General features: G+C 38.2%; 1 protein-coding gene and 1 long non-coding RNA gene across 8 annotated transcripts; one reads left to right on the top strand and one right to left on the bottom strand.

The window, feature by feature from the left end:
* Nucleotides 1-448044: 448044 nt before the first annotated feature.
* LOC107974810 (uncharacterized) lies at nt 448045-668761 on the top strand. 3 transcript variants are annotated; one of them, XR_008548060.2, is made up of 11 exons: nt 448045-448109; nt 448265-448388; nt 448751-448890; nt 578512-578594; nt 586627-586730; nt 620133-620209; nt 625344-625392; nt 627289-627434; nt 630620-630838; nt 646174-646223; nt 649987-650214. It is a non-coding gene; the product is annotated as an uncharacterized LOC107974810 (long non-coding RNA). The 3 variants fall into 3 exon arrangements; XR_001717844.4 differs by lacking the exons at nt 578512-578594; nt 586627-586730; nt 649987-650214 and adding exons at nt 641502-641691; nt 668476-668761; XR_010156974.1 differs by lacking the exons at nt 578512-578594; nt 586627-586730; nt 625344-625392 and adding an exon at nt 641502-641691.
* On the bottom strand, nt 619812-1062685 carry KCNN2 (potassium calcium-activated channel subfamily N member 2). 5 transcript variants are annotated; one of them, XM_063810585.1, is made up of 11 exons: nt 1062413-1062685; nt 897403-897488; nt 759759-759964; nt 757659-758944; nt 756919-757014; nt 716965-717383; nt 652831-652972; nt 642835-642945; nt 629137-629264; nt 622843-622912; nt 619812-620416 (listed from the first exon to the last, which is right to left on the bottom strand). In XM_063810585.1, the coding sequence occupies exons 3-11, from the start codon at nt 759778-759780 to the stop codon at nt 620129-620131; spliced, it is 2562 nt and encodes an 853-aa protein (XP_063666655.1). In that variant the 5' UTR covers nt 759781-759964; nt 897403-897488; nt 1062413-1062685; the 3' UTR covers nt 619812-620128. The 5 variants fall into 5 exon arrangements, with proteins under 5 accessions (XP_063666655.1, XP_063666654.1, XP_517882.3 ...); XM_063810584.1 differs by lacking the exon at nt 1062413-1062685 and adding an exon at nt 1013165-1013233; XM_517882.9 differs by lacking the exons at nt 759759-759964; nt 897403-897488; nt 1062413-1062685 and having other exon boundaries at nt 757659-759007.
* Nucleotides 1062686-1104177: the final 41492 nt, after the last annotated feature.

Raw genomic sequence — 1104177 nt, 5'->3', positions numbered from 1 at the left:
TATTTTTTAAATGCCTTATGGGTAGGAATTAGTACTAAGCAATGTGTCTTGCATTTGTTTTCAATAGGAAAACAAAGTTCTAGATAGGTTAAAAGAAAAACACCATAAAAGTGGTAGTATATTTAAGTGGAAAATTATGTATTTTAAAGTGTGTAACTATTAAAAATATATTGCCTGGAAAAGGAATACTACTGTTTTGTTTTGTTAAGACCACAAACTGTATTGTTAAGGACATTTTAAGAGTCTGCTTAGCCATAACACTCATTTAACAGCATGGGTAGTAAGCATGGTTTCTTGCAGAAAACACAAAGTTCTCAGCTAACACATTAAACTTCTCACTTTATATACTTTTTTTCAGAGAAATTTATCTTCAGTTTTTCTTATTCTGTGAAAATATTTGTTCTTATATCAAAGAATTATTTTTCAGATATATTGGTAAAGATGGACTGATATTAAAGTCATATTTATTCTTTTACCCCCTTACTGTGTTTTGTGATTTTCATTTTTGGCCCAATTATTACATATCAGGTTTTCCTGATTTATATTTACATGTTTGAAAAGTTCATTATATATTTTAGTAGCGTTACATATATTATAAATTTTTGTAACATTTAAATGTTCACTTATGTGGCATTTTCTGTTTCTCATTGGTAATAAGCATTTCTAATATAAGCCAGTAAAAATACAAATTTAATTACTTAGAAATGATAACTAAGATCACAATGACTGTGTACCCTTTAAAATATCTTTTAATTTGAGGAATTACATTCTATCTAAATTGTATGTCTGTTTTTGAAAGGTGTTGCTTTGAAGTAGGTGGTTTTTATTTAAAGTGCGTATTTTTTTGAGGTTAAAATATTCAGAAACTACTTTTATGCATTGTAGCAGTAATCATTTATGGAATGCTTTTGACATGTTTTAACAGGGTAACCAAAACTTTTAGGCCTGTTTTTTTTGGTTGTCCTTGTTATATTTTTAATGGAAATCTGTTACTCAGGCTGGTAGCATTAAATTAGCTTTTTACCCTCAACTCAAGTAGCAAATATCATGGAGAACTTCAGTGTTTAGCAGGCTGTTAATTTCCCATCTATGAATAGCACTTTATGATGTAGGCTAAACTAAGCAAATAATGCAGCATTATGTGGATCATTATGCAGTAAAGCTGCTAAAGTCACATTTGTGGTTGATACTCAAGCCTTGTACAAGCACATATCATGTAGACATTTTTAAATATGAAGCTTTAACAGGAATAGGATAGCCGTTTCAAACCTTGTACAATTGTAAATAAATTGTTTAGCTGTGTTTCTTTCATTTTAAATAAAAAATTAAAAAGAATTCATGTGTAATTATTCAGATCTGCATTCCAGGAATTTTTAGTATGTTTACATGAAAAGTTGAAACAAACTGATTATGAAAAGATGATTAGCTGTACATATTAACTCAGAGCTATAGTTTTATATGAAATCATTTTGAACATTTATTTATTATCTTAATTTCTGTGAAAGTGATTATTAGAGAAGCTTAACATAAAACTTCAATTGTTTCATATATTAAATTTTTTAAATATAAAACAATATAAAATTTAATTTTTTTATTACATAAGCTAATAATAATAGTGCAAGTTTGTTCTTTTATCTCCAAAGGAAAAATATGGTAAAAGTTATATCTTGATTAAGGATCTGAGGGTCAACATTTTAATACCAAAATGCTGTGTTTATAATTAATATATTCAAAATATACTCATCTTTAAACCAAATGGTATATACTATAAGACATCAGAAAGTATCTACTAAATAGTACAATATAGTAACCACCTTGTAACACTGTACTTAATATAGCCCAATTTTATAAAATACTGTAAATAGTTTTACCGTCTAAGCAATTCTAGATTTTATTTTTCCCTTTGTGCAGCAAATCAGAATGCATGATTATAGAATGCTAAAAGCTCTTGGAGATACTTTGCCAGGCATCTTTGAGGAGAAATTTTAGAGAATCAACGACACTTGATTAAGCATTTATGAACCATAAGTTTTTCTTCTGCTCTCCTGTGGAAAAAAAACAAACATAAAATAAAACAACAAACCATATTGGCAATTGCATATGTTTATAAACATTCCATTATTTTTTTTTCTGTTTTAATTATCTTTTAAGATGAAATAATCTGTCCATAGGCTAGAGCAGCAAGTTTATGCAAGAGAATATGAAAACATCCTTCCTTCTAGTAGAATATGTATCCATAGTGCATGATGTCCACTGAAGTTTGTAATATTTTTACATGCAATGTTACTATTGCAATTATTAACAACCTATAATGTTTTGCACATAGTAGGCTTTCAAATGCTGTTAGGATTCAACATGGGACATAAAGCCTAAGAATGGAACCAGATTCCCTAGGGTTTCAGTATTTGAGTTCTAGATGATTAGAAGACTGCCCTGGTGTAATCTATGTGTTTTGGAATTTTTTTATGGTGATGAACAAAGTAAACATTTGACCTGGAAATCACTGGAAATATTTGAACCAAACAAAAGAGTAATAAAAAGTAAACCTATCCTTAACTTTAAAACCAAACATGGGTTCTTCTGGTTGATGGGTGTATAGTTGAGAAAGCATTTTTCTCCAGAACTATTCAGTTTCACTGACAGGGAAGTCTTTTTTGGCACAATAACCAATTATTGAATTATTTTATTATACTTTAAGTTCTAGGGTACATACGCACAACACGCAGGTTTGTTACATATGTTACATATGTTGGTGTGCTGCACCCGTTAACTCATCATTTACGTTATGTATATCTCCTAATGCTATCCCTCTCCCCTCCCCCACACCCCACAACAGGCCCCGGTATGTGATGTTCCCCACCCTGTGTCCAAGTGTTCTCATTGTGCATTTCCCACCTATGAGTGAGAACATGTGTTGTTTGGTTTTCTGTCCTTGCGATAGTTTGCTCAGAATGATGGATTCCAGCTTCATCCATGTCCCTACAAAGACATGAACTCATCCTTTTTTTATGGCTGCATAGTATTCCATGGTGTATATGTGCCACATTTTCTTTATCCAGTCTATCATTGATGGACATTTGGGTTGGTTCCCAGTCCTTGCTATTGTGAATAGTGCCGCAATAAACATACGTGTGCATGTGTCTTTATAGTAGCATGATTTATAATCCTTTGGGTTTATGCCCAGTAATGGGATGGCTGGGTCAAATGGTATTTCTGGTTCTAGATCCTTGAGGAATTGCCACACTGTCTTCCACAGTGGTTGAACTAGTTTACACTCCCACCAACAGTGTAAAAGTGTTCCTGTTTCTCCACATCCTCTCCAGCACCTGTTGTTTCCTGACTTTTTAATGATCGCCATTCTAACTGGTGTGGGATGGTATCTCATTGTGGTTTTGATTTGCATTTCTCTGATGGCGAGTGATGATGAGCATTTTTTCATGTGTCTGTTGGCCGCATAAATGTCTTCTTTTGAGAAGTGTCTGTTCATATCCTTTGCCCACTTTTTGATGGGGTTGTTTGATTTTTTCTTGTAAATTTGTTTAAGTTCTTTGTAGATTCTGGATATTAACCCTTTGTCAGGTGGGTAGATTGTAAAAATTTTCTCCCATTCTGTAGGTTGCCTGTTCACTCTGATGGTAGTTTCTTTTGCTGTGCAGAAGCTCTTTAGTTTACTTAGATCCCATTAGTCAATTTTGGCTTTTGTTGCCATTGCTTTTGGTGTTTAAGTCATGAAGTCCTTACCCATGCCTACGTTCTGAATGGTATTGCCTAGGTTTTCTTCTAGGGTTTTTATGGTTTTAGGTCTAACATTTAAGTCTTTAATCCATCTTGAATTAATTTTTGTATAAGGTGTAAGGAAGGGATCCAGTTTCAGCTTTCTACATATGGCTAGCCAGTTTTCACAACACCATTTGTTAAATAGGGAATCCTTTCCCCATTGCTTGTTTTTGTCAGGTTTGTCAAAGATCAGATGGTTGTAGATGTGTGGTATTATTTCCAAGGACTCTATTCTGTTCCATTGGTCTATGTCTCTGTTTTGGTACCAGTACCATGCTGTTTTTGTTACTGTAGCCTTGTAGTATAGTTTGAAGTCAGGTGGCATGATGCCTCCAGCTTTGTTCTTTTGGCTTAGGATTGTCTTGGCAATGTGGGTTCCTTTTTGGTTCCATATGAACTTTAAAGTAGTTTTTTCCAATTCTGTGAAGAAAGTCATTGGTAGCTTGATGGGGATGGCATTGAATCTATAAATTACCTTGGGTGGTATGGCCATTTTCACAATATTTATTCTTCCTATCCATGAGAATGGAATAGTGTCCTTCCATTTGTTTCTGTCCTCTTTTATTTCGTTGAGCAGTGGTTTGTAATTCTCCTTGAAGAGGTCCTTCACATCCCTTGTTGGTTGGATTCCTAGGTATTTTATTCTCTTTGAAGCAATTGTGAATGGGAGTTCACTCCTGATTTGGCTCTCTGTCTGTTAATGGTGTATAGGAATGCTTGTGATTTTTGCACATTGATTTTGTATCCTGAGACTTTGCTGAAGATGCTTATCAGCTTAAGGAGATTTTGGGCTGAGATGATGGGGTTTTCTAAATATACAATCATGTCATCTGCAAACAGGGACGATTTGTCTTCCTCTTTTCCTAATTGAATACCCTCTATTTCTTTCTCCTGCCTGATTGCCCTGGCCAGAACTTCCAACACTATGTTGATTAGGAGTGGTGAGAGAGGGCATCCCCGTCTTGTGCCAGGTTTCAAAGGGAATGCTTCCAGTTTTTGCCCATTCAGTATGATATTGGCTGTGGGTTTGTCACAAATAGCTCTTATTATTTTGAGATACGTCCCATCAATACCTAGTTTATTGAGAGTTTTTAGCATGAAGGGCTGTTGAGTTTTGTAAAAGGCCTTTTCTGCATCTATTGAGATAATCACGTGGTTTTTGTCTTTGGTTCTGTTTATACAATGGATTATGTTTATTGATTTACATATGTTAAACTGGCCTTGCATCCCAGGGATGAAGCTAGCTTGACCGTGGTGGATAGGCTTTTTTATGTGCTGCTGGATTCGGTTTGCCAGTATTTTATCGAGGATTTTTGCATCGATGTTCAACAGGGATATTGGTCTAAAATTCTCTTTTTTTTGATGTGTTTCTGCCACACTTTGGTATCAGGATGATGCTGGCCTCATAAAATGAATTAGGGAGGATTCTCTCTTTTTCTATTGATTGGAGTAGTTTCAGAAGGAATGGTACCAGCTCCTCTTTGTACCTCTGGTAGAATTCAGCTGTGAATCCGTCTGGTTCTGGACTTTTTTTGGTTGGTAGGCTATTAATTATTGCTTCAATTTCAGAACCTGTTATTAGCCTATTCAGGGATTCAACTTCTTCCTGGTTTAGTTTTGGGAGGGTGTATGTGTCCAGGAATTTATCCATTTCTTCTAGATTTTCTAGTTTATTTGCATAGAGGTGTTTATAGTATTCTCTGATGGTAGTTTGTATTTCTGTGGGATTGGTGATGATATCCCCTTTATCATTTTTTATTGCATCTATTTGATTCTTCTCTCTTTTCTTCTTTATTATTCTTGCTAGCGGTCTATCAATTTTGTAGATGTTTTCAAAAAACCAGCTCCTGGATTCATTGATTTTTTGAAGGGTTTTTTGTGTCTCCATCTCCTTCAGTTCTGCTCTGATGTTAGTTAGTTCTTGCCTTCTGCTAGCTTTTGAATGTGTTTTCTCTTCCTTCTCTAGTTCTTTTAATTGTGACATTAGGGTGTCAATTTTAGATCTTTCCTGCTTTCTCTTGTGGGCATTTAGTGCTATAAATTTCCCTCTACACACTGCTTTGAATATGTCCCAGAGATGCTGGTATGTTGTGTCTTTGTTCTCATTGGTTTCGAAGAACATCTTTATTTCTGCCTTCATTTCATTATGTACCCAGTTGTCATTCAGGAGCAGGTTGTTCAGTTTCCATGTAGTTGAGCGGTTTTGAGTGAGTTTCTCAATCCTGAATTCTAGTTTGATTGCACTGTGGTCTGAGAGACAGTTTGTTATAATTTCTGTTCTTTTACATTTGCTGAGGAGTGCTTTACTTCCAACCATGTGGTCAATTTTGGAGTAAGTGTGATGTGGTGCTGAGAAGAATGTATATTCTGTTGATTTGGGGTGAAGAGTCCTGTAGATGTCTATTAGACCCTCTTAGTGCAGAGCTGAGTTCAATTCCTGGATATCCTTGTTAACTTTCTGTCTTGTTGATCTGTCTAATGTTGACAGTGGTGGGTTAAAGTCTCCCATTATTATTGTGTGGGAGTCTAAGTCTCTTTGTAGGTCTTTAAGGGCTTGCTTTATGAATCTGGGTTCTCCTGTATTGGGTGCATATATATTTAGGATAGTTAGCTCTTCTTGTTGAATTGATCCCTTTACCTTTATGTAATGGCCTTCTTTGTCTGTTTTGATCTTTGTTGGTTTAAAGTCTGTTTTATCCGAGACTAGGATTGCAACCCCTGACTTTTTTTGTTTTCCATTTGCTTGGTAGATCTTCCTCCATCCGTTTATTTTGAGCCTATGTGTGTCTGTCTGCATGTGAGATAGGTCTCCTGAATACAGCACACTGATGGGTCTTGACTCTTTATCCAATTTGCCGGTCTGTGTCTTTTAATTGGAGCATTTACCTCATTTACATTTAAGGTTAATATTGTTATGTGTGAATTTGATCCTGTCATTATGATGTTAGCTGGTTATTTTGCTCATTAGTTGATGCAGTTTCTTCCTAGCCTCCATGGTATTTACAATTTGGCATGTTTTTGCAGTGGCTGGTACCAGTTGTTGCTTTCCATGTTTAGTGCTTCCTTCAGGAGCTCTTGTAAGGCAGGCCTGGTGGTGACAAAATCTCTCAGCATTTGCTTGTCTGTAAAGGATTTTATTTCTCTTCCACTTACGAAGCCTAGTTTGGCTGGATATGAAATTCTGGGCTGAAAATTCTTTTCTTTAAGAATGTTGAATATTGGCCCCCACTTTCTTCTGGCTTGTAGAGTTTCTGCTGAGAGATCTGCTGTTAGTTTGACGCGCTTCCCTTTGTGGGTAACCCAACCTTTCTCTCTGGCTGCCCTTAACATTTTTTCCTTCATTTCAACTTTGGTGAATCTGACAGTTATGTGTCTTGGAGTTGCTCTTCTCGAGGAGTATCTTTGTGGCGTTCTCTGTATTTCTGAATTTGAATGTTGGCCTGCCTTGCTAGGTTGTGAAAGTTCTCCTGGATAATATCCTGAAGAGTGTTTTCCAACTGGGTTCCATTCTCCCCATCACTTTCAGTTACACCAATCAGATGTAGATTTGGTCTTTTCACACAGTCCCATATTTCTTGGAGGCTTTATTCATTTCTTTTTACTTTTTTCTCTAAACTTTTCTTCTTGCTTCATTTCATTCATTTGCTCTTCAGTCACTGATACCCTTTCTTCCACTTGATTGAATTGGCTACTGAAGCTTGTGCATGTGTCACGTAGTTCTTGTGCCATGGTTTTCAGCTCCATCAGGTCATTTAAAGACTTCTCTACACTGTTTATTCTAGTTAGCCATTCGTCTACTCTTTTTTCAAGGTTTTTAGCTTCTTTGCGATGGGTTTGAACATCCTCCTTTAGCTCGGAGCAGTTTGTTATTACCGATCGTCTGAAGCCTTCTTCTTTGAACTCATCAAAGTCACTGTCTGTCCAGCTTTGTTCCATTGCTGGCGAGGATCCGTGTTCCTTTGGAGGAGAAGAGGCGCTCTGATTTTTAGAATTTTCAGCTTTTCTGCTCTGGTTTCTCCCCATCTTTGTGGTTTTATCTACCTTTGGTCTTTGATGATGGTGACGTACAGATGGGTTTTTGGTGTGGATCCCCTTTCTGTTTGTTAGTTGTCCTTCTGACAGTCAGGACCCTCAGCTGCAGGTCTGTTGGAGTTTTCTGGCGGTCCACTCCAGACCCTGTTTTCCTGGGTATCACCAGCAGAGGCTGTAGAATGGTAAATGTTGCTGTCTGATCCTTCCTCTGGAAGCTTTGTCTCAGAGGGGCACCCTGCCATATGCAGTGTCAGTCGTCCCCTACTGGGAAGTTTCTCCCAGTTAGGCTACTCAGGGGTCAGGGACCCACTTGAGGAGGCAGTCTGTCCATTCTCATATCTCAAACTCCATGCTGGGAGAACCACTACTCTCTTCAAAACTGTCAGACGGGGACGTTTAAGAAGTTTCTGCTGCCTTTTGTTCAGCTATGCCCTGCCCCCATAGGTGGAGTCTACAGGGGCAGGCAGGCCTCCTTGAGCTGTGGTGGGCTCCACCCAGTTTGAGCTTCCTGGCCACTTTGTTTACCTACTCAAGCCTCAGCAATGGTGGAAGCCCATCCCCCAGCCTCATTGCCACATCGCGGTTCAAACTCAGACTGCTGTGCTAGCAGTGAGCGAGGCTTCGTGGGTGTGGGACCCTCTGAGCCAGGCACGGGCTATAATCTCCTGGTGTACCATTTGCTAAGGCCATTGGAAAAGCACAGTATTAGGGTGGGTGTGTCCCGTTTTTCCAGGTATGGTCTGTCACGGCTTCCCTTTGCTAGAAAAGGGAATTCCCCAACCCCTTGCACTTTCTGGGTGAGGTGATGCCCCGCCCTGCTCTGTGGGATGCACGCACTGTCTGACAAGCCCCTGTGAAATGAACCCGGTACCTCAGTTGGAAATGCAGAAATCACCCGTCTTCTTCGTCACTCACGCTGGGAGCTGCAGACTGGAGCAGTTCCTATTCGGCCATCTTGGAACCTCCTTGGTTTATTCTATTAAATTGTTTAATATTTCTTTTCTGACACATAATAGATCAGGTTTTGACCAGATAAGCGGTCCTTTGTTCACATTCATACTCTTTGATCTGTGATTCTGGTAGTTGTGGTGGGTTGTGGATCACATTGAATCTTTACTAATGCTTGATGGGTCTTAAAGTTTTTTCTTTCAAGACTATCCCTATGATCCTTGATAATAACTTAGTTGTCATGTGCACAGTTGCTCTCTTGAAAATAATATGAGTCAGAGCTATCTCCTTTTGGGGACTGAACACAATCTGGGCCTGTTAAATCTTTTGCCACAGCCCATAATCTGATTAGGCCCTGGAAGTGTGTCTCATGGAAATACAATCAATTGTATTGCTACAGTATTATAGGCAAGAATACTCTTAAGAAAGAAATTATGTTCTACCAGAGAGATTTGCATTCATTTTAAAGGAGTTTTATCTGCTTGTTTATGGGAATATCCTAAAATGAGATTTTTTCTTGAGACTCTTTTGCTTTAAAAATAAACTTGAAGATATTTCATTTTGTTAAGTTTAATTTGGAACTATTTCATTCATTTCACAAAAAGTTTTTAACTGCTGCTGTTTATAAAGTATAGTGCTGTGTAGTGGGCACAAAGTGAAGAAGACAGCCCTGCTAGGTTCCTGTTTTCATGGAGTTTACCTTCTAGCAAGGAGAGATGATAAAAACAGGGAAGGGGCTACAGACTGCTGGAGGTGGGAATTGCCGTGCATAATATGTGTGAAAAAGATTTTAGGCTGGTGAATTGTTCAGGGTTCTGGCAGGAAATAGAATTCACCAGACATGATTCAAAGGAAAAGTTCATGAAAGAATTGCCTAACAATATGGGCAGCGGTAAAGAAGCAGCAAGCACTGGTGAGACACTTAACACTAGCAACAGCCTGGAGCCATTATTGCCTCTGTCGCAGTAATGTGGAAAGAAGGACAAGAGGAAAATATTGTGTTTCTTGGATCTCAGAGTTAGAAGATTAAGGAAAGATTTCCTGGCAGGAGCTGAGGTCTCCATGAAAGGCAGCTATTGCCAGAGATATGATGCCATCCTCCACCTGTTCTACTGGTGCTGTTTATTGGCCAAACCCAACTGGAAGCCAGCCAAAAAGGGCTCTCTAGGGATGCAGACAGCAGGATTTATCTTCCTGGGGGAGAGAAGGGGAAGAATATATGTGGTGGTGGCTGAGGGGGTGTTATAAATTGGAAAATGGACATTGTGCTGACTGCTTAAATAAGGGTATTTATAATGTTCCAAGATGTTAGAACAACTCAAAAGGAACTTTTGAAGACTTGGAAAGCTATTGCAGCTTTTTGTTTCAGCTTTCTGGTATTTCTGTTCCCAGCTGGCCTTTCCATGCTGAGATAATCTGTGAGACTAATGGAGTTGCTGCTTCTCTTGAGTTTATACCTCTTATCTGCGGTCTTCTCTTTGCAATAGAGAAGAATAATTGTTACAGTTAAAAAAAAGAGTATCCTTAAAGTTCTGGCTGGACTCTGACCTGAAAGATTGTACAATATTGTCAAAATACAAATAAGTTGAAATATGCCATATGTGAATTATAGACTATAGTCTGAATACCTATGGATAACTTAAAAATCCTTCAGAATAAAATTCTTCTTTTTCCCTAGATTCCTTTTTTTAACCTATCTGAAGTCAGTAGTTGGCTTATTTCTTTTTATTTATTTTTGTAATTTCAACTTTTATTTGCAATTTGGGGGTAGGTGTAAAGGGTTGTTACATGGGTATGTTGTGTGATGCTAAAGGTTGTGATATGAATGATCTCGTCACCCAGACAGTGAGCATAGTACCCAACAAATTTTCATCCCTTGTCCTCTCCCACCCTCTCTTCTTTATTAGTCCCCAGTGTCTGTTGTTGCTATCTTTATGTCCATGAGTACCCAGTATTTAGCTCCCACTTGTGAGAACATGCAGTAGTTTTCTGTTCTTGTGTTATTTCACTTATGATAATGGGTTCCAGCTGCATCCATGTTGCTGCAAAGGGAATGATTTTGTTCTTTTTTATGGTTGCATAGTATTCCATGGTGTATATGTACCATATTTTCTTTATCGAATCCACTGTTGATTGGCATCTATGTTGATTCCATGTCTTTGCTGTTGTGAATAGTGCTGTGGTCAACATATGTGTGCATGTGACTTTTTAATATAATCATTTATTTTCTTTTGACCATATATCCGGTAATGAGATTACTGAGTCAAATGTAGCTAAGTTCTTTGAGAAATCTCCAAACTATTTTCTTCAGTGGCTGAACTAATTTACATTCCTACCAACAGTGTTTAAGCGTTTCCTTTTCTCCGCAGCCTAGCCAGCGTCTGTTATTTTTGGACTTTTTAATAGCCATTCTGACTGCTTTGAAATGGTATCACATCGTGGTTTCTGATTTGCATTTCTCTGATGAATAGTGATGTTGAGCCTTTTTTCATATGTTTATTGGTTGCTCGTATATCTTCTTTTGAGAAGTATCTGTTCATGTCTTTTGCCCATGTTTTTAATGAGGTTATTTGTTTTTTGCTCATTCAATTACATTTCTTATAGATTCGGGATATTAGAACTCTATCAGATGCATAGTTTGCAGATATTTTCTTCCAACATGTAGGTTTTCTGTTGACTCTGTTGATAGTTTCTCTTGCTGTGCAGAAGCTCTTTATTAGGTCCCATTTTTCACTTTTGTTTTTGTTGCAATTGCTTTGGAGAATACAGTCATAATTTTTTTCCCAAGGCCAGTATCCAGAGTGTTTCCTAGGTTTTCTTCTATAGTTCTTACTGTTTGAGGTCTTACATTTAAATCTTTAATCCATCTTGCATTAATTTTTGTATATGGTTAAAGGGGAATGGTTTCATTCTTTGCATATAATGGTGCAAAGTTATCCCACCACCATTTATTGAATAGGGAGTCCTTTCCTCATTGATCATTTCTGTAAACTCTGTCAAAGATCAGATGGCTGTAGGTGTGTGGCTTTATTTCTGGCTTCTCTATTCTGTTCCATTGGCCTATGTGTCTAGTTTTGTACCAGTACCATGCTGTTTTGGTTACTGAAGATTTATAGTATAGTAAGAGGTCAGGTAAAATGATGCCTCTGGCTTTGTTATTTTTGCCTAGGATTCCTTTGGCTATTTGGGCTGTTTTTGGTTCCATATGAATTTTACTTTATTTTATTTTATTTTATTTGCAGTTGCAAGATTTAATAGAGTGAAGACAGAGATCCCATACAAAGGGAGGGGACCCAAAGAGGGTAGCCATTGCTGGCTCGAATGCCTGGGTTTATATCCCGATCATTGTCCCTCCTGCTGTGCTCTCAGGTGATAGATGATGGCTATTTCTTTACCTCCTGTTTTTGCCTAATTAGCATTTTAGTGAGCTCTCTGATTGGTCGGGTGTGATGATGTCAGGGACAAAAACTTCCTGCCTTTTTAATGACTGTTATAGATCCCCTTTATTGTCCTTTGTTTAGACCAGATGACAGAAATCTCATGACTATTACACCCTCTGTAAAAAATGCTAAGCGTACCCTTCCCAAAAAGAAACACTGCCTGTAACCAAATATTCCTGTAACTATGCACCAACCTTGTATAAATATTCCTGTAACTATGCACCAAACTTGTATAAATAATGTAATAATCCTGCTAAAAACTCCTCTGTCTCTGCCTACATAAATGAACCTTAACTTCTCTACTGTAGATCGCTGACTCCATTCCTTTGGAGTTGGTGGTTCCAGATGAGTCATCCTCGTACATTTTGCTTGAATAAACCTTTAAATTAGATTTTCACCCTTTTGATTATTTTAGGTTAACATATTTGGTCAGGGGATTTAATATTGGATAAAATTTGAGAGTTTCGAGGTGCTGCATAACACTTTGTTATTTGGATTATTTATACCCTAGATTGTCCTTGCATTTCTTAAGCAAAGCATATCTGTACTATGTGGAAGTATTTGTAATCCAGAAATTATTTTCCTAGTAAAATTTCTTGTGTTACCAATTCTGCCTGTAGCTTTTACATGCAAGTATTTAAATTCCTTTTTGGAGTACACCTTAAGTGCCTTAAAGTCGTTGGGTGATAGGGAATTCTAAAAACTTCTTAAAAAGTTGTGACGGTGGCCAGGCACAGTGGCTCATATATGTAATCCCAGCACTTTGGGAGGCCGAGGTGGGTGGATCACTTGAGGTCAGGAGTTCGAGACCAGCCTGGCCAACATGGTGAAACCCCGTCTCTACTAAAAATACAAAAATTAGCCAGGCGTGGTGGTGTGCACCTGTAATACCAGCTACTTGGGAGGCTGAGGCAGGAGAATCACTTGAACCCGGGAGGCAGAGGTTGCAGTGAGCTGAGTTCACGCCACTGCATTCCAGGCTAGGCAAAAGAGGGAGACTCTGTCTCAAAAAAAAAAAAAAGGTTGTGAAGGTTAGTACATTGTAGTATATGTCTAAAAGGTTGATCTCAGTAGTATACAGGTTTTAAGAAAGGGAGAGGATTCCATGAGCAAACAAGTTTGGGATGATATTCAGCTAGGCAAATTAGATATTTCTTTTAGTTTTGACTGCAGGAATTCTTACAGCATTTAGTGCCCATTTGGCTTTAAATCTAACAGAACAGTCCATGGAACACCTTGTGGAAATATAACAGTAGTAGTGGTTACTACACTGGTAGTTAGGCACCAAAGACCCCAGTGGATGCTTGAAACTGTGAATAGCACTGCCATCAGTTTGAAAACATTCAAATGATATGTTTGAATGTCGGACATGAATTCATACCTAAGTGTTTTGAATTTATATCTGAGCTTTGTTTCTTAATAGTTGTGGGACCTTACACATGTTATTAACCTCTGAGCTCCATCTTAACTGTAAAATAGTTCTAGTGCTATATACTTTAGGTAAATTAGATAATGTGTACAAAGCATTGTGTTGTGGATACTAGGTAGTCACTATACAGTGGCTTCACATAAATATTCTGTTTTCAAATAGCATTTCTGGAGCTGGGTGCAGTAGTACCTGCCTGTAATCCTTGCTACTCAGGAGGCTAAGGTGGGAGGATTCCTTGAGCCCAGGAATTTGAGACCAGCCTAGGCAACATAGAAAGACCCTGTTTCAAAAATAAATAGCATTTCTGAAAATGAGATGTAACCGCCATAAGATAGCTTTTTACAAATGATTATATATTTGAATAGAAAGTTGGGCTAGGGAAATCGTCAGTATATTCAACAGCTATTATTAGTTTATCATGACCAAAACCAAAATGGAGTGATATGAATAATTAATTTGAGGTAAAATTTAATCCATCAAGTAAAAATTAAATCCTGTTTTCTGAGAGATCAAGATACTATGATCCAGGTGTGTTTTTAATATTACATAGCAATGAACAAGAGCTCATAAAATGCAAAAGAAAAGGATTTATAGAATCTGTGTCAAGTATTAGTATCTAAAGTAAACTTAGCTCATGACAGATTTCTCTAGTGGCTCCTAGAAACTGCTGATAGTCTTGTTAGTTAAAAAGCAGCGTGTACTACAGAGCAGTGCTTTTCAAACATTAACATGCATAGAGATCATCTGGGATTCTTGTTAAAATGCAAATATGATTCAGTTGGCCTGAGGCAGGCTCGAGAGTCTGCATTTCTAACAAGCTCCATCCAGGTGAAGCTGGGCTTTATAAACCAGAAATGTTGCTCTGCGCATGTGTGAAGGGGGAGCCAGAATAGGAGGTATGGGAACATACACTTTAGTTTACTAGGAAAAAAAATTTTTTTGGAGACGGAGTTTCGCTCTCGTTGCACAGGCTGGAGTGCAATGGTGAGATCTCGGCTCACCGCAACCTCCGCCTCCTGGGTTCAAGCGATTCTCCTGCATCAGCCTCCTGAGTAGCTGGGATTATAGCCATGCACCACCACGCCCGGCTAATTTTTGTATTTTTAATAGAGTCGGGTTTCTCCATGTTGGTCAGGCTGGTCTTGCACTCCCGACCTCAGGTTATCTGCCTGCCTCAGCCTCCCAAAGTGCTGGGATTACAGGCGTGAGCCACCGCGCCTGGCCTACTCGGAAAATTAAGTGGATCAACTGAAATGAAAACTGTCATCTGAGGTAGCCCTCGTGATATTTATAGGTAAGGCCAAAGTTGTTTCTTAAGCTTTGAATCGGCTTGGATTTTTGGGCAAACATTTAATTGACTCTAAGATACTATGTCATACAGCATAAAGGAGAGAGTTTGGACTTCTCAAATTAAGTGCAGGGATTATAAATCACCTCAACTGTGTAAAACAAACCAAGCAATCTCGGCATGGATCTTCCAGAATGTGTCTGAATAGAATTTAAGTGATTCTGACCCTTTGTCTTTGATGATACTAGAATGAGTCAATTGCAGAATACATCCACAATTAGCTGAAAGATTTGTTAGGGTTTTTTTTTGGTGGTTGTTGTTTTTTAAAGGCAGGCTCTTAAAAGAACTCTTTGCCCAAGCTGGAGTGCAATGGCTATTCACAAGTGCTATCATGGCGTCCTTCAATCTCAAACTTCTGGGCTTAAGCGATCCTCCTCCCTCAGTCTGTAGCTGGGATTATAGGCCTGTGCCGTTGTGCCCAGTTTAGGATTTATTATTTCAAAAGTTTACTATTTGTTGAGTGCTGTATTCCAGGAACTTGCTTTTTGTAGATCTTATTTTAATTCTCATATCTTAAGTGTATCATTTTACCCATTTTACAGGTGAGGAGACTGAGGATCAAAGGGGTTAATAACCTGTCTAGGGTCTCAAACGTTATAAGTGGGATTTGAATCCGAAATTTATCCCAAAATCTAAACTTTGAACAATTATCCAACCTTCCTATTAAAACCATTTAAATATTGAGGAATGTTTGCTAAATATAACAGTAATAATAATTGGAAAAATTGTTTCTACCATTAACTCTTAGAAGAAAAGATTTAAATGACTGCATGGGATTTCATTGTTGGATAATTAGGTTTTTTAGAATTTGTTCTTATAAATAATACTTTAAAGAATGTCCTTAGTATAGGAGTTTCAAAGTGGCTACTCTAGGAGGAATATATCGGTATATGTTTTGTTTCCTCACCTGTAAATGGGAAAAATACTTACCTTGTTAAAAAAAAAAAAAAAAAAGCATGAATTTGAATGCGTTTCTACTTTCCAGCAGGACATGCCCTCTTCAGCATCAGGCTCACGTCATGCCTTTGTTACTTGCTCTGCCTCTGAAAGCCTGAGTTTCAAACTCACATAGAGTTTGAAGAGATGTGCAGTAGTTCCCCCTTATCCTCAGGACGATATGGTCCGAGACCCCCAGTGTTTGCCTGAAACTACGCATAGCACTGCCATCAGTTGGAAAACATTTCTGTTCACATCTTCCACAAACTTACTGCCTTTTTCATGTTAACTAAGCACTTATTACTCACTGTGGCTGTAACTTCTGCAGTTTGAATTGCAACAGCAAAACTAGCACGATTTTCTTTTTCCTTCTTCACGGCGTCATAGATTTGTTCTTACTGTAGATCTTAGCAACCTCAGCATACAATTTTTTTCGTTCCTTATAAAATCGAGAGCTTTATAAAATATAAAATATAAAATAAAGTGCTTAAGGGAAGCACTTTACAACTTTTCTTTGGTATATCTGAATTGCCAGCATCACTAATCTTGCTCTTTGGAGCCATTATTATGTAAAATAAGGGTTACTTGAATATAAGCACTGTAATACCTCAACAGTTGATCTGATTACAGAGATGGCTCCTAAGTGACTAAGGGTGTGTAGTGTCTACAGAGTAGAAATGCTGGACAAAGGGATGATTCAGTCCTGGGTGGGACAAAGAGGAATGACGGAAGATTTCATCTCGCTACTTAGAATGGCAAGCAATTTAAAACGTATGAATTTTTTATTTCTGGATTTTTCCACTTATTTTCAGACTGAAGACCATGAGTAACTTCAGTTGTGGAAAGTGAAACCACAGATAATGGGGACTACTCCATAGCTAACTGGGAAAATGAGAAATTCTCCATCTTTTCAGTAGCTTTAGTAGACTTAAGCATTTTCAAAGGAAACTTGTAAAGTGGTAATGCAGATGAATTGACAAGGAGCCTGGTGATCAGAAGTCATCTTCATGGGCCATTTTCAGATTTAGATGATTCATTCTAAAATGGGTGGAGTTACTGGATTCTAGCTGGGAAAAACCCCGTTATCTACAAGGTGTAGAATTGTTCTCAGTAGCACCTTGTCCACCATTAGTAGAGATGCGCAGCACTTTGGTGACAGTGCCCCCAAATCTGTCATAATTATCAGCTTAGTTTATTACACTCTTCACTGTTTTCCTTTGCACTAACATAGAAATTAATTAAGAATGGATTTTATTGTGTGAGTAGTCTAACTTGAAGTCGTTTGAGATAATTTTGCTAAGTTCCCCAAAGATATTTTGCTTTATCAGTTTTTTTTTTTTTTTTTTTTTTGGAAACAAGATCTCACTTCGTCACCCAGGCTGGAGTGCAGTGGCATGATCTCAGTTCACTGCAGCCTTGACCTCCTGGGCTTAAGCGATCCTACCACCCTAGTCCTCCAAATAGCTGGGACTATAAGCATGCACCACCATGCTCAGCTAGTATTTTTGTATTTTTTGTAGAGATGGGGTTTCGCCACGTTGCCCAGGCTGGTCTGGAACTCTTGAGGTCAAGTGATCTGCATGCCTTGGCCTCCCAAAGTGCTGGGATTAAAGGTGTGAGCCACCATGGCTGGCCTGCTTTGTCGGTTTTAATTTAACCAAGAGCCACAATAATCTCTCTCCAGAATTATTATTTATTTTACTTCCAGAATCCAGGTAAGAAAGAGAGAATTAAGTAGGCATAAAAGCCTTCAAGGCAGGTTTGAGCCTGTCCACAATTTGTGTAGTTTGAGAACTAAAATTATGTAATGCTTTAAAAGGTTGTTTATGAAACTACAAAGGTTTTCAGTCTATACTGACCTTCTTATTTCCATATCCCAGCATTCCACTTCATTCCATTTCTATTGATTTAGGGTCAATAGAAATGTAAGAAGCATTGATTTCAAAGAAGTAATCACATTGAACATTGTCCAAACTATTTTGTTAATGGAGCTAAGTGAAATAAAGTTAATTATGTAAATGAATTATGTTAGTTCCTAAATTAATCTAGAAATTAAATTCACTCATTTAGACTCAATGTATGACTTTTTACCATTCTTACATTATGATAATCTATTACTTGGCCCTTTTCCCCCAAATGACAATTTTACTAAAGATATTTTTAAGTATTTGCAATCTAGAATCCCTGTGAGTAAGGTCATTAGATGACCTTTGACATTTGGATGGTTGTTAACTTGGATCTAGACATCTGAGGAATCTAAAGTAGCATTAATAGAAAAGATGGATGCAGTATGACAGGGTAACTCAGACTGAAGGATTAGGTTCCTACATGTGCTGTTAACATATTAACTGAAATTAGGCTGGCTACCCTCATCTCCTTTACTAAGAGATTAGATTTCAAATATGAGGAAATCTGATATTTAAAGATCAGATCTCTTATAAACAGATGACAGATGAGTTAAGTCTTTAGAGGAAGATTAGAGAATCTGGATCTTTGCATTTTTCTCATCTTGACATTCTGTGAGAGAGTTTTAGTCATTTCACACCATCTGTGTTTGTTTTTGGAGTTTAGGATTTCATAATTCCAGTATATTAACTAACACCACCAACATTGTGGACCCCTCACTCTTGGATGATCCCAGTCCCTTGGATGCTCTTATCTTTGCACTTGCCTTCACCTATTTGCTAATTGCTCTACAATTTAATGTTTCCAGCCTCGACCTCTCCTCTGAGCCCCAAGGCCATTTATGTAACCACCAACTTTGCATGGACACTTGGATGTCTCAATGGTGCCTTAAAATGAAACTTATTTCCGAGGGCTCTTGACCTTTCCTCTCAGCCAGGCAATTCATTTAAAAGAAAATTTTATTTCAATAGCTTTTGGGGTACAAGTGGTTTTTGGTTACATGGATGACTTACATAGTGGTACATTCTAAGATTTTAGTGTACATGTCACTTGAGTTGTATATATTGTACCCAATATGTAGTTTTTTATTTCACACCCTACTTCCCACTCTTCTCCTTCTGAATCTCCAAAGTCCATTGTATCACTGTATACCATTGCATATTCATAGCTTAGCTGCCACTTGTGAAAATATATGCTATATGGTTTTCCATTTCTGAGTTATTTCACTTAGAACAATGGCCTCCAGCTCCATCCAAACTGCTTTAAAAGATATTATTTCATTCCTTTTTATGGATAAGTAACGTTCCATTGTGTGTATATTGTATGTGTGTGTATATTGTATATAACACACATTTTCTTTATCTACTTATTGGTTGATTGGTATTTATGTGGGTTCCATATCTTTGCAATTGTGAATTGGGCTGCAATACACGTAAGTGTACATGTGTAATTTTCATATAATGACTTCTTTTGCTTTGGGTTGATAACCAGCAGTGAAGTTGCTGGATCGAATGGTAGATCTACTTTTAGTTCTTTAAGGAATCTGTATACAGTTTTTCATAGAGTTCATACTAATTTACATTCTCCCTAGCAGTGTGTTCCCCTTTCACCACATTCATGCCAACGTCTATTGTTTTTTGACTTTTTAATGCCATTCTTGCAGGAGTAAGGTCGTATCGAATGGTGGTTTTAATTTTCAGGCAATTTGTTGTTAAAAGAAGAGCTATTAAAAATCTTCTAAGAGTTAGAATAGTGGGTTGAAAAGATAATTTTGATAGAGGGTCATTTTGGTATCCTCAGTCGCTCATCAAAGTACGTCAGAAAATTGTGTCAGCAATTTGCCATACCACTTCTGAAAGTCTAAAGAATAACAGCTTCTATGGTAGATTATCTCCTCTCCCCCACCTCATCAGTGTCATTTAAATTCTGGCTTAATTGCTCCCCTAGATTTTGCCAGCTTTGCATTTGGCACTCTTTTTGAATCCACTCTCTAGGGATTGTGGTGCAACATGGAGAACTTTGACGCAAGCTAGACTTGAACTCAAATTGCAGCTCCACTATATTTATTAAGGAATAACCTTGGCAGCTTCATAACCCCTCAGAGCCTTTGTTTCCTCATTTGTAAAATGGGAAAAATACCTTTCTTGTGGGATTTCTGCAGATTAGATTAAATAATGTATGCCTGGCATAAAAATACTCAGTGAATGTTAATTCCCTCCCACCTTTTCTTTTCTTTTCTTTTCTTTTTTTCTTTCCTCACCCAGGCTGGAATGCAGTGGTACGATCTTGGCTCACTGCAACCTCCACCTCCCGGGTTCAGGCAATTCTCGTGCCTCAGCCTCCCTGGTAGCTGGGACTACAAGAGTGTACCACCACACCCAGCTAATTTTTTTGTATTTTACTAGAGATGGGATTTCACCATGTTGCCCAGGCTGGTCTCGAACTCCTGAGCTCAGGCAATCCACCCACCTCTGCCTCCCAAAGTGGTAGGATTACAGGCGTGAGCCATTGCACCCAGCCCCCCTCCTGCCTTTTCAAACTGAGAATAAACTTCACAAGGCTGCGATTCCTCTAGAAGCCCTTGAGTTTCTTTATAATTCTCTCACAGGACGGAATTTACTTGTTGGTGCCTACCAATAATATGAACATTTCCTTTGACCTTGTTAGATTTGAAGAGTGTTTCCCTGTTTTTAGTTTTTTTGTTCTCTGGTGGTAAGTGTTCTGTTAATATGGATTATACCCAAAGCAACGACAAAAAAATACATTTTTCTAGTAATTTAACAATTTTATTTTTTGAACTACACCAATATATTGGATTAGATGATTAAAAAGTTGCCCTTAGATTGTTGTGTTGCTTCTATTGACAATTACCTTGGAGCTGCTTTTTGAGGTGCATGCTCTTGGTAGCTTGCTTGGCATGGTTTCTGGCATATAATAATTGCTCAGCAAATGCCAGGTCTGATTAGCCTATGGTACAACTATCGTCATGTCAATGTTAATGACTAAATTATAATGACTCTTAACCACAGACTGGGAGTTCCCAGAATTATCAGACATATCCTCAGGACTGGATATGCTTGTGTCCTTGCACAATCACCCATGACCACCTTTGTTGTCAGTGACACCAGAAAAATGCTGCGTTCCTTGCTGGGCTCAGCTACTCTGCACTGTAGCTTTTAGCAGAGTGCAGATGGTCCTCTCTCCAGCTATTGTCATATTTGACTATCTGGGTCCTGAGTCATTGCTGCTTGTGTCCAGGCTTAAGACAATCCTTCAGTTGGGGTTAGCAGGGAAGGAAATAGAAGAAATGTATTACATATTCCTCTTTCTCCTCCCCCCGCTCTTAAGCCAACCATCCCTCTACTTCCCTCCTTAGATTTTCAAAAGTCTAAAAGCCTCTGTATTCATTTCCTAGGGCTACTGTAATAAAGTACCACAAATTGGGTGGCTTAAAATGACAGAAATTTATCTAAATCAGGCTGTCAGCAGAGCCATATTCTCTCTGAAATCTGTAGGGAAAGGATTCTTTTTTGCTTCTAGCTTCTGGTAGCCCCAGGTGTTCTTTAGCTTAGCATCACTCCAGTCACATGGCCCTCTTTTCTCTGTGTCTCTACATCATCTTCCCTCTGTGTACATCTATATCAGTGTCCATATTTCCCCCCCCCCTCCATTTTTTTTTTTGTAAGGACACCAGTCAGTGGATTAGGGCCCACTCAAATGAACTCATTTAACTTGTTTACCTTGGTAAAGGTCCTATTTCTAAATAAGGTCACATTCTCTGGTACTAGGGGTTAGGACTTCATCATATCTTTTGTGGGGATCCATTATTCAACCCACAATAGCCCTCTATCTTTTAACTCAGGGGCTCCTGACAACCTCATTCTCTAACATCTATATTTGGAATCTTTACTTGAGCTCTGTAGGGATATTTGCATGGACAGGTAGAAGACTAAAACAACGATAAAGTGTTAACAGATTTTTTTAAATGATGACTCTCATTAAGACTTAGGCAGCTTAACAGTGGGGCGTGATGGCTCATGCTTGTAATCCCAGCACTTTGGGAGGATGAGGTGGGCAGATCACCTGAGGTCAGGAGTTTGAGACCAGCCTGGCTATCATGGTGAAACCCTGTTTCTACTAAAAATACAAAAAATTAGCCAAACATGGTGGCACACACCAGTAATCCCAGCTACTTGGGAGGCTGAGGCAGGAGAATCACTTGAACCCAGGAGGCGGAGGTTGCAGTGATCCGAGATGGCGCCATTGCACTCCAACTCAGGCGACAAGAGTGAAACTCCATCTCAAAAAAAAAGAAGACTTAGGCAGCTTAAATTTTTCTCTTAAAATTTTCTAGTAATCTGTTTTCCTCCAGAAGTCTCTTAAGAATCCCAAAATGAGTTACTTTGGCTTGAAAATCAATACTAGTTCACTCATGTAAATGCCACTGCATTTAACAGACTAAAAGAGTACACAGAATTTACATGTGTAAATCATCTTGGAACATACCATGGCTTTCTGATCGAAGCTCATATTACCAGGTAAGTTTCAAATGTCTCTAAAGTCATAAGTAGGAATACACTATCTCGAAAGACATTTCTTGCTCCATGAGTAGAATGCTAGGAGGTCACTCCAAATCCTTGTTCCTTCGGTGTAGATGATTCTTCCTAGTAGTAGTTTGTGTCTAGAGTGGTGAGGGTCCAAGCAACCATGCCTTTCCAGTTACTAAGTGAGGAAGTGGAAATCTCAGCATTTACTACTCTTTGAAATCTTGAGAAGGATTTTGTTTTCAAATAAAATAGCTGAATATTTTTTCAAAATGATATTATCAAGTTTAGAGTGACTTCACCTCACTCCATCCAACTCAGTGGAGAAACCTGAGCCTAGTGGAAAAATTGCAGCACAAAAATATACATTAAATTGATTTGTAGGGAAAAAGTCACACTGAAGAGGTAGAGCATTTCTTTTGGCTGGTAAACATATTTTGTATACGATGTATCAAAGCTGTAAACATAGTAAGACAACTCATACAATAAAGAACAAAAGACTTGAGTGTATCACAAAAGAGGAAATTCAAAAGACCAATAAACATTCAGAGATATGCAAAATAAGATCACATTGAGATAGCAACACACCAGAGTGGCAAAAATTTTAAAGTCGGACAATGCCAAGTATTTGGAAGAATTTGGATCAATAGGAACTCATACATTGGTGGTAGGAGTATAGATTGATACAGCCATTTTTGGAAAATAGTTTATTACCTTGTAAATTTGAAGATTTGCATACCCAGTGTGATGGTTAATACTAAATGTCAACTTGATTGAAGGATGCAAAGTATTGATCCTGGGTATGTCTTTGAGAGTGTTGTTAAAGGAGATTAACATTTGAGTCAGTGGGCTGGGAAAGACAGAACAACCCTTAATAATCTGGGTGGACACCATCTAATCAACTGCCAGCAAATCTAATAAGGTAGGCAGAAAAATGTGAAAAGGCAAGACTGGCCTAGCCTCCCAGCCTACATCTTTCTCCCGTGCTGGATGCTTCCTGCCCTTGAACATTGGACTCCAAGTTCTTCAGTTTTGGGACTCGAACTCGCTTCTTTGCTCCTCAGCTTGCAGATGGCCTATTGTTGGACCTTGTGATCCTGTTAGTTAATACTATGTAATAAACTCCCCTTTATATCTATATATCTATCCTATTAGTTTTGTCCCTGTAGAGAACCCTGACTGATACACCCAGTGACCCAACAATTCTACTCAAATGTATATGTCGCGGGGAATTTCATACTATATTATTTAGAAATGTATTTGTAGGTACAAAAAATATTTGAAAATCCCCATTACCATAAAAGTCAAAATAGTGTGACTGGGTGCGGTGGCGCATGCCTGTAATCCCAGCTACTCAGGAGGCTGAGGCAGGAGAATCGCTTGAACCCGAGAGGCAAAGGTTGCGGTGAGCTGAGATGGTGCCATTGCCCTCCAGCCTGGGCAACAAGAACAAAACTCCATCTCAAAAAAAAAAAAAAAGAAAAAAAAAAGAAAAGAAAAGTCAAAATATTGTTATTTCTAGGGATGAGAAAGAAAGCTGTGTCTGGGAAGCAACTAACTGGGGAGTATCTTCTGAGATGCTGGTAATTTCTTAATCTGGGTGATGATTATACGAGTGTTCACTGTAATTTATTCCTTAAAGTATGTATTTGTTTTTGTGTGTTTTCCTCTGTGTAATATTTCATAAAAATAGCTAATGCAATAGACTTTTACTGTATTTTATTTTATTTTTTTCTGAGATGGAGTCTTGCTCTGTCACCCAGGCTGGAGTGCAATGGCACGATCTCAGCTCACTGCAACCTCTGCCTCCCGGGTTGAAGCAATTCTCCTGCCTCAGCCTCCCAAGTAGCTGGGATACAGGTGCCTGCCACCACGCCGGGCTAATTTTTGTATTTTTAGTAGAGATGGGGGTTTCACCATGTTGGCCAGGCTGGTCTTGAACTCCTGACCTTGTGATCTGCCCGCCTCGGCCTCACAAAGTACTGTGATTACAGGCATGAGCCACTGTGCCTGGCCACTTGGTTTTATTTTTATATGCTTATTCTGGAGCATAAGTGAGAGGAAGGTGCCTATGGGACTTTGGAAAGATAATATGGCAACCGTTCTCACTGGGACTATATGTGCACATGTGACATTGGTAACCACGGGGCTGTTCATTGTACCAGGACATCCTGGTAGTGGCTTAGGCAATAAAGACACCTGGGTTCAGTTTCTCCTTTTTTCCCTTTACTACTATATAACATGGGAAACCTAGAATTAGGCAGTTTCCCCAACTGTGAAATAGGGCTCAGATGAGCCACCTCATAGGACTGTAGTGATTAAATGAGGACTAAAATCAGATAACGCATGAAAGGCATTTTTACCACCAGGGCCTCAGTCTGCACCTGTAGTGCTTTTGTGTGAATTAGAGAGGCACCTCCTCCTGCAAGACACTGCTGGGCTTGAAGGTACACAGCTTGGAAAATAGACAAAGCCACTGTCAATTTAAAAAGGTACACCTTCCAGGCAGAGGCAATAAGTGGGTTTTGGGTCCCTGTCTCATTCTGCTGAGCTGAGTACTGCTGTGGTAAATTGCAGAACCATGTAGCAGCCTTGACATTAGGCATATAGTAAATGTTTAATGTAATTGCCATGATATGGATCCAAATTCCTATCCACTCAAAAGATGAGCTATATACTAGGAAGCAGATGAGCTTAAAATATACAGAGCCTCAATTTTTCCTGTTGGAGAAGTTTAACTTTTTGTACCAGCCTGAGGAATCATTTTCTGTTGATTCTGTTGTGTTTTTAAATACAACTTGACTGGAAAGAACAGTTTCCTCATCTTCAAAACAGGAGTTGAGCTGGAACTACAGTTTATGTAACTTGCTGGCAGGAAGCCCAGGGATGCTTCAGGGTAGCAAAACAAAATGATTGGGAAGCAGGGGTGGGGTGTGGCTGCTGCTGAATGGGTGAGGCCAGAGGTCTCCTCTCTCACCCGCTCCAGCTAAGAACATTACCTTTTAAGTTTTTTTTTTTAATTTGAGATTCTGTGTGAGAGTTCATTTGAAGATGAAATTTCACTAGACCCTGCTTTCGGAAGTCCCTGTGCTCTAGCATTCTCTGTCTCTTAAGACTTCTGGATGACAGCATAATATAGAGATTAACATGTGAGTTTTGGTGTCAGACTCTGTTCTACTCACTTATCCATTCAACTGAAATGACCTTGAGCAAGTTATTGCTTCACGGAATTTACGTTGCTGTGAAGGTAAAATGAGTAACATGTTTAGCAGAAAAATAAGTGCTCTGGTATTGATGCAAAAACAGACACATAAACCAATGGAACAAATAGAGAGCCCAGAAATAAAGCTGCATCCCTGCCACCAACTAATCTTCAACAAAGTTGACAAAACAAGTAATGGGAAAAAGACTCCCTATTCTATAAATGGTGCTGGGATAACTGGCTAGCCATGTGCAGAAGATTGAAGCTGGACCCCCTCCTTACACTATATACAAAAATCCACTAAAGATGGATTAAATACTTAAATATAAAACCAAAAACTATAAAAACCCTGGATGATAACCTGGGAAATACCATTCCGGACAATGGCCCTGGCAAAGAATTCATGACAAAGATGACAGAAGCAATTGCAACAAAACCAAAGATTGACAAATGGACCTAATTAAACTAAAGAGTTTCTGCACAGCAGAAGAAACTATTAACAGAGTAAATAAACAGACTACCTACAGAATGGGAGAAAGCATTTGTGAAATATGCATCTGACAAAGGTCTAATAGCCAGAATCTATGTGGAACTTAAACAAATTAAGAAAAAAAAACCATTAAAAAGTGGACAAAGGACATGAACAAAAGACATACGTGGCCAATAAGCATATGAAAAAATGCTCAACGTGACTAATCATTAGGGAAATGCAAATTGAAACCACAATGAGATACCATTTCATACCAGCCATTTTTAATAACGGCTATTATTAAAAAGTAAAAAAAAAAAAATAACAGATGCTAGTAAAGTTACAGAGAAAAGGGATCACTTACAAACTGCTGGTGGGAATGGTTCAACCATTATGGAAAGCAGTGTGGGCTATTCTTCAAAGTACTTGGAACTACCATTTACTGCTAATGGAATTACCATTAGCAGTTCCATCACTGGGTATATACCCAAAGGAATACAAATCGTTCTACCGTAAAGACACACGCACACCTATGTTCATCACAGCACTATTCACAATAGCAAAGACATGGAATCAACCTGAATGCCCATCAATGGTAGACTGGATAAAGAAATTGTGATACATATATGCCATGGAATACTGCACAGCCATAGAAAACAATAAGATCATGTCCTTTGCAGCAACATGGATGGAGCTGGACGCGATTATCATAAGTGAATTTAGGAACGGAAAACCAAATACTACATGTTCTCACTTATAAGTGGGAGCTAAACATTGAGTACACATGGACACTAAGAAGGGACAACAGGCACCAGGGCCTACTTGAGGGTGGAGGGTGGGAGGAGAGAGGATAAAAAAACTACCACTGGGTCCTGTGCCTACTACCTGAGTGACTAAATAATCTGTGCACCAAATCTCCATGACACACAATTTATCTATATAACAAACCTGCACGTGTACCCCTGAACCTATAATAAAAGTTTTTAAAAAAAGAAAAACAAATGCTCAAAAAATGTTAATTTTGAGAAGTGGACAAATCCCTCTATCATAAACTATGACTTTCCATAAACCTCATAGTTACTCTCCCAAGACAGTTTTCCCAAAGAGCAATCTGACTTTGTTGAGTGGTTTGTTAGGTAACCTGTATATATGCAATTTTAGATATGAGAGAGGGCCTTTAACTCTGGAAAAATATACAATATTTCCCAAGCATTTGGGTAGTACAAAGACTGGTTTCATGCTTTTCCCTAATGAAGCTTAATTAACAAATTTTCCATCCTCCCTCATTCCCTACCACTGAATTAGGCTATGTCTAATCGAGTCTAGAAATGTCAAGGAAATTACCTCTCCCTTTTTAAATTCAGCATCTGGGTGAAATTAACTCTTGAAAAAAAATAGTTTTGATTTGATGGCTGGTTGATAGGCAATGACAACAGAGGCTATGAGAGTTTTGGGCTCTGCTTACAGAATCATTCACATGGAAAATGACAAGCTGTAACTGCCCAGGTAAAAATCAGAATTCAGCAACTACTGTTGAGAGTTTTCAAAAATAACTGGAGAGCAAGTTTTCCACAGCTCCCAAGTGAATTTCGGATGGCATTTTATTTTATGTCCTCTTTGGATTCTTTAACTGAGAAATCCCCTAGTTAGGAGGAAAAAAGCAACAACAAAAATGTGTTAGGCATGTGCAAGTGGAGAGTAGATTCTAAGTGAGGATATTGCCCCCTAGTGCTGAAATGTAGCCCAATCAGGAGCACCCCCACAAAGCACAGCTGAATACGGTTATGCAAAAGTCTCAAATTATTCATCTGATTTGACTTATTTGTGGATGCTCAAAAGAATTAACATATTAGACAGTGTTAGGCAATCTGCAGCTAACAATAACTCTTGCCCGTTTGAGTACCAGTTGGAAAAATTCCAGGGACTGTGATCTTATGTAAGTATAAGGTAGAGGTGATGACACTTTTAGAAGTAGCAGCTCATTTTGGTGAAGAGTTTTGGTTCATGAAGATTTTCTTTCACATTTGTGGTAAGTGGTTAATAATTTTACTGTTTGAATCTTGCCAATAGGATTTACAGCCAATTGTCTTTCTTGAAAGATAAGCTTGTTATACTTTTTATATAACTTGTATTAAGTATTGCTAGTATTAAATTCTGTATACAACGTCAGGATATTGAATTCAGTTTTTTAAATTTGGCCAACATGTGAGTTTGTCTTAGGTATCAGGCAAACGGCTTATTTGGGTTTTGTTGTCAGGGAGAGAAAGTTAAAATGGCTTCTTCATCTCACAACCTGTGTTGGTCAGGGGCCAACCAGGAGACAAAAACCACACAGTAATTTGAAAAGGAAAAGCTAAAGTATTAACTCTGACCAAGGATTCGAATAACAGGGAATTGGCTGGTAAGAAGTAAAGAGAATGTTAAAGAATACAGAAATAGAAGTTACAGGGAACAGCCACTGTCCCTGGCACTGACAGAGAGCACCAACAAAGGTGCAAATTTCAAAAAAACATCCCCAAACCCCACCACCTCTACTGCCTGTCAGGTCTCCTGGCTGAGATCCAGACCTCAGTGGAGAGGGTATGGGTGTGGCCATGGTGCTAAGATGCCAGGATGGTGACACTCCTTGGAAATGCTAAGGGAGACTGGGTGCTGTGTCTCATGCCTGTAATCCCAGCACTTTCTGAGGCCAAGGTGGGTGGACCACTTGAGGTCAGGAGTTCAAGACTAGCCTGGCCAAAATGGCAAAACCTTGTCTCTACTAAAAGTACAAAAATTAGGCCGGGCACAGTGGCTCATGCCTGTAATCCCAGCACTTTGGGAGGCCAAGACAGGTGGATCATGAGGTCAGGAGTTCGAGACCAGCCTGACCAACATGGTGAAACCCCGTCTCTACTAAAAAAATACAAAAATTAGCCAGGCATGGTGGCGTGCGCCTGTAATCACAGCTATTCAGGAGTCTGAGGCAGGAGAATCGCTCAAACCTGTGGGGCAGAAGTTGCAGTGAGCTGAGATCGTGCCACTACACTCCAGCCTGGGCGACAGAGCAAGACTCTGTCTCAAAAAAAAAAAAAAAAAAAAGGAACTGAAAGTACAAAAATTAGCTGAGCATGTTGGCAGGCGCCTGTGATTCCAGCTACTCAGGAGGCCGAGGCAGGAGAATTGCTTGAACCCGGGAGGTGGAGGTTGCAGTGAGCTGAAATTGTGCCACTTCACTCCAGCCTAAGTGACAGAGCGAGGCTCCATCTCAAAAAAAAAAAAGAGAAGATTAAAAAAAAAGAAAAGAAAGAAATGTTAAGGGAGCTGTTCAGAGGGAGGTATTGTGCCTTAGGGCCAAAGTGGGTGTCAGAGAAAGCTGCCTACAGGGAACTGCTATAGACTGTGTGCTGCCAGTTGCCTGCTGCCACATGCTGTATGAGCGAAGAGTGGTGGAAGCTGCGTGCTTCAGAAGCCTACTGAGAAGAGCACACCAGAATCTGAAAAGCCATGCTTTTCCCTCCTCCTGTGTTCCTTCCATGTGCTCTACTGACAAAGCTTAACAATGTGCCAGCTGGCAAAAGGAAGATACAGGTTCTTTCTCTTTTATTATGGAGCAGGCAATGAAGAATGGATTTGAACCGCAGTCAATAAATGAATAACTGTACAGGATATTTTAAATATTTTTCAGTATTGGAAACATGCCTTTTTTTTTTTTTTTTTTTTTTGAGACAGGGGCTTGCTCTGTTGCCGAGGCTAGAGTGCAGTGGCGTGATCATGACTCATTGCAGCCTCGATCTCCTAGGCTCAAGCCATTCTCCCGCTTAAGCCTCCTGAGTAGCTGGGGCTGCAGGGATGCACCACCAAGCCCAGCTAATTTTTATAGTTTTTGCAGAGATGGGGTTGTGCCATTTTTCCCAGGCTATTCTTTTCTAATGCAAGCACTTAACGCTATAAATTTCTCTAAGCACTGCTTTAGCTACATCCCACACATTTTAACATGTTGAGTTTGATTTTCACTCAGTTAAAAATGTTTTCTAATTTTCCTTGTAATTTCTTTTTACCCATGTGCTACTTAGAAGTGATTTCCTTAATTACCAACTACTTGAAGATTTTCCAGTATCTTTCTTTTATTGTTTCTAGTTTATTTCTGTTGTGATAAGAAAATAGACTCTATATGACTTTACTCTTATGTATACTGAGACTTGTTTTATCATGCTGAATATGATTTATCTTGATGAATGTTTCATGTTCATTTAAAAAGAATGTTGCTGGGTGAAGTGTACTACAAATTTCAACTAGGTCAGGTTAGTTGATGGTGTTCACATCCTTATATCCTTGCTGAGTTTTTATCTACTTATTCTGTGAATTACTGAGAGGGGAGCATTGAAATCTTCAAGTTATGATTTGGATTAGCTTATTTTTCCTTCCAATATTCTCAGCACTATGCAACCTCAGAAAATGCAAGTTCTGATTCAGGAGGTTTAGGGTAGATTCTAATAGTCTGCATTTCCAGAAAGCTCCTTGGTAATGCTGTGCTGTTGCTGATTCCCTTATTACATTTTGAGTAGCAACATTCAAATCTACTACTTTACAATTTCCTTGATGAGAAGAACTGCTTGGTTATTAAAATACAAATTATTGGGCCTCATTGCAGGCAGGGCAAATCAGCATTTCCAGGGAAGGGCCCTGGAAAGCTGGATGTCCAATCAATATCTGTCAATTTATATCAGGTAAGTTTTGGGTGGGTGGGAAAATTGAGCATGTAGGGGGATAACTATCAGCTTAGTTCTTACAAGTTTAGTTATTTTCTTGATCATTCAGCTACCAGCTTTCCTTTGGCACAGAAATATTCTCAGTTAAGCACACATTTTCTTTGTTTGCTTTGGATATTCTAAAATTCGTCTATTTTTCTGTGATGTATTTGTGTAGACCATGAAGGTAGGTAGGCAAGGCCAAACTTAACTTAGGTTTAGTCTGCCCATCTGAAATTTGGAGTCCAAACAATTCTCCTTTTGCTCTAATAGTGTATGTAATTGTGACACGAGTCAGAGAAATCCAAATGCCCACATCAACAGTTGTCAAAGTACAGTCCTTAGAGGCTGGTTGGGCTACTGGGGAAACCAGGATGCATGAGGCCCAATTGACTTTAAAACTGCTTTTGTCTCTGGCAAATAATGAGTATTCCTGTAAGATTTTAATTGAATAGGCTCTTCTACTAAAACCAGATACCAACAAAAATAACAATAGGTGTAACTTTTAAGACCTGTGCCCTAGCTGATTAAAATACAATTTCTGATGAACCTCCCATTCTCTCTCATGTCCACAGAAGATTAGAATGTAAGGCAGGCACCAGGAGAAACTCTTGAGATACAGGTTCTTTGGTGATGCTCAGTGGCATTTGGTCTATTTTCCAAGCTCCCAACTCCCTTACTATAAATCATGGAAAACTCCACAAGATGTGAAAACCAAAGATCTCATGTTCCAGAACAACTGATAATAACTATTCTATATGAAAGTGACCATGAGTCATATAATATACCCTGTTAAACACAAAATAAATGTATCCCCAACTCAACTTGCCCTTAGCCAGATTCCAAAATTGTCCTTGGCAACACCAGTGCCTTTTAACAGAAGGGAAGTCAAAGTGAAAAGACAAATTTAATAGAAGTCTTAGTTTTACCTTTGTAAATTTTACAAAAACATATGAACATGTGAATATCTTGCTAGTGCCCTTTCTGGAAATTTTGATGCTCCCGTGTAAGTGAGGGGCCTTGAAATTAAGCTTCATTAGCCTTATGGTAAATCCAGCTCTGGCCACTAATTCACCAAAATGTTTCCAGGTGCAGGTTGCCAATTCCAGTGGTCACATCTTGGTCCTCCTTTTACTCCAACTCTATCAGCATTGGGTTATGACCTTCTTATGGAAACACCTTTTCTCTTGATTTCCACAGCTTCTTCCTATTCTCCTGGGTTTTTCCTATTTCATAGGCTGTTCCTTCTCTGTCTACTCTGTGTGCCTCAGGGCTCAGTATTTGGGCCAAGAGAGAGTGAGCATTTGCACTCACTCTCTCATGATCTCATCTAGCCCTATTATTGTACATATTGGTTATAAAAATATACCTTTCAAATTTATACCTCTGTCCTGGACGTCTCCCAAGGCTTGAGACGTGTAATTTATCTGCCCACTCACTACCCCACTTGGATGTCTAATGGGAATCTCAAAGTAATTGTGTTCAAAATGATCCCAATTCCAAAATTATCTTCCCATTTTAGCAAATGCTTCCATTCAGTAGGTCAGTCTACAGCCTAGGACTTACCTCTTGATTTCTCTTTGCCTCTCATGTCACATAGGTCCATGAACAAGTGCATCAGTACTACCTTCAGAAAGTCTGAGTCCGACCATTTCCCCACTTTCCAACACAGCTGCTCTCATTCTAGACCATCACTATTTCTTGCCTGAACTCTTGTAATGGCTTCCATTCTGGTTCCGTGTTTCTACCCTTGTCCCATTATAACTTTTCTTCATCCTCTGCTCAGAATCTTCCAATGCTTCCAGTCACATTTAGAACATAATTCAAAGTCTTATCAGGACTTGGAAGGCTGCCATACTGCGGTCCCCAGGCCGGCAGGATCAGTATCACTTGGGAACTTGTTAGAAATGCAGATTCCCAGGCCCCACCTATTGAGGCAGAAACTCTAGGGGTAGCCAGCAAAATGAGTTTTCACACAGAGGGTATGCTAGTGAGACTGAGACAGGCTAAAATTTGAGAAACACAGTCCTATTACCTGTCCCATAGCTGGTTCTCTGACCTCCTCTCCTACCAGTCTTCCTCACTCATGGATATCCTGACTCACTGGCCTGGCTGTTCCTGGAACAGGTCAGATGAACTCCTCAGAGCTTTTGCACTTACGGTGCCTCAGCCTAAACTCTTCCCTCAGCCCTGTGGATGGCTGACTCCTTTGCTTCAGGTAGGCCTCTTGCTCAAGTGTCTTCGCCTCAGAGAGGCTTTCCCTGGCCACCCTTTCCAAAATCACACCACTTTTCCTTGTTTTTCTTCATAGCCCATGCTGCTGTTACCGGGGTGTCCTCGTTCTTAGAGCTCCCAGGATGGTGGTGGGCTGCTTCCAAGAAGGTGGTGGGCAGCTTCCAAGATGGTGGCAAGCCTCTTGTTCTCTGACCTGGGGTTCTTGGCCTCATGGATTCCAAGGAATGGAATCTTGGGCCATGCAGTGAGTGTTATAGCTCTATTCAGCTCGATTAGGACAAACCCCAGGCAGGAACAATGGGGAGCCTCTAGCCCAATTGGGTGCCGCCTCGCTGGATCAGAAGTGCAGCAGACACCCTGCCAGATCCGGAGGGGTGGAAGTCAGCAGCGGTGTCTGCAACGACAGCAATCAGCAGTGGTGGATGGTGAGGAAAAGCTCAATTCGAACCGGAATAAACACAGACCAGAGAGTGTGCAGTTGCAAGATTTAATAGAGTGAAAACAGAGCTCCCATACAGTGGGAGGGGACCCTAAGGGGGTTGACATTGCTGGCTGGAAAGCCTGGGGTTATATCCCGATCATTATCCATCCCCCTCTGCTCTCAGGTGATAGATGATTGGCTATTTATTTACCTCCTGTTTTAGCCCAATTAGCCTTTTAGTGAGCTGTCTTTACTACCTGATTGGTCAGGTGTGAGCCAAGTTGCAAGCCCTGTGTTTCAAGGTAGATGTGGTCACCTTCCCAGCTAGGCTTAGGGATTCTTAGTTGGCCTAGGAAATCCAGCTAGTCCTGTCTCTCACTGCCAGCTGCAATGTTGTATGTCTTCATTATCAATCTAAACTCCATGAGGTTAGGGATTTGATTTGTCCCCCTCTAGTCCATCTCCCGCACTCAGAACACTGTCTAGCACATAGCATGAGCTCAGTAAGTACCTGCTTCATGAATTACTGTACTGACACTATTTAAGTAGTGGAGGAGCCACTTTTTACTTCCCTCCCCCCTTTCCCCAGTAAAGCTCACCCAAGTATTTCTAGCTCCTTTATTCAATTGACCTTTGTAGATCTTGGCCAAGTTTAGGTGCATTTTTTTCCCCATATTTCTGAATCTGAGAGTACAGTGCAGAAGGGGAAGGGCTCCAGCTGTAGTGTCAGCAGGCTTTTCTTTTTACTTTGCTGTCTGGCTCTGCCTCAGTTGCTGACTTCGAGCATAGGTTTGAGCTCTATAAGTACCAGTTCCTACATTTGTAAAACAGGGATAATTATTCTCATACCCAAAATAGAGGTGAATTGAGGATTAAATGCATGAAAGTCACTTTCATAGTGCCTGACATTGGTAAGTGCTAAAGAAATGTTAGTTTTCTTTGGAACTTAGTGACCTTATGGCTAGGCATGGGGGCTCATGCCTATAATCTCAGCACTTTGGGAGGCTGATGCAGGAGGATCTCTTGAGTCCAAGAGTTTGAGACAAGCCTGGGCAACATAAGGAGAGTCCCATCTCTATTAAAAAAAAAAATTAGCCAGGCAAGGTGGCATGCCTGTAGTCTCAGCTTCTCAGAGGGGTGAGATGGAAGAATCGCTTGAGCCTGGGAGCCTGAGGCAGCAGTGAGTGGTGATCCTGCCACTGTGCTCCAGCCTGGGCAACAGAGCTCCCTGTCTCAGAAAAAAAAAAAAAAAATTTGTGATCTTGCTTTCTAAACTATGGAGATATCCCCAGAAAGTAATGAGAATGACCTGAATATCTGGTTTGCTGGGAGGTGGTTTAGAAGGAGGGAGAACCTCATCTGCTTAGAAAGCTCATTTGAAAGCAGTATTACAAAGCAATTCTTTTTCTGAGGTATTCAGCATCTGGTGGCTTTGCAAGCTTTTAGCTTTTTATTTTATTTTCTCAGAAAAATATTTGTGCTTTTCTTGAGCTGCTGATTCACCTGTGACCAACTCCTTTTGTTGTGAAAACCCAGCAAGATATGCAAATGCAGAGGGCAGGCGGTGGCTGCAGGGAAGTTGGAAGCCCACCGCTGGGGCAATTATTCATCTTGGGGGAAACTCCTTTGAAATGGTGCATTTGTGGCCAGGCGCGGTGGCTCAAGTCTGTAATCCCAGCAATTTGGGAGGCTGAGGCAGGTGGATAACCAGAGGTCAGGAGTTCCAGACCAGCCTGGCCAACATGGTGAAACCCCGTCTCTACTAAAAATACAAAAATTAGCCAGGCATGGTGGTGGGCCCCTGTAATCCTGGCTACTTGGGAGGCTGAGGCAGGAGAATTGCTTGAACCTGTGAGGAGGAGGTTGCAGTGAGCTGAGCCAGCACCATCGCACTCCACCCTGGGCAACAGAGCAAATATCTGTAACAACAACAACAACAACAACAACAACAACAACAACAACAACAGGTGCATTTGTGAAATTCTGAAGAAGCCCTGAAGGCTGAGGCAGTGAGTGGGAGGATATCTGGTAAGAAGTCGATGTCTGCAACCCTGTGTCTTTTCCAGTACCTTCTAAGCCAGCAAGTTACACCTTAGCGAGCACCTGCTCTAGAATCTATGCAGGTTTCCTTGTGAGTTCTCTCCCTTTCAGATGTCCCTGTGTGATGTGTGTGCCTGGGAGATATGTTGACCTTGGTACAACTAGAATGGTTAGAAATGTGTATTTGCCTCCTCCCAGGTTTCCCCTTTTTAGGGTTCTCACCTCATTTTCTAGTCTCAATTCTCTTTCCACTGGGGCCTTGAAAGGGTGATAGTTGGAAATGACTTTAGGCTGATATCCTTGTCCTTATTAGCATAAGAAACCAAAGGCGTTTGAGATCTTAACGAATTAAATTTCAAAGGCTGAATTTCAGAGGAGGAAATGAGAGGAATTATCTCCACTGGAGCCTTTCTAGGGCCCCTCAAATTACAGTATTGGTAGCTATCTCCCTCTGTGTAGCTATCAGTCCTTGAGAAATGCAAGGTATTGAATTGATTTCCTTTGCTCTTAGTTCAATCTGTTTTTGTTGTTTTTATTTTTATCATAATAATGCTTTCATACTATATTTTGTGATTACTTCTGAGCTTACCACAAAACAAAAACCATACAAACATTATAAAATTGTCAAAACATTAGCTTTATTAAAGACAGAGCTGTTATTGAATGATTCTCCTATTATTTATTTCCCCTGTAGCTTGCTAGATCTTTGTTAACTTTCAGGAAGCCCCAGAACACAGGGTTATAAGTTGTTCTATATTTTAAATGTGCCAGTTCAGCCCCAATATAACACTTTCCTTTCCTCATTTTGCTCAGTGTAAAAACATGGAAATGAAGCCATGCTTTTCCTGGATTTCTCTACAGTTTCTAGCAGTTCTACTGTCACTGACAAATGCTGACTTCTTTTTACCAGTAGAGTATTTAAATTTTCCTCCTAAGTCAGCATAGAGTTCCGGATATCTACTGAGAGCTGACAATCCTGTTCAGGGCAAATATGTTGGTGAAACTGATGAATAAAGATTATTCACCATCTGTCTTCTTTTTTTATTTATTAAGGATATTAACCCTTTGCCATATATATTGCAAGATTTTTTCCCCCCAGTTTCTTGTTTAGCTCTTGAATTTTTCTTTTTTTGAGATTAAGGTGTCCCTGTGTTGTCCAGGCTGGTCTCTTATCTCCTGGGCTCAAGTGATCCTCCTGCCTCAGCATCCCAAATAGCTGGGATTACAGGAGCACACCACCACACCCAGCTCTGACTTTCTTTTTTGTAGTATAGTTTCCCCCCAAATGCTTTATACTTTTATATGGTAAATAATTAAATCTTTTTCATTTATGGTCTGGCCATTGGCATATGCTAATCTGTTTTTTCTCAGTAAAAGGAAAATTTCCAATGCCAGAGGCCATATAAGGTCATTCTTATGGCTTAGTCACTTTCAGTCCCCTTGGACTCAGAAGACAGGTTATACTTAATTGTAGTTTGTGGGGTACAGGGTTTTGCTACTGAATATCCCAACCTGTAAGTCAAGCTTTTCTTCCAAACCAGGATTAATTTATGAGCATTGCATATTGCTAGTCTGGCTTCTCCAATCTAGGCTTTCTACAGCCACAGCCAGAATCAACTGAGCTTTCCCATCCTTTGTGAGTAAATGAGCAGCTTTGGGGAAAATAATTGGCAGTACTGAGGATGGTGGTGATCTTGCTGCAACCAGCAGATCTGTGACTGCTGAGAACAATGCTGCGCACAAAAGTCCAAACATAACAGGGAGTAATGTCACGCTTATCTCACTTGAACCCTGGGCACTTTAACACTCTAATTTCTCCCTCCTTAAAAAATGTTCTTCCTCAGCCCCAACAAGTGATGATCATCCCTGTATATTTCCATCCCAAGGATCTGTTTTTACTTACTTGTGGTTGTAATTAGAATAGACAAACAATTGTTTTTCAGTTAATATTGTAAACCATGCATCTTTCTGTATTTCTATGTACATATTTTCATTGGCCACATATTATTCTGTTAGTTGGAAAATATGATAATTTTCTTTGTCTTTTTATCTTAGCCTGGGTTTCCCCCAAAAGTAGACTTTAGTCAAGGATTTGGGTGTAAGAAGTTGAATAGGAAGGTGGTCACAGGATGCTGTGGGTGAACGTGGGGAAGTGAGCCAGGAAAAGGAAGAAAGCCATTGAGGCTGCACTAATAATGGGTTACTTTGAGGGTGACTGGAGCTCAGTCTTATTAAGATCCTTCTAAGAAACTGTGGAAAATAATCCCAACATTTCCCACCAAGAGGTGAGAAAGCTGGGTCATTTTCAGTTTCAACTCTGGTTGACAGTCTCTGAGACATTAACTCCCTGGTACTTCCAGCCTGCCCCATGTGTGAGCCAAGCACAGTCCTGGGCTAGAGAGTGCCCGCGGGCTGAGAGGCACAGGAAGCCAGTGGACAGTAAGGGAGTTGTCTTCAGATGACCTCCAGGGTGTGTCAAGGGGATATGGGCAGGGCATGAGTGCATCTTTCACAGCACGTCCTTTGTATTGTTTATTAACGTGCCCATGTTAAGTTCACTCTGTCACTAATTCTTTAAAATGGCCTTAATCATACCCCTGATGGAAGGATGTAACAGCAGGGTGGTTGGTGGGATGCTGCTGCAGTTGTTCCCAGGCTGTGGGGATATTCATCCTCTCCTTCATAGAATGTTCATTCTGGAATCCCCTCCTCTTTAGTTAATGTTTCTACTGGTCTAGGTTGCTCACCTAATGGGATGATCAGACCTTCTTCCCTGTTGAGTCTGGCTCCCTGGTGATCTTGAACTTGGAAGGCTATGGAAGCATTAACGGGCACCCCAGTGATCCACTGACATTCTCCCTGCTCCCACTATATAGCAGCAACCATGTCTCCTCATCACAATCCTCATCAGTTATGCCTGCTAGTCTATTAACTTCTATAGAGGATCCCCAGATGATCAGGAAGCAGTGGTAACTTTAGGTTTAGTAGAACTCTGTTGTGTATATTCCATGCCCGTAGACTAAAATTTCTAACCCTGCAGAACCTAAAGTGGTAAGGAGAGGAATCCCAACATACATAAGTGGTTCACTGGAAGTGATGGTGAGAGGGGTTGTCCATTTGGGCTGTTATAACAAAATACCACACACTGGGTGGCTTACAGACCACAGAAATGCATTTCTCACAGTTCTGGGGGCTGGAAATCTGAGATCATGTTACCAGCATAATTGAGTTCTGGCAAAGGCCTTCTTCTGGTTGCAGACTGCAACTTCTACTGTAAACTTGCATGTTGGAAGAAATGATCTAGGTCTCTTGGGCCTTTTTTTTTTTTTATAAGGGCACTAATCCAATTCATAAAGGTGCCACTCTCATGACCTAATCACTTTCCAAAGGCCCCCACCTCCTAATACCATCAACTTAGGGTTTAAGATTTCAACGTAAGAGTTTTTGGGGGACAAAAACATTCAGACCATATCAGGGGTTATTCCTACTCATACCCCTTCATTTCTAGTCCTATGTATTTTAACTACTCAGGACACTAACCACATAATGTCTGTTGATTCAATGTTTATATCTTATCTTGAAGGACTACACCTCAACTGGGTGACATTCCCAAGCTGGAACAATAGCTGTGTCTTTAACAGGTTATTCCAATGTTCTATCACACTGGCAGCCTTCTGGGTGGAGTGGTAAATGATAGGACCAGTGGGTCCTGTGAACATGTGCCCATTGTTGCATTGTTATAAAGTGGGTCCCTTAGTCCAAGTAGATGTTATATAGGACCTCTTACTGGTAAGTCACATACTCTATGAACCCTCCAATAATCATGTTGATATAGGCAGTATAGGCAAAGAAGGCAAATCTTACCTGGACTACACATCCGTCCCAGTAAAGATGAATCACTGCTTCTCTAGTGTGTAAGGAAATCAACTTGTCACCAAGTGATTTATTGGCTTCCTTGAGGGAGTATATGCCATATTTAGGGCTCAGTATTGGTTTCTTTCCCCTCCCTCCCTCCCTCCTTCCTTCCCTCTCTCCCTCCCTCCCTCTCTCTCCCTACTTCCCTTCACTCCTGTCTTATTCTGTTGCCCAGGCTGGAAAGCAGTGAAGCAGTGGTGCAATCACCACTCACTGAAGCCTCGACCTCCCAGGCTTCCCAGTAGCTGTGACCACAAGTGTGCCACCACACACAACTAGTTTTTACTTTTTTGTAGAGATGGGGTTTCCCTATGTTGCCCAGGCTGGTCTTGAACTCACAGGCTCAAGCATTCCTTCTGCCTTAGCCTCCCAAATTGCGGGGATTACAGGCATGAGCCATTGTGCCTGTCTTAGTTTCTTTTTAAATTTTTTATTAAAAAAATAATCGTTTATTCTTGAGACAGGGTCTCACTCTGTTGCCCAGGCTAGAGTGCAGTGTGGCACAATCATAGCTCACTGTAGCCCTGAACTCCTGGACTCAAGTGATCTTCCTGCCTCAGCCTCCTGAGTAGCTGAGACTACAGGTATGAGCCACCATGCCTGGCTAATTTTTTTGTAGAAATGGGGTCTCACTGTGTTTCTCAGGCTGGTCTCAAATTCCTAGCATCAAGTAATCCTCCTGCCTTGGCCTCCCAAAGTGCTGGGGTTACAGATGTGAGCACTGCACCTGGCTAGTATTGGTTTCTGATACTGATATTTAGCAGTGGTAGTAACTAGAGTATTCTTGATAAGAACGGCCTGTGCTATCAGGCTTTGGCATAGCTTCCATCCCTGCCACCATGATTACTCTAGTCACAACTTACTGTGAAAACACTGGAGTGCCTGAGAACAGAGGCTGACTACCAGCACAGGATGAGTCTTCCTGTGTAACCCCTCTGTGATGAATGATCTGGTAGGCACTGACCTGAATCACAAAGACATATACATGTGCTCCTTCTCCAGACTTCCTTGATCCTATCTTCCAATATTTCTCCCTTTCTTTTTTCAGGCCCTGACCAGCCAACAGAGCTGTTTACCACTTCCCAGGAGTTCTTGAATATCTCTGCCTCTGGCCGCTTTTTCCTCCCCCCAACAGTTAATGACTACATGTGCTGCTCAAAGCTCTTTCTACTGGGAGAGCTTTATTTTTTTCTCTCTCCACCAGCTGATCTTAGGAAATCCCTCACAAGGTCATAGGTAAGAACTAAGGAAGCGGCAAGAGTGCAAGAGTTTGGCAACTTAGCATCTGGGTCACCCTTCTGTGTAACTTAGTTGTGTCTGCCAGACCTCCTTAGGCCTAATCTTAAATGTAGTGGTGTGTTGGCCAGGAAGCCAAGGTACAACATTCATCAGAGCGGTGAGCAGAGGAGTAAACTCAAAATTTGTCATTTCATTCCAAGCTCTTGGCCTCCATTTTAAAATCAAATCAAATTGACCAGGCACAGAGGCTCATGCCTGTAATCCTAGCACTTTGGGAGGCCAAGGTGGTCAGACTGCCTGACCTCAAGAGTTCAAGACCAGCCTGGGCAACATGGTGAAACTCCATCTCTACTAAAAATACACACACAAGAAATTAGCTACGTGTAGTGGTGCATGCTTGTAGTCCCAGCTACTTGGGAGGCTGATGCACAAGAATTGCTTGAACCTGGGATTGGAGGTTGCAGTGAGCCGAGATCATGCCACTGCACTCCAGCCTGGGTGACAGAGCAAGACTCTGTCTCAAAAAAGAAAAAAAAAATCAAATCAATAATGGGCATCTGTCAGCTGTCTAGATACGCTAGCATGGCAGACGTTCTTAAAGATTTGGATGTCAGGCTTGCTGGGGAGAACATGGAGAACCCCCGAATACCCATGGGTCACTGGGAATGTTGGCCATGCTTCAAACTATCTTCTTTTCACGGGGAATCTTAGCCATTGTGTGAGGCTGGGAAAAGTCCTGAAGCAACCAAGAATTTCTGGCTGGGGCACACCCTGGTGTTATTCAAAGGCTTCTGGACCGGACCCAGCCTCTGACCCAGGTGTTGTTGAAGGATCTCCAGCTATCCTGTCACAAAACTTTCCTTCTTTTTCTATCTGTGGTTGCTTTGTCTCTTATTCTCTCTGTGTATTGAATATGTATGAGTTTTTATAGCCTAGGGAAGTAATCCTATTAGGCAAGATCAGGAAATGCTGTAGTAACCGGGGATATAGCTCAGGACAATACCACTGCACTCTTCTAGCAACAGAGGTCTTCCCTTTCCCCCATAGTGAGGTCATTCGCTACTATTCCTCTGGTGAGTACGTGGTATTTCTAAGCCAAGAGCCCACCTAATGGAAATATAAATCCTCTTTATAAGACACATTGCTGGTCCTCTGCTGAACACTGCAGCTTCCCAATTTTTCCTTTTTGCACCTTTCTATTGGAAACCAGGCTTTATGCTGCTTCTGTGAATGGGAAAGTTCTGCCTTCAACAATTAGGAGTAAAATGTCCTCTGCAGCCAGATTTTAGTCCCGATACTGTCCCATTAGCAGGAAAATCGCCATTAGGTCCCCATGTCCCTTTAAGACGCCTATTCTGTCTCTGATTAAGACAGTACTTAATTAGTAAGGGGATTTTAAGTCCGGAAGTTAAACAGAACCATTTTTCTAAGGGTAAATGCTTTAGCATGGGCCATAATAGCAGGCAATCTATCACATTCCCTCCATTAAAGGAGACTTGCCTTTTATATCGTCTTTCCCAAGGTCTTTTTTTTTTTTTTTTTTTTTTTTTGAGGGAGGCACACAGGTCACACAAGTCTAGGAAGTCAAAGGGAAATCACAGGCTGATGTCTAGAGGTACTTGGGTGACTGTGACTAGCCCAATAGCTTAGTATCTCTGTTGCCATGGCTTGGAGGGTCATGCCTACAACCATGGGTGGCACATTTAACAGGGTGCCAGGAACCAAGGAAGAAAAAACAGTCAGGGGGGATGCTCCCACTATCTTCTTCTCTACCCTGGGTCTCACACAGAAAGGAAGGAGACTTCAGGGACACCTTCTTCTCACTTCTCTTTCTAGATGGGTAACAGATCATCTTCAGCATGCACTCCCCTGGAGTGTATTCTAAAGCACTGGGACTCCTGTGACCCTGAGACTTTGAATAAAAATTGCCTCATATTCTGTTGCACAGGGCATGGCCTTCTTACCATCTTGGGGACAGACAAACCTGGCCTGCTGGAGGGAGCCTTGATTTTAATATTATCCAACAATTAGATCTTTTCTGTAGACAGAAGGGCAAATAGTCTGAGGTCTCCTATGTACAGGCTTTCTTTGCCCTGCAACACAACCCAAACCTTTACAAGCTTTGCACAATGGAGCTAGTTCTCTTAGCAGCCATGGCAGGCAAACCCACAGGGAATAGTTCCCCAGAGCTAAAGCAGATTCCAGAGGAGCAATCTGAGACAGCTGTTGAATGTCCCAACCCTCCTAGTGCCCCTCATCCAGAACCCCCTCCAGTCATACCATCAGCTCCTCCAGCTCTACCATCTCCAGTATTACCCACTTTCCCCACTTTTTACCTCTGCAGGAAATGCCTGATGGAAATGGTGCCATGAGGGTTCATATTCCCCTCTCATTACAGGACCTTAAGCAAATAAGGGGAGACTCAGGCCAATTTTCTGATGACCCCGATAGATATATAGAAACTTTCCAAAATTTAACTCAGGTGTTTGACCTCACACGGAGGGATGTTATGTTGCTCCTAGGTCAGACCCTTACTGCAGCCGAAAAGCAGGCAGTTCTGCAGGCAGCAGAAAAATGTGGCGATGAGCAGCAGGTCTCCTATAGCAGACCAAAGAGAAAAAAGGGGATAGTAAAGGTGAAGAAGTAATGGAAACTCCATTCCCACTAGGAAGAGAAGCAGTTCTGGTAGACAACCCTGATTGGAACCCCAGTAAATCAGTAGATGAATGGAAAAGGAAGCACTTTTTAATATGCATACTAGAGGCTTATGAAAAACCAGGGTCAAACCTCTTAATTAAGCTGTCCATGATAGACTAAAAACCAGATGAGAATCCCACAACCTTTATGGAAAGGCTGAGAAAGGCACTAATAAAACACACTTCTTTATCCCCCAATTCAGTCGAGGGGCAGCTCATCCTGAAGGACAAGTTTATTACATAGGCAGCTCCCAATATTAGAAGAAAACTACAGAAGCAAGCTATAGGACCAGATAGCACCCTAGAAAACCTCATGAGAATAGCCACTTTGGCCTTTTGCAGTACGGATCAGGAGGAGGCCCAAGAAAAGGAGAGGAAACCAAGAGAAGGACAGAGGCTGTAGTAGCAGCGTTGCAAGCTTGCAAAGTCCTGGATCCCCAGGGCGCATCCAGTAGCTGTTATTAACATCACAAGTCAGTGCATTTTAAGAGGGAATGCCCAGGCAGCAAGAAGAAGCCACCTTGACCCTGTCCAGCCTGTGGCAGAGACCACTGGAGAATCAAACTGCCCCTGGAGATGGAGATCACTGGGTTCAGAATCAGTCTTACAGATGGTCCAGCAGGACTGAGAGGTGCCAGGGCTTGAACCCCTAGCTCCAGCAGCTCAGACTGCCATTACAGCACAGGATCTCTGGGTGATTCTGGAAATTGAAGGAAGGAAGGTAGATCTCTTTCTGAATACTGGAGCTAGTCTCTCTCTTCTCCTCTTGAATCTAGGCCTCCCCTCTTCCCATAGCGCGACTGTAAGTGGTGTCTCAGGAAAAACTCTAATCCAATATTTTTCTCAACCCCTTAGCTGCAGATGAGGGGGTACCTATTATTTACACATGTCTTTTTAATCATGCCTGAAGTCCCACTCCTTTATCAGGTAGAGATATTCTAGCTCGCATGGGGGCCAGCATCCGTATAGCCCCAGGACAAACTCTTTGTCTCTCCCTGATGGAAGCTAATATTAATCAAGAAGTGTGGGCAACTCAAGGAAGAATAGGTTGAGCTATAACCTCTAGGCCAGTCCAGATCCATCTTCTTTTCCTAACCAGAGACAATATCCCCTAAGGCCAGAGGCTAGGAAAGGGCTAGAAGCCATTATTAATAACCTAAAGATGCAGGACCTCCTCAAACCCTGTAATAGCCCATGCAACACCCCAACGTTAGGAGTACAGAAACCCAATGGGGAATGGAGACTAGTTCAGGACCTCTGCTTTATTAATGAAGCTGTAGTTCCAATCCATCCAGTGGTCCCTAATCCCTATACCTGTTAACTGAAATACCTGAGGGAACTAAATGGTTTACAGTGCTAGATTTAAAGGATGTCTTTTTCTGCATACCATTATATCCTGATTTTCAATACCTGTTTGCCTTCAAAAATCCCTCCGGCCAAACTGCCAAGTTAACATGGATGGTGCTGCCTCAGGCAGTTTGAGATAGTCCTCATCTGTTTGGACAAGCACTGTCAAAAGATCTCTCTGAGTTTTCCCACTCTCAAGTTATGGTCTTGCAGTACATTTATGATATTCTGTTCTGTTTCCCAACTGAGAAAGCATCTCAGGAAGGCACTGAAGCTCTTCTTAACTTCTTAACTAGCAGATGATGTAAGGTTTCAAAATTCAAGGCCCAGCTTTGCAAAACCTCAGTGAAGTACCTAGGTTTAGTGCTGTTAGAGGGGACCAGAGCCTTAGGGGAAGAAAGGATTCAGCCTATTTTCTGCTTCCCCCTCCCCAAAACCCTCAAGCAACTATGAGGATTTTTGGGCATTACAGGATTTTGTAGACTATGGATACCTGGGTATGGTGAAATAGCTCGTTTGTTATAAAACCTCATAAAAGAAACTCAGGGAGCTAAAACTCATCTTTTAACCTGGGAACCTAATGGTCAAAAGGCCTTTCACCAGCTAAAACAAACCTTGCTTAAGGCACCAACTCTCAGCCTTCCTGTAGGAAAGACCTTCAATCTGTATGTATCAAAAAGTAAGGGAATGGCCCTGGGAATTTTAACACAGGCCTGAGGACAAACTCAACAACCAGCAGGTTATCTAAGTAAGGAACTTGATTTGGTGGCTAAAGGATGACCAGCATGCCTCTGAAATGTTGCCTCAGTGGCCCTACTGGTCCCAGAAGCCTCCAAATTAACCCTGGAAAATGATTTAACTGTTTATACCCTACAAAACATGGCAGGACTACTGTACTGTAGGGGAAGCCTTTGGCTAACAGATAGCTGACTCATTAAATATCAGGCCCTGCTCTTAAAGGGTTCTGACATCACATTAAAAACTTGTTCTCACCTAAATCCAGCCGTCTTCCTCCCCAAAGAAACTGGGGAACCTGAACATGACTGTGAACAGGTCATAATACAGACCTATGCAGCCAGGAAATATCTCAGGGAAACTCCCCTAGAGAACCCACTCTGGACCCTCTTCACAGATGGGAGGTCTTTTGTAGAACAGAGAATCTGCAGGGCAGGATATGCAGTAGTCACTCTAAATGACATCAATGAAAGTGCTTCTCTCTCTCCAGGCGTAAGCCCTCAATTAGCTGAGCTAATAGCCCTTAAAAGAGCACTTGAATTAAGCAAAGGAAAGGTAGCTAACATTTACACTGACTCCAAGTATGCTTTCCTGGTTCTCCATGCTCATGCTGCCATTTGGAAGGAAAGACATTTTCTTACCACTAATGGATCTCCTATAAAATATCACTAGGAAATTAATAGGTTATTATCCTCAGTCTTCCTTCCATGAGAAATAGCTGTGATGTATCATAGGGGACGTCAAAAGGGAACAGATGAAGTAACTGAAAGAAATAGATTAGCTGATCAGGCAAGTAAGTCAGTGGCAAGGAAGTCTCAGGACATCAACACACTTCAAACCTCTCTAATCTGGGGAGGCTCCATAAGAGAAATTAAACTTCAGTACTTCCCTACAGAAATAGAATGGGCCAGTGCTCGAGGGTATACTTTTCAGCCCTCAGGATGTCTATAGTCAGAGAATGGCAAACTCTTCTTGCCAGCCTCCAGCCAATGGAAAGTCCTTAAAATCCTTCACCAAACTTTTCACTTGGGAAAGGATAAAACTTATCAATGTGCCCAGAGATTGTTTTCAGGAGAGAACCTACTGGAAACATTCAAACAAGTTGTTAATGCTGGTGAATTCTGTTTCAAAATAATCCCCGGAATAGGCAACTCCTTCCTCCTCAAACCCGAAGAATAGGAAGTTATCCATGGGAAGACTGGCAGATAGACTTCACCCACATGCCAAAGATGAAGGGCATTCAATACCTCTTGGTATAGGTAGATACTTTCACTAATTGAGTAGAAGCATTTGCATGCTGCATAGAAAAAGCCTCTGAGGTAATAAAAGTGTTAGTTAATGAACTAACTCCTTGCTTTGGCCTACCTAAGTACCTTCAAAGTGACAATGGCTCCGTGTTTAAGGCAGCTGTCACACAAGGGGTCTCAAAAGCACTAGACATAGAATATCATCTACGTTGTGCTTGGAGACCCCAGTCTGCGGGAAAGGTAGAGAAAACTAATGATATTATCAAGAGACACCTCAGAAAATTATCCCAAGAAATTCACCTTCCTTGGGCCACTCTTCTTCCTAAGGCCTTACTACAAATAAGAAATACCCCTTCAAAAGTAGGTCTTAGCCCTTTTGAGATGCTGTATGGACAGGCTTTCCTTACCAATGATTTTCTATTAGATCAGGAAACCTCTGAGTTAGTTAAGCATGTAACCTCTCTGGCTCATCTCTAACAGGAATTAGCACAATTAGCAAAAGTCCAACCCCAGGAAATAGGATCACCTCTATTTAACCCAGGAGATTTGGTACTGGTAAAGTCTCTCCCTTCTCTCTCTGCTTCCTTAAGCCCAAGCTGGGAAGTGCCTTACATTGTTCTTCTTTCAACCCCCTCGGCAATAAAATTTACAGGAATAGACTCCTGGATACATTGCACTTGAGTCAAAGCCTGGAGAGCTGAGGGAACAACCCCTGACAGCCCACAGGAACATCCTGAATATCAGTGTGAAGAAATAGGAGGCCTTAAGCTGAAAATCATAAAAGAGAAGTCACTGAGTGAGAACTACTCATCTTACTCATTTCCACCCCTACCTCACCAAATATTTTTTGTCATTTCTACCTTTCCTTTCAAGATTCACTGCCAAATATTAGAATTTCTTTTTGAGGCATATTTGCAAGGACATTTTTAATTATCCATGGAGTTACATCTGTAACTTCATAGAACTCTAAAGAGAAATTCCATAACTTGGCAAATAACAATTTTAGATGGAAATTACTTACTATGCCATCCTTGTGGGAATTGTTATACTCACTCTACTATTTGCAGTAGGAACATGGTATGTGAGCACTTTCAGCTGGGCAACTAACTCCTCTCAGAAAAACAGTCTGCCCCCAGTGCCAAAGAACACTCTCCCCCAAGATAAGCTTCACACTCTCAGGCTGGGAAAAGTTGACCAGATAATAGCAAATGCCTCCCTCTGCTTTAATTTTATTAATTTATTTTATTTTTTAGACGGAGTTTCACTCTTGTTGCCCAGGCTGGACTGCAGTGGCATGATCTCAGCTCACTGCAACCTCCGCCTCCTGGGTTCAAGCGATTCTCCTGCCCCAGCCTCCTGAATAGCTGGGATTACAAGTGCCCACCACCACACCAGGCTAATTTTTGTATTTTTAGTAGAGATGAGGTTTCACCATGTTAGCCAGACTGGTCTCGAACTCCTGACCTCAGGTGACCCACCTTCCTCAGCTTCCCAAAGTGCTGGGATTACAAGTGTGAGCCACCACACCCAGCCACCTCCCTCTGCTTTAAAAGCAGCAGGGAAGGACCATACTTGGGAGATCTCAAATAGTGTAAAATCATACTTGTAATTGCTGATAGTTCAAAGATTTGGTGAGGAAAGTGCAGTAAAGGTGATCTAAAAGGATCAGAAGCCCTAGTAGGGGGCTTTCAGAATGCAGCCTCTCCTCTGGTTGGAAGTCCCAATAGAAATGGCACACTCTAACTAAGCACCTTGACTATAATGTAAAGAACAACACATGGGCCTTTCCAAACTTGCCCCTTCATGGAATTCCAGACCCTTGTATGATGTTTGCTGATAGTAGCAGCCTACAAATTTGTGGGCAAACCAGAGATATCTGGACTGACAGCCCTTGCCACAAGGATCATCTTAGATATTGGCCAGGGCATATTATGTCTGTAAATTTTTGAAACTCCATTTGTCAGGTGGACGCTTCTCACTTGGCATGTCCAGTTCCAAATGGCATCGTAAATGACTATCCTGAATATTGATATCTTAGCCATATCCAAGGATGCCTCTATTATATGTAAAGAGGGGAAACTTTTAAGATATGAGAAAAAACTGCTGGTGTCTCTCGCAAGCCACAACTTAGAACCATCCCTTCAAAGAACAGGGCTATATTTTCTTTGTGGCTCCTGACTACACTTAATCCTCCCAAGGCCTTGGAAGAGAATATGTACTATAGTAACAGTAGTTCCTGAATTATTTTATTTTTTTAATTACACTTTAAGTTCTGGGATACATGTGCAGAATGTGCAGGTTTGCTACATAGGTATACACGTGCTATGGTGGTTTGCTGCACCCAGCAACCCCTCATCTACATTAGGTATTTCTCTTAATGCTATCCCTCCCCTAGACCCCCACCCCCCAACAGGCCCTGGTGTGTGATGTTCCCCTCCTTGTGTCCATGTGTTCTTATTGTTCAACTCCCACTTATGAGTGGGAACATGTGGTGTTTGGTTTTCTGTTCCTGTGTTAGTTTGCTAAGAATGATGGTTTCCAGCTTCATCTATGTCCCTGCAAAGGACATGAGCTCATCATTTTTTATGGCTGCATAGTATTCTATGGTGTATATGTCCCATATTTTCTTTATCCAGTTTATCATTGATGGCCATTTGGGTTGATTCCAAGTCTTTGCTATTGTGAACAGTGCTGCAATAAACACGTGTGCATGTGTCTTTATAATCCTTAGGGTGTTTGGCATTGCTGGGTCAAATGGTATTTCTGGTTCTAAATCCTTGAGGAATCGCCACACTGTCTTCCACAATGGTTGAACTAATTTACACTCCCACCAACAGTGTAAAAGTGTTCCTATTTCTCCACATCCTCTCCAGCATCTGTTGTTTCCCGACTTTCTAATGATCGTCATTCTAACTGGCGTGAGATGGTATCTCATTGTGGTTTTGATTTGCATTTCTCTAATGACCAGCAATGATGAAATTTTTTTCCTATGTTTGTTGGCTACATAAATGTCTTCTATTGAGAAGTGTCTGTTCATAGCCTTTGCCCACTTTTTGATGGAGTTGATTTTTTTTTTCTTGTAAATTTGTTTAAGTTCTTTGTAGATTCTGGATATTAGCCATTTGTCAGATGGATAGTTTGCAAATATGTTCTCCCATTCTGTAGGTTGCCTGTTCACTCTGATGGTAGTTTCTTTGGCTGTGCAGAAGCTCTTTAGTTTAATTAGATCCCATTTGTCAATTTTGGCTTTTGTTGCCATTGCTTTTGGTGTTTTAGTCATGAAGTCCTTGCCCATGCCTATGTCCTGAATGGTATTGCCTAGGTTTACTTCTAGGGTTTTTGTGGTTTTAGGTCTGACATTTAAGTCTTTAATCCATCTTGAATTAATTTTTGTATAAGGTGTAAGGAAGGGATCCAGCTTCAGTTTCCTGCATATGGCTAGCCAGTTTTCCCAACACTATTTATTAAATAGGGAATCCTTTCCCCATTGCTTGTTTTTCTCAGGTTTGTCAAAGATCAGATGGTTGTAAATGTGTGGCATCATTTCTGTGGCCTCTGTTCTGTTCCATTGGTCTATATGTCTGTTTTGGTACCAGTACCATGCTGCTTTGGTTACTGTAGCCTTGTAGTATAGTTTGAAGTAAAGTAGCATTATGCCTCCAGCTTTGTTCTTTTTTCTTAGGATTGTCTTGGCTATATGGTCTCTTTTTTTTGGTTCCATATGAAATTTAAAGTATTTTTTTCCAGTTCTGTGAAGAAAGTCACTGGTAGCTTGATGGGGATAGCGTTGAATCTATAAATTCCTTTGGGCAGTATGGCCATTTTCATGATATTGATTCTTCCTATCCATGAGCATGGAATATTTTTCCATTTGTTTATGTCCTCTCTTATTTCCTTGAGCAGTGGTTTGTAGTTCTTATTGAAGAGGTCCTTCACATCCCTTGTAAGTTGTATTCCTAGGTATTTTATTCTCTTTGTAGCAGTCGTGAATGGGAGTTCACTCGATCTGGCTCTCTGTTTATTATTGGTGTATAGGAAAGCTTGTGATTTTTACACATTGACTTTATATCCTGAGACTTTGCTGAAGTTGCTTATCAGCTTAAGGAGATTTTGGGCTGAGAAGATGGGGTTTTCTAAAAATAAAATCATGTCATCTGCAAACAGAGACAATTTGACTTCCCGTCTTCCTATTTGAATGCCTTTATTCTTTCTCTTGCCTGATTGCCCTGGCCAGAACTTCTAATACTATGCTGAATAGGAGTGGTGAGAGAAGGCACCCTTGTCTGGTGCCAGTTTTCAAAGGGAATGCTTCCAGCTTTTGCCCATTCAGTTTGATGTTGGGTGTAGGTTTGTCATAAGTAGCACTTATTATTTTGAGTTATGTTCCATCAATACCTAGTATATTGAGAATTTTTAGCATGAAGGGGTGTTGAATTTTATCGAAGGCCTTTTCTGCATCTATTGAAATAATCATGTGTTTTTTGTCATTGGTTCTGTTTATGTGATGGATTACATTTATTTATTTGCATCTGTTAAACCAGCCTTGCATACCAGGGATGTAGCTGACTTGATCATGATGGATACACTTTTTGATGGGCTGCTGGATTTGGTTTGCCAGTATTTTATTGAGGATTTTCACATCAATGTTCATCAGGGATCTTGGCTTGAGATTTTCTTTTTTTGTTGTGTCTCTGCCAGGTTTTGGTATCAGGATGATGCTGGCCTCATAAAATGAGGTAGGGAGGAATCACTCTTTTTCTATTGTTTGATATAGTTTCAGAAGGAATGATACCAGCTCCTTTTTGTACCTCTGGTAGATTTCAGCTGTGAATTTGTTTGGTAACGGGCTTTTTTTTTGGTTGGTAGGCTATTAATTACTGCCTCAATTTCAGAACTTGTTATTGGCCTATTCAGGGATTTGACTTCTTCCTGGGTTGGTCTTGGGAGTGTGTATGTGTCCAGGAATTTATCCATTTCTTCTAGATTTTCTAGTTTATTTGCACAGAGGTTTTTATAGTATTCTCTGATGGTAGTTTGTATTTCTGTGGGATCAGTGGTGATATCCCCTTTATTATTTTTATTGTGTCTATTTGATTCTTTTCTCTTTTCTTCTTTATTAATCTGGCTAGCCATGTTTCTATTTTGTTAATCTTTTCAAAAAGATGTTCCGTGTCTCTAGCTCCTTCACTTCTGCTCTGGTCTTAGTTAGTTTTTATCTTCTGCTAGCTTTTGAATTTGTTTGCTCTTGCTTCTCTAGTTTTTTTAATTGTGATGTTAGGGTGTCATTTTTAGATCTTTGCTGCTTTCTCCTGTGGGCATTTATTGCTATGAAGTTCCCTCTAAATGACTTATTATTTTTAAATTCTACTGAGATGGCAGCATCATCTGGGGACATCCCTATCTTAGGTTCTTTTCTAGAAACTGCACTATCTTGAATACACTGGACAAAGATCTATCATTTCTATGCCCTCATATGAAGATCTAGCTGAAAGGGAAGACTGGGGAAGGCATGCACATCACAATCCCATCTTAGAAAAATGATGTGTGGGAAATTCTATAGCCAGAAGTCTATTCTGGTTTGCTGGCATTCCTCTCCTTAAAAGATTGGTACTTAATATTTCTATTATGATGCAACAAGGTTGGAAGGCAACTGTAGGAGCCATAGAGTCACAACAGTAATCTGTAGATGCTTTAGCTTCAGCAGTAGTACCAAATAGACAAGCCTTAGATGTTCTTACAGCTGAAGTAGGAGGTACCTGTGCACTTTTAAATGAAACATGCTGCTTCTGGATTAACACCTCTAGTCAAGTAGAGGAAAACCTACAGATACTTAAAGATCACATCGAAATCATTGACAGGCTAAGAGACAATGCGGGCTTCAGCCCTGGGTGGCTACAATCCCTCTTTAATGAATTCCAGTCTTCTTCATGGAATTGGTTAGCTCCTTTATTAAGCCCCCTCTTGCTTACATGTCTTGTATTAATATTTGGACCTTGCATACTCAAATTGTTTCCTCCTGCCTAGAAGCAATCCGACTCCAAGTGGTGCTGCAAACAGAACCATGCATGGAAAAGCCATTCTTTTGAGGACCCTTAGATCAACCCCAGGAGGAACCCTAGCTGTTGTTTCCCACTTGATGCCCCTTTTCAGCAGGAAGTAGCCAGAAAGAGTTGCCGTTCAAAACCCCCTAACAGCAGTTAGGCTGACATCTCCTGAGGGAGAAAATATTACAGGAGTTATTAAGAAATTATTTTAGGCAGCTAGAGAGAGTAAAAGAATCCTTGGTAAGGCTTTTTGTTTAATAAAAACAGTCCCCAAAACATTTCTTTTCTAACAGAAAGCAGCCTGAAAAACCAGATAGATCTGCAAGCATTGATATGCAAATGCGGGTGGCTAAAAGCCAGGTACACACAATATGGTGGTTCCCTCCACTTTTTCTTTGTTGCCACGTGTGCAGGACATCATGGTGACCAGCCAAGTATAGGCCACATGTGCAGGACATCATGGTGACCTGTCAGGTAGCCACATTTGTATATTAAAAGGCCGGGGTGGGAGGGCCAGTTCTTTCACAGTCTATGTGAATGACACACCTGGTCAAACCAATCCCCTGGGCCCTATGTAAATCAGACACTACTTCCTCCAGCCTCCCAATATAACTGACTGCTTTCTGCAACACATGGAGTTTTTTGTTCAGAGCCCTCCTCCCTCTGTATGGGAGTGCTGTTTTCTTCTTTCTTGCCTATTAAACTTTCTGCTGTTTCATCCACTCCACATGTGTTCTTGTCACCAAGGACCCTGGGTGTTTCTCCAGACAATGGAGCTGTATCAGTAGCATTTCCCTTGTGCTGGGCATTTATATTGTGGCTGCCTGACCTTGGCATTTAGTGATCTGGCCATACCCAGCTTCTGAATGGGTAGCCCTGGTCACGTGGTCTCGTGATTTTTCTGCAGTTCACCATTTAGTCTCTAGCAACATGTTAGAACGTGCTTCTCAAATGGTGAATAACGGTTTGTGTTGCTGTGATGTTTTATCTCCCACTGGGCTTTTTGGGAGACTCCATATAATAAGTTGTTTATTTGAGAGGTGGTGGCCAGAAGTACTATGAGATAGTGGGGTATTAAGGCAAGGAAAACCATCAATGAATGATAGACAACCAGACCTCCATCCTGCTGACATGGTATTTGGGACATAGCTGTAATTGTCCCATTGAGGGGCAGGAAGCTTAGGGTATTTATCTACCAACTCTCCTCCTTCATTGGGTCATTAACTCCTTGGCCTTTTGGCCTGTTGTATACAATAGGCAGACACACTCCTATGGCCAGATGACCTCCTGAGGCATAGGGATGCCAGAAGTCAGCAGCAGGGTGGGCTGAGGTCATAAGCACAGGTCACCCATAGCATCTGCTTTATACTTCTGTATTTCCACAAACTCCTACTGCTTTTAATAATGAATAAACAGTCTTGCCTCAGAAGGGAGTTAGAAGAGGCACAGGTCATGTTACAGTAGAAACAGCAGAACCAAAATGTTTCTTGGACACCTACAGTATGGAAACTAAATTTCACTATGTTCCCCAAATTCCCAGAAATACCCATAATATTGAGATTTTTCTCAGGTCAGGATACTAAGGAAATTAGTTGGCGGTGTTATTAGATGATTTGGAGATAAGTGCTTCGGTGTGCATGTAAAATTCCATAGTAAGGTGCTCTATATGCTTGATTTGTTTGGTCTTAATGGGAATGTATTACATGTAGTATTTTGCTAGAAAGCATGTTTTTGGTGTGTGAGATATGGAGGTTCATCAAAACCAAAACCTTGCCCCTCTGTAGGGAATAAATGTCTTAAAGATGAGTTCTGAAACTAGCAGAAGAAAGTGGTCAATGCTACGTACATATTTCTCTTCTACGCTCTGAGTGTCTTTGTGAATTGTCTTGTTTGCTACTGCTGAGTGGTTTGCAAATCTGAGCATTTTCCTCAGGCAGGAGTTTTTTCATTGGTTTAAGCTAGAGAAAGGTAAGTAAAGCTGAAGTGTAATTGCTTCTGGATGGCAGGAGCAAGAGAATTATAAAATACTGGGCTGTTGATCAACTCCCCCTACTTCTGCTCATGCCCTTGTCTTCCCTGCCAAGCATCAAACTGTCAGATGCTCTCCTTTAAGGGTGATATATTGTCAGAGAAGGCATTGTTTTCCCTACAAAGTCATTGGTTGTAGATTTCATTTCTGGCTCTGTAGCAATGGGTTATACCTGGGTTCCAACTACTCTATCTCTGGACCTTCAACCAATTCTTTTTTCTCTAGCCGCACGCCCTACCCCTGCCTTTGATGTCAGATGCCTTTAGATGAACAGGATCTCAGGGACCTATTTCACATGCTTCTTAGCAGCACCACTGTCTGTGGGCAGTGAGGTAAAAATGCCATCACTCTGTAAAGTCTACCCTTACTCAAGTTTCTGCAAATGAGTTTAAATCCCTTGCCTGCTGTTGTGTCCTCTCACATTCTCTTTGTCCTTGTGAGTAATATATTTTTTATTTTATTGTTGTCATTTTGAGTGTCAGGAGGGGAAGGAAATGATTATGTGTGGTCAATGTGTTATGATTAACTTGAAATTCATCTGCACTTTAAACAGAGAAGAGGTCATACAATCTGAAATTTTTCTAAAACCCATGAGGCATTTTTTTTCTAGTTTCTGACAAGTGAGAAGGAAGGAAAATGAGAAGGACTGGTCAGTTTTTCTTCCTTATTGTCATCTTTTCTCAAGATGTACAGAAAGCTGGGGCACAAAATTAAAGCTTGAAAAAGAGTCATTTTGGAAGGGATTGCTATTTGTGAGATGTTTATGATGTGAGGATGTGGATATAAGACATTGAAATCAAATTTGCATGACATGCTTTTGATATGTTTAATATTTTTAGAAATTTATAATTTTATATGAGCTAGGCAAAGATATCATTTTTTAGAAAACCTTTCAGTTTGAAGGGCAGTAAAAATGTTAACGTAAGGGTTTAGTTTAGGCTTTTACATTTGATTGGTGTTTGTTCAATTGGGCTCACAGATTCAAGATCCAGGGAAAGAGAAAGAAGATGCTTTATTGTGCACTTTGTCCACAGCCCTACTGCTGTGGGCCCTGTGTTCTTGATGATGTCTGCTGATAGACTGAGTTGGGAAGTTCCTCCTTGGCTGTCTTTAGGAATTTTCTCTGGGAAGTTCAAATTTGCTCCTTCTCTCTGATGCTATTCTTTTTGTGCGTTTTCTTCTTTTTCTTTCTTAAAAAATCCCAAACTCTTCTATTCTCCCAGCTTTACTGAGGTATGATTGACAAATAAAAATTGTATATATTTAAGGTGTACAAGGTGATATCTGATATACACATACCTTGTGAAAAGATTACCACAATCGAGCTAATTAACATATCCATCACCTCACTGGTGTGTGTGTGGTAAGAACACTTGAGATCTACTCATTTAGCAAATTTCAAGTATACAAAACAGTATTATTAACTATAGTCACTATGCTGTACACTAGGTCTCCAGAACTTATTCATCCTGTAGTTTCTTAACAGAAGGAGATCTTCTGCCAATGAGGGGCATAAAGACCATTGATTTGTTCATACTCTGTTTTCAAGAAGACACAGATGTTAACAGTGGCTTAGAGGAGAAAGCCTCCTTTGACTGCTTCCAGTCTTTCTGTAGGTGTCTGGCAGATCTGGGCCTTGAGAGATCTAAAACTAGAAACTAAGGGCTAGAATATTTAGCAGAGGCATCATGTTCAATTCTTGTCATTCCTTTTCTGTCCTTGCTCCTGGATTCTTGCTCCTGTTTCTTGCCAGTAGGTGGCAAGCTAGGCCTGGGAAAAACAGCAAGAACTTGAGGGTTGTGTGGAGATGGTTTTGATCTTGCAGGGTTATTGTATGTGACTGTGAAGAATTCCCTGAAAGAAGCAAAGGGTTTACTTGTAGGAATCTCCTCAGGCTAGATAGAGGGTCATCTTAGTATTAATTAAAAAAAAAGATACGTGCATATTTATGCCTAACACATATATAAACATACACTAATACACCTTTATTATGAAAATGTTATTAGCTCACGCATGTTAACTGTTCTAGGCATCCAGTTCGTGACATGGGGTTCCAGACAGATCTACAAAAGAGAGGGTTGATTGGGTTGATGGAGTTCCAGACTAATGGAACGGTGGAAGGGTTGACTGGGCTCAAATCAGAGGCAAGGACTTAGGATAGTGCAGACCCCCCCAAACAGAAAATGTGGTAAAAAAAAAAAAAAAAAAAAACAGAGATTGGAGTCAGTTTGAGGGACTAAGTGGCTAAGTTGGCTTCCTGGGTCAACAGGGACTTCCCTAAGGGGACTTTCCCCTAAGCCAAAATGAGTCATAGCTGCAAGCTAAGGGATTGAAAGTTCAACCAATCAAAGGCGACTTTCCCCTCAGCCAAAATGAGTCACAGCTGTAAGCTAAGGGATTGAAACTTCAACCAATCACATAGGGAGTTTAAGCTCTAGCTGCAGCCTGATGTTTTTAACCAATCAGGCCCACCAACCCACAAGCGGATAGAAATAGCTAATTCTATAGGACAGAAAAAGGAGAAGAGGAGGGGTCGTAAGGGGATATAAGCATAAGACACCCAAGCCAGAAACGGCAACCCTTCTGGGTCCCGTCCACCGCGTGTAAGCTTTACTTTCGCTTTCTCTTTAATAAATCTTGCCACTGCATACTCTTTGGGTCCCCGCGTTTCTCTAATTGAGCTGTGACACTTGCCGCTGCGGTCCACGGCTTCATTCCTTGAAGCTTGTGAGACCACGAACCCTTCGATGGAGAAAAACCTTCGATTGGAAGAAGACTTCTCCTCTCAATTTCACCAAGTCAAAGCCAGGGACTGTGGTCAATGAAGGCAGCTTAGCTAAGCCAGAAGTAGGAGACAGAGAGAAGCATGGTACTGTGGATGCATGAACTGGGCATGACTGGGCAGGAAGGGCTGTATCTGGTGTGTCCCTGATCCCAGCTGCCATAATCCCATCTGCCCTGGGCCTGCTGGTTTTGTTCTTGGCAGATGTCTGGTGAGATGGTTAAGGGCATAGGTTTTGAAGTTGGAGTGACTTGGGCTTGAATTCCAGCTCTGCCACCTCGTAGGATTGTGACCTGGGGCACACTACACAACATCTCTGAGCCTTTGATTCTCATCTTCCAGATGTGATAATTGACAGAGCAGGAGCACCATCATCTCAGACAAACACTGCCACTTTAAGTTCCAGGTGCCTTTCCAGCTTCATGCGTTTCAAGGAAATCACTTCTCTTCCAACTACAAGCAGCCAGAAAAGAGCAGACACTAAAACACAGATAAGACAGCTCAGGCACAGAGGAAGGCAGAGGGGAATTCTCTTGAGTAACTGCCACGTTTCACCCTCATACATTGGGGTTCCAGTAAAACAGTGGGCCTTAATCACGTTCCTTTCCCTTCAGGTGCACTAAGATAGGGAAACTAAAGGCAAACTCGGGGGATATGCCTGCAGCTGCAGAAAGAGGTATGGGAACAGACACACAACTCTCCCTCCCAGATAAGCACAACAAAGAAACACAGAAGCAGTCCAAGCCTCTGATAAACTCTCCCTCCCTGAATCCTTAAAAACTCTTAGTCTGTAAGAAAGTGCAGCTTCTGACTAACTCTGTCAGAAGTCCCTCCATGGTTGGAAATAAACCTGTTGACTGTTGAGCCACCCTTCTTGTTTCTCTCCTCTTTCTTTAATTCTTATAATAATAGCACTTAGTTCAAGGGTTGTTTTCAAAGTTAAATGAAAAGGGCATATTACTGTTCCTGGAACCAATGAGGTGATTAACAAATGGTACCTTCTAGTATAATTATTCATTTAATAAAGGATAATAAAAAGAAAAAGGAAAAAGGAGAGGCATCTCATAAATCTAATTTTTGGTCACGAGGGGAAATCTTTATAAATACAGATTATGAGACTTCTCATAAATATAATCTTTAGTTATAAGTGGGAAGGAAACACTCCAAATGCCTGTCCTGCCCTAGGAGGGTAGGTCACATCTTCCTATAGACAGCACAGTATCTTTTCTTTTTGTTTGTGATGGATGGGAATACTCAGAGCACCTCACAGTAGCGCACCAGGTACATCACCTAGGTTGATGAATGCAGACAGCCTGAGCACAGAATACCTTGAAGGTAGCACTAAAAAAAAATGCTGTTTAGCTTATATGGAGGTACACATTCTTTGATATTCACTATTTATTTTTGTTTTATTTCTATCAGCAGTTATTTTCTAGCACATATTTAGCCTCATTTAGGAATCAAATAAATGCTCAGGACATTCCCAGATATACTTTTAAATAAAATGATGATACGTAGTGTAGGGCAGACCCTAGGAAGAGGGCAGGGCCTTTATTCCTCCTCCTTCTCAGCTTCCCACTCAAACCATCTCTTCTGGGATGAACAGCATCACCCCTTAGACCCACACACCAGCCTTCACAGTGGAAAGTTTTGAATATGTCAGTGGATGGCATTTCTTTTGTGTCCAAGTGTGTTGAGTGTCATGGCCAGCTTTTAAATCACTGAGTTAGAATATAGACATTCTGATTTTTAAATCTCACACTTTGAATGTTACTGTGGTTCAACTTGTTAGCACTGTTCAATTGACAGCAGACAATTATGGTAAACCTGTAAGCTTATGTGTGTAAGGGGCACCTGTGGTCTTCTCCTTCCAAGTTTTTTGTTGAAGCTCTACTGGATAGAACAGATAGGTAGCCTACTTCCGACACCAGCCAGTTATGCCCCACACAGGTAAGCTCTATTCCACAGCCTCAAGAGCCTCCTGAATGCAGACAACAAAGGTGTGAAGTTTGATCAGAGGGAGACATAAAGATAACAGCATGGGAGGTGAACCAAGGCCTTATTAAAAGTAACTGCCAGAACCACCATCCCATTCAAGATATGTCAGTTGTGTTATTTATTTATACAAAGTCTAGCACCCTCAGTTAAAATACACAATTTTACATTTTCTATTTATTTTAAAAATGTGATCTAATCAAACCAGTTCTGTAAAAATGTCCCTTCACATTTAACAGTATTTTTTTTTTTTTTTTTTTTTTTGAGACAGAGTTTTACTCTGTTGCCCAGGTTGGAGTACAGTGGCATGATCTCAGCTCATTGCAACCTCTACCTCCTGGTGTCAAGCAATTCTCCTGCCTCAGCCTCCCAAGTATCTGAGATTACAGGCGTGCACCACAATGCCTGGCTAATTTTTTTTTGTATTTTTAGTAGAGACGTGGTTTCACCATATTGGCCAGGCTGGTCTCGAACTCCTGACTTTGTGATCTGCCCACCTTGGCCTCCCAAAGTGCTGGGAGGCATGAGCCACTGTGGCTAGCCCACATTTACAGTATTTCTGATTTGAAAAGAAGGCAATTGCTGATTTCATGTAAGAGGAGCTTGGGGAGGATTTATGAGAGTGGCATTTCCTTTGTTCCTTGGATCAAAAACTCAAATGACAAGTTTCTGATAGGCTTGACTACTCCTAGGTAACTGCCTGCCTAACTTTGGTGTAGAATCCCCTGAAGCCATTAGGACTTGATCTGAAATGTTGGTTTCCAGGTTTTCCAGCACCAAACACCTTTCTGTTACTCTCTTTGCTACCACAACTTCAATGACAAGCTATATTTATGAAAGTGTTTCTCATTTCTTTTTTCATGTCTTTGAACTTCTCTAAATATGCAGTTAAATGGCAAAAAAACATTAAATATACTTGTTGAATATGCTGGTCATATTTTTGCATCTTTGTATCTGTGTGGCTGATGTCTATTAAGATTTTTCATTTACAAAAAGATTGCTCATATTAATCTCTAAGGAGTTCAAGAACCCCAGTTAGGGGTTCATGTTCAATAAATCCTGTATTCTCTGAGTTCGTCCCTCTTTCCACTTCCTCTCCCCAAAGTTTCTCCATTTCAAACAACCTACAGTGATGATCAATGAATACCCTGGTTACTAAAACAACACTTTGTATGCATGATCATAGGATATTTGAAATAGAGATTTTACTGGAAATTCTAGGACACATGATCTTGTTAACCAACATCATAATTTTCACAATAATATCAAGATTTATAGAATCTTAAGCCAGGTGCAGTGGCTCATGTATGTAATTCTAGCGTTTTTGAGGCTGAGATGGAAGGATTGCTTGAGGCCAGGAGTTTGAAACCAGCCTGAGAAACATAGTAAGACCTCATCTCTACAAAAAAAAATTAAAAATAAAAACAAAATATAAAGATTCAGAATCTTAACCATAAGCCTTATGAACAATTTATTAATAAAAATAACTATTTCTATAACTATTAATAAGTATTTCTAGTATTATTGAGAATTTACTTAGAGACTGGACTAAGTCATTTGGGTGCATTAATCTTACATCTTTTTTTTTTTTGAGTCCAAGTCTCGCTCTGTCACCAGGCTGGAGTGCAGTGACACGATCTTGGCTCACTGCAACCTCCGCCTCCTGGGTTCAAGCGATTCTTCTGCCTCAGCCTCCCAAGTAGCCAGGACTACAGGCACACACCACCATGACTGGCAAATTTTTGTATTTTTAGTAGAGTCCAGGTTTCACCACATTGGCCAGGATGGTCTTGATCTCCTGGCCTCATGATCCGCCCGCCTCGGCCTCCCAAAGTGCTGGGATTACAGGCATGAGCCACCACACTCGGCCTAATCTTACATTTTACAATACTATGAAGTAGATGACAACTTAATTTGCCTGAAGAGGAAACTGAGGCTTAGTCACTTGCTAGGAAGAGGAAGAAGTGGAACGCAGTTCTGTCTGATTATGGAAGTCATGCTCTGAGCCATGGTATTGCTCCTTCATACACGGAAGTTCGGAGAAATCTCAGGTTATGAGGGGGACACTGGTTTGCCTTTGAGCTTATTTCCTTCTAAAGAGACTAAGAAGGGAAAGAACAATTTGTAGTTAGTGTTCTTAGCTTTTGGATCTGCTTTCACTGCAGCACTACTGTTTGGTCTGCCAATACAGTGCTTTGAGGCCAACAAAAGCTTGCTGATGGGAAACTGGATTGCTGTAACCAACTGGGATTTTTCTAGTGTGGCAGTTGGATTTTCCTTCTGATAATATTTGAGAAGAAAAATATTTTTCCACAAAAACCTCTGGGAAGCAGTTTAGTGCTATTTGGTTTGGTTTCAAGTGTTCTCCACCTGATAATATTTGAGAATAAAAATATTTTTCCCTGAAAACCTCTAAAAAGCAGTTCTGTGTTATTTAGGTTTGGCTTCAAAAATGTTCCCTCTTATTTGTCTACAAACTTTCAGTAACTGTTTTCCAATTATTTACTGATATACTATGATTAAGGATATATATATATTATAAATATATACAAATATATAATATATATATTTAACAGTACTTCCTCACTGGAAAAGTATAACTCTCTTTTCTCCCAGAGAGGACTAATTTAATTTCACTTCCCTTGACAGAATTTATTTGCCACTCAGAGAAAAAGGTAAGAAAAGCAATGCTGAAGCCTGCATGATTCTGAACACTCATGAAATTACTCTTATTTGGATTAAAGTGGCTTCTTCCTTTTAGCTATATTCATCATGTGTCACCCATCTGTGCTGGTCAAGGAAATGAGTAAAGTTATCTGATCTTGCTGCCTGAAGAATTGAGTTTGATTGTCCACCCTCACATGGCCCGATTGATTCTCTTTCTTCATGAACATCCATTCTGTTTTAAGGGACTCTGGGTCCTTTGTGCATGGGAATGGCAAACTGAAGTGTCAGGGAGGGAATTGTGGGAGGAGAAAGAAGGGAGAGAGGAGGATGTTATGTAAGAAAAGTAAAGAAATGAATTATTTTCTGTAAGACATCACTTCTTCACTCCTTGAGCCAACAGGGTTTTTATTTTTTATTTTTTTAATAGGGAGTGGTGAAGTTTCAAATGACTTTGATTTTATAAGAGTTGCATGCTTCCTATCACCAAATGAAGGATCTAATTCTCAGTTCAGGGAGTTGATTTGGGTCCTGGAAAAGTGAATTTGCCAAATGGCACCAAAACAGCCAGCCTAACCAGCATTGTTCCCAACAAAGAAAACTAGTGAAAAGTCCAGACTCTAACTATAGGGCAGTTGCTATTACTGATTTTTGCTATTTTTCTCCTTGCAGTTTTTGCTTGTGGATCCCAGTTATTAAATTTAAGGACAGATGATGGACCTAGCTTATAGCTTTAAAATCACATTATAAATTTCACTTCCAGGCAAGATAAAAGTACATTAATTACAATAAGAAGTGAAGTAGAAAGACGCTATGAAGGAACAAGATGGCTCCAGTGGCAGGAACTGGAGTGTGCGGCTCACTTTGGGTAGAAACAGAAATGGAAGTTCATGTTCCTTGCAACATGAAAACAACCAGCAGGTTGAAGAACTATAACCTTCCTGTGGCCTTTTTGCATTTTGTATGCCCAAGCTAATTGCCAGGCTTTTTCATCACTGCCCTTTTGGGCAGATTAGGTTGGGAATCAGACACATTGTTAGTTGCCCGAGAACATCCCACTAATATTTTATGAAAGCAAAGTGTGCTATACTTGGAGTCTGAAGATGCTTTCTACCCACCTCGAGCACAACTTGTACTTTGCTTCTCCGGTCATAGTGCTGACTTTGTAGAGATCCACCCATGACCTTCTTATCGCTGCCTCAGTACCAGTGGTTTCCAAGGGCAGGGCTGTGAGATAGGTTAGGGGTACAGTGTGCCCTCATAGCAGTGTGGAGAGCTCCGAAGAGACTGAGTTTGTAGCCTCATTGGAGCTGAATAGGTCTCCAATTAGGCCACATGATTCAGGCAACTTTATAGCAATCGATACCCAAACTCATAACATCATTGGAACATACCTGTGAGTGAAGAAGAAAACACAAAGGGGCTTTTGTATTTTAGGGGCCTAGGAATGTTGATGGAAGGGTTCAAATGTGAGACTCAAATAGAATTTTTGATGCCAAATCTAGGTAACAAATATGTCTTCATGAAACTCCCATTACCTAAGAGTTATGAATTATGTTAAAAAATTTTTATTTTATCTTGCACAAATTACTTTTGAAGGCAAATAATATAAACAGAGTATAGATTGTGTCTCTGTGATGCCAAACCATCTGGATAAAAAGTAAAACAAATCAGACGAGCAGAAAAATTTCAGCCTGTTTCAGGGCAGATATTGGTCTTTTTATTTTATTTTTATTATTATTATACTTTAAGTTTTAGGGTACATGTGCACAATGTGCAGGTTAGTTACATATGTATACATGTGCCATGCTGGTGTGCTGCACCTGTTAACTCATCATTTAGCCTTAGGTATATCTCCTAATGCTATCCCTCCCCCCTCCCCCCACCCCACAACAGTCCCCAGAGTGTGATGTTCCCCTTCCTGTGTCCATGTGTTCTCATTGTTCAATTCCCATCTATGAGTGAGAACATGTGGTGTTTGGTTTTTTGTCCTTGCGATAGTTTACTGAGAATGATGATTTCCAGTTTCATCCATGTCCCTACAAAGGACATGAACTCATCATTTTTTATGGCTGCATAGTATTCCATGGTGTATATGTGCCACATTTTCTTAATCCAGTCTATCATTGTTGGACATTTGGGTTGGTTCCAAGTCTTTGCTATTGTGAATAGTGCCGCAATAAACATACGTGTGCATGTGTCTTTATAGCAGCATGATTTATAGTCCTTTGGGTATATGCCCAGTAATGGGATGGCTGGGTCAAATGATATTTCTAGTTCTAGATCCCTGAGGAATCGCCACACTAACTTCCACAATGGTTGAACTAGTTTACAGTCCTACCAACAGTGGAAAAGTGTTCCTATTTCTCCACATCCTCTCCAGCACCTGTTGTTTCCTGACTTTTTAATGATCGCCATTCTAACTGGTGTGAGATGGTATCTCATTGTGGTTTTGATTTGCATTTCTCTGATGGCCAGTGATGGTGAGCATTTTTTCATGTGTCTTTTGGCTGCATAAATGTCTTCTTTTGAGCAGTGTCTGTTCATATCCTTTGCCCACTTTTTGATGGGGTTGTTTGTTTTTTTCTTGTAAATTTGTTTGAGTTCATTGTAGATTCTGGATATTAGCCCTTTGTCAGATGAGTAGGTTGCAAAAATTTTCTCCCACTTTGTAGGTTGCCTGTTCACTCTGATGGTAGTTTCTTTTGCTGTGCAGAAGCTCTTTAATTTAATTAGATCTCATTTGTCAATTTTGGCTTTTGTTGGCATTGCTTTTGGTGTTTTAGACATGAAATCCTTGCCCATGCCTATGTCCTGAATGGTAATGCCTAGGTTTTCTTCTAGGGTTTTTATGGTTTTTGGTCTAACGTTTAAGTCTTTAATCCATCTTGAATTGATTTTTGTATAAGGTGTAAGGAAGGGATCCAGTTTCAGCTTTCTACATATGGCTAGCCAGTTTTCCCAGCACCATTTATTAAATAGGGAATCCTTTCCCCATTGCTTGTTTTTCTCAGGTTTGTCAAAGATCAGATAGTTGTAGATATGCGGCGTTATTTCTGAGGGCTCTGTTCTGTTCCATTGATCTATATCTCTGTTTTGGTACCAGTACCATGCTGTTTTGGTTACTGTAGCCTTGTAGTATAGTTTGAAGTCAGGTAGTGTGATGCCTCCAGCTTTGTTCTTTTGGCTTAGGATTGACTTGGCGATGTGGGCTCTTTTTTGGTTCCATATGAACTTTAAAGTAGTATTTTCCAATTCTGTGAAGAAAGTCATTGGTAGCTTGATGGCAATGGCATTGAACTATAAATTACCTTGGGCAGTATGGCCATTTTCATGATATTGATTCTTCCTACCCATGAGCATGGAATGTTCTTCCATTTGTTTGTATCCTATTTTATTTCATTGAGCAGTGGTTTGCAGTTCTCCTTGAAGAGGTCCTTCACGTCCCTTGTAAGTTGGATTCCTAGGTATTTTATTCTCTTTGAAGCAATTGTGAATGGGAGTTCACTCATGATTTGGCTCTCTGTTTGTCTGTTATTGGTGTATAAGAATGCTTGTGATTTTTGTACATTGACTTTGTATCCTGAGACTTTGCTGAAGTTGCTCATCAGCTTAAGGAGATTTTGGGCTGAGACAATGGGGTTTTCTAGATATGCAATCATGTCATCTGCAAACAGGGACAATTTGACTTCCTCTTTTCCTAATTGAATACCCTTTATTTCCTTCTCTGCCTAATTGCCCTGGCCAGAACTTCCAACACTATGTTGAATAGGAGTGGTGAGAGAGGGCATCCCTGTCTTGTGCCAGTTTTCAGAGGGAATGCTTCCCGTTTTTGCCCATTCAGTATGATATTGGCTGTGGGTTTGTCATAGATAGCTCTTATTATTTTGAGATACGTCCCATCAATACCTAATTTATTGAGCGTTTTTAGCATGAAGGTTGTTGAATTTTGTCAAGGCCTTTTCTGCATCTATTGAGATAATGATGTGGTTTTTGTCTTTGGTTCTGTTTTTATACTGGATTACATTTATTGATTTGCATATATTGAACCAGCCTTGCATCCCAGGGATGAAGCCCACTTGATCAAGGTGTATAAGCTTTTTGATGTGCTGCTGGAGTCAGTTTGCCAGTATTTTACTGAGGATTTTTGCATCAATGTTCATCAAGGATATTGGTCTAAAATTCTCCTTTTTGGTTGTGTCTCTGCCCGGCTTTGGTATCAGGATGATGCTGGCCTCATAAAATGAGTTAGGGAGGATTCCCTCTTTTTCTATTGATTGGAATAGTTTCAGAAGGAATGGTACCAGTTCCTCCTTGTACCTCTGGTAGAATTCAGCTGTGAATCCATCTGGTCCTGGACTCTTTTTGGTTGGTAAGCTATTGATTATTGCCACAATTTCAGATCCTGTTATTGGTCTATTCAGAGATTCAACTTCTTCCTGGTTTAGTCTTGGGGGAGTGTGTGTGTCCAGGAATTTATCCATTTCTTCTAGATTTTCTAGTTTATTTGCGTAGAGGTGTTTGTAGTATTCTCTGATGGTAGTTTGTATTTCTGTGGGATCAGTGGTGATATCCCCTTTATCAATTTTTATTGCATCTATTTGATTTTTCTCTCTTTTTTTCTTTATTAGTCTTGCTAGCAGTCTATCAATTTTGTTGATCCTTTGAAAAAACCAGCTCCTGGATTCATTAATTTTTTGAAGAGTTTTTTGTGTCTCTATTTCCTTCAGTTCTGCTCTGATTTTGAAGGAAAAAATGTTAAGGGCAGCCAGAGAGAAAGGTTGGGTTACCCACAAAGGGAAGCCCATCAGACTAACAGCAGATCTCTTGGCAGAAACTCTACAAGCCAGAAGAGAGTGGGGGCCAATATTCAGCTTTCTTAAAGAAAAAAATTTTCAACCCAGAATTTCATATCCAGCCAAACTAAGCTTCGTAAGTGAAGGAGAAATAAAATACTTTACAGAGAAGCAAATGCTGAGAGATTTTGTCACCACCAGGCCTGCCCTAAAAGAGCTCCTGAAGGAAGCACCAAACATGGAAAGGAACAACCAGTACCAGCTGCTCCAAAATCATGCCAAAATGTAAAGACCATCAAGACTAGGAAGAAACTGCATCAACTAACGAGCAAAATAACCAGCTAACATCATGACAGGATCAAATTCACACATAACAATATTAACTTTAAATGTAAATGGACTCAATGCTCCAATTAAAAGACACAGACTGGCAAATTGGATAAAGAGTCAAGACCCATCAGTGTGCTGTATTCAGGAAATGCATCTCACGTGCAGAGACACATATAGGCTCAAAATAAAAGGATGGAGGAAGACCTACCAAGCAAATGGAAAACAAAAAAAGGCAGGGGTTGCAATCCTAGTCTCTGATAAAACAGCTTTAAACCAACAAAGATCAAAACAGACAAAGAAGGCCATTACATAATGGTAAAGGGATCAATTCAACAAGAAGAGCTAACTCTCCTAAATATATATGCACCCAGTACAGGAGCATGCAGATTCATTAAGCAAGTCCTGAGTGACCTACAAAGAGACTTAGACTCCCACACAATAATAATGGGAGACTTTAACACCCCACTGTCAACATTAGACAGATCAACAAGACAGAAAGTTAACAAGGATATCCAGGAATTGAACTCAGCTCTGCACCAAGCGGACCTAATAGACATCTACAGAACTCTCCACCCCAAATCAACAGAATATACATTTTTTTCAGTACCATACCACACCTATTCCAAAATTGACCGCATAGTTAGAAGTAAAGCTCTCCTCAGCCAATGTAAAAGAACAGAAATTATAACAAACTGTCTCTCAGACCACAGTGCAATCACACTAGAACTCAGGATTAAGAAACTCACTGAAAACCACTCAACTACATGGAAACTGAACAACCTGCTCCTGAATGACTACTGGGTACATAACGAAATGAAGGCAGAAATACAGATGTTCTTTGAAACCAACGAGAACGAAGACACAACATACTAGAATCTCTGGGACACATTCAAAGCAGTGTGTAGAGGAAAATTTATAGCACTAAATGCCCACAAGAGAAAGCAGGAAAGATCCAAAATTGACACCCTAACATCACAATTAAAAGAACTAGAAAAGCAAGAGCAAACACATTCAAAAGCTAGCAGAAGGTCTTTTTATTTTTGTAATTTTCTTTGTGGCTAGCCAACTACTGAGTTCATTGTTCTTCAGGGAATGAATGCTGAAAATGATGCTGATTTGAGTCGAGTTGGTCTTAATCTGTTTTTGTCTTTCACTGAAGGAAGAGAGGAAGAAGGATGAGCTAGGAGGTAGAGAGATTTATCAGGAAGTAGAATGTTCTTAAATTTTAAGATAAAATGAAATGAAACATATGACATCTCTGGGAAAATGTAGAAACCATTCCATGAGTATCCACAGGTCTATCTGTCCCATGGCTTTCTGCTATGCTGGGATACCCAGAGAGAAAATTGAGGCCCACGATGGTGTAATTAAGCTTTACAGCTATGCGGATTTAAGTTTTGTCAAGTCTTGAGGCTTGAGAGGATCTCAATAAGTCACAAAGTAATTTACTCAAGGTCATATAACAGACCAGCAAGCCCAAGCAAGCTGGTTCATCACCGTATCTTCTCCACCACGAGGGAAACTGCCCCACTTGGGTAAGAATCAGCAGGATGGCAACAGGAAACCTTTTCCCAAAAGTCTGATGTGTAGAAAGCACTTGCTGGGCACTGAAGATTTAGAGAAGAATTCAGCATGGCCTCAGATGGTAAAGGAGTTACAGTTCAGTGTGGAGCAGGAATAATAATAATAATAATAATAATAATAATAATAATAATAGTAATACAAAATCACAGGAAAAGTGTCAGATAAAAAATACAGACAAAAATAATGTTGTTGCCTAGCACATAGTAGGTATTTGGCAAACCTTTATTGAATGAATGAATGAGCACAGAATTTAGGTCATCATCGAAGCACAGCCCCATCATAGGTAGAGTCCACTGGGAAGACAGGCCATATGGAGGAGTCTTTAAGGTAAAAGTAAGACTTGGCTAAGTGGAGAATGAGAGACTCTTGTTGTGATATATATATACATACATTAGTAAGAGCTGACTTTGCAGCATAGTTAAAATATAGAAAAATTCAGGCCATTTCTCTTAAGGGGCACTTATTTATCATGAGGACAACTTAGAGCAACTTACTGTTTGAGGATAGATTTTTTAAAGAAGTTTTGCTGCCAAAGTGGGTAATACTCTTTGCTCTGGGTGAAAATTCAGATGTTACATATACAGCAAGCAAATTTGGAAACCAGAAATAAAAAATGGTTTAGCAGGAAGTGACCAGGCAAGGCAAGTGCTAATTAAAAAGCTGAGTAACGTTGTGAGTAACATTCACAATTCAAATAGAAATAGAAGTGGCTAACTTTTATGGAGTATTGATTATATGCAGATGTTATGCTTCCTTTACTCATTTCATACAATAACCCTACAAACGAGGTTTCATGATTACTCTGTTTTATGGGTGATGAAGTCAAGACCCAGAGAGTTTAAATTGTGTGTCCAAGGACACATAGTAGTAGAAGCAGGCCTTGAGCCCACCCAGATCTTCCTGTTTCCAAAGCCCGTGTTTCCAACCACTCCCCCATTCAGCCTCCTGCAGGCCAGCAAGTACAAATAAAGAGAGCACTCTCATATCCACCACCTAGTCAGGACTGGGATAATGCAGTCTTCTGCAAGGTAGATTGGGATCAAGACCTTTCTCAGTGACTTATCCAGAGGATACACTTACTTTTCCTCATTTTAAGTCTGAAGTTCCTGAAAAAGCACAGTCTCAAAAAATATAGCCAGGTCTGAAATGAACTTCTTCTTTTACCTTTATATAAATTCCAAATAAGTCTTCTCTATTAGCACATTTATTAGGACGTTTAAGGCAAGGGAACAAGCCATTAGCTTCTGCTGTGCTGGCGGTTTTGTTCAAAATCATGTGGCTTTTGAAAATAATTGCTAACTGTCCCATTTAAATTTAATTCCTATTCTTCTCTCAAAGATGATTTTCCCATTGTATTTTATTTTTACTTAAAAAAATCTGAAACCGTTAAACATTCATTCAAACTTGGAAATGGCTTTCAAAACTGTTACACTGGTGTGTCTGCCATGTCAGAAAGGCCATTGCAGGAAGAGCCTGGACTGTTGCTGTGTTTCCCAGACTCTTCTGTTCCTAAAGGACCTACAGTCGTTGCTAAAAACATACATGCCCAAGACCCTGAAAACTCATATTCAGTAAATGTAGAGTGAGGCCTAGGAGTCCATATTTTTCAAACAAGTTCCCCAGGTTACCCTATGCTTAGGCAAGGTGGAAACTGTGAGGTGGAGGGTCTGGAGGAGACATCCCAAGAACGGGCTTCTCAGCACATTTCTCGCACTGACTTGGTTGAGTGACCAAAGAGGAAGGGGAAGACCTCTGTCTTCTTTTCTCACAGTTTCCTAAAAATGCTGTCATTTTATGAGCCCAATTCTGGTCTAGAAACTTGGCCAAAATTCCTGCTATAGGCCAAAATAATTTTAATCATCAACTTTGTGAGCTCTTTCGAGGCAGACATATCCAGGATACAACGTCTTGTTTGCTTCTGTTCACTCCTCATAGGTATCTGTTGAGTTCTTCCTACTCTGAGAAGAGTTCTTTCTGCTGCCACTGCTGTGTCTCCCTTGGTCTTTCAGGTCCCCATCTGTGCTACCCGACTGATATGGTTTAGCTGTGCACCCACCCAAATCTCATCTTGAATTGTAGCTCCTGTAATTCCCACTTGTCATGGGAGGGACCTGGTGGCAGGTAATTGAATAATGAGGCGGGACTTTCCTGAGTGGTTCTCATGATAGTAAGTCTGATGAGATCTGATGGTTTTATAAAGGGGAGTTCCCCTACACATAGTCTCTTGCCTGCTGCCATGTAAGACGTGTCTTTGCTCCTCCTTTGCCTTCTGCCATGATTGTAAGACCTTCCCAGCCATGTGGAACTGTGAATTCATTAAATCTCTTTTTCTTTATAAATTACCCAGTCTGGAGTATGTCTTTATTAGCAGCCTAAGAACGTACTAATATACTGATGCTGTGCATCTCCAGGAGAATGCAGCTCTGGCAATAAGTAGTCATAACTGGAGTTATAGGCCCCTGAGCTCTACCCCTCCTTAGCTCAGCTCCTTTATGGGCTCAGACAATACAGAAGTAGGGGTGCTAAGACTTTGCATAGAGAGACTCTCGTTCTTCCCTTTATGGTGTCACAATTTCTGCCCTGGCCTTTAGGAGTGCCACTCACTGTGCAGGTATGACAGCTGGAAACTGATCCTACCCTCAAAGCTTTTTTTCTGTTCTACCAGAGTCTGGGGCCCCTTGGCATAGACCTACTCACCCTTCAAACAGAGGAGGCCTTGTGTTCCCTTCTCCTCTGCTTATTTTCATGAGCCAGCAGGTGGGAAACTGGAGCCAACTTGGGTTGGATCATTTCAGTTCATTGTTGTTTACTGACATTCCTCTGCAGTGGTAGGCTGGACAAACAAACAAGACATGTTCCCTGTCCTTGAAGGGCTGATGACAGAGATAAAAAGCATGAGCTTTGGGGGGCAGGTAATCCTGAGTTTCAGTGACTGCTCTTTCTAGCTGTGTAACCTTGAACAATTTATTTGATCTCTCTGAGCCCTTGTTTCCTCAGTTGTGTTACGGGAGTCATGAAAGTAACTACCTCGTGGGGTTATGGTGAAAATTAAATGACAGCATGCAGGTAAAGCATTTCAAGTGCTGTGTGGCATACAGTTGGGGCTTAATATATGAGGACTATTAATATCAATATGTGCTGAAGAGGCTGGCCCTCGGTGCCCATGTGTGAACTCCACAAGGTCAAATTGGAGCTCAGAAGCCTTGCTCAGGCTAAGCAGGGTTACTTTTCCTTCCCCTCTCCTTTCATCTCTGAGGGACTGCCTTGGAGGCTCTTTCCCTTGAACTTCCTTCATAACTGCAGATGTCATTCACTGTAAAAAAGAGTCCTTCACATTTATTTTAGTTATTGTTGGCAAAGCTCTGTATTTATTTTAGCCCTAATACTGAAAGCCACTCAAGAAATTTAAAAAAAAATCAGATGCTCAGAGGTCTCTGTCTAGTGGTGTTCTGATCTAGGTTTACCAGCAAAGGAGAAGTAGTGTCTTTCAAGAACTTTTATGTAATTTATCCTAGGAGAGGAAGGGACACGATTCTTAGCTTCTCGACGTGGACTGCTAATTGTTATCAGTAGAAAATGTCTGCCTATGGTTTGACTACTACTTGTGCTAATGTCCTCTGCCCTCCTTGTTTACGATCTGCATTTCCACCATTACAGCACTGTGCACTTTGCTCTGTATTTCTAATTTATAATAAAATGCAATCTCAGTGAATACCAGAAATTGAATGTGGTTGAAGTGAGGATAGGCCCAAGCAGAGAGAATTAGGTTTTAAGTCCAGGCTGACCTTCCAGCCTGGAGGTGGGCCATGCCTCCTAGGGATGGCAGGGGTCCAGTCAGGCAGGAAGTGGTGGCAAGGAAGGTGCCTGGTGTCTTTGGCTCTGTGTGCCCTGGCTCCAGGTCACTTCCAGCACTGTTTCCCACCATATTCACTTGACTTTGTGCTCCAGCCCTGTCGACTTCCTTTTAATTCCTCTAATGTTTCATGCTTTCTTGGCCTCAGAATCTTTGCACATGGTTCCTTCAGCCTGAGTTCTTTTCTCTCCTTTCCTCCCACCCTTCTTCTTTTAGCTTTCTCTGCATACATCCATTTACTCCACTCTCCACAGGTCAGATCCCCTATTGTATGTCCTCCTCACACCACAAGCTTCCTCCTTGCCATTTAGCCTGGTTGATAAGTACCCACTTATTTGTTTGGTTATCATGTCTGCAATTCCATGAGAGCAAAAGTTGCATCAGCTTCACTTACTATTGCAGGTAGCAGAGTGCTTGGTGCATAGATGCGTTCCATGCACATTTGTTGAATTTGTGGGAAGAAAGAATGGCCCATTTGGTGGCTGCAGTGCCCATGACAATGGAGACCCTCATTCTACACCTGTGCCATTTCCATGGCATGACTGCCTCCTGCCTCCTGCTCCTGTGTTCCAGCCAACCACACACTGGCCAGGGTTTGTTGTAGCATCTTTGACAACAATGGGCTAAGCTGGAGAAGGTTATGTTGTAGAAGAAAAATATATGAACTTAACATTTTGTTTAAGATACTCTTGCAGGCATCCCCATGAACTCCTGTGAGTCCTGTTAGTTTAAAATTTCAGAGATAGCAGAGCTAAGGCTCAGAAGAAGTTAAAAGGGTAAGAGCACCTATTTCTCAAATTTCAGACGGGATGATTCCAAAAGAGAGTGCTTTTAATCTCTGAATGTCCTTTTAAACTCTGAATTGAGGACCGAACGACTAACATCCTGAAGCCAGAGGGGCTAAACTCCAGGACCCCAGAGCTAGACCTTTGAGAAGGCTGTCATTCTTCCTCCAGGACCCAGGAGGGCAAGGTCCTTCCTGGGCTCTCTTGCCCAGAAGCAGACCCTGAGACAGGGGTCCATGTGCAAGAGGTTTATTAAGGAAGTGATCCCAGGAGAAAACTGGTGAGGAGGTGAGGAGGCAGGACAGGGAGTGGGAAGGGGTCAAACAATGTGACATTTCATCCTCAGCTTGATTCCACAGGGGCTGTCTGGCATGTACATGATGCTGCAGAGTTTGTCCCCACTCAGAGCAAGGGAGCTGTACTCTTATAGTATTGTACCACTCATCCATCACAAAGAGCCTCCCTGAGCACCTTTGGCTCCAGTAGCTGTAGCCACCTTCTAAGAGAGGCACAGGCACAGACTGTTGAGGGCAAAGAGCACTGAAGCCAGAGGAGGGGTGCTCTGCTGTGTAAAGTAAAAGGAATGTGAGAGCTCCAGAAGGATCACCGACAGTGTTCACTACAAGATTGTACCTAAGGTAAGAAATAATGCTAAGGGTTGTAGACAGACCCCAAATAGAATCACATTTTCTTATTAAATTAATTCTAATAATAGATACTATTTAAGGCCTACTCTATACCAAGCATTTTGTAAGTGCTTTGCACATGCTATCTCACTTAATCCTTACAACATCCCTATAATAGTAAGTTATTATAATTGCAATTTTTTTTATGAAAGAGGAAATTGCAGTTTTAAAGAATTTAAATAGTTTGCCCACATTCTCACAGATAGAAGGAGCAGAACCAGTATTCAGACTCAGGCTTGTATGACTCTAACACTCCATGCTTTAAAGCAGTTATTATTTTCCCAAGGAAATTCAGAAGGACATGGATGGACATAGGCAAGCCTCTAGAGGATCAGCTTTATCTAGTATCTTACTCCCCTGGTGGCTTTGCGGGCCCTCTCACTGTCCATTCATTGAGGGCCTGGTTTTGGAAGAACAGGATAGAGGGAGGGTTAGGGGAGATTATCTAGATCACCGAACTCTCGTGTAGGCAAGACCTTCATCCATCCTCCTTTCTCCCTCCTTCCGCTGCCATCCTGGTAGATCCTTCTGGTGCTTTTTACCAGCTGGGGCCGAGAGCCACTCTTCAGTTTCCAGGGAGAATTGAGCAAAGAAGCCTTTGCTTTTTATAACACTCACACTTTAAGCGAAAATCCAGATAATCCAGGAGAATCCCAGAAATATTGGGCAAGTTTTCCATGGGAAGTCATGGTATGTAACAAAAAAAGCAGAGGCTTTGGAGCATGGTGGATTTGACAAATCCATGAAATTCTCAGGTTCCTTTTCGTGTGTGATGACGGTTCTTACTAGAGTTAAATGAGATGATGTGGCAAAGGGCAGACCCTGGCAAAGGGCAGGAGCTCAGAAACTGCTCACTGTTATTTTTGGATGTGACTTTTGGATTTTTGTTTAGGGAGGATGTTTGCTATGGCTGGCTGCCATAACAGAGTGCCACAGATTGGTGACTTAAACAACAGAAATTGATTTTCTCACAGTTCTCGAAGCTGTAAGTCCAAGATCAAAGTGTTGGCAGGGTTGGTTTCTTCTGAGGCCTCTCTCCTTGGCTTGTAGATGGCTGTCTTCTTCCCGTGTCTTCACAGGGTCTTCCCTCTGCATATGCCTGTGCACTGACCTCCTCTTATAAGGACACTCAACATGATGGATTAGGGCCTAGCCTAGTGTCCTCATTTTACCTTAATTACCTCTTTAAAGACCTTATCTTCAAATATGGTCACATTCTGAGGTATTTAGGATTAGGATTTCAACATGAGCATTTTGGGGGCATAATTCAGCCCATTAACAGAGAAGCATTTCCCAAAGGCAGGAATCACCCAAGATACACATACTAGGGGCTCTGTACCCCAATCATATGCCAACACTTACATTTCTTGTTTTGTTAGGAGAAAAGCATCAGGGGGACCTTGAATCTCCTAATTCTTGGGGTACCTCCCTTTTCTGAGCTTTCTTAATGTAATCCTTGGTCTTGGAAGACATTATCGTGGATGAAGTTAATTCTCCATCCCTGTGAAGTGATGGGGTGGTCTTGGCTTCTCCGAGTGCCTCAGGTGGAAACCAATATGAAGTGGGAGTCTGAGAAAGAGTAAGAGGAGGGGGAAAGAGGATACCTCTTTTTCAGGATACATTTTTTAAAGAATTGGTGTGAAATTTCTTAAAAGGGAGAGATGTTTCTTCAGATCATTGCTTGGAAGCAGTGCCAGATACACTCTTTTGCTCAGCCTTGCAGAGACAAGAAAGCAGGCAACTGTAGATCTAATGTTTGTGTCCCCCAGCCATTCATATGTTAAAATGCTAACCCCAGGGTCATGGTATTAGGAGGCGGGGACTTTGGTAGGTGATTGGTCAAGAGTGTAGAGCCTTCATGATTGAGATTCACGCTCTTATAAAAGAGGCCCAAGAGAATTGCCTTGCCCCTTGCAATGAGAAGTTTTGGTCTACAACCTAGAAGAAGGCCCTCACCAGAACTCTGTCATGCTGGACTCTGATCTCAGACTCGCAGCTTCCAGAACTATGAGAAATAAATTTCTGTTGCTTATAAGCCACCTAATTTACAGTATTTTGTTATAACAGCCCCAGTGGACTAAGACACAGGCCTTGGGGGCACCTGAAAGCAGATGCATGGGGGATGTCCCCTAACCCACCCTACTCCCTTTCAAAAGCCATCCTCCTTTCCTTTGGAGGTGCTGATGGAGTTGGCAGGCATGTGGCCAAAATAGCTATTAGTTGTTTTTTAATTTCCCACATGGTCCAATAAAGAATTTAAGGCTTCCTTTTCAGAACACTATATCAATCCAATATTTAGCCACATCCAGGGTATGTGGGGGCTTGTCTGAAAGAGTGGCAGATAAGTCGGTGTGTACTAGGTGAGGAGCTGGGAAAAAGAGGTCCTAACAGAGAGGAAAAGTGTGTGCAAAGGCTCTTTGGAGGGAATGACCAAGGGATGTGAGGGTGTGAAGAAAGGCATTGTGGCTGGAGAGAGCATATGAGCCTGAAGTTGGACAAAACTGGGAAGGGGGCAGAGGCCGGGCCCCATCTGCCCCATAGACTGTGTTAAACAAGGAGGTGGTGGTGGCAGGATGAGGTTTGTTTTCAAAAGGGTTATTCTGGTTGTTTTGGGGAGAAATGGGCAGGTGTGTGTGTGTCTGTGGGACATTTGGGCTAAATGCTCAGCATCCCAGGAGAATGGGGCAGAGGCAGAGTAAATGCAGGTGGAGCAGTTGGGAGGATACTGAGACAGTCCAGATGAGAAGAAGCTGGGCTGAGGGTGGTGGCCGTGGTGGTGTATGGCAGTGGATGGCTCCTAGAGCCATTTAGGGAGTAAAACCAGTAGGGCTTGGTTGTAGATTTAATATAGCAGTTAAGAAGTAGGTGTCAAAGATAATTCCTAGATTTTTGACCTGAGCACTTGAATGTACAATACTGCCATTTGTAGGGATAAGAAATATTGGAAAAGGACTGGATTGTGGGAAAGATCATGAGGTAACTTTGGGACATGTTGAATTTGAGATGTCTTTGAGGCATCCAAGAGGAGACATTGAATAGTAGATGAGGAAATGGAGAACTTAAGTTGCCAAATGTCTTAACAACATTCTCTCTCTAAGAATGACAGATCCAATTCTAGATTTCAGATCTCCTGATTCCTACTTCAGTGCTCATTCCCTGACCAGTTCTTTCTATCAAGTAATATAAAAGACTAAAGGACAGTGCACACATTTTCCTGGGAATTCAGGGCACTTAGTTCTGATCAGCTGTCATAAATACATTTATTTGAAATTGTCTATTTTTAAAATTCATCAGATTTCTTGTTCTACTGTATAACATAGTTGTTCTTTCTGTATAGTAATGTGATTAAAAGCTACTTATCCTGGAATAGAATCGCTGCTCTAGGAGGATGCTTTGGGTGTGTTCTGGGATGATGGAACCACGTGCCTGGGAAGATGTTGGTTCAAGGCTGCCTCCAGTAGTGGCACTGCCTCCCTGGGCATGACCCATGAGAGCAGCATGGCAGCATACTTATTATAATGCAGAAAAACAGTATTTGGAGTGGATTAAGAGTAGGGACAGGAATGATGATGAGTGCAGTTTTGAATATATAGCTGAGTGATGCGTCATTCAGTCCTATTTTACGGCACTCAGTCCTATTTTACGGCAAAGGAAGTGCAGCAGGAGGCCCATGACCCAGGGACCCACGTACTGCTCCTCTGGTCCTAACATCAGTCCACCTAGAAGCTTCAGCTGAAGAGAGCAACAGAAAGGCCTTTCAAAGGCACAGCTATGGCACCAGCTTGAAGATAATACCTCACAGAATGGGCGTCATTCTGTAGGATGCAATATGCATCCTAAATCAACAACCAATATGTAATGCTATATCCCTCACAGGCAGAATACATGAGTCTGGGAATCAAGGGGTAGAAGTAGAAGTGGTTCCTTTTACCACTACTCCAAGTGGCCCATTTGGGGAATTTGTGCTTCTTGTCCTGGCAACTCTGGGCTCCATGGGTTTAGAAGTCCTGGTGCCCAGAAAGGCACGCTTCCACCAGGAAACATAACAGTCTCTATTAAACTTCAAGCTGTGGCTGCCACTTAGTTATCCCAGGCTCCTCTTGCCAAGATGGCATGAGGCAAGGAAAGAAGTCACTAACTGGCAGTAGGAATTTACTCTGATCATCAAACAGAGGTAAGGCTGCTAGGTACTCATCTCCCCACTGCTGGGGCAGTTGGCTGTGATAGCTCACAACAAAATTCCTCCCTGGGAATTGCCCTAGGCTGAGGGGAGCTGCTTTACTTAAGATTTTGTCCCTTCCCTGGGTGCAGCCTACAGCTAAAGGCTGGTGGATCTCGGGGTACAAAATTTGAGCCCCCTTACCACAATCTGGGGCAGAAATGAAGGGTCCTCCCGGCTCCTTGTGGGACTGACAGCCTTTTGTCGTGGTGCGTCACACTTCAGCCTCTCTATTTGACCAGTCCTGCTGCCTCTACTCCTTTACGGGTGCTGTTCCTAAGGGCATCTCCAGTGAACCATTCACTTTCAAATCTCCAACTCAGAGTCTTTTTCCCAGGGAATTGGAGTGAAACAAAGTGGCTCAGGGAGATGCCAAATAAATAGCTGAAAATATGGGCTGGCATTTAGAGGAAAGATCTGCGTTACAGATATAGACTTGGAAGTCATCCATCTAAAGACAATAGTGAAAGGGCTTGAATAAGATTGTTCAGGGAGAATGATAGATTCTGATACAGAGAGGGAGGACGTCAATTATATTAGAATAGAAGCAATAATAGTATGTGGATTTATAAATGTTACTGTTTGGTGCTTGGTAAGAGGCTTTGCAAAGAGAAGGGAGGTAATCTTGTAGAACTTAGTACTTAGAGTTTTTTAAAAGTTGTGTTGAAATGCTCAGTTCATCAAGATAATGAAGAGGAGGCTGAAGAATATTTGACTTCTTTTGACCCTAAGGGTGAGATAAGCAAGGAACAGACTTGAAGTAGAACCGGATAGGATGGAGGTCTCCTTATAGAGTAAATGATACCTGCGGGGCTCCTGGTTGTCAGGGTTAGAGATCCCTTACTTTAAAAATGAAATGATAAAATGAGACAAGCCAAATGTAAATAAACAGTCATCAGGTAATTTTTCATATGCTGTTCGACTCAGGTTATGTTCCTGCCCAGCTGGTTCTCATGGCCTTTCTCAGCTGTTCATTGTTTCCTTGTCTGGTATAACTTGAGGGAGGCAGAAGTTGGGTGGCTGTCATCACCACCTTCCCCTGCCTCTCTCTGTCTTTTTTTTTTTTTTTTTTTTTTGACTTCTACTTTTCTCTTTATTCTTGTGGCTCTCTTCTTAAATCTGTTTTTCTTTTTCTTGTTTCAAATCTTGCTTACTTTTCGTTAGCCTTTGCCTTATATAGGTCCGAGCAAAAGTAATTGTGGTTTTTGCAAATTTTAATGGCAAATGCCACAATTACTTTTGCACCAACCTAATATAAATGAAGTCTGTCAACTTGAAAGTTTGAAATTATTTGATATTGGAATAAAAATGGTATAATTCTGGGAGCACAAGGGGTTAAGATTCCAAGGGGCAACACAACGAGGCTTTAGCCACACCTTCCCTGAACCACACATGAGCAGAGTGGAATTTGTGCTGTCACATATTACAACTATTGCCCTAAGCTTTAATGTAAGATTTGACACATTAGATTTGGTAGCTTTTTCCTTTGTTGTTGTTAATCCCAAGAAAATGTAAGAACAGCATGTGAGTGTATTTCGTTTCACCCAGGGGGTTACTTAACACAAGTATAAGGAAGGTATAAGCCTTTATAAAGGTATAAGCCTTTAAGTTTTAGTATTTACTTAGATATATAACAATGCTCTTTCTTGGAGAACAGATTGATGCTATTATTCAAGCTATATTCATCTTTTAGTTTAATAAGATATCCTACTTCCCATAACTTATTGCGTATTTTACAAATGTTAAGTATATATTACTTTAAACCCCAAATTGAAGACAACCTAACGTGGGGACTAGTCTCCTCATTTCAGGTTTCTACCTGGCAGTTTTAAAGTTCAACTACTTAAAAAAATTTTCTTTTAACAGTTGAGCTACATTTTTTAGTTGTCAGCAAAGTAAAAACATCCCCAGATATTTAAGGAAAAATGTATCTCCCTCAGTGTTTTCCACATTTGGTAAAGTAAGAAAAAGCTTAAAGTTTGGATGGATTTGAATAATTTCAACCACACTCTTTCTTTGAACCTTTTATTTTTTTTTTGACCAAAAGTGTGCTTTCTGAGACATCCAGCTGAGGTTACTGTGTGGACTAGACAGCACACAAACTATACTGACCCTGAAATATTAATTATTGTCAAATGTCAAAAGGTTTCTTTCTAGAGGGACATGGTGGCTCATACCTGTAATCCCAGCACTTTGTAAGGTTTAGGTGGGAGGATGGCTTGAGGTGAGGGGTTCAAGACCTGGGCAACATAGTGAGACCCTGTCTCTATAAAAAGTTAAAAGATAATTTGCTGGGCATGATGGTGTGCACCTATGGTCCCAGCTACTAAGGAGGCTGAGGTGGGAGGATGGCTTGAACTTGGGAGGCTGAGGCTGCAATGAGCCATGATCATGCTACTGTACTCCAACCTGAACATCAGAGTGAGACCCTGTCTCAAAAAAATAAAAAAATTAAAAACAAATTTAAAAAGGTTTATTTCTAAAGCACAGTGGGTGCCCAATCGGCTGAATGGGAGGAGGCACTCCTGTTCCTTATAGTCACTCAGAATCCATCTGATGAGGCCCCACCATCCTGTTGCTTTACTGGCTGGAACAGTCTTAGGGTTGCTATATACAGGGAAGAGGGGAGTAGAGAATCATGCAAAATGTTTTATTATTATTATTATACTTTAAGTTCTGGGATACATGTGCAGAATGTGTAGGTTTGTTACATAGGTATACACAAGCCATGGTGGTTTGCCACACCCGTCAACCTGTCATCTACATTAGGTATTTCTCCTAATGCTATCCCTACCCTAGACCCCAACCCCTTGACAGGCCTCAGTGTGTGATGTTCCCCTCCCTGTGTCCATGTGTTCTCATTGGCCAACTTCCACTTAGGAGTGAGGACATGTGGTGTTTGGTTTTCTGTTCCTGTGTTAGTTTGCTGAGAATGATGGTTTCCAGCATCATCCATGTCCCTGCAAAGTACATGAACTCATCCTTTTTTTATGGCTGCATAGGATTCCATGGTGTATATGTGCCACATTTTCTTAAACCAGTCTAACATGGATAGACATTTGGGTTGGTTCCAAGTCTTTACTATTGTGAACAGTGCTGCAATAAATACAAGTGTGCATGTGTCTTTATAGTAAAATTATTTCTAATCCTTTGGGCATATACCCAGTGATGGGATTGCTCGGTCAAATGGCATTCCTGGTTCTAGATCCTTGAGGAATCACCACACTGTCTTCCACAATGATTGAACTAATTTACACATCCACCAGCAATGTAAGAGCATTCCTATTGCTCTACATCTTCTCCAGCATCTGTTGTTTCCTGACTTTTTAGTGATTGCCATTCTAAATGGCGTGAGATGGTATCTCATTGTGGTTTTGATTTGCATTTCTCTAGTGACCTGTGATGATGAGCTTTTTCTCATATGTTTGTTGGCTGCATAAATGTCTTCTTTTGAGAAGTGTCTGTTCATATCCTTTGCCTGCTTTTTATTGGAGTTGTTTTTTTTTTCTTGTAAATTTGTTTAAATTTTTTATGGATTCTGGATATTAGCCCTTTGTCAGACGGATAGATTGCAAAAATGTTCTCCCATTCTGTAGATTGCCCGTTCACTCTGATGATAGTTTCTTTTGCTATGCAGAAACTCTTTAGTTTAATTAGATCCCATTTGTCAATTTTGGCATTTGTTGCCATTGCTTTTGGTGTTTTAGTCATGTAGTCTTTGCCCATGCCTATGTCCTGAATGGTATTGCCTAGGTTTTCTTCTAGGGTTATGATTTTAGGCCTTACATTTAAGTCTTTAATCCATCTTGAGTTAATTTTTGTATAAATTGTAAGGAAGTGGTCCAGTTTCCGTTTTCTGCATATGGCTGGCCAGTTTTCCCAACACCATTTATTAAATAGGGAATCCTTTCCCCATTTCTTGTTTTTGTCAGGTTTGTCAAAGATCAGATGGTTGTAGATGTGTGGCATTATTTCTGCAGCCTCTGTTCTGTTCCATTGGTCTATATATCTGTTTTGGCACTAGTACCATGCTGTTTTGGTTACTGTAGCCTTGTAGTATAGTTTGAAGTGAGGTAACATGGTGCCTCTAGGTTTGTTCTTTTTGCTTATGATTATCTTGGCTGTCTGGGTTCTTTTTTGGTTCCATATGAAATTTAAAGTAGTTTTTTTCCAATTGCGTGAAGAAAGTTGATGGTAGCTTGATGGGAATAGCAATGAATCTACAAATTCCTTTGGGCAGTGTAGCCATTTTCATGAGCATGGAATGAGTATGGAAAGTTTTTCCATTTGTTTGTGTCCTCTCTTATTTCCTTCAGCAGTGATTTGTAGTTCTCATTGAAGAGGTCCTTCCCATCCCTTGTAAGTTGTATTCCTAGGTATTTTATTCTCTTTGTAGCAATTGTGAATGGGAGTTCACTCATGATTTGGCTCTCTATTGTTGGTATGTTGGAATGCTTATGATTTTTGCACACTGATTTTGTATCCTGAGACTTTGCTGAAGTTGCTTGTCAGCTTAAGGAGATTTTGGGCTGAGAAGATGGGGTTTTCCAAATATACAATCATGTCATCTGCAAACAGAGACAATGTGACTTCCTCTCTTCCTATTCGAATACACTTTATTTCTTTCTCTTGCCTGATTGCCCTGGCCAGAACTTCCAATACTATCTTGAATAGGAGTGATGAGACAGGGCATCCTTGTCTTATGCCAGTTTTCAAAGGGAATGTTTCCAGCTTTTGTCAGTTCAGTGTGATATTGGGTGTGGGTTTGTCATAAATAGGTCTTATTATTTCGAGATACGTTCCATCAATACCTAGTTTATTGAGAGTTTTTAGCATGAAGGGATGTTGAATTTTCTCAAAGGCCTTTTTCTGCATCTATTGAGATAATCATTGGTTTTGTCATTGGTCCTGTTTATGTGATGAATTACATTTATTGATTTGCATCTGTTGAACCAGGCTTGCATCCCAGGGATGAAGCTGACTTGATCATGGAGGATAAGCTTTTTGATATGCTGCTGGATTTGGTTGCCAGTATTTTATTGAGGAATTTCACATCAATGTTCATTAGGGATATTGGCCTGAAATTTTCTTTTTCTGTTGTGCCTCTGCCAGGTTTTCGTGTCAGGATGATACTAGCCTAATAAAATGAATTAGGGAGGAGTCCCTCTTTTTCTGTTGTTTGGAATAGTTTCAGAAGGAATGCTACCAGCTCCTCTTTGTACCTCTGGTAGATTTTGGCTGTGAATTTGTTTGGTCCTGGGCTTTTTTTTTGGTTGGTAGGCTGTTAATTACTGCCTCAATTTCAGAATTAGTTAATGGTCTATTCAGGGATTTGACTTCTCCATGGTTTAATGCTGGGAGGGCGTATGTGTCCGTGAATTTATCCATTTCTTCTAGAATTTCTAGTTTATTTGTGTAGAGGTGTTTATGGTATTCTCTGATGGCAGTTTGTATTTCTGTGGTGTTGGGAACAGGCCCCCAAATCTGGCCATAAACTGGCCCCAAAACTGGCCATAAACAAAATCTCTGCAGCACTGTGAAATGTTCGTGATGGCCAAGACGCCCATGCTAAAAGTTGTGGGTTTACCGGAATGAGGGTGAGGAACACCTGGCCCACCCAGGGTGGAAAACTGCTTAAGGCATTCCTAAGCCACAAACAATAACAAGAGTGATCTGTGCCTTAAGGACATGTTCCTGCTGCAGATAACTAGCCAAAGCCCATCCCTTTGTTTCCCATTTTAGTTAATCTATCATCTATAGAAACAATGCTTATCACTGGCTTGCTGTTAATAAATATGTGGGTAAAACTCTGTTCATGGATCTCGGCTCTGGAGGCTGTCAGCTCTCTGATTTCCCACTGCACACTCTATATTTCTGTGTGTGTGTCTTTAATTCCTCCAGTGCCGCTGGGTTAGGTTCTCCATGACTGAGCTGGTCTCAGCAAGTGATGCCCATAGATGCGGCTCAAACTTGGGTCAAAGGATCACCAGAGCAATGGTTGGAGAAGATGGAACTAAGCTGGAGGACACCCGAGTACTCTTAAGCAATCCCCATGGTGAGTAAGATGGGGAGCTCGGAAGCATAAGGGTAACAATGGGACAAGTGTGGGCTCTGATTCGTTCCACCTTGGAACCTTTTCACACTAATGTTAGGAGGAAGGAAAGTATAACAAAGTAACAGAAGAGGTGATAGAGCAGGTATGTTTGCCAGCTAAAGCTAAAGTGGCAAAGGAGGAAGAGGTTCATTCCTACCCTTCTGCACCCCCTCATTATTTTGAAGAAAAAGAGTGGCCTGACCCTCCAGATCTTTCTTTTCCAGAGGACACTGGGCAAAAAGTAGTTGCCTCAGTGACTTTTGAGCAGTGCCTCAAGTGACTGTTCACAGTTCTATTCAGGCAGGAATTCAGCAAGTTAGACAAGAGGGTGATATAGAGGCTTGGCAGTTTCCTGTTAGGATACACCCACCTGATCAACAGGGGGAATGTTATAGCTACATTTGAGCCTTTTCCTTTAAAAATACTTAAAGAGTTTAAACAGGCTATCAATCAGTATAAACCAGGTCTATGCCCAAAATATAAAAAAGGAAAACATTGGGCTAGTCAATATCACTCTAAGTTTGATAAAGATGGGAACCTGATTTTGGGAAACACCATGAGGGGCCCATCCCAGGCCCCATTCCAAACTGGGGCATTTCCAGCTCAGGCCATTCCCTCACCCCTGTACAGTGCCTGTGCCCTGCCACAGCTGGTAGTGCCACAGTAGATTTATGCTGCCCAAAAGCTGTGAGCCTTCTGCCTGGGGAACCCCCACAAAAAGTTCCAACAGGGGTCTGTGGACCCTTGCCAGTGGGGATGATAGGATTACTTCTAGGTAGGTCTAGTTTAAATTTAAAAGGAGTGAAAGTACATACAGGAGTCATTGATTCAGATTACAATGGGGAAATTCAAATTGTTATATCTCCTTCTGTTCCCTGGAAAGCAGAGCCAGGAGAGTGTATAGCACAGCTCCTGATTGTGCCATATGTGGAAATAGGGAAAAGTAAAACTAAATGAACAGGAGGATTTGGAAGCACAAATAAACAAGGCAAAACAGCTTACTGGGTGAATCAAATTACTGATAAATGTCCTACCTGTGAAATAACTATTCAGTGAAAAAAATTTAAAGGTTTGATAGATACAGGAGTGGACATTTCGATCATTTCTCTACAGCACTGGCTGTCCATGTGGCCAATTCAACCCACTCAATTTAACATAGTTGGAGTTGGTAAAGCCCCTGAAGTATATCAAAGTAGTTATATTTTGCATTGGGAAGGACCCGATGGACAACCTGGGACTATTCAACCAATTGTAACTTCTGTACCTATAAATTTATGGGGAAGAGATTTATCACAACAATGTGGAGCACAGGTTCTAATTCCAGGGCAATTATACAGCCCTCAAAGTCAACATATGATGCATGAAATGGGGTATGTCCCTGTTATGGGACTAGGAAAAAATTTGCAAGGTTTTAAGGAACCACTTCAAGTGGAAAGACAAAGTTCCTGCCAAGGTTTAACATATCATTTTTGATGGCAGCCATTGTTAAGCCTCCAGAACCTATACTTTTAAAATGGCTAACAGATAAGTCAATTTGGATAGAACAATGGCTGCTAAGTAAAGAGAAACTGGAGGCTTTAGAGGACTGAGTTACTGAACAATTAGAAAAAGGACACATAGTGCCAACATTTTCCCCTTGGAATTCTCCAGTCTTGGTATTAAGAAAAGATTAGGTAAATGGAGAATGTTGACAGACCTCAGAGCTGTTAATTCAGTTATACAACCTATGGGAGCATTGCAGCCAGGACTACATTCTTCTGCTATGATTCCAAAAAATTGGCCTTAAGTCATAGATTTAAAAGACTGTTTCTTTACTATCCCCTTAGCTGAGCAAGATTGTGAATGGTTTGCATTTACAATTCCTGCAGTAAACAACCTGCAGCCTGCTAAGCATTTTCACTGGAAAGTGTTGGCACAAGGCATGTTAAACAGTCCAACAATTTGCCAGACTTATGTAGGGCAAACAATTGAACCTCCTCATAAAAAATTTTCACAGTGTTACATTATTCATTATATGGATGATATACTTTGTGCTACCCCCACTCGAGAAATATTACTCCAACGTTATGATCACTTGCAAAATTTGATTTCTTGCATTGGTTTAATTGTAGCTCCTGACAAAATTCAGACTACTACTTCTTATTCCTACTTGGGAACCTTAGTAAATGACACTACAGTAGGGCCACAGAAAGTAACCATATGTAGGGATCAATTGAAAACATTAAATGACTTTCAAAAATTACTAGGGGACATTAATTGGATACGACCTGCCCTAGGCATTCCTACCTATGCCATGGGTAATCTATTTTCTATCCTTAGAGGAGATCTTAGTCTCACTAGCCCTTGACAATTAACAAAGGCTGAGGCAGAGTTACTGCTGATTGAAAAGCAAGTCCATAAAGCTAAAACAAATAGAATAGATCCTGAGAAGACTCTAGATTTGCTAATTTTTTCAACTCAGCATTCACCTACTGCTGTTATTGTTCAAGAGCAAGATCTTGTAGAGTGGCTTTTCCTTCCACATACTAATTCGTGGGCTTTGACTCCTTATTTGGATCAAATAGCTACTATGATAGGAAATGGGAGAACTCGGATTGTTAAATTACATGGATATGATCCTGGGAAAATTACTGTCCCTCTCACAAAGGCACAAATAGAGCAAGCTTTTATAAATAGTCTTACTTGGCAAACCCATTTATCTGACTTTGTGGGTATTCTCAATAATCATTTTCCTAAAACAAACCTGTTTCAAATTTTGAAATGAACTAATTGGATTCTCCCTAAAATAACTAAATTTAAACCAATTGAAGGTGCTGAGAATGTCTTCACAGATGGGTCTTGCAATGGTAAAGCCTCTTATTCTGGGTCAAAAAGTAAAGTTTTTCAGATGCCCTATACCTCATCTCAAAAAGCAGAGCTTGTAGCTGTAATTGAGGTATTGACTGCTTTTGATATGCCTATTAATGTGATTTCTGATTCTTCATATGTTGTTAATTCTACATGATTAATTGAAAATGCTCATTTATGATTCCACACAGATGAACAACTGATGACTTTATTTACCCAATTGCAAACAGCAGTTAGGAGTAGAATGCACCCTTTTTACATTACTCACATTAGGGCTCATACACTTCTTCCAGGACCTTTGACTGAAGGGAATCAAATGGCTGATTGCCTAGTTGCTACTAGACACTTTCACAGTTTAACCCATGTTAATGCCTCTGGTCTCAAATGCAGATACAGCATTACCTAGAAAGAAGCTAAAGCTATTATCCAGCAATGCCTAACTTGCCAAATGGTACATTCCTCATCTTTTATAGGAGGAGTTAATCCTTAAGGATTGGAACCTAATTCTCTTTGGCAAATGGATGTCACACATATTCTCTCATTTGGGAGACTAGCTTATGTACATGTATATGTGGAAACCTTTTCTCACTTTGTCTGGGCTACATGAAAATCAGGAGAGTCTTCTGTCTGTGTTAAATGTCACCTTTTGCAGTGTTTTGTGGTGATGGGCATTCCATCTTCTATTAAAACAGATAATGCCCCAGGCTATACTAGCCAAGCTTTAGCTACATTTTTCTCTATATGGAATATTAAACATATCACTGGCATCCCATATAATTCTTAAGGAAAAGCCATTATAGAACGAATGAATCTCTCCCTGAAATGACAATTGAAAAAGCAAAAAGGGGAAAGCAGGGACTATGGGACACCCTATATGCAATTGAATCTAGCATTATTTACTTTAATTTTTTTAGCCTGCCTAAAGGCCGGATGCTATCAGCAGCTGAACAGCATCTACAGAAACCAGCTCCAAAGACAGAAGCAGAACAACTGGTTTGGTAGAGAGATCTGATAACCAAAAGTTGGGAAATAGGTAAAATAATAACTTGGAGTAGAGGTTATGCTTGTGTTTCTCCAGGCCAACAGCAGCAGCCGATTTGGATACCATCAAGACACCTGAAACCTCATCATGAGCCAGACGCCAAGGAAGAGATTCTGGGAGGGTCCCAAGGACCCCCTAGTTGTAGCCATGTCAAGACTGATGCTGAGGAGGACCCAAAATCTCATGAGCAACACCCATCAAACACAACCAACTACCTGGGGAAAGATCAAGAAGCTGTCACAGATGGCAGAAGAAAACCTGAGGAAAGTGGGACAGCCAGTCACAAAGAGTAATTTAATGATAGCTATGGTAGCAGTGATCACCATTGCCATGAGTATTCCTTCAACAAGGTCTGACACAGAGAACAATTATACTTGTTGGGCATATTTATCAATCTTGGCTGGCAATAATGCCTGGATGTAATCACTCTATGACACAGCGACACATGCTTTCTGATCTCAGTATTTACCATAATAAATCTACTCCTACAATTGAGGCATACCATCCTTAAAAACCTATTCGTAAACAGAATTAGACCTGGCCAGAAATAATGAATGTACTTGTTCAGGAAGATTGCATTGCAGAACAGGCAGAGGTGCTGTGAAATGATTCCTATGGAATCATTATTGATTGGTCCCCTAAGGGGATGTTTAGCTTGAATTGCACCTCTCAGTCTGTGTGCCACAGCCACACTACGTTCAGCTGGTCTGAACAAAATGGTCAGATGGTAGAAATGGTAAGAAATATGGCAAAAGTTCCTATTATCTGGAAACATGGCAGTTTAGTGGCACCTCAACCTCAAATGATATGGCCCGCTGTAGGAGCTAAACATAAGGATTTGTGGAAATTATTAATGGCTCTTAATAAGATCAAAATTTGGGAAAGCATAAAAAAGCGTCTAGAAGGATACTCTACAAACTTGTCTTTTGATATTGCAAAATTAAAAGAGCAAATACTTAAAGCACTCCAGGCACACCTGACCTTAATGCCAGGAACTGGAGTGCTTGAAGGAGCTGCAGATGGATTAGCAGCTGTTAACCCATTAAAATGGATAAAAACACTTGGAGGCTCTATGATTTCAATGATGATTGTACTTTTAATCTGTGTTGTTTGTCTTTGTATAGTCTGCAGATGCAGATCCTGACTCCTGCGAGAAGTAGTGATAAAGCCACCTTTGCTTTTATCATCTTGCAAAAACAAAAAGGGGGAACATGTTGGGAACAGGCCCCCATATCTGGCCATAAGCTGGCCCCAAAACTGGCCATAAACAAAATCTCTGCAGCACTGTGACATGTTCGTGATGGCCATGATGCCCATGCTAAAGGTTGTGGGTTTACCAGAATGAGGGCAAGGAACACCTGGCCTACCCAGGGCAGAAAATCGCTTAAGGCATTCCTAAGCCACAAGCAATAGCATGAATTATCTGTGCCTTAAGGACATTTTCCTGCTGCAGATAACTAGCCAAAACCCATCCCTTTGTTTCCCATTTTAGTTAATCTATCATCTATAGAAACAATGCTTATCACTGGCTTGCTGTCAGTAAATATGTGGGTAAAACTCTGTTCATGGCTCTCAGCTCTGGAGGCTGTCAGTTCCCTGATTTCCCACTCCACACTCTATATTTCTGTGTGTGTGTCTTTAATTCCTCTAGTGCCACTGGATTAGGGTTTCCACAACTGAGCTGGTCCTGACACTGTGGGATCAGTGTTGATATTCCCTATATCATTTTTTATTGTGTCTATTTGATTCTTCTCTCTTTTCTTCTTTATTAATCTGGTTAGTGGTCTATCTATTTTCTTAATCTTTTCAAAAAACCAGCTCCTGGATTCATTGATTTTTTTGAAGGATTTTTCACATCTCTATCTCCTTCAGTTCTGCTCTGATCTTAGTTGTTTCTTGTCTTCCGATAGCTTTTGAATTGTTTCATGCAATATGTTTTTAAGAGTCAGAGTTAGAAATGTCTTATTTGACTTCTGCAAACATTCTATTGCATAAACTCCAGTTTTATTGCCCCAACCAACTGCAAAGGAGGCTGGGAAGTGTGGTCTTCCTTTTTGCTCAGGAAAAGGGACATAAAGTGAGCTTTGGTCAATATATGAAATTGTCTCTGCTCTGTATGCCTTTCTTTTCACAATAGAACAGAACATATCTCCCTAAGAGACACAGTCCGAAGATAAGGCCAGTCACTCCATCCAGCTCAAAGTCTGGTAGTTTCTGGTAATTTACAAGTTTATATTAGTTCACATTGATTCCTCTTTGCTGTGAATTAAAGAGACAAGATATTTGTTCCCTTTAGTTGTAGAGCCATTTTATAATTCCACTTGGAAGAGGGAAGAATGCAGGCTTAGATCAGTCACTGGTTTTTAACACTTCTGAAATCCTGCTGGACAGACATTTTGAAGACCCTTCCTTCCTTTAAGGGTGGGAGTGGTACTTTAGCTAGACCCTGTCTGCTATGCTCAGATAATGTGTCTTTCTGGAGGTTTGGCTGTCCTCATCTGATAGAGTTTTTGAGCAGATGAGTAATGTCATTGGAGCTGCAGTTTGGGAAGTTCATGTTGCTGCAGTTTGCTTTGTGCATTTGGGCCAGACAAACAAGTTAGGAGGTTACTGCAAAAGTTCAAAGGATAAATAATTATCCTCTGAACCAGCATGGGGGGCAGTCAGAAGTGATGAATATGAGAGGTGTATTGGAAGAAGGTCAGGAGGGAGAGGAAAGGAGCTCTGATTCTAAGGCCTTACTCCTGGGTGACAAGAATGGTGGCTGAGATAGGTTAAGAGTGGGTGCTGACTTTGGGGGAAGATGAGTTTGGTATGGCCATTACTTTGTACCTTATTCATACAGTGGAAATAAACTCATGCCCTAACTTCATTAATGGAGAGGAGATTCCTGGTTATAAATTTTAATAAAAACAACTCTTTCAGATTTGAGAAAGTTAAGTAAATGCATATTATATATGGCAATCATCCAAATATTCATTCAGCATTACAAGTTACTAGCACTGTGCTTGGTGTCAGTCCTGTCATATTGTTATTAAAAAGCTTCTTTGCCACTAGACATACTTGAGCTCCTTTAATGACAGGGAGCTCTCTGCTTTACACTTGAGTTCCATCTGTTATTGGAGAATTCTAAACCTCAACTTTATATTGAGCTGAAAGTCCTTTCCCTGAAACTTCTACTCACAGTATCTGGTTTTTGCCTCCAGAACTATACAAGACAGTCCAATATTTTATTTTATTATTTTTATTTTTTTGAGATAGCGTTTTGCTCTGTAACCCAGGCTGGAGTGCAGTTGCATGATCATAACTCACTTCAGCCTTGAACTCCTGGACTCAAGCGATCCTCCTGCTTCAGCCTCCCAAGTAGCTAGGACTACAGTTGCATGTTAATTTTTAATTTTTATATTTTGTAGAGACAGGGTCTTATCATGTTGTCTAGGCTGGTCTCTTACCTCCCGGCTTAAAGTGATCCTCCTGCCTCTGCTTTCCAAATTGTTGGAATTACAGGCATAAGACACTACGTGTGGCCAGGGCAGTATTTTAGAGTCTAGAAGGCAGAAACTGGGCCCCATTGTCTTCTTTCTTTGAGCTACACAACTCCTGTTTTTCCAACCATTGCTTTTATATGACTTAATTGGTAGGAACCTTCACAGGATATGTCTTGAGGTCTTGAAGGGGAAAAGCCACAGGGCTCATCCTTGCTGCCTAGGAGGTCATTGCGCTGCAGGTCCTCATGGTGGCAGGAGCTGCACATGCTTTGACCAGGCCTGAAGGTCTCTGCTCTTATCCTCTGCTCAGCAGTATCTGATGAGCGGATTCTCATCTTTCTGAGACCTTTAGTTGCAAACCTTACCTTTGAAGTGTGTTCTGAATTGAAAAAGAGATGTATCACTTATAACATATTTCTATTGTCCTCCCTTGCATGCATTACAGTCGATGAATGCCTTCAGCAGGTACTGCTAGTAGCCTGTGCAATAGCTGTTTTCTACCTTCTTCTTCCTAACAGAGTCCTGCATTTTCTGAGGCATCCATCCTGCTTTCACATGTCCATGTCCTTCAGGAAGCCATCAGCACTTCTAGCCCTTGCAGTGGCTTCTGGTTAGTCTTTGAAAGTATTGGCAATCTCAGTCCTTTTGCCAGTGGCTGCTTTAGATATGGTGTTGAAAACCAGGTCTGGTTAGTAAGATGCAAGAAGAGATTTCTAGGAGGAGGGGAGGCTTCTGGGAGATGTTTCCTCACTCCTAAGTAGGAGACACCTGGAAAGGTGATACCTTTCTGCCTGTGGACTTTACTGTGTCTGGATGTGGAGCCCAGAATGCTCATAGCTATCTGGCTACAAGCTGGAGGATGAAGCAAACACATGGGGAGGAACAAAGCCAAGTGAATCACAGAAATCAGTGTGTCAGATTTCCGAACTGTTTATTTATTTTTTTATAACTTATCACATATCGTTGTCATCTTTGGTAATTTTAGTTAGAGTTTTCAGTTACCAGTGGCTGAAGGTGAAACAACCTTATTGTCTGGGGTGCCACCTGAAGTCTCATGGTGGAGGAAAGCAAGGATGCAGAAACACCAAAGGTGAGGTTAGAGCAGAAGTTTAATAAGTGAAAGAAAGAGAGAAAGCTCTCCACTGCAGAGAGGGGACCCGGAATAGGCTTGCCATTTTTACAGTTGAATGCAAAGGCTTTTATAGGAAACCAATGAGTGCTGGGCATCTCATTTGCATAAGATGCGAATTTCGGGTAGTTCCACCCCATACTCCTTATGTGCATGTGTGTCCTTAGCTTGAGTTATTCCATATTGCTTTGTTCCTCTTATTGTGCATGTGTCAGGATGGAATTTTCCATTGTGGGCATGTCTGGGCAAGTCACCTGTGTAGCCTTTCTTATCTGTACATCAAGCCCCCCTGTACAAGTTCCCTTATCTCTGCCTGTAGGCTGTTCTTCTGTTTGAGAGGATTCAACTGAGGACCCACCCTAACTGCCTGCCTGACTGGGTTTTTTCCTTTCTCCTTTCTCAAAGGCATCCTAACTGATGTAGTGACTCTTTTAAAATGAGGCACTTGGAAAAGAACAAAGTGCCAGAAAAATGGAAATATCACCACTGATATTTCCTACATTATCCTTCTGGAAATGAGAATGCACTTCAAGATTCCTTTAGTTATTTTATGTTTTGTAACTCCATCATATATTTGGCACTTATTGATCTTGTGGACAGCTAAGATCTCCAAGTTTTTTCCTCTGACAAATTCCATTTTATATGTAAATAAGATTCCAATTCCTGAAAACTCTTTTTCTTTATGCTATAAAGCCAGGGAAATGACTAGGAGTAACCACATTTCTGACTGATCAGAAAATCTGGAAGAGAACATAATTTATGGCATTCTACATACAAGTACATCAGTGGAGACAGGGATCATTGATTACTTATGAAAATTCTTCCAGCTGAATATGCAAGTGTGAAGATGGCCCCATGGCAGCCTCAAGTGCCTCTAGACACAGGAGCTCTGTGCCTCACTGACTATGAGCTTGTCAGAGAACTGCAGCCCTTCCTTGTCACCCCACTCCCTATCCCAATTAGCCTAATGCCTATCCTGGACAGATGTCTGCTGTCCTACTCTGCCTAGGAGCCACCTCTGCTTACACACCTAAACACACTAGACTGTGAGCATTTATTTCCAATAAACACTGTAAATCTGAGCTAACTGCAGGCAAGTGTCCTTTCCAGCTTGCTACCTTCCCCTCTGAAATGAGCTCAGGCTCATCCAGACTTAGAATATAACTACATTTCCTGAACTGGAAATGGCAGGCAGGTGTCCTAGTGCTCTGATTCGAGGCTGCCAAATGCATTTGCTTGGGTATGAAGTCAGTGAAAGGGGTGACACAAAATCAAATCTTTGACATCTTGCCTTTCTTAATAATAAGCTGTCAGCTACCGAAGACAGAAACTTCAAATCCTTCCGTCCCCTTCCCTCTCTCAGACCAGGAATTGGGCTTTGATGATTTTGCATAAAAATGCAAATAATCACTTATTTGGATGATTGCTATTACATAACCCCAGATGGCAGTGAGTGCCCTGAAAGAATCTTTCTGCAGAATCTTTCAGCTAAAGCAGTGAAGAAATCCAAGAGCCCCCTGGCTCACAAACAATTCTTGTAAACGTAACAGTCACCTCTCTGGCTTCAGAGACTGTGTCCCCTCTGTGAGGGTCAAGAAGGGCTTGGAATGGAAGAAATGCCAGCAGGCATACTGGACACACTCCTATGACTGGCCTATCCTTGCTGCGGCATCATTGCGCACATGGTAGCAGTGGCTTGATCAGAGAGACTTAGAAAGTTGCTTAGTGGAGTACCTATAGATGAGTGTTCCAGTGGCTTTCAGGAGTTCTTTTTGACTGTGTACACAGTGAACATCATGGCCAGTAGGAAGCCAAGAAGCTGAGGGAGGTGTGTATCCTTCCGGGAGCTAGAATAAATAACATAATGATGAAGTACTTTTGTAGGGAGGAAGAACACATCACTGCTTACTGTTATTGTGAAGAGTGGAGTGTGTAGAAGTCACTAGTTCTATATGTTTGACATTGTGAAAACTGTAATTCTCAGTATGGGTTATCAGGAGGATCCCTTGGGTTTAGGTAGCAGATTTCTTCTAAAAGAGTCAAAGCTATTTTGCATGTAGTGTGTCCCATATTATTTTACATTTCTGTTAGGTGTCCAGAGCATCAGGTTTACTACTTGTTTGTTAGAAGTGATGGAGGAATTGGAACACAAGAATGTCCATAATCAACTGCTGCTTCCATTTAGTTTTTGAGAAAAATAAATATAATACACAAGGAGACAGTTGTCCATGAGTAGGAGGGAAAGTACTACCTTATTGTTTGCTGTAGCTTTGGACCCAAGTACCAACTGCTGAGAAGCTGAGCAGGACCTCCTGAAGCTCATCTTTCCAAAGCTTGTGCGCATCTTCTGTTTTGTGTCCTGAAGTTCACTCCTGAATCTTCAACCTTACCATCAGGAAAGGACCATCCAACACACACATGGTCTGTGCTGGAGAAGGAATCCATGCTATGTGCATCCAGCGGAACTGGTAGAGACTGCTTGATAACCTTGGTTTTTCTCTGCAGGGCCAGGCTAAGGTACTGTATGGGAAGACTAAATATGTGCTGGGATAAAGAGAGAAAAAGTCAATTTTTTTGAATATTTCTAGAAAAATTTGGAAAGATACTTCTAATATAAGCATACAACAAGTTTTGTTTCATTTTGAAAAAATATACTTATTTAGTAATTTTTGTAAAAGGGAATTAAATAATATTATTAGTGCATAGGCCTTTACTTTAGTTTAGTGCATAGGCCTTTACTTGGTTTAGCCAAGATCTCCGTCTTCTGGAGAGAAGACATCTAAAAGGGAATGCTGATTGCAGGACTCATTTCATTAGGACAACTCGCCACTCTGGATTCATGGGTGGAAGAGACAGAAGGGAGAGAACTATGTCTAGGAACTGACCTTTTAATGCAAAATGACCCCCACCTACTGGTAAACATGGCCCACCCAGTGTTCTCATGTCTGACGAATCTGCATCATCTCCTTGGGGATGATTAGAGACTAGGTAGGGAGCTACAAAGGACACTGGGAGGAGACCAGAGATAAGCCTTGGACTACTTTCCTTATGGCAAACCTTAATATGGATCAGAATCATTTGGAGAACTTGTTAAAACCCAGATTGCTTGGCCTCCGTCCACAAAGTTTCAGATTCTGTAAATTTGGGCTTGGGATTTTTTGAAGTCAGGTATCATTTTTGTAACCCTGAGCACAAATGTAGGATTTGCCTTCCCGTCTTTAGGATTTACTTTCCTGTCCAGAGCAATGCAGCTGAGTGCCAGAGGTGGCTGGAAGCTGAAGGTTGCCTTCTTGTGCTATAGTAAGTCAGAGAGAGGCCAACATTTTATTTGTTTATTAAATTTGAGAAGAATTAGTTTTGTCTTGATTTTGCTTTTCAGGGTGACAATGTCAGGTTAATTTAGTTAATAGAGTAATTTCATATGATGACAACAGTATGTATAGAACACCTCCTGTTTCTTATTTTAGTAATTTGTTTCACTTATGCATTTTTATGGAAATTATACCCCAAAAACTACTATATTCTTATCATACATTTCAAGACTTAGATACTTTAATAATTATTATACAGAGGTAGATTTCATGGAATAGCTGCACAGTATGTTATATAACAATTATTAAAATTTCTTTTAGCATCTCTGTTTGATTGTGTAATTGCCAGTGTTTTCTAGGTGTTTGGCAGTGTTTGCGATGCTTACACATTCATCTTTGGTCACTTGCCAGAATCGTACTGACTTCTTGTGGGTCTCTCATTGTGTAAGTAAAGGAAAGTTTAATCAAGGTGGAAACAAATTTGGATTATGTATTTTTCAGCTGCACTCATGTACCAGGGAAATTTGATCCAGAATGTTGCCTTTACATAATAACAATTATTGGCGGCATGCACTGTAGAGTAAGATTTCTGGATGCCAACAGATAGAGTTAGATAAACAGACACATCCCTTCCCGCTGCATTGTCACTGCTGTTTACTACACGATTTCAGGTTGGAGATATAGCAAATGGAGCAGAGTCGTCTGCCTAGGGAGGGAAGAAGAGCTGCATGAATGGAGAATGCTGATCTCTGGGTTCCTCTGTGAAGGGATCATAGCATAAAGGGTGGCAAGGTGCTGCGCAAACTCAATCCACCATGCCTTCCACTCCTCCTGTTCCATTCATCCCTTCTTCTCTACCTCTAAATTGGCACAGGCCCTGATTTTACCAACCTGAGCATTCAAGATTATGATCTTCCAGGGGCAGCAGTGAATGCCTTTATTCCCTCTAGAGCTGCAGTCTTAGGTTGACAGCAGATCCCCACCATTGGTGACAGGAGTCTATTTTATCCAGTGACTTCTGGGCCAGGAACTGGAATAAGTGCTGGTGCTGTGGGAAGCAGCATGGCAGTCACTTGCCAAATTGCCCATGCACACAGAATCATCGTGTCATTCACGATCACAGATCAATCCTGCCTTTGACATTTAGATGACAGCAATCACCTTGCAGCTAGAGCACAGCATGGGCCTCATTTAAAAAGTGATTCATTTGCAGTTCCTTCACATCATCTTTGGTCTAGTTAGTGTGATATTTGTTTCTCTGACAGATAATCTAAGACAGAGAAAACTTGGAATAAATCTTCATTAATTCCTAAGTAGAAAGGTACTATGTGCTCATTATAAAAATCCAAATATCCCAGATATTTATAATGGAGAAGAAGAAATGTCTTTCTAATATCCCATTCCCACCTCACCAACAGAGATCTCAGTTGTTACCAGTTTGGCAAAGGGATCTTCACATTTGGTTTTCTCTACCAAACCTCACACAGTCTCTCAAAGTGTGGTATGTGAAATGCTAACAGTAAGTGGTAGAGAGATGAACATATTTTTTCTTACTATTCTGCATTTATTTTCAAAAAAAATTCACATCTTGAATGCAAGACTTCATGAGTGTTATTACTTTTCTGTTACAATAAATTCATTAATGTAAAAAAATTGGTTGATGAGAAAAAATTAATGGCACAAATGATACAGAATATAGCAAGAACTGTGAAGTTAGTACTCTAATGCCCAAAGCTGAAAAATTTTATATGAATATTTATCTTTGTTATTTTATTTATTTATTTATTTATTTTTGAGATGGAGTCTTGCTCTGTTGCTTAGGCTGGAGTGCAATAGCATGATCTTGGCTCACTGCAACCTCTGCCTCCCACGTTCAAGTGATTCTACTGCCTCAGCCTTCCAAGTAGCTGGGATTACAGGTGTCCGCCACCATGCCTGGCTAATTTTTTGTATTTTTAGTAGAGACGAGGTTTCACCATGTTGGCCAGGCTGGTTTTGAACTCCTGACCTCAAGTGATCCACCTGCCTCGGCCTCCCAAAGTGCTAGGATTACAGGTTTGAGCCACTGCACCTCACCTGTGGAGAGTCTTTTATGCCATCAAAGAGTCTGGAATTTTTCCTGCAGTGATAGGGAGCTATTGGAGGTACTGAGCAGGGGAGTAATGTGGGAAATACTGGGATTTGAGGGGGACCATTCTGACTTCAGGTGGAGAATGGAGTGCTATCGGGATGTAGCAGGGACGGTGTGATGGTTAATATCGAGTGTCAACTGGATTGGATTGAAGGTTGTAAAGTATTGTTCCTGGGTGTGTCTGTGAGGATGTTGCCAAAGGAGATTAACATGTGAGTCAGTGGACTGGGAAAGGCAGAGCCACTCTTAATCCAGGTGGGAACAATCTAATCAGCTGCAACATGGTCAGAATAAAAGCAGACAAGAGTACGTGGAAAGACTAGACTGGCTAAGGCTTCTGGCCTCCATCTTTCTCCTGTGCTGGTTGTTTCCTGCCCTTGAGCATCAGACTGCAAGTTCTTCAGCTTTTGGACTCTTGGGCTTACACCAGTGATTTGTGAGGGGCTCTCAGGCCTTTGGCCACAGACCAAAGGCTCCACTATCAGCTTCCATACTTTCAGGTTTTGGGACTTGGACTGGCTTCCTGGTTCCTCAGCTTGCAGATGGCCTATTGTGGGACTTCGCCTTGTGATCGTGGAGTCAATTCTCCTAATAAACTCCCCTTCATATATACATCTATCCTTTTAGTTCTGTCCCTCTAGAGAATTCTCACTAATACAGATGAGATGTGGTGATTTGGCAGTGAGGGAGGGAGCAGAGCCCAGAGTCTTCATCTGTCGGGTTCGATAATGACATTGAGCTACTTGGGGAAGTAGGAAAGTGAGCAGATTTGAGGGGAAAGGCAAGAAGGTGTGCTTTATAGGTTGAGTGTTAGATGTCCATGGGAAGCCCAGGTGGAGAGATCCAACAGTTGGTTTGGTATACCAGACTCTCACACTCACGGATTCATCCAGTGATTATTGAATGCTATGTGCCCTGCATCTTAGATTAAACAAGGTGCTTCCAAACCCCTCAGCCATGTATTTATAGACAATTCCTTGGCTACTTCTAACAATTTCTCTGGTGGCTAATATATCCTTTACATTTTTCCTTTTCCCAAATTTTATCAACCTTATGTGTTTACCTTGCTATTTCCAAGAACTTACCACATGCAGTTACAGAAGAGTAAACCTATTTATTAAACTACATACTTTTATTTCAGAAGTTTATGCTTCCATTGGTTTGTTTCAGATAAACTGCCTGGAAGATGGTCTCAGTCTGTTGCCCAGGCTGAGTACTGTGGTGCGATCTTGGCTCACTGCAACCTCCATCTCCCAGGTTCAAGTGATTTTCCTGCCTCAGCCTGCTGAGTAGCTGGGATTACAGGTATGCGCTGGCTAACTTTTGTATTTTTAGTATAGATGGGGTTTCACCATGTTGGCCAGGCTGGTCTCAAACTTCTGACCTCAAGTGATCTGTCCACCTTGGCCTCCCAAAGTGCTGGGATTACAGGTATGAGCTATTGTGCCCAGCCGCATGTTTCATTTGGAAGTTTCCACCCTTGAGAATTATAAGCTATGCTACAGATGTGCAGAGTTGATCTAACTGTGTTAAGAAGGGTTATAAAAACCAGACATCTACCTAACACCTAAGGAAATTTCATGTATTATTTTTACTATAAACAGTAATATTAATGATGACAAAACCTACCATTCATCAAGTATCCATTACATACTTGGTCTTCAGGGAAATTATATTTGATTTACACCCATACATTGTCTAACTCATGTAACATCCTGTAGGGCATACATTGTTATTTGCGTTTTATGGAGGAAACACTTCCCCCTCATGGTTCTCCAGAAGCTCCTTCATGGGATTTTTTGTGAGCTCCTTTTCCTCTGGACATTTCTTAAATACTAATATTTTCCTCTTTTCTCTCTGTATATACCCTCCTTTGAGCAATTTTATCTGCCACATGCCTTCACTCACCAGTTATATGCTAATGATTCTCATATCTGTGTGCTCTGCCCACATGTCTGTTCTGAGCTCCAGACAAGTTATCCCAGTGCCCATTGATTTCCTGCATTTGGTTGTGTCACTGGCATCTCCAACTTAACACATCCAAAATTGAGCTCATTGTCCAAAATAGACACAGCCTTCAGGAGTTCCTCTTAGGGACAACACTACTGCATGAGCCAGAAACCTGGCGTCATTCTTCCCTTCTACTTTTTAACTCCTCTCTTTCAACTTGTCTCCAGGTTCTTCAATCCTAGTTCCCAACTCTCTCTCACATACATCTTCTCCTCTGTGTCCCTACTGCAGAGACTTAGTTTAGATCCTTAACCTTTGTAACCTCATTTGCAACAACCTCCCAAATGGCTTCCTTTTCCTGAGTCTCTTTTCCCCTCCAATTTCTTCTCTATACACCTGTGAAGCTGAGCCTTTTAAATACAAAACTCTGACTCTGTCTTTTCTTTTTCTGCTCAATAGCTATCCACAGTTTTCACAGTTTCTTCCAGACACATTAGGATAACAAGTAAGGTCTTATTTCCACCTCATTTTCTGCCAGACCCTTTCCTACTCTTCATTTTTTAGCCCCATTGGACTTCTTGCATTTCCCCATCCTGCTGTGCTCTCTCATCCTTGGAGTCTCTGTACCTCTTCCCCCCATGCCTGGAACATTCTTCTACACCTAAGTTGCTGTCCAGCGCCTACTCTTCCTCTCATGCTCAACCCAGGCAGGGTGTTGGCTGGGAAGCCTTCCTCTTTGCATTCCACCAAGTGCTCTCTGTGCTTTCAGAGCTCCCTCTGCTTTTCATCATCAAGGCACCCATTGTGCTCTCTTGAAATGATCACCTGTCCTGCCTGCCCCAAAAGCAGGGAGGGAGGGCATCTTGCTCATCATTCTGGCCCAGCATCCATTTGACTTCCTGGCATGTAGCAGGTGCTCAATAATTACTGAATAAATGCATTAATGAAAGAATGAGAGAATCCAATAGCTCAGTTTAAAACCAGATTGGCCTGACTCTGAAGTTCATATCCTTTCTATTTCCTGCATGGTTTATTTGGAATCTTCTGCTTTATAGTCTTGGTCTGGACATAATAGCAGCAGGGGATGGGGAGAGATAGAAATGATATTACCGTGTGGTATGTGGTGTTGCATTTGAGAGTGCCGCAAGACACTCTTGACTCCCAGTATTAGATGATTTTGCTTTCCACTTGGCAAAGTAGAACTGGTTAGAGCCTTAAACTCAGAACTGGATGTAGCCCTAAACCCAGATGCAAATCTTTTACAGGAACCACTTCAGAATCTCACCTTTGGGCTTAGCAGTAGAATGAGTATAGAGTCATTTAATTATTTTCAGGTAAATTATAGAAGGACTTGGGATAGAAAAAATTAATGCCTTAAGCCCATTTCATAAAGTAAAAGAGAAAAATGTTTATTAGAAAATGAAAGTCATGTGAGCAGCTTGGGAGATGGACTAGAAATGAGAGTTGCAGCTGCATTTTGAACCAATTACTGCTAGAAATAGAAAGCAGAGGAGGAGCTGCTAACAGGCTATCACAGTAATCCAAGCATGAGTTCTCTACAGCAAGGGACTAGTTTTTCAGAGGGGAGAGTAGCTGTTTGAGACTTCAGGACACCGAGTGATGCTCAACTTAGTGATGTTCAGCTTCTGACTATGCTATGCTCTAATAGGAATCAGCACCAACCCAGAATCATAAGGGTCCTTTTCTCATTCCATTCAGAGCCTTCACCTAGTCTTTTCTTGCTCTTTCTTTCTCCTCTCCTCCCAGCCAGACATACTTTGTATAGAGAGCTTCCAGGCACTGACATTTATTTATTTTCTCTGTCCATTGTTACCACTTCTGCGTTTTTTTAGCAGAGCTGACTTAGACAGATTCATTTTTCTGTGGACAGTGAGTTGCTTTTTGGCATCTGTTATTATATTCATTTTGTATCCTCTGTGCCTAGTCCAGTGTTAAATGGAGCTGAAGCAAAAGGTTAACCCAGAAAGCTTGATTTAAAACAAAAGACTAAACTGACAAGTTAGAATGAAATGAGTAATTATTTCAATCAGAGTATTTGGAATTTGTGCACGTAGGCAAAGCCTAACAATTCTGTAGGTAGGTTCAAACGTGGTGAGACACAAATTGTATAATAAACAGTTTGGAGTTCTTGAAGGTATTGTATAAATAATACCCCAGAATATAGGGAAATCAATGAGAGAAGAGATGTGATAAAACAGGTACATGACTAAATGTCAAATAAATTATGCAGACAATGGTTGCTTCAAATTCAGGGGTGAGATAATTTTGGATTACACTTATAGTAAAGAATTTCAGCAGATTCAGGAAGAGTGGATAAGATTGGAGTAAGGAATAAAGGTTGGTGACAAAAAGTCATCTGAGATTAGGAGTAAGAACAGATATTTTATGTTTCTTTAGCCTTAATTTAGCCTAAGACCAAGAGTATAAGCAGGCCAAGCAGTCTTTGAAAGGTTAAGAAAAAGTAGAAAAAAATGCAGTAAAATTGGATGGACTTTCCTCTTTAACTTTCCAAAACAAAGAATTAGAGAGTGGAGCATTTTTTAAATGAAGAGTGACCAGGATATTTCAACCCAGTGTATCATACAATTAATACTTTCCCAAGAGACTATCCCTTTTTTCTCGTCTAATTGTTGGTTCTTTGTAATAGCTCAAGTTTATCAATACAGGTTATACTTTTCCTGTTTAGCAGAAGTAATTTCATATTTTATGCCGTATGTGCTTATTATTTATTATACTCATTATATCTTTTAAAAGTTTGTGGAAATAACTTAGTAGAGAAGGAAAATCAGTGCATTTTAAAAGCAGGAGATGGGTCACATTTATCAGCCTGGGTCCCCTTGAGGATCAGGTTGGAGCCTGTCGGATGACCTTTCTGAGTCTTGAGATACTGTTGTGCTCAGCTTGTGTGCTGTTGGTGTGATGCAGAAGGACCGCAAGAAATAGTTCATTCCTCTTTTTTTAATCACTCAGTATTCTTCTTTGTTGGCTCCTGTCAACCTTGGAGTAAAAAACACAAGTGTTTCTCAGTGACCCTTCAAAAGGGAACAACCAAGACAGAACAGAATTACCAGTCAGTGCTGGTGTTTTTTGGAGCTGCTTCTTTTTACTCTTTATATTTCACACTAGCAATATTAGCCACTGTTGTTTTTTAAAGCTTAAAGCTTCCCCTTTCTGAAAGAAGAATCATTACTCTTCCTTTCCCAGGGAATGAGAGGTTTGTGAGATGCCTACCATTATGTTCATCTCTTTACCATGGTACTACATTATTGTTCCTTAAGTCTGAAATCTCCACCAAGGAGTCACCCAGCTCTCTCATCACACAATAACTTAACAATAGGCATTATACCCTTGGTTATATAATTGTTCTCTGAGAAATGTTCCTTAAACATTCCAAGCCCAATTCACAGCCTTTGGTTCTGTTACAGGATGATCTACTAATGTATTATCAAAATCTTATTCAGTGACTCTCAAATTTTAGTGAGCATCAGAATCACCTTGGGAGAGGGGCATGTTAAAGCACAGATGGCTGCCCCTTCCCTGAATTTCTATTCAGCAGGGCTGGGGAAGGGCCAAGAATGTGCACTTCTGACAGGTTCCCAGATGTTGCCGATGCTGTTGTTGCTGTTGCTGCTCTGGGCACCAGACTTGGAGAATCACTGATCAAATATTCAGATCTCTGCTTGTCATAGAGACAAGTTCAGGGTGGTTTATGATGTGTCACTAAATTTAAGACTTGACCGACTCCTGGAATGTATTTTGATGGTGTCTTCAAGTTTGAAAGATCCTAAGTTTTTATGTAATTCTGTGTGGGTTCTCATGGATAAAGACAATGCCAGGGACCCAGCTGAAAGGTCTATAGCAACTGTGGGAATTCTTGGCATTATTTTCTGGTATCTCCCAGAAAGAGACAACACCACAAAATGATGTGAGCTGCTAGACTTGGATCAGCAACTAGAGTCTGTATCTGAATGGAGATAAAGGGTTCATAAGTAATATGTGGAAGCCTAGCCCTTTCAAGAATACTTAAAACTTAGAAAAAAGTAAGCAGGGCCTCTGAGAATTAAGAAAAACCACTGTCCAAAGCCTGTAGACTTGACTTCTAGAAATGGACTGTAGCAGCTTTAGGCCCACTTGGTTTAACCTAGGGGTCTCTAACCTCTGGGCCATGGACCAATACTGGTCTGTGGCCTGCTAGGAACCAGGCCAGATAGCAGGAGGTGAGTGGTGGGCAGGTGAGCAAAGCTTCATCTGTATTTACAGCTGCTCCCCATTGCTCACATTACCACCTGAGCTCTGCCTCCTGTCAAATCAGCAGCAGCGTTAGATTCTCATAGGAGCATGAACCCTATTGTAAACTGCACATGTGAGGGATCTAGGTTGCATACTGTTTATGAGAATCTAATGCCTGATGATCTGTCACTGGCTCCCATCACCCCCAGATGGGGCTGTCTAGTTGCAGGGCAACAGGCTCAGGGCTCCCACTGATTCTACATTTTGGTGAGTTGTGTAATTACTTCATTATATATTACAATGTAATAATAATAGAAATAAAGTGCACAATAAATGTAATGCACTTGAATCATCCCAAAACCATCCCTTTGTAACCCTCTCCTTCTAGTGACTCCAAATACTGACAATACTCTCAATTTTCCAGCTTCAGTTTCTTTCCTTCCTTCCTTCCTTCCTTCCTTCCTTCCTTCCTTCCTTCCTTCCTTCCTTCCTTCTTTCCTTCCTTCCTTCCTTCCTTCCTTTCTGTCTTTTTTTTGTCAGTCTGACTCTGTTCCCCAGGCTGCAGGGTAGTGGCATGATCTTGGCTCACTGCACTCTCCACCTCCTGGGTTCAAACGATTCTCCTGCCTCAACCTCCTGGGTAGCTGGGACTACAGGTGCCTGCCACCACGCCCAGATAATTTTTGTATTTTTAGTAGAGGCAGGGTTTCACCATGTTGGCCAGGCTGGTCTCAAACTCCTGACCTCAAATGATCCACCCACCTCGGCCTCCCAAAATGCTGGAATTAGAGGCATGAGCCACCACACCTAGCCCCAGCTTCAGTTCTTGCCTTTCTTTAGATAGACTTATATTTCCATTTATTTCACTTTTCCAGTCAGAAAGATTTTACATTTTTAAATCTTAACTTTTGACTTTTGGTTTCAAAACCTACTTCTCCTTTAGTTCTCATCATCTCTACTAATGTAACACCTCTGTTGCTGGAGCCAGAAGCTGGAGCTGTCTTTTATTCTTCTCTTTTTTTTTTTTTTTGGAAGACAGAGTCTTGCTCTGTCGCCCAGGCTGGAGTGCAATCGTGCAATCTCAGCTCACTGCAGCTTCTGCCTCCCGGGTTCAAGTAATTCTCCTGCCTCAGCCTCCTGAGTAGCTGAGATTATAGGCATGCCACCATGCCCGGCTAATTTTTTTATTTTTAGTAGAGATGGGATTTTACCATGTTGGTGAGGCTGGTCTTGAACTCCTGACCTCAGGTCATCTGCCCACCTCAGTCTCCGAAAGTGCTGGGATTATAGGCGTGAGCGACCATGCCCAGCCTATTCTTCTCTTTTCCTTACCACCACTATACATTTACATTCTTTCATTTTGGACATTTTTATTAGATTGTTTCTCCTCCTCTTGCTCTTCCCCTTCCTTTTGCCTTTCTTCTTTTCCAATTGTCCTCAAGCAACAAAAAAACTTTTTAAGTCATGACTCAAACAAAATTATTTTTATATTTATATTTCTTTTCAATTTTTATCCTGTATGTTTCATTTTATAAATCACTCTGTCATAGTTTACATATAATTTTTGTTTCACATTCTCTCCTTTTGGTTTTAAAATATATATATATATTTATATATAATTTTTTGCCTCATATGGCTAAAAATGCCAAGGGAAATGGCTTACTCTAGGACTCCAGGCTGAGTCTCTCTCTTCTTCTCCCTCCTATACTTTTCTCTTGTTGAGTCCAATCTTAGGCAGGATCTTTCCATGTGCAGGTAGTTTACAGATGCTCCTGGTGTAATCCACTAGCTAGGTGAGAAGCAGCTTACTTTTAGTTCCTTATTGCATTGTGGTTTTTCTAGGTTCAATTATGTTTTTAAAACATGTTGTTGATAAATGTTAGTGAGGTTCTATTGGTGATAGACTTGTTCAATTTTATTTTATTTAAAAATGCCTTTATAATTAGCTGAGTCAATTATAGATCGATAGCTTTGGAATATTCTTCTACTGCCCCATACCTTCTGTTGTTGCTGTGCAGAAGTCTTACTTAGTCTAATTGTTATTTCTTTGTGGGTAATCTGTCTTTTCTCTTTAGCTGCTTTTAGGATTTTTGCATTTGTTTTCTTGCATTTCCACCGTGATGAGGGATGAAGATGGAAAGGAGTGAGTCAGTAGGCATAAGCTCAGGTTACATGGGATAGCAAGGTCAAGGGGAAATCTTACCTAGAATAAGTCAGGCAGAAATCTTTGACTTTAAAGGTTCTTAAATGTTCTGAGCTGTTGGAAAGAGCTAGTGGATGTGATTGAAGTAGAGGTTTAGCTTGGCTAAGGACTAGTGATGAATTTTAAAAATCACGTTTGAGTGTCATTTTTGGGATATCACTAATAAATCACCACAGTGATAGTACTTTTAATTGCTTTGCCTAAACTTGTGTTGTTTATTTACTTGACTCTAATTTGCACTATTTATGCAAGAGGTGAACCTTTTTTTAATCCTTGGTATTCCTATGGACATGAGTGGTTCATTAGCAGACTGATATTGAAGATATACCTGAGGTATTACTGAGCTATTTGTCCTAAAATCATTTTAATATTTTAGAAACTGAACTCCTAGAAACTCATCTCATGTATCTTACCCCTAAGCTGTAGGGTATCACTAGAGGGTTCATTTCTTAAATACCTATTAAAATATTTTTCCTGATCTTCCATAATTTTTAATGGATCAAAGATCTTAGCAAGTTCTCCTAATATCTAACTTATTTTTTTTTCTGCTGGTTATAATCTTTTAAACTATCAGTAAAAATAATCATGTTCATGTCACTCTTACATTAGCCCTTTGTCTATTTAAAGAAAATTATTAAGTTTCTCTTGAGCTTTTTCTTTTCTAGGTTAAATAAGCCCCATTTCTTTATAATTTTCTCATGGGAAATATTTTCTAATCATTTTCATTGTTTTCTTTTCCTGGACCCCATCCAAATTTTTGGTATTACACTTCAGTTGCTGAGCCAGAAAATGGGCAATTAATAAAAGCTTGACCAGTGCTGAGTGGGAAGGGAGGCTAACATATGGTTTTTACATGGTTTATTATAGATCCTGTGTTAACATGTAGGGCCTATTCCCCATGAGGAATAATCTCATTCTAAGCAGCCAAAAATTTCATTTCTTTCTTCAGAGCCTTAAAAGCACCCCTACTAGATCAGCTCAGTGATGCAGCATTAAAGCAATGATATCTGACCCTGTTGTCCAGGCTGGAGTGCAGTGGCATGATCTCAGCTCACTGCAACCTCCGCCTTTCAGGTTCAAGTGATTCTCCGGCCTCAACCTCCTGAGTAGCTGGGATTACAGGGGTGCAACACCACGCCTGGCTAATTTTTTGTATTTTAATAGAGACAGGGTTTCACCATGTTGGTCAGGCTGGTCTCAAACTCCTGACTTCATGTGATCCGCCCACCTTGCCCTCCCAAAGTGCTGGGATTACAGGCATGAGCCACTGCATCTGGCCACAATGACTGTTTTTTACAGGAAGGCTGAGAAGTTTTGCCAATGAAAGTGAGCACCTTATTTTAGGTTGATTTCCTGGGTCATCCTTGAAGCACTGTATTGCTTTAATTGAATTTTTATCTGTATCTGAGATGCTTGGGTGTGTGTTTGTTGGCTTTTTTGAGCTCCTGTTTATTCTGTCTTCATTTAGTCTAAAGTCAAAAAAAGAAAGGAGGTTATGGCCTCCTTTCTATGCCTGCTTGTTTAGGACTCATATGACATTCCCTTAGTCACAGGAACGTACCAGGTCACTGGGTGCTTTGCACAGTAGTTACATTATTTCTTTTCTTACCATCCTAAGCAATAGATCTGGAGGAAATTGGGTTCTCCTTGAATGTCAGGGTTTTGAAGGACTTGAAGGGCAGAAAACTCCATAGTACCCTCTCCTCAGAAAAAAGCTCTGAAATGGCTGGTAAATTCTGTTTTCTCTTTTCTTCTTTCTTTCCTTCTTTTTTTTTTTTTGACTGAGTTTCGCTCTTGTTGCTCAGGCTGGAGTGCAGTGGTGCTATCACAGCTCACGTGACCTCTGCTTCCCAGGTTCAAGTGATTCTCCTGCTTCAGGCCTCCTGAGTACCTGGGATTACAGGTGCCCGTCACCACGCCCAGCTAATTTTTTGTATTTTTAATAGAGATGGGATTTCATCATGTTGGCCAGGTTGGTCTCAAACTCCTGACCTCAGGTAGTCCACCAACGTTGGCCTTCCAAAGTGCAGGGATTACAGGCGTGAGCCACCATGCCCGGCCTAATTGGATTTTCTCTACGTTCAGCCTGCTCTCCACAGAGGATTAGTCACTTCAGTTCCTGAAGGGCACTGAGATTCTGGCACGAGCACAATTTCATTAGCCCTGACTAACTAATGCATTCTCTATAATGATGACTTTAAAAAATAAAACCACGTATTATTTTAGATAGTATGCAAACACTCCTCTCTAGAGTTATTGGAAAAAATATTGACCCTACTAGCTCAAGTTCAAAACTGATAAATGCCTCTATAGCCAGCAAGGGCACAGTCTTCCCTCTCCTCTAAGGGTTAAATTCCTTGCTGTAAACTCTGCTCTGAGTTACTGCTGTTTTAGCATCTTCGTATTTCTGGAACTCCATGTCTGACACTGCTGGTGAGATTATTTGCACACAGCTGGGAAAGAACATCTGCCTCATAATTTGAACAACTTTCTTTTTTTGATGAGCTCAAGTTCCTCATTTCAGATAAGAGTGTTATTATTGATCCTTGGAATAATTCCTCTGTTAGCAGAAGCTCATTGTTGTTGAGGGAGAAATGAGGGCCAGCATGTATGCATTATGATAGGATTTACTTTCTTCACCTCTCTTTTTTTTAGAAAAAGACTTTTTTTTAGAGCAGTTTTAGGTTCACAGCGAAACTGAGCAGACAGTACAGAAAGCTCCTATATGCCCCTTTCCCCACACATGCACAGACTCTCCATTATCAACTCCCCCACCAGAGTGGGACATTTGCTGACCTCCAGTGACACACCATCATCACTCAAAGTCCATAGTTTAGATTAGGTTCCCTCTTGTTGCACATTCTATGGGTTTTGACAAATGTGTGATGACATGTCATTGTACAGTCTCCCTCAGTGTCCTTGGGGAATTGGTTCTAGGACTGCTCATGGATACCAGGATCCAGGCATACTCAAGTCCCACAGTCAGCTGTGCAGAAACTTCAAATACAAAAAGTCTGCTCTTGTGGGTTTTGCATCCCACCAACAGTATTTTTGATTCTTGTTTGGTTGCTGTGTTAGTGTGTTCTCATGCTGCTATGAAGAAATACCCAAGACTGGGTAATTTATAAAGAAAAGAGGTTTAATTGACTCAGTTCCACATAGCTGGGGAGGCCTCAGGAAACTTACAATCTTATGGGAGGCACCTCTTCACAGGGTGGCAGGAGAGAGAATGAGTGCCAGCAGGGGAACTGCCAGATGCTTATAAAACCATCAGACCTCGTGAGAACTCACCCACTATCACAAGAACAGCGTGGAGGAAACCACCCCCATGATTCAATTACCTCCACCTGGTCCCACGCTTGATACGTGGGGATTATTACAATTCAAGGTCATATTTGGGTGGGGACACAGAACCAAACCATATCCGTTGCAAGTGTGGAACCTGCTTAAACAAGGGCTGACTATATTTACTGAAAAATATCTGCAGATAAGAGGACCCATACAGTCCAAATCCATGTTGTTCAAGAGTCAACTGTAGTATCATATAGAATAGTTTCACTGCCCTAAAAATCTTCTGTGCTTTATCTATCCATCCTTCCCTCCCCCAACCCCTGGCAACTACTGATCTTTATATTGTCATCTTGGTTTTGCCTTTTCCAAAATATCATATGTCTGGAATCATAAGTATGTAGCCAGATTGGCTTCTTGCAATTAGGTATATGCATTTGAGTTTCCTCCTTGTCTTTTGATGACTTGAAAGCTCATTCTTATTTGTCTACTCATCTCCCAAAGGACGTCTTGGTTGCTTTCAAGTTTTGGCAATTATGATCAAAGCTGCCATAAACATCCGTGTGCAGTTTTTTGTATGAACGTAAGTTTTCAACTCATTTGGATAATTACCAAGGCCTGTGACTGCTGAATCATTTTATTCCTTAAGTCTCATTTTCATCCATTGCAAGGAGCAAGCATATATTGAGGACTTACTACGTGTCAGAATTTTCAATAAATTATGTCACCTCAACCTCATGATTACCTTGCAAGGTATTTTTTTCTTTTTACACATGGAGAAAGTGATGTTTAGAAAAAAGTTAAGCAATTTGTTCAAGGAAACATTTGAACAAATTGAAGACTTAAACAGAGAAACTTCTAGTCCTAGAGAATTTTTATTTTATCTGAAATAACCTGGAGCTGGAAGGGACATTAGAGAGGCATGGCCTTGAGCAGGCACACTGCTAAATTTCTGGGGCCTACGGCAAGAATATAAGTGGAGGCCCACGTACCAATTGTCTTAATATTTAGAAGTAATAAATCAGGCAGACAAATTGTAAATAAGGTGTTCTGTCCACCTACTATGACAAGACCAACTTCATACCAACTTGAAGGGTCAGATTTGAATCTGGAATTTTCTGACTGCTTAAAGTTTAACACCAGAATGTGATGGCATGGGAGAGGCTGGCTGCAGTCCCTCCTACCCCTTCTCATCCCTTAGTCCTGCACTGCATGGGGCCTTCAGGTACACATGTAGATTTACAAACCTCCATATGCAAACCCATCTATACTCTCTGCCAAAAGCTGTCCTTTGGTCACCCTTCAGACCTAGGGTGGACATAATGGGATGTAGACTCTTTTTGAGGGGATGGACACAGGGAAGAGGTCTACACTGGCCCTGGAAGTAGGAGTGTGGCCATTTGTACAGGGAATTTGAGGATCCCAGGGGTCCAGAGCATGATTAGAAAGGATAAAAGCTTCAGGTAGGCAGATTTCCTTGACTCTGTGGTCTCTCTAACCTGCTGGAGGGGAAGGAAGGGAAGTTGTGCTAAGGAGACACAGAATGGGGCCCAAGACAAGGTCTCTTTTGTCCAGGTCTAGGGATAGAACTGGATCCAGGTGTTCCATTTCATAGATAAGAAAATGGAGACCAGAGAGATGGTGAATTTCTCATTGCATTCCTAGTTAATGGCTGCACAAGGACATCCTGATTCTCTGCACTTTTCATAAGGTTGGCTTTATAAGGCTGGGTTGTTCTACATATATCCATTAATATAACCCTATCCCAGGAATCCTTTTCACCAAAGAGCTTAAAAACCTGCCCTGGGTATCATTTTTACTCAGTCACAACCAGAGACTCTTGAATAAACAAACACTATTCTCTGTTTTAGATGACATTACAAAGCAATCAATACCTCAGGAGATTTCTAAAGGCTAATTTGAAACTTTTGGAGACATCAATCACAGAATAGTTCCCAAATAATTTCCAAATTACTTCCTATAGAGGTCAGTTTATTGATGTACTTGTATGAGTCAACTGGCCCACCAAGAAACCACAATTAGAAATGTGATCAACATAAACTTAGTTGAAACAACTAGCAGATGTTTTCAATGATTTGCATATGAATTAGTCACGAGCTTTAGAAATCTAGCTTATTAAGGGTTCAGATTATTTTGTACATTTTCCCTTCTGTTGGAATGTGCTGAAGGAAATCTTCTATTTATTAAAAGCCCATGCCATAAACGTCTTCCAGTATTCAGGTTTTTACTATGCATAGGTAATTCCTGATATTATATGCTTATACATTTATATATAGATATCAACATAAAAAACACTTTATTTCTTATAATGTACATTTTATATGCTATCTAATTTGATTCTTACAAATGCCCCACAAGGTAAGTTGGCCAAAGGTGTTATCATTCCAGTGTTTAATGGGGACACTGAGATGCAAAGGTACTGAAGGCTCACATAGCTGGTGGGTACAGAGTTGGAGTTTGACTCGAAATCTGTACCGCTCTGCTTCTTATGAGTGGAGGACGTTTAGCCTCTTTTAAACCTCAGACCATTGTGGCTTTACTTTCCAGAAATTCTTGTGTATGTCCCCTGAAGCAGCATAACCAGCATAAATCTTTACGCAGAGATCTGTGTCACTTGGAAGCCTCGTAACCCCAGCTCCCCATCTGGAACACACTCTTTTATAATTACAAAATCCAAATGGACATCGAAGCTTTTTTTTTTTTTTTTAAATCAGAAGTCAGTTAATAAAACACTTGGTACATACTATCAATATTCACTTTTAATTCAAATAAATATTTATTATGATGCATTTTATCCCATACTATAATTAATGCATCAAATTCTTTTCTATTCCTTTCTTCTTTTTCAAAGTTACATTGAAACTTTCTCACCTTATCTACGCCTGATGTGAGACTAGCTCTTCTCAACACTCAACAACATGGCCACCAAAGTAGTGAAGCAGAGAGAAAGAGAGATAAGTGAGAAGAAGACTAACTCTGTTGGGATTATGGTTGGATCACCTTTTTATCCTTTCAGTTATTTGTTAATCACCCCCTTGAAACACACCAATTTTTAATGCCACGAGGATATCCTTACACTGTAAACACTACAGTAGAGAGAGAAAAGGGCATGATTTAAAGCAAAATGTGGTCTCTTTTATAGAAAACATTTTCTGATAAACATTAAGGAAAATATTAGGTTAAAATAATTTAATTGTTTATATTAAGTTAGCAATTTTTTTTTTTTGTATAGGACCATATAGTAAGAGTTTTAGGGCTTATGGGCCACACAGTCTCTGTCATAACTACACAACTACATTGCAGTGCTAAAGTGGGCACTTTCCAATGAACATGGCTGTGTTCCAACAAAACTTTATAGGAACAGGTGGCAGGCTGCATTTGGCCAACAGGATATAGTTTGCCACCCCCAGGTTAATATATTTGAACTTACCTCTTCAGCCTATTTGTCGACAGTCTAAAAGGACGCTGTTTCAGTAGTGGGATTTTGGGTCTTACATCACTGTTGGTTACCATTCCTGTCCTGGGCACAAACCCTCTGACTCCACATGTACCTTCAGGACTCAACTGCCCTCTTTATCTGTCAGTGTCCTCCAGCTATGTCCTCCTTCCTTTTCTCTTAATAGTTATAGTGTCAGTTATCCATTGCCACAATAAAATGCACAACAGTCACAAAACCTTAGTGGCACCAACCACTTTTTTATTATTGCTCCTGAGTCTGAGTCAGATGGGCTGGCTGGGTAGCTCTGCTGATTTTGGCTGGGCTCACTTACCCACCTGAGGCTGTGCTGACCGAGATGATGGGTGACTTGGCTCCAGCATGCTAGCCAGGTATGTTTTCATGACAAAGGCAAAGGTGCAGAGCCTGAGTAGAAATGTGCAGCGCTCCTTGAAGCCTGGCAAACTCTCTTCTGCCTCCTTCTGTTGGCGAGTTCATATTCAAGAGGTGGGTAAACAGACCCCACCTTTTCAGTGGGAGTGATTGCAATTTCATCTGGCAAATATGTGGACATAAGGAGGGGTAAAGAATTGAGGTTATTAGTGTAATCAGTCCACGAGAGTCATCTAGTCTAGTAGATTCTTCCTTCTCTATTTCCAGTGCCATCTCCCTTTATTCCTGTTACTGTTTCTTAGGTCCAGCTCTTACTGTCTCAAGCAGGTGCATTAGGATTCTCACTTGCATTCTTCACCCCTCCAAGGAACCAAACACGTCTTTCTTATGATACAGAGCTCTGGTGGTATCAGTTCTGCAGTTAAAAACATTCAGTGTCTACTCATCAAATTCTCTTGGACTGATTTCTAGGAGCTCTACTTTTGTGCTCCATTTCACCTTTCCAGCTTTATATACCACTTTCTGCTATATCACCCTATGGCAAAGCAAACCACTTCCAATTCTCTAACCATTCCTTAATTTTTCTTATCTTGACCCTTTGTTTAAACTGTCTCTGTTTGTAGAAATTGTCTTCCTCCTTCCAGATGCAGCTCAGATGCTTCTTCTTTCAGAAACTGGATCAGGCTCTTCTCCCCAAAGACTGGAGCTCTCCTTGAAAAGTCATGATTCTTTCCTTCTCCTTTACATAAACATTTGGCACATTTTATCTTGAGTTATAGGGTATCTATTTGGATGATGACTTAGCACTCCCAACAGATTTACATTTTTTTTTTCAGGATGAACTGTGGCTATTTGACATCTCCAGGTCCCTGGCATAGTAGCACAAAGTAAGCATTCTAACAAGGTCTGAGGAAGGACTGAGTGCTTGAGTGAAGGTGGCAAGGAAAGAGGGCACCTCAGTCTCCAAAAGAGTATTTTGAGGTTCCAGAGTGGCTGCTTCCATCTTTTCAGGTTCCAATGGAAAAGGAACAAACTCCTATTCCATTTATTTTTGTTATAAAGGGCTTTAGTTAGCAAACAGCTGAAGCAGCCTGTCCAGATGTGGAAAGAGCCCTTGCTTTGTTTTTTCAACCAAACATTTTGTTGCCTGGCTAATGTCTCCTTTTTCTAGAAGAACCTCTGGCCCCAGGAGAGGAGGACATGGCTGTTAGTGGCTACCTATTGCACTGTGATGGATGATTTTCATGCCTTCAGGCTTGCAGTGCAGAACGATGGTGAGAATCTAGCACACACCATCTCCACCTTTCACCCTTACCATCATACTCCCATAGACCTCTGAATGTTAGGTAATATTCATCACAGATTCTTCTCCCAACCCACCTTTCTGGCTAGGAGGCAGTCTTCCTCTGTCCTGACTTCTCCTATTCCCATGGGGAGATGTGAACTTTACCTCTTTAGAGTACACTCATCTCTAAGGGCTTTCGGATTGATTCAGTGCCGCATCTCAAAAAATCATGTTTTCTGAACAAATCCAGTGAAATCAGAAGAAACGGGCCAGCTTTATCAGATTATTTTCCTTGTTCTTGACTCCTGCACTGTCTACTTTCATGGTCTGTGCATCTTCTCCCTCTGTGTGGTGGATCGTGCTGGGCCCCAGCCCTGCAGCTCTTCAGCATCATTCTCATGTTTGTTCCATTTGTTATAGAAGTTTGGATTACATGTATTTTGAGCTGATTGATCATTGGCCCATTTTTCTTTCTTCCTAAGTTTGAACCATTGGGCTGATATTTATTTTATGGTTAATTTGTTTTTTCATTGAAAATGGGAATGTTTTCCAAGAATGCAGTAGACTTGCTATTTCCAGTTGGAGTTTGTGGCCTATTTTGCCACTTTCTTTTTAAAGCACTATTTCAGTTGGAATGAGTTGGAGTTTATAGCCTTGATTTTCTATTTTGTTTTCTCATTTCCTGTTTTGCAATAAAGGTAGGACTAGAGAGGCAGTCATTTCTGTGCTGTGAAAACTTACAAAATTACACTATTTTGAATTTATTTTTACATGCTAAACTGTTCATTTATTAGCTATCAGTATTTTTCTTTTTGAGGTATAATTTATAAAGGTAGCCAGGCTTTTCAGACAATGAATAGATTTTGAGTGGTCTTTGGGTATAGTGACCTAGAATTACAAAGTAAAAATTAGATTTGCTTATTCCCCAGTTTCTTTTATTTTCTTGAGAGGATAGACCTGTGAGAAGACAAGACAATTGCTTTCCCCAGTGTGCTCTTTTTCCTTCTTTCGCTGATATTATGAAGCAGTGAACTGCAGAGTTAACAGCTTGGGTGTTAGAGTCAGTGCCCCTTTGCTCAAATCCCAGCATCACCGTTTACTAAATGTAGGACCTTGGAAAATATATCTGAACTTGTGACTTGACTTTCTCATTTCTAAAATAGGGGTTGGTGTGAGTCAAGTATGGTGGTATACATAAAACTCTTGGCATAATAGTTCATGAACATTTTAGAATAAACTCGGCCCTCTGTATTTGTGGGCTTCACATCCATGGAGTCAACCAACCTCACATCAAAAATATATTTAAAAATTGCATCTGTACTTAACATGTACAGACTTTTTTCTTGTTGCATTGTATTATTCCCTAAACAATACAGTATAACAACTATTTGCATAACATTTACATTTTATTTGGTATTACAAGTAATCTAGAGAGAATCCAAAATTAACAGGGAGATGTGCATAGATTTTATGCAAATACTATACCATTTTATATCAGGGACTTGAGCATCCATGGATTTTAGTGTCCACAAGAGGTCCTGGAGCCAATCCCCAATGGATACTAAGAAACAACTGCAATACTAGAGCTCTTATTCTTTATATTTCAAATATAGTTTTGATCCTTCCTTCAATTTTTCCCAGATTTTCACATGAGCAAAACTTATGGTTAGAACTTGGTCATGTGAAAATATAGGCAAATAAAGGATAGAGTAAAAATGCTATTGATAAAGCCAGGTATAATTCTTCTTGTGTGAAATCATCAATCTACTTGGTTAGCACTATATATGAGTTGTGTGTTTTCCCCATTATGTTACAATTATATTGACAAAAAATGAGCAGGAACATAGTGGATTCCCACTTTCACAGAACAAGTAACCATTGGGTGCTAGGAAACTGCTTCAGGAACACAGCCTTGCTTTCTTTGGAAGGACAGTCAAAAGCATGGTATGTTTAAACTGAGGACTCTTTATGAGTGTTCTCCATGACTGATGAAGGAATGCTAAATTTATCATTTTCCACCTTAAATTAGAAAGCAAAAGTTCAGTATTTTTATGACTGGAAATTTTATAAATGCCCCTATTAATGGTTATTTTTAATGTCAATAATTCTTTGAAAGTATGATTTTTTCAAATAATTTTCCATTTTGTGGAGGAAGCATAATTTTTTTAATAGTTGACCACTGCCCTGACTTAGGCTCTTCTTTCAGACTTGAGGCTCTTTTCCTGCAAAGAGACATTCTCATCAGACAGGACTGAATAAGTGATGAAGACAAGAAGTCCCTGCTGTAGATGCAGTGAAGGAAAAGACATGTCCTTGGTTGTGTGGAACATCCTAGGAAAATGGAGGGTGTTATTATTCATTTTGTTTATGGTCAGAAAAAGTATGACTGCCCTGATGCTCTTCTAATAATTCTGAGAGAAAGAGAAAATAAATAGTGAGAAACAAGAGAAAAAGCCCTTGCGTGTCAGGGTTTTGGTCTCTGAGGAGCAGTGAAGAGGGTAGATTGACCACTTTGATAAAGAATGTACAAATCTTTCTGAGACAAACCCTACTTCTTATTAAATTGTGAATTTTTAATGCAGTCCTAAATTAGAGTCTATTACTGTGACACACCTCCCAGACTTCTGCACGTTAAAACTGATCAAGAGGAAAAACCATCTGATTTGGTTTTTATCTTTAGAGGAGAGTGGATTTTCCAAAAATAACCATCGGCTGGCTGCACGATGCTATTTTTCACTGGCAAGTAGCTGAAATAGATTTTTAACCCATTGTCTTCTCTATTTTTGGTTAAGAACTTAGGAAAAGTACAAATGTAAGCACAACTTAAGGTTTAGGGGTTTTGGGGTATCAAGCATTGAGTTTGGAAGTTGGTTATTCTTTCTTTAAGGGATTATATCTGCAATGATGTGCTACTTCTCGCTCTGGAGTCTCTGAAACATCTGTCTGGCATCCCAGTAGTTACTCATCATCTCCTCCTTCACAGCATCCATAAAAGCTTGCATTATATTCAGATTCTCTTCTCTGAGAATCCTTAGTTCTTTGTTTGTGTGGTCATCTGTACTCCGAGACACCCAATGACCTTGGAATATAGCCACAAGTAAGGGGAAATGCTACAGAGCTGAAAGGAAACAGTCTATGCACAAACCTGCCTTCTTTCTCTTCCAAAGTAAGTGAGTCTTGCTGTGTTGCTCAGCCTCCCTTGCAGGCAGGTTTGGTCACGCAACAAAGCCCTTTCCAATGGAATGAAAGCAGAAGTGATAGGTACCCTTTCCAGGCCTGGCCTGCAAAACCACTGTGACGTTTGCTAGAGCAGTCTTCCTTTAACTAGGTAAAAATCTATTTCCCTATCTTCGTTATCTGCTAATCTCAGTTTACTTTTCTGAAGTAAACAGGATAAGCTTCCCCATCTTCCACATGCCTCTTTAGGAGCTTTTCTAACTCCAAATGTCTATAATTTCATAACTGAACTCAGAATGCCTTTTCAAAATGACTCAGTGATTGGAATTAAGGGCATGTACATTAATATTTGTAGACACTTGATTATATAGATGGTCCCTCACTTATAATGGTTTGGCTTAACAATTTTTCAGTTTTACAGTGGTGTGAAAGAGATATACACTGAGTAGAAACTGTATTTCAAGTTTCTAAGTTTGATCTTTTCCTGGGCTAGTGATATGCTGTATGATACTCTCTCTCAATGCTGGGCAGCAGCAATGAACTGCAGCTCCTAGGCAGCCACTTCATCACAAGGGTAGGGGTTAGGGGTATTAAATGCATCTAGACTTATGATATTTTCCACATAAAGTGGGCTTATTGGGACATAATCTATTGTAAGTTGAGCATCTGTACATCTGTGAGTGGCAAGTGTGTGCAGGGGTTAAAAATTCAAACTCTGGAGTTACACTCCCACAGGCAGAATTCTGCTGTCATGAATTTCTGGTTGAGTAACTTTGGGCAAATGATTTACACACTTTGAATATCAGTTTCCATATTAGTAAAATGGTGATAATAATAGTACCTTATCAGATAGCTGTGACGATTAAATGAACTAATTCATGCAAAAGACTTGAGAAAGTACACTCAGGTAAAATCACTCAATAAACGTTAACTATTGCTATTAATACTTGTAAATAAAATAAGCAAGAAATCAACAATTAAATCTGGCCACCTCCCCTCTGTATCTATGTTTAACTTACCATTTGTAGTAGTCAGGACATCCCTTCTGTGTTTGAGGATCTGGAGCAAAGTCTATGTCATTCCTGATTGTTTGACTTAACTCTTAGCCTGCCTGCTCTGATGCAAATATAATGGAAAAGTGAGGGAGCTCTGGCAAATAACACAGTTTGGGGCTGAGAGAAACAGTTTATAGGGAGTGAATCTGCTTCCTACTTCTTGGTCCCACATGTTCACCATGGTTTTTTTTTTTTTTTTTTTTTTTTCTTGAAAATGACCCAGTGAACACATTTCTGGCTACAGGAATACAGTCATCACTAGCCTATAATTTTCAAGCCTTCTTGAAAAGAAAAGAGTGACGTAAAGACCTAAAAATACCCACATTAGAATTCCCTAGGGTCTTTGGTGCAAAGAGAGCTATGAGGTTTGCCAAACAATCACTAAGGTGAATTTCAAAAAATAAAAATACAGCCAATGGGCCTGTAGAAAACCCACTTTTGTTAATAGACAGGATAAGGATAATTGCAAGATATAAGGTGGAGTTTGGGGTTCTTCTATTCTTTCTGTATTATTTGCTATCATCTGAATTGAAATTGAACTCTATCCCTACCTTTCTCTCTGCTGTGTCTCTGCAGGTCTGTAGTGGAAGACTAGCAGAATGATTAAACGTATGGCTTTTACCACTTATCAGTTGGTAAACTTGGTCATACTAGCCAAGTCTTGAAGCCTTGGTTTTCTCATCTTTTAAAAAAGAGAGTTATTGGGTCCCTCTTATTGGGTTGTTGTGAAGTCTAAATATGCTACACTTGTGAAGGATTAGTTGAGTGCTGGACTCATAGCAAGAGTTCAGTAAATGGTTGCTTCTATTGTACACGCCAGTAAGGTATACCAATTTCTTTCACACTGAGATGTGTATGAGTCTTATATAGTTGGAAATTTCACCTTGGAAACTTGAGAGTGAACTTTGAGTGTTCTAAATCATTTCCTTATAACAAAATATTAATTGGGGATTTTAGCAGTGATGCTCTAGGCACAATAAAAATTAAAAACCTAGAAAGTTGCTCATGTCAATGACTGTGTAAAAATCTCTTACATGCAAAGGAACACAGAACAACAGCTAGGATTCATAAGTCATTAAGTTGTAGCAGTATAAGAATTTTTAATAGCTATGGAGATGGCACATACAACCTTATGACTCCTATACTTTATCCACTCATTCACTTTTTTATTCATTCTGAAAATGTTTAATTATGAGTTGGTGTTAGGTACTGGGATATATTTTGGAAATACTATGAGGAACAAAACAGATATGCCTCTGCTAGCATGGCATTAGCATCTGAATGGGAAATATGGGCAAAATCTGTAAAGAAAACAACCAAATTATTGAAAATAATTGCAACTGGGTGCAGTGGCTCATGCCTGTAATCCCAGTACTTTGGGAGGCCGAGGCAGGTGGATCACCTGAGGTCAGGAGCTTGAGACCAACCTGACCAACGTAGTGAAACCCCATCTCTATTAAAAATGCAAAAATAAGCTGGGTGTGGTGGCGGGCACCTGTAATTCCAGTTACTCAGGGGGCTGAGGCAGGAGAATCACTTGAACCAAGGAGGCAGAGGTTGCAATGAGCCAAGATTGCACCACTGCACTCCAGCCTGGGTGACAGAGTGAGACTTGGTCTCAAAAAAAAAGAATAATAATTGCACACTATGATAAGTATTATAAAAGAAAGCACTGGGAGTTTAAAATAGGAAATAATAGCCCTGGAGTGGAGGACAAGAATACTTAAGAAAGAATGGAATAAAGTAGCTAAGAGAGGAGGAGGAGGCCATTCCAGAAGGAAGGAACAGGATGTGCAAAAGCCCTGGTATGCAAAAGAACCTTGTAGAATGGAAGAAATTCTACTGTGGACAGAGAACATCTGGTGAGGAGGTTGGAGAAGGGACAAGCCAGATTATGAAGGGCCCTGAAGCTATGATAGGGAGTTTAGATTTTATTTAAGCAGAAAAAAAACATGATATTGCTCTGGCCTCTGGAGACTAGATGAGAGGAGTTAAGAATGGCAGCATGGAGATGGAAGGAGATTGTAGCAGTGGTTCAGGTGACTTGGCCTTGGGATGGAGGTGGTGGAGATGGAGAAAAGTAGACTGAATCAATCAACCTACGTGTCCATCTATTTATTAGGATTGGCAGAACTTGCTGAGGGATCAAACGCCAAGTGGGCAGTTGAATTTGTGAGTCTAGAGCTCAAAGGAGATGGCTGAGCTGAAATATAAATTTGAGAGTTGCTGAATTACATATATTATAGTGTTTAAAGCCAGATTAAAGGAGAAGATCACCTAGGAAATTTTGGAGAAGAGAACGTTAGAGAAATAGCATACTTTAGGACTCAGGTAAAGAGTAGCAAAGGAGATAGAGAAGGAATAACCAGCAAGACAAGAAGAGATCTCAAGGAGTATAGACACAAAAAGATAAAATGTATTTAGGCAGAATTATCAATCTGACTGAATGCCGGCAAGCGGTAGAGTAAGTTGAAAGCAGAGAGAGTATTAATTTTGGCACCATGGAGACTGTTGGTGATCATAAGAGCCATTCCAGTGGAGTGATGGGGTTGGATGGTAATGCTGTATCAGACTCATATTAGACTAGGTATAAGAGTGAACGGATATAAGTAAGTTGACATAGTATATGTAGGCAACTCTTTTGAGAAGTCTCACTAAGATGAGGTCAAGGTAAAAGGAGGGTTTTCAAAAGATGGGCCTTAGGAGAGCATATTTGCATATGGTGAGGATGTCCCTCTAGAAAAGAGACAACTGAAGAAGCAAAGCCCTTGAGAAGGCAAGAGAGAATTAGATCCAGAGCATAGGTGAAGGGATTGGTTTTGTGAGAAAAGCAGGAAAACTTTATAAAGGGAAGAAAGACAAAATTAGATATATGAGGAGGCATGCAGCTTGTTAGTTTATTTTTTGTCAAAGAAGAATGAGGCAAGACCATAGGGGGAAGATATGGATAGAGGAGGGAGCATGAGAGATTTGAAAGAAAGCAGAAGATATAAAATGATCAAATCATGTAGTGAGAAAACAGCCCTATAAGAAAAATATCACAGAATCACTGGCCTTTCTTGAGTGCACATATGTGTTCACAAATTTCAAGTGAGACCTGCACTTTGGAATATAGGCTCCAGAGAGTAGGGGTCTTTTCTGTCTCTTTTACCAGTCTTCATGGTAGCTGAATGGGGCCTGATAAATAGTAGATGCTCCAGAAATGTTTATTGACTGAATGAATAAATATGTTTAGTTGGTAACTTTCTCTGGCAATGTTTGGATGCTCAGGTAAAGGCACCAAGAAGATAGCGGGTAGAACTCATAGAGGACTGGAGTTTTTCCCCAGGCAAGGGTGAAAGAGAGCAGTCAGGGAGTTGAGGATTTTAGCAAGGGAGTGATTGTAATGATGGGCCATAGAATCAATGATGGAAGAGAACAAAGGGAAAGCTAACTGATAATTAGCTAACGGTTAATAAGAAAGTGGTTTGAGGTCATGAAGAGGTCAGAAAGTTTGTCAGTAAGCGTTCTTAAGAAAGCCTTCTGAAAGAATAAGAGGTTGTAGTTGCAGAACGTTAGGTTTGGAACTGGGATTTGAGAAGCAGAACAGATACTGGTGATTGCATAGCTCAGGGTATAACTATGTGGGGATGCCAAGGCAGAGTAGAAGAAAATATCACTCATAATGAGGGGTCAAAGTATGGATTGGCTCTATTTCTTTTTTCTTTAGTATCATCTAATACATCACAGTTATGATCTTAATCCATGTAGAAAAGAAGATGAACTTTATGATGAAGTCATGAAAATATAAATGGAAATTTCCTCTTTTTACCCCCAACAAATACACATAACCAAGCATGACTGTCATGGATCTAAGGATATTTACGTGGTCATTTGGAGAGCCAGAGTGTACTGTTTGATAGGGGCTATGTCAACATGTACACATAATTGAATAATTTGCAATATTAGGTGTCTAGAAGGAAGGCCTGACTAGGCATAAATATATATTTAATCCCACTGAATGGTGGTTGGTGAACTGTATTGTTGAAAATCTGAAAGGGTATCATTTTGCCAGATATAGATAATAGTATTCCATTATTCTCAGTGAATTGTCACAGCAGTTAACATATTTTTGGCTTTTTAATTTAAAATGTTAAGTGTGGGTGGAGGGGGTGATGAAAGTCACCAGAGAAGTTTGTGGATTCAAGAATAGAAGGGGCTCTGCTCTACTTCTTTTTTTCATTGCCCTGGGATGGTGCAAACCTTCTGTACTATTAGAACATGGGAAAACAAGAATTGGACAGCCACATGGGATGCCGGGGCAGAGAGGCCTGAGGCACAAGTCTGAATGAGGTATTCTGGATGGAGTACAGGGAACAGCAAGGTGTCATTTTCCTGTGTAGCTGCCAGTGTTGTGGACATAGCTGAGAAAAAGCCAGTATACCAGGAGGAGCTCATGGTTAGGAGGAGTGGACCTGTCAACAAATTTCCTGCAGACCTGAGGACCAGAGGAATCCAGATACCTAAACAACTTACAACTTGGGAGATGCCACCATAGCTTTATGATGACCAGATTTACAACTCTCCCTGATACCTTGACACTGTATAAACTCTCAGGACCAGGGAGAGGAGAAAATCCTAAATTAGTGAAGGAAGTCCTGATTGGCTGAGAAAACCTTACTTAGATGATTTTTTTCACTCCCAAGTTGGATGGGAGCTTGAAATAGAGATGAAGCTATGAAAAATAATAAAAAAATGAAAAATTATTTTACATTCCTTGTACATTTGAGTGTGTGGATTGAAAAATCAATAGCTATTACACAAGAGCTACTGTTTATTTTGGTTATCATTTTAGTATGGCTGTTAAGAAAGGCCGAAATAATAGTGGCTTAAAGAAGATAAAAGCTTACTTTTTCTCATGTAACAGTCTGAACATAAGCAGTACAAGACCAATATGGTGGCTTTACAATATTAGGGGCTGAAATGTTGTCTAAGATGGATGCATGGGTTCTGCTATCACAGCCATGTTCTGGCTAGTGGGAAGGGGAGTAATGTGGAGGGGATAACCTATATGTTGCAAATACCACTTTCTCTTTCATCCTATTAGTCAAAACTAACTTACATACCACATATAGCCTTAAGGGAGGCTGAGAAATATACACTTGAGCTGATTAGCTATATGCCAATCTAAACTTTGGGGGAGCTATTACCTAAAGGAAAAAAGAACATATTTTGGGAGAAAATCATTGATGTCTGGCATTTAGTGTCATGGGTGCCTGGGAACCTAGATGAAGTATTGAAATAGAAGAGGCATGGAGAACATGAGTTATCCTTGAGTTGAACAGCTACTCTACTGGGGATGAGAGGTGAATTTCAGCTGCTCATCTATAGGTGGGCCCTCTATCCCTGGGCCATTCAATTACTCAATTCCTAGATGAGCTCATGCCTAGCCCTAACTCAATGGCCTCACTTTAGTGCTAAGTGCTGGAAGGCCAACAAAGGCTGTTCTTAAGTTTCTGCGTTGTAGTTACTTTTTGGTAACTATTACTTTATGGATAATGGATCTATTTTATTTATATTATTGTTGTAAAATATCATAAAACAATAATTTATGTTGGTATAACAATATACATATATTCTTGGTAGCCTGTTCACGTCCATAATTTTTTTAAATTTTCACAGACTTACTGCAAATGAGTATTTAAATACTATACATTTGCAACTCTCCCTACATCCCCAAGTTTTCATATCCATCAGCACGTGACGATTTTCTCATTTCTCCAGTTATGAATTTTGGGACTTTTTTTTTTTTTTTGAAATGGAGTTTCGCTCTTGTTGCCCAGGCTGGAGTGCAATGGCACCATCTTGGCTCACTGCAACCTCCACCTCCCAGGTTCAAGCGATTCTCCTACCTCAGTCTCCCCAGTAGCTGGGATTACAGTCATGCGCCACCACGCCCGGCTAATTTTATATTTTTAGTAGAGACGGGGTTTCTCCATGTTGGTCAGTCTGGTATCAAACTCCCAATCTCAAGTGATCCACCTGCCTCGGCCTCCCAAAGTGCTGGGATTACAGGCCTGTGAGCCACTGTGCCTGGCCAGGACTTTCTTTACCTGTCTCTGTTCTTTTCACCCAGGATTTCTTTCTTTTCCTTTCTTTCATTTTCCCCCCTGGTTCTAGACTATTTCCTAGGATCCTCTCTGTAGTCTTTTGTACTTAACATGTTGAGCTTATCTTTTAGGGTTTCCCTTTTTTTGGCTTCCCCACTCTTCTCCCTTCCCATCTTTTCTGCCTTGGTACCTTTTAAATATGGCATTTTTCTAAAGCAGTTAGTATTGAGTCCTTAATTCTGCAGGGGATATCTTCTCTCTTTTGTTCTATACTGCTTGCTCACCCCAGTTATTTTCTCTGTTTCCTTTGCCTTCCCCCTACTGTGTCCAGAACTGGTGGGTTCTTGGTCTCACTGACTTCAACAATGAAGCCGCGGACACTTGCGGTGAGTGTTACATTTCTTAAAGGTGGTGTATCCGGAGTGTGTTCCTTCAGATGTGTCTGGAGTTTCTTCCTTCTGGTGGGTTCGTGGTCTCACTGACTTCAGGAGTGAAGCTGCAGACCTTTGCAGTGAGTGTTACAGCTCATAAAGCTGGCACGGACCCAAAGAGTGAGCAGCAGCAAGATTTATTGTGAAGAGTGAAAGAACAAAGCTTCCACAGCATGGAAGGGGACCCAAGCGGGTTGCTGCTGCTACCTCGGGTGGCCTGCTTTTATTCCCTTATCTGGCCCCACTCATATCCAGCTGATTGGTCCATTTTACAAAGAGCTGATTGGTCCATTTTACAGAGAGCTGATTTGTCCGTTTTGACAGAGTACTGATTGGTGCGTTTACAAACCTTTAGCTAGACACAGAGTGCTGATTGGTGCATTTACAATCCTTTAGCTAGACACAAAAGTTCTCCAAGTCCCCACCCATCCCAGAAGCCCAGCCAGCTTCACCTCTCACTGGTACTCATGGAGGGACTTTGCAGCACCTAGCCTGGGCACTCCAGCAGCCCAGAGAGAGCTCGTTCCCCGATCAAGCCCAGCAGGCTCTGGCTGGCGGCGCTGAGTCTGGGGCTTGCTGAGTCCGCACTCACCTGGAACCCGAGCTGGCCCACACAACCCCAGCTCCCGTCCATGCCTTTCCCTCCACACCTCCCCCTGAGCAAAGGGAGCTGGCTCCAGCCTCGGCCAGCCCCAGAGAGGGGCCCCCACAGCGCAGCGGTGGTCTGAAGGGCTCCTTGAGCATGGCCAGAGCAGACACCAAGGCCAAGGAGGCACTGAGAGTGAGCAAAGGCTGCTAGCACGTTGTCACCTCTCGCTGCTAGCACGTTGTCACCTCTCACTGCTATGCAAATGTACTGTTTGTTTCTACCAATACCTCCTTTCTGAAGCCCCTTTAGCTGCTCCCTGCCGTTTGTTTTTTATCGTACTAGGGAAGGCCCCTATTTTTTTGGGGGGGTGAGTATCAATAATCAGAGGTAGTTACTTGATTTATCTATTCTTTTTTGCTCCTTGAAGGTGGCCTAGGAGGTACTTGTTTCTCTGACTACAAAATGGGCTTGATTTGGGCTTAATTTCTGGGCTCTGCATATCCAATATGGCACAGTTTCCTAATGTTTCTGCTAGCAGTCCTATAGTTTTCTACTCTGGGTGACCTGTGACTTCTGTTCATAGCATTCTCACACTGCCCCCCTCCCAGAACTGCTGAAGCTTAGCCGACAGCCTCTCCTTCACTCCTTTACTTCCAGCCTAGTGGACCTCTCACTTGCTCTCTCCTTATGCCTTCTGAAGAGAGAGCATCACACTGCTTCTGTGCCACTGTTTTCTGGTCTGCAGAATACTGAGGTTGTCTCTCTTCTCTGTGATAGACTATACCTTAAATCTTCTCATTTCAATGAGTCAGAAATTCTAAGCAATGGGAACCTATGCCAAGTAATATCAAAGTATTGTCCACTGCCTGAACTATCCTGGGCCCTAGAACTATGTGGCTGCCTTAGAGAAGGAGTGCCTTGCTGAATGGTGAAACTCTGCAGGGTTAACTGGGCTACTCTTTCACAGTGGGGGTAGAGTGGGTTTCTGACTTCTTAAATTATTTTCTTCATGGCAGAAAAGTGGATCCATGGGTCTCTCCAATCACCATGCCATTACATGGTCTTGGATGTTGAGGGGGAAGTTTTCTATTTAATACTTTGATAGAAATAGAAAAAGTATGCATGGATTCCTAAACAAAGACTTCAGGTAAAGGATATTTTGATAATACTGTTCTATCCCTTTGTTGAATATGCATGAGCCATTTTCTGAGAAAATTTACTGCAATTTTAGTGACTTTACTTAGAGAATAATAGCTAATGAGCAGTCTAATAATCCTATCTGTTTTTTCAAAAGGAAAAGCATCAGGGTGGATAGGAATTCAGGCTTCAGTAGGGAAATTGCCAGAATCTTCCACAGTAGCCATTTGTTCATCTATTGGGTGAATGATTTAATTGTATTGTCATTATCTGTTTACAATTCTGTCTCCCTCACTAGATTGTGAATTCATCCAAAGTACTGATATTTTCTTATTCTTGATGAATTGCAATTGCTGGAATTCAACAAGTGTTAACTTAATGAATGAACAGATAGATAAATGAGGAAACTGGAGTCACAGGAGGTCAAGCAAGCTGTGTGGTGTTAGATTGGGTGTTAACTTCTCTGGCCTTACTTTCAAATTTCACCTGCAATTGATAATGTTGGCATGGATTTCCCAGAAGACATTCCATGTATAAAAATCTAATGACTCACCCAGTTCTATAATAAGTTGGTGATATTACTGAATTTAGAACTTAAATGAACTAATTTCTGATCAGAGTTCTTTTTTTATTTTGCTGTATTCTGACCTTCAATTTAGCTGTTGCAAAGTGTGCTAGATAGGCCACTAAATTACTGTCAGATTTCCCTCTGGCCCACCTTCAGGACTGATGGTGCTAAATGGAAGACAGAATTATATTTAGAAGACTTTTATGAGAACATAAATGTCAAATACAGTATTGATTCTAAATGCCTGCTGCATGTATTTTTGGATAATTATGTGTGATATTTACTGTATAGGTATTCCTGACTTAATGATAATTCAACCTGTGATATTTTGACTTTACAATGGTGTGGAAGCAATGCGCATTAAGTGTACTCCTTAGTTTATGACTTAATGTAACTTCAATTTAAGTTATGACTTAACTTAAATTGAAAATATGTGTAAGTCCAAAGTACTTTTCCAACTTAGGATATTTTTAATTTACAGTGGGTTTATTGGATGTAATCCCATTGTAGGTTGAGGAGTATCTGTGTTCTCCCAGCTGATTGCACAGTAGTCCCCTCCACATTTTCTTGCACCCAAACCCATCCACTTTTTCAAGGAAGATATCTTAAGGTAGGAATTTAAAGAGAAATGAAAGATTCTAAAGTAGACTGTAATTCTAATTTTTTGAGGGGCATAAGAGCTAGGGGGGTCTTTTAGAAGTATTGCTTTGGTCTAAGGAATGGATTTTGAAGTAAAGTGATTTTTCTCACCTTCCTAGACAGGATGAAGAGTTTTATCCCTAATATTTTATTATAAAATTTTAAATATGCAAAAATGTTGATAGAATTGTATATCAATTCTCTAGATTCTACAATTAACATATTGCTATATTTATTTAATCCACATCTATCAATTTATCTATCTTATTTTATGATGGATTTCAAAGTTGACAACATGATTGCATTTCACTCCCAAACACTTAAAAACTTGCATATAATTAACTAGAGTTCAATTTTGTTTACCTTTTTTATAGTAACTTAGGTTTAGGATATTACCATCACCTAGAAAGTTCTCTTATACTTCTTTTTTTTTTTTTTTTTTGAGGCAGGATCTCTCTTTGTCCCTCAGGCTGCAGTACAGTGGCATGATATCAGCTCACTGCACCTTCGGCGTTCTGGGTTTAAGTGATCCTGCCTTAGCCCCCCAAATAGCTGGGACTATAGATGTGCATACCTGGTTAATTTTTGTATTTTTTGTAGAGACAGGGTTTTGCCATGTTGTCCAGGCTGGTCTCAAACTCCTGGGCTCAAGCAATCCACCTGCCTCCACCTCCCAAATTGGTAGGATTACAGGCATGAGCCACGGTGCTCAGCCGTCTTATACTTCTTAACAGTCAGTTTCCACCCTAACCATCTCAGTGGTTGATTTAAGATCTTATCTGATAATTCTAGCTTCTGGATTATCTTAGTTTAGTCTGCATTGATTGCCTACACTCTCGATTAAGGTCTCTTCATTTGGTAGTTCTAGATTTCATTCTGGACATTGTGAATGATACAACATACAGATTCTGACTATTCTACAACTGTCCTCTGAAGATTATTGATTTTTGTTTTAGTAGGCAGTTAACTAGGCTGGATTAAAACTCAAAATTCTGTTTCTCCTATGGCAGCAGCTGAAATGTCTGACCGGTTCTTTTAGTCTTAGCTGAGCTGCCTGGAATCTTACCCAAGCAAGCAGAATTGAAAGGTGAGATAGAGATTTGGACAGAGTTTATATGCAGAAGTTTGAGCTCCTTCCTTTGTGGGATTCCCTCTTAACTTTCCAGCTGCTGTGCTAGCCCCTACCTCTTTCCTCCAGTTCTTCTAGCGAGTGAGTCTGCAGGTTTATGTACATATTTTAGCCATCTTAATTGTGGCATGCCCTTAGATGAGAAGGCTTAACTTCTAGTATTGTTACCTTTCACTGTGTTGATTCCCCTCTAGTTTCTCTTGCTTTTGGTTATTCTTTGATGCTTTCTGATGGTGATTTTTCATATTTTGTTCATAGCTTATGTGGTTACCTGTGGTTGGGTTGGTCTGACAGTAATTGGTTTGTTATTGCCAGAAGCAGAGCCTCTGTGGTTTTGTTTCCCTTAGCTTCCTAAGCTAGATAAAGATCTTATAAGCTGAAAGGAAGACAGCAATGCAGAAGGGAATAAAGAGCATGGGATTTAGCAATGAGTACCTCTGAGAAGGGACCTTTGTCCTGGTGAGGAGTAGAGGAGTGAGAGAATATATGATCCAAAGGCAGGGGAGACTTGCGTTTCATGCCAAGTGAGGATTAGGGAAGCCAGCAAGTCATAGAGTTTCTAGCACCCCTCACTGTATGGCAAAAGCAGAATAGAGATGCCGACATGCAGTATCTAGAAAAAGAGGGCTTGAGACAGCCCCTAGGTTTCTTATGACTGAGATTGGCAGGGCAGAACATCCAACGATTTTCATGTACCTGTTGAGACAGCCAGAGAGATAATTGAAGGAAGTCTAGGACTTGGAAAAGTCACTCATTGGGATCAGGGAAGCAGCAGCATGGCCAGCATGGAGACTGTGACTGAATAGGGACTAGGTGGGATGTGCATGGCTCTGCAGATGCCAATGGGGAAAGGTGACTGGAGGGAATCAGGACACTGATGTCAGCGTAGACCTATGAGATCATGACAGAAGGCCATTTTCCATGTTTTGATACTAAGTATTACAGTCTTCCATCCTTCGGATCTCAGTTGCAACCCCTGGTAAGGGTTGAGAGAATAAAATTTTGACTTGATTGCATTGACCCAAAACTGTCTGACTTAAGTTTTGCCAAAAGATGGAGTAGAAAGTTTGAGATAGAAAGTAAGGTAATATATCATATATAGAAAATAAAGTTGAATTTTGTCACAATTGAGTTTTGTGGATTGAGACTCTGTACCTCCTACACACATGTAATGTAAATGCAGCCAGGAGCATTGAGCACTGACTGATGGTAGAGAAGCCAGGTGGTGACTTAAGAAATGAAGGGGCGAGAGTGGGGATTTATCTTGGCTGTGGTTCTCCGAGCATGGATTTTTGGGTTTCATTTCAGGATTCTGTTAATGTTCCTCCAGCCAACCAGTAATCAGAGTTTTATTTTTCTTTCTTGTTCTCATTTATAATGTGCATAATTTACATACATTTGCATTTTAATCTTTCTAACTGAAAGAATTGAATAAATATGCCATCTCTGCATACCACTAGAGCAGAAACACATTGAACTCCAGTGGTATGGATAAAGGTCACTGTTGACATTCTCCTTACTTTAGCTTAAAATTATTTTCTAAGCTCTGGGTGTACTTTCCTTCTTGGCAGTTAAATCAGATAATTCTACCCTATATTTTAGTTTTGCTTTGTGTTGCTGAAAGATTCTAGAGAAGCAGCCTAGGCCAAGTCCTTCATTTTATAGATGATGAAATGGGGCCACAGAAGTAACTTATCCAGGACCACATTGTTAGAGATAGAGGTGGTTTTAGTACCCAGACCCATGATTTTAGCATTTTCCCCTCTTATGCTCTTATCTCACCTATCCCTATATTATTGTAGAGTTGGGTTGGGTTCCTACCTTTTAGAAGCTGACTTTTAGAGAATATCTATGAGCCAAGTATTAAGAGTTGGTTTTGTGCTGTAGTTTAAAAAGTGTAACAGTTGAAAAGTTTGATGATACAAAAGTACAAATGCAGCTAACAGAGGTTTAGAGTGTGTTGTGGGTGAAGAAAGGTAGGAAAGGGGTTTGAATGTCTTCATCTTCAAAGTGAAGATAAAGATGTACTGCCTAAAGTTAATGGAATAATAAATAAGATTTAAGTAAAATATGCAAGGTAATCAACTTTTACTAATTACTAGGATAATATATCAATATAAAATATATTTTATCTGTATTATTTTTCTATATATGATCAATCTATCTATATATAACCTTGCAAGCCTGATAAAATTTTTCCCAGCAGGCCTCCAGCAGCTTCTGTTTACTTCTTATTGGCCAGAAAGGGGTGATGTGTCCTCTTATCAGTGAATCACTGGCAAGCAAAAGTCCCAATGACTGTCAACGTTCATCCCTGAATTGGGGAGGAAGTAATCTTCCCCTAATCCCGTAATAAATGGGTAACAACACAATCGAGTTCTAGTATAAAGGAAGAAAGGGAAAATGGGTATTAAATAGGCAGTTAAGGGATACATTTAATAACACTTTAAGCTTTAGAATCAATTTCCTCAGATTTTCTGTCTCATTACTCTCAACATTACTATATCATTTTATTTTATCTTATTGTCTCTCTTACAAGAAGCATATGTGTTTTGTTTCATTTGGTTTTGTTTTTCTTAATCTGGAAGTCTTTTATTTAGTATAATTGGTATAGTTACACTTATTTGGATTATTGAATGGGATTTATTTCTGTCATTTGATTTTCTTCTTTCTATTTCTTGTGGTTGATTATTGTTTTTTTGCTTTACCTCCTTTTAGGCTATCTTGGTTTTTTAAAGTTTTTATTCAAAAATTTTCAAATGCATACAAAAAAGAGAATAGTATTATAATAAACCCTTATGTTATTAATGCTTTTACTGGTGTACTTTATTTAATGCTTCTTTCTCTCTCTTTACCTAAGGATTTTAAAGCCATTCACAAATAGAATTATATTTCACCTTAAATAATTGTGAATATTTCAATTTTCTTTATTTTTTCCATTTCTTTCTAGTTGTTCAAATTATATTCATATTCTATTAGTTTTTCAAATGGTAATCAAAATAGCCACTGTTTTCCTGAACAAAGAAAGGATTTTAGAATACTTTAATTTCCCAACTTATACATTACTAATGTCTAGTATAATAGTACAGTAATACATCTTGGTATATTATTTAAGCTAGGCTGGCAGTACTGTGATAAACAAATACTAAAATCTTAGTTGGTTAAATTAAGGCATTTTCTTGCTTACATTCCAGTCTGGTAGGAAATGAGAAGCTTTGTCCAAGCAGGAAGTAGGGACCCAACCTGCTTCCATTTTGTAGCTATACCGTGCAGAACATGTGACTTCTGAAGTTTCTGGGGAAGCTAAGAAGGAGCTAGAGGATAGTAGGGGGTGATTTTAAGGGCTTACTTACTCTGGTGTTTCTTTATTCTTATAAGGGCGCCAGCCTTATAAGATGGGGCCATAGGGGTTAGGGCCACATCCTATGACCTCATTTAGCTTTTATCAACTCCTCACAGGCCCTCTCTTCAAATATAGTTAGGAGTTTGATATATGAATTTTATGGGGACACAATTTAATCTATAGCACCACTGTTACTTAGAGGAGGAACATGACCAATGAGCTAATCAGATCCCTCTTTAGGGATTTATATATATGCTGATAGAAAATGAGGGGTCTTTATATCTGACATTAAAACATAAAATTGGATCTGCTGGAGGTCATTGATCTGCTATGGGTAAGGTCTTACTGATAATGAGGCCCACTGGTGAAAAATGGAATGGAGAGAAATGGGAAGAGAGATGAAGTCCTGATAATACCATTAGAAACTATGAATTTAATGGAAGTTATATTTAATCTTTGTATTTCTCAGGGACATTAGCCAGTAAATTCTGTGTTTTTGCTTGGGATCTCTGATACTTCAAATTTTGCTTAGGATCTCTGATACTTGTAGGGCAAGATCCCAAAAGTACAGTAGTGGCAGGTACATGTTTGTAATTTAGGCAAATGTCAGCACAGAATCAGACAATTTGTTGGCTGACACTGTGTTACATCACATGACATTCTATATCTAGTGTTGCTGAAGAAGCTTTTGACTGCTAGAATCAGAAAATCCTGACTCAAAGTGATTAATAAGTAAAGAAATTTATCTTCTATTTTGCTTCAGTTGTGGGTCAAAGCAGATGGTGTCACAGTGCTTCAGTGATGCCATCAATGACCCAGGTTCTTTCTGCCTCACCATTTTGCTGGGGTTCATGTTGGCTTAATTCCAAGAGTAGTTCTGACATTACTTCAGGGTGACCTTTATTATAACTGTGGCTACCTACTTGCCTTTCCATGTCCACCTGCCTATGCTTGGACCAATAACAGTGGCCAGGGAAATACCATTCTTTGGTTGACTTAGACTAACCTGTAGATGAGTTTGGTATGCATCAGGATACCTCACAGCTGGTCTCAGTGTTTGTTCTCTGAGCCTTGAACTGTTCCCTGAGGCACGTGGTGGAAGTGGGTAGATAGTTGTGAAAAATTGAGGTTCTGTTATTAAGGAAAGAGAAGACAATGGATGTTGTGTTGGTACCAACAGTGTCTACTACGTACTTTATTGTAGCAATGAAAGAGAAAAGCTGGCTCTACCCATGAAATAGATGGAGGGCCCTAATATTATGTTGCAACCAAGGACACTTTCTACATATGGTAGCATCACTGTGATAGTTCCCATGGTAACTTGAATTCAGGTGAGTCATCAAAACTTGTACTTGTCTGTAGCAGAGGAAGAACATAGCGATAAATATGTTCTTAGTTTGTTAATGAATGTCTTAAGTCTCAGATCTTAATTTGGGGACCCAGAATGGGTTATACAACAACTAATGATGCCACATAAAAGGGAAGATTTAAGCCAGTATTTAACTGACTTTGGGAATGTGAGACAGCTTTGAAACTTATGGAATAAGGGGACAGCCATTGCAAGACAATCCGGTTGAATATCCTGGAAATTAGTGGTGAAAATTTTAGTAAGTCACTTATGATTCTATAATAATTGAGTGAATAGTTTACATATTAATTGTATGTGTAAAAAAATGAACCAGAAAAAGAAGTACAGTGTCTGCTTGATACCTGAACTGCAATGTGCTTGTGGTTGTGGGCATCCTTTCCCCTAAATTACAGAAAGTGTGAGATTCCTAATGAGTCTGAAGCAGCTGTTCCATCAAGCTGTTTTCCAAGTGGGCTTTCACCATTATTGTTGTCGTTAGACAGAGAGGGAAGTGATTTTAGTGTGAATGTGAAAATGAATTAATGTTGCCTGTCAGGAAACGAAACCAGTGCCAGGAGATCAGCTTATGCACAACTGAAAGATTGAAAGAGAAAACTCTGGGAAACTAAGACAGGAGAGCTAAAATGACAATGATCCCAAATTCACACCCTCCTTGGAACATGGATGTTCATGTTCCACTCCAGTGATGGAACCAACTTCGAATAAGACAATTTTGGTTACTCTATCCAGGCAAACTTGGAAATGATGATACTAGCAGTAAGATGGTCTCATTTCCAATATGAACACCATGTAGAAATATGATTCCTTGTCCATCTGAGTCAGTCTGGCATAGGGTTCCCAAATTTAGCAAATAAAAATTCAGAATGCCTAGCTAAATTTGAATTTCAAATAATAAATAATTTTGGGGGTTAAGTATGTCACAAATATTGCATGGGACATAGTTGTATTGAACATTATTCATTGTTTATCTGAAGTTCAAATTTAACTGAATTCCCTGCATTTGAAACCATAATTGGGGTAATTAATAATCTTAGCCCAATTCTCAGGATGTTATGACCTGGTTGCTTTTGAACTCTTTCCTGCAATGCTAGTTGTTGGACTCTTCCTACTCCTGCATGGCAGATTGTATTATATATACCATTCCATGTTGTCATCTTACAATGTGACATCGACACTCTTTCATTGAGAATTAGGATCTGCATGCACTTTGTAACTGCCTTGAACAATAGATTATAGTGGAAGTTACATTATCCTGATGCTGGCTCCTTAAAGGCAGTACAACTTCCATCAGGCTCTCTTTCTCTTAAGACATCCCCCTTGAGAGAGCCCTGAGCTGACATGTAGTAAGTTTGGCTACCCTGAAGCCATTGGGCTGGAGGGAACACATGGAGGGACCACATAGAGAAGGTGCTTTAGTTGCCCAGCCATTCCAGCCCCCAGAAATTCAAGTTTTCTCTGTTCGGATGACCCCGGCTTTAACACTGTTTGATTGCAACCTCATAGAAGACTCAGCTATACTGCCCAGCCAAGGCACTCCCAAAGTTCTAACACAGAGAAATATTAATAAATGATTATTATTATTTTTTCATCCAGTATGTTTTGTGTTGATTGGTTATACAGCCACAGACAACTAATATATACTGGTTTGTGGGGAAATAAATATTACCACATTTTAGGTTAACATTTTTTAGAATGGTCTTTTAAAATAAGTAGCTTTGTCTTCAGGGATTTTTGTTTATATCGGATTTTGAAGGTTTTACCATTACTGTCTCTTCAGCTATTTTTTTAAAGTCCAAAAATTGGGTTAATTTTTTTTTTTTGAGATGAAATCTTGCTCTGTCACTCAGGCTGGAGTGCAGTGGTATGATCTCAGCTCATTGCAACCTCCGCCTCCTGGGTTCAAGCTATTCTCCTTCCTCAGCCTCCTGAGTAGCTGGGATTAATGGCACCCACCACCAGGCCTGGCTAATTTTTATATTTTTAGTAGAGATGGGTTTCACCATGTTGGCCAGGCTGGTCTTGAACTCCTGACCTCAAGCAATCCTCATGCCTTGGCCTCTCAAAGCCCTGGGATTACAGGCATGAGCCACCATGCCCAACCAAAAATTTGAGTTAATATTATAGGAAAATTGATAACAACCAAAAATCTCAGCCCAAGTATTATGCAATGAAATGAGCACTAATACAGGAGACCTAGGTTGTTTTGGCTTTGACACTAAACAGCTACTGGCCTTTGAGCCAATTACTTGTTTTCTAAGACTCAGTTCCTGTATCTGTAAAAGGAGGCATTATCCTAGATAAGGGATGGTGAACATGCAGAATGAAAGCTACCATTTTCCTTAGCAGGCATCACTAATGAATTGTACCACTCTTGCCATAGAAATGACCTTAGAGTCCTTCACAAAGCAGAACTCCAAGCAGTCAGGAGCAATCAATCACAGTTAACAATGACAAATTTTTTTTTTTTTTTTTGCCTTCTCAGGTCTTGAACATGTCTATTGGTACTTTCAGTGTTAAAACTTAGTATCTCTATAATCTAAGTGATTTACCCATGTTCTTAGAAAAAGTTGCTAAAGTAATTGTGGAAGTAATGTTGGAAATATTTAAAGAATCATGGAGCAACATTTACCCCCACTATGCACCCGTGTGTCATAGGCTACGTAGGTGTTGTGATAGAGAAAACAATATAGAAGGTATTTTATCAAAGAGAGAAAAAAAATACACAACTTGAAATGAGAGTTTTTGCACCCTGATTAAAATTAGACCGATTTTGCCCAAATTGTCTGCTGAGACTTCTCAGCTGTGACCTTTGAGTACAATGTATAAAAAGAGGTAGGGCTGTGTCTCAGGAATACTGTATTCATATTTGATTCAAGTGTATCTGAAGGATCCAGTTTGTAGGGTTTTCACATACAACCCCAATTCTGAAGGACATTAGTAGTCAACTTCACTCAGCTTCCTATGTCTGGGCTTATTTGTCAAGAATATTGCAATCTTCTGTAGTGTATCTGGCAACTCTCATCTCTCACTTTTTCTTATACTTTCTTTTTATTTTAGACTTTTCTTTTCAACTGTAGTACTATCTGCTTAATACTGCACCCCAGGCTTGGAAATTTTCCTTAAAAGAGAAATTTTCCCTACATCGAGATTTCAAATTTTTTCTTCAAACGTGGTTAGCATTCTTTTTGCTACATTAGGTGAGTTGTTGTTGTTGTTAGATCTCCAGAGCTATTCCTCTCGCACAATTGGAACTTTGTACTTCTGACCATCTTCCCATTTCCCCCACACCAACATATGGCAACCACCATTTTACCCTGCTTCTATGAGTGCAGCTATTTTAGATTTCACATATAGGTAAGATCATGCAGAGTTTGTTTTTCTGTTTCTGGCTCATTTCACTTAGCGTAATGTCCTCCAGGCTCATCCATTTTGCTGCAAATTACAGGGTTTCCTCCTTCTTTAAGAATGAATAATCTTTCATTTTCTTTGTCTATTCATCTGTCCACAGAAATTTAGGTTGTTTATATCTTTGTATTATGAATAATGCTGCAATAAACATGAAAGGACAGATACCTCTTATACATACTGATTTCAGTTCCTCTGGGGTATATATACCTAGAAGTGGGATTGCTGAATCATATGGTAATTCTGTTTTTAGTTTTTTGAAGAAACTTTATACTGTTTTCCAAAATGACTGTACCAATTTATAATGCCATCAGCAGTGTACAAGTGTTCCCCTTTCTTCTCATCCTCACCAACACTTACTGTATTTCATCTTTTAAAATAATACCCAATACAGTGTGGATGAGGTGACATCTCATTGTGGTTTTGATTCTCATTTTCCTCATGATTAGTGATGTGGAGCATTTAAAAAATTTACCTATTGGCCATTTGTATGACTTCTTTTTGATAAATGTCTATCCAGTCCTTTGCCCATTTATAAAATCAGGTTATTTAAATTCTTGCGATTGAGTTGTTTGAGTTTTTTTTTAATATATTTTGGATATTAACCTATTCTCAGATACATGGTTTGCAAATATTTTCTCCCATTCTACAGATTACCTCTTCATTCTGTTGATGGTTTCCCTTGCTGTGCAAAAGCTTTTAGTCTGATATAAACCCATTTGTCTATTTTTGCTTTTGTTGCCTGTGCTTTTGGTGTCATATCCATAAAGTTATTATCCAACCTATATCAACAATCTTTCTTCTTATGTTGGATACAGTTATTATCCAACCAATATCAACAATCTTTCCCCCTTTAACATCTGGCTTACAAGCTTTCTGTGTTTATCACCTCAAGCCTTAAAAGAGCCTATTGGATCAAAAGTGGAAGATTTTTATGGCCAAAACCTGAGGTAGACATTGCTATGGTTTGAATGTGTCTACCAAAAATCATGTGTTGGAAACTGAATCCCCAGTGAAACAGTTTTAGGAAGTAGGGCCTAATAAGAGGTGATTAGGCCATGATACTTCTGCCCTCATGAATGAATAAATGTGATAATGCTGTTACAGTGGGAATAGGTTTGTTATAACAGGGGTGAGTTTACCCCCCATCTCTTGCTCTCTCACTTTCTCTTGCCCTTCTGCCCTCTGCCCTCTGCCCTAGAATGATGTAGCACAAGAGCCCTTGCCAGAGGTGAGTCCCTTGATGCTGGACTTCCCAGCCTCTAAAAGTGTAAGAAATAAATATATGTTCTTTTTAAATTATCAGTCTCAAGTATTCTACTATAGCATCCCAAAATGCACTAAGACAGACACCATACTCTTTCCTTCATTGTTTTGCCATATGTGCCTGGAAAGGAGCCTGGGAAGTGTTATCTAGTTGAATGTATAAAAAGAAAATAGTTTTGGTGATAACATACGTATATGTGTGTGTGTGTGTTTAGATGGTCCTTGACATAAAATGATTTGTCTTACGATTTTTTGAATTTACAATGGGCTTATTGAGACATAACCCCATTGTAAGTGGAGGAGCATCTGGACTTACAATTGCATGACGGATGATTTTTTTTGACTTTTTGATAGATTTATCAGGATGGAACCTCATCAGAAGTTGAGGAACATCTGGGCTTTTAAGATTCGATTTAACACTTTTTGACTTTATGATGAGTTTATTAGGGAAGTAAATCAGTTTTGATTTATGTTACTTTTGACTTACAATGAATTTATCAGAATGTAAGCCAATTGTAAGTTGAGTATACACACACACACAAACACACACATATACACACACACATACACTTCTGTAAAACATCCTCAAGCAGACCATGTGTTAGGTCACAAAGAAAACCTAAATCAACATAGAAAAGGGAAAATCTCAGAAGCCACATTTACTGTGCGTAACTCAATTCAAGTAAAAATTCTCACAGTTAGTTTCTACCTCCAAAAATCTTTGGAAAAACACTCATTTAAATAATTCTTCACTCATAAAATTATAAAAACAAAAATGATGAAGTACTTAAAAATGAAGAGGACTGAGCATTATATTTCAAAATCTGTGCTTTGGGATATGGCCAAAGTGGTGCACAGAGAAAAGAGTCTAGACTTAGATGCACACGTTAACAAATGAGAAAAAGGGAGAGTAATTGAACTGAGTGCTCAGCATAAGAAGCTAACAAGAGAACAAAATAAATTAGAAAAACTAGAAGGAATGACAATAGAGATAAAAACAAAATAGAACACATATGGGAGCAGATGAATAACTACAACTTTAAAAAATATATAACAAAATAAACTGTCAGGTTTATCTAGAAAATAGAGGAAAGATACAAAAACAAAAGTGTCAGGGGGGACACAATTGTAGATATGACAAATTTTAAAAAAGAAAAGGCTGAGTATAAATATTACCAGTAAATTCAAACATTAGATAAATTAAAGTATGTTTTTTGAAATATAAATGACTAAAATTAAAGAAGTAGAAAACCTCAGTAAATCTAACATCATGCAAAAAATAAAATATGCTTTATCTTTTCTAGACCCAGGAATTTTTGCAAGTAAATTTTTTCTGTACTTTAAGGGAAAGTTAACCGTCATGTTCTAGAAGAGGAAAACATGGCATGATACTCATTTCAGAATTCTAAAACTTCTCTGATATCAGAACTGGACAAGTATATCAGGCCCACAAAATAGGTGTAGGCAATCTCATTTATGAACATGGGTACAAAAATCTGAAATGAAGAATTTACAAATGTAATTTTCAATGAATTAAAAGATCAATTTATTATCATCAACTCTAGGATTGTTACAGTAATGGAAGAGGAGGCAACTTTAAAAAAAACCCCACTAATGTAATCACTGCATTAAAGAATTAATGGAGAACTGACAATTGATTGTGTCATTTTATTATCTCACTAAATGTGGAAAGTATTTGGTAAAAATATATACCTATTATAAATAAAAATTCTAAGATTGAACAAAACTTCTTTAAGTTGATAGAGGCAACAACATCAAGCATCACTCATGGAGTAGATGAGAATTTATGGCAGCTGCTTAAATCTGTATCTCCATATCCTCCAAATAACAGTGCAGAACAACTAGAACACATAAAATGTTACAAATATCATGCCTTCAGCGTAAGTAAAGGGAAAATATGCTGAAATTCAAATTACCTGCTAATAAAAAATGAAAAAGCAGCAAATTCCAGTAAGTGATCACTCAGGCTTCTGGTGTAAGTGTTTGAGGCAAGTAAGAGCAGTCCAGAGAAAAGCTGAGGAAGAAAGAAGTGTAGAACTAGCAGGGGACCTGAAATTGCCCCAAAATAACCACTGGAAAGAGAAGTTTATTTGATGCATAAAAAGAATAAAAAAATTGTCCCATTAGATGAGAGCATCGACTACAGGGAAGAGTCAAAAAATACACATGATATGAAGTGGCTGTCTTTTTTTTTTTTCTTTTTTATTTATTTATTTATTTTTTATTATACTTTAAGTTTTAGGGTACATGTGCACATCGTGCAGGTTAGTTACATATGTATACATGTGCCATGCTGGTGCGCTGCACCCACTAACTCATCATCTAGCATTAGGTATATCTGCCGATGCTATCCCTCCCCCCTCCCCCCATCCCACAACAGTCCCCAGAGTGTGATATTCCTCTTCCTGTGTCCACGTGATCTCATTGTTCAATTCCCACCTAGTTCTGGGTGAAGTAGGCAAAAAGGAAGGGAAAGGCACTCTGTAATAATTGAGTGGTAAAGGATAAGAATAGGGGAAAATTTAGAGTCCTTCAAGACAAAAGAGAAGAACAAAAGTTAGAAGGCTAAAATTCCTCTTTCAATACCAAATAAAAGAATGGAGGTATGTCAAAGGGACACAGCAGTCAACTTGAAAGAATTACCAATGGCCAAGTTGGAATATTTTGAGCAACAAAATAAATAATGTAATATTGAATTATAAGCCAAAGTGAAAAATAAATGTAGATGAGTCCATTCTCATCTGTTATAAATGAATGACTAAATAAATACATACCTGGGGTAGAAGAGACAACTTTTCCATACAGGAGAATTCCAAATAATGTAAGTTGACATTCCCCTCTCCAGGAGGTAGAGCTTAGTCCCTCTCCTCTTTTTTTTTTTTTTCCTCTTTTTTGAGACGGAGTCTCCCTCTGTCTCCTGAGTTCAAGTGATTCTCCTACCTCAGCCTCCTGAGTAGCTGGGATTACAGGTGTCTGCCACCATGCCCAGCTAATTTTTTTATTTTTAGTAGAGACAGGGTTTCACAAAGTTGGCCAGGCTGGGTCTCAAACTCCTGACCTCAGGTGATTCACCTGCCTCGGTCTCCCAAATTGCTGGGATTACAGGTGTGAGCCACCACACCCAGCCCCTCACACTCCTCTTTTAACTGTGAGCCAGATTGTAGGACTTGCTTCCAAAGGATATATATGAAAAAGGAAATTAATATTTTCCAGTGGAAAAATCTGACAAACACTATCTTAATCAAATAATCAAGGTTAACATGATCATGATGTCATGTGGGTATTCTGTACCCCCGATGTGATGTAATTAGAAGGACACTTTACCTCTGTGGTGTTCTTGCCAAATTGTCTCAGTTCTTTTCAAGCTCGAATATGGTCCAGTCTCACAGTGCATGAGAAAAACATCACACAAACTCATATTGAGAGACTTTCTACACGATACCTTACCAGTACTGCACAAAACTGTTAGGTCATGAAAAGTTAGAGAATACTGAGAAACCGTCATAGACCAAGAGTGAAATGACAACTAAATGCCATGTGATATATTGGATTGGATCTTGGAACGGAAATTCAAATGAAGTCCAGAGTTTGGTTAATACTGATATACAAATGGCAGTTTCTTAGGTTTAACACTAAAGGAAGCTGAGACTGGCTAGGGGATATATAGGAGCTCTCTGCAACTTTTCTATCAACATACAATTTTTCAAAAATTAAGAGAATAGATAAACAGAAACACTAAAATTCATCAACTAAAGAAACAAGAAATTGCTTACTAGTAGAAGATTGTGACATTGAATTAGAAATCTAGAAACCCACCTCAAACTCACAAAATGAATAGAAAATAACTGAATAAATATGTTTTCTTCTTACATTTTGTTTTTGACACATAATAATTATACATATTTATGGGGTACTGTGTGACGTTTTGATACATGTATGCATTGTGTAAAAAGTACAATCAATATTTAGGTTAACTATTGCCTCATGCATTTGTCATTTATTTGTGGTGAGAACATTCAAAATCCTTTCTGCTAGCTGTTTTGAAATATGCAATACAATATTATTAACCGTAGTTACTCTGCTATGCTATAATACTCAAACTTATTTCTCCCATCTAACTGTGACATTGTACCCATTGACCAATCTCTCCCTATCTATCCCTTCTCCCTCCCCTCCCTGGCTTCTATTAATCACCATTCTACTCTCTACTTCTATGAAATCACCTTCTTTAGATTCCACATATGGGTGATGCATATTTGACTTTCTGTGCCTGGCTTATTTCACTTAAAATGTCCTCCAGGTTCATCCATGTTGCTGTACATGACAGGATTTTATTTTTTTTGTGTGTGTGTGTGTGTGGCTGAATAGTATTCTATTGTGTATATATACCACATTTCATTTAACCATTCATCTGTTGATGGACATTTAGGTTGATTCCACATTTTGGCTATTGTGAAGAATGCCCCAATAAACATGGGAATGCAGATATCTTGTTGACATATTGATTTCATTTCCTTTGGATATATACCCAGTAATGGGATTACTGGATAATATGGTAGTTCCATTTTTAATTATTTGAGGAAACTTCATGCTGTTTTCCATAATGGCTGTACTAATTTACATGGCCACCAGCAGGGTGTAAGGCTTCCTTTTTCTCCACATCTTTGCCAACACTTATCTTTTGATTTTTGATAGTAGCCACTATGACTGGAATGAGGTGATATCTAATTGTGTTTTGTATTTACATTTCCCTGACGATTAGTGATGTTGAGCATGTTTTCATATATCTGTTGACTGTTTGTATATCTTCTTTTGAGGAATGTCTATTCAGGTTTTTTGATCATTTTAAATCAGATTTTTGTGTTGTTGTTGCTGTTGAGTTCCTAATATAGTCTGGATATTAACCCTTTGTCAGAGGCAGTTTGCAAATATTTTCTCCCATTATGCAGTTTGTCTTTTCACTCTGTTGATTTTTTTTTTTTTGCTGCGCAGAATAAGCTTTTAAGTTTGATGTATTCCCATTTGTCTATTTTTGCTTTTGTTTTCTGTGTGAATAAATCTATGTAAAGTTACTGAATTAGAAAATGAGAGTCAATCTACCTTAGTTGATAAAAATTCATTTATTCAAACAAAAGAACAACAAACAAAGTAACTAAGAAGCATAAGAAACTGTAATGCAATACTCCAAACCGATGCAATATACTCAAACAAGCATTTGGGTATGAAAACTTATCTTGAATAATAAATGCAAATATTAAAAACAGAAATAGACAAAACCACAGAAAGAAATGAAAAGAGACTTGATTAAACTCCGGAAAGAAATAGAAGAAAAAAGACCATATCACATCACAAATAGAGACTAAATTACAAGTTGCCCGAGAGAGAATAGGCTCAAAAGGAAATTTTGAAAGAAGCATTGAAGAAACATAGAAAACAACCCAGAGAATAAATACAGGATATGGATAGAAGTAAAAAAAAGTCAGAAAGGAGGTGGTTGAAATGGAAGACAAAGAAAAAACAATAAAAGCTTAATTAAAACATTTGTAGGAGGAGAAACAGAGCAACAGAATAGAACTAACTTTTAAATCTATAATTCAAGATAACTTTCAGAAATAAAATCCAGATCCATACATTAAGACATCACTGAACATCTGGAAATTAACCAAGAAAAATTAACCTTAAGACATATCTGAGAAAGATGATTAGACTTCTAATATAAAAAAATCCTCAAGGATTCAGGTGTAAAGATCAAATACAAAAACAAAGAATTCAACCTGACATTAGATTCCTCAAAAACAACAACAAAAAATTTTCAACAGACTCCAAAAAAGTTTGAACTAAAAATTCATTTCAGCCAAGCTATCCTTCAAGTAACTAGGGGTCCCAGAATATAACTTTTTTTTTTTTTTTTTGAGACTGAGTCTCACTCTGTCCCCAGGCTGGAGAGCAGTGGCACAATCTTGGCGCTGCAACTTCTGCCTCCCGGGTTCAAGCAATTCTCCTGCCTCAGCCTCCTGAGTATTTGGGACTACTGGCGCCCGCCACCACGCCCAGCTAATTTTTGTATTTTTAGTAGAAACGGGGTTTCACCATGTTGGCCAGGATGGTCTCGCTCTCTTGACCTCGTGATCCGCCCGCCTCAGCCTCCCAAAGTGCTGGAATTACAGGCGTGAACCACTGCGCCCGGCCCATAACTTTAAACATAGAGAAATGTAGAGAATTCCTATTATCTCCGTTACTACTTAACATCGTATTGGAAGTATTGGCCAATACACTTAGACAAGCAAGATCAACTAGAGAATAAAACTTTGCAAAAAATAAAATTATTTCAATTTGCTAATTACATGATAGCATACCTGAAACACTCTAGAAAATTAATGATAAAATTAACACAAACAATGAAAAGGCAGCGAAGTTGTAGGCTATAAAATTTACATACAAAACCAACAGCCTACATATCTACAAAAAATAATGAGTTAGAGGATATGAAGGTAGAAAAAAACCAACATATTATAGTGGCAAAGAAGACTAAATATCTAGAAATAAACTTAGCAAGAAATGTGCAAATCTTATTTGAGGAAACTTTAACATACTCATGGAAGGCTCAAAAGGATCCTTGAGCATCTGGAAAGACATGCCTTATTTTTGATAGGATGACTCTCTAAATTCATTCATGAAATTTCTTTTTTTTCTTCCTTTTTCTTTTTTTTTATTTTTTGTGAGACTGAGTTTCACCTTTATCACCCAGGCTGGAGTGCAATGGCACGATCTCGGCTCTCTGCAACCTCTGCCTCCCGGGTTCAAGCAATTCTCCTGCCTCAGTCTCCCGAGTAGCTGGGATTACAGGCACCTGACACCACGCCCGGCTAATTTTTGTATTTTTAGTGGAGACGGGGTTTCACCATATTGGCCAGGATGGTCTCAATCTCTTGACCTTGTGATCTACCCGCCTCGGCCTCCCAAAGTGCTAGGATCTCAGGCGTGAGCCACCGCGCCTGGCCCATTCATGAAATTTCTACAGAAACACCAGTAAGTTTTCCTACGAGGCTTGGCAGGTTGATTCTAAAGATCAATTGGAAAGACAAACATGCAAGAGTATCTAGGAAAGTGGCAAAACAAAACCAAACAAACCCAAAAAGCCCCACAACCAAACATGAAGGGAACTAATGTTTTATCTAACATTAAAACATAAAGCCTCTGCAATAAAACGGTGTACATAAGTACACTGGTACATAAGTAAACAAGCAAGCTAGTCATGTAAAATAACAAGTTCAGGAAAAGCATCAAGTACATCTGGAAATTGTATGCATGATAAAGGTGACATCTGAAATTACTAGGTAAAAGATGTACTTTTAAATAAATAGTGTTGAAAAAAAACCTGTTCACTGATTTGGAAAAAGATAAAATTACATCATTTTCTCACACCACACACAAGATTGAACTCCAAATGTATGTAGGTTTTAAACATAAAAATGAAGCCAACCAAGCAGTAGAAGAAAAATGGGTGAATTTTTCTATTACCTCAGTAAAAGAAAAGGTTTTCTAACTATGGTTCAAAATCCAGAGGCTATAAAAGATTGATAAATTTTACTATATAAAAATTTATCTATCAAAAGGAACCATAAGCAAAAGGCAAATGACAAACTGGCAGAAAAATATTTCCACATATATTGTAGGTAAAGGGTAATATCTCTATTAGATATAGGACTTTAAGACATTGAGAGCATAAAATAGGAAGACCTGACAGGAAAATGAGACGACATGAAGAGACAAAAAGAAAAAAAGACATTAAAATCACCTTTTGATATAAAAAGACTCTTCAACCTCACTCATAATTACAGAAATGCAAGATAAAACCACATGTGATACCATTTCTCACCTATCATATTGATACAAATTAAAAATAATATTACTACAAATTATTTTGGTGAGGTTGTGGGGAAAACAGCGACTTTCATACATTAATGGTGGAAATTAAAACTAGTAAATTACTTTTGGATGGAATTTAGCAATAGGTAGCAAAGTTACATAGGCATTTACCTTTTAAAAATTCTCTTTTAAAAATAAATTTTATTTTGTATGTTTAGGTATACAACATGATGTTATAGGATACATACAGATAGCAAAAAGTTACTATAGTGAAGCACATTAATATATTTATTGTTGGTGCACTTGATTTCTCAAGTCACCTGCTTGGCCCTCTTCCAAGTTGTACTTTCCTTCTTTTCTTTCCTTTCCTTACTGTTCTAAAGCTTTTTAATAGACTTTCACTCCTGCACTGAAATATATATATATAGTCTCACATAGTTACCCATTTTTTTTGTGGCAAGAGCAGCTAAAATCTACTCATTTTGCATGAATTCAAAATACAGAACAATTTTATTACCTGTAGTCTTTATATCATACATTATATTTTTAGGCTTGCTCATCCTACATATTAACCACTATTTTTTCAGATGGGGTCTCACTTTGTCACCCAGGCTGGCATAGCTCACTAAAGCCATGCCCAATTTTTTCCCTAGAGAAGAAATCTTGCTTTATTGCCCAGCCTGGTCTCAAACTTCTGGGTTCAAGTGATCCTCCCACTTCAACCTCCTGAGTAGCTGGGATTACAGCTGTGCCTGGCAATGCATATTATCTACTTTGTGTCTTCTGACCTCCATCTCCCCACCGTCCCCTGACAACCACTGTTTTGTTCTCTATCTCTGTATATTTGAAAACATTTTTTTTTAGATTTCATGTTTAAGTGAAATTATGTAATATTTTTCATTCTGTGTCTGGATTATTTCATTTAGCATAATGTCTTCCAGGATCATCTGTGTTGTGGCAAATGGCAAGATCTCATTTTTTTTTTAGGACTGAATAATATTTTAGTGCATGTATACATATACCATGGATTATCCACTTATCCTTTGACAGACACTTGGGTTGTTTCACAACTTGTCTACTGTGAATAATGATGGACAGTATCTTTATGAGGTGGTGATTTCATTTCCTTTGGGTATATGCTTAGAAGAGGGATTGCTGGGTCATGTGCTAGTTCTATGTTTAATTTCTTTAGAAACCTATATATTGTTTTCTATAATGGCTGTACCAGTCTACATTTCCACCAACAGTGTACAAGAGTTTTCTTTTCTCCACACCTTTGTCAATATTTGTTACTTTTTAACTTCTAGATAATACCCATCCTAATGGGTATGAGATGGTACTCATAATGGTTTTGATTTCCATCTTCCAGATAATTAATGATGTTGAGCACCTTTTCCTTGTATCTGTTGACCATTTTGGTGTCTTCTTTGGAGAAAAGTCTGTTCAGGTCTTTTGCCCATTTTTAATCATGTTATTTGTTTTTCTACCATTGAGTTGTATGAAATCTTTATAAATTTTGGATATTAACCCCTTATCAGATGCATGGTTTGCAAATACTTTTTCCCAATCTGTAGGCTGCCATTTTATTTTGTTGATTGCTTCCTTTGTGATCTAGAAGCTTTTTAGTTTAGTGTGGTCCCATACTTATTTTTACTTTTGTGGCTTGAGCTTTCAGTATGATATCTAAATAGTTATTGCCAAGACCAATGTCCAAAAGCATTCTCCTTATGTTCTCTTCTAGAAGTTTTCTAGTTTCTGATTTTGTGTTTAGGTCTTACCCATTTTTTAGTTGATTTCTGGGTATGGTATAAGATAAGAGTCCAATTTCATTCTTTGGCATTTGGAAATCAAGTTTTATCAGCATTATTTATTGAAGAGACTATCTTTTCCCTGTTGGATCCTCTAGATGCCCTTGTCAAAAATTAGTTGACCATATATGTGTGGATTTATTTCTGGGTTCTCTATTTTATTCCACCTGTCTATGTGTCTGTGTTTATGCCAGTGTCATACTTTTTTGATTACTATATCTTTGTAATATAATTCAAAATCAGGAAGTGTGATGCCTCCAACTTTTTCTTTCTCAGAATTATTTTTGAATTTTGATAGGGATTGCATTGAATCTGTATATTGCCTTGGGTAGTTTGAACATTTTAACAAGATTAATTCTTTGGCTTCGTGAATACAGGATATATTTCCATTTATTTGTCTCTTCAATTTTTTTTCCGTAAAGATTTCTATGTACAGATCTTTTACCTCCTTGATTAAATTTATTTCTAAGTTTTTTTGTGTTTTTTGATACTATCATAAAAGTGATTGTTTTCTTTATCAAGTAGGTTATTTGTGTATAAAAATGCTACTGATGTTAGTACATTGATTTTATACACTACTATTTAATAAATTCACTTAATAGTTCTAACAAATTTTTTGTGGAATCTTTTTTTTTCTTTATGTATAGGATCATGTCATCTGCAAATAGAGATATACTCCTACTTTTCTGACTCAGATGCCTTTTATTTCCTTTTCTTATGTGATTGCTCCTGCTGGTACTTCCAGTACTATGTCAAATAGAAGTGGTGAGAGTGGGCATTCTTGCCTGGCATGAGATTTAAGTGGAGAAGCTTTCAGTTTTTCCTCATTGATTATGATGTTCATCATGGGTTTTTCACAAATGTCCTTTATTATGGTGAGGAAGTTTCTTTCTATTCCTAAACTGTTGAGAATTTTTAATCAAGAAGGGATGTGGGACTTTATAGAATGCTTTTTTCTTTAATGTAAGTAAGATGATCATGTGGTTTTTATCTTTCATTTTGTTAAAGTGATGTATCATATTGATTGATTTGCATACATTAAACCAGACTTGCATGCCAGGGATAAATCCAATGTGGTCATGATGTATAGTCTTTTTGATGTGTTATTGGATTCAATTTGCCAGTATTTTACTGAGGATTTTTTGCATCAGTGTTCATCAAAGAGTTTGGCCTGTAGTTTTCTTTTCTTGTGATGTGTTTGGTTCTGATATCAAGGTGATGTTGATTTCATAAAATGTGTTTAAAAATATTCACTCTAGCTCTATTTTTTGGAAGAGTTTAAGAACTTGTTTTAATTCTTTGAATGTTTGATAGAATTTAGCCATGAAACCAAGTGGTCCTGGGCTTTTTTTGTTTTGAAAGGTTTTTGATCACTTCTTCAGTCTCTTTTATTTGTTATTGAACTGTTCCGACTTTATTTTTCTTCCTTATTCAAAAGGTTGCATTATTCTAGGAATTTATCAACTTCCTTTAGGTTATTCAGTTTGTTGGCATATAATTGTTCATAATAGTCTCTTATGCTGCTTTTTACTTCTGAGGCATATGTTTTAATTTCTTCACTTTTATTTTTGATTTTATTGGAGTTCTCTTTTTTTTCTTAGTCTAGCTAAGGATTTGTAGAATTTTTTTTTTTTTTTTTTTCAAAAAACCAACTCTGGCCGGGCACAGTGGCTCACGCCTGTAATCCCAGCACTTTGGGAGGCTGAGGTGGGCAGATCACAAGGTCAAGAGTTCGAGACCAGCCTGGCCAATATGGAAAAACTCCATCTCTACTAAAAATACAAAAATTAGCCAGACATGGTGGCAGGCACCTGTAGTCCCAGCTACTCGGGAGGCTGAGGCAGGAGAATTGCTTGAACCTGGGAAGCGGAAGTTGCAGTGAGCCGAGATCACACCACTGCACTCCAGCCTGGGTGACAGAGCGAGACTCCACCTCAAAAAAAAAAAAAAAAATCACCAACTCTTAGATATATTGATTCTTTCCCTGGTTTTATTAGTCTGTTCTCACACTGCTAATAAAGACATACTCAAGACTGGGAATTTATAAAGGAAAGAAGTTTAATTGACTCACAGTTCCACATAGTTGAGCAGCCTCACAATCAAGGTGGAAGGTGAATGAGGAGCAAAATCTTGTCTTACATGGTGGCAGGCGAGAGAGTGTGTGCAGGTGAACTCCCCTTTATAAAACCGTCAGATCTCATGAGACTTATTCATTATCACAAGAATAGCATGGGAAAAACCTGCCCCCATGATTCAGTTACCTCCCACTTGGTCCCTGACACAACACATGGGAATTATTACAATTCAAGGTGAGATTTGGTGGGGACACAGAGACAAACAATCTCAATGGTTTTTCTCTGTTCAACGTAGTACTGGAAGTCCTGGCCAGAACAATCAGTCAAGAAGAAGAAATAAAAGCCATCCAAATAGGATGAGAGAAAGCGAAACTATCCCTGTCTCTAGATGTTATAATTCTGTACCTAGAAAACCCCATAGTCTCAGCCCAATAGCTCCTTGATCTGATAAACAATTTAGGCAAAGTTTCAGAATACAAAATCAGTGTACAAAAATCAGTAGCATTCCTATACACCAATCATATCCAAAATGAGAGTCAAGAGAGAAATGCAATCCCATTCACAATAACCACAAAAAGAATAAAATACCTAGAAAAACAGCTAACCAGGGAGGTAAAAGATCCCTACAACAAGAATTACAAAACACTGCTCAAAGAAATCAGAAGTGACACAAATAAATAGAAAAAATTCCATGATCAAGGATAGGAAAAATCAATATTGTTAAAATGGCCATACTGCCCACAGCAATTTATAGATTCAATGATATTCCTATCAAACTATCAATCACATTCATCACAGATTTAGAAAAAAACTATTTAAAAATTCATATGGAATAAAAAAGAGCCTGAATAACCAAGGCAGTCCTAAGCAAGAAGAACAAAGTGGGAGGCATCGCATTACCCAACTTCAAACTACACTACAAAGGTATAAAAACCAAAACAGCATGGTACTGGTACAAAAACAGACACATAGAACAATGGAACAGAATTGAGAGCCCAGAAATAATGTCACACACCTACCACCATCTGATCTTTGACAAACTCGACAGATGCAAACAATGGGGAAGGTACTCCCCATTCAGTAAATGATGCTAGGATAACTGGCTAGCATGTGAGGATTGAAACTGGATCCCTTCCTTATACCATATACAAAAATTTACTTAAAATGAATTAAAGACTTAAATGTAAAACATAAAATGTTAAAAAAAAAAACCTGGAAGATAACCTAGGAAATATCATTCTGGACATAAGACTAGGCAAAGATTTCACGACCAAGATGCCAAAAGCAATTGCAGCAAAAATTCAAGGTAAGATTTGGTGATTAAACTAAAGAGCTTTAGCACAGCAAAAGAAACTATCAACAGAGTAAACAGCCTACAGAATAGGTGAAAATATTTGCAAGCTCTGCCTCTGATGAGGGTCTGATATCCGGAATCTATAAGGAACTTAAATAAATCTGCAAGCAAAAAACAAATAACCCCATTAGAAGGTGAACAAAGGACATGAACAGATACTTTTGAAAAGAATACATACACATGGCCAATATTCGTAGGAAAAAGCACTCAAGGTTTATTTATTTATTTATTTATTTATTTTTGGAGAAGGAGTCTCACTCTGTTGCACACAGGCTGGAGTGCAGTGGCACGATCTCGGCTCACTGCAACCTCCACCTCCCAGTTTCAAGGAATTCTCCTGCCTCAGCCTCATGAGTAGCTGGGACTACAGGCGCATGTCACCACACTCAGCTAATTTTTTGTATTTTAGTAGAGATGGGGTTTCACTGTGTTGCCCAGGGTGGTCTTGAACTCCTGACCTCAGGCAATCAGCCTGCCTTGGCTTCCCAAAGTGCTGCGATTACAGGCGTGAGCCACTGTGCCCGACCTTCAAGGTATTTTTAAATTTCTGTTTTGATAACTTATTTGACTTACTGGTTGTTTAGGAGCATGTTTAATTTTTATATATTTGTGAACTTTCCAAGATTCTTTCTGTTATTGATTTCTAGTTTCATACTATTGTGGTTAGAAATGATCTTGGATATATTTTCAGTCTTAAGGTTGTTAATGTAGGTTTTAACCATAAAAATGTTTATTTTTTGACTCAGCACTTCCACTTCTAGAAATTTACCTTGAAGATACAAGATATGGTTTGGCTGTTTCCACGCTCAAATCTTGAATTTTAGCTCCCATAATTCCTACTTGCTGTGGAAGGAACCCGGTGGCAGGTAATTGAATTATGGGGGTAGGTCTTTTCCATGTTGTTCTTGTGATAGTGAATAAGTCTTACGAGTTCTGATGGTTTTACAAAGGGGAGCTTCCCTGCACATACTCTGTCTCGTCTACTGCCATGCAAGACTTGACTTTGCTCCACATTTGCCTTCTGCCATGATTGTGAGACCTCTCTAGCCAGTGGAAATGTAAGTGCATAAGTCTCATTTTCTTTATAAATTATCCAGTCTCAGCTATGTCTTTATTAGCAGCCTGACAGCAGACAAATACAGTAAATTGGCACTGGAGTGGGCACTGCTGTAAAGATACCCGAAAATGTGAAAGTGACTTTGAAACTGGGTAACAGGCAGAGATTGGAATAGTTTGGAAGTCTCAGAAGAAGACAGAAAGATGGGGGAAAGTTTGGAACTTCCTAGAGACTTGTTGAATGGCTTTGACCTAAATGTTGATAGTAATGTGAACAATAAAGTCCAGGCTAGGTGTTCTCAGACGGAGATGAGGAGATTGTTGGGAACGGGAGCAAACGTGACCCTTGTTATGCTTTAGCAAAGAGACTGGCCACATTTTGTCCCTGCCCTAGAGATCTGTGGAACTTTGAACTTGAGAAAGATGATGTAGGGTACCTGGCAGAAGAAATTTCTAAGTGGCAAAGCACTCAAGAGGAAGCAGAGCATAAAAGTTTGGAAAATTTGCAGCCTGATGATGCGATAGAAAAGTAAAACCCATTTCCTGGGGAGAAATTCAAGCTGGCTGCAGAAATTTACATAAGTAATGAGGAGCCAAATATGAATCACCAAGACAATGGGGAAAATGTTGCCAGAGCATGTTAGAGACCTTTGTGGCAGCCCCTCCCATCACAGGCCCAGAGGCCTAGGAGGAAAATATGATGTTGTGGGCTAGGCCCAGGGACATTCTGCTGTGTGCAGCCTAGGGACTTTATGCCCTCCATCCCAGCTGCTCGAGCCATGGCTAAAAGAGGCCAAGGTACAGCTTGGGCCATGGCTTCAATGGGTGCAAGGCCCAAGCCTTGGCAGCTTCTATGTGTTATTGAGCCTGCAGGTACACAGAAGTCAACAATTGAGGTTTGGGAACCTTCTCCTAGATTTCAGAGGCTGTATGGAAATGCATGGATGTCCAGACAGAGGTGTGCTGCAGGGGTGGAGCACTCATGGAGAACCTCTGCTAGGGCAGTGAAGAAGGGAAATGTGGGCTCAGGGCACCCACACAGCATCCCCACTGGGGCACGCCTAGCGGAGCTGTGAGAAGAGGGTTATTATCCTCCAGAGTCCAGAATGGTAGGTCCACATACAGCTTGCATCATGCACCTGGAAAAGCTGCAGGCCCTCAATGCCAGCCAGTGAAAGCAGCTGCGATGGGACCTGTACCCTGCAAAGCCACAGGTGTTTAGCTGCCCAAGGCCATGGGAGCCCCCCTCTTACATCAGAGTGACGTGGATGTGAGGCATGAAGTCACAAGAGATCATTTCAGAGCTTTAAGATTTGACTGCCTCATTGGATTTCAGATTGGCATGGGACCTGTAGCCCTTTGGTTTTGGCCAATTTCTCCCATTTGGAATAAATGTATTTACCTAATACCTGGACCCCCATTGTATCTAGGAAGTAACTAACTTGCTTTTGATTTTATAGGCTCATAGGCGGATGGGACTTGCCTTGTCCCAGATAAGACTTTGGACTGTGGACTTTTGAGTTAATGCTGACCTAAGATTTTGGGAGACTGTTGGGAAGGCATGATTGGTTTTGAAAAGGAGGACATGAGATTTGGGAGGGGTTGGGGTAGAATGATATGGTATGTCTGCATCCCCACCCAAATCTTGAATTTTAACTTCCATAATTCCCGCGTGTCATGGAAGGGACCCAGTGGGAGGTAATTGAATCATGGGATGGGTCTTTCCCATGCTGTTTTCATGATAATGAATAAGTCTGATGACATCTGATGGTTTTATTAAGAGGAGTTCCCCTGCACATGCTCTCTCTCTTGCCTGCTGCCATGTAAGACTTGACTTTGCTCCTTCTTTGCCTTCTGCCATGATTGTAAGGCCTCCCCAGCTATGTGGAACTGAGTCCATTAAACTTCTTTTTCTTTATAAATTATATTATATTATAAATGCACATGGTTATTCATGGCAGTATTTTTTAAATTGTGAAATAACAGAAACAAATACCCATGTATAGGAGACTGATTGAACAAACTGTGGTATAACCACAAGCTGGAGGGTCAATGAAGAGAATCTCTATGAATAAAAATATGGAATGATTTCCAGGGTATGTTGTTAATTAAAAATATATAAAATGTAAAAGAATATAGTACATTTCATTTTGTGTGAGAAAGAAGAAGAAATAAAAATGTATCTTCTTATTGTACAAAAAGAAACATAGGAATAGTGGAATATAATAGAAATGACAGGAGATGAGAATGGGTTAGAAGGCATGGGGAGAGTGACACTTCTCTGAGTATGCCTCTGTGTCTTTAGAATCATGTTAATGTTTCTTACCATTTGTTATATATATATATATATGATTTTCTTGTACTATTTATGCAGATTTTAAAAGCCTGAAATCATTTCAAAATAAACACAAAAAATCACACACAAAGCATTCTTTTTGAAGTCAGAATTATGTCAAGACTGTCTGTTTTCATTGCTACCATTCTTCTGTTTTGTACTAGAAGTCCTAATGTGTGCAATAAGGAGAACAAAATACATAATAGTCACTAATTCTGGAAAAAAATCACATATTTGCAGATATTGTGTTTGTCTACTTAAAAATCAAAACAGAATCTGGTGACACATGAATAGTGCTTTTAAGAGAGTAAATCAGAAAAGAATTTACAAAAGTCCTCAGCTTTTCTAGGCACTATCAACAAAGAGAACATACAAGGAAGATGGGGGAAGATACCAGGTTGAAGGGATTTGAGGAGTGGATGGGAAGCAGGTTATAGAGATTATATGTGCAAGAAATTCTTTAGAAAATTTTGCATGTAAAGAAGAGCAATGGCTGGCAGGATATATGAAAGGGTGTAGTTTCTTCTCTCCTCTTCCTCCTCTTAGTCTTCTTCATGACAAGATATATTACAGCATTTTTGTATGCTGCTGGAAATAATACAGTAGAAGGAGAAAGACTGATATTGCTGGAGAATTACGGCAGCCAAAGTCCCTGTGAAAGCATTGGGGAAAACCTTAGCAAAGCACAGGTCACTTCTTTAATTGTAACAAAGGGAAACTGTGGAATATGTGTGAACATGGGCAAATGTTTACAGATCTGGTGGTAAAAAGACAAGGAAGTATTGTGCAGTATGAGGCAAGGTCAACATTTGAGACCAAGAGTGTGGTGGGAAATTTGAGGAGAAAAGTGAACATGTAAAAGTCTTCTTAGAAGACTGGAAATCAAATTTACTGTAGTAACAAATAGAATTGCTAGGGAGTTGAGATTCTATTTGCAATATGTGGATATAAATTAAAAGGAAAACCTTTTTTTTCTGGTAATTTGAATTTCTCTAGAAATATTAAGCTGTTTGGGTGCAGGCACAGATATGGTAAATGGTTGCTTTGTCTCCAGTGTGGGAGATTTTCCAGGTGGGTATAGTGGAGGGAGAGAAGGGGCAAGGGAATTGATGGTGTTTGCAGAAATATAGCATTGGAGCATGTCATCTAAGTGGGACAAGGAGAAAAGTAAATGGAGGATAAAGCTCTAGACAAAGAGAAAAAGTGACAGGCCCAGTGGATTAGAAATCAGGTTGGGGTTGAAACATTTTAAAGTGGTAGTAGTTAAGCAAGTGTGCTAGCAGTAAAGAGGCTGTACAATTTTTAGTGATGACAACGTCCCACCATGGTGTAACTATGACAGTGGCGGAATGAAGTTAAGTCAAGTTACAAAAGAAGGGACTCAAGAATTTGAGTGTCTCAGGGTGTTCCAGAGGGTTTCCATTCATAGGTTGGTATTACATAAAATGATAAAAAGAGTTGGGGTGGAGAGGAAGGTTCCGTGTCAGGAGTAAGCTGGTATAGCCAGGTGGCATAGTCTCAGAATAGGAGGTTTGTAAGAGTGTGGATACACAGTGCATTGGACATGCCAATGGGAAACAAGGAGAGCCACCTGCCCACCACCACATGAGACTTGAGACAAGAATATCCTTTCCTGGGAAGGTGATCCATGGATGCTTTGTTTTCATGGCAGGACCAGATTTTGATTAAATGAAAAGGTGGAGGAACCATTCTAAGAAGAAGTTGTATATATAGGGTAGTTTGCTTATTCCCACCATGAATTCCAGAGGTAAGAGGAAAGCTTTGGGTGGAAAGGGACCAAAGGGGGATTGATTCAGATGAGGATACGCTAAGCAGTATGGGTGTAACAGTTTTGGTAAAAGTAACCAGAGAGGGTCATTCAGGGATTTAAAATATAAGATTTGTCCTGATCATTTTCTCAAGGAGCATGAATTTGATCTATAGTATTTGGGTGCAAGAAACAATGTTTATCTTATTTCTCTTATTTAAGTTATACTTGGTTCTGAGTCTTCATAGGGCTATCTGGTAATAAATAATATTTAAAGCATGTTTGGGGGTTTCCTTCTACCCACTGGGGTTATCCAAGAATGGGAGGCTTCTTATACTGTTCGGGAAGTCCCCGAGGGCCTCTAGGCTCCGTATCTTACTGTTGCTGATAAGCTGCTCATTGTCCAAACTATGTTCCATTTGAAGTCATGTAATTATTCTGCTTAAAAATCCATTTGTTTCACTCCCAGTTCTGCCATGTGAAGTTTAAACATGGACCTCTTAGTCTTGTGTTTCCAGGTTTAGTCCCCATAAATCCACCTCCCAGCTTCATGAGAAAATCTTAGCATCTCCTGGAGTACTGGGTGGGGGAGAGGGCACTGGTCTCTGCCACTGGAAGAACCTACTTTGATTTTAATTATCCATGTCTTTACAAAAGCCTTCTCACCTTGAAATTGGAAAAACCCACATTTTTAACTGCTTATTCCCATGACTGTAGACTTCAGAAACAAATAGCTCCCTTCTTTCCAGGGGATATGATATGTCTGGAGGATAAAATCACTGCTTGCTTACTGGGTAGAAGTAGAGAAAAGAGACTTCATGTTTTTCTATCATGAGGCTATAGGAATGTTTTTCTATTAGATTATTTTCATCTATTTTTTAGAGTTTAGTGGACCCTCAGATTTAGTCCTGGGCTCTGAATGCATTACCTGTGGCATTGAAGCTTCCAGAGTAGCTGCTCCCTTTGCTTTTAAGGGTTCATGTGATTAGATTGAGACAGAGTGATGAGAGGCACTGCTCCCTTAAACAGGGTGGGTTGAAATGGCTTCGATATCTAGCCTCCATCCCTGAGAAGCAGCACTGTATGTAGAACTGCAGAAACAGGAAAGACTACCCCAAAACAGGACTCTGGGAGTTCTCCACCAATATGCAAATCAGTTAACACCAAACAGTTGCTTTCACAGTCACACCGTCATGGTGCCCAGAGTAATCATTTCCGTTCCCACCATTGGGTGGGTGTGAGAACTGGGCTCGTTTTAAAACATATGACTAATGAGCATGTATCCGGATGGTACATCTGGTATTGATAGAACTGATCTGAAAGATGGCAATGCAACTGAGACCTGGGAACACAGCTGATGGGCAACTCACTGAGCCTGGGTAGCTTTCTGCTTGTGGGGGTTGGTGGTGGGAAGGAAAGGTTTTCAGTGTCTCCTGTTTCATTCAGAGTATTTTCTTTTTTGAGAGCATTTAGTTGAAAGATTTCCAGGCAAGTTAGTTAACAGATTCATCTTGGAAAACTGAAGCCTTCAGTTCTCTGAAAATTACAAATAAGTTAACACTCAAATTGTTTTGGGTAGAAGCAGCCTATGGTTATTCCACTTGATGCCCACTTCCACTTAGTCTTGATTTCACTTAGGAATTAGCCACATGAGCATAAGGAACCTTGACTCCCAGGAAAAAATGAATAAAGTACATACATGAAAAGGAATACAAACTCAAACATTCATTTTAAAAATTAAGAATAGGAAATGTAGGACCCTATCTGATCAATGTAACATACAACAAAAATGTTTAATTCTCTGCTATATGTGATTTAAATAAGAGAGGATAGAGAGAAAGTATTATAATAAAAGAGAACCAAAGAGAACTAGCAAATGAGAGGGGGAAAGCAAGAAAAAAGCAACAAATTACAGTCACCACCAAATAATATCATAGATTATTCTTTTATTTACATTTTTCTTCCTTTGCTGTTTGCCTCTTTTTTTTTTTTCCTTTGGCTGATTTCCATTTTTACTAGTTAGCTTGGAGACCTAAATCTGAACCAAATCAATTTTTTTTTGTAGTATGAATTAAAAGGAATGTTACTTTTCCCTTCCTACATTGTTTGATTTTAAATTTATGTGATTTTTAAGGGTGTATCCTGATTTATAGAATTACTCAGAATCTTTCTAGAAATGGGCTATATCCTACATCGTATCTCTCTGTTATGATTTTCAATTGCTACCATAACAACTTACATAGTAGGTCAATTAAACAATACAAATTTATTATCTTATAGTTCTGAAGGTCAGAAATTCATTTCCATTCTCAGGCTAAAATCCTATTATCTGGGATAACATCAAGGTGTTGCCAGTTCCAAGTCCATGTTTTTTTCTGAAGGCTTTAGGAGAAAATCTGTTTCCTATTCCAATTTCTAGAGGCCACCCACATTCCTTGGGTTGTGGCCCCTTCTTCCACCTTCAAAGCCAGCAACATCACTGTATTAGTCTGTTCTCACACTGCTAATAAAGATATACCTGACACTGGGTAATTTATAAAGGAAAGAGGTTTAATTGACTCACAGTTCAGAATGGCTGGGGAGGCCTCAGGAAGCAAACATGTCTTTATTCATGTGGTGGCAGCAAGTAGAAGTGCAGAGAAAAGTTGGGGGGAAGCCCCTTATAAAACCATCAGATCTCCTGAGAACTCACTCACTATCATGAGAATGGCATGGAGGTAACAGCCCCCATGATTCAATTACCTCCCATCAGGACCCTCCCAGACACATGGAGATTATGGTAACCACAGTTCAGGATGAGATTTGGGTGGGGACATAGCCAAACCATATCATACTGCCCCTGGCCCCTTCCAAATCTCATGTCCTCACATTTCAAAACACAATAATGCCCTTTCAACAGTCCCCCAAAGTCTTAAGTCGTTCCAGCATTAACTCAAAAGTCCACAGTCCAAAGTCTCATCTGAGACCAGGCAAGCCCCTTCTGCCTATGAGTCTGTAAAATCAAAAGCAAGTTAGTTACTTCATAGATACAATGGGAGTACAGGCATTGGGTAAATATACCCATTTGAAATGGGAGAAATTGGCCAAAACAAAGGGGCTACAGGCCCCATACAAGTCTAAAATTCAATATAGAAGTCATTAAACCTTAAAGCTCTAAAATGATCTCCTGTGACTCCACGTCTGACATCCATGTCATGCTGATGCAAGAGGTGGGCCCCCATGGCCTTGGACAGCTCTGCTTCTGTGGCTTTGCAGGGTAGAGTCCCCTTCTGGCTGCTTTCATGGGCTGGCATTGAGTGTCTCTGGCTTTTCTAGGTGCACAGTGCAAGCTGTCTGTGGATCTAACCTTCTGGGCTCTGGAGGATGGTAACCCTCTTCTCACAGCTCCACTAGGCAGTGCCCCAGTGAGGACTCTGTGGGGGCTCTGACCCCTACATTCCTTTTCCACGTTGCCTTAGCAGAGGTTCTCCATGAGGGTTCCACCCCTGCAGCAAACTTGTGCCTGGACATCCAGGCATTTGCATACACCCTCTCAAATCAAGGTGGAGGTTCCCAAACTTCATTTCTTGACTTCTGTTTACCCACCAGCTCAATGCTACATGAAAGCTGCCAAGGTTTGGGGCTTGCACCCTTTGAAGCCATGACCTAAGTTGTACCTTGGCCCCTTTTAGTCATGGATGGAGTATCTGGGATGCAGGGCACAAAGTCCCTAGGCTGCATACAGCAGGGGGACCCTGGGCCTGGCCTATGAAACTGTTTTTCCCCCTAAGCCTCTGGGCCTATGATACGACAGGCTGTCACAAAGAATCTCTAAGATGCCCTGGAGACATTTTCCCCCTTGTCTTGGTGATTTATATATGGCTCCTCATTACTTACGCAAATTTCTGCAGCCTGCTTGAATTTGTCTCCAGAAAATGGGGTTTTCTCTTCTATCATATTGTTAGGCTGCAAATTTTCCAAACTTTTATGCTCTGCTTACTCTTGAATGCTTTGCCACTTAGAAATTTCTTCTGCCAGATACCCTAAATCATCTCTCTCAAGTTCAAAGTTCCACAGATCTCTAGGGCATGGGCAAAATGCCACCAGTCACTTTGTTAAAGCATAACAAGGGTCGCCTTTGCTCCAGTTCCCAACAATTTCCTCGTCTCCATCTGAGACCACCTCTGCCTTGACTTTATTGTCCATATCGCTATCAACATTTAGGTCAAAGCCATTCAACAAGTCTCTGGGAAGTTCCAAACTTTCCCACATTTTTCTGTTTTCTTCTGAGCCCTCTAAATCTCTAGGAAGTTTCCAACTTTCCCACATTATTCTGTCTTCTTTTGAGCCCTCCAAACTATTCTAACCTCTGCCTGTTACCCAGTTCCAAAGTTGCTTCCACATTTTCAGGTATCTTTACAGCAGTACCCCTACCTGGTACCAATTTTCTATTAATCTGTTCTCATGCTGCTAATAAAGACATACCTGAAACTGGGTAATTTATAAAGAAAGGAGTTTGAACTGACTCACAGTTCAGCATGGCTGGGGAGGCCTCAGGAAGCAAAAATGTCCTTCTTCAGATGGTGGCTGCAAGTAGAAGTGCAGAGCAAAGGCAGGGTTGGAAGGGCCTTATAAAATCATCAGATCTCCTGAGAACTCACTCACTATCATGAGAACAGCATGGAGGTATCCACCCCATGATTCAGTTACCTCCCACCAGGTCCCTCCCATGATATGTGGGGATTATGAGAACTACAATTCATGATGAGATTTGGGTGGAGATGCAGCCAAACCATATAAATCTTATCCCTCTGACCCTTTTTTCATAGGCCTATCTCTCTCTTACCAGAGCAAGGAGAGGTCCTCTGCTTTTTCAGGGCTCATGTGATTAGATTGGGTTTACTTGAATAATCCGGGTGAGTCTCTCCATCTCAAAGCCAGCTGGTTAGCAACATTAATTGCTTTTGTAACTTTAGTTCCCATTGCCATGCAACATAATACATTCATAGGTTCCAGGAATTAGGATGTGGACTTTTCAGCAGAGCTGTTATTATGGGTAGGCCATTATTATGCCTACCACAACTTCCCTTTTCTTAAAATAATTAGATAATTTCCCCTTTTGGTCTCAGAACATCTGCTGTGCCTACAAGGATTTGTCTATGAGGTACATTGAATGAGGACATTCCAGCCTTAAAAGCAATTGACTATTATTTTATGGAGAACTAATTTCTCCCAGCCAAAATTCCCTACATGTTTTTAAAAATTATTCTTAAATTTTTGGTCTACTTGAGACATAGTAAATATGATGCATATCTTATTTTGTTAAGTGTTTTTTAGTGTTTGTTATCTAACTATTTTTGGAGTTAGCCTCTCTCAGTGTTTAGACAGAGGCAGGAAGAGGGAATATCAATTCTGAGGAGATAGATTTAATCTAAATTTCTGACTTTGAGCTCCTGATTGTACAGTGTGTGTCACTCTGTTGAGAGAAAAAAATTTGTTAAAGAACTCACTGTTATCATTTGAATATAACCTAATCTTTCCACATAAAACTGTTAATATTAGTGATTTTGTTGACATTATCCCTGGTTCAGAATTTACTTGGGATTTTTAATGTTTTTGGCCCCAGTCATACTAAACATAAAAGTGGAAATTACCTTGCCATTTGTCTCTTTTTCTATTTTCTTCTCCTACATCACATTCATCCCTACCCTGGTATTGTGGTTTGGCTCTGTGCCCCCGACAAATGTCATCTTGAATTTTGGCTCCCATAATTCCCTCATGTTGTGGTACAGTCGCAGTGGGAGATAACTGAATCATGGGGGCAATTTCCACCATACTGTTCTTGTGATAGTGAATAAGTTTCTTGAGAGCTGATGGTTTCTGAGGGGAAACCTTTTCCCTTGGCTTTCCTTCTCTCTCGCTGCCACCATGTGAGAAGCATCTTTCACCTTCGGCCATGATTGTGAGGCCTCCCTAGCCATGTGGAACTGTGAGTCCATTAAACCTATTTTTCTTCCCAGTCTCAGGTATGTCTTTATCAGCAGCATGAAAACGGACTAATACATCTGGAGAACCCAGGCTGACTGCTATAGGGATGCCAGTTCTTTCTATTAAAACTCTGGGATATTGTTTGACTTTGCCTTCCTGTCTCTATCTCAGTACCCACCAACAGTATTCTGTTTGACACATGAAAATTAGATACAGTCATGTGCCATATAATGACATTTCAGTCAATGATGGGTGGCACATACGACTGTGGTCCCTTAAGATTAAAATGCCACATTTTTACTGTACCTCTTCTATATTTAGATACACAGATGCTTAGCATTGTGTTATAGTTGCCTACAGTATTCATTACAGTAACATGCTGTAGCCTAGGAGCAATAAGCTCTACCCTCTATATAGGTGTGTAGTAAGCTATGCCATCTAGGTTTGTATAAGTATATTCTGTGATGTTCACACAAGTACAAAATCTCCTAATGATGTATTTTGCAGAATGTATCCCCATCTGCAACACAAGACTATACATCAGAAAGGGTAGTTAATTCTGTCCAAGGACTGATGTCAATATGCTTCTCTAGCTCAATCACTGTGAAGAGTATAATTATTCTTCCCACTTCATGCACATTACAACCTGGTCTCTGTAGAATCAGTAAATAAATTCCTTTCATCTGTCCTGCAGTAAATGGCCCATGTTAGAGATATACTTTTATAGTGCTATTTGACTGTGGCCAAAGTATTAACAGAGGTGGAAAAATAGATGATTTTTTTAAATGCCAGAATTCTTACATGACAACTTCTGAAGGTCTCAATGCTTTGTAATCAGATTTTTGAAAAGGTTGGGCATGGAAGACTGCCCTCAAGAAATAATTCTTGTCTGATTCCTATCTTCAAGTCCATCTCTCTTTCTTGTTCCTAGATATTATCTTGGGTGGATTCTGTAGTTTTTCAGTCACTTTTGAATTTTGGAGTTGTCTTATGTTAAATGTAGATTACAGCTTCACCTCATGTAATTAAAAGCTTCTTGCCTCTCTCTAGCACAGGCCCTACTCAGTCTTTTACCAAGCAGCACAAGGGAAGGAGCACAGGTGGTCTGTTCATTTACTCTCCACTTTTTCTTCCCATTGTGGTTGGTAGGTGCAGAGGGAAAACAGATTAGAAGGAAAAATACAAAGTCTTAATTGTATCACCCAAATGCCGGTGCTGTCTCTTATGGGCACTTTGGTTGATTATTTTGACACTTTCCCATTGTGGACTTCTACACTCGGCCTTTTCCTAGTAGCTAACAACCTGTCCTCCCAAAACTCCCCATCTGCTACTCCTGGCTCTTGCTCCCTAAGTAACACTTTGGACAGACTCACATTCAGTTAATATGGATCTATGGTGGATATTTCATTGTTTACTGGAATATATAATTATTGTTTGATTATTTGGTTCTGCTTTCTCACTAGTTTTAAGTATTTTAAATATCTCTATTCTACTCTACTTCTAGCCTTTTTTCTTCTGGTGACAACACTCCCCAGCATGCAGTTATGGGTGATCTCCTCTCAAGAAAACTCAATCCCAGTCCAGGGGGTTCACTTAGTGTATGAGAGCTACACTGGCATCTTTGAGCTGCATCACAGCCAAGCTTGCCTGCAAATTTCTTATGTAATAGCCAGGCACCAGTCTTCATTATGCCCCTCTCCAAATCCAGGGAAACGATGTCAAGTTTTCCCAGGAACTTTGTAACCTCACCCTCTGTGGCCACATGGCAACATAAAAGCCAGCAAAACCCCTCACTGCAGTGGAAAAGTGAAAGGAGGAGAAAATGCACATTATCCTTTGTTCTTTGGAATTCCTGTGGAAACAATCTCTTCCCTTTCTCATCGTGCAGTGGCGCGATCTAGGCTCACTGCAAGCTCCGCCTCCTGGGTTCACGCCATTCTCCTGTCTCAGCCTCCCAAGTAGCTGGGATTACAGGGGCCCGCCACCATGCCCGGCTAATTTTTTTTGTATTTTTAGTAGAGACTAACTACTAAACGTGTTAGTCTCACGTTAGTTTCAACGTGTTAGCCAGGATGGTCTCGATCTCCCGACCTCGTGATCTGCACACCTTGGCCTCCCAAAGTGCTGCGATTAGAGTCGTGAGCCACTGCGCCTGGCCTTTCTTCCCTTCTTAAAGCATCTCTAACCTCCTATATGCATGGAAGGAGTAGCAGCTGCTAATCCTGTTTGGTCATATATTGGCAAGTTCTATAAGGACATACAAGGCACCTCTGGTTAGAAATTTTGGATACTTACTAGTATTTATTACATAAATATAAAAATATAAGACATAATAATCATAATTTTGAACATATAACAAGCATGCTATGATAATTTAGAAGAAAGACATTATTTTCACCTCAGAGGATCAGTGAAAGTGTCACACAAGTAGTGTCTTTAATTCAAGAAGATGGAGTAACAGCGAATGAGCTAACGTAGGGGTTCTTAATCTGAAAATCAGCAACAATCATTATTGAAAATTGATTAATTAACTTTCCTTAACATTTTTTGAGTGTTTACTATGTGGTAGGCTCTGTTATTTATATTAATGTTGTTTAATTTTCACAATAAGCTTATGAAAAATGTGCCATTATTATCTTCATTCAACTGTTTAGAAAACGGAAACTTGAACAAGGTCACACAGTTAGTAAATAATTGAGCTGGGATCTGAGACCAGGGCTTTTCTGACTTTAAAACCCATAGTTTTCAATTTTTCTAAAAGGTAAATATGCACAAACTAAGGCATGAGCTCATAAATGAAGGAAGATGCTGTTAAATGAAGACCACATGGCTGCATGTAAATGTTACAGTGTTTAGAGCAGCTGATCCCTTGATCTTGTCAGAGTGATGCTTATGCCTGTTTCTTGGCCTCTGTTCCTGTAGTTCTCACACCTCAGATGTTCTTTCTCTTCTCTGCCCAGCAAAATCCCATATGTCCTTAAGGCCCAGTATAAGAAAACTGACTATGAAAACAGCCCCAGCTTCAACATACCCACAGGCTCAGGTTTTGCCAATCTCTTATCACTCATTGTAATTTCAGTCCATATCACTGAGTACTGGATGATGTACCTTCTCTTATTTCTTATTTACCTCTTCAGATAAACTGTGTATTCTTGGAAGATGGAAATGTGTTTTATGTTCTTTTTGTATTTATGATAGTGCCTGGTAGACCTGTTGATTAATTATCAACTGGTCAGATTGATAACTGGGCCCATTTTTAGAGTGGAATTAACAGCTGGCATATAAGGTTCTGTAGGACAGATTTGACCTTCTTTTTTTTATAACTTGTGCCACAGTAAAACCACCAGGCTGAGAAACTTCTTGTAAATTTCAAATGCACTAGAATATAAGGAAATGGAGAGCATGCTTGTACTGCTGACGAGTCATTAAAGATGCCTCCACAAGGGAGAATGTTGGGCTTGATGAGAGCCAAAGCAACAGCAGGGAGAATCCGAAGACTTATAAGATCAGTCTGCACAAGGGAGTGTGAGAAACATGAAGGGCCGTTGTTTCTGTCTGTGTTTCCCTTCTTAGCAAATGAGCCAAGGGAATATGTAGTTTAAGAGCTTCCCTTCTGTTCTCCAGCTTTTGTGACACTCCAGCAAATGCAAAGCATTGTACACGCATGCATTTCTTAGTTGAACAGGAAGAACTTGGGAGGCAATGACAAATATTTCACAGTGCCTCCCTGGCATATGAGATGGTTTTTCTGAGAGAGAACATGAGCTTCTACTTAGTGGATTCTCAGAGGACATCTGTGGGAGGAGCTTTCCATAGCAAATATGTATATTCTCACCATCCCCACAGTGCAAATGCCACAAGACTGCATAAAATCTGGTGTAAAGTAAGAACTATTAAGGAGAGTTAAGGAAGTCATAGGAACATCCATCATCATATACCTTGTCCAGACACTGAATGGTAAGTATATAAATCATGTATGTTATTCTCAGGAACTCACAGAGAACGAATGCAGCAGAAAGAAATTCAGGAAGGCAGCAGATGGAGGGTAAAATAAAGACAGTATTACATTTATAAGCAAGTAAGAAGGCGCTTTTGGGAACTGCTCATCTGAAAAACATGGCAGTGTCGGGCTTTGGAAAAAAATGACAATCCAAAATGCTTCAGTCTTCAAACAGCAATAGAAACCTGAATACAGCTTTATTAAGAGTCTCCTCACTCCCAAATGAAATCATAGTTGCATGTCTTTTATAGCTAAAGAGCCATGGATACTTATCTTCTTGGCTGATATATTTAGATTTTGCTCAGCACATGCTTGGTGAAGTAATACTTGCCAAATTAATTCAAGTTGGCTTGGATAAGAGCTTAGTCATGTGGATCTTATACTGGATAAAACTGATTAATAATAAATGTCAGGATTTTAAAATAATGAGTGAAAGGCAAGAAATGTAGAAGAGAAAGTAGATTTTGACACATTTTTTTTTTCCTTTTCAAAGCAATGTCTGTTTACTGCACCCTTACCAAGGAAGGAGGAAGGCTGCTAAGTATGAGGTGGCTGTAGAATGATTATTATTTTGTGAGCTGACCTTGCCCTTTTAGATGTGTGTACGTGGGTAGGAATCACGCAGTTTTTTAGGTGCTTTAGTTTCCTGGGTTCTGAGACTGTGTTTGGCCTCTTTTCCATATTGTAAAATGTGAAACTCCCAGTTCCCCAGAATTCCAAAAGACTTAACAATGCTCTGGAGATGGTTCATTTCCCAGGGCTGAATAAGGCTATGATAAACTTAGTGCATTAGGACCATACAATAAATAGTACTCTCTCCGGTCTTGGTTACTGCTCAGTTCTTCATTCTGCTTTTATTTTGGCTGTGCTTGTTCATTTCCTGAGCCTATTGCTTCAAGAACAATAAGTTCATTCATGATTTAATGAATTAATTCAACAAAGATTATTTCTCTGACATGTTGGGGGAGACAAAGACAAATGAGATAATGAAAAGTTCACAGTCTAGGGGAGCAAGAGCATAATTATCCTGTAGGGAAACACATGGCATGTTCAAGGTGTGCACAGTATGCCATAATGACCTGGAGAAGTGGGGCTAACCCCAGCCAGGAGAGGAGACAAAAGGGTCAGAGTGGCTTTCTGGAGGGAGTGACACATGAAGTGAGTTCTGATGGATAGTGGGACAGGGGCATACTATTCACTCATTTATCAAATATCTATTTAACACAACCACCTGGCCTTTGACTCATTGCTGGGGAAATATCAATAAACAAGAACAGATATAGTGGGGCCCACCCAGACATGTCAACAAGTAAACATATAAAAAGGTGATTTGTTTAAATTCTAAAATAAGTTTATTCTTGCTCTGAAACACCCTGTTCTCTACTGGCAGGGGTGGAAGGTGGGAATGAATTTGCCATTTTAAGGTTGCCACTGCTTTCAGTTCAGTCTCTTGGATACTTGATCAGCTTTTCAAAGCTTTTCTCGATCCCCATCCCTTCTCTTTTATTTCTTGCTATGAAGCATCTGGGCACAGGAAGAGTCTATTTAACCTCCTGAAGTGGACTGGGGAAGGAGTCTGGTCTAAACGGTTGTTCTTTGTTGGCTTCTGTTGACCTCAGCTTTTCTTGCCTGGTTTCTGGGAATTGACTTCTGTCCTCAATTCATGTGTTGTGGATGCAATATGTAGTATTTTGTCTTGGCATAGGGAGAGTGTGATGATCTTGGTTTAGGAACTCGAGTATCTCTTCTTGCTGAAGAGGCATTATTTCAGTTCTCACTGGGGCTTGGCATCCTCTGAGGCCTAATAATGACTCTTAGAGCATGACCCCTTTGAACTGTGACTTCTGCACCCCTCTTATGTGGACATTTCAACCTTAGCAAGCTCTCAGCCCTTACTCGCCTTCAGTCTCAGCCACTTCCTTTGTGCTCCTCCGTTTCTTCCCCTTGGAATATTCTGGAATGTCTAAGTTCCTTCTACTTAACATGGAAGCCAATAGAGACTTGAGGGCACCATTTTCCTTTCTCCTCTACTGTGCTATCTTTCTGTGGTTACCAATGACAAGTGGGGCTAAGACTTCCTCTGATTCTGGATTCTTTCTCAATCTGAGATTTCTATCTTCTTGATCCACTTCCTTTGACTGAGAGTGCCAGACATCATCTTCATCTAGGTTTGTCTCTTTCAAACTGGCTCCTTCCTCCAATAAGAAGTGCTCTCTACTTCTCCCATTTCAAATGGGAACCTTCTTCATGTCATGTCCTGTATTCTCTTCAGCTATGGCTTGAGATAAAATTCTGTTAGATCTCAAAGTTTTATTCTTGGTATATAAGAATTTGCTTCTGAAAATTAGAAAACTTTTTTTCACCTTGAATAAAGGCTGGCTTTAAAAATTATTGTGTCACTCTGGCCTCAGAAACTTATTTTGGAGGAAAAAAATGCTCAGATTTTTTTCCTTTCATTGTATTTCTGCTATAGCAATTCAAATCATTTCCCAAGTATTCTCTGCCTCAAAATTAATGGAGGAGAGTTTGCATATGAAAAAGAGCGGAGCACATATTAACACACTTGCTAAAATAATTTCCCTCAACCCAGATAAATTACTGTGTCTGCTTTTATTGAATTTACATATAGTTTAGAGAGAGTAAACATATAAAATGATTCCTGATATTGGTAAAAGCAATTAAGAAAATACCAAAAGTAACGTGATTGAGGATGACTTACTGTGGGGTTCAGATAGGGGTTTCCTTAGGACTGCTTTTGTGTTATTTTTAGACATATTAGTCCACATATATTTAGTACCTCACAGTTATTGCATTGTAAAGTTACTGGTATTTTTCCACACATTTACCTTTCCTGTGCTCTTTATTTGTTCCTGCATTTTAGTGTTTCTGTCTGGGTTTATCTTCCTTACGTCTAAAGAATTTCTTTTAGTATTCCTTTTGGAGTGGGTATGAGGACAATAAATTCTTCTGGTTTTTGTCTGTCTGAAACATTTTTGCCATCTTTATGTGAGGGGCATTTTCTCTGGGTATAGAATTCTAGATTGTTAGACATTTTCTTTTAGCAGTTTAAAACTTAATTCCATGGGTATAAACCCAAAGTTATGTAAATCATTCTACCATAGAGACATATGTATGTGTATGTTCATCACAGCAATATTCACAATAGCGAAGACATGGAGTCAAACTAAATGCCCATCAGTGGTAGACTGGATAAAAAACTGTGTACATATAAACCATGCAATACTATGCATCCATAAAAAAGAATGAGATTATGTCTTTTGCAGCAACATGGATGGAGCTGGAGGCTATTATCCTTAGCAAACTAATGCAGGAACAGAAAACCAAATACCGCATGTTCTCACTTATAAGTGGGAGCTGAACATTGAGTACACATGGACACAAAGAAAGGAATAAGACACACTGGGGCCTACTTGAGGGTAGAGAGTAGGAGGAGGGAAAGAATTGAAAATCTACCTATTGAGTACTATGCTTATTACGTGGGTGACAAAATAATCTGTACCAAAACCCCATGACAGGTAATTTACCTATGTAACAAACCTGCACATGTACCCAAATATATATATATTCGGCTGGGCACGGTGGCTCACGCCTGTAATCCCAGCACTTTGGGAGGCTGAGGTGGGCAGATCACAAGGTCAGGAGTTCAAGACCAGCCTTGCCAAGATGGTGAAACCCTGTCTCTACAAAAAATACAAAAAAATTAGCCAGGCATGGTGGCAGGCACCTGTAATCCCAGGTACTCAGGAGGCTGAGGCAGAGAATTGCTTGAACCCAGGAGGCAGAGGTTGCAGTGAGCCAAGATGGCACCACTGATCTTCCAGCCTGGGTAACAGAGCAAGACTTCGTCTCAAAAAAAAATTTTATGTATGTATATATATAAATTATATATATATAATCAGTGTATATATATACTGTAATTACATATATAATCACATTGTGTATATATACACTATATATACACTGTAATTACAGTATATATACACTATATATACTGTAACTACAGTGTATATATAAACTATATATACTGTAATTACAGTATATATACACACAATATATACTGTAATTACAGTATATATACACACAATATATACTGTAATTACAGTATATATACACACAATATATACTGTAATTACAGTATATATACACACAATATATACTGTAATTACAGTATATACACACAATATATACTGTAATTACAGTATATACACACAATATATACTGTAATTACAGTATATACACACAATATATACTGTAATTACAGTATATACACACTGTATATATACTGTAATTACAGTATATACACAGTGTATATATACTGTAATTACAGTATATATACTGTGTATATACTGTAATTACAGTATATATACACTATATACTGTAATTACAGTATGTATATACACTATATATACTGTAATTACAGTATGTATATACACTATATATACTGTAATTACAGTATGTATATACACAATATATATACTGTAATTACAAATGTGCTGAAAGACTAGAACAGACAATGAAAGTAGGTTGTAAGTTTACATAGTTTAAAAATGTCCAAATTGTACTTTACAGTATTTAAAGTTGATTTAATAATTTATAAAATAAAAGGAAAGGGGGAAATAGATGATTGCTAAAGGCCTTCCAGTCTCTAAAATTCTATGAAAGTTAATATTTTGTATTAGTAAGTGTGGAAAGATTCATTATTTTTAGTATTGCAGTAAGAAATTCTACCTCTACCCACATTCTGCAGGGTTTGGGAAACAAGTTTGTCAGATCACACAGGCACTTTAATAATAACAAAATGATAATAACAGCTGAAGAGGAAAGGTTAGTAGTGACAAATACAATTAACACTGACTGTCCAGGATCCATGCTTCATTTTACTACCATAAAATCCTGAGGTTGCTAAAAAAAAAATCAAACAATAAATTTTCCACCATGTATGTATATTATTTTTAAAATTCAAAATAAATGAAGGTTAATATAAACAAGCTAAAAATACCTCATTCTATTGTCTTCTGAATTCTATAATTTCAGCTAAGAAGTCAGCTTAATTTCTTATGGTAACTGTATTTTAGACCTTTTATATTTCTTTTATTTATCTGGCAGCTTCTTTTCTTCTCCTTTTTTTTCTTTAATGGAGACAGGGTCTTGCTCTGCTGCAGTGGTGTGATCACGGGTTACTACTGCAGGCTTAACTTCCCAGGCTCAAGCATTCCCCTCATATTAGCCTCCTGAGTAGCTGGGACCACAGGCACATGCCACCACACCTGGCTAATTTTTCATGTTTTTGTAGAGATGAGGTCTCACTACGTTGCCCCGGCTAGTCTCAAACTCTTCGGCTCAAGTGATCCTTCTGCTTCAGTCTCCCAAAGTGTTGGGATTACAGGCATGAGCACTGTGCCAAGCCAACTCCAGTGTCTTTTAAAATGTTATTTTATCTTTATTATTTAGAAGTTTGATTAACACTTAGGTTGTTTCCTCTTTTTGGCTATTGTGAACTAATCTTTCCACTTTAAATGATGTTGGCACAAAATTGTCATGTTTGAATTTGAATTAAATATGTTCTATTTTGGTGTAAAAAACTTTTTTCCCAAAATTTGGTTATATTTTCTTCAAATTGTAGTCAAATATATATGACATAAAATTTACCACTTAGCTATTTTTAAGTCTACAGTTCCATGGCATTAAATACATTCACAGTGTTTTGCAAATACCACTACCTTCCATCTCCAGAACTTTTTCGTCTTCCCCAGCTGAAACTCTGTACCCATTAAATACTAACTTTCCATTCACCCTCCTCTTGACCCTAGAAAACCACCATTCCACTTTCTGTCACTATTAATTTGAATACTCTAGGTACCTCATAAAAGTGTGCTAAGTGAAATAAGCCAGTGACAAAAGGACAGGTATTTTTTACCTCTTGAACCCATCTTAGTTTAAAATACTAAGCTCACTAAGTCGTCCTAGGCCACTATAATTGCTTCCTGACCAGTAGTCAATAACGTTTCAGTCACCCTTCAACTGGCACTAAACACTGTGACCATAGTGCTCATTTCAAAGACCACGATCCTTAACAAAACCCTTCTGCACCTTTATCCTAATTCCATGCAGCATTCTTACTCAGTCTCCCTTTTCCCACCTACTGGCCCCTCTCAATCCCTCTTGCCTCACACTCTGTTTCTCTAAAGGCATCTTCAGATGCTGACTCCTGCCCCATCAAGGCCTTTCTCCCTTCTATGGACTCATTTATCTTGTTACTTCCTACTTCTCTTTTAGGCTTCAGCATAGTTACTACCTCTTTTTTTTTACATCAATAACTAGGTCAAATTCACTTATTTTCTGTTCTCATACTATCAACACTCTACTTCACCCCACTTAAGAAAGTTACAATTTTACATGTATTTATATGATTATTTGGTTTGACTACTTCCCTAAACTGTAGGGCAGGATCTATATCTGTATTTCTTTCTTTTGTAAAGCCAATGCCTGTCATGGTTTGTGGAACATAGAATGGTCTCCATAAATATTTTTTGAATAAATGATAGGATTCATAGTAGGTTATAAAGCTGGAACCTGAGAAACAGACATAGGCTACAGGACTAATGAAGAGAAGAAATTCAGTGAGAAATCAGTTTTAAATTACAGAAGCAAGGAACTAGTTGGGAATCTTCCCTAGCAGCTCTTTTTTATGATAAATATTTTAATTTGAAAATGTATGATTAACATATAAAAATGGTACATATTTATGGGGTACACTATGATGTTTTGATACATGTAAGCATTATGTAATGTTCAAATCAGGGTAATTGACATATCCATTGCCTTGCACATTGATCATTTCTTTGTGATGAGAACATTCAAAAACCTGTCTTCTAGCTATTTTGAAATATTGTTATTGTTAACTCTCTTCATTCTACTATGCAACAGAATACCAAAACTTATTCCTCCTAACTGTAGCTTTGTACCTGTTGACCAACTGTCACCATACTCCCATCCCTTACCTTTTCCATCCTCTGGTAACCACTATTCTACTCTCTGTTTCTCTGAACAACATTTTAGATTCCACGTATGAGTGAGATCATGTGGCATTTCTCACTATGTGCCTGGCCTATTTCACTTAACAATTTTACGTTAAGTTCACTTAACACATTGTCCTCTAGGTTTATCCATGTTGCTACAAACAACAGGATTTCATGTTTTTAATGGCTGAATAGTATTCCATTGTGCATAATACCACATTTTCTTTATCCATTCAACCATTGATGGACATTTAGGATGATTCTATGTCTTGGTTATTATGAATATTGCTAGAAGAAAACATAAAGGAAAAGCTTATAATGTTGGTCTAGTCAAGGATTTTTTTGGATAAGACCTCAAAAGCATGAGCTACATATAGACAAAATATAGAAAAACAGAATTATATCAAACTAAAAAAGCTTCTGCATAGCAAAAGAAGCAATTAACAGAGTGAAGAGACAATCTACAGAATGGCAGAATATGTTTGCAAACTATACATCTGATAAAGGGTTAGTATTCAAATATGTAAGGAGCTCAAACAACTCAACAACAACAGAAAAACCCAATTTAAAAATGGGCAAATGATCTGAATAGAAATTTCTCAGAAGAAGACATATAAATGACCAACAAATGTATAAAAGGTACTCAACATCATTAATCATCAGGGAAATGCAAATCAAAACTAAAATGGAACATCACCTCATTCAATTCAGAGTAGCTACTGTAAAAAAAATCAAAAGATAACAAGTGTTGGTGAGGATGTGAAGAAAAGAGAACCCTTACACACTGCTGGTAGGCATGTAAATTAATACATCTGTTATGGAAAACAGTATGGAGGTTTCTCAAATAATTAAAAGTAGAACTATCATATGATCCAGCAATCCCACTGCTAAGTACATATCCAAAGGAAATGAAATAAGTATGTTGAAGTGTTATCTGTACTCCTGTTTACTGCAAATTATTCACAATAGTCAGCAATTCTTTAAAGATTGATTAAAACGGCATCAAACATTGACTTTGACAGATGTTTAAGGAAAATAGGAAGAAAAACAGAAATAAAGAGACAGATATTGATCAGCAAGAGTAATGTTGAGAAATTGGAACAAGCCTGGGAAAAGAGTTGAAAAATAAGTTAGAGGTAGAGTCTGGGAGTAAGAGCTGAGATTATGGGTTTATTTAAACTAATAAATCAATGACTGAGGTGCATTTAGCCATTGCCCTCAATATCCCACTGTCCCACTGTACAGACCAGAGTAAGAGAAAATAGAGAATAAAATTTCACCTACAGAGTTCTGTTTGATAAAGAAGGGTCTTGTCTTTATGGATGATTAAACCATGGGATAGACTAATAGGCCTGATGAATCTTATTTTAAGATCTTTTAAAAATGTATAAGGCAACATTTATCTGAGATAAAGGTAGGTGATAAACTAGGGTGTTAGCTAGTTCATGTTTTAGAATCAGTGGTTTTCTTTCTGAAGAATTTTTATCTGCTATTCCTTCTCAAATCTTAAGTCAGAGAAGCAAGAGTTTTACCTAAGAATATACTGTAGTAAAGGAAAGTTCCAGAGACATGTCAATGTGTGTATTAGTCCATTTTCACACTGCTATATAGAACCACCTGAGACTAGGTAACTTATAAAGAAAAGTGGTTTAATTGACTTGCTCTTCCATATGGGTGGGGAGGCCTCAGGAAACTTACCAGCATGATGGAAGGTGAATGGGAAGCAGACACTTTTTATGTGGCAGCAGGAAAGGGGGGAGCACCATGTATTTTTAAACCATCAGATCTTGTGAGAACTTACTCACTATCATGAGAACAGTACGGGAGAAAACACCTATATGATCCAATTACCTTCCACCAGGTCCTTCCCTCAACATGTGGGGATTACAATTTGAGATGAAATTTTGTTGGAGACACAGAGTCAAACCATACCATTCCACCCCTGTCCCTTCCCAAATCTCATGTCCTTTTCACATTTCCAAACCAATCATGCCTTCCCAGAAGTCCCCCAAAGTCTTAAATCATTCCAGCATTAACTTAAAAGTCAAAGTTCACAGTCTCATCTGAGACAAGGCAAGACCCTTCTGCCTATGATCCTGTAAAATAGAAAAACAAGTTAGTTACTTCCAAGATACAATGAGTAAATGTTTCTGTTCCAAATGGGAGATTGGCCAAAACAAAAGGGTTACAGCCCCCCTGGAAATCTGAAACCCAACAAGGCAGTCATTAAATCTTAAAGTTCCCAAATGATCTCCTCTGACTTCATGTCTTATATCAAGGGCACAGTGATCCAAAGAGTGGGCTCCCAGGGCCTTGGGAAGCTCCATTCCTGTGGCTCTTCAGGGTATAGCCCTCATGGCTGCCTTCACAGGCTGGTGTTGAGTGCCTGTGGCTTCTCCATGTACACAGTGCAAGCTGTTGGTGGATCTACCATCCTGGGATGTGGAGGATGGTGGCCCTTTTCTCACAGCTCCACCATGTGGTTTCCCAGTGGGGACTCCATGTCGGGGCTCCAATTCCACGTTTCCCCTCTGCATTGCCCTAGTAGAGGTTCTCCATGAGGGCTCCACCCCTGCAGCAGCCTTCTGCCTGGACATCCAGCCATTTCCATACATCCTCTGAAATGTGGTGGGGGTTTCCAAAGCTCAAATCTTGTTTTCTGCAAACCTGCAGTCCCAACACCACGTGGAAACCACAAAGGCATGGGGCTTGCACTTTTCGAAGCAATGGCCCAAGCTGTGCCTTGGCCCCTTTTAGCCATGGCTGGAACTGGAGCAGCTGGGATTCAGGGCTCCATGTCCCAAGGCTGCACCAAACAGCAGGGCCCTAGGCCTGGCACACAACCATTTTTCCCTCCTAGGCCTCTGGGCCTGTGATGAGAGGGGCTGCCTTGAAGATCTCTGAAATGCCCTGGAGACATTTCTCCCTAACATTTGGCTCCTTGTTACTTATGCAAATTTCTGCAGCTGGCTTGAATGTGTCTCCAGAAAACGGATTTTTCTTTTCTACCACATGGTCAGGCTGCAAATTTTCCAAACTTTCATGCTCTGCTTCCCTTTCAAACAAGTTCCAACTTCAGAACATCTCTTTGTGAACACATATGACTGTACACTTTCAGAAAAAGCACTCAGAATGCTTTGCTGCTTAGAAGTTTCTTCTTCCATATACCCTAAATCATCTTTCTCATGTTCAAAGTTCCACAGATCTCCAGGGAATGGGCAAAATCTCTAGGACACAGCCAGCCAACTAGCTTATTGGTTGTATAACTAGGAGCCTCTTTGCTAAAGCATAGCAAGAGTGACCTTTGCTCTATTCCCAGTAAGTTCCTCATTTCCACCTGAGACCACTTCAGCCTTGAATTCATTGTTTATATCAGCATTTTGGTCAAAACCATTTAACAAATCTATAGAAAGTTCCAAACTTTCCCAAATCTTCCTGTCTTCTTCTGTGACTTCCAAACTGTTCCAATCTCTGCTCATTACCCATTCCAAAGTCACTTCAACATTTTCAGGTTATCTTTATAGCAACACCCCACTTTCTGCATTAGCAATTTTCTGTATTAGTCTACTTTCACACTGCTATAAAAACTATCTGTGACTGCATAATTTATAAAGAAACATGGTTCAATTGACTCACACTTCCATATGTCTGGGGAGGCCTCAAGAAACTTACAGTCATGATGGAAGGCAAACGGGGAAGCAGGAATGTCTTACGTGGTGGCAGGAGGTGAGGGGAACTGCCCCATACTTTTAAACCATTGGATCTCATAAGAACTCACTCACTATCATGAGAACAGTATGGGTGAAACTACATGATTCAGCCACCTCTTACCAGGCCCCTCCCCCTACACATGGGGATTTCAATTTGAGATGAGATTTGGGTGGGAACACAGAGCCAAACTGTATTAATATGTATGGTGTAAGATTGTGTAACTGACTCACTTGAGTAAACTGAGTTGACTAATCCCTCCACTGTAAGAGGCTGATGTTAACAGGCTTAATTCTTTCCCACTTAGTGCCACCCCCTCCCCTTTCACCACTTTGCCTGGGACTACCCTGTTCCTTAGATCTCTGCTGTGCTTGAGTAGGGCTGCTTGCCCAAAATGTTGTCTTCTCCAGACATCCATTTTCTCTTTAGACTCCTTGCTTCTCCTTGTCAGATGTTATTTCTCAGTAGCTTTAACCTCTCTTTTTCTATTGGCTTTTTCCCATTAGCATATTAACATGCTCAATTACTGCCATCTTAAAAAGGTAATATGTCTTTCAACTCCAGGGTTCCCTCCAGCTGCCACCTTATCTGTCTACTGCTCTTACCAGACAAGGCTCTTTAAAGATGTGTCTACATTTGCCAATCCCACTTCCCTATCTATAACACTTTTCAGCCCACTGCATCCTGACCCCTCTTCTCTCCTCTCCTCTTCTCTGAAGCACTTACTAGTACCACAAATTAAATCCTAGAACTTTTAAGAGCAAACAGTATTTGATCACATCCTCCTTCTTGGAGTACTTGTTTCTTGTATTTTATGTTGCTATTTTTAATTATAAGTAACATATATAACATAACATTTGCCATTTTAACAATTTTTAACGTACACTTCCATGTCAATCATTATGTTCACAATATTGTTCAACCAACACCATTATCTATTTTCAAAGTTTTTTATCATTCCAAATGAAAACTGCACCCATTGATGAATAGGTCCCCATCTTTCCTTGTATTTGGGGACATCATACTCTTCTAGTTTTCCTCTGTCTCAGTCTTCCCCTGGATCCCTTCCTCCCTGGCTTCTTCCCTTTTCTCAGCCTTCTTTGTGAATATATTTTCCTCTGTTGGTTACTTAAAATCTGCTCTCCATGAGTACTGTCCTAGGCCCTTGTCTCTTCTGACTTCATACTTTTTAAAAAAATTTTAAATTTTTTTGGTAAATCTCAATTTATCCTGCAGCTTCAATGAACATCTAAAGCTAGATCTTTTACCTGAGCCCTTTAATATAATTCATTACTTACCTCTTGCTACCCACCAATGGTATAGTATTTTCTGTCCCTCTGAAGCTTTACTATTTCTTTTCTACACATTTGCAATTGTATTCTTCTATTCTTGGAATTTATTTCTCTTAAGTGTGTTCATTATTTTTAAGATCTTAACTTGGAGGTCACTTCTTCCAGGAACCTGTTTAGGAGCTCCCCACAACTTCTCTTACTGTGCTGTCATCCCCACTCGTCCCTAAATTCCATGATTGATAAGATAGAAGTATTGTGTTTATTGTGTGTTTCCAGCCCTGGCACATAGTAGACAATCATTAAATATTTGATTCAACAGCAAGGACTGTTATTGAATGAAGTTATAAAAAAGTATTAAGGACATCTAAGTATCTTTATGCTGACAGCATATGACTACTAGCAGTTGGACATAAACTATTCTGTTGGAGCTTGCTTTTTATGTGTGTGATATCAAAATGTCTTACATTTTGTTGAGAAACAGTAAAAATAATGACAAAGCTTTAATGAACATCTAACCAGAATCTTCAAAACCTTACTTAAACCTCACTTGAGACTTAGCTTTGATGGGTACATTAGCTTAATTGATGTTCTTTGACTTAAGATAAAGTCCTCTCAGCATTGTATACATTGAAGCTGTCAACATTTTTGTTCTAATTTTAAAAAAGAAATATGTCCTGTGAAACAAACGGAAATGCCTTGTCTCTGTTCTTTATAGAGCATGTAACTTCTCTGGATGCTCTTGCTCTGTAAAAGTAGCTGGACTTGGTGCATTTCATGTGTAGAGGAGTCTTGTTGAAGAAGACCTAGCTGCAATAAGCTGGGTAAGAAAGGGCAGTGTGATGTTATATTAATACATTTCTAACATCTCATAATTGAAAAGTACTTCAAAGACCTTGTTTATAGGAGTGCTACAAAAAGTATTTGGAAGCGTTGCTAACAAAAGCCTCATGAAGTATATGTATGTATCTATATGTATATATGTATTCCAGATTTTATTTTATGTCTATAAGATTTCAGCCTTCAGTTTGTTCATATTTAAAATAACCATAAGATCTTGGTGTCTTGAAATATACTTCATATAACTTTCATGTCTGAAAAATGTATTATTTGAATTTTTAAAGGGGAATATCCTTTTTAAAATAATTTCAAAAATCTCAAAGGCCAATATCAACCTTGGGGAAGTATCTGCAAGTCAGCAAGAAAAAAAAATCACATAGGAAAAATGAGCAAGGGAAAACAATAATTTCCAATATAAAAATAATAAATGTCTAATGCAGCATGTGAAAAATGTTCATTTATACTTAGGATATAAATAAAAATTAAGATAACAATAGAATTGAATTTGAAAAGATTAAGGAGATATAAAGCTATACAAACTGAAAATAATTGTCAGTGCTACAATAATAATGGCTAACATTTATTGAGTGCTTACTATGTGCTATCTACAGTACTTGGTGTTTTATCTTTACTAATGCACCTAATAATAATAAAAAACATTTGTGGTAGATAATGTCAACTCTAATTTTACAGATGAAGAAACTAAAGCAGAATGATGATGAATAATTGCCCAAGGACATATAGCTAGAAAGAGATGAGCCCAGAGGACTTGACACAATAAACACTATACACACTACACTGGTTTGTGATCTCTTAGGTGGATAAATACTGCCACAAGTGGCTACTGGGGGTGTATGTTGGTACAAATGTACCAGAAATCAATATTGGGCTCACTTTGGGCTATTGGAACATCTGGTTCAGCTCTGCAGCAGATAATCATCTATGCTTCTCTTGCTTAGAAAACCTCTTTATATCATTTTTGTTTCCCTAAATATTATTGCTATAACTCCAACTTAAAATTTTACACCCCACATCAACATATATCTGCTAAAGAATTCACTCACCTCATCATTGCTAACTATCATAGTTCAAATCAATTTTATCTTAGAATATCAATCTATTTCAGCTCACTCACATAGAATACATAAGCATAAACAAAATTATTACTGTGCAGATATAAAACCTTAAGCCATAACCAGTCATTTACATTTACACCAAATTATTTATTATCTCTTGAGGCAACCAATGAATGCGAGACATTGAGAAGGTAAGTGTCTCTGTGACGGAGGAGTAAGATAAAGTCAATACATGAGGTGCTGTCTTGGGAAAGATAAGCCTAGGTAGGAGATGTGGTTAAGAGTCTAGTCATTCAGGGGTACAATACAGGAGCACTGGGCCTTTGGAAATCCAAGCAGGAGAGGAAAAGATGCCCAGTAGGTTGAAATGACCACCATTAGAAGATATGTGACTATACCAAAGCCATTCTTTACAACTTTGCCCAGAGCTCTTGCCTGGATGATCTCGTGGTGCTGATAACTCAGAAAAAGGAGTCTGCTTGGGGATAGCATGTTTACAGTATCTCCCTATGTGAACATCTTGATTAGACAATCGTAATTATCAACAGCAGTGTTCCTTACCTTTTTTTGCTCCTCTGCACAAAAAAGCCTGTTCCTTAGATCAAATGCACCTTAAGTTATGAGTCATTCCCTAAAGCTGTGCCAGCTTCATTCCTCCTCAAGAAGGTATATCATACACTTTTTCAAGCTGCACATTATCCTCATCCCATCTTCCCGACATACACCACCACCCTTACGTGTTTCCCTGACACATGTACCCAGAGAATGTCTGCTCTGGATAAAAAGAAAGAACTTGAAAAAGTCTGATACCATCTGTTTTGCAAATCAGGAACTCCAAAAATTTAAAACAAAACAAAACAGGTTTGTCTAGAGGGAGAGCATGTTCCTTGGTATCAGCTGCTAAAGTCCTTCAAGACAGATGCGAACTGATCTGATCTCCTCTCCAGCCTCCCACCCACCGTCTGGCACTCCCATTCCTTTCAGTGCACTGCTATTGTTTTACACGGAAATGTAGCCCCTGCTACTTTATTTCTAGATTTATAAACAGTACGCAAGAATATTCTCATGGGCTATGCTTATTTAAATATGGACGTGCTTTATTTTAAAATGGCCGTGTTAAATTACTATACCTGTAATGGAAACAGCTCAAGGTAAGAAAAGTTTCTGAGTCTTTCACCTAAAAGGGTTTAGTTAGTTGTAGCTGGAGAAAGCCACACTCCTGTTAAAGTCTAAAGCCCACTGAGAGGCATTTATCCAAGGGAGAAAGCTTAAGGATAGAAATATGTTTGGGCATTCTAGGAAAAAAAAGCAGCTTCTGTATATTGAAAACAACATAGCAAAAAGATTGCTTTAGGAAGTAAGGCAGAATCAGATTAAATAAATTTAAAACTTTGTTAGAAAATTAAATAGTAGGCCAGGCGTGATGGCTCACACCTGTAATCCCAGCACTTAGGGAGGCTGAGGCGGGTGGATCACAAGGTCAGGAGATCGAGACCAGCCTGGCCAACATGGTGAAACCCCGTCTCTGCTAAAAACACAAAAATTAGCTGGGCATGGTGGTGGGCACCTGTAGTCCCAGCTGTTTGGAAGGCTGAGGCAGGAGAGTTGCTTGAACCTGGGAGATGGAGGTTGCAGTGAGCTATTGCACTCCAGCCTGGGTGACAGAGTGAGACTCCACCTCAAAAAAAAAAAAAAAAAAAAGAATAGAAAATAGTAATTAGAGGAAATTAATAGTCATAATAAAAAATCTATCTAAAATTCAAAATATGTGGATTTTGATAAATCGAAATTGTTGAAATACAGAAGCCCAAAGCTATTATTATAGTAAAATTAAGAAAGAAGTTTTTTTATTTAGAAATACCTTTTCCTTTGCACTATTGATTTATTTTATCTAGCACATGAATTAACTGATATATTTATTAATTTTTAATATATTCCAATTTTATTTGCATGCTGACAAACATTTCCTTTGGAGTCTTTATTTTTCCCATTTTAAAGCCATCCATGGTTAGTTTAAGTGCGCAAGAATTTAAAATGTTGCACAGGAACAGAAAACCAAATATTGCACGTTCTCACTTGTAAGTGGGAGCTAAACATTGGATACTAATGGACATAAAGATGGGAACTGTGCTACCTTGGTAGTGATAACTGGGTCATATACGTTTTGAAAATGCATTTCATAGACACTGTGGACTGCTAGATGGGGGAGGGAAAGAGAGGAGCATGGGTTGAAAAACTACCAATTGGGTATTATGCTCACTACCTGGGTGTTGGGATCTGTATTCCAAACCTCAGCATCATAAAATATACTCATGTAACAAAACTGCACGTGTACCCCTGTATCTAAAATAAAAGATAAAATTATTTTAAAACACTTAGATAGGCTGAGAGAGCTTTCAAAAAGAAGGTGGACATATCTGAATTGGGGCTGCTCCTCTTTCTGCTGTTAGTAGCTCTCTGCTTTTCATGGGATGCAAGTTGTTATGGTGAAGGGAAGGTGGCTGAAATTGTAAAGAGAGATAGTATGTTGATAATGGATAAGTTTTTTTTAAAGTGATACATAATTTGTCAAAGTATGCTTTTTAAAAATAGGTTTGATTCATTGAATTGCCTATTTACTTTATAGGGGTAATAAAATCTCCCAAGTTATTACAAGTTAAATTGGTCCTTATCACCTTTATGCTTTTCTGGCAATGTTAGGGACTAATGAAGGACATCTCATTTGAAAGAATATACTCCCTCCATGTTGAGCTTATGTCTAGTACCAAGGCCTTCAAAGAATCAAATTTCCTGGCACTGAAGCTCAGCCAAAACACAGTTCCTGGGACTGAACTGCTAGGATTACTACTAGACTGTCACCAAGAATGGCCTTTCCTGCTTTGATCAAATAGTCTTCTCTATCACCTGTTATTTATCCAACAAGGAAATTTCCTGTTTTTACTCTTCAGGCTCACACCTCAGAATATCTGATTAACTAGAGAAGCTGAAGCAGGAACCCATAAGACCTTATCTTCTTTCTTGCATAAACTGCAATGATTTGTACTTCATAAGTTATTGATAAAAACAAACTTTCTACCTTGGCAGTGATGACTGGACCATGTACTGACAAACCAGTCAAAGCTAAGCATGCTGTGGTTGAGCATGAGGAAGGCCAGCAGCCTCTGAGATGAACTAGCACGCTCTATTCACTCATTTATTTATTCATTCATTCACTCCTCCATTCAATGAATATTTTTTGAGGGCCCACCACATTACAAGCGCAGTTCTTGACCTTGTGGAAGTTAGACGTTAGTGAGGAGGCAGTCATAATCATAATAAAATAATCACATAAACAAGGGAGTAACTGTAATGTTGGCATATGCTGTGATAAGGCAGTACATAATATTCTGAGAGCTTGTAATTGGGACATTGACTAGTTCAGGGAAAGCTTGCCTGGAGATGTCAAACCTGATCTGAGTATGAAGTCTGAATCATGTTAACTAGAAAACAGAGACAAGGAAGAACAGGAATAAATGCTCTTTGTTAGGTAAACAAGAGAAGATGATCTTTCTAGCTCAGTTTTTGTCTCAGAGATACTTAAGGTTTTCTCTGTTGTCTTTGGAACCTGATATTCCAAGCAATGGGAATGCTGAGACTCTTGGTGACTGATGAGGTGACCTGTCATGATTCTTTACATTTCTTTGTGTTAATGCACCATCATCAAAAGTTATTGGCACATATCTCTTCTGTGAGATGCTAAGGCATAGGACAGACTTAATAGTACTTGAATAGTGCAACCAACTTCTCAGAAACCTGTCTTGTTTTTATTTCCATATTCTCATCCTGGGTCTTCCTGAGACCACAGGTCTGCCTGGATCCTTGATTCTGGTGTCCTGTGAAGCCAGTACCTAGAAGGGAGTAGAGGGGCACAGACTGGGTAAAATGCCGACTGCAAGCACAGTGGCCTAACAGGAAAATGGGTTTGATCTATTTTTCCTCTTGCTCCAGCCTCAATGATGATTTCAACTTTTATTAAAGTGATAAAAACATTGATGTAATAATATGAAATACTGGGTGACAGCAGCCTGAGGAATACATGTAGACTCAGGAAATGGGTAAAATACCAAATTCACGCACATAGAAGAAAGGTAATAAGAAAGGTGTAAGTCTAGTCAAAGGCAAAGACTGGAAAATTGGCATTCTTTGCAGATTATACTTCGCTTATGATAGCTATAGTCAGCATAAGGAAAATGTAAGTTATGTTGCATCCTTTCTTTAGACCACTAGTGAGCAAGCTCAGGCCAGGACCTGCTTTTCGGGATGGTTCTGCTACAGAAACATGGAAGTACTGTTTAATTTATGATTGCCTTTTAGGTGAAGATTCTGCATTGTTTTAAATAAGGTTTGAAAAAATAAGCATTGTCATATCAGGAGACTTTTTTTCACGAGGAAAACAGAGTCTAATGTATTCCTATACATTGCATATTTTAGAATGACATAGATCTTTGTGGCTTAATTTTGTAATTGGCTTGGCTTCTAAGCTTTACTTCTGAACATTATTAGCAGATTTCAGAAGAAAAGCAGAATTGAAAATAAGTTAAAAAATTTTTTAACTTAATATTTAGAATTGTAAAGAGTTTTTAAATCAATGTTTAAGATTGTAAATTTAAAAAGGATAGTCTCTCCTCATCCGTTCTTGCCCCTATCTACATCCTCGTGTGTCCGGACTTGGTGGGTTCTTGGTCTCACTGACTTCAAGAATGAAGCCACAGACCCTCGCGGTGAGTGTTACAGTTCTTAAAGGTGGCGTGTCTGGAGTTTGTTCCTTCTGATGTTCAGATGTGTTAGGAGTTTCTTCCTTCTGGTGGGTTCGTGGTCTTACCGGCTTCAGGAGTGAAGCTGCAGACCTTCCCGGTGAGTGTCACAGCTCTTAAGGCGGCGCATCTGGAGTTGTTCATTCCCCCCAGTGGGTTTGTGGTCTCACTGGCCTCAGGAGAGAAGTTGAAGACCTTCGCGGTGAGTGTTACAGATCATAAAGGCAGTGTGGACCCAAAGAGTGAGCAGCAGCAAGATATATTGCAAAGAGCAAAAGAACAAAGCTTCCACAGTGTGGAAGGTGACCCGAGTGGTTTGCCACTACTGGCTCAGGCAGCCTGCTTTTAGTCCTTTATCTGGCCCCACCCACATCCTGCTGATTGGTCCATTTTACGGAGAGCTGATTGGTCCATTTTACGGAGAGCTAATTGGTCTGTTTTACAGAGAGCTGATTGGTCTGTTTTGACAGGGTGCTGATTTGTGTGTTTACAATCCCTGAGCTAGACACAAAAGTTCTCCAAGTCCCCACAGAGCACTGAATGGTGCATTTACAAACCTTGAGCTAGACACAGGGTGCTGATTAGTGTGTTTACAAACCTTCAGCTAGACATAGAGTGCTGATTGGTGTATTTACAATCCCCTAGCTAGACATAAAGGTTCTCCAAGTCCCCACCAGATTAGCTAGACACAGGGTGCTGATTGGTGCATTTACAAACGTTGAGCTAGACACAGAGCGCTGATTGGTGTATTTACAATCCCTTAGCTAGACATAAAGATTCTCCAAGTCCCCAGTAGACTCAGGAGCACAGCTGGCTTCACCTAGAGGATCCCACACCGGGGCCGCAGGTGGAGCTGCCCGCCAGTGCCGTGCCATGTGCCTGCACTCCTCAGCCCTCGGGCAGTTGGTGGGATGGGGGCTCCACAGAGCAGGGGGCAGTGCTCCTAGGGGAGGCTCGGGCTGCGCAGGAGCCCACAGCCGGGGGGATGGGGGGGTGGGGTGGGGGTAGTGTGGTGGGGGTGGGGGTTGTTGGGGGGTGGGGGGAGGCTCAGGCATGGCGGGCTGCAGGTCCCGAGCCCTGCCCTGAGGGGAGGCAGCTGAGGCTCCACGAATTCGAGTGCAGCGCCGGCAGGCCAGCACTACTGGGGGACCCGGCGCACCCTCCGCAGCTGCTGGCCCCAGTGCTAAGCCCCTCACTGCTCAGGGCTGGTGGCGCCAGCTGGCCGCTCCAAGTGTGGCGCCCACCGAGCCCATGTCCACCTGCAACTCACGCTGGGCTACAAGCGTGCACGCGCAGCCCCAGTTCCTGCCCATGCCTCTCCCTCCACACCTCCCCGCAAGCTGAGGGAGCCGGCTCTGGCCTCGGCCAGCCCAGAGAGGGGCTCCCACAGTGCAGTGGTGGGCTGAAGGGCCCTTCAAGTGCAGCAAGAGTGGGTGCCAAGGCCGAGGAGGTGCCGAGAGCGAGCAAGGGCTGCGAGGCTGCCAGCACGCTGTCATCTGTCACTTGTGTGTTATTGCTAATAATTTGTTATTGCTAATAATTACTAAGACTATGTAAGTGTTAGCTATTGTTATTACTATATTTCTATACAGTCATACACAGATATATAGATGTTTATACACACCTTTACACACACATATACATACATTTTTAAGCCAGGTGATTACATTATATATTTTGAAAATTTTGATTTTTTTCCTCTTGACAACATACTTTGGACCTATACATATATAATTGGTTCTGTTTAGTGATTATATAGTATTGCTAGTAAGTTAATGGACATTCACTTACTTCAAATTTTTGTCTTTACTAAAAAATACTGCAATAAACGTTTCTTATCCCTTTACTTTTGCATACTTATGTTAGAGTTTCTTTAGTATGCATTCCTAGAAGTAGAATTGCTGGGTCAAATGTTCAGCATTTAAAAAATCTTGATAGATGGTAAGGATAGAATTTGAGAGATGTGGAAGTGCTTCCTTCACTCTTCTCTCCCCACAAAAAGGAATGTATTCATCATAATTGACCAGAACCCTGTTTTAGAGGCAGGGTTTCTGAGGATAAATTGCTATATAAAGGAGCCAGTCAGTTCTGCTGCTTGGTACAAGATTTTGAATTTAAATTTAAATCCAGAGGGGAATGTTACATTTATTATTATTCAAGCTGTTGTAAAATTGCTTCCCAAATATTAAAAAAGTAATTTGATCGGTTTTCCTAGCCCAATTTAAATGGTGTCATCTTTACATCCCTGAAGATTGTCTAAGTCTCATATCTAACCTTCCTATTGGTCAGCTGCAGCCCCCTCTTTTTTATTGAATCATTTTTCTCTTATTGCTTCTCTCATATTCCATAATAAGTATGACTTTGCTGACTTACTGCTGGAACTCCTAGACTACTATTTATAGTTCTACTTTTACCAGCTTTAGTGACTTCTTAGAAATTCCATTATGATAAAAGAAAGAATGGACCTTTTATAAAATGAAGGGAAAGAAAACAATGTTACCTTTTTTGTGAAGTCTGTTTTAGGTTTTCTTATCTACAACTACCCAAGTGAAGTCAGTGACCTTGGTTTGTTCCCCCTGGACCTGATTTTAACAGGCCTGACATTCTTGTTAAAACCAGAGTGATATGTTGCTTCCATATATGTAGCTGAAGCAAAGAAACTGGTTTTTAGTTACCTCATCAATTTCACGTTAATGTCTATATTGTTTTTCTCACTGACCTTTAGCTCTCTGTGTTACTAATTCCTTGGTTTCTGCCTTACACTGAATATGTGTCTGCTAACTGTATATTCCTTTAGTTGTGCATTTTTTTAAGTTTTTTTTTTTTTTGGATGGGGCGTCTTGCTCTGTCGCCCAGGCTGAAGTGCAATGGCACGATCTTGGCTCACTGCAACCTCCACCTTCCGGGTTCAAGCAATTCTCCTGCCTCAGCCTCCTGAGTAGCTGGAATTACAGGTGTGGACCACCACGCCTAGCTAATTTTTGTATTTTTAGTAAAGATGGGGTTTCACCATGTTGGTCAGGCTGGTCTCGAACTCCTGACCTTGTGATCCACTCACCTTGGCCTCCCAAAGTGCTGGGATTACAGGCGTGAGTCATCGTGCCTGGCCTTAAGTTTATGTTACTATAAAAGTAGTACCTTTATTGTAAACTACTTAGAAAGTATATAAATGAAAAATTTTAAAAAGTAACCACAACTCCACTCCTCAAAAAAATAGACTTAATATGTGTATTTTTTCCCTAAGATTTAAATTTTTTTATTCTACATAATTTAAATCATCATGTGCACACAATTTTTATCTTTATATATTTAGTTCATGTCTTTTTTTCACTTTTAACTGTAAGATATACATAACATAAAAAGTACTCTTCACAATATTTTAAAAAGTACAGTTCAGTAGCATTATGTATATTCACATTGTTGTGCAGCCATTATTACCGTCTAGCCATAGAAATTTTTTCATTTTGCAAAACTGAAACTCTGTACCTATTAAAGACAATAATTTCCCATTTCCCTCTCCCCCAGAACGGGGCAGCTAACATTCTGCTCATTATCGCCATGAGTTTGATTATTCTAGGTACCTCATATAAATGAAATAATACAGTATTTTTCATTTTGTGCCTGGCTTATTTTACTTAGCATAATGTCATCAAGGTTCATCCATGTTGTAACATATGTTAGAATTTCCTTCCTTTTTAAGGCTGAGTAATATTCCATTGTATGTATATATATCACATTTTGTTTAGCCATTCCTCTGTCAATGGACATTTGGTTTGCTCCCACTTTCTGGCACCTGTGAATATGAAGTACAAACATCCCTTTAAATCCCACATTTTAATTATTTTGGGCATATACCCAGAAGTGGAATTGCTGGATTATATGGTAATTCTATATTTACATTTTTTAGGAACTGCCACACTATTTTCCATAAAGGGTGTACCATTTACATTTGCATCTGTATATAAGGTTTCAATTTCTTTACATCCTTACCCACATGTGTTTCTCTTTTGTTTTTTTAGTAGCTATCCCAATGAATTTGAGGTGGTATCTCATCATGATTTTGATTTGCCTTTACCTAATTGTGAGGGATGTTGAGCTTCTTTTTATGTGCTTATTGATTATTTGTATATCTTCTTTGGAGAAATGCCTAATTAAAGTTTTTGGCCATTTTTAAATTGGGTTCTTTGTTATTCTGTTGTTTGTTTTTGTTGTTGTGTTATAGAATTTCTTTATATATCTTATATATCTCAATATTAACCCCCATCAGATATATAGTTTGAAAATATTTTCTCCCATTCCATGGGTTGCCTTTTTATTCTGTTGACTGTGTCATCTGACGTAAATAATTTAAAAATTATGCTGTGGACTAATTTATCTATTTTTTCTTTTGTTGCTTGTTCTTTTAGTGTCATATTCAGGAAATCATTGCCAAATCCAATGTCATAAAGATTTTTTCTTATGTTTTCTTCTCAGAGTTTTATATAGTTTTATCTTTTAAATTTAGGTCTTTGACCCATTTTGAGTTAATTTTTACATATGATGTATGGTAAAGTTCCAACTTTATTATTTTGCATATGGATATCCAATTTTCTCAGCACTATTTGTTGAAAAGACTGTTCTTTCCACATACAATGGTCTTGACACATTTGTTAAAAATCATTTGACCATACTTGTAAGGAATTATTTTTGGGCTCTGTATTTCATTCCATTGGTCTATGTTTCTGTCTTTATGGCAGTACCACACTATTTTGATTACTGTAACACTGTAGTAAGCTTCGAAATCAGGAAGTGTAAGACTTCTAACTTTGTTCTTCTTTTTCAAGATTGTTTTGGCAATTTATGGTCTCTTCAGAGTCCATAAGAATTTTAGAATGGACTTTTCTATTTCTTCAAAAAAATAGTCATTTTGATGTAGGATTTTTTTGCTCCTTAGTTCAGCTAAAATCCGGCTTCTTATCATACAACCAGGATTAATTAGGCATGTGGACACACTGAAAGGTGAGGAGAGTGGGATTTATTAAAGGAAAGCTTTCAGTGGAAAAAAAATGGGGGGGTCCTCCTAACAGGCTCCCACCTCACAGATTAAATACAGGCCACCACACATGCGTACACATGCACGCACCAACTGGAGGCCCAGCTCCTCCCCACTGCAAACAAATCCCCAGTAGCTCCGCCCCATTTCCCCAGTGCACAGCTGGCCCCCCAGTCAGTTGTGGGCATGCCCAGACAAGGCCCTAGGCAGGTTCCCTCATCTGCACAAAAGCATCTGATGTAAACACTTGTGGGTTGGGTCAGAGATTCTCCAGGGAGCCTCCCTTATCTGCCTCCAGCATCTATCAATTGGTATTTTGATGCAGATTGCATTGAATCTGTAGGTCACACTGAGTATTGACATTTTAACAATATTAAGTCTTCCAATCCATGAACATGAGATGTCATTCAACTTATATGTGTCTTCTTTAATATCTCTCAGCAACGTTTTTGTAGTTTTCAGTGTGCAAATCTTTTAACTCCTTGGTTAAGTTTATTTGTAAGTATTTTATTCTTTTTGATGCTATTGTAAATTGAATAGTTTTCTTAATTTCCCTTTCAGGTTTTTCATTGCTATTGTATAGAAATGCAATTGAATTTTGTATCTTTTGTATCATTTCAGTACATTTGTATTCTGCAACTCTACTTAATTTATTTATTAGTTATTGCATTTGTGTGTAATTGTTAGTGTTTTCTACATATAGCTTCATGTTATCGATGAACAGAGATACTTCATATCATTTTTAATGGCTATATAACATTTTATAATAGGGTGAATCATGATTGATTTAACCACAAAGCTATGTTTGGAATCTAAAACTTAAAAGCATTCTTAGAATAAATTATGCTATGATGTCCATTTTTTCAAATTAATAAATTCCTTAGAGAAGTTTAAGTTCACAGTAAAATTGAGTGAAAAGTACAGAGTTCCCATACACTCATTCCCCACCCACACAACCTCTCCCACTAACATCCTCCACCAGAGTGCGGATACATTTGTTACAATTGATGAATCTACACTGACATATTATCACCCAAAGTCCATAGTTTACATTAGGGTTCATTCTTGGTGTATATTCTATGGGTTTGGAAAAATATATAATGACATGTATTCAGTGCCATAAAACTTACCTGTGCTCTACCTATTCATCCTCCTCCCTCTGGCCCCTGGAGACCACTAATTTTTTGTCTCTAAGGTTTAACTTTCCTAGAATTTCATATTGTTGAAATCAAACAGTTTGTACTCTATTAAGAATGGCTTCATCACTTAGTAATATGCATTTAAGTTTCCTCGATGTCCTTTCATGGCTTGATAGCTCATTTCTTCTCTGTGCTGAATAATATTCCATTGTCTGGATATACCACAGTTTATCCATTCACCTACTGAAGGACATCTCAGTTGCTTCCAAGCTTTGATAATAATGAATAAAGATACAGTAAATGTTAATGTGCAGGTTTTTGTGTGGATATGTTTCCAGTTCATTTGGTCAAATACCAAAGGGCACTATTGTTGGATTGTATGGCAAGAGTATATTTAGTTTTGTAGGAAACTGCCAAATTGTCTTCCAAAGTGGCTGTATCATTTTTGCATTCTCACCAGCAATGATTGAGAATTTCTGTTGTTCCACATTCTCATCAGCATTTGGTATTGATAGCATTTTGATTTTTGGCCATTTTAATAGATGTGTAGTGATAGCTTATTGTTTTAATTTGCAATTCTCTAATGATATATGTTGTTATCCTAGTCTGTTTTCTGTTGATATACCTGAATACTGCAGACTATGTAATTTATAAAAAATAAAGGTTCAATTATCTCATGATTATGGAGGTTGGGAAGTCAGAATTATGGTACTGGCATCTGGTGAAGTCCTTGCTGCATCATAACATGGCAGAGGATATCATCCATGGCAAGACAGCAAGTGTGCTAGCTCAGGTCTCTTTTTTACCTCTTATAAAGCCACTGCCCCATCATAGGGCCCCACCCTAATGAACTTATCTAACCCTAATTGCCTGCCAAAGGCCTCACCTCCAAATGATTAACATATGAATTTGGGGATTAAGTTTCCAATACATGAAATTCTGGGGACACATTCCAACTACTGCAGATGTTTAACATCTTTCATATGCTTACTTGCCGTCTTTATGTCTTCTTTGGTGAGATGGATATTCAGGTCTTTTGCTTATATGTTCATTGATTGTTCTTTTTTATATTGCTAAGTATTAGGAGGTCTTTGTATATTTTGGATAATAGCTCTTTAGCGGATCTATCTTTTGCAAACATTTTCTCCCAGTGTGTGGCCTGTCTTCTCATTATCTTGGCAATGTCTTTCACAGAGCAGGAACTTTAAATTTTAATGTGTTACAATTTATTAATTTATCTTTCATGAACTGTACTTTTGGTGTAGTATCAAAAAAGTTATCAAACTCAAGATCATCACAATTTTCTCTTAAGTTATCTTCTAGGTGTTTTAGAGTTTTGCATTTTACATCTAGTCGTGTGATCTATTTTGAGTTAATCTTTGTGAAAAGTGCAAGGTCTGTGTCTAGATTTGTTTATCTTTTCCTCTTCTCTTTTCTTTTCTTTCATGTGAATCTCCAGTTTTTCCACCATCATTTGTTTAAAAGATTGTTTTTGTTCCATGGCATTGCCTTTGCCCCTTTGTCAAAGATCATCTGATTCAATTTATCTTAGTCTATTTTGGGGCTCTCTATTCTGTTCCATTGATCTATCTGTCTATTCTTTAACCAATATCACACTGTGATTACAGTAGCTTTATAGTGATTCTTGAAGTCAGGTCTTGTCAGTCCTACAATTTTGTTCTTCTTTTTCAATATTGACTTGACTATTTTATGTCTTTTGCCTCCCTATATAAACTTTAGAATCAGCTTGTCAATATCTGTAAAATAAGTAGATAGGATTTTGACTGGAATGGTATTGAATTTATAGATGAAGCTGAAAATAACTGACATCTCAACCATATGGAGTCTACCTATTAATGAACATGGAATATCTCTCCATTTATTTAGTTCTTCAATTTCTTTATCAGATTTTGCAATTTTGCTCATCTAGTTCTTGTAGAGATTTTGTTAAATTAATACCTAACTCTTAATTTTGGATATGCTAATGTAAATGGTAATGTATTTTTAATTTTCAATTCAACTTGTTCATTGCTCGTATATAGAAAAGCAATTGACTTCTACATATTAGCCTGGTATCCTGCAACCTTATTATAATCACTGATTAGTTTCAGTTATTTGTATTTGTCAATTATTTTGGATTTTGTACATAGATGATCATCTGTGAACAAAGACAATTTTATTTTTCCCCCATCTATGTAAATTTTGTTTCCTTTTTTTATTACATTTGCTTGAATTTTCACAATGTTGATTCTACCCATCCATGATCATGGGATGTGATTTTATTTGTTTGTGTCATCTATGATTTCTTTCAGCAGTGATTTGAAGGTTTTCTTGTAGAGGTCTTTCACCTCTTTGGTTAATCATATTGCTAAGTATTTAATTTTTTTGGAGGTATTGTAAAGGGGTTGAGTTCTTAATTTGATTCTCAGCTTGGTCACTGTTACTGTATACCACAAATCAGAGCTACTGATTTGTGTACATTAATTTTGTATACTGAAACTTTGTTGAATTCATTTATCAGTTCTAGGAGCTTTCAGAAGGAATCTTTAGGGTTTTCTAGGTACACAATCATATCATCAGCAAACAGTGACAGTGTGACTTCATCTTTGCCAATTTGGATGCCCTTTATTTCTTTCTCTTTTCTGATTGCTCTGGCTGGGACTTCCAGTACTATGTTGAATAGAAGTGGTGGGAGAGGGCATCCTTGTCTTGTTCCAGTTCTCAGGGGAATACTTTCAACTTTTCCCTGTTCAGTATAATGTTGGCTGTCAGTTTGTCATAGATGGCTTTTATTACATTAAGGTATGTCCCTTCTATGCTGATTTTGTTGAGGGTTTTAATCATACAGGGATGCTGGATTTTGTTAAATGCTTTTTCTGTGTCTATTGAGATGATCATGTGATTTGTGTTTTAAATTCTGTTTATGTGGTGTCTCACATTTATTTACTTGTATATGTTAAAGCATCCCTGCATCCCTGGTGTGAAACCCACTTGATCATGATGGATTATCTTTCTGATATGCTGTTGGATTTGGTTAGCTAGTATTTTGTTAAGGACTTTTGTGTCTATATTCACCAGTGATATTAATCTGTAGTTTTCTTTTTTTATTGTTATGCTCTTTACTGCTTTTGGTATTAGGGTGACACTGACTTATTATGATCCAGGGAGGATTCCCTGTTTATCTTCGGGAATAGTGTTGATAGGATTGGTACCAGTTCTTCTTTGAATGTCTGATAGAATTCAGGTGTGAATCAGTCTGGTCCTGAACTATTTTTTGTTGGCAATTATTTTATCACCATTTCAATCTCTCTGCTTGTTATTGGTCTGTTCAGAGTTTCTATTTCTTCCTGGTTTAATCTAGGAGAGTTGTAATAAATATTTCCAAGAATTTATTTGCCTCCTCTAGGTTTTCTGGTTTATGTGAATAAAGATGTTCACAGCAGCCTTGAGTGATCTTTTGTATTTCTGTGATATTGGTTGTAATATCTCCTGTTTTGTTTCTAATTGAGCTTATTTGGATCTTCTCTCTTTTTTCTTGGTTAATCTTGCTAATGATCTATCAATTTTATTTGTCTTTTCAAAGAACCAGCTTTTTGTTTCATTTAACTTTTGTATTTTGTGTTTTTGTTTCAATTTCCTTTAGTTCTGCTCTGATCTTTGTTATTTCATTTTTTTCTGCTGAGTTTGGGTGTGGTTTGTTCTTGTTTCTCTAGTTCCTCAAGGTGGGACCTTAGATTTCTATCTGTGCTCTTTCAGACTTTTTGATATAAGCATTTAGGGCTATGAACTTTCCTATTAGCACTGCCTTTGCTGTATCCCAGAGGTTTCAATAGGTTGTGTCACCATTATCATTCAGTTCAAGGAATTTTTAAATTTCCATCTTGCTTTAATTTTTGACCCAGTGCCGGTTATTTAATTTCCATGTATTTGCATGATTTTGAGGGTTCCTTTTGGAGTTGATTTCCAGTTTTATTCCACTGTGATCTGAGATAATACTTAATATAATTTCATTTTTCTTAAATTTATTTTGTGTAAATTTTTTCAAAGTTTTCAACTTCTTTGCCTTTGGTTTGAATTTCCTCCTGTAGCTCAGAGTAGTTTGATCGTCTGAAGCCTTCTTCTCTCAACTCATCAAAGTCATTCTCCATCCAGCTTTGTTCTGTTGCTGGTGAGGAGCTGCATTCCTTTGGAGGAGGAGAGGCACTCTGCTTTTTAGAGTTTCCAGTTTTTCTGCTCTGTTTTTTCCCCATCTTTGTGGTTTTATCTACTTTTGGTCTTTGATGATGGTGATGTACAGATGGGTTTTTGGTGTGGATGTCCTTTCTGTTTGTTGGTTTTCCTTCTAACAGACAGGACCCTCAGCTGCAGGTCTGATGGAGTTTGCGAGAGGTCCACTCCACAGGCTGTTTTCCTGGGTACCAGCCACGGTGGCTGCAGAACAAATGTATAAATAGAATAACTAATACAGAGTAGTGCTTAAAGGAGCTGATGGAGCTGAAAGCCAAGGCTCGAGAACTACGTGAAGAATGCAGAAGCCTCAGGAGCCAATGAGATCAACTGGAAGAAAGGATATCAGTGATGGAAGATGAAATGAATGAAATGAAGCGAGAAGGGAAGTTTAGAGAAAAAAGAATGAAAAGAAACAAACAAAGCCTTCAAGAAATATGGGACTATGTGAAAAGACCAAATCTACGTCTGATTGGTGTACCTGAAAGTGACGGGGAGAATGGAACCAAGTTGGAAAACACGCTGCAGGATATTATCCAGGAGAACTTCCCCAATCTAGCAAGGCAGGCCAACATTCAGATTCAGGAAATACAGAGAACGCCACAAAGATACTCCTCGAAAAGAGCAACTCCAAGACACATAATTATCAGATTCACCAAAGTTGAAATGAAGGAAAAAATGTTAAGGGCAGCCAGAGAGAAAGGTGGGATTATCCACAAAGGGAAACCCATCAGACTAACAGCGGATCTCTCGGCAGAAACTCTACAACCCAGAAGAGAGTGGGGGCCAATATTCAACATTCTTAAAGAAAAGAATTTTCAACCCAGAATTTCATATCCAGCCAAACTAAGCTTCATAAGTGAAGGAGAAATAAAATACTTTACAGACAAGCAAATGCTGAGAGATTTTGTCACCACCAGGCCTGGCCCAAAAGAGCTCCTGAAGGAAGCACTAAACATGGAAAGGAACAACTGGTACCAGCCACAGCAAAATCATGCCAAATTGTAAAGACCATTGAGGCTAGGAAGAAACTGCATCAACTAACGAGCAAAATAACCAGCTAACATCATCATGACAGGATCAAATTCACACATAACAATATTAACTTTAAATGTAAATAGACTAAATGCTCCAATCAAAAGACGCAGACTGGCAAATTGGATAAAAAGTCAAGACCTATCAGTGTGCTGTATTCAGGAAACCCATCTCACATGCAGAGACACACATAGCCTCAAAATAAAAGGATGGAGGAAGATCTACCAAGCAAATGGAAAACAAAAAAAGGCAGGGGTTGCAATCCTAGTCTCTGATAAAACAGACTTTAAACCAACAAAGATCAAAAGAGACAAAGAAGGCCATTACATAATGGTAAAGGGATCAATTCAACAAGAAGAGCTAACTATCCTAAATATATATGCACCCAATACAGGAGCACCCAGATTGATAAAGCAAGTCCTGAGAGACCTACAAAGAGACTTACACTCCCACACAACAATAATGGGAGACTTTAACACCCCACTGTCAACATTAGACAGATCAACAAGACAGAAAGTTAGCAAGGATACCCAGGAATTGAACTCAGCTCTGCACCAAGCGGACCTAATAGACATCTACAGAACTCTGCACCCCACATCAACAGGATATACATTCTTTTCAGCACCACACCACACCTATTCCAAAATTGACCGCATAGTTGGAAGTAAAGCTCTCCTCAGCAAATGTAAAAGATCAAAAATTATAACAAACTATCTCTCAGACCACAGTGCAATCAAACTAGAACTCAGGATTAAGAAACTCACTCAAAACCACTCAACTACGTGGAAACTGAGCAACCTGCTCCTGAATGACTGCTAGGTACATAACGAAATGAAGGCAGAAATACAGATGTTCTTTGAAACCAAGGAGAACAAAGACACAACATACCAGAATCTCTGGGACACATTCAAAGCGGTGTGTAGAGGGAAATTTCCAGCACTAAATGCCCACAAGAGAAAGCATGAAAGACCAAAAATGGACACCCTAACATCACAATTAAAATAACTAGAGAAGCAAGAGCAAACACATTCAAAGGCTAGCAGAAGGCAAGAAATAACTAAAATCAGAGCAGAACTGAAGGAAATAGAGACACAAAAAACCCTTCAAAAAATTAATGAATCCAGGAGCTAGTTTTTTGAAAGGATCAACAAAATTGATAGACCACTAGCAAGACGAATAAAAAAGAAAAGAGAGAAGAATCAAATAGACACAATAAAAAATGATAAAGGGGATATCACCACCAATCCCACAGAAATACAAACTACCACCAGAGAATACTACAAACACCTTTATGCAAATAAACTAGAAAACCTAGAAGAAATGGATACATTCCTTGACACATACACCCTCCCAAGACTAAACCAGGAAGAAGTTGACTCTCTGAATAGACCAATAATAGGCTCTGAAATTGTGGCAATGATCAATAGCTTACCAACTAAAAAGAGTCCTGGACCAGATGGATTCACAGCCGAATTCTACCAGAGGTACAAGGAGGAACTGGTACCATTCCTTCTGAAACTATTCCAATCACTAGAAAAAGAGGGAATCCTCCCTAACTCATTTTATGAGGCCAGCACCATCCTGATACCAAAGCCAGGCAGAGACACAACAAAAAAAGAGAATTTTAGACCAATATCCTTGATGAATATTGAGGCAAAAATCCTCAATAAAATACTGGCAAACTGAATCCAGCAGCATATCAAAAAGCTTATCCACCATGATCAAGTGGGCTTCATCCCTGGGATGCAAGGTTGGTTCAATATATGGAAATCAATAATTGTAATCCAGCATGTAAACAGAACCAAAGACAAAAACCACATGATTATCTCAATAGATGCAGAAAAGGCCTTTGATAAAATTCAACAACTCTTCATGCTAAAAACGCTCAATAAATTAGGCATTGATGGGACGTATCTCAAAATAATAAGAGCTATCTATGACAAACCCACAGCCAATATCATACTGAATGGGCAAAAACTGGAAGAATTCCCTTTGAAAACTGGCACAAGACAAGGATGCCCTCTCTCACCACTCCTATTCAACATAGTGTTGGAAGTTCTGGCCAGGGCAATTAGGCAGGAGAAGGAAATAAAGGGTATTCAATTAGGAAAAGAGGAAGTTGAATCATGTCCCTGTTTGCAGATGACATGATTGTATATCTAGAAAACCCCATTGTCTCAGTCCAAAATCTCCTTAAGCTGATAAGCAACTTCAGCAAAGTCTCAGGATACAAAATCAGTGTGCAAAAATCACAAGCATTCTTATACACCAGTAACAGACAGAGAGCCAAATCATGAGTGAACTCCCATTCATAATTGCTTCAAATACAATAAAATACCTAGGAATCGAACTTACAAGGGACATGAAGGACCTCTTCAAGGAGAACTACAAACCACTGCTCAAGGAAATAAAAGAGGATACAAGCAAATGGAAGAACATTCCATGCTCATTGGTAGGAAGAATCAATATCATCAAAATGGCCATACTGCCCAAGGTAATTTATAGATTCAATGCCATCCCCATCAAGCTATCAATGAATTTCTTCACAGAATTGGAAAAAACTACTTTGAAGTTCATATGGAACCAAAAAAGAGCCCGCATCGCCAAGTCAATCCTAAGCCAAAAGAACAAAGCTGGAGGCATCATGCTACCTGATTTCAAACTATACTACAGGGCTACAGTAACCAAAACAGCATGGTACTGGTACCAAAACAGAGATATAGATCAATGGAACAGAACACAGCCCTCAGAAATAATGCCACTTATCTACAACCATCTGATCTTTGACAAACCTGACAAAAACAAGCAATGGGGAAAGGATTCCCTATTCAATAAATGGTGCTGGGAAAACTGGCTAGCCATATGTAGAAAGCTGTAACTGGATCCCTTCCTTACACCTTATACAAAAATTAATTCAAGATGGATTAAAGACTCACATGTTAGACCTAAAACCATAAAAACCCTAGAAGAAAACCTAGGCATTACCATTCAGGACATAGGCATGGGCAAGGACTTCATGTCTAAAACACCAAAAGCAATGGCAACAGAAGCCAGAATTGACAAATGGGATCTCATTAAACTAAAGAGCTTCTGCACAGCAAAAGAAACTACCATCAGAGTGAACAGGCAACCTACAGAATGGGAGAAAATGTTTGCAACCTACTCATCTGACAATGGGCTAACATCCAGAATCTACAATGAGCTCAAACAAATTTACAAGAAAAAATGAAACAACCCCATCAAAAAGTGGGCGAAGGACATGAACAGACACTTCTCAAAAGAAGACATTTATGCAACCAAAAAACACATGAAAAAATGCTCATCATCACTGGCCATCAGAGAAATGCAAATCAAAACCACAATGAGATACCATCTCACACCAGTTAGAATGGCGATCATTAAAAAGGAAGCAACAGGTGCTGGAGAGGATGTGGAGAAATAGGAACACTTTTACACTGTTGGTGGGACTGTAAACTAGTTCAACCATTGTGGAAGTCAGTGTGGCGATTCCTCAGGGATCTACAACTAGAAATATCATTTGACCCAGCTATCCCATTACTGGGTATATACCCAAAGGACTATAAATCATGCTGGTATAAAGACACATGCACATGTATGTTTATTGCGGCACTATTCACAATAGCAAAGACTTGGAACCAAGCCAAATGTCCAAAAATGATAGACTGGATTAAGAAAATGTGGCACATATACACCATGGAATACTATGCAGCCATAAAAAATGATGAGTTCGTGTCCTTTGTAGGGACATGGATGAAATTGGAAATCATCATTCTCAGTAAAGTATCGCAAGGACAAAAAACCAAACACCGCATATTCTCAGTCATAGATGGGAATTGAACAATGAGAACACATGGACACAGGAAGGGAAACATCACACTCTGGGGACTGTTGTGGGGTGGGGGAAGGGGGGAGGGATAGTTTTAGGAGATATACCTAATGCTAAATGGCGAGTTAATGGGTGCAGCACACCAGCATGGCACATGTATACATATGTAACTAACCTGCACATTGTGTACATGTACCCTAAAACTTAAATATAATAATAATAAAATAAAAAAATTTATTTTGTGGCCTATCATATTGTCTATTTTGAAGAATGTTCCATGTGCTAATAAAAAGAATTTATATTCTGCAGTCATTGAGCAGAATGTTCTGTAATAACTGTTTATTCCAGGATGTAGTTTATATCCATTGTTTTTTTCTTGACTTTCTGTGTTGATGACCTGTCTAGTGCTGTCAGTGGAATATTAATGTCCCCCACTGTTATTGTGTTGCTATCTTTCTCATTTCTTAGGTCTAGTTGTAATTGTTTTACAAATTTGAGAGCTCCAGTATTAGGTGCATATATATTTAGAATTGTGATATTTTCCTGTTGGGCAAGTCCTTTTTATCATTTTATAATGTCCATCATTGTCCTTTTTAACTGCTGTTGCTTTAAAGTCTGTATCATCTAATATAAGAATAGCAACTCCTGCTTGCTTTTGATGTCCATTTGCATAGAATATCTTTTTCCATCCCTTTACCTTAAGTGTACATGAGTCCTTGTGTGTTAGGTGAGTCTCTAGAAGTCAGGAGATACTTGGTTGGTGAATTCTTATCCATTCTACCATTCTTTGCCTTTTAAGTGAAGCATTTAGGCCATTTACAGTCAATGTCTGTATTGAGATATGAGGTACTATTTTATTCATTGAGCTATTTGTTGCCTTAATACCTTGTTGTTATTGTTTTTCATTGTGTTTTTATTTTATAGGTCCTGTGTGATTTATACTTTAAGGAGATTCAAATTTTTGGTGAATTTTGAGGATTTGTTTCAATATTTAGAGCTCCTTTTAGCAGTTCTTGAAGTGGTGGCTTGGTGGTGGCAAATTCTCTCATCCTTTGTTTGTCTGTAAAAGACTGTATCTTTTCTTCATTTATGAAGCTTAGTTTCCTTCATTTATGAAGCAAAAATTCTTGGATGATAATTATTTTCTTTAAGGAGGCTAAAGATAGGGCCTCAGTCCCTCCTAGCTTGTAGGGTTCCTGTGAAGAAATGTGCTGTTAATCTGAGAGGTTTTCCTTTATAGGTTACCTGATGCTTTTTACCTCACAGGTCTTAGGATCCTTTTCTTCATCTTGACTTTAGATAACCTGATGACTATGTGCTTAGGTGATGATCTTTTTCTGATAAATTTCCCAGGTTTTCTCTGAGCTTCTTGTGTTTGTATGTACATTTTTAGCAAGACTGGGGAAGTTTTAGTTGATTATTCCTTCAAATATGTTTTCCAAACTGTTAGATTTTTTTTTCTTTGGGAAAGCCAGTTATTCTTAGGCATGGTCATTTAACATGATCCCAAGCTTTTTGGAGGCTTTGTCATTTTTTAAAATTCTTGTTTCTTTGTCTTTGTTGGATTGAGTTAATTCAAAAGCCTTGTCTTCTAGTTCTGAAGTTCTTTCTTCTACTTGTTCTGTTCTATTGCTGAGAGTTTCCAGTGTATTTTGCATTTCTCTGTGTCCTTCATTTTCAGAAGTTGTGATTGTTTTTTATTTATGCTATTTATTTCATTGAAGGGTTTTCCCTTCACATCTTGTATCATTTTTTTGATTTCACTAATTTGGACTTTACCTTTCTTTGGTGCCTCCTTGATTAGCTTAATAATTGACCTTCTGAATTCTTTTTCTGGCAGTTCAGAGATTTCTTCTTTGTTTGAATTCATTCCTGATGAGCTGGTGTGGTCTTCTGGGGGTGCTAAAGAACTATGTTTTGTCATATCACCAGAATTGTTTTTCTGTTTTTTATGTTTTTGTTTGTTTGTTTTTTTCTCATTTGTGTAGACTGTCTTTGAGGGAAGGTCTGGGGATCAAGCACTACTGTTCAGATTCTTTAGTTCCATGGGGTGCTGCCTTGATGTGGTGCTCTCCCTCTTCCCCTAGGGATGTGGCTTCCTGAGAGCCAAACTGCAGTGATTGTAATTTCTCTTCTGGATCTACCCACTCAGAGGAGCTAGCAGGTTCCCAGCTTGTACTGGGGAGTATCTGCACAGAGTCCTGTGATGTGAACTGTATTCAAGTCTCTCAGCTGTGGATATGAGCACCTGCTTTGTTTAAGAGGTGGCAGGAGAGCGAAGTGGACTTTTTGAGGGTCCTTGGTTTTAGTTTTGTTTATTGGACTAGTTTTGTATTGGCTGGCCTCCAGCCAGGAGGTGGTGCTTTCAAGAGAACATCACCTATGGTAGTATAGGGAGGATCAGGTGATGGATGTGGACATACAGCTCCCAGGAGATTATGTCATTTGTCTTAGGCTACTAGGGTGGGCAGAGGAAGATCATCCAGTGGAGATCGGGTTAGACATGTCTGAGCTCAGACTCTCCTTGGGTGGGGCTTCCTGCAGCTGAGGTTTTCAGCTGTCTCTGGGAGCCTGCAACAGCAATCTGTTTCCTTCATATGGTCTCTGGATTCTCTCAGCTTTTCTGGTATGTTCTTATGGTAGTTCTAGAAGCAAAGTTTTATGACGTGATTCTCCACGTGGTGCTCTGTCTGTCCAAGTGGGAGCTGCAAGTTAATTCTGCTTCTTACCTGCCATTTCTCCCCAGATTATCTGGTAACTCTTTTTACTTTGAAGTCTTCTGTTTCAGAAATTAATATAGCTACTTCTGTTTTCTTTTGATTAGTGTTACCACTGTGTATCTTTCTCCCCCTCTTTACTTTTAATCTATCTAGCTATTTGTATATATCTTATATTTAAAATTGGTTTCTTGAAAACAAAACACTGTTGGGTCTTATTTTTTGACCCACTCTGGCAATCTCTGTCTTATGACTGCTATATTTAGACCATTAATATTTAAAGTGGTTATTTATATATTTTGACTAATATTTAACATATTTGTTAATGCTTTCTATGTATCACTCTTGTTCTTTTTTTCTATCTTTGTCTTCCAATTTTTTTCTGGCTTTTGTGGTTTTAATTGAACATTTTATATGATTCCATTTTCTCTCTTTTCTTAACATATTGATTATACATTTTAAACCTTTTTTTAGGGGTGCCTTAGAGTTTGCAAAAATATATTTACAACCAATCCAACTCCATTTTCAAATAACACTATACCTCTTAATTTATAGTAAAAGTACCTTATAATAACAAAATATTTCTTTCACCTTATCCCCTGTATTATTGCTGTCATTCATTTTACTTATATGTAAAGATATATATGTGTATATATATACACACACACACACATACACATGTGTATACATAATCACATACATTATTGCCATTATTATCTTGAATAAACTTAAGTATTAACTCAATTGAGAATAAAAAATAGGTGTGTCTTTTACCTTCACTTATTCATTCTTTGATGCTCTTTTTTTTTTTAGATGTGAGTTTCTGTCTGAAGAAATTATTTTAATGTTTCTTGAAAGATTGTTCTACAACACCAACATCCTCAATTTTGTTTCTTTATTTCTCCTTCATTTATAAAGAATGACTTTGCAGGATAGAGAATTCTGGGTTGGTAGGGTTTTTATTTCCTTCAACACTTTAAATATTTCACTTTTTTCTTGCTTGCATGGTTTCTGAGGAAAAGTCAAAGTAATTCTTAATATGTTTTCCTCCATAGGTAAAGTGTTTTTATCCTCTGCCGTTTTTCAATATTTTTACTTTATGTTTCATTTTCTGAAATTTGAATATGACAATATATATCCTGTTTTGGCATTTAACCTGACATTTATTGGTATTCTCTGAAATTTCTGTATCTGCAGTTTGATGACCAAAATGAATTTGGGGAAGTTCTGAGTCATCATTATTTCAAACATTGCTCCTGTTCTCTTTTTCTCTCCTGGAATTCTCATTTTTGTATTTACAAGTTTTGTAGTTATCCCACTGTCCTTGGATGTTCTGCTCTGTTTTGTTGTTGTTGTTGTTGTTGTTGTTGTTGTTGTTCTTATGTTCTCAAGGATTTCTTCCTCAGTCATGTCCAGTCTACTGAGGAGCCTATCACAGGTGTTTTTTCATTTCTGTTACAGTGTTTTTGATGTCTAGCATTTCTTTTGATTCTTTTCTAGAATTTATATCTCTCTGTTCTTGCACATTATTTACTTTTTACATTGCAGCTTTTGGCATGTTAATCATAATTTTTATAAACTCCTAGTCTCATAATTCCAAAATTTCTGCTGTATCTGACTATAGTTCTGATGTCTGTTTAGTCTCTTCAAACTGTGTTTTTTACCTTTTAGCATGTCTTGTAATTTTTTCTTGAAAAGTGGATACAATATACTGGGTAAAACGAACTTTTGAAAATAATCCTTTAGTAGTGTGACAGGTGAGGAGCAGGGAAAACATTCTATAGTTGTATGATTAGTCTCAGTCTTTTAGTGAGTCTGGGCTTTTGAACTGTGAACTTCACTAGCATTTTTCAGGTTTATTCCCCATTTAGGTGGCACGGGATTGTTAGTAGGGGCTGGAGTTAGGTATTTCCCTTCCCCTAGGTCATTTTGATTTTGATAAAGCCCCAGAAGACTAGGTACTAGTTGAACAGATTCTCCTGAGGGCAGGCCTTCTTAAGAAAATCAGAATTCTCTGATGTGTTATAGCATGGCTCCTTTTCTTTTCTCCCTGTCAGTAATACTAGGGGATATTTTTCTGATATGCACTGTGAAAACCTGATAGAGTTCCCAGAAGTAAAAAAAAAGTTTGGAGACCCCCCCCCATGACTGAGTATTCCTGGAGTTTTTAACTCTCAGAGTTGCCTTCCCTGAGCTTCCAGCGATTTTTCAATTATAGTTTAGGTTTGCCTATCCTGGCAATGGTCCTTGTAGCAGTTTCTGCTTAGATAGGTTGTACTTTTCTGTGTCAAGTTGTTTTTCTGTCTAATTTCTGCAACAGTGATTTTCCTTGTGACCTCACTTCTGTGTTGGATCTAAGAAGAGTTGTTGATTTTTTCGGCTTCCATATCTTTGTATTTGTTGTTAGGATGCAGTGGCAACTTGTAATATCCTTATATGCTGGACTGGAAAGTGGAAGTCTGATGTCTATTTTTAAAATAAAGATTGATCTGCTTTTCACATTCTTTTGTGAGAAAGAGGAACTGAATCCAAAGGTGTAAATAAGTTTTTGAGTCTTTATACTATTGCCACCTTGTCTTTAAGAAAGGCTATGTCAATTACGTACCTATATTGCACAGCATACTACATCTTCACTCCACATAGAGTTCTTGTTTAAAGAAATATAGTTAAGTTGATATGTAAAAATTAGTTTCTGATTTTATAAATTACTTAATTAGTAGCATGATTAATGTTTTTTCTTAGATTTTATTATGAATTAATGATGTTTAGCTCATTTCCATTTAATCTTAATATTCCCTTTTAGTTTTATTGTTTAAAGTTTTATCAAGTCAAATATCAGGGTTTTCCTGTTTTCATTTCTTACATTGTTTTTGGTTTGGAAAACACTTCAAACTACAGATTTGTCAACATAATATTTTAAAAATTTTTTGTTTGAGACAGAGTTTCACTCTTGTTACCTAGGCTGGAGTACAATAGTGCCATCTCAGCTCACTGCAACCCTCACTTCCTGGGTTCAAGTGATTCTCCTGCCTCAGCCTCCTGAGTAGCTGGGATTACAGGCCCCTGCCACCATGCCTGGCAATTTTTTGTATTTTTAGTTGAGACGTGGTTTCACCATGTTGGCCAGGCTGGTCTTGAACTCTTGACCTCAGGTGATCTGCCCGCCTTGGCCTCCAAAGCACTGGGATTGCACATGTGAGTCACTATGCGTGGCCTTTTAAAAATTATTATGCTTGATTTTTCTTGCATTTTAGTCTATTCCATTTGGAATTTATTCTGGCCTTTACTGCATGATAAGAGACAAACTCCTGAATCTCAATAGATTTATATATTAAAAGTTTATTTCCTGGTTATGTTACATGCCTATCATGGAATGGCAACAGAGTCCACACAGTTGTCCAGGAACCCATGCTGATGGTGCATCATCTGTAGGATATGGTGTTCCAGGTCTCTATGACTCGAGAAGGAGAGATAGAAGAAGCACACTATAAATTAACCGCCTTGGTGAGGAAATACACATTATTTCCCTATGAGCCCACTGGTGAACCAGGCTGGGAAATGTAGGAGAACAAATGGAAAATTTGGAAAACTGTAATTTTCTGTTACAGAACTCATCTCTTCACTTCTTGCAACTGTTTGATAGTATAATGATTATAATAAATATTTATACAAATACAAGTGAAGATTGTGCTACATTCTCCTTAGAATCTTTTAGTGGTTTCTCATTGTAGTTGGAATACAATCTAAATCCTGAAATCATGGCCTACAGGGGATTTCCATGTTTGGTCCCCTATGTCTTTCCAACCTTATTTCAGGCCATTGGACCCTATCTTACTCTACACCACTTAACACTCTTTCCCCTGGGCCTCAAGCATACTAAGTTCTTTCCAGTCTTAAGGACTTCATTTCTGCTGTTTCCTCTCCTCTTGTCCTGTCTCCTTCTTCAACTCCATTTAGATTCTTGGGGTCTGAAGTACATAATCTGCAGTACAGCTTAGCATACATTTACTTCTGGAGGAAGAGGCAAAACAGAAAGTTGACAGGTATAGGCTCTTTAGCTCAGACTCTGGTCTACTTTTTATGATTTTTCTACAGAATCCTAGGAAGACATAAATCTTAATAATTTACCAGGGAAAACTTACTGGCAGAAAGTAGACATTAACTGCAATTTTGAAAGATATATCTGCAGAGAGTAAAGTATGTCAGATAGTGTTCTGAAGAGACTTGAAGAAAAGAGATTGTTATTTAGTTCTTGTGTGTTTATCATGGCAATAAATATTTATTTCAATAATTTGTAGGCTTTTGCCATTAATACTGTGCTGGTTATAAATATATACATATTATATATATTTTATATATATATATTTTATATATATATAGGTAGGTTGATTTCTAAGCATTTCTGTTGCATTAAAAGAATGTTTGCTGTTAAGTACTCTAATTTCTAGACTGGTCAACTGTATTTCTGTATTTTTTTTGGACTTCTAGCAATACATTCATGACATCTTCATTCATTTATTCATTCAATTATTCATTAATTAAACACACATTTATTGAGGTCTTGACATGACAGATGATGTTAAAATTCCAAAGAAGAATAGCATTGGCTCTGTTTATAGAACTCGGTTTGGTAAGAAAAAGATTTTTGGGAGATTTTTGAAGAGAGCACTATATTTTGGTGGCCAGACATTGTGGTATTCAGTATGAAAACAAGGAAAGAATGTTAATCAGCCTTCACTAAAGAGATAAATTCTGAAAATTTTTCTCAAGGGAGAAGTGCAGGTCTGGCATAGTTAGTAGTATGAACTGGGGAAAAGGATATAGAAATAATATGCATGTTTGAAGGATTGAGAATGGTTTAATGTGACTGGCGTATAAATTGTACATGGGGAGGAGAATGGCAAAGAATGAAGCAAGAACATGCAATGGGGCTTAATATGGTCTGGCTCTGTGTCCTCACCCAAGCTCATCTTGAATTGTAATCCAAGTTGCAATCTCCATGTGTTGAGGGAAGTACCTCTTGGGGGTGATTGGATCATGGAGGCAGTTTCCCTGATGCTGTTCTCATAATAGTAAGTGAGTTCCCATGAGATCTGATGGTTTTATAAGGAGCTTGCTCTGCACTTCTCTCTCTTGCTGCCTTGTGAAGAAAGGATGTGTTTGCTTCCCATCCTGCCATGACTAGGTTTCCTGAGGTCTCCCCAGCCATACAGAACTGTGAGACAATTAAACCTCTTTTCTTATAAATTACCCAGTCTTGAGTAATTCTTCATAGCAATGTGAAAATGGACTAATACAGTAAAGTGGTACTGAGGTAGTGAGGCACTGCTATAAGAATAACTGAGGGCTGGGCGGGGTGGCTCATGCCTGTAATACCAGCACTTTGGGAGTCCAAGGTGGGTGGATCCTGATATCAAGAGATTGAGACCATCCTGGCCAACATGGTGAAACTGCGTCTGTACTAAAAATACAAAAATTAGCCAGGAGTGGTGGCAGGTGCCTCTAATCCCAGCTACTTGGGAGACTGAGGCAGGAGAATCACTGGAACCCAGGAGGCATAGGTTGCAGTGAGCTGAGATCACACCACTACACTCCAGCCTGGTGACAGAGTGAGACTCTGTCTCAAAATAAACAAACAAACAAACAAATAAATAAATACTAAATACCCCAAAATGTGGAAGTGACTTTGGAACTGAGTAATGAGAAGAGTTTGGAACAGTTTGGAGGGCTCAGAAGAAGACAGGAAGATGTGGAAACTTTGAAAGTTTCTAGAGACTTGTTAAATGGTTTTGACCAAAATGCTGATAGTGATATGGACAATGAAGTCCAGGTTGAGGTGGTCTTGGGTGGAGATGAGGAACTTATTGGGAACTAGAGCAAAGGTGACTCTTGCTATTCCTTAGAAAAGAAACTGGCAGCATTTTGTTCCTGCCCTGGAGATCTGTGGAGCTTTGAACTTGAGAGAGATGATCTGAAATTGGAGATTTTATTTAAAAGATAAGCAGAGCATAAAAGTTTGGAAAATTTGCAGCCAGACAATGTGATAGACAAGAAAATCCCCATTTTCTGGGGAGAAATTCAAGCCAGCTGCAGAAATTTGCATAAGTAATGGAGATACATTGGAGTAATCCAAATGTTAATCACCAAGACAATGGGGAAAATGTTTCCAGGGCATGTCAGAGACCTTCACAGAAACCCCTCCCATCACAGGCCCAGAGGCCTAGGAGGAAAAAACTGTTTGCTGGACTGGGTTCAAGGCCTTGCTCCTTTGTGCAGTCTTGGGACTTGGTGCTCTGCATCCTAGCTGTGGCTAAAAGGGGCCAATGTACATCTCAGGCTGTTGCTTCAGAGGGTGCATGCCCCAAGTCTTGGTGGCTTACACATGGTGCTGGACCTGCGGGTGCACACAAGTGAAGAATTGAGGTTTGGGAGCCTCCACCTAGATTGCAGAGGATGTATTGAAACAACTAGATGCCCAGGCAGACGTTTTCTGCAAGGGTGGAGCCCTCATGGAGAAGTTCTGCTAGGGTGGTATGGAAGGGAAATGTGGGATTGGAGCCCCCATATAGAGTCCCAACTGGGACATTGCATAGTGGATCTGTGAGAAGAGGGCCGTTATTCTCCACACCCCAGAATTGTAGATATACTGACAGCTCATGCCATGCACCTGGAAAAGCCACAGACTCAATCCCAGACTGTGAAAGCAGCCAGGAGGGGGGCTGTACCCTGCAAAGCAACAGAGGCACAGCTGCCCTAGACCATGGGAGCCCACCTCTTGCATGAGTGTGTCCCAGATGTAAGACATGGAGTCAAAGGAGGTTATGTTGGAGCTTTAAGATTTAATGACTGCCCTGCTGGATTTTGGATTTGCATGGGTCCTGTAGTCCCTTTGTTTTGGCCAATTTCTCCCATTTGGAATGGGAACATTTATCCAATACGTGTACCCCCATTGTATCTAAGAAGTAACTAACTTCCTTTTAATTAAGCTTCTAGGCAGAAGGTCCCTGCCTTGTCTCAGGTGAGACTTTGGACTTGGACTTTTGAGTTAATGCTGAATGAGTTAAGACTTTGGGGGACTGTTGTGAAGACATGATTGTACTTTGAAAGGTGAGAAAGATGAGATTTGGGAAGGGTCAGGGGTGGAATGATATGATCTGGCTGTTTTCCCATTCGGATCTCATCTTGAATTGTATTTGGATTTGTAATACTGATGTCTTGTGGGGGACCTTATGGGAGGTGATTGGATTATGGAGGTGGTTTCCTTCATGCTATTCTTATGATAGTGAGTGGGTTCTCAATAGATCTGATGGTTTTATAAGGGGCTTGCTCTGCACTTTTCTCTCTTGACACCTTGTGAAGAAGGACATGTTCGCTTCCCTTTCTGCCATGATTGTAGGTTTACTGAGGCCTCCCCAGCCATGCAGAACTATGCATCCATTAAACCTCTTTTTAAATAAATTACCCAGTCTTGGGTATTTTCTTACAGCAGTGTGAAAATGAACTAATACAGGGCCAGATTGCAAAACAGTCTCTTATATGTTGATCTACTGCATTTGAATTTTCTTATGGACTTGGCAAAATGTCAGTGGCAGTGGCCAAATTAAACCTGTGATTAGAGACATAATTCTGAAATTACCTTGTTTACTTTTTCAGGGGGTGAATGTATACAATCTTTTGTTGTCACTTAAACATACTTATGTTTCCCTTTTTATGGAAAAGGAAGCTAAATGACAATAAAACAGCCAAAGCATAAAATCATGGCAATTAACCCCTCTAAACAACCAAAGCACAATAACTGGAATGATTTATTTTCATCGAATTTGTTTATATTATTAAGGCATATTTTTTGTCTTCTACCATAAAACTTATGGAGTCTTATTACCTAAGAGGCATTTATAAGATCTTCTCCATATAACACTAAATGATCTAAAAATCTAATAGATCTTTTAAAGACCTATTCCTTATGACATTGGATGATTTTATGCTTACCATGAAGATTTTAAATATGCCAAGATTCAGGACTTCTTTCTGACAGAGGAGAAATAGATGTAGCCACTTACGGGCTTACAACATAATGCATCTGTCAATAATAAAAAAGCTAAAACAGACAGGCTTTGGCAAAGACCTGTTAAGCTTCATCACTCACTCTTCACACGTCTCCATTCAGAGCATTTATGGATAAACTTGGGAGATTCACAGTCACTCCTGTCATTCAGTGTGTACATTTATGTGTCTAAAGGAGAGTGAAACTACTTCATGAGTTAAAATTGTCTTTCCATAAGACTCAGAAGTTGTATAGCTGTTATGTCAGCAGCAGTCTATTGCTTTTTCTATATAAGTGATCTAAGTAGAAACAAGGGGAAACAAATTGTATTGGTACTTGGAAGCAATGTCAATCATTTTGAGAGAATGGGAAACATTAGAATTGGTTTTACTTTTTAGAAAAGGTCATTCTCATTAAAATATTTAGAGTTTATTTATTTTGAAGTAACATGTTATTTCTGTGAAAGAGCATTTCTCAATCGAGTGCTTGGAAAATATGCTGCAAATCATTCTCATGGCCGAAAATAAAGTGATAAAGAGAAAAGTCTATTGCTTTCTAAATTATCCAGGATTACTTTTCTGGTGCTGGAATAACTGGCTGTCCATATGCAGAATAGTGAAATTGCCCCCTACCTTTCATCATATGCAAAATTAACTCAAGATGGATTATATATTTAAATATAAGCCTTCAAACTATAAAAATCCTAGAAGATACACTGTTGGTGGGACTGTAAACTAGTTAAACCATTGTGGAAGACAGTGTGGCGATTCCTCAAGGATCTAGAACTAGAAATACCATTTGGCCCAGCAATCCCATTACTGGGTATATACCCAAAGGATTATAAATCATGCTGCTATAAAGACACATGCACACGTATGTTTATTGAGGCACTATTCACTATAGCAAAGATTTGGAACCAACTCAAATGTCCATCAATGATAGACTGGATTAAGAAAATGTGGCACATTTACACCATGGAATACTATGCAGCCATAGAAAATTATGAGTTCATGTCCTTTGTAGGGACATGGATGAAGCTGGAAACCATCATTCTCAGCAAACTATCACAAGGACAAAAAACCAAACACTGCATATTCTCACTCATAGGTGGGAATTGAACAATGAGAACAGATGGACACAGGAAGGGGAACATCACACACCGGGGACTGTTATGGGGTGGGGGAAGTGGGAAGGGACAGCATTAGGAGATATGCCTAATGTAAATGATGAGTTAATGGGTGCAGCACACCGATATGGCACATGTATACATATGTAACAAACCTACACGTTGTGCACACGTACCCTAGAACTTAAAGTATGAAAATAATAATAATAGTAATAAAAATCCTAGAAGAAAACCTAGGAAATACCCTTCCCCCTTCCCAACATTGGCCTTGGGAAGGAATTTGTGGCTAAGTTCTCAAAAACAATTGCAACAAAAACAAAAATTTATAAGTGAGACCTAATTAAAATAAAAAGCATCTGCACGCCAAAAGAAGCTATCAACAGAGTAAACAGATAACCTATAGGATGGGAGAAAATATTCACAAACTATGCATCCAACAAAGGTCTAATATGCAGAATCTATAAGAAACTTAAATCAACAAGCGAAAAACAAATAACCCCATTAAAAATGAACAAAGAACATGAACAGAAACTTCCCAAATGATAACATAAACAGCCAAGAAACATAAAAAATGCTCATGGTCACTAATCATCAGAAAAATACCAATCAAAACCACAATGAGATACAATCTCATATCAGTCAGAATGGCTACTGTGAAAAGTCAAAAAGTAACAGATGCTGGTGAGGCTGTAGAGAAAAGGGAACACTTATATACTGCTGTTGGGAATGTAAATTAGTTCAGCTACTGTGGAAAGCAGTTTAGTCATTTCTCAAAGAACATAGAACAGAGCTACCATTCAACCCAGCATTCCCAGTACTAGGCATGTACTCAAAGGAAAATAAATTATTCTATCAAAAAGACACATGCACTCACATATTTATCACCATACTTTTTCATAATAGCAAAGACATAGAATCAACTTAGGTGCCCATCAACAGTAGATTGGATAAAGAAAATGTGGTAAATATACACCATGGAATAATATGCAGCCACAGAAAAGAATAAAATCTTGTTCTTTGCAGCTATATGGGTGAAACTGAAGGTTTTCATAAACCTGTTTGCCATTTGAGAAATTTCTATTCAGATCTTTTGCCCTTTTTAACATCAGACTATTACACTTTTTTCTAATAAGTTCTTTGAACTCCTTGTGTATTCTGGTTATGTATTAGTCTGTTCTCATGCTGCTATGAAGAAATACCCAAGAGTGTGTAATTTATAAAAGAAAGAAGCTTAATTGACTCACAGTTCTGTATTGCCAGGTAGGCCTCAGGAAACTTACAATCATGGTGGAAGGCAAAGGAGAAGCATGCACCTGCTTCACAGCATGGCAGGATGGAGTTAGTGCAAGCAGAAGAAATGCCAGATGCTTATAAAACCATCGGATCTCATGAGATCTCAAACAACTTGAAACAGAGTGACTATTCAACCCAGCAATCCCATTACTAGGTATGTATCAAAAAATAGATTATTCGAGGCTGGGCATGGTGGCTCAAGCCTGTAATCCCAGCACTTTGGGAGGCCGAGGCAGGTGGATCACAAGGTCAGGAGATCGAGACCATCCTGGCTAACATGGTGAAACCTCGTCTCTACTAAAAATACAAAAAATTAGCCGGGAGTGGTGGCAGGTGCCTGTAGTCCCAGCTACTCGGGAGACTGAGGTAGGAGAATGGCGTGAACCCAGGAGGTGGAGCTTGCAGTGAGCCGAGATTGCACCACTACACTCCAGCCTGGGTGACAGAGCAAGACTCTGTCTCAAAAAAAAAAAAAAATAGATTATTCGATCAAAAAGACACATTCACTTGCATGTTCATCAGCATGCTATTTTCAATAGCAAAGACATGGAATCACCCTGGGTGCCTATAACTGGTGGATTGGATAAAGAAAATATGGTACATCTACACCATGGAATACTATGCAGCCATAAAAAAGAATAAAATCTTGTCATTTAGACAACATCGATGCAGCTGGAGGCCATTATCCTAAGTGAATTGACAGAAGAACAGGAAACCAAATGCCATATTTTCTAACTTATAAGTAGGAGCTAAACATTGAGTACACATGGAAACAAAGACAGGAACAATAGACACTGGGGCCTACTAGAGCAAGGAGGCACGGAAGGGGAAAAGGGCTGAAAAATTACCTACTGTGTACTATGTTCACTTCCTAAGTGACGGAATCAGACACACTCCATTCCTTAGCATCATGCAATATTCCTACGTTAACAAACCTGTATATGTACCCCCTTAATCTAAAATAAAAGTTGAAATTATAATATTTTTATGCCTGAATGTAGAAGTGGAGCAAAATAGTCAAGTAGAAGCCTCCAGCAATCATGCCCCCTGCAGAAACACTAAATTGAACAACTGTCCAACACTTTATAAGAACCAAAAATCAAGTGTGTGATCACAGTACCTGGTGTTAATATTATATTAAGGAAAGAGGTACAGAAGAGGGTAAGACAGAAAGTCTTAAATTGCTTGCACCACCCCTCTCCCTTCCCCTGGCAGTGTGACATGGAGAGAATCTGTGTGCTTTGGGGAGGAAGAGTGTTGTGATTGTGGGACTCGTTGGAGTCACTGTTGTCCTGTCATGGCAAAGAGCGTCACACGACAGAACTCAGCCAGAACCCACAGAGGGAACATTTACATTAGACCTAGCTAGAGGTAAATTGTTCATCCAATGAATGAAACCTGAGCTCTGGAAAGTCCTGTCACCACAGGCTTTAGCTCTGGGGTTCTAAATAAACTTGAAAGGCAATGTAAGCCACAGGGACTGCAATTCCTGGGCAATTCCTGGAAAAGTCCTGGTGCTGTGCTGGGCTCAGAGCCAGTGAACTTGGGGTGCACACAACCCAATGAGACACCAGCTGGGGAGGCAAAGGGAGTGTTTGCATCACTGCTCCCCTAAACCCAGGTAGTACACCTCACAGCTCTGGGAGAGACTTCTTCCCTCTGCTTGAGGAGAGAAGAGAGTAAAGGGGACTTTTTGTTGGAATTTAGATACCAGCTCAGCCACAGTAGAATAGGGCATCAGGCAGAGTCTAGAGGCCCCCATTTCAGGCCCTACTTTTTGGAAGACATTTCTGAACATGCCCTGGGCCAGAAGGTAACCCATTGCCTTGAAGGGAAAGAATTAGTCCTGGCAGGATCCATTACCTGCTAACTAAAGAGCTTTTCAGCTCTGAATAATCTGCAGTGGTAACCAGGCAGTACTTGCTGTAGGCCATGGGCAAGACTCAGAGCCATTGTGGTTTCAGGTGTCACCCAGCACATTCTCAGCTGTGGCTAAGGGAAGAGACTCCTCCTGCTTGAGGAAAGAGAGGGAAGACTAAAGGGGGCTTTGTCCTGTAGCTTAGGTATCAACTCAGCCACAGTGGGGTAGAGCACCAAGTAGGCTTCTGGGGTCTCTGATTTCAGGCCTTGGTTCCTGTGTGGCATTTCTGGACTTGCTCTGCCTGGGCCAGAGGGGAGCCCACTACCCTTAAGGGAGAGACTCAGGCCTGGCAGTATTCACTTCAGCTGACTGAAGAGCCTTTGGGCCTTTGGTCCTTGAGTGAACATTGACAGCAGCCAGGTAGTACTTGCCGCAGGCCCGGGATGGTGGTGGCCATGGAAAGAAACTCCTCTGCTTGAGAAAAGGTGGGGAACTTTGTCATGTGACTTCAGTGCCAGCTCAGTTGCAGTAGAATACAGCACCAGGTAAATTTTTAATGTTGCTTACCCCAGGGCCTGGCTCATAGACAGCATTTCTGACCTGTCTGGGGTCAGAGGGAAACTCCACCCTGAAGGGAAGGAGACAAGCTTGAAGGGATGCACTACCTTCTGATTATAGGGTCCTTGGGCCTTGAGTGAACATAGGTAGTAGCCAGCCATTTGTCACTGTGGGGCTTGGGTGAGACCCAGTGCTAAGTTGGCATCAGATCTAACCCAGAACAGTCCTAGTGGTGTTGGCCACAGGGGTGCTTATATCACCCCTCTGACAGCTTCAGGCAGCTCAGCACTGAGAGGTAGACTCTTGTTTGTTTGGGGGAAAATAAGAGAATAGCAGTCTCTGACCGATAATCCAGGGAATTTTCCCAGATCTTACCCAAGACCACCAAGTCAGTACATCTATGAGTCTGCAAGAGCCATGACTTTACTGGGCTTAGGGTGCCCCCTAATGCATATATGGCTCCAGTGACCAAAGACTTAAATCATAATACCCAAGTCTCTTGAAACATTTGGAAAGCCTTCCCAAGAAGGATGGGTACAATGAAGCCTGGACTATGAAGACTACAATATATATTTAACGTCAATGCCCAGACACTCACAAACATCCACAAGCATCAAGACCATCCAGGAAAATATGACCTTACCAAATGAACTAAATAAGGCACCAGGGACCAATCCTGGAGTGGCAGAGATAGGTGACCTTTCAGACAGAGAATTTAAAATAACTGTTTTGAGAAAGCTCAATGAAATTAAAGAATATGCAGAGAAGGAATTTAGAATCCTATGAGAGAAATTTAATAAAAATATTGAAATAATTAGAAAGAATCAAGCAAAAATTTTGCAGGTGAAAAATGCAATTGTCATACTGAAGAATCCATCAAAGTCTTTTAAAAGCAGAATTGATCAAGCAGAGGAAAGAATTGGTGAGCTTGAAGACACGCTATTTGAAAATACACAGTCAGAGTGACAAAACAAATATCAATTTTAAAAATTTAAGCATGCCTTCAAGATCTATAAAATAGCCTCAAAAGGGCAAATCTAAGTGTTATTGGCCTAAGGAGGAGGTAGAGAGAGATAGAAGCAGAAAATTTATTCAAATAGATAATAATGGAGAACTTCCCAAACCTGAAAAAAGATATCACTATTCAAGTACAAAAAAAATTTTAGAACACCAAGCACATTTAACCCAAATAAGACTGCCTTAAGATATTTAATAATCAAACACTCCAAGGTGAAAAATAAAGAAAGGAGCCAGGTGGCTCATGCCTGTAATTGCAGCAACTTGGGAGGCTACGTTGAGAGGATTGCTTGAGCCCAGGAGTTTGAGACAAGCCTGGGCAACATAGAGAGATCCTGTCTGTAAAAAATTTAGCCAGGCATAGTGGTTCATGCCTGTGGCCCCATCTTCTCAGAAGTACGAAGTGGAGGATCACTTGAACCCAGGCACCAGGTATGATTGCATTACTGCAGTTCAGCTGGGGTGACAGAGCAAGATTCTGTGTCTGAAAGAAAGAGGGAGGGAAAAAGGAAGGAAGAAAAGAAGAAAGAAAAGAAGGAAGAAAGGAAGGATGGCATCCTAAAAACAACCCTAAAATCAATTCTAAAAGCAGCCAGATAAAAGTAGCAACATTAAAAGGAACTCCAAGGTATCTGGCAGCAGAGTTCTCAGTAGATATCTTATAGGCTAGGAGAGTGGCATGACATATTTAAGTGCTGAAGGAAAAAAAAACACTTTTATCCTAGAATAGTATATCCAGCAAAAATATCCTTCTAATATGAAAGAGAACTAAAGACTTTCCCAGAGAAATAAAAGCTGAGGGATTTCATCAACACCCGACCTGTCCTACAAGAAATGCTAAAGGCATTCTTCAGTCTGAAAGCAAAGGATTTTAATGAGTAATAAAAAAATCATCTGAAGGCATAAACCTCACTGCTAATAGTACACACAAAAACATAGAATATTATAACACTGTAATTGTGATGTGGAAACTACTTATATATTGAGTAGAAAAACTAAAAGATAAGTACAACAACTCTTCAAGACATACACAATATAATAAGATACAAATAGAAACAACAAAAAGTTAAAAGACAGAAGAATGAAGTTAATGTGTAGAGTTTTGTTAGTTTTCTCTTGCTTGTTAGTTTGTTCAAGCAATTGATGTTATTTTTAGTGTAAAATAATGGGTTATAAGATATTATTTGTGAGCCTCATGGTAACCTCAAATAAAAAAATAGATCAGATACACAAAAAGTAAAAAGCAAGAAGTTAAAACACACCACCAGAGAAAATAATCTTTATTAAAAGGAAAACAGGAAGGAAAATAAGAAGAAAGAGAAGACCAAAAAGAAAAATACAGAAAACATAAAGTGGCAGGAATAAGTTCTTATTAATAATAACATTGAATGTAAATAGACTAAATTCTCCATTCGAGATGTAGAGTGGCTGAATGAATAAGAAAATAATACCAAATGATCTATTGCCTGTAAGTAACACACTTATAAATACACACATATACTGAATATAAAGAATGGAAAATGCTAGCGCATGTAAATTGAAACCAAAAAAGAGTGGGAATAGCTATGCTTATATCAGACAAAATAGATTTAAAGAGAAACATATTTAAGTGTTTATGTTATAAAAAGAAAGACATTATATAATGATAAGTCAATTTAGCAAGAGGATATAATAATATTAAATATATATGCACCAAACAGAGGAGCACCCAGATATATAAAGTAAATATTCTTAAAGCTAACGAGAGATAGACCTCAGTACAATAAAAGTTGGAGACTTCAACACCCTACTTTCAGCATTGAACAGATCTCCAGACAGAAAATCAGCAAAGAAACATTGAACTTAATCTGCACTATATACCAAATGTTTCTAACATACATTTGAAGAACATTTCATCTAATGGCTGCAGAATACATATTCTTCTTCTTAGTACACGGAATTTCTCAAGGATAAACCATGTGTTAGGGCACAAAACAAGTACTAAAAATTCAAAAAAATTAAAATTATATCAAGTATCTTCTTTGACTGCAAAGGAATAAAACTATCAATGAACAACCATTGGAACTTTGTAAACTGTACAGACAAATGGAAATTAATATGCTCCTGAATGACTAGTGGGTCAGTGATGAAATTAAGAAAATGTTAAAAATTATTGAAACAAAATGGAAACACAACGTACCAAAACCTATGATATACATTGAAAGCAGTAGTAAGAGGAAAGTTTATAGCAATAAGCATGTATATCAAAAAAGAAGAAAAACTTCAAATAAAAAACCTAGTGATGCATCTTAACCCATTTCCCATTTAGGGAAAAAAGTGCAGCTTGTTGCCAGGGCTCATTTAATTTTACATAAACGTGGTCTTTGGGGCTGAAGCAAATATGACTGATTTTCAATGTGAAAATAACATATAAAAGCTTATAGGCAGGCCAACATTCAAATTCAGGAAATACAGAGAATGCTACAAAGATACTCCTTGAGAACAGCAACTCCAAGACACATAATTGTCAGATTCATCAAAGTTGAAATGAAGGAAAAAATGTTAAGGGCAGCCAGAGAGAAAGGTGGGGTTACCCACAAGGGGAAGCCTATCAGACTAACAGCTGTTCTCTCTGCAGAAACTCTACAAGCCAGAAACGAGTGGGGGCCAAAATTCAACATTCTTAAAGAAAAGAATTTTCAACCCAGAGATTCAAATCTAGCAAAACTAAGCTTCATAAGTGAAGGAGAAATAAAATACTTTACAGAGAAGCAAATGCTGAGAGATTTTGTCACCACCAGGCCTGCCCGAAAAGAGCTCCTGAAGGAAACACTAAACATGGAAAGCAACAACCGGTACCAGCCACTGCAAAAACATGAAAAATTGTAAAGACCATCAAGGCTAGGAAGAAACTGCATCAACTAACGAGCAAAATAACCAGCTAACATCATAATGACAGGATCAAATTCACACATAACAATATTAACCTTAATTGTAAATGGGCTACATGCTCCACTTAAAAGACACAGACTGGCAAAATGGATAAAGAGTCAAGACCCATCAGTGTGCTGCATTCAGGAAACCCATCTCATGTGCAGTGACACACATAGGCTCAAAATAAAGGGATGGAGGAAGATCTACCAAGCAAATGGAAAACAAAAAAAGGCAGGATTGCAATCCTAGTCTCTGATAAAACAGACTTTAAACCAACAAAGATCAAAAGAGACAAAGAAGGCCATTACATAATGGTAAAGGGATCAATTCAACAAGAAGAGCTAACTATCCTAAATATATATGCACCCAATACAGGAGCACCCAGATTGATAAAGCAAGTCCTGAGTGACCTACAAAGAGATGTAGACTCCCACACAATAATAATGGGAGACTTTAACACCCCACTGTCAACATTAGACAGATCAACGAGACAGAAAGTCAACAAGGATACCCAGGAATTGAACTCAGCTCTGCACTAAGAGGGTCTAATAGACATCTACAGGACTCTTCACCCCAAATCAACAGAATATACATTCTTCTCAGCACCACATCACACTTACTCCAAAATTGAGCACATGGTTGGAAGTAAAGCACTCCTCAGCAAATGTAAAAGAACAGAAATCATAACAAACTGTCTCTCAGACCACAGTGCAATCAAAGTAGGACTCAGGATTAAGAAACTCACTCAAAACCACTCAACTACATGGAAACTGAACAACCTGCTCCTGAATGACTACTGGGTACATAATGAAATGAAGGCAGAAATAAAGATGTTCTTTGAAACCAATGAGAACAAAGACACAACATACCAGAATCTCTGGGACACATTCAAAGCAGTGTGTAGAGGGAAATTTATAGCACTAAATGCCCACAAGAGCAAGCAGGAAAGATCTAAAATGGACACCCTAACATCACAATAAAAATAACTAGTAAAGCAAGAGCAAACACATTCAAAAGCTAACAGAAGGCAAGAAATAACTAAGATCAGAGCAGAACTGAAGGAGATAGAGACACAAAAAAACCTTCAAAAAATCAATGAATTCAGGAGCTGGTTTTTTGAAAAGATCAACAAAATTGATAGACCACTACCAAGACTGATAAAGAAGAAAAGAGAGAAGAATCAAATAGATGCAGTCAAAAATGACAAAGGGGATATCACCACCAATCCCACAGAAATACAAACTACCATCAGAGAATAACATAAACACCTCTATGCAAATAAACTAGAAAATCTGGAAGAAATGGATAACTTCCTGGACACATACACCCTCCCAAGACTAAACCAGGAAGAAGTTGAATCTCTGAATAGACCAATAACAGGCTCTGAAATTGAGGCAATAATTAATAGCTTACTAACCAAAAAAAGTCCATGACCAGATGGATTCACAGCCAAATTCTACCAGAGGTAAAAGGAGGATCTGGTACCATTCCTTCTGAAACTATTCCAATCAATAGAAAAAGAGGGAATCCTCCCTAACTCATTTTATGAGGCCAGCACCATCCTGATACCAAAGCCTGGCAGAGACACAACAAAAAAAGAGAATTTTAGACCAATATCCTTGATGAACATTGATGTAAAAATCCTCAATAAAATACTGGCAAACGGAATCCAGTAGCACATCAAGAAGGTTATCCACCATGATCAAGAGGGCTTCATCCCTGGGATGCAAGGCTGGTTCAACATATGAAAATCAATAAAAGTAATGCAGCATATAGACAGAACCAAAAACAAAAACCACATGATTATCTCAATAGATGCAGGAAAGGCCTTTGACAAAATTCAACAACGCTTCATGCTAAAAACTCTCAATAAATTAGGTATTGATGGGACGTATCTCAAAATAATAAGAGCTGTCTATGACAAACCCACAGCCAATATGGCTGAATGGACAAAAACTGAAAGCATTCCCTTTGAAAACTAGCACAAGACAGGGATGCCCTCTCTCACCACTCCTATTCAACATAGTGTTGGAAGTTCTGGCCAGGGCAATCAGGCAGGAGAAGGAAATAAAGGGCATTCAATTAGGAAAAGAGGAAGTCAAATTGTCCCTGTTTGCAGATGACATGATTGCATATCTAGAAAACCCCATCATCTCAGCCCAAAATCTCCTTAAACTGATAAGCAACTTCAGCAAAGTCTCAGGATACAAAATCAATGTACAAAAATCACAAGCATTCTTATACACCAATAACAGACAAACAGCCAAATCATGAGTGAACTCCCATTTACAATTGCTTCAAAGAGAATCAAATACCTAGGAATCCAACTTACAAGGGATGTGAAGGACCTCTTCAGGGAGAACTATAAACCACTGCTCAATGAAATAAAAGAGGATATAAACAAATGGAAGAACATTCCATGCTCATGGGTAGGAAGAATCAATATCGTGAAAATGGCCATACTGCCCAAGGTAATTTATAGATTTAATGCCATCCCCATCAAGCTACCAATGACTTTCTTCACATAATTGGAAAAAACTACTTTAAACTTCATATGGAACCAAAAAAAAAAAAAAAAGCCCACAATGCCAAGTCAGTCCTAAGACAAAAGAACAAAGCTGGAGGCATCATGCTACCTGACTTCAAACTATACTACAAGGCTACAGTAACTAAAACAGCATGGTACTGGTACAAAAACAGAGATATAGATCAATGGAACAGAACGGAGCCCACAGAAATAATGCCACATATCTACAACTATCTGATCTTTGACAAACCTGACAAAAACAAGAAATGGGGAAAGGATTCCCTATTTAATAAATGGTGCTGGGAAAACTGGCTAGCCATATGTAGAAAGCTGAAACTGGATCCCTTCCTTACACCTTATACAAAAATCAATTCAAGATGGATTAAAGACTTAAACGTTAGACCTAAAACCATAAAAATCCTAGAAGAAAACCTAGGCATTACCATTCAGGACATAGGCATGGGCAAGGACTTCATGTCTAAAACACCAAAAGGAATGGCAACAAAAGCCAAAATTGACAAATGGGATCTAATTAAACTAAAGAGCTTCTGCACAGCAAAAGAAACTACCATCAGAGTGAACAGGCAACCTCCAAAATGGGAGAAAATGTTTGCAACCTACTCATCTGACAAAGGGCTAATATGCAGAATCTACAATGAACTCAAACAAATTTACAAGAAAAAAAAAACCCACTGAAAAGTGGGCAAAGGATATGAACACACACTTCTCAAAAGAAGACATTTATGCAGCCAAAGAACACATGAAAAAATGCTCATCATCACTGGCCATCAGAGAAATGCAAATCAAAACCACAGTGAGATACCATCTCACACCAGTTAGAATGGCGATCATTAAAAAGTCAGGAAACAACAGGTGCTGGAGAGGATGTGGAGAAATAGGAACACTTTTACACTGTTGGTGGGACTGTAAACTAGTTCAACCATTGTGGAAGTCAGTGTGGTGATTCCTCAGGGATCTAGAACTAGAAATATCATTTGACCCAGCCATCCCATTACTGGATATATACCCAAAGGATTATAAATCATGCTGGTATAAAGACACATGCACACATATGTTTATTATGGCACTATTCGCAATAGCAAAGACTTTGAACCAACCCAAATGTCCAACAATGATAGACTAGATTAAGAAAATGTGGCACATATACACCATGGAGTACTATGTAGTCATAAAAAGGATGAGTTTATGTCTTTTGTAGGGACATGGATGAAGCTGGAAACCATCATTCTCAGTAAACTATTGCAAGAACAAAAAACCAAACACCGCATGTTCTCACTCATAGGTGGGAATTGAACAATGAGGACACATGGACAGAGGAAGGGGAACATCACACACCGGGGACTATTGCGGTGTGGGGGAGGTTGAAGGGATAGCATTAGGAGATATACCTAATGCTAAATGACGACTTAATGCATGCAGCACACCAACATGGCACATGTATATATATGTAACAAACCTGCACATTGTGCACATTTACCCTAAAACTTAAAAGTATAATATTAATAAAATTTAGAAATAAAACAGGAAAAAAACCTTATTCTTGGAGTTATTTCTCAACAGAACTTGTCTCTAATTGTAACGTAACAGAAATGTGTATGAAGTTACATTAGGATTACAGATAAGAGTAGTCTCAGGACAAATGGGAAATGAGTTAAAAACTAGAAATGCAAGAGCTAACCCAATCCAAATTTAGAAGAAGAGAACAATAAAGATGACAGAATAAATACATAAATTTAAAACAAAATTCAAAAATTAACAAAGCAAAAAGTTTGTGTTTTGAAAACAAACAAAATTAGGAAATGTTTAGCTAAGTTAAGAAAAAAGAGAAGATAAAAATAAAATCACAGATGGAAAAGAAGACATTACTATTGATACGAAGAAATTAAAAAAATTATTAGAGGTAACTATGAACAACTATATGCCAGTAAATTGAAAAGCCTAGAATAAGTAGATTAATTCCTAGACACATATAACCCAGCAAAATTGAACCATGAAGAAATATAAAACCTCAACATACTAATAAAAAGATTGGAGCCATAATAAAAAGTCTCCCAGTGAAGAGAAGTCCAGGACCCAATGGCTTCATTGTAGAATTTTACTGAGCACTTAAAAAAGAACTAATAACAACCATCTTCAAACTATTCCAAAAAATAGAGAAGGAAATACTTCCAACTAATTCTATGAGGCCAGTATTACCCTGATACCAAAACCAGAAAAAGTCACATCAAAAGAAGGAAATTACAGGCCAATCATTTAAACTGATGCTGGAAATGCATTTGATAACATTCAACATCCCTTCATGATAAAATCTTTCAAAAACTAGCTGTAGAAGAAACATACGTCAACAAAATAAAAGAGATACAACAAATTCACAGCTAGTATCACAGCGAATGGGGAAAAACTGAAAGCCTTTCCTCTAAGATGTAGAACAAGGATGCCCTCTTTTATCACATTTATTCAATGTAGTACTGGAAAGAAATACAAAGCATTCAAATTGGAAAGGAAGAACTCAAATAATCTTTGTTTGAAAATTATACAATCGTTGTATTTGGGAAAACCTAAAGGCTATTAGAAGTTATAAAAAAATTCTGTAAAATGACAGGATAGAAGGTCAGCACACAAAAATCTGTAGCATTTCTATATGTTAATACTGAACAATATGAAAAACTAATAAAATAACCCCATTTACAATAGCTATAAATAATGTAATACACTTAGGAATAAATTTAACCAAAGAAGCAAAAGATCTCCACAATGAAAACTGTAAAACACTGATGAAAGAAATTGAAGAGGACATAAAAATGTAAAGATAGTCCATGCTTTTGAATTGGAAGAATCAATATTATTAAAATGTCCACACTACCCACAGCAATCCACAGATTCAATAAAATCTCTATCAAAATACTAATGACATTGTGCACAGAAATAGAAAAAGCAATCCTGAAGTTTATATGGAACCACAAAAGACCTAGAATATTTGAAGATCTCCTGAGCAAAAAGAACAAAACTGAAGGAATTACATTAACTGGGTTGGTTACTACAGAACTATAGTAACCAAAGAAGCATGGTACTGTCATGAAAACAGACACATAGACGAATGCAACCGAATAGAGAGCCCAGAAAGAAACCTACACATCTACAGTGAACTCATTTTTGATAAAAGGTGCCAAAAATATCCATTAGGGAAAGCTCAGTCTCTCTAATAAATGGTGCTGGTGAAACTGGATATCATATGCAGAAGAATGAAACTAGATTTCTCACAATATACAAACATCAAATCAAAATGGATTAAATACTAACATCTAAGATGTCAAACTATGAAACTTTTAAAAGAAAACTATGAGGAACTCTCCAGAACATTGGTCGGGGAAAACATTTCTTGAGTAGTAATTGCCTGTAAGTATAGGCAACAAAAGGAAACATAGACAAATGGGATCACATCAAATTAAAGAGCTTCTGCACAGCAAAGGAAACAATTAACAACGTGAAGAAATAAACCACAAAATGGAAGATAATATTTTCAAACTCTCCATCTGACAAGGGATTAATAAGGGTTTGGCTCTGTGTCCCTACACAAATCTCACCTTGAATTGTAATCCCCATAATCTGCACATGTCAAGGGAGGGACCAGGTGGAGGTAATTGAATCATGGGGGCGGTTTCCTCCATGCTATTCTCTTGATAATGAGTGAGTCTCATTAAATCTGATGTTTTTCTAAGCACCTGGCGTTTCCTTTGCTTGCACTCACTCCATCCTGCCGCCCTGTGAAGAAGGTGCCTGCTTTTCCCTTGCCTTCCACCATGATTGTAAGTTTCCTGAGGCCTCCTGGGCAATGCAGAACTGTGAGTCAATTAAACTTCTTTCCTTTATAAATTACCCAGTCTCAGGTATTTCTTCATAGCAGTATGAGAATGGACTAATACATAACCATATTATATAAGGAGCTCAAACAACTGAATAGAAAAAAAATCTAATAATCTGATTTTAAAATTGGCAAAAGATCTGAATAGGCATTTCTCAAAAGAACACATACAAATGGCAAACAAATATGAAAATCTTCAGTTCCTTCCATGTGGCTGCAAAGGACAAGATTTTATTTTTTTCTATGGCTGAATAGTATTTCATGTTGTATGTGTACCACACTTTCTTTATCCCATCTACTGTTGATGGGCACCTAGGTTGATTCCATGTCTTTGCTATTATGAATAAGCATGGTGATAAATATATGAATGTATGTGTCTTTTTGATAGAATGATTTATTTTTGTTTGAGTACATACCTAGTACTGGGATTGCTGGGTTGAATGGTAGCTCTGCTTTATGTTTGAGAAATCTCTAAACTGCTTTCCACAGTGGCTGAACTAATTTACACTTTTATCAACAGTGTATGAGTGTTTCCTTTTTTTCTACAGCCTCACTGGCGTCTATTGCTTTTTGCCTTTTTAATAGTAGCTATTCTCACTGATGTGAGGTGGTATCCCATTACGGTTTTGATTAGTATTCTTCTGATCATTAGTGATTATGAGCATTTTTTTTCATGTTTCTTGGCTGTTTCTACGTCATCTTTCGAGAAGCAACTGTTCACATCCTTTGCCCATTTTTAGTGGGGTACTTGTTTTTTCTTTGTTGATTTCAGTTTCTTATAGATGCTGGATGTTAGACCTTTGTTGGGTACATAGTTTGTGACTATTTTCTCCCATTATGTAGGTTGTCTGTTTACTCTTTTGATAGTTTCTTTTGGTATGCAGAAGCTCTTTGGTTTAATTATGTCCCACTTGTCAATTTTTGTTTTTGTTGCAATTGCTTTTGAGGATTTTTTTCAAAGATTCTTCACTAAGGCTCATGTTGACAAGGGTATTTCCTAGGCTCTCTTCTCAGATTGTTATAGTTTGAGGTCTTACATTCTAACTTATAAATAAGAAAATGTGGTATTTGGTTTTCTGTTCTTGTGTTGATTTGCTTATATGAAAATGTGAGGTCTTAAATTTAAATCTGTAATCCATTTTGAATTAATTTTTGTATATGGTAAAATGCAGGGGATCAGGTTCATTCTTCTGTATATGGATAGCCAGTTATCCCAGCACATTTATCAAATAGGAAGGCCTTTCTTCATTGCTTATTTTTGTCAGCCTTGTTGAGTATCAGATGGTTGTAGGTGTGCAACTTTATTTTTCAGTTTTCTTTTCTGTTCCATTGATCTATGTGTCTGCTTTTATACTGGTATCATGCTGTTTTGATTACTCTAGCCTTGTAGCGTAGTGTGAAGTTGAATAATGTGATATCTCTGTTGTTTTTTCTTATGAGTGATTTAGTTATTCAGGCTCTTTTTTGGTTCCATATAAATTTTATGATAAATTTTTCTAATTCCATGAAAAATGACTTTTGTAATTTGACAGAAATAACATTGAATCTGTAAATAGTTGTGAGCAGTATGGTCATTTTAATGACATTGATTCTTCCAATCAACAAGCATGGAATATTTTTCCATTTATTTGTGTCATATCTGATTTCTTTCAGCAGTGTTTTGTAGTTCTCCTTGTAGAGATCTTTAACCTCTTTGGTTAGCTGTATTCCTATGTATTTCATTTTATCTGCGGCTTTTGTAAATGGGATTGTTAAATCAGAAATAATAAAAATGATATTACAACTGATCCCACAAAAATACAAAAGATCCTCAGAGACTACTATGAACAGCTCTGTATAAACAAATTAGAAAGTCTATAGAAAATGGGTAAATTCTTGGAAACACAGAATCTTCCAAGATTGAATCAGGAAGATATTGAAATATTGAATAGTCCAATATTGAATTTTAAAATTGAATCAGTAATTTAAAGAATCTACCAACAACAATAACAACAACAAAAAAGCCCTGAACCATATGGATTCATAGCCAAATTCTACCAGCTGTAAAAAGAGTGGCTATTTTTTTGAAATTATTCCAAAAAATTGATGAGGAGAGCTTCCTCCCTAGCCCATTCTATGAAGCCAGCAACAGCCTGATACCAGAATCTGACAAAGACACAAGAAAACAGGAAAACTTCAAGCCAATATTCCTGATCAATGTAGACATAAAAACCATTGACAAAATACTAGCAAACCACATTCAGTAGCATATAAAAAGTTAATTCACAACAACAAAATAGGCATTCTTCCTGGGATGCAAGGTTGGTTTAACATACAGAAATCAATACATGTGATTTGCCACATAAACAGAATTAAAATTAAAACCCATATGATCATCTCAATGGATGCAGAAAAATATTTCAATAAAATCCAACATCCTTTCATGATAAATACTCTCAGAAGACTAGGCACTGAAGGAACATACCTCAAAATAAGAAGAATCATCTATGACAAACTCACAGCTAACATGAGACTGAATGGGCAAAAGATGGAACCATTCCCCTTGGGAACTAGAACAAGACAAAGATGACCACTCTTAACACTGCTATTCAGTATAGTACTGGAAATCCTAGCCAGGGCAATCAGACAAGAGAAAGAGATAAAAAGTATTAAAACAGGAAATAAAGAAGTCAAACTACCTCTATTCAGATAGCATTTCACTGACAGTATGATTCTATACTGAGAACACCTTAAAGATTCCACAAAAAGGCTCCTAGAATTGCTGAACAACTTTAGCAATTCTAAAGTTTCAGGATACAAAATCAATGTACTAAAATCAGTACATTTCTATACAGAAGTCAGTACATTTCTATAACCAATAACACAAATAACAAGCCGAGAGTCAAATCAAGAACAGCATCTTTTAAGTTTTAACCTGTGTGTTCTAATCTTATACTTTGGAACCTGGAATAGGTATGTTTGGATTCAAGCTTCTCAAACTTTAGCATGCTTGAAAACTTGTTACAATACAGATTCATGGGGCCCATCCCCAAACATTCTGATCAATAGGTCTGAAGTTCTGCCAGATAATTTTCATTTCTAACAAGTTTCCAGGTGATGTCTCTGCTGCTGCTGCTACTGGGCTGCAGATTACCTTTGAGTAGTTTTGACTTGGATTACTCAAGATTCCCCCCCTCTTCCTTTGGGCACAATACTTGATTTTTCTTTGGATGACTAACTTGTCTTCTACTGGAGGTGGGCTGGTTGACCTAGGTTCCTGGACCTGCCATATTTCCCATTGTTTTGGAGCCTAATAGTCAGTTTTCCTTTCATTCTTTGAATTACTTCATACCCTTCCAATGAGTGATGGTTTTTGTTCCACTTCAGTTTTTCCTTCTCTTTTTTCTCCTCCTTTTATTCCTTATCTTTTTATATTAACCAGTTGGTTTCTACTTTTTGCCACCAAAAACCTAAATGGATATATATCCACAAAGAATATACCTGCTCTCTTGACCTAACACACTCTTCTATATATTGAAAGACAACTTTGACTCATTTCTTCTCCGGATCAAGTGCTTCTAGTTCTTTCATTTTTCTTTTTTTAGGGTACTTTATAAAAAGTCTTCCCATTACTGTGTCCTCTTCTGGTGATGTACTGGTTTTCTCCATTCGGGTTAAAATGTGGTGGACAGAAGGAAATCCAATACTTCACCAATTCAATATAGCATGATCCAGACTGCAGAGAAGAAGGAGGTTTAATAACCTTGTTGTGGGCAGACAGCCACCTAAAGCAGAAAGAGATTGGGAAAAGCAATATGAGAAAGGAAAAATAGATGATTATATAATAAATCTATTGGATTAGTGTCAACAATGAATATTGGCAATCCAGGTCTCAAAGTGGATCTTTTCTACTGAATGATTATTTAGATGTGGTTTCTCTTTTATGTTATATAGACCAGATATTAGGTTGGTGCAAAAGTAAGTGCAGTTTTTGCCATTACTTTCAATGGTACATCAGGCATCTCTTACATCTGCTGATAAGCAAGCAGGGAAATTGACCGGTGAAGGCAGAAAACAAGTATATTTTTGAACAGCGTGTGCTCAGACCTGGCTTTGTGTAAAGGGGAAGGAATGACAGAATACTAAGAATTTAGAGCTATCATCATATGCACAGGGAGTGTTAGAAGTTTGAAAAATAGAAAAAACAAAAGGCTCTCCTGGGATTCTGCTTAAATGTGGATAAGACATTTACTTATGGACTCTTGTTAGGCCCTCTCATTCTGGGAGAGTCAGAGTAAGTCTGATAAGGTGGAGGTGCACTGGAAAATTAATAGTTTTTCTTTTTAAATGACTACTATTGCTGTTTCATTTCAATACTTAGAAGTTTAACTTAGCCACTTGATATACATACTCATATGTAGTCATTTTTTGGGGGGTGAGTACTCAGGAAATAGCAATGGTTCTCTTTGTCCTTACTAGAGTGACTTGAATTTAAAGCAGAATGACATAAAGCATTTGATTACATCAAATAACAATGGTAGGGAACAGAGGAATACTAGACCTTTTGATTTTTTCCTTTCCTTTATTTTAAATTCTTTTGTGTAACCCTGAGATTTAGGGTCAGGCTATTTCTACATAGCAAAGCAGGGTTGGAGTGAGGGAGGAGATGAATCATGATGACTTTGTGGCAAAGGCCACAACCGATGGCAGAATGTGGTCATGTGTTAGGATGGCCCTTCAGAGTTGTCCCAAATTGAGGCAATGGGACTGGACTTTGTGTCCCTCATCAACCAGTCTCTGGACACAGGTTGCTATTGGGGAGGGTGAGTGCAGCCTTAGGTGAGGTGGCTCTCTCCCTCTGTCTGAAGTTCCCACAGGAGGCCTCAGCTGAGAGCTGTCAAATGACCATACTCCCAGCAGCTGGCCAATGAGTGCTGGTTTGGGAGTACTGATGGGATCCTGGGCAGTGCATGCACACCCACTACAGGTTCTGGCTGCCTCCTGGCTGCCTAGTGGGTCCGGGTGGTAATGGGGAGATAATACTCTGTGGAGAGGATTTTGACAGATGATGGTAGATGGGAGGGCACAAGTGGACCAGTTGCTGTCCTTTCCTGCCATCTATGGATTGCTCTAAGATGCAATTCATGAAACCGAGCAGTGAGCTGTATTTGTTGCAAAAGTGTGGTGTGCTTGGTAGCACACCCTCTTGTGTGTGATCTCCCTCTTTCTCTATTTCATTTCCCTTTCCCCCCCTCACTTTTGTTTCCCTGAGAATTTATTTTCCCAGTAAAGTATTAGCATGGTAGCTGTGATGGATAATTTTATGTGCCAACTTGGTTAGGCTATCGTGGTTAGCTGCTTGGTCAAACACTAGTTTAGATGTTCCTAGGAGGATATTTTGTAGATGTAATTAACATTTACAATCACTTGACTTTAAGTAAAGGAGATTACTCTGGATAATTAGGTAGATCTTATCTAATCAGTTGAAGGCCTACAGAGTAAAAAGAGGTTTTCTGAAGAAGAAGGAATTTTTTAAGTCTAAATTTCCAGGCCTCCCTCCTAGGCTATTAATTTTAGACTTTATAGCTCCCACAATCATGTGAGCCAGTATATATCTTTATGTCTATCATTCATCTATCTATCTATCTATCTATCTATCTATCTATCTATCTATCTATATGTCTCCCTCCCTCCCATTGGTTCTATTTCTCTAGAGAACCCTGACTGATAGAGTTGCTTTTTCCATAGTCTCTGTTTTTTAGAAAACCCAGGATAAGACCAAATGACTTTGTTGGGATCTCTAGAATTACAAGGTTTAGGAGTTAAAAGGGGACTTAAAAATCATTTAGTCTAATCCTTCCCCTTTTATAGGTCAGGAAACTGCAACTCAAAATGGTTCAGTTATTGATGAGCAGCCCAGACCCAAAGCATAGTCTTCCTGACTCCCAGTCCCCTGCTCTTCCTTCTCGGTCACATCTTATCTACAGTAAACCACTTGAAAGTGACTCTAACCCAGAAGATCGCCTCTGTGATGGGGTTGGTTATACCTGAAACATAGAGGAGCTGGGGCACATCCTGGATGCAAAAGGGTTTGATCTTTTTATGTCACCTCATATGAATCCTTCTCTGAAATTGTTAATGGTATAGAGCCTCTAGACTGTTAAAGCTGATAGGAAACAGGAAGATTATCAACCCTGTGGTTTCTAGCCTACTTACCATTAAGGATTCTTTCTGTAATTTCTCTTAATCTCTACAGCCAAACTTTAAAAGAAAATTGTTTCCTAGCTCTCCACCACTGTATTTCTTTCATCTTGAGCAATGCCAGGCAAACAGTAGGTTTTGACAGACAAAGAGTCAGATGAGTGAGTGCTACCCTTTTAAAATTACGCACCACATTTTTTTTTTTAAATTAAAGTTCTGGAGTACATGCACAGAACGTGCAGGTTTATTATATAGGTGTACACGTGCCATGGTGGTTTAATGCACCCATAAAGCCGTCATCTACATTAGGTATTTCTCCTAATGCTATCCCTCCCCTAGCCCCCCACCCCCGTACAGGCCCCAGTGTGTGATATTCCCCTCCTTGTGTCCATATGTTCTCATTGTTCAACCCCCACTTCTGAGTGAGAACACGTATTTGGTTTTCTGTTCTTGTGTTGGTTTGCTGAGAATGATGGTTTCCAGCTTCATCCATGTTTCTGCAAAGGACATGAAGTCATCCTTTTTATGGCTGCATAGTATTCCATGGTATATATGTGCCACATTTTCTTAATCCAGTCTATCATTGATGGGCATTTGGGTTGGTTCCAAGTCTTTACTATTGTGAAAAGTCCTGCAATAAACATACGTGTGCATGAGTCTTTAGAGTAGAATGATTTATAATCCTTTGGTTATTTACCCAGTAATGGGATTGCTGGGTCAAATGATATTTCTAGTTTTAGATTCTTGAGGAATTGCCACACTGTCTTCCACAATGGTTGAACTAATTTAGACTCCCACCAATAGTGTAAAAGTGTTCCTATTTCTCCACATCCTCTTCAGCATCTGTTGCTTCCTGACTTTTTAATGATTGCCGTTCTAACTGGCATGAGATGGTATCTCAATGTGGTTTTGATTTGCATTTCTCTAATGCAAATTTCTCTAATGACCAGTGATTTTTTTTTCATATGCTTGTTGGCCACATAAATGTCTTCTTTTGAGAAGTGTCTGTTCGTATCCTTCACCAACTTTTTGATGGGGTTGTTTGTTTTCTTCTTGTAAATCTGTTTAAGTTCTTTGTAGATTCTGGATATTAGCCGTTTATCAGATGGGTAGATTGCAAAAATTTTCTCCCATTCTGTAGGTTTCCTTTTCACTCTGATGATAGTTTCTTTTGCTGTGCAGAAGCTGTTTAGTTTAATTAGATCCCATTTGTCAATTTTGGCTTTCGTTCCCATTGTTTTTGGTGTTTTAATCATGAAGTCTTTGCCCATGCCTATGTCCTGAATGGTATTGCCTAGGTTTTCTTCTAGGGTTTTTATGGTTTTAGGTCTTATGTTTAAGTCTTTAATCTATCTTGAGTTAATTTTTGTATAAGGTGTAAGGAAGGGATCCACTTTCAGCTTTATGCATATGGCTAGCCAGTTTTCCCAACACTATTAAGTAGGGAATCCTTTCCCCTTTGCTTGTTTGTGTCAGGTTTGTCAAAGATCAGATGGTTCTAGATGGGTGGTGTTATTTCTGGGCCTCTGTTTTGTTCCATTGGTCTATATATGTGTTTTGGTACCTGTACCATGCTGTTTTGGTTACTGTACCCTTGTAGTATAGTTTGAAGTCAGGTAGCATAATGCCTCCAGCTTTGTTCTTTTTGCTAAGATTGTCTTGGCTATGTGGGCTCTTTTTTGGTTCCATATGAAATTTTAAGTTGTTTTTTCCCATTCTGTGAAGAAAGTCAGTGGTAGCTTGATGGGGATAGCATTGAATCTATAAATTCCTTTGGTCAGTATGGCCATTTTCACGATACTGATTCCTCCTACCCATGAGCATGGAATGTTCTTCCATTTGTTTGTATCCTCTTTTATTTCCTTGAGCAGTGGTTTGTAGTTCTCCTTGAAGAGGTCTTTCGCATCCCTTGTAAGTTGTATTCCTAGTTATTTTATTCTGTTAGTAGCAATTGTGAATGGGAGTTCACTCCTGATTTGGCTCTCTGTCTGTTATTGGTGTATTGGAATGCTTGTGATATTTGCACATTGATTTTGTATCCTGAGATTTTGCTGAAGTTGCTTATCAGCTTAAGGAGATTTTGGACTGGGACAGTGGTATTTTCTAAATATACAATCGTGTCATCTGTCAACAGAGACAATTTGACTTCCTCTTTTCCTATTTGAATACCTTTATTTCTTTCTCTTGCCTGATTGCCCTGGCCAGAACTTCCAACACTATGTTGAATAGGAGTGGTAAGAGAGGGCATCCTTGTCTTTTGCCCATTTTCAAAGGGAATGCTTCCAGTTTTTGCCCATTCAGTATGATATTGGCTGTGGGTTTCTCATAGATAGCTTTTATTGTTTTGATATATGTTCCATCAATACCTAGTTTATTGAGAGTTTTTAGAATGAAGGGCTGTTGAATTTTGTTGAAGGCCTTTTCTGCATCTATTGAGATAATTATATGGTTTTTGTCATGGTTCTGTTTATGTGATGGATTACGTTTATTGATTTGCATATGTTACACCATCCTTGCATCCCAGGGATGAAGCCCATTTGGTTATGGTGGATAAGCTTTTTGATGTGCGGCTGGATTCAGTTTGCCAGCATTTTATTGAGGATTTTCACATCGATGTTCATCAGGGATATTGGCATGAAATTTGTGTGTGTGTGTGTTTCTGCCAGATTTTGCTATCAGGATGATGCTGGCCTCATAAAATGAGTTAGGGAGGATTCCCTCTGTTTTTGTCATTTGGAGTAGTTTCAGAAGGAATGGTACCAGTTCCTCTTAGTACCTCTGGTAGAATTTGGCTGTGAATCCATCTGTTCCTGGACTTTTTTTGGTTGGTAGGCTATTAATTGCTGCCTCGATTTGAGAACTTTTTATTGGTCTATTCAGGGATTCAGCTTCTTCCTTGTTTAGAGTTGGGAGGCTGTGTATGTCCAGGAATTTATCCATTTTTCTAGATTTTCTAGTTTATTTGTGTAGAGATGTTTATATATTCTTATGGTAGTTTGTATTTCTGCGGGATCAGTGTTGATATCCTCTTTATTGTTTGTTATTGTGTCTATTTGATTCTTCTCTCTTTTTTTCTTTATTAGTCTGGCTAGCATCTATCTGTTTTGTTGGTCTTTTCAAAAAACGAGGTCCCGAATTCATTGATTTTTTGAAGGGTTTTTGTGTCTCTATCTCCTTCAGTTCTGCTCTGATCTTAGTTATTCCTTGCCTTCTGCTTGCTTTTGAGTTTGTTTGTTCTTGCTTCTCTAGTTCTTTTAATTGTTAGGGTGTTGATTTTAGATATTTTCTGCTTTCTCTTGTGGGCATTTAGTGCTATAAATTTTCCTCTACACGCTGCTTTAAATGTGTCCCGGAGATTCTGGTATGTTGTGTCTTTGTTCTCATTGGTTTCAAAGAACATTTTTATTTCTGCCTTAATTTCATTATTTACCCAGTAGTCATTCAGGAGCAGGTTGTTCGGTTTCCATGTAGTTGTGTGGTTTTGAGTGAGTTTCTTAGTCCTGAGTTTTAATTTGTTTGCACTGTGGTCAGAGAGACTGTTTTTTATGATTTCCATTCTTTTGCATTTGCTGAGGAGTGTTTTACTTTCAATTATGTGGTCAATTTTAGGAAAAGTGCAATGTGGTGCTGGGAAGAATGTATATTCTGTTTTTTGGGGGGTGGAGAGTTCTGTATATGTCTAATAGTTCCACTTAGTCCAGAGCTGAGTTCAAGTCCTGGATAGCTTTGTTAATTTTCTGTCTCATTGATCTGTTTAATATTGACAATGGGTACAGTGGGGTGTTTAAGTCTCCCACCATTATTGTGTGGGAGTCTAAGTCTCTTTGTTGGTCCCTAAGATCTTGCTTTATGAATCTGGGTGCTCCTTTATTGGGTGCATATATATTTAGGATAGTTAACTCTCTTGTTGCTGTGATCCCTTTACCATTATTTAATGGCCTTCTTTGTCTCTTTTGACCTTTGTTGGCTTAAACTCTGTTTTATCAGAGACTAGGATTGCAACCCCTCCTTTTTTTGCTTTCCATTTGTTTGGTAAATCTTCCTCCATCCCTTTATTTTGAGCCTGTGTGTGTCTTTGCACATGAGATGGGTCTCCTGAATACAGCACACCAATGGGTCTTGACTCTTTATCCAATTTGCCAGTCTGTGTCTTTCAATTGGGGCATTTAGCCCGTTTACATTTAAGGTTAATTTTGTTATGTGTGAAATTGATCCTGTCATTCTGATGGTAACTGGTTATTTTGCTCATTAGTTGATGCAATTTCTTCATAGTGTTGATTGTCTTTACAATTTGGTATGTTTTTGCAGTGCCTGGTACCTGTTGTTCCTTTCCATGTTTTGTGCTTTGTTTAGGAGCTCTTGTAAGGCAGCCCTTGTAGTGGCAAAATCTCTCAGTATTTGCTTGTCTGTAAAGGATTTTATTTCTCTTTTGCTTATGAAACTTAGTTTCACTGGATATGAAATTCTGGGTTGAAAATTCTTTTCTTGAAGTATGTCAAATATTGGCCCCCACTCTCTTCTGGCTTGTAGGGTTTCTGCTGAGAGATCTGCTGTTAGTCTGATGATGGGTGGGTAACCTGACCTTTCTGTCTGGCTGCCCTTAATATTTTTTTCTTAATTTCAACCTTGGTGAATCTGACAATTATGTGTATTGGGGTTGCTCTTCTTGAGGAGTATCTTTGTGATATTCTCTGTATTTCCTGAATTTGAATGTTGGTCTGCCTTGCTAGGTTGGGGAAGTTCTCCTGGATAATATCCTGAAGAGTGTTTTCTAACTTGGTTCCATTCTCCCTATCACTTTCAGGTACACCAATCAAATGTAAATTTGTGTTTTTTTTTCACGTAGTCCCATGTTTCTTGGAGGCTTTGTTTGTTCTTTTCACCTTTTTTCTCTAATCTTGTCTTCTTGCTTTATTTCACTGAGTTGATCTTCAGTCTCTGATATCCTTTCTTCCACTGGATTGATATGGCTATTGATACTTGTGTATGCTTCTTGAAGTTCTTGTGCTGTGTTTGTCAGCTCCATCAGGTCATTTATTTTCTTCTTGAAACTGGTTATTCCCGTTGGCAATTCATCTAACGTTTTTTCAAGGCTCTTAGCTTCCTTGCATTGGGTTAGAACATGCTCCTTTAGATTGGAGGAGTTTGTTATTATCCACCTTCTGAAGCCTACTTCTGTCAATTCGTCAAACTCATTCTCTGTCCAGTTTTGTTCTCTTGCTGGTGAGGAGTTGCGATCCTTTGGAGGAGAAGAGGCATTCCGGTTTTTGTGATTTTCAACCTTTTTGTGCTGGTTTCTCCCCATCTCTGTGGATTTATCTATCTTTGTTCTTTGCTGTTGATGACCTTCGGATGGGGTCTCTGAGTGGATGTCCTTTTTGTTGATGTTGACACTATTCCTTTCTGTTTGTTAGTTTTGTTTCTAACAGTCAGGCTCCTCTGCTGCAGGTCTTCTGGAGTTTGCTGGAGGTCCACTCCAGACGCTGTTTGCCTGAGTATCACCAGCAGAGGCTGCAGAACAGCCAAGATTGCTGTCTGTTCCTTCCCCTGGAAGCTTTGTCCCAGAGGGGCACCTGCCAGATCCCAGCCAGAGCTGACAGGCACATTTGAAGTGTCTGTCAGCCCCTACTGGGAGGTGTCTCCCAGTCAGGACACATATGGGTCAGGGAGCCACTTGAGGAGGCAGTCTCTCCCTTATCAGAGCTTGAACACTGTGCTGGGAAATCCACTGCTGTTTTCAGAGTGTCAGGCAGGGATGTTTAAGTCTGCTGATGCTGTGCCCACAGCCACCCCTTCCCCCAGGTGCTCTGTCCCAGGGAGATGGGAGTTTTATCTATAAGTCCCTTACTGGGGTTGCTGCCTTTTTTTCATAGATGCCCTGCCCAGAGAGGAGAACTCTAGAAAGGCAGTCTGGCTGCAGCGGCCTTGTTGAGCGGCAGTGGGCTTCACCCAGTTCAAACTTCCTGGGGGCTTTGTTTACACTGTGATGGGTAAACTGCCTAGCCAATCCTCAGCAATGGCAGATGCCCCTCCCCTCACCAAGCTTGAGCATCCCAGGTTGAGCTCAGACTGCTGTGCTGGCAGTGAGAATTTCAAGCCAGTGATCTTAGCTTGCTGGGTTCCATGGGGGTGGGACCTACCAAGCCAGACCACTTGGCTCCCTGGCTTCAGCCCCCCGTCTATGGCAGTGAATGGTTCTGTCTTGCTGGCATTCCAGGTGCCACTGGGGTAAGGGGAAAAAAAAGAAAAAAGAAAACTCCTGCAGCTAGTTTGGTGTCTGCCCAAATGGCCACCCAGTTTTGTGCTTGAAATCTAGGGCCCTGGTGGCATAGGCACCAGAGGGAATCTCCTGGTCTGCTGGTTGCAAAGACCACAGAAAACGTGCAGTATCTGGGCTGGAGTGCACTATTCTTCCCAGTACAGTGGTACACAGTCTCTCACGGCTTCCTTTGGCTAGGGTAGGGCAATCCCTCAACCCCTTGGGCTTCCTGGGTGAGATTGTGCCCCACCCTGCTTTGGCTCACTTTCTCTGGGCTGCACCCACTGTCCAACCAGTCCCAGTGAGATGAACTGGGTACCTCAGCTGGAAATGCAGAAATCACCTGCCTTTTGTGTTGATCTCGCTGGGATTTGCAGACTGGAGCTGTTCCTATTCGGCCATCTTGCCAGCCAGGGCCTAAATTTTCACATCGCAGATTTACCACAAATAGGTGACAATGGAAACCAATGTCACTCTCTACTACATTGCCCCAAAAAGGCTGCTCCAGTCATTGATGTTTGAATGTGGTTAAGCATAAACATTTTTATTTTTCCCTTTGCTTTGTTTGCGAAGGCAATCCTAATTCAGTCTGATATCTTTTAGAAAGATTTCTTCTTGTTTTATTAAAAAATAATTATTTTTTTCCATTTAACTAAAAACATATACAATTTCCATCAGAGTTGCTGATGTATATTTACCCTTTTAGTCATATAAATTGCAGATAAATATGTGGTTTTTACTTAACTGTTTAAAAGAGAGAAGTCAGTGGTGAAGCCATCTTTATAGAATTCTTCCAGAAACCCCAGGGAGTAAACCATTAATCTGAACTGCCCCCCCGCCCCACAATACCAACCCCTGCGCATTCACCCTTCCCTGCTCCAATGGAAGCCTAGTAGAATTCAAGCCTGGAAAAGAATCTGGATCTCCAGACTTTAAGTAGCAGGCTCTTTCCAGTTTTACAACATTCCTCTTTAAGAAGTTTCTTAGCTTTTATAAGTCATTGTGAAGTTTGTAGTGCTGATTATTAGCAGGTATCATTTCTACCAAAATGTTTGTACTTCCTTGTTGAGTGAATTTACTGCGTGCAGGTCTCTCAGCCTCATTTGCTTTTTAGAGATTCCTCAGACATCCATCCTTGGGCTGCCACCCTTCTTTCAGGGGAGTGTACAAAGTTCTGTCAGTTCAACTTTGATTGTTTTTCCCTCTTCCAGTAGTTCTTGGTGGACTAGGCATACCAGACTGCTGAGTCCCAAATGGCATATATGGTCAGAAGAAAGGGACACCTGCCAGTGACCTCCTGCTTGTCACTTTCAGGTTCATCTGCATTGGATTTTCCTGAGAAGAGAAGATTTGAAGCTCAGCAGGAGTGGAGTGTGCAGAGTAATTTTATAAAATACATTTTATTAGGCAGGAATGCCCTTAGTTATTAGGAAAAATTAATTCAAGAGATGGATTATCACTAGCCTTTGCCTACTATTGGACTGGGAATTCAAAGAACTAGTTCTAGTCCTTCCTCTGCTACTCATTTACAATACTGTCTTGAGAACCATTTTAACTTCTGCAGGGGTTTCCTTATTTTATAAACTGGGATAATAATGCCCATATTCTTTTCATGTATGGAAACTCATATCCCTGTCAATAAGCCTCCTTTCTCATAGTGGTAGAGGTGGTGGAGTGTGGTCAGTTGCTCAAGACTGAGGATTTTCAGCAGGGTTCAATGGCCATATGTCAAAGATGTAGCAGAGGGACTTTCTATATGAGGTGAGAAAATCCAAAAAATTATTCTAAGGTTTCTTTTCATCGCTACACTCTGTTTCTGATTGGACTATAGACATGTGGCCTCACTTCACCTTTATTTCCCAAAAATAGGAAAATAAATATTTTCTAAAAAAGCTTTTATTTTTAGCTTCTTGACAGTTTATCACTCTCTCTGTTTTAAGGCACAGTCATCTCTCCCTAGACAACTGCAAGACAACCTTCTAACTGGTTCTACTCTTGCCTCACAAGAAGTCTATTCTCCATGGAGAAGTGCAAGTAATCTCTTAAAAATGTAAATTGGACTCCATCACCCTCCTGCTTAAATCCCTACAATAGCTTCACATAGATTTAAAATAAAATGTGGTGTTTGTTAGGACCTCTGTGAGCAGGTCCTGCCCTGCTTTTCCTGCCAGCCACACTGAGGTTCTGTTTGTTCTTGCAACACACCAACCTGTGTCACTGTCTCAAGGCCTTTGCATTGCTGTTTTCTCTGCCTGGAATTCTTTTCCATTCCTGGCTGCCTGATTCTTATCATTCAGGTCTCAGCTTAAATTATTTCCCCTGAGAGGCCTTTTCTGACTGCCCTATTAAAAGTAGTCTTTCATCTGTATCTTTAGCCCTTTTTTATTTCATTATCCTTTATCATTATCTGAGATTATCTGACATAAATTTAAAAATAAATAAATGATAATACGTTCAGTAGATTTTTCTTCCCCTAAAATGCAAGCTTTATCAGACATGGCCCATGTTGGCCTCCTTCACTACTCTATCTATTCCAGCCACTAGTCATCCAGAATAGATGTTCATTAATGATGTGCTGAAGGCTTTTGTTCATTTTACCATGTTTATTGAGCTCTTACTATGCAGTAGGTGCTGTCCTAGCCATAAGGATCATCAGAAAACAAAGATAAAGCACCTGCCACCATGGATCTTACATTCTATGGGGGTCAATTTAGGGAAGAAATCAGAAAGTATAAATAAATAAACAAGTAAATGTATGTCATGTGGCACTAAAAGCTATGAAGTGAGATAAGACAGAATAAAGAGGTTTGGAGTGTCAAGCGAAGGAGGAGTGTCAAGTTCAAGGAAATTCTCACTCACTATTTGATGAGACACTTGAAGAGAGTAAGAAAGCAACCCCTGAAACAGTGTTCTGGGCAAAGGCCCTTAGTTGAGTGTGCAGCGGGTATGTTGCAGGAATAGAAAAGAGGCTGGTGTAGCTGAAGCAGAAGGAATGGGGGAAAGTAGTAGTAGAAGTCAGAGAGGTGGGGGTCAATTCAGATCAAGCAAGCTCTGTTAGGCCATGTGAGGGCTTAGGTTTAACAAGGTTTAATGTGGAGCCAGAAGAAAATCTTTGAACCATAAGTGAAATGTAATCTGTCTTACTTCCCAAAAGAGTTATTCTGGTCATTAATAACAGACCTGGGGAGGTGGTGGTGAAAATGAAATACTTAGGAGACCAAGGTAGAGGTGTTCTGTGTCAAGGCATATTTCAAGGTAAAGTGAACAGGACTTGCTGATGAATGAAACATGAAGTGGGAGACAGGAGTCAAAGGTGATTCCCAGGTTTTGGTATGAGCAGTTAGTAGAATGGAGTTGCCATTTACTGAGACGGAGAAAGGCTATGGGAAGAGCAAGTCAGAGAGCAGGGGAGATCAGACAGTATGTTTTTATCTCTCTTTTTTCCCCTTCAACTTTTATTATTAGTTCAGGGGTACATGTGGGGGTTTGTTACATAGGTAAATGAGTGCCATGGTGCTTTGCTGCACAGACCACCCCATCATCTAGATACTAAGTCCAGCATCCATTTGCTATTACTCTTGATGCTCTTTCTCCTCCCAGTGACAGGCCACAGTGTGTGTTGTTCCCCTCTATGTGTCCATGTGTTCTCATCATTCAGCTCCCATTTATAAGTGAGAACATGTGGTGTTTGGTTTTCTGTTCCTGTGTTAGATTGCTGAGGGTAATGGCTTCTAACTCCAGCCATGTCCCTGCAAAGGACATGATCTCATTCCTTTTATGGCTGCATAGTATTCCATGGTGTATATGTACCATATTTTCTTATTCTGTCTATCATTGATGAGCATTTAGGTTGATTGCATGTCTTTGCTGTTGTGAATAGTGCTGTAATGAACATATGCATGGCTGTATCTTTATAATAGAATGGTTTATATTCCTTTGGGTATATACCCAGTAATGGAATTGCTGGGTCTAAGTCTTTGAGGAGACATTCATTGTCTCAATGGTTAGATGAATTTTCACCCCCACAAAAAGCATTTTTTATTCTCCACATCATGCCAGCATCTGTTTTTGACTTTTTAGTAACAGGCATTCTGACTGGTGTGAGATGATACCTCATTGTGGTTTTGATTTGCATTGCTTTAAGGATCAATGATGTTGAGCTTCTTTTTTTGGTGTTTGTTGGCAAATGCATATCCTCTTTTAAGAAGTGTCTGTTCATGTCTTTTGCACCCTTTTTTATGGGGTTGTTTGTTTGTTTTTTTTTCTTGTAAATTTGTTTAAGTTCCTTGTACTCTGGATGCTAGAACTTTGTCAGATGGATACACTGCAAAAGTTTTCTTCCATTCTGTAGGCTGTCCATTCACTATAATGGAGTTTCTTTCACTGTACAGAAGCTCTTTAGTTTAATTAGATCCCATTTGTCAATTTTTGCTTTTGTTGCAATTGTTTTTGTCATCTCCCATCATGAAATATTTTCCCATGCCTATTTCCTGAATGGTATTGCCTAGATTTTCTTCTAGGGGTTTTATAGTTTTGGGTTTTACATTTAAGTCTTTAATCTATCTTGGGTTAATTTTTGTATATGGTGTAAGGAACGGGTACATTTCAATTTTCTGTATATGGCTAGCCAGCTCTTCCAGCACCATTTATTAAAAAAGGAGTCCTTTCCCCATTGCTTTTTTTGGTAAGGTTTGTGGAAGATCAGATGGTTGTACATGTACAGTTTTATTTCTGAACTCTCTGTTCTGTTCCATTGGTCTATGTGTCTGTTCTTGTACCAGTGCCATGCTGTTTTCATTACTGTAGTCCTGTAGTACAGTTTGAAGTTGGGGAGCATAATGCCTCTAGCATTGTTCTTTTTGCTTAGAATTGTTTGGCTATTTGGGCTCTTTTTTTTTTGGTTTCGTATGAATTTTAAAATAGTTTTTGATAATTCTGTGGAGAATGTCAATGGTAGTTTAATGGGAATAGCATTGAAATTACTTTGGGCAGTATGGCCATTTTCATGATATTGATTCTTCCTTTCCATGAGCATGAAGTGTTTCTCTCTGTCCTCTCTGATTTCTTTGAGCAGTGGCTTGTAGTTCTACTTGAAGAGGTCTTTCACTTTTCTTGTTAGCCATATTCCTAAGTATTTTATTCTTTTTGTAGCAATCGTGAGTGAGAGTTCATTGATGATTTGGCTCTCTGCTTGTCTGTTGTTGGTGTATAGGAATGCCAGTGATTTTTGCCCATTAATTTTGTATCCTGAGACTTTGCTGAAGTTACTTATCAGCTTAAGAAGCTTTTGGGCTGAGATGATGAAGTTTTCTAGTTATAGGATCATGTCAACATGTCATCTGCAAACAAAGATAATTTGTCTTCCTCTCTTCCTATTTGAATATCCTTTATTTCTTTCTCTTGCCTGATTGCCCTGGCCAGAAGTTTTAATACTACGTTGAATAGGAGTGATGAGAGAGGACATGGTTGTCTTGTGCTGGTTTTCAAGGGGAATGCTTGAAGCTTTTGCCCATTCAGTATGATATTGGCTGTAGGTTTTTAATATATGGCTGTTATAATTTTGAGGTATGTTTCTACAATACCTAGTTTATTGAGAGTGAACATGAAGGGATGTTATATTTTATTGAAGGCCTTTTCTGCATCTATTGAGATAAGCATGTAGTTTTTATCTCTAGTTCTGTTACTGTGATTAACCACATTTATTGATTTCCATATGTTGAACCAACCTTGCAACCCAGGGATGAAGCCAACTTGATCATAGTGGATAAGCCTTTTGATGTGCTGCTGCATTTGGTTTGCTAGTGTTTCATTGAGGATTATTTTCATCAATGTTCATCAAGTATACTGACCTGAAGTTTTTTTGTTGTTGTTGCATTTCTGCCAGATTTTGGTATCAGGATGATGCTAGCCTCATAGAATGAGTTAGGGAGGAATCTGTCCTTTGTGATTTTTTGTGATAGTTTCAATAGAAATGGTACCAGTTCTTCTTTGTAGCTCTGTTAGAGTTCAACTGTGAATCCATCGGGTCCTGGGCTTTTTGGTTGATGGGCTATTTATTATTGCCTCAATTTCAGAACTTGTTATTGGTCTATTCAGGGATTCAATTTCTTCCTTGTTCAGTCTTGGAAGGGTGTATGTGTTCAGGGATTTATCAATTTCTGCTAGATTTTCTTGTTTAGGCACAAAGAGGTGTTTAATAGTATTCTCTGATGGTTGTTTATATTTCTGTGGGGTCAGTGGTGATATCACCCTTATCATTTCTGATTGTGTTTATTGATTCTTCTCTCTCTTTTCTTCTTTATAAGTTTAGCTAGTGGTCTATTTTATTTTATTCAAAAAACCAGACTCTGGATTCATGGATCTTTTGAGTGGTATTTTGTATCTCAATCTCCTTCAGTTCAACTCTGATTTTACTTATTTCTTGTCTTCCTCTAGGTTTGAGATTTGTTTGCTCTTGTTTCTTTACTTCTTTCAGTTGGGATGTTAGGTTTGTTAACTTGAGATCTTCTTAGCTTTTTGATGTGGGCATTTAGTGCTATAAATTTACCTCTCAACACTGCTTTAGCTGCATCCCAGAGATTCTGCTACGTTGTCTCTTTGTTCTCATTAGTTTCAAAGGACTTCTTGATTTCTGCATTAATTTCATTATTTACCCAAGAGTCATTCAGGAGTAGGTTGTTCAATTTCCATGTAGTTGTGTGGTTTTGAGCAAATTTCTTAATCTTGAGTTCTAATTTGATGATGTTGTGGTCTGAGAGACTGTTTGCTATAATTTCAGTTTTTTGCATTTGCTGAGTGTTTTACTTTCAATCATGTGACCAATGTTGGAGTAAATGCTGTGTAGCAATAGGAAGAATGTATATTCTGTTGCTTTTGGGTGGAGAGTTCTGTAAATGTCTATCAGGTCTGCTTGATCCAGTGCTGAGTTCCAGTCCTGAATATCTTTGTTAATTTTCTGTCCCAATAATCTGTCTAATATTGTCAGTGGGGTGTTAAAATCTCCCACTATTATTGTGTGGAAGTCTGTGTCTCTTTTTTGGTCTCTAAGTACTTGCTTTATGAATCTGGGTGCTCCTGTATTGGGTACATATATATTTAGGATAGTTAGCTCTTCATGTTGAACTGAACTCTTTACCATTACGTAATGCCCTTTTTTCATTTTTGATCCTTGTTGGTTTAAAGTCTGTTTTGTTAGTAACTAGGGTTGTAACCCCTGCTTTCTTTTTCCATTTGCTTGGTAAATTTTTATCCATCCCTTTATTTTGAGCCTTTTTGTGTCTTTCCATGTGAGATGGGTCTCTTGAACACAGCATACTGACGGGTCTTGGCTCTTTATCCAGTTTGCCATTCTGTGTCTTTTAATTGGGGGCATTTAGCCCATTTGCACTTAAGGTTAGTATTGTTATGTGTATGTTTGATCCTGTCATCATGATGCTAGCTGGTTATTTTGCAGACTTGTTTATGTGGTTGTTTCATGGTGTCACTAGTCTGTGTACTTCAGTGTATTTTTGCTGTGGCCGATAATTGTTTTTCCTTTCCATATTTAATGCTTCCTTCAGGAGCTCTTGCAAGGCTGGCCTGGTGGTGATGAATTCCCTTCGCAATTGCTTGTCTGAAAAGGATCTTATTTCTATATTACTCTTGTAGCTTAGTTTCACCAGATATGAAATTCTGGGTTGGAAATTAAGAATGCTTAATATTGGCCCTCAATCTTTTCTGACTTGTAGGGTTTCCACTGAGAGTTCTGCTGTTAGTCTGATGTATTTCCCTTTGTAGGTAACCTGGCCTTTCTCTGGCTGCCCTTACCATTTTTTTTTCCATTTTGACATTGGACAGTCTGATGATTATGTGTCTTGGGGTTCATCTTCTCATGGGGTATCTTACTGGCATTCTCTGCATTCCCTGAATTTGAATGTTGGCCTCTCTTGCTAGGTTGGGGAAGTTCTCCTGAATGATGTCCTAAAGTATGTTTTCCAACTTGGTTCCATTCTCCTCATCTTTTTCAGGTACTCTAATTAGTCGTAAATTTGGTCTTTTTACATAATACCGTATTTCTTGGAGGTTTTGTTCATTTTCTTTTCATTCTTTTTTCTCCATTCTTGTCTTCCTGTCTTATTTCAGAAAGATAGTCTTTAAGCTCTGAGATTCTTTCATCTGCTTGGTCTGTTCTGCTATTGATGCTTGTGATTGCATTGTGAAGTTATCATGTTGTGTTTTTCAGCTCCATTGGGTTAGTTATGTTCCACTCTAAGCTGGCTGTTCTGGCTATCAGCTTCTGTATTGTTTTACCATAACTCTTATTTGCATTGGGTTACAACATGTTCCTTTAGCTCAGCAAAGTTCTTTATCGCCACCTTCTGAAGCCTACTTCTGTCAATTCAGCCATCTCAGCCTCAGTCCAGTTCTGTGCCCTTGCTGGAGAGGTGTTGTGGTCATTTGGAGGAGAAGAGGCACTCTGGCTTTTTCAATTTTCAGTATTTTGGGGTTGACTTTTTCTCATATTTGCGGGCTTATCTACCTTTGATCTTTGAGGTTGCTGACCTTTGAATGAGGTCTTTGTGGTGTCTGTTTTGTTGGTGTTGTTCTTGTTTTCTTTTTGTTTGTTTTTCTTTTAACTTTCAGCCTATTCTACTGTAGGGTTGCTGTGATTATTGGGGGTCTGCTCCAGACCCCCAAAGTAATTGCCTCAGTTTTTCCCATACCTTGAGGTATCACCAGTAAATACTGTGAAACAGCAAAGACGGCAGCCAGCTTATTCCTCTGGAAGCTCCATCCCAGGGGTGTACTGACAAGTTGCTGGCCTAAACATACCTGTACAAGGTGGCTGGAGACCGCTGTTCAGAGGTCTCACCCAGTCAGGAGGAATGATATCAGAGACCTGCTTAAATAAGTAGTCTGGTTACTTTTTGGTAGAGCAGGTGTGCTATGTTGGGGGACAACCTTTCTTCATCTAGACTGTTTCTATTCTCCAAAGCCAGAAGGCTGGAACAGCTGACTCTACTGAGCCACAGAGATGGTGGCTGAGCTTCCCTTCAGGAGCTCTGTCCCAGGAATAGTTCAGAGCTCTGTCTATAGAACCCTTGCTGGAGTGGCTGAAGTCCCCACAAGGAGGTCCTGCCCAATGAGGAGGAATGGATCAGGGTCCTGCTTAAAGAAGCAGTCTAGTGGGAGACCCTTCCTCATCTGAATTGTTTGTATTCTTTAAAGCCAGCAGACTGGAACAGCTGAGTCTACTGAGCTGCAGAGATGGCAGCAGCCCCATTGCCTGGGAACTTGGATCCATCTCAGACAGATTCCAGCCTGTTGCCATTTGCTGGCTGGAATTACAAGCCAGTGGATCTTAACTTGTGAGATGCCATGAAAATGGGGGCTGCAGAAGGATGCTGTTTTGCTCCCTGGATTCAGGTCCCTTCCTCAGGATATGAATGGATGGGTTTCTTGCCTTGCCAGAGATCATGGGACCAGAGTATGTAAACCTTCTGGGTCTCTGTGTGTGCCTGAGTGGCTGCTTTGACAAGACTCCACACAGCTTTATGTATCTGACCCAAGGCCCTGGTGGCATGGACTCACAAGGGGATCTCCTGATCCATAGGTTGCAAAGATCCATGGGAGAAGTGTGGTTGCCCAAGGGAGGGTTTGCACTATCACTCACTGCTTCCCTTGTTTGGGGGTGGAGGTTTCTTTGGCTCTGTGCTGCTCCCAGGTGGGCCATCACCACTGCTAACTTTGCTTCATTCTCCATGCATTGAGTTGTTTGCCTAGTCAGTCTCAATGTGAAAACCTGCATATTTCAGTTGAGGGTGTTAAATTCCCTTACCCCTTTCCATTTCTCTCCATGAGTGCTGAGAAATGCAGCTGCTTCTAATCAGCCACCTTGGATGGATGGACAGTAGTTTTTGTTTTTTAAATGACAACATTTTAAGGTTATTTAATTGATAGGCTTTAATTAATAATGGATCATTATTTTCAAGATGATCAATTCTAGACCTTTAGGAGGACCTTCTATTGAGCATCTCCCTGTCTTTATTTGAAAATTATTCTTCAAGAGAACCCACACATTCTCTGAAGGAAGGAGATTGCTCCTGGAGGACCCAGGAGACACCCCAAATACTGTGAGTGTCCAAACTGTGGAAGTGGGAAGAGTAGATCATCTTCACCAAAACATACACCCCCACTGGGGAACCTGAAGGTCTAAATTAAAGGAGAAGATTCTGACCTTACCTGAAGCTGAGTCAATTTAGAGAGCCAAGTGAAGTACAGCAGTAGAGGAAGCAGCAGGAAAATCCCTGTGGGCTCACTGGTTTCCCTACTAAGACACTTCTGCCTCCCATCACAGGCATCCTTGAGGAGGGCTGCTGGAGGCACTGAGAAAATGCCACAGGGAGAAGAAAACCTCCAATTGAAATTTGTAGCAATTTGAACTGATTGAGAAGTCTCTTGGGCAGAACTTGGGAAACAGCATGAATCTGGTGTGCAGACTCCACACGTGGGGGAAGAAGGAAAGCCCTACTTATTTTTGAAGCTGGGAGGTGGGTAGCCTGGGGCAGGTTCTCAGCCCTGTTCACCCACTGCCTGGAAACAGACTTGGTGCTGTTGAGGGGGGCAAGGTGGAAGGGAGACCGGCCCTTTGGGTTGTGTGAAAGCTGGGTGAGGATGGTGACTGCTGGCTTTCCCCCATTTCCCTTACAACCTGCATGACACAGCAAAGGCAGCCATAAGCCTCCTAGGAACATAACTCCATTGACCTGAGACCCACACCCCCATCCCCCACAGCAGCCACAGCAAGGCCCGCCCAAGTAGAGTGTAAGCTCAGACATGCCTAGCCCTGCCCCCACCTAATGGTCATCCTCTACTCACCCTGGTAACTCAAAGGGCATATACTCTTAGGAGTTCTAGGGCTCCACCCACCATCTGTTCCTCCCCGTACTACCACAGCTGATGCTTTCTTGAAAGCGCCATCTCCCAGCAGGAGGCCAACCAGCACAAAAATAGTGCAACCAAAGCTATGGTTGATTAAACCAAATGGACCCTCACAGAGTCCATTTCACTCCCCTGCCAACTCCACTGGAGCAGGTGCTAGTATCCATGGCTGAGAGACCCACAGATGGTTTACATCAAAGGACTCTGTGCAGACAACCCCAGTACCAGCTCAGAGCCTGGATGATTTGCTGGTTGGCTAGACCCAGAAGAGAGAGAACAATTACTACAGCCTGGCTTTCAGGAAGCCACATGCCTAGGAAAAGGGGGAGAATACTACATCAAGGAAACACCCTGTGTGACAGAAGGAACTGAACAGCAGCCTTGAGCCCTAGACCCTTCCTCTGACAGAGCCTACCCAAATGAGAAGAAACCAGAAAACCAGCTCTGGTAATATGACAAAACTAGGTTCTTTGACAGGTCCCAAAAATTACATTAGGTTTCCAGCAGCTGACCCAAACCGAGAATAAATCCCTGATCTACCTGAAAAAGAATTCAGAAGGTTAGTTCTCAAGCTAATTAGGGAGGCACCAGGGAAAGGCGAAGCCCAATGTAAAGAAATCCAGAAATCCAGAAAATGACACAAGAAGTGAAGGGAGAAATATTCAATGAATGTTGAATTAATCCCTATAAGCTAGAAGGGATTGGGGTCCTATCTTTAGCCTCCTCCAAAACAACAATTATCCATCAAGAATTTTGTACCCAGAAAAACTAAGCTTCAGAAGTGAAGGAAAGACAGTATTTTTCAGACAAACAATCACTGAAAGAATTTGCCACTATCATGTCAGCACTACAAGAACTGCTAAAAGAAACTCTAAGGCCGGGCACGATGGCTCACACCTGCAATTCCAGCACTTTGGGAGGCTGAGGTGGGCGGATTACAAGGTCAGGAGATTGGGACCATCCTGGCTTACATGGTAAAACCCTGTCTCTACTAAAAAGACAAAAAACTAGCCGGGCATGGTGGCGAGCGCCTGCAGTCCCAGCTACTCGGGAGGCTGAGGCAGGAGAATGGCATGAACCCGGAAGGCGGAGCTTGTAGTGAGCCGAGATCACGCCACTGCACTCCAGCCTCAGTGACAGAGCGAGACTCCGTCTCAAAACAAAACCAAACAAAACAAAGAAACTCTAAATCCCAGAAACACATCAAAACAGAACTTCTTTAAAGCATAAATCTCACAGGACCTAGAAAACACAAATACAATTTTAAAAAAACAAGGTATATAGGCAACAAATAGCATTATGAATGAAATGGTACTTCACATATCAATACTAACGTTGAATGTAAATGAGTCAACTGCTCCACATAAAAGATACCTAATTACTAAATGGATAAGAATTCACCAACCATCTATCTGTTGCCTTCAAGAGACACAACTAACACATAAGGACTCACTTAAACTTAAGGAAAACGGATGGAAAAAGATATTCCATGCAAAGGAACACCAAAATTGAGCAGGGGTAGTTATTCTTTTTTTTTTTTTTTTTTTTTTTGAGATGTAGTCTCGCTCTGTCCCTCAGGCTGGAGTGCAGTGGTGCCATCTCGGCTCACTGCAAGCTCCACTTCCCGGGTCCATGCCATTCTCCTGCCTCAGTCTCCTGAGTAGCTGGGACTACAGGTGCCCGCCACCACGCCCAGCTAATTTTTTGTATTTTTAGTAGAGATGGGGTTTCACCATGTTAGCCAGGAGAGCAGGAGTAGTTATTCTTATATCAGACAAAACAAACTTTAAAGCAACAACAGTTAAAAAGGACAAAGAAGGTCATTATACAATGATAAAAGGACTTGTCCAACAGCAAAATATCACAATCCTAAATATATATGCACTTAACACTGGAGCTTTCAAATTTATCAAACGATTACTCATAGACCTAAGAAATGAGATAGACAGCAACACAATACTAGTGGGGGACTTCAGTACTCCACTGAAAGCACTAGACAGGTCATCAAGACAGAAAGTCAACAAAGAACATGGATTTAAAGTATACCCTGGAACAAATGGACTTAACAGATATTTGCAGAATATTCTATCCAACAACTGCAGAATATACATTCTATTAAACAGCACATGGAACTTTCTCCAAGATAAACCATATGATAGACCACAAAACCAGCCTCAGTAAATTCAAGAATATTGAAATTATATCAAGCACTGTGTCAGACAACAGTGGAATAAAGCTGGAAATCAACTCCAAACGGAACATTCACAACCATGTAAATATATGGAAATTAAATAACCTGCTCCTGAATGATCAGTGGGTCAAAAACAAAATCAAAATGGAAATTTAAAAATTCTCCAAGAGGAATTCTTAATAAGGAATTCTTAAGAGGAAAGTTCATGGCCCTAAATGTCTACATCAAAAAGTCTGAAGGAGCACAAACAATCTAAGGTCACACCTCAAGGAACTACAGAAACTAGAACAAACCAAACCCAAACCCAGCAGAAGAAAGGAAATAACAAAGATCAGAGCAGAAATAAATGAAATGGAAACAGAAACAATACAAAAGATAAATGAAACAAAAAGCTAGTTCTTTGAAAAGTAAATGAAATTGATAGACCATTAGCAAGATTAACCAAGAATAGAGACAAAATCCAAATAAGCTCAATTAGAAACAAAATGGGAGACATTACAGCGGACACCACAGAAATACAAAGATTATCCAAGGCTACTATGAACACTTTTATGCACATAAACTAGAAAACCTAGAGGAGATAGTTAAATTCTTAGAAAGATACAAGCTTCCTAGCTTAAATCAGGATGAGTTAGATATTCTGAACAGACCAATAACAAGCAGTGAGATTGAAATGGTGATTAAAAAATTACCAACAAAAAAAATCCAAGACAAGATAGATTCACAGTAGAATTCTACCAGACTTTCAAAGAAGAATTGGTATCAAGGACTTAAGTCTAAGACCTGAATCTATAAAAATTCTAGAAGACAACATTGAAAAACCCCTTCTAGACATTGGCTTGGGCAAGGATTTCATGACCAAGAACCCAAAAGCAAATGCAATAAGAACAAAGATAAATAGCTGGGACTTCATTAAACTAAAAAGCTTTTGCACAGCTAAAGGAGCAGTCAGAAGAGTAAACAGACAACCCACAGAGTGGGAGAATATCTTCACAATCTATACCTCTGACAAAGGAGTAATGTCCAGAATCTACAACGAGCTCAAACGAATTAGCAAGGAAAAAAAAACAAAGAATCCCATCAAAAAGTGGGCTAAGGACATGGATAGACAATTCTCAAAAAAAGATATACAAATGACCAACAAATATATGAAAAAATGCTCAACATCTATAATGATCAGGGAAATGCAAGTCAAAACCACAATGCAATACCAGCTTACTCCTGCAAGAATGGCCATAATAAAAAAATCAAAAACAGTAGATGTTGGTGTGGATGCGATGAAGAGGGAACACTTCTACACTGCTGCTGGGAACGTAAACTAGTACAACCACTGTGGAAAACAGTGTGGCGATTCCTCAAAAAACTAAAAGCAGAACTACCATTTGATCTAGCAATCCCACTACTGGGTATCTACCCAGACAAAAAGAAGTCACTATATGAAAAAGATACGTGCACAGGCATGTTTATAGCAGCACAATTTGCAATTGCAAAAACGTGGAACCAACCCAAGTGCCCATCAATTAACTAGTGGATAAGGAAACTGTGATATACAGATATATATATATATATATATGAAGGAATACTACTCAGCCATAAAAAGGAATGACTTAATGGCCTTTGCAGTGACCTGAATGAGATTGGAAGCCATTATTCTAAATGAAGTAACTCAGGAATGGAAAACCAAACATTGAATGTTGTCACTCACATGTGGGAGCTAAGCTATGAGGATGCAAAGCCATAAGAAAGACACAGTGGTCTTTGGGGACTAAGGGGGAAAGGGGGCGAGGGATAAAAATACCACAAATTGGGTGCAGTGTATACTGCTCGGGTGATGGGTGCACCAAAATCTCACAAACCACCACCAAAGAACTTACACATGTAACTAAACAACACCTGTTCCCCAATAACCTATGGAATTGAAAAATTAAAAAAAAAAACAGTTTGAAAACCATGGGCACATTTTATTACCTTACAGTTTTATTCAGAAAGACTCGTCTTTGCATAATTTATTTTTTAATTGTATCATAAAATACATAAATTCCATATTTTCTCCTACTCTGACGGTTATTGTATCCATTTTCTTATGCTTTTTTATGGTTCCTGCTTTGTTTCATGAAGACTCTTTTATTTTATTTATTTATTATTTTTTTTGAGACAGAGTCTCACTCTGTTGCCCAGGCTGAAGTACAATGGCATGATCTCGGCTCACTGCAATCTCCGCCTCCCGGCTTCAAGCGATTCTCCTGCCTCAGCTTCCTGAGTAGCTGGGATTACAGGCGCCTGCCACCACGCCCGGCTAATTTTTGTATTTTTATTAGAGACAGGGTTTCACCATGCTGGCCAGGCTGGTCTCGAACTCCCGACCTCAGGCGATCCGCCCGCCTTGGCCTCCCAAAGTGCTGGGATTACAGGCATGAGCCACCGCGCCTGGCGTTATGAAGACTCTTTAACTTTTTAGGGATTCAATTAGACTAGTTATTAAATTATAGCACCTAATTCAAATATTTAAAACTGTTTTGGGGAAGGAAGATATTTCAGCATACATGGTACTAAAGCATCTAACAGCAGATTATGTTGTTTCTTTTTTCTTAAAGTTTGTGTTTTTAAGTGATAAATATTATAAAATGTAAATAAGTAAAATTAGAAAAAAATAAAAAGTACCTAAAAATATTAAAATATTCTTAATAAAATTCAACCATTTTCAAATGTGAAAAAAAAAAATTCTTAATTTTAGGATGGGCATGGTGGCTCATGCCTATAATCCCAGCACTTTGTGAAGCTGAGGTGGGAGGATCACTTGAGCCCAGGAGTTTTAAACCAGCATGGGAAACGTAGTGAGACCTCATCTCCATAAAAATATTTAAAACAAATTAGCTGTGCATTAGCTAGGATGTATACCTATAGTCCTAGCTATTAGGGAAGCTGAAGGAAGAGGATCACTTGAGCCCAGGAGTTCAAGGCTGAAGTAAGCTATGATCGCACCACTGCACTCCAGTCTGGGTGATAAAGCAAGACTCTGTGTCAAAATTTTAAAATTTCTTAAAGAGTGTGTGTGTGTGTGTGTGTTATGGAGTGTACGTAAATGGCTGGAGGGCGTGAATAAGTCAATAATTGCTAGAAGAAGCCTACTTTTGACATGTTTGCTACCTGAGATGGCCCACTCTTCCTTCTCACCACCTCATTTTAGATACTAGAAAACCAAAACCCAGAGACATGAGGTGGTTTGTTTGAGGCCAAACAACTAGTGAGTATAGAGGCAGCCCTGGAACAAAGACCTCTGTTTCCTTTGGCCTGTGTCTCTTCTGCAATATGATGCTAAGTCGCCAATGTCACATCTAATTACAGCAACTGGCATTTCTTGGAGAGCAAGGATTAGAAAAAGGTTGAATAGAAATATACACATTCTTAAAAATCATTGTGTCTTCAGAAATATTTGAAATTTTACAAAAGCCAGATAGAGAGAAAGGGAAGGCAGAATGAATGTTTACAGTCACAAGACGGGAAACACTAAGCATTTGCCTATAACCTAGCACAAAAACTTGAGCATTTATTTCTTCTTTATGGCTGTAAAGCAGCAGGAAGATACAAGCTGTTCCATTCAGAAACCACAGAAAAATGCTTCTGTGATCTGGAGCTGCCTGTAGCATATGGAAAACATTCTTTGGATTTAATATGCAAACATTGAACAGACTATCTTTCCCTCCCAGTCTCTGCACATAAGCAGTGGGCCTTGCTCAAGGACTGGCTGACTGGTGCTTGATTTGGGGAAGGAATGCTGAATCTGCACCCCTTTCCCCCCAGCAGAGGAGTTTTTGCTTTGCGAAGCTGTGAAAGGTCAAGAGAAAAATTGGCAAGCGTAGCACTCTCCTTGGATGTTTAAGGTTGGAAAATGAATGATATAAATGTCTAATTAGAGAAGAAAGACACTTCCACATTTAATCTTGCTGGGGGCTCTATCGCACTCCATCTCATTATCACTTCTGCTACCTACAGTCTTCCCTGACACTTCTCCTATTACTTTCCATCAGCCATGCCAGTCCCTGCACTTGAGCAGCTGAGCTGCGCTTTGCTGCAGGCTGCCTTTGATATAGAGGTGACACAAGGACCAAAGCCCTGGTTCAAGCTTCTTTTGTGTTTCATGGGAAAAAGCCACCAATTCAAATACAGTCAAGGATCATGATCAGACTTTTGGCTCTGCTAACTTCAGCTCTAGGAAATTCCCTACTTAAAAGACAGACTAAAGTGTTCATGTAGACATCTATAGAAAATACCGAGCTGTCATCTTCCAGGGAGCCATGATTTTCAAGGCAAATTAACTACCAGCATTTTGATGAATTTCAGCTCTGAGCTTTTCCTATTGTGCATGGGAACTTAAGAGTACTACCCTTGGGATTTTAACAGCAAATATATGAACACTCAGCAACTGTTTATAATTCCCAGTTCCATAGGAGTAAAACATCAGGGAAGAGGATAAAATGGAAACAAAGACATAGTCCTAAGTTCAAAAGTACTAGGACTTTTTTTGTTTTTTGTTTTGTTTGGTTTTTGTTTTTTGTTTTTGGTCTTGTCTGATCACCAACTCTCTCACTTGTTTGAGAAAGGAAATCTTAGTTTCTTTCTTGAAGAGTGTCTGGGACCACATAGCAGGGTAAAAAACAAAGTACAATTAACAGTGGAGGGTTCACATTTGGTTAAGGGCTTTTCAGGCCAAATAGGCGACATTGTCTTTTGCATTCTAAAAACTTTCCCTATAATTCAAAGGGAAAAGGATGACGACAGACTTGGTTTCATGCCCAATCACCTCTCAACTCTGTGTTGAAGAAATTTAGAATGCACCAGAAGGACAAACTTCGGATGTGGGTAGCGGTATTTTAAATGCAGGCGTGAGAAAATGCTCTTCTGTAAAGGGTGGATCCTAACGTTGCTGACGGGAAGCCTCAGCACCCACAGCTTATTTCTTCACTTCCCTCCTGACAAAACAGCATTGAAAACAAAACCACAAACCTGATGTGAGGATCAAATAACATCATGCAAGCAAAAGAAAATTCCATGGCAGAACGTGAGGCACTACAGGAAAAGCGCGATGTTGCGTGAGTCGTACTGGCCGGGCCCGGGTGCCCGGGGGAGGCGTGTCCAGAACAGAGCCAGGTGCACCCTTTTGGCCAGTACGACGCTCCGCTTCGCACACTGGAGTCCCCATCGCCTGCCGTCTTCACAGAGCAAGAACAGCTGGGCTCCTCCACCCACCCGGCTGGCCGTCTGGAAGCAGAGAGAGTACAGACTGTGTGGGGATTTGGGAGAATGCAGAAGGCAGTTTGTTCCGTTATGGCAAGGATTGAGCCTCCTTATGAGCAAGTGTCTACTTCGTGACGGCGGGGGTTTTGCTCTAGGGGACTGCGCTGTTCCTCTCAACTGTTGGTAGTTTTTTCCCACAGAGCCTCCAGATCTCAGAGATGGAAGTTCCAGGGGCTGAGCCACAGGTGTCCAGTGGGAGACTGGGCCTCCCTCGTACTGGGAAATCAAGCTCAGAGAAGCATTCTCTTTTCTCTTCTCTCCTTTTATTGGTATTTGATGGAGATTATATCTTGATTTTTAAATCATCAGAGAAGTACCAGTAGCAAATGCTACCAAATCTGTAGAGAGCCAAGAGGGAATAGCTTCATAATAAAGGGATAATAATTGGAGCGCAGCTAAGGATCGCATTGAATGGACAGAAATCCACCCAGGAAGGGTGCCCAAGAATGCCCTCTACATATGCAAGGCCCACTTTTAGGTTTAGGTTTTGACACTACATGTCGTAATTGAAATAAAGTTCAACATATGGGAAATATTTCTGCTCTGCTCCTCAGGACACACCATTTCCATTCAGGGCCTCCCACGCGTGTATTCTATCCAAACTTCTTGAAATCTCTTTCTGCACTTCTAGGCTCCTTTTATGTGTGGTTGAGAGTGGAAAAGACCTGAAACCACTCTCTGACTAAACACCTGGAACAAGTGGTTTCCTTACTAAAACTCTTAGTGCTGCCCTATATCCATTTAAGAATTATCTTGTTAATTGGGAGACTTTAGACTTTGTTAATTGGGCTTCGGTATTTCTCCATGCCCTTCTCAATTAACCCAATTTCATTTTGAAACAGAGAATTTCCCCAGTGTAGGTAACCCCTTCCTGTGCAGGCTTCTCACAATAGAGATTTTTTTTCCTCCCTATTTTTTCTAGCAAAAGAAAACAAAGCAAACCTTAGAACTGACCTTTGCAAAGTAAGCCCATGAGCAAAAGGAAAGCTCCCCAATTCACTTCATTGGTCAGTGGCTAAGAAAGAGGGATAAACCTCATCTCAGGATGGTGCAGAGCTGAATTCACAGTGTCCTAAGTGAGCAGGAGAAACAGGGAAGAAAAATAGGAGAAAGAGAAGGAGCAAAATGAGGCCTAAAACAACTTCAGGTTCAGATGATAAATGGAAAGAGCAATGGAGTGTTCTTTGGGATTATGAAAAAGTCCCAGAATGGTTTATATGTAAGTGTGTTCCCTTTTCCTCAACTACTTCTCTGTATTTAAATTTTTCTTTCTATTCTTCAGTTTATCCCCACATCTTTTCCTTTTCCTTTTTTTAAACATTTCCTGCTTTGGTTTTTATTTCCCATATTTGGTTACTGTTTTCTTTCTCAATAGTCCTCTGTTTCTTCTGTTATTTCTATTTACTAAGTTTATTATCACTTTCTAGTCTTTATCTTTTCTCCCACCTTCTCTAGCTATCATTGAATATAAGGAGGATATAGAAAAATGATTTCTAGAGCTATAGACTTTCAAACTATTGGGAAATAAATCAACTTTCTACAACAATATTTCTCTTTTATCCTAGAGGCAAAGCTTATTTGTTTACTAATAGACATGAGTTCACTCATTAGAAATTGTCAGAGCAGCTACTAGGTTGTAGTCACTCTTTAAAATCCTGGGAATACACAGATAAACCTAATGGAAACACTTACCAAGCATGTACTCCATTTCAGCACAACACTGAACATTTCCCTTGTTTCTCTGCTAAACCTTACAATCTATCTTATGAAGACAGTTCAATTTCCCCCATTTCCAGATCACAGGCATTATGTGTTATGACCACAATTTAAACCTAGCAATTTGTCTATAGAGCATCTGCCTTTAACTGCTTTGTTCTGCAATCTTCCTTAGACCTTGTCATCAGGTAACCTAGAGTCTAGTGGAGATGACTGACATGTAAAGTGAGGAGTTCTCCTATAGAATGTGTGGGGTGATGTACTGGGTCATTATATAGTTGGGTAGGCTGTATACTGCACAACTTGGGGAAGTCCCATTTACATATCCCTTACAGTGCATAGTATGGTGGTAGAGTTTGGAGGATGTTGCAGAATTCCCAAGACAGAGGTTGTATGGACAGGCTTTGGGTGAAGGGAAAGTGTCAAGGAGAAAGAATTATAGAGAGACCAAGAGACTGAGATAACTTGGGATCAGGTTGTGAATGTTCTACTATTCTGTTGTGCTGCATACAATGTATAATGATCATATCAGAGTATTTAGGATATCCATAATCTTGAACATTTATCATTTCTTTGTGTTGGGAACATTTCCAATGTTCTCTTCTAGCTGATTTGAAATATACAATATATTGTTAACTATAGTCACCCCCTGTGCTATTAAACACTAGGATTTATTTTTATAAATGTATTTTCTTACCCGTTAACCAACCTTTCTTCATCTCCCTGCACCACCGACCCTTTTTAACCTCTGCTATCATCCTACTGTCTATCTCCATGAGCTTAACATTTTTAGTTTTCACATGTGAATGAGAACATGCAATATTTATTGATATACCTGGCTTATTTCACTTAACATAATGTCCTCCATTTCCAATTGATAGGATTTCATTCTTTCTTTATGGCTAAATAGTATTCCATTATGTTTATATACCACCTTTTAAAAATACACTCATCTACTGATGGACACTTAGGTTGATTCCATATATTTGCTATTGTGAATAGTACTGTGATAAACATGCAAGTGCAGTTATCCCTTTAGTATATTGATTTCCTTTCCTGTAGATAAATACTCAGTAGTAGGATTGCTGGATCATATGGTAGTTCTATTTTTAGTTTGTTTAGAAATTTCCATAGTGTTTTTCATAATGGCTGTACTAATTTAAATTCCTATAGAAAGTGTATAAGAGTTCTCTTTTCTCCACATCCTTGCCAGCATCTATTATTTTTCTTTTTGATAATAGTTATTTTATTAGGGTTAAGATGATATCTCCAGTTCTCAGAGGGAATGCTTTCAACTTTTCCACATTCATTATTATGTTGGTTGTGGGTTTGTCATAGATGGCTTTTATTATGTTACGGTATGTCCCTTGTATGCCAATTTTGCTGAGAGTTTTAATCATAAAGGGATACTGGATTTTGTTGAATACTTTTTCTGCACCTACTGAGATGATCATGTGATTTTTGTTTTTAATTCTGTTTATATGGTGTATCACATTTATTGACTTTTATATGTCAAACCATCCCTGTATCCCTGGTATGAAACCCACTTGATCATGTTAGATTATCATTTTGATATGCTATTGGATTCCAGTACCTAATATTTTGTTAAGAAATTTAGTGTCTATGTCCATCAAAAATATCGGTCTGTAGTTTTCTTTTTGGTTATGTCCTTTCTTGATTTTGGTATTAGGGTGATGCTGGCTTCATAGAATGAATTAGGGAGGGTTCCCTCTTTCTCTGTCTTGTGGAATAATGTCAAAAGGATTGGTACCAAATCTTCTTTGAATGTCTGGTAGAATTCTGCTGTGAATCCATCTGGTCCTGGACTTTTTTTGTTGTTGTTGGTAATTTTTTAAATACCATTTCAATCTCTCTGCTTGTTATTGATCTGTTCAGGATATCTTATGCTTTCTAATTTAAGTTAGGAGGGTTGTATTTTTCCAGGAATTTACCCATCTCTTCTAGATTTTCTAATGTATGTGTGTAAAGGTATTCCTAGTAGCCTTGAATAATCATTTGTATTTCAGTGGTGTCAGTTGTAATATCTCCTGTTTCATTTCTTATTGAAGTTATTTGGATTTTCTCTCTTTTTTTCTTGGTTAATCTTGCTAATGGTCTATCAATTTTATTTATCTTCTCAAAGAACTAGCATTTGTTTCATTTATCTTTTGTATTTTTTTTGTTTCAATTTCATTTAGTTCCGCTCTGATCTTGATTATTTCCTTTTCTTTGCTGGGTTTGGGTTTGGTTTGTTCTTGTTTCTCTAGTTCCTTGAGGTGTGACCTTAGAATGTCAGTTTGTGCTCTTTCAGACTCTTTGAGGTAGGTGTTTAGGGCTATGAACTTTCCTCTTAGCACCATCTTTGCTGTATCTCAGAGGTTTTGATAGGTTGTGTCATTGTGGTCATTCACTTCAAATAATTTTTAAATTTCCATCTTGATTTCATTTTTGACCCAGTGATCATTCAGGAGCAGGTTATTTAATTTATATGTGTTTGCATGGTTTTGTAGGTTCCTTTTGGAGTTGATTTCCAGTTTTATTCCACTGTGGGATGCCCACTCTCACTACTCCTCTTCAACATAGTACTGGAAGTCCTAGGCAGAGCAATCAGACAAGAGAAAGAAAGAAAAGGCATCCAAATTATAAAGAGGAGGTTAAACTGTCACTATGTGCTGACAATATGATTGTTTACCACAAAAACCCTAAAGACTCCTCCATAAGCTCCTAGAACTGAAAAAAGAATTCAGCAAAGTTTCCGGATACAAGATTAATGTACACAAATCAGTAGCTCTTCTGTACACCAATGGTGATCAAGCAGAGAACCAAATCAAGAGCTCAATCCCTTTCACAATAGCAGCAAAAGAATAAAAAAAAATACAAATATACCTAACCAAGGAGGCAAAAGATCTCTACAAGGAAAACTACAAAACACTGCTGAAAGAAATCATAGATGACACAAACAAATGGAAACAGCCCATGCTCATGAATGGGTAGAATCCATATTGTGAAAATGACCATACTGCCACAAGCAATCTACAAATTCAATGCAATCCCCATCAAAATACCACCATTGTTCTTCATGGAATTAGAAAAAACTATTCTAAAATTCATCTGGAGCCAAAAAGGAGCCCACATAGTCAAAGCAAAACTAAGCAAAAAGAACAAATCAGGAGACATCCCACTATCTGATTTCAAACTATGTTATAAGGCCATAGTCACCAAAACAGCATGGTACTGGTATAAAAATAGGCACATAGACTAATGGAACAGAATAGAGAACCCACAAATAAACCCAAATACTTACAGGGAACTCATCTTCGACAAAGCAAACAAAAACATAAAGTGGGGAAAGAAATACCCTTTTCAATAAATGGTGCTGGGATAATTGGCTAGCCACCTGTAGGGGAATGAAACTGGATCCTCATCTGTCACCTTATATAAAAATCAACTCAAGAGAGATTAAAGACTTAAATCTAAGACCTGACACTAAAAATTCTAGAAGACAACATTGAAAAACCCTTCTAGACACTGGCTTAGGCTACAATTTCATGACCAAGAACCCAAAAGCAAATGCAATAAAAATGAAGATAAATAGCTGGGACTTAATTAAACTAAAAAGTTTTTGCACAGCCAAAGGAGCAGTCAGAAGAGTAAGCAGACAACCCACAGAATGGGCAAAAATGCTCACAATCTACACAACTGACAAATGACTAATGTCCAGAATCTACAACAAACTCAAACAAATTAGCAAGAAAAAACAAAGAATCCCATCAAAAAGTGGGCTAAGGACATGAATAGACAATTCTCAAAAGAAGATATACAAATGGCCAACAAACATGAAAAAATGCTCAACATCTATAATGATCAGGGAAATGCAAGTCAAAACCACAATGCGATACCACCTTACTCCTGAAAGAATGGCTATAATCAAAAAATCAAAAACAGTAGATGTTGGTGTGGATGCATTGAACAGGGAACACTTCTATACTGCTGATGGGAATGTAAACTAGCACAGCCACTATGGAAAACAGTGTGGAAATTCCTTAAAGAAGTAAAAGTAGAAGTACCATTTGATCCAGCAATCCCACTACTGGGTATGTACCCAGAGGAAAAGTAGTCATTATATGAAAAATGTTCTTGCACAGGCATGTTTATAGCAGCACAGTTTGGAATTACAAAATCATGGAACCAATCCAAATGTCCATTAATCAATGAGTGTATAAAGAAACTGTGATATATATGTACAATGGAATACTACTCAGCCATAAAAAAGAATGAATTAATGGCATTTACAGCAACTTGGATGAGATTGGAGACTCTTATTCTAACTGAAGTAACTCAGGAATGGAAAACCAAACATCATATGTTCTCACTCACATGTGGGAGCTAAGCTATGAGGACGCAAAGGCATAAGAATGATACAATGGAGTTTGGGGACTTGCAGGGAAGGATGGGAGAGGGGCGAGGGATAAAAGACTACAAATAGTGTGCAGTGTGTACTGCTCAGGTGACAGGTACACCAAAATCTCAAGAATCACCACTAAAGAACTTACTCATGTAACCAAATACCACCTGTACCCCAATAACCTATGGAAGAAAAAGGTGATATCTCCTTGTGTTTTTTATCTGCATTTCCATGATGATGAGTGATGTTGAGCTTCTTTTAAAAATATGTCTGTTGGCGATTTTTTACGTCACCTTTTGAGAAATATCTATTCATGTCCTAAGTCCAATTTTTAATGGATTTTTTTTAGTCTTGAGTTATTTAAGTTTCTTATACATTTGGAATATTAAGCCCTTATTGGATAAGTAGTTTGCACATATTTTCTCCCATTCAACAGGTTGTCTTTTCATTCTGTTGATTGTTTCCTTTTCCATGTAGAAGCTTTTTAGTTTAATATAGTCCCATTTGTCTGTTTGTGTATAGCTGTCTGTGCTATTGAGATCTTAGCTGTGTAATCTTTGCCTAGACTGATGTCTTGAAGTGATTTTCCTATCTTTTCTGACAGTTTTATAGTTTTGAGTCTTACATTTTTCTCAACTCCATTTTGAGTTGATATTTGTATATGGGGACAGATGGGGGCCCATATTCTTCTGCATGTGATTATCCAATTTTCCTAGTACCATTTATTAAAGAGGATGTCCTTTCCCTAGTGTATGTTCTTGGTGCATTTACCAAAAATTAGTTGGCGTAGATATGTGGACTTATTTCTGAATTCTCTTCTGTTCAATTGGTTTGTATGTCTGCTTTTATATGGATACCATACTGTTTTGATTACTCTAGCCTTGTAGTATATTTTGAAGTCAGGCAATGTGATGCCTCCAGTTTGTTCTTTTTGATCAGGAATCTTTTGGTATTCTGGCTCTTTTTTGATTCTGTATACTTTTTAGCAATTTTTTTTTTTGCTAATTCTGTGAAGAATGATGTTGGTATTTTGACAGAGATTGCATTGAATCTGTAGATTGCTTTGGGCAGTATGGTCATTTTAATGATATTAATCCTATTGATTCATGAGGACGAGATGTCTTTCCACTTGTTTGTGTCCTCTTCAATTTCTTTCATCAATGTTCTGTAGTTTTCCTTGTAGAGCTCCTTCACATCCTTGGTTAAATTTATTCCTAGATATTTTATTTATTTATTTATTTTGTTAGCTATTGCAAATGGGATTTTTTCCTTTTTTTTATACTTTAAGTTTTAGGGTACATGTGCACAATGTACAGGTTTGTTACATATTTATACATGTGCCATGTTGGTGTGCTGCACCCATTAGCTGCATGCATGTAATATTAGGTATATCTCCTAATGCTATCCCTCCCACTCCCCAAACCCCACAACAGGGCCCGGTGTGTGATCTTCCCCTTCATGTGTCTATGTGTTCTCATTGTTCAATTCCCACCTATGAGTGAGAACATGCGGTGTTTGGTTTTTTGTCCTTGTGATAGTTTGCTGAGAATGATGGTTTCCAGCTTCATCCATATTCCTACAAAGGACATGAACTCATCCTTTTTTATGGCTGCATAGTATTCCATGGTGTATATGTGCCACATTTGCTTAATCCAGTCTATCATTGTTGGACATTTGTCCTGTTTCCAAGTCTTTGCTATTGTGAATATTACCACAATAAACATACATGTGCATGAGTTTTTATAACAGCATGATTTATAATCCTTTGGGTATATACCCAGTAAAGGGATTGCTGGGTCAAATGGTATTTCAAGTTCAAGATCCCTGAGGAATCGCCACACTGACTTCCACAATGGTTGAACTAGTTTACAGTCCCACCAACAGTATAAAAGTGTTCCTATTTCTCCACATCCTCTCCAGCAACTGTTGTTTCCTGACTTTTTAATGATCGCCATTCTAACTGGTGTGAGATGGTATCTCAGTGTGGTTTTGATTTGCATTTCTCTGATTGCCACTGATGATGAGCATTTTTCCATGTGTCTTTTGGCTGCATAAATGTCTTCTTTTGAGCAGTGTCTGTTCATATCCTTCACCCACTTTTTGATGGGGCTGTTTGATTTTTTTCTTGTAAATTTGTTTGAGTTAATTGTAGATTCTGGATATTAGCCCTTTGTCAGATGGGTAGATTGCAAAAATTTTCTCCCAATCGGTAGGTTGCCTGTTCACTCTGATGGTAGTTTCTTTTGCTGTGCAGAAGCTGTTTAGTTTAATTAGATCCCATTTGTCAATTTTGGCTTTTGTTGCCATTGCTTTTGGTGTTTTAGACATGAAGTCCTTGCCCATGCCTATGTCCTGAATGGTAATGCCTAGGTTTTCTTTTAGGGTTTTTATGGTTTTAGGTCTAACGTTTAAGTCTTTAATGCATCTTGAATTAATTTTTGTGTAAGGTATAAGGAAGGGACCAGTTTCAGCTTTCTGCATTTGGCTAGCCAGTTTTCCCAGCACCATTTATTAAATAGGGAATCCTTTCCCCATTTCCTGTTTTTGTCAGGTTTGTCAAAGATCAGATGGTTGTAGATATGTGGCATTATTTCTGAGGGCTCTGTTCTGTTCCATTGATCTATATCTCTGTTTTGCTACCAGTACCATGCTGTTTTGGTTACTGTAGCCTTGTAGTATAGTTTGAAGTCAGGTAGTGTGATGCCTCCAACTTTGTTCTTTTGGGTTAGGATTGACTTGGCAATGCTGGCTTTTTTTTGGTTCCATATGAACTTTAAAGTAGTTTTTTTCTAATTGTGTGAAGAAAGTCACTGGTAGCTTGTTGGGGATGGCATTGAATCCATAAATTACCTTGGGCATTATGGCCTATTTCACGATATTGATTCTTCCTACCCATGAGCATAGAATGTTCTTCCATTTGTTTGTATCCTCTTTTATTTCATTGAGCAGTGGTTTGTAATTCTCCTTAAAGAGGTCCTTCACATCCCTTGTAAGTTGGATTCCTAGGTATTTTATTCTCTTTGAAGCAATTGTGAATGGGAGTTCACTCATGATTTGGCTCTCTGTTTGTCTGTTATTGGTGTATAAGAATGCTTGTGATTTTTGCACACTGATTTTGTATACTGCGACTTTGCTAAAGTTGCCTATCAGCTTAAGGAGATTTTGGGCTGAGACGATGGGGTTTTCTAGATATGCAATCATGTCATCTGCAAACAGGGACAATTTGACTTCCTCTTTTCCAGATTGAATACCCTTTATTTCCTTCTCCTGCCTGATTGCCCTGGCCAGAACTTCCAACACTATGTTGAATAGGAGTGATGAGAGAGGGCATCCCTGTCTTGTGCCAGTTTTCAAAGGGAATGCTTCCAGTTTTTGCCCATTCAGTATGATATTGGCTGTGGGTTTATCATAGATAACTCTTATTATTTTGAGATACGTCCCATCAATACCTAATTTATTGAGAGTTTTTAACATGAAGGTTGTTGAATTTTGTCAAAGGCCTTTTCTGCATCTATTGAGATAATCATATGGTTTTTCTCATTGGTTCTGTTTATATGCTGGATTACATTTATTGATTTGCATATGTTGATCCAGCCTTGCATCCCAGGGATGAAGCCCACTTGATCATAGTGGATAAGCTTCTTGATGTGCTGCTGGATTCAGTTTGCCAGTATTTTACTGAGGGTTTTTGCATCAATGTTCATCAGGGATATTGGTCTAAAATTCTGTTGTTTTGTTGTGTCTCTGTCAGGCTTTGGTATCAGGATGATGCTGGCCTCATAAAATGAGTTAGGGAGGATTCCCTCTTTTCTATTGATTGGAATAGTTTCAGAAGGAATGGTACTGGCTCCTCCTTTTTGCCTCTGGTGAAATTCGGCTGTGAATCCATCTGGTCCTGGACTTTTTTTGGTTGGTAAGCTATTAATTATTGCCTCAATTTCAGAACCTGTTATTGGTCTATTCAGAGATTCAACTTCTTCCTGGTTTAGTCTTGGGAGGGTGTATGTGTCCAGGAAGTTATCCGTTTCTTCCAGATTTTCTAGCTTATTTGCATAGAGGTGTTTATAGTGTTCTCTGATGGTAATTTGTGTTTCTGTGGGATCGGTGGTGATATCACCTTTATCATTTTTATTGCATCTATTTGATTCTTCTCTCTTTTCTTTCTTATTCATCTCGCTAGTGGTCTGTCAATTTTGTTGATCCTTTCAAAAAACCAGCTCCTGGATTCATTGATTTTTTGAAGGGTTTTTTGTGTCTCTGTTTCCTTCAGTTCTGCTCTGATATTAGTTATTTCTTGCCTTCTGTTAGCTTTTGAATGTGTTTGCTCTTGCTTCTCTAGTTCTTTTAATTGTGATTTTAGGCTGTCAATTTTGGATCTCTCCTGCTTTCTCTTGTGGGCATTTAGTGCTATAAATTTCCCTCTACACACTGCTTTGAATATGTCCCAGAGATTCTGGTATGTTGTGTGTTTGTTCTCATTGGTTTCAAAGAACATCTTTATTTCTGCCTTCATTTCATTATGTACCCAGTAGTCACTCAGGAGCAGGTTGTTCAGTTTCCGTGTAGTTGAGTGGTTTTGAGTGAGTCTCTTAATCCTGCATTCTAGTTTGATTGCACTGTGGTCTGAGAGACAGTTTGTTATGATTTCTGTTCTTTTACATTTGCTGAGGAGTGCTTTACTTCCAACTAAGTGGTCAATTTTGGAATAAGTGTGGTGTGGTGCTGAGAAGAATGTATATTCTGTTGTTTTGGGGTGGAGAGTTCTGTAGATGTCTATTAGGTCCACTTGGTGCAGAGGTGGGTTCAATTCCTGGATATCCTTTTTAACTTTCTGTCTCATTGATCTGTCTAATGTTGACAGTGGGGTGTTAAAATCTCCCATTATTATTGTGTGGGAGTCTAAGTCTCTTTGTAGGTCTCTAAGGAATTGCTTTGTGAATCTGGGTGTTCCTGTATTGGGTGCATATATATTTAGGATAGTTAGCTTTTCTTGTTGAATTGATCCCTTTACCATTATGTAATGGCCTTCTTTGTCTCTTGATCTTTGTCGGTTTAAAGTCTGTTTTATCAGAGACTAGGATTGCAACCCCTTCCTTTTTTTTTTCCATTTACTTGATAGATCTTCCTCCATCCCGTTATTTTGAGCCTATGTGTGTCTCTGCACGTGAGATGGGTTTCCTGAATGCAGCACACAGATGGGTCTTGACTCTTTATCCAACTTGCCAGTCTGTGTCTTTTAATTGGAGCATTTAGCCCATTTACGTTTAAGGTTAATATTGTTATGTGTGAATTTGATCCTGTCATTATGATATTAGCTGGTTATTTTGTTCGTTAGTTGATGCAGATTCTTCCTAGCCTCAATGGTCTTTACAGTTTCTCATGTTTTTGCAGTGGCTGGTACTGGTTGTTCCTTTCCATGTCTAGTGCTTCCTTCAGGAGCTCTTGTAAGGCAGGCCTGGTGGTGACAAAATCTCTCAGCATTTGCTTGTCTGTAAAGGATTTTATTTCTCCTCCACTTATGAAGCTTATTTTTGCTGGATATGGAATTCTGGGTTGAAAATTCTTTTCTTTAAGAATATTGAATATTGGCCCCCGCTGTCTTCTGGCTTTTAAAGTTTCTGCTGGGAGATGCGCTGTTAGTCTGATGGGCTTCCCTTTGTGGGTAACCCGACCTTTCTCTCTGGCTGCCCTTAACATTTTTTCCTTCATTTCAACTTCAGTGAATCTGACAATTATGTGTCTTGGAGTTGGTCTTCTTGAGGAGTATCTTTGTGGCTTTGTCTGTATTTCCTTAATTGGCCTGCCTTTGCTAGGCTGGGGAAGTTTTCCTGGATAATATACTGCAGAGTGTTTTCCAACTTGATTCCATTCTCCCCATCACTTTCAGGTACACCAATCAGACGTAGGTTTGGTCTTTTCACATAGTCCCATATTTCTTGGAGGCTTTGTTCATTTGTTTTTATTCTTTTTTCTCTAAACTTCTCTTCTCGCTTCATTTTGTTCATTTCATCTTCCATCACTGATACCCTTTCTTCCAGTTGATCGAATCGACTACTTTGGCTTGTGCATTCATCACATAGTTCTCATTCCTTGGTTTTCAGCTCCATCAGGTCCTTTAAGGACTTCTCTGCATTGGTTACTCTAGTTAGCTATTCGTCTAATTTTTTTTCAAGGTTTTTAACTTCTTGGCCATGGGTTTGAACTGCCTCCTTTAGCTTGGAGTAGTTTGATCGTCTGAAGCCTTCTTCTCTCAACTCGTCAAAGTCATTCTCCATCCAGCTTTGTTCCATTGTTGGTGAGGAGCAGCGTTCCTTTGGAGGAGGAGAGGTGCTCTGATTTTTAGAGTTTCCAGTTTTTCTGGTCTGTTTTTTCTCCATCTTTGTGGTTTTATCTACCTTTGGTCTTTGATGATGGTGACATACAGATGGGGTTTTGGTGTAGATATCCTTTCTGTTTGTTAGTTTTCCTTCTAACAGTCAGGACCCTCAGCTGCAGGTCTGTTGGAGTTTGCTGGAGGTCCACTCCAGACCCTGTTTGCCTGGGTATCAGCAGCGGAGGCTGCAGAACAGCGGATATTGGTGAACAGCAGATGTTGCTGCCTGATCATTCCTCTGGAAGTTTTGTCTCAGAGGAGTACCTGGCTGTGTGAGGTGTAAGTCTTCCCCGACTGGGGGTTGCCTCCCAGTTAGGCTACTCAGGGGTCAGGGACCCACTTGAGGAGGCATTCTGTCTGTGCTCAGATGTCCAGCTGCGTGCTGGGAGAACCACTACTCTCTTCAAGGCCATCAGACAGGGACATTTAAGTCTGCAGAGGATTCTGCTGCCTTTTATTTGGCTGTGCCCTGCCCCCAGAAGTGGAGTCTACAGAGGCAGGCAGGCCTCCTTGAGCTGTGGTAGACTCCACCCAGTTCAAGCTTCCTGGCTGCTTTGTTTACCTACTTAAGCTTCAGCAATGGTGGGTGCCCCTCCCCCAACCTCGCTGCCGCCTTGCAGTTTGATCTCAGACTGCTGTGCTAGCAATGAGCGAGGCTCCATGGGTGGGCACAGGACCCTCTGAGCCAGGAACTGGATATAATCTCCTGGTGTGCCGTTTGCTAAGACTGTTGGAAAGGTGCAGTATTAGCATAGGAGTGACCTGATTTTCCAGGTGCTGTCTGTCACCCCTTTCTTTGACTAGGAAATGGAATTCCCTGACCCCTTCTGCTTCCCGGGTGAGGCAATGCCTCGCCCTGCTTCGGCTCAGGCTCAGTGCACTGCACCCACTGTCCTGCACCCACTTTCTGACACTCCCCAGTGAGATGAACTTGGTACCTCAGTTGGAAATGCAGAATTCACCTGTCTTCTGCATCGCTCATGCTGGATGCTGTAGACTGGAGCTGTTCCTATTCGGCCATCTTCACAAATGGGATTTTACAAATTTATCTCTCAGCTAGATCATTGTTGATGTATAGAAACACCAGTGATTTTTGTACATTGGTATTTTATCCTGCAGCTTTACTGAATTTATTAAATCTAAGAGTTTTTTGCTGGAGTCATTAGGTTTTTCTAGACATATCATCAAATTATCGGTAAAAAGGGACAATTTGACTTCCTCTCTTCCAATTTGGATGATTTTCTTTCTTTCTTTTGCCTTATTGCTCTAGCTAGGACTTCCAGTACTCTGTTGAATAGGAGTGGTGGAAACAGGCATCCTTGTCTTATTCCAGATCTTAGAGGAAGGGCTTTCTGCATGATGTTAGCCAGGGGTTTGTCGTATATGGCCTTTTTTATTTTGAGGTATGTTCCTCCTATATCTAGTTTGTTGAGAGTTTTTAATTGTGAAGGGATGTTGAATTTTATTAAATGCTTTTTCTGCATTTATTGAGATGACCATACTTTTGTATTATTATACTTTAAGTTCTAGGTTAAATGTGCACAACATGGAGGTTTGTTACATATGTATACATGTGCCACAGTGGTTTGCTGCACCAATTAACTCATCATTTACATTAGGTATGTCTCCTAATGCTATCCCTCCCCCAGCCCCCACCTCATGACAGGCCCTGGTGAGTGATGTTCCCCGCCCTGTGTTCTCATTGTTCAATTCCCACCTATGAGTGAGAAGATGCAGTGTTTAGTTTTCTGTCCTTTAGATAGTTTGCTCAGAATGATGGTTTCCAGCTTCATCCATGTCCCTACAAAGGACATGAACTGATCTATTTTTATGGCTGAATAGTATTCCATGGTGTATATGTGCCACATTTTCTTAATCCAGTCTATCATTGATGGACATTTGGCTTGATTCCAAGTCTTTGCTATTGTGAATAGTGCTGCAATAAACATACGTGTGCATGTGTCTTTATAGTAGCATGATTTATAATCCTTTAGGTATATACCCAGTAATGGGATGGCTGGGTCAAATGTTACTTCTAGTTCTGAATTCTTGAGGAATTGCCACACTGTCTTCCACAATGGTTGAACTAGTTTACAGTCCCACCAACAGTGTAAAAGCATTCCTATTTCTCCAAATCCTCTCCAGCACCTGTTGTTTCCTGACTTTTTAATGATCACCATTCTAACAGGTGTGAGATGGTATCTCACTGTGGTTTTGATTTGCATTTCTCTGATGGCCAGTGATGACGAGCATTTTTTCATATGTCTTTTGGCTGCATAAGTGTCTTCTTTTCAGAATTGTCTATTCATATCCTTTGCCCACTTTTTGATGGGGTTGTTTGATTTTTTCTTGTAAATTTGTTTAAGTTCTTTGTAGATTCTGGATATTAGCCTTTTGTCAGATGAGTAGATTGCAAAAATTTTCTCCCAGTTGGTAGGTTGCCTGTTCACTCTGATGGTAGTTTCTTTTGCTGTGCTGAAGCTGTTTAGTTTAATTAGATCCCATTTGTCAATTTTGGCTTTTGTTGCCATTGCTTTTGGTGTTTTAGACATGAAGTCCTTGCCCATGCCTATGTCCTGAATGGTATTGCCTAAGTTTTCTTCTCAGGTTTTTATGGTTTTGGGTCTGACGTTTAAGTCTTTAATCCATCTTGAATTATTTTTTGTATAAGGTGTAAGGAAGGAATGTAGTTTCAGCTTTCTACATATGGCTAGCCAGTTTTCCCAGCACCATTTATTAAATAGGTATTCCTTTCCCCATTTCTTGTTTTTGTCAGGTTCATCAAAGATCAGATGGTTGTAGATGTGTGGTGTTAGTTCTGAGGCCTCTGTTCTGTTCCATTGGTCTACATATCTGTTTTGATACCAGTACTATGCTGTTTTGGTTACTGTAGCCTTGTAGTATAGTTTGAAGTCAGGTAGCATGATGCCTTCAGCTTTGTTCTTTTTGCTTAGGATTGTTTTGCCAATGCAGGCTCTTTTTTGATTCCACATGAACTTGAAAGTAGTTTTTTCCAATTCTGTGAAGAAAGTCACTGGTAGCTTGATGGGGATGGCATTGAATCTATAAATTACCTTGGGCAGTATGGCCATTTCCACGATATTGATTCTTCCTATCCATGAGAATGGAATGTTCTTCCTTTTGTTTGTGTCCTCTTTTATTTCATTGAGCAGTGGTTTCTAGTTCTCCTTGAGGAAGTCCTTCACATCCCTTGTAAGTTGGATTCCTAGGTATTTTATCCTCTTTGAAGCAATTGTGAATGGGAGTTCACTCATGATTTGGCTCTCTGTTTGTCTGTTATTGATGTATAGGAATGCTTGTGATTTTTCCACATTGATTTTGCATCCTGCGAGTTTGCTGAAGTTGCTTATCAGCTTAAGGAGATTTTGGGTTGAGACGATGGGGTTTTCTAAATATATAATCATGTCGTCTGCAAACAGGGACAATTTGACTTCCTCTTTTCCTAATTGAAGCGCCCTTTATTTCTTTCTCTTGCCTGATTCCCCTGGCCAGAACTTCCAACACTACGTTGAATAGGAATGGTGAGAGAAGGCATCCCTGTCTTGTGCCAGTTTTCAAAGGGAATGCTTCCAGTTTTTGCCCATTCAGTATGATTTTGGCTGTGGGCTTGTCATAAATAGCTCTTATTATTTTGAGATACATTCCATCAATACCTAGTTTATTGAGAGTTTTTAGCATGAAGGGTTGTTGAATTTTGTCAAAGGCCTTTTCTGCATCTATTGAGATAATCATGTGGTTTTTGTCTTTAGTTCTGTTTATGTGATGGATTATGTTTATTGATTTGCATATTTTGAACCAGCCTTGCATCCCAGGGATGAAGCCAAATTGTTCTTGGTGGATAAGCTTTTTGATCAATTTGGTGATGGATTTGGTTTGCCAGTATTTTATTGAGGATTTTTGCATTGATGTTCATCAGGGTTATTGGTCTAAAATTCTCTTGTTTTGTTGCATCTGTGCCAGGGATCATACTGTTTTTATTCTTCATTCTGCTGATGTTATATATCACATTTATTCACTTGCACACGTTGAACCATCTTCCTTGCATCTCTGTTATAAATCCCAAATAGTTATTGGATATTATTGTTTTCATGTGCTGTTGTATTAATCTTGCTAGGTTTTGTTGAGGGTTTTTGTATGTATGTTCATCAAATATATTGGCCTGTAGTTTTCTTTAACTGTTGTGAACTCATCTTGTATCAGGATAATGCTGTCCTTGTGGAATGAGTTAGGGAGGTTTCCCTCCTCAAGTTTTCAGATAGTTTCAGGAGAATTGGTACCAGTTCTTTATTATACATTTGGTAGAATTCTGCTATGAATCAATCTGGCCCTGCTTTTTTTTGTTTTGTTTTGTTTTTATCTTTAGGAGATTCTTTATTGCTGCTTAAGTCTTGCCATTTGTAATTGGTTTATTCAGATTTTCTATTTTTTTTTTCTGATTTAATCTTGGTAGGTTATGTGTTTCCAGGAATTTATCCATTTCTTCTAAGTTTTCCAGTTTGTTAGTGTATAGTTTTTCACAACAGTTTCTGACGGTCTTTGTATTTCTGTGATATCGGTTAGTAATCTCTCCTTTTTCATTTCTGATTAGTTTATTTGGGTCTTCTCTCTTCCTATATTAGTAAGCTTAGCTAGCACTTTGTTGACTTTGTTTATCTTTTCAAAAAAACAACTTTTTCTTACATTGAGTCTCTGTATTACTTTTTTTTAGTCTCTATTTTCTTTAGTTTTACTCTCTTCTTTTTTATTTATTTCCCCCTGCTAATTTTGGGTTTGGTTTGTTCTTGCTTTTCCATTTCCTTGAGGTACCCCATTTAGTTGTTTATTAGAAATTTTTCTACTTTTTTGATATAGGCATTTACTACTACAAACTTCCCTCTTATCACTGCTTTTGCTATATCACTCAGGTTTTATCAGAGTGTTTTTATTTTTATTTGTTTGGTGAAATTTTTTGATTTTCTTCTTAATTTCCTCATTGGCCCTATGATTGTTCAGGGGCATAATTTTTAGTTTCCATGTATTCCAGTTTTCCTTTTGTTTTGGATTTCTAGTTTTATTCCATTGTAACCTTAGATGATACTTTATATGACTTCACTATTTAAAAATTTGTTGAGACTTGTTTTGTGATCTGACATATGGTATATCTCGGAGAATGTTTTATGTGCTGATGAGAAGAATGTATATTCTGTAGCTGTTAGATAAAATGTTCTGTAAATATCTGTTAGGTCCATTTAGTCTAAAGTACAATTTAAATCAGATGTTCGTTTTTTGTTGTTCTGTCTAGATGATATATCTAATGCTGGATAGGGTGTTGAAGCCCTCAACTGTTATTTTATTTAAGTGTATCTCTTCTTTTAGATCTAATATTTGCTTTATATATCTGGGTGCTCTAGTGTTAAGTGCACTATATTTAGAATTGTTATATCCTTTTTCTGAATTGACTCCTTTATCATTATATAATGACCTTTTTTGATTCGTTTTACAGTTTGACTTAAAGCCTGTTTTATCTAAGTATAGCTACTCCTGCTCACTTTTGGTTTCTGTTTCCATGGCATATCTTTTTTTATCCCTTCATTTTCAGTCAATGTGTGTCTTTACAGGTGAAGTGAATTTCTTTTAGTCAGCATACAGTTGGGTCATGTTTTTATTAAAGTCATTCAACCAGTCTATCTCTTTTAAGGGAAGGATTTAATTAGTTTACATTCAAGGCTATTTATTGATATGCGAGGTCTTATTCCTGCCATTTCGATTTGATTTTTGTTGTTGGTAGTGGGCGTTGTAGGCTTGTTCTCAGGCCATGAGACCTCTGAAGACACATGCAAGTGCACAGCAGGTCTGCTGCTAGGGGGCAGGGTTGCTTTCAGTGGCATCAGTCCCAGGCAGGTGACTCTCAGGCTCTGGAGAGCATGCTTTTCAACTCCCTTTGTCCTGAGAGCAGTTACCCCAGGGTGTAGGCCACTGCATGGGCTAGGTTGCTGGGGATCTGGCTGCACTGCTGGGTCAAGCTTACATTGCAACGTTGAAGCCCGCTAGATGAATGTAGAGGGAATGTCAGTGGAACCCCAGCGATATGGAGATTTGAGGTCTGTTAGAACCCAGGGCAGTATATACCCTGGTTGGGGTTGAGCTCTCAAATTGTGTCATGCTGCAACTGCTTTGGTCTTGGAAGGTGTGTGGGACTCAGGATGAACTCTCTTTGTAGAACAGTGCTTTTGCCAAGACTCCAGAAACTCCCTGCCCTACTTTCAGGAACAGCAAGTGCCTGGCGGCTCTCCCATGGCCAGAGCTGCGGAGTCTTTAGTGAGAATGTAAACCATTGAGAGTATCTTGCTTACCTTTTCTCTGCATTGGAGAGTTTTTCCTGGTTCTGAGCCAATTTCAGCTGGGCTGGGTTGCTCTGCTATCTCTTCCTGAGCTTCAGAGGTTCTCTGTCACTTCCCTGTTGAATTCCAGTGTTCTTTTAAAAAATGTTGTATTAGTTGTGAGTAAATAGTAGATGTATATATTTATGGGGTACATTAGATGTTTTTATACAGGCATGCAATGTGAAATAGTCACCAAATGGAGAATGGAATATCCATCCCCTCAAAACATTTATACTTTGAGTTACAAACAATCCAATTACACTATTTATTTTAAAATTGTTATTATTGACTATAGCCACCCTCTTGTGCTATCAAATAGTAGGTCTTACTCATTTTTTTCATGTTTTTTTTTTTTTTGTACCCATTGACGATCCCCACCTCCCCCTAATCCTCCTACTACCCTCCCAGCCTCTGTTAACCATACTACTACTCTCTATCTCCATGAGTTCAATTCTTTTTACTTATAGATCCCACAAATAAGGGGAGAACATGCGATGTTTGTCTTTCTGTGCCTGGCTTATTTCACTTAACATAATGATCTCTAGTTTTATCCATGTTGTGGCAAATGACTGGATCTCATTCTTTTAATGGCTGAATAGTACTCCATTGTGTATATACATCACATTTTCTTTATCCATTAATCTATTGATGGACACTTAGGTTGCTTCCAAATCTTAGCTATTGTAAACAATGCTGCAACAAACATAGGAGTGCAGATATCACTTCGATATACTGATTTCCTTTCTGTTGGGTATATGCCCAACAATGGGATGGCTGAATCATATGGTAGCTTAATGTTTAGCTTTTTGAGGAACCTCCAAACTGTTCTCCATAGTGGTTATACTAATTTACATTCCCACCAACAGTGAACGAGGGTTACCTTTCCTTTAGATCCTTGCCAGCATTTGTTATTGCCTGTCTTTTGGATGAAAGCCATTTTAACTGGGGTGAGATGATATCGCATTGTAGTTTTTATTTGCATTTCTCTGATGATCAGTGATGTTGAGCATCTTTTCAAATGCCTGTTTGCCATTTGTATGTCTTCTTTTGAAAAATATCTATTCAAATCTTTTGCCCATTTTTGATCAGATTACTAAAGTTTTTACTAAAAGTTGTTTGAGTTTATTATATATTCTGGTTATTAATCCCTTGTCAGATGGGTAGTTTGCAGATATTTCCTCCCATTCTGTAGGTTGTCTCTTCACAGCTGATTTTATCCTTTGCTTTGCAGAACTTTTTAATTTGATGTGATATCATTTGCTCATGTTTGCTTTGGTTGCCTGTCCTTGTGGAATATTGATCAAAATTTTTGCTCAGACCAATGTCTTGTAGATTTTCCTCAATGATTTCTTGTAGTACTTTTATAGTTTGAGATCTTAGATTTAAGTCTTTAATCCATTTTGATTTAAATTTTGTATTTGATGAGAGAGAGGGGTCTAGTTTCATTCTTCTAAGACATTCTGCCTAAGAATGTCCAATTTCCAGGCACCATTTATTGAAAAGACTGTCTTTTCCCCAATGTGTGTTCTTGGGGAACACACATTTCCCCAATGTATGCACCTTTGTCAAAAATGAATTAACTGTAGGTGTGTGGATTTGTCTCTAGGTTATCTATTCTGTTCCATTGGTCCATGTGTCTGTTTTTATGCCAGTAACATGCTGTTTTGGTTAGCTCTGTAGTAAAATTTGAAGTCAGGTAATGTGAGTTCTCTGGTTTTGTTCTTTTTGTTTAGGATAGCTATCCTGGGTCTTTTTTGGTTCCATATAAACTTTTGTATTTTTTTCTATTTCTGTGTAGATTGTCATTGGTATTTTGATAAAGATTGCATTGAATCTATAGATTGCTTTTGGAAGTATGAACATTTTAACATTATTGATTCTTCCAATCCATGAACATAGAGTATTGTTTTATTTTTTGTGTTCTCTTCAATTTCTTTCATCAGTGTTTTACAGTTTTCATCTTCCACTTCTTTGGTTAATTCCTAGGTGTTTAATTTTATATATGTGACCATTTTAAATGGGACTCTCCTTTTAATTTCTTTTTCGCATTGTTCACTGTTGGCATATAGAAATACTATTAATTTTTTATGTTGATTTTGTATCCCGCCAGTTTACTGAATTTGTTTATTAGTTTTAATAGTTTATTTGTGGAGTCTTTAAGGTTTTTCCAAATACGAGATTATATGATCTGCAAACAAGGATAATTTGACTTCTTTCTTTCCAACTTGGATACCCTTTATATCTTTCTCCTGTCTGATTACTCTAGGTAGGACTTCCAGTACTATGTTAAATAACAGTGGTGACAGTGGGCATGCTCGTCATCTTAGAAGAAAGGTGTTTCTTCTTTCCCTATTCAGTATGATACTACCGTTGTCTGCCATTTATGGCTTTTTTATGCTGAGGTATGTTTCTTCCATTCCCAGTTTTGTGAGGGTTTTTATTATGAAGGGATGTTAAATTTTATCAAATGCTCTCTCAGCACCAATTGAAATAATCACATAGTTTTTATCCTTCATTCTGTTGATCAGTGTTCTCTTTTTGATGTATGATTATCTGCTTGCTATTTTTGTCCTTCTTTGTGGAGGAGGTAAGTACTGGGTGCCTCTAGTCATCCATCTTGAAGCCCCACTGACTTTTTGTACTTTTATAACTTCTTATGACTTAATGATTGAGATGAATCTGAAGCTTTTATTTTTAATACAACATCCACGTTGTATAGATTTCCTGAAGGATTAGAAGATCCAGAAAAAAAAGGATGCCAATGATGTTTTCTCATTCTTCGGAACCATTATGAAACTAACAAAAGGGAGTTTTGAAGTAGAAAGGAGAAGATTGAAGCATTTATAAATTATGGTGGGGTAGAATATAGTAATGGAGTAAATATTTGTGAGGCCACTCAAGAACAAAATGCCTTAAAGAAATGGTTCCCTTTGGGCACTTCTTGATATAAGTCTTGAGACCAAAAAAAAGAAAAAAAAAGAGAGAGAGAGAGAGAGAAACAGAGAAGTTCTGCCATAAGTAATATAGAGGAAAAAGTAGAACTTCCTCTATAGCTTGGGTATTTAATGGAAAATTCTGTACTCAACACATATGCACTAGTCCCATTCTTGATGGCCATCGTTATGTAGTATATATTCTTTAGTGATTTCAGGGACAAGAAAGCAAAAGAAAAAGTGATTCATTACATGTTGGTCCAGTTCACACCTGTGTTCTTATTAGGTGTCAAATGCAAACATATCATGGTCATTTGAATAGACTAACTGGAGTGAGCTTGTTACTTTTATCTTCTGTATACATGTGTCTTTATTTTTTTATTTACTTGTTTTTTAAAAATTTTAAAAATTATTTAAAAAAATTTTTGTGGGTACATAATAGTTGTATATATTTATGGGGTACATGAGATATTTTGATACAGGTATGCAATATCAATGAAGACATCATGAAGATAGAAGTATGTTAAACTATTTTGTTGTTATTGTTGTTTTGTGAATAGTTTATTCTTTCTAACTTTTATTTTAAGTTCAGGGGTACATATGCAGGTTTGTTACATGGGTAAACTTGTGTCATGGGGTTTGTTGTATACATTATTTTATCATCCAGGTATTAAGCCTAGTACTCAATAGTTATTTTTCCTGATGATTTCCTCCATCCCACCCTCCACCCTCCAATAAGCCCCAGTGTGTGTTGTTCTCCTCCATGTGTTCTTATCATTCAGCCCTCACTTATAAGTGAGAATATGTGGTATTTGGTTTTTTTATTCCTGCATTAGCATGCTAAGGATAATGGCCTCCAGCTTCATCCATGTCCCTGCAAATGACATGATCTCATTTTTTTTATGGCTGTATAGCATTCTATGTACCACATTTTCATTATCCAGTCTATCATTTACAGGAATTTAGGTTGATTCCATGTCTTTGCTATTGTGAATAGTGGTACCATGAACATATGCTTGCATGTGTGTTTATAGCAGAATGATTTATATTCATTTGGGTACATATCCAGTAATGAGACTGCTGGGTTGAATGGTCATTCTGCTTTTAGGCCTTTGAGGAATTGTCACACTGTCTTCCACACAGGTTGAACTAATTTACATTTCCATCAATAGTGTATAAGCATTCCTTTTTCTCCACAACCTCACCAGCATCTGTTATTTTTTGACCCTTTCATAGTAGCCATTCTGACTTGTGTGAGATGGTATCTCTTGTTGTTTTGATTTGCATTTCTCTAATATTCAGTGATGTTGAGCTTTCTTTCATATAATTGTTAGCCATATGTATGCCTTCTTTTGAAAAGTGTCTGTTCATGTCCTTTGCCCACTTTTTATGATTTTTTCTTGTTAATTTGTGTAAGTTTCTTATAGATGCTGGATATTAGACTTTTGTTAAATACATAATTTGCAAAATTTTTCCCCATTCTGTAGGTTGTCTGTTCAGTCTAATGATAGTTTATTTTGCTGTGCAGAAGCTTTTTAGTTTAATTAGATCCCATGTGCTGATTTTTGCTTTTGCTGTAGCTGCTTTTGGTGTCTTCATCATTAAATCTTTGCCCATGCCTCTGTGTCCTGAATGGTATTGCCTAGGTTGTCTTCCAGGGTTTTTATACTTTTGGGTTTTACATTTAAGTCTTTAATCCATCTTGAGTTAATTTTTATATATGGTGTAAGGAAGCAGTCCAGTTTCAATCCTCTGCATATGGCTAGCCAGTTATTCCATGCCACTTATTGAATAGTGAACCCTTTCCTCATTGTTTGTTTTTTGTCAGGTTTGTCAAAGATCTGATGGTTGTAAGTCTGTGGCCTTATTTCTGAGTTGTCTGTTCTGTTCTATTGGTCTATGTATTTGTTTTGATATCAGCATCATGGTTTTTCTGGTTACTGTAGCCCTGAATTATGTTTTGAAGTCAGGTAACATGTTGCCTCCAGCTTTTTTCCTTTTGCTTGGGATGGTCTTTGCTATTCAGGCTCTGCTTTTATTCCATATGAATTTTAAAATAGTTTATCCAATTCTGTGAAAAATCTCAACGGTGGTTTAATAATGATAGCAGTGAATCTATAAACTGCTTTGAGCAGTTTGTCCATTTTAATGTTATGAATCTTCCTATCCATGAGCATGAAGTGTTTTTCTGTTTGTGTGTGTCTTCTCTGAATTCTTTGAGAAGTGTTTTGTAGTTCTCCTTGCGGAGATCTTTCATCTCCCTACTTAGCTGTATTCCTAGGTATTGTATTCTTTTTATGGTGTTTGTGAATGTGAGTACATTCCTGATTTGGCTCTCGGCTTGACTTTTGTTGGTGTATGGGGATACTAGTGATTTTTGCACATCGATTTTATATTCTGAGACTTTGCTGAAGTTGTTTATCAGCTTAAGAAGCATTCGGGGTAGGATTACGGGGTTTGCTAGATATAGGACTATGTCATCTACAAACAGGGATATTTTGACTTCTTTTCTTCCTCTCTGGATGCATTTTATTTTTCTGTCTTCCCTGATTGCTCTGGTCAGGACTTCCAGTACTATGTTAAATAGGAAAGGTGAAAGAGGGCATCCTTGTCTTGTGCTGGTTTTCAAGGGGAATGTTTCCAGCTTTTGGCCATTCAGTATTATGTCAGCTGTGAATTTGTCATAGATAGATAGCTCTTATTATTTTGAGGTACGTTCCTTCAATATCTAGTTTGTTGAGAGTTTTTAACCTGAAGGGATGTTGAATTTATCAAAAGCCTTTTCTGCATCTATGGAGATAATCATGTAGTTTTTGTCTTAAGTTCTGTTTATGTGTTGAATCACGTTTATTGATACCTGAATGTTGAATTAACCTCGCATCCCAAAGATAAAGCTTAATTTATCAAGGTGGATAAGCTTTTTGATTTGCCACTGGCTTTTATGCCACCATTTTGAGGATTTTTGCACTGATGTTCATCGAGAATATTGACTTGAAGTTTTTGTTGTTGTTATTATCTCTGCCAGGTTTTGGTATCACGATGATGCTGGCTTCATAGAATGATTTAGGGAGGAGTTCCTCCTCCTCAATTTTTTGGAATACTTTCAGTCAGAATAGTACCAGCTCTTCTTTGTACCTCTCCTAGCATTCAGCTGTGAATATGTCTGATCCTGGGCTTTTTTTCGTTGGTAGCCTGTTTTTTGCTGCCTCAATTTCAGAGCTCTTTATTAGTCTGTTCAGGGATTCAATTTATTCCTGGTTCAGTCTTGAGAGGGTGTATGTGACCAGAAATTTATCAGTTTCTTCTAGATTTTCCTTTCAGATTGTGTTTATTTGAAACTTCTCTCTACTTCTTTATCAGTTGAGCAGTCTATTTTATTAATTTTTTCTCGAAAAACCAGTTGCTGGATTTGTTGATATTTTGAGTCTTTTTTTGTATCTATCTCTTTCAGTTCAGCTCTGGTTTTGGTTAATTCTTGTCTTCCACTAGCTTTGGGATTTGTTTGCTTTTGGTTCTTTAATTTTTTTAGTTGTGACATTACTTTCTAACTTTTTGATATGGGCATTTAGTGCTATAAATTTCCCGCTTAACGCTGCCTTAGCTGTGTTGCAGAGATTTTGGTATGTTGTATTTGTGTTCTCATTAGTTTCAAAGAATTTCTTGATTTCTGCTTTAATTTATGATTTAACCACGAGTCATTCAGGAACAGGTTATTCAATTTCCATGTAATTGTACGGTTTTGAGTGAATTTCTTGGTCTCGATTTCTAATTTGATTACACTGTGGTCTGAGAGATTGTTATGATTTCAGTCTTTGCATTTGCTGATGATTATTTTACTTCTGATCATGTGATTGATTTTAGAGTATATGCCATGTGACGATGAGAAGAATGTATACTCTGTTGTTTTTTGGTGGAGAGTTCTGCGGATATATGATCCAGAGCTGAGTTCTGGTCCTGAATATCTTTGTTAATTTTCTGTCTTGGTGATCTGTCTAATATTGTCAGTGGCATGTTAAAGTCCCACTATTATTGTGTGGGAGTCTAAGTGTCTTCAAAGGTCTCTAAGAACTTGCTTTATGAATCTGGGTGCTCCTGTGTTGGGTACCTATATATTTGAGATAGTTAGATCTTCTTGTTGAATTGAACCCTTTACCATTATGTAATATCCTTCTTTGTCTTTTTTGATCTGTGTTAATTTAAAGTCTGCTTTGTCAGAAACTAGGATTGCAACCCATGCTTTTTCTCTGTTTTCCATTTGCTTGGTAGGTTTTTCTCTGTCCCTTTATTTTGAGCCTATCTGTGTCATTGCATGTGAGATGGGTCTCTTGAAGATAGCATACCAATGGGTCTTGGTTATTTATTCAACTTGCCACTTTGTGCCTTCTAATTGAAACATTTAGTTATTTATATTTAAGGTTAATATTGATATATGTGAATTTGTTCCTTGCATTATGATGTTAGCTTATTTTGTAGATTTGTTTATATGGTTGCTTTACAGTATCACTGGTCTGTGTACTTCAGTGTGTTTTGGTAGTGGCTGGTAATGGTTTCTCCTTTCCATATTTAGTGCTCCCTTCAGGAGCTCTTGTAAGGCAGATCTGGTGGTAACAAATTCCCTCAGCATTTGCTTGTCTGAGAAGGATCCTATTTTTCCTTTGCCTATGAAACTTAGTTTTGCCAGATACTACGTTCTAGGGTGGAATTTCCTATCTTTAAGAATGTTAAATATTGGCCCCTAGTTTCTTCTGGCTTGTAGGCTTTCAGCTGAGAGGTCATCTGTTAGTATGATGAGCTTTCCTTTATAGGTGACCTCACCTTTCTCTCTAGCTGCCTTTAACATTTTTCTTTTATTTCGACCTTGGGGAATCTGATGAATATGTGTCTTGGGGATGATTTTCTTGTGAATTATTTTACTGGGGCTCTCTGCATTTCCTGAAATGGAATGTTTGCCTGTCTAGCTAGGTTGGAGAAGTTCCCATGGATGATATTCTGAAATATGTCTTTCATGTTGGTTTTGTTCCCCTCATGTCCTTCAGGGACACCCCTGAGTTGTAGATTTGGTCTTGTTACATAATCTCATATTTCTTGGAGGTTTTGTTCATTCCTTTTTCATTCTTTTTTCTCTATTCTTGCCTGTCTGTCTTATTTCAGAAAGCCAGTTTTCAAGCTCTGAGATTCTTTTACTTGTTGGTTTATTCTGCTATTAACATTTGTGATTGCATTGTGAAATTCTTATAGTGTGTTTTTCAGCTCTATCAGGTGAGATACGGTGTACTCTCCATACTGGCTATTTTGTCTGTCAGCTCCTGCATTGTTGTATCATGATTTTTAGCTTCCTTGCATTGGATTTTAATGAACTCCTGTGGCTCAATGATTTTCATATCTATCCATATTCTGAATTCTATTTCTGTCATTTCAGCCATCTAAGTCTTGTTCCAAACCCTTGCTGGAGGTGATGTAGTCATTGGAGGAAAGAAGGCACTGTGGATTTTTGAGTTTTCAGCATTCTTGTGCTGATTCTTTCTCATCTTTGTGGGCTTATTTACCTTCAATTTTTGAAGTTGCTGACCTTTGGACTTTTTTAATCCTATTTGATGATCTTGAGGGTTTGATTGTGGTATAAATGGATTTGGCTGACTGGATTTGTTTCTGGGAGATTTTAGGGGGCCAGTGCCTAGCTCCCAACTCCTGGACTGCATGCTGTAACTCTGGAGAGCTTGTATTGGGCACGACTTTTTTCTCTGCCTCTTTGAGGTTTGGATTCCACTACACTGGGGCGGAGGGCAAAGTGCAGCAGCTGCAGCAGCTGCAGCAGAGTGCTAGCAGATGCAGGGTTGCCTGCCTTCCTGTGGGCATTCACCACAGTAACAGAGGCAACACAGCTGGGGATTAGGGGAGACTGTGTGAGCAGTTGCACTGGAGCTGGTGTTGGTTTGGGGTAGTTTGCTGGTCAGTGCAACTCTTGGTGCCTTCTCTGTGCCCCACAAGCAGGAGTAATCACTCATGGTGTGGGAGGATCCACTATTTTCTGACAGTGTTAGTGAAAGGGTGGGGCACAGGTGGGGCCAGGGCTTGCTGCCTTTTGCCCTCTAATGCTCCATTTGCAATAGTGGTTGGTAGGGGGAAGAGAGGTGAACTGCACTCCCACATGCTGGTGGGGCAAGTAAAGCAAAATGCATCCCTGCAGACATGCACCAGCAGAGTGATGTGAGGAGTTTCTGTGGGCTTGGGGGAGGCTGCAGTATGGGGAAGAAGCATGCAAGTTAGTGCATGACCATAGGGGCTGGCTGGAGCTCTCCATCTGTCAGGCACAGTCTGCTGGCACAGAGACTATGGTGTGGGCCCCAGCACACCCAAGACTGACCTGTAAGCAGACATGGCCAGACTGTATCCCTGGGAGAGGCCAGCAGACCAAGGGGTTCTATGTCAGGCCAACACCATCTGATGTGCAAGACCACCGTGCAGAGATCAGGTTCATCAGTTTCCCTAGGGACAAACTCTTGTATGGGAGCAAGTCGAGCCTAGGGGGATGGCTGTCCCTAGCCATGCTCCACAACAGATGCTCCTGTACCAAACCCTCTGGGCTCCACATCAGCTGGCTTGCTGCTCCATTGCTTCTCTAAGCAGCTCTTCCTATCACCTCAGGTTTCCATAGTGGTCAAGGGATTCCCTTCTGCTGGGGTTCCAGATGCCCATCCTAGAATGGATTGCTCCTTGCCAGTTCAACTCACTCATGCCCCCAGTGCTGTTGTGGTTCGAAGATGAGTCCCAGTGTGTAGTAGCCTGTGCAGGGTTCCTAGCTTTCTCTCCCTTTTGGCTAGCTTCTGTGTCTTCCCTCCACCCATTCTCAGCGCCTTCACTCTGAAGATCTGCCAGTCATCCTGGTCCCCCCATGAGAGCTATTCTACTTGTCTCTGTCTAGTTGGCCATCTTGCCCTCTCAGACCTTTTATTACTTTTAGCATTTTATTTTTATTTTTATATATATTAAGGTGTACAAAATATTTTGATGTACATGTACATAGTTAAATGTCACAGTCCAGCCAATGAACATATCCATCATCTCACATAGTTACTTTTTTATTGTGAGAGCACATAACATCTCCTTTCTTAGCACATTCCTAGTATAAAACGTTATATTATTAACTAACTATAGCTCTCATGGTATACATTAGATCTCTATACTTATTTATCCTACATAATTGCAACTTTGCACCCATTCTTCTGTTAACAGGAGACATAGATGAAAGGGCACAAAACCTCTGGTAACCACTGTTCTTACTTTCTGTTTCTATGTATTGGACTTTTTTTTTTTTTAAGATGCCACATATAAGTGAGGTCATGAAGTATTTTTCTTTCTGTGTTTGGCTTATTTCAATTAGCATGAGGTCCTTCAGGTTTATCTTTGTTTTTACAAATGACCAGACATTCTTCTTTTTAAAGGCTGAATAATATTTCATTGTGTGTGTATGTATGTTGATAGATATAGAAGGGGCAAATACAAGTTGTGTGTATATATATATACATATATATATACACACACATACATACACTATCTATCTATCTATCTATCATCTATCTATCTATCTATCTGTATCTGTCTCACAATTTCTTTATCTATTCATCTCTTGATGGCCATTTAGGTTGTTTTCGTATCTTGGCTATTGTGAGTAATTTTGCAATGAGCATGGATATACAGATATCTCTATGAGGTGCTGATTGCATTTCCTTTGGGCATATAAGGAGGGATTGCTGAGTTATATATGGTAGTTCTATTTTTGAGGAACTTCCACACTGTTTTCTATAATGGCTACACCAGTCTACATTTCCAACAAAGATGTACAAGGATTCCCCTTTATCCATACCCTCATCACTTGTTGTTTCTTGTGTTTTTGATGGCATATAGCCATTCTAACTGGAGTGAGGTGGTACCACATTGTTGTTTTGATTTGGATTTTTCTGATGATTAGTAAGGTTGAATACATTTCCAAATGCCCATTAGCCATTTTTATGTCTTCTTTGGATAAATATTCAGATCCTTTATCCATTTTTAAATTAGGTTATTCCTTTTTTTTTTTTTTTTTTGTCATTGAGCTCTGTGAGTTCCTGACATATTTTGGATATTAACCCTTTATCATACGTATGGTTTGCAAATATTTTCCCCATTCTGCAGGTTGCCTTTTTATTTTGTTGGTTGTTTCCTTTGATGTGCTGAAGATTTTAGTTTGATGTAATTCCATTTATTTTTGTTTCTGTTGCCTGTGCTTTTGGGGTCCTAAACCAAAAATCATTGCCAAGAACAAGGGAATGGAGATTTTCTCCTTTGTTTTCTTTTAGGAGTTTTATGATCTCAGGTCTTATGTTAAACATTTTATCCATTCTGAGTTGACTTTTGTGTTTGGTGTGAAATAAGTCTCCAATTTTGTCCTTTGCATGTGGACATACAGTTTTTTTCTGACATCATTCATTGAAGAGACTATTTTTTCCTCATTGTGTGTTTTTGACAACTTTGTCAAATATCAGTTTACTCCAAATGTGTGGATTTATTTCTGGACTCTCTATTCTGTTCCATTGGTCTATGTGTCTAATTTTAATATCAGTACCAAACTGTTTTGATTACTACAGCTTTGTGATATAATCTGAAATCAAGCAGTGTGATTCCTCCAACTTTGTTTTTGTTTCCCCTTTAGGAATGCCTTAGCTGTTTAGAGTTTTTTGCAGTTCTATACAAATTTTATATATTTTTTATTTCTGTGAAAAAGATCTTTAATTTTAATAAAGATTGCATTGAATCTGCATATCACTTTGAGTATTGTGGACATTTTAACAGTATTTTAATCCATAAACATGGGCTATCTTTTATTTGTGTCTTCATTTTCTTTCATCAATTTTTATAATGTGTAGATGTTTTACCTCCTTTGTTAAATTTATTCTTTTGTATCTTATTATTTTAAATGCTATTATAAATGGGATCATTTTCTTGATTTCCTTTTTGTTAGGTAATTACCAATGTAAAGAGGGCCTAAAATTTCTTAAATGATCAGAGCTTGCTGGATCCTTAAGGATGGCAGGCCTTGACCTTTGTATATTCCCTTTGTATATTCTCTGTAGGGTCTCCATAGACGTTGACTAAAGTATATAATTAAATATGGGACTGTGAGGAATGCTTTTAAAATCCTTCTAAGTTATACTTTCTTTTAATCACTTGACTGTTTTGTGAGTTTTGTTGAAATTGAGTATAAAATGGTATTGAAAATACTGATTCCTTCTCAATTTACTACTATCTTGTTCTGATTTCTTTCTGAAATCAAAAGGGGCTTACTGCATAAAAATCACTTTTAGCAATTATAAGGAACATTTTATTAACATCTCCAAGACAAACTCAGACCTTAACATCTTGTATACAAATTAAAAGTTATGAACAGGAAATAGTGTGTCTGTGAGATTTTATTTCTCACAAGTAAACTAATTTCAGTGTGTCCACGTATGATGGACCTCCAGACCAGAACTTACATCTAATGGTTAGTATCTGGTATGGTTTGGCTGTGTCCCCACTCAAATTTCATCTTGAATTGTAGTTCCCATAATCCTCACATGTCATGGGAAGAACCCAGTGGGAGGAGGTTGAATAGTAGAAGTGGTTACCCTTATGCTGCTGCTCTCATGATAATGAGTGAGTTCTCATGAGATCTGGTTTTATAAAGAGCTTTTCTCTCTTTGCTTGGCCCTTCTCCTTCCTGCCATCATGTGAAGAAGGACATGTTTTCTTCCCTTTCTGCCATGATTGTAAGTTTCCTGAGACCTCCCTAGTCATGCAGAACTCTGAGTCAAGTAAACCTCTTTCCTTTATAAATTACCCAGTCTTGGGCAGTTCTTTATAGAAGCAAGAGAATGGAGTATTTCAGTAAATTGGTACCAGGAGTGGGGTGGGTGCACTACTGTAAAGGTGCCTGAAAATGTGGAAATGACTTTGAAACTGAGTAACTGGCAGAGGTTGGAATAGTTTGGAGGGCTCAGAAGAAGAAAGGAAGATGTGGGAAAGTTTGGAACTTCATAGAGACTTGTTGAATGGCTTTGACCAAAATGCTGATAGTGATATGGACAATGAATTTCTGGCTGAGGTGATCTCAGATGCAGATGAGGAACTTGTTGGGAACTGGAATAAAGGTGACTCATCCTATGTTTTAGCAAAGAGACTGGCAGCATTTTGCCCCTGCCCTAGAGATTTGTAAAACTTTGAACTTGAGAGAGATGATTTAGGTTAACTGGTGGAAGAAATTTCCAAACAGCAAAGTATTCAAGATTTAACTTGGGTGCTGTTCAAAGCATTCAGCTTTATGTATTCACAAATATATGGTTTGGAATTGGAACTTATGTTTAAAAGGTAAGCAGAGCATAAAAATTCAGAAAATTTGCAGCCTGAGGATGTGATGGAAAAGAAAAAAACTCATTTTTCTGGGGAGAAATTCAAGCCTGCTGCAGAAATTTGCATAAGTAACGAGAAGCCAAATGTTAATCACCAAGACAATGGGGAAAATGTCTCCAGGGCATGTTAGAGACTTTCATGGCAGCCCCTCCCATCACAGCCCCAAAGGCCTAGGAGAGGAAAGTGGTTTTATGAGCTGGACCCAGGTACACCCTGATATATGTGGCCTCAGGTCATGGTGCCCTGAGTCCCAGATGCTTCAGCTCTAGCCAAAGCAGAGCTTGGGCCATTGCTTCAGAGGGTGCAAGCCCAAAGCCTTGGTGGCTAACACATGGTATTGGTCCTGTGGGTGCACAGAAGTCAAGAATGGAGGTTGGGAACCTCCACCTAGATTTCAGAGGATATATGGAAAAGCCTGGGTATCCAGGCAGAAGTTTGCTGCAGGGGTGAAGCCCTCAGAGAACCTCTGTTAGGGCATTGTGGAAGGGAAATGTGGGGTCAGAGCCCCACACAGAGTCTCCACTGGGGCACTACTAGCGGAACTGTGAGAAGAGGGCCACCATCCTCCAGATCCCAGAATGGAAGATCCACTGACAGCTTGTACTGTGCACCTGGAAAAGCCACAGACGTGGAACAGCAGCCCAGGAAAGCAGCCAGGAGGGAGCTATACCCTGAGAAGCCACAGGGATGGAGCTGCCCAATGCCATGGGAGCCCACCTCTTGCATTAGTCTGTCCTGGATGTAAGACATGGAGTCAAAGGAGTTCATTTTGGGGCTTTAAAATTTGACTGCCTTGCTGGATTTGGGAGTTGCTTGGGGCCTGTAGCCCCTTTGTTTTGACCAATTTAACCCATTTGGAATGGGTGTATTTACCGAATGCCTATACCTTCATTGTATTTTGGAAGTAACTAACTTGCTTTTGATTTTACAGGCTTATAGGTGGAAGAAACTTGCCTTGTCTCAGATGAGACTTTGGACTTGTGCTTTTGGGTTAATGCTGAAATGAGTTAAGACTTTGGGGGACTGTTGGGAAGGCATGATTGTGTTTTGAAATGTGAGGACATAAGATTTGGGAGGGGCCATGGGCAGAATGATATGATTTGGCTATGTCCTCAGCCAAATCTCATCTTAAATTGTGTTTCCCATAATCCTCACATGCTGTGGTAGGGATCCAGTGGGAGGTAATTGAATCATGGGGGCAGTTACCCCAATGTGTTGTTCTTGTGATAGTGAGTGAGTGCTCATGGGATCTGATGGTTTTATTAGGGGCTTTTCCCTCTTTGCTCAGTGCTTCTCCTTCCTGCCATCATCTGAAGAAGGACATGTTTGCTTCCCCTTCTGCCATAATTGTAAGTTTCCTGAGGCTTCCCTAGCCATGTGGGACTGTGAGTCAATTAAACCTTTTTCCTTTTTAAATTACCCAGTCTCGTTCTTTATAGCAGTGTGAGAATGGAATAAAACGATATTCTCACCCCTCCTGTGGATAAAAGGACACAGGGACCAATTATAATTATAATTAGCCTGATGTTGTCTCCAGAGGTTTTCAGAAAACTTGTGTTTCAACTTGCATTTGCCCCTTCATATTATGAAATCAGGTGGCTTATTTTAGAAGCAGTGAATTCAATTTGTGGTTATATTCTATTTAATCTTTTTTCTTTCCTGGGAAGACTTAGAGCTCATTGCCCAAGGATGGAATTGATCAGAAGGCATTGTAAAGAATAGGATGGTTGTTCGTTTTTGCAGCACTGAAGCCACTGAACTTTTTTAGTCTTATTGTAAATGCAATTTCCACAGGCTAATGTTGTGACTATACCATCCTCATAGGACAAGGATATGGCAAACACATCAAAGAACAGGTAGGTTGTTTAGGTGGATATTAAGGCCTGAGTCATTCTGCAAACATATATTTGTGACTCCTGTGTGTGTTAGCCCTATTTTAAATGGCAAATCCTTCCTCTGGGTTCCATCCACTTATTTCTCCAAGTCAGCAGAGGTAACATGTACCACACAAGCTTTTCCAGTGTTATGGCTGGTGATATGATTTGGATGTTTGTCCCCTCCAAATCTCATGTTGAAATGTGACCTTCAATGTTAAAGGTGGGGCCTACTGGGAAGTATTGGATCATGAAGGTGGGGATCCCTCCCGAATTGCTTAGTGCTATTCTAATGGTAAGGAGTGAGTTCTTGCTCTGAGTTTATTTAAGATTTGGTTGTTTAAAAATGTGTGGCATCTCCCCTCTCTCTTTTTCTTGCTTATTCTTGCCATGTGACTTGTATGTTCCCCCTTTGCCATGAGCAAAAGCTCCTTGAGGTTCCACCAGAAGCCAAGCAGATGCTGGGACCATGCTTCTTTTACAACCTACAGAACTGTGAACCAGTTAAACCTTTTTTCTTTATAAATTATCCAGCCTCAGATACTCCTTTATAGCAGTGCAAAAACTAACTAACACAGCTGGGAACAACCTCAAGTGACCAGTCTAAAAAAGAATAGATCCCCCTCTGTGTCTGATCATTTTTTCCTGGTAATTCAATAAGGTATCTTGAAAGCACACTGTTGGGACCTCCCTCTATCCCATAGAAAACAGTGTTAACCTAATTTATAAACCACTTGGCTGGTTGCCAGTTAATTACTCTTCTTATCATTGGGAAAAGTATAAAAAAGCATTGAATCAGGGGAAGGAAGGCAAATCCTGCCCCTGTCTTTTTTTCGTTTCTCTTGTTCTCAATGTTACACAAGAACTCATGTGTTACAGACAACTGGAGACTTGTTTGTTTTGTTTTTCCCCAAAGGCAAAGCAGTGCACTTTAGTGTTTGTATTTGTCAAATGAGAAACTATAGCTCAAACCATCAAGACAAGGTTAAGAGTATATGCCCATGCCTTTGCTTACCTTATTTTTATAGGTCTGTGGTAAATTTGCTTTTTTAAAAAATAACATGATTTTATATATAAATTCTGATAATAAAGTCTTGTTTTGTCAGTCTGGTGACAAGATGGCAGTTCTTACAAACCTTGAGGAGACTAAACAAATCTGACTAAATAAAGGCTAATGAAGCCAAAAATGACGAACACTCCAGCTCTAAGTCACACATGTAGATGTGTTTTCACTTTGGTAAAAGCTATTCAAGAGGGAATGCAAATGTTTCTGTTGTAGAGCTGATAATCTGGAGGAAAGAACAGGCTATGAACCCAGGAAAAGTTTTGTGGAATTTTCTGGTGGCTTCCAGAATTTGTCAGCTTGCCACTCTCAGATTTGGATGCTTCTGTCTAATTTTCCTCCTTTTAGGTAGGGCTACTTTTTTTTAAGCTTTATTAAAGTACATTTGACATACAATGAATTACACATATGTAATCTATATAATTTGGTATGTTTTGACATATGTTTATACCATCACCACAATCATGATATTAAATGTTTAAGTGACTTAAATTGAGGTAGCTTTTATGTTTTATGTACATAGGTTTTACATCTATTAATCTGAAGACGAGGTAACCCAGATGAAGCAGGACTGCAGTTCTATAGGATGAGGATAAAAGGTATACATATCCTTGTGCTATGTCTCAGAGTAATGTTTTAGTCTTTAACTGCGTGAATCTCACAGTTGGAATGATTGAAGATTGTTCTGTTTTATCCTTCTTGCTCGGGATGATTGGTTTAGTTTTATCCAGGCAATTGTCAGCACAGTTCTCATGAAAGCTACTTTTGAAATCCTTGTGGTATGTTGGTTAGTCAACATTTGGAAGGAAGGCAGAGAAGTAGAAAAAAAAAGAGGGAGGAAAGGAGACAAACAAAAAAAGAAGCAAGGGTTTAAGGCAAGAGAATGTGGAGTCTTGCTATCATGTTAAAGATTCCATTTATAAAGATAATATTCACCTCCGAAAGTTTCCTCATTGTGATCCTTTCTTCTAACCTCTTACTGCACAAGACCATCACTGATCCATTTCTGTCACTATAGATTAATTTTCATGTTCTAGATTTTTATGTACATGGAATGCTACAGTATGAACTCCTTTTGTCTGACTTCTTTCATCAGCATAATTATTCTGAGACTTATCTATGTTTTGTATGTCAATAGTTCATTCATTCTCTTGTATGGTTATACTGCAGTTTGCTTGTCCATTCACCTCTTGACAGACTTTTGTGGATTTGCCATTTTTGGCTATTACAAATGAAACTATAACTATAAACATTTATGTACAAGTCTTCATATGAACGTACACTGCTTCCATTTCTCGTGGGTAAATACCCAGTGGTAGAATGAGAAGATCATATGATAGCTGTATGTTTAACTTTTTAAGAAACTGTCAAACTGTTGTTGAAAGTAATTGCATCATCTAATGTCCCCACTAGCAGTGGATGAGAGTTCAGTTGCTCCGCATCCTCATCAGCACTTGGTATGGTCAGTCTTTTTAATTTTAGAAATTCTAATATATATATATATATATTGTAATACCAAATTGTAGCTTTAATTGACATTTTTCTAATTACTAATGATGGTAAGCCTATTCTCAGGTGATTATTTGTCATCTGTATATTTTATTTGGTGGTATGCTTGTTCAAATTCTTTGCTTATTTAAAAAATTAAGTTATTTGTTTTCTTGTTATTGAGTTTTGTGGGGTTTTTTGTGTTTTGAATATAAATGCTTTATCTGATATACAATTTCCCAATATTTTCTCAGTTTATACTTATCTTTTTGTTCTCTTAATAGTGTTATTCAAAAAGCAAAGTTATTAATTTGATGGAGTCCAGTTTGTCATTTTTTTTTCAAATAGAATGTGCTTTCGGTATTGTTTCTAAGAAGTCTTTACCAATTCAAGGTCACAATGACTTTCTTCTATGTTTTCTTCTATAAGTATTGTTATTTTCTGGTTTACATTGGGGTTTTTCATCTATTTGGACTTAATTTTTATATATGGTAGAGAGTATGGATTAAAGTTCAATATTTTTGCATACGGATATAAAATTATTCAAGCGCCATTTTCTAAAAAGAATATCATATCCCCATTGAATTACTTTTGCATCATTTTCTAAAATCAATTGTCCATTTATATATGGTTCTATTTCTGAAATTCTTATTCTGTTCTATAGATTGTTTATCTTGGCAACAATACTATACTTTTTTGGTTTCTGTTTTCTTATAATAAGTCTTGAAATAGGTAGTGTAAGTCCTCAGTTTTGGTCCTTTTTTAAAGACGTTCTATTATAATTCCTTTTAATTTCTGTATAAATTTTAAAATCCACTTTTAAATTTAAAAAAAAAGTGCCTTCTGGGTTTTTCATTGGGATTGTGTTGAATTTATTAATTAATTTGGGGTAAAATTGACATCTTAACATTATTGAGTCTTTGGATCATGAACACATTATATTTCTCCGTTTACTTAGGACTCCTTTAATTTTCCTTGGCAATGTTTTGTAGTTTGCCATGTATAGGTCTTGTACATATTTTATTAGATGATTTCCTAAGAATTTTATATGTTTGATGTTATTTTAAATGGTATTTTCTAAAATTTCAATTTCCAATTGTTCATTTATAGTATTTTGAAATACATCTGATTTTTGTATATTAACTTTGTATCCTTGAACCATGCTAAACTCACTAGTTCTACTAGATTATTTTATAGATTTCATTAGATTCTCTACATAAGCAACCATGTTTTGTGAATAAAGACAAATTTACTTTTTCCTTTTCATTGTGTATGTTGTGTTTTCAATTTTAAGCCATTTTCTTTTGATTTCTTCTTTGATTCCTGGATTATTTTAGAAGTGGGTTATTTAGTTCCCAAATATTTGGGGATCTTTCAACTATTTTCTGTTATTTATTACCAATTTAATTTCATTGTATAAATTTCATTGTATAATTTCATTGGATAAAATACTTTATATGATCTTAATCCTTTAAAATTTATGGAGACTTTCTTTTGGCTTATCTGTCTGGAAAAATGTTTCATAAGCACTTGGAAAGAATGTATATAATACTGTTAGACTGAGTGTTCTCTACATGTCATTTAGGTGAAGGTGATTAGAGAGTTGTTCAAATTCCCTGGATCCTTACTGATTTTCTGTCTATTGGTTCTATCAATTATTGAAGGAGTGTTGTTGAAATATTACATTATAATTGTGAATTTCTCTATTTCTCCTTGCAGTTCTATCAGGTTTTGCTTCATGTATTTTGAAGCTATATTATTAAGTACATAAACATTAAGGATTGTTATGTTGTCTTTATGAATTGACTTCTTTATCATTATGAAATGATCCTCTTTGTGCTTGTTAGTATTATTTGTTCTTAAATCTGCTTTGTCTGGTATTAACAAAGTCATTGCGTTTTTGTGGTTCCAAGATGGTGAATAGGTTCACTCCAGTCTACAGCTCCCAGTGTGAGTGACGCAGAAGACAGGTGATTTCCGCATTACCAACTGAGGTACTGGCTTCCTCTCACTGGGGTTTGTCAGACAGTGGGTGTGGCCCATGGAGCAGGGCAGGGCATTGCCTCACCCGGGAAGTGCAAGGGGTCGAGGAATTCCCTTTCCTAGCCAAGGGAAGCCATGACAGACAGTACCTGGAAAATTGGGACCCTCCCACCCTGATACTGTGCTTTTCCAATGGTCTTAGCAAATGGCATACCAGGAGATTATATCCCATGCCTGGCTTGGAGGGTCCTACACCATGGAGCCTCACTCACTTCTAGCACAGCAGTCCGAGATCGAACTGCAAGTTGGCAGTGAGGCTGGAGGAGGGACGTCCTCCATTGCTGAGCCTTGAGTAGGTAAACAAAGTAGCTGGGAAGCTCGAACTGGGTGGAGCCCACCGCAGCTCAAGGAGGCCTGCCTGCCTCTGTAGACTCCACCTCTGGGGGCAGGGCATAGCTGAACAAAAGGCAGCAGAAACTTCTGAGGATGTAAACGTCCCTGTCTGACAGCTTTGAAGAGATTAGTGGTTCTCCCAGCATGGAGTTTGAGATCTGAGAATGGACAGACTGCCTCCTCAAGTGCGTCCCTGACCCCCAAGTAGCCTAACTGGGAGAAACCTCCCAGTAGGGGCCTACTGACAACTCATACAGCCAGGTGCCCCTCTGAGATGAAGCTTCCAGAGGAAGGATCAGGGAGCAACATCTGTCATTCTGCATTATTTGCTGTTCTGCAGCCTCTGCTGGTGATACTTAGGCTGGAGTGGACCTCCAGCAAACTGCAACAGACCTGCAGCTGAGGGTCCTGACTGTTAGAAGGAAAAGTAAGAAACAGAAAGGAAATCTACACCAAAACCCCATTATCAAAGACCAAAGTTAGATGAAACCACAAAGATGGGGAGAAACCAGAGCAGAAAAGCTGACAATTCTAAAAATCAGAGCACCTCTTCTCCTCCAAAGGAACACAGCTCCATGCCAGCAAGAGAACAAAGTTGGACAGAGAATGACTTTGACGAGTTGAGAAAAGAAGGCTTCAGATGATCGGTAATAAAAAACTTTTCCAAGCTAAAGGAGGATGTTTGAACCCATCTCAAAGAAGCTAAAAACCTTGAAAAAAGATTAGATGAATGGCTAACTAGAATAAACGTGTAGAGAAGACCCTAAATGACCTGATGGAGCTGAAAACCGTGGCACGAGAACTACGTGATGCATACACAAGCTTCAGTGGCTGATTCGACCAAGTGGAAGAAAGGGTGTCAGTGCTTGACGATCAAATGAATGAAATGAAGCGAGAAGAGAAGTTTAGAGAAAAAAGAGTGAAAAAATAATGAGCAAATCCTCCAAGAAATATGGGACTATGTGAAAAGACCAAATCTACACGTGATTGGTGTACCTGAAAGTGATGGGGATAATGGAACCAAGTTGGAAAACACTCTCCAGGATATTATCCAGGAGAACTTCCCCAACCTAGCAAGGCAGGCCAACATTCAAATTCAGGAAATACAGAGAATGCCACAAAGATACTCCCTGAGAAAAGCAACTCCAAGACACATAATTGTCAGATTCACCAAAGTTGGAGTGAAGGAAAAAATGTTAAGGGCAGCCAGAGAGAAAGGTCAGGTTACCCACAAAGGGAAATCCATCAGACTAACAGCGGATCTCTTGGCAGAAACTCTACAAGCCAGAAGACAGTGGGGGCCAATATTCAACATTCTTAAAGAAAAGAATTTTCAACCCAGAATTTCATATCTAGCAAAAATAAGCTTCATAAGTGAAGGAGAAATAAAATCCTTTACAGACAAGCAAATGCTGAGAGATTTTGTCACCACCAGGCCTGCCTTACAAGAGCTCCTGAAGGAAGCACTAAACATGGAAAGGAACAAGTGGTACCAGCCACTGCAAAAACATGACAAATTGTAAAGACAATCGATGCTAGGAAGAAATTGCATCAATTAATGAGCAAAATAACCAGCTAACATCATAATGACAGGATCGAATTCACACATAACAATATTAACCTTAAATGTAAATGGGCTAAATGCACCAATTAAAAGACACAGACTGGCAAACTGATAAAGAGTCAAGACCCATCAGTGTGCTGTATTCAGGAGCCCCATCTCACATGGAGGACACACATAGGCTCAAAATAAAGGGTTGGAGGAAGATCTACCAAGCAAATGGAAAACAAAAAAAGGCAGGGGTTGCAATCCTATTCTCTGATAAAACAGACTTAAACCAGCAAAGATCAAAAGAGACAAGGCCATTACATAATGCTAAAGGAAATCAATTCAACAAGAAGAGCTAACTATCCTAAATATATATGCATCCAATACAGGAGCACCCAGATTCATAAAGCAAATCCTTAGAGACCTACAAAGAGACTTAGACTCCCACACAAAAATAATGGGAGACTTTAACACCCCACAGTCAACATTAGACACATCAATGAGACAGACAGTTAACAGGAATATCCAGGAATTGAACTCAGCTCTGCACCAAGAGGACCTAAAAGACATCTACAGAACTCTCCACCCCAAATCAACAGAGTATACATTCTTCTCAGCACACATCACACTTACTCCAAAATTGACCACATAGTCGGAAGTAAAGCACTCCTCAGCAAATGTAAAAGAACAGAAATGATAACATGCTGTCTCTCAGACCACACTGCAATCAAATTAGAACTCAGGATTAAGAAACTCACTCAAAGCACTCAACTACATGGAAACTGAACAATCTGCTTCTGAATGACTACTGAGTTCATAATGAAATGAAGGCAGAAATAAAGATGTTCTTTGAAACCAATGTGAACAAAGACACAATATACGAGAATCTCTGGGACACATTTAAAGTGGTGTGTAGAGGGAAATTTATAGCACTAAATGCCCACAAGAGAAAGCAGGAATGATCTAAAATTGACACCCTAGAATAGCATTAGGAGATATACCTAATGTAAATGATGAGTTAATGGGTGCAGCACACCAACGTGGCACATACATACATATGTAAAAAATCTGCACATTGTGCACATGCACCCTAGAACTTAAAGTACAACAAATATATATATATGTTTTTAAAAAAAGAAGCTAGAGTAAACACATTCAAAAGCTAGCAGAAGGCAAAAAATAACTAAGATCAGAGCAGAACGGAAGGAGATAGAAACATAAAAAACCCTTCAAAAAATCAATGAATCCAGGAGCTGGTTTGTTAAAAAGATCAACAAAATTGATAGACTGCTAGCAAGACTAATAAAGAAGAAAAGAGAGAAAAATCAAATAGATACAATAAAAAAGATAAAGAAGATATCACCACCAATCCCACAGAAATACACACTACCATCAGAGAATACTATAAACTCCTTTACATGAATAAACTAGAAAATCTAGAAGAAATGGATAAATTCTTGGACACATACACCATCCCAGGCTAAACCAGGAAGAAGTTGAATCCCTGAATAGACCAATAACAGGCTCTGAAATTGAGGCAATAATTAATAGCCTACCAACCAAAAAAAGTCCAGAACCAGACAGATTCACAGCCGAATTCTACCAAAGATACAAAGAGGAGCTGGTACCATATCCCTTCTGAAGCTATTCCAATCAGTTGAAAAAGAGGGAATCCTCCCTAACTCATTTTATGAGGCCAGCATCATTCTGATACCAAAGCCTGGCAGAGACAAAACAAAAAAAGAGAATTTTAGACCAATATCCCTGATGAACATCAATGCAAAAATCCTCAATAAAATACTGGCAAACCGAATCCAGCAGCACATCAAAAGCTTATCCACCATGATCAAGTTGACTTCATCCCTGGGATGCAAGGCTGGTTTAACATACTCAAATCAATAAACATAATCCATCATATCAACAGAACCAAAGACAAAAACCACATGATTATCTCAATAGATGCAGGAAAGGCCTTTTTCAAAATTCAACAGCCCTTCATGCTAAAAACTCTCAATGAACTAGGTATTGATGGGATGTATCTTAAAATAATAAGAACTATTTATGACAAACCCACAGCCAATATCATACTGAATGGGCAAAAACTGGAAGCATTCCCTTTGAAAACTGGCACAAGACAGGGATGCCCTCTCTCACCACTCCTATTCAACCTAGTGTTGGAAGTTCTGGCCAGGGCAATCAGGCAGGAGAAAGAAATAAATGGTATTCAATTAGGAAAAAAGGAAGTCAAATTGTCCCTGTTTGCAGAGGACATGATTGTATATTTAGAAAACCCCGTCGTCTCAACCCAAAATCTCCTTAAGCTGATAAGCAACTTTGGCGAAGTCTCAGGATACAAAATCAATGTGCAAAAATCACAAGCATTCGTATACACCAATAACAGACAAACAGAGAGCCAAATCATGAGTGAACTCCCATTCACAATTGCTCTAAAGAGAATCAAATACCTAGGAATCCAACTTACAAGGGATGTGAAGGACCTCTTCAAGAAGAACTACAAACCACTGCTCAATGAAATAGAGGACACAAACAAATGGAAGAATATTTCATGCTCATGGATAGGAAGAATCAATATCGTGAAAATGGCCATACTACCCAAGGTAATTTATAGATTCAACGCCATCCACATCAAGCTACCGATGATTTTCTTCACAGAATTGGAAAAAACTACTTTCAACTGCATATGCAACCAAAAAAGAGCCTGCATTGCCAAGACAATCCTAAGCAAAAAGAACAAAGCTGACGGCATCATGCTACCTGACTTCAAACTATACTACAAGGCTACAGTAACCAAAACAGCATGGTACTGGTACCAAAAGAGAAATATAGACCAATGGAACAGAACAGAGCCCTCAGAAATAATACCACACATGTACAACCTTCTGATCTTTGACAAACATGACAAAAACAAGAAATGGGGAAAGGATTCCCTATTTAACAAATGGTGTTGGGAAAACTGGCTAGCCATATGTAGAAAGCTGAAACTACATCCCTTCCTTACACCTTATACAAAGAATAATTCAAGATGGATTAAAGACTTAAATGTTAGACCTAAAACCATAAAAACCTGAGAAGAAAACCTAGACAATACCATTCAGGACATAGGCATGGGCAAGGACTTCATGACTAAAACACCAAAAGCAATAGCAACAAAAGCCAAAATTGACAAATGGGATTTAATTAAACTAAAGAGCTTCTGCACAGCAAAAGAAACTACTATCAGAGTGAACAGACAACCTACAGAATGGGAGAAAATTTTTACAATCTACTCATCTGACAAAGGGTAGATTCTACAACCCAGAATCTACAAAGGTGTAGATTCTACCATCCAGAATCTGCAAAGAACTTAAACAAATTTACAAGAAAAAATCAAACAACCCCATCGAAAAGTGAGTAAAGGATATGAACAGACACTTCTCAAAAGAAGACATTTATGCAGCCAACAGACACATGAAAAAATGCTCATCGTCACTGGCTATCAGACGAATGCATATCAAAACCACAATGAGATACCATCTCACACTTGTTAGCATGGTGATGATTAAAAATTCAGGAAACAACAGGTGCTGGAGAGAATTTGGAGAAATAGGAATGGTTTTACACTGTTGATGGGACTGTAAACTGGTTCAACCATTGTGGAAAACACTGTGGTGATTCCTCAAGTATTTAGAACTAGAATTACCATTTGACCCAGCCATCCCATTACTGTGTATATACCCAAAGGAATATAAATCATGCTGCTATAAAGACACATGCACAGGTATGTTTATTGTGGCACTATTCACAATAGGAAAGACTTGGAACCAACCCAAATGTCCATCAATGATAGACTGGATTAAGAAAATGTGGCACATATACACCATGGAATTCTATGCAGCCATAAAAAGATGAGTTCATGTCCTTTGTAGGGACATGGATGCAGCTGGAAACCATCATTCTGACCAAACTGTTGGAAGGACAGAAAACCAAGCACCACATGTTCTCACTCATAGGTGGGAATTGAACAATGAGTACACTTGGACACAGGGTAGGGAACATCACACACTGGGGCCTATCATCTGGTGGTGGGCTGGGGGAGGGATAGCATTAGGAGACATACCTTATGTAAATGTCGAGTCAATGGGTGCAGCACACCAACATGGCACATGTATACATATGTAACAAACCTGCACGTTGTGCACATGCACCCTAGAACTTAAAGTATAATTTAAAAATAAAATAAAAATAAAATAAAACAAAGCCATTGCAGCTTTTCTTTTTTGTTTAAAATTTTTTTTATTTTAAATTTTTTGGGTACATAGTAGGTAGATAAATTTATGAGGCATATGAGATATTTTTATACAGGTATACAAATGTGTAATAATCACATCACAGTAAATGCATACAGCTTTATTTTTGAGTGTTGGCAAGTTGCATTTTTTCTATGCTTCTGCTTTTAACCTATCTGTGTTGTCATATTTTAAGTACGCTTCTTGAAGGCAGCATATAACTGGGCCTTGCTTTTTAAAAATCAAATATAAAAATCTTTACCTTTTATTTGAGGTAATTAGACATTTACATTTAATGTAATAATTGATATGGTTAATTTTATATCTACTATTGTCATATTTGTTTTCTATTTTACCCAGGTGTTTATTCCCTTTTCCCTCTTTTTCTGCCTTCTCTAGGATTATTTTAATATTATTTTTTCCATCTATTTTATCTATTTTGTTGGCTTCATAACTATAACTGTGTTTTGTTATTTCAGAAGTTGCTTTAAATTTATAGAACTGGCCAGCCACAGTGGCTCACACTTGTAATCCCAACACTTTGGGAGGCCAAGGTGGGTAGATCACCTGAGTTCAGGAGTTCAAGACCAGTCTGGCCAATACAGGGAAATCCCATCTCTACTAAAAATACAAAAATTATCCGGGTGTGATGGTGCATGCCTGTAATCCCAGCTACTTGGGAGGCTGAGGCAGGAAAATCACTTGAACCCAGGAGGCAGAGGTTACAGTGAGCTGGGATCATGCCACTGCACTCCAGCCTGGACAACATAGTGAGACTCTGTCTCAAAAATAAATAAACAAAAATAAAAATATATTTATTGAAGTGTTTATTGTGTTTTTATTTTTGTGTGTGATTTTCATTTTCCATTTTTCTCAGTGAGTTGTATTTATCTGTAACTTATCACAGTTGATCTTCAAACGTTATTCCTGTACTTTATGTATAGTATATGAATCTTACAACAGAATCATTTCATTTGTCCCCTCCCAGACTTTATGCTATTGTCATTATCCATTTTTACATCTCTACATGTAATAAACCCTGAAAATATAGTGTTTTTATTTTTGCTTGAAACAGCTGATTTTCTTTTAAAGAGATTTAAATAATTTTCTTAAAAGCTTTTATATTTAACAATGTAGTTACCACTTATGGTGCTTTTCATTTCTTTGTATAGATCAAGATTTCCACTTGATAACCATTTACCTTCTGTTATAAACACATAAAAATAGATTTTCCACTCACAAAAAATTTCCCTTCTGCTTTGAAAACTTCCTTTAACATTTCTCCTAGTGCAGATGTGTGATGATTTTTTTTGAGCTTTGGTACTTCTGAAAAAGCTATTATTTCGCCATTTTTTCAAAGTATATTTTCACTGAGTTAAGAATTGTAGATTGACAGTTTTTAAAAAAATCATTCAATACTTTAAAAAGATTAACCTACTGTCTTTTCACTTGCACTGTTGTTGATGTCTGCCATCATCTTTATCATTTTTTCCTCTGTATGTAATGTGTTTTAGTTCCTGGATGCTTTTAAGTTTTTTATTATTGGTTCAAAGCGATTTCATTATAGTGTGTTTTGCTGAGTTTTATTGATGTTTCTTGTTCTTGACATTCTTTGAGTTTATTGAGTCTTTGTATTTATGATTTTTATCAAATTTTGGAAATATGCAGCCATGATTTTTTCTGTTGTTTTCCTATGCAACTTGCCTTCTTTAAGATGTCTCTCTTTCTCCTGAGAGAAATATATATACATATATATTTATTCATATATATATACACACACACATACGTATATATACTTGAGAGACTATATGTATATGCACATACTGCTTAAAGCTGTTTCAAAACTCACAAATGCTTTCTTTATTTTTTCTCAGTCTTTTTTTCTCTTTATGTTTTATTTTGGATAGTTTCAATTGCTATATTTTCTAATTCACTAATCTTTCCTTCTGCAATGTCTAATTTGCTGTTAATATCATCCATTGTATATTTAAATCTCCACCATTGTAGTTTTCTTCTCTGAAAGTTTGATTTAGGTATTTTTTGTTTGTTTCATGTATTTAATATGTTTATTTTTTCTCCTAACTTGTTGAACATGTGAATATAACTTTCAATGTACTCATAATTCTATCTGTTTCTCTCCTGTGTTGGTTTTGATGGAGTGATGTTTTTCTTATTATGGATCATATTTTTCTGCTTTTTTGTATGTCTAGTAAATTTTTAATATGATGCTGGGCATTTTGAATATTACCTTGTTGAGTCCTGCATATTTATATCCTCATCAACTATTCTTGAGGTTTGTTCTGGAACACTTAAGTTACTTGATAATAGTTTTTGTTTGTTTGTTTTTTGAGATAAAGTCTTACTCTATTGCCCAGGCTGGAGTGTAGTAGTGTGATCTCAGCTCACTGCAACCTCTGCCTCCTGGACTCAAGTGATCCTCTGACCTCAGCCTCCTGAGTAGGTGGGACTATAGGCATACACCACCATGCCCTGCTAATCTGTATTTTTTTTGTAGAGACATTGTTTTGCCATGTTTCCCAGGCTGGTCTTGAACTCCTGGGCTCAAGCAATCTACCTGCTTCAGCCTCTCAAAGTGCTGGGATTACAGGTATGAGCCACGGTTCCTGGCCAATAGTTTGATCTTTAAAGATCAAGTCTAGGCTCTGTAACCAGGATGTCTCATGCCGCATTACTTTCAGGAGCAAAACATCCTGGATGTGCTTCTGAATGTTGCAAAAGGGGCAGCAATGGGAATAATCTTCATTTCACTTTTACCACGTTAGTTTTATTTCTTTATTTACTGCTTCAGGAGAAAACTGATATTAAGGTAACCTTGAAACAAGACTAAATAATCAGTCTTATCCATTCCCAAAAATATGCTGTGCGTGGTGTTGCCTAGTTCAATTCTGAGTTTCTTAATCTCTCTCATATATTTTCTCAGCTTGTCTTGCTATGCTGCATGATAGGTAATTTCTTCAGGTGTAACTTTTAGCTCAATAATACTCATCTTAGCTGTGTGTATTCTGTGGTTTAACCCACTCACTGAATTTCTTCTTAGTGCTTCTTTAGTTTTTTCCTAGAAACTTTTGATGGTTACTTTTCCTTGCTCATATTGTTTATTCCACTTAAATTTATTTAAATATTTTTACTATTTGTTTGTATTACATATATGATAATTCCTGGGGATCTAATTCTGTTTGCGGTTGTTTCTGTTGGTTGTCACTCTTAATAGCTTGAGTAATTTTATACTTTTGGATTTTGAACCCATGTTTTGTGGTGCTTTATCTTTGGGAATCTTTTGAGCCTGGATTAATGACATTTCTCTCCATAGTTGACTTGGGTTTACTTGTAAGTGGCACTCTGGGGGACTAGTAGTCTGAGAGTATTTTAAGTTAATACCATGTCTGTTTTGTGTTTGTTTTTGGTTTTTGTTTCAACCACTTTGGCTGTAGCAATTTAAATTCTAAACCCATGCAAGGGTGGGCATGGGATTAAGAATGCCTAGGGGAATCTTCTTTTCCTTCCTGAACCCAGACTAAGACAGACACCTTCATTTTCAACAGGCGGATTTTTAATTATTTGTTGGATTGTATTGTACCACTGAGTTTGCAGGCTTTATACCACTTGGGCTTTTTACAGGAGCCTTGGTTTCAACTCCTACCATGTCTCCTAGCTCCTGTGTGGCTGTCAGAAGGCAAGGCTCTTGTTTTACCAAGACTGGCAAATACACCCAAGTCAGCTGTAGCTGCCATTCCTGGTTTCCAGCATTCCCTTCCCTTTTGCTCCTGAAATTTTCTTATTTTCTTTCAAGCTCACTCTGCATTTGAATTGGTGCCAATTATATTTTATTCAGCATTACTGTGCATTTTGATTTTGTGTTGTTTTGTATCACTTTTTATGGCATTCAGCATATGTTATATATTGAACAAATTAAAAAGAAATTAGTTTTTTTCCTATTTAGTATCCAAATTGACACTGGAATGCTTACCCCGATCATATATCAGATGGCCGGATGTCATATAATCATAAAGTATTGCAAGGGATAAGTGGGAGTTTAACTACATGGGTGTGGGGGGATTTGACAATGGTGTTACCATTTATTTTGTTGCTTTTGGTGTATTGTGGAGCATGGAGGTTTATGTGCATACATTTATATATACTTATGGTTCATATTATCTTGTCTAAATTAACCCCCACAAAATGGATATATAGATTTAAAAGATTCCTGAAATTAAACTATGGTGTGAGATAATATGTAAGCACATGAAAGCAGCAAGAGAATTTAAGAGATGACGTTCCTGCTTTTAGGATGAGAGCTTCATCAGTTCCATTTTTAATCACTACCAGAAGTTAAGGTTGCTTTTCATTTTCTGTTTTATTTTCTGAAAAGTATGGACTAGTATAATCGTGACGTCTCTGAAATTATTTTCTGCGTAGGTTTCCCATTTACTTTCATCAGCAGCGGTATCGTGTAACAAGCATACAGTATATGTGGGTCAGACTTGCGGGTTTGAATTCTGGTGCCACATCTTTCTAACTGAAAGACTTTAGTAAGTTTTTTTTAACTCCAATGTGCCTCAGTTTTAATCACCTTTACTAGTATCTATTTCATAGGCTTCTTATGAGAATAAATTAATATGTATAGAGAGCTTAAAACAATTCATCCTCTGTCTTCCTGTCACAGAGGAGTTATGAAGGTAAAGATGAGAAATTTTACACAGAGTTGCATTGTAAAAGGAGATGCAATCTTAAAAAAGATTTATGGGTAATTCTCTAGGCCAGGTGACTTTGTCTGGAGGATGTAAGAATGATAGAGGAGAAATTGGTTAGCAGGAAAATGTTTACGAATGTTCTGGTCCACCAAATGAAAGACAGATCTTGTGTTATTCTAGCATAATATACTCAATAGCATGAAGGTTCAAGGTATTATAACAAATATATCATTTGCCCGCAAGCTTACAGAATTTGTTTCTAGAAAAATACTCAAAACTTTTGCCCAATTGAGCATCTCTAAACCTTTTCTGAAAAAGATATAAACAAACTTTTGAATGTAGTTCCTGAACTTCACACTGAATTAAGACTTTCTCATTTAGCCAGTTAAAAAGATTCATAATACATAGAACATAAAATTTACCATTGTAACATTTTTAAGTGTACAGTTCAATAATGTTAAATATATTCACATTGTCATGCAATTAACAAACTCCAGAACTTTTTCATCTTGCAAAATGAAAAATCTATATCCCTTAAACTCCCCATTTCTCCCTCTCCCCAACCTCTGGAGATAACCATTCTATTTTCTATTTCTATGATCTTTCAGCCTTTTTTTTTTTTAACTTCACGATGTCTTTGAGTAGACTCAGTGCCTAAGAAGTAAAGTGCCTTTTCGATGCATTGACTTCATGATTGTGTGGAATCATCCTTTGGAACTTCTTGGTTGTCATCAGGGATCACAAAGATATGACAAGTATATTGATTTCGAGCCAAAGAGAGGACATGTGTTTTCCTTTAGGATTAAATCAGCTCTTAGATAATTCTTAAAATGCTGGACTTCTCCTCTTCTGTGTTTTGTTAGTTGAAGACACTGCCACTTGATCTCCCTTTGTAATGCTTGAGGCTACCAGTTGCTACAGTCAAAATTCTAAACCTTTAAAGAGTGCTTTAGGTTCTTCACTCTCTCTAATGGCTATGACTGTGGGATTCTTTCTCATCTCAAAGTCAAGCCACATCACCTTTGAAAATCAGTGACTAGCCATTTTGAGCTCCATAGAAATTGTAAAATTTTTAGATTCTTCTATTGTACAATTTAAGAGTAACTTTGAAGACATTTCGATTTCAAGAAATTTCAGGGCCAAGTGAGGGTAGATTTGTATTCATTACATTTTCTGATACATAGTTAAATACTCAGTGATTCTTTATTATGAGTAATTATATGACAATAAATGGCTTATCAAAACTATTTGTTATATTAAAGATATTCACACAATAGCCAAAATGGCCACTAGAAGGATCTGATCATAAAATAAACAAGAATTTGTGATATTAATTATTAGGTAATTATTATGCTTATATCATGCATTAGCACCTTTAAATATATTATTCACATGGCAATCCATAGAGGGAATTTAAATATTTAAATTTAATGTTTAATTTTTATATAAGCATAAAATATAGAGTTGGTGTTTGTATTATTAGAATGGAGTCTATGTCATAATTTTGCATTTTCTATTTTTGACTCACAGAAAGGAAATAGGTGGCAAGCTTCACCTTGTTATTTTCCAAATATTCCAGTATTCTGGGAGCCAGAGGCACATACATTTTTATTGTCTTGCTGATACTGACTGTTATGTGGGCTTGGGACAAACATCATTCTGTTTGTATGCTTCCTTTTCCTTATACATGGAAAGAAAGATCACAGTATCTTTCCTGAGTGTGCCTTGGAGAAAAGAGTGAACATTTGTTTCAAATTTCAGCTTAAGGACAAACATTCTTTCTGCGTCAGTTGCCAGAATCATGCATATCAGCTGAGCTTGTGTCTTTATAAAGAGGTAGGCCTTCTATGTGGTGCATTTTGCCATGCTGTGATGAAGGCCTTTTTGTACCATGTCTTCTGCCAAAGTTAGCTACTTTCAGCTATTCATCTGATTTTGTTGCCTATTCAAGGCAAGCCTCTGAGATCCCACCTTTTTCTCTGGTGGAACTCCTCTGCCTTGGACTCACATCAAAGAGGCAGGACATTCCCTTAATCACACGCCGTACTCTGACTGCAGCTTGGGCTCTACAATCCCAGCTTTCAGGCTGATGGCAGACACACAGCTGGCTCCTTCTAAGTGTCTTTCTTTTGTATCTACTGTCTTTGATACAATGAAAAAAGAAAAAAAAAATAAAGAGGCAAGGGAACCTTTTAATTATGTGGCTTTTTTCCCACACCAAGATTGTGCCCATTAACCCCAAGAAAAATACTTTCTAAAAATAAGGCTATATCATCTTTAAAAATTTATTTACCTGACTTCTGTTTTGCTTAGTAGTTAACTGTCTTTACCTTCTGAGTAGATGGTGAGGATGCTTTGTGAGGGAAAGGAAAGAAGCGTAGACTCTACATTACAAAAAATCAGAAAATGAGACTTCCTTGAGTTATCAGACTTGGCAAGTTTTCTGGCCTCTCTTACACCTGAGGGCTGGGATTTGGGTGAATGAAAGAGGTACACTATTTCTTCTCCTCTTTGTGGAGGTTGCAGGCTTGGCACTGAGAGCTCTGCCACTTCTAGCAGTGTGACATTAAACAAGTAATTTTATTTTCTAATCCTTAGTTATCTGATTTCTAAAATGTGAGGTAGTAATAGCATCTTCCTCATAGGATGGCTGGTGGGAGAACTGAAGAAGACACAGTGGATAAAAAGTGTTTAGTTCCTTGACTATCACATAATAAATGCCCTACTAATGATCACTTCTGTTGTTTTCTTATTGTACTTTTTAACGAGCTTCAGAAAATCTCAGGCTTAGTTCTCTTTCTTTTTTTGCTTGGGTCTCCTCTCTGCTCAGAAGATGCTCAGTGAATCTCCATTATGCAGCATGTAAATGACAGTGATGGTGATGGTGATGTTGTTGTTGTTGCTAGGGGACTATTATAGGGAACATCCCTGCAAAGAAGACAAATATGCCTGTGAGGTCTTTATGAGAGCCCTAAATAAGCAGATGTATGGCAGATAGGTGTTGAGTCCCACTCTGTCCTCCTGTCAATGCCATGAGGAACATACAATGACTGCTCTCACATCAGAGATGGGGAAAGTGATGATTAGAAAGTTAAATAGTTGACTCAATGTCACACAACTGACTGCCAAGCCCCAGGAAGTCTGCAAAGAGGAGAAGGAACCTTGTTCTTCCCTTCTTCACCTGTACTTCAGCCCCATACCAGGCCTGTGATTGTTCCAGATAACTTGGAGCCAATGAGTCTGATTTCTCCAATGGCCTGATTTCTCCAATGGCTCATGACAATGTGGCAGAAGCCTGATTTGTCTAATGGCCCTATAACAATGGGCCAGAAGGGAAACAATAATAACATAGAACATTCTCAGAGTCTTTGAAAGCCAGTTGTCAGTACTGATCTGTGTAGATGCTGACTTGCCTTTAGAAATAAATACCTCTAGAATATATATATTTTTTCACTTTCTTCATTTCAGAATTTTGTTTTCTAGGTTTTGAAAGAGTCACTGGTCTTTTGTAGGGGTGTTTGAATCTTAAAACACTGAGGCAGACGTTTTAGAAATGTGTGGCCAGGGTTTGGAGATTTGAAATTTATGTTACAGTTTTGGTTAAAACCATTTCAAATATCTTTTTGAAAAAACACTGAGTTTGTGGTGTATACACCAGTGAAACAGGTTCTTCTGAAAGAGATTTGGTTTTCGAAAAGTAAAACAAAATACTTGTTTGTTGTTTAAAAGCTGCTACTGTGGGCTGAGTGTGTAACATTTTTCACACAGTTTTCTCTATTTAGTTTTAAAGACACTTCTATAAGGCTGGTATTGTCATCCCCAATTGTGAGTTCCTAGGAAAGCTCTTACTGCAGGTGACTTGGCTTTCATTCCTCAGTGTCTTGCCTGGTACCTGGTATGTGGTGGTACTCCATTAATTAGTTGAACACCTGAATGAATTATTCCTGTTTTACAAATTAGCAAAATAAGACTCTGTGAGGAAAAATATTTTATCTAATGCTAGGGAGCATCTCTATTAATAAAATACCAATCAACAGAAAATGCAGATGTTTTGTAAGAGGCTCCAGAATGTCTACATAGGAGGAATTTGGAGGAGGGACTCCAATTGAAAGGGAGGATTTTGGCCGGGTGCAGTGGCTCACGCCTGTAATCCCAGCACTTAGGGAGCCTGAGGCGGGTGGATCACGAGGTCAGGAGTTCCAGACCAGCCTGGCCAAGATGGTGAAATCCTGTCTCTACTAAAAATATAAAAATTAGCCGGGTGTGGTGGTGGGCACCTGTAATCCCAGCTACCCGGGAGGCTGAGGCAAGAGAATTGCTTGAAACCGGAAGGCGGAGGTTGCAGTGAGCCAAGATCGCGTCACTGCACTCCAGCCTGGGTGACAGAGCGAGACTCTGTCTCCACAAAAAAAAAAAAAAAAAATCTCCACCTACTGTCAGTGTCCTCTAATTGCAGGCTAGAGGAACTTACCTGGAGAAATTAAATGACTTCCCAAGCGCTGAACTGGCAATCCTGACTTCCAAAGGGATGACAATGTCTCAGCAAAAAACTACTGAGTTTTTGGGATGAGTATGATATAATGTCTCTTTCCTGAACTCAGGATTCTACAAGCGAGACAGAATGATTTTTGATTATTAAGTTCTTGCTTAGGTTTTTAAAAAAATTAAAGTGCCCAAACATCAATAGATTTCCCTTTGCCTCTCAGCCAAAAATACAGATACAAATCAAAATTCTTCTAAATGACCTGAGATTGCTTTGCTTAGCGTGATGAGTATCAGGATACGCTCGAGTCTCCAGCTATGTAAGGTTTGAACTAGCTGAAGAGAATTTCCAGTCCGCTAGAAGGCACTATACCTCTTAAAATAAAAGTAGACTACTCTAAAGGCAGTACAACACTATGAACACAAGAAATTCCAAAAAATCGACTCTGGCCCCAGATGACATTTTGTTTTTTTAATTTTGAAGTTTGCATTACAATAAAAATCTTCCTACCAGATAGGATGAACATGCCAGCTGCCAGCTGACTGACCTGATCATTTATTTATCTTTAACGTCTGAAGGAGGAGTGTCACTGGCTTAGTGATGTGGTCCCTTGGCAAAGAGCTGAGCAGGACCCAAAGGAACACTGTCAGTAGCTGCTATTACTAATTTATCTCAATGTCTTGCCTTATATTTAAAGATCACTGCCACTCAGCAAAGTCCTCTGGCATTATAAAACCCTCAGAAGGGAGGGGAGCCACTCACTGGGACGCTACAACTATTGGAGCTTTTAGTCATATTGTATTACAAGGATACAAGAAATTGCTCTAGCATTTGAAAGTAGGATGCAGCATAATTACATGCAATTAACTAAGAACTTCTTGGACAGCAACTCAAAGTGAGACTTTATCTAACAGGGCTGCAGAGAAGGAGAGAGAAAAAGGAAAAGACCTTATTTTAGCTGTGTTAGGGAACAAAATTTCAAAGGTCGAAGCTGATTGAAGTAGGTCATGTAAAATGAGAAATGAAAAGCAGTTCAAAAATGCAAGAGTCTCCACTTCTTTCACTTGAACTGTCCATATTAAGTAATCATTTTACAACTCTTTTTTTCAATGCTATTGGCCCAAACAGTATTGTTTTCCTTTTCCAGTGTCCTGTTAGAGAGGTGAGGAGAATATTAAAGGAAATGGAGAATAGGAACTGAATTGAGGCAAATTCCCACCAAGCAACTTTAAGGTGGGAATCCACTTTTCTTTGTAGAACAAAAAGAGACAATTTCAGACAATGATTTGGTAAAATCTTTGTATGGGAGAAGTAGTTGCTAAATGTGGAAATAATTCCTGGATATGAATGCATGGATTCATGCATTTCTAGAACTCCTTTTTCTCTGTAGTTCATGGTGAACATAGTCTTTATAAAAATATCAACACTTATATTTGTTACATAGATTGATTCCACATAAAATGCAAGAATTCATCTGGAAATCTATGAAGTATTTTTCCATATGTTTGTCTTAGGTTGATTAGACTGGGTTTTGCATGACAACAGAAATATACAGTTGGGCTGGAGGGAAAGCATTTCTCAAGAAGACAGAATACTGATCTTCCTATAACTTTGAGGACTGAGATGTTTGTGTACACAGTGGCATCTGTTAACCATGGTGGGATTGTATCAGAAAAAAAAAACATCTTTCAAAGAAAGACAAAAGATAGAATTATGAGTAAAGAATTATATAGGAAAGAGAAACTAGCCCCTTGGAAGATTGAGGTATCAGCTGGGACATAAGAAATCTGACAGATGCTTTACTCATTATGCTTTCTAATTTTTTTAAGTTGAAAAATATTATGTAACTCTTGAGAGTTATTTAAAGGCTAGTAGGCAAGTAATTTTTCTGGTTTCATTATGGACACATTATTTGACTTTTAAGAGGCTATTATTTCTAATCTCTTCATATTCAGGGGGTTGAGAACTATGTAATTGTACCCTTTATTCTGTCAAACTAAATTGAATTAACATTTCTTGATCTTCTATTTTGTGCAAAAAAGTTCATGAATGCTCAATGAAAATACTTCCCATTAGTAAGTATTGCAGGAAATAGTCCTATAAGAAGTTCTGATTAAAAAAAACAAAAACAAAAACAAAAAAATTTTCACATAAATACCAAGACACTAAGGGATCATTCTAAAAATCTGGGACATAAATTACTTTGCTGCACTACATAAGGTTTTAGATATTGATATGATTTGGCTCTGTGTCCCCCACCCAAATCTCATGTCAAATTATAATTCCCAGTGTTCGGAGAGGGACCTGGTGGGAGGTGATTGGATTATGAAGGCAGATTTCCCCCTTGCTGGTCTCATGATAGTGAGTGAGTTCTCACAAGATCTGGTTGTTTAAAAGTACGTAGCACTTCCGGCCGGGCGCGGTGGCTCACGCCTGTAATCCCAGCACTTTGGGAGGCTGAGGCAGGCGCATCACGAGGTCAGGAGATAGAGACCATCCTGGCTAACATGGTGAAACCCAGTCTCTACTAAAAATACAAAAAATTAGCCCGGCATGGTGGCGGGCGCCTGTAGTCCCAGCTACTCGAGAGGCTGAGGCAGGAGAATGGCGTGAACCCTCGTGGCGGAGCTTGCAGTAAGCAGAGATGGCGCAACTGCACTCCAGCCTGGGCGACAGAGCGAGACTCCGTCTCAAAAACAAAACAAAACAAAACAAAAAAACACAAAAGTATGTAGCACTTCCACCTTAATGCTTTCTCTCTCTCTGTCTCTCTGTCTCTCTCCCTCCCCCACCACACAGTCCACTATGCCATGTGAAGAAGGTGCTTGCTTTCTCTTCACGCTTCCACCAGTTTGTGAGTTTCCTGAGGCCTCCTCACCTCCTGAACAGTCCTCAGAACTCTGTGTCAATTCAACCTCTTTTCTTCGTAAATTACCCAGTCTCAGATAGTTCTTTACAGCAGTGTGAGAATGGACTAATACAGATATTGTTCACTGTTACTTTATTTTTAACCAATACAGGCCACCTTCATGGCATTCCTAGACAACTGAAAGATTACCTTTGAGTCAAGTCAATCCCAGGCATGAAGTTCCAACTCTGTCTTTTTTAACCATGAAGAACAGTGTTTTCTCATTGCTTAATGAATTTTGCAATTCCGGTCTATGGCTCTGCTCCTTTATGTTTCTCCTCTGCTCCTCATACTCTGAGCTGAAGTGAGACTCTTCAATCACGACAATAGTCAACATCTATTTTCTGTAAGTCATTGGATCCTGCAGGGCTTGCCCCCTGGCCCATTTTTTGCAGCTGAAAAGGTGGTGAATATAATCATTAATCATTTAAGTGTTAGGGCTTTCATCTTCCCTTTTTCCCTCCCTCCCTGACTTCCTTCCTTCCTTCCTTCCTTTTTTTCTTTCTTTTCTTCTTTCCTCCCTCCCTCCTTCTCTCCCTTCCTTCCTCCCTTCCTTTCTGTTGTTTCTTTTTTCAAATAGGAAAAAACACCAACTGGCTATTTAAAGTTTGTGTATTATAGGTCAAAATTTTTCATGGCAATACATTCCCTAAGTACAAATTCCTAGCCTAGCAGAAAGGACTACTTTTTGAGGAAATATTATTTGTATTGCATATTGCTCAAAATTAGTTCTAACACCAAGTCTTCAGTGGGAGAAGGAGGAGCTGTGCAGTAGAAATCATGCTGGGCTGGGAGCCTGGAGAAGGGGCTGGTTCTCAGCTGTCCTTCTGTGGAGAGCCACTATGTGAGCCTGGGACAAGTTACATGGCCCCTCTGGGCCTGAGCTTTCTGACCTAGGACATAAGAACCCTGGATTTAAAGAAGCTGTGTTTTCTCTCCCATTCCTGATGTTCCCTGACCAAACTGAGGATTGGGCTGCTATTTCTCACCACCCAATAAGGAGATGCAGATGAACTGGGGAGGAAGAGAGTTTTTATTTTTGTAACCGCTTACAGGGAGGCCTGGAAATTATCACCAGACCAACTCAAAATCGCAAAGTTTTTCAGAGCTTATATAGTTTCTAAGCTATATATCTAGGTGTAAGTGTGCATTCATTTAAAGACAGAAGGGATTAACTTCTTTTAATCTATAAGTAAGGTCTGAGTCCTGAAGACCTTCTTGTGGAGCCTCAGTAAGTTGACTTAATCTCAATGGGTCTAGGTTCTGGGGTGAATACCCTTATCTTGCCTCCTGCTAAATCACAGAGGTTTGGGGACTTCCTTCAAACCTCCAATAAACTTGTTTGTGGAGGCCTGGTGAGTTTCTTCAGACCCCCAATAAACTTGTTTAATTCTAAATTGGTCCTGTTAAGAATTCCTTCATTATTTTGTCATGCTTTAAGGCCCAGGGAAAGCCTAGGCAAAACTCTTCATGGCTTTTGTTACATTCCATGCTTTGTATAAGGGCACTGGCTTTTTTAGCTTTTAATATTTAACTTAACCACTCAGTACTGAAACAGTTGTGATGGAGGCCTGCGTTAGTGAAACCTGGCTTGCCACACCACCAAGAAACTGTCATTCTTCGTATTGGTTGAAATGGATCTTCTTGGATTTCCTAATTTCAACCACTTTTCTTTCTTTCTTCTGTCTCTTCCTTCTATCCCTCCTCCTTCCCTCTATTCCTCCTTTTCTTCCTTTTCTCCAGGCATCCATCTTTACCTTTATTATATTTCTCTACTTCTTAGGGGCCATTATTTTACAGTAGGGAGAGAGAGGATCAGAGCGTTAAGTGATTTTCCTAAGGTTGCAAAGTTAGTGGCTTAGTAAGAGCAAATGTGTGTTTAGGATTGTGCTCTGTCACAGCATGTGTTCATAAATTCTCCATTGCTTTGTCCTGGGATTCTTTTTCTAAATGGTTGAAGCCCTCCAAAACAAAAGTTAAGTACAAATTAAGTACATCAGACTACTTTTATTCTGGACATAGGAAGGGAGCAAGGGAGGGATTGACAGTGAGAATTGGGCTACAGGCTTTTCACCCTGGGAAACAGAGAAGGATCAGGCTTGAGCAACTTAAGAGCATGCTAGAAACATCTGCTCCCATAAGATACAGGAGTGTGAGTGAAGTGTTTTAATAGCCAGGATTTAATGAGTAAAGGCAACCACCTTTACTGAGAAACAGCAACCACCTCTATCACCCAATCCTACATTTCAATCTCTCCTCCAAACCCTAGCTGGGTGACTTTGAGCAAATGACTTCACCAAGCTTTTTTTGGCCCAAGTTGCTTATAAAATAATGATCTGTTAAATATCAATAATAACAACAATAATAGTAATAATATAGAATCTGCCTTAGGGCAAGGAGACTGAAACTTTGAGGCTCCTCTGGGCTTTATGCTGTAAGATTTGATCTTATTACTGAAAAGTAACCTTGGGCAGACATGGTCAAAACTGTGAAAAAGCCTGAGGCGTTACATAACCCACCCAAGGATTAAACAAAACAACTGGCTGAAACCAGGATTTCATCACTCTGAGCTGAAAAATGATAACATAGCTTTGTACTTAAGAGGCAATTTCTCCTCCTCCTTTTCTTGCTCTATATTTCATTGCATGGTATTTATAACTAGAAGTGAACTAAAATAGTTTTTTTTAAATAAACTTATTGGTTCTTGCTTGAAACATATTAATGCAGAGTTCCAAGTGCCTGCAAAGCCTCAGTAGGCAGTTTCTTATGAGTCAGGGTTTGTGTCTCCTCTTACGCCATCTGCCTGCTGCTGGGCACTGCCACCTTCACTGGGCAGGCACTGTCTGCTGGGCACCACTCCCTCTTAGATGGATGTTGCTCTGTTGAGAGGTGCCGCAGCCCTTGTGGGCATTGCTGCTGTGGTTCTGCAGTCTCTGGTCCCGACACCATTCCCTGCCCTCCGACAATATACGGCAGAATTCTTTCGCTCTTTCTAATGTTACACTTCCAGAGAACCCCTAAATGGTGCTGCTTGTACCTTGACAATGAAACAGTGCACTTAATTTTTCTTCATTGTTTTTCTTGTTCCCAAATAGATTCTGACTCTATGGGTTGGGGAGAGAGTGAGGTGGCTGGGCCAGGAGATGCTAAAGCTGAGTGAGAAACACCTCGATATACTCAGACCACATTGAGGCTTTGTTCTGCATCAAGCAGGTTGTACCCAAAGTGATGATCAACTTTCTCCAGTCTCCTGGACTGAGGTAAGATCCCAAGAATGAGAAACTTAGTGCTACAATCTGGGCAGTCCCAGGCAAATCAGGACAGTTGATAATCCTAACAGCTCTCTTAGACTGAGTTCCCTCCCGATGGGTTTCCTATAGATGTGGGTGCTTAGTAAGAGCAAATTGAGCAGTTTGAGCAGTTTCTGAGCACCAGCAGTACATGCAGCATAGACTCAGATTGGGACTGCTGCTTTCCATGTGCATTGATTCTAGAGTAAAAGAAATAAAATCTGAATTTCTTGATTTTTCCATATCAAAGGAGAACCACTCTACCTGGTAGTACTACCAAAAAGAAGCAGCCTATTCTGGGTACATCAGTCAGAGGTCATGGCAAAGTAGTAAGAACTACCTTATATACAAAAATTAATTCAAGATGGATTAAAGACTTACATGTTAGACCTAAAACCATAAAAACCCTAGAAGAAAACCTAGGCAATACCATTTAGGACATAGGCATGGGCAAGGACTTCATGTCTAAAACACCAAAAGCAATGGCAACAAAAGCCAAAATTGACAAACGGGATCTAATTAAACTAAACAGCTTCTGCACAGCAAAAGAAACTACCATCAGAGTGAACAGGCAACCTACAGAATGGGAGAAAATTTTTGCAATCTACTCATCTGACAAAGGGCTAATATCCAGACTCTACAATGAACTCAAACAAATTTACAAGAAAAAAACAAACAACCCCATCAACAAGTGGGCAAAGGATATAAACAGACACTTCTCAAAAGAAGACATTTATGCAGCCAAAAGACACATGAAAAAATGCCCATCATCACTGGCCGTCAGAGAAATGCAAATCAAAACCACAATGAGATACCATCTCACACCAGTTAGAATGGTGATCATTAAAAAGTCAGGAAACAACAGGTGCTGGAGAGGATGTGGAGAAATAGGAACACTTTTGCACTGTTGGTGGGACTGTAAACTAGTTCAACCACTGTGGAAGTCAGTGTGGCGATTCCTCAGGGATCTAGAACTAGAAATACCATTTGACCCAGCCATCCTATTACTGGGTATATATCCAAAGGATTATAAATCATGCTGCTATAAAGACACATGCACATGTATATTTATTGCGGCACTATTCACAATAGCAAAGACTTGGAACCAAGCCAAATGTCCATCAATGATAGACTGGATTAAGCAAATGTGGCACATATACACCATGGAATACTATGCAGCCATAAAATAGGATGAGTTCATGTCCTTTGTAGGGACATGGATGAAGCTGGAAACCATCATTCTCAGCAAACTATTGCAAGGACAAAAAACCAAACACTGCATGTTCTCACTCATAGGTGGGAATTGAACAATGAGAACATATGGACACAGGAAGGGGAACATCACACACCGGGGCCTGTTGTGCGGTGAGGGTAGGGGGAAGGGATAGCATTAGGAGATATACCTAATGTTAAATGACGAGTTAATAGGTGCAGCACACCAACATGGCACATGTATACATATGTAACAAACCTGCACGTTGTGCACATGTACCGTAAAACTTAAAGTATAATTAAAAAAAAAGAACAAAGCAACATCAACAAATATTTATTAAATGTCTATCAGAACCCTGTGCAGATCTGGGGCTCCTCAGGACACACCTGAACTATCTTCTTCCTAACAGAGCAGGAAGATTCTTCACCATTTCCATGTATTTTCCTTGAAAGAGTGTCCCCTCACTCATCCTGGGGATTTTCAGTTATTTCCTCACTACATCAAAATTTAACAATATTATTTTAAGGAATGTCACCTGGAAATAACCAAGTTGGTAGCTTACAGAGATCAATCAGTTTCTCAGTTTTGTTTTCTTCTTTTAAACAGTGTGAAGGTAATTTTGCCCGCTGTTAATTGCAATCTATTTAATTACAATGTGTGCAGATGTAAAAGCAAGTACTAACACAGGTTGCAATTAAAGCATCAAGTCAAAAAGCTGCTGAGGTGTCCTGATCATAGAATTAGAGGATGGGTGAAGCCTCAGAGGCCATCCGGCTCATTTTCCTGTTGAGAGGACTTCACATCATGTTTATGTAATGCTTTGTGTACATCTTTTGTGATGGGTTGGGCCTAACATTTATTTTTTACCCACTAGACCCAGTCTAGAAAGATGATAGATATGACTTCATTTAATCTGTCCAGCAGCCCTACTTAAGAGGTATTTTATTTTGATTTGTATTATAGATGAATTAATGATTCTCAGAGAAATGAAATAATTTTTCTCAAATTTTCAGACCTCATAGATGATGTAGAAATGAGTTGAACCCAGATCTACTTGGCTTGATAACCACACTCACCATCGTAGCATATCAATTACCCTTCTTGTCTCATGTGGGAAGAACCTGAGACCCAGAAAGTCACTTACTCAAGGCTCAGTTACGGAATTTGAGATCTGAAAAAGACATTTGAGGGCATGAAGCTAAACTTGCTTATTTTATGAGTGAAGAAATAGAGGTTCAGAGAAGCTGGGCTCGGCTTGAGGCCCTCTGGCTGAGAAGTGGTGAAGCAACTACTGGCCCCCAGGCCTTGGGCTCTAGTGCCAGAGCTCAGACAACTTTCCTTCTCCTGCTCTTCCACATCTCACGTTTGAGAACCCAATTCTGGATGATCACTTGTGCTGAACAGGCTGATGCCTGGAGCTTCCGTTTTCTCTAAAAATGGTAAGGGAATAAGTGATGGAGACTTAAAGTCTCTAGGAACTCCTGTATCATTCTGGGGCTTAGGAATGTGCCTCCAAAATCTAGGCAAAATGTGGCTCTTCCCTAGCCTCAGGTGCAGAGCTAAGATGACTTTCAAAGCTGTGGATACATACACCTTAAGGAAGAAGCTTAGGCTGCATTTGCAGAGATTGAGATGTTTTGCAAAACTGGATAGAATTCCACTTTTGTGAGAGTGGAGTTTTGTTTGTGAATAATGCTTTGTTTGCTGGTGCTTTTCAACCTGGAGGGCCTGTCAATACTGAGATTCCTGGACCCCACCTCCAAAGATTCTGATTCAGAAGATCTGGGCTGAGAATCCATTTTTCATAAGCCCTTGGGAGTTGCTGATGATGCCTGTTGGCAACTCAGAACTCAAGGAGTGAGCATGCGTTAATGCACTCACTGAAAGCAATCTGAGGATTAGCAGAACGTAATTATCAAGAAAATATTAAGGATTTCTACCAGTTAGCGCATCTCTTGACAATTTATTTTTCATTGTAAACGACAAATGTAGATTCTACAATTTGTTATTAAGCACAGTTTAGATATATGATGGTGAAATCAAGTCTTCTGAAATATGACACCTGCACAGAAGAGTAATACTTAACAATAACAAATTATTTTATGCAGTGGATGTTACTGTTTTTACCCAAACATGAGCATCTACAACATTTCCATTGGTTTTTGTGGACTGCTGTGTCCTTCACAGTAGGTTCAGTTATAAGCATGACTCCTCACTAGTGGTCTCAGTCTCCTTGATCTCCTTCTCTCCCTTAGTTCTGGGAGGACTAAAAGTCACAAGCAGAATTATTTTTAAATGGATTCATTCCCCTTTTCAGTGACTGTTCACTGACTAGAAGGTGTACAATCCTGGCAGCATAACTAAGAAAAAAGAATGACTAATTGGTTGAAGGAACCAAACACTGAAGTGAGGAATCACCTTTTAATCTGCAACCTCTCCTTGATTTAATTGGCAGGAGCACTGCCAAATATTTACAGCATAAAAACCACTGAGGGGAAGAAAGCAGTATGTTGTTTTCCCTACACCTCCAGAGATAATTGTCCATGCTGATTCATGATTTATTTCTTTCACTGAAAACTTAAAGGGAAGGAATGCATTCAGTGAAACAGAAAAAGGAGAACCCAAAATGTGTATTTTTAATTGTTGAAATGAAATAAGCTGCATAAAAAGGCCTCTTGACAGCTTTCATGATTAAACTTGATGAACACTTTGGTGAATTTTATGAAGTTTATTTGCAAAATTTATTATTTAAAAAAGCATATTTGGAGCACAGAAAACATCTGATTTTTCAAGCAGCCCATCCCATGTTGCTTTGGAGTGGGAGAAGATACTTGAGAAAGTTGTGAGGGGGGCCATGCTCTACCCTGGCTTTCCATCTCCCTGTCTCCCACCCCACTTTAGCCCCTCCTCCTTCCTTTCTCTTGAGTTGTTCCATTCTGTTTCTGATGGTACTTTTCTCTCTCCAAAAGGAGAAAAAAGGGTTAATTAATGCATCTTCTTTTATAGTCTGCTATTTTGGGAGGTGTGTGTGGCTGCCTTTGAAACTTATTTTATTTAAATTGTTTTTTTCATGCTAATGTTTTTTCTCTACCTCATTTTGGTCACTTCTTTGCAGTGCCCTTTCACAGAATGAAAACAAAAGTAGATCCTAGTATCACTCAGAAGAACCCTGGCTTCCCAAATGCCCTAGTAGTCTTGAATCTAATTCTGTTTTATATCTGAGAACTGTAGACATAGTTAACTGTAGATATATTTTTTGCTAAGGCTGTTGAGAAAGAATTTTTTTCCCCTGCTTCTAACAGATTATTCTTTTAATGTAGTGACCCTAAGCTATCTAGTTATGGTTAAGTGTCCTGGAGTTATAATGCCTGAACATAAGTGACCATTAAATGATTAGGTTTTTCTTTGACACTTTACTATTTTGTAATCTTTTCTGTGTAAAAATACTTTCCAAGTTTTAACAGCTATGCCAAAGTCCATCTAACTGATGTATCCACTCCTTTTAACCATTTCTCAGAGCTAAATATTTAAAATTCTTTTTTTATGTAGGTGATGTTTTTTCCTATTTCTGCATTATTTTATCAGGAGACATTCCCAGGAGTGAGATTATTGGGTCAAAGGGCATGTGTACTTTTATAGCTCTTGAGATAGTTTGTCAAACATATTCCAGTGAGTGAGTCCAGTTTCACTTGTGATGTTGCCAGAATTTGATGTTACTATTTAATTTATTTACAACTTTAATAGATATAAAGTGATGCCTATTATTTTAAATTTGCATTTCTTTCACAACTGTTAAGGTAATATATTTAAAATACATTTTTTTGCTATTTGTATCATTTAAAAATGTTTCTTTATATGAGTGAATATTAATTCAGGGAATGCTGAGTTTATTGGTCACATTCTGGGCAAGGGCAGGATAGAAGGGAGGGTTAGAGGAACGAAGAAAGGAAGGAAGGAAGGAACAGACGGAAGAAGGGAGAGCTTATGGCTAACAATAGTCATTGGCCGTGGTTGACCTTGCTCAAATATGGGCCCACCTTACAAAACCTGTTCTAATTTATAATTACACTACCATAGGGGACAGTCCAAATATACAAGCTTTAGGAACCAAAGCCTTCTGTTTAACTATTCTTTGCTTCTTTGTTATGAATGTGTTTAGTGTTACCATATGCTCTTCTCCCTTTGAGATGGGCATTTTGCCACGTGTATAATACTTTGAGACTATTAATTACTCTGTATGAAATAAATTATTATATTGTAATTCTCTTCTCAGATGAATCCAGTTCTCCAAAGAACTGAGTTATAGTTTTGTTAGTTTTTAAATAGGCTGCTTCTTATTTTGAGACTTACATGCAGGGGTAGTTCATGTAGCTATGGTGAACTACTGCAATAACTCAGTTCTCTGGGGTCTAGGGAATTTGGGGAAGACATTTGTCACTGGTGACACTCCTGGAAGATGTAAACCTGCTACATGACTTTGTCTGTACCTGGGGACATTCAATATCTCCAACACATTTGTGTGTGTGTGGGTGTGTGTGTGTGTGGCTAAAACTAACAAGGATCCATAGACTCATAAGCGATAAGCAGTCTATTTTTCTGTCTCTACCTCTAAGTAGGACAGCCAGCAGGTAGGTTCGTTCAATCATTTGTTCAATCATTCATTAGTTCATGCATGGATCCAGCTCATTTTTATTAAAAAAAATGCTTTGCCAGGTACCCTGCTAGGAACTCTGGTTCAGAATTGTTTAGGGAAGGAAACACAGCCATCCTCTACCTGGATCTCCTGCTTCTATTAATTATTCTCTGATATCTGTCAAGTAGTCCTTCAAAGAGTAGCAAACTTTTTCTAGCGAACTAACTTTAGCTGATCCAACACTCACTTCACCTCACTCCCCCAGCCCACACAAGCCGGTAAATTCTGGAGCAAAGAAAGGAGTTGGAGAAGGATATGTGACTTCAAGATCTGAACATGGAGAAAATGAGGCCTCATCAGAAATAGAATCAGGACAGGGCAGGGCAAAAAATTAATATTGGCCAAATACCAGACTCTTTATACCATTGTGAGAATTATAGAAGATGACAAATATAAAGCAGCTGATGATCTGATTTACATTTCTTGAGGGTCTATGACTACTATGTTGAATGAATTGTAGAAGAACAAGAGAAGTTGAGGGCCCTGCAGAGGGTGTTGGAGAGTGGATCAATCACTGGAAAGTGATTGATGGTGGTGGTTTAGATCAGGCTGTGGAGATGGAGAGAGGAGGACAGGGTCCAAATATACTCTGGAAGTTGAAATGACTGCAGTTATTGAATAACTGGATGGGGAGGATGAGGAAAAGGGAATAATCAAGGCTGGCTTCTGGGTTCTCATTTCAGCCCTTATTGAATCAGCGAAACAGGAATAGAGGTGTACTGGGCAGGGGGAAAGTTTGTATTTATGTATATAGGGAAAGAAAAAATTCTGGGACCACCATGTAAAAAATTTGTCTGCAGAAGATAATGTGCATTATCTTCTGCAAAGCCCTCCTGGTTGAATATGTGGGTTAGATTCTCGAAGATTTTTATCTCTAAAACATGTGTGATTCCATTCAGGCATGAAAGCCATGAAAAAGTGAAAGAGGTGTATTGTAAAGTCTTATACCCCATGGAATTTTCTACTTAATAATTGTCATGAAAAGAATTACAGCTAACAGTCATGTAGTGCTCACTATGTGCCAGTCACTGTTCTATTACCTATTTAGTCCTTGCAGCAACCACATTACATAAGTTCTTTTACTCTTCCTATTTTACAAATAAGGAAACTGTGATATTAGGAAGCTAACTACTCTTCTAAGATCATGCACTAGTAAGTGGAAAAGTTAAGAGGCTTGAACTCTAGCAGACTGGTTTCAGAATGAGTGCTTTCAATTGTTGTGTTAAGCAGCACGAAGGAAAATATGATAGAATTAAGATGGTCTTTTCATGTGAATGCTTAAAAGTTGCTTTAATAACACCACACTGAATTTCTTCAGATGTAAGCATTGGTTAATCTCTGTTTCTCTGGGTTATGATATTAATGTATGGTCTTATGCATATTCCCCAGAGAGAGAAAGATGGCAAAAAAATTAGGAAGGTATTCTATTTTTGTGTGTATATGTTTGTAAGGAGTGCAGAGACCATCTTTTTAGAGGAAACAATTTCAAAGGGTCAGGTGATACCACATAACCCGTTAGTCACAGAGGTAGCACTGGAACTGAATTTCACCATTCTAGGCCACCGGTATTTTTCTTTCTTTCTTGGAATTTGTTTGTCACCTCCCTCTGCCTTCAAAGGGTGCTCTCTTCATGATAATTCAGTATGAGAAGTTTGTAAAGGAGGTAATGACTGCAGACAGTCATTCCTTTAAAAATAATCAGAGATCCTCCAGAATTAGCAATGAGCACAGGGACTCATAGAAACCCTACCCCCTAAGATTTGCATCCTTCTAAGGATCTTAAGTTAATTATTTCTGCCACTATCTCTAGGTGGCACTGTTTCCTCTCTAACACTGCTCTGAGTAAGCACACACACTTTTATTGTAATACCTCGTCGTACAATGGAGGTAAGTGAAAATTGTACTTAAATCTTCACTCAAAGCTAGCGGAATAATAACAAGGAAAATCTATTATATAGACTGTATAATTTAGTTATGTATTTTCTAAGTTATGACACTGGCTTGTTATCTGTAACCTACAGACCCAATCTACCCTGGTTTTTGTCCAGTTGCCACATGTCAAGGGGCTCCAGAACCTGGGAGTTGCTAAATTAGAAAAACAGAGATGGTGAACTATATCTATCCCTTTGGATAAAAGTAGAGAGGACATGCGTATGTTGAAGGCATCCAGAAGGAATCATGTTTAGAGTGTGGGGTATGTGGAGAACTAAAAGGCAATAAAGCAAATTCATTATTTAAAATAATAAACCTCAAAGAATTAAAGAAAGAGCAACAGTAGGTGATAGGTGGCAGATGACTAAGTGGGAGGTTCTTGCAATAGAAACAAGCAAAGGCTGGGATCAGAAAGATGTGGCTGTGAAGATGTAGAAGAAAGGAAAGATGTTGGGATAGAGAAGAAAGCTGGGGTTCCATGAGAATCCAGTTTCACAGAATAAATGGATGTGAAGCACTAAGCGTGACTTTTAGTTTTGAGTCTGACTGTACATACAGAGGAGGAGATGGGAGATAGGTAGAGGTGAATATGCCCAGGCAGAGGAAGACTTTTTTGGGGAAAGAGCCCCCTAAAAACGTTGTTAAAGGAGCATCCTGGGAATCAGGAGAACTGAGGGAATCTGGTGCTGAAGAACGTATTGACTATTGAGTGATTTTTGGTAAGAAGGGAAAGAGAAACATGAATAAGGAAAACCAGTTCTTAGATTTTATCACCGCACACATAAAGCCTTATACTCTTCCCTCCAACATTATCCTATAGGTAATGCACAGAATTTCTTTCAAGCTCTGCCTCTTGAGGTGCGTTTACGTACAGCGCAAAGAAAATGCTGGTGTGTTCAGTTTTTGTTTCTATTTTCAAGCAGGAAATTATTCTTTTTACCAAAGGGAGCTTTTGGTAAATGTCCTTCCTTGAGGAATGCTTGCCCGTGGGGGCTCACAGGAGAGGCAGAGGGCTGCAGCAACCCCTGGCCACAGCTGGTATTTTGCAGACAGTGTGGAATCAAAAACACCCGCAGGAGAAATCAGTGACTTAGTGACTGTATGTTGGGCAAATACAAGTAAAGTCCAAGACTTAGTTAAAAGGCTTTGAAACATTAAGGGATTTCCCCGGAGATACTATGTTTCTTTGCAGAAAAGATCCAGACAGACTGGCAGAAGGGCTATTCCCTTAGGTCAAAGGTAGGCCTGGCAGCAATTCCACAGGAAAAGGGGGCTGAACACTATAACTGGAACTCACAATTATCTGATTTTTTAGAAAGACATAGTAAGGAAAATTCCAATCATCTATAAAAGTAGACAGACTAGTATAGTATACCCACAATTCAACAGCTATCACCTTGTGGCCAATTTATTTCATCCATCCTCCTTTGTTCCCACAGTATTTCTAAAGCATATCCCAGATATCATATTATTTTATCTGTAAATATTTTAATACATATCTATGAAACATCAAGTTAGCATTCAATCTTCTACATGTGTCATAAATGTCACATTTTAAAAAATCTTATTTTGTTTAAACCAGGATCTAAATAAGATACATCCATTATTATTGGTTTACATGTCTTAAAGTCTATGGATCCCTACACTATCTTTTTTTTGTTTTTTCCTTGCAGTGAACTTGGAGAAGACAATTATATTCTCTAAATTATCTGAATGTAAGCATCTCTGCGGCAGAAACTGTTTAGACATTCACCAAACCTATTTCCTTTTCCTCCTAGACACACAACTAAACCAAATTTCCCAACCTTCTTTCTCGTTAGGTATGGCCAAGTGACTGAGTTTTGGCCAATGGAATATGGGCAGAAGAGATGGGTGTCACTCATGCCTGGCCCATAAACACCTCCCATGTGCCATTCTCATTATTGTTCCTCTTTCCTAGTTAAACTTGGAAACCACTTATTAAACATGGTGGAGCCACAAGATGCAAGGATCCTGCATTCCTGAATCAGCACTTAGGAGGTGGCTCCTAGCCACTCCAGAGCACCTTCTGCTTTGTTACTGAAATTTTTGGTTTATTTGTAGCATCTGCTAGCATTTCCTTAAATACAATTTTCTGTAAGTTTCATTATAGAGCACTGGCTCTCAACCCTGACTACACTTACAAATATCATGAGATGTTTTTAAAAAGACTGATGCCTGGGCTTTCCCCTGGACCAATTAAATCAGAACCACTGGGAGGGGTTCAGAGCATTTAAATGTGGTGATATTTACAGAGAGCACAACATATAATTCTAACATGTTGGCAGGGTTGAGAACTACTGTAATCAACTGTGAGTTCACTTCTTCTTAGGGACTCCCTTTTTCATTTTCCTAAAGTGCTGAGCTGAAAAACCTCTTTAGATATTGTTTCGTTTGTCCCGCACAGATACTAGGCAGGAAAAGGCTAGCTGGTTATCAGTTAAGATTCTGGCGTGTGGTAAAATCTAGTATACAGCCTCTCACCCTCCAGCTGCCATTATGGAACACCTTTTAATGAGGTTTATTTCTTTCTAGGCCACACTGGCACACAATCTTCAAACTCTATAGCAATTCTCTATTTACATGTATGTTTCTGCCAGGAGACGAAGATCCCTCCTGAGAAGAAGAGCTCTACGTCCTGTCCTTGTGACCCGCTGACTGCAACAGGGTTAGACATGTAGTAAGCTTGTATTAATTGAAGTGTATAATTCATACTACTGGTGAAGGAACCAGTGAATGAACTCATCATTGCAGAGATTATATGGAAATTATGATGCAGAGCATTTTTTCCAGAGAGGAGAACTAGGTGCAAGGAGAAATGAAAAAACAGCTAATTCAAAGGAAATAAAGCAAGGCAGCTTCTGGTAAATTTGTCTTGAAGGAAAAGAACGTACAGGAGAGAAAAGTAAAACCCACAACATCATTAGAATCATGAATGATATAATAGTAAACAAATATCCAAATCTTACATTAGAATTGAAAGGGACTCAAATAGTGATCTAGTCTAGTGATTCCCAAAGTGTTGTCTGTGGACCCCTGGGAATCCTTAAGACTCTTTCAGGGAGTCTCTGAGATCAAAACTGTTTTCATAATAATACCACATATTATTTACCATTTTAGTTGGGTTGACATTGGCATCAATGGCAGGAAAGCAATGACGGGTAAAACTGCTGGCACTTTAGCACGTGTCAAGGCAGTGGCACTAAACTGTACCAGTAGCCATTGATCATACTCTTAACGGCCACACATTCACAGATGAAAAAAAGCCAGTTTACTTAAGAATATTCTTCATAAAATGGTGCAAATTGTTAATTTTATTAAATATTGACCATTGAGTACATGGCATTTGCTATTCTGTATCTGCTGCATACTGAAGTGCAACGGTAGCCTCTCTGAAAAGCACTTCTGTGGTTATTTGAGTTGCTAACTGAACTACCTACTTTTTTCAGAGTATAGTATTCTTACTGGACCAAATAATTGAAAAACTAGAGTTATTCAGACTTGGGAAGCTGGCATACATTTTTTTTGAGAATAAAAGAAGTAAGCCTGCTAACTGAAAAACATCTGAAAGTATTTGTTGGTAATGATAAAATTTGAGCTTTCAAGCAGAAATTAGAATTTTAGAAAACATGCATCCATGTTAAGATAGATGCAGCCCACATAAACAAAAGCTTTTTACGTTTCTCGATTATTCTGAAGAGTGTAAAGGGGTCCTGAGATCAAAAAACCCTGAGAACAGTTGCTCTAGTTCATTACCTCATTGTTCTGATGGGGAAACTGAGGTATATACTAAAGAGGTGAGGTATTAAACACCAGTGGAATAAGTTGTCAAAATCGAAGTGATATTGTTTCTTTTGCAGAAGAAAGTATTTTCAGACAGAAAACAAACAACTCCTTCCTAGAAGTGTCTCTGTTGAGTGTTTTTATGACCCGTAAATGCACTTGCCATCAATGGAGATTCTAAGCTTGAATGATATATTGCATGGTGTAACTTACCAAAAAAAGTGATTTACTTTATTATTCTAAATTTTAAAACCTTCGGTATGGATTCCAATAACTTATCTTTTTGGAAAAGTACAATAGAAAAAACAAAGAAAGGAGCAATAGCAATAAAAAATGGGCAACTTATGCTAATTAGAGCGGGTGAGTTTCTAACCTGAGGACAGAAGTCCAGGGTCCTGTTTATCAGCCCAAGTGACCACAGGAAACAGGATAGAGATATGACCTTCTGCAACAATATCCTGCTGGGAGAGATGTGACGGTGGGGGACATAGCATGCCTTGAAATGTCTTCCCTTCAGGTGATATCAGTGTCAGAGACAGAAGAAGACTCAGCCAACAAAAATCTGTCAAGGACCCGTGATGCTGAATTTCAAGTAATGAAGTATTGCGGTTATTGCAGAAAAGCTCAGGGTCTGAGGAAGTGGTATAGAAGACAGTGAGGTAGGTTTCTGGTAGGCAGTATGATTGTGCAGTCTACTCTTCACCCAGATCCACTGAACATTTAAAGTGACAATGATTGAAGTCTTAGGCACAGCCCTGGGCAAATGGGGTCTTGCACCTGAGAAACACCCAATCTAGCTTCTGGCAGCCGCATATCCTCATCACAGCAAAGGGTCTGCAGGGCTGAGAGTATTCTCCCTCACTCCAGCTCACACTGCCCACTTCTAGACCATACTCTGGGTTCAGGGTTCCTGGAATTCTCTACATAAACAACCCCCATCCTGTATCAAGGCGGGGTCCATCCTTTGAGGATGGTCCAGGCACTAAAGTGTGGCCTCTAAGTCTGAGGGGTGGCTATCTGAAGGGAGTGTGGATGGAGCCGGACACATGGTCTGTGGTGTCCATGCTCAGACCCATGAGGTCCCTTGTGCTACAGATGAGCCAAGGGTCACAGAGTAGCTCTCCTCGTGCCACCTTATGCTCGCACAAAACTCTGAGAAGTCTACAAATTCTACACATGAATCTGCCCTTCTCTAGTTTACGACCTCATTTTGTCAGGGTAGGAGGACAGAACGTTTTTATTTCACAGTGGGATTCCATCTGTACTCTTGTCTGGGGTCCCAGAAATGTTAGGGGCAAATCTCTTCTAAACCTTGTTTGCAGACATGCTGGCTGACCTTTAGCACTGGAATGTTTTGGGCGAGCCATGGCCTCTATCCCTAGTCATTTCTTATCCAGAAACTCAAACTGCAAGATCATGACCTATTCATGCATTGTGAATTCTTAGCAAAATAAACATGTTTGTGTGGAGGCATTATCTCCGAGAATTTTACAAGTCATTAAAGTTGTTAGGGGTTCAGTTAGCTTCTCCTTGAGGGGGCATCAACTTTGCTTTAAGCACAGCCAATGGACTGTGTTCAGAGCCAGTGGGCACACAGTGGACACCCTCTTGGGTATCTAGAGTGTTTGCCTGCTTTTATTGCTGGAATCTTCCCCATATATCAGTCCAGAGAGATGGTTGCCCTAGGACAGGGTCCCTGACTTAATCTGCAGCTTGTGGGAAAGCAAGACCTGCTAATTCAGTATCAGACCCAAAGGTGCGGCACAGGGAACCAGAGATCCTCCATCATCATATTGTCTAGGCACATGGCATGATGGAGAAATGCCTGTTGACTCACCATCCTAAAGGCAGATGTCTTGATTAAAAATCAGAACAGTGGCTATGTGGAGAGTTAAAGATATGATATTTGAAATCTTTGCAAGTGACTCATGAATATGGTTGCCATTGTAGAGTACTTCCTATGTACCACTAAGCACTTCATGTCCATCATTTACTTATTTTAATTTCAATTCACAGCACTACCCTGAACCAGCACTGTTCTAAGCCATCTTATAGTTGAGGAAACTGAGGCACAGAGTGGTTAAGTGTTGTGCCCAAGGTTGTATGACTACCAGGCAATGGATAAGGGGCAGCAACTGAGATGGTCTATCTTTAGGGTCCAGCTCATATTTTGTTAATCCTCCTGACAACCCTTTAGGACAGTCACTATTATCCCATTGTCATGAAGGATGTGAAGCCAAGTCCTCTAGGTTCTCCAGCTCCTCTAGGAAAGTAACTTGGTTAAGGTCAGACAGCCAGTAAGAGGTATTAGGGCTTGAAGCCTGTCTACCAAATCAGCTGGTCTGCACAGCACCCTCTACCCCTTATCTGAGAGTTCTGGATAAATAGGAGTTTGCTACATGTTGAAAGGCTTTGATACTTGTGAGGTCAGTCTTGTCACTGTTGTCATTTCTGTTCTTGCTAAAGAGTGATTTGGCGTAAGGTAAGGGCCTATAGATGGAATGACAGAGGGCCTGTGATCCGTTATCAAAACATATGAGGTCTGTGAGGAGAAAAGATGGGCCTTTGCAGGGAACTGATTCATCCTTGTTGACTAATGATCTTGGGGACTTCTGGTTCTTGAGTGCTCAGTTGACGTATGTCATGACCATAAGCAGGGTATAGGAAACAAAGGAAATGCCTTCTTGTAAAGCAGAAAGAGTACGTGTTTGGAGACTGGCAGACCTGGGTTTTCTTTCCATCTCCACTGTTTACTTGAATACCTGGAGTCTTGCCGTTTCCTCATGTTGTCAACAGAGATGAGAACACTGACCACACTGGGATGCAGAGGATGGGGCACAGAGCAGGCAGCCCAGACAAATGCTAGCTTCCTTTCCCTTGCTTGTTCAGCATCTGATGTAAGCCCTGAAAGGTCCCGTCAAAAGCTCCCCCTGCAGGATATTTGGCTAGTGCGGAGAGGGCCATGCCAGCTTCTCCATCCCCTGGACTCCGGAAAGCGGAGACCTCCTTGGCCAGCAGTGTGGCCTGCTGAGCCCACTGACGCAATGGCTCGGGCAGAAGGCCCAGCTCTGCCTGGCCTTTTGCCTGGGCTACTTGAGCCAAAATGCAGGGGGCAGGAGGCCTGGCTGGGGAGATCCAGAGGCCTATGGCCGGCTCTCCTCTTCAGTCCAAGGCCTCCGTCTCCATGCTCAAAGGGATACTGAGACTTTCGCAGAAGTAAAATAGGAAAATTGGTGCCAAATATTTGTTCCTCATTCTTCCTGGATGATTTAATTTTGTGTTGTAGTATAAAGACAGGCGAGCAGTAAAGCCATTCCTGAGACACCATCAAAATTAGCAATTTGTCTCCTGGTCCAGGGCTGCAAAAGAGCAAGGAAGCTACAATTTCACAGTTTTTGGTATTCTTTAGGGCAGAGTAAAAAGTCCTGGTCTTTTTACTGCTGGAATATTTTCAAAGTCTTTCCTCTTCTCTCTCTGCCTGGCTCTGAGGTAACAGAGGAACCTGGAGCATATGTTCCATATTGATTTGCATTTGCACACTTTCCTGCATCCATTATCTCACCTCATTAGGGTTTGGAAGGGGAAGCGGAGCCGAGTGTGGCAGCAGCATGCGCTTTCCTGAGCCCTGTGGAGAATTGTCCCAAGCAGTAAATGAAACAGTTGCAAGGGCCGGCCAGGAGCCTGTGGGTGGGCGGGCATCTCCGGGCTTGGGCCCAGCAGTGCCCAGCCAGTTTCGAAGGGTCCAGCTGTGCCCAAGTCACATGTCCCAGTGAGGGAGCATCCCAGGCCAGGCAGCTCCATGATTGATGATCCTGCCTGAGCTTAGAGTCTGCACAAGGCCCTGTAGACCCCATGTGCCTGCTCTCCTTGAGCAGTGAAGCTAATGATTAAGGTAAAGTAGCTCTCCTTCTTTCACTAATGGGAAAGACTAAAATTGACCACCTTTTAAAAGAGAGAGTGGATAGAACCTATTGTATTATCCTTAATGAAGATGGCTTAAGGAAATTCCCAAGGTCAGGGCTGGTCAAGAAGCAGGAGGAGAGGCATGGTGATAGAGTGGGGAGGTGGGCAACTTGCCTATGTCACTTTCAACTTTCATGTACCCTTCGAATTTCTGATCCAATGAGGTTTTAGGTTCATTTGTATTTTGTAAGTGTATTAAAAAGTGTGTGTGTGTGTGTGTGTAAAGCAACCAGACCATTAAAATACAAGTATGTATATCTATATGCTAAGGCCTCACTAGACCTCCCAGCATCCCTGCCTGGGGCTACCTTCAAATGTCCATGTAAGCGTCAACTTTGCTTCTTTGATGTCTTATGTTTTGCTTCTGAGACTTCTCTCTTTCTCTCCTTGAGTGGAGACCTGGTTTCTATACATGGCTCTACCATTCATCAGCTGTGTGAACATGATCAAACTATTTACCATTCCTGTGACTCAGTTTCCTTATCTGTTGAGTAGATGGTGCCATATTGATCCAGTTGTTGAGGTTTCGTAAAAGCAAAATGAGAAAACAATATCTGCCAAAGTGTTTTTATGGTGTTAAAGTGTCATGCAAAAGTGGAGTGGTTATTATTTGGGCATGAATAGAGCCATTTTTTCTTGCCTGTGAAAAATTATCTTTATTGATTATCTATTAAGTTTTTTTCCTGAAAGAAATCTGGATTAGCTCTGGCATACCGTAGGCAAAGCATGCTGAGACCAAAAGTTATTCTTTGGGACAAAAAGCCCCTTATAACCATCTCCAAGGCACAAGAAGTATGCAAATTCAGGGCTTACTGAAGGGGTGCTATATAACAAAGTGTTTGGTTATCTTGCCTGCATCCGGAATAGAAAGTGGGAAATGAAACATTTGCTGACCTACCCAGTGGTCCCAATGAGAATAGAAGGAAAGGTCCAGGCTGAAGAAATGTAAAGAAGATGCACAGAGAATCTGTGGCAAGAGGTGAGTTCCAATCAGCTGTAGGGTCATGGCATGACCCAGGCTCAGGGTGGCAGAACATCATTTCATAGATCCTGATTTCCATTTAACTAATCAGGAGTTGTCAGGACTGCTTTTCACCCTATATCCCCCAAGGAAGGTTTCGCATGCATATGTGTTTCATCAGCTCTAAGTTAAGTGGTTCACAGTGCCATTTGCTTTAAGGTAACTTGAAAAGAAATAATTAGGCCCTAGAACACACAGTACAGAAAAGTGGGATGGATTAGAAATTAAAATCATGCATCAGGATGACAACGGTTTACCCTCATGGAAAGAAATACTCTGCCAACTGTTCCCATATACTTTTCTTTCAAACATCCCCTCACTACCATTTTAAAACATGTGCTTATTCAACTGCTCTCTGTTTCTCCACCTTGGAAAATAAAGTTGATAATAAAGTATTAGCCCCTATGTCCTAGTTCAGGTGCAAGGCATACTGGATCTGTGACAACTCAAGACTTGAGAGGGTGTACAGGAGAAAGAAGGGAAGGAGAAACCAGTTACAGAATCTGGAAACCATCAATACCAGATCCTCAATGGGGAATGGGCATAGCAGTGAGGAATATAGGGAAATCCTTGAAAATCTGCTGACTAGGCTGCCTGTGATTGCTGTCCCTCGCAGGGGGATCACCCTGTCTTCAGTTTGGAAGGTGGGATTTTATCCTAGAAGAGGATTCTGGAAGACAATACAGAGGCAGAGTATCTAAACCCAATCAAAAGTACTGGGTCCTGGGTTGGACTTGGGTATTAGGGCAGCAGGCTTCACAAAAAAGACAGCTGATGCCCGTGGCCTTCTGGAATCCAGACACTAAAGCAGCACTTGGCTTAGGGGCCACATACAAGCTTTGGCTTGGCCCTACTGAGATTAGGCTGGCATTGGGGGAGTGGGGTCCACTTGGCAGACAAAACAAATACCAGCTATCTTGCTGGGGCTACTAGTAATAGTTCAAACCCCTATTGGCTGGCGCTATTTACTGATTGGATTAGGAATTGGGGCCACCTGAATCTGAAGGATGGTGACTTCAGGAGATGCTTCCTTGGCTGGGTGTGGTGGCTCACCCCTGTAATCCCAGCACTTTGGGAGGCCGAGGCCGGTGGATCACCTGAGGTCGGGAGTTCGAGACCAGCCTGGCCAACATGGCAAAACCTCGTCTCTACTAAAAATACAAAAATTAGCTGGGAGTGGTGGCAGGCACCTGTATTCCCAGCTACTTGGGAGGCTGAGGCGGGAGAATGGCTTGAACCCTGGAGGTGGAAGTTGTGGTGAGCCGAGATCACACCATTACACTCCAGCCTGGGCAACAAGAGCAAAACTCCATCTCAGAAAAAAGAAAAAGAAAAAGAAAAAAAAAAAAAAAGGAGAGAGAGAGAGATGCCCATACCGGGACTTGGAGAAGACAGAGGCTGAGCTTTGCAGATAATATGACTCCCTTAAATATTATTTGCCGGTATTCAAGGACAGAGTTATAAAGCAGAGGAAGTTTCCTCTTTGGAATCATCTCTAATACTTTTAACACTGCCTTGGATGAAGAGGGTAGATATGGATTGGCTCTGAGAGAACTTTACCTTTTCACCCAACCCACCTATGATCATTTTCATGGGTTTGCTAAGTAGGTGGCTGGACTCAAGAGTAGTCACTTAACACGGCATATAGAAAAGCTAATGGGTTCAAATGGGACTTTTGGCCTTAACCTCATTAACTTCAGCCACCAGTCAGTTGAGCCTAACTCTCTCCCCTTGGTGGGAGGTAGTTTTCATAGCTGATGATGCTTTGAGGAGACAGAAACAGTGTGCACGGGAGTACTATCATAATTGGGGAAGGGGATTGCTTAGGAAGGGAATTGAGCACAGGGTATGGAAGGGGCCATTGATCAGCATTGTGTAAATAGCAGGGCTTTGTTTGGAAGTAATAGGGAATGTGAAGCCACAAAACTTTACTTTTGAATTTCTGAAGGGGAGAAGTCAGTCTTGTTTGAAAAGGATTTTTGGGTTCTGAACAGCATCCTAATTTTGAAAATGACAAACATACCTGGACTGACTGAATTCAATGTCATTTTTCTTAAGTCCCATGTTTCTTTGGCCAGTACTACCTAAGTAATGACCATACATGCACTTGAACAGTGTGTGTGTCCTGTGCAACTCCCCACCAGTAAGTAACATGATCTATAAATAATAAATAATGTGATCGTGATGATAATAAACACTGAGGTACATTTCCTGGACCTAACGCAATATGTTATTATCTGACTGAGAGAGCAGCTTCCTGTTGGGTTACTAAATTATTCTTTTTATTATATTTAAGGCACAACGTTTGGTAATTTACTCCTCTTGTAATTAGGCTGGATGATTAGAGAAATCTTTCAGTGGTTCTGTTCTTTCCCATTAATAACACATTCACAGGGAGTATGAAGGTGAGGTGCTGCTTACTGAGCAGAGGAACATTTATAGTTAGGTCATAACATTTTTACAAAGTGAAAAGAAATTGAAATCTTCTCCAGAGATTATCAGTAATTCCATCTGTATAAATATGCCACAACATTATAATGGCTTGTCCATCTGCACGTTTGGGAAAATAGCAGCTCTTCAAAATGCAACAACCTAGAGGGAGGTCAGACATCTCAAATTTCTGAAGCTTTGCTCTAAAATAGGCTTCTAGAGGGCAGAATCTGGCATTTGAGTGGTACCATTTTGGCTTTACCTACAGAGGTTTTATTTTCAGAAGGAATATATACATATAATGTAAATACATATCAATATATTTATATCATATATTCATGTATGTTATATATAACATTATATATTATATATAACAGTAGAGACCCTATATACAGAGTGAGCCTGTACATAGACCCTACTGTTTTATATAGATAGATAGATAGATAGATAGATAGATAGATAGAGACAGAGAGTCTATATATAGTCTCTACTGTTACATAGCATTCCTTTCAGAGTTGAATCTAACATGAAGGCTGTTTTTACATGGCCAAAGGTCATTCAGAATTCAGTTATTTGGAAAGAGTCAAGGTTCTGATTGAAACCTCCAGCAGCTACCTATATCTGCAGATTTTTCCACATGGAAAGTTTGGAAGAGGGAGAAGGGCAGACAATCATTATTTTCTTAAATCATACTTTGTGTGTGCGTGTACATGACTATTCATCTGTGTGTATTTGGGAAAGATTATGGTAAGGGAAAGTAGAAAGCAGAAGGATACTGCACACATAAACTCTCTGCCCTAATTCCTAGGTCCTTCTCTAAGACAAATATAGAACCAATTAAGTTTCATTCACACATTAGGTTTTGGTAATTGAAGAGGGTGGAAGCATTGGAGTTGCTCTTTATTCTAACCTAGTAGTTTCTGACTGCTATAGTTTGGATGTTTGTCCCCTCAAACCTCATGTTGAAATTTGACTTCCATGTTGGAGGTGGAGCCTAGTGGGAGGTGTATGAGTCGTGGAGGTGAATCCATCATGAATGGCTTGGTGCTGTCCTTGTGGTAATGAGTGAGTGCTTGCTCTGTCAGTTCCCATGAGAGAGCTGGTTTTTAAAAGGAGCCTGCCACCTCCCCCAAGTTGCTTCCTCTCTTGCGATGTGATCTCTGCACATGCCAACTCCATTTCACCTTCTGCTATGAGTGGAAGCAAACTGAGGCCCTGACCAGAAGCAGATGCTGGCACTTTGCACATTGTATAGCCTGCAGAACTGTGAGCCAAATAAACTGTTTTCCTTATAAATTACCCAGTCTCCGGTATTCCTTTAAAGCTACACTGAGTGAACTAAGACAAAAAATTGGCACCAAGGAGTTGATTGTTGTTATAAAAATACCTGAAAATGTGGAAGTGGCTTTGGAACTGGGGGTAATGAGCAGAGGGAGAATTTAGAGGGTTCAGAGGAAGACAGGAAGATGAGGAAAAGTTTAAAATTTATTATATATTGGTTAAGTGGTTATGATTAAAATGCTGATAAAAATGTAGACGGTGAAGGCCATGCTGACAAGGTCTCATATAAAAGTGAGGAAGTTATCGGGAACTGGAGCAAAAGTCACCCTTGTTATGCTCTAACGAGACTTGTCTGCATTATGCCCGTGCCCTAGGGCTTTGTGGAAGGCTGAACTTAAGAGTGATGATGTAGGGTATCTGCCAGAAGATATTTCGCAGCAGCATAGCTTTCAAGATGTGACATGACTGCTTTTAATAGCTTATGATCAGATATGACAGCAAGGGAACTACCTAAAGGTGGGCTTTTTAATTAAAAAGGAAGCAGAGCATAAAAATTTGGAAAATTTGCAGCCTGACCATGTGGTAGACAAAGGAAGAGCATTTTTGAGAGAGAAATACAAGGGTGCTTGGAGCAACCACTTGCTAGGGAGATTAGCATGGCAAAGGGGAGCCAGGTGCTACTAGTCAAGATGACAGTGATAAGGCCCTGAAGGCATTTTAGAAATATTTAATGCCGCCTGTCCCATCACAGGCCCAGAGACCTGAGAAAATAGAATGGTTTCAGGGGACAGGCCGAGGTGCTGCTACTCTGTGCCAACTCAAGATGCCGCTTCCTTTATCCTCACTGCTCTGCCTCCAGACACAGCTCAATGGTTCACAGGTACTTTTCTGGCCACCACTTTGGAGGGCACAAGCCATAGGTATTACAAACTTCCACATGCTGTTAAGTCCGCAGGCTCTTAGAATGCAAGAGTAATGGAAGTTTGGCAGCTTTCACCTAGTATTTTAGAGAATGTATCAGAAAGCCTGGGTGCCCAGGTAGAGGTCTGGTGCAGGGTGGAGCCATTGCAGATTGCTTCTACTAGGGCAGTGCCTAGTGGAACTCTGAGAATAGGGCCTCAATGTAATAAAGGCCATATATGACAAGCCCACAGCTAACATCACACTAAATGTCACCATTGGTGGGAAAGCTTTTCATCTAAGATCAAAAACAAAACGAGGGTGCCTCCTCTTGCTACTACTATTTGATATAATGCTGGAAGTCCTAGCCACAGAAATTTGGCAATTAGGCAAGAAAAGTAGCAGAAATGCATCTAAGTTAAAAAAAGAAGAAATAAAATTGTCTGTTTTCAGATGGCATGATCTTACATAATTAATGTTAAACATCACTAGTCAGCAAATTAAAACCACAGTGAAATATCACCTTATACCTGTTACAATGGTCATTATTAAAAAGACAAAAGATAAATATTTGGGGGAGGATGTAAAGAAAAGGGAATCCTTGTACACTGTTGGTGGGGATGTGAATTGGTATAGCTGTTATGGAAAACAGCATGGAGGTTTCAAAAAAGTTAAAAATAGAACTGTCATATAATTCATCAATCCCACTTATGGGTATATATCCCAAGGGTATACATCCCAAGGGAAATTGGTATCTCTAAGAGGTATCTGCATTCCCATGTTCACTGCAGCATTATTCACAATAGCTAAGATATGGAGTCAAGTTAAGTTTCCATTGATGGACAAATGTGTAAAGAAAATGTGAGATACACACACCCACTGACATACTATGGAATATTATTCTTCCTTAAAAAGCAAGGGAATTCTGACAGATGCTACAACGTGGATGAACCAAAGGACATTATGCTAAGTGAAATAAGCCAGATGCAGAAACATTAAATTCTTACATGAGGAATCTAGAAACGTTAAACTCATAGAAGCAGAAAGTAGAATGGTGGCTACCAGGGCCTGAGGACTGGGGGAAATGGGGAAATGTTGGCCAAAAGATATCATGTTTCAGTTGAATAAGATGAATAAGTTCTGGAGATCTAATGTATAGTGTGGTGACTATAGTTAATGATACTACATTGTATATTTGACATTTGCAAAAGGAGTAGACATTAAATGCTCTCATTCTCTCCACAGAAAACATGGTAACTATGTGAGGTGCTAGATATCTTAATTAGCTCGATAGGGGTAATTATTTTATAAAGTACATATATAATATATATCAAAATATCACATTGTATACCTTAAATATATACAGTTTAAAAATGTATGTGTACAATTTTTATTTGTCAATTATACTTCAATACAACTGGAAAAAAATAAACCAAGGATATTGTGTCCTAATTCCAGAACTCCAATTAATAAAGAATGGGGTTTCGGTTGAATATTGCATTTTAAAATGTTTCCTGTGATTCATCATGTGTTATAGCACGGAAGAGTCTCAACCTACAAGACACTTGGCATATATCGGCTTTTGGGAAGTCTGTTTTCTTAGTGGTTATATTTAGCAACTTTGAGAGCCTGGCAATTTTAGTTTTGAGAATTTACTTTTGTATAATTTGGGTAGTTTTTCTCCTAGGATTAGAAAAAAGAGCATTTTATTTTGCTTTTACAAAATTACATGAATTAATGAATCTGAAGTTTCTTGTGAAAATTTAATGGGCGTTGGCACCATGATTGTTCATGAAAAAGATGGGAAATGCAGTATAGTGAACTCAAATGACATAGTACTCCCATTTTAATGTTCACAGAGACATAACTCCAATAAATTTTATTTTGTTATTCACAGATTTTACTTTCCCTTGGTGTAACTCCAGCATTCTAAGAAAAGCCACTTATGTTAAAGGTGACATTGCTTTCTCTTTTGGAACATGCACTTGGCAACGAATTCATTAGCCAGACAGGTGTTTATGTCACTGTCAAATTGCAATTGCTAATTTTTTTTGTTTCTCCCTATGGGAATAACGCAAGCTATTAGATGTTAATAAGCAGCAACTAACTTTCTATAACCTTTTCTAAGTTTAGGGGTCTGAAAGAAACCACAAATATTATTTCAAGAGTTCCTTACTATTGTGTTCTCTCTACAAATTTAAAATGTCATGAGACCACAGGTAGCCTGAGATGAATATGCTTAGGATACTGGTTGAAACCCTTTATTAAAAGTTTATCCAATGCAAGAAGTACTTGGGAGCCTCTCATCAGAAGGAAAACATCAAATAACACATGAAGGAGTTGATTGTTGTTGTATAACTGTATAAAGTGTTGGGAAGAAAAAAGGTAAGAGGGCTAAATTAGCAAGAAAATTGGAGAAGTTCGTATACAAGTAAAAACGACATGGATGGAGGCTGAAACAATGGAGGTAGAGGGATATGTTAGAACTTGGCATTGTTAGGCTAGTTATGCAGACAAAACAAAAACAAAATCAAAGATGTCTCCAAGGTTAAGACATTAGGGAACAAACTGGAAATACCAGCCACTATAGGGAAGAAAAGAAAAGGAATAATTAGGGAATAAGCTATTTCTCACTTTAAATGGCAGCAAAACATTGGAGCAGAAAACCTGGACAGCTGGAGCTGGCAAGAAGCCTCGTAATCATTCAGACTGCTCATCCCAGAGATGAGGAGACTGGAGCACATACATTTCAATGAATTGCCTAGTCAGTGACACTTCTGGAACTACTATCTATATCTCTTGGGTTGTGTTTTATACCAAGTTGCCTTGTCAATGCCTTATAGACAATGAATGAAACAGAAGGGATATACTAGTGTTGTGGGTACCCTGGAGCTAGAAGTCAGGATTCAGGATTATACTTACAGGGTGGAGAACCAAGGTTTGAGTATGAAGCGGAGTTCTGGAACTTCTCCTTTGTAACCTGGTGTATAACTATGGAGACATAATGGAAAGGACATTCAGGAAAGACCACTTAGCCAAAAGCTCCAACAGCAGTATTGTGCAACTGCAGGATGTTAGATGTGTGGGAGTTCCTGGGGAGCTCAAGCCAGAGGTGGGATGCACAAGTTCTGGGGCTAATCTTGAGGGTGTTTCATGTAGTTGTAATATACCTAAAAATTTTAAAGTGATCCTCTGGGAAGCCCAAGTATGGCTAATATGGGCCATACTTATGATTGGGCCAGATGTTTCAGTTGCCTTTGTCATCCTGACTAGAAATTTAGAAATTAGCTTGGTTAACTTGGCAACTTCCAGTGAACCCTCACGTAATAATAGGGAAGTCTCTGGGGCCTTAGTTCTGTCAGCTGGTCAGAAGCCAAGCTTGGCTATTTTGAGAGTTTGATGGCCTCTCAGGGAGAAGAAGTAGGGATGATGAATGTCATTAATAGTCAATGACTCCAAGGGTTGATCTTGACTCTTTAGGACTATATTGGACAATCTTTCCCTATTCTGAGTTTCCCTATTCTGAGTTTCAGAACATCTCTGATTTGGTTCAGCTGTGTCTCCATGCAAATCTAATCTCGAATTGTAGCTCCTATAATTCCCTTGTGTTGTGGGAGGAACCCAGTGGGAGATAATTGCATCATGGGGGCGGCTTCCCCCATGCTGTTCTTGTAGCAGTGAATAAGCCTCACAAGATCTGATGGTTTAATAAGGGGAAACCCCTTTCACTTGGCTGTCATTATTCTCTTGTCTGCCACCATGTAAGATGTGCTTTTCACCTTCTGCCATGATTGTAAGGCCCTGCTCAGCCATGTGGAACTGTAAGTGCATTAAACCTCTTTCTTTTGTAAATTGCGCAGTCTATCAGCAGTGGGAAAACAGACTAATACAATCTCCTAGGGCCTCATAGAAAACCTTCTTTGTGAGCTATGTTTGAGGGGGAGCTTCCAGCTCTGCTTAGCAGTTCTCAACAAGCTTTTCTGGGCTGGATCATCATGTCATTTGCCAGCCTCTTAACTAGAGAAGGCATCTGAAACTAGCTTATAAATGCACAGATTAGTAACATATTAGGGCGGGTTTCAGAGGGCTTGTTAAAAAAATAATTTCAGTGGCAGTATGCCTAGTAGGTAAGTGCATTCAGACTTGACTTTGGCCCTACTAGTTTTGTGATCTTGGGCAAATTGTTTAGCCCTTTTGAATTTCAATTTCTTCACCTGTAAAATGGACATAATAAAAATATGTATCTCATTGAGATTTGAGGATAATTGTGATCATGTATATGAGGTGCTTAACACTGGAGAAACTCACTGGGAAGAATTTATTAAGAATTCACTAAATTAAATGTTATTATTTTTCTAACTTCTGGTAAGTTAAGGGCCTGGGCTGCATTTGAAGAATCCCTCAAAATTTTCAGTCCTGGAGTGCTGTGCATCTTTGACCAGCAACCTGGTTAAAATGTCATGAGACCACAGGTAGCCTGAGATTAAGCTCTCAAAACGTAGCAGGAAAAATATCCCCAGGCCTAAAGGAAACCCACTGATTCAAGTCTCCACGAATTCAGAAGGAAGAAAGAACAGGAAAGCAAGAGGTGAACTTAGCACCACTTCCAGAGAAATAGGGTCTGTGAGTCGCTGTGAGGCTCTAAACCCTGGAATTAACTGGTCCCAAACATTGCATTACCAGGAATCTCAAGGATGAGATCTTTGGGTCTGGGCACTAATAGGAACATAAGTATTTGGATGTCTAGGGGAGAGAGAAGTTTAGAAAATAGTCAAGCTTAAGTGGCCCAGAGATAAGAGGAAGGGACAATGCCAAGTGTTCTTAGGCAGTGAAGATAGTGGGCTTCAATAAAGGATAGGAAGAGGAAGCTTTGCTTATTGGGGAAACCCAGGAGCCAGGGCCCTGACATTGTAAGAAATCACTGAAAGCCAATTCCTGATATAGTCTGGGTAGTGTTTCTGGAGAGGTGGACCACTGTGGGATAAAGGCTGGGGTATTATTCCAAACTGCCAGGCCTGGTTGCTGGGACTGGTGATGCAGCACAGGGGAAGACCTGAAAGTTCTCGGGGATTCTGAACACAGAGAGCGTTCTTGCTGACCATGGAGGTGTTAAGAATAACAACAGTGTTCTCAACAAAATACTAGCAAACTGAATTCAACAATACATTAAAAGATCATTCATCATGACCAAGTAAGATTTATCCCAAGGATGCAAGGATGGCTCAACATATACAAATCAATCAATGTGATACATCATATCAACAGAATGAAGAACAAAAACCATACGATCATTTCAACTGGTTCTGAAAAAACATTTAATGAAATTCAACATTGCTTCATGATAAAAACCCTCAAAGAACTGGATATAGAAGGAACAAACCTCCACAAAGCAAAAGGTATATACAACGGACTCACAGCTAGTGCCATACCAAGTTGGGAAAACCTGAAATCCTTTTCTCTAAAACCTGGAACAAGACAAGGAGGGCACTTTCACCACTGCTAATCAAAATAGTACTGGAAATCCTAGCTAGAGCAATCAGACAAGAGAAAGTTATAAAGAGCATCCAAATTGGAAAGAAAGAAATCAAATTATCCTGGCTTTCAGATGATGTAATCTTATATTTGGAAAAACCTAAAGACTCCACCAAAAAGCTATTAGGACTGATCAACACATTCAGGAAAGTTGCAGGATACAAAATCAACATACAAAAATCAGTAGCATTTCTATATGCCAACACTGAACAATGTGAAAAAGAAATTTAAAAGTCCCATTTACAATAGCCACAAATAAAATTAAACACCTAGGATTTAACTTAATCAAAGAAGTCAAAGATCTCTACAATGAAAACTATAAAACACTGATGAAAGAAATTCAAGAGGATACAAAAAATGGAAGCATATTCCATGTTCATGGTTTGGAAGAATCAATATTGTTAAAATGTCTATCATTAAAATGTCTATGCCACCCAAAGCAATCTACAGAATCAATGTGATCCCTACCAAAATACCAATGACATTCTTTACAGAAATAGAAAAACAATTCAAAAATTTATATGGAACCACAGAAATATCCAGAATGGCCAAAGCTATCCTGAGCAAAAAGAACAAACCTAGAGGAATCACATTACCTGACTTCAAATTATACCATAGAGCTACAGTAACCAAAACAGCATGGCACTGGCATAATAAAAGACACATAGACCAATGGAATGGAGTAGAGAACCCACAAACAAATGCATGCATCAACAGTGAACTCATTTTCAACAAAGGTGACAAGAACATACTTTGGGAAAAAGACAGTGTCTTCAATAAAGTGTGCTGGGAAAAATGGATATTATGCAGAAGAAACTAGACCCCTATTTCTTGCCATCTACAAAAATCAAAGTGGATTAAAGACATACATCTGAGACCTCAAACTATGAAACTTCTAAAAGAGAATATTGAGGAAAATCTCCAGGACTTTTGCCTAGGCAAAGATTTCTGGAGTAATACCACACAAGCACAGGCAACCAAATCAAACATGGACAAACAGGATCACATCAAGTTAAAAAGCTTCTGCACACACACACACAAAAAAATCAACAAAATGAAGAGATAACATACAGAATGGGAGAAAATATTTGCATACTACCTGTCTGACAAGGGATTAATACCAGAATATATAAGGAGCTCAAACAAATCTATAGCAAAAAATCTAATAATCTGATTAGATTGCTAATTAAAAATTAGCAAAGTATCTGAATAGACATTTCTCAAAAGAACAAATACAAATGGCAAACAGGCATAATGAAAAGGCGCTCAGCATCACTGATCATCAGAGAAATGCAAATCAAAACTTCAAGGAGATATCATCTCACCCCAGCTAAAATAGCTTATATCCAAAAGACAGGCAATAAAAAATGCTGGCAAGGGTATGGAGAAAAGTGAATCCTCATACACTGTTGGAGGGAATATAAACTAGTACAACCACTATGGAGAACAGTTTGGAGATTCCTCAAAAAAAATTGAGCTACCATGCGATTCAGCAATCCCACTGCTAGGTATGTACCCAAAAGAAAGGAAATCAGGTTATTGAAGAGATATCTGCCCTCCCATGTTTATTGCAGTACCATTCACAATAGACAAGATTTGGAAGCAACCTAAGTGTTCATCAACAGATGAATGGATAAAGAAAATGTGGTACATATGCACAATGAAGTACTATTCAGCCATAAAAAGAATGAGATCCTGTCATTTGATACAACATGGATGGAAGTGGAGGTCATTATGATAAGTGAAATAAGCCAGACACAGAAAGACAAACTCCACATGTTCTCACTTACTTGTGGGAGCTAAAAATTAAACAATAGAACTCATGGAGATGGAGAGTAGAAAGATGGTTACCAGAGGCTGGGAAGGGTAGTGAGGGGGTTGGTAGGGAGAAAAGGGGGTGGTTAGTGGGTACAAAAATAGGAAAAATGAGTAAGACCTAGTATTTCATAGCACAACAGGGTGACTAAAATCTATAATAATTTAATTGTACATATAACATTTACTAAAGTAGTATAATTGGATTTTTTTGTAACACAAAAGATAAATGCTTGAGGGAATAGATACCCCATTTTCCATGAAGTGATTATTATGCATTGCATGCCTGTATCAAAGTATCTCATGTACCCCATAAATATATACACCTACTATGTAATTACACAAAATTAAAACTTTTTTTAAAAAAAGCAATAGCAACAGTGATCCACAACAGTGTCTTCCATTTGCCTGGAACTTTGCTGCTTTACTTTGAGGATTAAAAAATATATGATTACTTTACCTTAGAGCACCACAGTTGGGTTTTTTCCCCCTAAAAGGAATTGTAGTGTATTAAATGCTTTGCTAATGGCTTGAGGAGCGGAAGACCAGGCCTCAAATGTATTAGTTTTAAAGAGACAACAAAGAACCGAGCTATTTTATATCAACGGACATAGATTTTGGGTGGTGGGAAAGATGAATGATGAGCTAGCTGTACTGGGGAGAGAGGACAGCAATAAGGTTAAACACCGTATTGTAGGAGCCTAATGCCTGCCTTGGTAAATATGGCCCAGAAAATGTCATAGTATGGTACCTAATATTCAGCCTTAAATTTTTGTGTGTGTGTTGTAATATCTATTATTTTCTTTAAACTTTTAATAAAGTTTGCTAATCACTCAATGGCCTTGGTGAATGTGACCGAGTGTATGTGCAAGTTGGTGGGGGGCATGATCTGAGTCATGTGGCTGGGTTATGTGGTGACAAAACCCTTTCAGCCAGCTTTGTGTACTGTCTGGAGAATGAGTAGGGGGAAGAGAAAAGGAGCTCAGAATGGTTTGCCTCTTAGATATTTCATTTGTTCACCAAGTTAAGGTAGGAAAAAAAAGTATTTTAAAAATGTTTAACATTTCTTTCAATACAAATTTATTTTACAGAATTTTTTTTTTTTTTTTTTTTTTTTTTTTTTTTTTTGAGACGGAGTCTCGCTCTGTCGCCCAGGCTGGAGTGCAGTGGCGCGATCTCGGCTCACTGCAAGCTCCGCCTCCCGGGTTCACGCCATTCTCCTGCCTCAGCCTCCCGAGTAGCTGGGACTACAGGCGCCCGCTACCACGCCCGGCTAATTTTTTTATTTTACAGAATTTTTTACAACGGCCAGTTTTCTCAGATACTTAATTGTGGTTTCCTATTATAAAACAGAAACTCAATTGAGGGAGACCTTCAGCAATCACTGTCAATAGATGGGACAGGCTGACATCTGTGTCTACTGTTGGGCATCTGAGAGCTCATTAACAGTCTCTGCCCAGAGATCACAATTACCCACATGCTATTATCATTTATATAGTCCAGAAGCAAATTATTTTACATCTTTAATTCCCCAGGGATTGTTATACAAAGTGGTACCAAATCATCAGTAAAATGGTTTCAGATCTTTTTACTTTTTTATTTTTTTTGCAGGGGTAGGGGAAGCTTGGCTTTCCACATTAATCATTTACTTATATCTTCCAATGCATATTGTCTTAACCTTCCTTGAGTTCCAGGTACCACTTTCAAATGCCAGCCTTTCCAAATCTCTGTGTGGTCAAACAAAGCCTTCCCCTCCTCCTCATTTATACTCCATTTGTGATCCACTCCTGTTTTCCACTTTAATGAGATTGTTAATGATATTTACACCACTGCTGCTATGAAAAATAGTGAGAGCTTCCACATCAGCTCATGCATCCTTATATATATTTTTTCCAGTTAAAAAAGCTTTTCATGCTAGCAGACAAATAAATTTACCTTAAAAATCTAAACTATATAAAGTATGAATATATAATTTCCTTTTTAATCTTCTTTCATTTGTAGCTATAACACATTTTTCTTTCACTGGCTACTTATACTTTTATTTCTTAAACACCAAATTCCAAATACAATGCTTGAAGAACAATGTGCCCATAAATTATTAGGTTTCCTTTTCTTTAGATCTCTTTGTTCTAATTTTCTTTTCATTAAAATTCTGACAATTTTCAGTGATATCAAACTATTTAGCCTTTAATATTAATGATCTTTGAATATAAGAGGCAGTCAAAGCAACTCTCACTAATAAATTTGCTTCCTTAAAAATATTTTTGGGGCAAAGCCAAGATGGCCGACTAGAAACAGTGATGTCTGGAGGCTCCCATTGGAAAAAAGCATAATACACATGTGAATCCTTCACTGGCAACCAAGGTATCCAGGTTTGCTCATCAGAACTGACTAGGAGGCTAATGTGACCCACGGAGAGAAGGAAGAACAGTGTGGTGTGGTGACCTACCTGAGAGTCACATGGGGAAGGAGAGCCCCGCCCTCATCCCCAGCCAAGGGAGGTGGTGAGTGTGCTACTCAGCCAGGGAAACCGTGCTTTCTCAACGGAATGATGCAACCCATGAATTGGAAGATCCCACTTGCAAACTCATGCCACCAGGGCCTATCCTCCCAACCCCGGAATGTGCAGACTCTCAACAGTCTCTCAGCTGGAATCTGCTTAAGCCCACCAAACTCCCAAGGGGAGGGGGGACCAGCACTACAGTAGCTGTGGCCTGCTGTTTAAGTTGTTTGAGCTCCTTGAAGGAAGGGCAGCAGCCAACACTGGAACTACCTAACACACTAAGCTCCCTGGGTTGGGGGAAGGCAGCACTCATCTCTAAAGCTACAGGCTTTGCTTTTCCCTTGCTGGAGCCAGGAAGGTTGGACAAGGCTTGGTCCCAAGACTTGTCCTCCATGGCCCAACGCACCAGCTGTGGCTGTCTGCAGGCAGAGTGCATCTTCAGGCCTGATCCTGACCCATCCTTCCTCACCAGACAGGGCTTCCCTACAGGAACTCCAATACCTCCAGCCAAAGGCTGAGGGACAGAACCCGGATACCCCTGGGCCTGAGGTCCTAGCGAAAGAGGTGGCCGCAGTCTCTGTGGACCAGCAGAGTTAGCTTTTCCTCCTGATAGTTCTGAGGAATATGGGCAGCCCAGATGAATGGGTTTCCCCCCAGGGGGCACACCCCTTCCACCAAGGGACAAAGTGCTTAATTAAATGGGTCTGTTCCCCATGCCACCCAACTGGGTGAGACCCTCCAACAGGGCTTGTAGACACCCTATATAGAAGCAATCCTACTGGCTTCAGGTTGGTGTCTTTTGAGGTCAGAGGTCCCAGAAGAAGGAGCAGGCACTCATCTTTGCTGTTCTCCAGCCTCCATGAGTGACATCTCCAGGTGTAGGAGTGAATCAGATGAATAAGCCCTGAAGTAAAGCCCCAGAAAACTGCAGCAGCACTACAGAAGAGAGACCTGATCATTTAAAGAAAATCAGACAAGCAGAAAGCAACAACCACAGCATCAACAACAACAACAAAAACCCCCCCACAAAAACCCCATCCAAGGGTGAGCAGCCTTAAAGACCAAAACTAGACAAACTCACGAAGATGAGAAAGAATCAATGAAAAAATGCTGAAAACCAAAAAGGCCAGAGTGCCTTTTCTCTTCCAAATGATCACAACATCTCTCCATCGAGGGCACAGAACTGGACGGAGGATGAGATGGATGAATTAATAGAAGTAGACTCCAGAAGATGGGTAATAACAAGCTATGCTGAGCTAAAGGAGCAAGTTCTAACCCAATGCAAAGAAGCAAAGAACCTTGATAAAAGATTAGAGCAATTGCTAACTAGAATAACCAGTTTAGAGAGGAACATAGACGACCTGATGGAACTGAAAAACAGTGCGAGAACTTCATGAATCATACACAAGTATTAATAGCCAAATTGACCAAGCAGAAGAAAGGATATCAGAGTTTGAAGACAACCTCACTGAAATAAGACATGCAGACAAGAATAGAGAAAAAGGAATGAAAAGGAATGAATAAAGCCTCCAAGAAATATGGGACTTCATAAAAAGACTGAGCCTATGATTGATTGGAGTACCAGAAGGAGACAGGGAAAATGGAAACAAGCTGGAAAACACACTTCAGAATATTATCCAGGAGAACTTCCCCAACCTAGCAAGACAGGCCAACATGCAAATTCAGGAAATACAGAGAACACCATTAAGATATTCCATGAGAAGATTAACCCCAAGACACATAAGCATCGATTCTCCAAAGTTGAAATGAAGGAAAAACTGTTAAAGTCAGCCAGAGAGAAAGGTCAGGTCACCTACAAAGGGAAGCCCATCAGACGAAGAGTGGACCTCTCAGCAGAAACTCTACAAGCCACAAGAGATTGGGGGTTAATATTCAACATTCTTAAAGAAAAAAATTTTCAACCCAGAATTTCATATCCAGCCAAACTAAGCTTCATAAGCGAAGGAGAAATAAAATCCTTTCCAGACAAGCAAATGATGAGGGATTTCATTACCACCAGGCCTGCCCTGCCAGACCTCCTAAAAGAAGCACTAAATATGGAAAGGAAAAACCAGTGCCAGCCACTGCAAAAACACACCAAAATATACAGACCAATGGCATTATGAAGATACTGCATCAACTAGTATGCAAAATAACCAAATAGGATCATAATGACAGGATCAAATTCACACAAAACAATACTAACTTTAAATACAAATGGGCTAACTGCCCCAATTAAAAGACACAGACTGGCAAATTGGATAAAGGGTCAAGACCCATCGGTGTGCTGTATTCACGTGACCCACCTCATGTGCGAAGACACACACAGACTCAAAGGGATGAAGGAAAATTTACCAAGCAAAGGGAAAGCAGAGAAAAGCAGGGGTTGCAATCCTAGTCTCAGACAAAACAGAGTTTAAACCAACAAAGATCAAAAGAGACAAAGAATGGCATTACATACTGGTAAAGGAAACAATTCAACAGAAGAGCTACCTATTCTAAATATATATGTACCCAATACAGGAGCACCCAGATTCATAAAACAAGTTCTTAGAGACCTACAAGGAGACTTAGACTCCCACACAATAATATTTGGAGATTTTAACACCCCACTGTCAGTATTAGACAGATCAATGAGACAGAAAATTAATGAGGATATTTAGGACTTAAACTCAGCTCTGGATCAAATGGACCTAGTAGACGTCTACAGAACTCTCCACCCCAAATAAACAGAATATACATTCTTCTCAGTGCCACATGGCACTTATTATAAAATCAGCCACATAATGGGAAGTAAAACACTCTGCAGCAAATGCAAAAAAATGAAATCATAATAGTCTCTCAGACCACAGTGCAATCAAATTAGAACTCAAGTTTAAGAAACTCACTCAAAACAACACAATTACGTGGAAATGGAACAACCTGCTTCTGAATGACTCCTGGGTAAATAATGAAATTAAGGCAAAAAATCAAGAAGTTCTTCAAAACCAATGAGAACTAAGAGAAAATATACCAGAATCTCTAGGACATAGCTAAAGCAGTGTGTTAAGAGGGAAATTTATAGCACTAAATGCCCACATCAGAAAGCTTGAAAGATCTCAAATCGAAACCCTAACATCACAATTAAAAGAGCTAGAGAGGCAAGAAAGAACTAATCCAAAAGCTAGCCGAAGACAAGAAATAACTAAGATCAGAGCAGAATTGAAGGAGATGGAGACACCAAAAACTCTCCAAAAAATCAATGAAGCCAGGAGCTGGTTTTCTGAAAAAAATTATCAAAATAGATAGATGGCTAGCTAGACTAATAAAGAAGAAAAGAGAGGAATCAAGTAGACAATAAATAATGATAATGGAGATATCATCACTGATCCCACAGAAATACAAACCACCATCAGAGAATACTATAAACACCTCTACACAAATAAACTAGCAAATCTAGAAGAAATGCATAAATTCCTGGACACATACACCCTCCCAAGACTAAACCAGGAAGAAGTCAAATCCCTGAATAGACCGATAACAAGTTCTGAAATTGAGGCAGTAATAAGTACCCTACCAACCAAAAAAATTACAGGACCAGACGGATTCACAGCTGAAGTCAACAAGAAATACAAAGAGGAGCTGATACCATTCCTTCTGAAACTATTCCAAACAATTGAAAAGGAGGGAATCCTCCCTAACTCATTTTATGAAGCCAGCAACATCCTGATACCAAAACCGGGAAAAGACACAGCAAAAAAGGAAAACTTCAGGCCAATATCTCTGATGAACATCAATGCAAACATCCTCAATAAAATACTGGGAAACTGAATCCAGCAGCACAACAAAAAACATATCCACCATGATCAAGTCAGCTTCATCCCTGGGATGCAAGTCTGGTTCAACATATACAAATCAATAAATGTAATCCATCACATAAACAGAACCAAAGACAAAAACCACATGAGTATCTCAATAAATACAGAAAAGGCCTTTGATAAAATTCAACATCCCTTCATGTTAAAAACTCACAATAAACTAAGTATTGATGAAACATATCTCAAAATAATGAGAGCTATTTATACAAACCCACAGCCAATATCATATAGAATGGGCAAACGCTGAGAGCATTCCCTTTGAAAACTGGTACAAGAAAAGGATGCCCTCTCTCACTACTCCTATTCAACATAGTATGGGAAGTTCTGGCCAGGGCAATCATGCAAGAGAAAGAAAGAAAGGGTATTCAAATAGGAATAGAGGAAGTCAAGTTGTCTCTGTTTGCTGACAACATGATTTTATAGTTAGAAAACCCCATCATCTCAGCTCCAAAACTCCTCAAACTGATAACCTCAGCCAAGTCTCTGGGTACAAAATCAACGTGGAAAAATCACAAACATTCCTTTACACCAACAATAGGCCAGCAGAGATCCAAATCATGAATGAACTCCCATTCACAATTGCTACAAAGAGAATAAAATACCTAGCACTGTGGCTAACAAGGGATGTGAAGGACCTCTTCAAGAAGAACTACAAACCACTGCTCAAAGAAATAGAGGACACAAACATATGGAAAAACTTTCCATCCTTATGGATAGGAAGAATCAATATCGTGAAAATGGCCATACTGCCCAAAGTAATTTATAGATTCAATGCTATTCCCATCACACCACCATTGACATTCTTCACTGACTTAGAAAAAAACTATTTTAAATTTCATATGGAATCAAAGAAGACCCCATATAACCAAGACAATCCTAAGCAAAAAGAACAAAGCTGGAGGCATCACACTACCTGACTTCAAACTATAGTGTAAGGCTACAGTAACCAAAACAGCATGGTACTGGTACCAAAACAGACATATAGACCAATGGAGCAGAACAGAGACCTCAGAAATAACACCACACATATGCAACGATCTGATCTTCAACAAACCTGATGGAAACAAGCAATGAGGAAATGTTCTCCTATTCAGTAAATGGTGCTGGGAAAACTGGCTAGTCATATACAGAAAACAGAAACTGGACACCTTCCTTACACCTTCTATGAAAATTAACTCAAGATGGATTAAAGACTTAAATGTAAAACCCAAAACCATATAAACTCTAGAAGAAAACCTAGGCAGTACCATTCAGGATAGGCATGGGCAAAGACTTCATGACAAAATGCCAAAAGCAATTGCAACAAAAGCCAAAGTTGACAAATGGAATCTAATTAAAGAGCTTCTGCACAGAAAAAGAAACTGTCATCAGAATGAACAGGCAACCTACAGAATGGAAGAAAATTTTTGCAATCTACCCATCTGACAAAGGTCTAATATCCAGAAATTGCAAGGAACTTAAACAAATTTACAAGAAAAAAACAAAACAACCCCATCAAAAATTTAGCAAAGTATATGAACAGACACCTCTCAAAAAAATACATGTATGCAACCAACAAACATGTGAAAAATAGCTCAACATCACTGATCATCAAAGAAATGAAAATCCGCAATGCGAAACCGCAATGAGATACCATCTCATGGCAGTCAGAATTGTGATTATTAAAAAGTCAGGTAACGATGCTGACTAGGCTGTGGAGAAACAGACTGGTTTACACTGTTGGTGGGAATGTAAATTAGTTCAACCATTGTGGAAGACAGTATGGCTATTCCTCAAGGATCTAGAACTAGAAATGCCATTTGACCCAGCAATCCCATTACTGGCTATATACCAAAAGCATATAAATCATTCTACTATAAAGACACATGCACACGTATGTTTACTGCAGCACTATTTACAATAGCAAAGACATGGAACCAACCCAAGTGCCCATCAATGATAGACTGGATAAAGAAAATGTGGTATATATATACACCATGGACTACTATGCAGCCATAAAAAAAATGAGATCATGTCCTTTGCAGGGACATGGATGAAGCTGGAAGCCATCATCCTCAGCAAACTAACACAGAAACCAAAACCAAATACCACATGTTTTCACTCATAAATGAGAGTTGAACAATCAGAACTCACGGTCACAGAAAGAGGAACAACACACATCAGGGCCTGTTGTGGGTTGGGGGTGAGGGGAGGGAACTTAGAGGATGGGTCAATAGGTGCAGCAAACCACCATGGCACAAACCGGCACGTTCTGCACATGTATCCCTTTTTTTTTAAGAGTAAATAAAAAACTTATTGTCTCATCAATATCAAAGGATATTAGAGGCTTTTACAATGACTGTGACAATAAATGGCATAGAAGGTAAAAATTATTTTTAATTTGCTTCTTACATAATATGTTCATATAATTTTGGAGAAGTTATTAAAATCTTAAAATTACACAATATTAACTTTTTTTCTAGGTTTAAGCTGAAATGTAGGCGAACAATACAAAAGTCATTGTTTTTGTTGTGTCTTTAGAGGACAGGGTGGCTGTCTTTTAAAAAGTATATATATCTCCTAGCATACTTTTATACAAAAACAGGAATTAAACCCTTCTAAACTTGAAAGGTAGATACATATTTACATTGTGATTTAGTTATCTTCTGTAATGAGGAAATGGATAATGCTGGCACCTGATCTTTTGTCAACAAGGTGATGCTTAGAGTTTAGAATAAGTTTCTTTTTGTCATTAGATTGTTATTATAAGTTATGTCAGGTTTATGGGTTTCATTTATGCAATAAATATTCATTGAGTAATTACCTTGTGACAGACATTATTCTAGGTACTTGGGATACATCAGTGAACAAAATACACTACAGTTCTTACTCTCATGAGACTTATGTTCTAGTGCGTATGTGTATGGGGGGGATAGTGAGAGAACAGCAAAGAATAAACATGATAAATGTATGTTTATATTATGTTTAAAAGGTGAGGGTGTTAAAAATAGAACATGGTAAAGAGGGGACTGGGATACAGGCAAGGGAGGAACTTCCCCAGGATTATGGAGAGCCTAGAGTGAAAAAAACAGGTCATGGAACTTTTAAATCCAAAGTCTGTGGTATTTTGTGAAGTAAAGTCTTAACTTTATTTAAGAGCTGAGATATGATGGTTCCAGCTTTTTAAAAATTCTCACATTGTTGAATGTGCCATATTGTTGGAAATGCATTTATTCTAAGTCAATAAAGACAGAGCAATAATATATTAAGATTCAGGGATTTTCTAAAATTGCTCTTAAATGCTATGTGCAACTGCTTCCTTGCTCTGCCAAGGACAAAAAGTCAAGGCAGACCTTCATCTTGACGACTGTCTGGTCTATTTGGGGTAGACAGAAGATGGAGAATGGATGTCAGAAGTGAGGGGTGTTGAGCAGGCCTATTCCTAATATTTTTGGGGCTTCTCCCATAAACACTGGGACAAGAGCACAAATGGAGGCTGCAACCCACACCCTTTTCTTCCCATCCTCCTCTCCTTTCTGCACTGCGAAGGGTTTCATGTGTATGTGTGTGGACTGCTCAGACTACTTGTCAGGCTCTGTTCAGTTCCTTCCGCATCAAACAGCTGCCCCTTGGCCACCTCTCAAGAGGATAGACCTAAGATAGTGGCCTGTGCACAAGTGGGTTGAAGTCATGGGGTAGGAAATTCTCCCCAGGTATATCCTGAGTGTGATCTAGAAAGGGCCTGTGGGCTGGGAGTGGACATATCTCCTTGGCTGTAGGTTCTTCAGTGAGTGTGATAGTCAGGGCCAGAGAAGGGTCAGAGCAGGAATCTCTAAGCATGGGCCCCCGGCAAGAGTCCCAGTTGTACAGGGTTTAAGGGCTGTGCTCTGTCAGAGGTGGAGGATGGACAGGGACAACTGAGAGAGCCAGTAGGAAATGCGGATGGAGCTATCAACTCTATATTGGCTAAATTTTAATCTATCAGGATCACTAGTCCTGAAGAATATCAAGTTTCATTTTACTGCTAAACCTAAGAAGAAAAAATAATTAACTGTAACCAATAAAGATATAATTCATGTTTTAGAATGATTTCCAAGAGGTCTTTAAAGTGAAAGATATTTTTAAAACATTTTATTTATCACCTTTTTGAAGTATTATGTGATCCCAGTACAAAATTCAAAGGATATAAAAGATGCTGATATGGTTAGGCCAAATCTCATCTTGAATTGTAATCCCCAGGTGTGTAGGGAGAGACCTGGTGGGAAGTGATTGGATTATGGGGGAAGATTTCCTGATGCTATTCTTGTGATACTGAGTGAACTCTCATAAGATCTGATGGTTTTCTAAGTGGTAATTTTTCCTGCACCAACACACATGCTCTCTCTCGCCTGTCACCATGATTGTAAGTTTCCTGAGGCTTCCCTAGCCATGTGGAACTGTGAGTCCATTAAATCTCTTTCCTTTATAAATTACCCAGTCTTAGGTATGTTTCTATAACAGTGTGAGAATGGACTAATACAGGTGCTCAGTGAAAAATAAGTCATCGTTTCTTATTTTAAAATAAGAAAATTTACTCATTTAGAAATAACTCTTACCCCAGTCATACAATTCTCATTTCTAGAGACAACCACCATTCCAGTTTTGTGTGTCTGTACAGAGGCAGTTTTATGTATTTACCACTTAAAGAATATATAGTATTGTTATATCCTTTAATTTTAAACTTAGTATTACTTGGAGATTATCCCATACTGTATCGGTATGTTTAGAGTTTATATAGAAAATGATATTTTTTGCCTTCTGTTCTTTACTTCTCCTGATAGTTCAAAGCTGACCTGTATGTAAAGATATGAAAAAGAAGCTTCCACAATCTTTCTTGAAAAAACCTATGAAACTTTGCTATTGCATTTTTAAAATTTATTTTTCAAGTACTGCCTTTTGATGATCTAATATAAAATTTAACAGTTAAACATACAAGTTCATCTCATTTAGAACCATTTTTAGATTCAATTTCCAGTTCAATTGTAGTTTTCACAAAGTAGATGAAATGCATAGGCGATCAAAGATAAAAACCAAGTGGATTTATTCCATCGAGACTTGTGAAATAGCAGGTTATTCCATCAAAATTTCCCAAACATCATTGATGATAAGAATCATCTGGGGTACTTGGGAAATTAAGTTTCCCAGGCTTTTCCCTGCCTAGGGAATCTCTCTGAATGAGTCTGAAGTGTGGCCTGGAGATTTGTAGTTGTAACAAGTATATTTAAAATTATTCTGTTAGTTATCCATTACCTCAAATTACTGTGTCCTTATTATGTTCTAGCCTCAGAGGGTTTACAGAACATCACTTCTGCCATACTCCATTTGTTGGGGTAGTAACCCACCCTCTCCCCAATTTAAGCAAAGAAAACATAAATCACACCTATTTGTGGGAGGAGTGTCAGTATTGCAAGAAGAGTATGTGGGATAAACGCATAGATGTGGCTGTCTGTGGAAAATACTGTCTCAGTCCACTCCATGGCCACAGCAATTCACATTCCTTCCACATGTAGAATATACTAATCCCATCCTCTGGGCCCTCAAGTCTCACAACAGCAGGCTCAGAACTGGGGGCTAGAGGGTGGACGGTGGTAGCCAGACTCAAGATTGCCTTCCCCAATGAGCTTCACTTTCTGGTGTTTTTGCCTTTGTGTCATCTCCCACATTAAATCCAGGCTGACCCATTTGACCAAAAGAGCACAGCAGAACTGACAGTGTGTGACTTCTAATGGCAGGCTATAAAAGGCATTGCAGCTTCTGCTAGGTCTCTTGTTGCTTGCTCTGGGGGAACCTAGCTACCACGTCATGAGGATACACAATGGCTCTGAGGAGAGGCCCACATGGAGAGGAACTGAGGCTTGCTGATGACAATCAGCACTACCTTGCCAGCCATGTGAATGAGCCACATTGGAAGTAGGTCCTCTCCCCAAAACTGGTCTTCTAACGACTACAGCCCCAGTGGACGTCTCACTACAACTCTTTGAGAGACTGAGCCAGACCTGCCAGACATGCCTCTTCTAAATTATTTTCCTTGAAGTAACTAAATTTTGAGATGACTTATTTCACAGCATTTCACAACTAATATATAGCTCTCCAGGTAATTCTCATTTTACTAGTTATGTAGATAGGGTTCCAAGCATGGCAAGGAAGTACAAAAGAGCCTTGTTGGTGGAACACCTCTCATCATTATAAACAATCTTGTTAGAGGTGGACTGTGACCACCAAACATGGGAAGTACGGATTCTGCTTCTCATTTTTGAGATATAGCATGGGACAGGATGCAGCTTTACCCTGGAAATAAATAGAGAAGCTTTAGCCACATTTTTAAGTGTTGTGGATAAAACAATTCTGGACCCCAGGTCTTTCAGGAAGAAAACTCCACAACGGGTGAGTTCATCCTCAAATTTTGATTTGCGTTTGCATGCTTCTTGGCGTTTGAGTTTGTATGCTTCTTTTAGCCATTAGTTTGTCTAGTTATCTAGATATTATCAATCTCTATCACATTTAAAAAATAAAATGGGGATGACATTATACATATTCTATTATTTTTTAAAGTAAAGAGCATATTTCTCCATTACTAAATATCTTTTTATAACGTTTTAAAACCTTGGCAGGTGTTAGCCCTGGGTCGCTTCAAGAATAGAAATATAGAACACCATGTTTAACTCTGTTACTCCTGAGATTAGGTTCCCTTGTAAATGATAGTTTCCACCCTCATAGATTTTTTTTTCTGCAGGCTGCATGCCAGTTAGTAATTATTCTCCTGGTAGAAAGTCTACCAGGCTGACTCAGCTTTTTATGTCCCTACGATCTGCCAGGAAGCAGGGTTCTAAGTGTGTTTTTGAAGGAATAGAAGCAATCTTCCAGTGAGAGAGTTTATAGTGATATCAACCAAGGAATATATTGTTGATATTGTAAGTTACCAAGGTTTTAAAATATCAAACAATCCTTAAATATTCTATGATTTTTTTCTTTGGAAAAAGAAAACCAAAATGTTGGGTATTATATTTTCCTATGGTAGATTTGTGGAATAAATATAAAAAGTTTATCTAGAGTTAATGGGAAAACTGAAGAAGTGGAATTGAAAACTCAAGAGTAAACTAAATATACCTCTTGCATTGACCAATGGCCATTGTCTCCTTTTTAATCTGCAGCCTTTGTGCTCCTATCTACAGCCTAAATATCACTCTTTTAGTGATAAAATAGTGAGTATTCAGCTGTGTGAGATACTGGAGGGCCCAAAGCCCTTTGAAATATACTCTGCTATCAAGGGGTTTGTAGAAGAAATAGAGACACATAAATATCTATGATACAAGCTCCTAGGTAATACAAGTGACAAATGAACACTTAAGTAGCCAAAGAAGAGACTGCTTAAGAGCTGTTTTTTAAATACTAGCTAAGAGTTTTCCAAGTTGTGAAGATAATACACATTTACTATAGAAAATTAAACCAATACAAGTAAATACATAGAAGAAAATTTATTATTTCACCACACAGAAATAACCATTGTTAAAAGATTAGTGTATATTCTTTTAATCTCTATCTGTCTAGTTATCTAGATATTATCAATCTATCACATTTAAAAAATAAAACGGAGATTACATAACACATATTCTATTAGTTTTTAATATAAAGAACATATTTCTCCATTACTAAATATCCCTTTATAACATTTTTTAGTAATTGCATATTTTATTATTAAATATCCCATTACTGAACATTTAGACTATTTCCAGTTTCCCATTATAGAATGTGGTAATATAAACATCCTTTAAGCCAACTTTTTGTTCACATCCATTATTATTTCCTTAGTATAAAATTCTAAATGTAAAATATTAGAATAAAAGGGCATGTAAAATTTTGGTGCTGGTTGATTATTGCTTTCTAAAAAACTGTACCAGTTACATTTTCATTAAGGATGTATATAATTTTGATAGTGGGGAGGGAAGACATTCCAGCCACAGAGAGTGGTATGAGAAATGGATTGAAAAAAGAGTCCAGGAAGATTGGCTGGAGCACATTCTGCACAGTGGCAGGGGACATAAAAGGGAAGTTTGCTGAAGGCTAGACTGTCAAAGTTGGACTTTTTAAAACTTTTTTCAGCAGGCAATTGATAATCACTGAAGTTTTAGAAGAAAATAGTGATAGGATTAAAATACATCTTTCAAGACATTATTGTTTAAACATGTAAAGTGATATTGTCAGAAAGACCATTTGGGAGGTCAAACTTCAGTAATGGCAGAGAATAGAACATTTTCTAAGAATAGAAAATAAATGATGGATATGTGAGACATTTGCAGTTTGAGAAAGGAGGTAGTGTGAAAGATCACCATGGGTTTTGGAACCTGATTGAAATTATACTAACATTAAATGCATTAGAAGGAGCCACTGGGTTATAAAGATTAGAATAAAAAGTTGCTGGAGGAAGAAAAAGATGATAATTTCTGTTTTGGATATATTGTATTTAGCGTGTTGGTAGTCAATCCAGGTAGAGATATCCAGCAGACCACTGGAAAATACTGGACTGTAACTCAGGAGAAAGTTCCAAACCAGAGAAATAAATACTTTAGGCATAATCTTCTTAGAGGTTTTGTTGTTGTTGAGGCTGTTAGATTGATAAGATCTGAGGAAGTGAAGGTAACAAAGAGTATTCAGCTCAGTAGTAATTATTAAATAAATGTAAAGAAATTTCCAGAGGTTGAGGGGAAATACTACCCGTTAGATCTATCAGTGTACAGTGTTCACATGGGGATGGGGATAGTACCATTGGATAAAGTATAGAGAAAGGTCTTGCCACACTGTAGGAATGAATTAGCCCTTATAGTTAGCATTGCTCTGTTTCTGCCTAATAAATCCTAAAAGCAAAATCTGAAAGCATCAAACTGTATCCTTGTAGCTTAGCTGTGTTCAGTTCAAGCACATTTATAAAAATACAAAAATATCCAGCATATAATAGGGTAAAATTTACAATATATGGAATCAAATAAAAGTTGAGTCAATGCAAAGAAGTAGGAAATACAACCCATAATGAGAGGATGAACTCATATTTGAAATTGTCCCCAAACTGATACAGATGTTAGAAATACCAGACAAGGACATTAAAATAGTTTTTGCTTAAAACATTAGGTAGAGACATGGAAAGCATAATAAAGACTCAAACTGAACTTCCAAAGGTGAAAACTACAATGAGGAATAAAAAATACTTTGCCTGGGAATAATTTCAGAATAGACATTGCAGAAGAAAAGATTAATGAACTTGAAGATATGAAAATACAAACTATCTAAAATGGAACACAAAGGGAAAAGAGAATAAACAAAACTGAACAGAATGTCAATAAATAGTGAGATAATGACAACTTCAAGCTGCTTAATATAGATAAAGTCTCCAAAGGAGAGAAGAAAGGGATGGCTATATAAAAAATATTTGAAGAAATATTGACCAACACTTTCCCAAATTTTATGACAATTGAGTTCTAAGAAGCTCAGTAAAACTCAAGCCAATAAACATAAAGAAAAAACAAGAGAAAGCACAAACTTTAAGATTATATTTCCTAAAGAGTAATACCAGAGTAAAATAAAACCTTATTTTACCTTTACCATTCTTAAAGAGGTCAATTTATCAAGAAGAGATAATTATCCTATTATTATACAAATTGCTCAAAACCAGCGATAAAGAGAAAATCTTAATACTATCCGGAAGAAAAAAGACATTACATACAGAGGGACAAAGATAAAATTACAGCAGATTTCTTACAGGGAGCAATGCAAGCAAGAAGACATGAAGCTTTCTTTTTTTTTAAAGTTCACGGAGAAAGCCAGTGATGAAGAATTCTATATCCAGTGAAAATATCTTTCAAAACTGAAGGCAAAATAGTTTTTAAAATATGCAGAAGCTCATAGAATTTATCCAGCAGACTTGTAATGTGAATGCAGTCTTTAAGTAGAAGGAAAATAATGCTACTTGGAAATAAGACTCTACACAAAGAAATAAAGAGCCCAGAAATGGTGACCGACATGGTAAATATATAAGATCTTTTTTTAACTACTTAAATCTTTTAAAATGATAGTAGACTATGGAATTTTTAACATATATAAAGTAAAATTTATAATAAAAATAGCAAAATGTGAGGGGAAAAATAAAAGTATACTGATGTAAACTTCCTATACTAAATAGGAAGCAGTATAAGATAACTTGTAGTTGTATTCTATAAACCCTAAAGCAACCCTGAAGTTAGCCAAGAAAGGAATAACTATAGGATTATAAAACTACTCAATTAATTTAAAATAAACAGAAAAGTGGAAAAAGGAAACAAAGCAAAAATTGAACAAATGAAAATCAAATAGCAAAATGATGGATTTAAACTGTATCAATAATCACATTAAGTGTAAATGATTTAAGTAACCTGATGAAAAGGCAGTTATTGCCAGACTGGACAAAAATCAAGACCCAAACTATATCTTGCCTATAAGAAACACATTTGAAATGAAAAGAAACCAACAGGTTAAAAGTAAAGGATGGAGAAAGCTTTTCATGCTAACAATAATCAAAAGAAAGCTGGAGTGGTTATGCTAATATCAGACAAAGTAGATTTTAGAGCAAAGAATATTACCATGGTCAAATAAGGTTATTTCTTAAAGATCAATATGATATTATTTAAAGACTAATACCAGGGTAAAAAAAGTCCTTTTTTAAGGATAAAGAGGTCAATTTATCAAGAAGAGATAATTATCCTAACTTACCTGGTTTAAACAATGAGGACACATTATCTTACATGACAGAAAATGCAGAAGTCTCTGGCTCCAGGGTTAGCTGGCTCAGCAGCTCAAAGATGTCATCAGGGACACAGGTTATTTCCACACTTCTGCTCTGCCATAGCCAGGATGTCAGCTTGGTCTTCAAACTGGCCTCCCTCATGAATACAAGATGGAATCACATCCACAACTACAGTGGAAGAAAAGGGATCTCTTTTTCTCCCCAGTTGTCCCCCAGCAGACTTTTCTTTAAATATCATTTATTAATACTGGGTTACTTGTCCACCTGTAAAGAAACCAAACACTGGCAATGGGAATTGTATTGTTATGACTGGCATAGAGCAGCAGTCATCAGACATTTTCTGTGAAGGTCCAGATGGTCTCTGTTGTAACCACAGTAAGTCCTCACTTCATGTTATTGATGAGATGTTGGAAACTGCAACCTTAAAACAAAGTATAAAGAAGCCAATTTTACCTTGGGCTAATTGATATAAACAAGAGGTAAGTTCCTGTGGCCTGTAGTATGTTGTTTTGCTTGAAGTCAACAACAATGTTTAGTGAGGATGTCCTATACTCAATTTTGGTATCGTTGCACAAAAACATACATAAACAGTACATAAATGAATTTTTTTATTTACAAAAATAGGCACGGACTGGATTTGGTGTGTGAACCATCATTTGCTGACCCATGACTCAGACTTATCAGCTGAAGTGGAGACAGGGCCACCTTCCCTGAGGGTTGTACAGACACTTAAACAAAATTTGAATGCTCTAAGCAAGGAGGTTGAAAGGAATGGCTGTTGGGTAAGCAACCAGTAGTATCTGTCACATACTGTTTCTCTATATCTCCCACAGTACCTAGCAGTTATTAAATATTGGTTGAAGGTATGGTGAATGACATATGCAGTTATATGGTGAATTAGCACCTTTGCAAGACAGCCCTAAGCTTTGGTAGTTTGAAGCTCAGGGAATTGTTCTTACTAGTTCTTGACTTTTTGCCTTAGGGCCTTGCAAACCCTTGAGATAAGACTTATTCTCCAAGGTCTTGCAGGATACAACATGGGTAAGCTTAAAAGGAAGTAAGTGAGGGAGAGAGCTCACAGTGCCAAAGGGACACCCCTGCTTCCCCAGGATGACATCCTTGCCTCCCTCTGGTCTCTTACATCAAAGTTTCCCAGCGGCAGCAGCAGCAACACAAATAATACATTAAAAGGGAAAAGATCAAGCATGGAAGTACATGGCTGAAAGGCTGAATTATGATCTTAGGAAGAAAGAGAAAGGGAAGTGCCCCCTCCCTTTTTAATCTTTGAGTTATATTTCTTCTTACCTTGGTTAGTGAATACAGTTCTGTTATTTCTGCAAATGCCTTCTTTCTGAACTGTATGTGTACATGCTGTGGAAATATGTGGGTACACCAACTAGGATGATTCATTTCCTAAAAGTATCCAGCAATTGGGGGAATCATATCACCACATTACAGGTTCGGGGCACCCCTTACTGCAGTGAGCCAGGAGTTACCATATTCATGACCCCTTTTTTGTTCAACCAGCCAGGATCCTAGGAAATCCTGAGGCGGAAGGATACCTTTCTCAAGAAATGACAAATCATTAGTTTTCAAGTAATTTTACTAGGATGAATTCTAGGAAAGGAAACCTCAGGGTTGATTGTAAAAATTGTTGTACAAGTAAGGCTTTTTAGGAGTGTTGCCTTTGCTTTTAGTAGAAACAGAGAATGAGAGATTTCAAACGTCGAAGATGCAGAGTCCAGCTCTATGCCGCTTTACCCTCAGTGTAAAGATATTTGTAGAAAGATGCAGTTAAGAAGTGGGGAACGCAGTGGCCTCTTGGCTCAGATCATCTCGGGGTTCAAATCTTGACTCTTTTTGACTAGCTGAATGACCTTGGTCGGGTTGATTAAACTCCCTAAGCCTCTGTTTATTTTTAAAATGGGCATGATAATAGCCTCTTAGAATTGCTAGGATTAAAAAAATCTGTCTATATAAAATGCTTAACACAGTTCATTCATCATTGAAAAGGATGGGGCAGTGATTGAAATGCTAGAAAGAGATATGGGACCCTCATTCTTTTGTAATAGGGGTATGGAGAGCCAGAAATGGTGCTCTAGTGGTTATATCTTCTTCTTCTTGTTCTGCACCCACCCCACCCCGACTCTTAGTTGGCTTCCAGGGGACATGGCATTATCTATACAGAGAAAAAAATACAGGAGAGTATTTCCTGGGAAGCCTAGCTCAGAAAATAAACAATGGTATGAGCCACTTGCCTCCATTTGGCCCACTTCTTGATGAGGTCAATTGAACTAGGATTCCAAGGATAGCAAAGGTAGGCTCCCACTTCTGGCCATCTCAGCTGAGGCTCTTTGTGTTAGGCTGTAAAAGATTTTGTTTATTTTTCCATTCTCTCTTCTCAAAGTTGCATCAGCTCAGGAAAAGCAGATATTCCTGAATCTGTTTTAACCTAGTGTAAACATTGTGTTTTTCTCAGACAATGATAGGAAATATGAGCCACTCTGGGAGAAATTCAGAAGAATAGTAAAAACACGATTGTGAAATATTTTATAGAACATTAAATCCTATGAATATTATAAATAATAAGTTTTCATATTCTACTTTACTGTCTTTTAATTCTAACATATCTACTCAGATATTTAAATAAATTTCTAGTTAGCTTTCTACATACATGATTTTCTTCAGGCCAGTGTGGCTATTTTGGTTACTTTTCCCTACATTAGATTGATATATTAATATTTATCATAACCCATGCTATAAGGCTATAACGTGGTTTTCCTTCTAAAATTTTGCCCTCACAGCTTCTTCAGTACAGAGTGGCAACAGTGGGTGGATTCACTGTTACCAAAGCTGCTGAGATATTGTTGTGCTTTGTTATCTTATCTGAGTCCCTTCCTGCTGTTGTAACAAGCTTCCACAACTGGGTAATTTATAAATAATAGAAATTTATTTCTCACAGTTCTGGTTGCTGGGAAGTCCAAGATCAAGGCATTGGAAGATTCAGTGTCTGGTGAGGAATAGATGTCTTCTTCCAAGATTATATCTTGTTGCTACATCCTCACATAGCAAAATGTGGAAGGGCAAAAGGGGGCTAGGGCACTCCCTTCCACCTCTTTTATAAAGGCACTAATCACATTCATGATGGGGAAGTGCTTCCCATTCATGATGGTGGAGTGCTCATGACTTAATCACTTCCTAAAAGACCCTATGTCTTAATATTATCACATGGATTATTAGGTTTCAACATATGAATTTTGGAGGGGCACATATATTTAAACCATCACACTTGTCCTTCTAGAAAAGAATATTAATTGAGGAATTTAGTGTAGTTCCTGATGCCAACAGATATTCTCCATGTCATATTCCATAAGTTACCTATAGTTCCTTTATTTTTATGGTTACTGATTGAATATTGAAGTGAATTTCATGTATGAATGTCTATCAGTGTACACATAGCTTAAATAGGAGAGCGACATGCAGGAGACCTGCCAGAGAGGTGAGAATGAATCTTTAGGGTAAAATGCCTGAGTGTTAAAGCCAAACCCCACAGTTTACTGATGATCTATTCTTGAGACAGTCACTTTGTGACTCTCGGTTTCGTTTGTAAAATGAGAATAATTTTGACATGCAGATGGCAAATTAGTTAAGAGGATCAACTTAAAACTTTTATGTAATACTTGTTGTAAGTATTTGTCTAGCTACATTGGCCTCAGTGTCCTAGTGATCATTCCTAGTGAGCTACATGGTAACCCAAAGCATCTATTACTTAATCTTCCTCACAACGTAGAAAAAGCAATGTTTTCCTATGGACTTGGATTTTCTGCCCCCACGCCTGTGGACTCTAATTTCTCAGTCAATGCTCAGATACTAATTTAAAGTTTAGGAATTGTTCTTAGACAGATTCTCTCTGTCTCTGTACTCTCCTTTCTTTATCTGGTTTTACAATTGTAATTTTTTTTTTTTTTTTTTGCTTTCTTATGATCAGAACATCAGGATGGCTTTTGCCATATCATTAAATATCAGAATTAAAATAGCAGGTCGCCTGTTTCACAGACTATTTTTGTTGAAGGAATATCTTTAGTTAAAAGTTAACCAAATGCAAAATAGGGCTTTATTTTTATAAATTTCCATGTCTTAGTTTGCTTCTGATGTATCACTGGCATTTTGTTCAATCTGCATAAGCTGCTGTGTAGAACAGGAAATTGCAAAAGGAACACGAGTCACTGACTACCATGCCCGTCACTAATTTATCCATGTGAGGTTCATTTCCTCCAGCAAAGCCCAGGATTGGAAATGATGGATGCTTTCCAGGGGCCCTGATCCATCATCAGATGAATACGCAGCCACCTCCCCAAGGAAGCTCCTGGTTCACTGAGATGCTTAATTCTCTCCTTATTTTCATTACTGTTTCTCGTTTGTATGGATTATTTTTCTTCAGTAATCTGGGCTTTACATGACTGAATAAGAAAATCATTTGTTCATGGATGCATTTATCCATTCATTCATTTAGTCAATAAAAATGCATTGAGAGTCACTTTGCGCTAGTCCCACTATATAATGTACTGAAAATAGAAATGTGAATATAAATTCGTTCTAGCCCTCAGGATTTCCAGTCTTGGAGATCCATGATCAGATAAACCAGGCAGTGCTTACAATGAACTATATACTTGAAGAAAGGACTATCTCTGTACTATTGCTATGGGAGAGTAGTAATAGCTATTTTTTAAAAAAAATTGTTACCTGTGTGCCAGGCACTGTTCTAAGCATGTGGAATGTACTAACCCATTAAATCCACATAACCTTATGATGTAGATACAATGTTATCTACTTCTATAGTTGAGAAAGTTAGGCACTGAGTGTTTAAGAAACATGCCCATTGTCACAGAGCTGATGCTTTTCTCTTTTTCTTGTAAGGAAAGGTGAGCTGAAGGAAATGACTTTCTGCTGCTGGTGTTGGTTAGTGTGTTGTGATTAGATAGATGATTCCATTGTGTGGTTTAGGCACAGGGCTGCCCTTAAAGGGAGTGGTACACTGCTGCTCCTCTGGGGAGGAGTCAGGGCCTGGGGACGAAGGTGGACCTTAGATCTGGAAGATCTTGCCTTCCCATGAGCCTCACTCTTCTGAGCTTGGAACCGTAAGTGCCCAGATATGACTCGGGGTGCTCCTGCATTGTAGATATGCTATGTTCCTTTGTCACAGGACAGCCTGAGACTGTGGGTTCCCAGGAGAGTTGTTCCAAGGGATAATAATAGTAATAATGATGATTGTGCGTATAGTTGGTATTTATTGAGCACTTCTCTAGCAGACATTATTCAGTGCTTTGAATATATTAGTTATAATTGTCTAACAATGCAATGAGATATATACTATATGTATTTAACTGATGAGACTAATGAAGGATAGAGAGTTTAAATAATTTGTTTCTGATTATACTAGTAAGTGAATGTATTAGGCCATTCTCACATTGCTATAAAGAAATACATGAGACTGGGTAATTTATAGTGAAAAGAGGTTTAACTGGCTTACAGTTCTGCAGACTGTACAGGAGGCGTAGTGGCATCTGCTTCTGGGAGGCCTTAGGGAGCTTATACTCATGGCAGAAGGCAAAGCAAGAGCAGAAACTTCACGTTAAAAGCAGGAGCAAGGGAGTAGGAGAGGTACTACACACTTTTAAACAACCAGATCTCATGAGAGCTCACTCATGAGGGCAGTACCAAGGGGATAATGCTAAACCATTCATAAGAAATCTGCCCCCATGATCCTCCCAGTAGTCCTCACCTCCAACATTAGGGATTACAGTTTGACATGTGACTTTGTGGGGACACAGATCCAAACCATATCATGTCACCCCTGGCACCCCCAAATCTCATGTCCACCTCACATTGCAAAATACAATCATGCCTTCCCAAGAATCCCCAGTCTTAACTCATTCTAGCATAATTAAAAGTCCAAAGTCCAAAGTCTCATCTGAGGCAAGGCTAGTCCCTTCCCACTATGAGCCTGTAAAATAAAAAACCAGTTAGTTACATCCAAGATACAATGGGAGTACAGGCTTTGGCTAAACATTCTCATTCCAAAAGGAAGAAATTGGCCAAAAGAAAGGGGCTACAGGCCCCATGCAAGTCAGACTCAACAGGGCAGTCATTAAATCTTAAATCTTCAAAATAATTTCCTTTGACTCCATGTCCCACATCCAGGGCACACTGGTGGAAGGCGTGGGCTCCAAGGCCTTGGGCAGCTCAGCCTTGTGGCTTTGCAGGGTTCAGCCCCTGCAGCTGCTCTCACAGGCTGGTATTAAGTGTCTGCAGCTTTTTCAGATGCAGAGTAAAAGCTGTCAGTGGATCTACCATTCTGGGGTCTGGAGGATGCTGGCCCCTTTCTCACAACTCCACTAAACAGTGCCCCAGTGGTGATTCTGTGTAGGGGTCCAACTCCACATTTACTCTTTACACTGCCCTAGTAGAGGTTATGCTGATGGCTCTGCCCCTGCAGTAGGCTTCTTCCTGGACCTCTAGTCTTTTCCATAATCCTCTGAAATCTAGGTGGAGGTTCCCGAATTTCAACTCTTCACTCTGTGCACCTGCAGGCTTAAAACCATGTGATAGCTGCTGGCCGGGCACAGTGGCTCACGCCTGTAATCCCAGCACTTTGGGAGGCTGAGGCAGGTGGATCACGAGGTCAGGAGATCGAGACCATCCTGGCTAACACAGTGAAACCCTGTCTCTACTAAAAATACAAAAAATTAGCTGGGCGTGGCGGTGGGCGCCTGTAGTCCCAGCTACTCGGGAGACTGAGGCAGGAGAATGGCGTGAACCCAGGAGGCGGAGCTTGCAGTAAGCCGAGATTGCACCACTGCACTCCAGCCTGGGTGACAGAGTGAGACTCTGTCTCAAAAAAAAAAAAAAAAAAAAAAAAAAACTGTGTGGAAGCTGCCAAGGCTTACAGCTTGTCCATTCTGAAGCAGCAGCTGAAGTTGTACCTAGGCCCATTTGAGTCAGGGGTAGAGCTAGAGTGACTGGGATGCAGGGAGAACTGTCTTGAGGCTGTGCAGGGCAGAGGGACCCTGGCCCTGGCCCTGGCCCATGAAACCATTCAGTCCTTCTAGGCCTTGGGTCCTGTGATGGGTAGGGCTGCTGCAAAGTTTTCTGAAATGCCTTCAAGGCCTTTTTCCCACTGTCTTGGCTGTCAGCACTTGGCTTCTTTTTAATTATGCAAATTTCTGAAGCTTGCTTGAATTCTTCCCCTTCAAATGGGGTTTTCTTTTCTTCTACATTGCCAAGCTGCAAATTTTTCAAATTTTAAAACACTCTGCTTCCCCTTTAAATAAGTTGCAATTTTAGGTCAGGTCTTTGCTCACACATATGAGCATAGGCTGTTAGAAGCTGCCAGGGCCACATCTTGAAAGCTTTGCTGCTTAGAAATTTCTTCTGCCAGATACCCTAAATCATCACTCTCAAGTTCAAAGTTTCACATGTCTCTTGGGCAGGGGTACAATGCAGCCAAATTCTTTGCTAAGGCATAACAAGAGTGACCTTTGTTACAGTTTCTAGTAAGTTACTCATTTCCATCTGAGACCTCCTCAGCCTGGGCTTCACTGTCCATATTACTGTTAGCATTTTGGTCACAACCATTTAACCAGTCACTAGGAAATTCCAAACTTTCCCTCATCGTCCTGTGTTCTTCTAAGCCCTCCACACTCTTCCAGTCTCTGCCTGCTACCCAATTTCAAAGCTGCTTCTACATTTTCAGGTGTCTTTATAGTGATACCCTACTCCTGGTATCACCATATACCTCACTAAATATTCTGTATTAGGTCGCTCTTGCATAACTATTAAAAAATACTACAGATAGTGCATTTATAAAGAAAAGAGGTTTAATTGGCTCATGGTTCTGCAGGCCTTACAGAAAGTATGGTGGCATCTGCTTCTAGGGAGGCCTCAGGGAGATTTTATCCATGGCAGAAGGCAAGGTGGGAGAAGAAAGCTTACATGATAAGATCAGGGGGGAGCAAGAGGTGGGGGAGGTGCCACACACTTTTAAATTACCAGATCTCTTGAGAACTCACTCATGATCATGAGGACAGTACCAAGGTTTTGGTGCTAAACTGTTCATGAGAAATTCGCCCCCATGATCCAGTCACCTCCCACCAGGCCCCACGTCCAACATTAGGGATTAAAATTCAACATGAGATTTGATGGGGACACAAATCTAAACCATATCAGTGGAGAAGTTGCCCAAAAAACTAAGCAAAATGCTGTGGCCATACTGGGGCTATAAGTGTTACGGGTAGAGGAGGGCCTTAACACCAGGGTGGCCTTAGCAGCAGCAGCCCAGGCCTGTGGTGGTGACCAGAGACTGTGGACTGTCAGGAGGGTCCATGGGAGTGGGAGCATCAAGAACATCAAGGTGAGCAGTGGAGGCACAGGGTAGGTCCAGTCATGGTGATGGAGGAGAAGCTAGAGCAGAGCGGGGGAGACAGGGCAGCTGTGGCAAGAATGTACCTATTCATGTTAGATGTCTGCAGGAACTGCTGGAGAGGGAAGAGGGAACCTCAAACTGTAAACTGAGGTCCTAAAATAATGCAGGAGGAAATTGCAAGCTCACAAAATTTGTATATACGTTAATGTTTTTCTAGTTCAATTGATATTTGTTAAGCACCTATGTGTCAAGCATTGTTCTAGGGGCTGAAATTTCAGCAATAGAATAGAGCAGACAAAACCCCCTGCATTCATACAGCTTAATCAGAGAAGAAATACAACAAAGAAGGTATGTAAAATGCAACACATGGCATGACACATAGTGATAAATGCTACAGATAAAGCAGGGAAAGGGATAGGAAGTGTGGGACTGGGGTGGGGGACTTGCAATTTTAGATTGGAAATACAGGGAAGTCTTCACTACGAACGTAATAGTTAATGAAATTCTAAGGTGAAGGAGATAAAAGATGAATCACACATATGGGGGTCGGGGAGAGAATGATAGAAAAATGAAGACAGCAAGTTCAAAGGCTCAGAGGCCAGAGAATTCCTGGCTTGTTCAAGGAATGGCAAGTGGGCCATTTTGGTGTCTGAATCAGAGTAAATGAGGGGCAGGGTACTAGAGGATGAGGTTGGAGAAGTTGGGGCAGAAGGCAGGTTACTATAAGAACCTTTACTTTTGTTCTGAGATGGAAAGCTGATGAAAGACCTTGAGGTAGTATCAGCTGGTCAACATTTAAACATGATCACTCTGGCTTTTTCTTTGCAAATAGGGTCAAGGGAGGAGGCAGGTAGGTTAGTTTGGGGGCTATGCAATAATCCAGGTGAGAGATGATGGTGGCTTAGACCAGGTTGATAGCAGTGGAATTGGTGGCAGGAGTCAGATTCTGCAAATAATCTGGTTTTGCTTATGGCTTGAATGTAGAGTATGAGATGAAGAGACAAGTCCAGAATGATTCCTGTGTTTTTGATCTGCGCATATGAAAGAATGGACTTGACGTATTTCTGCAATGGAAAAGACTAGGAAGAGTACGTTTGTGGCGTATAAGGATCACAAGCTCAGGCTTGCATATGTTAATTTGGGACACCTATTAAATATCCAAATGTTCATGTATGCTTATTTTTGTCCAAGACTTGCTGAGACTGAAGAATACTCTTTGAATTAATTGAATCAAATAAAGTAAAAAAATATTGAAAATTCTTAGAAGTGACAGAGAGTCAAAGCAAATTCATGTCACTGATGTTGTCCACAAATTTTAGTTAAATGAATTCATAGAGGGGAAGGCCCCTGGCAGGGTAAATCCCTAAGCAGAGTGGCAAGTGTGGTGTCCCTGGAGAAAAATGCTTTTGAAAAGCAATGTCTAGGCCTCATAGCTCTCAGAAAGGAAATGTCAGTATGATATGCTTGGACAGACTTTCTTCTCTTTTTTCTGTGATACCAGTAAACCTTCTGAAGCTTGCAATTAGTTAATACACTTGAGCGAACCTTTTTGATTTTCATCATTTGAAAGTTCAAATCAGTCATATTCTATTATTCCTATTGCACAGGTTGAGAAGATCTTTGGTTTCTATCTGGTGTTACTGTTTACTCTCTCCACTTTTAAATGGGCTGTCAACAATTTCTCGAAAGGTGAATTGGATAATTCTGCATTTACTTTTCTGATATAATGTGTGAAATTTAAACCATAAAATGAGTTGAGGCATCATTTCTGTAAGGTTATTATACCTGAGTGCATTCTTATTATATTAGATTTACACCTCAGGGCATGATATTTTATTACATTACTTGATCTAGCAAGATCTTACCGGCTGGAATGGTCAGTTTTGATAACAAGAGACTGGTGAGGGTTTCTAAATGGTGAGCTACCTATTTAAAGTTGGGTGATGTGTCTGGTCAGGTGTGTCTCAGAATGAGATTGGACAGTAGGAAGCATCTGGGGTCTTGGAGATTGATATTTAATGGGACTGGGGGTTCCTGCAGATGAAATGAATATAGTGGAGGATGAGCTTCATTTGCTTAATGTTTGCTTTAAAGCAGCCTTGATCAACAAACATGGCTTGCCTTAGAAGAAAATAAAATACCTTGGCTAGTCCATTCAGATGATGGTTGCCAGTGAAAACCTAGGGAATAGAAAAGGTTGTGACATTCGAAAGCAAAATATGGTTTCTGGATTTTGCAATGAATTGCAAAGGTGCACATGGCATGCAATCCTGAGCCAACTGGGAGAGGGATAAGTCAGGAAATAGACATGCCTGGTCACTTTGAGATGAGGGCTCCAGCTGTTCATTTATAAAAGCCACCACAAAAGCATTTGTCCCACTAAGCAATCAAATTTCCTTGGTAAAAAATCCAAGGAAGATGTTTCCATTCAACATTATCATTCTCTAGCTTGTGTATGCTATTTACCAAGTTGCTAAAAGGAGCAAACAAGGTGAATAGTAATTGCTTGTGGACCAGTCTTCACAGCAGTCTTGGGCATGTGTGTGATGTCTTAGTTCTCTTGCAGGGAGGAGGAACACAGGCGAAGAGAAGAGTGTCCCAGAGCAATCAGCTAGCGTGAGAGCCAGGGAAAGAATGGAAACCTCCTTGGACTGGGGTAGAAATACATGAGAGGGAGGAACGAGTCCATCTTACCCTTTAGCTAAATCTTCTCAGTGTAAAGCTAATTGGTGATGGTAGGGATAGTTGATTCATCTGGTCTCTGAAGATATCTCTAAAATCCCTGCTTGCTTGGGCAGTCCTAAATTGAATGAATTAAAATCCTAGGAAAACAACATTTCAGGTGACAAGGAGGATACAAAATTTGATATGAAAGGCCTTACAAAATGTTAGTTTGGCTAAAATGTTCATAACAGAGATGAGGCTTCACTGTAGAGAAGTTTTTTAGGGATAACCTGGGTCTGCTCTGTCCAATTTGACAGAAATGGACTCCGGTGTCTACTTAAATCTAAGTTAAATGAATTAAAATTTAAAATTCAGTTTCATAGCCACACCAGCCACCTTTTAAATGATCAATAGCCACACAAGGTCCATGGCTATTGTATTGGGCAGCACAGATCTAAAACATTTCCCTCATCACAAAAAGTTCTATTGGTCACAGCTGATCTAGATAATGAAGCTGGACACAGCTTTTCCTGTTTCCACTAAGGAAAGGACAGACACAGGTGGAAATTACAACCTGTAACACGGATTAGGCATTTACATGCACTTCCTGGCTCTGGAGGGTTGTCGGAGTCTGAGCAGCATAACCAAGTGAGTGCACAGGATTTTTTCCTTTGTTTTGTTTTTTCCTTCTATCTCTGAAACCTTAGGGGAAGGGTAACTTTTGTGTGTATGTGTGGAGTGGTTCTGCATGGATTGGTAGGATTTTATATTGTAAAGAGATTATTTCAGGCTGTGGATTGTGACCCATTAGGTTATAAGTTAGTGGGTTGTACAGGCATTAAAACAAAAGAAATAGAGTGAAAATATCAGCATGCTTCTTGTGTAGTGAGGATAAATAATATTTGGTAAAATTTTGTTTCAGATATGTATATGTTTGGATATATTGGTTCAGTGTGTAAATTGTGTATCTGAATCATGTTTAAAATATATTTGAAAGCTAACTCTGAAGTTGAAAAACTGAAATGAAGTGTCTTGAATCCTGCAGCAAATAGCAAGCAGCAAGTGAAAGTTTAGAAGCTCTTTTAGTTATTAATGCCAAAGACAATTTATTAGATCTCACCTGCAAGCTGCTTATAGAAACAAAAGGGAACAGGGCATTTTGCTTTATGAAGAGGAACATCTTTAAGGAAATCACGTAGCGGTGTACAGGGGTAGAATAGGTGGGGTGGATAATCAGGATAATTGCTGTCATCTAATGTTCTTTAGTACCTAATGGTAAATGCATTTGTGAAGAAGGCATCTTATAAATATGAAAGAGGTACGTGGTATTCAGTTACATTTGAGTACCTTATTTCCATTTTGTTTGATGCACTTTTAGCACAAGAGATGCTTGTCCCATTTCCATTGATTTTTGCTAAGTCACGTGGTATATATATATATATATATAACTTGAATATGTAATTTCATTGTATTGATCAATACATTCTACTTATATATAATTAGGCCTTTTATAAGAGTGGCAGTGATAATTTAATTTTCTGATCAAAAACCTATTTCCCTCCTGGTTCTAAAAAGTATAACAGTGTGCTTTCTTAATGGAAGAAACACTCTTCCTTTCATTCGCTAACTGCTGGGTTTTCTGCTTTTAGTTGGCCTTTTTGTCCAGCTTGAGAAGGGAATTGCTAAAACTTAATACTTACTTTGTTCTGCCTTGCTGGCGCCAACCCCATACTAGCCCGAGAAAGGACCAGAAGCACAACGGGTACCAGCACTTTAGTTGGAGATGCCAGTTCCAAATCATCTCCCATCCTAGGGAATTTCTGAGAGAATTTAACAGGTGTCACTGCCCCCTAATTCTGCTCATTGGTTATTTGCTTATTGTCTGATGTCTGTTATTAGATGTTCTATTATTAGACTGTAAGCTCCATGAGTGCAGGAACCTTGCCTGTTTTGTTTACTGCCATCACCTGAACCTGGAACAGTACTTGGAACATACATTAAGTATATGATATGATTGTGCAGTGCAGTGATCCTCAAAGTAGGGTCTCCAGATCAGCAATATTAGCCTTGTTAGTAGCATGGGAGACTTGTTAGTAACACCCATTCTGAGCCCCAACGTGACCTACTGAATTGGAAACCTGGCATGAGACCTATCTGTCTGGGTTTTAACAAGCCCTTCAGGTGACTGGGATCCACGTTAATGTTTGAGAAGCATGGGTTTAATGAGTCCTTAAGTTAGGAGAGTAGACGGTGTTCTGGGGGATTTTTGTATGCTTTTCTCAAATGTGGATCTTCTCATTTAGCTTTTTCACCCAAGGCTTTATAGAGTGGGTTAGTGAAGATGAGACTACAAGTTATAGAAATAAGCCAGTGAGGTAGGCTCTTGAAATCCTCATCTGTCAGTCTTTGAAGACTTAATTGATATGATTGGACCCTCCTGTCATTTCTCTGAAGAAAGAAATTCTAAAGGTGAGAATTGTATTTGATAGTGCTTACTGTTGAGCAATAAAATCGTTGAAACCAACTTTATAATATCCAGACATGAAAATGGCTTTTTTTTGAACCAGTAATACTACTTGCATAGAGTATAATAAATGGCCAGAAATGCTATTATTGCTGTTACAGCATTTGCCTTAAATCTTTTGCAATTATGATCTCTAAATGTTCAACTATAGTGAAATAAGTAAACAAAATTATGATATGGCCATTCTTTGGATTATTATATAGGCAATAAAATTTTAAATAATTTTAGGTGACATGGAATGTTTATGTAAAGCTAACTGAACAAAGCAGTTCACAAGGACAACTTTTCTATACCATTTTATTTACACACATGTGTAAATAGAAAAGAGACAGAAAGGAAACACATCATCATCATAACTCCTTTCTTGGATGATGTAATAGACTGCTGATTTCCTTAATTTTTCTTTGAATTTTTCATTTCTTTACAATTAATAGATTTTAAAATCAGAATATAACGTGTTATAAAACACTAAAAATTGAAGGGAAAAAACCATTCTACAGTGATAACAATTATATTTATATTTTCTTCTCGTTTTAGTTCATATGTATGCATTTTAAAATATGATTGGGTTGATCAAGCAAATTTTAGCATTTATAAATGCCCCCAAAAAAGGAGACTGGAAACTGTATTACTAGTATTTTCTTTCTCAAACTGATGTTTAAGGGTTGCAGATTTCTTGGTATAGTTAGAACAGCTGCAGAACATTTAATACTCTGTAATTTATTTATTTATTTTTTGAGACAGAGTCTTGCTCTTGTTGCCCAGGCTGGAGTGCAATGGCACAATAACTTCCGCCTCCCAGGTTCAAGCAATTCTCCTGCCTCAGCCTCCCGAGTAGCTGGGATTACAGGTGCCTGCCTCCATGCCCGGCTAATTTTTGCATTTTTAGTAGAAACGAAGTTTCGCCATGTTGGCCAGGCTGGTCTCGACCTCCTGCCCTCGTGATCCGCCCACCTCTGCCTCCCAAAGTGCTGGGATTACAGGCATGAGCCACCACACCCAGCCTGAAATTTATTTTTTAAATAAGGAGCCCATTACATAGAACAATGTCAGTTCAGACGTACTTCCAGGGGGTGTCTTAGGAAGAGAACAGAGATAGGAATCGGTGAAGCCAACTTTTCCAATAGATGTAAGATGAGGGTAGCGCACAGGAAGGTGGAAGGGAGATGGGATGGGCAAAGAGAGGGTCCTGAAGCCAGAGATACCCTTCCATGAGGGTGAGATTTCAGGCTCAGTCCCACCAAAAGTGAACATCAGTGTCCTTTAAGAGCTAGATGAGTCACTGCCTCTGCTCTTAGGAAACTTATGATTTCCTCTTTCTTTTGAGTGAAATATAACTCAGGAAAAAAAATTAAGCAAATGGTATTTGAACCCATAATTCTGAGTAGTGGAAGCAGAGTTAGGCCATTTCAAATCAATCAGAATAAATGTCTGGGGCAGAAATCACTCAGCAGCAGCTAGTTACTAAGACCTTGGGCCACTACATTGGACAAAAATTTCTTGCTTCCATGCGACACAATGGGTATAATGTTTTGCACTTTTACTGAAATTTTAGTAAAATTAGATTTAAATCTTTGATCCATTTGAAATTTTCCCTAGTGTAAGGAGTGAGGTAGTATTTTTTTTTCCAGACTGGTGGGTGGTTATCGCAACATTATTCATTGATTCAAAATGCCAGATTTATCATATCGTAAGTTCCTTACGTGTTTAGGCCTGTTTCTACTCTGTTCTATTAGTCTCTTTACATAGGTACTAGTACCAACCATTCTATTTGTAATGCATTTATAAGTTTTATTACCTGGTGGGGCTGGTTACCTTTCAGTGCTCTTCTTTTTCTATTTTTGTGGCAGTTTTTGATTATTTTATACATGATTTTAAGAGTCAACTTGTCCATCTTAAAAACTAATGAGAAAATTGATGTCTTTATAACTCTGAGTCTTCATATTCAAGAATAAGGTATCTCTTTCTATTTTTCCACCACCCAATATATTTTCTGTGTTTCAAATTTTCTTCATCTAGAACCAGGACATCTCTTGAAAATTTTATATAAATGTATTTGATCTTTTTGTAGGTGTTGTAAGTGAGCTTTTTTCTTGTATTTTGAAATTGTTTGTTACCTTTATATAAGAAACCCATTGGTATTAATAATATAATAACCAGTTATATTACTAAATTCTGTTACCGTTTCCTATTAATTTTCACCTGATTTTCTTGGAGCTTGCAGATGTGAAGTCATATATTCTAAAATGATCAATAACTTTATTCCAGTTTTGATGTCTCATATCTTTCTCTTGGGTAACTTAACAAATGAGAACTTCTAAAACAGTGCAACTATTATGATAATGTGAATCCTTTTGAAAAATAATACTATGGAAATTTTTCTAATAATGATTATGATGATAAAACTGCATAGGCATGTGGTACTAATCATGTTCAAAAACTCTTCTAAGCGTTTTACTTGTTAACTTATTAAGAGTGGCTGACCTGAATAGCCAAGGCAATCCTAGGCAAAAAGAACAAAGCTGGAGGCCTCACATTGCCCAACTTCAGACTATACTACATGGCTACAGTAACCAAAACAGTATGCTACTAGTACAAAAAACAGACACTTAGACCAATGGAACAGAATAGAGAACCCAGTAATAAGACCACACACCTACAACTCTGATCTTCAACAAACCTGATAAAAACAAACAATGAGGAAAAGATTCCCTATTAAATGGCGCTGGGATAAGTGGCTAGCCATATGCAGAAGATTGAAACTGGACCTGTTCCTTACACCACATACAAAAATTAAGATGGATTAAAGATGTAAATGTAAAACCCAAAACTGTAAAAACTCTGGGAGACAACTTGGGCAATACTATTCAGGATATAGAGGTACGGGCAAAGATTTAGTGATGAAGATGCCAAAAGCAGTTGTAACAAAAGCAAAAATTGACAAATGGGATCTCATTAAACTAAAAAAGCTTCTGCACAGCAAAAGAAACTGTCAACAGAGTAAACAGACAACCTACAGAATGGGAGAAAAATTTTTGCAAACTATGCATCTGACAAAGGTCTAATATCCAGCATCTGTAAGAAACTTTAACATACTTACAAGAAAAAGACCTCATTAAAAATGGGCAAAGGACATGAACAGACACTTCTCAAAAGGAGACATACATGAGTCCAACAATCATATGAAAAAAGCTCAACATCTGGGAAATGCAAATGAAAGCCACAGTGAGATACCATCTCACACAAGTTAGAATGATTATTATTAAAAAGTCAAAAAATAAGAAATGCTAGCAAAGTTGTGGAGAAAATGGAAAGCTTTTACACTGTTGGTGGGAGTGTAAATTACTTCAACCATTGTGGGAGAGAGTGTGGCGTTTTCTCAAAGACCTAAAAACAGAACCACCATTCAACCCCGCAATCTCATTACTGGGTATGTCCCTAAAGGAATATAAATCATGGTTATCGAGACACATGCATGTGTATGTTCACTGCAGCAGCATTCACAATAGCAAATATATGGAATCAACCTAAATGCCCATCAATGATAGACTGGATAAAGAATATATGGTACATATACACCATGGAATTCTATGCACCTATAGAAAGAACAGGATCATGTTCTTTGCAGGGACATGGATGAAGCCGGAGGGCGTTATTCTTAGCAAATTAATGCAGGAACAGAAAACCAAATACCGCATGTTCTCACTTATAAGTGGGAGCTAAATTATGATACCACATGGACACAAAGAGGGGAACAGCATACACTGGGGCCTGTCAGAGGGTGGAGAGTGAGAGGAAGGGGAGGATCAAGAAAAATAACAAATGGGTACTAGGCTTAATACCTGGGTGATAAACTAATCTGTACAACAAACCCCCATGATTCAAGTTTCCCTATGTAACAAACCTGCACATGTATCCCTGAACTTAAACTTTAAAAAAAAAAGAGTGGCTGACATTTGACCTGAAATATATTTATTTTACCATGCACTGGAGATTCCACATACTTATACTTTGTTAAAAATTAAAATTCTTTATCCTTTCCAGATTTCTAAAATCAAATGCCATTTCAGCATCTGTATAGCTGAACATATGGAGTGCTTTTCTCTTTTGACTTGTTGACAGAGTGAATTACATTAATAAATGTCTTACAGTTGAATCATCCTGGTGTGGTATGTGATATATCATTCTTTTACTGTGATTCTGGCTTCTATTTGCTTATATTTTTATATAGAAATTTCACATTAATATTTATAAGTCAGATTAGACTATAGTTTTATTGCTATATTTATCAAATTTCTGTATCACTATCATGCAAGCTTTTTTAAAAACTGGCAGTTTTTGTTCCCTCTGTCTCTTGGAAAATTTTAAACAACTGAGTTTGTTCCTTGAAGGTTTTACAGAACTCACCTGTGATATCATCAGTGCATGTGCTTTTTGTGAGGAAGTTTTTTGATAACATTTTTTTTCTACTGCTTTTCATTTCTAGGGTCAGTTTTAAGTGATGTATAATCTTCTCTCTGTTTCTTCTTGGTTTTCACATTTATGCATAGGTTTTTACAAAGCATTGCATTTAGTTTTTTTTTCTACTTCATATTGGCATATATCTACTTTTCTCTGAGCTTCACTTCTCCTTTTTCCCATGCTTCTAAATTTGTTTGTTCTATTGCCTTCCTCCATCCCAAACCAATTTTAGCCTTAGATTTCATCTCAAAAGTCTACTCATTTGAGAAACATTACTATACAGTTTTTTATTTGTACATTTTAATATTTTTTCAAAAGGTACTTTTTAAAAAAAAATCACTATTTTTCCAAAATGCTGACTTTGTTCTTGTCAGAGATTCATGGTTTTAAAAATAGCTTTGTTTTCTAGATGAGGGAGAGAATAGAAAAGCAAGGTAAGATCATCAGCCTCACAGTGCAGATTAGGAGAAATGAATGCACTTAGCAGGGGAAATGGATTTGGTTTTAAAGAGCTACCACCTTTCTCCTAACCAGAGGCTTTTAGGCTTTAGTGGTGAGTCCATCTCTCAGCAAGCTGGACTTCACAGACATAAAAGGGCATAGAGCACTCTTCATTCCATGTTCATTTTCAGCAATTTTTACTTTTATTTCCCACTTTACCTGCCACCCGACCCTCATCCCCCAGCCAAGCTTAGGACAGTGACATAAATGCTGGTTAATGACTTTGTGTAGTAGGTATGGGCAAACACACCGGGCAGAGGAAATGCTGGCTTCATGGCCTGCCCGATTGAGAGCACCAGGGACCCTGCTGTTTGGGGCTGAGGAACCATCCAGCAGAGCCATCAAGAGAAGGGGTGGGCCATGCCAACTGCAGGGTGTGTATAGTACTCGAGGCATATAGAACAGTAACTAAAAAGGGAAAGGCAGTAATGGTTCTATGACTACAAAATTTTCAGAAGGCCAGTGTTGTTGGAGTGCACGGAGCAGGAACAAGAGCAGCACTGGATAGATCAGGAAGCAGCCACATCCAGAGCTTTGTGGGTCATGGTGAGGAATTCCAGGGCCAGGAACCTTATGGGTATCTATGTGCCTTTTGGTATCATCCATTTATCTCCATTGCCTGGCACATAATAGGGAAACACTAAGTATGTGAAGTCCGTAAGTGATGGAAGAATTTGCATGGAGTTTTCTTGAGATTAAGGCATATTACGGGTTTTTTGGTTTTGACCCCTGCTTATCCTTTGACTAGTAAATCACTCAGACTTGTACTTCTCCACTTCATACTGGATTACCAGAAGAGAAAAAAACTCACAAAATAAAAACAAATAGGAAAAATAGTAAAGTATAATATATCGCTTTACGTGTTGCCAAAGGAGGAAATCAGAAACATGTCTCTGATTTCTAAGTGTCTCTACTGTGCACTTAATTTTTGTGGTCATTAGCTATAATTTCATATATGTCATTAATTATAATATACTTTGTATGTTTTTTGGAATCAATGAAACTTATGTTTACCCTGTAGGTAATCATGAACTTGAATTTCTAAGATACAGACTTTTTTTCTTCTTAAATTATTAGATTTATTATTTGGGGGGAAATTTGAAGAATTGAGGTATATGAATATAAAGACAGCTGCCTTTTAAAATCCTTATGGAAAACAAATAACCCATTTCATTAGAAGATTTTGAATTTAAATCACAAGGCAACAAACGTCCCAACTAACAGTATCAGGAAGAGGTATTTAAAGGCCACCTGAGATAATAAATACTTGTTTCTAAGATAAAAGGCACATTTTACCAAATTGTCAGAGAGAGGATGGCTATGTGTGGAAAGTGGCAAAAAGTTGAAAGTGGTCATTCCCAAGCATGGCTGGACACTGAAGTCACTTTAGGGGAGATTTAAAAACCATAGATGCTGGGGTCCCTGTTTCTCACGGTGTTCTGATAACTTGGGTATCACATTAAAAGTTTAAGGGCAGAGGTGGGAAGGTCCGGAAGTTTGACCTCCTCCTTTTAGCATCTGAAAGTCTCCCTGGCTGCTCCTGCTTGCAGAGTTATATGCCTTTAGCCCTGGTCTCTCCAGGAGAGGAGGGCTGCAAAAGTGGAAGGAAAATTCTCCACCTTGACTCCAGTAGTCCCCTCCCACCTCCAGGGAGCCTGGCAGCATCAAGCCACTCCCTCCTGTATTTTTGATGTCTCTGCTTCCCAAGCTGTACATAAGCTCGGGTGTCTCTTCTTTAAACAAAACCCCTTCCTCAAACGTCTTGTCCTCTTTAGCATCCTCCTCCTGTTCCCCCACAGCCCAGCATTTCACAGAGTGGATCACCCTTGCTGGCTGGACTTGGCGTCTCCTGCACTGTCACCTCTTCTTCCAGGCATGTCTTCCACTGTCAGTACTCCCCAGCTCCTCCAACACTCACCACAGCCAGGGAAATAAAAACCACTTTGTGGAATTATCCTCACTAAGGTTACCAATGATTTTCTAGTTTCCTAAATCCAGGAATTGTTTTCCAGTCCTTATTTAGCCTCTGCTAGACACTGTTTTCCACCATTCTGTTCTTGCAACCTTGTCCTGTTTTCTTTGACACATGCCTACCACTTCTCCCTTTGTTGCTCTCTGGCCATCCTCACCTGTTTCACGCCCCACACCAGCCCTTCTTATCTTTCACCCCTTGGTACTGGTGTGCTTCAAGCTGAAAGCTTTCATCTGCCTTCTTCTGTCTCCATATCCTCCCTTGTGGCCTTCTCCATTCCTGGTTCTCTGAGCAACACATACCTGCTTACTCTCCCCTGAGCCCCTGCTTCACGTGTTGAAATGCACACTGACTATTGCACACTGGATGTCTTATAGGCTTTGCACACTCTATATATCCAGAATGGAACTTGTTACCTTTCCAACCAAATCTCCCTTCTCATGTTCTTCTGTCTTGCTAAATGGTCCTTTTGTTTATCCAGCTTCCTCACCTAGAAACAAATGAAAGTATCAAGATTCCTGCTTGCTCCTGGCCCCCTTCATCAGTTGATCACCAAATCCTAGTAATTTTGGGTTTAAGTATCCCAAATACTTTCTTACCTCTTTGTCTGTGACAGCCTTTGCCTTATGTCAGATATCGATACTTAGTTTCACATGTAATTATTGCAATAGCTCTAGTTTTCCTTTCTGCCCGTGGAACGTGTCCAACCAAATCCAGAAAAAAGTCCTTCAAACTCTTTGGCATGACTGGTAGTGTTCTTCATGGTTGTCTCTTCCTACTTCCTCCTTTCATGTTTAACTTTCACACCACTATCTTTGCCCTGACCCATAAATATATATCCCAGGGCCAGTCACAATGAGCTATTTTATTCTCTGAACACTTTGTCTCATGACTCAATTGAGTTTCACACGTTAGTTACTGTATATTGCTCCTCTGCTTGGAGTACCACTTACCCCATATTTGTAGTATCAGGCTCATCTTCCTTCCAGACCAGCCTAAATGCTACCTCCTCTGAGGAATTCTCCAGAGCTTCCAATGCAGGGTTAACAGCGTTCTTCTTTGTTGACTCATAGTGTGTTCACTGATCACTCATCAAAAATCTGTTTTCTTATTAATCAAATGTACCAAAGAACAGCCTCTGCAGGTAGAAATTCACTTCTGTGCCTTTGGTTCTTGGATCAGTCCTGCCGTATATTGGGTGGAATGTTGGATAAATGAATAGGTGACCCTCTAATCAGAATGGCATTTGGTGAGAATTTCAGGTTGGATAATCAGTGGAAGTGAAAGGTGACACAAGCAGATGAGATATTTTGGGTCACAGCGTGTCTGCCTGTCCCTGGGGTACAGAAAACACCCAGATATACCCATCTGCTGGGCCAAAGGTGAGCTTTAACCACCAGAGTCTAGTGCCACTCTGAATTGACTCACTCATTTGGCCCTGCACTCTTGCTCCAATTCTCTCTTCTCTAAATTTCATATCACATGGTGTATCACATCTCAACCACAGTCCCACCTTAGCCCAAGTGACTTAGAATTTGCACTTAATCCCACTCAGCTGGAATCTTTTCATTTTCTCATTGGCTCTGCAATACCTCACACTACTTGTTCTCTTCCTTTGTCTCAGGTGGAAACTCTTCCCCTCCCAAACCTGAAGAGCCAGATTGCCAAATAAATAACTAGATTCCTCGTGGAGGCTGGTCTGATCCTACTGTGAGGGGAAAATTGACATAGGCAATTTTAATGGTTGTGTTTTTTTCTCAAACTCTCATTTTCTATCATAATTAGTCATGGATACACACAACACAAAAATAGCGATAATGATTTTGTGTCTTTGAGAGAATCAGTTTGGGATATCTCAAAAATATTTTTTTTTCTGCAAGAGGGTAAATGATAACATATCATTTTCAGCTGGTGTGGTTCCACAAGTTTCTGAGATAATGGTAATTACCCAAACCATATCAACCCATTTGTCCTGTTGAAAACCCTTTGGAGAGTGTCCTAAGGATATGGCTTGGAAATAAAATTAAGACCTGTTGCTATGAGATGAATCCCAAGAGGCAATGGGGCTTCGCTAGTACTTACCAGTATATATGTAATGTTAATGGCCATGATTACCAATGGCTCAATAAGCAAAACCAAGCCCCTTTGAAGGAAAACTAAAATCAACAAGGAAAACCAAAAGTCCCTGTGAAGAGACCCCTGAGCAAGAGAATGACTGTACATTGCACAGTGTCGTCTGAGAAGAAGGGAGGCCAAATTACTGTGGAAAGTTCTGTGTAAGGAGTTAAAGAAGAGTTCCTCATTGGTTTTTGTTAAGCCTTCTTGAGCAGGCATAAATGTCTTTTCTCTTTTTCTTTGGCCTTTGATTTCACCATTAAGTAAAAAGGAAAATCATTTAGAAGGAGTAATACCCCAACAGTGATTAAGAATTTATCATCTAACAATACCATGTGGATTAACTCATTTTTCTCACACTGTGAAGATGCTTCTCACCCTGTGAAGTAGGCCACATTATTATCTCCATCTCATTGGCAAATAAACTGAGGCTGAGAGAAGAGTAGTGGCTGTGCAAGTCATTTAGACAGTAGGTGTCAGAGCTCAGCATTGACTGTGGAAGCTCCAATTCAGAAACTGCACTTTTTGCTATTCTAAGACTACAACTTGAGCCTATGCTTAAGGATTGCCTGCTGAGCTATCTGGTCTGAGAGGTGAGGTGAACAAAAATGAGCTCTGGCTGGACTTGGTTCAGAAATAGAAGATGCCATCGAGACAGGGAAGTGGCAGGTAATGGGAATCCAGGCCTTTGGCTGTTTTGGATAAGAGCGAAAACTGGAATGTGGGCAGGTAGAAGACTAGAATGAAACTGTACACACAGCAGTGATCCTGGAACCATCATCCCATCCAGTGTTCTGTATCAAGGAGGACAACAAGATGAACCCATATGCACCAAGGCTTTAGAACCCCTGACTCTCCCCAAACCTCTTGGGGAGAATGGATGCAAGGTGATGTCATTAACTGACTTGTGATGGGGAAGGGATTAGAAATCCAGACCAGAGGAAAAGCAAAGGGAGACAAGGAATAGTTGTCAAAGGTCAAATTGTCTGGCTGAGTGGTATAGAAATTAGAAAAGCCTGTAACTGAATTCAGGGAGATTGAGAATTCCTGGGACATGAAATTAGGACAAATGAGTCCCTGTGGTGACCTGTGACCTTCCATCAACAGTACTGGTTTGTCCCAGCACACAGGACAGAAAAGGAGTTCAAAATGTGTAGGAAAGGGAGATTTTACAAGAGATATTTATGTATTTTGTTATAAAATGTGTATTTCTTTGGCTTCTAAAGTCAATCACGCAAAAAAACATTTTGAAGTAGAATTATAGTCCTGAAATTCTTTCTCTACCAGAACTTTTCAATATTATTCATTTCAAGGGCTCGAATTTCCTCTAATGTCAAGATCCTGTGGTTTTACAACTAAAGATTGGCCCTAGATACATTGGGATTTATCTAGGTCATGTTTCATGATTAATGTATTCTCCCCTCAGGACATTAGTAGCTTCTTTTCACTTATCTCATTTTTTATATTACTGTTAACGACCTTTTAACCTATTTTTATATAAAGTAAAACCTCTCCTCTGGGAATGGCAATTCCTGAAAAGACTTATGTATTAAAGCTGTTTATGGAGAAAAACATTGTGGGGATAGGGTTAGGAAGAAATTGTACAAAATTCCCTTTTATTTGGAAAAATTTATAATTTGGCACATTTTCAAGTAATGAGAACTCTAAATAGAATGACACTTAAAAAAACTTGCTGGTTTAAAAAAAGTTAGAAAGCTTGCTGAGATATAAAAAAAATGTAAATGGAAATAAAAATAGGAACGAAAATGAGTCCCAGATTTAGTGAAGATGACAGCCCTCTTTAATGCTGTCATCCTAAGCCACCCTTTACAAACTCTTCTGTTATATTTTCAATGGAAAGCAGCTGCCTTGGAAGGCATTGTTTACAATGGATCTCTGTCACAGCTCTGCATTGTAGCTATAAATAATGTCAACACATTCTCCTATCCAGCAGCCTAAATGCTGATGCCACCCATCCATACCAGATGAGGTTATATTATTCTTCCTCAAACATATTCATTATCATCTCATGCTGTCCCCATCCCTGAGGGTAATGACGACCCTTTGTAACACCATTCATCACTGCCTGTGATTGTTTGCAGCTGAGGCTATTGGCCTGGGGGTCCTCTCCCACCCAGCTTCTCTGTTCTCAGTCATATTGTGTCTGCTTTGTTGTCTTATTGATCTCTTTCTTCCAAACATTTTCTTCTTTTCCAGTACAGTCCTGTGGCTGTAGAAGCAAAGCAAATGCAAAGTACTTTTATGTTAGCATCAAACAGCCATGTAGAGGTCTTGGTGGTTTAACCAGGTAAGGAATGAGTCTCTAAAAGAGAGTCTAGGAAGGATCTTAAAAGGTGAGTAGAAGGTCAGGGTGAAGTGGTGAGGTGGGGATTTAAAATTTTTTTTTTTTTTAAGCTGGAATGAAAGAAGACAAGTCAATCAGTGACGTCACTTTGGACCCATTTTTCCCAGGAGGTTTGGGAACAGTCAGGGGGCCCTAAAGCCTCAGTGCATATGAGCTTTTCTAGGCAGTTGGTTTCTTCATTTTGTTGAATTCTCAGGTTATGAGTCAAATCACATATATAAAATGAATAAAAGTATAACAACACTAAAAAAAAGATTATTAATGGAACAGAATTTGTAGTATACTTGAAAAAAGGCAGATGAAATTTAATAGGAAAACTAAGCTCAAAATACATACAGAAGATGGCTGCTGCATGTGGAGACAGATTTGGAGATTCTCTAAAAATCAGTTTTGGGTATCAGGCACAGAAGGAGGTCCTAAGAGAATCATTAGAATACTGGTTTTTGTACCAGTAGGTAGACCAACATCCTCCTATCACCTTAGCCAGTGGGGCAGATGGGGGCTATTTCATCTAGAAGATTAGCCACTGGCACACTGCACACCTTCCCCCAGTAACTGAGAAAGGCTGTGGTCAAAATTTTAATAGTTAAAGAGGAAAGAAACATAAAAAGCAGAAATTTTGGAGAATAAACCTGAGAGGGGCTTCTGGCTGATTTTGGTCAGGAGCACACTCTCTTCCAGACTAAGAATATTTAAGGGTTTTAGGGTGAGAGAATTCATTACAGGCTTGGAATGTTTCTGTGTGGAGGAGAAGTTTATTGCAGGGTTGGAATGTCTCTGATGGGAGGGGAAGTTATCTTGGGGCTGACATCTCTCCAGCCGGAAGGCAAGTTATCTTGCGGTTGGCATGCCTCTGGTCAGGGAGGGGTTTATCTTAGGGTTGGAATGTTTCTGGTCGGAGATGTTGTTTGTGGTTTATGGTCATGCTAACATTAGCCATTAGACTGATGTCCTTTGGGTTGGATTTAGGTGATTTTTGATCAAGCAGAACTTTAAAATGGTGGTGCTTTTCCAAGATGGTGATGCTTCTACTCTGTCAATCCAGACCCTATAGTTATAAAAAGGATGAGGGGCAACGTGTTCTTTCTGGCTACTTCCTGCTGATGGGGGAACAGAGAGTTTTCTGGTCTTGGATTGACTGTAGGGGTAATGCTGTCTGTAGATGTTTTTGGGTAGTTGTCTGTGAAACGGCCATGATTCTGTCAGTTAAAAATCTTTCAAAAATGTTAATCAGGCAGGGTAAGAACATTAGTCCTACGCATATTAATAATATGCATAGAGGGCCCAGGAATGAGATGACCCGTACTATGATTTTGTTCCCAAACCAATAATCTATTTGGTTGTTTTGGTATTCCCTTAGCTTTTTAGCCCTTTCTTTAAGGTATTTAGCAATGCTTCTTACAAGGCCCGATTGGTTGAGATAGAAACAACATTCCTTACCTAATGAGAGGCAGAGGCACATGTTTGGAAAGGCCCATGTGTTATGTTCTGTTAGTAACCGTTATTTAAAGGCAAATCTTGGTAGGACTGGTTTGCTTTATTATACTTGGTTTAATTATTTGCATAGAGTGCAGCAAGAATAAGTGTTACATAGGCCTTTTAAATTGGCTTTGATGGAACTTTGTTCCAGAGAAGGAATCTGAGATAAGACCTTTTTAAAGCCCAGCCCAGCCATGGATTTGTACCATCAAATACCTATGAGTTGGGTATATTGCTCTCCTCTTGAGGTTCCAAGATAACTTGGGGTTCCCGGCCTGTCAGAAAATGACATTTTTTACCTACCACAGATCAGAAACCCTGTACAGGGACTGTGTACACAAAATATGAGGCCAGTTTTCCAAGGGCTTTATTGGCTTCATAAGTCATGTTTGATTCCTTAAAGGAGAGCACACCATTCCAGTCAAAGCCTTGGTAAAAATAACTAGATTTTCCAATTGTGTCCTGTTACAAAAGAAAACAGATTCTAATTGTACCTAGGCAAATAACTACATTGCCATAATCTAAGAATACTCACAGATAGTTTCCAAATTCTGGAGAAAATCAGGTAGAGAGAAACAAGTATGCTCCAAATTTTGTTCACGGGAGTATACTAAATTGCTAAAAGCAGTCCGTAGCTTAAAAGAAAAGTTTCTTTGACTTTGAAAAGCAAAACAAAGAATTAGCAATATTTTAAGCAAAACATTCAAAAGATCACTCCAGTCTCCTATTAATTCAGTTCATGCAGTTAATTCCTGTCCTGCTTGTTATTAATGAACATTTTTAGCTCTTCAAGAGTCCTGAACATTTTTCCTCTATTCTGATGTCACAATCTCCAAAGTTATCAGAAATCTGCATTCAAGAGCACCTGCTAGAGCTTTATAGGTGATTATAAAACCACCTTCTAAAGAGGACCAAAAGAAGACAATTGTTTATGGATGACAAAAAGTTTTAGGGTAGCCATAGTTAAAGACACAATTGACAAGGATATCTGTTACCTTTGTGACACACAATAATTTTAACATAATAATTATAATTATTAATGATAATGTATGCCAAGATATATCAGAATTATAGGAGTCTCCCATAACTTTGGAACACATACCAATAACATATTTATACAAATGTAGCCCAAAGAAAGCCAAACACCATTTTATATTTGACAATACTTCCTGTATGATTTCATACCAAATAAGCCAAATTTTACCTTTATATTAGTGTGCTTTTAATGTTAAACTCAATTTTTAATAAAACCTTGTAGACAAAGTTACCCAATTTTAATGTTTCACTATAAGTTAAGATTTTTTATAGACCCTTTTAACCCTTTATAATTTTTGTTAAAGAACAGGTTAGTGCTTTAAGAGAAACCTGTTGTGCTTTTATTTTAATGATCAATTTACAGAAAAACTAGATGATACCCCTTCATCTTTAGTCAATATGTTTACACACAGAATTTCCTTTACAATTAACCTTCCAAAACTTGCTTAAACTTTCATTTTTACTTTATTTAACTTAAAAGAATTCTTTAACCTTTCAATCTAGGTAAAAATCCACATTCTCATGCCTCCTTATAATCTCTTTACTAAAAGTATATATAATTATTTTTTTCAATAGTCTTAAATACATGCTACACTGTAAACTTTTAGCAACCTTTACTTTTGTTGGTAAGTTTGGGATTTTAATTATGTACTAGGTGTAGAGTCTAGGACCTAGACAGAAATGCAGATAAGGTCTGACTTATTCCAGCATTTAACTCCATGTATTCTAGGTCTTACCTAGCTACAAAGCAAGCAAATTGTACAGCTAAGAGTTATAGTGGCATTTTATAAAGCATTCAGGAGGCCTAATCACTTTTACATTGTACAATATTTCTTGCATAAATTCCCTTTTATAAAATTTTTCATGACTTACACAATCTCTGACATGCTTTGACTTTCTGACTTGCTCTAAACAAACAGTTTAATCTCTTTAAACAACCAGTTAATTTACTTTAGGATAAGAATTTACCATGCAAGATTCTTTTTTATGTAAATTCTGTTTTCTTTAGTATCGAAGATAACAGTCCTTTCCCAAAATGAACTTCCTTCATGTCTGCGAACTAGACTGCCTAAGGCCACAAGATTAGAAGTTACGGTATTTCATTAAATAGTTCAAGATGTAGCTATCTTTATTAAACAAATATTAATGTTTCATTTATTTAAAAATTACACAAGCAAAGATTATTCTGTTTGGGCTGAGTATAGTTTTGTAAGCTCTATGCCAAATTTTGACACCTTATAGTATTTGGCAGAGATAAGTATGAAATTGCTTGATCAATAAATCCAAAAAAAAATGTATGCTGGCAACTCTTAAGGCATTTCTAATTTTACTGTACCAGTAAGTTTTAAAGATTAAAGTCACGTGAATTGCAAGGTCCCTCTCATGCAAATCGCTTGAAAAGTGAAGTGAGAGACAAGATAGGGTGGGTGGCCAGAGACTCTTGGTATTCAGCAGGATGAGCTGCGGCTGCCCACTGCTTCCTGGGTTGCAGGAGAGCCCCTACCCACAACACCCCTCCTGGGTTTTGGCACCAAATATATGAGTTAAAGAAAGTGGAAAGAAACACAAAAAGTGGCTCAACAGTCAAAGACAGGTTTATTTTGGAGAATTAACCTGAGAGGGGCTTCTGGCTGATTTCGGTCAGGAGTGTCCTCTCTTATGGACTAAGAGTATTTAAGGGTTTCAAGGTGAGGGAGCTTACATACAGGCTTGGAATGTTTCTGTGTGGATGAGGAGTTTATTGTGGGGATGGAATGTCTCTGGAGGTTATCTTGGGGCAGACATCTCTCTGGCCAGAGGGGAGGTTATCTCAGGGCTGGCATGTCTCTGGTTGAGGAGGGTTTTATCTTAGGGTTGGAGTGTTTTTCTGTTCAGAGATGTCATTTGTGGTTTATGGTCAGGCTGATGTTAGCCATTAGGTTGGATTTAGGTGGTTTTTGATCAAGGGGAAATTTAAAATGGTTTGTCCAAGGTGGTGATGCTCCTACTCTGTCAGTAGGCAACAAAAATATTGAGCAGGAAAATTTTTTCAGAATTAGCACAAAAAGGTACAGAAGCAAAAAACATGAAAGAAAGTGAAACAAAAGACCCCAAAGTTTCAAAATCTGTCAAATAGGAGCTCCCAAAGGAAAAAAATGGAAGAGAGAAGATACTTAAGGGAATAACAAATGAAAATTTCCCACAACTTAGAAATATGGATTTTGCAGTTGAATGAGTACACTGAGGCCTGCCAGATGGAAGAGATAAAGGATCCTCCCCTAGACACACCAGAGAGAGCTTTCAGAGCACCAAGTATATAGACAGACACATCCAAAGGGAGAAACAGACAAACATATATAGGAAAAAGAACTGGATTGACATCCAACCTCCCAGCAACATTAGATACAGAAAGACAAATGTTTTGAACCCATGTTTTTGTGCTTAGCCAAACTCTCATACATCTGTGAGAACAAAATTAAAATTTTTCAGATATATTTTTTTAAAAATATATTCTACTAACTACAAATCCCAGTGAAGAAGCAAATGGTATGTTTTGTAGCAAAGTAAACATAAGCCTAAAGAAAAAGCCATGATTTACAAGAAATTGGGAAAGGAAGAATGCAAGAAAATAATATTGCAGTTAGACCTAAATGTTCATTATTAGTAAAAAAATCTGCATAAACTTCATGTAGAATTAGAGGTATGAACTAATATTCATTCCTTTTTCAATGAGATAATGTGATATTAACTATGTGGTAGGAAAATAAGTACAAATAATAGTTTTCAAATAGGATGTTTGGATTTCAGACTATTGAAATGGGGAAAAAATCCAAACCAGATCACTCAAACAAAATACAAGACAGGAAAAGAAACAAGAAAATATAGTGAATAAAAAAAGGGAGCTAGCATAATTTTTAAACATACTTGTTGCCCCTGTAAATGTGAATACATAAAATTCCCCAATTCTGGATAGAAATTCTGCTATTGAGTTAAAGAAATCAAACTCCAGGCTATTTTGGGAAACTTCTAAATGAAAGAAAACTAGAAGTTTGGGAATCAAATAATGAAAAGAGATAACCTAGCATTTTATTTAAGTTTATCTTATAAAACAGCATAGCATTCTATCTAGGTTTATCTTTCTCTGCCTAGCATGTAGAGAAAAATAACAAGGAAAAATAGAAATCAAGGTGAGAGGCATTGAAAGACACATACTGATCAGATAAATTTATTAAGAAAAGGTGAATGATGAACCTTTATAAACCCAGTAACATAAATGTATGTTGTATAAAGCAAATTTAATCAAAAAGAAGGGAGAAATGGACAAATTCCTAATCCAATGTCTTCCAAGTTGGAAGACATTGAAAATCCCAAAAATTTCACTCAGAAATATATACCTCCAGTAGATAAAGTGAATTAGAATATACAGTAATGTCCACAAATTTAGTCTAATAACTAGATATACAAACTTGTAACCTACAGAGTACAGATATGCATGTCATATTCACAGAAAAGTTGGGGGAAAAAATCTAAAATGTGAAGTTATTAATTAATTAGCATTAGAATAACTCTGATGGAAATTTATACTTTTTAATGCATTTATTAAACAACTAGAAAAACTCTATAGAAAACAAATAATTTTAAAAGGAAAAGAAATATATAAAGATGATACCATAAATTAGTCAAAAATAAAGTGTAGACTTTATCAAGTAAAATATAACATCTTTTTCTTTAACTAGAAAATAGAAAAATTCTGAACAAACCTGATAAATATGACAAACAGCCAGAAGCTTTCAATAACTATAAAGGGAATAGAATTACCAATTTTAGAAAAATTTAAATAAAGAGCAAATATAGCATCTTACTAATAAACTAGAGAAACTAGAAGAAATGGATAGATTGTAAAGCAAAAAGACCAATATAGACACAAAAAAGGAAAATATCTATATAGAGCAATAAGCAGAAAAGTAAAAATACCAATAAGAATATATATAACCAAAAATCATGCTGCTATAAAGACACATGCACATGTATGTTTATTGCGGCACTATTCACAATAGCAAAGACTTGGAACCAACCCAAATGTCCAACAATGATGGACTGGATTAAGAAAATGTGGCACATATACACCATGGAATACTATGCCGCCATAAAAAATGATGAGTTCATGTCCTTTGTAGGGACATGGATGAAATTGGAAATCATCATTCTCAGTAAACTATCGCAAGGACAAAAAACCAAACACCACATGTTCTCACTCACTGATGGGAATTGAACAATGAGAACACATGGACACAGGAAGGGGAACATCACACTCTGGGGACTGTTGTGGGGTGGGGGGAAGGGGGAGGGATAGCATTAGGAGATACACCTAATGCTAAATGATGAGTTAATGGGTGCAGCACACCAGCATGGCACATGTATACAAATGTAACTAACATGCACATTGTGCACATGTACCCTAAAACTTAAAGTATCATAATAATAAAAAAAAGAAAAAGTACAGAACTTCAAATATATATATATATATATATATATATATATATATGTATAACCTTCTAAAAATAATTTTTGTTTTTATGGACCAAAAAATATGAGGGGAGACTAATCATCAAGAAATTATAAACATAATGAGTATTATGAATGGGAAGTAAAATAAGCTCTTTTTTATAGCTTTTTTAGAAATTCTTGAGAAAAAATGAAATAAGCCCATTATTTTTTTGCTCTTTGCAGAGACCCTGGAAGTTCTTATAAAAATTTGATAATGAAATTATTTGCTGCCTACTCCAAGATATTTGAGTTTCCAAAGCACACCACTAACTCATTATAAAAAAATTTTGCAGAAAGAAACATCTTCCCTTCTTTAGTAATATTTGATCCGTGAAAAAAAGAAGTAAAGATTCAGGTAGTTGTAATCATATGAAAGCAATATTCTGTTATCTTGATTCACATGAAAATGGAAATGAAGTGTTTCTAATTACTTTTTCACATATATCACAGAATGGAGAACATATGATAACATTTAATGACTGAATTAATTTTTTCAGTGTTCAGTTGATGAAAACAATGTTGGAACACTAAGGAATGCTGGTGATATAAGATGGTGCTTTAAAGCATAAGTGATGAAGTGTCAGGTGGAAATTACATTAAGTTTGGCACACATCATTAAACAGTGTCTGATATGAGCAGATGTTCAATTTTTCACACTGAGGAGGTGGTTCAGGATATTCTATTGTAACATAATGTGATGAAATGGCATAATTTGCCATGAAAGTAAAATAAGCCATCCATCTTGAATGTGGCAGTTGGTAACTGTTTGTGAAGCATGTTGACAATTTTAGTGTTCCTGTCTGTAGTGGAAACCAAAGATGATTCTGAAGGCTCTAAATACCCCTCATCTGTATTTGTTATTATCCATATTATACTGATACAGTGCCACAGGTGGACAGCACCTTTAAATATCTAATGTCTTAAGTGATACCCTTTAGATTAGTTTATCACTATCTTTTAATACTTCCTCACTCTGCCCATTCCAAGGCCTATGCCCTGGAAGTCATGGGAAAGTTGCTAAAATGTGATAGTGGTAGATTCCATGAGGCTCAACTCCCTAAACGATATTTTATTATACTTACTTTTCTATGGGTGCTCTAATCAGATATTTTGTGTGGTCATGTTCATCATATAGGTTTCTCATTTTTGTGTATCTCAAAAAATGGAGAGATAGATGAGGTGAGGGCGAGTACGTAAATTTGACTTTCCCAGCTTCTCGGAGAAATGGTAAAGAACAACAAGAAGAACAAAACTGCACAAACCCCATTATGTTAGCATAACTAGAATTAAGAAATTGTCGGCCGGGCGTGGTGGCTCATTCCTGTAATCCCAGCACTTTGGGAGGCCTAGGCGGGCAGATCACAAGGACACAGTAGTTCGAGACCAGCCTGGCCAAGTCGGGGAAACCCCGTCTCTACTAAAAATACAAAAATTAGCCGGGCGTGATGGCACATGCCTGTAGTCCCAGCTACTCAGGAGGCTGAGGTAGGAGAATTGCTTGAACCCGGGAGGCTGAGGTTGCAGTGAGCCGAGATTGTGCCACTGCCCTCCAGCCTGGGTGACAGAGCAAGACTCTATCTCAAAAAAAAAAAAAATTTGTCCAAACTTCAAACTAACAGTGGAAAAACAGACACCAAATCCCAGCATGCTATCTCCCATGCTCTGGATATAATCCTTTGGGAACTGCATGGGCAGTTCAGAAACAAAACAAAACAAAAAACTGCATGGCAGAGAGAAATGGGGAGATAGCACCAGGGGAAAAAAATCTAACAGAAACTATAAGCAGAAAAAAAAATCTATATGAAAATACAGAAAAAGTGTAGTGGTATGCCAGAGCACTGACTATATGGAAGGGAATTAAAAGTATATGTGGGACACAAGTAAACAGTCTTGGAAAGGTAACACCCAGGCAAAGATGAGGGTTAACGCAATGGGCAGCCATGCTTTGGGAAGTGTCTAGTGACAGGAATAAGAAACAAGATGGGGAAAGTTAGATAGAAGAAAATCAAAATATCAAAGGACACACAAACCTTCTCCCATCTTCCACTTTCCCTTAAAAACACACAGACACACACACACACACACACACACACACACACACACACACACACACAAACCTGGTAAGCAAATTACTTCTCGATACGCTGACAGAGAGGGTGCTCTTTTTTTTTTTTTTTTTTTTGAGACGGAGTCTCGCTCTGTCGCCCAGGCTGGAGTACAGTGGCGCGATCTCGGCTCACTGCAAGCTCTGCGTCCAGGATTCACGCCATTCTCCTGCCTCAGCCTCCCCAGTAGCTGGGACTACAGGCGTCCACCACCAGGCCCAGCTACTTTTTTTTGGTATTTTTACTACAGACGAGGTTTCACCCTGTCAGCCAGGATGGTCTCGATCTCCTGATCTCGTGATCCACCCGCCTCGGCCTCCCAAAGTGCTGGGATTACAGGCGTGAGCCACCGCGCCCGGCCAGAAGAGGATGCTCTTGAACTGGAAATCTCATCTAAAACTGTGGGTCATGGCCACAGAAATGCAGAAGCAAAGTTTTCATTTAATCTATTTTTAAAAACCTACAAAAAAGAAAGAAAATCAAAATAATCCAAACATTCCATTGATGAAAATTCACTCTCATCAGAAGCCTTTGATAAAACAGAATGATACTGTCATGCAACACTCCAAACTAGGTTGAGTATTCTCAAACAAGCATTTGGGAATATTAGAGAATACCTTGAAACGAAAGTTCAAAAACTCAGAACATAGTGGATGAATAACTGGAAGAAATGAAATAATAATTAAATTTGGGGGAAGAATAGAAAAAAATAAAAATAGTTGTCTACAAAGAAAAAAGTTAACAACATAATAAGAGACATTGGAAAAAGGTAGGAGAAAAACTAAGGGAATGAAAATGGGATAAAGGAAAATGTAAAAAAATCAGAGATAGTAATTGGTTTGGAAGATAACCAAAGAAGGAGTAACATCTATATAATTGGAGTTCCAAAGAAAAACAACAGAAATTAGAATAGAACTAATATTTGTAATTATGGAAAAAACCTTTCTGGGTGTAAATGCTTAAATCTACACATTTAAAGTGCTCGCTGGTATCATTGAAAACTAACTCTTAATGATCACTTTAATATTATATCCTCATAAGACTAGTAGACAAAGAATCTTTAGGGCCTTCAGGGAAAAAGATTAAATAACTTATATGGAAAGATGACTAGATTGTCATGAGACTTCTCAAAAACCAAAGACAAATCAAGCCAACATTGGAGCAGCATTTTTAGGAAACACGAAAAAATAAAGTGTGAACCAAAGACTTTCCATCCTGTCAAACTGTCTTTCAAGTGTCAAGGCTCTAGAAAAATGATTTTAAACACAGAAGAGCTCAGGAAATTCTGTGTCCATGTACCCTTTTGGAGGAATCTACTAGAAAATGTACTTCAGCTACCACGAAACAACTAGGGAACTTCAGCAAAAGAGTGCTGGTTAGCATTTAATAACTTGATTATAGATCTAAGACTAAAACAAAGACAGAAGGAAGAGTACAGAATAAAATGTTGTATGACATGTATCAATGATATGTGTTCCATGTTCTGATAAAGTAGAAATAATATGACTAGAAAGAGGAGAGTAGAATAAGTTCATTAATTATTGTATAGACAAAATGAGGATTAAAAGATAACATTAAAAACTCAAATGATAGTATTAGTTTCTGAAAATAGAAAAACAAGGGCATTGAAAACAATATGAATAAAAAAGTAACCACTGGAACAAAAATACAAACCTTCTTAAACACTGAAAACAAAAGGAACAGTGAAAAAAATCATATAGAGAAAAAAATTGTAGAAAGTTATATAGGCTGGGTACAGTGGCTCATGCCTGTAATCCCAGCACTTTGGGAGGCCGAGGTGGGAGGTTTGCTTCAGGTCACAGGAGTTTGAGACCAGCTTGGACAACATAGCGAGACATCATCTCTACAAAAAAAATTGTAAAAATTAACTGGGTGTGATGGCATATGCCTGTTAGTCCTAGCTTCTCAGGAGGCTGAGATGAGGGTACTGCTTGAGCCCACGATTTAAAGGCTGCCATAAGCTAAGATCACACCACTGTACTCCAGCTTTGGTGACAAAGCAAGACTCTGTCGCTAAAAAACTTTAAAATTAAAAAATCTTTAAAAGAAGTTGTATTACATAGTTGAGATCAAAAGTAGCAGTCTTACCAAAAAATGTTGATGGACTTACCTATTAAGAGAAAAAAAAGATTCTCAATTTGTTTTATAAATGAAGGCTCTCATATGTTCTGTATACAAGAGACATATCAAAATAGTTCGAAAAGAGTAAGAGGTAGGCATAACTAAATTCGGCAAATGAAAACAGTAAGAAAGCAAGGTTAGCAAACTAATATCATACAAAGTATAATTCAATCCAAAAAGTACTAAGCATAAAAATTGAAAGATGCCTTTTAATGTTAAAAACTACAATTTATAATTAATACATAACAATTATGAATATGCAACAAAATAACACAGCAACTACGTTTATAAAACAAAAACCACACATAAGGCATGGAGACAGAGAAAACGTTAGTAATTTGAAATGTTAAGACACAAGACACATTATATTGACCAAAAAAAAAAAAAAAAAAAAGGCTATAGAAAATTTTAACCTCATAACCAATAAGGTAAATGTTAGGATATGTTAAACTTTATACCCTGATCTAGATGACACACATTTCTCTCAAACACATGTGAAAGACTTAAAAAAAAAACAGATAAGAAAATGTCAGTAGAAATATTACAAACATCAACGTTGGATTCGAAAAGAATAAAACTACACATTATTATTAAATTAAAAAAAAATCATAGGCCCGGTACAGTGGCTCATGTCTCTAATCTCAGCGCTTTTGGAGGCTGAGGCAGGTGGATTCCTTGAGTCCAGGAGTTGGAGACCAGCCTGGACAACATGGTGAAACCCATCTCTACAAAAAATACAAAAATTAGCCAGACATGGTGGCACGCACCTGTAGTCCCAGCTACTTGGGAAGGGTGAGGGTGCTTAGGTGGGAGGATCACTTGAGCCCAGGAGATCTATGCTGCAGTGAGCCATGATCATGCCACTGCACTCCAGCCTGGGAGACAAAGACAGACTCTGTCTCCAAAAAAAAAAAAAAAAAAAAAAAAAAATCATGCTTCTTGTACCTGGACACTTACTTCATAACCTTTTGTTATCCGCTCTTGATTAAAAGAGCAAATACAATATAAAATTATATAATTTCTAACAATGCTAATGAAAACACGACATATTTAAACTGGCAGAATACATTCAGAGTGTATTAGAGTGAAATTTGTAGCACAAAATACTCTACTTGATAAAAATGAAAGAATGAAAATAAATTCAAAGCACAAAAAGTTAGAGAAAACCCCAATGTAAATCAGAAGAAAGCTCAAAGAAAGAAATTAAAATGATGAAAGCAGAAATTAATAAGAGTAGATCTAATTAATAAAACTTATTTGAAACATTAATATAGACAAACCTGTAGATAAGATAATCAAGAACCAAAAGGAAAAAATCACAAATATACAAAATAATAAATGACATGGAAAAAAATTGAGTCAGACATAATTTTAAAATGTCATGAGACTATTTTGGAGAGTCTAAGAAAATGAATTTGAAAATGTTGACGAAATGGATAATTTCCTGGGAAGTTATAATTTACCAAATTGACTCAATTAGAGCAGAAACTGAGAAAGTTATCCAAGAACTACTCTACAAAAGGTAACATGTCCAGGTGGAAATTCACAGGGGAATTTTAGCAAACTTCAAAGAGCAGATGATCCCAGTGCTCCATGAATTATCCTGGAGTACTGAAAACAGGAAAATTAGCTGATGCTTTTATGAAGTGAGTGTAACATTGATATTATAAAGTTAATAAGACAGTACCTCAAAAAGAAATTTATAGACCACTATCACCAATGAATATTGATGCAAAAGTTCCAAGTGAAATATTGATAGAATCTGGCATTACTGTAAGAAAATAATACATAAAGACCCCATGAGATTTATTTTAGGAATGTGTGGATGGTTCAATATTTAAAAATCCATTAATGTAATATAAATAATATCTAAGAAAAAAATCAAAGGATTGTCTCTATAGAAACTGAAAAAGCTTCCAACACAATTCACTGCATTCCTGAAAAAATGCAGTCAAGCAAATAGCAATTGATGAATATTTTTTTCCATGATAAAACATGTATGCCTTATTACTGAAGCTAGCGTCTTCCTTAATGGGGAAACAATAGAAACGTTCCTATTAATATCGGAGAAAGACAACTGTAGTAAGGTGATATGGTTTGACTGTGTCTCCACCAAAATCTCAACTTGAATTGTATCTCCCGGAATTCCCACATGTTGTGGGAGGGACCCAGGGGGAGGTAATTGAATCATGGGGGCCGGTCTTTCCTGTGCTGTTCTCATGATAGTAAGTCTCACAAGATCTAATGGGTTTATCAGAGGTTTCCACTTTTGCTTCTTCCTCATTCTCTCTTGCTGCCACCATGTAAGAAGTGCCTTTCGCCCTCTGCCATGATTATGAGACTTCCCCAGCCATGTGGAACTGTAAGTCAAATTAAACCTCCTTTTCTTCCCAGTCGCAGGTATGTCTTTATCCGCAGCATAAAAATGGACTAATACATAGGGAATCTGGGTGAAGGTATCTGTGTATTCCTTTTACAAGTCTTGTAAGTTTTTTCTAAGTCTGAAATAACATCAAAATAAAATATATACTTAGAAATACGGAGAATGAGATTACTAATGACTGTTTTCTTTATCAGCACTTGGGCCTGTATCTTGATCAGATACTCTAAGCTGTCTACCCAACGTCAATTTCTCCCTTTCTTCCAAAAATAATTTGATTCTTTTAGAAAACTGTGTAATAAAATACCTTTATCATTGCCCAATTCTTTTCCCCACAAGATAAAGTAGAAATTTCCAAGTAAGTTTTCTGGGAAAATTTCAGGGATCTACATTGTACCTGCAAGGAAAGCCTCAAGCTGAAGATGAAGGGGCAGAGACTCATAAAGAGCACGAGTTCCTGGTGAGGTCACTGAGTCATTATATTAGCCCTGATGGACAATTTCTGGATGTCTTGCATAGTAGTGGTAATCCCCTTTCTTATCTAGGCTATGGTTAGTTGGGTTTTAATTTTCAAAGCAATCAGAAAATCAGAATAGTTGGGAACCACAAGTCTAGACACATAAATCCTATATTAAATTCCAAATTGCAACTCAAAGATTTCAAGAGTTCACACTATGTTGAGAATCCCCATGCCTTGGAAAAATAAGCATAATGCAGTAACCTTAGATAATGTTTTCATTCTCTATTGTTATATCAGTTCAACACCATTTGCTGAGAAATCACTATGTGAAAACGCTAGAAAATAGAAATATGTCTCAATATTCTAGTTAGCAAGGACTTTCTAATCCTGCTTGTAAGTAAATAGAGATGCAAGTGCTTTAAGAGGTAAAAACCATTCAAGACACTACAGTGAAAATGTCAGTAACCAGTAGAGATGGTATAAGTCCTATATAAATTCAAAGATATGTACTGGATTGAATGGAGGAGAATTCATGAAGGGGTTAGTATCTAAGTAAGTCATGGCAAAAGATAAACGTGGTCATTGGAAGGGGTAGGTGAGGAGGCATGCTTGGCAAAATAAATAGCATATACCTGTTGGGTGGATATCATTTTCTTTAAGTGACATTTAGGGCCAGTAAGGCAGTCTGTTGTGATGAAGTAGAATGTGTTTGACATTATGAGTTCTTCAGCAGGGATGTAATCTGATTGAAGCAGAAATTTAGAGAGTTATCCAATAAGTACAATGAAATGGAAGTTTAGAATCAAACAGGATGATAAATGTAGTAATATTGATCATAGGTGGAGTAATAAGAATGATAAAGATGTATTCAAAAGCTGCTTCTCAGGAAAAGTTCACATGCTTTTGTGTCTTATCAGATACAGGGTTGAATCATAAACTATCTCAAGGTTTTTAAAATAATGGCTTGAAAAATAGTGGTATCATTGATAGTAATTGGCTATTGGAAATGCAGCTCTTTCCTTGGAGAGAGAAGAGAGAGAAGAGGATGGAGATGAACTTAATTTTGCCACAATTATATTTTGAGCAGCTGTGGAAATGTCCAGCACTTATTTGGAAATACTGTCTCTAACTAGGATGAAAGGTCAGACCTGCAGATGCACTTGGGTGTTCTTTGAATGGAAGTGAAGTTAAAACTGTCTGGATGGCTAATCTGCAGTGTGAAGGGATGGAGAGCAGCCAGTAGAAATCTGAGAACTAAGCACTGGGCAACACTATTTACAGAAAGGAGAACAAGAGAAGCTTGTGGAAAAGACAGAAATAGAAGAAGCCTCACCTAACTAGGTGGTACACCTTCTCCCAGCCCTCGCTGATAGCTGTCTCATGGACTGAGGCATCTGCTAGGGTCCTTGAAGTGGAGTTTTATATGTCACATAATCTAGGTTCTAATCTAGATAAAACACTAACTCCAAACTTGTTACAAAATCCACTACTTTTTCTAGGTGTGGTATGAAACATAGAAGCTTAATTTCATTTGCCTAGATTACATTTGTTTAGTATTCATTAAAACCAGCATATTCTTAAATAAAATTTATGAGAATAAAGAGGGATTCTATGCCAAATATACACTGAGACATCTCTTTTGAAGAACATATTGTGTTCATATAAATATTATAAAATTAGAGCAACATTGTAAGAGTTCACACTACAGTTAAATTAACAGGTATGTTAATTTTGCTTTTGTGACCTAGCGCTGGTTATTTCTGATATATTTTGTGCCTCATCCTTGTTTAGGTACACAATTATGAAAACATCATTATTCCTATATGAAAAGCAAAAGCATGGCATGCTTTACTGTTTAGATCCAAGAAGATATTGCCAGTGGAAGCCGGGACTTTGCCAGTTGTAACAGGGTGGGTCAGCACTATGAATCATCACAGGATCATGCACATTTTAGGATTGTTAGAGCAATTAACTCAACAGCAGCTGAAAAACTTTAGTTGAAATAAATTGCTCTCTTTAAGTTTAAAATTCCCAAGCACAGTTTCTTGGTTCTATCCTAGAAACGTTTGGTAATAATGTTAATAAAACATGTGGTCTAACTGCCTTGTAGCATTTTATATGTGTGCTAATTTACTTTTTAATCCACTAGATAGAGTTTGCTTTTCTGATGAAATATGTGGTAGTTATTTAGGTTCCTTGTAAATACTTTTTGGGGAATTTGACAATGAAGTAAATGTGGTTGAAAAGACTGAGTTTTTTAGTCAGAGAGGGCTGGGATTGCTCTATTAATTATTGTCTTCATGACAAGGGAAAATATACTGAGTATCTCTAAGCCACAGTATTTTCATCTATAAAACGGGAATAACAATAACCTCGTTATAGCTAATTGGAGAGGTTAAATAAAATCTGTTTAAAGCTTCAGTTTCCTGGGGAAAATATAAGTATTGCATGATGTACATTTCTGAAGATATTAATCTGGGGCTCGGATGTCCTTTGTCATCAATAAACAATCAAATGTCAGTACTTCATCTACTATATTTAACAGCTGTTATTTAAAAGTAGTTGCAAAAACCACAGTTACTTTTTCACCAGCCTAATACATATTAGTAAATTGATTTTAGTTGTGGCACTGCAGAGGAAAAAACACATAATTTTTACATCTTCAAATATCATTCTCCAGCAATAGAACACATTCAGGAGACTTAAAGAATCAAAATATTTGATTTTCTTTTTCATCAAACATCAAACTGGTATGAAGAAATGGCAGTTGTATTTTAACATTTTCAGCATAATTTTAATAGCATAACTTCACCTCACTGAGGAGAAATACAGTCTGTTTGACATCTGAATTATACACATATTTTAGCAAATGAAAACTTTAAAATATTTAGTTTACAAAAATAACTCTAAAATAGTGGTTTTGAAAGTTTGTTCCCTGGAACGGTAGGTTCTCCTGTGACCACTGCTGGTGACAGGTGTAGAACTGGCTTGGAGAACACCACCAATTTTGTCTGTCTTATATACTATATTGGCCTTTCTAGTCTGATTTCAACTGAAGAAAATAAACTAGCATTTCACACATATAAAACAGGATTACCACTTTATATCCTGTTTGTTTTAAGCATTGTGTAGGTTAGTATTTTCCCTTTCCAATTTTTTTGTTTGTTTTAAGACACCTTTCATACTAATTTCTAGTTTTAACTGCATTTTGGCCAGTGATTGCAACTTGTATAATTCTACCTCCTAGAGTTTGATGTTTTCAATTAATAACTGCTATAAATGTTACATGGATGTTTAAAATGTTTATTCTCTGGCAGAATACAAATATCATATATGTTGAATCAAAATTATGTTATTCAGATGCTCTCCATCCTTATTTGTATTTTGTTCACTTGTTCTCTGAAGGACTAAAGAGGGTGAAATATTAAAGCACAAGTTACAAATAATCATTCACATATAGATGTTTCTTGTTTTCCCGTGCAGTTAGCTATGCATGCAATGTTATTTTTAAAATTAATCACCAGCATTTAAAAGCCAGGGGATTTTATATAACATCCTGATTTCTAACTTCCTTTGAAAAATTAGAAAATCTACTAAATCTGTGTCTTCATTGCCACACAGAAATGTTTGACTAGAGCTAAGTGTTTGGCCTCTTGTGATGATACATTCACTCCCCATTTGACACGGGCTTATCCTATTGCCTGTGACTGAGGACTCTGGCCTTGAATGTGAGTTGCCATTTATCTTTGTTCTTTCTCTCTTGTACTACTTGTGATAGAATAGAGGAAACTGAAAAAATAATTAACCCCTGGGAGTATCAAGTCGAAAGATAGGCTCGAAAAGACATTGCATTTAAGGGAAAAATTTTAAAATCTTGAATTAATCATTCTTTATTCATTTACATTATGTGTTTGGCCACCGTAGGAAAATAAATTTGTAATTCCTGTAACAATATCTGTCAGTTTCTTATATTTTAAATCCACTTTATTGAAGTATAAGTTAATAGATCCATGTAAAGTGTACAATTTGCTGATAGATACACCTAAAAGCACCTGTGCTGTATAAATCTGTGAAAATAAGGTCTCATTCAAGATACAGAACATTTTCAATAGTACCCAAGGTTTCCTGGTGCCTTTCTGCAGTCTGTCTCTTCCCCTTCCTTCACCCCAGACAATTACCTACCTATTTTTTGTCACTATAGATTAATTTTCAGTTTTAAAAATTTCGAATAAATGAGATTGTATATGATGCACTCTTTTGGGGCCTAGCTTTTTTCATGCAAGATATTGATTCTGAGATCCAGGCACATTTTTTCTTCTATCAATAATGTTTTTCTTTTTATCGCTGAGAATTATTCAATTTCTTGGACATATAAAAATGATTTTATCCTCAGTTATACAATATTATTCCCATTTTAAAATATATTACAAATAAAGTTATTATGAACATTCATGTACAAGTTTCTGTGTGAACATCTGCTTTTATTTCTTTTGGGTAACTACCTAGGAGTAGAATGGCTGGGTTTATTGTAGGTATATGTTTAACTTTTTCAGAAACTGACAATTATTCAAAGTGGTTGTATGCTTTTACATTCTCATAACAGCATATGAGAGTCACACATGCTCCCTATTCTCACCAGCAGTTGATACTGTGTTTACAATTTTAGCCATCCTCTAGGTATATAGTCATATCTCATTGTGGTTTTAATTTCCCTGACAAATGATGTTGAGCATCTTTTGTGGCATCTTTTTGTTGAGCGTCTTTGTGTGTATTAGGACATGCCTGCTCAAATCTTTTGCCCATGTTTATTGGTTTTTTGCTTTTTACGATTGTCACAAAACTTATGTGTATAAGACAGAAGATTGTTGTTAGATATATGAATTATGAATATTTTCTGCTATTGTGTGGCTTACCTTTTCATCTCATATTTGTATTTCTGCTTTTTATATTTACACACCATGTAAATATAAAATGTTTGTGATTCATGTTTATGAACCATATATCTCAGCAGTGAACCATACCTTTATTAGCATAAGAAAACCCTGTTGCTATCATTTTATTATTCTTATAACAAATATTCAGTTTCTATTGTTTGATTGGCATTGTTTTTAACATTCATGCTTTATATATTTTAGAAACTTAATAAAATTGAATCTTATTTTTTAACACAGTATAAAAATATTTCCCTTCCCATAGTAGTTCAAATCATTACACTTATTGTCACGACTAATACTGGGTCTTTTTTATGTAATCCTCTAAAAAATTTGTTGAATCAATATTCTCTTTTGTTCTTCTTTCTCTACTGATTTGAGAGCTATCCTATAATCTAGTCTTTTGTTTTAAAAAATACACTATAATCTAATGTCTCAATTTTTAAAATTTTGAGAATGGAATACTAGCTATTAAAACCATGAAACTATTTTCTATGATAGGGCGAAGCAACTTTTCTTCATTCTGAGTTAATGCCCTTTTCTTATTATAGTCCACACTTTTATGCTTAGATTATTGTTACCAAATCATTTTATTCTAGGTATCTCTCAATACCTGTAATTTATTGTCTTCCACATGTTTTACTAAGCTGATAGACTAATAACCATTTGTGTTAAGTGCTGTTTATAAAACGGTATTTGCAACATTTATTCAAGGTTGTTTTAAATTTTTATTCTCATTTAATGTACTTTGATATCTGTGTATGTGCATGTGGGTTTAAGGAAGTATATATTGAGGTAATACTTTGCATATTTGATTATCTGTAAGAGACATTTTATTGCTTTCACACATTAATTATAGCTTACTTATGCATAGAATTATTAGGTTTCAGACTTACCTTTAAAGGGGTTTCTCTTTGTTGTCTTCTGTCTTTCATTGTACGTAAGAAAATGCTGAGAAATTGTTTCCAATGAAAAATTATTTTTCGTGCTCTGCTGCATTTTTTTCTTGGTGTTTGACATTTAGATAGTGCATGTGGATATATTAGTTAATTTTAATAATATTGTATGATGCTGATTGAACAATTTCAAATTATTAAGTGTGTCTTCAGCAAGTGTTCAGCAAGCAAGTATTCTTACTTGTGAGTAATCATTACTTCGGTTTCTTGCCCTGATTTCATCTGCCATTGGAAATGCAAAAAACAAAACACTTTAAGACATCTACCAGAGTTGATTTATTATATTTTACCTTTGTGTAATATCTTTCTAGCTTTCGTTTGACAACAGAGATGTTATTACCTGGGCATAACACATTGGTAAATAATACAATCAATCAAAATGATAGACATTTCAGAGTTTGAGATTTGCTCACTCTAGATGGCAATTATATCTAAATTCTAGATGTTGCAAAATACTTTTTTCTTGCAAGGAGGGTTTATGATCTGGAATAACATTTTTCCTGCAGCTGCAAAAGAGAGGGATAAATTTTCTACTTATGCAGATATCTTGTTCAGCATAGTTAGTTGAACCCATGTATTTTAAGACAAAGTGCTGAAATTCCATTAACACTGGGAGGAAAAGAGATATCCAAGGAGCTAAAAACTTAGAATAAATGAGAGGTCAAAGTAAGATTATTAAACAGAATATGAGACATGTAATGCTTTGTAGTTACACATTTTCAGAAATACTGGTAATGTCTAGGCTGACTCATCATCTCTCTTCATTTATATATTTTTTCACAATTTCATTTTGTCATTTCGTCTACATTCTGAGAGTTTTAAAGTTTATCCTACATATCATCCCCCAATTCACTGTCAATTCTAATGTTGCCTTTAACTGTTACAGTCATTTCTAGTCCTATCCAGCTTAATTTTCATTTCTGCTTCTATCCTGGTTCTAGTTAGCTTTTTTTGTAAAGTGAATTCTCTTGAAATTTTTTTATCTTTTATAGCGTATATTTTCATATGAAAGCTTTTATTCTCTTTATTGAGTGCTGTATTCTCTTTTTACATCATAGAATCTTTACATAATCCGTGTTGGTTATTTCTAAAAAAAGGATAGACCTACATACAGAGGTAGTATTTGTTAATAGACTAGATTGTTAGTTTTACCTTGTCCCCTCCTGCCTTTTCATCTGTGAATTAATGCAGGCCTCCTTTCCTACAGGACAGAGAGATGTTTACTCGCCCATGCCAAGCTTGTGGTATTTTTCCTGGTGTGATTCTGCTAGACTGTGAAGGGATTCTCTCTTACTCCTGCACTCTCGTTGTATATTCGCATTAGGCTATTGATATGAGAACTCAGTGTGTTGTTTTCTCCTTGTATCAGCGCACGCAAGCCTCCAAGAAAGCAATGATGGTACAGGGTCTCTCGCCTTCCCTACTTTCTTTTTACCAAGCTCTTACTCAGGATGTGGTGTTCTGCCTGCCCACTTCTACAGTCAAATATGTCACGTTCCTAGGAGTCAGATTAAGCAAATAGATGCAACAAGAGAGTCACTGCTGATGGTAGTAGGGATAAGAAATGCCTTTGTCTTACTCAAAAAGCCATTTTGCGCAGGAGGGGTGTAACTCCTGATTTTATGGTCCGAGAAGTCCTGTCTCTGAAGTTAGCATCTGCAGTGCTGTTGGGTGGCAATTTCCTCATGTCTTTTGGTTCTGGCTCTTCTATTTCAGAAACATTTTCTCCTTTTTCTTAGTCAAAATTCCTCTGGGTATATTGCAAGTAGCTATTTAATGTTACCTGTGCTGCTCTACTTTGTATTTCTTGGCCTTTTATGAATGTTTTAATAAATGGATGAAGGAAAGAAAAACAGGTTTCTTTTGCTATCTGCCTTTTTTTTTTTTTTTTTTTTTTAAGACGGAGTCTCGCTCTGTCTCCCAGGCTGGAGTGCAGTGGTGCGATCTCAGCTCACTGCAAGCTCTGCCTCCCGGGTTCACGCCATTCTCCTGCTTCAGCCTCCCGAGTAGCTGGGACTACTGGCACCCGCCAACACGCCCGGCTAATTTTTTGTATTTTTAGTAGAGACGGGGTTTCACCGTGTTAGCCAGGATGGTCTCAATCTCGTGACCTCGTGATCCGCCCGTCTTGGCTTCTCAAAGTGCTGGGATTACAGGCGTGAGCCACTACACCCAGTCTGCTGTCTGCTTTTTAAATCAAGACGCCTGACTGTGTTAGAAAGTTACTGGCTCACCAGTAACTGGTTGTCTGTTATTGACCTTGACACCACATGACAAGTCAGTACATCCAACCAGAGCCAAGTGAAGCCTTTGGAAGTGAGAGGTGACAGCATGCTGGCAGTCCTCAGAGCCCTCGCTTGCTCTCGGCACCTCCCCTGCCTGGGCTCCCACTTTGGCGGCATTTGAGGAGCCCTTCAGCCCCGCCACTGCACTGTGGGAGCCCTTTTCTGGGCTGGCCAAGGCTGGAGCCCACTCCTTCAGCTTGCAGGGAGGTGTGGAGGGAGAGGCGTGAGCGGGAACCGGGGCTGCCTGCGGCGCTTGCGGGCCAGCTGGAGTTCCCGGTGGGCGTGGGCTTGGCGGGCCGCGCACTCGGAGCAGCCGGCCAGCCCTGCTGGCCCTGGGCAATGAGGGACTTAGCACCCGGGCCAGTGGCTGCAGAGGGTGTACTGGGTCCCCCAGCAGTGCCAGCCTACCGGCGCTGCACTGGATTTCTCACCAAGTCTTAGCTGCCTTCCCGCCGGGCAGGGCTCGGGACCTGCAGCCCGCCATGCCTGAGCCTCCCATCCACTCCATGGGCTCCTGTGCGGCCCGAGCCTCCCCGACGAGCACCACCCACTACTCCACGGCGCCCAGTCCCATCGATCGCCCAAGGGCTGAGGAGTGCAGGCGCACGGCGCAGGACTGGCAGGCAGCTCCACCTGCAGCCCCGGTGCGGGATCCACTAGGTGAAGCCAGCTGGGCTCCTGAGTCTGGTGGGGAAGTGGAGAACCTTTATATCTAGCTCAGGGATTGTAAATACACCAATCAGCACCCTGTGTTTAGCTCAAGGTTTGTGAGTGCACCAATCGACACTCTGTATCTAGCTGCTCTGGTGAGGACGTGGAGAACCTTTATATCTAGCTCAAGGTTTGTAAACACACCAATCAGCACCCTGTGTTTAGCTCAAGGTTTGTGAATGCACCAATCAACACTCTGTATCTAGCTGCTCTGGTGGGGCCTTGGAGAACCTGTGTGTCCAAACTCTGTATCTAACTAATCTGATGGGGACCTGGAGAACCTTTGTATCTAGCTTAGGGATTGTAAACGCACCAATCAGCGCCCTGACAAAACAGGCCACTGGGCTCTACCAATCAGCAGGATGTGGGTGGGGCCAGATAGAATAAAAGCAGGCTGCCCGAGCTAGCATTGGCAACCCGCTTGGGTCCCCTTCAACACTGTGGAAGCTTTGTTCTTTCACTCTTTGCAATAAATCTTGCTACTGCTCACTCTTTGGGTCCACGCTGCTTTTATGAGCTGTAACACTCACCGCAAAGGTCTGCAGCTTCACTCCTAAGCCAGCGAGACCACGAACCCACCAGAAGGAAGAAACTCCGAACACATCTGAACATCAGAAGGGGCAGACTCCAGACGCACCACCTTAAGAGCTGTTACACTCACCGCGAGGGTCCGTGGCTTCATTCTTGAAGTCAGTGAGACCAAGAACCCACCAATTCCGGACACAGAAGCATATAAAGGCAGTGGACATCTTATTCAGGGATTTGTCCCATAACACACCATTACACATGTCACATGTGGAATATCAAGCAAAAATCCATGAAACTCTCCAGTAGGCAATGATTCAAAGCAATTAAGTTTAGATTGTTTGTTTTGGAGATAAATAGACTCATTAGATAAATAATTTTTTTTCTTGCCAAAAAGAACAAGGGATGTAAAAATTATCTTCATGGATCAGAAATGGATCTTAATGGCATACAATGAGAATTTGGCTTGTAAAAAAACTTTTACTGATGTTGTCTGAAGAAATAAATGGTGATATCTATTGTTAATCCACATAAGTACACCACATAGGACAGCATGCAATGAGAATTTGGCTTGTAAAAAACTTTTGCTGGTGTTGTCTGAAGAAATAAATGGTGATATCTACTGTTAATCCATGTAAGTATATCGCATAGGACATAATCAGGAGATGCTGTAAATTTGGAAAACTGTTAGCATTGCCAGATGCTACGTGACACCTTTCTAGAAAGTATGACATAGAGACAATTAGTTGCCTTGCAAAGATCTTGAGTGACTCTTACGATCTTTCTGCTCACTCCACCACCCATCTCTCCCCTGCCCCTTCTGTAATCTATTTCCACAGTGATGTGGGTGCTGCTTCTCTATTCCTGATTTGTCTGGAACCAGTGTCTGTAATAGTTGGTAGAAAAGATGGTAATCCAATAAAATCGAGACTACTTAATTACCCAAGAGTGGTTTGCTCAGTATAATGGTCATATATGTAAGTGGTAACCTAAGCTGTGTAGTGTCCCTCAGAAACGTTGTTGCAAATCCCAGGACATTGACTAGACTTTTTGCTTATTACACTTAGCAAACACTGGCAGTAGCCATCTGGAAAATAACAGTGGCAGACATTTGCTTCAGTAAATATAGAAGGCTGGTACTGGAAAGGATCTGACAGTTCATCTGGTTCTTTCCCTTTATTTTACAAATGAGGAAACTGGAACCCTGGCAGGTGAAGTGTCTTCCCCAAGATCAAATGTGAGCTTAAGGGCACATTCTGGGCCAAACCCACACTCCTTGTTCTAGTCCAGTGCCCTTCCATTTTACCATACTTTGTTTTTGCTGGGAAGATCCCTATGAGGAAAGGTAACAAAAATTGTCTTGAATATTGCTACATTTTTTGGGAAAATAACTGAGCAGAAAGTTAAGAGAAAGAGAATTTCTTCCATGGAGATTTTAGGAGTAGAAATGAAAGGCAAGAAAAAGAATCCCTGTTCTCACCTCGGGTTTTAAAGTCTCTTTCTTATTTCTGATTAAGTGTCTAGAGGATTTGTTAAAGAATAATTTAACCCTAACTTTCTTGTAGCACCTTTATTGTTTAAGAGAACAATGGTCTAGTTTTTGACATGGCAAATTTCAATTTTTGTTTTAAGCAATCCAGTAGTTTTAGCCATTAATTGGATCTTCCACCTCTTATCTTAGCCTATTATAAATATTTTATCAATATTGTTTAAGTTATTTTTGGAAGTTGGCAGAAAACAAATACATGTACTGATTTAAAGCTCCTATTTCATTATTTGGATTTCTCTAAGATTATTATTTTCATTTTTGGATTGAAAAATCCCCATAGACCCTTGGCTTCATTAGGACAGATGTTAAAGCCTCTAATCCTGATATAAATGTCTTTAATTACTAATTTCTTAATTTTTTTAAAAAGCAGCTAATGGGGTAGAAGAGGGAAGGTGGGCTTTGTCTTAGTTTATGTGATAAGGAAAAAATGATATATTTGTTCTAACCACTTCCGAATGAAAGAGAAAGAAGTGTTGGCTTCTGCTAATGTACTTACCAAAAGTCCATTATATGGACTTTAATATGCTTTAATATGGGTCATTAATACACTTTTGTATTCATCAGTTCTATAATTTAAATGAGAAGAAGCTTTGAGACGAATTCCAAATGAAGATGGTTCCCCCTACCCTACCCCAAGGACTTTTTCTTCACCCACAAAGGACTCTGGAGTCAGAGCCTTTGACCCTTTGACTAAATGACCCTTGGAAGAGCACAGGCTAGAAACTCATGTGGGGATAAAAATCAAGCCAGAGACAGGCAAAATTTAAGTCTTTCGAACTGCAGCATCTAGTGAGAATTTAAGAGGAAAATATGCCTGAGTTTAGGTCATTGTCCTGTGAGCTGAGACCCTGGGTTTCAGTTTTGTTTCTGTGTGAGCTCCGGCAGGTGAATGAAACTCTGTGGTTCTTTGTTTTTCATCTGACAAATGAGTTAACAGTGTTGTTCTATATGCTTTATAAGAAGAAGTGAGGTATTTATGAAAATGCTTTGAAAAAAAAAAAGATCTTTGCCACTATGAAGTGGTATTCTGTATGAATTCATGCTCTGGGTGTCATTTCTTTGTCAAGAGGAGCTACCTCCTCCTTTTGTGGGAATCATACCTGGTGGGCTGACTTCTCCATCTCCTTTCTGTGCACATTTGTGATCCTTTTATTTTTAGATGCATGTTTTATAGTATTTGCTAATTGGACGTGCCTAATAAACCTGCAAAGCAGAGTTCTGAACTTACTATCAGATGAATTCTCAAACTACCTCAAAATTTGGAGGAAGAAACAGTGTATTCTCAAACTCAACATTCAAGAAGTCTTGAATATTTCCAGTGAATGATTGTCCTTATTCAAATTAGATGCAAGCCCTTGGCCAAATGATTACATTCTAGATTCCAGAAGTTTTTCATTAAGAAGTTCTCAGAAGTATTTGGTACTCTCCATCATTTTTCCTGACATGTGGGAATTCTTTAATTCAGCGGTCCCCAACCTTTTTGAAAGCAGGGACCGGTTTCATGGAAGACAATTTTTCCACAGACCAGGGTGGACTAATGGTTTTGGGATGATTCAAGTACATGACATTTATTGTGCACTTTATTTCTATTATTATTACATTGTAATATATCATGAAATAATTAACTCACCATGATGTAGAATCAGTGGGAACCCTGAGCTTTATTTCCTCCAACTAGATGGTCCTATTTGGGGGTGATGGGAGACAGTGACAGATCATCAGGCATTAAATTCTCATAAGGAGCATGCAACCTCCTTATGGACAGGTACTGGTCCATGGCCCAGGGGTTGGGGACCTTTGCTTTAATTAGCATTTTTGTGAGAGTGCATATGGGAAGGTGAGCCTAGGATTACCCAAGCAAATCCCTTTTGATGATGATTATTTTTTTCTCTGAGAGGATGATATGGTTTGGCTGTGTCCCTAACCAAATCTCATCTTGAATTGTAGCTCCCATAATTCCCACATGTTGTGGGAGGGACCCAGGGGGAGATAATTGAATCAAGGAGGTGATTTCTCCCGTGTGCTGTTCTCGTGGTAGTGAATAAGTCTCACGAGATCTGATGGTTTTATAAGGGATTTTGCTTTTCACTTGACTTTCTCTCAATTCTCTCTTGCCTGCGCCATGTAAGATGTGCCTTTCACCTTCCGCCATGATTGTGAAGCCTTCCCAGCCATGTGGATCTGTGAGTCCATTAAACCTCTTTTTCTTTATAAATTATCCAATCTTGGGTATGTCTTTATCAGCAGTGTGAAAACAAACCAATACAGAGGAATTGAAGAGAAGGAAATTGAGAGCACAGACAGAGGATGCAGGAGAGGTGGTGCTTGTGAATGTCCAGTGGGAGACTTACTGGGCAAGGATGGCACACACTGGTTACTCGAGGCAAGAATGAAGAAAGTGATTTTTGGCCTCAGTGTGCAGAGGAGGCCAGGAAGTGTTCTTCCAAATCTAAGTATTTCAGAGCTTTTGATTTTTTCTCTGCAGGACTTGATCCACGAAAGCCGAATAAGGTGATGTGAGATCTCTAATCCCCTCAAAGAAAATACAGTGAGAGAAATGAGTTAACATCTTACATCTTTTATGCATTTTCAGTCTCCTCTCTTGCACCTGGAAGAGCATTAGAACTCCAAATGGCAGGTTGAGTTTCTGTGGAAAGGCTGATAGACATACAGGAAGTTAGAATTCAGGTAAGATACTTGGATTGTTTCAATTTGGAGTTCTTAAATATGCGAAGACAAAATAAACTTGAGGGGTAACAGCAGGTTGAATTTAATTGATTTTTCCAGCAGTGACTTGGGCAGGTCACATTGTGTACTCTGGTGAAATAGTGTATGGGAAGACTCAGAATGGAGGGAGGTGGCCTGTGAGTTATATTATCTGAAACAGGAACTAAGTTGAAGGGAAGGCTCTTCTGCTTTCCAGGAAAGACAAAACACTTAAATTAACTTGTGACCTCTCTGCCTTTTTATGACCTGTCAAGGATGAGCTTTGCCTCACTTGGGGCTCACTTTAGTAGTCTGTAATCACCAATTCCCAACTCTCCCTTTCAATCTACTTAGGGTTTCCAATCATTCTTAGGCAAGGTCTCCATTAGCTGGGTGCAGGATCTTCCCACATAAGCACAGAGATTAAATTTTACGGGTTTTGGTTTGCCAACTTGGTAAGTGAATAGTCTCATCTGCTTTTATTTTATAATGATTTGAAATCCTGCAGATTACCAGTATATTTTGTCTTCAGGAATCTGGGTTGTATGGGAAAGAACACTGAACTAGAAATGAGGGATCTGAATTTTTCCTTTAGTTCTCACATAAGCTTATAAGTTATATAATTTCTTGAGGTGTAGTTTCTCATCTCTATAGTGGGAATATAATGATAATACTATCACTAATAATAGACTTAGCACCTTATATGTATTAATCCATTTATTTTTCACAACTCTATGAGATGGGTATTATCATTAACTGTCACAGATGAGGAAACTAAGGCACGGATAGATGGTTGTTGCTTATTCCCAAGGCCATGCAGCTAGTTCATGGCCAAACAGGATTTGAATTTAGGCAAACTGACTCCAAAGTGTTTTAACCTTAATCATTGTTTTACTATTTCAGAGAGCACACCTGGTCATTCTGCCTACCTAGTAGTGAGGATCAAGTTAACATACTTGGAGAAATTATTTCCTTAGAAATGACCTAGAAACTTTTCGAATACAGTGAGGAAAAAGAGCTCCCAAATTACTTTCAGATGAGAGAGTACAAGGAAAGATTAAAATAAAAGAAAAAAAAAATAGCCCCAGCATTGCTGTCTATAGTTGTGTGAGTGTGCGTTTAAAAAGAAAAGATAAGTGAGTAGTCAAGGGGTGAAGGAAAAGGAAAAATGTGGGAAATAGTAATACCCTATAGTGTTACATATTGGATAGAGGCTTCTTTCTAGCTCATTTGTATAGTAACTGGGTGCCAATTAAATGTGTGTTAGTTGGCCAGGTGTGGTGGCTTGCACCTGTAATCTCAGTACTTTGGGAGTCCTAGGCAGCAGCATCACTTGAGCCCAGGAGTTTTTGACCAGCCTGGGCAACATAGTGAGGCCTCATTTCTACAAAAAAAGTTGAAAAACAATTAGCTAAATGCAGTGGCATATGCCTGTAATACAGCTACTCAGAAGGCTGAAGTTGGAGGATCACTTGGGCCTGGGAGGTCGAGGATGCAGTGAGCCCTGATTGCACCACTGTACTCCATCTTGGGCAACAAAGCAAGACCCAGTCTCCAAAAAACAAAAAGTGTTAAACTACAAATAATCAGAGGCCTAACCAAAGTAATAGGGAGATAATTTTAAAAAGGGATTATTTTCATATGTGACAAGAAATGTGGAGAAACAAAACAAGAAACAAACCTTTGTGAGTTGAGGACTCAGCTAAGCCATTGAGCACCTGAAGCTTTCCATCTCTCAGTTCTGCCATCCTTGGCTTGGTGGTTACATCATCACTCATGGTCATACCACATCTGCAACAATTCCAAAGTTCATGTGCCAGATGACAATCTCCACAGTGGAGGAAAAACATATATTCCAGTATGTGTCTTTATTATTGGCAGGAATCTTGCTTAAAACACATCCTGAAAGAGTGAAACAGCAGTGTCAGATAATAGGTATATGCTTCACTTTATAAGGAACTGGCAACTTGTTTTCCAAGGTGGTTGCTCCATTTTACATTTCCACCAGCAGTGTAGGCAGGTTCCAGTGGTTCCACATCCTCTCCAAAACTTTGGTCAGTATTTGGGGTTTGCAGCATTCTAAATAGGCGTGCAGTGGTGTTTCATGAGTTTAAGTTGCATTTCTCCAATGACTGATGACATTGAGCTTACTTGTTCACCTTTTTATAACCTGAGTTGTTCATTTTCTTGTGTTTTGAAAGTTCTTTATTTCTGTTTACAAGACTTCTACCAAATATGTTATTTGCAAATACTTTCTTCCAGTTCATGGCATGTCTTTCCCCTCTCTTAAGAGCATTTTTCAGAGAACAGAAGTTTTTCATTTTGATAAAGACAAATTTATTCACATTTTCTTTTATGCCTCATGCTGTGTCCAGAATTGGTGGGTTCTTGGTCTCACTGACTTCAAGAATGAAGCCGCGGACCCTCGCGGTGAGTGTTACAGTTCTTAAAGATGGTGTGTTCAAGGTTTGTTCCTTCAGATGTGTCTGGATTTTCTTCCTTCTGGTGGGTTCATGGTCTCGCTGGCCTCAGGAGTGAAGCTGCAGACCTTCTCGGTGAGAGTTACAGCTCTTAAAGGTGGCGCGACCGGAGTTGTTCGTTCCTCCCGTCCAGAGCTGTTTATCCCTCCCGGTGGGTTCATGGTCTTGCTGGCTTCAGGAGTGAAGCTGCAGACCTTTGCGGTGAGTGTTACAGCTCATAAAGTCAGCATGAACTCAAAGAGTGAGCAGCAGCAACATTTATTGCAAACAGTGAAAGAACAAAGCTTCCAGAGCACGGAAGGGTACCCAACCGTGTTGCTGCTGCTGGGTGGGGCAGCCTGCTTTTATTCCCTTATCTGACTCCACCCATATCCTGCTGATTGGTCCATTTTACAGACAGCTGATTGGCCCATTTTACAGAGAGCTGATTGGTCTATTTTGACAGGGTGCTGATTGGTGTGTTTATAATCCCTGAGCTAGACACAGAGTGCTGATTGGTGCATTTACAATCCTCTAGCTAGACATAAAAGTTCTCCAAGTCCCCGCTAGATTAGCTAGACACAGAGCACTGATTGTTGTATTTACAAACCTTTAGCTAGACAGAGTGCTGATTGGTGCATTTACAATCCTCTAGCTACACATAAAAGTTCTACAAGTCCCCGCCAGATTAGCTAGATACGGAGTGCTAATTATTGCATCCACAAACCCTGAGCTAGATACAGAGTGCTGATTGGTGCATATACAATCCTCCAGCTAGACATAAAAGTTCTCCAAGACCCCACCCAACTCTAGAGCCCAGCTGGCTTCGCCTAGTGGATCCCATGCCAGGGCCACGGGCAGAACTGCCTGTCAGTCCCACTCTGTGCGCCTGCACTCTTTAGCCCTTGGGCAGTCGATGGGATGGGTGCCTGTCGGGGAGGCTCGGGCATCACAGGAGCCCACGGCAGGGAAGGGGCATGGCAGGCTGCAGGTCCCGAGCCCTGCCCCTCAGGGAGGTGGCTGAGCCCGGTGAGAATTCGAGCGTGGCGTGGGTGGGCCGGCAGTGCTGGGGGACCTGGAGCACCCTACGCAGCTGCTGACTTGGGTGCTAAGCCCCTCACTGTACAGGGCCGGTGGCACCGGCCGGCCGCTCCAAGTGCGGGGCCCACCGAGCCTGCACCCACCAGCAACTCAACTCAGGCTGGCCCACGAGCATCATGCACACCCCAGTTCCTGCCCGCGCTTCTCCCTCCACACCTCCCTGCAAGCAAAGGGAGCTGGCTCTGGCCTCAGCCAGGCCAGAGAGGGGCTCCCATAGTGCAGCAGCGGGCTGAAGGGCTCCTCAAGCATGGCAAGAGTGGACACCAAGGCTGAGGAGGCACTGAGAGTGAGCAAGGGCTGCTAGCATGTTGTCACCTCTCAACGCTTTTCATTTTGTATCTAAGAAATCTTTCTCTAACTCACATTTACAAAGATTTTCTGCTGCTTGGTTTCCTTCCACAGTTTTTGTCTTTGGGTTTATAATAGGTCAAATTAATTTTTAGTTATTTTGTATATAGGGTGAGAGCTGTGGATCAAAGTGGAAAGGTTCTGAAATTTTATGGTAGATTAGAAATTGAAGACCTAAATCATTTCTCTCAGCAATGCTTTGCAGTTGTCAGTGTATGAATCTGGCACATCTCGTCATATTTATCTTTAACGATTTCATAGTTTTGGATGCTATTGTAAATAGTATTTTTAAGTTTCAATTTCTGATTGCTTATTTTTGTATATTGATCTTGTATCCTCCCACCTTGTTAAACTCATTAGTTCTAAGACATTAAAAAAATAGATTTCTTGGGATTTTTTGCAGAATCCAATCAGGTTATCTTTGAAAAAATACTATTTTATATATTATTTTCCAATCTGGATAAGTTTCGTTTTTTTGTCTTATTGCATTGACCAGAACCCCCAATATGATTTTGAATAGAAGTGGTAAGAGTAGGCATTGTTTCTTTTTCCTGATCTTAAAGAAAAAGCATTCAGTCTTTAAATAATAACTGGGATTTTAGCTATAGGCTTTTCATAGATTCTTTTTACTGGTTGAGGAGGTTCCCTTTTATTCTTAGTTTGCTGAAAGTTTTTATCAAAAAAGATTTTGTATTTTGTTGAATGCTTTCTCTGCATCTCTTGAGATGATCATTTGATTTTTCTTTTTCAGTCTGTTAATATGGTGAATTATATTGATTTTGAATGTATAACCAGACTTGAGGCTTTAGAATAATCTCCACTGGTTATAATATATTCTTTTAAAATACAATTTTGGATTTGATTTATTAAACTTCATGTTTTTTACATCTAAGTTTATGAGGCATGTTTGGTCTTTAGTTTTCTTCTATCTTTTTATTTATTCATTTTTGGGGTTTTATTTTGGTCAGGCTAACACTGGCCTCACGGAAATATTTATAAAGAATTTCATCCTTTTCAATGTTCTTAAATAGTTTGTTTAAAACTGGCATTATATCTTCCCCAAATGTTTGATATAATTCACTCCTTCTCCCTGTTACGGGGATCTTGTTATCACTGTCTCAAAAATTAGCGTCTCTTCTTCCCATGGAGTGAAACAAATGAGAAGAGGAGGAGAGAAAGGTTAGGAGATTTTCCAATTTGACACACTCCTGGAGATAGGAAACATTAAGGTATGTGAAAAATCCCTGTCCTAGTGAAATTCAATATTTCTAATAGTTGTAGTCATAGTAGACTAGAAAAAACATGACAGATGTTATTCTAATGCTTAGCTTTAGTAAATGATTGGGGTTTTGTTTTGTTTTGTTTTTTACTTTTTCAAGACAAGTTTTTTTTCTTTCTCAAAAGAAATACATTATCCATTGGAACAAACATTGTCACACATTAGACTTGTGGAATAATTTGTTATTTTCATTATATAAGCAATTTAGTGCCAAACTAAAAGCCTTCTGTTAGAAGAAGAGAATATTTGGGGCCAAATTGTAGAATTGTTTGCATTTTCTTTAGATGTCTGCCTGCAACATTATTTTTTTGTTTATTTGTTTTTGTAATAGTGATAAAGTTCTGGCCAAATTTGTTTTTAGTCTGTTTTGTTGTCATTTAATGAAATACTGCCTGAATACTTGAAACCTTTTTGAGTATTTCTTGTCTACCTCAAAGAAGAGAGGAATTTAAGAAGAAGCTTTTTTATTATTTTTGAGTGTTGGACAGCTGTGTATGTGATACCCACTGTTCCAAGGTAGAGGTTACAGAGTGCAGGATGGGTGGGACACCCAGAGAGTTTTAGGTCACTGTTTGATCAGTAGGGAGGTAGTGTTTAAGTCATGGAGAACAGTCATCCACCTTTTCTTTGAAGAAGAGAGCAGTGTTACATGTTTTATAAAGTCTTATGTAACATTGTAGAAATAACATTCTTCTGATGGGCTAAATAAATATGTCCTTATGAATTTCAAATTTTATTTCAAGGAAAAATGCTGGGCAGATCTGCTGGCTGTTGTCTTTGCTTTTGTAACTACGACATTGCTAACAAGGAGCTTATCTCAGTTTCCTTTAAAATTGCCACATCTCTTACTGCAAACCTGATGTTTTTTGATGTACAAAGATTATGGTTTCTTTCTTGATCAAATTGCTCTATATGTCTTCACTGATAATGACTTTGTTTATATTCATTTCTTTTTGTTAATAAGATTGTATATAAAGATCAGTTTATAAAGTTTTCTTTTTATGAAAAATATTTTTTAATTGGGAAAGATGTTATCTGCATGTGTTTTAAATAATTCTTTTATTATTTATGTGCGACTAAAGGGTATTTTTCCTGGATGAAATTTCAAAAGCTAAAAATTGTCACACAGTGCCGTATCTTGGTGCAGTGCTCTGGTTATTTTTTGTTATTGAGTAAGATATTTTGGAAAGCTGGCTTCTCTTGTTTTCTCTTGACTGACTTTTAAGTTGCTTAATTGCAATATGTGTTTTATCTCACAGTGATTCTCAATATTACGCTTGTTAAATTAGAGATGCTTTTTCTGTACAAAACAAAAGTTTAAAAACGTGTTTGGAAATTTCAAATGTATATTAAAGAGAATAGTACAGGCTAGGCACGGTGGCTCATGCCTGTAATCCCAGCACTTTGAGAAGCCAAGGCAGGTGGATCACAAGGTCAGGAGATCGAGGCCATCCTGGCTAACACGGTGAAACCCTGTCTCTAATAAAAATACAAAAATTAGCCGGGCGTGGTGGCAGTCGCCCGTAGTCCCAGCTACTCGGGAGGCTGAGGCAGGAGAATGGCGTGAACCCAGGAGGCGGAGCTTGCGATGAGCCGAGATCACACCACTGCACTGCAGCCTGGGCAACAGAGTGAGACTCTGTCTGAAAAAAAAAAAAAAAAAGATAAAAGAAAAGAAGAGAGAATAGTACAAGGAATTTCTACTTTTCAGTCACTCGGTTTCACCATTTGTCAAGATTTTTCCCAGTTTGCCATACTTATCTCTCCTTTTTTTTTTTGCCGAAGTACTTTAAAGCAAACCTCACATATCATCTCATTTAATTCGCACATCAGTATCCCTGTCTGAAAAATATGGACCACAACATAACCACAATCTTGTTACTATACCTGTCAAAGTTCCTTGGTTTCACAGAATACCTATTTCCCAGTCATATTCCTCCTGTTGTCACTGTGGGTCATTTTATGTTGGTTTTGTTGAATAATGACAAAAACAAGGTTCACACATTAGTTTGGTGGTTCTTTCCCTTAAATTTCTGTAATTGGAAGTGATCTTACTCTTCCTCCTCCCTCCTGTTTACCTTCTGCAAGTGACTTAAAGAAACTGATTTAGTTCTTTAGAATGTTTTCCCTCTGGATTTGTCTGTCTGCTACTTTTTGATGTTCAACTTGACCCTCTATATCCTCCCTTTCAGTGAATGGGAGGTGCCTACAGTCTTGATTAGATGTTGGTTCACCTGTTTAGGGAAGAACACCTCCCAGATTGGTCTGTGCTTCATGCTGCATCCCATCCTGATGCACAGTGTCTGGTTTTCTCATTTTTAAGCATGCTAAAATAGATCATTGGTTCAGGTGGTAACAGCTGGTCTATCCATTGCAATCATCCATCCTCCTTTTATCTAATACCTTTATTCATTGGCTACTGTTGCAGAGGTTGTAAAATGGGTACTTTTCTAATACTGCTTATCTTTTTGCATCAATTAGCTTGAATTATTCTGTAAGGAAAGTTTTTTCCTCTGGTTAACTAGACTATATGGTTACCTCCAAATATATTTCTTCAAGGGAAGGTGGAATAAATGTTTAATTCTTTATTTTAATTGCCAACAATAACTCTTTCAGCCTGATGGCCAGTTTGCCACTAACACATTCCCTGGAGAAAGCACAGTTGCCTGTCAGGCAAATTAACTGACCATTACCCTTTGTCTGCCAGAGTTACCATGGGGCTCCGGAGCCTAACAGATTGAAACCAGTCATCTCTAAAAAGACTTCTGAAATTAAACTTCAGGCCATGTTGTAAGACTGGTAGAGTTTGCAGGTCGCTTAGCACTAATTTCAAGTTTGTTTTCTAGGTTTCTAATGACTGTGCTATGTGGAGTGTTAGAATCTGTGTCACGTCCCTTCACAATACAGGCATATTTGTTGTATTGTGCTTTTTACAAATCGAGGTTTGTAGCAACCCTGTGTTGAGCAAGTCTATTGGCACCATTTTTCCAACAGCATGGGCTCACTTTATGCCTCTGTGTCACATTTTGGTAATTCTTGAAACATTTCCAACTTTTTCATTATTATGGTATCTGTTATACTGATCTGTGATCAGTGATCTTTGATATTGCAATTGCAATTTCTTTGAAGTGCCATAAACCATACCCATGTGAGATTGCAAACTTAATTGACTGCTCCACAGACTGCAAATTTCCCTATCTCTTCCTTCTCAGACCTCCCTATTTCCTGAGACAAAATAATATTGAAATTAGGCCAATTAATAACTCCACAGTGGCCTCAAAGTGTTCAAGGGAAAGGAAGAGTTACACATTTCTCACTTTAAATCAAAAGCTAAAAATGATTACACTTATGAGGAAGGCATGTCAAAACCGAAAGTTAGATGTCTTTGCACTAATCAATTAGCCAAGTTATGAATGTAGAGGGAAATTGAAGGAAATTCAAAGTGCTAGGACAGTGAAGGCACAAACTATAAGAAAGAAAAACAACCTTATTGATGATACGGAAAAAGGCCGTGTGGTCTAGAAAGAAGACCAAACCAGCAACAACATACCCTGCAGTCAAAGGCTAATCCAGAGCAAGAGGCCCTAATTCTCTTTAGTTCTATGAAGGCTGAGAAAGATGAGGATGCTTCAGAAGAAAAACAGGAAACTAGCACAGGTTGGATCATGAGGTTTAAGGAAATAAACCATCACTCCAACATAAAAGTCCAAGGTTGAAGTGGCAAGTTCTGTTGTGGAATTTGCAGCATACTATCTAGAAGATCTAACTAAGATAATTGTTGAAGGTGATTGCACTAAGCAGCAGATTTTCAATGTAACAAAACAGCCTTCTATTGGAAGAAGATACTATTTGGGACATTTTTAGCTAGAGAGAAGTCAGTGCCTGACATGAAAGCTTCAAAGGATGGGCCACCCCTATTGTTAGGGACTAATACAGCTGCTGACTTTAAGTTGAAGCTAATGCTCTTTTATTATTCCTAGAATCCTAGAACCCTTAAGAATTATGCCACATCCACTCTGCCTGTGCTTTTTAAATGGAACAACGAAGCCTGGTTGATAGCACATTTATTTACAGCATGGTTTAGTGAATATTTTAAGCCTGTTGTTGAGACCTGCTCAGGAAAAAAAAAAAACTCTTAAAATATTACTGCTAATTGACAAATCACCTGGTCACCCAATACCTCTGATGCAAATATACAAGGAGATTAATGTATTTTTCATGCCTGCTAACACAGTATTCATTCTGGAGCCCATGACTCAAGGAGTAATTTTGACTTTTAAGTCGTGCTATGTAAGGAATACATTTTTTGAGGCTATAGTTGGCATAGTGATTCCTGTGATGAATGTGAGTAAAGTAAATTGAAAACATCCTGGAAAGGAATCACCATTCTGGATGCCATTAAGACATTCCTGATTCAGGGGAAGAGGTCAAAATAGCAACATTAACAGGAGTCTGGAAGAAGTTGATTCTAAACCTTATAGATGTTCAAGACATCAGTGGAGGAAGTCACTGCAGATGTGGTAGAAATAGCAAGAGAACTAGAATTAGAAGTGGAGCCTGAAGATGTGACTGAATTGCTACAATCGTTGATGAAACTTGAATGGATGAAGAGTTGCTTCTTATGGATGACCAAAGAAAGTGGTTTCTTGAGATGGAATCCATTCCTGGTCAAGATGCTGTGAACATTGTTGAAATGACAACAAAGGATTAGGAATATTACATAAACTTGATGAAGCAGCATCAGGGTTTCAGAGGATTGACTCCAATTTTGAAAGAAGTTCTAATGTGGATACAATGCTATCAAATAGCATTGCTTCCTACAGAGAAATCTTTCATGAATCAAAGAGTCTGTCAGTGTGGCAAACTTCATCATTGTCTTATTTTCAGAAATTGCCAGCAGCCACACTTACCAGCCAGCAGCCAGCAACATCAAGGCAAGACCCTCCACCAGCAAAAAGATTATGACTTACTGAAGGCTCGGATTGTTAGCTTTTTTATTTTTAGCAATATAGTATTTTTAAATTAAGGTATGTAAATTGTTTTTCTAGACAAAATGCTGTTGCACACTTAATAGACTCCAGTCTAGTGTAAACAAAACTTTCGTATCCACTGGGAAACCAAAAATGGTGTGGAGTTGCTTTATTGTAATACTTGCCTTATTGTGGTGGTCTACAACTAAACCTGCACTATCTCAGAGGTATGCCTGTGCTACCACACCTTGAACTACAGGTTTACTTATTATTTAATTGTAATTTTTCCCACTAGATTATAATATCAGAAGAAAATAAACTGTTTGGCATCCCGGTTTAAGTAACCAGAGCTTTTCTGGTTTTAAGAGACAGAAACCCAAATCAAACTAAATGTAACACAAAGGAAAATTATTTGCAAAGCCACAGGTGTAGCTCACAGAACTGAAGGAAAAGTTACAGAATATTTAGCTGCTCTAGAAATTCTGATGACTTCAGGGACTTGAATGTCATCAGCACCCTCTGTCTCTATCTTTCTCACCTCTCACTAACAGTTTTGTTCTCATAAACACTTTCATGTTTTGGCAGCTATGGTAAACAGCAGTTTAGGGATTGTGTCCTTTCAACATCAAGGCTTTAACTGGCCTGGCCTAAGACATATTCCCATCTGTAGGCCAATTATTACTGTCTCCAGGGAAAGTGGGTACTCTGGCTGGCCTACCATGGGCCAAGTGGCCACTTCTGTGATGATGATGATGGGGGAGGACGGTGATGGGCTTTCATTGTTCTGATAAGCATAGGTATGAAGTAATTCCTCATGGAAACAGAGTGCTGTTATCCAAAGAAAGAAAAATGTTTGCTGCATAGGCAAAAATAATAGATGCATCATTTGTATACATTTGTGTCTCCAGCATCCAACAGAATATTCGCATATAGCAGATGCTTGACAAAATTTTGTGGACAAATCAATGGAATCAATGAATACTGCTTGCTTTTATGTAATACATTTGGTTTGTAGAAAGATTGTATTTTCGCAGAACATACTCCCTAAAGTCATGCCGACTTTTGCTTGCTATATGGATTCCCTAGTTCTTGAAACATCCTACTTGTGATTGCTGTGTTTTTTTTTTTTTTTTTGCAAAAATTCCACTTTGCTCTAGACTTTACAGATTTTCAAGGTAATAGTAAAGCCTTTATAATGACATAGATAATTTCTCTAGTACTAAGTAAGAATGTTGAGTCATCAGGACCTATAAATTTCAGTGTATCTCATTGTGTATTAAAGGGCTGGATCCTTTCCTATTGGTTATGGTACTTGGCCGCTTTTGGTGCTTCAGAGTGAGAAACAACATACATGAAGACAAACAAAACATTTTTCTTTTCAACTCTTTTCATAAAGTGATTAAAAAAAAAACTCAAACTAATAGACTTTTTTTTTCCTGGGGCAATACACTAACCAGTACACAAAGTTTCCATCATCGTTGTTTTCCGAGCCTATATATAACTCAATATAGACTGATAATTGTAACTCCCTGCTTCGGGTTTGATCTAAGTTATCTCATGATAAATGATGACCCTAAAGTTATTTTGTTTTTGTTTGCTTGTTTATTTTTTAGAGGGAGTCTCGCTCTGTCACCCAGGCTGGAGTGCAGTGGTGCGATCTCGGCTCACTACAACATACACCTCCCGGGTTCAAGCAATTCTCCTGTCTCAGCCTCCTGAGTAGCTGGGACTACAGTTGCATGCCACCAGGCCTAGCTAATTTTTGTATTTTTAATAGAGACAGGGTTTCACCATATTGGTCAGGCTTGTCTTGAACTCCTGACCTCAGGTGATCCACCCACCTAAACCTCCCAAAGTGCTGCGATTACATGTGTGAGCCACCACGCCCAGCCCTTAAAGTTATTTTGTATTTGTGAATTTATTGAGATAGGCTAAAATCATGGGACTCCCTAGGAAGAAACAGTGTTTTCCATTATGCTGAAATGTGTAATTTTTTTTCTTTCATTTCCTAAGCTCATCTATCTACAACCAGATAAAATCTTTTTTTGTCTATTAGTAACTGCATAGTAAAAAATTTTATATAGTGTTTGGGCCTATTTGCCTTGAATAACCGTTCTTCAATTTTAAGACATTACTTGGAATCCTAATCATCTCCATAAAAAATATTTTAAAAATTATGAAATTTAAGAACATACTGGAAAATATCTTTAAGATTTTATTTCCTTAACTATTTTTGATGTGTGTTGTCAAAGGAATTTCACATTTAAAAGATAATGAAGTGTTGAATTCATCCTCCCCTTCTCTCTCATGATGGTGTTCATAAAGTTCATAATGAAATCTGCAGCAATATCACGTTGTTTTGATGGCATTGGTTGCAAGAGAACTTGGAAGCCAATATGCAGCTCATTTAACTTGTGCCCATGCCATCTGCTTATCTGCATTACTCAGCCAGCCTGCCTGCTTCTTTAGTCTACAGGGATGATTAACCTGGAGGAAGATTCCTGGAAGCCTCAATTCACTTCCTGAATCTTCTACATCATCCAGAATTCCCTGATGGAGCCTGGCAGAATATTTGGAAAGGCAAAGAGACTCTTTTGGCCTGGGAAAGAATTGACATAAATGTCAGCTGCTGAACCACCACCAAGGAGAATAAATTCAGGGTTCTAGGCTCATAAGAAATTCAAGTCACCAACTAACATAATACAGAGCAACCAGGCTGGAGACAGTGGCTCACGCCTGTAATTCCAGCACTTTGGGAGGCTGAGGCGAGTGTATCACGAGGTTGGGAGTTCAAGACCAGCCTGGCCAATGTGGTGAATCCCTGTCTCTACTAAAGCTACAAAAAATTTGCCGGGCCTGGTGGTATGCACCTTTAATCCCAGCTACTTGGGAGGCTGAGGCAGGGGAATCACTTGAACCTGGGAGGCAGAGGTTGCAGTGAGCCAAGATCACACCACTGCACTCTAGCCTAGGCGACAGGGCGAGATTCTGTCTCAAAAGAAACAAAATATATATAGAGAGAGCAACCAATAAGGGGATATTCTGGTCTTGACCATCTCATTTATTTATTTTGTAGCAACAGAAATAGTGAAATTCAACTAAATTTAATGTGCCAACAAATTCATTGTTATCCAATTCACCTGGAAGATAAGACAGGTGATATTTTCCTACTTTGTTCTTGACACAGAGACCACCTGGCATTAGAAGTCTTACTCTGTTGGAAGATGGGGGCCATCCTCATTAATATGCTCTGGGATATCATTGTATTGAGTCCTATTACGTGGGGTCAGCCAGGGGAGCAGTAGTAATTTGGCCTGTGACACTGAATCTTCTCTGAGTGAACCACAGTGTGTCTAGCTTTCAATTTGTCCATGAATGGGAGTCAGGGACCTGCCCTCGCATTCTCTCCCATGAATGAGGTTTTAATCATGATGCCCACCTGACCTTTGTGCTATACAAATGCCAGGAAATGTCCAGATGTGCAAGTCAGGAGCAAGAAGCAGTGTGCAAACTCAGGATAAAATGGAGGCCTGTGAACCAGAGAGGAAAAGTCCCTTTGTTAGTGCCTACAGCTCTTAGACAGTGGAAGCCTTTCTTGCCCTGTTGTCATGCTGGTGCTGAGCCTTCTAACACAGTACACATTTATCCATCACTGGGACATCAATCAATAATTCACGGTGTCATATGCTGCCTTGCATATAATCCAACAGCATTTTTGGACTTTGGGCACTTGGGCTGCTTCTTTATTAAGAACTGTGGAGAAAATATTTTTCTCATGAAAGTTACCAATATAAATAAGAAAAAGGAAAATAAGGCAGAGCTGGGGTCACTGTGTATCACAACACGGGGTGGTTTTAAGATAAAAATTGAAACAGCCTGGATGAAGGCATTCTGTCATGCTCGGTTGTGTCCCTGCCTCAAATAAAATTATGTAGAGTTAAATGACATTTTTTGTCACCACTGCCCTGAGCTGGCCCTTGGCAAAATGGTGAAGTCAGTTGTGCTTGTTATAGGTGCCTCCCAACTTTCCTTTTTTGGCACCATGTCTCTTCTCCTGAACGCTATCACAGGGACTCAGAGACTCCTGAGAACATTGTTCTTTCAGGCTGCTGCTTTGACTGAAGCCCTAAACTCCCCCAGGTCCTCCTCAGTCCTATTCCTTGTTCTAAAAGCACAACTGTGACTAGACAGCTACCTCATAACTACTAACGTGTTCAAGATAAAGATTTCTTTATGGAGGACTCTGGGACGTCAGTGATACTGACACAATGAAAGAGCACATAAATGGTAGGATAACAGTATTCACTCATCCTCAATCCAAGATACTTGGCCCCAAATTTTGATATCAGTTGAGGCTAATGAACTATACCCCCTTGCTGCTCTAAGTATGGTCCTTGCCAGTAATATTAACGTCACACCTGAGTGTGTTAGAAATGCAGAATCTCGGGTCCTACCCAGACCTACTGAATCCAAATCTGCTTTTTAACAGACTCCCAAATAATTATTATTCATATTAAAGTTTGAAAGATATTAACACATTTCATACGAAGTTTCAGTAAAAGTAAATTCTTTACTGTGTCTGTCAGGCTTCTGGTGAGAATAGGGATAAAGCACCCTGACATAGGGAAGGGTATGAAAAGCCTCACTTGGAGCAATGTCTCTCCAAATTCAGTGTGCATGAACATCATCTGGAAAGCTTATTAAAACTTAGATTGTTGGGCTCCACCCTTAGAATTTCTGATTTACTAGGTCTGGGTGGAGCCAGATAATTCCCATTTGTAACAAGTTTCCAGGTGATGCTGATCCTTCTGTTTGGAAGGGTGAAACACACTTGAGAACCACTAACATATAGTGATGTGAGCAATCTGTGTTGAGGCCCCTTTGTGCCAGAAGCTCTGTTTGGCCCTTGCACATACATCAAGAATACTGGAACTCAGAAACTCTATATCAGGGTGTAAGGATGACACTGCTGCTTCTCTGGGTGACCTTGCACAGGTCACATGGCCTCTCTGGACTTCAGCTTCTGTGTCTGTCAAAATAAATAATGGGCTAGATACTCTCTAGCATATCTGCCATTTCTAAAATTCTATGCTATGTCTTTTTAGTGACTTCTTTAAGACCCAACTCAAAGAAGTAATTACAACTGGGGATCTCAGACCCAGGAGATGGAAAAAGCATATGCCATGATGAAAGTTAGTTGGGAAATACTTGGGGCAATGAAGAAATTATTTTTTTTCTCTAAAAATTGGTCACCATCATGCCTGCAGTTATACCAGCCCTTACTTTCTTGCTAACAATTGATTACCTGCACAATTCTTATTTTGGATGAGTTTGGAAAATTTCAAAATTGAACTTTTCAGCAATATGAAATATCTTGGAACTAAAGTATAGAGAGGACCCAATGTGTTTGGAATCCAACCCCACAGTTTGAATTTTTCAAATTTCTACCAAATGGAAAAAAACAACATATCTCAGTGTATACACAGCTCTAGTTAACAACTGAATGCACTGTTTTCATAGGTAAGGTGTTAGTATCTAGGAACAAATACACTCAGGAATTTCATCTTTCTGCAGCTATGTTTGGCAGTGTTAAAAGTTGAATCTGTGTTCTATTGAAATTTTACTTCTGTGTGAATAAATGGATCAGGTATCAAGCATGATGTTAGAATCTGATCGTTGGTGTCAAGGCTCATACATGTTTAAGTACCTTCACCATATCAACCTGAAATGTTACCAGTTCTCTTGTTAAGGAAATATTCCTTCAGAGAAAGGTGACCTGAACGGTCAGGTTAAAATTTAGAGTCAAGACTGAGGGTAGAGGTGTGCTATGTTATGTCCAAATATACTAAGAAGTGTGGAGAGAGAGGTGAGTTTGTGATGATGACAAGAGTTAGGGTAGATGATGCCTCAGTGCACAACGAACAACAATGAGAAACAATGTTTAAGGAACAAACTGTGGAGTCTGTGGTTGTTCCATACTTTTGGACATAATGATACTTGGATTGCCTCTCAGTGTATATGTGCTTTGAACTCTCTTCTCTTCCTCCTCCCCTTAGTGCAGATTCATAGGTGAATTTTTCAGAAAGGCTTTGAAAAAATAAATAAAAATACTCTTTGGAGTATGGAAAAATTCAAGATTTCCAGTTCTATTTTATATTTTAAAAGGTAAATTAAATGTCAGCAAGGATGTAATCTAACCCAGAGATGAGACCACCTTCTGAAGTATGTAGAAAGGTAGAGCTGGGATCAGAGTACCTGAGAAAATCCCACACAGCCCCAGAGAGTTAGCACGTTTGCTTTATGTCTAGATCCTCTCGCCAAAACCCTGCTGCTTTACTGCTCAACTAAAAATAAGGATCTTCTGTCCTACTTTTTTTGTTATTAATATTTCTTAATTTGTAAGGACTTTTCTCATTTCATGGCATCTTCTAACAGCTTTAATATCCTGTTACTGTGTATCTAAGTGAATTATAGTGAAAGCTACCTATTCTAATGGCTGGCAGTCCCATAGAAATCAGTATTTTGAATGTTCATCTTACATAAACTTTGGTCTATTAACTCAGATTCACTGGGGAAAGAAAGGATTTAGACCATGATGGATTTGGTGGTGTAAAATTTAGAGGAAGAAGGATTTTTTTTTAATGTACTTTAAGTTCTGGGATACATGTGCAGAATGTGCAGGTTTGTTACGTAGGTATACACGTGCCATGGTGGTTTGCTGCACCCATCAACCTGTCACCTACATTAGGTATTTCTCCTAATCCTGTCCCTCCCCTTGGCCCCTAATCCCCAACAGGCCCCAGTGTGTGATGTTCCCCTCCCTGTGTCCATGTGTTCTCGTTGTTCAACTCCCACTTATGAGTGAGAACATGTGATGTTTGGTTTTCTGTTCCTGTGTTACTTTGCTGAGAATGATGGTTTCCAGTTTCATCCGTGTCCCTGCAAAGGTACATGAACTCATCTTTATTTATGGCTGCATAGTATTTATGGCTGCATAGTATATGTGCCACATTTTCTTAATCCAGTCTATCATTGATAGGCATTTGGGTTGGTTCCAAGTCTTTGCTATTGTAAATAGTGCCGCAGTAAATATACGTGTGCATGTGTCTTTATGGTAGAATGATTTCTAATCCTTTGAGTATATACCCAGTAATGGGATTGCTGGGTCAAATGGTATCTCTAGTTCTAGATCCTTGAGGAATCGCCACACTGTCTTCCACAATGGTTGAACTAATTTACACTCCCACCACAGTGTAAAAGCGTTTCTATTTCTCTGCATCCTTTCCAGCATCTGTTGTTTCCTGGCTTTTTAATGATTGCTATTCTAACTGGCATGAGATGGTATCTCATTGTGGTATTGATTTGCATTTCCCTAATGATCAGTGATGATGAGCTTTTTTTCATATGTTTGTTGGCCGCATAAATGTCTTCTTTTGAGAAGTGGCTGTTCATATCTTTAGCCTACTTTTTGATTGGGGTTGTTTGTTTTTGCCATTCCAAATATTCCGCCAGGCTCCATCAGGGAATTCTGGATGATGTAGAACATTCAGGAAGTGAATTGAGGCTACCAGGAATCTTCCTCCAAGTTAATCTTCTAAGTATGGCCACAAAAATATTTCCCATCCCCCATGGTCTTCATACAATGTGACTCTAGCATTCCTCCCATCCAGAGACAGAGTCTGTTCCCTCTCCTTGAATCTGGGCAGATTTGCGACTTCAGCAGACTTTATGTTACATGACTCCCAAGGTTAGGCTATAAAAGGTGATGCAATTTCCATCTACTTTCATTAGAACATGTAACAGAAAATAAAAGTTTGCTATCCTTGATACATAAAGAAGTCTTACAAAACCAAATGGAAAAAAATCTATGAAAAACAAGAAAAGGATAGTTTTGGAGGCCCAGACCACCATGTGAAAAGGGGGAGGCCTCCATGCCAGGCCACATGGAAAGGATACAGGAGGGTGTTTGGGATGAGCTCCCAAGCCAGCGGCGGCAACCACCACTCCTGTGAGTGGTGACACCTCCAGGTGATACCTGCCCCAGTTGCTGAGTCACCTCCATCTTTGGAGTCTTGCAGGAATCTCCAGAAATTGTGGAGCAGAAATATGCTATTTCCCTGTGCTTTTTCAGAATTCTTGACCCATATAATCTGTTAGCAGAATACAATTGTTATTTTAGGTTGCCAAATTTTGGGGTAATTTGTTATGCATTGATAACTGAAAAAAAAAAGTCAACATTCTGATTTTCAATTTTTCTTACCTTTCCCAGTCTGAGAATAAAAATCTATCATTTTAACTTATATTTGATAATTAGTAAGGCTAAACCCTTTTTATGTGACTATTAACCAATTATATGTATTTTAGCTCATCAGTATCCTTTTCTATTTTTAATAGACATTTTCCTTTTGGTTTTATAAGAATTCTTTATACATCAAGGATAATAACTTTATTTCTGTTATATGTTCCAAATATTTTGTTGTTGTCTTTTGTTGTTTATGGTATTATTTACTTGTGCTATTTTTAAAAGTCAGAACTTGAATGGTTTCTAGTTGGTCTTTATTGGGCACTTATGACCTCTGTGTAATTCTCTCTCATCCCAAGACAATTAGATTTATTCCTTGCTTCTGTATTTGAAAGTATAGTATTCCCTTAGCTAAGAACATGGTCTCCTATAGCTTGTAGTTTTTCTTAAAACTTTATCATATTTAGGCTAAATGTATTTTCAAAATGTATATTTTAGTAAAGCTTACATTTATTTGTAATATTTAGCCTCAACATAAAAGTGATTAAGTCTAATGTTAAGAGTTACTATATAGCGAAAAAGGCTCAGTTATAAATAGATGTAGGGCACAGACTAATAGGAGTGATGTGGGGATGAAAGACCTTGCAGATCAAGGTGAAAATAATTTTTAAAAATTTAGAAACAAGGTATGAGGAAATTATTAGCAAGAAAACAATAGTTAGGAAAATATGTTCTAGAAAAAATGCAGGTGAGACATGGCTTATGTATTGCTTTTAAATGATGAGATGAGGGAAAATCTAGGTGCAAGGTGAATAAAATAAATACAGTAGGAAAGCAAGAAAGGCCAAATATAAAAGGCTATCTGTGTGTATGTTAACAGCTAACATCTTAATAAAGCCATTGCATAATTACAGCCGTTGTCAGAATGAAAAAGTGTACCAACTTTTGATACAAACTATCTTGTAAGTCTGAATTGTCAGAGGTCAAGTCATAAATGAACCATGGGTATTATCCAGTAAAGGATACATAATGAAAAGCATAATAGTTTAGGTATGTAGAATGTCACATGTAGTTCAGTTCTGGTTTTGAAATTTGGGAGTATACTTTGCAGTAAATATTTGTAGTTGAAAATTAGCAGAAAGCCATCCTAAATATCCCATGAGTTTATATTTATTTAAATCATGTTCATATGGATCTTTACATTTTATAGAAAATCAGTTATAATTTAGAAGAAAATACAACATATTCCCTGCCTTTAGATAATATGACAGGAAACCTAGATGTTAGACCTTCAGGCTGTGACAATTAAAGATCCACCGATGCACCTACTGTCAGTTTATCCTAACTGCAAACCAAGTTCTGAGAGGGACCAGCTATGTCAACAAGGCCGTAAAGTGACAGCAAGTATCACACTGAGATAACAAGCAGTGGCTGCATCGACTGCTATCAGAGAGGGGAAATCCATCCAAAGTAAAGTGGTGATCAGTTAGCACTGTATATTTTACTTTCATTATTAGGAAGAAATGTGATTGACAGTGAACATTTATATAATTTTAAAATCCCTTTACACATAATGTAACACTTGTTCATTTAATAATGTTTTCAAAAACGCTCAAGTAGAAAAATTTCTGTTGCATCTAAGGACTTTAAAACACGTAATATTCTAAGAAACAATGGCCAGAGAATTCTCAATGCTTCCCTTTGGATAAAGAAGCTACCTCTATCAGGTGTAATTCCTTCTAAATAATTTTCTCAACCCTGTTACTGGCTCCTAGTGGGTGTGAAGTGGTATTTCATTGCATATTGCTTTGCAGTTCCCTGATGGCTAATGATGTCATCATCTTTTCATATGCTTATTGGCCATTTATATATTCTCTTTGGAGAAATGTCTATTCAGATCATTGCTCCATTAAAAAAATCTAGATTATTTGTCTTTTTATTATTGAGTTGTGAGGGTTCTTTGCATATTCTGGTTACAAGTCCCCTGTCAGATACATGATTTCCAAATATTTTCTCCTATTCTGTCTTTTTACTTTCTTAATGGTATCTTCTGAAGCACAAACATTTCTAATTTGATGAAGCATTATTTATCTTTTTCCTTGTTTTTGCTTGTGCTTTTGGTTTTATATCTAAGAAGGCTTAACTCACCCAAGATTAGAAGATTTAGTCCTATAATTTTTTTACAACCTGATAGTAAAGTTATTGGGGAATAGCTAACTTTCACACACCTCAGCCTTCTGAGAAGTTACCGTTATATGCCAAAAATAATCTAAAAGTTACGATTGATCAAATTTCTTAAGGTCATTGAAACACGTATTTGAACCATGGGATAGAGGCTTAACAAATAGGATAAATTGAAACGGGATCCAGATGAAATCAACGATATGATTTTAAAAGGAAATGAAAATTCAGAACTTCCGGGTTACTTCGTAGGTTGCCACGAAGTCACTACGTAGTACTCACAGTAATTACATAGACCACATTGCTGTATTCCCTGCACAAACTCCCACAGTCCCTTCTACATATGCAGATGAGCAAAAACTGCAAGAAATAAAATACCAATCACAGCCTAAGGCTTAACCTAAAAAGGTCCTAGGTAACCCAGCCTTCTCATTAATCAAAAGTTCCTTGGCTTGAACAAACCACAACAGAAGTTTTCAAGTGAGTCCAATGAGTCAAAGATTTTTTTGTTTTATGTAAGCATAAGAGGTATATGAGATGAAGTTACTCCCTAAATAACTGATTAAAATCAGTGCATTCTTGGGGCGACATACTAATTTCCCTGATCTTCATCCTCCTCCAGGTGTCATTTATAGGAGAGATGTTATGAATATTAACAACTATTAAATATGTTAAGTGTGCTGAGCACCACAAAATGAACACAGTAGAGGCCATACCAGTATCCTCAACAAGTAGAAGCCCTAGAACATTCTCTTCCTACAGCCTTCTCTAGCTGCCCTTGTGAGCACACTACAGGGCTCCCTACCAAGCTAGACTGAGGTCATCCACTCATTTGCCACATTAGAAACTATCTAGCTGGATCCTCCAATTCTACAGATGAGAAGATTAAAAATCCAGTGAGTCTGGGAAGGACAACACAGGCACAGAACAATATCCTCTAACACTATTGCCCAGTAGCTGATTCCCCAACTTTTAAGTCAGTTGTTTTCATAATTCCCAAGTGTCAATCTGGCTAAGAGTATCCAAAGCAGGTAGATTGAAAGGGAGATAGACTGACCATTGATACGGGATTTAAAATGTCAAGAAAAGAGGAAGATGCACTAGAGGTTCTCACCAAACCAATTAGGCAAGAAAATGAAATTAAAGTCATCCATATTTGAAAAAATAAACTATATCTATTTGCATATGACATGAATTTACATATAAAAAATCCTAAGGAAACTACTAAAAATTATTAGAACCAATAAAAAAGCTCAGTACATTCACAGAGTACAACATCAATATACAAATAACAATTGTATTTCTAGACACTAGCAATGAATAACTCAAAAGTAAAATTAACAACGTTCAATTTGCAAATAGCATCAAAAAGAATTATATACACAGAAGTAAATTTAACACAAGAAATGTAAAACATTTACTCTGAAATCCAAAAAAAAATTGTTGAAAGAAATTAAAGAACAACTAAACAAATGGAAAAATATGGGTTGGAAGACTTTCATTTATGGGTTGGAAGACTTAATGTTAACATGTCAATACTCCTTGAATTGATATATCTACAGCCTCAGTGCCATCCTTACCAAAATCCCAGTTTGGCCTTTATTCAGAAATTGACAAGCTGAACCTAAAATTCACATAGAAATTCAAAGGACCCAGGATAGCCAAAACAATGTTTTTTTTTTAAAATTTATTATTATCATACTTTAAGTTTTAAGGTACATGTGCACAATGTGCAGGTTAGTTACATATGTATACATGTGCCATGCTGGTGCGCTGCACCCACTAACTCGTCATCTAGCATTAGATATATCTCCCAATGCTATCCCTCCCCCCTCCCCCCACCCCACGACAGTGCCCAGAGTGTGATGTTCCCCTTCCTGTGTCCATGTGTTCTCATTGTTCACTTCCCACCTATGAGTAAGAATATGCGGTGTTTGTTTTTTTGTTCTTGCGATAGTTTACTGAGAATGATGATTTCCAATTTCATTCATGTCCCTACAAAGGAAGTGAACTCATCATGTTTTATGGCTGCATGGTATTCCATGGTGTATATGTGCCACATTTTCTTAATCCAGTCTATCATTGTTGGACATTTGGGTTGGTTCCCAGTCTTTGCTATTGTGAATAGTGCCACAATAAACATACATGTGCAAGCGTCTTTATAGCAGCATGATTTGTAGTCCTTTGGGTATATACCCAGTAATGGGATTGCTGGGTCAAATGGTATTTCTAGTTCTAGATCCCTGAGGAATGGCCACACTAACTTCCACAATGGTTGAACTCGTTTACAGTCCCACCAGCAGTGTAAAAGTGTTCCTATTTCTCCATATCCTCTCCAGCACCTGTTGTTTCCTGACTTTCTAATGATCACCATTCTAACTCGTGTGAGATAGTATCTCATTGTGGTTTTGATTTGCATTTCTCTGATGGCCAGTGATTGTGAGCATTTTCTCATGTGTTTTTTGGCTGTATAAATGTCTTCTTTTGAGAAGTGTCTGTTCATGTCCTTTGCCCACTTGTTGATGGGGTTGTTTGTTTTTTTCTTGTAAATTTGTTGGAGTTCATTGTAGATTCTGGATATTAGCCCTTTGTCAGATGAGTAGGTTGCGAAAATTTTCTCCCATTTTGTAGGTTGCCTGTTCACTCTGATGGTAGTTTCTTTTGCTGTGCAGAAGCTCTTTAGTTTAATTAGATCCCATTTGTCAATGTTGGCTTTTGTTTGCATTGCTTTTGGTGTTTTAGACATGAAGTCCTTGCCCATGCCTATGTCCTGAATGGTAATGCCTAGGTTTTCTTCTAGGGTTTTTATGGTTTTAGGTCTAATGTTTAAGTCTTTAATCCATCTTGAATTGATTTTTGTATAAGGTGTAAGGAAGGGATCCAGTTTCAGCTTTCTACATATGTCTAGCCAGTTTTCCCAGCACCATTTATTAAATAGGGAATCCTTTCCCCATTGCTTGTTTTTCTCAGGTTTGTCAAAGATCAGATAGTTGTAGATATGCGGCATTATTTCTGAGGGCTCTGTTCTGTTCCATTGATCTATATCTCTGTTTTGGTACCAGTACCATGCTGTTTTGGTTACTGTAGCCTTGTAGTATAGTTTGAAGTCAGGTAGTGTGATGCCTCCAGCTTTGCTCTTTTGGCTTAGGATTGACTTGGCGATGCGGGCTCTTTTTTGGTTCCATATGAACTTTAAAGTAGTTTTTTCCAATTTTGTGAAGAAAGTCATTGGTAGCTTGATGGGGATGGCATTGAATCTGTAAATTACCTTGGGCAGTATGGCCATTTTCACGATATTGATTCTTCCTACCCACGAGCATGGAATTTTCTTCCATTTGTTTGTATCCTCTTTTATTTCGTTGAGCAGTGGTTTGTAGTTCTCCTTGAAGAGGTCCTTCACATCCCTTGTAAGTTGGATTCCTAGGTATTTTATTCTCTTTGAAGCAATTATGAATGGGAGTTCACTCATGATTTGGCTCTCTCTTGGTCTGTTTGTTGTTGGTGTATAAGAATGCTTGTGATTTTTGCACATTGATTTTGTATCCTGAGACTTTGCTGAAGTTGCTTATCAGCTTAAGGAGATTTTGGGCTGAGATGATGGGGTTTTCTAGGTATACAATCATGTCATCTGCAAACAGGGACAATTTGACTTCCTCTTTTCCTAATTGAATACTCTTTATTTCCTTCTCCTGCCTAATTGCCCTGGCCAGAACTTCCAACACTATGTTGAATAGGAGCGATGAGAGAGGGCATCCCTGTCTTGTGCCAGTTTTCAAAGGGAATGCTTCCAGTTTTTGCCCATTCAGTATGATATTGGCTGTGGGTTTGTCATAGATAGCTCTTATTATTTTGAGATACGTCCCATCAATACCTAATTTATTGAGAGTTTTTAGCATGAAGGGTTGTTTAATTTTGTCAAAGGCCTTTTCTGCATCTATTGAGATAATCATGTGGTTTTTGTCTTTGGTTCTGTTTATATGCTGGATTACATTTATTGATTTGCGTATATTGAACCAGCCTTGCATCCCAGGGATGAAGCCCACTTGATCATGGTGGATAAGGTTTTCGATGTGCTGCTGGATTCGTTTTGCCAGTATTTTATTGAGGATTTTTGCATCAATGTTCATCAAGGATATTGGTCTAAAATTCTCTTTTTTGGTTGTGTCTCTGCCCGGCTTTGGTATCAGGATGATGCTGGCCTCAGAAAATGAGTTAGGGAGGATTCCTTCTTTTTCTATTGATTGGAATAGTTTCAGAAGGAATGGTACCAGCTCCTCCTTGTACCTCTGGTAGAATTCGGCTGTGAATCCATCTGGTCCTGGACTCTTTTTGGTTGGTAAGCTATTGATTATTGCCACAATTTCAGCTCCTGTTATTGGTCTATTAAGAGATTCAACTTCTTCCTAGTTTAGTCTTGGGAGGGTGTATGTGTCAAGGAATTTATCCATTTCTTCTAGATTTTCTAGTTTATTTGCATAGAGGTGTTTGTAGTATTCTCTGATGGTAGTTTGTATTTCCGTGGGATCAGTGGTGATATCCCCTTTATCATTTTTTATTGTGTCTATTTGATTCTTCTCTCTTTTTTTCTTTATTAGTCTTGCTAACGGTCTATCAATTTTGTTGATCATTTCAAAAAACCAGCCCCTGGATTCATTAATTTTCTGAAGGGTTTTTTGTATCCCTATTTCCTTCAGTTCTGCTCTGATTTTAGTTATTTCTTGCCTTCTGCTAGCTTTTGAATGTGTTTGCTCTTGCTTTTCTAGTTCTTTTAATTGTGATGTTAGGGTGTCAATTTTGGATCTTTCCTGCTTTCTCTTGTGGGCATTTAGTGCTATAAATTTCCCTCTACACACTGCTTTGAATCCATCCCAGAGATTTTGGTATGTTGTGTCTTTGTTCTCGTCGGTTTCAAAGAACATCTTTATTTCTGCCTTCATTTCGTTATGTACCCAGTAGTCATTCAGGAGCAGGTTGTTCAGTTTCCATGTAGTTGAGCGGTTTTGAGTGAGATTCTTAATCCTGAGTTCTAGTTTGACTGCACTGTGGTCTGAGAGATAGTTTGTTATTAATGTCTGTTCTTTTACATTTGCTGAGGAGAGCTTTACTTCCAAGTATGTGGTCAATTTTGGAATAGGTGTGGTGTGGTGCTGAAAAAAATGTATATTCTGTTGATTTGGGGTGGAGAGTTCTGTAGATGTCTATTAGGTCCGCTTGGTGCAGAGCTGTGTTCAATTCCTGGGTATCCTTGTTGACTTTCTGTCTCGTTGATCTGTCTAATGTTGACAGTGGGGTGTTAAATTCTCCCATTATTATTGTGTGGGAGTGTAAGTCTCTTTGTAGGTCGCTCAGGACTTGCTTTATCAATCTGGGTGCTCCTGTATTGGGTGCATATATATTTAGGATAGTTAGCTCTTCTTGTTGAATTGATCCCTTTACCATTATGTAATGGCCTTCTTTGTCTCTTTTGATCTTTGTTGGTTTAAAGTCTGTTTTATCAGAGACTAGGATTGCAACCCCTGCCTTTTTTTGTTTTCCATTTGCTTGGTAGATCTTCCTCCATCCTTTTATTTTGAGCCTATGTGTGTCTCTGCCCGTGAGATAGGTTTCCTGAATACAGCACACTGATGGGTCTTGACTCTTTATCCAATTTGCCAGTCTGTGTCTTTTAATTGGAGCATTTAGTCCATTTACATTTAAAGTTAATAGTGTTATGTGTGAATTTGATCCTGTCATGATGATGTTAGCTGGTTATTTTGCTCGTTAGTTGATGCAGTTTCTTCCTAGTCTCGATGGTCTTTACATTTTGGCATGATTTTGCAGTGGCTGGTACTGGTTGTTCCTTTCCATATTTAGCGCTTCCTTCAGGAGCTCTTTTAGGGCAGGCCTGGTGGTGACAAAATCTCTCAGCATTTGCTTGTCTGTAAAGTATTTCATTTCTCCTTCACTTATGAAGCTTAATTTGGCTGGATATGAAATTCTGGGTTGAAAATTCTTTTCTTTAAGAATGTTGAATATTGGCCCCCACTCTCTTCTGGCTTGTAGAGTTTCTGCCAAGAGATCTGCTGTTAGTCTGATGGGCTTCCTTTTGAGGGTAACCCGACCTTTCTCTCTGGCTGCCCTTAACATTTTTTCCTTCATTTCAACTTTGGTGAATCTGACAATTATGTGTCTTGGAGTTGCTCTTCTCGAGGAGTATCTTTGTGGCGTTCTCTGTATTTCCTGAATCTGAATGTTGGCCTGTCTTGCTAGATTGGGGAAGTTCTCCTGATGATATCCTGCAGAGTGTTGTCCAACTTGATTCCATTCTCCCTGTCACTTTCAGATACACCAACCAGACGTAGATTTGGTCTTTTCACATAGTCCCATATTTCTTGGAGGCTTTGCTCGTTTCTTTTTATTCTTTTTTCTCTAAACTTCCCTTCTCACTTCATTTCATTCACTTCATCTTCCATCGCTGATAGCCTTTCTTCCAGTCGATCACATCAGCTCCTGAGGCTTCTGCATTCGTCACGTAGTTCTCAAGCCTTGGTTTTCAGTTCCATCAGCTCCTTTAAGCTCTTCTCTGTATTGGTTATTCTAGTTATACATTCTTCTAAACTTTTTTCAAAGTTTTCAACTTCTTTGCCTTTGCTTTCAATTTCCTCCCGTAGCTCAGAGTAATTTGATCATCTGAAGCCTTCTTCTCTCAGCTCATCAAAGTCATTCTCCATCCAGCTTTGTTCCATTGCTGGTGAGGAACTGCATTCCTTTGGAGGAGGAGAGGCCCTCTGCTTTTTAGAGTTTCCAGTTTTTCTGCTCTGTTTTTTCCCCATCTTTGTGGTTTTATCTACTTTTGGTCTTTGATGATGGTGATGTACAGATGGGTTTTTGGTGTGGATGTCCTTTCTGTTTGTTAGTTTTCGTTCTAACAGACAGGACCCTCAGCTGCAAGTCTGTTGGAGTACCCAGCCATGTGAGGTGTCAGTCTGCCCCTGCTGGGGGGTGCCTGCCAGTTAGGCTGCTCGGGGGTCAGGGGTCAGGGACCCACTTGAGGCAGTCTGCCCATTCTCAGATCTCCAGCTGCATGCTGGGAGAACCACTGCTCTCTTCAAAGCTGTCAGACAGGGACATTTAAGTCTGCAGAGGTTACTGCTGTCTTTTTGTTTGTCTGTGCCCTGCCCCCAGAGGTGGAGCCTACAGAGGCAGGCAGGCCTCCTTGAGCTGTGGTGGGCTCCACCCAGTTGGAGCTTCCCCACTGCTTTGTTTACCTAAGCAAGCCTGGGCAATGGTGGGCGCCCCTCCCCCAGCCTTGCTGCTGCCTTGCAGTTTGATCTCAGACTGCTGTGCTAGCAATCAGCGAGACTCCGTGGGCATAGGACCCTCCGAGCCAGGTGCAGGATATAATCTCCTGGTGCAGCATTTTTTAATCCTGTCGGAAAAGTGCAGTATTCAGGTGGGAGTGACTGGATTTTCCAGGTGCCTTCTGTCACCCCTTTCTTTGACTACGAAAGGGAACTCCCTGACCGCTTGCACTTCCCGAGTGAGGCAATGCCTCGCCCTGCTTTGGCTCGCGCACGGTGCGCGCACCCACTGACCTGCACCCACTGTCTGGCACTCCCTAGTGAGATGAACCCGGTACCTTCAGATGGAAATGCAAAATCACCCGTCTTCTGCGTCGCTCACGCTGGGAGCTGTAGACCGGAGCTGTCCCTATTCCGCCATCTTGGCTCCTCCGCCAAAGCAATCTTGAAAATGACAAAGTTGGGGGAATCATACTTCCTGATTTCAAAACGTACTACAAAGCTATAGTAATCAAGACAGTGTGGTATAGGCACAAGGGCAGACACACAGATAGAGGAATAGAATTGAGAGTCCAGAAATGAATCTTCACACTTGTTATAGTTAATTGATTTTTGACAAAGTGCCAAGATATTTGAAAAAAATCTTTTCAACAACTAGTGTTGAGACAACTTCAATATTCACATGCAAAAGAATGAAGTTGGACACCATACATAAAAATTAACTACCTAAATATAAGAGGTAAAACTCTAAAACTCTTAGAATAAAACATAGGTATAAATCTTCATAATCTAGGGTTAGACAGTGACTTCTTACATATGGCATCTAAAGCACATGCAACGAAATAAAAATATATTATTTTTGGCAGATAATGATAGTCTCCCAGAAGTTTGATAGTCTCCCAATGAAGACAAGTTTGAGGTGAGTAAGGGCTAGTTATTTACCAACAACTTGGCTACCAGCTTAGAAAGAAGGAAAATGTCAGATCACATTATATTACATATAAACACTTATTCAATAAGCATTTACAAGCAAGCAGACAAAATATTCCAAACAATATTTTGTATACTTGATAATGTTCAAAGTCTCTGTCCTGTAAGGTATTTGACCACCACCATAAAAGTTTCACTAGATGAAGAAGTCATAATATTCTAGAGACAACAATCTATTTCTCTTGTAGTTAATTTTTAGGAAACATATTTTTTTTTCAATACCAGTGGCTGCACACCAAACAATTTTGGAATCAAAGTTTGGGTATTCTCCATTCCTAAGGATACAGGTTAGAGAGACACTAGATTCTTATAGTCTGTTTTTCACAATTAAGGAGTGTCTCTAAAATACATACCCAATCCACAAGTCCTAATATCACTCCTTTCCACTATATAAGTGTAATTTTGAGATTGGTTATGCTAATTAGGAAAACCTCTGCTGTTGACCAAACTCTGAATGGAAAGCTGCATGACTTGTTCTTCCTCTAGAACAGGGCCTCTCAGATTAAATGTAGCTATCCTTGTAGGAGTGTGCGTTTGTGATTAGGGCAACTGTGTGTCCCTGGAGTGTGGCTTTAACTCTCATACATCTTGTATAACACTATCATAATTTAAAAGTGATTTGCAAATATTATAACTGGGTGGGTGGGGAGCTGCAAAAGATTGAAAATGCTGTTCTTCCTTAAACAGTTTATGAAGATGGGAGAAATATATTCAGTTAACATTTATCAGACACTTTCTGTGAATGAACCTGTGTTAGGAATTGGGCATGTGGCGATGAGTAAGATGCTACCTATACTTTCAAAAACATCACCCTGTAGCACAGGAGCAGACATGTGAGCAAAGAATTACCATACCATAATTCGAAAGTGCAAAGCTAGAAAAAACTTATGTAGGTAGTTAGAGGAGCCATAAGCATTACAGAAGGAGGTTGGGCCAGAAAAGCCTTTTCAGGAAAGGAGACAATTGATTCGAGTTTTGGGGTCTGGGCAGTAGGAAAGGACAGTCCAGGCAGAGCAGCATCCCAGAGAAAGCAGGAAGACATGAGGCAGCACAGTGTTTGGGGGACCAATATTAGCGCAGGGCTGCTGGTCATGAAGCACTATAACATTTGTGGCTCAAAGCTGGAGTAGGGGATAGGTTGTAAATGGCTTTGCAGCTTGCCCTAATCTTCATTAGAAAACTGGAAAAAAATTAGAAAAAAACTCTCCTATTGTTTCATGTAGGATGATAAGGATGACTTCAGATGTATTGGCTTTTCATATTTAGATTATTTTAGATGTATTGGCTTGCTATTGCATGTTAGAGTGTTCTCTTCTAAAAAGCCAGCATGCAGAAATGATGTCATGTAGAAAGTTCAAGAATCATGGTTTGGATCATCCAGTGGTAAATCTGAGAAGCAGGTGAGATTTGGCTTCCCACCAGTGTTCTTAGTATCTTATTCTGTCTTTCTGAGGCTCTGGGTGGGTGGCTTCACTTGTCTGTATCTTTCATGAAAGTTCACATTCCCATTCCCTTAAACTCTCTTTACTGATTTTTATCAACCGGTGTATCAGTATTAATGGTTACCTTTATCACATTGGGGTACAAAACTGAAGAGGTGAACAAAATATTGAACAGAATTCCTGCTAGAGAAAGCTCTGACTTCAGGAGAAATATTTTGATAACCTGCTTGGAGAAAAGGAATATATCCACTAGGGCGTGCTGAAACATGGAATGCTCAGAAGATAGCTATGACTAAGCAAAGAGAAACCACTTTTTTTGTTCTGAAAGAGACAGAAAGAAGTGAAGGTGGTGGGAGGAAAGAATAGGATTGGAGAGAATCTAACAGAAGGCTCTGTGCTCTATGATGTCACCCAAATCTTCACATGAAAGTTGGCTGAACCCCCAAAGTGCTTGGTGAATGGATTGTGTATGGGCATGTGAGTAAAACTTTACAAGGTCGGGGGTCATACAAAAGCCAAAGCTAGAGGGGAGGAGGTTCAGCCAGTCACCATGGAGCAGATAAGCCCAGAAGGACCCCCAAACACTTTGAGTATTAGCAGAAATCTTTAATAAATTATTACCTTTCTTCCAGCCGCATTAAAGCCAGTCCCAGCCAGGCTTAAGGAGAGCTGGAATGGAGAGGATTCTCATCTAACAACTGGGTTGCAGTTGTATGTTAACATGGACTTCCTAGGAAGTAACATATCAAACAAAAGGTAACTATAGCATAGACAATTTAAGTTTATTGTCTAAGGAGATGTGTTGGGGGAGGGAAGCAACCGGGCCTTTCAAAACTCTTCAGTTCAAAATGTGGCCTGAACACTTCCATACATTAAATCCAACCCAAAGCAAAATACTTGAACTGCTCCTTCAGGTTAACTTTGCTCCTGGGGGATTTTGTGTCTTTTGGTAATATTATCTCTATACTTTACAAGAAACCTGCTGAGACAGCCTCTTCCTGGGTTGCCTCAAATGGTGTGACCTTGAACCTCTGCCTTCCCAGGACAGATACTTCAGAAGTCAGAGGAAAACTATCTGATCAGGTATCCCCTTCTCTTCCCCCTCTCTTGTGCTGCAGGGAAAGTGATCAACCAGCAGCAGGTACCAGCCACAGTTAACTGCACCTGCTAGGAGCTCTGAAAGACTTTTTTTTTTTTTTTAACGAGTAAAGAAATTCTCATTTCACTCTCCTCCACACTGGACTCACTGAAAAAAGAGGTAGGGAAGTGGATACGCAATTCTTTTGGATTCTCTTTGTTATACCCAACTGCTTTGAAATGTTGAATTTGACTAGAGAGTAAAAGAAGAAAAAGAACAGACTCTCAGGTTCTGAGATATATATAAAATATACTTCCGTTCTTGCTTTCTGGCTGGGGAATCCTGCTGGCTGACTTATAATTTGCAGAAGAGATTTCTTTTAGGCTTTTCTTATGTGACTTCCCAGGCTTTCTTGTACTTATATATGATATGTTAACTAACATCATGGCAAGCAGAAGAGTTTAAATTCCAATTCCATGGGAGTAAAGGAGTATAAGAATCATTATTATAAGAATGATAGTTGTTATAAATATAGGTCATAAACTAGCATTTTTTAACATTTTACCTGAATATTATGAGTAAGCAATCATTAATCAAGCTTTGGGAAGTTTGTCAAAAGCATTTGCATTGAAATTTTATCTTCATATGAGATGTGGCCTATGCAATGATGGTTAGGAACCAAGACAATAAATTGCCAGAATTAGCAACATAGTAAGTGCTCACTATTATGCCTAGACTTTTTCATTATGAAATAATACAGGATATTGGATTCTATGTTCACAGAGTTTTCATTTCAGTTGTGGAGAAGATGTGAAGTGTAAACCAAATAATGTAGTACCTAATCTGAAAGGGTTTCTGTTACAGAAGCATCTGCAAGGCTGGGATTACCCAGAAAAGAGAGGATTAATCTGATGTAAAGGATTTGGAGACGATGTTTATTTCAAACTTTTACTTTATTTGGTTGTTTTTCCCCCTGTACACTTGTGTGAGTTACCACACCATAGTTCTCAGCTTTGAAGACTGTTCTGAGTTTTTGTCTAAGGGAAGATTCATATCAGCAGCTCACAGGGATTCATCTGGCCTTGGAGTCATTCAGGAGTAATTTTCTCAATTAGCAACCCTGGCAGTTAATTGCTTATTTGTTGGAGTCTGAGAAAGGAAATCTGAACTCTAGCAATTTAACTTCTTAGGAAGTCAAATAAATCATGTATATTTAACTTTAATAGCATTCATATTGCTATATTATGAATTTACTTAAGTAATTGAAGAACCATGTGGATGCTAAATAACAGGACTGCATGCCATTTCTTTAATCAAAAATACTGCTTCTACAAATGCAGCTAACAAATACTGCATTCAGTTATAATGGTAAATGTACTAAAATTGAATGACTATCTGTTGATTAGACTACTCCTAAATAATTCTTATTAAATTTAATTCAATCAGTGGGCAGCCTTTAGAATCCAAGTGCTTTTGTTTTGAAAAGACGTCATTGCCAAATATGAACATATATTATGATGTGGTACGGTCTTACACAATAAAAGTCTCATTAAGATCAACAACATTAAATTTGGCCCACAGTATCTATCTTTATCTTTCCATTACAGTCTAACTATTCTTAGTAGAATTTCTCTTTTACTGAACTAAAGGATTATGAAGAAGTTTCTGAAGCGATTTCAGGAGGTGTGGATTACATGATAATATCTGCCTCTGACAAGGTAGTTTGGGACTTTGCATGGAACATTTTCTCTAAGTCCCACCTAAGTCACCTATAAAATTCAGTCCTTCAGTCAATGAGCTGGGGATATAATAGTGAAAATGAAACACATGGTCTCTGTTTTCAAGGAAACAATATTGCTAGAGAGAGACAGACAAGTAAATGAGCAAGAAGGTATCAGATGGTAATGAGTGACATGTAAAACATAAGAAAGAATACTGCACTGGATAGTGCAGAGGGCACTTTATATCAGGTGAACAGGGAAGGCTTCTGTGGCACAGTGACACTTGAGCTGAGAGCCAAATGACAGGAGGAGCCAGCCTGCGAAGAGCTGGGGGAGAGGCATTACAAACAACAAGTGAGAAGGCCTTAGGGCCAGAGCAAACAAGGCTTGTTCAGGAACAGAAAGGAGAGGTTAGTGCAGGTGGTGCATAGTGAGGAAGGGAGCAAAAATGGGAGAAGACTCAGAAAAAGGAGAGAGGGTAGTGGTTGCCTCTGTAGGACCTTGAAGGTAATTATAGAGGTTTGGATTTGATTCTAAGTGCAATGGGAAGCCATTGGAAGGTTTTGCATGGATGAACATTAGCTGATTCTATTTAACAAAGAGTCTGTAAAGGAGACAGAATGGAGGCAGGGCCACTGCTGAGGGAACTTGCACCCTGATGCTAGGGGAAAGGGATAGAGTTGAACTCTGAGAAAATACAGATTCTATCCCACCCAAAATGTTTAAATCCACTTGCATAGCATTACAAATGCTCAGGGGATTGTCATACATCTTGAAGTCTATCCATGGATTATCTGCAGCTCAGAGTGAACTCTACAAATTCCTTCACCTTTGATGCTATGTTTAAATGTTTTCTGAAAGGAATCTATTTACATTTTCTTTGCATATCTAGATTTCCATGGAAATCAAAGAAAAATGAACCAAAAGTTTGCTGAAAGTTCCTTTTGGTCTGTTACTTGATTCTTCTGTTAATCCATAGACCACTACTTATTTCTTGTTTGTGATATTATGCTAACATCATTTGGAGGGCTTATAGCACTTTATCAACAATTTCATTATTTTTGTTATGCAAACATCTTGCTATCTGTTTTGATAATTCTGTTTTGGAAATAGAAAATAGCAAAAAGATAAAGACTTCAGGCTTTTATAAGGAATTATATATTATAATATATGTAGTTGTTATTATATATACTATATTTTATTACTCTCCCTTTAAATACCCTAAATAAGAGGAATAACAAATAGAAAAGATGACCTTAAGGTGAAGGTTGCAGTGAGCCAAGATGGCGCCACTTCACTCCAGCCTGGGTGACAGAGCAAGGCTCTGTCTCAAAAAAAAAAAAGAAAAAAAAAAGCTAACCCTAAAAATTAAAATAACAAAAAATAGAGAAAAAATCCACCTCAATAGAAAAGTAAAGTGAAAAGCACAGTCACAAACCCAAAACAAAAACTGTAAAAATTATCTCTCAAACAGAGTGAAACATGAACTCAGGGAAAGGTTAGCAGGGCAATACTACATAGCTCCTCTAACACTGGGGCCGGGTGACCAGGACATGCTCACAGGGCCAGAATTTAAGGCAATTTGGAATAGGGAGTGGCAAGTAAATGGTAAGCCCATCTAAAGAGGACAGCCATAGCTCACATCCAGGTAATTTTTGCCATGCAGAAAAATTGCCACTGAGGATTGCCAGATCATCTGATTTTTAAAAAAGAAGTTGAAACGATTTTTTTTTTTTTTTTGAGACAGAGTTTCGCTCTTATTGCCCAGGCTGGAGTGCAATGGCACAATCTTGGCTCACTGCAACCTCTGCCTCCCAGGTTCAAGCAATTTTCCTGCCTCAACCTCCTGAGTGGCTGGGGTTACAGGCACGTGCCACCACGCCCGGCTAATTTTGCATTTTTAGTAGAGACGGGGTTTCTCCACGTTGGTCAGGCTGGTCTCAAACTCCTAACCTCAGGTGATCCAACCTCCCTGGCCTCCCAAAGTGTTGGGATTACAGGTGTGAGCCATCACGTCTGGACTCAAAAGATGGATTTTTATATGAAGTGTTGCTATCTTTCAAAAACTGTGTGGGCCAAACAAAATAATATCTGCCAGATGGATTATATCTGTGGATTGCTGGTTCATGATCCCTGCTCAGAAAGTGTCATAATTCTTTTTTTTTTTTTTTTTTTTTTTGGAGATGGAATCTGGCTCTGTCACTAGGCTGGAGTGCAGAGGCACCATTTGGGCTCACTGCAACCTCTGCCTCCCGGGTTCAAGCGATTCTCCTGCCTCAGCCTCCTGAGTAGCTGGGACTACAGGCGTGCGCCACCACGCCCAGCTAATTTTTGTATTTTTAGTAGAGACGGAGTTCACCATATTGGCCAGGATGGTCTCAATGTCTTGACCTCGTGATCCATCCGCCTTGGCTTGCAAAGTGCTGGGATCACAGGCATGAGCCACCATGCCCAGCCATAAGTGTCGTAATTCTTAAAGGCCCATCTAATGATGCTTTGATTAGATGGATGAGATCTAGGAGTCCAAAGAGAAGTGTCCCCAGAGATGCTTCATTCCACATTACAACAAGGCGGGGTAGGTAGAATTGTTTATGGCTGGCCTTCTAGACAAGGGGATTGCGTTAGGTGAGCAGGGTGAGAAGGCGCAGCAGCATTGATTGACAGAGTTTCTGGGCCTTAAAGGGCTTCAATGTGAGTCTTCCTGACACCACAAAGTCTGAACACTGAGGTGGTGTGTGGCTTGTGATACAAGACACATCCAGTTTAGCTGAGTGTTGGAAACAAACTCAAACTGAAGCTGGAATGGCCCCAGGTCATCCTCCTCACTCTTCCTCTCCCTCTTCTTGAGCAGTAGCTGGCTGGAGGGAGCTAACCAGAGGGAAGCAGCACAGCATCTATGCACAGACATAGCAAATAAGAGCAAGTGAAACACGCCACACTTACGACTATGTCAACAAATGAATAGAAGCAAAGGAAAAGACTGACATAGCTTAGACTGGGAATCCTTCTAGAAAGTAAGAAAGAATTCAGAGAGATTCCTCTCTCTAGTCTTGAAGAAATGAAAGTCTTCAAAATGAAGATTGAAGAAATATAGAATATCTAAAAAAAAAGAAAGATAAAGTGGTATATATTTTCTTTAAACAAAAATCATTAAACCAAAGATTTGCCTCTCTGACTGTAATGCCCTCTCCTCTTAGCTAACTCCTTCATCCTTTTTCACAGTGACTGTTCTTTAGACTCACAACAATCTCAGTCTTTTGACGCATCTAGTCTTCCCATCCATCTCTCCTTTCTTTCCTTCCTCCTTAGCTGGCTTAGATTTTATAGTCCATTGTTTCAAGAAAACTATTGGGGATTAAGCTCATTTTACGTATTTGTACTTCAGATAACAACCTCACTCACTTTCTCAGAAAAAAAAACTATTGTGTTTTTCTCTGTCTTCTGTATTCAACCTTTCCTTCTCAACAGGGGTTATTGTATTTTCTTAAAATGCTCAAATTTCTCTCATTAAAATAAAAATACAATGATTGTCACCAAAAAACTCTTGCATCCACACACAGCCACCTCCAGCGAACACATCTCTTTTTACTGCTATTGTCTTCTTTTTCTCAACTTCCTGACTCATTAACTCTTTCCAGATTGCCACCACCTCTCCACCAAATTGCTTGTACCAAAGCAAAGACCTCTATGTCTTTTTATCCAGGTGACACTTGCAATCAGCTTGTCCCCATGCTTTCATGCATCACTGCAGGCCACTCCACCCCCTTGACACCCTTTCTTCTTTTGGCTTCTCAGGCTCAACACTTCCTCTTGTCACCCATCCTCTGGCTTCTATTCCTTTTTTTGCTCTTAGAGGCTCATCTTACTCTAAAGGCCATTACATACTGATGGTCGTCATTGCTGGGTCCTTGTTCATCTTCTTTTCTGCTCAGGTTCCATCCTGTCTCCCTACTTGGTTACAAAAATAATCACCACCTTGGTCGTTATCTGTAAGCAAATATTCTCAGAATCCACATGCCTGCCTTAGCTCATTTCCACTGTGTCTCCTTCTGGCGCAACTGTGGCTTGTCCCAACGCAAGCTCTTTACACGTTTTCTTCCTGACTGGGCCATTGCTTCTCAGACTATCTGTGATAAAAGACCATTTGTAAGGCCAGGCGTGGTGGCTCATGCCTGTAATCCCAGCATTTTGGGAGGCCAAGGCGTGTGGATCATCTGAAGTCAGGAGTTCGAGACCGGCCTGGCCAACATGGCAAAACCCCATCTCTACTAAAAATACAAAAAATTAGCTGGGTGAGGTGATGTGTGCCTGTAATCCCAACTACTCAGGAGGCTGAGGCAGGAGAATTTCTTGAACCTGGGAGGAGGAAGTTGCAGTGAGGCAAGAATGCGCCACTGGTCTTTAGCCTGGGCGACAGATTGAAACTCTGTCTCAAAATAAATAAAAGACCAGTTGGTTTTTTAAATGTCTAATCTATCACAGACTGATACTTTTATAAGTACGATAAAAATGAAATACTAGAAAAATAAAATGAGTAAAAGACACACAAAATACAAGCCTTACTTTTTATTAGATTCAAGAGATATAAAATTACTCTGTCAAATTACTTTTGAAACTTCTAAATGCTTACTCTGAATTATTGTATGTCTGTTGCTGAAGAATAACACATAGTCCAAGGAATAAAATGGGTGTAAAGACCCCAGAATAGAACTCCTGTCCCCTTTTGCCTAGTTTTCTCATCAGATCTCAACTTAAAAATCTCTAATTTAGAAAAGCCTTTGCTGACCTCCCTAAGTCAGTTACACCTACTACTTTTTCTCAAATCCCATGTGCCTGTCCACTGTAGTACTTTTAATAATGCTTACACTCAAGACCTGTGCATCTTCCATGTAGGCTCCATGAGAGTGGGAGCTGGGATTCTTATTTTTCTAGTCATTATTGTGTTCTCAGCATCTAGTACAGTACTGGGATATGAGGAATGCTCTAAATTCCCTATTCATTGTGTAAAGAAGACAGGCATGCACAAAGAATTAGTCAACTACAAAGGGAATTAAAATTTCTGCCCAAGGATTTCAGACAAATTGACATTTGAAAAAGAATTCTAGATGCAGATGGTGCAAAAGAGTGTCTTAGGGGAAGGCATTGGTGTATATAAAAGCGCAGAAGCACAGATCTTCTCTGGGCAAGGGTGAGTAGTTTGGAGTGCTTGCAGCATGAAGTTTGCTGGGATGGGAGAAGGGCTATGATACTGGAATGTGGGGATAATGATGAAAAGTAGACTATGTGAGTTGTCAGAGTCCTTGGATGCCAGACGAATTAGTTTAGATTTTACCATCTCTAGATAGAAAGTCATTATTTTCTATCTAGTGATAGAAAGTCATTAAGTAAGTTTTAGCAACAGAATGACGAGATTAGATTTGATTTTGTCGAAGACCACTGATGGAGATGTGGAGATGAGATTAAAGGGGTCAAGGTGGGAGGTTCTTGAAACAGTCTGCTTCATGAGTGTCTGAGAGGCCATGGGATGGACAGGGGGAGCTGGATGGAGGTTAGAGGGCAGAAACTCTGGGATAAAGTTCCCAAGTCTTTGATCTGAGCATGAGGAGGGGCCACACTGAATTCCTATCCCCTGGGATGACAGCAGGGTGAGCTTCTGCTCTATTGCTCCAGGTCTCTGACCATGGTAATATTAGCCCCACCAGAGTATAGAGTGAGTTCTTAACATATACCTTTCTTATGTCCCCTAAGTCATAATACTAACACCATTAATACTAACCTTATACCTCCCTGATTAGGGGGAAGTTGTCCTTTTCCCCACACATCTCATTTCTGCTGGGTCAGTTTTTCTGTGCTGCTCCATGAGAGCTGGGGATGACTTTCACCAACCAGCAGTGGCTGCACTAACATTGAGCAAGAAGATAAGAGCCAGGATATCATACAGAAAGGCGGACCGGGAGGAAGCCAGGACAGAAAGGAAATCATTCAACACTGAATGTTGCATTCTTGATTTCTAATAATGCCACCTGGAGCCCTACTTTCCAAGATACATTATCACCACCTTTGGATTCCCTGCTTCAGCTGCCTTATTTTGTAGGTACCCTTTGTTAAAAGCTGCATAATTCTCTGTTCAGAAGTTTGTGGGGGTGTACTTTATATATAGATATCTTCCTCATGATAGTCTTCATGTATATTGTGTGTTAATGTCACTAAATCCTTTGGGATGACATGCTGTATTAAATTTTTTTATTATACTTTACATTCTGGGATACATGTGCAGAACTTGCAGGTTTGTTACATAGATATAAACGTGCCATGGTGGTTTGCTACACCCGTCAACTCACCTACATTAGGTATTTCTCCTAGTGCTATCCCCCCACAGCGCCACAGCTCCCCAGCACCCCAACCCCCAACAGGTCCTGTTGTGTGATGTTCCCCTCCCTGTGTCCATGTGTAATGAGATACCATCTTATGCCAGTTAGAATGGCAATCATTAAAAAGTCAGAAAACGACAGATCCTGGAGAGGATGTGGAGAAATAGGAACATTTTTACAGTGTTGGTGAGTGTAAATTAGTTCAACCATTGTGGAAGACAGTGTGGTGATTCCTCAAGGATCAAGAACCAGAAATACCATCTGACCCAGCAATCCCATTTCTGGGCATATACCCAAAGGGTCATAAATCATGCTGCTATAAAGACACATGCACATGTATGTTTATTGCGGCACTGTTCACAATAGCAAAGACTTGGAACCCACCCAAATGCCCATCAATGATAGAATGGATAAAGAAAAAGTATTAATTTTTTAAAGAAAACACTTATATTATTCTAACTCCCCTGCTTGACGCCTTTCGTAACAGTTGGGATAAATGGGCTGAAAGAAGACAGAGGCATTTTCAGCTTCAGAGGAAATTATTTTGGAAAATTTTGGCAGAAACAGATGAGCTGTTTCAGCATGGGGTGGTAGTGAAATACTGCACTTTGCCTGAGTGATGCCCACTGCTGCCTTATGTGGCTCTTCTTCCAGGTGGAACCAACCTACATTTGCCTCCCCAAGCAGCAACTGTCAGATATTTAAACAAGGAGCTGACAGTGGGAGAAGTGAGGAACAAAGCCTGAGTCTCTAAAGAAAAGTCAGATCTCCGCCGGGTGCGGTGGCTCACGCCTGTAATCCCAGCACTTTGGAAGGCTAAGGCGGGCGGATCACGAGGTCAGGAGATGGAGATCATCCTGGCTAACACAGTGAAACCCCGTCTCTACTAAAAATGCAAAAAAAAAAAATTAGCCCGGCCTGGTGGTGGGTGCTTGTAGTCTCAGCTACTTGGGAGGGTGAGGCAGAAGAATGGCATGAACCTGGGAGGTGGAGCTTGCAGTGAGCCGAGATTGCGCCACTGCACTCCAGCCTGGGCGACAGAGCGAGACTCTGTCTCAAAAAAAAAAAAAAAAAGTCAGATCTCTTACTGTTTCTTGTTTTCACCACTTAGATATATGATTTCTGGGAATGGAGCTTACTCTTTTGGATTCTTCCTGCTCTATCCCCAGTAGAACCTGTAGCTCTTCAGATTTTTCCTCCTACAACCAAAGGATGCCTTTGCTATGACTTCATACTGCTTCCAGATAGAGACTAATCCTGAAAAGTAAACAAAGCAGCCTCTCTAGGCTTGGGAGACAGTAAGCGTTCTTTAGTTTGACCTCAAGAGAACTGGTAGATTGAGTACTGGTTGCCTGGATATACACACTAAGTTGTTTCTGGGCAAACTCAAGGGTGGAGGGAGTGGACTGTGTTCTTACTCGCCTTCTCACTTTTGTGTAGCAGCAGCTACACTGAGCAATGGATGAGTGTGTGTTAGCTGGGGTGGAGGATTCTGGGAGTGGAGGCAGTGTTCATAAGGTATGGAGAGAGGTCACCGTCATCTTCATGTATGTGCACAGAGCTCTCCAGACTCCTCATTGAGTGAATTGAGTTAAATCTTACTATTAAAATAGCACTTCATCCTCAGGCTTGGACAAGAAACCTTCTGAAGAATCCAGACTCAACAAAAAGCCAGACCTTTTGGTGTAGAGATAGCTATCCAAAGCAAATCACGTGAAACGTGTATATCAGCAAAGGCTGAAAATGAAGCTCTCCATCTCCAGTCATTCTCCTTAGGAACCAGACAGTTATCTCAGAACATGATGCAGGAGTAACTAATCCCTTCCTCTGGGGTTCCATGAGACCTGGGCATCACGTGCCTATGCACTTATCATATTGTATGATTATACTTTCTTCTCCAGCCTGAGCCCCCTGAAGGAAGGGGCTGTTTCTTACTCATCTTTATATTCTTGGGCTTTTACATGGAACAAGGGCTAGAATTTGCATTCTCTAAGCACTTGCGGAATTAATGACAAGGAGTGCTCTTAAAAGCCCCACAAGGAATCTCAAGACCACCTGTGTGGTTCACAGCTCTGTGGCCTCTTGTGGGAGAGGGTCATTCAGACTGTATTTGGAAATAGGGTTACTCCTCCCTGGTGACTCATACTGAGCTGCAACAAGTCATGTTCAAGTGCCCTTACTGTTCTGAAAAATCTACAAGGTTTTGCCCCAACCACTTAGAGTCTACAATGCTATCCAAAACAATGTACATTTGATTTGCATGCTTAGGAAAAAATGAGTCTGTAAAAGTTTTGTAACTGGTCTAACTAACTTGTTGATAATGAAACTCTGGAATTATATGGTATGAGAAATAATTACTTGGTGCTGCTTGTATCTAGGGGTAATGTGACTGCCAACCATGGATGAATCAATGGTCCTCATCCATCTGCTTAAAATTTGTGTGATTTTATTCTTAGTCTCCCTCAATAGGATACATACACCATGAGAGTAGAAACTATGTCACTTACTGCTCATCTTTGTTTCACAGTGCCTCACACAGTGCCTGCAGATAGTGGTCACAGAATAACTATTGGCAGAGAAAATCAAGAAGGGAAGAAAGGACATATGATACCTACTTTGGTTGATGTCTTTGTTTCCTTTCATCCACTACCTTTTTTCCAAATCCAGTCACTTGATGTCCCCTTGTGTCACAGAATTCCACAGGGACTTACCGGTGTTTAAGGAGAATTTTTCTTCTATTATTCTCTGTCCATCAGATATGCTTATCACTTAAGAAATCTCTTTCATCCCTTTCAATTGGACAAAATATAGTTGAATTATAGTCTTTCCTCTTAATTAAAAAATGAGGAGGAAACCATGACTTTCCAACAAAGAGAGTTAATTTAGTCATTCTAGGTAAATAGATCCGCAGTTTTGGAGACTAGAGGCTCTGAGTTAAGGTGTTACAGATGCCTAATATCATATTATGCAATAGGGATGGTCTTCGTGATATATCAGGAAAATTCTCCATTGTGCAGGACCCTTCTATGGCACATTACAGGACATTTAAAATCACTGGTTCATTAAATGCCAGTAGTGCCTCTCAGTCATCATGACCATTAAAGAAATTTTATCATGTATTTCCAGTTGGCTGTTAGTGGGAGAAGCATGGTACTGTGCAGGGTTGAGAACCACTAGGGGGACTAGAATACACAGGAGATGGAGATGCTTTTACTTCTCTGTATAAATTACATCTTTAGTGTTACCTTTTGAAAACTGTACTTTTCTCATCCCTAATCTATGACTCACTTCCATTTACTCAAAGCCATAATATAGGGCAGGAAATTCTCTCACTGGATTTAAATACTGGATATCAGTTTCCTCTCAGTAAACAAGCCTCCTAATCTTCTGACCTAGTGCTTGCAAGTATTAACCATTTACTGATAGAGATTTATGATAGCATATTTGTCTTACTTGGCTTTCTGGTTACAACCTAATTCCAATTTCTATTAAATTAGTCTAAGTGGCAAGATTGAATGGTGGCAATCTGTGAAAGTGATTTTACTTACAGTGTTGAATTCTTCTCTAACCTGAGCAAAATGCTGCCCTTAACTCCTTGCCATTCAAGGAGGAAAATGTGTATGCTGATGAGGTTGGCTGGGGGAGGAAAGGGAAAGGAGTACAAGAGAGCATAGATAGATGAAGATTAATCATTATCTCTGGCATTTATCATTATTTGTCATTAATAATTATCTCTGACATTAAGCAAATATCTAACAAAGAAATAGAGGTATTTTCAGAGCTGGCCCTTGGATTCTGTAGTGGTACATCATTCTGGCTTTTGCAGCAAGGCCAGCTGATCTTGTGGGTATGGTAAGAGTGGTCAGAACCCCACCTCCTGAGGTGCTCTGGGGTGCCTTAAGTATGTCCAGGCTTCAGGCAGCTTGACTGAGCCTTTGGGTTCAGAAAATGAGAGAAGAAACAGTGCTTCTCAGAGACGGAGATCTGTTTTTGGGGAAGTTTGTCATTACTGCCTGATTAACTGTACATTTTGGGTCACTTTGAATAAACATTAGAAAAATAGTCTCCATATGTTGGTTTTGAAGGAAATATATTATTTAAATCCCACTTCTTGTTTTATAAATGTAAGGCACACACAATAAAAATTCTAGCAATACCAGTAGTATTCAATATACAGTAACTAACTCTGGACTCAAAATTTCCCTTCCAAGAAGCCAGTACTGCAAAGCAGTTTCTTATTCTTTTAGCATGTTCTCTGCATTCATAAGCATTTCTGTAAGCAATGGTCCCTGGAAAGCATCACAGTGTAATAATAAAGAGTAAAAGGCTCTGAATTCCAGCTGTCAGATTGCCTGAGTTCATGTCCTGGCTTTACCACATATCTGCTGTGGGACCATAAACAACTCAGCCTACTTTCCTAACCCCAGTTTCCCTATCTCTAAAATGGGAGTAAGAGCACCTGTATCACAGACTATGTGATAAACTAATATATTAAAAAGTTCTTAAAACATAACCTGATTCATAGGAAGTGTAATATAAACATTAGCAATTTTGGTTTACAATCTTTTCAGCACCTTTCATGGGTGGGTAAAGTTTAATTTGAAAATTCCCCTTTTAACTCTCTTTATGCACCTGCTTCTTTTATGCCTTTTCATCCTGGTCTTAACCATTGTGATGACACAATGTTCGCTTTTGAAGCGTTTTTAAATCCCAAGTTTTGGAGAATGTACTCAGAATGTATCCTTTGGCCCTTCGCTCACTCCCTCTCCTATAGTGCCCCTTCTCTTTCCTCCACCCCAACAAACACCCTTCAGGGCATTGTGAAATTGGAGGGGCATGCCTTGTTTCTGTGTCCCTCTCTTGGAGTGCTCCCATCTCCATACACATACAGAAGACTATGGGACACACATCTGCCTTTCTGGCCTTCAGGAATATGCCAAGCCACAGGCCCACAACCCTGCCTGATTGTGCCTCATTGTCCAAAATCCCTGGCTTAGCTCTTTACCCTGGACCAGGAAGCTAATGGATGACAACAACCCCATGTGTTCCCATATCTTGGGATCTTTGCATTCTGTCCTTGAATCCCAGAAGAGTCAGGATCATAAGTGAATAAAAAGAGTGGTGGAATTTCAGGCCTCATGTCGTGGCAGCTGTGAAGATTATTTTTGGGCAGGGTCTCCTTTTAGCATCCCACAAAGTGTACTACGTAGGCAGCTGCCTAGCCCACTCATCTCTCTCTTATGCTTCAAATGGTGAATGCAGAAAAAGTATGAGCTGGCTCCTTTAAGAGAAGGTGATAACAATGTTAAATACATATTTAGGTTTTCTTCTCTGGATATGGTAAATCCAGCCTCAGAGGTCAGTTGGGCTGTTGGTAAGGAGGATGCTTGCTTACTTCCTATGAAGAGTATTAGTGAGGAATTAAAGCATGAACAGAATTAAAAGTTTAATTTATAATTTACTGAGTAGTCAGGGAGCCCAATTTTTCCATAAAGGGACTTAATATTAATCCAGGATAAATTATAATAGTTATCTCCTAAAAAAACGAGTTTAGAATGATTTAGGTGCTCATTTTGCTTGTTTCAACTGGACCCAGGAGAGGTTTGTAATGATTTTCCTTCATGTGTGTAAAGGATTACATTGGTCTAGATAAAAAGGGTCAAGTTTTGAATGTGCCTCAGATAGGGCCCTCTTTGCCAGGAATGGTATTGAGTTTTGTCTGTTTCCCACCAACCAAAGCTGTAGAATGTGAAGTGTTGGGTGTTGTGGTAGTTGGTCTCCAAATACAGCTACCCACAACCCTCCTGCCTCTAGGTGCACACTGCTTCTCCCACCAAGAGTGAAATCAGGGCTGGCCTGGTAACTTGTCTTGACCAATGGAATGCATCACAGGTGATATTTGGGGATTTCTGAGCAGAGGCCTTGCAACAACTAGAAGATCCCACTTACCTTCTGTTGGTGCCCAGTTGCAATGCTGTGATGAAGTCCAGACTAGACTGTCGAATGATGAGAGGCCATGTGATGTGGTTAATGGTAAGTGGTTAATGGATATTATATGGATAATGATAAGTGGTTACCTTAAGTGTTCCAGTCCCAGTTGAGCCCCTAGTTGAATACATCCACACGAATGTCTTCAGCTACACAATGTGAAGCAGAAGAATCACAGAGCTGAGTCCAACGACCCTCAACACCATGGGCAATACTAAATCATTGTTGTATACCTTTAAGTACTGGGTTGATTTTTAATACAGTAATGTCTAACTTCAACAGGTCTTGCTTTTCCCTGAATGCATGCAGTTTTCACTTCGCTTGCGGTTAATCCCAGAGACTTCAGGCCCAGGGGCTGGAAGGGCCCAGCTGAAGGATAACTTGAAAAGGTAGTGAAAAGGTAGGCCAGTGAAGCTTCAGGAAGGGCTACCACTGGGATAACCTTCAAGCACGGCACAGTGGGGTCTTTCTAGTAGGCCGGAGTGATGCAAAAAAGGATTTGTTTGCTTGCATGTGTGGGATTCAGACAACAGTTTGACTATAATCAGTGCAGTCTGCTCCAGCTAGATATAATAGTGCTGCAGCCTACTAATTTCTGGTATGTTCTGGTAACTCACTTATAAATATAGTAATTCATACATGTTGACAATAAATTGAACTACTCAGGTGTGCCTGTGGAAGAGACACTCCTTTTTTTCTTTTTCAGTTTTCCCTGTCATTAGGATTTGAATAGGAAGTGAGAGTCAAGTCATCTTTACATACTTCCAATCTCTTTGTGCTCATAAAGTTACAGTACAGAGTTTTCCAATATATACCCCTCTGAATGTGAGTTCTGTAATGCGGGATGCTAATAGCTGTTAAATGGACAAGAAAGATTTATAGGCACTCATGTTTCAGAAAATGCTATGTTTATGAAAATGTTAATCAGAGGCGTTTTGTGAATTTTTTTTTGCCTTTGATATATTAATATGCCTTGTGAATCTCCAGGAAAGGGTTGTTATTTTACTTTTAAAAATTATGTTTGACTATTTCAAATTCTCACCTTCTCTAAAAGAGAAAAAACATCTCCAGCAACTAGAATTTCACAGGAGATTCTTTAGGCACTACCCATTTGTAGCAAGAGAATGTTGACGGAGTGTGAAGACACTGTTGGAAACTCAAAAATCTGCATGAAGGAAGAGCAGATGTTATGATCAACTATCTCTTGAACTAAGACAGCAGTATAATTGACGTCTTGCCAGAATATCAGAGGAACACCTTTTATGGAGATCAGTTCTTTTTTCCATATGGAGAGGGGGAGAGTAAAGGATGCTTAAACACATGATTATTCCTCATTCTCTTTTTTGAATATCCTGCTGCATAACAAAATGTCAAGAAAATGTCTTCACAGTCTGTCTTCCCACCTAGAATATTTGAGTGTAACTTGACAATAGTAATCACACTGACCTCAGGCCCTGGATACTCCTTTCAGATGTCTTTCCAGTGCAAGAGGAAGAAAAATTTCCAGCGGTCTCCATTTTTATCCCAATGCTTACTGAGTGCAGGTTCCTTTTACCCTTAAATGTTTTACATTGACCAAAACCTTATGACTTTCTGATGGTGGGTCAGAGGTTATTCCCTAGCTGGTTGATTGTGGCTGTTGCCTCATTTCTGACCCTTAACTGTAACCTGATACTGAATTCTGTCTTGTGACTCTGGGCTCTGGCCCAAACTAATAGCAATCTCGTTACATTCCTCGATTTCATCAGAATGGGATATTGGGGCTGCTAGGGAAGACTGATTATACCCAGTTACAGGCTATAGCACCTGGCAGAAGAGTGTATTCATGCTAACTGAAAGCTGGCATTAACCTTTTCAGCAAGAGGTACTTCTTGAGGACAACTAAATTTGATGAAATGTTAATACTACATTATCCAAGGACATTTCCCAGTACAAAGTGGGATTGGTCTGACAGTTCGGGATGTATGAACCTTCCTCTTTTTTTTTTTTTTTTCCATAATTATAAGGCATGGTTTCAAGCTCATTATCCTAACTTGAGGCTGTAAGATATGAACTTCGTTAGGCCTTCAAGGAAGCAGAATCTGACTCTTCTAGCCATTCTCCTCCTAGAGGTCTCTCTGATGAAGCACATATGCAAGATTTCTAAACTAATAGCAAAGAATTGCCCCAGCCGGGTGGGGTGGCTCATGCCTGTAATCCCAGCACTTTGGGAGACGGAGGTGGATCACCTGAGGTCAGGAGTTCGAGACTAGCCTGGCCAACATGGTGAAACCCCATCTCTACTAAAAATACAAGAATTAGCTGGGCGTGGTGGCGGGCTGCCTGTAATCGCAGCTACTCAGGAGGCTGAGGCAGGAGAATCACTGGAACCCAGGAGGCAGAGGTTGCAGTGAGCCGAGATTGCGCCATTGCACTCCAGCCTGGCAGACAAGAGTGAAACTCTGTCTGAAAAAAAAATAGAAAATAAAAAAAAGAAAGAAAAGAAAACAATTGCCCTATAACTCAAATGCAAGGATGTTTGGTAAAACTGATTGGGAGACAAGGCTAAGGACTGAGGTTGAATTGGAGCGTACTGTTTTCTTCTCCTCTGAATTGAAGTAAACCAGGCCTGCAATGTTGGTCTAAAGTGAATTATTCCTCCAACTATATTGACCATGACCCCGTTTCTTAAAGGAGGACGGAAGATGAAGTAACCAAATTAGTGACCATGCCCACCAGTGAAATGTGAAAAATCAGATCAGTGATTCCTCTTCCCTTTGTAAGGATTGAATAAGAGAAGAAGAGTGAGTACCTCATCATTCCTACTTTGTGAAGAGAAGAATCTCAAGCTCAAAGTCAGTAGAAATATGAGCTGGGGGAAAATAAAAATCTCATTTTTAGCACAAATATATTTTTAATGGGTACACAAATACAGTTAAATACAAGAAATAAGATCTGGTGTTTGGTAGCACAATGGGAGACTATAGTTAACAATAACTTACTGTGTATTTCAAAATAACTAAAAGAGTGGAATTGGAATGTTCTTAATGCAAAAAAAGATAAATGCTTGTGGTGATATACATCCCAATTACTCGGATTTAATTTTTACATATTGCATGCTTGTATCAAAATATCACATACACCCCATAAATTTGCACAGCTAATATGTGTCTATAATAACTAAAAACATAAAAATAAAAAAATATCCCTTCAAACTGGATGAAATATAAAACACCAGCCTGTTACTTGCACATGCTTTTGCCATGTAAGGTAAAACTAATACAAAGTTTAGCAATTTTGTTGCAATTTGTTCCAAAGCATGCAGTCTGACAAATCTATAGGGCTGCTTGGAGCTAGGAAAGATTTCCTTAGTCGTGGCTCATAATCACTTCTATTCAAAATGTTGACCCTTCTTGACCCCATCCTGATAAACAGCATGAGTTAGTTAACAAGTCTGGTTAACTTGTCTTTTGAGAAGTGCCTGTCATTTAGTGATCTGCTTGTGAATGACACATTATTCATTTTAACCAAAAGATAGCATTTCAGACACATCAAAACTGAAAAGAGAAGCCAAGAAGTGCAAAAGCTCAAATACCTTGTCACCTCATAGTGTGTTATGAAGATAACTAATGGCCTGTTGAGAAGTTGTAGAGGAGGTGGAAGAAATGAAACCAACATATAGTGACTCACGGGTGTGTGGGGAAAAGAATGAAACTTGACAAAGATAGATTGGATAGTATGTTCAAGGCTTTTAACGGTAGGTGAGCCAATGATAGGCATTTTCTCTTAATGCCTTATGCCCATGTAATATTCTCAACATTTCTCAGCATGTAAACCACACAAAACTCCAGAGAGAGGTATTACCTTGTTCGTTTTGCAGAAAGGAGACTCTGAGAGGTTAAAATGGCTTGCTCATGATTGATCAGCCCAACGAGTCAGAATTCTAATGTAGAGCTTCTGAGTCTTAAGCCCATTGCTTTTTCCACTAGATGAGACCTACCTTGGTCTTTCCATATGGTCGATTTGTTACCATGTCCCCTTGTATTCATCCCTGACATCCTTGCTGCTCTTCCCCCTTTTAACTGAGCCCAGAACAAGGAGAGAAAACCAGTTTATAGTGAGCCTGTCACAGATTGGATGCGGAACCTCAGGTTAATGTGCATACATATGAAAGCTGTCCAGTTGGTTCTGTCTTGACCATAAGAATGACACAGGGGGTCTTGTACTCTCAACAGTGGCATACATATGGGGTGGTGAAATATTTTTAGCTACTTTATTTCTAATACATGAAGCCACTTTTGAAATGGAGGTAAGCAGAAGGCTGACTGAAACACAGTGAAAAGTCCAGTTTCTACTAGTTTCTTTTAAATTTGTGCTTAAAAGGTGAAAGGAAAAGTGCGGGTATGTGTGGTTGTAGGTTTGTCACACATAAGCCCTCCCAAGGGTACAGTTAACAATTTTAACTTTTCTCACTGATCCCAAATCAATTTTGTTTGGAACAGAACCACTTGTCATTTGTTTTTCAAAGAACATCAGACTTTGACAGACACAATGGGCAGGATATTCTTTCTGAAGCTTCACTTTCAAATCTTGTAATGTTAAAGGAAAGTGAAAATGAGCTCTCCTCTATTTGCATTATTTTCTCCAGTGAAATAGGAGCACTTACTGCAAATATCATGTTTTACCTTGGTGTTGGGCACAATGAGAAGCCTACTTGAGAAAGCAAAGTTTTATAGCATTTTGCAACAGGTTTATAATAATTTTGTGGGTTGTACTGGCCTCTTGGTGGATCATATCCCAGCTCCAGATAACTCATGTTGGTTTTCTAAAGGTATGAAACATTGAAAACGAAATGTACAGAGAAAAACAATGAACTCAGTGTGCATTACCTACCTCTATCAAATTCTACAATTTTGCCATATGTTTCAGTATTATTTAAAATAAAAGAAACATTACAGATACAGATAAATTCCCCTGTTACCCCTCACCCATTATGGTCTCCACCTTCCTTTTTCTCCATGTATCGGTATCCAGAATTTGGTGTTCGTGTTCCTGTGCTTGGTTTTTAAAATATATATTTGTTATTAGAATGACACATAGAGAAGTGAGCAAATCATAAGTTATGTATTATTTTATATATAATGATCATATTCCTCCCAATGGATGTTTACCAAGTATATATACTGTCACTTTGATGGATGTAACTGCTACCTTGATCAATATATAGACTTTTGCCAGGACTCCAGAAGCCTCCCTTGGGCACCCTAATAATCATTATCCCTTCTAAAACTAGTGAGTATTCTATTCTGATCTCTGCTACAATTGATTAGTTTTACCTGTTTTTGAACTTTATATGAATGGAATTATACTATTTTGTTGCAAGCTTCTTACATTCAACATTCTATTTATGAGATTGATGCATGTAGTTGCTTATTACCGGTTTATTCTTTTTATTGCTGTATAGTGAACTTTATAAATATTATGTAGTTTACATATCTATTCTACAAATGATGGATATTTGGGTGTTATGGCTATTATATGAGTATTGCTGCCAGGAGCAGGACTGAAACTATGGTGAGTCAAGAGAGGTGCCTGAGATGCAACATAAGAAAGCGCTCACTCTCAGGATGATAACAGCACGTGTGGGACCCCGAGAGTGAGTAGTACCTCCTTAGATATTACTTCTAGCCAACCATCTTGGCCTCACCTATCCTATCTTTCTCTTACCTGATAGCTGTGGCTAGGCCTTCCAATACTATGTTGAATAGGAGTGGTTAGAGTGAGCATCCTTGACTTGTTCCAGCACGGAAGAGGAATGGTTCAAGCTTTTGCCTGTTCATTATGATATTGGCTGTTGGTTTGTCATACATGGCTTTTAATATTTTGTGTTATTTTCCTTTGATGCCTAGTCTGTTGAGGTTTTTTTAATCATGAAAAATGTTTGATTTCATCACAATCTTTTTCTGCACTTAGGGAGATAATCACATGGTTTTTGTTTTTAATTCTGTTTATGTGGTAAATCACGTTTATTGATTTGTGTGTGTTGAACCAATCTTGCATCCCAGGAATGAAGCCTACTTCATCGTGGTGAATTAACATTTTGATCTGCTGCTGAATTCAGTTTGCTAGTGTTTTGTTGAGGATATTTGTGTTGATGTTTATCAGGGATATTGACTTGTAGTTTTGTTTTTTTGTGTGTCTGCCAGATTTTGATATCAGGAGGATGCTGGCTCTGCAGAATGATTCGGGGAGGAGTCCATTTTTTTTTTTTTTTTTTGAAATTTTGGAATACTTTAAGTAGAATTTGTACCAGCTCTTCTTTGTACATCTGGTAGAATTTGGCTGTGAATCCATCTGGTCCAGGGCTTTTTGTGTTTGGTAGGGTTTTCATTACTGATTCAATTTTGGAACTCATTATTGGTCTGTTCATGGTTTCAGCTTCTTCCTGGTTCAATCACGGGAGGTTGTATCTTTCCAGGAATTTACACATTTCCTCTAGATTTTCTAGTTTAGGTGCATAAAGGTGTTCATAATAGTTTCTGGGGATCTTTTGTATTTCTAGGAACTGACTTTTAATGTCGTCTTTGCCATTCTGATTGTGCTTATTTGGATCTTATTTCCTTTTTTATTTGTTAATCTAGCTAGAAGTCTATTGATCTTGTCTATCCTTTCAAAAAACCAACTTTGATTTCGTTGATCTTTGTGTGGATTTTTGCATCTTAGTTTCATTTAGTTCTGCTTTTATTTTAGTTATTTCTTGTCTTCTGATAGCTTTGGGGTTGGTTGGTTCTTGTTTTCATAGTTATTCGAGGTGCAATATTGTATTATTAATTTGAGGTCTAACTTCTTGTTACGGGCATTTAGCATTATAAACTTTCCTCTTTTCACTATTTTGACTGTATCCCAGAGAGTTTTGGTATGTTTTGTCTCTGTTTGCATTAAGTTTAAAGAATTTTTTGATTTCTGCCTTTATTCCATTGTTTACCCAAAAGTGATTCAGGAGTAAGTTGTTTAATGTCTATGCAATTGTGTGGTTTTGAGAGACATCTTATTTCTTGGTATTCATTTCTAGTTTTATCGCACTGTGTTCTGAAATTATGATTGGTATGATTTCTGTTTTTTAAAATTTATTGAGATTTGTTTTATGGATGGGCATGTGGTTGATTGTAGAGTATTCTGTGTGCAGATGAGAAGAATGTATATTTTGTGGTTATTGCATGGAGAATTCTGTAGATGTCTATTAGGAACAATTGGTCAAGTGTCAGATTTAAGTTTAGAATTTCTTTCTTAGTTTTCTGCCTTGATGATATGTCTAACACTATCAATGGGGTGTTGAAGTCCCCCACTATTATTAATTTTTATCTTTGTCTATTCTATGTTATTTTTAATTGTTGCCAGAGTTGTACTGTCCAATCAAAATACAATGAGTCATAAATGTGGGTCATATATAATTTTAAAAATTCTAATAGCCATGCTAAAAAAACAACAATAAACAGGTATAAATAATCTTACTGTTTAATGGAACATAGTATGTCCAAAATATTATCATTTCAAATGTAATAAATATATTCTAATATTTATATATTCTAATATAATAAATATAAATATTCTAATGTAATATAAATATTCTAATAAATATAAACATTCTAACTTTTTTCTACCAAGTCTTTGAAATCTGGTTGTGTTTTACACTTACAGCACATAATTTCTGACTAGGCACATTTCGGGTGCTCCATACCTGCATGTCAGCTCTCATATTGGATTGTATAGTGCTTGAGATCTCAAATGCACCTCTACTTTATCATAAACTGTCTTCAACAAATATTTTCCGGCTTCATGGACAACATAAGAGCCTTTGAAGAGTATGCTATAATTAACAGTTTCTTGTTCTTTGTGCTCTTGTTCCCATATATTTTACTCCTACATATTTTATACATCACAGTTCTTTCTCATTTTTTAAACAAACTTTTAATGGAATTTAAATATATGGATGTCTACATAATACATGTTTATATATACTCATAAGCATACAGTAAGAATCACTTTAACATGCAAGGTCATATGTATTTCTGAATATTCTAACTTTTTCTGGTGTTCTTTATTCATTCTCCTGCAATGAAGTTTCTCTCCGGCATCACTTCCTCTCAGACTAAAGATCTTTTAGTGTTTCTTGTAGTACAGATCTGCAGGAGAGTAATTTTTTCAACTTTTTCTCATGTTTGACTCCATTCTTTTTTTTAAGAAAAAATACTTTTTCTATTTTTCAGATTGAAAAATTTATATTCATCTATCTTCAAGTTTACTGATTCTTCCCTGTGCTTTATCACCTCTGCATGTAAGCCCATCAAAATAATTCTTTATTTTAGAATTTCTACTTGGCTCTTTTTTAGAGTTTTGATGTTTCTACTGAAATTGCCCTTATATTTATGCATGTTCTCTACATTGTTCATTAGATTCGTTAACAAATTTACAGTTATTTTAAAGTCTGCTCGATAATTCTAGCACATGGGCCATTCTAGATCTAGTTCTATTGAATATCTTCACTCTTGATGACTGATTACATTTTCCTGTTTTCTCAGATCTCCTGATTTTTGAATGAATGCAAAACATTGTTAGTAAAAGAACAGTGAAGACTTAAATGAATAACATCTGTATTCTGTTGGTTGAATTGTGTCCTTTGTCCCTCCTCCCACCCTAACCTCCCCCTCACAAAAAAAAGATATGTTGAAGTCCTAACTTCTGGTGCCTGTAAATGTGACCTTAATTGAAAATAGGTATTTTGCAGATGTATTCAAGTTAAGATGTGGTCACACTGAATTAAGGCAGGCTTTATTTCTAATGACTGGTGTGCTTATAAGGAGAGAAAGTGATTCAGAGACAGACAGACACTCACATGGAGGAAGGCTCTGTGAAGACAGAGGCAGAGAATGCTGTTATATGGTCACAAGCTAAGGAATGCCAAGGATTACGGGCAACCACCAGAATCAAAAAGAGGCAAGGCAGGAATCTTCACTGGAGACTTCAAGGGTCTTGTAGCCCTATTGACACTTTGATTTCATACTTTTAGCCTCTAGAACTCTGAAAGAATACATTTCCATTGATTAAATCACCCAGTTTGTGGTAATTTTTAATAGCAGCCCTAGCAAACTAATACATGACCATAAAAGGGCTTGCCTCTTCTTTGAGTCTGTTGTATAGTATTAAGCCAATTTAGCCTATAGTTAAACTGGGTCTAGTTGACCCAGTTTGCTAGGTTTTTTTGTTTTAATTGGATTCAAATCAACCACGTGATTTAAATTAATTGAGTGTGTCATCAGATCCTTCCTTTTAGCAGTACTTGGGATCTGAGTACCTAGAGGTTTATCTTCCTGCCTTTCTCCCAGTCATAGACTATTGGGGAACCTGCCCCGATAGTCACGTAGGTTCTTTTCTATTTTCCTTAAGTGTCAACCGGTTTGAGAAATAAGGGGACAGAGTACAAAAGAGAGAAATTTTAAAGCTGAGAGTCTGGGGGAGACATCACATGTCGGTAGGTTCTGCGACACCCCACAAGCCGCAAAACCAGCAAGTTTTTATTAGGGACTTTCAAAAGGGGAGGGAGTGTGCAAATAGGTGTGGGTCACAGAGATCATGTACTTCACAAGGTAATAGAATATCACAAGGCAAATGGAGGCAGGGTGAGATCACAGGACCACAGGACCAGGGCGAAATTAAAATTGCTAATGAAGTTTCAGGCACCATTGTAATTGATAACATCTTATAAGGAGACAGGGTTTGAGAGCAACTGGTCTGACCAAAATTTATTAGATGGGAATTTCCTCTTCCTAATAAGCCTGGGAGCACTATGGGAGACTGGGATTTATTTCACCTCTACGGTTTCAACCATAGAAGATGGCCACACCCAAGGGGGCCATCTATAGACCCATCCCCAGGCGCGTATTCTCTTTCCCAGGGATGTTCCTTGCTGAGAAAAAGAATTCAGTGATATTTCTCCCATTTACTTTTGAAAGAAGAGAAATATGGCTCTGTTCCACCCCGCTCACCAGTGGTCAGAGTTTAAGGTTATCTCTCTTGTTTCCTAAACATTGCTGTTATCCTGTTCTTTTTTCAAGGTGCCCAGATTTCATAATGTTTAAACACACATGCTCTACAATTTGTGCAGTTTACGCAATTATCACAGGGTCCTGAGGTGACATACATCCTCCTCAGCTTACGAGATGACAGGATTAAGAGATTAAAGTAAAGACAGGCATAGGAAATCACAAGGGCATTGATTGGGGAAGTGATAAGTGTCCATGAAATCTTCACAATTTGTGTTTAGAGATTGCAGTAAAGACAGGCATAGGAAATTATAAAAGTGTTAATTTGCGGAACTAATAAATGTCCATGAAATCTTCACAATCCACGTTCTTCTGCCATGGCTTCAGCCAGTCCCTCGGTTTGGGGTCCCTGACTTCCCACAACAATAGACTATTCTTGTTTGGTACTCATTATTAGATAAAGCCTGGAGTGCCTGTGGGGTTTCTCTCACTTCTCCTCTGCCCTCATATGTCAGTAAGTACCTCATGTCTGTGCCTCAGGAAAAGTATATCTCAGTGTTCCTTATGTGCCCCAGATTATTACTGTATGCAATTGATGAAGAACTATGGACAAAGGTTGGCAAATAGATACAGATTAAACTACCATGCCAAGGCATAATTTTTTTTCAAGTGTGCTAAAATTTTGGCTGCCTTTAAAAAAAAATCATGCCAATGATAGCTTTCTTCTATTTTTGTGTTGCTCTCTGGCAAAGATAAAAGAAGCTATTAGTCTATTCCTTCCCCAAAAAGAAGGACAATCTTTCTTAAATTTTAAGTCATAGGTTTCTTTGTGGCCTCACCTTTTTAATGAATTTTTTTAAAAACTGATTTTATAGGTTACATAGCTTATTCTCATTGTTTGGGTCTGCATCAGAGGTCCTGACAGCCACCCCAGGTTTGCTGATTCAATAGAGAGAAGTTATTGTACTAATGATTACCGTTAACCACAGCAAAATGATACAAAGCAAAATCAGCAAAGGGAGAATGGGGAGAAATCTGGAGGAAAGCAGATGTTAGCTTCCAAGAGTCTTCCCCCAGAGGAACAGCTCAGGACATACTTAATTCCTCTAGCAACAAATAATGACAATACATGCAAAATGTTGTCTACCAGGAAAGTTTATCTAAGTGTAGAAGTCCAGGATTTTTAAAAATCAGATGTCAGTCAGATAGACACATAGTATCTTCATGACTATTTGCAGTTACTGAAGCTCCAAGTCCCTGCAGAAGAAAAGTACGTGTTTACTATAAATCACATTGTGTGCTCAAAATACTCAAATTAGTTCAAGCCCTGAGCATGCAAAATACTTTTATCACTTAGAACATTCCAAGATCTCAATTCCCAGTAGCCAGCCAAGAGCCAATCATGGAAACAAACCCCTCTTGGGAATATGCAAGTTTGAGCAACTAAGGTTTGTTGAGTTACTCTTGACCGGAAAGAAAACCTGAAGATACTCCAGGATCCAATTTAATTTCTCTATTTTCTGCCTCCTAAACATAATAAAAGCTTCAGTAATGTTTTGTAGTTCTATTTCATTACATTTATACCTAGAATATTTTATAATTTTTCTCTATTGTCCTTGCAATAGTTTACTGAGAATGATGATTTCCAATTTCATCCAAAGGACATGAACTCATCATTTTTTATGGCTGCATAGTATTCCATGGTGTATATGTGCCACATTTTCTTAATCCAGTCTATCATTGTTGGACATTTGGGTTGGTTCCAAGTCTTTGCTATTGTGAATAATGCCGCAATAAACATACGTGTGCATGTGTCTTTATAGCAGCATGATTTATAGTCCTTTGGGTATATACCCAGTAATGGGATGGCTGGGTCAAATGGTATTTCTAGTTCTAGATCCCTGAGGAATCGCCACACTGACTTCCACAATGGTTGAACTAGTTTACAGTCCCACCAACAGTGTAAAAGTGTTCCTATTTCTCCACGTCCTCTCCAGCACCTGTTGTTTCCTGACTTTTTAATGATCGCCATTCTAACTGGTGTGAGATGGTATCTCATTGTGGTTTTGGTTTGCACTTCTCTGATGGCCAGTGATGGTGAGCATTTTTTCATGTGTCTTTTGGCTGCATAAATGTCTTCTTTTGAGAAGTGTCTGTTCATATCCTTTGCCCACTTTTTGATGGGGTCGTTTGTTTTTTTCTTGTAAATTTGTTAGAGTTCATTGTAGATTCTGGATATTAGCCCTTTGTCAGATGAGTAGGTTGTGAAAATTTTCTCCCATTTTGTAGGTTGCCTGTTCACTCTGATGGTAGTTTCTTTTGCTGTGCAGAAGCTCTCTAGTTTAATTAGATCCCATTTGTCAATGTTGGCTTTTTTTGCCATTGCTTTTGGTGTTTTAGACATGAAGTCCTTGCCCATGCCTATGTCCTGAATGGTAATGCCTAGGTTTTCTTCTAGGGTTTTTATGGTTTGAGGTCTAACGTTTAAGTCTTTAATCCATCTTGAATTAATTTTTGTATAAGGTGTAAGGAAGGGATCCAGTTTCAGCTTTCTATATATGGCTAGCCAGTTTTCCCAGCACCATTTCTTAAATAGGGAATCCTTTCCCCATTGCTTGTTTTTCTCAGGTTTGTGAAAGATCAGATAGTTGTAGATATGCGGCGTTATTTCTGAGGGCTCTGTTCTGTTCCATTGATCTATGTCTCTGTTTTGGTCCTAGTACCATGCTGTTTTGTTTACTGTAGCCTTGTAGTATAGTTTGAAGTCAGGTAGTGTGATGCCTCCAGCTTTGTCCTTTTGGCTTAGGATTGACTTGGCGATGCGGGCTCTTTTTTGAAAACCAAACACTGCATGTTCTCACTCATAGGTGGGAATTGAACAATGAGAACACATGGACACAGGAAGGGAAACATCACACTCTGGGGACTGTTGTGGGGTGGGGGGAGGGGTGAGGGATAGCATTAGGAGATATACCTAATGCTAAATGACGAGTTAATGGGTGCAGCACACCAGCATGGCACATGTATACATATGTAACTAACCTGCACATTGTGCACATGTACCCTAAAACTTAAAGTGTAATAAAATAAAATAAAATAATAAAAAAATAATTTTTCTCTATTATGTAAATTTTATTTTATTAATTTTATTTTCTAATTGTTTCTAGGTTGTGAAAATAAAGTGGTTTGTTGATTTAGATTTTTTAAAGCATAATGTTAATTATACTTGTTGTCCAATATCTCATCTATAGATTCTTTTGAATTTTCTATGAATGTAATCATTTTATCTGAAAATAATGACTTTATTTCTTCCACTTCAACCCTTTTACATTTTTTTCCCCTTGTTGCACTTGTCAGAAACTTCGATGTAATGTTCACTTGTCATTGTAGAACTTTTCTAATTTCAGGGAGAAAGCTTTCATTACTTCAACATAAATATAATGTTTGCTGTAAGCCAGCCTCCAAGCCTCTCTGCATGCTTGTCTATCATGTTTTTTTTCCTTCCTTCCTGTCAACTAAGAAAGTTCCCTTCTATTTCTAGCTTGGTAAAACTTTTGATGAGTGGCTGGTGAATTTTATCAAATGTCTTTTAAGCATTTTTTTTAAAAATCCTATTTTTTTCTTATTTTGTTAATGTAACATATTGATTGTTGCGTACGTATTTCATTTTTTAACATTTTGCTTAGAATTTTTGTGCCTATGTTTACAAGGAATACTGGCTTTTAACTATCCTTTCTTTAAGTGTCTCTGTTAGGCTTTGTATCACATTTACAGTAGCCTGATAGAATGAATTGAAAAAGGTTTCTTTATTTTCTGTACCCTGAGTTTGACTAAGATTGTTACTCTTTCAGAAATACACAGCTGACCCTTGAACAACTTAGGTTTGAACTGCTTGGTTCCACTTATATGTAGATTTTCTTCTACCTTTGCCATCCTGAGATAGCAAGACCACCCCTCCTCAGCCAATTCAATGTGAAGATGTTGGGGTGAAGATCTTATGATGATCTACTTCCGCTTAATGAATTGTAAATATATTTTTCCTTCCTTGTGATTTTCTTAAGAACATTTTCTTTCCTCTAGCCTACTTTATTGTAAGAATACGGTATATAATACATAGAACATAAGAAATATTTGTTAACTGTTTGTTACTGGTAAAGCTTTTGGTCAAAAGTAGGCTATTAGCAGTTAAGTGTTAGAAGAGTCAAAAACTATACATGTGTTTAGAAGAGTCAAAAACTATTCATGTGTTTCTGACTGCACAAGTGGTCAGTGCTCCTAACCCCCATGTTGTACAAAGGTCAAGTATGTTAGTTTCCTAGGGCTACTGTAACAAATTAGCACAAAGTGATTGTCTTAAAATAATATAAATTTATTCTCTAACAATGCTGGAGGCTAAAAATCCAAAATCAAGGTGTTGGCAGAACTGTGTTCTCTCTGAAGGCTCTAGGGGAGGACCTTTTTTAGCTTCTTCCTGTCCTCTGATGAATACTGGCCATCCTTGGCTTTCCTTGCCTTGTGTACACATCACTTCAGTCTCTGCCTCAATTGTCACAAGACATTCTCCCTGTGTGTCCAGGTATCCTCTCCTGTTCTTATGAACACATCAGTCATATTTAATTTAGAGCCTACCCTAATCCAGTGTGATTTCATCTTAAATTATTACATTTGTAAACACCCTGTTTCCAAATAAGGTCACATTCTGAAGTACTAGGTGGACATGAATTTTCAAGGGACACTATTCAACCCAGGATAATAAATGTTTTGAGGAGGTCATGCTTGAGGCCAACTGGGCTTGAAGTTTCTCTGTGGAAAAGTTTTTATTATAGGTTTTAATGTTTAATATATCAGAGGTATTCAAGTTTTCTGGGTTTTTTTCTTATCTCAGTTGTAACTAATTTTTCCTTAGGGTTTACCTATTTTACCTGAATGTTCTGGTTTTAGGCTAAAGTTGCTTATTGCCGTTTTGCATTACATTTATAATATCTATGCAGGATCTGTAGTGATGCTTCACTTTTTACTTCTCATGTTAGTAATTTGTGTTGTTTGTCTTTTTTCTAAATTACTCTCTCAGGGTTTTATCAATTTTATTGGAAGAAGTAGTAATCTTACTTTCAAAAACCCAACTTTTAACTTAAACTTTTCCAGTTTGTTTGTTTTCAATTAATTGATTTCCAGTATTTATTATTTCTTTTCTATTATGTTTGGGTTTAATTTGCCGTTCTTTTCTAGATTCTTGATATTACTGATTTTCAGCCCTTCTTCTCTGATATATGCATTTGAGGCTTCATATTTCCCTCAAGCAGACCCACAAATTCTGGTGTTTTATTTTTATTATAATTCAGTTTAAATATTTTATTATTTTATTGTCATTTAATTTTTAATTGATTGGTTATTTAGAAGTGAAATGAATTACTTTAAATATTTAGAATTTTTTAGTTATCTTTCTGTTACTGATTCCTTGCTCATTTGTCAGAGAACATGCTCAAGATAATTTCAGTGCTTTGAAATTTGCTGAGAATTTCTTTATGGCCCCACATATGGTCTATTTTAGTAAAAGTCCTACATATCCCTTAAAGCAATGTGTATATATTATATAGAAGTTAGGCATAAAATTTTATGTGCTTCAATTAGGCCATGTTTGCTATTTATATTTTAAAAGTCTTCTATATATCTACTGATTTTATTTATTTTTACATGTTATGGGAGAAATGTGTTAAAATCTCTATGATTAGAATTATTCCTTCCTTTTGCAGTGATCCTTTTATAATTATGAAATATCCCTTTCAATCTCAACTAAAACTTCTTGCTTTTAAGCCTACTTTGGCATTGGCATCACTCCATTGGCCTTCTTTTTGTTAGTGTCTTCATTATATAGCTTTTCAGTCTTTTACAACTTTTCAAAGTTTTTTATTTTTGATTGTCCTTGTCTTTAAGGTGTGTCCTTAGAAGTGACACATAGTTGGTTTGACTTTTTATACAAGTTGATAATTTTTATCTGTTAATTGGAGCATTTGATTTGTCTATACTTAATGTAATTACATATATTTGGATTTACTTATCTTAGTTTTTTCTATTTGTCACATTAGTTCTTTTGTATTACAAAGAAATATATTTTTAAGAATCAGTTATGCCATTAAGTTATTCTGTTTTTATTATTCATCTTTAAACCTCATTTCTAAATGTTTTATCATTCAATTACAAACAGTGTTACAATGAGTATCTTGTAAAAACTTGCAAATTTTTTTTCTGGAGAATAATCTTAGTGAAATTGAAGTTTCTTGAAAAAAATATTTCTGGGATTTGGACTGAACTTGTGTTGAATTTATAGATTATTTTGAAAGCATTGGCATTTAAAAGATACTGAACTCCATCATCCATGGGGGTTTTATGTACTTCTCTAATATTTTTACAATTTTCTCCATAATCTTGCATGTTCTTTATTCATCTCATTCTTAGATACTTTGAATATTTTGGTAGGGTTATCAATGTGTTATTTTCTTATATATCATTTTTTTCTAATTGCAATTTTTCATTAAGTTTATTTTTGTATTTTTGTCTTACTTGATCTTGTGTCCAGTAATCTAATGAACTCTGGTAAATGTGTCTACCATCTCACTTCCATGATAGACTAAGGCAAAACAGAAATAACCTGATAGCTGCCTTTTATATTACTATAGTTATACATGTAATGATATGTTTTGATTTGTTATACTTAAAACATATGAATTTTTCATGATAACTCAAATATATATAGATATTTTATAGATATGCTAGCTGTACAACATGTCATTATTTGATTAGAGTATAATTTACCCAGTTTTGGCATTTATGTTCTATGTTCTCCCCCCACCACCTTTCTTTGTTATTCTAAACATCAATTGGATGAGAATGTTTTGCATATAGCTTTTTCATATTTTGGTTTATATTTTTAGGATAGATTTCCAGAAGTATAATATCTGAGTTAAAAGATGATATGGTTTGGCTCTGTGTCCCCACCCAAATATCACGTTGAATTATAATCCCCCGTATTGGGTGAGGGGCCTGTTGGGAGGTGATTGAATCTTGGGGGCGGATTTCCCCTTTGCTATTCTCATGACAGTGAGTTCTCACAAAAGCTCATGGCTTAAAAGTGTATGGCACTTCTCCCTTCCCTCTTCTCTCTCTCTCACCGCCATGTGAGGAAGGTGCTTACTTCCCCTTCACTCTCCACTATGATTGTAAGTTTCCTGAGCCCTTCCAGTCATGCTTCCTGTTATGCCTGTGGAACTGTGAGTCAATTAAACCTCTTTTGTTCATAAATTACCCAGTGTCAGGTAGTTCTTTGTAGCAGTGTAAGAATGGACTAATACACAAGATATGAATTTTTTTTGTGGCTCTTGATTTCCAAATTGTCTTCCAAATGAACAAAATCTTAAAATTTTAAGACTGAAATCTCCCTCAGCTGGTGTTCTGGTGACGGGTGTCATCATTCTTTCCTGGCTCTTAAGTCTTTAGGCTTTATTTATGCTGGGTTATTCTCTGCCTTCTGCTTAAGCTTTTCATCTTCTCATTGAACTTTATTATTCTCCAGACCAAATATGAGGCTCTGAATGGTGATCAGCCTAATGACACATGAAATATATAAAATTTGGAGTCATATAGACATGACTTCAAATTTCAGCTCCATCACTTACCTGCGGTGTGTGCTTGGGCATGTTCCTTCACCTCTCTGATCCTCAGTTTTCTCATCTGTGAAGGAAGGGTAATAATTTCTACTTCAAAATTATTGCTGTGAGTTATTGGGGTCACAGTTATTAATGTATATGAAGGCTTAAAAGTGTCTATTGTTTTTCTTAAAAGTATCTAGTGTTTTTCTAATGACAGCAAAAGTTTAAAATCTGAGGGAGATGTTCTGTTTTCTTTCTTCTGTGACTTACTGTGGTTGCTATTGGTTTAGTCTGCTATGCACATTCCAGATAAAGTAAACATATATATGCCATTATTGAAAAAGCACTTCGGCAAAGGCCTGGCCCTTTTCTGTGGGATCTGAGCAAAATATTTTGCTGGATACACATTATTGGTGCATGATGCAAGTTGCCAAATGCATATTTCTCTTGGGATAAAAATGCTAATCACATATTTTCTCAGAGTTATTGGCCCAGCATCCTTTTAGTGCGAATATAATGTCTAAGTAACATGAAGTAGTTGCTCTTATTAAGAGTCCTTTGCTCAGATGTGGCTTCTTCCTCAGGCCTGTCTTTTCTCAGTCCATAAAAAAGTTAACATGAAATATTACTTGGAAAATATAATGCTGTAATTATCTCCTCCTCCAGAGCCAAATCTGTCATCCTGGACATAAACCGCACAAAATATTCTAGTCCTGAATGTGGAAATTCCACTCTTGGAAGAATTTAGTGTGAATGGCAAATCAGGGAAACTGTTTTGTGCCATGTGAAACCAACCTCACAAATCTACTGATATTGGCAGGTTACTCAGAAATCATAGAAAATAACAGAGGACTGTGTAATGTTGTATGAGATCACAGGGGAGGGCCACTACATTAGGTTGGTGGGAGTTGGTGTTAGTCATGGAAGGTTTGCTTGTAGAGTCATTGGTGGGTCATCATGATAAAGCCAGATATTGAGAATAAATTTCTGACCCTGTATCAGTATGTCAGCCAGTCCACCAACCAAGCCAAAAGATCAAATGTTACTACACAAAACATTTTTCAAGTTAGATGTTTCCAGCAGTGCAGGCTTCCTTGTCTTTTCTGGCCATGGTCAATATGTGACAGAAGCTCAGGTGTCTGTGCATACTCAGAACAAAGGAAAAATTACCAGAGAGAAGAAAACCCTTCCTAAGTAGAGGTTTTCTACTACTGCTCAGTGTAGCTATTTTTGTCGGCTTTGTGGACTTTCTAGCTTGGGACATCCCTTCCACATGGCCTGTGATAACTACCTGTTCTGTCTGACCTTGCTGACCTGAACTTGATCCCTCTGATTATTACGCAATGCCTGTCCTGGCTCCATAGCCTCTCCTTTTCTGTCACCACTCCTATCTAGGTCTGACATGTGTTCTTCTGTACTTTTAACCCATATTTCACAAAGAAACCATTCCATACCTCTCATGGTTGTGTATTTATGTGTGCATCTATATGAAATAAAGGATTTGGCAGTAAAAGTAACACAGCCTACCCTCACTTGTGGACCCAGTGGCAGTGAAGCCATGACCCTTTTCAGTGTGATTTTTCCTGTCATTAAAGTTCTGCAAAAAGTGCCTTTGAACTTCGAAGGATAAGTTATTTCTCCTTTATTCTTCTAAGTGTACTGACCCCTCAATTAGTTCAAGGATCCTGAGTTTCCACTTTTATGGTGTGAGTTTAATACAAAACCCAATTTTGTTTACACTGTCAACCTTTTACCAGTATTTCTTTTTTGTGGTCTCTTCCAAGGCCTAATCAGTAAGATCTATGGCTAAGGTACAGCCTAAGAGCCCCTTGAGTAATCCAAGAGTTGTTGCTAATTACATCTATTAATTCTCCAGCAGAGAATGCCACAGCATTGTTACAGAGCTGTAGACTTCTGAGATTACCCAGACAAAATTTTTACTCGACAAATATTCTTTTTCAAATCAAAAGTATCGCTGATTTGGGTAGGTAGAAGTGAGTTGTTGAGCAGTAAGAACAAAAATGATAACTCAGTTAGCTACTGTGACTAAGACTGTGTCTTTTATGTCCAAAGTAGTCTATAACATTAGGAAGTAGCAAGTGCCTAAATAGACCTAATATTTTTTTCCAGTGAGAGATTTGCTGAGACTTTCTGCCCAAGAAATTCTCAGCAATTATGAATCTGGCTGTATCAATAACATCTACTATGTGCCTGACAATGGGCCAAGTTGAGGGCAGAGCAGTAAACAAGACCATAATAATCTCAGAATTCCTGACGTTTCCAGTGTATGGGGGATAGAGACATCACACAAAGAATTCTATATTTAATTATAATTTTGATAAGATTTTAAAACAGCATAGGAAACTTTGAAAGCATGAAACAAATTCCTCTGTCTCATTTGGGAAAAGAAAATTACTCAATGACTGAAGGATATTACAAGTTAGTTTGGTGACATTGCATGTTCTCACTTATTTGTGGGATCTAAAAATCAAAACAGTTCAACTCATACGCGTAGAGAATAGATGGATGGTTACCAGAGGCTGGGAAGGGAAGTGAGGGACTCAGGGGGAGGTGGGGATGGTTAATGGGTAAAAAAAAGTAGTTAGAAAGAATGAATAAGACCTAGTATTTGATAGCACAACAGGGTGACTATAGTCAATAATAACTGTATATTTTAAAATAAATAGTATAATTGGATTTTTGTAACTCAAAGGATAAATTCTTGAGGGAATGGATACTCCATTCCCCATGATGTGATTATTTCACAATGCATGCCTGAATCAAAATATCTCAGGTACCCCGTAAATATACATACCTACTATGTACCCACAAAAGTAAAAAAATTAAATTTTTTTTAAAAGTTAGTTTTGTTGAAAAAGGCAGGAATGTTTCAGGCCAAAACAGCATGAGGGAAGGACAAAGGGTAGAAATACGCTTGGAATATTGAAGAAGCTGAAAGACAACAGTATGTGTATGATGGGGTAAGGGAAAGACGGCGACACAAGATGATTTGGGAGGATTTTCAGGGTCAAGTCATGTCTGTGTCATTAGACATATCACTATGAACATTAGTAATAGCCAACAGAGAGTTTCTGGAACTGGTTGTGCTGGGGGAGGGGGTATGTTTGGTGTAGCCATGGAAACTATTATTTGAAGTAAGCATGTGCTTTGCTTCACTAAAGATAGAAAATAACAGGTTTCAATTCTGCATTATTTTCCAAGACATGTTGTTTGTTAGTGTTGTTGACTTTTAAGGTTACTTTTTGCTGAGGGTGAGATAGGGACTCCCTTGGGTAAACAAACTAGGAGTTGATGTCTTTGGTCGATACAGCCTTGGCCTGACACTAGCTTCTAATAAGAAAGTGACCTGACAGATTCCTAACATGCTTCCTGGCATGGCTAAGTATTCACCTTTAACAGCCAGGGATGAGATGTCATTTCAAAATAGGCCTTTTGGGTAGTCATTTATTCTGAAACCCACACCATACCATTTCTATTGGTTTTCAGACACAGAAATGTTTGTTTCAACACAACAGGTTAGACTCTGATCCTTATTTTAAGAATTTACATTTTTTTTTAAAATAGAACATGGATTAAAACCTTGCACTGGAGAAGAGACACTGACCTTAGCTTCATTTATTTGTTCAAGCCAAACAATTATGTCAAGAGAGACCATTGAACCAATTGGAAAACACTAAAATGTTGGGCCTAGCAATATGGTTAACTCCTACTTGGATTTGAAGGAGTGCTTCCAAAACCCCTCAAAATAGATAAAGGAAACTGCTTGCTCTGCCTTTGACGTGTTCTAGCCCTTTGGATGTTCTAACTCTCAGCACCTCTCAGGTTGCTAGAAAAAGATCTCAAAATGGAGAAAGGTAAAACCAAGTACTCAGGTCCTATGTAAGACAGAAGTGTGCTGGGGATGTACTTCTGTGTCTTTTTGCTTTTCCATTCCTATCCAACAGTCATTGGAGTCAGCATCATTTTAATGGTTTTTGTTTTTTGTTGTCATTTGCTTTTGCCTACTGTTGGATATATTACAAATCTCATAGCGCTCGCAGAATAGTGCTTTCTAAAATTCCATTTACTTTTATATTTGCTCACATAGCCATTTTAATATGTACTTCCCTGTAAAAAGAAGGGGAGGGAAGGGCAGATAATTTTTAAAGTAGTACCCAGGAAGAGGCAAGATGGGATATGAGCTGGTATATGAGTACGAGGATCTGCTCTGGTGAGGTTGGAGGGGCCAAATGATAGGGCATTTGTTTCAAAAGCAAATAATTGGAGGCCAGTAGTGAGATACAGGAGAAAAAAGTGAATAAGCTCTGTTTTCTCAGTGAAATGTATGATCAGATCATCTAAGTGTGAGGTAAGTTTTAGGAATCATCAGGAATCTTGGAGAAAGCAAACATTTGCAAGATATTTTGGTTAACAGTTATGATATGTTTGTTTTTGAGATAAATAAAATGCAGTATGTGACTATTCTATTTTGCTAGAGGATGTTAGCTGACCTAAATTGCAATTTAGATACTTTCTTTGCTTGATTATATTCTGGTAAAAGAGCTCTTCATAATTAAAGAAAAATGTATGAGTGAACTGGAATTTTGCGTTGAATCTCCCTTTCTTATTATACATTATAACCTCTTAATACATTTTATGAGATTGATCTCCAGTTGACTGTAACTCCTAACATACTAGATTTAATTTCTGTTTTCATGACCCCATTCAGCATTTCTATCAAATATTTATCTGTAAAGTAGATTACGATAATTTTTTATGTGTTTGGTGGCATAGTTGTTCTACACATTCAGCTGTTGCATATTCTGTTTTATTAAGTGGGCAGATCTTAGAGCTTGGTCTCCAAAGATGACTGGCTGATTAATGAAACTAATATGATGGGTCCCATTGTGAAACTCACATTGAAAATTTAGAAATAATACCAAGATATGTTTGAAGAGAAAATAGGAAGAACATTTTTGTCAGCCTCTGTAAATAATTGTCCCTCTGAATCTAGGAAGTAGAAGCCAATGAAACCTATCCAGGATTATTTGTTGTTGTTGTTGTTGTTGTTGTTGTTGTTGTTGTTGTTGTTGTTGTTATACAAGGAACTTAACTACGGCTCCTCATCCTTCCCCACTGGGTCTGAAACATGGTTTTGTTAGAGAATAAGGATTTGTTTGTCTTACCAAATTAAAATGAAAATTTCAAGACTAAATGGATACAGAGTAAAATAATTTCCAATTATGGCTAGATTGCACATTCTCCAAATTCAGAAGGAAGGCACAGGGCCCTGCTGGTACACTAGGCACAGATAGGCCCTCACATACACTTAGCTTCCACCTTTCCCTCTCTCAACTCATCTGGGGAATATGTTTTCTCAACCAAGATATTGAGACACTAAATGACTGAGAGTTAACTGAATTAGATGTTCATTCCAAAGTAGATTACTTTAGCTCTTTGGACATTTAAATTTGTTGTGTAATATTTACAGATCATTTCCTATTAACTGTAATAATTTACCAATCAGTTACCATTAACTATAGCAAACATGTCTCCTTTTTGGGGAGTCACAATAAAATTTAATTGTAGAAAACTGATGGAAACAGTTCTAAATGATAAAGATGCTGTACATTCCAATAACGATTTATTTGTGTATTTTGGTGCAGGAATATTCTTGGAGTAAGGCAAGGGGGCACACATTTCTGAACTGGATATGAATTGTTTGCCGTAAATTATGGCACAAAATAGACACTGAAAGAACCAGATGTTCAGTTCCTTTTCATTTTGGGCATTCTAAAAATAAACTTTTAGGAAAAGCTATTGTTAAGAACAGTGTGAAAAACTTGCACTTTCATCATTGAATTTATTTTTCAATTTTGTCAGTTATATTCTGAAATTACAAATATTCTATATAAGCCATTTATATATACTTTGTTTTTTAAGACACGTATTTGTTATAATAATTGTCTAATTCTGGCTAATTCCTTTATGGTTGTGTCATGCTATATGTGATCTATGCAGATGGCTAAAAGGTTTTGCATTCATTTTTGTTCAATTTATTTATTTTACTTTTTATTTTTAATTGGCACATTTAATTGTACATATTTATGGGATTCAATGTGATGCTTTAATACATATATGTTATATAGTGATCAAATCACTGTAGTTAGCATCACCTGATGCATTTATCATTTCAAAAGCCTCTCTTCTATTTTGTAATATGCAATACCTTACTGTTAACCATAGTCGCTGTACTATGCAATAAAACACTGGAATTTATTACTCCTATCTAGTTGTAAATTTGTACCCATTGACCAACCTGTCCGCATCTTACTCTTCTCCCTCCCTCTCCTGTCTCTGGTGCACACTGTTCTATTTTCTACTTCTATGATATTAATTTGTTTTTTCTTTTAGGATTCTAAGTATGAATGAGATCATAGGATATTTTTCTTTCTTTGTCTTGCTTATTTCACTTAACATGATATACTCCAGGTCCATCTATGTCATCACAAATGACAGGATTCTACTCTTTTTATGGGTGAATCATACTTCATTCTGTATATGTACCACATTTTCTGTATTCATCTGTTGTTGGACACTTAGTTTGCTTCCATATCTTCACTATTGAAAATAGAGTTGCAGAAACATGGGGGTGCAGATATCTTTTCAACATACTGATTTCATTTCCTTCAGATATATACCCAAGAGTAGAATTATTAGATCATAGGGTAGTTCTATTTTTAATTTTTTCAGGAAATTTCATACTGTTTTTCATAATGGCCATGCTACTTTACAATCCCACAAACAGTGTGCAAGTGTTTCCTTTTCTCCACATCCTTACCAAGACTTGTTTTGTCCTTTTGATAATAGCCATTCTAACTAGAGTCAAGAGGTGTCTCACTGTGATTTTGATTTGCAGTTCTCTAATGTTTAGTGATGTTGAGCATTTTTTCATATGCCTGTTTGCCATTTGTGTTTCCTCTATTGAGAAATGTTTATTCAGGTCTTTTGCCCATTTCTTCAATTAATTTTTAAAATTGTTTTTCTGCTAAGTACTCTGTGTGTTCTGAGTAATAACCTTTGCCAGATGTATAGTTTGCAGGTTGTCTTTTTACTCTGTTGTTTCCTTTGTTGTGCAAAAACTTTTAAATTTGATGTAATTGCATTTGTCTATTTTTGTTTTTGTTACCTGTGCTTTTGAGGTCTCATTTAAAAAAATCCTTGCTCAGCCCAGTGTTGTGAAGCATTTCCTTTGTTTTCTTCTGGTAGTTTCATAGCTTGAGGTCTTAGATTTAAGTCTTTGATCCACTTTGAATTAATTTTTGTATAAGGTGAAAGTTAGGAGTCTAGTTTCTTTTTTTTTTTTTCTTGTGGATATCCAATTTTCCCACCACTGTTTATTTAAGAGAGTGACTTTTTCCCAATTTTGAGCCCATCAGAAGGAAAATAGACTATACTTGAGAATCACTGCTATATGAGAAATCATTTATCCTTTTTAAAAAGATGATATGGAGAATATAGCTAGTAGCATGCTAAGTCAATGCTGTATCAAGGGTCATACAAAAGATGCTCCACAGTGCCACAGAAATGCATTGACAAGATTAAGAAAACCAAACAAATAAAAAACCTAGGATGCTGTGTATTCTCAAAACATCTTCACATTATGGGTACTTCCTATAAAACTGGTACTTGTGGTCTGCAGAATTAGTTGGCCAGCCTTGAAATTAACCAAGTTATCTAACTTTCTCATCTTACTTTGGCATGTGGGTGTTGAGCTAAGAAGATTTTGTATTAGCTTCAGAGGTGATAGGGCTTGAATCTATAAACACAATTTTTTATGTCCTTGTTCTTTGTTTATTTATAGCATCATTTCTAGGCAATGAGATCCATCTAGGTCTCATAGTTCAGTGGTTCACAAACCATAATACTACCCCTACATGGTTTGTCATTCATCAAAGAGCACATAGAAAACCCAGCTCCTCTCTGCTTTTTCTTGATGTCTGTTAGATTAGCTGTTAGACCTTGAAATTGTTACTTTTAATTGATAGCATTTTTTTTTTACCAATTACCACAAGCTAGGCATTATTTTTTTAAGTACATTGTGTTTTATCTCATTTCACCACAACCATATGAGGGAGTTGCTATAATTACAGTCTCTTGACAGATAGAAACTGAGGCTAAGGAAGACAAAGGCATTTGCAGAAAATGACATAGTCGAAAATAATTGGATCCAGGATTTTAGACTTAGTCTGACCCCATTGCCCTAGACCTTACCAAGCATGTTTTATTGCCTCTCATTCTAGTAAAATGTAGTGTTTCTCCACCTTAAGTTATTCATGGACCCCTTTTAAAAGAAAAAAAACCTAAACTCCCAAGGTGGGCTTAAATTATTTTCAGACTATGATAAAACATGTACAAACATAAAACTAGAACTCTAACTTGCAGTATTTTTAGTTATAAAACTGAATACAAAGTAAATTTTTAAAACAACTTTAAAACCAGTAAAATTCAAGTGAACAACATTAGCTTAATGCTAGAGAACATTGTTTGAGGCAATGTTGTCAATGCTGTGGGTAATAGCAGAATAATACATTTTTCTATATTATGTTTTATTTGTGATCGAGGGTACCTTTTAATACCTTGAGTATGATACATCATTCTCACTATTATTGGTATTTTTCTTCTAAATTATTAAACTTATCATTAGCCATTGATGCACTATTTTGAAATGGCAATCAATTACAGAGTTCCTCCCAAAAAGTACCCTTTGCAGAATATTTTCCATTCATTATATCTGTACCACTATATTTTCTGACAATGAACTGTGACAGTTGTAGGAACAAAGATGAGACCCATGTGTTATGTCCCTTTAGTAATATAAGTATTATATTGAATGTTAGAGGTGAGTTTCTTTTGAGTTCTGCATGCCATTGCTTGCTTGATGAGGACTCAATTTCCTGGTCATTTATTTTTCTTCCAGAACTGCCATGACCTGTCTTTAGTATGGCTTGCTGTGGGGTCACTATCCTTTACTTGTGCCACATTGATTGTCAAAATGAACCTTTGACAGTAGTTCTGTTGTTGGAATTTTACTGATTCCCTGATAACTTCCAAGCAACTTATTACAGGTCAGCTTAGGATCCAGTACTGCTGCACGGTTTGTTCCTCCATGAGAAAAAAAAAGTTTGTTTGATTAATTGTTGCAAAGGCCTTATGGTCTCTCATTTGACAGTGATACTGAATAGTCAGAAATTTTCTACAGATATATTACTGTACCCCTAGGTACAACAGAATTATTTTTGTGAATTGAAAGTTAATATCAACTTTACTTGGAGGTGGAATGAGCAGACTCCTTTATTTTCAGTTTTGAAGAATATTAGAATTACTTCTACCCCCAAATAGCTCTCCTTCCCATTGCCCTACAGGATCAGAAAATTCTCTGTTAAATCCACATTCTCAAGCCTGGTATATTGTATTTTCAATGTAAATGCCTATGGGAGAAGACAAGGTATTTAGCCATAGTATCATAGTACAAAGGATTTTATGTTACTATCTGCCTCTGTTGGTGGAATCACAGAAAATTAGAAAACATTAGTTTTCTAGGTAAGGAAGACTAGGAGCAAAAAAAAAAAACTCTGAAAATGTTTAAAATTTGCTAGGAACCAGACCATGTTACATTCACATGTGTTCTTTGGTAGTCTTTGTCATATTACAATTCTAGTTAATACCAGTAGCACTGTCAAATGGGAAGAAATGAAGAGCTCTAGTTTGAATCAGGTTATATGACTGTCCAACATTTTCATAGGTACCTCCTGGAAATCATGACCACAGTTAGTCTTTAGGCTCTTATATTACAGTCCTGTTTGTTAAAAAGAAAAGAAGCAGTCTGCTCTCTGTTCCTTGGTGCTTCCACCCGGCACTTAGAACACTACAGGGGCTCACTCTGGAAGTATCAGCACTTGCTCCCCTGGGTTTCAGAGAGTGTAAAGTTGGAGATATCAAGAACTGCTAGCCTCCTTCCATGAACTCAGCAATTCTTTATCAGAGCAGTAAGTTTTGTCCCAGGGGACTTATCCTATGTTCTAGGGCTGGGTCCTGGGTGCCCCTAAAGCCTCCAAGTCACAGTGTTTCCTACATCTCCTGCTTGTTCTTATTACTGTCTTCACTATCATTTCAATCCTAATTCCTACATGAGTGAAATTATATTAAAACAGAAAAAAATATGGAGACGAATTCATCCTGATGGTGGCATCCTAAATGCAGTGACCGTTCATTCCTTTCTGACAGTTCCATGGAGTTGATCTGGTTTCTGTCCTTTGTAGGAGCTTTTCTTCATTTCTGCAAACTATTCTGTAACCTCTGAGTAAACTCCCTTTTTGATCAAGATGGTCTCTTGCCTGGAGTCTGGGTAGCTTCTCTGGTTTGTGGCAGCCCTTCTCCCTAGGGGCTGGATTCAGCTTCTTTCCATTTCCCGCTTTTCCCAACAACAGAGCTATTCATCTGACTTTGTACTTTTTATGTGAACTTCACACATATTCTCTTTTGCCAAGTGGAAAGCCTCCCTCCCCATCCCCTGCATTGTTCTTTCCTACCTGAACCACAGCTAAGCATATCTGCTAGACCCCATAACTGGAATGCACAGGGCTTCTCTGAACGTGCTCTCTGCCTCTGAGGTGATAAATCCATATTTACTCTGCCCCTTGTCCTTTGGCCCTTCCTGCCTCCCAGTCTCTCATCCTTTTATCACCAAGCCTCACCTATCTCACATGAGAGAGAGAGATGGGGAAAATATGGTGTCTTCACAAAACTGATGGGAGGGTAAAATGGAGAGACTGATAGAACCTTAGATTAGGCCAAGTTACACCACATAAAAGGAATGAAAAGGGAGAGAAAAAGGAGAGAAGAAAACCAAGGGCAGGAGGAGAGAGAGGGAGAGAAAGAGTACAAGAAGTGAAGTGGGACACTGGGAGAGAGGTGTATGTCTAAGAAGTTTTTACAGACTGGCTTCGTGACTTGCCCTGTATTGCCTTCTCAAGAAGCTTTCAATAAAGAAGTCCTTGCTTTTCAGGGTTTGAGGAGTGAGATATATTTTTCTTTTGAAGGTTTTTCTCTACTACGATGAACCTTAAGATGGGGGCAGGTTAGACTAGTTTAATTTGGGATGCATTTCTTACTGTGCATTCTTCTCTCCACTAAGATAAAAGTGGTTAGGAGGAAAAATCCCTGGGAAAGGTTGGAGTAGGGAGAATTCTCTTGTTACTCTGTTACTCTGTGCAGGACATGGCATGCTACTGAAAGTTATAAGCAGGCTTCTACCTTATCATAACTTTTATTTGGTCTTAGAAATATTTTATTTTTATTTATATGCATACACGCAGGACCAGCCACCAATATAGGCCTAACACTGTGCCTTCAGTGCTCTGGGCTTCAGCCTGTCTGTCTTCAGGTCTCCTGGGGAGCTCCAAGGACACCAATACACCAAAGGAGACATGGCAGCGCTCATCAACATTGAATTTCACTGTGAAAGTTTGTCAGGTTGTTATTCTTCATGGATCTCTGAGAATCAGGCATCATGGATGAGGGCTCAGAGATGAGAATTTTTGGAATCTGGAGCATGTAGTGGCAGTGTGAGGTCCCTGAGCATCTGGAGGTAAGGGAACATGGTGGTAGGAAGGCCCAGAGGCCCCTCTCAAAGAATCAGAATCAGTCCTGTGAAAGTTTTTTTTTTTTTAATCATTATCCTTGCATAAGGATAATGGGCCACAAAAGGGTTACATTTCTTTTATAATAAAAGACTACAAAGGGCGACCAGTGTTTTATTGATGGTTTTCAGAAACATCCATCTTACAGTGATGAGATCGTGAAATGATTAGACTGGTGCTAAACTTAGAAGCGGAAAAAGGAAACATATTCTTTAAAATTTTTAAGGTTCAGAAAATCTTCCTGAGAAGCCCATTTTCCATTTTAGTGAGAAAAGGAGAAGAATACCAGTTTAAAAATTCATAAAGACTGCATTATGCTCAGTGGAAACATTCTTATAAAAAAGAGAACAGGTTTGTACTTAAAGATACAGTCACGAACATTTTATAGAGCCCTTCCAAGAAATAAGCCCAAGCATCTCCCCAAATGGAAAGTCTTTGAAGAAGCAGAAAACGTGATTACTTTTATGATATGTATGAGAATACCAGGTACCGTTAGGACTTCTGTGATCAAAAGCGGGGATTTTTAGATAAAAGGATATGTTTTGTCATTCACTCGTATTGATGGTATTTGAGAGCCTTCTACAGATATGAGGAATGATTCGGTCCATATGGGCAGTGGTCTTGTGAGCAGTCAAATCAGAATTTCCTAGCCTCTACTTCGGAAGAGTCATACAGAAATGGATTGGAATGCATTCTGGTTGTACATGATAACATTTGAGCAAATAGCTACATGTATGGCTACCACGATTTATGTGTCACTAACCAGAATTCAAACTGGGGTAACAATGCTCAATTTTAACAAGACCAAGGCTGGTAGGACTAAGGGGTCAACTTTCGTGATTCCATGTCTGTCTTTGGAAAACCACCATAGTGCTTTCTGATAATCACTCCTCACCCAAATTTATGCCTATGTCAGTAGAGAAGACTTTTTGAAACCATGACAATGGCTCAAGATTCTGTCTCACATATTTTGCTTGAGTCATTATACATCACAGCATGGTCTTGGATTTTTAATGTAAGTAAATTACCAAATCCAACAGCTGGACATATCCTTAGGAATAATTTGTAATATTGCCGTCTTTGTGAGGATGAGAGATTTGAGAGCCAGGGAGGGAAAATGACATGTCCAAAGTCACATAATAGTAAGTGATAAATTGGTAACTTGGGGTAGGTATTTATAGACTTCTTTGCCATTTCATTCTATATAAATCTTAAACTATTTAATGTCACTTTCTACCTGTAATTGATTTATAAAAAGAAGATTATTTGTTATTAATTTAAAGAAGGATACAGGATTGGATTTTAAGGCTGTTCTGAAATGGTATTTTTGACTGATTATACTATCATCTATCAAGCAAGAAGAGCTATCGAGTAGCTAATGATTTTGTCTTTGAAGAACTTTATCCCTCGGAATATTACCAGCAACATAATGATTTTGTGATTCTATGTTCAGAAGTAGCACCTGTCCCAGTTTTGCAATGTGCATCTTAAGGGAACTTTTAAGAAAGTAATTTGGAAGAGATTTCCTTTTTATAGATAGCATTTTAAAATCATAAAGTATGATGAGCACTATTCTCCTATCATTTGTCCTAAGTCAAATATGCTTATGGATAAAGTAATTACATTATCTTTAGAATACATTCAGATTTTTCTCTTAAGAGCATAAACTCATATCTATATTAAGGATATTTGTTCTTTGTAAAAAGTTTACCAATGTTGAGATGTGGCTATAAACTAGAAATATCTTTTCACTCCTAGCTTTCACTTCCTCTGAGATAACAATCCCACCTAATGCTGATGCCGACTAAGGCCACCTCTGTGCTTTTACACAAATGGCATTCCCTCTCATAGGGTTTCATTTAGAGATGTTTTTGTGAGGTTTTCTATAGCAAAATCTCAAATTATTTCCTTTGTATAGTATATATACTTTATTGATTTATTCATCATACTTCTATTAAGAGCCTAGTATGAGAGAGAATGAATTCTGTGCTAAGCATCGGGATATGTTAGGAAACAAAGACAAGTAAGGTTACCACTTCCAGAGAGCTTATATTCTATTAAGATTCATGAAAAATAAGCAAATTAATAAACAAAATAATTTTAGATGCTTGTAAGACATAAAAGAAAATAATACAGAGCAGTGTCTCTGAGGAGATAACATTCACACTGAGACATGAATGAAAAGCAGGAGATGACAGAACAAATCTGGGACAAGAGACTTTGGGGTAGAGGGGGCAGCAAGTACAGAGCCCCATTGAGTGCTAAGTACTTCCTAAGTTCTTGTTTCAAAAGAGCTCCTGAGCACAGGGGAATGCAGCATGAGATGAAGCCACAGAAGCAAGGAGCAGCCAGGTCTTGCTGGGTTTGTAGGTCATGGTAAGGCTTTTAAAATTTATTCTAATGCACTGAAAATCTGTCAGGAAGGTTCAGGGGAGTGGGCCATTGGCTTGTTGGGAACTGGGCCATTGGCTTGTTAGAAAGTGAAGGCACATATTCTTCAGAGACACCTGGGTATTGGCTCTGCTTTCTCCCCTTAAGTGTGAGTTTTACGTTGCTAATACAGTTTGGTTCAAAATCTAGGCAAGCTTGATATCTGTCTATATGACCTTAAATAGAAACCTGTGACAGGCCATGAGGTAGACTGAAAAAGAACACCCTAAAAATGTCAGGTCCTACTCCATGGAATCTGTAAATGTTACCTTATTTGGAAAAGGATTTTGCAGATGTGATTAAGCTAAGAATATTAAAATGGGGAGATTTTCCTAGATTATCTGTATGAGGACTGAATGCTGTTGCAAATGTCCTTTTGAGTGAGAGGCAGAGGGAGAGGGAGATTGAAAATGTACAGAGACAAAGGCCATGTGAAGATGGAGCAGAGAGAGACTTGAAGATACTAGACTTGAAGATCAAATAATTATCAGAGATATAGGTTCAACTGAATAAACCAGGTCCTTGGGATTTGCTATAATAGTGTGAGGGACAATGAGCAAATAGCTCCCATCTCAGTGCTTTGGGTCCTTTTACGATCTCTACAGAAGGATTAACAGAAAGTTAGACTCTAAGCCCATTGTTAATTCCTAACCAAACAAGTATTTATTTAAACATGTACTAGCATTCCCTATGTACGGGAAATATAGGGATTTGGAGCAGACAAAATACTCAGGGAAACATAAGCTTACAGGTCTAAATAGCCAGATACCTGAGGAGTGCAACTGCTCAATACTGTGGTTAGTGAACTACAGCCTGCGGACAAAATCCAGCCCTTCATTGCTGCTATATGGCTCCTGAATAAGGGGAATTTTTACATTTTAAATAGTTGAAGGAAACAGAAGTATACTATTTTGTGACACATTAAAGTTATATGAAAATTCAAATTTTATGCCCACAAATAAAGATTTATTGGAACATACCCACACTTTCATTGACCTATCGTTCATGGCTGCTTTCGCACTACAATGGCAGAGTTGAATGATTGTGATTGAGACTGTCTGGTGCACAAAACCAAAAATACTATCTGACCCTTTACTGAAAATAAGTCTTCTGATCTTAGCTCTAAGGGAAAGACAATTAATTGAAAAACACATACAACCTGAAGCAGAATTATTGGAACATATAGAACACAAACTTAAAAATAACTGTAATAAACATGTTTAAGACACTGGGTAAGCTAAAATAAATATGGATAAGAACAATGAGTTATATTTTAAAACAATTGGAAATATTTGGTATGGGATACATGATAGCTGAAATAAAGAGCACAATACATGGATACATGGAATAATTATCAGGGTGGAGAGAGCTGAAAACTGAATCAATAAGTGGTGCTTACTACTATGTGGTTAACCAAGATAAATATTTGATCCTCTCCTTCTATGTACTAATGTTTAAAATAATGAATTGATTTTTTTAGCATCATCTGAAAGTGACAAATTGGTTTATTTTAATGTTAATTTGAACTCATAGATTTAAACATATTTCACGGGTTTTAACCCATCACATTTATTATCCTTATTGAAATTCAAATTTACCTATATTTGACCAGCAGTAACTTTTTCAAGTTGGTTCCTGAGTCTTTTGACATGGCTCAAATTGTCTTTGAGAGCTTTGTGACTATCTGATATTGCAAGATGTTACAGGATCGTCTTGTTCATTTCCTGCCCTAGACCTGGAGTCAGCAATTCTCCAAGAAGCTCTGGTTTTTTAGAAACTAGGATATCAATACTAATATGTGCACTACTAGAGATGTTCAATGCTACTGAGTTGGTCATTTTTTTCTAGGCTTTTCCAGTGGTCAGAACTACAGTGTATTTGTATCTGTGTCTACCTGTATAGAATAGCTCATGAAATCATGCTGATCCTTCTAACTCAAATTTTAGACTACAGGATTTTTATCTATTATTTTCTATGTTACAGATGTATCTCTTAAAAATATTCCAGAAATGCTCAGTTGTTTTATTTCATATTACATACACAATAGTCTCAGAATAACAATACAAATGTTACAACAATCAATATGATTAATAAAAACATATGCATATGCTCTCCTTATTCACCCTCTGTTTTATATAGTTGTACTATATATACACTCTCTGAGAATATAACCATTACATATTATACTTTCAAATTTTTAAGACTATTTTTTAGAGCAGTTTTAGGCTCACAGTAAAATGAGAGGAAGGTAAAGATATTTCCCATTTATCCCCTAGTCCCACACATGCCTAGTCTCTCCTGATTATTAGTATGCCCCTCCAGAGTGATACAGTTGTTGCAATTGATGAACCTGTATTGACACATCATAATCACCCAAATTCCATAGTTTAGGGTTCACTCTCAGTGTTGTATATTCTATAAGTTTGAACAAATATGTAATAAAGTGTATCCATCATTAGAGTATCACACAGAGTATTTTCACTGCCCTAGAAAGTTATCTGTGCTTTGCCTATTCACCCCTTCCACAACCCTGATCCCTTGACAATCACTGATCTTTTTACTGTCTCCATAGTTTTACCTTTTCTAGCATGTCGTATATTTGGTTTCCGTATTTTTTTAACTTTTCTTTTAGGTTCAGAAGTACACGTGCAGGTTTGTTTTATAGGTAAACTTGTGTCACAGAGGTTTGTTGTACAGATTATTTCATCACCCGGGTACTAAGCCTAGTACCCAGTAGTTATTTTTTCTGATTTTCTCCGTCCTCCCACCCTCCATCCTCATATAGGCCCCAGTGTCTGTTGTTTTCCTCTATGTGTCTGTGTGTTCTCATCATTTAGCTCCCACTTATAAGTGATAACATGTAGTATTTGGTTTTCTGTTCCTGTGTTAGTTTGCTAAGGATAATGGACTCCAGCTCCATCCATGTTCCTGCAAATGACATGATCTCATTCTTTTTCATGGCTGCATTGTATTCCATAGTATATATATGTACCATATTTCCTTTATCTTGTCTACCATTGATGGGCATTTTGATTGATGCCATATCTTTGCTATTGTGAATATTGTTGCAATAAACATATGAAAGCCTGTGTCTTTATGGTAGAATAATTTATATTCCTTTGGGTACATATCCACTAATGGATTGCCAAGTCAAATGATAGTTCTGTTTTCAGCTCTTTGAGGAATTGCCACACTGCTTTCTACAATGGTTGAACTAATTTACACTTGCAGCAACAGTGTATAAGTATTTGTTTTTCTCCACAACCTCGCTAGAATCTGTTATATTTTGGAAGGTCATATATATATATATATATATATATATATATATATACACACACACACATACACACACACATATATATATACACACATATATGTCATATATATATGTCATATATATATGACATTCCAAATATATATGGATATATTTGGAATATATATATATTTGGAATATATATTTGGAATATATATATATTTGGATATATTTGGAATATATATATATATGGATATATTCCAAAAAATATATCCATATATATATGACATTCCAAAATATAACATATATTTTGTTATATATATATTATTATATATGTATATTGTTATATATATATAACATTATATATATATAAGCATACAGTATGTAACCTTTTATTCTTGGCTTCTTTTATTTAGTAATATGTATTTAATGTTCCTCTATGTCTTCTCATGGCTTGATAACTCATTCCTTTTTAGTACTAAATAATCATTTGTTTTCTGAATATACTACACTTTGTTAATTTACCTACTGAAGGACACCTTGGTTGCTTCCAAGTTTTGGCAAATATGATTAAAACTTCTATAAACATCTGTGTGAAGGTTGTTATGTGGATAGTAGAAGTTTTCATTTCCTTTGGGTAAATATCAATCGCTGGACTGTATATTTAGATTTTGTAACAAATTACCAAACTGGCTTCCAAAGTACCTATCCCATTTGCATTCACATCAGCAATAAATGAGAATTTCTGTTTCTTTAAATCTTTGCCAAAGTTTGATGTTATCAGTGTTCCAGATTTTAACTATTCTAATAGATATGCAGTAATATCTCATTGTTGCTTTAATCTGCAATTCCCTGATGACACATGACATGAAGAATCTTTTTATATACTTATTTTCTACCTGTGCATCTTAGGTGAGGTATCTGTTCAGGACTATGGCTAATTTTTTAATTGAGTTATTTGTTGTCGATTTTTAAGAGTTCTTTGTATATTTTGGATAGCAATCTTTATCAGATGTGGTTTTTGCAAATATTTTCTCCCAGACTATGGCTCGTCTTGTCATTCTCCTTACATTGTCTTTCACAAATAGAAGTTTTTAATTTTGATGAAGTCCAGTTTATCAATTATTTTTGTCATGGATCATGCCTTTGGTGTTATATCCAAATGGTCATCATCATACCCAAGATCATCTAGGTTTTCCCTTTTTTTTTTTTTCATTTAACTTTTATTTTAAATGCAGGAGTACGTGTGCAGGTTTGTTATCTAGTTAAACTTGTGTCGTGAGGGGTTGCTATACAGCTTATTTTATCACTAATACATTAAGCCTAGTACCCATTGGTTATTTTTCCTGATCCTCTCCTTCCTCCCATCCTCCACCATCCAAAAGGCCCCAGTATGTGTTGTTCCCCTCTACATGTCCATGTGTTCTCATTATTTACCTACCACTTATAAGTGAGAACATGCAGTATTTGGTTTTCTGTTCCTGTGTTAGTCTGCTGAAGGTAATGACTTTTTCATCCATGTTCCTACAAAGGACATGATCTCATTCTTTTTTATGGGTGCATAGTATTCCATGGTGTATACCGCATTTTCTTTATGCAGTCTACCATTGATGGGCATTTAGGTTGATTCCATGTCTTGGCCAAGCTATTGTGAATAGTGCTGTGATGAACATAGGCGTTAATGTGTCTTTATACTAGAATGATTTATATTCTTTTGAGTATATACCCAAAGGAATGCACATGTTGAACCAACCATGCATCCTGGGGATGAGGCCTACTTGATTCTGGTGGATTCGCTTTTGTTATGTACTGCTGGATTTGGTTTGAGGTATTTGGTTGAGGTTTGGTATTTGGTTGAGGATTTTTGTCATGATGTTTGTCAAGGATGTTGGTCTGAGGTTTTCTTTTTCTGTTGTGTTTCTGCCAGGTTTTGGTAAAATGCTGGTCTCATAGAATGATTTAGGGAGGATTCCCTTCTCCTCAATTTTTTGGAATCGTTTCAGTAGGAATAGTAGCAGCTCTTTTTTGTACATCTGGTAGAATTCAGCTGTGAATCTGCTTGGTCCTGGTTATTTTTTTTTTTATTTTGGTTGGTAGGCTATTTATTACTCATTTTTAGAGCTCATTATTGATCTGTTCAGGGATTCAGTTTCTTCCTGGTTCACTCTTGAGTGTATGTGTCCAGGAATTTGTCCATTTCTTCTAGGTGTTTTAGTTTATGTGTATAGAGGTATTTGTAATATTATCTGATGGTTATTTGTATTTCTGTGGGATCAGTGGTAATATCCTCCTTGTTTCTGATTGTGTTTATTTGGCTCTTCACTTTTTTCTTTTTTATTGTAGCTAGTGATCTATTTTTTTTTTTTTTCATAAAGCCAGCTCCTGGATTCCTTGATCTTTTGAATGGTTTTACGTATCTCAGTATCCTTCAGTTCACCTCTGGTTTTGGTTATTTCTTGTCTTCTGCTAGCTTTGGGATTGTTTTGCTGTTGGTTCTCTAGTTCTTTTACTTGGGATGTTAGTTTCTTAAATTGCTGTCTTTCTAACCATTTAATGTGGCCATTTAGTGCTATAAGTTTCCCTCTTAACACTGCCTTAGCTGGGTCCCAGAGATTCTTGTATTTTGTATCTTTATTCTCATTTGTTTCAAATAACTTCTTGATTTCTACTTTAATTTCATTATTTAGTCAAAAGTCATTCAGGAGCAGGTTATTCAATTTCCATGTAATTTTCCAGTTTTGAGTGAATTTCTTAGTCTTGATTTCTAATTTGGTTGTCCTGTGGTCTGACAGATTGTTATGATTTCAGTTTCTTTGCATTCGCTGAGGACATTTTTACTTGTAATTACATAATTGATTTTAGAGTGTGTGCCATGTGGCAATGAGAAGAATGTATATTCTGTTTTGGGGTGGAGAGTTCTGTAGATGTCTATGAGGTACATTTGATGCAGTGCTGGGTTTGGGTCCTGAATATCTTTGTTAAGTTTCTGTTTTGATGATCTAATATTGTCAGTGAGGTGATAAAGTCTCCCAGTATTATTATGTAGGAGTCTGTCTTTATGAAGGTCTCTAAGAACTTGCTTTATGAATCTGAGTGCTCCTTTGTTGCATGTGCATCTAGGATAGTCAAATCTTCTAGTTGAATTGAATGTTTTACCATTGTGTAATGCCCTTCTTTGTATTTTTTATCTTTGTTGGTCTAAACCAACATAATTATATAATTCAGCTCACCTGTTCCCCCAGAGCCACTGAGGGCCAGGAACAAGTCTGGGTGTGCTATAGTCCTGTATAGGATTCCCAGCCTTCCCCCTCATACCTCCAGCTTCTGGGTCTTTCCTCTGTCCACTCTCAGTGCCTTCCCTCTGAAGATCTATTAGAAACATGTCAGTTGTCTCAGTCCCTCAGTAGGAGCTATTCCACCTGGCTCCTTCTAGTCAGCCATCTTGCCCTCCCCCATCAGTTTTCTCTTATGTTATCTTCTAGGAGTTTAATATTCTAGCACTTTACATTTAGATCTATAATCTATTATGAGTTAATTTGTGTAATAGATATAGGGTCTGTATCTAGATTTATTTTTTGAATGGTTGTCCCATTGTTCTGCCACCATTTGTTGAAAAGACAATATTTTCTCCAGTGTATTGTATTTGCTCTTTTCTCATAGATTAGTTGACCAAATTTACAGAGAGCCTATTTCTGGGCTTTCTATTTTATTCCATTGATCTACTTACTTATTGTTTCACCAATACCATGTTGTCTTGATTGTTATAGTTTCATAGTAAGTCTTGACATTGAATAGCGTCAATCCTCCAACTTTTTTAAACTCAGTATTGTGTTGGCTCTTCTTGGTTTTGTGCCTCACCATATAGGAATCAGTTTGTTGATGTCCACAGAGTAATTTGCTGGGATTTTGACTGAGAGTGCATGGAATCTATAGATCATGTTGGGAAGAACTGACATCTTGACAATATTGAATCTTCATATCCATGAACATGGACTATCGCTCCATTTATTTAGTTCATTTGATGTTGTTCATCAAAGTTTTGTAGTTTTCCTCATGTCAATTATGTACATATTTTATTAGATTTATACTATCATTTTTAACTTTCACTTAGAATTAGTAATACATTTAATGCTCATCACAAGTCTTTACGTTAGTGTGTTGCTAGATTGGCTGTCTGAAGCTCTTTCTCTGGTTGATTACTCAGGAATGGTTTGTGGGAATAAAATCATCTTCATGGTTATAATATTACCTGTGTTTATAATGTTGATAAAGAATTGCTATTGAAGTCTGATTGTAAACTATCATTTTTATTTTCCTATAAGTATCTTGCTTTTTTAGCCCAGTTAACAAAAGGATTTTTAAATTTTTTCTTTAGTTTTACCAAGATGAAATATTATTAATTATTTTGAGTCTGTTTTCTACTATATAGTACGCTCTTTTGAGTATGAAAATGTATGTTTGTGTGTGTGTGTGTGTGTGTTTGTGTGTGTGAATATACACATTCCAAGAAGATTTTCTTGAATTACACTTTTTAGTATTCTGTTCCAATGCATTGAGTTTTTTTTTTTTCTTTAGGGATTCCTGTTACCCAGATATTGGATCTTATTTACCTATTTTTGATATTTTCACTTTCTCTCAAATTCCTTAATATCTCTATTTCTTTATTTTTGATTTTAAAAAAATTCTTCCTCTTTTACATATCTTAAACCTATCTATTGTCTTTATTTGTTCTTCTGTTCCTTCTAGTTTATACATTTCTAAAACGATTTTTGCTTATATGTAATATTTTTTCCGTATTCTGTCATCTCATTTCTAAATGTTACTAATTAAGATTCACACTCTGTTTCAAATCTTGATTCATTTTATTAATTTTTTAAATCTCATTTAACGATAGTATGCCACAGTTTTATTTTTGCAAGTGTGTCTTTTGGATGTACTTTGGTTATAAGTATGCGATTGTGTTTGTTATGTCTTTTTTCTGTTTCCTATCCTGAAATTTATTTGGGGCTTCTCTTCATGTGTGTTTGTTTTTCCCCCTGTATCTTCTCTCACACTGTTGGTGATTTCATGGAAGTCTGTGTCTATTAGTAATTTGTTCCCAACCATTTGTATTTGGGAATTCCCGGGGATACACTGCTACTTATTTAGCTTGTTGTAAAAGTTGTTAATCAGTTTTATATTTTCATATTTATTTGAATTAAGTTTTTAACTGTAGTAGATTAAAAAGAGCAAAAAAATTTGAAAGAAATAAGTATGAACAAAAGCATACTTTTTTGAAAAGAAAGGAAAAATTAAATTGATCAATAAAAGTTAGATCTTTTTTTTGGAAAAATTAATAGTAAGGTAAATTTTACACAGGACTGATTTTTTTTTTAATGACACAACATTGGGAACAAAGACACAATTTGATGATCAACAATACAACATTTAATTTGAAATCCTAAGCAAGTGAGTGTTTTCTAGGTATATAGAAACCAGATCAAAAAGTAGAAAACTAAATAGATCAATGTGCAGAAAACAGTTAACATAGCAGGCCTGAAGCTTTTGTCTTTATAAGGACCTGCTTACAAACTGGTCCTTGGCACATGTCTGGGATCTTAGCACTTGACCCATTCCATGAACTGACATGAGACTTTCCCTACTGATCAGGGTGGTTCACTTTGCTTTAGGTTGTTTGTGGAATCACTTTGATTTATGCTGAACACTTGCTTTCCTTCATGGAATCTGAAATTTTGTGCAAGGGAAAGGTTGTCAATGTGAGAAGACCCCAGTTAAAACTTTGGGTGTTGAGTCTCTAATGGGCTTCACTGGGCAGAAACATTGCACATTTTTACTGCATTTTTCATTGCTGAGAAAGGAACGTGCTCAATTCCCATGAGTGCCTTCACAGGAAGAAGAGAGCATAAGGAAGTCTGCATATGAATTTCTCCAGACTCCAACCATGCCATTTTCCCTGCTGATATCCTTTTGCTGTAATAAGCTATAGCTCTGAAAACAATTACATGCTGAGTCCTACTAGTGAATCACTGAATATTGTACTACTTGTGAATCATACAACCCACAACCATAAAATAAGTGAAAAAGATGGTAAACTTTTTAACCCCCTGAAAATATACAGCTTCAGATAGTTTCAAGGACACATTTTGCCAAATCTTTAAAGTGTCAGGCTTTTAAATTATCATATTGAAATCCTCTGTTGTCTTTTTTTTGTGATGATCATGATGATGGATTTCTGCCAGCATGTTTGTATTACACTGTTTAGTCTATTTCACATAGGTTGTTAGGCATGGAAGATTCATAATTGTTATATCTTTTAATATTTTAAATCCAATCTCATTAATCAAAATATCTCTTTTTATAGAATATGTGAGATATGGTTTGGCTGTGTCCCCACCAGAATCTCATCTTGAATTCCCACGTGTTGTGGGAGGAACCCAGGGGCAGGTAATTGAAATCATGGGGGCAAGTCTTTCTCATGCTGTTCTTACAATAGTCAATAAGCGTCACGAGATCTAATGGCTTTATAAGGTGGAGTTCCCCCTGCACAAGCTCTCTCTTTGCCTGCTGCCATCCATGTGAAATGTGACTTGCTCCTCCTTGCCTTTCACCATGATTGTTAGGCCTCCCCAGCCATGAGGAACTGTAAGTTTAATAAACTCTTTTCTATTATATTTCCCATTCTCAGGTATGTCTTTATCAGCAGCATGAAAACAGACTAATACAACGAGCTCTAGTGTTATATTTCCTAGATTTGTATTTTCACTCTTTAGATATTGTTCAAATTACTTAATGGGAACCTCAGTTTCTTCATGTGTAAAGTACTAATATATTATAAAGTATTCTTATAATATGCTTAATAAGGTTGATATGAGGATTAAATTAGATAATGTACTTATAAAGCAGTAATACATTCACAATTCATATGAATGTTAGATATAGCTACATAGTAGACATTTTAACCCATTAACATTTATTCTGGTTACTGATGTTTGGAAAATTTTCAATCGGTTAAGAATTACTATAAATTAATCAGCTAATTCACTCATTCATTAATTCATTCATATACTCATTTATTCACTTATTTATTCAAAAAATACTAAGGGCTAGTTACCCTGGACCATGAGACTCTATAGAAAATAAGATAGACGTGATTGTACTCTCATGAAAAGTACATTCTATTGTTATTAAAGTACACATTATTAAACATATATTTTTAACAACATCTCAAATATTTTTCTTCTCCAAGTCAACACTTGAGCATTTTTAATGTCCCTCCACTTCCTCTTCTTCTTGTCCCCTTACCTACAGATCCCTCTTCATCTTTTCCCCTCACCTCCAGGTCATCACTTATGTTCATATACTTTGGAATTTTTGTTTTAGAGTGTGGTTATTCTTGTTTACAAATAAACTCTTTATACTATAATACTATCTTTTTTTAAACTAAGTTTAGCCTTTTAAACTCATTGTATTTTTCTCTTCTACTAATTGTACTAGTGACTAGACAATTACTAGAGTGCAAATTAACTGTGTTGACAAAATCTTTGTCATATATACAAAAGTCTTAGATCCTAGTCCTTGAGAAGATTCTGCTAGTAATTTTTCTTTTGCTTCTTTGTATATTTGAAAGTCTATTTTTCCTCACTACTGTATAATTCTTTATTGGTATGATATTTTAGGACAAAAACCATTATTCTTCAGAACTAGACATATACTTTCAGTATAACTTATGGGGATTCTGTTAATCTGTTTTGAAATTTCTTTTCAAAAGAGACATTTTTTTAACTACACTAGAAGCTTTAGGGTTTTTCTTTAACCATTGGTAACCACTAATTTGTTTTCTATTTCTATTATTTTTTCATTTTAAGAAGGCTATATGAATTGAATCATATAGTATGTACATTTTTAAGATTACCTTTTTTTCCATTCACTCAGCATAATTCCCTTGAGAGCCATCCAAGTTGTTGTGTATATCAATAATTTATTTGTTTTTAAGTAGTAGTCTATGGTATGGATATACCACCATTTGTTTAAGCATTCATCTATTAGACATCTGATGCCCCAGAGGGCCCAAGCTAAAGCTACAAACTCCCTCTCAAGGAAATGGTGCCTTGGGGGAACCATTGCATTTACCCTTCACAGTTACTGCTCCACCCTGCACCCCTATGCCAGAGCTGAAGTGGCACCCTGCATTCTGGGGAAATGGTATCTTGGCCGCCCAGAGCAGTCATGCCCCCCCCAGTTCTTAAGCTAAAGTGGTGTCCTGTGTATTGGGAAAATACTACCTTTGCCACCCAGAGCAGTCATATGGCTTATGTCCGAGCTAATATAACTACCTACCTCCTAGGGAATCAAGCAACCAAATATCCCAGGGCTGAGTTGACATGGTACCCCATGTCCTAGGGAAACAGATCATTGGCCAAGCTGAGACATCTAAACTACAAGCCAAACAACCTCTAATACTCTACTTTTCTGGAACTGGACTAGCCCCTACATTCTGAGCTGCTGAGACATCCCTCTTCCTAGGGAGTAGAATTATGATTTTGCTGCTCCCTGTCCACAGGGCCCAAACAACAGCTGCACCCTTCCACTCCAGGGTTCTTGCTTCTGCCATACCTGACCTCAAAGAGTCTGGGATAGTACTGAGTCCCATCATGACAGGGTCCAGGGTCCCTCATCCCCTGGGACCTGAATTGCCCCTGAGCCTAACTGGGTCTGGTTCCAAATTTGCAGCTGTACTTGGCTCCCTAAGCCCAAACCTCCAGAGTGGTCTTTCTTCCCCAGAGCCAGGCCAGTGCTTTACCCTGCTCCCCATGGTAAGAGTCATAGCTCTAACCTGGCCCTCTGGGTTTAAGCTACTACACAGTGCCTTAGATAACCTGGCTCTGTGCGCAATCTGCATCCAACCCTCCTCAGAGAGTGAACCTACATTTCAAGACCCAGATGGTATAATACATTATTGAGACCTTGAGCCTAGGACTGTGGCTTCACAGCTGCTCTAGGCAACTGTACTCTGGAACCCAACACTGTTGCAGCTGCTTGTAGGGCATGTCATACCCAACACGAGGAGGGATCCCCTCAGCTAAGTCTCCCCATTGTGAAGAAAACAAGAAAAAGTGGACCTTAAAAACCCTTGCTTCTGAGGATCCTAACAATGGATTCTGCCACTCCTGCTGCCAAAAACGCCTATATCCTAGGACACTGTGGCACCCACAGCGATTGCTAATATTGATCACAGTAGCTGAAGAAGCTGTGGATAAGTTGCATCGTTACATCACTCAGACTTAGAACTACCATATTCTTCAAAACCAGGACACTAAGATCCATCTGCAGGTGAAAGTCTTTCTCTACAAAAGCCACACTATAAAGCTTTGAATAGGTGATTGTTCCAATAGACGTGCAGACATTAATGCAGGGATACAGGAAACATGAAAGAGCAGGGAAATATTACATCACCAAGGGAAAATAATTACTCTTTAGTAGCTGACCCCAAAGTAAATGAACTCTATAAATTGAAAAGGAATTAAGAATAAAAATTTTTAGGGAACTTCAGTGAGATACAAAAGAATTAAGATGGACAATTAAAAAAAATCAGGAAAACAATGAATTCTTCCAAACTTATTTGCTAGGCTAGCGTTATCCTGATGCCCTAAACAGACAAGGACACAACAAAAGAAAACTACAGGTCAGTATCCCTAATAAGTGGAGATGCAGAAATCATCAACAAAATACTATCAAACCCAATTTAACAGCACATTAAAAAGATAATTGACCATAATCAAGTGCCATTCATTCCAGGATGGAAGTGTGATTCAACATACACAAATCAATAGCATTCTTTAATCACGTTAATAAAATGAAGGACAAAACCTATATGATTATTTTAGTTGGTACAGAAGAAGCATTTGACAAAATTCAACATCCTGCTTGATAAAAATAACTCTGAACAAATAAGGCATAGAAGATAAGTACCTCAATATAATAACAGCAGTACATGAGAAATCCACACTAAAAGCTTTGAGCTTTTCCCCTAGATCTGGAACAAGACAAGAATTCCCACTTTCACTAATTCTATTCAAGATAATGCTAGAAGTCTTACCCTGGGCAGTTAGGCAAGAGAAACAAATAAAAGCATCCAAATCAGAAAGAAGGAAGTAAAACTACCCCTGTTAAGAGACAATATGATCTTCTATATAGATAATCCTACAGATTCCACAAAAAACTGTTAGAACTGATAACATTAGTAAACTTGTAGGATACAAAACCAACATTCAAAAATCAGTAGTGTTTCTGTATACTAACAGTAGAATATCTAAAAAAGATATCAAGAAAACAATGCCATTTATGATAGTACAAAAATGAGAGACTCAGGAATAAATTTAACCAAGGAAGTAAAAGATCTCTATACTGATACTATAAGACTTATGAAAAAATTAAAAATAACACAAATTAATGGAAATATAGTCTGTGTTCATGGATTGGAAGAATTAATATTGTTAAAATGTCCATCTTAATCAAGTGATTTATAAATTAAATGCAATCCCTATCAAAATATCAGTAATATTTTTCACAGAAATAGAAAAAAAAACCTACAGTTCATATGGAACCACGAAAGATCCTGAAGATTCGAGGCAATTTTGAGTAAAAATAAAAAAAAACTAGAGGCATCACACTACCTAACCTCATAATATACCACAAAGTCATAGCAATCAAAGCAGCATGGTACTGACATAAAAACAGACACATAGACCAGTGGAAGAGACTCAGAATAGAGAACCCAGAAATAAATTCACATATCTAAAGTCAACTCATTTTTGACAAAGCTACCAGGAGCACATACTGAGAAAGGACAGTTTCTTTAATAACTGGTGCTGGAAAAATTAGATATCCACATGGAGAAGAATGAGATTAGACCCCTACCTCTCCAAACATCAACTCAAAATGGATTAAGGACTTAAATCTAAGACCTGAAACTATGAAACTACCAGAAGAAAATAGGGGAAGTGCTTCATAACTGGTCTGTGCAAATCGTTTTTTTGGATAAGACCTCAAAAGCACAGGTAACAAAAGCAAAAATAGACGAATAGGGTTACATGAAATGAAGAAGCCTCTGCATAGTAAGCAAAACAATCAACAGAGCAAAGAGACAACCGACAGAAAGGGAGAAAATGTTTGCATCCTGTTCATGTGACAAGTGGTTAATAGCTAGAATATATAAGGAACTCAACAGCAAGAAAACAAATCCAATTTAAAAATAAAAGACCTGAATAGAAATGAGTAAAAAATACATACAAATGGCCAAAAGGTATATGAAAAATGCTAACATCACTAATTATCAGAGAAATACAAATCAAAACCGCCATGTAGTATCATCTCACCCTAGTTAGGATGCCTGTTGTTAAAAAGACAGAAAATAAATTCTGGTGAGGACGTAGAGAAAGAGGAATGCTTGTCCACTGTTGGTAGGAATGTAGAGTAGGACAGCCATAATAGAAAACAGTATGGAGGTTCCTCAAAAAATTAAAAATAGAACTGCCATATGATCCAGCAATCTCACTACTGAGAATTTATCCAAAGGAAAGTAAATCATTATGTTGAAGAGAAATCTGCACCCCCATGTTTATTGCAGCACTATTCACAGTAGCCAAGATATGGAACCAATCTAGGTGTCCAACAGCAGATAAAAGGATAATATATCTATACCAAGGAATACTATTTAGCCATAAAAAAATGGAATCCTGTAATTCGCAGCAGCATAGATGGAACTGGAGGACATTATGTTAAGTGCAATAAGCCAAGAAAATGAAGTTAAACTCCACATGTTCTTATATGTGGAAGCTAAGTTGATCTCATAGAAGTAAAAAATAGAACACAGGATACTAGAATCTGTAAAGGATAGGGGAGGGAGAGGATAGGGACAGATTTGTTAAAGGATACAAAATTACAGCTAGATGGGAGGAGTAAGTTCTAGTGTTCTCTTGCATTATAAGGTGACTATAATTCACACTAATATATTGTTTCAAATAGCCAGAAGGAGGTTATTGAATGTTCCCAAGACTAAGAAATGATAATTGTTTGACATGATGGATATGCTAATCCTGACTGGATCACTATACATGACATATATCAAAACATTACTATGTATCCCATGAATATATACAATTATTGTCACTTTACATATATATTTATATATACTTATATAGATTCACATATGTATATCAGTGTTTATTTCCTAAAAACAAAGACTTTCATTTACAGAACCATAGTATAGTGATGACAACTCAAAACATTAACATTTATACAGTATTGTTATCTATACACACTATTCAGATTTCATGAATTGTCACACAATTGCTCTTTATATCCAAAATCTTTACTCTGGTTTCCAAAGCAGCCTACTTCTTTGACCATATCTTGCTCTAGCCACACTTGCCTTCTTTCTAGCATGCCATGCTCCTTCTGGCCTTAGAGGCATTGCACTGGCTGTTTTTTCTACCTGAAGTTTTCTTTTTCTCAGTGTAATGGAGTTGTCTCCTTATAGTGGTTTTAGTCTTGGTTTACCTGTTCCCTCTTTAGAGGGATCTCCCCGATCACCGGACAGAAGCTTCCAATTACTCTTACTTTTTCTTTATTCTAATTCTCTCCAAAGTGCTTTTTACTAATCGATATTCAATTTGTTCATATATCATCCACCTCCAGTAAGACGGAACGTCTATGTGAGTAGAGAACTTGGTATTCTTGTTATTGACTATATTTTATTTCCCAGGGTAATGACCAAAGCACAGTAGGTAATTAACATATATGTGTTACCAAATGAATGAACTGATAGATGTTAACCATGGATATCACATGCCAACTTCTTCTCAAGTACCATTTTATCTTTTAATGATAGTATCCTTTAATGCTTGAAATAGATATACCAGATTTAATATTATCAAGAAGCAGCAACATAATGATCTCCCAGAATAAGTAACTTTGTGATACAGAAGAAACCTCTACTGAGAAATCCATAAAACTACAATATGTTAAAGGCTGGACAATAGAACTTGGTTCAGGCTATCAATTTTTGGTTATGATGAGACACTGTTATGCTAAAGCAAGCCTAGATAAGGCAAGATAGAAATTTTAAGATAGGGTAAATATAGTTTTGTCTCTGCTCATACATCACTCAAGGTAAGTCTACTCTTAAAATTAAATATAGTTTTGTCATGTAATTGGACTTTTAAATTATAAGCAACAATATTTTTTCTGACTTTAATTTACTTGTCCTCAGTCAATTCTTTTCCAGTTCTTGTTTTGAACTCTGCATAATTAATCAAGTGGTATACAATATTAGATTTGATCTATCTTGATAATCTTGTGGTTAGTTATCAAAGCTTATTGCTCAAATAGAAACAGTGGAAAGACACATGTAAATATAATTGTGCGTATTGATACATAAGTGGCACTGTGGTATTCATGCTCGGCCTGACCCCATGCTTTTGCGTAGAGGCAATACCTTTCTTCATGATCACTCTAGAAGTGTGCAAAGAGGTTAGATGACTTGCTCAGAGTCATGCAGCAGACCTGAAAGGCAGATCCATGGGTGGTCACCTTGTTCGTGTGGCTTCAGTTGAAATTCATGAAGTATTTGGGGTTCTACTCTTGATAATTAGGAGCTGGAGTCCAAGTTGCTGTAGATAATGTATTTCCCTATTGTTCCCTCGGAGTGCAGCACTTTCTGATGTATTAAACTGAGTCACCCTGTAAAAACCCTGACCCTACTTTTTCTTAGCATGTGAAGCTTTTTTTCCCCCAGTTTCATTGTTCTCAATCTCTGTGTATATCAGAATCATCTAGGGAGAATTCCAATTCACAGTGTCTGAAGTAAAATCCACAAATTTATATTCTTAACATAACCCCAGATGATTTTTATAGTATTGAGAAATATTTAGGTGTTAATCACGATACACTGATGGTTGTCTGATCTAATAAGAGAGAAATAAGAAATGTATTGGAAATAAAAACTTATCTTTTTATTTATATAAGTCCTGTTGAGAACATTTTGGCTCCAGATAGGTACCTGCCATGTTCTAATTCACCTGTTTTCATGTCAGCCATATAATCACAACCTCTTTTTTTTTTAACCAATAATAGTGTATTTCATGTAGATTATTATCTTAGGTACTTTGAATTGGGGATGACAGGGCTTTTTGTTGTTGTTCCGAGTTTTACTTTTTAAATTTGTTCAATTTTTTTGTGATACTTTAAGTTCTAGGGTATATGCGCACAACGTGCAGGTTTGATACATAGATATACATGTGCCATGTTGGTTTGTTGCAGCCATCAACTCATCATTCACATTAGGTATTTCTCCTAATGCTATCCCTCCCCCAGGTCCCCACCCTCCAACAGGCCCCAGTGTATGATGTTCCATGCCCTGCATCCAAGTGATCTCATTGTTCAATTCCCACCTATGAGTGAGAACATGTGGTGTTTGGTTTTCTATCCTTGTGATAGTTTGCTGTGAATGATGGTTTCCAGCTGCATCCGTGTCCCTGCAAAGGACATGAACTCATCCTTTTTTATGGCTGCATAGTATTCCATCGTGTATATGTGCCACATTTTCTTAATCCAGTCCATCACTGATGGACATTTGGGTTGGTTCCAAGTCTTTACTATTGTGAATAGTGCCACAATAAACATACGCGTGCATGTATCTTTATAACAGCATGATTTATAATCTTTTGGGTATATACCCAGTAATGGGATTTCTGGGTCAAATGGTAATCCTAATTCTAGATATTTGAGGAATCGCCACACTGTCTTCCACAATGGTTGAACTAATTTACACTCCCACCAACAGTGTAAAAGCATTCCTATTTCTCCACATCCTCTCCAGCATCTGTTGTTTCCTGACTTTTTAATGATTGCCATTCTAACTGGTGCGAGATGGTATCTCATTGTGGTTTTGATTTGCTGTTCTCTGATGACCAGTGATGAGCATTTTTTCATGTGTCTGTTGGCTGCATAGATGTCTTCTTTTGAGAAGTGTCTGTTTATATCCTTTGCCCACTTTTTCATGGGGTTGTTTGATTGTTTATTGTAAATTTGTTTGAGTTCATTGTAGATTCTGGATATTAGCCCTTTATCAGATGAGTAGATTGTAAAAATTTTCTCCCATTCTGTAGGTTGCCTTTTCACTCTGATGGTAGTTTCTTTTGCTGTGCAGAAGCTCTTTAGTTTAATTAGATTCCATTTGTCTATTTTGGCTTTTGTTGCCATTGCTTTTGGTGTTTTAGTCATGAAGTCCTTGCCCATGCCTATGTCCTGAATGGTATTGCTTAGGTTTTCTTCTAGGGTTTTCATGGTTTTAGGTCTAACATTTAAGTCTTTTCTCCATCTTGAATTAATTTTTGTATAAAGTATAAGGAAGGGATTCAGTTTCAGCTTTCTACATATGACTAGCCAGTTTTCCCAGCACCATTTATTAAATAGGGAATCCTTTCCCCATTTCTTGTTTTTGTCAGGTTTGTCAAAGATCAGATGATTGTAGATGTGTGGTGCTATTTTTGAGGCCTCTGTTCTGTTCCATTGGTCTACATATCTGTTTCAGTACCAGTACCAGTACCATGCTGTTTCAGTACCAGTTCCATGTTTCAGTACCAGTACCATGCTGTTTCAGTACCAGTACCATGCTGTTTTTGTTACTGTAGCCTTGTAGTATAGTTTGAAGTCAGGTAGCATGATGCCTCCAGCTTTGTTCTTTTGGCGTAGGATTGTCTTGGCAATACAGGCTCTTTTTTTGTTCCATATGAACTCTAAAGTAGTTTTTTTCCAATTCTGTGAAGAAAGTCATTGGTAGCTTTATAGGGATGGCATTGAATCTATAAATTACTTTGGGCAGTATGGCCATCTTCACGATATTGACTCTTCCTATCCATGAGCATGGAATATTCTTCCATTTGTTTGTGTCCTCTTTTATTTCGTTGAGCAGTGGTTTGTAGTTCTCCTTGAAGGGGCCCTTCACATCCCTTGTAAGTTGGATTCCTAGGTATTTTATTCTTTTTGTAGCAATTGTGAATGGGAGTTCACTCATGACTTGGCTCTCTGTTTGTCTGTTAATGGTGTATAGGAATGCTTGTGATTTTTGCACATTGATTTTATATCCTGAGACTTTGCTGAAGTTTCTTATCAGTTTTAGGAGATTTTGGGCTGAGATGATGGGGTTTTCTAAATATACAATCATGTTATCTGCAAACAGGGACAATTTGACTTCCTCATTTCCTAATTGAATACCCTTTCTTTCTTTCTCTTGCCTGATTGCCCTGGCCAGAACTTCCAACACTATGTTTTTTGTTTTTCTTTTTGTTTTTGTTTTTTTATTATTATTATAATACTTTAAGTTTTAGTTTACATGTGCACAATGTGCAGATTTGTTACATATGTATGTTGAATAGTAGCGGTGAGAGAGGGCATCCTTGTGTGGGTTTTCAAAGGGAATACTTCCAGTTTTTGCCCATTCAGTATGATATTGGCTGTGGGTTTGTCATAAATAGCTCTAATTATTTTGATGTACGTTCCATCAATACCTAGTTTATTGAGAGTTTTTAGCATGAAGGGCTGTTGAATTTTGCTGAAAGCCTTTTGCATATGTTGAGATAATCATGTGGTTTTTGTTGTTAGATCTGTTTATGTGATGAATTACATTTGTTGATTTGCGTATGTTGAACCTGCCTTGCATCCCAGGAATGAAGCTGACTTGATCGTGGTAGATAAGCTTTTTGATGTGCTGCTGGATTCGGTTTGCCAGTATTATATTGAGGATTTTTGCATCAATGTTCACCAGGGATATTGATCTAAAATTCCCTTTTTTTTTTTGGTTGTGTCTCTGTCAGTCTTTGGCATCAGGATGATGTTGGCCTCATAAAATGAGTTATGGAGGATTACTTCTTTTTCTATTGATTGGAATAGTTTCAGAAGGAATGGTACCAGCTCCTCTTTGTACCTCTGGTAGAATTTGCCTGTGAATCCATCTGGTCCTGGATTATTTTTGGTTGGTGGGCTATTAATTATTGCCTGAATTTCAGAAGCTGTCATTGGTCTATTCAGAGATTCAACTTCTTCCCTGGTTTAGTCTTGCAAGGGTGTTTGTGTCCAAAAATTTATCCATTTCTTCTAGATTTTCTAGTTTATTTGCATAGAGGTGTTTATAGTATTCTCTGATGGTCGTTTGTATTTCTGTGGGATCGGTGGTAATATCCCCTTTATCATTTTTTATTGTATCTATTTGATTCTTCTCTCTTTTCGTCTTTATTAGTCTAGCTAGCAGTCTATCAATTTTGTTGATCTTTTGAAAAAACCAGCTCCTGGATTCATTGATGTTTTTGAAGGGTTTTTGTGTCTCTATCTCCTTCAGTTCTGCTATGATCTTAGTTTTTTCTTGCCTTCTGCTAGCTTTTGAATGTGTTTGCCAATTTTAGATCTTTTCTGCTTTCTCTTGTGGGGATTTAGTGCTATAAATTTCCCTCTACATACCGCTTTAAATGTGTCCCAGAGATTCTGGTATGTTGTGTCTTTTTTCTTACTGGTTTCGAAGAACATCTTTATTTCTGCCTTCATTTCGTTATTTACCTAGTAGTCATTTAGGAGTAAGTTGTTCAGTTTCCATGTAGTTGTGCAGTTTTGAGTAAGTTTCTTAATCCTGAGTTCTAATTTGATTGCACTGTGGTATGAGAGACAGTTTGTTGTGATTTTTGTTCTTTTACATTTGCTGAAGAGTGCTATACTTCCAATTATGTGGTCAATTTTAGAATAAGTGTGATGTGGTGCTGAGAAGAATGTAAATTCTGTTGATTTGGGGTGGAGAGTTCTGTAGATGTCCATTAGGCCTGCTTGTTGCAGAGCTGAGTTCAAGTCCTGGATATCCTTGTTAACCTTCTGTCTCATTGATCTGTCTAATATTGACAGTGGGGTGTTAAAATCTCCCATTATTATTTTGTGGGAGTCTAATTCTCTTTGTAGGTCTCTAAGGACTTGCTTTATGAATCTGGGTGCTCCTGTATTGGGTTCATATGTATTTAGAATAGTTAGCTCTTCTTGTTGAATTGAATTGATCCCTTTGCCATTATGTAATGGCCTTCTTTGTCTCTTTTGATCTTTGTTGGTTTAAAGTCTGTTTTATCAGAGACTAGGACACAACCTCTGCTTTTTTTTTTTCTTTCCATTTGCTTGGTAGATCTTCCTCCATACCTTTATTTTGAGCCTATGTGCATCTTTGCATGTGAGATGGGTCTCCTGAATACAGCACAGTGATGGGTCTTAACTCTTTATCCAAATTGCCAGTCTGTGTCTTTTAATTGGGGCATTAGGCCATTTACATTTAAGGTTAATATTGTTATGTGTGAATTTGATCCTGTAATTATGATGTCCGCTGGTTATTTTGCCCATTAGTTGATGAAGTTTCTTCATAGCATCAATGGTCTTTACAATTTGGCATGTTTTTGCAGTGGCTGGTACCGGTTGTTTCTTTCCATGTTTAATGCTTCCTTCAGGAGCTCTTGTAAGGCAGGCCTGGTGGTGACAAAATCTCTCAGCATTTGCTTGTCTGTAAAGGATTTTATTTCTTCTTCACTTATGAAGCTTAGTTTGCCTGGGTATGAAATTCTGGGTTGAAAATTCTTTTCTTTAGGAATGTTGAATATTGGCCCCCTCTCTCTTCTGGCTTATAGGGTTTCTGCTGAGAGATCCACTGTTAGTCTGATGGGCTTCCCTTTGTGGGTAACCCAACCTTTCTCTCTGGCTGCCCTTAACACTTTTTCCTTCATTTCAACCTTGGTGATTCTGAAAATTATGTGTCTTGGGGTTGCTCTTCTCGAGGAGTATCTTTGTGGTGTTCTCTGTATTTCCTGAATTTGAATGTTGGCCTGCCTTGCTAGGTTGGGGAAGTTCTCCTGGGTAATATCCTGCAGAGTGTTTTCCAACTTGGTTTCATGCTCCCCATCACTTTCAGGTACACCAATAAAATGTAGATTTGGATTTTTCACATAGTCCCATATTTCCTAGAGGCTTTGTTCATTTCTTTTTACTCTTTTTTCTCTTACCTTGTATTCTTGCTTTATTTCATTCATTTGATCTTCAATCACTGATACTCTTTCTTCCACTTGATTGAATTGGCTATTGAAGCTTGTGAACGTGTCACGAAGTTCTCATGCCATAGTTTTAAGCTCCATCAGGTCATTTAAGGTCTTCCCTACACTGTTTATTCTAGTTAGCCATTCATCTAATCTTTTTCCAAGGTTTTTAGCTTCCTTGCGATGGGTTTGAACATCCTCTTTAGCTCAGAGAAGTTTGTTATTACCAACCTTCTGAAGCCTACTTCTGTCAACTCATCAAAGTCATTCTCCATCCAGCTTTGTTCGTTCCTGACAAGGAGCTGCAATCTTTGGAGGAGAAGAGGCGCTCTCATTTTTTAGAATTTTCAGCTTTTCTGCTCTGGTTTCTCCCCATCTTTGTGGTTTTATCTACCTTTGGTATTTGATGTTGGTGACCTACAGATGGGGTTTCAGTGTGGATGACCTTTTTGTTGATGTTGATGCTATTCCTTTCTGTTTGTTAGTTCTCCTTCTAACAGTCCCCTCAGCTGCAGGTCTATTGGAGTTTGCTGGAGTTCCATTCCAGACCCTGTTTGCCTGGGTATCACCAGCAGAGGCTGCAGAGGAGCAAATATTGCAGAACGGCAAATATTGCTGCCTGATCCTTCCTCTGGAAGCTTCGTCCGAGATGGGCAGCTGCCTATATGAGGTGTCAGTCGGCCCCTACTGAGAGGTGTCTCCCACTTCAGCTACACGGGGGTCAGGGACCCACTTTAGGAGGCAGTCTGTCCGTTCTCAGAGTTCGAACACCAGGCAGGGAGAACCACTGCTCTCTTCAGAACTGTCAGACAGGGACGTTTAAGTCTGCAAAAGTTGTCTGCTGCCTTTTGTTCAGCTATGCCCTGCCCACAGAGGTGGAGTCTAGAGGCTGTAGGCCTTGTTGAGCTGAGTTTGAGGTTCCCAGCCACTTTGTTTACCTACTCAAGCCTCAGCAATGGCAGACACCCCTCCCCCAGCCATGCTGCCGCCTTGCAGATCGATCTCAGACTGCTGCGCTAGCAGTGAACAAGTCTCCATTGGCATGGGACCCACCGAACCAGGCAAGGGAGAGAATCGCCTTATCTGCCGGTTCCTAAGACCTTGGGAAAAGCACAGTATTTGGGCAGGAATGCCCCGTTTTTCCAGGTAGTCTGTCACTGCTTCCCTTGGCTGGGAAAGGGAAATTTCCTGACCCCTTGCACTTCCCGGGTAAGGCAATGCCCCCCCCCCACCCCGCTTTGGCTCATCCTCCATGGGCTGCACCCACTGTCCAACCATTCCCAATGAGATAAACCAGGTACCTCAGTTGGAAGTGCAAAAATCACCCATCTTCTGCATCGATCACACTGGGAGCTGCAGACCGGAGGTGTTCCTATTTGGCCATCTTGGAACCAAAAAAATCACAACCTTTCTTAAGATTCTTTTAACTCACACTGGAATCAAAAAAGGACCCCAGCTATTAAAATGGACAAGCAGTTAGTAAATCAGAGTGGCATTAGAACGAGCTATGAAATTAAGAAATTATAAAATTTTAGAAAGCGTTTCTGAAATTAAACTCATGGCAGTGTCATAATCTCTGTTTAAAGACAGCTCAGTAAACAGGTCTCAGAAGTAGCTTTACAAATAATAACTTTTTTAGGAAATAAAAGAAGAGAGGGCCTAACACATCAGGATTTGCTCTTGTTGTTGTTGTTTCTCTCTTAGCTTTTATTTCTATTTACCTGGTCTAAAGTTTTCTACTATCCATACCTCATCCTCATCAATATGACTAATATTTTCCTGTGCAACCTTATTTAGTGAGCATATGAGATGAGATGGATATTTCTAAAATGCTATGAGAGCCTGAGAAGAAAATTACTGTACCAGGCTAAGCTTGATGGCAAGATGTAATAATAACAATTATTTCCTTTCAGCACTCTCTGGCCCCTTGGGCCATGTTGTAAAGGATTCAGGAAGTGGGCCTCCTAGAAGGCAAAGGCTCACTGAGTACTTTGTGGGGAAGAGAAGTGTGTGCTCCCTCATGCTCTTCTTTTCCTAAGCAATGAGAGTGTTGCTACTCTGTCAGTGCACTATGTTTCCAGGAGACAGATTTTAAAGAGCCATAAGAAAATGCTTGTGTGGATGAGATTATGGTTATATGACTAGCAAGGCTATGAAGATGTACTAAGAAGAAGAGAGCCATAGAAATAAAACCACCTGGATTCTATCTGGTTCCTTGATCCTGACCAGTCACATTTCCTCTCTTGATGTAAATTTCTACATCGGTGCAAGTGGCAGGTAGACTAGAGCAGGTGTGGAAATTGGTGGTCCTCAGACACATTTTACTTGGCTTTCACAGTGCTTCTTTCTTCTCTTCCCTTTCTTTTCTTTCCGTTTTTTTTAAGAGAAGGTCTCACTCTGTCATATAGGCTGGAGTTAAATGGCATGATCACAGCTCGCTGCAGCCTCAGACTCTCTAGCTCAAGCAATCCTCCCCTCTCAGCCTCCCAAACAGCTGAGACCACAGGTACGTGTCACCATGCCTGGCTGATTATTTTTAAATTTTTTTTTGTAGAGGCAGGGGTCTCACTATGTTGCCCAGGCTGGTCTCGAACTCCTGGGCTCAAGCAATCCTCCTGCCTCAGCCTCCCAAAACTGCTAGGATTATAGACATGAGCCATTGCACCTGGCCTTCTTTGTTTTCTTTTTTCCCTTCTCTTTCTTATTTTTTTCCTTTTCCCTTATTAAATATAAATCAAAATTTAAATATTGGGATATCTCACATAAAAATTAATGTTCTTTTTTTTAGGAAATGAAGAGGGGGATGGTAGTGCCAGGTTTGTTTTCTATGTGGTGGCTCCTCTCATTTAGAAAGGGCACTCCCATTTCTGTGTAGTCTCTATCACTCCCCACTAACTCCTAACACTAACACCTAGGGTTGGCTTTTGTTTATCACTGCGTTGTTGTTTATCTTGAATAGAGAAATATTCTTTACCTGTGTCTCCACAAACAGAGTTAAAATAAAAGACTATAAAGTCTGCATTTAAAAGTGGGGGAGCAGTAACAGAGCATTTAATTTTCTTACTGTTTGAAATCCACTCAAGTTGGCTGTCGTCTCCACTAACTTGATCACTTATATAATGTTTTCCTCAAAACAAACAAACGTTATGTCAAATTTATCATTTGCTATTTACTGCATGATAGATATGTGCATTGTAGGCCATGACTCAATGTTTATGAAAGAATTTGAGGTGACAGTCTCTGCCCATTACCACACAGCATGGCTCAAGGTCTTTCCTGTTGTGCTGCTGTATATACTTTAAAGCAAACATTCTCGGCATTTTGTTCTGTTCCTGTGTTCTTTGCCTTTGCTTCTATTCTTTCACTGAGTAGGCAAAGAAATATGGACCCAGGTATTTAACTTCCAATTGAAACGAAATGCAAACTAAACTCCAGATTTAAATCTACCAAGTTTCTATCTTGCATAAACTCAATCATTCAATAAACATTGACTTAGTGTCTACTTTATTCCAAGATTGTGCTTAACTTGGTGACAGAGAAAAAAAGAAGTAGCCCCTGATTCACAGGTTAGTAAGAGTCAGAGGCAAGAAAACAAGTGTCAAGTTGGGTGGTGTCCAAGACCCTGGAAAAGGCCAGTAGAAATGACCATTGATCATAGAAAGCTGGGTTTATTAAACTTACTGCGAAGGAAGATTACCACCTTGACAACAGCATCTCATGGCATCTCTAAAAGAGAAAGTTAGGGAAACATGACGGGACTGGAGGGTGCTGGAGGCCTTAGCTTTATCTTAAGGTGGTTTTAGGGCAGAGATTAGAGAGATCTGGTGAGAGATTGGTCAAAATTTGTAAACTAGGTAAGTTGCTGAAACATTGAGTGATATGATCTTGAGACCATGCATAGGGAGGATGATCAGGCACCATCTGCTAGGCTGATAGTCTTCACAGCCATCATGCTTCAGAGGCTGTGGATTTACTATGCTACCACAGAGCTGAGCCGGGGAAGTGAGCCGTAAGCTTGCTGTACTTACTGAGATTCAGCCATTTTTCTTGATTAAATGCTCCTTGGAGGTTTTGCAACTGGTTAATTTCCAGATTTTTGAAGCAGTTAATTGTGACCATTTTTGTCAGTTTTCTCATTGCTTTTATGCCAGAGAAGATTTTTTAAGGATGGATTTCCATTTTGAAAGTGTTTCTCTCAGAAACACTTTTAAATCAGTTTTTTTGGGGGTCTTATCTCATAATACATGAATCTGAATGAGCTAATGTTAAAGCAACTTCAGCAAAAATTGAAAAGGTCAAGAGAAGCATCGTGGAAGAAATGTTAAAGAAGAACAGAAATGAGTCTTCTGGAAATGTTGGTAGTGCACCAGGAGGTGGAAGAATCATCCAGTCAGTAATTACTGGGCAACTGGTATGTGCCAGTCTCTGTTATAGGCCCTAAAGATATCTCAGTAAACGAAAAAAAATCCCTGCTTTCATGGATTTTATATTTTGGTGTTGGGATTGGATGGGGAATGGAAGACAAACAAATTTGACAGGTAGTGAAAAGTGCTATAAAGAAAATAACCTGGCAGGTGATGGAGACTGACAGGGTGGTGTTTCTTTAGGAAGATCATCTGTCTCCTCCCTGAGAAAGAAACACTAGAGCAGAGACCTGAATAAAGTGAGGAAGTGAGCCGTATGTCTTTCTAGGGCAGAGTGTTGCAAACATAAGTAATGATAAGTGCAAAGGCCTGGGTGAGTGTAGAGGAATGAATAATTGTGGCTCTAGGCAAGTGGCAAATGTGGAGCTTGAGGACTGTTAGGGGAAAACAACTGGGACTATATAGAAGAATGTATCCCTAAACTGCGAAGGAGCTGAGAGACTGAAGAATGACTTGGAAAAATCCAGCTTGATGAGTAGAAGAGTTTTTTAGGACTTTCACACAGGCATTCCTGGGTGGCAGCAGGGCAACTCCAGAGATGCACCCTACCTTCCTTCTCTAAACTTTTCTTAAGCTAGTTTTCTACCTCTTTCCCTACTGTGTGTATACAATGAGACTGTTTTCCTTGGTATGTTCCCAGTTATGATCCAGAATTTGGGGGTTCTCAAAGGCATCTATCTGCTCCTCTGCTGGGCACCGTGGCATTGGCTCATCATGGGGCCTTCAGAATTCAAGCAGCAGACATAAACAGTTAAGTAACCTGATGGGAGACTCACCGCCCTGCAAGGACCAGGATAGAAGATAGATTCTTCAGGAAAGAGGCAGAGGGTGACAACTTCTTGGGGATAGGGAAGGTGAAGATTATCAGAACAGTAAAGGCTAAGAGTGAAGGAGTGTAGATTTTCAGAGGGGCTCACTTTGCTGCATTTAGGATGACCTACAGAAGTTGGGTGGGAGACAGTGGCAAGCCTCCTTGAGGTTTCCTGGTGTGAAGTTGTTAGTCATGTGAGGTGAGGCTTAGGGGACTTGGAGACCTGACCATTATGCTTTCTTTTTTTACCAGTGCCTTTATAATTGCTATCGTGAGCTGTCTTCTCTACTTTTCTGAAACAAATAGAGTAAACATGAGTGGGTCAGATTTACCTAAGCTTCTCTATCCAGTCATATTCTGATTTCTCAATCTTAAAGAAGCCCCTCTGCTTCCACTAACAGTACCCAGCATTCCATTGCTCCCAGGAAAAAGACCAGGAAGGATGCTCTGGCCTCTGGGAACTGTGCTGTGAAAAAGGGATTAGGATACCTCATTTTCTTGCACTTCACTTTATTGTGCTTTGCAGATACTGTGGGGTTTTTTTTAAAACAAATTGAAGGATTATGACAAGTCCATATTGGGCACTTCCATCAGCACTATTTTTCCAACAGCATATATTCACTTTATATCTTTGTGTCACATTTTAGTAATTCTCGTAATAGTTCCAGCTCCTTTATATCTGCTATGGTGATCTGTGATGAGTGATCTTTGATGTTACAATTGTAATTGTTTTGTGGTGCCATGAACCACACCCATATAAGATAGCAAATTTAACTGATTAGTTCTGTGGGTGTTCTGACAATTCCAATGATGAGCTGTTTTCCCCTCTTTCCCTCTCTCCTTGGACCACCCTATTCTCTGAGACATAACAATATTAAAATTAGGACAATTAATAATGGTACAGTGGTCTCTAAGGAAGAGTTGTAAGTGTCTCAGTTTAAATCAAAAGCTAGAAATGATTAAGCTTAAAGAGGAAGGCATGTTGAAAGCCAAGATAGGCTGAAAGCTAGACCTGTTGCACCAGAAAAAAAGGTCAAGTTGTTAATGCAAAGGAAATGTTATTGAAGGAGATTAAAATTGCTACTCCAGTGAATGCATAAATGACAAGAAAATTATACAGCCTTATTGCAGATCTGGAGAAAGTTTGAGGGGCCTGGAGAGAAGATCAAATCATCCACAACATTTCCTTAAGCCAAAGCCTGATCCATAGCAAGGCCTTAACTCTCTTCAATTCCATGAAGGCTGAGAGAGATAGGAAGCTGCAGAAGAAAAGTAGGAAACTAGCAGAGGTTGGTTTACAAGGTTTAAGAAGCTGCCTCTATAGCATAAAAATGCAAAGTGAGGCAGGAAGTAATGATGTAGAAGCTGTAGCAAGTTATCCAGAAGATCAAGATAAGATCATTGATGAAGGTGGCTACACTAAGCAGTAGATTTTCAGTGGAGATAAAACAGCTTTCTACTGGGAAAATATGTCATTGAGAACATCTATAACTAGAGAGAAGTCAATAACTGACTTCAAAAGACAGGCTGACTCTCTCGTTAGGGGCTAATGCAAGTGAAGACTCTAAGTTGAAGCCAATACTCATTGACCATTCTGAAAACCTTAGCACCATTAAGAATAGTGCTAAATCAACACTAACTCTGCTCTATAAATGGGACAACAAAGCCTGGAGGACAGCACATATGTTTACAGCATGGTTTAGTAAATATTTTAAGCCTACTGTTGAGACCTACTTCTCAGGAAAAAAGATTCTTTTCAAAATATTACTGTTCATTGACAATGCACCTGTTAACCCAAGAACTCTGATGGATGTGTTCAAGGATATTAATGTTGTTTTCATGCCTGCTAACATCACATTCTTTCTATAGCCCATGGATCAAGGAGTAACTTTTATGTTCAAGTTTTAATATTAAAGATATACATTTTCTAATGCCATAGCTGCTATAAATAATGATTCTTCTGATACATCTGAACAAAGTAAATTGAAACCTTCTGGAAAGGATTCACCATTCTAGATGCCATTAAGAACATTCATCATTCATGGGAGGAGGCCAAAATAGCAGCCTTAACAGGAGTTTGGAAGAAGTTTATTCTAACCCTCATAGATGACTGTGAGGGGTTTGAGACTTTAGAACTTCTCTTGTTCTCTTCATGCTACTCTTCCAATAAGATGCAAGAGGGTTATATAGGAAAGGTCAGGTTGACATCTACTATATGATTTTTTTTAACTTTTCCTACAAATCCATCAGAAACTGTAAAGAGGTAGCAATTTCCCTTGGTATTGTATTTAATTTCCTCAGTATGCCCTTAAGTGGAAAATTTGAGCAGGGTCCAATTTTATTGTGATTATTGATCTGGCTAATTCCTTTACAATAGTATATTTATTATGAAGGTTTTGCCTGTGTAGCAAATCTGGTTTCCTCTCCAAGCATATTCCCATAAGTGGGTGCTTTCCTAATAGCACTGATTTTCCACACAGCCACGTACTTCAGGAAAAGTCATCCATGTTGCCAGGGCCAGGGCATGAATCTACAATTGAGCTAATCCAATTCTGGTCATCCTTTTCATTTTAAAGATTGATACAGAAACAAGCAGAAGTCAAAATTTGGTCTGAGACATGACTAGAAATATGCTAGAAACTTCTGGGAAATGTTTTATTTTTCTGATACAATGAGACAAACAGAAAAGGGATGACATGGCTCCTGTTTATCTGCTGGACAGTGTTATGAAGATATGATTCCTGGAGCTGCTGCAGCTGTCTTGTAAGCATGAGAAGAGCTGGTTATAAGAAAAGGCACATTTTCTAGAAGTAACAGTGTTGAAAAAATATTAAAACCCTGGGTCTTGGATAACATTTTTTAGTTGCTCTACTTCTAAAAATCTTGTAATGAGAGAGAGATAGAGACAGACAGACACACACACACAAACACACATACACAGAAATTCTGTCTTATTTAATTCAATTGAGTTGAGAATGTTTTTTGAGGCAAAACTCATATTAACTAATATCCCAAGACACTTTGCTATTGTGACATTTTCTCAGTGACTGAGACTCTCACTTCTCATCATAGAAGACTATGTTAACAAGTATTTTTCTCATTCCGTTTGATTTTTTTAAAAGATAAAAATCATAGAGAACGTAGGGGCTAAAACTAAATTTAGATGTCCTATCTCTAACAATATCAACTTTTTTCTAAGAATCTTTGAGGCATAAAACACATTACCATCAGATCAACTTCTTTATTTTTGCACATTAAGAAACAGGGCCCAAAGAGCCCCATTTAGGTGACTTGCTAAGGATCTCACCACAGTAGTAAACCTAGGGTCAAATACCCAAATTTCTTCTTCATTCTCTACTTTCATATCCACTTTGTTTCACTCATTCCTTTAAATATTAAGTCATCCTAAGAGTAACTGTGTTTTAAATCGGAAAGGGTCCACTCGTTCTGCTTTTCCTTAAGTACCTGCAGATGGCCAGTGTCGGTCTCCATGACACTAAGAATGCAGACATGTAAATGTATTTGACTTTATGCAAAGCCTTTTGGATTTTTGAAAAGTGACAGCTGAATTACTCTGAGTGAAGGACAAGTACTAACACCACAGAGTTCAAGAAGATTGCTGCATTTAGTTTTGCCTAGTTCATGCTTGTAAGTGAAGTAGCAAACCTAGGCAAATATCCAGATAAATTTAAGCCAAAAAATTTATCTGGGTTTCAGGCTTTTGATATCAGAGACCTAGAGTTTTTGTTTTCACCTTCAGTGTCACGTGTTAATGAAGTCCTGAATTTAGGGGTGTGCTCAAATCTCCCTGGAAAAACCATTTTTGGGGTCCTTTTGAAATAGAGCAAAAGTCTGATGACATTAGCCACGTTAGGCTTAGTGTATGGAACAGGAAACAGGGTCCAGCCATGTGATTCCTGAGCTCCAGGCATGACTCTTGAGCTTGGGCTATTCAGTTTCAGTTTGATTCTCCACCCGTTTGGGTTTCATGGAGGTCCCAGTCAGCCCTTAGAAGCAGCTGCTGCACTCAGAAAAGAGTTTACTTCTGACCTTCTGTGATCTCTTCATCTGATCTACTGATGAATTGCTCCATCAAAAATCCATGTAACATTCCATCATTACCTCATTTGCCTAGGATTCAGTTTTCTTAAAAAGGAGTGAAGTAAAAAAAAGAAAAGGTTATGGGGGACAATGCAAGTATCAGTTAATTAAATTGTACACACATATTTAACATTGAGATCCTAGAGCAACCTAATTTAAGCTTTCATTTGTTCAAATTGATAGGGTGTTCATTAAGTTTCAAGAGGTTCTTTGAATTTCACCAGAGGTTCAATTTCGTCATCTCTCTAGATGAAATTGTTGAATCCCATTGTCTATGTTGAATCCCATCTTGCCAACTGTTGTGACAGCTTGATGACCAAAACTAATGAATGTGGAATATTGGAGGGGGAGTTGGAGTACGAAGTAGCGGTTCTGGCCTCTGAAATGTTGCCCCATTTGAAGTGTTTATTGTCTAGAATTGCAGTTTTCCTCCACAAAATAATCTTTCAATAGTTTGTAATGAAACACATCACCATGTGTTATTTGGTCAAAGTAGACTGTAATAATTTGAGTTTATTTTGATGTAAGGTAAAAAAAAAATGCCCTTTGGCTTTGACTGCTGATAGTGTTTTCCTCTTTCTTTTGTAGTCATGTGGTCAAGACATTTGTAGGACAGAGGAAGACAAGAAAGTGTCACATTGTATTGTTTCTTTTCTGTTGCCTTAGATGAAGATTGCAGTTATTTGGTTGTAGCTATAAATGACAATGAGTTGAGTAGGTTTGTCTTTAAGAATTAAATCTTAATTTTTTTCTTTCTTGTGGATGATAAGCTACTGATTTTCTGTAGTTGTGCTAATACTTATTTAGAGGAATATACAAATTTTTAAAAACTTGCTTTGTTTGTATTTTAGTTTCCTTTTGCAGCTTCTGATACCAAGGGATATGGTGGGAGCGGAAGTGTTCAGCTCGTATCTAGTCCAAATCTTGCCCTGTTCTGATTAAACACTATCTTTAAAGAAGATTTATGGAAAATGATTGTGAGTTGAGAGGAAGGAATAGGAAATATTTATCTGTGATATTCATAACCAGGGTCTGTGGGAAGTGTCATGGCGTGTCTAGCACCTTAAATGAACCTGGTCGGGCTCAACAGGTTTTTTATTCTCTTTGATGATGTGCCTGATCATCTCTTCTCCAAAGAGAATCAAGCCTTAGCTTGATCAAGCCGAGTATCCTGTTGGATGCATTTCTCCTTACTTTGTATATCATTCCTATAGTTAGGGGTCATTAACTCTTTTAACGAACTAGATGCCATCGAATATATTGCTACATATGTGTGTTTCTTGTTCCTCCCTCTTCTTTCCCTTCATCCTTCCCTTTTCTTCCTTCCTCCCCACTCCTTCATTCCTCATTCGTTTTTACCGAGTGTCTCCTATTTGTAAGGTACCAGGATCTGCAACATCAAAGATAAATAATCTCAAGAAGCCCATGGTCTACTTAGAAAAATAACATTTGTATTTATAATTACAATGTTGTGTGGAATGTGATATGGGCCATGGGAGAGGTGTGAAGGCCAACAGAAAGTGGGAGGATGGAAAGGACTCTTCAAGTGGAAGCCATCAGGGAAGCCTTCATATCTTTGCTTAGAAGCCTAAAAGTTTGTTTTTGAAAAAATAAATTTATTTAAATGAGAAACACACAAGAGGCTAGACTTCAATATCCTAATTATCTAAGAACAACTTGTCCTCCTCCTCCTACTTGTGTTTTTAAAGGAATTTTTGATTTGTTATTCTCTTATTCAGACCAAACCACTATGAATGCATTTAATCCATGCGTACAGGAATTTGTTTTACTGTCCTCTTTTCTACCATCAATATTCACTGACATCTATAAAATCAATTCCAGAAATTCTAATGAAATACTTTTGAAGAATGTTCTCATCATCCCAGAATTTCTGTTAACTAAAACAAAGAATCTTGGAGCCACAGGGAACTTGAGAGATGATTATGCAGGATAACTGCCTCACTTCACTGATAAAGAAACTGAGGCCCCAAAAGACAGTGACCTGGGTCTCTTATATAAAGCAAAGATTAGAACCTAGTTTCTCTGTCTATACTTTCTACTCTACTATCTTTTGTAAGCTAATATAATTTAAGTTAAGCTAGCATAAGTATATGACAGAGAACCAGAAAAACAGCTGGCAGTGGGAAGATGATTTAGAATTGATATTACTGCGGATGAGGTAGGCCATTTTCACGGAAGTAGCTTCCTTTCTTATTTCTTTCTTTCCTTATGTCCATCCTTCCACATCATTGCCACAATTTGTGAAATAAAGGCTATTCCTGTCACCTTAATGATACCCAGCTAGACAAACTTGCCTCTTAGTATGGTTGGGTGTTGCCCACGCTCATACTTCTCATTTTATTCAAGGCCTAAATGTAGATGTTGCAAGTTTTTTTTTAGGGTTCATTTCATTAAGGTCATGGTTACACCTAGAATAGGTGTATACAATTTTTCTCTCTGTCTCTTTATGTATGTGTGAGTGTGTGTGTATATACACACATGTACATACACATATGTAACGTGTTTTTAATTAGTTCAGAGAGCATAATTGCTTCATCTCACAAATGTATTGAGCAGCTATTTTCTAAAATAATAGCATTATTCAGAAATGTGTTTATACTCACCAACACACATCAGATTACGATTGCATGCTATAGCTTGGTGATGCAACTGTAAAATATCTAGGCAGAATAAAGAATGGGGATAAAGCAAACATAGAATTTGGAATTTCTATTTTTATGTGAGAAATACTTTCTGTTTCTGCTGCTCTAAAAAGTCTCTGTTGATGGTTTGGAGATATAAAGAGTAACTGGGTCCACTCTTAAATGTTGCTTAAAGAGGCCTTGGCCTAGGAAACATATTCAGTATTTAGCTGAGAAATTTTAATTTAGTAAAATGTAATAAATTTATTCCAGAACTCAAACAGCACCAACTGAGTATCTAATATATGCATGGAACTGTTAGTAGGCTGTGGTAATTTTGCTAACTACAAGGAAATAAAGTCTTCCTCAAGGATAAAACATCTATATATAGTTGTGAGAAAATATCAAACGAAGCTCTGACTTTTGGAAAACATAAGTTACAGTGGTTCTCAGTACCTAATATGTACTTAGAAAGTGTTTTTTTGTTTGTTTGTTTGTTTGTTTTGGCTTTTTATCGGCTCTAATCTACTCTGTACCAAGGTGGTTGGTTTATTCTGTATGACTTATAGCCAGCAATCTGTACTTTGGCCCAAATTGTCCACTCTAATCAATCACTTCTGAAGATTCTCAAATCCTGACCTTTTCATTTGTCTATAGTCTGTGGAGACTACATGAGTCTAAACTTTCTATTTATTAAAGTTTTCCCTTCTCCTAGACACCAGCTTAGCTTGTCTGCTATTTCCAGCCTAACCTACTAACTTCATCTTAATTTACTGAACCTATTACTCTTTGAAAGATAGTTCTGCTGTGCCTCTAACTTAAAAGTTGGAATTCCTAGAAAAAGTGGGTAAATTTCTGGACACATAGAACGTACCAAGATAGAGTCAGGAAGAAATAGAAAACCCAAATGGACCAATAATGAGCAACAATATTGAAACTGTAATAAAAAGGATCAGTTGGGTGTGCTGCCTCATACCTGTAATCCCAGCACTTTGGGAGGCTGAGGCAGGTGGATTACTTGAGCTCAGGAGTTTGAGACCAGCCTGGGCAACATGGTGAGACTCTGTCTCTACTAAAATTACAAAATAATAGCTGGGTATGGTAGTGCATGTCTGTGGCCCCAGGTACTTGGAAGGCTGAATTGGGAGGTTTAGTTGAGCCCAGGAGACAGAAGTTGCAGTGAGATTGCACCACTGCACACCAGCATGGGTGTCAGAGCAAGACCTGTCTCAAAAAAATTTTTTAAAGTCTCTCAGTGAAGAAAAGCCCAGGACCCAATGGCTTCATTGCTGAATTCTACCAAACATGTAAAGAATTAATACCAATCCTACTCAAACTATTAAAATTGAAGAGGAGAGAATGCTTCTGAATTCATTCCACAAGGCTTGCATTACCCTGATATCAAAACCAGATAAAAACAAAATGAAAAAAAGAAAACTACAGGCTAATATCATTTATGTATGTGGAAGCAAAAGTCTTCAACAACATACTAGCAAACCAAGTTCAAAAGTGTATTAAAAAGATCATTCACCATGATGAAGTGGGATTCATCCCATAGATGCAAGGATAGTTCAACTTATGCAAATCAACAAATGTGATACATTACAGAATCATGGACAAAATCCATATGATCATTTTTAAAAGATGTGACAAACGTTCCATAAAATTTAACATCCCTTCGTGCTAAAAACTCTCAACAAATTGAGTATAGAAGGAAAATGCCTCAAAGGCCATATATGACAAACTCACAGCTAATATACTGAGCTAATATACTGAAAAAAATTGAAAGCCATATGACTAAGATCTGAAATAAAACAAAAATACCTAATTTCACCACTTCTGTTCAACATTGTATTGTAAGTCCTAGTCAGAGCAATTGGGCTAGAGAAAGAAAGAAAGGGCATCCATATTAGAAAGGAAGAAGTCAAATTATCTGTTTGAAGCAACATAATCTTACATTTAGAAAAATCTACAGACCCCACCAAAAAAAAAACTGTAGAACCAATAAATTCAGTAAAGTTGCAGGATATAAAATCAACAAACAAAAATTAGTAGCATCTCTATAAATTAATAGTAATCAATCTGAAAAAGAAATCAAGAAAGGAGTCCCATTTACAATAGCTTCAAAAAAATGAAGTACCTAGGAACAAATTTAACCAAAATAGTTAAAGATCTTTATGAACAAAACTATATAACAATGAAGAAAGATATCAAAGAGGACCTACACACACAAACAAAAAGAAAGATATCCCATGCTCATGGGTTAAAAGAATTACTGCTAGAATGTCTATACTACCCAAAATAACCTAAAGAGTCAATGCATTCTCTATTAAAATACCAATAACATTCTTTACAGAAATAGAAAAAGATTCTAAAATGTGTATGGAATGACAAAAGACCTCAATAGCTAAAGCAACCCTGAGCAAAAAGAATAATTCTGGAGGAATCACAGTAATTGTCTTGAAATTATACTACAAAGATACAGTAATCAAAACATCGTGGGGCTGGCATAAAAACAGACATATAGACCAATGGATCAGAACAGAGAATCCAGAAATACATCCACACACTTATAGCTAACTCATTTGCAACAAAGTTTCAAGATCATATATTAAAGAAAAGGCAGTCTCTTTAATAAATGGTGCCAGGAAAACTGGATATCCATATGCCCACGAATGAAACTAGATCCCCATCTTTCACTGTATTAAAAAATCAACTCAAAATAGATTAAAGACTTAAATTTAAGCCCTGAGCTGTTAAACTACTAGAAAAAAGCATTGGGGAATTACTACAGGACATTTGCTGGACTAAGAGATTTTTTGGGTAACACCTCAAAAGTACGGGCAACAAAATCAAAAGTAGGCACATAGGATTACATCAAACTCAAAACAAGAGCATGACCAATATTGTGAAAGAATGAAATTGTTTGCTTACTCTTCTGCACACCAGAAGAAACAATCCTTTTTCACTCTTCTTTGCAGCAAAGGAAAAAATCAACAAAGTGAAGAAAGAATGTACAGAATGTGGGAGAATATTTGCAAACTATACATCTTACAAAGGATTAATACCCAGAATATATATGGAACTCAAACAATAGCAAATAATAGCAATAATCTAATTTAAAATGGGCAAAAGACCTGAATACACATTTCTCAAAATAAGGCATACAAATGGCCAAGAGGTATATAAAAAAATGCCAAACATCGTTAATAATCAAGGAAATGCAAATCAAAATCCCATTGAGATACCATCTCACCCAATGGCTGTTGTCGAAAAGGCAAAGAAGTGACAAAAGTTAGCAAGGATGCCCGAAAATGAGAACACTCATACACTGTTGGTGGAAATGTAAATGAGTATAGCCCTTAAAGAAAACAGTATGGAGGTTTCTCAAAAAAAGTGAAAATACAACTACCATATGATTCAGTAATCCCACTGCCGGGTATTTATCCAAAAGAAAGGAAATCATTATGTCATAGAGATATCTGCAGTCCCGTGTTTATTTTAACACTATTCACAGTCAACCTAAGTATCTGTCAATCGATGAATGGATGAAGTATTTGTAGTAGTCTTTGTGGTGTAGGGTTTTGTGTGTTTGCTGGGGCATATCTTCAACATTAAGACAGCCTGCAAGTTGGCCTTAGCCTTTACTTCCTGCTTGCGCAGGCCCTCAGGGTCAGCCAAAAGAGAGAGCTGAGCAATCTCTCAGGTGTTTTCTGGTCATGTGCATGGCTCTGCACATTTGTGTGGTCTTCAAGATCCTTAGGAATATGTCAGAGCTTCTCAAAACCATCTGTGGACAGCTCATTCCCTAAATCATACTGTTATATTATTATTATTTGTAATTATTGAGACAGGGTTTATGAAAGCCCTCATTCCACCACTCCAGAAGTCCTAGCTGTTGCATTTTTGTCTAACCTATGTAAATCACTCCTCAAGATATCTGTGACTTCATTGCCTCCATATTTCTTATATATCAGGAATTGTGAATCTGAATTTCAATGAGTCAAGTGGGTGACACAAACGAGAAAACTGGGCCTTTGGTAAGGATCTAGGATGTGCTTGTGGGTACCATGGGCCCATTTTGGGGAATGTCGCCTCCTCAGGTCTAGCCCACTAGTCTCCATTTGGAAACAGGGACCAAATACTGCCAGATTTTACAATTTGTCAAAAGAAATCTAGATTTTTATAGAAAGAAAATGTGGGCAATTTTTCTGCATTGGTGAGGCAAAATAGCACACTCCTGTGGGCTGAACTTCACCAGCAGGTCCTTGGTATTGTATCCCTTATTAAAATTTGGTGATAATACATACTAGACATTGTCTCTGAATTTTGTTTTCTATAGAAAATAGTAAGTCACATGATTTTCTTCATGATAGCTGTCTTCTTTTGTAATGTGAGGGAGCTTTGTTATAAGCCTCATAATAGAATTTTTGTTTCTAGCTCATTTTGAATAAGAAGCAATCTATCCTTCTGGAGCTTTCTGACAGGAGGCATGAATTGCTTCTAGATAACTTCCTCTTACCCATTTCTATCTCCAGTCTCTCAATACTATTTGGATGTGCGGTTCTGGGCAAGATTCTGTATGTCTTCATCAACCAAAATTTTACAGGATATAAATCTGGAAGGGGTTAGCAAATGGGAGAAGTTGATCTGATTCTGAAGAGGTCTTGAGAATGAGTTTTTTGTAGTTCTCTGCCATTTTCAGGCAAAGGTCTCCTTTTGGAAATATTCAGTGTTCAACTGCAGCCATAACCAAGGCCTATCTCTGTTGCAAAATACAATTAGCAGGGAGGATCAGATTTTTTTTTCTTTTTTTTTTTTTTTTTTGTTTTCAGCATTTAAACTATCTCAAACCTGACAGAAATGTTTTCTAGGCCCCTCTCAGTTGCTCATTGTAGAGTATTAGAAACTTTGTGCTTTGTTTGCCTAACTCAAAAATGTGGCAATTTGCGCTGAAACTTTGTAAGTATTCTGTAAAGATAAACTGTCAATTTTTTTTTTCATGCTAGGCAAAGTTACATGAGGTTATGTCTAGCCTACCTTGCCTATGGTAGGGAATCCTTGTGCATTAATCTTTTTTAATTGTTTTTCCTTCCTGTGGTCTGTACCATTGTTTTTTGTCAAACCTTCTCTAATGCTCTAATAAGGCATTATAAAATGGAAATTACTCCCAGTTCTTTTCTTCATCAGAAAGTTATGCTTTTCTCTCCAGAATGTATAGCTTTAATGCTAAAGTAATATTTCTCTCTGGCTGGCCCAGAATTAAACCCTAAGAAAATATATTGCCAGAAAGTTAAATATAGCTTGGCAGTGTGGCACAATATGCACCCATTCTAAAAGAAGATAGAAATTTATTTTTCAACTTAGTTCTTCTCTCCTAGTACTCACTGGCAAAGATCAGTTGGATGTTAATATCTATTGATTTTGAAATTGGTGGGAAAAGAGAAAATGAAATGTTCGAGGAATAAAAAAGCGAGTTTGAGGAAGAAAAATATCTATTTAATTTGTGAATGGGATAATTATAGGTTAGATAAAATATCTACCTTTCTGAACATGAGAGGAGCTAGAAAATTTTCTAACTTCTAGAATCATAAATTGGGTATCTGAAAGAGACAGACTGACAAAGAAATATCTTATTCTTCCAAATAAGCACTATTTTCTATGAGAAAACTCAATGTGTCAAGTGAGTAAGAAGACAAGCCACAGAGTGGGAGAAAATATTTGCAAATGGCACATTTGATAAAGAACTATTATCCAAAATATACAGAGAACTCTTAAAACTCAACAATAAAAACACGAACAACCTCATTTTAAACTGCACAAAAGATCTGAACAGAAAACTCACCAAAGAAAATATACAGATGGTATATAAGCTTATTAAAATATGCACAACATCCTATATCATTAGGGAATTGCAAATTAAAACAACAGTGAGATACCACTACATGCCTATTAGGATGGCCAAAATCTGGAAGTGACATCACCCAGTGCTAGTAAGAATGTGGAATAACAGGAACTCTCATTCATTGCTGCTAGGAATGCAAAATGATGCCTTGGAAGTACCTAACAGGAAAGCTCATTCATTGCTGGTAGGAATGTAAAGTGGTACTTTGGAAGACAGTTTGGCAGTCTCACAGTTTGGCAGTCTCTTAAAACAAAACAAAACTAGCTATACTCTTAACGTACAATTCAGCCATTGTACTTCTTGATATATATCCAAAGGAGTTGAAAATTCTTACAAAAGTTTTGCACATGATTATGTATGGCAGATTTGTTCATATTTGCCAAAACTTAGAAGCAACCAAGATGTCTCTTACTGGGTGAATTGATAAATAAACTGTGGCACATCCAGGCAATTGAATATTATTCAGTATTAAAAAGAAATGAGCTATCAAGGCATGGAAAGGCATAGAGTAATCTTAAATATATATTACTAAGTGAAAGAAGCCAATCCAAAAAGACTACATATTGTGTAATTCCAACTACATGACTTCTAGAAAAGGCAAAACTATGGCGACATTAAAAAGATCCAGGGTTTAAAGGGAGGGAGGAACGAATAGGCAGAGCACAGAAGATTTTTAGGGCAGCGAAACTAGTGTGTATGTTACTATTGTAGATACATGTCATTATAAATTTGTTCAAATCCATACAATGTGCAACACTGAGAGTGAGCCCTAATGTAAACAATGAACTTTGGGTGATAATGATGTCAGTATAGGCTCATCAGCTATAACGAATGTACCATTCTGGTGGGGGATATTGATAGTCGGGAGGCTTTGGGAAGGGGATATGTCGGAGGTATATGGAAACTCTGTACTTTCTGCTCAATTTTGCTGTGGGCTTAAAACTCTTCTTAAAAGCCTATTTAAAAAAAGCTTGATATGTAGCACTAGGCCATGTTGTTATGTTAATTTTTTAAAGAAAATTTTCAAGATTGCAAAAATTATCAAAAAACTTATTTGTATCTTTGTCCCAAATTGATCTGTGTTAAGGTTCAGTGAAAAGTAAAATAGTAAACATAGTTGAGCAAATGGGCAGGAATTATGAGTATATTCTGAATGGTAAAGATACAAAGTTCTTCTCCCATGTGGTATTTGAAACGGTTCCTCTTTTCTTTCCATCTTTAAATGTGAAGGCATTCATCATTCTCTTTTATTTCTTCACATTTTCCATCCATATATTTTTTATAAAGGTAGTGGTGCCAAGAACAAAAGCGTTAATCTATTGGTAGCCTGACGTGGGACAATTAATTAAAGCTTTAGGATCAATTTCTCAAACTTCACACTCAATGGTGGGTTCTCTATATCACTGATGTTTTCAAGGTTTAGACCTGCCTATTTAAAAGGTTTTTTAAAATATGTCCAGCTTCTGGTTATAATTCAGTGTTATCACAATGGGGAAATAATTCTAGATGAGGACATTAAAAAATCTCCTTTGAACACCTAATTTTATTCCTTTAGTTGATCAGAAGCCTGTTAGTAATTTTTTTAATAACTCAGAGGCAGCAGCATTGTATGAAGTTTACAAGACCCCTTACCTGGTTATTTTCTAAGTTAGAATTATACCAGCATGTTTCTTTCTGACCCTAAGATGAAGTACGTTTGCTACTTCTCTCAGACCTGCCCTATCTGTCACTCTGGTTATATTTGAGTCCTGGGGTCTAGGAAGTACATTCCTGATATATTTGGAGTCAGCCAGTCTGTAACAAAGGATGAGATCCATTCCAAGGTCAAGTGTTTCGATTTCTTGATTTGTTTTCTTCTCCAGAATAAAGAGCACAAAACAGGCTTGAGGAAATTCTAGTCTCTAGGGTTTTACAAACTACCCAGACTAGGAAGGAAGCATTATTTTTACAATGCTTCCAGACTGGATCACTTTTGCATGATTCAAAATAAGATATTTTTAGACACCTTTATAAAACTTAAACTCTGGTTACGAATTGTCTTCATGTTTATGGGAGGCTTTCTGCTCAATTGTAGTTGAAGTCTTGGTTGTATTTCTCTCATCTGTGATGCAGCTCCTCTGTAAGCGCAGAAGCCTACCGTGGTCAGCACTCAGATACTGTTGCTTTCATGAGAGATTTTTAGCCTCTCCCTGGAATGGTACAAGATTTTACAATTAGTAATGTTATGGCCAAAATCTGCTCATCAAAATAACTACAGAAAATCTTGGGTAAATGACTTCCTTAGTATGTTGAGTATCTTTGTTCGTCTATGACTTGTTATATACAATTGCTGATGATCATCCATGGAATAGGTAAGAGCTAGAAAAATACATGGAAATGTTTACCTAGCTCACAAGAGGAAAAGGTGGCCAAATGTTTACTAGTTACAAAGTAACTAGCAACTCAATCCTACACCAGTATTTAAAGCTGTTTATAAAATGTTTAAGATTTACAAATGTTTAAATAGAATCATCCAGGGACTAGAAGAGGGAGGAGGAATGTGAGGGGTTTTTTGGTGAAAAAGACATATTCTTGTTAGTTCTTCACTCTATGAATAAACTACATTATTTTCAAGTATTTCATTTTTAGCATCTGAAATATCCTTTCACCCATGTCACCAAATCTTCTGGTATTTTGAACCAAACACTTTGAGTAACTTGAAGAAAAGTGATGTAGAAACATAAACTTAGCTCCTTTTCCAACTCTTAATATTTTTGTCTTGGTTCCTGGTTAGATTCTTGCCCAAAGTGCCTAAAATCCAAGGAAATACCACTGGCCCCCTCCCCCAACATTCTGCTTAAATGTGTTTGCCATTGACCAATTTGTGTATGGTTGAGCCCACTCAGGGCAGTTGCTCCCCTTTCTTCCCCTTATTTATATGTGTGCTGCTGAGTAGTAGAAATAAATGATGTAATTAAAATGAGGACCATATTATTTTAAATGCTCCTGAGTTAGAACGTATATATCATATATCATTTCATTATGCTTGGCTTCATTGGAATTCATAGATATTGTATTTTTATGGATTGAAAAACGGTAGCAGCCCTATGCTGAACAAGTGTATTGGAGCCATTTTTCCAACAGCATGTGCTCACTTCACGTGTCAGGGTCACATTTTGGTAATTCTCACAATATTTACAATGTTTCCATCATTATTATATTTGCTATGGTGATCTGTGATCAATGATCTTTGATGTAATGATTGTAATTTTGGAGGGATGCCACCAGCTTTGCCCTTATAAGATGACAGTGTTTAAAGGACAAATACATGTGTTCTGACTACTCTGCCAACTGGCTATTCCCCTGTCTGTCTGTCTCTCTCTCTCTCTCCTCAAGCCTCCCTTTTACATGAAACAGAATAATATTGAAAGTAGGTCATGTAATAGTCCTACAATGGCCTCTAAGTGTTTAAGTAAAAGGAAGAGTCATATGTCTCTCACTTTAAATCAAAAGCTAGAAATGATTGTTTAGCAAGGAAGGCATGTAGAAAACCTAGACATATTGTACCAAAGAGTTAATCAATGTGTAAATACAGAGGAAAATTCTTGAAAAAAATTAAATTGCTACCACACTGAACACCCAAATGATAAGAAAGCAGCAGCTTTATTGCTGAAGTAGAGAAATTTTGAGTGGTCTGGATAGAAGATCAAGCCAGCCACAATGTTTCCTTAAGCCAAGTTAAATTTAGAGAAAGCCCTAACTCTCTTTAATTCTATGAAGGCTGAGACAGGTGGGGAAGCTGAAGAAGAAAAGTGGGAATCTAGCAGAGATTGGTTCATGAGACTTAAGGTAAGAAGCCATCTACATAAAATAAAAGTGCAAGGTGATGCAGGAAGTTCTAATATAGAAGCTGTAGCAAGTTATGTAGAAGATCTAGCTAAAATTATTGATGAAGGTGGCCATGCTAAATAGTAGATTTTCACTGGAGAAGAAACAACCTTATATTGGAAGATGATCATCTAAGACTTTCACAGCTAGAAAGGGGAAGTCAATGCCTGACTTAGAAGCTTCAAAGGACAGGCTGACTCTCTTGTTAGCGTCTAATGCAGCTGATGACTTTAAGTTGAAGCCAATGCTCATTGACCAAAAATCCTAGAGCCCTTAAGAATAATGCTATATGGTCTCTGCCTGTGCTTTATAAGTGGAACTACAAAGCCTAGATGACAACTCATCTGTTTATAGTATGGTTATTGAACATTTTAAGTCCACTGTTGAGACCTACTGCTCAGAGAAAGAGATTCCTTTCAAAATATTACTGTGCGTTGACAATGCACCTGTTCACTCAAGAGCTCTGATGGAGGTGCACAAGGAGATTAATGTTGTTTTCATGGCTAATAACACAATATCCATTCTGCAGCCCATGGATCAAGGAGTAATTTTGATTTTCAAGTCTTATTATTTGAAAAACACATTTTGTAAGACTATAGTTGCCATAGATATAGACAACAATTCCTTTAATGGAAATTAAAAACCTCCTGGAAAGGATTCATCATTCTAAATGACATTAAGAATATTCATAACTCATGGGAGGAGGTCAAAATAGCAACCTTAACAGGAGTGTGGAAGAAATGGATTCCAACCCCTTACTTTGAAGGGTTCAATGTAAAGTCACTAGCTGCATTATTTTCTAGCAACTTGAGTTAAGGAAGTAACTGCAGATGTGATAGAAATAGCAAGAGAACTAGAATTAAAAGTGGGTTCTGAAGATGTGATTGAATTGCTGCAATCTCATGGTAAAACTTGAACTGATGAACGGTTGTTTCTTATGCATGAAAATAGAAAACGGTTTCACGAGGTGGACTCCACTCTTGCTGAAGATACTGTGAACATTGTCAAAATGACAACAAAGGACTTAGAATATTACATAAGTTTAGTTAATAAAGCAAGGACAATTTTTAAGAGGACTCCAATTTTGAAAGAGGTTTTGTTGTGAGTAAATGCTATCAAACAGCATCACATGCTACAGAGAAATTTTTTTGTAAAAGGAAGAGTAACTGAAGATGCTGACTTTATTGTCTTACTTTACTAAATTGCCACAGCCATCCCAAACTTCAGCAAACATCACCCTGATTAGGCAGTAGCCATCGACACTGAAGCAAGGCCCTCTACCAGCAGAAAGATGATGACTCTTTGAAGGCTCAGATGATTGTTAGAATTTTTTAGCAACAAGGAATTTTTAAGTTGTGTGCATTTTTTGAGACATAATTCTATTGCACACTGAAAAGACTACAATATAAACATAACTTTTATATGCACTGGTAAACCAAAAATTATGGTATGACTTGCTTAATAGGGTATTTTGCATAACTGCCATAATCTGCAACTTACCTTCCAATATATCCAAGGTATGCCTGTATAAGAAAAATGTAATATATTTTTTTCAGTTTCTGAGCTGTGGATAGAGGCTTGGTGCTTCAAAAATGTTTGATTTGGATAATGCTAGGGAAAATTACATAGTACATTTCTTTTTAAAGTAGTACTGTTGTTCTCTCCCTTTTTGCTCCCACAGAATATCTCTGTGAATGCAATGGATTTCCTCATTTTCAGCCAACTTTTAAGAATAGAGGTCATTTGCATAATGCTGATGTTTAGTTGCAGTTTTTTCTCTTTGGAGGCACATAGAATTCTCATTCTTTGCACACTGCTTTCTTCTTCCTCTTCTCTCGTCATTCCCAAAGAAGATGGTCTTAATAATTTAGATCAGGGGAGTCTTCACGAGGTAGCCTCCAAAGAGCTGAGAATCGCTATGAAAGAGAACAGAGAGGAAGAAGTGGCTGAGTCTTTTTCTTTAAACTGGAGAAAATAACATCTTGGTGATTTGATGGTAACTCTCTCTCTCATTTATCTACCTAAAGACCCACTACAAGGATCTTTCACTGCCTTGGTCAGGATCTATCAAAGATCCACCTTTTCTTCACATTCAGATAAAAGCATATCACACCTGAAAAATTTGGCCCAGACATGGTTTGGCCGTCATCTCTTCAAGAAAACATTTGTCAAACTTTCTAACCAGGCCCTCCTTTGGGCACCCTAGTCCCTGATACATACCTCTGACTTAGATAATATAGTGATATTGAAATGATCCGATATGTTTACTATCTCTGTATTCCCAGTCTGTATTAGTTTGTTCTCATGCTGCTATAAGGACATACCCAAGACTGGGTAATTTATAAAGGAAAGAGCTTTAATTGACTCACAGTTCTACAGGGCTAGGGAGGCCTCAGGCAACTTATAACCATGGTGGAAGGGGAAGCAAACGTGACCTTCTTCACATGGTGGCAGCAAGGAGAAGTGCAGAGCGAGGTTGGGGAAAAGCCCCTTATAAACCATCAGATCTTGCAGATCTTGTGAGCACTCACTCATTATCACGGGAACAGCATGTAGGTAACCGCCCCCATGGGGGACCTCCCACCAGGTCCCTCACACAACACATTGGGATTCTGGGAACTACAATTTAAGATGAGATTTGAGTGGAGGCACAGCAAAATTATATCATGGTCCCTAGGATTTTGTGATCTTTAGGCACTGCAGAACTCCAGGTTAACCATTCACATTTGTAGTTATCTTAGATTTGTGTATTTTTCACAACACTTTTCAGGTGGGTGGCAGTAAAACAGCTTGAGGGAGGGGAGGTAATTTCTGTTTCTTAAAATGTCAGCATTAGGGCTGGTGACAGGGTTAATCTTCTTTATTGCTTTGTCCTTAGAGACAGTACAGAGCTTGGCAATGAAAATTAAATTCTAAAAAATGTTTGTAGGATAAATAGATGAATGAACATATTGTGCTCTCAATATGAGGTTTTCTTTTTCTTATTACTATACTTTAAGTTTTAGGGTACATGTGCACAACATGCAGGTTAGTTACATATGTATACATGTGCCATGTTGGTGTGCTGCACCCATTAACTCATCATTTAACATTAAGTATGTCTCCTAATGCTATCCCTCCCCCTCCTGCCACCCTGCAACAGGCCCCGGTGTGTGATGTTCCCCTTCCTGTGTCCATGTAATCTCATTGTTCAGTTCCCACCTATGAGTGAGAACATGCAGTGTTTGGTTTTTTGTCCTTGCAATAGTTTGCTGAGAATGATGGTTTCCAGCTTCATCCATGTCCCTACAAAGGACATGAACTCATCCTTTTTTATGGCTGCATAGTCTTCCATGGTGTATATGTGCCACATTTTCTTAATCCAGTCTGTCATTGTTGGACATTTGGGTTGGTTCCAAGTCTTTGCTATTGTGAATAGTGCCGCAATAAACATAACGTGTGCATGTGTCTTTATAGCAGCATGTTTTATGATCCTTTGGGTATATACCCAGTAATGGGATTGCTGGGTCAAATGGTATTTCTAGTTCTAGATCCCTGAGGAATTGCCACATTGACTTCTACGATGGTTGAACTAGTTTACAGTTCCACCAACAGTGTAAAAGTGTTCTTATTTCTCCACATCCTCTCCAGCACTTGTTTCCTGACTTTTTAATGATTGCCATTCTAACTGGTGTGAGATGGTATCTCATTGTGGTTTTGATTTGCTGTTCTCTGATGACCAGTGATGATGAGCATTTTTTCATGTGTCTTTTGGCTGCATAAATGTCTTCTTTTGAGAAGTGTCTGTTCATATCCTTCGCCCACTTGTTGATGGGGTCGTTTGTTTTTTTCTTGTAAATTTGTTGGAGTTCATTGTAGATTCCGGATATTAGCCCTTTGTCAGATGAGTAGGTTGCAAAAATTTTCTCCCATTCTGTAGGTTGCCTGTTCACTGATGGCACTTTGTTTTGCTGTGCAGGAGCTCTTTAGTTTAATTAGATCCCATTTGTCAATTTTGGCTTTTGTTGCCATTGCTTTTGGTGTTTTAGACATGAAGTCCTTGCCCATGCCTATGTCCTGAATGGTAATGCCTAGGTTTTCTTCTAGGGTTTTTATGGTTTTAGGTCTAACATTTAAGTCTTTGATCCATCTTGAATTAATTTTTGTATAAGGGGTAAGGAAGGGATCCAGTTTCAGCTTTCTACATATGGCTAGCCAGTTTTCACAACACCATTTATTAAATAGGGAATCTTTTCCCCATTTCTTGTTTTTCTCAGGTTTGTGAAAGATCAGATGGTTGTAGATATGTGGCATTATTTCTGAGGCCTCTGCTCTGTTCCATTGGTCTATATCTCTGTTTTGGTACCAGTACCATGCTGTTTTGGTTACTGTAGACTTGTAGTATAGTTTTAAGTCAGGTAGCTTGATGCCTCCAGCTTTGTTCTTTTGGCTTAGGATTGACTTGGCAATGTGGGCTCTTTTTTGGTTCCATATGAACTTTAAAGTAGAATGTGTGGTTTTAAAATCAAATGAAGGTATGCTTTTTTCTGTAGCATTCCAAATCTATCAAACATGTTCTCCTTCTGAATACTTATTTCTCCAAGTGGCTATAAGTGCACAGATCCATTTATAGTTTTCTGCACTTCTGAGTGTGGCTAATAATGTTACATCATCTCAAGCTTTGCCTTTTTTCTTCATATTTATCACATTCCCAGAGCAAGAACCCATCTACAACAAACGCCATAACTTGAACTGGCTTCTGTTAAAAACTGATCCAGGTTGGCCTTGAGTTTCTGTCTTAAAATGCTGGGTTGTTAGAACATCAATTATGGTCCCCTTAGACCAATTAAAGCTAGTGCTGTTTTAATTAGTTTCAACAAGATTGATTAAGAGTTAACAACAGAAGCTTTGATGAAGTGAACTCATGGGCAGTATGTTGGCTCTCTTTCTAAATTGGGTCATGAATTTGAGTATAAACCTACATTTGTTCAAAAGTTCTATCACCTTTTGTTGTACACCTATAAACGGTGGCATTTGATAAAATCAATGTGTTTAAAAATTACACATTAAATACTAAATAGGTGTGTGCATATGATTAGTATAAAAACTTTATTCATTAAAAAAAATTTTTAAGCAAATAAAAAGGTAAAATGGCATACCCTGAAGTAATAACTATGCTATTTCTTGTTCTTGGAAAGATAATTATGTTTCATGACAATTTTTTTAAGTACAAAAAAACATGGTTATTTATAATATAAAATGATAGAAAAAATGTATAAAGAATTAAATAAACTTCTGTTTGACCTCCTCAAGGTAATCCAGTGTGTACTTTGTATGACTAATTTTACTCATTTAAGCTTAAATCCAGATATAGGATTGTTTATAAAAAATGATTTTTAATGTATATGTTTTTCTGCAGCTGCATTCTTCATTTATTCATATAAAATAGCCCTCTAGAGAGTGAATATACATCTAATTTGTTCTTTTTCTGTCTGCATTATATTCTGCAGAATAAATATATCATAATTTATGTAACCATTTACTTGTTATTGACTATTCAGATTGTTCACCACTATGAACAGTGATTCAATAAATATCCATTCTTTATATGCTTACACAGTTTTTAGCCTGTAAGAAGCTCTGAAGTTGAATATCTGGGAAAAACATACATCCCTGTTCACTGAGGATATGATCTTATATCTATAAAACCTAAAGACTCCACCAAAAAACTCTTAAATTTGATAAATGAATTCAGTAAAGTTTCAGGATACAAATCAATGTATAAAAATCAGTAGCATTTCCATAGACCAATAACAGTCTAGCTGAGAATGAAATCAGGGAGGCAATCTTATTTACAATAGCTACAAAAAATATCTAGGAATATATTTAACCAACAAGGTGAACATTGCCTACAAGGAAAACTGCAAAACACTGATGAAAGAAATTGAACAGGGCACAAATGTAAAAAAAAAATCCCATGCCCATGGATTAGAAGAATTAATATCATAAAAAGGATAATACTACCCAAAGCAATGTAAAGATTGAGTGCTATCTCTATTAAAATACTAATGTCATTTTTCACAGAATTAGAAACAACTATTCTAAAATTCATATGGAACCATAAAAGAACCCGATTAGCCAAAGGAATCCTAAGCAAAAAGAACAAAGCCAGAGGTATCACGTTAGCTGATGTCAAATTATACTAGAAAGCTGTAATAACCAAAACAGCATGGTACTGATATAAAAATAGACACATAGAACAATGGAAGAATAGCAAACCCCAAAATAAATCCACCTATCTACAGCAAACTGATCTTTGACAAAATTGACAAGAACATAAACTGAGGAAAGGACAGTTTCTTTAATAAATGGTGGTGCTGGGAAAATTGGATTGCCATATACAGAAGAATAAAATTGAACTGCCATCCTTCATCATATATGAAAATCATCTCAAGATGGATTAAAGACTTAAATGTAAGACCTGAAACTATAAAATTACTGGGAGAAAACCTAGGGAAAGAACTCTTCTGGACATTGGGCTAGGCAAATAATTCATGGCTAAGACCTCAAAAGCACAAGTAACAAAAACAAAAATAGACAGATGGGACTTAATTAAACTAAAAAGCTCCTGTACAGCAAAGGAAATAACAGAGCGAACAGAGAGCCTGCAGAATGGGAGAAGATATTTGCAAACTATGCCCCTGGCAAGGGTCTAATATCCAGAATATACAAATAATTCAAAGAACTCAACAAAATAACCCCAAATAACACCACTAAAAAGTGGGCAAAATATATGAATAGACAGTTTTCAAAAGAAGACATACAAATGACTAACAGTTATATGAAAAAAATTGCTTAACATCACTAATCCTCTGAGGCAAATTAAAACCACATTGAGTATCATCCCAGTGAGAATGGCTATTATAAAAACATAAATAACAGATGTTGGCGAGGATGCAGAGATAAGGGCACTCATACACTGTTGGTGAGAATGTAAATTAGTCCAACTTCTGTGGAACACAGTATGGAGATTCCTCAAAGAACTAAAAATAGAACTACCATTTGATCCAGCAATTTCCCTACTGGGTATCTACTCTAAGGAAAATAAATTATTATTTTACATAGATATCTGCACTTACATGTTATCACAGCACTTTTCACAATAGCAAAGATACGAAATCAACATGTGTCTATCACTGGATGCTTGAATAAAGAAAATGTGGTATATATACACAACAGGATACTATTCAGCCATAAAAAAGAATGAAATTAAGTCTTTCACAGCAACATGGATGGAACTGGAGGCTATTATCTTCAGTGAAACAAGCCAGATACAGAAAGACAAATATTGTATGTTCTCACTCATAAGTGGAAGCTAAATGTGTATGCAAATACATAGAGTGTGGAATGATAGACTATGGAGACTTGGAAGGGTGAAAGTGTGGGAGGGGGCCGGATGATGAGAATTTACTTAAAGGGTACTATGTACGTTATTTAGGTGATGGATTCACTAAAACCCCTGACTTCACCACTAGGAAATCTATGCATGTAATAAAATTCCACTTCTACTCCATAAATTTATACAAAAATAAAATTCAGCTTCATAAAATTTAGTAAATTAATTACAAAATAGTAAATGTTACACCTGATTCCAAAATATTTTGTATGACATCTAAATACATTATTAGCAAGTAGGTGGTCTCATGCTAAGGAATTCACTGGGTATATTTCTGGTGGTTAATCCTCTGGAAGTGAACTCTATCACAACACTGGGTGTGAAGAAATTCTTAGTTTTAATTATACTAGAATTTTATTTTCATATGAACTAGGGAAAAACAGTATCAAAGCCATTTTATATATTCAGTCATTCACTGCTTAGTGACAGGGATATATTCAGATAAATGCATCATTGGACAATTTTGTTGTGTGAACGCAAATGCAATAAAAACAAAGATAACTAGTTGGGACTTAATTAATCTAAAGAGCTTTTGCATAGAAAAAGGAATAGACTCAGCAGAGTAAACAGACAACCCACAAGATTGGGAGAAATCTTCACACTCTATACACCTGACAAAGGACTAATATCCGGAAACTACAACAAACTCAAACAAGGCAGTAAGAAAAAAAACCAAACAATCCCTTCAAAAAGTGGGCTAAGGACATGAATAGACAATTCTCCAAAGAAGATATACAAATGGCCAACAAACATGTGAAAAAATGCTCAACATCGCTAATGATCAGGGAAATGCAAATCAAAACCACAATGCAGTACTCCCTCACTCCTGCAAGAATGGCCATAATCTTTTGCTGTGCAGAAGTTCTTTAGTTTAATTAGATCCCATTTGTCAATTTGGCTTTTATTGCCATTGCTTATGGTGTTTTAGTCATGAAGTCTTTGCCCATGCCTCTGTCCTGAATGGTATTGCCTAGGTTTTCTTCTAGGGTTTTTATGGTTTTAGTCTTTAATCCATCTTGAGTTAATTTTTGTATGAGGTGTAAGGAAGTGGTCCAGTTTCAGTTTTCTGCATGTGGCTAGCCAGTTTTCCCAACACCATTTATTAACTAGGGAATCCTTTCCCCATTACTTGTTTTTGTCAGGTTTGTCAAAGATCAGATAGCGGTACATGTGTGGCATTACTTCTGAGGCCTCTGTTCTGTTCCATTGGTCTATATATCTGTTTTGGTACCAGTACCATGCTGTTTTGGTTACTGTAGCCTTGTAGTATAGTTTGAAGTCAGGTAGTGTCATGCATCCAGCTTTGTTCTTTTGGCTTAGGATTGACTTAGCAATGTGGGCTCTTTTTTGGTTCCATATGAAATTTAAAGTAGTTTTTTCTAGTTTGTGAAGAAAGACAATGGTAGCTTGAGGGGGATAGCATTGAATCTATACATTACTTTGGGCGGTACCGCCATTTTCATGATATTGATTTTTCCAATCCATGAGCGTGGAATGTTTTTCCATTTGTTTGTGTCGTCTCTTATTGCCTTGAGCAGTGGTTTGTAGTTCTCCTTGAAGAGGTCCTTCACATCCCTTGTAAGTTGTATTCCTAGGTATTTTATCTTCTTTGTGGCAATTGTGAATGGGAGTTCACTCGATTTGACTGTTTGTCTATTATTGGTGTACAGGAATGATTGTGATTTTTGCACATTGATTTTGCATCCTGAGACTTTGCTGAAGTTGCTTATCAGCTTAAGGAGATTTTGGTGTGAGACCATGGGGTTTTCTAAATATACAATCATGCCGTCTGCAAACAGAGACAATATGACTTACTTTCTTCCTATTTGAATACCTTTTATTGCTTTCTCTTGCCTGATTGCCCTGGCCAGAACTTCCAATACTATGTTGAATAGGAGTGGTGGAAGAGGGCATCCTTGTCTTATGCTGGTTTTCAAAGGGAATGCTTCCAGCTTTTACCCATTCGGTATGATATTGGCTTTGGGTTTGTCATAAATAGTTCTTATTATTTTGATATACATTCCATCAATACCTAGTTTATTGAGAGTTTTTAGCATGAAGAGGTGTTGAATTTTATTGAATTCCTTTTCTGCATCTATTGAGATAATTATTGATAACCAACGGTCATTGGTTCTGTTTATGTGATGGATTACGTTTATTGATTTGCGTATGTTGAACCAGCCTTGCATCCCAGGGATGAAGCCCACTTGATCATGGTGGATAAGCTTTTTGCTGTGCTGCTGGATTCGGTTTGCCAGTAGTTTATTTAGGATTTTCTCATCAATGTTCATCAGGGTTATTGGCCTGAAATTTTCTTTTATTGTTGTGTCTCTGCCAGGTTTTGATATCAGCATGATGCTGGCCTCATAAAATGAGTTAGGGAGCAGTTCCTCTTTTTCTATTGTTTGGAATAGTTTCAGAAGGAATGGCATCAGCTCCACCTCGTACCTCTGATAAAATTCGGCTATGAGTCCATCTGGTCCTGGGCAGGCAACCTAGAGAGTGGGAGAAAATTTTTGCATTCTATCCATCTGACAAAGGGCTAATATCCAGAATCTACAAAGAACTTAAACAAATTTACAAGAAAAAAATAAACAACCCCATCAAAAAGTGGGTGAATGATATGAACAGACACTTCTCAAAAGAAGACATTTATGCAACCAACAAACATATGAAAAAAAGCTCATACATCACTGGTCATTAGAGAAATGCAAATCAAAACCACAATGAGATACAATCTCATGCCAGTTAGAATGGCAATCATTAAAAAGTCCAGAAACAACAGATGCTGGAGAGGATGTGGAGAAATAGGAACACTTTTACACTGTTGGCGGGAATGTAAATTAGTTCAACCATTGTGGAAGACAGTGTGGCAACTCCACTAGGGAGGGTAGTCTGCTTTAGTCAGTATACCTATTTAATATGGTTTGGATGTTTTGTATTCTCCAAATTTCATGTTGAAATGTGACTTCCACTGTTGGAAGTGGGCCTAATAGGAGGTGCTTGGGTCATGGGGGCAGATACCTCATGAATGGCTTGGTGCTGTCCTTGTGGTAATGAGTGAATTCTCACTCTGAGTTCACATGAGATCTGGTTGTTTAGAGAAGACTGGCACCTCCTCCCTCTGTGTTTTGCTCTTTCTGTCATCATGTAATGCGTTGGCTCCCCTTCTTCTTCTGCCATGAGTGTAATCTTCCCAGGCCCTCACCAGATGCAGATGCTGGCACTATGCTTCTTGTACAGCCTTCAGAACTGTGACCCAAATAAACCTCTTTTCTTTACAAAATACCCAGCCCCTTGGGTACTTCTTCGTGGCAACACAGACACTATTCAAATGTTAATTTCATCCAAAAACACCCTTACAGACAGATACAAAATAACGTTTAACCAAATATCTGGGTACCCCAGTGGCATTTTGGTCTGTTTCCTAGCATTATCATACATTAAGGCCATTGGTATATTTTAGTGCAATAGATGTATTTCATATAAATTCCTCTATTATATTCAATTAAATGAAGCATTTGAAATAATTTGTTCATTCTACTATTGATGGACATCTGTTTGGTTTTATTTTTTATTTTTTACAATTATGAACAATACTGTCACAATTGACCCAAACTGATCCTCTTTTCTAATTAAGACTGCAGTTATTCCTGTGATATGGTTTGGCTCTGTGTCCTCACCCAAATCTCATCTTGAATTATAATCCCCACATGTTGAGGGAGGGAAGTGACTGGAACATGGGGGCCATCTCCATACTTTTCAAGTGACAGTGAATTCTCACCAGATCTGACGGTTTTATAAAGTGTAGTTTTTCCTGCACTTTCACATGCTCTCTCTCACCTGCCGCCATGTAAGATGTGCCTGCTTCATTTTCCACCATGATTGTAAGTTTCCTGTGGCCTCCTGAGCCACGTGGAACTATGAGCCAGTTAAGCTTCTTTCCCTTATAAATTACCCAATCTCGGGTATTTCTTTAGAGCAATGTGAAAACGGACTAACGCATCCTGTTAGAGCTTTCCAAAGAATCACAATTGGACCACGTGTGTCTACAGTATGTGGTAAACGTGTTTGCTGAGCTTCATGCTCCCTATAAAGATTTTTATGGAAAAAAGGCCCTGACAAGTGCCCTGTAAAAGCAGTTTACATTCTTCCAGCCTGGCAGACTGGAGTCTGAGAAAATATAACTTTCTACAAAAGTGACAACAGCAAAGGGCACTGTGTGATGGGAGGATAATACTGTTTGCAAACCCAATTCAGAAGAGTGAGTAGGCAGAATCATGGAAAGAACTAGGCTTTCTGGTTTGAATATGGGTTCTCCTGCTACATAGCTCTGTGTCCTGGAAAATTTATTTCACTTCTCTGAATCATTGTTTCCTCACCTGTAAAAGAGGATCCTATTCTATCTGTCTGCCAGGATGGTTGGAGGAATTAAAGTAATAAATACAGTATTATTGAATATAATATAGTCGTATCTTAGTGAAAATAAGTTTTCTACAGAATTATCGCCATCAGCCAGTACCTCTGTAAGCAGAATGCAAATCACTTTCCTAGAGATGTTCATTTGTGCTTGCCAGAGAGCATTGCCAGATAGTTTCGAAAATGCTATTCACTATGTCAGGGCCAGTAAGTTTACACACGGTTTTTCAAAGAGGTAAACTATCAAAAGTTGAGGAATTATTAATAACCCTTCTTTAAAAATCATCATTGCCAAAGTGGTTCCAGACTGGGAGAGTTATGGCCATGTGAGCCCCTGGAAAGAGGCTTTCAGAGTTAAAAGGGCTGCCAGTACTTAATCATGTGCCCATTTGTTGCTTCCCTTGCTCTGACAGTGGACATTATATTTAATGGCTAAATAAAAGATCGTTTTTCTTTCCAATCTGACTAGAAAAGAGAAAAGTATGAAGCTAATGCTATGTTATGCCAAAGGGGGACATGCATCAGGGAAACTGACACATTGAACTTGTAAACTCCAATTTTCCAGCTTTTAATATGTCTAGTGAATGTAATTCGCCAGTCTAGAAATTTGAGGAGTAATTTGCTTACTCTGAAATCAATATATTATTTCTTAAAATGACAAAAGTACTGGAATTGTGTTTTCTCATGCAGTTCCTCTGAAACCAGTCAAATTCTCTCTCTAATGCATGATGGTGGTAATTTATTTTGTCATTGTTCTTGCATCTTTTGGGTCCTTTTGAAGGTAAATTAGCAGTTTTGTAAGGTGTTAAATCCTTAGTGGTATTCCAACAGCAGGATCATAATATAGTTCATAGAATACTGGCCTATGGCTGGGCGAGGTGGCTCACCAAGGGGACGTGGGTGCTCAGGTGAGAGGATCACCTGGGTCTTGGGAAGTTGAGGCTGAAACTGCAATAAGCCCTGATCACACCACTGCACTCTAGCCTGAAAGACAGTGTGAGAGTGTGTTAAAAAAAAAAAAAAAAAAAGATTACCGGCCTGCATCTTTTGAACAAATCATGAAAGAATACTTATTGAGCACTTACTATGTGCTATGTGCTCATTTCCTAGATGGTGGAGACAATAGTAAGCAAAATATTCCTGCCCCTTTTATCCAATAGAAACATAACAGATGTTAATTAAATAATCACGAGTCTAAAATTGTAGCTTCTGATAAAAGAAATAAAGGAAAAACACATAAAACACACACAGACACTTGTATACAGTACCTGCATACATAGGAGTTGTTCGTTGTGGTGAAAATGACACACTACTTGGAATTAGTTAAAGCTGGCTTGAAATCCTCACTCCTTTTCTTGTTGGCTATATAATCTTGGACATATCAACTAACTTGTGATTATCTCCTCTTCTGTTATAGTAAGAATTGTGAAAATTAGATGATACGTAAAATACTTGGTACTATAGATTGCAGAAAATAAGCACTCAATTAAAATTATTAATAATTCTGTGAAATTGCTGAAAAATAATACTAACATATTTACAAAGTTATAATTTATTTTATGTAACAGATAAAAGTTTGAAATTTTGAGGTAAAGCACGTTTTTTTCTGTGTGCATGTGTATATTTGGTATTATTGACTTACAGTGTAATTTTAAAGAATATTTGTCTTTTTTACTAATTAATTAAACTACGGCTTTTATCTTCCCATTCCTCCCCTTTTTTGTCTGGTGCTTAATTATCCAGAGTACCAACATTTCAGTGAAATAAGGAAGTTTTCACTGAGAGTAGAGAATTTTGTTGTAATGCAAACTATTAATTTATATCTGCCAGATTTACTTAAAGCAGAGCACAGCACTGCATATCACAATGTTTCTTTTATTGTAGGTTATGCTTAAAGCAGTGGCATTGAACATGAATGTGTTTAAAATTTTTGTAGTTTTCTTAGCATGATATAATTTAGGTGAGGGAGATAATATTTTTCTTTCTTCCCTTCAAATGTTGTGATTTTTCTCTCAAAGATTTTAGAAATTATGATTAAAATCTGGAGTAAGAAAGTGAGGAGTATAATCTAGAAGGAAATAAATATGATTTTATGGGAAAAGATCAATAATCAAAGTGATTGCTCCTCGTGATAATGTGGAAGATGAGTTTCTAAGGATCTGAAAAATAACATACATAAATACAAGTTGGGAAAAATATATATGCAGGTTGGGAAACAGTGTTATGTAAAATATTAATTTTTGTTTGTAATTGAGTATAATAAGTGATTAAAATGGCTGTTAGGGAATACATATTTTTATAAGTACATTTTATGTTCATTATTTTTAGTAGCACAATCATTTAATGACAAGGAGTCATTCCTATGTTTATCTTTGTTAGAAAATATTTGTATTACACATAATCTACCCTGTTTTGGTCTACAGGAAGTTTAATATGTTAACAGAATTGAGATAACTGATTGTAGTTTTTAGGCAATCAAGGATATTTCCATGTTTATATGTCATCAGTCTGATCATTAGAAATTTCATTCTAATATTTGATACTCTTGACCCAGGATATTATACTATATACTCAGGAGGCCAGGTAGGCTGAATTCCTAGGAGTGGAATTGCTGGGTTAAAGGTTAAGAAGGTCTCTATGGATTTTTTATAGCATATCATCTGTATAATCCCAATAACATCTAAAAGTGAGATATTAAATATCTCTCAGCCTTTGTTTTTCTACAAAAGGAGGATGTTAATGAAAGCATGCATATCTTCATCACAAGACTTTGGAAAATCAAATAATTGACATCAATGATTTTGTAACACATTACCCAATATAGGAGTGTTAATTATTGTTCAAAAAGTTATTTACAGTTAGGTCTTCCATTCTTTGGGTCTTTATGACCTTTGAATGAATCTTTACTACAACATGTATGACACTACTATAGCTGAATGGTCTTTTTTGTGAATTTATCTGCCTATTAGATTCAGAACTGTTTGAAACAAGTATTTCTCTTTTCTGTATTCATCTTTGCATTCTCTGAAACTTGTACTGAATGCCTAGCTCCATAAATGTTTGAATAAATTAATGTTAAAGTAGAGGATGGAGGATGTCTGGTGCAATATTCTTGTTTCTGTCATGGCACTGAGATAATGTTGCTCATTTATTCATTCATTCCTTTACATTCTCCATGCTCCATAAAGGCGGTATGTAAGATGAGCTACTATTTTCACCTTAGTGACAGAAAAGAAGTTCATAATCAGGGAGTGGTAAGTATGCTTTAGGAAATTAATAGGAAGATGCTAAGAAGGAAGAAAATATTCTAAGAAGTATTATTACCATTCTCCTTGTCCAAGATTGCATGGAAACTGAGTATTTATTTCCCAGTGAAACTAGGGCATTCACATTTGACAGTGCATTGTGAATTTATTGTTATTGACTTCATAAATTCAGAAATTATTGAAAGGAGTCATGAAGACTCTAATATAATCTAGGACAGATGAGGAAACGGACACACAACCCAGTGGGCTCATGTCTCATTCAACCTGATGGTAGAACTTAACTTGATTACTCATCTGCTTGCTCCAATTATTCCATCTGATTTGACCTGGTGATTTCTGGATAGTTATTTCTGCCTGTTAAAGTACAGTGATCGGCTATGAGGCCCAGTATGTACTTGTCTAATGTACCAGAGCCTTGAAAAGTGATACCTTCTTAGATGTAAACATTCATCTTTTCACCTTTCCCATGGATAAGAAATAAGAAGAGGAGCAAAAGATGATAGTCATTTCTAGAGAGGCTCCTCTCTGCCAGGCGGTTTCTACCTTGAAAGGCAAAGGATGAATCATACAGCCTGTGAGCATAGGAATACCATATAAATCCAGCTCCTTACATCGGGAATGAAGAGTACAGGGTCCTGATGGCATGTTGCTGATCTCTGGTACATGTCATTTAGGTGAATATTGGGTTTTGCTCAGAGTTATCAAAGGAGCATAATTCATAAAGCTTGAGAGAAGTTTGCTAACTGTCCAGTGCTGTTTAGTTGAGTTTATAAGACAGAGTGTTTCTTTCTGTACCCCAGGCTGTGCTCTGTGGCTTCTGCCTTTGTTTCTGTCCACTGAGGGGCAAGGTGGAGAGTGAGTGTTCTGTAACAGTCATCAGATGAAAAATTGGCTTGCACTTAGTTCAAGGACGTCTCAGATGCACTCGTGAGTCGTCAGTGGACAGCATTTGAGACAGGGTTCTCAGAGGAAAACATCACACAATGTTCCATTATTTATCTGTTGGGAATCTACTTGTTATCTATTGGGCTTAACTGCTTTTTAAGAGCCAGATAGCTTCAGCTTGTGATAAAATTCCTCTCACGTGGATCTACGAAAGACACTGGAGTATGAAGTGACAAGTGAAATCATCTTACCAGCTTGCAGTGAGGATGGTCTCATTCATAGACCTCTCAGACACGGTGGTAATTGTTTGCAATTATGAAGTGCAGTGGTAGATTGCATCTTCCCTGGGTTCAGGTTCTTTTCCATATGACTGCAGGTTCCTTCCACAAAAAGGTGTGCTGTATTTTTCTGCCTCTTAACTTGAAAGTCCCATGTGGTTTGCTTTAGTCAACAGAACATTAGTGGGTGAGACGTGATCAAAAGCTTGGGGAGTGTTGTGCATTTGGTCTTGCTCTCTGCCATCAGCATAAGAAACAGCCCATGTTAGACCACTGAGTCTAAGAAGGAGGATGAGAAAGAGATGCAGTTGAGTCACTCCAGCTTAAATTAGCTACCTACAAACCAATACACATGCTTGTGAGCTAAACAAATACTTATTCTATGCCACTGACAAATTATGGTTGCTTTTTACATGATATTATTGTAGTTACAGCTAAGTGATGGGAAAGCATTTCTTTGAATAGAATAACCAGCTAAACTTCTGTTCACTCTGGAACACTTTGGAAGTAAAAGAGATACTATATAAAAATTACATGGGTCGGGTGTAGACTGACCATACATTCTGGCTAGACAGGACAGTCCCAGTTTACAAGTGTTATCTTAAGCATTTGTTCATCCTGACAGAATTCTTGATGTTCCAGAATTAAATAAGTTAAAAATAAATAAACATAGCCCATTTTCATTCATTTTACTTATTTTGTTACAATTTATTCAATGCTTGCTAGGAACAAAGCTGACCTTAGGTGACTTGTACTTGCTTAGGCAAGACAAGAAATGGATAAAACTGTCATCATTGTCTAGACTTATTGACATTTGTAGATTTTGTAATCAGTGTTATTACTTGTTATGGCAGCCATGTCTGTGTCAGGTAGAAATTTAAAAATCTGTAGGGGCGTGGCTTGGACTTTCTTATGTCTTAAGTCTGGTCTGCCTTAATTAATAACTTAGTGGGGGGGACTTGCCAACTGTCTTGCATCTCCTAATCAACTCACCCTCCTTGATCTTTTCTTTTTTAATTTCTAACTCCTGTGAATTGGGAAAATGCTTCATTGCAATGAAACAGTGTCCACCAACTGACAAAAGTTCCATAATGAAAATCTGAAAAAATGGCTAACTTGTAGTATCGTTATAGACAAAGGAGATATAAAACTCTCAAAAGAAAAAGGCAGAAACTGTGGAAATCTTTAGTTACACATTTTGAGGTTAATCTCTTGGGAATAACTACTAGTCTAAGCAGTGGCGATACATAGACATACATGTCTGTATATATTGAGTGGGTGTGTATCTATGTATCTTGCATCATAAACTCTTACTCCTCTACCCTGGTTTTCTTATGGTAATCAGACAGCACTACATGGAAATGGGAAGGTTCAGCCTGGGACCTGAAGGCTATTTAATTTTCATACACTTTTACACTGAAGTGAAAACACACATAGAAAAGTACACAAATCAGCTAATTACCACAAAGGAGACATAAGCATGCAACTTCCCAATCTACAAGGCTTCTGGAGGGGGTGTGTCAGTTTGAATCCCCAATCAAACTCTCAAAACACAATTAGGCTTATGCAGCACCAAATTTATTTAGCTTAAAAAAAAGATGCAGATCAAGGACTAACTGCAGCATCATCACAGAGACTTCAGGTGTTCAGATGCAGCTTCTGATGCCCCAAATCACCATACATAGTTGCAGTTTGGTTACAAATTTGATGAAAGGCTGACACAAATGGATTATATCAGCATAAGAAAGCAACCAAGCCTGGGACCTTCAACTTAAATACCTTGTTGAGTATCCCCATTCTTTTGCCTTTAAATTATAAATTATACAATGAACAGTCTAATGGCCATTCATACACCAGTGTTCAATATATAGCAGGCCCTGAGAAACCTTTTCTATCTTCAGAGTTGATGTTATAAAGAATAGAATATTGACCCCAGAAGCCCTCCTCATGCCCCTTCTCATTAAAACACAGCTCCTCCTGGTAAGCAGTGTCATGACTTCCATAGGTTATTTTTGAAGTTTATGTAAAACAGTAATATACTGCATACTGTGTTTTGGTTGCCATCTTTTGCTCAGCATCAAGTTTTGGAGCTCCATCAGTGTCATTGCATGTACCTATGGGGTTTTATTTGATAGCATTTCATTGCATGGATATACCACAATTTATCCATTCTACTGTTGATATTTGGATTGTTTCTAACTTAAAAGTAGAATAAATAATTTTGCTATGCATATTCTTGCAAATGTTTTTTGGTACATACGTGCATGTATTTTTGTTGCATATAGGCTTAGGAAGGAAATTACTTGGTCCTGAAGCGACAATCATGTTTAACTTACATAGATAATGATGTCTTTTCTGAGGTGGTTGTACCAGTTTATACTCCCAAGAATAAATGTTCTATTGATGTACATGTTCTAAAACATTGGGTGTTGTCAATAATTTTTACTATTGCCACTATTGTTGGTGTGTAGTGGTAATATTATTGCATTTTGAAATTCTAGTTCCATGTTGAATCATAAGGTTTAGGAGCTTTCCAAGTATGTATTGTTCATTTGAATATTCTCTTTTGTGGAGTGTCTATGTGTAGGTCTTCTTTATTTTTTTGTATTGCAATGTTGGTCTTTATTATTCATTGGTAAGAAATCCACAAATTCAAAAATTCTTTGTTGTTTATAGTTACAGAAAATGTTCATTCTCCACCCTCTCTTGTCTTTTCATTTCACTGGTGTGTTTTAATGAATACAATTTTTCTTGAATAGTTTAATTTAGCTATCTTTCCCTTTATGGGTTGCATTTTAAGTGTTCTTTTTATTATTGATTTTGTAATTCAGATTATGAGAATATTCTTTAATATAATCTATGTACTCCATTGTTTTGTTATTTTAAAAAATTGAAAACTGATAGAACAAATAATTCCTTATTGTTCCTCAGGAACACCTTGAATATTCTTGGCCTTTGTAATTTTCATGTAAACTTTAGATAAGCTTGTTATTTTTCTCCCAAAATGACTGTTTAAATTCTAATTGAGATTGCATTCAAACTATAGATCATTTTAAGGAGAAATGACTGACATAATCTTCACAATAATGATTTATCTAATTGATGAACATGAGTAATTCTCCATTTGTGGAAGTCCTTTAAAAATTACTCTTGGCTGGGCGCGGTGGCTCATGCCTGTAACCCCAGCACTTTGGGAGGCCAAGGCGGGCAGATCATGAGGTCAGGAGTTCGAGACCAGCCTGGCCAATATGGTGAAACCCCGTCTCTACTAAAAATATAAAAATTAGCTGGGCATGGTGGCACATGCCTGTAGTCGCAGCTACTCGGGAGGCTGAGGCAGAAGAATCGCTTGAACCCAGGAGTCAGATGCTGCAGTGAGCCAAGATCACGCCACTGCACTCCAGCCTGGGCAACAGAGTGAGGCTCTGTCTCAAAAAAAAAAAAATACTCTCAATAATGTTTTTATTTTTTGGTTAGAGATCTTATATATGTTTTTATAGATTAATCTTAGGTATTTGATTTTTTGGTACAACTGTAATTTACATCTGTTTTTAAATTTCATTTTCTAATGATTGCTGGCATAGGAAAGCAATTCTTTTTTTTACAGACAGGATCTTGCTATGTTGTCCAGGCTGGTCTCAAATTCTGAGGCTCAGGTGATCCTCCCACCTTGGCCTTTCAAAGTGCTGGGAATGCATGCTTGAGCCACTGCGCCTATCCTAATTTTTGATATATTGACCTTGAAACCAGAAATGTTCAACATATTTTTATATATGTAATTATGTCATTTACAAATAACAGTATTGTTTCCTCCACTCTTATTATTTTACCTTTTTTTCCTTTTTTCTTCCCTTATTACACTGAGCATAACCTCCAGTGTAGTATTTAATACAAGTAGCATTAGTGGGTATTACTATAGCATTCCTGATGTTTCAAGGAAAAATTTTAACATTTTCTATCAAGTATAATTTTGCTGTAGGTTTCTGTGTGTGCATGCTTTCTCCTTTGACAAATGAAGAAATCTACTTTTGTTCTCAGCTTTCTATTAGTTATTTTTAAAATTAGTGTGAATGAATATTTAATTTTATTAAATGCTTTTTAATCAGTTGAGATGATCATGGTTTTTCTCCTTTATTCTGTTAATGAGGTGTGAATTACAGTGACTGTTTTCAAACCTTGAACCATTCTTTTTCCTAGAATAAGCCCAAACTCTTCATGATATGTTAATCTTTTTATATATAGCTGAATTCGACATTAAAATATTTTTCACCTATGATTATTATATCAGCCTATGGTTTTCTTTAATATGCTTGACAGGTTTTGGTATCAAGGTTATGCAAACCTCATAAGATGAACAGGGACATTTTTCCTTTTATTCTAGTGTGTAGAAAAATTTAAGCCTGGTGATAATTTTTTCTTGAATATTTGGTGAACTAACTGATAAAGCCGTCTTGATCTGGATTTTTTTCATTGATATGCTGTTAATTTTAGATCTAATTTTCTAATAGTTATAGGGCATTTAGTGTTTTTTACATCTTATATCAGTTTTGATAAAATATTTTTTCAAGTAACTTTTTTATTTCAACTGAACACTGATGTGTATTTTTCACAGGAAAATCCTCATAGTATTATCTTATTATCTTTGTGATGTTTGTAATATCTGACCTAGAACCTCCTTTATCATTCTAGATATTGCTTATCCTTTCTTTTGCTCATATTCCTTAAATCATTTTCACCATGGGTTTATTGATTTGATTCGTTTTTTAAAAATCTTTTAACTTTGACTCTCTTCTTTGTAATTTTGGTTCCTATTTCTCTCTACTCCTATGTATATTACTTCTTGCCTTTGTTTATCATTAATCCTTAAGTTTGTTTTGCATTCCTTTGTCTAATTTAATAGGATAGCTGCTGGTAGTGTTCATTTTATGGCCTTTTTTTAAATAATAGCTATTAATATATGAAAACAATGTAAGGCAATAAATGATAACTTATGATTCCATTTCTAAGAAACTTTAGCTGCATCCTACAAATTTTGCTCTTTTTCTAATCTTAATTCATTTCACATATGTTTGATTTCTATTATTTCTTTTTTGATTCCTGATTTGTTTAACAGTGTTCTGGTTAACCTCCAAAGATTTAGAGATTTTTTTCAGTTACATTTTAAAGAGCTATTTCTAGCTTTATTCCACTATGGTCAGAGCAAAGTCTGTCTGATTCATATCCTTTACCAATTTTAGAGACACTCTTTGTAGACAGCATAAGGTCAATTTTTGTAAATGTTCTGTTTTTACTTACAAATAATACGTATTTTTCAGTGATTAATACACTTAATTGTGTCTAGCTTATTCATTTTGTTGGTTAAATCTTTTAAAACATTGTTGAATTATTATTTTTTGGTCTGCTTGATCTTAGAAACTACTGAGAGAAGTGTGTTAGAATCTCTGGTGAAGACTCGTTGAATGGTTTTGACCAAAATTCTGATAGTGGTATAAACAATGAAGTCTAGGCTGAGGAGGTCTCAAATGGAGATGAGGAACTTCTTGGGAGCTGGAGTAAAGGTCACTCTTGCTATGCTTTAGCAAAGAGACTGGAAGGATTTTCCTTTGCCCTAGAGATCTGTGGAACTTTGAACTTGAGAGAGATGATCTGAAATTGAAACTTATGTTCAAAAGAGAAGTAGAGCAAAATATTGTGGAAAATTTGCAGCATGACGATGTGATAGAAATGAAAAACTGATTTTCTGGGGAGAAATTGAAGCCTGCTGCAGAAATTTGCAAAAGTAATGACGACCTGAATGTTAGTAGTCAAGTGAAAGGGGGAAAATGTCTCCAGGGCACGTCAGAGATCTTGGTGGTAAACCCTCCTATCAGAGGTCTGGAGGCCTAGGAAGGAAAAATGGTTTCATGGCCTGGGCTTAGGGCCCCGCTCCCTGCTCTGTGTAGCCTCAGAACATGGTGCCCTGTGTCCCAGCTGCTTCAGCTCCAGCCATGGCTAAAATGGGCCAAGGTACAGCTCAGCCATTGCTTCAGAGGGTGCAAGCCCCAAGCTTTGGTGGTTTCCATGTGGTGTTGAGCCTGTGGTTGCACAGAAATGAAAAATTGAGGTTTGGGAACCTCCACCTAGATTTCAGAGGATGTATGGAAACACTTGGACGTCCAGGCAAAAGTTCGCTGCAGGAGTGGAGCCCTCATGGAGCACCTCTGGTAGGGAAGTGCAGAAGGGAAATGTGGGGTTGGAACCCCAACATAGAAGCCCCCTGGGGTACTGCCTAGTGGAGTTGTGAGAAGAGGGCCACCATCCTCCAGCCCCCAGAATGGTAGATCCATGAACAGCTTGCGCTGTGCACCTAGAAAAGCTGCAAGCACTCAATGCCAGCCCTTGAAGGAGCTGCCCAAGGTCATGGGAGCCCACCCCTTTACATCAGCATGTCCTGGATGTGAGAGGCAAAGGAGGGCATTTTAGAGCTTTAATATTTAATGACTGTTCCACTGGATTTCAGACTTGCATGGGGCCTGTCCCCCTTTTTTGGCCACTTTCTCCCTTTGGAATGGGAACATTTATCCAATGGCTGTACTCCCATTGTATCTTGGAAGTAACTAACTTGTTTTTTATTTTACAGGGTCATAGATGGAAGGGGCTGCCTTGTCTCAGATGAGACTTTGGACTTGGACTTTTGAGTTAATGCTGGAATGAGTTAAGACTTGAGGAATTGTTGGGAAGGAATGATTGGTTTTGAAAACTTGCCTTGTCTTGGATGAGACTTTGCCTTGGACTTTTCAGTTATTGTTGGAATGAGTTAAGACTTTGGGGTACGTTGAGAAGGCATAATTCATTTTGAAATGTATAAAATACATGAGATTTGGGAGGGGCCGGGGGCAGAATGATATGGTTTGGCTCTGTGTCCCCAGACAAATCTCATCTTGAATTTTAATCCCCATGTGTAAGGGAGGGACCTGTAATCCCCCACGTGTTGATGGAGGGAGGTGATCGGATCATGGGGGCAGTTTCCCCCCTACTGTTCTCGTGATAGTGAGTGAGTTCTCACAAGATCTGATCGTTTTATAAGTATCTGGCATTTCTCCTGCTGGCACTTCTCTCTCTTGCTGCCTTATGAAGAAGGTGCCTGCTTTCCCTTCTGCCATGGTTGTAAGTTTCCTGAGGCCTCCCCAGGTATGTGTAACTGGGAGTCAACATTTTTCCTTTGTAAATTATCAAGTCTTGTGTAGCATCTCTATAAGTGTGTGATAACAGACTAATACAGCAGGTTTGTTATATAGTTAAACTTTAATCATGGGGGTTTGTTGTACAGATTATTTTGTCACCTATGTATTAATCCTAGTACCCATTTGTTATTTTTCCTGATCATCTCCCTCTTCCCACCCACCACCAACCCTTAAATTGGCCCCAGCATGTGTTGCTCACCTCTATGTGTTCATGTGTTCTCATCATTTAGCTTCCATTTGTAAGTGAGAATATGCAGTATTTGATTTTCTGTTCTTGTGTTGGTTTGCTAAGGATAATGGACTCCAGCTCCATCCATGTTCCTGCAATGGACATGATCTCTTTCTTTTTTATAGCTGCATAGTATTCTGTGATGTATATGTACCACATTTTATTTATCCAGTCTATCATTGATGGGCATTTAAGTTGATTCCATGTCATTGCTATTGTGAATAGTGCTGCAATGAACATACATGTGCATGTGTCTTTATGACAGAAAAATTTATATTCCTTTGGGTGTATACCCAGTAATAAGATTGTGGGTCGAATGGTATTTCTTTTTTCAGGGCTTTGAGTAATCACCACACTATCTTACATAATGGCTGAATTAATTTACACTCCCACCAACAGTGTGTAAGCATTTCTTTTTTTCTACAGCCTCACCAGGATCTGTTACTTTTAGACTTAATAGTAGCCATTCTGACTGTTGGTATCTCATTGTGGTTTTGATTTGCATTTCACTAATGATCAGTGATGCTGAGCTTTCTTTTCTGTGATTGTTGCCTGCATGTATGTCATTTTTTGAAAAGTGGCTGTTTATGTCTTTTGCCTAATTTTTAATGGGGTTGTTTTTTCTTGTGCATTTGTTTAAGCTACTTATAGATGCTGGATATTAGACCTTTGTCAGATGCATAATTTGCAAAATTTTTCTCCCGTTCTGTAGGTTCTCTGTTCACTCTGATAATAGTTTCTTTTGCTGTACAGAAGCTCTTTAATTAGATCCCATTTGTCAATTTTTGATTGTTACAATTGCTCTTGGCATCTTCATCATTTGCTCATGCCTATGTCCCTAATGGTATTGCCTAGGTTGTCTTCCAGGGTTTTTATAGTTTTGGGGTTTGCATTTTAGTCTTTATCTTGACTTAATTTTTGTATATTGTGTGAGGAAGAGGTCTAGTGTTGGGAACAGGTCCCCCAAAATATGGCCATAAACTGGCCCTAAAATTGGCCATAAACAAAATCTCTGCAGCACTGTGACATGTTCATGATGGCCATAACACCCACTCTGGAAGGTTGTGGGTTTACCAGAATGAGGGCAAGGAACACCTGACCTGCCCAGGGTGGAAAACAGCTTAAAGGTGTTCTTAAGCCACGAACAATAGCATGAGCGATCTGTGCCTTAAGGACATGCTCCTGCTGCAGTTAACTAGCCCAACCTATTCCTTTAATTCAGCCCATCCCTTCATTTCCCATAAGGGATACTTTTAGTTAATTTAATATCTATAGAAACAATGCTAATGACTGGCTTGCTGTTAATAAATATGTGGGTAAATCTCTGTTCGGGGCTCTCAGCTCTGAAGGCTGTGAGACCCCTGATTTCCCACTTCACACTTCTATATTTCTGGGTGTGTGTCTTTAATTCCTCTAGCACCACTAGGTTAGGGTCTCCCAGACCAAGCAGGTCTTGGCAGTCTAGTGTTTCAGTCTTCTGTATATGGCTAGCCAGTTATCCCAGCACCATTTATTGAATGGGGAATCCTTTTTTCACTGCTTGTTTTTGTAAGATTCATCAAAAATTGGGTAGTTGTCAATGTGTGGTCTTTTCCTGGGTTATCAGTTCCATTACATTGGTCTATGTGTCTGTTCTGGTACCCGTACCATGCTGTTTTGATTACCATAGCTCTGTAGTATAGTTTGTTGTTGAGTAGCATGCTGCCTCTAGCTTCGTTCTTTCTGCTTAGGATTGCCTTGGCTACTTGGGATCTTTTTTGGTTCCATCAGAATTTTAAAAGAGTTTTTCCAAGTTCTGTGAAGTCTTTAATCCATCTTGAGTAAATTTTTATAAGGTCTAAAGAAGGGGGCCAGTTTCATTTTTCTGCATATGGCTAGCCAGTTTTCCAAGCACCATTTATTAAATAGTGTATCCTTTCCCCATTGCTTCTTTTTTGTCTCATTTGTCAGATATCTGATGGTTTTAGGTGTGTGATCTTATGTCTGGTTTTTCTATTGTGTTCCATTAGTCTATGTCTCTGTTCTTGTACCAGTATCATGCTGTTTTGGTTACTATAGCCCTGTAGTATAGTTTTAAGTTGGTTAGCATGATGCCTCCAGCTTTGTTCTTGTTGCTTAGGATTGCCTTTGTTACCTTGGGCTCTTTTTTGGTTCCATATGAATTTTAAAATAGTTTTGCCTACTCCTTTAAAAATGTCATTCATAGTTTAAAAGGCATATCATTAAATCTATAAATAGTTTTGGGCAGTATAGCCATTTTCACAATATTGATTCTTTCTATCCATGAGCATGGAATGTTTTTCCATTTGTTTGGACCATCTCTGATTTCTTTTAGCAGTGTTTTGTAGCTTTCCTTGTGGAGATCTTTCATCTCCATACTTAGACGTGTTCCTAAGGTTTTTGTGTTTCTTGTTGTTGTTGTTGTTGCTGCTGTTCTTTTTGTTTTGTTGTTGGCAATTGCAAATGGGATTGCATTTCTGATTTGGCTCTTGGCTTTACTGTTTTTTTGGGGTATAGGAGTGCTAGTGATTTTTGCATTGATTTTATATCCTGAGACTTTGGAGAAGTTGCTTATTAGGTTAAGGATCTTTTGAGCCAAGACTATGGGATTTTCTAGACATAGGATCATGTCAACTACAAAGAGGAATAGTTTGACCTCCTCTCTTCCTGTTTGGATGCCCATTATTTTTTTTCTCTTGCCTGATGGCTCTCTCTAGGTTCTAATACTATGTGAATAGTAGTGGTGAGAGAGGGCATTCTTGTCTTGTGCCAGTTTCCAAGGGGAATGCTTCCAGGTTTTGCCCATTCAGTATGATATCAGCTGTGGGTTTTCCATGTATGGCTCTTATTATTTTGAGGCATGTTCCTTCAATACCTAGTTCATCATGAGTTTTAAAGAGTTTTTAACATGAAGAAGTGTTCAATTTAATGTAAAGTCTTTTCTGCAACTATTAAGATAATTATGTGCTTTTTGTCTTTAGTTCTGTTTATGTGATAAATCACATTTATTGATTTGTGCGTGTTGAACCAACCTTAAATCCCAGGGATAAAGCCTATTTGATCATGGTAGACAAGTTTTTGATATGCTGTTAGGTTTGGTTTGCCAGTATTTCCTTGATGATTTTTGCATTGATGTTCATTGAGGATATTGACCTGAAGTTGTGTGTGTGTGTGTGTGTGTGTATGCACATGCATGTGTGTGTGAGTGTGTGTGTGTGTGTGTGTGTGCTTGCCAGGTTTTGGTATCAGGATGATGCTGGACACACAGAATGCATTAGGGAGGATTTCCTCCTCTTCAATTTTTTTTTTTAACTTTAAGTTCCGGGATACATGTGCAGAACATGCAGGTTTGTTACATAGGTATATGTGTGCCATAGTGGTTTGCTGCACCTATTGACCCATCCTCTAAGTTCCCTCCCCTTGCTCCCCAACCCCCAACAGGCCCTTGTGTGTTGTTCACCTTCCTGTGTCCATGTGTTCTCATTGTTCAACTCCCACTTATGAGTGATAACATGTGGTGGTTGGTTTTCTGTTCCTGTGTTAGTTTGCTGAGGATGATGGCTTCCAGTTTCATCCATGTCCCTGCAAAGGACATGATCTCACTCCTTTTTATGGCTTTGTAGTATTTCATGATGTATGTGTACCACATTTTCTTTATCCAGTCTATCATTGACGGGCATTTGTGTTGGTTCCATGACTTTCCTATTGTTAATAGTGTTTCAGTCAACAAACATGTGCATGTGTCTTTATAGTAGAATGATTTATATTCCTTTGGGTATATACCCAGTAATGAGATTGCTAGGTCAAATGGTATTTCTGTTTCTAGATCCTTGAGGAATCCCATACTGTCTTCCACAGTGGTTGAACTAATTTACGTTCCCATCAACAGTGTAAAAGCATTCCTATTTCTCCACAGCCACACCAGTATCTGTTATTTACTAACTTTTTCATAATAGCCATTCTGACTGTAATGAGATGGTATCTCATTATGGTTTTTATTTGCATTTCTCTAATGATCAATGATATTGAGCTCTTTTTCATATGTTTGTTGGCCATGTAAATGTCTTCTTTTGAGAGGTGTCTCTTCATATCTTCTGCTCATTTTTTGATGGGGTTGTTTATTTATTTCTTGTAAATTTGTTTAAGTTCTTTGTAGATTCTGGATATTAGCCCTTTGTCAGATGGGTAGATTGCAAAAATTTTCTCCCATTCTGTATGCTTCCTGTTTACTCTGATGGTAGTTTATTTTGCTGTGCAGAAGCTCTTTAGTTTAACTAGATCTCATTTGTCAGTTTTGGCATTTGTCGCAATTGCTTTAGGCATTTTCGTCATGAAGTCTTTGCCCATGCCTATGTCCTGAATGACATTGCCTGGGTTTTCTTCTAGGGTTTTTATAGTTTTGGGTTTTACGTTTAAGTCTTTATTCCATCTTGAGTTAATTTTTGTATAAGGTATAAGGAAGAGATCCAGTTTCAGTTTTCTGCATATGGCTAGCCAGTTTTCCCAGCATCATTTATGAAGAGGAGATTCTTTCCACATTGCTTTTGTCAGGTTTGTTGAAGATCAGATGGTTGTAGATGTATGGTGTTATTTCTGAGGTCTCTTTTCTGTTCCATTGGTCTATATCTCTGTTTTGGTACCAGAATCATGCTGTTTTGTTTACTGGTGCCTTGTAATATAGTTTGAAGTCAGGTAGTGTGATACCTCCAGCTTCGTTCTTTTTGCTTAGGATTGTCTTGGCTATATGGGGTCTTCTTTGATTCTAAATGAAATTTAAAGTGTTTTTTTCTAATTATTTGAAGAAAGTCAATGGTAGTGTGATGGGAATAGTATTGAATCTATAAATTACTTTGGGCAGGATGGCCATTTTCACAATATTGATTTTTCCTATCCATGAGGATGGAGTGTTTTTCCATTCGTTTGTGTCCTCTCTGATTTCCTTGAGCAGTGGTTTGTAGTTCTCCTTGAAGAGGTCCTTCATATCTCTTGTTAGCTGTATTCCTACATATTTTATTCTCTTTGTAGTGATTGTGAATGGGAGTTCATTCATGATTTGGCCGTCTGCATGTCTATTGTTGGTGTAAAGCAAGGCTTGTGATTTTTGCACATTAATTTTGTATCCTGAGACTTTGCTGAAGTTGCTTATAAGTGTAAGGAGCTTTAGGCTGAGATGATGGGATTTTCTAAATATAAAATCATGTCATCTACAAACAGAGACAATTCAAATTCCTCTCTTCCTACTTGAATACCCTTTATTTCTTTCTCTTGCCTGATTGCCCTGGGCAAAACTTCCAATAATATGTTGAATAAGAGTGGTGCAAGAGGGCATCCTTGTCTTGTGCTGGTTTTCAAAGGGAACACTTCCAGCTTTTACCCATTCAATATGATATTGGCTGTGGATTTTTCATAAATAGCTCTTATTATTGTGAAATATGTTCCATCAATACCTAGTTTATTGAGAGTTTTTAACATGAAGGGATATTGAATTTCATCAAAGGCCTTTTCTGCATCTATTGAGATAATCATGTGGTTCTTGTCTTTGGTTCTGTTTATGTGATGGATAACATTTATTGATTTGCATATGTTGAACCAGCTTTGCATCCCAGGGATGAAGCTGACTTGATTGTGGTGGAGAAGATTTTTGTGCTGCTGGATTCAGTCTGCCAGTACTTTATTGAGGATTTTGGCATCAATATTCATCAGGGATATTGGCCTGGAGTTTTCTTTTTTTGTTGTCTTTGCCCAGTTTTGGTATCAGGATGATGCTGGCTTCTTAAAATTAGTCCCTCTTTTTCAGTTGTTTGGAATAGTTTTAGAAAAAATGATACCAGCTACTCTTTGTATTTCTGGTAAAATTAGGCTGTGAATCCATCTGGATCTGTGTTTTTTTTTTTATTGGTAGGCTATTAATTACTGCCTCAATTTCAGAACTTGTTACTGGTCTATTCAGGTATTCAACTTCTTGCTGGTTTAGTCTTGGGAGGGTGTATGTGTCCAGGAATTTATCCATTTCTAGATTTTCTAGTTTATTTGTGTAGAGGTGTTTAGAGTATTCTCTGATGGTAGTTTGTATTTTTGTGGGATCAGTGGTGATATCCCCTTATCATCTTTTATTTATTGTGTCTATTTGATTCTTCTTTATTAGTCTAGCTAGCCATCCATTTTATTAATTTTTTTTTAAAAGCTCCTGGATTCGTTGATTTTTTTGAAGGGTTTTTCATGTCTCTATCTCCTGTTCAGCTTTGATCTTAGTTATTTCTGGTGTTTTTGGATTAGTTTGCTCTTGCCTCTCTAGCTCTTTTAATAGGTGATGTTATGGTGTAGATTTGTAATCTTTTAGCTTTCTAATGTGGGCATTTAGTGGTGTAAATTTCCCACTTAACACTGCTTTAGTGGTGTCCCAGAGATTCTGGTACATTGTCTCTTTGTTCTCATTGGTTTCAAAGAAATTCTTGATTCTACATTAAATTCATTATTTACCCAGGAGTCATTGAGGTGCAGGTTGTTCAATTTCCATGTAATTGTGTGGTTTTGAGTGAATTTCTTAATCGTGAGTTCTAATTTGATTGCATTGTGGTGTGAGAGACTGTTTGTCAGGATTTCAGTTCTTTTGCATTTGCTGAGGAGTGTTTTATTTCCCATTATGTAGTCAATTTTAAAATAAGTGCCATGTGACACTGAGAAGAATGTATAGTCTGTTGGTTTGGGGTGGAGAGTTCTGTAGATATCTATTAGGTCCACTTGATCAAGAGCTGAGTTCAATTCCTGAATAACCTTCTTAATTTTCTTTTTCTCTGAACTGTCTAGTATTGACAGTGGGGTGTTAAAGTCTCCCACTATTATTGTGTGGGAGTCTAAGTCTCTTTGTATGTTTCCAAGAACTGGTTTTATGAATCTGGGTGCTCCTGTATGGTATGCATATATATTCAGAATAGTTAGCTCTTCTTGTTGAATTGTTCCCTTTACCATTATGTAATGCCTTTCTTTGTCTTTTTTGATCTTTGTTGTTTAAAGTCTGTTTTGTCAGAGACTAGTATTGCAACCCCTGCTTTCTTTTGGTTTCCATTTTGTTGGCAAATTTTCCTCCATCTCTTTATTTTGAGCCCATGTGTGTCTTTGCACATGAGATGGGTCTCCTGAATACAGCACACTGATGGGTCTTGACTCTATCCAATTTGCCAATCTGTGTCTTTTAATTTAACTAACAATAAGGTTAGTATTGTTATGTTTGAATTTGATCCTGTCATCATGATGCTGTCTGGTTATTTTGCACACTAGTTGATGTGGTTTCTTCAGAGGGTCATTGGTCTTTATATTTGGGTGTGTTTTTGCAGTGGTTGGTACCGGTTTTTCCTTTCCATATTTAGTGCTTCATTCAGGAGCTGTTGCAAGGCAGGCCTGGTGGTAACAAAATCCCTCAACATTTGTTTGTCTGGAAAGGATTTTGTTTCTCCTTTGCTTGTGAATGAAACTTAGTTTGGCTGGATATGAAATTCTGGGTTGAAAATTATTTTCTTTAAGAATGTTGAATACTGGCCCCCAATCTCTTCTGGCTTGTAGTTTCTTCTGAGAGGTCTGCTGTTAGCCTGATGGGCTTCCCTTTGTAGGTTACCTGGCCTTTCTTTCTGGCTGCCCTTAACAGTTTTTCCTTCATTTTGACCTTGCAGAATCTGATGATTAAGTGTTGATTATGTGATGATTATGGGTTGATCTTCTCCTGGAGTATCTTAGTGGTATTCTCTGTATTTTCTGAATTTTCATGTTGGCCTGTCTTGCTAGGTTGGGGAAGTTCTCCTGGATAATATCCTGAAGTGTGTTTTCTACCTTCTTTCCATTATCCCCATCTCCTCCACGTACTCTAATCAATCATAGGTTTGTTCTTTTTGTGAAGTCCCATATTTAATGGAAGCTTTGTTCGTTCCTTTTTATTCTTTTTTCTCTATTCTTGTCTGCATGTCTTATTTCATTAAGTTGATCTTCAATCTCTGATATCCTTTCTTCTGCTTAATCAATTCGGCTACTGATACTTGTGTATGCTTCACGAAGTTCTCATGCTGTGTTTTTCAGCTCTATCAGATTATTTATGTTCCTCTCTAAACTGGTTATTATAGTTAGCAGCTCCTCTAACTTTTTATCAAGTTTCTTAAGTTCTTTGCATTGGGTTACAACATGCTCCTTTACCTCAGCAGAGTTTTTTATTACTCATCTTCTGAAACTTACTTCTATCAATTCATCCATCTCATACTCCTTCCAGTTCTGCATCCTTGCTAGAGAGGCACTGCAATCATTTGGAGGAGAAGAGGCAGTCTGGCCTTTTGGGTTTTCAGCATTTAATCATTGATTCTTTCTCAGCTTCATGAGTTTGTCTAGTTTTGATCTTTGAGGCTGCTGCTTTGGATGGGCTTTTTATGGGGACTTTTTTTTGTCGATGCTGTTATTGCTTTGTTTTTCTTTCAAGGGTCAGGTCTCTGTTCTGTAGGACTGCTATGGTTTGCTGGGGGTTCACTTCAGGCCCTGTTCATCTGGTTTGCTACTGTGCCTGGAGATGCCACTCAAGGAGGCTGGAGAACAGCAAAGATGGGTGCCTCCTCCTTCTGGGATCTCTGACCTCAAGTAACACCAACCTGATGCCAGTAGGATCATTCCTCTATAGGCTGTCTGACAACCCTTGTCAGACGGTCTCACCCAGCTGGGTGGCATGGGGAACAGGACCCATTTAATGAAGCACTTGACTGTCTCTTGGTGGAGGGGGTGTGCTTCACTGGGGTGAAACCTACTTGTCTGTAGCTGCCAGGAGGAAAGGCTAAGTCTGCTGGTCCAGAGTCTGTGGCCACCCCTCCCTCTAGGGCTCAGGCCCTTGGAGATCAAGGTTCTGTCCATAAGCCTCTGGCTGGAGTTGGAGTTCCTGCTGGGAAGCCCCACCCAGTGAAGAAGGATGGGTCAGGGTCAGGCCTGTGGAGGCAGTCTGGCCGCAGTCTGCCACAGCCAGTGTTTTGGACTGCGGGGGACACCTCTTGGGACCAAGCCATCCAGCTTCCCTGGCTCCAGCGGGGAAATGCATGGCCTGGAGCTATAGAGATGAATGCTACCCTTCCCCAATCCAGGGAGCTTAGCATGTTAGGCATTTATGAGCCCCAGTGCTGGCTGCTGCCCCTCCCCCAGGAGCTCAAAGGGCTTAGCAGACAGCTGCAACTGTGGTGCTGGTCTCCTCTCCTCTCAGGAGCTCAGGAGGCTTAGGCAGGTTCCAGCTGAGAGGCTTTTGAGGATCCGCAGGGCTCCAAGATTGGGATCCTAGGACCTGCTGACATGGGTTTGTGAGTGGGTTGTAAAGTTCTGTGGAAAAAGCATGGTTTCCCTGGCTGGGTAGCACACTACCTCACTGCCTCCCTTGGCTGGGGGCCGTGGGGTGGGATCTCCCCTGCCCTGTGTGGCTCTCAGATGGGCCACTGTACCACACTGCCCTTGCTTCCTCTCCATGCATCATGCCAGCCACCTAGTCAGTTCTGATGAGAGAACCTGCATACCCTGGTTGCTGGTGAAGGATTCACATGCTAATTATGGTTCTTTTCCATAGGAGCCTCTGATCACTGCTGTTTGTAGTCGGCCATCTTGGCCCTGCCCCTTCTCCTTAACATTTATGGAATAGTTTCAACAGGAACTGTATCATGTCTTCATTGTACATCAGGTAGAACATAGCTGTGAGGTCTTCTGATTATGAAGTTTTTTTGGTTAGTAGGCTATTTATTACTGCCTCAATTTCAGAACTTGTCATTGGTCTATTCCGTGATTCAGTTTCTTCCTTCTTCAGTTGTAAGAGGGTCTATGTGTCTAGGAATTTATCCACTACTTCTAGATTTTCTAGTTTACGTGCATAAAGGTGTTCATAATGTTCTCTGGTGTTTGTATTTCTGTGTGATCAGTGGTATTATCCCCCTTGTCACTTCTGATTGTGTTTATGTGAATCTTCTTTTTTTTTTCTTATTAGTCTAGCTAGTGGTCTATTTTCTTAATTAAAAAAAACTAGCTCCTGGATTCGTTGATCTTTTGAATGATTTTGCATGTCTCAGTCTCCTTCAGTTCACCTCTGATTTTGGTTATTTCTTGTCTTCTTCTAGCCTTGGGGTTGGTTTGCTCTTGTTTCTCTATTTCTTTTCATTGTGACCCTAGGTTGTTAAATTGAGATTCTCTAACTTTGATGTGGGCATTTAGTGCTATAAATTTCCCTCTCAACATTGCCTTAGCTGTGTCCCCAGATTCTGGTATGTTGTATCTTTGTTATAGTTACTTTCAAATAATGTCTTGATTTCTGCCTTAATTTCATTGTTTACCCAAAAGTAATTCAAGAGTAGATTATTTCATTTCCAAGTAATTGTATGGTTTTGAGTAAATTTCTTAGTCCTGATTTCTAATTTGATTATGCTGTGGTCTACGAAATAGATTGTTAGGATTTCAGTTTTTTCCATTTAGCTGAATAGTTTTTTTTGTTGTTGTTGTTGTTTTTTGGAGACAGAGTCTCGCTCTGTCGCCCAGGCTGGAGTGCAGTGGTGCTGTCTCGGCTCATTGCAAGCTCCGCCTCCTGGGTTAATGCCATTCTCCTGCCTCAGCCTCCAGAGTAGCTGGGACTACAGGCACCCGCCACTGTGCCCAAATAATTTTTTTTATATTTTTAGTAGAGATGGAGTTTCACCGTGTTAGCCAGGATGGTCTTGATCTCCTGACCTCGTGATCCACCCACCTCAGCCTCCCAAAGTACTGGGATTACAGGCATGAGCCACCACACCTGGCCTAGCTGAAGAGAGTTTTATTTCTGATTATGTGATCGATTTTAGAGTAAGTGCTGTATGGTGATGAGAAAAATTGTATATCTGTTGTTTCTGGGTGGAGAGATCTGTAGATGTCTGTCAGGTCCATTTGACCAAGTGTTGAGTTCAGGACCTGATTATATTTGTTAATTTCCTGTCTTGATGATTTGTCTAATATTGTCAATGGAATGTTAAAGTCTCCCACTATTATTGCATGGGGGTCTAAATCTCTTTGAAGGTCTCTAAGAACTTGCTTTCCAAATCTGGGTGTTCATGCATTAGATGCATATATATTTAGATTGTTAGGTATTGTATAACATGGTCTTCTTTATTTCTATTAAGGCTTTTTGTCTAACAGTATGCCTGTTTACTATAACTATACAAGCTTCCTTTTGTTTCCTTTTGTTTAGTTTTCTTCATGATATTTTTTAACCCTTCTATCTTCATAAGTTCTGTATCTTTATATCTTTGAGATGTCTCTTGAAACTGCACAGAGTTGAGTTTAATATTTTAAACATTATGATTGTGTTAGCATTTGGAAATTTAACATCTTGAAATTTACCCTAAATTTGATATGTGTGGTTTTAATTTCACATCCTCACTCTATATTTGATGATGTTCAGCATTTTTCCTCTTTTCTTTGCCTGGATTAATTTTTCATTACATGCTTTCATCCTCTATTAGCTTATTATTTGTATATAATTTTACTTTTATTAATAGCTGTCATAGTATTCATCCTTGACTTAATGTTTGTTATAAGTTTGTTTTTCTCTCTTCCCTGAGACTGTAAGAATCCTAAAATTCTTTAAGTCTTTTTACCTCCTTTCTCACTTACACTATTGTTTATGAGTGTATATTAAATATATGTTTAAGACTCACAGTCCATTATTGCTAATGTTTTTGACTTCGAATATTTATTTCAATTTCCCACATGTTTATTCTTTAGGTTGCTCTTCATTTATTGTATCTCTGAGCTTCTCCCTGGGATAATTTTTTTTCTTCTGCCTAATGAAATTCCTGTACTATTTCTTTGATAATAAAGTTCCGCTTTTATTTTTCTAAAAAGTATTTTCTTTTACATTTATTTTTCTGGGAAAATATTTGCCGGTTTTGGAATATTAGATTGGCAGTTATAGCTTCTGTGATTAATTTTGTTGAACTTAGCTCCAATTCTATTTTCGATTGTTTGAAAGTGAGTTGTCTTTTATTCCTCCAGCATTTAAAAATAATCACTTTGGAAGTGAACAGACACTTTTCAAAAGAAGACATACAGGCAGCCAAAAACCATATAAACAGAAAAGCTCAACATCCCTAATCATTAGAAAAATTCAAAGCAAAACCACAATGAAATACCATGTCATACAAGTCAGAATGGCTACTATTAAAAAGTTAAAAAAAATAAAAGTTGCTGGCAAGGTTGCAGAGAAAAGCAAACTCTTCTATACTGTTGATGGGAGTATAAATCAGTTCAACCATTGTAGAAGCAGTGTGGTGATTCCTCAAAGAGCAACAAACAGGACTACCATTAGACCCATCAATCCAACCATTACTGGGTATATACCCAAAGGAAGATAAATCATTCTGCCATAAAGACACATGCATATGTACATTCATTGCAGCACTATTCACAATAGCAAAGATATGGAATCAACCTAAATGCCCATCACTGGCAGATTGGATAAAGAAAATGTAGTACTTATACACCATGGAATGCTATGCAGCCATAAAAAAGAATGAGAACATGTCCTTTGCAGGGTTGTGGATGCAGCTGGAGGCCATTATCCTCAGCAAACTAATGCAGGAACAGAAAACCAAATGCCATGTGTTCTTATAAGTGGAAGCTAATGATTAGAACACATGGATTCAACAAGGGGAACAACAGACACTGGGGCCTATTGGAGGGTGGTGGATAGGAGGAGGGAAAGGATTAGGAAAAAATAGCTATTGGGTACAGAGCGTAGTACCTCAGTGATGAAATAATTGGTACAACAAACCCCCATGACACACATTTACCTATATAACAAACCTGCACATCCTGCACATGTACCCCTAAACTTAAAGTTAAAAAAAAAATCACTTAGTTTTTTATTTTGACAACTTTATGTGTTTTAGTGGGTTTTCATTGCATTAATCATGTTTAGAGTTCATACTTTCTTAAAAATTGTAGTGATGTATTTCCTCAGTTTTGTAGAATTCTCAGCCATTAAATTTTAAAATACTGCTTCCATTACATTTTCTTGTATCTCTTTTTTCCTGGGGTTGTAATTACAGATATGTTACATTTTTTTCCCACTGCATTCTTCTTACACTCCTTTGCCTCCTGTTCCTTTTGTCTGTTATATCTTTTTCTGTGCTTTTGGCCTTTTTAAATATTGATCCTTCATTATTGATATTTTCTCTGACCTTTCTTGAAATTCATTAAATCGCCCTTTTGCTCTGTCTAATCTGCTTTTAATTTTATCTCTTTAATATCAGTTATTTTATTTTTCATTTTTAGGATTTTAATGAGTTCTCCTTTCCTATTTTTGGAGAAAATCCCAATCTATTTTTTGAACTTATGTAGTTAACTTAAAATCTATGTCTTATGAGTCTATTATGAAGGTCTCTTATAGGTTTATTTCTATCGTATGTTGTTTTTCCTGGCTTTATAAAATGTTCTCCTCAGTAGCTGGTAATTTTTTAAATTGGGTTCAGGTTACAGTATATGAAAGACTTAGAGATGATGTGAGCATAAAATTTTGTTTTCTGTCTTATCCTTTGCAGAAGATTCATTTTTATTTCTCACAGTCATCAGATCATCTTACTCAATTAGGATTGGAATTGATATGCCTGGGCTTTAGGCTCGTAAACAGGGTTGATTTCTAGTCCACCCCTTTTTGCAAGGTGGTTGATTTCAGGGTTGATTTCTAGTCCACCCCTTTTGGTAAGTCTCCTTCTTCTTCCTTTGTTGCTCTGAATTCACATTCATATTTCTCTTTTGCTTTGACTGTCAAGAGCTCTGAACAGCTTCTCAGTGTCTAAGCAGGCACTTACAGAACTGGTAGATAACCTGGGTAAAAGCAAGCTCAGTTATCTGGTTTTTCTTTGTCTCCCAGATATTGGCCTGTAATTCTTCACTCTTTTTTTATAAGCTGCCAAGACCAGCTCGGTCAGGGAGACCCTAATCCAGTGGTGCTAGAGGAATTATAGACATACACACAGAAATATAGAGGTGTGAAGTGGGAAATCAGGGATCTCACAACCTTCAGAGCTGACAGCCTCAAACAGAGATTTACCTACATATTTATTAGCAGCAAGCTGGTGATAAGCATTGTTTCTACAGATAATAGATTAACTAAAAGTATTCCTTATGGGAAACAAAGGGATGGGATGAAATAAAGGGATGGATTTGGCTAGTTATCTACAGTAGGAGCATGTACTTAAGGCACAGATCACTCATGCTATTGTTCGTGGTTTAAGAACACCTTTAAGTGGTTTTCTGCCCTGGGCAGGCCAGCTGTTCCTTGCCCTCATTCTGGTAAATCCACAACCTTCCAGCCTGGGCATCATGACCATCATGAGCATGTCACAGTGCTGCAGAGATTTTGTTTATGGCCAGTTTTGGGGCCAGTTTATGGCCAGATTCTGGGGGGCCTGTTCCCAACTTCACCTCAGTGATACCTTCAAATGGATGTTCCCTTAAACTTTTATCTAGCTATATTTTCATCAAGAACGTTGATGATAATTCCTTGTCTCCCATTACTGGAACTGGAACTCTGTGTTTAATAGGATATTGGTGGAAAGGACAGTGATCTGAACATGACATGGAAGAAGTCAAGTTTGGATATGTTGGCAGGACATGGATGACTAACTTGTCTAAAATAGCTCACTCAGTATGGGGATAACAGGAAAAATTAATGTCCATTGAGATCAGATGGTTGGTTGGCCTTATGTTCACAGACAGAAGCTTAGACTTTATTCTTTCGGTGAGTGGTAAAGTACTTGGGATTTTGGAGCAGGGAATGAAATGATTTAAGAGGCATTTTTAAAAGATGAATCTAACAGAATACTGCCCTGCATGCACTGATGTCATAGCATATTATATCTGAGGTCAAGAAGAGAATATAGTCTCACAGAAAGAATATATCATTCTTGGTTCTGGTGTCTTTTCTTGCCCAAGTTTTATTTTATAGAAACTCTAAAACAGGGTAGATTTCTAGTCTCCCTTTTTGGAAAGGTGTCTCCCTCTCTCTGTTGCATGCCTTGCTCCAAACTCAAATTCATAATTCTCTTTTGCTGTGAATGTCAAAAGCTTGGCTCAACTGTTCATGCCTAGGAACAGCTAATTTATTGTACACTTGGATATCAGAAGTAATTTTGGGTGATGGGATATTCTGAATATTTAGATTATGTTAAAAGCCAGTAGTCAATGGGGAGAAAGACCGTTTTCTTCCTTAAGAACTGAAAATCTAGGGGGCCCTCAAAATTGGTATATGTCTAAGCTGTAGATCTGATTCTTAGATTCCTGCAGATATCTGCAAAGAGTTGATTTAAGTCATTTTTAAATCATTAAATCTGATGATTCATGCCTCCCCCTCATGGCAGATTGTAAAGTCATTATTTACATTACACATATTCCTTTCTTCATCGGAGGAGCTCCAATGCTTTGGAACTGAGAATATCAGAGCCATAAGGAACATTAGAAATCATTTTAGCTCAAATTCCTAAATTTACAGGTCTAGAACTAAAGCCCAGATTACTTATGGGACATATCGAAAGTCATACAGGTGGCTAGTAGCAGAACTGGCAATGGAACTAGTGTAATTTGGATAGTAGTCTTCAAGAGCATTTTGTATTCCAAAAGAAATTTTTGAAGATTTAACAGGTTAAGGATAACTATGAATACATAAACTAGAAAGTTAAATAGATTATTAGTTCTGAGACAGGAAAATACCAAATTTTAAAATTTCTGTATAAAATTCTTTTTTTTTTTTTTTTTTTATTTTTATTTTTATTTTTTTTTATTTTTTATTATACTTTAAGTTTTAGGGTACATGTGCATAAAAATTCTAAGCGTATAGATCAAAGATGGAATTCAGGGTACCCCCTAAAATAACCTGTATAATACTATGTTCCGTGCGTTTGTCTCTGGTAAAGATACGGTTTTCTTCCAGTTCTCAAAGGAGTCCATGAATTAGAAAAGATTAAGAACTACAATATATAACTTTTTAGATTAGAATTAAAATCTAGCAGTCATTGATTCAGCAATGTTAGTTTAATGCTATCTCCTTGCCAGAAACTTTGTTAAAGGCTGTGGATATAGAAATAAATGATGCAGTTTCCGCCATGAAGGACCCTACATTCTAGCTTTGGAGATAGGTATGTGATGTGACAAGTAAGTGATACAAACTACTATTTGGATTATCTCATTCCCAGTTCAGTTACTTGTATATCAGATCAATATCATTGTGATAGCCTGAATAGAAAATTGGAGTAATTATAGAATTAATCTAATTTTAAGATTTCTGTACAGACTTCAACTGATGTGGGTATATCCAACATTATCCAAACATATTTTACCTAAACGCTGCAGAGACCCAGATCTGGTTTCTACATATGGGGCCATGTCTTACCCATTTTTTGATCTGACATCCGGTAGAATGTCAGACATAGAAGGGGTTCCCAATAAAAAGTTGTTAACTTTTGTCAATATTTTCTTTTTTTTTGTAATTTTTTAAATTTTGTACATACATGGTAGGTATATATATTTATAGGGTACATCTTACTGCCTTACATAAAAATTAGCAAATCAGTTACTTTTCCCTAGGGATAAGTGAAGAGATTTTTTTTTCTCCAGGTGGACTATAGCAATAAAGAAGCTGATAGCTTGAATAGTTAATCACAACATTAGAATGGCCATTCACCAAAAATAACTTGTTTGGAAAATTTTTAACTACATCAAGTACAACATTTCTTAAATCAAGTCCACAATGCCAGTAGCTGTCAGTTTGTTTGGGTGGCAAAGTATCCTAAATTGCAAGTTATATGAAGGTAACAAAAATAATGAAACACTTCTAAGGCTCTTCACTCTTGCTAAAAAATACAATGACGGAATATATAGATAGCAAATGTGAATTTAATAATCAGAGTCTGTGAAATTGCAAAGGATATTTTCTGAATAAAAGTGACATTTTCCTTTATGCTTAAGGGTAAAAAGTACATAGCATAAAAGGTAAAACCTCCACTGATGCTTCTAGTGAAAATAGCTTCTCCAAGAATTGCAGTAGACCCATGATGGTGTTAGTTTACCTCAAACAGAACAGTCTAGCCTGGAGACTCCATCAGAGAATGTGCATAACATACGATGAAAAAAAACATCTGAGGCGGTTCCAAGATGGCCAAATAGGAACAGCTCCAGTCTACAGCTCCCAGTGTGAGTGACGCAGGACAGGTGATTTCTGCATTTCCAACTGAGGTACCAGGTTCATCTCACTGGGGCTTGCCAGACAGTGGGTGCAGGACAGTGGGTGCAGCACAGTGAGCATGAGCCGAAGCAGGGCGAGGCATCGCCTCACCCAGGAAATGCAAGGGATCAGGGAATTCCCTTTCATAGCCAAGCAAAGCAGTGACAGACAGCACCTGGAAAATCGGATCACTCCCACCCTAATACTGAGCTTTTCCAATTGTCTTAGCAAACGGCACACCAGGAGATTATATCCCACAGATGGCCTCAGAGGGTCCCCTTCCCACGGAGCCTTGCTCATTGCTAGCACAGCAGTCTGAGATCGAACTGCAAGGTGGCAGCGAGGCTGGAGGAGGGGCGCCTGCCATTGCTGAGGCTTGAGTAGGTAAACAAAGTGGCTGGGAAGCTCGAACTGGGTGGAGCCCACTGCAGCTCAAGAAGGCCTGCCTGCCTCTGTAGACTCCACCTCTGGGGGCAGGACATAGCCAAAGAAAAGGCAGCAGAAACCTCTGCAGACTTAAATGTCCCTGTCTGACAGCTTTGAAGAGAGTAGTGGTTCTCCCAGCACAGAGTTTGAGATCTGAGAATGGACAGACTGCCTCCTCAAGTGGGTCCCTGACCCCTGAGTAGCCTATCTGGCAGGCACCCCCAGTAGGGGCAGACTCACACCTCACACGGCCAGGTACCCCTCTGAGACGAAACCTCCAGAGGAACGATTGGACAGCAACATTTACTGTTCAGCAATATTCACTGTTCTGCAGCCTCCGCTGCTGATACCCAGGCAAACAGCATCTGGAATGGACCTCCAGCAAACTCCAACAGACCTGCAGCTGAGGGTCCTGACTGTCGAAAGGAAAACTAACAAACAGAAAGGACATCCACACCAAAACCCCATCTGTATGTCACCATCATCAAAGACCAAAGGTAGATAAAACCACAAAGATGGGGGAAAAAAAAGAACAGAAAAACTGAAAATTCTAAAAATCAGAGCATGTCTTCTCTTCCAAAGGAATGCAGCTCCTCACCTGCAATGGAACAAAGCTGGATAGAGAATGACTTTGACGAGTTGAGAGAAGAAGGCTTCAGATAATCAAACTTCTCCAAGCTAAAGGAGGAAGTTCGAACCCATCACAAAGAAGTTAAAAACCTTGAAAAAAGACTAGACAAATGGCTAACTAGAATAACCAATGCAGAGAAGTCCTTAAAGGACCTGATGGAGCTGAAAACCATGGCACGAGAACTATGTGACAAATGCACATGCTTCAGTAATCAATTCGATCAGCTGGAAGAAAGGGTATCAGTGATTGAAGATCAAATCAATGAAATGAAGCAAGAAGAGAAGTTTAGAGAAAAAAGAATAAAAATCAAGGAACAAAGCCTCCAAGAAATATGGGACTATGTGAAAAGACCAAATCTACATCTGATTGGTGTACCTGAAAGTGACAGGGAGAATGGAACCAAGTTGGAAAACATTCTTCAGGATATTGTTCAGGAGAACATACCCAGCGTAGCAAGACAGGCCAACATTCAAATTCAGGAAATACAGAGAACACCACAAAGATACTCCTTGAGAAGACGAACTCCAAGACACATGATTGTCAGATTCACCAAAGTTGAAATGAAGGAAAAAATGTTAAGTGCAGCCAGAGAGAAAGGTCGGGATACCAACAAAGGGAAGCCCATCAGACTAACAGCTGATCTCTCTGCAGAAACTCTATAAGCCAGAAGACAGTGGGGACCAATATTTAACTTTCTTAAAGAAAATAATTTTCAACCCAGAATTTCATACCCAGCCAAACTAAGCTTCATAAATGAAGGAGAAATAAAATACTTTACAGACAAACAAATGCTGAGAGATTTTGTCACCACCAGGCCTTCCCTACAAGAGCTCCTGAAGGAAGCACTCAACATGGAAAGGAACAATTGGTACTAGCCACTGCAAAAACATTCCAAATTGTAAAGACCATTGATGCTAGGAAGAAACTGCATCAACTAACAAGCAAAATAACCAGTTAACATCATAACGACAGGATCAAATTCACACATAACAATATTAACCTTAAATGTAAATGGGCTAAGTGCTCCAATTAAAAGACACAGACTGGCAAATTGGATAAAGAGTCAAGACCCATCAGTGTGCTGTATTCGGGAAACCCATCTCACATGCAGAGACACACATAGGCTCAAAATAAAGGATGGAGGAAGATCTACCAAGCAAATGGGAAACAAAAAAGGCAGGGGTTGCAATCCTAATCTCGGATAAAACAGACTTTAAACCAACAAAAATCAAAAGAGACAAAGAAGGCCATTACATAATGGTAAAGGGATCAATTCAACAAGAAGAGCTAACTATCCTAAATATATGTGCACCCAATACAGGAGCACCCAGATTCATAAAGCAAGTCCTTAGAGACTTACAAAGAGACTTAAACTCCCACACAACAATAATGGGAGACTTTAACACCCCACTGTCAACATTAGACAGATCAATGAGACAGAAAGTTAACAAAGATATCCAGGAATTGAATTCTTCTCTGCACCAAGTGGACCTAATAGAAATCTACAGAACTCTCCACCCCAAATCAACAGAATATACATTCTTCTCAGCACCACACTACACTTATTCCAAAATTGACCACATAGTTGGAAGTAAAGCACTCCTCAGCAAATGTAGAAGAACAGAAATTATAACAAACAGTCTCTCATACCACAGTGCAATCAAACTAGAACTCAGGATTGAGAAATTCACTCAAAACCTCTCAACTACATGGAAACTGAACAACCTGCTCCTGAATGACTACTGGGTACATAACGAAATGAAGGCAGAAATAAAGATGTTCTTTGAAACCAATGAGAACAAAGACACAACATACCAGAATCTCTGGGACACATTTAAAGCAGTGTGTAGAGGGAAATTTCTAGCACTAAATGCTCACAAGAGAAAGCAGGAAAGATCTAAAATTGACACAGTAACATCACAATTAAAGAACTAGAGAAGCAAGAGCAAACACATTCAAAAGCTAGCAGAAGGCAAGAAATAACTAAGATCAGAGCAGAACTGAAGGAAATCGAGACACAAAAAACCCTTCAAAAAATCCATGAATCTAGGAGCTGGTTTTTTGAAAGGATCAACAAAATTGATAGACTGCTAGCAAGACTAATAAACAAGAAAAGACAGAAGAATCAAATAGATGCAATAAAAATGATAAAGGGGATATCACCACTGATCCCACACAAATACAAACTACCATCAGAGAATAATATAAACACCTCTACACAAATAAACTAGAAAATCTAGAAGAAATGGATAAATTCCTCGACAAATACACCTTCCCAAGACTAAACCAGGAAGAAGCTGAATCTCTGAATAGACCAATAACAGACTCTGAAATTGAGGCAATAATTAATAGGTTCCCAACCAAAAAAAGTCCAGGGAACAGACAGATTCACAGCCGAATTCTACCAGAGGTACAAGGAGGAGCTGGTACCATTCCTTCTGAAACTATTCCAATCAATAGAAAAAGAGGGAATCCTCCCTAACTCATTTTATGAGGCCAGCATCATCCTGATACCAAAGCCTGGCACAGACACACACACAGAAAAGGGAATTTTAGACCCATATCCCTGATGAACATTGATGCAAAAATCCTCAATAAAATACTGGCAAACCCGAATCCAGCAGCACATCAAAAAGCTTATCCACCATGATAATGTGGGCTTCATCCCTGGGATGAAAGTCTGGTTCAACATACACAAATCAATAAACGTAATCCAGCATATAGACAGAACCAAAGACAAAAACCACATGATTATCTCAACAGATCCAGAAAAGGCCTTTGACAAAATTCAACAACCCTTCATGCTAAAAACTCTCAATAAATTAGGTATTGATGGGAGGTATCTCAAAATAATAAGAGCTATTTATGACACACCCACAGCCAATATCATACTGAATGGGCAAAAACTGGAAGCATTCCCTTTCAAAACTAGCATAAGACAGGGATGCCCTCTCTCACCACTCCTATTCAACACAGTGTTGGAAGTTCTGGCCAGGGCAATCAGGCAGGAGAAGGAAATAAAGGGTATTCATTTAGGAAAAGAGGAAGTCAAATTGTCCCTGTTTGCAGATAACATGATTTTATATCTAGAAAACCCCATCGTCTTAGCCCAAAATCTCCGTGAGCTGATAAGCAACTTCAGCAAAGTCTCAGGATGCAAAATCAGTGTGCAAAAATCACAAGCGTTCTTATACACCAATAACAGACAAACAGAGAGCCAAATCATGAGTGAACTCCCATTCACAATTGCTTCAAAGAGAATAAAATACCTAGGAATCCAACTTACAAGGTATGTGAAGGACCTCTTCAAGGAGAACTACAAACCACTGCTCAACGAAATAAAAGAGGATACAAACAAATGGAAGAACATTCCATGCTCATGGATAGGAAGAATCAATATCGTGAAAATGGCCATACTGCCCAAGTTAATTTACAGATTCAATGCCATCCCCATCAAGCTACCAATGACTTTCTTCACAGAATTGGAAAAAAACTACTTTAGAGTTCATATGGAACCAAAAAAGAGCCCACATTGCCAAGTCAATCCTAAGCCAAAAGAACAAACCTGGAGGCATCACACTTCCTGACTTCAAACTATACTACAAGGCTACAGTAACCAAAACAGCATGGTACTGGTACCAAAGCAGAGATATAGACCAATGCAAAAGAACAGAGCCCTCAGAAATAATACCACACATCTACAACTATCTGATCTTTGACAAACCTGACAAAAACAAGAAATGGGGAAAAGATTCCCTATTTCAAAAACGGTGCTGGGAAAACTGACTAGCCATATGTAGAAAGCTGAAACTGGATCCCTTCCTTACACCTTATACAAAAATTAATTCAAGATGGATCAAAGACTTAAATGTTAGACCTAAAACCATAAAATCCCTAGAAGAAAACCTAGGCAATACCATTCAGGACATAGGCATGGGCAAGGTCTTCATGTCTATAACACCAAAAGCAATGGCAACAAAAGCTAAAATTGACAAATGGGATCTAATTAAACTCAAGAGCTTCTGCACAGCAAAAGAAACTACCATCAGAGTGAACAGGCAACCTACAGAATGGGAGAAAATTTTTGCAAGCTACTCATCTGACAAAGGGCTAATATCCAGAATCTACAAAGAACACAAACAAATTTACAAGAAAAAAACAAGCAACCCCATCAAAAAGTGGGCAAAGGATATGAACAGACACTTCTCAAAAGAAGATATTTATGCAGCCAACAGACACATGAAAAAATGCTCATCATCACTGGCCATCAGAGAAATGCAAATCAAAACCACAATGAGATATCATCTCACACCAGTTAGAATGGCGATCATTAAAAAGTCAGGAAACAACAGGTGCTGGAGAGGATGTGGAGTAATAGGAACACTTTTACACTGTTGGTGGGACTGTAAGCTAGTTCAACCGTTGTGGAAACAGTGTGGCGATTCCTCAGGGAGCTAGAACTAGAAATACCATTTGACCCAGCCATCCTATTACTGGGTATATACCTGAAGGAATATAAATCATGCTACTATAAAAACACATGCACACGTATGTTTATTGCGGCACTATTCACAATAGCAAAGACTGGGAACCAACCCAAATGTCCAACAATGATAGACTGGATTAAGAAAATGTGGCACATATACACCATGGAATACTATGCAGCCATAAAAAATGATGAGTTCATGTCCTTTGTAGGGACATGGATGAAGCTGGAAACCATCATTCTCAGCAAACTATCGCAAGGACAAAATACCGAACACTGCATGTTCTCACTCATAGGTGGGAATTGAACAATGAGAATACTCGGACACAGGGTGGGGAACATCACACACCAGGGCCTGTTGTGGGGTGGGGGGAGGGGGGAGGGATAGCATTAGGAGACATACCCATTGTAAATGATGAGTTAATGGGGCAGCACACCAACATGGCGCATGTATACATATGTAACTAACCTGCACGTTGTGCACATGTACCCTAGAACTTAAAGTATAATAAAAGGATATATATATTAAAAAGAAAAGAAAAAAAAATCTTTGACCTACAAATCTCCATGGCATTTTGGAAAACTAAAAACTAGTACCCTAGTCCCTCCAGCATCATTTAACACCATAAAAGTAAAGGGCAGCTGCTCTGAAATACCTTTGAGTTAAGAATGAGTCTGGCTCAAATATCCATTGAGTGGTACTAACAGTGAATTCAAGGATATGTAAGACACAGTCCACTCACTTTTAAGACTGAAAGGCTAGGAGTGATAAGTTTATTTCCTGTGTTTCACTGGATTGAAATTCAGTGTGGCTACATTTTTAAACATAAAATTTAATAAATTAAAATTTGTATGCAGTAAAATACACCAATTTTAAGTGTATAGTTCTATAAGTTGACACATAAATATACCCATGTAACCACCATCTCAATCAAAACATAGAAAATTTCTGTCACCCAAGAAGTTTCTTTCTTACCCCTTTGCAGCCAATTCCTCTCCTTTCCCCTCGCCCCAGGCAACCACTGTTTAATTTTATCACTATGGATTAATTTTGCCTTATATAAATGGAGTTACAATATGAACTCTCTTGTGGCTGGCTTCTATTGCTAAGCCTAATAATTTTTAGATTCATCCACATGTGTATAGTTCATTTCTTTTTCTTGCTAAGTAATATGTTGTTAATATACCAAATATCAATGTATTGCTTTCAACTTTCTTGGGTAAACATTTAACAATGGAACTTCTGGGTTATTTGATAAGTCCATGTCTAACGTTTTAATATCAATATGTTTTTCAAAATAATTCTATTACTTTATATATTTTATTTAGTATTATATATAATGTATATGTATATATGATATAATCCCACCTAATCTGTGACTTGTCTTTTCATTTTATTAATAGTGTCTTTGGAGTGCCAGAAACTGATAAAACCCACTCTATCAATTTTTTAATTGTGTGATTCAAGCCTTTCATGTCCTGTCTGTGAAATCTTTGCCTACCACAAGGTCAGAAAGATTTTACACTATATTTTCTTCTAGAAATAGAACTATGAAGTTCTATTTCTTATGTTTTGGCATATAATCAATATCTAGTTAATTATTATATATGGCATTAGGGAAGGGTCAGTTTTGCTTTATAATATAGATATTGTTCAGCCCCAGTTTTTGAGAAATTATTCTTTTCTTATTTATCACGGTGCATGTTCATGGATGTACACATACACATATACAGTATAAATGTTCTCGCTGAGTATTTATATATTTTATTGATATATATTTGTAAGCTATGTTCTGTTCTTTGTTTAATATATAATTATGCCAATATCCCAATTACAATTAATCCTTGAAATCAGGCAGTTTGATTCCTCTAGCTCTGTTCTTTCTTTTCAAGGTCATTTTGGTTATACTAGGTCCTTTGCATTTCCATTCACATTTTTTAATCAACGGGTCAATTTCTATAGAAATACTTGCTGGGATTTTAATAGGATAGCATTACATCTATAGTACAATTTAGAAAGAATTAATATCTCAACACAATATTGACTCTTCCAAGGCATGAACATAGTATATTGGCAAAGTTAGGGACTCAAAAGGTTGAATGCCCTGAGCAGTCACACAGTTGATGGCAGAGATGGAGGAAGTCATACACAGATAACAATGAACACACTGCTGAATACTTTAGACCACTATCCTTAAATGTATACATACCATAATATACCTTCAACTAGTTCATGACTGATTCAAATGTTTGGTCATTTCCTACCTTTCAGAGGGTACTTGTCTTCCTTAGAGTATTTCTCCTTACCTCTTTGAACACATTATTTCAGTTACAGTGGGAAAATATTTCTTCTTTACACAGCCATGCTATGGTCTCTAATGTTTAAAAGAAGAAAATTAGCCAGGTGTGGTTGCTCATGCCTGTAATCCGAACACTTTGGGAGGCCTAGGTGGGCAGATCACTTGAGGTCGGGAGTTAGAGACAAGCCCGGCCAACATGATGAAACCCCATCTCTACTAAAAACACGAAAAGTAACTGGGCATGGTAGGGCATGCCTGTAATCCCAGCTACTCGGGAGGCTGAAGCAGGACAATCGCTTGAACCCAGGAGACACAGGTTGCAATGAGCCACTGTTCTGCCACTGCACTCCAGCCTGGGCAACAGAGTGAGATTCTGTCTCAAAAAAGAAAAAAGGAAGAAAATCACTTAACAAATGAGAGGTTTAAAAAAACATTGGTATCAATATGTCTCTGCTATGAGCTTAACTTGATTCAAAAATGGATGGACTGGAGAAAGCTGGTAGAACAAATAGTTCAGTGTATCAGTGAAGAGTTTTATTATCTACATAATTTGCTTTTCCTTTTGATTGAGGGGAATGGATGTAAGGCGATGATGAAATATGGGTTATAAATTCCACAATACAGAAGAGCAACTTCTTCATGGCTGAAATTTTCAACTTCCACTCAAAGATTTTTTTCTTTAAATCACCTTGTTTATAATGTATTTCTTACATCTTGGAGGATCTTACTCCTTTCTTTTTATTTTCATGGGGCTCTAGTTTAACCCCTGAAAAAAAAAGTGTGACTTCTCTGGTTTGAAAGCAACTCAACAAATCAAGTGGTTTCTCTGGGCCTCTGCTTTAATATGATACAATAATTCTTAAGTTTGATTGAAAATGAAAATAAGTAAATATGCTACCAAATGATCCTGAGCCTTTCTGCTGTTCCTTTACATAACATAACACTGCAATACATGAACACAACATAAACAAACACAGACCTGACTCCCACGGCTTGGAAGATTCATGGAGTTTTCTACAAGAAGGTCTTCTCCAGGGGAGGAATGAGGCAGAAAATTAAACAGCTCCACATACAGCAAAATTTCTTAAAAATTCTCTTGAGCCATGCTCCTCACCAAGTCCCATGTGACACAGTGGATTCTGTTTCCCCTTTTCCCCTCCTAACCTTTTATTTCTTCACGCCCGAATATTTTCTTCTCCAGGTGCCCCTAGTTCTTTTCTTAGAACCATCTACCCATTCTTGGGGCTTGCCTCTTCATTTCTCTCCATTGCCCTTGGAAGTACAACAATGAACCCAGGCCAAATTGTTTACACGATCCTACTTAGAAGGTGAGGGAGAGTATGTTTATATTTCATTGCTGTTGTCTCCACCACAAAGGTCACGTGGAGTTAACTGATGTTCAGCTCCAGTAGCTCTGTGATACAAGGACTCAGCTACATGCAGTGAATAAGGTTGCTGGAACAAAGGAATGATGGGCCTTTTGCTTCTGAAACCCTGGTAGTGTGGGGATCTGTGAAAATACTGGTCTTACAACACCAGTACTCAACTTGTGGTGTTGCTCCTTACAAAATCTATGCCACTGAATATGCTTAACCAACTTGAAACTGCTTTGTCACCTGTAAAATAGTGATCATTTTTGCAACAAATTTTTACCCAGCTCAGCTCCCTGATAGACAGTATGCTTATAGAAATTTGTAGACTGACTTCTCCTGAGGAATCCGGCAATATGATTGGGTAAAGAGACATATTATAAACATAATTATCAGTGTCTCATTAATGTTATTGTAGATGAAAGAACAGATTGTGGGAGAGAAAATGGAGCAACACTCTTTCCGGGTAAACCATAATGTGTTTTGAATTAGTAGTGATATTTGTTCTAGATAACACAAGATGCAGATGTTATTACCAGAAAGGAAGTGTAGTTTTTGTTCAAGAAGCATAAATTCAAATGCCTTTAGGGGTAGACAAGTGATATAAATATGCAAAGTGAAAGGGGGTAGGAGGAATATTAAAGGGCCCTGTGGCAAGTTGGAGAACATGTGCCTGTTTAAAGCTATTTAAATTATTTAAAACTATTCTGATCAAACAAACAAATATTTTGAGGTAAAATAAGATTCTACTGTCTTTTTCTTGACTTTTAAATTCAGTGATACATGTACAGGTTTGCTGTATAGGTAAACTTGTACCATGGGGATTTGTTTGTACAATTTATTTCATCACCCAGGTATTAAGCCTAGTACTCATTAGTTATCTGTTCTGATCCTCTCCCTCCTCCCATCCTGCACCCTCGAAAAGGCCCCAGTGTGTGTTGTTCCGCTCTATGCATCCATGTGTTCTCATTATTTAGCTCCCACTTATAAGTGAGAACATGCAGTATTTGGTTTTCTGTTCCTATTTTAATTTGCTAAGCATAATGGCTCCATTCTTGCATAGGACATGATCTCATTCTTTTTTATGGCTGCATAGTATTCTATAGTGTATATGTACCACATTTTCTTTATCCAGTCTACTATTGATGGGCATTTAGGCTGATTCCATGTCTTTGTTGTTGTGAATAGTGCTGCAGTGAATTTATTTGTGCATGTGTCTTTATGATAGCACAATTTTTGTTCCTTTGCGTATATATCCAGTAATGGGATTACTGGGCTGAATGGTTATTTCTGTTTGTAGCTCTTTGAGGAACAGCCACACTGTCTTTCACAATTGTTGAACTAATTTATACACCCACTGACAGTGTGTAAGTGTTCCTTTTTCTCCACAATCTCACTGGCATCTGTTATTTTTTTGGATTTTTAATAATAGCCATTCTGACTGGCATATCTCATTGTGGTTTGATTTGCATTTCTTTAATGATCAGTGATGTTGGCTTTTTTTTCAGATGATTGTTGGTCACATGTGTGTCTTCTTTTGAAAAGTGTCTGTTCATGTCCTTTGCCCAAATTGGGTTAGTTTTCTTTTTTTTCTTGTAAATTTGTTTAAGTTCCTTATAGATACTGGATATTAGATCTTTGTTAGATGCGTAATTTGCAAAAATTTTCACCCATTCTGTAGGTTGTCTGTTCACTCTGTTGATACTTTCTTTTGCTTTGCAGAAGCTCTTTACCTTAATTATATCCCATTTGTCACTTTTTGCTTTTGTTGCAATTGCTTTTGGTGTCTTAATCATTAAATCTTTTCCTGTTCCTCTGTCCAGGATGGTATTGCCTACGTTGTTCTTCCAGGGTTTTTATAGTTTGGGGTTTTACATTTAAGTCTTTAATCCCTCTTGAGTTAATTTTTGTATATGGTATAAGGAAGGTGTCCACTTTCAATCTTTTGCCTATAGTCAGTTATTCCAGCACCATTTATTATTATTAATAATCATAAATAGGGAATTATTTCACCATTGCTTGTTTTCATCTGGTTTGTCAGAAATCTGATGGTTGTAGGTATACAGTCTTATTTCTGGGTTCTCTATTCTGTTCCATTAGTCTCTGTGTCTGCTTTTGTACCAGTACCATGCTGTTTTGGTTAATATAGCCCTGTAGTATATTTTGAAGTCAGGTAGCATGATGCCTCCAGCTTTGTTCTTTTTTCTTAGGATTGCCTTGGCTATTGGGGCCCATTTTTGGTTCCACATGAATTATAAAATACTTTTCTCTAGTCCTTTAAGAAATGTCAGTGGTAGTTTAATAGGAATGACATTGAATCTATAAATTGCTTTGGGCCGTATGGCTATTTTAATTATATTGATTCTTCTTATCCATGAGCATGGAATGTTTTTCCATTTGTTTGTGCCATGTCTGATTTACTTGAACAGTGTTTGGTAATTATCCTTGGAGAGATCTTTCACCTCCCTAGTTAGCTGTGTTCCTAAACATTTTATTCTTTTCTTTTTTGTGGCAATTGTGAATGGGAGTTTGTTCGTGATTTGGCTCTCATCTTGACTATCATTGGTTTACAGGAATGCTACTGATTTTTGTACATTGATTTTATATGCTGAGACTTTACTGAAGTTATTTATTAGCCTAAGAAGCTTTTGGGTTGAGGCTATGGGGTTTTCTAGGTTTTCTAGGAGAGTTATCTACAAGTAGGGATAGTTTGACTTCCTCTCTTCCTATTTGAATGCTCTTTATTTCTTCCTCTTGCCTGATTACCTTGGGCAGAACTTCAAACACTATGTTGAATAGGAGTGGTGAGAGAGGGAATCTTTGTCTTGTGCTGGTTTTCAAAGGGAATGCTTTCAGCTTTTGACCATTCAGTATGATGTTGGCTGTGGGTTTGTCATAGGTGGCTCTTGTTATTTTGAGGTATGTTCCTTCAATACCTAGTTTATTGAGAGTTTTTAACATGAGTGGATATTGGATTTTATCAAGAGCCTTTTCTGCCTCTCAACCTCTGACAGTGATAATTTCATGCTTAGTGTGTTTGAGGAAGATAGAGAAATCCAGGCTAGGATGCTTGGGGGTGTAGTGCAGAGGCAGCTAGCAGAGTCAGTGGGAAGCGAAGGGAGAGAGCACTTTTGGAATTAAATGTGAAGAGCTTTCTATATTGATCTTACAAGTTTGGTGTTTATCTTGTAGGCAGTAGGGAAGAAATGAGTTCTTCTATTAGATGGAGTGACATAATAAGGTTTGGTTTTTAGGGTAATTTATTACCCTTGGGAGAGCAAGGAGAGAAGATTTGATGCCTAGAGCTCAGAGACATGTTGCAAAAATCCATGTAGGCACCCATGAGGCCTAAATCAAGAAAGTAACAATGAGTATGACGAGAGAGCATGGTAAAGGGTGAGACCTGGTTAAAGGAAAGACTTCTGATACAGAATGAAGCCTGTCTCCTTGGAGTTCTTTTTGAGAGATAATATGGGTTAAAGCAATTTGTATCCTGTACAAAGTGAGCGGCTTTGAGGTGATACTGACTTTTTAGATGGAGCATGGCTGGGTTCAGTGTTGGAGGGCCTGATGCTTTCTTCTTTCATTAGTCACAGCGTCATGATCAGCAGCCTGGGTAAGCAGATTTATGATTAGATCCCTCAGAGGCTGACTTCTCTTCTGCAGATGACAAGCCCTGATGCAAGCCTAAATTCAGCCATTTCATCTCAGTCTTGGTACTCACAACTTCCTTCTGCCACCATAGATGGCTTCTGTGAGCATTCAGCTTTCTTCACTATGAGAACTAAAAAGAGCAGACACTTATATCTGTAGAAATGTTACTCCATGTAAAAAAAATAACACTGATACATCTTACAACTTCTAGCCAGAATATGTTAGGCTGCTGCTATAGCAACCCTAAAAGAAAGTATTCAACAAACCCCTACCTAATCCACCCCTGGAATCAGAATACCTGACAGTCACCCTCCTAGTGAGGCTGTCTCTCTTACATTACACCCACAAAGTGAAGACCCAAAGCAAAGAAATAGAAAATAACATCTAACAATCTGCTTGTCATTTAGAAAAAGCTCACTGTATAAATGTCATGGAAACAAGCTGTTCTTGCAGAAAGAAAAGAAGAAAGCCCTGCCTCACTTGCTTCCCTTTCAATTTTAATCTTCCTAATAAAAGGGTAACACAAAGCAAATGTTAAGTGTTTGAAAGCAAATATCTCTGGAGCTCAGCCGCAGTGTGGTTCAGGCTGCTGGTAGGCTCCAAGCAGCAGGAGCTCCGGATCAGGCTTTCTAAGTGAGGATCAACTAACTGCTCAAGATGCCATCAGGAGAACACTAAGAACTCAAGAGACTGACAGGAGACAATGAGATTTTTCTTCTAATTGGGACCAACGATCCTTGCTAGGATACTAACTTCAAGGCCAATAAATTTCTGTTCAATTAATAAATACTAATGGGCATATAACATGTATAATTCAATATGCTTTGAATTTTTGAGCAATGCCCAGAAAAACACAACACTCTTCTCTGTTTATGAAGAAGAGGTCTTGTCCATTGTCACCTGAAGCAGAAGGCAAGGTATGTTAAGCCCCAAGGTGAGAGCCATGGAAGCAGTCCGAGAGCCCAGAGAAAGAAGCCTTCATTTTCAGCTGAGATTAGTGGGAAAGGCTACGTCGGAATTTGCATTTGAGCTGAGCCCCAGAGGACAGGTAGGATTCTAACAGCATGATTAGGGAAGAAAAAGGGAATCCCAGGGAATACATTAAGTGAAAGCAAAGGAAACAACATGAGGGGCAATATTTGGGGTGAAGTCATGGCAGGCCTTAACTAGCATACAGGCATGGTCCTATCTGGACTGGAGTGGAGACTTAGATGCATTTAGGGTGTGTTTTGTTAGCCAATACACACCCCAGAATCTGCTGATTTGCTTGAGGATTTAAGAGCTTTGTGGAATTGTGTGGGAAAGTGTACTGTGTATACCGAGGGTTGACCTATGTAAATGTGCCTAGTAAAGGGGTTGGAGAGGCCATAAAGAAACTAAATTGTAAAAATAAACTGCAGATCCTCTGGAAGAAAAACTTCCAAACAGTAAGAAATTAGGCATGAGGCATTAGACTCAGTATAAGGGCCTAGGACTCAGATTGGAGTGACACATCTGAGACCTCAAAGCTTTGTATCTGTGGAAAGGAGAGGATTGCCAAACTTTTAACCTACAAAACCCTATAAAGTGACTCCTCTAAGAGAATAATAGTGTAGAAGTTCGTATTTCCTAGTCACTTCAATAGCTCCTGTTAGTGGTAAAGAGGGCAACTGTTATAAAACAACCCACAATAATCTAGGAAAAGGATCAGTGATACTTTATGTGGTTGAAGAGGAAAGCAAAGTAGTGGTGGCATCAAGGCAAACAGCAGTTGGCACAAGACTCTCACATATACAGATCCTCCAGAGAGGACTAGGAAGCTGGGGAAGGATCCCTGAAGGAAATGGTTTAGGACCTGAAGTTACCCAATGGGAAAATGCATCAAACTGGAAAATTATAGGTTTAACACTAGGACACACCAAGTGGTAAAGTACCAAGAACATTTTGAGCTATGCCAAAAATTTGTGGTTGATTCTATGGGCAGGTTTTCAAGGTGCATCCTGCAACACACTCACCCTGCAGAGTCTGGGGCTTGAACCAATGTGTCTCAGATGAGAAGATACTGGGATATGCAGAATATTGAGGAGACTTACAGTAGGCTGGGAAAATGTCATGGCCTGAGTTAGGCAGGTTGGAGGCTATGGGAAAATGAAGAAGGTACTAATAGGAACCATCTCACTGAAGAAATATCAAAGTTAGATACCAGTTGCTTGTTTGGTTGGTCAATTCGGCACGGGTGAGAGAAGAAGCAAGAATGAGTAAATAATTTATATGAAAGTTTAAGAGTCGAGAAAATACAGCATGGCTATTGAATGAATGGGCTTTAGAATTGACTGGATTTGATCGTGCCTGGGTCACTTACCAAAAAAGGACCATGGGCATTAGCCCTCCTAAATGTCTTTTCTAATCTGTAAGAGGGAGAGAATGTCTATATCTTAGGCTTAGCTCTTGGATTAAATGATATATGTTATGTCACAGAGTTAAATGAACATTTGCCATGAAGATGGACCAGTTTGTAAATAAAACTGAAGCATTTGATTTAAATAATAAATTATTTTTGTGTTACAATAGTGATGTCTCTTTATGATCCAAGCCAGAAGTGCTCTAGGATAAGATTTGTGAGATGCTAATGGTTTACTGCAGTATTTCTCAAATTTGAGTAAGGACTGAATTTTTAAATTACTATCAGTATTGAAGTAACTATTATCCTTTTAATGTTACCTAAATGTGTATAAACATAAAACTAGAGATAAGCTCTTTATAGTTCTTTGACAAATATAAATCTAGGGCAAATTTTCAAAATAAGTAAAACTATAAAGCCAGGAAAACTCAAATTATAAGCATTAAGGAAACATAACAAATGATACTGAAATTGCAACGGTGGTATTAGATTTAATAGCAAAAATTTGTGGCCACACATTTGTGTCTGTTTATTTGGCTTTTTGTTTTTACTTTGGAAAAACTCACACAGATGTAATAATTCAGTTATACTTTAGCCTATTCATAAAATTATGTTACTAAGATATTAAAATTTTCAACTAGTTGGCAGTTCAGGAAAATTATAACTCACACTATAACATACTCTGGCAATAAGAAAACATGATGTATCAGTTTTATTAGTGTTCTGAATAACTGCAGAACCATTTCGTTCTTTGAACATCAGATTAATATTGCAGTGATATTGAAATTGACTTTTCTTTCTAATCCAATCATTTCTGGAATAAGAAAAAAACAAAATTCCTCATTACTAATTTACTATTATTACTGCTAATGAACTAGTCCTCAGGAAAGGTAATTTGCAAATAATAACTGCACTTAATATCTTTTAAAATTGTTTTTGCTGTATTTATGCTTTTGTTGACCATGTAAATTCTATTCTGCTCTAACTATTACAAACATTCTTTTATACAGCATCTTTTGCACTTTTCGGACACAATATAGTTGCAAACTCAAATGTAAGTGTGGGCCCTGAAATTATTTGGCAGTTCCCATTTTTAGGGTTGTTTTCCAGATTCAGACAAACTCATGTGGTGAGTACAAAATTCAGCCTGCAGAAATATAATCTCAGTCAGTTTGAAGTATCTTAGGATTTAACCAGAGTCATGTTTTAGTTTCAGGGGCCTTCAGGGATAAGGTCTCCGGCATGTGCGTTTGCTTCTTGGAGTAATGATCTAAACTGGAACCTGTTGAACTGGCCACATTTTTGTCTGGGTTTTCTTTTCTTTTCTTTTTTTTTTTTTTTTTTTTGAGATGGAGTTTCGCTCTTGTTGCCAGGCTGGAGTACAATGGTGCGATCTCAGCCCACTCCACTTCCCGGGATCAAACAGTTCTCCTGCCTCAGCCTCCCAAGTAGCTGGGATTACAGGCATCTACCACCTCTCCTGGCCAATTTTTTGTATTTTTAGAAGAGACAGGATTTCACCAGGTTGGTCAGGCTGGTCTCTGTAGGAGATTGGTCAGGATGGTGGGAAAAATTATAGGGAAAGACGCAAACCTTCTTGGAAGGACCAGCTAATTTAGCTGCCTTCAGCTAAATTCTCTTCAGAGCAAAGGGTAGATAACAAGGGAATGTAAAGGAACTTATATAGATAAATTTGTTTACTTAAGTCTCCAGAAACCTACCTTCAATCATTTGTGTGCAGGACTGCTCTCTACTGGCGGGGGGGGGGGGGGGTTGACAGTGTTAATTACCCACAAATTGTGTTTGCTCTGAGCCTTTGCCATTAAATCAGTACCAAAATAAATATGAGTGTCTCCAGCTTATCGGGGCTGCACTCTTGTTGTTGGTGCTAAGTGGTGCAGTTCCCTAGCCATGCTGTCAGGTAAAATACCTGTGTCTGCATACTTCTTTCATCTGTTGCTCAGCCAGAGTCTGCAGGACAGACTCGGCAGGTCAAGAACTCCTGACCTCCGGTGATTCACCCACCTCGGCCTCCCAAAGTGCTGGGATTACAGGCGTGAGCCACTGAGTCCGGCCTGTCTGGCTTTTCATTTTTCCATATCAGGTACTTGCGTCCTCCATAGTTTATAGCCTGAGGACCTCAGGCCTCCAAACTTTCTGTACCATGTCATTATCTCCTTCACATGGGAAACATTCTACTGCTCCTTCATGAATTTGGCTTTGGAAAGTTTTGCTTGTGTCTGGCATATAAATCATCATGCAACTTCATTGCCAAATGATGGTGTGAAGAACACTGTAAAGTTGTGTCTTTCTATCTGCTTAGACATAACATGCAAACATTGTGTCTGCTTCTACACTATGACAGATGTGAGCCATCTCCCTGAGTTCTTCCTGAGGATTGGGACACAAGTGTATTCTATTCTAACTCCAAGTCTATCTAAGGGTACCATTACCTTCTCCCTGCGTCTTAGTCTGCAGTAACACAGATTACAAGTCCCTCTATGGCACTCTGCAGTAACCTTTATGTCTAACCTTTCTTGGTTTCCATCTAGTTTTTCTCCCACAAATCTTGCAGGGGACTTGAACAAAATCTTATTGTAATTGGTCCAAGTAAACGTGCAGAACAGAGGACATAAATAGAGTTCAATAAAACTAGGACCAGTGTTTTTTTCCTTTTTGCCCGTTCCCCGCTTCGTATGGAAGTCCAGCTGACTGTTGATACAATACCATCTATTGAAAAAGTATTCATTTTCCCTACTTCTCCTCAAGGCTACATGTGTTATAAATCAAATGTCCAAAAAGAAGTATCTGCTTCAGGCCTCTCTCTTCTGTTCCTTTGGTTTCTATACCTTTGGCAGTGTCAAGCTGTTGTTACTCATTCTACCTTTGTAATAAGTTTTGAGATCAGAAAGTGAAATATCTTAACATTTTTTTCTTTAAAATCGTCCTGGCATTCTTGGCCTTTTGCAGTTCTTTAAAAATGTTTAAGCTATCTTTTCAATGTCCCCGAAAGATCTGCTGGAAGATTGAAAGGGATTATACTGACTCTATAGATCAAATAGATGAGAAATGACATCTTTACATTATGGAATCATCTAATCTATGAATATAATATATCCCTTTGTTTTGGTCTTTTAAAATATCTTTATAATAAATTTCTGTGTAAGAGTCTTTTATATCTTCCATTAAATTTACTCCTAGATATTTGATTTTTTATGCTATTGTAAATTATATCTTTTAAACATTTTTAATTTATAATTATTGTTGCTGATATATAGAATACAATTGATTTTTCTGTATTATCTTTTACCCCTCAAACTTGCACCTCTCTTAATTTTATGATTGATTTGTAAACTGTTTTGAAATATCTGTGTACATGATTAAATTGTATTACAATTATTACAGTAATACTGTGTTGAGAATATTATTTCTTCCTTTTTATTCCTTATAATTAATTTCATTTTTCTCTATTGTTCGATCTAGAACTTCTAGAAAAATGTTGTTCTCCTCAAGATCTTACAGTGAACTTTCAATATTTTACTGTTAAATAAGATTTCTACTGTAGGTTTTCTGTACATTTCTTTTATTGGATTAAGAAGGTACCTTTTTCTTTCTAGTTTGCCAAAGTTACTCTAATGAATTGGTATTTAATTTTATCAAATGTTTTTTATGAGTCTGTTGAAGTTATATATTTTTTATTCGATTAATCTGGTTAATTACTTTGACTGAATTTCAAATTATTTTGATTGAATGTTGAATGATAAACCAGTGTTTCAGTTCTTCAATAAACCCAGATAAATGTATGGATACATACATGCATACATATGTACATACATATATACACAGATTTTTTTGTACCAATGTATTGTTCCTTAATTTTACATTTGCAAAATGTAGGAAGAACGGCTCATAATATTTTTTCCTTATGATAATGCTTTTCAGGTTTTTTTATGGAGATTTTGGCATCCTCAGAATGAATTGAGAAGCTTTTTTCTATTTCTGTTTTTGTTACTACCTATTTAAATGTTTGGTGGAATTTATTGGTAAGTATATCTGATGTAGGAAGTTTCTATGGTGAGGTTTCTGATTATAAATTCATTTAGTAATATAGAACTCTTCATCTTTTTTATTTCTACTTTTGTCAGTCTTAGTAAGCAATATTTTTCTAGGAAATTACCTGTTTTATCTAAATTTTCAAATTGATTGCTTATAAATTGTTCATAATATTCCCTTAGTATCTTTTAATGTCTGTGGTATCATGTGTGATGTCTCTTTTATCATTCATTACATTGTCTGTTTGGTATGGTTTGAGCAAATGTTTATTAATTTTATAAATCTGTTCAAAGAACCAACTTTTCTCCCTGATGATCCTCTATACTTTGTTTTCTTTTTCATTTTTTATGATATGCAGCCTTTCTTATATATGTATTTAAAGTTATACGTTTCTCTCTAAGCATGGCGTTCACTGCATACCACAGTTTTGATGTTGTATTATCATCGTTGGTCAATTCTAAGGAGGTTGCACTTAAATCGAGGCCTAAATGATAAGGAGTTAGCCGTACCCAGACCTGTGTTCTATGTCCGGTAGACAGAGCTTTCAAGCAAAAAGCAACAACTTATGTAAAGACTCTGAGGTCAAAAAAGGGTCAGTGAGGTTCAAGAAGTGGAGGAAGATTAATATTAATGAAGAAAAGAGAAAGATGTTATCTAAAGCATAGAGTAGAAGCTGAGAAAATTAATGAACTAGACTATAGATCCAAAGAGAATGCCCAGAATGCTATGCACAGTAATAAAGTGAGGGTAGGGGACATGGAGTATAGAATGAGGATGTCTAATGTAGAAATAATTATAATTCCAGTAAAAGAGACTGGAGAGATGTAGGAGAAACTATATTCAAAAATAAAACATAATTTTTCACAATTATGAAATGTATAATTTCTTAAATTCAGGAAGCGAGGTAAGTCTCAAGAAAGATAAATATCTGGACAAATCATAATGAAGTTACAGATCATCATACAATCAGAATTCACAATAAGAAAGGAAAAAATGTATATATTTTAAGAAAACCAATAAAAAGTTCCATTCCAATTATAACAATATAAGCCAAAAGGCACCGACTCTTATCCAGTATGTATAAAAGGACTCTTACAAATCATAAAGAAAATGAGCAATATGTATATGAAAAGGTGTTTCACTTCACTATTGATCAGATAAATGTAAATTAAAACTACATTGAGATACTACTAAACATTGACCAGGATGGCTAATATTAAAAAGACCAACAATATTAAGTATTGCTGATGATGCAGAGCAATTGAAACTCTCAGATATTGGATGTAGGAATACAAATAAGTACAACCACTTTGGAAAACTGGCAATAATTAACTAATAAAGTTGAGTATACTCACATGACCTATGCCTCATCAATTTCACTCCTGTGTATATATCTAATAGAAAGGCATAAATATATCTCCTAAAATATATGTATAAGCATATTCATGGTAATATTATTCTTGTTAGTCAAAATTAAAAACAACAAAAATGAATATTAATGGTAGAAAATATAAGTAATGTGATGTAAGTATACAGTGAAAATACAGTAATAGAAATGAAAAAAGTCACTGTAACTAGTTTAACATAGATGAATCTCACAGACATAATGTGGTATGAAAAATGCAATACACAAACACATACAGTATAATCTTACATATATAAAGTTCAAAATAAGCTTAAGTAATCTCTGTATTTGTTGTTAGCAGTCAGAATAATGGTTGCCTTTGGGGAGGGGAGGTAAATGTCTGAAGAGGTCATGATAGGAGCATCTGGGGTCCTGGTAAAGTGTGTTGGGCTGTATAATAATTTGTGCACAATGATGCATATATATATATATATATATAGTTCATATACAAACATATGGAACTTCAGAAAGCATGTTTAAAATACTTACAGGTATTTACTTAGTTCACAAAAGGGAAAGTTTAAGTTAAAAATTGAGCTAAGTGCCCAATTTAAAAAGTTCGAAAAAGAATACTGTTAAACACCAAAAACTGAGAATGAAAGGAAATATGAATAAAAGAAGAAGTATATATATTAGAAAAGAATAAGCCCAAATAAAGTTTAAGGGAAAAAATGAAATAGCTAAGAGGAGTATTTAGTAAAATTTTAAACAGGAACAAAGAAGATGAGTAAGGCAATAAGTTGGGTCTTTGAAAGACTAATAATACAGATAAACTTTTGGGAACTGTTACCAACGTAAAAAATACAGAGAAAGTACAAATAAGTAATTGTAGAAATTTAAATGAAAGTCATAACAATGGGTGTAGTAGGTTTTTAAGACTATAATAAAAGATACCCTGAGTAACTTTACTCCAATAGAACTGAAAACAGAATAGAATTGTTCTTAGAAAATAAAAGATTTTAAGTGACTCAGCAAAGTGACCTCTTCAGTAAACTCATAACTGTTTTAAATCAGTGAGTGAGTGAGTGGTTAAGTAGCTTTCCATGGAAAACTATAGGCCAGGTGATTTTCCAGACAAGTTCAAGCAAACTCTCAAGTGATAGTTAATTCCAATTTTGTAAATCTAGAAAGAGAAAATCCTAAATTATGATAAAAAGGACCACTGTAGCACTCAATAGGTACTTTTATGATGCTAGTACAATATAACAAATTAAAATTTTAGGCCATTGTCATGTATGAACACCAAAGCAAAACTCCTAAATAAACTATTAGCAAATTAAAATTAATAAATATTTACAATATCATAACCAAATTTATACAAATAATGTTTCATAACATGTGAAGAAAGCCTAAAAAATTAGTAAATAAAATGCCACCCAGTAGGGACAAAATGGGCAAAGAAATGAATAGATAATTAACAGAAGAAGAAACCCACATGTCCAATAAACATGAAAAGTTTTTACAACTCAAAATCACTAGGTGATACAACTTCACAGCTATGAGACAGCGAAAGTTAAAAATTGTGTTCATACTAATAGTTGACATCTATATGACACAGTATAAACAATTTTCCCCAGTTGGTAGGTTGTAAATAGGTTCTATTGTTTTGAAGAACAATTTGACCAATTTAGTAAATTTCAAGATGTGCAAATTTAACTGCACAGCAACTCCACTCCCAGGCATATAGAATAGTGCTACTCAAAGTGTGGTCCTCAGGCAAGCTTCATTCTATGAGCAGTCCATGAGGAAATGAGCCACAATATTGAGAATAAGCTAAAACTTTGATAATAATTTGATATTGCTATGTCATCTATTTTGTATTATACAAAAATATCAGTCTAGGATCAATTGGAAATAAAAATCTGATCTTCCTGATAGTTTTAGAAGCATAGTTCTAGAACTGTTCTCAACATTCTTGTGTGACTTGAGAGAGAGAGGCAATGTTAATAGTTTATGACATACTAGAGTTAATGGAAGATACTCTTTGTGTCTGTAGATAACTCTATGGACTCCTAGACTCCGGTTGGCCAACTTAAAGCCAAAGAGGTGTTACCGCCTCAGCTCAACAATAAGCCAATCATGGCAAAAAGGAACCTGTATACTGTTGTTTGGTGAGCTCTGCCTTAGCAACACTCAACACAAGAAGATGCACAAGAAGATGTGTGCAAGAACTTTCATATCAGTACTGTGTATAACCATGGAAATGTCAAAACTGACTTAAATGCCCATCAGCAAAATGAATATACTACAATAAACTATCCAGCTACACACACACACACACACACACACACACCCCCAAATGAATCTCATAATTTTGAGCCCAAAAGGGAATTATCAGAAAATACATATAGTGAAACATTACATAAAATTTAGACATATATAAAAATAGAGGATACATGTTATAAAAAGTATAAAGAAAAGCATGAGGAAAAGAAATACTAAGTTCAGGATAATGATAGGGAGGAGAGGGAATGGAGTGAAAAGGAAATGCAATATCCTAGGATTACAAGGGATTTCTTATGTAGTTATAAAGTTTTATTTATCAAGCTGGGTGGTAGGTGGGTGAGTGTATTATGTTTAGATATTTCAGTGTTATGAGAAATAGTTTATAATAATTTTTAAGAGAAGTTCTAGAGTCAAACAATTTGGCAACAGGAGAGTTCTACAGAAACTCCATCACAGAATGATTCAGAGTGGTTGGAGCCTAGGCAAGAGGCAGAGACTTGAGATGTCTTTTTTTTTTTTTTTTTTTTTAAGGTACGGTCTTGCTCTATCGTCCACGCTGGAGTGCAGTGGCATGAAATCGGCTCACTGCAACCTCCATCTCCCGGGTTCAAGTGATTCTCGTGCCTCAACCTTGTGCACCACCATGCCTGGGTAATTTTTTTTTATTTTTAGTAGTCACAGGGTTTCGCCATGTTGGCCAGGCTGGTCTCGATCTCCTGGCCTCAAGTGATCCTCCTGCCTCAGCCTCCCAAAGTGCTGGGATCACAAGTGTGAGCCCCCGTGCCTGGCCTGACATGTGTTGATATGCAAAGAATACAATTGTTAATATTTTCAACCTCTGTCTAAACAATTCTAATGTCAGCAGGCTTATTATATGTAAAGGCAGTGCATTCCATGTTGGAAAACCATGATTTTGAATTAAAAATCTACCTTTTTAGGTCTTACTCCTGATGGTTCTTGTCTACATAGAATGAATCTATTCTTCCCTCCATAAGAGTCTTGCAAGTATATGAAGACAGCTATCATGTCTCCCATTAGTTTTCATTCCTCAGGCTAAACTCACTCTGAAAACTTCCTCTATAACTTAGTGGTTAACCTTGCATCCTATCTCATGGAAAAACAGAGACCATCAGATGTGAAACACCTTCTCCCACCCGCACCTCCAGATAAATCTATACCTGCGTCTAGCTTTACAACCTTCCTTTCCTGGATGTTGCAAAAAAACGTAATCTCTTTATTCAAGGCTAATTCCTTCCTTAGTGTTTTTGAATCCCTTCCTTCCTATTTTCTACTGTTGCCTAAGTTATTTACCTTCTAGTATGCTTTAAAAAGTTTTTCTGTTTACTTTGTTTTCATTAATGTCAGTAATATCTGAACATATGTTCTCTGAAAACTCAAATGAAGGTAAAGATCTTCTTTGACCAGTCTGACATTTTCACTTCTTTCCAGAGGTAACTGACATTATATTTTTGAATATCCTCTGTCATAAGTTTTCTATGAATTTGTGCATATGAATATGCATGCAAAGACATGTACAGGTTTATGCTTTAGATATGTGGGCTAATTATTTATTTTCCAACTATTTATAAAAGAAAACTTTAATAGTATTCGTTGGAGAGCTTTCCATGACTGTGTATAGATCTATTTCATTCTTCGTACTTTGGTAAGAACTGCTTTTTAAAAATCTGTCCCCTATTGATGGTCCTTTAGTTTCTTTGTAACTTTTGATATAATTTCAAACTTGCAGGAAAGTGGTAGGAAAAATATAAAGAATTTTTGTATACCTTTCACCTAAATTCACTGATAGTTAACATTTTTCCATATTCCTTTATCAATTTCTCTTGTTCCCTCTCTATGTCCCCCACCCCTCCATTTCCTGAACCATTTGAGGATAAGTTGAAGACATTATGCTCCTTTATGACAAATTCTTGAATGTGTATTTCATAAGAACAAAGACTTGTCTTTTATAATCGCAATATAGTTAGCAGAATAAGAAAATTTAAGATTGATACAAAACTATTACTTAATCTACAAATTCAAATTTTGCCAATTGTCCCTGTAATGTCCCCTAGAGTTGTTTTTCTCCTGGTCCAGAGTCTAATCTAGAAAGATGACTTGCATTTAGTTGTTACTTTGTCTCCTGTAATGTAGACTATTTCTTCAGGCTTTCTTTTCTAACCTTTTTAAAGAACATAGGCTAGTTTATTTTTCAATCAGTTTACTTGTTTTGCTCTATCAATCGGATTGTCCAATATTTTCTCATTATTAGATTCATATTATGCTTTTTGGCAGGAATATCACCTCAGTGATGAGCCTCCTTGTTGCATTGTATCAGGAGGCATATGATATTGGCCGGTACCATTATTGGCATTATTACTTCATTTCTTTGATTAAGGTAGTTCTCACTAGGTTTTTCTTTTATTTTTCTTAACAGTAAAATTACCATTAACCCTGTACAATTAGTGAAAAATGTATTGCGAGATCTTTCAAGATGATGTAAATATCTATCCTCTTCCCTATAATCTTTCACCCACTGTGAGAAGAGTTTTCCTTTTTTATTTAAACATGGAAGTATGGATTCTTATTTTATTCAGTGGATAACAAACTATTAATATTACTATTTTTTGATGCCCAAACTGTTCCAGATTTGGCCAGTGAAAGCTTCTTCAGGCTGGCCTTCATGTGCTTTTGATATGTCCTCATCATTTTTGAACATTTCTTACCTTCTGGTTTAGGAAGATGTTCCATGCTCATGTTGAACTTTCTGGTTCTTGTCCTGGACTGAGCTATTTCTCCAAGAATAATGGTCTGAAGAATCCAAGATCTGCTCACTAAGTTTGAGATTTTATTGCTCTCAGTACTTTTTAGCAGACAGAATTAGGAAATGAACACCAATATATGTTCATACAAATTGTTGGTGAAAAGAGTCAAACTCTGTAAAATATTTGCAGAGATTTATTCTGAGCCAAATGTGAGTGACCATGGCCTGTGACACAGCCCTTAGGAGTTCCTGAGACCATGTGCCTAAGATGGTTGGGGTACCGCTTGGTTTTATATATTTTAGGGAGGTATGAGACATCAATCAAATACATTTAAGAAATATATTGGTTTGGTTCAGAAGGGCGGGGCAACTCAAAGCAGCAGGCCAGAGGGGTTTCCAGGCTATAGGTAATTTTAAACATTTTCTGGTTGACAATTGGTTGAGTTTATCTGAAGACCTGGGATGAATGAAAAGGAATGTTCAGGTTAAGGTAAAGGATTGTGGAAATCAAGTTTTATTGTGCAGAGGAATCTCTCAGACAGCAAACTTCAGAGAGAAAGAGCAGGTTGTAAAATGTTCCTTATCAGACCTAAAAGGATGCCTGGCTCTTAGCTGATTATCTCCTGGATCTGGGAAGGAAGGAAGGAAAACAAAGGAGAAAGGGGATTCCTATAGAATGTGGGTTTTTCCCACAAGAGACTTTGCAGGGCAATTTCAAGGTATGGCAACAAAATATATTTTGGGGTAAAACATTTTGATTTCCTTCCTTGTTATGCCACAGTCATATTGGAAAGTAAGTCATGATATACATGGTCAAATAAAACCCATCTGAGGAGAATTTATGGTTTGGAGGGCATGACTCCCCAGATCCCTTAGATAGGAATTTGGGCAGGATAAAAAATCAGAGCTTTGTTCTCAAAATCAATCTATCTAGCTTTCTTGCCTTCTCTCTCTTTCTCTCTTTCTTTTCTTTCCTTTCTTTTTGTTTCCTTTTTCTTTCTTTTGTCATTCTGTCTTTCCGTCTTTCTTTCTTTTTCTTTTTCTGTCCCTCTCTCTTGTTCTCTCTCTCTTCTTTCTATCTTCCTTTCTTCCCTTTCTTTCCTTTCTCTTGCTCTCTGTCTCTCTCTTAACTTTTAAGCTCAGAAGTACACGTGCAGGTTTGTTTTACAGGTAAACTTATGTCTTGGGGGTTTGTTGTACAGATTATTTCATCACCCAAGTATTAAGCCTAGTACCCATGAGTTATTTTTCCTGATCATCTTCCTCTTCCCACTTTCCACCCCCAATAGGCCCCTGTGTGTGTTGCTCCCCTCTATGTGTCCATGTGTTCTCATCATTTAGCTCCCACTTATAAGTGAGAACATGCAGTATTATACAAACATATTTTTATAACTATTTATATGTCCATAAATTCATACTGATGCCTCTAATTCCCATCCAACACCACAAGATTTTTCCTAGCCTATCTGCCAGCATTCCACATTCTAAGTCCCTTCTTCAAGAGAAACTTGTTCCCACTGTCGGTATATTTATTCATTTGCTCAGTACAGAGAAAGTCATTTCAGAATTGCTAACCAACACTACTGGGAAAAATAAGCCTAAAAAATGTCTTGACATTTATTAAACTTAGGTTATTTAGTGACAACTGAGGTTATTTAGATTGAGGTTATTTAGTTAAAGTAAGGTAAATTAATTCATATTGTACCAGTGTTAACTTCTTATTCTTGATGACATTAACATTAAGAAAACTGAACATGGGATATAAGGAAATTCTCCATATTGTTTTTTGAAACTTTTCTATAAAAAAAGGAATTACTAATGTTGTTTCTCCCACAGTACACTCACTTAATATGGTTATTTTTTCATTTGGAATACAATTTGGTTCATTTAGTTTGGTTTATTATTTTGTTTTAGGGTTTTCCCCCTATTCTCACTGATAGAATGCTTTGAGTATATAAAATATTAACATAGTTCAGAAAGTAAAAATTTTTCTTAAAAATATACTTAGACAAGTGTCAGTTACTCCCCCTTCCCTTCCAGCCTCTTCCCACCTACCTTCTGTAGATACCATTTCATTCCTTTCTGCCTCATCCTTCCAGTGTGTCTCTTTTCTGCAAAAAGTTTTTTTACACAAATACACTATTTATACACTTTTGCACTTTTTTTGTACTTTTGCTTTCTTTACATTTATCAATAAATCCTGGAAGTCATTCCCTGTCTGTTCATAGATATCATCCCCATTCTTTTGTGCAGCTGCAAAGTTCTTCATTTTGAACAAATTTTAAAAATGGAGGCATTCACGTTGCATCCAATGTTTTGCAATTACAGTAATGTAATTAAGAATCTCATGGGTATATACCTTTGTAATGTTGAAGTTGTGTCTTCATGGTATAAACCTAGAAGACAGGTTTCTGGGTGAAAAATAAGTTGTTAGATGCTGTAAAATTTCCCTCCGGAGGAGTGTGCCTTTTTACATTCCCATAAGAAAAGTATGAAAGTGTCTGTTCATTTTGTTCACAACAAAATACGTTGTCAAGCTTTCAGTTGTTACCAATCTGAGAAAAATGACATTAATATATTTGTATAGTTTTAATTTGCATCTCTTATATTATGAATATAATGAATATATTTTAAATGTTTAGAATTATATATATATATATATAGTAAATCATCTGTCTTTTGCCCATTGTCCTATTTTCTATCAGAGTTTTAGAATTTTTTCCTCTCAATTATAAGAATCTTTTACAATATTAGGGATTTCAGTTCTTTATCTGTGTTGTGTTACAAATATTTTTTCCAGTGTATCATCTGCTTTTGACTCTATCCAAAGAGGTTGGTTGAGGTGTTCTTCTTTGTTATTCAAAATTCTTTTGTTTTTATGTAGTTAAATTTATCAGTCGTGTCTTTTATTGCCTCTGCATTCCAGAAAGCCCTTCACTCTACCTGGGTTTTAGAAAAATTCACCCATGTTTTCTTCTATTACTTGTGTGGTTTCAGTTTTTATGTGTAACTCTTGGATCCAGTTGGAGTTTAATCTTCACATGATATGAAGTATGGCTCTAGTTTTACCAATTTTTTCCACATTGCTATTCAATTGTTTCAGCCCATTTATTATAAAGTACATCTTTGTCCCAATTACTTGAAATACCACCTTTATTATATAATAACTTTCCAGACATACTTGGCTCTGTTTCTAGAATTTCTGTTCTATTTCACTGATCTTTCTGTCTATTATTGCGCTAGTATCACAATATTTTAAATATAGATGTTTTATACCATGTTATATTTTTTTCTGGCGAAAAGACCACCAGCCATAGCTTTTAAAAAGATAAGTATTTTTATTCTTATTCTGTCTATGTGAACTTCAGTATCAACCTGTGTAACTCCATTTTAAAAAGCTTCTTAATATATTTTAAATTGGGATTGCATTAAATTGTAAAACTGAGGAGAACTTACATCTTTCTGATGTTGAGCTATTCAATACAAGTAAAAGAGATGTTTTCTAATCTGTTCAAGTCTATTTTTATGTCCTTCAGGGATGTTTTAAAGTTTTGTCATGAGGATTTTGCTCATTTCTTGTTAAGTTTATTCCTAAGTATTTTTTTTGTAATTATAAATTGGGTGTTTCTCACTACCATTATATATTCCAATTGATTAGTGGTGTGTGCACCAAAGCTATTGATTTCTGCATGCTTTTTTTTTTTTCTGAGACAGAGTTTCGCTCATGTTGCCCAGGCTGGAGTGCAATGGCGCGATCTTGGCTCACCACAACCTCTCCACCTCCCGGGTTCAAGTGATTTTCCTGCCTCAGCCCCTAGCTGGGATTATAGGCATGCATCCCCACGCCCAGCTAATTTTGTATTTTTAGTAGCGACAGGGTTTCTCCATGTTGGTCAGCCTGGTCTCGAACTCCTGACCTCAGGTGATCCGCCTGCCTTGGCCTCCCAAAGTGTTGGGATTACAGGTGTGAGCCACCACACCCGGCCTCGGCATGCTATTTTTTAAATTTAACTTTTAAGTTCAGGGATACATGTGCAGGTATATAGGTAAACTTGTGTCATATAGGTAAACTTGTCTGTTATATGGGTAAACTTGGGTCTTAGGGGTTTGTTGTACAGACCATTTCGTCATTTAGGTATTAAGCCTAGAAACTCATTAGCTACTTTTCCTGATCCTCTGCCTCCCTCCCACCTTCCACCCTCAAATAGGCCCCAGCATGTGTTGTTCCACTCTTTGTGTCCATGTGTTCTCATAATTTAGCTCCCACTTATAGGTGAGAACATGCAATATTTGGTTTTCTGTTCCTGTGCTAGTTTGATAAGGATAATGACCTCCAGCTCCATCCTTATTCTTGCAAAGGACATGATCTTGTTCTTTATTATGACTGCATAGTAGTCCATAGTATATATGTACCACATTTTCTTTATCTAGTCTACCACTGATGGGGAATTTAGGTTGATTCCATGTCTTTGCTATTGTGAATGGTGCTGCAATGAACATACACATGCCTGTGTCTTTATAGTGGAATGATGTGTATTTATTTGGGTATATAGCCAGTAACGGGATTGCTGGGTTGAATGGTATTTCCATCTTTAGGTCTTTGAGGAATTTCCACACTGTAGTCCACAATGGTTGAACTAATTTACACTCCCACTGACAGTGTGTAAGTGTTCCTTTTTCTCCACAACCTCACCAGCATCTGTTATTTTTTGACTTTTTATTAATAGCCATTCTGACTGGTGAGAGGTGGCATCTCATTGTGGTTTTGATTTGCATTTCTCTAATGATCAGTGATGTTGAGCTTTTTATCACAATTGTTGGCTGCATGTATGTCTTCTTTTGGTAAAGTGTCTGTTCATGAACTTTGCCCAATTTTTAATGGCATTGTTTGTTTTTTCTTATAAATGTGTTTAAGTTCTTTATAGATGCTGGACAGCAAACCTTATAGATGTTGGACAGCAGGCCTCAGATGCATAGTTTGCAGAAATTTTCCCCCATTCTATAGGTTGTCTGTTTACTCGGTTGATAGTTTCCTTTGCTGTGCAGAAGCTCTTTGGTTTAATTAGATCCCATTTATAAATTTTTGCTTTTCTTTCAATTGCTTTTGGTGTCTTCTCAAAATACTTGCTCATTTCGGTGTCCAGAATGGTACTGCCTAGGTTGCCTTCCAGAGTTTTTTATAGTTTTTGGTTTTACATTTAAGTCTTTAATCCATCTTGAGTTAATTTTTGTATATAGTGTAAGGAATGGGGTCAGTTTCAATCTCTGCATGCTATTTTTATACCCATTAACTTGCTGAATTTTTGTATCATTTGAATTATTGTTATTATTGATTCTGTGGAGTTGTCAAATTGTTTTATAATATTTGAAAATAAAGCTTTGATAGTTTTCTTACAGCTCTAATGACATTTGCCTAAATGCATTATCTAAGTCTTCCAGTATAGTGCCTTATTACTACTCTTAGTAATGTTCTGAAGTTTGTATTTATTGCTAACAAATATTAATATATCTTAAGGATCTTTCTAGGGGAGTAACTTTAGATCTTCCAAATACTTTAAAGTTGTTAATTTGTGTATTTATAACAATTTATTCAGCAGTTTCTCTATTTAAAGACATTTGGAATTAAAAAGATATTAAAAGCACAGTTGCAGTTAAAAGTTCACAGACCTTCCAGCATGGCTACAGGTGCTGGTGTTACTCTAAACAAGAGACTGAGTGGTGGGATTGTGCGAATGTTTACCAGGGACAAAAAACTATCTACTTCCTCCCTCCTCCCGGCTCAAAATACATGTTTATGTCCCCAGGTCTTTATAGTCTGGCCTGGGATTGCAGGGATAATTTGGCACAATAATTCCTCTCCTGAAATTCCCATTTGATGGGTGTTTTACTATGCTTTATTTAAAATGTTTCAAGAGAATAACATCAAGATACATGTTCCTAAGTTTCACTGTGTGTGATATGCAAGATCCTTGCAAACGCTAGGCTGAAAGCACAGGTTCCTCTTGCCTGGAGCCTTGAGAGGAATCTTCACCAGAGGTCTGAAAAGACTGTGAGAAATATGAGAGTGCTATTTAATAGTATTCTGATTATGAAGTAATATGGCAATAGAAAAACACTTTGCACTTGGTCCAAGTGTCTTGGCGCTCGCTCTCTCTCTCTCACGCACTGTCTCTCTCTCTCTCTATGCAAGTGACACCAAATAGGGAAGTGTTTTGATGTTTCTCTCTCCTCCGATAATGAGTATCCTGGTAGCTTCATTTGCTGGCAAATAGAGACTGATCTTCTGGGAGCAGTTGACACAGACCTTGTCTCACTTGCTAACAAAGTTTGTGAGTTTTGTCTTTCTCTCAGGAAAGGGAAACACTATCTATTACTTATTTATTTTTCAGTCTTAAAAAGGAAATTTGAGAATTTTCCAAAGCAGGTATATGCATTTTAAATTTTAATAGGTGGTCTTAAATAGCTTTGAACCAGTTTACGAATATTCAGACTAGTAGTATATGAGAAACCTAGTTCCCCTTACCTATTCCATACTAATGTGTGTTATACTGTTAACACTTTGTCTACTGGGAAAAAATAATGCCTTATTGGTGTCTTACTGCACATTTCTCTTATTATCAGTAGGTTTGGTATTCTTCACATGTTTATTGCCTCTTTTGTGAGTAGGCTGTAGAAATCCTTTACTTTGCTGTTTTCCTACCAGATTTTTGTCTTTTACTTATGGATAGTCCATACAGAGAGATAGAGATCTATCTTTATCTATCTATCTATCTATCTATCTATCTATCTATCTATCTAATACTATTATATCCATATCCATCTACATGTATATATTCTGAATAAAAATGCCTTTTTGTCATATAGTATTGTAAACATTTTTCTCCTACAATTTTACCTTATATCAGAAACTTTCTAATTTTGCCAAAAGCAAATGTTTAAATTTTTTCCTTTATGACTTTTGCTTTTTCTGTCTTGTGTGAGAAGGTCTCACATACTGTAAAGTCATAAAAAAAATCTTCCTGAACTGTGTGTGTGCGTGCATGTGTGTGTGTCAGGCTTGGATCTTTATCATCTGGGTGTAGAGTAACAGTGTGAAGTTTAGCAGTGTGAAGGGGCACTGGCTGGGGCTCCGGCACAGTGTTGAACAGTAGTGATGATGCTGGGCATCCTCCTTCTTGTCAGTAAGGAGGCTATGTCTAGAGTTTTGCTATTACTTCATATCTTGCAGATATGCTTTATCAAATTAAATAAGTTCCTCTATCTTATTAGTTTACTACAAATATTTTTTGAATGAGTGTTGAATTTTATCAGATGTAGCTTTAGCATTGAGTGAAGTAATTATATGATTGTCTTTACTCTGTTACATGCTGTGATTATATTATTAGGGTTTAATATTTTTGAAAGGCTGATTAAACTTTCTTGGTCATGCTGTATTATTGTCTTAATATAGCACTGGATATGGTTTTCTAATATTATATTGAGGATTTTACATGCAACTTTCGATGTCGATTGGTTTGTAGCTTTATCTTATGTTTTCCTTGCCTAGTTATGACTTTAGGGTCATATACTTAGTAAAATAATTTGGCTAACTTTATGTTATTTAATTCTCAGGGAGATTTTATATAAAATGCAAAGTATTCTTTCAAAGCAACTGGTATGAGTGCTTTTTGACTTGGTATATTTTTGACTACATTTCTATTTCTTTTATAGTTGTTTTTCTATTCATATTTCTACTAGTTCTTGGGCCAATTTTGGTAATGGGTTTTTGAAAAACTATATTTTTGGTCTATTACCTTTTGATCTGTATAGGCTGCAGAGATCTTCAAGTCTCCCACACAATTATGCTTTTCCTTTTATTTCTGAGAGTTTTAATTTATATGTGTTATTATTTAGTGCATACACTTCATGCAGCTTTCTCTTCAGTATCAGTTGAATGTTTATCAGTGTAACATGGCATCTTTTTGTGATTTCATACTTTTCATTTGATTTGCTTTAGTCTGAATGAACATTGCTACCACTTTTTTGTTTGGACCAGCCTGAATTCTCCCCGGGAACTTGGGTTTTAGTTTGACCTGCCATTTTATTTTACATTTCTTTCATAAAAAGCATATGTATTTATTTTATTTTTAACCCACGCTTGTATTTTCTGTCCTTTAAACGGGTGAGTTAAACTATTGGTACTTGTTGTTAGGCTACTAGGTTTCATCTTCTTGCTTTGTGCTTTCTCACTTTTTTATTTTTTATGCTTTCTTGCCTTTTTTGTCTTTCCAAAATAGTTTTTACTTACAGTTTTTAAATTATCAAAGTCAAGAATAAGAGCGTGTCATTACCTTTATTCTCCTATGTATGTAAATAAGTTTTCATTAAATGCCTTTGCAAAGGGGTTTTTTCCCTCTAAATATTTAATAATTTAAATTATTTAGCAATATTCCGCTTTTTGCTAATTTTCAAGTCCTCTCTATTATTTATACAGAAGAAATATTCTCTTACTGTGGCTTTTTCTAAAAGAGAGAGGGGATAGGAATCTCATGAAGATACAAAGGATTCCCCACTTGGGCTGCTTCACATTTACTAGGAAATGTCCACCTAATATTTTTATTCCCCACAGCAACCTGTTTTAAGACCTTTGCTATCAGTGATCCCTGTCAAAGACACTTATAATTTTCAAACTCCCTTAAAATGTTTCAGAACACGTATAAATAGGTTTTTAGAAAAATAAAGGGAAAAGCTCCTTACGCAATCATATTTAAGTGATGCCAGTATTTCTTCATAGTATATAACTTCCTCCTATAAACTCAAAAATAAAACTGTTGGTTAATTTAAAGTCCTTTTATCTATTCATTGTTAGTTTCCTCTCTGAGGCTGTGTGATCTTATCCAACAGAAAGACAGGCTAATTTTAGCCTTGCATTCCCAAAGCCCACAAAAATATGAATGTTCAACCTAACAATTCCATTTAAGCAATAAGACAAAAGTGGGAGGAAATGAGATAGAGGAAGACTTAGGTTCATGTACAACATGGAATTGTGCACGTTTTATAGGTAGAACCTGAAGGCCTACCCAGAATAGGCCTGTCTCTTCAGGTTCTACCTATAAAATGTGCTTGAGCATGTGGGTTCACTCCAGCCCACTCTGAAGGGATGGTAGATGGTACAGGTATTATTAGGCAAAATAATGTAGACTTAGCATATTATGGCCAGAAGGATTTTGGTACACATTATGCCAAATATTTTCTTACCGAAGCCATTTTGATTTTTCCTCTACAGTGAAGATATAGTTTGGACTTCATCTTAGTATCTTGTATCATCCCTCATCCAACCACCTAAGGAGGTCTGGTGGCCACAGTCTCTTCAGCAGGGGAGGTGATGGGCCTGGATGGCTGAGGGTTCATTGCCTGACCCAGCTTCAGCAGAGGTAACAGGTGGCATCACCTCCAAATGTGGGTGCAACACTGAGTGCGTTCTGTGATCTGTTGGATTCTTTCTTTTATGACTCAGACCCACGTAATCTCCCACTGGGCAGGTGTACTTTTCCTCTGAGCTGAACCAGTTCAGAGTCTGCAAATATATATATATTTTTTACCTTAGGAGAGGACACTGCATATTCACTGTCCTCAAATATTTTTATAAGTGACAGGATGGACAAATGAGAAATATTATCTTGTTTATAGGCTTCTTTATTTGGGAGTGGGGGGCAGGGAAGGAAACCCCAGGGAAATTGATAATTTTTTTGAGAAAGGAACTTATTTCCTTTAACTCATTTTAGAAATAGATACTCCCTCCAGTATTTTCATCTGTAAAATGGAAATAAACATAGGGTTGATGCAGGAATTAAAGGATTAAATGAGACCTGTCTCCAACAGAGATGAAAAGAGTTGGGTTATGGAGAGAGACTGCTTTCCTAAGAGGGGCAGGGAAAGCAAGTTATTAACAGAGTAGAAAAACTAGAACAAAGTGTCTCTCTGTTCTGCTCTGCTTGGCCACAATCTGCTGACCACAGCCTCCCTTAGACGCAACTTTTAGCTGGACCTAAGGTTACGTAAGTGTCTAATATAGTACTCCTGACACCGTAGCCCTAGTAAGTCTTCCTCCTCCCTCCCTTCCTTCCGCCCTTTCCTTCTTCCTCTTCCTCCTTTTCTTTTCCTTCTCCTCTCCTTTCTTTCCTGTCTCTCACTCACTCTCTTGCTCTTGCTTTCTGCGATGGGGTGCTATATTTCATAGGCTGGTCTCAAACTTGTGGCCTCAAGCTATCCTCTTGCCTCACCCTCCTGAGTAGCTGGGACTATAGGCTACATACCACTGAGCCCAGCCATAGTAATTTCTCATCAATTGAGTAGCATCCTCCACTCCATACTACCACTTAGGGAACACGGGCCTTGGGGCTGAGAAAACCATAACTGGAGAAAAAGGTATTTTCTCGGGGGAACAAATTCTAAGTATTTCTAAAAATACCTGGGAAACTATAATCTATGTTTTCTATTTCTGGGTTCACTGACTCGTGACATATTTAACAGAAGAACTAGTGAGCAGCATTGACAGGGCATTTTTTTCCTTCCCTAATCTAACAAACTGAAAAAGATCATGTTCATCAGGGCTGTAGCAGTAGTGACAGTGAGATGGAGAGAAGTCCTTTGTATCATACTGCTTATGGCAGGGTCTTCCAGGTCTCTCAACATCTCCTAGGATTTTATTTATCAAACAACCAGTTTGATAACTTTTTTCTTAGTGGATTGCTTGAAAATTCAGTTAAAATAGTGGTTCCCAACCTCTTTGGCACCAGGGACCAGTTTCGTGGAAGGCAGTTCTTCCTTGGACTGGGGGTTGTGGGGCGATAGTTTTGGGATGATTCAAGTGCATTACATTTATTGTGCACTTTATTTCTATTATTACATTGTAATATATAATGAAATAACTCACCATAATGTAGAATCAGTAGGAGCCCTGAGCTTGTTTTCTGCAATGAGAAGGGCCCATCTGAGGCTGATGGAAGACAGTGACAGATCATCAGGCATTAAGTTCTCATAAGGAGCTCGCAACCTAGATCCTTCACATGCGCAATCGCAATAGGGTTCGCGCTTCAATGAGAATCTAATGCTGCCACTGATCTGACAGGAGGCAGAGCTCAGGTGGTAATGAGAGCCATGCGGAGTGGCTGTAAATACAGATTAAGCTTCACTTGCTGTACCATCGCTCACCTCCTGCTGTGCAGCCCAGTTCCTAACTGGCCAGGCCCCCAGGGTTGGGGTCCGCAAGTTAAAACACATAAATGGCATCAGGGTGTGTTACACAGACTAGGAGCAGTGGGTGGAGGCTCAGGACCTACAGGGATGGGCTTGAAAAAGTAAATGAGCCCTTTGGTCCAACTCTCAGGTGACCTTCCCAGCACTCCCTAAACAAACACCCTCTACTTTTCTGGATCATATTTATGAACAGATTTTGTGGAATTCCAAGAAGCAGAGAGGGAGTATGTCAGAATCACAAAAAGGATACATACATATTGATTTTCTAGGTTATATTAAACAGTGATAGGATAAGGAAATGGATATGCTAATCCGGATTCCAGTAACTTGCTTCAAGAATGAACTAGACAAGTGAGGGGGGAGAATATATATATATATATATATATATATATATATATATATATATATATATATACAGTCGGGTGCTAAAAGTTAGAAGATAAGCAGATAATGGAGGTGTTTAATATTTGCTGCCTTTTGCTCTAAGTAGTAATACAAGTAACTACAATCATTTAATGAAATAGATGTCAGGATTTGCAGACCGCCCCGCCCCTCCAATATCTTTGTTTTTTTAGGCTCATTTTACAAATGAGAAAACAAAAGTCTCCGAGAATCAATGGTGTTCAGGTGCACAGAGCTAGTGAGTGGCAGGGCTAAGTTCCACACCCAAGTCTGACTCCTTCCACTTTGCCATGCTATTTCTCAAAACTGAGCAAAGCTCAAAAATAGGAGGACTGTATTATTTAATCCATTGCTCGATGCTCATATTAACCCTAACCCCTAGCTTTTTATCAGAATTCACAAATTCTGTTTTGGAGCATAATTACTTGATTACTGTAGATGTTTTGATGCAGAGACTCTTGGAAAACAAACAGAAAGGGAGGAGAAACTAGGGAGAAAGCACATGAAATTTCCAAAATTTAGTACCTATTATGCATTTGGCTCATCCTCATTTCTGTAAGAGCACAGGGTCTTCTTTCCAGTGACTAACCTCGACACTGAGTATAAGTGGAGGAAATGAAGAAAATTATTGAGGAAGGTGGTGCCATTGTAATTTAAAATGATTTGCAGAAGCCAAATGGCTTGTGCTGGCTGTAGAGAAACAGACCAGGGTGTGGCAGGCTGAGATGAGACAAACAGAACTCAATCATTATTAGGAATTCTGAAAAGCAAAATGCAAGTAAGGGCATTTATCACCACAAGAGCAGTCCTCTAAGCAGCCCTCAGAGGACTCTGCCTAATGTTCAAAGCCATTTGGGAGGAGACTTGGTAGCTCTGCCTAAAGTGGGGTTGATTCAGCAAATCACAGGCCAGAATGTCTATGTAACCGAGGGGTCCCCTCCTCCTTTTAAAACTGTGGTTATTTAGCATTTACAAAATAGAAATAAAAGATTTAATATTTACCAGTTTTCATATACTCTGCATAGAATAGGAAATGTAAAATTGATTTTGAAGGATAACAGAGTAACTTATTCTAGAAGAGCTACAGTTAAAAAGAAGAGAATAAATGCAAGGCAAAGAAATATAAATTAAAATCTTTGTCTTCTCTCATCTTTGACAAGAGAAGCAATACATTATTTTTTCCCTAGTCCCCTAGTGTTCTGGGGTGATAGTGTTCATTGATCTGTAAGATGATAAACTTCAGTTGCTACTCTGCCTTTTAGTTACAACAAAGGTAGAAGATACAAGAATTAACTACATAAATTGTAAGAACAAATTAATTTTTTTTCCAAAATTTCTCCTTACATCCAGTGTTTATAACAAATGCTTGATATATTCTTGCATGTAACCCAAAATACATAAAATGAGATTTTAATTTCATCCATGAAGTAGAAATCTTGATAAAGTAGGATCTTGATGTTCATTTAACCTGGCAGTATGTTTCTATAACCAGTGTTCTGTTTTTCTTCCACTTATTATCAAAAAAAAAAAAAAAAAAAATTCCAGGCCTCATTCTATCCAACACAGGCATATATAAGCCACATGAATGGGCTTTAGTTTCAGCCATTTTGGATAGATAGTAAATGGCAAGTGGTTCTCATGCAATCTAAAGCAATCCGTTTTATATCCTTGATATTGAAAGGAACTGTTTGGTTTTTTGATTAATTATGAAGAATGTTATGAATCTTATTTTATCCATTGGACTATGTAGGGTGGATCAAATATATCACTCCAGTTTGTGCTAAAGAAGGAAAAACATAGTATACTAGCAACTTGCAATGTTGTAAGGTTGACACCAAAGGGTATGGTATCAAATGAAGTGGAGGAGGGGACAAAAGCTTCTGAAACAGATTGCCCTGAAAATGGAGTATTTTTAGGTTTAGGCTGATACAAGCAGATTGCTTTCAGAGCTGTCCAAACGAAGCCTTATTTTTAAGACGCATTATCCCTACCATCATCAGCTTTCTTGTACACTCTTGGGAATAACACCACATGAGGAAATTCCGTATTGCCATCATCTCACACCCGGTTCTTCTAAACCCAGTGGATTCTTAGAGCAAATTTGCAAACAGATGGGTTTGTAGCAATAACCACTCAGTTCTCTTTCACACAAACTGACCTTAACCATCCATGAAACAAGTGTCCTAAAACACGTGAAATTTACTAGATGCTATTGACTTGTGTTAAATATGTAAGTACAGACCAAGAGGAGATCACTTACTAGAGGATATGTTAGGAGTTAGGCTTATGTATATTCACTATGCTGTTGTATGCCAACATGTATCTACGAATATACACAGGTAGGCCCCAAACATTTAAAAAGTGCATGCTTGGCCTTTCATAATAAATAAAGGGAAAGATATGAAATAACTAGTTTAGAACTAAAATTCTGCACCATCATCTGTTTACAGACAGTGGTGTAAACTGGGAATTAAAAAATTCTTGAAAGCATCTCTCCTCCTTATTTGTATATGTTCTGATAAAAGACTTTCTACATTTTGAAAAAAATTGAATTAAAAATGAGACACTGCAAACCAAAAAATAATAAGCTATGCTGGTTCAAATGATTGATGCAAATAATTCATAACAAGAGAAAAATCTTAGGAATAGGGTATAGAGGAATTGAAAGTCTTTTTTTCCAACCAGCCAAACTTTTGGCTATCAAAATTATCAGGGTGCATCAGATGATAATCAGCTATTTTACCTTGAAAATAATGTGAGAAGTGAAGCTTTAGAAATGTCAAGTGACCAAACGAGTATGTGCAGAAATTAACTTTTTTTTTATTATATATCATATAATGTAGTAGTAAAGTTTGTTTGAAGTGCATGAATAAAAAGTTAGTGAAATTACAGGAGGAACAATCTATATAGCAATAATAGGTGCATTCCCTGTGCATCTGAAAGAAAAAAAAAGAGTTTTTCACTCATTTTGGCCTAAAACTTAGTGTTCAGGTTCCCAGGATTCTGACATCAGAACCCGGATAACGCTGATTAGAACCATAGGGGCTTTACAATAAAAGCTAAAATATTGACCATATGATGGCAAAAAGTCTTATTTTGTGGTTAACTTATTCTCTTCTAGCTACTCTCTGATGAAGTTGGTGGCGCTGTGGAAGAGGACCGCCGCCTCCTGGACGAGGACCGGGACCGCTCAGCATTGTAAGTGACGTGCTTGTCGTAGCTCTCCATCTGAGCCTCAATGAAATCTCTCTGCTGCTGCCTGATGGTCTGGCTTATGAGCCCAGGGAGGGCGTGGATGCTACCAATCAAAGTCTCTAATTTTGTTTCCAGGGTAACAATCCTCTTCTCGAAGTCTTCACTCCTTTCGTTTAAGTCAGAAATCATATCATACATGATGTTCTGGGTCTGAAAAACAGGATTGAGAAGAAGGTTAATTATACTTGCCCTGAACACAAACTGTCCACCTCTCAGAGGTTTAGCTCTGGTCTCTTGCTGGTGGCATTCAGTGTAACAGGGGTGTCAGCTAACTGAACAGCTCATCTTGCAAAGCCAACTCATTGTATGTATGTATTCAATGCCAGGATTTATAATAGAAATATAAGATCTTTGGTTCAGTTGCAGAAAATGTGGAGCAGGTACTGCTACTGGTGGCATGCCCATTGATTTTAGGTGGTATCAGGATAGACAAAAACATTTCAATTGAATATTTATATATGTATTTTAAAGGTTGTCACAAAGGTTAGTACATCAAATTCATTTTGCAACATGTTTGTTAATTAGGGCAAGGGTAATTTTTAAAAAATGGGCAGAGGCAAAGAACAATAAATAATACAGAGGGATAAATAATAATACAGATGGCATTGGGATGTAGCAGAAATGTTGAGGGTAGAATATAAATGAAGTTTAGGATTAACTGGTTTGATAATTTTGTAATTTAAAGCAATAAATTCCTAAATATTGTTTGTTTGTTATCCTTTGTTCCAAATTACAGGCCTCTCTCCATTGGGTCTAATGGAATTTTTACAGATAACCCATTGAGAGAATATTAGTTAAGGGAGATACTGAAGTTACCAGTCTACCTTGTTGGCCATGGCTCTGACCTCCTGGCTATGGCTTAATCAAAGCTAAGTGGTTAAAACAGGAAAATGTTTCTGGATTCCTAGTGAACCTTGAAATTGATTGTCTTGATCACAGGGTATCCATAACTCTGATTTCTAGGTATATTTCCTGAGTAGCCAAGAGACAAAGAGAGAAGACTGATCAGCTCAGAGCTAGACAGGGAAAAGGCTGGCAAAGAGGGAGGAAACGGTTTTAATCTTAGTTTAGTGCAGACTTTCCCAAGTCTGAGATCCCTTTATTTAAGCCGTCCCTCCTACTGCATTTCCCTTCTATCATATGCTCTTCTTCTGCTTAACAATCTTTTAAAGATGGTAAATGGACTGATAAGGGAGTTATTATTCAGAATATAGGCACCTTGTTTCAGATTGACCAGAGACAGAGTGCATACACTTAATTTTACTACATAGTCTTGAGAATATGTGAACAGCATCCATTCATTTAAGAAAATACTGAGCCTTTATGGTATGTACAGTCCTGTGGTCATAATAAGTACATTAATAAAGAAACAGCATTTTGCCTCACAGTGGTACTCTTGAAGTAAAATTACATCTCCACATCATATTTCAATGTGGTCTGTTCATTTTTTCATAAAAATACCCATTAAAAATCATTTAACCTAGGAGTGATGGAGCTTGCCCTATCTTTTTTTCATATGTCCAAGTAACAGCCACATTTATACACGTTAATCGAGGATGTCCTCATACTTTTTATATGTGTGCTGTCCAGTTTATATGCATGATATATGCTCTCCTAGGGTAAGTCATTAAATACTTACTGTCTTCAACATCTAGTATGTGTTACTGCTATACATTAAAATGAATGTAATTCAGATGCATTATTTAATGAGACTAGGACAAATACTTCTAATTTTTATGGATTATACTTGAGGCTTTAGCAAAGTCATGTCTGATTTATCAAACAAACAAAAAAAAACAGTTTGTAAGATGCAACTGAGAGTTGCCTCTTTCCAAGCATTTGGGTAAAAGGCTGAACAATTATATAAATGCTATTCTAATACCACCTTTAGAATTCACCCAGGAAAATGCAATGTTTTGATTATTGACAAATATTTATGTTTTAAGAATGGGTTTTATGTGGGGAGAAACAACTAAAAATTGATCAGATAAATCTTATAAATAAGGCAGAATAATTTGGAGACTGTTAATGTACTTTTTAAAAAGTGGTATGATTTTGAAATAATGAAATGGAGAAAGAACCATAAAAAAGTGATCACTTTAGGGTGATAACGTTCATTCTAGGATGTAATTTATGGTATCTTTTATTTTCATTTCAACTTTACATTCTTTTGAGTTTGCTTAAAATACATAGAACAAAATTTAATTGATGAGTCCTATTCATTCCTGAATATCACAGTCACACCTAGGATGCAGTTCTGCTCTCATTGAGATGAGATTTACATGCAAATAAAAATCCCACATGTATTGTCTCCTATTCCACTTAAGCTTCTTATGGTACTTCCAAATCACTGTAACTAGGAATGTTTTCAGAATGGGGCTGAATAACGTAATAGGGAAAGAGTACATTAAATGAGAGTTATAGAAACATTCTTTTAAGTTGGACCATCATTTTAGGGTGCTTTGCTGGTTTGATTTATTAATTAGATTTGGGTTGGGATCCTCTTGAAACATTCATGATTAGTGATGGTTGATTTCAACAGATGCAACTAGGAGGGCTAAGCACCTCAGGCTTACCTTTGCCAAGTCCACCAAAGTGTTTGCTTGGTCATTCAGTTTCCTCTGCTCCATTTTTACACTTCTTAATCTAAAAGATAGAATGTGGTATCAGAAAGGTTCCCTTCTTCCTATGGCAATCTTATGCCTCCCAAAGAGCATGCACAAAATCGACAAGAGCAAATAACTGCATGGATAATGCCTTGAACATTTGGGGTAAGTCCAAACTGGTTATGTATCTGGTACAATGAGAAGCATGCTTCCCCAACACCGCAAAAAAGAAAGGAGAGAGAGAGAGAGCAAGAGATGAGATGTCCTTAGGACAACTATTTACCAGGTAAAGTTGAATTCAGAAAGACTCATAAGGATTTAACCATATGAGAAAAAGCCAAAACATTCCTTAAAGCCCCAGTATCATGACAAATAGACATAGGAAGAAATATGCAAAGCAACTGGAATTTCATTGATGTTGGAGCAATGAGCACCTTCCTATGCCTACATGACTAGATACAGGTATTAGCCCTGTTTAGTCCGAAATGGATTGGGTTAGGTATTTAAACCTGATGAAAACACAGTGATAAGTGAGATTCTTATTAACAAAAAAAAAACTTTTATTCAACCAGCAGCAATATAACACAAAACACATAATTATTATCTTATTCTTCATTGTATTTCATTTAACTTTTATCTTGAACTGCCATTAAATTTGTAGGGAGGCCAGACCATTTCCTAGGAAAAATTCCCATTTTCAGTGTAGATAAAAGTCAGAGGACAATTATAGTATCTGGCAGATGGAATCTCTACTTGTAAGATTATGTTTAGCTACTGTTAAATATCATTGTATATACCTGATGAAGAGTCAATTAAGAGTCAAAAAATGGTATTAAAAAAACACTTGTAGGTAAGAACTCTGCTATTCTTTAACTTTATTTACTATATTATTTTTCAACAAATATTTATTCAGTGTTTACTATGTACCAAGAAAGATTTTCCAATAAGAGAAATGTGGTTTATTGTTCCTTAAGCTAACAATTAAAAGCTTTTTCCCAAAAGAGAAGTAGGTTCTTCTAAACTATTTAATGAAAACAAACAAAAAGTCATGCCAATCTTATTTTGCTTTGATGACAAGTCATTTTACAAAGTAAAGTATAGTTTTAATGCTAGAGAGAGAATTTTTTATTATTTTTCAATTGAAATGAAAGGTAATTATGTAGAAGGAATAAAAACTCACAGGGCAAGATTTTACTGCCAGGGCGATTTTGTAATATGTTCATAATGTTCAGTGATTTTGTTCCGAAACTAGGATATCCAATATGTCACCAAATCTGCTCTACAGTGAAGATGTAGTGCCTTCTGCCAGTAAGTTTAGCTGACACCTACCTACAACACGATCTTTAACAATCTACAACAGTTTAAGGTTATAACTTCTCATTGTGACTATGTGTTTATTAGAATGCTGGAACGAAGTTAATTGGCTCCTTTTTATGCTATTACAGAGATGGAATATGTCCTAGTCTAAAATTTACAAGCATGTATTTAGATCCAATATATTGTTGAGAAAGATTTCTCTCAGTAATTAATAGGGTTACAATTTTTGATGTGTGCCTTTGAAAAACAGGCAACTGCCCCCACCCTGCACCCCCTAAAAAGAACACTTAGACATCCATGGGTCATTACGCAGAAGTGTACTAAAGAAAGAGCAGTGTACAACAGTGGATTCCATCCTTACTCTAACTGGACCTTTAGTTTCCTCACATATGAAATGAAGTGTGTTAGATTAGAAAAATGTTTCTGCACTGCTGGATTCATACCAACAGAGGTATTCTAGATGACTTTAAGTGATACTTAAGATGGAAAACAGTTAATCCTTTTAGTTCTCTTCTAATTCTTCATTACTGCAAGAAAAACATCATAGTCTGGTCCTACTCTGTCTTTATCTCCTAACACCTGCTTTTTTTTTTTTTCTTTTTTAAAAAAAAAGAAAAAGAAAAAGCAGAATCTCAGCTCAGAGCTTTCTGCAGGCAACAGCCTATGGCTAGAATTCAATACCGGTGTTTCAACTATCAATTGACGATTACCTTTACCTTTCTTCGTAATATTTTTAATCCATTTGTATAAAAATGGATTAAAATTTGTATAAAGGAATTTGTATAAAGTTTCATGTTCAAATTTAAGTAAGTTATAGCATTGGTGGCACAGAAATGACTGAAGTTTGGGCTCTGGACCAGATGCCTCCAGCAAGTAATGAGTACAGAGAAAGTCCTGAATTCTGTAAAAGTCAGGCTAGAAGGGCCAGTGGCAGTTTCTTAGCTTAAGTGGGTACTTCATCTTATAAACAACGGGGCCTAATTTACTTCTCTTGGATTACTATACTATGTCTGACAGTAGAATTTTGCCCATTTTATTTTCTACTAATCTGGAAAGCTGACATACAGTAGCCTTATTTGATTGGAATTCCTTTAGCTATCGGAACTTGAATCATCTTGTCTTGTTGTTTGTTTCTTATACTGCCTGTAATGTAGGAGAGCTGATAGAAAAAGCCTGCTTAAGCTGCAGCTGCCAGAATAAAAGGTAACATGCAGATGTGTATTACACTTTTCCCCCCAAAAAAGAATAAGAAACATATGTTGATTTCTTCCTTGTGAACTTCACTTATCACAGGAAAATATCATGATTTTGGATCACATTTCCATAGCAGCAATCAGACTACTAAAATTCACAAATAAAGGATCTGCTGGGTGCATGCAGCCAGTAGAAAATTCTGCAAATGTTGAAAGGAGCGGCTCACACAACTTACTTCCGAGCTCTATTTTCATTTTGTTGAAATAAAAAGACAAAACAAAAGAAAAGAAACTGTAAAATATTCTGGAACAAAATAACACAATGTGGTGTTCAGTTGTGCACAAGGGGCTCGATTCATTAGCTGGAAGATCCTGTTATGGTTCTGCAGGATTTTGAAATATTGGCCAAAGAGAAACACTATCCAATTATCCTTCTTCATTGCTACTATACTTTCCCATCTGTAAGCACTCAGCTTCCTCCTGAATAAGAGTTCAGAAGGAAGAGCATGCATAAAGTCATCATGGCCTCTTGATATTTGATGTTCAAGTAAACAACAAGAAATATTTTTGCCTAATATGAATGTGATATGGTTAAAAGAACAATATTTGAAACAAAGGCATTATAATTTTTTTGGGGGGGGGGTACATCTTTTCCAAATTAGGACAACTCAGAAGCCTGGGGTTTCTGAAAGGCAGGTAATCCAACTCTCATGATATACAAATCAAGTAGATTGGATTTCTTGGTTCTGAAACAAATTCATGTTGGTCCATAGTTGAGATAAAAGAATGATAAACTTTAAAGGTAAAGTTGCTACCAGAAAAAGCGTTAAAAGTTAGAGAAAGAGAACACTTCACGACACTAAGTGACAATCTAAAAAGACAATTACTGAAAAGAGGGCACAGGCCTGGACAGTTCAGCATCCAACAGAGTAGAGAGGCTATGAAGTTTGGAAAAGAGAAACAGAGTTGAGATAGCATGGACTGGTAGAAGCAGAGAGCTGCTGAAAAAGTGCTCAGGATAAATCAGAGAGTAGGAGAGGCCAGGAGTGATCTATCGAATGAATTTTAACATTTTTCTTCAGCTAGTAAGGTCTGATTGTACCCAGTGCCGACAGATTAGGCCGAGGGTCTCACTGGATCTGCACAGTGGGCAATGGAAGCCTTGCCCTTAGGAATCGAGCCCTGTGTGCTTCCCCTATGACTTCACTCCCTAACTTCCAACACTAAGCTAAAATGAAAGGTAAGTATGCATGATTAGAATGATCTAGCCAAACAAAGCTTGCATGAATAAACGTACTCAGTTACACTTTTAGAAGTATAAATGTCCCCCACTGTAATGGAAACCCGGTAACCCCTAGATGAATTTATAAAGCAATTCAGAGTATTTCTGAGTTGCCTGAAGCTTATCTACTTTAGAAGTACACATTGCTACAGAAGAAACAGAATAAGAAATGTCTGACAGAAGCAGAAAAATCACAAGTAGCTTCCTCTGTCACTCTATCCAAACACAATATGCTAAGAGACCCCATGCAAGCGACTCCACAGTACCCACCCTTAAGAAAGGGCCGACATGCCTTGTAGGGTGCATTTGCAACTTGCTTAGGGACAGTTTTTAAACTTCCCCAAATACTTTTTTTCTAATGTTTTAATGTAAAAACATAATAACCTACGGCAAAGTTGAAAGCATTTTACGGTAAAAACCCCTAAATTCTCCCCCAGGCTTTTGAATGTGAATGTATTCTGAACATAATAGTCCAGAAGAGTCTTATATTACAAGATGTAATACAAATCCCCACTGCACATGGCTACAGAACCGTATTATAAAAACTATCACAGCATTTTCTTGGATTTGTTATTATATGAAAATTGATTAAAGGTAAATCACATGTAATTACCCATTTGATAGGTCTGACTGACAGGAAAGGACCCAGATAAGATCCTGGAGGCAATGGGATGTGTGGCTGCTCAACACAGACCGACCACACTTGCTCACTGCCATGTCATCTCATACCCTTCCACCCTGGACATACATATCTTCTCACATGCACCAAAGTAAGGTTTCTTTTTAACATACTAAATATAGGTTAATATCAAAATATTAAAGGTAGAAAAAATGATTTTGCCATGCACAGTATGGCCTCTGGACCTCCTGTATGAATGTGTTGGGGTTACTGTGTAGTATGGTTTTAGCAGGGGAAGACCACTCTAATAGGAGAGTTGTGTGAGGTGAGTGCCTTGAGGAAGATGCCTGTTCCACAGGAAAATAGGTTAAGGAACACAGAGGCTCAGCATCTCTGGGTTGGGAGGCAGGGAGGGTTCTCATTCTCTTCAATCTAAACTTCAAGGAATCAAGATTTCTAGGCAAGGGCTCCTGGATGGTGGTTCTGGGTTATAAGGGTAACTGTAAGCCTAGGGAGCAAGTTCCCTCTTGTGAGCCAGATGGAATACAATGTTCCTTTCTGTGTTTTTCCTTATTTTAAGAGTATTATTTGAAAACTCTAGCCTTGTGTTTTCCTTACAAAGGGAGAAAAAGCATAGTGGTGTGTCAAGTCACTGAGCTACAGAGGAAATAGCATCACTATCTTAGGAAAGTGTGTTAGTAAAGCTGGGGAAAGACCATGAGTAGCAATGAAGGCCAGATACTCTACCATACGTGCAGAGCCTGCCTCTACTATAAATCTCAGGATACTTGAGTTTTAATTTCTATGGAAGTATGAATCTGTCCATAATTACATATTCTACATTTTCAGTGATATCTATTTAAGCAGGGCAGTTCAATGGACAGGTTTTGTATTCTAGGGTAGAAGATGAATGCTTAGTAATTTCCTATAGAATGTTAGTGGTACCATATTACATATGAATTACCTGAACATGCAAAATAAAAATTGCAGCCTCTGAGTTTTCTTGCCTGTTATACTAGTTGGCTCTGAGAGACAAATCTCATTGGATAGCCAAAGCATCTTGTATTTACCCACCTTTCCATTACTACCCTCGTAGGTTTCATAAGGAAAGCTACTTTTCTGAGCCACAGATGTGACCATATCTGCTCTTCTCCATATAGAATTAAGAGCAAGTCTGCATGGCATCACAATCGATACCCACATGAATAATACTTACAGTAAGGATTATGCCAGCCTGGAGGAGAAAGATCCTGTGCTTTCAAATTATCAGTGCATCATACTAGATATAGATTGTTACTTTAAAAGCCTATGCTAATTATATAACAATGGAACAGAACGAAGGACTTAAACCATAATAGTGGTCTGGATAAAGTTAAAATAATGATAAGAGAGTAAAAGGTCTACACAAACTGGAAAATTTAAAATGAACACAGCCAAAATTCTGATTAAAAACTAATTTAAAATTCAAGTATTAAATCAGTTATATGCACTACTTTCATATAAATATGTTTGAAGCTATGTTTAGAAAATAAAGCTGAAAAAATCCTAGAGCAAACTATCTGAATAAATAGGTCAAATTAAGAAATACAATTTCAGCAGAAGTTATTCTAAAAAGAAACTGAGAAGATATTTTAATAAATATTCTAGTACTAATAAGTGATTTTTAATCATTAAAGGAACTGAGGTTATTCTCAGGATCTTATTGTGGAATGATTAGATTGCCAGATAACATCTTCTGGGAATAAACATGACAATGTTTTCTTTTTTCCTTCCTTATGAAACAAGAATAAACAAGTGCAAAAATTGAAAGCCAAGGACACAACAACAGGATAAAAATGAAAAATGATACTTACTGATGAATAGCTTGCAGGAATTTTCGTTGATGTTTTCTTACTTTTGCATGATCTATCTTTTTCACTAGCTTTGTATTTTTGTAAATTAGCCATGTTTCCCTGAGTACATTGGCAGCTGCATTTTTTACCTGTTAAGAGAACAAACAAAGCAGTTGATAAATTCCAGAGCAGAATCCTTTGTAACTTTGCTGGGGGTCATAGTCTTCATCCCAAGGATCATGGTGAGCTGTAGCTTCATTTAGTAACTATGACTCCAAATACCATTTTTCTTCAATCTATGCCTTTTTAGAAGTACTTGTACCTGCCTGGGAACAACACTTAAACTGAAATAGGGAGATACTACCACTTTCTTTCTGTGGTAAATTCTATCTTACTCCTTCAGGAAACTTCTTTTTTATTCAACTATTTTTTTTTTAAATCAAGAGGTGTTGAGTTCTCCACCGTGTATTGCAATTGTTGTCTCCCTGATCTTCCTTTCCCTGCAGAAAGACAAAATACCATGAGGCCAAGGTTAATCTTGTCCTTTGCAAGCCTGCTTGGTATTTCTGGCTGTGCACTACTGGAAGGGCATGTTTCCAGTGCTGAATGTATAAGTACACCCAGCACTGATAGCCTCCCAGAATGACTTAGCAATTTGTATGCTTGTTAGTATACTTTAATTAACTGACAGAGTCTACGTTATGATTTTGTTGGAAATTTAAGTACACTGTATTTCAAATGGATGGGACAAATGAAAAGGGTGAAAGCACTGCAGTAACACTGCCAAGACCTACAGCAGCTGATGAAAGGCATGGATACTTAATCTAGTCACTTGCTTTCTTGATGAAAGTCTTCAACAAATCCTGGGAGCTGACAAAGGGCCAGCAAGGGCAGATTCTGTCTTCTTCCTTGCTCACACTATAGGATCTGATGACCCACAGCTTTCACTCGGGCTTCTGGATTACTTACTATAAGAAGTTGTTCCATTTAATTCTTTTAAGTGATGGATAAAGGATATTTCACAAAGAGAGCCACAGGTTACTGGGGTGCTAGGTGGAGGAAGATAACTTTTTAAGAAAGGCAATGTAGTGGGGAAGACAAAACAATGAGCTGAGATTGATAACCGGGTTCTACGTACTTGACTTTGCACTAACCAAGTCAGGTTGAAGTGATTAGCTAACCTCATAGGACTGCAGTTTTCTGGAACATCAGAAAGTTAGAGATAATGAATGTTAAAGTTCTCTCAATCATTAGATTTACGATAAGGATGAGCTTTAGAATTACACTAAACTATGGGCCCAAGTTTGTATTTATATTTTTCACTTTAGAAAGAAAACATCAGGTTTGGTAACTGATAGTGAATCTTTTTCATGGAGTGAAAAAGTTTTCTTTTTGAGCAACATTATATTGCTACAACTCATTTTAAGAAAATGGTCTTTTTACAGTAAAGCTTCTTTTAGGAGTGACTCTGGTTTGTAATGCACTGCCTTTGGATATCTATTAGACTCTGTGCATGGAGAGAATCCCCAAACCAACAGAAAAATGATTGACACAGAAGCCAAGTGCCAGCACTGCGTATAAGTAACACTACCACCATCCACAGTGAAGTTAAAAGGAGTTTGAGTAAATTCTTAGATCCATCTTCATACTTCCACTTCCTCAGACAGCCGGGAGAGCCACCTTTCAGAAGCTTTTTTCATCTGATCCTCATGTCCTTTCAAAGGTAAGGAAATGAGTGCAGCATGAGTAGTTGTTATTTGAGGTCCTTGCTTTTAAGGAGAGAGGAGTGGGAAGTGACTGGCCAGCAGTCCCTGGGGTTGGAATAGCCTTTCCCTGTGAGGAAAGAGAGAGTCTCAGATCTCTAAGCAACTGTAGATACCTGGAAGATTGGCAAGGGGCCCTGATGGAGGCTCTCTCTCTGATTTTACCAGTCGAAGGCACAGAGGAGAAGCCTAGATCCCGGCCTGGTGAGGAAGCTGGAAAACCAGTTAAAAACCCTAGGTAAAAACCAATGGGTCAGAAACACAGCAATGGAACATAGCAATGCTCAATGTAGAACATAGCACTTGATTTCAATTTGTATTCCCATCTACAAACAGCAAATGCCAAATTATTTCTAAAGTCAATACGCTTTTAAAAAGGTGACTGATGCATTTTAAATGATTCCTTCTCTTGGGTATATGAAGAAAGTGGTTGAAGGGGAATACAGAATCTTAATCTCAGAGTTCAGTGGAGTGGGGGTAATACCCTCGAGGCCTTATGTTACAGGCTTTCTATTCACTAAGCACTCATTTTAGCTGATGGGCTTAAATGAAAATGATTCCTCATCTGAAAATGAAATCCCTGCAGCTGCTTTTAAAAACTTCGAAATACAGGAATTTATTTTGAAACATCCCATCCCCTTTCTAATTCCCTAATAGGTTGTCAAATACCGGAACAAACCTCCTGAGGCATCATATTTAACTGCTACTTTTCAACATGGCAGCCACAAAACAATATGTCCCAGAATAAAAATCCCACTCTCTGCCTATTACTGAGATGTGTTTCTAATAGTAGGGTCTTCCTTTCCATCTAGGGTTGAAAAGGAACAGAGCACAGTGAGAAGACAGGGTCAAAGGCACCTCAGTGTTTTCCACATTTGAACAATGGGGAATTGGTAAAAGAAAGTGATACGTAAACTTCCAGGAAAAATGGGGAGAAATAGGTCTATGCATTCATTTTTTTTATTTATATAAATTTAGGCAGTGTAAGTGCAATTTTGCTGCATGAATACATTGTGTAGTAATGAAGCCTGGGCTTTTACTGTAATAATCACCCAAATAGTATACATTGTACCCGTTAAGTAATTTCCTATCCCTAACTTCCCTCCCATCTTTGGAGGGAAAGTTTCCTTTGTATCCTCAGTCAAGAACCCTGCCATATAACCATCTAGTTATGTAACACTTGAATGCCCTTTTGTCCCCTTTCCAGGGCTTTCAGAAACTCTCAGGGGTCATACCACTAATCTTTGTGTCTCTCTCTACCTCAGTGCTTTACGCACAGCTTGTACTAAATAAATGTCTATGGTGTTAACTGGGCACCACAGCACATATAATTTATACATAAAAACTTCTTCTCATGAACCACACTAACACGTATTTATCAACCAAAGGGCCCTCTTGATAACAAGGGTATACAGATTCATATAATGGATGAATTATTGCTTCATCTAAGCTCTAAATGGATCAATGCATTTCCACTTATAAATTCAACCTACGTACTGAATCTCTACTACATGCTAGATACTGTGATAAGTGGTATGAGAGGATTTACCGATGTCCATCAAACATTTAGTAGGTATAATAATTCTATAGCCAATAAACAGGCCAAAAGACCTATGAAATAAAAGTCATTTTCTGTTTATCAAAAAATAAGTAAAGTGGGGGGAAGGATCTTTGTTAACAGGAACATCTTTACACACACACACACTGTTGAAAAATAAGAACATTTGCTCTGCCTCACTAGTAATCAACCGTAATCAAAGTCTGTCAGAAAAATGTTAGAAGACGTATCAATAATTTTTATAATAATTTGAAAAAGCAAAGGCTCTAAAAGATATACTACTACTGGCTGGGTGCTGTGGCTCATGTTTGTAATCCCAGCACTTTGGGAGGCCGAGATGAGTGGCTCACTTGAGGTCAGGAGTTTTTGACCAGCGTGGCCAACATCTAGTGGAACCCCATCTCTACTAAAAATACAAAATTAGATGGGCATGGTTGAGCATGCCTATAGTCCCAGCTACTTGGGAAGCTGAGGCAGGAGAATCGCTTGAACCCAGGAGGTGGAGGTTGCAGTGAGCCGAGATCACGCTGCTGTGCTCCAGCCTGGGTGACAAAGCGACTCCGTCTCTCAAAAAAAGAAAAAAAGAAAAGAAAGAAAGAAACACTACTACTACATTATTGTTAGTGGTAGTACTTACCCAGATTCCTTAAAAACAACTTTCACAAGTATACAGGCCAGGAGATATTATATTGCGACTCACGGTTAATTATAAAATAATAAAACCATGGGTAGTAAGATACAAAATATTTTTAAGTATAATAGTACTTTACAGATCACCAAAGCACTTGAGGCTGCTAGACTTTTTTTTTTTTCTTCAAATTTTATTTTAAATTCTGGGGTACATTTGCAGGATGTGCAGATATGTTATATAGGTAAACACGTGCCATGGTGGTTTGCTGCACAGATCATTCCATCACCCAGCTATTAAACCCAGCGTCCATTAGCTATTCTTCCTGATGCTCTCACTCCCCCTACCCCCTCCTCCAGAAGGTTTCAGTGTGTGCTGTTCCCTCCCACCATGTGTCCATGTATTCTCATCATTCAGCTGTCACTTATAAGTCAGAACATGTAGTGTTTGATTTTCTGTTCCTGCATTAGTTTGATGAGGATAATGGATTCCAGCTCTATCCATGTCCCTGCAAAGGAGATGACCTTGTTCCTTTTTATGGCTGTATACTATTCTGTGGTATATATGTACCACATTTTCTTTATCCAGTCTATTACTGATGGGCATTTAGGTTGATTCCATGTCTTTGCTATTGTGAATAGTGCAGCAATGAACATACACATGCATATATGTTTATAATAGAATGATTTATATTCCTTTGGGTATGTACCCAGTAATGAGATTGCTGGGTCAAATGGTATTCCTGCATCTAGGTCCTTAATTGTCATCCTTAATGTCTTTCACAATGGTTGAATTAATTTATACTCCCACCAACAGTGTAAAAGCATTCCTCTTTCTCCGCAACCTGGCCAGCATCTGTTGTTTTTTGACTTTTTAATAATGGCCATTCTGATGGGTGTGAGATGGTATCTCATTGTGGTTTCTGATTTGCATTTCTCTAATGACCAGTGATGGTGAGCATTTTTTCATAAGTTTGTTGGCTGCATGGATGTTTTCTTTTAAGATGTGTCTGTTCATGTCCTTTGCCCACTTTTTAATGGGTATTTTTTTCTTGTAAATTTGTTTAAGTTCTTGTAGACTCTGGATATTACACCTTTGTCAGATGGACAGATTGCAAACATTTTCTCTCATTCTGTAGGTTGTCTGTTCACTTTGTCAATAGTTTCTTTTGCTGTGCAGAAACTCTTTAGTTTAATTAGATCCCATTTGTCAATTTTTGCTTGTTGCAATTGCTTTTGGCATTTCTGTCATAAAATCTTTGCCCGTGACTATGTCCTGAATGGTACTGCCTAGATTTTCTCCTAGGGTTTTTATACTTTTGGGTTTTACATTTAAGTCTTTAATACACCTTGGTTAATTTTGTATAAGCTGTAAGGAAGGGGTCCAGTTTCAATTTTCTGCATATAGCTAGCCAGATCTCCCAGCATCATTTATTAAATAGGGACTCCTTTCTGCATTGCTTGTTTTTGTCAGGTTTGTTGAAGATCAGATGGTTGTAGGTGTGTGGCCTTCATTTCTGTTCCATTGGTCTATGTGTCTGTTTTTGTACCAGTTTACCACGGTGTTTTAGTTACTGTAGCCCTATAATATAGTTTGAAGTTGGGTAGCGTGATGCCTCCAGCTTTGTTCTTTTTGCTTAGGATTGTCTTGGCAACTCCAACTCTTTTTTGGTTCCATGTAAATTTTAAAATAGTTTTTTTTCTAATTCTGTGAAGAATGGCAATGGTAGTTTAATGGGAATAGCACTGAAACTATTAAATTACTTTGGGCAGTATGGCTATTTTCATGATATTGATTCTTATCTATGAGCATGGGCAGTATGGCTATTTTCATGATATTGATTCTTATCTATGAGCATGGAATGTTTCCCAATTTGTTTGTGTCCTTTCTGACTTCTTTGAGTAGTGGTTTGTAGTTCTCCTTGAAGAGGTCCTTCATTTCCCTTGTTAGCTGTATTCCTAAGTAAGTATTTTATTCTTTTGTAGCAATTGTGGATGGCAGTTCATTCATGATTTGGCTCTCTGCTTGCCTGTTGGTGGTGTATAGGAATGCTAGCAATTTTTGCACACTGATTTTGTATCCTGAGGCTTTGCTGAAGTTGCTTATCAGCTTAAGAAGCTTTGGGCTGAGATGTTGGGGTTTTCTAGATAAAGGATCATGTCATCTGCAAAGGTAATTCGACTTCCTCTCTTCCTATTTGAATATTCTTTCTTTCTCTTGCCTGATTACCCAGAACTTCCCATACTATGTTGAATAGGAGTGGTGAGAGAGGGCATCCTTATCTTGTGCTGGTTTTCAAGGGGAATGCTTCTGGCTTTTGCCCATTATGATACTGGCTGTGGATTTGTCATAGACGGCTCTTATTATTTTGAGGTATGTTCCTTCACTACCTAGTTTATTGAGAGCATTTAACATGCAGGGATGTTGAATTTTTTTGATGGCCTTTTCTGCATCTATTGAGAGAACTGTGTGGTTTTTGTCCTTAGTTCTGTTATTGTGATGAATCACATTTATTGATTTGCATATGTTGAACCAATCTTGCATCCCAGGGATGAAGCCAACTTGATCATGGTGGATAAGCCTTTTGATGTGCTGCTGAATTTAGTTTGCCAGTATTTTATTGAGGATTTTTTCATCAATGTTCACCAAGGATATTGAGATATTGACTAGAAGTTTTCTTTTTTTGTTGTATCTCTGCCGGATTTTGGTATCAGGATGATGCTTGCCTCATAGAATGAGTTAGGGAGCAGTCCCTCCTTTGTGATTTTTTGGGATAGTTTCTGTAGAAATGGCACCAGCTCTTCTTCGTGCCTCTGGTAAAATTCAGTTGTGAATGCATCTGTTCCTGGGTTTTTGGTTGGTAGGCAATTTATTCCTGCCTCAATTTCAGAACTCATTATTGGTCTATTCAGGAATTCAATTTCTTCTTGGTTCGGTCTCAGGAGGGTATTATGTGTCCAGGAATTTATCCATTTCTTCTAGATTTTCTAGTTTATATGCATAGAGGTGTTTAATAGCATTCTCTGATGGTCGTCTGTATTTCTGTAGGGTCAGTGGTAATATCCCCCTTATCATAGTGTTTATTTGACTCTTTGCTCTTTTCTTCTTTGTCTATCTAGTGGTCTATCTATTTATTTTAATTTTTTCAAAGAACCAGCTCCTGGATTTGTTGATTTTTTTTGAAGGGTTATTTGTGTCTCTGTCTCCTTCAGTTCAGCTCTGATCTTGGTTATTTCTTGTCTTCTGCTATCTTTGGGGTTTGTTTGTTCTTGGTTCTCCAGATGTTCTGTTGTAACTTGAAATCTTTCTGGCTTTTGGTGTGGGGATTTAGTGCTATAAATTTCCTTCTTAACACTGCTTTAGCTGCATCCCAGAGATTCTGCTATGTTGTCTCTTTGTTCTCATTAGTTTCAAAGAACTTCTTGATTTCTGCCTTAATTTCATTATCTACCCAAGAGTCATTCAGGAGCAGGTTGTTCAATTTCCATGTAGTTGTGGTGTGGTTTTGAGTGAAATTCTTGATCTTGTGTTCTAATTTGATTGCATTGTGGTCTGAGACTGTTTGTTATGATTTCAGTTCTTTTGCATTTGCTGAGGAGTGTTATACTTCTGATTATGTCACCAATTTTACATTAAGTGCCACATAGCGATCAGAACAATGTGTATTCTGTTGCTATCAGGTCCACTCGATCCAAAGCTGAGTTCAGGTCCTGAATATCTCTGTTACAATTTTCTGTCTCAATTATCTAATACTGACAGTGAGGTATTAAAGTCTCCTATTATTGTGTGGAAGTCAATGTCTCTTTGTAGGTCCCTAAGTACTTGCTTTATGAATCTGGGTGTTCCTGTATTGGGTACATATATATTTAGAATAGTTAACTCTTTCTTTTGTTGAATTGAACCCTTTACCATTATGTAATGCTCTTCATCTTTTTTTAATCTTTGTTGGTTTGAAGTCTCTTTTGTCAGGAACTAGGATTTCCACCCCTGTTTTTTTTTTCTTTTTTTTTTTTTTATAGTTTTCATTTGGTTGGTAAATTTTCCTCCATCCCTTTATTTTGAGCCTATGTGTGTGTCTGCACATGAGAGGGTCTCTTGAAGACAGCACACTGATGGGTCTTGGCTCTTTATCCAGCTTGCCATTCTGTGTCTTTTAATTGGGGCATTCAGCCTATTTAAAATTTAAGGTTACTATTGGTCTGTGTGAATTTGATCCTGTCATCATGATGCTAGCTGGTTATTTTGAAGACTTGCTTATTTGGTTGCTTCATAGTGTCAGTGGTCTATGTACTTCGGTATGTTTTTGTAGTGGGTGGTAACGGCTTTTCCTTTCCATATTTAGTGCTTCCTTCAGGAGCTCTTGAAAGGCAGGCCTGGTGGTGATGAATTCCCTCAGCATTTGCTTGTCTGAAAAGGATCTTATATTCTCCTTCACTTACGAAGCTTAGTTTGGCCAGATACGAAATTCTAGGTTGGAAATTCTTTAAGAATGTTGAATATGGGCCCCCAATCTCTTCTGCCTTGTAGGATTTCTGCTGAGGGGTCTACTGTTAGTCAGACGGGTTTTCTTTCATAAGTGATCTGGCCTTTCTCTCTGGCTTCCCTTAACTTTTTTTCTTGCATTTTGACCTTGGAGAATCTGATGATTTTGTGTCTTGGGGGTTGACCTTCTTGTGGAGTACCTTACTGGAGATCTCTGCATTTCCTGAATTTGAATGTTGGCCTGTCTTGCTAGGCTGAGGAAATTCTCCTGGATGATATCCGGAAGTATGTTTTCCAACTTAGTACCATACTCCCCATCTCTTTCAGGTACCCCAATCAGTTGTATGTTTGATCTCTTTACATAATCCCATATTCTCGGAGGTTTTGTTCACTCTTTTTCATTCATTCTTTTCATTAAAACTTTGCTTTGTTCAAACCTATAGCATATAGGTAATGACAACATAGTTTAAAAGGCTATTTTGGATCTTCATTTTCAACTTCCATTTCTTTGTTGTTGTTTTTTTCTCCTGCTGCTTTCTCAGAGGCTTTTTTAGCATAACACTTCCACTCCTCGCCAATTCAAGGGGAATGCACCAGGGTGCCATATGCTCTCAACCACCCTTGCAGCAGCAGGGATAGATTTGTTCATGCTCCAACCTCTCTCTCCAGTTTTCCTTTAGGTCAGGTGTATGAGGCCTGGGTGAATGTTGTAGCTGTGGAACAGGGCATAGCCAAGTGATTCATTTTCATGTGTTAACCCCCTGGGCTGTGAGCCAAGGACAATGTGAAATAAATCCTTTAGAATTTCTGTTCCCTTGTTAAGAGACATACAGGAAACAAAATTATATAACTGCATAATAGTGTTCTTATTATGGATCTGATTGAGAATTCTTAACAACACCCACAGTGGACATTAATATGTATAATTATCCTTTGTGGGGTATCTAGCAACTGTAAAAATTATGTCTGGGTTTTGGAATTGCTTGTTTTCAAGTTTCTTTTCCAAAAAGGTATTCTGGGGATCAAACTACAAGATTTCCTGTTTGCTCAGAATGGAATAAGCAGTAATAATAATATATTTCCAAAAGATATTGCATGGTAAATATATTGCCCCTGTAAGGTGATAAACTGTAAATCTATTAAATAGCTGGTCCTGTCTTACTAAACTAGGAGACAAGGTAATGGTATTATGTTTTCACTTCAAAATCATTAGTTTGTTCTGGATACATGTACCTGTCAGCCATTTTTGAATTGCAGAATGTCATGTAAATTTTTAGGATTAGACAATACAATCTTCTCAGTGCTGATGTACAATAAATAGTATTCTACTTTCAAATACAGTATTTTACTTGGTTAATGTAGTTATACAGAGAAACAACTTTTATATAAACAACTTTTATATAAAATTGTTCCCCTGAAAATCTGTACATAGTGAATAATTTTTCATAGAAATTGTTCAGTTCACTAAAGATACAAACTGGAAGACTTGGAATGTTACATCTGTTCCTGGGAGAATAGACTATCTTTTAACATTCATATTGCTTTTTTCTTTAGAGTCATATTCAGATTTCAGAACATCTGTGACTATTACTCCTGTTAACCATCAGAAAAAATGATTTCTTTCTAGATAATGTTTCAGGAATAGTTGTATTTTTCTCTAACAATATGTAGTAACCTTGAGTTTTTATCTTAGTTACTAGGTATGGTTTTTAGATCTCTATTTACTTTTAATTATTCATAAATCATTCAGCATTTTAGAATTATTTTAAAAGTTTAAAGTTTATACTCATTTATATGAGTCCATTTGGAATTTCCATAAATAAGCAAATGGAATCAAATTCCAAGTAAATGATACTCATTAAGTTGATGACTTTGTATAAAATAATGAGAGGACTATAAAATGGCTATTATTTGCCTATACCTTGTTGAGTATATATAATACAGGAATGGGTATTATAAACCAGCAATCTGTTTTCTTCTAGTGTCATTTTAACATTTATATCTTTATTTAGTGACATCCTGGATGTCACTAAATGGATCTGTCGGCCAGGTGCGGTGGCTCACGCCTGTAATCCCAGCACTTTGGGAGGCTAAGGCAGGCGGATCACCTGAGGTCGGGAGTTCCAGACCAGCCTGACCAACATGCAGAAACCCCCATCTCCACGAAAAATACAAAAAATTAGCTGGGCATGGTAGTGCATGCCTGTAATCCCACCTATTTGGGGGGCTGAGGCAGGAGAATCACTTGAATCCAGGAGGTGGAGGTTGCGCCACTGTACTGCAGCCTGGGCAACAAGAGCAAAACTCCGTCTCCAAAAAAAAAATGGATCTGTCAGCAAGCCTACTAGAGTATATTTCTCAGACCTATAAGAGACTCCGGTCTCAAGAAATACTGCAAAGTAGTTCTACTTTTAAAAAGTAGTAATGAAATAACAGAATTATTAAAGCATGATTAGTATTATATAAAATGTAAAATTTGAAACCAGAACAGTACTTAATGAAAAAGCTTTCAACAGGCAATAAGTTGACAATTCAGGCAACGTTATCCAAAGGAAGTTTAAAGTATACAAGAACTTACAACAAAAAAGCTGTAGCATCATCAGAAAACTCTGTCAGTTTGGGAAGATGCTTTTCATTCATAAAAACTGAAGGAGGGTCACCAAAATCCATAGATCTAGATCCTGGATCCATAGTTCTCTAAAGGGGCCTCTGACTGGACTTTAGGGGACCCATGAGCACAAGCACACGTGCATTTTTCTGCCAAGCAGGAAGCATCTGAGATTTCATCTGATTTTCTGAGTGGTCAGTACTGGAAAAGCTTAAAATCTTTGGACTACTCGAACATGATTCTTCAGCTCTTGATCCTTAACAGTTAACATAGCATGACAACCATATTTAGTATACAGTATATTTTTTATATGTTATTCCAAAAAAGGAAATTACAATATATTCAGTACACTCAGTATCTTTTAAGAGAGACTGTCCTTTCTAAGATGTCAAATCCTTGTGGAACAGCACATTAAAAGGTGGTTCTCTCCTGCAGGTGATTTTGTCTCTTGAGGGATTTCTGGTTGTCACAAGTTGGGGGTAGTGCTACTGGCATCTAGTGTGTAGAAGTCAAGTATGGTGAGAAACATCCAGAACACACAGGACAGTCCCACATGAAAAAGAATTATTCAGCCAAAAAAGTCACGAGTGCCAAGGTTGAGAGGCCCTGGAATACAGCAACTACACTATAAAACCAACTTGGAATGTCTCCCAAATGAAACTGGTTGACCTTGGCGAACTTCATAAAAAAATTTTTATCAAAGGTGGTAGATGGCAGTGTGATACTGTAAATTTTGTACTCAAAGTCTTTGTCTTTTCTAACTCTTTGTCTTTTCTAACTCTTAAAATGTTTTAATAATTAAGATATGGAATATCAATATTCCAAAGTAATGTTTAGAGAAATTATATGCTTCCTTCTTAAGATGAAATTAAAATCTGCTTATGAAACATGGAGAAGTCTGCCCAAACATGCTAACTTGGCTTTCTTATTTGTGATTCTGTCACTTTTTTTTTTTCTGTTAAGATTTACAGGCAAACATATGGGCGACATGGTATTTTAAGGTATTTTTCTGCCTAATATCTTAAGTGTGGCATTAACTTAATTTCTGAGGAAATGTATAATCTTCATGGTAAAATAATATGGATTACAAGGGTCTTAATGCAAGTGTTCTTTTGAATATTATAAAACTTGTGACTCTTAAACACAAATTGTCCCAGCATAGAGCCCTGAAAGGACCAAACATGCACATGATGAAATACACAAAACATCTGCTCCAATTTATGGATTAGATGTAGTCTAATCTCATATGCACATATTTTTATCTCTAGTAGATCTTTAAAAAGTAAAAGAAACCCAAGCCTTTATTCAGCTCCTCATTGACCTTTTTCCCTGCACACTCTCATACAGGGATGATCACAAGTTTTGAGAACAAATTTAGGAGTTTGAAGAAAATGAGAGTAAATCATGGAGAGTAGAAGACATTCCAAAGTGGTAAATGTAGGCTGAAAATGTAGCATCTGAACCTGGGAGGCTCTGATCATCTACTATAAACGTGGACCTACTAACTGCAATGAAGTATCACAGGACTGTCTGATAGGTAACACTTAGCATGAGCAGGCAATAGCAATTCATGTTTTCATTTCCTAAGTATAATCTATATAAATATATATTTGCATTAAAATGACTGGCCTGTTAGGAAGTATCAACCAAATTAAACAAGATTACTTTTAAATATACAACCAAAATCAAGAGTGAGTGAAAACACTGGAAGTTGGAACTATGCTTGAAATATCTATTGATTCATTTATGGGTAAAGTTACCAAGTTGACAATGTATTTTGTTATTTCAGTGACAGCCTGATTGCATTCCACATTGAGCAGTAGTTACACAGCAAGATGACTCTACTATAAAATACTTTTTTGACTTTGGCATTTGTCTCAAGTGACTATCAAGAAAGGCTAAAAATTTAGTCTAATAAAAACCTTTCTCTTCTTGCAGTTTTCTACCTGGATGTGGTGACTTTGAGCAAGTTACCTAACCCCTTTGTGTCTTAGTTTCCACATTTATAAAATGGCCAGAATAATAGCACTTCCCTCATAACGCTGTTATGAGGATGAAGTGAGTTTATACACATGGCACACTTGGAACAGTGCCTGGCACAGAAAGTGCTCTTAAACATTGTGATTACTGTTTTCTTCTGCTAATAATTGGACAGCGATTGCCCAACTGGATGGTATACTATTTTTAACATCTCTTTTATGGCCTGTAAGTCAAGGAAAGAGCCTGTTTCTGGCCCTATCTTGGGCTTCTAAAAGTTAGTGGTGGTTTCTTTTGTCTTTGCAACCCTGTCTTGAGAACAGTGACTTGATCTTAGAAGTTCAGTAAAACATTTTCAATCACGTTTCCATCAAATTACTATTTTACATTAATAGTATTTTCCTTCCTACTCAATCCAAGAATTGGTCTCATATACTATACTGAAATCTAAACAAGTAGGCATACCTAACATTTATGTGACTCGTCTTTATCCAAATACCAAGACTGCCCAATTACTTCCTAACTGACCTCAAGGTAGAAAGAGTCTATTCTCAAAATGTGATAAAATGGAAGTGATTCCAAGAATGCCTATACTTTCAAACCAAGTCATTTCAGCTTCGGATGTCAAAATAAAAACCATATTTCCTAACACTGAAAAAATCACAATAATATTCTCTTTGAAGATATATGGATAGTAACTTACTCTTTTAGTCAGCTGAGTATCCATCATGAAATTGTGCACGTGTTTTTCTGCTTTGGTAAGTTCTAGCTTCCTTGCCACTACAGCTACCACCAGGGCTGTGCAACCAGCACCCTGAAAACAAGGAGAGAAGAGAAACCCAAAGCATTACTACTTTCTGTCTCAGACACATTAGAAAATGTTTTGCATCAAATGCAAAAGTTTCTCAGGATTAAAAACATTGTCTTCAATAAGTATTACAGAAAATGTGTGATCAACAAATGTAAGCAATGTGCCTTAAACTGGGATTAAAAATTTAGTTTACATATTTTAAGAACAAAAGCATATTTGGAAAAAACATTTCCATTCTAAGAAATAAATGGCCTAAAAGCAACTTGGTGAATTTTTGGAGACTTTTTAAAAAACAGAGCAAGTCAGTTATATACCTATAATTATAAAAGGAAGAAATAACAAATGAGTAGATTAGCATAAATGTATATGGGGTAGAAATAAGGATTTTTCCATACAGAATAAACCTCTAATCTTAAGATGAGATCAGCAGGCCTTCAAGGTGATCAACTGCAATGCACCAGGAATAAAAACAATAAATTATCTCAGCATATACACAGCTTCAGTGTTCCACACACACAAGAGGAAGCATAACAGGAAGATCACAGTGATCTTAACCTGGGCAACAGAGATAGATGAAGTACTGAACGTAAGGGGTAACCATTATACCATTTTACAGGTTTACTAACATGACACTAGGAAAGGCACGGGTCATCTTCATTTTGAAAAAACCAACAGTGTTCCTTTTTGAATTACAGACCATTGTTCTGATCTCTTGAAAAAGAGACTCTGTGTGGTACTCTAAGAATTATAGTCCTCCCGCTCCGTGATCAAGGTGTACTCATTCCAAGTTGTGACGGTCTTCTTTGCTGAAAGACGAGCAACTACTTGCTGGGGCACCGATTGGAGGGTCCAGGCAAGGTCAAGGTGCTGCAGCCAATTCATCAGTCCTGGGCACAGCCAACCTCCCAGCAGGGAAGGGGGCATGTGAGGAACTACCTCAGGGGTCTGTGAAAGGGAAGTCACACCTCCAGATAGAATCTCAACCCTGAGAGGACCACAGAACCATAGACATTGCCCAGCTAGTCTCAACAAACAGATAACAATGTAAATGGCAGGGCACAGGCAGAGTCCGCCAGACAGAGGCACAGAAAGTAGATGTGATTTAGCTATTCAGTTATAGACCAAAGAATCCATCTTTGGGCTTACTCAATGAGTTGCTGCAACAAATCTGGCAGGAGGGACACGACTGAGGAGAAAAGGAGAAAATAAATACACGACCTGATCATTATGATCATGGAAACATTGCCACAATGATGAGCCAATACTGCTTTAATATATTTCCAGAGGGCTTAAATAGCCTGTTCCATCTAGTTCTATGAAGAAATCAGTATCCTCAGAAAGAAAGTGCTACTGATCACATGATCAGAGAAAGAGGTTGCCAAGTATTTAGACATTCTGATTTAGCCCTCTGATTTTAGAGATGAGACAACTAAAGCAGAGTAAATGATTATTCAGTTATAAACCTTGATTAGCATTGATATTTTTCCTACTCTTTACTTCATCTCATAATATCTATATCTATAGGATCACATACAGTTGAATCTCTATATCCATGGGTTCCGTATACATGAATTCAACTGGATTGAAAATATTTCAGTAAAAAAATGGATGGCTGCACCTGTACTGAACATTATAGACCGTTTTCTTTTGTAATTATTCTTTAAACAATAACAATACTGTTTAGCAACTATTTGCAGAGCATTTATATTGTATTAAGTATTATAAGTAATCTAGAGATTAAAGTACACAGGAGGATGTACCTAGGTTACATGCAAGTAATACACTATTTTATAAAGGACTTGAGCATCCGTGAATTTTGGTATTCATGGCAGGAAGTGGGGTTCTGGAACTGAACCCCCATGGATACTAAGGGATGACTGTATGTTCTTATTTGTGATTATTCCATAGCCATAATGCATTACGAAGCACTGTATTTCAAAGCAAGACAGGAAATTCAAATTCACCTATTTTATATGATAAAGTATGAATGTCTAAAAATCAAGCAATATGGTTATCAAAATAATCAACATTGTCCCTATTGTGTAACTGGTATAACTTTTAAATTGGTAGTTTTTAACCTTGACTATAGAATCACTTGGAGAGTTTGTAAAAATCCTAGTGCTGAGAGCTGTGTGCCTCACAGCAAATCTTCATCGCCAGGGATAAAACCCAGGTGTCTGAAATTTTTTAAAAGCTCTCCAGGTGATCCCAAGGTATAGTCACTGCTCTAGATAAAGGAGGATATGCAGTGACTATGACAAACTCCATAAACCTATTAAAACAAGAGGGTCAAAATTCTTATAAGAGTCATTTGACTGACTTATGAAGACATGATAAACAAGGAACGTAAAGGCAGAGGGTGTGATGTTATTTTGATATTTTGTGCCATATGCAGACAATGAAAGCGAGGTATTTTAGATCTGGGTACTAATGAAAGAAAAGAATGGCCTTTGGAAGCATCTCTACCCATTTTACTGACTTTCAAACATCTACCATGAAGTCTAAAGAGTTCTAGCAGGCTGATGAAACCAAATCAGTGACCACCTATGATAACCACCATAAAGCTACCTGCTGTATGGTATAGCGTATGCTCGACAAACACAGGCTAGCCTTTTGTAGATATGCTCCTAGGTACTACTCCTCAATCACTGGGTTCTACAGGAACTTGGTGGTTCAGGGCAGCAATGATTCTTTAATAAGCAGAGGTCATAAAAACCTGAGGAGTTCCTAACTACTGCAGAGACAGCTATGAGAGGGTAGTTGGCATAAAAAGTTGAATATTGTTCTCCCCTGGCAGGTGGCCTCTGCTGAGATCTTTCTGGAAAGAAATCAAAATCCTAACAGGAGTGGAAAATCACTGGAATCAAGAGCCTTGGAAAGTGGATTTTTATTTGTGTTTATTCTCAGGCTCCATTCTTTTCTGCTACTGGCCCATTTCTCACCGGGTGTCATCTAAGACATGCATTAAAAATGAGTACCTCTGTTGCAAAGTGGAAAAGAAATTAATCCAATCATTTAGTAATTATCAAAACTATTATCTATATACCTCACTCCATTATCCTAACTCTATTCCTTTAAGTTATACCTCCAGAGCCACTTAGAAACCTTTTTGTTCAAATACAAACCCCTTAACTGTTTATTTTAGTGAAGAAAACCATAAACTTATACTTCCCTAGATTAATAAATCATAAGAGAATCTGATGAAAGTAACCTTTATTTTTTAATTTTTAGAGTTATGCAAGATGAAGCTGGCTCACTTCCGAAAGCTTTCTAGGTTCAAGGTAAATTCCTGCCAACATATTCATGGTTATAGTAATTTAAGTAATGGCATAATATTATTGTCCACCCAGTGTCTATTTCCAGGACGATTCCGTTTCATAAAGTGAATAAGAATGGAAATAAGTACGATTTTACAACATTTTCTCCAAAGCTTGTCACCACCACAATCGATGTAGAAACAGTTGGGACTAACATATGTTACTCTCTGAAATTAAGATCCCTGTATGCATTTAACAAGATGAGTCATATTCCTTTCACCAAAGTCAGAAAATGTATCCTGGTTACTTTTCTCTCATTTCATTTATCTTCTTAGAAAAAACTTAAGCAAAATCACTAACCTGTCACTTCAAGATGCTTGGGCATTTAAAAACAAAATGAAGAAAATACAGTGTATTTAGGAAGTCAATATACTAAAAGCAAAGGTTCAGGTTTCCCTTGGCTTGTTTATCATCTTTCCTTCTAACAGAGAAGACGTTGAAAGAGAGAAAAAGGGATAAGTTAAGGGGGGCAGAGGGAGAAGGACTTTGCTTTAGAAAAGGTAAGTAATGACAAGTGTTGTTAACGTTTACTACCCTAAGCCAAGCCAGATCAAACTGAACAGACAAATGACAATTAGTTACTATTACCTATGTACCTCTAGGGAAATCCCAACACGTGGATAGTCTTAGATGCTGCCAAGTTAAAATTAAAATGTAGTGTTTTTCTCCACTGTATTCTTCTCCATTATAGCACAGAAACTGTAAGCCATGTTGAGCCCTTGGATGTAAAAGTTCAGGTATCCCATAGTTCAGGTATCCCATTTCCCTCAAAAGCATGTATCACATAATATTTGAAAAATTAAAATGTGACACATTTTTGCCCTAAATCATCTACTTATGCTGATCCTGCAAATACTTCCAAGAATCATTTTGAAAAACCATTTTGGGATCAAGCTTTAATAACAAGGATGCAAGCCTATGAAAAAGAGAAATTCCTTCATATAGCACACTGTGGAAAGGTTTTGATTATTTCAACTGTGAAAAAGACATCTTCAAAAGATTCAACATAATAATGAAATTTATACTTTTTAAACAAATTCCAGAATTTTTACTGCTACAGAGAATGGCTCTGATAAAAAACACTAATGTTCAAAATATTCTAGGCTTAAAGTATCCTCCTGTGGGATTTATAATAGCTCCTCAAAGTTCAAAATTCAGTTTGACAGCCAGTTTATTAGACTAAACAGACGATTAGCCTATAATTAAAATTTATCAAAATAGTTAACTTGAAAAAAATCATGCTTTTATGTAAAAATAAAACAAACAGCTTTAAGATCTTTCACAAATCAGCTTGCCCTGCAAAAGGAAGGTAAAACAAATACTTGAACACATTGCCTGTTTTTCTGTCCCTGGGGCTGACTGACTCAATGTGCTAGAACCATAAAAACATTTTTACTATACTTGACTGACATCAATAATTATTCTTTCATAAAAATATGTGAAACAATCAATTCTGGCAAACAACATTTTATAAAGCACTCTGCTTTAATATTATATCCCATTGGAGTTTTACAAGGTTTCCTCAGGTCATGAAAATAAATAAGTTTCAAGGAAGTTTTGAAGACAAATTCTATCAAAAATGCCCTCTAAGTGTCTTCAAATACAAGTTGATATTTGCTACTAAGGGTGGAGGTCAATTTCAAATGTCGTCATTGTAAGAAAAGAGGGGAGAGTGTGTGGTGTTTGAGCCCAGTTATTAAGCCTGGGCCTGGGCAACCCGAGCCTCCTTTATAGTGATTTGCTTGTTCAGCTCATTCTTCTACTTTTAGGGTCAGAAAGAAGGAAGTACCTCATAAAACTGGTCATCAACAATGAATCATCCCTCGGTTTAAATCTCCTGATTAGCAACAGTGCCAGTGTGAGTGCAGGTACTTCAGAGATAGGAAGGGCAGCTCTGCCAATTAAAAGTGCTGATAGTTTAGAAAAATTGGGTGAAATTGTGGAGTCCATGAGCTGTGTGCTAAAAGGTCACAACAACTTCCAGCTATACTTTCCTGTACCCGGAAGATGGCAGCTGTCATATTTAAGAAATGTTTTTGCAATCCACTTATGAAATTTCTTGGTGGGAAGTGAAGGTCCTCAAGAAAGGACATTGGTGGGGAATTTAGCCTTATGACTGAAAAGGCCCATCTCCTCCAGCTGCTCTGCACAAAATAGAAACTATTGTATGTAAGAACTTAAAGATATACTCTCTTCACTGGGGCTTTGTCTGATGAGATTCAGTGAACACACCAGAAAGAACCAAAAAGCAAGCAATACAAAAGTTAAAACCTCTTCAAAATTAAACACCCAATGTCAAATTGTGTAAGACATTTTTAAAAATCCTTGAGTGTTTTGCACATTCTCAAACATTCAACACTAAGGAATGGCTTCAGATCAGTTTTGCAGGATTTCTATGTCTCACTGGCGGGGGAAAACAAATCCTCAAATGGAAACAGAGAGTGTTACAGGAAGAGGAGTATAATCAGACCTTAGGTTTCGCATTCTTTCATACCAATCACTTCTTTTTTATGAGCGCTAGCTAATTCGTGCTGTTTTGGAACACCCTCTTAGCGACTTAACAGGGTAGTGTTATTGCTCTTCAGGATGCAAACTGTTTAACTGACAACTAATGGAGTCACCATGTGATGTTAAATTAAGATTTCCTCGGCACAGGGCAAATTTAACGTGGAAAGGATTATTATCAAATCTTAAGGAAAAGGCAAGGCTGTGTAAAGGCTTCTGTCCTGAACTGACTTGTTTTTTTGCTCCTTGAAGAAAATTTTAAAATTTAATTAGCGTAGTGATTTTCAAATTGCTATGAACTGCGAAAGCTTTACGCATTGCTTTTGTTTACATAGAATTACTAGTGGGATGGAAGAAACCTAAATCACTGATATCTGAAGTGTCCTCAGTTTTGTTGAGGGAGTCATGCGAGATGTTGTCAAAGTCTAGTGGTTTATAAATGACTATTAGAGAACCATTTATTGAATAACAACCTGCATCCCTAGGAATGAACAGATATTACTCGATATTTAAAGATAATTAAACCAAAAAATCCAGTCATCCATACTCTAGTCAAAAGGCCACCAAGAGTCACTGTAATTTTACAGAAATAGAGAAGCAAAAAGAACAAATGAGCAACCTTAATTCTAGTATAAGATGAAAGATACCCTTACCCACAAGGCTATTTTTCACTCTTGAAACAATCATATATATTCATAGTTGTGGGAGAATTCATAGCTTTCAGGATGTGTTTTATATATATATATATATATATGTATATATATATATATATATATTTCTAGGAAGATAAAATAACTTTGTAAACGCTAAGTAAAACAATTACTTTATTGGAAAATTGGAGACATTGAGAAACTAGCTGGTGCTGTCCAAAAGCTGATAGACACTGTGATCTAACCATATTACTTGCCTACCATCTTCAACCAAAAGTACAAAGCTACTCAGAAATCATCCCATTGTTTATCATGACCTTTACAATAGTAAACCCTCAGGTCCTCAGTACTTCCTCAAATAGCAGAAGGGTAGAAGAATAAAAAGAGAAAATAAGTAATTACAACCATAATGGTTTTCTCTTGAAGGGTAGTGAGTGGTTTTCTTTTATTTCTTCTATTAGGCAATCTCATGACTTATTTTATAAAAATATTAATAATAAGAGATCTTGGTCTCTTAAGCTTTAATTCCCATATTGGTCTTGGTAATGAAGAAATTTCTACATTCTCCATAGGAGTGTCTAGGTCACTTTCATCCATATGCTCTTGATCCCTAAGGAGCTGATGTAAGATGTAATCAACTGCCAGAAGTGAATCCCAGGAAGACTGCCCTGTAGCCTGACTCCATGGGAATCTGCTTAGTCTAGAAGAAGAGATAATCCAACTCTACAAAGCATCTCAAATATGTTACTCAAATATTAGTGAATTTCTCTGTATGCAAGTAAACCAATTTTGATCAAGTCAATTAGGAAATGAGTCTGATCCTTATGAAGGAGAGGGAATGGAGCTCCTCAGCCTAAGAATAGAGGGACTCTTTTACCATAAGCTTAAGGGCTGGAACGAAGTCACCATAAATTCCATTACATATAACATTTTTGTGTTCACATATATTTAATGGTACTATAACCTCTCTCTCTTTTTTTTTTTTTTTTTTTTGAGATGATGGAGTTTCACTCTTGTTGCCCAGGCTAGAGTGCCATGGCGCAATCTCGGCTCACTGCAACCTCCGCCTCCCACGTTCAAGAGATTCTCCTGCCTCAGCCTCCTGAATAGCTGGCATTATAGGCATGTGCCACCACACCTGGCTAATTCTGTATTTTTAGTAGAGAGGGGGTTTCTCCATGTTGGTCAGGCTGGTCTCGAACTCCCAACCTCAGGTGATCCACCTGCCTCGGCCTCCCAAAGTGTTGGGATTACAGGCGTGAGACACAGTGCCAGGCCATAACCTCTCTTTTTTAAGCAAAGTAAGATCAGTAGTGAAACCTGAGCAAGAGGCAGTTCAAGAAGGTAAATAAAAGATTTGTACTATCTGATGAGACTTTGAAGGAACAGTTTTTGAGGAACAAGAAAATATCAAGGAACGATAAACATTTTGTAAAGCCCAGGCAAGGTTAACCTCAAATTTGGCTCAGATTCCATGGCAAATAAGCCTGTGCACATGACCCTTGAGTCACACCTGATTGGAGAATAAAAGAGGGTACCATCTTGACAAAAAGTAACACTAAGGAAGTTGTTTCTAAGAAGCACTAGGGGAAAGACTCTGCAATTACTAGTTTTTATAAATAGCATCATTTATATCCCTTGTGGACTTGTTATGGGCCTCCTAAAAATACATCTATGCAAATTACATTTCCCAAAGCATTATACCACATAATAAAATGCTATTATTTGAGGAAAAAAGGGGAAGTGATCCAATAGTAAACAGATAATGCAGCATGCCGTTTTTTTTAAAGTTCACTATAATTAAAACTATTATTTTTCTTTTAAAAGCAAATAATGTTAAATTATGCCCCCAAATTATATTTTCTACAATTGGGACTTGAAATGGCCATCTTGTTACTACTGGGACATTAAAATTGACCCTGGATTCTTATTTTCAAAGTTAGCTGCCTTATCCCAGTTGAACACTACCGAGGGGGAGAAGGATGTTGCCTGTCTATGCCAAGGGCACGCTCTCCTTCCACTTAGCTGTGACTCTTGGAGCAGTCTTCCCAGGCAGCTTCTGCAAAGGTGCGCACCCTCCACTGGCCACCACTCAGAGGCCCTCAAATGACAACCCTCCGCTCTCTCCTACCAGCCTGTGAGTGAATACAGTTAGAGGTGTTGAACAGGGTACCTGATTTCAGAAATTCTGACAATTTGGAACCTGCAGTACTCGTTCACATCCTCATGTAGACAGAAACCACACAAGGATCAAGATGACACTCTTTGCTGTAAGCAAACTTTAAAAAGTAGGTAAAGAATGCAGACAAGCCTAGGTCATTGAAAACTGTGCATCAACAATTTGAAACTACCTCTGGCTTAAATATTTAGAAGTTCATACCACATTATAATCACAGCTTGCTAGCCTCCCATTTCCTATACCTAAAAAACAAATGGAGCAAAAAAGTGGTCCTGGCTAGTCATGTGTGGAGGGGCAAAAAAGATGTCTGAGCCTATGAGGCATGCCAGAAGAACGATGGCATGTCAGTAGCAGACCTTTCCCAAGTGCTCCACAAGACGTGGCCTCCTGTCCCTGCCTCATGCCAGGCCGCTCTCCCCTTTTGCTCTGTGTACTCCTGGCCCAGTGACCTGGCTCCAATGTACTGAGCTCCTTCTTGCCTCATTGCCTTCAAATAAACCATTTCCTCTTCCTGGAATGCTCTCCCTACTTCCCTTCCTGGGTATGGACCCTTCTCACTTCAGCGTAAAAATCAATTTTCTAGTGATGATTTCTCTGAGTAGATCCCATCCCTCTCCCCCAGGCCCAAAACAGGTCAGAAGCTTTACTAGTTCACAAATATAATGAACCATTATTTATTATTTTTAAAATGCAAGTCTTCCCTTGTAAGCTCCATGAAGGCAGGGCAGTAAGTTTCTATCTTCTTTTGATGTATTCCTAGTACCTAGGCCAGTGTCTGGCACTCAACAAACATTTGTTAAAACAAAGAAAAATAAATATTATAATTAATATATCTTCTACCCTTCAACACATTTCAAGATAGTTATTATGGGCCATGTTTTACAATTTACTCAAATTTGCACAGCTAGTAGGAGATGGGAGGACACAGTCTTAAAGGACTTCCTGATTCCGAAGCCAAAGCTCCAAGATCAAATTAGTTTATCAAATTAGTGCATGCCCCACAAGGGGCAATCGAACAGCTCTACCTCTTCAACAGAATTTCATGCTGAGAAGAATTAAGATGAAAACTATTGACATTCTTATTGACATTCTCTCTCAACACAAAATTGATTTATTTATACTGATTTCCTGCTGATGGGAAAAGAAGTAGCTCACAATTACTTATGCACGTGGACTGAGTGGTTTAAGTGCCTTCTTGAGTGTAAATAAAAGAGATGTGAAGTATAAAGACACTTACCATAATTCCAGTAAGTAAGCAGACTCCTTTTCCACAGTATGTGTTAGGTACCATGTCACCATAACCAATGGAGAGAAAAGTTATTGATATCAACCACATCGCTCCAAGGAAGTTGCTAGTAACATCCTGTTGATCATGGTACCTGAAAAACAGCAAACAAAACCAGTTCTTTATACTTAATCTCCAATATGATAGTTAAGTGTGGTTTGGTTCATTTCAATGAATTTACTGTATCTTCTATAAACTGCTATATTTAGAAGTTTTCAAAGCTTGTGAATATAAACAAAATTGAGGTTCCATCTAAGCAATCCACGACATCAGAAAGTGCCTCAACTTTATATATCATCTGAAAGAGACTGTAAAATATAAAACAGATTTCCTCACTGGTGTAAGATGATACAGGCACATTTATCTTTGTAGACTCCTCCGGCCCCTGCCCGTGTCTCGTCACTCCTTGCCTAGCTGATGTGCCAGACTTAAGAGACAATATGCAGCTGCCCAATCTCACTCCACACCTTTGTAACCAAAATGAATTATGATGTTCCCTTTGCTTGGACTGGCCTTTGCTACCTTGATTTCCTGACGATGGGCTAACACCTCTTCATCCTTCAAAGTAAGTTCAAGTGGGAGCCTTTTCTGTCTTCTCTTCCCCTCAGTGCTTCCCCTGTGCTCCCTGAGTATCGGGCACATCCCTAGATCATGGGACCATATTATAATAGGTCAATCTACCTGGATGTCCTTCATCCTTGAACACAAACTGTACCTCTGATCACAGAGTCCCTGCCCATAACCAGAGCTTAATAGAAGTTGTCTTACCAGTTATACACAAAGAACTTACAGTCGAAAAGAGGGAGAGGGATACAAAGTATCCTAATCATTCTTTGAGGTGTCAAATTTTACTGGTAAGGAAGAAAGCTTTTATATCAGAAACAGGTATCCTATCACACTTCGGTTGAATTAACAGTACGAAACAGTAACCCTCTGTGCCCATGATGTGGACACTGGTTTTATACAATAGCATGTATGCATACAACAGCAAGGCCATCAGAGTTGTCACCCTAGAAGAATTTGCTCTAGATGCACATTCTGTGTGGTCATGGGGCAGAGAGGCCCTGCTCTGGTTTCTATGACAGTCAGGCCCCAGACTCTGGTCACTAGAAGTCTTCCTTACTTTTCACCCACCATTGGAAAGGACCATCACTCCTTCCCATCTCTCAGATACCACTCAGAGGGCTTTCTTTTCCTCATTTCTTGCTCTGCAAAATATACTGATAATTGCGCGGTACTCATCATCTCCTGCTTCGCTCACTCAGTCCTGCCTTTCAACTCAATTCCCCATCTGTGTCTGTGCTGCCAGGGCTGTGGTGGCAAGGAGGCTGCTCCTAGCCAGAGCCCCAGGATTAGCCCTATATGCAACCTACACTGGACCATGGCATTCGCTATGCTTTTTTTTTTTTTTCCTGTCCCTCATCCCATGCCAAGCTTCCTGCTTCAAAAATAAAAAATGCAGATTTATCTTACAGGGTATAAGCTTTTCTCCACAATATCAGTAGATCTTACACTCTATCTTTGGACATACAAGAGACCCATTCTTATCACATTTGTCCCTTTGCCTTCTTCCAAAGAATAGAGAAGCTAAGAAATTCTGTTTCCTGCTACTGTGGACTAAGGAAAGAGGCTCTGGGCTGGAGTGAGTGGAACCCCAGAGAAAGGGCAATCACTGATCTCCTGGAATCAAAGGGAAGGGCATGTGAACAGGCAGCCAGCCTGATTAGGAGCATCCTGCAAGTTTCTGTGGCAGAGGTGCAGAGATCACCACCGTTCCTCACCCCTAAACAACCTCCATGACCTAGCTGTAAAGTCCCCTCTCCCCAGAAGGTCTTGGTGTAGAGGCTGTCATTGTCAAAAGGAAAGTCATATGTATTCCTAGCATTCCAGGAAGGCAGCTGAGTGCATTTCCCCTGAGAATCTTTGTTACCTAATATATACCTAGGAAGATGCTATGTGATCAGTGCTATGCTCAGCCACAATATGAGCTAAGCAGGATTCTGTGGACTGCTCTGGGAGCCTGCTATGCGTACGTAACAGAGCTTCAGTGGGAGGACGTGGTTTTCCTTTCAAAATAAAACCCCTAGAAATAAACTCTGGATTATAATCTATTAATAATATTGGGGCTCTCTAGTAAGTATTCCTCACCAAGCAATTTCCTAAAACAGGAAATACATTACCCTATCATAAGAATGGTCTGTAAAGAGAGGGGAGGCAAAAGAGTTCATTTCCTATTCAGTTTTTAATTGTGAGATAAAGCTGCTTCTTAGCACAATTCATACACCGATGTGATACACTTAAGAGTTAATGGCTCTGGTTCCATGATGCATATGTATGTACATACCATACTTACTGAGTGTTCACTATGTACTCAGAGAGCTTAACTTGCATTTTCTAATTTGACGTATGTTGTAATGCATGGACAATCTTTGGCTGAAACAGTTATATTCTTGACTGTCTCTATATCAGCAAAGTGTCCTTAGATACTTAGTTTCTAGACACTTAGAAAATGTGCCTGGGTCCCAGTGAAATCTTCAAGTTGTTTTTTCACTGCCACGGTGAGTGACCAGAACACTATTATTAATATCTAGCTAGGCCAGCCAGGTGTGGTGGCTCACATCTGGAATCCTACCACTTTGGGAGACCAAAGTAGGTGGATCTCCTGAGGTCAGGAGTTCGGGACCAGCTTGGGCCAACACAGTGAAACCCCATCTCTACTAAAAATACAAAAGTTAGCCAGGTATGGTAGTGTAAGCCTATAGTCCCACCTACTTGGGAGGCTGAGGGAGAGGAATCACTTGAACCTGGGAGGCAGAGGTTGCAGTGAGCCAAGACTGCACTGCCACTGCACTCCAGCCTGGATGACAGAGTGAGACTCCTTGTCAAAAAACAACAAACAAACAAACAAAAAAACAACCTGCCTAGGCATGTGGTTTTCACAGAGCAGGTAACTACGAAGAGAAGTAAGAGATTTCATACGATAAACAAAGATTTCTAGGGGGTACCTTCACGGCCGTTGCCTGCAGGGAAATTTCAACTTTGGCATGGGTGTGAAGGTCTTTCTAATCTCCTCCTCCTGCAGCACTTTTTATTAAAAATGTTTTTCAGAGTTGGGGGCAGTAAATGACTGAAAACTGCAATGAAAAGCATCCACTGGAACATTTAGGCAAGCTAACTCATTAGACGCTTACCTTTAACAAATGCTCAAATCTTAGATAAATTTCTTCCATCCTTATTTGCCAAATACTCTCAAGAAATACATCATTAAATCACTCAATTAATATTTACTATATGCTGTTCGCATTACATTGCATCAGAGATTGTCATCCTGTATTGAAGGGCTTTAAATAGACACATGCATCTTTCTAGGAGTTGGCATTTTAGGGCTTGGGATTCAATGATAAATTATCCTTTTTGCTTACAAAATAATAAACCTGCCCTAAAAATAGCTCAGAATAGAAAAATAACATCTCATACTAATGTTTATGTTACACTCAGACATACATGATTGTGAATATTCAAGATGAGGTAATCAGGAACCAAATTAGATACTATTAGAATAATCCCCTATTTTGTTTTTCAGCAATTCAGAAACAAAATTAGACTTTTCACAGGATGATATTATCATTTTGAACATCCCCAGGTTTTTAATCTATGACAGATTCACATCACTGTGAGTGATTAATACAATGTTTAAAAATTTTCAAAACATTTTTTATAGAAGTTCGCTTCACATACTTAGACAATTCCAACCTTCTCTACAAGGAGAACTATTCTGAGAAAGGCATGAAGAAATGATTCGTACAAATTTCAAGTTTTGATCAACATGAATGCTGATTTAATAAAAACACATTCAATAAGATTAAAATTAGTGCAAGGAATGCCCAATAATCTCAAGCTTTTAAAATGAGGACTTTGGAGTTTTGGCATGAACTGCATGCTTCAGAGACAAAGACTGTAAGATCAACTTTAATGTTGTAAAAGAAGCAAACTGTTCCTTTTCTTAGTTTCTATTTCTAATTCATTTCTTAATTCATTGCTGACTAAGGGTCTCACACTCTTTCTTAGATTACAAATATGACAGCTTTCTATAACGTGTGTCAAAGTTCACAGAAGTTATCTTTCCCAAGGAGTCAGTGCCTTCTTCCCCAAGAGAGTGATGGCCTCTGGCCTGCACTCCCGCCTCCCTCAGCACCCGCACACTAATGGCTGGGAGGTATGCTGTTATCCTTCACAGCTCTCTTTCTCTGCAGATGTATTTCCTTCTGCTGGGAAACACGTCCCCCCTTCTCTCTAACCCTCGTTTGTACTCTGAGGATCTGTTTGTGGGTCCCCTTCTCCAGATTCCCTGTAGCTTTTGGTCAGCATGATACTCCAAGCCTGGTTCCCTCTCTGTATCCCAGGAACATCTTGTAGATATCTCTAGCACCATTTGATAAATGTTACTTTGGGTCATAAGACAGGTAATGTGGAATTCAGTCATCTAACATACCCTTAGAATCGAAATTATTAAGAATTTGAAGATAACGACTATGCCTTATTCATTGTTGTATAGTCACAGATGCTTACAAAAACATAGCAGGGAAGTAATATTTGAAGTAATTAATGTGACAAAGGGAAACATGTCCTCAAGTTGACTTGCCTTGGGCCACATGCTAGATTTTTAGGATCATACACATAGACATAAAAAAGTGGATAAAAATAATTCTTGCTCATCAGTGAACATAAATTGGATTTGTCATGTTACGTTCCAAGATCTGTGTGCAACTTAGAAGGTATTTTTATATCTGTAAAAATAATTCAGTCGTGGAGGTTAACAGCTAACAAATTGTGTTCATTAATCCTTTTCTATTAAATTTACCAGTAATACTAAAAATGGAAAAAAAATCTCATCTCAAATGTCAGCTCTGGTCTCAAATGTCAGCCATAGTTAGTGAGAAGTATTATGGAGATGTAAATGCATGTGATCAATCCACCATCAGTTCTCTTTCTGGAATCCACCTCTCTCCTGAAATACCATTAAAGTGACAGCAATGCATTTTTTTAAAAGGTGTAAACCAACAAGAACAAAGGGAAATGAAAGGAGACATCAGAGAAGAAGAAACAACACATTCTTATGTCAATTACTGTGTAACTTGCTTTCAGCCAAGATGGAGCAAAAGAGAACTAGATTTATACTCTCTCCTGAAACAACTAAAAAAGCAGATAAAATATTTGATACAATGGTTATCAAGACATTGGTTATCTAGCAACAAAGGACAGTGATTCTTGAGAGATGGAAAACAACTGAGCAATACAATGGCCCCCACTTTAATGACTAAAGAGAATCTCTCAGGTGCAGCTCAGGGAAGGAAACCTGGCACTGCCTGGAGGTCTCCCTCTGTTGAAGGACAGAGCTGGAAATCCAGGGAGGTTAAGAATTCAAAAGGGCAAAAATCAAAAAGGAGAGACCTGTACAGAGACACATGCAGAGAACTTCATAGGGTTCTGCTTGATTATTCAGCTGAAAACTCATGTATGTGAAGTGATACAGTACCGCTTGAAGATAGACTGCAGTAAAAGATAGTATATACTATCAGGTGAAGAAAGACTGTGATAACATAGGTATAGTATGCCTAAGTGTGTAAGTGCAGTCATACCTGGGGGATATTGCAGGTTCAGATGCAGATCACTGCAATCATGCAAATATTTCAATAAAGCAAGTCACACAAATTTGTTTCCCAGTTTCTAAAAATGTTGTTATGTGTATACTATACTGTAGTTCTATTAAGTGTGCTATAGCATGATGTCTTAAAAAAATGTATATACCTTAATTGAAGAGTACTGTATTGCTCAAAAATTCTATGGATTTAAGTCTTCAATGAGTCATAATCTTTTTGCTGGTGGAGGGTCTTGCCTCAGTGTTGATGGCTGCTGACTGATCACGGTGGTGCTTGCTGAAGGTTGAGATGGCTGTGGCAATTTCTTAAAATAACACAGCAATGAAGTTTGCCACATCAATGGACTCTTTCTTTCAGGAAAGATTTATCTATAGCATATGATGCCATATGATAGCATTTTACCCACAGAACTTCTTTCAAAATTGGAATCAATCCTCCCAAACCCTGACACAGCTTTATCAACTAAGTTTATGTATTTTCTAAAGTCTTTGTTGTCATTTCAACAATGTTCACAGCATCTTCTCCAGGAGTAGATTCCATCTCAAGAAACAGTTTATTTGCTGATCCATAGGAAGCAAAGCAAACTCCCCATACATTCAAGTTTGATCATGAGATTGCTGCAATTCAATCACTTATTCAGGCTCTACTTCTATTAATATTTCTAGTTATCTTGCTATTTCCATTATACCTGCAGCTACTTCTTCTGTTGAAATTTGAATCCTTTCAATTTATCCATGAGGTTTAGAATCAACTTCTTCCAAACTCCTGTTAATGTTGCTATTTTGACCTCCTTCCCTGAATCACAGATGTTCTTAATGGCATGTAGAATAAATGAATCCTCTCCAGAAGGTTTTCAATTTAGTTTGCCTAGCTCCATCAGCTATAGCCTTACAAAATGTATTTTTGAAATAATATGACTTGAAAGTCATAATTACTCCTTGATCTGTGTGCTGCAGAATAGATGTTGTGTTAGCAGGCATGAAAACAACACTAATCTTGTCCATCTCCATCGGAGTTCTTGGGTGACCAAGTGCATTGTCAGTGATCAGTAATAATTTCAGAGAAGTCTTTGTTTGTTTGTTTGTTTGTTTGTTTGTTTTGAGCAACAGATCTCAAAAGTAGCTTAAAATATTCAGTAAATGATGCTATAAACAGATGTGCTGTCATCCAGGCTTTGTTGTTCCATTTACAGGGCACAGGCAAAGTAGATTTAGTATAATTCTTAACGGCCCTAGGTTTTTCAGCATGGTAAATCAGGATTGCCTTCAACTCAGAGTCACCAAGCAGCATTAGTACCTAACAAGACAGTTCATGTGTCCTTTGAAACTTTGAAGCCAGGCATTAACTTCTCCACTCTAGCTATGGAATTCCTAGATGACATATTTTTCCAATAGAAGCCTGTTTCATCTACATTGAAAATCTATTGTTTATTGTAGCCACCTTCAACGATCTTAGCTAGATCACATGTGGCCACCTTGCTGTCGCCACATCAGCACTTCCTGCTTCACCTTGCTTTTATGTTATAAAGATGGTTTTTTTCCTTAAATCTAATGAACCAACCTCTGCTAGCTTCAAGCTTTTCTTCTGCAGCTTCCTCACCTCTCTCAGCCTTCAAAGAACTGAAGAGAGTTAGGACCTTGTATGGATTAGGCTTTGGCTTGAGGAAATGTTGCAGCTTGTTTTATCTTCTATCCAGACTACTCAAACTTTCTCCATAACCGCATTAAGGCTGTTTCGTTTCCTATTATTCATGTGTTCACTGGAGTAGCACTTTTAATTTCCTTCAACTTTTCCTTTGCATTCACAACTTGGATAAATGTTTGGTATAAGAAGCCTAGCTTTCAGCTTATCCCAGCTTTTGAAATGCCTTCCTCATTAAGCTTAATCATGTCTAGCTTTTGATTGAAAGTGAGAGATATGCAATCCTTCTTGTCAGGTGAACACTTGGAAGCCATTGTAGGTCATTAGTCGGCCTCATTTAAGTATCACTGCGTTTCAGGGAATAGGAAAGCCAGATAAAAGTGAGAGAGATGGGGGAACAGCTAGTTGGTGAAGCAGTCAACACACACAACATTTATCAATTAAGTTTGCCTTCTCTTATGGGCTTGATTCATGGAACCCCAAGATAATTAGAATTGTAATATCAAAGATCCCTGATCATAAATCACCATAAGAGGTACAATAATGAAAACGTTTGAGAAGCTACAAGAATTACCAAAATGTGACACAAAGACACCAACTGAGCATGTGCTATGGAAAAAATGATGCTGATCGCCTAGCTCGATGCAGCACTGACACAGTCCTTCAGTTTGTAAAAAATGCAGTATCTGTGAAACACAATAAAGTGAAGCACAATAAAATGAGGTAAGCCTGTGTGCCATAAACCCCAAAGGAACCACTGAAGTAACACATTGAAAGAGAATAGCTGATAACTCAATAAAGGATAGAAAACTGAATATTAAAAAAAATCCCAAGAGAGCCAGAAATAAAGGAAAAAAAGAGATGGAGCAAATAGTAAACAAATAGCAAGAGGAGAGATTTACATAAGCGTATCTGTAACCACATTAAATATAAATGGTCTGTGTACCCCCAATTCGAAGGCACAAATTGTCATAGAACCCGTGGAAGTGTCACAACTTGGAGAAACCAAGTACCACAAAATGTGTGGATAAAGTCCAAAGCTAAAACCAGGGGAACTGATTAAGTGTAAGTATACAGAATGATGGATACTCATGTACCTGCCCTGCCTGGTATCAACAGACAACTCACAGGAGATAGGTTCATTCTCTGGGGATACACTGGATACTCAGAGACTTAGGGCCCAGCCAAGGGCAGAAGAAATGTTTGGGGCCTTAAGTTCAAGTTTCTAAGCTGAACAGTAGCATTTCTAGTCTCTTTCCTTCACTTCCCATACCTGACCCTAATATTAGAATTTGATAATACAGAGAAAGAATATTTTTCCCTGGAGAAACAGGACAACTTCTCAGGAAAGACATTCATGTATTAATATCAAGAATTCCCTAATGAAAAATTCAGCTATCACCCCACAGTGATTGTCATCAAACAGTAAGCCCTTACCCTTACCGAGCTTCCAACTGGCTTCCAATTGCCACTCTTAATACGAGAGAATGGCAAATGATCAGCACACACTTGAATCTGATTTCTATAGAAAAGACACAAAAAGGAGGGAGGAAGAAAGAAAGGAAGGGAAGGGAGGAAACAGAACAAACCTGAGATGATGTAGAGTGATGAGGGGACAGGACTCCTGAACTATGTAAATTATACTACAAAAAGGCTAAATAAAAACCTTACTATGCAGCCATAAAAAGAATGAGTTCATGTCCTTTGCAGGGACATGGATGAAGCTGGAAACCATCATTCTCAGCAAACTAACACAGGAACAGAAAACCAAACACCGCATGTTCTCACTCGTAAGTGGGAGTTCAACAATGAGAATGCATGGACACAGGGCAGGGAACATCACATACCGGGGCCTACTGGGGTGTGGTGAGAAAGGAGAGGGACAGCATTAGGACAAATACCTAATGCATGTGGGGCTTAAAACCTAGATGACGGGTTGATAGGTGCAGCAAACCACCATGACACATGTATATCAATGTAACAAACCTACACATTCAGCACATGTATCACAGGAACTGAAAGTTAAAAAAAATGCATTAATAGGAAGAGGAAAAGTGGAATACAACTATACAACACCAAGTTATGATGAAAAAGTAACCGTAATACAGTTAGAATGTAAGTTGACAGAAATTTCCCAGAAAGTAGAAAAAAGCAAAAAGAGAAGGAAAGAGGAGAACAAAAAAGATACATTCTCAGACAATTAAAATAGAGGTTCCAACAACTATCTTTCCAGAAGGATAATATGGACAGTGGAAGAAAAGAAATAGTGTTCTTCTATTTCTTTGACTGGAAAACTGGAAGGCACACATCTATCTCTAAAGGGAAGATTCTACTGAGAATATGTATACGAAATAAGAAATGACCTAAGTCATGGCAGATGACTGTAAATTTTTAAATACCAGGAATAAAGAAAAGATCTTAAAAAGTTTCTAAGAGGAGAAAAATAGACCGAGCTAAATATTCAAATGCTTGCCTCTAACATTATTTGTTTTAAGTAGTGTGTATGTGTGTTGGGAGGAAAAGAGGCAGGCAATGCATCTCTTGTTTTGTAGAGGGGAGGGATGAAAAATCTGGGAGTAGGAACTGAGCAGGCATAGATCAGGCCCTCTCTTTCCTTGGCTTGCCCACAAAGCAGGTGTATGGGGTTTTCTATGTGGTAAGCTCACCTGGGACACCGAGTGACTCCCTCAGTGTCAGGGTACACCTACGACTCTTTTCAAATTCAGTGGTAAATCAGCAGAACATTAGAAAGCCCATGTGGCTGTAGGGCAAGTGGTGTTGTCCAAATCTGTTTAATTTCAGTAACAAAGCTGATATTTCCGTGTCCACCAGCTGCAGGCTCAGAGAGATGCAAGGAGTCTGATAAATGGTTTCCTTCCAAATTGCAACTATGTGCATGTAGTTTTGATTTGAAGTAAAGGCAAACAAAATAAGTGCTTCAATTAATTAGAACATATAAGCATAAAAAGAAATTCAAAGAAGGTACATATCTAAGTTCAAAAGGAAAAGAGCTGACTGCCAATGGCTCAGAAAAAAGAGCTAACGTGTCTCTTACTTGTTGCTGATATTCACACGTAGCTATTCACTGTAGCTGCATATTCACCTGTAGCTGCAATACTGGAGCCACCTGGGAAGTGTTAAAAGGAATCCTGTGCAAAGCCCCATCCGTAAACAAGGAAGCTGAGGTCTCCGGAGGTGAAGCCATGGCACAGGGATTTTTTAAAAGCTCCCCAGATGATTTTAATATGCTATCTAGTCTGAGAACCATCAATTAGCTTTATTTCAGGAGTTTCTCATTCAATAACATGGTGAACATCTACATGTAAAGAAACTTTTGGAGGCACTGAGAATATGTAGATGAGTAAAAATAGTAAGCGTTCATGAGAAGCTTAAAATGTGGTAAGGGAGAAAACTGGTTGCAAGGAATAAGGTAATATGCAAGCTGTAATAAATGTGAACACCAGATGTAAAGACCTATCAAAGAAAAATATATGCAACAGATTGAAAATGATGACATGAGTGTCTAATAATGTTCCAACACTGACACCTAAAATTACAGTTCTAAATTCAAATAAAATGTAAAATCCAGTAAGTCCAAACACTTTAATAAAAACCTCCCTAAGTGAGGGTGCTCTAAAGTATAAATGCTGTAGTTTTATGTATGAAACTACTCTCTCTGGAACTAATTTATAGAACGTATGAGAATGTAAACTGCCCCAATCTATTTGACGTTCTCATAGTCCCCTCCTGGCACTCCTATTTTTTCCCTATAACTGAATTATGAAAACATAAACATGGCTTTAGGATCTTGAGGATTTCAATACAGACTTCCTTTAATATTAGTAAGTAAGCAAAGAGAAGCAGCAGTGGCAACAGGCAGTATAATGCTGCTACATCTAAAGCCCAGCTTTAATTTAGGCAGGATTCCATTTGATTCTTTTTTTTTTTTTTTTTCTTTTCTGAGACGGAGTCTTGCTCTGTCACCCAGGCTGGAGTGCAGTGGTGTGATCTTGGCTCACTGCAAGCTCCGCCACCCGGGTTCACGCCATTCTGCTGCCTCAGCCTCCCAAGTAGCTGAGACTACAGGCACCCGCTACCATGCCTGGCTAATTTTTTTGTATTTTTAGTAGAGATGGGGTTTACACCGTGTTAGCCAGGATGGTCTTGATCTCCTGACTTCATGATCTGCCCGCCTTGGCCTCCCAAAGTGCTGGGATTACAGGCTTGAGCCACCGCCTCCAGCCTTGAATTTTTATAAATTATATAATTCTTTACTGACTCTAAAATGCCAAAGTGAGTATTTTTACCTTGATTTTCTTTTGCTCCTTTGACTTTGCACATTTGGAATGTTTTCCTCTCTTCTTTTCATTGAGAAAAATGTCAAAGCTAACCACTTTTCTCTCTCCCTGTGTGTGTGTGCATATGTTTGGCGGGGCATGGTTCTGTAAAAGGTCCGGTTTCTTTTCATGCATTAACCTTGGCTAATGACAGTTTCATTCACACTTGGGATATAGACAACTTACTTTTTTGTCTCCAGACCATCAGTGGCTATGTTCTAAGAGCATAAGCTTACTTTAAAATAAAGTTCAAAGTCCCAATGGAAAAGGGAATGATAGAACATACACAAATTTTCAAACTTGAAGAATTACATTTATCAAGTTTCCCTGAGATGACAAAGAGGTTGTGTTTTCTAACTCTATTATTCACTATGCATTTACATGTCATATTGGAATAAGTGACTTCAGCAATGACTTATCTGTCAATAAGTTAAAAGTCTCAAATCTTACACCTATATAACTTTCACTACTATGTTAAAAACCTATAAGAACACAGACGGTATCACTAATAATTTCCCCCAATTTATACATTATTAGAAAATTACATTATTTGAAAATTAAATGTTGATTACTACTGAGCAAAACTATTTTATGTCCTTATTTAAAATGAATTTACGTCTAAGCTAAGAAAATTATAAACAGGTTTTTGATATATGTAATATCCAGTAGGTCAATCTGAAGTCAAGTGGGATGTACAACAGTGTTTTGTTAAATGCGTAACAGATACACAGCATCCCTGGCCCAAGGCAGCAACAAGAAAACAAATTCTCCACTAATTTCCGTAATTCCCCTGGGGGCGGTATTACTCCTGTTCTGAACCACTGGCCTAGAGTTTCAGGGCAGCTGGGACTCTAGTAATGGCCATCAGACAATCTGGAGCTGGCTTCATATCAACACATCTGGAAAGTAGTGAAACTGGAAAATCTTGGAATTTGGCAAAAACACCTGAAGAGAATTATATTCTCAAGCCCCTGATACTTTCTGGGAAATCAAAAAATATCAAAATCCAGAACAATGTTTTAACCAGGACTAGCATTTCTGACCAAGTTTCTCTTTCCTCCTGTTCCTTTTCTAACTTCCAGACCAGTGGATATTTAAACATTGCGGGGCAACCTCTATTCATTCAGCTCCTGCTGCGTGCCAGGCATCCTGTGCACACTGTGAGCTCCTCCAAGAGGAAACTGGAACCCCAGCAGACAGATGGAGCCATGCTCGACCAGGCCCAAAGATTCCCTTACCCAGAAAACCACTTTTTCAAAAACACTTAATCTAATCCATGTCTGATGTGTACCAGGCTCTGCTGATAGCAGAGAGAGCATGTTGACATTGGCCTGGCAGACTCTATTTTTAGAAGCCCCCACCATGATTTTCCATGATGGGTAGCAGCCAGCTGATGGATGCACGGCACCTCAGAGGCAAAGAACGGCGTGGCGGGCAGTCACTAGGTGGCAGTGCCACACCAGTTTATCCCCACAGCTGCTCTGCAGAGTTCAGCCAGATCAGTGCTAGAGGAGGGCTGTGAGGTGATGTTGTGGGAATACCCTGCAGGGAAAGCCCCCATTCTGGGCACCCTGGAGAGGGTGTTCAACATGGGAAACAGAAGTCATGGCTGAAGCAAACAAGTCCCAGGCCATTCCTATGCCCAGTAGCCCTGGGGTGTTACCAAGAATTTTAAGGGTTAAGGGCTCTTCTAAGGGAAGAGTGCGTGTGTGTGTGTGTGTGTGTGTGTGTGTGTGTGTGTGTGTGTGTGTTTGGATGCTTACTCTATTCTAAATCCAATCTCAGGTAGCAGATCTGAGGAGGCAGCATCTGTACATTTCACCCCTCTGAGATTCTCAAGATCAAAGACCAGATCTTATCTCTTAAATCTGTAAGGAAAAAAAAAATCCCTGTGGATGTTTTTAACTAGGCAATGTTGGAAATGAACCTGCATTTGAAGATATAAAAGTCAGGGTCTTGTTCACTTGCTCTGAGACAAGAGGCAAGGAGGAACTGAGCTGGGTTCAGAGGTACTGCCCCACCTCTTGTTCTGCGTGACCCACAGCAGTGCATCCTAATGTCTGAGCCTCGCTTTTCTCTAAGAGAACAGACTGTCTACCTCACCAGGTGGCTGTGAGCACGGAGATAACAAAACGCTACCCAAGTCCTCATCAGTGTACAGACTGTGTGCTCTACATTCAGCAAGTTCTCTATTTACGTAAAAGTAGATACAAAGAAAAGTCATTACTTTTGGAAGCGGGCCTTCTTGCACAGAAGCAAGGTGACATACCTGAGGGCTGCTCAGAGTATGCGCAGCTTTGGTTTTGCTCCCTTCTACCCTACACTACGTTTTGCTGCCACTGCCAATGAGCACAGTAACTAGTATGACAAAGAGTGAAAAGAGGGCTGGAGAAGGAGAGGAGGGAGAGGAAGAGGTTAGTCAGAGGTCCCTTGGAAAGGCAGAAGCAACATGGGGGTGAGGGTACAGCAGGCCACAAAATGAAAGCAGGAAGAAAGTGGGAAGTTCAGTGACAAGAAGTCCAAATGAAAAAAGAAAGCTCACGATCGTTCTGTGCCATTTCATTTTTGGGCCCCCTCAGCTGCCTCTCCTCCTACCAACACTAGCACTTCAATCTCCAGGGTGGCAGGCCGAGGGAGGACGTACATCTCTATGTCTAGTATCAGTCACGTATTCCTGAGAATTTTTTGACAGGGCTTCTGTTTAGGGCTCTCAGTCAACTGAGAAAAAAATATGCGCCACTGATCCAAATCAACCAGCTTAAGGTGCCCCATCTACAGTACGCAGTTATCACAAATTGATTCTAAATTTTTAATTTTCAAAATACAGCAAATGAAAATTCCTACATAGAACAAACAATGACAAGAAGTCTAAGCCTCCAGCACTTCACAGTTTCAAGCTATGTTTCTAGGGAAGCAGAACATTCCTGAATGTCATTGCATTATTCCTCGGAGAGAGATAAGAAGCAGAGTCAGAAAACTGAGCCACCAAACCCAGCGAGCTGAGGGAGTTCTCAGATGAAGATGATTCCAGACAGGCTGAGGAGAATGAGCACAGATTTTCTGGGAAGGTCATTTTCAAGGTTTACCAGTTAAATTTTCCCACTTCAATTCTAAAAATTAGTCTTAGAATGCCTCCTAATTGCACCTTGCTTGATTCAGCATGAGCAGCTAAAATATAGACTTCAATGCCAAAATGTCAGGAACTGAATTAAAACACAGGTCTAGGTTCATGCAGGAGGAGCACAGTGTAGTGAACGAAGCTGTCTCAAACTCAAACCATCACCGCTAAGACCCACCAGTCCCCTACTCCATAAAGGCTTCAGAACACCCTTGTAGAGATCTGGAACTGACACAATATGTTGTGTTAAAGCCAGAAAAATATTTTTATACAGACAGAAAATAAGAAATGAAGGGAAGAAAAGAAGAGTTGGGTAACAAGAAAGGAAGAGATAGGGGAGCTGAAAGTGAGAAAGTGAATAAAAGAGTGAAAATAACTGCAAGTAAAATTTTGTAAACATATAATGGTTGGAGAAAAATCACTACATAAATCACGAAAACCCCAAAACTTTCAATGCCAGCCAGCCTACTAATTACTTAAGAAGCCAGCCTTGTTTTCCAGCACTATCCACAAATAGATCATGTAGCTTTCACTAGTTCCTATAAAGTTTCCAACTAATCCAGAAAAAAAGGTGAAAATAAAAAGGCAATTCAGTATTTCATTATTCTTAAATATTAGTATTTTTGGAATTTAAAATGATAAAAATGCTTCCTGGTTGAAGGTTTTCACCTGTAGAAGCAAAAAGGAAAAAGTGCACCCTTCGTAAAGTGTGCTACATACTCAGCTCATCAAAATACACTTGTAAAATGACTAGCAATGACAAATACAGCAGACATTTTCCTGAACAGAATCACAATTCTGGCTCACTAAATTGGTCTAACGAACTTTTTTTTCCCCATAGGTAATGCAGGAATCAATAGGATGGAATACTGCAAAGGGAAGCTTGGAGAGAGAATAGCCTCTGCACTTTGACTGTTTTGCAGTTAACCAAAGGCCATCAAGGATCAGAATTACAAAAATCAAACAAACCCATGAGCTTGAGCTCAGTTGTGCAATGTTTGTCAGTCATCTCTCTTCAAAACAAGCACAGGACATCGTCTTAAATTCTACCTCTGTTAAACTATACTTCCCAAACAAGAACCTATCAAACCCAGAGACATTTCCTTCTATTAAAATAACAAAATTAGGCTGATGACAGTCAAACTCTTAGCCAAATACAATAGCTGGATCTAAAACCATTCAGTTCTCAGTGCAGTGAACTTTAAATGATAAATGGCTACTAGGCAGGTGAAAGTCAAAAGGATCAAAACCAGCTTTCTCCTCCATTCTACCAATCAGGCTAAGAATTACTATGTGCCCAGCTTGGTAACCACAGGGGTGCTCTAGAGGATATAAGTAAGTATTTGCATGTGTTCTACATAGCCTTTGAGGAAGCTTATAGGAAATATCTGACCTGGAAGCATATTAGAATAGGAAATAGGAGCTGCACTACAGCATTGTTCAAAATAACTTTCTGCAAAAATAACGAAAATATTCAATATCTGTGCTGTGCAACACAGTGGCCACTAGCCACATGTGTCTACTGAGCACCTGAAGATGAATAGTGTCAAATGAGGAACTACATTTTTAAGTTTATGTCATTTTAATAAATTAAAATTTTGATTGATTGATTGATTGAGACAGAGTCTTGCTCTGTCACCCAGTCTGGAGCGCAGTGGTGTGATCTCGGCTCACTGCAACTTCGACCTCCCTGATTCAAGCAATTATCCTGCTTCAGCCTTCCAAGTAGATTGCAGGCAATTAAAATTAAATTTAAAGGCCAGGTGTAGTGACTCATGCCTGTAATCTCAGAAATTTGGGAGGCTGAGGCAGCTGGATCACTTGAGGTCAGGAGTTCGAGACCAGCCTGGCCAACATGGTGAAACCCTGTCTCTACCAAAAAAATTACAAAAATTAGCCGGGCACAGAGGTGCATGCCTGTAATTCCAGCTGCTTGGGAGGCTGAGGCAGGAGAATAGCTTGAACCTGGGAGACGGAAGTTGCAGGGAGCTGAGATCACACCGCTGCACTCCAGCCTGGGCAACAAGGCGAGACTCTGTCTCAAAAAATAAAATAAAATATAAATTAAATAGCCGTATGATGTTATTGGCTGCCATGTTGGACAGCAAGGACCAGAGAGCCAAGTTGTGAGATCCACAGAACACATATATAAATGCTTTCATAACATGGCTATTTCAATTTAGCCATTAAGATTCACTAAGAACTTCCTCTTTGCCAAAGTAAAATAGGACACATAAGATATAATACCTTCCCCAATTTCCAAGACTTTATATATACATATTTGACACAGTATTCTATGCGCTTCTGTCATTTGGTTATTTTGTTGTGATGCTTCTTGGACAAGGAAAATAAGTCGAATACTTTAAGGAAATGAGTTTAGACTCATTTTTGTATATTAGTTTACTCAGACATGTAGTACTCCCCTAGTTCATAGGAAGACTGTACCAAGTACTGGGGCCAGGGGAGGAGGCCAGTAACCTCTATCCAGAAATTCTGACATCCACAAGAAGTGAAGAATTATCCTAGGCTTCACAGGCTTGCAAAGCACCCTTGTTCTTCCTATTAAGCCTATCCTGGTCACTTCCCGTGATCCTGCCCATACTGTGGGAAACAGCTGGTGCCCAAGGTGGGGTCCACAAAAAGGTTACTACAGGGTAGATGCTTTTGGGATGCATTGCTTTCCAAATCAAACAACTAGAATAAAAGAGAGTGTCTCTCATTACCCAGTATTGAGATTCTGCTCACCTGGCATGCTACTGAAGAAATAACAGAAGCAAGGCTTAATTTATACATTTACAAGATAATTTTATATATTGTTTAGTGATATGTATATTGATAGCAATACTAGCAAACTACAGGAAAAAAGTAATGGAATACATATAGAGATGATCTTTTTATTACTTTGTGTATTTTGATGCATGTCAAACATTTTTAAACAGATGCTTCCAATGGTGTGACTATTTGTGTAGCTACGTAGCTTACATAGAAATAGTTTTAAAACACAGTGTGAAGAATAATGCAGCCAACTAAAGCTTTCTTTTGCTCTGTGCAATTTAATTAAAGTGTTTGTTTCTTAACTTGTGTATTTTACTGATAAGTAATATTTTTATAAAGTGTCTCATGGATGCAAAGGTAGCTGAACACTTTATTAAAATGTTGACATCTACAATTGAAAAGGGATCTCATGATAACCCTTTTTTTCTTAGTAAACGGAGGTAAAGTATGTTGTAGGGCATTTTTGCTTTTATCATATTAAAGATTTATTTGATCCAATTTACATACACTTTATCATAAAAGGTGCTTATCCTGAAATCACTTGGGCACAGCTAAGAAGGCCTGCTGCCCTTCCTAGAAATCCCCCAAATAGTCCCTGAAATACTTTTTCTCTTTGCACCCCACATTGCATGTATACATATACATGTAAAGACACACACATATACATGCAAGCACATACATTATGTTACTACTGTATTCAGAATTGTGACCTCCCAACATATACAAATCATGAACCCATCTAAACTTTGTGTTCTAAATAAACAACCTGCTGGTTTAGAAAAATAATACAATGAAGACCCACACTGTGCAAATCACTGTACTTGATGCAATGTGGGGTGCAAGGAGAAAAATTTTTTCAGGGGGTATTTGAGTGAGGGGAGGTTCTAGGAAGAGCAGCAGGCTTTCTTCAGCTGTGTCCAATCCCCAGACTCATTTGGTGAGACAAGAAGGTGTTTTTGTGAAGCTTCAGGTCAGCACAGTACCCAGACACCCAAATGGTGCTCTCTCATCAGTGCCATTACACAGCACACAGCTGTCCTCCCTCCATATTCCTTTCATCTGTTAAGATGTTATTTCCAAATACCAAGGTGCCTGAAATCAAATCACACAAGTTGAAGTCACCTTTACCTATGTCTCATCCCTCAAATCAAGGAACCCTGACGTTCTGGGGCATCCACTTTCAAACATTCTCAAATTGAGCATTCTTTTTGGCCTGGCCTCTGCTTGCCACTCCAATCTTAATTTTTGCTTGTCCTGAACTTGCACCCTAAGCTCCAGCTGAAGTAGTTTCAATTCATGGGGCATATATTGCTCTTACCCCTCCAGGATTCTCATATGCTGTCTTTTTTTTCTTGTATCTTAATCCCCACTTTGGCCTGTATTTTGGTCCTTCACATTCCGAAGTCAGTGATTTCTTAATACTCTAACCCCTCCTCCTCTGAGAAGGGGTTATGTATCCCTTGCTGTATGGTCCATGGCACCTGGGATTACCACTACTTGTGCTAAGGAGTGGTCTCTGTCTTGCTCAAAGCAATATGCCCTGTGCTGGTTAGAACCATGCCTGTTACATGGTAGATACTCAAAAAGGAGAGTCTTGGTGAATGAATAAGTGGGAGAATTCCCATTTCCACTGCCTTATTCTAGTGATGAGAAGACAGAGGCTTAGTCCATTGTAACAGACATCTTACCAGTCTACCTCTTTCCTTGTCTCCAGCCTATCTCTCTATATCATCCTTCTCATTGTTCTGTGAGTTATCTTTCTAAAACAAGGTGATTCCCCACTGCTTAGAATGAAAAGTCCAATTGCTTTAGCATATACCCGACCTTTCCTGACATTTCTTCTTATCACCAGCCACATGACAAATTATGAGCAGAGAAGAGTGATAACCCAGATCTCTTTACTTCCAAACACACGTTCAGGCTGCTTCTTAGTAAATCTGAGGTTCACCCACTACAATATAGATTTCAATACTTGCCACCCGTGGATCTATTTCACGTGCCTTCACAGATTACTTCTACTATAAAAATTTTAAAAGCTTCTAAAATCAGTACCCTTCATTAAACTGCTTTCCTGAGAGCCCCTGAGGGCAGAAAAATAATTTTAGTAAAATCCACTTATTCATAGGAAATTAAATATTTTATGCAATGGATAATTTGAGATCCTTGTGTTCTTGTTCCCTTTTAACTCTTCAATCTGATTTAGACTCTGGAAGCAAGACATTCCTTACATAATCCCAATGAAGCATTTAGCCTAATGATTCTAAAGTTCTTTCTACATGAGAACAATGAACATTATGTGACCAAATGCTGAAAATAACCTACAAGTCTTCAACTGAAGCAGAAAAATTTTAAATCAACTGTTAGTACTGTATTAATGACCCCCATGTTCTTAAGCCTCTTTTTTTTTTTTTCTTTTTTCTTTTTTCTTTGTTTCTTTTTTTTTGAGACGGAGTCTCTCTCTGTCGCCAGGCTGGAGTCAGTGGCATGATCTCGGCTCACTGCAACCTCCGCCTCCTGGGTTCAAGCAATTCTTCTGCCTCAGCCTCCTCAGTAGCTGGGATTACAGGCACGCGCCACCACGCCCGGTTAATTTTTGTATTTTTAGCAGAGACAGGGTTTCACCATGTTGGTCAGGCTGGTCTCAAACTCCTGACCTCGTGATCTGCCCCCCTCAGCCTCCCACAGTGCTGGGATTACAGACTTGAGCCACTGCACCCGGCCTTAAGCATTTAAATAGTCACTCCTTTGTGAAAAAAACACCTTTAAAAATCTCTTGTGCTGGCATGAGGTCCCTCTAAATGAGGTTCCAATTTACCCTTCTGACCATGCTCATGCACTGTGTTCTTAAACAGAACTACTGTGTGTCTTCTTTTCCCCCCGCCCACATCTCTCCCTGAGTTCACAAGTGTTTCATATTCTGAAGGTCCTGTTCCGATGAGACTTAATTTTATACGCCATAGTATTTTCCATCCCTCTCTTACATATCCTTTAGGCCCTGCACTGCTGTTACTGGTGCACATCTCTCATCTTTCCTCCTAGACTGTAAACCTGAGGGGCAGGTTTATGGTCTGAGTCTTCCGTGGTTTGCCATTCATAAGCCCCAACAGCATCTGGCGAGGCATACTTCAAAAAGGAGGTATTCATAGAGATGTATTGCATGAGGGCAGGAAAGAGACAACTGTATCCCAGGACAGAAGCATGGGAGCAGCTTGTCATATCACTGAGGAAACTGAGGTTCAGCCTGGTGAAGGGACTTGCCAAAGTTCACCCCACATAGGTAAATTCCGGATGATTTCAGCCCCTATAACCAGGAAACTTTCTGCATCAACTCCATTTTTAAATGCATTGTTTTTCCTTAAAATCACTACATAAATGTCCCTGTCCTCCAAACTTCAATGAACAGAAGTTACTCTTTTCTTATATTTACAAATATTGACTCTCTCTCTATATATATACAGTAAATATATGAAAATTATATATATATATGTATATATATAATTCGTTCTGCTGTAATGGTGATGCACGGAGAGGGATGTCTCTCCCCCACGTGAAATCTCTCTAGATTGTGGTTTCTAATAATGTCACTTTTGTACTGTTTTGTTTATCCTGTTCCTAACCAGGAACCAACCAGGTTGTCACTAACTTCTGTTATCCTCACTCCAGTGGCTTTTTTCTCTTTTTAATTTGTGTTTGAGAAATGGGATTCTGAGCTATACTAAAATAGTATGCAATGAAAGGCAGAAAGCTATCCCTGAGTCCACCAATTATTTTTTCTGTGAATACAGCAGTTAAGTTTTAAAACATGCATTTTTGGCTACTCATTGGCAGTCTTGTTTCTTTCTCAGTTTGAATTCTGGAGGGACAGGCTGTGGGATAATAGATCTTCAGGAGCAAAGTGAGGTGACCCAAAGTCAAGTGCCTCGTTTACTAAGCTCTTGTTTTAGAGACATATATTAGTGATCTAGTCTAGTGGGATACCTGTGTGTACTGCCATGGCAGCATATCTGTAATAGCCTGCTGAGTTAAAAACAAACAGAAACCAAATTACATGATCACACAAACATGTCCCTGTTTTGAAAAAAAAAATTATACATTTATATACAGTTTGAAAGGATGCCACCCTCATATTATCATGACATTTTTCCTAGGAATATAGTGTTTATTGCTAGGGAGGAGGGAAGACTAACAGTATGTTTTTAGTTTAGTTACTCCTGGAGTTTTGATTTCTAATTTTTCTGCATTGTTCTCTGAGAACATAAATTACACATTGATGCTAATTCTATGAAATCTACTGAGATGTATTTTATGGCATCACATATGGTCAATTACTGAAACAGTCTATGCGTGCTGGAAAGGAATGTATCTTTACTAGTTATTGGCTACAGGGTTTAATATATGTATGCTAGATTAAGCTTGTTAACTGTGTTATTCAAATCATCTATAATCTTTTTCATCTGCATGACTCATTAAATACTGAGTTGTATTAACCTTGCACTATAATAGTAAATGTATTAATTTCTCTAGTTTGCTCACTGTTTTATTTTATATATTTTGAGGCTATATAATTAAATATATACAAACAAGTTTAGAATTATTACAACTTTGCAGTGAATTGCAGTTTACATTATGTAGTGATCTTTTTTTATTCCTACTAGTTTTTGCTTTTAACACTATTTTTATCAGATATTAACATAGTGACACTAAACTCATTTTGGTAAGTAGCTGCCTGTTGTACCTTTTCCAATCTTTTATTTTCAACCCATTGACATACTTGTTTTAGCTATAACTCTTGTAAGCTTTATATAGTTAGAATAAAAAAAAGAATAATATCATTTATTGTGATCACTAACATCTGTGGGTTTTAGCCATCACATTCTGTTCAAATTTCTATTAATAATTCCCTGTTTGTTATATGCTCCCTTCATACCACACATTTTTCTATTCTATTTGCTTAGATGTTATACATTCTATTTTAATTACTTTACAGGTTATACTTATAACTTTTAACAAGACATACTTGATTGTAGACTTAGAATTCAAAGCCCCCCCCCACCCCCACCCCACTTCCCCTGAGTAGTGCAGGTACATGGCCCTTAGAAGGCTTTAAATCTAATCACACCTGTACCATGTCACCCAACTCCTCAGTTCAACTTTCTTTACCCTCCGAAGTACTCATTTTTGGTGTTGTTTTGTTATTTGTAGACCCTGTTTGTTTACATTTATCCAGAGGGCTATTTTTTCTTTCCTCCCTATTCCTTCTCACATTTAAGATGTCAAAAATCCTTTCTGGGATCTCATCCCTCTTTTTGAGGGAAATCCTTTAGAAGTCATTTTAGTGAGGACCTGGTGGTACATACTCTCACTTTTTAATTATCTAATGCCTTTATTTTGCCTTTGTTTTTAAATTAAATTTAGGAAGGCATAGAAGTCTAGGTTAGGAGTTAACTTCTTTCAGCAGTTTAGAAATAGGCAGTATATTCCAGCTCTAGTTTTTTATGTTAGGATGTTCTAGGATCAGCAATCATTGTGGCAAGTTTTTTCTTTTCTTTTTCTGACTCCTTTTACATTCATGTGTCTACACGTAGGTTTCTTTTTTCTTTACTTGGCTTTGGATCTGTTACACTTCCAGAAACAGAGAATTCACATCTTATTCTTTTAAAAAATTCCAGGCCATGCTTCCTTTTTTGTTATTTTCTTCTTCTGGAAATCCAATTTGAGGTACTTAAACCATCTCATTGTGCCCATGTGTTTCTTCATCTCTTTCATGTTTTCTATCTACTTCTACAGAGATAAGGAATATGCAAAATTTGACAAATATTTGTTCAGTTCCATCGTCGAGTTTACTACATCTCTATGAATTAGCTGTGTCCAATCTGCTATTAATACTTTGCCTATCCACTGAGATTCCTCTTTGGTTCTTTTAATTTTTGTCCCAGTTTTTTATTTTTTCTTGATACCTCTGTCTTACGCATTTTCTTTCTTTAATCAGTTTAGACAGAACTTGTTTCCTCCTCTACATATCTGAAGTTCTGGGGGACACAGTATTCCATTTTTCTGTTTGTTGTTTTTGCTCACTCTCATGGTGGTTGCAGCTTGCAGCCTTGGGTGGTTGGGTGGAGGGAGGCTTATGTCTTAATGTCAGATAAAAAACCCAGCTGAACCTGAGTCAAGGTATGTCCCTTCATAGAGATTAGTGTTTGCTTCCACCATGCAATTCAAGGTGTTACCCACCAGGGATTTAAATGCTGATTTCTGAACTTGTCATAGTATAATTTCAAAAGCATATGTGAGTAGGCCTTTGGTTACATATTCTTTAGAGTAGACCACTTTCTACCCCTATAACCTCACCAAGCACACACCCACCCAGCCTGGGAATCAAGGGTGTTTTTTTGTTTGTTGGTTTGCTTTCTTTCTGTGGTGGGAGATTTTATATTTAGTCTATTCTTTTATTATAGGTATATCCCTTTAGAGCAATGGTTTTGAAATATGCTGTCAAGTTCTATTAGTACATAGTGAAATCAATTTGGTGCTATGGTTCTTAACCTTGGCGGTGCATTAGAATCACCCAGGGAGCTTTTAAAACCCTGATTCCTGGGCCACAACCCAAGACCAGTGAAATCAGAATCACTGAGGGTGGGACCCTGGCATATATATTCTTATGGCTCCTAGGTGTCAAGACTGAGAACCACCATTATGACTAGCATTTTGTAATAAAACAGAATGGAGTACAATAGTAAAAAAGAGTAGTTAACACTGATCCTTAGTAAGAACTGTGCACATTGCTACAAAATCTGCTATTCAGTGGGGTGTGAGAGAGATTATATACCATGTTCTAATATAAATTATATTCTTACTGCAGTTTTCTCTTTAAAAAAAGAACCTAAAAAAGTTAAGGCTCTTAATTACCAAGATTAGAAGTGGTCCTCAGAGTAGCTGAAGCGTGAGAGCCAGCTTATTACTTGCATTTCTGCTGATATGTTTTCATACATACATGTAGGCATGTGGAGATTTCCCTTCCCATTTAGCTATGGGCGTCCATTTGTCCAGCTCCTCTAGATGTTACGTAAAAGGTTATAAGAATATCAAGTCTATCATTTTACTGAATATGAAATTTCAGATTTTTTTATATACTGTACTTTTTTCCTTTGAATTTTATTTGAATGCATGCACTATAATGTCTAAGTTAAATTTACAGTTAAAATATGTTGTAATTACACTCTATTAACATATTTTATAATGACACTACAGAAAGTTATTAAATGTGCTTTCCAACGCACTCATTGCTGTACCAAGGCTGTCACATTTATCTGTAGAAAGAGATTCTCTAACATTGGGGTTTTGCAGCTTTAGTTGTCCAGTTCATAAGAGCAACGGGAGTTTTCAGACAGGCAAATAGGGGAAAATAGAACTTAAAGAGGCACCAGGGCAGAATTTATTTTTGACCAAGTGCTAAGGTAAGATGGCTGGTAGGCATAGTGACAACATGCTCGGGGAACGTCTGAAGCATGGTGACATCACCATTTTCCCCAACAAATGGGGACAGGAGGAAGCATCATAGAGACTGTTTGTTGTTGTTGTTGTTGTTGCTGCTGTTGTTGGCATGGCTAAACTACCCCTGGGAACATTATGGCACCTTCTCAAAGATCTTCTAGATAAATTATTTTAAGTGAGGCGTGAAATTAGAGATTCTAGCTGCTAAGCCCCTTTTCTATCCTGTCCCCAAAAGATCAAAAGTTGCAACAGAAATATATTTTTTCTAATACCACTATGTCCCATCTCTGGAATTCTACACTTTCCCCTATCATAATCCTCCCAAATGCCAATGACCCAGCCAAAATTCCATCTAGTCACATGGAGTGATGGGAATTAGTGTCCATAGAGCAGTTCATCCAAACCGAGCTGATGCTAAGCATCTCATTACGTAAAACTTTCAACCTCCCTTTATGTTACTATCTGGCACTCCTACATTTTAAACTGTAAATATAGTAAGCGTGTTCTACTGGAATCACTATGCTCAGAAATGTCACACCCAGACCACAACACTCAAATGTGGCAGATTGCTGGCAATCTGTTTTCTTTCTCCAAGGAAGTAAAAGCTGTACAGTTGCTTTAGAAAGACTGAGAAGGAGATAAAGGTGAAAGGAATTATATTAACAGATTGGTGTAGATAAAGTGGGGCTTTGTGTTTTAACTGGTCACAACATTTAAACATGTTATTATGCTCCTAGAACTGGATGATAATTTTCTGGGATAGGTAAAAACCAAGAGAAAAAGAAATATTTAAGAAAAAGAACTAAGAAAGAAAGTTTAGAAAAGCCAAAAACAAATTTACTGACGATCCAGAAAAAATCTTACTCAAATATCACCCAGGCAAATAGATACATGACTGCTTCTCAATGTCCTCTTCCCCAGACTCATGATTTTCTACCTTCCCAGAATGAAGATCCTTTTACACCAGAGAGTCCTACAAAAATGTTGGTTCTTTAATTTCAAACTATAGTATGTTATGTGATCACAGGTAGTTGGAAAACTCAAGTTAATCAGAAGGATTTGAACTATGTAACACTTTCAATAGTCCCCAAACCTGTCAATATAACACTTTTTTATTTTCTACTTTTAGCTCTTGCCATCTTTAATCTGAAAGGTTAACTGTTTTGAAGGAATAAACAGATTCTGCAGAGCACTGTTTATTTAACTATTGAGTCTTCACTACAAAAAGAAGCTAGACTAAATTAGCTTTTTCCCCTACTAGATTACAAAGCCAGTACAGTAATATCACCTCAATTAAAATTCCTAAAATGTCAATAAATAACACTTGCATTCATTCACGTCCTCTCTTCCTCCCCTTCTCTCTGTTCCCACTGTCTCTTTCTCTTCTGTTTTTCTCCTGCAGGCACTGTTTTCAATTCCTCGACTGCTGTTCCATTGTTCTGGGAAGAAGTCCATTTAATTCTGTGTACCAAATTTACTATGTTTTAAATGATTTCTTGGACAGATTCTATATATATATCCAATTCTACTGTTTTGGTGCCAATTTCTCTTCTTGATACCTTTCCTTGAATGAAAGACTTGTACTTAAAGCTCAGCTTTTCTTGCAACACATGCATGCATGCACGCATACACACACACAAACACACACACACAAACACACACACATTTTATAGATAAGAAAAAAAACCCCACAAATAAAACCTAAATCTGTGCTGTCCAATATGGTAGCCTCTAGCTCAAAGTGCTACTTACATTTAAGTAAAATTAAATAAAATTAAAAGTACAATTCCTCAATAATGCCAGCCACATTTCAGAGGCTCAATAACCTCATTTGGCTAGTGGATATCACACTGGATAGTGTCAAAGAGCACTGCCATCACTGCAGAAAGTTCCATTGGATAGCATTGTTTCAAAGCTTCTATAGATTTTAGAAAAAAGGGTAGGAAGCTGAACTGCATGATTCATTCATTGATTTTTTTCCCTTTCATACTTGTATGCCTTTATTTAGCCAAATGAAAAATGTACAGATATGTTTCATTAAATGTCAATGTTATACACATAGTCCAAAAGATGAAGAAACAAAGTATCGTGAGGAAAAAACCAAACAGCCGTCCAAGTATGTATGCCTAGGTGGAATTTCATAATAAATAGCAAGGCCAAAGTCAGGACTCTGAATGCTGACTTTATTTAGTTGATTTTCTAAGGCCTTATTCATCTGATCAAATGACATACAAGTAAACCAAGATTGTTTAATCTGAGGCATTTGTTGCTCTAATTTTACGATCATTTAATGATTCCATAAGGGGAACAAAAAGAATCAGTTTAACTGATTATATACTAAATCCAAAATACTGTGTTACAGACTATCTCATAGTTGATAGGAAACCATTCCTAAATCTGTTACACTGATTAAACACCTAAAACTTAAAAAATACTTCAAAACCCAATGTAAAATACTGTAACCACTTTGGTACTTGTAACACCAAGCTGACAAAGTGTATTCTTAAGGACAATTTCCCATTTCTGGTAGACATGCAGGGTGATGATGACCTACAGGGTGTCATTTCATATTTCAAGTATAATGAGATGACCCTGACTGATCCATTACAGTAGGAGGTGTGAAATGCAGCTTTGCAGAGCAAATGCAAAAAGATTAAGACAAACAAGTTACAATGCAAATCAGTTCAAGGTGGTCAGAGATAAAAACCCCTACTTCAGAGAAAACAGAAACTAACCAAATTTAAGGCACCCTTACAAAGAAGCATAATGACCAAAAGTAAAAGTCCAAATGCTCATTAACTTATCTACTTAAGGAATTGTGCCTTCTTGAATATAACCCAAAATATAGTTTCACTTTAGAAGCAGTGACTAAAGTTTGTTTTCATATTCATGTAAAAACATAAAATTAAAAGACTTTAATTTAAAATGATTATCACTTAACATTTCACATTTACTCATGATGTAGAATGCTTAAATGAAAAGAATGTAAAATGTATAACTTAATATATAAAATTATAATCATACAAATAACATTATAATGATCTAAATACTATCTAAATCATCTTTTTTTTTGAGTAAAAATAAATTCTGTGATGCCTATATTTGGCTCTTTGATCACACTAGAAGATTTTCTCCTGCTTTCAAAAGGAGTTTTGTTTATAGTGAGACAGAATCCACCTGATAGAATACTATGAAGTCTAGAAACATTATTTTTCATTACTACCAGTTTCTGGCCCAAAGGAGTTTGAGAGTCATCGTTCCTATCCTCACAACAAGAAAATAAAAAAAGGTGAAAAACTAAAAACCAACAAATTTTCTTAGATCTAGCAGAGAATTAAGGTCACAAGACAAACCACCACCCTCAAAACTAGGGACACAGGTAGATAAGGAAAACCCAGAGCTTACCTGGAACAAAAACCACCCAGAAACCACCTCTGAAGCCAGCCTCAGGTAATGATACTTAAAAGGTAATTGACTAATTGCTAGAGACTGTGCACTCACTAGCTTGAGAGAGAAAACAAACTCAGGACGGCCTGGTCCTGGGGTGAGGGGTAAGGGGTGAGGGGTGGGGAGTGACGGGTAGAGAGTGGCATCACATTTTTCTAAGTTTAATTTCCAGGAGCTCCAATAGGATCTTAGGATAAAGATCACAGAAAAATCCCCTCCTGCTTCCAGCAGAGAAAATGGAAAAGTAACCATTTTATAAGCCCAGAACATTTTGTTCTTAACAATAGCTTGCCCTCATAGGAAATTATTTTACCAGACTGTAACCACCTTGGGTTTCACCAGAGCCTAAAACACTTGGGAAAAGGGAAATACCCAATTACAGGCACCCCATTCCCCATCTCCCCCCAGAGTGATCTGGCATTTGAGGGAAGGAAAACACCCCACTTCAGCCCCTTCTAGCCTTACTGTTGCATCTAAATGGGAGAGGAAAAAAACCTGAGAAGCACTGATGAAAGTCACAGCCCAGGGACCTGTACTTATTAAACGACTGAGAACTAATCACCAGACTACAGAATGGCTCCTTTCTTCTCACAGCTAACCACTACTGATATCAATAGGGCTCTTGTATAATACCAGGGGATTACAACAGACGGGTTTATCCCAGCTCCTTTTACCCAGTATCTTATATCTGGCTTTCAACACAAAATTACAAGGCATTCCAAATAAAAAAGTGTGAAGACAGAGCAAGCATCAACCAGACTGAGATACGGTAGGAATGTTGGGGTTATCAGACTGGGATTTAAAATAACTATGATTAGTATGTTAAGGGATCTAAAGGAAAAAGAGGCAGCACGCAAGAATAAATGGGTAAGGTAAGCAGAGAGATAGAAATTGTAAGAAAAAAACAAAAAGAAATGCTAGAGATCAAAACACTATCAAAAATAAAGAATGTCTTGATGGGCTTATGAGTAGTAGACTGTTTATAGCGAAGGAAAAAAAATCTCTGAGCTTGAAGATATTTCAATAGAAACCTCCCAAACAGAAAAAAAGTAGTAGTATAATTGATATGCTAAAAAGGATAAAAAGTGAAATCATATATTATGCTCAATTAATACTGCAGAAATCAGAAGAAGGGCAGAAGACAAAAAAATTAACAAAAAACAGAACAAGGGCAATGAACAGAAAATAAAGAAAAATATGATAAATAATAATACAACTACACTAATAATCACTTTAAACATCAATGATCTGAATACATTAGTAAAAAGAGGCTGTCAGAGTGAATAAAAGCAAGACCCAATTGTGTCCGGAATTGGTGGGTTCTTGGTCTCACTGACTTCAAGAATGAAGCCGCGGACACTGGCGGTGAGTGTTACAGCTCTTAAGGTGGCGCCCTCTGGAGTTTGTTCCTTCTGATGTTCGGATGTGTTAGGAGTTTCTTCCTTCTGGTGGGTTCCTGGTCTCGCTGGCTCAGGAGTGAAGCCGCAGACCTTCGCCGTGAGTGTTACAGCTCTTAAGGCGGCACATCTGGAGTTGTTCATTACTCCCTGTGGGCTCGTGGGCTCGCTGGCTTCAGGAGTGAAGCTGCAGACCTTCGCGGTGAGTGTTACAGCTCATAAAACCAGTGTGGACCCAAAGAGTGAGCAGTAGCAAGATTTATTGCAAAGAGCGAAAGAACAAAGCTTCCACAGTGTTGAAGGGGACCCGAGCGGGTTACCACGGCTGGCTCCAGCAGCCTCCTTTTATTCTCTTATCTGGCCCCACCCACATCCTGCTGATTGGTAGAGCCGAGTGGTCTGTTTTGACAGGGCACTGATTGATGTGTTTACAATCCCTGAGCTAGACACAAAGGTTCTCCACGTCCCCACCAGATTAGATAGATACAGAGTGTCCACACAAAGGTTCTCCAAGGCCCCACCAGAGCAGCTAGATACAGTGTCGATTGGTGCATTCACAAACCCTGAGCTAGACACAGGGTGCTGATTGGTGTATTTACAAACCTTGAGCTAGATACAGAATGCCGATTGGCGTATTTGCAATCCCTGGGCTAGACATAAAGGTTCTCCACGTCCCCACCAGACTCAGGGGCCCAGCTGGCATCACCCAGTGGATCCTGCACAGGGGCTGCAGGTGGAGCTGCCTGCCAGTCCCACGCTGTGGGCCCACACTACTCAGCCCTTGGGTGGTCGATGGGACTGGGCACCGTGGAGCAGGGGGTGGCGCTCATCAGGGAGGCTCCGGCTGCACAGGAGCCCATGGAGGGGGTGGGAGGTTCAGGCGTGGCGGGCTGCAGGTCCCCAGCCCTGCCCCGCGGGAAGGCAGCTAAGGCCCGGTGAGAAATCGAGTGCAGCGCTGGTGAGCTGGCACTGCTGGGGGACCCAGTACACCCACCACAGTCGCTGGCCCAGGTGCTAAGCCCCTCATTGCCCGGGCCGGCAGGGCCGGCCGGCTGCTCGGTGTGCGCCGCCCGCCAAGCCCACGCCCACCCGGAACTCCAGCTGGCCTGCAAGCACCGCGCACAGCCCCGGTTCCCGCTCGCACCTCTCCCTCCACACCTCCCTGCAAGCTGAGGGAGCCGGCTCTGGCCTTGGCCAGCCCAGAAAGGGGCTCCCACAGTGCAGCGGTGGGTTGAAGGGCTCAAGTGCCACCAAAGTGGGAGCCCAGGCAGAGGAGGCGCCAAGAGCGAGCGAGGGCTGTGAGGACTGCCAGCACGCTGTCACCTCTCACAACCATGTGTTGTCCACAAGAAACCCACTTTAATAATAAAGACACATATGAATTAAAAGTAAAGCAATAGAGAATGATATATCATGGTAATACTAATCAAAAGAAAGTTGGAGTAGCTATATTAATTTCAGACAAAGCAAACTTCAAAGCAAAAGAGCCGATTAGAGATAAAGAGGGCATTACATAATGTTAAAAGGTCAATCTTCCAAGGAGACATAACAATCCTTATTGGGTGTGGGCCTAACAACGGAGCATCAAAATATATAAAGCAAAAGCTGATAGAACTGCAAGGAGAAAAGAACAAATCCACTATCATAGTTGGAGATTTCAACATCTCTCTGTTAGTAATTCATAGATCCAACAGGCAGAAAATCAGTAACAATGTAGTTGAATTGAGGACCACCATCAATCAACTGGATCTAGCTGACATTTATAGAATACTTTACACAACAACAGCAGAATACACTTTCTTAAGCACACATATTCACTAAAATAGACATATTCTGGGCCCTGAAAGATAACTTAAAATTTTTTAAGGAATAGAAATCATACAATATGTGTTCTCAGACCAAAACGGAACTAAACTAGAAATCAAAAACACAAAGATAACTGGAAAATCTCAAATACCTGGACACTAAACAATAAACTCTGAAATAGTACATGGGTCCCAGAACAATTCTCAAGAGAAATTTAAAAATATTTTAAAGTAAATGAAATTAAAAATACAATGTATCAAAATTTGTGAGATACACCAAAAGCAGTACTTGGAAGGAAATTTATAGCACTGAACACATGTATTAGAAAAGAAGAAAGTTTTAAAATCAGTCATTCAAGCTTCCACCTTAGAAAATGAGAAAAAGAGAAGTTTAACCCCAAAATAAGCAAAAGGAAAAGAATTTAAAAAATTAGAGCAGATATCAATGAAGTGGAAAACAGTAAGTCAATGGAGAAAATCAGAAAAATCAAAAGCTAGTTCTTTGAAAAGATTAATAAAATTGATAAATTTCATGACAAGCAAATGAAGGAAAAAAGACAAAAATTACAAACATCAGAAATGAAAGAGGGGGCATCACTGCTGATTCCATAAGGTTTAAAGGATAGCAAAGTAATATTATGAACAACATTCTGCCCACACATTTGACAACCTAGATAAAATGGAAAAATTCCTTGAACAACACAATCTGCCAAAAATCACACAAGAAAAAAAAAGTAACTAAAGAGGCCCATATGTATTAAAGAAATCCAGAAAACTACTAATAACCTTCCAAAACAGAAAGCCCCAGGACCACATGGGTTCACTGGTGAATTCTCCCAAACATTTAAAGAAGAAATTATACTAATTCTCTACAACGTCTTCTAGAGACAGAAGCAGGGATGGGGGGGGTAGGTTTCTAACTCATTGTATAAAGCCAGGATTACCCTAATACCAAAACCAAAGAGATTATAAGGACGTAAGACTATCAACCAATATCTCTCATGAATGTAGATGCAAAAATCCTCAAAAAATGTTAGCAAGTTTACTTAAAGTACAAAACACTTTTATATCACAACTAAACAGAATTTATTCTGAGCATACAAGGCTAGTTCAACATTTGAAAATCAATGTAATCCATCAACCACATAACAGGTTAAAAAAGAAAAATTACATAATCATATCAATAGATGCAGAAAAGGCACTTGACAAAAATCTAACACCCATTCATGGTAAAATCTACCAGGAAACTAAGAATAGAGGGGAATTTCCTCAACTTGGTAAAAAACATCCACAAAAACCTACAGCTATAATTACAGTTAATATCACACTTAAGAAACTAGGTGCTTTCCTGGTAAGATCAGGAACAAGGCAAGGATGTCTGTTCTCGTCATTCCTGTTCAACTTTGTACTGAAAGTTCTAGCTAATAAAAACAAGAAAAAATAGTACACAGATTGAGAAGGGAGAAATAAAACCATCTTTTTTACAGATAAACAATTTTCTCTGTAAATCCCAAGGAAGGGAAAAGAACACTGGAACTAATAAGTAAGTATTGCAAGGTTGCAGGATACAAAGATAACATCCAAGTCTATTACATTTCTATGTATCAGCAATGAAATAGAATTTAAAATAAAAAACACAACACCATTTACATTAGCAGCAAATAAATGAATAATAGTTGTACATCTAACAAAGTATGTACAAGTTCTATGATGAACACTACAAAACACTGAGGAAAGAAATCCAAGAAGAGCTAAATAAATACTCTATGTTCATAGACAGAAAAGCTAACAATTGTTGAGATTTCAGTTCTTCTAACTTGATCTAAAGATTCAGTGCAATCCCAACCAAAATTACAGCAAGTTATTTTGTGGATATCAACAAATTGATTCTAAAGTTTCTATGGAGAAACAAAGGAGCCAGAATAACCAACATAATTTTGAAGGAGAAGAATAAGTTTAGAGGAATAACACTATTTGACTTCGAGACTTAGTATAATGTGCCATTAATCAAGACAGTGTGGTAATAGTGAAAAAATATACAAATAGACCAATGTAACAGAATAGGCGAGGTAGAAAATACACTCATACAAGTATAATCAACTGATCATTGATACAGGCAAATCAACAGAGGGAAAGGACAATCTTTTCCACAAATGATGCTAGAACAACAGGGCATCCACACGTTAAAAAAAAAAAAAAGCATCTATATACACACCTTACACCTTTCTACCCACAAAAAACCCCCAAAACCTTAAAAATGGATCATAGACTCAAATGTAAAATGCAAAACTATGAAAATCCTGGAAAATATATTAGGAGAAAATCTAGGTAAACTTGGGTTTGCCAAGAACTTTTTAGATACAACTCCAAAGGCACAATCCACGGAAGAAAACATTGATTGTGCTGGCCTTCATTAAACTTAAAAGCTTCTCTGCTGAGGACACAAAGTACAAGCCACAGACTGGGAGTATCCAAGAGATACAAAGAACACTTAAAACTCTACAATAAGAAAATGAACAACCCGATTTAGAAAATGGGCAAAAGATCTGAACGGCACCACATTAAAGAAGATATACAGATGGCAAATGAGCAAATGAAAAGATGCGCCACATCATCTGTCATTAGGGAAACAGAAATCAAAACAACAATGAAATACCACTACATACATACTAGAAAAGCCAAAATTGATCCTTTCTATTCTTTTTAGATTTTGGCCATTCTAATAGATACATAGTGGTATCTCACTGTATTTTGATTTGTATTTACCAGTGTTTGTTGTTGCAAAAACAAATGCTGACAAGGATGTGGAGAAAAGGAACTCTCATTCATTGCTGGTGGAATTACAAAATGGTATGTCACTTTGGAAGACAGTTTTTCAGTTCCTTACAAAACTAAACATATTCTTTCCATATGATCCATCAATCATGCTCCCAGGTATTAATCCAAATGACTTGAAAACTTATGTCCACTCAAAAACCTACACATGAAATGTCTGTAACAGTTATATTTATAATTGCCCAAACTTGGAAGCCACCAAGATGCCCTCTAATGAGTACATGAATAAACTGTAGTACATTCAGACAATGGATTATTTAGCATTAAAAAGAAATGAGCTATCAAGCCACAAAAAGATATGGAAGAATCTTAAATGCATATTGCTAAGTGAAAGAAGCCAATCTGAAAGGGGTACATACTCTATGAATTCAACTATATGACATGTTAAAACAGATAAAAATGTGAAGACAATGAAAAGATCAGTGATTGCCAGGGGATTATGGGGGCAGAATAGAGAAGAAAGGGATTAATAAGTAGACTGATGAGACTTTTTAGGGCAGTGGATATATTCACTGTATGAAAAGATTATTTCTTGAGAAATTAAAAACCAACAAACAGAAATACATTTTTACATAATTTTCACAAAGACATTAGTATTAAAATAGAATATATCAATGAAATTATTTTATTTGATCTTTACCTGTGTTTTCAAAATGCTTTTATAATAAATATGCATACTTTTATAGATAAAAAACTAAGGCTTAAAACATGTTTTTCTAAAGAGTTCAAAACTACTATTTTCTAGATATAAGGAATAGGATTATACTTTAGGAGATATCAACTATTCCATTAGCATAATAAGGTACTGCAAATATATCTGAATAACTAGAAATTCCCATTAAATGATGGAGCAGATTCATTTAATACTTTTCCCTTTAAGGGATTTTTATTTTTTCTATTTGTTATTAAAACACATACATTCATTATTCTAATGAGAAACTCTTCATAAAACAGAGAGTGAAATGAAAAATTATGGTCTAACAAAATTACTTTGTAAAATTGAGACATAATACAGATTAAAGAGCTATAAACTTTTCATTGAATAAATATGAAAGACATAAACAGAGGAAGAGAGAAGAATCCTTGACCCGCTCTTAAATGAAATGAAATGAGTACAGCTTACTCTTAACTTGAGACAGAACAGGCCCGAGGTATTACAGCTTTTCTCCTTTACCTTCTCATACATATAACACCCTTTCCTAGGAGCAAATGCCCATTATGATGTGTTTTGATCTCACAAGAAATAGAAGCACAGTAAATATAAGTCTGAATTAGCACTTTTAGATTAATAGTACCAATTTATGTATAATGGAATGACTCTGTTATAATGCAGTGCTAAGAAGGCCCAAAGCCATCATTAAAATATTAAGCAGAATAAAACACTTAGCTTCCAAAGGCCTATGGGTCATTTAATTTATTCCCCACCTTATTAATAAGGCTATCCCTTAGCATTCCATACTTATTTTCAAAGATTTTCCAAGAAAGAGATTTCCTTTATCTGGGGAAGGCCCCATTTACTGACAGCTGCAAGGAAATGTTCCAGGAGAAATGAGCACATACATGAAGAATATTCTTGTATAGTGCTTTTATCACCAAATGGTGTAAACTGCTCCAGAGTACAAATTCTATAAACACTGGGACCAATATTAACATAATAGGACTCTAATAAACAAGAGTGGGATTGGTTTGATGGGAATTTAGAAGCCAGCCAAATACCCAAACAGCCACTTGGGCTGTCTGCGTCATCTATCACCCATTAGCTCTACCTATGGGATTGTCCCCAGAGGGGCCAGTCCCACTCCCCTCAGTTGGTCCAAGGTCCTAGGGAATGTTCCTCCCTTGTCTTCTTTCTCCCCTGCAGTCTGAATACTCCCATCAAACCCACATGTCAAAAATTTTTTATTATTGTTAATTGGAAAATATTTCAAAGAAATGGCAAGATTCTTAAAGTACCAGGTGAGTAGAAAATTGGGAACTTGGTGAGCTAGAAGTCAGGGAAGTTCCAGGACAAGTTTGCTCTTGGAAGAGGAGAAGGTGCAGGGGGAGAAGAGAACAAGTAAAGGAAACATGGTGAGTGCTGTGGCAGGATGAAGATGACTCCAGGTGCAGGTGGGTGGCTGGTGGTCATGTTCCCACTTGGTTCAATTTAGATGGCATCATTAAAAAGTTCCCCATTCCACAATAAGCAAACTTTTCTTGTAGTCTACAAAATGTGAAACTTTCCTTTCCTCTGTGAGTGTGTAATGCTTCATCCCATGGAACAATTCAGAAAGTTAATTTTATATGCTTCCGTTAGAGAATCTAACTAAAAGCTGAGGGAAATGATTGGAAAGATAAAACTACAATCGCAAAGGGAATCCTGTAAGACATAATATACTATGAGCAGTCCAGGTGATTCTTTCCCCTCCCCTATATGATACCATTCAATACAAACATCTAAAAAGAACTCTCATTTGGCTGTTATTCTTCATTCTCTAACAGCAGTAAAAATGACTACAGTTTAAAAACTTAGTTCCAATGACCACAAATGTTCTAAATATTCATATTCAGCACAAATTTTAAAAATGAGAAGCCTATAAAATCATCAATGAATTCTACCTTATGTTTAAAGAAGAATTATACTCTTCACAAATACTTTAAAAAAATGGAAGGAACACTTCATTTAATTAATTCTCTGAGTCAATATTAACCTGAGACTAAATCAAAGACATCATCAGAAAAAAACTATAGACCAGTATCTTTTATGAATATGGATTTTAAAAAACTCAACAAAATACTAGCAAACCAAATTCAGCAACACATACAGGTAAAAAGAATTATACAAAATGACCAAGTGGGATTTATGACAGGAATGCAAGCTTGGATTAACATCTGAAAAACATATAAGCATCTCGATAGACACAAGAAAAGTATTTGACAAAATCTACCACCCTTTGGATTTGTTCAAAATATAATTGGGAAGTCACTGGAGGCTTGTGATTAGGAAGGTTATATGATCTTTTTCACATTTTTTTTTTTTTGAGACAGGGTGGAGGGCAGTGGCATGATCTTGGCTTACTGCAATCTCAATGTCCTGGGCCAAGCAACCCTCCTGCCTCAGCTCCCCAAGTAGCTGGGACTACAGGTATGTGCCACCATGCCCAGCTAATTTTTTTTTTTTTTTTTTTTTTGGTAGAGATGGGGTTTTGTCATGTTGCCCAGGCTGGTCTCAAACTCCTGAGCTCAAGTCATTCACCCACCTCGACCTCACAAAGTGCTAGGACTGCAGGTGTGAGCCACTGCACCCACCCTTTTTTCACGTTTTTTAAAAGGATCTTTGGCTGCTGGTGGGGACCTGACCATGGGAACAGGGATGGCCACAGGGAGCCAAGGTGGAAGGCAATTACAGGAGAAATGCTTGACAATCTATTTTCCCTTAATAATGAGAATGGTGGTGACTTGGACTACAATGGCAGCTGAGGAGGTACTAAGAAGTGGTTGAATTCAGGGCATAATTTTGAAGGGAGAGCCAACAGGATTTGCAGATAGACAAAAATTTAAAGTGAGCCTGTCAGCATGTTTGTGTGTTTTTCCTGCAGCTATGATCTGAGGTTGGGTCCAGGCAGAGCAGGTGGAGCATTTGATTTAACCAAGGCTGGTTTTTCCAGGTAGGTATGATGAAGGGAGAGGGTGCAAGGTTATTGAGGATGTGTGCAAAGGAGGGATTGTCAATCACTATGGACCATGTAAACTAAGCTGGGAAGGTCAACAGATTGGCATTTGACACAGGGGTGTAAATATTTTTTAAAGTAGTAGGAGGTGTCCAGAAATTAGGATGCTTGAGATGAGATCTTGAAAGTGTAGAGTTTTATTACTCAAAACATGGTTCTTGGACCGGGAGCATCAGCATCACCTGGGAGCCTATAAGAAATGCAGAATCTCAGTCCCCACACCAGGCCTACTATTGAATCTAACTGCATTTTAACAGGACCTCCAAGTGACTTCTATGCACAGTAAAGGTTGTGAATCACTAGTCTAGGGTAGCACTATAGGAATGGGTGGCTGAGGTGGAATAGAGGCCAAGAGCAAGAAAGCCAAGAACCTGGGAGTCTAGGATATGTTGTCTCTGTGGGTACTGAAACCATCAAGAATGATGACTGCTAAGGTGGTGAAGAGAAAGTTGGTAAATCTTCGGGCGGAGCAGGCAGGAGGAAAATACGTGGAGAACTGCAACAAGAAAGAGCATCTAAAGCATGTGTTGCAAAAGTGCTGTCCTTTTAAGGAGCAGGGGGTCTTTTAAGGAGCAGGTCATTGGTCTGGAAGCAGAAACCAGGAGCAAGAAAGACTCCAGAAGCACCTCCAGTGAGGAGCTAATGGAGGTGTTCTGGTGAAAACAGCCACCACCTGAGAAAGCTTCTGGACAAGCAGTGTCCTCAGAGGCAGCCAGTTTGGGTTACAGACTGTAACACTAACACACCACCTGAGCCACTGCTGTCAAGGCACCAAAACCATCATAGCGGGCAGGTTTTGTTTCTTTAGGTTCTCTTAATTCAAATACGCTTTGCAAATATCTGAATCTCTACACAGGAAATGCTTTAAATGCAGGCAAAAGTTTATTTACATAATGTCCGTGTGGATATGAGACAGTAATATATGCATGCAACCTCAAAGATGCATAAAAGATCTTGTTGTAAAAAAAGAATGATACAAAGTCTTTACATAATGACTTTCAAGACTTTCAATAAACCCTTATATAGAATTTTAAAAATATTAACTTATTTGAATCTTTCTAGCACCCATATGAGGTAGGTACTATGGTAGCCCTGCTTTGCAGATGAGTACACAGAGGGACAGGAGTCTGGGAAAGTTCCACAAAATCTCAAAGCTGGTAGGCAGCAGGGCTGGGATCAAAGCCAGGCCGTCCAGCTCCAGGACAGGGGCTATGCTGTTTGCCACTGGCTGCCTCTCTTCCGCTCCATACAGAAAAGTTGCTTTGAAAAAAAAAACACAAAACTTTTTTTTTATTTTATTTTTATCACTCAAGAGGCTTTTTGGACACAAGAAACCTTAAACAAATTATGTTTACTTCCAAGGTAGACCGATCTCAACTTCATTCCAGACAGACAGGAAATCAATCTTATTTTTAAAGAGCCTTAGAAAAGAACACATCATTTCTTCCCTTAATAACTGGTTCAAATGTCAAAAGACTTCCAACTGCCAAGATATTCCTTCTTACACTTAACCTGAATGAAACATCGCTGTTGCAATTTAAGCCTGTTTTCCTATTGCAGTTCGAAGACCAGCCTGCGAGACCCTGAAATTTTAAATCTATATAATTTCAGCAACACTTTCCTCCTTCCTTTTTTTTTTTCCTTTCACATCCTAGAAATTTCCTGTGGCTGAATCATTATATTCATTAGACTATGTCTAAAACTCACTAACTGTGATTTCCCTCCTAATCTTTTCTTAACTTGGAGGATCAGCAGTCAGGAACAGCACAAGGTACGGTAGGAGCATCATTATGTGACTTCAATGGAAAAATAAACCTCCATGGCGAGGTTTTGAGGACAAGCTCCAAGGAGATGTGCTGTTCTTGGGCCTCGTTCTCAGTAAACACAACCCAGAGATCCTGGCTAAATATCTATACATGGAGAATGGTGCTGTAGGCCCAAGACTCTTTGCCAGTGGCAAACAGTCACCTCCACCTGTGTCATGACACTAGCAATGACAAGAACCCATGCAGTAATCATGGTAATATAATGCTAAGAATTCAGCAGCTCCTATGTTTGGGTACATTAAGTGTCTCAGGGACTGAGAAGTTACGAATTACCAGAAGAAAGCAAGTGTGTGCGATGACCTGCCCATATGGATTAAAGCCTATGCCAATGTCACAGGCCAAAAGCGTGCACAGGGTTCTTAAATTTACAATGTAATATCTTTTGGAGTACCCGAAATTTCTTTTAAAAATCTGAATATCCACCTTAGCTATCAAAGAAATAAGTAAAATGAATTCAGCACAGCACCATTCCAAGACGCTCATCTGCATAACACAATGGACTGCTTAGAAACATGGTGAGCATAACCCTGTCTACTTCCCCAGTGCCTCCATTAATGTTTGGTTAAACTTTATGCACATATTGTATAACCTCAAACTCCCTAAAGCCTCCACAGCTGACTCCTACCAGGCCAGCCAACAAAGTCAGCTAACAGGTTAATGCTGCATTGGGTCTTTACGGTCAGCCAAGCCTGCGGAGCCCAGCCGGCCCCATCACTTACCTGCCAGGTAACCTGATAGGCTACCTTAACTCTCTACACCTCAGACCCTCTAGCAGAGACATTAGGATAATCTGCATTTCTCGACTTTTTTTTTTTTCATTTTCACTCCTCTGAGAAGACTTTTTAGACACTTGTTTTCCTAATTGCCCTCCATGATATTCTAACACCACAGGATACTACTAGGTCTGATTTGGTACTTTATGACTATTTATATTTTAGACATAAAAAGTAAAATTTGTTCACAACTCCCCATCCAGAACCAATGTCTGCCCCCTTACGGGCAATATCACCCTGGAATGAATGAGATAATATGTCTGTCTTTCAAAGTAGCTCAGCAAAGAGTTAATGAGCACTAGTAGGCACCAGACATAGTCTGGATCTTTTATGTCTTAGAGCTGATATCTGACTGGTTTACAGAAATATATTTGTGCATCCCTGAGAACATGAGAACAGTTATCCTTTATTATAATGCATTAATGTACTACACATTACTTGATTGTGCAAAATAATGTACATGGATCAACAAAACACGATCACCATACTAAAGATACATCTCCAGAGTGCCTCCTGACAGCCGCCAAATCATTACAACATCACAAAGGCACAGAAGTTCGGGCTGGAAAAAAACCAACTAGCTAGTCTACCTCTTACATTTTGCAAATTAATTAGTAAACCAGGTCCACTTTTCAATTTGAGTGTGTGTGTTTTTTACTTCAGTTCTCAGGAAGGAAGCCTACGACAAAGCTACAAGCATATTTAGGATGTTGACAGGCAGAATCTCCAGCTAAACCCTTTATAAACACGTTTATGTCCTTTTTAAAATGTTAAACTTTAATGAAGGAAAAACAAATCATAAAAAATTAAACCGTGCTTTACCTTGATGATATATAATTCAAGATTAATTTTTAAAAATTCTTGTATAAGAGACTTACACATGTAGAAATATCGAGGTAACAAGCCTTATTCATTTTTACACAGTTCCTTATTTCTGAACTTTTCAATGAAGTATGGAGCTACAGAAACTAAAGAAATGAAAGCTTGCATATATAGTCATATACAATCATTTCACGGACATAAGTGAAGGGAATGTTACCCTCTCTTTTTTTCCCTGCAAATCAAAGTTCAAGGTTAGTCGTCCTTAAATGAAAAATAATTAAATCCTTGTTTTCCAGTTGCTTTTAGGAAAAAACCTCATTTCCTAATTTTTACAGAGGCTGAATGAGTTCACAGAAAACTCATTCTCATAGCACTGCAACTCGTTTCCTCCCTATGTGAAAGAACGCAAAACCCTGCCCCAAGGGGCGAACAGACAGAACATATTGCTGCTAGGACAATAAAGAGGGAGCACAGAGCAGGAAAGGAGACCTATATTTCAGGGCTGAACAGATGCTATCGTTAGAGAGAACATACAATCCAGCCCAAGAACGTGTCTCTTGGAGCTGCCAATGGTATATAAGCAGCAGGGGCAGAAAGAAATGACAAGTACTCAGGGGCTGTGATGGGTCGTTTGGTGTATCAGCTTCTGTAACTTCACATGAGGGAGGCGGAGAGAAAGTTCAAACACTGCCCACATTCACACATGCACCTCAAGTTCAGCTGTGATTCAAATGTTTTTAGAAAATAAATGTCTTACCACTAGTTTTTCTTCTTAGTAACATCAACTGTGCTGCCAGTCTAGGCTACTTCTAGCAGAAAGCATGCACTCATCAGGCAGATAACGGGCTAAACCAGAAAGGGCAGGTAACTCTTGGGGAGGATGGAGAAGAGTGAGGCAATCAGTGTTTGCTACTTTAATCCTGCTCCCCTGTCCGCCTCCTCATCTCTGTTGAGCTCAAATTTCCCCTGGACTAGATACAGGGCACACTTTTTGTATATTTATTTTTGAATGCATATCAAAACCCCCAAATCCTGTGAGGTTTGAGATCTGAGCTGGGGCTGCAAGTAGCTTCGGCCTCACCCCTCTCAGACAGCAGCAAAAGAGTTATCCTCAAGCCCACTATCTGATGTATTTCATTGACTTATCAGCTCTTCATGGATCAGTTACGGTATGCAGAGCACTGGGGCAAGGCCCTGTGACTTATCTACACAGGAGTCAGTGGAATTCAGTGGAATGTAAATAACCTGCCAGTGTATTCTCCCTGGACCTAGAATAGAGCCTGGCATCAAGCAAGCACTCAATATGCAGGTGACAGATGCTTAAACGAAGCAATGCATGAATGAGAAGTGGACTCTGCATTAGAGAGCTTATTGTCAGGTAGATCCAACGTGAATGGTCATAGTAACATAATTCCAGATCGACAGCAAGGAGAGATTCTTAAGTAGGTTACAATGAGTGTTTTGAAGCTCTGGAGAGGAAACACAATGCACTTAAAAATTAAACTGTTCCAAACATCTTAAACAGAAGGAACCCCATATTTGCATCAAGTAAACTCTGGTGCCATGAAACAAGGCATCAGCCTGATTCTTACTTCTTGTTCTGGTAAGACTGGGGGCTGCAGGCTCATGGGTAAGCCAAGAAATTCAGGTTTAACCAGCCAGTCAAGGCACAACTATTATTATTATTTCCTCTGAGGGAATTTGTATATATTTAAAAATAAAATAAATTGGCCCAAGAACATAACAGGTTTTTTTCAGGAGTTGGTACGTGCATTCTTTAAGATTTCAGGCGTGGCTTGAATGACCCTTTGTGTGGTCGATAGGATTCAAGAATTAAACTAATACTTGAACAAGGTAACCATGAAAATCCCTCCCATCCATAACTTCCAAAATCCTGTGACTCTGACGCAGAGAATGTGTGCATTCTGTGACTGTTGGTGTAGGTCCTATGGAATTAGCAATGTGGGACCCTTCAGACATGCATGAGAATCATACTATATTCGCTCCTAGCTGAATTTCCCTAGTAATTGCCATGTGAATTGGAAGTTGCAGTATTTTGGGATTTATGCAGAATCTGTAATATTTAAAAGCATGACAGTTAAGCCCCTTATTCACACCATGGCCTTGGGTAGAACAAATTGTAGTATCTTTCATTTACTGAATTTAGAATTTTCATCATTTCTTCACCAGGCTTGCCTTTCATACATAACTTTATCTTTCATTTCACAGATGCCAAGGGCCATTTGATGTGAATTCCCTTAACTTCCCTTTCTGTGACTTGAGCCTTGACGTATTTGTCCTTTCTTCTTCCCCCATTATATAAACAACGTCTTTAGATAGAGGTATACTCAGGCTTGTCTTGACCACCTTCTTCTCTTCTACCTTTCAACATCTGGGCATCTACAAGATAAAATCCATCATTGCCCCTTCTTCAACTCTCTCCTCCTGTGTTCAGTGTATATTGTAAGTACCTACTACATTTGCTACTTCACATATGTTAGAAAGCTTAGATTCCTCTTCAAACTTTCTCTCTGGCCTCTGTCTGGGTCACTTGGTCCTACTCTCTCAGTACTGAATATTAAAGGATGCACCCTTTAATGGAGACCCCTCCCCACTAGCCTAGACTACATGATACCCTCTCAGCTGGCTTTCCTGTTTCCAGTGCCTGGCCTCTCCCAACTGCCCTTTACAATGCTGCCAGGGTTTTCCTTCTAAAATATGAGCAGCATTTATATTACTCAGATACCTAAAACACTTTAGGCCTGCTCCAGTGTCTCTAGCTGAGTTTCTGAAGGCATAAGATGTCGGCAGTGGCACAGGGCAAATTTTTAGGAGGTATTTGAGATGAATTTCAGTAGCATAGAACCTCAAGATTTAAAAATATAGTATCTCTTAGTAATTTATTTTCGTTTTGATCCTCTTTTGATTCTTTCAGTATAGCTAAGAAAAGGTGTCAGTTTAGTGCTCATAGGTCAGGATCATGCTTCTGATGTGTGCTCATCTCCCTTTTTAATAAGCCTGCAGGTTCAGTTCAGAGCATTAGTGAAGGAACAGTGTCAAATTAAAATGTTATAAGTGTTTGGTTTTTTGAATTTATTCAGAGCAAGTAATACAGGATTATTATCCATAGTTATGGTAAGTCAAAGTATTTAAGAAAAATGTCAATGTAATAAAAGTTCTAATAAATAATAATGCCTTTGGCATAAACATCACCAAGAAAGAATTTGGGAACATACCTATGGACTAAAATCCAGACTCCATATTTTCCCATGCATCAGTTCCAATTTAGCTTAATTTCCAACTGCAACCCTTCTTCATAAATTCTTCACTTGGACACAGATACTTCTCTGACCCTCGAAACTGCCCTGCACCTTCCCTTTCTCCATGCCTGTATTTATGCTGTTCCTTCTGTCTGGGATATCCTGCCTCACTTTTTGGCCTTTTGAAATTGGATTTATTCTGAAGTCTCAAGTCAAGTTTTCTTTCTAGAAAGTCTTCCCCTGAGTTTTGAAATTATGACTTAATGACCTGTTTGCTTGTCCCTTGATTATAGTGATTGCTTCTCTCTCAAATGACAGTTTGTTTACACATGCATACACCTATTATATTGCAAGCTCCTACAGGGCAAACACTATGCCATTTTTTATATTTATGGTCCCCACAACCAAGAAGAAATGCCAATATATATATTTGTAAATAAGATAATGGGTAAGAAATTTTATATCTCTTTTCATTGCTGCCCCTGGACCTGTTTGCAGGGTTTTTTTTCCTCTCCTAATAAATGAATACCTTTAGAAACAGGTCTTAATATAAATAAGGGCAAATCTAACTTACTGATTGCAATGCAACTTATGAAACACTTCCTAAGTCCCTGGAGAAGTTAGCTTTTGATTAGCCTCTTTATTTAGGCTCATATCATACCATTCTGTTTTTCTTCTTGTGTCTTTTTTGGGGGGTGTGGGGGTGAGTGGGAACCCATATTCCAATTTAATTAAATCTGAGGACACAGTGAGAAATGAACCTTAAAAAGCAGCAAAATATCAAAAATTAGCCCTATTCTCTTATCCAACAACTATTTTCTGATCACTGGTTCTGTTCCAGGTTTAGTGCTTGGTGCCAGGCACAGAGAAAATAAGAGCTATCATCCCGGCCCTCAAGGAGTCAAGCTGTGAATCAGCGGTATAGTACTCCATGAAAATTTGGGAAAATATCCCTTGTTTTACTTCAGGTAATGCTTAACAGACAATGCATTAATTGAACACCAGCTTTGTGCCAGCTTATGTGCTGGGAGATGTGGATACTTCTATGTTTTAACTTTATTTGCCACATAACATGAATTGTAACTTTTACCTTCTAAGACTGTATCTGGCCAAAGAATAGCCCCAAGGCTGATAAAACTTATTATAAAAGTGCTAATCATTTGTCTGGCAATAGGACAACCAACTTTAACAGAATGTGCTTTCTGAGAAGTTCCAGTCAGATTAGTGTCAGTCATCTATGAGTCTCTGACGATGGTCTGCCCACATTTGCTCAAAAAAAACAGCCCACAGCTGTACACAAAGCAAATCCAGGAGACCACATGGTCAGACTTACTGAAGGGTATTTAAAAGACGACACTTCAATAATATATGATCCTGGTTTTTTTTATGTTGCTTTATTTTGGAATGCCTAGCCATTTGTAATCCATAACAGACTTGTACATTCAGTCTTTTTTCTCTTTTTAGGGAAGAGTAATTGTCTTAGTCTGTTTGAGCTGCTATATCAGAATACCATAAGCTGACTGGCTTATATAAAACAGACATTTATTTCTCACAGTTCTGAAGGCTGAGAAGTCCAAGATCAATTCACAGGAAGATTCAGTGTCGGGTGAGGGCCCATTTCATGGTTCACAGACAATCACCTTCTCTCTGTGTCCTCACAGAGCAAGGGGCTAGGGAGCTCTCTGGGGTCTCTTTTTATAAGAACACTAATCCCATTCATGAGGGCTCCACCCTCATGACCCAATCATCTATGAAAGACCCCAGTTTCAAATATTATCACACTGGAAATTAGGTTTCAACATGAATTTGGGGGGAACATAAAAATTTAATCTATAGCAGTAAGATGTGTCTAAAATAGCCCCCCTTGATTTGAGACATCTCCTGTAGCAGCACAAGTTCGCTTTCTGATTAACTCACATTCTCTGTTTGTGCCTAGCAGTGATGTTGGAAAAAACTAATTAGCAGAATGGTTTTGGTAGAATACCAGTGACTACTGATATAAAAAGCTGGGAAACATAAGGGTGGTTCAAATACCTTGGCTTCTTACAAAAAAGACCAAAAAGATTAATTTGAATGTGAATCAAGGTGGCCAAATTACAGACACATTCTTTTTAATTGATGGCCAGGTGTGGTGGCTCACGCCTGTAATCACACCTGTAAACACTTAGGGAGGCCGAGGCGGGCGGATAACCTGAGGTCAGGAGTTCGAGACCCACCTGGACAACATGGTGAAACCCTGTCTCTACTAAAAATACAAAAATTAGCTGGGCATGGTGGCGGGTGCCTGTAATCCCAGCTACTCAGGAGGCTGAGGCAACAGAATCACTTGAACCTGGGAAGCAGAGGTTGCAGTGAGCCGAGATCATGCCATTGCACTCCAGCCTGGGTAACAAGAGCGAAATTCCGTCTCAAAAAACAAAACAAAACAAAAACAGATGCTGGGGAGGTTGTAGAGAAAAGAGAATACTTATACACTTCTGGTAGGAATATAAATTAGGCAGGTAGATCACCTGAGGTCAGGAGTTCGAGACCAGCGTGGCCGACATGGTGAATCTGCATCTCTACTAAAAATACAAAAATTAGCCGGGCATGGTGGCAGGTGCCTGTAATCCCAGCTACTCGGGAGGCTGAGGCAGGAGAATCACTTGAACCCAAGAGGTGGTGGTTGCAGTGAGCTTGGATCGTGCCACTGCATTCCAGCTTGGGCCACAGAGCAAGACTCTGTCTCAAAAATGTTTAAAAAATAAAATTAATTAATTAATTAATTAAATTTATCTTAACACCTAACCAACATGTTGGCTTTTATTTTGTAAAATTTCATGTATGTTGGTTCACTAAAAACCATATGTCAGGATTTATTCCTTCCTAGCAAAGACCATTCTATAAAAAGGAAACATATACTAAAATCAAGAATATCCAAGGCTATGCGCAAAATAGATCGAAAAGTAGCTAAGACAAATTAGGCTGTATTGGAAAGGTACAAAAATCTGCAGCATTCAGGAAATCAACTTGTTTTGCCAAAGAATCACCACCACAATTTTTAGTCATATCCCAAACTGTCTTAAATATGAAAAATATGGCCATCAAAAATAATGTGGAAGGGGAATATTATTTTTACCTAACTTGAAAATTGCCATAAAATGATAGTGCTTTGGCCCACAGCAGGCCCAGCCAAAATGAGCCAGACCTACAGCCTGTCTGAAGGATCAAATAGCATGAAGAAGTGGGGAGAGGAAAGCTACAATCTGAACATAATATGGAATTCTTATCATGCCATTAAAGTTCTAGATTGCCTATAAAACATGTTCTGTGAATGCTTTCTTAATTTAAAGTAAAAATGTTATCACAACCATGGCATTGTCTCTGATATCTGGTATCTTAGACAAATTATAGCATCTTCCTTTATACTCTTCTAAGGAATGAACGTTGTTTATGGAAAAGGTAGTATTGCTTAAGAGAGATAGCAGGCAAACTTCATAAGAGGTCTTAGTAGAGATTCCTATAAGAAAATCAAACAGGAATTATTTTAATCTTTTGCTGGTCAATTTCTCCCATGTTAAGTAACATAGGCTATACTTGGTAGAAGCAGTCCTGCATTTGGAAGCAGAGACCAGGGGACAAAGACAATCACAGTATTTTATTACAGTACTCCACTAAACAGTAGCAATAAAGGTTATTTTATCCTTATAATTGCCCTAAGAATAACTAGCCTGGAGCTACTGCTTTTTGCATAGCTCAGTTTACATGCTTGCAGAGAGAGATATTGCAAAAAGACTTTACATTATTTCCCTAGTCAAAGGAAAGGCATTCTGCCAATGTCCAATGACTATGTTTTAGAGGCTACTGTTCCAAGTCCATCCCAAGACCTGCTCCTCCACAGCTTTCAGATTAGATTTCTTAATGACTCAGTGTTGTACTGATGTTACCCAAGGTCAATGAAGTTAAAATCTAGGAGACCAGATTCCTCAAGAGATCAGAGCAATTCTTTCATATCTTACTGCATTCTCTGTAGATGAACGGAGAAGGTAGCTTTGTTTTGAGACAGGGTCTCACTATGTTTCCCAGGCTGGAGTATAGCCTCGTGATCATAGCTCATTGCAGCCTCAAACTCCTGGGCTCAAGTGATCCTGCTGCCTCAGCCTCTTAAGTATTTGGGCCTGAAGGCACATGCCACCACATCTGGCTAATTCTTATTTTTTTTTTTTTTTACTTTTGCAGAGACGGGAGTCTCACTATGTTGCCCAGGCTGGTCTTGAATTCCTTGCCTAAAGCAATCCTCCCACCTTGGCCTCCCAATTGCTGGGATAACAGGCATGAGCCACTGCACAGGCCAATAAGGTAGTTTTTATTTAGTATATATAAAAATAAATTACTTATGCATCTAGCTAGTACTAGTCAGAAAGACTTAGGTTACTGAGTATGGTACTTGCACCTATCATCACTGGAACTAATGTCAATGTTTGATCATTGGTACCAAAAGTAGTTTATATTTAGTCCTAAAGATATGATAGTGATTATTTGGTAGGGGGTGGTGCCTCCAGATTTAAGCTATAACAAATAAAAATCCATTGTCTGACCCCAAAGTAAAAATTTTTAAATGTTTTGTAATTTAAAATATCACACTGTGCTTAAAACAAATTTGACAAAATGATGCTACTTCAGATAAGAGGTTGGCAAACTTGTTCAGCATAAGGCTAGGTAATAAATATTTTAGGCTTTGTAGACTACGTATAGTCTCTATCACATAATCTCTTTTTCGCCAAACAATTAAAAAATGTGAAAACTATTCTTAGCTCATAGGCTTTACAAAAACAAGTGGTGGGCCAGATTTGGCCCAAGGGCCATGGTTTACCAACACCTGCTTTAACTAGTGGACCACACTAAAAAGAATATTTTCATTTTCTTAAGCCTTGCCACTATTTTTCCCTTCAAAACGTTATCAATAAGAAGCACAAATTAAGACAAAGTCTAAACCAGATAAAATCTCTAATACAAAGTAAAACTGGATAAAGAGCTATGAAAAAAATTATTACATTCTCTTTCAAACTTAGTCTACTCAGGCACATTCAGTTATGTGATTACTTGAAGATATGCTTGTATGAGGGAAGTGAAACGTGGGGGTTTAAACCTCATGATCCTTTTTTTCCCCAGAGGCAGTGGTGGGGATTAGCAGAAGTTCTGCAGACCTTAGTGAGCAGCATTTGCAGAGTGCATTTCCAAAAGGAGCAATTCTAGATTGCTGTTCCTATTAGTGGGGCTCTCAGGAAATACCCAAGAAATTAAATGCACAGCAGGACCTAAGTTGAGTGGCAGTGATCTTAGCACATGAACAGTTTCATGAAAGGGAAGTTGAAATGCTGCTTTAGGGTTACTCAAAACAGTCACAAAAACTTTGGAGCTCTGTCACTACTGTTGCCTCAGAATGGGGTTCCCTTGCTTGCCACTGCCCCCCCACTCCCCGCCAGCCCTACCTGCCCCATTGCAAATCCCAGACAATGATGGCAGCTGCACAGCTGCTGAGAGCCCGTAAGGCAACATCCAAGATAAAAGACAAAGAAAACTCTGTCTGAAGTCTGTGTGCTCCAGCAGAGTAAATGGAAATACTTCCAGGCTGAACACACAGAAGGGTTTCAAGCAGTGCTGAACCATGCCTGTCACGTTTCTGTGAAGCCCTCCTCCTGTCAGTCCAGCACATAAGGAAGGCTTCAGATTTCCAAGACCAATTTGTCTGCAGTCTTTCAGATATTCAGTAAAAGTGCTATTTTTGCTCCTGAATCACAGAAATTTTAAATTAATGCAGATTTCCTTATTAACCTTTGTTAACTTACTAAATGGTAAAACCCTAATTACTTGCAAATGAACCAGATAAAATAAAGATGTAAGAATTTTTTTCACATTTAATATATAATATTCCCATTAGTAATCCTCTTCATAACGACCCTTTGTAGCGTTAAATTTCAACACTTTAAGTCACTCATTAAGTGTTAATTATCATTCTTCTATTGTTATAACTGATAGGTACACATCTGTGCAGAAACATTTACCCCACAAGTCCTCACGGAATGACAGCAGTTGGTGTTCCTCTTGGCCTGATAGGATTAGATGACTTGTAAGGTTTTATCTGACCCAGATATTAAAGGGCTCTGGGCTCTGTGGCTATTCAGATGGTATCAAATACACCTTTTACCATTGAGGAGCTTGATTCAGATAAGGCTTTTGTACCCCCATTTTTACATGGTATAGAATACCATAAGCACTTAATGAACACCTTTAACCTGCAGAGGGAACTCATCTCCTAACCTAATCAGAGCCAGACAAAAGTTTTAAGCAACTACACCACTGATTACTGACTACAACAGTCCCCCTGGTTCTTTTCCTGACCACATCAAACCTGCCTAATGTGGCACCTTCATCCCTTTTACCACCCCAACTATCCATCAGGCACCTACATCACAATAAATGCCAGTGACCTTGGTAGGGCTGAAAGAACAGAGATCTAGATGATATAGTCGGTGAATGATGGTTAAGAGGAGGAACAAAAGGTATCACTGTGATATTTCAAAAATGGAATCTTTAAACAGGGATAAAAAACCTAGCAGAGTGGCTTCTCACTTCACACCAACACCTCCAAACTTCTCAGAACCCATCTTAAAAGCAAAACAAAATAAAACAAAACAATAAAAACGCCTTACTAAATAGTAGAAAGCACAGTAGGCAGATTATCATAACAACAATAAATATAAGAATACTCATTCCCTTCCAGACATGTAGTAAGCCAGAAATTCTAAGGGCTGGTCACCATTAAATTAGATAAAAACTAATGACTAAAGCTGATCTTTTTATATTGGGTATTTCATTTGATAACATTATGTCCTCTGGGACAAAAACAGATTAATATTTAAACCAGATTAAAATTACTGATTTTTGTCTACTGGATGTTTCATTTCGTAAGATGCCCTCTGGCATAAAAGGTATTATTCCAAATAATACCAAATGGGCATTTAGGATGATTCTCCACATATGCCTAGTATAACCCAGTTTTGTTCAAAAACAGGAGTTTATAATTACTAATATGCTCAATCACAACCATTTCTTTAAAGCAAGAAAGTCACTAAATTTAATTTTCCCCATGATCACTGATATAAAAGATATTTTCTGCTAATAAATTGGTTCTGAATAATATGTGCCTTACTTTGTGGCTTTCATATTTACAAACCATGATTCTTACATGAGGTTTTATATGAAGTTCTAAAACCACAACATTAAATACAAAAGTCTGTAAAATCTTATTTTTAAATTATATCTTCTGTTAGAATATTAAATACAATTTAATAAACTGAAACAGTATATTTTATATGACACAGAAAGCTTTTAGAAGACTAAATCATGAGCAGAGACGTGAAAGCAAAGATATTAGACAGTAGTCACTCAAACATCTTTTGCTCCTACGGCACTGAGAATATCGTATGTCAAAATCAATTGCCACATCCCTATGACCTGTACTATAATATCCTGTCACTGTGATACAAAGCACACTATAAAGAACAGTCACACAGTGATCATTTGGTCAAGCAGCCCATGGCTAGAGCATCGTCCTTCCAAAGTCATTACTGTGGACGGTCATAAAACCCAACAAGGTCACCTAAAAGGGAGGGAGGAGCTTGGTTTTTCACAATGTCTAGCTACATCCCTAAAACGGGGTCAGACACATTGCAAATGTTTGCTTTTGGTCATGAAGAAAGCTGTGGATCAATCAAAACAAATTACTACCTCAACTAGGAGAGAAAACAAAAAGAATCTTAAAATTCCCATTGGAGGCAAGTCAGGAACACTTAATCCTAAGTGAAAAAATGACGGATATTCTCTGGGCTTCATTTTTCGCAGCTACTACAACCATCAAAGCAACGCAAGAACTGGAAAGACTTTTTAAGCAGGATTGAAAAACAGTCTTTTTTTTGCTCTTTCCTCTCTTTGCTGTTACTAGAAAATAGTGGTTACTAGAAAAGAAAGACTTCAGGGTAGGAAAAGGGCAGCAAGAAGAGGCATGTGAAGCACAGAACTGAACAAGGGAGTTAAGCCTCTTCAAAGAGCTCACAGTCCAGCTGTGTGTGTGTAGCTGGCTTTTATCCTCATGGCTTTGGGAGGCAAGGCAAGACTGACTTAGAGAAAGCCAAGGGTACACAGCCTCAGCACATTCAAAAACAATGAAAATGAAAATTACAACACAAGCCATGGAAAATATTTGCAAATCATATATTTGATAACATACTAGTAATCAGAATATACAAAGAACTCTTAAAATTTAATAAGACAAATGCCCCAGTTTAAAAATGGGCAATTTGAATTGCCATTTTGCCAAAGAAGACACAAAGAACTAATGATCACTTAAAAGATATTCACCATTATTAGTCATTAGAGGATTGCAAATTACAACCACAATAAGATACCACTTTATACTCACTAGAATGGTTATAAGACTATAAATAAATGTATATTAAGACCATATATTTCTGTATGTTTATATACACACATTAAGACATACGCATATGTGTATATTCATACATACTGGCAATGCTATATATCCATATCCAGATATGACAATATATATGATATAATACACACACACACGCACACAACTGACAATGTTGTCAAGGATGTGATAAAACTGGAGCCTTCATACATTGCCGATTGCTGGTGGGTTTGTAAAATTATATACTCTTAGATGGCTACCTAAGAGAAAAAAAACAAGTTCATCCAGAGAATTGTGTGCACAAGTTCACAGCAACCCTATTCTTAGTAGCCAAAAACAGAAAACAAACTAAATGTAGATCAACTGGTGAATGAGTGACCAAATTGTGGCATCTTGTTACAACAGAATAGTATTCATCAATAAAAAGGAACAAACTTCAATACATACTACAACATAGGCAAACATCAAAATCTTTAAGTAAAAAAGACTGGATGTAAAAGACTATATATTATTTGATTCAATTTATATGACAGCCTCAGAAAGGCAAATCTATGGAGACAGATAGCATATTAGTGGTCACCTGGAAGACTGCAGGAGGGAGCAGGGATTTATTGCAAATGGGCACGGAGATGATGAAAGTTTTGGAGGGTGATGGAACTGTTCTAAAACTGGATTGTAGTGATGGTTGCATAGCCCCTAAAATTCTTGGCTTGTACACTTTAAATAGGTGGAGTTTACGGTGCGTAAATTATACCTCAATAAAGTTGTTTTAAAAAATGACAAAGATCCTTTTGTCTTTTTACACTGTAACCAAAAATCATGGTAAAATTCTACATAAAGTTTTTAAATTCTAATATTTATTCACCAAACAGTCACTGAATAATGGCCACAAACCCAAAATGGCTTTGACTTTACCACCACACTATGGTTTAAATACCTGATGCCTGGGCCTTTTTCAGTATCCTTAACTATTTGACAGTGATCAGACTATTTATTGACTCATGGGATTTTGAATGAGAGACAAAACAGCATTGGAACTATCAGGGTGGGACAGACTGATGCCCCTCTCCGCAGAGCCTCAGGAACCATCCATAGACTAGACATTGCTCTACCAGTCAGCAAGCAGCGGAGAAACAGTTCACATAGTCCCTCCTAAGAGACTCAAGCCAAGAGGCTCCCTTGAAAGACAGTAGGTGCTTTATTACCTGACACCAGCTTGGGGATACAATACTAAAATCTACCTCATTCCCCATTTAATTCTCATAATAGTAAGCAAGTCCATTAACATGGACTAAGGTTATAAAAGCTTAACATTATAATAGAAGGCAGATCCGTCCAAGCTCAGCAAGATATAAAATGTCTTTTTTTATGGCATGTAAAGGCACTTTTCTCTTGCATTTCTATGATTGTATTAATACAATCTTACATTAAGGAAACATTTTAAAATAAAGAGTATAAAATTAAAAAAAATACAATGCAGAAAATCCAGCAGGAAGGAGGAAGCACTTGCATTTTCTCCAACAAAGCCCGATTTATGTCTAAGAAATGTATTAATTTCCTTAAAGACAAAATGGCTTGAATGTCAGCATGTTTACATTTAGACTTTATGTTCCTTCTTTTTATCTGGCACAGTGGTTCTGAAGCTGAATTACATGAGAATGCTACCCAGGAGTGCACACATGCATGCTGCTAATGTATATATGGATAATTACAGGGATTTTCAAAGTCAGAAAACACTTAGGACCTCTATTCCATGAAATCTGTACATCAGCATGGATGACAGGATGAGAAGGACCATAATGAACTCACTATGAGATCATTGAGGTTGGATTCCTGAGCTGCTGAGCTTTTCATGTTTTTTCTACGTGAATTTAACAGTGCTGGTATTTTCAATCTGCATTCTTTAAACCAGGATCTCAAAGCTCCTTGCCAACAAATACTACTCCTCATTATTCTCTCAGGAGGTAGACCAAAAAGAGTTAAAAAATAAAAACAAGGCCAGGCGTGGTGGCTCACACCTGTAATCCCAGCACTTTGAGAGGCCGAGTGGGCAAATCACCTGAGGTCAAGAATTCAAGACCAGCCTGGCCAACATGGTGAAACCCCATTTCTACTAAAAATACATAAAAAAGTAGCCAGGCATGGTGGTGGGCACCTGTAGTCCCAGCTACTTGGGAGGCTGAGGCAGGAGAATCGCTTGAACGCAGGAGGCAGAGGTTGCAGTGAGCCAAGATTGCACCACTGCACTCCAGCCTGAGTGACAAGAGCGAGACTCCAACTCAAAAAATAAAACTACAAAAAACAAAACAAAACAAAACAAGAAGCTTATCTACATAAGAAAGAAGAGAAAATTGAATTTGAGGGAGTACTGGTTTTTCTTTCCATAAAAGACTTTAATGACCAATTTATTTGGCAAACATTATACTTAGCATTGATGTTTTGCAAGTCACAGATGCAGGATGAATGCTTTCAAACTGCCGACTTTTATAACTTGAAAGGGCCCATTTTAAAGTTGTGACTCATTTATGAGCCTGAAAATGCTATATCTGTATGTATGAATCAGACCCACTTGGAAGTATAAGTTTACAAAGTATTACATTGCCGTCAACCACAAATTACAAATCCATTGATGAAATGCTTAGAGTTTACTTGGCAACAGCTGAATATTCAAGTGGTAGGAAATAATCTCATTATCCAATAACTATCCAATATTCTGTAATAAATCAAGGTGGATATGTTTTCCCAGCACTGCAATGCATATTTTATGACTACTTTTACAACTATTAAAGGAACTTGATCCCAAGTAACATGTTTCAAATTTAAGTAAATCATCAGGAAATAGGCACCTCTAATGGCTAGTGCTGGGAAAGGAGTAGGCTAGGCCTCTGGGTGACTCTCCTGAAAATACAAAATAAAATCATGGCTGGCAGACCAGGAAAATGAGCTAGCACTCTAATATGTGGCTCCCTATTTCACATTCATCTTATGTAAATAATAAAAAACCACAAATAGAACAAGTGAAACTTTCAGATGCCATTCATCCCTTCCTCCATGACAACTGGCTTATGTTATATAAACAGATAAAAAACACTGAAACTGTTTTGAAATGGAAAACTTGAAAATTAGAACCCAGATCATTTAAGAACTCTATACAGAGTTGATCACATATTGAAACTTAAAGTTCATTTAAAAGCATGTTCTACAAAGAGAAGTAATGAATACATGTGGTGTTAGAGGAACAGATTAAGTTATTAAAAGACATCCACTGCAATGCTAAATTAATGTACTAGATGTAAACAACTACCATCCTATTTTTTGTTTTATTGGTGCTCAGGAACAAGGGTATTCATTTTAAATTAGTGTGTACAAAATTATATTCAATGCCCATATTCCATATGCAAGTGGGACCCCAAATTACATATTCTCTATAGGGATACAGAGAAAGTGGGACCCCAAATCTCATATCCTCTATAAATTAGTGCTAAGAGACTAGAAATCTGTCTAGTTACAAAATGAGATATTCTCTCATCCTACAGGAGCTTTCCCTTAGCAACTCCTTCATACTACTGATGTCAGAAGACATAACTGATCCTTGTGCTAAAAGCAGCTATTTTATATAAAACTTATGTTGTATGTAGTTTTATTATGGGGCATGATTTGACTGTAATATTCCACAATATACCATATGTGATGGTTAATTTTAGGTGTCAACTTAACTAGATTAAGGAATACCTAGAGAACTGGTAAAGCATTATTTCTGAGTGTCTGTGAGGGTGTTTCCAAAGGAGACTGGTGTGTGAGTCAGCGAACTGAGTGAGGAAGATCCACCCTCAACGTGGGTGAGCACCATCCTGGCTGGGGGCTAGGACAGGACAAAAAAGGTAGAGAAAAGGTGAGTTCCTCTCTCTCCCCCCCACCCTCTCTCTCTCTCTCTCCTGGAGCTGGGACATTCTTCCTCTCCTGTCCTTAGACATCAGAACTTCAGGCATTCCAGCCTTTGGACTCTAGGACTTGCACCTGCATCTCTTTGGATTCACAGGCCTTCAGCTTTGGACTGAGAGTTGCACCACTGGCTTCCTTGGATCTGAGGCTTTTGGACTTGGACTGAGCCACATATACCAGCATCCCCCGTCTCCAGCTTGCAGATGGCCTCTCCTTGGGACTTCTCAGTCTCCATAATCCTGTGAGCCAATTCCTCTAATAAATCCCCTCTCATATATTTATATCTATATCCTCTTGGTTGTGCTTCTCTAACAGACCATATAATAATAAATTATGTTTCAACTGCATTTCAGAAATCATCTTCCAGGAAATTAAAAACGAAAACAAAATAATACAATATAGAAGAGTATTAGTGACAGGGTGACAAAAAATAGAGTGAAATCTACCTGGATTATTCTAATGAAAGAACAAAATATACTTTTAAGACACTGAATAGTAGACTCTAAACACAACTGAAATTGAAGTCTCTATTCCTCAGGTTCTCTATGCTAATTTGAGAATAAATACCTAATTTATTTTCATCTATTAGTTTTCAGTGATCACGAGAATTTATTCTTTATTCATCTAAAATGCAGTTTAGATTATCCAAAGGTATTCAAAAGTTGCATTATGCTTCTCCAGTTTGTCTACTTTCAAAAAGAGCAAATTATTGTTAAGTCATTTTTAGAAAATGTTCCTTCTTAACAAATGATACCTAGTTAATACATATTTAAGCGCCCTGAGAGATAAAATAATGTGAAAAGAAAGGACAATAGTTGGCCACTTTTTTAACCAAATGACCCTTTTCCATTCCAAACATTACCTGGAATCTCCAATTTATTACATATTATCACAATGTTTGCTTTTCTGCTTGGGAACACTACCACCTAAATACCTAACTCACCTTTGCTCTCTCTTTTCCTTTCCATCCCCAATTTGCCCCCTAACACAGCATTACAAACCTATGTCAAAAAGGAAAATATTTCATTGAACACAGAAACATTATTTTGAATTTCCAAACTGTGCAGAAAAGTTCAATTTCTTTCTATCTCCAAAACTTCAGTATTGTCATATGTCAAGTATGTTTCCCAGAAAGCATGGCCAAATAAATACTCCTTTTCCCTCTTGAGGATTTCTAATGCATATACATATACTAAATGCTCTGAGAACTCTTACAGTGAAAAAGAAACAAAACTCCTTTCTTTGTCTAACATAGCACTGACCCACAATATCCAGTTCTACCTCTTGCAAAATAGCTACTATTCTTGCTCAGAAACGGTGCCTAGTAAAACACACTTTGGGGTGAATAGCTGCCTATGTACGCTATCTTTACAAAACTAGAGAAGTCTCAAAAGGTACAAGTCAGGATTGGATAATTCCCAATATTCAGGACCCCAAGCTCTGAGTTTCAGGTTTCTTCTAAAACATAAATGTTCCTGAAATTTCTCCTAATACATTCTGATTAAATGCCTTGGCCTGGGACCCCATGAACATGAGATCGCTTAGCGGCACTAGGCCACACTTCTCAGCTGCTTCAGAGGACAGTGTTCTTCCTAGGACTGATGCCTACCTTAACACAAAGCCAAACCATAACCAGAGAAAGAGTAGATTACTGTGGTCTGGTCTGGGGAAGCTGCTTATTAACAAATGTAGGCCACAGAAATAATGCTAGATTCTTCCTTCTCTGCTTCCTCCTATCATTCACCAAAAAGAGAGAGAGAGAGAGAATTTTTATTACCTACAGGTAAAAAATTTCAGAGGCGCATGATATGCCAGGGAAAATAATACCACAAGGAATAAATGCCTCCCATAGGATGCTCTCCCCATTAGTACAGAACAACTTCTAGAAACTTACAGAAACCCTGAATCTTGTGCTCCTAGAAGGACAGGAATACGTTTTTAATGCAAACTTCTCTAGAAAGCTGTTTCTCTTTTTCTCTAGCTCTTTCCTTTTAAAAAAGTCCAAAAATCTAAGTCTCTTTTTAGATATCTAATTAACTAAAAATAAAAATTTCTATCAGATGTGAATCTCCCCTTTTTACATGGAGACGATGCTTGGATGGACCAAAGATGGAACTGGTAGGATTCATTCAAATCCAAATCCTAAACCAAATAAATAGAAAAGCTGTGTGTTATATTTAGTATTGTAAACTTCATATAAGAGGGGAAAAAAAAGGGTCAGAAAATAATTATCAAGGAAGCGTAAGATACTGGTGACATCATGTTCCAAATTGAAAATTTATGGAAAAACAATTTTTTTTTATTTTTGTATCTTACAAACCACAATCTGGAGAATTTGTGCAGCAAAATGGAAGTTTAATAAAAACCAAATGTGGAAAATCTTCTATTAACACAATGCTGGTTAATAATTTTTTTTTCTTTTACACATTCGTGTAATGATAAAACGTTACGTTGGGAAGAAGTCTTAACAAGCCATTTAGTTGGCAAATGAATAAACTAAGGCAAAAAGACATGAGATGTTTGGCCTGAGGTCACTCAGCCCCTAAATTACACAACTGAGACTAAATCCCAGTGTCCCAATCCAGAGTTTTGGCCTCTGTCCCTTCCCCACCATTTTGTCACAGATTTGTTTCCTTTATGTACCTGCTGGCTACACACTCTCATTCTTGCTATGAAATGAACAGTTTTCACCTTTTATTGCCTCTTTACATGAAAACAGCAATGGACATCACCTCACAATCTGAGCATGTTAAAAAACACACAGACTTGGGGCTGCTAAGCAAATGTGGCACAGCTTGCCTTGGCATTCTGTATTTAGTGATAATGGGTTAAAACAGTTAAGATGAACTATTTTTGAAAAGAAAATATATGGCATGTACACAATTTTGAGGCTCTCTTAATTGTCCTTTGGAAGCAGATGCACTAGAGACCACCCGTGGAGATGTATATATTGTCAGACCTGGCTATTTCCCTCATTGTTACATTGTTATGCATAATTTTTAATTAGGGCTTATCTTTATACAGTAAATAGGTATGTCAACTAGAGTTTTCCATATTTATTCTTCAACCATCATAAGGTACATCTGCTCCAGAAAATATCATAAGCCTGTAAATACCATGATTGCTAGGAAACAAAGCATTACCATAAGGAGTCTACCTTTCCTTAAAAAGAAAACGTTAATCCCTCAAATGGCATATTTACGCAGAGAAGTTCTAAAAAAAGGTTCAGAGACATGATATTAAAAACTAGTCACTACCAAATTTCTGGTATAAACAGGTGGGCTCAACAAACATGCTGGCCTCAGCTCCTTCCCTTAACAACCTTAAAATGATTATAAATAATACTAAAACAAGCAGACAGCAAAAAAGCATGTAAACCCATAAGGACAACAAGAATGAATGACAGAAGAGTAGTTAAAAAAAAAAAAAAAAAGCTAGAAAGCCAGTCGACAGGTGGCCACTGACTTACCTGACATGAGAATGCAGAATTCTGTGGCAACAGTGGTGAAAAACCAAGAGGCAACCGCACATGCACTGAGAACCAAACCCCTCACCCATGACTTAGGCACTGTTGGCACCAGTACTTCTGCATGTGGGGATAACCATAGAGCTTCGAAAGGGAGGACAGGTTCAAAAAAGGCATAGAGGCAGTTAGACACACAGATGTCCTCTTCTGCTTTGTAGAAACACTAACTGTTCTTTCGCAACCTGGCAGAAGTCTGAAAATCTATTATCTGGAGACAGTACAACACAAGGTCTGTGGACCTACTGCAGGGCATCAGACACTGGAGAGAGCAAGCTACTGTACTGATACCAGGAGAACAAGCAAATGCTTGCATAGTAACTGTTGAGACCTCTTCTTTGCCCTGTGTTTCAATTCCCAAGACGCTGTCACCTCAGGCTTCTGCTTTCATGGCAGAAGAGCAGAAAAGACTTCCGATGCACTGGTCAGATGGTCAGAGAAGACACAAAATATGTAAAGATACTGAAATTGCTGTTCTATGTCCCCCACTCAAATCACCCTTTAATAAAGCCTGCAGCTGACAAATTTGAAGTATGTATGAAAAGCCCCTAAAACAGAAGCCAAAACAAAAGAAAAATGCATCTTTGGGGAAACAAAATGCAAAGAGAAAAATTTCAAAAAGCCATAATTAACATCTCCAGAGAAAAGTTTCTATGAAAGAAAAGCATGATGCTATTAAAAAAAAGGCATTCAGGGATCAAAAATTAGACACTGGAAATTAATACACAATACAGAAGAAATAAAATCCCAATAGAAAGTGTGAAAGATAAATTTGAGGTTATCTTCCATATATAGAGCAAAAACAAATGGAAAACTATAAACAAAGAATAAGAAAATTAGGGAATAATATAGGAGGGCCATTATCTACACAACAGAAAATAGGAACAAAAATCATTAAAGAATTCAGAAAAATCTCCAAAAATTGAAGGACATGAATTTCGAGATTGAACAGGTCCACCAAGTTCCCAGTACCATGGATTAAAATACATCCTTGTATTTTACAAGGATGCATTAAATTACATCCTTGTGTAATTTTAGAATACCAATACTAGAAGCCTCCAGAAACAAAATAAATAAATAAAAAAGGAGCATGGCATCAGATCGCTAGACCCTGAATACCAGAAGAAAATGGACCCTTCAATATTCTGAAGTAAAGTGATTTCCAATCTAGAGTTTTATATCCAGCTGATTACCAGTTAAGCATGAGAGAAGACTAAAGACTCCCATATCTGCAAGATCTCAAAAATATCTCTCTTATACACTACCTTTGCTTCAAAACTACTGGAAGACAGATTCTACCAAAATAAAGTACGAAGAAAGAGGGTGAAATGGGGTTCAAGAAAGGGGCTACTGAGCATACAAAAAAGGCAAAGGAAGTCCCCAACATGATAGAGATGCAAGTCAGAATGTTCCAAGAGTCATTTCTTCAAGGTGAAGTTGATAAATTGCTTAATATATTTGAAAAGAGTAAAAGGTATTTATATAATGTGAGAGAATTTAGAGATGATTTAGTGATAAGTATACAGAAAACTAAGCAAATAAAAAATGAGGCAACTATTTCTTCCAGAAAAAATAAAAAATTGTGCAGGAAAGGAAAAATGATTACGATATATTATCTTGTTCAGCTACAAATGCAGTTTATACAGTAATAACAATGTAAACATAGAATATAGATTTTAGGGTTTATATATCTTACTGGGAGATAGGGAGATAAAAAACACTTTTTTGGGGAGGAGTGAAGTTGTGAAAGGGGTATGTTTATATACGGGGAAAAAAAAAACAAACTGACTTCCACAGAAGGAAGTTAATAGATAGCTCCAAAACAACAACAAAAAATCTAGATGCAGCAACATAAGCAATTGTATTTAAAATACAATTTATTTTTGTATTTAAAATACAAAACCATAAAAAGCAGTTACCAAGAGAATGGCTAAACAGATTTAAAGTGAATGCTTCTGGAAAGCTGGAATGGGCTGGGGGGTGGTCAGGGTTCACTACCCTTTTTTTTTTTTTTTTTCCAGCAACTCTCATATAGCTGTTTTTCTTCCTTGAACTATCTGAGTGTATAACCTTGACTTTCAAAAGCCAAATTAAAAAAAAAAAAATTCAGCCTGGTGCGGTGGTTCACGCCTGTAATCCCAGCACTTTGGGAGGCTGAGGCAGGCAGATCACGAGGTCAGGAGATTGAGATCATCCCGGCTAACACGGTGAAACCCCGTCTCTACTAAAAATACAAAAAATTAGCCAGGTGTGGCGGCAGGCACCTGTAGTCCCAGCTACTCGGGAGGCTGAGGCAGGAGAACGGTGTGAACCTGGGAGGCAGAGCTTGCAGTGAGCTGAGATCGGGCCACTGCATTCTAGCCTGGGCGACAGAGCGAGATTCCGTCTCAAAAAAAAAAAAAAAAAAAAAAAAAAAAACTACAAAGACTAACATCTGAACTTTCAACACTCCTAGAAATGTCTAAATCATTCCTATGTCTCTACTGTTAATTTCAACTTGAATTTTCTTAACCAAGGTCATGTGAGGGTACTCCGTAGCCCATTATGAGACAACTATTCCTGCTTATGTCATAAGTCTATTTTTCTTAAATGGCAAAGTTAACATTATTAACGTATAACTGATTAAGATCACTGAGCCACTCCTGAAATCTGAGAATATATGCCTAGGTCTAGACCACCAGAGCGCTGCAGACATTAAAACAAATACACATTGCCTGTTCTTACTAATTCTTGAAAGTTCAGTACAAACTAATAAGTATACCCATAACCTCCTTATCAAGTAATCATTTGAAAACTATTATATACAGGCACTAAAACCAACAAACCGCTTTAAGATATCCCCTAAAGCCCAGGCATTTTGCATCAACACTGTTTCACAGGATTTCTGTCTCATCAACAAACAATGCTCATAAGCAATCAGGCACAGAAATGACTCAATATTACCATTAAACTCACATTTCCAATAAAAGTGTCCTGTACAATTTCTAGGTCTCCAAATTTTGGCACAAAATTATAAAGGCAGCCCTCTACTGAAAACTGATCAAATTAGAAAGAAAACACACAAGCATGAAGGCATTTGCTCTATGAAAAAATCTTCAGAAAAGCTTTGTCACAGTCATTTCAAAGAAGCCTGTCAGAAAATCCAAAATTTTTAAGAGTGAGACACTACACGTCTCATGTCTAAAATTTTTTTTTTCTTACTTGTGAAGATACCACATGGTAAATTATGTTCTCAGGAAAAGAAACAAACTTACCTTTCACAAGCTCGGACAGTCCATGCGGCAATTATCCATAATGAGATACTAAAAACCAAGAGTACAGTTCCTGGGCATATAGTCATTAAAGTCTTCATAACAAAACGTGTATTGAAGTTTATCTTATTAAGTGCTCCAATGCTTCTAGAGGAGGCATCAGTGAAAAGTTTGCTATGTAAAAGCATGACTCTGGCAATCAGATAGAGTCTTAAGAACATTGGTATAGATAAAATAATATCCACATCAGCGGTGGTTGTGGATGGGGCATAGGAGAAGGCAAGCCGGGCCGTCCATGTGAATGTATAATTCCCAGGTATGGGATGAATAGCACACACCAGTATTTCCAAGCAGATGAAGAAAATACGCTCATAAGTCATGGCTATTCTCCAGTCATCTGCTCCATTGTCCACCATGAACAACTGAAAAAATAAAGTAGAAAATCAGCTTCAGTATGGCATGAATGGTCCACAAGTGTTAGTGCAGATTTTAAAAACACAAAACAGATGACTTTTAGCAATCATGGCAAGCTAAAGGTTATAACTTTTAAATGCTAGCCAGGTATACTATTTTTAGTAAAGGGTATTGGTATTCATTTTGTACAAATTAAATTAAAAACTTGGTACTCAGGAGCTAAAACTGTTTTGAAGTTCAAAGTTCCTGGACAATCACGTAAACAACATCATTTTAAAACAGAGGCTTGAGCCTATCAGTCATGAAAACCCCCTCAGATGAAGTCGAAATGGACTCGCCTTATAACAAGTTGTTTTCCTCTTTCAGTCTGGATTTAAAGCCTTACACAATTCTAACTATATTCTCAGTGAAATCTATTTAGGGTGCCTCTGCAATCAGTTATACCCTATAATGCAACAACACATGAGCGTTCTTACAGGAAATCTTATTCTTGGCTTCAGAGAAAATCACAAGAGACCACAGACAAATGTGGCAGAAACATTTCTTCCAGTTTCCCCACGACTACTCTATTTTCTGTCTCTTTTCTTCTATTCGTCCATAGCCTTCCCTTGGATTATTCATTTACTTTCAATCTTTATTTAATAAAGTTCCCTTTTTCCTCCTGTTTCTGTCATTCCTTACCCCACAATCAATGAAAACAAACAAAATTTTTTAAGAAGAAAAAACCAGCGAGAAAGCAAAGTAAATAAATAGATATATAGATAAAGAGTAAAAGGGACAGAAAAGAGTATCTTCCTCTCTTCCCTGGCTCTCTGTAAACAAGTCCTCCAGGCCCTGGCAGTCTAGAGACAACCAGAAGCATTTGGAAATGTGTGATGGCTTTTCTGACTGCCACAAGGACTTGCAAGGGATACTGACACTTAGGGCCCAGAAGCCAGGGATGCCAGCCATGCTTCAATGCTGAGAGTCCCACGTATTAGGAAGACCTTTGTTTTGAGAAGCTATATATATTCCAAAGATACTGTCATTGCTGCCTTTGGAAATTACTATCAGGGACTATTACAAGTCACATAAATAAAATAGTACTGTTCTTTAAATCCACATTTGCATTCTTACCAAAAATGTTATTATCCAGCTTGATTGTCTACTTTCTTTACCAAACTTGACCCTGAATGACCTGGCAGTGTGCAAAAATCATATCCACTTCCAAACGGGCTAAGAATCACCAAGACTCCAAATAGTCAAAAGCTGTGTGGCAAAGTCCCAGCTGAGTTCCAATAAAGTTATTCCCCATAATGTTTTGGACAACAATACAAACTCAGGATAAATACCTTCCAAGGTATTTATCTAGTAAAGAAATGTCAGTCTGAATGTATCACTCCAATATACTGCTTACAAATAAGCCTCCTCCTTCTAGGACTGGCCCTCCTTCCATTCTCCCCAATGCACTTGCTCCTCTCACCTCACTCTACTCTCTTTTATTCAGGCCCTTTTCACTACTCCTCTGCTCACTTCCCTAACTAGGCTGGTTCTCTCTATTGAGTCTCACTCCTTCAACCATAATCCTACTGCCATTCTCAGCAGCATCACCCTTTACCTTTAGGTGATCCCGCCCAGGTAAACTCTCAATCTGGAACCTGATATCCAGGCTGCTGCAGGTAGCCTATGGCCACCACCCACCTGTGCCTTCAAGCTCAGCTGAACCCTCAGAGTCACCTTGTGATCATTCCCACATCCACCATGGGTTGTTTTCCTCGAGGGCCACCATTGTTCGCCTTTCTCTCAGCATGCACTTTCCCCACAGTATCAGAGGAAATACCCTCTATTTGATACATTAGCCACAATCTTACCTACAGCCACACCCTTTCCTCCTTATTTCCCTTCCCTTTTGCTTCATGTGTCTAAAGCAATGTTTCACCAAAATCCAGTTCTCCTGCATCAATAGCCTACAGTCTAGTTCCTGTGCCTCTTTTCTCTCAGCAGAGTCTACAAAGTCAAACTTCTACTGTCCACTAAAAACAAAACACCCAAAGAGAACCAAGGCTGGCTCCATGCCTACTCTCGGTTGTGTTTGTTTTCTCACTTATTCATTCTCAAACAACTTCCAGGCAGATCTTGCTCCCATTAACCTACCAAGACTACCCTTGCTAAGGTCACTAAAGATAACTTCATTATGAAATCTGATCCTTCCATCTTAATTTTTGTCTCATTTGTCCTGTCATTCCTGCTTCCCTAAGAATGATCTCTTTCCTTGGCTTCTGTGACATGTTGCTTTTTCCATCTGCTGCCACTCTTAAGGATCTCACCGTCTTTCTCTCCATTCTGTGTCCCTACTTGGTATGGTCTGGATGTGTCCCCACAATATTAACCATCACACTACCGGAGTCCATCTCTGACTTTTCTCTCACTCTATACTTCCCTGGGTAGTCTGATCCTTCACTCTCCATTACCATATTCCTCCTATCTTCCATTGTCTAATGACCTTTTTAAAATTTAATTCAAGATTAACACCATTCAAAGGCCCACCATGGCCTGATGGGTAAAATCTAATCTATACCCATAGCACACAAGCCATTCTGCAATCTGGTTTTGCCTATCTCTCCAACTTCATTGCCTACTATTCTACTTACATCTCCCTATGGTTGGAGATTCCAGAACACACCAACCTAATCATGCTTCTGGGTCTTCGTACATTCTGTCCCATGGCCCGGAAAGCCTCCATCTAGCAAATTTGTATTCCTTCAAGACCAAACTCCACGTCAGCTCCTCTAGCATGTAGTAGATGCCCTGTAAAAATCTGGAAACTCCCTCCTTTGTTCCACCATGATCCTCATATGTGCTTCTTATTGATGCTGTCACATAAAGGACAATAAAAGACTTCTTAATAAGACTGTCTCCCCTACTTGTTAGTGAGATTCCGTGTCTACCTAGTGGAGGATAAGAAATGCTTGATAAATAAACTTCCTTGTTATTTCTTAGTTAACAGTGACTATCCTAATCACTGGATAGGTCCTAATATCAATTAAATGTGCTTGTGGAAGCTGAGAATACCAAAGCATAATGCAAGTGAATGTACGACACATTCACCTAAATAATAAGTCATTGCAGCAGCATAATTTTGCAGTTCCATAGAGTCCAGATAACTTTCCTCTTTGGTAACTTCCTCACAAAAATGTTCTATTACATAGTTGTTTTTTTACTATCAAAGGTCTTAATACCTGAAATTTTTTTTTTAGTCATAGCATATATTTTAATGCTGAAATTGAGGAAAAATATTTACTTGTATTATCTACATAATCCTCACCCTCAATGTTGCTTGTTTATTCATTTACTTATCCAGTGTACTAAATACTATGTGCCAGGTATTGGTCTACATACCAGCCATACAGCAGCATTTATGATGAACAGAGAGTCTGCCCATTGAAACTAACTTTTGCTAGGAAAAAAAAAAAGAAAGAAAGAAAAAAACATAGTCAAGAAAGCAGACGTAAAGAAATCGAATAAAGTAATTACGCTTTTGGACATTGTTATGAAGGAAAGAAACAAGAGATGAAATAGAGAATAATGCATTAGAGATGACAGTAGATGTGGTCATCAGGAAAAACCTCTGGATAAGTACCATTTGATGCAAGATCTGGATTAAGAGAAAAGCCAGTCATGTAAACAACCAGAGGAATAATATTCTAGGCACAGGAAACAGCACATGTAAAGGCCCTGGGCTTTATAAAAGCTTAGCATGCATAAAGAAATGAAGGAACATCAGAGTGGCTGAAACTTAATGATCAAGGGGCAGCATGAAAGGAGATCAGTCTGGAAATAAGTTTGAAGAGACTAACTGGGACCAGATAAGCAGGCCTTTGTTGACCCATGGTATCCAGACAGGATTTCAATCAAAGCCCAGTGGGAACCCATTGAAGGGTATTAGGCAGAGGAATGATGTGATCTGATTTACAGCCTGAAGGGCTCACCCATACTGCTCTGGGGAAAACAGGGTGAAGAGGGGCAGTTGTGGGAGGAAGGATAAAAGTTAGGAAGCTCTACTGCATTTGATTGGTTGTTGTACCTCGTCACCTAAATTGGGGGACTGTCATGGAAATGGAGACAATGAGTGCACTGGACATAAAGATCTTATAGCATACCAAATTGTCTGGCTCACAGCTAAAGCAGTGTTAAGAGAAAAGTTTATAGCACTAAATGCCCATGTGAAAAAGTTAGAAAGATCTCAAATTTAAAACCTAACATCAACCTAGGGAAACTAGAGAAACAAGAGCAAACCAACCCAAAAGCTAATAGAAGACAAGAAATAACCAAAATCCAAGCTGAACTGAAGGAAATTGAGAAGCAGAAAACCATATAAAAGATCAACAGTCAAGGAGTTGGCTATTTGCAAGAATAAATAGATAGACCACTAGCTAGACTAATAAAGAAAATAGAGAAGATCCAAATAATCACAATCAGAAATGACAAAGGGGACATTACCACCAACCACATAGAAATACAAAAAAAAAAAAAAACCCTCAAAGGCTATTATGTACATCTCTATGCACACAGGCTAGAAAACTTAAGAGGAAATAGAAAAATTCCTGGAAACATACAATCTCCCAAGATCGAACCCAGAAGAAATGAAATACCTCAACAGACCAATAACAAGTTCCAAAATGGAATCAGTAATAAAAAGCCTATCAATCAGAAAAAGCACAGAACCAGAGGAATTCATAGCCGAATTCTATCAGATATATTAATATAAGTAAGAGCTGATACCATTCCTACTGAAACTATTCCAAAAGATTGAGAAGGGACTTCTCCCTATCACATTCCAGGAGGCTAGCATCAACCTGATACCAAAACCTGGCAGAGACACAACAAAAAAATAAAACTTCAGGTAAATATCCTTGATGAACGTTGATGCAAAAAATCTCAACAAAATACTAGCAACCAGAATCCAGCAGCACATCAAAAAGCTAATCTAACACAATCAAATACGCTTTATCTCTGGGATGCAAGGTTGGTTCAACATATGTAAATCATTAAACATGATTCATCACATAAACAGAAGTAAAAACAGAAATCACATGATCATCTCAATAGATGCAGAAAAGATCTATGGCCATACTACCCTGAACACACACAATCTCACCAATACGTGCAGAAAAGGCTTTTGGTAAAACTCAACAGGCCATCACGTTAAAACCCCTCAACAAACTAGACATTGAGGGAACATACTTTAAAATAATAAGAGCAATCTGTGACAAACCCACAGCCAACATCATGCTGAATAGGCTAAAGCTGGAAACATTCCCTTAGAAAACTGGCACAAAACAAAGATGTCCTCTCTTACCACTCCTATTCAACATAGTACTGGAAGTCTTAGCTAGAGCGATCATGTAAGAGAAAGAAATAAAAGGAATCCCAATAGGAAGAGAGGAATTAAAACTATCCCTGTTTGCAGGTGATATGATTTTATACTTAGAAAACTCCATAGTCTCTGCACAAAAGTTCAATGATTTAATAAACAACCTCAGCAAAGTTTCAGAAAACAAAATCACTCTATAAAAACCAGTAGCATTCCTATACACCAATAGCATTCAAGTTGAGAGACAAATCAAGAACACAATCCCATTCATAATAACCACAAAAAGAATAAAATACCTAGGAATACAACCAAACAAGAAGATGAAAGATCTCTGTGATGAAAATTACAAAACACTGCCCAAAGAAATCAGAGGTTACATAAACAAACGGAAAAGCATTCCACGGATAGCAAGAATCAGTATTGTTAAAATGGCCAGACTGCCCAAAGCAATTTACAGAATCAGTGTTATTCCTATCAAACTGTCAATGACATTCTTCACAGAAATAGAAAAAACTATTTTAAAATTCACATGGAACCAAAAAAAGCCTGAATAGCCAAAGCAATCCTAAACAACAACAACAACAACAAAAAACAACAATACTGGAAGCATCACATTACCTGACTTCAAACAATACTACAAGGCTACAGTAACCCAAACAGCATGGCACTGGTACAAAAACAGACACATAGTTCAATGGAGCAGAAATATAGAGTTCTACAGAGTGCAGACATAATGCAACACATCTACAACCTTCAACAAAATTGACAAAACCTAGCAATGAAGAAAGGATGCCCTATTTGATACATGGTACTGGGAAAACCGGCTAGCCACATGCAGAAGATTGAAACTGGATCCCTTCTTTATACAACATACAAAAATCAATTCTAAATGGGTTATAGACTTAAATGTAAAACCCCAAACAATAAAAACCCCGTACTATAACCTAGGAAATATCATTCTGGACATAGGACCTAGAAAAGATTTCATGATGAAGACACCAAAAGCAATTGCAACAAAAACAAAAATTGACAAATGGGACCTAATTAAACTAAAGAGTTTCTGCACAGCAAAGGAAACTATGAACACAGTAAACAGACAACCTATAAAAAGAAAGAAAACATATGCAAACTATGCCTCTGACAAAGGTCTAATATCCAGCATCTATAAGAAACAAACAAATTTACAAGAAACAAACAACCCCATTAAAAAGTAGGCAAAGGACATGAATAGACTTTATTCAAAAATAAGACATACATGCAGCCAACAAGCATATGAAAAAATGTTCATCATCACTAATCATCAGAGAAAGGCAAATCGAAACCACAATGAGATACTATCTGACACCAGTTAGAATGGCTATTATTACAAAGTCAAAAAATAATAGATGTGGCCAGGCATGGTAGCTCGCGCCTGTAATCCCAGCACTTTGGGTGGCCGAGGCGGGGCAGATCACTTGAGGTCAAGAGTTCGAGACCAGCCTGGCCAATATGGTGAAACCCCATCTCTACTAAAAATACAAAAATTAGCCGGGCATTGTGTTGCGTGCTTGTAATCTCAGCTACTCAGGAGGCTGAGACAGAAGAATCACTTGAACCCAGGAAGCAGAGGTTGCAGTGAGCCAAGATAGCACCACTGCACTCCAGCCTGGGCAACAAGAGCAAAACTCCGTCTCAAAAAAATAAAAAACTAACAGATGCTGGTGAGGTTGCAGAGAAAAGGGAATACTTACACACTTCTGGTAGGAATGTAAATGAGTTCAGCCATTGTGGAAAGCAATTTGATGATTTCTCAAAGAACTTAAAACAGAATTACCAGTAGACCCAGCAATCCCATTATTGAGTACATACCCAAAGGATTATAAATCATTCCGCCATAAAGATACACGTACGCGTATGTTCACTGCAGCAGTATTCACAATAGCAAAGACATGAAATCAACCTAAATGCCCTTCATTGGTAGAGGGATAAAGAAAATATGGTATGTGTACACTATGGAATACTGCACAGCCATAAAAAGAATGAGATCATATCATTTGCAGCAGCGTGGATGGGACTGGAGGCCATTATCCTAAGTGAACCAATGCAGGAATAGAAAATCAAATACCACATATTCTTACTTATAAGTGGGAGCTAATCACTGAGTACACATGGACGCAAAGAAGGAAATGATAGACACCAGGGCCTACCTGAGGGTAGAGGGTGGGAGCAAGGTGAAGATCAAAAGACTACCTAGGCTGACCGTGGTGGCTCACGCCTGTAACCCCAGCACTTTTGGAGACCAAGGCAGGCAGATCACGAGGTCAGGAGTTCGAGACCATCCTGGCCAACATGATGAAACCCCATCTCTAAAAAATACAAAAATTAGCCAGGTGTGGTGATGCGTGCCTATAGTCCCAGCTACTCGGGAGGCTGAGGCAGGGAATCGCCTGAACCTGGGAGGCAGAGGTTGCAGTGAGTCGAGATCGCGCCAGTGCACTCCAGCCTGGGCAACAGAGCAAGACTCCATCTCAAAAAAAAAAAAAAAAAAAAAGACTACCTATTGGGTACTATGCTTATATGCTTATTACATACATGATATAACCCAAAACCCCCGACACAAAATTTATCTGTATAACAAACCTGCACATGTACCCTTGAACCAAAATAAAAGTTTAAAAATATCCATTTAATAGAGGCACACATAAAGTTTTCAATTCTTCTACAAAGAAAAATGCTGTATGGCACAGAAAAACACCTATGTAATGTTTTCGGTTTCTCCCTCTTAATTAGTTTTCCTAGTCTCCCTTAAGAAAACAAAAGCCCTTTCTCCTGATTCACCAAATAATAAAATACTGACTACCATCTAAACAACAACAGCAACAACAAAAGTAGAAATCTTGTCAGAACTTGCTGATGGGCTGGATGTGGGAGCAATAAAAGAAAGAGAAGATGCAAACATGGCTATTGTGTTTCTACCCTGAGAAACATAGTGGATGGTGGTGCCATTTCCTAGGTACAAAGGGCCAAGGGCTGGAGGGAGGCAAGGAATGTAAGAAATAAAAGGTTTCATTTTGGCCATTTACATCTGAGTATATACGCCAAGTGCAGGTCACTCAGAAGAGAAGTCTGGACTACTGAAGTAAATTTCAGAAAACTGTTATTTGGGTAATTGTATGAGATCAAAGGAAAAATTAGACAAAGTGAAGAGAACAAAACAGTACTCAAGGCCAAGTCCAGAGGAAGCCCAAATGCGGAGGGCATTTGGAAGGTCAGGACATAAGAGGATCTGGAAAGCAGCAGGCAGTGAAGCAGGAAGGAAAGAACTGTCCTAGGAGACAAGGGTAGGTGCTGTCAATTAAAAACTGTCCAGTGGTATTTGCCAGGTTGAGAGATATGTTAATGCACTCAATTCTATAAAGAAAATGAAAACATTCTCAACATCACAGGTATTCAACACTCATTCATTGTCAAGTATGAAAATCTAACCGTAGAACTATTCTCATTACAGTCCATATAGTCTTAACAATATATATGATCTGTTTTAAGCTCACTTGTAGGTGAGTTAAAGTAATGAGAAGAACTAATATTATTTAGTTCTTCTATATTCATTTTCAATTCTGAGGTTGTTAAGAGATGAAAGATTTTTGGTCAGAAGAACAGTTTAATCTACCTTAATTCTAGGGTGATGGTTAACAGTCTTGGCCAGAGGTCTAAAGTAACTTGTAGGCATAATGCTGAATGTGCCCTCAGAATATGTCCCACCATGAGCATAAACTTTCCAGCGCGACTGTTTTGTATTTGCTCAGATAACCAAATGTAATATACTTCAAGCTCATCATCACAGATTAGTTAGCACTGACCAGCCATCAGTGAAGAGGGGCTGGAGTTTAGCAGGAGGGGCCTGCCCACAAAGAGGTAACCTGTGTACACCAGAAGGAGCTCGGCTGCAGAACCCTTCTCCTATCTACCTTCTGCATGTGCTTTTCCTCTGCAATGTAACTGCAAGCTCTTGGAGTCGGGGACAATTCATTAAACATCTTGGGTTTACTTTCTAGAAAATAATCCAGGGCATTGCTCAGCAAAAAACTGGGGCTTAAAAATTATACACTGAAAAAAATAATTTTAGTCATGTATTTGTTAGGAAAGTAAGTAGAATAGCCAGGAAAATTCTGAAAAGGAAGAGTAACAAGGGAGAAGCAGCCACATAAATTTTAAAACATAAGTTAATCATTAAAATCAGGTGGTACTGGCACTTAATATAACTGAAAGCCTGATGGAACAGAACAGAAAGTCTAAAATAGACCCAATATACTGAGAATTTCATAATAATACAAAGGTAGACTCTCAATCAGTGGGGAAAATATAGCTTATGGAAAAATGATTTGGAGACAACTAAGTAACCACCTGGAGAAAAGCAAAGTTAAACCCATGCCTCATACCCATACAAGTGTTTGAAAGACATAGATGTGAAAATGAAAATACTAGCATATTAAAAGAAATCAGGTAAGAACCTGGCCGTAACCTTGGAGAAAGGAAGGCCTTTTTGACACAAACTCCAGAGTCTTAAGATAAAATACTGCATCTTATCTTTTAATGCATTTAATGCATTTGACTTCATTAAACTTTTGCTTTCTGCAATTAACTAAAACTACAATAAAGAGAGTAAAAAGACAAAGACCAAACCATGGGAAAACGTTCACGACACCTATCACAAAGGACTAACCTCCCTAATACATAAAAGTTCTTAAACATTAAGAAAGAGACAAGCAGCACAGTAGAAAAATGAATGCAGGATACAAGCCTTAGGTCATGGAAAATGAGATGAAAATGGCTCTTAAACTTATAGAAACAAATGCCCAACCTCAATCATAAGAAGAAAATGAGATATCACTTTTTGACCTGTCAGATTGAATAGGCAGTAAAAGTTTTATACCATGTTATACCATTGAATGTATGAAGAAACAGTACTCACGCATATCTCAGGCAGAAGTGTAAATTGGTACAATCTGAGAAGAGCAATTTATCAGGTTATAAGCATACATTCTCTTTGATAATGTAATTCAATTTCCTTAGAATAAAATCTGTCATATCAATATATTTGCTAGAGTGAAAAATAGTGAATGTACATGATTATTTGTTGCAGCATTGCTTGTATATTAGCAAAAAACTGGAAATAATATGAAATAATCTAGTAGGGAAACGGGTTAAATGAATTATGAATGGCCATAAAATGAATAGTATGCCATTAAACAAAAGATGAAGAAACGTGTTTTATGCTATTAAAAAGAGATATCAAGTTAAGTACTGAGGTGTTTTTTTTTTTAAGCAAAGTATATGCTATTATTTGTGCAGATTTGTTAAAGGGGAGATGGTATATTTGTATTTGTATGTGCATAAAGTATCTCTGAAAGAATACTCCAGAAATTAATGATAAAAGTCACTTAGGGAAGGTGAACTGAGTGGCTGGGCACTAGAAATGGATGGGAGACTTTTAATTATATAACATTTAATGCTTTTTTTTTTTTTACTTTGGAGATGTGAGTAAATGAATATAAGTTAGTTAATAATAAAAGCAGTTTTTATGGTTAAAAAACAGAGGAGGGAAGAATGAGAATAAATGAGGTTGTCAGACATCCAAATAAATCCTAACAAACAGTCTACATGTACAAAACTTCAAAACTAGAAAGTAATCACTGACGTTCTGAATGACAGTGTACACAGCCAAACACACTGAATCCAATTTACATCTAAAATATTCTGCTTACTAAGACAAATCCTTGAGCCATTACGTTACATAACTGTTTTCAACAGCATGAACAAAAATAAATAAGATTTCTTGGTTAACCTTTAAACCAAATATTCAATAAAACCAAGCTCTCTTTTTTTCATTCACTTACCGAATGCTTCTATTTGTAAGGTTCTGTGGATACAAGGATTAAAAAGCCTCTCAGTGTTTGATGCGGAAGAGCAATATACATGAAAGATTTATATTTAAATTTACATTTTAATGTTTCCTTGTGATAAGTACTACAACAGAGAAACAAAGAAAATGCTGAGGAAATACAGAGGAGGTCAGAGGAGGCTCCATCATGGAACAGTAATGGTGCTTTTCCCACCAGAAGCTTCACATAACCCATGACAAGGAACTTCCAATATCATTTTCAGGACATTTTTGGGATCATGGCCCCAAACAAAAATGCACAGAAATGTATTCATTAAAAAAAACAAAAAACAAAAAAAAGCCTCCTTCCTTAGAAACTAGCATTTGGATGTAACAAAGTGAAGAAAAAAAAAACCCACAAAAAACACTACAGAAGAAAGCCAAATAATGAGGTTTTCTTTATTAATGTGTTGTTAGGATTCAGTCAGCAAAGAAATGAGACTACAGGTGCCCATCACAGACTAGGTCAAAAGACAAACAGAAAGGGAGAGATGACTTTTCAATGGTCTCATTGAGATCTCCTCCAAGATCCTCAGCCCAGAACTGCAGGAGGGAAAAAATTGAAAAGCTATGTTCAGAATTCACCAATCCTGAGCAAAACTCAGAAGAAACGAGCAAAGCTGATGCTTGTCATTCCCTCACCATCCATCCTGGAACCTTCCTCTGTCTTGAAGTCTCATGCCCATTCCAGCAACCCTGTTCACTCTGGCCACCCAGGAGGAGGAATGTGAAACTAATTAAGTATTAATCACTGAATTGCCAACTCCTCTCTAGGAGAAAAGTATGAAGAAAAAAACTTGCTGGAACGAAGAAAACTAAGGCTTAGATCCTAGATATGCTACTAACTTGTTACATGACCTTGAGAAGTCATTCAAACTTTGTTAACCTTATTTCTGCTCTCTGTAAAAATGGAGATAATGTTATTTGCTGTTTCAGAAAGTCATTTTAATAATAAAATGAACACATATCATATGTTGTAGGCAACACTATCAAGTGGCTAACCCAATAGTATTCCCATCCTTCTCTCTTGCCTATCTGCACTACAGAAATATCAATTTCCCCAGACTCCTTTGCAGTTATGTGTAGCCATGATGCAGTTCCAATCTGAAATCATAAGCAAACGGTTGCTTGAGAACTTAGCAGAATATCTTTGCTTTTTTAGATTAAAAAAAGACAGACATGGCTGACATAGACCTCTTCTTTCCCTTCCTCCAGCCCTAAATAGAGGTGATACTTGGATCTGCAGCAACCACCCTGTGACCATGAAAAACAGACCAAAAGAGTCACAGTAATTCCAGCCCTGATATCTTAAGCCACTGAACCAGCAGCCACCTACCCCATTTGTTAAAGTCACCATCAGGTGGATTTTCTGTTACTTGAGCAGCTGAAAGTATGCCTGCATTTAATTTAATATTCATTAATGTGCTATGTAAAGATTTATAAAAGAAAAATAACATTTATTAACTTAAAACACTTTATGGAGAGAGCAGCCAACAATGCAGAAGAAATGCATCTCAAATATTGAAATTTAAAGTACAATAACCATTGAGTGGTAGAGTTATTTCTGGGGTGGGTGGCTTTTGTTCATGCCTTTTAAATATCAACCAACTGCTCTGAATATCTGGTAGTGTGACTCACAGGAAACACACACACACAACATTTTGGAGCCGGAAAAGCTTGGATTTAATTTCTGGCTTGACCACTTACTAGCTGAGTGGTTTGGGGCAATATATTTAATCTATCTAAACTTCAGTTTCTTCAGCTACAAAAAAAAATAAAAATAATATCAACCTTACATGATTAGTATGCATTAACACCCACTCTGCTGTCCCTAGTAAAAGTGACCAAATGAATAAGTATTAGCATTCCATGGACCTTCAGAGAGGGACAAGTAGATGAATTAAATAATAATTTGCGATATAAAGATGGGAAAATTAGCCATGGAAGAGGAGGAAGGGAAATTGGTAAGGAAAGACAGATCTAGAGCAATGTCAGTATTGGGAAAAGCTCTAGAAACTCCAGCTATACCTATTTTTGAAAGAAGTATTCTCGTCATTTGCTAAAATAATGAGTTTCTGAAATTGTCTTCTCCTGACTTAGGCAAGAGCTTTATCTACAGGTCAAAAATCCTAGAATTATCCACCAGGATGCAGTGATAGTTAAGGTTACGTATAATAAATCCATGTTATGCTGCTCTTAAGACTTAATTAGAATCTTACTCCCCTTTCACATGTTTCTTACCACCAGGCCCGCACCTTCTGTGGTCCCAAAAAAGGCAATGCATGCATGTTGATATATTATCATGCAATTATGTTCACATTCACATTACTTTGGAATTTATGCAAGTTGCCTCTAAAAATCACTTTTGAACTTCTCTGTTAAGGTAACCATTTTACCCTTTTTGGTTCTCTCAACAGAACTGACATCACAGAAAGCACTGTGGTGTATGGATTACGTGTTTGCACTCTGGAATTGAGTCAAGCAGATCTAGGGTTGATTTCGACATGCCACAATTGATGAGCTCTGTAACTGCAGAAAAGTTACTTAAACTTTTTGAGCTCCAGTTTCATCATTTGTTAAGGATGCCTGGTCATAGGACTACAAGGATAGTGTTCAACAAATCTTATTTTCTTTCATAATAGTTCACTTCAGCACTGTGTCAAAATCTGGCCTCCAATAAATGTAACCTTAACTAACTTCAGGTAGAATAAGAAGGGATGAACACAAAGACTGACATCACTGATTGTAGCTACTGGAAATGATGAAAATAAAGGTTAGATGAAATAAGAAATTCAAAGTTCCTCCATGGTCAGTCTTTTACTTATTGTAATGGTTTATAAATTTTGGTATGTATCATTAAATCATTTCTGCAAGTAGATGGGGAACCAATCATAAATAAAATAAGCCTGGTAAGGCCTCAAACCATGAAATAATTAAATATAAGCCAACGTGTTTGATTCTAAAAGTTTAATCTGAAATGATAAAAACTCTACATTTTCATTTGAAGCATTATAGTAATAATATTGCTACATTACTAAAATGTATTAGCATCACCTTAGTTATTTTAAGCACTTAAAAAGCTGGCTAAAAGCTAGGTCATAGTTATTATCTCATTTGCCCTTAGAAGAGTCCAATTAAAGCACAGGCAATTGAAAGAATTTGGTCATGGTCACAGTGTGAGTTATTGAAAAACCTGAAGCTAAAGTTCAGGTCTTCCAGCATTCACATCATTTGATGGGGGCATCAGGCTGTACTGAAAAGTTGGAAGCAAATCAATATTTATAAAGCAAAAAAATGCTTACCCACTAATTTACATATGATTTCTCCAATGTCACATCTTCATCCCTGGTCTTAGATGACCTCCTGCTTTCCAGCAGAAGCAAATATTTAAATAAACTTGGACATTACATTCAATGCCCCATGGTAACAGAAATAGACTACGTCCTAGTTTAGTCTTTTCCAAGTTAGATATTTTTCATTCTGAAAACTTTTTTAACTTCAGTTGTATAGAACCTCACAGTTCACATGGTATTTGGGATGAAACTTGAAAGCTGTTTTAAAGTATGCTTAACTAACCACATGTTAACAGGACCAGGTACTGTTCTAGCCTGTTGTGTGTATTAACTCATATAAAACATGAAGCAATTCTAGAAGGTGTATACTATAATTATCTCCATCTTGGAGAAGAGAAAACTGAGGCTTAGAGGTTAAGGAACTTGCCAGGGTTACATGATACAGGGCTAGCATATGAACCCAAGCAATCTGGCTTCAGAGCCTGTGTCCATAATAAGCATACTGCGACTTGTCACATACTTAGCCGGTATAAAATCTTTTCAGGAAGAACACAGAGACAATGCCAATGACAACATCAAATGAACCCATATATTCTTGACCAGTTTGGTTATCTAAGGCCCTTGTTTTCAGCAAAGGAGAAACGAACATATACAATGGGGAAAAAAACAGGTGCTTAAAGGAAAACAATTATTACATTAAGTAAATCAGGTACAGCAGCAAGTATTGACAGAGAGGAAAGACACATACACACTCACACACGCACACACATACACACACCACTAAAAAGCAGATACAAGGTCTCAAAAAATCCAACAGTCTTAACTCATCTAATGAAAAATCAAACATTCTTGCACACCTCAATTACCAGAGAACATCACTGTATTACAACACAATGCAAAGCCTCATGCTCCAAATAACAGTGTTGACCTCAACAAAGACTCTCTGGGACTTAATTGATCCTCTTTTCAAATGCAGAAGGGCTGTAAAATCATTATTTAAATTATGTCTAAATTTTAGAAATATTCCTATCCAGATTGTTAAAATAAAAAAAATTGATACAGAATAAGTCACTGTAAACTTCAAAGTACTAAAACAAAATGATGGTCAGCCTAGAAGACTATACAGAACTAACTATTTCTCAGGGGGAAAGGGTGAAAGACATTTTGAGACATACACAGATTGAGAACAGAAGTGACTGCTAAGGAGTGCTCTGCATGCAGCAAGAAGTAAACATAAACCAGAAAGAAGGAGCTAAAGAAAGAAACAAGTAACCATGCTAGTAAGTCTAAACACAAATTGACTATATATAATTATAGTTATCAACATAACCATATGATTAATTTGGAGAAAGTCAAAAAAGCAAGGTATGAATAAAATGCGGGACATCAATAGTGTATGATGGAAGGAGGAAGGGAGATCAGAATGAAGGCCTCCAAAGATTGTTACACTGTACAGAAAAACAGAAATTCTGATCAACCTTAAACACTGTTAAATATACATAGTTGCTAAAAATTTAAGAGTAACCACTAGAAGAGGGGATATAAATTGCATAACATCTAAAATGCCAGAGAAAGAAATGAATGTTTAAATATTTCACATCACCCAAAATAAGGAAAGAAAGGAGAAAGATAGAAGCAGTGAAAACATTACGAACCCAAAATAATGTCAGAAATAAGTACAAAAATAACAGTTGCCATAAAAATGTAAATGAACCAAACTATACATCCAAAACATTATGTTGAGTACAAAAAAGCAAGTTGTAGAATAATAGGTACAGCATAGCATCTATGAAATTGAAAGAATGCAAATACTATATTGTTTAGAAATACGATTCTATTTAGTGAACACATAAGAGCATGGAACGGAAGGATATGCATGAGTTTCTGAATGGCAGCTGCCTCTACAGACAGAAGGCGGGTAAAGAGACTAGGAAGAAAATGAAGGCTATTTCAACTGTAATATTCTTTTTCTCCTATGATAAATAATATCTGAGTGGGAGCAGAGGGGGAGAGCAAAGCCCTCTACTGCCAACTGGCAAAAAGCTAGAAAGCCTCTGAGAATGAACATCTCTGAAATGTCAGAGAGTCTAGTCTCTGAGTCTCCCTCAGAGCTACAGGATGTAGAGCCTTTCTTCTGTTCTTTCTTATGTACAACAAAGAGGCTCTATTGGAGCTGAAACCAATGAAGAAGCTACAAAAGAACAAAGTGACCAGAATGATTCTTCGGGCTGAACTGCTCAGAGCCTTAGCAACTGGGAACACGTGCCAGAAGCATGTGATACATGAGCCCAAAGTCTAAGAACAAAAACCACAGGGAATTTTTTTTTAGCAGTTTTTAAATTTTTTTCTAACTGAAGCTCTCAAACTTAGTTAGAATACAGTATTATGAAACACATTAAACCCAGTTTGATAACAGTCAAGGTTAAGCAAAAATGCACTAAGCTGTAGCTCAGTGTTTAATTCCAAAAACTTCCTTTTTAAAACATTCTACTTTACCATGTAATGGCTGCCATATGTTGTTACATTAATAGTTACTTCCCTGATTTTAAAATACCATGACAAAATAGACATTAAGTGGCAAGTTTGTCACAAGCAGCCATGCCAGTGATTAAGCACAAATCATGGGACTAGCTCTGAATACCCACATGGTAAGACCTGTTGGTCACAGCTGGTTTTGATGATTTTTAATAAAGATTATCCATTTGTATTACTTGGATCCAGAACCAGACAAATATTCTTTTTCAATGCTGTATCTTGATTAAAGAAAAAATAATCAAGTGGCCACAATGAAGTTAGGTTTTCTCTACAACACAAGTTAGGCTCCATTTCTTTCTACCCTAAATGCTGTAGGGAATGACACATAACCAGGAAGTATTTCAAGATTGCTAACTGGCCTAACACAAAAGTACAGCATCCTAAAGGTAGGATGAAGAAAGTAAGGACAGTAGAAAGCAAAAATCTACATACGTCTTAAGGAGCGTTCTCCATCAAAAAGAAGAATCACCAACCTTGTTGATAAATGCGGGATAGTAAATAGAGACTGAAATCTCTCAGAATTCTGAGAGGCAGACAAAATGTATTCGCTGACATGTTAGTCAACTACTCCCTTAACTTACAGCATCCCTTGCCCCTCCTTATATTCCTCCATAGGTGCTTATATTACAAATACATAGAGTAAGAATGAGAGAAATAAATCTTGGCTCAACCTTTCAGATGGTGGGAATTTTTAAATTCTGTATTTTTGTATCACATTAAATTCAAACCTAAGGATACTACTAAAAAGGTGGTATTTGAGGCTGCATGACTTTTAAACTGGCAAATAAGATTAAAAATCTGAAGGAAATTTTTAAAAAGAAAGGCATTTTACTATATATTTCTACATAACAAATTTTGGGGAAGTGATAGAAAGACTGGTTATATCCATTATAAATAAGAATTCAATCAAATTTAATTGAACAATTGTTTTTTTCTGCTTATATTATATACCAGCCTCTGGTGGAGATACAGTAATCAATGAAATGGTCCATAATGTCTAAGAACTCAAAATACAAGGGGAGAAAAATCTGTGTAAATCCACAATCACTATTCCATTTGAAAAGATTCCACTGCTCTCAAGCAGTGTGATTTTGAGCAAGTCACTTAACCACTCTATACTTCACTTTTTTTTTTTTAGACAGAGTCTCGCTCTGTCACCCCAGGCTGGAGTGCAGTGGCACGACCTCGGCTCACCGCAAGCTCTGTCTCCTGGGTTCACGCCATTCTTCTGCCTCAGCCTCCCAAGTAGCTGGGACTACAAGTGCCCGCCACCATGCCCAGCTAATTTTTTGTATTTTTTTTTAAATAGAGACGGGGTTTCACCATGTTAGCCAGGCTGGTCTCGATTTCCTGACCTCACGATCCGCCCGCCTCGGCCTCCCAAAGTGTTGGGATTACAGGTGTGAACCACCGCGCCCGGCCTTAATACCTACTTTAAGAAACAGTTGTATAATTACAAGATAATCCAGGTATGGCTCTTAGCAAAAAAAAAAACCTGAACAATTACCCACTGTTGTGCATCATCATCATTATTTATCATACATTACGTTAGTATTACTATTATGACGGGATACTAATACAGAAGAAGGACAACTACGTCAGCCTTTGCGGTCATGAAAAGCTTGCCAGAAGAGGGAGACCTGTGCTGAGCCCAAAGGCACCTGGGTGAAAGTGCTATATTCTAGGTAAAAGGCACAGAAAGCAGAAAGAACGGCATAGTTTTGGCTCTAGCTCTCCAAACAAGTCAACATGATTCCAATAATGTGTGTGTGTGTGTGTGTGTGTGTGTGTGTGTGCATGTGTGCATGCTGTCAATCAACAATGAGGCTGAAGGAATGGGAGAGGTAAGATCACAAAGAACATTATATGCCACAAGAAAGAATCTGGCTTTTCTTTCACAGCGCACAACACTATAGGCATTGATGATGCCTACGGTTGATGTCAGTTATGTAAATTAAGTATTTGTAAATTTCAAACATGCAACAGTACAACAAAAATTTAAGGTTTGGTGGCTGGGGACTAACTTCTGTGCTGTTATGAAGGAAGAGAGAAAGGGAGAGAAAGAGAACAAAAGGGAGGGAAGGAAGAAAGCAAGAGAAAAAAGAGGAAGATGGAAGGAAATGAAGGAAGGAAGTAAATACAGGCAGCAAAGAGAGAAATTGGTGGCCTGACAGTTTATTAACACTTCAGACTCACTAATTTTAACAGAAACAAAATAGGGCAACACATCTGCATACCTTTAATGTTAATAAGATAGAGCATTTCAACTCACCACATTCATCCCACATTTATTAAAATAAACTTTCTTAGACAGGGACAGATCTGTACATGTAGAAAAAAACATAATTAAGACCAGTTCCTTAATGATTATTTTTGAAACTGAATAACTTTTTTACTTAAGGACTCATAATTTATTTGCATAGAGAAGTGGCAGAAAGTGATGGCAAATGTGTGTCACGTAGGCTCCCACTCTCTTCCCTCTCCAGTCATGGCAGACTGGATGAATCAATCCGGTCCTTTCCAGTGCAGCCCTTCTGTGGCCTAAAGAATCACTCTTAGCACTGTGTATGCTCCAGCCAGTCACAACCAATTAATAGGGGCTGGCATCTGAGAAAAAACCTACTGGTCGTATGCAATTAGAAGAATGTACCTCATATTCTTATAAAGATTACCAGAGATCTTTCCCTGGAGCACCATGCCACTTAATTTGGTCGAATATGTGTCTACTCTAGAGAAGTATGTCAAAGAAAATGCTCTCAGTCTTGAATTAGAAGGTAAAGATGGGAATCCCAGAGTGAAGCACACTTATGGCACAGACTCAGATAACATCGAGATTTTATTACAGTCATCAGCATTCTTTCCCATCCTCTACTTCACTTTCATGGGTAATTGAGTATTGGCTTCTATTCTATCACTGTAGCTCTTTCTGAACAACCCCTAGAGACAAAAAGAATAAATAATACATATTTCATGGAACAACTAATTATGGATAAAGATTGTTCTACAAGTCTCCTTAAATCAACTGTGGTGAATTGAAGGTAACATAATGTAAAATTCAGAGGAAACTATGTCCCTCAACTATATTAAAGTAAACCAAGTGTTTGAATATCATAAGTTTTTAAGAGGTATTTATTTTGTTTTATGATTACAACTGACAGAAAAAAGTGGTACAACTTTTCTCATACATTCCAGATAAAATCACACCTAACAGTAAAGGCCCTACTGCAAAAAGAAAAGAAAAGAACCTTTGAAGTCACAGATTTGAATTTGATTCTCAACTTCACTACTCACTGGCTGAATAAGAACTACAATGTAGATGAAATGAGACAATGTGTATAATGTACCTAGCATAGTGCTTGTTCTCAGTAACATGATACACATTAGTTATTGTGATACATATTAGTTATTTCAGCTTTCTAAAAAATAGCCATAAAGCATGAAGCAAACACGTCCTGACTTCTCTTATACTGCATCACAATTTTCCTCATTAGTCATGTTGGTGGCCTTTGTTCCTGTGCCACATGCATTTAAAAGCATTAAGTGGGCCAGGCATGGTGGCTCATGCCTGTAATCCCAGCACTTTGGGAGGCTGAGGTGGGCAGATCACTTGAGGTCAGGAGTTCAAGACCAGCCTGGCCAACATGGCAAAACCCTGTCCCTACTAAAAATACAAAAATTAGCCAGCATGGCTGCGCGCGCCTGGAATCCCAGCTACTTGGGAAGCGGAGGCAGGAGAATTGCTTAAATCCAGGAGGCGGAGGTTGCAGTGGGCCGAGATCACACCACTGCACTCCAGCCTGGGTGACAAAGCAAGACTCTGCCTCAAAACAAACAAACAAACAAACAAAAAAAAACAAAAAAACAAGCATTTAGTGGGGCTTAGTATGTCTTCTAGTATCTTCCCTTTGCCTCACCTTCCCCTCTAAGACCACATTCACACCCAGGCAATCAATCTTTTAGCGTATTCCTGGAGGAATATCACTTTCCTCTTGTTACCTGTACAGCCACATCTAATATTTGAGAGAATCACCAAATACTATATGAATGAGAGAGCAATAAGAAAGTACAGGGTCTACACACACAGACTACACTGTCGGGAGGAAGGTCAAATTTGGAAACAGCGGACTTAAACTAAGAAAAACTTATGCAAACCCTTCAGGTAACTGCACAAAACCCAGCTAAACAGTTCTTCTACTAAAGGTCACAGAATGGTTAAGTTATCATAGCTCAGTACCTGGGCAAGCTAGAAAACACTTTTTTTAGCTCCTCATTTGCACCCCCCTCCCTTGAGGCTTTAGATTGATTGATTTTTAATTGACACATATTAACTAAGATACTAATTTGTTCTATTAACTTCATCTGCTATACTCAGGACGGTTCACACATTGATAAAAAGTTCACTGAAACAATTTTGTAAACTAGGCGTGATATTAAACACCAACAACCCAGACAGAAATTCTGAACATGAGCAGACAGGCCCAATCACTCGGATTTAACTGAAGCAAGCTGCTAATCCTTGGAGTGGCCAATTTCCAGGGTTGGGCATATGACTGGAGTTGTGAGAGCAGATGCCATCCATCCATTTGTTTTGTGGTAGAAAGTTTATTTTGTGGCACAAATGGGAAAATGGAATAAAAGTCTCTCCTAAGACAAGAGGACTACTGACTCCTGAAAGGAAAAGTAGTATTGTCTTGGGTGGCTTTTCTCCATTAGCATTCTTTCTCTGTCTCCAACACCGACAGAAAGAGACCATCTATGTCTAGTGCTTCAAAGCAGAGTTACTTGCATCTCCTAATGTAATCACATGGCACACAAAACGTAAACGCCAATATATGAGTAAACACGAGACTAGAGAGTAACTATTTTCCCAAGAGAAGAAATAACCTCACAAAGATATATACACATCGAACAATTAGGACTCAAGTTCAGGCTGGGGAATATCCACTACAGACAAAAATTTACTTTATTTAGTAAACCTCTCCAATGGCTGTATATCACAGAAAGGAAAGAGGTGACACTGCCGGGAGTTAGAGACGATGGATGCCAGGGATGGTCACTTTTAAGACTAACTGATAAAGTTGGAAATCCCGTTTTAACAGCTCTTGAATGCAAGGATTGCACTGCAGAATAGTAATGGTAAACAAAAAGAAAACATATGCCAGGTCTTCTATGTTGCTATCCTCTGTGCAAACATTTTCAAAGCCTATTTCTGATCCATGATTAAAATATAGGAAACATATACAGGAGAGAACAGGAAAGGAAGAGAATAAAACGTCTGAAATAATGAGAAGGCTTCACAGAGGAGGTGATGTTAGAGATGAGCTGAAAAATCCAAGGGTATTTTGTAAAATCAAGAATTAGAAGAGGACGATCACAGTAGGACACGCTGTGATCCTCTTGGAGGGACACAAGCGGGCCCAAAGAAGAGTCTCTGTGTCGTATTATACCAGTGAGATATCTAAAGCTAATCTGTCACTTATTAGAGCCCTTAGATTCTCATGGCTCTCCTAAAATTACCACTGCATTGTAAGCACAGCACCACTGCATCTAGACACATTTGTTTTTGTATTTCTTTCAACCAAGTCTTACAACCAGACTACAAAATCTGTCTCTTTCAATACAGCTATAAAAAATAGAAACAAATGCCCTGCAATGATTTCAACCAATGATCTCTGACTGTACTGCCAGCCATTTCATTATCTACTTTAATAGTTTAAAGTCAGACAACACAACTAGTGTTAAAAGCTAAATTTCTTTAGTGATACAGAACATTATGGCAGAAAAAGAGCAGAAAAACTTTATGCTAAGAAAAAGCACATTCATTAGACTATTATTAGCTTATTAGATTGCCATACCACCTCCTCTAAGATACGTTATTTTATCCACATTCTTAATTAGCTTTTCGTGAACCAAGAAGAAGGAACAAGGAGGGCTGCCCCCACACCACAGATGAAAACACAGTGACTATTTAAATGGCCATGACGCACAAGATGTGAGAACCCTGGATTTATCCACTTCAGGTCTGTTCACTAGGCTGCTCAGCCCTGAGAATGTCCAGCAGAATCAAACATGATGCCTGCCCCCAGGGAGCTGCCCTCTCAACTGAGAGACAGAGTCTGATAAGTGCTACTGTAATAATGGCCTGCATTAGCGAACCCCAAAGGCCACATGTCCTACCAGGCATTTCACTACTCTCTCCCACCCTAAGTGCCCCCCAAACCGGTCATGCAATCCTAACAAAAACCTCATCATGCCTCATCCCCAGTCACATATGAGAAACTAAGGATCACAGAGGTCATGATTAATGATGAATACAATAATGAAAATACTAATGTTACCGTTTGTGTGATTATTATGTGTCTAGCACTGGGCTAAGTATAGTAGAATTCTCACAGTAGCTCATGAGATGGGCCTTATTACCCCATTTTCCAGATGACAAACTGAAGCTCACACCTATTAAAAGGTTGTGGGAAATCACTGATAAGAAGTTAGGAAAACCTGGAATTGAATCACGATCCCTTTCTCTTTGATGCTCTGTAGCTCTGTATTGAACTGCAGGAATCTACATTACAGACTGTCACCATGAAATGAGAGAGAGCCAGGGCATTATTTTAGAATTGTTGTGACAGCACCATGTTTGTGTTTGGGGCAGACATTCCTGCAACAGCAGAGATGGACCACCAGAAAGAAGCAGGGGGAGGGAAGCAGGAGACTACATTAATCCACGTTAGAAGAAAACGGCAACAATTGACACAGAAATTCCCAAAAGGAGTTTTCCATGTTCCTTGGGATGAGTCCAGGCTGCCTGTTGTTTATTGACACTTTTACTGTATTGTGTATTAGAAAACACAGGTAATTTGTACTACAACCCATAATCTCATGGAAACTGTTGCTTAAGATGGGACTAAAATAAGTGACTTAAAAAAAATACTAAGTCTAAACTAAAAATAAAATGATATAAATTAAAAAATAAATTATGTAAATGACATGTTTAACACATTAATTTTCTATACTTATATATTTTTACACTTTAAATATAATATAGATGGTATATATTATGTTATTCATTATACTGTCACAATATAATTATGCTATATATTTATAAAATATTAATATGCTATATAATATATATGTTATATAATATATTCTATAAATATATAATATGTTATATAATATATTCTATAAATATATAATATGTTATATAATATATTCTATAAATATATAATATGTTATATAATATATTCTATAAATATATAATATGTTATATAATATATTCTATAAATATATAATATGTTATATAATATATTCTATAAATATATAATACGTTATATAATATTTATAAAATATTCAGTAAGTATATTCATAAAAGAGATTGTAGGAGGACCCGGGAAGAGTCAATAAGTTTGGAAATCAGAATGAAGGCACAAGAATGTCAGCAGAGAGCAAAGGTAATGCCAAGGACACTAAGGAGGGAGTGGCCATAGTATCCTGAGGACTCTTGCAAGCGTGTGGGGAGATGGGCAGAAGAAAACGGATGGCGAGGGTCCTCCCTGGGGCCCCAGGTGGACAGTGGTGCCCTTCTCTAACACAGCAAATGTCAGCTACCACTAGGAGGTCTAAGAGGAATGACAAGCACTAAGAGGTCTAAGAGGAATGACAAGGCTGGGAGGTGCTGAGCTGCGGCCCTGAGGGGCTTCCAAGGGGAGTTGCCAGTAGGCAGCTCAGAATGGAGAAGATTATTTGCATGAAATATAACTTTAATCACTAGAAACAGCAATAAGCAAATTAATAAATTATACATGCTGCCAGAACCTCAGACAAAAAGAAAATAACAAACACTCTTTACTGCTTCCCACCTTAATGTGTGGCCTTCTTAGGGCAAAATACAGAGTTAGAGAACAGTCAGCTATAAAATACTTCCTTCACAACATAAAACAAATGAGTCTCACTTCATGATTGAGGCAAGCCACACCGACAGTGTCACAGAACATTATAAACCACAATGAGATGCCTAGCTCAATGAGATGCTGACACTAAGTTATGCAGCACCATGGGTCAAACATACTGCCCATACTGCCCCTCCCAAAAATGACTCCCAACCCCAAGGCACCAGAAGTTTCAACTACGGCCATTTCACTTGCATGTGACGATGTAAATCTAATTCAACACACAATTCCACATCAATCCCAGGGGTACAAACTCCTACACAGAAGCCTGAGATAGGGGCCATAGCAGAAAGCCTTGCACCTACAAAAATCTGCACTTCCCAATCGGCATCTACTTGAATCTCTGCCCACCACACACTTTCCTTAGTAAAAATCAGAGCGAATAAAATAGCTTTTGATGCAAAGATAGAACAAACACTTTCAGCCATGTTTCTTCTTGCCTTTGCTGACCATCCTCTTCTCTAACTCAGGGGCTAGCAAACTTTTTCTGTAAAGGACCAGAAAGCAAATATTTTTCATTTTGCCAGCCACATGGCCTCTGTTGCAACTACTCAACTCTGCCATCGTAGCACAAAAGCGGCAATATACAATACCTGAACAAGTGGGCGTGGCTGTGTTCCAATAAAAGTTTTTTTACATACAAACACGTAGGCCAGATTTGTTCAGGGGGCGGATTTGGCCCATGGGCTGCAGTTTGCCAATGATCATTTCCATTTTACAGATGAAAAAATGAGCCTGGGAAGGGTAATACTGTCTTCTTATGGTCACACAGAGTAAAACTGAGTTCTAACTCAAATCTGTCTGGATCCAGAGCCAAAGTTCTTCACTGGCATCTGGGCTGCTTTCCAGAGGCACAAATGTCTGTCTAGATAGAAGGCGTCCCTCGGGCTTCTTCCCTTACAGTGTCCTCTTGGGGTCTACACTCTGTGCTGCCACCCACACCCTGCTGGACAGTGACAGGCCCAGCCAGGTGGCATCTATCACCTTCATTCAAGCAGCAGCTCTTCTGCTTTTCACAAGCTTTTATCATTCAACATAAACACGAGTACAAGCAACAGACACCATCCAACATGACTGGAAAATGTTACGCTTATGCTTATTTTTCCACCCTCCAATCATAATGATGCACATAGGGGGATTAGAGAGCATCAGGGATCCTCAATATGTCCCTTAGGATCAGAGGCAGAGTGGGAATCCTGACGTGGCTGGTATTCTCAAAACACAGCAGATGTTCCCAGGAATATTCCTAAATGAAAACAAGTCTGGGGAGGCCAAAAAAGGGAGAGGTTATGTACACACAGCCAGTGGTGGACTCAGTGAGCACTGGGTAGTAAGAGCTGCTCCTCAAAAGGATCCATTAGGCAAATTTAAAATAAAGTCAATGAGATAATTTATTTTTATTTTATTTTTTTAAGAGACAGGGGCTCACTCTGCTGCCCAGGCTAGAGGGTGGTAGTACAATCATAATTCACTGCAGTCTTCACTCCTGGGCTCAAGCCATCTTCCCAAGTAGCTAGGACTACAGGCATGCACCACCACGCCCAGCTAAGTGTTTCATTTATTTATTTTTGCACAGATGGGGTCTTGCTATGTTGCCCAGGCTGGTCTCCAATTCCTGGCTTCCTTCAAGCAATCCTCTCTCCTCAGCCTCCCAAAGCATTGAGATTACAGGTATAAGTCACCATGGCTGGCCAATGAGATGATTTTAAAACCTGTTCACTTTATCTCCTCGGTAAGGAAAAGTACACTTGTAACACTTCATTGTAATTTCCCCCATTGTGTTTAAGAAAAAGATTAAAAATCATCAATAGCTTGGACCCCACTGAATGTACAGGTCATCATTCACACAAAAGAGGAGAGAGGAAATGTGAGCAAATTAATGAAAATTTGCATTCAGCCTGCAAATGCAGCTACAGCATATGTCACAAGGGCATCTGAGCCTATCTTTTCTCACCATCAGCCTCCCTATCCTATTGCTTTTCATTTGCTGAATTGTGTTCCCATATGGCAGCATGTCATAATTGGAGTTTTGAAGGTGAGGCTTCTGCTCACCCTCCATCACACTGATCACCTTGCTGCAGCCACCTGTGTTCTTGCACACTAGTGCAGAGGAGACCTCTTGCTTCTGGGTAAATGCTGCAGAGCAGATGCAGGCCCACTGAGTGTTCCGTGTGGTCTCTGTGCAGGAAGGATGTTCTGACATGGGCTTGAGGGACTAAGTTCTAAACACATGTCCCCTTTCCTTCTGTGGCTACTTGTATAAGACACATTTGATGGATACATTATTCCTAAATAGCTGCCACTGAAGCAATCTGTACACACAGCATCAGACTGAGACAGTGAACATGACAGTGAGTGGGGGCTGGATCTTCATTCCCCAGTGTAAGAAACATCCAAAGGACACATTGGGAGATGAGAAGCAGAACGTGGTCAAAACTTAACAACTGAAAAATAGGTATAGTTGTCAAAAAGGTTAAAAGAGATTGTGTGAAATAGATATGCTAAAGGAAAAAAATATATATATATATATACACACTGTGAGTCTTTTTTTTAAATGATATAAAAACTCCACAAGAGCCAGTGAATACAAAATCAAAAATAGTTTTAAAAAATAGTTTTCATCCCTGAATTGTGTTGTTTCTTTCTTTTTGCAAAATAATAATAATAAGCATATTGGAGATTTCTCTTTGTATCACCCATGCTTAAATTGTAGAAGCCTGCTCAAACTCGTTTTCATCAAATATCCTCTTTGATGCTGACAAATAAGAACAACTAGTAAATTCTTGACTAAAATACTACTGATGAAGTAAAATTCTAACTTAAAATATTTTTCAACAACAGTATTAAAATTTGCAACATTACCAAGAGGTTCAAGCAGTAAGCTAAAGGTTTTAAACCAATGACATGTATAACTAAATAAATATATCTTCAGGTATTCTCACCTCAAGAGACAAACTGACATGACTTTTTCCAAGTGAGAGATGATTTACCTTTATGAAAATTGACTTACAGCAAGTTTCTAAAACCTAAGACCTTTAAGTCTTAAAACTTCATAGCTAATTCCACATAAATAAAACGAAGTTTTCAGTCAATACCTTTGCTTTGGTACCTACCTAAAAGTATTAGATGTATCTTTGAAAAAGCATGAGATTACTATTATACATCCCACAGCCATCACTTTTATGTCACATTATATGCATACAACTTCAATACTCAGCCTCATTATTATGTTTTAATTTCTTAAACACTCTACTATCAATTTCTTAAATACTCTACTATCCAAAGCTAGGGCATAGTTTCCCTTAGCCAGACATTAAAAAATTAAACACTTCATGAAATAGCACCCATGCAATTTTTAACCTTGTGACTGCAGACACTATTCTAAGAAAAGTACTGTCCAAGGTGAAAAGCATGATAAGCATATTATAGTATTTTATGCTTTCTCCTGAAAAATCAGTACGTCTTTGTCAAAACTAATATGCAAATATTGCATAGAATTTCCCCTGGAAAACGAAAGCTTCCTGACAGAAGACGACTAACTCAGTAACTAGACAATAAAGTCACAGTGGTCAAATTACCTGGAAACAATCCCATCTTAAAACGAGATAATCACTACAGATAGCTACATAATCAGGCAAAAATGCCCAGAATATTAAAGAAAGCAAAGGACACATTATTGATGTAGAATATCAGTTGTTAGAATGGTCTACATAATTCATTCCAAGTTTACAATGTATAATCCCAATGTGTCCTATAAATTCAAAAAGCAAAGTCCAAAACTCACTTAACAATAACACCTTATTCTAAACAAAGGACGGACAGAATGTAGATTCAATTAATGATTATTTGAAATAAAACAGAAAAGATACAAGCTCCCTGATAAAAAAGCAAAACAATCACTGTACCCAGAATATTTTGAGATGTTACTTGTCATATTTACACACAGAAATTCTTCCCAGTTCTTTCAGACCACTGTACTCCAAGCACTGTGGTTTAGTATAGCAAAGAAAACAAAACTCTCACCAGAAATAAACCCAGTCCAGAAAAAGAAAAAAGCACCTTTTATTTAAATATCCTGTAGACCTACAAAGAATACAGACAGAAATACTGCCAACTACAGTCATTTACATGTATGCCTTAGGCTGTTTACTACCTCTTATCCTTTCAGCAGGAGTTTAATACCAGAATTTTCCATCATCCAAATTATTCCCCTTGCTTACTTTTAGGAGTGCTTCACTTAACTCTTTTAAGTCACCAGGGTCCTAATTAGTGGTGAGGAGAGGCAGTCAGCTGTGATGCCTGAAGGAGTTAATGTAACATAGAAAGGGCCTTGATTCCAGGATGAAGCCACATCCATGTTAAGTTTATGTGGAAAATGGCCATTTTGGTGCAAACTGTCAGCCTAACATCATAGTACCTGAACAATCACTACAGATCCAAAACCTAACAGACAAAATTATCACTTCTCTCCTAAGATAGTCAAACCTGCTCACAGGAAGATTCAGAACTAAATCTGTTTAAAAAAACAAATGGCTGTCCTTAATAGACAGCAAATGCTTTCATTTAAAAATATGCATGTGCTTGCACACACACCCTAGATTAAGTGTTAATAAACTAATAAAGACTGCTTGAATGGCCACTTTTTTTTTCCTGTTCTCTCTCATTAAGTTTCATAAGGAAAAAAAAAAAACACAGTTTTCTAAAGCCCAGAGAAGCTGAGCTCCAATTCCTCCCCTTCCACCCCAACAAACTCCAAAATAGTGAACAATAACCAAGAGCTGACATGTAAATAGCCCTTACCACATGCCAGGCAGTGTTCCAAGTAATTATATATATATATATATATATATATATATATATATATATATAAACTTCATAATAACCCCATGAGAGAGGTACTCTATATTCCCCATTTTACAGACAAGAAAATTGAAGTTCAGAGAGATTAAGTAACCTGTCCAAGGTCACACAGCTGATTAGTGGCAGAGCTGGGAATGAATGCACCAAGCCACAAGACTATGTTGTAAAAACAGTCAACACAAAGGAGAGTCCTATTGCTCTGCTCAGCAGGAAAGTTTAGAGAGAAAATTGTCAGAAATCATGACTTTTAAAGCTTCCCATAATGAAAACAATTGGGAGTATTTGGAGACAGTTATTTTCCAATATTGCTTTCCCACTGTTTCTATATAATTGTTTTTAACTATTCAAAAGGGATACCCTTTTAGAAGCCTTTTTAGCCAATATTTCAAAACCAAGATCATGAAGAATTAGGAAGGTAGAGGAGACCACAGGGAAGCAAATTGCCAGATTTACACAGCACGGTACTCAATGAACCTGGCACACTGGACCTAGATACTGCAGAGTTCGCCACATCAGTTCAATAAACCACATTTAATAAAGTGGTTTGAAAGCATTTAAAAAATAAAAGGACTGATAAAAACTTTTGGAAGAATAATTTTACAAGCTATCAGTTGTCTTAAATAATACCCTTTAATTCAGTAATTTCTCTCTTGGCAGTTTATCCTTAGGAAATCACCAGAGATGCTCACAAAAGTTAATGTGCAAGGGTATTTGTTATAAAAAATGTTTAAAATATGTTATTTCTAATTTTTAAGTGTCCAAAATAGGGAAAATAATAAAATTGATTATATCTACATAATGAAAGAAAACTTGCATCTACAATATTAAGAATGTTTAAACATGAGGAAAAACAATAAAAAGTTACATGAAGAGAATATAAAATTTCCTTATACAACAACATATCAAATAGCATGTCCATATACTTTATATAAATACATGGTAACATAAATAATAGTCATCACTGGGTGGTAAGATTAGGCTAATTTATACTACTTTTCATATTTTCCTATGTTTCACAAATTTTCTAACATGAATAGTTATTAATTTTATAATTTGAAGGGAAAAAATAAAATTTTTAAGAGTAAAGGGATTAGGTCATAAAGCTTATATTATATACTAAAATTACAAGCAAATCAGTCTTATTTCCTTCTTGGATATCACTAATAGACTGAAAGATCCTGACACTGCAGTAAACACAGAAAATGTGGATTTTAATAAGGTTTTAATAAGTCCTCATAAAATTCTTGTACACAAACTAGAGACATGTGAGGTGGCTAATAGAGTTCATAGAGTTCAAACATCATGGATGAGCAGATGGCTCAACAACAAAAAGGGCCTACTTCTAAACTCTGACCTTGGCTTGTCCAAAGGTTCACTTTTCAAACTCACAGCTAGCACAAAACTAGGAAAGAAGAGTCAAATGTGTCAACGACAGGTATCCAAACCAAGTAAGAACACCAATATCGACCACGTTTCTGGAACAGAATCTAGCACCAATTTAAACGCTGGAGTCTTGCCAATTCCATAGATCATCCACACACAGGATTTTCCAAACCTAAACAAGTTTTTGTCAAATAAACATTAGCATTATGATTCAAACAATTCTGACAGGCTGATATGCTGATCTGAAATCAAGATGCTATTTAAAAGGGTTAGTAAACGTAAAGCTGAGCATTTAGTTCAATAACAATTTTACGTGTCACTGGGCAAATTTCTGTGAAGCAATGACCATTTTAGACTAATAAGAGTCGGCATAATATAGCATTTTTGATGAAGAGAGGTAACAGCCCCACTGGAAGATCCTATCTGAAAGTGCTGGGTATGTTTCTGACTTTCTCATTTGAAGAGGAAATTCAACATAACTGAGTAAGTCCAGAAGGATGTGATCAGGGACATTCAATGTCTGAGAAGGAATATTCAAAGAAATTGGACTATTTAACTAGGAGGGCATTTAAATGGATCTAATGTTAAAATGTTTGTTCTGTGATCCTGTGAAAAGGGAAATGAACTTATTCTTTTATGCTAAAACTTACAGTCTGTTTCTGTCTCTACCACTCCACAGAAACGGCTCATCAAGGTCAGCAATGACCTTCAATTTTCCAAATCCAAAAAGCACTTCCCTACCCCATGTTAAGAGACCTTGGTAGCATTCAATATAGAGTGCTATGTCCTCCTTAAAACACTCCTATCTCTTAGACTCCTTCACCTCAGGGACAATTCATTCTTGTCTCTTTTTTCTACTTCTTACTTTACTCAACCTCTAGATGTCAGAGAATGATCAACTCTCAACCTTCTCATTTTTCTATTCTCTCTCAGTGATTTCATCAATTCCTGTGGGTTTAAATAGTCTCTGTGCTGATAACTCCCAAATTTAAATATCCGGTACAGACTTCCTCTGTACTCCAGACTCTCATATACAATCAGCATAATTTCAAATATATTATGCTAAAAGAAATTCCTGATTCTACACCCTGCTCCTCAATTTGAGTCTTCCCTTCTCAGTACAACACACTCAGTTGCTCCAACCAGAACCCCATCAATCATCTTTGTATTGGCCCTTGCCCTTACCTGCCACATTCTATCCACTGGTAAGTCTGTTCTACCTCCAATCAGCCCACTTCTCCTCATCTCTATGGCTGCTACAAGCAAGAATGCTATTAAGCCAGGTGAGCATCATCTCTCTCTACGAAACAGCTTGCCAACAACTACCTAATAGTATCCAGACCAATTCTCACAGCATCAAAATAAGGCCTGCTTAATCATTCAGCTGGATCATGAGCCTTGCCTGCTTTAAACTCTTAACTGACTTTCCCACTGCATGTGGGGGGGGTGGGGGGCGGAATCCATAAATCCTTACAATGGTCTCAAGTCCTTGAAAATCAGGCCCCTTTATCCCCTCCCATTCTGTTTGGTACCATTCTGCTCCTGCTTGGTCTATGCTATGCTATGCTGGTTTGCTCTCATTTGCTTAAGCACAGTAAATTCCTGGTCATAAGGCCTTCACACAGGTAGTTCCCAGACTCTGGCAATACTGGATACTTCTTTCCCTTTATGTCTCAGTTTAAATGTCACTTTCTCAGAAAGTCCTCCCTTGATGGTCCTGTCTGATGTATGCAACCGTTGCCTCCCAACTTTCTATCTCAGCCCTTTGTCTCTCCTCTAGGGAATTTATCACAACTTCCAAAAATTTTGTTTATTATTAATTTTTTGTCTCTCTTTAACCCCTCCTCCTTGGAATATCAGCTCCAAGAGGAAAGGGCCCCTCCTGTCTTATTCCTCATTGCATTTGCAGACCTCAAAAACTTTTAAAATGCTGAATATGGAATAAATAAAATGAGACTTCACCTGAACATAAAATCTTACTAAAAATAAGAGCTAAGAATGAAACAGCCTTGTACGTGTATGAACTGCCAATCTTGGGAAAAGAGTTTAAGCAGGAACTGGGTGACTCACTTTTATTAACAATGACATAAAGGACATTCTCATGCTGGGTGGGATACTGGGCCCAATAATAATTAAGATCCCTCCATGTGTTTTCCAGTTTTATAAATAGAATTCTTAAGGAGTTTCAGGTTGAAAATGTACTCCCAAAGTAGCAAATATTATATTATTTCTTAATGAGTAGAAATTCTCTCTAAAACAACCCCACAAAACCACTTCCTATCCTAACTGAATATAACTTCTCTGAAGTTAAATCAACGCAGGCTGCCTTGGTGCTCCCTGCCAAACGTGGTTTGGGATGACAGCCCACAGTGCCCTTATCTCTGAACTGTACAAAACATGGCCCAGAAACAGGTTGGATACTCTAGAAAACCCATTTGTGGTAAACCTAAAGTTCCACTCTTCATTCATTTGTGATGCTGCTCTGTAAACACACCAGGATAGCTTTATTTAGCGTTACACCCATTAATAATGCAGAGATCTTTACACAAGCAGGCGGAGAAAATTAGTCCTGAGTGATTTCGTTACTACAGTGTATACACAAAGTCAAAGGGACTGAGCATCTCATTACTTCTGATATAGAGGATGCTGGCAATATAGACATCAGTCACTGAGCTGAACACCACTCAACAAAGGAATTCAGGCAAGTTTTCTACCTCACTATCTTTTGGAGTCTTACCTTCAACCTGTTGCTGTAATTTTTATCCACCTCATAGGTACATGAAACTACCATAGCAGAAAACTTAAGACCAATCCAAGATAATTTCTTCTACTTCTTTAGCTTCCTTCATCTTCAACAACCTCCTCCAAATTTTTTTAACTGAGATAATAAAACTTGGGAAACATTTGCTTCTGATAACTCCATTTACTGGCAGATTAGATAACGCACTGATATTACAAAATAGATGCAAAGAAGCCTGAGGCCTTGAGCTTTGTCCTTAAACAATTTGTCACCAAAAAATGTTTTGCAAGAAAATGGTAAACTTTTTAGATTTCTTTAATAAATCTTTTTATAGCATCCAGTGTTGACAAGGCTGTGGAGGAATAACGTGTGGGAAAGCAGAGACATAAACTCTGACGGCCTTTCTAGAGAACTAGTGGGCAATACCTTTCCATTTAAAATGCAAACTCCCTTTGATTCAGCGGTCTCACTGCTGAAAATTTACCATATGTATATACTCTAAATAGATTAAAATAAATATATAAGGATGTTCATTTTAATATTACTTGTAACAGCAAAAACTTAGAAAACTCCAATTTGCCTATCAGCTCTCAGATCAGGGCTGGTGAAGTAAACCACAGTACATCCATTGAATAGGATCTCATGTACCTGCTAAAAAAAAATGAAATAGGTCCCTACTGCTGCTGAGGATAAACCTCCAAGATATAATACAGAATATAAGCAAGGTATGGGTGTATTCCTAAATATTCCGTATTGAAATTCTGAAGGTATATATATATAACTTAAAAGTGGTTACCTCTGAGAAACATGACTGAGAGAAAGCGACTTTCACTTTTTATTCTAAAGTCTGCTGTACTGTTTTTATTATGTGTATTGGTTATTTTATTAATAAAAATAGTAAACTATATGCAGTATTTTCTGCATGGTCTGCAAACACCTGTTTGCTCTCTGTAGAAGTAGCAAAGGGAACATTCTTTCTTTCTTCTTCAGATTTGAGCCTTCACATAGCAAACCACAGAGCCTACTAGTAGACAGGGACCACCCCTCCCCAACTAGTCCAGGTGAGGCCCCCACCCTCACTCACTCTTTCCTGTTTTCTGTGGCCTTGGTGCACGAATGAAGAGAAATTTTCATTACTGTTCTTCCGATTATAGAGCTATAGAGCCATCTCTGAAAAGCTAACTCTAAAGATGATGAAAAGAGTTATTCCATCATAAAAGATGACAAACATTGTTGCTTCTCCTAATGCTATTTATTATATAATTACAGTTGTCCCTTGGTAACCACAGGGGATTAGTTCCAGGAATCCCACAGACACCAAAATCCATGTATACTTAAGTCTTTCAGCACTTTGCAACCCACATAAATGAAAAGTCAACCATCTGCGTGAGGGTTTCACAGCCAGTGAATACTGTATTTTTGCTGATGCAGAACCCATGGATATGGAGGGCCCACTATATTTACTGAAAAAAAAAAAACCTGTGTATAAGTGGATCCACACAGTTCACCCATGTTGTTCAAAAGTCAGCTGTACATTACAAAAACAAACAAATAAAAATGTTTTCCAATTCAAAGTATATCATCTGCCATTCTTCCAGGACCCATGAGAACCAGAAAGATCAGGCACTAGTCCAAGGGGTTTTCTGTCCCTGCTTAGAATCTTATGTTTGCCTACCTCAAAGTACTAAACAACTCTTTCATCTAAAATTACCTCTATAAGAAAAATAATAGTATACTAAAGCTGAAAAGATGCAGTGGAAGCTACATTGAAAATTTCAGATGCTGAAGATCTTAAAGGATAGTTGAACTCCGTTTTGTACTTTATCCATCAGAGATGCATCTCCAACCCCACTGTGGGGTGGGGTAAAAAAAAAAAAAGTCACTGAAAAGCATGCTTCTGTTTTACCTATAATTTGACCTTGAGACTTGAGGTAGGAAGGCTACTTACTTAGTATCAAGGGACCTTTCCAAATTGTATAAAAATAATCGCTATTATGTTTTCTTTTGTCATAAGGTCATGATACATAGGCATTTATTAAAATTTATGTGTTCATTTATTTTTTAGCTTTACTGATATAGAAAACAAGTTCAATATCACCTGAAAAAGTCTAACATCTCCTTAGCTAAAAATTACTCCTACTAAATCTGATGTTTTATAAGTATTACGACCAAAATGTGATTTCATTTTTGGTAGTGAGGTATAAAAGTAATTAGTAAAATGAACAAAATTGTTGCCTGGTGCACTGAGCTGTCTGTGGTACTGAAAAATGACACCAAAGCTGAAATTTACTGAGCTGGTATCTTACAAAGCCTCCCCATCATACTGTTTTAATACAAGCACTTCCGTCTATGACTCACCTGAACCATCTTATTTTGCCAGAGTGTGTATAAACATTTTATAAAAGGTCACCCGGATCTGCTTTCCAAGGTTCTCCATGAAAATGTCAGGGCCTCCTCTTGCTTCATTAAGCAATTCCAGAGGACATAGAGCCAGAAAGTCAGCTATAACACTTACTTTTCCTGAATGCAGTGAGAAATCATATCATGCACCAGAAATCTGCACTGGCGAGCTTTTACTATCTGATTATCATACTGAATGCTAAAAAGAAAAAGCAAAACTGTCCTTTTAGATTATATGCTACATCCAAGGACACGCTATGAATGGCAGTATAACCTTGCATTTAGTTTCTTAACTCAAAGCTAATTGATATATTTGGAATTATTTAGCGTGAGCTGAGAAGTGCTCATTAGCTTAAAACTTTTTATGAAAAAACATATATACCCACAGCAGTGACATCAATAAGTAAAAAAGGAGGGCGGGGGGCAATTCATCATTTTCCATGCATATACATAAGCCTGAGCAGTTGGTTTCATTGCGTTTCAGAATAAGGTATTTGACAGCCCTGCTGACGCTCTTCTCTGGACAAATTAGAACATCTTTACCTTTTTCTGGTTCTTGACTTCCAGTTCAGGGTCTTCATATTTATTTGGCCCTTCTCCATTTTATTTATTTATTTTTTAATAAAAGCATCTCAGATAAGAATTTGGAGCTTCAGCTTAAAGGAGAAATCCCTCTAGATAATACACCGAGTAAAAAAGCTACATCCAAATTAATTAAATGACATGACCCAAGCATCTATTTTGAAATTATCTTAAGTATAGTGGGTTTAATAGAAACCACATATCATATAAAATAAACCGAATTTTAAAACATATCATTCTATAACATTTATGTTGACCAACAGTAAGGAAGTTCACTGTGCATATTTGCCGTGGAGGGTCATTCCATGTCATTTTTCTCACCCATGCAATACATACCCTAATCAAAATATATGTGCATATGCATAATTGAAATGGTCCTCAAAATTAGCCAATGAGTGGAACGCTTTCAAGCATTAATCTATAAAAATATGATTTTTTATTAACTTCTGTAAATTTTAAGTGTTCTAATATGATATCAATTTTTTCAAATAGTTAACATTTGGTAGCTCTTAGACTCCTATGAATTACTTCAAAAAATCTCCCAATAATTCTTAAAGGTCAGTGTTTTCAAGACACTTTGTTTTTGATGTTAATACCAGCAAATGTCCTCCCCCATGAATGTTTCTTTAGCTGTGTGATTTTCACAAGGAACAGGCAATAACACAAAGCTGATATTTAATAAAACCCAGGAAGATCTCTCATTTCAGAATCATTAAGCAAAACGACTGTCCTCCAAACAAAACATTTTTCAAGTTAACTTGATTTTTAAAAATATGTAAGAACATTTTGGAATGATCTTTTAAGTTTAACTGAATTTATATACCAAACTTTTGGATTTAGAGGGAAACTGCAGAAAAAGAAATATCCACGTTTCACAGTTTTTGGCATGTAGCAGCAGCTCGCAGAGGAAGCATTATGGCCTGGAAGCTAGGATAGGGCTGGTTCTCACTGTGTACTGTCTAGCTGTGTGGCCCGGCAAGCTACCTCTGCTGATTTCAGATTCCTTATCTGTAAACTGAGTCAAAGGACCATTAAACCTATTTTGTTCCTTCCAGCTCTAATTGTCTACTCTTCAAGTCAAAATGAAAAGATAAATTTCTAATGTTTAAGTTATATTTTAGTATCACTTTAAAATGTTCATAATAATCTCAAAAGCCCAACCATCACTAGTATTGAATTAAAGATGAATCTATGTAAACTGTTAAAACTTTAAAAAATTCAAATGTGTGTTCATCTCATTTTGTCAGTGCAGTTTTGTAATTTATTTCTGAGTAGTCTCACTCTTTCTAATTATGATTCTCCAACTTCATCCCTTCAGAAACACATTTTTCAAAGTTTTACAAGTATAAAGGCAAGGTGAAGTAATTTCTCCCTCTGCACTTGGAGTAATGTGCATCACTATTTTGTCTGGGCATAATTAAAAACGATTTCTTCCATATTTACTTTCTGTTTGCTAATTACTAATTTAAAATTAATTTAATTTAAATTAATACTAAATTACTTCAATGGCAAATCCTATATAAGATTTTAAATTGAAAGGCAGCTTAAATCTGAGGCAGTCTAAAGGAAGATGGCCTAAATTAAGGGTCTCAAAGTACCACCAAATGTCTAACAACCGCTCAAAAAAGAAAAAAAAAAACTCAGAAAATACATAGTGCAAATTCTCATGCACCAGGACCACAGGCCTGAGCCACCGCGCCTCCCACACAGTGTAAATTCTAAGCTGAAAAAAGTCCCAATCTAATTTTTGAAAACTCTATACTTATTTTAATTTAAAAGCCTTAATATTCCTGTGTAGGCTAACAACTGACAAGATGACCCCTAAGTTTTATAGAGCATTCTGATATGGATACTAACAGTCAAATATAGAGCTCCTGGCTGCATTTAAACAAAATAAATATTTTCAAAAAAAAAAAAAACTCACAAGGACAGTGGCCTTAACTCTTAAATTACATTTTAAAAAATACTTCATGACTGGATACACAGAATTTGCATTCTAAACTTACAACAGTTTTTTTTAATGGTGGGGGATTTAGGAAGGGGTTAGATCTTTTCCCATATCTCATTTATATAAATTAGCCAGCAACTCATCACCCAGTTTTCTTCTCTATGCTAAATTACAGAAGATTATATAGATAGAGACAATCTCCCATAATGATGCACCCACCAGGAAGAGGTGTCTCAAACAAGAACACGAGTTCATTCCAGATTAAAACTAGAGCATAACTGGCCTTAAGGAACAAAATGTGACTGATCTGGAGAAAAGGATCCACCTACTGAAGAGAAGTGAAAATCTTAAGGGTCCAACAAATACACCTCAGAAAATGCTGCATGTTTATATGCTACCCTGCCTTGTGTTGTTTTCCACTTCCTGAAAGAACAGGTCAGGTGCTAACGGTAACAATACAGCATGTGTCTTCTGTAACCTCAAGCAAGGACATGACGGCTTGAAAAAAGCCTCTGCTGCCTTGCGTTTCTCTAGGCTGACTGTAGGGCTTTGGGTCATTCATAAACAGCAGGACCTAAGTTACCTGTATTTCCCTGGCGTGGTACACGATGATCAGACCGAGCAGGATGATCGTGGAGAGACTGATAAGGCATTTCAGAGCTAAGGAATACAGCGACGCCTGCAACACAGTCAGACAGAAGCACTTTTAAGAAAGAAGCACTTTTAACCGCCTTCCACGTCCCCAGAGTCAGTCAGTCCCGCACAGGTGGACCTGAACTCACAGAAGGAAGATAAGGGGAGAGGGGTGCACCTGTCTTGGCTCTGTGATCTGTCAGATCACTCGGCCTCAAAACCAAAAGAGACGAGAGTAGACCTGGAAAGACTGGGAAGACGCGTGGCTGGGCTGCTGGGTCCACGCCATAGAGGACCGAAGCGAGCGCCGCTGCTCCAGGCTAGCAAAACCAGAGGAACTTACTTCTGAGTTCAAGAGAGCGGGTTGAAAGGGCCCTTCTAAACATAATTCACGAGGGGATGAATTACAAATGGTTTCCCCACCGACTTCCAGAACCACTTACTTAAGGTGCCCGAATGCGCTGAGCACTCTTAACTGCCTCGAGAACTTTGGCTGCACGCGGGAAGGGTTCATCTCCGAGTTGTTTAGCTGACTACGGATGCGCGTCCTAGACGCGCCCGCTGTCCTGGCGGGCTCCCTTGATCGTCCCGGAGAGGCTAGGGATCCGCACGCAAAGGGTTCCCGCCAGTGCCCATCCCAACCACCCAGTGCCCGACTCCGGTAGCGTGGGCTGGGGTTCAAGCCTGTACCTTGTCGTAGGCGCCCCACGACAGCTCGGTCTCGATGACCATGACCACGATGCCGAACATGCCGAAGATGAGCGCGTAGTCGCTGAGCCGCTTGCGCTTTTCGAACAGGGCGCGCCGGTGGCCCAGCTTGTAGCCGATGTTCTGGTTTTTCTTTTTGCTGGACTTGGTGCCACTGCTGCTGCCGTGCCCGCTCCCGCCACCGCCGCCGCCTCCTCCAGTGCTGCCTCCGCCGCCGGTTCCATAGAGCGCCAGGTTGTTGGAGTTGTTGTGCTCGGGCTTAGACACCACGATCTCGGGGGCTGAGGACGAAGCAGCGGCGGCGGCGGCAGCGGCTGCAGACGGGGAGGACGCGCCGCCACCTCCTCCGACAGACGCGGGGTGCTGCAGGGGCTGCGCCTCTGAGTCCATCTCGTGCAGGTTCCGGCGGGACGCGCTCAAGTTGCTGAGCGGCCGCATAACGCCCCCGTTGTACCTGCAGCTGCTCATGGCTATTTCGGTGAAGGGGTTGCTCTCGCGGCGCGCCTGGGGCTGGTGGTGCTGGTGGTGCGCCGGGTGCGGGTGGTGGTGGTGGTGCGAGAGCGGGGGCCCGGAGCCCAGACTGCCGAGGCTGCCCGTGGGGCTGGCGGCGGGCTGCAGACTGTGGCACTGGTGGTACTGGGAGGCGGACGCGGACTGCTGCGCGTACTGCTGCCGGAGCGCACTGGCATGGCTGGACGGCGTCAGCTCGCTCACATTGAGCTGACTGCCCCGGCGCGACGAGCAGCAGCAGCAGCAGCAGGAAGAGCCCGACAGCGGCGAGGAGGTGCGGGTCCGGAAGGCGCCGCCGGGCGAGGAGGTGCGGAGCAGCAGGGACAGGTTATCTCCCGCCCCCGCTGCCGGGGCACCGGAGGAGGCGCAGCTGTTGCACCGGAGGCATGGGCTGCTGCCGCCGCTGGCCGGCTGCTGGTGCGCGAGGTGCGGGTGGTGGTGAGGGTGCGGGAGGGGCGCGAAGGGCGGGCACGGCTTGTCCTGGCTCTGTTGCTGCTGCTGGCAATGCAGGTGTGAGGAGCGCGGCGGCGGCGGCGGCTGCTCTGGGAAGAAGCCGCGCTGGAACTGCAATGGGGTTTCCATGTCAGGGCTGTTAAAGCTGCAGGGAGACCAAGCGGTGGTGCACCCTGCGCAATGCGTTATGGTCGGGAGCAGGGACTCCTGCTGCTGGTGCGAGGAAGGGCCCATGCCGGCTCCGGTAGAATCCAGGCGGCGAGTCCGATTGGTTGGGCGCACCAAAACAATGGGCATGACATCACCTGCGGGGACCGAGACTGAGTTTGCGGCGCGCGCGGCTTAGGGAAGCGTGTGTGGCAGAGAAAGATGGGGAGGGGAATCTGCAGGACAAACCCTAGGGGGGTGCAGTCCAGAGCCAGGGCGCTCCAGGGCAGGGATTCCGCCGGCTGATTGCGTGGAGGTGGAGAGCCCCCACGCAGTGCAGCTGGGCTGCAGGGGGAGGAGAAAAGAGAAAGGCGCCCCTCCCTCCCGTGCCGCTGCCCCCTTGACTAGTGCCGGACGCGCTGCCCGGATCACCTGCGCCAGCCACTGCAGCACGTCGGGCCACCTTGGCCAGGGGGCAGGCTCAGGGACGGTGTGGAACCCCGACCACTTCTCCGACTGCACGCCTCGCAGGGCTGCAAAACAGCAGCCCCCTCGTCCCACGCCCGCTTCTCCCAGATCATCCCGCCGAGAGTGGGCTGCCGGCTGCCCGCCAAGTAACTGCGGGGGCACTGGCTTTGGGGAGAAAAAGTTTGGCGACCGGCTGCGCCAGTGCAGCAGCATGTGGGGAGAATCCCGGGGCCTGAGCCCTGCCTTGGCCGCTGCGGGATCATAGCCGACCCCGAGACCGGATCTTTCCCAGCCGGCAGGCTCTGGAATCTGGATTGGGTGCGCGGCGCTCTAGCCCAAGTGCGCTGCGGCGCGGGTAGGGTTAACCGCCTCAGCACCCCGGCCGGGGGTGGGTGGGGGCGGGGCCGGAGGAGGGGATCCCCGCAGTCTGCCGGCAGAGCCGGCCGGGCTTCCCGGGTCCCCCCTGGCGGGGGCGGAGGGCTTTCCCCGCTACCGCCAGCTCACATTTGCGCCTTCTCCAGAACATGAGGGGATGGCGCCCCCGGCCGCCGGGTCCTGGGCTCTGGCGCTCAGGCCCTCCGGCAGCCCGAATCCGGAGGTCCCAGGGCTTCCTTGCCGGTGGAGAGGCAGGCGGCTCGCTCAAAGGTGTGGGGGCTGCTCAGCCACCGCCGGCCTCCAGCTGCTCTTCTGCTTCTCTTCCTCCTCCTCACCTGCAGCGCAGACACAAAGCAAAGACCGGTCACAAATACGCAAATATCGAGCATCTTTGCCAAGTCCTAACTGCAGCGGCGGGTGGGAAAGGGGCCTGCCGCGGGCTGATTCACCCCGGTAGTCGCAGCCTGGCAGGGAAATTAAGAATGATAGCTTGGGCTGAATAGTCGCTGCCCACGGACAGTGCTGGAGTTTTGTTGGAGTTCGGTATCATTATTTATTTATTTACTCTCTAATAAACTAACAAAAATTGCATTTGGTGTCTCACAAATTCCCTGTGCTGTCTTCTTCTAAGAGATGTACCAACACAATGCACTAGGTGATCCTTATGTTCTTTGTTTCTGCTCCATCTTAAGTCTTTACATTTGCATTTCTTTGTGAATTCAACTTCCCGTCTCCCCCTAAAGGTGAAAGAAATTGGCCCGTTGAATATTTGTTTCCATTTTAAATTATTTTAAAGCCTGCTTTTCATGCTAAAGACTATTACAACGAATTAGACCTAGCAATTAGAGTGAAAGCGGATCACCCTCATTAGGTCATTAGGTAATTGGAATTCTCAGCTGGATCCAATTTCTTGATATTCTACTCGGCAGCTGCCCTAAAGTTGCTTACCTGGTATCTGCTTGTAAGAGTGTGCGTGCATGTGCTTTCAATGTCATGGAATGAATAATTCATTTTATGATGTTTTTTGGACACATGTTAAACAATTTTAATTTTTTGTATGTGCAAATAAACATTCAGCAGAAAAAAAGGGGTGGGGGGCGCACAGCTGCTTTTAGTCCCGTAGCCCTGGACTTGAGCTAATTAATACTGTCCGGAATTGAATTTCTCAATGGTCTTGGTCAAGAATATAATTTAGTGGCTAACAATCAGAGACAGCATTTTGTTTTTATCATCTATTACTATTTTTGTTCTGTATCTTCAAAATAGCAATTCAATAAAACTTGTTTAGAATCACGAAGCTCATTGAGTCTTCGGGGCAGCTGAGTAGATACTGCATAAATTGTGTGGAAAGCATGACTATTCAAAACAATCCTGAGAAGTAATTTGAATTAAAATGAAAGTTTCCCTATGAAAAGTTACTAACCTTCTGGTCTGAAAAAGAAATTCAACTCATGCGGAAAATCCATCAAACATGTATTAGGACCCTTTTCAACAAATTATGTAGCTTTCCAGTTGCTATACGTAGCGATTGAGTGAAAATGTTTGATTCATCCTTACAAATCTAAATACTTCAAAGGAACATTATGGTAAATTAATAAATATTTTTATTAGCCGTTCATAAATTTAGATAAAAGATTACATAGCCTCCACCCCTGAAATATCATAATAGTTGTTGCCAACATTAAATTAGATATAAGGTTCTACAGTTACTAAACTGTCATAAGAAAAATAATGGCTGCATCCCTTGTGTCAAACTGACTTTGTCAAATAGCAAATTCACGGCTTCAACAGAGGCTCCAAAAACAAAATAATAGGCAAAAATGTATCTTTTGCCATGTATATCTCTATGCTGTAATATGGGATTAGTTGCAGTGCTATTAGTCATGTAGAAATCATGTAGAAATAATCATCTCAGAAATTGCCTACTGAGATTTATGGCAATGTTGCATGGAGTTCTCACTTCTCTTCAAGGGGGTACATAGGAGGATAGAATGCACAAAATTCAGAAGAAAATGGAAATTTGATCCACAGCATGAGGGACTGTCGGAACACCAAAACTCAGACTACTACTACTTCCGGCTAGCACTATTTTGAAAAAGCTCATAAAATAATTTAATAATGTAAAACTCACTGTGATTGGACAGAGAGCAAATCAATCAGACATTTATCGGCTTTCTGTTAAGAAATCAACTGATTACACACACTCAGCCGTCTTGCTAATAAATATCTGTATATTGAGAGTGTGGTAAACCTGTATTACTATGATGATGAAAAAACACAAGATAATTTTGTTTCATTTTTAGTCTGAATCATAACTTCATTATTTAAGGCATTTTACACTATTAGGTTATAACAGGCACATTTAAGAAGTTCTTATTTTCATCATTCCTCTTTTAATAAAGTCAACAAATTTTAAGTTTATATGTAGACATTTAAAATGTGCATAACATAATTTCTTTTTTTTCTACACAGGACTGTAGAGATACATGTAACATGTAAAGTTAAATGAAGCAACAAAGGCAATATTCTTCCACGTGGATAGTAGTTTGCACATAGTAGATACTTATTTATACTTGTGAGTACAGAGAGAAGGAGAGAGGAAGGAAATGAAGAAACATTGGGGGAAAAAAAAAGACGCAGATCAAGGGCTATGACTTCCAGTGATAAGCTTTCAGAAAATTAAATTTCCTTCTTTTTGTTCCATTAAAGCATATAAGTGAGAGAATTTCCCTAGATTAACACCAGAGGTCATACTCAGCCACAAAATGTATTTCAAATCTAATCAATTAAATCTATTTCCAGCATCACTTTTTAATAAAAATTGCCTATTTTTTTCTTATGGCCTACAACAATTGCTTTCCCATGTTTGTTGAATTTCAAGCTTGTGAACACGCACACAAACACGCATCCCACACACAAACACATTTTCTTAGAAGCATGTCTTTTTTCAGACCACAGGAGCTTGGGAAAAAAACTTCATCTCCTTCGCCCACTTTTTGATGGGGTTGTTTGTTTTTTTCTTGTAAATTTGTTTGAGTTCATTGTAGATTCTGGATATTAGCCCTTTGTCAGATGAGTAGGTTGCGAAAATTTTCTCCCATTTCGTAGGTTGCCTGTTCACTCTGATGGTAGTTTCTTTTGCTGTGCAGAAGCTCTTTAGTCATGTGTTTTTTGGCTGCATAAAGGAAGACATTTATGCAGCCAAAAAACACATGAAAAAATGCCCATCATCACCTGCCATCAGAGAAATGCAAATCAAAACCACAGTGAGATACCATCTCACACCAGTTAGAATGGCGATCATTAAAAAGTCAGGAAACAACAGGTGCTGGAGAGGATGTGGAGAAATAGGAACACTTTTACACTGTTGGTGGGACTGTAAACTAGTTCAACCATTGTGGAAGTCAGTGTGGCGATTCCTCAGGGATCTAGAACTGGAAATACCATTTGACCCAGCCACCCCATTACTGGGTATATACCCAAAGGACTATAAATCATGCTGCTATAAAGACACATGCACACGTATGTTTATTGCGGCATTATTCACAATAACAAAGACTTGGAACCAACCCAAATGTCCAACAATGATAGACTGGATTAAGAAAATGTGGCACATATACACCATGGAATACTATGCAGCCATAAAAAATGATGAGTTCATGTCCTTTGTAGGGACATGGATGAAATTGGAAATCATCATTCTCAGTAAACTATCGCAAGAACAAAAAACCAAACACCGCATATTCTCACTCATAGGTGGGAACTGAACAATGAGATCACATGGACACAGGAAGGGGAATATCACACTCTGGGGACTGTTGTGGGGTGGGGGGAGGGGGGAGGGATAGCATCGGGAGATATACCTAATGCTAGATGACGAGTTAGTGGGTGCAGCGCACCAGCATGGCACATGTATACATATGTAACTAACCTGCACAATGTGCACATGTACCCTAAAAGTTAAAGTATAATTAAAAAAAGAAAAAACTTCATGTTGTTTGCACTCCAATCCCTTATTTTATTCAAATTTCTATTATGCCATTGTTCATAATTCTCTTCTTTATAGTATTGTCTATGCTATGTCTTTTTGTTGTACCTTAAAAAGCAGGGTTCTCTTGACTTTGGGTGTTTTTGGTATATTTCCAAAGACAATCAGACCAGGGGTCCCTGGCATCTGTTTCCCATATTGGCGTGGTCTGAAGGAAAATTTTGACCTACAAAGTAAATGTTTTTCTGAGAATTATTTTTTTCTTTGCCTGGGTGAGTCAACTACAATATTTGGTGGTGCCAAACGCAGAGGTTGTGATGAGACACCGCCACTCTGAACTTACTGTCCTTAGCAATAAATGCCAGTGGGGAATCAGGATAGTATCATTTATTTCCTTAGCACGGTAATAATTCCATGTTTCTGGAAACATAACAATTAAAAGGCCCTAAAAACACCATTATTTTTAAATCACACATTGCCCCACTTTATAAGAAATCTACTAATTTGAAGAAAACATAAAAATCATAATTATTATATGTGTTCTTCATACTTCTGCCTTATGATTATAAAGTATCAAGACATGAATGAGCGTATTGGTGATGGTCTTATAAATTTTTAGCAATACCTCTATTTTTTTAGGGGCTAATTATTGTGTTAGGGCCTATCCATTCACTTCCTAACTTTTCAGTTTTTCCTATTCTCACCCTTGTCTCCTACCGTTTCTCAGCTGGTTAGCATATCTATAAAAGTCTCTGCAATGCCAGCAAAAAAAGACAAAAGTAAAACTCATACTGAGTTTGCTAGTAGAACTTGTGTTAATTAAATGGGTGAACAGGTAGAAATCATTGTGTATGCTAAGTCTTATTAAAATAATCTGGATTTCATGAACAAATATCCTTTGGCAGCTAGAAACACAACACCCAAATCTAGAAAGTCATAAAACTTAGCAGACAGCACATTCTAGTTTATAAAGTAGTTTCTTATGTGTTTATTTTATTTGCATCTCACAACAAGCCATATGGAAGGCAGGAAAAGGTTTTATCATCAACTCCGTTTTACAAGTAACGAAAATATCTGAAATGCAGTGCCTACCCTACCCAAGGTGACATAGCTAGCTAGTGAGCAGCAAAGAGAAGCCAGACTTCAAATACAATCTTCTGAATTTTTCTGTGGGTCTGTTTTACACTCTGCTAGCTCTTCTTCACAGCTGAAGAATATAGTCGCCTCTCATTAGTAGAAACTACCTGTGAAGGGCCTCACAGACATTTCCTCACTGGCTTTTTCGTTTCTGTGATCCTTAACTATTGTCCTCTTGTTGACTTCATTTGATCAACAGAATAATTTGTGAGGATATAATACAAATGTAGATGAAATAGCAGTGCTATATGCCTGCAGGTCCAAGGTACCTAATTAAAATGTATTTTAAAAATACAGATACTGATGTATTCAGACACACTCTTCTATCTACTTTGCTGCCAGCCTGTAGATTCCTAATTTTTGGTAATATTGACACTGGCAAATGCTATTTAGTTTTTTCAAATAATAAGGGAGGAGGAGCAGGCTCAAATTCTTCACCCTGCAGCTCAGAGGAACTTGTCTGCAGTCTTGCAGGCATCCAGCTTGGTTCCTTGGCTCCTACTCTGGCAGACTTGTCCTCTCACTGCTTCTCCTTTTATGCCAAAGAGTGAGAGAACCGGAGAAAGGAAGCCAGGCTGCACGCCACAAGGAGAGAAAAACCAGTGTGTCCCACAGTTGGCTTAAAGAGTTAGCAAAAGTGGAACCAAATATATTAAAACTAGCCCTAAATACTGAGATGAAAGCTTACACTTGGAAATCTCAAAAGTTCTCTGGTTGCTCAGTGCTAAAACATAGGGACGCTAAAAACTGAAGGTTTATTTTCCCTTTGAAATCCAGTGTATATTTTCATAATTATTTTCTTCTTCCATACAGTGTTAGGGCACAAGATATATTGACTCATTTTTCTCGTTTCCTGATCACAGCCCTGTAAGTTCTCTTTCCGTGTGTTATTCATGAACTCCCTATTACTATGTTTGCCTTATTCTTATCTACCTCTTGCCAAACAGGCTCAGAAAATCTACTACTCTTCGTCTAACTTTATGTTATTCTCTCTCTTTCTGGGAATATTTGTAAATCCCAGTCCCCTAATAATTGTTTCAGTGCCAGGAGAGAGTTGGTGCCTACTCATACAAAGGGAAAGAACCACAATTTGCTAAGTTAAATTAAATGTAACAATGTCACCAGCAACAAAACACTCCAGATGTAAATAAATTACCAAGGTTTGCATATTCATATTTATCTTCTAAGCAAGAGTTGTCTTAAAAATGAGTTTAATTCTGGATTACTGCTGTTTTGTCTTATGGCTGTAAATCCATTAGCACTTTTTTTCTGTTTTAATTATTAATGTACAATAATTAGGTCATACAAAACAATATACATTATGTAAAATATCAGGGGAAAAACACAACAGATATATGCTAGACAAATTTAATGACAAAACTTACTATTTAATAAATACATTTTTTTCTCACTACTTAGGATGAGTCCTTCCTAAAACCTGTTTTAATTAGTTGAAACTATTGGATACTTTCACAAGTTAAATTTTCTTAACAAGGAGTATTTCCTAGCTCATATAACTGAAAGTATTATTAGGTAAAACTTCAATGCTATTTGATTCAGAGGTTAAGACATCATCAGTGTTTCAACCAGTGTTTCAGTTTCCTTAGATATTTTATTATTCTCCTCCTTCATATGTATTGGCTTAATCCTCAGGTTAACTTACCTCATGGTAGCAAAAAGAGCTGTAGCAGTTTTAGGCCTCATATTCATACCCAAATCATTCAGAGGGAAGAAGGTCATCCTCTGCCCCAACTTTCCAAACAATTTTCTAGTATATCAAATTGAACCAGCTTCCTTCACATGCCCAACTCTGAACTATAAAGAATGGTTAAAGGGAGGTATGATGGGAATGACTCATCAAACAGAGAATATTGATAAATAAACAGAAATTATTTAAAAGAATCTAATTGAAATTTTGGAGTTGAAAAGTAGAGTAACCATATGAAAAATTCAATGATAAATTTGAGCCAGCAGAAAAAGAATCAGTAAACTGAAAAATACACTGATGAAGATTATGCAATCTGAAGAACAGAGAAAAGAAAGTGTAATAATAAGAAAACCCCCAGCACCTCAGAGAAATGTGAGACACCACTACATGCACCAAGAGACATGAAATGGAAGACCAAAAGAAAAAAGAGAAAAAAGACAGAAAAAATATTCAAAGAAATAATAGCTGAAAACTTTCCAAATTTGATAAAAACATTCATCTACACCTCCAAGAAATTCAACAAACTTTAGGATAAACTAAAGCAATCCATACCCAGAAACAGCATAGTCAAAAAGGGAAAATTTTGGAATAGGTAAAGAAAAATAACATGCCAAGTACAGGAGAGCACCAATAAGATCAACCACTGACTTCTCATCACTAAACAATAGTGACCAGAAGGCAGTGGGATGGTATATTCAAAGCACTGAAAGAAAAACAAATCTGTAAATTAAGAAAATATTTAGTAACATTAACAAACATGAAGACAAAATAAATAGTTTCATAGAGAAATAAAAACTGAGAGAATGTAATGCTAACAGACTTGCCTTTCCAGAAATGCTAAAGAAAGCTTTCAGGCTGAAAGCAGATAACATCAAACAGTAATTTGAATCTACACACACACAGAAAAAGAGTGCCAGTGGTAATTATGTGGGTAACTATAAAAAACAATATAATTTCATATTTTTAAATTTCTCCTGATTAAATGAAATACCTTAAAATAATGAATATATAATTATACTGCTTGGTCTATAATATAGAAATTTAACACATTTGACAATAACAGCACAAAGGATTGAGGTAGAAGAAAGACATATCGAAGTACAGAAATGACACCAGATGGTAATTTGAATTCACAGGAAGAAATGAAGAGGACCAGAAAAGGTAAATAAATAGGTTAGTATAACAAGTTCTATAAGTACATATCTACTGTCTGTTATACCATGCAAACAACAACCATATAAGTATTGGAGTGGCTACATTAGTACAGCCAAAATGGACTTTAAGAAAAAAAAAATGTAACTGGAGACAAAGAAGACAATTTTATAAGGACAAAATGCCAGTCCATCAGGAAAATACAACAATTTTAAATACATATATGTGCATAAAAACAGAATCCCAAGATACATGAAGCAAACTGCCAGAATTGAAAGTACAATTAGCCAATTCAATAATAATAGTTAGAGACTTTAATACTCTACTTTTAATAATGGTTAGAACAGCTATGCAGAGGATTAACAAGAATACAGAAAATGTTAACAGCAGTATAAACCAACTGTGCCTCACAGACATTTACAGAACATTCTCCTCAGCAACAGCAGAACACACATTTTTCTCACGTGCACAAGGAACATTGTCCAAAATAGCCTGACTTGACCATTATGCAATCTATGCTTGTAACAAAACTGCACTTGTACCTCGTATATTTATACAAATTCTTTAAAATTTTGGGAAATTCAGAAATATGTAAATATTAAACAGCACACTCCTAAATAAGAATCAAAGAAGAAATCACAATGGGAATTAGAAAATATTTAAAGATAAATGAAAACAAAATCACAACATGCAAAAACCTACAGGATGCACCTAAAGCCATGCATAGAGGGAAATTCTTAGCCGTAAATATGTAAATTGGAAAAAGATGAAATATTTCAAATCAATAAGCTAACATATTACTTTAAGAAAAAAGTAACATATTACTTTATGAGAAAAGAAGAGAACAAGGCAGAAGGAATCATGAAGACTAGAGTGGAAGTTAACAATGGCAATAAAAAACAGAACATATCATTGAAAATAAAAATTAGTTTTTGAAAAGATCAATAAAATTGATGAACCTTTAGTAGACTGACCAGGAAAAAAAAAGAAAGAGAAAGAGAGAGAAGAGCATATTACTAAAATCTGGTAATAAATAGAGGGCATCACTACTAACCTTACAGAAATGAAAAGGATTATAAGAGAATGAGATAAACAAGTATATGCCAACAAATTGATGACTTAAATAAAATGAGAAAATTGCTAGAAAATACAAAAACTGACCCGTGATTAAGTAGAAAATTTGAATGGGCCTGTACAAAGTAAAGTAATTGTATTAGAAATTTTTTAACTTTCTATGAAGAAATGGCCAGGCCCTGTTGGCTTCGCTGGTGAATCTGTAGTATACTTAACACATAATTAACAGCAATTTTTCACAAACCTTTCCCAAAAAATAGAGGAGGAAAAACACTTCCGAACCCATTTTAAAAGGCCAGTATTACCCTGATATCAAAATGAAAGACATCACAAGAAAACTACATTTATGTATATAGATGCAAAAATCTTCAACAAAATACAACCAATCCAAATACAGCAACATACAAAGTTATATACATGACCAAGTTGGAATTATCATAAGAATACATAGTTTAGTGTTATAAAATTAATTAGTGTAATACGAACTATCAATACAATAAAGCAAAATAACCATATAATCATCTCAATGGACACAGAAAAAATATTTGACAAAATCCAAAACTCTTTCACGATAAACACACTCAACAAAGTAGGAATACCAGGAAGAGGTTGAACAGGACTTCCTCAGCTTGATAGACGACATCCATGAAAAAAATCTACTAATAATATCATACTTACTGGTGAGAGACTAAATGGCTTTTCCCTTAAGATCGATATGAGAGAACAATATTTGTTCTTCCCACTTTTATTAAACATTGTATTAGAAATTCTAGCCAGTACAGTTAGGTAATAAAAAGAAACAAAAGGTATTCAGATAGATAAGAAGTAATCAACCTATCTCTTTATACAGGACATGACTGTGGATCTAGAAAATCATAAGGAATTCACTAAAATGCTCTTAGAACTAATAAACAGGATCAGCAGGTTTCTAAATACAAGGTCAACATCAATACAAATCAATTGTACTACAATACACTAGTAATGAACAACCTAAAAATGAAATTTCAAAATGACTGCATTTGTAAAGTCATCAAAAAGAATACAATAATTAGAAATGTAACAACAAAAGTACAAAACTGATACTCTGAAAGTAAAAAAAATTTAAATAAATTAAAGAACGCACAAATTAATGAAGATACAATCTATGCTCCCAAGGCAAAATACTTAATATTGTTAAAATGGCAAGAGTCTCTAAACTGACCCACAGATACAATCAAATCCCTATCAAAATCCTAGCTGATAGGGTTTGGGAGAAATTGGCAAACTGACCCTAACATTCATATAGAAATGCAAATAGCCAAGAATAGACAAAGCAATCTTTAAATAGAATAAAGTTGGAGGATGCACACTTGTTGAGTGGAAACTTACTGCAAAGGTATAGTAATCAAGATAGTGTGGTAATGGCATAACATAGATATGTAGGACCAATGAAACAGAATTGAGAGTCCAGAAATAAACCTTTACATTTATGACTGATTGACCTTTAATAAGGGTGCCTAGATAATTCATTGGGGGATAGAACAATCTTTTCCACAAAAAGTGCTAGGAAAACTGGATATTCACATGCAAAAACATGAACCTGGACCCTTTCTTTACACAATGCAAACAAATTAACTCAAAATAGATCAAAGACCTAAATGTATGGAATAAACGGTAAAACTCAAAGCATTTGAGTGAATCATTGTGAGCTTGTGACCTCGGCAGTTGTATTTTAGATATAACACTAAAAGCATAAGCTACAAAGGAAAAACATAGACAAATTGGGCTTAATCAAAATAAAAAACTTGTGCTTCAAAGGATACCATCAGGAAAGTGAAAAGACTACCTACAGAATGGGAGAAAATATTTGCAAATCATAGATGTGAAAAGGGACTTGTATCCATAGTATATAAAGAACTCTTATAACTCAATTATAAAAATAATAAATATGTAATGTGTATTTCAAGATAACTAAAAGGTAAGATTTTGAATGTTATCACCACAAAGAAATAATAAATGTTAAAGTGATAGATATGGTAATTATCCTGATGTGATCATTATATAGTGTATACATGCATCGAAACATCATACTGTATCCTATAAATATGTACAATTCTGTGTCAATTGCAAATAAAAATAATTTTAAAAAATTTAAAAGAATAAATAAGCCAAAGGCAAAATCTCTGAATAGACATTTATCCAAAGAAGACATAAAAATGGTCAATGGGCACATGAAAAGCATAGGCACTACATCATTGGCCACTAAAGAAATGCAAATCGAAACCACAATTTGATACTTCACACCCACTAGGATGCCTATATTTAAAAAGACAGATAATAGCAAGTGTTGTCAAGGATGTGATGAAATTTGAACCTTCACACACTGCTCGTGGGAATGTAAAATGGGACAGGTGCTTTGGAAAAGTTTAGCAATTCCTCAAAATATTAAATGTAAACATACCATTTTACTCAACATTTCACTTCTAGGTATGTACTCAAGAGAAATGAAAATGTACATCCATACAAAAACTTTTACATGAATGTTCCCTGCAGCATAATCCATAATAACCAAAAAGTAGAAACAATTCAAAAGCCCATCAACTGATAAGTATATAAATAAAATGTGGTACACGTTGAGTATCCCTTATCCAGAATGCTTGGGATCAGAGTGTTTCTGATTTTTTATTTTTTTGAATTTTGGAATATTTTCATATACATAATGAGAGATCTTGGGGATGAGACCCAAGTCTAAACACATAATTCATTTTTGTTTCATATACACCTTATACACATAGCCTGAAGGTAATTTTATACAATAAGTAATTTTGTGCATGGAACAAAGTTTGTGTACATTGAACCATCAGAAAACAAAGGTATCAGGTGTGGAATTTTCCTTATGTTGTCATGTTGGTGCTCAAAAATTTTCAAACTGTGGAGCATTCCAAAGTTTATATTTTCAGATTAGGGATTCTCAACCTGTATATCCTTACAATAGAATATTATTCACCAGTAAAAACCAATGAAGTCTTGATACATGATACAACACGGATGAACCTTGAAAAGACATAAAGGAAAGCCAGTCGCAGAACACGTTACATGATTCCATATATAGGAAATGTTCAGAACAGGCAAAGCTAAAGACAAAATGTTACAAAATTGGTTGTCTTGGGCTGGGGGGAAGGAGAGCAGCAAATTAGAGTAAGTGATAATAGGTACAGTGTTTCTTCTTGGTATGATCAAAAATATTTTTAAACTGGAGTGTGGTGATGGTTATGTAACTCTGGGAATATACTAAAAACTATTGATTTATACACTTTAAATGGGTAGATTGTATGGTGTATATAAATTCTATCTTAAGAAAATTGTTAAAAAGTGATGAGAGCAATTCCCAAATAAAACTGAATGCTAAAATGAAAGTATCAATTTAAAATGAATATTGGTTAGGCAACCTTTGATCTATAAGATTAGGAAGAACAAGAAACAGTTTTCCGAGGTGGCATAAGTGACTATCATCTATGCATTTTAAGATAATTGAGGATTCAAGATTTTTTCTTGTCAGTCTCTATCCACAGAGTTTGTAAATCCAAATAGTATCATGGTTCAGTGAATGTCCTAATAAGAATTTTAGTATATAAATAAGGTGTGGCATTTTATTTTAATTGTGGAAATTAGATTTCTCTTAATGATATGTAAGTACCAGATCAAGTATATTTTGTACTGAATTCTACAGTTAAAAATCACTGTCATGAAATGATCCTAACAGCAAGAAAAAAGTGGGACTAAAGCATTCTCTGAAGATGACTGGTAATGGCTTCTTTTTATTATTATTATTATTATACTTTAAGTTTTAGGGTACATGTGCACAATGTGCAGGTTAGTTACATATGTATACATGTGCCATGCTGGTGTGCTGCACCCATTAACTCGTCATTTAGCATTAGGTATATCTCCTAATGCTATCCCTCCCCCCTCCCCCTGGTAATGGCTTCTTGTGGCCATTAATTAATTTTCTTTGTAACCTTTTAGCTCTCCTATCACCCTTTGGTATCTCAAACATATACATACAGCATCGTGAGACCGAGCCTTTTGTAGAGGTTTTTGGTGGCAATTTAGAAAATATATGTTCTCAGTTTTGAGAGTTGGCAGCAAAAGTGCACTCAACATGCCTGCTGCATGTGGTTTGGCTGTTTGAAGCACACATCTTAAAGGACTCAGTGGTCAAGAAGACATACATGGGCAGGCACTGTGTAGTTAGCAAGGGTCTCACTTGATATTAACAGGTGGCTGTAATACTAGGATCAGACTCACCTGAGTGCTCACTTCAAAAGAGAGACTAAGGGAGTGAGAGGCTCTCTTGGGAAAGCTGAGCCAATAGTTCAACATTGTCTCATGGATGGTTACCTAGGGTCACTTAGAGGTGAGGATAGCTTTGAAGCAGTACATATAATCCCTGACTATTTCCCATTATTACGAAAAACTAATTTACTCATGGGGTTTTTCTTTTGGTTTGTGTTTTTAGCCAAGGTAAAGGTCATGTTTTTATTCAAATATATTACATATTTTATCAAGAGTCAAAAGAAAACTGTTTTTAGTGGTCACATAGACAATGGAAAAAGGTGTAGAAAACAAAACACTTTGTTCCCAAAGATAAATTATGTGAAATATACCAAACCACTGAAATAAGATTGATCAGAAAGTTTTGTCTAGGTTATTAAATGTAGTTCTGTGATGAAGAACTCATATTTCCTTGTCTACATTTCAGTATTTTGATTATCCCAAGATCAGGACTTTGGAGAACACATAAAGCACGCAGCCTAGTAAGTGGGCTTTACCCATAAGTGGTGGAATCTGATGTAATTGATGAGTACCATTCTAGGGTTTTCTTAATACTGGTGATGTTAACTTTGATCACTTGGTGACAATGGTGTCTTCCAGATTTCTCCACTGTAAAGTTACTGTTTCTCCCTCCACAGTTAGTAAGTATCTTATAAGATTCTTTGAGACTATGCAAACATAGCATTAATTATCATAATTTCACCCAGTAATTTTAGCACCAATCAATGATTATTTTCTGTAGCGATTATAAATGTGGTGTTTACCTAATGGTGATATCCTCCTTTAATAATACCTTCTATATTGATTAGCTAAATTATATTTTAAGAAAGACATGTCCCTACTTCCTAATGTACTTATTTATTCAATGAAATATTATTGTAACAGTATAAAGGTAATGGGTGTTTTATTCTATGAGTGATAATCCATTATCATTATTTATTTTGTTCTCAAATGATTCCAGCCTTGGCCATTAAAAGCTCCTTCAGGTTGGCCCCTGTGTCCTTTTGGCATTCCCCCATTATGTTTTGAGCAGTTCATCATCCTCTGGCATCACAAGATGTTCGAGGCTTAACTTGGTATTTTTCTGTCCCAGCCCCTGGAGTGAACTATTTTTCCAGGTATGCCTGGTTCTTTTTTTTTTTTTTTTTTTGGAGAATGAATTTAAAAACCAACATATGCATACAAAGGTAACTCATTGTTACTGCCATGTCATTTTTTACAGGCCCTTTCAGCTATCAGAGATACAAATATATCCATGTATATGAACCCATACACACAGAACTATATTTAATATCTATGTCTATCTCTGTGTATATATATTTAGAAGTAAATTCATATTCATACACCCAATTCTAATGCAATACCAGAGTTCAGTTTTGCTTTATTATTTTCCTTGTTACTCTTTCCTTTAACAACGAAACATCTGGCCCTCATTACTCACAATATATTTATTTATTTGCTCAATCTTAGTTACAGAATAGCTAGTACATTCCCAGACAGAAAACAAATTTACTCACTAGCAAATGATGTTTGTGTCCAGTTCTGTTTGTCCTTAACCTTACAGTACATGTTGACAGAGTTTGTATGTATGTCCCTGCCAAATCTTATGCTGAGATGTAATCCCCAATGTTGGAGGTGGGGCCTGGTGGGAGGTGTTTGCGTCATGAAGGCAAATTTCTCATGGCTTGGTGTTGTCGTCGCATGGCTTGATTCTGTCTTCACAATAGTGAGTGAGTGTTAATAAGATCTGTGATTATTTAAGTTTATGCTCCCCGACCCCAACTCCTGCTTTGGCCATGTGATGTGCCTGCTCTTGTCTTTGCCTTCTGCAATGATTAAAAGCTCCCTGAGGGCTGAGCACTGTGGCTCATGCCTGTAATCCCAACACTTTGGGAGGCTGTGGCAGGGGATCACTTAAGGTCAGGAGTTGGAGACAAGCCCGGCCAACGTGGTGAAACCCTGTCTCTACTAAAAAAATACAAAAATTAGCCAGGCACAGCAGCGCATGCCTGTAGTCTCAGCTACCCGGGATGCCGAGGCAGAAGAATCACTTGAACCTGGGAGGCGGAGGTTGCAGTGAGCCAAGATTGCGCCACTGCAGTCCAGCCTGGGTGACAGAGCGAAACTCCATCTCAAGAAAAATAAAAAATAAAAGCTCCCAGAGGCCTCCCCAGAAGCCAGGCAGATGCTACTGCCATGCTTGTATAGCCTGCAGAACTGTGAGCCAATTAAACCTCTTTTCTTTAGAAATTACACAGTCTCAGTTATTTCTTTATAACAATGCAAGAACAGACTAACACACATCATAATTAATGTTTTCCAAAGTTAGTTAGATCGGTTCTTTCTGCCCCCCAACTCTTTCAGTGTTGTTCTTATCTGTAATGCAGCTAGCTTCTTTCACTGCTATTTGATTTCGATTTTTATTTCATCTACATCCTGGTTGATTTTAATTAGCATTCATTTGTCTTTTGGGGTTTGTGAAATACTGCAATGATTCTAAGTGTCAGAGCTATGCAACAGGTATACTCAGAGAAATCTGAATTCAGGAAGGTCCCTACTCCATTGCCATTCTGTTATTCTTTTTGCCCTTTTCCCATCCATGCCTTGTAGAAAACCAATTTTATTAGATTCTGCTTTGTCCTGCTTGTATTTCTTTTGTACCAGGAAGTTGACACATGTATATTTTTTTTTCCACAAAGAGTAGTGTATTCTTTTACCCTTTACTTTTTTCACTTAACAAGATATTTTGGAAATGTATCTATATGAATCCATAGAGATCTTTCTCACTCTTACAGTTACACAATATTTCAGTGTGTGGATGTAGCATTGTTTATTCAAACACTCTCTTATTTTGGAACATTCAAGTTGTTTCCAATGTTTTTCAGAACAAAAAATGCTGAAATGAGTAACTTTGTGCATATGTATTTTCAAATTGATGAAGGTGTATCTTCAGGGTAAAATCCTAGCAGGGGTATTTCTAGGTCAAAATATAAGTGCATATGTATTGTCTCTTGATTAAGTTCTGCCTAAATAAGCAGCACCTAGTCTAATAGATTATCTTGACTTTCCTTTTCAATTAATCAAAATTAAATGGGCTGTAATTTTTCCGTGGCAATTTATAATCTGAGTTTCTTCATGTGTAGTAAAGAATTTAGCCTTGGCCAAGAAAGGTCTGGCCTTTGTCCTTGGCTCGAGGGAGGTAACCTCTAAACGCTTAGACTCTCCCAAGTGATAGGAGTGTTTTTGTTATTCATGATGGACTCCTCAGACCATACCTTATAGTTTGGGCTAAAGAGGTGACTCATGGTCAGTCCCTTGGGTCACATATCAGCTGACTCCTGGGAAGGGGGCAGCAGAGACTGAGTTCAGCCACATGGAAAATAAATCCATCAATCATGTCTATGTAATGATGCCCCAATACAACTCTGGACACTGAAGCTTGAAAGAGCTTCCCAGGTTGTTAATACTCCATGCATATTGTCACACATGGATGCTTTAAAGGGTAACACATCCAGAGGACATAGAAGCTTTACACTTGCAGCCCTCCCAGACCTTACCCTACACTCTTCCTTTCCATCTGCATTCTTTTCTGTGAGTATACAGTCTTCAGGGAGTTCTGTCAGTCCTTCTAGCAAATTATTGAACCTGAGGATGGTTTTGGGAACCCCTCATATTTGCAGTTGATGTCAGAAGTGAGGGAAGTCTTGGTGACTGGGCTCCTTACTTTGTAGTAAGACCCAAACTCCTTGCAGTTGGTGTCAGAAGTTTGGGCCAACCTGGCAGTCTTGAAGATCATGCCCTCAACCTCACATTTTGGCTAACAACTCTGGGTGGTTCAGCACTTCTGCAGGCTAAACTCGAGATCTCTGGGTTAACCAAGAGAAAACTGGAAGACAATGTTAGTTTCAGTTCCAGTGCATGTTTAAAGAATTAAATATAAACTAGAATCCTTTACCAAAGGGTGAAGAGAAAGGTGCTCTGTTCTCAGATGTCTCCAGGTATAGGCGAGGAAGAGAAAATCCCCTAGGACCACATAAATAGGAGAAACTCAGACTATCAGGCATCCCTGCCCATTAGACATCAGAGGGATTAGACAGCTTCTCAAAGCACTTTATACAAAAAGCAGATGGGTATAAATACTCTATCCACCATAGGGATTCACTGTTGTCTTTAGGATTGTACCACTCATTCCCTCACCACACCCTGCTGTTCCCCCCACACCATGTTGTTCCCCCCACACCATGCATCTTTGTCATCCAAGTACCCATGGTATTCAAGTCTTTGTCCAAAGCCCACTTGGAGAGATAAGCATTCTTTCTGCCACTCTGACTTCATTCTTTTGCCCCTCTCTCCTTTCTGCATCTAACCCCTAGTAAAGCAGACCCTAAAATACTGTATGTATTATTTTTTATGGAAAATTTGAGGGTCTTACCTGCACCTAAAGTTCCCTCTAAATCCTACCTCTTATTTTAGTTAAGTCACAGTTGAAAGATGTATTCAGGCCACAATCTACCTTTCATTCATTTCTACCTATGCTCATTTATGCTTTAATATTTATTAGAACTTGCAAAATAGTATATCTCAATAATGAGATATAGACAAGAACTCAGTTATATAGCACTCTCTCACCAAGCATCCCATCTTTCCATAATTTAACCAAAGACAGAACAAACCACAGCCCTTTGGAGACAAAATCAATGTCAAGAAGCCTGTGTTGGCTATTCATTAGCAAGCCTTCAGACTTTCAGTAATCCTAATTGATTTCCTGACCCACTACATATCAAAAGTTTAAGACTAAGAATAAAGGCTTATTAAATTTGATAAATTAAATGTAGCAAGAAATGAAGATGTGACAACTGATTCCTTGAGAAACTAACAGTGTATTTATAAACAGAACTTAACACAGTATAAGAGCTCAAAAAAACATATCAGGAGAGGATCAGGAAGAATAGCTAATGGATGCTGGGCTTAAGACCTGGGTGACGGGGTGATCTGTACGGCAAACCACCATGGCATGCGTTTACCTATGTAACAAGCCTACACATCCTGCACATGTACAGCTAAACTTAAAAGTTAGGGGACAAAAACACATCAGGGCAAGTGGTCATTTATACTTGAAGAAGCCCCAGTGCCATCCTTGAATTCAAGATGAGGCTAATATGTGTTTTGATGGTGATCCTAAGTGATCAAGAAAACTAAATTATGTATACCACAGTCTGTTAAGAAAGAATATACTTATAATATGACATTTAAGAAGAATTACCTTCAAAATTATTTTTAAAAAATTCTTGGGCCATAACCTTTATCTTAGAATGTTGGTTTTCTATGAACAATTCTAGATTTCTAAGAATTTATTTTGTTAAGGCTTTACTCTGGAAAGCCTACTTTCAGATCACAAATGTTGGTGATCTAAAGTCTATGAAATCTTTCTGGAGGGAATCTTTCCTCTACATTCCACAAATAATCATCAACCCTACCTCCAATAAGCACACACCATATGGCTTGCATGACATTAGACAATTTTTATAATTCTTGTCATTCTGTGTATCTGCATCAATTCACTGATGCCTATAAAATGTAAGCTCTCAGGGAATATGTCAATTTAACTTGCTTTTCATGATTATCCTCACAGCTCCTTGCCTAAGTAGGTATTTTAATATGCTATTTGATTAAGTGCATAAGAGAATTGGCAAAATACAATTCTGGAGATATAATTTTAAAAAAAAATTATGGGCCGGGCACAGTGGTTCACGCCTGTAATCCCAGCACTTTGGGAGGCCAAGGCGGGTGGATCACAAGGTCAGGAGATCAAGATCATCCTGGCTAACACGGCGAAACCCCGTCTCTACTAAAAATACAAAAAATTAGCCAGGCATGGTGGCAGGTGCCTGTAGTCCCAGCTACTTGGGAGGCTGAGGCAGGAGAATGGCGTGAACCCAGGAGGCTGAGCTTGCAGTGAGCCGAGATCATGCCACTGCACTACAGCCTGGGTGACAGAGCGAGATTCCGTCTCAAAAAAAAAAAAAAAAAAAAAAAAACACATTATGAAAACTTTCTAGTGTCTGTTTTATGCTCTATTTTAACCAACAGTAGGCTGTGTCATTATCAAGTAAAACTGGAAAGACCAAAAGTTCTTTACACTTTATAATTTGGCCATAAAACCAAAACCTAAGGATAGAAAAGTCCAGAAACCTTCATCATTAGTATGTTATGGGTAAAATGTTTTTGACTAATGAAATATTTTTATAGAAATGTCTTTTTTATTTTTCATAGTATTTTATAATCAGAAATATTTTCTTTTACTATCTCTGGCTTCAAAGATAAAGGAACCATATCCTGACTTTTTTTTTATTTTGAGGGAGTGTCTTTCTCAATCATAGCAGACATCAACATAAATTATAATGACATCAAACAGGAGTTAGTGATAATCTGGTTGTGATATGCTAAGCAAGTTGTCCAGGATCTGAAAACCACTAATTTTCCCCTTCTCCTAAATGAATTTATAATTTCATTTCTAGCATTCATCTCCTTTTATCTTCATTTCATTTCTAGCTCCTACAAACTTTCTATGCTATCCTTTTTACAGATGCACCTTTACTTCCAGAACTGAACTCCTGATCCACATCCTTCTTCCATGAATTTAGTATCTATGTACCAATTTCCCTTCTTTACAGCACACTGAACAACTTTTACATTTATATGGACAGCAATTCAAATGCTGGAGATTTACATTTAGCTATCTTTGATTATACTAACATATAGAGTCAGTCTTTTTAATTTTAAATATTTTTCCAGCTTTATGAAGGCATTATTCATAACAGCCACAATACAGAAACAACCTAAGTGTCTGCCAATGGATGACCGGATAAAGAAAATGTGGTATATACATATAGACGATGAAATATTATATTCATCCTTTAAAAAGAAGGAAATATTGCCCTTTTTGACAAGGATGAATCTGGGAAACATTATGCCAAGTTAAATAATCCAGACATAGAAAAACAAACAATGCATGACCTTACTTATATGTGGAATATAAAAATGTCAAACTCATAAACAGAAGAGTAGAATGGTAGTTGCCAGGGGCTGAGGCAAGGGAAAATGGGGAGATATTGGTCAAAGGGTGCAAAGGTTCAGTTTGCAGTATGAATAATTTCTGGAGACTATAGTACAGTGACTACTGATATAGTGATTAATACTGTATAGTGTACTTGAAGTTTGCTAAGAGAGTAGATATTAAGTGCTCCCATCACACACACACACACACACACATGCACACACACACACCATAATGGTGTGAGGTGATGGATATGTTAATTAGCTTTACTGTTGTTAACTATTTCACAATGTATACATATGTCAAAATATCATGTTCTATACCTTAAATATATACCATTTTTATTTCTAGAAATGTAGATTATATTCTGGCTGTTGATAATTTTAATGGAAGATGGCTACTTGAAAAAGTAAATTAACCAAAGGAAATGTGTGTGTCTATGTGTGTGTGAATGTATATATATAAACTATAATATATATACATATATACTTTAAACAATTTTTAGATCACAGCCATTTGGCACATAATCAGTGGGCTAAAAATTATGAAAATATTTGTACAATACATTGTAATTTGGTTGTCAAGTGGAAGATTGGGGCAACTTAAATAGAACACAATTAAACAATGACAATCTGCTTCATGTTTACGCAAGTGATCATTTGGATTTCTCTCTTCATAGGTGAAAAATGTTGGGAGATTCAATCAACAAGATTGATAGACTCAATTAAAATTTTTAATCTTTTTGGCAAAAAAAAATTGACTCCTACTTTATTTTTAAACAGTCTTTCATTGTGTAATAGAAAGCATTCAGATTTTAGAGATAGAAAGTCCTGAATTCAAATCCTGACTTGAGTCATATATCCATAGGCAAGTTTTTCATTTTTCCAAGCTAAAGTTCTGCTATATGTGGCAGGATGAGTGAGAAATTAACTTGCCTGTTGTTTTTACTCTTCCTAAAAGAAATTGGCCCAATTCAGCACCATCCTTCTGTTGTCATGGAGGTCTGTGGGCCCAATATTGCCATATATCATGCATTTTTATTTATTTATTTGTTTGTTTGTTTGTTTGTTTGTTTGTGATAAGTTCTGGCTCTATTGCCCAGGCTGAAGTGCAGTAGCATGGTCTTGGCTCACAGCAACTTCCACCTCCTGGGCTCAAGCAATCCTCCCACCTCAGCCTTTCAAGTAGCTGGGACTATAGGCATACACCACCATGCCTGGCTAATTTTTGTATTTTTTGTAGAGATGGGGTTTCTCCATGTTGCCCAGGGTGGTCTCGAACTTGTAAGCTAAAGCAATCCGCCCACCTCAGCCTCCCAAAGTGCTGGGATTACAAACGTGAGCCACATCACCCAGCCCATCTCCTGCATTTTAAAGAGAATCATGAAAAAATCCAACATTTTATGTTAAACTCTGCCAGTTGTTAAATATTTGTAGTTTTTTCCTTTGTAATACAAGGAAGTGTGGGTAGGGCATGTCTGCTGCTCAGAGCTCATCTAATAATACCAGTTTGCATCTTCTGGCCAGAACCATGAGAAACTGAAACTGCATTATCTAGCAAGGGTGTAAAGGTTGACAGTAACCAGAAATGAAGCCTGGAAAGGGGGCCGGGGTTTTCTGTGTGGACAAGACCTCAGCCTTCACGAACATGGTAGTAGAGGGCCGCAACTCCTCAGCTTGAGCTGGCTGTTGAGGTGACCCTGAGAAACCCTATCAAGTATTGTTTCTTAGGGAACCTTTGTGATGATTCCTCTTATGTACGTTTGGCAAAGAAAGAGAAAAACCACCAAAGGAGTTGTCTACCTCTTAGTAGGCCAATGGTCTTAAGCACAGAGCAACAGCGAAGGCTGCCACCAATGACTGACCGCATAATTCTCAGAGTTCTTTAATGGCCCAAGGTCAAAGAGACCCTCCTTGATTCCTGAAATTCACATTTTTCTTTTTCTGGGTTTTCTCTCTCATTTTGCTGGAACACATCCTTCAGTAACTTCTAAGACAGGGTGCACTGAAAATCAACAGATATCTACCTCTTACCTCATTAGCCACCCCATCTTCAGCCTTAGTATAGGTGCTGTCCCAGGCTGCTGAGTTCAGGCTGCAGGGCGTGGGGACAGGACAATACAGGCTTCCACTCCCATAGGGAAACCCTAAACCCACGAATAATGCTGAGTTTTCCAAAGCTATCATTGCAGTGCTATTCTTTACCCTGCTCATGGATTATATCCATTTCTGTGGACTGATTCTGGTATCTAACCTCCCCATATGGTGATGTAGAATAATAGGAAGAGCTACGTAGGAAGGAAGACCTGAATTTATATCTTGATCTATCCATTTTCTTGATATATTACTTACTTTTTCTAAGTTTCAACATTTTTATCTATAAAGTGAGGATGGTGCATACTTCTCTGGAGTGTCACGAGAATGACCTATATTTGGTACTTACTAAAGGACATTGAAAGGACCTTTGGAACACAAGCTTGCCCCCAAATATTCAAAAACTTTTACATGTGCAATAAGAACATTCTATTTATTTGTCCCTACATATGTGTACATATTTAGAAGAAATCAGTGGCAGCTTAGATCTTTATCATCACCTCCCTGTGCTTATTACTAATTCAAGTCCTCTTAGCTCCAAACAGTTTTCAGTATTAAGATTTAAGATGGAAATAGCATTTGAATAATTTGTATTCACCTACCAAATTGGGCTTGAAAAATAAAAAGGAAAGCATGACTTAAAATATAGATGTTAAAGCACAATGTTGGCTTAATGCACCTTAAAAAACGCTATTCATAAAATGTCCTGCAAAATGTACTCAAAGTGCATAGCTGGTTGATTTTGCTCAAGGAAATGACTTTAAAGCTTTTGACAAAAAATGAAAATATAGCCAGCCTCTCTAGCTGGGACAAATTCAGTGTATTTAATATTTTATTCCCAATGACTAGCTTTATTAAAGGTACAATCCAGACATATAGCATTATGGTTTTTTGCCTAATGACTAACAGAAGGCAAAAACGTTAAAAACTTTTAATATGTGAGATTATTTGTCCCAGAAAGACAAATCTAGTTGGACTGAAGTTACGAGTTCATGCTGAGCTCTACAGGGTAAAATTCAATATAAGGGTAAAATTCAGGGTAAAATTCAATATAAGCCAAGAGTGGGAATTTTTTCTTGGATGAAAACACTATTGTCTGTGGTCATTCACCAAGACCAACTTGATATTATCACAAATCAGCCAGCTTGTGGCAAGACAGAGAAGAAGAACTTTGGCTACATTCTTGAACTTTGAATATTCATTCAAAGTAACCATTAGCTATACTGCCATAGAGAATGCAAGATGAGAAACCTTTCCTGATTAAGCCCAGTAAAGAAACTTTGTACTCTTGATATTTAAATAGGTTGGATTCAGTTTTTCACATGTCAAAATGTTGTACTGTAAATAACTGCAAGTTGCATGTAAATGTTCTTTTCACTAGCTACATGGGACATCTTTCTTCTATGTTGGTATCACCACTTGAATGTCTTCTAGGAACCTCAACCTCAGTGAGTTCAAATACTGTCTCAGCTGCTCATCCATACCCCTCTTAGACCTGACCCACCTCCTAAATTTTCTATGTCTATTTATAACCCCCACTTACCTATGGGATAAATTTCATTTCCTCACCCATCATATCCAATATTTCAATAGGTCCTATCAACACTGTCTGCAAAATCTGAGATATCTCCATCTTTGTTCCAGTGATCATCCCCTTTTTCTTTGATGACTGCAACAACTTCTTAGTTTTCTTGCTTCCACTCCTGCCAACCTCTAACATATTCACTACACAGAAGATGAGGTGTTTTTAAAAAAATATCAAAAATCAGATCATATTACTACATTGTTTAAAATCTTTCCATGGCTTCCTATCAAACTTAGAATAAACCCAAAGGTTCTTACCATGGCCCAGAAAGTTCTCCATGGTCTGGGCTCTGAGTCTCTTCTTGTGCCTCTCTTCCCCTTGCTCTGTGTACCTTCACTATGCGAGCCCCTTAAAAACTCCAACTTCATTCTAGTAGCAGAATCACTGGACAAGCTATTTCCTTTTCATGGAAAGCGCTTTCCGTCACTCTGAATGGCTGCCACATCCTCATGATTCAGCCCTCAGATTAATATTACATTCTCAAAGAGGCATTTGTTTCTGCAATAGCCATCCCCAGCACCCCATTCAGGTGTTCTGCACTGCTGTCCCTTATTTGGATTCTTCATAAAGATAAACAAATTTTAATTATTATATTCATATGTGTTTATCTTTTCCACCTGCCTCTTCCACTAGAATGCAAGGCTTGTGAGTGTTGGTATAGTGTCTCGTCCAGTGATGCATCTCTAGTACAGTGATGCACATGAACTTAGAAATGAATGAATGAATAACTAGAGCATGTCACAAGATGACTATTATTTGAGCACTCTTCATGTTCTAGCTATTCTAGTAGGCATTTCAAATACAATACTCAATTCCTTTACAAGAGAATTCATAACAAAGCTTTTTCAAAAACCTAGATATCATTTCACTTTTCTGCTTTCCTGAACAAATCATACATACATATGTTTATAATAATTTCCTATGTTCTTCTTGAAGATGTCCAAGGCCAGATACTCTATCAGATCCCAACATGTTCTTCTTTTTGTTTAATGATTATTTCTTGTAGTCCTGTGTTTAAAACATGTTTGTTTCCATTAAGCACTTTGCAAAACAAGGTAAACAACTAATCCTCCTTATTCGTGTACTTAAAAGCAGTTATGACCATCTTTTAGCTTTGAACCACATCAATTAGTTGCTTTAGAATGTCTTCAAGGGATCAATTTTCAATCACTTTCATCATTTAGTTTTTCAGGGAGTAGCTTGACAGTAATATTAGGAATATAACTTGAATCAAAACCTGAGCTCAACTAGGTTTCTTCCAGTCAATTCTAAAGACTTTTTCTCATGCTTAATCTCACATGACCTCGTAGTTTCTGAAACTATCCACCATCCTCCATTTCTTGAAGCTCTTTTCATTCTTGCTTCTTAGGGCTCCATGTGATTCTGAACCTCTTCCCATATTTCTAACCACTCTTACTATATCTTTTTTTCTTTCTTTTTCTTGAGCCCTAAACTTTGGCAACACTCATGACTCTACTGTTTGTTCTGCTTATTTACACATGCATTCATTCTAACAGATGAAAACTCCACATTTAATGAAAACCAGCCCAAATCTCTCTCTAAATTTGTCAGTAGTAGGTCTGTATTTTTTAGATTGCTGAGTCAGATGATGGTATGTGGAGTATGTACCACCCAATGGATGATATTAATATTCTCAGAATTAGGGCCTAACACAACAGAAACGATGCAAGAAAGTAAGATAAAAATAGGGAATTCAGAAAGCATTTAAGAGTTTTGTGAGGCAGTTAGCTGCCATCATGCAAGAAATGCAGGCTTCCCTCTGCAAAGGAGTAAGTATTATTTTACGTCCTTTAAGTGTCCTGAAAGCTAAAGAGAGGCAGAATCCTATCTAGTAGTAAAGGTTGTTTGTTACAACTTTTGTAGGAATACAGCTGCACATAAGGGGAACTGGAATCTGGGAGAAACCAGACAGCTGAAGGGGAGGAAATCTGAGTCCCCAGTGGTCATATTGGGCCTAAAAAATATGCAATGTGCCTGTAATCCCAGCACTCTGGGAGGCTGAGACTGGCGGATCACGAGGTCAGGAGATAAACACCATCCTGGCTAACACGGTGAAACCCCGTCTCTACTAAAAATACAAAAAAATAGCCGGGTGTGGAGGCGGGCGCCTGTAGTCCCAGCTACTCGGGAGGCTGAGGCAGGAGAATGGCGTGAACCCAGAAGGCAGAGCTTGCAGTGAGCCAAGATCGCGACACTGCACTCCAGCCTGGGCGACAGAGCGAGACTCAGTCTAAAAAAAAAACTGCAATGTGCCCTTAAGTGGCACAAGTGGAATCACCCTTGAAACACATGAATTTCAGGGCATTTGTCCCTTCAAATATCACTGGTTAATAATCAATCTTACATAATTAACATGGGTCAATTTTGTCTCTTAATGGGTAGGTAGTTTTTACTCATGGGATAGTTTAGAAATACAGAAATGAAAACAATTAAATGCATAGTATTAGTACTTTAGTGTTCAGGAAAAGAAATTTTTATATTTGATTTTTTAAGTGTTTGGAATGTATGAGAAACTTTAGTAATGTTAGAAAATTTAAGTTTAGCCATAGAGTCTAAAATGTAAAAGTGATTTTAGACTTCTGACTTTAAGTTGAAAGTCATGATAAAATGATTAAGTTTATTAAAATTATGAACATGTAATAAAGGGCATTATATATATGCATGTGTGTATGTATGTGCGTATATATATGTGAGTATATATATCTATATATACACTCTTCATTTGTATTCTATGAATTGTCTATCCACGTTCTTTGCCCACTTTCTACTGGACTTATCCCCATTTTTTAGACAAAGAGCCTGAGGCTCAGAGAAGTTAAGTAACCTACCAACAGTTACACAGTTGGCAACAGCCAGAGCCTTATACACACACACACACACACACATCAGGCATATGGAGGAGATTCCACACCGTGGGTCAGAGTTCTCTGGGGAGGTCTCTAGGAGGTTAGCTTTCTTAATTTGAGAAGGGAAATAATAAAATAATAACTAATCCATTATGGGTTGGTAAAAAGACTGGCCCAGAATCAGCAGATTATTTCTTAATTAAGGTGTGAAATAATAAGTGCTTTAAATATGGCAGAAGTTTTGGAAATAGAAAGAATTGAACCCACAAAACATGTGAAGAAATCTTGATTGCTGCATTACTGGATAGGAAGAGTGATATCAATTAGGAATCCAAGTTATCCACCCTAAATGACTGGGATAAAATTAAGGTAATTTAAAGAAGTTGAAGAAAAAAACAACGGGCTCAGTTTCAGTTGAATATAGTTGACAGCTACGAGTAGACAACTAAAGTTAAGCACAATGGCATTTTTATGTGTAAGGGGAACTTTTGTCTATTAAAAACATTTTAGTTCCTTGAATTTGTTGAATTTATTAACTTAGAACTTTTAAAATATAGTTTTCCTTAACCCCTTTAATTTATAAATATTTTATTTCTTATTTTATTTCTAAATCTAGAAAACCATTTAAAATAAGAACATTTCAAGAAATTCTTTGAATGATTTTTGGTAAATTCATTTTTTTTTTTTTTACTAACATCTCAACAACAGTAACTGTCATCTACAGAAATGTAGAACTACATTAGCTGGTGACTTTTCATAAAGTCACCTACATAGAAAATATTAGAAGCCAGTCCCTATGACACCCCAGACAAATCAAATAGACTTTGCTTGTACATAATAAATTCCTCAAAACAGCAAAGGATGTCTGTTTGTAACTTTTACAATAAACATTATTTTTAAAATAACCTTCAATATAAACAATAAGAGAGAACACGGCAGAATGAAATGCAGAACATAAGTCAGATATAAACAAGCAAAAGGATAAAGAAAACTCATTTGTGTTCACATCAACCTTATTGTCTTGTAAGGTTTTTGCCTGTCCAATTTTCATTTGGTGGCAGGTTTGCCATGTTTCCGCCCTCCCGGCTCCCGTGTTTTATCTTCACATTCCATTCTTCCTTTTTCGTTACTCAGTTTAAAATAAACAATTATTTCACTTCTTTCATGTGCTCTATATCAACATTTATTCTTTCTGACTGTAAACTTTTAGAGGGTGTGAATCACTGTATGTTGCCAAATAAACATGATTTTTATGGGTAAAAATGCATCTACTAAGGTTAACAAGGCCTAGATTATTGTGAGGCGAGACCAGGTATTGTATAAATCCAGGCAGGAAGAAATGGAATTTCTCCAAGGAGGAATTAGGTGAATCTGACATTGAGAGGACTCCTTCCCAGGTTATATTTTGGGTTAAACACCAGCAAAAGTAGGCAAAAATGAGTAGCATTTGAATAAGCAGGTGGAAAGGTAGGAAAGAACGGTTCTTTGAACTCTGGGAATGTTTAATTCAATGTATTAAAGCAGTTAAAACAAGTATTAGCTCCCCTCCCTGGCTTTCAGCTGATGTCCTCACCCTGTAACCAATACAAAGTGTTTGAGTAGTTACTTCAGCAAGTGTGGTAATAAACAACTTGTGCTCATGGCTTGCTGGGTACATATACAGACAGTTCTGTAACTGCAGGGTGGCCAGACAGAAGCCCAGGACCACATCAAGATCTTAATTTTTTCAGATTTGGTTAAATATCAACCCCAACTGAACTACCAAAGCTTTACTGTGATAGTTAAGCCAGTTCATAATCTATTCCCAGCTTTGTTGACCAAATCACCACTCTATACATTTCCCTATCATTTAACCTTACCAATTACTAAATTTTCCCAGAATCTTTTATGCTACTTCCTTTCACTTGGTTCTAGTACCTTGCAAGGGTTGGGGTTATTGGAGGGGAGTTCTCTTTTGTCTAATAAACTCCTAACTGTCTCTCAAGACACAGCTTGTTGCTAGTGTGGGGACTGGCACATCCCATGCAGGCAGTGGGCCATCCGCTTTCTGCACTAATTAATTATCAGTCTGTGTCTGTCACACATCCTTTTCTACTCAACCCTGATATTAACCGTAAATTCCCTGAGGGAAGAGAATATTCTATACTTTTAATCTCCATGGCATTTGAAATTAAAAATTCTAGACTTAAAAGAATAAACAAATGAAATGAACAAATTACTGTAATCTTTGTCTTTTCTGAAGTCTCAAATAATTCACATCTAAGTCTCCCTCATGGAACCTTTTGGTTTTTATCTTCTGTATTATAGATATTTTGGATACATTAAAATTTCCAACTAAACTCTCCACATCTTAAGGGAAGGTCTGAGCTTGGTTCTCTTACAACCCCAGCTGGTTGCACAAGTCTTACAGGTGCAGTGCTCAATATATATTTAAAAATGAACAGGGTAAATCCATCAATAGGCATTATCTGAGTAGAAGATCATGTTGCATTTGAAGAAAAAAAAGAATATTTTTCAAGAAAATTGGTCCTATTACTTACAGATATATTTATAATTTAAAATAAGTTAACCAACAATAGACTGATGATATGTTTATAGAGAACATACTTGGTCACTTGTTAATGAAGAAAATTAATCATTGTTTTTATGTAATCAGTGCTTCAAAAGTACTTGAGGGTACTTGAAAGCAGTTGATTTTCTTAGGTAGATTATTTATGCTATGAATTTGCATAGTGCATTCTGCATAGAGTGTAAAGCTACATTTTATCACATCCCCTTAACACTACAAATTCTATGTTAGCAAAATCCAAATTAATGAGGCTTGTTTCCCGATGCTTTGTTAATATTAAGAAAATGCCAACACGTCCCCATGGCCTGCATGTAGCTGATTCACTGCTGTGTGAAGCTTACCCCAAGCCACATTGCCTTCTTCACACTGAGAGGGGAAAACAGAACTTTCATAGAGCAGCAACCCCTTCCCATGGTCACCACATCTTCTACTTTCAGCTCTCTCTTCTCATGTCTCCACACTGTGAGCTCTATTGGTTATTATTTCCTCTCAAACTTCCCTTTCATTCATTTTTCATTTTCTTTCTTCCAACCCTACCTTTTGTTCTTATCTATGACTCAAAATTCTGCCTTGTTTATGATCCGCTTATACTCAGAAACTTGACTCTTCCCTCAACCGTCACAACAGAGCTGTCAGACTTCCTCTTGGCTCTGTAGCACTTCAACCGGTGATGGAGAACAAATGATCCACTAGAGTATCTGAAAATGTAGCAAGGAGTTCATTCACAGTGATAAGGTGGATCTGCTTTGTAAATAAAGATGCATGTATAGTTGTTCTCTTTATACTTTGCCATCTACTTAATAAACATTGAACCCCTGCTAATTTTTTTTGCATTCAGTTGAGATATAGAATTGAGTAAGTCAAGGTCATCCCATCTGGCAGGGAGCTATGGTTTAATGAGAAAGATTCTGCTCCCAGGCAATTACCACATGAGTAGCAAGTCCTTCAGCATGGTATGTGCCCACAGGAGCCAGAGGAGAAAGGAACTACAGCTGTGGAAGAATTCTTTGCAAAAATTGGCTTTTGAACTACACTCCAAAGGTTGAGTGGGAATTTGTCGGACAGATTGAGAGCAGTGTGCTCCAGGAAGAGGACAGCCTTGTGGAGGCTTGGAGGTATGAGAAGCATAACATGTTGACAAAGGCACACATTAGACTTTTATCTAGAGGGTGGAGTGTTTAAAGGTGGCAGGAAATAAGCCCCCCCAAAAAATGATGTATGATCATAGAAGCCATTTTAAAAGCTCTGAATGATATGTTGTATACAATTGAATGTCTTTAAAATGAAAAGTTACAGTCTAACTTTCAGAAATGTAATAAGTATGTAAATTAAGTCTGCGTATTGCTAGGGATTCAAAAATGGTCTGGGGCATAAATGGAAAACATGTGGAGTACTCCGTTAGGAATGAGTGTGTACATGTGAATTATGGAGGTTGTTGGTAGGAAGTACCTGAGGACAGATCTCATCCCAGGAACTTTCTGAACTAAGCTCAGTAAGCTTGACACAATGGCCACTTCTTAGCTGGAGGGGAATCTGAGTACAGCATCAGCATTATATCTTATACTGGAACTCACCTCCATTTCAGGCAACTAGAAAAAGGTCAAGGTTGTAACAGGAGAATGAGTAGTATGAAGCAGCTGATTGGGCTATTTCAACACATTCTGTAACACACAGGGGCTTTGGTGTCTAAGAGAGCCAGGCTCAAAGGGGAGAGAGAGGGAGTTTCCCCTTCACTGTTGCAAACCTAGATTAGAGGGTGGTGCTCTCCTGGGGGCTCAGGGTTGTGGCCTGCAGAGAAAGACTGTGCCCAGCGGAGCAGCAGGAGGAATCATGTCACCCTAAGAGCATGACACAGCAGCATCAGGGCCACCAGGCCCAGCAAAGAAGCAGTAGTAAGTAGGGGCTGAGGAAGAAGAACAGATGGAAGAGAATTTCTGGGAATTCCAAGTTCTTGAGGGAGCTGGGTGTATTAGTCAGGGATCTCCAAAGGGACGGAACTAAAAGGATATATGTATATATAAAGGAGCGTTTATTAAGGAGTATTGACTCACACAGTCACAAGGTAAAGTCCCACAATAGGCCATCTGCAAGCTGAGGAGTGGAGAAGCCAGTCTGAGTCCCCAAACCTCAAAACTAAGGAAGCCAACAGTGCAGCTTTCAGTCTGTGGCCGAAGGCCCAAAAGCCCCTGACCAACCACTGGTGTAAGTCCAACAGTCCAAAAGCTGAAGAATTTGGAGTCTGATGTTTGAGGGCAGGAAGCAACCAGCATGGGAGAAAGATGAAGGCTGTAAGACTCAGCAAGTCAAGTCCTTCCACCTTCTCCTGCCTACTTTATTCTAGCCGCACTGGCAGCTGATTAGATGATGCCCACACAGATTGAGGGTGGGTCTGCCTCTCCCAGTCCACTGACTCAAATGTTAATCTTCTTTGGCAACACCCTCACAGACACACCCAGGAACAATGCTTTGTATCCTTCAATCCAATCAAGTTGACACTCAATATTAACCATCACGCTGGACTTGGCAAGGGGCTGGGAGCTGTGCATCATCAGCTGATGAGTGTAATGTACCAAGGCCATTCAAGGATAAATACCATTTGTATCCATGAAGAACAGAGTTATCAGGGAAATTTAGGCTATAGAAAGAACATGTATCTAGGAATATAAAGAAGGAGACACACAAAGATTGGTTACAAGGCTGTTGGAACATTCAATGTAAGGAATAAGGAGGGCAATAAGTAAGGAGGACAGTCATGAACAGAGAACAGGGATGTGGGAACATAATTAAGGATTGTAGAAAGCAGAAATACACACTATACACACTTTTTTGGCCAGCTAAAGGGGCCTTTCGTAATTGTCTTTTGGCATTTGCTATCCTAGTGCCAGCAGTGTGAAGAGCAATGATCAGAAGGATCTGAAAGTGACCCCTGGTTCTCATTCAGGGTTGCCTAAACAATAATCTAGCTGGGATGAGTTGTGGGAGTGAGGAAGGTGTTCCCTAAGGAAGGACTGCCCCAAAGTTCAGCTTCCCACAGGAAAGGTGGCTTCTTCCCTGCCGAAGGGTGAGGCAGTTTCCCATGGGCCTCAAGGTGACCAGGCACTGGGCAGCTGGTTTCCCGGATCATACCTATAAACAACCGTCACTCAAACAGACTGCTTGGTACTAAGATCTTTATCCCCTCCACTGACAATGTTGCACTCACATGTGTACTGTAACAAGGGAGAATGAGAGTGGAGAGATGGAAATATGAGCTTTCCTGCACATTTAGCAAAGCATCCTAGGAAGGTAGGAAGATGAGTGGGGATGGGGGTGGGCAGTAGGGCAATGGCTATGCCTTCTCTTCTCTTGCTACTTCGTGGCTTTATCAGTTTCTTCTGTCCTCAGTTAAATCTATTCCTTAACCCATGGTATGTGTGCTGCTGTAGATCTGCCTCAGATCCATTAAGGAACCCACCTAGCATGACCTAGGGTAGAGTCCTAAGAATGAGTCAGCAGCAGCTAGCACACCTGGAGTTATAAATTGTAGTCATAATGCTCCACACAATTAGGACTCTGGTTATACCACAGACTCACCAAAAAAACAAAAGCCACCCACGCATAAATTGACTTTTACATGACAGTGATGTAGAATAAAAGGTTCTAAGAGTTACCACAGAAATCAGTATGAGCCTTAATAAAGTACATAACATTTACTAATGTGCCCAAAGCCCTCAGGATCGACCTCTATATAAAAGACCACTTGCCTCTTCAATTAGTAATAACCACAGGTTTTCTGGTGAAAGTAGAGTGAGCATAAATATGTCAAGCACATACTAATAGACTAGCTGATTTAGATAGCAGTATTTCTAGAAGAGGATTAAAAGAGTACTAACTGCTTGTCATGTCCTCATTGTATATTGACATATATCTGTTTGATTTACTAAATTGGACTACCTGAACACTCTATTTAAAAATGAATATCAAAAATACCTTTGCCCAACTTATGTCTCATCTTTGGTCCCAAAGAGGACATAACACAGAAGGAGAAAGCACAGACTGAAACACTTAGAATGGCAACGATGACTGACTCACTGCCAATATCAGAAAATTACCCCTTTCATTCTACAAATTTAGCTTGATATGGATTTAAATAATTTATCTAATTCTAACCTTCTGTGTCCTACTCAATTTTTTTCTGGCCAGTTATTTCTCAGCTCTTATGATATAGTTAAAATTAACTCAGCGTATTTTATCTTTTCAGAAAAGACATGTGACTTTTGTCTGTGCTTTGAAGTGATGTAATTATGACATCTGTGTTAACAGATCAAAAAGCACTGCACCAAAAGTGTTTATCCAAATCCCATTGTCTAGTGAAGGACATTCTAGAAAGGCAGCTTGGTTCAGGGAATCTGTGGGTGGCACTCTGCTCCCGCATAGGTTGATCTGAGGAAGACCAATTCCTAAATATTGATTTTGAGTGAGACAGATGAGAAAATTAAAACCAGTGATGCTCTAATACACACTAAGACTTTGTTTCAATTGACTGTTCACAATTTGTCTTGCAGGGTAAGTCCTGGGATCATTTCTCTACTTCTCACTGTATCAAAACTAAGAATCATTTTCATTTGGGATCAGGGAAAATGTGACATTTTATTGATGTAAAACATTGTTTTTGTTTCCTGTTTTCATCACACTTCACCTCTCATTTACGTCTGTGTGTGAGAGACAGTGATTTGTTCACAGCACCTTTAATCTGTCTGCTTTTTGAACAATATTTGATAGGAGGAGCCAGGTGGAGATAGAAAAGTACCTCATTTTGGCATGTTTTCCTTTAGCCTTTAAACAGTATCTTCTCTATTCCAAGTCAGAATACACTATTAGCAGCAACAGAACAGAATATGGTGTATCCCTGAAAAATGGCTGCTATAGCTATATTCCCTTATAGTAAATGGAAAAGCAAAAACAGGACCAAGGATTTGGAATATACAATAGATGGAAAAAATCTAAAATTTCTTTTAAAATGGAACTTCCTTTATAAAAATCCTTTACTGGAATGCTTCAGTGTGTCCAGAAGTCTATGAAGGCAACCAGATGTATGGAGAAAGCTGAACTGAAATTAGGGTCCATAAAGGAAATTCTAACCATGGTGTGGCAAGGTTTGGTCTTTCACGGGCTTTCAGAGGAATTGTGCAGAAGCAGTTTTCTAGAGGCACTCACCCTTGAACATGGACCCACAGGCAGAACTGGCCATGGCACTCCCTATCTGGAAGCCTCTGATGGCTCATGTTGGTATAGAACAAAAGCCACACTCTTTTGCCTTCCCAATCCAGCAGAAGCTCCATCACTTACTACTCACACCTGAGCACCCAATATCCAGCCACTTCATCCTTCTTACTGCCCTCAGATCGCACCTCCCACTTTCAGCCTTCTGCCCCATTGTCCATGTTTCCTCAACCTGGAATGTTCCCTATCCCCGTGGCCTCTGTGAAAATGTACCCGCTACTTTAGGTCTAACCTCACATGTACCTAGGCAGAATTAATCCATCCCTCTAAAATATTCTCACCCTCTTCCTCAGTCTGTATCAAACTCCCACTCCTTCACACAAATATCACACACACGTGCCTGCAATCCCCAAATTTCAAAATCTTCCAAATTCTGAAAGCTGAAAGTGTTAATATTTTTCATAATTCATTTGGCAGAAAACCCCAAACTGAAGTTACTTTGTAATTTTGATTTATGTCACTAATATGAGAATTCATGCATTTAACTGCAAAAACCAAAAACCTGAAGTGTTTGACCACAGGCCCAGACCCCACTGGAAGTATTAGACAACATTTGATGTATATAGTACTGCCCTAAGACCCACGTGGACACGAGGAACCAGAAGTACTCCTGGAAATTTACTCTATTCCCCCTCCCTTGAGTTCACAGAACCAGATGAGATGCAGTTCCAGTGGGGAATTCCAGTGCACCCCAGACCAGGGCACAGATCCAGACTCACATGAACTCTGCTTCCTGTTTCTCTCCTTTGAAGCACTGTGGAGTCACCAGATGGTGACTATGTTGGTGTATGTCATAGGAGTTTACTCCATTAGATAAGAAGCTTGTCCACAGGTCTTTCCAAGATAATTCCATCTCTGTTTTTGGCTTTTGCTGAGATGGCTGACGATTAAGGCTTTTAAGTTTCCTAAACACTCCTGGTTTAATTGAGGGTATCTGTAAGTCACACTCTTAATCTCTTTCAAGTGCCTTTTGTGTGATTGAATACTCTTAGTCTGAATAGTTTCTCAACTATTAGCAAAAGGCTGTGGAGCCACACTCTCAGCTTTTTCTCTAATGGATGCTTTTCTGACAGTAAATAATTTAATTTTAGCATCTTTTGCAATCTGGATAGGTTGAGAATTTTCCAAATCATCACATCCTGGTTCTTTTTTATTCCCTCAATTTATATCTCTTTTCTTGCATTTTACTATAAGCAAAAAGAATAACCCAGGCTATATATTCAACACAGAATTTCCCAAATCATCACATCCTGATTCCTCTTCCTTTCTTCATTTATCTGTTTCTTCTTGCATTTTACCATAAGTAACAAAAAAAAGCTGTACCTTCAACACTTTGTGTGGAAATCTCGTCATTTAAAAAATCTGCCTTCCACATAACTGTAGGACACAATTCTGCTTAGTTTCCTGACACTATATATGAACAATCCTCTTTCCTTCAGCTTGCAATAACAAGTTCCTTATTTCTTTTTGAGCTATCAGCAACAGTGCTTTTAACATCCATATTTTTACTAACAGTCTGTTCATGATGACTTATGTATTCTCTAAGGCCATTTATGTTTTCTTTACCCTGTACTTCACTTACTTCTGAGTCCTCACTAGCGGAGCCATTAACATCCATATTTCTGCTAACAGCCTGTGAAAGGCAATCTAGGCTTTTTCTGTAACACTCATGAAAATTCTTCCAGCTTCTGCCTACTGCCCAATTCTAGAGCCACTTTCACATTTCAAGGATTTGTTATAGCAGCATCCTACTTCCAGGTACCAAAATCTGGATTCCTGTCTATTGCTGCTGTAACAAATTATCACAAACTTAGTGGCTTAAAACAACGTTACTTTCTTATGGTAAAAGTCTGTAGATTAGAAGTCCAAAATGGGTTTCACTGGGCTAAAATCAAGATGTCAGCAGGGCTGACAGGGAGAATCTGTTTCCTTGCTGTTTTCCACCCTTCTAGAGGCCATCTATTTTCCTTGGCTCTGATTCCCTTCTTTCATCTTCAAAGCTTGCAAGATGACATCATTTTTTCCCTTCTGCCATAGTCACATCTGCTTTTGACTCTGACCATGGCCAATAAGGTTCTCTATTTTTAAGGATGTGTGTAATTAAATTAGGCCTACCCATGTAATTTAGGATAAGCCCCATATCTCAAGGTTCTTAATTTTAATCATATCTGCAAAGACCTTTATTTCATATAAAGTAACATACTCACATGTTCTCGTGATTAGGACAAGGGGGAGCCCATTATTCTGCTTACCACAATACTATTTAATTTATATTTCATAGGTGTTGGTACAACATATGAAGAATACATCATAATAAAAGTTATTCTTTAATGAAGATGACAAAAAAATGGTCAAATTAACAATTATTTTGATGTATTGCTTTTTAGCTGATACTCTGTGAATACCTGTTAGTCTGTTAGATTCTAGGAAGATTTGGTTTATAATTATAGTAATAACATATAATATTTTATAGGACCTTATAGAACACAATGTGCTTTCAGATATCACTGTTTCACATATTAAAATATTTGACAGGCTGGGCGCAGTGGCTCACACCTGTAATCCCAGCACTTTGGGAGGCCAAGGCGGGCATATCATGAGGTCAAGAGATTAAGACCATCCTGGCCAATATGGTGAAACCCCATCTCTACTAAAACTACAAAAATTAGCTGGGCATGGTGGCACATGCCTGTAGTCCCAGCTACTCGGGAGGCTGAAGAATCTCTTGAACCGGGCAGATGGAGGTTGCAGTGGGCTGAGATCAGGCCGTGCATTCCAGGCTGGCAACAGAGAGAGATTCCATCCTGACCAGCAAAAAAAAACAAAACAAACAAAAAAAAATTGATATGTTTATATCATGATACTTATTCTCTATACTAAACATGGTTTCTGTCATGTTTTCCAAAGAGAAAAGAACAAATCATACCATATCTTACAGATGTGAATTTTTATTAAATTAATGCAATTTATACTGTACATGACAAAATAAACATTTTTCTCATTACTTTTTTACTTTTATTATCTTTAAAGATTTAAGAGCTTAAGTGGCTGAACTTGAAATGTCAACTCATGATAAGTGCGGTATTTGGTGCTTATGATGGTACCAAAATGAAATGAGTACACTCTTATTATTTCTAATTTATAGATGAGAAAACACTGGCACAGAGACATCAAGCAACTTTATTGAAGTTTCACAGCTGGGTAGTAACTAACACAGGTTTAAACTCCGGAAATGTGACTCCAGAGACGATGCTCTTAACCACTGTGCTTTGCAGTTTCCTACTGAGGAGCTTTACTGTTTATGGTAGCTTTGAAATTAGGTACCTGTAATGTAAACTGGGGTTCCTCTTTTTCCAGTAGGAGCATGGATTCACTTAAAAGAAGCATAGGCATTTTATTTTTAGCAAACTAATGCAGAAACAGAAAACCAAATACTGCATGCTCTCACTTATTAGCAGGAGCTAAATGATAAGAACTTATGAACACAAAGAAGGAAACAAAAGACACTGGAGTCTACTTGACGGGGAGAGTGGGAAGAGGACAGGAGCAGAAAAGATAACTATTGGGTATTGGGCTTAATACCTGGGTGATGAAATAATCTGTACAATACCTTCTGTGACATGAGTTTACCTATGTAACACACCTTTACATGTACCCTCAAACGTATAATAAAAGTTAAAAAAGAAGCATTTTATGTTTTAAAATATATTACCATCAAAATGTAAAGTTATACTTAGCATCTCAAATAAATAACAAGGGAGAGACTGTACAAGATCACAAAGGTTCATTGATATCAGTTTCTGTCGCTTTCAAACCTTTCACATGCTTAGCTGCAGCATCAATTAAAATACTCTGTTACTCAGCTGTCCTGGAATCAAGTGTATGTGTGTGTGTGTGTGTGTGTGTGTGTGTGTGTGTGTGTGTGTGTGTGTGTGTATGGGGGAGTGTATGCATATGTGCACATGTATGCATGCAGTATGTCCTGAAGTTCAATGAAAAGAGTACTTGGAATGAACATATTTTATTTATAATCTTTGAACTGTAATTAGTGTTTTCACATAAAATAAATAGATATGACTATATGAGATTTGGGTCTCCATCAGGTTCTGAAAATTTACCTTCTAAGTAGACTTCAGAGAATACATTAAGAAAAATCCTAGTTTTTAGTCAAAGATCATTACAAACAATTACAAGCCTTTCTTTCTCTACTTACTAGACATTATTTGTCTTCCAATAAATGAAATGGTTGGTCTAGAAGAATTTTAATGTCTCTTTAAGCCCCAACATTCTGTCATTTTCTGGTTGAGGAACTTACTACAGTAGATTCTACAAATAAACTAATTTTGAAATACACCCAAGAAATGGAAAATTTAAACTGGTGTCTTCATGTTATTTGCAGCTTAATTGTGAGTTTTATTGTAACAGAATATTGGAGAGAACTTCCAGTTGTCTTAGAATGTTATTGAAAACTTCTAAGCTGAGGAAACTGGGTAATAAATTCTACCACATTCTGAAGACAGAAGCTAAATACATCTTCACAGCTTCTGTGAAATATCCAGTGACGGCCAGGTGTGGTGACTCATACTTATAATCCCAGCACTTTGGGAGGCCGAGGCAGGCAGATCACCTGAGGTCACCAACATGGTGAAACCCCGTCTCTACTAAAAATATAAAAATTAGCCGGGCATGGTGGCACGTGCCTGTAATCCCAGCTACTCAGGAGGCTGAGGCAGGAGAATCACTTGAGCCCAGGAGGCAGAGGATGCAGTGAGCCGAGATCACGCCATTGCACTCCAGCCTGGGGGACAGAACAAAGACTCCCTCTCAAAACAAACAAACAAACAACAACAACAAAAAAAACAAATCCAGTGAACATTATACCTGAGAACTGATGTAAGAGATGGCAAGAGGTCCATTACAAAGAGGAAACAATGAAGGATTTTTCATGGTTGAGAATACTGGAATTTACCCTTCCTTCCCTGTGCTTTCATTTCCTGCCACCAAGTCAAGTGAGGGGGCTCCAAGAGAGCTACTTATAGACAAAAGAGTTGTATTCCAGATGAGGAGATCTGTATATCCTTCAACCCCCAACCTGCACCACAGTTCCTGAGCTTTTAGAAACATGTAGACCTGCCCCATGCTGCTACCAGAAGATGAAGGGCACTAAAGAGTTCTTAGCAGAGCTTGGGAGTCTTGGAGTTTGGGGGCACACATGAACACAAGACTCCTTATATAGAGAAGATTAAGGTGAAAAATTGAGTAGAACAAACCCTCAATATAAGGTAAGGAGAGAGAAGAACAATGGGGGTAAATTGTACTTCTATGGTTTGGAAAAGCAAGACTTCCCCAGCAATCAACTCAATGCTAAGAAGGTATCTGGGTTCAAAGGCATCCTAAAAGGACCTCTCTATGCAAAGACGTGGGAAACAATTGTAGAATTGAGTGAAATGGCTAATGTGTAAGCTACTTTTCTTTCTACCCACAGGGACAGCAGGAGCATGGGAGGATTCTAAGGGCTCAGCTGGAGCCTTTCGCATTCCATCAGAGATCTGTGCAATGTGGGGACATCAGAGATCTGTGGATGGGGTATTTCCTCTTGAACCTCATGAAAAAGCTAACATTTCAATGATTTCCATGACAGGATACTTGACAGTTAAAAGAACTGAAAAAGATAGCATCAACTAAAAACAAACAAACAAACAACACTATTCTTTTACCTGTCACTATCTCTATCCTTATGCTTTCTCTGGAATGAATGGAGAAGAAGATACATGAAGGATGGAGAGGAACAAACCATGCACCCTACCCCTCCAAACCTGCTTGTGGGATCACTAGTTGGGCCAGATCTGGTGGAGAGGGAGGGGCTTGGGATTGGATGAACATTTTTTTTTTTTTTTTTTGAGACAGAGTCTCGCTGTGTCACCCAGGCTGGAGTGCAGTGGCGCGATCTCGGCTCACTGCCAGCTCCACCTCCTGGGTTCACACCATTCTCCTGCCTCAGCCTCCCGAGTAGCTAGGACTACAGGTACCCACCACCAGGCCTGGCTAATTTTTTGTATTTTTTAGTAGAGACGGTGTTTCACCATGTTAGCCAGGATGGTCTTGATCTCCTGACCTCATGATCTGCCCGCCTCAGCCTCCCAAAGTGCTGGGATTACAGGCGTGAGGCACAGCACCCGGCCTGGATGAATGTTTTATTTAAATTGGACTAAAAATTTTTTTTAACCCTCACTAATCTAATACCCTGTAGAACCAAAAAAAGGTCTGGGACATGGCTGTGATAACATCCAGACCCAAGGAAGGACAGGGTATGTTGATTTTACTCTATGAAATTCACCCATTTAATACATCAGTTATATGACTGTACTCGAATCTTTTCCTGTTTTATGATTACTCATTCATGTTTGGGGATATGAAGAAGGGGATCTGTTTCTATTTATGTGTTAAAACTTCCATTTTAAAAAAAGATGGTGGAGTAACAATGGGTAAACATTTTGTCCACAATTCCCATGAGCTTCAAGGAAGTGAAACAGACAACTGAAAATAGAAGTCTTTCTCAGAGCTCTATATCAAAGGAAACACAGGATTCCTTCCTTTGACTAACAACCAGGAAGAAAATGGAGAGTTTCTGTAAGCAGATTATATGAGTCACAATTAGCACATAAAAATATTATAGAATGAGACAGCATGTGATGGGACAAAGCATCTTTGATTTGAACTTACCTTAATAAAAGAGAAAAATTTGACATTTTGGCATAATAATGAAACATTATCAAGCATTATATCTTACAGTGTTTGATTTAGAAGCGAGGAGCAATTGTGTTATATTACATTCAGATTAACCTGGATGTGCAACTTAAGTCAGACTTTTGCCTGAATATATAAAGATTTATTTATAATAACCATGGCAAAGGAGTAGAGATTTACATATAAAACAATGATTTTCTAGTAGCAACTCACCTCAGCTTTAAATATATTTATGGGCATCAAACCATCCTCCTTTATCACTCTGAGCTTCAGGCTGTATTCTAAATTGCTATATATGACAGAGTTCATTTCTATGATGAATTTCCACTGTGCTGAGGCAAACAGCCAACTGATGACAGAAAGGCAGTACCAAAGGCTGGGTATGAACTGCACGGAGATATACCTGTGTAGCTTCTGCTTTCTCTGTCTTCATAGGGCTCTTCAGGGAAACAGCTCATCCCCTTAAGAAGCCTCCCTGCAGGGAGATTCAGGGTAGACACAGCAATGGAGAGGGCTGGAAGAACCTCAGTGTGCAGATAAGACCAGTGGTGGGAAACTGACTGTAAGAAGGGGCCAGTGGGCTTAGCTGCTTTCCCGCTCAGAATATGAAGGTCATCCTTAATCTATTTTGTCTCCCCTATTCTTGGTAATCACTCATTCTCTGGGTGGGAATGAGTATATTCCTGAATATACCCCTTAGCCTCAGGATTTATACAGAGGTCTGTGTACATTGGGGGCACAGAAGAAAGAAGAATGAATGATAAAATCGCAGAGTGGCATGGCTGATGTCTCACTCAGTATCTTTGAGCCTCAGTTTACCCACAGTTCAATCACCACTCTCCAATGTCTTTTTCAGCTGTAATACTTAAATAGTTCAGTGAGAATAATTAAAAGGAACACAATCAAAATATGAACATAATACATGCCTATATAGGAAACAAGATTTCCCAGAAGCATAATCCAAGGATTATGGAAGAACATTTATGAAGGAAGAGAATCTAAACTGTAACTATGATTTATACCCACAGTGTATAAATTTAGTCAGTGAACCCTGAGTAAATCTAGATTACAGAAAGAATGTAATTACAGTGCCTGCCAGCCTGTGAACAACAATATGGTATAATAAATTATACATAATAATTACATATGAATTATCATATATAATTATGTATTCTTATATAATACAAAATTACATTATGATATTAACATTGTTATGATAAGTGTATAATTATATATAGTGGTATAATATAGTACAATATAGCTACAGTTCATACATTATCAGAAGTTTCAACTTTTTCAGATCTGGGGTTATAAATACATACCTTAAACAAGATATATACTCTATTAATACGTATGTAAGTGGCCATCCTTCAGATTTTACTAGGAAAAAAATATTTTTGATGAGAACATCAAACAAACAACAATGAGTGGTAATAAGGATTTGACAATGGTAATAAGGATTTGATAATATTCCAAAATAAATTATGGGTAAAATCTGAAGGTAGGGCACTTAGAGAACCTGTCTTTAAACTGTATTGCCTTTTCCTTAAAACACAGCATTATCCTGCCTAAGCAAAAAGGAAACTAAACTAATAAGCATCTCCAGAAAGTAGAAATATAATGAGTCCAACTGAAGAGCAGACAGGAGATGAGTAGGACATTGTCAGGTAAAGAGCAGACAATCAGTATAGTGCAGAGATGGAACAAAAAAACACAGGGAATGTGAATGGACTTATCCTTCTAGTACACCATAATAAACATCCACGTGTACTGTTGATCTGTTGCTTTCGTTTGCTCATTATCCCTGCCCCCTCCCAGTCCCTTATCTCTTATCTCTTCAGTGCTTTACAACTCATTTCATAGTCATACTTGTGCTGCCGTGAAGATGGGCAGGCACGTTGCCTGCGGCAGGCAGTTGCTAAGAAACATGCCCATTTTGCTAAATATGTGAGTATTGTAGAATTTAGCATAATGGCTAATGTGTAAGCTACTTTTATTTCTACTGGTATTTCATCTCTTTGCTCTGAATTGTCACCTGAGTTCTCCTGTGACATAGGATCTACTTCCAAAATTCCTACTCACTCTAAGACTTTCTGTAGCACATAACTCATGGAGGTGCAGGACTCTTCAGAATGGTCAACACCACCATGAGAAAGCTACAGCCAAAAACAGAGGAGGGAATGGGATCAGAAAGTCCCCCAAAAAATGTAAGTCAGAAGGAGGTTAATTTCCAGATAAAACAGATTTGAGATCAACAAGTGTAGTCTAAGAAAGAATGGATGATTTTTGCTATCATTGCACACTTTAAACAATGAATAATATAATTGGCATGAGCGATTTCAGATATTTTGATTAAGAAGCTGGGATCTCTGAAGTCAAAGTTACCTTGTGAGGGGTGGCCTAAACTAAAAGTGAATTAGAAAAGGCAAGCTAACAAGACACTGCAGGTCCGACGATATAAGCTTTGTAAAAAAGTGTATTTCCTTAAGATAGGCAGGCTTGAGACATTACAAAGCTGGCTTCCTGAAAAAAAAAAAAAAAAAAATGGATCAATAAGCTTCCAAATCTCTATAGTCCAGACAAGGCTCTATTTTCTTTTTATTTTTCCAAGATCTCAAGGGGCCATGGCTCAAAAGCAGAAAGTTATAGTAATAGCATAGGGCCAGTAGAAGTTCACTAGGAAGACAGATGAAGGAATTGAAGGAAGTGAAAAAAAAAATCTGGGAAAAAGCTGCAAGGATGTCACTCTGCTGAAAAGCCCCTTCTGGAAAGCACTTGCTGATCTCAAAGGGCCTTAGCATGAGCTCAAGGTTTGGAATTTATTCCATAATCATTTACCAAATGACTGCAGTTTTCAAAGAACACCCTGGACTGTTCCTTTCCTTGCCTTTTTCTTGTGCATGTGGACTCAGGTATGACTGACTATACTTATATTCACAGATGAGTACAGATGGCCAGACCTGAGTCCATACACACACATATAGGCCTTAATATTATAACTGCATTAGAGCATGTTTTAAATCATGGCTGGACTAGATAGCGATATGTATTAATGATTTAGAGAGATGGTTTTGTAATATGACTGGTTGGGTTACATTTTTCATATGGATTTATTTTGGGGACCCTGTTAACAGCTTTTCATACACCATTATTCCTGAGGACTCTGGGTTTCTGAATCCAGAATAACACAGGATCAAAGTGAAACTATTATTCAGCAATTCCTACTGCTGGAAAAGTACCCAACAATTGTGTATCTGCGGGTCTGCTTCTCCCCAGCTGGGCAATGTTGAGTACAATACCTAACTTCTTTGAGCCTACACGTTGGTATCTGTAAATCAAGGGGGTTAAGCTAGTCTAGCGGTTTCAAAATCTTGTTTTCTGAAGTCTGAAGTTTCCTCAGACGTATCTTAGCTACAAGCTCAGGGGCCAGGAGGGGGCTCCAGTGACCTTTGATTCTAAGAGAATAGTTCTGCTTCTATTTGTCTTATATTTTGGGACTCTGTACAGGATGTCATGGGAAAAATTATTACTAAAAATAAATTTGTAACAATCCACACCTATTAATTTTATAAGGTACCATGCTGCATCTCCTATAAGTCAGAAGAGCTCCTGGCCATTTAATTTTGGGGCTCCTGATAGATGGAAGATATGCTAAAACAGGTTACAACACACACACTATATGCGTGTGTGATGAATATCTTTCAGTGCTGTGTTTCTTATTGCTGCATGAGTAAACTTATTTCAAGAGAGTGTCTCAATTTGAGGTTCCTTGGTAAATATAAGGCCCAGACCAAATGGTTTTTTTGCCTCCTTCCAACTCCCATCCTCAGGACAATATCTGATTCCTAACAGCTTCCCTACTCTATATCTCAGCATATCTTAGGTAACTCTGCTTCTAGGATTTGAATGTTCCAATAAGGTCACTCCACAGAAAGGCTTCTCTATCAAGGACCCAGAGAACTCCAAAGTGCTTTTTATCTGTTTCTATTACATATTTCTTGATATAACCTTTAAAAAGTATGTTAACAGGGTTACTCTATTTCAATAAACACATCATTTCAATAAGCAAAATATTTGACTAACCCAAATCCAACAAATCCAACAAAATAAAGAAATCTGGATAGTTCTCTGAATTTTCTGTAATGGGAGATGACAACTATGCCTACATGTAATCAATGTTAGTGATTTTGTGAAATGTGAAAATATAGTAAATTTATTTTAAAACCACTAAAATAAGTAATAAAATATGAACATGAATCACAAATAATAAGAATAGTCCACTTTTAAAACAGAAGTTTTATATATATACACACACACACACAGTTTCTGCCTTCCATGGGTGGTACACTCTAAACCTGCTTATTTTAGTGTGTTCCATGCTAGGCATTACACTTGTCTCTTTGGTATCTCTATAAAATAAATACGAGCCCTATATTTGCCCAGATATATCCAAAGAACCCGAACTATTAAGTACCTGTAACTGGTGAGAATGTTGCTTGAATTAATTGAATTCACCAGGTATAATAGTTTATGAGAAACATAACCCACAACACAACATACAAGGCCACAGAAGAACAGAAGAATGGAAGGTGCTCAAGTCTTCCTGGGACAAGGAAGGTTGAGAGCAGTGAAGCACAGATTCTGGTTCCTGTTTGCTCCCAATATAAGAAACCTAGGTTGGAGTCACCATTACCATCAGATCCTGTTGATTTAGTAGCCTATGAATCAAGCTCAGCTGTGGATGAGGAGGCAGCAATCAAACCTCTGTGTTCTTGTTAGAGGAACTAGCCTCAGTGACATGCTCAAATATACTGGTTTTAGTTCATTTTGACATTTGTGGATTTAACCCTCATGTTTAGAGGGTCCTCAAGAGCACCTTAAGGTCCATGCCATGTAGCAATTTATTGTTTTGTAAATGAATTAGTTTGAATCTTATGCTTCAAAGTGTAATGTGCAAGAAGGAGTCACTTGGCAAGTGAGTGGGCCTGGGTTATCTCTAAACAACTACACTTCAGGCTGGCTATTATTATTCTACACTTTGGCTGCCTGGACAATAACTTTTTGGTGGTAAAATTTATATTCTTTCTGAAAAGAAAATCTTCTGCTAGTTCAGTAAGAAAATGAAGGGAAAATAACATAAGTAAAAGGCATGCTTCTCAGCCAGAAAGTAAAAAATTTTTTAAGTGAAAAGTTATATGAGAAATGGCAAAAATATAGAGAGGATTAAAAAGATCAGAGGTTGCCAGGGTTTAAGGGTGGGGAAAAGAGGAATAGGTAAAACATGGGACATTTTTAGGGTAGAAAAACTGTATGACACTGCAATGGTAAATATATGACATTACATATTTGTTAAAAGCCATAGAACAGTGCAACACAAAGAGAGAACCCTAACACACAATATGGACTTTAGTTAACAAAAGTGCATCAATATCAGTTCATCAATTGAAACAAATGTTCCACACCAATGCAAGGTGTTAATAGCGAAACTATGCAGGGGGGGAGTGATACATAGGAACTCTGTGTGTATTTTCTGCTCAATTTTTTAGTAACCTAAAATTGCTCTAAAAATAAAGTCTATTAATTTTATTGAAAAGTTGTTGGGAGGCGGCTCCCACCTCATTTTGTTCATGTCCTATACAACATGAACAGCTACACAAAAACTGTAGAAACAAGAAAAGTGATCCACGAAATCATTTTAATGAGTGCTACTCCCTGTGCCAAAGCTGTTGATCAAACCGAAAAAGAAATGTTCATCGAAGTTGATTAAGTAGTTATTTGGTTTTGTCAATAACAACAAAAAAACACTGTTTAACTAAAAAGTGATTTTAGAAGAAGCAAAAAGCCTGTAAAAACATTTCATGAAGCAACCAGTGAGACTTTGAGACTGATTCTTACGAATTACACTGACCTTTTCCATGAGTAAACTTTAGGAAGTATTCCATGCTATGAAATTAATAGGAGAGAACCACTTAGCTGCAAAAGCCTGTCTTCAGAGTTAAAGAGAGGAAACAGACATATATTAAAGGGAAGATGCCTTTTGCAAATGTGCTTATCCAAGAAGGAAAAAGATGATTTATAGTCTAAAGAGGCTGAAGGCAGAACATCTCCTTGGGTATCTTGTAGATTGGCCCAGATCTCAGGGTCACCTTCCCGAGTGAACTGCTGTGACCAAACTTCGTGCTTCTGTGAGTACATTTCATCTTCATCTTCATCTTTGTCCACATGTCAGCACCTTTTTATCATCACTGTAGCAGTTTTGCTGATTTAAGTTACTAGCAAAAGAATATAATGTAATACAGGATTGAGCTTATTTTAGTTGCTGGCTTTGTTTCTGTAGCTATATACATACAAATGACTTAAGCTTGTACATCTAGAATTATTAAGGGTCTGAAGAGTTCAATTAAAATTTTCAGCTATAGTTAACTGTTGTGTGGAGGGGGGAATTAAATGTTCCTTGAAGTTAATAACTGAGGATTCTTGAAGACCTTGGGAAGATTCCCTTGTGAATGAGAAGGTCTGCTTTAATTTGAAGGAGGTGACAATCTTCAATGTTCCAGCAGATGGAAACAGGAAAATGAAAAATCTATGGCTTTCAGAATAAATGTCTGAATGATGAAGCTAAATGTACAGTACAGGAGCCATGTAAGTGGGAGCCAAATGAACAAAAACAAAGGGAAAACATAACAGAGACTCAGACTAATATTCCTTTTTCTACAGAGATCAAAACAAGGTTCCAGAGAGGCAGGGTAGCTTATAAATATAACAGCAATACAGCAAATGAGAAAAACGTTGTTTCTAGCTTAAAATGTAATTAACTAGGCACTGTGCAATTACTGACAACTTGTGTTTTCCAGTCTTATCACAGATCTTCCTTGGGCTACATATGTTACTGAGAAAATTAGCCATGTTACATAGCAATAACATTAAAGGCATCACTTTGAAAGGCAGCACATAAAATAAACATTGCCTTGAAAACTGGGAGGTTGCTAGGAAATTATGTCAAGTGCAATCCTCTCCAGTTATATCTGATTTTTCCATTTTATTTCTTCCACAATCATTAGGGCTTAACCCCTAGAGGAATTTACACAAGGATAGCTTACATACCTCTGCAAATACAAATTTTCCAGGGGTTGCATTCAACACTTAGAAGGGCTTAGACATTACTGCTAAGAATTTTGGGCAGAGTAAACTGTTCTGGAAAAGGGCAACACTTGGGTTCTTGACCATATGGGGGTTTGTACAAGAGAAGATGGACTAGGCTGGATCCATATATATATATATGTGTGTGTGTGTGTGTGTGTGTGTGTGTGTGTGTGTGTGTGTGTGTGTGTGTATCTCCTTTTTTATTTCACAGGATGAATCAAAGGAGAAATGTCTTAGGGGCAAGCCAAATCAAGTGATTTGAGTTATTTTAAGAAGTAATTTATTGCATTGGTTGCCAAATTGAAAATGCCTGGACAGCCTGTTCAAAAAGCCAGCAGCAGGAAGAAAAGAGATTGTTCCAAAAACTCACACCAAGAAGCAAGAAGAGAGCTGGGGCAGCACCCCTCTTGTGAATTAGCATTACAATGACCCTACTCACCAGGAGGCTCTGAAAGCCAGAGAGATTTCTCTTACCATGTCTTCTAAGAGCTTTCTTTCCATTCATTCTATCCACTCACTAGAGGTAGATCCCTGATTCACTGATATGAAAAGAAGTGGATAACAGGTAAATAATTCATAGTGAGGTTTGGATTTTCTTTCCATATTAATAGCTACTGTGTGTACTGCACTTTCAGAATCCAAAGCATTATTGCATTCCTCATTTTATTAGGTCTCATGGCGCCACATGAGATAGCATGAGTTTTCTCATTTATAGATGACGAACTGAGGCTCAGAGAAATTGTAACTGGTCCAATCTTTCAAATACAGAAGGTGGCAAAGCAAGAACTTGAAAACCCAAATTGAATGTACTGAAATTGAAACCAAAGGCTCATCTCTAATCTATGCAGAAAGACCTTATTAGTTACAACAGTAATAAACTGAGCACCTAGTAAATGGCTAGGTAAATGGCACCTAGCTCTGTGCTAGGTAGCCTGCACAAAAAGCTTGATAAAACCAAAGCAACTGAAAAGAGAAATCTTCAGATCAATGCAAGGCACAAAGTAGAAAGAGATGACATGAGAATAATTTTCTAAGAGAGAGGGAGCCTGCCAAAAACAGTGAAAATACATTTTTTAAAAGGAGAATTATAATTTCATCCAACTATAAAGGAAAAAGACTCTGCCAAGGGGCAGTCGCCAAATGCAGCCGTTCACTGGATAGGTTCCACATCCATGGTTGTGGCTATTAAACTACTGAGCTTCTTATTTTATAAAGTAGTCATTGCTAGTAGAATCACTTTAATTTCCAGAATCTAAAGAGTAGCTTCATCAACACAAATGAGACAGTAAATGAAGGACTATTATATTTACATTTTTACCTCTTTCTTCAAATATGAGAAATATGTCTGGACTAAGTCACTTTGAGCCAGTGCCATTATCTTTTTAGGAGGAAATTTACCAACACCTAATATTAAAAATATATATATATATGCTTGATGCAAAGAGACGCAAGGTCAGCTTAAACAAAGTTCACTTAGGTTTCATGTTAATATAAGCTTATCTCACCAAGTCACTGCCCAAATTTGCAGAAAACTAGATTCTCCCACCAGAAATTGTCCATTTCTAGGCTTGTATGAGGCAGGAAACTGTCAAGAGGCAGCAAAAGAGGGTAGACTTTGATGAATAAACTCAAATCATCATGATATATTGTACCTTAGATAGTGCTGTACCTCATTTCCTGGTACACACTCGCTCCCAGAGAAAGGGAAATGAGTTTTGCTTTTTAAAAACAGAACATTTTACTAGACACATGGAACAGAATTGAACACAGACTCCCATTTCATATGGCCCACTTTGCCCTCAGCTTCCAACTGTGCTTAATACACAGCAAAGTGCAATTTTATCTGGCCATTTTCATACCAAGTGTCGCCTTCCTAAGAACTTATAAATTACGAAATATTCCTGTCTAATACAGTCACAGTTCCTATGTCCTATCTCTCTGTTCATAAGTTCCCAGTTTTCTCTGAACATATTTTTAAAATGGTCATTTGAAAAAAAATTAACCTTTGGAGTACTTCAGTGGGGATCCTGCACAGTCCCCCGGAACTGTGTTTCTAAGAAAATGACACATTCTACAAATATTGAGCTATCCTGTGTTTATTATTCAAGTATCAGATACTTTTAGTTTATCTGGTCCTCACTTTAATGTGTTTAATTTTTTTCAATAGAGAAAAGGAAATTAAATGTATTACTTCTGCACTGCTAACCTGCTCTTTCACAAAGGCATCTCTGAAAGGCAGCCTTGTGTTTGTGTTGGTCACTCCATTAACCATGTGGAGTACTGGGGCGGGAGCACTGTGGTTTCTGTGCATCATGGTGGCTCCATCTCTCTCGTGGTCTCTCCCTCCCTCTCTTCTTTCTCTCTTGTGTTGGTATGCAAACACAGAAGGGCACTTTGGCAAGAGGTGGAAAGAAGGATTTCACTGGTGAAAAAAAATCTCACAAGGTGAAGAGAATATGAATTTGCAAAATTTGCACTATGATATGCATGGAACAATAACCTATGACAGTAAATTGTATGTGCTAGAGAAGAGGCACAAAAAGTTTTAAGAAGGGTTAGGTCCTGCAACTTGAGAGGAGTAAGGAAAGTCTTTTGTGAAATAAACTGCATTTGGGTTGAAACCTGAAGGACAGCAGAGTTGTTCTCTCCACCTGTTGCCATTCCACCTCTATTTTCATCTTTCAAAATCCAACCTATCCCTTCAGGGTTCAGTTTGGACTCTAGACTATCTGTAAACCCATTCCCAATGTCACACCTGTACCTGTTCATATTTTCTTTTCACTCTTTGAGCCAGGAGTCACTTTGCACTCCACTATGGCATTCATCATACTCATATTACACCTGTCTGTGTGTTTTATGGTTGACTCTCCTAGATAGCTAGTTCTTTCCCACTTTCCATATCCCTGTTAGCACCTAGCCTGGCATGAATGATAGGTCCCCAGTGGGTCTCTCTGACAAATGAATTAATGACTTTATCTGCCTTTGTCTTCATTACATCCACAGGCCTGTAGTGTCACTTGCCTGCCTTTCATATAGAGGAATGATCTAAACAATTGTTGCCTCATGTCTCCTAATATTTGAGGAAAATACATTAAACTCACCATATACACAAAGCAATTTAGACTCAGGGCATGAGCTCTGTAATTTACATGCTGGTTTCTTACAGGGTAATATATAATTTGTGAGGAAAATCCAGTCTAAGAAACCTGCTGTTGTGTAAGCCTGCTTCCGTGAGCAATAAAGCTGAATGCTGGAATTGGCCTTGATAATTGAGCCTAGTTATGTTATGGACCTTGAATCTAATTTTGAATCACTATTTACCTCTGAAAAATACTGTCCCAATTTTGTCTGCCTTGGGTAAAACTGTTGGCCCATATGAAGCATTTAAAAGGTAATATGCAAGCTCTCAAATAGACATAAGTGAACAAATATAATTACTAACAGTCTTCAAATTAAATAGATCTGCAGCTAGTTCACTAGTGATAAGAATATAAATCAGACAGTAAGATTAATTTAATTTTCAGCTCCTTCAGGCCAAAATCAAGTGTTGGAATTAAACATTCGAATTTCTTTAATAATTTTGAGTCACGGAGTAAATAAAGCTGTACAATAACCAATTCCTTTGACAGAGAGTTGTTAGAACACGAAAATAAGTTTTCTATACATTATAATTATTAGCAAAATTTCACTCTTCTCTTCAGAAAGGAATAATGTAGCATAATATTTTGGTTTTATAAATCAAGACTTGAAACAGAGAAATAGGGATTTTTAAATTTTTCATTTAGTCCTAATCCATCCATCTGTCCATCCATCCTGGTGTGAGCCATTAGCTGCGGGCTCTCTTGGTGAGTTGCACAACTATTATGCAACATTTAGCATCTTTCAGCTCCAACTCTCACTATACTCATTACCATTACCACCCATTCCATACTGGCTTTGGCCAGCTTCACACATGCTATGACAGTATCTCAATCTGAACTGTGTGCTATTGCTTCCTGTTCTAGTGGTTCTCTGATACTGAGGTGTGGTAACATGCTTGATACACATATGTAACCTAGAAGTTCAAGAGAATAAATGACCGTGAGGCTACTTTTGACAAATACAGGATCAAGCATCAGTCACCTGCAACATGGCCAACTTGATAATGCAATATTGTATAGTCTCTCTTCTTCTCTGCTTAACTTCCCAACTCCTTCATTCCCACTCTTTAGAATCACTTCCAAATTAAACTGCTCTTATACAAGTCTTCATCTCAAGCTGACTTTAAGGGAGACCAAGGATAAAACAGCAGGTATCAGGATTGGCTGTACAAAGATATGACAATGGGCTTTTGGAGCTAGATCCCCTACCAGTCAAATAGCAATGCAGATCCCATTGTTGATGGTCAGTGGGTGGTGGTAATCCCCAGCATGTGGTGGCATCACAATTGTTCTCAGCTGTAATAAATTGACATGGGCTAGATAGGAGAAACTTCAGCAAAGCCTGATAGGAAAAACACAGTTTCTTCTCTGGGAGTAAATAATTTATACAACAAAGGGACTGGCTGACATATGCACATATACATATATATGTGTGTGTGTGTATCAGGAGGAATGAGTAGATTATGTATAGGAGTGGATCATGAGGATTTTTGATTGGGGTATGGGGAGGAATCAAGCTGAATAGGAAGGATAAGGAGGAATTAAGCTGATGTTCAAAGTCCTGGCAGGCACCCATGGATCCAGTCCTAATATGCTGCTGGATGGTTCATTGAAGCTTGGCCTCAATGATGGCCAATATTAAATAAGGTGGAGATGCTAAAACTGTCTTGGCAGATTACTGAGGGTAGATGGCTTGAGGAGGTAGAAATGTTAGAATGAATTTATTATATACGATCAGAGAACTCACCCCTGACTATTTCCAGAAAGGTCTAGAGAACTGTCCTTTCATTAAGGTAATCAGGAATACACTGGTAAAAGAATACTGACATCTTTGAGACCACAGTGAGAGTTGTCTCCTATAGGGCACAGTTTACTATAAGAGATGTGACCATGGGACTGGGTTTTACAGTATCAATGAGGCTATGATTCTAGAATGGCAAAAGTAAGGTGGGTGGCATTTAAGCATCAGAGGAAAGGTTGACAGAATTATCAGAACAGGCAAGAAGGCCAGACCGGCGTAGCAATCAGACCCACAGGACCTAGCATTACTAGGAGCAATACATATATAAACATACATAATTAGTGTGTTGCTTATTTCTTTTAAACCAGGAGTTGGTAAGCAGAATTATAATGTCAGTTGCTGCAATGGAATAAATCAGGATTCCTCATTCAGTCTCCAGATCTAAGTTAGCTCACAGACCGAGAACCCACTGACTGATGAGGAAGCTGGGAAAACTTGAGATAACCCAATGACACCATAAATGTGTAAATAAATATTCTTATTATCCTTTCTTGAAAACACCTAAAGCCCCTTACAGATAACTGCACTGGGTCAAAGATAATATATAGACTTTGCAAGGACTATGGAACACAGGGTCTAACACTGATACTAGGGGAACCAAAACATGATCACAGCCCCTTTATTAAAGCCCCTTTATTAAAGTGGCTCATACCTGTAATCCCAGCACTTTGGGAGGCCAAGGTGGGTGGATCACCTGAGGTCAGGAGTTCAAGACCAGCCTGGCTAACATGGCGACACCTCGTCTCTACTAAAAAAATACAAAAACTTAGCTGGGAATGATGGTGTGTGCCTGTAGTTCCAGCTTCTCAGGAGGCTGAGGCAGAAGAATCACTTGAATCTGGGAGGCGGAAGTTGCAGTGAGCTGAGATCATGCCACTGCACTCCAGCCTGGGTGACAGAGCGAGACTTGGTCTCAAAAAAAAAAAAAAAAAAAATTTAAGTGCGAACTGATGAAAGGTGGGTAGTAAATGTATTTCTGCCCTAAATACATTTCCATCAGGTCCTCAGACCCATCCTGTGGTTATTTTCCTGGTCCCTAAAAGTATAATTGAGCTACATATCATTAGTATCTAGCAGAACTCTTACTTTTGTTCTCTGACCAGTAAAGCATGAATCATTTTTGTAGAAAGAGCCAAATGAGAGCCTTATAACCACCCCACCTCCAATTACATAGCAAATTAGAAACAATGTCATGTTCCAGAATTGCAGAGATTAGTATCACTATCAGGGACTTTAATTCAATTTATCTGTTTGGCCTCTGCAAAACCAGATACAGCATGATACATGATAGTGGGCACCTATAAAGTTAACCAAGTAGTAGCCCCAGTCACAGCTGCTGTGCTGAATGTGCTATCCTTATTGGAGAGATCAACATAGACTGTGGCACTTGGCAGGCAGATCTGGTGAATGCTATATAGCTGGCAAATGTGTCTTTCTTAATCACCATCAGTAAAGGAAATCAAAAGCAGTTTGCTTTTATGCAGTAAAGATATCAGTTCAAATTCACAGTGTTGCTCCAGGGCTATGACAACTCTACTTCTCTCTGTCATAATGCAATCTATAGAGACCTTGATCACCTTGACATACCAAAGAATATTATGCTGTTTCACTACAGTTGATGACATCATGTTATTAGACCTGATGATCAGAAAACAAAAATTACCCTAATAAAAAATATGCATGCCACAGGGTAGTGTTCGAATCCCTCTGTCACTTACAAGTATATTGCTTTATCTGCCCTTTTAGACCTATAAACCTATTTTGTGGTAGTGGACTGGAAACATTTAAGAATCTCTCCTTTGCAGTGAGCATGTTAATCTTTGTCAATAGAGGGCACTGAAGGGACATTTCAGGAGAAAGGGGTTTCTCTTCCTGGTCCAGTTGTGCTGCTGTTTTGCTTCTTTTTGTCCCTACTGTGCAACTAGCAGAAGAGAGTGTGTGTGTATGTATGTGTGGACATCCAGCAGTGCCTTGCCATAGCAGCACCCCCAGTACCCACAATCCCTTTGGGAACTTGCAGCCTCAGCCCTAGCCGTGGCCCAGAGACCATCTGGCTGAGGCCCTCTGGATGTATATACAGAACCTCAGGCTCTGTGCTACCCTGAAGGTGAGCAAGCTCCTGATGCCCTGACTCCCTTGACCCATCCACAGCCTGGAGGTTTATTTCTCTTGGTACCCCAACACAGAGATAACATACATCCCAAGGAAGGAACCCCCACTCCATGTTGAGCAGGCTCCTGAGCCTAACACTCTATGTGAGCCCACCCACCAGCCTGCCTTGGCCTGCCTGCATTCCAGAGAGGTATCTCCTGTTTGTTCAGAGATCGTAGGCCATCTCTGGCCTAGGCAAACCAGTGAATTTCTTTACCATCCAGGAAGCTGCAAATAACTGCACCTTTTCTGAGAATTTGAATCCCAGCCTTGCTGAGGAGACTACCCCCTGCCCCTACCAAACACGATTATTTTTCCCTTGCATATTTTCCTTCAACCTTAGGCTATCCTCTAGAGTTCTGTTTAAATCTTTATAGTCTCCTATTATAGTTAAGAATTTCTAATATTAAACTTTCCCTGTTCAAATTATTGTGTGGTTTCCATCTTGCGATTAGACGCTGACTGATATAATCTTAAAAAAAATCAGCAATCTGTTATTTTGGCAAATACTTTAGAGGCCCAGTGGTCAAATGGCAGGCAGAGTCATCCTCTCCAAGGCAGAAGACAAAGTGTTGCAACTCAAAACCCTTAACACTCAAAAGCAAGCACAGCACTTGGTAGATATCATTGGATTTTGAAGGTAACATGTACACTACTTGGGAAAATCTCTCTGATCTATCTTTCTGAAGACTTGAAAAGTTCTCAATTTTGAGGGGGTTCCATGGAAGAAGGGGTTCTGCTTCAGGTTCAGGTTATGGTACAAGCTGTCTGCCATTCTGGCAAGAGTTCTACTCTTAGGGCTAAGGATGCTATGTGGAGTCTCAGCCCCAGAAGAGAATTGCAGCACAGACCCTTAGGATTCTGGAGTAAGGCCACACCTTTTGAGGCAGAGAACTACTTGCCATTTGATAAACAGCTTCCAGCACGCTAGTCTGCCCTGGTCAAGATGAAGCACTTGATGATGGACCATCAAGTGACTGTGTGATCCAAGTTCCCATCATGAGCTGGATATGATAAGATTCGCCAAATCATAAGGGTGGGTAGGCTCAGTAGCAATCAACTGCACTGCAAAAATGGTACATTCACATTTAGTCTGAGTGGGGCCAAAAGGCCTAAAGAAGTTGCATGATAAGATGGCCCAGACTCCCATGACACCTACCTTTTTTGCACCAACTCTCCTCCAATAATTTACATCTATGGCCTCATAAAAAGTGTCTTATAGCCAGCTGATGGAGGAAAAAAACCTCAAGCCTGTTTCCCAGATGGGTTGGCCCGCTATGTTGGCTCTAGCTGAAAATAGGTTGCTACTGTCTATATCCCTCCCACCAGGAGTAGCCCTAAAGAACAGTAATGAAGGGGAATTCTTCCAGTGGGCAGAGCTCAGTCTAACTCTATTTTCTAACTACACTTTCCCTCTCTAAGTAATTTTATTCAAAATAAAGTATATAACAGTTAATTTCTTTTTATGTAAATGACTCCTAAATTATATCCCAGCCCAAACTTTTTCCAAGGGCAAGTCACAAATTTCCACCTGCCAAGAGGGCATCTCTGCTGTGTATGGAATTGATTCCAGAAATTCTATATGTCAGAAATATATCATCCTTCCTTCTGAATCTACTCTATAATAACTTCCAAACTTCCTCAGTAGTTATGCTTTCATTACAATCTCATTCCTTTTTCTAGTGCCCTACCACCTATCAATCCCTAATTTCTAATGTCTTGCCATTCTACCTCTCTCAAATCTGTTTTATTCTACTATTTGCATTGCAACTTAAGTTATTAAGTATATTTTTATTGCTACTGGACCTACTGCAATGAGTTTTTATGTGGTCTCCTTAACCCTATGCACAAGATTATAAGATTTATTTTCAAAAAGCCCAAATAATGTACTGTCATTCTCTTTCTTCCAGTGAATCAGTGGTTCCGAGCTGTCAGGTTCAAGGTCTTTGGTTTGGTGTGCAAGCTCTGGCCTCTGCCTGCCTTTATAAACCAATTTTCACCAATTTCCCTTCATAAAGTCTTCCTACTTGAACACAAACTTGGGCTGTGTATTAAAGCAGAAACTACAGAGAGTTAAAGCCAAGTAAATCTGTGTTCCAATCACAGCCCTTCAGCTAAGTAACTGAGATCTTGGGCCACACCTTTACGCACTGACTGTGATGTTCAGCATTTCTCATCTAAAAATTAGTATAATGAATACCTACCATAAAGCCTTGCTGAAAAGGTGAAATAATACATATAAAACGCGAAGTAGAGTGTCTGATACCAGGTAGGAAAGCAATAAATATGGTATACTGATTTCTTCTCCCTTTTTATATTTGTCCCAAGACATATATTTATCCCTGCTTTCAGAAGCAGGCCAATTTTCCAAAGTCAACTTGCTCAATGGCCAGAATGCCAAATTGAATTGTCTTCCTGGCAAAATGTTTTCAGTACATCGACGTATATCGAAGTTTACTGCCTCTGGGCTTTGCTAAGATTGTTCTATCTGCCTGCATATTCCTGTCTATGGAGCCTCTTCTGGTCCTTTCCAACCAGAAGTTTTCTCTCTCACATTTGAAATTCCATAGCGGCTTGTGTTATCTCTCTCCTAAGTACAACCAGTATGACCCTGAAATGCAGAGTAACACCTGCTTGGGTACTTTATTCAGCCGTCTTATGGCAGCTATATTATTGAGGCACTTCAGAGAAACCTTGTTCTAAACCCAGGCCTGGTTGTAAACTGTTTGCAATGATCTCATGCCAGAAGGCACCAAACCCTCCAGAATGCTCTACTTCTAACTGCCTCAGAACTCTCAAATTCAAGGGTAGAATCACAAGACCTAGGAAAAATCTCCTTTAATTTTTATTTCTCTAAGAGGGATGCAGTGTTAAATAAAATACAATTTTGCTCTTTATTTTGCCTTTCTTTCTTTTGCCAACCACCCATTGTCATTTTTCTAATTACTTCCAAAACCCTAATACCTATCATTTTCTTCAGTTTCTTCCATTATAACTGTTATTCCAGGTAGCTCTCCTACTAGATGGAGAATTTCCTTATGATTAGATACCTTGTGCCTTTATATTTTGTCTGCAGTAGCATCTATCTAATACAATACCTTGAATATAGTAGGTCCTAAATAAATGTCTTTGGAATGAACAAATAAATGTTCATTGTATTGTGCTAGCCATGGTAGAAATATACACAAGACCTCAATCCCCAAGGAATTTATCTTGTAGGTGGAAACATAAATTATTTACAAATGTACTGTTAGTAACTATGCAAAGTCAAGCATGATTCTAAGTTCAACAGTACAAAAAGAAGGATAAGGTAGGTGAGATCAGCAACCCAGCTAAGAGTACTTTCGATCAGCAGCCTACCCTCTATCTGAAGTAGTTCTAATAGATACTTTCCAGTTTTTAGGAAGGTAGAACAAAATGGTAGAAATAGACTATTCCTCAAGTTTGACAGATACGGACAGTAGTTTTGTTTGGTGCCATTGAATGCCAGGCATCAGCATTTTCAAATCTAAAATAAGGATAGTAATTCATATCTCGCAAGGATTTTTTTTGAAGGGGTATTAGAGATAACGTAAGTAAAGTGTTTTACATTTCCTGGTCACTTAACAAACCTCAGCTGTTATACTGCTTTAGTCAAATAAGCAAATGTAGTTTTGCCACAGCATAAAACCTGTCTTACTCTATGGGCTCAAATCTGTCCAGTGCTGAGTAGACTAATCCTACAGTCTTCTGTAAGTTTTTACTGAATAACTTCTCAGCCAAAAGGCTACCCAGGACTCAGACTCCTGTCTGGCAGAAGTGCTGTCTGGAGCCAATGGGGCAAGTTATATTAGTGTGGCTCCCACGCTGGCTTGTTCCCCGAGCCTCAGTGCAGATATGAGTGGGTAGCTGGAAACAGTTCCCACCTCCTGGAAAGGTGACTACCAGGGAGAAGGGGAGAATGGCAAGCCCAGATACAGACACTAAAAGAGTGTTTCATGGCACCAGCATTAGGGTAGAAATAGATTACAAGAGAGCTTTTTGTATACAGAGAAAAGACCCAAGAAACATGCGCTCGGGAGGCATGTGATGACAGAAATGACAATATGGACATTTATGTTATCAAATAATAATTCTAACCAGAATGAAGGTAGCTATCAGGTTTTAATTAATTTTCTTTATTTAATCCTCACAAGACATAGTGAGATAAAGTTTTTCATTCCCCTTTTACAGAAAAGGATACAAAGACAAAGATTAAATAAAAGTCCAAGGTTACAGAGCTAATAAACAGTAAAGCTGCAATTCAAACTTTAGGAATCAGCAAGAATCACTCCTGGAAGAAAACAGTGCTATTGGAGACGTTATTTACATAGTAATGTAAGGACTCTCAAGAACAGTCTATAGGTCCCAGTTAGAAAACAAAGTAAAATTTAAAAAAAAAAAAAGATTTAATAAAGGAAACTTAACTTTTCGGAAAAGATTTTCCAAAAAAGTTATTACTAAAAATAATAAATTTTAGCTTTCGCTTGTATTTTTACACCATGATCTAAAGGAAAATGAAATAAAACTCTTGTGATCCCCCATTTTGAGAGGCACTGATCCAGTCCAACACACTCATGTGGGATAGCGCTAAAATTCAGGACAGTTCATTGACCTTAGAGCGGAAAATATGTGCTTTTAAAGTATTTTCTGAAGTTGATGAGAATTACGTGAAGTACCCTCTTAAGGGAAATGATATTTGTAATCAACATTTATGCTTTAAAAATATGTGGATACACTCCTGTCAGAGCTTTGCTAAAGGAGCAGCTCATCAGAGAAAATATTCTACAATATAATCCATTACAACAAAAGCAAATAACTGAGAATAACTCCATTTCTCTTTTCCTTTTCTTCTTCTTATCAAACTTCTACTTATTCTTTAAGAATTATCTGGTCTCACTACATTTATGAATCATATCTGATCTTCCATTGCTATAACTTAATCTATCTTTTCCTTAGATCTCTATAGTGTTTAATGTCTGCATCATTCTTGACATTTATTATGGTAGCAAGACAATGTTTTGAAATATTCTCCAATGTAATTGCTTTAATTATGATTTCACTCTAAAGCCCTTCTGTAATTAAAACAAGGTCTGGAGGCTGAGACTGTTGTCCCTGGAAAGAAAAAAACAGAAAAGCACTTACTGAGAACAAAGAGTTGATTTCCATGCTTTTAACTCCAAAGCAGACTTTTAAAAACATATAGTAGAGGCAATAATCTTGAAAGTCACTTTTATGAAAGAGGTGAGAATTTGGGGAATTTTCAAAACTTGGCTTGGAAACCAAGAGCCAAAACCTGAAGGAAGAGGTCATACAGTTTTCCCAAAAATAAAATATTAGAGAATTCATGGTTTTGTAAGAAGGGGAAGGAACGTCTGACTATGAAGAGGGTAGGAGGGCTGAGTATCTGGGAGGAGTGGGAAAAAAACACCGTTTTTGGAAGAATCACCACCAGGCTTTCTGGGGCATAGCCCCAGAAAGTCTCTTTTCCAGGTTGGAGATGACTTCTGAATAAACAGGTAACCAGCATCTGATACTGGAAGTTATTTCCAACATGACCCTGTGTGTAGGGAGTAATGACTGAGGGTGGTAGATGACTGGGTAGATAGACCTGGAGATATCTTCACAAAGTCCCACAGAACCTAATTGGGTTGCCATGGCCTCCTCAAAGGAGCACAGAAGTGGCTGAGGATAAACTGGAAGACTCAAAGGACCTGAAGTTGCAACAGATTATAAGGACCACATGACTGGAGGCACTGGGTGAGACTAGAGCTATCAGCAGTGGTTGCCAGTGCCCAGAGATGGGACTAGATGGGATAGGCTGTGTCTGTATGGAGGTCAGTGAGCACAGATGACACAGATGTTACACCCTTTCCAGAGGATAGCAGTATACATTAGTACCTATCCCCGCAGAAAGAAACTGAATCCCAAGGAAGAGCAGAAGGAGGAAAAGGGAAAAAGAGAACTCTGAGAATTGTGTTTAAGCTCTTTACCTTTTATATTTGTTTATTGTTTTTAAACATTTAGAAATGGGGCTACACTCAGCACTGATAAGGAAAATCCTACCTCTTTTAGTACAGTAATGGATTCAGAAATGAGCCTGAAATTCAAGCCTAAGCCATTAGTGTATGGCATTCTCTGAGCCAAAGTAATTGATTCAGGAATGACCATCGGACCTAAGTTGCTCCCAACAGGATATTTGTGTATGTGTGAATGAGAAGACCTGTAGCCTTGGTGCTGCTGACAAACATAGAGGAGGCAGCCTTAGGATATAACCAACCTTATAGATGCAGAGATGGAAAGAACAAGAAAACCAGAGAAAGAAAGAAAGAATAAGAGGAAGGAAGAAAGAAAAGGAGGGAGGGAGGGTGGGGGAGAAAGGGTTTCTTAGTGACATTATTATACTGTTGAATTAACCTTCACCCTGAAAACAGCCCCAATACTGGGTTAATTACTAATAAATTCTCTCTATTTGTTATTCAGGTTTAATCAGGTGTTTCTGATAGTTTCAACTGCATTTCCTAATTTATACTGATAGTGATCAAATTTGCCTTGGCTGTATCTTAGCAGCCTGTTACAGAGATTCCCCATGAAAAACACTATACCTGAAGTGAAGCCAAAAAAAGGGAGTGATCACACATGATGTAGAAAATCCTCACCACCATTATTACTTGTTAGTTTACATTTTTGTTTATAAAATAGTGAATTTGAATTATAGAATTTTGGAAAACAGAAAATTTGAAAAAGAACAAAATTAATCACCCATGGTTTTACTACCCCAAAGCAACATCTGGGTATATTTTGGCTTCCTTAATTTGATTCTTGGTTTCTATTCAGGATTATTTCTTATAGAATATTTGTGATGATATTTTATATCCTAATTTTGGATCCTGTTTTTTTCACCTAACAAGCAATTGTAGGGGTAAACTCCAAAACCCTAAACTCTGGAAAACTGACCTAAATTTGGTTTTTCATCTCCTGGTGATCACTTAGGGTATGCTGGGATTGCCACCAGTGTTGCAACTGGTGAGCCAGCAGGCCCTGGCTGAGTGAGGAGAAGAGCCAGGAGGGGCCAGGAGGGTTCACCAGGCTGCCGAATGACCTGGTGGTTCTTCACACTGTCTGTGGCATCTATGGAGTAGGGTTCCCCTGTGGAGGGAAAAGGCACTAGAAGCTTGGTCCTCCAACTGAGAGTACTTCTGTGTCCCTTTCCTAGCAGAACCATCTCTGTGCAGTAAGTGGCATCTTTTGTCTACATTAAAGAACGTGTATTCTTTGCCAGTGTGTGCTGGTTTCTTTTCCTGAGCCTGTTGTGACAACCCTGCAGTAGATGATGATAATAACAGCATCTAGCATCTACGGAGCACTTACTTAGTATCAGGTACCTTTTAAGCAATTGACATACACTAACTCCTAATTTTCATGGTAATTATACAAAGTAGGTACTGTCATTTTACAGTCTATCATTTCCATTTTATATTTATTTATTTTTCCATTTTCTTTCAGGGAATGGAATACCATTTCCATTTCACGTATAAGGAAACTGAGACATAGGGGAAATAATCTGACCAAGGACACAGCTAAGAAACTTACGCTTTTACCACTGTGTTACAAGCCTTGTTATATACTGTAAACTTGTTATGTAATACATAATTTCTTGAATATTTTTCATGTTATTAAAACTCAGATAACATATTATTTTAATGACTACATCAATATTATATCCTTTATATAACCAGACCTCTATTATGAAATACTTAGATTGTTTCACTCTTTTATTTAATAAATAATGCTGTAGTAAATATATTTGCAAAGAAAGATTTTTCTGTATTTAGAGTTTTTGGAGGGATACATTCTCAGAAGCAGTATTATGAAGTTTAGTGGTATGACTATTTTAAAGCCCTTGAGTTATATTGCAAATTACTTTTCAAAGATGATGTACCAATTTACATACCTAATGTAAAGTAGGAGAGATGCCTCTTTCACTGAACTGTCACTGTCATCAAGTAGCACATATTCTTTTCTCTGTTATTGATAATAAAGAGCAATATTCAATATATCATTTCATTAATATATTGAATCAATAACAAAACTTTGATTTGCTTTTATATTTTATAATTAATAAATTATTTTTAAAGATTATTTCTCTATTTTAGAGACAGAGACTTGCCCTATCACCCAGGCTGCAGTGCAGTGGTGCAATCACAGCTCACTGTAACCTCCAACTCCTGGACTTAAGTGATCCTCCCACCTCTGCCTCCTAGTAGTTAGGATTACAGGCGTGAGCCACCACATTCAGCCACAGTTTTAAAATTTTGATAAAATAAATTATCTGAATAGTAAAATTAATACCTGAATATTCAATCCTATATTTAATACATAATATTGAATTACAGAAATGAAAAATTAGTTATACTTTAAAAGAATTCAAATACTACAAAACCTTTCAAATATTAATTCTTTCATCAATATAATACCAAGCAAGTAGCTAAGGAGGAAATACTCACACAGAGCCCCTGAAATAAAATGACCTGCCAAGGCTGCATATAAATAGAATTATGTCTAAATGTTTGCTTTGTATCTTTCAATTAAGAGAAACAGTGAAGAATATATACATGAGGAAAAGGAAGAAATATATATTGTCACATTTCAATGTCAAAATATGAAGATGTTTCTCAAAAATTAAAAACAAACAATATTTACTTATTCTTTCCATTGGGTCTCTTGGTGCTTAGCTTAACTTTTAAATGCCCTTTCTAGTTGATGACTTAAACAAAAGCCTTGAGAAGCTATAAATAGTTCCATCCATTCTGCACCATGCTCCTGCCTCCCTCCTTTAGTGCTTATGGCCTCCCTTAGGAATGTGTTTGGGCCAGATGGCCTTCAGCCCAATTTCTTGTAAATATTCATTTTTAATGATAATAATTAAAAATACTAATTTGCTGTTACCCAAGGCCATTTCTACAGAGACCTCTCGGTGTTTCACAAATACTAATTAAGCCTCAGCAATGAGACTTTCTCTTCTAGTCTTACAAAATGCCTAAGGGTTTGTCCCTAAAGCAATATTCTTAGCATAAACAATGACATCAGCAGCCGAGGCAAGATTCCAGCTTCTTCCTTCCATCAGGATGGTCTTCAGACATGAGGATGAACTCACATTGTTTGATACTAGTTTGGGCCCAAGATGCCACCAAGAGGGGACAATCAGTCTCTTTTCCAGGGTGGAGATGACCTCTGATAGGCTACAAGAGGTTACTCATTCTCCCTCCTTTAACTTAGAAAAACTATTTATTTATCTGATGGCTTAGAACAATGTTTTTCAAACTGAAGGACAAATCATTAAACAGGAGTTCTTAATCTAGGTTCTTTAGACCACCAGATAATCTGGGGATAGAGTACAGTATATCTATGAGCTTAGGTGGGTAAAACAATCACATCTTTATTTTTGTTAATACCAATAATACCACAGTAGTATTAGTAGTACTTATGACTATTACCAGCAGAAATTATAGATATTTTCATGGCACCTTAGGTTATGCAGGAATCTTGAAATATTGTTTATCCATATTACTACTTTAGGATTATGGTAGCTTATTTCAAATTTTAATTTAAATGCTCATATATTGTGGTGGAGCCAAGATGGCTGAATAGGAACAGCTCCGGTCTACAGCTCCCAGCGTGAGCGACGCAGAAGATGGGTGATTTCTGCATTTCCATTTAAGGTACCGGGTTCATCTCACTAGGGAGTGCCAGACAGTGGGTGCAGGACAGTGGGTTTAGTGCATCGTGCGTGAGCTGAAGCAGGGTGAGGCATTGCCTCACTCGGGAAGCGCAAGGGGTCAGGGAGTTCCCTTTCCTAGTCAAAGAAAGGGGTGACAGATGGCACCTGGAAAATCGGGTCACTCCCACCCTAACACTGCGCTTTTCCAACAGGCTTAAAAAACGGCACACCAGGAGATTATATCCCGCACATGGCTCGGAGGGTCCTATGCCCACGGAGTTTTGCTGATTGCTAGCACAGCAGTCTGAGATCAAACTGCAAGGTGGCAGGGAGGCTGGGGCAGGGGTGCCTGCCATTGCCCAGGCTTGATGAGGTAAACAAAGCAGCCTGGAAGCTCGAACTGGGTGGAGCCCAACACAGCTCAAGGAGGCCTTCCTGCCTCTATAGGCTCCACCTCTGGGGGCAGGGCACAGACAAACAAAAAGACAGCAGTAACCTCTGCAGACTTAAATGTCCCTGTCTGACAGCTTTGAAGAGAGTAGTGGTTCTCCCAGCACGCAGCTGGAGATCTGAGAATGGGCAGACTGCCTCCTCAAGTGGGTCTCTGAGCCCTGAGCAGGCTAACTGGGAGGCACCCCCCAGTAGGGGCAGACTGACACCTCACACGGCCAGGTACTCCTCTGAGACAAAACTTCCAAAGGAACAATCATAGGGATGGAGGAAGATCTACCAAGCAAATGGAAAACAAAAAACGGCAGGGGTTGCAATCCTAGTCTCTGATAAAACAGACTTTACGCCAACAAAGATCAAAAGAGACAAAGAAGGCCATTACAAAATGGTAAAGGGATCAATTCAACAAGAAGAGCTAACTATCCTAAATATATATGCACCCAATACAGGAGCACCCAGATTCATAAAGCAAGTCCTTAGAGTCCCACACAATAATAATGGGAGACTTTAACACCCCACTGTCAACATTAGACAGATCAATGACACAGAAAGTTAACAAGGATACCCAGGAATTGAACTCAGCTCTGCACCAAGTGGACCTAATAGACATCTACAGAACTCTCCACCCCAAATCAATAGAATATACATTCTTTTCAGCACCACACCACACCTATTCCAAAATTGACCACATAGTTGGAAGTAAAGCACTCCTCAGCAAATGTAAAACAACAGAAATTATAACAAACTGCCTCTCAGACCACAGTGTAATCAAACTAGAACTCAGAATTAAGAAACTCATTCAAAACCGCTCAACTACATGGAAAATGAACAACCTGCTCCTGAATGACTACTGGGTACATAATGAAACGAAGGCAGAAATAAAGATGTTCTTTGAAACCAACGAGAATAAAGACACAACATACCAGAATCTCTGGGGCACATTCAAAGCAGCGTGTAGAGGGAAATTTCTAGCACTAAATGCCCACAAGAGAAAGCAGGAAAGATCCAAAATTGACACCCTAACATCACAATTAAAAGAACTAGAAAAGCAAGAGCAACACATTCAAAAGCTAGCAGAAGGCAAGAAATAACTAAAATCAGAGCAGAACTGAAGGAAATAGAGACACAAAAAACCCTTCAAAAAATTAATGCATCCAGGAACTGGTTTTTTGAAAGGATCAACAAAATTGATAGACCGCTAGCAAGACTAATAAAGAAGAAAAGAGAGAAGAATCAAATAGACACAATAAAAAATGATAAAGGGCATATCACCACCGATCCCACGGAAATACAAACTACCATCGGAGAATACTACAAACAACTCTACGCAAATAAACTAGAAAATCTAGAAGAAATGGATAAATTCCTCCACACATACACCCTCCCAAGACTGAACCAGGAAGAAGTTGAATCTCTGAATAGACCAATAAAAGGCTCTGAAATTGTGGCAATAATCAATACCTTACCAACCAAAAAGAGTCCAGGACCAGATGGATTTACAGCCGAATTCTACCAGAGGTAAAAGGAGGAACTGGTACCATTCCTTCAGAAACTCTCCCAATCAATAGAAAAAGAGGGAATCCTCCCTAACACATTTTATGAGGCCAGCATCATCCTGATACCAAAGCCTGGCAGAGACACAACAAAAAAAGAGAATTTTAGACCAATATCCTTGAAGAACATTGATGCAAAAAATCCTCAATAAAATACTAGCAAACCGAATCCAGCAGCACATCAAAAAGCTTATCCACCATGATCAAGTGGGCTTCATCCCTGGGATGCAAGGCTGGTTCAACATATGAAAATCAATAAATGTAATCCAGCATATAAACAGAACCAAAGACAAAAACCACATGATTATCTCAATAGATGCAGAAAAGCCCTTTGACAAAATTCAACAATGCTTCATGCTAAAAACTCTCAATAAATTAGGTATTGATAGGATTTATCTCAAAATAATAAGAGCTATCTATGACAAACCCACAGCCAATATCATACTGAAATGGGCAAAAACTGGAAGCATTCCCTTTGAAAACTGGCACAAGACAGGGATGCCCTCTCTCACCACTCCTATTCAACACAGTGTTGAAAGTGCTGGCCAGGGCAATCAGGCAGGAGAAGGAAATAAAGGGTATTCAATTAGGAAAAGAGGAAGTCAAATTGTCCCTGTTTGCAGATGGCATGATTGTATATCTAGAAAACCCCATTGTCTCAGCCCAAAATCTCCATAAGCTGATAAGCAACTTCAGCAAAGTCTCAGGATACAAAATCAATGTGCAAAAATTACAAGAATTCTTATACACCAATAACAGACAAACAGAGAGCCAAATCATGAGTAAACTCCCATTCACAATTGCTTCAAAGAGAATAAAATACCTAGGAATCCAACTTACAAGGGATGTGAAGGACCTCTGCAAGGAGAAGTACAAACCACTGCTCAATGAAATAAAAGAGGACAAAAACAAATGGAAGAACATTCCATGCTCATGGGTAGGAAGAATCAATATCGTGAAAATGGCCATACTGCCCAAGGTAATTTATAGATTCAATGCCATCCCCATCAAGCAACCAATGACTTTCTTCACAGAATTGGAAAAAACTACTTTAAACTTCATATGGAACCAAAAAAGAGCCCACATCACCAAGTCAATGCTAAGCCAAAAGAACAAAGCTGGAAGCATCACGCTACCTGACTTCAAACTATACTACAAGGCTACAGTAACCAAAACAGCATGGTACTGGTACCAAAACACAGATATAGATCAATGGAACAGAACAGAGCCCTCAGAAATAACGCCGCTTATCTGCAACCATCTGATCTCTGACAAACCTGAGAAAAACAAGCAATGGGGAAAGGATTCCCTATTTAATAAATGATGCTGGGAAAACTGGCTAGCCATATGTAGAAAGCTGAAACTGGATCCCTTCCTTACACCTTATACAAAAATTAATTCAAGATGGATTAAAGACTTAAACCTTAGACCTAAAACCATAAAAACCCTAGAAGAAAACCTAGGCAATACCATTCAGGCCATAGGCATGGGCAAGGACTTCTTGACTAAAACACCAAAAGCAATGGCAATGAAAGCCAAAATTGACAAATGGGATCTAATTAAACTAAAGAGCTTCTGCACAGGAAAAGAAACTACCATCAGAGTGAACAGGCAACCTATAAAATGGGAGAAAATTTTCACAACCTACTCATCTGACAAAGGGCTAATATCCAGAATCTACAATGAACTCAAACAAATTTACAAGAAAAAAACAAACAACCCCATCAAAAAGTGGGTGAAGGATATGAACAGACACTTCTCAAAAGAAGACATTTATGCAGCCAAAAGACACATGAAAAGAGGCTCATCATCACTGGCCATCAGAGAAATGCAAATCAAAACCACAATGAGATACCATCTCACTCCAGTTAGAATGGCGATCATTAAAAAGTCAGGAAACAACAGGTGCTGGAGAGGATGTGGAGAAATAGGAACACTTTTACACTGTTGGTGGGACACTAAACTAGTTCAACCATTATGGAAGTTGGTGTGGTGATTCCTCAGGGATCTAGAACTAGAAATACCATTTGGCCCAGCCATCCCATTACTGGGTATATACCCAGTAGGATTATAAATCATGCTGTTATAAAGACACATGCACACGTATGTTTATTGTAGCACTATTCACAATAGCAAAACACTTGGAACCAACACAAATGTCCAACAGTGATAGACTGGATTAGGAAAATGTGGCACATATACACCATGGAATACTATGCAGCCATAAAAAATGACAAGTTCATGTCCTTTGTAGGGACATGGATGAAATTGGAAACCATCATTCTCAGCAAACTATCGCAAGGACAAAAAACCAAACACTGCCTGTTCTCACTCATAGGTGGAAATTGAACAATGAGAACACATGGACATAGGAAGGGGAACATCGCACTCCAGGGACTGTTGTGGGGTGGGGGTAGGGGGGAGGGATAGCATTAGGATATATATCTAATGCTAAATGATGAGTTAATGGGTGCAGCACACCAACATGGCACATGTATATATATTTAACAAACCTGCACATTGTGCACATGTACCCTACAACTTAAAGTATAATAATAATAAAATAAAATCTAAAAAGCTCATATATTACTATATTACACATTTTAAAATATTTTAATAACTATATTTCATATAGATTTCCTATTCTATTATTATAGCTTCCTTTATAATCCCATGTACTTTATTTCATGCACAAAAACATAATTCTAGCAGAATACATACACAAGTGTACATGAAACATTCTCCTGGATAGACCATATGTCAGGCTGCAAAACAAGTTTTATTAAGTTTAAAAGGATTGCAACCATATAAAACATGGTTCTAGCTTCATGAAGCTAGAAATCAGTAACAAGGAAAATAGAAAAGTTCACAAATATGTAGAAATTAAACTACACACTCTGAAACAATCAATATGCTAGAAAAGAAACCACAAGGAGAATTAGAAGATATTTAGAGATAAAAGTAAACAAAAACATAGCATTAAAGAAACTTACGGAATACAGTAAAAGCGGTGTTCAGAGGTAAATTTATAGCTCATAAATGCCTCTATTTCTGTGCAAGGCTGGTTCAACATCACAAATCAATAATCTAACTTACCACCTTAAGGAACTAGAAAATGAAGAGCAGACTGAAGCCAAAGCTAACAGGAAGAAAGTAATAATAAAGATTAGAGAATAGTGACAAGAAAAATAATGAAGAAAATAAATGAAACAAAAGTTGATCCTTTAAAAACATCAATGAAATTGATAAAGCTTTAGCTAGACTAAGAAAAGAAGAGGGAGGATGCAAATAACTAAATTCAGAAATGAAAGCTGGGGACATAACTACTGACCTTATAGGAATAAAAAGGATTATAATACTATAAGTAATTATATGCCAACAAATTATATATACTAACCTATATGAATATAAATTCATGGAAATATACAAATTACTAAAACTGATTTGAGAATAAATAGAGAATCTGAGAACACCTATAATAACTAGATATTTAATCAGTAACCAACATCCTCATAAAGAAAAGTCCAGCACCAGATTTCACTGGTGAATTCCACCAAACATATAAAAAAGATTTAACATCAATCTTTCTCAAACTATTCCAAATTAACAGAATAAGAGGGAACATATTCTAACTCATTCTATGAGGCCACACCAATACCAAGGCCAGATAAAGACACCACAAGAAGAGAAGACTACAGGCCAATATCCTTGAAGAATAATAAACTAATTCAGCAAAGTTGCAGGGTACAAGAGCAAAACACAGTACAGTTGTGTTTTTTATGCCAGCAATAAATAATCCAAAAAAGGAAGTTTAAAAAATAATTCTATTTACAATAGTACCCAAAAGAATAAAATGCCTAGAAATGAATTTAACCAAGAAAATGAAAGACTTGTACACTGAAAATTGTAGGACATTGCTGAAGGAAATTTTAAAAGACCTAAATAAATGGAAAACTTCCCATGTTAATGATTTACAATTAATTCTGTTAAGATGGCAATACTAGCCAAAGCAGTTTAAAGATTCAATGCAGTTCTATCAAAATTTCATCAGTCCTTTTCTCAGAAATAGAAAAGTTGATTCAGGCCAGGTGCAGTGGCTAACTCCTGCAATCCCAGCACTTTGAAAGGCCAAGGCGGGCAGATCACTTGAGGTCAGGAGTTTGAGACCACCCTGGCCAACATGGTGAAACCCCATTTAGACTAAAAATACAAAAGTTACCCAGGCATGGTGGTGCACGCCTGTAATCCCAGATACTTGGGAGGCTAAGGTAGGAGAATCACTTGAATCTGCGAGGTGAAGGTAACAGTGAGCAAAGAGATTGCCCCACTGTACTCCATGCTTGGGCCACAGAGTGAGTGAGACTCTGTCTCAAAAAAAAAAAAAAAAGTTGATTCTAAAATTCATATGGAACTGCAAGCTAAACAATCTTGAAACTGGTCAAACAGCCAAAATGATCTTGAAAAAGAACAAAATTGGAGGACCTGTACTTATGATTTCAAAACATAAAGTTATGGCAATCCAAACAGTGTGGTACTGGCATGAGGATAAACATACAGACCAGTGAAATAGAACTAAGAGTTCAGAAATAAACCCATACTTCTATTACTAATACATTTTCAACAAGGGCGCTAAGACCATTTGATGGGGGAAAAGACTAATCTTCCCAACAAATGGTGCTGGGAAAACTGTATATCCACGTTCAAGGGAATGAAGTTGTGCCTCTACGCCATCTGCACAAATTAACGCAAGATGGGTCAATGAGCAAAGCAAGGGGCAAAAAGCATAAAACTCTTAGAAAAAAATATAGGGGTAAATCTGGGTTTTGGCAATAGATTCTTAGATAGGACACCAAAAGCATAAGCAATGAAAAAAAATAAGCTAAACTTCATCAAATTTAAAAAGTCTTGTGTGTTAATGGACATTATTAAGAAGGTGAAAAGACAACCTACAGGATGCGTGAAAATATTTGCAAATCATATATCTAACAAGGGTTTATTCTCTAGAATATAAAGATACTTACAACTCAATAACAAAAAGACAATGCAATTAAAAAATGAACAAAGGGCTTGAGTAGACATTTCTCCAAATAAAATATACAATTGACAACAAGCACATGAAAATATGCATAATATTATTAGTCATTAGAGAAATGCAAATCAAAACCACAACGACATACCACCTTACACCAACAAGTGTGGCTATCAAAAAATATGTATGTGTGTGTGTGTATATATATATATATATAAAGTAATGGCAAAGATGTCAAGACATTGAAACCTTCATATGTTACTGATGGGAATGTAAAATTGGTCTGTGGAAAACAGTTTGGTGAATCCCAAAAAGTTTAACACAGAATTTCCATATGACCTAGCAATTCCACTACTAAGTATATACTTGAAAATAATTGAAAAGTGATATTCAAACAATTACATGTAAACACTTGTTTACAACAGGACTATCTGCAATAGCAAAAATGTAGAAACAACCCAAATGTTAAACAAATTGTGGTATATACACAGAAGGAAATGTTATTCACTCCATAAAAAGGAATGAAGTACTGATATATGCTCTCACTTGGATGAACCTTGAAAACCTTATGCTAAGTAACGGAAGCCAGACACAAAAGAGCACACATTGTATAGCATCATTTGTATGAAATATCCAGAATGACAGAAAGCAGGTTACTGGGTGCCAGCGAGTAGTGGAAGAGGATAGTGAAGAACAATTGCATTTATTTATTGATTGATTGATAGTATGATTTTACCTTTAATCTCTGTGCACCATTACTTAGAGAAAAAGAAAACTTCAATTTAGAAATAAAATAATCATCTACATCAAATGAGAAAAACTAAAACATAATAAAACACAGCATAGGAAAGCTTGTTGATGATGTCTAAAAGTTTTGTAGTTTACCATCAACCTTATCTAGTTAGAAAGCATCCTACTCTCTGAGTATTCTTCTTCTTTTTTTTTTTTAAGTTCTGAGATACACGTGCAGAAAGTGCAGGTTACATAGGTATACATGTGCCATGGCGGTTTACTGCACCCATCAACCCATCATCTAGGTTTTAAGCCCCACATGCATTAGGTATTTGTCCTAATGCTATCCCTCCCCTTGTCCCCCATCCCCCAACAGGCCCCAACGTGTGTTGTTCCCCTCCATGTGTCCATGTGTTCTCCTTGTTCAACTCCCACTTACGAGTGAGAACATGTGATGTTTGGTTTTCTGTTCCTGTGTTAGTTTGCTGAGGATGATGGTTTCCAGCTTCATCCATGTCCCTGTAAAGGACATGAACTCATCCTTTTCTATGGCTGCATCGTATTCCTTGGTGTATATGTGCCACATTTTCCTTACCCAGTCTATCATTGATGGGCATTTGGGTTGGTTCCAAGTCTTTGCTATTACAAATAGTGCTATAATAAACATGTGTGCATATGTCTTTATAGTAGAATGATTTATAATCCTTTGGGTATACACCCAGTAATGGGATTGCTGGGTCAAATGGTATTTCTGTTTCTAGATCCTTGAGGAATTACCACACTGTCTTCCACAATGGTTGGAACAATTGCTTTTAAACTAGCTTTTCACCCTCTACTCTTTTGGCCCTTGGTATTCTCCAGGGTTCTGTCCATGGGCGTCTTCTGCATATAATACTGACTGGCTGATGATTCTGAGCTTACTAACTGTAGGAGCATCAGTTACTGTATAATTCTAGACAAGTGATATAACATTTTTTCTACTCATGTTTTTCTTTACATTGGAAAATAAAGAGAAAGATAATATCTACTTCAAAATCTATAATTGCTGGATCTATTCCTAACTGCTTAATAGACACTTCTGTCATGATAGTCTAAAGGCAGTTCAAATTAACCATTTCTTCCTAAATCTCTTCTTCTATCTGACTTTCTATATCAGTAAATGGAAATTTTATCTATTCACCATTTTGTCCAAGCGATTTTATCTAAACACTCATTTTTCTCTCTGCACTAGAAACTCATTGTCATCTTTATTTCGCTCTTTTCATTCATCCCTTCATAGAAAATTGTTCTCCTAGTCTTGTTAGTCAACTAAAATCTCAGAAACAACTCCCGTCTTCTCCCTTCTCTTTGCCACTGCTGTGGTTCAGGCCTTTATGATATACATAAAATGTGGAACTATAAGGTTAACTGTTCTTGCACTGGTCCCAGCCTACACTAAAACATTAGTTTTCCTCAGATTTTCATACTTGCCCCTCTTTTTTTTTAAACATTCTTCTTAACTTCTCTGGATGATCGAATTATTTTTCTTGATTTCAACTTCTACTTTTTCTTTGATGACTCGTAAATGAACATATTTATTCTTGAAATTCAGATTTCAAAAGCTTCAGACTAACATGTTGAGCATCCTTTCAAACATCTCTAACTGCTTCTCTGATACCAAGGGCATGTTCAAAACTAAACCCATCACCTTCTTCTCTAATCCTGCCCTTCCCATATAATTTTTAGCTGCATTGGTGGCTCCTGATCTACCCTGTCATTCAAACTTAAATCCAGCCAGTGGAGGTGGCTTCTCCTTCCTGAAGCTAAATTAGGAAGGAGACTAGGACGTTTTTATTTTATACTTTTGGATGTGGAGAAACCCTGTCTCTACTAAAAATACAAAATTAGCCAGGCATGGTGGCACATGCCTGTAATCCCAGCTACTCAGGAGGCTGAGACAGGATAATCGCTTGAACCCAGGAGGAGGAGGTTGCTGTGAGTCGAGATCATGCCATTGCACTCCAGCCTGGGCAACAAGGGTGAAACTCCGTCAGAAAAAAAAAAAAAAAAAAAAGCTTCCCAAATTGTAGGTGCCTCAGAACCTTAAAAATCTGGATCCATTTCTGTCTGCAGCTAATTCTTTATATCTCTCTTTATCTGCAATTTCACCTCAAGGAGAATATTGAGTTATTTTACATACACAAGAATTTTTAGATCCATTTCAGCATTTTCCATCTTCAACTCTACAGTAGCAGTTTAAAGCATCATCATCTGTTACCTGGAGGACTGAAACAGCTTCCTACTGATCTGCCCACACTCAATGTATGTTCACATCAAATTAATTATTCATATAATCTGCAATTATTGAATAAAAATAAAATTTTAAAAGCTCTACAAATATCACCTTGCGAATTTGCTACTTAATTCTGATCTATAATTTTAGGAGACAATCCAGGTTCCTTGGTATGGCACTTAAGGATTTCCAAGAAATGGCTTGATTTACTTATCCTTATTTCCCATTTCTGCCATTCTTCCTCATTTATCACAGTCTTTATTTTATGTTCTAACATTTTTAAACCACTTGCACACACCCTCACAGACTGCACTCATTCTTTCCTCCATGTGTTTCTTCATATTTTTCTCCCCTACTTGGAATTACCGATATATTTTTGCCAACTGTCTCTCTTTTTTTTTTTTTTTTTTGGAGATGGAGTCTCGCTGTGTCACCAGGCTGGAGCGCAGTGACACGATCTCGGCTCACTGCAAGCTCTGTCTCCTGGGTTCACGCCATTCTTCTGCCTCAGCCTCCCCAGTAGCTGGGACTACAGGCACCCGCCACCACACCCGGCTAATTTTTTTACATTTTTTAGTAGAGACGGGGTTTCACCGTGTTAGCCAGGATGGTCTCGATCTCCTGACCTCGTGATCCGCCCGCCTCAGCCTCCCAAAGTCCTGGGATTACAGGCATGAGCCACCACGCCCAGCCTGCCAACTGTCTTACTCTGCTCAAGGTACCATAACAAAATCCTACAGACTGGGTAGCTTAAACAACAGAAATTTATTTTTTTCACAGCTCTAGAGGCTGGAAAGTCTGTCTGTTTTCATCTGGTACACACAGGAAGATTTCACCCGTACAGTGGTGAAGGTCAACAAGATCAGAAATGGAGATGATCGGCTAGGCGCGGTGGCTGACTCCTGTAATCCTAGCACTTTGGGAGGCTAAGGCAGGTGGATCACCAGGTCAGGAGATCAAGACCATCCTGGCCAACATGGTGAAACCCCATCTCTACTAAAAGAGAACAAAAATTAGCTGGGTATGGTGGCACATTCCTTTAATTCCAGCTACTGGGGAGGCTGAGGCAGGAGAATCACTTGAACCACGGAGTCAAAGATTGCAGTGAGCCAAGATTGTGCCACTGCACTCCAGCCTGGCAACAGAGCAAGACTCCATCTCAAAAAAAAAAAAAAAAAAGAAAAGAAAAAATGGAGATGATCTTTTACCTGTACTCAACTATCTGGATTAGTTTGTTATGTAAGTAGCCAATGAAAAATTACAGACATAAGATGAAAACTCACAATTTAGAAAGAGAATAGCAAGTTGCATAACCAAAGAAATAGCTCCTACTAAAACAGAAATTTTTTAAAAATCCAATTATTATTCACACAAACATGCATATTCATACACACAGGCTTTCACTCTGATAATGGCATACTAGGTGATTTGCACTAACCCTTTTGCTGAAGATGACTAAAAAACTTGATTAAAAGTCCGAAAAGATCTTACTTAACATCCAAGACCTAAGATATTAGGGAATTTCTTGCTAACAGAATGGAACAAGAAGAGATGAACTAGAGCCCTCCTGTTCAGGGAATAATTGCCTTTGTAGAAAAAGCACCTGAAAGGGGTGGAGTTCTTTAAAGTGAAAAGGTGTGAGGTTCAAGGTCCTGAAGTCACCAGAAACAGAGAACCTGAAGAATATCCCCTCTTCCTGGATGTCATTCTTACTCTGGCCAAAGTGCCTATTCTTGTGGAAATGGCTTGAAGGCAAGCTGACCTCTTGGGTAAATTTCAGGAGCTGGAAGGGCAAGTCAGAATGTAATGCGTGACAAAGGTAAAAACCTAAGGTAATGTATACTCTAATGTGGTAGGGACACTCAGGAGTTGTACTCTTAAACTGAGGTATTTTGGCAGAGCATCTAGGTAGCTCAGAAAGTCTTCAAGCCTTAATTTGAGACTGCTTTCACTCCTAGGTACCTGGAATACAAAAAATAAAATTTCTTTTTCAAATGATCTAACCTGTCATTCAAGCTTCTTCCAAATATCTGGAAGAAGGTATATTCCAAGTCCCAAATTATTTCCTACAAATAATTTCTCAAAATGTTTAGGCAACAACGGAAGACTATAAGGACAATAAGAGACATACAAAGATGACAACAGTCAAAATCAGTACCAACAGTTGTCAATAGAAACAGAAACACAGAAAATCTATATTTGCAAACCATCAAATGTAGAAACTACTGCAGTTATAGTTATTACAACCAATGATATATAAGCTGAATTTAAGATTATAGCAAATGCGGAAAAAGTAAAATGTGATACTGAAGATTCAAAAACTAATGAACTAGAAATAATAGAACTGAAAAATAGAATAATAAAAATTTAAAACTCAATAGATGGGTTTAACACCAGTCAAGAGAAAATTAATAAACTAGATGATTTATCAGAAGAACCCATGTGGAATGAAGCATGATGAAACAAAAATATGGGACACACATGGGAGAGGATAACAGACATCAAAAGACACAGCCCAATGTACATTAAATTTGAGTTTCAGAAGGAAACGAAAGGAAAGAAAAATGAGGCAGAAGCAATGTTTAAGAGAACTGATATTTGAACTCAGATTGATGAAAGAAACCAGTACCTATTCAACAGTTCTAAAAAAGCACTTGCAGAATGAATAAAAACAAATTCACATGATAGTGGAGCTGCAGAAAAGAAAAGACAATAACAAAATCTTAAATGCAGCAGAGGAGCAGATTAAATTCATAGGAGTAGCACAGACTATAACTGATAACTTGACAGTGATTTTGGAAGCCAGAGCAAGTATAAACATTTATTTAAGAAAGTACAGTTAGAAATGGAATTGAATTCATTAATTGAATGCAATAAAACCTTTCCCACAAAGAAAACTATGACTTCACACAGCTTCTCCAGAAGGTTCTATCAAAGATATTTTTAAAAATCCAATGTTACACAAAGCCTTCTAGAGAACAGGAAAAAGAAGACAGAGCTCTCTCTGATCTTTCCTTATTTTATGATACCAACATAACCTTGTTACCAAAAACCAACAAAAGCAGCATAAAAAGGACACAAATGTAGGCCAGCCTCAATCATGATCACAGATGCACATAAATCTCACGAAGTTGATGCAACAGCCATAAATCTTTACATTTTAGTTCACATTGCATAAAAATGTATAAGTAAAAAATTGTTAGAAATAAAAGACAATAAATATGATGTATTACTAATTTAAAGTAATAGCAAAAACTTAAAAAGACATTCATAATGTCTAGCTTGATTATAAATAGAAATAAAATGTGATCTTTAAGTTCTCTGCAACATTTATAAAATCAATATTTACAAAATAGGTCATGTTCCATCACATGGAAATTTCAACACATTCTAAAACATAGATGCCTAGATTCCTTTGTTTTTTGCTATAATTCAACCAAAGTAAAAATGAATTCCCCATACAAAGGAATGATTAGATTATGTGAAACGAGAAAGAAAGAAATTAGAAACAAATCTATCCCCAAAAGAAATAAATAGTTGAATTAATAAATAAAAAATGAAACCTAGTGATAGAGACTGATACAGTACTAAAACTCTGGTACGTCTGCCAAAGGGCCAAAATATGGATATATACAAGAAGACACAAATACATAAATATTAGTCATGAGAATGGCATGACAAAAGCATTTACATACAAGTGTTTTAAAATGAGAATGAAAATTATACAAAAACTATAGCACCCTAACTAGATAATCCAAAGTAATGGGTGACTTTCCAAATAATATTTAAGTATTTACAAAGAAATATGAAATATTAATAGACCCTAGAAAAAAAACACAGAAAATTATCAGAATTACAACCTTGACCATAGACACCAGATCCAGATATTTTAAATTTGACTCAAGCCTTCAAGGACATAATTTATTATCTTATTTTAAAATTTTACCTGCTTCAGGTCATAGTATATGCTTAAAAATTATTTAATCTTAAAGCTAGAAGTACCTCTGCTGCAAAATCTGACTAGGATATCATACACACAAATGCACACATACACACACACACACACACACACACACACAGAGATGGAGGGGTGGGGAGAGAGAGAGAGAGACAGAGATTGACAAGAGAGAAAGGAGAAAATGGAAGCAGTTCCTACCAAGCCTAGGTTCAACAGTTAAATAGAACCATAACAAGATTCTACAAGGTCTTAATATAAATGTCTTGGAAAAAAGTTTGCCACACTCAAATAATCATGTGAAACACAAAGGCCTTCAACAAAATTTAATATAATTGCCAGATTTGTCAGTCTTTAAAATGCCAATTTAAGTGTAACTTTCCATGAGGGACATTTGGCAAGTACTATAGCCATTTATTTATTCATCCTAAAAATAGTATATATTGAATATCCCATGTTTTAGATGCTGACATCTTCATCAGGGATAAAGAAACCTGCAAAATACAAACACTCAAAGAGCTCACATTTTAATGGCAGAAACACACAGCAAACAAATAAATGCATTATACAATATAATGTTAAGCATATTTCCTTGTTAGGAAGACAAAACCTGAGTAGAAGGACAAAGAGCAATGGATGAGGTACACAGGCGGTCAGAAAATACTTCTCTAAGGAGGTATTTGAGCACTGACCTGAATGAAATAAGGAAGGAGGCATAGGACTATATGGGTGTAGGGTATTCTCTAAAGAGGAAAATATCAAATATAACGGCAAAAGAAAGGTTAGTGTGCTCAAGGAAAAAGAAAAAGGTCAAGTTGGCAAGAATGAGAACAGAACAATGACAGGCAAGAGTTTTAGGAAACAAGGCTGGAGAGTCAGATCATACAGAACCTCACAGAATTTAGATTTTATTTTAAAAGTGATTATAACCCCCTGGAAAGCTTGAACCATGGAATTAATAAGATCTGACTTAACATTTAAAAGGGTCACTCTGAGTGTTTAGGGGCAACAGATTGTATAGAAGAAAGGGTAAATGTAGATAGACCATTACCAGGCTACTGCAGTGCCAGGTAAGAAATTACGGTGACTTAATGAAACAGAATAGAGCCCTCAGAAATGATACCACACATCTACAACTATCTGATCTTTGACAAACCTGACAAAAACAAGAAATGGGGAAAGAATTTCCTATTTAATTAATGGTGATGGGAAAACTGGCTAGCCATATGTAGAAAGCTGAAACTGGATCCCTTCCTTACACCTTATACAAAAATTAATTCAAGATGGATTAAAGACTTAAATATTAGACCTAAAACCATAAAAATCCTAGAAGAAAACCTAGGCAATACCATTCAGGCCAGAGGCATGGGCAAGGACTTCTTGACTAAAACACCAAAAGCAATGGCAACAAAAGCCAAAATTGACAAATGGGATCTAATTAAACTAAAGAGCTTCTGCACAGCAAAAGAAACTACCATCAGAGTGAACAGGCAACCTACAGAATGGGAGAAAATTTTTACAATCTACCCATCTGACAAAGGGCTAATATCCAGAATCTACAATGAACTCAAACAAATTTACAAGAATAATTCAAACACCCCCATCAAAAAGTGGGCAAAGGATATGAACAGACACTTCTCAAAAGAAGACATTTATGCCGCCAAAAGACACATGAAAAAATGCTCAGCATCACTGGCCATCAGAGAAATGCAAATCAAAACCATAATGAGATACCATCTTACACCAGTTAGAATGGCGATCATTAAAAAGTCAGGAAACAACAGGTGCTGGAGAGGATGTGGAGAAATAGGAACACTTTTACACTGTTGGTGGGACTGTAAACTAGTTCAACTATTGTGGAAGACAGTGTGGCAATTCCTCAAGGATCTAGAACTAGAAATACCATTTGGCCCAGCCATCCCATTACTGGGTATATGCCCAAAGGATTATAAATCATGCTGCTATAAAGACACAGGCGCACGTATGTTTATTGCGGCACTATTCACAATAGCAAAGACTTGGAACCAACCCACATGTCCATCAATGATAGACTGGATTAAGAAAATGTGGCACATATATACCATGCAATACTATGCAGCCATAAAAAGGATGAGTTCATGTCCTTTGCAGGGACACGGATGAAGCTAGAAACCATCATTCTGAGCAAACTATCGCAAGGACAGAAAACCAAACACCACATGTTCTCACTCATAGGTGGGAACTGAACAATAAGAACACTTGGAAACAGGGTGGGGAACATCACACTCTGGGGCCTGTCGTGGGGTGGGGGGAGCGGGGAGGGATAGCATTAGGAGATATACCTAATGTAAATCACGAGTAAACAGATGCAACACACCAAAATGCACATGTATACATACGTAACAAACCTGCACACTGTGCACATGTACCCTAAAACTTAAAGTATAATTAAAAAAAAAGAAATTACAGTGACTTGATGTAAGGAGTAGTGATAAAGACATTGCAAAGTAACTGGAGCCAGCATATATTTTGAAGGTAATTCTAATTGGGTTTGCTGATAGACTGAATGTGAATTATAAAGAGAAAGAGAAGAAAGGATGACTCTAAGGTATTAGCAAACAAATGGCAAGGGCATTATTATTACAGTCATTAATAAAATTATAAACTAATTATAAAATTAATAATTTATAATTATTCCACGTTATAATGAAAGTTTGGGCCAATGCAATAAAACAAAAAAAATGAGAACCAGGGGGTCGCTTCCAAGAAGGCCAAATAGGAACAGCTCCGATCTGCAGCTCCCAGCGAGATGGATGCAGAAGATCGGTGATTTCTGCATTTCCAACTGAGTTACCTGGTTCATCTCATTGAGTCTGGTTGGACAGTGGGTGTAGCCCACAGAGGGTGAGCTGAAGTAGGGCGGGGCATTGCCTCACCCGGGAAGCGCAAGGGATCAGAGGACTTCCCTTTTCTAGTCAAAGGAAGCTGTGAGTGACTGTACCTGGAGGAGTGGTACACTCCTACCCAAATACTGCACTTTCCCCATGGTCTTTGCAACCGGCAGACCAGGAGATTCCCTCCTGTGCCTGACTCGGCAGGTCCCAGGCCCACAGAGCCTTGCTCACTGCTAGTGCAGAAGTCTGAGATGGACCTGGGATGCTGGAGCAAGGTGGGGAAGGGGTGTCTGCCATTGCTGAGGCTTAAGTAGGTGGTTCTATGCTCACAGTGTAAACAAAGCAGCAGGGAAGCTTGAACTGGGTGGAGCCCACTGCAGCTCAGCAAGGCCTATTGCCTCTCTAGATTCAACCTCTGGCGGCAGGGCATATCTGAACAAAAGACAGCAGACAGCTTCTCCAGACTTAAATGTCCCTGCCTGTCAGCTCTGAAGAGAGCAGTGGTTCTCCCAGCATGGCATATGAGCTCTGATAATGGACAGACTGCTTCCTCAAGTGGGTCCCTGACCCCCATGTAGCCTGACTGGGAGACACCTACCAGTAGGGGCCAACAAACACCTCATACAGGCAGGTGTCCCTCTGGGACGAAGCTCCTAGAGGAAGGATCAGGCAGCAATATTTGCTGTTATGCATCCTCCACTGGTGATACCCAGGAAAACAGGGTCTGGAGTGGACCTGCAGCAAACTCCAACAGACAAGCAGCTGAGGGGACAGTCTGTTAGAAGGAAACCTAACAAACAGAAAGTAATATCATCAACATCAACAAAAAGGACATCCACACCAAAAGCCCATCCATAGGTCACCAACACCAAAGACCAAAGGTAGATAAAACTACAAAGATGGGAAGAAACCAGAGCAAAAAGGCTGAAAATTCCAAAAACCAGAATGCCTTTTCTCCTCCGAAGGAAAACAACTCCTCGACAGCAAGGGAACAAAACTGGATGGAGAATGAGTTTGACACGTTGACAGAATTGGACTTCAGAAGGTCGGTAATAACAAACTTCTCCAAGCTAAAGGAGCATGTTCTAACCCATCACAAGGAAGCTAAAAACCTTGAAAAAAGGTTAGACAAATGGCTAACTAGAATAAACAGTGTAGAGAAGACCTTAAATTACCTGATGGAGCTGAAAACCACAGTACGAGAACTTTGTGAAGCATGCACAAGCTTCAGTAGCTGATTTGATCAAGCAGAAGAAAGGATATCAGTGATTGAAAATCAAATTAATGAAATAAAGCAAGAAGACAAGATTAGAGAAAACACAGTGAAAACAAATGAACAAAGCCTCCAAGAAATATGGGACTATGTGAAAAGACCAAATCTATGTTTGATTGGTGTACCTGAAAGTGACGGGGAGAATGGACCCAAGTTAGAAAACGCTCTTCAGGATATTATCCAAGAGAACTTCCCCAACCTAGCAAGGCAGGCCAACATCCAAATTTAGGAAACACAGAGAACACCACAAAGATAATTCTCAAGAAGAGCAACCCCAAGACACATAATTGTCAGATTCACCAAGGTTGAAATGAAGGGAAAAATGTTAAGGGCAGCCAGAGAGAAAGGCTGGATTACCCACAAAGGAAAGCCCATCAGACTAACAGCTGATCTCTCTGCAGAAACCCTACAAGCCAGAAGAGATTGGGGGCAAATATTCAACAATCTCATAGAAAAGAATTTTCAACCCAGAATTTCATATCCAGCCAAAATAAGCTTCATAAGTGAAGGAGAAATAAAATCCTTTACAGACAAGAAAATGCTGAGAGATTTTGTCACCACCAGGCCTGCCCTACAAGAGCTCCTGAAGGAAGCACTAAACATGGAAAGGAACAACCGGTAGCCACTGCAAAAACACGCCAAACTGTAAAGACCATCGACACTATGAAGAAACTGTTTCCATCAATTAATCAGTGAAATAACCAGCTAGCACCATAATGACAGGATCAAATTCACATATAGCAATATTAACCTTAAATGGAAATGGACTAAATGTCCCAATCAAAAGACACTGACAAGCAAATTGGATAAAGAGTCAAGACCCATCAGTGTGCTGTATTCAGGAGACCCATCTCATGTGCAAGACACACATAGGCTCAAAATAAAGGGATGGAGGAAGATCTACCAAGCAAATGGAAAGCAAAAAAAAAAAAAAAATGCAGGGGTTGCAATACTGGTCTCTGATAAAACAGACTTTAAACCAACAAAGATTGAAAGAGACAAAGAGGGTCATTACATAATGGTAAAGGGATCAATTCAACAAAAAGAGCTAACTATCCTAAATATATATGCACCCAATACAGGAGCACCCAGATTCATAAAGCAAATTCTTAGAGACCTAAAAAGAGACCCAGACTCCCAAACAATAATAATGGGAGACTTTAACACCCCACTGTCAATATTAGACAGATCAATGGGACAGAAACTTAACAAGGATATCCAAAACTTGAACTCAGCTCTGGACCAAGCAGACCTAATAGACATATACAGAACTCTCCACCCCAAATCAACAGAATATACATTCTTCTCAGCACCACATCGCACTTATTCTAAAATTGACCACATAATTGGAAGTAAAACACTCCTCAGCAAATGTAAAAGAACAGAAATCACAATAAACTGTCTCTCAGACCACTGTGCAATCAAACTAGAACTCAGAATTAAGAAACTCACTAAAAACTGCACAACTACATGGAAACTGAACAACCTGATCCTGAATGACTACTGGGTACATAACGAAATGAAGGCAGAAACAAAGATGTTCTTTGAAACCAATGAGAACAAAGACACAATGTACCAGAATCTCTGGGACACATTCAAAGCATTATGTAGAGGAAAATTTATAGCACTAAATGCCCACAAGAGAAAGCAGGAGAGATAAAAAATCGACACCCTAACCTCACAATTAAAAGACCTACAGAAGCAAGAGCAAATAAATTCAAAAGCTAGCAGAAGACAGGAAAAGACTGAGATCAGAGCAGAACTGAAAGAGATAGAGACACAAAAAACCCTTCAAAAAATCAATGAATCCAGGAGCTGTTTTTTTGAAAAGATCAACAAAATAGATCGCTAGGAAGACTAATAAAGAAGAAAAGAGAGAAGACTCAAATAAATGCAATAAAAAATAATACAGGGGATATCACCACTGATCCCACAAAAATACAAACTACCATCAGAGAATATTATAAGTACCTCTATGCAAATAAACTAGAAAATCTGGAAGAAATGGAGAAATTCCTGGACACCTACACCCTCCCAAGACTAAACCAGGAAGAAGCTGAATCTCTGAATAGACCAATAATAGGTTCTGAAATTGAGGCAATAATTAATAGCCTACCAACCAAAAAAAGTCCAGGACCAGAAATATTCACAGCCTAATTCTACCAGAGGTACAAAGAGGAACTGATACCATTCCTTCTGAAACTATTCCAATCAATAGAAAAAGAGGGAATCCTCCCTAATTCATTCATGAGGCTAGCATCATCCTGACACCAAAGACTGGCAGAGACACAACAAAAAAAGAGAATTTTAGGCCAATATCCCTGATGAACATCGATGTAAAAATACTCAATAAAATACTGGCAAACTGGATCCAGCAGCACATCAAAAAGCTTATCCACCACGATCAAGTCAGCTTCATCCCTGGGATGCAAGGCTGGTTCAACATATGCAAATTAATCAATGTAATCCATCACATAAGCAGATCTAACGACAAAAACCACATAATTATCTCAATAGATGGAGAAAAGGCCTTTGACAAAATTCAACAGCCTTTCATGCTAAAAACTCCCAATAAACTAGGTATCAGTGGAACATATCTCAAAATAACAAGAGCTATTTATGACAAACCAACAGCCAATATCACTGAATTGGCAAAAACTGGAAGCATTCCCTTTGAAAACCAGCATATGACACGGATGTCCTCTCTCACCACTCCTATTCAACATAGTGTTGGAAGTTCTGGCCAGGGCAATCAGGCAAGAGAAAGCAATAACCGGTATTCAAACAGGAAGAGAGGAAGTCAAATTGTCTCTGTTTGCAGATGACATGATAGTATATTTAGAAAACTCCATCGTCTCAGCCCAAAATCTCCTTAATCTGATAAGCAACGTCAGCAAAGTCTCAGGATACAAAATCAATGTGCAAAAATCACAAGCACTCCTATATACCAATAACGGACAAACAGAGAGCCAAATCAGGAGTGAACTCCCATTCACAATTGCTACAAAGAGAATAAAATACCTAGGAATATAACTTAAAGGGATGTGAAGGACCTCTTCAAAGAGAACTACAAACCACTGCCCAACGAAATAAAGGAGGACACAAACAAATCGAAAAACATTCCATGCTCATGGATAGGAAAAATCAATATCATGAAAATGGCCTTACTGCCCAAAGTAATTTATGGATTCAATGCTATCCCCATCAAGCTACCACTGACTTTCCTCACAAAATTGGAAAAAACTACTTTAAACTTCATATGAAGTCAGTAAGAGTCCACATAGCCAACACAATCCTGGGCAAGAAGAACAAAGCTGGAGGCATCATGCTACCTGACTTCAAACTATACTACAAGGCTACAGTAACCAAAACAGCATGGTACTGGTACCAAAACAGATATATAGACCAATGGAACAGAACGCAGGCTTTCAAAATAATAGCAGACATCTACCACCATCTGATCTTTGACAAATCTGACACACACAAGCAATGGGGGAATGATTCCCTATTTAATAAATGGTGTTGAGAAAACTGGCTAGCCATATGCAGAAAACTGAAACTGGACCCCTTCCTTACACCTTATACAAAAATTAACTCAAGACGGATCAAAGACTTAAACGTAAGATCTAAAATCCTAGAAGAAAACCTGGGCAATACCATTCAGGACATAGGCATGGGCAAAGACTTCATGTCTAAAACACCAAAAGCAATGGCAACAAAAGCCAAAATTGACAAATGGGATCTAATTAATCTAAAGAGCTTCTGCATAGCAAAATAAACTATCACCAGAGTGAACAGGCAACCTACAGAATGGGAGAAAATTTTTGCAATGTATCCATCTGACAAAAGACTAATATCCAGAATCTACAAAGAACTAAAACAAATTTACAAGAAAAAAACAACCCCATCCAAAAATGGGCAAAGGATATGAACAGACACTTCTCAAAAGAAAACATCTGTGTAGCCAACAGACATGAAAAAATGCTCATCATCACTGGTCATTACAGAAATGCAAATCAAAACCTCAGTGAGGTACCATCTCATGCCAGTTAGAATGGCAATCATTAAAAAGTCAGGAAACAATAGATGCTGGAGAGGATGTGGAAAAATAGGAATGCGGTGGGAGTGTAAATTAGTTCAACCATTGTGGTAGAGAGTGCAGCAATTCCTCAAGGATTTAGAACTAGAATTACCATTTGACCCAGTAATCCCATTACTGGGCATATACCCAAAGATTCTACAATAAAGACACATGCACACGTATGTTTATTGCAGCATTAGTCACAATAGCAAAGACTTGGAACCAACCCAAATGTCCATCAATGATAAACTGGATTAAGAAAATGTGGCACATATACACCATGGAATACTATGCAGCCATAAAAAAGGATGAGTTCACGTCCTTTGCAGGGACATGGATGAAGCTGGAAATCATGTGTCTCAGCAAACTATCACAAGATCAGAAAACCAAACACCATGTGTTCTCACTCATAAGTGGGAGTTGAACAATGAGAATACATGGACACAGGGAGGGGAACATCACATACCAGGGCCTGTGGGGGTGTTGGGCTAGGGGAGAGATATCATTAGGAGAAATGCCTAATGTAGGTGACAGGTTTTTGGGTGCAGCAAACACTCATGGCACGTGTATACCTATGTAATGAAACTGCACATTCTGTACATGTAACACAGAACTTAAAGTATAATTTAAAAAAAAGAACAAATGACAACTATAAATGTTGGAAAGAATGAGACAAGTTTTTGCACTTGATATGATGCCTAACTAGAAAATCTAAATAATAAACTAAATACAACTTTAAAAACTAGTTGGAATATTCAGTAAGGGAACTGGGTATAAGGCAGAAAAGCCAACATTAACAGCTTTCCTTTATATCAGCAATACAATTAAAAACATATATGAATAAGCCATAGAGAAAAAAATCTACAAAATTTTATGAAGTAAATATTTACTTATTGACAACAAAAGGTCTCTAGAATTTATCACATGAAAAAAGCTGGAGTTTATAGAACATTTAGTATTAGCCCTTTCAAAATTACCTATACAAATTGTGTGAGTTTGTGTGTGTACATACATATGTATGTGTGTATATGATATGTACATACATATATATGTGTGTATATGATATGTACATACATATATGTGTGTGTGTATGATATGTACATACATATATGTGTGTGTATGATATGTACACACATATATACACACATAGATAACTGTATATGCAGTTGCAGCTATAGCAAAACTCTTAACACTAAACCATTGGTGGCAGATAGAGAATGAGAGGATGCTACTCTTTGAGGGAAGGTATTGTGTTTTTCCACTTTCTATAGTGTTGTTTATCATAAGCATTATAAAACTTATGATCAGAAAAAAAGAAAATTATTTTTATTCAAAAGCACAACCAGAATTCCCAGTAATAGCTGATATAACAGCTAATCTTTATTAAATGCCAGATACTGCACTAATAGCTTTACAGGTATTAATTCAGGTACTCCTCATTAGCACAATAGTTCCTCCCTAGGACCTTAGTATGATAACCATCCATATTTTACAGGTGATAAAGTTGAGACAAAGAGGAAATGCAACCTGTCCAATTTCACACAGAATGAAAATGGTTTGGAATTGACACAGCCAGATTCAGAAGCCCAAGCTTCTAACCACTATGTTAGACTGACTATAAAATTTTAAAAAATGTTATATACCATATAAACACTACAAAAGTAGTCCATACAGAGTAGGGGGAGGAAGAATATAGTGAGTAAAAAGAAGAACCTGTTGAAATGAAAATAAGAAAGCATAAACTAACATGACAGATGACTGAAAACTTAAATTTCCTGCTATCCTATTACAGGTTAAACTTCCCTGTGGAGTGAAATCACTCTCATTATATATACACCTTGGGGATAGTATTGTATTTTTTACTTTCTTCTTTGTGCTTTTCTGTGTTTTTCAAGTTTTTACACTATTTATTTAGTAGTAATGAGAGGTGAAGCTGGCCGGCTTCTGGGTCGGGTGGGAACTTGGAGAACTTTTCTGTCTAGCTAAATGATTGTAAATGCACAAATCAGCACTGTATCTAGCTAAAAGTTTGGAAACACACCAATCAGCACTCTGTAAAAATGCACCAATCAGCACTCTGTGTCTAGCTAATCGGGTGGGGACCTGGAGAACTTTTCTGACTAGCTAAAGGACTGTAAATGCACCAATCAGTGCTCTGTGTCTAGCTAAAGGTTTGTAAATGCACGAATCAGCACTCTGTAAAAGCAGACCAATCAGCACTCTGTAAAACGGACCAATCAGCAGGATATGGGCAGGGCCAAATAAGGGAATAAAAGCTGGCCACCTGAGCCAGCAGCAGCAACCCACTCGGGTCCCCTTCCACGCTGTGGAAGCTTTGTTCTTTCGCTCTTCACAATAAATCTTGCTGCTGCTCACTCTTTGGGTCCGCACTACCTTTATGAGCTGTAACACTCACCACAAAGGTCTGCAGCTTCACTCCTGAAGTCAGTGAGACCACGAACCCACCAGAAGGAAGAAACTGTGGACACATCTGAACATCTGAAAGAACAAACTCCGGACACACCATCCTTAAGAACTGTAACACTCACCACGAGGGTCCGTGGCTTCATTCTTGAAGTCAGCGAGACCAAGAACCCACCAGAAGGAACCAATTCCGGACATAGTAATACTGTTACAAAGAGTTCTGAGTGACAGATTTCTCAGGTCTATCAAGCATAAATCACCAACTTGCCCATAATGGGAGTAAAATATGAAACAGGAAAATAAACAGTTTGAGATAATAATTTAGTCCTTAATGATTCCCATTGTGTTTCAGCTTTTTAATATATCAACATTTTTAGTAGTAGTGGTTTCAAAAGTATTAACATGCATAGAGAATCCCAAAAGATGCCAGATAATTCAGCTTTTATAGTATATTACCATATTCTTGCATTTCAGCTTCATATATATCACAATTTTCAGTATTATTGGTTTCAAAAGTATTAATATGTAGAGAAAATTCTAAAAAGATGCTAGATAAATCAGCTTTTATAGTATGTTAGCTCATTCTTGTCCTAAAGACTGAAATTTGATATAAATGTCAGGATTATTACCCGTATTTTCAATATATTATTTATCTAAAGCAAACTGTTCTTTACTGACTAATTTGCCTGAACTTATTAGAGAGTAAAAGCGCCTCACAATTTGAATAAGAGCTCATATGATTATTTATTATAGCCCTTCAAATAACCAACAATTACTATAAAATTCTTTCTGTCTCAATAGAAATGAAAAGTAGGCAGCAGGATTAAACTGCCTGGATCAGATGCTTGTCAAAACAGCAGAAACTCTCCAAGTATCAGACCAAGGAAGTGCCATTTAAATGCTAGGAGATCAGCATGTTCTTATGAACAGCTTATAATTACCCATAAAGGGGAAAGAAGCACACTAATCAGGACAATAACGTTTGCAAATGCTATTCTGAAACGGTCTAGTGGTGACCCTCCATTTCATTCTTTTCCTTTCCTTGATTAAATTAATATGCAGACATTCCTCTGGAGACTGAATCCAAACTGATCAAATATTTAGAACTACTATTTTCACTGTATTAAAATAAGACCTGAAACAATCAAATTAGTTTGCAATATGAACTTTGTCTCTATTTCAGCATCTGGTGAGCAGATTTTCATTTTTATTGAAAGGAAAGACATTCTTACAGTCAACCGGATCCTACCTCTGGAGTTCATAGATGAACCTGGGGCTCCTGAATGAACATTACGGGGTATTAAAATAATCTGCAACTAGTCGGAGTTTGTTTGCATGTGCAATTATCTGAAAGGAAGGTCTACAGTGTTCAGCAGTTCTAGAGTCGGTCTATGATATTCCCCCAACCCAGCACCAAAAAAAAAAGGTGAGAACTACTGGGAGAAAACCTGTGACTTAATCAGATAGGAAGTCGAGTTTGAGCTAAGAACTTTAGAGAAACCCCTTTACCTATGTTCATTTCAGGAAAGGCCATGCATCAGGCTGGTAACAAAGAATCAGTTTGGAAGTTAGGAAAGGGGACTAGGAAAGTTAAGTGAAACTTATATCAAGCCAAGTGCCTTTAGGGTAGCTTATGTGGTGGTTATGTGCAGGCCTTAGCTTTAGGTCCAACAGTCAAAGACAATTCAAGATAATAATAATCAATGAGTAGGAAACTGTGTATTTGAAACCTAGTTGGTACACTTATAGAATACAGCATCTAACTGCTTAGAAAAACTTGACTTTTCTAAATGCAAGAAGAGAGAGGACACTCTTAAGAAGGACAGAGCACCCTGTGTGTGAAGTGGTGTCGTGTAATGATAGCTTGGAGGAGGACTTTTTCAAGGCTTATGGATGAGCTCATGATTTGAAAGAAAGCCTTATCAATTGGAGGGACCCGTGCACCTTCTATTCTCTCAGGATCCTCAGAGAACCCCCCCACCCCCGAGACAGATGGCTGGGAGACCTGAGGCATAGTGACTTGTCTCTCTTGTTTTGTTCTTGCTGCCTGACAACCAGAATAGCTCTTTTTGTGGTACTCAATTACATTTGTAAGTTAGAAGTTCTCACCTTGAGCTCTAAGATAGTGAAAATGAAATAAAATAAACCAGTATTGTCTCACTTGGCAGCACCATCACCAAGGTGAATCTCATAAGAACTAGATCAAATGGCTCTATCTGGGCAGAGAAATGACCCGGAGACCTGTGTCAGAACTTCAGTCTAGATTCTAGAGAGTGGTTCTTGCCTTCTAAGTCTCCATCTCCCCAGGAGGCACCTCTGATCATGACCTTCTTTCTCTGCTCTTTTTGGTTCAGGCATCATCTGCAAAAGCCCTGACCCCTCCTATGGAAAAGTAAAAGGAGTCAGTTGGTATTTGCACAAAAAAGGCTTCATATTAGCCATGAAAGTGCAAACTGCAGAAATAAAAGTCTAGTGAGGCAGAACATGAGAGACACGATTATAATTAGCTTTGCAGCTTTGCAAGCTGTGTTTTTTAAATTTTATATAAAACATTTGATAATCATGGAAATGGAGAACTTGAATCCAATTCTAGAACTTTTGTGTTGAAAGGATAATAATCATAAAATTGTGTATTAGTATTAAAGGCTGATGACTGAGATCAGGAAAATGTAAATAGAAAGGCAAGCTGATGTATGATAAATGAGTTGGTGCATTGCACTGGACACGTTTCTCTATTCATCAGTTCTTTGTGTTGTCCTCTAATTTGGCTTAGATGGTTTACCAGGATGCATGAGCTTTGGTGAGTGTGCACACAAGTGTGCCCTGTGTGCAATTTGGGCAGCAAATGAGGTGATTTAGGAAGCATCAAGTGGGAAGTGCTAGGGTAGGATCAGAAGGAAGTGGCATTTAAGGTGTTTTGGCACAGCCAGGGAGGGAGCTCCCTGCAAAGGACATAACATTCTCCCAGAAAGGAACAATGGCCATAAAAGCATCTGAGGGGAGAGAGAGAAACACTGGTTTCCCTCACCCAGAGGAAATAATTTAACTAGTAGTCTGACTCAAAGCTTCTGCATCTAGAAACAAATGCCTGAATTAACTGCAATTTAGATAACTTAATTAAGTCTGACTATATTGTAAATATTAACAGGGTATGAAATTATTTTTCCTCTTCCAGGGAAAAACCCTTTAATCACCATTCAGGGATTATTATATTTTCCTCTGGGAAAATAAAATACTTTTTATTTAATAGGACAAAGGGGACTCAAAAATAAAACAGAACTTGTTCTCTGCTTCATTAAGCAAAATTCTGTTCCAAGGGAAATGCCACTATAGAACAATAAAGACTGGATTCTAAATATATTTTATCTCCAAATTCAGGGGTCAACCACTACTGTTCTCTGGCTCTGGCCTCCTGAGAGTTGAAATTATTTTTCCCTTGATATATAATATCAGTGATATTGCCCACCCTCAAACTGATACTCAAAAGTTCCCCCAGCAAGGCGTAAAGGGCAGTTCTGTGAGCATAAGGAGACTCCCAGGCAATGAAGAATGGGGTGGGTAGCAAATAGATCCAGAGATGCTCACACGAAAAAGCCTGCCTAGGAAAGCTTCATTAAGAAAGAGGTGGGGCCGGGCGCAGTGGCTCACGCCTGTAATCCCAACACTTTGGGAGGCCGAGGGGTGGGAGGATCACGAGGTCAAGAGATCAAGACCATCCTGGCCAATATGGTGAAACCCCGTCTCACTAAAAATACAAAAATTAGCTGGGCATTGTGGCACATGCCTTTAGTCCCAGCTACTCAGGAGGCTGAGGCAGGAGAATCGCTTGAACTTGGGAGGCGGAGGTTGCAGTGAGCTGAGATTGTGCCACTGCACTCTAGCCTGGAGACAGAGAGAGACTTTGTCTCAAAAAAAAAAAAAAAAGAGGGAAGGGGTGTTCATGAAGCATCTTAATATCAGTAATCCAGATGTGACTAAGAGAGGGTTGTTAGAAAATGAACTTCTCACATCATCTTACGAATACAGTGTGGGGATATATAAGACATCTTAGGAAAAACTGCAAAACTTTACAAGGAGATGCTGGTGGAAACTGTGAGCAGAATACATAATATTATGTACTTTTGATGGGGACATTAGCTAAACCTCGTGATGCTAGAGTATGTTCCCCTCAAATGGTGTGCAACGAAGAAACTTCTATAAAGTGTGCTTTGGCTCAATCTTTTGCAGACCAGCCTCTCCACTCCCAGTCCCAGGATTTCTTGTAGCAGGGAACAGTAACTGTGGTTTGGGAGAGAAGTGGCAGTGAGTAATGCAGAGCAGGAAGTAATAGCTAGGAGCAGGGCTGCCCAAGAACCAGCCTACTCTGGTCCAGAGATAACAGATAACCTTCTAACAATGCAGTCCTGGCAATCTCTAGATGGAGAGTAACTACCCAGCATCTAGGTCTGATTTTCCCAAGCAGCTTGTCCTGACAAAGTCTAATACCACTCAGACTTACCTGGCGTTATATCAAATCCTCCAAACAGTTGCTCTTTCTCCCAAACCCTCAGTAACTTGGGTCTAAAACCCACACCAGAATAAGATACATAAGATAGAGCATTCTACAACAGACAGTTGTGGCTTCCCTGTCCACTACAGCAGCCATTAGTCAGAGGCTGCTGAGCACCTGAAATGTGGCTGGACTGAATTGAAATGTGTTGTAGCTAAAAAATACACACTGATCAAAGACTTGGTACAAAACAAAATAGAATGTAAAGTATCTCATTAATAATTTTCATGTTGGTTACATGTTGTAATGATATTTTGGCATACTAGGTTAAATAAACTATTAAAAAATAAAAATAGAATTTATTAAAAATGTATTAAAAATACATTTTTAAATGTGGCTACTAACATTATGCATGTGGCTTGTGTATGTAAACTGCCCTCTATCTCTAATGGACAGTGATACTCTAGAGGCTATTGATGGTGAGATCAGCCCTGTCTTCTCCAATCTCTCCAAATCAAATACAATAATGTTTGCTTTGTTTAAATCTTTTCCAGTGCCTGGCAAAGAGCACACGGTGAGTAGTCAACAAACACCAGTGTTCCCTGCCTAAGAACTATATAACACATGTGATGGTTAATTTTACATGTCAATATGACTGGGCCATGGGGTGCCCAGACATTCGGCCAAACATTATTCTGGTTGTGTCTGTGAGGGTGACTTCGGATAAGATTAGCATTTGAAGCCATGGATGGAGCAAAGTAGATTAACTTTCCTTATGTGGGTGGGCCTCATCCAACAATCAAAGACCAAAGAATACAAAGGCTGAGTAAGAGGGAACTCCTCCTGCCTGACTGTTGAGCTAGGACACTGGTCTTTCTTGGCTTTTTGATTCTGACTGAAACACTGGCTCTTCTTGGGTCTTGAATCTGTCACCTTTCAGACAGGAACTTACACTATCAGTTTTCCTGGGCCTCCAGCTTGCTGACTACAGCTTTTGGGACTTCTCAAGCTCCATAATCACATGAGTCAATTTCTCATAATAAATCTCTTTATGCATGCACACACACACACACACACACTAACACACACACACACCTCCTCTTGATGGTTCTGTTTCCCCGGAGAACCCTAATACAACATGTATAAAATTGGTTAATTTTATAACAGGATTTTCTACAATATGACAATTTTTAGAGTTAGTGAAGAAGAGGTCAGTTTTCTGAATAGATCTACAAACGATTGGCTAGTCTGGGGATATAGAAAAGTTACTTACCCTGAATCTCAATTTGCTCATTGTAAAAATAGTACCTCCTCACCAAGATGTGTAAGAGTTAAAGGAGATGATGCTTGAGAAAGTGCTTTATCCCAATCAAGCCCTCTGCAATCTCTATTTAAAAGTCACTTTGTCCTGTTTTGTTTTTCATATAACATAACAAAAAAATTAAATGGTAGACACAGAAAGAACTCATATGCTGAGTTAGGTTTTCAGGCAATAGGTAAAATTTACCTTCTATGCTTATATCCCTGAGGGCACTTGAACCTTTTGTCATCAGGAGGACAGCAGGCTTCCTGGGACTGGAAGGCAAGGTCATATAACCTATGGAGCAAAGCAGAAGATGGGGGCCTCTGGTGGCATGCTGCCCTGGGGGGGCATTCGTGAGGATTCAAGCATGGTAAGACTACCAGCAACAAGTTAGCTCAGGTCTCAATTCCAGGCCTACAGGATTCTTTACAGTTTGCTTAGAATGCCAACTCTTTGCAGTTGGCAACTCTTAAAATCTTTAATGTTTTAAAATCACCACCTAGAGTCATCTTTCTGGTTTTAGCAAGAGGGCTGTGACCATGATGGAGACAGACAACTCAACACCATGAGAGGGGCTTCCTCTGTGCTCTCAATAGGGAAGAAGCAACCTCCCTGTTTTCTGTCTTGCTGTTATTGAATACTTTGTAGTTTTATGACAAAAGCATTGTATATTTTTAATTTATATTTCATGACTTTCTGTTTTATATAAAGATACTAGTTGATTTCTATAATATACCTGATTTTTCCACTTGTACAAACAGAATGCCATGGAAGGAAAGCTAGGAAATACTGGAATTATGGAACATGAAAGGATGATAATAAAAGTATAGATTATAATTCATATACAGAAAGGGTACCAGAATGAGTTTTGTTAATGATCACCTCATGTATGAAGAACATGCATACAGAGTCATAGAAATGATGGAAAGGATGGCAAAACTGGAAGCTCTTGGGAGTTGGAAACAGTTCATGTTTCCAACTACAAGACAGAATTGATCACTAAGCCATCTTTAGCTAGAAGCTTAAAATAATCACCTAATTGGAAGTATGTTTTCTAGTCTAAAAATCAGGTTCACATCCATTTCTTCATTAAAATGCACTAAAAAGCTGGGTGGTAGGGAATGTTCTCACTATGCCCTTGAGAAAGAAGCTCAGAGAGCCTTGCTTGCATTTGGGTCAGCTCAGGATGAGTGAGGGTGTCTTAATAAGCATCCTGCCTGGAGCCGTGCATATCATGCACTATTTGGACAATAGCCTCTTTGCTGAAGGGGAACTCCCTAAATTTTCAAACTCCCCTATGAGAGGCAGGGGTGAGTGAATAGTCTAAAAGGTGTTAGTCAAGTTGGTTGTTTTAGTACTCGATCACTTAATATTTTAGCTAATGGAATCACTCTTCAGAAAAGGGAAGGTTTTCCATATATGATAAAGACTGAAGACCAAATTTTCTATATTTTATAAAAAATTTTTTTACAAACAGAAATAGAGTTACCTTGTTGGGAGACAGAGAGGCTTACTTTTAGATGATACTGCCCACTGAGCAAGAGCCAGATTCAAAACGGGTGAAGGGAAGAACTCAGGCTGAAGGGGGCAATCCGATCCATAGGGTGGCAAGGAGAGAGAGCTCTTCAGCATTCACTGGATAAGTCTACCTACTTATCTAGCACGTGTTGCATATTTTGAAATAAACAAGAATATAAATAACAACTTTCTGAGTTCAAATCTTATAATGTGCAGGAGTTGGTCTCCTTTTAGATGTGACCACTGGCTTCACTTCATGTGACTTCTCTCAACATGGAATGTCTCTCAGGTTTCTTGAGATGAGATGGTGACTACATGCACCCCTACCCCATGCACACATCCAACCCATCTGTAAACTGCTTGTTTTCAATCAAAGCTTTTTTTCCTTTTTCAGCTTTCTGCCAACATGCTCACCAAGAGCCATACTGAGCCAAAAAGAAAAATAAGAGTGAAAGGTGGGGTGGGTTAAGAAGGATAGTAAGCAGCCAGGCCTCGATCCAGTTGTCCTGATTCCAAGTCAAGAGAAATTTAAACACAATCTCTCCTTTTCATTTATTTTTATTAGGTCTTTTTGATATTCCCTTTTAAAGTATTTTCTCTAAACTCACAATTGGCGAATGATATAATAGGATCATCGCATTTTAGTATTATTGGGACATTTAGATATTATCTAGGCCAATCCCTCTTTTGATAAATAAGAGGACTGAAGCCCAGGAAGGTCAAGTCATTTTTTTTCCAGGTCATAGAGCTGGTTGATAGTTAAGTTGCAGGGAGAATCCAGGCACGCTGTCCATCTCAACAAGCATCCTATCTACTGAAGGTATGATTAAGAATGACCATGAAAACATTGGCAATAGTAAAATTTTAAAAACATAAGTTTCACCTGCTATTCTAAGCACTTCTCATGCCATGAAGAATTTAATTTAAAATTACTCTATGAAGTAGTTACTGCTACTATTGCACTGTTACAGGGAGGGCAATTGCCGCACAGCTGAATGAATTTCCCAGTATCATTCAGTTAGCCAAAACCAGAGCCAGGATTCACTCCCAGGCAATCTGGCCCAGGAACCCACATTCATGACTACTCTGCTTAATTGACTCTCTTGAAAAAGGTTCATAAGGCTTACATAAACTTTAGAAGTCATATAACTTCTTGTGTTTTAACTGCGATTTGCTTTAATGAACCAAAACATTAATTTGCTAAATTGCTGGTCTGTAGATAGAATTCTTTCTTTTCAGAGTCTGAGACTACTGAAAGGTGTACTTTTTCAGGATCCACTATGAAAAAAACAAGTTAAGCCATTAATGGAAGAAGACTGCTTTCTTGAAAAGATAACTATTTAAATTGCTGCAATGAGAAAAGGCTGACTCAGGAAAACTAGAGATAAGCATAGAAACGAAGCCAAATTCGAAAATATAGATCGGCACAAGCAAGTTGTTGATGCTAATAAATATAAATTGACACATGAGTCTCTTTAGGTTTGGGGTATATATCACTAAAGCCCTACTCTCAGATTTCTCTTAATAAAGGCCATGCCACCCTGAGGATTTCAATATATAACAAGGCACACTTTGCTTGTTTTGAACTAGCCTCCCCTAGTTTTCCCAAGCAAGGTTTTCAGATTGTTCAGTTTATTATTGACCAACCAAGGCAATCATCACCATGTGCCCAGCTCTCCCTGGGCTCTCTCTTGATTGGTAACTGCCCTGCCCAGTGGGTCCTCACTGAAAGCTGACCAGCCTTAGCCTGCCAGTCTCTGGATGATGTGAGAGAGCTGAGAACTTTCTGCGAACTAACCCAAGTCAGTTTTCCATGTACAATGATCAGATTCTTTCATAAATGTAGACAGCCTTTGGCAATACATAGGTGGAGTTATCTGCCTGCTCACCCCACAACCTCATGATTAATAGTATACTGTAGAGAAAATAATTCTCAGAGAAAATTCTACCCATAGGTACAAACATTTCTTAGGTGGCAGTTTCAAAAACATATATCCTGTTCCCTTAAGTGTGGTAAGGTTCTGGCCCTCTGCCTTTTTGGACACCCTGATTAGCACTTTGTGTGAAAGGTTCACTTGGAAGCCAGTAAAAAATATTCTGATGGCAAAATCAGCCTTCCTTCTCACTGAATCCTTTGCCCAGTGCCTGAACTAAGGGGTGAGTAGGCGGTAGGAATAGGGCAAAGCTGAGGTCTTCACCTGGGGTGCTGTGTTGGGCTGTGGGTTTGCTGGATGCGTTGCTCAAGGAAGGACAGAAACTCAGAGTCCTTGCACTCATCATGAAAGGACATACTGTGCAATCTTTCTAACCAGCTGAATGTCTTGACACTACTGATTTCACCAGTGAAAAATTACTTCTCTGCTGCTAATTAGTGATACTGAAATCATTTTCCTAGAAATCTCTGGAGGGTGGATCTTTGAGTGGGCACTTCAAATGTTAACAAAACACCTGAGAGTGTGCTATTAATTTACACAGTATATATATATTTATCACATGTTTATATGGAAGTGTTTAAAAATAAATCACAAATAATATAACCACACCAGAAAAATAAATGGTCCAGGGAACGGCAGTGGTTGTAGACTTATGCCACATGTTCTTAAAGACAAACAATCTTCTTTTTTCCTCTTCCTTCTGCTCCCCAATCTCACCTGGTAAGGCTTAGAGCAGATTTTTGACTTGCCTCACTCCAGACAAACATTCTAAACACAGAAAGGTGGGAGCACTGCCCATTTTACATTTGCAAATAAAAGCCACCTGCACCCAATGGACACCTAGCTATATGGGAAGACTTTAGACTATTAAGACAAAGGTAAACCAGACAAGGAATGCAAAGGGATATCCCTAAATTGTTCTCAGAAAAAGAGAGCTAAAGGAACCAAAACAGAGTTCTTTTCTTCCCTTCTATTTATTCATTCATTCTAAAAAGGACTTATTCATATTGTTTTATGCACTATTTGCACTGTGCTAGGTACAGGGATACAGCAGAGGACAAGATATTCGAGATCATTGCTCTAAAAGATTTTACACAACAGTAAGGAAAGACAATATATGTTTACACATGTAAATTTACATACACGCAAACAAATAACTGTAGATACTGACTTGGACCTGACTGATAAGAAGAAGTAAAAATATGAAAAAGTGTAGAGGAAAACTATTCCAGACAAAAGAAATGAGATACATCCAATGAGGCTGAGGTACAGAGCAATTTAAAGATGAGGTCACAGAGGTAAGCAAAGACTGCTTTATAGGCCAGGGAATGGCACTGATATTTAATTCAAAGTGTGATGTGAAGTTGTTAATATAAGGAGGGGAGTGATATGGTCTGATTTACTTTTCAGAAAGATCACTCCAGCTGCTGCACAAAGAATGAATGATTGAGAAACTAGAGCAGAAGAAAGGACAGTCAGGAGCTGTTCCATAGTTTAGACAAAAGATAGTGTTATCTTGGAGTAGGGTGGTAGAAGTGGAGATGGTGTAAAGATAATTTTTGAGGTAGAACAGAAAAGACTCACTGATGAATCAGACGAGGCCTGGGAGGGAAAAAGATGAAACAAGGATGACATTGAGGTATTCTGTTTCTTCTAAAACCTTGAGTTTCATGGGATTCAAGATGGCTGACTAGAGATGTCAGATGCCAATTCTCCTCAGAAAGAAGAACGAAAGTTACAGTGAATAATCATAAGTTGAATAGCCTATCAAGGGGTGAGTGCTGGAACCTAGTGAAGACCTCATGGAAGAAGCTGGGGCCCAGCAAAAGAAGGAAACAAGAGGCTGGTAGAGACGGGCTAGAAATCCTGAGGGACTTGTTACTTCATTGGAAGGGTGAGTGGGAGTGTTTTGGCTCCCCTCACCCCTACAGCAGACCACCAGTATCTGAACTGTCAGAACCCAAACACTGGCGTAAGCTGTGATTTGAGGACTTTTTTTTATTACTATTATACTTTAAGTTTTACGGTACATGTGCACAACGTGCAGGTTAGTTACATATGTATACATGTGCCATGTTGGTGTGCTGCACCCATTAACTCGTCGATTTGAGGACTTCTTGAGGGCAGTACACCAGATCACCAACTCCTGCCAGGTCACTCACCAACCCCTGGACCCGAGTGGCAGTGGCAGGGTACCCTACTGAGGCACAGCCATCAAAGTCCTGTGTCCTGCTCAGCCCTTTTGTCTCCAAATCGCCAGATCCCCTGCAGACATTCATCAGTGCCTGCTCAGGCTATGGAAGCTGTACAGGGCTGGCTGGCCCCAGGGGACCTGAGGGTTCTGAGTGGTCCAGCTCTTGGGGAGTGATGTTCCTAAGGGAAGGGAGAGTGCAGCACACCAAGAGAGCTCCTGTTGGGAGAAAGGAAACCAGAACACGTGCTTTCCTAGCCCAAAAACTCCCTGCTTGTGGGCTCTGAGTGGCTGCGTCTCTTCTAGCTGAGACAAAGGCACTGTACTCAGCTCTGCAAGGGAGGAATATAGTTCTATCACAGAAGCCAAGTGGCTTCTGTGCTGGGCCCCCGACAGCTGCAGACACAACCATAGTGGCTACCACAGGAAATTGGCACAGGTATGCTGGAGGATGGCTTTTCTAGCGCTTTAAGGGGCAGCTGCAGCCCCACTGGTGATGTGCCCACCAGGCTGGGCTGTCATGAAAAGTGAGACCCGCATCCTCCACATGGAGCATCAGTGTTCTTGCAGTGGAGAGCAGAAAAGCTGAAAAGCTGTGTGTTTTAGGCTGAGGGAGGAGGTTCTGCACAGGGGAAATTTTGACGAAGTGAGGCAACTGTCTTTTACAGCTCTCAGCTACACTGCAGCCTGGAGATATTGTCTGACCAATCTGAGTGTCCCAAGCACCAAGATGAGGGCATGACAGGGAAATGGATCACATTCCTGCCCGATCAGGCCATGGAGTTCAATACTATGTGCATCTGTATGCTCACAAACCAGAAAACCTAGAAGAAATGTATAAATTCCTGGAAAAATACAACCTCCCAAGATTGAACCAGGAAGAAATAGAAATCTCGAGCAAACCAACAATGAGTAGTGAGACTGAATCAGTAATAAAAAATCTCCCAAGAATAAAAAAGCCCAGAACCAGTTGGATTCATAGCCAAATTCTCCCAGACATATGAAGAACTGGTACCATTCCTACCGAAATCGTTCCCCCAAATTGAAGAGGATAGAATCTTTTCTAACTCATTCTAGAAGCCAATGTCACCCTAATACCAGAGCCAGGTAAGGACACACTAAAAAGTAGAAAACTACAGAGTAATATCACTGAAGAACATAGCTGCACAAATCCTCAACAAAATGCTAGCAAACCTAATTGAACAGCACATCAAAAAGCTAATACATCATGATCAACTAAATTTTATTCCAGGGATGCGAAGATGGTTCAACATATGCAAATCAGTAAATATGATTCATCACATAAACAGAATGAAAAACAAAAACCATACAATCATCTCAATAGATGCAAAAAAAGCATTTGATAAAATTTAGCTTCTTTTCATGATTAAAAAACCCTCAACAAACTAGGCATAAAAGAAACATAATTCAAAATAATAAAAACAATATATGACAAACCCACAACCAACATCATACTGAATGGAGAAAAGTTGGAAGCATTCCCCATAAGAATTGGAATAAAGCAAGGATCCCACACTCACCACTCCTATTCAGCAGAGTACTAGAAGTTCTAGCCAGAGCAATCAGGCAGCAGAAAGAAATACAAGGCATCCAAATTTGAAAATAAGTAAAATTATCTCTGCTGATGATATAAGCTTATACCTAGAAAACCCTCAAGACTCCTCCAAAAAACTTCTATATCTGATAAATGAATTCAGTAAAGTTTCAAGATATGAAATCAATGTACAAAAATGAGTTCCATTTCTGTATACCCATAACAATCAAGCTGAGAACCAAATCAAGAAGTCAATCCCATTTACAATAGCTAAAAAAAATCAAGGAATACACTTATCCAATGAGGTGAAAGATCTCTACAAGGAAAACTACAAAACACTGATGAAAGACATATAGATAATACAAACAAATGGGAAAACATCCCATGCTCATGAATTAGAATAATAAATATATTTAGAATGACCATACTGCCCAAAGCAATGTAAAATTCAATGTGATTCCTACCAAAATACCAACTTCATTTTTCACAGAATAAAAAAAATCCTAAAATTCATATGAAACCACAAAAGAGCCCAAATAGCCAAAGCAATCCTAAGAAAAAGAACAAAGCTGGAGGTATCATATTACCTGACTTCAAATTATACTACAGGGTGTAGTAACCAAAACAGCATGGTCCTGGTATAAAAGTAGACACATAGCTCAATGGAGTAGAAAAGGGAACCCAGAAATAAAGCCAAATACCTACAGCTAACTGATCTTTGACAAAGTTGATAAAAATATACACTAGGGAAAGGACACCCTACTGAATAAATGGTGCTGGGAATATTAAATAGTTATATGCAGAAGAATGAAAGTGGACCTCTATCTCACCATATACAGAAATTAACTCAAGATGGATTAGATTTAAATGTATGACCTAAAACTATTAAAATCCTAGAAGAAAACTTAGGAAAATCTGTTTGGGACATTGTCCTAGGCAAAGAATTCATTATTAAGACTTCTAAAGCAAATGCAACAAAAACAAAAATAGACAAATGGGACTTAATTAAACTAAAGCTTCTGCACAGCAAAAGAAATAATAAACAGAGAGCACAAATGACTTACAGAATGGGTGAAAATATGCATCTGACAAAGGACTAATATCCAGAATCTCCAAAGAACTGAAACAATTCAACAAGAAAAACCAACAAATAATCCCATTAATAAGTGGGCAAAGGATAGGAACAGACACTTCTCAAGGAAGACATACAAATGGTAAAAAAACATATGAAAAAATGCCCAACATCACTAATCCTTACAGAAATGCAATTAAAACCAAGAAATACCATCTCGTACCAGACAGAAAGGCTATGATTACAAAGTCAAAAAACAAAAGATGTTGGCAAGGATGCAGAGAAAAGGAAACACATACAACACTGATGGAAATGTAAATTAGTACAACATCTATGGACAACAGTATGGAGATTTCTCAAAGAACTAAAAATAGAGCTACCATTCAATCCAGCAATTCCACTACTGGGTGTCCACACAAAGAAAAAGCAATCATTATACCAAAAATATACTTGCACTCATATGTTGATTGTAGTACTATTCCTAATAGCCAAGCTATGGGATCAATCTAAGTGTCCATCAGTGGATGACTGGATAAAGAAAATGTGTATGCATATGTGTAGATATATATATACACACACACACCCATACCATGGAATCCTACTCAGCCATGAAAAATAATGAAGTCACATCTTTTTCAACAACATGGATGGAACTGGAGATGATTATCTTAAGTAAAATACTCAGAAACAGAAAGCCAAATACTGCACATTCCACTTGTAAGTGGGAGCTAAATAATGTGTACCCATGAACATAGAGTGTGGAATAATAGACACTGGAGACTCAGAAAGGTGAGAGAGTAGGAGGGGGATGGGAGATGAGAAATTAGGGTACAATATACACTATATAGGGGATAGTTCCCCTAAAAACCCAGACGTCACCACTAGAGAATATATCCATGTAACAAAACTGTAATTGTACCCTAAATTGATAAAAATACAAATAATAAAAAACTTTGAACAACTGTTGAATCACAGAGGAAGTGGCCACCTTAAGACCTGATTTTACTACCTCCTAAATTCTATGTATTCCCATGCCCTACAAATCCTCCAGTTTATGCCTCTATCGTCTCTGACCTGGCTGTCAAAATTACTCCAAATTGCCTCCAACCTCACCCTTCTGCAACTCTTCTCCTACTATTGTGGCCATCATTTCATAACAAAAATCTGATCCTTGTATACAATGGTTCCTCTCTACCTATAAGATAAAATTCAAAATCCTTATAGCAGCCTACAAGGCCCTGCCTTATCTGGCTCCTGCCTACCTCCCAGGCTTTCATCTCTCATCATGTGTTTCTCTCTCACCGCTACCTCTCTACATCCTTTGATAAGGCCTAGCAAGATCTTTACAATTCCCAGAATACCCCATACTGTGTTTACATTGCTATCTTAATTAGAATGCCCTCCTTAGCACCTCATCCGTCTGGAAAATTCCTCCTTTTTCTGCTAAGAGTCAAATGAGTTTCCCCAAACCCTATCTCCTTCAGCTAAGTTTTTGTTGCCACTGTACCTTGTATATACTTACATATAGCTCTACTACAACACTGCATTGCACGTGTAAGATTTTGTTCACATATGTCTCTCTGTCTCGGATGATAAACTCCTTGAGGGAAGACATCTGGCATTTTTCTCTTTGTGTACCCATGTGCCTTTCACAGTAACTTATACATATTAAATGATCAAAATAGTAACTGTCATCAAGCAGTCATCTTTTCTCTGCATAAATACCTATGCCTTTACAGACTATGAACTCTGTACCTCTCAATAGAGCCATTCCATTTTTGGTGCATCAAACAATGATGAGGCCAATGAATTCTTACTGACTTAGCAGAAATCCAACTTTATAAATTAATCAGATTACTTAAGATTTTTTTTTTGGTAAATACAAGCCTCAGATCATTCAATGTAATTATGTACAGGTTTTCTAGAGTTAATTGAAAACATTAGCCATCATTTTTCTTTAAGTAAATGAACAGATTTCATTTAAACATTTGTTTGCTTGTTTTTAAGTTACAGCTTCAGGAGATTAAGGAATATAAGAATAAGCATAGGCAATATTTTTATAAGAAAGAGAAAAACTGTTCTAAGGAACAGATATGATAAAGAAAAGGCTTAATCCAAATGCTCTATTAAAATACAGAAAAGCACACTATAAGCTAAAATATACTTACTAGGATTACTTTTTTTTCTGAAATATTTACTGTGATAACTTTTTTATAAGTCCTATTCTGCAGATACTGGGACTGCTTCAGCTCAACCATTCTGCTCTACCAAAGAGTTTTTGAAGACCTTTCTGCAGAAATTAGATGACCTATACTCAGGTGTATTTTAAATGTATCTGCCTGAATATCAGTTTTAAAGAAATGAAAACTATTTGTCATTTCAGAAAAGCTGGTATCTGCTCTCTACAATCTCAAGATAAGTAAAATAAACATTTCTAATCTGTGCATATACAGGATTCAGATATTGTACTTTGGAAGATTTTTCCTCTTCTTGTGGAGATGTTTAAAGGTGTTTATAATACATTTGCTTATTTAAAAAAAATAGAAATGCTGAGTGTATTTTTATATTTTCTATCTTTTCGTATTGTTTTTCATTAATACAGAGCCTCTTCTAAATAGTCTACAGCAAAACATTGCAATATGTTTCAAAGGGTTATTTCTTTGCCAGAAATATTTTTATCAGATCAAAATGTTTTTTGTCAGTGAATCTCAGAATAAAAGGCCTATAAGCTGTTTTAAGTAAAAAATTACTTGTGCTGTCAAGTTTATCTTGCTGAGCATATTTAGCCCTCCTTTAATGATCATGTTGATAAAGTACACTTGGCATGCAATTGTTTATGAAATAAAGGTCCTTGATGCAGAATGCAAACAAGAGTCACAGATTAATTGCATCATAAGGACTCAATAAAGATTTAATATACATCTAACAATCTAATATAACCATGAAACTCTTTCAAAAAATAATTATAAAAGATTCATAATCTGTAAAAAGCCTATGGTGTAAAAAAGGTAGAAATGGAACAAATACAATGAGAAGAGACAATAATGTAAATAAGATCTCCTCCTGCCCTTGAGAGCTTATTTGGAGGTTCCAGCAGGGGAACGCAGCTACTCATATACCCTGGACTGGGGACAAGGTCGTCCTCTTCAACCAAGCACACAGCTTCAGGAGAGATGCACATGGAGCAGTGAGGGAGGAAGGGGACACCCGCCTAGCCAGCCAGATCAGCTGAATCAACCCTGGAACTCAGTGGAGCGGCAGCCAGATAACTCTCACGTCCTCCTCCTTCCCTTAAAGTATCATTTCCAAAAGTTTCCTAACAAATGAGGAAAATAGCATTGTTAGTACTTATTTCTGGGAACTTTACGTGAGTCCAGACAAAATCTTTCACTTACCTGTTTTACTTTTCTCTGCTTCTGTCTACCCAGGTAGAAAGCTAAATTCCAGTCTCACTGTGAACTTCTCCAGGTACTCTGCTCCTCCCATTTGACCTGCATTTCCATAAGGTAGCCTCCTCTCCCTTCAGATTATTAATTCTAGTTCTGTTTTATTTAGGGGTTGAAGGCACTAGGAGAAATATCTAGGCCCATTGCCCCATAATTCCAGATGGAATGGAAAGACCGTCACCAGGTTTTGCTCAGGGCAGAAAAAAAAAAAAAAAAAAAAAAAAGAAAGCAAGAAAAAAAAGAAACCTCTACTAAAAGCAAAAATGGAAAGGATCTTTTTGACAACTTTAGATGTACAGAAAGGTTGTTCAAGAGGTACTACCCCCCAAGGAGAAGCAGAGCAGAGCTCTTTAAATGAAAGCAGTTTTACCAAGTCAGGGGAAAGAGCATGCTTATAAAAGAGATGGGTGTGACAGCAAAGCTGCTTGTTGAAATGGTGGGGAGGGTCAGGGAAACATTAGCAAAAATGACAGCCTTGACTGCCATTTCTCTTTTCAGTCCTCGTCTCTCCTTGTGTGGCCATCCACATGTGTCATCTTGTCACCCTTTCTCTCTCTCTCTCTCTCTCACACACACACACACACATGCTACACAGAGTGCCATGAAAACACCAAACTTTCTCAGAATGAGCTTGTCCTGGCTATCAAGTTATTATAGAAACAGAGAAAATGGCAGAGGTTGTGGGGTGGGGGTTGGGGGGAAGGATTCTTACTTCCATAAACTACTGATTTTCATAGTTTAGTTCTGCTCTCCTAACTAAATAGAAAAGAAATTCTCAAATGGGATAAAACTAAGGGCCTCATTGCTCTTTCCCCTCCACTGCAAGCTCCATCTTATATAATAACATTTACTGTTGAGAGAGAAAACAGAGAGGGAACATATCTGTACAAATGCAGAACTATGCATCCTGGTTTCTGGAATGTGGTAGGTATTCCCTCTCCCAGTAAAGTTCCCTATTGCCTCAGATGTGGAAAAATGCAGAAGGAAACTGTCATCTCAAGGCTCTATCTCATCTGAGGGAGTCTCTTCATATATGTTTCTCTGTATTCTATTACTTTACTATATTTTTATTATATTGATTTTTGTTACATTTGTTTGATAACTTTAAGTACACAGGGCAGAAAGATACAAAGGTTAATAGAAAAAACATTTTTTAATTACATAAGAAACAGAAAAACTAGGCCGGGCCATGGTAGCTCATGCCTGTAATCCCAGCACTTTGGGAGGCTGAGGCAGGAGGATCACTTGAGGTCAGGAGTTCAAGACGAGCCTGGCCAACATGGTGAAACCACGTCTCTACTAAAAATACAAAATTAGCCGGGCTTGGTGGGGCATGCCTGTAATCCCAGCTGCTCGGGAGGCTGAGGTGGGAGAATTGCTTGAACCTGGGAGGCAGAGGTTGCAGTGAGCCAAGATCACACCACTACACTTCAGCCTGGGCGACAGAGTGAGATCCTGTCTCAAAAAAAAAAAAAAAAAAGAAAAAGAAAAAACAGAAAAACCATATAAACCACAAACAAACTATATTACAATATTATTCTATTTTTCCAGTTAAATATAAAAAATATACTCAGGGTCCAGAAGAATTAAAAGAATCTACACTATCTGAGGAAAATAAAAAGAAAGCAACCAACAAAGTACAATGTAATTGTGAGAAGATGCAAAATATAACAGTTCAGGTGGAATTCACACGTGACCACATCTAGTGCATAGTTCTTTTATTTCAAAGTCAAGAACTTACTGAATGTAACAAAGAAAAGACTAAATGAAGTCCTTTATTCTATTGAACAGCATTTGGAAAGAACCAAATAAGAACAACAATAATAACTAGCATTTATTTAGTACTGCTTTGTGCCAGGGACCATACTATATATTTTCCTGAATCCTTAAAACAACTTTGCAAAGAAGGTAGTACTACTCTCATTTCATAAATAAGTAAACTGAGACTCAGAAAAGTTAAGTAATTTGTTCAAAGTTATACATTTAATAGATAGCATAGGAGGATTCAAACCAAGCTCTACTTTGAAAGCCTTTGAATCTTTGATTAAACAAGTGACTTTCCATTAGTCCAGATCAGGATTACAAAAGTAAATGTTTAGAAAGGCTATGTAGGCAATAACAATGGGAGAAGCAGGCTGGTTGTAATTGCAATAGGCAACACAATTCAGCACTGGCAAAAGGCCTGTGGCCAACCGGAAAACACTTGCACCCCTTTACAAAGGGCCCATGATACCCAGCTCCAACTGACTGTTAACCAGGATGCAATGTATTGCATTACCAGGATCTGTTATTAGAGGAATTTTCCATTATTTGGAGAAATTAGAAATCCATATCTTTATGGAAATATTCTGTTTTTATATATTGGTATAAATACAGCTTGCCAATCAAACCACATAAGCATCCTAAACATCATCTGTCCTAGATATGTTCTTAAAACACCAGAGTCAGCCTGCTGGTTATGGAGGCACAATCTACTCATCACTATGGGTGGGCAATGAATGCTCTATGGATGGCTGGAGAGAAATATTAAATTCCTTTCCATTAGTAAGAGGCTCAGAATCAGGCAGTAGAGACAACTCAGTGAGACCAATGTGGCTCTAAGTGTGGCCCAAAATAGACCATAGACGGCTCACTCTGAATCTGGCTTGTGCATTTCACAGACTCTTGCCTGCATTCCTTCAGGGGCCATAGACTTCATTATATCACTTATAGGACCCAATTACGAGCCGTCTCCTGAATGCCATTTTTATCAAACTTCCTGAGATGTGCCCTGTGCACTCTACCTTTTCATATTATCAGCTGACATTTCCATCCAACTACTGGAAGTGTCTCTAATGCTGTTCTGACACATCAAAGCAGATACAGCAGCCTTTCATTTCTAAACCTCTGGTCTCAGAGAACCTTTGAAAATGAGCTCAACACTAGGCGAGCACTCTCTACTCCTCAATAAAAGGGACACTTCCAATTCTCCAGAGACCCTATCTGAGTGGGCTTAGAAACTCACTCAGATTCCCATTATAATGAAGAAGCTCTGTCAAGTTCCCCAGTTCTAGACCCAAACCTGTTAAGATAACAGAGAATCATGCTGACTTTGGGGATACACATCAGTTAAAGAACAATGTAGCTTGTTTATAATATAACATTCCTTTTTTTAAAAGGCTTATCCAAACTGCTCATGCTAGACGTGGTATTTCCTGGTTCTTTATAAGGCTACAGAAAAATGAAAATACACACTATCATTAAAAGATTTCTTCCAATTTTCCTAGGCTCTTAGCAGGCTCTTACTAGGAATGCACATCCTTAACTTTGTTTATATAGCACAATGGAAACCATAAGGAACCAGACAATCTAGGCAAGCATATGTGAGTAATTTTAAAAGCTCTCATAAAAAGAATGTTATACGTATCATATGTTGCCAAGATACTAAGCCACTCTCATAACATGTAACTAAACATAACATGGGGTACTAAATTTCAGCATATTTATCCTTACCTGCAAGTCTTCTTCTCTTCATATTCAGATCGATGATATTTTTGCAAGAAATCAGCCTTGCATACCTCTTGTTGAAAAACAAAATAAAATGCTGCCCATTCATTTTTTTTTTGAAGCTAGGGTTTTTTAAAAATTCCGAACTGTTTAGGTTCTTATTCATTCAGACTAATTCCAATTTATGCCTAATTTTAATAGTTTGGATTTATTTTTGTATATTTGAATCTATCATAATATTGTCAGAGAAAAAATTCTTTTTAGAAATGTACTGAGGGCCAGGCACAGTGGCTCATGCCTGTAATCCCAGCACTTTGGGAGGCCGAGGCAGGCAGATCACTTGGGGTCAGGAATTCGAGATCAGCCTGGCCAACATGGTGAAACCTCATCTCTAGTAAAAATACAAAAATTAGCTGGGTGTAGTGGCACGCACCTGTAATCCCAGCTACTTGGGAGGCTGAGGCAGGAGAATGGCTTGAACCCGAGAGGTGGAGGTTGTAGTGAGCCACAATCACACAACTGCACTCCACCCAGCCTAAGTGACAGAGCCAGATTCCCTCTCATTAAAAAAAAAAAAAAGAAAGGAAAAGAAATATACTGAGAACTTTCGTGATACCATGTTTACGTTCTTCACAAATGTGGTCTACAGAACTTTAAGTTCATGTCTAAAAAAAAGAAATGTTAATCTCCATTGAATCATCAGCAGAACTTAGAGAATGTCTTGCTATTTTGATTGTCTATTCTCTTCTCATGTTTTATTTTATGCAGAAACTTTGTCTTTGTAGAAATTTACTCCTGAAAATTTCCTAACACTTAAATCTGAAAGGGACAATATGGTAACACCCTGTACTAGGGTGATCATTCATTGCAGTTTTTACCAGGACAATCTGGTTTTCACCTGCTGTCATGGCATAATTGCCAACAGTGCCCCTTTCACACCCTCAAGAGTTCCAGTTTGAATGATTCATTAAATGGTTACTACACTATATGCTGTGACCCTCTTCTTCACAGCTCTCTATAACTTATGGATTAATAGGAGCAACTTAAATAAATTTGTTAATATTATGCTCAGTATAATGGAAGTCAGAAAAAGGACTTGGAAATGCTTGCTTTAAATAATGTACATTGTGTCTCTCTATGGTCAGAAATCCATATGATAAATAGTTGCTTGAGTTTAATTTCAAAGATTATGTTTTCTTCTCTGTAAATAAATTTGAAATAATTTTCTAGTGGGTAAATGAGACTACAAAACCATGTACACTTATTTTTTGCTTTGACTGCCAGGAAATAAAGCCTAACTTCTTGCAAAAGTAATGCAAACTTATAAAAAAAGAAGTATTTAGTAGCTGGAAACATCTATTATCCTCTCTGCCTCTTTCAGATATGTTCTGTGCTCTTTGATCCATATATACCTTACCTTTCACTATCATCTACCTACATGTTCTTTTCAATGTTGGTCAATATACATTTTACATTGTGTAACTTCCCCCCAAATAACTAAACTTCTCATTAACCTTGTCAGTTCTAATTGAGGCAAATTAAAAGATGTACTATAGGTACCATTTAATGTTCCAAACATGATGAATTTCCATAATATCATTAAGAGGATGACACCAACTCTCAAGCTGAAATAATGTGTATTTCAATCATCCTAACCCCCTAATATACATTTCCCTCTTTCCTGTCCATGTAAAAATCTGGAGGAAACAAGGAGCATTACTATACAAGAAGGCATTGGACTGAGACTTCAAGTAGGTCGACATGACCTGATTCAAATAATGAAGGCAACATGTTGAACATTCTTGCTCACAGCAGTCATCCACCTGTAAGAAGAGTCTAGAGTTCTGTTCTAAGTCAGGACGGAAAGCAAAGAAAAGGGAAGTCCAAAGTCTCAGGTGGAAAACACAAAAACAATTAAGATAGAATTCTGAAGATAATTATACTGAGATGCACAAGGAGGGCTTCCAATTAAACTTGAAAGAAATAATATTAGCAAATCCAGAAACCCACCTGAGACATAATCCTTCCTCTGAAAAAAAAAAAAACTACTATGTCAACAATGGCTACCCTTTTGGGTACTTGCTGTGTGTCAGACATAGTTGCCAGCAATTTCCATGGATTAAATCACTTACTCTTGTTTCATTAAATCTAAGCTACTATTTAAGCTAGTCTGACAAATCCCATCATGGAAGGGCGTACGTGAGCATGCTCTTAGCAAGTTCAGGCTACTAAAAAACATTAGGCAAGTTAACTATTATTTATAGTTGATCTAATATTTGATAAGTAAGTTGAAAGTGGATACTTAATCTACTTTCAATCCTGGTCCTTTCATTTAAAAAGTCTTTAGAGATTATTCAACAGGACATAGTGGGACACATTTTCAGCACTTTGCTGACCTTTGGGGACTTGCCAGTAATGAAACAAGAGTTCAAAATCTAAATAATAAAATTTAATAATGCATTGTTGATACATTTTAATCTAAATGAAACTTCATGAACATTTATGGACAGACAGTGACCAAGAATCATCTTCAAGTGACAAATAAGGAGCCAGCATGTGTAGAAAACTGTCTGTTACAGAAGAGTCAGCACAGACATCTCTTATTCATTTAGCCAGGTCACTCTTTCTTTTCTTTTTTTTTTTTTTTTTTTCTTGGAGACATATGGTACCATGCCTGGCTAATTTTTGTATTATTATTATTATTATTATTATTATTATTTTTCAAGTAGAGACAGAGTTTCACCATGTTGGTCACGCTGATCTCGAGCTCCCAACCTCAAGTGATCTGCCCGCCTCGGCCTCCCAAAGTGCTGGGATTACAGGCGTGAGTGCCCGGCCCCAGGTCACTCTTTGATCCTACTCACAGCAAGTGATATAATCTAACCATTTCCAGGTAACAAATCAGAGAAATTATATTACAACAACAGTGTTGTTTCCTTCTACCTTCTCAATTAAAAACATTCAAATAATTCATTAACTTAGGTTTTAGAAATATTAAATTATGTTAGCTAATAAAGGCATTATTAACAAATGGAATAAGAATATTAACTAATATATATTAACTAATATTCCATATTAGTAACAATTGAATAAGAATAATATTGTCTTATTCATTTGAATATTGTCTTATTCATTTGAATATTGTGTTATTCATTTGAAAGTTAAAAACCAACCAACTTTGGACATATCCTTGGGATTATGACTGTCACAAATACCTGTTTAGTTGGCCTTAAATAAAGGTACAGTAGCTCTAAAAGTACGATACCAATGTTAGTTTTTTTACTTTTATATAATGGTAATGGCAATTTGACTTGGTATAATTATTAATCATTTTATAGCCTTTCTGAGTTTTAGTGATTTAGTAATTCTACTCTATAAACAATAAAGTTCATAGACCAAATATATCATTGTAATAGGTAGATAAGTATTCATAACCATGAAAAATGACCTATGCATTGTTTATCTTCTAAAATTTCAACAACATAATGGTTTCTCTACATAAAAGTGAAGATTGCTCTTGCTGCCTAGAGCATTGCAAATAATTTTACCCAATAAGATGCATAATCATCCCACATTATAGTTAGTAGGTATTTTTATGAGTACAAATAAACAAAATGAAGCACAAGTCAATATTTCTTGGCCTCTTTAGTATCATATATATTTATATCTACAAGAAGTACTTATGTATTTATCAAGGCAATTTTATAGAGAAAATTACTCACATTCATGAAAATAGGAAATAAACTCAGGGACAATTCACCTAACAGATCAGTGGAAATCAGAGATCAAAGTCATGGTACTGTACTGAAGCTTGAAGACCACCCTGATCCTCCAAGAAAAAACTTCTATCCTAGAAAATCTGTTTATATGTCTAATATCCCTGAGGGTTTGAGGCCACATCAATATATCTGGCCTTCTGTGTGAATTCTGTGAGTTTTAGTAGAGATGCTGAGAACAAGTTGGGTGATAAGGTAGAGGCAGCACAGGAGAGCAGAAAAGAGTCCTCAGTGGCTTAGCACATAAGATATGTCCACCTGTTCCTGACTGTTCTCCATCTTGCTAAAGGCCCTTGGGTAAATTTTTCAGCCTTCCTTTCCTCAACTGTGAAAGGAAGAGCTTGAGCTAGATAATCTAAGACAGCTCTATGTTTTTTTTGTTTTGTTTTGTTTTTCGGGGTTTTTTGACAAAGAATATAGGAATTTGCCAAAAATGCTTATATTGTTATTTCACAGTCAGATAAATCATTCTAGAACAGACAGGCAAGCAATTCATCCACTACACTATAAACCAAAAGGCAGCTATAGTGTGGCTGCAGTGAGCTGTGTGAGAAAAAAGAAACTTTACTTTTGATATAGATGCTGTGTGAATTTGGGCAATTCACTTTCCCTCTTTGAAATTCAGTTTCTTTGTTAGTAACAACAGTCTTGAAAAGATTAAGTGAAATAATATATGTGAAAGCATTTGGTGAAGTATAAAATGCTGCGCAAATGCAAGGTGATTTGTTATATGCATGAAGAGATATCACGTTTATCAATAATCCTGCTAACATTCAGACCACTTCAAGTCTAACCAGACACCCAAATACCTCTCTACCTCTCTCACCCACATACGAAATACAACTGCAGTGACAGCAGCACTAGAGTTTTTGATTTAGAAAGAAAATATTCCTGCTTTTACTATGGGATATTTGTTTTCATCAACTTTGACACCTTAATCTTCTTTTATTATTTTAAGGATTTAAATATTTTACTAGTACCTGCTTTTGTCTGATGAATTTGTTTGCAAATGGCTAAATACTTTAATTGACAATTCTTTTTAAACAGCCACTGCCTTGTACAACTATTATTTCTTGGTTTTTATGCTGAGTAATTTGACAGCCATTAACATTTTTTGCTTTATTTTGTGGAAGAGTTTCACCTGCATTGTTATCATTAAGTTACAGAATAATCCAGCAGTTCTAGAAGCTCCAAAAGAGAAGCACCATATTAAATGATAAGCAAACCCACTAAGAAAATGAATTTGTATTTGTGACTTTAGAGCCCCATAACCTGCATGTTAGCTTCAATGAGTAAAGCTTCAGATACCACCGTTAACTGACATAAACACCAAGCCAGGAAGCTGCTACTGTCCTCACAAACTTCACCAACACAACACAGATGGACTACTGTCTAAAGAAGTCCACAGACCTTTTTCTTTCTCTCTCTCTTTCTCTCTCTCTCTCTCTCTGTCTCTCCCCTCCACACTCCTCTCAATAACCCCCCATGCCCGCCCCAGAGTTTTGCTCTTATTGCCCAGGCTGGAGTGCAATGGCGCGATCTCGGCTCGCTGTAACCTCCGCCTCCCGGGTTCAAGCAATTCTCCTGCCTCAGCCTTCCGAGTAGCTGGGATCACAGGTGCCCGCCACCACGCCCGGCTATTTTTTTGTATTTTTAGCAGAGACAGGGTTTCACTATATTGGCCAGGTTTGTCTTGAACTCCTGACCTCAGGTGAACCACCCACCTCAGCCTCCCCAAGTGGCATGAGCCGCCATGCCCAGCCTCTTTTTTTTTAAATAAACAAGCAAAAAAAATCCATCTTGCTCTTAGGTCCAAAAATTCTACTCTTGCTACTCTCAGGAGTCTGTTTACTGCATGCTCCAACAGGAAAGCCACATTTACACTAACTTCCTCTTCTTATTTTCAGGAAGTTCTAGAATTTAGAGACTGCCCTAACTAGATATGAGTGAAGCTCATTTAACAGCTGCCTTTCAGTTCTGGATTTGAGGAACCGCATCATTCAGAAGCATTCTCACATGCATTTATATATCAGTTAACCAATTGCTGAGATTAGGTCTGCCAGGTTTCTCTTAGGGTTAACATTTACTGTAGTTGTCTCAGTGAATCCTTCCTTTTGGGATCCAGTAATTGCAATCCGCAGTAGTTTAAGACAGGGTTTAAGAATGTTTTCATACCAAAAAAGGACTCCGGATGGAAGATTGCTCATCTCCTGTTTATTCTTACCCAAAGTGAAACCTGTTTTGGTGTTCTGTAACATAAGTACAGTAGTCGCCCCTTATCCCGGGGGAAATACATTCCAAAATCCCTAGTGGATGACTAAAACCACATACCAAACCTTGTATATACTATGTTTTTCCTATACATACCTATGATAAAGTTTAACTTATAAATTAGGCACAGTAAGACATTAACAACAATCACTAATAACGAAATACAAGAATGATAACAATATGCCAGCAACACTACTCTTGCATTTTGGGGCCATTATTAACTTAAATAAAGTTGACTTGAACACAAGCCATGACAGTTAATCTGATAACTGAGCTACTAAGTGATTAATGGGCCAGTAGCATAGATAGTGTGGATACGCTGGACAAAGGGGTGGTTCAGGTACGGGGCAAGATGGGGCCAGACACCGAGATTTCATCACGCTACTCAGGATTACATGCAATTTAAAACTTATGAATTGTTTACTTCTGGAAATTTTCATTTCATATTTTCAGACCTCAGCTGGCCACGAGTAACTGAAACTACAGAAAGCAAAACTGAGGAAAAGGGGAGACTACCGTAAACATATGTGTGAGTTGCTATGTTACACAGGTTAGTTGAGATCAAATGTCATTGTAGGTTCTTATTCATCTTTTTCTTTCCTCTTAACTCTGAGAACTTAAAATGGCTTTCTTCTAAGCCACAATCTAAATAACTTAGATTTAGAGGGCTTTTTATGCAGTATAAAATATACTATGTACCAATAATTTTGTATGAAGACATATTATATGTTTATTTTTATATTTTCTGACATCCCCACTAGAATATAAGTTCCACAATGGCAGATAATTTCTTTTGCTCACTGGTGTTTTCCCTGTCTAACCAGTATTTGACGCGGAGAAAACACTCAGTAATATTTGTTTAATAAATAGATGAAGAATGAGTCCCAAACAAGGCATGTTGGGCCTCATTTACTGCCAAAAGAATGGCCAATTTATTTTTATTTTTTGTGTTTTATTAATTTGTAACAGGGGAAGCAACACAAAGATGAACCACATTTTTAGAAAGTTAATAATCTATCCTCCCTATATTGCATTCTCCCTAAGGAATCCAATAGTAATATACTTTTCTATTCCTTTCTCTATGTTCACAAAAATGTATACCAATACCTAGAGAGCGATTTGCTTCCTTCCTTCCTTCTGTCCTTCTTGCTCTTTCTAACATTTACTCTGAAGTTGCTTTTTTCCTATTCATGAGTTCAAAATAAATACATAGAAAACTGGTCTTCCCAAGGACTAAGTAGAGAAATAGTTGAATTAATATAATCATTCTTTTGGTAGACATTCAGGTTGTGTCTCAACTGGTGTCACTACAAACAATGCTTATATAAATATCCTTGTAAATAGATAGTTATAGAGAACTGGATTAATGCCTGTTAGATACGTTATCAACACAGGATTTCTGGGTCAAAACTATGCAAACTCATTGTCTATTGTATGAGCTGCAAGTATTTTTATGAGGTTCATTATTTTACCTTTTATTTTGTTTATGCTATTGTTGAAGACAACTCTCCATGGGTCTTGGCTTTCATATGTCTACTGAGCAGAGGCACTGACTGCCTTTGTTCTGCACTCTTTACAAGGATGTTTGCATAGAGAGCAGCCATGGAAAGCAGAGATCATACCTCCCTCTAAATAATAATAAGCAGGCATGCTTATTGTCCATTATAAAAATTTTAGGGTCCCTAAGCTCAGGACATCTCTTCTGTAACCCACTGTGTTTGCATGTGTTACCTGACACTCTCCATTTCACCGTGTGGGAACTGGGGCTCAAGAAACAGGCACAAGAACACACTGATCCATGAAATTGTGGGAGGCCCTTTAGCCTGAAAAATGAATAAAATCTCCACACTTCATGGTTCTATATAGCTGTACATGCTTTAAAAGATTAATAGTCCAATATGTATATCTTTAAATCTTCCAGGGATCTGTCTAATTTTGGTGGTCCTTCACACTCCATATATATATATATATATATATATATATATATATATATATATATATCTCCACATATATATTCTGGTAAATTTTATTCTAACATTTTTATTTTTTACACTTAAATATTTAACATAGATTATGTTTTTGCCTATTGTGAAAGACAAGGGTCTTAGCTTTTTCTTTTCCACATGACAGCAATCTTTATTAAATAAATTGTCCTTTAAAAGGTGAATTAAATTTTATCCTTACCATGTACTAACTTCCTATACGTATTAATACCTGACTCCATTTTGGTATATTTTAGTTTTCACCAGTCCATTTATTTAGATTCTCCTGAAGACAGAATGATGTTTTGATTATAGCAACTTGGTATACATTTTAATTTCTGTTAAGGCACAACTATCTTCACTATTCTATTCAAAATGTTTTGGCTCTTCTCCAAAATTTATCCTACTATATTCGTTATTTAAAATGAATTTTACCTATTCCAAATCTATTGAAATCTATTGAAATGCTGAGTGGAATTACATTAAATTACATAATGTTCTCAGAATTATTGCTATTTTTGTGACATTAGAGTTATTTTATCCAGACATTTACTGTTTGAGTCTTCTTTAAATATGTTTGTTATATTTCATAACTTCCTTTTATAATCAAGTACTTATATCTAGGTGGTTTATAATTTATTTTTCTTTGCATCAGGATACATATAGACACATATACAAATGTTTTTTACTCCAAATAATCTTTACTAACTAGATATTGCTAGTTAGCACAAAAGCTATTAATTTTTATATATTTTTAATTCAGCAATCTTACCAATTTCCTTAATCTGCCTGAGAGTTAATAAATCCTCTTGTGTAATTTCATTATTAGCAGATAATTTTAAAATTCTTTTCACATATTTATACTAATTTTTCAAAGATCTATAAAAATATTTTTGCCTCATTATGTTAACTAAAATCTTCAAAATACTACTTGAGTAATAGCAGTGATAAGCAGCTATCTCTGTATTACTTCTTACATTATTGAAAATAATTTGAGGCCGGGCACAGTGACTCATGCCTGTAATCCCAGCACTTTGGGAGGATGAGGCTGTGGATTGCTTGAGGCAAGGAGTTCAAGACCAGCCTGGGCAACATGGCGGCGAAACCCATCTTTACTAAAAATACAAAAATTAGACGGGCATGGTGACGTGCACCTGTGAGCCCAGCTACTCAGGAGGCTAAGACACAAGAATTGTTTGAAACTGGGAAAGTGGAGGTTGAAGTGAGCCGAGATCATGCCACTGAACTCCAGCCTGGGTAAAAGAGTGAGACTTTGTCTCAAAAAAAAAAAAAAGAGAAAGAAAAATATAATTTGAGCTTTCTTTTTAAAATATAATATTAACAGTAGATTTTTATATGTTTTTCTATCATGTCTAAGCAATTTCCATCTATTCTTATTTTATAAGCTTTTATGAGGAATAAATGAATTTCACCAATTCTTGTCTGACATCTTACAATATAATTAAATAATTATAATTCAAATTTTTTGGTATAATACATTTTATATGTGATTTACTAGTATTAAACCATGTAAACTGAGTAAGTTTCCCCTAATCACAAGTTACTATCATTTTAAAACATGGATTAGCCAACATTTTATTTAATTTTAATATCTATATTCATACTTGAAAATTATCCTTAGTTTTCTTGAGGATACTGTAGACAGTTTTCATGTTAAACTTATGGCGGTTTCTTAAAATGAACTGGGAAGGTTTCAATTTTTTCTATTCCTTGGATTATTTCAATAATATATGAATTACCTTTTTAATGCTTAGAATGCAGTTACAAAATAATCTCAATCTAATACTTCAAAATTTTTAGATTCTAATTGCCCTTCTAATATATCTTTTGGTTATTTGTTATTTGGTGTTTTCAACTGATAGTTCAAAGGCTTTAACACCTATGACATCAAATGAAGATCTCAGGAGGTTTCCTCAAGAAAATTGGTAAAATAAAGGAGAAGGAAGGGCTAAGTCCCACAGGGAAACCACCGTTAGAGAGTTACTTCATTAGCTCACACTGCAAAGAACCACTTTTCAAACATGAATGTGAGTAACCACTGGAAGCAACAAGACAAAAAATACTAAAGGATCCAAATAGTTGAAAACAAAAAACGACCTTAATTTGTCTCTTCTCAAGTGTTCCTCCAACTGATAAAGATAGGGTGAATCAAAATGGTCCTATCCCATTTTCTTTGTCCCTAAATCTGCTTTGCCCCAGTTAGGCTTCATTTTAAAACAAGGTCAGGAAATAAAATAGTACTTTCCTTTGCAGGAGCAATATTTTAAAAAAATATCTCATGCCAGTATTTAGCTCCTAAATATATTTCTCTAAATTTTTCAATAAGCATCTCCTCTCTGTCCTCTATTCCTCATACCGGTTAACTTTTCCTCTTTTCCTTCTCAAAGTCTTTGGTGGCTTTTTTATCAGTCAGCTGAAATATATCCCCTGATGTCAGTTATTTCCTACATCACTGGGTTTATAATTTTATCTTTGCTTCTCTAGCTGACTATTTTCCCAATTCTCCATTAAGCTACACACCCACACCAGGCATGGGCTTCTTTCCATTATGCACTTACAGTTACTTTGAGTCACCAGAATTACCCTCCAAAGAGCATACTAACTCTTCCCAAAATGATTTAATTGCTTCTGATGCAATCTTTGGGCCTCTTCCTATCCTCATCAACATAAAAACTAAATCTGTTGTTGTTTCAGAAAGTAAACCACATTGAGCATGCTGTACCACCAGGAGATGAGATGTAGAACAGTAACTAGATGATAAAGACATTATCATCAAGCTCAAAAATACAATTAAATCACATCAAAGATTATCAGGAACACTGTACTCTGTTCTCCTTCATCTCAGCACACCATAAAAAAAATAGGTCCATGCTTCATGAGAAAAGGGCCTTTGCATTTTGATCTAAGTTAAAAGAGATAGACTGCTCAGGCTGATAGGACATAGGTTAGTGGAATTACATTCTAAATTAACATAAATTGCCATGCCAGCTCCCTATGGTGGAATCCAATAAATTGTTTTTTAGAAAATTAAATTTCAATACAGTAGAGAACAATAATCCTTTTTTTTTTTTTTTTTGGAGACAGAGTCTCACTCGGTCACCCAGACTGGAGTGCAGTGCCGCGATCTTGGCTCACTGCAACCTCTGCCTCCTGGGTTCAAGCGATTCTCCTGCCTCAGCCCCCCGAGTAGCTGGGACTACAAGTGCCTGCTGCCATGCCCAGCTAATTTTTTGTATTTTAGTAGAGACGGGGTTTCACCATGTTGGCCAGGCTGGTCTTGAACTCCTGAGCTCATACAATCCACCCGCCTCGGCCTCCCAAAGTGCTAGGATTAAAGGCGTGAGCCACTGCACCCAACAATAATCCAATTTTTGTAATTTATCCTTTAAGTCTAAAAAAAGAGAATTAGAGGTCTTCATGGAAATAGTGTATATTTTCTAGAAAATAAACAAAAAGACCACAATGGAAATCTTTTGAAAAGAGTAACTTACAAGAGGATAGCAAAGTATTTCTCAAGAAGTCTCTAGTATTTAACTATATCTCACCTTTACTGTGATCACTCTGCCCTTCTGCATGTGAATTATGTTTCCTGCACTTGGTACAAGTGCTAGAGAGACTTACTGAGTTCAGATATTCAATGTGTTCCTCTACATGACTAAGCTTCCTTTGAGGTGAAATTGAGGCCACATGACTTGGTTTGATGAATGGGCTGTGAGCTCAAGTGTCACTTCTGAGCTAAGTAAGTCAGAAGCTGGTATGCTTCCTCCATCCATCTCTTCCTATGCTGCTGCAACCTAAAAGGCCACGGGGCAAGAGCTGAGCATCACAAGATTCAGTTCCCTGAGTCACCTCATGGAGTAAAGCCTCTCCCAACCCGTAGAAGGCTATATATGAGTTAGAAATAAATTTCTGTTGACTAAGTTACTGAGATTTGGGGCTTTAATCACTTGCAGCTAGCATTAATTACCATAAATAATACAATGCATAATCATAAAACATTAGGGCAGTAAGGGACCTGAGAAATTGCCTGTGCCAGTGTGTTTCAAACTTTAGATTGTGTTTTTCAAAAGAAGATTTTCATCAGGTAAAATAAAAAAAAAATTTAGAGATAAAAGTGAAGCTGCTTTCTTAGTCATGGCGGGGGATCTACTAAAGCCCCAGCCTTCTCTCTCCCTCCTACCTTATCTCCACCTTCAGGTACCAAATAGTCTCCAATGTCCACAACTGCATAGGTACACACAGCAAAGCCACTTGCAGGACATGGCTTGAAAGATACTAATCTAGGTCAATTCCCTCAGTTTCTGGAAGTTCTAGGGGCTTACATGTCTTGCCTAGGTAGGTTCTTTTTCACACATAGAAAGCAAAACCAGGGCATTTTTTTTTCTGTGGGGTGTGTGAGTGTGTGTGTGAGTGTGTGTGTGTGTGTGTGTGTGTGTGTGAATTTTGACAACCCACATCAGGAGATGGAAGTTTGAATCTACCAGATGGTGAAGTTTTTGAGAGAGAGTGTTGCAACAATTGCTTGTCGTACTGGCAATCAGTTTGGTCTTATTTTCAAGAGCTGAACAATCACATAGCTCCTGTGATCCAGATATTCCATTCTTAGAAATATATCCCCAAGAGAATCCCTTGCACATGTATAGCAAGACTTATGTTCAAGACTATTTTAGCAGCACTGTTCACCACAGAATGAACCTATTGTGAACAGTGTTTTTCCTTGGGAGGCTTGATGACTATGATGTGGTATATTTTACCGAAAGTTACATTGAATAAACTAGTAACGTGCAAAATATGATGAATCTTCGCAAAGTACTATGAAAAATTAAGTCCCAAAATATTACGTATAGCATAGTATCCTTTTCCATAAACACCAAATAAAGCAAGTATGTGTATATATATATGTGTGTACATGTACACAGGTAATATACATAATACTTATACAAGCAATGAAAAAAATATTTCACATTTCACATATATCCAAGCAATGAATATATATTACACAAATAGAAAGAAAAACACGTTAATGATAAACACAGGAGTCAGGATGATATTGGCCTGGATGAAGGGGGGCAGCAAAATCAGTTGAAGGGCATACATATGGCCTAATGTCAGTCATTATTTCCAAGATCTCAGCTTTTACTTTAGTAAAAGGCAAAAGCTTTATAGGATCTGAAGAGAAACCAGAGTATAGCTTTTACTTTAGATTCTGGATTCATGAGTACTCATTATTTTAGTAGCTATATGTGGATCAACGATGAGCATATGATCTGAACCTAGAATTGTAACACAATTCTAACTGTAATTGAATTGTAATTGAATTCGAAGCCTAAAGTCTAAAGAAAAAAAACATAATCTTTAAAAACCCAAACAAATTTTAGGACAAAAAAATGAAGGAAAAATTTATTTTCTTTTCCTTCTATAAGTACACCAACTACACACTTCGCTACGTTTGGTTTGGATATTGAAGAGAAATCTAGCCATTATCTGCCACCATTGGTAGCTTTTGGAAAGACAAAGAACTATTCTAGGAGAACTAAGACTGCAAATGGTAAATGATGCCTAATTTAAGAATAACAATGGACTACCACAACCTAAAGAGGAGAAAAGTATATATGACACACTCAATTATGGCTGTTAAAATATACATATACAATACATATACTCACATACTCCTCACCCAAGGAGGAAGATAAAATGGAACCAGAATGGTTTAAAGTAGGCAGCCTTCAAATGCTTCTCACTGATCGCTGCATAGCCTCAATACTAGCACAGCACACTTACACTGACTAGTTTTCTCCCCCAACCAGCTGAGTAATCTTCAGCAAATCATCCGGCCGTTTTCATACTCAGTTTCCTCATCAGCTGTGAGTGTTAGGAAACAAATCAAAGTATTAGTACAGGGTCTGAGACTTAATTGCTTCTTGGAAAATGTTGATTAAATTTTAATCTCAAAGTAGATAGTAAGGAAAAGAAGACTTTTGTGATGTATCTTCAGTGATGTTTTAAGCAAGCTACATTGTGTACTAGAGATTTAAGCCCTTTAAAAAACGAACAGTTTAGCCTCACTCCTATCTCCTTTCTTAACCTGTTCACCCAGAAACATAGCAAAAGCACATGTATACACGTTGGTAATATAAATGGATAGTTTCTAAACAAATGCTAATGTATAGTTCTAAACTATACAAATAGGTTTCCAATGTATAAACTATACAGTAGGCTTTCCATTTATGAATCAGTGTTCATTTATAGAATATCTGAGTTTTCCGAATAATTATTTTGTTTTATTTGACACTGTTATAATTAAGGTGATGAATTTCATCATTTTTAACGCTAAAGTTCCATTAAAACATTTACTAAAATTAGGGAATTTTTAAACCACGGAAACTTAATTGCATTAATTGTCCTTTCTCACCCTCAAATGTTTTATAATGAAACTAAATAATGGATGCAATAATGAAGCAAAGGACAAGTTGGATTTGCATATTTTATAAACATGCTCAGGACAGTGACTGTGCTACTTTGCCTCAAATGGTAGTTAGGTTAATCATGTGTTTATGAAAGAGAAAGCACAATTTCCTCAGGCCACAGAGGTGCTCAGAGAGGTGACTTTGAAATGATGTCCTCCTAGATGTCTTCCTTTGCTCTCATGTGGGAGATGAGAAAACAAAGCTTTCAAAAGAATATTCATGTTCACAGAAAGCATAACTGTGAAACTGTTAAAGCAGTTTCCCATAGCCCCCAAAACGGGACATAAATATGTTTAATTTACTGAGTGCTAAAGGAGATAGATACAGAAAATCCTCTCTGAGCTCTAACTCATAAAACATACTGAACTTGCTTAACCAAATGAAGAGTATCTTCAAAAGGATTTAAAGAGGCCATTCCCTTTGATCAAGTTTTGCTCTCTAAGTCAGTTCCAGGGAGGCCCACAACTCTCTAGGTTGGCAGCCATCCTGCTCTGCTCCCTAAATGTTTCCCCGAGAGTAAGCAGAATCCTGTCACTAGCTACTCTGCCTCACTCCCCTCTTCTCCACTCTCCACCTCCCGTTTACACACATATACCTGAGTATGCAGATTCTCAACAACCGTGAAGGAAGCAGCACAGTGTATTTTTGGAACAATGTTCTTCCAAACAGTGTCTTATTGGGTGAAGGATCTATGAATAAAGAAATACCCCAAATTCATTTGGAATATGTTTTGCTTGATATACTGCATTAGTTCAATATAACGGGATAACAAGGCCCTTGAGAACAAAGAAAAATGGCACATGAGCAAAGAAGAATACACTACATGAAATCCTAACAGAATTGTAAAGTTAAAAGGAAACTGTGCATGTCTGTCTCAGTCCAACCTGCATCTGAGAAGAAAAATTTACCATCGCACATCGCACAAGGTCAGTCTTCTCTGTTTATTGGAAATTCTGATCTTACATGGTTTGAGGATGAGAGACAGAAAAAAATACATATGACTTATGAAAAACATTGTCAAATAAGGTTAAGATTCAGAAGATAAATGATATGTCTGAAAATAATCTAGAGTAGGATTCAGAAGAAAACTTCCAGGAACAGTTTGATATCCTCAATAAAGTTCAAACAATATGGTTGCTATGAAATAAAAGGAGACTGTTATAAATAACTAGGTGAGGAAAAAATCAAATGAATGATATAAGGATGAATTGCTAACCAAAAAAAAAAAGCTAGAGCCAAGTTAAAATTCATGTTGAAGGCTATAGCAAGAAGTGTTGATTCTAAGGAATGGTAAATGAATGAAGTATATATAAAATAAAAGCTCAAGTGTCATCTCAGAACTCAAAAGAATGGGACAAAACTAAAATAATGCAAGAGAAGATGACTGATACAGAGGATAGGGAACAGAGAAGAAAAATGGAAACAAGTAGTTTTCTTAAAGATAAGAAGAATTAGAACAAAAGAAATCAAAGATAAAGCACACTCAATATTTTTGGAGCAAATTGCAAAGTCTCATTGTGTTCTCATTGTGGTTAATCTTAATTGATTAAAATATGCCCATTGGTAAAATTTTAAACTATAACAATGGAGAAAATTCTGATTTTTTTTCACTATAAGAATAAAAGTGCAAAACAATTCTGTATATATCTGTTCAGGAAAAAGAAAGCGGTTTCCCACAAAAGACCAAAACTAAGTTGGCTTCAGACTTTTTTCACCGTATTATAAAACAGAGTCGAGGGAGAAACATGTAAATGATCAGGAGAGAGTGTTATGGTCCTACTGAAAAACAAAAAACAAAAGCTGTCTTTTTTGTGAATCAAGGCAAAATACATCCTTAGATATATATGAGTGATCAGAATATATGTTATTTGTATGTTAATATACCTGAAGAGGTATCCAATTGACCAAGATGTAAAACATGATCAAATATGCAAAGTTGCCTATCACCTTAATAAAAGGACTGTTGCAAGCAGTAAAACCAGTTTTAAAATCCAAGAGACTAAATTATTGTTGTATCTGTTAAAACAAGAAACAATATAAAAAATTACCTCCAAAAATCAGTAATAAGCATTATTTCTTTCAAAACCACCCTCCTGCTTCCATGATCAGCACCACTAATCAATCACGGACCTCTTTACTGCTGACATCTTAGGAAAACCCAGAATTCTGAGTATAGTGTTCCATGCCATCATTATCAATAAATTGGAACTGGACTTTGAGATAAAACTTTTTGACACCACAAAGTTAAAGAACAACACTTTTTAAGCTAGAGAAGACAATTCAATGGGGATTATTTATTTAAAAGTTTAACAAATGAGATCATCAAAAGATGAAAATAGGTAAGATTTGGAAAAACTTTTGGTTAAGCCTGATATATTGCCAAGTACTCATTATCGTGAACGCAGGTATATGTTCTCATAAATACATAAAAAGACCTGCTTGTAAAGAGGAAATTATAAGGCTGGAGTACATGTGGACAGACTGGAAGGCAATATGCAAATCTTAAAATATTACTGATGGTTACCAGTGATTATTTAGTTTTTATTTTTTAATGTTATGTTTATAATTTAGAAAGGTAGAGAAGAAAGTACTATATGATTTAAGATGGACCATTAATTTTTATACATTTTATAACACTAATTTAGAATTAAATTTAATGTTATAAATTGTGGAGTAAATAGGACTCATGACCTGTTCTCATCCTATTTCTAACTCAGACGAGACCATTAATCCTCTATTCAATGAAGTCTCTTGCCTGAATAATTTACTCCTATGTGCCACATTCTATTTCAACTCGAAACAATCAAAGTGAAGCCAAGTCACAGATTCTCAGGCCCAAACAGTGGGACAGGGACACTGGGATTCCCATAATTTTTGCAATATTAGTTATCTTGAGAATATCAATACTGGCCTCAAAAGTTAAAAAAATCAGTAGATTAAAAGTATATTTTTAAAATGAATTCAACGCTTTGAATTCAATTCATTTAAACTGATTTTTGCCAAGTCAGATGCTAATAGCTTCCAATCCAATTATCCCACAGATCTGTCTACCTGTAACAGCCTAATGCCAAGTAGAAGGTTTTAACAGAAAAAAAAAACAAGGCATTTTATGGGAAGACAGAAATTGAAGAAAAGGATAGAAGTGATTAAGTCATCTAGTGATGGACATGGTTTTGGAGGATTTACCTTTCCTAATTACATAAAATTCAGTCACCCAGCACAGCCTAAATTTTCCCTTAATTGGCTGTCATAGTTTTCATACTGTCACTGGCAAACTTAATTTACACTTGGGTTAGAAAAATCTTAGAAGTAAAAGATGAGTAAATGTGGCCATGGTGATCACTATCAGCATAAATGATCACAGTATCATCTACCATCATGTAAACACACTTAAAATCAAAGAACAAAATTTTTCCCAGGAACTTTAAAATAAGAATATCACTACCCCTTGGGTCTATCATCGTCAGTATCTCAGAAATGAAGAATCCTGCTTATCCTTTATAATCTAATACTTATCCTTAATCTAAACTTATCCTTTATAATCCTGTGTTATAAATAAATACATTTAAAGGACAAAATTAATTACTAATATATCTCAAAAGAAATAATACAATCTCTTAGTTGTAGGTCAAGCTCCTTAACTTCTATTGTGTGTTTGAGCCATTTCTCACCTTTAGGTCTATTCGTTTTAACAGTTTGGAGTATTTATCTAATAGACCTGGCATTCAAACCAAGCAAAAAAAGAAAGGCTTCTGTTACGTGTGTTCCAGCTGTACAATGCATCTAGTGCAGGCTTAAGTCCATTTCTAGGGTTTGTTTCTGTTTCAGCCTCTCCTTCCATACTTTTGTTTCTGGCTCTAAACTGGAGACTTATTTCTCTTTGTCCCATTTTCACCACATTGCCATATTTTCAAAGGTCCAGTTGCTTGTTTTTCTTATTAGTACCACAACAGTAATTAGACTTTTCCCAATAATTAAACCTGAACAAAATAAGGTTTCTTTTGTTTTCTTTAAAAAATTGTATGTAAATTTTAATATGTATTTGAAATATATTAACATCTATAATACACATATATTTTAAATACATACTAATATTTACATCTAATTTTTTAAACAAAGCAAATATATATGAACCTGGTACTCTGATGTGTACTAAATCAAATAATCACCAACATAATTTTTTAAGGAAAAACTTTTAGAATTTTCAAACATTTGAAAGAATTTCAGGAACTTATGTTTGAAAAACAAGAACATGCAAGATAGTTAATATAAAGATAAAAGTAAGAGTCTTTTAGGAATAAGGAGAAAATAATCAGGCCAGGGGAGATATAATTGTTGTATCTGAATACTAAGTTAAAAATTGAGAGCTCCTAGATAATAAAAGCAAAAAAGAAAATGTTAAAAAAAAATAGCAGGGATCTTACTAGATAATAAAAGAGAACAAGCTAGTAATTCAGGAGATAGACACATTTTCCAGAAATTAAAATTCCAGAAGAAATCATTATCATATGACTCTCTATGAAACTGAGCACTGAGTAACATAATGGAAAATATCTTTGCCTAAAGTTCTGAAAAATAATCAAATTTGTTTTAATTTTTAGTACAATCATAAATTTTATAGCTTTACTGCTTCCATCCTTTAATTTAACCTAACTAATTAATCAACACAATTATTTAAATAAGCAAATTAAGTTAATTACTCTTTGAACTATTTTACTGTTAAATTCAGAAACAATCTAATGTTTTTAAAATAGTAGAATCATTAGGTAATATGCCATGAAAGCAATGATTTATTGCTATAATTGTCTTTTATTTTTGAAAGCAAAACGCTTTTAAGGAGAAAATATAAATGACAAATTTTATGTGTAACAGAAAAACATGATACAAACCTTACATCATAAGAATCCAAAAGCCACTATTAAAAAATCATGTATGTGACTGACAACATTCTGAACTTTCTCAACTTCTAATAAAATTATGAAGAAGTCATAATCTGAAAATCATGAATACATACTTTTCAAGTAAGGGGCTGAGTGAGAAAGCTCAACTTATATATCAGAAATGGAGAAACATAAAGCAAATTAGTGTAACTGCAATTTCAGGCACAATTTTAGTTCTGTGTTTCAATAAAAATTTTCCAGCTTTTCCCAGTTACTGATATTACTGCATTTTTCCCAGAAGCAGACTACATCATAATAAAACTATTTTATTTCAAAAAATTAGATAGATGGTTAAAAGTTATACATTTTAAACTGTCTGCTTTTAAAATCTGTTTGGTTGACAATATTTTTAAATTTGAAATGCAGTTGTGAAACTTAGTTTCCTTTTATTATTTTCATAAATGTAATATTCAAGACTTTTTTTTCTACTCTACATGCTGTTACATAAATCTATTGTTTACTTCATGTAACAGAACCTCAAAAGTAAATGAGATGTTCTTCACTTTTGAGACTTATATTAAAAAGGGAGTCTATATTTACTAATTTTTCAGTTGAAAGAGAATTTGATTCTAATAACTGAAATGACATCTCAAGACTGAAATTTTATTGTTCCTTAATACCTGAACACCAAATCTATGTCATTGTTTTTCATCATTCACCAAATTATAAGCATTCATCAATGGGAATTCAATTAAAGCTTGGAACTTCATCATCATCTCCTTCTTCTTTCATCATCATCATCATCATCATAGTCATCATCATCACTCATTGTTTGGCACACAGTAGGCACTCAAATGTTTACTGAATGAAGGAATGAATCAACATATATTCACCTTCTATGTCCCAACATATATTCACCTACTATATATATATACTCATATATACTCTTCATGCTTACCTTACATGTATATGTTTAATGTTTACTCTTCACTGCAACCTTGCTATTTAGGAATTATAAGCCTTCTTTACAGGTGAGGAAAGGGTACATGGGCTTAATTCAGAAATAATATCATACAGCTAAGAGTGAAAGAACTAGGTTTCATACTTTTTTTCTGATTTCAAATTTTATTACTTTTCCACTAAGCCTGCTATGAAAAGCATTAAGGTACTTATGGTAATTACTCAATTCAATTAAAAATTCTGTCAAGTGCAAGGCACAATGATGGTGCTCTGGAGGACAGAAAAATGAACAGACATAGGCTCTGTCTTCAAGGAATTTATAATCTACTGAGAAAACAAGTTGTATGGGCAACTAATGATGTTTTTAAGGTGGAAGCCAGAAGGGGGTAAGAGTAAGAGTACAACAGTACGGGGTACTGTAGGGCATGAGTAAAGGAGAAAGCCACTTCTTTAAGCAAGCGGATCTAGGGATGCTTTATGAATAAAAAGGAATTGGAACTAGGTGTTGAAGAGTAAATACAACTTGACAGGTTATATTTTTAGGAGTGAGAACAGCAAAAACAAAAGTAAGTAGATAGGAAGACATTGGCACTCACTCATTCCTTCATTCTTTCATTCGCTTATTAACTGCTATAAATATCGGGCATAGAGCAAGTTGGTCAAAGTCCCTGCCTAAAAGAGTGTACATTTTAGAGGTGAACAAAGTAAGATACCAGAAAAACATAAATGATTAAAACTTTTCAGACAGTAATAAGAAATATGAGTGAATTAAAATAGTCTTTTGGACTGAGTGGTCAAGAAAATAAACAGCTTAATCAAAAGACACAGAAGTATTTTGCTATTTAATCCACTATATGAAAAAAATCAAAGGGTAATCCACAAAAATTAGATACTCATTTGTTATTTGACCCATCAATATTTCTTTTTTTTTTGAGACAGAGTCTAGCTCTGTTGCCCAGGCTGGAGTGCAATGGCGCAATCTCAGCTCACTGCAAGCTCCACCTCCTGGGTTCAAGGGATTCTCCCGCCTCAGCCTCCCAAGTAGCTGGAACTACAGGTGCCCACCACCATGCCCGGTTGATTTTTTGTATTTTTAGTAGAGATGGGATTCACCGTGTTAGCCAGGATGGTCTCGATCTCCTGACCTTGTGATCCGCCTGCCTCATCCTCCCAAAGTGCTGGGATTACAGGCATGAGCTACTGCATCCAGCCAATATTTCTTTACATGACAGTTGCTTAATAACTTTTATTATTAACAATAGTGACAACAATAAAATTTGCATAATCAGAATAAATACAGCTACTATAAAACATTATGCACCTATTTTAAAAAATGAATTAGATCTCTCTTTTTACTGACCTCAAGTGATGGTTATGACACATTGTTAAAATAAATGGCAAGTGGCAAAATCATATGCATAATATGATAGCATTGAGGAAAAACAATTATATCAAATGTTGTGAAGGTATAGGAAATAATCACTTTTAAAGAACTGTTGTTAGAATATAAATTGATAGACTGTACTGCAGAGAATTTGCCAGTATCTATCAATGCTAAAATTGCTCATATAATGTGATTCAATATTGAAAAAAATAAAACACTCTAAAGGAGTATATGTACTCTGCATTTTAAGAACATTTAATCTAAGGTTTCCTTTAGGTTAAAACGTATTTTTTTTTAATTAAATGTATTTGTATACTAACCTACTGAAGAAAACAGGAATGCTTTCTCTTCTTTCGACCTGGTATTTCCCACTCTGCTCTTCCTTTAACCCCTGACTCACTATTTCTTCTGGTGAGATCTTTGGGGATTTTAGTCCCAGATAGTTCTTTGTTTTCAATAAACCACAGTTGTATGAATTTCACTACATGCTTTATTGATTTATTTGCTCACTAATCTATGTCCCTCTTCAATTCATTTTGTTTTGCCAAAGGACAAGCTTAAATATTCATTTTACAGAATACGTGGATGATTATCTTTCTGAATTTTGGCATGTTTGTTAAGTCTTACTCTATATTCATACTTAAATGCTAATGTAGCTGGCTATAAGGATTTAGGTTCAAAATCAATTCCCTCAGAATCTGAAATTTTGTCCCTTTTAGAATCTCTTTTTGGTAAGTCTTATAAAAATTTGATTTTCTTTTTTTTTCTTTGTAGATAACTTGGATTTTTTTCTTTATCCTTGGTGTTCTCAAAATTTGCCTTTTTATGCTTAGACTAATTCATTCATTTGATAAATATTTATTGAGCACCTACTATGTATCAAGCACTGTTCTGTGTGCTAGAGATATATCACTGAACACAACAAACAAATATATGTGTCTTTTGTTACTTAATCCACTGGTGACTTGTAATTGGTGTTTCACTCTGAAAATATTTTATAAATAATTGCTGTGATTATTTCTTCTATTCCACCTTTTCTGTTCTATGTGCTTGGAATGCTTAGAAAACAGACACACTGCACCTTCTTGATGCTTCTTCTATATAATATAAATTTTCCATCATTTTTAATATCTGTCTTAGTCTCCATAATGGAGAAACCTTTGACTTGCTACTCATCAGTTGTGTCTATTTTTGGATTTAAGAGAATTAATTAGATCTTTAAATTAATTAATGAGATCTTTAAATTTCTACCACCATATTTAAATTACAAAGTTACCTACATTCTTCACATAATGCCTTACTTTTTATAGATACTACATCCTTTCTTCGATATCAATTAAAGCTTTTAAAATACTTTGTATTTAGTCAAATAACCTTTTCAGGTATAAAGTCTTCTATTTGTTGAATTTGATGACTGTTCCTTATAGGGATAGATTTTCTCAGGCAATTCTTGCTTGTCTGGTCATCTTTCTGTTCCTGCATCACTGTTTTACTATCTAGAATTAGAAAGTTTTACTATCTAGAATCTATAAGAAACTCAAACAATTGAACAAGCAAAAAACAACCCCATCAAAAAATAGGCAAAAGACATGAACAGACACCCTGGATGTCACAGCATTCTAAGGAGCTAACTCATCAGGCCTCAAAGCCTACACTCTTCACTTTATCTTGATGGCAAGCTGTAACAGCCCATGGCTCAGCACAACCGGAGAAGAAAAGGGAGGCTGACTGGTTCTCAGGCTCAGAAAATAATTACACTACTACTGAGCCCAATGTTCCAGAAACCTCACCTGCCTTGAATTCATTGACTTTGGGCTTAGAGTTCTCCAGAGATCACTCCCACATCTCCAGCGGGATTCTGTTTTCTTTTGTGCTCTGCCTTTTCTATAGTGTTCTTCTGCAAGAAGCAAATCCATGTTCTTTTCCCTAATTATTCCTGTCATGAATTAGTTTTCATTACATAATTAAGATTTAGAATCTAAAAAATATATTTAAGCTATCTTAAAAGACTTGTGGAAAATACATGCATATGTTTAGCTATCAACCTTTATTCAACTACTTTCTTTTCACACTCCATTAATTCAGCAAGAAAAAATATTTTCTAAAAAATGGTTACTTTTATCTAAAATATGGAAAACCAAAAGTATTGAACATATCCCTGATGAAATAATAATAGAGAAGGCAGGCAAAACAAGTAAGTTTTATTTTGTTTTTCCCCATATTCATTGTTAAGCTATCGTCTCTTCGATTCAAATCCATTTTTCCTTATTTTACCTTTTGGACTGGGACTCTGAAAACCACAGTTCTGTGGTCAGCTGAATTACTATTAGGCTCTACCAAAAGGGGGCACCAGAGAGAGATATTAAAATGCTAGAAGAGAGAGAAAGAATACTTTCCCTCTAGGCTGTTTCCTGTTCCTGTTTTGTTTCCTGTTCTCAGCATCACTGAACACTGTTTCACCCTGGTAGTAGCTAGTTGTTCCAATAGTACAACTGATTCTAGTTTGCATTTTTTTCAACAACCATAGAACCAACATTGTTCTGCCCCCTCACAGGCCCCAGGTGCTGCCAAATGGGGCCCCCTTCTTCAAAGGTTTGGGTCCTAGCCCCACACAGCCCTTCTGTTGCATTTCTGAGGCAGCATCACAACTCAGCAACACCCCTTCCTCAGAAGTTCGTCTTAGTTCATTGAGTCCTTCATCCAAGCTTCTAAACTTTAAAAACCAACCCTAGCCTCATCCTTTTATTCCCCAGCCTTATAGATGCTCTGTGAAAGATGTAGTGTTGTCTTTTTTCAGGTTGTCAATTCCTGGCTGACAATTCTTTGTATTAAATTCTCTTGTAAAAACAATTGCTGTGGTTTCTATCGCCTAACTGGACTCTGAAAAATACACTTCCCTGTCTATTTTGGCTGTCTGTGCATGCCCAAGGAGACTCCTGTCTTAATTTCAAAACCATTAATTTTATTAAATGTGAAAATGATCATCATATATTATTTATATATTTTACTGAAATGTTTTCAAATATGGCTAAAGAAAAACAGATATGGGTCTCCTTCTTGGTCATAATCTCAAAGCAGTTCAAGATGACTTTGAAAGGGAAAATAAGCATTTCCAAAAGATTTTTCTCCAAACAAGTTTTTCTGAAGCTGCAAAGAATCAGAATCCTCACTGTATGTCTTTGGAAATCATTTCATTCCATGGGTTACTTTTCCATGCAGACCTTCAAAACTGTTAGTGTCAAACCATGGATGCTATCAATTGACATGTATTTGTGCCCAGGTATTGATATTTCTTTAACTCTTGACCTAAATTATATATCTTCTTTTAAACATGTAGTGCAAGAACACAAAAAATATTTATTAGGTTTACATTTTGTCTTGTAGAAAATCAATGAATGCTACTGACTGTTAGTAGTCAGAAAGATGGACAGCATGAAAGCAGAAGAGACCTCAATAGAGATTATGAGAGATGGCATTCATCTGCTGCCCTAAGATTAAGCGTTTAAATATAAACAGATACATTCTGTGGCAGCTCACTCACAGCAAGTAGTCACACCACCAGTTTCAATAATCAAAAACTGCAGATGAAAAGGTAACACAGCATACACAGAACCTGGACTTTTTAAACAGCTGACTTATTAGGAAGTACCAAGTGAATGCCTATTTTGAGACCAAGATCACCTTTCACCAAAAGCCTAACTTTTAACATTAATGTCTCATTCAGCTTCTTTTTTTTAATCACTGTCTTATGGTAAAAACAAACAAGGGATATGATTCCCTGCGCTGAAATTGTGCCAAACCCACAGCTTAATTGAGGAATAATTGACATTCCCATCCGATAATATGGTATAGTTCGCAAATTTTCAAATCAACTTATTTGCACACTGAGATAGATGAAAAATGCAGCTTGCCATTCTTGAGCACTGTCATTCACATATCAATCCCCTAATGACTTCATGGTCTCAGAATCAAATATAGCCCTAAAGTATTTTGGGGAAGGCCCTCAAATACTTAGTTCAATTTTTTGATATTCATTGCCTGTCCATGAAGCCCCTTCTGGTATGGTAGTTCTAGGCAACAGTCACATCAAAAAAATATTTTTGAGGCTGCCTTTGGTACAGTGTGCCTAACGATACCATGCAAATATTGTTTACTAGGGTCTTACAGCTTCCTGCTGAGAGGACCCTGCTTACGTCCTTAGATTTTCTCTGGTCCCCCTCATTTACTCCCCTTTTTATTCCTTGCTTAATTTTTTGAAAGGAACTACAGGAGACCTTGCAAACTATTTTTGCATTCTGCTTTGGATATACTTTCACTGAAGCATTAAATGTTTATCTGGCAACTAGACAATGAGGCATATAAGTAAAAGAAAAATAAATCTCAAACATATTATCTAGCCATGCACGTTAACTTGTTTTAACCTCAACTTCTTGGTGAATTAGTAAGGTGTATTTCATCATCCTCAGTTTCAATGAGAAAACAGGGTCGAAAGAAGCTATAGTATTTTGTTCCAGAACAAAGATTAATTAAAAGTAGAGCTAAAACTACGCATATTTTCTGATACTTAATCTCACCAAAATGCTATCTCTCATCAAAAACTATTCTTAAAATTCAAATGAAAATACATTTGTTTACTGGAGAAATATTTTTGTGTGCCTATTATGTTTTCTTAATGCAGTGGTGGTGGGCTAGTGAGAGAAATAGGCAGGTAATACATAAAAAAGAATGAATCACTAAACTGAAAATAGTTTAAACTATAGGCAGATAGTTTAGTTGAAATAAATTCAGCTGACCTAACTTTTGTTTTCAATAAAATCACTGATTTATATTAGAACTAAATGTACATATTTTACTACTATTTTTACTCACTGCTATTGCTTATATCCCACTCCATTCCTTAGATTCATTTTTCCTCTTGCTGGAGTCCATCCTTTTGTAGTTCTCTCAGCAAGAATCTGTAAGAGGTAAATTATATTAGTCTTTGTTCAAAATTTGTTTCATTCTCTCTTTTAAATAATAGCTTTGTATTGTATAATCTGAGGTTGAGTTTTTTCCTTGGCATTTAAAAACTTTATTCTATTACCTCCTAGCATATATTGTCAGTAATAAAAACATCTACAGTCAGCTTAATTATTGCTCTTTTGTAGAAAATCTTTAAAACAATTCCTAGATTCTATCACTTTGCACCTAGGGCCTATCCATGTGCACTTGTGTAATTCTTGCCCTGTACAAAGGAATACAGCTAAGCAAGCAAGTGGGGGCTGAAAACCAGGCCATGGGACACTCACTCAAGTCATGAAATTAAAGAACAGCATCTGCCAGAGGGCACTGTTTTCTATTTCACATAAACGTGTCATATAGGATAGTGGTGATATTATAATGCATACAGCGTTGAATTTATTTTTACTAGCATATTTACTACTTGGGTCACTGTATGAGAATTGTCTTCCTTCAATTCAGAAGAAATTCTCATTAATTCTTCAAATCTTGCCCCTTTCCATTGTTACATTTCTTATTTGAACATATACCAGGAATATGTTGGAACTTTTCGACCTATCTTCTGATCTGAGTCTTTAACTTGACTTTAACTTTTTTTTTTTTTTTTTTTGAGATGGAGTCTAGCTCTGTCAGGCAGGCTAAAGTGCAGTGGCACGATCTCAGCTGACTGCAACCTCCACCTCCTGGGTTCAAGCAATTCTCCTGCCTCAGCCTCAGTGTTTTGCTCTGTGTCTTGCTATTTATTATCTCTTTAGCCATGTTCACTTGTTAATTTTAAAATGACCATAATTTTCAATGCCAGGATTTCTAATTGGCTCCTTTTCTGCTAATCCTGGTATTAAGTCTCATTTGTCTGTTTGTATTTCATAATTCCTTTCTCTTTTTAAAAAAAAATTTCTGTATCCCTTTCAGAATTTTAAAAATACTTATTTTACAAATAGTTTTTGAAAAACTGCTTTAGTATTTGTATTTCTTTGGATAATTTACTTGATTATTGAGTTTATTGGCCCTATTTCATAAAATTTGGCTTTAATCTTCTTGGGTTAGATTTTTTCCTCTCTCCTGCCCATTACCATGGTAAAGTAGCATTTAGATACTTTAAATATATATTTTTAAATATTTTTTCCAGCATTGCTATCTTGAAAGTGTTGAGGGAGGTGTTTCTTAATATATCAATTGGCAATACCATTTTAATTAGAAGTTTCAAATACACATTTCTAATGTATTATTTGTTAAGCCAAGAAGTGGTCCTAAGATATGTTATAGGTTTGGCTTGCAACATTAGCATTCAGAACTTTGTTTTACACGACCAGTTTTTCTAATTGCTACCTGTTTTTTTCTTAAGGTCTGTAAACTAAAAATTATTTCTAAATTTTTTAATGATTGCTTAAGAAATATAGAATAATATGCAACAAAGACAATTTTTGACCCACGAAGCCTAAAACTTTTACTGTTTGGCCCTCACAGAAAAAGTATGCTGATGCTTAACATACAGTTTATCTATAGATGCTATCCCAATTATTTTTATTTTTTGATTATTTTTGATAGACTTTAAAGATTAATTTTAGATTTGCAGTAAAACTGATAGGAAGATGATAGGGACAAGGGCAGAGAAATTCTAGGCAGAAAAGGGCAGATCCCTGGCAAAACCCCACCCTCAAGCCAAAAAGCCTGCAACCACAGCCCGAAGTGAGAACTTATAGCCCTGATTTCCTGCTTGAATGTTACATCTTCCTAAAGCACTTATGGCCCCTCCCTGCCCCATCCTGTGCCTATAAAAACCCCAGACTCAGCTGGTAGATGAGATTACAGCTGGACATTGGAGAGAAGCAACCTGACTTCAGATGGACACCTTGACAGTTTAACTTCAAAGAAGAATCTGGCCAGAGACAGGTGGACTTCAGGTGAGGATTACCTACCCACCCCGTACCCTTTTCAGCTCCCCTTCCTGCTGAGAGCCACTTTCATTGGCAATAAAATCCCCCACATTTACCGTCCTTCAATTTGTTTGGGTGACCTCATTTTTCCTGGATACCAGACAAGATCTTGGGAGCCATGAGTGCAGATACAAAAGGCTGTCACACTGACCCTTTGTCCTTGCTGGCGGAGGGCAGCCACCTCACACAAAAAGGCAAAGGGCCTACTAAGCTTTTAACATTTAAGTCAGCCATGGATGGCAGAGCTAAAATAGCACTGTAACACATGCCCTCTGGGGCTTCAAGAGTCACAGGCACCCCTGCCTGGATGCTGCTGCAGGGCCTGCAAAGAGTTCACTCCCGCTGGTGCCCAAAAGCAGCTGGCTGAATCCCATACTCGCTTACCTACTTGCTCCCTTCCACAAGGAGTTGAGCATGGTGAGCCAAGTAAATGGAGTTTGTTCCTGCCAGTTCCCAAAAGTGCTTGCTCTGGTTCCTGCACTTGTTTGCTCACATGCTCCTTCCCATGAGGAGTTGAGAGTGGTAGGCTGAGTGAACAAGGTACCGTGTCACAAGTCCCATGAAGGTGTCAGAGAAATATCCTGCTTCAAAGGTACTGAGACTTCCCATGTACACCTAGCCCCACATGTGCATAGCCTCCCCGATTTCAGCATCCCACACAAGAGTGGTATATTAGTTACAATTGATGAGCCCACACTGAAACATCATTATCACCCGAAGTCCATAGTTTACATTAGTATTTACTCTTGGTATGTACATTCTATGGTTTTGAACAAACGTATAATGACATATGCCCACCATTAAACAGAGTAATTCACTGCCCCGAAAATCCCCTGTGCTCTAACTATTCATCTGTCCCTTGTGCCAACCCTGAAAATCACTGACCTTTTTGCTGTCTACATAATTTTACCTTTTCCATAATGTCACATAGCTAGAATCATACAGTATGTAGCCTTTGAAGATGGATTCTTCAGTTTAGTAATATGCATTTTAAGTTTTCTCCACTTCCTTTCATGGCTTGATAGCTCATTTCTTTGTGGTACTGAATAATATTCCATTGTCTGGATATACCATAGTTTATTTACCCATTCACCTGCTGAAGGATATCTTTGTTGCTTCCAAGTTTGGGCAATTATGAATGAATAAAGCTGCTATAAACATCCATGTGCAGGTTTTTGTGTGAACAGAACTTTTCTATTCCTTTGGGTAAATATCAAGAAGCACAACTACTATGTAATATAGGAAGACTATGTTTAGTTTTGTAAGAAGCCAGTAAACTGTCTTCCAAAGCAGCTGTACATTTTGTATTCCCACTAGCAATGAATGTTGCTCCATATCCTTGTCAGCATTTGGTATTGTCAGCATTCTGGATTTTAACAATTTCAGTACTTGTGTAGTGGTATGTCATTGTTGCTTTAATTTGCATTTCCCTTATGATACATGATATGAAGAATCTTTTTAAATGCTAATTTGCCATCTGTATCTTCATTGGTGAAGTAATGTTCAGATCTTTTGCCCATTTTTTTAATTTGGTCATTTTCTTATTGTTGAATTTTAAGTTCTTTGTATGTTTTGGATAACAGGCCTTTATCAGATGTGTCTTTTAAAAATGTTTTTTCCAGTCTGGGCTTCTCTTTTTCTTCTTTTGACAGTGTCATTTTCAGAGCAGAAATTTTTAATTTTAATGAAGTCCAGCTTATCAATTCTTTCTTTCATGGATCACGCCTTTAGTGTTGTACCTAAAAAGCCATGACCATACCCAAGGTGATAAAAGATTTGTCCTATGTCATCTCCTACAAGTTTTATACTTTCGTGTTAACATTTAGACAGGTGATTCATTTTAAGTTAATTTAGGTAAACCATGTAAAGTCTGTGTCTAGATTCCTTTTTTTTGTATGTGAATGTCCAGTTGCTACAGCACCACTTGTTGAAAGGCTATCTTCACTTCATTCTATTGTCTTTCCTCCTTGACTATATTTGCTTAGTTGACTACAGTTATGTGGCGATTTTTTTCCCCTGGACTTTCTGGTATGTTCCATTGATGTATTTGTCTATTTTTTGCAAATACTTGATTATCTTGATTACTGTAGATTTAAAGTCTTGAAGTTAGGTGGTGTCAGTCTTCCAACTTTGTTTTTCTTCGGTATTGTGTTGGCTGTTGTGGGTCTTTTGATTCTTTCATATAAACTTTAGAATTAGTTTATTGATATCCACAAAATAACTTAGTAGGATTTTAATTGGGATTGCATTGAATCTCTAGATCAAATTGAATGATGTATTGATGATATTGAGTTTTCCCATTCATGAACATGGAATATCTCTCCATTTATTTAGTTATTTGATTTCTTTCATCAAAGTTTTGTAGCTTTCCTCATACAAGTCTTATACATATTTTGATGGATTTATACCTAATTATTTTATTTTTTGATGCTAATGTAAATGGTACTGCATTTTAAATTTCACATTCCACATGTTCATTGCTGGTATATAGGAAAGCAATTGACTTTTGTGTATTTACCTTGTATCCTGCAACCTTGCTATAATTGCTTATTAGTCCCAGGAAGGTTTTAAAAATTTTTTTTCTGCATAGATAATCACGTCATCTGTGAACAAAGATAGTATTATTTCCGTCTTCTCAATCTCTATACTTTTTACTGCCTTTCTTGTCTTATTGCATTAGCTAGAACATCCAGTGCAACAATGAAAATAAGTGGTGAGAAGGGACATTCTTGCCTTGTTTCTGATCTTAGTGGGGAAGTTTTGAGTATGTTGGTAGCTGGGGGGTTTTCGTATATATTCTCTACCAAGTTAAGGGTGTTCCTCTCTATTACCAGTTTGCTGAGAGTGTTTATATTGGATTTTATCAAATGCTTTTTCTGTATCTATTGATAAATTCTAATGATTTTACTTAAAAAAATCTTGAGTGAAGCTCATAAATTTACCTTTACATAAGAACTTCAGATTCACATGGTCCAATGACAACATTGTGAGATGCCTCATAATATTCATGGGTATACATAATGGTTTCAGGGATTACACTTTTGAGACCCACCAACCTACATTTTCCCAAAGTGTTAACAACTGATTCAAATCCATTAAGCATCCATAGCTGTCACTGATTGCAGAGCCATATGTTAATGTCAATTATCTTCTACGTTAGTCCAATGTAAATACCACACATATGTTTCTCAGACAAAAAAATGAGGAAATAATTTACTTTGTTTTTCATTGTTTCTCATGTTGTTGAAATTCCAAACTGTTTTCATTTCTTGGTGTAGTAATGTTGGACTGATGAGAGAAACAGAAAATCACTGATTAAGAAAAGTGAGTTATTAAATTAAAAACCTTTGGAAACCATAGAAAGGAGAATTCCAGTTGAAGTAAATTTACCAGATGAAAGCTAACATTCTTTTACACAAAATATGTTGAGTTCTATATTATAATTTTTTAAGAAACCAAATACTCATTTGTCCCTGAGGATACTTTGGGTAATCGGCTAGTTCATTAAAATGCTTTTAATTCAATGTGGTAGAGAACTAGGATGTATTTATCTCTTAGTCTTATTCTAGGTACTAAAAACTGCTGACAAATTTTGGCCCAGACAGAAAATTTATACCTACTTTCTAACATAAAGGTGCAAAAGGAGCTTCAAAAATTATTTACAGAACTATTTTCTAAATAATGTGGAGGCTACAGGTGATGTTCATTTAGTTATAAGAAAACAGTCGATTATTGCCATCTTGTCTCTTCCCAGAGGCAGGTGTCCACGGAGTAATCAATGCAGAAACACACAGTGAAAATTTCGATGTGCAGAGAGTGGCTCAAGGAGGGAATGCAAAAGGGGTGTCCGATTTGTAGCATAATTTTATGTCTTGGGTTCTACCCTGATTTATTGATTTAACTATAGCAAGGAGACAACTGTTTTTCAAAGCCTGGAGTCAAGCATGATCCCTTCCTGCCTTAGAGTGTTAGTCCACAAACAAGCTCAAAGGGTTCTGTGTCACCAAGTATAAGGAATATGTTTCACAATGAAAAAAAGTAACTCTCCTTTGTTATTCTTTATCTAGCTACTGGTTTCTTACTCCCAGCTTACTATAAAGCAAATTTTCTGCTTTAAATTCACCCTTTAGAAATTTTCTTATCATTCACTGTGGCAGAAAAGATAAAAGTGATTATGGCTTCTATCCTGAGCTTTGGATCCTGGTTACAGCTGACAACTCTATATTCTAGTAGGAATAAAATCTTAAATGATTGCTATCTTGCTGGCTTCCTATACAATACAAACACGAACTGTGAACCAAGTCCTTTTGACAAATGAAAATATTTCATTAAGCCTATTCAAGTTATATTCTTGACAAAGCAAAACATTCTTGTCACCAAATCAGTACACTCCTCCTCCCTCCTAAGCCTGTGGTTTTGTGGAGGTAACAAGTAAACAATTCCTCTGATCTTGGTTCCAAATAAATAATACCAGACTATATTACTCATTTGGAACCAATGATACTACCTGTTTCTTCTTACCAAAACCACATGAGTATAACCTAAAAGTTATTCATTGATGGCTTTACTAAATTACTCTTTTCGATTAACATTGAGGTTGCTTTTAAAATTTTCGCTCAGGGAAAGTTGTTTTTCGTTGTTTGTTTTATTTAGGTCTTGGATGACTGAAAGGCACTCAGGTTGTAGTTTCATCTTGGCCAAATTATAACTATTGATTATGGTCCCATTAATCCATTTTCATTATTTCATTCTTTGAAAGAAGGCATCTGAGCCATATGGGGAACCCAAAAGAACACAGCAATGAACACAGGAAAAAACCTCAGGAATTGTGGGGAGTCCTCCACCTCTTCTTCAAGCACCAGTGCTACTAGAATCTACCCTTACCTTTGTCAACTTTTTCCTCTTAGTCAATTTTCGATACCTAGCTATTTCCTCTGGGGCTTTGAAATGCCCATGCTTTAGTTGAGTGTTTGCCTAGTACCAAGAATGTAATAATCAATCTGGCTGGAGCAGAATTTAGCTTCATTACCAGGTGTTCATTATTTCTGCTTTTTTAAAAATAAAAAAATTATCATCATCTAAGTCATGGGTGGACAAACTATAGCCCACAGGCCAAATCAAGCCTGTCATCTACTTGTGTAAACAAAGTTTTATTGCATCACAACCATGCTCATTCTCTATACATCGTCTATAGCTGTCTTCATGCTACAATGACATATCTGAGTAATTTCAACAGAGACTGTATGGCATACGAAGCTATTTACTAATGGCATATGAAGCTATGGCATATGAAACTATTCACTAATTACCCTTTTAAGGAAAAGTTTGCTGACCCCTGGTCTAGAATCCTGACATTATGTATTTAGGACTTTCTCTTGCTGCCTGTGTGATGTTTCCATGGCTAAGCTTTCTCATCTATAAATTGGGGCTGGAACCTGTCTCCTAGGATTCTTGTGAGGATGAAATTAGGTAATGTATGTGAAGCACTTAGCTCAGGGCTGGGTAAACACTCAATAAATGTTAGTGTTGTGGGGACTTGATGTCTCATTTGAAGCTTTCTATTCGAACTCTTTCTTGTGAAGCAGTTCAGTACAGAGAACAAGAGCTTTGAACTTGGGTTCAATTCATATAGTAGAGGTTACTACTTGTGCTGTCTTAAGCAACTGTTCTACTTTTCCTCTCTTCTCCCTACAACAGGAATAATGAAAGCTACCATGGAGACAAAGATAAATCCTTAAAACTTTCAAAGACAGCAAGACCAACGGCAATAATAAGAAAAATTGCATGCAATGGACTGAAGATCATAACAACAGACTTAGCCATTGCTGGGAATGAAAAAGAAAGAAAAAAAAATGCTTTCAATATTTTGAAGGAAATAGATTTTTTACCAGAATTCTCTACTTAGCCAAACTATCAACTAAATGTGAGGGTAACATAAAGACATTTCAGGAATGCAAATTATAAAATCACAAAAACAAAACAAAAACCACTCATAAACTCTTTCTTGACAATTTATTGGAGGATGTACTGAATTAAAAAAAAAAGAAGAAGAAACTGAAACAGAAAAAAAAAAAGAGAAACCAAGGAAGAGGGAGATGTGTTATCTGGAGAGATCTGGGAAGAAGATGAGAATTGCAGTGTAGATTTTATAGATTTTTAAATCTCTTTGAATTCCCCATATTGAAACAGCAAATAGGATAAATTAAACAAAAACTCATGGGCAATATCTATAACAAAACTTTGTGACAGTGTATGCCCCAACATCATGAAATATGAGTTCAGGGAAAGAACCACTGGAACAGCAAGACCTGAATATTATCAACTATGGAGACAAAGGAATTTCTAATGGCCTTGAGAGCTAGAGGACCAAAACTTTGATCAATTTTCCATTGGTTTCGTGGTCTCAAATTAGTTTGTAATCTCTTCTTCTCCCTCCTTTTCTTTCCCCCAGCATCTCATTTACAGGGGTATCCATTTATTCCCAGCAGTACTCCAAAGGCAATTCTCCCTCTCTTAATTAATTGCATTATATCTACATTGTAAGAAGATATAGCTTTACGCATGCTACTATAAAAACATTCACATAATTTATCATATAAATCAGAAAAGTTTTGAGGCTCAAAGAGGCCACTACTAATTAGGCCAAGATAAGACCTATAATCTGGACTCTAATGGCAAATTGGATATATGATCATCTTATTTATAAAAATCACTCAGTATTACTACTAAAGGTAAATATATATTTCATGTTTATCACCTGTTCTTACACGGATGTCCTTCCAGTCATTTTGGTCTTCAGAAGCCCATTGTCTAGTAGATTTTGCACGAAGAGCTTATGAAAGCATTTTTTTTTACTTTAGACTTGAAGTTTAGGCAGAGTGAAGAAAAATGTGATTCATATTTTCTTTTTATTAAAAACTTTTTATAACAGCTTTATTGATATATAATTCATTCACTCATTTAAATTACACAATTAATTAGTTTTTAGTACATTCACAAGATTGTTTAACCATCGCCACAATTTTAGAACATTTTCATTACCACTGAAAGAAACTACCCCTACTATCATCACTACACATTTCCACCCAACCCCTAGGCAACCACTAATTTACTTTATCTCTATAGATTTGCCTATCATCAGCATGCCACACCAAGGGAATTATGCACCATGCAATCCTTTGGACTAGGTGCTTTCACTTAACACAATGTTTTCAAGGTTTAGCAGTACTACTGTATGTATCAATCAGTAACTGATTTCCTTTATGGCCAAATAATATTTCACTATAGATTTAGAATAAAGAAAACAAGATTAATATTTGAATGAAAATAAGAGCTGACAAAAAATTTTTAAGTGGTTTCACCAAATGTTTCTTCTTCATTGGCATTATGACTGACATAGTTATCGAATTAAGTATAAGATATACACTTAACATATATTTAATAAATGTAATAAGTACATGCTCACATACTAAAATATATAATATTTTAATAGTATAAAGTGTTGTTATACTTTAATATAAAGGAAATATTTTAATACTTATTTTAATATAAATTTTAATTGAATTAAAATATAGGTAATTCATGAAACCAACCACAAATGGAGTTACTAATATGGAGGAGTAGTGAGCCCAAATAAAAGTCTGAACATTTCTACAAGTAGTAAGGATAGAAATAAGGTATATGCAACCTTTTTCTGTCTATATAGAAAATAGCACTCTCATTAAAGTCATCTTTTAATGTGTCAATTACTGTAACATCTTTTTAACTTTTAGATACAGGGTACATGCACAGGTTTGTTATATAGGTAAACTCGTGCCATGGGTTTTGGTATATAGATTATTTCATCACCCAGGTACTAAGCCTACTACCCAACAGTTATCTTTTTGATCTTCCTCCTCCCACCCTCCACCCTCAGGTAGGTCCCAGAGTCTGTTGTTCCCCTCTTTGTGTCCATGAATTCTCACCAATTAGCTCCCACTATTAAGTGAGAACATATGGTATTTGGTTTTCTGTTTCTGTGTTAGTTTGCTGAGAATAATGGCCTCCAGCTCCATCCATGTTTCTGCAAAGGTCATGATCTCATTCTTTTTTATGGCTGCATAGCGTTTCATGGTGTATATGTACCATATTTTCTTTATCCAGTCCACCATTAATGGGCATTTAGGTTGGTTCCATGTCTTTGCTATTGTAAATATTGCTGCAGTGAACATACTTGTGCATGTGTTTTTATGACAGAACAATTTATATTCCTTTGGGTATATACTCAGTAATGGGATTGCTGGATCAAATGGTATTTCTGTTTTTATCTCTATGAGAAATCGCCATACTACTTTCCATAATGGTTGAACTAATTTACACTCCCACCAACAGTGAATAAGTGTCCACTTTTCTCCACAACCTTGCAACCATCTGTTTTTTTTTTAACTTTTTAATAATGCCATTCTGACTGGTGTGAAATGGTATCTTGTTGATTTGCATTTCTCTAATGATCAGTGATATTGAGCTTTTTTTATATGTTTGTTGGCCACACATATGTCTCTTGAAAAGTGTCTGTTCTGTAACACCTTAAACATTCCAGTTTTGCCAGAGTGAAGGGCCCTCACATTCAGTGAACAAAGCTATGAGCTGCTAGGTTTCTAGATAAGAAATAGTTTAAACCCTTGAGGTCAAGTATATACTAATAAAACAGTGAACATTTCATTTCTAATAATTGAGGCATAAACTATTCACCTCTTTGTGCTTCCTATCGTCATTAATAACTACAATTTGGCTTGATGAGTATTTAGATGCCTTTCAAATTTAAATTTAAAAATTACTATAGCATTTATAGATTAATTTTCACACTTTGGTTTTATATATAGCAAAATTCACTCACATATAATCACAATGGTATATACATGAAAAGAAATATTTTTCTGTGATTATTACTTATGTCAAGGTTGGCTTGCCATAAAGACTACTTTTACAAGCTTGTATACACAGTGAATTCTCATTATTTGCAGCAGCTATATTTCATAAACTCTCCATGAATACTGAATTTGTGACTACTGAAGCACTGCTTCTAGGGGAAATACAGGGTTAGGTTCCTACCAGCCTCCAGTTGCAACATTTTCCTTGACAGCTCAATACATACCATGTATTGTGTGTGTTTCTGCTTAAAGAATCTTTATGTAATATATATTATTGATTCATTAACATTAAACTCAAGAAAATAGCACTAGAACTCATGCCTGAATGAAGCTTATCCAACACAAATATTTTCTCCATAAGGCATATCACAGCCTTCTAGCCCTTAGGAACACTAGGCTTGGGAGCCAGTTTAGACAGCAAAATCACCAACAAAAAGCACAAAAATGCAAAAACTATGCTACTAACCATCCTGTGAAAAGACTACTTGTTTACAGTATAAAAGCTGAAAAAAGAAGCAAAACCTCACCTTGTTTGACCCCAGCTAGGAACACGCACATGAGGCAACTCAAATTTTTTGCTGCTCTCCACCTGTCTATGAACAATAATGAAAGCACTGAAAAAAAAAATGATTTTAGGATCATAAAATTTTAGTGAGTAGGTGAATTCACAAATAAGGAATCTGTGAATAATGAGGAATGAATGTATTTAAGTTAGAGAATGAGTCCACATGAGATCAGAAATTAGATGTGACATTTCATATTTCAGCAATACGCATCCGGGTTTATAGGGAAATCTTATAATTTTAGGAGAAAGAAAGCTGAACAGAGATTTTAGCAGTTAGCTTTTTTGGAATCCTGGATATAAAGTTTCTATATTTAACTTGATAAGTATAATGTCTTCATACAATTATGATGTCAAGACTTTTTATAAACCCACATCCTCGTTCCTCAGGAACTTTTGCCATTGATCCTATAATTTTTTCCAGTTTTCTTAGGTTTAATTACATGTGTCCTATTGATACACATGAAATACAACAGCAGTCCACAAACCTACTGAAATCAGGTGCCAACTTTTTGGTTTATATCCAAATTTTATTTTCCTGGAGAAAGGATCCATGGATTTCACAATATTTTCAAAGAAGCTCAAAAACCAATGAAAATGCTTTAAAAAGGAGATGAAGAGTAAGAAGAAAAAGAAATGGAATTCAAAGGAATAGTGACATTTAAGGAGCAAGCAGAGGAAGGGGAACTAGTAAGGGAGACATGAGGAAGAAGCAAATCTAATGATGACCCTGGAGACAAGGGAGCAGGAGAGTCTTAAAAGGCAAAAATTAAAAATTAGCCAGGTGTGGTGGTTGCATGCCTGTAGTCAGCTATTCAGGAGGCTGAGGCGGGAGGATCTCTTGAGGCCAGGAGTGTGAGGCTGCAGTAAGCCAGGATTGTGTCGTCACTGCACTCCAGCCTGAGCAACAGAGTGAGACCCTGTCTCAAAAAAAAAAAAAAAAAGGCAGAAGTCATCAACAGTGTATCAAGAGAAGCAAAAGGCTAAGAAAGATAAGGAGTGAATGTGATCACGGAGGACTCAGATGAAAGCAGTATTAGTGGAGAAGTGAGAGTAGAAGCCAGTTTTCAAAACTGAAATAATGACTGGGAGAGACTGTGAAGGAAAGAGAGAGAACATAGTAGTTGAGAGAAGATGTTGTTGAGAGGTCATGTAAGTCTCCTGAGGATAAGGAGCCAGTGGATGAGAAGAGGTTGGTGATAGAGTGAGATAAAAATACACATCAAGCATTGACTCTGAGTCAGGTGCCCTGCAGCGTATTAAGTGGAACAGTTTTGAACACACAAACAAGATGCTTACCCTAGTGGATTTTTTAGGCTGAGGACTGGTTTGTAAAGCCTCATTTTTCATAGAATCATATACCTGAGCTTCACCCCAGAGATTCTGATTTCATTAGCCAAAGGTGGGGTCTCAGTGTCAGCTTCGTATAAAAGCATCCCAGGTTATTCTAATGCACAGCCTGAGTTGAGATCTACTGTTCTAAAGACAGATGGGTTGATAGATACACTACAGAGCCAAGTAGCCAACCTGGAATTGGGCACCACCCTCATCCTCTTAAACAGGAATGAAAGATGTCAGCATTAGCATAGAGTGGAGGGAAAGTTGGAATTTAACACAATCACCCCACATAGTGGCCTCTATTCCCTCTGTGAAGTTAAAAATAAAATCATCTGCTGAGAGTGAGAAATAGAGGGAAACAGGCAAGGGATGACAGTCTGGACTGATTACCGCTAAGAGTGGGAGATAAAGTAGCCACAGTTACACTCCGTTCAATTTCAGGATCCAAATGAAGTTAGAAATCTTGAATTTGTAGAGGCACTGATTTGTATATATGCTTGACTTTCTGTCATGTATGAGAGAAATGCGTATGTTTTAGCTTACCAACATAATTGTGAATTCATTCTTGTGTTTTAATTCCTGAGCTCATGGTAATGCTAATATGGAGAGACTCAATATCTGGCATAAAAATGCCTAGAACCCAGTGCCAGTCACAACCTACCTACTGTGTTCCCACTGTGGCATTTAGTTCTGAAGTGCACTGCCACAACAGCCTCTTCTGAGTTTTACACATATTGAAGTCACTGTGACGGAGATGGGACTTTTACTTTATTGACTGTATTTGCTATCACTTTAATTCTCTGTGATAAGACAACCCTACTCTGTGCCAACATGTCTCTCGGCATGTAAAGGGCTGGACAACTTTGGTGTACTAGGTATTACTGGAGAGATGAATATCATTTAAGAAAGAGTCTAATGTTTTCTTTCCTAAAACTGCCCTCAAGAGGTGCAAGTAAGTTAACTTAATGCTCCTGAAAGTAATTCTGAGACAGATGCAGTGTATTGGAAATGGTCTCGATTGCCTTTCTTTCAAGGACAAGAAAAAAAATTCCTACAATGATTTAAAAGGGAGAATGGAAGACAATAATTTGCCCAAATAAGATCTATAATAAAAATGCTTAAGATGCTGAAAATCAAGTTGCACACATCTACTGAAAATTTACAGGTCTTTCTGCAAAGATCATGTAATATACTAGGTATGGGTATTAAAAGTTAGCCAACCAGGTATGCACAAAGAAAATACATGTGTGCGATGACCTGAACAATGGCATTTGCTCAGCGATATACCATTTTCTATTCTTCCTTTCACAAATGAGGAGACTGCATCTCAGAAGGATAAGATTTTGTCCAAGGCACAGTTTATTCATCAACAAAAATGCACTGGGAACCTATTTCGTCTAGAGACACTGTCAGGGGAGAAGAAAATGAACAACATGAAGTTCTCTATATGCTCAGAGAGCAGTTATTGTGAGAGGGTGTTTGACGGTCCAGTGTTCTAATACACCCCAAAACAAGAACTAGTCATTAGGGAGTTCATCACAAAGACACTTCCCTCAGCTCCCATCGATAACAGCTTCAGAGATATGATCCACTGTAGATGCACACTACATACATGTTGAATAAAGGAAAGAGTCTATAAAAAGAAAGAGTGTTCTAAATATACACTAAGTCCTTTGTAGGGGGCACAGAATAGGGAATTCTAAGTCTGAGAAATACGGAGAAAAGGCTCAACATGAGAAAGAGGAAATATGATTTTGCAGGCTAGTCAATCGATTAGCTTGGCTGGGGAGGAATGACTTGTTGAGAAGTAACACAGGTGCAACTGAAAACACAGAGTGGGGCTAGACCTTTGTAAATACTTGAGTCTGAGACTGTGACCATTTTAATCTACTCCCTGGACAAAAAAAGAGAAGTACCAGGGTATTCCCCAGGCATAAACCATGACGAGATGGGTATTTCAGGAAGGCTGCTCTGGCTGTGTGGATGATGAACTGGAGTCAGGGGAGAAAGAAAAGGAGACCAGTAAAGGTCACACCACCGCAGTGTTGGTGAGCTATTCTGAGGGTCTGGAAAGGCTAACGAGAGTGATCATGGGAAGAGAAAAGAGGTATTTGAGAGAAATTCACAGGGGAAAAAAATGACCTGGATTTCATGCTGAAAAAAATATGAGGAGAAAGAGAAATAAAGGAAAAGGAGGATTTGGAGATGCAGAGCTGAGATAGAGAAGATGATGTCACTAACAGAAATCATGGATTCAAGAGCTTCTGCTGGAGGAATTTGGGATACGTGGAATTTAGGTGCGTCTTAACTAGCAAATGGAAACACTCTGAGATGGGGCTGGAGATTAGGAAGTAATCCCAGAAGAAGAAGGAAATGTTTAAGAACTCTAGATACTATGTAGGACTTAATGTATTTGGAAATGATAGCTGAAGTCACAGTAACAGGTAGCTTGGTTAGCCAGGCTAGCAAATATATAAAGAATATTCCTATTTCATATTGAATTTAAGTAGTCTTTTAGACATATTTTACTTTGTAAAAACAAAAATAAAAACTAACAACCAAATTAAAGAACACACACACAATCAAAGACGGGAAAAATAAAATCCTGCTAACTAGCATTTAGAACTACATCAATTTTTATGAACTTTGGACTTGAAGTCTTTCCTTGAATGGAATGTAAAGAACATCTAGAGTAGAAAATTATTATTTGGTACCATTTAGCACAATAACCATCCTATTTTCAAAAAGTAACAGGATAAATCTGTCCTTTTCATGCCGTCTGCCATCTATTCTATTCCTTTGAAAAGAAATGACTTAAGTAATCTTAAAAAAGATTTCATCACTTATGGTTTTTAATATGCTAAAGACAGCAGAGTCTGAACATTTTAAGTCAGTAAAATACTGAGAAAGTATTGTCTGCAAAATAAAGATGTTGTAGCCTTAGGTGAAAACATATTTAATTATTCACTGCATTTGGGTTTAAATAAGCTCCCGAAGGCCCATTTTTTGGTTTCCTTCTGGGGAGAAAAAAGTCTTCTGAAAGCTCTTTATACTAGTGACATGTTCTGCTTAATATTTCATTTACATTTGTCCTAATTCTATTGTTTTGCTCTTCTATACCACCTACAGTGATGAAAGCCCATTCTTTTTAATTCGCACTTCTATTCTGTTTTATAGGTTATTTAATACTGCATAATAAGGCAATTAGGCCACAACCCAGTGCACTCTAAGTGGCATGGGAATGATCCAAAAAAGACAAAATAAACTTAATGTAACACAAAAATGACTAGGCAGCATATTAAAAAATCAGATTACTGATAAATACTTTAGTGCCATTAGAATCCACTGTAAAGTAGCCCAGTAAACTTAATATCCTCAGTGTCTTTCACACTGTGTGATTTTACCAGACTATTCACAAATGCATTTGAAAATATTTTTTATAAGATGGAACCTCAAGTTTAAATGTATGTCCTATTAGCAGTTTGTGTTGCACAGCAACTAGAATTTAGTCAATTCTGCCTATACACAAAGACAGACAGTGTTTGACCAAAACACAGGAATGACTTATTGAATTACAAAAAAAAAGACAAAGAAAAACTGAAGATTCCTCCCAAAGCTTTTGCCTTCATTTAAGCTTGCTTCTTGCTTTTCATTCAGCTGGCTGAATAGATGCTATGTCCTCTTAGCTCTCCTCATTATTCAAATATTCAGCATATTGTTTGAAAAGTGAGTCTCTTATGCTATAATGTCTTGATGTGACCTTTACTACGTTTTGGAAATTGTATTAATAAGGACATGGTATATTATGCTATGGTAACAAATTGAACCCCAAATCTCAGTGGATTAACAAAACAAAGTATATTTTTCCCAACTTACATGTCTAAAATTGGTCAGGCCAATTTACATCTCTACTCCACAAAGCCACATGGGCTTTTAGAGGCTCCACCATAATGGTGGTGTCACCATAATGTGACACGGCCATTTCCAAAAACTAAAAGTGGCTACTGAGTATGCTGTGTAAAGAAAGGTGAAACATGAAGAACTTTCATACTCATTTTCACTTCTATTTGTTTGTCATGGGAGTCTAGGAAATCCAGGAAGAGGAAAAGAGGTGGTAACCACCAAGTACTGTGTTTACATCAGAAGAAGTTACTTCTAGGAGGCAGCACTGTGAGCTAAAAAGATCTCTAAACTTCGAGGCAAGAGATCTGATTTTGGACAAGTCACTTGGCTTTTCTGGGTCTGAATACGCAAAATGAGAAATTTATTTTTTTATTTTTTATTTTTTATTGAGGTTGTTAAATATTCTATTCAGTAGCTGGAAAAGTGAATTTCCTGTAGAATGACAGGAATTACATAGAAGCAAACAATTTTATTTTCCTTAAATGTAGCATTAATTTTAATGTGGACATAAACAGTGCAATTTTAAAACCTTGAAGGTGACATGCATATTTTAAGGTGCAGTTGGGATGGGGGAGGATGTTAGCATCTCTGATTTTCCTTACCACTTTTATTTTTTCTAGTTCCTTATGCAAAAGCACTGAGTCAGGAAACTTCATCTAGAATGCTAAAGTTAAAGGTGAACTTCCTGAAGTCTGTATACTTCTAATATCACAAAATGGAAATGACTTTCTAAAGTAGTTTGGTAGGCACTAGAGTAATATGGCTGAGCTTTTAAGCTTGAAATGAATGAAATCAGGGATTCATTTTCTGCAAAACTAAAGGAGATAATGTTTGTAACTGTGTGTCCTATTTATGTTTCATAGTTGCTACCCATGTGATCCGTTCCACCAGTCTTTATTCGGTATAGTTTCTGAATAGATGCTGTTCAATGGAGTTATACGTAACTAGGGTGTGGTGAGGTACAGAAGGAAGCACTGGGAAAATCACTTCTTCCTTGAAGTCTGAGTCCATGCTCTTCCTCCACTGTTCTTATGGCCTTTTCTCTGCCATTGAGGCAGATGGAGCTGGTGCAGAATGTCAGATGCTGTCATCATTCATAGGCCCAGGGATGAGGTCCACCTTTGCTTCTTCCACAATATCTTTCTCAAGCTTTCCTGGCCTTGCAGCAGAACTTCTAGAACTAGAAAGTCAGTTCACTAGGTCCTTGACTCAAAGGTCAGGATGAGATGGGATGTGGCAGAGTGACAAGACACAAAGGGAAAATATGGTACCAATTAGCCTCAGAGAAGGATAAATTTATATTTGCACTGATGAAAATTCAAATTCCCTAAGTAAATCTAAAAAAATGAAGATTTTCTTTGAGGAAAATGAGAAATTTAGATGAGATTGTGAGCATCCCGCAAGGAACATCAGGACATTAGAATCTTGCCCTGTCACATAAGAACTTTAGACTTTAGACTTGTCCTATCACAGTGGACTTTAAATGGTAACTTTCAATGTATTATAAGAATTGAATTACCATAATCAGCAAAAGAGACATAATATTAAAATACAATTAGATATTTAATATTAGAGACCTAATAATAAAACAGAATTAAATCCAAAAGAGCCAAAAAATAAAAACCTTTCAAACTTTCCTCCATCCTCTATTCACTGCTCCACAGCATCTTTCACTAGCAAAATAACCTTGAATGGCAGGGCAAATGTGTAATGTCTTTCCTTCACAGCCAAAATTGGAATTTCTTTGTTAAATAAGGATGATTCTAGAGTTTGGACCCTATTAGAGCTCTCTGAAAATAAATAAGAAAGGTAAATAATGTCTCTTTCTTATTTGATATACAACATCTGATATTTGTGCTTTAATATTAGGCATGAAGCAGCTGAGTGCGGTGGCTCACGCCTGTAATCCCAGAACTTTGGGAGGCCAAGGCAGGCAGATCACAAGGTCAGGAGATCGAGACCATCCTGGCTAACACGGTGAAACCCCATCTCTACTAAAAATACAAAAAATTAGCCGGGCATGGTGGCAGGCGCCTGTAGTCCCAGCTACTCAGGAGGCTGAGGCAGGAGAATGGCGTGAACCCGGGAGGAGGAGCTTGCAGTGAGCCGAGATCGCGCCACTGCACTCCAGCCTGGGCAACAGAGCGAGACTCTGTTTCGGAAAAAAAAAAAAAAAAAAAAAAAAAAAAATATATATATATATATATATATGGCATGTATATATTAGGCATATATACATTAGGCTATATATATATATTAGGCTATATATATATATATATATTAGGCATGAAGTGCTATGGTATTTAACAAAACCAGGATTCTTCAGTGTTTTGGGGTTAAAACTGAGTATCATGAAATACCAAGAATTCACAGAGACAAGGTAATTTTATAGAACTCTCACAATAAAAAGGAAAGTAAATATAGGTGAAGTCTTATGTTGAAAATGATTAAAATTAAAAATGGGCTTTAATGATCTCGGCTGTGAGAGAAACCCTCAGCCCACTAGATCCTTATGCCTGGCATACAGAGCTGCCTAAAGATTGCACAGAGATGTTGCTCCAGAAAGGGAACCCACACAGAATCCCACAGGCATCCAACCCTGGAGCAGCCGCAGCTGGGCACCACTTTGACAGCTCAGCTACTAGGGAGTCTACAGACAGGGCTGCAGCTGCTGCACTCCTCCACGGAGGCAGGAAGAGAACAGGTGCCCCCACACATCCCTCGGATGGTCCCTGCCACCCTACTCCAGGCTGTCGTTGAGACTGAGACATGAGCATCACACTCCCCACAGCTTCTTGCCCATGCTGCTTGCCTGGGAGGGACCTGCCCTTTCTGGTAACATACCCAAGGCAAAATTTTGAGAGTTCAATGCTGAGTGGTGCCTTGACCTCAGTCTGAGATTGGGCTGACAAGGCTGCAGCTGTCACACAGCTAAGGACAGACAGGGAAACCAGGCTATCCTATGCATATCTAGGACAAGACCCACAGCCATGCAACAGGCTGCCATGAGACTGAGATGCAACCAGACCACACTCCCCACAGCTTCTTGGCCATGCTGCTTGCCTGAGAGGGACCCCGCCTTCTCTGGTGCCAGGCCCAAGTTGCCATTTTGAGAGTTTAACACTGGGCTGCACTGTGCCCTCATGATGAATTCAACTTGACATGTCCACAGCCATTGCTTGGTCAAGGAGGGACAGGGCAGCCACATTCTCCTAAGCATACCTAGTACAATATTCACCTCCCTGCTCTAGGTTGCTAGGAAACCAACACTTGAGTGGATTGCACTCTCCACAGTTTCTTGCCACAGCTTCTTCCTCATGCTGTGCACCTGAGATGGGCCTCACCCATTCTGATTACAAAACCCACAGCTGTCACCATTTTGAGAGCTTAACACTGGGCTATGCCCCACTCTTGGACCATGTTTGAGATGAGGCAGCTGCAGCCACTACCCTCTTATAGTTATTATTATTATTATTATTAATAACCCACTTATTATTAGTGGGTTAGTGGAGGGACAAAGGAGACCAAGCCCTCCTAAGCACACTTAGAACAATACCTGCCACTTACTATGGGCAGCTGTGGGACTTAGGATTAGCCCACGAATACATTGCAGCTTCTAACACCACCAACCCAGACTGCTTGGGTCCCAGTGCATTGCTCCACAGCTGCTACAGCCATCACCCACCCACACCACATCAGCTGTCCAGGAGCCTAAGAACCCACTCACACACAGGGTCCACCACTCCCACTACAAGCTCTTAAGCAAGTCACCTGGAGGGTCAGGAATTAGCTCTCTAGTACCCACCAACATGGGAGGCAGTGTAAGCTTCTCTGAGCCTAAAAACAGGCATACTCACACCACTACTGCCACCACTGGAGCCCAAAGACTGGCTCACTTGACATCGAAGTCCCCAGCTGAATTTCACCACAAGCTGAACTAATAACCATTTTCTAAACCACCAAGGAAATCACAGAGACCACTGACCACTGCCAAAGAAGTCACGCAAATATCACACTACTGCAACTATCCAAAATCAAAGCCAAAGTGTCTTACTCAACAACAGATATATACATCCTCAGGAAAAAAATTATCCCTACTAAAGCAATTTGAAAAAAAAAATGGAACGAGTGACAGCTATACCAGATGCACGAATATCAACATAAGGTCACAGAAACATGAAAAAGCAAGGAAATATGATACCATCAAAGGACCACAACAATTGTCCAGCAACAGATTCCAGTCAAAAAGTATTCCACAAAATGCCAGGTAAAAAAACTCATAATAGTGATTTTAAAGAAGCTCAGTGAGATGCAAGAGAAATCAGAAAAACGATATAAAGAAATTAGGAAAATCAATCCAGGATGCGAATGAGAAACTTACCAAAGAGACAGATATCTTAGAGAAAAGAAAAAAAAAAGCAGAAATTCTGAAAGTAAAAAATTCATTGAGGGGAAATACAAAACACATTTGACAGCTTCAACAATATACTAGACCAAGTGGAAGAAACAATCTCAGAACTTGAAGAAGACAGGTCTTTTGACACAATCCAGCCAGACAAAAATAAAAAAAAAGTATTTTAAAAAATGAACAAATCCTTTGAGACATCTGGGACTACATAAAGTGACCAAACTTACATTCCAAGGAGAAAGAAAGAGATCAAATAGTTTAGAATATGTATCTAAGAAAATAATCAATGAAAATTCCCTGTCTATCAAGAGAGTTAGACATCAAGATAGAGGAGGCACAGCAATTTTCAGCAAACACATTGTAAAAAGGTCCTCACCACAGCATATAGAGTTCAGAATATCTAAAGTCAAAGTGAAAGAAAGAATTTGAAAATTAGCAAGAGAAAAACATCTAGTCACCTATAAAGAAAACCCTGTTAGTTAGACTAACAGGAAACTTTCAGCAGAAACTTTACAGGCTCAAAGAGAATGAGATGGCACTTTCAAAGTGCTAATAGAAAAAAATTATCTGCCAAGAATTTTGTATACTGCCAGAATAAACTTCATATTAATGGAGAAATAAAGTCCTTCCCAGACAAGAAAATGCTGAGGGATTTTGTCACCAGAAAACTGGTCCTACAGGAAATGTCTAAAGGAGTCTTAAACATGGGAATGAAAGGTCAATATTTACCATAATAAAAGCCACATGAAAACATAAGACCCAAAATTCATATAAAACAATCACACAACGAGGATGAGAAAGAAATCAAATGGGGACATGACAGAATTTTCATCAAATCACAAAAAACAAAAAGACAGTGAAAAAGATGGAAACAAATAATTTATGAAACAACTTGAAAACAATCAATAATATGACAGGAACAAAGCCTCATATATCAATATTAACCTTGAAGGTAAATGGATTAAATGCTTCATTTAAAAGATACAGATTGGCAGAATGGATAAAAACATGAATCAATTATATGCTGCTTCAAGAAACTCACCTTATCCATAAAGACACATATAGATGGAAAGTACATGGATAGAAAAAGACATTACACTCAAATGGAACACCAAAGTGATCAAGAGTCACTCTAGTTATATCAGACAAATCAAACTTTAAGTCAAAAATAGTAAAAATGACAAAGGTCATTATGCAATGATAAAGGATCGATTCAGCAAGTGAAAATAACAATCCTATATATATCTATGCACCCAACATCAAAGCATCCAAATTCATGAAACAAATACTACTAGACCTAAAGAAACAGACAACAATACAATAATAATAGAGGACTTTAACACCCCACTCATAGCACTAGACAGATCATCAAGACAAAAAATTAACAAGGAAACATTGAACTTACATTGGATTTTAGACCAAATGGACTTAACAGACATTTACAGAACATTCTATGCAATAATTACAGAATATGCACTGTTTTCATAAGCACATGGAACATTTTTCAAGACAGACCACATGTTAGGCTACAAAACAAGTCTTAACACATTTTAATAAATCAAAATCATATCAAGTATCTTCTCAGACCACAGCGGAAAAAAGCTAGAAATAAATACCAAGAGGAACTCCCAAGACTATACAAATACATGGAAATTAAACAGCATGTATTTAAAAACTAAAAACTAAAAAACAAAAATAGAAATTAAAAAAATCTTAAAAAAGCAATACTACTCGATTCAGCATTCCAACTACTGGGTATGTACCCAGAGGGAAAGAAATCATGTATTTAAATGATACCTATACACGTATGTGTATCACAGCACTATTCACAATAGCAAAGATACAGAATTAACTTAAATGTGTATCAAAGGAGGACTGAATAAAGAAAATGTGTGTGTGTGTATATATATATACGTATATATATGTAAACACATATATATACACACATATATACGTATATGTGTATATATATCCATACATATATACATATATATGTATATATGTATGGATATATATACACATATACGTATGTATGGATATATATACATATATACGTATATATGTATATATGTATATATACACATATATGTATATATACACATATATATATGAGATTGGTGCAAAAGTAATTCTAGTATTTGCCATTATTTTTAACATATATATATATAATGGAATACTACTCAGCCATAAATATTATATAGGAGCCAGAGCAGGTTAAAGTGTTATCTAAGATATTTATCAGACTCAACATAAATCTGAATGAAACCATCTGTGTTAATGGACTAACAAATGGCAGATATAGATCCTACAGAGAATAAACTATTTATTTTAAAAAATTCATAGTATTTTAGAATCTTAAAAAGTGGGGGGAGGAGCAGGACTTTGAGAATGAAGAAATAAGGAGCTCGGCACAGCCTCTCCCCAACAAAACAACAATTTAATTCACAAAAATTATCTTAAAAGATCATTAATCATTCATATTCCCTGGAAATTGTCCTAAATGCATACAGCAAATGTAACAATATTCATTCAAGAAAACCTATTAAATATCAGTAAGAAAAGTAAGAATCTATGGCATTTGAGCCGTGACCTGGCCCATTACATCCACTTCCCGGTTCCTGGGAAGCTATTCCTGAAACATGTTCAGTCAAGAAGGTAGGAGCTCCTTTTTCCTTCAGCAGCCCGTTTGAAACTATGGTTTCATCCTAGGAGGAGCAGGCTGCTGGCATTTCTCATTCCCGCCCCTATTCTGCCTCCCAGCCTCATGTTGCAGCCACTCTTATTCCAGGCAGGTGAGACCAAAAAGACTGCCTTTGTAGTCACCCACTGCCATTTGTAAGGAGGAAGCTCTACCCCAGAAGCTGCAAGCTGAGAATACTGGGGCCCTGATTACCCCTGTCCCCACTAACTCATTGGACACAATTTCCACAATGAGAGGCGCAAGGTGAGAAGAAGCAAAACTGAAGAAGGGAGAACTGGGCAATTCAACAATGATCATTGGAGACTTCAATACTGCACTTGCAAAAATGGGAAGAACAACTTGACAGAAAACTAACAAGGAGAGAGAAGACTTGAACAATTCTATAAACCAACTAGAACTAACAAATATGTCTAGAACATCCCATTAAACAACAGAATACACACTCTTCTCAAGCACACAAGGAACATTCTTAGGATAGCCAATATGCTAAGCCATAAAACAAGCCTCAATAATTTAAAATAATTAGAATAACAGAAAGTATGCTATCAAACCACATCAGAATTAAATTAGGTATTAACGACTGAAGGAAATTTTGGAATAGACAAATACCTGAAAATAAGCAAACTTACCCAACTGGTCAAAGAAGGAATCATAAGGGATATTAGAAGATATTTCAGAATGAATGAAAATGAAAACACAATGAAACAAAACTATGGGGTACAGCTAAGTCTGTGCTTAAAGTGAAATTTATAACTGTAAATGCTTCTATTAGAAATTGACAAAGATCTCAATCAATAACCTCACCTTTTATCTTAAGAAACTAGAAAAACAAGAACAAAATAAACACAAAGCAAGCAGAAAGAAGGAAATAATACAGAATACAACAGAAATAAATAAAATAGCGAATAAAAATGCAATAGAGAACACCAATAAAACCAAAAGTTAGTACTTTGAAAAGATCAACAAACTGGACAAATATTTTGATGAAATGATGATAAAGAAAAAAACAAAGTAGATGTAAGTTGCTAAAATCAGAATATTGCTACCAACCTTACAGAAACAAGAAGGATTATAAGGAAATACTATGAATAATTATATACCAACAAATTAGATAACTTAGATGAAATGAACAAATTCCTAGAAAGATACAAATTACCCAATCTGACTCAAGAAAAAAGAGAAAATCTCAACAAGCCAAAAATGGATAAAAAGAATTAGTAAATTTAAAACTTCCCACAAAGAAAAGTCCAGGCCCTGTTGGTGAATTTCACTAAACATTCAAAAAAGAATTAATACCAATCCTTTACAAACTCTTCCAAAAAACAGAAGATGGGAACACTTCCCAAATTATTCTATGATGTTGGTATTATCCTGATATAAAAGATATCACAAGAAATAAAAAGTATAGAACAATATCCCTTATGAACACAGATGTTAAAATTTGAAACAAAATACTAACAAAGTGAATCCAGAAACATACATAAAAAAAAACCAGTATACACCATGGCCAAGTGGGAATTATCTCAGGAATGCAACAGTGGTTTAACATCTGGAAGTCAATTAATGTAATATATTATATTAATAGAATAGAGGGCAAAAACTATGATCACAATAAAGGCTTATATTTATATTCAACTGATTTTTCACAAGGGTGCCAAGACAATTGAATTGGGAAAGAATAGTCTTTTCAACAAATGGTACTGAGAGAACTCCATACCCACATGCAGAAAAATTAAATTAAGGACCTCTCTCACACCATATCAAAAAACTAATTCAAAATTGACAACAGACCTAAATATAAGAGCCAAAAGGCATTTCATAAAATCCAACACTCACTCATAATAAACCTCTCAAGAAACCAGGAACAGGAAGAAACTTAATCTGATATAAGGCATCTACAAAAAACCTATAGCTAATATCATATTTAATGGTGAAAAATTTAATGAATGCTTGCTTGTCTTCTAAAATTAGGAACAAGACAAGGATGTCTGCTCTCACTGTGACCGTTCATCCTGTTACTGGAGGTGCAAGACATAGTAATTAGCCAATAAAAAGATATAAAAGGCATCCAGATTGAAAATGAAAAAGTAAAACTATCTCTCTTCATAGGTGACATAATTTTGTATATAGAAAATCCTAAGTAATATAAATAAAAGACTATTAGAATGAATTAAAAAGTTCAGCAAAGTTCAAGGATAAAAGATAAATATGTAAAAATCTATTGAATTTCTATACACTAGCAATGGAAAATCTGAAAATTAAGAAAATTTCATTTACAATAACATCAAAAAGAGTAAAATATTTAGGTATACACATCTTATAAAGAATGTTTAAGACACAGCCTTAAAACTACAAATATTGTTAAAAGAAATTAAATAAAATCCAAATAAATTGAAAGACATTTCACATCCATAGTTCAGAAAGTAAAATATTGTTCAGTTGGCAATACTCCTCAAATCGATTTACAAAGTCAATCAATCTCTATTAAAATTCTAGCTGGCTTTTTTTTTGGCAGAAATCACACTGATCTTAAAATTCATACGTAAATGCAACTGTGAAGAGCCAAAACAATCTTTAAAAACAAGAACAAAGTTGGAAGACTCACACTTTTTTATTTCAAAATTTACTACTCAGCTACAGTAATTAATACAGTGTGGCACTGGCAAAAGGATAGACTTATAGATCAATGGAACAGAATTAAGAATCCACAACAAAACCTTTACACTATAGTCCATTAATTTTGCACGATGGTGCCAAGACAATTGAATGGGGAAACAATAGTCTTCTCAACAGATGGCACTGGGAGAATCAGAGAGCCACATGCAAAAAAAAAAAAAAAAAAATTAAATCAAGGCCCTTTCTCATGCCATACCCCCAAATTAATTCAAAATTGATCCTAGACCTAAATGTAAGAGCTAAAATTATAAAACTCTTAGAAGACACACAGGAGTAAATCTACAATACAGTTGTTTAGGCAATGATTTCTTAGATGTGACACTAAAAGTACAAGTGACAAGAAAAAAACATCAAAATTAAAAATGTTTATGCTGCAAATAATAACATCAATAAATTGAAAAGACAATCTACTGAATAGGAGAAAACATTTTCAAAGAATATTTGTGCTAAAGGACTTACATTCAGAATATGTAACAAACCCTTACCACTCAATAATAAAAAGACAAATAATCCAATTTAAAAATAGGCAAAGAATCTGAATAGACATTTCTCCAAAAAAGATACACAAATATGCATTAAGCACACAAAATGATGTTCAACATCATTAGCCATCAGAGAAATGCAAATCAAAATTACAATGAGATACCACTTCACTCCACTAGGATGGCTATAATAAAAAAGACAGACAACATTAAGGGTAGGCAAAACGTGGAGAAATTGGAATCTTTATACATTGCTGGTGGGAATGTAAAATGATGCGTTCATTTTGGGCAACAGTTTAGCATTTCTTCAAACGATTAAACAGATAGTTACTATAAAACGCAGCCATTTCACCACTAGATATCAAGCCAAGAGAAATGCAAACATATGTCTACACAAAAACTCATGCATGAATCCTCATAGTATTATTGTACTATGAATAATATTGTATGTAATATTATTCATACAAACTAAAAAGTAGAAAAAACCTAAGTGACTATCAACAGATGAAGTGATGAATAGGATGAAGGGGAGATATGAGGAGTGACTGCTAATGGATTCAGGTTTATTTCAGTCAAGATGAAAATGCTCTAAAATTATATTGTGGTGATGGTTACACAATCTTATGGATATAATTAAAAACACTGAATTTTCACATTAAACGGGTAAATTGTACAGCATGTGAATTATATCTCAATAGAGCTGTTTAAAATTTTTAAAAGAAAATAAAAACACACACTTACATGCTGCACTCACTCCTTAAAACAAGATCTCTTCTCTCATTTCTAAGTTTCTATAGCTTGAATCCTAGGATAGGGGCAGATCTGAAACAGAAAGTTCTGATGCTAGAAAGGGAATTAGGTTTTCAACATTTAGGAACTGATGTGTGCAAACTTTAATAGAATAAGCTCATTTTCCTTCACTGTAGACAAAAACAAAAATCAATGACACAAATATCTGAAGAAACTTCCTTGGTTACAGCTTTGGTTTAGAAGAATCTGAACCTGCATTATGTAACTCCTTTATTCATCCAGATTGAGTTGAGAAGAATCTGAATAGCACTAACTAAAGGATTGCCTTGTTATGTTGTTATGTTAGAACACAATTATCTGTCTGAAGGCTTGGACTCTCACTCTGAGGAGAGGTGTGCGTTGACGACTTCGGAGCAAGAGGAAACAGTAAGGATTGAGCACAGGCACCGAGTGTTTCAGCCTCAGTACTCAGAATATGTTCTGTATAACCTGTTTCTATTTGCCCAGAGACAATTCATGTTAGAGCACAACATAAAGCATGACTGGAGTAAAATGAGTCCAGTTCCCCATCCAGGAAATCAAAAGGCCAGATGCTGAGCTGAGTTGAAGCACAGAATCTCAGAAAACTCAGTCATGCAGGGGAGACATTTGAAGAGCTGGATGAAGGGGGAAGGATCCAAAATAGGGTTGCTAGATAAAGACAAGATATGCAGCTAAATTTGAATTTCAGATAAACAACAAACATATTTTACTAGTATAAGTATGTCCCAAATATTTCAGGGACGTATTTTTATTTGCTAAATTTGTAGCCTTTTTGTGTTTATATTTGCTAAATATGGCAACTCTAATCCAATGGGCACAGTTAGTTAATAAAACATCTGGACAATCAGTTGGCAATAAAAAGAGATGTGAAGAGAGAATTTCTAAGAAATGGGGATTGAGACAGAAGACATGAAGAGGAAGGCTGGGGGCAAAAAGTAGAACAGCCCACAGCAGAAGCTTAGAGGATTTTGTAGCTCAGTTTTGTAGCTTCAGATAAAACAACCACTAAAAATACATATCTACTATGGGAAGAATATAGGATTTGAGTTCTTTACATTTCATGGCTCATGACATAAGCATTCAAGGACCTCCCTGAGCCATACAAAGATTATTTCCAGGTCGACATATGACCGTGCACAGTAGCTACAAGAACCTTCTCCTTTCAGGGACTCCCGAAGATGATACTTTTTGGTGAACCTCTCAAAAGCATAAGGTCTTACATTCATATTCTTGATGACCCTGAGGCATCTTTAATCCAGCTACCCCATGAAATCTTCCTCAGAGAAACAGAAGAGAAGTAGTACTTCCATTGCCAGCTGAAGCTCTCAAACAATAACAAGAAAAAAGAAAGGAAAAGCTAATGTTGTCCATACATACATAGGGAGTGAATAGTCCCTAAGTACTTGGAAATAAGGTTCGATGTACTCAGAGTTATACTAGCAAACTCTAAGTCACTGTGATTTATCATTTGGAGAAGTAAAACAAGAGACAGCTCATCATGTGTCACTGAAGCATAAGAGAGCAGCCAAAACATTAAAAGTCACGTGATGTGGGTAAGCCCTCAAGGAGGCAGACACGGAATGTGAGTATAATTTAGTAATGTAAATATAATAGAATTTGTCAAAAATGGAAGCCTCAATAAATCAATTCAAAAAGAAAAGCTGGCAATGTCCATTAGAACAATGTCCTAAAAATGCACATCTTGGCTAAGTAGACAGAGCATTATGATTTGTTTGGCTAATAAACTTTTCTCCACGAGCCTCTATGCTGGTCAATCAATAGCCTACATTCTGGATTGTACTCATTAGTCTCTGTGAACTTAGTTAAATGTCAGTCTGTTCCTGAAAGGGAGATCCAATCTTACCACATTAATAAACCAATTTGGTTTCTCAGCCTGGATTTCCTAAGGCCAGCTTCTGGGTCATGGTGAATGGCTCAAAGGAAGCTTCTGGTGACCCATCTGGATAGCTTTTCCAGGGAAATACATTGTCTGCCTTTTTCATATGGAAATGCAGGGTTCCAAGGCCATAATTACCCCCACTAAATTCACATAATATGGTCTTTCTATCACAATGCCTAATCCCTTACCATTCTTAGTTAGCAGCATGTCCAGTGTGGTTTACCTTGTAGCTTGGGATCTGGAACTAACATTCCAGTGCTATGACTGCTGTACTGGCCCAATGCTAAACACAGATCATCCATAGCCCCATCTCTGTTTGATTTGTAAATGTTTATGACTTAAATTATAATTTTTTTATTACTTAAACGAACCACTTCTTCCCACATGCCTTATGCTACATACAAGCTTCCTTCTGGTTGCAAGGAGACCTCTTACTTGTGAATGGCTCTTGTCAAAAACTACAGAGTTGCAACAGGAGGGCATCAGAGAAGAGTTACATAAATAATTTTTGATTTTTAGGTGCTTAGGTTCTTCAGTTATTGCAGGCAGACACTGAAGCATAAATAAGGTATGGGAATGCTCTGGGTGGAAGAATAAATGCCTCTGAAACAACAGATTGCTGCAGGCAGAAAGGTAAAACATCTCTAACAGTAGTTTCTAAATGCTTCTCACTTTTGATCTTCAAAAGCTTATGAAAACTTTATACCTTATATACACCAGTGAAAAATAAAGTTCACATTTACAAATAATTCATACAATTTATAGTGTGGCCGGTATTCTAAGTTCTTTACATCTATGTTTTGACATATTCATACTCAAAGAATCAAGGATCATCACCATGGATGTATTTGAGCATTTCTACTCCATTCTGTAATCTCACAAGGACTGTGTTCTCAGCTTTGTAATCTCATCCTAAAAATAGTCTAATAGTCCACTTTGAGAGTCAATAACCTTAGGTTCCAAGAGTGTCGAAGGGAGCTATAAAGAATTACAGCTTCTTAACCTATAACCGTTCCCCAATCAATATCTAATAAAAATCACTACAAGCATTTAGAAGTACCATAACTATTCCACTCTTGGTCTTCGGTACAAATGTTTTTCTCTTATTTCAATTATTATTAAACACTTCAAACTATAAGTGAAATAACATAGTGATATATTTTTTAAATCCATGCACACATAATCCAGAATTCACAAACATTAAAATTTAATGTTTAGTCTCATTTAGAAAACAATATACTAAAGATACAAAAGATACCATATATTGTAGATACAGAATACAGTGGGTTCTATGTAGATACTATATATTGTTCAAAATGTTCTTTCATATTCCTACCCTTTTAAAAATGTACATATTCATAAACAATATACTAAATAGTTTTTGTGCTTATAAATGTAAATAAATGGCATTACACCCTATATATGGCTCTACAACTTGCTTTCTTTAACTCATTATTTTGGGGGCTATATCTACGCTGAGTCAGGTAGATTATTTAGTAATTTTAAATATGTATAATATTCCATTATATGCAGATCCCCTTATTTATCTACTCATTAATTTGATTCCTGTTGGTAAATTTAGGTTGCTTTCTATTTTTGGTTATTGTAAGCACAAGAGCAGTGAAGATATGCAAGCATTTCTCTAACGTATCTACCTAGAAGCAGAATGGCTGGGTAACAAGGTATGCACATCTTCAGCTTGTTTTGTGAGGATTAACTGACTTGATATGTCGAAGTGATTAGCAATGCTTGGCAGGGAACAGGAGCCTAATAAACATTTAAGGTGTGGTAGCTACAAATATTTTATATTTTGATGAAGCCAAATTATAAATTTTTTATTTTTTCATCTTGTTTTAAAGAATTCCTTCCCTGCTGTGATGTTATAAAGATATTCTTCTACATTTTATTTTTCTTTTGTTAAGTTTTTGAACTTTTGCTTTTCACTTTGAGATCTTTAATTCATCTGGAATTTATTTTGGTGTGTGCTATGAGGTAAAACACTGACTTTTTAATATGGATAAGCAACTGTCCCAACACTACTTTATCCCCTACTGACTGGCAATGCTATTTTTATCACATTCCAAGATCCCATGTATGTGTGCGTATCTTTCTGGGTTCTCTGCTCTATACTACTATAGATGTTTAAGTTCTTAATTTCACTGTGGCTTCATTTCATTTATAAATTGGAGATAAAATCATACCTATTTCATAGGATGCTGTGAGAATTAAACACACTAACATACACAAAGTGCTTGGAATAGTGTTTGATATATAGTAAGTAAAACATACAGGTTAGTTTTTCTGATAGTTACTTTTATGTATTTATGTGTTAATTTGATTGGACAACAGGGTGCCCAGGCATTTGGTCAAACATTATTCTGTTTGACAGGGTATGTCTGTGAAGCTGTTTTTGGACAAGATTAACATTTAATTGGTAAGCAGATTGTCCTCCCTAATGTGGGTGGCCTCAATCCAATCAATTAAAAATCTAAATAGAACAGGCTTACTAAGAGGGAACTCCTTCTGCCTGTTTTAACTGGGACATCAATCCCCTCCTGTGCTCAAACTGGAACTTGCTCCATCAGCTCTCCTTGTTCTCAGGCCTTTGTACACAGACTGGGTTTGTACCATTGACTCTCCTGGGTCTCTGCCTGGCAGACTGCAGATCCTGGGACTTCTCAGTCTCCACAATCATGTAAGCTAATTTCTTATAATAAATCTCTACACACACACACACACATACACACACACACACACACACACACACTATTGGTTCTATTTCTCTGAAGAACCTAGTACAGCCGTTATTAGTATATGTTTTTCTAATCACCAACACTACACTGTCCCAAAGATTCAACTTTGTATTACTTCCTGATTTCTAATAGAGCAAGTTTTTCCTTGCCTTAAAATTTTCCTCAATTCCTTGAACCTTCATTTTTCATATAATGTTTGGAATCAACTTTTCAAATTGCTCAAAAACTCCCAAGGGATCTGAATCAGAAATGCACTGAGTTCATAGATTTAAGAAAAACAGATTTTACAGTACTGATTTCTCCTCCAGGAACAGGTTGTATCCCCCACCACCTCCTTTTTTAGTCTTCTTTATATTATTTCATATAACAATTTTCAGCATGATGAACTTGTACAATTTCTATACATTTTTTCCCCAATTTATAGTTTTGGCACTATTATGAAAAAGATTTTATCTTACCATTTCATTTTTAATTAGTTATTGCATAAGAATTCTGCCAAGTTTTATATATGAATCTTGCATTCAAAAAGCTTGCTGAATTTTTTTATTAGTCTTAACAATTTATTTGTATGAACTCGGAATGTTCTGTACACTTTGTTTAGACTCCTGATGATAGTAGGTTTGCCTCTTTTTAAAAAATATCTTACGTATTTTCATAATTTTTATCTTTTTTGCATTGCCTAAGACTTCTATTAATATTTTCATACTGGCTTATTATCAATGCCCTAGCTTTTTGAGACACAGAAATATATATATTATAAAGATAATATCTGTCTTCACTGCCCTTGGAACTATGCAATGAGAAATGAATGTGTGGCCATCTCTCTAGGTGTCTAGTGAATTGTTTTGATCTGAAAGAGTAATAAAATTTCTCTTACCTCCTCAAGAGGCCCAAATAGTTACAGCCAGGATTAGGTAGCTAGGTTAAAACCCTAAAGTGCCAGGAAGGTTGGAGTGCTATCTCCTGAAGTATTTACATTTCAAATGGTATGAAGTCCAAAACTTGAAGATATCTCTGGGTCTTAAAAGCCAGAGACGGCCGGGCTCAGTGGCTCACGCCTGTAATCCCAGCACTTTGGGAGGCCGAGGTGGGTGGACCACCTGAGGTCGGGAGTTCAAGACCAGCCTGACCAACATGGAGAAACCCCATCTCTACTAAAAATACAAAATTAGCTGAGTGTGGTGGTGAGTACCTGTAATCCCAGCTACTGGGGAGGCTGAGGTAGGAGACTTGCTTGAACCCAGGAGGCGGAGGTTGCAGTGAGCCGAGATTGCACCACTGCACTCCAGCCTGGGCAACAAGAGCAAACTCCATCTCAAAAAAAAAAAAAAAAAAAGAAAAGAAAGAAGGGGGCCGGGCATGGTGGCTCATGCCTGTCAACCTAGCACTTTGGGAGGCCGAGGTGGGTGGATCATGAGGTCAGGAGATTGAGACCATCCTGGCTAACACGGTGAAAACCCATCTCCCCTAAAAATATAAAAAAATTAGCCGGGTGCAGTGGTGGGTGCCTGTAGTCCCAGCTACTCGGGAGGCTGAGGCAGGAGAATCCCTTGAACCCGGGAGGCGGAGCTTGCAGTGAGCCGAGATTGCACCACTGCACTCCAGCCTAGGTGACAGAGTAAAACTTCATCTCAAAAAAAAAAAAAAAAAAAAAAAAAGCCAGAGATACCATCTATTTACATATTAATAGCCCTTGGAAAGATATTTATATTCCAAAAGGTTAGGCCAGGAATCTAGGATACTTTCCATCAAATGAGTAAAAATATTTTTCTCTCCTTTCAGGAAGGAAAAGGGATGATTATCTCTCTCCCACCAATAAAAGGAGAACATCTATTGTTTTCCACCTCTTGCCTATAGTGTGTCTGTTTACTCATGTAGGAGATTTTTTCCGTCTAGTTTTAACTGTGTCATCCCAGGAGTAAGGCCTGCAGCAAAAGTGGGGTGGGGGTGGTACAATGCACTTATTTAATATAAGGTAACAAATAACAAATCTGTCTCTCACCTAGAATACTTAACCAGTCATTTAGGATAAAATTAATAACTATGAATATTAAAAACTGACCAAATTAATAGATTTTTCTAATGTTATATCACTCTTACGCTTCTAAAGTAAACCTTAATTAATGATAATATATTTAATTTGAACCATTTATGGGGTGGATGTACCAACATTATATTTATGACTTCTTTACCATGTTCATAGGGAGATTATCTCGTGATTTTTATCTCTGTATTCCATCAAATTTGGTGTTAAGGTTATATTGGCCTTATAAAAATGGCTGGGTAGCTTTATCTTCTTTCTAACAGTTTATACAAAATATGTATCCTCTCTCCTTTGAAGGGTATTTAACATCTTCTTTAATACCACCTGAGCCTGGTGTCATGATCAAGGAGCTAAAATGGTAACTGATTACTAATCTTTGGAAGTTATTGTTTATTTCTTCTTAAGTCCATTTTTATCACGTATAATTTCCAAATAAATGGTCCATTTCACTTATGCTGTCAAAACTGTTATCATAAAGTTTATAGTAAGAGTTAAGACCAATATGATTATCCTTGTAAACTCCTAACTTCAGCACATAGGCACCTTCCTCACTTTGAATTAATTCTTGTATTTGGGATTATTTCATTCTTTTGTTTTTGAGCTCAGCCTTATTAATTAATTTATTAGTTCTGTTTTATTCAGCCTCTGATATGTGTGGAATATCAATGATTTATTTAATACCTTACTTCCACAAATTGACCAGAAAATGGCACCTCATTTTTCTATCAGTTACTCTGGGTTTTGGGACCTTTTCCCAGCTTTTTATTCCAATTTCTGATGAGCTAATATAAGAAAATACCTAAGTACTTTCAAATATGATTCAACAATTTTACATCTAGATTTACGGGGATTGCCATACTATACCCAAATTAACAGGACTATCTAATGACACCAAATTCTGAGCCAAAAAATGTTTACAAATATGTACTTATTTAGTATACTGGTCACAGAAATAAAGTGTAATTTTCCACTGAGAAATAACATTTAAGATTGCACACATTTCACAATTCCTCAAAGGAAAGAGGAAAGAAACTTACATTTGCCAGGAACTGAATAATCAATAACATGAAACATGAAAGATGCAGAGAAATGAACAACATAAATCAGAGTACACATATTCTGCTTTAAAAATTAAGGTCTCAGCTGCAGAGATCATCTAAACTATCACACACAAACCAAAATTCCCACTGTCTCTTCAATCCAATGATCATTATATTTCAGCCTGTTTCCAAAACAATAGTTTTCAACCAGATCCAACCAACGTTTTAACCAAACCAACTGATGAGCATTTCTTAAGATGGTCCTAATGACAAGGCTCCTCCTTGTCATTAGTCAAATTCCTTGAATTCTGAGCAATCATGCAAATTTTGTTGGCAGATAAAATGCAACTTTCATTTCTCTACGTATCAATTACTGTTACAGGAATTTTCCTTAGTTCAGCTAAAGACGGGGTTCTTGTCCGTCCCACGGCCATGGAAATTAAGGCTCGCATATGGTTTAAACGGTGAGTATAGCAGGGTTTTATTGGGTGAGAAGGAAAAAGATAGGGAAAACAGGGATCCTCCACAAGGCCAGAGTCCCCTGCTAGAGCGCTTCCTGCCAGCCATTTGAATCCCACGTTCCACACAGGAAAAGGAGAGGCCGGGCTCCTCCCTGCTGCAAATGTCATGAACTTCCTGAGGCTCCGCCTCAGTGGGCAGGCTGGTTGGAGTTTCTCCAGGGAACCCCTCCCATCTGGCTGTCTCATTACTGTCTTGCGTTTCAAGATTTTCATGTTGTCTATAATGACACTGACATGTAAGGATGGGTATATTCTTAGATCTGATAATTATGCTTAAATTGATTTTGCAAGAGGAAATACAGGAAAGGTAAAATAATTTGCAGTAAAACATATACATCTAGATAATGGCAGAGCAGGCCTTGAACTGAGTTCTACTTACTCCTACTTCTACACTTTTCCTCTCTTTCCTTTTAACCTTTTTTAACTTCAGAATCACCTAGAGGACATTGCAACTTTCTCATAAGGGTTAAAAGCTCTACTATTCATCAACAACCAAGAATTTTTCTAAAACCTGAAATAAAGGCTTACATTGCAGCACTTCATTTAAACACCAAAAACAGCCTTGTTAGAATTGTGTAGATTTATGGCTACTTATAATTAAAACTTATTTGTTGTAAACAAGAGAGCTAAAATGATTATGCTTTAAATGATACACAGACATGTTATAAAAATAGAATAGATTTGTGCTTAGTGATATTGTACCTATTATAAAACTAAGTCCAAAAGGAGTTGTATTAGGGATAATCTGAAACCTCAGAAATATTGTTTACATGGTAAGCGAAAGGGGGCAATTAACTAACATTCCTTGAGTGCCTACATTGTGGCAGGAGAGTGGTAAGCATTTTGCATCATTTATCTCATTTAATCCTAAAATAAAAAAGAATCACTATAACCTCACTAGTTTGTTATTCTGACTTAATCTTTAAAATATCAGCATATATTTTTAAATATAATCCAGCACTCTTAACACTAAAGCCACAGGCAAATTTGATGAAAATGTCATAGCAAAAGGCCATCCTATAATTATAAAGTATAACTCATAATAAGCATGACAAACTTTTCTGAATAATTATGAAGAGATGGCATAATGCTTGTTAATTACTGCAGAATTTGCAATCTCAACATCTTTTAGCTCCATTTTTCTTTCTACATATCTTTTTATGATATTTTGATTTAAGTCACTTTATTTCCCCAACACTGCCAGGAATTTATCAACATTGCTGCCAATCTGATAATATTTTTAGATTTTAAGTTATAGAATCACTTTAGAATTCCCCACCAGTCAAAGCATTTCCAGTGCTGTAGGGCAGTCCTAATCAATTGCAGCACTGATTTATCAGCTAGGCATGTTTTGAGAACACTATGATACTGAGTCCTTTGTAATTAGTAAAGTGTGCTCTTCGCCTTTCACAGTACTTGGAAAAAACTTAAACATCTAAGTAACTTAAAATGCTGTAGAAAAGAATAGGGAAGAGGAAGTGGGCAATATGATTCAGTGCAAAGAACACTGGACTAAAAGCTATGAGACCTATGTTCACATTCTAACTCTCGCATTATCAAGGCATATATCTTTCAGCATTTTATTTTAATTTTCTAGGATTTAATTATTAAACTCAATGTCCTGATTTTCCACCTTTAGAACCTATAAAAAGATGAGCAAAGCAAATTCAAAATAGATAGAAAACAGAAAACAGCAAAAATCAGAAAAAAATAATAAAACAGAAAACAAGCAAACAGAAAAAGCTTAAAACCCTAAAGGTTGGTTATTGGAAAAGATCAACAAAATTCTGAATCCCTAACTAGTCTGATCAAGTTAAAAAGAAAAAAAAAAAAGGAGAGTACAGCAATTAACAACATCAGAACTGAAAGGACTTATATGACTACAGATCCTACAGAAAATAACTAGATAATAAGAGTATATTATGAATAATTTTACACTGCAAATTCAACACTTACATGAAATGGACAGATTCTTCAAATATACTACTTACTAACAGTGACAAAAGATGAAGCAGAGAATCTATTCGTATATCTATCAAGAAATTGAATTCAGAGTTTAAAACTTTTCCACAGAATAAACTCTATGCTAAGATAGTTTTACTAAAGAATTTTCTCAAATATTTTTAAAAGTCACAACAATAATCTTACACATATTCTCATAAAACAGGAAAGTGGGAAAAATTTCCAAACAGTTTATGAAGGCAGCATAATCCCAATATTAAAAAATGACAAGTTTATTCCAAAAAGAAAACTATGGACCAATGACAGTCATGAACTTAGGAAGAAAAAGTCTTTAAGATATTAGCATACATAAAAATGATAAGATTTCATGCCAAGTGAGGTTTATTCCAGAAATGCCAGATGGATGTAACACTTAAAAATAAATCAATGTGATTCACTCTATTAAGATTATAAAGAATAAAAGCTTCATGATCATTTCAATAGATGAATAAAAATATTTTACCAAATTCAGCATCTGTTCATGACTAAAAATAAAATCCTCTCGACAAGCCAGGAACAGAAAGTAAGTTCCTCTCCTCAATCTGATTAAGACATCTATAAAAAATCTACAGCTAACATTTTATTTAATGATGACATATTAATGCTTTCCCCTATGTTGTGAAAAAAGGTAATGATATCCACTCTCAAAACTTCTATTCAACATTGTGCTGAAATTGTAGCCATTGCAATAAAATAAGAAAAAATAATGAAATGCATAGCAAACAGATATAAAGAAGTAAAACTATCACTATATGCAAATGATATAATTGTTCACATAGAAAAATCTATAGAATATAAAAACTAGAAACCAATTGATGAATTTAGCAAATTTGGAAGATACAAGGCTAATATATAAAAATAAGTTGTATTGTTACATATTTGCAGCTAACAGTTGGAATATGAAATTAGAAAAATAGTTCTACTTACAATTGTGCAAAAACACATACAATATTTAGAAATAGGTTTAGGAGAGATCACAAAAATCCTCTATACTAAAAACCACCAAATATGGCTGAAAGAAATTCAAGTAACCATAAATACATGAAAAAATATATAATGTTAGTGGTTGGAAGGCTCAATACTGTTAAGATGTAATTACCTCTCTATAAAGTCAATGAAATCCCCATGATAATTTTCAGTTATTTTTGTGAAACTGAAGACATGATTCTGAATTTTATATGGAAATATGAAAAAAATACATCTCATATTCACATTTTAAAAGATAAACAAGGTTCAAGGACTTACACTACCTGATTTTCAGGCTTACTATAAAGCTAGAGTAATAAAGACATATCAACAGGCAGGATCAACAACTAGATCAATGAAACAAAGTAGAGAACTCAGAAGTAGACTCATAATTCTAAAGTCATTTGAGTTTCTGCAATGAATCCAAAGTAATTTAATGGAGGAAGAAAAGAGTTTTCAGTAAAGAGTCCTGAAATAAATGGATATCCATACTTTTAAAAATATCAAATCTAACCCACACCTTACATACACAAAAATTAATTTTTTTTTTGACACAGCTTCTCCCTCTGTTGCCCAGGCTGAAGTGCAGTGGTTTGATCTCTGCTCACTGCAATCTCCACCTCCCGGGTTCAAGTGACCCTCCTGCCTTGGCCTCCCTAGTAGTTGGGACTACAGGCGTGTGCCACAACGCTGGGCTAATTTTTGTATTTTTAGTAGAGACGGGGTTTCACCATGGCCAGGCTGGTCTCGAACTCCTGACCTCAGGTGATCTGCCCACCTCAGCCTCCCAAAGTGCTGGGATTACAGGCGTGAGACACCACACCCTGCCCACAAAAATTAATTTGACATGGACATAGATCTAAACATAAGAGCCAAGATTATAAAAATATTTAGAAGCAAACATAAAAGAGTACCTTTGCAACACAGGAAACAGAAAACAACAATCACAAAATAAAAAAATTGATAAATTAGACTTTATTAAAATTTAAAACTTTGACTAAAAATATATCATTAGGAAAATGAATACACACATATTCAATACAAGGAGAAATTAATGGGCAAATATCTGCTGTCCAGAATGTAAAAGAACTCATAATTCAGTAATGAGAATATAACCAATCCAAAAAATAACAGCAAAGTATTTGAAAACACTTCACAAAGCAAGACATATGCATTGCCAATAAGCACATTAAAAACTATTCAATATATTTATCCATCAGTGAAATGCACATTAAAACCACAAGGTGATACTACACATACAAAACAGAATGGCTAAAATTAAAGACTCACGAGAACAAACACTGGCAAGAAAGTAGATCACTTGAACTCTCATAAAAATGATGCAACCACTTTGGAGAAATGGTTGGCATTTTCTGGAAAACTAAACCTACATCTACCCTATGACCAAGCAATTTCAGTACTAGGTACTTAAGAGAAAAGAAAGCACATGTCCACAAAAATACTGGCATGAGAGTATTCATAACAACTTTATTCACAAAAACCAAAATGGAAACAGCCAAGGTAGCTCTTAATAAGAAATTAGATAAACATAAATATACATGATGAAATACTACTTAAGAATAAAAAAGAACCAACTACTCATACATGTAACAACATATGTCTGAATCTTAAAAACATTATGCTGAATGAAAGAAGCACTATACAAAAGAGTAGATAATTGTATGACCCATTTGATATGAAGTTCTAGAACAGGCAGAAATAGTAAGACAAAATCAGATCAGTGGTTGTCTCTGAGGAGTTTGTGAGAAAGTTGACTAGGAAGGGGGCTGAGGGAACTTTTTGCAGTGATGGCTATAGTCTGTATTGTATTAGGGGTTTGGGTGGTTTGACACAGAATTGTCACAAACCCTCAGTTGCAGTATCTACAAAGCTCATAAAGCAAGTGGCAATTAAACAAGGTATGCCAGTATCTACATACATATATATGTATATATAGCCAAATTATTCTTTGACATTAATATAATAATAGACAATAAAAAGTATTTTTGCATAGAATGGCTTTTATTTAAAAGATTAGAATTCTTATATTTTTCTTTTAAAATTATTATTAAAATAACACAAGAATTTGTTTAAAAGCAAAGCCCTCAAAATTCAGCACTTTTATAGTGTTAACTATAAACATAGAGGCAAGAAATTTAAGGAAGAATATAATTGTTAGGGTTATAAATATTGTCTGAAATGTATTGCTAACTGTAATTGTGACAATAAGGGTATAAAACAAGTCTTAAATACAGTAATTTCAGTTGTGTACAAAATGAGACTCGGTAGTAGTGACTGAAGTTCTGGGTAGAGAAGATCACGAGCTCAAATTGAGATTCAAAGAAAAAAAATGTCTATATGGATTTTGGAGGTAGGAACCATAGCCCAAGTATGAAGAATTTGTCAACTCAAACTGTCTTGCCACTCATTATTGAACGTTTAACTTATAATCCGTTTTGTCTTGTTATATTTGTCCACAGAGTGCACCCACCCTCGTGCTTCAGGGAAAAGACATATGGCCAATATCCCTTGACCTATAGAAGTCATGTTCAATTTTCTTTAAAAATACATTTAATAGGTTGAAGCAAAGGGGGAAAAATCTAGGATTAATAAAATAAAGATGAATGGCTGTAAATGTTTCTTGTGTTTTATTTCTCTAAATATTTTAAGCTTCTTGAAGATAATATCCATACTTTCTATTCTTTGCATAGTCTCTATCACGGTGTGAGAATGCGGTATTTGATTTCAAAAATGTGTTTAATTAAGACGAAAAATTTAAAAACTACTATATGGCTGAGTCTTATTTTAAGGTTTTAAACGCTCTACTGTGAGGAAATGGGTGGCTAGTGTTGCTGTGGGAGTGATGATTGTGCCTGGAGAGGTAAAAATAAACCAAAGAAAGCTTTAGAAAAAAAAAAGTTTGACATTTTCTTTCAGAAGTCCAAACACTGTCTAAAAGTAGACAGGGAAGTTTCCCAAGATAAGAAAAGGAGAGTATAATGAAAGGAGCATGGGCTCTTTACCTACTGACTGGCTCAGTGACCTTAGGCCTGTTCTTGACCCTGTGCCTCTACTTTCTAAATGGAGATAATAACCTTTGATTGAAAGCACAATGAGGAGGAAAGGTGGAGGTACTTTCTCACTGAAACACTTGGTAGGCCTCTAATAAATGAGAGCTGAAATACCTCTGATGCCGAGTGAAACAGCCCTTGTGTAGTCCCCTTCTATATTGAATAAGGGTTACTCTGTGTGACCAATATCATATGGCAGAAGTGATGCCATGCCCCTTCTGATATTAGGTTATAAAGAACATGGCTTCTGTCTTGGACATACTCTTGTTCTCTCCTTTCTTTCTCTTATATCACTCTGGGGAAAGCAAGCTCCCAGGTTGTGATCAGCCCTACGGAGAAGCACATGTGGAAAGGAACTGAAGCCTCCAGCCAAAGCCAGCATGAACAGAGGCGTGACAACAATCACTTGAGTGAGCTTACAAATAAATTTTGTAGCTCAGTAAGCCTTGAGATGACTGCAGCTCCAGCCTACAGCTTAATTAAACATTGGGAGAGAATCTGAGCTGGAACCATTTAGTTAAGCCATATCCATATTGCTGACCATCAAGATCTGTGAGATAATAAATAAATACTTGTTTTTAAACTGATGAGTTTGGGCCCAATTTGTCACATAGCAATGGGTAACTAATACAGTTCCCCAAGTTTATGTTCCACCAAATGAATTCTGTCTTGGAGGGATCTCAAAAAGCCTACAGATGCTAATGTCTTTGCATTCAAAGTCTCCAGGGGCTAGATCATATTCATATTCCCTCTTAAACTACAAACAGATTAAGAAAAGACTGAAGGTCACAGGAAAGCTAATTTACTTGCCAGGTATTTCTGGTCTTAACTGAGAAAATATGTCAACCCAGACATCAAAGTGCAATTTAAACTGAATACATTCACATGATCCGGCCTCCTTAGCAAAATGACAAACGAAACCCTAACTCTATGACTAACCTTAATTTTAGAGTGAGATAAAATGCAATGGGAAATTAACTGCTTTATTCTTGGAACTGTTAAACAGAAGCACTTAAAAATATCAAAAGAATAGTGTTACATAAAATGAAGAGGAGCCCCACTAAAAGGCTAAATGAATTGAAGTGGGAAAATTATGCATTGCAGAGGTTCCTATTGCAAGGGAAATAAACAGAGATCAGGCTTTGGAGAGGGAATGGGTAATTCTATCTGGAATTTGTCACCTACAGTTTCTGATAATCTTCCAACAGCTTTGAAAATGTGTGTACTTCCATAGAAACTGACTATCTTTAACAAGCTTGACCACATACAGTTTTTCCTGAAATGTAATATAATTACATAGCTGAGCTGTGTGTGAATTTATCTTCAGATGGACACATTCTACCACCAGATGAAGTAAATCAGATCAAAGTGGAAAGGAACTGCCAGATGGCAAACAGTTTATGGAACTCTCATTTGGCCACCTTCCATTTATTTATTATATTTTTTAAGTTATGGGAAAAGCTGAGCCTTTATAGAAGTCAGAATACACATGCAGTGGGAAGTCTATACATTTCTTATTTAATTACTGATGAAAATGTAAAAAACATTTTACTGATTTATCTCAGCATGTTTTATTATCTTCATTTTCTTCCTTGGTGGAAAGGAATAGGCAGTGAATAGGAAGAATACAAAAAGATATCACATTTAAGAAGACGTTCATTGTCTTTCATGACTAAATTAAAAACAATGTCATATGTTAAAATTACAAGGCACTCGAAGCTTAAGACAGGCATAACACAGGTTTCTGAATTTGGGTCTTAACATATGCTGTTTTACAAAGACCTCAAATCTATTTTTATTTTTATTTGATTTAATCCGATGTCTAATTGATCAAAATGGTTTGTTTCCTTTTCTTGTCTTTCCTCTTTTCCTTAACTGAGAAGATAATGTTTTAAATTAAATTTAAAACAGAATACTATGATTGCAATGCCTTGATTAATTACCTCATACTTTAACTTTCAAAGTTATTCTAGATTTTCACAGCACAATTTTAATTAAAGTACTCTATTAAAATGCTGTAATTATTATTATTGTTAATATATTTATTAAATATCTATGTTTCAGGAACTATGTTAATGTTTTGTATGGTGTATTTCATAATTAACTTAGCAAATTTTACCTTAGGTCACCAACAATTGTATGAAATAATTTCACAAGTCCCCCAAGGCTAATGGAAAAAATATATATATATATATATGGATATACAGAACACATATGAATTTACTTGTGATGTGTGACATACATACAAAACAGCATATCAGCTGGGTGCCGTGGCTCACGCCTGTAATCCCAGCACTTTGGGAGGCCAAGGCGGGTGGATCACGAGGTCAGGAGATCGAGACCATCCTGGCTAACACGGTGAAACCCCGTCTCTACTAAAAATACAAAACATTAGCCGGGCGCGGTGGCGGGCTCCTGTAGTCCCAGCTACTCAGGAGGCTGAGGCAGGAGAACGAGGCAGGAGAACGGCATGATCCCGGGAGGCGGAGCTTGCAGTGAGCCGAGATCACGCCACTGCACTCCAGCCTGGGCGACAGAGCGAGACTCCGTCTCAAAAAAAAAAAACCCAGCATATTAGCAATGTTGCTGTTATTATCCAACACTTGATATCTTATATTTAATAATTCGAAAATGTTGGATGCCTGACTTTAGGGTGTGGAAAATGAATGAAGTGATTGTAGACCATTTACTCTATGAGTTTTTCAGAGATGAGAAGAGAGTTATGGTTTAAAAAAAAATCTGTTCCTCCTTTAAAAAGAAAAAGGAAGTAAAGAAGAGGTTGCACACTGGAGAGAGAGAGAGAGAGAGACTAAGTAAAGTTCTATATTAACTTACATATTTTTATCTTGTAGAGATGCAAATAATATTTGTTTGGTGAAAAACTAAATCTCCAAAAGTTATTATTCATCGCCCTCATAAAACATTAACCAGTTCTGTATCTAATATCCCTTTATTAAATTGCTTATGAATACCTAGCTTCTCAAATGCTCTTTGGATTAGTTTAACATCTTACTGGTACCCTCATTAATAAATGTGTAGAAGAACACCTTTGACATGTGTTTATTTTATATCTGCATGAAAGTCATGACTAGTGACTAATGGTTTCTAGTAATAATGATAATAGCATTCCTTATTAATGCATCATCAAAAACAACTCCATTCCTCTCAGTCATTCTTGTGATGTTTTCTTAATGATATTAGAATGTAAAGTATTTGAGCAACTCTAGCCCATGAATAAAATGTTTTATAAACTTAGATGTTCAGCCTTACAGAGCCAAAGTCTTTTGAACCCTGGGAAAAGCAGGCTTAATATATCACTGTCTTTGACATGAATAACAGATTATTTTCCCCAAAAACAAAGAACTAAGGATGAAATACCAAAAAAAACTTATGATTATAAGTGTTGTTATAGCTTTGTCTGCAGTGATTCTCAACCAGGATCAATTTTCCCTCCAGGGGACATTTGGCAAAGTTTGAAGACATTTTTGGTTGCCACACTTGGGAAAGGGTGCACTGGCATCGTGTGGTTAAGGAACATGGATGCTGCTAAAGATTCTGCATTACACATGACAGGCCCAACAACAAAGAATTATCCAGCTGAAAATGTCATCAGTGCTGAGGTCAAGAAACACTGGTCTACAGTAGCAAAGAAAAGCGATTTGAGAAATTATCAGGCAACAACAAAAAAGAAAACAATTACACAAGAAATGTAATTATCTCCAATAAGAAATATGTATGTGAATACTATATTAACCTAAGAAATAACTGTACAGCAATTGCCTTTGAAATTTACTGTTTTCAGGAGATAAAGCTTGCAAGTCATTTCAGAATTGATGTAGAACATTAAGAATATCAAATTCTTTTCATTTTTTACAATAACTTTGGCAAAATGGCAAATTATACAGCAATTCAACTAAAGTGCAATTGCAACTAGTTTATGGGCTACATTAAGTCACAAAAGAATTAAAATATTTCATAGATTTAATTTCATTTTTGGTCATTTATTACCTGAATTTTTGTGCAAAATGTCTATTTTCTCCCTGTAAAATGTGTCCTTGAGTGTGCCTATACATTACATCTCCCTCCTTCAGTCACTATTAGAATTTCAGAAATTATTTCACCTACAGAACTATACCTGTTTTTTTCAGGATCTTCAGCATAAAAATAATACTATCAGGCCTTTCTCTTTGAGTATATCAACAAAAGTTTCATCCTTTCGAAGTGATGCAGATCCCACCATATGTGATTATAAATGTTATTCACCTTTGACATGTACACCTGTTGCACAACAGTCTATTCAGAAATTTATGAGTACATTATTTTAAAGGGCGGAAACAAATTTATCTATGCCTAGAAAGAGCACAACTTAATGTTGCAGAAATTCAAAGTCTTTATATATAGTTACTGGCAGCAACAGATGCCAACCCTTAGTAAGAAACTTTGTAATACATATACGTGGCAAGTTATAACATTTTACGTGTGAGAATAATATCAAATCTAAGAATTCCTCATAATCCTAGCCTAAAGAGATAGCAATTGTTAACATTACAGTATTAATCATTCTAATCTTTTTAGGAAAACATTTCTGAAACCACAGCTTATAACTACCTCTTGCTAAACAAGCCCAAACTGTCATAACATGCTGAGAATAAAAAGAAAACAGCCCAGCAAATAAATAGTATCAGTGGTTAAAAGCGATGCAGTGTTGGAGGGACTAAGGATTTTAATTATTTCTTGAGGATTTTAGTTATTTCCTGAAGTGAGGACACAGCACAACTCATGCAGCCCATTGGGGGCAGCTTTGGTTTCACATATACTAAGGGCTCCAATGATAATTTCCTATTTCCTGCCTTGTCTTGGACAGAAAATCCAGTTCATTTAATTTATATTTGGCAGCTGCTGGGGCAGCCAAAATTATCCCAAGGATAGAATATATTTTAATCCATACCTGAGGAAGCAGGCCTTTTGGAATTAATCAGGAATTAAATTTCATGACATCCTGTTTTATCGAGAAGGGAAATATACAAATTCACCTACAAGGGTACGCCAAACACAGAGGTTTTTCATTGCACCTGAGCAAACGCAGCACGACTGGATATAGCTGAAATCTTTGAAATATACATCAAAGGACATGCAACACAGAATAAATTCTTCCAGTCTTGCATGATAGAGGATCTTCCATTTCAGGCAAAGGTCAGTTCAGAAGTGAAGTAAGAAATACAAGAAAACTTAGGGTTTCCAAACATAAAATGAGACAATGGGCAGGTCAGTTTCCATAATCTACTCTAAATGCTCTTGTCTAGACTAATGCCAAACTCTATAAGGCAACCATTATCCATCTGCAGTAGGTCTGTTTGTGTCACTGCTTAGTCAGAAAGCAAACTTACTATGGGAGGCAATTCTTCAGAAACACTTTCTGTGTTGTTTTCTAAGATATCACTGTCTCCAGCAGGGTTCATGTATCTTATGAAGCCATGACAGCTACCCAGTTGGTTATACTGGGGGACAAAATTTGCCAGCTGTCCTTGGGTTTTCTAAATTCATTTTGTTTTTGATCGTTTTACCTCAACTGAAATAATTTTGAGCCACTTGAAGAGTTTGAGAATAATGTTTGCATTGTAAGAAATATTTAACTAAAAAGGTACTTTGGGGGAAACATACTCATTTAGAATTTATTTGTGAAAATTAGACATGTAAAGGCTCTTTCATTATCATACTTTGTCATGGTGACATTTCAGAAAAGTTAAAATAAAAAGCATGCTTGGAGGTTGAGTGCAAAAAAAAGTAAAAATTAAAATAAAAAACATTATTTTATAACTAAATTTTTAGTGAATCTGCCATCTCAGTGCTAGTATCACTAATGATTTTCTTAGACATTTTCTGCTTTGGTACTTTTAGACATGATGATTGATGAAAAATAAAAATAATATAGTAAAAATATTCTATAACATCAAATGTTACAGTAGCCACAAATAAAATTAAATATGTAGGAATTAACAAAAGAACTAAAGGATTTATACAATGAAAAATACAAAACACTGATGAAAAAAATTAAAGAGGACACCAAAAAATGGAAAGATATTCTATGTTCATGAATTGGAAGAATCAATATTGTTAAAATGCTCCTACTACCCAAAGTAATCTACAGATTCAATGTAATCTCTATCAAAATACCAATGACATTCTTCACAGGAATAGAAAAAACAATTCTACAATTTGTATGGGGAATCACACACACACACACACACACACACACACACACACAACAAAAACAAAAAAAACCCCACCAGAATAGCCAAAGCTATCCTGAACAAAAAAGAACAAAACCAGAGAAATCACATTACCTGACTTCAAATTATACTACAGAGCTACAGTAAACAAAACAGCATGGCACTGTCATAAAAACAGACACATAGATCAATGGAACCGAATAGAGAACCCTGAAACAAATTCATACACCTACCGTGAACTCATTTTTTACAAAGGTGCCAACAACATACGTTGGGGAAAAGACAGTTTCTTCAATAAATAGCACTGGGAAAACTTGATATTCTTATGCAGAAGAAACTAGGCCCCTATCTCTTGCCATATACAAAAATTAAATAAAAATGAATTAAAGATGTACATCTAAGACCTCAAACTACAAAACTCCTGAAAGAAAATATTGAGGAAAATCTCCAGGACATTGGTCTGGGCAAAGATTTCTGGAGTAATACCCCACAAGCACTGGCAACCAAAGCAGAAATGGACAAATGGGATCATATCAAGTTAAAAAGCTTCTGCATATCAAAGGAAACAATCAACAAAGTGAAGAGACAACCCACAGAATAAGATAAAATATTTGCAAACTACCCATCTGACAAGGTATTAATAACCAGAATATATAAAGAACTCAACTCTACAGAAAAAAATCTAATAATGTGATTAAAAAACGGGCAAAAGATCTGAATAGACGTTTCTCAAAAGACATACAAGTGTCAAACAGGCATATGAAAAGGTGCTCAGCATCACTGATCATCAGAGAAATGCAAATCAAAACAACATAATATATATTATATAATATAATATATGGGATATATATGTTACATAAACTATAATATATATATAACTAAATATGTGTTATCTCCTTATATTTTCCCACTTGAAAGCTTCCATGATGCAGTATAACTCTCCCACACACAGTAAATTTTTTCTAATTTCCAGAAAGACAAGGTCATTCTCTAATTGTTAAGAATCTGTGAACATCCCAGTGATAGCTAAAATAGAGGTGAGAAAATACGTAAGTTGGTAAGTTGGTGAGGGATGAGAAGGCTGGAATGGATGGAGATGTTGGCTTAACAGGTAATAGTATAATTCTTAGAATTTCAAAAAATAAGGTAAAAACCCTAGAAATGGAACCAATCTTCCTACCTTCTTTGTTAATATTTATTAAGTGCTTTGCATGATACTTTGCCCATAATAAGCACCAAATAAATATTTGTTGAATTAACAAGTGGTGCTGGTAGTTCACTTTGTGGTGTAAACTGGTAGGTTGGGATGAAAGTGAGGGTTGTACGAAATTGAGAATCAACTGGAGAAACTATATATGGTCATCTCCAAAGGCTTATCTTCAATAGCTTTGTAGAAACTTCCCTTCCCTTGGTCAAGCTTGGAAGCATTATAGGATCAATAAAGTTTCCTGAGTTCCTAAAACCCAGAGCACATTCCATCTTTTTCATCGTCACTGCTTTATCACAACAAGAGGGCTCCATACTATACAGCCTGAAAATTGGGATAATTATACTGATAAGTTCACACCTTCCTCACACACACAATTTAGTTCACTTTCAGGCTACATGAGTGCAAAGTCACAAAGACATGGTAAAGCAGCCATAAAATGACATTCCACAGGTCAAAGAGCACATTTATAGTTAGCATGAAAAATCATTAGTGAGTAGCCCTCCGGGTATTCATTCAAAATTAGGGTTAGGCATCAAGTGAAAAATATGAAGGTGGAGAGAGCACAGTTCTCAAAAAAAAAAAAAAAGCGTATAAGAAAAGCAAGGCTCTGGAATTCCACAATTTTAAATAAGTTCAAAGTTTAGAGAGGAAAGTCCTTAATGAGGGACTAGTGTATGCCCATACATGCTATAAGGAGAGCGATAAGTCCTAAACATATACTATGGGTCTGTGTTCTGCTCCCAAGGAGCAGGAGAGGTGAAGGAGAAATGGAGTGCTGTATTGAAAAGAAATATTAATCGAATAATTAGTAAAACTCATTAAATTTCTCCACTGATTTTCTAAAATGTTTTAGTCAAAGGAACAATATTGATATTTTGCAAGGCAATGAGAAACAACTGAAGTATCAACTATTTGAGTGCTTCTCCTCCAACTCAGAAGGCATGTTACCTATGAGGTATGTGTCATATTTAAGAGAAGTGCAAAGGTTTTCTTTTATGTTGTTATTATTTTTTAATATCTAATGTGGCCTCCAAGTTGAAGACAAAGCTACTAGAATGCATACTTCGTTCCTAAAAATGGCTTTTACTTTGGTACTTTTAGACATGGTCATGGATGCATACAATATAAGAATATTAAATTTTAAAAATGAAAAATTAGAAAACAGTGGAACATCAGAATGGAAAGATAGAGAGTCAGGATAAGTATTCAAAAGTCAGACCACAAGTCCTATTCAATTGTTAAAGCTGGCTAACAAATATAATTTTGAGCCTCCCAGACTGAAGCCAAAAGTGAAATACACTCACAGTACCTATATGATAAAAAAGAATTAATTCTGAGGAAAAGCATAGCTTGAGATAATGGAGAAATGTGTTGGTTTTTGGTGGATTTCTTAAAAAGGGAACAACGATGTAGTCCAGGTAAGCTGGTTTCTAAAGGTCTGACTGAATTCAAGAATGTAGTTTAGGGCACTGAAAGATATATAAAGCTTAAAAGGAGATACAAACATAGGTAAATGACTAGGTTTTTGGAAAATAATTGAGAGACAGATTTTAAATTTGTATTCTCTGAAACTGAGTACAAATATTTAAGGCTATCAATTGAGAGACGAGCCATAATTTTCAACTTTCAACATATGGAAAGTTTGATATTGTTGTCATCCTCCTAGGAAAATGCGTTTACTGTGTGCAGGAAAACATGGCGGCCCCAACTTCATGTGGAGGTGTGATGCATAGGTATCTGCAGATAGGGTAAAGCTTTTCCTTTGAAAAAAGTTCTGGTCTATTCCAGCACATAGATTAAATGATGTGCAGTGTTCCCCACCACAAAGCATAACCAAAGTAATTTTATGAAAAAAATTTTACTAGTCATTAACATTATGCCACTATTGCCTTAATAAAATCTCAATAAAACCCATATAGGATCTTATTTATGCACAACAGCTTTTTAGCAAATCCTTAAAAATCATTTAGTTGTAAAATATATTGTGAGGTAAATGAATGATTTGACCTGCTCTGTAAGAGTGTTACATATAAGTTAATTATGTAATGAAGAATATGGCCAAAAATGATGCTTTTGGAGTAGGACAGTTGAGCTCAAGCCAAAATTTTTGACAATTATTAAGTAACAATCAATTATCTGTTCAGGTTATTCCTAGCAACAGTTTTTGATAATTATTGAATGACAATCAATTATCTATTGAGATTATTCCTAGTGACAATATAACATACTAAGTAGGGAAGAAGAAGAATCATCTTTCCATTTACAATAGCAGGAAGGTGTGCATCAAACCAATCCAGAAATAATTCAAGTAATTTACTAAGGTGCTGGATAATAAGAAGGGGGCCTAAATTATATTCCTATTTCACACTGCTCAAAATTACCATCTTCTCTGAAACATTTTCATCAGTCCTTATCTCCTCTCTGACATATTAAATACTCAGTTCTCTTAATACATCAGTAACCTGGAATCTATATTAAGCTTCTGTAACTTATGCCAACTGTTTCCAGAATAGGGGAAAAACAAAAATCTATGTCCTTGTTCAACATCTCTTTCTACCTCACTTCTCACCAAAAGGGGTGCACATGAAACTGACCTGTCAGATTCCAAAACTCATACTGAGCCATACTACAACCAAGAGATTACAGTACATTAAAAGATGGAGCACATAATAACGGCTCTCTCGCATTCTTCCTGTCTTGTATCTAAACTGCAGAGGAGATAAAAGTTCCAGGAACTAATCCCCAGAATATGTCTATTTATTTCTCCCACTTGTCTCTGCTTCATCCTTTGCAGCCAGAATGTCTTTTTTCTTATGGGAAATTCAGCATTCTTTTTCATATGTCCTGTACCGCTCTCTCCCACTCTGACTCTTACTCCTCCATGTTGTCTTAGAATTTTGTCTGATAGAGCTACAGACTTCCCTCCAATAGCCTTTTGGGTTGCCCTTGTCTTCCAAGCCAAGTGAACTAGGTTACAATGAGAAGCTCCCATTTGACATTGACATTGTTCCTTGTATCTTTTATTAGTCCACTCCAACACTACTCTAAAGAACTATCTGAGACTGGGTAATTTACGAAGAAACGAGGTTTAATTGACTCACAGTTCTGCAGGCTGTACAGGAAGCAGGGCTGGAAGGCCTCAGGAAACTTAAAATCATGGCAGAAGGTGAAGGAGAAGCAAGCATATCTTACCATGACAGAGAAGGAGAGAGAGTAAAGGGGGAAATGCTACACACTTTCAAACAACCAGATCTTGTGAGAACTCACTCACTATCGTTAGAACAGCAAGGGCAGAATCTGTCCCCATGATCCAGTCACCTCCCACCAGGCCCTACCTCCAAAACGTGGGATCACAATTCAACATGAGATTTGGGTGGGGACACAGAGCCAAACCATATTATACATAGAGAAACTCCTTCCTTGGGAATCTTTTTGTGAATGAGGAGAGATAATGGTGGTCTAGAAGGCCAGAATTCTTGGATCCACTAGCCATATATCATTAATAATTAAGATAAAATATTTGGCATAATTTCAGCAAGTGTTAGGACAAGAAATGGTTTTGCTACACACTGCAGAACAGACCACAACATGTCATTGTGCCAGTCCACTGACACTGAGAATGGAGAGCTTAGCCAGTAAAATATCCTGACCATATAATAAAATAGAAAGAAAATATAAATAAAAACTATAAATATTTTTAGCTTGTTCTCAACAAAATTTACTGCAAATGAATCTAATACTAGCAAGCTGACATAACTAATGCCTATTCTTCATGAAGAATATTAGCCTTGAGAAACAGGCTTATGATTTGTCAAGGACAAAGTTGGCTTAGTCATTGGAAGAAATGCTTAACCAACCGGAGATTTATAAATTGAGGAGATAAAGTAGTGTCTTTTAGGCAAAAATAGCTCTATTTTGAAGTACTTAATTAAAGACAGGGAACTTGTCTTATTAAAGTAAAACATGGTATTAGCACAGAGGATGATAAATATCCTATTGAAACTAAATAGAAAACCCATAACCAGACTTGTATATGTGTGTGTATTTATCATACTACCTAGATGTTGTGTGTGTGTGTGTGTGTATATATATATATATATCTCCACAAATATATGATTATATATCTAAACACACACATATATATAATGCTACATATATTTAAAATTAAAAAAACTAGAAACAACACAAAAGCCCATCAACAAGTGAATATAAATCAGAAACTAGCTATACAATGGCATACTACTCACATGCTACTCGCAATAAAAAGTAAACAGCAACTGATACTTGCAATCACATGAATGAATCTGAAAATCAATATGCTAAATAAAAGAGCCCAGGTAAGAGTACCTACTGCATGATTCCCTTTATATAAACTTCTAAAACTTACACATTGATCTATAGTGACAGAAAGAAGTTCAGTGGTTGCTTGAAAAGTATGGGATGGGCTGCAAATGGGCATTAGGAAACTTTTGGGGTTAAATATTCACTGTCTTGATTGTGGTGATGGTTTCTCAGGTGAATGCATAAGTCAAAACCAATCAATTTTTACATTTTCATATCTGGGTTTATCTACTTCAATTATACCTCAATACTTTTTGAAATGGAGCAGGTCCACTTCAAAGGGAAGAGGTCAAAATACAACAGAAGAGATAGTAACGCTTTCTAGTTTATTGGCAAGATGGGACAGGTTACATAGAACAAGTAGAGATTATTAGCCTTAAGTAGGATAAACTACTCTTCTAAAATAGCAGACAAAAAGAAGAACAGAATGAGTGTATATACAGGTAAGTTAGTATGTTTGTTAGTGAAAATAAAAAGGCATTCTCATCTGATCATTTCTATTTGCTCTGAAGTTGATGGTAAGATTACATGCTCCAAGTGAGGAGAGAGAAGTTTAAAAAACAATAGAGAAGGTATTTCAGTTACTATTATTAATCCTGGATAACAAATTAAACTTGGTAGCATAAAATAATAACCATTTTACTATTATTTAAAATTCTATGTGTCAGAATATGAATATGGCACATCACGGATGGCTTATTTCTACTCCACAATGTCTATGACCTCAGCTGAGAAGATGTGAAGGCTGGCAGTAGGTTAGGGCCTGAAATCATCTGAAAGTTCACTCTCACATATCTGGAGAGTGGTACTGGCTATTGTTTAGGATCTCAGCTGAGGCAATTGAATGAAATATTATCTTAGTTTGGGTTGCTATCGCAAAATACTATAGACTAGATGGCTTAACAGAAATTTATTTCTTACAATTCTGGAGGCTGGAAAGTCTAAGATTAAGCTGCTGGCAGATCCGCTGTCTGATGAGGGACCAATTCCTGGTTTACAGATAGCTAGCTTCTATTTGTACCCTCAAATAGTGGAGGGCAGACAGAGATGGAATGTGCAGAAGCTCCTATGTCTCTTAAAAGGGCACTGATCTCATTCATCGGGGTTCCACCTTCATGATCTAATCACCTCCCAAAGGCCCTACCCCCCTAATACCATCATATTACGGGTTGGGATTTCAACATATGAATTTGGAGGAAATGCAAACATTCAGCCCATAGCAAACATCTGCATGTGTCTGGAGGCTTTCCAGGAAGCTGCTTGGGCTTTGTTATAGCATGGTACCTGGGTTGTAGAAGAAAGCCTCCCAAGAGAACCAGGTGAAAACCGTACCACCTTTTATGACTTCCTTGAATGCCACTTCTTAAGTAACATGCCTGTCTATATTCAAAAGAAGGTAACATAGACCTCAGCACTCTAATAAAAGAAACAGCAGACTCACATTGTTTTACCAGTTAGTAGGATATTGTTCTGGCCATTTTTTGAAAAACACAATTGGCCAGAGTTTGCAAAGGCCACTCTAAATGAGAGAGTAAGTTGATCAGAGACATACTGCCAAGGCAGCATGTAACACTCGCCTGAGGTTGGTGATATCTACTACACAGTAGAAACATTTGCTCTACTGTGTAATTTTGTCCAGCTGTTCTTGGTTGTTATGGAGTAAATACCAAAGAAACAAATAGTTGGGCTCATTAGGAATGAGGCTTTGCCAGATGCAAAAGACAGAGGGGAAAGAGAATTTGGAGTATTAGCAAGAGTGTTGTGTTTGAATCATAGAATTAAGTTTGATATCAGCAGCACTTTGGGAGGCCGAGGAGGGTGGATCATGAGGTCAGGAGATTGAGACCATCCTAACTAACATGGTGAAACCCCATTTCTACTAAAAATAAAAAATAAAAAAAGAATTAAGTTTCATAAGAAGAAATGTTTTTAAAATGAGGATTTATAGATGGTAAGACATATAGGCAGCTTATTCTTATCAACTAGCAAAGTCAGTAAGAAAAAAACATTGGCAAAAATAAGAACGAGTACAGTTGACCCTTGAAAAATGTGGGGTTAGGGACACCAACCCCCACACAGTTAAAAACCCATGTATAACTTTTGGCTTCTCCAAAACTTAACTACTAATAGCCTACTGTTGACTAGAAGGCGTACCAATGCCATAAACAGTAAAATAATACATATTTTGTATGTTACATGTATTATATTATTATACTAAAGTAAGCTAGAGAAAAGTAAATGTTATTAGGAAAATCATAACTTTTCCAAAAAAACTTAACCAAATTGCAAACTCGGAATTGCAACATACAGGACAATTAAGACCAATAAAGCCATGGATAAGAACCAAATCTAAACGGGCAGTATGGTTTTAATATCTTACAGAGAGAAGTAGAAGTCACAATAAACCTAATCAATAAACTAAGTAAAGAACTTTTAGTCACTTGGATGTTATGCCTTGTTACAATTTCACTCCCCATATTAAGTAATAAACCAATTTATTGTTTCACAACTATTTTTGCAAAGTGGCTGTAAGATCATAAATAAATTTTAATCTGAAAAAAAATCATAACGAAGAGAAAATATGTTTACTATTCAACAAGTGGAAATGCATCGTCACAAAGGCTTCATCCTCGTCTTAGTGTTAAGTAGGCTGAAGAGGTAGAGGAAGAGGAGGGATCTGTCTTTCAGTCTCTGGGGTGACAGAGGCAGAGGAGGTGGAGGAAGTGAAAGGGGAAGCAAGAGGCACAGGCACACTTGGCATAACTTTTATTGAAAAAACTCCACATATAAGTAGACCTCACAGTTTAAACCCATTTTGTTCAGGGATTGACTATTTATAACAGTGGTTAAGAACACAGAGCCTGAAGCCAGACTACTTGGATTTGTATCTGACCTTTAACACTTGCTCGCTGTGTGGCTTTAGGCAAGTTACTGTTACTTAAACTTTCTGTGCCTTACTCTTCTCATCTGTAAAACAATAGTGTCTTCCTTATAGGATCATTAGGAACGTTAAGTTAATTATTATGTGCCAAAAACTTAAAAAAGTACTTGGCATATAAGCACTCAATAAGTGCTAACTATGATTAGTAATAGAAATGGTCCAAATAAATCTTAGTATAAAAAGCCTTCATCAGATGATTTATTTAATTACAATTGTGAATTAGCTATACTGCTTAATAAAAAAGGGAGCTAAGTTGTTCTACAACTTATAGGATCGTCACATTACTAAATTTAAATATGTACATCCAAAATGCACATCTGCAATCTCAGGTACTCAATTCCAGTCATAGAATTCCAATTTTAATGGACACATTCTGGCCCTTCCTTAGGATGTGTTGTATTTGATTTTTCTTGGAGACAATTATATTATTGTTGGATAACTTGAATTTGGTAAATTTCCAAGGTGGCTATTTCTAATTCCATTCCACTCACATGTCACCTCAACAGGCTGTCCAAAATTAGTTTCCAATATTCTTGATTCTTGAAATTAGCAACTGCATGAAAAAAATATAGTAAATTTAGTTTAAATTTTTTATGGGAATGACTACAGCGCTTCACTTTAACTTTAAAATGGAAAGCTAAATCAAAACTGGTCATGGCTAAAGTAAAAATAAACCTATTTCAGTTAAAGGATATATTAATATTTCTCTTAACACTCCCTGGTACAAGTACTTCTTACCTTAATATTTCTCCTCATCCTAATGCACATTAAAAATAGATTTCCTGACTAATGGTAATTCTTGTACTATGGATTTGTTCTAAATATATCTTACTTGCAAGTTGGATTTCTTATACTACATTTCACAGGAGAGTAATACTTTTCTAATACTTTTTGAATACTTTTGTAATCCTTCTTGTAAGACATAGCACAATTAATTGGAAATTACCAATTCACTCATATTGACAATCAGGTTCATTCCATGAGTTTCAAAAGAAGATACCCACCCCTATTAAATAATGAAAACATCTTCTGGTCTCAATATTCTACACCCATGACTAATGTGAAGCATACTTAAAATAAAGGCAGAAAATATTTCCTAATTTCTCATCAATATCTCAGCAGCAGAATGTCTTCTAACCATTTCATTAATAACAGCCATAGCAACCATTTACTGGCTACTTATGTATGTTAAGTATTTTGTAAAGCACTTCATATGCCTCTTCACATTTGACCTTCATATGGGTTGTCTCAAAGCCATGCTAAACTGTGTGTACAATAGGACACACATCCTTCCTCCCCATATTACCAGGAGATGCACATCAGGAACACCAGAGAGGGCAAGAAGAAACAGACTACCTAATGCCCTGGATAAAGAGGCGACAACAGTGAAAGCAGTAGACATCAGAGTCTATACAAAATGCACTTGAGGGTAATACAAAAGAATTAAAGACAAAAACCACATGATGATCTCAATAGATGCAGAAAAGGCTTTTGATAAAATTCAATATCCATTCACGTTAAAAATTCTCAATAAACTAGGTATTAAAGGAATATACCTCAAATTAATAACAGCCATATATAACAAACCCACAGCCAACATCATACTGAATAGACAAAAGCTGAAAGCATTCTCCCAGTGAAAATTGCCACAAGGATGCCCTTTCTCACCACTCCTATTCAACATAGTATTGGAAGTTCTGGCCAGGGCAATCAGGCAAGAGAAATAAATAAAGGGCATTCAAACTGGAAGACAGGAAGTCAAACTATCCCTGTTTGCAGATGACATGATCCTACATCTAGAAAACCCCATTATCTCAGCCCAAAAGATTCCTAAACAAACAGCTTAAGAAACAACTTCAGGGGTGGAGCCAAGATGGCCAAATAGGAACAGCTCCAGTCTACAGCTCCCAGCCTGAGCGACGCAGAAGACGGGTGATTTCTGCATTTCCAACTGAGGTACCCGGTTCATCTCACTGGGGATTGCCAGACAGTGGGTGCAGGACAGTGGGTGCAGTGCACCGTGCGTGAGCCGAAGCAGGGCGAGGCATCACCTCACCAGGGAAGTGCGAGGGGGCAGGGAAGTCCCTTTCCTAGTCAAGGAAAGGGGTGACAGACGGCACCTGGAAAATCGGGTCGCTCCCACCCTAATACTGCGCTTTTCCAACCGGCTTAACAAACGGCACACCAGGAGATTATATCCCACACCTTGCTCGGAGGGTCCTATGCCCACAGAGCCTCACTCATTGCTAGCACAGCAGTCTGAGATCAAACTGCAAGGTGGCAGTGAGGCTGCGGGAGGGGTGCCTGCCATTGCTGAGGCTTCAGCAGGTAAACAAAGTGGCCAGGAAGCTTGAACTGGGTGGAGCCCACCACAGCTCAAGGAGGCCTGCCTGCCCCTGTAGGCTCCACCTCTGGGGGCAGGGCACAGAAAAACAAAAGGCAGCAATATGCTCTGCAGATTTAAATGTCCCTGTCTGACAGCTTTGAAGAGAGTAGTGGTTCTCCCAGCACACAGCCTGAGATCTGAGAAAGGGCAGACTGCCTCCTCAAGTGGGTCCCTGACCCCCGAGTAGCCTAACTGGGAGGCACTCCCCAGTAGGGGCGGACTGACACCTCAAACGGCCGGGTACACCTCTGAGACAAAACTTCCAAAGCAACAATCTGGCAGCAGCATTTGTGGTTCACTGATATCCGCTGTTCTGCAGCCACCACTGCTGATGCCCATGCAAACAGGGTCTGGAGTGGACCTCCAGCAAACTCCAACAGACCTGCAGCTGAGGGACCTGACTGCTAGAAGGAAAACTAAGAAACAGAAAGAACATCCACACCAAAAACCCATCTGTACATCACCATCATCAAAGACCAAAGGTAGATAAAACCACAAAGATGGGGAAAAAACAGAGCAGAAAAACCGGAAACTCTAAAAATCAGAGCACCTCTCCTCCTCCAAAGGAATGCAGCTCCTCACCAGCAATGGAACAAAGCTGGATGGAGAATGACTTTGACGAGCTGAGAGAAGAAGGCTTCAGAAGATCAAACTACTCCAAGCTAAAGGAGGAAGTTCGAACCAATGGCAAAGAAGTTAAAAACCTTGAACAAAAATTAGACAAATGGCTAACTAGAATAACCAATGCAGAGAAGTCCTTAAAGGACCTGATGGAGCTGAAAACCACGGCACAAGAACCACGCGACGAATGCACAAGCCTAAGTAGCTGATGGATCAACTGGAAGAAAGGGTATCGGCGATGGAAGACAAAATGAATGAAATGAAGCGAGAAGAGAAGTTTAGGGAAAAAAGAATAAAAAGAAATTAACAAAGCCTCCAAGAAACATGGGACTATGTGAAAAGACCAAATCTACGTCTGATTGGTGTACCTGAACGTGATGGGGAGAATGCAATCAAGTTGGAAAACACTCTGCAGGATATTATCCAGAAAAACTTCCCCAATCTAGCAAGGCAGGCCAACATTCAAATTCAGGAAATACAGAGAAAGCCACAAAGATACTCCTCAAGAAGAGCAACTCCAAGACACATAATTGTCAGATTCACCAAAGTTGAAATGAAGGAAAAAATGTTAAGGGCAGCCAGAGAGAAAGTTCAGGTTACCCACAAAGGGAAGCCCATCAGACTAACAGCTGATCTCTTGGCAGAAACTCTACAAGCCAGAAGAGAGTGGGGGCCAATATTCAACATTCTTAAAGAAAAGAATTTTCGACCCAGAATTTCATATCCAGCCAAACTAAGCTTCATAAGTGAAGCAGAAATAAAATACTTTACAAACAAATGCTGAGAGATTTTGTCACCACCTGGCCTGCCCTAAAAGAGCTCCTGAAGGAAGCGCTAAACATGGAAAGGAACAACCAGTACTAGCCACTGCAAAAACATGCCAAATTGTGAAAACCATCAAGGCTAGGAAGAAACTGCATCAACTAACGAGCAAAATAACCAGCTAACATCATAATGACAGGATCAAATTCACACATAACGATACAAACCTTAAATGTAAATGAACTAAATGCTCCAATTAAAAGACACAGACTGGCAAATTGGATAAAGAGTCAAGACCCATCAGTGTGCTGTATTCAGGAAACCCATCTCACGTGCAGAGACACACATAGGCTCAAAATAAAGGGATGGAGGAAGATCCACCAAGCAAATGGAAAACAAAAACAGGCAGGGGTTGCAGTCCTAGTCTCTGATAAAACAGACTTTAAACCAACAAAGATCAAAACAGACAAAGAAGGCCATTACATAATGGTAAAGGGATCAATTCAGCAAGAAGAACTAACTATCCTAAATATATATGCACCCAACACAGGAGCACCCAGATTCATAAAACAAGTCCTGAGTGACCTACAAAGAGACTTAGACTCCCACACAATAATAATGGGAGACTTTAACACCCCACTGTCAACATTAGACAGATCAATGAGACAGAAAGTTAAAAAGGATATCCAGGAATTGAACTCAGCTCTGCACCAAGTGGACCTAATAGACATCTACAGAACTCTCCACCCCAAATCAACAGAATATACATTCTTTTCAGCACCACACCACACCTATTCCAAAATTGACCACATAATTGGTAGTAAAGCACTCCTCAGCAAATGTAAAAGAATAGAAATTATAACAAACTATCTCTCAGACCACAGTGCAATCAGACTAGAACTCAGGATTAAGAAACTCACTCAAAGCCGCTCAGCTACATGGAAACTGAACAACCTGCTCCTGAATGACTATGGCGCACATAACGAAATGAAGGCAGAAATAAAGATGTTCTTTGAAACCAATGAGAACAAAGACACAACATACCAGAATCTCTGGGATACATTCTAAGCAGCGTGTAGAGGGAAATTTATAGCACTAAATGCCCACAAGAGAAAGCAGGAAAGACCTAAAATTGACACCCTAACATCACAACTAAAAGAACTAGAGAAGCAAGAGCAAACACATTCGAAAGCTAGCAGAAGGCAAGAAATAACTAAAATCAGAGCAGAACTGAAGGAAATAGAGACACAAAAAACCCCTCAAAAAATCAATGAATCCAGGAGCTGGTTTTTTGAAAAGATCAACAAAATTGATAGACCGCTAGCAAGACTAATAAAGAAGAAAAGAGAGAAGAATCAAATAGACGTAATAAAAAATGACAAAGGGGATGTCACCACTGATCCCACAGAAATACAAACTACCATCAGAGAATACTATAAACATCTCTAGGCAAATAAAGTAGAAAATCTAGAAGAAATGGATAAATTCCTCCACACATACACCCTCCCAAGACTAAACCAGGAAGAAGTTGAATCTCTGAATAGACCAATAACAGGCTCTGAAATTAAGGCAATAATTAAAAGCATACCAACCAAAAAAAGTCCAGGACCAGATGGATTCACAGCCGAATTCTACCAGACGTACAAGGAGGAACTGGTACCATTCCTTCTGAAACTATCCCAATCAATAGAAAAAGAGGGAATCTCTCCTAACTCATTTTATGAGGCCAGCATGATCCTGATACCAACGCCTGGCACAGACACAACAAAAAAAGAGAATTTCAGACCAATATCTTTGATGAACATTGATGCGAAAATCCTCAATAAAATACTGCCAAACCGAATCCAGCAACACATCCAAAAGCTTATCCACCATGATCAAGTGGGCATCATCCCTGGGATGCAAGGCTGGTTCAACATATGAAAATCAATAAATGTAATCCAGCATATAAACAGAACCAAAGGTAAAAACCACATGATTATCTCAATAGATGCGGAAAAGGCCTCTGACAAAATTCAACAACTCTTCATGCTAAAAACTCTCAATAAATTAGGTATTGATGGGACGTATCTCAAAATAATAAGCGCTATCTATGACAAACCCACAGCCAATATCATACTGAATGGACAAAAACTGAAAGCATTCCCTTTGAAAACTGGCACAAGACAGGATGCCCTCTCTCACCACTCCTTTCCAACATAGTGTTGGAGGTTCTGGCCAGGGCAATCAGGCAGGAGAATGAAATAAAGGGCATTCAATTAGGAAAAGAGGAAGTCAAATTGTCCCTGTTTGCAGATGACATGATTGTATATCTAGAAAACCCCATCATCTCAGCCCAAAATCTCCTTAAACTGATAAGCAACTTCAGCAAAGTCTCAGGATATAAAACCAATGTGCAAAAATCACAAGCATTCTTATACACCAATAACAGACAAACAGAGAGCCAAATCATGAGTGAACTCCCATTCACAATTGCTTCAAAGGGAATAAAATACCTAGGAATCCAACTTACAAGGGACGTGAAGGACCTCTTCAAGGAGAAATACAAACCACTGCTCAATGAAATAAAAGAGGATACAAACAAATGGAAGAACATTCCATGTTCATGTGTAGGAAGAATCAATATCATGAAAATGGCCATACTGCCCAAGGTAATTTATAGATTCAATGCCATCCCCATCAAGCTACCAATGACTTTCTTCACAGAATTGGAAAAAACTACTTTAAACTTCATATGGAACCAAAAAAGAGCCCGCATTGCCAAGTCAATCCTAAGCCAAAAGAACAAAGCTGGAAGCATCATGCTACCTCATTTCAAACTATACTACAAGGCTACAGTAACCAAAATAGCATGGTACCGGTACCAAAACAGAGACATAGACCAATGGAATAGAACAGAGCCCTCAGAAATAATGCCGCATATCTACAACTATCTGATCTTTGACAAACCTGGCAAAAACAAACAATGGGGAAAGGATTCCCTATTTAACAAATGGTGCTGGGAAAACTGGCTAGCCATATGTAGAAAGCTGAAACTGGATCCCTTCCTTACACCTTATACAAAAATTAATTCAAGATGGATTAAAGACTTAAATGTTAGACCTAAAACCATAAAAACCCTAGAAGAAAACCTAGGCAACACCATTCAGGACATAGGCATGGGCAAGGACTTCACGTCTAAAACACCAAAAGCAAAAGCAACAAAAGCCAAAATTGACAAATGGGATCTAATTAAGCTAAAGAGCTTCTGCACAGCAAAAGAAAGTGCCATCAGAGTGAACAGGCAACCTACAGAATGGGAGAAAATTTTTGCAATCTATTCATCTAACAAAGGGCTAATATCCAGAATCTACAATGAACTCCAACAAATTTACCAGAAAAAAACAAACAACCCCATCAAAAAGTGGGCAAAGGATATGAACAGACACTTCTCAAAAGAAGACATTTATGCAGCCAAAAAACACATGAAAAAATGCTCATCATCACTGGCCATCAGACAAATGCAAATCAAAACCACAATGAGATACCATCTCACACCAGTTAGAATGGTGATCATTAAAACGTCAGGAAACAACAGGTGCTGGAGAGGATGTGGAGAAACAGGAACACTTTTACACTGTTAGTAGGACTGTAAACTAGTTCAACCATTGTGGAAGACAGTGTGGCGATTCCTCAGGGATCTAGAACTTGAAATACCATTTGACCCAGCCATCCCATTACTGGGTATATACCCAAAGGATTATAAATCATGCTGCTATAAAGACACATGCACACGTATGTTTATTGCGGCAGTATTCACAATAGCAAAGACTTGGAACCAACCCAAATGTCCAACAATGATAGACTGGATTAAGAAAATGTGGCACATATACACCATGGAATACTATGCAGCCATAAAAAATGATGAGTTCATGTCCTTTGTAGGGACATGGATGAAGCTGGAAACCATCATTCTGAGCAAACTATGGCAAGGACAAAGGGCCAAACACCGCATGTTCTCACTCATAGGTGGGAATTGAACAATGAGAACACAAGGACACAGGAAGGGAAACATCACACACCAGGGACTGCTGTAGGGTAGGGGGAGGGGGGAGGGATACCATTAGGAGATATACCTAATGCTAAATGATGAGTTAATGGGTGCAGCACACCAACATGGCACATGTATACATATGTAACAAACCTGCACATTGTGCACATGTACCCTAAAACTTAAAGTATAATAATAATAAAATTTAAAAAAAAAGAAATCCCAAAGTGCATTTCAAGTAAAATCCTCAGAGGTATACTATATAACTAAACAACCTGGAAAAAATACTTGCTTGAGTATTTTGAACATCAGTAGACTATAAGCTATGTCTACTGGCAAAGTCTTATCTTTAGAAAAGGAACTAACAAGGACTGCATCATTGATAATTCCTTTGTTAATGTCAAATCATCTTACAACATATTAATAAAAGGCATAAAGTTAGGAAAAAAAAGAGAAACAACTTCAACAAAGTCTTAGGATACAAAATCAATGTGCACAAATCACTAGCATTCCTATACACCAATAGTTAAGCCAAGAGCCAAATCATGAAAGAATTCCTTCCATGACTGCCACAAAAAGAATAAAATATCTAGAAATACAGCTAACTAGGGTGGTGAAAGAGCTCTACAAGGAGAACTACAAACCACTGCTCCAAGAAATCGGGAATGACACAAACTAATGGAAAAACCTTCCATCCTCATGGATAGGAAGAATAAATATCATTAAAATGGTCACATTTCCCAAAGCAGTTTATAGATTCAGTGCTACTCCCATTAAACTACCATTGACATTCTTCACAGAACTAGGAAAAACTATTTTAAAATTCATAGGGAACCAAAAAACAGCCCACATAGTCAAGGCAAGGCCAAGTAAAAAGAACAAAGCTAGAGGCATCATGCTACCTGACTTTAAACTATACTACAGGGCTACAGTAACCAAAACAGCATGGTACTGGTACAAGAACAGACACATAGATTAATGGAACATAATAGAGAACCTAGAAATAAGACCATATACCTACAACTATCTGATCTTTGACAAACCTGACAAAAACAAACAATGGCAAAAGATTCCCTATTCAATAAATGGTGCTAGGATAACTGGCTAGCCATATGCAGAAGATGGAAACATTAGACCCCTTCCTTACATCATATACAAAAATTAAGTCAAGATAGATTAAAGACTTAAATGTAAAACTCAAAACTCTAAAAATGCTGGAAGACAACCTAGGCAATATTATTAGGGACACAAGCATGGGCAAAGATTTAATGATGAAGACAGCTAAAGCAATCACAACAAAAGCAAAAATTAACAAACTGGATCTAATTAAGCCAAAGAGCTTCTGTACAGCAAAAGAAACTACCAACAGAGTGAACACACAACCTACAGAATGCGAGAAAATTTTTGCAAACTATGCATCTGACAAAGGTCTAATATCCAGCATCTCAAAGGAACTTAAACAAATTTACAAGAACAAATAACCCCATTAAAACGTGGGCAAAGGACATGAACCGACATTTTTGAAAAGAAGATATACATGTGGCCAACAATCATAATAAAAGCTCAACATTGGTGCTCATTAGAGAAATTCAAATCAAAACCACAATGAGATACGGTCTCACACCAGTCAGAATGACTACTATTAAAAAGTCAAAAAATAACAGATGCTGGTGAGGTTGTGGAGAAAAGGGAATGTTTATACACTGTTAAAGGGAGTGTAAATTAGTTCAGCCATTATGGAAGACAGTGTGGCAATTCCTCAAAGATCTAAAAATAGAAATAACATTTGACCCGCAATCTCATTACCGGGTATACACCCAAAGAAATATAAATTGTTCCATCATAAAGACAGATGCACAGGTATGTTCACTGCAGCACTGTTCACAATACCAATGACACAGAATCAACCTAAATGCCCATCAATCACAGACTGGATGAAGAAAATGTGGTACATATACACCATAGAATACTATGCAACCATAAAAAATAAAGAGATCATGTCCTTCGCAGGGACATGGATGGGGCTGGAGGCCATTATCTTTAGCAAACTAACACAGGAACAGAAAACCAAATACCACATGTTCTCACTTAGTCGTAGTAGCTAAATGATGAGAACACATGGACACCTAGATGGGAACAACACAGACTGGGGCCTATTTGAGGGTGGACAGTGTGAGGAGGGAGCAGATCAGGAAAAACAACTAATAGATACTAGTCTTAATACCTGGGTGATGAAATAATCTGTACAACAAACCCCCATGATGAAAGTTTACCTATGTAACAAACCTGTACATCTACCCACTAACTTAAAATAAAAGTTAAAAAAAAGAATGTTCCCTAGAGCAAAATATTTCTATTGCTACAAGTAGGAAAAGTAAGAATATAGCCATTGTCTGATCAATCCTAGTAATGATTCTAAAGAAATTCTATGACAATCAGAAGGAGGGGTGGTCTAGAGATACCATGTTTAAATGAGGGCCAGAGAGTAGAGATGGTTGACCAGCTCAAAGGAACCTGGCTTCAGAAACATCTTGTTTAACAACCCAAACTAGCAAGTTTTGGTGACCCAGAGACATGCCTACAAGTAGACTATACTGATTTATATAGTCCATCTGGATGACAGTATTATTTCTCACTGAAAATAAGTAAAAGGGTATTTACAGCATTTCTGGAAACAGAGGTACTTGCAGTATGCTACCAAAATCAAATTTCTGAGCCTGTAGAGTAGGTAATAAAATCAATCCAGAGGTCTCTGGTTTCCATCCTGCTGATGTTCCTCTAGTGCCACCAACATTTCACTGCACAATTTCCATCTCACACAGAGCCCTGGAACAGCTTCAATGATAAAATTATCAAAAGAGAGGCTATACTACAAAATCCAAAAGCCAAATTTTTGTGCTCACTAAAAGCTCCTTTATGGGCTCATGTTTCTCTGCACATGCCATAACACTGGTATTTCTCAGGGTTTTCCCTTTGCTCTCTTCTTATTCTCACTGTTTCAGTCTCCTGTTTTCATCTCATCCACTCCCATAACTCAGTGACCTTGGTATCATTCAAGATCCCAGGAGGAAACAGGTGGCACCCTCGGACTGGAGTAAACCATGAAGGGTTTATTATAAAGACGCTATTTATAAAGAAGCAGACATGATACAAGGGGATGGCATGTGATACTGCAAGAACCTGGGGCCAGGACACAGGAGGAGCTGTCACCATCTCTAGACCCACTGGACTAGGAGAGAGTAATGACTGCAACTTAGGAGAGGGTTGTCTAGAAAATCACCTTGAGAGAAACAGTGACCTTCAATTGAGGAAAACAAGACCAGCTAAACCTCCAAGGGAGGGAAATAAATACATTTGACCACAGTCTCCTCACTCCCGTGGATCTCTTCCTGGAGATCGTTTGGAGAAGTTCTCCATGAGCGTTTTGTCTTTCTGCATGTCTTGAGAGCCAAGGCAATGCTGCCTTTTTTCCATCTTTTCAAGGATATTTGTATGGCAAATAATCTGGGAAGATGATAGCATTTCCTTCCAGAGATAAGGATGGCTGCTTACTATCCACCGTAAGATTCATGTTTGCTAAGCTCAAGCTTCTCCTGTCTGCACCAGGTGTTACCTGACCTTTCTCACAGTGCCTTGTGGACATTAGGGTTTGGGAAACAGACACAAGAAACACATATACCATAGCTACTGCTATTGCTGTAAGTGATACAGTTTTTTTTTGTCTCTGACCAGGGAGGTATCTGTGATACTGTGGCAAACTAACTCATATGCTTATAAGTAGGGTAAACTCTAAGGCCCTTCACAGTTCTTGACAGGGGTCCCTATTGGCAGAACATAACCTGAAGTCAGAGGGCAGGAAAATCTGTTGATTATTCCATGGAGGTCAGCCTCCTGGAGTGAGAACAAAGTGGAGGTGTGCGAGAAGTGCATCTGAAGGGGCAAGTGCAATTTATTTGTCAGATCATCTAAATGCTACACCCTCACTGTCAAAACAGTACTTCCAGACCTGACAACATGAATATATTCCGAACTTCTGACTCATATATCTAATTGCCCACTGGCTCTCCCATGGATGTCTCAAAGCCCCAACGTTTTCAGTTTCACGGAATGATACCACATTCTGTCCAGCTGCCAACATGTGTTTTAGTCTTGTCTCACTGCTCACTCCCCAAATCTTATCTCATCAATATGAAGGCATTACTGATCTGTTTATTTTTCTTCATCACTATTATCACCAGCCTTGTTCAAGCCAACACCATCTCCCTTTCAGATTACTCCATCAAGGCTTCTCATGCTTTTTGCCTCATCCTATTTCCCTTTCAGCGCTCTCTGTACTTTAGCCACCTTGGTCTTATGGTTCTTCATGTTAGCCATGCTCCCGCCCACCATATGCCTTTTTACATGCTGGCATCTCTTCCAGACACGTGTTTTCCTCTCCTCCCCGTGTGAGTAACTCCTACTCATCCTTTAGATCTCTGATCAAATTTCCTCCTTAGAGATAGCTACCCTGACCATTCCAGTGTGGTCATGTCTTTGTTTCCCCACCAGACTGTGTTCTCTATCAGGGTAGAAACTATTTTTGCTCACCATGATAATCCCAGCTTGGAAAACAATGCCTGTTATAGAATAAGCTCCCATAAAAATGTATTGGAAGAATGAGTACAATAAAACATAGGGCTAAGTCACAGTCAAATAAAACACCCTTCAAATATTGAAGAGCACATCTATTGCACAGTCTTCCTAGTCTAATAAAAAATTATATTTGCAAATAACTTGACTAAACATAACATTGGATTAGAGAATCTTTTTTGAGTTTGTTTGGTGATTTTCAACAAGACAGGAAAATATCCAAACAAGTATTTTCAAGAATAGTATGACATCAGATAAAATACATTTTAAGTGTTTATTGTGCTAAAATGAAGATTTGCTATCCAAATATTTTCATGATATTATCAATATTTTTCTGAATCCCAAAACATCACTTTTTAAAGGGTTGGTGGGGCACCATTTCCCCTATAGCAATTCGAATCTAAATTAATGTAGCAAAAAAAATGGTAATTGGAACTATAATGAGACATTTTTACTGCTATGCCAAAGCACTTATTATCATCCATAACATCTGAGCTTCGAATTCCTAGTTTTAACATCGTAGTTTTAATATTTAAGAAGAAATACATAAACTGAAAAATAGGTATTAGCTCCACATGAATAAAAACACAATATAATATATCTGGCACTGCCTTATTGCTCTAAGAACAGGAACAGTTTAATTTCCTCATTTTTATCTATAAAGGTACAGTGTTAACATTGCATGAACACAAGCATTCATATTTTCATTTCCTATTCCATTGAAAAATGTGATAAAGAGAAAGCACTTTCCCTATAGTACCATGGAGAGATTTTTTTTTTTTCTAGACAGTTCCACCAACTCCAAAGTCAAACACCAGGATAACTCCTTGGAAATACATCTCTCTACCTTACTTCAAACTGGAAGTCTGTGTCAGTAGCAGCTGAGGTGGTGACTCTAGAAAAGCTCTTTCACTAGTTCAGAAGTTTAAAAAAAAATCACTAACCTTTTATTTGGAGGAAACTGTGTCCACATACCATCACATGCTCAATGTGATTGATCAAAACAGGTCATTGAATTGACCAATTTTTTTTTTTTTCTGGGACATCTCTCTCTCTTTCATGTGCTTTGTTGCAACTGAAATTGCCATGGAAAGAAAGAGCTCATAAGCAACCCTAACCCAAGCTGACTGTCCCAACTCTTCTCATTACAACCCCCTTTGCTGTCCCACCAAGTGGAAGGAAGGGAGCTGGAGTGGCAGGACGGTGGAATGAGAACACACTGGAGTAAAGAAGGGGCTGGGGGTACCTGAGCCCTGTCCCCAACCCACTGCCATTTAATCAAGTTTTAACTTATTAATAGTTTCAAAAATCAAAAATGAGTGAGAGGGTTAGCTCTAAGATCCCTTAAGCTCTGTGATTTCTATTACCAGAAAAAGAAAGCCAAAAGAATCATTTTTTTCTCAACTCTACCCAAATGTAACAGATCTGTTTTACACTTGAAAGTTTCTCAGTGATATTTGATTTTAAAGAAAAAAAATAATTCAAAAACAAAACAAATTAAAAAGTTGTGCCTGAAAGGAATCTTGCTTTATTTGTTTTTTTGTTGTTGTTTGTTTGTTTGTTTTGAGACACAGTTTCACTCTTGTTGCCCAGGCTGGAGTGCAATGGTGCCATCTCAGCTCACCGCAACCTCTGCCTCCCGGGTTCAAGCAATTCTCCTGCCTCAGCCTCCTGAGTAGCTGGGATTACAGGCATGCACCACCATGCCTGGCTAATTTTGCATTTTTAGTAGAGATGAGGTTTCTCCATGTTGGTCAGGCTGGTCTTGAACTCCCAACCCGAGGTGATCCGCCTGCTTCAGCCTTCCAAAGTTCTGGGATTCCAGGTGTAAGCCACTGTGCCCGGCCTTGCTTATTTGGTTTTTATAAGAAGCTGCCTAGTTTCTGAGTCCTGTAAGATACAGGTACTTGGCCCTTGGTGTAGTTTCCATTTGACTTCTTGTCACAGGAAAAGACGGGTCTGATTCCTGAGCCCTCATATTGAATTGGCCAAATATAGGACCCCTGGCCAGTGGACCAAAGGCTTTGTGTAAGATGACAAGGGTCAGCTCAGGGAATGTGGGGAGGTATCTTTGGTCTTTCATGCTGTCCTTGACGTTTTGATTTTCTTTGGTTAAAGAGGCCACTTATCTTTGTAAACCAAACATTTTTACTTTCTCTACTTTTCTGTTATAGGCAAAACAATGGAAATGAAGAAAGTTTTACTGGTTTTTCAGGTTTGTCAAAGATCAGATGGTTGTAGATGTGTGGTATTATTTTTGAGGATTCTGTTCTGTTCCATTGGTCTATATCTCTGTTTTGGTACCAGTACCATGCTGTTTTGGTTACTGTAGCCTTGCAGTATAGTTTGAAGTCAGGTATGTAGGGAGACCCCCTGAAACTCTTGCTACTACGGAATACAAGATGAAATGTTCCTGACTATTGAAAATACAAAGTTGCATGCAGGATTATGTAAAGACAATGCCAGGTTGGACTGCCAGAATGAGCCAACAGTACGTGATGTGCTTCCCCCTGCAGAGAGCCTATGAACGGACATGCAGTCAGGGAGGTTTCACATCACCAAGATTCCTATCCCAGAAAAGCAGATGTTCATAGCTCTGGGAATGGAATGCGACCCTTGTGGAGAGCCAATAAATGGACGCATGAGGGGCACCTGTTCATAGGGATAAGACAGGGCTATAAACGCCCTCATCTTGCCACGGCTCTTCTTGGCCTCTTTAGGGTTAAGGCATACTCCCTTCTGAGAATTTTTGGTCTAACCGGTTGTCTAGCTTCACGTCCTGTTTCTATGGATTGTTTGTAACCAGCTTTTGCTGCAACTATTACTACTGATTAATATCTTGCCAATCATAGGTTATGGAAAGACTGTGTTTCTGTTTTAAGGCTCTGTTAGAAATTACTGATGCACACACTATATTGTAAATTCTAATCTATGTATACTGTACTTCTGCATACAGATGTTATGTTAAAGAATTACTTCATTCCCATATGACCATCTCACCTCATAATCAAATGACCCTAAATCCCTCACTAACCTACCCCCGCCCTCACTAAACTTAATAATAAATGCTGGTATATCCAGTGCATTGGCGGCATCGTGGGACCAGAAGGCGATGACCCCCCTGGACCCAGCTTTCACTATCTTGTGTGTGTCTATTATTTCTCGACCTGTCGATCTGCCTGGGAATAAGGAAAGAGCCCCGCTGCACTGTGGGCTGCTGGCCAGATCCTGCAATATCTGGCACCCAATATGGCCTTCTTTGTTCCTCGGCTCAGTGCACTCCGAGTGTGGATTCACGATGACTAGTCTTCGGTCTCGACGATAAGGTCTCCAGGTACACCTTTTCTGACTCTCCCCTCTTTTCAGGTTTGTCAACTGGTATTATTCCAGGGTTATTATGGGACAATCACATTCTAAACACCAGGCTTATCTGTCTTTTATTAAATGTCTTCTTAAACAGGGTGGAATCCAGGCTGATTCCTATAACCTTATTCTCTTATTTCAGACTATTGAAAAATATTATCCTTGGTTCCCTGACAAAGGTTCTATGGACCTGTTAGACTGGGATAGAGTTGGCACCACCCTCCGCCAACTCATGAGAGATGGTGTTTTACTTCCTATTTCTGGTTGGGCTGACTGGGCTCTTATTCATGTCACTTTACTTCCTTTTCAGTCTGGTGATCCTCTTCAACTGCCACAAGTTAACATGGATGGTGAGCCACTCCCTGTACCTCGGGTAGCTGACCCCCTACTAGTCCTCCTTCTGATCATGATGAGGGATTTGATCTCTCCTTGTTTTCTCCCCAAGAGGAGGAACCTGGTGATGATCCCCTCCCTCCACCTCCTATCTTGGAACCTGTATATGTTAACTCTTCTTCTACTAAGCCATTGCCCCCTCTGCCAGAGGAGGACATGTGGCATTCATCTGAATGGCCTGTTTCTCATTCCTCTCATCCTTTTAGACCTCTTCCCTCTTCTAAGCCTACTGTTTCTTTTGACACTCCGGGACCCCTTCTTTCAGAGGCTTAGAATCCTGTCTCCCCCAAGTCCACATCCCAGTGCCCTCACTCTCCTTCTCTTCCTCTGCCTCTACACAATGGATGTGTGAGTCACCTGTTTGGGTAGAGCAGTGGCCAATTTCCAAACACAAGTTGGAGGCTTTAATTGAAATTGTTAATGATTTACTACAAGCAAACACTATTGAGCCCTCCTTGTCTCCATGGAACTCGTCTGTGTTTGTTGCACAAAAAAAGTCAGGAAAATGGAGGATGGTAACAGACTTAAGAGCTGTTAATGCAGTTATTAAACCTATCGGGGCGTTACAACCTGGTATGCCCTCCCCCTCCACGATTCCTAAGGAATGGCCTTTAATTATCATTGACCTTAAGGACTACTTTTTTCATATTCCTTTAGCCAAGTCAGACTGTGAAAAATTTGCTCTCACTATACCTTCCATTAACAATTCAGCTCCTACAGCTAGATATGAATGGAAAGTTTTACCTCAAGGAATGATTAACAGTCCTACTATTTGTCAGTTGTTTGTCGGTACTGTGTTACAATCTATTCGACAGATTTTTAAAAATAATTACATTCTTCGTTATGTGGATGATATACTGATTGCTGCTCCTACTAAAGATGAATTAATTCAATGTTTTACCTCTTTAAAATTAGCTGTTGCCAATGCAGGACTCCACATTGCTCCTAATAAAATTCAACAAGCCACTCCTTTTCTGTACTTAGGAATGCACCAATGCACCTAGAAGCTCGCTCCATTAAGCCCCAAAAAGTCCAACTTCATACTGACAATTTAAACACCTTAAATGATTTTCAAAAATTACTAGGTGACATCAATTATCTCAGACCAACCCTAGGCATCCCTACTTATGCATTATCTCATCTATTTGCTACTTTATCAGGAGATACAGATCTAAACAGTCCTCACTCTCTATCTGAACCAGCAGAACAAGAGTTGTCTTTTGTAGAACAACGAGTGGAAGAGGGACAAGTCTCTCATATTGACCCAAATTTGCCTTTACAAATTTAGTTTTTCCTTTCATCCACTGTCCTGCAGGACTTATAGTACAAAATGATTCCCTTGTTGAATGGGTATTCCTTCCTAATCCAGCCTCTAAAACTCTTTCAGTATATCTTGATCAAATGGTCACTTCAATTGGCTTAGGACGTCAACGTATCACTAAAATTTCCAGCTTTGATCCAAACATTATTGTGGTCCCTTTGTCAAAAAATGAGGTTAAAAATGCCTTTTCTACATCCTTGTGCTGGCTGACTAATCTGGCTGACTTCATTGGCACTATTGATAATCATCTGCCTAAGCCAAAATTCTTTCAATGTCTGCGAAACACTTCCTGGATTCTACCAAAACTTACTCGTTCATCACCACTAGAGGCAGGTGTTACCATTTTTACTGATGGATCCAGTAACGAAAAGGCAGTGTACATAAGACCAAAAGATAAAGTCATTTCTACTCCATACACTTCTGCTCAAAAAGCCGAGCTGTTTGCTGTTATCTCTGCATTACAAGATTTTGATCAGCCTCTTAATATTGTCTCTGACTCAGCTTATGTAGTGCATGTCACTAAGGCAATAGAAACAGCTACCATCAAAAATATTGCTGACACTAATCTGTTTTCCTTGTTCTCTTTGTTACAAAAAACTGTCAGAAACTGAAACCATCCCTTTTTCATCACTCACATTTGATCTCATACTAATTTGCCTGGACCTTTATCCAGTGGTAATCATAAAGTTGATATTCTAGTTTCTCTAGCCATTACAGATGCAGAACAATTTCATCAACTCACTCATACTAATGCTTCAGGTCTTAAACATAAATATTCTTTCAGTTGGAAACAAGCTAAACAAATTGTACAACACTGTTCTCAATATCAGGTTCTTGTCTTACCCAATCTCCTGGAGTTAATCCCCGAGGCCTTCTCCTAATGCTATTTGGCAAATTGATATTACTCAGGTTCCTTCTTTTGGAAAATTAGCTTACGTGCATGTCACAGTTGACACCTTTTCCAATTTCATCTGGGATACCTGTCAAACCGGAGAAGCCACTTCTCATGTTAAAAACATATGTTTTCATGTTTTGCAGTTATGGGAATTCCTAGTGAGCTCAAAACAGACAACAGTCCAGCCTATTGCAGTAAAGCTTTTAAAAATTTTCTTGATCAATGGCATATTAAACATATTACTGGTATTCCTTATAACCCACAAAGCCAAGCTATTGTAGAAAGAAGTAACAGAAGTTTAAAATTATAATTACTTAAACAAAAGAGGGGGATAAGGAGTTGTCTACCCCTCACATACAACTAAACTTGGCATTGCTCATGTTAAATTTTCTTAATATTCCTAAATCTAGTTCTGTTACTGTCACCGAAAAACATTTTTTCTGGTAACCATCCGACAATAAACCAAGGAAGGGAAGTATGGTGGAAAGATGTTCAATCTAATATATGGTCAAAAGCTTCTATTTTAACGTGGGGAAGAGGCTATGCTTGTGTTTCCCCAGGTGAACATCAACCTCCTGTTTGGATTCCTACTAGACACCTGAAATTGTGTCCTGAAGATGCATGCAACAACGAGACAGAGAAATTTGCTGAAAAAATGCCACAGCAGGAAACAACTAGCACATCCAACCATCAAAAAGAAAAAAAATAACCACACTAACTGCTTTACAACAGACAATCCAGTCAGCCATCCTGAACAACTCGTCTCCAGCGATCCAGGTCCAGCTCACCCTCTGCCCCCTCCTGATGACACTGATCCTTCTACCCTGTGTCACTCCACAGACTGTTAAAAACTATACATATTGGGCCTATATTCCTTTTCCTCCTCTTATTTGAGCCATGATATGGATGGACGCTCCTATCAGGTCTATGTTAATGATAGTATTTGGATGTCTGGTTCTGTAGATGATCATTGTCCTGCCCAACCTTCAGAAGAAGGAACCCCTTTCAATATCACTTTAGGTTTTAGGTATCCACTTTTGTGCCTGGGACCCACTAATGGATATCTCTCATTAGATATTCAAACTTGGGCAGTCACACTACCATCTGGTCACTCTGTCCCTCCTTTAGGACACTTGGTATCAGGGCTCTCATTAAAACTTCTAAGGCAGATCAAAATAGGAATTGCTCGCTGATTATATTCACACATCCCAATATAAGCCTTTAGGACCTGCGTGTCCTCTCAACGTGTCTTCAAATGCTAACAAATTAATACGGAAGGATTGTGTTAGTTCAGAAGGAACTGTGTTATTTAATTCTTCTCACTACACCATTGTTGATTGGGCTCCTAAAGGTCATATTACTAATGATTGCTCTCAGGGTCACAGATTGTCAACATTTTCTCTATGATATTACTTATCAAAAAAGTAGTGACACCCCTCCCCTATTATATCGTAGATTTAACTCCTTTTTTCCTTTTAAGTGGAAAGGGGCAGGGGTTGCCCCTCCAAAGCCAAGGCTCACTTTTCCCCACTTAGGACCTTAACATTCAGAATTATGGAGATTAACCATAGCTATGACTGGTATGAGAGTTTGGGCTGGAGAAGGTGTTATAAGTAAATCCACCTTGTCACCTCAAAAACTAAGACAACAGATTGATTTACACTACTATTTCCATACAGCCAAAAATATCACTATGGCAATCGTCAAAAGGTCAATTCAAAGATGGGACAGTAAAGATTATGAGGACTTATACCCCCCCATCGCTAATGTCCCCCCACCACCTCTCATACAACCTATTCCTCCCACCCCACATTCACAGAGTACCATCCCAAAATATATACACTATCTATATGGAATCCAACAAAACTATACTACTTAAAAGTTGTGTTAAACCACCATATATGTTATTAGTAGGAAAGATGCATATTAGTTCAAAAACCAACATAATTACCTGTGTTAATTGTTACTTGTATACTTGTATTGACTCATCCCTTAATCAGTATCATAGCATTTTAATAGTCAGAGCCAGAGAAGGTATTTGGCTCCCCGTAGCCTTACATAGGCCTTGGGAATCTTTCCCTTCTCTCCATGTTATTAACAATATTCTACAAAAAATTCTTAAAAGGAGTAAACGATTTATTTTTACATTAATTGCAGTAATGATGGGCTTGATTGCTGCTACGGTGACTGCTGCTACTGCTGGAGTTCCATTACATCAATCTATTCAAACTGCTCATTTTGTGGACAAATGGCAAAAAAATTCTACTTGGATGTGGAATTCTCAGTCAGGTATTGATCAAAAATTGGCCAAATTAATGATGTAAGACAAACTGTTATATGGATGGGAGATAGAATTATGAGTTTAGAACAAAGATTACAAATGCAATGTGATTGGAATACTTCTGATTTTTGTATAACTCCGTTTCAACATAATGAGTCTGTTCACAATTGGGAATCAGTAAAACGCCATTGACAAGGAACTGAAGGTAATTTAAGTTTAGACATAAGCAAGCTAAAAGAACAGATTTTTGAGGCCTCTCAAGCACACTTAACTGCTTTACCTGGTGCTGAAGTTTTAGACAGTATCTCTGAGGGGTTATCTAATCTCAACACCATTCAATGGGTAAAATTTTGGGGAGGATCCCCAATCGTTAATTTTGTTCGTGTATAATTTGTGCTATTGGTTTATTATTCATGTGTAAAACTAGAAAAAATATTCTTCAGTCCAATCATGATCAGTGCCAAGCTATGATTGCTACGGTTCATTTAAATCAGAGAAAACGGGGAATGTAGGGAGACCCCCTGAAACTATTGCTACTACAGAATAAAAGATGAAATGTTCCTGATTATTGTAAATACAAAGTTGCATACAGGATTGTGTAAAGACAATGCCAGGCTGGACTGCCAGAATGAGCCAACGGCACGTGAAGTACTTCCCCCTGCAAAAAGCCTATGAATGGACGTGCAGTCAGGGAGGTTTCACATCACCAAGATTCCTATCCCAGAAAAACAGATGTTCATAGCTCTGGGTATGGAATGCGACCCTTGTGGAGAGCCTATAAATGGACGCACGAGGGGCACCTGTTCATAGGGATAAGACAGGGCTATAAACGCTCTCATTTTGCTCTTTTAGGCCTCTTTAGGGTTAAGGCATACACCCTTCTGAGAATTTTTGGCCTAACCGGTTGTCTAGCGTCACGTTGTTTCTATGGATTGTTTGTAACCAGCTTTTGCTGCAACTATTACTACTGATTAATATCTTGCTAATCATAGGTTATGGAAAGACTGTGTTTCTGTTTTAAGGCTCTGTTAGAAATTACTGATGCACACACTAAATTGTAAATTTTTATCTCTGTATACTGTACTTCTGTATACAGATGTTATGTTAAAGAATTACTTCATTCCCATGTGACCATCTCACCTCATAATCAAATGACCCTAAATCTCTTACTAAGCTACCCCCACCCTCACTAAAATTAATAATAAATGCTGGTATATCCAGTACATTGGCAGCATCTTGGGACCAGAAGGCGGTGACCCCCCTGGACCCAGCTTTCACTATCTTGTGTGTGTCTATTATTTCTTGACCTGTCAATCCACCTGGGAAAAAGGAAAGAGCCCCGTTGCATTGCAGGCTGCTGGCCGGATCCCGCAATACAGGTAGCGTGATGCCTCCAGCTTTGCTCTTTTGGCTTAGGATTGTCTTGTCAATGTGGGCTCTTTTTTCGTTCCATATGAACTTTAAAGTAGTTTTTTCCAATTCTGTGAAGAAAGTCATTGGTAGCTTGATGGTGGTGGCATTAAATCTATAAATTACATTGGGCAGTATGGCCATTTTCACGATATTGATTCTTCCTATGTATGAGCATGGAATGCTCTTCCATTTGTTTGTGTCCTCTTTTATTTTGTTGAGCAGTGGTTTGTAGTTCTCCTTGAAGAGGTCCTTCACATCCCTTGTAAGTTGGATTCCTAGGTATTTTATTCTCTTTGAAGCAATTGTGAATGGGAGCTCATGATTTGCCTCTCTGTTTGTCTGTTATTGGTGTATAAGAATGCCTGTGATCTTTGCCCATTGATTTTGTATCCTGAGATTTTGCTGAAGTTGCTTATCAGCTTAAGGAGACTTTGGGCTGAGATGATGGGGTTTTCTAAATATACAATCATGTCATCTGCAAACAGGGACAATTTGACTTCCTGACAAAAACAAGAAATGGGGAAAGGATTCCCTATTTAATAAATGGTGCTGGGAAAACTGGCTAGACATATGCAGAAAGCTGAAACTGGATCCCTTCCTTACACCTTATACAAAAATTAATTCAAGATGGATTAAAGACTTAAACGTTAGACCTAAAACCATAAAAACCCTAGAAGAAAACCTAGGCGATACCATTCAGGACATAGGCATGGGCAAGGACTTCATGTCTAAAACACCAAAAGCAATGGCAACAAAAGCCAAAATTGACAAATGGGATCTAATTAAACTAAAGAGCTTCTGCACAGCAAAAGAAACTACCATCAGAGTGAACAGACAACCTACAGAATGGGAGAAATTTTTTGCAATCTACTCATCTGACAAAGGGCTAATATCCAGAATCTACAAAGAACTCACACAAACTTACAAGAAAAAAACAAACAACCCCATCAAAAAGTGAGCAAAGGATATGAACAGACACTTCTCAAAAGAAGACATTTATGCAGCCAACAGACACATGAAAAAATGCTCATCATCACTGGCCATCAGACAAATGCAAATCAAAATCACAATGAGATACCATCTCACACCAGTTAGGATGGTGATCATTAAAAAGCCAGGAAACTACAGGTGCTGGAGAGGATGTGGAGAAACAGGAACACTTTTACACTGCTGGTGGGAGTGTAAACTAGTTCAACCATTGTGGAAGACAGTGTGGCGATTCCTCAGGGATCTAGAACTTGAAATACCATTTGACCCAGCCATCCCATTACTGGGTATATACCCAAAGGATTATAAATCATGCTGCTATAAAGACACATTCACATGTATGTTTACTGCAGCACTATTCACAATAGCAAAGCCTTGGAACCAACCCAAATGTCCATCAATGATAGATTGGACTAAGAAATTGTGGCACATATACACCATGGAATACTATGCAGTCATAAAAAAGGATGAGCTCATGTCCTTTGTAGGGACATGCATGAAGCTGGAAACCATCATTCTCAGCAAACTATCATAGGGACAAAAAAAACAAACTCTGCGTGTTCTCACTCATAGGTGGGAACTGAACAATGAGAACACATGGACACAGGAAGGGGAACATCACACACCGGGGCCTGTCGTGGGGTTGGGGGAGACAGAGGGATAGCATTAGGAGATATACCTAATGTAAATGATGAGTTAATGGGTGCAGTACACCAACATGGCACATGTATACATATGTAACAAACCTGCACATTGTGCACATGTACCCTAGAACTTAAAATATAAAAAAGAATAAAAAAAGAAAGCATTACTGGTTTTTGAGACACTAAAAATAATAATAATGAAGCAGGCATGGTGGCTTATGCCTGTAATCCCAGCAGTTTGGGAGGCTGAGGAGGCTGGATCACTAGGTCAAGAGTTCGAGACCAGCCTGACCAAAATGGTGAAACCCCGTCTCTACTAAAAATACAAAAATTAGATGGGTGCGGTGGTGCGCACCTATAATCCCAGCTACTCAGGAGGCTGAGGCAGGAGAATTGATTCAACCCGGGAGGTGGAGGTTGCAGTGAGCCAAGATCATGACACTGTACTCCAGCCTGGGCGACGGAGTGAGACTGGGTCTCAAAATAATAATAATAATAATAATAATAATAATAATAATAATGAGGATGACAGTAATGTTTTGCAATAGACTATATGAATCAATGATAACATTTTTGGTTTTATATTTTGATAGCCATTGATAAATACATAGAAAAAAAACAAATCCTAATTCTAAAATGCTCATAAATCCATATCAATTTACAGAATTTGATTTATTTGTATAAACATTTTTCTCTTCAGTTATTTTCCTTCTCAAACTAGAAATGTCCATCTAATATCAGGTGGTAAAATGCTAAGTGCATTTACGTAGATGAGGACTTAAATATTAGAATCAAATTACTTATATCGTCTTTTAGGGATTAATTCTTCTACTTCCAAACATTGCTTTTATGTCAAAGTATCTGTCTAAGGTAAACAGATCAGAGACAGCAGGTGGGGACAGGGTGTAGAAAGCAAAGCAGCACAGCCCATAACTCAGTGAAATGTGTCAGAGGCTGGCAGGCCAGTAAGAGCACTGAGCTGAGGTTTAGCTACTTGATAATAAACCTCGTACTATATGTCAGCAAAATCTCAAAGATTTTAATATCAAGATCCCTTCACAATTTTAAAAATTATTGACAATTCCAAGAAACCCTTTGTTTATATAGGTTATATCTACTATTATTTACCATGTAGAAAATTAAAACTTTTAAAATATTTTTATTAACTTCCAATAACAAGAAAACTAAGCTATATGAAAAAAACTTACATATTTATATAAAAAATAATTGATTTGTAAAACAAAAACAGTAGGTGAGAAGAGTGTCATTGTTTCACATATTTTGCAAATCTAATATCTTTCTTAATAGAAAGGAAGTACGTATTTCTGTATTCAATCTGTTTAAATATGTTACTTTGGTTGAAGTCTATGAAAAAAAATTGAGTCTTACCCAGATATGCAGATGGAAAGCAGGAGTATTTTAATTGTCGTTCCATTTAATTGTGGATATTATACATAAACATCTATATGAACTAATATAAAACAAAGTCTATGATATATTTTTAACTAAAAAATGTCTGGTTGATCAGTATGTAGAGCCAGTTCTGATTTCTGAAAAAAAAATATACAAGTGTATATGTGAATATTTAGACATGGCTTACAAGCATAGGGGAAGTTGTTCATGAAAGTAAATACTATATTATTTAGCCTCTATAAAACTATATTTTTATATATTATATAGAGTATATAAATATTATTCATTAAATTATTATTATAATATCTATTTAACCAGCATAATAACCTCTGGAGGCTGTGTTTTAAGAAATGATATGTGAATTATGGATATATTTTCCTTTCTGGTGTGTGTGTGTGTGGGGGGGGGTGGTTGTGTGAGTGTGTGTTCCTTTGCTTTGCAAATTAAAATAAAGAAGGAAGAAGTGGAGAGGAAGCCAGACCAATTTCAGACTTCTGTGCATCATATAATGCCAGAAGACATTAGAACACTTACACAGTCCTCAGTAAAAATTTTTCCACACCAAATCTCATATCAAATCATTTATTCTTATGAGAAAACAACACCACAAAATTATCAAGTATGCAAAAAACACTATCCACATGTCTTCTTCAAAAATACTTTAAGATGTATTCTAGCCAAGTAAGACAGAAAACTCCAAATTAGGAATCAAATAACAGAGAGGTTGCCATGTAAATGGATTAGTTACTAAATATGCTGTCCTCCATTATGAGACATTGTATATTTCAAGTAATAATACGGCAGCCCCATTACTCTAGAAAAGCATATAAAATAGATATTGGGGCAGGTATAACTTCTGATGTAGAAACTATAAAAGGTATAGTATTTATTTCCTTTTATTTTAGAATACTCTTTAGCACTAGTGCAATTGCCAAAACGTGTGACCAGAAATCAAATAAGCAACACTTCCAACACATTACAGTTCATAAAGAAAATCTTAAAAGGAAACTGAAAATTGGTAGCTTCTACCCCATGTTTCTCATTTTGCCTTGTCTTTAGCCTCATCTATGAAACTCTCCTCTTCCTCCTCCTCTACCTCCCATCCTTACAGATATCTGGGTCCCACGCCCAGAGAATGTGCTTTACTACCTATACAGTGGAAATGGATCTGCCTTTCTTAAAGTTTCTCATTCAGGTATGAGAGAACCCCTGCCCCAAAGGGAGGTGGCTTAGATGAATAGATCAAGTTAATAACAGTGTTATTGGATATTCAAGTAAAAATATACAACCAATTTGTAGCTCCAAAGAGAAACAGAGATTTGGGTTCTACAGTGGTTTCTAACTCTGTGATCTCCACCCAATTGATAGAGAAATATATACGACCTTAAGGAAACTTTGTCTGACTTTTGATAAAAATGTGCAGATGAAATGTCAAGTACAGAATCATATAACTCATTAATTAATTCAAAAATATTAAACCGCTCTAGGTATCAAGCACAGGGCTAAATGCTGGAGATACGATATGAATAAAATAGACATGTGCCCTGCCCTCCTAGAGCTCAGGCTGTTTGTTGTATTTTGTCATAAAATATGAACTGCCTAAAGACAACAAATATACTTACAGAATACTCTCTTGGTACCTAGAGTACATTAAGAAGATTCCTTCAGACAAATTTAACAACAGAACTTTCACTGGATTCACTGTCAATGTGTCGTGGGTTTTTTTGTTTGTTTGTTTTTTACAATAAACAGCAGATTTTCAATGGTTGGTCTAAAATTTTCTCCATGTTTGGTGAAAAATATCAATGACAGTAAACTGGAAGGATTATTGCAAATTTTGACCACCTGGTAAATACCTCAGGTTGAAGCAATATGTTATTTTCCTAAAATTCTGATCTTTGGAAAAATTTAGCTCCGTTTGAAATATTCTTTAATGTTTCCACATACCACTTATTGCAACTAGTTAAAAACAAATACTTTACTGGCATCATAATTACACTTCCTATTGTTTCCCCCAATATTTACTCAAATGTTTCCATTTTTCCCATATAAAATATTATTTTCTACACTATCCAGTTATTCTTGTTTAATTCTTCTCATCTTTTTTCATAAATCATTTGCCACCTCCTTAACATTATTGGAGCTACTTTCTGATTTCTTCTAGATTTCTAGAGCCAATGAGGCAGTCAGAACCTAACAGTACTCAGTATGCTGCACTTCTCCAAGTCTCATATAAGAATTATTGCCACTCTAAGCCATGCCATTTCTGCATATAAAACAAATTAACATATCTAGGCTTCATAATGCTATGCAAAGTACTTTATTATTTAATTTACTTTTAGGCCCTTTTTGGCAACTTTCTCACAAATGATAGTGTTTGTGTGATTATTTCAAGTGAACACAACTTAAGATTATATATCAAGTGACTATGATATCCTCCCCCTGTGATGTGTGCATGAAGGACTAAGTATATACTCAGGGAAGGATCAGAGGAATAAAGATGACTACCATTTTGCATTTCTTTCTAAAACAGAATTGCCATCGAGTTTTAAGAAATATTTTTGGCATATATTTAAGGATGGGAATGGGTTGACTATTATTTTTTAAAATAGAGTGTACTGCAACCCACATTGAAGACATTTTTATCTCTAATATGCAAATTAAAACAAGGGGACTTCATGACCTGTGCATAACGAAAGAGCCAATGATTACAGTGGCAGCAGGGAGTGCAGGGGGAGGACTATTTAAATCATACTGAAAGAATATTCATTCAAATATTGATTAATTGCACTATACTAGATATTTTAGATAAAGATGAAAGCAGTTTCTATCTACCACGAATAGTAGGACAGAGAAGGCAATATGGTGGTTAAATGTGGGCACAGAGCTCAGGCTCCCTGAGTCAAACACGGCTGTTATGCTTTTTAGCTGTGTGACTTTGAGAAATTATTGAACCTCATTAACCCTAAGCTTTTATTTATCAGAGGCTTAGAAAACATATAAAGCAAACTTGAATGCCTGCCACTTGCTAGAGCTTATTTAAGGTTCTCACTTAATATAATTAAGTGCTTTATGGAAACTATCACATTTAGTCATGCTTTTTCTTGTGAAGAAAGGGAGGCTCAGAGAGGTTAAGCCACACTAGAAAGAAACAACAGTCTTGTGATTGAAATATAGTTTGTCTTATTCCCAATTTCATGCCATTTCTGTTTTCAATTTTTTAAATTAATGATATACAGAGTTTAAGTGTTAAATTATTCTAAAAGGCTTATGATGAAAAATATTAGTCTCTTATAGATCTTCCCTCCACCAGGTTCCACTGTCCAGCATGAACTGCCTATCCATCTTTGAGCCATTTCTTTTGGTATTTACTTCATTAAATAATCCTATTTAGAATACACCATTTGACCAGTAGTTTATAATGAATAGAAATTTATTTGGTTCATGGCTGTGAAGGCAGGGAAGTCCAAGAGCACAGCACAAGCATCTGGCAAAGCCCTCTGTGTTGCATCATCCCATGGCAGAAGGCAGACAGGCAAAAGAGGACAAGAGCAAGTGAGCACGTGAGGGCTGAACTCACAGTTCTAACCACCCACTCTCAAGATATAGCAACCCCACTCCCATGATAATAGCATTAGTCTTCATGATGGCAGAGCCCTCATGGCCTAATCACCTCTTAGTGTTCCCACCTCTTAAACTAGAGGCTATTGCAAGGTCCTTTTATTTGTCTCTAGTATTCTGTTCCATGATGCTATGCTTTGGTTTGAGTCTATTTTCATCTATTTTTGTGGGAACTCAATTGGCCCTTTCAATCTGGTAACTCAATTCTTTAATTCTGGAAATTTTTCTTGAATTAATTTCAATGTTCTCCTCCCCTCCATTTTCTCTGTTCCTTCTTTATGTAGCTCTTATTTTTCAGACAGTATCTTTCCACCACTGAATTCCTAAACTTACATTTCTTTTATCTCCAATTTTCCACACGTATATATTAATTTCCAAAAGCTTTTCTCTGAATATTCTTTTAAAGATCACATCGTGTTCATGTTTCACAGATCCAGTATTTTTTCTTATCTCCGAGAATATTAATAATCCATATTTCAAAGTGTTCACTTTCACAGTTAGTCTCTGTTTCCAGTAGATTTTTTTTTGTTTAATTTCTGTATTTAACATTCGACATTTCCTCAGATGTCTGTTAACTATTGCCTATCTGCTCACATCAGAAAAACTAACTGGAAATTCTGTGGGATGGATGCTCAACCATGGGCTTTATACAGGGGCATGTAGCTAGTCTGTTTCATTTAAGAAACCCTGATATTGGTATTTTTAGATATTGTTTGTTAGGCTTGTTGGAAATCCCAGAAAATAATTTCTAATTACTCAAATTTTGGGAATCCAGTGGGAAAAGATGACTGTTTGGAGTCGGGTTGGGGGGGTCTTAATATTTAGATGCAAACTTTCACTAAATAATCCTGTTTCAGTTTGGTTCTCTTCCTTCATATGTGCCCAGTTTAGCAACACCTAGTTTATTATCTACAGAGAAAAATCTTCAATTTACTATTGGGTTGGAGTAGGGACAGTGTTGAATAAAGAGTGAAACTGCTTCCTTAAGAGCCTTGCATCCAATTCTCTTGTTTTTATCTCCACCTTCACCCTCACTTTCTGGACATCTAAGGTTAACAATTCCTGAGCATTCTGGGGACCTTCTGTGCAAATTAGGGTGCCGTGTTTCTTCACTATTGGCTTAAGCTTCAGCTCTCCCAGATCTACACTCCTTGTCTTATTCTTAAAATGCTTCTGACGTTGTTGCCTTTCCTTTTCATCTCCATCTTATGCCTTTTAAAAATCTTTCTACATTTCTTTATTTTACTAGAGTTTTAGAAAGTAATTTGGGAGGTATGTATTACATATGTATGCTGAATACATGGGTTCATGCCCTATCTTTAAACAGAATCTTTAAATTCCATGCTTTTCCTATTATTTTGGAATAGAGCTACCCTGAATAATGTACTTTGCTCTTTCACATTTTCTTGTTCTTGGCTTTCCTTCTGTTCAGCAAGAGAAACGCATTACTGTAAGGAAGATACGAATTATCACGGCTGGGCTGGGTGCGGTGGCTCACGCCTGTAATTCCAACACTTTGGGAGACCAAGGCGGATGGATCACGAGGTGAGGCGTTGAAGACCAGCCTGGCCAAGATGGTGAAACTCCATCTCTACCAAAAATACAAAAAATTTGCCTGGAGCAGTGGCAGGCGCCTGTAATGCCAGCTATTCGGGAGGCTTAGGCAGGAGAATGGCTTGAACTCGGAGGGCGGAGGTTGCAGTGAGCTGAGATCGCACCACTGCACTCCAGCCTAGGAGACAGAGTGAGACTCCGTCTCAAAAAAAAAAAAAAAAAAAAAAAAAAATCATGGTTGGATTGCAAAGGAAAAGTATTGCAAAATAGGTTCTTAAATTTAGCCTATTTCAGAAGAAACAACATATAAGTCAAGCTTTCAATTGCTAGACCCTTATACTTACCAGAAAAAAAAAAGTTTTCTAAATTCAAAAAGTCTCCCAATAAATATTAAGGACCCAAGCTAAGAGGGCCAAGCGTATGGCTTTTCCCATAAGCTGTGAAATTCCTGCTATACTAGATGGTAATTTAAAAAATCCTTCCTAGGAGAGAGTAACTAGCCTGGAGAAAGAGGGGAAGAGAAAAAAAAGCCGGCCTTAGCCCTGAGCTTCCCCTAGCACCAGGTGGGAAGTGGGGGCTGGTAAAATAATATCTCAAGATAAATTTAGGAGCAGGGATACCCGTGGCCCACTTGCCATGTGGAAATCGGAGAAGAGACCTCCTGATGAACTGCATCCAGCCAATACAGAGAAGAAGCAATATAATTGTATAATTAGGCAAATGTGCCCCTTAAATGGGTTCAAAAGACCAAATTAAACAAGCTGCCTCTGTATAATAACAAACTAGAAATATATTGGCTATCTCTTATGATACAGAAATCAGAATCTATGCATTTTTAACGATTTGTAAAATACCATCGGACTCCTTACTTGGTAAAGATACATACAACAAGGGTAAGCATTGATAATCTGAGGAATGTAGTATTAGTGTTAACATTTGTTTTCAGTACCTGTTAGGACCTTCACTTATTTATAATCTGATTCCCCATATAAAGACCTGAATTGCTTTTAGCTAACTCTAGAGCAGCTTTTACAGATCACAAAGTGACAGCCAAGAGGTAACCAAAAGGATGAGGTTTTACCAGCCCTGATGGAAGCTGTGGGATTCTGGAATCCCAAAAAACAATGCTCCCAGAGAAGTGACCAACACAGCACTCATTTCCCTGTCTCCGTGGTACAGGGTGGATTAATGGCCCAGGTAACACACAGAGTTGAGCTCCCTGACTTTTTGTTCCCCAAACAAAGTAATTACAAGGAACATCAGCAATTATACTCTAAGCCTAGTCACTGCCTATGCAAAGAAAAATTACAACTACTATTATCATTATAATTTTAAGAAGGCACTTTAAAAGTAAAAGGACAGCTAAATCACATGGTATGAAAAGAATCATAAAAATTAAATTCCTTGGACTGTATCAGCCTATTCTCTAGTGTATATTATACTTCTAGTGGTTCTAAAATAAAAATAGAGGAACCCACAAAAAAAAAATCTGATGGGAATCAGAAACCATTATAAATTATAGAATCTGATAATTATCAGTCTCCAACTAATGCCCTAATTACATAGACATTCATTAATTATGTTTCCTAAATTTAGGCTCAGTAAAACCACAAAAAATAACTGGTTTCTCAGGTTTTAAAATAATTCTAATCAGTATTAGATACTTTGGGAATATGGGTAGAAGAATCCCTCTCTTTCTCTCTCCATTCCCACTTGATTAGGGTGTATAAAAGGTCCCTGTTAATACATCATCAGTGCTCATGTCTGGAGGCATCTTTTACAATAGTTTGATCATAAATTAACTAAGTCTGACCTTCTGCAGTTATGTTTGATTCGTATAATCATGATGCAAAATGTACTAGTTTGCATGAAGTGTATTAGCAAGCCATTTCTCCTGCCTAATACAGTATACATAAAGAAATTAAACAAGACCTTACCTAAGACTACTTTTTATGGCTTTTAATTTGATGCTTTTACTGTTTATAATTATGCTTTTATCCCTCAATCATTTCAATTTATGTTGCTAGGCTCCATTAAGACAATTTGAAATAATAATGAACCATTAGAGTCTATGCTTCTTTAAAAACCAAGATGTTAGATGTTAAAAATTATATGTATTCTCATCCAAAACTACTTCCTTAATTTTATAAAAAGAAAAGTAAAGTGTATTATCAGGATTTAAACTTATGATTTTAAGAATCCTGTCAGCAATGGAACAGAACAGAGAACTCAGAAATAAGATAGCCCATCTACAACCATCTGATCTTCGACAAACCCAGCAAAAACAAGCAATGGGGAAATGAGTTCCTATTTCATAAATGGAGCTGGGAGAACTGGCTAGTCATATACAGACAATTGAAACAGGACCCCTTCCTTACACCTTGCACAAAAATTAACTCAAGAGGGATTAAAGACTTAAATGTAAAACCCAAAACCATAAAAGCCCTACAAGAAAATCTAGGCACTACCATTCAGGACATAGGCATGATCAAAGATTTCATGACACAAATGTCAAAAGCAATTGCAACAAAAGCCAAAATTGACAAATGGGATCTAATTAAACTAAAGAGCTTCTGCACAGCAAAAGAAACTATTATCAGAGTGAACAGACAAACTACAGAATGGGAGAAAATTTTTTGCAATCTATCCATCTGACAAAACGTCTAATATCCAGAATCTACAAGGAACTTAGATAAATTTACAAGAAAAAAACAAACAACCCCATTAAAAAGTGGGCAAAGGACATGAACAAATACTTTTAAAAGAAGACATTTATGTGGCCAACAAGAATAGGAAAAAAGTTCAGCTTCACTGATCATTAGAGAAATGCAAATCAAAACCACAATGAGATACCATCTTATGCCAGTCAGATAGTGATTATTAAAAAATCAAGAAACAACAGATGTTGTTGAGGTTGTGAAGAAAAAGGAACACTTTTACACTGTTGGTGGGTTTGTAAATTAGTTCAACCATTGTAGAAGACAGTATGGCAATTCCTCAGACACAGAACCAGAAATACCATTTGACCCAGCAATCCCATTACTGGGTATATACCCAAAGGAATTTCAATCATTTTATTATGATGATATATGCATGCGTGTGTTCAGTGCAGCACTATTCACAATAGCAAAGACATGGAATCAATCCAAATAACCATCGGTGACAGACACTGGATAAATAAAATGTGGTACACATACACCACGGAATACTATGCAGCCATAAAAAAGAACTAGATTATGTACTTTGCAGAGACATGGAAGGAGCTGGAAGTCATTATCCTCAGCAAACTAACAGGAACAGAAAACCAAACACTGCATGTTCTCACTTATAAGTGGGAGCTGAACAATGAGAACACATGGACACATGGGGGTCAGGAGGACAACACACACTGAGACCCGTTGGTGGCAGGGGTGAAGAGCATCAGGAACACCAGCTAATGCATGCAGGGCTTAATACCTAGGTGATGGGTTAATTCGTGCAGCAAACCACCATGGTATGTGTTTACCTATTTAACAAACCTGCACATCCTGCACATGTACCCCAGAACTTAAAATAACATTTAAAAATAAAATAAAATAAATAAGAGCTTTCAGAGAAAATAAAATTGTGCTTTCAATGGCTTAGAAAAAAAAAAGAACGCTGTCAGGATAACCATAAAGGTTTTCTATTTACTTTTGGATGTTCACATTTTATTTTTGACCCAGAAAAGTGTTTGCTCATTTACCGTAGTTTGAAGTTTGTCCCAGACTCAGGCCAAATTCTCTGAGCTATCTGATGCAGACAGAGTAGTCAGATGAAAGCACCGAGCTTTTTTGAATGACTGCTGTGCAAGGCGTTATATAAAAGCATGTGCATCAATAGACATACAGTGTTTGACATAGACGTATACCTACATGCTTTGAGGCTGTCTGCCTTTATCCTTGGTTTTATGCCTGCATGGATTATATTAGTGTTGGGACATAAGAGGAAAAAAAATTATGAAGTATATAACCTTTCTTATGTAGTGAGTAGCGATGAAGAGACAGAGCTAGATAAAAAGATCCAGATGGACTATAGGCACAAAAACAGACTAACTCTACATCTAACTCTGCAAGTAAGAGGTGGCAGTAAATATGAAGCTGAGATGGCAAAACAACCAGGCATATAGTCAAACAAGCAGAATTACAGAATCTGAATTCACAGAGCTAGGCAATAGGTCCAAATTTTGGTAGACAAGCAAGAGAAATCTGGATCCTATTGAAGTAATTCCAACGGAAAGATCCAAAGCCCATATTTCTTCCCATGTCCTCAACTTCTTGAACGAATAAAATGATGGCATGAGCCACATTTTGGACCCACTTAAGTTCTACTAGTGCTTAAGTAACTAGAAAGCAAGCTAAGGAAAATATACCATCCTACTCTTAGAGAAATATAGGTTTGAGTAGATCTATATCTAACCAAGGATATATAAACTGAAAAGCAGAAAGAAATAGAACTACTCTGTAAAAGAAAAAAATAAATAGCTTGTAAAACAATTAAAGAATATATTTATTAAACCCTATGCCAGAAAACCAGAAAATGATAGAAAGAAAGTGCTTCGCATTCTCAAATGATAGCAGGAGCTGGTATACTAGGGAGGAAGGTGATGTTCCATAGGATGAGGTTATGTCTTAAAGCAATAGCCAACATTCAGTGCTCTCTCCCCCACTGCCAGAATGAATGAGGTTAGAAACAAGAGTAGAGATGGGAGTGACTCCTCTAGCAATTATACCTAATAACCCTATGGAAGAATTTTGGGCTTGATGTGTTTGGAGGTCCTAGACTCCACAGAAGAAGGGATTCTACCAGGAAACACAGTTATGAAGAATCAAATGAAAACAAATGTCCTCAGATCCATTTTGGATTCTTCATGCCACTGAGCCAACAGTCTATGATGCAGGTCTCCACAATGGCCAAGATTATTGACCCTGACAAGGAGGAAATTGGGTTGCTGCCACACAATAGAGGACCACGTGTGAAACTCAGGTATTCACTTTGTCACCTCTGTCTTTCCTTGTCCAATCCTGTTCCCAATACTGGAGGACTGGGTCACCAGATGGGTACACAGAACACCATCCAGCTGAAGTTACGGAAGAGTTAAGGGGAACATGGAATGGATGGTTCAAAAGACTTCTATGATTAGGATGGAAGAAGGTTGTGTGACCACAGACAGAATTAGGGAATTTAGCAGCTATGTTTTCCTAACTCTCTTTCCCTTTTTCTTCTTGTTACCTTATATGAAGAGCGTCAGTGGCAGCTAATCTTTAGGTTTTACGTGGAAATATGACCATATTGGAAACATTCCTGATAAGGTAGCAGAAGAAATTTTTTGTATTCTCTTTGTTGGGTTTCATACAGAAGACTTTCCTCACCCTCTGTCTTAGAAGCCTCATGTGTATGGATTACATCATTTACTTTGGATACCAGCTGGGTTTGGCTAATGGAAAGCTACAGCAGGAGTTAAGGGAGAAAAGGAGAGTAAGGGGTGGGGAACCTATCTTCCTCATTCCTTTCTGTATCCCACAAACAAAGACAACTGCTACTCTATCCTTCTGACTCCAGTATTTCACCTTCCTTAAGATCTAGGGGTGGTAACAACTCCACTGTTGTTAGTCAGGCTATCAAACCCTTATTCTTTGTAAATCATCCTTTATTAAATCCTCCTATAATTATCCTAATTTGAATGTACTATCTGTTTTCAAGGAGGACCTTGACAAATACATGTAGCATAACACAATGATTCTTTTTATTTACCTAGAAAATTACACAGTTTTACTTTTCCAAGATAAGAAAATTAAATATTAATCTGAATTTGGAGTAGGCTTGTGGGAATTAATGAATCTAAGCTCAAATAACATGCAGATTTACTGAAATTGTCTTTAGGATTTTTTTAATTTCATTCTCTGATTTTAAGTATCAGTTAGAAATTAACCCAAGTATGGAATCCAGACTAATTTAGTGTTAATGATCCTGTGAGGGAAAGCAGGCAGACCCTAAACATAGCTTCAATGTCTCAGCTTAACATGAGTTCCAAATAAAACACGAATTATTACAATTACTGTTATGAGTTAAATTATGTCTTGAAAATGATATGTTGAAATCCTAACCACTAGAGTTAAGAATGTGACTGAAATGGTTTGGCTGTGTCCCCACCCAAATTTCATCTTGAATTGTAGTTCCCATAATCCCCACATGTCATGCAAGAAACTAGGTGGAGATAATCAAATCATGGAGGCAGTTTCTCCTATCCTGTTCTCATGATAGTGAGTTAGTTCCCATGAAATCTGATTATTTTGTAAGGGGCTTCCCCTTCCACTGGGCACTCATTCTTCTCCTTGCTGTTGCCATGTGAAGAAGGCCATATTTACTTCCCCTTTCATCAAGATTGTAAATTTCCTGAGGCCTCCCCAGCCACGCTGAACTGTGAGTCAATTAAGCCTCTTTCCTTTATAAATTACCCAGTCCTGAGTATGTCTTTATTAGCAGAACAACAACAGAATAATACAGTAAATTGGTACCAGGTAGTGGGGTGCTGTTATAAAGATACACAAAAATGTGGAAGCAACTTTAGAACTGGGTAACAAGCAGAGGCTGGAACAGTTTGGAGGGCTCAGAAGAAGACAGGAAGATGTGGGACAGTTTGGAACTTCCTAGAGATTTGTTGAGTGGCTTTGGCCAAAATGCTTATAGTGATATACACAATAAAGTCCAAGCTGAGGTGGTCTGAGATGGAGATAAGAAACTTGTTGGGAACTGGAATAAAGGTGACTCTTGCTGTGTTTCAGCAAAGAGATTGGAGGCATTTTTGCCCCTGCCCTAAAGATCTGTGGAACTTTGAATTTGAGAGAGATGATTTAGAGTATCTGGTGGAAGAAATTTCTAAGTAGCAAAGCATTCAAGAGAAAGCAGAGCATAAAAGTTTGGAAAAATTGCAGCCTGATGAGGCAATAGAAAACAAGAACCCATTTTCTGGGGAGAAATTCAAATCAGCTGCAGAAATTTGCATAAAAAACAAGGAGCTGAATGTTAATCACCAAGCCAATGGAGGAAATGTCTCCAGGACACATCAGAAACCTTCCCAGCAGCCCCTCCCATCACATGGCCAGAGGCCTAGGAGGAAAAAATGGTTTTGTAGGCCAGGCCGAGGGCTCCCCTGCTGTGTGCAGCCTAGCGACTTGGTGCCCTGCATCCCAGCCGCTCCAGCTGTGGCTAAAAGAGGCCAAGGTGCAGCTCGAGTCATGGCTTCAGAGGGTGCAAGCTTCCACGTGTTGTTGAGCCTGCAGGTATACAAAAGTCAAGCACTGACGTTGGGGAACCTCCACTTAGATTTCTGAGGATGTACGGAAACGCCTGCATGTTCAGGCAGAAGTCTGTTTCAGGGGTAGAGCCCTCACGGAGAACCTCTCCCAGGGCAGTGCAGAAGGAAAATGTGGAGCCGGAGCCCCCAGCCCCTACACAGAGTTCCCACTACAATGCTTAGTGGGGCTATGAGAAGAGGGCCACCATCCTCTAGACCCCAGAATGGTAGATTCACTGACAGCTTGCACCATGCACCTGGAAAAGTCTCAGACGCTCAATGCCAGCTCATGAAAGCAGCCGGAAGGGAGGCTGTACCCTGCAAAGCCACAGGAGCAAAGCTTCCCAAGCCTATGGGAGCCCATCTCTTGCATCACCGCGACCTGGATATCAGACATGGAGTCAAAGGAGATCATTTTGGAACTCTGAGGTTTAATGACTGCCTTTTTGGATTCTGGACTTGCGTGGAGCCAATAACCCCTTTGTTTTGGCCAATTTCTCCCATTTGGAATGGGTGTGTTTACTCAATGCCTGTACCCCCATTGTATCTAGGAAGTAACTAACTTGCTTTTGATTTTACAGGCTCATAGGTGGAAGGGATTTGCCTTGTCTCAGATGAGACTTTGGACTGTGGACTTTTGAGTTAATTCCTTAATGAGTTAAGGCTTTGGGGGAATGAGTTAAGGCTTTGTTGGAAAGGCATAATTGGTTTTGAAATGTGAGGACATGAGATTTGGGAGAAGCCAGAGGTAGAATGATATGGTTTGGCTGTGTCCCCACCCATAATTCATCTTGAATTGTAGTTCCCATAATCCCCATGTGCCATGGGAGGGACAAGGTGGAGATAATTGAATCATGTGGGAGGATTCCTACATCCTGTTCTCATGAGAATGAGTTAGTTCTCACAAGAGCTGATGATTTTATAAGGGGCTTCCCCCTATACTGCGCACTCATTCTTCTCCTTGCTGCTGCCATATGAAGAAGGCCATGTTTGCTTCCCCTTCTGCCATGACTGTAAGTTTCCTGAGGCCTCCCCAGCCATGCTGAACTGTGAGTCAATTAAAACTTTTTCCTTTATAAATTACCCAGTCTTGAGTGTGTCTTTATTAGCAGCCTGAGAACAGAGTAATATAGTGACCTTATTCAGCAATAGGGTCTTTCCAGGGATAATTAAGTTAAAATGAGTTCATTAGGATGGGACCTAATCCAGTATCACTGGTGTCCTTATGAAAGGGGGTGACTTGAACAGAGAAACAGATGCTCACAGCTGGAAAATGATGTGAAGAGACACCAGGAGAATATCACATAAAGATGGAAGATTGGGGTTATGTATGTATAACCCAAGGAATGCCAAAGATTGCTAGAAAACCAACAGAACATAGGAAGGATGCCCTTTGTTATGGGCTGAATTGTGTCCTCCCAAAATTCATGTGCTGAAGTTCAAATCTCCAGTACCTTTGTGACTGTTTGGAGATAGGGCCTTTAAGAGGTAATTAAGTTAAAATGAAGCATTAGGATGGGCCCCAATCCACTATGACTGCTGTACTTATAAGAGGAAATTTGGACACAGACACATATGGAGGGAAGATGCTGTAGAGACACAGGGAGAAGACAGCCACCTACAAGACAAAGAGAGAGGCCTCAGAATAAACCAATCATTGATCTCACACTTCTAACCTCCAGAACTGTAAGAAAATAAATCTCTGTGTAAGTCACCACATCCATGGTACTTATGGCAGCCCTAGCAAACTAATGCACCCTACAAGTCTCAAAGGGTGTATGACCCTGCGGACACCTTGATCTTGGACTTCCAGCCTCTAGAACTGTGGGAGAATAGATTTTTTTTAGGAAGTTGTAGAGTAGAAAGCAAGGTGATAAAAGTAGAGAGCTTTCCTACTTGCTTTAGAATATACATGGGAGCAACACTCCCTACAAATTCATTTTATTCCATTTTATACCAATGATGCTGATTAGCATGAATTTAAAAATATGTTAATACTAATGCAACAGGATATAAAATGAAACTTCCTGTCTTAATTTCAGCTGAGACTCCAAAACTACAGTGGGAAAGTAGTCCCACCCTCCAAAGAAAAATGCTACACAGTTTCATCAAGACTTTTAAAGATGGTGGGTAAACACTGGAGTTTTTATTTGTTTAACTTTTAGTCTAACACCTACCATGAGGGTACAAAAAGTTAAATTTGGGGGGAACAAACCCCCAAGTTTAACATATTCTATTATAACACGATTTCTCCAATATATACAAATTAGAGCAAAATTTTAGGTAACCAATTGCCCCTTTTAGTTGAGGTTTTATTTATTCATTCAACAAACATTTATTCAGGGCTAACTGTGTCTCAGGTACTACTGTGTTGACTGAGGACACAGCAATGATCAGAACAGAAAATATCTTCTTCCTCCAAAGCTTACCTCTGGTGAATGAGAAGGAAAAATTAACAAGATAAATAAATAAAGTATTTCTAACGATAGATGTGATAACAGTGAGAAGAAAAATAAAGCCAAGAAGAATAACACAAAGTGTGTGTATTGGAGGTATAGACCAATTTTATATAATGTGGACAGGAAAAAAAAGGTCACATTGAGCTGGAGCAATTTGATAGAAGACCAGAAAGAAATGAGAAGGAAAACAGTGTAAATTTCTTGGAAAAGATGTTGAGAATAGAGGAGACAGCAATTGTGCCATCCTGAGGGCAAACTGTCTTCCAAAGACCAGGGAAAATGCCGCCTGGACTGGAGCAGAGACAAGGGAGAGAGGAACGGGAGATGAGGTCAGACAGGTAATGTGGTGGGAAGGGAAGTTAACAGAGGTGAGAGCTTCTACTTGTAATAATTTTGATGCTCCAAGGCACACACAATGTCCCTTACTTCACCACCCACAGGAAATTCCAGGGGGCAGATCATGGTTTTTGAGGCTGCAGTTTCTACTTATTAAGATTCTCCAAGTTCCATACGGTGTCCCTTACCTCACCACCCACAGTGAACTCCAGTTTTGCAAACATCCATGGCATTTGTTCTGTGATTTTTCCTTTCTAGATCTCTGAAGAAAAGTAACAAATGTTCAAGAATTATTTGTGATTTGGGGAAAGAACTTGTTTTATGAAGAGTCCCCTAAAGGTTCTTTTCCTTTCCTTTTATTTGAATGTCCAAAACCTTTTTGAAGTTATCTCTTTGATAATTTCAATCCATTTATCATCCTGACCTCAAACCTGCCATTATGATGACAAACAACTTGGCTGATCAAACTAGCACAAAATGGAAGAATTCAATGAAAACTATACCCAAATATATATGTTATAAACTGTAACAAGCATGAGGTATTTATGACACCTTGATTACTGAGATTTAGCTTTTTCTGTGTAAAACAACATTCTTGTTGCAAAAATTTGGGAAGGAAAGAAGGCAGTAAGGGTCAGACAAGTTGAAAAAGCAGCTGTGTAACTGACAAGACCTGGTGTAGCCCACAATTGCAATTAGTAAGAGCATCAAGAAACCAAGGTGGCTGCACAGGGAGTCCCCAAGGGGACAAAGTTTCACAGGCATGTATTTGAAAAAGGAAGTAGGAGCATACAGTGTAAGAGAAATAAAACAGACTGACATGAATCTAGAATATCAAAGTCAAAAATCTGCTGATGCTTATGAAAAAAGCTGAAGACAAGAGGGACCTTTTTATTTGATCTGACAAAAAAATTAAGAAAATGTACCTCTCACAGGATTAGAACTCAAAGTAAGTGATGTTATACTAAGGATGCACCTGCTTGCTTTGAATACATGCAAACCTCCAAGCACAGAAAAAAAGTGGATACAATACAGCAGCAAATGTGAGTAAAGAATCTGTCAATAATTATTTGAAAAATTACAGTGAATTAGAGATATAAGATATATGGGCAAAAAAAACACTGCCTCAGTAAGAGTGGTGCCTGGTGCACTGATAATATGGATTTATCTTTGTGTCACATCATTCATTTTCTACCATCCTTATATACTGTCTCTCACATTGTCATCTGTCACACATTAAGTCTGCCCTGGGATGGATCCACTTGTCATTCTCCAAAACCTCCTGGTTACATTACAGAAAATGCTAAATCTCTGTGTTCCTAACTACATAATGCAGATATTTTAAAATATAGCGTGTTCTTCTTCTACTTACAAGAATTTGCTTTCCTCCAGTGTTCTTAGATAAACAAGAACTTCCCATCCCAGGGGTGATTTCTCTTCTACGTCTGCAGCCAAGCAGCCTTCTCTTCCAGGTGTCTCCTGCTCTCTCTATCCCTCACCCTCTTCCTCGTTTGTTTTCTCTTTCTGTTGAGAAATAGGGTGCTTCATATTCCTCTCCTTTTTTGTTGGGGAGAATTAATTCCAGCTTTGAGTCCAAGCTCAAAACAAATTATCCAATGGGCAGCACAGAGAGCATCTTATTTCCTGAGTACCACTAAGTATCCTACCCAACAAGGACATCCCTAGGGAGTGAAGGACACTTGGCAAATAATTTTGCAGGGCCTTGTCTTATACTAGCAGTTTGATCTTTAAAACGTAATAGGAATTCATGGGCTCGTATAAGGTATAGTGATTTTTCAATGAAAGGACAGAATAATGAGTAGAAAAGAGATATATATTGGTTTCTTTTCCAATCAGTGCATATGAAGATTCTTCTTAGTGTTAAAGCACCATCTCTTCCTGTCCAGGAAGAGGAATCATCAATTCACATTCTTTATTGTCATATGCCTAATTCCTGGCTCTTTCATACTGCCTTCTGGGAGAAAAAGGTAGCAATGCTGTTATTACTCACAATGCCATGGCTCTTCAAACCTATTCAGACTCTTAAAAATGTAGGCCTGCTTGCCTCTTCAGTTCCCTAACTCCATTTATTTAATGCTGATTACATTATTACTCCTAACACCACATCATTCATTGTGCTGCCTATAAATACTGGCTTCTAATGACTCTCACAAAAGTTGTTATTGTGCTTTACTGACAATGCCTACACATGCAAGTCTCACTCAGAGGATGCACAAAAATGTAAATGATAATTTGTTTTTTGATTGTGTTAAATTTACTCTTCAAAATTGTATGGTGTAAAACAGAACAAACATCCTCCAATCCCTTGTCTTCTTTGAACTCTTAAGAACATAATCCTGGCATTCTTAAAGTGTGATCCTTTTCAGTGTTGAACACACTGTTGCCTTCCACACACGGCCACCCAGGTGGGGGTAAAAGGAGTGTTTCCATGGGGGCAAGAAATGTCTCTCCCTTATCCAACATACCTTAAGACCAAGTTGGGAGAGTATGATGTCACCACATTGATCAGAGGCAAGAGAGGATATCAGCTGGGAGGACCCATTGGCACTGCAGAGCCACAGTCTAAAAATGCTTATGAGGAAATAGGTGCAGCCACTACCAGGCATGGCCCAACATGTAGTATGGAGCCTATGGAGAGGATGGGGCAACTTTCCTTATTGTCAGCAGCTGGGGGGTTATGGGTAAAAGATGCTTGTCTCCAATCTTGCTGCCTTCTGTACTGCCGAATGGAGATGAACCTGCAGTCACAACATGGGTAAGCAAGAGCCAATACATAGGTCCATATACATGGCTCAGGTCTAAGGGATGGTAGTGTGCCAGGGGTACTGCAGGGCCCTGAGCTCATCCTGTGTACATATGTGAGAGTTACCTGGAATGATCACATCAATCACATGGGCACCATGCTCGTAGCCTAATCTTGTGTGAGCTCACAAAGGAAATACTACATAGGCTTGCAGGAGTGATCAACTTACCAAGCTACCCTTTGAAACCAGAGTCCTGGCATTTGAGTCCAGCCGTGGAACCCTGGGATGCTTCCATAGGTGCAAATTCCACAGGTCCTCAGGATATCTGGTTAATCTGTCATGTGTGGTGGAGAGCTCCAAATACTTCCAAAAGGAAAAAAGGAGACGGAGGCCCATGCATGTTCCAACCCAGGTTCAGGGCACCCTGACTGGATGGCACTACCAACCCTGGACCATTCCAGACATCATAGGGGAATTTAGAAAATTTCAAGGAAGACACAGTCAAGGCACAAGACACCCCAATTGATAAGGCCTGGGGCAGAGGCCCTATTTGCCCAGGTCTAAGGGAAGTACTGCTCCCTAAACACAGCAGCTCATATTTTTAAGTATGCCATGCTCAGGATCATACAGCAGATACATACTTATAAAATATATCTCCTAGTTTACATAGTGGAACTAAGTGTCAGTATTTCTTGACACGCCACAAAATGGCAAAGTGTTCCACAATCTGAATAAATACAAAAAAATTATTTGGTCTAATTATTTACTTTATTATTGATGATACTAAAGCCTAGATAGGTATTAGTCACTTACCATTTTGCCTCCCCATCTCCCACTGCTTACACTTTGCCAATACTCAGGTTCCCAAAGTATAAACTGGCCTCCCCCTTTGCATCAAGTGCAATGGCCTTGATTTTCTCAGCACAGTACAAGATATTGCTCACCACTGGTGCTCAATCAATACTTTGTGAACAAATGACTCAAATTCCCATAACATGGATGGCTCGAGAGTTCATTTAGCTTAGTTGAACACTCCATAGGGTGATGATACAGCAGAAGTTTATTACATTACAAACATGACAAACCAGGTTTCAAAACCAGAGAAACCTGAAATAAGATCCTCGGCGCTGACCCCAGTGATGGGATAAACAAATTGGCAGCTGTAATCACTCCAGTGTAATCCTATTAATCAACAGCCCCAGAATAAAATAGGAGACAACCAGGACTACTGCGGCAGTGCTAAATTAACTTCCTCCACCACTGTTACACAGGAGGAAACGATTCATCATATTGAAGCCTGAAGCACATTTTTCACATGAAAAATGAACTTAAGTATAATTTAATGAAACCTCAGAAAACAGGTATATTTCCATAATGTTTAGGGCTTTATTCTTTTAAAAAAATCAAGAGCTTCCTGGATAAATGATGATCAAAGAGTAGAGTACTGCCCTTGTTGACCTTCCCTGGCATAGATTTCTTATATGCCCTTTACTGAGTAAATAAATAAGTTTGCACATGCGCGCATGCTGTGTTTTTCTTTTCCCTCTTGGTGAATTTCCATCTCCTAATGGCATGATGCTGATGATCTCCAGCATCTCAATTGTCCTCAAAACCTATGCGAGACACCAAGACATAGTAAACCTGCCTCAGTCTTTCTCGATCAGCATAGCCACGCAGATAGTCAGAACCTTTGGGCTATAGTTACTTTGCTTAGTGATGAAGGTTTTTTTGGAGCTCTAAAGATTTCAAGAATATCGTATGCGATTTTCAAATATCAGAGCAGGTGGAGAGGACTCTGGCCCAAAACGAGGGCTTCTTAGAACACGTGGATCTTAAACAGAGTCTTGAAGGAAAGGGAGGGTGTGATCAGACAGGAGGAAGAAGGGATGCTTCCAATGGGAGGAATCAGAATGTTCAGGGTATAGAGGAGAGAACTTCACAGAAAATAGAAGGGGCCTGCGAGATGAGCAGCCCACCTCTATTAGATGATGTGCCAGATAACGGTGGTTAAAAATAACACTGGCTAGATATGCTGAGGACAGATTAGAAAACTGGTGTGCATAAATTCATGTTCTTTAATTTGAAAAAGAATTAAAGCACAAAAAAGCTTCTTATCTAAAAGAAGCCAATGGAAAACACTTATAAATGAGACCATTCCCAATACTTCCCTAATTTATCACACTTTTGTGTATCTAAGTACGATTTGGTTGTTTGAACATGCTCTCCCTCTATGGGACTCTTTAATAATGGAGCATGAGGTAGTGAGAACAGTCAGTGGCCTGCACATCAGAACTGTGAGCTCCAGAACTCGCTCCTGGGCTGACCCACTGGATTGCTTCGACTAAATCTGGAAACACCTCTAACCAAACTTAGAAAGGAATAAACTGATTCTCCTGGCAATACTGCCTTAGTAATATTTACTAGGCACTTAATATACTGCATGTTTAGGCATCAACACCTTTGGGGGTTTTGCTTGTTCCTTGTTATATTGCCCATGAGATTGGCATTATCCTCCTCCTCTTCTATATGAAGAAACTGTGGCACTGGGATCAAGGCCCAGGTCTGTCAGTCTCCATGGTCTATATCCTCATCCCCTCCTCTATCCTGCCTCCATCTTGCCTCCGAAGGTGCCACCTGTTTCAGTTGTTCCTGAGTGAGGAAAAGTGAGAAGGACATCATCAGCTGTGCCCTGCAGAATGTGGTTTTGGTTTTGCTTAACAAATCACAGGCATCCAGTAGGTATATGTCTGATGATTAACTTTATGTGTCAACCTGACTGGGCCACAGGATGCCAAGAATAAACATTTCTAGATGCATCTGTGAGGGTGTTTCTGACTGAGATTCACATGCAAATCAGCGTACTTGATAAGACAACCTGCCTTCCCCAGTGTGGGTGGGCATCATTCAGTCACAGAGGGCCTGAACCAAAGCCAGAGGAAGAAGGCATCTGTCTTCTTCCTCTTATTTTTTCTGCCTCACTGGTGAGCTGGGACAACTCAGCTCATCTTCTCCTAACCTTGGGCTAGGATTTACACCTCTGGTTCTCAGGCCTTCAGACTTGTACTGAATTACACAACTGGCTTTCCCGGGTCTCCAACTTGCAGAGTGTAGATTGCAGGACGTCTTGGCCTCCATAATTGGAATGAGCCAATTCCTCAGAACAAATCTTTCTTTTTCTCATGAATGAGTGAGAGAGTGTGTGTATGTGTGTGCCTGTGTGTGTGCACTGATGTGTTGATATTACTGAGGTTTTTTAGGGAACGGGGTGAAAATGAATTTCAAATGACTCAACAATACAGCACCGCAGCTCCTGGAAATCGTGAGAGTTCAAGACTTGCCTTTTCACTAAGCTAGGGAAATGCTGTAAAGGTAACCCTTCTTTGTACAGCTTTACACTTCTGTAGCTGTACAGTTGTGCTAGCTATTACTGCAGGGCAGCTCTATGTGACACAAACTCTTGGTGATGGCAAGGCCAGCCTTTCCACCTCTTTGTAGCTATATCTGTTTGATGTACTCCAGCCTCTTCCCCTTATGAACTTTGTGATATGTGGCAAACCAATTCACCTCCCTGAGCTTTCCTCTGCACTGAAATGAGAATGATAAGGGCACTTACCTATAGGGATTAAATGAAGGAGAGGGTACAGCTCAGAGGTAGAGCACTGGACTGAAGATCAAGGGATTAAATGAGATAGTGCATGTCAAACATGTGGCACAGTGCCCTGCATGACATGAGGGCTCAAGGACTACTTACATTGTTAATATTTCCAGTTCTGTATTGGGTCATGCAGTTCTTCCCACTGAAAGCTTTCCCACCTCTCCTCAAAGACCTCCCTCTCAATGCTTCTACTCCTTTCTAAATAGGTCAAATCTTATTTCCCCCAGGCCTGTTGAGCTATCTCTCTTCTGGATGCCTGGGTCCATATCTGCATGCAGACAATCCACGGCTCAAGCAATTCACTGCTCTCCAGTTATTTCAAAGGCAGACTGTTGTCACCCAAGTACATTTTGCCATTGCTGAAGAAACAGAGGCCCAAGGCACTGGTGCTGACTACTACCAGGTGGCCCCTCAGACAGGACCCCTGTCAGGGAATAAGCTGTGGTATCCACTATGTTTACTAGGAAAAGGAAGGGTGAGGCACTCAGAGGGTTACCACAGTGGTCAGAGTGGGTTAGGCAGGAGAATGAACACTGAACATGATCCAGGCTGCCCTCTGTAAGACGAGGTGAAAAAAGCTACTGCGGTTCTCAGAGTGGCCACACCCAATGCAGGTATAAAAGTGGCCAGGTTAGAAAACTCCCAGCTGGATCCTAGGTCTGTGTCTATCTGGCTACTCATAAGCAAGCTCGGGCGATATGCTTAGTCATGTCTTGATCTCTCATGTAAAAAGTAAGCCAGAAATTAAATTTCCCTCTTGGCTCTCTGCTTATGTTTTCTACTCACATTGTTTCTGTGGTTAAATGTCTACCATTGTGAAGGTCACAGAGCCCTCCGAGCCTTCTTACAAGCAGAGAAGGCCACAAATGACCGTTATCAAACAAGACCTGTCTGACTGTCTCCTTGCATGACTTTTTATACTCATGGAAGCAGATGGCAATATTATGATGAACAGAAATGGGTAACTGTCCAGGGAAGCAAAAGATAAGGACATATCCTCATCCCTAATATCCAATAATTCTTTAAAGAGTGTATATAAATTATTTGACAGTTGTTCAAAACCAGTCTCCCACAACTTGCTAGAGAATCAAAAATGGATGAAGGCCAAGTAGAAATTTACCAAATCAAAATAACTGCAGGAAATGACACCTGAAGGTTTAAATTACTAAATATTGTTTTACCCTTCAAAGTGTGCCAGAAAAACACATTTGTAATCATTAGCAATAAATGCACGAAGTAATGGATATTACTAAACTGCCTCCTGAAGCATTTGCTTAAGTGGGTAAACAGGAACCCTCTTATGTCACAATTTCACAGTTCATTAGAAAGAATCCTTTCTACATATACTATATACATGAGGAAAATATCACCCTAATCCTGATCAAATGATCACAAAATCAATGTTAATAAGGAGCAAGAAAATAGTAGTGTACTTATCACTTACATTTAAACATCTTTTCAAACAATTTTAATTCCAATTCTACAATGACTTGTAACTTTAGTAGGATAATCAGAAAAACTTTATTTTATTTAAAAATTCTCCCTTTGCCTCTCTGACTGCAGAGAACCTCCTTTGTTTTGTTTTCCTGACATTCATTCTCCCATCCTCTGGCAATGACCCTCTGGTTTTCCCATGGGGATACACCTCTCCCCCGCTCTCTCTCTCTTTGTGACTTGGGGAGGTCTCACTTTCTACTTGGCTCCAGTGGAAGCATTCCACTACCACTTCACCTGGAAGGAACAAGAACCCAGCAGACTCATCTCATATTTCTTCTGCTCGCTAAACTCTGCTTCCTTCCTTTCATTCTATGTAGATCTGCATTCTCCCTCCTTTATTCACAGGGCAGAAGTTTCTATTCTCAGCTCCCAAATTTTGTTGTTACTGTCCCATTCTCATCTACATGTATGCCAGCTGTCTTTGCATCCTGATTCCAAAATTCCAAGGAAGAAATTCCTGCCAACATATATGTATGTAACAAGAAACCAAGGAGTTATCGTCAAGAGTATAGGGGCTTATATTAATACAAAGCTGGGTGGCTTATTCCTCACAAATCTGGTATCAAACACCAAAAGAAAGGGCAGGCTCTTTAGCTGGATGATACCCTAAAAGATGTCTACTACAACTTCCTTCTTCCCTTTCAATCTTACCTTTTTTTTCACTCAGTGGGCCAACATTTCCCAAATCACCCAGAATGATAATTTCTCAAGTGCAGAGAGCTTACCAGGATTCAAACAAAGTGTCAAATCTTTGGAAGTCTGGGTACCAACAGCTGCTAGAAAGAGAATCTGACATTTCCCTATCATCACTGGCATTCATGTCATCTTCTTTTATGAAAGATGATGAAAGTTACCCAAGCGATTAGGTAGGATTTTCATGAGACTAAATCATCAGCCTTATATAATCAAATGCCATTATACAAGGTTTCCAGTAGTTAACCCACAGCATAGAATGTTAATTTGTTGTCTTTAAAATTTGCACAATGCTAGCTATGGTCTGAGGAGCAGTAAAAGCATTTTACAGGTGACAAATGGTTAGTATTCAATACAATGCTTAAAAAGCAAGTTAATAAGGAAAAAATTATTTGCATAAATTAGAAAAGTTAGACGTTTTCGGGAACATCAAATTATTGTCTACATTTTGCTGCTTGTAAGCTTATTTTTAATAAAATCAATCATATGGAATAATCACTAGGCTTAGTGAACTCAATGAAAGCCTGACATCTTACTAAATTCATTCAGAGCAAAGAGATTTCCAGAATGAAGAAAGAGAATTAGAACTTCACCATGTCACCACAGCAATTCTATTAACTCATAGGTATGCAGGCAGACATCAAATTATTTTTACATTATATATATCCCACCAACTAATATTGTGAAGGGAAAAGGAAATATTCCATGACATAGTTTAGCAAACACCTCCTGAGAAGTCATAGAATTGAGCTAACAGTCTAGGCGAAGCTGTTAATCCTGTATTGCTGTGTGAAATATTTTGATTGCCTAAAATTGTCGTGCAATGATCCATTTTGATTTCTTCTTGCTAGCTAGATTACCAGCTCCACGAGAGCCTAATGCTTGGCAGGAGTGGACACTCAGTGAATGCTGATTAGATGATTGATTAGAAAACCACCAACAATGAGGTGCTAAGTGAAAACAAATAGATTAGCAAGGAATAATCCAGTTTCCAGTTCCAGAATAAACTGTACAATCACTCCATTTTATTCATAGTCCATGAGAGAAGCCATGTTTTCATTGTTTATTTCATTTTCTCAGCTGCATCCCTAGAACCTTTAACAGTACCTGGAACAAACTAAGGACTGGAAAAGCTTACACCTGTAACTCCAGCACTTTGGGAAGCTAAGGTGGGAGGATCACTTGAGCCCAGGGGTTCAAAGCCAACCTGGGCAACAAAGCGAGACCTTGTCTCCACAAAAAATGAAAATAAATTTAAAAATTTAGCTGGGCATAGTGGTGCATGCCTATCATCCTAGCTAATCAGGAGGCTGAAGCAAGAGGTTCACTTGAGCCCAGGAGTTCATGGTTACAGTGAGCTATGATTGCAGCATTGCACTATAGCCTGGGAAAAAGAGTGAGACCTGTCTCTAAAAAAAATGTTTTGATGAGTAAGTAAATTCCACCAATGCAGTCCAGGAAGAAGAAGAAGAGTCTGCATCAATTTAACTTTTCACGCACAGAAATGTCCTTCTGTATATCCACTTCTAATCTAAGTGATTAATAGAAAAACCAGAAGAATAAAAACATACATTGTAAGTTTGGAAAAGAGACTTACAAGAAAAGGGACAGTTGGCTAGAGTTGTTTACCCAGTGGGTTATCACTAACAGACTATCTATGATACTGAAGGTGATCCAAATGTCACCCCAAAATATGCTACCCCAAAATAGGTCATTTTGACATAAGGATTACTTTGATCTGAAGGAAACTGAGATTTCACAGAAGCTGCCAGGACTTCTTTACCTGACTAAAACCAGAAACTCCTGAGCAATGAGTACTGCCATAGATTCCCTCCTGCGAGGAAGTTTTTGGCCATGAAGAAGACAGAAAGTTGGCACCAAGATGAACCTGCACAACCAAGCCTTACTAAAATAACCTGGATCTTCCATTAGATTCTCCCATATATCTGCCTTCCTACAGGTTACCACTCCCAGAAGCTAAAAAAATCTTTCCTTTGCCTTGTCACATGTCCATAATTTATCACTCTTTGTTAAAAATGGTACATAAATTCTCAGGCCTATCTACTTCTTTGAAGCTTTACTTCTTTTCTAGGAAGGCCCCTGTGTTAAGAAAAGCTAACATCAGATAAAATTTGTTTGCCTTTTCTCCTGTTAATCTGTCTTTTCTCAGTCTATTTTACAGGGCCCCAGCCAATGAACCTAAGAGGGTAGAGGAAAAAAGTTTTTCTCCTCCCCTAAGCTACCTTTGACTTTTTCTTCTCCACATTAAGTATGTGATTACATACTGCTCTTTTGCTTGGTGATTTTAACTTGGATAATGAGACCGAGATCTGACTTCATGACTCTCCTCAATTATATGAAACATTATTTCATGAAAGATCCTAGGCAGCTGACAGTCATTCTGAGTAAGAAGAAATAGCCTTAAAGAGTAGCAAGAGAGACTTTAACTCATCCTGGGAAAGAACTCCAGACTCATTTGACATTGAACATTTCCCAAATAAGAGAGATAAAATGGTTTTATTTAGAGATCTTTAAAGCAGATAAAAAATTTTTTGAAGTTTTAAAAAACCCTTTAAGGAGCCTGGCCCTCAATGGTTCCATGAGGTTCCTGTCTGAATCACTACCCATCTTTAATAAGTGCATTCCTCTCTCAGTATTTGAAGTCAAAACATGAAGCAATTCAGACTCTGGCTATTTGATTAAATTAATTTCTGCCTTTCAAGTTTTCAGATATAAAAATTACCCAGTAAGAGGAATTATATTCTCTGAACTGAGAGGATGCAAAAAGATCCCATTAGCATGTAGAAACATAACACATTTTGAAGTAATATGCCCTCACTCTCATGTGCATAACCGGTGTTATTCATCTTTTCAGAAATTATTTTAATTCAGTCTGGAAAATAAAACACAATTTAATATAGATACTTCCTGTTTCTCCACACACATACTTATTTGCATTTTCAGCTTTTAATGAGGTTTGTAGTATAAAAGACATTCTTGAAATTTACAGACCTTTGAGATTAACTGCTTTATTCAGTTTATATACTTACTAGACAATCGCCCAAAAAGTATCTCAGGCCCAAACTCACCATAAATGATTGGTGAAAAAAATAAAATTGGATCAATGTGTTTTTGGAAAAGCTCGTGTGACCCAGAAGCCTTTGTATTTATTTATGTATTTTTTATTATACTTTGGTTCTATGGTACATGTGCACAACGTGCAGGTTTGTTACATAGGTATATATGCACCATGTTGGTTTGCTGCACCCATCAACTCGTCATTTACATTAGGTATTTCTCTTAATGCTATCCCTCCCCCAGCCCCCCACCCCCAAACAGGCCCCAGTCTGTGATGTTCCCCACCCTGTGTCCATGTGTTCTCAATGTTCAATTCCCACCTATGAGTGAGAACATGCAGTGTTTGGTTTTCTGCCGTTGTGATAGTTTGCTGAAAATGATGGTTTCCAGCTTCATCCATGTCCCTACAAAGGACATGAACTCATCCTTTTTTATGGCTGCATTGTATTCCATGTTGTATATGTGCCATATTTTCTTAATCTAGTCTATCATTCATGGACATTTAGGTTGGTTCCACTTCTTTGCTACTGTGAATAGTGCTGCAATAAACATACATGCACATGTGTCTTTACAGCAGCACCATTTATAATCCTTTAGGTATATACCCAGTAATGGGATGGCTGGGTCAAATGGTATTTCGAGTTCTAGATCCTTCAGGAATCACCACACTGTCTTCCACAATGGTTGAACTAATTTACACTCCCACCAACAGTGTAAAAGTGTTCCCATTTCTCCACATCCTCTCCAGCACCTGTTGTTTCCTGACTTTTCAATGATCACCATTCTAACTGGCGTGAGATGGTATCTCATTGTGGTTTTGATTTGCATTTGTCTGATGACCAGTGATGATGAGCATTTTCTCATGTGTCTGTTGGCTGCATAAATGTCTTCTTTTGAATAGTGTCTGTTCATATCCTTTGCCCACTTTTTGATGGGGTTGTTTTTTTCTTGTAAATTTGTTTGAGTTCTTTGTACATTCTGGATATTAGCCCTTTGTCAGGTGGATAGATTGCAAAAATTTTCTCCCATTCTGTAGGTTGCCTGTTCACTCTGATGATAGTTTATTTTGCTGTGCAGAAGCTCTTTAGTTTAATTAGATCCCATTTGTCAATTTGGGCTTTTGTTGCCCTTGCTTTTCGTGTTTTAGTCATGAAGTCTTTGCCCATGCCTGTGTCCTGAATGGGATTGCCTAGGTTTTCTTCTAGGGTTTTCATGGTTTTAGGTATTACATTGAAGTCTTTAATCTATCTTGAGTTAATTTTTATATAAGGTGTAAGGAAAGGATCCTGATTCAGCTTTCTACATATGGCTAGCCTGTTTTTTCCAGCACCATTTATTAAATAGGGAATCCTTTCCCCATTGCTTGTTTTTGCCAGGTTTGTCAAAAATCAGATGGTTGTAGATGTGTGGTGTTATTTCTGAGGACTCTGTTCTGTTCCATTGGTCTATATATCTGTTTTGGTAACAGTACCATGCTGTTTTTGTTACTAGAGCCTCATAGTATAGTTTGAAGTCAGGTAGCACGATGCTTCCAGATTTGGTCTTTTTGCTTAGGAATTGTCTTGGCAATGCAGGCTCTTTTTTGGTTCCATATGAACTTTAGAGTAATTGTTTCCAATTCTGTGAAGTAGTTTTTCCAATTCTGAGGGTAGGAATAATGTGCATTTTTTAAATTCTAATTTTATTCCAGCACTAACACAGTTCATAGCAACAGTAGCTTCTCAACCATCATTCAGCAAATGAATGGACAGAGATCCTTTTATTGAAAGATAAGTAGTTGTCTGTAGATATGATTTCAGAAAGACAAAGACATAGCATGCCATTTTCCCATGAAACTCTTCTACCTATCCCACAATATTCAAAATCCCAAACTAAGGCACGAGGCATTTTATTCTACTATTAGAAAGAAGCTTAAAATAGAAATGTCCTGGAGAGCTGGAATATTTAGGCACTGGAGATGGTGTGTCCAAAAGAGAAAGGGAAAAAAAGGAAACTGAAAGTAAGGTTACTTTTATTGCCAGCCTCCAAGGCCTTAGAGGAGTCCCCTGACAATCAATCAATTCTACAATATTTTTGGATTCTAGGGTCTCTCTCCCCTTGTAGCTTCAGATTTAATTCCATTTTCTAAAGTCAATCCTGTCTGAGAGCAAGAGAAATTTATGAATTTATGAGCCCCACGTTCTCCAGGATTCACCTGAGCTGGTCTTCACCTGGTACCTTAGTCCTGAGATCTATGTTTCTTATTTCTAAGCCTACTGCTAAAACTTCTGCCTTAGTTCTAATAATTTACACACCATGGTTATGTCTTAGACCCATTTCTTTATATTGCTATTATGCCCAGTATTGGCTCGTTACCTGTCTTAATCTGTCTTGTGCTGATACAACAAAATATCTCAGACTGGGTAATTTATAAAAAATAGATATTTTTCTCTCAAAGTTCCTGAGGCTGGAAAGTCTGAGATCAAGGCAACAGCAGGTTTAGTTGTTTAGTGAGGGCTGCATCCATTAGAGGGGAGTAACATTATGCTCTCACATGGAAGAAGGGCAAGAGACAAAAGCTTTGTGAAGCCTCTTTTATAAGAGCCTTAATCCCATTCACGAGGGGAGGAGCCCTCATGGACTAATCACCTCTTAACAATCCCACCTCTTACTACCATCACATTGGCAACATCTGAGATTTGGAGGGGCCGCTTTCAAATCATAGTACTACCCATGCTCTTGCAAGTCCCTCCCAGGAACTGGAACACTACCAGAAAATCCCCACACCTTGACAGACATGCTACCTGTGAACACATCCCCAGATGGTGAACATCTGCCTCATCTGCCAGGAGGCATACCTGTGCCCTGTTTCTGTTGGGACATTAAGGAGCCACAGTTTGGAACCCCTTGTTGGACTGTAATTGGACTTTCTCCACATGAAGGAACACATGTAACTACAAAACCTGAGTTCTCCCAATTTGTCCCACCCTATTACATTTATTTGGTCATATTCGGTTGTGTCATTACTCTCCAAGGTGTTATGGCTAAGACAAAAAAAAGTGTGCATCTCTGGAGAAGGGTTTTAATCATCCCTGAAACTAGTTGAGGTGGACAAACTCTAAGATGGCCCCAATTATCCCTACGTCCTGTTATTCATGCCCTTGTACAATCCCCTCCCCTGGAGTGTTGGCAGGACCTGCAACTTCCTTCTAACCAAGAGCATAAGTCAAAGTTGTTAAGATGTTACTTCCTTGAGTATGTTACATAAGATGGTAACTTGTGCCCTGCTACCAGACCTTAATGACTGATTCTCTTCATTGCTGGCTTTGGTGAAGAAAGCTGCCCCATAGAGAAAGCTACATGGCAAATAACTCAAAGCAGCCTTCAGACGGTTGCCAGCAAGTAGCTGAGGCCCTCTGTCCAACAATCCATGAGGACCTGAATCCTGCTAATGACTACAAGCTTGGAAACACATCCTTCCCCATTTGAGCATCTGATGAGACTCCAAGCTTGAGTGACACCTTGAGACTTCTGAGAGATCCTGAGCTAATCTCTGCCAAGATCAGCTTGGCACAGCACCAAATTGGTGAGAATGTAAAGCAACTGCAACTCTCATAAACTGATACTGGAAATATAAAATAAATAAACCACTCTGGAAAACGCTTTGGCAAATTTTTATAACTTCAAATGTACATCTATCTTATGACCCAATAGTTCCACTTCTGTTTACCCAAGAGAAAGTAATACATATGCCCACAAAATGGCTTTTATATAATTGCTTATTGCAGCTTTAACCACAAAAGCCCCAAACTGAAAACAATCCACTGTCAATTGATAGCAGAATTGATAAACAAATGTTGTCCTATTCACTCAATGGCATATTACTCAACAATAAGAAGAAAAGAAACTACTGATACATGCAACAGCATGCATGAATCTAAGAGATATTATGTTGAGACAAAGGAGTCAGAATCCCCCTCCCAATAAATACAGATGTATTATTCCTTTTTTGTTGAAGTTCAGGAAAAGGAAAAACTAATCTAATCTGTGAAAGAAGTCAAATGTGTGTTAGAGATTTACTGGAACAGGGCATAAGGGAATTTCTTAGTAATGAAAATATTCTAAATCTTTATAGTGCTTTTTAATATGTGGGCAAAACTTACCAAATTATATAAACTTAAGAGCTGTATAATTCACTATGCATAAATTGTGCCTCAATTAAAAAAAGACTAGAGATAATGTGAACAATTTTATAAATATAAATTCAACTCTTTAGATAAAATTAACAATGTCTTCCATTTTATGATGAGGAAACAGATTTTCAACAAACTATGAATAATCTAATAAAGTGAAGATAAAGAATTTTTAAACCTACAGTAAATATTTTATACTGAAATGTAGAATTCCTTCCCTTCGAACTTTTTTCTTGTCATTACATATGAAATAAGAAGGTCTACCAAAACCAGTTCTATGCAACACTGTCCTAGAGAGGCTTTCAAAAAAAGAAATAAAGATAGAAAATAGAGACATAGAGCCACCATTATTTTTAGATAACATAAAATACAAATTAATCTTTAGCAAGGACATTAGATATCCTATCTACCAAAGTTAAAAAACAAAGCTTCAAAACAATACCATTTCTAATAGATTTGATCAAACACCTTATAGTAGATCCAATGAAAGTAATGCAACCAAGAACGTGGCAAAACATCACCAAGAGAAATTAAAAATATATACAAGTGAAGGTTTATATTATGGTATATTTGAGAATTGGAAAACTCAATGTTGTAAAGTTGTCAATTGATTCCAAATTTACTGATAGATAAAATTGATGCAATTCCAATAAAAATTCTAGCTGTTTTATATATGGTGGAAATTGATGGGCTCATTGTAAAATGCAAATGATGCCTGCATGAGGTGGTGCATGCCTATAATGCCAACACTTTGGGAGGCCCAGATGGGAAGATCAGTTCAGCTCAGGATTTCAAGAACAGCATGGTAACACAGACCTTCGTCTCTACAAAATAACTTAAAAATTAAAAAAAAAAATTAGCCAGGCATGGTTGTGCATGGCTGTAGTCCCAGCTATTCAGGAGGCTGAGGTAGAAGGATCACTTGAGCCTAGGAGGTTGAGCCTGCAGTGAGCCATGATTGTGCCATTGCACTCCAGCCTGGGCAATGGAGTCAGACCCCATCTCAAAAAGAATGCACATTATAACACAAAGAGTGGACACTAGGAAATACAATCTTAAGGGAGAACAAACTTGGAGGAGTTACACTATCAGATACCAAGCTTACTGTAAAAATATAGTAAAAAAAACACTATGGTACTGGCTCAAAAATAGACAAATAGACTGTTGGAACAAAATAGAGAACTCTAAAGTAGCCTGAAACATGTATGATTACCTACTTTACAAGAAAGATGCTACTACAGTGCAGTGAGAAATAATAGTTTTCTCAATGAATGGTGGTGATTAATTGGATAATCATATGAGAGGAAAAATTTTTTAAAAACCTTGACCCTTAGACTTCATGCATAAAAATAAGTTCCAGATAGATTGACTTAATGTGACTTAAAGACTTAAATGTGAAAGGTAAAATTATAAAGCTTGTAAAAGATTGAATAGGAGAATATCTTCATGACCTTGTAACTGCCAAAGATTTCTTAAACAAGACAGAAATAGCATCAAGCATAAACAAAAAGGTTGATAACTTGGACCTCATTAAAAAGTAAAACTGTTCATAAAAAGTTAGTAAGAAGTCAAACCACTGAGTGGCAGAGGTTTTCAATACATATAGCTGATAGAAGACTCCCAGAATATATGAAGTTATTACGCAAATTAATAAGAAAAAGCAGACAATCTAATTTTTAAATGAGTAAAAGTATGCAGCAGGCATTTCACACACACACACAAAAAGACATCCAAATTACCAAAAACAAAAAAAACAAACAACTGGAAAAATCCTCAGTGCCATTAGTCACCAGGAATATCCAAATTAGAGCAACAACAAAACATGATATCCATCTACTAAAATAGCTTTAAAAAAAAACAAACAAGAATAACAATACCAAGTATTAGTGAGAATGCGGAGCAACTATAACTCTTATATACTGTTGTGATTTTAAAATAATACAACCACTTTGGAATTAATATAACCACTTTGGAAAACCCTTGGCAATATATACTAGATCTGTATATGCATAAATCCTATAAGCAAGCAATTCCACTCCTAGATATATATACCATAGCAATGAATGTAAATATACAGCAAAAATTATACAAGAGTGTTTATTACAGAATGCTTCATAATAGACAAAAACTGAAAACAGCCCAAACATTCACAAACTATAGAATGAGTAAAGTACAAAATTCAAACATAGAATTTGGCAAGAGAACTAAGTAAAAAAAAAAAATAGCTGAAAAAGATTAACAAGTAGACTGCTAATGGTAGAAACCAGATTTTGGGTACATAAATGTTCACTTCAAAATGCTTTCAATTTACCAAAATATTTAAAATTTTTCATTAGTAAAATGTTGGGAGAAAATATGACAACTAATAATATACTTGTTACTACTAACATATGATCAATTCAAAAGAAAAACAAAAGGTGAATAAATACACTATGACTATAACAAATTAGAAAACTATGTAATAAATGATCTTTTTATAGAAATAATATGAAATATCTCAGAATAAGTATAACAAGAAATGATAATATTGATGGAAATTACAAATTCTGCTTTTAACCAACCCAGACAAATAAACTAAATATATATTATTGCCAAACAAAAATGGCTGAAGACTGAGGACTTACCACAGTCCAGCATTAGACATTCATGAACTTTCCTCAGGACTAACTTTAATTCCTGAAAATTTCATGAACCTAATAAAAGAAGAAAGCAAACATGATAATCCATTAGCAACAAATTACCCTGGTATTTTGGCATCAAAATAATGTGAAATATATTTGATTTTTCAAAATAAAATTATAAGATAATTTGATTACATGAATGCAGTATTGTATACACATTGTTATAAATGGAAGCAAAGCACATCTTAATGTTTTTAGGACTCCCTTAAGATCGACTCATGTCAATTTATCATTTTATCAATTCAATTTTGTTTGACTTACAGATGACTTGTATTGACTACTAACAGGAAGAATACCAGAAGCAAATGAGACTTGCAAACAGGATGCTATCAAAGAAGCTGTTACGCTTTTGCTCTTGGCTTTTTAAAAATGTTTTTGCATTTAGCTTCTGAATATAAAGATACCCTCAAATCAGAATCAAATATCTTCCTGAAATCACTGTTTATGGTTCATTTATTTATATTGATGGGGATCTCAACAACCACAACACCTCTGAAGATGATCTGTGTGCAAGGCAACAAATAGGCTCTGTGGGGTGTGCAAAGATGAACAGGAATAGTTGCAGCCATCTGAGAACTGCCAAGCTCCAGTCTAGGGTAAGGATTTATCAGAGAATACGCTGTAATAGAGTTTTTGACAGAACATTTCCTGGGGTATATAATTGTACTTGTGATGAATGAATCTGTTGCGATTTAACACGTTCATTAATGAATCAGAAGAGAAGACAGAATAGGTGACACTGGGAAAGTTACTTAACCTCTTGTGGCCTCCAGCTTTTCATTGTGCCTCTTTGCTCCTGCGACACAACTATTTTTACTCCCTGAGCACAATCCTCTCTCTTTATCTTCAAGAGCTTGCAATGAACCCTGCCTAAACATTTTTCCTCCATCTCTCTTCCCCTCCTTTCCTCCCCTGAGCCTGCCTTTTTCATTCAGACCTCAGCAGAGATATAACTTATTTTCTCAGGAAGTGTGCCTCCATCTCCCCATTCTGAGGTAGGCGGCCCTCTCATGCACTCCCACAGCATCCAGTCATGTTGCTTTTATCATTCTTGTATATTTGCTGATTTGCATGTATTTTTTCTTTTCTATAATGAGAAGTTTCCATAGGTCTAGAACTTGTCTTGTTCACTAGTTTATATCCAGGAACCAGGGTATTGCAAACAAACGTGCTACACTTGGTGCTTTGAAAAGCATATATGGGACACTTCTAAAATCAACACCCTAACATCACCAAAAGAACTAACGAAGCAAAGACAAATTCAAAACCTAGCAGAAGACAAGAAATAACTAAGATCAAAGCAGAACTGATAGAGACACGAAAAACCCTTCAAAAAATGAATGAATCCAGGAGGTTTTTTGAAAAGATTAACAAAATAGATAGAACACTAGCCAGACTAATAAAGAAGAAAAGAGACAAAAATCAAATAGACACAATAAAAAATGATAAAGGGGATATCACCACTGATCCCAAAGAAATACAAACTACCATCAGAGAATACTATAAACACCTCTTAGAAAATAAACCAGAAAATCTAGAAGAAATGGATAAGTTCCTGGACACATAAACCCTCCCAAAACTAAACCAGAAAGAAGTCAAAACCCTGAATAGACCAATAACAAGTTCTGAAATTGAGGCAGTAATTATAGCCTACTAACCAAAAAAAGCGTAGGACCAAACGCATTCACAGCCAAATTCTCCCAGAGCTAAAAAGAGGAGCTGGTACCATTCCTTCTGAAACTATTCCAAGCAATAGAAAAAGAGGGACTCCTCCCTAACTCTTTTTATGAGCCAGCGTCATTCTGACACCAAAACCCGGCAAAGACACAACAAAAAAAGAAAATTTCAGGCCAATATCCCTGATGAACATAGATGCGAAAATCCTCAATAAAATATTGGCAAACCGAATCCAGCAGCACATTAAAAAGCTCTTCCACCAGCATCAAGTCAGCTTCATCCCTGGGATGCAAGGCTGATTCAACATATGCAAATCAATAAACGTAATCCATCACATAAACAGAAACAATGACAAACACCACACAATTATCTCAATACATGCAGAAAAGGCCTTCAACAAAATTCAACACCTCTTCATGCTAAAAACACTCAATAAACTAGGCATTAATAAAATGTACCTCAAAATAATAAGAGCTATTTATGACAGACACTGAATGAGCAAAAGCTGGAAGCATTCCTTTGAAAACAGGCACAAGACAAGGATGCCCTCTCTCACCACTCCTACTCAACATAGTATTAGAAGTTCTGGCCAGGGTAATCAGGCAAGAGAAAGAAATAAAGAGTATTCAAATAGGAAGACAAGAAGTCAAATTATCTCTGTTTGCAGATGACATGATTGTATATTTAGAAAACCCCATCATCTCAGCCCAAAAACTTCTTAAGCCGATAAGCAACTTCAGCCGTCTCAGGATACAATTTGCAAAAATCACAAGCATTCCTATATACGAATAACAGACAGAGAACCAAATCATGAGTGTACTCCCATTCACAATTGCTACAAAGAAAGTAAAATACCTAGGAATACAATTAACAAAGGATGTAAAGGATCTCTTCCAGGAGAACCACAAACCACTGTTCAAGGAAATAAGAGAGGACACAAACAAATGGAAAAATATTCCATGCTCATGGATAGAAAGAATCAATATCGTGAAAATGGCCATACTGCCCAAAGTAATCTATAGATTCAATGCTATTCCCATCAAGCTACCATTGACTTTCTTCACGGAATTAGAAAAAACTACTTTAAATTTCCTATGAAACCAAAAAAGAGCCCATATAGCCAAGACAATCATAAGCAAAAAGAACAAAGCTGGAGGCATCATGCTACCTGACTTCAAACTACACTACAAGGCTACAGTAACCAAAGCAGCTTGGTACTGGTACCAAAACAGATATATAGAGCAATGGAACAGAACAGAGGCCTCAGAAATAACAACACACATCTACAACCATCTGATCTTTGACAAACTTGACAAAAACAAGCAATGGGGAAATGATTCCCTATTTCATAAGTGGTGTTGGGAAAACTGGATGGCCATATGCAGAAAACTGAAACTGGACCCCTCCCTTACACCTTATACAAAAATTAACTCACAGTGGATTAAAGATTTAAACATAATACCTAAAACCATAAAAACCGTAGAAGAAAACCTAGGCAATACCATTCAGGACATAGGAATGGGCAAGGCCTTCATGACTAAAACACCAAAAGCAATGGCAACAAAAGCCAAAATTGACAAAAGGGATCTAATTAAACTAAAGAGCTTCTGCACAGCAAAAGAAACTATCATTAGAGTGAACAGGCAATCTATAGAATGGGAGAAAATTTTTGCAATCTATCCATCTGACAAAGGGCTAATATCCAGAATCTACAAAGAACTTCAACAAATTTACAAGAAAAAAAAAACAAACAACCCCATCAAAATGTGGATGAAGGATATGAACAGACACTTTTCAAAAGAAGACATTTATGTGGCCAACAGACACATGAAAAAAAGCTCATCATCACTGTTAGAGAAATGCAAATCAAAATCACAATGAGATATCATCTCATGCCAGTTACAATGGCAATTATTAAAATGTCAGGAAACAACAGATGCTGGAAAGGACGTGGAGAAATAGGAATGCTTTTTCACTGTTGGTGGGAGTGTAAATTATTTCAACCACTGTGGAAGACAGTGTGGCGATTCCTCAAGGTCTAGAACTCGAAATACCATTTGACCCAGCAATCCCATTACTGGGTATATCCACAAAGGATTATAAATCATTCTACTATAAAGACACATGCACACGTATCTTTATTGCAGCACTACTCACAATAGCAAAGCCTTGGAACCAACCCAAATGCCCATCAATGATAGACTGGTTAAAGAAAATGTGGCACATATACATCACAGAAAACTACGCAGCCATAAAAAGGATGAGTTCATGTTTTTTGCAGGGACATAGATGAAGCTGGAAACCATCATTCTCAGCAAACTAACACAGAAACAGAAAACCAAACACCACATGTTCTCACTCATAAGTGGGGGTTGAACAATTAGACCATTTGGGCACAAGGAGCTGAACGTCACACATTGGGACCTGTTAGGGGGTGGGGGTAAGGGGAGGGACAGCATTAGGAGAAATACCTAATGCAGACGACGGGTTGATGGGTGCAGCAAACGACCATGGCACATGTATACCTATGTAACAAACCTGCACGTTTTGCACATGTATCCCAGAACTTAAGTATAATAATAATAATTTTTAAAAAAGAAAAAAAAAAAAAAGAAAACCATAGATGGTGCCACTGGCATAAACCACTATGTAAATGGCGCCACCTAGAGATGTGATTACACCTACTGCACCAGGACCAATATAATCCTGTGCAGGACAGTGCCTAAAATGTAAAAGTTTGAATCATATTTATGGGATGGATGACTATTGAGCCAAATAGTCTCTAAAATTTTTCCTAATTCTAAAATTCTATGACTACTCACAAAGATTTAAAAATGGACCACAGCTGGGTATAAACAAAAACTACCAAGCAAATTATATCCAAAAAATGTAAACATGTACCAAATAATATTCAGTTTAGAATTTATGGACAGAGCTTTAATATCCAACCATAAGAAATACAAGTTATAATAATAGTGAAAAATATAAAGTTATTAAAGCACTTAATGTAAGTATATCCATAGGTCTGTATATAAAATAAGGATATATAAATATTTTGAAAAGAGATCTACAATACTGATATAATAATTATACATAAAATGTAATGTAACTATGGACTTATATTCTTCTTAACTAAATGTTTTATAATCCACTATTTCACTATTCTTTTCCTGTTCAAACCTTCTAATTTTGGCCAAAATGGACATCTCCATATCGGGTTTCGAACACTTCTTATTTTCTGGCCTAATAAAATAGTTTAGGCTTGGCTTATACTTCTCCTCTGACCCAGAATCCATAATTTCTGCAAGAAGCCTTACTTCCTTTCATTTAGAAATCAAAGTCTGGGCTCCAGGGATCTCCTTGTCACTGGGGACTCATTGCCTCTTGGCCCTTAAGATGGGCAGAGCACATACATACACACACTCATAAACACACACATACCCACATGGATACATATATTCATACTGATACACCCAAGAAGAGGATACTTCCTCTCTTCTTTTCATTTGTATTTTGTTTCTGCCTTCTCTGCAGTGAGAACACTGGTTTCCATGAACAATATACTTACTTCCTTGATTAATCCTATAATACTCAAAATCCAGCAATACTATACCCATACCCAGCAATACTATTCCAACAAGAAACTTAACAAATTAATATTTCTTTGGGATTCATTTTACTTTTAAAATATATTCCACTAAGGGAAGAAAGCTAGAGCTCCATCTATAAAATCTACCTGGACTACTATTTTTTTCTTCTTTGTAGTTATTTTATAAATTTGCTGTATATTTTGGGTCATTTAATCTTGGGGGTTTTCCTTCACCCTTTTAAATTTATTTCTCCTATTGGAATATGTAAAACATTAACATGGCTCAAAAGTAAAATCTACATTAAAATTACACTCAGGTCTCATTCCTTTCTACTGTTTTCATCCACTGCTTGTAATTAATTTTACTCATTTCTGATCTATAAGATTGAGATTTATAGAGACGTTTAAATTAGGAATAAGATATTATAACACGATAGATTGAAATTTGTGAAGTAATACATTGAGCATCTCATATCCTATTTTGTATCCTTCTGTACAAAAGTACAGAAGACTTGAATAATGTATTTAATATTTTATAAATAAAAACTTTTCTTTATATATATTAATTAAAAGAAACCTTTTTGTGTGAGGACCTCTCTAATGTCAAAAATATAAATCAATTCAAACATAATATCTATGGTCATTATATAGACAGTCTTTTTGACTAAAACTTTTTGAAAAGTAGGGCTACTATATCTGAAGAAAAGCAATCTGGTCCAAAAATTTTTCCAAGAACAAAATCATAAATAGCACAATTGCCAATGAACTCTAAATAAGAAGTGAAAAGACTCTAAGTCAGGTATGGTGGCATGTGCCTGTAGTCCCAGCTACTTGGGAGGCTGAGGAGGGAGGATCCCGTGATCTCAAGAGTTTCAGGCTATAGTATGCTATGATTGCACCTGTGAATAAGCAATGCATTCCACCCTGGGCAACAGAGTGAGATCCTGTCTTTTAAAGAAAAATAAAAAAGACTCTAATAATAGTCTTAACTTTTCCTCAATGTAGTTGCTAGGACTTGGTCAAGCAATTTTTTCCTCCAAGTTTTTGTTTTCTTATCTGCAAAATGAAAAAGGAGGTGGAAAGAGGAAGTGGGAGTAACGCTTTTCAGTTCTAGCAATTGGTGATTTTTTACAATGCTATAATCTTGCTATAATCTGTATTATATATATAATCACGCTGAGAAACCTTGGCCTACATATTTATGTATGTGACTGGCCCCAAATTGGACTGGTCTTAATACTGGAGGAAGAACCTGGCTGCCTATGTGGTGTGGTTCCAGTAGTTCAGGGTACGTTTTTTGTCAAAAGAAAACACTTACCACATCAAATTTGATGAATTATTTATTTTCAGAATAAAGTCAATCCTTTGGAGAAAAGCCTAATATGTGGTAAAATTGCTTCAAGTCACTTATATTTTAATATAAATAAATGTTTTGTGTTATACAAATTTTATAGCTGGGAGGGATATTTGTGGATTAAGCCTTCTCTCAAGGATGTGGAGTACTTGGTTCCCAGTCTGATAGTGGGTATAATGTCAGATTCTAGACTGGAGCCAAAGCCCTAGATTCACCCCTGTGGAAACTATGTATGTAACCAAATGCCACTGGTACCCCCATAAATTTATACAAATAACAGAGGGAAAAAAAGATTGGAGCCAAATCTCTGTGCCACAGGTTTCATGTTAATTCTATGACATCACGGAACATTTCTTTTTCTTTGGGCAATCCTCCATAAAAGAGAACTGTGGTAGACCAGCGGTCCCCAACCTTTTTTGGTACCAAGGACCAGTTTCGTGGGAGACAATTTTTTCACGGACGTGGTTGGGGGAATTGTGCAGGGGGGAGTGGGGATGGTTTCAGGATGAATCTGTTCCACCTCAGATCATCAGGCATTAGCTGGAGCTTGCAAACCAGATCCCTCACATGCACAGTTCACAATAGGGTTCATGTTCCTGTGAGAATCTAATACTACCACTGATCTGACAGGAGGCAGAACTCAGGCAGTAATGCTCACTTGCCTGCCACTTACTTTTTGCCATGCAGCCTGGTTCCTAACAGGCCACGGACTGGTACCAGTCTGTGGCCCAGCAGTGGGGACCCCTGTGGTAGACCAAACAATGGTCCCTAAAGAATCCAAGTCCTAATTCTCAGAAGCTGTGAATGTTCCCTTACATGGTAAAAGGGACTTTGCAGATATGATTAAGTGAAGAACCTTGAGATGGAGAGATTATCCAGGTAGATCAAATGAAATCACAAGGGTCCTTAAAAGAGGGATGTAGGAAAGTCAGACAGAGAAGGCGGCCATGTGATGACAGAAGCGGAAAGAAAGATGATGAGCTAAGGAAGGAGCACAGCCTCTAGAAACTAGAAAAGAGAAGGGAAGGGATTATCCCCTAGAGCCTCCAGAAGTGAACCAGCCTTTCCGACACCTTAATTTCGGCCATGCAAAATTCATTTCAGACTTTTGACTTCCAGAACTGTAGGAAAATAAACATGTTGTTTTAAACTACTATGTTTGTGGTAATTTGTCACAGCAGCAAAAGGAAACAAATAAAGGAGATTGAAGGAAGCTTAGGACACTGGAGACAAATTAGCAGAATATTCAGAGGAGGTACCAGGGAGGAGGTGGACAAGGTGCTTACCAAAGGCAGCTCACTTGATAAATCTAGGGGGAGCTAGTGGCCACTCTCAGAGCTTAAGATGGAATAGAAGTTCTAATCAAAGAGTCTGTGCTCTAATACTTTAAGTGGATGGGGAACTTTATATGCTTTGTTTGCCCTCTGAAGAAAATAAGAGCAAAAGAAAACAAGAGACGTTCGTGTTTAATTGTCTGCTACCTTCAATAGCGGCAGGACTGGGCAGGAAGTAGCGAGAGACAGCATTTTAATATTTTGACACTCAGCCAGGTGAACAAGCTATAGTGAATGAAACCTACTACTGTCTTCAGGCTACTTCAGATCCACCATAATCCATGAGGTAAGAATGAATGCTAAACATATACCCATGACACTAGTGACCATCAACTACAGGACACAGAGACAGTTCTCCAGCAGTGCTAATGGATTTGCACAGGTATTACAACAGTCTTTATCCTTTTAAATGCTGGAACTAACTTGTAGGTCAGAGGGTTTGTAATCCGAACAGAATGAAATTGACCGGACCCTGTGGGAAATACCTCCCCAACCATGGTTACTTTCCATCATGTGAAAACTAAGATTGGACCAATAATTAATTTGTAATGTCACCTACAAGAAAAAGAACTTTCATAAAAAGCATATTTCCCGAACAATGTCTATCAAATCTAACCATTCAAGTAGGTCTACTATTTGGATCTAATACTTTCAGGATACATTTATGGAAAGAGGTGTAATTGCCTAGAGTTCAGAGTTGAATAGATCTGGGTTCAAATCTCTGCTCCTTTACTTACTAGCTAGGTAACCCTGGGCCAGTTACCTGGTGTCTCTGAGTCTCAATGTCTCATCTATATAAGGGAGGTAACAGCAGAACTTGCTCCACTGGAGTAATGGAAAGATAAAGTGGGATATGGTAGGTTTAGTTACAGTAGCTATTATTCTGGCCATCCTCTAAAAGATTACAGATGAATACTCTGTCTCCTTGAGCCATCTTTCCTTTGTTTGCATGGTTGTCAATTAGGATGGTAGATCACTAGGGTTTCTGTGGCAGAGTCTCCAGGACTTTCCAGTGAGGAATGAAGCCTGTGGGGAAGAGAAGTTATGCACGGAAGAGAAAGTCTGCAGGAAAGAGTGGAACACAGGAGGAGTACCATGAGGGAGAGAGGGACCTTCCTGGGGCTACAGTGAGATTTCCCACATCTGTGGGAGGTGAGCAAGAACTTCAAATCCAGGCCTGGATTCTGCACCATAGCCCCTGACAGAGATAGGAGAGGAGAATGATACCACATGGAATTACTCTGTGATGTACGGGTCATGAGTATATAGCTTGGTTTCAAGTCTCTTCACTATCTAGATAGTGCAAGTCCTTATTTCAATTGTATTATGTAATAGAACTTGTAAATTGAGATTGTATTACCAAATAAGCCAGGGATCCAGTGTAGCATGGTCAAAGTTAGTGTATAGTTGTTTTAACTGTCTTTAACCTCCAAACCATGGCCTCCATATACGAATAGATTGCTGTCTTGATATTATGTGTTAAGCAGTTTAAATGCCTGATCTCACTGGAACGTTAAAATAATCCTTAGGAAAAGGTACTCATGCTGGGTAGTAGTTGAGATTCATAGCCAATATCACAGAACCTAGAGAGCTGGAGAATCACAGTTTGAATACAAATCTATTTGACTGCTGCTGAGCCTGGCTCTCTGACATTAAGTTACACTGCTCCTGGACAGTGATCTCAACCTGTGGACTCAGTCCCCAGGGGACTTCAAGGTATGGCAAAGGATCTATAGATCCACAGGTGCATTTTCTATAGGCCAGATAGATGACATAGCCTGTTTTTAAATATATGTAATACTGATATGCTTGAAAAAAGACAGACTGGCATATATAAATGTAAATTTAAATATCCTGGACAACTGGACTATTCTCAGCACAGTGTACAAAGGATACAGCAGGTGCACATATGGAGTCCAATTTGGAAGTCAAAAAAAATTATTGGGGGACACAAGGAGATATGTCTAAGGCAAGTAGACTACAGCAGGGAGAGGAGTCCCATCCTAGGAAAGACGAGCTAAAAGGAGTTAGGTAGGCCAAGCCCTAGAAGAAGCCTGCTGTACTAAGCAGAGAAACAAGGTAGAAAATGCAAATAAGAAAATTAAGGCCAAGTGAATGGTGCTTAAAAACATGCTCCCTGGAACAATCAGAATTGAATCTTGGTTCTGCCATTTGCTCTGTGACTCCAGGCAACCTTGTTAAATGGAACCTTTTATGATATAATTTGTAATTCCACTGTGATGCCAAATCTCTCCCAGGATCCAGTGAGATGAGGTTATAATCTGCCTTCGTTTTAAGTCCAAGTTACCTTCTTCCCCTGAGGCTCATAGGGATGTCTGAGCATTAAATGAGATAATACGAATTAAACATTTAGCACAACGCCTGGCAAATCTTCCTCTAAGCCTTGTTGGGAAGTTTAAAAGAGATAAGGCACAGTGCCAGAAACCTCACAAGTGCTCAGCAAAATGATAGTTATTATTATTAAGCAGGTATTTATTTAGCCAAATTCTGCTTCCTCTCTCTCCCTGAAACACAGTGATGTTCTGTGTCCAGGCCCACCTAGAGACAACAGATGTAAATGACAAATTACCACAAACATGGTAGTTTAAAACAACACTGTTATAAAGATACCCCAAAAACAACAGATGTGGTTAGAGAAAAGAAGCTGCTTCATATTCTTCACTCTCTACTCTAGAAGACAGGCTGGAATCAGGCCTCATGCATATTGCATATAAAATAAGACAATATTTAAAGCAGTAGCAAAGAACAACAGCCATAAGATAAAGCAGTTGATAGAGAAAATTATCATTTAAAAATATATAATAGAAAACGAATATTATATAAAAGCAGGATTGAATTATAAGAAAGCATTGAGTACTCCATTGTATGGTCATCAAAAAATAGTCAATAATGAGGCCCCTAAGTTTCCAAGCAAATAGATGACATTAGGAGAGCTCTGATTCAGAGAGCAAAGCAGGGAAGTATGCAACAGATCTTAGAAGGATTTCAATCTTATAATCGTCAAAATAGGTTTTTATAAACAGGTTTTGGTGCTTAAAGTGTTTCTTCGGAATTCACTTATGGAGCAGCTGTCTCCAGCAAAGCTAAATTCAGGAGGTGTTACTGTATTTAACCTTTGAAAAATCACTTCACTTGTTCCTTTTCTTCTCTTATTGTTCACAAAGCATGGAAGTAGTTTTTCCCCTAAATCCTAAGCCCAATTATCTGCCATTTGATCTTCCAGGATGGCAGGACACTGTCTAGGGACATGAAGGCCAGCCAACACATGTTTAAACAAAGAAGAAGAATCCTTTCTTCTACCCTGACTAGACAACTACAGAGTCTTTCAAAAGATTCTGCAATGGTATAAGCTGAGATGCTCAGCTTGGATCCTTCTCAACAATTTTCAAATTTAAAATGCTCAGGTCTGGTGGGTTAAGTGTGGTTCTACAGATAATCTATTCTGTGCTGAAGACCTGAAAAAAACAGAATCTGGCCTTGAGGGAGCAGGGCAGGTAAAGAGTGTCACAAAACAGCTACACAGATATCCATCTGCTAGGGTGCAAGCAGGAAAGTTACACAGTCAGACAGCAAACTCTCTTTGGAAACAAAAACAAGGTCACCCATAAATAAGGCAAAACAAAAAACAACCCAAACAAACAAATATATTTATTCTTAAGTAGCATGTTACTTGGCAGGTGGAATGTTTAGGTGAAATGAGAACAGGTTTTAATCAAGTCTCCCACACTATATATACATAGATTGGTTCCTTAACCTTACAGAGTCTCAGTTTTTCACCTATAAACTGAGGTGAGAATATCTGTAACAGGGAAAATTCTTTAGGTTGTACTATGGTTAGGCTTTATGTCCCCACCCAAATCTTATCTTGAATTACAATCCCTATAATCCCCACTTGTCAAGGGAGAGACCAGGTGGAGGTAATTGGATCATGGGGGTGGTTTTCCACATGCTGTTCTTGTCATAATAAGTGAGTTCTCACAAGAGTCAATGGTTATATAAGAGTTTGGTAGTTCCTCCTACATTCATTCTCCTTCCTGTCACCTTATGAAGAAGGTGCCTTGCTTCCCCCTCACCTTCCGCCAGGAATGTAAGTTTCCTGAGACTTCCCCTGCCATGCTGAACTGTGAGTTAATTAAACCTCTTTCTTTATAAATTACCCAGACTTGGGCAGTTTTTTATAGCAGTATGGAAATGGAGTAATACAGCAAATTGGTACTGGGAGTGGGGCACTGTTAAAAAGATACCCAAAAATGTGAAAACAACTTTGGAACTGGATAACAGGCAGAGGCTGGAACAGTTTGGAGGGCTCAGAAGAAGACAGGAAGATGTGGGAAAGTTTGGAGCTTCCTAGAGACTTGTTGAATGGTTTTGACAAAATGCTGATAGTGAGATGGACAATGAAGTCCAGGCTGAGGTGGTCTCAGATGGAGGTGAGGAACTCATTGGGAACTCAATCAAAGGTTACTCTTGCTATGCTTTAGTAAAGAGTCTGGTGGCAGTTTGCCTCTGCCCTAGAGATCTTGAGCAGAGAGAGAACTTGAACTTGAGAGAGATGATCTGAAATTGGAACTTATGTTTAAAAGGAAAGGAGAGCATAAAAGTTTGGAAAATCTGCATCCTGACAATGTGACAGAAAAGAAAAACCCATTTTCTAAGGAGAAATTCAAGCAGCTGCAGAAATTGGCATAAGTAACAAGGAGCCAAATGTTAATCACCAAGACAATGCAGAAAATGTCTCTAAGGCATGTCAGAGGTCTTCACGGCAGCCCTTCCAATCACAAGCCTGGAGGCCCAGGAGGAAAAAATAGTTTCATGGGCCAGGCCCAAGGCCTTGCTGCTTTGTGTGGTCTCGAGATTTGGTGTCCTGCAACCCGGCCATGGCTAAAGGGGGCCAACTTACTGCTCAGGCCATTGCTTCAGAGCAGGCAAGCCCTAAGCCTTGGTGGCTTACAAGCGGTGTTGGGCCTATGGGTGCAAAGGAGTCAAGAATTGAGGTTTGGGAACATCTGCTGAGATTTCAGAGGATGTAAGGAAATGCCTGATGTCCAGGCAGAAGTGTGATGCAGGGATGGAGCCCTCATGGAGAAACTCGGCTAGGGTAGTGCAGAAGGGAAATGTGGGGTCAGAGCCCCCACAGAAAGTCCCCACAGGGGCACTGCCTAGTAGATCTGTGAGAAGAAGAGGGCCACTGTCCTCCAGATCCCAGAATGACAGATCCATTGACAGCTTGCACCATGTACCTGGAAAAGCCACAGAAAATCAACAACAGCCTGGCCGTGAAAGCAGCTGGGAGTGGAAATGTACCCTTCAGAGCCACAGGGGCTGAGCTGCCCAAGGCCATGGGAGCCCACCTCTTGTATCAGCATGACCTGGATGTGAGACATGGAGTCAAAGGACATCATTTTGGAACTTTAAGATTTAATGACTACCCAGCCAGATTTTAGACTTTCATGGGACCTGTAGCCCCTTTGTTAAGGCTAATTTCTCCAATCTGAAACAGGAGCATTTACCCAATGCCTGTAGCCACCCCCCCCCTCAATTATATCTTGTAAGTAACTAACTTGCTTTTGATTTTACAGGCTCCTAGGTAGAAGAGACTTGCCTTGTCTCAGATAGACTTGGACTTTTGGGTTAATGCTGGAATGAATTAATACTTTAGGAAACTGTTGGGAAGGCATGATTGGTTTTAAAATGTGAAAGAAACATGAGATTTGGAAGGGGCCAGGGGCAGAATGATATGGTTAGGCTTTGTGTCCCCACCTAAATCTCATCTTGAATCATAATCCCCATAATCCCCAAAATCCCCATGTGCCAAGGGAGAGACCAGGTGGAGGTAAGTGAATCACGGAAGCAGTTTTCCACATTGCTGTTCTCATTATAGTGAGTTCTCATGAGATCTGGTGGTTTTATCAGCATTTGGTTGTTTATCCTGTGTTCATTCTCCTTCCTGCCACCTCGTGAAGAAGGTGCCTTGCTTCCCCTTTACCTTCAACCATGATTATAAGTTTCCCAGCCACAACGAACTGTGAATCAATTAATCCTCTTACCTTTATAAATTACTCAGTCTTGAACAGTTCTTTACAGCAGTATGAAAATGGACTAATACAGGTTGCAAGTGAAAAATACCCATCTTTCATTAGCTTAAGGGAAAAGGAATTTATCTGTTTATGAAACAGCTTAAATATGGCTGGATCTAAGCCTTCAGCCCACTGGGAAATATTTTTTATCTCTTCATTTCATCTAAACTCAGTATCTTAACCTCATTCTCTCCTACTCTAAACAATTTGGATATTTCAGGTAGCTCCAAATTTATATATATCTAGTAACAGAACCCCTAAGGCAAGAGGACATGTTCCCCATATTGATTTCAGTAGGAAAGTGCCAAGGAGAGCTCTCATAGAGCCAAACAGAATTACATTCAGGTTTTCAACCAGCCACTGAAGTGGAAGGGGAGGGTGGTTAATTTTGACTGACCACCAGGGGAAAATAGCCAGGGGATAGCAGGACACTGTGATTAACAGCCTTCCTGGAACTCTAGGGCACACAGCTGGGCACAGTGGTTCACACCTGTAATCCCAGCACATTGGAAGGCCAAGGCAGGTAGATCACTTGAACACAGGAGTTTGAGACCAGTCTGAGCAACACGGCAAAAACCCATCTCTATAAAATAAAATAAAATAAAATTAGCCGGGCATGGTACATGCCTGTAGTCCCAGCCACTCAGAAGGCTGAGGTGGGCAGATCACTTGAACCCTGGAAGTCAAGGCTGCAGTGAGTTAAGGCTGTCCAGTCTGGGCAACAGAGTGAGACCCTGTCTCGATTTTAAAAAAAGGGTGGGGGGCAGAGATTCTCCAACGGAAAACTGTAAGGTGGCTACTGGTATCGGAAGAACAGGAATAGGGAAAAGTACTAAGTCTCCACAGAAGATTGCTACAATATCTATCTCAGGATAGTATAATGAGGATTAAAATAATAAAGTGAAAAATACATTTTAACCCATAAAGCTCTATTCAAGTGTTCTTTCTTCAATTTAAATATAGCACATCTATATTCAATGATGTATACACATATACACATATATATGTGGTATATATATGTATATATATACATACATATATATGTGGTATATATATGTATATATATACATACATATATATGTGGTATATATATGTATATATATACATACATATATACAGAGAGAGAGAGAAAGGAAGAGTGAGGGAGAGAGAAACAGATAGTAATGGTTATGAATTCAGTCTTTCCTGTAGAACACATAAACCTGTGAATATTTTGTCCAGCCTTCCAATTTAAGATGATTATTTATGTCTGTTCTCTGCAAAGAAATAAACCACTTTTCCTCCTAGGTTTTAAATGTACTGATAATTCTTTCTTCTGGACGTTTTAGCTCATTGCTATGTTATCTTGAGTGTGCCACAGAAGATACCTTAAAAGAACCAGTATATCCTAATTTCTTCCTCATCCTTAAGGCTTCTTGCCACTGTAAAGCTTTACTTGGAGATTTTCCTGACTTACTGACTTGTACAGCACTATAAGAAATACCACCTTTTAAATTTTAGGTCATTAAAAATCTATACGATTGCCTTTGCTCAAAATATATAAAAAGATATCTGGAATGACAGTATAGTATAGTTCACACACTGACATTCATATTTTCTTATTTAATTAAGGGATATCCATTGATTCAAGCTTGCCAGCTTTTCTTGAGGCATAACTATGAGAATAAATATCCAGACCACCCACATCACATAGAATACATTGTAAAACATCTACTAAAACAATAAAAGTATTAAGAAATACTTTAAGCAAAGTAAAATACTCAGATCCTCAATTTGTACTTGAAGTATATAAAAGGGAGATCAGAAAATTCTGGAAGTTTTTCTCAGTCTTAAATTCTTCTACTTCTCTCTTATCAGGAATGGTTTAACCCACATTATGTGCCATTATAAACAAAAGATACAGATTAAAATAAAAATTGAAATTATTGTTGCCTCAGCTTTTGGTCTAAAGCAATTTTCAGACCCCATTCTATGGAGAAGAAATACAAAAGGAAAACAGCAATTTCTCTAAACCAAGAAAACAGACATTTAAGTTCATGGGGGCACAGGCAGCTGGAATTGGCAATTTGGAATTTACAAGAAAAGCATTCTATAAATTTGCTTAAGATTCCTCCTGAATTTTTGCCTGACTACCCAACTACACATGAGTAGGATGAGATTCCACAAGGCCTGCCAAAGAACAATTATGAATTTAAAAATACCCAGGCTTTTGTACATTGAACAACTGGCGCTCCCACTGCGTTGGGAGACATTCCAGTGCTGGTGAGCCAGATTGAAGACGTCACACTCAACATCTGGAACATTTATCTTAGGAATAGGACTAAGCCAGGACTAGAATCTCACAGGTAAACTAGCCCTATGATAATGGCTATTCTAGATCTACCCAAACAAAGCTTAAGTCTCAAAAGTATCAAGCTCATTCATGAGCAGTTAATTGCCAGAACAAAATTCAACTATTTTTAAAGGAAGACAACAAAATCCAAACACTTGGTAGCACACCATTTATAGTATCTAGCATTCAATAAAAAGTTACAAGATATAAAAAGAAGCTGAAAACTATCACTGATAACTGACAGAAATTTCAGTCAATAAAAACAGGCTCCAAAACGACAGGTGATAGAATTAACAGACAAAAACTTTAAAGCATCTATTATAAATATGCTTAAGGAATTACATTTAAAAAACTCAGTATGGTGAGAATAATTTTTTTAAACTGACATTACAATATTTAAAATGAAAAATGTGGCTGGGCGCAGTGGCTCACGCCTGTAATCTCAGCGCTTTGGGAGGACAAGGTGGGTGGATCACTTGAGGTCAGGAGTTCGAGACCAGTCTGACCAACATGGTAAAACCCTGTCTCTACTAAAAGTACAAAAAATTAGCGGATAATGGTGGCAGACACCTAGAATCTCAGCTACTTGGGAGGCTGAGGCAAGAGAATCCTCTTAACCCAGGAGGCAGAGGTTGCAGTGAGCTGAGACTATACCACTGCACTCCAGCCTGGGCAACAGAGCGAGACTCCATCTCAAAAACAAAACAAAACAAAACAAATAACAACAAAAAACAAAAATAAAAATGCACTCGATGAGCTTAACAGATTAGATATTGAAGAAGAAATTATAAGAATACTGGAAGAAAAACAATAGATACTAATCAAGTGTTTTCAAAGGAACAAAAAAGCAGGAAAAAAAATGGACAGAGCTTCAGTGATTTCTAACATAGCTGTAACTGGAGTCCCAGAAGAACAGAACTGAAAAGTTAGGGCAGAAAAATGAGCTCAAAAAAAAAATAGCAGGATAAACACACACAAAAATACTATCAAAGCACATCATAATCTTAATGAGATTTTCGAGAATAAATGATGAAAAAAACTTAATATCACCCAGAGAAACAAGACATATTACTTTTAGGAGACCAAAGATAAGAATCACAGTCCAACATCATTTCAGAAGCAATGCCAGCCATAAAACAATAAATGTCCGTTTGTAAAATTCTGAAAGAGAAAAACTATAAATCTGTATTTTATATCCAGTGAAAATATCCTTCAAAAATGAAGGTGAAATATGATTCTTTTCCTGAAAAAAATAAAAGCTGAGAGAACCCACTGCCAGCAGATTCTCAATAAAGATGGTTTAAAGGAAGATCTTACTAAAGAAAAATATCAGATAGAATCTGCAAACTATAAAAAATAATAGCGATGTTAAGAAACATGAGATTTATAACCCACATAGAAATAAAATATACAGTTGAGAATAGCATAAGGAATTAGAGAGGAAAATGAAATATATTCTTGTATGGTTCTTACATGAAAAGTAATATAAAATCATTTAAAGGTAGACAGTGAGAAGTTAAAGATAATATTAAAATCTCTATAACAAACACTAAAAAATAAAACAAGGCAGTTAATAAGCCAAGAGAGAAGACACAATGGAATACTAAATTTACTCAATTAATCCAAATGAAGGCAAGAAAAAAAGAAAAAGAGGAAAAGAAAATAAAAAGATGGATTTTAGAAAGTAAAGTGGTAGATATAAACACAACCATATCAAAGATTACATAAATAAGAATGAACTAGGACACCTACAGCCATCTGATCTTTGACAAAGGTGACAAAAATAAGAGGGGGGAAAGGACTACCTAATTCAATAAATGGTGCCGATATAGCTGGCTAGCCACATGCAGAAGAGTAAAACCGGACCCCTACCTTTTACCATATACAAAAATTAACTCATGATGGATTAAAGACTTAAATGTAAGACATCAAACTATAAGAATCCTAGAAGAAAACCTAGTAAACACCATTCTGAACATGAGCCTTGGGAAAGAATTCATAACTAAGACATCAAAAGCAACTGCAACAAAAACAAAAATTGACAAGTGGGATCTAATTAAATTAAAAAGCTTCTGCACCACAAAAGAAACTATCAACAGAGTAAACACAAAACTACAGAATGGGAGAGAAAATAGTCATGAGCTATGCATCCAAGAAAGGTCTAATATCCAGAATCTACAAGGAACTTAAACAACTCAATAAGGAACAAACAAATAAACCCATTTAAAAATGGGCAAAGGGACAGACACTTCTCAAAGAAACATACAAGTTGGCAACAAAAATGAAAAAATGCTCCTCATCACTAAGCATCCGAGAAATGCAAAACAGAACCACGATGAGATACCATCTCACACCAATCAGAAATGGCTACTACTAAAAAGTCAAAAAACAAAAGATACTGGTGAGGCTGCACAGAAAAGGGAACACTTATACACTGTTTGTGGGAATGTAAATTAGTTCAGCCACTGTGGAAAGCAGTATGGAGATTTCTCAAAGAACTTAAAACTGAACTACCATTTGTCCCAGCAATCCCATTACTGGGTATATATCCAAAAGAAAACAAATCATTCTATCAAAAAGCCACATTCACTTGTGTGTTCATCAGAATACTATTCACAATAGCAAAGACATGGAATCAACCTAGGGGCCCATCAGTGGTGGAAAAGATAAAGAAAATGTGGTTCTTACACATCGTGGGATACTACCTGCCATAAAAAAGAATCAGATTACGTCCTTTGCAGTGACATAGATGCAGCTAGAGGCCATTATCCTAAGCAAATTAATGCAGGAATAGAAAACCAAATACCACATGTTCTTACTTACAAGTGGGAGCTAAACATTGGATACTCATGGACATAAAAATGGCAACAACAGACACTGAGGACTACTACAGGGGCAAGGGAAGGTGTGAGACAGGGACTTAAAAATAACTATTGGGTACTATGCTCAGTCCCTGGGTGACAGGATCATTCATACCCCAAACCCCAGTATCACACAGTAAACCTAGGTAACAAACCTGCACGTATACCCCCAAATCTAAAATAAAACCTGAAAAAAATAAATGAGTAAATAAATAAACAGATTGGACTAATCATCCCAGTTAAAAGGTAAAGATTTTTAGAATGAGCAAACACACAGCTATATACTGTCTATAAGAAATGCATGTTAAATATAAACATAGCAAAAGGTTAAAAAATAGACAGGAAGGAAGGGAGAGATGGCAAACAAGACAAAGAAAGAAAAGGAAGAAAGAATATGCAATGCAAATTTTAATCAAATAAAAGCTGTAGTTGCTATACTAATATCAGACAAAATAGACTTTAGGACTAACCATATTAGCAGGCATAAAGACTGATATTTTATGCTGAAAAAAGAGTTCATTCATCAAAAATTCATAAGAATCCTCAGTGTGTATGTACCAAATAACAGTGCTTCAAAATATATAAAGCAAAATGAACAGAAATGAAAAAAGGAACAGATAACATAATAACTATTACTAGAGGTTTCAACAATTCTTTTTTAGTAACTGATGGAATCAAAGACAAAAGTTAGTAAATATAAAGGAGACTTTTAAAAAACCACAATTACCCAATTGACTTAATTGATATTTACAAAATAATAACTCAAAATTATTTTCCAGTGCACTCGAAACATTTACCAACTTAGATTTTATGCTGATCATCAACATGTCTCAATAAATTTTAAAAAGTTGAAATTAAACAGTGTGTTTTTTATACAACAATTTATTTGGAAATCAATTTTTAAAATCTGAAATTATACTAACGTTGTAGGATATAAGGTTATATATAAAAGTCCATTTTTTCCTGATATACCATCAATGAGCAATTGGAAACTAAAGTTAAAAACACAATATCATTTGCAATAACACCAAAAAATGAAATACTTAACTATCAATCTAACAAAATATGTAAAGGATCTATATGGAGAAAACTGCAGAAACTAGTGAGAGCAATTAAAGATATAAATTAATTGAGAGACTCATTATTATTAAGATGTCAGTTATTCCCAACTTGCCCCGTAGATTCAATACAATTAAAATCAAAATCCCAGTAAGCTGCTTTGTAGAAATCAATAAACTGATGCTAAAGTTTATATGGAAAGGGAAAAGACCCAGAAAAGCCAGCACAATACTAGCTAAAACGAAGAAGAAAGTGTAAGAACACACACTATCTGACTTCAAAACTTACTCTAAAGCTACAGTAATCAAGACAGCATGGTACTAGCTAAAGAACAGACACGTGTGTGTGTATATATATATACATATATATGTCTCTATATATAATCAATGAAATAGAATATATATATATATCTCAATGGAACAGAATATAAAGTTCAGAAATAGGTTCACACAAGTAGTCAATTGATTGCTGACAAAGGAGTAAAGGCAATTCAAAGGAGAAGACAATCTTTTAAAAAATGGTGCTAGAACAAATGGACACACAAAAAAGCAAATCTAGACACAGGTTTTGTACCTTTCATAAAAATTAACTCAAAATTGAATCATAGACCTAGTTGTAAAACCAAAAACCGTAAAATTTCTCAAAGAAAACATAGAAGAAAATCTAGGTGACCTTGTGTTCTGTGATGACTTTTTAGATAAACACCAAAAGTATGATCCATGATCAAAAAATTTGATAAGTAGCACTTCATTAAAATTAAAATTATCTGCTCTGTGATTGACATTGTTAAGAGTACTAAAAGACAGGTGACATTGGGAAAAATATTTACAAATATATCTGACAAATTGCCTGTATCGAAAATATACAGAGAACTCTTAAAACTCAATGGTAAGAAAACAAGCAACCCAATTTAAAAATAAGAAAAAGATCTGAACAGATACCTCACCAAAGAAATTATACAGATGGCAAATAAGCACTTGAAAGAAAGCTCAACATGGCATTAGGAAATTGCATATTAAAGCAACAGTGAAATACCATAACGTATGTATCAAAATCACTAAAATTGAAAATGGACAATATCAAACTTTGGCAGGACTGTGTAGCAATGAGAACTTCATTGTTGGTGTAAATACAAGATGGTACAGCCAACTTGGAAGACAGTTCGGCAGTTTTTTTCCAAAGGTAAACATAGTCATGCTATACCATACAGTAATCATGCTTCTACATGTCTACCCAAATGACTTGAAAGCATATGTCTGAACAAAAATCTTCACATGAATGTTAATAGCAGCTTTATTCATATTTGCCAAAAAGAAGAAGCAACTAAGATATCCTTCAAAAAGTGACTAGAGAAGCAGACTGTGGTACATCCATACAATGAATTTCACACAACAATAAAAATAAGTGAGCTACGGAGCCATGAAAAGACATGGAGGAATTTTAAATGCATATTGCTAAGTAAAAGAACCCAGACTGAAAAGGCCACATACTACAATTCCAACATTCAAAAACAGCAATACTACAGAGATGGTAAAAAGATAAGTGGTTTCCAGAGGTTTGGGGTGGGAAGACAGGGATGACTAGGTTCAGCACAGAGGATTTTTAGGGCAGTGAAACTGTTATTTGTAATAACGTAAGGGTGGATAAATGACATTATGCTTTTGTCAAAACCCATAGAACTGTACAACACAGAGTGAACCCTAATTTAAAATAGGTATTTTAGTTAACAATATGTATCAATACTGGTTCATCAATTGTAACAAACCACTTCATGCAAGATGTTAATAACAGAGAAATCCATAAATAAGAGAGAGACAAGGTACATGGGAATTCCATATTACCTGCTCAATTTCCTGTAAACCTAAAATTTTTCTAAAATAGTCTTAATTTTTAAAAAACCCACTTCCAATATCAGGTTAACAAGGAAATGATAAGGAAAATTAGAAAATATTCTGAATTATATGAAAATAAAAACATAAAATTTCAAAACTTTTGAGATTCAACTAACGCATATTTAGAGGGGAAATTTACAGCTTTGAACCCTTATTCAAGAAAGAAAAAAACATGTATCTAAAATCAATTATCTAAGCTTCTATCTTAAAAAGTTAGAAGGGCAAATGAAACATGAATTAAGTAGAAAGGAGGTATAATAAAAATACAAAAATCAACAAAATAAAAAATGGTGAAAAAGTAATGAAATCAAAATTTTCAACTAATAAACCTCTAGATAGACTAAGAACAAAAAGGAAGATATTACAATATATTACTATATACAGATCCTACAGAATCAAATGGACAATAAAGGCTATATTACAAATACTTTTTTAGATTTATATTGTGGTAAAATACACATGACAAAATTTGCCATCTTAACCATTCCTAAGTATAAAGTTCAATGCTATAAATATGGATATAATATTGTGCAACCATCACCACTATCCATCTCTATAACTTCTCTTCATGGCGTAAAACAAACTTTATACCTGTTAAAAAATAATTCCTCATTTCTCTCTCCACCAGTTCCTGGCAACCACCATTCTACTTTCTGTGGCTATGATTTTGACGATCTTAAGTGTCTTGTATAAGTGAAATCATATAGGATTCGCCTTTGTGATTGTCTTATTTAACTTAGCATAATGTCTTCAAGGTTCATCCATGCTATAGCATATATCAGAATTTCATTCCTTTTTAAGACTGAATAATAGTACATTATGTGCACATACTGCATTTTGTTTACCCATTCATCTGCTGATGGTTATTAGGTTGCTTCCTCATTTTAGCTATTGTGAATAATGCTGTTATAAACATACTTTTCAAGACCTTGCTTTCTTTTGGACGTATATCCAGAAGTAGAATTGCTGGGTCATGTGGTAATTCTGTTTTTAATTATTTTAGGAACTTCCATACTATTTTCCACAGTAGGTATACCAATTTACATCACCACCAACACAGCAGAAGAGTTCCTATTTCTCAACATCTATGTCAACACTTGTTTTGTTTTACTGTAGCCATCCTAATGGGTTTCAGGTAACATACCCTTGTAGCTTGGATTCACATTTCCCTAGTGACTAGTAATGTTCAGCATCTTTTTCTTTTTTTTTTTTTAAGATACGGTCTCACTCTATCACCCAGGCTGGAGTGTAGTGGCACAATCAAAGCTCACTGTGGCCTTGACCTCCTGGGCTCAAGTAATCCTCCAATTTCAGCCTCTGAGTAGCTAGGACTACAGGTACATGCCACCATGCCCGGCCTAAGTCTTGCTATGATGCCAGGGTTGGTATCAAACTCTTGGGCTGAAGTGATCCTCCCGCCTTGGCCTCCCAAAGTACTGGGATTATAGGTATCCAGCCTTGAGCATCTTTTCACGTGCTTACTGGACATTTTTATATCTTCTTTGGAATATATATTGGACATTTTTGTATCTTCTTTGGAGAAATGTCTATTCAATCCTTTGCCCATTTTAAAATTAGTTTGCTTTTGTTGAATTTTAAGAGTTCCCTACATAGTCTAGATATCAATCCTTTATTAGAAATAGATTGGCAAATAATTGTTCCCACTTTATGGGTTGTCCTTTTACTCCATTGACGCTGTCTTTTGAAGCACAAACTTTTAAAATTTTCATGAAGTCTGATTTGTTTACTTTTTCTTTTGTTGCCCGTGCCTTTTGTGTCATACCTAAGCAGTCACTGCCAAATCTAGTGTTGTGAAGCTTTTGCAATGTTTTCTTCTAAGAGTTTTAGGTCTTACATTTAGGTCTTTGATCCATTTTGAGTTAATTTTTGTATATGGTGTTAGATACAGGTCCACCATCATTCTTTTGCATATGGATATACAACTTTTCCAGCATCTGTTGTTGAAAGCACTTTCTCCATTGAATTGTCCCAGCAGTCTTGTCAAAAATCATTTGAACATATATAGGAGGGTTTATTTCTGGGCTCTATTCTATTCCATTGGTCTGTATGTCTGTATGCCAGTACTACACTGTTTTGATTACTACAGCTTTGTAATAAGTCTTGAAATGAGAAAATATGAGTCTTCCCATTTTTTTCCTTTTCAATTTTTGTTCTGGCTATTAGGGATGCCTTGAGATTCCATATAAATTTTAGGATAGGTTTTTCTGTTTCTGCAAAACACATCATTGGGATTTTAATAGGGAGTGCATTGAATCTGTAGATTTTGGGGGGTAGAACTGACATCTTAATATTATCTTCTAATCCACGAGCATAAGATGTTTCTATTTATTTATGTCTAATTTCTTCACCCATAATTTGTAACTTTCATTGTATAGGTCTTTCACCTTACTTGTTAATTCCTAAGTTTTTTAATACTTTTTGATGCTATTGTACGTGAAATTGTTGTCTGTAATTTTCATTTCAGGTTATTCATTATTAGTATACAGAAATTCAACTGGGTTTTGTATATAAATTTGTATCCTGCTACTTTGCTGAATTCACCTTTTAGTTCTAACGGTGTTTTGTGTGGAATCTTTAGGGTTTTCTAAGTATAAGATCATACCATCTCTGAACAGAGATAATTTTACTTCTTCTTTTCCTATTTGGATGTCTTTTATTTCTTCTTATTGCCTAATGGCTCCACCTAGAACTTTAAATACTATGTTGAATAGAAGTGGCAAAACAAGCTCCTTGCCTTGTTCCTGATCATAAGGGAAAAGCTTTTAGTCTTTCATTATTGAGTATCATGTTCACTATTGGTTTTTCTGATATGGTTTTTATTATGTTGAGATAGTTCCTACTATTCTTACTATGTTTAGTGTTTTTATCATGGAATGGTTTTGAATGTTATTAAATGTTTTTTCTAAATCAATTGAGATGATCAGGTTACAAATAATTACATATCAATGAGTTTGTCAAAATAGAAAAAACGAGCAAATTCCTTGATAAATTCAAAACTTACACGAAAGAAACAGATAACATAAATAGCCCTATATCTACCAAATAAATTAAATGTATAAATAAAAACCTTTCCACGCAGACATCTCCAGGCCCAGAAGGCTTCACTGGTAAACTCTAACAAACATACATAGCAGATCTCAAACAAATTCTTTCAGAAAATGGAGGAGGGAGAAAAAATTCCCAACTCATTTTGTAAAGCTAGGATTCCCTGGATAGCAAAATCAGAACAGGAATGTGCAATAAGTTCTACTTCTAATTAAATGCATGACCTTGAGCAAGTTGCTTTCTCATTCTAGTTTTCAAATGTCTTATCCACAACCATTCAATAGAATATTCATGCTTAGATTCTGGCACTGTGAAGAAGAGCTTGGAGGAGACACCAGTCATTTTCTGCCCAGGACTTCAGGAAAGAAGCTCCAAGGGACTAACATCATCTCCAAGCAATAGCAAGTGTATGTGAATCCACCAGAGGTCCTTCCATATAGGTAAATTCAAAGTAATGAAACTCAGAAGAGTAAGAGGGAGGCCAGCTGAAAGTGAATGCAAACATCATACAGGTGACAGAGTGGACTAGGACAACCTAAGTTACATATGAATTTCCTATTATTCTTTCCCCCATCCCCACCTTCTCTGTCTCTCTCTCTGTCTCTCTGTCTCTCTCTCTCTCTCTCTCTCTCTCACACACACACACACACACACACACACACATATTAAGTATCTACTGTTTATTGATTTTCCTCTTAAAGCTGATGGTTGCAGCAAGAAACATCTGGGAACTGCTACAGTAGATGATCTTTAAGACTCCCTCCACTTCCTAAACACTTACTGAGTGCCTACTATGTGCCAGACACCAAGTAAAGCAGAATCAAATCTGACATTTGTCTTCATGGAGTATTGTTCTACGTTCTACTGTATTAAAAAAGAACAATAACACTTCCTGAATGGCCCTATACACTAGGCATTATTATATCTATCCTAGAGTAATTAAGACTTAGAGAGTGAATAGACAGCTAAGGCTCATAGAGCTAGAAAGGAGAAGAGCTAGCATTTGAGCCTAGGTCTGCCCTACCCTTAAGCTCATGCTATTTCTACTCTGCTATGTTGCTTAATTAAGAAAGAGCTTAACTTGATCCTGATTATATTTTATATCCCACTAGTAGAATAACTGATGTCTATTTTTTCATGACTTATAATGCTATATTATATTTGTTGCTTGCCTGCTTATGTTTTTGAATGACTAACTTTGGATTCAAAGTTTTTATTAGAATACATTCAAAATTCTGCTAGATTGTCTGAATTGCAAAAATCATTAAAAGTCTCTTTCTCTGGATTGATGAAGCAGAAACAAACTTAACTTTATTTTTAATAGAAAATTTCCTTGATTTTACCCAGGAAATTTGTGAGTCAATGCCTCTGTATAGGTTTTTACAAAGACTGTTAGGAATTAGGGTATACTTGAGGCTCGGGGTAGTGGAAAGAAGCAATATACTTGGGTCATTAAAAGCAAGTCCTAACCCAAATCTCCCGCACCACAAAGGGAACTTCCAACTCAATTTCCAACTGAATATGGTTGATAGACACATACAAAAAAAATGATGACACATTCTTTCTTGCTAATAATTGTTGTAAATACCCCATCTGCACATGATATCAGCAGGTGCTCTGCAGGCAGAGGTAATCGAATATGATGTATCAAGTTTAGATTCCTGATTTGGAATACTAAACCTCTGGCAATATGATCTAATTCTACATTTTCTTGCCTCATTTTCTGCCTCCTTCTACCTACCTACATCTCATCCATAACAGAAACAAAACCAGTCTCCAAATATTCCTCTAAGCCTTATTCTTCAGGCTGTCCCCTATGAGACATATAGCCATCTCCACTTTTAGCAGCTGTAACAACTCAAACTACTTTCTCTTCTATGAAATCCCACCCCCATAGGAACTGATTTATCCTTCTGCTCCAGTTTCAGAGAAGGTTCCACTTCTGGTGCCCTGCTGATCATCTGTCTTCATCAGGGCTCAGAGCGTGAGAGAAGGATCCTGGATGGTACCTTCCCTTCTGATATTCCTGGTGCCATACTCGATGATGACACAAGACAGGTGCTGAATAAACATCAAATCCCTGAATTAGTGATGTAAACAGGAAATCAAGCCAAGAAACAAAGCTCCCTAGTTTATGTGTCAGCAGGACAAGAATGAGACAGCCTCTCATTCTCAATTTTCCATCAAGGTCATTGCTTTGTTGGTCATATGTGTTCTGTATTCTAATTTGCCTTAAATCACTGATGCAAGTCTCAATTTGGATTTCCTAATTTAAAACGACACCCTCAAGGTACTTTTCATTATTTTTAAATCCATTTTAATCATTTTAATACCCATCAGAAGCTTGAAATTGAAATGTTATGACTAGACCTCCCTGATTTTTCTGCACTACATTTGCACAATGGATAGTCTCCTCAGATCTGCAACATAACTGTACTGATCGTTTTCCTCAAGTAATATTTTTACAGCATTATTAAACCAATAACATAAATCAAAGACTATGCCCAGAAAGAAAAGCTTGGGAATATTTCAAAAATACACCTAAGACAAATACATTTGTCTAACTAAATAAAGTCTCTCCTGGTCTGTTTTCAATTGCACAAAGAGGGCAGGTGAGAAGGAGAAGAGCAAGTCTTCACCACCCCCCTTCTCTGATCCTCTGCCACAATGAGGCTTTCCCCTAGATGGGACAGAGAAATGTTCTCCAATTTTCAAACACCTGCTTTATCTGTGCCTCAGTGTAACTGCTCTAATGCTCTTGGGGCCTTCTGCAAAGCACAGTTCTGTACTCCTCCCTCAGGCAGTTCCAGTTCCCTACTTGTCCACAATTCCCCAAATGATGCTAGTGACAATTATAATATCATACTGAAGTGTGAAAGGAGGAAGGGAATGCTTCAAAAGGGCCATCTACCACCTGATTAGAATGTGCAGAAGAGAGAAGAGCTGCAGCCCCTCAAGACCCAGGGCAGTGTCCTTTACCTTTTGAAACTAGTATGTGAGCACCCAGTGTTGTCAGGTGTCCCATATCCTGTATACCCCACTGCCCCTACACTATGCCCCTACTAGAGGGCCTCACAATATAGGATCCAGAGACCCTAGGCATCTCTGTGCCCTACTGACCCACACTTCCACATGTGGTCTTGGTAACGCTGGAGTGGTTTTGGGGTTCCCCCTAGTGTGCTCCCTATGCAGTATGTGAGCTAATGCAGACCCCCACTGATACTGGTGTAAGTTTCCACTGAATGTCCCATTCCAACTGCTTACAACTCTGTTGGCTGGGAGAAGAGAATGCTTAGGTCTCCAAGTGTTGCAGAGCCTGCCAAGTGATAACTCCATCTCCACAGCACTTCTCAAATGAAACCGCCATTGAAATAGAGGGATACAAATGTAAAAGGGAAAATGGGCACCTTTTTACCATTACATTCAAATTATTTTCTAAGGGTAATTCAACATACATTAGGCTTTTCATTTATCACTATTAAAAAGTTCTTGGCCGGGCGCGGTGGCTCATGCCTGTAATCCCATCACTTTGGGAGGCCGAGGTGGGTGGATCACCTGAGGTTGGGAGTTCAAGACCATCCTGGCTAACACGGTGAAACCCCGTCTCTACTAAAAATACAAAAAATTAGCCAGGCATGTTGGCACGTGCCTGTACTCCCAGCTACTTAGGAGGCTGAGGCAGGAGAATCGCTTGAACCTGGGAGGCGGAGGTTGCAGTGAGCCGAGATCGCACCACTGCACTCCAGCCTGGGTGACACAATGAGACACCGTCTCTCAAAAAATAGAAAAATAAAAAATAAAAAAGTTCTTTAAAAACCTACCTTCTTCTTTTGGAAAATCTTATGTGACTTAGGAAAAACAAAACTGATTTAAATGAAATGGAAATAAGAGCTATATTTGGAGTGAGGAGATTCTGTTCTGATCCCAGATCTGACACTCATATCATGGGATTTGGCCAGTGACATAAGTTTTTTGTGTAAGGATCCTTTTATAAAATGAAGAGTTGAAATACATGATGTTTAAGGCCCCTCTGGCTCTCAAATCACATCTATTCTCTTTTTGTTATTATTCCTCTTTCTACTCACTCCACAAACATCTCTCTCATTCTATCCTTACGGCATAGCAGAGATCCCAAAATGAGTTGGATTATACATCACAGTGTGGGGATCTCTGGTAGATACCAAGAAGGCTGTCATCTCTAGTACCAGCAGCAGCACACCTGCCCCTTTGGGCATCAACTACAAAAGATACCATTAGCACAGGAACTCTGAGCCAAAGAGGAGGAGGGTAGGTGAGGCATGGAGGCCAAGAGTATTACACCTCAGAGAGTATCCACAATATCCAACTGGGACTTCAAGAAATATTGAGGAGGAATTTAAGGAAGAGCGGAATTCCTGCACAGCAGTATCAGGGCATATTAGTTATTGCTGCTTAACAAACTATTAGTAGTGGTGCATAACAAACTATTCTAAATCTAGTGAATACACACTTAAAACAACTATTTGGCTCACAATTTAGCCTGGGAACAACTAGGTGTTTCTTTGTTGGTCTCACAAGGGCTCAATCACACATCTGTGATGAGCTAAGTGGCTCTGCTTCTGGCTGCTGGGTGGGCCAGGTATTCTTTCATCATCCAATAGGCTGGTCCAGGCTTCTCAACATAGAAGTAGCAGCATGGGTCTGCAGCATAGCAAAAGACAAGCCCCAATGTGCAAGCACTTTTCGAGACTGTTTGAGACATATTTGTTAATGCCCCCTTAGCTAAAAAGCAAGTCACCTGGTCAAACCAGATTCAAGGAATAAGGACATGGGCCCTACCTCTTGATAATAGGATTTATAATGGCCCATTGTGAGTATACAAATGGAAGGGTGGGAAGGATTTGTGGCCAACTTTACAATGTACTATATAGAGAAATACATATTTTTGCTTGCCAATATGACATTTTTATTTCCAGGTTCAATTGCCAAGTAAATAAGGTGAATTTAGTCCTGCATTTTACACAGCAGCATATTTTACAGTAAAATTTCAATGAGAAATGAAATTTGTGAGTCTTCAGATCAAAGAGAAATTGGAAATTTTTTAGCAAATTATCAGCCTAATTTAACCTTTCAGATTCCTTCCAAAGTTATACATAGAAATGCTAATTTAGGGAATTCCTCAGATGATTTGCTTCTGCATCTTTTGTATTATTCTTGCCCTGCCAAAACCCAACCTTCTGTGCTGTTCCTCCTGCCTTCAGCCAAGTCACTCAATGACACCTTAAAGAAACTCATGAGTAATCACAGCCAGCTTAAATGTTTATATCTCTGAAATACCATTTCTTCCAGTCTCCAATCTGTGTTTGGCAATTAAACTGAGCTTTATGCCAGATTCATTCACCAATCATTCACATAATACACATTTCTTACAAATTAACTGGCTCCTGGGCATAGTGCTAAGGGGTATGGATATCACAGGGATGGGAAGGAAGAAGGGAAGAAGGGAATGAACCTGCCTTCTTGTGTCTGGTGGCTCAGCAGGATGTACACCCATAACTTTTACAAGAAATGCAGTTCCAGAACTTCAACTCACTTTCAAAACTAAAGTGAATTGTGCACTTTTAAACAACTTCCCTTGGATCACTTTTAATTTTCATAGAGCCTGACTCCTCTGAAGAAGGTTTAAAAGTGACTGACTTTCTTCTTTCTATTGTTAAATTGTCACTAAGTTATTTTTAATTCTGACAATGTCTTCAAGCTCTTTCTAAGGATATTAATCTCTCTGGGCAGTTGGAAAAAATTCTAAGTCAATTTCCTCTTAGCCAGAACCAGCCTCTCACTTAGGTAACACTTCAAAGGAAGCTTGCTTCACCACACAGGGTTGGAGCAGAGTGGAGGGGCTGAACACAGGTCAGTCTCATTGCCCCTAGTGCTTTTCTTTAAAAATCCACAAAAGCTGGTCCTGAATAAATCTGAAATGAGCAAGGTCCACTATTGGCAGTGATTAATCTGTTCTTTCGAGCATTCTTCTTGGTGTTTTCCTCTACTTTGCCTGCATAAGTGAGGGGGATTTTGTTGTTGTTTAATAACAACTCATGGTATTTGTCTCCTTGTGGAAGAATTCATTTTAACAAGCTACCTTAAAGATCTTCCCTCTTTCTCTCTGGCGCGTGCACACACACACACACACACACACATGCAAACATAGCCTTTAAAATTCATAAGAAATTAGTTCTACCGATGGTGATGGGTAACAAGAGAGATACTTTGGTAGAGCATACCTACTCTCAAGATAGATCCCATCAACATAGATGCCCAGAGCAAGAGAATTTTACCTAGTCTGAATAATCAGTTTAAAGTGCCTTTCTTAGATCCTCACAGAAAACAAAAATAGTGTTTTCATAATAAGAAGAGAGAATAAAACCAGGGCAGTAAGTCAACATGCCAGGAAAAAAATCTGAAAGTTGTAGATATTAGAGCTGTTCCATCTTGAGAAACTTGAAGGGAAAAACAATACCTAGCACCCAGACATATTAAATGAAACCGTATGTCACTGTGTACAAAACTGAGGGAACCATATTTTGTCTATTTTTTAGTTGTTTACTAAAGCAAGTTTTAAGTGTAGTTTATTCTCCATTACTTGAGGTAGATATTCAATATTGTTCTCTTCTGTCCTGAAATTGCTTTATTTGTAAGTAGCATTCAATTTACTTCAAAAATTATTGAACATCTGCTGTGGATCAGGCACTATACTAGGCAATGGGAACACAACAATGAACTGAGCTTAGGACCAGCTCTCAAAGTCTCAAGGACAAATGTAAGTAGTGAATGGTCTTAAATGTGATGTTAAGCTGACATGTGTATTTATTTTCTAGAGAAGAGACTGTGGGGATGAGGAGAGGAGGAGGTAAGCATAGGCAGAAACCATAGATTTAGGCATCATTCAGGCCTGAAGAACTGTAAATGATATGACTCTTCTGAATTCACACTGAACCAGGTTCTAAAAAGATTATTACAACAATAAGCTATAATAGCAAAAATATGAACAAGGAGCCATCAATAAAGTCCACGCTAATTGAACATTGGGATAAGGTCTAGTATACAGATTTAGAGGAAAAGAGTGAATACATCAATAGGACAGCCATGTAAGAAGTTACTCAAAAGTAAAGAAATTTTAAAAATGAATTATGAACAATGCAATCAAGCTACTTAAAGACATCCCACAGGATTATCTGTGGGTCGGCATCAGAGGGAATGCTATACTCCTCAGTCTAAATCTCTAGGGCGCAACTGATGGGAATATTCCAGTGAGACCAATGTCACCCAGGACACAAAACAGAAGAACACAAAGATGATAACACTGACTAAGGGAGAAGAGAAGTTATGACAACAATCTTTGATTTCACATAACAAATACGGCATATCAGAGCCAATCCATATAAACTATAACAAAAGTTGTCTCCTGTTCATGAATGACCAGAGAAAAATCACTTAGAGTAATCCATAGTCACTATGTATTACCTATGCATAAAATGGCAGGTAAGAGATAAAAATAGATGTTATTAGCATATAATTAATTTAACATGTTTATAGTACTTTTAAGCAAAAGAAAAGTGTTACTTTTAAAAACCTTACAATATTCACTTGTTAATATTCATAGCTACCTTATAAAGTAGATACTGTTACCTCCATGTTACAAATGAATAAACTGAGGCACAGAGAAATCCACAGAAATTCCCAAGTCCAAAAGGCCAGTTAGTGGTAGATCCAGGATTGGAACCCAAGCGGTTTAGTTGCAAAGTCCCTGTGCTTTATCACTGTGCATTCTACCTCACGTGCTGTCTTAGTCTGTTCTGTGTTGCTATAACAGAATACTACAGACTAGGTAATTTATAATGGACAGAAATTTATTTGCCTCACAGTTCTGGAAGCTGGGAAGTTCAAGAGCATTAAAAGTAATACTTTTACTTTGCTTAAAAGTACTACAAACATGTTAAATTAATTATATGCTAATAACACCTATTTTTATCTCTTACCTGCCATTTTATGCATAGCTAATGCATAGTGACTATGGATTACTATGCTCTTGGACTTCCCAGGGTCTGGCAGGGGTCTTTGCACTGCATCATCAAGGTGGAAGGGCAAAAGAGGGTGAGGGTGAACAAGCAAGAAGGGATCGAGATTACTTTTTTTTTTTTTCAGATGGAGTTTTACTCTTGTTGCCCAGGCTGGAGTGCAATGGCGTGATCTTGGCTCTGCCTCCTGGGTTCAAGCAATTCTTCTGCCTCAGCCTCCCAAATAGCTGGGACTACAGGCATGCGCCACCATGCCCGGCTAATTTTATATTTTTAGTATAGACGTGGTTTCTCCATGTTGGTCAGGCTGGTCTTGAACTCCTGACCTCAGGTGATCTACCCACCTTGGCCTCCCAAAGTGCTGGGATTTCAGGCATGAGGCACCACGCCCAGCCTTGACCTTGCTTTTATAACCAACCCATGCTCACAATAACTAATCCACTCCCACAACAATAACATCAGTCCAAGCATTAAAGCAGCACCTACATGACCTAATCATCTTTTATGAGGCCCCACCTCCCAACACTGTTGCATTGGCAAATAAGTTTGCAACGCGTGAACTTTGGGGGACACATTCAAACCACAGCACATGGTCCCTTATCAGTGTGAATATGAGAAGAACTTAGTGGTATCCTTTGTGTACCGCCCATAAAAGATACTGTAATGAAAAAAGAGAATTGCAATAATGTAAATATCACCCCCTATTGAGAGAGCTTTCCATATCCAGTACCATGTATACATTCATTCACTTTTTTCCTAAAATGTGATACATATATTCTGTACATATGAAGATTTTAGGTGATATATCAATGAACTTTTATTTGATTTTAATGTATGTGGCAGATGATATTGTATATCAACTCAACTGTTATTTCAGTCCCCTTGTAGTTGCCTTCCTTTACTATAGAGGTTGGAAATGCAAACAGGACTCCCTGGAATCTCCTGCATCTATGGTACAAGTATGTGACCTAAGTTTTTTCAAACAGGCATGTCTTCACAAAATTTCAAAACAATGTAATCTGACAGCCAAGAGTGGGAGTTCAGATTTTCTCACAAGGGTTAGGAGGTGAAGGCCCTTCTGAGGCAGCTGTGATGGGGCTACCATGTTGCTGCTACTCAAGCTCTGTGGTTTAGGGAATTTTCCTGGCTGTGTGCTTCTCACCTGCCACAGCTCCGGCATTATTGCACCCAAGCCTGATTCTCTGGACCTTTCAGAAATTACAGCCATTATATAACATCCTTTAATAAAAATTCTTCCTTATTTAATTAGCCAGAGTAGATTGTACTGTTGGCAACTAATTATCTTTATTTAGATAATGTATTTTCACATGCATACATACGTATATGGCTAGCATATCAAACCCTATGATTTCACAAAAATCATGCTTTACATGAAGCTAATATTAAAAAGTAGTCAATTTAAAGAATACTATTCAGGTAATATATGAATATGTTGAAAATTGTGAAGAAGTAAGTGAATGACTGGAATCTTAAAAATGGCATTAATTCCTCAAACTCCTGAGTAAGAAAAAAGTATAATTTCCACAATTCTACATATAAATACACTGAAGTTTAGACAGGTCTGGTAACCTGCCCACCTTTACACACTAGGAAGCATTCAGACCTGTCTCAGTCAGTGTCACATATGTGTAGTACCACACTCCCTTGTAATTATAATTCACAAATAAAATTGATAAAATATTAGGGCTTAAACCTTTGTCTCCATGTGTTTGATTAGTTCATGTCAGTCCTGAGAATACTGATAATCACTGAGGGCACTGGCAAAACACACATTTCTGGACCTGCAAAACAAGAACAAGCTCCCGCTCTGTGAGGGGTTCACCAACTTCACTGGTGGGGGCCTTGCCTGACAGCTAACTAGTCTCTGGAAGAGACAGCCCAGGAAGCTTTTTCAGAGATGTGTGGACTAGCTCTTGAAGGAATAATGGGCATTAATGCGATGGAGGAAAACAAAGATAAAGAATAGCTCAGGTAAAGGCATGGCTCATTGGAAAAATATTAAGTAATGAAGTGTAGCTGAAACATCAAAAACATGCTAGTTGGGCAGTGAAAGAACGCTGGGGAGCAGCAGGGGTCCTGCCCCCTCCTGGGGAGTTAGGACTGAAGCCAGGGACATATGCCTCAGAGAGGAGGAACTGGCAAGACTGGCAGAGAAACCAGTTAAGAGACAATTACTTTAGTCCAGGGATGAGATAGTCGAGACAGTTGCTCTCAACTATCAGAGCAAGACAAGATAGGGGAAAAGGAATGGTCGTGCACACTGTTAAGATAAAAGATTGAATCAGATTGCTTTTCCACACATTTCAGCAGTAACATAGTGAAAATAAAAGGTATCTGGATGCGATGTAAAATGTTTGAGCTGTCTTCCCAGAAATGAATGCATATAAGAAAAGTGAGATATATTCATATATTATACCTTCAGTAATTCTACAGATAGTCAGTGCAGTTGTAATAAAATGTCCTCTTACCTGTATCCTTGCATTCCCATAAACAGCTGGGACATGCATTATCACCGGCACTCCCTTTGTTCCATCTCTAACCTTTAGCTGAGATTAACTAAGGAAGAGATGACAGTTGTGTTGGGATCGGGATCATTGTGGTGGGCAGAGGAGAATTAGGTGGCCGTGCTTGATGCTGAGAGTAGTCCACAGCCAAAGGCATTTTAAGACCTGTAGAGGCAGGACTGGAAAATCATAGGTAGTCAACTGGCCTTTCAGAACAAGCTTTATTAACTTTGAGATTTTCGTCCTATACCTGGAAAAAGATATTGCTGGTGATAGATGTGGACAGTCTGGAAACCCACAGTAATTTAGAGAAAAGGAAAATAAGGTTACCTTATAATCTTATTAGCAAGAAAAAAAAATATCCTGAGCCCCAAATGGTTTAAAAGGCTTAGAAATCTATAGTTGAAGGCTTAAAGCCTTCAACAGTATTTACTAAAAAAACTGGAGATGTTGCTGGCACAAGTGCCTTTGAGAGGGAAAAATCATTAGTTCTCCATTACCATAAAAAAATGAGAGGCAAAAGGATGCATGCTATTTTTTTTCTGATGGAGGGTGGTAGTGAACACAATACCAGGAAAGCAAGACTAAGTCAGGCAGGGAAGGAGAGCAAACATAAGGAGTAAGTAAGTGAGCCGGCAATCGCTTCCCCAAAGCCAGGGCTGGCTGCTCAGTCTTCTTAGGCCATCACCAGGTACACTGTACAAACTCCTACATCTTGGCATCATCTATAGTTGGAAGAAGAAAAGCAAGCAATTGGCAGGGTGCGGTGGCTCACGCCTGTAATCCCAGCACATTGGGAGGCCGAGGCTGGCAGATCACTTGGGATCAGGAGTTCGAGGCCAGCCTGTACAACGTAGTGAAACCCCGTCTCTACTAAAAATACAAAAATTAGCCAGGCGTGGCTGGCAGGCACTTGTAATCCCAGCTACTCAGGAGGCTGAGGCAGGAGAATCGCTTGAATCTGGATGGTGGAGGTTCCAGTGAGCTGAGATCCCACCACTGCACTCCAGCCTGGGCAACAGAAAAAGACTCCATCAAAAGAAAAGAAAAAGAAAAAGAAAAAGGAAAAGAAAGGAAAAGAGAGAAAAGAGAAAAGCAAAAGCAAAGAAAAGCAAGCAATTTGAACACTGTCTCTTCCTCTCCTATCTTTCCTTGGTCAATGTCTACTCCATGATGCATTAAGTTCACTACACTGTGAATTATTTTCCCTGGACCCTCTGGGAAGCACTGGGAGAGGCAGAGCTTCTGCAGCAGAGACAGGAGCAGGTGCAGAAGTCACCTTATCAGTGAGTGCTATGTGTGAGGACTCTGAAATGTATGCCCCAGAACATGAGAGCAGCCTGAGCTTTTTACCCATGGAAACAGTATAAACTGTCACTTGGGCAGCTGTGGCTGTGAATGTGAGGCCAAGGTGTAGACAGGGCTAAGCTGATCTGAAATAGTGAATAAACAGGGGCTGGTACCACTACAGAACATGTGTGGCCATAAAATTTGTATGTGGCCATACATTTTCAATTAACTCCAAATTTCTTCCATACCTTAGAGGCTCAAAGTTGAATTTCTGCCCAAATCTGTTTTCTAAACAGGGCAAATGAGTTTATGTAATATTCAGAAATTTATTTAATAATTCTGTTCCAAGGACTATTGACCTCTAAACTTGAGGCTAAGAATATCTGTTATAGAAAAGTATTTGTTAGAATATTTGGTGTAGAAATTAATTTTTTCACTTAAACTTGTAAACTACTCTAGTTATAGGAGGTTAAATGCACTTACCAGTCTTGTGGTAATTAATCATCAACCATGACTTCTGCGACTTTGTTATAATATTCCCTTATTGGGAACATATCTAAAAGCCTCCCTCCTGGAAAAATTAGTTGTTAGTAAAATAAACAGGTGATTCCTTCTATTTTATTTTAAAGTAAACATCTCATTCTTCCATACTGCTAAAAAAACTTCATATAATATGTCTGATTAATGATCTGAGCGGGTAAAACTCTATATATGTATGAATGGGAAATTTTAGAATAGTCATTAATATTATGCAAGTGGAGACTAACAATATAGAGAGTTGTTCTCAAATTAAATTGGAGCAAATAAAACAGAAATCAAATTCTATTGACAGTACACACAGACCCCTGTGGGAGGAGGGGGGTATGAATACACACACACCAAAGATAAAACAAATCATCACAAATTTATGGATGCTTTTGCCTAATCCCTCACATATTTCCATTCCTTCCAAATTTTCTATATTTATATTAATTTCTAATCAGAAAGTTATAATTTTATAATTCTGACTAGAATCTTAAAAGGAATAAAAATACCAAATTTAGCTATGATAGGTATTTAAAAACAAAATATTTAATAATTTAAACAGAAATTGAATCACTTATATCCCATTAGATTAAAGATGCACAGACAAAGGGATTTGGTTTGCTTAAAGAAATTATCTCATACTACAGAGACAAAACCAGGAAAGCTTATTGAAAATGTAGCTTCATTTCATCAATTTCAACTTAGCCAGTCTGGGGTGAGACCAGAAATCTGCATTTTATCAGGTTGCCAGGTGATTTCAGTGCAGCTGGTTGGAGCCACACTTAGATAAATTCTGGTCAAAAGGGAAGCTCAAAGCATTCACACTTCAGAGACTCTCCTCCATATGCCATCTAGGAACAGTATTACTCTGGCCCAAAAAATCCCAATTATCTGGTCCCTGTGGCAGATCCTACTGTGGACAATGACACTGTCTTCTCTTTTTTCTGATCCATTTTCATTTAGCACATTTCTTATGACTGGTTTTCCTTGTGGTTTACCTAAGTGGGGAAAATGAATTGTTCTGTCAACACTGGCAGCTGAAGTTGTTTGAATGTCCTTACTGTGAAATAATAAATTGATATTCAGTTTATATATCAGTCTCCCTGAGCTCAGTTATGTGAGTCTAATCCCTGAAACTTGGGTCCATTTACAGATAGTCATGTGAGATCTCAAAACTTGAATCGTAGCCAGGCGCGGTGGCTCACGCCTGTAATCCCAGCACTTTGGGAGGCCAAAGTGGGCAGATCACAAGGTCAAGAGATTGAGACCATCCTGGCCAACATGATGAAACCCCATCTCTACTAAAACACACAAAAATTAGCTAGGCGTGGTGGCGTGCGCCTGTAGTCCAGCTACTTGGGAGACTGAGGCAGCAGAATCGCTTGAACCCAGGAGGCAGAGGTTGCAGTGAGCCGAGATCACCCCACTGCACTCCAGCCTGGCGACAGAGACAGAGCGACATTTCATCTCAAAAAAAAAAAGAAAAGAAAGAAAAACACTTGAATCTTTCAGCTGGAAGCTACTGAGCCCCTTTCCCACAGTAGTGTGTATCCGTTGTTACTGCCATCCCGGCATTCTTTCACGTTTTTCTGATACAGCATTTTTAATCCCCCCAAGGGAATTGCTCTTAGATTCCTCCCAAATCTGCAAATGACAACTTACTCTAGGCCTGTCCATTTAAACTCAATCCTAGGGTTTTGCCTAAAGTAAAACTATGCCAAGAGGTAAAGCTTGTATCTGTTGATTTTTATCATGGAGCCACAAGAGCAAAATGTGCCTAAGAACAAAGCCATCATAAACAAAAGAAAGACAAAGAGATGGGGATAAAATTAGAGACAGAGAAAGAGAGAAAGTTCTTTATGACACCATTGCTTAAATCCTGAATACATCTGGTCCTATCCCATGGCCTTTGTGCTACACGAGCTAACCCAAGTTGATTGCTGAGAAACCAATGCAAACAACTTTTTTCCAGAAAGATTAAGCTCTGAACAGGAAACCTTCCAATATGTTAAATAGACTTTTGATTATCTTAAATTATGACTCCTACAGTCAGGTTCGGACTGGATTGCAAAATGTAATGATAGTCATATAAAGCCACTGATATTTAGGAACCACCCAGTCTCATGAAATAACTAAACATGGCATAATGTTTATACAACCAAAATTGTTTTCCCCATTGGAAAAAAAAAAAACCTGCATGGGAGAATAGCTAAAAGCTCTTAGCAACAACTCACTGGTATCTTGCTTCTTTTTGGAAGATATAAAGCATGCACACTCCACTCTATACCAGGAAAGACTTGGCTCTGTGAAATAGTAAAATAAGAACCAAATCCTTGGAGCTGCAGATGAAAGCAGAGCTTTCATCTACTACTTATCACTTTTGCAAATGTCCACGGAAAGTGTTTAGTTTGGTGTGATTATCAGAAGGGAAAACACCAGTCAAGACTAATATTGCATTTATGTTGATACTAAGCATATGGCTGAGATTCTCTCAGCCTTAGAATGTAGCCTATAAAAGCAGTATCAAAATAAGGCACACCTACAGTGTTTCAGCAAAAACCAAAAAATAAATTTAAAGCACACAAAAAAATCATTCACCTCAGAATTCCTCAACTTCTTTTCTGTGTCTCTTGGTAAGCACCTCATGTACACATAGGTGCCCTTCCACTTTTGCACTTGGGTAAAACAACATATTGTGTGGCATGGTGCCTGGATTTCCAAGTAGCCACTGAGAAGCCAGATGTGGAGTTAGCTTCCCATGGGGTAAAACTTCATCAATAGGAAATGAAACAGGAGAGAGCTAGAAAGCTAAGTTCCTCTTTTGTCTTCTCTCCTATGAACTACTCCAAGGGATAGTTCCTCTTCGCAATCCAAATATCAAGTGCATACACTATGTCACTCTACAAATGACACTGGTAGAGGTGACGCTACAAGTGACACCACTCACTTGTAGTGTGACATAGTGTATCCATCCCAGCTTGTTATTTAACAGTAGCCAGTGTGGGAATACATGGTATCACATCACATCAAATTTTATCTTGTCTTGTTCATCCTGATTCTCTGGGGTTGAACAGCCCCACAAAAACTAATAGCACCCTAAGCATTGTGCCTTGGGCTCTGATCTCTGGATGATACAAGGGAAAGACTGTTGAAGCTACCATATCTTTGTTCACTATCACTAATAATTTTATTAATGAAATTAATAACAATGTTTCCCTTCTAATATATAGTAACACAGGGTTAGTTTGGCTTTCCACTTTGAGCTGAAGATGATAAAACATTCCTTGTTTATACAGGACCTTTCAAAATGCCCCCTTTATATTACACCAGGAAGTGCAAGGAATCCACTTGTGTTTCAGTGATATATTGTTCCATAACATGCTACCCAAAGCTAAATGACCTAAGTCAATAATGGAGAAAGACCTTTCCTGCATAGTTCTGCTCTTGGTAGCATTGGCTGGGGTCACTCGCCGGGTTAGATTTAGCTACTGACTGGGCTGGGATAGAAGGTCTAAGAGAGCTTCCCTCACACATCTGATGTCTCAATGCTGCCTCACGTGGTGGCTATCCCCACAAGGCTAGCTGGAGCTTCCTCACAGCACTGTGGACTTTGAATGGTTCTCCCTCTAGCATGGAGCCTAGGAGGACACAAAAACCACCATCCTCTTAAGGCCTGGGCTCAGAAGCCTCAGAATGTCACTTTCACTGAGTTTTATTGTTCAAAGCAAATCACAAAGGCAGCAGGACCCAAAGGGATGGGAAATAAACCCTACCTCTTGATGAGATGAACAGTGTGTCTGCACAAAGTGAGAGGCACTAGTAGCTGCCATCTTTGGAGACTATGTACCATGGGGGTTCCTAAATGTGTCTACCTGTTAGAATCATCTGGGGATCTTTTTAAAACTATAAGCATCCAGGCCACTCCCCAAACAAATTAATTCACAATCTCTGGGAGTAGAACACAAGCATTTCCTTAAGCTCTCCAGGTGATTCCAATCTGCGGACAAGTCTGGGAATCCCTGATCCACCATAAGTTGTGAGAAAAGAGATTTAGAAAAACTGAAGGCTCTAGCTGGCATTGCCTCTGTTACATGTGGTTACCTGTCATTTCACAGTATGCTCAATGGCTTGTCTTAAAACACACCAGGAGTTTAAAAGTTAGACTATACACCAATAACTTTAAATTACATTAAAGCTGCCATAGTAAACTAGCTTAGTATGCCTTTTAGGGTGACCAACTTTCCAGTTTGTCTGGGACTGAGTGGTTTCCTAGGACACAAGACTTTCAGTGCTAAAATCAGGATGGTCTGGGTTAAACTGGTGCAGCTGGTCAGCCTAGCATTGCCTTATCTCCCTCTGGTGGACTAGTCATGTTCTGATGAATTTTATTTCTGAAATGCAGTTCCATTATCCTCACCTGAGTCTTCTCAAAATTAGCTATCTAGGCCAGTGCTGCCTGAAGTATGTTCCACAGACTTGCAGCATCAGCATCACCTGGGAGCCTTTGTTAGAAATGGAAATTTGGAGGGGGGATGGTTCTCTAGACACTGAGTCAGAATCTCTGGGAGTGGGACCCAGAAATCTGTGTTTTGAAAACCATGAATTTAAGAAGCACTGATCTGGGCTGCCATGCTTTCATCTTCCTCTGTCTCTACTATCCCACATATGGCAAAATCATATTTCTGTATTGCAACAGGCATATAAAAAGCATAGCAGGACGAGTCAATCAATGCTGACTGGCCAGAGATGCCCTGTCAAAGAGCAGCCTCAGCTGCAGACACATACATGATAATCATCATCTGGGGCTTAGTTTTTGTCAGTCATTTGTCTGAGGGGCTGCATGAAACTTTTTTACATCCACAGTAGGGGCTAGAGTGTGGAATGAGGGAGGAGCTGAGCACAGCTGCCTGTAGTTGCTAAGGCCTGTCTCTTTCAGGACACACTAAAACTGTCAATACAAGTGAGCAAATTTTTCTCTGACATGGAAAGAAAAAACTCTTCCTTAAAGTTAAGCAGAAAATCAAGCTTTATCTTTGACTGTATGCTTGATTTTTACTGGGAATTTATAGCAAAAATCATTCAGGTTTCAGTAATTTGGAAATCATGCTCTTTTGAATTAGCTTGGAATGAAGTTTACCTAAGTGCAATGAAGAGTTCTGTCTAGCAAATTAGTATCCTAACATTTTAACTGCCTTAAAAGAAAAACAGGGTTTTTTTAAGGACTTACCTGTTTATATTCAATGGATGTTAATAACTACATGTGAGGTCTTATACATGAAAGAAGAGACTAATGCAAAACACTTTTTAAGTATAATAACGCATGAATTGGAAGTAAAACAAAGATATTTATTAAAACACACACACCGTAATTGGGACTTTTTGCTAATTCAGACTGTTCTCCCTGCATATAGGACAAATTTCTTACTAGGATTTCTTCACCAGTCAATTAACATGTAACTTGATCCCTAGTACACTGAAGCAAATGAAAATTAAAAGGCCCTCTTCAAAACTCACTTTTGATAAATTTTGGCTCTTATTTCTCATGTGTTTCGCAAACCTCATATTTAAAGTCGAAGAAAATGATCAGTAAACCTATTTTTCTCCTACATAAGACAATATAATCAAAGTTATTGTGGTAACAGATCTGTGGAGGTAGGGTGCTCTTTCAGTACTTCTGAACCACTACAGCCAAAATCATCCTCTTGCTGCACTGCAGGTCTGGCAGGAGGTCTTTGCGCTGCCCTGCCCAGATATTCTGTGGGCAGCAGAAATACTTACTGTAATAATATCTTACACAAAGATAAAAACACAGAAGTAGATTAGGTAAATACATGTTGTTCTGGGCAACAAACTCATTTTCCCACATTATAATTACGTGACAAGTCTGTGAAGTTTACTTTCCTTGACTAAATTTTACAAAAAAAAAAAAAAGAACCCATATATCTTAAATAAATAACCATAAGCAAATTTTAATCAATGATGTATTCTGTATGAGAAGATGTCTAAATATTTGATAAATGACCAATTACAGTTGGTCATCTCTGGGGAAATGTAAATAAGTCATTCAGTTTTTAAGGAGGATAAAGTGATTCCTGTATTTTTTCTCTAGTCAAGAAAAACATCCAGTTGACTGGACAAGCTTCGTAAAACTGTGCTATCTGAAGGTTCTTCTACCAGATCCTCCACTTCCCAGTTGCACAGGCATAGACAATCAACCTAATGTCTATCACCAATCCCTCTTCCCAGGGAAACCATCATGATCCTCACCTGGGCTTTGCCTCCAGGCCAGTGCTAAAATTGAGTCCCAGAGATCAGAATGGTTGCACAAACCCACCTGAATGCAAGAGTTGTCCATGTATCTACAGAGAACAAAGGTCCCAACAGGGAAGCTAAACTTGGCCATCAAAACCCAAGCAATGAACTCACAGAATCAAACCCCACGCCCACAAAGGTGGCAAACTAGATCCCTGAGTGGGAACAGTGTACAAAGGGCTGGAAGGACAAATCATGGCAGTGTCCTGCATGAGACACTTTTGCCTTCGTTATAGAGGCATCTGCTCAATGGAGTCTTAGATTTCATTTATAAAATGGGTGTAGTATCTCTACCTATCTCATAAAGTTGTGAAAATCAAATGAAATAATTAAAAGTAAACATTATTTGTAAACTGTAAATATATGTGCAAATACAAGGGACCATGATATTACTATATTCACACCATTCTTCTCAGCAGTAGTGGGGGTGGGGAGGTAGCGTCTTGGAGTTGGGGTACTAGGAGTGATCCCATGAATGTGTATTTGCAATTGTCTGTTTATTTTTCTGTCCCCCCGGCCAATAACTAGACCGTGATTTCCTTGAAAGCAGAGACTGTGTCTTAGTCATCATTGCATCCCCATTTGCATAGTAAGACATTCAATCACTGTTTATGGAATGTTGAATGAATAAATTCTGAATCCTCACTATTATTCAGACTCCCAGCTGCCCATGAATTATGTGCAATGGAATACTATGTAGCATAATGTGAGAAATGGAACAGCAAATGCCCAAGTGCCCAGGAATAGTTCCCCATCTGCCTAAAATGGCTACTACTCCACTGCCAGAGCACTGGCCCTACTGAGTAAGGAGGCTGAATTCTCAGAATTAGAAGCATTACTTGAAGTTGGTCAACAAAGACAGCATTGACAATTAAATGGCTTGGAAAATAATAATAGCTGAATTTCCACTGTGCCCTTCTTACATGCCAGGCACTACACTAGAAACTTCACATCCTTATCTTATTTAAAACTCACAACTACACTATACAGTAGGTTTTGTTATTATCCACATTTTACAGATAAATAAATAGTCTCTAAGAGATTGTGACCTAACCAAGCCACATATGGTAGAGCCAGAATGGAACTGCAGGTCTATTATATCCCAAAGCCTACATTGTTAAGCAATGCCATACTCAGCTGTCTGAGGAAAGGGAGGTCCTTGTAACTTTATCATTAGTGAGAATGGGATGGTCTCATCTTGATCACCTCAAAGCCAAGCAAAAAAAATTCTTCATTTTCCCTCACTCCCTTCCTTCCTTCCTTGCACCCTTTCACAATTGCTGCTCACACATCGTATGTCAGGCACTGTGCCAGGCACTAAGGTACACCAGTAAATAAGGGACATAAGGGATCCATTTGAGGAAAGAACAGAGATAAGTAAAGAGATGTGAACTGCAACGAGAGGGTGGAGGCTGACAAAATAAGTGTCCCCCAAGGGCATGGGATGTGGTGGCATGGGAGAACCATGCCAAGCCCAAATGTAGCAGGGCAGGGCCAGCTGCCCAATCCCAGTACCAAGAGGGCATTGCAGAGGTATTGGAAACCCATATGCAGGCTAAGTGCTGCATACTCATAGCAGTGTGATGGGATGTGATATTTGGTATGGGAATGCCTTAGCAACCATTTTCTAAATGAGATTTCACAAAGGACAACACACAGCCTGAGGTACTGTGGGGCTAGGGCTGTTAGGGAGTGTTTCGGCCAGTGCCGAGCTAATTACCTGGTGACTGTCAAAAATGTCTGCAATACACTGGCCTTTAAACCAAATCTCATGGCTCCACTTGTACCAACAGCCTGATCCTTTCATTCACCCACTTCAGTCCTATCTTCTCTCAATGATTTCACTGTCTCCCATCACCCATGAGGTCAGCCATATTCTTAGTTGTGACCCTGTTTCTGGCTCAACACTCTTTCCTCTTCCTTGTTTGACCTTCAGGGGCTCTCCTGGCCATCCTGCGTCTTCACTGTCTAGTCCCTGCCATTTCTGGCTTCTCAGAGTAGCTCTGGGGTCTCGTAAAGGGCTAGCACTACCATTAGACTTGCCTCAGCCCAAAGAGGGATTGAAAACAACACAGCCTCAGCCTTCAGACACCAGCAGCATCAGAAACCTGGGCTAGTTACCCACCTTCCCTTTGTTTATGCATCCTTCTGTCATCTATTCAACAAATATTTACTGATAACCTATTATTCCTTATACTTTGCTAGGGGAAAAAACACATAATTTCTCTGCCCCAAAGGAATTCACAATCTGACAATGACAACTAAGTAGAGAACTTGAGCTATATCACCTATATGCTCATACTTCCCACATTTATGACTCTTGCCCTAAAATCTCCCTCAAGCTTCATACTCATGTCTCACTATCTGACATTTGTACTTGGCTGTATGATAGCATTTTAAAAATAATATGATATGTCCAAAATATGATTTCTTTGAATGTGAATCTTCCCTGCTCTTTCTCTTCTTTGTACACAGCACCACTATCCTTGCAGTTAAATAAAAATCCAGGAATTTCTTTTGTTTCCTCTCTTTCCCTTAATAACCCTTATATCTAATCCATCACCCAAACCTTGTCCATTCTGCCCTCAATTGTGTCCTGAATCTATCCACTTCTCCTCAAGTCTATGCCCACCACCCAGATGCACCAACAGGCTATTGCTGGCCTACAGAGCTCTCTGTGCAATCTGAAAAATATGCCCTTCCTCCAGGCTTTCACAGCCTGGCACTGGGACATTTCCTGGCAAGAGGAACATGGGCTGAATTTCAGCGACTTGACCCCCCGAGCTGGTCTCCTGTGCAGTAAGTAACCTGCAGAAACACAGTCACGTCCTGCCATCAGCTTCTCTCCTCTACCATTGCAGAGGCCTCCCAAATGCCCCTCCAATAGTCCAGTCTCCACGCAGCTCCACAATGGTCTTTTAAAATCTTAAACCCAATCACATCTCTTCACTGCTTAAAACTTTTCCACCCTTTACCTTGACCTGCAAAGCCCTGCAGGATCTGGTCCCAGTCCACCTCTCTAATCTGCTGACCCACTGCGTCACTCTAGGCTGCTTTTCTCTTCCTTAAAAACATCAAACTTCTTTCTCCTGGTAGAGCCCTCCCCCTGACAAAAGTGTCTGCATTCCTTTCTTTCCTGTTTCCACTTAGGACCACAGTACATAGAACTGAGTTCATCTTAATACGTGGTCCACCATACACTCTCATCATTAGCCCATGCATGCCCTGTCATACTTTGTTATTTACTCGTTATTTTTAATAACGTAACAAGCATACCTGGCCTTACCAGCCAAAACTCAATTGTGACCTGCCAAAACACAGTCACTGACTTGCCTCTAACTAACCGTATGGTGCCTCTGTTTCTCCTCCATCTGAGGTAACCATAATCACAAAATCACAAATTTCATATTCATCATTCTCTTGCTTTCCCATTTATATAACGTTATTGCATACATACACACACACACACACACACACACACCCCTACCTAGCTGGGTTTTTATTTTAGTAGTTTTTAATATTATGCTATTATTGAGCTTGTATTCATCACTAGCTCAAGATGCCAGGCCTTGGTGGTCCCTCCAGGTTTTCATTATTGGAAACCAGGCTGTTAAGCATATTCACGTGCATGTCTTCTGTCGAACATGTAAAAAGTTTCTCACAGGTATAAACCTAAAAGCAAGTTGAACTGTTTGTTCACACATGTTCAAATGTTCAAATTAGGATATAATATCAAACTGTTTTCCAAAGTCATTGTACGATTCATACTCCCATCAGCAATGTTTGAACATCCTTTGGACCCACATCTTCTTCAACCACTTGATATTGCCAAACTTTTTAATTTGGGGCCAACCAAATGCATATAAAAGAATATCTCAATGTGGACTTAATTTGCATTTCCATGATTACTAAAGGTAACAACCATCACTTCATACATTCATTGGCTATTTGTCTTTCTTCTCAGTTCTTCAGGGTCTCAGTCTGAATGTCACTACCACCAAGAGAACTTCCCTGTCCACTCACCATATGAAGGTAACCAGTCTAGCACATTACTCTGTTCTCTTTTCTTTATAGTATCTACCACTACCTGAAATTATATAGTTTGTTTATTGATACATAGTCTGTCTCCCTCAACTGAAATACAAGCTCCAAGGATCTTGGTTGCCTTGTCCACTGTTGCATCTCCTAGCACAGCACCTGGCACAGAGGGAATGGATGAATATGTGAGTGACAGAGATATGTAATGTATGAAGAGCTCTGTTCTAGACTCAGATGCTGAGCTTCAATCTCGGTTCCCCCACTTACTAACTGTATGATTATGAATAAATTACTTAATCATCTGTTTCTGAGTTACCCCATCTGTAAAAAAGACATAATAGTAGTCCTTACTCTGTGGGGTAGTTATGAGGTTTAAATGAGTTAGTATTTGTAAAGTTCTTAGAACAATACCACAAACACAGCAGGTGTTCAATGAATGTGTTATTAGTATTATTTATGTGTGATTTTTGTTTTAACTACCCATGGCTTGAGGGCATAAAGGCACCAAACCAGCCTGAACCTAGTGAGTTTCCTCCTTCCTGCAAGCTCTGCATCCCCTGGTCTTGCAGATGCGCATTCCCACACCCTAGAGAAAGAAGTAGAGGAGGTAGGACAAAGTTCTTGGGGCAATTTATTTTCTAGAAAACAGTCTGGTCACTCCCAACTTGAAGAAGTTGAACAGCAGCACAGAGTAGGTGCTCAACAAAACCAAATCAATAACTCATAAACCATCAATCCATATACCCTATAACCTCAGCATTACACAGAAAAATCACAACCTTCTGCCCTCTCTCCCTTCATTTGGTTCATATTTTCATAGACAGGAAAAAGAAGTTCGAAAGAGGGATGGCAAAATAAATAAAAGATTGGAAAAGGAAAAGAGGAGAGCCGAGAAAGAGGACAAGGGGGGAAGGATGGAAGATGGAAGGGAGGATAGGGAACTTCAGGTCGCGCTGTGGCATGGCCTCTAGTGCAGAACTCTCAAATGCTGAATATAGCCTAAGGGAGTCACCCACCCAGGAGAATGTTTCTTTTTAAGGTATGAGTGGGTGCTGGAGAAAAGTAAGCAAGAGGGAGGGGAGGAGTGAAAGCCCAGGCAAACTTCACTTTAGTATCCTCCCTAGGGGAGTTTGGTCCCCATTAAATCTGTGGCCCTAGTCAATGTCACCTTAGTCGCGACCTTACCTCGTTCTGCAACCAGGAGTCCCGCTCCATTTGAAGCTCAAATTTGCCTCAAAGCGGTAAATGCGGCCTTGGTGAAATGCGCCAGTGGACAAAGCTGAAGATCGAGTCCACTGAGAATTCCGGCAGGTTCACCGGGAGAAACTGTTTCCATCTGAGAAGAATCAGGAGTCCTAGCCAGAACCATCTGCCTCTCGGGCGTCAAATTCCGTGCCTGCTTGCGGCCCGGGAGAGCGCCCCCGGCTCCCCAGCTTCGGGGAGCAGAGAGCCGGCCGGAGAGCTCCGGGGCGCGGGCGCGGGCGAGTCAGGCCCCCGCTGCCCACTCGCTGCTGATTGGGGTCCAACTTTGGGGCGCCCAGCTCCCACCTGGCTGCCCCTGCTTCGGTACTGACTGTGCTAAATATTGAACCGAATCCCAGGCGCCCCGCCGGGACTGGGGACTCCCTCCTTCTTGAGTCCTTGGCTGGCAGGAGCGAGTCCTGCAGGCGGGGGCCCGAAGGCTCAGGGTATCGCCGACCTTGAGGCTACCGAGGGGTGTGCATGCGCCAAAAATAAACGCGCGCGCGCACACACACACCGTTTCCATTTGATACTTCCCTCCCCAAGAAAGTAACAGTCCTTAAGCAGCATGCGGCACTGGGGAGGGAACGCCGCTCAAGGGTGAAAACCAACATGATTCCCAAAACCAAATTTGGGGATGATTTTAATTTTAGGTTTGGATTTAAGCCTATCGAAGGTTAAAAAAAAAGATATGGAACAAATTCCATCGTGTGTGTGTATTCTAAGGCCGAATTTCGGGTGTTAACCGGAGGGAGCTGCAGAGGAAAGACAGGGAGGGAGAGAAATCGCAGACTATGTATTGTTCCAGTACAAGGTTAGAAACGTGCCTTGATTCCCATTTCCAGCGTGGTCTCCATCACGCCCTCCCCGGCTGCCGCAGGAGCTGCCCGGCGTCGCACGAGTTAAGGCCGCGCGCCCGCCAGCCGGCTTCCCCCGGCGTAGAAAGCGCCTTTTCTACGCCGCGGCGGCGGAGGGGAGAGCCGGGAATCTCCCGCCCGCTCCCCTCAGGAGGGCGCTTCCCTCCCCGCTCTATTTATAGCTCCACTTCCAGCTGCTGCAGGGAACTCACCAGCCGCGCCGAGCATTTTGAGCTCTCCAAGAGCCTTCCAGACAAGGGATTTTCATAAATTCTGTGAATGGCAGAAATGTCTCCAGCCTTCTGGATTTTGATTGCCACTGTTCAGTCTGTCTTTCATATATTCCATTTCCAAGTTGAAAAAACAAAAACGGGCGCCAAGAAGATTTTGAGACAAGAGGTGAATGCCGGCCGGCTGTTTGTTATGCAGGGGACCCCTTGTTATCACATGCCCGAAAGAAGAAAAACAATCCTCCATGGATTCACTGGCTTCAGGCTCATTTCATATTTTATGCAACACTCAACCTGTCCAAGGTTTTGCCTGTCAGCCATATGGCAAAAAGAGGTACGAAGCAAATTTAAGATCCATGAAAAATCATATCCTCTGCCATCTGATTACCTTCTTACGGAGGGGTCTCAGGGCTGGCTGTTTGCATAAAAAGCACAGTTGGGTGGTCTCTGCATCAAACCCTCCACCAACCCCCCAAAGACAACAGGCTAGTTATGTGCCACTTATGGGTTCCCGGCCCCTGTAGATCCTGGTGACACAGGAAAAAAGCAAATTCTGTTGCCTGGAGTGTTAAATGGAACACACTGTACCAGTCTGGAAGGTTCTAAACTGATACCTTGCTCCCAAGCCCCTTCTTCCAATTACTCCTTCCTGAAACAGTATTGAGCCTCTGTGATTTGCAAAGCCCCCATAGGCGCTCTGGGAGCTACAGAGGAACAAACAGCATCTGCCCTGGCAGCATTTAGCTAACACACTGCTCTAATAACTGTGGAAGGAAGCTTGCACAGCACCAAAGGAGCACTCAGGGAGGTCTGAATGGTGGTGCTAAGCCACCCACCTCTGCCCCTCCTTCCCTATCCTCTCCTTTCAAGTCTCCAAGTTTTCCTTTTAGGGTTGATTCCAATATAGTGAGAAGTTATTTATTTAACTGCGTTTAATCGGAATGATCCTAGAATGGGACTTCCAATTAACGGAACTTTCTAGTAATCTATGAGCTAAGTAGAAACCCCTTCTGGTTTAGTTCCTTGCTGTTGAAGCACTTTGCCCTTGTATTCACTTTCCTGCTCTAGTAAAGAGAGAGTACTGAACATGCCTTTTCAGGGACCAGCCAGGCGCTAGGAGTGCATCAAGGAGATGCCCATGTCCTGAGTTCATCCCGGCTGTTTATGTGATCTTGTTCAATTTACTTTACTGTCTGTGCTTCAATTCCTTATCTATCAAATGTGAATAATAGTAACATCACAACAACATGACCTCAATTCTTTTAAATAGCCCCAGAACCTTTGAAATAAACCTGTGCTGGCAGCTGTGCTTGCTTACAGAAACCAAGGGCAGGCTGACCGCCAGTAACCACGAATGAGCCAAATGAAAAGATAAGAACTGAGCTCATCAGTGCTACCCCTACCTGAATATTCCCTTCACTACCATTATAAAATCTCTGCAGGGGATGGAGGTGGGGGAGGAGATGCACTTTGCTAGGCACACACAGGGTCCAGTGCAAAAGAAAGAAGACTACACACACTCCACTTCTCCCTCGAAGGCCCCGCATCTTTCCGGAAATGCTTGCCCGCAGTCTCCACCTTCATGGCCTAAGAGATCTTAAAAGTCCCCCTTCACCACATCCCCTAGGAAGGTGCTTTGAGCTTGAGCTGCCCTTCTCCATTCCTTGATCAACAAATAAAGTTTTTGCTCTACTTCACGCAAACCGGTCTTGTTCTATTGGTGTTAACAGCACCGGGACGGAAAAGGACCCACTGGTGTCAAATGACCCCCCTTAAGGGCCTGTGACAGTAATAGTAAGTACCACATGGCTTTCTTGTGAAATTAAAGGCAGTAATCTACATAAATCACTTTGAGTAGTGCCTGGCCTGTGGTAAAGCTCAGTAAATATTAAATGTTATTACTGCACAAATATGAGCAGTTGATTTGGTTGAATTTGTACAAAGGGATATGTAATAAAATCTGTTTTATCTGTGTAAATCCATGCTATAAATTAGTTTCCTTTTCATTGTATTAAAGGAGATTCCCCAAGTCATTCCATGTATATAAGGGAGGGCCCTGGCCATCGACCCTGCATTTTCTTCTTGCAGTGAAAAAAAACAGCTCCTGGAAAGGCCTTTAAAAAGTCTTGCTGCTAATCCATATAAAACACACTCTGACACCCAGGGTGAAGAATCACACGCCTACACTGGTTCACTGCTGTCCTGAGGAAAACACTTTCATATATGAAAAGTTCTTTAAACATAAAAACACTCCATGAAGTTTTCCAAAGGACTATGAAGGGCAAGTATTTCTAGTTAGCTGAAAACTCAAAGCTCAGTACAGGTTTGTGCAGTGTCTTATTTCTCCTAAAAAATTAGACTCCAGAAGGTAGGAACTGGGTTCTATAAATAGTAATACTCTGGCAGAGAGGCCTGGTTATCTTCTCCAAGATCCATATTCACCTTCTTTAGAAGAAAACCCTTGATGTTTAGCCTTGCTCCCAGGTGTGGTTATGTTACTAAGTTCAGGCTAATGAGCTATAAAAGTGTCATGTGGAAGATTCCAAGAAACCTCTCCAAAGATACTGGCTGTGGTGGGTTTTTACTGTGTCAACTTGACTAAATTAGAATGATACATACCAGAATTATGTTCCCCATATGGTTCTGAGCTAGCATGGGCCACAAAAGAAATTTACACAATCTTGGATGGTAGAGGCAAAGCAGCAGCCATGTTTATGCTAGGAGGGCTGGTGTAGAGTCAGGTGCTGTTACAGCTCATGGACCTTATCACAGATCTACTGGCTCACCTTGTCAGTTTGAGATAGAGGCCAGGTTTGCAGCAACTCCTGCTGAATCTCCTCCTTTAGCTTCTCCAAATCCTGGACAAGGTACATGTTAGCTCTGTGACCAATAGCAGTAACTTCCCATACAGGTCACCAGCATCACCAAAGTTGGAGGCTTGGAGGTAGAGATTGATGCAGGTTCTACTTTGTCTTTGTCCTCATGGGTTCCAGGGTTTCATTATTCTCTCTCATATCATGTCTATATCACTTAGGGTTTCACCAGAGAAACAACGAGGAGGGGGCACACACATACAGTTATCTCTCAGTACCCATGAGGGATTGGTTCCAGGATGCCCCCAGGATACAAAAGTCCACCGATGCTCAAGTCCCTTATAAAAAATGGAGTAACATTTGCATATAACCTATGCACATTCTTCTGTATACTTTAAATAATACCTAGATTACTCATAATACCTAATACGATGCAAATGCTATGTAAATAGTTGTTATACTGTGTTGTTTAGGGAATAATGACAAGAAATAAAAGTCTGTATATGTTCAGTAGATACAACCATTCATTTTTTCCCAAAATTCAGATATAGAGGGCTAACTGGGTATATATATCTGTATATCTGCTTATGTGCTTGTCGGGGTTGGTGAGGCAAGTCTGGTATCTGTAGGGCAGGCTGTCAGGAAAGCTAGACTGGGACTCTCAGGCATGAGCTGAAGCTGCTGTCAAGTAGAATTCCTTCTGCTTCTAGAAAGTCTCAGTTCTACATCTAAGGTCTTTCAACTGATTGAATCAGGCCCACCCAGGTCATCTAGGATAGCCTTCCTTAAACTGATTAGAGACTTTAATTATACCTGCAAAATATTTTCACAGAAACGTCTAAATTAGAGTTTGACTGAATGACTGGGGACTACAGCCTAGCCACATTGACTTATAACACTGGCCACGAAGAGAGCCTGTCCTGCTCTCTTCAGGCCTAGCACCATACAAAGAACCAACAGAGCAGAATATAAATAATTTAACCAGTGTGGAAGATCAAGTCCCTAAACCCTTACTCTTTTCCTCCTCGTGGATCTGCTTCTCAGATCTACCCTGACTCATACCAGTGCAGTGGCACATATCCTTTGCCCCATTCTCCCTTCCCATTACCCTGCTATCTAGAATACAGATATGGTGGCTAGAGGAGCCAAGGTGGACATGAGGACAATAGCCACACTCCAGGGGTGGTGGAGAGGTGAACTGCCAGGATCTGTGTCTTAAAGATTGCAGAGCTACCGCACCACCCCTGAGCTGCCGGTCTCCATATTTATTTCACATGACAGAGAAATCTATTTCTGTCTAATTTAAGCCACTGCTATGTTTGTGTTTAATGTTGCTTGTACAAAATTCATCTCTAAGTACTATGTCTTCTACATAGAATTACGTTATAAATAGATATTAGAAGACTCAAGAGTGAGAGCATCCTGCATTACAGTGAGACAAAAAGTGGCTGAATTATTTTTTGTATTTCCTTTTACCTAATTTTCAGGGGAAGTCTGTTACAGGTAATCACATATTTGCCAAACACAGCCACTCACTCTGAAGCCTTAAACCACGTTCCTTTAATTTGAGGAGGTCTTAATTTTCATATCTATAAAATGAGAAGTTTAGATCAGATGGTTTCTAGCATACTTAAAATTCTGAAGGATATATGAACTGGGAATGTAGGACATACTAGACATACATACATAGAAGAGGTGCTTACCAGGATGGGAATAAAGTTAGTCAGAAAGTAGAGACAGACTCATGAAAAATTTCACCAGTCAGATCGAGAATTTTGTTTCCGGAAAACCTATGCAAATTATTTTACATGAATTATCCACACCTTCTCTATGCCTTCCTTATTATGTGGAATATAGGTTGCATGAGGACTGGCATTTTTGCCTGTTTGGATCATTGATACATCTCAAGAATCTAGAGTGATACCCTGCACAATGGAAGCTCTCAGTAAATATTTATTGACTGAATGAATGAATGAAGAATGCAGGTATTTTACCTATGTATGTATGTGGGACAACATCAGCCTTAGAGATTCAAGTCCTGCCAACATCCAGCACAGTAAATTCTGTCTCGTTAAACATTTGTTTTACTTTCAACTCAGAAGAACTGATTCATGGACTGCAATTTCCCAATCTGAATGGTAATCTATAGAGATGTTAAAGAAAATGCCAAGAAAGCATCACTTTTAGGGGAGTTTCTCACTCACTCACTCACTCGGTAAGTTACTGTGGGTGTCACACACAGCACAGTGCCTGGCCCTGGAGGTAATGAACCATATTGCAGGTGGCTGTATATCTGTAAAAGGAGAATGGGCACACTTGAATTGTACCCACCACCTCTTATTATTTCCTGCCTGTGTTTATAGAGAGCAGCACACAGACTCCATCCTCCAATATTTCTTGTCTCCTAGTCTTTCTGTGCCCTCTACCTCTACGTGCATGCTGAACCTAAAGATAAGAAGAGTAGTGTGTATTTATTTAAACAGTGTCTTAAGCCATTTTCAAGTATTAAATACTTGAATCCTCACAGTAACTCAATGTGTTAATTATAATACTTATACTCATTTTAGATGTAAGTAAACTGAGGCTCAGAGAAATTGCCCAAGTTCTCATGATGAATAAGTGGTAAAGCTAAGCCCATGCACCTGACTATAATAATACATATTTATAATTTTCAGAGACTTATGGCAGCCCAACATCTCGAACAGTCCCAACAGATACCACTGAAAGCAGCTTAGTCAACCTGGGTCCCTTGGGGGCTGAAAAGGAAAAGTGCTGATTGCCTCCTATTATTCCTGGCACTCAACCACGGAGCAGCCAATATAGATAAACATCCCTGAATATCCAGCCCTGTTTCTAATTGTAGCATAGCCTCTTCTAAATTCTCATATTCACTGCATGGTTTTAATAACTGTGAATTTATGCCTCAGCCCATACTGGTTTTCTGAAATCCAAGCTCATATATCTATCAACTGGACCACACCTCTGATGTTCTAGATGTAACAGGTCCAAAAGTAACCTTGTTTGACCTCTTTGATAACTCTTCAATCCATTTGCTCCTGACCCCACTATAATTAGTTTGGTCCACGCCATGATCAACTTTTTGTTAGATAGCTGCAATAACCTTCTCACTGGTCTCCTTGCTCTCATTCTTGCCTCTGTAATAATCCAGTCTTAGTCCATTTTTATCTTGTCACTTCCTTCCACTTTTACCAAGAAAAAAAACATCCACATAGCCTACAGCCCCTCATGATTCAACCCTTTTCCAATTCTCTAATTTCACCTCACACCATTCACTTTCTCACACCCAAAAATGCTGAACTTCTTTTAGCTTTTCCAAAAAAAGTACTGGATTTTTTTTTTTTTTTTTTTTTTTGCTTTTTGTCTTTTTGCCTCTGAACATTTCTCCAAAATTTTCTTCCCGTTTGAAATACTTTCTTCTTGTCCTTTGCAACAGCTTGGCCTTGAAAAATACCTCAAATCTTAGTTTCAGTTGCTTCCTCCAGAAAGCCTTCCCTGATTCCTTCAAAGTAGAGTAACGATGGACCATAGATTCTATGTCACCATCATGCTCTCCTGTTTAATATAGCTTTTCCACTATAATGCATATTTATGTAATATAAATAAGTACATGTTTGGTAAATAGGAGATAGTAATGTACAATATAGATCACATTTGTTCATACATAGTTTTTTTCTGTCCAACACATTAACCTTTTACACAAATAATAACAGCTAACAACAAAGTACAGTAAAAATACAGCAGAATACAGCAAGCCACAGAGGAATATGTCTCTGCACAGAAGCCATTCAACCGCATTATTATTGGGTTGAGTTTAGCCAAGTGTTGTCTATTGGAAGGGCTTTTTGCATGATTCTCCCCAAACTTGCTCTTGTGTGCATTTTGTCTTGTCTCTCTCTTGGAAGGGCTTTCTGCATGATTCTCTATGTGCATTTTGCTCCTGTCTCTCAAACTCAGTAGCTTCAACCCTTTTTCCTTATACCAACTCAGTTGAGCCATGTTTACCTTTTTAGTTTTCAAGATAATGCTTATATTTATAATTTGTTCATGCCTTTTAACTGTGCAAGAATTTATGTTAGGGTTGTTATTACTCTTGTTGGCACTCTGGTTACAGCGTTGCTACAGGTTTTGAGTGATTAGGAGGAAGTAATTAATTTTAATGTCTAACCTTGTGCTCTTAAGGAAAATAATATCAAAGTGCACAAATATCCAGATCTCCTCTAATCTGGAGTACAAATTCTTCTCTTCATATTTTTCTAACTCCTTGCCAGTGTGAAGCTTTCCAACCCTTCCTCACCTTGAAGCCATGTCTGGGGCCTCTATTACCCTGAGTCCCTGAGTGACAATGATGAGAAAAGCCCTACTGTGGATTCATTTTGGACATGTGATGTGGGACACATATATTTTCTACTTTAAGACTCTGAGATTGTTCGCAGACTAACCTGATTAATACAGAATTTGGCATGAGCTGTAGGATGATGCCATAATATAATCTTAAAATATGTGGCATTGGCCTACGTGGTTGTTTTGTGGATGAGGAGGAAACTGATCATGGAAGCTATGAACGTAATGTCCGTGTTACCTAATGGCAAAATGTGGTAACACTGTTGTCTGTAGAAACCGCTGGAGAGGAAATTACATCCCAATAAACAAGTAGCAATGTTAGCAGCAGGTATTACTTATATGTTTGGCTGTATTTCACAAGGTACAATATAAAAGAGTTGAGCTCACAAAAGCATTGGCTGGCTGGCAAGTAAAAGTAAAGAGAGCCCAAAATACTCAGGGTTTTGCAGAGTTAAAAGCCAACTTTTTCCTGACCTGGAAGAATAAAAGACAAACTTGAGTATGCCTTTAAGAGACAAATGACCATATTTTTATAAATCAACTTTATTAAGGTGTAATTAAAAAAACAATAACATTTGATTTTTTTTTTTGACACGGAGTCTCATTCTGTCTCCCAGGTTGGAGTGCAGTGGCGCGATCTCGGCACTGCAAGCTCTGCCTGCCAGGTTCACGCCATTCTCCTGCCTCAGCCTCCCTAGTAGCTGGGACTGCAGGCGCCCCCCACCACGTCTGGCTAATTTTGTTGTATTTTTAGTAGAGACGGGGTTTCACTGTGTTAGCCAGGATGGTCTTGGTCTCCTGACCTCGTGATCCGCCCGTCTCGGCCTCCCAAAGTGCTGGGATTACAGGCGTGAGCCACCGCGCCCAGCCCTTTTTTTTTTTTTTTCTTTTTCTTTTTCTTTTTTTAAGACAGTGTCTCATTGTGTCACCAGGCTGGAGTACAGTGGTATGATCGTAGCTCACTGTAACCTAAAACTTTCAGGCTTAAGCAATCAGCACTTCAGCCTCCTGAGTAGCTAGGACTACAGGCACACACCACCATGCCCAGCTAATTTTTATTTCTTTTTTTGTTTGTTTTTTTGTTTTTGAGACAGGGTCTCCCTATGTTTTCCAGGCTGTGCTCAAACTCCTGACCTCAAGCGATCCTCCCACCTCAGCCTCCCATAGTGCTGGGATTCAGCCACCAAACCCGGCCAAATTAACATATTTTAAGTATACAGTTTGATGAGTTTTGAAAACTATATACAGTCACGTAACTATGAGCCAATCAAAATATAGAACATTTTGATCAACCCAAAGGGTTTCCTTTGTTCTCCTTTCCAACCTCTCTTGACCCCTGGACTCCATTAATAATGGATCTGCTTTCTGTCAGTATAGAATTAAATATGTTTACTTTAGAATTTCATATAATAAAAGCACACAGTATATACTCTTTTGTGTCTTGTTTTCTTTTGTTTTTCAAAATATAAATATATATATACGTGTATATATGTGTATATAGACATACACGTGTATATATGTGTATATAGACATACACGTGTATATATGTGTATATAGACATACACGTGTATATATGTGTATATAGACATACACGTGTATATATGTGTATATAGACATATGTGTATGTATATGCGTGTATATATATACACATATGTGTGTATGTGTATATATATATACACACACATATATATATATATATATATATTTTTTTTTTTTTTTTTTTTTGAGAAGGAGCTTCGCTCTTGTTGCCCAGGCTGGAGTGCAGTGGTGCAATCTCGGCTCACTGCAACCTCCATCTCCCGGATTTAAGTGATTCTCCTGCCTCAGCCTCCCAAGTAGCTGGGATTACAGGCATGTGCCACCACATCCGGCTAATTTTTTTTTTTTTTTCTGTATTTTTAGTAGAGACGGGGTTTCTCCATGTTGGTCAGGCTGATCTTGAATTCCCGACCTCAGGTGATCCACCTGCCTCAGCCTCCCAAAGTGCTGGGATTACAGGCGTGAGCTACCATGCCCAGCTTATGAAAATATTTTAAAAACTTATTCATATTGTTACGTGTATCAGGAAACCCTCTTGTCTTTTGCTAATTGGTAGTATTCTATATTATTGACATATTACGATTTGTTTTCCCATTCACACATTGATGAAAATTTGGATTGTGCCTAGTTTTTTTGCTATTAGGAATAAAACTGTTATGAATAATCACATACAAGTCTCTGTGTAGACATACGTTTTTGTTTCCCTTGTATAAATATCTAGATGTAGAATTGCTTGGCCATGTAATATGTATATGTTTATCTTAATAAGAAAATGCCAGATAGTTTTCCAATGTTATTGCACATTTTACCTTTCCGCCAGTAATACATGAGTGTATCAGTTGCTCCACATACTCACCCATATTTGGTGCTGTCAGACTTCTAATTTCTGCCATTCAAGTTAGCATGTAGTGGTAGCTCATGAATTTAATTTACATTTCTTTGATGACTAAAGATGTTGAGTATTGTTTCATGTGCTTATTGGCATGAAACAAAATTTCTACGTCTTCTTTTGTGAAGTGTCTTTTCAAATTTTTGACTCATATTGGGCCATTTGTCTTATTATTGATTTGTAAGAGTTATTTATATATTCTACATATGGAGTGTTAAAAAAATCAAACTCATGTAAACAAAGAGTAAAACAGTGGTTATAAGAACCTGGAGGGTAGAGGGGTTTTGGAGATGTCTATCAAAAGACACAAAATTTCAGTTAGATGGGAAGAATGAATTCAAGAAACCTATTGTTAATCATGGTGACTTATAGTTAATAGGTCATATTTGAAAATTGCTAAGATAATAGATTTTAAGTGTTCTCACCACAAAAAAATAAGTACATGAGGCAATAGTTAATACTTGTTCATTACCTGTCTTCCTTCACAGAATAGAAACTTTATGAGGTTAGGGATTCCTTATCTTATTTACTGCTCTGTTTCCCCAGTACCTAATGAAGTACCTTAGATAAGGTAGGCTCTCAATATTCATTTTAAAAACGAGGTGCATGACTGAGCATAATAGATAAATACCATTATGCTCTATTTCATAACCTCAGAATAATAACATGTTTCTGTTTTCATAGTCCTATACTTAAAAATTATTACTACTTTTGCAGATCAAACCCATTCATACCTTTAGAAGAAAAAACAGTTATGATGCCAGTATGTTTCATTTTAAATACTGAATCTATCCAGCAAATAGGTAATAAACATGTCATAAACACACAATTTAATTCCTCCTCTCAAAAGTTTATAGACAGCGAAATAAAACAAACAAACAAAAATCCACCCCTTATCAAAAGAAACAACTACTCCCCCACAGCAAGTGTGAGACATACAACACAGAAGAATGACATTCTGCAAAAGTCAAATGCTAGCCCATGTGAAAATTTTACTTTCTAGAAAGCAGTGATAGATTTTGAAAAGTATTAGGGTTACAATAAAATTAACACATGCTGTTCTAACACATGAAATATTATTAACTTATAATTTAATGATGGCTTTATCTAAAATGTAGTCCTTGCAAATTGATTAAAATAGAGAGAAGGAAGCTATTTAATTTATACTTAGTGAATTTGCTTTGACAAGGTTACATTTTATTAGCTTGTTGGTCAACTTGTATTTTGATAATTGAATTCAAATGTTGGAGCTATTCCTATATCTATTATGCTGTAGTATAAGAGTAAGCCAAGCTGACTTTGAATTAACATTTTATACAATATAATAATGTACACGGAAATTTAAGAATACTTATTATATATTTTCTCTGATTTTGAGGCAAATTTTATTCTTATTTTTTAAAAACTTTTATTTTAAGTTTAGGGATACATGTGCAGGATGTGCCCGTTCGTTACAAAGGTAAACGTGAGTCATGGGGGTTTGTTGTACAGATTATTTCATCGCCCAGGTACGAGGCCTAGTACCCAATAGTTATTTTTTCTAATCCTCTCCCTCCTCATACCCTCCACCCTCAAGTAGGCCCCAGTGTACACTGTTCCCCTCTTTATGTCCATGTGTTCTCATTATTTGGCTTTCTCTTATAAGTGAGGACATACGGTATTTGGTTTTCTGTTCTTGCATGAGTTTGCTAAGGATAATGGCCTCCAGTTCCATCCATGTTCCTGCAAAGGACATAATCTCATTCTTTTATGGCTGCATAGTATGCCATCCTGTATATGTATCACATTTTCTTTATCCGGTTTACCACTGAAGCATTTAGATTGATTCCATGTCTTTGCTATTGTGAACAGTGCTGCAATGAACATACACATGCAGGTGTCTTTATGGTAGAATTATTTATATTCCTTTGGGTATATATCCAGCAATGGGACTGCTGGATTGAATGATAGTTCTGTTTTTAGCTCTTTGAGGAATTGCCACACTGTCTTCCACAATAGTTGAACTAATTTACACTCCCACGAACAGTATACAAGCATTCATTTTTTCTACAACCTCACCAGTATCCTTTTTTTTTTTCTTTCTAATAAAAGCCATCCTGACTGGTATGATATAGTATCTCATCGTGGTTTTGATTTGAATTTGATTGAATTTCTCTAATCAGTGATATTAAGCTTTTGTTCATTCCATTTTGGTGGCATGTAAGTCTTCTTTTGAAAAGTGTCTGTTCATGTCCTTTGCCCACTTTATAATGGGGTTGTTTTTTTTCTTGTAAATCTGTTTAAGTTCCTTATAGATATTGGATATTAGACCTTTGTCAGAGGCATAATTTGCAAATATTTTCTCCCATTCTGGAGGTTGTCTATTCACTCTGTTGATAGTTTCTTTTGCTGTGCAGAAGCTCTTAGGTTTAATTAGATCCCATTTGTCAATTTTTGCTTTGTTGTGATTGCTTTTGGTGTCTTCGTCATGAATCGTTGCCAGTTCCTATGTCCAGAATGGTATTGCCTAGGTTGTCATCTAGGGTTGTAGTAGTTTTCTGTTTTACATTTGTTTTTAATCTATCTTGAGTTGATTTTTGTATATGGTATAAGGAAGGGGTCCAGTTTCAATCTTCTGCCTATGGCTAGCCAGTTATCTCAGCGCCATAAGAGAAATCCATAGGCAGGATTTCTCTGCCTATGACCTCTCCAGGCACTGTCAAATCTACCACTTTTGCACCAGGCCCCAAGTTGAGTCAAGTATGCAAGTAGAGTTTCAAGAAGAAATGCTATCAGGATCTAGAGCAAGTTTGTTGCTTTAGCTTAAATTAGAGCAGTACAGTGAAAACATTTTAACAAATATATTAGTCATCCCCCATTATTGGAATGGTAGGCATTCCAAGATCTCCATTGGATGCTGAACCATGGATAGTATCAAACCTTATATAAACTATGTTCTTTCCTATAATACATACTACAATAAAGTTTAAATTATAAGTTAGGCACAGTAAGATATTGACAACAATAATTAATAATAAAATACAACAATTATAACAATTATATTATGATAAAAGTTATTTGAATGTGGTCTCTCTCTCTCAAAATGTCTTATTGTACTATATTCATTTTTCTTCTTGTGATGACACAATGCCCACATGAGGAGATAAAGTGAGCTGAATGACTTGGGCATTGTGATGTAGAATTAGGCTACTATTGACCTTCTGACCATAGGTCAGAAGGAAGATCACCTGCTTCTGGTGACCCTGGATCATGGAGCCATGACGATGTCGATGGTTGGATGTCAGGAGCAGATGATGTTAATAAAATCAGGCAGGTAGCTTATACAGGATGAATACTGTGGACAAAAATGATGATTCACATTCTGAGTGGGACCGAGTGTGAAGGCTCTCGATCTCATCACACTACTCAGAATAATGAAAAATTGAGAACTTAGGAATTGTTTATTTCTGGATTTTTTTATTTATCATTTTTAGATCTTGGTTGACTGTGGGTAATTGAAACTGTGGGTGGCGGGGTGGTGGGGACTACTGTACTAATGTCTCAGCCCAACTGATGATAAACAGAGAAAATGTTCTATCCTAAGCAGGGTTTCTGAAAAGATGGCAGTCCGGGTACCTGAGTCTGAAACCTTCCTTTTGTGACTCTACTGTGCATTTAGGAGAGATCTTGGATGAGACTACATTTTTCTTGCCACTGAAAAGAAACAAAAATCAACAGCAAAGGAGAAAGTTTCCCTCACTAAAAATTTTGAGATGCAAATCATAAGTTTTAAGACTCCCTTTGGGAAAAACTGCAGACAGATGACAGTAGGTGACTGTGGAGAGAGCAGCATCTGCAAACAGACTTTGCTGCAAGCCTTCAGGAGAGGCAAGCCTTCTCCGCAGTTTCTCATCCCTTGTTCTGGTTCAGGGCTGATGCCCTGCACCTAATCTATACTTCAAAACAGGACACATACACACACACAGAAATAGAAAGAGAAAAATTTTCAGATGTGGGTCAATATATTTATGGTAGTTATCTTTTTTCTTTTCAGTTTTATTTGTATAGCTTCATCAAAGTATAATTGATATACAATAATCTGCACACATTTAAAGTATACAATTTGATGTGTTTTGACATGTATACACCTATGAATCTATCATCACAATCAAGATGGTGTGCATATCCAGCACTTCCAAAAATTTTCTCACATCATTTTGTAATCCCTCTCATTCTGCTATCTCCAGGCAACAACAGATCTGCTTTCTGCCATTATAGGTTAGAGTTTTCTAGAATTTTATGTAAATGGAATCACACATTATGTACTATCATTTTGCGGGGACAGGGTGTCTGGGTCACTGCACTCAGACTAATGATTTTGAAATGTATTAAAGTTATTGTGTGCATTCATAGTTTATCCTTTTTTTTACTGCTGAGTAGTATTCCACTGTATGCATATACTACAGATTGTTTATCTAGTAATTTGTTGATGGATATATGACTTTTTTACAGTTTTTGGCCATTATAATAAAGCTTCTATGAACATTCAAGTTCATGTTTTTGCATGAATATACGCTTTTAGTTTTCTTGGGTAAATACGTAGGAAGATAATAGCTAGACCATACGGTAGGTATATGTTTAATTATTTAAGAAACTGTCAAACAGTCCTCCAGATCAATTGTACATATAACATTCTCTTCAGAAATGTACAAATGTTCCACTTGCTCCACATCCTCACAATCACTTGCTATGCTCAGTCGTTTTGATTTTAGCCACTCAAATAAGTATGTCGTGGCAAGTCACTGTGGCTTAAATTTTTATTTCCCTAATGATTAGTGATGTTGAACATGTACTGTTTTGCCATGCATATATCTTCTTCTGTGAAGTAGCTGTTCAAATCTTTTGTCTAATTTTTTGTTGAGTTGCTTATATTCTTAATATTCACTTTAAGAGTTATTTATATATTCTACATACAAGTCCTTTATCAGGTTTGTAAATATTTTTTTCTGGTCTGTGGTTTGTCTTTTTCCTCCCAACCTTTATTAAGATAAAAAAATTTTCCAGGATAGAAAATTTGAGGCTTTAGCATGCCTCAGCCACATGGAAATAGTGAAATAATGCATAATGATAAACTCTGTGAGCTTGAATTCAAGAAGGAAAAGAAGAATTCACTGGAATAGAGAAAGACACCCCAGATCCCAGACAGAAGAAGGTGAGCAAGCAGTCCCCAGGACAGCATTCAGCTGAGAAAAGTGAGTGAAGCCCCTGTATATGAGAGGGGCAGAGAGTGTTCCACTTTGACTCACCCTTCCACTAGAGATCCATGCAACCCACTCCAACGGAGAGCACCTTGTCTCTCAAGCCCTGGAGCTAACGTGGGGAGAGGCTGGGAGATACTGAGAAGGAAAGACACCAGGAAAAGCTATGGGCATCTTCCCAGACCTAGGACTGAGAGCAGTATGCCATTTTTAATCTGGGCACATACAAAGTCTGCCATTGTTTGGCAATCCGGCAGCACAGCTGCACGGGCATTTAAACCTTGGCCCAGAGATTGGAGCGCTTGCTCTAGATCAGGGAAAGGGCCACCACAGCCAGAATTGGGTGACAAGTATGGAAAATGCCCCCGAAGTAGGTGCTGGAATTGGGCTCTCTTCCATCACAAGACTAGAGTGGGAGGAGAATTGCTGAAGCCATGGTTTCTCTTGGGTGGCAAGACTTGCAGCCAGGGACAGCTCTGCAACCTGGAACTTGTTTACATAATCATTATCAGGTGTCCAGCCTTCTCCCCTGAGATTGTGCTACAGAGGGGTCCTCTCTACTCTATGACCAAGTAATACTCCCGGCATGCAGAACACTCACTCTTACTTGGATTAGCAGCCTGAGCCACCCCACCCTTCCTGTCCCAAGATCTTGGTGTAGTGGTGTTGCCTCCACTCCACACCTGGGCATATTCTTAGGCATTTAGTACTTCCCTGTTCCAGGATTTGTTGCCTGAGCTGCCCCCAGCTTTCCTGCAAAGACATTGTTTCACCATGGGTCACTCCACTCCTTGCTGGGGGATATACTTCCAGGCAATTGAAATATCCACTCACCTGGACTAGTAGTCTGAGCTGCCCCTCTCATCGCCTACAAAGACATTGCTGCAGTGGTTGTTCTCTCACTCCTCACCAGGGTATATTCCCAGGCATTTGGTGTACATACTCACCTGAATAGGAGCCTGAGCTGCCCCTCCCTTCTCTTGCAGAGACCTTGGTGCAGTGGAATACTCTCTGCATTATGCCTAGACTCCAGGTATTTGGAACAGCCATTCTTCTAGATTAGAAGTTTAGGCTGTCTCCATTTCTCATGAAGAAATTTTGGGACAGCAGAGATTTGTCAACTCCATGCTGAGGCACACCTCTGGGCACTCAGTGGCCGCCCACTGGACATCCCCTCTGAGCTTGTGCTTATGCCTGCCATTGGGGGACTTGTAGGCAGGCTTGCCCAGTGTAGCCATGCCCATCTTGGCCCCCCATTCTGGGGCTGAGCAGGCAGCTCAGGGAACTCTGCATTCCACAGATCAGCCTACTGCCTGAGGTAACAGAGAGCTTCTCCTAGTAAACAAGGATCAAGAATCCACATTGCCAGTAGCCAGCTATTACCCATAAACATCACCTACTATCCTGAAGGTTGAATGACACAGCAGGACATTTGCTCCATGAGCATACAGCACTGAGGAATGAAATAAGTTTCCTGAGACTCCACCACTCTGGCCCCACAGAAGGCAGTGAACCTGCTCACACACCCAGCACATCACTACTATACCCAGCATTTGGAAAAGCCACCATGCAAAGGCTAGCTATAACCAAGGAATGTAGAAAGACTCTTAGTGACTGAAAACACCCAGAACAAAAGCCAAAGGACCCTACACAACATTGTATATTATAGACACCTCCTCAATGGGGAAAAATCCCATCCAAATAAAAGCAAAATTAAAAAATAAGGGGAGATAGCTTATCTCTCCTTCCTCTGAGAAAGAACCAGAGAAACAACTCTGAAAGTATGAAAAAACAGATATACTCCACAAATGGAAAACAAAAGCAAGCAACAGTAGCCATCTTCATATCAGATAAAACAGATTTTAAACCAACAACAGCAAAAAAAAAAAAAAAAAAAAAAAACCAACCACAACAAAGATGGGCATTATACAATGATAAAGAGTTCAATACAATAAGAAGACAAAGCTGTTCTAAATATATATGTATATATGCAGTCAACATCAGAACACCCAGATTCATAAAACAAATACTACTAGATGTATGAAAACATATTACTAGAAATACAATAATGGTGTGGGACTTCAACACCCCACTGACATACCTAGACAGACCATCAAGGCAGAAAATCAACAAAGAAACTCTGGACTTACCTGGACTTAGACTGGAGTATAGACTAAATGGACCTCATAGACCTTCACAGAACATTCTAACCAACAACCACAGAATGTACATTCTTCTCACCTCCACATGATACATTAACCAAAATAAACCATATGCTTGGACATAAAGCAAATATCAATACTTCCAAAACATCAAAATCATATTGAGTATCTTCTCAGACCACAGTATAATAAAATTAGAAATCAATACCAAGAAGAACTCTTAAAGCTATACAAATACATGGAAGCTAAACAACTTGCTACTGAGCGATCTTTGGGTAAACAACAAAACTAGGGCAAAAATTAAAAAAAAAATCCAAAAAAATGGAAATAGAGACATAACACACCCAAAACCTCTGGGATAGAGCAAAAGTAGTGCTAAGAGGAAAGTTTATAGCATTAAATGCCACATTGGATTTCCCAATTGGAAAAGCAGAAGTTTATAGCATTAAAAAGATGCTTAAATTAACAGCCTAATGTCAAGCCTCAGGGAACTAGAAAAACAAGAACAATCCAAATCCAAAGCTAGCCAAAGAAAATAAATTTCGAAGATTAGAGCAGAACTAAATGAAATTGAGACCAAAAAATGATACAATGTATTAATGAAACAAAAATTGTTTTTTTGAAAGGATAAGCAAAATTGACAGAATGTTAGCCAGGTTAACCAAGAAAAAATGAGAGATGATTCAAATAAGCACAATAAGAAATGAGATATCACCACCGATACCACAGAAATACAAAAGATTATCAGAGATTACTATAAATATCTCTACCCACACAAACTACAAACCCTAAAGGAACTGGATAAATTCCTGGAAATACGTAACCGCCCAAGACTGAGCCAGAAAGAAATAGAAATTCTGAACAGACCAATAACAAGTAATGAAATCAAATAAATAATAAAAAAAACTTCCAACAACAACAACAACAAAAAACAGGATCAGACAGATTCAGAGCCAAATTTTGCCAGACATACAAAAAAGAGCTGATACCAATTTTATGGCAACTATTCAAAAAAAGTAAGTAGGAGAGAGTACTCTCTAACTCATTCTATGAAACTAGTACCACTCTGATAAAAAATCAGGCAAGGACACAACAAAAAAAGAAAACTACAGGCCAATATCCCTGATGAACATAGATACAAAATTCTCAACAAATACTAGCAAACCAAATCCAACAGTATACGATCAAGTGGGTTTTATTCCAGGGATGCAAGTATGTTTCAACATCCACAAATCAATAAACATGATTCATCACATAAACAGAACTAAAAACGAAAACCATATAATCATCTCAATAAATGCAGGAAATGCATTTGATAAAATCCAATATTGTTTTGTAATAAAAACACTCAACAAACTAGGAATCAAAAGACCATTCCTCAGAATAGAGCGATGTATGACAAACCCACATCAAACACTACAATGAAGGGGGAAAAGTTGAAAGCATTTCCCCTAAGAACTGGAACTGTCACCACTCATATTCAACATAGTACTGGAAGTACTAGCCAGAGCAATCAAGCAAGAGAAAGAAATAAAAAGCATCGAAATTAGAAAAGAGAAAGTCAAATTAATTCTCTTTGCTGATGACACAATTGCATACCTAGAAAACCCTAAAGACTTCTCTGCAAGACTTCTAAACCTGATCAATGAATTCAATAGTCTCAGGATGTGAAATCAATGTAAAAAATTCAGTAGCGTTTCAATATGCCAATAACATTCAAGCTGAGAACCAAATCAAGAACTTAATCCCATTTACAATAGACACACACCACCAAAAATATCTAAGAATACATTTAAGCCAGGAGGTGAAAGAGCTCTACAAGGAAACTACAAAACCTTAATGAAATAAATTGTAGATAGCAAAAACAAATCAAAAAACATTAAATAGTTATGGACTGGAAGAATATCATTAAAATCGCCATACTGCCCCTAAAGCAATCTACAGATGTGATACCATTCCTATCAAACTACCAGTGTCATTTCTCACAGAATTAGATAAAAACTATTCTAAAATTCACATAAAACCCAAAAAGACTCTGAACAGCCAAAGCAACCCCAAGCAAAAAGAGCAAATCCAGAGGCCTCATACTGCCTTACTTCAAACTATACTCTGAGGCTATAGCAACAAAAACAGCATACATAGTAGTTGTACAAAAATAGACACATAGATCAATGGAACATAACAGGGAACCCAGATACAAAGGCAGATACCTACAGCCAACTGATCTTCAACAAAGTCAACAAAAATAAATAATGGGGGACAGACTCCCTATGCAATAAATGGTGCTGGGAAAATTGGCTAGCCATATGGCGAAGAATGAAATTTGACCCCTATCTCTCATCATATACAAAAACTCGAGATGGATTAAAGACTTAATCTAACTCAAGATGGATTAAAGACTTAAAAGTAATAACTGAAACTATACAAGTCCTAGAAGAAAACCTAGGAAAAACTCTTCTGGACATTGGCCTAGGCAAAGAATTTGTGATGAAGATTCCAAAAGCAAATGCAACAAAAACAAAAACTAGACTAACAGGACTTAATTAAACTAAAAAGCTTCTGCACAGCAAAAGAGATAACCAACAGACAGACCACCTAAAGATGAGAGAAAATATTTGCAAATTATGCCTCTGACAAAGGACTAATATACAGAATCTACAAGGAACACAACTCAACAAGAAAAAAACAACCCCATTAAAAGGTGAGCAAAGGACACGGGCAGACATTTCTCAAAAGAAGAAATACAAGCAGTCAACAAACACATGAAAAAATGCTCAACATCACTAATCATCAGATAAATGCAAATTAAAATCACAATGAGATTAAGATATCATCTTACACCAGTCAGAATGTCTATTATCAAAAAGTCAATAAACAACAGATGTTGGCATGGATGCAGAGAAAAGGGACTGCTTATACATTGTTGGTGGGAATGTAAATTTTTTTAGCCTCTATAGAAAACCATATGGAGATTTCTTAAATAACTCAAAATAGAACTACCATTCGACCCAGTAATCCCAATACTGGATATTTACCCAATGTAAAAGAAATCATTATATTAAAGAGACACCTGCATGCATATGTTCAGTGCAGAACTATTCACAGTAGCAAAGTCATGGAACCAAACTAAGTGTCCATCAATGGTTGACTGGATAAAGAAAATGTAGTATATATACATCATGGAATACTATGCAGCTATAAAACAGAATTAAATCATGTTCTTTGCAGAACATGGATGGAGCTGGAGGTCATTATTCTAAGTTAACTAATTGAGAAATGGAAAACCAAATACTGCATGTTCTTACTTATAATTGGGAGCTAAACAATGGGTGCACATAGACATAAATATGGAAATAGTAGACACTGGGGACTTAAAAAGGGTGGAGGGTGGGAGGAAGGCGGGGAGTGAGAAATTGCTTATTGGGTATAATGTTTACTATTTGGGTTATGGGAACACTAGAAGCTCAATCCCCACCAGTATGCAATATACCCATGAAACAAACAAGTAAATATACCCCCTGAATCTAAAATTTAACAAAAAGTGAGAGTCTTTATATGCTGTCCCAAATTCACAGCAATGGCATATTACTGTGCAAAAAATTAATGAGGGGGTAGTTTATAGTTGATTTACTCTTTGACGTGTTACTGGACTCATCTTTTCTAGTCAGTGTTCATTACGTATTTATAAGTCAGATTGGCTATCTTTCATTCTTTATTGTAATTGGAGAAGAAAAACATCACATAAAACCATTTTCCTGGCTGAATGGTGAAATAATTTAAAAGGCAGTATGTTAGCCTTGCAGCTTGTCTAACAACCATGAGACTCTCCTCAGAACAATAATTAAAGTAGCTCTTTCTTTATTATATAAATTATTCATTCACTTTTTAACACTAGGTGAATGTTTATGTTTATATAAAATGAGTACTAAAGATGGTTTTCCCATTTCAAAAGTCACCTCCTGTTAACTTGTCACAACTTCATCAGGAAAAGAAGTTACTGCACAGCTGTTTTCCTGTGAAATTAATGCCGTAACTTATATAAACACAAAATTGTACAATAAGATTCAGGCTGTGTTTACATGGATTAACAGACATAGAAAAGGCACACATCTGCTCAAGGGGGAAAAAAGTATCCTCAAGGACAAGAAAGCATTTTGGGATATCTCTTCTTAAATACTCTAAAAATTTTGGGTATAATGTCCCTGTCTCCCTGAGGTACAATTCATAGAGGAAAGATGAGGAAACAGAGGTTTCTTTAATACTATGTGTAAGCAATGAGTTAAGGCCAAAAATTCTTTGATCACATGAGTTCCCATCACTGATCTTTTCATCTGTCCAATGTCCTCCTCATGTACTCACTTCCCACTGTCCTTATTTAGATTCCACACCATTGTTAAAACCACTTCTTGGTACATAGCCTCAATCCCCCTGCCTCTATCCCTCTGTAAGACTCAATTGGTTAAACCCCACAGGGTTAAGTCCAACTCCCCATCAACACTTGTTATTATAATATCAGTCTTTTAAATTTTAATCATTATTATTTGAATGTAGTGGTATTTCAATGTGATTTTTAATTTGAATTTTTCTGATGAGTAATGATATTGAGCACTTTCCCCTATGTGTTTAGCCATTTGGGTACTTTTTGTCGAGTGCCAGTTTAAGTATTCTGCCTATTTTTGACTGTTTCTCCCCCTTCTTGTTTGTAGTTCTTCACATATCCTGAATATGTATCCTTTAATGTTTATATGTATTTTAAATCTCTTCTCCCAGTTTAAACCATATCTTTTCACCCTCTCAGTGGTGTCTTTTGGTGAACAATGTCTTAGCCTGTTTGTTTTGCTAAAACAGAATATCTGAATCTGGGTAATTTATAACAACTGAAATTTATTTTCTCACAGTTCTGGAGGCTGGGAAATTCAAGATCAAGGTGCCACCAGTCTCAGTTGTCTGGTGAGGCTTGCTTTCTGCTTCTCAGATGGTTCATCCAAAGAGAAGGAATTCTGTGTCCTCACATAGCAGAAGGCAGAAGGCCAACAAGGGGTGAATGAATGCTGTGTGAATCCTCTTTTATAAGAACACCTCATTCCCATTCATGAAGGAGGAGCCCCCATAGACTGATCACCTTTTTAATGGCCCCACCTCTTAATATTGGCAACATTTGAATTTTGGAAGGGACATATTCAAACTATAGCAAATAGACATTCTTAATTTAAATGATGTCCAAGTTATCATTTTCCTTTATAGTTAGTGCTTTTTTAAGTCTTTGCTAATGAACTTCCTTTTTTCATTCACCAAAAAAGTGGAAACAACCAAAAAACGATGTTCATATCCTGCCTAACAACAAATCCATCAAGCTACCTGTACCTCTACCCATACTCTTTCTTCTCTCTTATTAACAATGGATGGGTTTTCCCTGCTCCTCACTGCAGCCAAAACTGCCACTGCTTCCCATCCACTCACCCACTTAAGATCTTCTTTCTTTCAAGTATTATTTCCTCTTCTCATCATCAAGCTTTCCCTCTGTACTAGGGTCATTCTGATCAACATACAAATATGCTGTAATATCGCCCATTGTATCTATCAGAGTACCAGCAGGAAGTTGATGGCACTAAATTAGGATAATTTGAGGAAGATTCATAAAAAAGACCATTTACAAGACAAGGGCAGGGTGTAGAGAAAACATGAAAGATATGGAGTACCACAGGATTAGTAATAGTGACGTTGTTACCAAGCATAGGTCCCTAGTGAAGGAAGAGATTACCAGCACTCAAAAGGAGTCAGTCATGCAAAATGACTATTGGGAGTAGTAAAGAGAACCAGGAAGCCAGAGGCTGCCTCCTGTAGGGAAGGGGATAGGAGAATAAATGTTATAAACTTCCTTTTCCTCTCTTCCTCCAGTCTCCAGTTAAGGTTCCAAACTTCAGAGGTTAAGATGGTTTGTTTAATATAATCCATGTAGGTCAGCTTCCTGTGATACAGCAAAGTGTGGAGAAGGAGAAAGTGTTGAAGTGATAGATGGCAGGTAGCCGCAGGGTCCATCCCTTTTCCCCTCTTAGTCCATTTTTATTCTTCAAATGGTTGAAAAATTTATGCCCTCAATACAAGGGACACACATGTTCTTCAGCTCTCATATTAGGGCAAGGTGATGTTAATTTGGCCATACTCACAAATCAAACCTAAAATATCAGTATTATAAGTGTCAATTGTATAAAATAAGAGTGTGGAGGTAGGGAAAAATAATTAAGTAATTATAATTCCTACCTATGCAGTTAGTGCCAACACCTAACTTGGTAATTATGACTCCCTTTCTCTATCACTTACTTCATGTTTCCCTCAACATATGTCAGCACCTTGGCTGGATACAGTTCTCTATAGGGAAAGATATAAAACTTCATTCCAGTAAAAATTGTATACTCAATGGTCACGTCTTTATTGGGCTGCCAAAGTTTTACATTGACCTATGCTACTGGACAAGGGAATATAAGAGACAATCTAATTGTTTTCTTAGGCTCAAAATAGAGGGGTCTTCTTTGCTCCTATTATGTAGCAGAAATACGATTTTCCCCTGGAAATTAAGATCAGTTACCCTAGCTCATACAGTGAAACATCTCTTTATTGGTTCATCAGCATGAAAAACCCCAAATGGCCATGAGACAAGCCCATTTTTCAGTTAATCAGAATGAGGACTGTTTCCTTGTGGAAGCATTCTTCCCTTGGTGATATGGTTTGGCTCTGTATTGCCACCTAAATCTCATCTCGAATTATAATCCCCATATGTCGAGGGAGGGAGCTGGTAGGAGGTGATTGGATTACGGAGGCGGTTTCCCCCATGCTGTTCTAGTGACAGTGAATTCTCATGAGATCTGATGCTTTAAAATGTGGCACTTCCCCTTCGCCCACTCTCCCTCCTGCTGCTTTATGAAGAAGGTGCTCACTTCTCCTCCACTTTCCACCATGATTGTAAATTGTCTGAGGTCTCCCCAGCCATGCAGAACTAAGAGTCAAATTAAACCTCTTTTGTTTATCAATGACCCAGGCTTGGGTATTTCTTTATAGCAGTGTGAAAACAGACTACTACACTTGGGCATGAAGACTTCCAGACTTAACAGTCATAGCATTGAAAGCAACAAAATTTAAGTGAATTATTATGGATAATAGTGGAAGGGGTTGCTCTCACTTTCCCCTCTTTCCTGAACCCATGCATTCTGAATACAGTGACACCACCAAATAGCAGCTGTTAGTTTAAGGTAAAACTCTCATCCTTCAGAACAGCATCTCAGTTCTTCAGGGTGATCTACCCTAGCTGGCACCATAACTGAGCCTCTACCAGGCACTCTACCATCCCATTAAGTCAGCTTCTATAGGGTGGTAGGGTAATACCAGTGAATGTAATGAGAAGCAGTCCATTGCCTCACCTTCTTTCACGTGAAATATGTTTCCTGGTCAGAGGTGATGTTGCATGGGATAGGTTGGGAATGAATAAAGAAGGTATTCTGTTAGCCCACAAATGATAGTGCTATCAGGAACACTGTGAGCAAAAAATGCAAATCCCTTGTGAAATATGCATCTTCCATATAAAGACAAAGTGATACACTTGGCAAGATGGGAGAGATAAAATATAATTAATCTGCCACTAGGTGACCTGCTTGACTCTTGATAAATGGTACATCACGTGGCTCAGCATCAGCCTATGCTTATAGAAGGTTGAGCATTGAGCACAACAGTAGCCACATCAGCCCAGGCAAGAAAAAAGACTATGTTTTTGAGGCTGTGCATAGCCTCTTTCCCAGTTGCTATGGTTATTTTGTACATGGATCCATTAAGTATGTTTCAGGGTGTCTGGGAAAAGAAACTGACATGAAGAGGATGAGTTGCCTTGTCTGCCTGATTATTAAGGGTCTCCTCCAAAGTGGATGCCCTCTGGCACACATTTACAGATTAAGTGGATATCTTCATACTCCATGCCCATTCTGAGAGGATTATTTAAATCTCTTTCCCCCAGAACTCTTTGTCAATAATTTTCCAATTTGTCTTTCTTAGTCATTGAGCAGTAGGTCAGTGTGTTAGCCCCTGCCCAGAAGTCAGTGTAGATTTGCACCTTAGGCCATCTCTCTGTTAACACAAAATGGACAATTCAACCCACCATTCTAAGTTCTGCCCACTGGGATAACTTCCCTTCATCACTACCCACCTTCCCCAGCACACACAGTGAGACTGTAGTATAGTGGTTTTTTCCTAGCATGTGGGGCAGAAAGACCTATAATTAGGCCCATGCTTTTCCCTGTCCCTTGGCTGGCCAGAGGGAATCAGTTATGGTGTCATAGATGTGAATTGAGGAGGAGACGGTAAAGCATCAGGGGCAGGTAGCACAAGAATCGGAGCCACCTGATCATGCAGTTTACTTTTCCTTTTATATCTGCTCAGACCTGGTCTCTATATTCAACTTCCATTTTATAATGGAATGTTGCTAGACATGTCCAATTTTATGGTCCAATGGATTCAATAACACCAGTGTATGACTGGCAGTTGAGGTTGCATACTAACTTGATGACAAGAGTCATTGATTTAGTCTCTACCAGGGTCCAGCAGCAACCCAGGAGCTGTTTCTTAAGTAAAATATAGTAGTTGGCAAGGGATGAAAATGTCTTACCCTAGAGTCTTCTATTCTCCTACTATGGTTTGTGCAGTATGCATTTTTAAAACTCTATTTATTTATGCCGAAATATTTTAAAATGAATCAATAACATCTTGATATTACACCTCTAAATTCCTTAGTATATACATCTTTAAGAAATAAAAATATTGGCCAGGCATGGTGGGCTCACACCTGTAATCCCAGTACTCTGGGAGGCTGAGGCGGGGTGGAGTACCTGAGGTCAGGAGTTTGTGACCAGCCTGGCCAACATAGTGAAACCTAGTCTCTACTAAAGATATAAAAATTAGCTGGGCATTGTGGCACATGCCTATAATCCCAGCTACTCAGGAGGCTGAGGCAGGAGAATTGCTTGAGCCTGGGAGATGGAGGTTGCAGTGAACCGAGATCATGCCATTGCACTACAGCCTGGCCGACAGAGTGAGACTCTGTCTCAAAAAATAAAATAAATAAATAAATAAATATTTTCCTGCTTAGCCAAAATAACATCATTGCACTTAAAAATTAAAATTCCTTTATATTAATACTCAGTCCATATTTAAATTTATTGTTCCAGAAATGTCCTTTTCACTTAACTTACTACATTTACAGCTTTTCTCATAGCTTGACATTTTTAAAATAGAAACTTTGAAAACAGTGCCAAATCAGACAAAAATTATACTGTGTAAAATTGCATACATAGATAACAAAACTTCAAAGAAACACAAAGAAATTTAGACACTGGTTAATTTTGGCGACAATGACATGATTATAATCAGTTAGGTGTAAACAGGGAGCCTTGGGATGCTGGCAGTATGCTATTACTTGGCCTGGGTGACAGCTGCACAAAAATGTCTTTTATTGAGTATTTGTTAAATTATACCCATATGTTTATGCACTTAAAGGTACAGATATGACATAATTTATGAACAACATATTAAAATACTTTTGGAAAGTAAAACTCCTATACAAGTATTAAGTATTATTATATAAAATAAAAATAAAAGAATAGAGCTTTTATAGCATTCTTTTGATTTGTACAGGACAAATCTAAATAAAAGTGGCTTTTGCTAGCATTATAATAAAGGTATTTTATTTTTACAAAAGGCAGATGTCTTATGTTATAACTTAAGACCCTCAATTCAAAATCTAGTTCTGTCTGGTACTCTTTTTTTTTTTTTTTTTTTTGAGATGGGGTCTTACTCTGTGGCCCAGGCTAGAGTACAGTGGCACGATCATGACTCACTGCAGCCTTGACCTCCCAGGCTAAAGTGATCCTCCCACCTCAGCTTCCCAAGTAGCTGGGACTATAGGAGTGCACCACCACACCCAGCTAACTTTTGTATTTTTAGTAGAGGTGGGGTTTTGCCATGTCGCCTCTGTCTGGTATTCCAAATAATTTTCATGCATTGTAATAGCATTTTCACAGTTTGTTTTATAAACATTCTAACAAATGCTATTTGAAAATGTACAAGAGGATTAAGGAAGAAAGTTTTATAGTTATAAATATTATAAGTAAACATTTTCTTTTATTGCCAAAGATCAATGGATTTCTTAATCACTTGGTGAAAGAAACATCTCTAGGTTCTCCCAGGGAGTAAAGTTAGAGAGATTGGCAAAGCAAATAATAGATAATTACAACATTCCTATTTCCCCAATTCTTCAGACTCCCATCTCCATGGTATGCCAAGGAAGTTTCCATATTTATACTTTTTTTTTTGAAAGATGAAGCAAGTTAATGTTTCATTAACAAGGCATCCTAGTAAGAGTAACAACATTTACTAAGGCCCTCAGAGGCATAAAATAGCGTATCTGTAAATAATAAAATATTTTTTATTTCCAATTCTGACTTTTATTTTTCTTATCTTCTTTCACTGGCTAGGACTTCAGTACAATGTTTAATGGAAGAGGTAGTGGATATCTTTATTTGTTTCCCATTCTCATAAGTAAAACATTCAATAATTCACCTTTAAGTGTTGTTATAAATACTTCTTTAAAAATTAAGTTAAAGATATCGAAACTTTTTCTTTCTATTTTGCCTATATATATATATATGCATATATTTATTATTATTATTTTTATACTTTAAGTTCTGGGGTACATGTGCAGAACCTGCAGTTTTGTTACACAGTTATACACGTGCCATGGTGGTTTGCTGAGCCCATCAACCTGTCATCTACATTAGGTATTCTTCTAATGTTATGCCTCCCCTAGCCCCCCAGCCCCCAACAGATCCCAGTATGTGAAGTTCTCCTCCCTGTGTCCATGTGTTCTCACTGTTCAATTCCTACTTATCAGTGAGAACATGCGGTGTTTGGTTTTCTGTTCTTGTGTTACTTTCCTGAGATTGATGGCTTCCAGCTTCATCCATGTCCCTGCAAGGGACATGGACTCATTCTTTTTTATGGATGCATAGTATTCCATGGTGTATATATGCCACATTTTCTTTATCCAGTCTATCACTGGTGAGCATTTGGGTTGGGTCCATCTTTGCTATTGTGAATAGTGCTGCAATAAACATTCATGTGCATGTGTCTTTATACTAGAATGATTTCTAATCCTTTGGATATGTACCCAGTAATGGGATTGCTGGGTCAAATGGGATTTCTGGTTGTTGATCCTTGAGGAATGGCCACACTGTCTTCCACAATGGTTGAACTAATTTACACTCCCACCAACAGTGTAAAAGCATTCCTATTTCTCCACATCCTCTCCAGCATCTGTTGTTTCCTGACATTTTAATGATCACCATTCTAACTGGCGTGAGATAGTATCTCACAGTGGTTTTGGTTTGCATTTCTCTAAGGACCAGTGATGATGAGCTTTTTTTCATATATTTGTTGGCCACATAACTGTCTTCTTTTGAGAAGTGTCTGTTCATATCCTTTGCCCACTTTTTGATGGGGTTGTTTGTTTTTTTCTTGTAAATTTGTTTAAGTTCCCTGTAGATTCTGAGTATTTCCCTTTGTAAGATGGATAGATTGCAAAAATTTTCTCCTATTCTGTAGGTTGCCTGTTTACTCTGATGATAGTTTCTTTTGCTGTGCAGAAGCCCTTTAGTTTAATTAGATCCCATTTGTCTATTTTGGCTTTTGTTGCCATTGCTTTTGGTGTTTTAATCATGAAGACTTTGCCCATGCCTATGTCCTGAATGGTATTGCCTAGGTTTTCTTCTAGGGTTTTTATGGTTTTAGGTCTTATGTTTAAGTCTTTAAGCCATATTGAGTTAATTTTTGTATAAGGTGGAAGGAAGGGGTGCAGTTTCAGCTTTCTGCATATGGCTACCCAGTTTTCCCAACACAATTCATTAAATAGGGAATCCTTTCCCCAATGCTTGTTTTTGTCAGGTTTGTCAAAGATTAGATGGTTGTAGATGTGTGGTGTTATTTCTGAGGTCTCTGTTATGTTCCACTGGTCTATATATCTGTTTTGGTACCAGTACCATGCTGTTTCGGTTACTGTAGCCTTGTAGTATAGTTTGAAGTCAGGTAGCGTGATGCCTCCGGCTTTGTTCTTTTTGCTTAGGATTGTCTTGGCTATGCAGGCTCTTATTTGGTTCCATATGAGTAGTTTTTTCCAATTCTGTGAAGAAACTCAAGGGTAGCTTGATGGGGGTAGCATTTAATCTATAAATTACTTTGGGCAGTATGGCCATTTTCACAATATTGATTCTTCCTATCCATGAGCATGGAATGTTTTTCCATTGATTTGTGTCTTGTCATTTCCTTGAGCAGTGGTTTGTAGTTCTCTGTGAAGAGGTCCTTCATATCCCTTATAAGTTGCATTCCTATGTATTTCATTCTCTTTGTAGCAATTGCAAATGGAAGTTCACTCATGATTTGGCTCTCTGTCTGTTATTGATGTATAGGAATGCTTGGATTTTTGCAATACGTTGATTTTGTATCCTGAGACTTTGCTGAAGTTGCTTATCAGCTTAAGAAGATTTTGGGCTGAAGTGACTGGTTTTTCTAAATATACAATCATGTCATCTGCAAACAGGGACAATTTGACTTCCTCTATTCCTATTTGAATACCACTTATTTCTTTTTCTTGCCTGATTGCCCTGGCCAGAACTTCCAACACTATGTTGAATAGGAGTGGTGAGAGAGGGAATCCTTGTCATGTGCTGGTTTTCAAAGGGAATGCTTACAGCTTTTGCCCATTCAGTATGATATTGGCTGTGGGTTTGTAATAAATAGCTCTTATTATTTTGAGATATGTTCCATCAATACCTAGTTTATTGAGAGTCTTTAGCATGAAGGGGTGTTGAATTTTGTTGAAGGTCTTTTCTGCATCTATTGAGATAATCATGTGGTTTTTGTCATTGGTTCTGTTAATGTGGTGGATTACATCTATTAATTTGTGTATGTTGAACCAGCCTTGCATCCCAGGGATGAAGCCAACTTGATTGTGGTGGATAAGCTTTTTGATGTGCTGCTGGATTTGGTTTGCCAGTATTTTATTGAGGATTTTTGCATCTAGGTTCTTCAGGGATATTGGTCTGAAATTTTCTTTTTTTGTTGTATCTCTGCCAGGTTTTGGTATCAGGATGATGCTGAACTCATAAAGTCATTTAGGGATGATTCCCCCTTTTTCTATTGTTTGGAATAGTTTCAGAAGGAATGGTACCAGCTCTTCTTTGTACCTCTGGGAGAATTTGGCTGTGAATCCATCTGGTCCTGGATTTTTTTTACTTGGTAGGCTAGTAATTACTGACTCAATTTCAGAACTTCTGATTGGTCTATTCAGGGATTCGACTTCTTCCTGATTTAGACTTGGGAGGGTTTATGTGTCCAGGAATTTATCCATTTCTTCTAGATTTTCTAGTTTATTTGCATAGAGATGTTTATAGTATTCTCTGATGGTGGTTTGTATTTCTGTGGGATCAGTGGTGATATCCCCTTTATCATTTTTTATTGCATCTATTTGATTCTTCTCTCTTTTCTTCTTTATTAGTCCTGCTATCGATCTATTTTGTTGATCTTTTAAAAAAAAAAACCAGCTCCTGTTTTCATTGATTTTTTTTGAAGAGTTTTTCATGTCTCTATCTCCTTCAGTTCTCCTCTGATCTTAGTTATTTCTTGTCTTCTGCTAGCTTTTGAATGTGTTTGCTCTTGCTTCTCTAGTTCTTTAATTTTGATGTTAGGGTGTCGATTTTAGATCTTTCCTGCTTTCCCTTGTGGGCATTTAGTGTTATAAATTTCCCTCTAAACACTGTTTTAAATGTGTCCCAGAGATTCTGGTACATTGTGTCTTTGTTCTCATTGATTTCAAAGAACATCTTTATTTCTGCCTTAATTTCATTACCCAGTAGTCATTCAGGAGCAGGTTGTTCAGTTTCCATGTAATTGTGCATTTCTAAGTGAGTTTCTTTATTCTGAGTTCTAATTTGATTGCACTGTGGTCTTAGAGACGGTTTGTTATGATTTCCATTCTTTTGCATTTGCTAAGGAGTGTTTTACTTCCAATTATGTGGTCAATTTTAGAATAAGTGTGATGAGATGCTGAGAAGAATGTATGTTCTGATGATTTGGGGTGGAGAGTTCTGTAGATGTCTATTAGGTCCACTTGGTCCAGAGCTGAGTTCAAGTCCTGAATATCCTTGTTAATTTTCTGTCTCATTGATCTGTCTAATATTAACAGCGGGGTGTTAAAGTCTCCCACTATTATTTTGTGGGAGTCTAAGTCTCTTTGTAGGATTCTAAGAACCTGCTTTATGCATCTGGGTACTCCTGTATTGGGTACATACATATTTAGGATAGTTAGATCTTCTTGTTGCATTGATCCCTTTACCATTATGTAATGGCCTTCTTTGTCTCTTTTTATCTTTGTTGGTTTAAAGTCTGTACTATCAGAGACTAGGATTGCAACCACTGCTTTTTTTTTGCTTTCCATTTGCTTAGTAAATATTCCTCCATCCCTTTATTTTGAGCCTATGTGTGTCTTTGCACGTGAGATGAGTCTCCGAATGCAGCACACCGATGGGTCTTGACTCTTTATCCAATTTGCCAGTCTGTGTTTTTTAATTGGGACATTTAGCTTGTTTACATTTAAGGTTAATATTTTTATGTGTGAATTTGATCCTGTCATTATGATGCTAGCTGGTTATGTTGCCCATTAGTTGATGCAGTTTCTTCATAGTGTTGATGGTCTTTACAATTTGGTATGTTTTTGCAGGGGCTGGTACATGTTGTTCATTTCCATGTTTAGTGCTTCCTTCAGGAGCTCTTGTAAGGCAGGCCTCGTGGTGACATAATCTCTCAGCATTTGCTTGTCTGTAAAGAATTTTATTTCTCCTTCGCTTATGAAACTTAGTTTGGTTGGATATGAAATTTTGGGTTGAAAATTCTTTTCTTTAAGAATGTTGAATATTGTTTCCCACTTTCTTCTGGCTTCTAGGGTTTCTGCAGAGAGATCTACTATTAGTCTGATGGGCTTCCCTTTGTGGATAACCCGACCTTTCTCTCTGGCTGCCCTTCACATTTTTTTCCTTCATTTCAATCTTGGTGAATCTGACGATTATGTGTCTTGGGATTGCTCTTCTCAAGGAGTATCTTTGTGGTGTTCTCTGTATTTCCTGAATTTGAATGTTGGCCTGTCTTGCTAGGCTGGGGACGTTCTCCTGGATAATATCCTGAAGAATGTTTTCCAGCTTGGTTCCATTCTCCCTGTCACTTTCAGGTGCACCAATCAAATGTAGATTTGGTCTTTTCACATATTCCCATATTTCTTGGAGGCTTTGTTTGTTCCTTTTTATTCTTTTTTCTCTAATCTTGTCTTCACACTTTATTTCGTTAGTTTGATCTTTAATCTCTGATATCCTTTCTTCTGCTTGATCGATTCGCCTATTGATATTTGTGTATGCTTCACAAAATTCTCATACTGTGTTTTTCAGTTCCATCAGGTCATTTATGTTCTTTTCTAAACTGGTTATTCTAGTTAGCAATTCGTCTAACCTTTTTTCAAGGCTCTTAGCTTCCTGCATTGGGTTAGAACATGCTCCTTTAGCTCGGAGGAGTTTGTTATTACCTACCTTCTGAAGCCTACTTCTGTCAATTCATCCAACTCATTCTCCATCCAGCTTTGTTCCCTTGCTGGTGAGGAGTTGTGATCCTTTAGAGGGGAAGAGGCATTCTGGTTTTTTGAATTCTCAGCCTTTTTGTGCTGGTTTCTCCCCATCTTCTTGGATTTATCTACCTTTGTTCTTTGATGTTGGTGACCTTCAGATGAGGTCTCTGAGTGGATGTCCTTTTTGTTGACGTTGATCCTATTCCTTTCTGTTTGTTATTTTTCCATCTTACAGTCAGGCTCCTAGCTGCATGTCTGCTGGAGTTTGCTGGAGGTCCACTCCAGACCCTGTATGCCTGGGTATCATCGGCAAAGGGTGCAGAACAGCAAAGACTGCTGCCTGTTCCTTCCTCTGGAAGCTTTGTCCCAAAGGGGCACCCACCAGATGCCAGCCAGAGCTCTCCTGTATGAGGTGTCTGTTGGCCCCTACTGGGAGATGTCTCCCAGTCAGGATACACGGGGGTCAGGGACCCACTTGAGGAGACGGTCTGACCCTTAGGAGAGCTCACTTTGCTGGGAGATCCGCTGCTCTCTTCAGAGCTGTCAGGCAGGATGTTTAAGTCTGCTGAAGCTGCGGCCACAGCCACCCCTTCACCCAGGTGTTCTGTCCTAGGGAGATGGGGGTTTTATCTATAAGCCCCTGACTGGGACAGCTGCCTTTTTTTCAGAGATGGACTGCCCAGAGAACAGGAATCTAGAGAGGCAGTCTGTACATAGCAGCCTTGCTGAGCTGCGGTGGGCTTCGCCCAGTTCGAACTTCCTGGCGGCTTTTTTTACACTGTGAGGGTAAAACTGCCTACTCAAGCCTCAGCAATGGTGGATGCCCTTCCCCCCATCAGGCTCAAGCATCCCAGGTCGACCTCAGACTGCTGTGCTGGCAGTGAGAATTTCAAGCCAGTGGATCTTAGCTTGCTGGACTCTGTGGGGGTGAGATCTGCTGAGCTAGACCACTTGGCTCCCTTGCTTCAGCTCCCTTTCCAGGGGAGTTAATGGTTCTGTCTCACTGGTATTCCAGGCACCACTGGAGTATGGTAAAAAAAAAAAACTCCTGCAGCTAGCGCGGTGTCTGCCCAAATGGCTGCCCAGTTTTGTGCTTGAAACTCAGGGCCCTGGGTGAATAGGCACCAGAGGGAATCTCCTGGTCTGTTGGTTGCGAAGACCATGGGAAAAGTGCAGTATCTGGGCCAAAGTGCACTATTCCTCATGGCACAGTCCCTCACGGTTTCCCTTGCATAGGGGAGAGAATTCCCTGACCCCTTGTGCTTCCTGGGTGAGGTAATGCCCCACCCTGCTTCGGCTTGCCCTCCATGGGCTGCACCCACTGTCCAACCAGTCCCAATGAGATGAACCGGGTACCTCAGTCAAAAGCACAGAAATCACCTGCTTTCTGTGTTGATCTAGCTGGGAGCTGCAGACCAGAGCTGTTCCTATTCGGCCATCTGGCTGGCTGCCCCCATTTTTCTACTTTTAAAAATCTAGACAAATATACTTAGATTTGCCAATCCTACAGATGATGAATATCACTTCCAGGTGTTTGAACCAACACACCAAATCCTGACTCCTCGGTTGTCCATCATAGCAATGAATTTGGCCTATTTGAGCCTCATATCATATCCCCCTTATTCAAAAACCTTTAGAATTCACCCCCACAAGCTTCCTAAATGCCTTTAGTTTGCCCCTATGTATTGCTGAGGTCTTACACATTTTTAATCTATAGGTTATCTCTGCTCTGAGTAAGCCTTCTATTGAACACTCTTAGGGTTATATAATATTGTAACTTCTCTGGAGGCAATCAGAGGTGGTAGGGATGGGTCCTGTTCGGATGTTAGTGCTTCAAGTACAGTCGGTGAAAAGCTTTTACAGCAGGGACTATTTCCTCCGATAGGGAAATGGTGCTCCCTCCATAGGCAAAGATAATTTAAGGGACATTTAGGACATTTGGACTTGTCTGGGTCAGCTCATATGTTCCTATCCTATTTCTCAGCATTCTACTTCTTCCCCACCAGTGCCTTTACCTTAATATAGACACTTGGTGATCTCTTCCATTCTGTAACTCTGACAATCAGCCCTAGGATTTTTCCTTAGTCAAATCTACTCAAAGTATTTCTTCAAAGCTTACTTGAAGAACTTTGGGTCCTCCATGTGTGTTCTTTATTGGATGTTCATGGCCCTTAATGTCATGTTTTCCCTGCATATGCCTCTCCAGGACCATAATAAAAAGCCTGATGATTATATCATCTTTATAATCACTTTGTTGCTTTGGTGACTAATTTTCACTTCTCATTTAATTCAATTCTACTATTAATAATCCGAGTAACCATGATTCCAGAGCAGGCCATGGTTTGCATGTTCCTTCCCTCCTTACCCCCATGAGGAGATTATACCATACCCTTTGAATGTATGACAAATTTCATCTGGAAAGGCCAGTTTGATAACCTGTTTCTTGGAACCAATTAATTTAAATCCTCTTATAATTTCTATAAATCTGTGTTTTAAGCCACTAAGTTTGTGATAATTTGTTACAGCTGCAATAGAAAGCTAATATATCAACTAACAACTATTGTTTGGGGACAGCCACCTTTTTTCATTTCACTGAATGACTACAGAATAGTTATACAACAAGACAGTTTAACATTCTTTGTTTTCACTATTATTTGGTGGGGATACAGCTCTTGGAAACTTCGGAAGAGAATCTAAAGAGCATTTTTCATCATGCAGTTGTTTATACTTTTTATTGAGTGCTTATTATGCACCCAACACCCTTTATATATTATTTTAAAAATTATAACCCTGGAAAATTAATGCTATTATTCCTCATTTTAGAGCTACAGAATCTAAGACTTGGAATGGTAAAGTTACTTGCTCCAGGTCATATGGTTAATATGTGCCAGAACCAGAAGTTAAATCCCAAAGCCATCAAAATCAAAAGTCCAAGTTCATTTCATGACACATGTGGCATCCAGAAGAGCCTGTGTATATATCAACAATTAATGCACATTGAGTAGGATTTGAGGGAAGCGGCATCAATAAGTCCAGTTTCCTACTTTTATCTAGACTCTTAGTTTCCAATTTACTCATCCCAGCCTGTTCCACTAAAGATAAACTTTTAAGGAACCAGAATTGTTGTAAGCACAAAATCTAATCACTCAGTCTCAGCCCTGGATTATATTAAGTTAAATTAAATTAGATCCAATACTGGGGCTTCCAACCCTGCTTTATGAATTTCAGAATGTCAGAGAATAGATGTGAAAAACTACAGTGTGATTAACTTGTTACTGGGGGCTCAAAATATCACTTTCTATCTACTGACCATGGAACTAGGAAGGCACATTCTAGAAAAATTGGTACACATATTCATCAACAGCATATTCCCACCAACAGGCCCAGATGAACATCAAGTTAGCATTTGCATGGACATTAACTGTTTTATTAACATCAAATTTCATTGACTCCCCCCTCAATGCCCCTTCCCCTTCCGCTAAACAAAATCTGTAAGCTAAAACTTAAAAGAAGAACTGAAATGCTACACACTGCAGGGTCTTGTTATTGAGATTCTGGGAAAATGTGTTTCTTTATGACAATACATTCATTTCTCAATAGCATGTTCTACATTTTGCTTTGTAATTGGCCTTATACTGATAAGAAAATTGAGTCCACAATCATTTTTTACCCCTTTGAAATTATATGGTTCTGCTGTTATAAATAATCAGCATTCTGTTTCTATCAACAGGAATCCATAGTGATTTACTCTGAATGATCACTTGCAGAGAGAGTTGTCAAAGTGATTTCTTCAAGACAAGAAATAAGCTGGGCAACCCAGCTCAACCAGGTGAGTGGGGCACAAAGACTCAAATCCATCATATCAGTGTGCTATTGCTCTTTCTTCTTCATGTCATTAACCCAAACAGCAGGATCCAAGCAACCAGCTATAAGCTGCTAAAGCGGTGTCACACAAGAAAGCTGGCTAAAATGCAAAAGCCTCCAGCTGGAACTAGAAGCTATATAACAGAACCGGAACAGAGACCCAGTGTCCCTTTGTCTATAAGAACATTTTTTCAATAGCAAAAAGAACAAGAGTGACACTTGGTGGCCAGTACAAGACATCACAAAGGACTGAGCCATAGGCAACACTCTTCCTCCAGCCTTGCTCTGGGAATTTTGAAGATGAAAGGAAAACTGCGCTGTTCATCGAGAAACAAGACCTGTGTTTGCAGGAATAGTATTACTCTTGGTCTGGTTGGTAGCTAAATATCAGAAGTGACATCATATGGCAGATGTTTTGAATAAACAGAAGTTAGTGTGTCCAAAGCACATTTCAGAAAAAAGGATAGACACTAGAATGCTAATTCAGGTAGCCATTAAGAGCCTAGGCAAAATCTTCTATGATGAATAAGAACTTTAAATGAACCATTCTTAGCCACTGCACAGAACTTGGTCATTTTTCCTGTACTCTGAATTTACCATTCTTCCAGGATAAATAACATTTATTCTAGTCAAAGCTCCTCCTATAAGGCTTCTCAACACAACCAAGTTAACTTCCAGTTCCTGTAAGCACCTTCTTAGATATCTTTTATTAGTTAACTCTCAGACCAAAGAAAGAGCCCATTTTAAAGTATTTGTGAAATAAATGCACATATAAATAAATGGAAAAAGTGCAAACAAGTGGAATGGTCTATAAAAACACCACCCCAAGTAAAGGAGAATGGAGAAAAACAAAATACATACCTATTCAGGAACAATAGAAAAGAGTTTCCAACATATAGGAAACAGGCTATCATCCATTGATATACTCTGACACAGAGATGCTGGGAATGTGTTCTAGTGAATATGTAGGTATTTATGCCTAAGGTGATTATTTGGCATGCAAGCCCTGTCACTGTGTAACCACCTGACAGATTCATCTTGACCCCCACCCAGATACAGCCAATTTATCAAGACAGGGAAATTGCATTAAAGAGCTTAATACATGCAGATCCAGCTAAACAAGAGACCAGAGTTTTTTTATTACTCAAATCAGCCTCCCTGAAAATTCAGAGGACAGGGTGTTTTAAAGATAGTTTGGCAAGCAGGGGATTACAGAATGAATGCTGCTGATTGCTTGGGGATGTAGCCATAGGGGTGTGGAAAATGACCCTAGTGCACTTTTGGGTAGGGGTCACAGGACCAGTGGAGTCTTGAGTCATGGGTCTGGGTGAAGTCATCTAGTCATCAGAAATGCAAAAGTCTGAAAAGGCATCTCAAAAGGCCAATCTTAGGTTCCACAATAGTGTTGTTAATTACAGAAGTAATTGGGGAAGTTATAGATCTTGTGACCTCTGGAACAATGGCTGGTAATTATTTAACTATGTCTGTCTCTAAGCAGATTCAGGTCCCACTCATAATCCTAAACTTGTGGACTTTTATTAGTTTTATAAAGGTGGCTTAGTTTTGGGAAGTGTTATTATCATTTAGACTATAAAATAAATTTATCCCATAGTCAGCTTGGCCCACTTACAGTAATGCCCAATGGCAGTTTGGAGATTAAAGGCAAGATGGACTTTGTTAGATCAGATCTCTTGCACCGTTATAATTTTCTCACTGTTATAATTTTTGCAAAGGTGATTTCAAGTGTCTCTCAATCTTGGCTACTCAGTAGCTTCATCAGAACAAGTTTTAAAGCCGTTGTATCCAGGCTACAATCCAGACCAATTAAGCAGAATTTCTGATGGTAGGCCCCATGCTTGAGACTTGTTTAAAGGTCTCAGCTGATTCTAATATGCAGATGGACTCACATTAGAATCATGGCTGAGCACCAGTGTGCTGAAATGGTGAAACATTTTGGTCTCAAAATCTCTTCACATTCTTAAAAATTATTGGAGGACTCCAGAGAGTTTTTGTTTAAGTAGCTTCTATTTATTCATGTTTTCTATATTAAACATTAAAACCAGACTTTTTAAAACATTAATTACTCAGTAAAAAATTACAATAAACCCATTACATAGTAACATGTGTTTATAAAGATAACTATAACTTCCCAAACCAAAAATTTAGCAAGAAGAGTGGCATTGTTTTACAATTTTGTAAATCTACATAATGTTTAACTTCATAGGAGGCACTGGGATGCTTATGTCTGCTTCTGCATTCAGTTTGTTTTAATATGCTACTTTTATTGAAGTAGCTAAAGTAAACTTGGCCTCTCACACATATGTAGTTGGAAAAGAAAGTAGTATTTTAATTATCTCTTCAGACAACTCTGGATATTCTTCTTTGATACTACATTAGAATTCAACAAGTGCTAGTTTCTCAAATAATAGTTGCAATTGGAATCTAAACCCATATCAATGAGCATTTTGTACTTTGTTTCATTAAAATTCTTTAGTGAATCTCACAGTTTGCTTTTTTTATGCAGCCATGAATTCATAAAATTATGCTTTGGTCATTGAAAATATAACAGTTTAATAATTACACGGATCTTTTAAATATTGACACATTTCATTCAGCATTATAAAAAAATCACATAATTATCATCACCTCTGATCTCATCGGAAAAGTCTTTACAAACTGGGAAGCTGTCAAACTTAGAGTGACACCACAGTTTTCCAAAATTCTAAATTTCACTTGAAATTTCCAGTTTTCTAATTGTCAATCTATGCTGTTAGTTTTTTTTTTTAACATGACAGGCTCACTTCAATTATTTTCATGAAAATATCTATTAAATATCACAGTCTTAATAGCCATAGTTAGCATATCAGTGTCTTTTAAAATAAAAATGTTGTTTCTTGCAAAATGCAGTTCATTCAGCTTGCATTGCAATCACACAAGTGCTTTTTCTTCAGACAACCATCCTGCTCACAAGTGCTTTATGAGTTGTATTAGTCCATTCTCACACTGCTATGAAGAAATACTTGAGACTAGGTAATTTATAAAGAAAAGAGGTTTAATTGACTCAGTTCTACATGGCTGGGGAGGCCTCAGGAAACTTACAATTACGGCAGAAGGCACCTCTTCACAGGGTGGCAGGAGAGACAGTGAGTGCCAGCAGGGGAAATGCCATATGCTTATAAAAACCATCAGATCTCGTGAGAACTCATTATCAGGAGGACTGCATGAGGGTAATGACCCCCTTGACTCAGTTACCTCCCAGGAGGTCCCTCTGACAACACATGGGGATTATGGGAACTACAATTCAAGATGACATTTGGGTGGGGACACAGCCAAACGATATCATGAGTTTTTCTCATTGTTGTCACACAGAATGTCATTAAAAAGTGTGTTCTTCTTGTAATTTAATATACTTTATAATTTTTATTGCTTTATCAAAAACCTTCTCAAATGAAGCTGGTATGTTGTCTATGAGTGAATGGCATGATGGAAACCACAGGTGCTACTTCAGTTCTTTGTACCATCAGAGCAAATGTCAGCATGGTGAAAATGGCAAATAATATCTTAATATTATTAATGATAACATATTAATAAAAGTAGGTTTGGCCTCACAAGCCCCCTATGAAAGTGTCAGGGACTTTGAGAACTTCTGCACCAGAGAGAATGGTGGAAAAGCTTAAACTGCATTCAGCTACACTTCCAATTTCCTCAAAAAGGAGTAAATGAAGGGTAAAGCCAAGAAGGGAGCTATTATTTCTGGGAATTTTAAGTCCATGTTAAAAGGGAGTTAAAGTGATACTGAGAAAAATGGGAAGAAACTCTGTTTGCCTGAAGTTACAAGCTATTCTGAAACTCCAGACAGGGAAAATCTCAGCATCCTAAAGACACCATGGTAAATGATATTCTTCTATGTTATTTTAGGGCAGGCAGGCATCAGGGCTGTGTTTCTCAGACCTCTAACGTCCATGTCAACATCCTTTCAGTGCACATGAAAATCATTAATTTTAGCCAATTCTTAAAACAGAAAATTCACCGAAGTATCTAACTAGTAAAATAAA

This window comes from Pan troglodytes, chromosome 4 (genome assembly GCF_028858775.2).
Source record: "Pan troglodytes isolate AG18354 chromosome 4, NHGRI_mPanTro3-v2.0_pri, whole genome shotgun sequence".
Lineage (NCBI taxonomy): Eukaryota > Metazoa > Chordata > Mammalia > Primates > Hominidae > Pan > Pan troglodytes.
The sequence above is the reverse complement of the archived record's forward strand: the minus strand, read 5'-3'. Positions and strand labels throughout refer to the sequence as shown.

Coding starts and splice junctions, on each gene's coding strand:
- KCNN2 (XM_063810585.1), bottom strand. CDS start 759,780: ATGTTCTGGAGAAGGCGCAAAT. Junction 652,973..716,964: donor ACTGTCCGAGCTTGTGAAAG/GTAAGTTTGTTT, acceptor GCTGTTTTTCAG/GTACCATGATCAACAGGATG. Junction 642,946..652,830: donor GCTTACTTACTGGAATTATG/GTAAGTGTCTTT, acceptor CCTTGTTTTCAG/GGTGCTGGTTGCACAGCCCT.